The sequence below is a fragment of the Prionailurus bengalensis genome, chromosome A2, assembly GCF_016509475.1.
Source record: "Prionailurus bengalensis isolate Pbe53 chromosome A2, Fcat_Pben_1.1_paternal_pri, whole genome shotgun sequence".
NCBI lineage: Eukaryota > Metazoa > Chordata > Mammalia > Carnivora > Felidae > Prionailurus > Prionailurus bengalensis.
In genome coordinates this window covers 142,534,795-143,567,991 of record NC_057348.1, presented here as the reverse complement: position 1 = coordinate 143,567,991, position 1,033,197 = coordinate 142,534,795, and the positions used below count along the sequence as shown (strand labels likewise).

The following is a 1,033,197-nucleotide window of genomic DNA, read 5'->3' as shown; positions in this document are numbered from 1 at the left end:
TCTTTAAATTTTTTCTTTAATTTTCTTCGCCTTTGGGTTTTTTTTTTTTTTTTCATGTTATAGATACTGTACTGAACACCCTGTATGGAAATTTTGTATGTACTCATAATTATTCCTTAGGGGAAAATTCTAAAACGAGAATTGGGTCAAAGTACGAAACGATTTAAGGGTTTTGATACGTTTTCTCTAATTGCTAAAACACATACGCGACTTCAGCCGGAGGCCGTTTTCCTCCGATCGACACAGGTTTCTGTGCGTCTGCGGGACGGACAACCTGTTGGGCGGAAATGGCATCGCGCGGAGTTCGGGTTTGCGGCGCCCGGATTAGCTGGGAGGAGCCGGCGCGTGTGTCCCGTTTCTAACCGGCGTGTCTTTGTCTTTCTCCATGGGGACCGCTGCCGCCCGTGCGGGCCGAAGCCTCGGGAAGCCGTCGCCCCGCAGCGCCGCCGCCCTGCGCCCCGCCGCCCCGGGGAGCCGCTGCCCGCCCGCGGGCGCCGTCACCACGCGCCAGGCCGCCGCCAGCTGCCGCGCCAAGCTCCGCGGCGGCGCCGCCCGGGAGCGCCAGCACGCCGCCCGCGGCCTCGGGAAGCCCGCGCCGCCGTGAGCGCCGCCGCCCGGCCACCGGCGGGACCACGCCAGCGCTCCGCACCGCCCGAGTACCTCAGGCGCCCCCGCCGCGTCCCGCCTTCTTCCCCGCGCGCCCTGCAGACCGTCCCGGGCTCGGGCAAGTCCGCTCCGACGGCAGCGAGCTCCGCGGTGTGCTCAGCTGTTCGCAGACCTCCCTTCACCCGCTCCCTGTGACCGAACCTGGCTCGCCTCACAACTCTTGCCCACGAAGCCCCTCAGGAGGACCGTGTGCCTTAGGGCCGGCGGGTCGGGAGGATGGCCTCCTTGCTAGTCTTTGCTGCTCTCCGAGCGTAACTTCCTCATCCTGCCAAAACCCCGGCTTTTTTTTTTTTTTTTTTTTAAGAATCTTCCCACTGGACAGTAGCAACCTCTTTCCCTCCTTGTAATTTATCCACTTCCTAGGCAGTTTCTTTCGTTATTAGTTCTTCACAGGCCAGCTCCCGCTTTAGTCTTCTTCACCTCAAATCCTATCATCAACAAGCTCCTCCCCACCCCTGCCCCCCTGTCTGCCAGAGATTGGTTTAGTAAGTGTGCAAACCCCCGATGATTGCGGGGTCACCGACACAGTCTGGAGTGTGTAATGCGTAACTGTGGTTGAACTCGAACTCCAACATCCTTGTAACTTCCCTCCTCGTAACTTCATCCCCAGTGACCATTCCCCTAGGAATCAGTCCTTGCCCCCATGGTTCTAGACTGCATCCCGGGAGATCCGCTACCGGGTTTGCACTGAAGCCATGCTCCTCCTGGCTACTCCCAGTCCCTAACCGAGTCTCGTGTGGGTATTGGTGATGGTCCATTCATGTGACATGCAGGACTCCTCTAAGGAGCAACTTTGTCTCGGGGACTCCTCAGCAGCCTGGTTGAACTTTCTTAGAACCGCGCTGCATGCAGTCTAAGGCTCTTCTTGCTGGATCCCCTTCTCCTTTCATAGGTGTCAGACTTGCATTATGGTGTGAAGTCCTTCCCCTCCCTGCTCCTGTTTCCTTACCTTTCTCCTTCACAGATGTCCCCTCAATAAAACTCTTGCAAATTGAAGCCTGCCTTGGTGTCTGCTTCTAGAAGGACCTGAGCTAACAGGTTATCAGACATTCCACTCTGATCATCTTCCTATCCTTCTGGATCCCTTGTTTACTGACCGCTAATTCATTAACTTCATTTTCCCCACTATCAGCCCCTGTTCTAGATTCACTTCCTTCCTTGTCTAGCCTGGATGCCACGGTCCATCATTATAATCCTTGAAATATAGTGCTCTCAGCAATCTTTCACCTCAATTTCTTCCAATTTACTTTCCCTGTAAACGCCCAGCTCTGGACAAACTTTACCATCTGCCTTCCATGGGCTTTATTGGGACAACTGAACATTTTCTTTAAGAAAATCACACAATGCAGTTAGTTTCACTTTCAACTCATGATTTCCAACCTCAAATTGGTGCTGTTGTTCCCACTGTAGTTTCAGTTTCCCACTTCTAATGCATATACCTTTTCATCTCTCCTCAAATTTTCTGATCCCTTCCTACCTGTTTACTTCAAACAGGTTTTTATTGCATAAAAACCTCCTCATCTTCCCACCACAAAACCCTCCTACCCCCCAACCTCCCAACCCAGCTACCTTGGTAACCTCCTCCTTCCTTTTTGTGACTATGGAGGAAATTTCAAATTCCAGCTCCTCTTCTTGTGCTCTGGATCCCATTCCCTGTCGCCTTTCCAAGGACTTTTCTCCTTAGGTTTTCCCCTTTCTCTCTTCTATATCATCAGTCCCTGTCTTGAATGGATCATTCTCATCTCCCTGCAGACGTGTTCCAGCGTCCAAAATCTAAACCACGTCTTTCCCACCAATAGCCATTTCTCAGCTCTCCTTCGTAACCAAACTCTGTGGAGTTATCTTTATATGTTGTCTTCATCTAATCTTCCAATTGCTTTCAATCCACAATGTGACTCCCCCTGTCCCACCACTGAAAGTGTCCTTGTTAAGATTACCAGTCACTTCCGTGTTATCCTAACAAAGGAGGATACCTTTCTGTCCTCACCTTGACCACTCTCTGCTTTTTAAATGTTCTGTCTCATCTTGACCACTCTCTGCTTTTTAAATGTTCTGTCTCATCTTGACCACTCTCTGCTTTTTAAATGTTCTGTCTTCTTATCCAAGGCACTATTGTCTCCTGGTTTTCCTCCTCCTTCACTGATCAGTGTTATACTTCTTCTGCCTGGCTTTGAGAAGTTGAGGTCTCTCACCTCCATTCAGCTCCCTCTTTTCTTTCCATGTACTTTCTCAGGACAGTCTTAATTTCCATTTAAGCACTGTCTTTGTGCTAAAGGTTTCAACTTTGTTTCCCCCCCTTGACCTGTAAGTTCTAGACTCATATCTAGTTGTTTGCTTAATATCTTCCTTTGGATGACTCAGATCTTTCAAACTTAACATGTCCAAAATCTAATTCCTCATTCTCATCCCAAACCTGTTTCCCCTCACCTTCTCTATTGCAGTAAATAGCACTGCCATCCAACAACCAAGCTCGAAACCTAGGAGTCATCCTTGATTCTTTGATGACTTCTTTTTCACATCAAATAGGCCAGCATAATCTATCAACTTCATCTCCAAAATACACCTTTAATCTGTCTGCTTCTTTCCATTTTCAATGCTAGTATTTAATCCTGATGAGTATTTTTTCTCGATTACTGTGATAGCCAGTCATTCCTATTCTCTCTGCTTCTACTCTTGACCCACCACCCACTTCGGCACATTCTTGGTAGAGTGGAAACAATGATCATAACTTGAGTTGAGTAAATTGTTGCTCACAGGATAAAAGCTAAACCCCCTGCCATGGCTTACAGAGTGCTGTGTGAACTGACCCTTACTGTTCTCTCCACCCCCAACCATGCTCCCCTCTTTATTGCCCACTGTGATGCAGCTGCACTGGTTCCTCCAACATGCCAAGATCTATTTTGCACCTCAGGGGCTTAGGAAATGCTGGTATCTCTGCTTAAGCTGCTCTCCTTGGCTATCCTTTATGTGACACTTAAATACATCCTGAGAAAGCCCTGCCCACAGCATTGCTTGAAAGTAGTCCTCACCACTCTTCTCCCAGTTTTTTATTTGTTTCCTTCATTACTCAATCCCTTTTCTCAATTTGTAACTTTATTTATTTGTTTATTTACTTTTTGTATGTGTGTCTGTTTCTCATTCTGGAATGAATGAGGGAAGAGACTGTGTCTGGATGTCTAGATTCTTCAACACTGTATGTCCAGCCCCTAGCACAACTTGGCACATATCAGATGCACAATAAATACCTGTTGAAGGAACAAATAAACACCTTTGCTAATTTTTTGGTTGGGAGTTCACTTTTTATTGATTTCTAAGAGCTCTTTATATATTAAAATAATCAACTATTTGTTCAATATGCTGCAGACATTTTGCCCCTTGTCATATATGTACCAATTTAATTCATGATGTCTTTGATATATAGAAATACTACATTTTCCATTTAGATAAATCTATCTTTTCTTTCATGATTTCTGCTCTTGGTGATATGTTTTAAAAAAGTCTTCTCCATCTCAATGTTATATAAATATTTGTTTATGTTTTCTTTTCTCTTAATTTTTAAAGATTGAAATCTTTACTCCAAATGGAATTTATTTTTGATATAGATGTGATTAAGGCTCTAACTATTTATTTAGTTGTTGCATCATCGTTTATTGAAAACTCCCTCTTCCATTGTTTTAAACCACATTTACCAAATATTAAATTCTTAAATACACTTGGAGTGTTTTCTGGATTTATTGTTTGTTTGTTGATTGCCTGGTAGTCTTCTCTATTCCCGAGCCATGCTGTTTTAATTACTGTCATTTCATAATTTGCCTTATTATGTGATTAACTTTTTAATGGGGCAAACGTTACTCTGGGGCAAACATTACTCTTCTTTTTCAGCTCTATTTGTGCATTTATTCTTTCAGATAAACTTTAGCTGTCTTTCAGTCAAGTTCCAAGAGAAATTCTATTAGCATTTTGTTTAGAATTGCTTTAATGTTATAAATTAATTGGAGGAAAATTGCCATCTTTGTAATATTAATTTCTCCATTCAGGAACTTGTCACATGTCAAGGTTGTTGAAGGCTTCCAAGGTATATACCAAGGTATACCAATATACCAGTATACAATATACCAAGGTATATTCCTTGGTAATTTTGTAGGTCCTCCATATTTCTTGTTAATCATTAGATATGCCATATCTTTGTTGGGGTCATTTTCTCTTTATGTTTTATAACTGGTTGCTCCTTGGAGGCTCAAGCTATTGATTTTTGGTAATTCTTTTGAACTCTTCCATTAATCCTCCTAGTTGATTCTCTTCTAAGTAGACAATCATTTGAAGTGTAATTAATGATAATTTTCTCTCTTCCTTTACAATATTTATACCTCATATATTAAATAAGTGATGGTATTAATTTTGCTTTTATTCCTGACTTTTGAGGAATGTCATTAGTATTTCACCACTTTTAATGTTAGCTGTTGGATTGAAATAGAGGTCTCCATTAGGTTAAGGAAATGGTTTCCTGGCTCACATATGCTAAGCATTTTATTGAAAGTTGTTGAATTATATTAAACATATCCTGGGAAACTAGAGATGATCATATGGTTTTACTTCCTTGACCTATTATTACAATAAATCATATTAATAGATTTCTTAATGTTGGATTATTTCTGCATGAGATGCTTCCTATTTCATTATGGTGGGATTTTTCCTCTTTCAGTATAATATAATAATGTTGAATTCAGCTTCTTACATTCTATGTAGGATAATTGCATTTATATTCATGGATAAGATTGGATGGTAGTTTTACATTTTTTAATTCTATTTTTATCAGCTTCAAAAAATCATCTTCTCTGCCCTAGATTAGTATAGAGTATAGGAATAGCTTATTCTTTGAGGATTTGGAAGAACTCACCCATAGTACTGTTTAGACTCCAAACTTTTTTTCAGGGTAGGTGAGTGGAAGATTACTCTGAAAACATTGAAGTTTTTCTTCCATAACTTTGGCCTAGGGAGGTTAACTACTATTTCTTGAGTATCAATTTAAAAAATAATATTTTTAGAGAAAATAATGCATTTTCATAGAATTTTAAAATCAGCAGACTTTTATATATAATTATTGCAATTAAAAATATTTTTCTCTATATTTATAGTTATAGCTCCTTTCTCATTTCTAATTTTTTAGCTGCATTTTTCTTTTTTTTATTAGACTTGCCAGTCTTTTAAGTGAACCAACATGTAGCTATGTCATAAATTCTATTTTGACTATTTTTTACATCAGTAATGTAACTTTTACTCTTAATTAATTCCTTCTTTATTATTTTCTTAAGTTTGTTTTGTTTTCTTAATGTTTCTTTGTAATTGATGACTTAGTTCATTTATTTTTATTTCTTTCTTATTTAATAATATGATATATAAGGCTATAAATTTACCTGTGAGAACAGCTTTGACTGCATCTCAAAAGTTTTGGTATGTAGTCTCTTAATTGTTGCTGTTTTAAAATAATGGATTATAATTGCTGTTTTTATTTCATTTTTGACTGGTGTTATTTAGGATAGTGTTGTCAGGTTTTGTTTTTGTGAATCCTGATTTCTTTTTAATAAAGAGTAAATTTATTAATATTTATGTTGCTATTTTAATAAAGAGCTAACTTTGTTTGGAAAAAGTGAAGATATCTGTGAAGTGGTCTTATCTGAAGTTATATGCAAGCATTACCTAGAGTTCCTTCTTACAAGATCCTCCCCAAAGCTCCCAACTAGTGGTGTCTATACTAATTATTGACAAGAGGGATTTTGCATACTAATACCAATAATTTACTGGAATTGTGATTTCTCTATAATGTCCTAGTTACTCACATAAAAGGCAAGAAAGAGCTTTCAAAATATTTATTGAACCCCAAATCCTCATAATATGGAACTTAAATGATCATTTAATAATTAGAAAAACTCATTATCAAAGTATATGAACTCAAGAAGGATTTGAAAACTGTGAGTATGGAATTTGTCACAAAATTTTGGCATTAAGAACAATTTTCCTTTGGACTTGGAAAAAGTAATTTAAAAAACATTTATTTTATAATTACAAATGAGATATATGTACATAAATAAAAATTATCTGTAACTCTATCACTCAGAAAAAAACACTGTTAACATTTTTTATATTTTTTTCTAGGACTGTTTCTGTACATTGCTCTTTCTTTCTTTTTGATAGAACTGGGATCATATTCTTTTGCATCTTGGTTTTGTGTCTTCACTTGTTTTTTGTGAGAACTTTCCTATGCTATTGGAAGTGTAGATGATTGGGAATTAATTTATTTCACTATTAGCAGTATAAGGATTGGGGTCTTCCTGCTGTGGTTTCCACTGCCCAGACTGCTTGCTTTTCCAACCTGGTCTTTGAAGACTCTCCTGGTAGTCTTCTATGTAATTTCTTTGTTTTTAAAACTGGAATGAGTAGTTTCTGTCACTTGCACTCAAGAACTCTGACTGATAATAAGGTTTTGTTTTGATTGATAGCATTTTCAACATTCTCGTGCTGAAAGAAATCTCATGCACGTGTGTGCAGGCATGTGCATGTGCGTGTATGCATACACCCACACCCACACACCCATACTAATTTGGGGGAATATTGCCCATTTTATTGGTGTATCTGGAGGTTCACGGCCATATTCTTATACTGAAGGCTCTGAGAAGTTCTGCATTAAAGTAAAAGGTTTGCTTTAAAAGTATGTATTTCAAACATTTCATTATAGAATACTTTTGTTTTAAATAGAACTGTTAATATTTTTTATAAAACTTCAGGAAATACTGATTTTGTTTATTAGCTAACAACATTTTGATGGCACTTTCTCTTGGCTTCCACACAGCAGCAATAATTGAATTAGTATGAATAGTATAATTCTCAATTGAGTTAGAAAATAGGACAAGTTTATTTTCTGGTGCCTTTATTGTTGTGTATGAAGGAGGTAGTCCCAGCTAGGCCTGAGGATCTGATCTCAGGATTGCCCTCAGATCCAGGTAAGAGAGGCCTCTGTTTTGGGACTCTTGCTTTACAGGGCCCTTGTTCGGTTACTCTTACTTTGCCAGGACAAATGAGTCTGGGGAGCCAAGGGAATATGCCCACCTGGACTCGGAGTCCTCTTCTGTAGAGTATATTCTGGGTGCCCGGAACTCCAAAGTCTCAATCCACACAGCTATCTGGAGCTTCTTCAGGTCCATCCTGTTGTGCCATCAGTTAAACACTCATAGGGCCCAAAAGTGGCCAAAGGATGGCATTTGCAGGGGTGTGGACACAGCTTGGTTCTGCAGGCTGGAGAGTCCATACAGGTGCATGTGAGGCCCCGCACAGTGTGGGATGCAGCTGGGACTGTGGGATAGGGACCGGTTATGACTAGGCCACCGTGCTCCAGCATGGGACTCTGAGGAATCCAAGAATTCTTGATTTAAATGTGGTCTTCTAGGAAATTATGAAGATATATGTGTGAGCATAGAACAACAGAACTCATTTCATAGTTTTTTCTTGGTGTGTAACTTTAAAATATTTGGATGTCTGAGACATAAGTCTCCATTTTACTCTTGCCCCTGCAAATATTAGGGGTCAGACTGGTGCTTGGGGGGCTAGAAGCAAAAGTTGCAATCCTGGGAGAAGTGGCACACTGGGAAGTCTTAGGGCCTCAGAGGAAAGTGGCCTCTGGTGCCACTTGGGTGATAGAACCTGGGTGCCATGACATTCAGCCTGATGCAGCCCTAAAGCTTGGCATGAAGCACTGGAGCCTTTTGTCTTGGAATGAACCACAACCTGGCCAGTATCTCAGTAGTGACCATAGACCTCAGTGGGTTAGCCTAGAGGCCCTTGCTCCACTTAAGGGTCTTAAGCACTCCAGAAGCATCCAGAATTCTGGGTTCCAAAAGCCTTCCCAAAACATGATTCCCCTCCCCGCACCCCCGTCGAGTGAGAAGTTCAGAATTTGTAACCAGTGAAAAATGGTGCGAAAAGAAACACAGAGTGTCTTGGAAGAGTGAATCAGAGGGGCCTCCCTTGGTCTGGAAGTTCGGGTGAAGTTCTTGCAAGAAGTGCCATTTAGCTGAGAGGTGGACAATGAGCAGTTTCCAGGGACAGCATTCAAGGCAGGATAAGAGGAAGGACATTGCAAAGAGGAGAGGAGACCGTATGGGGAGGTTGGATGTGGGAGAGAACGTGATGGATTAGAACTGAATGGAGGTCTGTGTGGTGTGGGAGTTGGAAGCAAGATGGACACTGTGGCAGGAAGAGATCGGGGAAGGATGCAGAGGCCTGATCACATAGGGGTCTGTAAACCATGCCATGAGCTTCTTCAGGAAAACAACCAGACTGGTTTTTTTTTTTTTTTTTTTTTTTTTTTTTTATCTTCAGTGAGCTCATGGTCTAGTGGAGAAAAAAAATCCAGTAAGAAGATTATTATTATTATGTTTAATGTCTTTTTATTATTTGTTTTTGACAGAGGGTGAGCAGGAGAGGGGCAGAGAGGGAGACACAGAATCCTTAGCAGGCTCCAGGCTCTGAGCTGTCAGCACAGAGCCCGACGTGGGGCTCAAACTCACAAACTGTGAAATTATGACCTGAGCCAAAGTCAGACACTTAACCGACTGAGCCACCCACGTGCCCTATCCAGTAAGAAAATTATTAAATACCGAGAGGAAACTGCTACGCTAAAGATACACGCACTGTTTTCTGGGATCATGGAAAAAGGAGCACTTAAATATTGCTGAGGGACTCAGAGAAAAGTTTATTTTCAAGGACATAAGTGCTTGAATAGAACCAGAAGGACTGAGTGGGAGTTTCCCAGTGAACAAAGGGTTGGTGAAAGAAAGAGAAAGGCAATAGCCAAGGGCACAAAGACTTGGGGTACTGAAATTATTCCCTATGGATGGAATTAGGGTGTGTGCCTTATTACATTGCTTGGATGTTTTTCTCTGGGTGATGGCAGGTATTTACAGACCTCCAAGTAAGGACATGGCATGATTAGAAAGATCATTCCGAGGACAATGTGAAGGGTGGGTTTGCGGGACATGTAACTGGTGCTGGAGGATATAGTAAAAACTTACTGCCGTAATACAGGTGTGAGGTGAGATTCCTGAAAGAGAGAGTTGGTAGTACAGGTGGGAAGAAGATGGGGAGAAGAGATGATTTGGAAATGGAAGGAACCAACAGGTTTTCTCAGATCTTTGTGCCTTACTCATCTCATCTCGACTTTAGACAACAGGCCATGAAAAACAGGCCATTCTGGGGTCGCCTTGGTGGCTCAGTTGGTTGAGTGTCTGACTTGATTTTGGTTCAGGTCATGATCTCACAGTTAGTGGGTTCAAGCCCCGCATGAACTGCTTGGGATTCTCTCTCTCCCTCCCTTTCTACCCCTCCCCCACTCATTCTCTCTCAGTCTCCGTCTCAAAATAAATCAATATTTAAAATAAAAATAGATCATTCTGTGATGACCCCATTCACAGTAATGTTTCAGTGACTGATGACAGTTAGCTGTCCTTTCTCAAAGGACTTTGGATTTAAAAGAGTATGCCTGGAATGGGCAAGGAATGTGTCGAATGATGCGATTTCAGGTGCTTTGAATCTTGGCAGAAAGGTAATTATTGGATGGGGAAAGGAAGAAGAACCTATTGCTTCCTTTAGTTCAGTGGATCTTAACTGGGGACACCTTTGCCCGGCCAGCAGACATTTGGCAGTACCTGGAGACATTTTTGGTTGTTACAACTTGCGTTAGGAGTGCTGGTGTTTAGAGGTGGGGGATGCTGCTAAACATCCCATGATGCATAGGACTTCCCCCACCCCCCACCAAAATTTATCTGGCCCTGTAGGCAATATTGCTGAGGTTGAGAAACCTGCCTTAAATCATTACAATAAGTACAATCAGTACAATTACAAGGCTCTATATTAAGACTTGTCCTATATCTAAGAATTACATAATTATTAGGTCGAACAATTATGACTTGAGGGATGAAACCATAAAGTGACTTCTGTTCTTGTCAGCTCTCCCTTTGCAGTGGTTCTGTGGGGCTTATTCTTGTCCTGGCCTTGGATAAAAACTTGGGTAGCTGTGGGGCGCCTGGGTGGCGCAGTCGGTTAAGTGTCCGACTTCAGCCAGGTCACGATCTCACGGTCCCTGAGTTCGAGCCCCGTGTCAGGCTCTGGGCTGATGGCTCAGAGCCTGGAGCCTGTTTCCGATTCTGTGTCTCCCTCTCTCTCTGCCCCACCCCCGTTCATGCTCTGTCTCTCTCGGTCCCAAAAATAAATAAACGTTGAAAAAAAAATTAAAAAAAAAACTTGGGTAGCTGTTATGAATTTTCTGTTCACCGTTACACAACGAAAACAGTCCTATATTCATTTTTAACCACAAAGTACGTTCTCAAGTCAGTAATCAAAATGTCTAGTCTCCTGTAATAATCAATAATCCAAGCTTGATTCAAAGTTGAGCCTTCCCCTAGTCTCTTCCCCAAAGGCTGTGGTGGAGGAAGAGGATGAGGAGGCTTCTCCCCACTTTCCAGGCTTACTGCTCCTACCTTCTCCTAGCTTGCCTAGCCTCTGGGGTCAGAGCACAGGGAGCGAGGAAGCGAAGGGGGCCGGGAAAGTTCTTAATGAGTTGAGAGCGTCTTGAGTTGGTGTGGAATTTACTGGGCCTGGCAGGTGTTTACAGTTGATTCTAGCTCCTTGGATATTTCTAGGGGCCTCTCATCTAGAATTCCCTTCTGTGAGTCATGCACTCTCTCCTAGCACAGGGCTTCTTAAAAAGCCATCTGTGGTGAAGAACCAGGATTTTGGGGTCTGTGAAAGAAAGAGAAAGGAACAATAGTTTCAATTATTTCCGATCTGCTGTGGACAGATTGTTTTGAAAATATACAATAAAAATGAATTGCGGGTAAAATAAAATGAACAGAAAAAAGACATACAAAACGAAACAAAGACAGAGAAAATATAAACATGCCTTTTAAATGACCACATTCTACAGACATTAAATTACTCGGTCAAAGTGCTATACAATTTTCTGAAAGCTTACTTTCGATTTCCGTACTTTTTCAACATCATAGACCAATAACAAGCAGTCTGTGGACCAGCACCAGTTCTCAGACTGAAGAGCACTGATGTAGCTCGTTGTTGACTCTTTACCTAGTTGCCTGAGAGATGGCGACATTTGGCTTCTCTCCTCTGCAGCATGTCTGCTCCCTACACTGTCTGACTATCCTTCCTCCATTACTCCCATTGTCCCTGTCATTTGGTCAACAGAAAACGTTAAGGCATCCTTTGCTATGACGTGGCCCCAGAGCACAGATTACCCAACGGGGCTGCCTCCTTTGGTCACGCTCCCGGCTGCTGGCCAAAAAGTACTCTTTGGGTGCGGTCAGCAGAATAATGTGCCCCCTCACCCACCAAGGTGTCAGTGCCTGGTCCCCAGAATTCATACATATTACTTTACATGGCGAAAAGGGTTGGGCAAAACAGACGTGATTAAGTTAATGGTTTTAAGATGGGGAGCGTAGCTTGGATTCTCCAGGTGTGCCCAGTGTAATCCTAGCCATCCTTATAAGTGAGGGGGGGGGGGGGGGGGCTGGTGCAGGAAAACAGGAGAAGATGTGATGGCAGAAGCGGAGGCTGGAGTAATACACCAAAATAGGTGAGCAGCCTCCAGAAGCTGGAAAAGGAAGGACATTGATTCTCCTGTAGAGCCTCCAGAAGGAATACAGCTGCACTGACACTTTGATTTTAGCCTGCTGAGACTTCTTATCTGCAGAGAGGTAAGATAATCAATTTGTGTCATTTGAATCCACTAAATTTGTGATAATTTGTTACAGTAGCAGCGAAAACAAACAAGAGTTAGAGCCCAGCTCACTATAGCGCGGAACTTGGGTGGTGTGCTCAAAGTACCTCTACTTTGACCTGCCTGAAGTCAGACTGCAGTTTCATTTATAAACAGCCCAGTGCTTAGATGCTTGGCGGAACTCCCCTGTGAACAGCTTCATTGTTTGTGAAAGAAATAAAAAAACAAAGCAAAACAAAAAAATTTGAAGTCTGAACTGTGGTGGCAGTGCTTAATGACCAGTTTATCGGTTTTGAGCTGAATGAAAACTATTCCCCAAATTATAAACCTTAAATCTGCAATTTTACTTCTATGCTAACTCTTTAACGGCATTGTTTCTGTCTAAAAGGGATATGCAATTAGCAATTTAATTTATTTGATTGCTTGATAATTTTCTCTTATACTATTCTTTCATTAAAATACCGTCAAGTGTGGGGCGCCTGGGTGGCTCAGTTGGTTAAGCATCCGACTTCGGCTCAGGTCATGATCTCATGGTCCATGGGTTTGAGCCCCACGTCGGGCTCTGTGCTGACAGCTCAGAGCCTGGAGCCTGCTTCGGATTCTGTGTCTCCCTCTCTCTCTGACCCTCCCCCGTTCATGCTCTGTCTCTCTCTGTCTCAAAAATAAATAAACATTAAAAAAATAAAAAAAATACTGTCAAGTGCTTTGTAGAAATCAGATTTCATGCAAATAACATAATTCTCCTCTGTTGGCTTTTGCTTGTAGTGTTAGCAGAAATCTGAAAATGATCTATGCAAACCCAAGTTTCTCAGGATAAAGCAACACTTAAAAGTAGTTTGCTATTGTTTTACTTACCCGACTTCTCACTATTCTATGCTATAATAATTATTAATCATTGTGCACAAGAAATCAATCGCAATGGCCTAATGCTAATCTTTCAAAAGCACTTTGGCTATTACATGGTTCCATTTTTTAAGTCAGTAGAAGGTCTGTGTTTAATAAAGGTAGACTGAGGCTCAGAAAGAACAGTGAGGCTAAGACTTCAAGTTCACAGCCCTCAGAAATATTCCTATTCATGCTTCATAATTTAGATATTTGCTGACTACTTAGAATGTAAGTCAGTGCATTAAATTCAATAGAATGTCAGAAATTATTTTTCTTGATTAATTGCCCAGGAGATATCTCTAAGTAATTGGGTGATCATCCTCTCACATGTGACTATTTCCAGGAGATGCCCACCTCAGCACTATATCATATATATAAAATCAAGAAACCAAAGGGAGAAGTAGAGATATGTAACTTGAGAAAATCCATCATGAAAGAACTGATCTCCTGGCTGATGCAAATGCTTTAGAATAATCAAACTGTTAAAAAATGTCATGCTTTCTTTAAAAAAGATTTTTTTTTGATACTCTGGGTTCCCGTGTAAGTTGAAAAGATGATAAAGGAACTAAAAGAGAAATGGTTTGCTTTTGAGCTGTCACTGTTCTGGGGCCCCCATCAAAGAAACTCAGTTCATTTTGATTGAGCAAGTTAATAGAAATGAATGAAGAGAATGGAATTGAAAATGGAAAGAGAGTGTGGTTCAATAGGATAAGCAAAAGGGGTCGCCTGGGTGGCTCAGTCGGTTGAACATCTGACCTTGGCTCAGGTCATGATCTCACGGTCTGTGAGTTCAAGCCCTGCATCGGGCTTTGCGCTGACAGCTCAGAGCCTGGAGCCTGTTTCAGATTCTGCGTCTCCCTCTCTCTCTGCCTCTCTCCTGCTCATGCTCTCTCTCTCTGTCAAAAATAAATAAACATAAAATTAAAAAAAAAAATTGGATAAGCAAAAGACTGGGACATATCTGACATCTAATAGTTTTGGCCACAGACACTACCTTTATCTTTTGATGCTGACTCCTTGATTATGAATAAAATGGAATCCGTGGGACTCCTTTAACTCTGTGTTCTTGGAGAACATAAGTTAATAAAAGCAAAATACTTACAATATAATGAGGCATTGAAAGTCCCACTACATTATATATTATGGTTAAAGACAGAAAGAGGGCCAATGTTGACAGAGAAAACAAACTGGACCTATCAGTTAGGGTCCTGTTTGAACTTCTATTGTTCAAGGCTAATCTTTTACTGGTTTTCGGTACGAGTTTTTCCTTTAATTACTTAGAAGCTTGGAGTAATTCATAGTCTATTTAAATATCTACTCATAGACTAGAGCTTCACATGCTTTTATTGCAGAAATGCAAGTTATCAATACTTCTCTAGGCTGTGACCAGAAGCCACATTTTAAGTTGTCCCTTAAACAAAAATTCTCATTAAATGACCAAACATAAGGCCAATTAAGACCCACTGTTTTTTTCAGCAGTATACACTGGTACTACTCTTTAACCTTCCACTTACATTAAACTTATTCCCATTATTTTAGCCGTATAGCAGAAAAGGGAATTTTAAAGATCACTTTCACTTAGGTGTATAAATGATCCCTGAAATGACAGTGGAACCGACTCTTTTCAGACAGCCTGTAGGCTCCGAGGAGACAAACTCTGGACTTCCTGGAGTCTTCCACGGTTCATTCCTTTCCAGATGAGTTTTTTGTTTGTTTTACATTTTACACCCCGACATGAGTGGCAGTGGTGACATGGTGTCATTGGCTTTCAGCACACACATGGTCACAGTTTCTCATCCAGTCCTCTCGACAATCAAGTGATGTACATTGTTGGCACGACACGTTGAGTTTGATTTTAAATTTTTTTTAATGTTTATTTTTGAAGGAGAGAGAGACAGAGCATGAGCAGTGGAGGGGCAGAGAGAGAGGGAGACGCAGAATCTGAAGCAGGCTCCAGGCTCTGTCAGCACAGAGCCCAACTGGGGGCTCAATGCGGGGCTGGAACTTATGAGCCGTGAGATCATGACCTAAGCTGAAGTCAGACGCTTAACCGACTGAGCTTAACCGACTTGCCGAGGTGAGACCACGGGCACCTCACCCGCGTGCAGGACAGCAGTTTGTGGGCCCCGCGGAGGCTCACTCTGCCTGGATACGAGGACGCGGTAGTCCGTGGCCTCCACTTGCAAACCTTTCAGCACGTGAAGGTTGACTTCAAAGCCATGCTGCAGCAGGATGCGTGGTGTGGACAAGTTCTGTGAAGGCCGAGTGAGGTGCAGGTGACTGGAGACGGATGGAATGTGGGAAGCACAGATTGTCAGCCTGCTGCCTTCACGTGCTGCTCAGGTGTGGCCCTTTGCCTGACTCCTTTAGGGACAAAGTTTTTGGGCCTTTGAGGGGGCTGAGGTTGGGGAGGTGTTCTGTCCTTCCCAATCACCAAATGATTCCCTGGTTACGATTCGGAAGGAAATGAATTTCATGCAGAAGTACATGGTCAACATATTATGGGTTGGGTGCTTAGAAGAGATAATGATTTCCACACTTGAAGAAAAATGTAAGCCCAGGCTTGATGAAGAGCTGTATTAGAAAGCTCATGCTGCTACATGAGAGAATCCTGTCTCTAAGAAGAAACTTAACAGAGTTTAAAAGAAAAGACAGAATTCTCTTAAAATGTGTCTTGTCTGGAAGAAAGATCAGGTTGCTCAGAAGGTAGCCAGCACCCTCAGGGTTCAGGAATAGGCCTAAACTGACCAGTAAAATCTCAGTTCTTCGTGAAAAATTCTTTGGCTAAGAATAAATTTATTGGTCAGGAAAAAAGAATTCTTCAAAAACATTTCTCTATGATTCGGCGTTGAAAAGCTATGTACAAAGAAAAGCACACAAAGCGATAGGACCTACATTTGGAATTAGGGAATCAAGTATTCATTTTTAGGGGGAAAACTGCAATTCTACCCTTTCATACCAAGTAAAACCAAATGCTCTAAGGTACCCAAGAAGAATCCTTAAGAAAGCAAGCAGATGAAGCTATGGCATGTTTCTTCTTTTGGTATGTGCAAAATGACTACCTCTTGTAAGCCAAGCAAAGTCCCTGAAGGCAGAATTTGTCACATCCCCTGGACTAGGTGACAGATTTTTAAAGCAGTGAGGGAAGCTGGTGGGGACAATCAGGCCTGGTGCAGGCCTGCCGTGAAGACATCACACATGAACTCATCAGAAGCTTTCTGCTACCTTTGAGTAGAAACTCCTTAAGTTCCAGTAGCTTCTGATTTTATGGAGGGAGACAATTAAAGTGTGAGTTTAGTCAAAGTGGTTAGTAAATGCTAGTCAAACCCAGGTGTTCTTTGACCTGTCTTGAAATTATTCCATCATTGAAACAGTGCTAGAAAAGATCAAGATCAGGTGAGCACAGGTTTCTTGACACCTGTCTCTGAGTATAAAAGGAATTCTTTCAATAAGTATAAAATACAAATTCCACCTGATAAGAAAGCAGTGTTACTTATTTTTCTGTAGTCCCTACAAGGGTGGCATTTTAGGTTCCATGAAACACGTTAGTTTCTCTGGAATTCTGAGTCTCGCACAGCATCAGGCACCCTGGGGGAGGTGACTCTCTGACTGGAAGAATGAATGGTGCCGTGGCCCCTGGAACCGGTGGCATTTTTCATGGGCACGCAGGTGGATTAGCTGTGTCTCTTTGAGTCCCATTAAGTCTTGAATTTGTTCCAGTTATTGCACATACTAACCAAAGCGGGTTTGTATGCCTCATGGGAGGAGACTTAGTGATGCAGAAGAAAGGAGAGACAGTAGCTCCGAATGTGAAATCTTTCTCTGTTCTAGCACTAGTCCCAGGATGTGCTATCGTAGAGGACGTTAAAACCACGGGCTTGGGGTACCTGTGTGGCTCGGACGGTCAAGCATCTGACTCTTGATTTAGGTTCAGGCCGTGATCTCATGGTTCGTGAGTCCAAGCCCCACACTGGGCTTTGGACTGACAGCGTGTAGAATCCCAGTGCTTGGGATTCTCTCTCCCTACCTCTCTCTCTGTCCCTCCCCCCCATTGTGCTCTGTCTCTAAAAATAAATAAGTAAACCGAAAAAAGTGAAACCATGGGCGTTAGAGTCAGGCAAGTACAGGTGGTACCACTGGCTTGATGTGTGGCCTTGACATGATGTGTGGCTACTTGAGTTACTAAGTAGCAGTAGTTTCACGAATAAAACAATAATAAAGGAAGCCCTATACATTGGGGCCATGTGCTTAGCACAGCATCTGGCAAATACTAAGTGCCCAAGGAATGCTATTATGAGTGTTAAGGTAAAGACAGAAGGAATTATTGTTTCCCCTCTCTAAATTAGGGAGAGGAAAATGGGTGGAACACGAAAGGCTGGTGAGCACATGGAGCAACCAGAACTCTCTTACGTTTGTGGTTGCTGGGGGTGTATAGTGGTACGATTACTTTGGAAGAGAGTCTGGCAGTTTCTCATAAGATTATATAGACATCTGCCCTGTGACCCAGAAATTTCACTTCCAGGTGAAATTCTAAGGGGAATTAATATGGCTACCCAAAGACTTGCAGAAATATATTCACGTCAGCTTTCTTCATAATAGCTAAATATTGGAAATATTTGAGGCGTTCTTAGGAAGAGGATGGTGGTACTGTGGTTAGCAACATACATATATTATCTATGGTATCTGACTGTGGCATCTGCATCCATACAGATGACATGCAACGGAACACTACTTAGCAGTAAAAAGGAATGGACTTCCAGTACTCACAAAAACATGCGTGAATCTCAAAAAATGCTATACTGAGTAAAAGAAGCTTTACACAAAGGAACACGGAAAGTATGATTCCATTTTGAAAAAGTTTTAGAATAGGCAAAACTGATCTATTGTGAAAAAAAATCAGAACAGTTGTGTGGGGCTGGGCATTGACTGGAGGGAAGACCGAGGGCACTTTCTGGGATGATGTTTCTGTCCTAGACCTTGACAGGGGTTTGGGTTAGCCAGGTGTGTGCATTTGTTGATAAACAATAAATGAATTAAAATTTGTGCATTTTGGGGCACCTGGGTAGCTCAGTCAGTTGAGTGTCTGATTTCGGCTCAGGTCATGATCTCACAGTTTGTGGGTTTGAGCCCCGTGTCAGGCTCTGTGCTGACAGCTCGGAGCCTGGAACCTGCTTCAGATTCTGTCTGTCTGTCTCTCTCTCTGCCCCTCCCCTCCTCGTGCTCTGTCTCTGTCTCTCAAAAATAAATAAACGTTAAAAAATGCAAAAAAAAAATTGTGCATTTCACTGTATGTAAACCGTATACCAAAAGGAGAAAAGAGCTATAAACAAATACTGAAGTCTAACTGACAGTATGCAGGCTGACGTGCTCAGGAACATACTAGTTACAAGTGTACTAATGCCTGCAATTTTGACACGCATCAAAAATAGGACAGGTTGATGGATGGGTAGAAGGATGGAGAGATGGATTGGTATGTTATAACGCAAATATAGATAAAATGTTCATTGTTGGATTGGGGGGGAGTGTACAGGTACAGTGTACAATGATTTCACAATTATTTCAACTTTTCTCTATATTTGAAAAGTTTCATAACAATATGATGGGAAAACATGGCATATTTACACTTGTACAGTGATCATGTTCCTCTTCCTGGAGTTGGGAGGTCAGGGCATTCATCCTCCAGTTAGACCTGGTACTCTTTAGCTTTTCTTCTTCCCACAAAGTTCTGTTCTACTTGCAGTTCTCTCTTATCGGGGTTTGATTTCTGGATATTTCCTATGCTCTCTGAAGCACTTGAATGCTCTGGATGTTTCAGCCTCTCGGCTTCTGGCCACTTCCTTGGGCCCCTCCAATTCCTGTCCTTCGTTGATCTCACCTGTTTTCTTGAGTCTACTGAATTCTCCCACTGCTGCCCTGCAACCTGGTTCTGTCTCCACAGCCCGCAGACCTCACCTAAGAGGGCAGGGGAGGGAAGAACCCAGTCCTCCCGGCTGCTCGGTTTATCCAATCCCACTTCCTAATGAACGTGTGTCGTGTGTGCTTGAGGATGTTAGGCGCCGGGGCAGCTCTTCTTTTACTCTAGGAGTTGGAATACGAGACTCACCGCACAAGGAAGGGGCTGTTACACTGGTGTGGTGTTGTGTAAGGGACACCCATCTGGAAGGGGCAACACCTGACTTCTTGCCTTGCTCTTTCTTCCATTAACTCATCATGCAACCCTGGATCATTTACACTCTGGGCCTCGGCCCCTTTATCTGTAAGATGAGGGATGAGAGGAGAGACACTGCAAAGGCTGCTTCAACACCGAAATTCCGAGTCCAGGCGGTCAGATCAATGCCCAGTTCGAACTTTGCCCTACGTGACCTTGGGAAAGCTCCTCATATTTTTTGTTGTTTCAATAAAATTTTATTTACAAAATAGGCAGTGGGCATAATACTGTGAATGTCCCTTTTTTTTTAAGTTAACATATTTGTTGAAGTCTTATTCTCCTTATTTGCAAAGTAGGAGCAATAATTACAGTAGTTATTTATCGCTCAGAAATCTCCTTACAGATTGAAGTAAGTAAGCATGGAGAGACCTTGCACAAGTCCGGGCACACAGTACACGCCTCAGTGCTACTGGCTCCCGCTGCTACTACCTTTGCTACTGGTTCTCCTCCGGCTCCTGTTCCTCCTCCCACTCAGGAAAACCGGAAAGCTACCACCAATGCAGGTAGCTGCAAACAGCTTCCAAAGGCTTCCTGTTTCTTTTTCTCTGTTGGAGAGAACATTATTGTTATTTTTTTCCGTTTGAATAAAGTTAACGGAGATATCCTGTCTCTGATTTATGTTTGCTAGCTTTATATTTGCAGTAACTTTAGGGGGGGTGTGCTCTTTTATTGTTTGGCCGTGTTGATTTTTCAGAAGGAGTATCATATTAAAACTAAGTACCCGTTTTAATTCCACATTCTCTTCGTAATCTTTCATCTTCTAAAGGCAAAAATCTTCATATTCTTTCTTCAGCAAATCATAAGGAGTAAACTGAAAAATCAATTCTTCTGAAGAAAGGAGAAAAAGAAGTGTTATTAAGAAGTAAAGAATAGTCTAAGGATGACTGAGGAGATCAATGGAACCATTGGAGATATTGTTAGTTTCTAACTAAAAACTAAACCATCCCCTCAGGCTGCTGCTGCTGAACATCTGTCCCCATTGGAATCAGTCTGCAGAAATTAGGCAATACCCATTAGCCTCAGCTCTCGGGGTCTCTGCCTTTTACCTTTCACTCTGTTTTTTGTTTTTTGTTTTTTGTTTTTTTAACGTTTATTTTTGAGAGAGGGAGCATGGGGGAGGGCCAGAAAGACAGGGGTCAGAGGATCTGAAGCAGGAGCTGAACTCACAAACCATGAGATCATGACCTGAGTCAGACGATTAACAAACAGCCACCCAGGTGCCCCAACAAGAACAACAACTGAGACTATTAATCCAGTTAGGTGAATGCAATTAAAAAAATAATTCTAGGGGCGCTTGAGTGGCTCGGTTAAGCATCCAACTTCAGCGTAGGTCATGATCTCATGGTTTGTGGGTTCGAATCCCACGTTGGGGTCCCTGCTGTCAGCATACAGCCCACTTCAGATCCTTTGTTCCCTTCTCGCTTTGCCCCTCCCCCACTTGCACGTGCTCTCTCTCTCAAAAACAAATAAAACATTAACGAAATAATTCTAGCATAAGAAATGAGCTACTTTTAGCTATCCAATATTCTATACTATTTAGAAGCATTTGAGTAGAAATTTTAGAAGCCAGAGAGTACAACTTTTAACCCAAAAGATGAGTTATACTTCTAAAATAAATAATAAAATTTCCAGAATGCTAGGAGTGTAGAATCATGAGTGAAAATAAGCTGGTAGTATTTGATCAGAAGTCCCTGATATACATAACCTTTGTCTTGGGGCAATCTGCCGTCTCTTCAAAGGGCTTGTGGGAAATGTGGGCACAGAGGACAGAAAACTGCAGGTGTCCACTTATAACGTTGGTGCCAAACCCTCCAGTGCAGGATCCCCTTGGCCGCCACCAGAGGCAACCGTGTATCTAGTACAAGGCAGGCTGAAAGTCTACTCTTTATCTGAAGCTCATTTCCAAATCTCAGTCTCCCCACCACTGGCAAGGAAAGGCCAGTTTAGAGCAAGCCAGCCACTGACCCCTCCTTAGGCCCTGTCAGGCTGGCACAGAAATTCCCAGGCTGGGAGGTAGGGTGTATTTCAACTTGGGAGATACCAGACCCCAGGTTTCCCCCAGCACACTAGAGCCAGTTGGGAGTAAAGAAAGCATGGGGTGGGGGTGGAGATAAAGATGTAGCCAAGAACCCTACAGCTGTTGCTGGGCTTCTGAATCTTGAATGAGACTGAATCGCATCCTCCAGTGAGGAAGAAGGGTTGCAGCTAACGCTATTATTAACACAGCTCTGGACACTTCCTGAACTTACAGGTGAAGGCTCTCAGTGAGTCAGCTGTGGGAAGGGGAGAGGGAAAGTGAAGCAGGCATGAATCCTTTCCAGGGATGAATCTTTCTCTTCATTTTCATGACTCCCCCAGGAACTTGAGGGCGATGGTGGCAGTATTCTGCAAGGGACCCCAAGAAGAGCCTCATAGAAAAAAAACCGTGGGATTTCTCTGACAATCAGTCTGAGGAGACATTGTCTCAGCCAAAGAGACCTTACTGACATCAGAAGGCTAAAAAGGGCCACCTGGTTACATGACTCCTAGGGCTAGTGGGTCAGATTGGGAACATCAGCACCTTTTCTGAGGAGACTGACACGGGTATAACATATAAGTTTGCAAAAGTAACAAAAAGACTTTTTTCTTTTTTAAAAGACTTAATATAGGATATCTTTCAGAAACAAATCTCCTAAGTGCAGATGAAATTTGAGTCGGTGTATCATCCAGCGTTTTAGGAATGAATGTATATCACTATGGTGGGAAGTATTCCTATGAGATACTTGTTTTGAAAGCAGACTGTAGGTCTTGTGAAAAACAACAATGACTAATGAATCAAAATCTACATATATGTCTCAGGTCAAATGAAAGCTTTGGCTCTAACCACAGATATACTAACTAGACCAATTTTCCTGGAGACATAATCCACCAGGAAATCAGAATATGGAGATCCCTGGTGAGAGTCTTTTGTCAAACTAGTTATAAAATGAGAGGGTTTGTGTTAAATCTACAAAGAGGAGAGGTGACAGGAATTCCCATATTATTCCCACACTATTTCTGAAAGCTAAGTCCATCAATCTTTTTTTAAATTTTTAATATTAGACAGAGAAAGAGAGAGCGAACAGGGGAGGGGTACAGAGAGAGAGAACCCCAGATGGGTTCCACACTCAGCACAGAGCCTGACACGGGGCTCGATTCCACAACCCTGAGATCATGATCTGAGTGAAAATCAAGAATAAGATGCCACCCAGGTGCCCCAAGTTGTTATGATTAAATATAAGCCTGTAAAATGAAGCATTTCCTATTTTTAAATATTTATTTTTGAGAGAGAGAGTGTGAGTGGGGGAGGGACAGAGAGAAGGAGACACAGAATCTGAAACAGGCTCCAGGTTCTGAGCTGTGAGCACAGAGCCCAATGGAGGGCTTGAACCCACAAGCTGTGAGATCATGACCTGAGCCAAAGTCAGACGCTTAACCCACTGAGCCACCCAGGTGTCCCAAAGCGTTTCCTCTTGTATTTCTCAAGTTAAAGAGTACACACTAGAGACTCTGTACTTTACCCAGCCACTCTCACTGTGGGAAAGGACATTCAAGAGAGAAGAACCTTGTCCTTCCACCATGAATACCTCAGGGTGCTCAGGGTGAAGCCCCCAAGACTGTCGTGATGACGAAGCCATCTCCCCCCCATGCCCCTTCTCCCCCCCCCCCCCCCACTGGCTGCTCCCTCACTGTCACGTTGGACACCTGTGGCTGGCAGAAGGTCCTCTGTTGTTTATGGCACATTGGGAGCACAGCTTGGTTACTAATCCCATTTATTCCAATTTTCTCAGTAACGCTTTGTGATTAGGGTTTTCTAAAAATTGTACCACTAGTTACTATATGAGAACAGGCAGGATAAAAGAAATGGGGAAAGTCCACAGTTAGAAAGCAAAAGTCTGAAGTTTTTCAAGGTGAAATGTTCATCTTGGCGCTATGAAATCTGAATTCCTAGCCTGCAGCTGAGAGGGGGGTGGGAAACAGGGAGAAAGAGACATCTGAGAAATATATAGTGCGTGTTTTGTTTGTGGCAGCCATGGTATTCAGATAGTTACAAATTTCGAGTGGTCAAAAACGTATACATAGCAGTCTTGAGAATCAAACAAATCCGTTCAAGGTAACTCAGTCACTGTCAGAGTCCTCCTTCCTCCACTCTTCCCCTTCTCCCCCACTGTTTACCTCAAGGGGCTTATCCACCATCCTGGCATCGGGGGAAGGCTTCTGGGCTTTCTCAATTCTCTGTGGGCATCTACATTTTTATGGCTCATCATCTGTTCTTTTAGGCACAAGCCATACATGGCAAGTTCCCCAGAAACTCAGTATCTCCCTCTCCAGATCTGGTCCCAACCAGGGCTCTTTTTGGGACTTGCTATTCTGAGTGTCGGCAACATCCTCCTGGTCCCTCCTGGTTAATCTGTGGCCTCAGCTAGGAGTCAGCTTGCCTGGAACACAGTTACTCCTCAGTAGCTTTGCTGACTTTCAATCCTCAGCTGCCTTTAGTGCCTCTCTGGGTTTCTTGGAGGTCCCCAGAATTGAGGTAGGGGAGTGGTATTTATCTCAGTCTAGCTCTGGTTCAGATGGCCACCTGCTGCTTCCACTCCACTGCAGCTGCAGGCTAGTGAAGGGTATACCGAGACCCCCCCCCCCCCACCTCCTTCCAAAGACGATGGCAAGCAGGGCCCACCTCTGACTCTGGTCTCAGATCCCCAGCCTACTGGATAATTTCTACAGCTCGTCCCTACGGTGTTTACCGAGGGAGCAGGCAGAGACAGCGTATGTCCTCTAGGCCTCTGTGAAATGGTTATGTACTGCACAATGGTGTCACATCTAAGAGAGCTCTATTCACATCATAGACATCACTGATTTGTACATTTATTATGACAATCTTCTGGAAAATAAAAGCCATGTGTCTTGAGGAATGAGCACTTTTTCTCATTCACGCAGGCATCACATGGACACATGGTGGTTGTAAGTACCCAGCCCGATATGGAAACCCTCCTTCTCTCTCCAGAGTGCTTTCCCTGACCCGTATCTCCCCTGCATATGGTAGCAAATTGGCTCTTAAATCAGTACATACCCTTTCCCATTCTCTGGCTTACTGTTACACCTAGAGTCTCTCAGCGTAGCTCTTGGTATTCAAACTAAGATCTTGAAATCCACCCCCATCAACCCCTTCCCTCTAAACATTCTTTCTCACCAATGCCTGGCTTTCAAAATGAAAAGTCAGAGCTTTCAAAGCTCTATTTGGAATTCAAAGCTGGAGATTTGAATTTGTTCATGCTGGATTTCATGACGGATAAAGAGAAAAATTTCTTGGTGGATGAAAGACAGGGAAGCACAGGTCTTGGCTAAGGAGAGATAACAAAACCAGTGCTCTCTGTGCTTGTTGAGCTAACAGGACAGAAGGGGTGGGAGAGACACGGTCCAGTGACAATGGCAAGGTGCCGGTGGCCTTGGGATGGCAAGGGGGTGGGGGTCCTCTGTGCTGTTCTCACAAGACTTCATTCAGAGCGGGATAGATTTGGACCAAGGATGGAGAGCCACCACAACGATCCCATCTCAGTTCAAGTTCTGTTTATACCGCTCAGGTTTGAGACATGGCTTCTGGGAAACAGCCCCGTATGAGAGACATGGCCACAAGAAGCAGGCTCTTTCTGAGCACAGGGATGAGCGGTGTGAGACCATAGAGGAACAGCCATGAACAGAAACGGATGGAGCTTGTAATAGCCTCCGAGGCTCGCCGAGGGGCACATCAAATGCGCACCCAGGGTAGAACAGGCAGCAGGCTACTATGACTTGGATTCCTTCTAGCCCATCAGAAACCACATCGCCGGAAGTGTCTTTCGCCAGAGGAGGACGATGTGCTATAATCACCTCTCCGTGGTACCTCCGCACAAGCGCTCCGCTCCCGCACCCGCCGCTGGGCTGGCCTCCTTGGTTTCTGAAAAGCACAGTCCTGCTTCCTGCCTCTCTGTTTTCTCTGCTTTGTTCCTACCCAACCAGCTACCGAGGCTCACAGCTGAACTGCATTTCCTGGCCTCCCTGCCCTCACGCCAGCCTGGGAGGGAAGTGAAGTGTGAGAGCCTCATTATTACCTATAATTCCAGAGAACTACAAAACCCTGCTGTGTTGCCACTAGGTTTGCTGTCTGGTTAGAACAGTCTTTTTAAGAACGTGAGATTTAGAAAAGAAAAAGGCGAAACAGCAGAAAACCTGTAATATTTTTACTATTGTTGCTGCAAATTTTACTCTATAATCTATGGAAACAAGCTCTTAACCACAGGACTTTTAAAGGTATGTTTTTTCAAGAGCAGCTAGCTAGAAGGTCAAGGTTACTTTTCTACCTTATTTAGGAATGCTAAGTATATAATGAACCTTTGCAAGTACAACTTCCATATATGGCTGTCATCTGAGTTCATGTCAGTGAAGTCCCTTATTGGTAAGTGTCCTCATGTGGGCCTGATTTTATTATCCTGGTTAACTGTGTTGGCCAGCTTCCGTGGGGAGGAGAGAAGGGAGGAGAACAGATAGGTATGGCGTGCCTAATGTGTGTGAGCTGCTGTGCTAGGTGCTTAACGTTTGTGATCTCATTTATTATCCCTAACAGTTTTGTGAAGTATGGATTACTCTGCCCGTTTTATAGGGGAGGAAAAGGAGGCTCCTCCGAGAACTGATGTGACTGGATCAAGGTAACACAGCTAGGAAGTAGGATTTGAATCCAGGACTGTCTGGCTCCAAAGCCTGGGATCACTTGGTCAGTATGTGGCCCTGGGTAGTCCAAAGAGGCCAACCTATTCCAGATTCTAGCATGTCATGATGTTTTAGCACAACTTTGGAAAAACACTAGTCCCCCCCCCCCCCCGCCCTTTTACTTGGTTCCTAACGTTCACGCCAGCCCTGTTCTAGTAAGTGGTGTTACCCATACATCTTCCTAGACCCTCCCACCAACTCTTTTAAATACTAACCTAAGCCCCTATTTACAGCAGACACAATGTCACGTCAAATAGCTTTAAGGGATTATCTAGAAAACGTCATTAAAGAAACCTATTACTTCTTTTTCAGTTTGTTTTATAATGAGGTCACTTATCTTTCTATATTAACAGGTGGACTTACTTCACTAATATTTTTTTTTCATTTCTTTCTTTTTTTAATTAAGTTGATAAGTTTTAATTCCAATATAGTTAATATACAGTGCTATATTAGTTTCAGGTGTACCTTCACTAATATTTCTTTCACAGTAGAAACATCTTTAGGTTTCTTCAATACAACATTTATAGTGATTCTCCCACAACTCACCTCTCAATCCTGTTCATCTGTATCACCAGCAAATGGTCAGCTTTGAAACATTATATCACAAAGGACACATATGTATATTGCTCAGGGGACAAATGCTACCCACTTAAGTGAACTTTGATAACACCTTAAAAAAATTTTTTTTAATGTTTACTTTTGAGAGAGAATGTGAGGGGGGAGGGGCAGAGAGTGAGGGAGACACAGAATCTGAAGCAGGCTCCAGGTTCTGAACGGTCAGGGTCAGCACAGAGCCTGACGTGGGGTTCGAACCCATCAACCGCGAGATCATTACCTGAGCCAAATTTGGGTGCTTAACCGACTGAGCTACCCAGGTGCCCCGATAATACCTTTTTAAATATATTAATAATGATTTGTTATTTGTTAAATAAATTATCAAAAAGCAAATGGACTTTGATAATAACTTTGATAGCATTTACGTGATCCATGTAAATGAACTTTGATAGTATCTTTTAATATGGATAATGTCACTTGTAGGTGGCAGTGCCTCCAGAGAGATTTGCTAAGTCAAATGGTAAATTGTGAGTTATTTCTGTGTATGACTTGTACATTTTATTTGCTTGTTCTTTCTTTCATTCACCCAGTTAGTTATTTTATTTTCAAAGGCAAACATGGTCTGGAATACTGGCCAGTACAGTATAAACTTTGGTTAAATAAGCAAGCAAAAGATTAGAGCTTTTCTAATCAAGTGGTTACTATTTAATGGCTGGTTCATGTGATGGGATTAGAATACCACTATTAATATCCTGGACTAAAACTCAAAAGAGCCAGACTGAAAGGAAACACCTGTGTACATAGCCTTCCCACATTACCTCTTTCTAGAACCCTTGCTTCAGGGAGCCATACTCACGTGCTGGCTCTGATTGTCACTTATATGGGTTGGAATGACAAGGGTCCCACTGGACTAGCAAGAAGGGCCTGTGTGTGTGACATATTGCCGCTCAGAAATCAGTGTGTTTTTCTTGTAGGAGCTGACACATGGTGTAAGTCAGTAAGTTTCCAGCTTTGATGCACACAAAAGTCACCTGGGATGCTTGTTGAAAATATGGATTCCTAGATCCTACCATAGAATTTGGATTTGACAATGTTGGGGTGGACCTAGGAACCAGCTTTATAACCAGCATTCATGATCTCAAAGCAAATACCCTGGACTAACCTCAAAAACCAGCATTTTAAGCCAGAGATGACTCGAGGTTGGATTACTGAGATCTAGATCATGGTTCTTCCACTTACTCTATGACTTTGGGTGAGTTACACAACTATTCTATGCCTCAGTTTTCCAAATAAAAAGGGTGGAGGTAATTCATGGGGTATAAATTAAGTGTGTTAATCTACTTAAAGCTCTTAGGGATATGCAGGTATACAATTGATGCTAAATAAGTTTTTTTTTAATTTAATTTTAATTTTTTAAAAATTTACTTCCAAATTAGTATAGATGCTAAATAAATATTAATTGTTGTTAAGAACTGGAGGAAGATTTCATTGCTCTGGGACTTTTTTGAAATTTCTTTGAACTTATATTCTGAGATTTCTCAGCCCAGAATAGACCAGAGATCTGGTAATACGGTGCTCATACCTGCCATAATTGGACCACCACTTGGGTGCTTTTGCTAAGGTATTTTTCCTTAGCTCAAGATTATCAGGGAGAGGGGCAACAGGGGGTCCATGGGGAAGCACATACCTCTGAGCTATCTGATGATGAGATACTTCCCAAATACATTATTTAGGCAAAGCAAAACCATGTGAACTATGTACAGAGCAAGATACTGCAAAGTGAATCTTGAAACAGGGGTCAGGTTAACAATCTCTTTACCTTTCAGTGTCTTTTTGTGTTGATTTCATATATAATGTCTAGGTTTCTCATAGCACCCATTGGAGGACTGGAGAAATATTCCTACAAGCAGAAATCTTCTAAAATTATTATTTTTTTAAATTATTGTATGTTTAATGCACTGAGTGACTAACATGCTCCTTAAAGCATCACTAAGGAGTGAAAAGTCCCAGTTTCTGGCAAGAAGGCCAGTAGCTACGCAGCTTTCTACAGAGCAGAAGCATCTCCACCATAAACCGTTTCATTAAAAATGCTACATTCTTACATTGCCTGTTGCTTAGTTTAAATAAGAACATACGGCCATAGTCCATCTTGAACATACTGCTAGTAACTAATTTTAACATTATTATTCATGTATTTTTCTTGTGACAGAAAGAAAGAGTTTCTGCTCTTCAGGTTTCCTAAACGTGAAGACCTAGAATAGGACAGAGTCCCCGCACATGCTTCTCTGCAACTTCCCCACTCATGCTCTGTACTCTGACTCTTGAATAGCAAGGCCCCATAACACATGGGGTTTCCTCTTCAGCTGACCACACAAGAAACAAGGATTAAAAAAAAACAAAACCCAAACCCATGGTTCTTGGCCTTCCTGTCCATCTGCATGGCGGTGGTCCTGCATCAGTAGTGAATTTGCAGTGTTCTCACAGAAACCTCACCACTCTTCATTTCTTACAAAAATAAAAGTTAGGGGATGTGGTGAAATTTTTCTGCAAGCCTCTCAGAATACAGGATAGAGTTCATAGCTTGTAAAGGATATGTTAACCTTTTTTTTTTTTTTTAAATAATGGTTAATTTGGAATGTACTATTGATGTGTCTCCTGTTCTTTCTTTCATATTAGCAAATAAATTATTTGCTATCTTGGTTTATCAGTGATTATACCTCAGATTGTATCTCTAGAATAGAGTTCATCCAATAATTTAGTCTTTTAAGATTGTAAACTAGGCAAATCTTATGGTACAGTTTAATCACTAGGCATTTATCCATGATCTACAATGTGTTACAGGGTGAAGGGATAAGAGAACAGGGTGTATTCTTTAAAAAAATTTTTTTAATGTTTATTTATTTTTGAGAGAGAGAGAATGCAAGCAGGGGAGGGGCAGAGTGAAAGGCAGACACAGAATCTGAAGTAGGCTTCAGGCTCTGAGCTGTCAGCACAGAGCCCAGCGCAGGACTCGAACTCACAAACCTTGAAATCGTGACCTGAACTGAAGTTGGACACTTAACCAGCTGAGCCACCCAGGTGCCCCATAAGAACAGGGTGTATTCTTGCCTTCCAGGGGCTCCTAGTGTGGTAGGCAAGATAATGTGAAACTACTCAAATAATTCTGAGACAAGGAAAGTTTTGATAAATGCCATAATAGAGGTAGAAAATTATAATAGAAACATGATTACAGTATATGCTTTACTGTAACAATGAGCGTTTCCAATTAATTTAAGGTTTTGTAGTCTCAAAATTATAAAGCTAGAAGGATGTTTAGAAATTATCTAGTTTAAATCCCTCTTGTACAGGGTGGGTCTCGAATATCTTGTCATACCAAACAGTAAGACAGTTCTCAAAGGCTACTTTGGTAGTGTCAAAAGGACTCAGGAGTCAACTTGAAGAGGAATCCATTGGCCAAAGATGGGACAATTTGAGGTTTATTAAAGACAAGAAACTGCATGGATTGAAACCATATGTTTCAATATGTTTAAATAATATGTTAAACTAATGAGTTCATGATGATATAAAATTATTGGTAATATTCAGAAGATGACGGAGGTAATTATCTTAGAACTTTTTTTTAAAAGGAAAGAATCAAGCATTTCTCATACAAACTATATCAGTGGGTACACTGGGTAACTAAATAGTAGATGCACTAAGCATCTGTTTATAAAAATATGCCAGCTGATCAATGAAGATGAAATGTAGAAGTTGGAATATCACCATTCTACTACTCCCAATGAATTAATGGATTTGGCAATGAGTGTCAATGGCTGCTAACATCACAAAAAGAGAGACAACATGACCACCTACAGACTGACCAAAGGGATTGAGCCCAAGTCTGATCAAGTATTTGGATCCAGCTGCCATATGCAGGACATAGAGAGGACAGAAGCACATGTTGAACTGCACCAGACTGTAGGAAACCAGACTAACTGGTATGACTTCTCCATCAGATAACATGTGAGGGGGGAGAAAAACCCAGAAGGGAAAATCTATAGACTGAAAGAGAATTTAAAAGACATTTAAAGTTTTTGAAAATGGGCAAGACTAAATTATTGAGTCTAAAAAAAAAAGGTATCTAAGGCAGTGCTAACTATCTAAGGGAAGATAGAGGTTACTTTTGAAGGGAAGGAGGAGGCTGTGATTGGGATAGGGAATATGGATAAGCTAATGGAGTGGTTGGCAAAGGGCAATTTCTTGACCTAGATGATAGTTACAAGAGTGTTTACTTTCTAATATTCATTAAGCAATGCATTTGTGTGAGGTTTTATGTATCTGTGTTTCATTTTATAATAACAAGGTAAAAGAAAAGTCTAAAAAGCCTAAAGACTAAGCCTGCCCATCAATCACAGAGTGTTACTTTTCTCCCTAAATTTCATTCTGTGCCTATTTTTCAACATCTCAGCTCACTCGTAAGCTCTAATGAACAGGGTGATCACGTACCCAGTTTGCCAGGGACAAGTCCCGATTTGCTTATAGTCCTGGAGTAATTATTAAATAGTGTTTTCTTTCTCAGAAGTGTCTCAGTGTGAACAGTAAAGTATATGGTCACTCTACTAATAAATAGCACTATCTCTTTTCTGTCTAGGTTCAGATCTATTGAGAATAATGCAGGAATAAGACTGATAGCAAAATGTCAGCTTAATAACTGATAAAGCTATTGGAGAATATAGCTCTAGGTCTTGCTAATGGTTTTGTTCAGGATTAGGCATATTTACCACCTAGCTACAGGCAGCACAGAACAACCTTGCTGCCACTGTTCTTGCCTCCCATCCACAGCGGGGCGGGGGGTGGGGGGGCTGCCCACACCATGGACAAGCAGAGGAATTAAGAAAGGCCAGTAGTGTTGCTCCCATGGTGCATCCTCTAGTTTCTTTGGTCTTTGTCTTTTTACCTTTCATTGACTTGAACACTTTTGAAGAATATTGACTTGTTATTTTGTAGGATGTAATTCAATTTACATTTTTCTGATTTTTCCTCATTATTAAATTTAGATTATGCATTTTTGGCAAGAATACCACAGAAATGATATTGTATCCTTTTCAGTACATCATATTGCGAGGCACAGAGTTAATCTGCCCCATTACTGGTGATGTCAACTTTAATCACTTGTTGAAAGAGATGTCTGTCAGGTTTCTCCAAAAAGTTACTCTTATTGCCATTATAAGTAATACAAATCATATGGAAAGATAGATACTTTGAGACTCTGTAATTATCCTGTCTCTCATAAAATTTTCACTCACAAATTTTAGCATTTGTCGAAATGCTATATTACTGTGGTGTTTGCCAACTAGATTTTCTTTCTTTCTTTCTTTCTTTCTTTCTTTCTTTCTTTCTTTCTTTCTTTCTTTCTTTCTTTCTCTTTCTTTTTAAAGATTTTACTTTTAAGTAATTTCTACACCTATCTAATCCATGACCCCAAGATCAAGAGTTGCATGCTCCACTCATTGAGCCAGCCAGGCACCCCTCCAAATAGATATTCTATTTTCACGATCCCTTCACCCAATATTTGCTAGTTGAAAATCCATTGTACAGAAGAGATTTCATTTTACGTATGTTCATATGTATGTATTTAATTTATTTATATTGCTCCGAACTCTGGACTTTTATTTTAGTCCATGGTTATAACCAATTACTCTCCTTTTTTGTTGTTGTTGCTCTAATTGTCTCAGATCTGACTATTGGGAGCCCCTTCAAGTTGGGTACTGTGACCTTTTAACCTATTTGAAGTTATTGCTATTTGAGACTAAAATGCTAAAAATATTCATTCAAATCCAAAGGGGCTCATGCCTGCTTTTTGGGACGCTGACTCTGTGGTCCAAGACGGCTCCTTAACAGAGTAGGCTATGCCAGCAGCTGAACCCAGGAGAGTCCCCATTTCTGACAGGCCGTCTCACCTACCATAGCATTCCCATCGTTTCACAGGTATTTAGATCTTTCCTGGCCCCTTTCAATGACTCTATAGCTGTGCCAAGTGGCAGAAGCACAGGGTCCTTCCTTCGGTGCACTTCCTATGGCCGGTCTGGCTATGTGTAACCTAAGATAGGCTTCTTGGCAGGATAGCAAGAGGATGAAGCTTCTATAACCTCTGCTACTTCTTTGCCTATAAGTTGTTCCTAAAAACTTCATTTTGCACTTACATCATGCAGTGTCTATGCCCTGTCCATGCCAACTCATCCCCTAATGCAATCCTATCATTTAGATATATTCATGTAATAATTTTAAGGAATATCAAAAGTTGCCCCCTGGTGAAATTAATTATTATAAGTACCTCACTAGACTTAAGCTGTGGATGTTTTCACAATATTATATGTGACATTTTATACTGGTTTATAGTGTTTCTACATTTTAATGGCATAAAAATGAACACTACCCAAACACAATATTATGAAAGAGTAAAAAATGGATGAAAGCAACAGTAAGTCAACACTGAATCCAAGTACAATGTACAATAAAAAAATCACCCAGTCCAAGGGCACCTGGCTGGCTCAGTCAGTTATAGCATGCAGCTCTTGATCTCTGGGTTGTGAGTTTGGGCCCCACATTGGGTGTAGAGATTACTTAAAATTAAAAAAAAGTTACCTAGTCCAAATTAAGTTTTGGGAAACTCTAAAAATTAGATCATTTCAAGCATGGGCTATTAAGAAGCAAATATTAGCTGTACAAAATTAACTGTTTTTATGACACAATGTTTTGTTCAATTTGGTTTTAATTTTTTGTTGTTTATATAATGGGACTTAACTTTTTATAAAAGAATTTTTTAAGAATTGAGAAGTAAGGATTACTTACAATATTCTTTTATAATGATTTTCATATTTTGTAAAGACTTGCTTTAATTAAAAAAAATTTTTTTTCAACGTTTTTTATTTATTTTTGGGACAGAGAGAGACAGAGCATGAACAGGGGAGGGGCAGAGAGAGAGGGAGACACAGAATCGGAAACAGGCTCCAGGCTCTGGGCCATCAGCCCAGAGCCTGACGCGGGGCTCGAACTCACGGACCGCGAGATCGTGACCTGGCTGAAGTCGGACGCTTAACCGACTGTGCCACCCAGGCGCCCCTAATTTTTTAAATGCCTTACAGACTCTAATGGATATGTTATATTATGTTGGAGGTGTTCTGTGATGAAGGAGATTGAGACTCTTGACATCTTTTCAAGGAGGAAGATATAACACCTATTCAGAGTCAAAATCATATTTGGTTTTGTAGGGACTAAAAGCATAAAATGCAGTGTCCACTTTTGATTCAATTATGTAGTCTATGTGGAGGTATAGCCGGGTGGGGTTGAGCAGAGGCTCTGAAATGAGACCTGAATTTAGTCCTAAATCCCACAATCATGAGCTGCGTGACCTTAGACTACGTTCCCAACTTTCATGAAGCTTGTGTAAAATGGCAATGTTTGTAGGGCCAAATTGGATAATATTCATAAACAGCTTAGCACAGTGAGTAGACCATAATGAGCCCTCTGTAAGTATGAGCTGTTACCATGATCTGAAACCAAACAATTGGGCAGGCATTTAATTATACATTTAATATGGAAGTGATGCCAATGAAAATGATCAATAGTTTAGTGGTTTTACAGAAACCTGGGGCCGGCTCCCTTTACATACATCAATGAATCTGAGATTTTAAAAGCTCCGTGCCTGGGGCATTCTCAAGGATCTTGACTCTCATCTATCATAATTAACTCCGTTGTAACCACTGAACTGACACAGTGGATTCATCAGTGCCTGGAAAGCTGATATAAAAAACACATCATGGAGGCGTTCAGAAGGTGGAAGAACGTTATCCTGAGGTAGAGCAGAACTGTTGAGAAAAAGGTGTTATCTTTTCTCACACACGGTTTGACCACTTCAAGTTCGAATGCATGCGGGTTGATTTAAAATGCCTGGTAGTGTCATTTAGGTGTTTCTTAAAAAGGCTTTTGAAGACTTTACTTTAAGCTGTAACTTTAGAGCCTGTGGAGCCAAACAGATGTTTTCGTGGACTCAGGGTGAGTAATGTCCTCCTGTGGCCTGAGTCATAACTCATCAAATATTGCTCTAGTGGCCTGGAAGAGGCCATATATCTCTGAGTATGCACTGGGGATGTACTTTAATGCCACAGGATCTGGTTCACTATCCAAAAACATATTTAGAGCTTAAAATGAAAACCCCAATGGGAAACCCATGCTTTAAATACATTTCTAGAGGATCTTCCTTAAATCAGCCAACCATTAACTCTCAAGGTGTCGATGCCATTTGTGCTCAGAACAAAGCTCTTGTGGGAACAGAATTGTTACTAATTTTAATTTTTCAGTAAATCCATTAGCACCTTTGTCCTAACGGTAGTGATAGCAGCTGAATCTTGGTGGTATGGGTTGTTTTTGTGTTGTTGCATATGGCTCCAGAGCACTTGTTTTGGTGTGTTTTTGCATTTTTCCATGAATTGCCTCAAGTAATTAGTTTAGTGGGATATTGCCTTGGCTAGTTTAACTGCTCTCGTAATTCTCGGAAATACTTGAAGCATGGAATAGGTATGGCCAGTCTAGCCTCCTTGTTGTTATTCTCCCCACAAAATGATCAGATTAGCAGGTCAATGAAGAGAGATGCTAACTTTTTAGCTTCCCATTTTTCCGTCAGATATCCTTGATCACGGGGCTCAGGGTTATTATCTTAGGGGAGAGAAAAGAGCAGAAACAGATTCTTGACTTTGAACTCACAAACACACAATAGTTCCTTGATGTCTACAAAAGAGTGAAGGATTTAAATTGCAGAAGCCCAGGTTTTTGAAAGAGAAAAGGTATTTTGAGTTCCAGAAGGCTAAGCGATGGAAGGATTCAGAGCATCAAGTTTATATAATAGACAATAGATTTGGAAAGACAGCATGAGAGTGAGAGCTAGTTCTTCTCCTAAAGGGCTGGGTGGGGATGCTGATATGGCTCTAGGAGCAGGGATGCCCCATCCCAGCCTCCATCATGGACTACCAGTGACACCATTACCTAACGCATCTAGTCGTTACTAGGTGGCAAGCGTCATTCTAAGTGCATTACATATTTAAGTTCATTTACTCTTCTCATCAACCTTATGAGATAGATCCCATTTTCAGGTGAAAAAACTGAGGTACAGAGTGTTCACAGTTTGTGTAGATAGACCCAAAGTCACAGTTTGTGTCAGAGCCAGTGTTTGTATTCAGGCGGTCTGGTTCTGGGGTCCTTGTTTAGCAATGACCAGTCCCTGGGGGAGGATGATAGCAACTCAGTGTGTCGTGGAGGGTTCCAGGAGAAGGGAACACCTGTGCCTTGCTTCCTGGGCGAAGCCTGAGTGTGCAGCAAACCTCATGAACTCACTGTGAAGCAGCAGCAAAGCAGAGACAGCAGCTGGGCCAGTCTCAGTGAGAAAGGTTCTGATAGTTTGGAGTCTCCTGAAGCCCAGAGAACGGCCCACAATAATTTTCAGTGTCCCTGAGAGGGTTGTGGACGTGGTTGAGAGAGGTTAGTGGTAAGGGTTCAGTGTAAGCAGAAGCAGTGCGGAAAAGCTGGAGGCCATAATGCACACTTGCACAAGGGCAGGGGATGCTGTGGAAAGAGGCCAATTACCAAAGACCAGCAGGTGGCGGTCGTCCTCATCGGGTGCCGGTGGAGGAGCTGCCTCAGTCCTCAATGCCTGCTGCAGGCAAACTCACAGAACTTCACTGCCATTTCAAGAGAATGAAAGGGAGACGGTGAAATCCTGAGTTTGTCTGATTTTATCCATGAAATGACTGAAGAATTAATAATTTCAATGAAATTAGGAAGATTAACTTTCCTGTTGCAGAGAAGGCTAGGAGCTTGAGATAGAAGTTCAACTACAGGAAAAGTAAAGGCTATATTTTTGCACCCCTGATCATTGGCTTCTAAAAGCTGTATTCAGTATGATTCCACTGAAATCATACGCATTCAACACAAGAAGCTACCAGGTGAACTTTCTGTCATGTTTTCAAGTGGAAAGTGCTTGGTGTTGGGCCTCGTTTGATGAGATGGACGCTCAGTCCCTAGCTTCACATTTCTTGTGCAGACACAACTCCTTGAAAAGCAATTTCCACTCAATTGCATTTGCTTTTCTACGGGCCGGAAGCAGTTAAGGGAAATGAAGGACATTTCGATGCCAATGTTATGTTGGTTACTGATACCAAATGATTTCTGTATTAGGAACACTGTGGTCCATATTGTGGCCGTAAAACTACGTCACACCCGGCTATGGATGAGGCTAATGTGTCAGTTTATAGACCTTGTATTCCCCAGAGTGCCTTGTAACTCTGCGAGCTGTTCCCAAGTGCTCTCGTTTAGATTTGGATCCCTGAGAGAGCTGGAAAATCAAATGAATAAGCACACAAGCATGTGAAGAGGTACCTGGTTAATTATGCGTCTCAGGAACTAGACGTGCTCCATTTCTTTTTTCTGTTTCTTTCATAAAGTTGTTTTTTTTTTTTTCTCTTGGTTGCATTTTTGTCAGAGAAACAAAAGGGGCTTCTATTTTCTGAATAGAGGAGAACAAATTACTTCAGTAGGAATTTATTGGCCTTGGAAAGAAGGTTAAATGGCCAAAGTGGGTCTGGGATGGACTCCTAAATGAAGAACAGGCAGATTCTTATTGTTACCACAGCCATTTAATGTTTGCTGAGAGTCAGCAACGCAGAGAACTCTGTTCTGGGTTTAACACACAATTATGTCTTCGTTTTGTTGCTAGTAAATCATCGCATTTGAAGTCTTTTCTGTCAAAAAGCTCTTCTCTGAACTTACATGCGTGGTCCTTTGCTAAATCAACATGCTGCCTTGGAGCCAGGAGAGGCTCCGAGTTGTTCCATCATTCTATACTTCAATTTCTTCCTCCTTGCTAAAATGGAGATAATATCTGCCGCAGACACATATCACAAAAATGTTAGAGTAATTTGTGAGTTATTACCTGAAAAGTACTTTAAGTATCTTAGGAGAAAAGAATCATAAAATGTCGACCAGCCTTACTTTCACACTGCCAACTAGGAGAGATTTCACCACCTACCAGGTCTCCCCAGGAACAGGATGGGAAGTTGTGATTTACAGGTCTCTGAATACACCCCCCACCCCCAATACACCTCATCCTGATGCATGGAGCCGCAAGACCCAGGAGTGCAGGCCCTTCCACCTGTGACATAATCTGTTTCAGTTCTTTTGTCTGTCCATTTAGAAAATGTAATTCACAGGATTGCCATATGGACTAAGTAATCAGGGTGCTTGCAAAGCCTTTTGCAAATAAAAAGTGCTACATATAAGTGAAGAATAATACTCAAGCACATGCATTTTGAATGCAGAGATATGGGTATTTGTCTGTTCAACCCTTTATTTGCAGGAAATGAATATGTTGGTTGAACTAAAGCCGACTACAGCTTTTAAGACGACAGCTGTGAGATACTTAAAAACATATGCTGCTTCACATTTTGTCTGCTTGACACCACCAGATTGAAGATTTAAAATGAGTTGCAAAGAATTTCCAAGGTATTACATATTTTGAAGGCTTTTTCATAAAGGACACATCTTTGGGAAGTATAATTGACATATAACATTATATTAGTTTTAAGTGTACAACATAATGATTTGACATTTGTATACACTGAAATGATCACCAACAATAAATCTAGCTACCATCTGTCACTATACAAAGTTATACATATTTTTAAAGGGCACAATTATTAATAGTCTATTTTGCCAAGCTACCTCTGTGATGTGCCTGCCACGGAAGGTCCTACCAAACAGTGTGTCTGGTGGGTGACCAGAACTTCCCTGGACATGTAAGGAAGTCTTCAGTCTACAGCAGGGACCGTTGTAATCCCAGATCAGCAACGGGGCACCAAAATCTGAATGCTGTTAGTTTGGTAGGACATGGTTCATTTTTAATCCCTTTATGGTGTTATAAACACAATATTTTTCTGTTATTTTTCTTAAGAGTTGGGGGTATACATTGTTTGCATTCTGGAGAGCTAATCAATGCCTGAATGTTATGGTTGCCTAGTAAATCCTGAAGAGAAGACCATCGTTGATAAAGAGTAGATACAGACAGGTGTTTCTTTCCTTGTGTGCTTTCCAACTTCCCTTCAAAACCTGGTGTCACTGAGGAAGATATTTTTACTCCCTAACTCTGAATTAGGAATATGTCTGACATATCATTGGAGCTCCAGAAGAGTTATTTTTTTGGTTATGTGTAGGTGGAGGTTCCCTGGCAGCAGACTCTGAAGAGCCAAAGTTCCAGGCCATTCCCTGGAGGTTCCAGGCCATTCCTACCAGTGTTCTTCTTGTTGGAGGACCACAGCCCTGAGCTTAGGAGAGGAGGTACTAACCAGTCATCGTGGCAATATTAAATCAGCAGGGAATAAAGGGAATGAAATAACAAATGAGGAGGCAGAGGGGCAGGTAAACTGGGGTGTCAAAGCTGACATCGAGGTGTGATCAAATGTGGGGATGGGAGAAGACCCTGGAGACTTGGTGCTGAGATTGGGAGGAGGTGTGGGTACAGGGTAGGAGTGGTCCAGTGAAAAAAATAGACACCAAATGCATTAGAAACATGGCCAGTGGTGGGAGAGGGAGATGGAAACAGGAATAGGCAACAGGGACAAAGTTCAGAAGTAAAATAAAAGTGAGACCTTTCTTGGAGCCAGGGAAAATGATGTGCCATGAACTCTGGAGTATAATTAATTCAATCCTCTGCTCCTGCATGTCACCAAGGACAGACAAAACAACCATAAGGCTCTGGGATTTTGGCCCCTGAATCTTAGTATATGAATCTAGTAGTGTTCCCCAAGAATGGGGATTTAGCATTCTGGATTCTGCTGTACCAGATGTCTCTTGAACTCTTCTATCAGTTTCTGGCCTTTTCTCCCTCAAAGCATGGAGAGAAGGAGTGAGAGGCAGAAGCAGAATAGATCCCTTACCCTTTGCTCCTTCCTCCTTTTAAAACTTCTCCTCTCCTACTACTCCTGCTAACAGTCTCTCCCAAGTAGAAAACATAAATTCTATGCATAATATATACAAGTCCATGGAAACAGGTATTGAATGGGGAGACAGTTTAAGAGAAGGGGGAGTAGAGAGTTGTCTATGTGGCTTTGTTGGTTAACCTCTGACTTCGGCTCAGGTCATGGTCTCACAGTTCACAAGTTCGAGCCCTGTATTGGGCTCTGTGCTGACAGCTCAGAGCCTGGGGCCTGCTTTGGATTTTGTGTCTCCCTCTCTCTCTGCCTCTGCCCTGCTCACACTCTGTCTCTCTCTGTCTCAAAAATAAATAAACATTTATAAAAAGAAAGAAAAGAAAAGAAAAGAAAAGAAAAGAAAAGAAAGGGAAGTAGAGATTTGACTGCACTCAATATTGGAGGCTCCACTAGGCCAAGAGAGGATATTATTGAAATTAATTGGCACATAGATGGACAATTGCTGGATTCCATCATGCTTCTCTTTCTCTCTGTTTTTTCTTATTTTATAGACTGTGACCTCTGTGTTAAGATGGGTCTGCAGGTGCCCCTTGCTTTGGTCCCCTTAAAATTTTGAAGCTGAGGGAAACCAGTCTGGCAGATTGAATCATCCATCTCCTTACCAGACTCAAGAAAAGAAGTTCTGTATCGCTTCTGCTCAGGCCCAGGCCTTGAGTGACAGGGAGAATTTCTGAGATACTTACACAGTCCAGGGCAGCCCAAAAGGAAGCTCCTAAAATTGGGCTTTTGAGAAAATAGGGTGGACATTTGGCTTTTGGGTCTTTGGCAGCACTTTACCCAGAGGCTGGTGGCTGCCATAGTGTCCAAGATCCCTTGATGAGATCTGGCAGGCACAAATAATATTTCAGAGAGTATGTTGAAACTACTTAAATAAACTTCTCTAGCATTGAAGAAATGCTCATTCACAGAAAGTCAATAGGCTAATTATCCTTAGCTGTATATAGAAAGGCTCCCAAGGGCAGATTTGTACTTGACAGCACTTTGTCAGTTATTGTATTTATTTAATGGTAAGGAAACAAAATTTCTTTTAAAAATATCTTACAACTTTAATGGCCCCTCCCTGAATGAGAGAAAAACTGTATAGCTGGGATTAACAGCCCATCTTCACTTCTATGGAAATTTATAGTTGGCAAAGAATTGTCCAATATACCATCTTGTTTAGTCTTTACAACCGCCCTGTTCAATGATAAGAAAAAGGGCTGTTAAGGGCTTTGTCCAGGGTCACGCAGCCAGCATGGAGCAGAGTAGGTAGGATCATCAGCTTTCAAATCTTATTTCCTGGTTCTTTGGTGCATCTTACACTTAGAATGAACTTGAACAAGGTGAATGTCAAGTCCTCAGCTCTCCCTAGGCTCCTCAAGCTGTTACATGCACAAACTGTGACAGTTTGAGCTCCTTGAATTTCCTTTGGGAAACTCCCCAACATTTTTCTCTCTCATTATTCCTCTCTCCCTTTCTCTTTTTGTAAGAGTCTTGAGAGATTTTTATAATTTTGTTTTGAGTTATTTGGCTACGAATAACTTGTTTAATTTAAAGGCTGGCTGTGATGTCTTAGCAAGCACAGTGAATGTACTCAGGAATCCCTGTAAGTGAGAATAATCTATCCTACGAGTTTTCAGATATAATAAAGATTTTAAGTATATTGGATTCAATAATTAATAGAACCCATGTAATGCTATATATGGTAGCACTTATATGTTTGTTTATATTTATATAGCTACATACTAAGCGTTTGTTTTCATTTTGCAGTTTCCTTTCCCAATATTTTTAGGGATCACATATTTTCATAGGTCTTCAGAAAGCATATTTTCAGTTTTCTCATCCATAAATTGGATATAACAATGGTACTTTACTCATAGAGTTGTGATGATGACATCAATTTCAGTTAATAAGCTTGAAGTTCTCAGAACAATACCTAGCACATGAGAATAATGATTAGCTGCTATTATTATTATTATTATTATTATTACTCCTAGCAGACAAAGGAGCTTCCATTATATACCTCACCACAGAACATATTTGTAGGGAGCCATTAATTCAACAATTTGAATCCTAAAATAATCCGTGACTACTAGTTTATGCTGCATATCCAAATAATTTTGGAATATAGCTCTGAAGAAGTGACATGATTAAAGAGAAGAGACTGTATAAGGTAATTATAGTCAAATATAGCAAGGATATTAATGGGAATGTTTTAAGGAGAGGCAAAAATCCTCTCTTCCCGGTAGAGTAAGATGATTAAAAGTATGGATATCCCGTTTCAAATATTGGCTTTGCGTTCACTCTCTGTGTGATCTTGGGTAAGTTATTGGAGCCCATCCATGGCTTTTATCTATCAATGGAGATATGAGTAGTGTGTACATTGAGGGCCAGGAAGGAATAAATGAGATGGTGCCATAATGCTTCGCCCAGCACCTGGCACAGAGTGATGGTCAAAATATTGGTTGTTAGAATTATGATTGTAAGCTCAGGGTAGGAGCCCCAACAGCTGTGATTTTAATATCATCTTTATATGTTGCTTATGCCAGTGTTTTGCAACCCTTAAAATCCTTGCCCATGCATGGCTGATTAAAAAAATCACATTCTTTGTCTTCCTTTTTTTTGAGATTCCCATACCGACTTAGGGGTGAACCTCCATTTGAGAATCAGTGTACAGTATATTCTTCATATTTCTTCCAGCCAAGCAAATGTTGTCAAGTATTGGTTTGCCCTTTGTAGCTTCTATTATGCAGATATATATACATATATACATGATATGTGTATAGTTTCTGTAATATAGAAATATAATATTGAATAAATTAAAAAAACTCTAAGTCACATTTTCTGATTTCTCTATCCAGTTTGTCTGAAATATAACCTATGTGCAAATAGGAGACAAAGTACAGCAGTTACTGTTTGTACTTTGTGTAAGAAATATGTAGTTGGCCTTCATCCCCATTCTAGTGCAGAGCATCTAAAATGCTTGGAATTTTTTAAGTGATGACAGCCATAAAGGTGTCTTTTTTTATGTTAATTAGGTGACCTTGGGAACCCCACTTAAGGATGAGGGCTGGTTGCCTGTGGAACCAACTTTGTTATTAGAGGATTGGAACTTTCAGGCCTACCCCCAGAGGGGGTTGGAGATTTAGTTTGATGGCCAATGGCCAATGATTTCATCACTCATGACCATGTAATGAAGCCTTCATAAGAACCCAAAATGATGCGGTGTGAGAGCTTTCGGGCTGGTGAAAGCATGGGAATTAGGAGAGAGTGGAACACTTGGAGAGGGCATGGAAGTTTTGTGCCCTTGCCCCATACCGTGCCCATACCTTCTTCCATCTGGCTGTTCCTGATTTATGTCTGTTCATAATAAACCACTGATTTTTTAAATAAAATGTTTCTTTGAGTTTTGTGAGCTGTTCTAGCAAATTAATTGAATCCAAGGAGAGGGTTATGGGAACCTCTGATTTTATAGCCAGTCAGTCACAAGCACAGGTAACAACCTGGGTTTTCAACTGGCTTCTGAAGGGAGTGGGAAGTGGGCACTGTTGTAGGACTGAGACCTTAACCTGTGGAATCAACTGCTATCTCTGGGTAGATAGTGTCAGAATTGAGTTCAACTGTAGGACATCCTGCTGGTGTTCAAGGTGCATATGTGGAAAACTCCCTTGTCTACATTAAAATTGGGTCTCAGAACACCTTTTAGAGTTCAGTTCAGTTTGCCACAGCTTGGGAAAAAGCCCAAGTTTTCCAAGACAATTTACTAGTTGTCTATGCCTGTGTGTGTGTGTGTGTGTGTGTGTGTGTGTGTGTGTGATATTTAATGCATAATACTGTTGTAAGTCTCTTGTTTGAAAACTTTTGTCAAAAGTTATCTATTTTCCTTTTAAGAGAAATATACCTGTCCTTGATAATTAATGTAATTTCTATTATTTTTTTTCATCATGTAATAGTTTTCTATTTTAGCCCGAACTTCTTTTGTTTAAATGTGAAATTTGTGAGTCAAATATGAAAAATGGTATAAAAAGCAAAATTATCTTTAATTCATTACTCTTCAGTTGTATTCATTTCCATAATAGGCTTCATGGTGAGAAAGTATTGACTTTAAGTCAGTTAATTTAGAAAGTTTTGTAAGAACTGAAAATCTGAAAATGGGGATAAAAGAAACAGAGAGAGCTGTACTGGGTAGGGATTGGTCCACCACCATGGGAAGAGCATATAGGACAGGTAAAAGCAAATGCTCTGGAAAGGAGGAAAAAGTAAGTCATGGTTTCATGCAGTTGAGTGGGTAGAAATAAAGGAATGTTGGCATTAGAGGCCCCAAAAAGCATCACTAGATCTCAGTCACACAGACATGGAGATTTTTAATCCATGTCAGTAATTCCAGGAAACAATCAAAAGTGGCTACCTGGTTCCAAAAAGCCCTCTCTGCTTAAAAATCACTTTTGTACTGGGGCACCTGGGTGGCTCAGTTGATTAAGTGTCCAACTCAGCTCAGTTCATGATCTCATGGCTCTTCATGAGTCTGAGCCTCATGTCGGGCTCTGTGCTCACAGCTGAGAGCCTTGGAGCCTGCTAAGGATTCTGTGTGTGTCTCTCTCACTTTCTCTCTCTCTGCCCCTCCCCTGCTCATGCTCTGTCTTTCTTTCCTTCAAAAATAAATGAATGAATACTAAAAAGATTAAAAAAATCACTTTTGCACTGATGTTAAATATAAAAATATCCCACAGCTCTACATAGGTGTGTTTCTGAGCCTCTCCGTAATATCTCAGACCATAGAAAGATTATCTGCTCCTGAACTTATCTACAGATTTTTGCATTTATTTGCCTTACACAACAGTTTTCTGAAATGAGTTGCAAAGTAAGTTTTTATTATTTATTTATTTTTAATATGAAATTTATTGTCAAATTGGTTTCCATACAACACCCAGTGCTCATCCCAACAGGTGCCCTCCTCAATGCCCATCACCCACCCCCCCTCCCTTCCACCCCCCCATCAACCCTCAGTTTGTTCTCAGGTTTTTTTTTTTTTTTTGTTGTTCTCAGTTTTTAAGAGCCTCTTATGGTTTGGCTCTCTCCCTCTCTTTTTTTTTCCTTCCCCTCCCCCATGGTTTTCTGTTTTGTAGCAACGTGGATGGAACCAGAGAGTGTTACGCTAAGTGAAATACAGATACCATATGTTTTCACTCTTATGTGGATCCCGAGAAACTTAACAAAATAAATTTTTTTTTTTTTTTTAAATTTTTTTTCCCAACGTTTATTTATTTTTGGGACAGAGAGAGACAGAGCATGAACGGGAGAGGGTCAGAGAGAGAGGGAGACACAGAATCGGAAACATGCTCCAGGCTCTGAGCCATCAGCCCAGAGCCCGACGCGGGGCTCGAACTCACGGACCGCGAGATCGTGACCTGGCTGAAGTCGGACGCTTAACCGACTGCGCCACCCAGGCACCCCAACAAAATAAATTTTTATAAACAAAATTATATATTTTTTAAATACTAGAGGAGCTCTCAATTTAAAAGAGCTCCAATAATTATTCTTTGATTTGATCACACCATAAGTTCAACTATACTAGGTTTTAAAAACAGGCAAAACACAAAGCAATTACAAGAGCTCTGGGAAGAGAGGATGAGAACAGAAGATTGTCTAAAATGGTTATAAATGGAGGGGGTGATGGCAGATTATATACATATTGGTTGGCAAATGCAAAATATCTCTGAAGGATTCACAAGAAACTGGTAACATTAGCTGCTTCTGGGAGAACGGGGTGGATGGGGGATAAAGATGAAGATTTTTTTCACTGTAAATGCTTTTGTATTACTTGAATTTTGAAACTTGTGGGTATGTTAATTACTTCCTCCTCTCAAGAAAAGATGATAAATACTGTAAATTGGCTTTGTGAAAAGATCAGTCATTCATTTATATATAACTACTTTTTAGGCCTTTTTTTTAAGAGAGAGAGAGAGAGAATAAGAGCAGGGTAGGGGCAGAGAGAGTGACAGAGAATCTTAAGCAGACTCTACGCTCAGCATGGAACCCGATGTAGGGTTCTATCTCACAACCCCAAGATCATGACCTGAATGAAAATCAAGAGTGGGATGCTTAACCGACTGAGCCACCCAGGTGCCCCTTGGTGTCTGTCTTGTGCCAGCCATTTTTCCAGGCACTAGATTAATCACAGAAGACCTTTCTGAAGAGGTAGTGTGAAAGCTGGACCAGATTATGCCAGGCAGAGGGAGTAAGTACAGAACTCCCAGGAGGGAATGGAATCCAACCATTTTTGAGTTTGTGGTCACTATGTGTGTATTTACAAGCATGTGTGTCTGTATATACATACACACACGCACGCACACACACACACATACATATACATACACACACTCATGGCTCTGACTCTGGTCCAGTCACTGGGATGGCAGGATAAGCATTTCACCATGGTGTTAGAGAACTGTGGAACTATAAAACCACTTCTGGATTCTATTTTTCACACCTCCAGAGTTTGGCCCTCCATAGCTCCATAAATACCACAGATAACACTTGGAGGAGCATACTAAGTCTCCTCTCAAGAGGCAAGCCTGAGGTTCCTTTCCCGGTAATCAGAGAGAACATTCAAAAAGGAAGAAGAAATGAGAGTTTTGGCCTTGTGCTTGGAATCACCTTTATGGATGCTCCCTTTGCATGGGCAAGGTATGGTCCCCATGAACAGGAGGATTTTGGAGAGATTTAATGAGACCAGGTAGGCTATGAAAGTAGCTTGTATAATAATGCTTGAAGTAATGATTTTATTGTCTCCTCCAACCACCAATTTTTCTTCTTTAGGGTAGGTCATAAAGAGGGCCATGTGATTTCTGATTTTTTTTTCTATTTATTTAGCAACTTACCACAGGTCAGGTACTGCTCTAAGCACTTTATATATTAATTTGTTTTATCCTCTTAACATCTTTATTGGTAGTCCCATTTCACTGACAATGAAACTGAGTCCTAGAGAGGTTAAACAGTTTGCTCTCGATCCACACAGCTGGGGGGCACAGAGTTGGGTTTCAAACCCAGGCAGGTTGGCCTCAAAGTTGATGCCATTATTGACTATTTTGGCAAAGGAATACATTTAAACTTCCATATTTTCCATCTCAAATGATTTCCACTCAATTTTAGTACTGATGTAAACACTCTTAAAAAAATAATTTCACCATAGTGAGTACCAGCATTTAGATTATATGGCAATTAGAAGGGAGATGAAGAAGGAAGCGTATTAGCTTGTATGTTCAAGCAGAAGATTTGACCCAGCTTAGTTCAATTTTCCAGATGAATCAAAAATAAAAGGAATTAACACAGGGTAACATTTTATTGCGCTCATTTCTTATTAGATAAACATGTTAATATAGTGCAGTTTTGTCCTTTTTGGATATGAAGGTTTAATATTTAAAGGACCCATCAACCTCATACAAGTATAATAGCACAGCAGACAAAGGGTCCCCATTCAATAGCCTGGCATTTGTCTATTGCACGGGAGAAATTTTACCTTATTGCACCATTACACTTTATTCAGGCAATATTAGCAAGTACAATGGCCCGTAAAGAAAAATTAACTTTCAATAAAAATATCAGGAATGTAGTAAAATATGAGAAGTTAACACCCTTACTGCTAGGATCTCTAAAATGTACCACAAAGTTCTAGTAGTAAAACTTCTTTGAAATACGTGGTACCCAATGAGAGAGTTTTGTGGAAAAATAAAATGTGACAGATACCTTCGTGCCCTTGCTAGCTGTTCCTGAACCCACTGAAGATTGTGGTTCCTCCTAAATGCCTACCCATTTCCTTCATGCTCATATCTAACATTGTATCATTTCTCATTTAACTATGCAGAATTGAGAAAATGCATAATTTATAAAATCTTTCACTAGAATGTCAAGTGGCCTGAGCTGTGTGTTTCTAGAGCTGAATTTTCATTTCATGCACGGGTATAATGGCCTGTTACTGGAGGTCTAGGGCTACTGCTTTTTCTTCAGACCCTGGTCCACATCCAGCAACACAGTTTTGCACCTAGATGTCAGTAGGGTGGGACTTGGCCTACGATCCAGTTAGGGCTGCATTCAGGTGTTAGCTTGGGAGTGTGTGTGCACACACCCATTCTCACACACACACAGAGCACACACAGTGACCTCCAGAGAGATCATACTGAGAGATGGTTACACAAATGTAGTAGAGCCCTTTGGCAAATGTTGTCCTGTTTTAAACCTCTGTTGTAAAGAATAATCACTATAAGCCCAAGAAGAATCTATTCCTCTTGAAAATGATTAATCTGTTAACATGTTTTTGGACTTAAGGTAATATCTTAGAATGTGTAATTGAAGCATATCGTTTCTAGTGATAGGTAAGGAAACATGATGCTGTGTCACTCCTCTGTTCAAAATCCTGCAACTACTCTCCATTTCACCCAGAATAGAAGCCAAGTCCTCAAGACAGCTTACAAGGCATCCCATCTTCATTTCTCCATCTTACAACCTTTGCTCTGGTTGTTCCCTGCTTGGAATATTCTTCCCCTTGCTCACTCCTTTCCATCAAATCAGTTGAAATCCTTCTTTCTCAAAGAAGCCTATCTTGACCCACTTCCCCACCCCTGCTGTCCTGATCCCATTTATCCTGCCTTTTTAAATGTTATATTTGACACTTTTACCCTAATGTATAATTCACTTATTTATTTTATTTATTGTTCCACTTAGCTCCTTTTTCTAAAATGCAAGCCCCATGAGGACAGGGATCTTTTCTTTTTCTCACAGATGGATCTCAAGGGCCTAGAAGGACTGCCAGGTGCACAGCTGTTGCTCAGTAAATATTTGTTGAGTGCATGATTAAATTAATTGAACGATATCACAACAACAATCCTAAACACTATGATACCCATTTTCTAGATGAGAAAGCTCAGATTAAGTAATGTATCCAAAATAAAAGGAGTTACCAAGAGCCAGTGACAGGATCATGACAGGTCTGCCTGCCACCAAAGCCAGTGTGCTTTCTTCAGCACGAGCTTCACATCCTTTGTCATAATAGAACTATACTTGATAAAAACAGACTGAGTTATGGTTTGTCATAACATGACAGAGGCAATTCCACACAAACTGAGAGAAATTAGTGGTTTTTGTGATTCTAGTTTTGAACATGACCTTTTATGTAGTTTTGAAGTCTTGGGGGACCATGTGATTGAGGATCAGAAAGAGGGGATGATTCCAGAAAGCTGCATTATAATATTCTTGAATTTGCATATAAAATAAACTAACCTAGAGAAGAAGGGAGAGAGATTAAGTAGATGTAATCAAAAGGGATCTGAAGTTAGCAATATGGTGTTCAATTTGGATTTTATTTTTAGGGTCCTATTCACCCAACACGTGTTAGAAATTTCCTGGGGAGTATACTAAAAATACAGATTCCTAGGCTCCATTCTGGAAACACTGGTTTAGTAAATCTATAGGCCTAGAAATCTGCATTCTCATCAAGCTCTTCTGTGGTTTGGAAGCAGGTAGCCCAGATCACAGCCAGAAATCTGTCTTTAAGGCTTGTAAGTGAAAAAAAAAAGTAACTTTAGAGATTTAGCAAGTCCCTAAAATATTCAGTATTTCAATTTTAATCCCTTTCTTTAAAAAAATGGAGGAGTCTGTCATATTAAGATACTCAAATTGGCTTAACTGCTCCCTTAAGGAGCCTTTGCCATTTGGTGGGTTAGTGATTGGAAGCTACTGACAGGGGTGGTGATTGAAATGCATAGTTCTCGTGTGCAACATGCCTTATGAAAATATTTGTTGACTTGAAATATAAGTGCTCTGCAACCTCTCTTGAAGAGCTCTCTAGAAATAAAATATAACAATTATTTTCACTACTGTAGTTAAGTTGAAATGTTAATGTCTTAAGCATCTATATCCCTAGGCTGCTCTCCCAAGTTCTACAACTTATGAAGGCCCTAGAGGGGTAGGAGTATTGAATCCATGCCTTTCACCATATAGGAAATTCTTCCTTTTTCTTGAACTCTTTGTTGTCACCATGGAGCTGAGAGATGTGCTTCAATGAAGACATGATTAAAATGAAGGCTAATCAATGAGTTTCCTAATAGTATCCTCCTATTTACAGTGACGTTCTGGTCAAAGCCCTCACACATGCACTCTCATTGCAGGTAAGGGTATGGTTGGCTCCCTGTTTTAAGTAGAACCTCATGGGTTTCAGTTTTGGAATTATATTACTGTAGCCCAGAGTGAGATCTTTATTTTAAAGCCATGAAATTTAATTTGTCACTTCATGAAGTTTAAGTGATCTTGGGGCTGATTAAATCAAACTAGATTCATAGGATGTTTTATTAACAAATAGGAATCCCAGTTCACCAAATTGCAGTGGAGGGACCACCACCCCTAGCTTGTTGAATGAGTAGTATGTCATCTTGGTGAGCACAGAGTTAAAGGGAGGAAATAGGGTGCTGCTGAAATGACATTTGATTTAGGTTAATATTAATTGCTGTGTTAGCTTTCTCCAGGTTAGGAATTTTTGGTCTAAGTAAGTCCTGACTATATTTAGGGCACTCTCTGCTTTCTTCTGAGCTGGTACCTGTATTTATTTTGATGACTCCCTTTATCAGTTACTCCAAACTTTTTTACAACACCACTTCTTAACAACATTTAACAACTTATTTACTGCTATATTTTGGTGATTTACTTTCTGACCTTTAATTTTATTGGGAAACTCTGTCTAAATCATTCATAGTAATAATGACAGCACATGACCTCATAAAGGACCTCATCTTGACATGATCCCGAGGATCAGAGTGGACACTTGAAGATATCTAGCTGTTAGTGGTAGACTCTAGACTAAAACCCAGTCCTCTGATTCCTAGTTATGAATTCTTTAATTCATACTCTCCCATACTCCTATGTCTAACTGAAGATATGGAACCAGTTTTCAGCTGTGGAATTAAGTACAACTAAGTAGCTCACCTAGGAAGAGAACTACCATCCCCATCTCGTTAACAGTATTTTAACCAACGTAACCAAGTCTGAATGGGTTATCTCAGATTACAAGTTCATTGTAATTCTTAGAGGGATGAGGAAGCAATACGTTCTTTGTGTAGACGTCAATCTAATTACTATAGCTGCAGATATTTGTCTAAGAATTTTCAAAAGTTTTTATTGCCCATTTTCTTGAAATTTTCAAATATTAGTAATTGGCTTGGGTTTGGGAATTATTTCCTTCTTCAGTCTTAGAAAAGCACTGGCCCCTTTGAAGGCATATTTTTGGTATAGGTATAGAATTTCCAAGTTTAGTTTCCTTCAAACAGAAAGAGAACCATTACATTTCTTTTTTTTTTAAGTTGGTAAAAAGGTGTACAAAGGCTTTTCATGTCCCTAGAATTTGAAAACAACGGAATTGTCCAAAACAGTATATTTCCTCATATTTCCTAGTACAGAGGATATATAATATAGGCACTTAATAAATATTGTTGAATGAATGAAAAAATATTTACTTTGGCCACTGGAAAGAAGTATATGAATTATATTACTTCCCACTTCTTTGGTAGCACAGGATGAAAATAATGAGTCTCACAGATGAGAAGCCAGATATCAAAGTGGCTGGTTGTATTCTAGAGCCTGAGAACCAGGCAGAACTGTAGGTATTCTAGTCCCTAAATCACGAATGTTTCCCTAATGATGTATCATGAAGATCTTTGATACTTTTTTTAAAGAGAAAATCAGGACTCTCATGCATATATAAAATCACCATTTACCAAAGATTTTATTTAATTCATTAACGAGGGAACCAGTAAGATGTTAAAACTGGTTCAAAGAACATTTGAGTAGTTAGGCATTTATAGGCAATACTAAGATAAGATTTAGGGGTTATATACAAAACTGCTTAATATCCAACAGAACCATAAACCATAGCCTCTCTGGTTATCTATTTTACCAAACAAATATCTACAAGTTAACCTCTGCATCTGCAGAGTTGTAAACTGGCCTAGACAATAAACAGCCAAGCCCAGCACTTTACTAAATGGGTTCCTAGTAATCTCTTTTTGCCTATTTCCAAGTTTCAGATACATTTCTGACACCCAGTACACCAAAAGTTTCTTACCATCACCGCTCTCTTACTGCCCATGCTGCTTCTTGCAATGATCCTTTCTTCCTCCTTTTCTCCTCTCTTTTCTGTTGCCAATATATATATTTCCTTCTAACTGAAACTCTATGTAAGTTTTGTCTTGAGTGACAGTGAATTGTGGCATTTATCTGTGCCTCCCCTTCTAGTCCATTGATACTCTTTTCTTTCATTCATCCCTCCATCTATCCATCCACTCATCCTTCCATCCTTCTATTCATCTGTTTTCCTATCTCATTTTTATTCATCGGTTCTCATATTTATTCAGCAAGCATCTGCTGAACTCCAATTATAGGTAAGGCATGTGTCAGGAGCTGAGAATAAGTCCTTAAGATATCATACCTATGTCTTCTCTGAATTCAAGTTTATAAACTAGTTGGTGAGACAAGCCATCCACTAAAATTATTTCACAAGAGTTATTTTGTTTGCCAAGACTAAAACAACGATATTTTAATCAAACATTTTTTCAAATGACTACATGGTCAACCCCAACTCTAGTGCTCTCCTATATGAACCTTTATCAATAGAAAGTTATCACTTTGAAAGCAATGCTATAATGAAGACAGAGCTTGATTTGAAAATATATTTCCCACTGAGCTATATATATCAATTGAACAAAAAGAGAGTCTATTATGCCCTGGAAACAGGATGGGTATTGGGTATATATCTTCACATAACTTTGCTAAAATGCAAACCCTTCCCTGAGAAATGTACCTTTTTAAGCTGCGGGTAGTCATTTCAATTTTAGTGTAAGGGTTTTCAATCTTTTCTTAAGAGTAGATTGAGATAGAGAAGGTAAGATTATTTGAGCACCCAAGAGATAAAAAGAGACTCCCCTTGAAACAATGTAATGGACAAAATGGATGATAGAATTTCAATCATTAAAAGATTAATTAATTAAATAATAAATAAATAAATTTATTTTTTAATTCCAGTATAGTTAACATATAGTTTTCAGGTGGACAATATAATGATTCAGCAATTCTACACATTACTTAGTGCTCACCATGATAAATATACTTTTAATCCCCTTCACCTGCTTCACCCATCTCCCACCCACATCCCTTATGATAACCAACACTTTGTTTTCTATATTTTAGGGTCTGTTTCTTGGTTTGCCTTTTTTTCCTTTGCTTGTTTGCTTTGTTTCTTAAATTTCACATATGAGTGAAATCATATGATATTTGTCTTTCTCTGACTGACTTATTTCATTTAGCATTGTACTCTCTAGATTCATCCATATTCTTGCAGATGGCAAAATTTCATTCTTTTTTATGGCTGAGTACTATCTCATTATATATAACATCTGTCTATCTATCTATCTATCTGTCTATCCCACATCCATTATATATATACTACATCTTTATCCATTTATCTATTGATGGATACTTGGGATGCTTCTATAATGTGGCTATTGTAAATAATGTTGCAATAAACAGAGGGGTGCATGTATCTTTTCAAATTAGTGTTTTCATATTCTTTGGGTAAATACCCAGTAGTGGAATTACTGGATCATATGGTAATTCTAGTTTCACCTTTTTGAGGAACCGCCATACTGTTTTCCACATTGGCTGCAGCAGTTTTCATTCCCATTAATAGTGCATCAGGGTTCCTTTATCTCCAAATCCTTGCTGACACAGTTTCTTATTTTTGATTTTTGCCATTCTGACAGGTATGAGGTGATATCTCATTGTGTTTTTGATTTGCATTTCCCTGATGATGAGTGATGTTGAGTATCTTTTCATATGTCTGTTGTCCATCTGTATATCTTTGGAGAAATGTCTGTTCATATCTTCACCCACTTTTTTTTTAACATTTATTTATTTTTGAGAGACAGAGAGAGGCAGAGTGTGAGCAGGAGAGGGGCAGAGAGAGAGGGAGACACAGAATCTGAAGCTGGCTCCAGGTTCTGAGCTGCCAGCTTATGGCCCAAGGTGGGTCTCGAACTCACGAACTGCAAGATGATGATCTGAGCTGAAGTTGGATGCTTAACTGACTGAGCCACCCAGGCTCCCCTCTAAATTTTTTAAAAATTTTAATCTTCTGCCCACTTTTTAATTGGATCATTTGCTTTTATTTTTTGGTGTTGAGTTCTATAAGTTCCTTATATATTTTGGATACTAACTCTTTATTGGATATGTCATTTACAAATATCTTCTCTCATTCAGTAGGTTTTCTTTTAGTTTTGTTGATTGTTTCCTTTGCTGTGCAGAAGTTTTTTATTTTTACGTAGTCCCAATAGTTTACTTTTGCTTTTGTTTCTCCTGCCCTGGGAGTCATGTCTAGAAAAACATTGGTAGAGCTGATGTCAGTTACATTACTGTCTGTGCTCTCTTCTAGGATTTTGATGACTTCAGGTCTCACATTTAGGTCTTTAGTCTACTTTGAGTTTATTTTTGTGTATGGTGTAAGAAAGTGGTCCACTTTCATTCTTTTGTATGTCGCTTTACAGTTTACCCAACACCATTTGTTATAGAGACTTTTTCCCATTGGATATTCTTTCCTGCTTTGTCAAAGTTTAATTGATTATATAATCATGGGTTTATTTTTGGGATCTCTATTCCATTCTGTTGATCTACGTGTGTATTTTTGTGCCAGTACCATACTATTTTGATGTTGCAAAAAGCTGATGTTACAGCTTTGTAGTATATCTTGAAATCTTGGATTGTCATACCTCCAGTTTTATTCTTTTTCAAGATTATTTTGGCTATTTGGGATCTTTTGTGGTTCTATGCAAATGTTAGGATTGTTTGTTCTAGTTCTGTGAAAAATGCTTTTGGTATTTTGATAGAGATTGTATTAAATCTGATCTGTAAATTGCTTTGTGCAGTATGGACATTTTAACAATACTTGTTCTTCCAATCCATGAGCGTGGAATATCTTTCCATTTGTTTGTGTTGCCTTCACTTTCTTTCACCAATGTTTTATAGTTTCCAGAATACAGACAGGTCTTTCACCTCCTTGGTTAAGTTTATTCCTAGGTATTTTATTATTTTTGGTGCAATTGTAAATGAAGATTGTTTTCTTAATTTCTCTTTCTGCTACTTAATTATTGGTGTATAGAAATGCAATGGATTTCTGTATATTAATTTACTGAATTCATTTATCAGTTCTAGTAGTTTTTTGGTGGAGTCTTTAGAGTTTTCTATATATAGTATCATGCCATCTGCAAATAGTGAATTTTAGTTCTTCCTTACCAACATGGATGCCTTTTAGTTCTTTTTGTTGTCTGATTGCTGTGGCCAGGACTTCCATTACTATGTTGAATAGAAGTGGGGAGAGTAGATATCCTTGACTTGTTCCTGATCTTAAGGGAAAAGCTATTAGTTTTTCACCATTGAGTATGAGGTTAGCTGAGTGTTTTTCATAAATGGCCTTTATTATGTTGAGATATGTTCCCTCTAAAATGACTTTGTTGAGGGTTTAAAAATTTTTTAATGTTTATTTATTTTTGAGAGAGAGAGAGAGAGAGAGGCAGGCAGAGAGCGAGGGAGACAAAGAATCCAAAGCAAGCTCCAAGCTCTGACCTTTCAGCACAGAGCCTGACACAGGGCTCGAACCCATGAACCAGGAAATCACGACCTGAGCTGAAGTCGGATGCTTAACTGACTGAGCCACCCAGGAGCCCCTTGAGGGTTTTTATCATGAGTAAATGTTGTACTTTGTCAAATGCTTTTTCTGCATCTATTGAGATAATCATATGGTTTTTATCTTTTCTCTTGTTGATGTGATGCATCATGTTGATTGATTTGTGAATATTGAGCCACTCTTGTATCCTAGGAATAAATCCCACTTGATTGTGGTGAATGATTTTTAAAATGTATTGTTAGATTCAGTTTGCTAATATTTTGTTGAGGCGAAATTTCAGTCATTCTTCAGAACGTGTGGGAGGGTTGAGGGAGTTAGTGTGGAGTTATTTTTTGGAGAGATAAGGATTGGTTAGTTATTTGTTGTCTGGTTGGTTGGTTGGTTAAAGAAAAAGAGAAAGGGACAGAATTGAGAGAAGGACACTGCAGAAATTCTACTCATACCATAGCTATCTGAGCCCTGGTTGAGGAAGGGAGTAGGGCAGGTAGAGAAAACAAGTTCTAGAAATGCAGAGGGTCTCATTGTCTTAATACAAACAGGTACTAACCTAAATATGTCAAGGAGGTTGTAAAATAAGTCACTTAGGAGCCATCCTTGAGAAGCCAGGTAGCTTAATCCTAGCTGAGGACAAAATCTAGGAAATCATATTTTCTTGTCTCTCTAATTAACATACAGCTGCTTTCAGCCCTGACTTATTTGGTTTGATGCAGCTTAGTGATTTGAACAGTTCTACAGAAGTAGACTGCATCTATTAAGCATTAAGAGTTTCCATTATTGTCCCTCCATTAAAATGTTCCTAATTTTGCTCCTGGAGGAGAGTATGTTGGAGGCCTGGGAGTAGGAAGACTGGGATTAAGGTCAGGTTAGCTTGGGAAGATGAGCTTTAGAGCAATCTTTGTCAGTTTGTTGGCATTGCCAAGAATTAATCCTATTCTCAAGGAGGAGCCTAGGTTGTTACAGGCTCCAAACCTTTTATTCATGTGTCTTGAAAATAAGATTGAATATAGGAGGCTGTAGCTAGGATAAGTCTGTGCTCAAGAATAATACTTGATAAATGCTTTTGGGAAATGTAAATAAATTGCAATATTTACTTTATCTTCTTCATTCAAATGTACTTATGGTTAAGACTTTGGGTCAGGTAAATTTAAATACTCAGTAAATGATAGAGTGTGATTTAGTAGAAAACATATTACCTTATATTTACCCAAAGGATACAAAAATACAGATTCCAAGGGGATGGGCTAGATGGCTGATGGCTATTAAGGGGGGCACTTGTTATAATGAGCATTGGGTGTTGTATATAAGTAATGAATCACTGAATTCTACTTCTGAAACTGATATTGCATCGTATGCTAACTCACTGGAATGTACACATTTCTTTGAAAAGAAAAAAAAAGAAAATATATTACCTTAATTTGAAAAGAACATTGCATAGAATAATTTACAAATGCAGAGAAAGAAATCTACAACACACACACACACACACACACACACACATATCTTATATACATCTTTAAAAATGTAAATGTTCTGGGGTGCTGCACAAAGAACTGGGCCATTGTCAGCAGACCAGTCTTCTACCTCTTTCTCTAACTCACTAGGGGACTTTGGGCAAGTCCTTGCCCTGCCCTGGACATTAGTCTCCTCACTATGGTTTGAAGGATTTGAACAAGACAACCTCAACAGCTTTTTCTATCTTGGTGATTCTAGGTTTGGCTGAAATTTAAGTACTTTAGAAACAATGCTACTGTGTTTTGGGTGACTTTAATTCTTTTCCTTCATATTGAAGTACCCATATGGATTCCCTCCCTGCCTTCTTACCCACTTCTTTCCTCTTCCTTTTTTGTTTTCTTACCCCTTTGTCTCTTCTCAAAGTCCAAGGTGAGAGTGGTTGTCCTCACTGATAGAGGAAAGACTCAAATTTCTTCCCCCAACAATTATGCATCTTTATAAAAGAAAGTCTTAGACTTTATACACTTAATTTTAGCTTCAGAGGTGAATGTGTGAGTGTATTCTTCTGAAAACAGTTCCTCAGAAGGAGCCACACTGGCAAAATGGCTGGTCTTATCAGATGGTAAGATGACCACCTACACACACTGCTGGTTGGGCAGAGCACCATCCCCAAGACATGCTACTCTTGTCTATTTCCTAGGGAGTTTACAAAATCCTCACCTGATTAACTTGGACTTGAGCACAGTGAACTCTCTAAATGTCTTAATGGTAGGACACTGAGTGTGCCTGAAATGTTTTCTGACTAGAGGGGATGTTTTGGCCTTGGAGGGTGTGGGGAGGTGTGAGCCCTTCCTTCACTTGTGGCGGCCAGAGCACCGTTCAGTGACATTCAGGTATCTCTGGGAGTTTTCCTAGTCAAGGCACTGCCGTGACATAGTCCTCCTTAAGCTGTGAGTGATAGGATCACACTTCAGAGTTTAGCAGCTGGAGGCCCTACACATGCTGCCAAAACAGTATCAGAATTGAGGTGAAAAGCTTAATTTTAGGCTTTTGAGAACTAGGCCTTTTTCTTTTCTTCAAAGTCTGAGATCAAACTGTTGCTTATCATCTTTTGTTTTTTTCACTGCTGCCAATAAAACTCTTTACTGCCATTCATCAGGATGTAACAATATATTTGCAATATAGATTACTGGAAACAGTTTAACCTAAGTCTCTCTTTGTACTGACTTTATAGTGTAAGATATTTTGAATCCACAGGTCACATGCAAAGATTTTAAATTTAGTTCAGATTTGATGGTCATGCTAATGTCCAGTTGGGAATCTTAGACTTAAAAAAAAAAGACCCCTTTCCTCTCAACTTTGCTATTTTATACTCAAGCATAACCAAAGAGATTCAACCCACTATTATGTATGGTTTGATGTAGGGACTTGAAAACTTTTTTTTATCAAGTGTCAGAGAAAGTAGTAAAAAGTCTATAGAAGGTTACACAAATTAAAAATAGTAGAAACAGGGGTTTTTAAAAAATAACCATCTGTTAAGGTTTTTAACTTAGAGCAAGGAACAGGAAATTCTATTCTTGAAGTATTAATATATAATAAATATCCTTTTCTTCTGTAATAAGGTCACTTAAAGAGTAAGGACTGAAAGAGAGAAAAAGAAAGACAAGAAGAAAGGAAGTGGACAGAGAAAGGGTAGAATTAAGAGGTAAAGGTAGAGAAGGCTGGAGAGGGAAAGGAGGGAAAAATGAGCAAGTCCTGGATACAGGGATGGAGATTTTGAATATGGGAATACGGATCCCTGTTCTGATCAACCGTTAACATGTCCTTGGGGAAAGATTACTCCTTCTCCACCTCTTGTTTAAGTTCTTGTTTTCATATCCCCTTATTGGGACCCGGCCCTGCTCACCAGCTATTATTCTGCACACAGTTCCCTCTCCTGCCCTTCCCCAGGCCCAATACCCTGTCTCACTGCTCCCCTTGGCTGTTGGACAGCCCTCCCTGTCTGCAGCCTGCATACCTGCCTGTGCCACCACTTACTTCCCCACTGGAAAAACTGCACCCAGAACTTGCCCCTGGAAATGCTCCTGGATTCTGCTTTTCTATCTCCAGCTGGGAAATCCTCCCTCACTTCTAATTTAAGGCAATAAAACCCCAGATGGCTAGAGTCTTTCCCAGAGCTTCATTTTCCCTCCTCTCTCGCCTTCCCTCTTTGATTCCTTTTCTGCTTCCTTTCCTGCCTCCCTCTTAGTTTGAAATGGGAAAAAAGATGAAGAAGTGCAATAATTCTTCCAAACGATGAACATGTTTTTCACTCTTCTTCCCTCCAATGAAGCTACCAGTAGGTATCAGAAAATGGAAGAAGTGAGAAGGAAGGAAGAAAAGGAGAAAATAGAAAGTAAGACTGCTGTTGGGTACAGGGGTACAGGCAGGAGAAATCCGTTAGTTTTGTGACCATCCAGAAGAAAAATAATAAAATTAAAGCTGTTACAAAGCAGTGGAATCTCTGCCCACTGTTGTTTCTCTTCTTCAAAAACATATTCCCTCCCCACCGGGCATTAAATACAATAATGTATTAACACTGTCAGTTGCAGAGTTTATACAGTTATAAATGGTAGATGCTGTCCCTTGCTTAACAACTGCTCTGAATGCCTCATGGCGCCATGGAGCCACGGGCAGGCATATTCAAAGCTCTGCAAGCCTCACTGTAATAAGATCTTCAAAGCAACAATGCCTGTAGTAGGCAGACTTCTAAGATGGCTGGCTCCTGGAAGATTCCTGCTTCCTGGAGTTTGTGCCTTTGTGCAGTCACCCCCTTTGAGTGGGGGTTGAGTCACCTAGTGACTCACTTCTAATGAACAGAAGAATAATGGCAAATGTGATGGGATGACACTTCTAAGATTAGGTTACAGAAGACTGTTTCTTCTATCTTGCTGGCATTCTCCCGATTTCTCTCTCACTTGCTCACTCTGATGATCTATTTGCCAAGTTGTCATCTGGTTTGTGGAGAAGTTCATGCGGCAAGGAATTTAGGGGTAGCCTCTGGCCAACAGCCAGCAAGGAACTGAAGCTCTCAGTCCAACATCCCACAAGGAACTAAATCCTGCCAACAACCACTGAGTAAGCTTGGAATGCAGATCCTGTCCCAGTCAAGTCTTGAGATGGCTAAGGTCTCAGCCAACACTTTGCAGCCTTGTGAAGGAGTCTGAGCTTGAGACTTATGTAAGCCAGGCTTGGATTCCTGAGCAGTAGGAATTGTGAGATAATACATATGTGCTGTTTAAAGCTGCTAACTTTTAGGGTAATTTGCCATACAGTTGTAGATACCTACTATGCTGCCTTGTAAAACTGGGTTCTTGTGGTATCTCTGTACACCTGAGTGAGGTTCATGATTTGCTTACCTAATAAGCCACATTTTTGTACTTGAAAATAATGTGTTAGTAAGATTCTTTTGGGCAATGGGAAAAGGAAGGTCATATTTCCTAGAAGCTCTGGGATATACTCTTTTCTTCTCTACCCATCCTTCCTAGACCAGCTTGGTCCTATCTTCTCAAACTCTTAGAGCACCCTGTTTTGACCTATATAGTTTAGCTGTTGGTTGTTTGTTTTCCTACATTTTCTATTACATAGGCTAAACTATGTCATTGTATGATGTAGTGGCTGTAACTTTGTAGTTTCCTGGGTCAAGTAGTTAATCATGAGTTACTTGATTATTAGCCTTGGAAAGAATCAAATAGCTTATCTGGATGCATTATTGTATAATTTTATTTGGTTATTACTTCCCGGTCAGTTGGTAAGTAGCAAAACAAGCCAAAACATCCTGTCACTGGGAGTCTCACGAAACTAATGCTCATTTCTGACATCAAATTGTCACAAGAAGTTTTTGTTACAAATTTAAAGCCATATGAAATGTAATACAAGTTGTTTCTTGGACAGAAGCAACCAGTAGCTAACATTTATGTTCTTTCTGTTTGCCAATCATTGTTTTAAGTGTTTTTCTTATCGGAACATAGGTTTCTGAGATTCAGATCAAAAATTTAATGAATAATTAAAGAGTAAGGTTTCAATAGTTTTTAAACCTAGCAAACTGAAATATAAGACTCAAAGTCACATTAGGGATTGAGTTACAGCCAGCAATTTTTACAGAGTGATTTGAAAATATGGTCTATATTAAGCTTTCCCTATATAGCCTTGGAGGGAGCTAAGGTGTGTGTGTGAGGAGTGATGGTAGAGGACTGGGAGGCAGAGGTGGTGCAGGTGGTGGTGTAGTCAGTGCTGGTGGTAGTGATGCAGGTGGAGGAGGCCATGGCGGGGTAGGTGGTAGTGATGGAGGAGGAGGCAGGGGGTGGTGGGGCAGTGGTGGTGGTATGAATATTTGATTCTTTCCAAGGTTAACAGCCAAGTAACTCATGTTCACTTACTGTATGCCCAGGGACCCAAATGAAGATACTGCTACTACACCATGAGAGAAAACAGTCCAGCTTGATAGAGGTGCGATAAGAGAAAAATGCATTAGGAGCACTTGGGTGGCTCCGTTAGGTAAGTGTCTGACTCCTGATTTTGGCTCAGGCCTTGATCTCATGGTTTGTGAGTTTGAGCCCCATGTCAGGCTCTATGCTGGCAGTGTGGAGCCTGCTTAGGATTCTCTCTTTACCTCTCTCTCTCTGTCAAAATAAAGAAACAAACATTTTTTAAAAAGAGAAAAAAACGCATTAATATAAACAACAGCTAAATTGTGTGGGTCATATTAGGGTGTTCTAGAAATTTGGGAAAGGTTTTTGAGGAAAAGATAGGACCTCGCTGGTCCAAGAAGGATGAGTGGAGATGAAACACTGAGCATGTTTCCGTGCCAGGAAATATGGATCCCTTTCCCCAGCAAGTTCAAAAGAATATATATTTTTTGATACTTGAAGGAGATCATATAAGAGGAAGTGAAAAGCAATTCTCTTATCAGTAATAGTCTCCTTGGCTTGAAGATGTCTCTGGACCCAGTAAGTGGCTATTCAGGGAGGAGGCAAACACTGCAATGTGCTACCTTTTCCTTCTCTCAGGTCAGGCTATGCCAGAGATAGGGAGGATTGGGCTTGGGAAGGGCATGGATGTGGCCCTATGCCTCTGAGTGCACAAATGTTACTAAGGAGGGGCATGTAACCACGCTGAAGTGGTTCTTGGAGAAGCAGGGATATTGCTCTCTTGTGTCTCCTAGGTTAGTGGGGACACACTTTGCCACGTCCACTTATTGGTTCATAAGCTTGGGAGTTCCCTGGGTGAAATCTGAAAGTGGTCCCCATTAGCAGGGGGCAAGGAAGCCTAAGAAAGAGGCAGAGCACTCCAGATTGTAGGTGGGAGGTGTAACAAGCAAGAGAACTTATGAGGCTTGTCTTGGGTGGTTACAAGTAGATCTCGGTGCCCGCATGCCAGAATCTTAAAATTTATACAGTGGCCTTAATGGGGTTCCATCACATATCCAGTCCAGATGGTCTCAACAACACATTACTCTCTCAAGGCTGTGTCCTTGAAACAGCTGCCAGCGTGGAAATAGTAGGCAGAATGAACATTCCAAGGATAGGGGAAAGGGTAAGGAACCACTGATTGCCTGGGTCCAGCTCATGGGTCAAAAGCAGTCATGTTCTTCCAATGACCTCCTCCAATACCACTTTATTAGTTAGAATAACAGCTAAGCGCTACAACAAATGAATCCTCAAATTTCAGTGACTCGACACAGTGAAAGTTTCTCACTCACCTGACAATTCAGTGTGGATGTTTTCTGGTAGGCAGGCAGCATTCCTCAACTTGGCAATTTGAGGCCTCAGGGCGCTTCCATCTTGAGCTGCCAATCTTAGAACCATGGAGGTCTCTGCCTCTACCTGGAAGAAGGGGAAAGAGAGGCTATGGAAGCATCTGCATGTTAATTTCCTCAGCCTAGAACTGGCACACATCACTTCAGTTCACTGTACAATGAGATACCTAACAACAGCTAGGTGCAAGGGAGGTGGGGAATGCTGTGCCTGTGAGTGGTGTGTGTGTGTGTGTGTGTGTGTGTGTGTGTGTGTGTGTGTGTATGTGGTAGCTCCTTTCTGGTGACAACACTACACTATTGATAGAGGAGCATGAATCTTAGTTGAACAGGTGGCTGTCTTTCCATCCCCACATTACAGGTAAAAATTGATATATAGAAATGTTAAAAGTTCAAGATGTTATGACTTCTCTATCAGCAGAGTTAGGGCTGAAACTTAGCCTCTTTTCCTCAGAAAACACTGATGGAACCACCTCAGTTTAAAAGGAGTTTTAAAAGACAGGACAAGGAGCTTCCGTGACCATGGACAGATGTGGACAGCACTAAGGTCTGCCTCCTTAGGCCTTGCAAGTAGCTTTTTATATATTTAAACACTGCCTGCTGATTGTGTGGAGAATGCTTTCCTAAAAGCGGTATATTTCAAATTCTAGTAAAAACATCAGAATCACCTGGAATGTTTGCAAAACATACACATCCTCTGGCCTTATCTCAGTGAGTCTGATGCATACAGCTCTGGATTGGGCCCAGGAATCTGTACTTCTCCCTGGCTCCCTGGTGATTCTGAGGCAGGTGGTCCCTGGACCTCATGTGGAGAGACATTGCCTTGATCCATGTAAGCTTTGTGTGGTTTTCCTAATAGCAGATGTTGCAGATGCTGTCACCTGCTATATTTTCTCAGACTTCTGGATTACACGCTGCCTGCCTGCTAACTGCCAGCACCTGCATTTCTTTGCCGGCGGGCTTTACCTGGCCTCTGGAGGCTGGCTGCCACCCATGTAGTAGGCTGAAATTGCTGGAAATTAATACCATCTGTGAGCGGTTCTTAGCAACAAAGGACAGGAGTGGGTGTATAGCCTCTTTACCCCTTGGTTGGGCAACTCAGGTGTGTGTTCTACCCTGGCTTCCAGAGTTCTCCACTGGTGTTAAGTTCCACGGGCCCACAGTGGTCACTGGCTCAATAATGCACCCTTTATTGGCTCACTTCCCCACCTGATTACTGGGGCTTCCTTCACCTCTTCAATAAACTACTTGCCCTTGAATCCTTGTCCCAGATTGTGCTTCTGGGGGAACCCAAATGAAGCCAGTTAGGGACTCATGTGCACTGGGCCATAGGTACCATTTCAGGAAATCCCTCCCATGACTCCTGCACACAGGTGTGAGCTGACTGTGAGGGTGAGGGGCACATCACTGTCATGAAGCTCATTGGCCTGATCAGTGTCACATGTCTGATCTTGCTTCCATAGCCAGTGCTTTAATAAACTGAGCAAAACCAACATGATACACTTACCACCACCTGCAGATGGTTTAGCAAGAAAAATATCGTCTTAGTTTCCGAAAGAAACAAATCCCATTCCCACTTTCCCCTGTCAGTTTTGCTCCATGTGGGAGCTTCATGCTGTCAATATTCCTCCTGGGTGAGTAGCCTGCAAAGGTTCCGAGTCTTAATGATTACCCCAAAGCAGATATTGTGGCATAAATCTCCATGTGTGGAATACATATCACAGCTTGAGTTAAATGGACCCCAAACATATGGCATTGTTTTTTGCATTTTCTAACACATGGGCAGTTTCTCACATTTTAAATCAACTGAAAATGAGAAGATTATAGGCAAATCTTCTTGGAGGATTAACCACCAGGAAATATATTTGGCTTGCATAAATATTTGGGGTGGGATGGATGATGAGGTCAGACACCTTCCGCAGATACATTTCATATGCTATGTGATAGCCCAAGGAGAGACTAGGTGGATGACTCTGGAATTACCTGCCATCTGGACTGTCCGGGCTTTAGACACTTTCCTCGTACACAGGCTGCAGCAGAGGGCAAGCAGAGCCATGGGGTTTGAGCTTGATGAATGGGGGTTGGACAGTCTAATGCCTTTTTTGTGTGAATGTAACTGACAGGGACCAATGACTCGTGGAGATGCCCTCTCTTCCTCTGCCCTGATGCTGCTGTCAGTCTGGGTAGATTATAACCTGTGTATGAGCTTATGTCACTTGCTCTGGGGCCACCAAATAAACTCATTGAAAACACTCCGGAAGATGTACAATGGATCTGTTGTCTATTGATCAGATTCCATGTAGAATTGGGATGATGGTTCCATTCTGAGTTTCAAGAATTAAATGTGGTGCAAAACAAATGTTCCCTGGGGGAGATCAATTCTGCTCATCTCTCAGAGGGCTGCACCATAAGAGGCAGCGAGGGGCACCTGGGTGACTCAGTTGGTTAAGTGACTGACACTTGAAGAGGCTCAGGTCATGAGCTCATGGTTTGTGAGATCGAGCTCCGAGTGGGGCTCTGCTGACAGCATGGAGCCTGCTTAAGATTGTCTCTGTCTCTCTCTCTGTCTCTCTTTCTCTTCCTGCCCCTGCCCCCTGCTCATGCTTTCTCTCTCTCTCTCTCTCTCTCTCAACATAAAAAAAGCAACTTAGTCGTGCTTATTAAAAAAAATAGAGGCAGTGATGTGCCTGTAGGACAGCAGTTCTCCGCAGGTGACAATCAATAGGCAAAGGAGCAAAGTAGGCTCATTAAGCATTTCTCCCCTGAGCAGCTCACTTAGCCTTGCCAGGCCTCCAAAGCCACAACCAGCTGTGCTCGCCTCATTTCTGAAATGGGCCCGCCAGAGTGCCAGGGTGCTGTCCTCCCTGCCTGCCCTGGCGCAACAATCTGCTGGGCCCACAGCCGGCCTTTAGCAGACCTTGGAGATCATGGTGTGGTCAGCCCCTCCGTGGGCTCAGAACATCTTTAGGCTTGCTCTCCCTGCCCGCTCCTTGATGTCTCCATCCTCCAAGTGTATTAACGCACACATAGTAAAGGGTTTAGTTTAGAGACAGACTCCTACACCCGCGTTACCTGTGATAACTGCTAAGACGTACATCACTGGTCTGCGGTTTGGGGTGGGGTGGCCTGTCTACTACAGAAATCAGGCTGCTGAGAAGGCACACTTCTGGAAGAGAAGGAGGGAGTCCTGCCTGTTGCTAAGAAAGTCTCCCCTAGGGGCGCCTGGGTGGCGCAGTCGGTTAAGCGTCCGACTTCAGCCAGGTCACGATCTGGCGGTCCGTGAGTTCGAGCCCCGCGTCAGGCTCTGGGCTGATGGCTCAGAGCCTGGAGCCTGTTTCCGATTCTGTGTCTCCCTCTCTCTGCCCCTCCCCCGTTCATGCTCTGTCTCTCTCTGTCCCAAAAATAAATAAATGTTGAAAAAAAAAATTTAAGAAAGTCTCCCCAGATTCATGTGCCGACATGTGACTGAGGAGCCTAGCCAGCCCCTAATCTGATCTTTGTATCAGGGCTTCTCCCAACACCTCCTCTGCTCCAGGCCGCACAGCCTGCTGGTCACTCCCTTCAAGGCTGTGCTATACATTCAGAGTGAATTGAGGCTCCCTGTATAGCAACTTGAGGACGGGGACCCAGCCTGCTTTCTCCACAGCCGCCTTCTTCCCTCCAGGTGTTTGTGATCATAAAATAATGGTTCTACAATCACATCGTCCTCACGTGAAGATGGGAGAGGGATGGGAAGGGAAGGCAGGGAAAGGGGAAAGAGTTCTGCGTTGGTAACCTGTAGACTTTTCATAAAGCCACAAAGAGGGTGGCTTTATGAAACAGGGAGGGACAGCTGTCTCCTCAGTGGAAACTTCACACGCCAATGCAAGTTTTGGGAAAAGCAACAACCCCCTGGAGGAAGTGTGTGTGGGGTTTGGAAGCCAGGCGGCTTTGATTTCTGGCTCTAGTACTTTCCAGCTGTGTCTCTGAGCCTTGGCTCCCTTCTGCGTCTGTAGAGTGGACTTAATAGATTATCTCGATCACCTCACGGAGTCGGTGTGAGAATGAAAAGAAGCCGGGACAGGATAAGCAACATAACAGGATACTGCAAGGTACTTGCGTTGCTCATGAAGTTCCTTACGCTCGGGAAGTTGAAATTCCTTGCAGGGGTGCCGACCGGGGGAAGCGGGGCTGCCTCGCACGGGTCTGTCCTCCCCTTCTCCTTCCTCCCTATCGCCCGCCGGCGGGTCTCGCGTCCCGGAGCGTTGCCACGCCGCCCGCTGGGCGGCGGGGAGAGGCTCGCCTGGCGGCCTGGGCGCGAGCCCCGGCCTGGGGTGTCGGCTGCAGTGGCGCGCGGCCGCCTCTAGATGGAACTTTCTCACCAACACAAGGCGGCGCCGACCGCCGCTCCCCCGGCGCCCGGCGGCCAGGGGCTCCCGCTCGCGCGCGCCCGGGCAGGTGCGCCGAGCCTGGGCGATAACTCAGGGGAGGGCCGCCGGACTGTGCACGTAGAGCCCGCGGGTTTCCCTCGGCTGGAGGCGAAGGGAATCCCGAGGTTCCCCCTCAGAAGCCGAGGAGCCGCGCGGCGCGGCGCCTCAGGAGTTTCCCGCCCCGTATCTGCGGCTGCTAGAATCGGCTCCATAGCACGACGGTCCCCGTGACCGCCCGCGCCCCCCTCCTGCGCAGTGCCCGCAGCGGGACCGTCTTATGTCCATGCTCGAGCTCCTGGGGCTCGGTAGAAGGCGGCCCCCGAAACCCTCGGGGGCGGGGGTGGGGGAGACGATCGCCGGAGCTGCGGGCAGGACTAATGGCCGAACGGCAGCGCCGCGTGAGGTAAACTTTGCAGGGGAACCGCGCGGCTGGCGGGCTTTACTTTGAGCATCCCCGAAAAGAAAGCGTGTGGCGGGACACTCGCCATCGACCACGTATTCTTCCCGGTGACCCTTTTCGGAGCTGTGCTCCTCGAGGCGGACCCCAGGCTCGCGGTCCTGACTCCAGGCTCCGCGTGGCCGTCGTGCGGCGCCTTCCCGCGCGGGTCCGGGCTCGCCAGGCAGTCGGAGCTGCTCAGCTCCCTCACAGCCATATTCCTCCTTCCATCCGCCCGCGCTTCCACCCTCCCCGCCACTCCCCACCCCGTCTTTGAGTCCTCCCTTTTTTTGTTGGGGGCGGGGCGGGTGGGGGTGGGTTTTTTTTTTATGAGAACTATTGACATTGCTGGTCCGGGCGTCTCTGCGGGCTGAGGTGATGTAGCGCGGAGGGGAATCCGTCGGCCGAGCGTCCCTCTCCCTGCCCGCGCCGGGGCCGCTCGGAGGCGCCGAATTCCAGGGGGCTCCCGCCCCTCGGGGTTCCTCCTCCTGCCTCTGGAGGTGACGGGTGGGCGCGAAGCGATTGGCGATCCCGGACGCGATCCCGGCCTTGGCTCCCCGCGCCGCGCCGGGTGAATGGCCGCGGGCGGAGGATCGGGAGGCGCCGGGCGCAGACCAATCGCGGCCGCCGGTGGGAGTATTTGTTATTCACATGGAAGACACTTGGCGCCGGCCGGGCCAGCTCAGCCCCCTCAGCCCAGAGACCAGCCACAAGTGCGGCCGCGGTGCTTGCCTCACGCGGCGGCCGTGGCGGCGCTGACATGGAGCTGCGGGCCCCCCGCGGGCTTCCTCGCCGCGCCCTCTGCGGGGAGCAGGGTAAGACGCGCCGAGCGGCAGAGAGAGGAAAAAGCGGAGCAAGTGCCGAACCACGGGAAGAAACGCCCCCCACCCCCACCCCCGAACTCCCCCCAGAGATGGTGCTGGCGGAGAGAGGAGATCCCCGCTGCTTTATTCCCCTTCCCGTTTTCTCCTTTAACACCGTTCAGGGGACAGCCAGCCAGGTGCACCGTTTCTTCTCCGATCACTTTGGTGATTTGTTTTTCCTGGGCACAAGTACACGGCCTTGCACACCGGAGTCGGGGAGAGAAGTGGCGGGCGGAGGTGACGGGAACTGGGGGCGAGGGAGACTGGGCGCCAGGGGGCGAGGGGCTGGCCGGGCATTGGAGCTTGATTGGGTATCTGTTGAGTTTACGTTGCAAAGAACCAGGCAGCTACTACCCCTCTAGTCCGCCCATGATGACATTCCAGTGAAGAGGTTCAGGAAAGAGGAAGGCTTAGCTGGGAACTCCCAAGGCTTGCAGATGTGATGCCCCAAAAGTTTAGTCGGCGAATGAGAGACTGAAGGGTGTCGGTTAGGGGGCAGGAGCGTCTCGGGTGCTCTGCTGGGGCGCGCGGCGGCAGGATTTTAAAGCGCTCTTCCTCGGATTGCCTGCCCTGGGTGACCCCCTGGACCTGCCCTGGCGGAATCCGGACTTGCCCCGCCGAGATGACGAGGTACCTCCGTTCTGCAAATCTGGCGGGAGGGATTTCCGAAGTTAGAGGCTTCCGGGATGAGTTGGGGTAACCCCCGCCTTCTTGAGAGTGGGGCTGGACGAATGTCTACCCATCATCCAGGGAAGACGCGAGTCGCGGGAGAAGCCGGGTGGTTTGGGGTTCTCCAGAGCCCCTCCATCCCCGCACTTCTGCCTTGACTTCGTGTTCTCCGAGTTAGCCCGACGAGGTTGGGATTTCCGCGGCCCCCCTTTTGTGGCTTTTGGGAAAACACTGGAGTTCCCTGTCCTGTGGGGGGGGGGGCGGTGAAGGAGGAATGGTCTCTAGGATCTTGAGTTTAAAAAGCGAAGGCAAATGCGCCCGACAGCTCCTCCGAAGCACCTGAAGCCAGCGTGGCCCCAGTTTCGCGCGGGCCCGCGCGGGCAAGCCAGGTGGGGCGTGGGGTGGGGGGGAAGGCGCTCCCGGCCGAGCCGCGCGCGGAGGCTGGATCCCCCCGGCGCGCCCGGGGGCTGGGGCGGCGCCGGAATACCCCGGCGGCGCGGGAAAGGCAAGAGAAACCCGGTACTTCCAAGGCCCTGGGCTCTACCGGGGGCCCGGGTTCAACAGCCTAAGGAACTGAGAAGAAAGAGGAAGATGCAGCTGGAAGTGGCGAGCGGGGGCGGGGTGAGTGGCTGCAGGCTGAGATCTAGGTAGAGACAGAGTCGGAGGTAGAGAACCCTCTGAGCCACGCCAGTAGCGAGCCCATCTGCTCTGCCAAGCAGCTCAGAGATCCCTTGAGGTTCGTACAGTTGGTGAAAATATAACAGAATCACACACGCACACACACACACAACCAAAAGCAAACAAAAAACCCGTCTGTATGACATGCTCCTTTGGTGCACATGAAATGCAGAGGGGTGTGAGAGTTGCCCAATTGCGCAAGACGGCACCCCCACGCTTCCCTGAAGAATTGTTTCCCTAGTGGCCCAAACTGCAGGGCCTGGGGTCAGACAGTGTCTGTGCTCCCGGGATGGTGGGGGTGAAATTAGACCCACCAGCCAGCTACAGTAGCCCAAACCCCTCAGTCCCCGAAGCTAGTCCTTCTTGGGAAGGGAATGCCCTGTTTGCCATTTGAGGGTGATCCTTTCCCACAGACCTGATGGCATGGGAGTCTCTTGGACACCCAGGAGGACGCTACGATCTGGGCCACTACCGCGATTGAGCACAAAGCCAGAACTGGAAAACAGGGTTGGTGGTGGAGATATTGACAAGAAGTATCATAAACAGTAGAAATGCGTTCTGATAATAGCTTGTATTTTGCTGGAAAGAAAAAAAATATAAGAGAAAAGAGCCACCAGCAGGTAGATCTTGGATAAACAGCTTATTGCACTTGACTGTAATTTCCATTTTCCGTTATGAAATTGTTTGTCAATAATTGCAAATGGCTACAGAAACCACTTTAGTTTACCTCGGTCACTTGCTTGTGAATAATGTCTTGAAAAATCTCTGTAGGAGACAGAATCAGCTGTGTGAAATTCATTGCTTGGTTCTTGAAAATATGTGATTTGATAATTTTGAAGAGAAAAGCCTTATCCATCAGGGAAAATGAAGTAAGAGTTTTAGATGTCATTTTCCTATTTCAGAGTCAACTACAGGTTGCATCATACCTGAGATAAAGAGAGAGCTTTCTTGCTTTTAAATCGTGAATATGGGAAGCAATAGCTCAGGAGCAGCTTTTTTGGAGATTTACCCAGAATAAAAAAGAAAGATGCTGAGAACACAGGTCTTTGCTGTTATTTAGGCTCTATTTGTTCTGTTTGGTTTGTGCTGGCTAGTTCTGCCCTACCATGCTTCCTTTGCAAATTATGACTACTTGAATAATTCTAAAAACATCTAAATACAAAAGGAATAGATAAAAGGAAGAGTTGAACTCTAATGAGTGCAAGAGAAAGTTAGAGGTGTGGAGAGATTGTACTCTTTTCAAAGTTAGCTGAGCAGGTTGGAGCTGCTATGGGGCTCGTTTAATTGGTATTTATGCAGCAAACAACAGGCTGGCATTCATTTTGGCAACACTGCCAATCTTTGTGTAACAATGTTCCATTGTCTTCAGGCATGAGGCACAGTATATTCACTGTACACACAGGTTCTGGCTCACCACTAGTGGTAGCAATGATGTTTTCCCTTCTAAGTTTCTTTCTTACCATCTTCCTCGTGTAGTTAGAATGCCCAACATAAAGGGGACCTTGGACTTTAATCTGGGAAGTGGAGTTGCTCTGTCTCAGTATCTTAAAAAGAAGATGCTGCTTGGATTTATCTTTTAACTGAACCCATAGCAAAAACCTGGCCACATCTCCATGCCTGCAGAATAGGCTAGCTTTCAAAGGTTCAGGAAACTTGCTGCTTTCTTGATAGAATCTGATTGTACAGCATCAGACTCACACATGTAGTTTTCTCAGGAGGGACAGTCATGCCATGTTGTTCCAGGAGAAGATGTGAGCAGAGAGTCAGCTGGATCACATTGTTTCTATCACAAGAACAGGTTTTCTGTCTGCTAGGAATTGAATTTAGATTTGATTTCCTTTTCCTTTCCTTTCCTTCCCCTCTCCCTCCTTCCTTTTTTCTTCTTGGCTCAGAGAGATGTTTTGATTTTCATTTCTACTTGGTGCTTTGACAAGTTGTGATAAATTCACTAAGAACCTTGAGCATGATGTATTCTTATCCCAGGACCTGCCTTCTGAGTGGTAGGTACTGCTAATGGAGTGATGTGAGGGACACTGCTGAGAGGCTCCTGGTTCATGATAACTCCTGACTTTGGTTTGTTACATTACCTATTTTAACCACTATTAGATATGTTTCTTTGGTAAAGAAATTATGGATCTCTTGGAAATTGTCTTATAAATGTAGATGTTCCAGTTGCGGGATGACACTAATGTATCTTTAGGTTTTGATACCTGTTAATGAATCAACTCACTCCCTGGGGAGGGCCAAGGTAACGGGAGAACCAGGTCTTAAGAGTGTAATCTGTAGGACACATCAGTCCTGAGGGAGGGAGGAGATACAGGTCTAGGAGAGGAAGGAACAGGTGAGCACAAGTGAGAAGATATAGGAGAGCCCAAGAAGAGTATGTGGAGATTATTCACGTGTGTTGCCAATTTCGCATTTTCCAGGCATGACTATGTCTAAAGATGGAAATCTGGCTGTTTTTTTGGCTAACTTTTCCAGTGATAATGACCTTCATGTTAGAAGCTGGGCATTATATCCTATATACAACTTAGGAAGGTTTCCTATTGTCCTCTTTTCACTGCTGAAGCATATCTTGTCACCACTTCCTTCAGAATAGCCCTTTTGATGCTTCAAGTGTCCACGACCTTCAGTTCTCTAGGTCAGATACTGCACTTCCATTGACTTTTCCTCTTGGGTCTTTCCAGTTTTCCTTTGGTCTCCTTTGACTCCTTAGACACATGACTTGTTAGGGTCTGGCCAGCTCTGAGTGTGATGGCAAAGTGGTTTTCCAGGTCTTCTAACATAAAACACAAGTAAAATATTTAAGTTCTAGGACTGATTGTTAAACTAATAGTATCCATGTACATTCTTAATGGCACTTGGCAGTTTATGAAATACTTTTATGTACATTATTATGTCATTTGACTTCGCAGTCTTGGGAGGTGGCCGGGAATCATTCCTCAGTTTGGAAACAAACTAGTCCCAGGTTAAGTGACTTGCCCAATGACATATAGGAAGTACAGGGGGAGAGGGATTAGAATCAGGGACCTCTTGGACCCCAGGATACCACTCTCATGTCCACAATATCCATCATGGTCTCCTGAACCCAAGGGGCATGAAGTAAGGGAAAGAACATAGCAGCAGTTCTGCACTTGAATTCTGGCCCAAGATTTTGGACACATTCATATAATCTTTCTGTTTTTAGGTTCCTCATATCCCAAATGGGGGCCGTGATACCAGTCTTACAGGTGTATTTTGTGAAGGAAATGAGATCATGTGTGTGAGGCTCCAGGTGTACTGTGGGCATTCCATAAGTGTTGGTTTCGCTCCCTTTCCCTCTTCTTATAAGATACATACTATAAAAGTGGCTTCTCATTAGTTTAACTGTGGTCTTTTTATGCGATAGCTGTGTTATTGAAAAAACCTGCACAAATTGAATTCTGCTAAATCAGATTGCATTTTAAATGCATGGGGGATTTAGCTATTTAAGGGAAACCTGTGGTGAATTCTTTTGTAATGCAAATAATCACCTTCTAATTTATCTGTTTAGTAAGTTGAGCTGCTCATGTATCAGATTTTCTTAATATGGGGCTTGCTTGTACAGAAGAGCTTTCACAACCCTCTCTCACTGATGGGAAAAAGTCACTCAGCTTGCAAACAAAATCAGTTATTGTGTTCAGCTGGCAAAGCCTTGCTCTGGTGTTTGAGCGTAATCTCATTCCCTTATTATTAAATAATAGAATCTCAGAACGGGAAGCTGGAAGATACCTTAGAGATCACATGGTCCATCTCACTCATTTCACAGATGAGGAAATGGAAGCACACAGAGGTGAAGTGACATATTCAGTGTCGCCAGCCAGTGACCGTCAAACAAGGATCCAATTCCAGGCCTCTGTTGCCAGGGGAGGGCTCTGCCTGGCCCATCCGTGCTCTGGGGCACCCCCAAGATTCCAGGGCCACACACACATGCCGTAGCATGGGAGACGATAGACAAATGTGATGCATTTTCTAAAGCAACCTAAGAGAGCTTGCAAGTGTGGGCAGTTTCAATTGAAACTGCTAGATTTGCCATTTTGAGTTGATGACAATATTCAGCTTAACCTTTTTGTTAAAGAGCTGAATGGAATCCAGCATAGGGATGCTGTTTGGCCTTTTTAGGAGTAAAAAATCACAATTCTTGGCTAATGATATTCCTCAGTGAGGATTTTACCATACCATGTCTTAAAAGCACTTGCCAAGTGCTGGAGGAGGACGTGCTGACAGACCTGATGGGTCCCATGTGGGAGGGTGGGTTTGTTCTCAACCCGGCGTCAGGCTCGCCAGGAACCCTGGTTGGAAGCAGAGGTTTGGACAAACTATACTTGATATTCTCAACCCTTTGAGAGATTTGGAAATCACCCTGCCCTGAAAATGCCCCCAGATTGTCTCCTCCTAATTAGCACATTATTTTTCTTCAAGGGCTAGGGCTACCTGTTGAAGATCTACACATTTCTGTAAACTTTCAGTGGAGGGGAAGCACCTTCATCCTCACCGGGGCTTTCACAGCCAGTCTCTGCAGCACTGAGGGCTTTCTGAAGGACAGGACCCGTCCTGGGGGCCTGAGGATTTTGACTGTGGTGCCATTTACTAGCTCAGGGCTTTGGGTCATACTCAACCTTTCTTTTCTCATTTCTACCAGAGCTAATGATGGGTGTATGAAAATTCATGAGCCACTGTGTTACACACTTGGGACTTTGGTAGAAGAGAAGGTGTGTAGACAATAAAGAGAAGCAGAATTCAGGGTCCTGGCCCTTGAGGAGCTGTCCTTACTGCTGGCCTTTCAGGAAACAGAGCACTCTTAGGAAGTCACAGACTCAAGTTCCAGCCAGAGGTCTTCTCCCTGGGCCAGCAGGGACTTTTGGTGAAGTGCTAATGATGTATGATGGTGTTCCTTATACTTAAGACTGGCTGGAAGGGAGTGAACAGAAAGGGCTTCGGGGGTTAATGGTTCAGCCTTCTCAAAGATCTTGAAGCCCTTCCTGTGGGCTCAGAAATAGTGCAAGGCATCTGCTCCCCTCAGAGGTTGATTTCAGGATTGCAGACCTCACACCTCCTTGAAGAAGTCCGTCAGGCCAGGTGAAGTTTGTACCCATTCCCAGGGGAAGGTCCGTTTGAGAGAAAAACTGTTTTATTCTAAATATAGCACAAAGCATGAAGTAGAACTATTTAGTTTTATAGTACAAAAAGGTCATTATTTCTTTAAAACTCATGGAGCCCAAGTAGGATGAGTTTAGATTGAAGCTCACAAGAATTGCATAAGAGTAAGATTAGGCAATGTAAGATTATATAATGAAACTGAATTTATGTGGTTTTCCACAAACTTTGAAATAGATTTTTTCCTTAGAATTTAAAAGGGAAACTAAACCTTTTCAGCTGTCGAGAGTCTGATTTTTATGACAACGTATCAGATTTTGATATAACTGCAATATTTCAGTATTTTGTAAGTAGTTCTGATTTTAATTTTAAAGTGACAAAATTCAGTAAAAACCTCACCAACTAGGCAAATATAGAAAAAGTTGCTCTGCATTGTGGAAAATGAGTTACAGACTAAATCAGCAATGACAACTCCTGTTTACTGAGCACGTACCCTGTGCCAGGTACTGTGTCTTCTGTGTGTGCTGCGTGACAGGTTCTGTCATCCCCTTACAGACAAGAAAGCCAAGCTTTAGAGAGGTCATGTACTAATAATTCTATGCTGCAGAGGAGGGAACTTAAGCAAAAATTCAAGTGAACTGTCCAATAAATAATAACCAAGATGGAACCTCTTGTTTTCCATGTAAGTGCATTCATCCACCAAATAAAACGAATTCTTGCCTCACTGCTGCTCATCCTCAACCTCTCCTTAACTTAAATCTCTAAACAGACTGATGAGATGCTGAAAAGACTAGAAATTATTACAAACACAAATACTTTTATAAGAAACTCGATTTTATTAATTCCAGGACTGTACAGCCAGTGGAACTGGGTTAATGCCACAGGAGCAGGGAAGGATGATTTGTAATTAACAGATGGACTGTTTTTATGTTTGTGTAATTGAAAACCGTTTATTCTCTTAAGTACTTAGGAGTGGCTTGGTGTAATGAAGAAAGGCTGGTCTTTGGAGAACAACAGGTGCCCTTCCCCTTCTTTTTCCCTTTAAACATTTATCCTTCACATATCCATTTACTCTGTGCTCTGTCAGAAGGGGTACGTTAAGGGTCAGCCTAGCCATGTGGACTTGGTCTCAAGCTCTGAATTAGTGATCAGATTAATGAGGTTTTATTGTCTTACAACGGGTCTTCCTTGTGAAACTGTAAAACATAATCCTACGTCTGTTAATGGGTGGCTGATGTAATTTATGGTCCCTCACTTCAATGGTTTTATCCAGGAAGTCAAGCTAACTTTCTAAGTGTTTCCTTTTCTGGAATGCCTGAGGTCAGGCTATTGTCAAATCACAGAATTTCTGAGGGAGAAGCAGCTGCTAGGAGAATGGAGCATGAGGGAATATCGTTCAAGTGGTGAGAAAAATCAGAAAAGGACTAAGTATTTTGGGGCAGGATAAAGGGAAGCTAGGGCTTAGCCTGTGCCAGGAGGCAGGGGATGCTTGTCATAGGCAGGATAGAACCCTATCAGCAGAATGGGCCATTGGCTGTATTTCTGAGTGTACTCCAGGTATATGCTCAGAAATCCAGGGCAGTGGGCTATGACGAACCCCCCTTTTCTAATCTGAAATTGAAGAAAAGTACAGCTTTCTCTGAAAGCTTTTGGACATATGTTCAGTTATCCTCTAGGGAGGCAGTATACTTTCCTTTGGGACAGGGAGTGTGGAATGAAAATTTTATGAACTGGAAATTAAACAAGTGAATGGAAAATACAACCAGATGTTGGTTGGCTAGGTTAGAGGAGAGTTGTCCAAATTTCAGGCTTCAAACATATATACATCAGAAACGAGCCTTCAATTAACCATCCTGCCAAAACAAGTTAGTGTTGTTTATTCTCTTAATTATACATGTGTTTCAAATATCAGATTCCCTTATGTTAAGTCAGTTTTTGCTTTCAGTTAAACCTCCTCAAAAGTCCTTTGAAAGAATCTCGTGGAATTCTTTAGGATTGAAGGTCCTAGAACAAACTTTTTCTATAGATTTGCTGGTAGATGTTTTCACTTTAGGTTATTTCTAATCTTGATGAAATAACTGTTTTCCCCACTGAGTCAGACAAAATTAAGAAGCTCTTCAATTGATCTCCAGCTCTGATTTGCTCCTAGTGATTCTAGGATCAAAGAGTGTTTACTTCAGAACTATAAGCATACCCATTGCTTCCACCCCAACAAATTCATAGGAATATCTTCACACATAACCCTCCCCATGTATTTCATTTTCAAGTCTTTGTTTTGTTATTAGAGAACAATGAGATAATTTATATGAAATAGCTGACGTTCTATGTTAAATCTTTTCACAAGCTATAAAACTTATACATTTTGGACTCCTCGGGTGGATTTCTTTCTTTCTTTTCTTTTGTGTTTGAGTAATCACTTTTTCCCACTGGGCAATCTGAGGCACCAAAAAAATGAAATTAACAGATGACTGGCTTGTTGAATACATCACAGAAAATAAACTTTCATTATGATTTTGTGGACAACATTTAAATGCTAAATTCAGACAGCTGTAAAAAGTAAAAGCAGATTTGAAAAGAAATAATGCCATCAATCACAGGATTTTTACCCTCATGGAAATTGGATTTATTGAAATAAAATGGTAAATAAAAATACTTTCTGGCTTGGGAGAATCAACCTAGTTTCTGATACTTTTCTGTTTCCCTTGCTCCAAAAGTGTCATCAATCTCTCTGTTTAGATGCAGTGCAGCCAGGTGTTCAGAATCATAGGGGGACAAAAAAAAATTAGTTTCTCACTGAATAGGGGAAATGAAACAACAAACAAAAAAAGAGGTTGGTGTAAACAGAACTTAAACATATGAAAAATGTAGACCCGTTGAACTGAACCCTGTTTTTCCCTCCCCCTGCCCCCCAGGAATAATTCTGCTACAGGGCTGACTTCAAGGACGTGAATTGTTGACCTCATCCCACCTTCAGAACCTCAGCTGTTATTCTAATTTTTGCACCATTCCAGGCAAGTTGACTTTATATGGAAATAAAATTGAACCTTAGGGGTCTGATGGAAATTCACTGTGACATTGAAATCAAGAAAACTTGCTGAAACCCACAGAGCCTTTTCCCCCATGGGCCCTGATGGTAGCCTCCAGAAGGTGCAGCCTCTGGTGGTGCCCCTTCTTCTGTGGCAAGAATAAACTCTGGGTCTTGGGTTGCAACACCACCTGTGGAGAAAATGGTATGCGAGGGAAAGCGATCAGCCTCTTGCCCTTGTTTCTTCCTCCTGACGGCCAAGTTCTACTGGATCCTCACAATGATGCAAAGAACTCACAGCCAGGAGTATGCCCATTCCATACGAGTGGATGGGGACATCATTTTGGGGGGTCTCTTCCCTGTCCACGCAAAGGGAGAGAGAGGGGTACCTTGTGGGGAGCTGAAGAAGGAAAAGGGGATCCACAGACTGGAGGCCATGCTTTATGCAATCGACCAGATTAATAAGGACCCTGATCTCCTCTCCAATATTACTCTGGGTGTCCGGATCCTTGACACGTGCTCCAGGGACACATATGCTTTGGAGCAGTCATTAACATTCGTGCAGGCATTGATAGAGAAAGACGCTTCCGACGTGAAGTGTGCTAATGGAGATCCACCCATTTTCACCAAGCCTGACAAGATTTCTGGTGTCATAGGTGCTGCAGCAAGTTCCGTGTCCATCATGGTTGCTAACATTTTAAGACTTTTTAAGGTAGGTGAAGGCATTGTCTTTTAAGACTTTTTAAGGTAGGTGAAGGCATTGTGACAAGACAATAAACTGTTCTGGCTCCAACCACAGGTGTAAGAAGAACGTGAACATGGTGAAGATGCTCATAGACCCTCTCAGGGTCACCAGGTTACTCAACTAGAGGGTTCTGTGTCTGGGTTTATACATGTGTTGATTTAGCTCCATTACTTAATTGGATTAATTATGACTCTTTTTTCTTCCCTGAACAAACAGGTAATAATTTCTGTGACATGTTGAGTCCTTAACATCTTGGGATATCCTCCTTATTGATTCTCATTTTAAGTCAAAGCAAGTATTTTTAGAGAGTATAATGAAATCTTAGCACATTTTTCATGTAAAACATTTCTATGGTGTTTGAGATATTAGATAATTTACTTGGTGAAGCTTCTTTAAAGTGGAATGCTCTGTTATGACAAAAGTTCCTGTATGAAGAAACAGTATTTATTACTAATGTGTGGATGGAAATGACACCCTGGGATATAAGATGGCCATAAAATTGTCAGGTTTATAATAGCTACAATAGAGCAGAACCTCATTAATTCAGACTGCTCTGATGCAGACTTGGAATAATTATATATAATTCATATTGAGTTAAAAGTTCAAGTTTAGCAGAATAATTCAAGCCTTTCTGATATGGGTTTGATGATCTATTACCTATAAATTGCATTTATATACTGAGTAAAATTGGCAAAATAAGGGAATAATACTTTGAAAAGTATAAAGTGCCATAAAAATAAAGTTGTTGTAACTCACCATCTTTCATTAACTTTATCATTTTGTTTATCAATATCTATTATGTAGTGTTCTATAGGAGGCAATTTGAATTGAAAATACTTTTTACTGGTTTCTTAGTGGGACATGACTTTTCCAACTTATTCTGAATTAATGAGGCTTTGTTTTATATTGTGAGAAACTGTTCCTGTGCATATTTAAAGATATTAAAAGAATATGGAGAAATTGGACAGGTGACTGATACAGTGACAAAAATGAACAAATTGATGGAAAACTTACTTCACAAAAAAGATGACAGGAATTGAATCGAAAGCTCTTGGTTTGGGAAATATCTTGGGGGACCATCTAGTCTGGTTCACTTTGTAGGCTGGAATCTTCTTTGTAACCTCCCCCTAAGTGGCTGTCCAGCTTTTGTATTAATCGCTTTAGTTTAGAAGACAGAATGCTAAGAGGCAGCCTAATGACCATTTTCAGGCTGATGAAATTTTCTGAAATGAGGATGCTGAGCAGAAGCTCTCTGTGTCTAAGGAGTATTGAAGAGGCACAAACCAGGCTTCAAGGAATGCTGGAGACATTTCGAAGGACATTGGGAAGAGCCTTTTGGCAATGATAAGGACACAAGATTAAAATAGGCAGCCAAAGGTGCTCGAATTTGTCATTTCTAGAATAATTTCTCTTGGGCTAGCTGACCCCTTGCCTGTACAGGATTTTCCAGATTTCTCACCACATCCGGGGATCTAGAATTTCTCCTCAAAGTCTCAATTCTGAGCTGCATGCCATTTTGTGCTCTGTGATGGTATCCAGTTTTAGCTACTTTCCCAGCATCTTTTTCCTTTCTAATTTGATTTGTCTTCCCAGTTGCTCCTAAGCATCTTTTTTCTGTTCTTAACTCAGCAGTTGTGGCTCAACAACACCCACATGTTACGTTATGTTATGTTATGTTATGTTATGTTATGTTATGTTATGTTATGTTATGATGTTACGTTTGTTATATTGTTTTGTTTTTATTTTGTATTTTGTTTTATTCTGTTTAGTTTTTAGAAGTTTTAAATTTTAATCCCAGTATAGTTAATATATAGTGTTATATTAGTTTCAGGGGTAAAATATAGTGATTCAACAATTCTGTATGTTACTCAGGGCTCATCATGGTAAGTGTACTACTCTTAAATCCCCATCACCAATTTCAACCTCCCTCCACCCTCTGGTAGCCATCAGTTTGTTTGCTATAGTTAAGAGTCTTTTTCTTGGTTTCTCTTTCTCTCTTTCTCTCTTTCTCACTCACTATTTCCTTAACAACACCCACTTTTTGAGAAGAGGGAAACCTTCATGAGCATCTTTTCCCTGCCTTCTGTTACCCTCCCCTTATATACTAAATTCTGGTTCCCAGCAATCCCATCATAATTCCTATGAATCCTGTCTCCTTCCTATAGTCTGATGGCCAGCCAAAAGTAGACAAGGATTTGAGAAGTGGGGTATTGGTGATAATTGCTTATTTGAACCTTCTAAAGATTGTAAACATTAATTTCACTATAGAATCAGCTTATCTATAAAATGGGGATAATAACATCGTGTTAGGTTTTGGGATGGATTTAATGAGAAAATACAGGTGAAGGGTTCCACCGGTACCCATGTCCTTTGCCTCCTTGAGCTGCCAAAGGGACCTTCAGGCCATCTGAAGGTTTTGTTTTTATGCGGTCTCAACCTAACTTCCCTCTGCTCCATTCTTCTTCATTGGCTGGCCAATTCTCTCCTTACTGTCTTGAATAATTCCGGAGGGACTTTATTTGACCAGGTGGGAGAATTACCATTGATTCCCTGGGCAGAGTCCAGTACTCCAGGTCAACTCTTAAGATAGTGGTCAGCACAATAGAGGACTGTTCTTGCCACCCTTGACCAAATCCTAGGGAGTGGGTGACTTTTAGCCACGAGGGGTGTTAGCTATGGTAAGTATCATAACTAAAATGAGTACACTGGCACAGAGTGAGCATTTATTATGTGAAAGCAAATGTACTTATCAATCAAATTACTGGGGCCTAAAAATTGTATCTTTCAAAAGTAAGTGACAGAATGTAGGTACTTAGCTTATCTTCCAGCTGAACCTAGAACCACATGAATGGGAACTTGATAATTGTAACTTATATTGTTTTGCTACTTTAATTTGCTTTGATGATTTATGTGAGACCTCCAGTAAGCACTCTACACTGATATTAATCATGAAATGATGAAGTCATCGGAATAGAAAATGTCTCACTTTATGTGTGAATGCATTCTGTTTAAACACGTATGTTGGGACTGCCATGAAATGTTAGAATAGTTAGCAAAGGAATGGTTAACAAATTAATGCATTGGAGATTGGCTTACAATTTCTTTTTGAAAAATAATAGTGTGATTAAGCCAAATGCTATGACTTGAATAAAAGTGAACATTTGGGACAGTTTTATGGCTCTTGGGCCGCTTCAGGACAGCGTAAGACCCACAGAATCTAAAAAGATGTACAGATATCAATATATTGCCACTTATTCCTAGATTAATGGAGTTAAAAAAAGGTAGAGCATCATGGTTTGAAAACACACAAACAAAAGTGATGATAAGGATGCAAAGGCCTTAATTAATGAATTCACTCACTGTCCTGTTTAACAATAAACATTAGTTGAAGGTTTTAGAGTGCAGTCAGAACCTGTTTTAAAATTGTATAGAAAATACTTGTGCTAAAAGTGGAAGTAATATCCAGATGTCTTAGTTGTCTTTTTTTTTTGGACAACCCTGGAATAGCCTTGTCTTCACCTGCTGTATCTGCCTGGGCTAAGTCACGTGAGAGACAAAGGCCTCCAGGCATCTCCCTCTTACTTCAGCCTTGCTCCTCCTGTGGCAGCTTCTCCTGTACCCTGTATCCTTCTACGTTCTAATCAAAGCCTGGTTGCAAGAAAGGAGCTATGTATCATCAGTCATCTGCATATAGTATGTCTGTGTTTAAGCCAGGAAGATTCTATTTTCCGCAGGATCGCTAACAGCGGGATGAGATAAATTGTCTTTGTGAAGGGGGTTCAGGCAACTGTTGGAGAGGTTCATTTAGCTCCTCCACCAGAGACTATACCTCGTGGGTGGCCACCTCCTTTGCCCAGGAGCACAGCTGGCCCTACTCCTTTCTGGAGGGAAGAGATGTTGTTCTATTTTTGCTTGTCTTCCTACCAAAACCCAGAGACTAATGAAAAAAAAGAGCCTTCTTAACTTCAGAGGTGAGTTGGACAGGGGGCTGGAGCTGGAAGCTGTCCTGTGGTCTCTGCCCACAGGACAAGGAATGCTCTGCCAAACCAGTGATTTTCATCCTCCTGAGGTGAGGTTTACATGGCTCTCTCTCCTTATTGCCCTCTCGGGGTGTGTTGACTTATCAAAACCAACTCAGAGGCTTCTCAAATGACAGGACCCAGTGTGTGAGTATACGCCTCCCCTTCACCCCCAGGATCATTTCTACGGATTGAAGCGTTTCACATTTCTTAGGTGTGTTGGGAGTGAAAACAAGTTTGATAGCCACAGATGAAGACTTCAATGATCTGAACTTTTTGGAAGCACTGCTGTGCCTTAAAACACACACATGTCATATATGGGTTAATATGGGGGCAGAGTGGTCACTTCTGTGATTGTTTAATCCTTACAGCAAGTTAATGGTTTTAGATAATAGCAGTATCAATTAGGATAATGTGACATGTAACTGCAGAATAGCAAACCCAGAACTGCTTCACCCCATGTATCTAGAGGTGAAAATGCCACCCTAGTGGCTCTTGTATTGCAGAGACACCGATGAAAAGAGGGGCCGGTCTCTCGGAGATTATGTAGTTTGGAAAGAATTAAAAAAGAATTAGGGGGCCTTTTGGAAATGTCGACTGAGAAGCCCATATTTTAAATTATTTTTTAAAAAGCAATTTTGAGGAATTTTCATATGTTTTATAAAGAGCTTAGATTTCCCCCCTTTTCTAGAACATTTTCCAGCCTTTGCCTTTAAATTAGAACAATTCTGTTCCTCAAAACACTAATCATATACTTACTTTGAGCAAAGATTGAACATTCTAAGTTAAAAATAACATCGATGCTTGGAGGTAACCATTCACATTAATGTCCATGTAGATGCAGCTGGGTAATAAAAGGACAATGTTAGATACAATTTCTCTTCCTTTTGTTTTTCTAGTTAACTTTACCTAGAGAATGAACTTTCTACTCTTGAAGGATAGTTAAGTAGTCTTTAGTATCTACTTCCCAAAGCAATAAAATGAGACTTAAATAGAAATCCTCTTGTGGGTGGGATAATTTCTTTCCATGTGCAAGTGTTCTGGTTATAAATGGCTAAAACTGACTTTAATGTTAAGTAAATGAAGTGCAGTGAAATATCCCATTACCCTGGGAGTCTTCACCTATCTTGCTCTGTTTACAAAGGTGTTTTCTTCCAAGAGACTCTATGAATGGTAGCAACCACTTCCATAAAGACAAGCATTTTGCAAGTTTTTTTATTGCATACAATGGACTTTATTAACTGTAAACTCAGATGAAATAAATCTGCCATAGTTGGGCTCATCTTAGTTAGATGGACAGATATATGTGCCCAGTCAGTAAACTCAGCAGGAGGTAACATTTCATGTTAAATATTACTTGATGGCAAATAAATTGAAAGATGAACTCTTTAAGCCAATCCTTTGCTACTGTAGGAAGCTCTAATTTAACTTTGTAAGGAGCCCACTCACCTCAAATGAGAGATGATGGGTACTCTCTCTTACAGTGGCTCTAAGTGAGAGTGTTGGGGGAAGTGAGCATTGCCCCTGGTCACTGGCACTTCAACTTGGAGTCAGATAATAAATATTTATAAATATAAATGTAATACAGACTTGGTAATATCAGTTCCCTTCTTAAAACCCCTTAATGACTACCATTAACTCCAGGATGAAGGTCTACATCTACTTTGGGAAGTCTTTTCTCACTTCTCTTGACTAGATTAAGTTTCCTTGTTTACGTGTAACAAAGCTCCAGTAGGGCAGGATATATCTATGATATATATGAAGGCATGGATCTCTTGTTTGTTGCTATATTTCTAGCACCTAGCATGGACCTGTCTGGGAATCAATAAATGTTTGTGAATGAATGAATGAATGAATGATGAATGAATGAACTGTATCTCTCTACCTCCTCCATCTATACTCTCTCCCTCACCCCAGGCCCAAACATTGGAAATAATCTGTGTTGGGTAGATAGGACAGAAATGGAATTTTATTTGTTTTACTTTTATACTCTTCGAGAGAAAGGAACAGAAGGAGGAAGCAGTGCGGAAAGTAGGAGACATAGTATATTTTGGGAGTTACTATTTTCATGTGCTTCCTCATATTCCTACAAATCCACATTTTCCCTAAACAGTTTTTTAAAATTAAAAATTTAATAAGCAAAAGACATTAGCACATTCTCATTTTGAAAAGTTGAAGCAATGGATAAGTAAATAGTGTAAAATGGAAGGAGATCACATCTAAACCCATATCTATTAGTAAAATTATATACACAGACACATAATTTTATTAAAAGATATATGTCTTATGACTTTTTTCATGGAATAATAATCTGGGAGACATTTCCATTTTGTTAGTATAGTTCTGTGTCAGTAATTTTCAACCATGGCTGCACATTAGCATTACCTGGATAGCTTAAAAAAAAAAAAAAAGGATGCTCACACTCTATCTGAGACCAGTGAAATTGGGGTGGGGCCCTGGCATTGGTATACTTTAAATAACTGCTAGGTGATTCTAATACTTGTGTAGGATTGAGAACTAGGAACTCTTTTTTTTTTTAACAGCTGCTTGGGTTTTTTTTTTAATTTTTTTTTTCAACGTTTATTCATTTTTGGGACAGAGACAGAGCATGAATGGGGGAGGGGCAGAGAGAGGGAGACACAGAATCGGAAACAGGCTGCAGGCTCTGAGCCATCAGCCCGGAGCCTGACGCGGGGCTCGAACTCACGGACCGCGAGATCATGACCTGGCTGAAGTCGGACGCTTAACCGACTGCGCCACCCAGGCGCCCCAACTTGGGTTTTGATTATATGAATAGACCATAATTTATTTAAAAAATCCTTTAGGGATAGGTTACTTCCCTTTGATTTCTTAAGATTATTTGTCATTTGAAAAAAAGTTAAAACAGTACTAGAGGCTCATCTCAACACAATAGCTCAAGTGAATTTTGGAACCATAGGGCCCCTTTATGAAACAACAAAGGGGCTGAATTAATGAATTTACCAAAACACCTTGCTATAAGACAGACTCACAGGCACACATCACAAACTGTGGCTGTTGATGACATTAAGTAAGAGAGTCAGTGTAGGGGGTCATGTGCTTGAAATGCTGAGGAAGCATGATGACTCTTGTTGGGTGCAGCAGATTTTAAACTTGGTGAATTTAAGTTAATCTTACTTTCCTTTTTTCTAGCTGTGTAGGGTCTGAAATCCTACAGTGAATTCTGAAGATATCTTAAGAGCTTGCTTAGTGATTAATGCCTAAATTTTGAGTATTTTAAATAATGAGGTTATTTTGAAAATAGGAATCTTTCTAAGAGAATGGCTTGTGACTAGATGCTGTCTGTCTATCTATCTATTCATTCTGCTCATGAATATTGAGCGGCTATGATAGGCCAGGTTAAGGTTAATCTTCACTGTGGGGCTAGAGAAGGAACAAGAAAAATCTATGTCCTCACGGGAGTTTACATTCTGGTGGGTGTAGAAAATATGAGGTGTACAAATAAATGTAGACAGAGAGTGACCATGTCATAAAGAAAATAAAGGAGGTGGGCAAAACAGGGCATGAGCTTGGGTGGCAGGGAGGGCCCCTCTGTGAGGTCACCATGGAATGATAGGACAAAGCCAGTCAGTTAACAACTAGGAGAAAAGCATCCAGATAAATCTTTCTTTTTCTCCAAGCTCCCCCTCAACCCAGGCCCTGGTCTGAGAGTATCTCAAAGGAAACCAAGTCTTGGAGAATGAAGCCCCTGTCCCACCCCCTCTCTCCCCACCTTTATTGTCTAGGTATTCAGAGCCAGGATAGACGGATACAGGAGACCGGGATGGGAAAGGATCTACAGGGCCTCTTCTTTTCTGACTGTGGCACCAGGGACACAGGTCTGATACCCTGCCTTTTTTTTTTTTTTTTAATATTTATTTATCTTTGAGACAGAGATAGAGCACAAGCAGGGGAGGGACAGAGAGAGAAGGAGAGAGGGAATCTCAAGCAGGCTCCACACAGCGCAGAGCTGGATGCTGGGTGGGATCTCACAACCCTGGGATCATGACCTAAGCTGAAATCAAGAGTCAGATGCTTAACTGACTGAGCCACCCAGGTGTGATTCCCTGACTTTTGAGAAACCTGGCCCCTACCCCATCTCCCTCACTCAACTGTCCCTAAAGCCTCAGGCCAAGCCAGACCCCAGGGCTAAGTCAGCAGGTGCCACCATGTTGGGTCCTTAGGCCTCTTGGTGTCTCAGGAGCACTGCCTATATGGGTGAGGTCTCCTGAGCATCCTTCTTGATTTGAAGTCCAGGTCCTTGGGAATCCCAAGGGTGGGACCAGTCCTCAGGATTTTGGAGAACATGACATCACCAAAGAGGCTGAGCCTTCTCCTAGAAGGCTGGACAACACCGTAGGAAGAAGGGAACCTGGGACCTCGCAGGAGGGAGAGGGGAGCTGTGTGGGCACAGTGAGACTTCCAGAGTAGGTGGGCAGTCGGGTTGGAGGTTTCCAGGTCACTTCTTCCTGTCACCATCCCCTGTGTCTAGGCCAGCCATGTTGTGTGTGGCTGTGACCAGATGGACGACACTGATAAGAGACTTGAGCACAGCTATAGGGGCGGTGATCCAGAGGCCCACTTGGAAAAACCCACAGAGCCAACTCAAGGTCCCTCGGAGAAATTGAACAGGTGGAGGGAGCAGTAGAAGAGCTCATTTCCAGCACAAGGGATAAACAGAGCAGGCTTGAGGCTTGACTAAGGGTTCGAGAAGCGTGTCTGTGGAAATCATCCAGAAGTCCACTGAGTGAGTAGAAGGAGGAGGTCGTGAGGGGACAGCAGGGCATTAAGTAGAAAGAAACGATGGCTAAGGCAATCCTGCGTAGCCTTGGGATGGACAGGGCAGACAGGGTGGAATCAGGAAGGCTGCCCAAGGCACCTTGCCCTCCCGTTTGATCTGGAGCCACCGGCAGCATTCACGGATGAAGTTAGGCACAAACAGGAAGATATTTTCACCTGGTGTCGTGGCAGCCCCCTTGCCGCCCCTGGGCCGCATCTGGAGGTGGCATCCGAGTCCCGGCCCGGTGCCTCAGGCCAAACCAACAAACAGTGCACAGGCCTCCATTGCCCCTGCCCTGGCTGCTATTTATTTTTTAAGAAGTTGTCTGAAAACCTCTCTAGAGCAAGTCAGGATACACACACACACACACACACACACACACAAGGAAAGTCCTATGCTCTTCTTTCTACCTACCCATTTAACCTAATTATTGCAGTGGTTGGTTTAAAAACAATTATTGGCATTATTTTTTTAGGAAGTTTTAGGTTTACAGCAGAATTGAAGATGGCAGTGGTTTTATTTGGTTTCAGAACAGGTTCTTCCCAGACTCTCGTCAAGATAACTTTTTGCAACCAAAGGTGTACCTTCCTAGGAAGACTTACAATCCAAAGGCTGTCCCCTGGCTCCTGCCCAGTAGTTCTCAACCTTTAGCATGCATCAAAATCACCCAGACGGCTTGTTAAAATACAGATTGCTGAGCCCCACCTTTCGAATTTCTGAGTCAGTAGGTCTGGGTTGGGGTCTAAGATTTTGCATTTCTAACAGTTCCCGGTGATGCTGATGCCGCTGTTTCGTAGACCACACTTTGAGAACCACTGCTCCATATAAATCACTTGCTGGCTGACTTAGCAAGTAAAAGTACACAAAACAAAAATGAGATTTAACAGTGTTCTGTCTGGCAGCAGACTTTTTTCTTTTGACTCATCCCTGGTTGGATTTCTGTTCATATTGGTCATAATCACAGCAGCTGCTATATGGATCCACTTTTAATTGTGTGCCCTTTTGGAAGTTGTGTTCCTTATTAAATAATGCATAGCTCAGGAGTAATGATCAGCATAATGGTCACTTGAACATGATTCCTAAAGCAGGGTCACTCAGATTACCACTTTTACTCATTTTTACTACCTGTGACAGTAGAGCAGACTGATTTAAGAAACTTAGACTGTAAGATACACATTAACTGGGAATTGAGAACAGTAAAAGAAGAAAGAGACTATGATTTGTCTCAGCTACCAGCAATTTGTCTTCAGAAACCATGACAGCTACCTCCTGATTCCCATTATGCAATGAGATTGCAAATAACATTCCACAGCAGTCTTAATCAATAGAGGGTCACAAGAGGCCCTTCTTTCCCCATGGTGGGAAAAAAATGGCCTTTTTACCAATTTAAGTGATAGAATACACTCTCTGGCAAAAGACAGAGACATCTCTTTTAGCTGTAATTGGGGATTTTCCTTATCTCTAAGCACTCTTCCTAACATAAAACATACACATAATCTTTGTGTATTTTAAGTACATGGTGAGCACCAGGCTGGTGGGGTGGGAAGGAGTCCAGGCATAGCATCATCCAAAGCCACCTTTATCTGTTTCCAGAATGAGGCCAAACTCTGCTGCTTTACTCCATTAGGCCCAGCAAGCTAATAGGCATGTGTTCTCCACGTTGGTCATTAGTCTCCTTCCAAGACTCTCCTAGGCTTCCCTCTGTGCTTGGGAGGCGGGGTTCCTTGGTGTAACATAGCCCCAGATCTATTGGTTATGTCCAGCTTCTGAGAATTCATGGGTCTGTCTCTGTGTCCCCCATAGTGCCACACTGGGCTTCCTTGGGATGTGAGGATGGTGATGTATTTTTGCTCCGGCTTCTCACCTTTGCTTCCTTTCAGGTAGACTGAGAGTAAACTCTAGCTTTGATTAGTGCTTGTACTATTTCTTACACTTTAAGTATTTACATTATGACAATTCTGTAAAAGTTCTCAAAGTAGTTTATTATCTTCGCTCTGAGAACGTTTGAATTTATATTGTTTATAAAGCAAATGGCATTTCATACTTATGCAGATTTGTTGTGCAGATATTTGTGGCTTATAGATATTTATTACAAGGGGCTGTCTATTCACATTATAGATTATTATAATATGCTTATCTAGTGATGCTGATACTCTTGAGTAAAACAGATTAATATGAATTATATAAAATAGGTCAGGCTCTGAAGTCAGATTGCCTGGGTTCAAATTCTGATGTAATGCTTATTAGCTATATTACCTTAAGCAAGCTGGTTAATCTCTCTATCTGTAAAGACTAGATAATAATACTAATTCCTTCATAAGTTTTTAAATGAAGATAAACAAGATAAAGTGCATGGAGTCCTAAGCAAGATGCTTGGAAAATAGCACCATAAATGTTTGCTATAATGATAATGAGGAGGAAGATACTGATGTCCATCATCAGTAGGATATTCATTTTGAGTTATACCTTTTTTTTTCCAACTTCTCAACCGTTCGTCCTGACTTGCCTTATTTTGTGAACAATGGGAGGTTAGCATTAGAGGTGTGGTCATTGACCAAGAAACAACACAATTAATAGGTCCAAATAGGCTCTGGCATGGAGCAAGGGTATCTAGTTTTTCTGAAGGCTAGACATGAGACTGGGACCTTGCCAACTCCATGCTCCAGCCAATTGAGCTAAAAAAGTGGTGGTACTGTTATTCTTTGCAAATCCACGTGTTAGGTGGTAGGAGTCAGTTTTATTTAATAATCAGAAAACCGAGGGAAAGATTGGATGACCCAAAGATAAGCTGTGCTAATTTTGCTGTTGTTCCAGCACTCAAACAAAAATGCTACTAGGTTTCAATAAAAAAAAAAATGAATTTTTCTCCTTTGGATTCTTTCCTGGTACCCCACTTTGAAAGTACAAGAGGTGGAGTTGTGGTTGAGGAGAAGCAGCTGGCTATGCTAGAGCTGGGTGGCAGCCTTTAAATCTGTCTTTCCGGTTGGAATTCCCTTTCTTTTCTGTGTTTGATACAATGTCCCAAGATAGAAACACAGGCTCACTCTGGACCAAGAACGCTACCTTTTTATTGAGAGAGTAATTTTTCTTTCTCCTAGGGATGAATTGCATAACATTTGTACCTATCACCTTCTGATACAAATGTCAGAAATGTAAGCACTGAAAGAATTCAGAGGTAGTTTCTTTCGAAGTCATATTCATTTTTGGATAACCAGAAAAATAGAGTGGAACTAAATATATTAAATTTGGACTCACACTATGACCTATCTTTTTCCACCTATTTAAAATGTGAATAATTCAGTCAAACACTGAATTCAATAATTCAGTCAAACATCAATTATGCCCTGGTAAATTTTCACTTCAAACATGGATAATTTACTCACATGTGAAAGGACTTCATAGGGAAAAAGAACTGAAATTTTCATAATGCAGAATTCTAGTGAGGTCTTGTTAGGAAGGACAGAATCCTATCAGAGTGTTGGGAGATAATGCCAAATAGTTCTTGGTTTAGTTCTTTAAACTTGGTAAGCACTAATTCTCCTTTTTTCCACCAAGAGAAGCAGAATAAGATGAAGAAATGCCAGCATAGTATTCACTTATTCACCTCCTTTAACAGGTGAAACAGGTAATAGTAAATCAATCCCCCAGCAGGTGTTTATTCATGTATTTATCTTGTAGGTATATGCATCATGTTTGACACTCTAGGGAACAGCTATGAAAGTAGGTTTTAAGCTTTTACATTGCTTACATCTAGTTGGGGAGAAATATATAAAATAATAACAAACGACATAAAACAATATTGTAAGGGCTATAGTGTGGTGCCAGGGTTTCAAAGAAAGGCTGACCTCACCTGAAGAAGTTGCAGTTATCCGTCAAGGGTTCCTGTGGTAATATGGGGTTTGGCTGGACCCAGCGGGATGAGTAGGAGCCTCTCAACCAAGAGACTAGGAGAGGAGGAAGGCTCTTCCAGGCGTGGGAAATCCCATGAACCTTTGACCTGATGCACGGCCCTGTTCAACTAAGTGAAGACGGGTAAATGAAAACCATGTTCCTTCCTCATAGCATGTCTCTCCTATGATGATAAAACCTGAAATGATCACTTTAAGAGTCTAATGGGAGGATTCAAAATGAGGAAGGTTGAAGGGCTATTTTCCCTGCTCCCATTGAATACAAAATTTGGGACCTCTATTAAAATCCAAGCAAGTGTGTATAGAGCATCCAGAGGGCAGAATGCCCAGCCCCCAGTCAGGGGTAGGCATAGATAAAGGGGCGAGTTGCTGTGGGATTCAAGGAGGGGGCTAGTGGACCCAGGAAAACCCTTACCCCCATCCCCATTCTTTGTACTTTGGAAATCCATGAAACATAAGATAAAAAAAATTTTTTTCATTTGTCACATGCATATCTTTTTTTTTTTTTTTTTTTTTTTAAATTTTTTTTTCAACGTTTATTTATTTTTTGGGACAGAGAGAGACAGAGCATGAACGGGGGAGGGGCAGAGAGAGAGGGAGACACAGAATCGGAAACAGGCTCCAGGCTCTGAGCCATCAGCCCAGAGCCCGACGCGGGGCTCGAACTCACGGACCGCAAGATCGTGACCTGGCTGAAGTCGGACGCCCAACCGACTGCGCCACCCAGGCGCCCCTCTTTTTTTTTTTTTTTTAATCTTTATTCACTTTTGAGAGACAGAGACAGAGCATGAGTGGGGGAGGGGCAGAGAGGGGGACACAGGCTCCAGGCAGGCTCTGAAGCAGGCTCCAGGCTCCGAGCACTCAGCACAGAGCGCACTCAGCACAGAGCGCACTCAGCACAGAGCCCGACCCAGGACTGGAACCCACGAACTCTGAGATCATGACCTGAGCCGAAGTCAGATGCTCAACCGACTGAGCCACCTAGGCACCCCTGTCACGTGCATATCTTGACTGTTTATATTCTTATTAAGCATAGATATATAATTGTTGAGAGAGAAATTAAATACAGTATCAGTGAATCAATTTTATTTGCCGCATTCCAATAAGGAAAGCCACCATCCTTGAGAGGCTCACAGTTTCTTATTTCTATCTTCTTGACCCCTCACTAAACTGAGAGTAATCATATCTGTACCTCTGTTTCACAAAGTGGTCATAGATCTTGACAATGTAAAAATTTGGGGAATTTACAGTATTCTAAGTGTTAAGTGTTTTGAATGATTTGGATGTAGGTTCTAAATTGAAAATGGCGTAAGTGATTATTTTTCTTCTTAATGCTGCAGTACTTTAACTCGTAATTTCTACTCTTGTAACCCCACTGATTTAAATGGGAGCTAGATGTGAGATGTTGTGTTGTCTTTGAAACCACTGGGATAGAATTTTAAATCCTTGGATTTTTTTCTCCCTCTGCCCGAGGAAATGAAGATACTGGAAATTCCATTTTTTAGTTTGGATTACTTTATTTCATTTATATTCATGCAGCTAAAGTACCTAGTGAAGTATTGCATGTGTATAAATTAGTATTTACAGGTAACACCTTGCTGAAAATAAAATAGATTAAGTGGAGAATATTTTTCCCACAGCTTCCTTCTCTAACAAAAATAAAATAACCCAGCACCACTTCTTAACTGAATGCCCCATCTGTCACCTCCATGCTGCTCTGAGCCAACACTGTCCTGGGAGTAGCGTGGGGCCAAGGGTCTACATGCGAATCAGGGTGGGTTTAAACACATGCTGGGAGAATTGGGATTTGAAGCTTCAGGCTTATATTTACTTTTATGTATTTCTCTGACTTATGGGGAACTGAAAGGAAAACCTGTATTTTTGGACTGTAATTACAGTTAAATTTCAGCCTGTACCACTCAGTATTAGGCCTAGCATATGATAAAAAAACGGATATTAAATTAGTGATCTAACATACAGTAGTAGTCCAAGGTTGATGAAGAAATATTATTTTAACCCCTTATTTTTAAAATTTCATGATGTTTAAACTAATAACCTTAATATTTCATTCTAGTAAAGTGGTACAAGTTTAGGATTTTGAAGTTAAATAAATGTAAAACCTATAAATATGCTGATCACATCTACATGATGAGAATTATCCTTAAAGAATCTATTTTCTGTTAGAAAGTGATTCTTATTGGGGCACCTGGGTGGCTTAGTCGGTTAAGCATCTGACTTTGGCTCAGGTCATCTCACGGTTCATGGGTTCAAGCCCTGTGTTGGGCTCTGTGCTGACAGCTTAGAGCCTGGAGTCTGCTTTGGATTCTATGTCTCCCTCTCTCTCTGGCCTTTCGCTGCTTGTACTCTCTCTCTCTCTCTCTCTCTCAAAAAATAAGTAAACATACAATAATTAAAAAAAAGGAAAATGATTCTTATGAAGGAAAAAGGATAGTTTTGCATTGTGCCTTGTTTTATGTAACTCAGTTAAATTCATTAGTGGGGTTCCACTGTTTTCAAATATCGTACTCACTAAGCAACATTTAAAACATGTTTTAGGAAACTTGGTGCAAAACATTTTTTTCTGAAGTTGTTTTTCCTACTTCTCCTTTAAAAATTTTTTTTTTAGTTTATTTTTTGAGAGAGAGAGAGAGAGAGAGAGAGTGCAAGCAGGGGAGGGGCAGAGAGAGAGGGAGAGAATCCCAAGCAGGCTCCACATTGTCAGCACAGAGCCGGATTGCAGGGCTCGAACTCATGAACTTGTGAGATCATGACCTGAGCTGTAATCAAGAGTCGGGATGCTTAACTGACTGAGCCACCCAGATGCCCCTTCCTATTCTCCTAATACTTGCCATTATGGAACCTTAGAGATGGAAGGGATTTCTGAGATCTTCTATTACAGCTTTTCATTCAAAGCAGAATCTAATCTATTAAGATCCTTGGTACATAGTAATTCAGTGCTGCCTTTTGCTCCTCTTAACTGTGTCACATATGTCTCCACCCAACCCCCCTCTAGAATATAATGTTCTTGACAGTAAGAAAGATGCCAGACTCATCTTTATGTTCCTGAGGGTGCCTGGCATGGTCCTTGGCACATAGTAGGTACCAAATGAATGCATCCTTAACTGACTTAACAATGTCAGTGAGGAAATGCAATATTCTCACCAACTGTCCACTCCATTTTGTAATGGAATAATTTTTTTCTTTATTCTGACCTGAATTTCTTCTCCCCTGTGAATAGTTTTCAGAATGATTTAATTCCATAAAGCATGGGGAAGCCTATCTAGCCAGTTGGACCAGATGAAGCAATCCCGGTGCTTAAGAGGGGGGCAGATGTCATGGTCAATCACTTCTACCCATTGGTCCTGCTCCTGTCTTCTGATACATCTCTTTTTCATGAGACATACAGTCCTTCAAATGTTTGCAGATCCCTGTTGTTCCTGAGTCTTGAGTTCTTTAGGCTCAAAGTTCCTATTGTTTACCTGCTCCTACTAGTAACAGCATAAAAGCTAACGTTTGAAAGCTTCCTATATACCAGGTGCTGTGCTAAACACTTAGCATGCCTGATCATATTTGATCCTTATCACAATTCCATCATATAGCTATGGTTTTCAGATGAGGAAATGAGGCTTATTAAGGTTCCTTAGATAACTGACTTAGAAAGTAAGTGGCCACGCCACACTCAAACCGTGGTCTGACAAATGCAAAAGCTCATGATTTTAATCACTGTTTTGTATAGCCTTTCATACAGTATGATTTTAAATCCTTTCTGTTATGGCTTCCTTCCCCCTGAACACAATCCTGCTGGTAGTTTAACTCTGTTCTAAGTTAAATCCATTTTTCCTTGCTATTCTAAAAGATTGCTTTTGAGCAGAAGAGTTAACACACTGAACCTCAGCTCTGTAAGCCTTACACTTGTAAGCCTCAGTGTGGAGTGGCTGGAATGGCAGATGGGCTGGCCAGCACATCCTCAGTGGGCAGTGACCTCAATACAAGGATCAAGTCTGACTATCCATGGCCTCATATGGCCTCCCTGCTCCTGGAGTGGTCACACAGCTCCTTGGGAAATGTTGGGAAGTGTGTACTCCTTTAGCAGTGTTGATGGGAGCTTTCTATTGTTCCAGATGTTTTCCAAGGAGGATACTGGATGAGAAGAATTTATATTATTACAGATGGCCAAAGCACTTTATGTATCAGGAAGTTTTCCATGGAAGGATGAATGTATACAAAATTATTCTTTGAAGTTAATGGCAGGATGTGGTAAAACTACTTGGACTTCAGGAAAACACTGAGAACATTAAAATAAATACATGGTTTGCACCTACTCCTTTCCCAAACTAAAATATGATGCACAACAGCATTTCCTCAACATGTGGGATCAAGTTCTAGATCAAATGCAGAGATGATTAAACGAACGTATTTGTATTAAGGTTCTTTGATTTATTCCTCATTTCCATTGAGTCTAGCTTTGAATGGTTGGGTAGAGATATTGGGACCAAAGTTTATGATACTATCAACATCAGAATAACAGACGATACATTTTCATATATGTGGGGAGAGAACAGAGTTCCCATCCTATTTCCTGTACCTTGGCAGAAGAAGAGAATTGTTTTTTTTTCAGCCACTTTTGGGGGTAGACTTGGTCAGCAGCCCCTCTTGTCCATCAGGTAAACAGCCCCAGAGCCTCCTGATACTGCTGCTGTGTATTCATGGCTGCCCCCACCCCCTTTCTTCTTCTGTTAACCTGCCTTATTATTCTACCCCAAGGCTTCTTTAACCATGCTAGGATGTATTTGGTTATACGTTTACTTTGAAAACACGTTTGATCTTTTTAGAGTTCCTCTAGATTTTCCTATTAGATAAAAACAGATTTTTATACCTTTTGTTTCCATGGTAATGGATTCCAGGACTACTTTAGAAAACGACTAGCTTCGTGTGCCGGTGGAAAGTTGGAGCATTATGGCCTAACACGATAAATACTAGCCCACCTGGAAGAGGAGAGCAAACTAGATAGAAACACTTAGAACCATGGTCGTGAGATAATGTGAGCATATTATAAATGAAATCAGTGGAATTTGGAAAGCGAGTCTTGGCATTGCAGGCAAATGGTTTGGGAGCATTAGCATGAAATTTAGTGTTCATTAATCAGCTCAAGGCACAAAGAGCTTAATTAACTTGAGGCATTAGTTTTAAATTTAACAGTTTAGAAGAAGCCATAGAACCCCATTTCTAAATTTTCAGAAACTTTCCCAAGTTTTTGCAAGGGTCAGTTCTGCTCTTGGGAAGTTGGAGGAGGATGTAGGCAGAGAAGAGCCTTCCTTGGGCTGTTTGCCTTTTGGTGAAAGGAAGATTATTTCCAAAACCTCAAGGGAGACTACCTGGTATTGTCGGCAAATGTACCTTTTAGGAATCTGGGGTACAGACTATAACTCAATAGAAAATCTATTAGAGTTGGCTAAAGACAGGGCAAACATAAAAAGCAGATATTTTTCCTGGGAAAAATAGAGCTACTTTTATAAAGAGTCTTAGGTTTCTGAGCATGTGGAAGGGAAAGGAATAATAAGATTTTTGAGGTCAACCCTGACTGCCCCTACAAGCCTGCTTTTTGTTATAAGGAGGAAGAATGAGAGGGAAGAGGAAAGGCAGAGGGAAGAAAAGAGGAAGGGAGAGTGGAGAGGAAGATCAGAGGTGTGCACCAAGCTGACTGTGCTTATTTGGAAGGAGAGAATGAAAGTCCCTTTTGTCCTAATGCGGATTTTAATATTTAAAATTACCCTTGCCATTATTGAGGATATTAAGATGCTTTTATGTTGAACTGATTAAAATTATATTTGGAATAATAAATGGCATGTAATGTACAAATACCTTCCCCAGACACCTTTAAAAAGTTTTTTTTAAGCATAAAAATCATAAACAACTGTAATGGAAAGTTTCCAGAAGCATTCTTCGAGGAGACATAGAGTTGGGGGGCCGGGAACATAGGGACAGCAGATCTTATGAAATGTTTTACTATAAGACTGGGGGCTCTCCACCTGCCTGGAAGGATTCAGGACATTGCTTCTAATGAAATTAAAGGGAGGTTGAACTACTCTGGAACTCTATTCATTTTCTTCTTAATATTTCTAAGACTGAAGATGCCTGTTAATACAGGTCTTTTATGTATCTGGTAGGGAGAGTTTACAAAGGCTGATTGATTTTGATCTAGCTCATTTCTTTCGGCATTTGCAGCAGTGATCCAAATGATCACACTTGTTTTTCCCCTTGTCCACACTGCATTAGACCTTTTTCAAACCCACTTTATTTCCATTTCTCCTCCCCAGCAGCATGGGTTGCACACAAATGGCTTTTGTAATTGGAATGTAAACGTACCATCCTCTCCAAGGAGGGAGGCTCCACTTTGCTGAAGGTTAGCTGAGACCCAAGGCTTGGCAAGGAGTCCCTTAGGGTATGCTGGCAGGTCAGCCTGTTGGCTTTGAAAAGAGCCTTCCATGAGTACCACTGCAAGCATTTACCAACCCACTGTAATTCCCAAGGGAAAGCTCTGTGGCTTCCTGGAGGGTTCCTTTCTTTATCTCCAGCCCAAATGGGTACCCAAATGGCAGACAGACTGCTCCCTCATGAAAAGGTCTAGTTAACTCCAGATGACCCTGGTGTAAGAGAGGGAGTTGCCTCCACCCACTCCCACTTCTCCGCAATCTCTCTTTGCCTTTTTCCTGCTTTCCTGTGGGTTGCTTGAACATTTTATAGAATTCCATTTTAATTTAGAGTGGTGTTATTTTGATTTCTATTTTAGGGTATGTCTCTTTAAATAGCTTTTTTTTTGGTGGTTCGCCATATAACATTTATTTATACATAATTTTTCATAGTCTACTGGTGTTGATATTTTACCAGTTCCATTGAAGTGTAGGAACTTATGTCCCTTTACCCTCCCCCTTTTATCATTGTTTTAAATATGTCCTCTGCATACTTGAGAACCATAATAGATAGTATTATGATTTTTGCTTTATTCTTAAACCATATTTAGAAAACTGAAGAGAAATAAAATCTTGTATTTATCCATACTTTTGCTCTGTTGTTCTTTCTTCTTTCCTGATGTTCAAAGATTCCTTTTTTAATCTTTTCCTTTGTTTAGAGACCTGTCTTTAGCCATTCTTTTGGGTAGGCCTGTTGCTTTTCCTTCTGAGAATGTCCTTCCTGAAGCATATTTTCTCTGGACATAGAATCCTGGATTGATTATTCTTTTCTTCCTTTCTTGAAAGCTATTGCACCATTTCTTTCAGGCCTCCTTGATTTCTTATGAGAAATCCTCTATAGTTAATGTATCGTTTCTCATTGGCTACTTTCCAGATTTTGTCTTTGTCTTTAGTTTTCAGAAGTGTAATGATAATGTGTCTTGGTATGGATTTCTGGGTTTATCCTGTTTGGTCTTTACTGAGATTCTTGGGTCTTCTTTTGCCAAGTTTGTGAAGTTTTCAGCCATTATTTCTTTAAATACTTGTTCAGCTCTACCCTCTTTTTCCTGTTCTTCTGGGAGTCAGATGATCTATATTTTAGGACTGTTTTTGATAATCCTACAGTCTCTGAGACTCTGTTCTTTTTCTTTTTTTTAAACTGGTCTACTTTCTCTCTATTCGATTGGGTAATTTCTATTTTTCTATCCTCAGTTCACTGATTCTTTCCTCTCCTCTCCATTTTGCTGTTGAGCCTGTCAATTAACATTTTTTAAAAAATTTCAGTTATGGTATATTTTAGTATCAAACTATTATTTGGTTCTTTATATCTTCTCTCTCTTTGCTGATAATTCTTATTTCTTTGCCAAATCTTTCTAGTTTTTCCATTTGTGTCAAGAATGTTTATAATTATTTATTGATACCATTCTGGCTCTGGGGGGGGGGGTGCCTTGATACTGCTCCATGTGACCTCCACTTACATTGCTGGGAATTGGCACTGCAGAATGGTGATGGTAAAGTCCTGACTCTCCACTAGGCTCAACTAATACCCAACAAAGATGAAAATCCAGTCTCCCCATTCAAACTTCTCTAAGATCATCCTGGTCAGGGTATTGGGATACTTTGCTATAGTCTTGGCCTTTGCTGGTGTGGGACTAAAGTCTTTTCTGCAGTGTTTAGAGGTAGTAAAATGTTTATTACCTAAAAGTTTTCTATCTAAAGCATGTAGGCTGCTCCTTTCCTGGTTCTTTGGAGAGAGGGCCTTTTTATTTATTTTTTTCTATATGTGTTAGAATTTCCACGTTCCTGGATTCTCTAGTATTTAGTCTAAAATATATGAGGAAAAAAAGAAAATCTAGGAACTCATCGCCATGTTATTCCTTGGGTCCTGAGGTCCTTAACCTTCTTAAAAAAATTTTTTTTAATGTTTATTTTTGAGAGAGAGAGAGAGAGAGAGCGAGCATGAGCAGGGGAGGGGCAGAGAGAGAGGGAAACACAGAATCCGAAGCAGGCTCCAGGCTCTGAGCTGTCAGCACAGAGCCCGACGCGGGGCTCAAGCTCACAAACCATGAGATCATGACCTGAGCTGAAGTCGGATGCTTAACCAACTGAGCCACCCAGGTGCCCCAAGTTAACCTTCTTGACTTCTCTTTACCTTTCAGAGTATTCTTATGTTTGTTCTAGATGTAATGTCCATGTTTTTAGCTATATCTAAGGGAGGAATAGGGAATGGTATGTTTACTACTTCTTCCTGTCAAAGGTCCTTTTGATCCTTTTGATCTGTATCCATGCCAGAAAGTCTTTGTATTGTTGCACTCTCTCAAGGTCGGGCAACATGGTATAGTTTTGAGAACACCCAATAATTCTGGTGTTCTCAAATTCAAGGAAACTTGGCTTGGAACAAGAATTGCTTCAGGATAGAACCAGCCTCAAGCACTACAGCAATGGCAAGGACATTTTGGTGAAGAGGCCCAATCACATGTTTTGTGGTTAGATGAACCTGGGTTCAAATCCTGTTTCTACCATGTAATTATATTATATATAATTATATAATTATATAATTATATAACATTGATATGTTTTTTACTCTCCCTGAGCTTCATTGTGTCTACCTGTTGTGAGTAGAAGTGGCATATTTCTGGTGCCTGGTACATATCAGCTGCTATAAAAGAATAGCTACTATTGCTACAAAGCAGGTTATAAATTTTCTGGGTATTTTGTCAATAATCTGACCTCTACCAGAAGAGAAAAAGCTGAAAACCCAGTGAGGATGCTGTTTTATGTAAACAAGTCATAGTTAAATGATCTCCAGAAATGATGTCTTCCTGTACCAAATACTGTGTCCAATAAGAACTTGGAGAAAGCACAGTGGTTCCTCTAAGGAAGTGGAGTAGAATCATTTCAAAAGCAATGGGTGGCTTGTTGTTAAAGTTAATGCTGTGATGTATCCCCATTCTCTGTTTAAAAGATTTTACAATGCAAGAAGCAAATTAAGGGAACTTGGGGAAGGTTCCTCTGCTCCCTAAGGAGCAGAGCTGGAAGAATGAGTCATTGATAGTATTTTTAGACAATGTTCTGTTGCTGATAACTTCAGCTTGATTGTTTACTGACTTCAGAATGTGTCTTTTAGCTCCTAACTACAAGTCAGGTGAGAGCTGAGGGGCAGGAAGGAGGGTCTTAGTGCTTTTCCCAGGGGAAGGGTAGATTTCTAAGCTGGAAGGGACAAGGAGGCTATTCTTGGCTTTCTGAGTCAGTGGATTTAATGTTGATGGGCTCTAGATAAAGACAGTCCATGGAGACCTTTTGACCATTGTGGACGCTGAGCCAGTATGGCAGCTTGGAACACTCATGGAGGAGTGCAGCATCTGGTCAGTGTCCCAGACAGGAGATTCTTATATAAGTGATTTCTTAAAGAGCATTCTCAGGAGAAAGGATGTGGTTTCAGGTGAACCTAGTGTCAACCTGATCCCATGAGATGCTCTGTAACATTAATCACATCAGAATCTAATCTGTCTTGAGGCACAGGAGTGAGTATTTAATATCCTTGCACCAATCAGTTCTTAGCTAGGGACAGCCTTGCCCTGAGTTAGGGATGATTCCCAGGCACCTTTGGGCAAAGTGGCTCTATTACCTAAGGTCAGTTCTCTGGAGAAGGTTACAGGTATGAGGATAGAAGTAGCACTAGCAGCTGCTGGAAGAGGGATCCCTGGGAATATGGGCGTGACTCAACAGAGCTTATCACGGCACCAGGTAAAAACCGTTGACTTGGGTAACAGAAGGTTTGGTTTCTCCCTAATTTGCAGTGTGACCTTGAGCGAATCATTCAATCTCTCTGCTTTATGTGTGAAAAAGAATTGGCAGAGGTGGACTCTTAAGGTCTTGTTTACTCAGGTGAGTTGATTGCGAACATTGGATTTAGTAAGACCTGGGCCTTCTGGCCTGTGGTCCATGGAAATAAAACCTTCAAGAAGACAAAGCAGGCAACTGTGATATTATTGCCACATAGCCTGAAACCCAGGGAGGCATCTTTGGGGACCTGGAAGGGAAGAGGCTTCCTTGCTTTGGAGGCTGGGACCCACACAAGCTTAGGGTCAGGGGCAGAAGAGCTGTATGGCTGGTGACCAAGGGGACAGCAAGGACGTATACATTAGAGACTTAGCCTGGAAAGCAGATTCTGGGTGGAACCAAGGCTCCTTGCTCCCTAAGTGGTTGCAGTGGGAATCTACTCTAGTTAGAAGTTTAAATAAACATATTTATCCTTGTATTTTGTAAACTTTTTTTTTTTTTTTGGTGTGTGATTTTAATTCCAGCCTTCTAATAAGAGCGCTTTTCATAATTTGAGTACATTATTAGCAATATTTTGCAATAATTCTTTGACTTATTACTGAAGTTTGTACGTTGGTCAGGGGAAAAGGCAGATGTTTCTGGATTTTCATATGTGCCCATATGCAGAAACTGGACAGCTGTAGGGAGCAGCAGGAGCAGGTGAGGTTGGGGTTGGGGTGGAGTGAAATCTCAGTAGTGTTAAGTTTTCAGGCTCTCTCGGGACAGTGGAGCTCCTACCTGTAATGCAGACAGTTTCCTTCTCTAGGATAGAGGTTTCTAATGAGGATATGTTATTGTAATATGACACAAGTGGTTGATACTTTGCCGTTACTCTTGCTGAAATATGGCATAGATTCTGTGTTGGTCTCTGAAACTGGTGGTTTCAGGAAATTATGTCAACATCCAACAAAATAAATTTCTGGGGAGGCTCGTTTTTTTCAGGTCCTTTGATTACAAACCTTTTACCACTCTCAAACTTTAGCTTACCCTGCATACCCTCTCAGGCTGGAAACACCTTCACTGTGGAGTTGAATCTCAAACCAAATTGATTGGCTTCATCAATCAATGGAAGGTTATGGAAGAAGCCTTCAGCTGGCATTTTTTGGGGGGCATAATCACCTATGTTGGCTTTCACCCAAAGCCAAGCATTTATTGTCTGGAGTTGGATGTTTCTAAGAACTTTTCAAGCTTGGGTATTTATTAATAAAAAGACTGCATTGTTATGGGACCAGTATCTTTTCTCCATTTTTCAAAGGGTTCTGCATCTGAGAAAGCTTCAGTCCCTTTCAGAGGGAGGAAGGTCTCAGCTTGGTGCAGCAAAAGGAAATTCTGCCAAGGAGTGAGCTGCCTATTTGCATGGGTCCTGCCAAATTTGGGAGTTGCTTAGTAGATTGGCTTTTCCAAAGGAGAAGTCAGTTTACAGCCTGGTCAGCAGATCTGTGGTCTGCTGGGGCTTGGGTACCTCAGATGTCTCATCTCCTGTGGGTGGAGGTTTTGGGATGGACTTGGAAGCTCACAGGCATATTATTGGAATTTGTGTGAGGATGGTGTGGCAATGCTGCCTTTTCTGCTGACTCTCCTTTCTCTGGGCTCTTGAAAGATCTGTGTTCATAAATAGTGGCTTACTTAAAATTCAAGGCACAACTGTAAAAATCGTTTCATTTAGAAAGAAAAATTAATTATTTTAAGTATCTCCTTAGGAGATTTGGTAAAAACATGACTTATGAAATAATTTTTGCCACAGAAGAAAAAGTCTTTACTGTATTTCTATATTTCAGTCTTGCTGTAGTTGACATTTTAAGGATGAAACTTCCTTGGCTGAGATGTCACCTGGACAGATATCACCATTTGCTACTAATGATGATTGATAGTAGTCAAAAAAGTTCTTCTGTGTCAAGAGGGCACTTGGAAGGCAGGTTATAAAGAGCAGTTCTCACCATCTAAAAGCATTTGTTATCACTCATGCTTTGATGCAGCAACACATTGCAGTTCTTGGCATAATGAGAGCCGGGTTTCAGGAGTTACTGCTGCCACCAAGTCTTACCTGCCAAACTATAAAGACAAACTATTTTGAGGATTAAAGGATGGAATCCCTTTGTGCTTTGTTGAAGCAGAACTGAAAGGTTTATAATGACAGACTGAATCATTAGGAGGCATGAAAGAAAAAGAAGCAGCAAGGCTGAAAGTATTCTGTGCTAGAAAAGAGTTGACGCCCTTTGAACATTTAAGTTCAAATAATGTGCCGTCCTTTATCTCCAGAGAGCACACTACTGACCCACTGTTGGTGGAGCATGTGCTATGGGTTGTTTTCCAGCAGAGAGGATATATTTTCTTCAGATCTGCCTCCGCATACTTGCCAGAGATCTCCTGTGGGACCAGCGACAGGCACTGAGGAGCCTGAAGGCTGGAGAAAGGGGGGGGGGGCTGGATCGTAATGGCTAATGCTTATTGAGTGCTTGTGATGTGCCAGTTTCCTTCTAAACAGTTTACATGGATCCCCTCAATTATTCTTCACAACTGACCATCTTATGGGGTAGGACTGCTTAATAGTCCCGCCTTACAAATGGGGAAATTGAGGCTAAAGAACTTGTCCAAGGGCAGCTAGCAATCAGTGCAGCTGGGATTTGAACTCATTGTGGACATGCCAGAGCAGCAGCTCCTAAGGAGCATAACCTGCTACAGTCTAGTGAGCATTTGAGGACATGGATTCTGGGGTCAGAGAAACATGGGCTCAAATCCTGACTCCCTCAAGTGGTTGGTCTGTGAACTTGGGTAGGTTATGTAACACAGTGAAGGCAAGAAAGGAGGTCAGAGAAACCTGCTACAGATCATGGCATATAATAAGCACTCAATAAATGCTAGCCACTATTAGTGTTAGAGTTTCGTTTTTGCTACAGAACAGAGTGAAGCTAAGGGGTGGTGTTTCTGTACTTGAGAGTGCCTAAGAGAGAATTACCTGGGCATTCTTATTAATGGATTTCTGGGCTCCACTCACAACAGATCCTAAGTCAGTCAGGTCTAAGGGAGTGGTGGGTGGTTTGACCCAGGGACCTGAATTTGTTTTTCTTCTCTTTCTTTGTTTCTTTTTGTTTGTTTGTTTATTTTCCTTTCCTTTCCTCTTCTCTTTCCGTTTTTTCTTTCACTTTTTAATTTTAATTCCATTGTTGTTAACATATAGTGTTATATTAGTTACAGGTATATGATATAGTGATTTAACAGTTCTATACATTAGTCAGTGCTCATGATAAGTGTACTCTTTAATCTCCATCACTTGTTTCACTCATCTTCCCACTCACCTCATCTCTGGTAACCATCAGTTCTCTATCGTTAAGAGTCTGTTGGTTTCTCTCTCTCTCTTTTTCCCTTTGCTCATTTGTTTCTTAAATTCCACATATGAGTGAAATCATATGGTATTTGTCTTACTCTGACTTATTTTGCTTCACATTTGTACTCTCTAGCTCTATCCGTGTTGTTGCAAATGGAAAGACTTCATTCTTTTTTATGGCCCAATAATATTTCGTTGTGTATATACACCACATCTTCTTTATCCATTCATCTATTGATAGACACTTGGGCTGCTTCCATAATTTGGCTATTGTGAATAATGCTGCAATAAACATAGGGGTGCATGTATCCCTTTGAATTAGTGTTTTTCTATTTTTTTACTAAATACCCAGTATCACGATTCCCAGTAGTGTGACTATTGGATTGTAGGGTAGTTCTGTTTTTAACTTTTTGAGGAATCTCCAAACTGTTTTTCACAGTGGCTGTACCAGTTTGCATTCCCACCGACAGTGCACGAGGGTTCCTTTTTCTCCACATCCTTGCCAACCCTTGTTTCTTATATTTTTTATTTTAGCCATTCTGACAGGTGTGAGGTGATATCTCATTGTGGTTTTGATTTGCATGCAGGAACCTGAATTTTTCAAAAGACCACTTGATATGGAACAAGTGGTCTGCAAACCTCATGTTGTGAAGCCCTGTCGTGTGGGAGTCACAGACCTGAGTCAGCTTCCTGCTCTGTGCCCATCCTGGCAAGGCTGACTGGCCACAGGCAGTGTGCACAACAAGGCCTCAGAATTGACCAAAATCCAGAGCTGCATTTTATCATTGATTTATGCATTGAGCCATAATCCAGCAATGGACTGGAACACAGATATTCTGTGGACTCTCTTAATCGTTAAAAACCAAAAATAAACCACACACACAAAATTTAACCATCAAAAGGATTTTGTGTTTCACAGTTTCAGTACTGGCCATTTTATAACGTGTCCTGGAGCAAACAGGGGAGTAACTGATGGATTTTGACAGCTGAGAGGGATCTTGGAGACTCGAGTCAAACTCTGATTACCCCGATGCTGAAACTGAGGACTGGAGGGAAAAGCAGTTAACTGACAGATCTCAAAGTTAGTTGGCAGCAAAGTCTACAATAGGACACTCTGGCCACCTCTGGATGAGGGGTCACACTTGAACCCTTTGGGAAGTTCTACATTCTCTGAATTTAGGGTGACAGCATAAAGGAAGGAGGAGTATGTCATCCGCTTGCCACTGCGTGTGGTCTTTTCCTGTATGGATGCTTTTTTCCACCATGTCTAGCCAGCACCTGCCTACTCATTCTTTAGGATCTTTTGCATGCTGTCTTTTCTGGGACAGTTTTTCTGATGTCTCCCACACTTGCTCCCAACAGAGTTCATTACTCTCCCTTTAGCTACTACTGAACCTTATGGCATTTACTGCACTAACTGGAATTTTTTTTGCTACTTGTCTTATTTCCTGGGCTGTAATTAAGTGGCACAAATGGAAGGAACTCTCCAATTCTTCACACTTGCAGACATCCCTGGTCATTTATTCACTCATTCTCATCTATGAATGGAGCCCCCACTATATGTACCAGGTTCACGTAGAGAATACAGAGAAAAGCAAAGAATGGGCTTCATAAATGAGAAGATGCATAAAAAGTTAGATAATGTAAAATACCACTATGTACTATGAGAAAACTAGAACAAGGATGATGTAATAGATAAATGATACTGGGTGGTCAGGGAAGGAACTTCTCAAAGGGTCTCTCATTTGAGCTGAGACCCAGATGATGGGACTTGGGGTCCATATAAAGATCTGAGAGAAGAGTCAGTATTCTAGAGGAAAGGAAGAGTGTGTGAAAATGAGTTAAAGTAAGAATGACCTAGGCATCTTTGAAGAAAAGAAGGAAGCCAGTGTAGAGAGAATGGAGTGTGCAAGAAGAGTAGTATAAGATGAAGAGTGGGACATAAGTAGGGGCACATCCCATAGGGCCTTGTAGGCCACAGTGGAGTGTGGTTTATAGTCCAGAGACAATGAGAAGCTATTAGAGGTATTTAAGCAGTAATGTGGCATGGTGCAATTCACATTTTTAACAAGTCACTTTTATCTACCAAACTTTGACTTGTCCTTAGACTCTTAACACTATATGCAGGGCAGTCTGTACTTCTTGATCAGGAATTTTTAAGGAAAATTAAAAAAAAAAACTCTTTAAAATACTGTTGCTAAATTCTTTGAGGGCCTCCTTCATGTTTTAATCATTTTTGTGTGCTGAGTACTTTGTATTGTGCCTGGCAAAGAGTAGATTCTTGGTGAATATTGGTTGTATGAATGAATGGTTTCTGAATTATTTTATGCCTTGGAATAAAAAAGGAGCAAGTTTCTCTCTATTTGGTGATTAAAAAAATTTTTTTTAATGTTTATTTATTTTTGAGAGAGACAGAGACAGAATGCAAGTGGGTTGGGGCAGAGAGAGAGGGAGACCCAGAATCCGAAGCAGGCTCCAGGCTCTCAACTGTCAGCACAGAGCCCAATGCCGGGCTCGAATTCACGAGCTGCGAGATCATGACCTGAGCCGAAGTCGGACGCTCAACCGACTGAGCCACCCAGGCGCCCCTGTTGGGTGATTTTTTAAAGTAAGTCCACTAAGTGGTAGGTGGTAACATAATGTGAACATTAGTTGGCATCCCAGCTTATCTCAGTTCACGTCAAACATTTTTTTTAGTTCTATAAAATTCAGGTATAGTTAAGCTGGAAGGTGACCAAGAGGAGGCTTCCAAAGCCCTGGAAATCACAACCAGATTGTCCCAGTAGCTTTTAAGTATCAGATAGAGAAGGCCTGGTGTACTTCTGCCTCTGGTATTATGACAGACTGAATGTTTTGAGAAACTCTCCTGATTACACACACTGAGGAATGCCGGGTATCATAAAAAATTTGTAGCTAAGCTCATAGAAATTTCAGATAAATTCACAGGGGCTAGAAATGGAGAGCTGATATCAGGGTTGGCTGCCTTGGGGGTGGGTGAAGATAAAAGGAACCTGAAGACTTGGTTTTGAACTGTCACACAACAGGGGGTGATTGAGGTGGATGGTGGAATAGGAGACAGAGTCTTGGGTGCTACAGGGTAGTGAGTCAGGGCTGATTAAGAGCCTACAAAACTTGGAAGGCTTGAAGATCTGTATCTTTAGTGGAAAGATGGACTGAAAGATCCATCTGGCAAAGAAATTTGCTGTGAGAAGTTGCTTGTTCCAGCCTTGGCTGGAAATGGGGTAATAAAAAGAGTTTCTCCTGACAATTCTGACCTCATGAGGATTTGGGGTTTAAATTTACATAATCTTCATATGCTGTCCAGGAAAACTCAAATGAAAGAATTGGGTTAAGATGATTTCTAGTGTGAGAGTGACTCAGAAGGCCTGGCAAAATCAGATGAGGCTTCTCTTTGGAGGAATATACCCATAATTGAGGCTCTTTAGGAACCCCACAGACTAAGATCAGCCATGTATGAGTTCACAGTAAAAAGCTACTAATTATAGAGTGCACAAGTTATAAGTAGAAACAAAAAACAATAGAATTAGACTTCCCAAGGACTTCAATATAAGGATTATCAGAGTTAGAATATAAATTAAGTATCCTTAAAATATTTATAGAAATAAAATACATTTAAAACATGAGCAAGAAACAAGAGGCTGTTAAAAATGATTAATCAAGGGGTGCCTGGGTGACTCAGTCAGCTAAGCATCTGACTTCAGCTTAGGTCATGATCTCACGGTTCGTGAGTTCGAGCCCCGCATTGGGCTGTGTGCTGACAGCTCAGAGCCTGGAGCCTGCTTTGGATTCTGTTTCTCTCTCTCTCTGCCTCTCCCCTGCTCACACTCTGTCTCTCTCTCTCAAAATTAAATAAACATTACAAATGTTTTTTAAAAATGATTAGTCAGAATTTGAAAAAGAACCCAAATGAAATTCTGGAAATAAAGAATATTATATTTTAAATTGAAAACTGAAAGGGAAAAAAAATATTTCACCACCAAGTTTTTTTGAAATCTGACTGATAAGGAGTTTGAATTTATAATATTGTTTAAAAGGTCTTACACATAGGGGCGCCTAAGTGTCGGACTTCAGCTCAGGTCATGATCTCACAGTTCCTGAGTTCGAGCCGCGTGTCAGGCTCTGTGCTGACAGCTCAGAACCTGGAGCCTGCTTTGGATTCTGTGTCTCCCTCTCTCTCTTCCCCTCCCCTGCTCACACACTCTCTCTCTCAAAAATAAATAAACGTTAAAACAATTTTTAAAAGCCTTACACATAGAAAAGTATAAAAGCTATCATTATATAGCCTGATGAATTTTCACAAATTAAATGCACCATGTAACTAGTATTCAGTTTAAGAAAAAGAAACTTATCAGCATCTTAGAAGCCTTCTTCATGTGCTCTTCCAGATAATCTCCCTACTCCAAGGGCAACCACTGACCTGAATTCTAATACCATAGTTGGTCTGCCTCTATTTTTTAATGTTTGTTTGTTTATTTTGAGAGAGAGAGAAAGAGAGAGAGAATGTTCAGAGGAGGGGCAGAGAGAGAAGGAGAGAGAGAATCCATCAGGCAGATTCTGTGCTGTCAGCGCAGAGCCCAGTGCGGGCACTTCATCCTACAACCACAAGATCATGACCTGAGCCGATGTCAAGAGTTGGGCGCTTAACTGACTGAGCCACCCAGAGTCCTCTTGCCTTTTTTTTTTTATTTTTAACATTTTATAAATTTATATAGGGTATACTCTTTTGGATATGACCTTTATCTGTCAACATATGAAAATAATAAAAAATATAAAATTCATTCATATTTTTCTATATAAAATAGTACACTGTGTAAATATACCACAATCTATTTACCCATTCAACTGCTCATGGGAATTTGGGTAATTTCCAGTTATTATTTATCCATTTCTGTTGGTTTATACCTAGGAAGGAAATTGCCAGGTTACAGAGTATGCATGTGTTCAGCATTAGTAGAAACTGCCTAACAATTTCCAACTTTTTTCTAACCCTGGTGAACTCTTGTGTGGAAATGCAACAAATAAAACCATGTTCAAAATGTCAAAATGAACATACAAAACCTGATGGAATGGATGGATTAACAACAGATTACACCCAGTGAAGAAAGAATCAGTGATTTGGAAGATAAAAATGAGAAACACCCAGTATGCAACTCAGAAAGACAAAAGGATCAAAAAAGAGATTAAGAAACATAAAAGGTAAAATTAGAAGACTAACTTGTATCTAATTGAGGAAGGCTCAATGGAATTGAGTCAGAGAGAGGCTAAACATCTCTAATTCACCGTTATCAAACAAATGTACTACAGGAATGTAAATTTTAAAAATTTCAGTATATATGTTTTATTTAACCTAAATATACAAAATAGTCATATTTCAATGGGAAATCAATATAAAAATTATCATTGAGACATTTTACATTCTTTTTTTTCCGACTAAGTCTTCAAGATCTGGTGTGTGACTTTATACTTAGGAACATCTCAGTTTAGACCAGCCACATTTCAGGTGCTCAGTAGCCGCACGGGGCTAGTGACTACCAGGTTAGACAATGCAGGTCTAACTAAGGAAGGTGTATAGGGAAGTGAAATTGACCACAGGCCACTAGGTATTTGGAGGAATGAGCCAGTTGAAGCGGAGTGATGTTTTGTGAAGGTGGGAGAATGTGGCTTAGTGTAACATCAGAGTGCTGGCATCAGGCTTTGAGTTTACACACATTCAGAGCCCTCTGTACACTTATTCTACCCTTCAACATTTAGTGAATTGCAAAATTACAGCTGTTGAGTAATTCAGAGCAATAGTAAACAATAGCTTAGTACAAGAAAAGAAATATATCATATCTGTTGAATTTACAGGGGGGATTTGGAAACTTGGAATTTAATTATCCTCATGCAGATTTGACCAGAAGCCTAAAGTGAGCATGTCTGACATTTACATCAAAGTTCACTGCGTGTATTAATAGAAGCAGGCAATTGGATGTGCTTTTCATTTCTTTAGCTGTAATGATACAGAAACTTGACAATGAATACAAGTTTTTGTTGTTACCTTGGTTTTTGTGTCTCAGTTAAAATATAGCTCCATGACCTGGTGTGCTCATACCACACAAAAGCTGTATTATCAGGCTCTGAATCAAATACCTTATGAACTTGACCCAAATAACCTCAGACTTCCTGGGAAATTCTATGTTTGGGAAGATACGTGGTTGTAGTTAGTCAGTTGGGTCACTGTTGAAACAGCTTTAAAAGCAGTGAAGCAAGGTGCTTAGAACATCTGTCTAGCCTCTGGTATTTGAAAAGTAGTAATAAAATTGAAAATGTATTTTTGTCTTTAAAAACACCTTTAATGTGGTGTATTTATTTGTGTAATAATAACACTTTTTATGCTGGCTCTGCCAGTCCAAAAATAGGGGTATGACTGTTATGCAAGGGACACCATTATATAAGGTTGTGATCTGTATGATGGAAAAAATCCTTGTTTTTCCCATAGTCTGAGACCGACTCAGCCAAATAAGTGATGCCATATGTTTGATTACGAGGCTCACAGTAAAATTATTACTTTAGTCCAATTATCTAGAATGTTCGGTACTGACTTTGAGATACTCTTTACATTGTTTTCAGAAGTTTATCAAACAGTTTCAGTCTAATGTAGAACCTATACTAAGTTGATCATTTTACAAAATATGTGAAAGCATAGCCATCAGATGTTGAACCTTCTGTTTGTGCCCATTATCTATGCAAAGGGAACTTTTCATAGCCAGTGTCCTCTTGAGGTATGAGGTTGAGTTTACTGGTGGTGCCGAAGATCATCTAGTGGAAAGTATACTAGGAGTTAGAGTATCCGATTGTGTGACTGGAGGAAAGTCACTGATCATTTTACTTTTGGGTGCTTTTGCAATAAAAAAAGATTCCTCATATACATTAGGATTGGTAGAAATCATAGGGGTCATTTATTCTTACCTCACACCTAAATTATTAGAACTCTCTAAAGCATCTGTGGCAGATGACCATCCAGCTTTGGCTTGAATGCTGGACTGGTGTTTACTCCCTTATAACACAGTTTGCTCCATCACTTGATATTTCACAAGTCTAGATGATTCTCCTTTGTATTGAGAGCTAAAACCATTTTAGCAAATGTCCAACTCATAACATGCTTGGGAGGTAAAGCGTTATACACTTTGAAGTTTTTTTTTTTTGAACTTAGTTAAAAGACAGTATATCAATCAGCAGATCTATGTGTCTCTATGTTTACAGATGTGAGCCTACGTGAATTGAGCTAGTCTAATTCATGATGCCTAAATTCTTGCTGCTCCTATAGCATCTCCCCAAACTGAAAGAATCAACATCTTTGTGGTGTGGCTTCATAATTTAGGCATTGAGCTGCTTGGGCTTGTCTTGAACGTAGGGAAAAGAATTCTGACTCTCTAAAGTTGACCAGGAACCTTCATATTTTTTTAAAGCTGTTTACCTGCTTATCTTCAGGATCTAACATCTGAACTCTTAACAGGGTCAGGAATTCTCTCACTTCTATTGAAGGACTTGCCAGGATTCCAGAGCCTTGTAGTTTTTTTTTTCCAGAGTAGAGATAGTGGGTGAATTACATGTGTGGGATCTCCTTGGTTCATTCTACACTTTCCACCCTGGCAACTCTGAGTCTAGCTCTGAAGGTTTGGAATTTAGACTCGGGCAGGATGGGACGTAGCAAATAACAGAGCTGCAGAACCAGACAGAGGATACTGAATTCTCAGGGTTTCTGGTGGGGGAGGGTTCCCTTCTGTGTCTCCTCAGTGTTCCTCTTTCACTGAACGTTCAACAGCTGAGATTGAGGCTGGGCTTCATACTGGACAACGTATTCTTGACTTTGGAAAAGGTGGTGGGATTTTAACAAGCTTCCCTTCTGATTTGACACTTAGTGCTGGTTCTAGGATAATTTCTTCCTAACAGCTGCTATGTATCCCTGCTCCTTTTCAAATGAAGTTTCCAGGTAGATTTACTTCCTCAGCAGTCCCAGAGTGCAAACTGAAGACACAGTGTTTTGTTCTAGGTGCTAAATCTTGTGGGAGTGGAGAGAGGGGAGAAGCCTGAACTATATTTAAATACACATGGTAAATCCCTTGGCTCATGGTTGGCTGGCCCTTGGTTTCTTGAAGCACCAAGCAAAACCTCCATTTTAAGTATTTATATCCCTGATGTTGAAACAGACACACTCTATTAGATATTCCAGGATTAAAACTTCTGTGGGAAATAGAATTGGGAACTATGTATCCCCAAGGAAAAGTTAGGCATTCAAGGCAAAAACTCAACAGGAAAAAGAAAAGAAATTCAGGCGGCTTACAAGCTGGAAAACTCCATGAAATGACTGAAAACCAGTGACTGCTATTATAGGCAGAGTGGGGCTCAGGAGAGGCTGGTGATTATAGATCATGTCAGGTGTACTGACTCCAGTGGCTATTAGAGGCCTGGAGAATGACAGAACTGTGCGGTTGGAAGTGAATAAGCAAGGTGATAATTATAAAAGCTTTATAATCACTTACTTCTGGGTCTGCCTTCTGAACGGGTCTTGAGTTCTGTGAGGGAGGTGGTATAGCAGGGTCTCAGTGTTGGGTACAAATCCTGGCTGTCTACTTGTTGCTCAAGTTAGTCTACATGTCACCATCTTAGTTTCATTATCTATAAAACAGCTATTCCATTAGCATCTTCCTTGCAGGGTCATAGTGGGGGCAGTTTGTTAATGGCAGGTCAAGTGATAGTATGGTGGCTGGTGCTTCTTACATGTCAGGCATTATTATTATCTATGTTTCTGTATCTCAGGACAGTATTTGGCTCATATCTGGAATTCAATAAATGTTTTTTGAATAAATGAGTGAGCTTTTATGATTAGTGTTTTAATACAAGTTTCATCTAATTTAATTACTTCATTTAATTACTTCCATCTCCTGCTGGTTAATATTATTTGGTGTCCTATTAAGGCAAATAGAAAACTTTGGAATATGTTTTCTGAAAATAGGTCAAAATGCATAGACAGTAAATACAAACATTTTCTCTTAAATAAGAATATAAGCATTTTATAGAAAATGTATGCTCTTCTATGTGATTCATCGTTTTGCAAATATAAATTAGGATGCAGTTAACCATATTTCTCTCCAGCTCTGCTTCTCATCCTATTGTTGAATAAAAAATGGCAGCATTCTCTCTGGCATGTAAGCCAGAAATCTGGGTGTCATCACTGCCTTCTCTCCTTTCCTCATTGCCCATACCCATGCATGTTTGTGGACATATGAGCCATTTTATCTCCTGGTTAGCTTCTGAATTTGTCCTTTGTGTTTATCTCTGCTATCATTGCTATTATTAGTCCAGCTATTGTCATCTCTTGTCTAAATTAATGTCATAGTGCCCTGAAGGATAATTAAGAAAAAGTCTTCTAGGAATGTCCAAGGCAACCAGTGTTTGAACTTCCTGCTGGCAAGCTCTCTGGTGTTCATGCACACAGGATTTATGAAACTCAAGCAGCTTGGATTTCTGTGGGCTTGCAGAATGTTGGAGGTGCTTGCTTTCTCTCCTATTGAATTATGTACAAGATGACTGCTGCTGAAGCTAGTTGGACATGGATTTGAGGTGCACATGCCTTGACGTTTTTCTGAAGTTTGCTGTTGTTGTGCCATATTAATTCCAAGGAAATCAAAAGGCTTCTCAGGATTACAGAAGATCTGGCTGTGAAAAAATTCACAAAGATAGGAAAATAATTTTTATGTGTATTAGAAAAACACAACTTATTTAATCCAAATTTAGTTAGCAAAGCCCATAGGTATCTTGAGGCTACTCTACTTAGGGCAGTTGATAGGCAGGGAAAGTCATATAGGACTATAGAACCCATCTATCAGAATTCAGAGGCTCAAAGTTTCTATATTGACTAGGAAAACCCATGTTAAATGGATCAGTAGTCTCAAGTAAGTTGTTTTAGGGGATGACTTTACTACATTTGGGCAAGATTATTGATAGCCTTACCAGAATGGTTAGAGAGTCCAGCTTTGCAAGGAATCATAAAGCATCTTGGTGGATCGCCATGACTGCACCTCACTCATGAGATCCAATTATTCTAACTCTGTAGGTGGCAATAGGAAGATGCTAGGATCTAGCAGTTGGGTGGAGAAATAAATTTGTCAGGAAATCAAATTGAGTGGTTTAAAGACTGGTTCTGGTGCTGATGTCCTTGATGCCAATGGCTCTCAGTTTTCTCATGTATCTGTAGCTGGCAGAATTTCCTAACAGAGTCCAGCATGGATTATGGCTTTTGGAGCATCGAGTTAGTCACTCCCATGGGGATGTGGTTGTCTAAAATGATGGTCACAAAATGACTGTTCTGATGGAAGAAGAGGCACCTGTTTTGTGCATGAGTGCCTGGAGAGAGGTAGGGAAAGATACAAGAATAAAGATGACCATATGGAGTCTAGCTAGCTGGAAATGGGTAAAGGTCAGAAGGGGAAGGAGTAGTGTTTGTGAAAGACCATGTGAAAGTGGGCAGGAATGAACTGTAGTGCCCAGGTGACCAACTGTAACATTGGCAGGTGGGTGAGCCTTCATCTTTTTCTCCTCACTGCCATAGACCCCAGGCAAGATTTGACACCCTGGATGCTCCTGGTGCCCCCAGCAGAGCACACTGGATTGCTGTATAGCAGCAGTGGAGAGGATAGCTCCAGAAAGTCAGTGATCTCATGGTGACCCTGGAGACATGGCAGTGTGCCAGCTCTCTTACTTCCTCACAAGAAGAGGACTAGCAAAAAAGGCCAGGGTGGAAGACCATAAGTGTTTGGTTTTGTGGTTATTGAATGTAAAATGACATCTGATACTACCCCCAAAAATAACTGAGGGAGACTTCAAAGGAAGCCTGAGCCCTAATAATTCACGCAGTAAAGGAAATGTGACTACATTCATGTTCATGGACATGGTGAAACTTGAAATGTTTGGAATATAGACAGTGCATTAGTTATTTTACTATGTTTTTTATTTCTGTTTTTGTTTGAGAGAGAGAGAATGAGAGAGAGTGCAAGTGGAGGAAAGGGGCAGAGGGAGAGAGAGAATCTCAAGTAGGCTCTGCACTGTCAGCACGGAGCCTGATGCAGGGCTCCATCTCACGACCCTAGGGCCATGACCTGAGCCCAAATCAAGAGATGGATGCTCAACCAACTGAGCCACCCAGGAGCCCCTACAATGTATTAATTCTAAAATGCTATGAATATGCTATGTTTATTAACATTCAAACATATGGGACAAAAAATTACTTAGCACTAATTTACAAATGGATCACAGAATTTTTATCCTGAAGGAACTTTAGGAATCATCTGCTTCAACTTCCACATTATACAAATTAGAGCCAGAGAACAAAGGATGGGAAGTGGGTGAGCTCTGTGATGTTGGGCATGGGCGGGGGGGGGGGGGGGTGGTGGTGGTGGTGGAGATAGCACCATATCCAGAGTTCCTGGGTCCTAGTACCCCTTGGTTTCAAATCAAGTTAGAATTCCAAAAAATTACTTAAAAAATTTTTTTTAAGTTTATTTATTTAATTTTGAGAGAGAGCACAAGTTGGGGAGGGACAGAGAAAGAAGGAAACACAGAATCTGAAGCAGGTTCCAGACTCTGGGCTGTCAGTGCAGAACTCCACATGGGGCTTGAACCCGCAAACCATGAGATCATGACCTGAGCCAAAGTCGGATGCTTAACCGATTGAGTCACCCAGGGCTCTCCCCTTCCAAAAAATTACTTTTTAACTATAGTTTGTTTGTTTGTTTATTTATTTATTTATTTATTTATTTATTTTTTAACATTTTTATTTTTGAGACAGAGAGAGAGACAGAGCATGAACGGGGGAGGGGCAGAGAGAGAGGGAGACACAGAATCTGAAACAGGCTCCAGGCTCCGAGCCATCAGCCCAGAGCCTGACGCGGGGCTCGAACTCACGGACCGTGAGATCGTGACCTGGCTGAAGTCGGACGCTTAACCGACTGCGCCACCCAGGCGCCCCTTAACTATAGTTTTATACCAGACACATCAGTCGTTCTCTGGATAATAGTGTATATTTAAGAAAAAGGTTCTGAAATTTTGGTTCTATGATTAGGTATCAACATAAATTCTGTGTTTGATCACTTTATGTTTGGCATCTCCTTCCTGGTTGGTTTTTGTTATGAGAGAAAGTTAGTGGTGGTTTTGCTGCAGAAGGGGACGCAGGCCTCAAATGTGCCAGCTCACTTCCATCTAGAGCCTTGCTGTGGCTATTTCCTCTATCTCAAATACTCTTCCTCTAAGTCATCTTAAAACTGTCTCCTCATCTTTTGTGGTTCAGCTCAAGAGTCATCTCTCCTTAGAGACTGTCCTTCATCACCTTCCCCTCCCCAGGCTGGTCATATCAATCCCAGTGGTTCCTAACTGAGGGTGATTTTGTCCCCCAAGAAACATTGACCAGTGTCTGGAGACATTTTTGACTATCATGACTTCATTGTGGGGTGCTAGTAGGTGGAAGCCAATGATGATGCTAAACATCCTATATTGTACAAGATAGCTCCTCACAACGAAGGATCATCTGGTCAAAAATGTCAGTAGTGCCAAGATTGAGAAACCTTGCTCTAACCCATTCTCTTAGCTTTGTTTTTTTCAAGGTTGTACCACAATCTTACCTTCTTTGTTTACATGCTTTTCTATCTGTCTCCTCTCATCCTACCCCCTTGAATGAAAGTTCTACAAGTCCAGGAACTGGGTTTCATTCATTACTGTATATGCTTCCAGAACAGTACCTGGCACATAGTAGGTGCTCCATGAATATGAGTTATATTGATTGAATGAATGAATGACTCTGTTGCTACTCCTGGAAAAAGAATACACAGGGCCAGCTGCACTAGTGATGCAGCCTTTTCATTGAAGAAAGAAACCAAGGCAAAGCACCAGGTAAAATGAAATGGCTTTTTCTTTTTGGCTTCATACAATCAGGATCAGCACAGTTTTGTCTTTCAGAAAGCCAACAAATGAAAAAATGGCAAAGGTTATTGAAAGCCAGTGGGTACTGCCTGTGTGACAGCTGTCAGTGCAATCCTGTAGCTCCTATAACTGGTTATCTAGGCTCAGACTGCAAAGAGGAATGGAAATGAAGCCGTTAGTACATGAGCTACATTTGGCAAAGAGTAACAACTTATTGATTCAGGCTGTCCAGGAAGGCCATGTTTCTTCTCTATGCCTTTTCATTCCTAGTCTGGGTTGAATTGAGAACACAAATTCTACTCAAATGTAGTAAAAGCCTTGTAATGTAAGCTTCTGGTCATGAAGAAATGAAAAGAATTATTTGAAGTACTCACAATAGGCCAAAGTTTCAAGATGATTTATTTTACCTGATATGTTACACACATACACACACACACCCATAAGACAAAAGAGCAACCCTGAGCTAATGCCAAATTAGAGCTGCATCAGTACAATTTTCTCAGTAGAACTGAGTAACATTGAGTGCATCTAACTAGCAAATGTGATCAGGAGCATCATGGAAATAAAGACTGAAAAGTGCCTTAACAGCTTTAAAATTCACAGATGGCAAATCAAGTAAAAGATCTGTTTATCACCCTCTGAGCACTCTGTAAAATGCACATTCGAGGGCTAGGAAGTTTCTAATGGCAACTGCTGCACTTTTAGAAACCTCAGTGGAACCCTTGGCTCTCCAATATTAAGCTCTTCTAGTGTCTTGCTGCAGAACAAGGAAGCTGCTTTCCTGACCACACAGCTTCTGTATGACAAAACCACAAAGCCTTTGTGCTTTTCTAGGAGTGTCTGAAGTAAAAAATGAGAGTCAGATATGTATCATAATGCATTGGTGGTATTTGTGCCATGTACTATGTTTCATGAAGTCTTGCACAAACAGCTTGATATAGAATATTCCAGACCAGTGAGAGCTGCTTTCCAGTGTTTGCTTTTTGTGTCTGCAATTCAGTGGATGTTATGTACATTATCTGCACAGCTTGGCTACCACATTTTTTTTATGCCATGAAAATACAAATTAATTAATGAACTCCATAATCAGTTAGAACTCTAGTACATTTTGACAATGACTCATTTAGCTATTTTACGTTTAAAAATTATTTCAATTTAACTCATCTTTATTTGTTATTACATATATTTAAATAATTTTATAAAGATAAAAATTTAAAAATTCTGCAATTAGGACATTCCTCTTCTAGTCATGAGAAGTTTCTTCTGTTCTTTATCATTCTCTCCCTCTTCTGCCTTCCGTACTCTCCTTTGCCTCCTTTCTTAAATCTTCATGCATGGTTCAACCCTTTAAAATCCCAAACTTAAGTACCTGCTTTCTTAAATATTTGTTATCTAATATAAAAGTGTCCAATGTACTTGATAATATTTACCAATTTACAAAAGAAATATAATTTCATTTATAACATGGATCTCTATTAGATGTCCAGTTACAATACAGATCAAACCACGTCTCCTGAAATAAAATTTATAGTGAAAATCCAATATGAAGCAGACCTCTAAGACAGGTCTGTCTTCTAACTGAATATATGAGGAAATTATCTAAAGAGTATAGGCCCAAAAAGCTTAGGCTTCTTTGAGCTAAAAAGACAAAGATATACTGAAGATAAGGATTCTTGATCCTACCTCTGTTCACCTCCATTAGGTCAGAGCGGATCTCAAAAGAAGGGAATGGGTGATTAATTTTTAATAAGCCTAGGATGAAAGGGCATACTTTTTTTTTCCAGTAATTGCCCGTATTCTTGAATGAACATTGCCTTGATGCATTTTTTTTTATGAAATTTATTGACAAATTGGTTTCCATACAACACCCAGTGCTCATCCCAAAAGGTGCCCTCCTCAATACCCATCACACACCCTCTCCTCCCTCCCACCCCCCATCAACCCTCAGTTTGTTCTCAGTTTTTAACAGTCTCTTATGCTTTGGCTCTATCTCACTCTAACCTCTTTTTTTTTTTTTCCTTCCCCTCCCCCATGGGTTCCTGTTAAGTTTCTCAGGATCCACATAAGAGTGAAACCATATGGTATCTGTCTTTCTCTGTATGGCTTATTTCACTTAGCATCACACTCTCCAGTTCCATCCACGTTGCTACAAAAGGCCATATTTCATTTTTTCTCATTGCCACGTAATGTTCCATTGTGTATATAAACCACAATTTCTTTATCCATTCATCAGTTGATGGACATTTAGGCTCTTTCCATAATTTGGCTATTGTTGAGAGTGCTGCTATGAACATTGGGGTACAAGTGGCCCTATGCATCAGTACTCTTGTATCCCTTGGATAAATTCCTAGCAGTGCTATTGCTGGGTCATAGGGTAGGTCTATTTTTAATTTTCTGAGGAACCTCCACACTGCTTTCCAGAGCGGCTGCACCAATTTGCATTCCCACCAACAGTGCAAGAGGGTTCCCGTTTCTCCACATCCTCTCCAGCATCTATAGTCTCCTGATTTGTTTGTTTTGGCCACTCTGACTGGCGTGAGGTGATACCTGAGTGTGGTTTTGATTTGTATTTCCCTGATAAGGAGCGACGCTGAACATCTTTTCATGTGCCTGTTGGCCATCCGGATGTCTTCTTTAGAGAAGTGTCTATTCATGTTTTCTGCCCATTTCTTCACTGGGTTATTTGTTTTTCGGGTGTGGAGTTTGGTGAGCTCTTTATAGATTTTGGATACTAGCCTGAAAGGGCATACTTGAAGAGGTTCACGATCTTATATAAATGAATGAGTGAACACTTTATTTGTGTGGAGGCAGGCTTCAGAGTCATGTGAACTTGAGTCCAAATTCTGGCTCATCCGTTCATTAGGACTTGAATGACTACCCACTTAAATTTCTCGGAGTCTGTATTGGTAAAATGGGGATTAGTAACTAATGATTGCATGATGGTTGTAAGGGAAAGGAATATGTACAGAAAATGCTTACTTTTCTGACACCCAATAGGCATTAACAGTAGCGATTAGCAATATTTATTTGTAAACAAGTAAAATAGAGTGCATTAAGAATCCAGAAAGTTCTGTTTTTGTGGTCATGTCTATAATACTTGTGAGATAGAATTGATGATTAAGTATAATATACACACACAACACACATGCACAGTTACATACATCACATTCCCAGTCAGAGTTTGTTCCTGAGACGTCAGATTCAAGAAGCCATCTTTCAGCAACTGATTTTGGCTTCCCAGTGAAGGTACAACTTTTTATTAAAAAATTTTTTTTTCTAATGTTTGTTTATTTCTGAGACAGCGACAGAGCATGAGTGGGGGAGGGGCAGAGAGAGAGGGAGACACTGAATCAGAAGCAGGCTCCAGGCTCTGAGCTGTCAGCACAGAGCCCAATGCTGGGCTCAAACTCATGGACTGCGAGATCATGACCTGAGCCGAAGTCGGACGCTTAACTGACTGAGCCACCCAGGCGCCCCCCCCCCCCCGCCTTTTTTTTTTAAATTTTTGTTTTTTAATGTTGAAGGTACAACTTTTTAAAGTCAGTGTCCAAATGGTACATTTTCTCTAATCCTTCATTAGATAAAAAGGATATACTTAACAAGTACTGGAAGATTAAAATATGTTCCTAATGGAGTGCCTGGGTGGCTCAGTCGGTTGAGCGTCCGACTTCGGCTCAGGTCATGATCTCACAGCTTGTGAGTTCAAACCCCGGGTCAGGCTCTGTGCTGACAGCTCAGAGCCTGGAGCCTGCTTTGCTTCTCTGTCTCCTTCTCTCTCTGCCCCTAACCCACTCGCATTCTGTGTCTGTCTCTCTCAAAAATAAATAAACATTAAAAAAAAGTTCCCAAATAATGTACATTTGGGACAATGTTCATTCCCCTTTTTATTTTTTAAGGTGATGACAACTCCCTTTTCATCCTTCTTATAAGTTGGGATACAAAGAGAGATGTGCCTAGGACAGTCTTTATAGCCTCTTTCACATATACACGGAGCAGAAGATGAAGGGGAAGATGAGTTCCTGGGTGGCCTTTTTTGCATTCCCAGTTTGCTTTTCTTTCAGGGGAGATGGACTTATTTCCTGATTCCACCCTCTTGGCACTCATGGAGAAGAAAGAATGAAAGTTCCAGAGGGTTACTGTTTTGGAGGCTGTTTAAAAATGTGTAAATGTTTGACTGTTCTTACCACCATAATGCTTCCTCTATTTTCACTGTTGGGAAAATATGTATATTTTATTTGAACATAAAGAATAACTACAAAAGGAAATAAAACCATGGTCCCCTACATGTGTCATGATAAGTGGCTCTGGGTTCCTCTGTGTCAGTCCTCTTATCAGATCATGGAGTTTATGCCTTGATCAATAGAATCATGTTAAGATCACTGAACGTATTTTAGCAAATCCTGACTCTGAATAAAGTCAAAGACTTGCTAGAAAGGCTTAATTAAGAGGGAAGCATTGAAAAGTATAGATTTGGAACACAGACTCACTTGAGGTGCAGTTCCAGACTAGCCACTTAACTAGCTATATGGCCTTGGTTAAGTTATTTAGTGCTGTTTTCCTCATCCTTTTTTTTTTTTTTAAATTTTTAATGTTTATTTAGTTTTGAGAGACTGAGAGAGACAGATCATGAGCAGGGGAGGGGCAGAGAGAGAAGGAGACACAGAATCTGAAGCAGGCTCCAGGCTCTGAGCTGTCAGCACAGAGCCCAACGCAGGGCTCGAACTCACAAACCGTGAGATCACGTCTTGAGCCAAAGTCGGATGCTCAACTGACTGAGTCACCCAGGCACCCATTCCTCATCCTTATAATGGGAATAATACCACTTACACTTACCTTAGAGTTTTTATATGGATTAAATGAGATAACCCATGAAGCACCAAGAACAATATTTCACAGAGTAGTTGTTTGATGAAAGTTTAACTTACTCTACTCTCCCTCATTATATCTGTAAAAAGAGACTGTTTCAGGGTGAATATTTGTATTTGTCACTGTCAAATGAGACAATATTAAAGCAATTTGTAAATATAAAACATCAACGTAATTAATAGAGATGACAGGTTTTATGATCTTAGATAAGACAAAACTGTGCATATGTTGAGAACTTGTTGAAGATTCCAAATTAACTTTGACTCCCTTTGGAATTCATTAGTGATGGAGACGTGAGTAGTTTTTTTGCACCTCTATATCCTGGGTCTGTTGCAGACTTTGAGCCTGGCATTCTCTCTTGTCCAGCAAGAGAGCGGATGCAGAATTAAATACAAGAGAGGCTAATGTTTGGGAGGAGACAAGAGCCCTGAATAAGGGTCCTTGCTCCGTGTTTATTAGCATCAGAAGGCTTACACATGTGATGGATGTGCAGAAAGAGACAAACAGTGATCATTAACTCAAGTCTGTGAGAGGAAGTTTTGAAGGTATGCAGTGTCAGGGGTTTGGGTTAATACAAAACAAAATCCCAGCTCTGAGCAGATGGCTGTTTACAGCAGGCACCAGGCACTGCATTGGTTTATCTTAACTTGCCTAGGGGATAAGACAGAGCATGCTACCTCAGAGTCAATAAGGTACCTTTCTTTTGCTAATTAGCTCTGGGCAGTTTCACCTTGCTGCGGTGGTCTATCACCCTGTTTACCTGTGTACCTATTCTGGACACTTTCATCCTGTGGAAGCATCTCTATGCTTTTGTTCTATGCTGGGGGCACTTTCACCCTGTTTACCTATTCTGGATGCTTTCATTCTATGGAAGCAGCTCTACACTTTTGTTCTATGCTGGGGCGCTTTTGCCTTGTTTACCTATTCTGGACACTTTCCCTCTAAGCCTTGTTAACCCATAAGTGCAAGCTCAGGGAATTCCTAAACTTATTCACCACATGGGTCAAATAGTGTTCCCTAAATTAAAGTCCACTTGGAACCTCAGAATGTGGCTTTGTTTGGAAATAGGGCCTTTATGGATATAATTGGTGAGGTGAAGATGAAGTCATGCTGGATTAGAATGGGCTCTAATCCAATGACTTCTATTCTTTTTTTTTATTTTTAAAAAAAAAATTTTTTTTCAACGTTTATTTATTTTTGGGACAGAGAGAGACAGAGCATGAACGGGGGAGGGGCAGAGAGAGAGGGAGACACAGAATCGGAAACAGGCTCCAGGCTCTGAGCCATCAGCCCAGAGCCTGACGCGGGGCTCGAACTCCCGGACCGCAAGATTGTGACCTGGCTGAAGTCGGATGCTTAACCGACTGCGCCACCCAGGCGCCCCTAATGACTTCTATTCTTAAGAGAAAACAGAGACACAGACACACACAGCGGGGAGGGCCATTTGAATATGGAGACAGAGATTGGAGTAATCCATCTGAAAGCTAAGGAGTGCCAAGAATTGCCAGCAACCAATAGAGGCTGCAAGAAGTAAGGAAGAATCTCCTCCCAGAGCCTTCAGAGAAAGTGTAGTCCTGTTGACGCCTTGATTTCAGACTTCCAGCCTCCAGATCTGTGAGAGAATCAATTTCTGTTGTTTTAAGACACTGAGTTTATGGCACTTTTTTGCATCACCTCTAGGAAACGAATCCACTATACCTCCTCTCCTTTTATTGGTTTGAATTTTTCAAAATTTAAAATGATGTAGAGAGTATTGCTTTAACTTGCACATAAAGATTGGTAAAAGGTCTTAGAACTTTACTGAAATTCTTCTGTGGTGGAAATTAAATCCGACATTATCCTCCTGTGAAAGCTCCCAAAGGATTTATTATTTTCAGGATGAACTCTGAGTTGGGGCAAATCTTTGAACTTCCAGATGGTCCGTCCTATCCCATTTGCTAAACAGGTACACTTACATAGATCAGAAATGGTGGTGGTGCTTGTGGGGTGTCTAATGAAACTTGACAGGGGGATATTCATAATGGGATTCTCCTTTTTAAAATTAAAATCATGCTCAGTGTATTGGCCATGGCCACAGAACTAATCTGAAAGTTCTATTTTACATCCCAAACAATTTTGAGCTATCATGTAAGTTGTAGAAGGTAGGGAACTTAGGCAAGTTTAGCCCATGACTGTGCTGGCACTTCCAGGGGGGGATTCTATTTTCTTCGTAGTATACTCCCCAAACCAAGTGCAGGGCCTCCCCCGGGCCTCTGGTAAACAGTTGTTAAGTCAGTGTGTGGTTGGATATAGGGAATGGCAATTGAATTGCATTGATTCTTCCTGTGGGAATTGAATCACACATCCAGAACATCTCAATTACTACTCAATTTTAAATTGCTATAGAAGACCAAATTAATGCACACATTTTGGTGAGATTTACATTTGTGTAGTCTTTCTAGGTTTCCCCAAGCTCTGGCTCACAGTATCTGTGATTAGCTGCTACCAAAGCTGTTTCTCTTAAGAAAAGTGTACATTTGCTAGAACCTCTACATGTAACTTAAAGCATTCCTGGTTATTTGACCTATATCTACGAAAAAGCAAAGCTGAAGTTAAATATTCTAAAAATCTCAGTTGTATAATGAACTGAGTAATATTTTGTCTGAAGCCTTTTTTGTTTTTTTTGTTTAGAGGATCTTTCTGCTTAATGTAGGCATTGCCACCATCATCATATCCCTCTGGCTAATTAAGATCCTGTGCAGAGCTTGGACTCAGGGAAAACAGGGTAATGGTTTGTGTTTTTCTAAATGGAGGCACAATTTATATCTTTTTTTTTAATTTTTATTTTTGAGAGAGAGAGAGAGAGAGAGCAGGGGAGGGGAAGAAAGAGATAGACACAGACACAGAATCTGAAGCAAGCTCCAGGTTCTGAGCTGTCAGCACAGAGCCCGGTGCGGGGCTCGAACTCAAGAATGGCGAGATCATGACCTGAGCTAAAGTCGGAGGCTTAACTAACTGAACCATTCAGGCCCCCCACCATTTATTTCCTTTTAAACAGTAGGTGGTTTCAGACAAGGCTGCTACAAGGTGGAAGGATGGTTTCAGGATGGAATAGGAAGAAATCCTATCCTCATGTGCCTCTATTCTCTCATAATGTGGCACAATATTTGGGAAACCAAGGCCTGGAACTGCCAGCAGTTGTGATACTGAAGGGCAGATCAACATTTAAAGGAGCAGTGCCTGACCTTTTTTATGCACAAGTCTCTGTGGAGACTTTATGAAAAGGCCTTGTTTCTCATGTTGCATAGAGGTGTCCATCTGTAAAAAAGGGACTGTCTAACTATTAGAAGGGTTTCAAGGTACTTTGTCACTTTCGTAAACTTGAAACAGGCCAAACTTTCTTCAAAGATGTCATATATTCTCATATTTTTAAAGCAAGTTTAATTTCTACTTCATAAGCATTGAACAGGTTATCCATAAGCTATCATCTTTTTTAAAAAAATTTTTTATTTCCAGTTAATATACACAGTTATGTTAGTTTCAGGTGTACAATATCATGGCTCAATACATCCATTCAGCACCTGGTCCTCATCACAACAAGTGTATTCTTAATCCCCACTACCTATTTCACCCTTTCTCCCATCCACCACCCCTCTGGTAACCATCAGTTTATACTTAAGAGTCTGTTTCTTGGTTTGCCTCTCTCTCTCCTTTTATTCCCTTTGCTCATTTGTTTTGTTTCTTAAATTTCACATATGAGTGACATAAATCATATGGTATTTGTCTTTCTCTGACTGACTTATTTCATTCATCATTATACCTTTTAGCTCTATCCATGTCCTTGCAAATAGTGAGATTGCATTCTTTTTATGGCCAAGTAATACTCCATTGTGTGTGTGTGTGTGTGTGTGTGTGTGTGTGTGTGTGTACACACCACATCTTTATCCATTCATCAATTGATGGATGCTTGGGCTGCTTCCACATCTTGGCTATTATAAATAATGCTGCTGTAAACTTAAGGGTGCATGTATCCCTTTGGATTAGTGTTTTTGTATTCTTTGGGTGAATACCCAGTAATGCGATTGCTACATTGTAGTGTAGTTTTATTTTTAATCTCCATACTGTTTTCCACAGTGGCTGCACCAGTTTGCATTCCCACCAGCAGTGCAAGAGGGTTCCTCTTTCTCCACATCCTCATCAACACTTGTTGTTTCTTGTGGTTTTGGTTTTAGCTATTCTGACAGGTATGAGGTTTTGTAGTTTTGATTTGCATTTGCCTGATAAGTGGTGATGATCATCTTTTCATATATCTGTTGGCTGTGTGTCTTTTTTGGAGAAATGTCTATTCATGTCTTCTGTCTACTTTTAAATTGGATTGTTTTTTGGGTGTTAAGTTTTATAAGTTCTTTATATATATTGGATACTAACCCTTCACTGGATAGGTCATTTATAAGTATCTTCTCTCATTCTGTAGGTTGCCTTTTAGTTTTATTGATTGTTTCCTTCTCTGTGCAGAAGGTTTTTATTTTGATATAGTCCAAAGGTTTATTTTTGCTTTTGTTGCCCTTTCCTCAGGGGACCTATCTAGAAAAAAAGTTGCTATGGCCAATGTCAGAGAAGTTACTGCCTGTGCTCTCTTTTAAGATCTTTATGTTTTCAGGTCTCACATTTAGGTCTTTAATCCATTTTGAATTTATTTATTTAGTTATTTGTTTTTTATTTGAGAGAAAGAGTGAGCAGGGGGGAGAGACAGAGAGAGAGAGGGAGGGAGAATATCTTAAGCAGGCTCCATGCTCAGTGCAAAGCAGTGTTTTGACCTGAGCCAAAATAGAGTCTGATACTCAACCAACTGAGCCACCCATGTGCCCCCTATTTATTTATTTATTCTTCCAAGATTTTATTTAAATTCAAGTTAGTTAATATATGGTGTAGTATTTGTTTCAGGAGTAGAATTTAGTGATTCATTACTTACATGTAACACCCAGTGTTCATCACAAGTGTCCTCCTTGATGCTCATCACCCACTTAGCCCATCCCCCACCTACTTCCCTTCCAGCAACCCTTAGTTCTCTGTGGTTAAGAGTCTCTTATGGTTTGCCTCCCTTTCTGTTTTTACCTTATTTTTCCTTCCCTTCCCTATGTTCGTCTGTTTTTTTTTAATTCCACATATAAGTGAAATCATATGGTATTTGCCTTTCTCTGACTGACTTATTTCGCTTAGCATAATACACTCTAGTTCCATCCACATTGTTGCAAATGGCAAGATTTCATTCTTTTTGATGGCTGAGTACTATTCTATTGTAAATATACCACATCTTCTTTACCCATTCATCATTGATGGACATTTGGTCTCTTCCCATTGTTTGGCTACTGTTGATAGTGCTGCTATAAACATTGAGGTGTATGTGCTTCTTCGAATCAGCATTTTTATACCCTTTGGACAAATACCTAGTAGTGCAATTGTTGGGTCATAGGGTAGTTCTGTCTTTAACTTTCTGAAGAACCTCCACACTTTCCAGACTTTCTTACACAATACACAAAAATAAATTAAAAAGGGGGCACCACTTTGAATTTATTTTTGTGTATGGTATAAGAAAGTGGTACAGTTTCATTCTTTTGCATGTTGCTGCCCAGTTTTTCCAACTCCATTTGTTGAAGAGACTGTCTTTTTCCCATTGGATCTTCTTTCCTGTTTTGTCAAAGATTAACTGACCATATAATTGTGGGTTTATTTCTGGATTTTCTATTTTGTTCCATTGATCTATGTGTCTGTTTTTGTGCCAGTACCACACTGTTTTGATTACTACAGCTTTGTAATGTAACTTGAAGTGTGGAATTGTGATGCCTCCAGGTTTGCTTTTCTTTTTCAAGATTGCTTTAGGTATTTGGGGTCTTTGTGCTTCCATGCAAATTTTAGAATTATTGGTTCTAGTTCTTTGAAAAATGCTGTTGGTACTTTGATAATAATTGCATTACATCTGTAGATTGCTTTGGGAAATACAGACATTTTAATGGTATTTGTTCTTCCAGTCTGTAAGCATGGAATGTCTTTCCATTTCTTCATGTTGTCTTCAATTTCTTTCCTCAGTGCTTTACAGTTTTCAGAGTATAGGTCTTTCACCTCTTTGGTTATGTTTATTCTTAGGTATCTTATTATTTTTGGTGCATTTGTAAATGGGATTGTTTTCTTAATTTCTGCTGCCTCATTATAGGTGTATAGAAATGCAAAATATTCCTGTACATTGATTTTGTATACTGAGAGTTTACTGAATTTATCAGCTCTAGTAGTTTTTGGTGGAATCCTTAGGGTTTTCTATATATAGTATCATGTCAGCTATAAATAGTGAGTGTCTTAATTCTTGGGTATCTTAAGAGAACATGAAATGAAAAAGAAAATATCTCTTTAGCACTGGACAATATAAGTCAGATGTCAAAACCTGGAATAGGATAATATACCAAAAAGCAACAGCAACAACTGAACAATGATGACAACAACAACAACAAAAAACAAACAAAAAATTCAAAACCCAAAAGCTCCATATAGTATCTGACTAAAAAAAAAACCTAATAACAATAGCTAGCATTTATTAAGGGCTTGCTCTGCACCTGTTCCCTGAGTACTTTACATGGATCAGCTCATTTAGCCTTCCCAGAAGCTATTGAGGACATATACTACAATTGCTATTGTTTTTATTTGATAGGAAGCTGTTACTCAAATTGGTTCAGAAATTTGACTAAGGCCACAGAGCATTTTTCAAATTCGGCACTGACTGCACACAGTTGTGTTCATTGTGACATAATGATTGATTGACTTTTGTCCAGTTTGCGTGAATCATGTTGTGACCTATGCCTGAAACTGCATAAATATTGATGAAACAAACTAGCTTTTTTAAAAAAATCAAGAATCAAGGAAAACCTCGTAAGGCCCAGATAAACAAAAATATCCCTTTAGGTGATTCCACATCTAGAAAGCAAAAGATACATAGTATGCGTATAGTTCAGAGTTTGGATTTCAAATGCTTTCTGCTAAAGAAATAGTGCTGAACCTACACGTGTTATTGCCTGGAGGAAATGGATTTGTCCGTGTTTCCTTTGCCCACTTTCAGTACCCCAAATCTTTTAATATTAGATGCAATGACAAGTCATGTTGTCGTCTTTAGTTATGCCAACTTTTTATTCTATTCTTCCTAAGTGCTCAAAACTTTGTTTCCACAAATAAATGGGCAATATCAAAAAGTACCTGGCATATTTTACTGTTTTCCTTCCTACTGTTTGCTTCTTTCTCTGAGAGATGCTTTACTTTTGCTATTTTTCTCCTTTTCTTTTTCTGACAGGCATGTTTCCTTTCTCACTGAGGGAGTTAAACTGTTTTGTTTAGTGACAGCAAAAACAAAACAAAACAAAACAAAACACCAAAAAAAAAACTAAAGAAAGCAAAACAAAATACATACATAAATCCATGAATTTTGAGTTGTCAAGCATGTTAGGAAAAAAAATTATTATTTCTTTGTTCACACCCTCTCTCTCACTAGGATGTGCATAGCGATGGTTAATTCACAACTTCTCTGAGATGCAAAGCTTGAAATAAACCAAAAGTTTGGGGTCTTTGCAATTTCTTTGGCAATTCTCTATCTGCACAGGTTGTTGAGGTTTTGTGAAATTATCTTCTTAAAAAGTAGCTTATAAGTAAACATAAAGTTAAGTAATTTTACACTTGAGCATTTAAAAATTGAATTAAAAGTCTTTTTGGAAATGGGCAAGAAATCCTGGGAATTTGTTCTAAGGAAGTAATTCTATTGAGGCAAAACCAATGAACTAACCAAATGACCATCCTCAAATCCATATGTTTAAGGTGCTGCTGGGATAGAGATAAGCAATCTAGGAACAACCTAAATGACCATCATACATGAATTTATGATTACAATGATAATATTATAAAGCAGATACTTTTTTTATTGAATGCTTCCCATATATCAAGCACTCTTCTAGTCACTTTATATTAACTCATTTAGCTTTCACAAAAACCTCATACAATGGGTACTACTATTACCATCCCTATGTTGTAGATGAACAAATGGAGGCACAGAGAAGTGAAGCGACTTGTCCAAGGTCAAACAGCTGCAAATGCTAGGATTCAAACCCAGGCTGTCTTTCTTGAGGCTGTCCTCTGAAGCACTTACTTTATTGCCTTCAAATGATGATAAATTAATACACAGGTTATTAGCAACACTAAAGATGGTAATTCTGAAAAAGTGTAATAATGTGGACCATATACAAAATCCTATGTTAATAGCCAAAGGATAATTGGCTGTTGTGTACATACACAGGCTCTTGATAAACAATATCTGTATGGACAGGGATTGAAAAGTATTATGCGATAATAAAGTGGTGGTTTCAGGAGGTGAGAATTGCCTCTCAAGTTAAATATCATATTTCTTCATAAATAATAAAATTATATTAAAGCATATTTTTTGTAGTTTTTATTTTTTGTATTTGTATTTTTATTTATTTTGCTGCCAGTCCTATTGGTGATAACATTGCATATGTTTCCCACTAAGTAAACATTTCTAATAATATATAGAGATTTAGAAAGTGAATATCTTTTTAAATTTAAGGGTTTTTGGGGGAACCTGGGTGGCTTGGTCGTTTATACCTCCAACTCTTGATTTTGGCTCAGGACATGATCTCAGGGTTTATAGGTTTGAGACCCGCCTCAGGCTTCCTGCTGGCAGTGCAGAGCCTGGTTGGGATATTCATATTCTCTCTCTCTCTCTCTCTCTCTCTCTCTCTCTCTCTCTTTCTCTCTCTTTCTCTCTCTTTCTCTCTCTTTCTCTCTCTTTCTCTTTCCCTTCCCCTCACTGGCTTTCTGTCTCAAAATAAATGAATAAACTTTAAAAAAGAGTTTAAGGTTTTTTGTTTTTGTCCATTTGCCATTCACTCATTTATTCAACATTTATTGAATATTGGGTTTTTTGTACCAGGTCCCATTTAGGTGCTGGGAAGACAAAGATGCATAAAAAAAACCACACATACGTGCTTTCAAGAACAGTCACTGCTTTGGAGGGAGGCAAGTACATGAATAACCTCAAAAGAGTAGCGTGAAATATTAGGAAGAGTGAGGTTTAGAGTTAGGCAGGAGCCTAGAGAAGTGTTTTTCACCTTTTCTGGTTGGGTTTATAGAAGGGATCCCAGAGGAGACAGTTTGAGTTAAGTGTGGAAGGAGTAGAGTAAGAAGTGGTCCCAGGAAGATGGCAGGGAATGGCATTTTAGGTAGACAAGAGAGGGAGGTGAACGTGCAGATATCCGTGGGAGAGAGAACTCACTACAGTGAGGACTGTTTAAGTAATTCAGTAACTCCAAAGTGAATAATGAGGATTGCTGAATCCAAAATGGTTTGTCTCCACAGAGTAGAATTCTGTTTTAATTTTAAGGTTAACTAATTTTATCCAATCTGAGCATGGGAATCTTGACTAACAATTAGTTATTAGATTTTCTTCAGTCCATATGTAGATTGTAGAATTTCTGAAGATGACAGAATTATTGTTATTTGTTTTGCATCACTGATGTCACGCTCCATAAAGAAGACTACATATAAAATGACATTTTTGAAGTTTATTTTGGATTCATAAGCAATAGACAATGGAACTGTTAATGAGTTCTGTTGAACATACTGTGCTAGGCAGAACAGTGGCTTCCCAAAGATGTCTATGCCCTAATCCTTGGAGATTGTGAATATGTTACCTTTCATGCCAAAGGGGACTTTGAAGATTTAATTTAGATTAAAGACTTTGAGATGGGGAGGTAATCTGGTGGGCCCAGTGTAATCACAGGAGTCTTTAAAAGCAGAGAAATTTTCCTGGCTGTAGTCAGAGAGAGATTGATGGAATAAGAGATGCAATGTTGCTGGCTTCGAAAATGGGCCATGAACCAAGGAATGTGGGCTCCTGGAAGCTGGAAAAAACAAGGAAATATATTGTCTTCCCAGAGAGGAACGCAGCCTTGCTAATACTTTGATTTAATCCCAACGAGATCCATTTTGGATTTCTGGTACAGAACTGTAAGGTCATAAATTGTGTTGTTTTAAACTACTAAATTTGTGGTAATCTGTTACAGCAGCATAGAAAACTAATATGTATGCTGAAAAAGAATATCATAGAGATATGTTTAGAATCCTGTCTTCTCAAGAGAAATACTTCATTGATTATCTATAGTTGATCAGATTACATAATTTACAATTAATTTTGTCAATGAAACAAATCAATCTCCTGCCCTAGTACCTTACATATTAATTTGAAAGTTGCCACTTTCGGGGCGCCTGGGTGGCGCAGTCGGTTAAGCGTCCGACTTCAGCCAGGTCACGATCTCGTGGTCCGTGAGTTCGAGCCCCGCGTCGGGCTCTGGGCTGATGGCTGGGAGCCTGGAGCCTGTTTCAGATTCTGTGTCTCCCTCTCTCTCTGCCCCTCCCCCGTTCATGCTCTGTCTCTCTCTGTCCCAAAAATAAATAAACGTTGAAAAAAAAAAAAAAGTTGCCACTTTCTTTTTTTAAAGCACTGATATATTATTTATCATTGAAGTATAATTGTAATACAGTGTTCTATTAGTTTCAGGTGTACAACATAGTGATTCAACAATTCTATACATTAATCAATGCTCACCATAAGTATATCACCATCTGTCATCATTCATTGTTATTATAATATTATTGACTATATTTTCTATGCTGTACTTTTCATCTCCATGACTTATTTATTATAATTGGAAGTTTGTACCTCTTAACCCCCTTCACTTATTTTGCCAAGCCCTACCTCTCACCTCCCCCGTGTGGCAAACACCAGTTTGTCCTCTGTATTTAAGAGTCTGTTTTTTGGTTTGTTCATTTGTTTTTTAGATTCCACATGTAAGTGAAATGGTATGGTATTTTCTTTCTCTGACTTATTTCACGTAGCATAATACCCTCTAGATTTATCCATGTTGTCACAAATGCTGAGATTTTATTTTTTAAATGGTTAAGTAGTATTCCACTGTGTATGTATACCCCATCTTCTTTTTTCATCTTTTGATGGATACTTGGGGGCACCTGGGTGGCTCAGTTGGTCAAGCATCTGACTTTGGCTCAGGTCATGATCTCGCAGTTTGTGAGTTTGGGTCCTGGGTTGGGCTCTGTGCTGATAGCTTGGAGCCTGTAGCCTGCTTCGGATTCTGCGTCTCCCTCTCTCTTTGCCCCTCCCCTGCTCATGCTTTGTCTCTCTCTGTCTCTTAAAAATAAATAAACGTTCAAAAATATTATTAATGGACACTTGGGTTGCTTCCATAACTTGGCTCTTGCAAATAATGCTGCAATAAACATAGGAATGAGTATATTTTTTTGATTTAGTGTTTTGTTTTCTTTGGGTAAATACCCAGTATTGGAATTACTGGATCATATAGTATTTTTATTTTTAATTTTTTGGGAAGCCTCCATACTGTTTCTACAGTGGTTGCACCAGTTTACATTCCCACCAACAGTGCACAAGGGCTCCCTTTTCTCCACATCTCCACCAACACTTGTTATATCTTGTCTTTTCCATACTAGCTATTCTGACTGCTGTGAGGTGATATCTCATTCTGGTTTTGATTTGCATTTCCCTGATCATGAGTGGTATTGATCATCTTTTTATGTGTCTTTTGGTCATCTGTCTTCTCAGGAAAAATATCTATTCAATTCTTCTGCCCATTTTTAAATCAGATTTTTTTTTGGTCGGTGTTGAGTTGTATAAGTTTTTAAATTTATTTTGGGTATTAACCCCTATTGGATATATCATTTACAAATAGCTTCCCATTCACTAGGTTGCCTTCTTGTTTTGTTGATGGTTTCCTTTGATATACAAAAGCTTTTCATTTTGTTGTAGTCCCAATAATTTATTTTTGCTTTTGTGTCCCTTGATTGAGGAGACGTGTTCATAAATATATTGGTGAGGCTGATGTCTAAGATATTAGTGCATATGTTTTCTTTTATGAGTTTTATGGTTTCAGGTCCCATTTAGGTCTTTAATCCATTTTGAGGTTTTTTGTTTTGTTTTGTTTTGCATAGTATAAGAAAATGGCCCAGTTTCATTCTTTTGCATGTAGCTGTCCAATTTCCCTAACACCATGTATTGAAAAGACTGTCTTTCCCCCATTGTATATTCTTTCCTCTTGATCATACAAGTGTGGGTTTATTTCTGGGCTCTCTGTCCTGTTCTGTTGATCTATGTGTCTATTTTTCCCAGTACCATACTGTTTTGATTACTATACTTTGTTGCTTAAAATCTGTATTGTGATCTCTCCAGCTTTGTTCTTCTTTCTCAAGATTACTTTGGCTATTTGAGGTCTTTTGTGGTTTCATACAAATTTTAGGATTATCTGTTCTAGTTGTGTGAAAAATGTTATTAGTTGTCTGATAGGGATTGCATTGAAAATGTAGATTGCTTTTGGTAGTATGGGCTTTTTAACAGTATTTGTTTGTCCAATCCATGAGCATGGTATAGCTTTCCATTCATTTGTGTCATCTTCAATTTCTTTCATCATTATCTTATAATTTTCTTTTTTTTAATGTTTATTTTTGAGAGAGAGGGAGAGAGAGAGAGAGAGAGAGAGAGAGAGAGAACACTCAAGTGGGGGAGAGGCAGAGAGGGAGGGAGACACAGAATCCAAAGCAGTCTCCAGGCTCTGAACTGTCAGCACAGAGCCTGATGCGGGGTTTGAACCCAAGAACCATGAGATCATGACCTGAGCTGAAGTCGGACGCTTAACTGACTGAGACACCCAGGTGCCCCTCTTATAATTTTCAAAATGCAGATCTTTGCCTCCTTGATTAAATTTATTCCTAGGTATTTTATTCTTTTTTGGTGCAATTGTAAATGGGTTTTTTTTTCCTTAATTTCTCTTTCTGCTACTTTATTAGTGTATAGAAACACAACAGATTTCTGTTAATTTTGTATACTGCAACTTTACTGAGTTCATTTATTAGTTCAGAGTTTCTTGGTGATCTTTGGTGTTTTCTATATGTAGTATTATGTCATCAGCAAATGGTGAGTTTTACCTCTTCCTTGCCCATTTGGATAGTTTTTATTTCTTTTTCTTGTCTGATTGCTGCAGCTAGGACTTCAAGTACTATGTTGAATAAAAGTGGTGAGAGTGGGAATCCTAGTCTTCTTCCTGATCTCAGAGGGAACACTTTCAGTTTTTCACCATTGAGTATGATATTAGCTGTGAATTATTCACAGATGGGCTTTATTACATTGAGGTATATTTCCTCTAAACTCACTTTGTTGAGAGTTTTTATTATGAATGGATGTTGTATTTTGTCAAATGCTTTAACTGTATCTAATCATTTACTTGTTATACTTTTATTTGTTAATGTGATGTTTCATATTGATTGATTTGTGAATATTGAATCATCCTTGCATCCCTGGAATAAATCCCACTTGATCATGGTGAGTGATCCTTTTAATATTATCATTGAATGTGGTTTGCTAATATTTGTTAAGAATTTTTACATCTGTGTTTATCAGGGAAATTAGCATTTGTCTCTTAAATCATCTATACCAACAAAATCTAACAATACATCATTAAAAGACTATTTCTCAGCATCACTATTTCCCAATTTAAAATACTTTTACCTTTTGACCCCTTTCACCCTTTTCTTGCACTTCCATTTCCACCTCTGGCAACCACCAATCTGTTCTTTGTATGAGCTTGTTGTGTTGTTGTTGTTTTAAGATTCCACATATAGGAGAGAAAATAGAGTAATTGTCTCTCTCTGACATATTTCACTTAGCATAATGCCCTCAAGATTAATAGACAAATTACACACTACGAGTTTGGATGAGATGAAATATAATCTTAAGCAATAGTTTGCCTTCACCCTTACCCATTTGCAAATATAAATACAACTTTTTTCTTTTTAAAATTTGATTAATTGGGGCACCTGGGCAGCTCACTTGGTTGAGCATCTGACTCTTGATTTCAGCTCAGGTCATGATCTCAAGGTTGTGGGATTGAGCCCCACGTCTGGCTCTGCACTGAGTGTGGAGTCTGCTTGAGATTCTCTCTGTCTCCTTCTGTCCCTCTCCCCTACTTGCACGTGGTCTGTTTGTCTAAAATAAAACTCCAAAAAAATTTAAAAAATTGATTAATTTACTTTTTCTCTTTAAGAGATTATTCTTTTTCTCCTTAAGAGGTAATGTTAGTTTGGAAACTGTATTCTTCCATATTTATCTCAGCACATTGTCCATTTCAGTTTTTTGGGTGGGTTGCCATAAACTCAAAAACATCTACCTCTAAAGGGAACATGTCTTTTTTGGCTGGTTACCTCAATTCCACATGGTCTTTAGTGATGGCTTTAGGACCCACCATATCCCAGAGCCTTAGATACCCTCTCTAATGGTTTTGGCTTCTGGGCAGTCAAGATTAATTCAGGCACTGGGATATGGTATGTGGTTGATTGAATAATCATAGTGTTGACCTCATTTCTGGTACTATTCATTAATACATAGAGTCTGATCTATCACAGCTCAGAATGTATTTTTTTCCCCAAAATAACCACACATGATAGGATCGCATTTTAACATAGTTCTACTACAAGGCAGGTGTTAATTCTGAATCCTGATGTTAGCATCACAAAAGGTTTTTGTTGATTTTTCTTTTCCAGAGACCATTATTTTGCCTGAAGCTTGTCTTAATTATTTAAGAATTTTTGATTTTTTGACACCACAATGTACCAAGAATAATGGTGTTTTCTGGGTTTGACATGCAAAATTAATATAATGTCAACTACAAAGTAAATCTCCTTTGAGAGGACTTTGTCATTATCATAATGATCATAATTGGCCATTATTGAGTAGAAAAATGTAGCCCTCTCATCTATTATTTAATTAATTAATTGATTTCTTTATTCAGGAAGAACTCAAAGGAACATTGAAAGCATTGTGGTGGTTTCAAAGAAGCAACAAACAGTTTTTATCTTGTAGAAGGTATATTTCTGTTGGAGGAGAAAAATCACATTGAAATAGAATATAAATGAAATAATGTATGAGCAAAATCACTGATATGAAATTTCACTGTTGTGAAATTAGAAAACTGGAGACAGTATTGTAGGACAATAAAGCTAGGTGGGCAGAGGTAGCAAGACAAGGATTTTTATAGGCAAAAATCTTGAAGTAGGTCTTAAAGAAAGTGATGTATTATGAATTCAGGAAGTACATTGCGTTTTCTGATTTTAAAACATATTACAAAGCTACAGTAGTTAAAACAATATGGTACTGGCATAAAGACAAATGAAACAGAATATAAAGCCCAGAGATAAACCCTTGCATACATGAGCAACTGAACTTCAACAAGAATGCAAATGATACACAATGGGGACAAGATAGTCTTTTCAACAACTAGTGTTGGGAAAACTGGATATCCATGTGCCAAAGGATGAAATTGGACTTCTATCTTCATACATAAAAATCAACTCAAAGTGGATGAAAGACTTAAACAAAGGACCTGAAACTGTAAAAATCCTACAAGCATATATAAGGTAAAAGCTTCATGACATTGGCCTTGGCAATCATATCATGGACATGACACCAAAAGCACAGGCAATACAGGAAAATATAGACAAGTGGGATTATATCAAACTAAAAATCTTCTTCACAGCAAAGGAAACAATCAACAGAGTGAAAGGCAACCTATAGATTGGGAGAAATATTTGCAAACCATAGACCTGATAAGAGGCTAATCTCCAAAATATATAAGAAACTTCTACAACTCAATAGCAAATCCCCCCCAACCCCCCCCCAACCATGACAACAAACACACAAAAAATACCTCAATTTAAAAATATGGGCAAAGGACTTGAATAGACATTTCTCCAAGGAAGACATTCACATGACCAAGAGGTATATGAAAAGGTGCTTCAACATCACCAATCATAAGAGAAATTGAAATCAGAACCATGATGGGTTATCACCACACACCATTTAGGATGGCTATTATCAAAATAAGATATAACAAGTGTTGCAAGATATGGAGAAATTAGAACCCTTTACATTGTTGGTGGGTAAAATTGTACAGATACTATGAGAAACTGAGTGGAGGTTCTTCAAAAATTAAAAATAGAACTACCAGGGGCGCCTGGGTGGCTCAGTCGGTTAAATGTCTGACCCTTTCAGCTCAGGTCATAATTTCATAGTTCATGAGATTGAGCCCTGCATTGGGCTCTATGTTGACAGCATAGCCTGATTGGGATTCTCTCTCCCCACCTCTCTCTGCTCTTCCCCTGTGTGTGTTCTCTCTCTCTCTCTCTCTCTCTCTCTCTCTCTCTCTCTCTCTCTCTCTCAAAGTAAATAAATAAACATTAAAAAAATAGAACTACCATTTGGTAGTTGGGAAACAACCCAAATGTCCATCAGCAGACATAGGCATAAAGAATATGTGGTATATATGTGTGATGGAATATTATTCAGCCTTAAAAAGGAAAGAAATCTTGCCATTTGTTACAACCTGGATAAACCTGGAAAACATTGTACTAGGTGAAATAAGTCAGTTATAAAAGGTCAAATACCACGATTCCACTTACATAAGCTATCTAAATAGTCAGACTCCTAGAAGCAGAGAACAGATGTTTGATGCTAGGGTATGAGGGAAGAGTGAAATGGGAGTTGTTCAATCAGTATAAAATTATAGTAACACAAGGTGAATAAAATAAAAAGATCTGTACAACATAGTGCTATGATATAGTGCCCAAGTATTGCTACTTAAAAACGTGTCAAGTGCGTAGATCTCATGCTCAGTGTTCATAACACACACACACGTGCACACACACACACACAAGGAGACACAAGAAATCTTTTGGAGGTGATGGATATGTTTATTACCTAGTTTGTGGTGATCGTAACACAGGTATGTATATGCATTTGTCTACACTCATCAAAATGTCTACATTAAAGATGTGCAACTTTTTGTATATTAAGTTTACATCAATAAAGTGGAAAAAAAGTGATAAACATGAATGAATAGAATGGAGATTGTGGAGACAGACAGCAAAGAGATATAGGCAAGGAGAACCAAGGTCAATGTGGGGTTTATGTGCCAAAGACAAAACTGGGAACTATCTACAAGGAGATCACTATTTGATCCCAATAACTGGAATGCCTAAAAAGATTAGGGAAGTCAAAAGTGAAGCTTTATTTTGACATTTTTATATTCCATTTATCATTTCAATTGGGATATGGGAGGGAAGGAGATTTAGACACTTGTGTATAAATCACCATGTTACCTGGAAATCCCTGGAAAACATAGCTTGACTTGTGTTTATTAATTCTTTTGATATAAAGTCTCTAAAAATGATTTTTCTTATGTGTGATAAGGAGTAATTTATAGTGACTTCCCTGGACGTCTTTCTAAAATCAGTCTCAATGCTTGGTATTTGCATTTTCTATATCCTATAATCAGTCTATCAGGAAAGCTAGTTAGATGAGGGAGTTAAGATTACTTCTTGTATATTAACCATCAAGAATTTTGTTGAAATGAGACTATTTTCGAAGTGTTATTTATGTTTTTAATTTTACAAATGTAATGTATTTGATGCTTGAGCTGGGATGCCCCAAAGTCAACTAGGGGTCTTGCATTTTCATTATGGTGCAAAGGAGCATTAAGGAACAAATTAATCTTATGGCAATGAAAGCTACAGGCTGAATGGGGGCTTTCTCTGAAGTCTTCAACTATTATTACATAAACTGTTAGGGGTGGAAGATAACCTGATCTAACTCCTTTATAGTAACTGATAATGATGATGATAACAGCTGAAGTTTACTGCCACCCATACATTAACTTATTAATTTTCACCATAATCCCATGAACATTACTCTCATTTTACAGATGAAGAAACCAAAGCTTAGACTGATAAAACTGTCAAGGTAATATAGGAAAGCAATGTCAGAGAGGATGCTTGAACTTAGGTTTGTCGAACCACCACTCTGAAGCCCACATTCTTCACTGTTATCCTCTACTGCTACATTACACCCTGAGGAGATTGAGGCAGAGAAAAGCTAATTACATAACTAAAAGCATAGGACTAGTGGTTTGCAGAGCTGGGATAGAAGCTGCAACTTTGGACTAAGAGTCCTTGGAGGAACTCTGAGCCTGGGAATCAGCTGGTGGTAAAAGCTGGTCTTGCTCCTCCCTGGGTACCCTCTCACACCAGTGGGGACTGCTCATCTTGAGATGGGGGCTCATGTGACTTGATCATACTTCAAGTATAATTCATATTATGACAGAGATAGGATGTTAATGCTTTTGGGATTTTAATTACATTGAATTCTTTCTCTGTTTTTGTTTTATGATGCTTGGATTGATGATTAAAATCCCGAATATTCTAATGTCCTGAAAACAGATATTGAAGAAGAGCTTTTTGGATGGGCTGGGCTCTGACTTTAGAGATGCAGAAGCTTATAGAGGCAGCTTCCTAAACTATGGCAGTATTTTTTTTTTCTCCTGTCTTCTCTACAAAGGCTCTGTAATATTTGAGAAGGTGATTATGAGGATATATTCCATAACCACTGTTCTTGACCGTAAGTATTAACAATTGCTCAGGAAAAGCCACAACCTTACTCTTTTTTTTTTTTAATTTTTTTTTCCAACGTTTTATTTTATTTTTGGGACAGAGAGAGACAGAGCATGAACAGGGGAGGGGCAGAGAGAGAGGGAGACACAGAATCGGAAACAGGCTCCAGGCTCTGAGCCATCAGCCCAGAGCCTGACGCGGGGCTTGAACTCACGGACCGTGAGATAGTGACCTGGCTGAAGTCGGACGCTTAACTGACTGCGCCACCCAGGCGCCCCATCACAACCTTACTCTTTAAGCCTCCGGAAAACTTGGAGCCTTTTGAAATGTCCTGGGAGTATGACTTCAAATTAAAGTTGACATGGGGTCATATAGTACTCCATCTCACACTCTGGAGTCTTAGTCTGTGGAGTTAACCCACTCAGGGATCCACCACTATAAAGGAAAGTAGGTTTTGACTGAGTTGGGTTCTCCGGAAAATGATATGAAAATTTTAAGTTTCACTATAGCCTGAGTAAATAGTCAAACTCTTCCTCTTCAATCAATTAACACTTTTAAATGGACATTGATGGGGGTTATGCCTTACACATTTTCATTTACATTTGAAGGTTGTATATATTATGACCTTGTATTATTTTTGTAAGACAAAAATATGAAAAATTAAAATATAAAAATATATTGAAAGCACACAAATTTATGTTACATATTTCCTTCAAGGAAGGCTCAATGTTAGCCATTTAGGGGCATAGTTACACATTCTGACATGGTTTTATTCTTACAAAATATATAACCTGTTAGGGAAACAGTATTTGCATAAGTCATATATAGGTATGTGGATGGTAGGGAAAAATAAAACCTGTATTTTTTCTAAAGAGAGAGCACTGACTTTGGATGGGAGTACTCAGGGAAGTGGGAAATGAGTTGGACTCTAAAATACGGCTAAAATTTAGGTATGAAAGGCTTGAAGGTGGGAAACACAAGATATATTCAGGGAATACGTAGGTCAGTCTGGCCAGAGCAGGGTCAGTGTTAAATGTTCACAGGGGAGGTAGAAGTGCAAGTGGGAGGTGTATACCGCCTGGGCTCACCTCATACCTCTCCTCCAACACAGGGCTTTGGGAAACTTCAAGAATGAGTAGACGTTTTGTTTTAATAACATGAAGAATGTGAGGATGGCAACCCAGTCCCCATACTTGTTCAGACCATGACCTTCATTTTCAGCACTTCCAGGGGTTCTTCCCATGCTGTAAATAATATAAAATGCTCCCTGGCTTGGTGTCAGTATTTTTTATGTCTCTCAGACTTCCTTTCCTTTGTAAGCCCTGATGGGCTCCCTGAGACTGGTGATAAAGCGCAAACCTAGCGGGTGAAAGCAGATATGTCATAAATTAGTGTACAGGAGCTCGGAGAGCTTTGTTTGGAACAGTCTGGAATCTGAGACCACAGTTTGCAGTATCTCCCAGGAACAGATTTTAGAGTTCAGCTCCCTTGAGAAGTCATTCCACCCCACCCCATCTGCCTTGGGAATTTGAAAAAAACTGCAAATGGACTAAAATTTAAATGTAGCTTTAGTACCTATAACACACTTTGGTTAGCTATTCAAAATAACGATGCATAATTTGGTAGCATAAAACATATGTTCCTCTTTTATGCATTTGTTCTATTTACTTCCTCTGAGTTTTTATTTGAAAAGGTACTTCATATATATTCTGTGCCCCTGCTAGTATTTTCTGATCAGAATATTGTGCAGATCTTTTCATGTTGAGTTTACCTATGATGTGGCAATACATTAATGGTAGCAGCAGTTGTTAAACACTATTTTACAAAAAAGGGGAGAAATGCGTTTCATCATTCTGCTACCACAAATTGAAACATACATGCAAAACCATGAGTTTTAATAAATGTGACATAAGTTAACAGAGCATGGAAGACAGAAGAATGGAAAATGGTGTCCTTAAATCAATTTAATGTGGTAACAACCCCAAACAAACAACAGATTGGGCTTCTTCAGCAAAACACACTAGAAGAACGAAGGTTGTCAGAAATTGTTCACAGTACATTCTTCATCAAATTGCAGATGAGATTATCTGACAGAATTAAGTACAGAGTCAGTTATGAGAAATTTGTCCTCTTAGTAGCTAATGTGGAAAATATTATTTATATTAACAGGCAAAATAGGCTGGCAGTACACAAGCAATTATCTAAATTTTATGGATGTGGTTCTGCCCATAAATCTGGGTAATGATGGCATATCTCTTATGGGACTACATTAACTTATGGGTTACCATAATTGTGTTGAATCAAGGGAATGTCCACTTGAAGATTAAGGCATTAGAGTGATAGCCAATAGCTGATGGACAGGCAAAAAGGCTCTGGTCATCAACAACAAAAGAAACTTTCCAATTAGCTATAAAGGAATGTAATTTGAACACTGACCCCTTTTATATTCATTATATTCTCTAGAACTATTTCATTGCTAGAAGGTTAAAGGATGTGAAATTAAAGTGGTCTCCTTTTTCATATGATAAAAACAATGTAGGTAGTTAAACTGTCAAGTGCACTGAACCCAGAAATAGAGATTCTGATTTTTGCAGAGATGTAATGTTATTTCAACCTTCTTTCAGTTTGAAGCTTCTGATATTGCAGAGTGATTTAGTCTGGGTCCTGATGTGAGTGAGTTGGTAGTTCCAAAATATAAACGTACATAACTGAATCAGATGAAAAATACATATCTAGGAATCAGATAGATTTTTGCCTTTGTTTTGTCAAAACTGTGAAAATATTTATTAATTTTAAAATACTGAAATAAAATTTTAATTTACTCATAATCTTTGTTATATCATATGGTTATTTCAATTCTCCTTTTCTCGAAAAGTTAGGAAAATTTATCATTGCCATAGACTTACAAGAATGTTTAAAGTTTTTTATTAGTTCATAAAAATGTTTTAGCAGGCCCCTTGAATAAAGAATACCCAGAGAGGAAAGAAATCAATTCATTCTCAGCATAAATGTTACTTACCTCAAGTGAATATTTAGCTAATTGTAATAACAAGATTGGAGTTAAAAAAATAATGACTGAACTAGATATTTATTAGAAAAAATAAGCACCTTCTTTCAATTGGTTTCCTAGTTCAATACTTGCAAATATGCCTGGCTTCCATCTTTGTAATTAGAAATGCTGTGGTTTTTATTTTTATATAAACATACCTGTCCTAGACTGCATCAGGTGGCCTCATGTCCTCATCTCTCCTTGCACTACTCCCTTTGCCATGCATGTGACCTTATAGTCCATTTCTACTGAAGGTGGGACATAATTCCCTGTCTTTGGTTTCAGCCATATGGCTTGCTTTGGCCAGTAGAATGAGATAGAAGTGAGGACCAAGATTTGAGCTTAGGCCTTAAGAGCCCTTGTGTTTCTGGGGGCAAGCTCCTCTTCCACTGCCATGAGCCTGTGACTAGGATAGCCCACTGGAGGACAGTAGACATGTGGAACAGGGCTGAGTAGTCCAAGTTGTCCAAGCCAAGGCCAGCTTATAACAGCCAACAGCCAGTGACTGTAGATACTGTAGACATATGAGCAAACCTGGCTAAGACTAGCAGAGCTATCTGGCCAACCCCAGCTGACTGGGACATAAACAATAAATGCCTATTGCTGAATGCTATGGAGGTGTTTGTGGCTCTTTATTATGCAGTAGTATTATGACAGTAGATAACTGCTGTATTACATTACTTAAGTCAACCTTCAGAGGTCAAAATGTGTTGACTTGTATTTTTCTAGCAGTGCGGATGAATTACTCTAAACTGTTGCTTTCTCCCTCCCTCCCTCCCTTCCTTCCTTCCTTCCTTCCTTCCTTCCTTCCTTCCTTCCTTCCTTCCTTCCTTTCTCTCTTTCTCTTTCTTTTTCTTTCTTTCAAGTTTGTTTATTTATTTTGGAAAGGGGAGAGGGGCAGACAGAGAGGGTGAGAGAATCTCAAGCGGGCTCTGCACTGATAGCACAGAGCCCAGTGCAGGGCCTGACTTCACAAACTGTGAGATCACGACCTAAACTGAAATCAAGAGTCGGATGCTCAACTGACTGAGCCATCCAGGTGCCCCTGGTTGCTCTCTTTCTAAAGGTTCTCCTAGTAGTAAAATTCAAGAGGGGGTTGTTTAACCCTTGGGGTCACAGAAAGGTGTTAAACCCTACAGGGCTCAGTTGCATATGAACCAGACAGGTGTAGTCTATGACATTGTCTTCTTTTCACCTACAATTATCGCCTTCACCTCCCTCCCTTTTTTGCTTCTATTTTTTAACTTTGCTTTTATTGCTTATAAATATTAATTAAACATTTATTTAATATCTCCTATGTGTCAGGCAGCCGTTGTGGGGCCTCACAAACTAGACTGAGGGAGGGTATGCAAAGTGCACTTTTTTTGAACCAATTAAGAAGAAATAATTTGGGTAAAGCATCAATCTGGGGATATTTGCTTAATATTTAGGCATGTGATTCTTATAGCAGGTTAAAAGAAAAGGGATAAACTGGACCTGGTACACAGGGCAAATGGGACAGAATTCTGCAGATCCTCTAGCAAATGGAATATAATGATGCCCCTCCTCCACTGGCCAATTCTAAATAAAGCCACTTCTCTGTGCTGGAGATGAATCACTGCATTCATGATAAGGCCCTTGAGAATTACTGTTGTTTACTGAAAGCATCACTAGCAGAAAGGTTTAAGAATACTCCACAGTTAAAACACAAACACATTTACAATGATGAGTGATGGAAAATAGCTTAAATCTGCTTAGGTCTGCAGGTCTTCCCAGCACATCCAATGTACTTGTGTTAGGTAGTTGGGGAGGGAATTCTACCGCTAGTAAGAGAACACTGAAGGTAAATGTTTGACCACAGTCCAAATTCCTATAAAGGCACTTTGAAGCTTCTAACTTTTATGGCAGTTTTGGATTTACAATATCATATAAAAACCTGGGCAGTGGAACCATGAGAAAATAAAAGTTTCTTTCACTACTTTGGAGGCTCAGTGTTTATATTATCATTTAAGACAAGGTACAATTCAAGGGGATAGGAGTGTGGAGTGTTGATTGGAACATTGTTGTCAATTTAGCCCTGGTGGATTGATGGGGGAGGCTCTGCCAGGTCAAGGTGAGTGAGTGTCCTCAGACTGATCTGGATGATTTTGATTTGACTCCCTTGATAAAGTGAATTATTTGATTTATTAACAAACTTTGCTTGCTATTTGATAAGCACTGTACCAGGTTTGGCTGGAGGTGCCCTTGATAGATTGGTTGGAGAGATTAAACATGGCAATGAGAACAAGTTAGAAAAAAATGTCAGATATAGTATATGTACAAACTAACAATCTCATCATGTACAAAATAATAAAGCACAAATAGGAGTCAATTCAATGACTCCGGATGGCTCTTTGGAGGTGAAAGTTGGGCCTTCTGACAATGCTGGCTGGAGATTGAGATTAGTTGGCTGAGAGTATGTAATGAAGACTCCAAATGGGGCCATGACACTGGCACAAGAGGAGGGGGTGAAAAGCATCTTGGAGCTTATGTCACCTCTCATGCTGGAAATCTTAGCAGAGCTAAGATCTTCTTATTCAGTATTTTATTCATATTTTTAAATACAAAGTTTTCACTATTACTGTTTAAGAGGCAGTATCATATAGGATCAAATTATCTAGGTTTCATTCCTGGTTCTGTCACTTACTAGTTATATGTCTTGGGCCATGATAACCAATGTGTCTCAGTTTTCTCATATATAAAATGGGGTTGTCATTTGTGCCTTGTCATGTGGTTGTTGTGAGTATATAATGAGCCCTGCTTAAATACCCTATGTAGAAGTGCTCAGAAATGGTAACTGCTATTACATGTCAAGGGCCTGGACAATCACTGTGCTCTTCCTATTTTAGGCACTCAGTAAATGCTACTAGATATGACAGGGCTGACACCAAGAAGGCTAGTGACAGGGGGTTATTACATGAGATCAGATAAGTTCAGGGGAAGAATGATAAAATCAGAGCTAAGGGAGCCTGGCGGTTTTGCTTAGCCCCATTCTATTATCATTTTTACAGATGAGCCACAAGTCTAAGTATATTTGTGTTAATCTGAGCCATTTGGATATTAAAGATAGGAGAAGGATGTGAAGCTATTGCACTGGAGAAAAATTGGGCTTGAGTGTAAACATGAAAGGTGTCAAGGTAGTGAGAGCAGAAGCTGTTGGTTCCAAGGCCTATGACAGGGAGGCCTGACACAGAAGGGGCTCTCAGGGAGTGGCATGTTGAAGAATCACACAGAGGAAGGTCCAGGTAAGAGAGAGAGAGAGGGAGAACGAGAGAGGTGTTCATGACGCAGAGGAGAAAAAATAACACCAAATGAGGATTTTAACAAAGGAGTTGGTGCCAGTAATGGTTCCTTAGCTGATGGCTTTGGAGGTCACCTGGGTGTACTGCTATTTGCTATTTGTATGGAAAACCCTAAATTTAATGTTATGACTTTAGGGGCTGGAGACACACTTTGATTTTATGGATAGACATGCAGTTCCTCTTTGAAATCAGATGTAAAAAAAACACTCCTGCTTGCTTTGACATGAGCATTCCTCTTTAAAAAAATAGATCCTCGCTCAGAATAGTTTGGTCTCAGCAATGGAAAATACAAGCTTGTATGTATAACATCTCAAGGTACATGATGTTGGTGTTAGTATAACCTAGATGCTTTGATATTAAATGATGTTCTTTTATTTATTTATTTATTTTTATTTTTTTTAATATATGAAATTTATTGTCAAATTGGTTTCCATACAACACCTAGTGCTCATCCCAAAAGATGCCCTCTTCAATACCCATCACCTACCCTCCCCTCCCTCCCACCCCCCATCAACCCTCAGTTTGTTCTCAGTTTTTAAGAGTCTCCTATGCTTTGGCTCTCTCCCACTCTAACCTCTTTTTTTTTTCCTTCTCCTCCCCCATGGGTTTCTGTTAAGTTTCTCAGGATCCACATAAGAGTGAAACCATATGGTATCTGTCTTTCTCTGTATGGCTTATTTTGCTTAGCATCACACTCTCCAGTTCCATCCACGTTGCTACAAAGGGCCATATTTCATTCTTTCTCATTGCCACGTAGTACTCCATTGTGTTTATCCAATTTCTTTATCCATTCATCAGTTGATGGACATTTAGGCTCTTTCCACAATTTGGCTATTATTGTGAGTGTTGCTATAAACATTGGGGTACAAGTGCCCCTATGCATCGGTACTCCTGTATCCCTTGGGTAAATTCCTAGCAGTGCTACTGCTGGGTCATTGGGTAGGTCTATTTTCAATTTTTTGAGGAACCTCCACACTGTTTTCCAGAGTGGCTGCACCAGTTTGCATTCCCACCAGCAGTGCAAGAGGGTTCCCGTTTCTCCTCATCCTCTCCAGCATCTATAGTCCCCTGATTTGTTCTAAATGATGTTCTTTTAAACAGCTTATATTTATCAGGAGTTCAATGTGGAAGGAAGGTAGTTCTGAGTTCATTAATAAACACCGATTGTGTCCTCATTGTGTGTTCTTAGTGAGAGTAGGAGATCAACAAATGTTTATTAAGCAATGGGCTGGAAATGGGACTAAAAAGGCTATGAAAACTATGTTCTTGATCTCACTATCTGAGTGAAAAGACAGATATATTAAGAGAGGCCTCACTGAATTGTGCAATACTTGACATTTCTTGATTGTGCACAGACATGGAAGCCAGCTAGAGGGGCTTGAGTTGACATAACTCCATGGGTCAGACCTCTTGGCATTCTTGTACTTCTCAAATTGCTCACTTCATGAAGTTCTCCCCAAATGAAGCCCCCTTGTGTAAGCTTCTTTCATGCCCACCACAATCTCATGATAATTATAGGCTGTGCATGAAGCAAGGTCTAATCAACTCTTGAGTTGATAACTCCACAGAGGAGGTCAATCCTATTTACATTTCTTCTGTGTAAGATCTATTCTGTTAAAACTAAAGTCTTTGTCAACAAATATATATGTACATATAAGAAAATATAAAATATATATACATACATATATTTATATATGTGTATATTGCATATTCTCATGTGTACATATTTTATACCTGTATCAATAAGGATCTAGGCAGGTAGCAGATGGGGAGAAATAAATAAAGGGACTCTTTCAAGGATGTGGGCAGGCTTCCTTGAGGGAAGCCAATAAGGGATGCTGTAAAAGTATAAAATGATATCACTCCTATTACAGAAGGTGCCTGGAGAGGGCCTATAGGAGATGACTACTTGCCGGGAACTATGAACTTTGGTAGAGGAATATGGCCATTGTTCACCCACAGCATAGTAGAGAGTTAAAAAAAATAAATACTCTTGTTTCGCTCTCTTCTTGCCTTCTTATCTCCTGTGACTTGGACTTCACAGAAAGCCACAGTGAAGTTACCCTTTAATGTAGAACATAAAGGTCATACCCCTGGAGCAGAGTGGAGAAGGTGGACAGTGTATCTGGAGAGGCAATGGAGAATATCTAGCACAATACTTGTTATATTTCTTGGTTTCAAATTTCATATGTGGCCATGTCTAATTAAGACATAGGGTCATTTCCCCAGAAGACAATAATAATTTGACATATTTCTGATTTATAACTTATCTAATTGGTTTTTTTTTTGCCAAGATATCTGCTCCAGTTATCTCTTTAGCCATGGTTTATCCAATTTCCATGTTTCTGTTCCTCACATCATCCCTTCTCGTCTGGCCCAGAGTTCTTTTCATTTTATGCTGTTACAGCATATTTATCATGATATTATATTCTCTATAGTACCAATATATACATAAAGCATATTCTTTAGTTTCCCCCCTCAAGGCTCAAATCAGTGCACATTATTAATTAAGCCTCAATATGCCCCAGTGAGATAGATAGTAATGCATACATAATAAGAAAGATGACAAGAGACAGAAATTTTATTAAGATGATTAAATGGGTAATAATTTCCATGTGTGCAGGCATAAAAGATTAAAACACCCACACCACACTGTATACATAGATTCTTGTTGTGGTCACTTATTGCTTAGACGCTACATTGCCAGGGATCTCGGATCTTCTCCTTCTTGGTCCTTCCATTACAGCAAGGTCTCTTGAATATTTTCAGTAACTGAGCTAATCAACTTGCCTAAGCTCAATGCATGGGTGGTTCTTTGGATAATGGAATGGGATGGGGAATTCCTCAGAGGTCTGGCTTGCACAAGTATGTAGTTGTTTTATTTCATACTTTTTTTCTCTTTGCATATCAGTTTGGGAAGTTTTTATTTACGTACCTTCAAGCTCACTGATGCTTTCCTCAGTCATGTCTTGTCTACTGATGCAACTATCAAAGGGATTCTTTATTTCCATAATGGTGTTTTGATTTCTGACATTCCTTTTTGATTATTTCTCAGAGTTTCCATAGCTTTGCTTACATTACCCACCTGTTCTTGCATGTTGTCTAACGTTTTCATTATAACCCTTAGCACATTAATCATAATTATTTTTAGATTCCCTGTGTGGTAATTCCAAAATCTGTGCCTTATCTGAATATGGTTCCTATGCTTGTTTTATGTCTTCAGACTGTTTTTTTTTCTTGCCTTGTAGGATGCCTTGCAATTTTTTGTAAGCCAGACATGATATATCGGGCAATAGGAACTAAAGTAAATAGGCTTTTAGTGTGAGGTTTTATGTCAATATGGCTAGGAATTGGGCTATTTTTAATGTTTTCTGTAGACATAGGTGCTAGATATATAGAGGAAGGAAAAGTCCATCCAGACAGATGAATCATGAAAGGCATTAGGAAGTATTAGGGTAGTTTTGTAAGGTGAATAGGATTTTGACATGTGGATTTAGGGTTAGATACTCTGGAATAAAGAATTATAACAAAGGCCAAGAATTAAGAAAGGGGAAGATTTAAATACCCCCAAATGTTCCCATTTGGCTACGTTGGGGAGTAGTGGGAATAGTAGGGCAGAGTAGGATTGCAGGGGGAGTTATGGCTAGAGTCAAATTAGACTGAGGGCTCAATTTATAAAGGGTCTTGAAACACAGGCTGAGGAATCTCTCTGCTGCACCCATGCTTCCTTGAACAGTTACTAGGAAGGTTATACTTGGGTAGTTGAAAGAGCTTGGGGTTGGGCTAATGTCAGAGAACATACCCCAACGTCAGCCAGCAAGGAAAACTAGAGGGACCACCAGGCCTGACATTTCTGTTATAGTGAAGGTTAATATGTATAAGGTGGCCACTGCCTTATCTTCTTTCACAATGAATTTTTTTTTTTTGCTATTGGCTACATTTCTGATTTTTAAGTAGAAATTATGAAAAACAAGATTTTTTTCTCTTTACTAATATTCAGAAGTTTGTAATATAGTTAACACCATAGGAATACCCCATGCTTTAGAAAGTTTGAATAGGAATGAGGATGAGATGGCAAGTATTTTAGCATTTAAGTGCTGATTGTGGTGACAAAGGGTATCCTTAGGAGATACCCTCAGAAGGGTTCTCTCCATTTTACCTTTCCCAGTGGGTCTTAGGCTACCAGGGGCTTGTGATCTTATTTGACAATGTTCTTCCCTTTCAGAATCTGCATCTCCTGGGCTCTTTCTCCTCTGCTCTCTCACAAACCTGTTTTAAGGAAAGGGTAGGACACTAGTCATTTACAGTAACATGTAAACTAATTTTCCTTCTGGCTACATTACTTTTACATTTTAAGGGTCAACTCTCATTGTACAATTTTTGCTCCATGTTAATGATGTCAAGGCATCAGTGTTCAGGTGGAGACATTTAGTGGGTGATGGAGTCAAGGCAAGCTTTGCAGTGTCCTTAAATAATATCAAATAGGGGTTTGCCATCTCTTATGAGACTTCCTTGGATGGAAGCCGTCAAGTGTGGTAAAGAGGCTAATCTATCACACGCAGTACAGAGCTCCCTGTGTGCCCATAGCTGACTGTCCTAATGGAAAGAAGGCATCAGTAATACAAGTATTCAAATCTGGGTTTCTGGAATATGAGTTGATGACACTGGAAAGTTGTTAGCTCAGAACTGTGGGCACTGGCAAGATACCTGGTGCTAGCAAACATCAGAGAAAGCTTTTGAAAATTAACATACAATGTCATATCAGTTTCAGGTGTATAACATATTGACTTGACAATTCTATACATTACTCAGTGCTCCCCATGAATGTGTAGTCACCATCTGTCACCATACATTATGACAATATTACCGACTACATTCTCTATGCTGTACTTTTCATTTCCATTGCTTATTTAGTTTATAAGTGGGAGTTTGTACACCTTGATACCCTTTATATATTTTGCCCGTCCTTCCCCCTGCCCCCTCTGGCAACCACCAGTTTGTTCTGTGTATTTAAGAGTCTTTTGTTTGTTTATTAACTTGTTTTTTAGGTTCTACATATAAGTGAAATCATATGGTATTTGTCTTTCTCTGACTTATTTCACTTAGCATCCATGTTGTCACAAATGGCAAGATTTCATTCTTTTTTATGGCTGAGTAACAATCTATCATATGTATGTATATATATACGCACAACACATCTACTTTATCCATTCATCTATCAATGGACATTTGATGTTAGAAAATAGCAGGAAAACCATTTTCTATACTGTTAAGAAATAATATTTCTTGTATTTGCTCAATCCTAGCCTCAAAGTCAACTTTCCATGGGAAATATGGGTAAAAATTGGTACCCATCTGATGCTTTTCGTCTTGTTTCTGACAGTCCTATTTTTGGAGGAGACATTAAAAAACAGTTGAGAAGTTAAAAGCCTTCCATTGTGACAAAGAAATGTTAAGGAATTTTACTGACAAAAGATGGAAGTGGAATGAATGTAATAATAGTCTCAAAAAAAAAAATCAGCCAAAAAACAAGCATGGACCAAGAGGAGCAATTAGGCTACAAAGAGACATTGTTTAGTCATCTCTTCTGAAGGTGAGGTTAGGGTTAAGGGCAGGTCCTGAGGGCAAAGTTTTTCCTTTTATATTCAGAGTGGGTTGACTAGAGGTAGGAGCTAGCTGTGGCTGAAATTTTAGGCAGACAGATCTTTCTCCTGGAATCACCTTGCCTCTGCATTTCCCACTCCAGAACATGGCTGCCATGCACATCTTCTGGCATTCCCTTTTCTCTCTCTCCCCTCATATCATCCTTATTCTGTACTAAAATACGAAATAAGACAAATGAATGGAAAAGATATTATAGCAGGACAGTCTACATACCTTCAGGAATACATTCAGGACCTATTATCATTATAGTCAATTATGGATAGAATGTGAGTTAATAATGAATAGCTAAGTATTGAGGAGTGTGTGTGTGTGTCTGTGCATGTTTTTGACATTCATTCCTGCCTTATTGTCAGCTGGTTAATTGTCAGTTAACAAGGGATAAGTTGATTTAAAAAAAATTTTTTTAGTTTATTTATTTATTTTGACAGAGAGAGACAGCACAAGTGGGGAGCGGCAGAGAGAGAGAGGGAGAGAAACAATCCCAAGGAGGCTCACAGAGCCCGACACGGAGCTTGAACTCACGAAACTGAGATTATGACCTGAGTTGAAACCAAGAATCATATGCTTAACTGACTGAGCCACCCAAGTGCTCCAGGGATAAGTTGATTTGTATCAAAAAGTTAATTTTCTTAGATTAAACGTCTAAGAGCAATTCATAGTTTTAGAAAGAGGACTCTTAAAGATAATCAAAGAATGCAAAATAATCTCAAGTGGTAAAAATCTCAGCATCAGGGTGGCATCTCTAGATTCTTAACCTCAAGAATGCCCCCTTTTTTTAAATTTGTTTTTAATGTTTATTTATCTTTGAGAGAGAGCGTGAGCCAGAGCATGAGCAGTGAGAGAGGGAGACACAGAATCTGAAGCAGGCTCCAGGCTCTGAGCTGTCAGCACAGAGCCTGACATGGGGCTCGAACCCACAAACTGTGAGATCATGATCTGAGCTGAAATCAGACGCTTAACTGACCAAGCCACCCAGGTGCCCCTCAAGAATGTCCTTTCTAAATCCAAGAAACTTGATGTGGTGTTCACCTTCAGGAGGGCTGCAAGATAAGAACTAAGGGAAGAAAGGAACTCTTAGCCAGTTAAATTGGGTGGATTCATCTTGGAGGTGAATGTGGGACAGATGTCTTAGCTGGATCACCCCCATATCCTTCCAGGCTGCCTGAGGTGGTTGTTTCACTTATTTTAAGACTATGTGTTTACAGATTGTAAATTGGATTGTGTCATTCCTCTGCTTAGAGCCCTGAAATCCCCTGTTTTACCCAGAGTAAAAGACAAAGTCCTTTTAAAGGCTTACAAAGCTCTCTACAGTCTGACCCTCCTGCCTCTTTGGTATCATCTCCTACTACCTTCCCTTTTACTCTGCTTCAGCCACACTTGGCCTCATTGCTCTTCCTGGAGCAAACCAGGCGTGTTCCTTTCCCATGGCCTTTGCACTGGCTGTTTTCTTTGCCCAGGTTGCTCTTTTCCCAGATGACCACACAGCTAATTCTCGTGTCCTTCATGTCATCTTCCCAATGACAAATAACTAAACCACCCTATTTATAATTGCAACTTCCTGGTGCTCCTGATCTATACCATGTGACATTTATTATTTTCTATAGAATGCTCAATCACCTTCTAACATACTACATAATTTACCTGTTTGTTATGTTTATTTGTTGTCTGTGTTTTCCCATTACAATATAAGCTAATAGGGAGCACGAAGCTCACCCGAGCTGTATTCCTAGTACCTAGACCAGTGCTTGGTGCAATTCTGGGTGTTTAGTAGCCACTGGTTGAATGTATTTGCTGAATATATGAATGCAGATCTAGGTTGTTATTTTCCCTCTTTTCTATACCTTTCTAGGGGTTGTTTTCTTTTAGCTTCCATAGAATCTACCACCCTAGGCCAGCTCACAATTTTGATGTAAATTGTGTTACAACTGAGACTCAGACAAAAAATTAGAAAGTCAGAAAGAATGTAAAAAAATCTCCAGAAAGCCTGTGGTGTATACAGCGTGTTTGCACTCAGTGTACATAATTTTTAACCCTTTCTGCCTCTATGTGACAACATTATTATTCAAAATTATTTCATATGAAATGAAATGCATGATAATAATGGCTATCAAAGACATACAGGTGGTGGGTATATTTTTATTAGACTTCATGTATATAATTGTGCCGGTAAAAAGTAAAAAATAGAACATAAAAAAGGGTTATATATGAAAAGGGGAAAATAATGGATTTTAATTACATTAATATACATTTAAAAGAGGGAAATAACTTTACTTATTCATTGGTCTATGACAGTAATGAGTAATAGTAGAGTTGAATATCAAGTAAGTGACAAATCATAATAAAAAAGAAATTTTGACTTAAAAGATAGTATTGAAATTTAGTAAAATAATTTGTGTATGAACTAAAATTTGCACTTAACCAAAGATATTACATCTCATATTTTGCACTGTTTGAATTTGTTTTGAATAAAACTTAAATTCCAGTGATCCCTTGAAGTGATGAATTAATGTAAACTTTTTTTTTTTTTTAACTCGGATCCTATCATTTTTATTTCTAATCTGTTTGAATGTAAGAATATGGAGTATCTCAAGGGTTGGAGGGTTGGAGACACAAATTGTGCCCAAAGTGAGCCAGAGTGGTTCCTGAATCTTTATGAATTTACTTATGGAATGAATGTGTGTATCTGGACTGCATGTGTTTGGAGTCACCTATGTAATTGGGAGTTATCTGAATATCTTGCTTGTACATTATAACGTATATTAAGAGATGAGTAATAAAAATATGTTAATGTAAAGTTTGCATACATATTATGAAAATCCAGCAATAGCCATAGCAAACGTTAGAACGTATATAAGCAATTTTTGTTTGTTTGCTTTTTTTTTTTTTGTGGAGAGGAATATTTTATCACTTACATTATTTAGAATTGCTGGCACGTGGTGATAATAACAAAGCAGACCAGTGTTTGGTCAGTTTTAATGTTTTTAAATTTTCACACCCATTTTTGCCTTCAACCCACGTTGTTCCCTTTTTTCCACCTTTGGTGTGCCACTGGAAAAAACATCTTTTTTTAAACATTCAGTCCCCACATTTATAAAAGATATTTAGGGGCGCCTGGGTGGCTCAGTCAGTTAAGTGTCTGACTTCAGCTCAGGTCATGATCTCACCATTTGTGAGTTTGAGCCTGGGTCGGGCTCTGTGCTGACAGCTCAGAGCCTAGAGGCTGCTTCGGATTCTGTGTCTCCCTCTCTCTCTGTCCCTCTCCTGCTCATGTTCTGTCTCTCTTTCTCTCAAAAATAAATAAACATTAAAAAAATTTATAAAAAAGAGTCAGTGATTTCCTTCTTTTAGTAAACTTTCAATTTTGTTCAACTCATGGCTGCAGATCATAATTTTTAATTTAAACACCAAAGGAGAAAAAAATCCTTTCTTTTCATCAGAGTGTTGTCCGGAAGATTAAAATGTGTCACACCAGAGGGCACTTAAAGGTGAACCAATATTAATTTTAAAATGTCATTTTAGAAGAAATATAAAGATACTTTTTATGCAAAGAACTTAAACTAGGACAACACAGGATATTTTTATGAGGGAAATCTGTGTATGAGATTGTGAGAGAGAAGAAGGCTGGAACTCTCAGGTATCTTTTCTCTGTGATGTTTCAACTTGTGAGATTATGAAACTGTATTTTTGTCATTACTGAAAAGAAAACAGTGTTTCTCTCATATTGCTTTTTTTTTTTCACATTTAGAATATTCAGTATTGCATATGCTAGAGTGCCACCAGCACAGACGGTTACGTTGCCTCCTTTTCTGGCATCTGGGTATGTTCTGGGCATAAGCCAGTGTTTGGACGGCAGCTCAGTTCTAGAGCTCATGTGGAACATGCAACAAAATGAAAAACAGTCCGATTTTGTGTGGACCTCATTTATCACAACTTTAGCAAGCAGTAACATTAATCTGAGTTACTGAGTTTCTGGCGAAGAAAGGCTCTACATTTATGTGGTTTTAGGTGAATTCCTTAGAAGTCCATCTTAAGAATTTAATTTCTAAGCTTTTCATGTTTCCTAAGCTTGAGTGACTTTGGACCCTGTGTATGATGAAGAAGAAGGAAAAAGAAATCATAGCAAAGGAACAGAAGTAAAGAGGAATTTTGGATAGCCAAGATGGTTGCCTGTGTTTATTACTTCACAAGGGAAAAGCCCAGGGACTCAGAGTTAACTGTCCACTATTATTTTATATAGGTAGAAATATGTACATTTTAAAATTCATTCCATTAACCCACTTACAAAGGACTCACAAGGTGACAATTTTCATCACCAGAGATTTTTTTTCCCCCTTGGTGGAAATAAGCATCACATTTATCTTCCTAAACCTTCTGGCATTTTCTAACACAAACCCTTATTGTATTGATTCTTAGAATCTGAAATTGTCAGGAAAATGATAGTAAGTCTCTTGTTACTTCTCACCCACATCTTGTTTCTCTGAGTCCTCCATTCCCACCAGTGAAGCCACTTACCTCCTTCCAGACACACACCTCCCCCCAGATTAGCAGTTTGTTTGGAATCTCCTCTCCCTTTGGCTATTTGTGGGAGAGAAGAGATCAAGGAAGAAAGAATGCAGAAGTGAAAGATGATAGAATTCAGTGACAGTGACTCTGATATAGAAGGAAAACGGGAACAGTAGCAGGAAAGCAGTTTAAAGGTGTGATTCAGACTGAAGGCAATTTCTTAGGAAACAATTAAAGGTGAAGAAATTAAAAGGCCAAGTCTGTGAAATAGCAGCAAGAGAAGAATCTGTCAACAGTGTGTAGAAGAAGTTGTGATGACAAAACACTGTGTTTGAAAAATTAGGTCAGTATGAAAAAGACAGTGTAGGGGACATGGTAATATTTAAAATGGTAGTGAAATACAGCTTTGGAATGGATAGTTAGGTTTATAATGCAAATTTCTCTATTGACAGGTTGATAATCCAAGTTGGGATTCTAGATTATCTAGTTGGAAAATATGTAGTTCCCAAGTATTCGCAGTGTTTTGATATTTAAGAGTTCTTCCTTAGGCAGTGAAACTGGTTTAAAAACTAATTTCAGTACGTTCCTTTTCATCAAAATGTCACCTTCTTGGAGAGGACATTCCAGACCCCCTTATCTAAAAATGATGCCTTTCTCATTTTTACTGTTTTAGTTTCTTCAAGTACTTAGCACTATTTGAAACTTTAATATTTATCTTTATGTGTTTATTATCTATCTCTCCTGCTAAAAGGAAGCTCCATGAGGTCAAGAACTTACTTTTGTTTATTGTTGTACCCCCAGCACTTGGAAAAAGCCATAGTGGAAGCTCAGTACATATTTTTTGAATAAATAATAATGTTAGCTAGCATGACTGAATGCTTACTGTCAGCCAATCCCAAATAAACTCACTTAATGTTCTTATAAATCCCAATAAATACATACTTTTACAAATGCCATTTTACAGATGCTAAAACTGAGGCACTGAGAGGTTAAATACTTGCCCAAAGTTACCCAGTGACTGGCGAAGCAGAGAGAGTGATCCCTGAGAGGGAGAGGTCAATATGGTCAAGACAGACTTTACAGAAGAGATTTTGAGTTTTGAGATGGCTGAGTTGTTAAGTGGAAAGGGCCAGTTGTTGTTAGTATGAGGAAGAGCATGTGTAAGGCAGCTATAAAAGAAGTTTTCCATAAAGATTTGCCAAAAGGTACATTGTGAGATAAGATTGAGAGTCCATGAAGGCCATTTTGAAGTTGAAATAAATTGCTTAATTTTTTAAAAAATTACAAAATAATTTATTACATAGATCTTTTCTGAGTCGGGTTGATTGGTTCTCCTCGTTAATGAAGGTGAATTGGTGAGGTTTTACTATCTATTCCCAGTTTAGAAAGGATTCAAACACATTATTTGAAAACTGCTTTTTAGGGATAGTTCTAGGCAAAATTACATAATAGGTGATGCTCATCTTGCTGATGTTCTCTGCTCCTCCTCTTTTCCTGTATCAGACCAGGTACATATGGGAAGCAGATAGCATACCCAAAAGGGGTGGTTAGAAAGAGGTTTTCCATTAAAAATCTTTTTACAATGTAAAAATTTAAACATGTACAATGGATAGAGAAAATTATAAAGAAGACCCATTGACCAATCTCTTAGCTTTGCCAGTTATCAACTCATGGCCAAATGTGCTTCATTTCAGTATCATTTTATTCCTAAATATTTCAGGCTGTATCTCTAAAAGATAAAGGCCACTTTTTTTTTCTTGTCATGTTAAATATGGCTTGTACATTATTACTAAAATTGATTGGTATTAAACATGGCTTTTTAAAAAAATATAATTTATTGTCAAGGTGGCTAACATACAGTGTATACAGTGTGCTCTTGGTTTTGGGGGTAGATTCCTGTGATTCATTGCTTGCATACAACACCCAGTGCTCATCCCAACAAGTGCCCTCCTCAGTGCCCATCACCCATTTCCCCATCTCCTCCCCCCCCATTAACTCTCAGTTTATTCTCTGTATTTAAGAGTCTCTTAAGGTTTGCCTCCCTCCCTCTCTGTTTGTAACTATTTCTCCCCCTTCCCTTCCCCATGGTCTTCTGTGAAGTTTCTCAAGTTCCACACATTAGTGAAAACATATGATATCTGTCTTTCTCTGACTTACTTCACTTAGCATAATACCCTCCAGTTCCAGCTGCAAATGGCAGGATTTCATTCTTTCTCATTGCCAAGTAGTATTCCATTGTATATATAAACCACATCTTCTTTATCCATTCATCAGTTGAGGGACATTTAGGCTGGTAAAGACCACTTTAAAAAGCAGTCACAATATTACTATCACACATGAAGAAATGAATAATTCTGCAGGGCATTCTGACTGAAGGGCCCATTAACAAACAGTTAGATGTTGAGGGAATTCAACAAGGGATGGTGAAGCACCCAAGGGTTAGCAGGAGGAAGCTGGTACTACTTCCCTGTAGGCTTGAAGAGATTACTGAAATCCACGGAGCCCTGTAGCTGTAGAAGAGGTCTTTCTGGCAGAAGCTTTGGCTTTCGGTAGAGAGACAACTACTGACTACCCAGCAGAGAGTGGGGGCTGTGAATGTCTCAGTTTTACTCTGTCTTGCCTTCTCACTCCTGGAAGTCCTTTCCATTGACTAAACACAACAGGAAGCCAGAGGGTAGGCTAGTATGGTTTCTAGAAGTCAGCCTCCCAGGCACACAGAACACAGCATGTTGGAGAAGGGTAGAGAGTGGATCCAGAGCTGCATTTCATTGCCACCTAGCATTATCCATCTCTTTCTCTGTCACACACCTTCTTCTAAGGATGCCTTTTGAGGCTTGCCTTTGACTCACTACACAACAGACCCAGAATCTGTCACTTTGGGCCCCACCCTCCACCCACATAACTAAGGAAAATAATCTACTCTCTCATTCTGGATAAGCTAGCAGGTTTAGGTATTTTGGTAAAGAAAGTTCTTTCCTGTCCTCTTTTAAAGGCATTCCTATTTTCAAGCTGATCTTGATGCTGTGAAACAAGAGATCTATTTCAATATACCACCCTCAGCCATTGATAAATCAAGGCATAAGGGAGCTAGCTACTCTCTTTTGAACTTGCTTTTCTTTGCTGTGTTCCAACTAGGTTTAAAATATTTAGATGAGAAAAAGTAGTTCTGGTTCATTTAAGACAAGCCTCTAGTAAGAAGCAGTTTGGGGTTTGTTGTTGGAAGCCAGCAGGGGTTGTAAAATGCAGAGTCTAGTTAAATAAATCCTTTTACTATTAACTCCCTAGTAAGACAGGAGGGAGGGACCAGAAGAATGGCTAGTCTAGCAAAAGGAGAGAATAGGAATTACTTTAGTTAATTCTTGGTTACCCAGGCAACCATTCCCTGACTGGCAGAAAGCCATCTGGAGTCTTTTTCTGTTTGTTCGTTTGTTTGTTTATTGAGAGAGAGGGAGATACTGCATGTGCATGCAAGCGGGGGGAGGGGCAGTAGAGAGGGAGAGAGTTAATCCCAAGCAGGCTCCACACTGTCAGCTCAGAACCTGACACAGGGCTGGATCTCATGACCCTGAGATCATGACCTGAGCCGAAACCAAGAGTCTGCTGCTTAACTGACTGGGCCACCCAGGCACCTCTGGAGTCTTGATTAGATGAAAGAAAGAGATCTCAGGTCTTCCTTTCTGAGTCTTTATCTTCTGGCCTGGGAGAAAAGGGAGCAGGGGATAGATAATAGAAGAAAGCAAGTGGGGACCACCCCTGAATGGAGGTGCTGGTGAAAGAAGGGCAGTGGCTGAGGGAGGATGGCTACCTTCTCACCAGCACCTCCTTGTTGGGGCTGAGGGGGGATGCCAAAAAGGCTCGGAGCTCCTTGAGGCTGTCCAAGCAGCAAATGCCACCCAGAGCTCCTGTTCTTCACAGCTCAGAAGGTCTCAGGGCCTGAGAATATTCTAGTTCTGGGAGAAAACCAGGGATGTGGAACCACAGAATGTTTACACCATAAGGGAATCCTACAAACAATAAAAGTCCAACACGTTTCTAGTTGAAGAAACAGACCAGGAGGCTTAGGGACTCTTCAAGAATCATAGTGATGGTGTGTGAATGATGAGAGGTATTGCATTTCACTGACTCTAGGATACACATTTGAACATCCCTGTGCCCAGAACTGTCTGCAGTTGATATGATAAGAAAGAATTGAGTTACAGTTTGCTTGGTAGCACTTTTTGTTTTCCTTTTATAATGGCACATAAAGTAATGGTGCATCATTTACTCAGTGATACCTTAGATCCCCTGAAATATGGTAAGTAATGCCAGAAGAGTGCACCATTCTGCTGGATTCCCTTTAAATCTGGCTCATCATTATGATTGTCTTGTTTATTCACATCTTGGAGATTAGTCATTTAAGTTATTAACAGATTTTTTATTGGTAGAGAAAGTACATTCAAGTAAAGACTATGTTTTCTTTCAGATATCAGCTGTTCATGTTTGGAATACATCTGTTCTGCTGAAGTAGCACTACCACACACACACGCACACACACTCTCATAATGAGCTCACGCGTGCACACACATGCATTTCATAGTATCTTAATTGTCACTTCAACCCCCTTCAACTTCTGCCCTGACCGTAGATGACTGAAACTGGATGTCAGGATTTGGCGATGATTGGGGTGATGGAGGGATTGTGGACCATCTCCCTCAACTACTCCAGGGTTGTCCTGGCTGTCTTGATCTTTTTCTCCTCTTTTCTTTCTTGTCTCTTCTGCTTTCAAAGGTCAAAGACCAAATGGGTTGGGCTTATTTTATGAAGATGGGAACATTGTATGGTTTGTTATACCCCTACCTCAGGCTCATGGTTCTTCAAATTCTGTGTGGGGAGCTAAGTGCCACAGTCATATTTCTTGCTTTCATTATTTTTTAAAGAAAAAAAGCATTTTTTTTGTTTTATACAAACATGTTTTATACAAAGTATAAAAACTAAGCCAATCAGCAAACAGAGAAGAAAATGAAAACAATTACCCTAATCCCATTATCCAGAGAGAACTACCATATTTGATTGGCTTTCCCCCATGTCTGACACCTGCTTGTTTCTTTCTACGAAGGAAACACAGATTGGGCTTTGCTTTTTGGGGGTTGGATCTGTTTGATTCCTGAGAACATGGTGGAGAGCAGGCAGGCTCAGTGAGGTGGGTGCGGTAGTAGGTTGTCTAGACCTCATTCTCACCTCATGTCTACCTGATTGGGAGGTGACCTCCATTCCCATGAGGGGGTCCCCACATGCTTCAAATCTCCCTCTAATTCATCCTGTAACCAGAGGCTCCTCTTTCACCAGATCACTGGTATTTCTAGCCCAGCAGCCTTTCCATAGCTCCCCTGGGGGGTGGGGGGGAAGACTAGCCCATTAACCTTGCCTCTCTCCAGATATATTATTGATGTGAAAGCTCAGAATTTTGCAGCTCCCCAGTGTAACTTGTGAGGGCTGTGTGGGAGTGTGTGTGTGTGTGTGTGTGTGTGTGTATGTGGGGGTGGTGGTCGTGGCTGAACCTCCTTACACAGTGCCACTCAACTCCACTCCAGAATCTTCTCTTTCTTTCTTTTTTTTTTTTTTAAATTTTTTTTTTCAATGTTTATTTATTTTTGGGACAGAGAGAGACAGAGCATGAACGGGGGAGGGGCAGAGAGAGAGGGAGACACAGAATCGGAAGCTGGCTCCAGGCTCTGAGCCATCAGCCCAGAGCCCGACGCGGGGCTCGAACTCACGGACCGCAAGATCGTGACCTGGCTGAAGTCGGACGCTCAACCGACTGCGCCACCCAGGCGCCCCTTCTCTTTCTTTCTTCATGTACTATTTTCTGAGGTCATGGCCTTGGGTTGTAGACTTTTGTTTGTTTGCCATGTTTTGGTCAATTTTTGTTTTTCATTTTTTGGGGCTAGTTTTTGTTTCATTAAGTTTGAGTAGAAGGAGATAGATGAGCCAGTTTATTCTGTTGTCCAGACCTGGGAGTCCTGTTGGCTGCTTTCCATGCCCAGTTTAGTGTGAGTTTGGAGAACTCACCAACCACCCTTTTCCTGTAAGGATGAGCTCTAAGTATCTGAGAGCATTTAATGTTGGCTGGCAAGAAGTGTATATATGCTGCTTCTCCTTTGCTCTAGTATTACAGTAGTATTTTCTTGGAAGAAATATATGTTAATAAGCTTTAAAATGCCATTTTCTAGTTTTCTCATGCTTAGCCATTGCTTTTATAAGATCTCTTTATTAAATATGTTCTTTTACATTCCATTAGAGTATTTGTTCTTTAGCTTTGCTTTCCAACTGTGGAAGTAAAGTCAATTTTCAGAATCATCTTTTATTTGCAAAAATAACAAATTAGTATGCTTTAGCCTTTCAAGCATACTACAATATCTGTACATTATCAGTCCTTCCGGGGGGAATCTAGCATTTGGATTATTTTGTTTAAATTTTAGAATGCGCTAATTTAATAAAAAGGCCGGTCTTCTTTATCTTTGATCTATTTGACATTTAAATAGTTTTAACTTTCTTGAAAAAAACAGTGTGAAGATCAATGAATGGCCCTATACACAGGTACAGTCGGGGATGGGAGGAAAGCATGTGGTAAAATCACTACAATCTGATTTACTAAATGAGTATGTTAAGGAGATACACATGGATTAATAATTATTAAAAAAGTTTTAAGGTCACTTTCAATCCCATCCTCTGCCCCCACCCTAGCCCAGAGACTTAAATGGTTTTCTACCCTCATGTATTCATCCTGGCATGTTTGACAACTATATTAAAATCGTGCCGTAAGCTTTTATAGAACTGTTTTAACAATGCCATACGTTTAAAGGCAGTGGTGGGTTTGTCTAAAAGCTTTGCCAGTGTTTCTTTTTCTTCCCCCCATATTCTATGTAACAATTAATTCGCTCATGTTTAAAAATAGATGCTGGTGACTAAACTCAGCATACACTCAGACAGTGTTTCCTTTCCATTAATTTTTTGTGTTCACAAGTACTTTATCTTGCATCTAGATATTACCAAACAGTGACTAAATGGCTGAACTTAGATAAGTAATTTTAGACAAGAGTACGTGTATATAGATTAGATATATTATTATTAGTTTACAAAAAATGACTTGAAGAATACCCAGGAGAGCTGAAAGCAACGGCTGCAGTTTCCTTCTGCATGGTTTGCTCCAGCTAAGCAGCTATGTGCTCACAGTCTGCCGTCTATTCTTACCAAACCTAAATGTAGGAAAAGCCTGTGTCGGCAGTATTGCCATATGACCTTTCTATTATGAAGTTTGCTTTATGGCATGTTTGGACACCAAGAGGACTTGTTTACAGAGTTTGGTATGCTGTCACTCTAGTTTTGGTTAGAACCCTTCAGAGAGGTTGTGACAAAGTTAACAGAAAGAGACAGAGGAGAGAGTGTCAACTAGCTTTTTATTGCTGCCACTAGGGGATGGTGACAAGACCAGAACAGTACATTCAGCCATCTCTTGGGTCTCCACCCAAATGTCTGGACAGTCACTGGATTCCTGAGCTTGCCCTGGGTTCTACTGATAAGAGAGTGGACAGTGGGTTGCCATATATCTGAGCTGGAAAGGACATCTGTGACTAGTCTTTCAGAGACTGATCTCAGATTCTGTCTTACGTCCTTTCCAGTCTGGTAGGCTGTTAGCCCTGACCTGGCTTCATCAGTATCCTGAGATGGGGTAAGGGCATTAAATTTTTTTTTTAATGTTTATTTATTTTTGAGAGACAGAGCATGAGTGGGGGTAGAGGGAGAGGGCGAGGGAGATACAGAATCCAAAGCAGGTCTAGGCTCTGAGCTGTCAGCACAGAGCCTGATGCGGGTCTCAAACCCATGAACCATGAGATCATGAGCTGAGCTGAAGTTGGACGCTTAACCGGCTGAGCCACCGAGGCAAGGGCATTTCTGAAAACAGCAATTTTAGGGCTATTAGACCTTACGAAGTCTGTGTTTATTTGTACAAACTCTTTAATTGCTGTCTTAGGGTTTTTTCCTATCTATTCCAATAAATACCAATTACTTCTTACTTTCAGCCTCCAATCATCTGTAATGGTGGTGTTTGTTTGTTTTAACTAGATCTCAGGTACAGAAAGTTAAGTTAACCATTCTCCTTAGTTCATAGCACATTGTCATCATTTATTGGTGCAGAGCCCTCTTTTTGTTGTATTTTCTTTCTCTTTCATCTTCCATGATCGCTGCTCCAATTGCCTTCTCTCTCTTAGCATTCACTCTGGTGCCCTTGCTCTATGTCTTAAATGGGTGGCGTCTTAACTGTGTGTGTATCCTTGTTAAGTCTCCATGTTGTTTTGCATGTGAGTGTGTTTTTAGTTTTCATCACTGTTATTGTACTATAAATCTTGCTCTGTTTTCTACTTTATCACTCAGCTCTATCCATGTAGCTGTGTGTTTCATTAATGTTTGGTTAGGCTGCAGTTACAACCAGTCTCCTAAATTTCAGTAACAGCACAGGTTTTCTTACTCATGTTACATGCTTATTGTGGATTGGCTGTGGATCTCTTCAAAATTACAGTAGATTTTAGACCTTCCACTAAATATTGTTATGTAACACGTTAATAAAGGAGAATATGCATTACTGGCCAAAGCCAGATCCTACCCTGTGTCATTCCTGGTGGGCTTGAGGAGGGGAAGTTAATGATGTGCCCCAAGCTATAGAGAGGGTTCATAGCACCAAGGCCTGGACTTGAGCTTCACATTTGCTCTCTCACTAAAACGCTGCCCCTGAGTGAACCTGCCTATGCTTCTGCTCTGAGCCTTCTGTCTTCCTAGATCTTTTCTATTTTTAGCTACCTAGTTCTAAGCTAGGGCTGTGGAGGGGACAGGCAGGTGGAGGGACCACTCAGTTGCAGGATAATCAGCCAGATTCCAGTTTTGCCCTGAAGTTACCCCATGACTGCTGCAGGGTGGGGTGGTGCTGCTGTTCATCTGCCTCAGTAGTAAGGGACAAGTAAAGTTCTATAGAGTAAAGAGAACACAACTCACAGGCACAGCGCCAGCCTATCTGTTCATACACTGCCCCTCCCTCCTCTGTAACAGCTGCCATTTTCTTCCACACCGGGTCACTACTAATGTTTTTCTTCCCAGAGTTTCCTCACAGTCTTTATTTGAGGTATGCAGATTCATATACTTTTCTTTTTCTTTGTGGCTTCTCTACGGTTGGGCTAGGGGAGGAATTCAGTAGCTCTTGCATTCTGGAAGAAAAACCTTTAATGTTTACACATAGTAGTCATTGTGTAGTAACAGGTATTTCATGGAATTTCTGACTGTGTGTGCCAATACATGATTTTGTCAATGAGAGGTGAAAGATCTTTTTCTTTTAAATGTTTGTTTATTTATTTATTTTGAGAGAGAGAACGTGCATACATGTGTGTGCACATGCGTGCAAGTGTGGGGAGCAGAGAGACAGGGAGGGAGAATCCCAAGAAGGCTCCACGCTCAGCGTGGAACCCAACGTGGGCTCAGTCTCACGACTGGGAGATCATGATCTGAGCTGATGTGGAGAGTCAGAGGCTTAACTGAGATACCCAGGCGCCTTGAGAGGTGAAAGATCTTAAAAAATGGTTACTTTTTCTGAGAAATTCCTCTTATGACATGGCAACCCTATAAACATAAGTAACCCCTGCTAGCATTAGCCACATGGTATAACAATGGTCACTGGTGGTTATTAAACATTATTCAGCCATCAAGAAAGGCTCAGCCCCCCTTTTTCTACTACCTTCCTCTCCTGTGCTGAGCCCCAAGGCCCCCATGTTATCAAGCTAAGAGATCCCTTGATTTTCTTTCAACTGCACAGATCCCACATTAAATTAAAATGAGCATAAGAAGGACAGGACTAATTTCATTGTCTTTCTCTACTTTCAGACATGTGATTCTGGTCCATTCGTATGCATGCTTTATAAACATTATGTTTCTTGAGTGGAATTTTGAAGACTCTACACGACAAAATTTGTGAATAAAACTTTTGTGAACCAAACTTGCCATTTGGTTCTAGATAATTTCTTTCTTTTTTTTTTTTTTTCTTTTACTTCCTACATAGGTCAATAGGGCTCAGCATACCAAATATCTACTTTAGTGCATTTTGTAACTCAGTATTACCTTGCTTAAGTACAGATGGTTTAGAAAGACATTCAGCTCATGACTGGGGTACACACTTCTTTGATTCCCCTTGTGTACTTATTCAATGGATTAACTATTTTGGGAGGTATTTTATTTTAAATGGTTCAGGAGAGTTAATTTATATATGACAAATCAAAGAAAGAACTATATCCCATTTCAAGAAAGCAAATTTTCCCAAACAACAGAGCTGAGATTTTAGAGTATAAAAACACCAGAAATTCCATGCTGGGTTAGATCAGACCAAACTAGATGTATCCTGTTCAATGCTACAGCTATGACAAGGATGCAAGTGGCACTTTGTGGGTAAGTGAGGGGTGGCTGTGCCCTGCTGACAAGGTAAGTAGCTCTAATTTCTGCTCAATGATATGTTGGAACCATCGTCCTAGGTTATAGCTAAGTCCTTCTTGGAACCTACTTATACTTTCAAGTCTGTACCAATTCTCAGAATAAAGTTTCATGTTTGCCACCTGCTGTGTAAAGTGGCACTCTCTTTTATTTATTTTAAAGCCACTTTCTTCAGGCTTCGAGGGGTGCCTCTAATTCCAATATTTCTGAATTTGGAGAATGATCAGAGTCGTATTTCTTTTGTAATACTTTTAGGCATCTTTAAATGCTTATGTCTTTAAATCTTTCAATGCCTGTGTCTTTAAATCCTCATGTCTTTTGTAATGTTTTAGGCATTTAAAAATCAATACCAACCATCATGTTTCTAGATTGTTTGAGTTTTTAAAATGTGATAGAAAAAGTAAAGAAATCAGTGTTCATTTAAAATGTTTCTTTCTATCAGAAGTTTTATTCAAAGCCCAAATAGGGAATATATACAGTATGAGGTCCTGAAATTAGTGTACAAGAAAAAAGATTTAGTTCATGGATTGGAAAACAGAAATGTCAAAATGAATTGATACCTAAGAAATAGCCATTTCTCTGCAAGGTGAACGGTACACTCAATTCAACAAATATGCACTGAGCATTTTACTATGTGCCAGTCACTTTTCAAGTCACTGGGAGCAAAGGTTAAATCAAATGTGGTTTCTTTCAGGCCTTCGAGTGAGAGGGGACAGCCCATACAAAGCTGGGAACTTAAAACCTGTGGTGTTTCAAACCAGGAAATAAGGTGGAATAGCAGGAACATAACGTACCAGGATGCAAACAGCAAGAAGGAGCTAGAAGGGTTGCAGGTGGGGGAAGGAGCTGGATCCTGAGAGAGAGAGCAAGGCATGCGGTAGTATTTTTGAGTTCCAGGGAAGAGTATTCTCTGCAAAACTAGAAGTCTGGACTAGCTGAGTATTGGTTTCCTACAAAGCTTTTCTTCAAATTCCAGCCTGCAAAGCATAGAACCAGGGTCATGTAGTGGCACTGTTGATTCCCTTGATCCTGTTTCTGGATTCCTGCTGCCCTCACGAAGGCATTGAACAGAGGTGACTGGGGAGCCATCTGATCTTCACACCCATGCTCCCCAGGTCCCCTGCACTTGGAGCTCTCCTCACCTGACCTCCCCTGTATCACTGACTGGCCCTGAATGCAAAGTTCAGGCCTTGGGTTTTCCTTTCATATATACATTGGACTTCACTAACAAATCAATTGTATTTTTAAACTTTAAAAAAATTACAGTATTTAAAATTTATTTGTACTCAGGTAATTCAGATGTTTGTCATATCTAATTGAATTCAGGTAATATTTATACATAACTTTGTGCCAGGGGCTATGCTAGGTGCTGTGACACAAAATCAGGTAAGGCCTTCAGGAGTCTAGTTGAGTAGGAGAAATGGACATAAGTGGCTTGAGAAGTTTGAAACTCCTCTTAGTTCATGCTCACCAGTTTCAGATTGACTAATAGTACTCTGTGTCCCAGTTAACTTGCTCTGCAACATCCACAGTGACTGTTTCAAGTCACTACTCTCCCCACTTCCTATCATTTAACAAATGACTTTCTATTACTTTGCAGAGAAAATAGAAGATATCTTTCCAGGACCATCTCAGCGTCTACCAAACCTTTAAATCAGCCTACAGCCAAACCCACCTTTGCTCTTTTCCTCCTGTTATGGTGGCAAAGGTGTCCCTCCTAGGAAAGTTCCAGCTGTCATCTGGATTTGACCTTCTCCCGCATTCTCATAGTCTCTCTGGTATCAATTTTTAAAAAGTGAATTTCTCTCTCCTTTACTATGTTTCTGATTGGCAGGAACACCAGGATTGGACTTACACTAGCTTCGCATGGCACTTGGGTTAACTGGGACTTCTTGCCTACAGAAGTGCTTCTGATGGCTGTGAAATATGCCTTTCCCATGGACTATAAATAAAATGAACCTCACAGTTCATTAATGAATTCTTCCTTTTCAGTGTCCCAAGTGATCCAAATGCTAAAGATACAGTATTTCACAGCAGGTTGTGTGACCTTTTATGTAATATACCCTTTATGTAAGTGGGTTATGGTCTTGTGATTAATGTGAATTGATGTTCACATTGAGAAAATGGGAGGTGTTAAACTCCTTAAGAAACCCAAGAGCTTTAAGGGGATTTTTGTGATTCATGCTAATAAGACTGACTAATTTGTTATTCTACAAATGGAATGCCTGTAATTTAATTTTGATTGACAAGTGTTGTCCAAACTGTTAAGAACATAAGTATCATACAGCATTTGAACTCTAGTTCTATAAAGAATGTCTGAAAAATTATTTTATTCATGGTTTTCTTCTTTAGAAAATTTCTTCAGGGATCTTTTCATTGTTTTCTCTAAGTGTCATCAGCTATGGTCCCAATTGAAAGAAATAATTTCCGTCTCGTAATACCTACACCCACAAAAAGAACTCAAAAATGTCTTGGAAAGGAAAAGGCCAGCTAAAAACACTTCAGGGCAACCTTCCCCTGGGATCAGTTATTGAGTACCATGGAGTCTGAATGTGGAGTTAAACAAATCAGATTAGGTTATATGTGGGTCTCAGTGGAATTTATAATCTGGCTCAAGCATCTTTCAAAACAGAATAAAGTTGTGGTTGATTAGGTTTGTAGAATATTTCTTTTTTTTATAGGTACTCAATCATGATCATTTCTTGATTTTAGGGTAAATTGTATCCAGTGTTATTTTCTCACTTTACCCTCTCTGTCTTGTCACTTTTGCCCATTATCATCATTATCAGCATCACTACCACCATCATCATTGTCATCACCACCACTGATGCCACCATCACCACCATTACCGGCACCACCACCACCATCACCACCACTGCCATCACCACCACTGCCATCACCACTACCATTACCATCACCACCATCATCACCATCACTATCACCACTACCACAATCACTTTTGTCATGGTTTGAATTTCTGCATTCTTCCCAGTGTTTGTTGTCTGTTACCCTTATACCAGCTCTGCAAGATGAGTTTTGTGCTTATTTAACAAGTGAAGAAAATAGGGTTCATAGGGGTTGATAAACTTGTTCAAGTTAGTTGATAACTGCTAACACCTGCATGGGAACATGGGCCTGAATGACTTTAACTGTCTAGTTTGTTTCCTTCCTGTTGCTTCCATTGTATCCCACCAGTCTTCCTCTTCCTTCCTGTAGTTTTTACACTATATTTGTTAACTTTTTTCCTAAGGTAATGGGAAGTGGAGAAGAGATAGCAGTTTCCTTATTTTCAAGATTAAAAATAAACATGAAAATTCAACAATTAGCAAGTGAGAAGTAGTAAGACTAATTTAAAAGTGGCCTAGAAACATGTGATATTAAAACTTTTTTTAAATCTGCTTTGGGATACAGATGAGAAATGATAAACCTTCAGAATATAAAATAAAATTTACATTTAATACTGCCAACCAAAGAAAAGGGTAGCATGTAAACTTTTATTTACACCCCCCAAGGTGCACACATACCCTTCCTTCAGGTTTATCATCCATAAACTAAGTGGAAGCAGTCTTTCCCCTTATGTGCTTCCAGACTTCTTACCATGATGAAGAGTCTTTTCTTCTCTGTAAATACACAAGCTCAACTTTTGATGCATATCTATTTGTATTCCTTTTTTTTTTTTAAAGTAGATTCAATGTAGATCTTGAACTCATGGCCCTGAGGTCAAGAGTCAGGTACTCTACCAACTGAGCCACCCAGGCAGTGATCTATTTGCATTTCTTAAAGCACAATAGAGAGCTATAAACTCAGAGAGTCAAGGAATATGGGATGATGATGATGATGATGATGATGAATGGCAGAAGTTGCAATGAGATTGAACACCTTTCAGAAGATCACCCGAGGTGTTTACTATGGAAGATGTTGATGGCCACTTAGTTTCATGTGCCTTTTCACAACCACCCATAGTTGGGTTTTTAGGTGTTTTTCTTTTGTGATATGTGCAGATCTTTAGAAGGGAGAGCTTACTTCTTACCAGGGTGCTGTAGTGGGGAATTTCTGGAAGCATATGGTCTGTATACTCAGAGGTGACCAGAATCTTTGGGTAATTGAGTTTATTGTAGAGGCATATAAGATAAAATTTTTTCTAGGCAGGCCATGGCTGGAGAAAAGTCTGGGACACCACAGACTCTGAGGACTAAAACAGATCCCACAGGTCAGGCTGAGAGACCTTCAGAATATGGAATCTGCAGTGCTGCCCTAATGAGACCTGACCTCCCACAAAGTCCTTCTGCACTAAGGGAGCAGGTGACCACACACTTAGTCATGCCAGCATATGTTATTCCCCAAGGAAGGAAAAGTGCTTCATTTTTGCTAAAATCTGATGTTCATTGTGATGCATAGCACATACCAACTGGGAAAGAAAAAAAACCCCACCTTGTTAAGAGGGCATTTCATAATGCCAGGCTACTTACTTACGCTCACTATGAAGGCTGTCTTGTTTTTAAGGTAGGATCTAACTATTTTGGACATGCGTGTGTAGTAATATCTGGAAGGCAACTTCAATTCTGGACTTTATGAAACCCATCAGTGTTAACTGGGAATGATTGAGTTCACACTATGTAATTAAAACCATATCTACTTTATTCACCTTGAATAGAAGGAGGCAGTAGGGCACACGTAGTTGCAGAGCAGGCTGGGGAGCCAGACTGCTTTAGAATCCCATGTGGTCACTTTCAGTGGTGTGTGTTAGATGACCTACACAACCTTTCTGGTTTTTCAGTTACCTCATCTGTGAAATGGAATAATAACACTTAGTGTCCATTATACTTGAGCTTGAATGATGTAGTATAGGTGGAGTCCTTAGTTTAGTTTCTGGCATACCAGTGCTAGGCACAAAAGAGCCAGTGGGGCTGTCAGTTAAATTTCCAGTTCTTCCACATTAAGACCAGGGATACTCTGTGCTTTTGTTTTCCTTACGCTCCCAGCCTCTGCTGGGCACTACTGTATATCCATGTTCTACTCTCTGAGGACACTCCCTGGTTTCATGGACCTGCCTACCTTTGATGTTCCTGCTATTGCAATGCCTCCCATGTCAAACACCAAGTCTTTATTGGTTGTTTTCCAGGAGGTGATGTGTTCTTTCTCATCTGAGCCCTTTGCTCTATGTCTATCTTCTTTTCCATTTCACTGAGGCAATGTGAAGTAGATTTTAAACTCCTGTGACAGAAGAGTTTCTTTCTAACTGGTTGGTTTGATTGGGTAGAAATAGAGACACTTGAATTGACTCCTTGGTTACAGCCACTCAAGAGATATTCCTTGTAGATTACTTCGTGGCTGATATGGCAAAAGTCAGTGCTTCTCAAACTTTATTGTGCATTCTAATTACTTGGGGAATCTTATTAAAATGCAGATTCTGGGTCAGTGGGTCTGGGTGAAGCTTAAGACTGCATTTTCAACAGGTTTCCAGGTGATGCTGGTTCAGGGACCATACTTTGAGTAGCTAGTGGATGGGGACCTTAATGTATTGAACAATTGAGTTCCAAGGTGGGTAAGAGTAGACACATTATGTCTTCTAGAAACAGAATTTTCGGTAAGTTTAATTTATTTAACCACTTTTTAAAGCTATGTTTTGGGAGCCAATAATATGTAAAGCTCTGACATTCTTTCTCAGAGTAAATAAAAAATATACGCTAGGAGCGCCTGGGTGGCTCAGTTGGCTGAGCATCCAATTTCGGCTCAGGTCATGATCTCACAGTTCCTGAATTCCAGCACCACATAGGGCTCTCTGCTGTCAGCACAGAGCCAACTTTGCTTTGGATCCTCTGTCCCCTTCTGTCTCTGCCCCTCCCCTGCTCATGCTGTTTCTTTCTCTCTCTCAAAAAATAAAACATTAAAAAAATATGCTAAAGTCTTGATATGTAAGTGTGTAGGGGTTCAGCATTACAGATAAAAAGAAAAAAAACCCTGTAGAGTTAACTGTGTGAGTTAGTTCAGAAGTACTTTTAAAAAGATGTGTTTTGAGCCCGCCTTGAAAGATACAGTAAATGTGGATTGAAGGACATAGGAAATGTGCTAAGTTAGGGCACTTGTAGGAGGCAGAGGGTGGACTTAATCCCTAGGGACAGCTGAAGAAAGGCAGGGGTGGGCTGGAGGGGACTTGTCCAAATAATAGACCAAGAGAGAACTGCAGCTCATCTGTTCTTAACAGAGAAGTTGCCCACCAAGCTAGCAGAGAACATTATGAGAGAGTTTAACAATAAGAATTAGGAAACAAGATCTCTAAAGTAAATCTAACCTTTCTACCCTTGTTAGTGGGGCCTATCAGAGGATGCTTATCCACAACAGTAGGAAAGCAGCATCCTTACTCTCTGCACTTCTGCCAGGACACTTCAACTTTCAGTTTTGCCTGGTACCGGAGGTGGGGCTTCAGACCACTTGAGCAGCATTGATTAGCTCTTTCTGAGGGCTTCTGTGGGCTGTCTATCTTTAATTCATTGGTCTGTTCATTTTACATTTAATATTGTTGAATCGTGTGACTATTATATTTGAACTTCATACTAAGGGTGTGCTGATTACATGTTTGTAATTAAATAGCAACAATAACAAAGAAAAAAAATAGCATCTATCTAACTTAGGGACAGATGCTTTCTCCTTGCCTGCCAAAGACCTTCATATATTGCAGGTAGAGAGTGGTGTTAGGTGATTAGTTTCTGTTCCCCTTTTGTCTTCCCAAGCAACCTCTCTTTTAATCTGGAGGCCGTTTCTCTGAGTTGAAGACAGTCAGGGACCTTCTTTTAGGCCATGGAATATTCTTCCAAGAGATGTGGGGACTGCAGAGATGGGGTGGGGTAGAAAATTACTATACATTGAGTAAACCCTCAAATGATGATGGGATTTTTGAATAACTGGAGGTTAACAGAGGGATGCTTTCTGAAAGGGAGGGGTTTAGTAGCCCTAGCTATGTCCTCCTAGAACTTGTCTTTGGTGAACTACCTGGATAATTGAATTCAATTTTAATCTTGCCAATTAAAAGATAGGGATTTCGAGGAAGCCACATGTCCTGATCATCATATCCCTTCTGAATTCTCAACTAGGAAGAAACACCAGCATTTCCAAAAACTTGTTCTTCTTCCTCTCCCTAGTCTTGGTCTCTCAGTCTGTGGATGTCTGTCTCCTTGTTCTGCCTCCCTGAGCCAAGAGACCCCCCACTCTTTAATCTGATGCTCACTTTTCCACTGGAAAGCAGTTGTGAGTCTTGTCAAGTCAAATCTCTGGGAACTACATTGTCTTCCAGGGACTTGATTTCCCTGCAAGAAATTGTAGAGTGCTCCAAGCGTCTCCAGCACTCTCTTCAGTGACAAACACCCCCAGGCTACTCACTGTCCTCAGAGACCTATTTATTACTCAGAATTAAAAAACAATTAAAGCAGAGCAGATTAAACAATAGATCAATAACTTTTAAACTCCAGATGTGACTTACTAAATAAACAGGGTGTTTGTCTCCCGGACATGCTCTCTGATGCTGGCTAGGGGCCTATCCTAGGACCCTCCCAGGGCCCTGTGTACCGGGGTGTTGTCTACCACCAGATTTCTCCTCTTTTTTTCATAGCTCACCCTGTATCAGACAGTGTAAAATTGTTTCTCAAAGTCAATTTATCTTACAGATACTCCTTATTTAAAAGTAAAGTTGCCAGATAAAATAGAGGACACCCAGTTAAATTTGAATTTCAGATAAATAATGCATAATCTTTGGGTATAAGGATGTTCCATGCAATGTGGGATAAAAAACAAAACAAACAAAAAAACCAAAAACAAATTTATTTATTTATTTACTCATTTATTTATTATTTACTTATTTATTTGAAATCTGGCAACACTGAGAACAGGGCTTACTCTGTTTTCTTGACGAGCCAATGTCTGTCGATACCTTATGTGTATCCTTTTCCATGGTATCACTCTACTTTGCTTCAAAGTGTTGAATGGCTCATATTTATTTTAAAAAATAAGATGAATTAAATCTTATTTTGATTTGAGAAATTAATAATGCCACTTGGCACAATTAGCTACTCCTACTGTGTTGCAAAACCAGGACAAGTCTCATTAACCTGTGGCAATATGAAAGCTGGAAATCACAGAACTGGGTTGTTAAGCTTGGAAAAATGGCTTATCTGGATTTAACAACCAAGCATAAATCTTTAACTGTTGAATCCAGCCTATAATTACTTTATATTATGTTTCTACACAAGACATAAACTACCGTCTTGAAACATGTAATTGTTAACATGACTATGCTGCTGCTTGCATACCGCATGAAGAGAATATGGTTCATGACACTGAGAAACTTTACATGGAAGCTTATTTATGAATATTACATGACTCTATATAAATACAGAAAAGGGAAATATTTCTGATTATGAGTAGCTTTTCAACTGTTTTTTCAAGGAGAAATATTTAAATCAGATTTAATAATTTCCATCAAGCTATTTACAGTTGAGAAAATTAAATAAAATGTCATCTGTTTAATTATTATTTGTTAACCTTAATTAAAATGTTAATTGAGTACACTTGTATGTGCAACATATTTAATGTGTTGACTTTTTGACAAAGGCAATGACAATGTTTTCTACCTTCTATATTCAAATGCTTAATTGTTCACTTAAGTATATTGGAGGAAAGACAAATATATTTCAGCAACAGAGCAGCATAGATTGAAAGGTCATTTTCCTGCTAGATCTGTAGATAGCAGTTCTGTAGGAAATCAGCACTTTAATCACCAGAAAGGAAATCTACCAGAAGTATGCATTTTGGTCTTTTATTTGCATATGAGAAAAAAAGGACAAAAATTAATCAGCCATAAAATGTCCATCCAGAATGACATTTTTAAGTAAAGAAATTGATTATGAGGAGATGCATTTTAAACATATTCTTGCCTCACCAACAGTCAGAGCAAGCTAAAGGATGATGAGGACCTTTATATTCTTTTATATTGACGTACACTTGACCTTTTCATTTGACAACATTTGAGACATTTGTTTAAAACAACATATAGACCTATGCTGCAAAATGGGTTTGAATTTTCTTTTAGCAATGGTTATGATTTCTCTTTTCTATGCAAATCTATGGTATTGACCTCTGTTCAGTAAATAAACATGCTGGTTGTGTTTTGCAAAGCAAAGGTTTCTTGTATATCAGCACAAAAACAAAATGGTTCCTTTTCAAATAATTTATGAAGTGCAATGCTTTCCAAAAAGAACATCAGTTAGGCAGTAACATCCACTGTGCGCCTATCAGCAACCCAAGCAATTTGGGGATTAAAGAAACAGATGATGGAATAGACATAACTCTCTGTTCTTATAGAATTTAGAGTTTCAAGATTTCTTCTCCCTTGCCCCCCACCCCCAAAAAACTTACTCCTTTTTTCTTGATAAACTGTAAGACTTTTATACCTAGTAGAATGAGATGAGTTAGTGCTTTTTAGGAAGGAATAACCATAAGAATAACAAATAGTGTTTATTTAGTACCTACACTTCTAAATGCATTACTTATAATATCTCACTTAATCTTCAAAACAATCCTCTTTGTAAGTACTATCATTATTCCCATTTTACAGCAAATAACTGAGGCACAGCTTTCCCAAGGCTGTATAGCTACTAAGAGATGGGGTTGGGAGTTGGGACCAGATATTCTGGACCTAGAGTCTATTCTTTTATCTCCCCACTATCCTTATGGATATTAAAAGGGTTTAGTGCAAAGGGGTACCTGGGTGGCTCAGTCAGTTAAGCCTCTGACTTCGGCTCAGGTCATGATCTTGCAGTTTGTGAGTTCAAGCCCTGCATCAGGCTCTGTGCTGACAGCTCAGAGCCTGGAGTCTGCTTCAGGTTCTGTCTCCCTCTCTCTGTTACCCTCTCTCTCTCTCAAAAAGAAATAAACATTAAAAAAATATTTAAAAGGGTTTAGTGCAAGAAATACCAAAATGTTTTGTGCAATCAGATGTTTAAACTTATTGAAGCAGAAGTAGGAGAAGGTACTTGTGTTGACACTTGAGTGTTAAACTCAATGGTTTGTTTTATAATCTTCATCAATGATCATTAAAATATTAAAGTATGATAAAGAGCAAACAAGGGGAAGCATAAGTTATAAGGTAAGTTTTCTAAGAGTTCATCATTTTTTCATACATAATGAACCTTCTGCTGTTAATGAGGATACAATTAGGAATTTTGTGGACCTCCCTAGCATTTGTTAAAATTTCACCTTTGCCATTTACTAGGCAAATGATCATGGACAAATTATTTTTTTTTTTATTTTTTTTTTATTTAAAAAAAAAAATTTTTTTTTTCAACGTTTATTTATTTTTGGGACAGAGAGAGACAGAGCATGAACAGGGGAGGGGCAGAGAGAGAGGGAGACACAGAATCGGAAACAGGCTCCAGGCTCCGAGCCATCAGCCCAGAGCCTGACGCGGGGCTCGAACTCCCGGACCGCGAGATCGTGACCTGGCTGAAGTCGGACGCTTAACCGACTGCGCCACCCAGGCGCCCCATGGACAAATTATTTAACCCTGTATGTTTTAATATCTTCTTTTACAAAATGCAGACACGAATTCTTCCCTCACAGAGTCATTGTGAAAATTAAAGACAAGCACATAACCCAACATTGGGCTCATAGTGGAGACCCACTAAACGTGAGTTACAGCTGCTACAAATTAAATAAGCAAGTCATTATGTTGAGAAGTGCCAAATTGGACATGACTTAGTACCTACTAGGATAGCTCTGAAGAGATTTAAGAAGAATATATATAGATATGTTGTTTAACTGACCTAAGAGAATAAGCTATCACAATTTTGACAGTTTGCCTGTTACTAGCAGTGAATATTTATCAAAAATTAAAGTGAAACTTCTTTGTCTGCTTAGGAAATATACCCAAAGAGCTGGTTCATTTTGCTGTTTTCCTTCCCTTGCAACCACTTTATCTATTAAAATTGTGGGAAAGAGACACAATTAAAGCAGGAGATGCAAAATGGAGCAAAGAGAGGATGGCTTCAGGAAGCCATGCTTGACCTCGAAGGCAAGCTTGGAAGGCGCAAGGGAGAATGATTTGGACTATTCTTTCCACTTCAGCCTGTCTAGGACTTCCCAGTGTGGCGGTGTGATTATTGGGTGCATCTGCCCTTAGGGAGTGGTGGAGGGAATGCTTGGGCATCTCTGTACTATAAATGGTGGCTTTCAAACTTAAAAAAAATTCCAGGATGCACTAAGAAATACATTTTACATTTCTATTTAGTCTACTAGTATGTAAGCATCACGATTACAGGGATCTTTATCTTTTGTAGTCAGTGACGTATTTAAGTGTCTAGAAAAGTACTTGGTGTATTGTAGGTGTTCAATGAATAGTTGTTGAGTACCTCTCTATCAATCATCTGTTCACTTATCTACCTAGGCAAAGAAGTTTTACGGAACATTCTTACACTTACTATTTGCTTATAACATATTCTAAAATTTTCTATTCCATAAAAAGAAAAAAGTGAATTCAAGACCTACTAAGTTAATTTCAGTACATTTCCTGGGGAGAGAACCTTAATAGGTCTTCTTTCCAGTTCTCTGGATTATGATCGGTAATTGGAAAAGCACTCTATCATTGGAGCAATTGGCTTTGTGTGTAAATTGGCTTGTGTCATTTAGACTTACATTTCTACCTTTCTTGCTGTCACAATGCTTCATTTAGCTTGGGTATTTCCCCTGTCCATACACTAGTGTGGGTACTTAACCCTAATCACGCTGCAGGGTAGTAGAATAAGTCAAGTAGCATTGAAGGTTGTTGCCCAACTTCTGGGAAGTTCTGAAAGTATTTGCTGCTCTCTAGTGGGTTTCGTTTTTGTGAAGTCTCCATGTAATTATTAATTGTGTAAGTGCTACAGCCCAGCCAGGGCCAGTGGCTGACTAGAATGGTTTGGATGCAGCTGTCCATAGAAGCAGAGGATTGGAAAGAGTGACCTAGTAAGATTCTCTCCACAGTGAACATTCTTTCTGTCCATGCAGTTGCTGAAATTAAAATTAATTGTTGGGTGGATTTTGACACTTTTAAAGTCTTTATTTTTGATTCTCTTTCTGAATTGTCTATACTTAAATTTTATACTCACTGTAATTATGAAGAAGGGAGGAGAATGAGGTAGAAAAATTGATTCATTTAAGTGTTTTGCTAGGAGTGAGACTCGCATGTCTTTCATTTCCTGAGAAAATATGTGGAAGTAAAAAAGATACTGGATTCAAATATTACATTCATTGTGAGAGGGGCACTGGAGATCTTATTTCTGTTAGTTTTCTTCACCCCTAGAAAAGCAATGTAACTAGATTGATCTAACTAGATAAGGAATATTCTGTCTTTTTTTAAGCATCTGTTTTATTTATTTATTTCTATTACTATTTTTTAATATAAATTTATTGTCAAATTGGTTTCCATACAACACCCGGTGCTCCTTCCAACAGGTGCCTTCCTCAATGCCCATCACCCACCCTCCCTTCCCTCCCACCCCCCATCAACCCTCAGTTTATTCTCAGTTTTTAAGAGTCTCTTATGGTTTGGCTCTCTCCCTCTCTAACTTTTTTTTTTCCTTCCCCCTCCCCCATGGTCTTCTGTTAAGTTTCTCAGGATTCAAATAAGAGTGAAAACATATGGTATCTGTCTTTCTCTGTATGACTTATTTCACTCAGCATAACACTCTCCATTTCCATCCATGTTGCTACAAAAGGCCATATTTCATTCTTTCTCATTGCCAAGTAGTATTCCATTGTGTATATAAACTACAGTTTCTTTATTCATTCATCAGTTGATGGACATTTGGGCTCTGCTAGGAATTTACCCAAGGGATACAGGAGTGCACTTGTACCACAATGTTTATAGCAGCACTTTCAACAATAGCCAAATTATGGCAAGAGTCTAAGTGTCCAGCAATATTCTGTCTTAAGGTTTAAATAAAATTTGAGTAAACTAATTAGAAGAGCTAACTGGATATTCTAGTGTCTACCCTAGGTTTGAGTATCATGGCCTACTTAAGGTAACTATAATGTTGTGGGGAAAAAACCTAGACCTGGAAATCCTCCAATTGCATGTGTAGGATGGACACTGGGGAGGGGGCAGTGTTGCAGAATGACCGGCTGAGGATGACATTTAGAGGGGTTGGTGAAATCACAGGTGGTAGCAGCCTAGTGCCACTACTGGCATCCTGTAGGTATAACAAGGTGTAATGGGCATTGTTGGCTGGTCGTGGAAGCTCAGTGATAGCCAACTCTAAAGTAGATGATATATGAATTCTAGGAACAGACCAATTAATATTAGACTGACAACTCCATCTGCATGCAGGTAGTCACAAATTTTAAGTCAGAATTGGTAAAAATAAATTCAGGATCCTGATCATAGAGGATCATGGCTTCTGAGACCAGTTATAAAAGTATAGGAATAAGGCAGAACTTAAATTATCAACACTGCATGGTGAGTGGGGACTTTTTTCCCCCCAGTTCAAGGCATATGCCTCATTTTCAAAGCTGAGTTACAAGGATGTGGTTTAGTGAAACATAGTAGGAGTGAGAAGACACTGACTATGAGAACATTAGGTTAATGTCCATCCTTGAACAAGATCAGTCCTTGAGAGATGAGGTTGGAGGTGAGTCCATAGCTGGGTAGAGTTCAAGGGTCCCAGGTGTTCAGAAAAGGAAGATGGAAAGATAGGAACTAGACAGGGCCTGGTACTTCATTCAAGGACACTTAGTACACCCCACCAGAATAAGAAAGGGCACTTGATGTCTGAATAAGTAAAAAACACAGAGACCTACAGTAACATGCAATATCTTTTAAATAGTTGCAATTGTATTACATTTGTACATGTAAGTATTACATTTGCCTCTTAAAGACCCTTGATATGGGACAAATTGATCAAATAGAGCAGTGATTCTCCACTAAGGGTGATTTGCTCATCAGGGACATTTGATTGTGTCTGGAGATGTTTTTTGATGGTCACTACTTAGGGAAGGAGATTGCTATTGGCATCTAGTGATGTTGCTAGACATCCCACGGTGCACAGAGTAGTCCGTTACAATAAAGAACTACTGAGTCCAAAATGTCAGTAGTGCTGAGACCAAGAAAACCTGAAATAGAGTACGATTACTACTATGAAGTCTTAGTCAAGTATTGAATTTTTATGAGCAATACAATATTATAGGTACAAATAAATTAGTTCTAACTTTGTTGTTGGCAAACCATGACTCTACCAGAGAGTGAGTCTGACTAAGTATATTGCCTTGAGGTGCAGAACTACCCAAGCAGCAAGCAGAGTGGCACTAGCCTAGCATTTGAACATTTATTTATCTATGGGTCTGTGAGGGAACCTGCACTTCTAGCACGAGTGGTGAACTGTCTCCAATTGTAGCCTTGTGTCTATGGGATTTTGTGTAGTGTTTACCAGAGGTCACTCAAATCACTTGACCTTTCCAGATGCTCTGACTTCTGCTTTCTTTGTAACTTTTGATGGAAAGAGACTGAGGTTAAGGACTTGTGCCTTTCTTTTTTTCCACAAACCTCTGCCCAGTGCCTCAATCTTCATCTACTCTGACATGGGCTTTCCATGAACTGCAGACAAGGGAAAATAATAGTGGATGGTGCTGATGAGGGGTTGATAGTGATGTCCAGTATGGTAAGTTTAAAACAAGCAACTGATTCCAAAGCTGAAACTTAAATTCATTGTCTGGAGTGAGTGACTATTGCTTGAAGAATATGTGCCAGGATTATTTCTTAACCAATAAGTCTATTTAGCCTTGATTTTTAGGCAGTTCGCTCATTACTGTTAGCTTGCTGATATTGTTGCTTTCATGGCCCCATTGTTCAAGATGGTACCACACAGATGTGACAATTGCAAATTACAGTGACCAGTAAAGTTTGCCTTGTACCTGATGTCCTCCTGTCACATTTTGTAAGTTTTCTCCTGCGGAACTAAAAATGAGCCCCTCAATAGGTTTGTGAGACATTCAAGGCACTGACAAACTTAGCATTCAAACTGTAGTGTCCTGTTTCATAGGAAATATTTCTAGATAACTCACAATCATGAAAGTACAAGAACACATTACTTTCTCACTGCCCACCAAATCTGGGCTGATGGGCTGGAAAACAGCATGGCAAAGTAGTTTGAGTTTGTGGTTTTGGAGGGAGACACATATAACCTCGAGTCCCAACCCTGCCATTAAAGATCTATAAGAACATGGGCATGTTGCATCACATCTCTGTGCCTCAGTTTCCTTATCTGTGAAATGGGGGAAGTTGTTGTGAGGATTAAATAATATATGTGGCTCATTTGGCACAGTGCCTGTGTCATTAAGAACCAAATAAGTGTTGTTTTTGTCATCACTGCTGTTACTGTTAATTGTGTTGAGCCATTCGCAATGGCCATTCTGATTTTCTTACTGTTAAAGACACTGTGATCTGAATTGGGTTTTTAGGTGGGGCTGTTGGACACTCTTCTGTGCTTTCCTCACTAAAGATGTTTTGCCTTTTTCCTTTGGGTTTTCCCTTCAGACTGTCTTGATGTGTAAAGGTGTGTGTGATACAAATAAAATTTAAAAATGTATAGTGAGGTAGTTCAGATTCCAAGAAACAACTGCTTTATTCATGTAAATATTAGTTATCATGACATGGAAGTGTTATGACTCCATTCAGAATTGTGCTTACCCACAAAGTCGTTCAAATCCTGGCCTGGGGATCAGCAGATGATTGAGGATCTAAAGCATGTTTATAGAAATGAAAGGCCATGAAGATTTGCCTGTCTGGGCTCCACATTGTAGGGCTGGGGCAGAGGTTCTCAGCCTCAAGTGCACATACAGCAGAAGTTCTCAGCCTCAAGTGCACATACAGCCGGTTCGCCTGGAAGGCTTGTGAAAACTCAGGTGTCTGGGCCCCCTGTAGGGAAAATAAAGGTTCTGCAGGTTGCTAACTGATGTGGCTCTTTCACAGATGTGAGTTGAAAGTATTCAAGTCTCTGGATGGATGGGCCTCCTTATATAAAAAACAAAAACAGAGAGAGAGAGAGAGAGAGAGAGAGAGAGAGAGAGAGAGAGAGAGAGAGAGAAATATTTCAGAAGGAGAATGAGTGGGAGTAGGGGATGGAGGTTAGATTACATGCCTTATTTGTTTGGAAAAAGTAAGTTGGAGAAGGGCTTTGCAGCTCTGGACTGAAGGTATCATAGAGGTTCAAACTAAGGGTCTTGAAACCTCGTCTATGCTACCTGTTTTGTGCACACTTTGTGGTGAGGAGACTGAAGGTGCTGATTATACTTTTGTATGAGATTGGGCCACCAGTTTGGAGAAGGGAGAGAGAGAGAAGGAAGGAGGAAATACAGAAATAATCTGATTTGTGCCAAATAGCTGCTCTTATTGTGGCAAGTGTTTAAAAATTAGGATCTCATTTTTCAAAAAGGAACGAACTTGGTCAGTGAAAACTCTAACTTCCTATAGGTTTACAATCTGGCAAAAATATTTTCATTTCTTTACTTTTTAATAAAGAATCGTAAATGGGGAATCAGTTATCTAAATTTTTACTCAGAAAATTTATTGCATTTTGAATAAAAAAAGAAGCTCATCTGGTATTCAGGATCACAATTCCATTACTATTATATTTTTTTAATAGCAAAGAAAATTAAATTTTTGGAAAGGTACCCAGATGAACCAAGAGAGTAAAACAATAGGGGAATTTTAAATTTCAAATTTTAAGTAGAAAAACAACAACTGATTGTCACAGCTCAGTAAGTTTCCACCTACATAAATTCAACAAAAACAGAGGGAGAAAATTTAAGAATGAGCAGTCATCATTTTATTTGGTCTACTTAATAAAATATGTTAATATTTAGGAGAAGCCAGCTGCTGTCACCAAATATAAGTAGCAGTTGGCTGGGTTCTAGAAGATGCCAGGTATGTGTTAGGTCCTGAAGTTATAGAATTGAATATGACACAGCCTCTGCCTCTAATGGCCCGTAACGTAGAGAGGAGGAGAGAACATGAGTAAATAATGCCTATATAATGTGGGAGATGGGGCCGTGGAGATGTCCGCATGTTATTATGCATGATTAGCTGCAATTCAGAGTGCCTGATCTGTGCATTGTAACAGAACCCAAATTCTTCTGCCTGATGCACAGCAAAGCCAATCACTGAGACACTGAATATGCAGCAAGGAAAAGGTACAAATATGAAAGGCAGCCAAATGAGGAGATGGGAAGGCAAGCCTTAAATCCGCCTTCTTGAAGGAGGAGATGACAAGTTTTTCTTTTAATCATAGGGGTTGGGATTATATACATATTGATGAAAATGGTGAGGAAATTATAACTATTCATGAGGAAATATGGAGCATGTGCATTGAGCAAACAGGTATGTAACATACATCCCATGTTCACTTTGGGGTGGAGGCAACACATTGAAATGAGGCAAAATGAGGCTCCTGACATTAGTCAGAAGATCATCTTAGGAGAAGGAGAGAGACTATGCACATGCTCGGAAGAGCTGGTACAAACTGGATGGGGTCTTGGGTTCATTATCTCCGGTAAGGAATGCAGGGCCTTTCTTGTTCATAGACTGAAATCATGTCAGTGACCTTCAGTCCAGGTTTCTGCAGAAAGAGCGAGCAGATTTGTTAGTGGGGCCTGAAAATAAACAATAGCTGATTAGGGAGAAATAGGTCTCTGAAAAACAAGCTTTAAATTTCCTGTAGTTGCAACCTCATTAACCCCATGGGGCAGGGTTTCAGGATTGTGCTGAAGATGATATATGTGGTGTGTATAGGTGTGTGTGTAAACTCCAACTCCCACAAAGGTCTTACTTTTATCCCCATTTTACACATGAGGGAGTCAAGGCTGAGAGACATTAAGCTGTCCAAAAACATAGTTAGTCTTGTCAGAATCAAGATTTGAACTTGGATTTCAGAATGACCTTGAAACCTCTTTGCATTGTAATGCTGTATATTTTACCCTCTGATCTAATTCTATATACCTTCTGTCAAGCTAATATGCAATTATTCATTTTTCCAGGTAGATCTGGAAACCTCCTTAGATTGCAGATATTTTAGAAATTGCTTACATGTGATGGGGAATTTACTCAGGAGCGAAATATTAAAAAGGAGAGCTAGAACACATAGCATTTGCAACCCAAACTTCATTGCCTAGTACACGTTTCCCTGGAAGAAGAGATGTGAACGTCCATTACATTCTCAAATGCAGATACATCCTCCACATTAAATGAATGATATATTTTCTCTTTTAGAAATGTTCATTGCCTGTGCACATACATGTTTATAGAAATAGTGAGTTGAGACTCAGACACAGCAGAGGTTGACATATTTTCACACAGTTCTGGGTAAGTTTTGTAGCTGATCTCAGGTACTAGGATTTGAAAGATTTGAATCAAAAATATATCCCTTTAGTGTAAAGAGAGAAGTCTCTGGTCTGCCACAACCTACTAAATTTATGTTTTAAATATCTTCACATTTTATATTATAAAAGTTCTGCTGGGCTGTACTTTATAACACATAGTTGAATGCTACTATTATGGATGCTAGCTTCTTTCCTGGAGGTGGAATGAATACAATATAATCCATTCTGCCATAACATGAGCTATTAGAAGTGATGCTTCTGGCTATTAGGGGTAAATCATATCTGTGGAATGAATTAAGAGTTGAGCTGTTTGCAGTAGATTGGATTTGCCCATTTCACAACTGCATTCATTAAATCCAAATTTGATGAAAGCTGTTCATATTAAATTTGATAACCCCAATTCTAGCAAGTTACACAAATTATAAAGCTCTTTGAAAATTCTGTGACATTTGTGTTATTTTTGTCCTTTAATAACTAAGTCATTTTAAAATTAGGTACCCATACTTAACCACATGTTGGTGGAAACACTTCATAATTTATGACTTATTGAATTAGTTCAGAATTCAGTGCTCTTTTCTGATTCTATCTTTATGCTTTGACATTGAAGAATCTAAGATTAGTGAGTAATTTGTTTTTCAGTGGAATTCACTGAACTGTTGAGGAATTCCTACGATGTGCACAGCACTGTGCAAGGTGTAGTTTGAAGAGGAAAAAGAACTAATCCTCACTTTCTAGAAATTATTGTCCACTGAGATAATAATAAACAAGAGATTTATTCTGAATATTTCCTGTTATTTGTCAGAGAGAGGCAACCTCTTTGGATCTCACCACCTGTGGAAAATGGCCTATTTTTATCATATGTAAATTCTCCTGGAGAATAAGAATAACAATTCTAGATGAACAGAGTTCACTGTGCCCAACTACTTCTAACAACACCCTTGTCCCTGGTTCTTGTTTAAAAAAAAGTAAATTACCCATTAAAGTCTTTATCTCTCAACTCTCTTTTTTTTTTTTTAATTTTTTTAACATTTATTTATTTTTGAGACAGAGAGAGACAGAGCATGAACAGGGGAGGGGCAGAGAGAGAGAGGGAGACACAGAATCTGAAACAGGCTCCAGGCTCTGAGCTGTCAGCACAGAGCCCAATGCGGGGCTCGAACTCATGGACCATGAGATCATGACCTGAGCCGAAGTCGGACGCTTAACCGACCAAGCCACCCAGGCGCCCCAACTCTGACTCTTAAAGTGAATTCTTCTCATCTATTTCCCTGATCCAGTCCCATCCTGAACTGCAGAACAAAATTATTTCTAGAGGGAAGGTTAGGGAAAACTTAGTTGAAATTAGTAAAAAGTTTTCATTATGAATATTTCAAAACTTCGTTTCATTATTTTCAGAATTCTATAACAGCTTAAATAATACCTTGAAAGAATTGCTTGAAATATTTTCAGTTAGAGGTTTCTGTAGATCTGCTTTCATGAATAGTTAAAAAAATTGACTTGTAATTAGTTTACCTAGTATTCACATTTATTTATATGAAAATCGGCATGCTAGATGCCTCAAAATAATTTTTCTTCCTTTGAATGGGTTAAATACTATTTTCTAAAAATGTTTCCATCCCATTAATTTACTGAGTAAACTTCTCCGTTAGAAATGGGTGATAAAAGCATAAATCCCAATTCTGCTAGCCCAACATCTTATCTGATTCAGTGATTTTCTTTAATACAACTGGTAGTACCATTGGTAAGTTAGATATAAAAATCCCTCTGCCTATTAAATTTTCATCATGTTAACTTTCCCCATTGGTCATCTGTTTAATGTTTTTTTTTAAATTATTTCTGAAGTTTGCAGAAATATTAGCCTATTACAACATCTTTGTGAAAGTTCAGACCCATGTTTAATGGGCCCAGAGGAAAGCTAGCTGAAATTTGGATAGACCTTTTACTTAGCTGAACATTTTATGCACTTAGAAGATACATCTTTTGCCTACATTTTATAGTTAAGAGCTTAAAGTTTTTTTTCATATGTAAGGAAATGCTCATCAGTTAACAGTCCAGGAAATGTCCCGAGCATTTCTTTGACAGTTATAATGTTTCAAAATATTATGGTAGCAAGTAAACAATATTCATTTTATTTTTTATTTCTTCTCTTTAAAATTGTTTTGACTTTCTTTTTTTGAAAAAATGTTTATTTATTTTGAGAGGCAGAAAGTGCATGAGCGGGGAGGGGCAGAGAGAGAGAGAGAGAGAGAGAGAGAGAGAGAGAGAATCCCAGTCTCCAGGACATCAGTGCAGTCAGATACAGGGCTCTATCCCACGAACCGGGTATGACCTGAGCCAAAATCAAGAGTCTGATGCTCAACAAACTGAGCCACCCAGGTGATCCCTGACCTTATTATAATTCAGATTCTATTTTGGCTGCATTTGCTTTTGACAGCAACATGTTTTAGTTCATTCTTGAAATAATCCCACTTGATTCTCATACCTCCTTCACTGAATCATAGCAGATTTAATGGCCAAATTAGGTTCATTGGAATTTGTGTAATGGGAGTTTATCAAGTTGAGGTGATATTTTATGGAGTGAGATCTGTAGCAAGGTATGACTATGTTTCATATTGATCTTTGAAATGTTGAATAAGTTCATTGGAACATTGTAGGTATTTTTTCACCCATTTTTCCTCAGTAATGTCTGTCAGTTTTTCTTTTTTTAAAAAGTTTGTTTATTTTGTGAGAGAGATTGAGAGAGAGAACACACACGAGCAGAGGAGGGGCAGAGAGCGAGAATCCCAAGCAGGCTCTGGGCTATCAGCTCAGAGCCCAATGTAGGGCTTGATCCCATGAACTGTGAGATCATGACCTGAGCCAAAATCAAGAGTCAGATGCTTAACTGAATAAGCTACCCAGGCACCCCATGCCTGTCATTTTTTCTTAAGGAATGAAACTTTCTGAGTAGAATGTCTTTAGCAGTGAGTTCCTAATTTGCCCACGAGTTAAATCATTAATAAAATGTAATTATAGTAGCAGCTAATGTCCAGTCGGTACTTTTATGTACCTGGTTCTGTTTGAAATACTTCACATATATTATTTCATTTGCTCTTCATAGTTAAATCTGCTTTCTGGAAAAATGGGAAGCTAAGGGTTAATCCTGTGAAGATGAATGGAGAAAATATCCAAGTCACATAGATGATATGAAACAGAAGTAGGATACAAACCCAGAATTTGCCTGATGCCAGAGTTCATGTGCTTTATGATCATACCTCAGTGAAACTACTTTCCTTGGAAATCCTTCTTCTTAGCTGGAAATTTTAGGGGGTCCTACGTCCTAATAAATCTCTGCAAAATGATTTCAATATAGACTGCAAAATGGTTTCACTTCTTTGAAGCTTTAGAAGGTAATGATTATTTTTTGACTAGGTTATTATTCATTAGCATATACATCAAAGACAAGAAAAGGCAAAATGATTTTAAAAAGGTCAGTTTTTAAATTTTTTTTAAGTTGGCAGGGGTTTATGGAGTAAATTATATTTTTAAGATATGCCAGTATTACTCTAACAAGGGTCTTTCTTTGGATATGTGGGTCTGGGGACAAATCATGCTGTGTCTTGCTTTCTTCAATAAACATTTAGGACTCATCTTGTCAATCCGTTTACTGCAGTCATAGAGGAGTTTCCCGTAGGATCTACACCCTGTGCTTCCTCAGGGCCTTTGTACCGGCTTTTTCCTGCACTTGGAAACCTCTTCTGCTGGTACTTGCAAAGCCAGGCTCCTTCTTGTCCTTAAAATCTCAGCTTAAACGCCATCCCCTCAGAAAGTCCCTTTCTGACCCTCAACTGAAGTGTGACTCCTCATTATTACCTATCCCACATTCTCTTTATTTGTTTGTTATGTTTTCTTTAGCTGTTGTCAGTTTGCTGATTCTAAGCTTCTTGAACCAGGTCTGGCTTATCATTGTATCTCCAGCATTGAGCAAGAGGCATGTAATAATAGGTGCTCAGTAAATATTTAAAGAACGAATGAATGAAAGAACAAATGAATAGAGTTTGAGAAGGAAAAGAAATAGGTAAAAGGAATAAAAATGTAGTGAAATTACCTTTTTAATTTATAGACTGAGCAGAGTGAGTAGCACCAAAACGTGTGGTGGGGGACTCTTCCTTACCATGTGAAGTACAGACTTGCCTTTCTCCTTTGAAACTGAACAAGGAGTTACAACATTATCCTCTGAGAAATAGCTGTGTCCCTGGTCACTTCCTTTAACAGGGCAAGACCTTGATCCAAATTCCAGGCTTCAGATTTGCTGTATCCCAGAGAAGGCTGGTTGTATCTTGCCATAGATAATGAAGACTGGTCCAAAGTGTGTAATAGATTCTACTTTGCCCCTATTTTTTTCCAAAGACTATAGATTTTGAAATCAATGACATGTCATAAAGTGCCTTTCTTTATTTTGAAAAAAGCCATTATTATAGTTAAAAATTAAATTCACATTGCTCATTCTTTTGCATTTAAGAGTTCAGAGCTGCATAGTTTTAGGGAGGAAAACATAATTAAACATAAGTAACAGATGACAGGAACAAAGGATAAAAGGAGGAAATGTTAAGTTATAGCAGTAATATGGCAAGAAATAGGCAACACATGTCTTTTTACCATAAAGTCACTGTGGATGGGGCCAATCCATTCCATCTTTAAATTCTGGATTGGAGAAAACAAAGAGATGAGAATTATGGCGTACTGATTGGATAAAAATATGTAAATCATACTATTACTTTAAAAAAACGGTGTAAGGAGAAAGTTGGGAATTTGAGGTGGTGAGATTCATTAAACTAGAGTCCTTGCAGGTGGGTAAGAATGGAGAAAGTGACAGGAAGGAGGCCCTCACTAACTGAAGGTCTCTGGCCCTTACCTGTGAATCTATTTAAAATGGGAAGCAACTTTTTAAGGTAAACAGTAGAAAAAAATTGATTGGGGCTTTATCTTAAAAATAAAAACAAAAATTATGAGAATAATTTCCCCTGAGACCTAGATATTGTGTACAGTTGTCTACACTTGGCCTAACTGTCCCAGAGGTCAAAAGCCAATATTAGTGGTATTTTCATGTTATGACAACCTTGCTTCTCCATGCAACACCTTTGTGGAGGGAACTTGGATAACACATGCTCAGTTAATTAAGAACTCTTGTAATTCTCCTAAGTCCAAACCTGCTGTCCTCCTTGTTACTAAGAAATGACTAGAAGACCAGGGATCTTCAAAATTATCCTGACTGGTGACAAGAGCATTGCAAATTCAGAAAATTGCAAAAAACAGAAAATTGTTTGAGCCATGTATTAGTCTGCCAGGGCTGCTGTAACCAAGTACCACAAACTGGGTGGCTTAAATAACAGAAGTGTGTTGTTTCACAGTTCTGGAGTTTAGAAGCCTGACATCAAGGTCCTGGACAGAGTTGGGTCCTTCTGAGAACTGTGAGGGGTCTGCTCTGGGCTTCTCTCCTTAGCTTATAGATGGCCATCTTCTCCCTGGGTGTATGTCTCTCCTTCTTTGGATGTCTGTCTCTGCGTCCACATTTCCCCTTTTTATAAGGACACCGGTCATATTGGATTAGGGCTCAGCTCGTTTTAATTTGATCACCTTTGTAAAGACCCTGTCTCTAAATATAGTCCCATTTTGAGGGACTAGGGCTCAGAACCTGGGAGTTTGGACTCCAATATATCTTCTTTGGGAGTACACAATTCAACTTATAATAATACACTGTTCTTTTTTTTTCCTGCATAAAGGCTGTGTCTATAGAACTGAAAATCAATTTGAAAGGAGTTAAATACAGTGAATTGCTAATGTAATGATTTATGAGTGAAATGAATGCTTGTTGTTGTTTTAAGCCACTGAGCATTGAGGTGATTGGTTATATAGCAATGGATAACCGATACCATGATCACAGTAAAGGTTCCTCTAGAGATTTCTCAGAGTTTGGAGGAAAGGGATCAATGTTTCTGTGCTATTATATGTTACAAAGAAGGGTTTTGGAAAAAAAAACAGCATTATTGAGGTATAATTGATATACAAAGAATTACACATATTTAATGTGTGCAGTTTGATGAGCTTGGGCATGCGCAACCTCCCATGATACCATCACAATTAAAGTAATAGACCTATCTAATGCCTTCCCACAAAAACAAGGACAAAAGCAAACAAGGGGGTTTCACAGGCTGAGTTGGAGCTCAGATGTTGCTAGTGTTACAGCCTTCTTTCCAAATCAATTTCCAGTCATTATTATTTTGAGAAATCTTGTTTTGAATATGGGAGAGGGTTCTGATTAGAGGTAGTGCTTTGTAGAAAAGAAGAGAGTAGAATTAATGAAGGTGTGGCATTATATCTTTTGCTTCTGGTCCCTTGCTTGAGTTTGAGCTGACAGAATGCAAGTCTTTATGTAAGACTTTGCAAGATTCCGAGCATCGGTATATCTTTTTGGGACCCTAGCTAACACAGGGGGACCCTGAGTTGGTCCTAGAAATTTGGAGGAGAGTGGTTTGGCAGTATTGGGAGAACAAAGGCATTGGTTTTCTCGAGGTGGGCACTGCTTCAGGGGCATGAATGGTGGTATTGTGTGTTCATAAGTGGGAGCCAGGACAGAAGGAAAGACATGGCAGTTGCCTTGGGCTACTTCAAAGACAGACTGGTTTGCGAGTGTATATGAGACATTTCTCTGGGGACTTCCCCAAGTCTGGCCCCAGGAACAGCAGAAACTTGTTAAGAATATAAATTCTTAGTACTTTCCACAAAGCCATGGGAACATGGTCTAGTATAGAATCTGGGAGAATGGGAGAGTCAATGCCTTGTTGGAGACCTTCAACCAATGAAGTAGGGAGTTGGCAAATAAGTGTCCTAGGCTTCTATCATTTAGAAGGATAATTATGAGGTAGGTCCCTTGCAGAGTGGAGTCCCAGATCACCACAGTTCTAATCAGGTAATAATATATCCTTTAACTGCTTTATCTCACCTTCCCAACTAATTTATTCTTGCTTTCTGGACTCACCTCTTGAAAAAGCCACCTGCACCCAAGTTCTTGTCTCAGGCTGTACTTGAGGGATAATAATAATCTGACAACAGTAAAGATACCCACAAACACTTGCATTGATCTATGAGAATATTCTGATTTGTGCTAAGTATATGGATTCCAAAACAATGTTTAGGTTCCATGCCAAACTGAGCAGCTCTATGGGAGGAAAATGGACTCTCTTTCACCTTAGTGGAGGTCCAGAGTGTTCCTTAAAGAAGGGAAAAAACTCTCTACCAAGTTTCTGGCACAGGGGAAAATAACTACATCCATGGCTTCCAAGGCTAGTCTTCAGATTGATTCTTTCATTGGTTTAGCTTCTTGTGGCTTGGGAATTAATTTCCCCACTGTGTGCAATTTTCACTTATTGAGAAAGTTAGTCTCTTAGCAAACTGTTCCTTGGTGTGTCTGGATAAGGTTGACAAATGAAATCTTTAGCAGTTTAGCGAAAGTGTTTAGGAGTTTGATCTTTGGTTCTTTTGAATATTTAATCTGCACGAGTGTTGTAGGAGGTCATTGAGAGGACATGACTGTCGGTTGATCTGGGAGCTAGACTGGGGCTCGTCACCCTGTCCCCTGTCCTTGAAATGTACATTCTTCTCACCATTCCCACACTAGGAACTGTTTCAAGGACAAGTCTTGAGAGAATAGTGTGTTACTGACAGCATCTTGACTGAATATATGATAAACCCCATTTAGGCCTCTGTCTCAACTTTAAAGATTCTGGAAACAGGAGTGGAGATCTACTCGTCTGTGGCTGCCAAAGACGAGCCTCCTATATAAGTTCCCTTGCTTATTTAAACCTGCTGATATGGAGTGGATAACCTCTTTCTTTGGTCTCTCCTTGACCTCCATGTACTTGGGTCAGTTTCAAATTTCACCCGGGGAACTTCCAAGGTTGTGAACCAACAACAAGTGTATATATTTTTCAGTGTATAATAAATTGGTGGTTAAAATTATTCTAAAGAACATGGAGTTTGATTTTATGCCCAGTAATTTAGCTTCTCAAAGATATTAAATACTTCTGTTTTGATATGGGTGAAAACAGTTCAAGGAAAATGAATATCTTTTTTATAAAGTAAGGATATTAGCTAATAGCTGCAGCAGGGAATGGTAAATGAAATTCTTAAGCCTTGTTTATGCTTCAACTGAAAGAATAATATTTTTTGTTTGTACCTGTGAGTCTATAGATTTATTAAAGATGTCAGGATTTGAAAATGTTGACTTTACCTGTGCTCCTGTTATGAAATGCACCATGCATGAAGTTATGGCATACTTATGGACATTTTTACACGTCATTTCTTTCTAGGAAGAAATAATTCCAATTTATCAAGTTGGATTTGGTGAAGAAGGAGTCATTATATATAACTATATTATTATAGGGCCTAAGTTCCTATGGGTATTTTTCCTTTTTTCCAGTTTCCCCCCCTTCATTCAGATTTTAACAATTGTTCAGGTCTTTTCTGGGTGTTCTGCTATGGCAGCTGCCATTGATAATCTGATTGGGAAAGAAAAAATTCTGAATGTAAATATAAACAATGCAGTGCATATGGCAGGAAATATTTTTTCCTACTTGTTCCTAAGAAAGTTATATAGTATAATGGAAAGAATGTAGTCTTTGGAACCCAATAGATTCTAGCTTAAACATTAGCCCTTCATCATTAGCTGTATATGATCAAAGGACAATTATTTAAATTTCAGTTTTCTTACCTATAAATTTGAGATGATATCTACCTTATAGGATTGTTATAAGACATATAATATAAAGTGCCTAGAAGACCTACAACAAATGGCAAACACTATTATTGTTACTAACTGCATTGAAAGGAGCTTTCAGATAAAGACAGTTCACTTGGTAAGAGTGAGTGATAAACCTTGTGCTTGGCCAGCAGGTTTCCAGGCTGTATAGAAACACTGGTATAAACAAAACGACTCAGTTTGAAGGTCTTGACATCGGACTTTCCTCCAAAGAACTCTACTACTAACTTTATAGTATGATAGTCAAACCTGGATGTTTTTAGGATGCTTGGAGGAACTGTTTAGTGTCATCCTAGAACAGGGAATATGAAGTTTTAAAAGTTGCCTAGGTAATTCTGATAATCAGAAAACTTTGGGGACCACTTCTTAAGATTCAGAACCAGCTCTTCCAGACTAACTTTAGACATCACTGGGTGAGCAGCTACTAATTCTTCTTAAGACTTTTTATCTTTTGGGGCGTCTGGTTGGCTAAATTAAGCCTTCGACTTCTGCTCAGGTCATGATCTTGTGGTTTGTGAGTTTGAGCCCTGCATCGGGCTCTCTGCTGTCAGCACAGAGCCCTCTTCGGATCCTCTGTCCAACCCCCCTCCCCGACCCCATCCCTCCCCTACTTGCGTGCACTCTCTCTCAATAAATACACAGACTTTTTATCTTTTCTAACTATGTTAACATAATTCCTTAATATCATCTAAAGCCCAATTCATATTCAAGTTGTCTAAATTGTCTCAAAAATGTCTTTTGCAGTTGGTTTATTTGAATCAATACTCAAATGAGGTCCACATATTGCGTTTGGTTAATATGACCCTTAAGTCTTTCTTCTTTTTTTATACCATTGATTTGTTAGAGACTCTGTGTCATTTACACTATAGAGTATTTCACATTTTGAATTTCTGATTCCTTCTCATGTGTTCTAAAATGCGGAACTTTTGCTCTATCTTAATATTTAACATAAGCTGATAGTTTGATATAGAGGCTTGATTAAAGTTCAATTTATTTTTGGATTATTATATTTTTAGTGTGTTCCAATTTATTGCAGTTATTATTCTTTTTGATGAAAATTATCGCATATTAGGTCAGTAAGAACTCCTTCATATTGGCTCCAGTGTCTTTTCATACAACTCAATTAATTCTTGATAATATCCTTACTTTGTGACACAATATGTTGTTCCAGGTTTATCTTGTTGTATATTAGTCAATCAGTGGTTCCTAGAAGGACCCTTCTTCATTTCCATGAGGAATGGTAGTTAGAGACCACAATCTGAGTGGCCAGGAGAGTTCATTGCTACTTCATTGTCATTTAATTTAGCATTTTCAGTAGACATAATTAGGAAATACATATTTAAAAAGAACTCATCAGTGTAGATCAACATTTCCAATTCAAATTTAAAATTATAGAATATTTACTTAATATCCTTGATTTTATACTTGTACCTCTAGTCTTAGGCTGGACATTTGAAAGCTTTCACCCTAAGCTGTATAGTTGTGCTGGCTCTCAGTTTATCTGCTTTTATATCCATGCTTCACCCCTCCTTAGGTTTGCCCCGTGTTACAGGAGGTTGATCCCTGCAGTCTGTATTTCTGTGGTTCCCTGTCAGGTAGCTTCCAGTTGATTTTTGTTAGTGGGGGCACTGGTAGGAGATTGGCATGTGAGAAGGAGAAAGAGTTCTAATTATTTGTCTCTTTCCATATCTGCCTTGAAGTCAAATGATTAATGTTGATAATAAGGGTCTCCTCTGAAGTCTCAGCTTCTCCTGACTAGCTTGCTGAAGGTTCACCTTTTATTGGCTGACCCTGGCCACTGGCTCTTCTCCCTCTCTGTCTCACTTTGGCATGGTAGTAGCTTCCTCTTGGTGCCAATATTTGGGTAGTCTCACTGCTCTGGGTTTTTACCTCTCCTGTCACCTATGTAATGAATTTCCTTCAGTATAGTCTTTCTGTTTTAAATACTCAAGTGGTTTCTAGTACTTGGTTAGTTTCTGATGCAGTAGTGTTGCTGAATTATTTAGCACTTTATTTTACCAACACAGTGCTGTGAATTTTTGACTGCTTGGAGCTTGCAAACCAAATCCTGACAGTCATTATTATCATTATCAGAAGTCATTCATTAATCATAACACTGTGGGTATCATTTTATACATTTATGATTTTCCTTTTTAATCACAACTGTTAGCCTTTGTCTAATTATACTTCCCCTCTGGCTCCTGAATCTGCCATTCCCACTGCTATCACCCCACCACAGGCCATTATGACAGACTCCTTAAATTTTGCAATAGCTTCACAACTCTCTCCCCACCTTCAGTCGGTGTATTCTCCAGTCTATTTTAAAATATGCTGCCAGATTTATTTTTATAAAGCACATCTCTGATAATGTCACACCATCACTAAGAAAGAAAATCTCTTGTGGCTCCCCATCAACTACCAAATTAAGCACAAAGTCTTTGTGCTGGCCTTCAACACTCTCCATAAAATATTCCAAAACTTACTTTTATATTGAGTCTCTTATCATACAAACCATGCTTCAGCTTATCAATCCATTGTCATAGAAGATCCTTGGAAGTAAGAAAGATATCCCTGATTTTGCCATATGGAATGGGCTGTTTGAAATGTCTTACAGAGCAACCAAGTCAAAGTGGGATTAAGGGTAGTAAACAAATTTGGGAGTCACCATTTAGAAATGATTCCTTCTGGGGCGCCTGGGTGGCGCAGTCGGTTAAGCGTCCGACTTCAGCCAGGTCACGATCTCGCGATCCGTGACTTCGAGCCCTGCGTCGGGCTCTGGGCTGATGGCTCAGAGCCTGGAGCCTGTTTCCGATTCTGTGTCTTCCTCTCTCTCTGCCCCTCCCCCATTCATGCTCTGTCTCTCTCTGTCCCAAAAATAAATAAACATTGAAAAAAAATTAAAAAAAGAAATGATTCCTGCTGCATTTATTAGTTGTAATTCTTCTATATAAAGGACTTTCCTTAGTTCACTATGTAATTGCTCTGAAAAGGAAGATTAAATATTTGATTTCTATACCATTTATTATCAAATTTCAGTGTAGTGATTTGGTGGCCAAGCAACTTCCAATGGTGACCAATGTTTCTGAGTATTATTAGGAATTCGTGCATCACTAATACTTTATATATTTATGTTAACTTTAGCTTTTCTTCTTCTTGATGCACATTGTCACATCCTAGGTAATGAGTCCATCTCTTTTAAATTTTAAAACATAGAGACTACAGTGAATAGGTCCTTAAAGATAGAATGACATTCACCTTTTATAGGTTTGTTTATTCTATTCTGATTTCTGGGTCCCTCTGGACTCATTTAGAAACAAAATGTCAGTGATTAGAGAAGCTGCTTACTCTTAGAGAAGGTCATCATTGACACTTTATTTTATCATTACTATGGGCTCACTTGGTCTAATTTTGTTCTTTATTGTAGACTATATTCATTCACTTATTCATATTTGTTGAACTTTTTATTACTAGGTACTAGGGATATGGTGGTAAACAAGATGGACAGGGCTACTGTTCTTGTGAACCTTAAATTCTACAGGGGATATACAAATTAAGGAGTAAATTATAGAAATAATAATACAATTCTAATCAAAGTAGCTACTATTGAGGAGAAATGTAGAATGTCATGAGGCTTTCCTGAAGAAGTGATGCTTGAACAGAGATTTGAAGGATGAGCAAGGATTTAGATGATGGGAGTATATGAGCATAGAACACAGAAAGTAAGAAGGCCTTAAAGAGGGAAGTAATAGTCCCTTCAAAGACTGAAAGAAAGAAAGGCCACTGTGGCCAAAGTGTGGAGATGTACAGGATGACTGAAATAGCTTGGAGAGGAATGCAGGGACCAGGCCATGCAAGGTCTTCTAGATCATGGTAAGGACTGCATAACTTTTTAAAAACCTATCATTATCAGATCTGTATTTGGCTGGAGCATGGAAAATACACCAGAAGGACACAGGAGTGCCGAGATGCCATACAGATTTGGACGAGGGATAATGAAGTGTACGACCAGAGAAGTGCCAGTGGAGATAAGATATATCAAGACGCTGAGATATTTTGAAAGTAAACATAACATGGTGATTATATGAATATGAGTGTGAAGGGAGATGGAAGTGGGAAAGTATGATACCAAGGTTTCAAGTAACTTGGAAAGGACTCAATTTTGAAGGGTATGGACTAGGGTGGAAGGAGAAACTGAGCACTGATTTAAGAAAAATCAACTTTATTAAAGAGTAGTCTGCATTTGCTTTAAGTGGATAGTTTGGTGCTTGCTTCGGCAGCACATGTTCTAAATGTATAGTTGGATGAGTTTTGACACAAATCTGTATACCTGTTTAATCACCACCACAATTAAGATAGAGAATTTTTCCATCAATTAGTAAGTTTCCTCTTGCCTTCACAGTACCCCCACTCTGCTAGGGTCCTGGCCAATCACTGATGTGCTTTCTTACTAGAGATTCGATACGTCTTTCTAAAATTTCAAAAATAGGAACCATAGCATATGCAGTCTTTTGGGGCTGGCTTCATTTTCTCAGTATAAAGGTTTTGAGATTTGTCTAGGTTATGATGTATATGAATAATTTGTTTCTTTGTATAACTGACTTGTATTCTATTCTGCTATACCACTATGCATTTATCCATTCATCTGTTGATAGACATTTAGGTTGTTTTCAATTTTTGGCTATTCAGAATAAAGCTACAATGAACATTTGAGTCCAAACCTTTATGTGAACATATATAATTTTTTTAAATTTTAATTCCACTATAATTGCAATACAGTGTTATATTAGCTTCAGGTGTATAGTGTAGTGATTCAATAATTCTATATGTTACTCAGTGCCCATCAAGGTAAGTGTACTCTTAATCCCATTCACCTATTTCACCCATTTCCCTACCCGCCTCCTCTCTGGTAACCATCTGTTTGTTCTTCACAGTTAAGGGTCTATTTCTTTGTTTGTCTCTTTTTTTCTTTGTTTTTTTTTCTTAAAGTCCACATATGAATGAAATCATATGGTATTTGTCTTCTCTGGCTGACTTATTTCAATTTAGAATTATACTCTCTAGATCCACCCATGTTGTTGCAAATGGCAAGATTTCATTCTTTTTTATGGCTGAGTAATATTCCAATTGTGTGTGTGTGTGTGTGTGTGTGTGTGTGTAGTATTTTGTTTTTTCATGTTTATTAATTTCTCATGTTTATAATTTTAGCCATTGTGACAAGTTGGGGAGGGGCAGAGAGAGAGGGGGACACAGAATCTGAAGCAGGCTCTAGGCTCTGAGCTGTCAGCAGGGAACCCGTCATGGGCCTCAAACTCACAAAGCACAAGATCATGACCTGAGCCAAAGTCAGATGCTTAACCCACTGAGCCACCCAGGTACCCCTAGTATTTTCTTTATCCATTCATCTATTGATGGACACTTGGGTGCTTCCATAATGAACATATATTTTTATATTTCCTGGATAAATATATTTAGTAGCAGAATTCCTGAGTTGTATGGTATGTGCATATATTTAATTTTTATAAATATATATTATACAAGTATATATACACATATTTACATACATTTATTAAAGAAACTACCAAATTATTGTCAAGAATGCTTCTATCATTTTGCACTCCCACCAGCAACATTTGAGAATTCTAATTGCCTACATCATTGACTACACTTGGTATTGTTGATTTCTAACATTAGCCATTCTAGTGGCTATGTAGTGGTATCTCATTGCTTGTAATTTTAATTTTTATCTCCCTGAAGATTTTTCCATTTGTATATCTTCTTTTCTGAATTTCTGTTCAAATCTTTTTCATTTCAAAATTAAGGCTGTGTTCTTATTGAGTTATAAGAGTTTTTAAAATTTCTGTGTAAAGTTTTTTTCCCCTTTTTTTTAAACTTAAATTTTAGTTATTTAACATACAGTGCAATATTGGTTTCAGGAGTAGAAATTCAGTGATTCATCACTTACATACAACACCCAGTGCTCATCAAAACAAGTGCCCTCCTTAGTACCCATCACCCTTCTACCCCATCTGCCACCCACCTCCCTCTATCAACCCTCAGTTTGTTCTCCATCATTAAGAGTCTCTTGTGGTTTGTTTTCCTCTCTTCTCTTTCCCCCTCTTCCCATATGTTCATCTGTTTTGTTTCTTAATTTTCACATATTAGTGACATCATATGATGTTTGCCTTTCTCTGACTTATTTCACTTAGTATGATACATTTTAGCTCCATTCATGTCATTGCAAATGGCAAGATTTCATTCTTTTTGATGGCTGAATAATATCACTCTGTGTGTGTATGTGTGTATACACCACCTCTTCATCTATTCATCAGTTTATGGACATTTGGGCTCTCTCCATAGTTTGGCTATTGTTGAAAATGCTGCTATAAATATTGAAGTGCATGTACCCCTTCAAATCTGTATTTTTGTATCCTTTGGGTAAATGCCTAATATTCCAATTGTTGGATTATAGGGTGGTTCTATTTTTAGTTCTTGAGGAACCTCCATACTGTTCTCTAGAGTGGCTGCACCAGTTTGCATTCCCACCACCAGTGCAAGAGTGTTCCCTATTCTCCACATGCTTGCTAACATCTGTTGTTTCTCATTTTGTTAATTTTAGCCATTCTGACAGGTGTGAGGTCATCATGGTTTTGATCTATTTCCCTGATGATGAGTAATGTTGAGCATCTTTCCATGTGTTTGTTAGCCATCTGGATGTCTTCTTTGGAAAAGTGTCTTTTCATGTCTTCGGACCATTTCTTAACTGAATTATGTGTTTTTTGGGCATTGAGTTTGGTAAATTCTTTGCAGATTTTGGATACTTATCCTTTATCAGATATGTCATTTGCAAATATCATCTCCTATTTGGTAGGCTGCTTTTAGTTTTCTTGATTGTTCCCTTCACTGTGCAAAAGGTTTTTATCTTGATGAAGTCCCAATAGCTTATGTTTTCTTTTGTTTCCCTTGCTTTTGGTGACATGTATGGTAAGAGATTTCTCCAGCCAAGGTCAAAGAGGTTGCTGCCTGTGTTCTTCTCTAGGATTTTGATGGTTTCCTGTCTCACATTTAGGTCTTTCATCCACTTTGAATTTATTTTTGTGTATGGTGTAAGAAAGTGGTCCAGGTTCATTTTTCTGCATGTCGCTGTCCAGTTTTCCCAACACCATTTGTTGAAGAGACTGTCTTTTTTTTTTTTTTTTTTGAGACTGTCTTTTTTCTATTGGATACTCTTTACTGCTTTGTTGAAGATGAGTTGACCATAGTTGTGGGTTCATTTCTGGGTTTTCTATTTTGTTCCATTGATCTATGTGTCTGTTTTTGTGCCAGTACCATACTGTCTTAATGACTACAGCTCTGTAATATAGGTTGAAATCTGGCATCTTGATGTCTCCAGTTTTGTTTTCTTTTTCAGGATTGCTTTGGCTAGTCAGGGTCTTTTGTGGTTCCATGTAAGTTTTAGGATTGTTTTTTCTAGCTCTGCAAAAATTGCTGGTGGTATTTTGATAGGGATTGCATTAAATATGTAGATTTATGTGGATTACTTTGGGTAGTATAGATGTTTATAAATGTTTGTTTTTCCAATCCATGAGCATGGAATGCTTTTCTATTTCTTTGCATCCACTTCAATTTCTTTCAGAAGTGTTCTGTAGTTTTCAGAGTATACATCTTTTAACTCTTTGGTTAGGTTTATTCCTAGGTATCTTACTATTTTTGATGCAATTGTAAATGGGATTGATTACTTGATTCCTTTTTCTGATGTTTTATTATTGGTATATAGAAATGCAACAGATTTATGCATGTTGATTTTATATCCTGCAACTTTGCTGAATTCATGTATTAGTTCTAACAATTTTTTGTGGTGGAGTCTTTTGGGTTTTCTACATAGTATATCATGTCATCTGCAAATAGTGAAAGTTTTACTTCTTCCTTGTCAATTTGGATGCCCTTTATTTCTTTTTGTTGTCTGATTGCTGAGGCTAAGACTTCCAGTACTATGTTAAATAGTAATGGTAGGAATGGATATTCTTGTCTTGTTCCTGACCATAGGGGAAAGGCTCTCAGTTTTTCCCCATCAAGGATGATATTGGTTGTGGGTCTTTCATATATGGCTTTTATGATATTGGGGTATGTTCCATCTATCCCTACTTTGTTGAAGGTTTTTATAAAGAATGGGTGCTATATTTTGTCAAATCTGTGTAAAGTTTTATGTCAGATATCTATTGCAAATGTTTTTCCCCAATCTGTGACTTACCTTTTAATTTAATTTAATTTTTAATTTTTTTAAGTTTATTTATTTTGAGAGAGAGAGAGAAAGAGAGAGAGAGAGTGCATGAGCAGGAGAGAGGCAGAGAGAGAGAGAGAATCCTAAGCAGGCTCTGCACTGCAAGCATGGAGCCTGACATGGGGCTGAACCCACAAACCGCGAGATCATGACCTGAGCCAAAACCAGGAGTTGGATGCTTAACTACCTGAGCTATCCAGGTACCCTGCCTTTTAATTTTATTAATGATACTTTGTGAAGAGCAGAATTTTTTACTTTTGATGAAGTCCGTCTTAGTCCATTTGGGTACAATAACAAAAATACCATGAACTGAGTATGGGTGCTTTATAAATAACAAACATTTATTTCATATAGTCTTGGAGGCTGGGAGGTCCAAGATCATTGTGCTGGCAGATTCAGTATCTGGTGAGGCTGCTTCCTAGACAGTAAAATTGCATGGCAGAAGGGATGAGTTAGCTTTCTGGGGTCTTTCTTATAATCCCAATCATGAGGGCTCTGCCCTATGACCTAATCACTTCCCAATGGCCTTAGCTCCTAAATAACATCATGTTGGGATTGACATTTCAACATATGAAATTTGGGAGGACAGAAACATTCAGACCATAATAAAGTCTAACATAATTTTTTTTTAATGGACTATGCTTTTTGTGTCTTATGTAAACATCTTTGCTTAACCCAAATTTATGAAGATTTCCTGTTGTTTTATTCTAGTAGTTTTATAGTTTTATTTTGTATGTTTAGGTGTATTATAAACTTTGAGTTAATTTTTATGGATGGTGTGACAGTGAGGTTTATTTTCTTCTCAGTGAGGGATATTCAGTTGTTCTAGAACCATTTGTTGAGAAGATTATCCTTTCTCTTTTTGGTCTTGTCACCTTTTTAGAAACTCAACCTACGATTTCTGGACTCTGTATTTTATTCCATTCATGAAAAGACATGATGTATTCACTTTGTTGATCATTGCTGTCTTATAGTAAGTCTTGCAATTCTTCAAGTATGTTCCTGTTTTTCAAAATTATTTTAATAATTGTAGATCCTTTACATTTCCATGTAAATTTAATTAAAAAATTATTTATTTTCAGAGAGAGTGAGAGAGAGAGAGAGAGAGCAAGCAGGGGAGGGGCAGAGAAAGGGAGAGAGAGAGAGAGAGAGAAAGAGAGAGAGAGAGAGAGAGAGAGAGAGAGAGAGAGAGAGAGAATGAATGAATGAATGAATCCCAAGCAGGCTCTGTGCTGTCAGTGTAGAGCCCGATGTGTGGCTCAAACTCACAAACTGTGAGATCATGACCTGAGCTGAAACCAAGAGTCAGACGCTTAACTCACTGGGCCACTCAGATGCCCAATCTCCTAGACTTTTGATTGAGATTGCATTGGGTCTCTATATCAATTTGAGGCTAATTGACATAATTATCAATTATTGACTAGTATTTAGTTTTCTAGTCAACAAATACATCATGTCTTTTCATTTACTTTTTTAAATTTCCTCAGAAATATTTGTAGTTTTCAATGTTCATGTTTTGTATATATTTTGTCAAATTTATCCCTAAGTATTTATTTTTCAATGCTATCACAAATGATATTTTTATTTATTTATTAAAAAAAATTTTTTTTTCAACGTTTATTTATTTTTGGGACAGAGAGAGACAGAGCATGAACGGGGGAGGGGCAGAGAGAGAGGGAGACACAGAATGGGAAAGAGGCTCCAGGCTCTGAGCCATCAGCCCAGAGCCCGACGCGGGGCTTGAACTCACGGACCACGAGATCGTGACCTGGCTGAAGTCGGACGCTTAACCGACTGCGCCACCCAGGCGCCCCACAAATGATATTTTTAAAAAATTTCATTTTTCAATGTTTTTTCGTGGTATATAGGAATTCAATTTATTTTTCTATAATGACCTCATGTTCTGTGATATTGCTAAGTTTATCTACTCATTTTTTAAGCTTTGTTGTAGATTCTTTATGATTTCTGTGTAGATGATTATGTTGTCTGCAAGTAAACACATGTGTTACTTCTTTCTTTTCTCTCTATATATCATCTATCTATCTATCTATCTATCTATCTATCTATCTATCCATTCTTTGCTTATTCTATTGTGTTGGTTAGACTCTCACATAATGTTGAATAGAAGTGGTGAGATAGACATTTTCCCCTCCTCTTAGGGGAAAAGCATTGAGCCTTTCAACACTAGGTATGATGGTAGATATATTTTTCCAATTGACATCTCTTAGCATGTTGAGAAGATTTATGTCTAGTCATAATTTGCTGAAAGTTTATGATATATTTATTTAATCACATATTTATTTTTCTTTGTATCCTCAACAGGTATTAAAATGCTTTTACTACATCAATTGAGATGATTATATGGTTTAATGTTTATCCTGTTACTATGGTAAATTGATTACATTCTTGGGATAAACCCTGTTGGCCATTGTTTATTATCCTTTGTATATATTCCTGATTTGGTTTGCTAATATTTTATTAAGGAATTTTGCATAAATATTTATAAAGAGTATTATACAGTAATTGTAGTTTTCTTGATGTGTTTAGTTTTGGTATAAAGATAATGCTGTCCTCATAAAATGAGTGCCATCTCTTTCCATTTTTTGAAGAAGTTTGTGTAGAATTGTTTTATTTCTTCCTTAAATATTTAAAAGAATTTACCAATGAAGCCATCTGGGTCTGAAAGTTTCTTCATGGCAAAGGTTCTAATTATAAATCCAATTTCTTTAATATTATGGTGCTATTCAAGTTTTCTATTAAAATTAAAAAAATAATTTGTGTCTTCAAGTTATAAATTTGTCCATTTCATCTAAGTTGTTGAATTTATTTGTATGACATTGTTAATAGTATTTTTTATAACCCTCACTATGTAGAATCTATAGTGACATTCTCTTATTTATTCCTGACACTGGTAATTGATGTTTTTTTCTTAATTAGTGTAGCTAGAGTTTATCAACTTTGAGGGGATTTAAAAAGAAATATGTTTTTTTCTTTTTAAAAGTATAATTTATTGTCAAATTGGCTAACATACAGTGTATACAGTGTGCTCTTGGTTTTGGAGGTAGATTCCTGTGATTCATTGCTTAGAAATAGGTTTTGATTTTATTGATCTTTTTTGTTTGCTTTCTATTTTTATACCCAAAGACATGATTTATGCTCATATCATTGTTCTTTCTTTCTTTTCTCTTTCTTTCTTTCTTTCTTTCTTTCTTTCTTTCTTTCTTTCTTTCTTTCTTTCTTTCTTTCTTTCACTTTGGTTTTAATTTTGTTTCTGTGGCAACTTAAGCCCAAAATTTATTTAATTGATTTAAGTCCTTTATTTTTTTCTAATTTTTTAATCATTTAAAGCTATAAATTTCCTTTAAGGACTACTATATCTGTATCCCCCAAATTATGATCTGTGGTGTTATCATTTTTATTCAATTCAAAATCTTTTCTTTTTTTGTTTAGATTTCTTCTTTGACCTATGAGCTCTTTTTGTGTTTAAATATCCAATTATTTGAGGGATTTAACAGATATCTGCTCATTATTGATTTCTAATTTAATATCATCATGGCCACACAATAGATTTGATATAATGTCAGCCCTTTAATAATTTTTGAAAGGTGTTTGCGACCCAGAATATGGTCTATTTTAGTGAATATTTCATGCACACTTCAAAAGAATGTGTATTGTGCTATTTGTTGGGCAGAGTGTTTTATAAATGTATTTTAAGTAAACTTGGTTGATAGTATTATTAAAATCTTCTGTACCCTAACTGATTTTCTGTCTTCTTGTTCTATCAATTCCTGAAAGAGGAGTGATAAAATCTCCAATTGCAACTTTAGATTTATTTACTTTTCCTTTTCATACATTTTATAACATGTACTTAGTTTCATATAAATGTAGGATTGTTATTTTTTTATTATGTTTCTGTCATTATGAAATGTCCTTCTTTATCAGAACATATTCCTTGTTCTGGTCTTCTTTGTCTAGTTATAGCTATTTTAGCTTTCTTATGATTAGTGTTTCTATGGTATATATTTTTAATTTTTTTTTTTTACTTTTAACCTCTCTGTGTTTTTGTATTAAAGTGAATTCCTGTGTTTTCTTCAGCTTTATTGAGGTATTATTGACAAATAAAATTGTAATGTATTTAAAGTGTACAGTGTATTTAGTACTTAGCAAAAGAGTCCAGGGGAAAGCTATGCAGATTTCTGGAGCCATTTCTCTGCATAGCTTCCTCTTCTCTGGTTCTTTGACCTACAAATTTCTGTCACGTTAGCTTATTTGAACTCTATTTACTCAATTCAGTGTGATCACCTTGTCCTGCCTGACATATCCCTTCTGACTCCACAGTGTAGAAGGTGGCTCCTGACAGAAAGCCAGGGCAATCATATGACTCAACTCATTTTTTTTCCCTTTCTCAGAGATTATAGTTTTGAATTGCCTATTGTCTAAAAGTAGTTATTTCATATATTTTGTTCAGTTTTCTAGTGGTTTACAGTAGTGGTGGGGTACAGCTGGTCCCAGTTATTTCATCATGCCCAGAAGCATGAGTCTATGCATTTAATTTTGATCATATTGAATTTAAGGTAAGTTTGAAACTTCTAAGTGGAGGTCAATTATCCGTTAGTGTTAAGCTTTACAATTTAGAGAAGAAATCTGGACTGAAGAGATAATCATTAGGAATATATCACCTTGTAAGAATGCAAATATGTGAAGAAAATTGAGCTTTGGGTCAGGCTTCAGGGAACTTAACTTTTAAATTCCAGGCAGAGAAAGATGAATTAGTGGAGGTGAGAAAGAAGGAACATCTAAAGAGGTAGGAGAAAACTGGGAGAACATGTTGCAGAGGCCAGGAGGGAATTGTCAAGATTTTCATGATGCTGGTTCAAGTGAAATGAGACTGAAAATTGGCCATTCAGTTTTGTGACGTAAAATTTTTTAGTGACCTTATCCACAGCAGTTTCAGGAGAGCACTGGGACATCCCGGAGCCAGATTTAATGTTGAGAGGAGAGTGGGAAGTAAGACAATGAAGAGGGTTAGTTTAGATAATTTTTAAAAGTTTAGTTGTCAAGGGAGACAAAAGTTAGCTTGAGAACTCTAGCTAGATGAGAATTTCAGAAGAGGTTACTTTTTTTTCTTTTAAAAAAGGTTTTCTTTTTAGATAGAGAGCTTTGAGTAAATAGAAATGTAGGCGGGAAGGACCCTGTTGAGAGTATGAAGTTAATGATTTGAGAGAGAGGTGATATTCTCTACTGTTAACAGCAGAAAGCCTGAGCACAAGTTGAAGCTTGATATTAGATAGAAAAAGTGACATGTCATTTTGTAACAGAAGGAGGGGAGAGGGAATAGGTGCCCATTAAGTCAGGTTTGTAGGTTTGCTGGTGGGAAATTTATCTTTAACTTCTGGCTTTCATTTGTTATGAGGAAGAAAAAAGATGTATTCTAAAAAAATATTTGAAAAATACTTGACCCATATTGACATAGAACAGAAGAACTTTTGAAGAAAATTTGATAATGTTTAGTCAGAAACCATGGGCAGAGTAATGCAGGTAAGTTTGTGTAAGTCTAGATTTGTTGATTACAACATCTGCCTGACGGTTAGTCAAGAAGGGACTCAGCAATCCAGGAGACTGGTTGGGTGGAATGAAACTACCCTGAACCAAGTCTGTACCAGTCTAGTACAGACTTGTCTAGAAAGGTGATCACCACATAAGTAGGTCAATGGTAGCCTCTTAGCAAGAATGGAAGACTGGAGAGAAAATAATGGCTTCTTTGACTGTTCCTTCCCTTTCTAAAGGCTCCCACTTCTGTCTCTCCTCTTTTCAGGTTTCTTTTCCTGTTTCTGGTGTCTAATCCTCAAGCCCCACTGCTGTCTCCACCCACCCTCTTCTCCTCAGTCTCTAGCCTTATTACTTTAATTATGGTTTGTAATCCAGTGTTTAACTCTCTTCTCACTCTTCTTGACCCCTCTCCTGAAAATAGTCTCTTCACTACTTAATTGAAAAATCTTTTTCCCCCCATCTTTCAGCATTTCCAATTCTTTCTCTTCTTGTGTGTTTTTCCTCCTTTTTTTAAAAAAAAAGTCACCTTGAATCTGACTTGTTGTTTCACTCTTTGTATGTTTAAGAAAAAAAAAGTCTACATTTTCAGTATTCCCAGTCCTAATTTAAGGTAGATTATATTCCTTTTTTTTAACGTTTATTTATTATTTTTGAGAGAGAGAGAAAGAGAGAGAGCAGAGGGACACACAGAATCCGAAGCAGGCTCCAGGCTCTGAGCTGTCAACACAGAGCCCGATGCGGAGCTTGAACCCACAAACAGTGAGATAATGACCTGAGCTGAAGTTGGATGCCACTCAGGTGCCCCAAGGTAGATCATATTCTTAAATGTCATTATGAACTGCTTTAAATGTTCCCAAATTTTATTCCTTAAAAATAAAAAAAATTAAAGGGCAACTAAAAAGCAATGTATAAATCTCATCTAGTTTGAGTTTGAAATAGTATTATTTTTAAAGAAAGAAATGCCTGAAAGGTTTTTTGTTTTCTTTTCTTTCTTGCTTCTTTTTAAAAAAATGAGAGCCCAATGATATTTACATACAGTCTCTGGCAAACCATTATGAAAACATTTACATATTTAGATTATTTAGAAAATTAGAGAGAATTGGAAAGGCAATAAATGTCTTCATATATCTAAGTTATGGTCTATGAAAAAGGAGTTAGCTCTTCATAAAAAAAATGAAAGTATATTTTCATTTAAGCACCAAAAATGTGGGAAGCTTTTGAAAAGCAATGTTACCAGGTAGGCTGCAGATATTAAAAATCAGGCATCCTGAGTTGTTTTACTGTCACTACTAGGCAATTAAGCAACAACATATATAGATCATCTACTGTGTACAAAGTACTTTCCTAGAATCTGCTAAAGAATAACAGTGTATCCCAGAGTCTTAGCTCTGAAGTCCATCCTCTGAAGGGTAGTGGTTGTAAGGAATAAATTTGTTCTTTAAAACTCAAGTGCAAGAAACTTTTTTCTTCTATATTAAATATCCAGCACTGAGCCACATTGACTAGTATGTCTAGAAATTCAATCATTGTCATATTTGGGGCCTATAGTTCAGTTTCCAGTGCTATAAGGATGTTCACTGTGGAGATGCTCAGTGTAGCCCCCATGGGCTATTCAAAGGCAGTGACTCTGTTCCTTCCATGGCAAGCATAGGTAGAGGGCTTCTTTGATGAGGTTCCTGGGTTCCCAGACACTGGAAGGGAGCAAAATGAAGATCTCCATCATTCCCAGTCCCTGATAAAGCACTACTCTCTCCCTCCATTTCCAATTCCTTCTCTTCAAACCTTGGGTGATCCTCCTTCTCTAGATAATTCAGATATACAGTCTCTATAAGCTAAGGCTTCTGAAAACAAAGCCTGTTCATCTCTAGGGAACACAGGCTTGATTGCTTTTGTGGAAGGCACAAAAGGAGAAAAAAAAAAGAAAAACATTCTTTCATGGTTCTCCTAGAGCTACAAGAATCAGATAAAAATGAATGTCACTAAATTATCCTGCTGCATGTGAATGCTATGGGAAGTTCATTGATGACAAGGTACATTGCATCTTATATTTGACTTTCAATCATGCAGCCTTTGTCAAATTTTTATTTTTCAAAAATCTATCTGTTATTTTCAAATAAGTAAGAAATATATTTAAAAACTTCTTACTGACTCAACATTTGACATGATGTATTCACTGGTCTATAGATTTACCATGGCACTAAAAAATAAACTTCATGCCAGCATTTGATGCAAGAATTGAAATATAATACTCTTAAAATATGATTATCACAAAATACGATATTATGATAGCATATCATATATTATGATATCACAAAATAATTTGTGAATAGTGGGATATTGTGAAAAGACATTTCTAGCTTGTTAGGAGATGTTGTTCACCTTAGGGTAAGTGAACATCATGTTCAATGCACCAACTTCTTCATGAAGTGAGCTTAGAGGGAGCTTTTATATCTCCTCATGATGATAGCATTAAGATATACCAAAATAATCCTTGCAATGAATGCATTTAAATCCCTTTGAGTATGATGTGGAAAATTTTCAAAAGAAAATACAGTGCTCCTGAGTACACATTCAATGTTTTAGATTAGAGCAGTGCTTCTCCAACTTTATTGTGCACACAAAACACCTGGAGATCTTGTTAAAGTGCAGATTCTCTTTCAGTAGGTCTGGGATGGGGCCTGCAGTTCTGCATTTCTAAGCAGATCCCAGGTGATAGTGGTGCTGTGCTGACAGGACTGAGCAGCAAGATTGTAGAGAAAACTTCATTGACTACAGATACTTTAGTCAATGCTGGTAAATCAACCTTTTGCAATGTGGATGTATCTTTCCTACCAAAGCACATGGGTATTTGTTTTTCCTCTCAAGGAAATTAGGACCTTAATTAATAAACATTTTTTTAGGACCTAAATTTATTTTTTAAAAATTTTCATTAGGGGCGCCTGGGTGGCGCAGTCGGTTAAGCATCCGACTTCAGCCAGGTCACGATCTCGCGGTTCGTGAGTTCGAGCCCCGCGTCAGGCTCTGGGCTGATGGCTCAGAGCCTGGAGCCTGTTTCCGATTCTGTGTCTCCCTCTCTCTCTGCCCCTCCCCCGTTCATGCTCTGTCTCTCTCTGTCCCCAAAAAAAAAAATAAATAAACGTTGAAAAAAAAATTAAAAAAAAAATTTTTCATTAATGGTGGCTAACCTGACCACTGAAAGACACAGGAAAGATGAGGGCCAGAGAAGGCATATCAAAGTCACACATTGTATGCTATAGGAGGAAAACATTCAGTACTGCATTGTTAGAAATTGTTACATACAATAAAGTATGTAGCACTTACATAAATTTGGAGGCAGGCTGATTGGCTCAATTGGCTGAAGTCATGATGTGATTTGAGATCTTTGGTGTACCAGTTGGTTTCCAGTTTATGCTGGTAAAGATGTGGTAAGTTTTGGACATGTTTTGACATACCAGTTGGACACTCAAGAAATTTCAAGGACATGGGTCTGGAGCTCAGAAAAGAGATTTATACTGAATGTATAGATTTGGAGTGGGTGTGAAGTGAAAGGTAAACGGGATAGGTCATATTCTAAAGAAGACTAACATTTAGAGGAAGAAACAAAGGAATAATAGCCAACAAAGGAGATAGAGATTCGGGAGAGTGATTTTTCATAGAAGCCAAGTGATGATATTGGCAAATAGTAGGTACTTAACAAATGCTTGTTGGAATGAAAACAAAAACCAAGAAAAAACCAAACAAACAGAAAACCAGACTTAACTGGGCTCATGAGCACCTTGTACAAAGACCACTGAATTGTTTGCTTTTCCTAAGCATATTCTTTCATATGTTTGTTTTCATCAAATACTGTTCTCTCTGCCTGGAATGCCCTTCAGTCTTCTTCTACCTTTCCTGATTTCTGACTCTGCTAACCACCCCCTGTTGTTCTGTACATGTTTTCTCTGGCCTTTGGGCCTCAACTATCCTCTTTGCTCCTGACTGCCCTTGTGGACCTGGATGATTGCTGCCCAAACTGCTCAAACTTTACAAGTGCCCACATCATCTCTGGCCAATTTGCTGGTACCTAACTGGGCTATAAGCACCCCCCTCCGCGCCCCCCCCCCCCCACATAAGGGACTATAGCAACTGAAAGAAACCAAAGGAGGGATCATATTTACTGATAGTAAATGTTAGTATTTCCTTTTCACTATGATGCCCTATGTGGTGATGGTTGGTGTTGTCCAAACTCTACCTGAGGCCCTGAGAGACTTGTGTATGTGACCAGAAGAGGTGAGAACAAGAAGCTGTGGTTGCATTTTTAGGAACTTGAGCAGTCATGGAAAGCAGAGCTACTGAAGAATCAACATTTTAAAATAGACCTGACGTAGTAGAGGGTAGAGGTGTTCGAAAGATGAGTCAAGATTCACACTGCCTAGGTATGAATCCCATTCCACCATTTACAAATTATGCAGCCTCAGGCAAGTTACTTAACTTCTCCAGATCTCAGTTTTCTTATCTCTAAAATTGGGATAGAACACTTAGCAAGTTCTTGGCTGCACAATATGTTAAATAAATGTTGGCAAAACCAGCCAAACACATACACATGTATAGGTGTGCGTGCATACATGCACATACACAGAGTTTCATTAGTTAGGTGTGCAGGTGGGATATGACACGTAAAGGAGGTTTATCAACAGCAGTAAGCTAGCCTCCTCAAAAGAGTATTGTGGATGGAGCAGAGATGTAAAGAAAAGGGCTAATCAGTATACTTTGAAGAAACTTAATGTGTTGCCCTTTGGATACTAAGATGATAATGATCTTGCTTGGCAGAGGAACATGTGCTTGGCACATTCTCCAATATGTAGTGGAATAATAGAATATGAGTCATTTACATTCTTTCACCTATTTGCTATTTGCCAATGATGGCCATTTATGAAATCAACTATTAGGACTTTGGAATGTGGTAGGTTTTTTCCCTATGTAAATGGAACTACACTTAAGACCTTTAACCTCTTTTGCACCCTCTTCTGACATACTGAATTGACCAGCTTAGACAGCATAAAGGAAATGAAAATTTCCAGTTGTATTTGGTGTTCAGAATCAGTTCTTGAATGCCAACTGGGGGATAAATAATCAGTTGAAAACCTGATATCAGTGAACGTGGGTAATCACTGAAAATATAAGAAATTGTCTACTGGGAAGCTTATTTGCACAGACAAATGTCCTTTTCAACATTCTACATTATGTTCAGAATTCAAATCATATATTATTGAGTGATAAAATGCCAGTCTAAATGGAATATTTGCCAGCGTAAGGTTTATTGACTTCAATTTGTTGGTTATAATTACTAACTTTTAATTTTTTTTTAATGTTTTACTGCTGATATGCTTGGGGGAAAATTTGAACCACAGTGGTGATTGCATAGCAAAGAAATCAGCAGAAGAGGAAAATTAAATCCTAGGTGATAGTTTAAAGTCAACAGTGATGGGAACAAGTAGGTGGGAGAGTTAAATTTTTAAGTGAGTTAGAAAATGAAGCTAAGAACGTGCCATGGCATTATTTTGGTTTTTCTAATGTAACAAATCATAACATCAATTTTCATACTCATATAAAAAAACTTCTTTACAAAAATTTTTACTGTCCTAAGGAACTGATTGAGAAGTTTTCCCTATCTTTTGTTTAAAAGGATACTTAGAAATAGATTTCATTTCAAAATCCCAAACTGTTTGAAAACTTTTTTGAGAGGTATCTTTTACTCTGGAATACAGTGGAATCATGGCAGTAGTAGTAAGATATAATGAAATCAGAGAATGATATTCTCTTTGTCTCCCTAGGATGCTGGGTCACTGAGCAGAGTTTTCAGAGGTGGACAGATCCATTTATTTCTTTTTCCTCCTCCTGAGAGGTGCTGAAAATGTATATTATCTTGTAAGAAAAAAAAGCCCAAATTATTCTCCTCCTGGGTTATTTCTAACCTATTTCTCAGGTCTTTTGAAATCCTATCCCAAAGACTTCACTGCCTAAGTAAAAATGAAGTGTTTCTTTTACTTTTCAATCACTTATTTTCTTTCCTAAAGGAAACAAATATTAGATCTTATAACTAATATAAAGTATGCATTTATTTTTTCCTGGGCCCTTGCCTTAAAGTTGTTTATTTTTCCTGTGTGCTTAGCTTGTGCTGGATTTATCCATTCTTTCATGTCCCATCTATCCATTACTTTGTGTATTCATTCCTGACCCTTATAAGCCTCAGAGTCTATGAGAACATAATGCAGTTTCCTGCTAATAATTACATAGTTATTTTCTTAAATAGTTCTGATATACGAACCCAAATTATGCATATACTGGTTGAAATAGTATGTGTAAAAAGCATGGGGAGTAGTGGTCTTTGTAATAATGTTATTCAGCTTGTGGCAAGTTTCTAAATTGAAGTACCTGTTAGTTGACTGCCGCGCACCGCCCCCCCTCCCCACCTCCTCACTATATGAATTGGGTGGTTTACACAGCTGAAAGAAGGCTGAAGTGAGAGACAATCTGTGGCCAGTGTTCAGCGTTTCTTCCCTTTTCTCCCTCACTTTTTATGTGTCAACTTACTGGCATTTCCTCAGGGAAGCCTTCCCAGTCTCCCTCAGAGCAGATGAGCTACCCTGTTACTCTTCGCAGCCTGTACTTCTCATTCGCAGTGCTCATTACAGTTGCTGTTAAGTGCTTTATTTGGGTGATTGTTTCTTTAAAGCCTGTCTTTTTCATCTGACCATATGCTTCGTGGGGGTGGAAGGACCGTGTGTTATTTACTGCCCTATACCCAGAGCCTGTCATGGTGTCAGGCATGTAGTGGGAGCTAGTTTACTGAATGGACAAATAAAAAGTAACCATTAAAAAGACATTGTATTTAATTTAACCACTAATCAGAAAAAGTGCGTGTCTGAATTAACCTTTTTAATTTGCAATTTTGCGTATGGTTATCATTTTCTAGAAATTACAGTGTGCTGAAATGTATGGAAATAAGAAAAAAATAGTGTTCACTTATTTTTTGAGTAAGGAGAAACTGAAGGTCAGGGGAAGCCATAAATTAAGGGAACTATAGAACTAGTTGGAATATTAAAGTCCCTTCCTTAAAAAGTGAAGGTTTTAAATCCAACTTGCTGTTAGAACTTTTGGATGAATATATGCAGGGTGGTTAGGCTTAAAAATTCCCACACTACTAGTGACTTGATAGATTATAACAACTCTTTCCCTTAGGAGCTACTGTGCTTTCTCATTGTAAAATGTAATTAGCAGATGTAGAAAAAGTTTATTAATCTTATAGGGTATAATTATGGTTGTTTATATGTAAATTCTTTCATGTTCACGGATTGCTTGTCTTTCATTTTAAATAAACAGGTTAGAAGTCAAATGTCATTACCAATTTGATTAACATCATTACAGTTCTTTTTCAAACAAGGAATTTCTTCTTTTTCTTTTAGAATCTTTTTTGTTTTTTTAATTTTATTTATTGATTTTTGAGAGAGTGCGAGCAGGGGAGGGGCAGAGAGGGAGAGAGAGAAAGAGAATCCCAAGCACTGACAGTGCAGAGCCCAGTGCAGAGCTCGAAGTCAGGAACTGTGAGATCATGACCTGGGTTGAAATCGAGAGTGGGATGCTCAACCGACTGAGTTACCCAGGCGCCCCTACTTATTTTTCAAAAGAAATTCTTTTTTTTAAAAATTTTTTTTTCAACGTTTATTTATTTTTGGGACAGAGAGAGACAGAGTATGAACGGGGGAGGGGCAGAGAGAGAGGGAGACACAGAATTGGAAACAGGCTCCAGGCTCTGAGCCATCAGCCCAGAGCCCGACGCGGGGCTCGAACTCACGGACCGCGAGATCGTGACCTGGCTGAAGTCGGACGCTTAACCGACTGTGCCACCCAGGCACCCCAAGAAATTCTAACTTAACTGGCTAGTTTTAGGGTTGGAATTTCCAATAGCCAAACCAAAATGTCTTCGTAGAGATGTTCTGCCAAAACTATTTGAAATCATCAAGTTATAAAAAAAACAACATAATATAGGAAACTGGAAATCTGCACAGTTGTATGTAAATGTACTTAAAGTGTATAATGATCAATGATGAATGATACCTGGCATGGATAGCATCTGCTTGCCCCTCATATCCACCTTCTTTCTCTCTTTTGCCTTCTGTTCACTGTCTTGGGAGAAAATTCTATCCAGACAGGATCAACAGGTTCTTTTTCCCCTTGATTTTCAGTGAGTTTGGTCAAGGAGAGGGCCAGCAGGAGGTCAGAATATAATTCTTTTGAATCTCTTTCTGTGGAATTATCAGGGACTGGCTGTGTCTCCCCTGGGAAGCCACTGTTTTTGTCGAGATGGCTTTCATTCCTGACTCCTTCTGGTTTCTGTAGCTCGTCGGGCCCAGATACCTGACTTCTGACTTTTACTGGATTATGGCATTAACTGCCATTGTCTATATACTGCCCCTGCCTTGAAAATTGTCCCTTTATGAACCCTCCTGGAGTTATCCCAATTTGAATGTGTCACTTCCCTAACTCATACAATACCTTTGAAAAAGTGGGGAGAAAAATGTACCCTATTACAATTAGTAGGATATCTAAATGGATTATCTGAAACCAAGAAATGACTTTGTAAGTGTAATATATATATATATATATATATATATATATATGTATATATATATGTATATTTTCAAGTATACATATGTACAAAAATGCACTCTTTTTGTTTTGAAGAAAGTGTGCCTCCTATGACTAGCTCTTCATATATGCCTCTGAAATTTCAGATTCACATCAGTAGCAAGCCATCTTTGAATTATTTATCTAGGAGTGAAAATGAATTGACTTTGTCTCTCCTCTCTCCGGTTGGCTTTGTTATCGATGCTGTACATTTGTGAGGAGGAAGGTTCTGGTAAGGGGTACAGTCTGCATCCTGGCCCATAATGGAATTAAACTTGTGACCTTAAACCTACCAGCAGCATGCTATACTCAGCTATGTTAATTAACCACAGGCCCTGTCAGTGTGGTGTGTAGGTAGAGTTTGCTTATTCTGGAAGAGCTGATATTGTGGAGAAGGATAAAGATAGAATACGGTGAAATCTCTCTCCTTGTCTCTTTCTTTCTCTCTCTCTCTCCATGGCCTCCACAATTTCCTATTTCAATAGACTTCCTCTCCTTTTGCTAAGCTCCACTGTGTATCAAAACACAAAATTTGTATCCTTCTTCGAATTGACTGGGAATTCAACTGAGAAGAAAGCCAGGAACTGAATTTCACATTTGGCACTAACTTATACAAATAGGAAGATTACTGTCTGTCTACTGTGCAGGCAGGATTGCTTTGAGTGGGTCTTGGTTTGGGAGAGAAATAGTACTTCTTCATGTTTTGGGAAAAGCAAATAGAGGGTGGTCATCACTCTTTACTATTATTCCACTCTTTGGCTCTACTTTTCTTTTCTCCTTTTCCTTCTCCTTATTCCTTTTTGTGAAGTTGAGAGGAGCAAGACAGCTCAGGACAGTGTGAGGAAAGGAGGGTCAATGCTAGACATTGACTTCTAGCTTCAGCTTCTTATTTTTATGTAATTTCTGATTATAAATTCATGTTTTGTCACAAGGAGCTAGTGACTTTAATACCAGCAAAGTAGTCACATCTGAAATGACAAAGTTAAATGGCCTTAATCATTATACTTTCCTGGACCTAGTTCTGTAAAACAATAAATCCATCCCAAGGCCAGGTGGCAGGAAGCTCTCATAGTGATGGCTGCTGTTGCTAAGGCCAGCATCACTGAAGAAGTGCTCAGACAAGCACTACCCCCTGAGGAAAGAGCATAGCTTCAAGCTGATCTTTCACTGGAGAAAACCAATGATGCTATTGAACAGCACGAGGAACCCACCCCACTAACCTTCTCCACTATTAAGTTCAATAATCAATGGGCAAGGTTGTTTGTAGAGATAAACAAGAACAAAAACCTTTTTGGCAGGAATTGATGATAAAGAGGTGTGTGACTCAGCTCTTAAATTGTCTTCTGTCTACAAACCTGTTTTTAGATGTATATGAGTGTCTTATAGGAAGACTTAAATTTACCAGGATTCTAAGGGACTTCCTCTGAACTGTGCTTCAGGTGGCTCATTGCTAGTCTTGTTGGGGTTGTCTTGGCCCTTTAGGGATCTTTGACGAACCAGGAAATGAGAGATATAGATGCAAGATTCATAGTGTTTTGAACAGACAAGGCAAGTTTTATGCTAATCCACAGTATTTTGATATGTGAACAATGGGAAACACCCATAAGGCAGCTGAAGTGGAACTGTAAGCTTCTTGGAGCATGAATGAGTATTTATGGTGTCTTAAAGTTCCTCAGCCCCTTTGCATCTCGACAATACCCCATCATACCCTCTCAGTCATGTATAGTAAGACTCAGTGATGACAACAGGGAGAGACACAGGCCTTTAAGGGAGAGAGAAGCATTTGCAGCCCTGTCTAGAATGTCCATCTTACAGATGAAGATAAGCAAGAAGGGGCAAATGATTTTAAAATCTCTGACTTTGGTCCTTGATTAGAAGTGTGATTTTTATGCTTCTTTAATGACAGATTGAAATGTTAGCCAAGATAGTTATGAAATTTTCATGGCCATTTTCAGCATTTCAAAAAGCTTGGTAGCAGTAGCCTGCCTCCCTATGATGAGCCTGCACACCTACAGCTGAAATGGCACTTGGTTGATTTGACCTGGAATTTTATCACCTCAGCTTGGTAACAACAAGTATTTCATGCTGATCAGAAGCTTTAGCAAATGAATAGATCTTTAATTAATAAGGAAAATGGGAAATGGATGAATTTTTCCTTAAATAGTTTTATAGAAAAATCTTTCAAAATCATAATGCTTGGAGAAAAATAATAAAAGTGGTCCTTGATTGATAGATGGATGGGTTAGTTTTTTCAATATATATTTATTGAACTTCTACTATGGGATAGAAGCTCATGTTACAGTTGTAAACAACACAAAGAACACCCCTATAGAATCTACATTTTAGTAGAGGAAACAGTATACACAAAGTAACACAAGTTGTGATCAGTATAATACAGGAAATAAATAGGGTAGTGAGGTACTAATGGGGGTGGGGAGATCACCATGGAAGTGGGGGGTCAAGGGAGGTTCATTTGGGTATGAGACATTGGAGCTAAGGCTGAATGAAGGATGAGGAAAGCCTGGAAAGACTTGAGAAAAGCATATGGAGCAATAAGCATGAAGTTTGGAGAGCAAAAAGGGCTTGGCCGGGTCAGGGAACAGAGAGGAAGCTCCTGTGGCTGGATCAGGGGAGTGAGGGGAAAGATGTCAGATGCTAAATCTACAAGGATTCTGTAGCAAGAATTTTAGGCTTTATTATAAGAGCGATGGGAAGATATTGAAGGATTCTGAGCAAGATTTTGATATTATGTGATTTTTTTAAAGATCAGTTTCATTACTGGTGTAGAGTAGATTTAAGAGGGTTAACGAAGGAAGCAGGAAAAATAGTCCTGTAGTTTTAGGAATCCAGATATTGTAATTCCTTGGACTAGGGTGTGGCTTTTTAAAAATATTTATTTTGAGAGTGGAGGGGAAGGAAGGCAGAGGTGGGTGGAGGGGGAGGGAGGAGAGAGATTCCCAAGCAGGCTTTCACTCTACAGGGGCTTGATCTGTGAGATCATGACTCGAGCCTAAGTCAAGAGTTGGATGCTTGGATGCTTAACCGACTGAGTCACCCAGACATTCCAAGAGGTGTGGCTTTTTGCTTTGCCATCACTGGGGCATGACTTGAAATGGCTAATGGAATTTTAGAGGTCCTGTCCAAATTCTGGCCAACAGGAAAGAAGGAGGTGCATGAGAAAGACATGCCTTTTTCCTTCAAGTCCATTTTTCAAAAGTTACCCTCAACCACTGCTAATGATCATAGCAAAGAAGGCTGGAAAAATGTTGTCTTCCGAGCAGCCAAGTCCTAGGCAAAAATCTGAGATTCTGTCTAGAAATAGAGAACAGTCATGAGAAGACCAAAATCTCTGCTGACTTTCATTTAAAATATGTACTTTCTATATATATTTGTTTATTTTTATCAAAATATCCAAGAGGCTGTAACTGAATTTCTTTTTTCTAGAGTAGAACTTTTGTTTCCTTGAGTTCTAAGTCAGACTTTTGGTCTTTCTTAGGGTTTATAAGGCCAAGATTCTTAGAATGACTAGCTTAACGTGGACTGAGTAACTAGTTTTATTAACAGCTGGGCAAACATCACATAACTTCCTCAGACACATGGCTGTCTGTTAAGAACTGGACTGGAAAACATTTAGTGTAGACTTGAGGCTAAAATGGTGCCTCCTAATTACACACTACATCTCAACCTTAGGACTTATTTCTACCTGCACAGAAATCTTATTAACCAGTGACGTGGGCTTTGGGCCTCCTGCTCTGCCACACAGCTGGTTGTCTGTGGAATATGGAGAGGAGGGGTGGGCTTCTTTCCCAGAAAGGGAGGCCTAGCCTGGTCTCCTTGCCATACAGAGAAAAGAAACCTGGGATGTGTGTGGGCAGGTCAAAGAACGAAGGCAGAACCTGTTCATGACTCTTGCCCCACTAAGTGTAGAATCTGACCTCTTGTTCTGTCTTCTCTCTCCTTTGGGGAGAGTAAGTAAGAGGTAGAGATCTAGGTAGAAATATGCATTTTATAATTCCCCAAGGGTGAGGTTAGGGGTAGGAATCTCCTCTTCTTTTTCTTTTTTAAAATGTTTATTTTTGAGAGAGAGAGAGAGAGAGCACACTTGTGAGTGGGGGAATGGCAGAGAGAAAGGGAGACAGAGGATCTGAAGCGGGCTCTTTAGTGACAGCAGACAGTTTGATGCAGGGCTTGAACTCACAAACCATGAAATCATGACCTGAGCTGAAGTCAGACACTTAACTCACTCAGCCACCCAGGTGCCCCAGGAAATCTCTTCTTCTGTGGGCTCAAGTGAAAATGTAGTGGAAAAAGAAGAGATTTTTTTCTAACTAAACCAATGTTCCTAACAAACAAATCTTGAGTGTGCAATTAATTGCCCCAGATATCCTTTATTTGAGTAATGGAAATATGGCCTTAATTTAAGTGCTACATATTCTTATGAAAACTCATCGCAAGGAAAATAAATGATAAAAAGCAAAATGATAGGTGTTTTCAAGTGATGCAATTTCATGTGATGAGGCACTGAAAGATAAAGGAAATAATTGTGTAAGGACAGTGATAGAGAAGGCTGGAAGGGACAATGGATGGAGAAGGGCTGAGAAGTTAGGGCAGGGCTGAGGGTAGGGAAGCATGAGAGTGGATGTCTCTTCTACAGAGACCTGGAAGTGTGGGTGTATTAGTCAGGCTTCTGGCGCACTGAAGGGGTCATGGAAGAAAGGTTAATAACAATACTATTTATAAGGTGTGGGCACAGTTAAAGGATCCAACACTGGATAGGAAGTACTCAGAAACTAGCAACACTGGGAAGATCTAAAGGGGCAAGAGTACATAATGGTCACTAAAACTTTGCAAGAGCTTTAGCTGTAGATGAGGGCTTAGGTAGAGAAACACCAAGTTGGTGGGGAAGGAGTTGGGGGAATCAATACTCTCACTTCTGTCCCCTGCCCTCCCATCTCTGTTGGTGTCTCCTAATGACCATACTCAGATGGAAGCCTGAGGTGAAGGAACTCAAGTGAGATAGTCACAGAGCAGATTCCTAGGACACATAGCAGGAAGGAGAAGGAACAAGAAGGACGAATGGAGAATAGCCTATCCAATATTTTGATGGGATTCAGGGTAGAAGGCTGTGGGGGAAGAGTCTGCATCAAAATTCTGCCACAGTTCAATTAACTAATTGTCTCCAAGCATTCGTTAAGTATTTTCTCTGTAAGATGCTAGGGATACCAAATTAAGCAATAGAGAATTTGTCCGCGGGAGGCTTCTAAGCCAGCACGCAGTCATGGTTGTATTGTCAGATGATGGAGGCTATGAGAGTGATGAACAGCAAAAGACAGCTCTGCCTGAGAGAATTAGCAAAAGTTTCCCAAGGAAGAGGTGACTTTTGAGCTGGATATTGCATCTGGGCAGAATGGGCTATAGAGGGAACAGCATGGGCAGAAGTGCAGACACTGTCAGGGCATGACAGGGAAGGTAAGAGGTTGGGAAGAGGATAGGACAGAGTCTGATATCAGGGCTTGGTGATCCAGAAGAGTTTGGATAGTATCTTTTGAATGGGCAAGTGAGAGTTAACAGAGGCTCATGAAGGATGTTTTTCTTCCAAAGAATGAGCTGATGCAGAATGCTTTCCCTAACACCCTGTTTTCTTGGTACATTCTCCTTGTTTTGTTTCTCACTTATCTCTCTACTTCTGTCCCTCACCCACTACTTGTTTTTTACTGTTTTTTTTTTCTAGTAGATGAAACTCCAGGGTGAAGGGATTCATTAGGATAGATTTAGTGTAGGGAAAAGAAAAAGTAACATTCCAGGTTTTAAAAAAAGTTTTCACTTCAGTTGTCAGTAGGGGGTTAATTTGAGAATAATGCACAGAAATTAAAATGTTTAATGAGCCAATGCTTAGTGGTCAACCACAATAAAATTAAAATGAGATGTGACTTCATGACAACATGAAAATCTATCTTAAAATATGATCAGTATGTCCTGATGTCTATTATTGTAGACTGCAACATAGCCAAAATTGAACAAGTGGAAAATCAAACATTACTTTTACTTTACTTACTTTTACACACATTGATCTCACATTGCTTTTACACAAATTGATCTGCAAAGAGAAAACTCCTCAAGACTTTGGGGAGAAAGTCCTTTACCTAATTATTCAAACAACCATTTTCTATCTGCACTTTTATTTTATATACCCTTTACACCTGTTTAATTAATCCTAAACATGATGCTGACTGCTAATTAAACAGCCCTGAAAGTGACTGACTGAAGGTAGTAATTTGAGATAATTAGTTTTGGTTTCAAACACTCAATTTTCACACTTTGTGCTCATTTTTAGAAAGGGGTGGCTCATTCTTATAGGCCAGGTGGGGGTTGTGTAAGACATTTTACTGCTGGACTCTGAGTAGCTGAGGAAGTGGGAGGATTATTATATACCCAACTAGGGTATATATCCAAATAGGACAAGGAAATGGTATAGTGCTAAAGAATTTCCTATAGAATGCTCCCCTATGTCCTCCTACACACACACACACACACACACACACACACACACACACACACCACTCACACATGCACAGAATTCCTTCTAAAGTGAAAGTCAGGCTGCCGAATCTCTTTCATTAGAACATAGAAATGCACATGCTCCTGATCTTTGTGAAAGTTTTATTCAGTAAAAGATAGATCTCACTGAGTCATTCATTGTCTTTTTCCAAGGTTATTTATAAGCAGGCAATAAAAGGTGAAAAGGGTCCAGATTTGGTGTTCAGTTTGAGATTTGAAGGTGTGTCCTTGCTGAGTAGTCATTTACTAGAAAGGCACAAAGTCTAATCAAGGGAACAGTCTGTCAAGATAGGGCCAGTGTATCTAGCAGAGAAAGCAAAGGGGCAGGAGGAAGGCAGGTCAGACTGGTTTTTATGGTCTCACGATGTTAATAAGCAAGTTAACATAATCCCACCAGAACAGGATCGGACAGAATTGGGAGTTAAATAGGCTAAATCATTGTTACAGTCAGTATAGATAGATACAGGTTACACAGAAGCTGATTGGATCTTGCAGCACCCTGGAGAGCTCCAAGCACATTGTTCTAACTGCTCCCTGGGTAACTGAGGCTTTTATATCTTGGAAAGTTTAGTTTTGCTTAACTGACCATTGGTATGGAGTAGGACTCTCTAGACCTATGAAAGGTTTTCCAAATGTTGAGGGCTTTTCAAGGATGTCAAGAGGAGAGTCAAAACCTCCATGTGGACTGGGAATTATCTGGCCAGGGTGTGGTGGGTGACAGATTCCAGACTATGCAACCCTATGTGGGTAGATGGAACTGCAGCCTTTTTGACATCTTAGCACTCACGTTAATTATGGGATCTGATGGATAGCACAGTTAATTGCTTTATGTACTAGTCAAACCTGAGTCTTTAACCAAACAACCTGAATTGGGCACCTGGGAGTCATTTTGACCTCTGAATTTTCACACTATGGTGTGGCAGCAGAGGGGTGGTGAGATGCACCGTTACATAGCTGATGCTCCCAAATAACCCTTCTTTCACCCTTCATACTTTCATTGGGTGATCCCATGAACTGTCACGGCTTTCACTACCTCCTTCACTATGCCCCCACCATTCTTTACCTCCAGTCTTGAAGACTCTTGAACTTCATATCCTCAATATTATTGCCTACTTTTTAGTTGCTTTCATTCATATCATAGGAGGATCCAAAAAAGCACATACAAAATTAAACTCATCATTTTTGCCTTCCAAATCTCCTCTTCTGTGTAGCTTGGTAAATAGCAAATATCATCTGCCCAGTTACCAAAGCCATGGAACTAAGAGTCCTCATTTCTCCTCATTACCTACACTTTTACTTGATTTTTAGATACAGGTTATACACCCTCCCCCTTCCCCACCCCTTCTCCATCATTGCCTTAGTTCAGTTTTCATACTTTCTTTCATACTTACATACTTTCTAACTGGTTGCCCTGCATTTAGCATGGCTTTCCTTTAATTTATCTCTAAGCACAGTGTAGGCTCACCTGCATTAGATTGTTCTGGAGAGCATAGTAAAATGCAGATTTCTAAACCTCTAGACATACCAAGTCAGAATTTGCTGGAATGTGACTACCTAGGTGTACGCTGAAGTTTGAGGGCCGCCACTCTCTCCACTGCTGCCAGGTGAACTTTCTAAAACAAAAATCTGATTCCGCCACTAGCTTAGTTACAGTCATTCTGTGCTTCCCCATGCCTTTGTGATAAAATCCACAGTTTTTGTTATACCTGACTAGCACTTTATCTGTCCAGCTTTGCTGTTTTATTTCCTGGTGTTCCTCCCTTGCTATCCTGCATTCCCACCGTGTGAAACGCTGCAATTCCTGGAATCTACCATGCCCTTTCTTGACTCTATGCCTCTGGACGTGTGGTTCCTTGTGGCTAAAATGTCCTTCCCTTCATTGTCTGCCAGATTTCTTGTGTCATCTGTGCCCCATCTAGCCTGATTGTCCTTCCACTGTGCTGCTTTAGCGTCCATGTGCTCTTCTATACTAGCACTTTTCATTGGTAGAGTAGAAGTCCTCACTTGGATATATGAGTAAATGTTATATTTTACAAGTTTTTTGGGGGGGAAGATTTGTGGCATGTAGTTAATTTGTTACTCACTTTGAATTTATGTAGGATGAATGACACAGGATTCCTAATTTTGAAAATCTGGCAGTTCACCCTGTGTATGTCAGAAAACATTCTCTTTTCCTAAAGCAATTACAGTATAGATTCCTGTTTTGTGATTTTGTTTGGGTGGGGAACTGGAAAGATCTTTCTATTAGAAAATACACAGTTGGTATTCCCAAATCTTTTTGTGATACTCAATGATTATATCAGTAAATAGTGAATAAACTTGCAAAACTATATATTTAAAATAATTTACCAAAAGCAATAATCTTAAGACTGAAATGGTATCACATGTAAAAAAAAAAGTCTATTAAATTCTCTGTTTGTAGTCATGTAACCTATATGACCTAAAGCCAAAGACAATTTCAGAGGTGACCTTTCAGATATGTGTATGTATTATACCTTCATTTTGGCAGCATTTCTGTACCAGAACTTATCATTTATGATGTAAAAGAGAAGCAGCAAAAAGCACACAAATGTTTTGCTTTGGCTTCAGAACCTGAAGCAAAACTAAATTCATTCTTGCTGTTTAGAAATGTGTTGTGAAAGAAAGTGATCCTACAGACATTTATATAATATTTGTAATTAAATTGGTGGTCACAAAACCGTATTTTGGCTTCCAGCTGGTATGTTTAGGTTACTGGCTATTTAGTCTGTTGTGTCTTATTTAGTCTCATTGTTTGACAAGGTTCCTCATGGGTTGAAATGATCTGTCATTTGTTTTGCAGATACCTCAAATCAGCTATGCATCCACAGCCCCAGAGCTAAGTGATAACACCAGGTATGACTTCTTCTCTCGGGTAGTCCCGCCTGACTCCTACCAAGCGCAAGCCATGGTGGACATTGTTACAGCACTGGGGTGGAATTATGTGTCAACACTGGCTTCTGAGGGCAACTATGGAGAGAGTGGTGTGGAGGCCTTCACTCAGATCTCAAGGGAGATTGGTAAGCATATATTTATCAGATGATTATATTTGGAGGTGACAGACTGTGGAAGTCTGAGCATCTTTAAGTGCTCCCTGATCTGTATGAAATAATTAGAGCTCCTATAGATGCATGGCCTAGGCTGTCCACTCTCAGGGGAAGTTGGGTTTATTATAAATGATTTTGTTGTTCATGGTCTATCAAGGTGACACTTTGGTGCTAATTTAGGAAGTAGAGCTCCTGACTCAGGCGAACATTTTTAAACGTTGTCTGTTTTGACGAGGGAGTTTGCTGGCACATTAGAGCCACTGTAAATTTGAATAAATGACATACTATTTGATTGTTCTAGATGGAAGTTTACATTAGCAAGTCATTAAATTAAAAAAAAAAGGCAGTGGAATTTAACATCCAACACTAGAGGGATTAAGACTGGTAATCATCTTAAAATAATACTGAAGTAGCCCCCAAGGCTATACTTCAGCAATATTCTTATTGTCATATTTGACTTTGTGCATTTTTATTCCTACCTTATACTCTGTAGCTTACATTGGAATGAAGAGCAGTATGTAAAACGTTGGTTAGAACAAGGTGCTGAAGAGCTCTGTCCTGGGCTTTTTTCAAGGTGCTTATCCAAATCTCAATAGGCATTTAACTATGTGTGTGTTTAGCCACGAGGTTGTAAATCCATTCCATTATGTGAAAAAACCGGAACCAAACAAAAAACAACTTAGAGCACAAACCTTATCTGCTCACTGGTCAACAATATAACTTTGTGGGTGAAAGGAGACATACTGTTACTTAAAAATACTATCATTCTTAAGAGACTAAATGTCCATCAACTGATGAATGGATACAGAAATTGTGGTTTATATACACAATGGAGAACTACATGGCAATGAGAAAGAATGAAATATGGCCCTTTGTAGCAACGTGGATGGAACTGGAGAGTGTTATGCTAAGTGAAATAAGCCATACAAAGAAAGACAGATACCATATGGTTTCACTCTTACGTGGATCCTGAGAAACTTAACAGAAACCCATGGGGGAGGGGAAGAAACAAAAAGAGGTTAGAGTGGGAGAGAGCCAAAGCATAAGAGACTCTTAAAAACTGAGAACAAACTGAGGGTTGATGGGGGGTGGGAAGGAGGGGAGGGTGGGTGATGGGTATTGAGGAGGGCACCTTTTGGGATGAGCACTGGGTGTTGTATGGAAACCAATTTGACAATAAATTTCATATATTGAAAAAAAAATACTATCATTCTTATTGAGAATTAATGAATAAAATGTAGGTGTTTTTCTATGAGAGTACTAACAAAATTTTGTGGAAAAATTAAAGTGCCCCCAGCTGTTTTTGAGTAACTGTTTTTGAGAGTTTGAAGGAAGAAATTATATTGATAATTCGTTGTCTTTCTTGGAGACTTCAGCTCAGGAAAAGACCATGGAAGTGATTTGGGCTTATCTAGAATTAGTAAGGACAGAGTCTAAAGTTATATTATTGGAATAAGGTTTCTCTGGAAAGATGTGAAGATAGCTGGGTTCTATTCTTCTGCATATAATAAGGCATGAGAGTTTATTATACACAATGGTTAGTGTGTTTAACATTTGTCCCAGAGTTGTGCTATTGCAGAAAATGTAGAAAAGGCCTGGTGCTGTTGGACAGATTGGGTTAATTGATTTAATCAGAGAACTGTCCACACCTGTTGTTAGTGTCCATGATACCATAATCTTTTTCTGTGAAATTTTAAATTATGTCGTTATTGCTATAAAAATGATTCAAGCATTCAATTGAACTTCAAATGATGACAAATTATATTATCTTCTTGGACTAGAATCCCAAGTTTATCTTTAGAGGAAATGCCCACTCAAATGAAAACAACAGCTTCTGGAAGCAGGGTTAATGCATTATTTAAGCAGCTGATTTCAGTATGACCAGAGTGATAATTCTACAAGAGAAGGAAACTAATAGAGTATGTATTGGAATGATATATTTTTTGCAATGATCCTGTACATTCTTCAACCACAGGTCACATTTTCTGTGCATGAAACAGATTGCTATGAAAAATTCAATACAGGACATAATTTGCCAGTTGTTGCAGAATCTGATAAAATGCATTGTTCCAAAAGTTAAGTGAGATCGCGGTTTTATTCTTTTGACTAAAAAAAGAAATACTTAGTTTTCACTTTTGGGGAGCATTGCTATACTTTGGTAATACTGTCACATAAAAGGATTCAGATGGTATGTTCATTATTCCTGTTTCTATCTTAGTCATTAGTATGGGAGAAAATAATTTTAGTGCCTTGTGTATGCTCCTGATTAGAGCAACACATTTCTTCTATATCGATCCTTTCAGTATTCTGTGACTTGATTGGTTGTCCATTCTATTTCAACACTCACTTATCTGGGGAATGGAGGAGGGCTGGGTTGTCAATTAATATGCAGAATACTGAAAAGGCCAAATTAGTACCACACTAGAGTATGCCATGGAATATATTAAATATCAAAATCATCCCTCATTTTAATGACAAAGATTTTTATCTAGAACAAAAATAGCTGAAAATTAAACCTTATACATGACAATGATATTAATGGGAATAGCAAATGGTAGCAACTTAACCCATTCTGAAATGATCTGATGACTCTGATGGAAATTCATTAGTTCTGTAACATTCGCTTCTCTTACTACAACATTGGTGACATTTCTGTCACCATGTTAGTAGTGTGTTTTTAAAAATCTTAGTATCTTGACTGAGAAGGAGATGTATAAATTCATTTGGTGGAGTGTCTGCCTATTAATAAAATTATATATTTTCCCAACTCATAAATTTTCCTTTACTCTGCTGTTCAGAATTTCTCTCTTTAGAAACATTGATTGCTAAGAAATTTCAGTGTAAATTGGGGCTTCCAGTGTTTCCTATCTTATTAATTCAGACAGATCATAATGGACTGATAGTGAAATGAAAATCTGTTTAGTGATAAATTCCTTGTATGGTTTGATTAGAATATTTTTCATTTTAACAAATCGGAGACTTGGGGGAGGTATCTGTGAATCTCCAAGAGTGAAGAAAATGAGTGAATGATGGTCATGAACACAGACATCTGTGATGGCTCTTATCTAGCCAAGATCCTTCTAAGGGGAGTGTGACAGGAGTTACTTAATAAAATAAAGACAAGTAGTCTGTTGATGTCCTAGCTGTTATAGTCTCAGCCCAAGGCATTCCTGACTGTAGGATTTTTTTGTGGAGAGGGGAAGGCAAAAAACATTTGAGATCAGCAAATAGCACAATTTGATTGGAGTGTAGTTTTTATCATGAAGTATGGGATACAAAATTGGAAAGCTTGACATGGACACATAATTGAGTATTTCACCTCATAGAGAAGTAATTTTATTCTTTATTTTCTAGGCAATGAAGGAAACTGCTAAGGAGAGAGTGATGTATCAGAATGTGTATTTAAGATTGTATTAATGGGAAATGGAAGATGGGGAGACTAGTTGAGAGGACTGTGCAATATCAGTCTTGACTTAATATAGGGCAATGATAATGGAAATGGAAGAGACAACAGACTGGGAGACATTTGTGACATGGGGTGTATGGAACTTAGCCATTGATTGAAAGTAGAGCTTGAGGGTAAGAAAAAAATTAAAGTTGAACTTGAAATTCTGAACCTGGGCAATTGGGAGAATGCAAATGCCACAAATAGAAAAGAATCAGTAAAATGGAGAAGTTGATTTGGGATAGGATGGGAATCAATACAATAAATTGTAGGCACAACACATATCTTTTTGGAGAAAAACAACAAAGAACATTTGTCTAGAGCTTAGGAAGGAACTGAGATGTAGGCCCAGAGCTCATTCTCACAACATTTATTATTAAAAAAATTTTTTTAATCTTTATTTTTGAGAGAGAGAGAAAGAGAGAGGTATGTGATACTAAGAGTTGGTAAAGATGCAGAGAAAAGGGAACCCTTGTACATTATTGGTAGGAGTGTATATTAGTGCAGTTGTTATGGAAAATAATCCAAAATTAAAAATAGGACTACTATATGATCTAAAACTCCTACTTCTGGATATATATCTGGAAAAAAAAAAGAAATCAGTATGTCAAAGAGGTACCTACCTCATAGTTATTGTAGCACTAGTCATAACAACCAAGATATGGAGAAACCTGAGTTGTCTATTGATGGATGAAGGGATAAAGAAAAAAATATAAGGGTCATATTATTGAGCCTTAAAAAAGAAAGAAAGCTTGCCATTTGGAACAACATAGATGAACTTAGAGGACACTATGCTAAGTGAAATAGTCAGATACAGAAAGACAAACAATGCTTGATCTCACTTATATGTGGAATCAGAAAAAGTCAAATTCATAAAAGCAGAGAGTAGAATAGTGGTTGCTAGGGGTTGGAGAGTAGAAAAAATGGGAAGATGTTGGCCAAAGGGTACAAACTTTCATTTGTGCCAGATGAGTAAGTTCTGGAGATGTAGTGTATAGAATGGTAACTATAGTTAACAATACTGGTTTGTATATTTGCTAAGAGAGTTGACCTTAAGTGTTTTCACAACACACACACACACACACACACACACACACACACACATAAATAGTAACCATATGAGGTGATGGACATGTTAATTAGCTTGATTGTGGTAATCACTTTGCAGTATATACATATTTCAAAATTTTCATTTGTCAATTACATTCAGTAAAGCTAGGGAATTGGTATAAATGGGGAAAAAAAGTATGGGAATAATGGCCTAGACTTAGCAAATCTAAGAGTATGACAGAGTATGACAAATCTAAGACTTAGCAAAGTCTAAGTAAGACTTAGCAAATCTAAGAGTATGACAGAGTCTCTTCTCTTGTTAGGTTTCTAGCTATTGGGGGACTCTCAGTCTCCTTTGAAGAAGATTTCCATGATGGGAGATGGTAGGGATTCTTGAGGAAAAATTCAAGGATATTGGGCAGATTTTCATACGAGAATAAGAACTTTTGCCAGTGGGCATAGCTGAACACGTATGGTACAATGACAGAGAATCAAGGAGTGTCCTTGAGAGGGGGGTGCATTAGTTCCCTAGGGCTGCCATAACAAATTACCATGAACTAGATGGCTTAAAACAACAGGAATGTATTGTCTCACACTTCTGGAGACTAGAAATCTGAAATCAAAATGTTAGCAGGGCCATGCTACTTCTGAAAACTGTAGGGGAGAATCCTGCCTTACCTCTTGTAGCTTCTAGTTTTTGCTAGTAATCCTTGGTGTTCATTGGCTCATAGAGGCATCACTCCAATCTCTGCCTCCATCATCATATCACAAGCTTCCCCTTTCTTGTTCCTGTCTCTGTGTCATATCTTCTTATAAGGATGCCCATCATATTGGATTAAAGGTCCACCCTACTCCAGTATGGCTTCATCTTAATTGCATTTGGGATCACCCTATTTCCATTTTGAGCTCACTTTCCATTCCAGTTAACATTCTCAGGTACCGGGTTTAGGATTTCATCATATGTTGTTGGGAGACACAATTTAAAACCCATAACAGGAGGGTAATAGTGTAGATGGGTATACTTAGGGAGATAACTTGCAGTGAAAGGAATGGGAGGTAGACCAAGAGGTCAGTAGGTTAGAAATGAGGATGTGAGGGGTGCTAAGTAGACAGAATTTGGTTAATGGAGTAGCCCATAATAAAACCAGTTCAGAAGTTCCTTTTGGAATGTTATATACAATTTTACTCTTCCTATCCCAACTACTTGGATGGATAGAATGATCTAACGGATAATTCAGGGTTCCAGAATGGGGTAGGTGGTAGCATCTAAGAGTGTGGCTTTCCTAGGCTTCTAGGTAGTTAAGAACTTTCTAGTAGGATCACAGGGGGCACTCCCTGTACAGTGGTGTACTGGCTGTTCAACCTCCCTGCTGTGTAATTCCAAGGTACTGTCCTTTTGGTGGCACCTAGAAAATTGTGGACATCTAGAGGGTTCTTTTAGGCCTAATTGATTTTTATTTTCTCCTTTGGGCTCTTGTGACCTGAGGGAAGGGAATAGCTTAACTGCTGCTGGTTGTTAAGACTTATCCATCACCCGTGTTACACACCCTTAGTTGTTAAGACCACAGTTTTCAGCTTTTGTCTTATTTTAATTATTTGATACGATCTTTTCATTGATATTGTAATAAAGACTTTCAGAATATATTCTTACATTTTTCCATCATAAACTTTGGGAGTTGCAGGTTGTGACTTCATAAATGACTTCCTTGAGTCTTTAGACAGGCTTTCACTTGTCTTATTATATTATTTTAAAAAAGAAGACAGGATAATAAATGTTAATGCTACCACTATCATTATAAGGGGCAAGAAAGCTAAAGCTTTATCTTTGAAGATAAAAGGAATTTGTGAAAGCATTATATCTTTTCACTGTGGATTTTTACAGTATGGCAAAACCCCTCCTTTAATCAGTCATGTTTATGAATGGCTTATTGAAGGTGACAGGCTAGTGAGTCGTCATCACACACATTACAAGGGGCAGAATAGACCTGATTCTGTCAAATCTTTTACCATACGTGACTTTTTTTTTTCTAATTTGCAAATGCTGGAAGCTTCTGACTATTGTCTGACATGTGTTTGGAATCTTAAAATCTCAGAATTGGAAGGGGTTGCAGAGGTTGTTGGACTGGCACAATCTGTTTGAAATGTTAATGCAATAAACCAATTTAATTAATTTTTTTTGTATATAAAATGACTGACACTTGCCAATAGTGATTTATTTTTTGGCAGGGGTCAAGCAATAAATTCAGGGAGACTTCGTTCCTAGTATACAATTGAAAAGTGCTGATCATATTTTTAAAGTAACTCAGTAGTGTTTTAAAAGAAAGCATTTTTTTCCTCTTGGGTTATAAACAAGAACCAAGTTTCTATTAGCTGAAATGGATTCACTTCAAGATTAAAACAAAGTATTTTCAATGACAGAAAGAAAGGAATACATAAAGAGCAGCTTTTTCCCCTCAGATGTTCATTGCTTTGGAAAAATGACTTCCAGCAGGCAAAAATCAATTTGACAGAAGTATTAATGTTGTAAAATACTATGAATGAAAGGAAACATTTAAATTCAATTGAAAACTTTACTTTATATTCCTACAGCTGAGTTCCATTGATAACACCACATTTCAAGTTGCAGATCATATTTAATTAATATTAACACCAGGTAATTGGCAAGAATAACTTCAAAGGAGGGCTGAGGAAATTGTAAATTGGAACTGCAGGTGCAGTGATCCTGCAGAAGCTTTATAGGGATCCAGAGAAAGTGTATATGATTTTAACAATTACTGCAAAACCTGATCAAATAGAGCATCATTTCAAAGCTGTTCTTCACCCTGGCCTTTCTTAATATTTAGGGCTTAGGAACTGCTAACTAGCAGCAGCTGCTGTTAATGTGAAATAGCAAATAACATTCAATAAGCGCTTTCAAACCTCTGGTTCTGACGCTGTAGTTGAGTGTTTAGTAAACACTGGCAGTTTTATGTAGTGGAACCCACCTTGGAGTTAAGAACTTGTTTAAATCTGTCTTTTTCAATTATGAGACTTTGTCTGAGGATTAATTTTCTTGTCTGAAAAATGGGTGACCTCTTCTCAGTGGTCATCAAATGATATAATACTTGTGAATGCTATTCATAAACTCTAACACGCTATTTGATATCAGGTGTTACTGGTGAAAGGAATGGGGATATGGGGAATGGATTTATTTCCCCCAATGTGTGGCAAACCTATATATTATGAGAGTGGTAGATGTATTGCCTGGTGGCCATAGAGGATAAATAGCCAGAGAGGCCTTGGCTTGATTGGTTAATCACCCTCAAGCTTATTCATATGCTTCCTGAAAGACCAGGAAGATCAGAAAGGAGGATTTTGTTGGGGTGCCTGGCTGGCTCAGTCAGTAGAGCATGTTGATTCTTAATCTGAGGGTTGTAAGCTCAAGCCCTGCATAGGTGTGGAGCCTACTTAAAAAAAAATATAGGAGGCTTTTGTGTAGCTTTTCCTCTCTGTTCTCTTTATTAGTTCCTCACAACCACCATGTAAGTCTATCCTGAGTCTTATTCTTGCTACTCCTGTCACAATATTAATTATTGTGTCACCTGGCAGTTGTCTTTGCTTGGGTCTGGTTGTTTAGTTGCCACTTAGAAGGGTTGAGATATCAGGATAAGTTTGGAATATCTTGCCTCGTCCTCAGCAATTTGCTCCTGTGGGTCCCTGTGGCACCACTTGGCACTCTGACCATAATGCCAGTTTCTCTGTTGATTTGCCCCTGTGGGTCCCTATGGCATCGCTTGGCGCTCTGACCATAATGGCAATTTCTCTGTTTGTCTTCTGCTAAATTGTGCTTTTCTCAGGGGAAGGACCACCCTCCCCCACCCCTCCATATCCAGCAGAGGGCCTGGAACATAACTGATGCTTCAGGAATTCCTGTTGAGTGGCCATGTTACCATATTCATTGTTGTGTTGGTTTTGTGAGCCTAGAGGTCAGACTTGCTCAGGCTCTGGGAACTGAAAGGCAGAGATGTTTCCAATAATGGCTTATACATTTTCTTTGCTGATGTGTAACCTATACGGGAAACTTAAGGGGCTTCCATACTGTTAAACCACTCAGAATTTAATATTTTCTTATTGGCAAATACCAAAGCCTATAATTTGTAGGTACAGACCACACCCAGTCCCTTAGGACAGACAGTGCTAGGGAGTGATTAAATGCTTCTTTCACTCTTGGTTTGAGTTCCAGATTTTTCACATCTTAGCTGTGAGACCTTGGGTAACTTAATCTTGTTGTGCCCCAATTTTTCATCTGTGGGATGGGTTTAACAACTGTACAAGATGTGAATGAGATCATAACAACGTGTGGCACATGGTAAATGCTCAATAACTGTCAGCTTGTATTGTGTTAGGAACTCATTATCAACAGTAGGTGACCTGGGAGTGGTCTTATTGCCCTGAGCCTATGTCCTTTTTGCTCAATGAACAAATACGAAGGCACAGTGAGGTCCAAATAAGTGTTCAATTAAAGGCAACCAGTACTCCTTATTCTTGAATCTTGCTTTGTACCTCCTGGCAGTGACCAATCTTACTATTATTTTTTGGCCTAATATGTTACTTACAATAGTGTTGGCACTAGTTGAATGCATGAATTAATTAAATACCAGCATTGGAACACTGCTTATTCCTCTTCCTTTTTCAACCTACACATTAGTCTCTTCAGCCTGCATTTATTGTGCACACACCCCGTGTCAGGTCACACTTGCGCTAAGCTTTCAGGATACAGAGATGAATCATGGCTTCTGCTTCCATGCTGGGCACTGTGTATCAGAGGATTCAGACAAGCAAACAAACAATTACAAATGGATGTGATCATTGCCTTCACAGAGGCATCATTTACAGGCATTGCCCAAGAACACAGGGCCCAAAAGAGGGTGTCCTGCAGTTCATGTAACAAAAAGACCTTGTGTAACATAGCAGAGGGTGGCAGTCTGTGGACCCCAAGCTCCAAGAAAGTTAGGACACCATGTGATGTGAAGTGAAATGAAGTTAGATAACTTCAACAGAAGCATAGTTTCCCATGAAAGAGGCAGCACAAAAAATTGAATGTAGACTATGATACCAACTTTGTAATGAATGTTGTGTGTATTTGTGAGATGTTTAATATGTATAAAATGCATATAGTTTTTGACAATTTTTATTTCTTGATCTACTGATGATTACTTAGATGTATCCATTGATGACTTGCCTTCTCCTGTTAGCTCTTCTTCTCCCTGATCTCTCCTACCCAGCATCACCTATGCCTTTGGTAGTGTTTTCATTTTTGTTCAGTTCCTGAGTCTGAACCGAAGGGCCAACAGTTTGTCCTCAGCCTCAGCCCACAAGCATACAGGCTTTATAATGTTTTGGCCATGATGGACCCTGGTGGTGGTCCTGGGGTGAGTCCTGGGCCTGTCTCTAGGTCACTGCAAACTTATAGTGTTGTCCTATCCTTGATTCACGCTCTGGATCCTTGGGACTGGGGCTCTGCCCCAGACTCTGGACTCTGAGGTTTGGGTCATGACACACTGCCAACTCCTTGTCAACTCTTTCATATGACTGGTTGGAGGTGTTCAGTCCTGCCTGTATTCTCGCCCAGCTGCTGAGGTCTGATTCTGCACAAAGCCATTGAGGATAGCCCTGCCTATGGAGTGGGCCCCTGCTATGTGCTGGGGTCCTGACCCTCTCTAGCTTGTTACTTTTACATTTCTCACATCCTTTTAGTGTCACATCACTAGAATAAGGGAACTTAGCCTCAAATGATGGTTTAAGGTTCTTTTTCAAGGACTCCCAGGCAAATGATTGAAAAGGGCCAGAATCTGTCATATCAACAGTGTGGTCCCTCTTTTGAGTTATTTTTTCCTGCTACCTAACTCTCATCACCGATTATATTAGTTTTCTGGAGCTACTGCAGCAAAGTATAACAGACTGGGTGGCTTAAACAACATCAATCTATTGTCTTCTGGTCTGGAGGCTAGAAGTCCTAGATCAAGGTATCTGCAGGGGTGGTTCCTTTAGAGTATCAGAAAGGAGTATTTGGTCCATCCCTCTTCCCTAGCTTCTGATGGTTTGCTAGCAATCTTTACTGTTCCTGAGCATGTTGGCATATCATTCTGATCTTTGCTTGAATCTTCATATGGCATACACTCTGTGTGTGTGTGTGTGTGTGTGTGTCCAAATTTCCCCTTTCTATAAGGACACCAGTTGTATAGGATTAGGGGCCCACCCTAATCCAATATGACTTCATATTGGGTGACCTCATATGATTATGATCTCATCTTAACCACATTTGCAATGACCCTTGCTTAATTACAACTGCAATGAAAATAAATGAAAATTGGGAGACACAATTCAATTCATAACACCAACGGTAGCTGCTGAATTTACAGAGTTCTTTCTGAATTGAGCCCACATTTGACCTGGTCCTTTGGATGGATACTGGGCTTTGGGCTACTCAAGTTTCTCCTGAGGCATCAGCTTCTGTAATCAGGTTAGCTAGCCTTGTTTCCCCTTGTCCTTGCCAGCTGGTCTCTACATGGCTCAAAACTGAAGGCCCAAGTCATGGCAAGAGTGTGCTTCTCCTCCTTTGCCTAGCCCTAACAAAATCACATTCTTTTGTTTCCTTTTCCAAAGTCATTTTATCATTAAAGCCATTCTGCTTGGAAACTCCAGCACTAGATGGGAGCTTTAAGATGCAATTTGCACTTTACTGTGTCGATAGAAGAACATAATATAAAAACACCCTTCAGCAGATATGAAACAACATCAGAATCTATTTATGTCATTTTTGAAGGCCTGAAAGAGTTAGCCTGAGAATTAGGAGTGTGTTTTCCCAGTTTACTTTATAACTTATCAACTAAGCAATAATTATGGTTTCCTTGAAAATAAATGGCTCAAGAATAGTACAATCAGAAGGCTATGAAATGAATAGTTTATTGAAATAGGTGCCAATTATTTCAGGGGTTGTGTCCCTTGGCAAAACTGTGCTGCACAGTCTTTGTTCTCTAACATCTGTATGGTTGACAGATACTGGGCTTCTTTCTTCGCTTCTTTCAATGTTACCTGACCAGAGCCATTTCATGACTCACTGGGGGCCCCACAAGGGGAAGGCAGGGGAAAAGAGAGAAAGTAAAACTCAAGTCAGCACATTTTGTTTCTTGTTAACAGCTCTGGGAAGAGGCTTGGTTGGGAAAGGAATTTTAAGTAATGATTTAAACATATCTTCTGGCATTGTGGCATTGAGAGAGGAAAAAAAAAGCCTCTTGTAGCAGTTCAGATACACTTCCAAGACTGTGGTACTCAGGGCCATGTGACTCTGGGGCCACATTTGCATCATGTATCATGGCTGGCATGCGCATAATGGACTATTAAGGGAAAATGGGATGTACAGAGTACATTGCCAGCCTTTTGTGTTTGATATCGTGAAGGGCAACCACTGTGTTCTGTTTCAAAATGATGCGTGATGCTATTGCCAGAAGGAATCTTACGTTAGATGTAACTATTTATGTAAGCTGATATGGCAATTTATTCAATAAATACTTGGGCACCTACTATGTGTGTGGGCCCTGTTCTAGGAGGTTAGGGATATGGCCCTGGACCAGTCAGACCTGGTTCCTGCCTTTGTAGGATTTCTAGTCAAGATTACTATCTTTACATTTCTCATGTCCTTTTAGTCTCCTATCTCTAGGCTCTGGGAACTCAGCCTAAGCCAAAAACAGTGTGAGATGCTTGGGACTGGGGGTCCATGAAAATGATGAGAGTGGGCCTGAGTCTGTTATATCAATAACTAGATCCCTTCAGTGTTCTTCAGGTTTCCATAGCATGCTGGGAGGGAAGGGACATGTGTTTGGAGGAAAAAACACATGTGTATGTTTGTGTAGGTAGGAAGAGGGACAGACCTGGACAAAGGAAGGAGACAGGCACGTTCACTGGGGACAGATGTTCAGGAGTAACACCAGATGTGGGTAGGGTGAATGCCATTCAGGCATGCAGAACATGGATCAAGAAATTATGGTTCCAGATGAGTAACGTGAACTTCCTGCTGTGTGGCATGCCTGGGATTCCTGCCTTCCTTACATTGGTCTGGTTAATGTTTCCTTGTTCTGACAATGTTCTCAGATTCTTTCCTGGAAGTCTTCTCTGGTCTCCCTCTCCTCCTCCCAGTGAAGTTTGGGTTCTTTTCTCTGTATTCTGTGGAATAAAAATGAATCCAGACATAGATAAGGAGAGACTTCAGAAGAAAGACTATTGCAATAGAGAATGCCCCTATTTTAAAAGTAGAAAAAGTCTTTGCTTTTACAGGGTAGAGAGGAATAAGCAAAAGCTTAATGGAAAATTTTAAAGGGAATTTTGGGTAAGCAAAGGAGAAATGACCAGTGAGGGATGATGGGAAAGGGTCCTGCTGTGGTCAGCTGATTCCCAGGAGAAGCTAATGAGGGGACATGTTCCATTTTTCAGTGCTTGCTCAGATTTGGGGGCAGATAGAGCTCAGGGGTATGTAGGAAGGAGAGAAGCCTGGCCTATGTTTTGTCAAGACAAAGTAGAAGGTGAGAAGTGGGCAACTACGAACACTTGGTCAGTTTCTACATACCTAACAGATAGATATCATACCACTTTGTATTTTTTTTTTTTTTTTTTTTTTTTTTCAACGTTTATTTATTTTTGGGACAGAGAGAGACAGAGCATGAACGGGGGAGGGGCAGAGAGAGAGGGAGACACAGAATCAGAAACAGGCTCCAGGCTCTGAGCCGTCAGCCCAGAGCCCGACGCGGGGCTCGAACTCACGGACCGCGAGATCGTGACCTGGCTGAAGTCGGACGCTTAACCGACTGCGCCACCCAGGCGCCCCCCACTTTGTATTTTAATTACTTCTTTGCCTTCCTTCAGAGGTAGAGAGTATACCTTACTTATCTTTGTATAGTACTATAGTTGCAGGGTCTAGAAGATACTCTGAGAATCCTTGTTGAATGAATAGATAAATGAGCACATGTCAGGTGAGTGTATCCTGGTGATAGGATATCAGGAAGGAGGTAGTTTGGAGGATATGGGTATATGGACAGGCTAGCTGTCCACATGGGAGGGGATGGGCCTTCCCCAAGGTCAGGATTCAGCATCACATCCTATCTGCTGGCACTTGGGAGATTTGGAGTCTGGGGCTCAGGATTAGGTCTACAACAGGAAATTTCATGGGAAGGAAGGAGAACTAGGAAGCCAGAGTTGAAGCCAGTTTTAAGTTGGGAAACAGAAGCAGTAGCTTAGGTAGATGACAGCAGGTCTGATGCCAAGATTGATAAATTTGATTCTGAGAACCAGAACTGGACAGCGGTTCTGGTGGGGCAAAGTTGAGTTAAGGCCCAAAGCTCTGTGAGGTATGACAAATAGGGCAGATGCAACATCAGAATATGTTGAATATATTACTCCTCTTTCAACTGCCTTTGAGTGTTCTAGGTATGTAAGTGTATGGCATAATTTATGACTGTAAGATGTCCTAAATATGAATTCTAGTATTTAGAGCCATGACCTTGGGCCCTGGGGAGCTTGTTTATTCATGATTCATTTTACAAATGGTTGGAGCCAATATGAGGTTTCAAGGACTATGCTAGGTCCTGGGAATTCACATATCTGGTCTCTGGCTTTAAGGGGCTTAGATTATAGTAAAGAGATTGATCTTAAAAGGAAAGCAGTAAACAAGCTAATAATTATAAATTCAAGATAATAATTATAAATTGTGTCTTATTAAGAAAGAAGCAAATGCACATTTATAGTTTATTTGTGAGATATCTGGGAAGCTGGTGTAGCTAGAACCCAGCAAGGAAAAGAGTAGCAGCTCATGAAATAAACATCAGTCAAGGGTGTGGTTGACTGGTTTTGGAGACCATGGCAGGATATGTGGATTTTATTCTCAAGCATTGGAAAACCTTTGAAGGCATGATTTGGAGAATGGCATGGTATAATTGAAATTTTAAGGGGATCATGTGTAGAAACTGGATTGCAGGGCAAGACAGAAGCCAAAGATGAATTAGAAATTTATTGTAGGCAAGGCCTGAGGTTGGCTTGGACTAAAGTGGTGGGGTAAAGGCAGGGATATGTGTGAAATGGCTTAGGTACCAGCAGAGTCGAAGTCCCAGGCCTGGGGGGAATGAGGTGGCTTGCTGCTATAGGGAATTAAGCCATTGAAACAAAAGTCCTTTGAGACATGTTGGCCAGCATCAGGGTGTGTTCTGGAGAACTGAAATTGGGATGGGTGTCCCAGATGACCTTGTGGCTCCCTTAAAAGGATATTTCTGTGGCGGGAAGTCAAGTGAATTATTTCCTGACAAAATTTCACTTCAACTAATACTTAAGTGAAAAAGAACAAAGAGGTAAGTGTCCCTCAGGTTGCTATTATCTTTAAAAAAACAAAAACAAAATCCATTTAGAGATCTTTATTGCTATTTTTCCTGAGTGCTAGAAGAACCTGAAATTTAGAATGTTCTTGTTAATAGTTTCAAACATTTTCCTCTTAATTCATATTTCTTGTTGCTCTTTTACTCATATTACTGATTCATTTTAAGACTCATTAATCATTATGCAGTTTTCTGAACATTTTTATGCTCTTGTAATACAGTGGTGATTCTGGAAACACTCCTGGGTCCACATAGTCAAGGGTCATAGTAATGGGTGATTTGACAATTTGGTCTCGAAAATTAGGCTTAGTGCATCTTTTATTTAGAGTATACAAAATTATGATTTGACCTAATGACTTCTTATTTGCAAATTCCAACATGCATCATATATATTAAATGTGAATATTTGCTTACCAAAGTCTCAATAAAGCTTCAATGGAAAGTGGAACCTCTCTTGCACACTGCCTCCACCCCATCTTATTGTCCCCAAATCCAAGACTCTCCTTAGATAATTCACTGAAAGGAGAAGGAACTAATATTTATGAGTGCTTACTTTACATGTCATTTAATTCAATTTTCACTATGCCACAAAGCGTATATTATACCTATTTCATAGATGGGAAAACCAAGGCTCAGAGAAGTATGTAATAGCCCAAGATAGCTTAGTTAGTAAGTGGTAGCACAGGATATAAACCCAGGGTTCTCTGACTCCAAAGTTCAAGTTCTTTTTACTACCACTTGCTATTTCTTTTTTGAGGTTGCAGACTTTGATTTCTGTAGTTGTGTCTCCCATCTTTGCCTTGCCAAGCTGCAGGGAGAACAAAGAGCCAATGATCTTCAAATGGCCTAATTTCTTACCTTTCCTTCTCTCTCCTCTCACTCACCGTGTTTCATGCCACACCTTATGACCTGATCATTTTCTAATGTCCCTGTGTGGATTCTCTTCTATTTTCTGGAAATGCTGCATCCCCAGTGTCTTCCTGCAGCTATTTTCATTCTTTAGGACCCAGCATTAAGATACTTAGGGAAACCTTCCTGGATTCCCTTAAGTAGTGTTAGTTCAGCTCTTTTCTGAAATTGCAACCCTTTGTACACATCTTTAGTGAAGAGAGAATTTATTTCACTGTCTCAGTCTAGACTCAAACTTAAACCAATGAGGGAACTTGGGGTTCAGAAACTTAAAAAGTCTAGGAGTAAATCTGACTTCAGGTAGGCTTAGCTCCACATTTTAAAATGAAGTCAACAGGAACGAGTTCCAGCTCTGGGCTCTGCTTTCTTTTGTGTTGGCTTTATCTTCAGGTTTCTTCCACGTGGTGGAAAGATGGCCACCAGCAGCTGTGGGCTTACATACTGCCAGCGTAGCAATTGTATTAGTTTCCTAGAGCTGCCTTAACAAATTACCATACACTATATGGCTTAAAACAACAGAAATTTATTCTCCTACAGTTGTGGATCCAGAAGTTGGAAATCAAGGTGTTGGCAGAGTTGGCTCCTTCTGGAGGCTCTGAGGGATAATCCATTCCATGCCGCTCTCCAAGCTTTTGGTGGCTGCCAGCAATTCTTGGCTTTCCTTGGCTTGCGGCTGCATAACTGTAATCTCTGTCTCCCTTGTTACATTGCCTTTCTATGTGTTTGTGTCTTCTTTTCTATTTCTTATAACAACACTTGTCATTGGATATAGGGCTCACTTTAATCCATAATGATCTCATCTTGAGTTTCCTTTCTTAATTAGATATGCAAGGATACTTAATCCTAATAAGGCCACATCCTAAGTTCCAGATGGACATATCTTCTGGGAGGATACCATTCAACCCATTCTGGCAATGCTAGTGGAAATGGTGTACTTCCCTCCCATTAGTTCCAGCAGAGGTCCAGGCTTGGCCCCACCATGTTGGGTTATAGTACATCACTCTAGCAACCACTGTAGTCTAGGGGAGGCACTATTCACCTTGGCCAGACATAAGTGGCATGCCCATCTGGAGCTGGGGAGAGAAAGGTGGGGTAAGCTCCACTTGAAACATATGGTCAAAGCCAGAGAGAGGGGTCATTCCTCAAAGCTAAATTGAAGTGCTCTCCTAGAACAAGGAGAAAAGGCCGCCAGGCAAGGGAATCACACAGATGTTTGCTGCACACACTGTGTGGTGCCAGTCTGTTGACATCTTTGCCTCCCACCTAGACTGTGACCTTCTCAGGGGAATCAGAAACCTGGTCTGATTCATCAGTGCCTGGGGCATGATAAAACTCTATCAACAAATGTTAAATTAAATTACAGTAGCTAAAATTTCCCTGAAAAATAGGACTTAAATGTAACCATGAATCATAATATTTGTCAATAATAGGTTTGGCCTCCATCTAAATGAAAACAAACAAAACAGCTTCAAGGACAAGAAAAGGCTTCTGTCGAGGTGTTCTCCTCTACTTTGAAAAAAGATCTGCATTTTGTCCTGCCTCTCTTGGCTCTATTATATTGGGAACTAAAGGTTTAACCTGGGGGTGCCATGCTCATTGATGGGAGTCATGTCTACCTACCCAGAAGTTGTCTGTGGCAAGATATAGACTGCCCACCACTATCACTAATGTATTACAATCTGAAAATAGCACAAATCATATAACAGCCAGAGAGCTGCCCTAATAATGCCTCTTAGCTATGGGCCAGTTGTGAACACCAACTAATTAGACAGAAATCAGAGGAGCTCAGGTCAGAAGGAAAGAACTAGAACATTTTGTCCGGCTATTATAAACATGGCTCAATCCCCTATTTTCAAAGAAGATATTTTAGTTCTTTTTATGGTTTATAAATCAATGACTTTTTAGTTTCTTCCTTAAAAAAATGGAATTTTCTGTGGAACTGTCTAGAAGTATGGAAGCCTTTTGTGTTCTAGAAGTCTTGAGGAGAGAAAGGCACTCTGGGAAAGCCCTATTACTGAGATCTGACTTAAAACATGTAAATATAATTGGCATATTAAATATGATCCATTATGCACTTGTTTTAAAATCGCAACTTCTTTATTTTTATCAACTCCCTTATTTTTCTTCTTCCTACTAGTTCTTTAGATGTGATGGTCTAGTTCCCCCTGCACTACCCTTTGGAGGGTATCTTGGCCTCATACTCTTAGTTCTGTAGTCACTACTAAATATATGAAAAGTCTCATTTCAGTTATTGAGATGTCTAGTCCAATGGAATAAAACTCTGAAATTCAGCCAAACTGAAAGTTTCTCCCCTCCAAAAGCTTGGAACTGCTTTAGGCTAGACCCCTGCAGTAGAGAAGGTGGTGGGGCTGTGGTTGGCTTCTTCTCTGCTGCCCTTCTGTACTTTTTCTCCCTGTGCCCCAGCTTTGACATCCTGGAGTGGTTAATAAAGCACCAGCAGAGGTAGGTGTTCCTGGCTTGGGATGGCTATAGTACCTGCCCTTAATTCATGGTGTTTTTTCCCTTTTCCCTATTTATATTTTCCTTGGAGAAACCTTGTTTCTCCCTGGCTTTTGGTATAGAGCCCTCTGTGTGGGCCACCATATGCTTTGGACCTTGATCTCAGCAGCATGAACTTGTGAGTTCAGCTTTTCTCTCCCTTGCTTGTAAACAAAAATCTGGAGGTAGGACTTGATTAATGAAGGTGGAACAGGAAACCCCAGTATCTTTTATGTATGCTACAACAGGAGATGTCCCTTGGTCGCATTGGATAAGATGTACTGGGCACTGGCTGCGGGTAAGGCACTGGGACAGGCACTGAGGAGGGACACAGAGATGGATGTGATATGAGGTAAGATTCCAAGAACTTAGAGCCAAGATGAGAGAAAAATGTTTTCTGGAGAGAGATACAGGTCATGAGCTGTGTAAGTGCAGAGGATGAGGTGGCTGTTTCCAATCAGGAATGTTACGGAAGGGTCTTATGGAGGGGATGCGTTGGGCTGGGTACTAAAGGAAGAAGACATACGTGTAGATGGAGACCAGGGGGCAGACATTAACATTTCAAGCAATATGTGTTTCATAGAGTTAAAGATTTCCATTGATAAACATACAAGATTGTGTTGGAATTCTCACTTATAAAAATAAAGTTTACTTTGCTTCCTCTGGCATACATACTGTTGTTTTTTCCTCACTTCATTTTTATGATCAAGAAGAACCTGATCCATCAATGGGATTTGTGTTTCTGATTTCCCAGCATTCCTGGTATGCATTGTTTTATCTTATACCTATTCCATGTTTGTTGTAATAAAGACTTGTTATTCTGTTCTTACTTTGAAACATTCAGTAGTCTGAATGTCATTGTCACTGGAACTGTGGCGTTTCCTTCACTAGCCTTCAGTAACAGCGATTCCCAAACAGGGACCAGGATGGGTGGGTGTTAGTGATGGAACAAAAACACTTAATGTCTTCAGAATTGGCCATGGTGATTAGGGCCTGCAATCACTGTTTTCCTCAATAGTTACCTTCTCATCCTTTCTGTAGCTGTGACACAACTATGTCATTTTTTTATTTTAATGACTTACAGAATCTAAGGCTTATTACAACAACTTCATGTCCCCAGATTATCAGTGGCTTTGTGTTTACAGAGAACTATAAAGCTATCTCCTCTATATTGAAGGTGACTGGTGGTTTCATGTGTTATTATAACTAACATGGTCTAGAGTATACCTAAGCTCCCCAGTCTACTCCCACAGCTCAAGTGCTCCAGTGCGTAGTTGTTGGAGACAGCAAGAAGACCACAGTTCAGCCTATTTCTTTAAAAGAATCTACCCCCTAACCTGTTTTGTCTGACGATCCTTGTCTTTGCAAGTGCAGCCAGTACTAGCTCTGTACATTTTCATTGTTCTGGGAATCATTTCTTTCTTGGATAGTGACTCTCCTTGGAGGTTGGGAAACATTTTTTTTAATTAACTCCTGAAAGATAAAAAATATAATCCTTTCCAAGGAAAAAAGGGCTACTTGCTGTATCTAGATACCTTCAATGATTTTTAAGCTCTGTATTACATTATGAGATTATAGGCTTTTTTTTTTTTTTTTTTTTTTTTTGCTAAGAGGTGAGGGGACCACAAATGTGATCTGCAGAAGGTGATATTTCTACTAAGGACTCCCGTTACTTTTATAATAGTCTCATATATCCAGGTACTGTGTTGTCAGGTGTGGAGGTTACCAACATGAACAGAACACAACACTGTCTTCTAGGGATTTATATTCTAGAGGAGGAGTTACTTTCAGTGGTTGGCAAAGTGTGTATTGAGGCTCTGGGAGGGCATGTATGAAAGTACTTTATTTTGCCCATAGATCTCAGGAAACTCTTTCATGGAATGATGATATTTGAACTGATTTGGGGATAAAAGGGGCTGGCATTTGAAGCAGAGGGAAACAGCATTTGCAAAAGTGTAGAACCAGGGAAGAATTTGGCAATTTTAATGAAGTGCAAATGCTTTTGCAAAGCAGGGTGTAAGGAATATGGGGGTTTATGGGTGGATGACGGGACATGAGCCTGGAAAATAAATTAGAACAGATTGTAAGAGACTTGTTTACCAAACCAAGGAGATAGTGCCATTGAAGGATTTAAAACAGGGCAGCAACATGGCCAGATTTGTGTTTTAGGGAGGCCCCTCTGACAGCAGGTTGAAAGATGGACAGGGAGACACAATCCATCTGTAGGCAGCAAGATGAGTTAGTAGGTTATTGTAATAGTCCAGGCAACAAGTGACAAGGCTTTAAATAAGGTTGTGGTAGCAAGGAGGGAGGTGAGGTGACAAATAGGAGTCCTGTTAGGAAGTAGAATCAGTAGGTTTTTACAAACAATTGAATGTACAGAGTGAGAGAAGAAAGATTCAGAGATAACTTTCAAACTTCTAACAATTATGTGGATAATTGTTATTAACTAAAGTGAGAAAAACAAAAGGAAATGTTTTAGACTAAACTAGTATTTTTAAAAACATTATTGAATAACTCACTTTAGTAAATGCACAGATATAATGGCCAATTTTATGTGTCACCTTGGCTAGGCCATGGTGCCCAGATATATGGTCAAACATTACTCTGGATGTTTCTACAGGGGAGTTTCGGATGGGATTAACATTTAAATCAGTGGATTTTGAGTAAAGCGGATAGCTTTCCCTAATGTGGGTAGACCTCATCCAATCAGTTGAAGGCCTGAATAGAACAAAAGATGGGCTTCCCCCAAGCTAGAGGGAGTTCTGCAGTAGTCTTCAGACTTGAATTGCACCATTGGCAGCTTTTTTGTGGCCAGCCTGCTGGCCCACCCTGTAGAATTTGGACTTGCTGGCTTCCATAACTGCATAAGTCAGTTCCTTAAAATAAATCTCTATCTAGCTACCTGCCTGCCTGCTTGCTTACTTACCTACCTATCTACAAATCCTATTGATTCTCTTTGTCTGAAGAACCTTGACTAATACAGCAGGCTTTGTGTCCATTGGTCTGGCATTTGCTCAGTGATACCACTATGTGATGACATTAGGCAAGTGACTTCTTTAAGACTCACTTGCCTTAACTGTAAACTGAGAATAACAAAAACCTATGGTTTTTGTGATTATTAAAAAAGATAATCCATGTAAAAATTTTTAAACTTAGGGTCTAGCATGCAGTAAGCTCTTAATAAATGTTTGCCATTATTATTATAATCAAGGAAACATTTCCACATTAGTGTTAATGATAATAACAGCTCAGATTGTTACCTTTCCCAGGAGGGATTTATGTGATAATAGGGATCAGAATTTCCCATTAGAAGAATTAGCCTCTTAGCTTAATGCTTTGCACATTGAACTAATAGGTAAATATTCATAGAAGGGTTGAATTATTTCCTGGTACCAATGAGAGGGATCAGAGAACCACAGCAGATTCAAAAGGGAGAAACTGAGGGCCAGAGAGATGAATGACTTAGTAAAGGACATAGTGTGAGTTAGTGGAAAATTTAGTACTGGGACTCAGGTGTTCTGTCTCCTGTCTAGTGCCCTTTCTCCTGGAGCAAGAGTCCCACCCTTGAAACCAGACCATGTAGCTAATATCCAGGCTGCCAAGCCAGCCCAATTTAGAGAGAGGACTGCATTTTATTTTCTCCTTTGTGTAGACAGGATAGGCAGGATAGGTACCTGATGGCTCATTTGATAAAATCCTTAAAGGGCCTTTTCCTGAATGGACCAAAATGTATAAAGGCATTAGTATTTTTTTTTTAATTAAATAAAAATGTTCTCAGGCCTGTCAGCCTGTATAAATATTGAACAAAAAAGGGCAAAGAGTCATTTTTTTTTCTCTTCCTTTTCTGGTGAAACACTTGCACACACAGTGTGTGCTTACCATGGGCACACCAAGTCAATGTTTACTCTCACTTTAAAGTTTATTTATTTATTTTTGAGGAGCAGGGGAAGGGAAGGGGAAGGGCAGAGAGAGAGGGAGACAGAAAATCCCAAGCAGGCTCCATGCTATCAGTGCAGAGCCTGATATGGGTCTGGAACTCATGAACGAACCATGAGATCATGACCTGAGCTGAGATTAAGAGTCAGAGGCTTAACTGACTGAGCCACCCAGGTGCCCCCTACTCTCCCTATAATTTCCTGCCATTTGTCCTCTTCTCTACTCATTCTAGTGAAATTACTTTGCTGAAGATTATCTCTCAGAGGCCAAGTCCAAGGCCTTTACTCAGCTCCTTTCCTTCTTGAGCCCTCTGTATCACCTACCAATGCCAATCCCTTCTTCTGGAAACTGGCTCCTTTAACAGCATGCAGAACTCCCTCCTGACACCTTTACCTGACACTCCCTACCCTAATGGTAAATGTTTCTGAAGGATCTGTTCTTGGCAATCTTGTCCAAGCTTTCACTTTCAGCTATCATCTGTGTGTGGATGACTCCCCAAATGGTATCTTCATTTCTTTTTCTTTTTTCTTTTTTAATTATATAGTTTAAAAATTAGTTTTACTATAAGGGGCGCCTGGGTGGCGCAGTCGGTTAAGCGTCCGGCTTCAGCCAGGTCACGATCTTGCGGTCCGTGAGTTCGAGCCCCGCGTCGGGCTCTGGGCTGATGGCTCAGAGCCTGGAGCCTGTTTCCAATTCTGTGTCTCCCTCTCTCTCTGCTCCTCCCCCATTCATGCTCTGTCTCTCTCTGTCCCAAAAATAAATAAACGTTAAAAAAAAATTAAAAAAAAATTAGTTTTACTATGAAATTTATTGTTAAATTGGTTTCCATACAACACCCAGTGCTCATCCCAACAGGTGACCTCCTCAATGCCCATCACCCACTTCCCCCTCCCTCCCTCCTTCCCCTTATTCTCAGTTTTTAAGAGTCTCTATGGTTTTCCTCCTTCCCTCTCTGTAACTTTTCATTTCTCATGTCTCATCCAAGCTGTAGACTCATGCTTTCTCATTCATATTCATCTTCCCACCCTCTTTCCTTTTCCCTCCTCCCTCCCATTCTGTGCCAGGCACAGTACTAGGGGCAGGTGTTGCATACGAATACTGTGGTTTTTTTGTCTTCGGAGCCCAGGTTAGCAAGGGGACAGTCAGATGTTGGTTCATGCAATCACAGCAGTTCTAACAGTTTGAAAAGTGCAGATGAAGATGTGCCTGGGACTCTGTGGGAACATAGATAAAGTAAGATTGTGAATGATTAATTCTGTCTGGGCAGGAGTGATGGCAGGATTGGTTCCATAAAGCCAATATAAGTTGAATTATGAAGAATGGGAAAGTATTAGCCAGGTTAGAAGGGCTCTAGGGACCATTCAGTTGCACAGGGATTGAGAGGCATGTATTTGCCTGGCAAGTTGTTCAGTGTGACTGGGCTTCAGGAATTCAGGATGGGGGCTGGGGAGATGGGTAAGCAAGAGAGAATAGGCTGGGAATATGGGTAAAGGCCAGCTCAAAAAGGACCTTCTGTGCTGTTCAAGGGATTTTTAAGTGTCTTTCAATGTCTGTAGTTAGCATTTTATTCTTATCTCTCAGACTGAAGTGATACTTTACTTCAAATATTTCTGTTGACCATATTAAATTTCAGCTAATGAGAGGATACCTACTGGTGAGTATTTTGTTTTACATACTGAGTTCATTTCTGGTAAAAGGAAGAAAGGCTGCTTTTGATAGCAAGCCTTGGACCAAATCCAAAGTTGGCTTAAATAGTAAGTGCATCAGTCTTCCTACCTAACAAGAAGGCAGGAGGTAGGTCAATTCCAGGGTTTGTTATGTCAATGCCCAATGAAAGTAGCGAGGATTTAGCTTCTTCCATTTTTGCGCTCCACTATCCTTAGCATATGGGCTTTCTCTTCTTCCTTCTGTCCTCATTGTCTCATTGTAACAGATCAAGGTATTTCATGTAAATGGCAACATCTATAGAGAAACAAAGGGAAATTATGGATATTTCCTTCTATTTCTTTTTCAAGAGCAAAAAAATCTTTCCCAGAAACCTCCAGAAGAATTCCTATCATGCCTTTTTGACCAGAATTCTGTCACATGCTTCTTTACAATTCAGTACTTAAGTACGAAAATAGAAATACACTGATAGAATTAGATCATGCGTTTTCAGTGGTGGCAGAATTGCCACAATTGGGACAAAAATTGGTGTGGGTTGTGGAGGGGTTTTGTTTTCTGTGCTATTACAAATCACCACAAACTTAGTGACTTAAAAACAACACAGACCTATCTTACAGTTCGGGAGGTCAGGAGCTTAAAACCTGTCTCACTGAGCTATAATTAAGGTGTGCACAGGGCTGTGTTCCTTCTGGAGGCTCTAGGAAAGAATCAATTTTCTTGCCTTTTCCTACTTCTAGAGACTGCCTGCATTCCTTGGTTCATGGCTCCCTCTGTCCATCTTCAAAGCCAGCAATGACCAGCCGAGTCTTTTTTATGATCCCCTCTTTCTCTTTTCTGATCTTCTGCTTCCCTTTTCCCCATTTAAGGACTCTGTGATTGCATTGGAGCCACCAAGATAATCCAAGATAATCTCCCCATCTAAATTTCAGCAAAATAGCAATCTCGATTCCATCTGCATCCTTAATTCCCCTTTGGCATATAACCTAACATATCCACAAGTTCCAGAGATTAGGGCATGGAAATATTTGGGGAACCATTATTCTGCCTACCACAGGGACAAAAAAAAAATCTTATATGTTACAATGGTTTGTTGTCTGCAAAGGCCACAGTACATAAATAGGTGTACAGTAGATCTGTGGTGTTAACATTTCATGTGGAGGGAGTTGGGGAATATTTGAGGAAAAAAATGTCTACAGAAGGTTCTGTGGGTGGGCAATGAGGGAACGAAGGCTGAGAAATATTGAGTTAGACTAACTAAATCAAGATTTCCAGCAGGGCTCAGGAGGGGCTAGTGTGCTCTGAAGTCAGTGCTACCTGAACAATCTATCAGCAAAGAGGAAAGGGAAATAGCTTTTGGGTATACAAGTAAGCAAGAGCTGCTTCAGGGGCATGGTCTAAAGCTGAGGCAAGAAGAAGGGTAATTAGTAACCAGGTAATCAGCAGAAAGCCATTAACTTTGGCAGGGATGAAGTCATGCAAAATCCAGATGGTTTCTGCCACTGTTTATTCTTTCTCCTCACTATTTTTGATTTACTTTTATTTTTATTTATTTTAAAGTGTATTTATTATTTATTTTTTGAGAGAGAGAAAGAGCATGTGTTTGTGAACAGGGGAGGGGCAGAGAGAGAGAGACAGAATTCCCAGCAGGTTTCACATTGTCTGCACAAAGCCTGATGCAGGGCTCGATCCTACAAACATGAGATCATGACCTGTGCTGAAATCAAGAGTCAGATGCTTAAAAACTGGGCCAACCAGGTACTCCTGTTCTTATTTTATTTTTAATTAATATTTATTTATTTATTTATTTATTTATTTATTTATTTATTATTTAAATCCAAGTTAGTTAACGTATGGTGTAATAATGATTTCAGGAATAGAATTTGATGATTCATCCCTTAGTTATAACATCCAGTGCTCATCCCAACAAGTGTCCTTAATGCCCCTTGCTCATTTAGCCCATCCCCCCTTGCAACACCCCTCTGGCAACCCTCAGTTGGTTCTCTATATTTAAGAGTCTGTTATGGTTTGTCTCCCTCACTGTTTTTATATTATTTTTGCTTCCCTTCCTTATGTTCATCTGTTTTGTATCTTAAATTCCACATATGAGTGAAATGATAAGATATTTGTCTTTCTCTGACTGACTTATTTCGCTTAGCATAATACTCTCTAGTTCCATCTGCATTGCTGCAAATGGCAAGATTTCATTCTTTTTGATTTCCAGGTAATATTCCATTGTGTATATATATATCACATCTTCTTTATCCATTCATCTGTCAATGGACATTTGGGATCTTTCCATAATTTGTCTATTGTTGGTAGTGCTGCTATAAACATTGGGGTGCACATGCTGCTTTGAAACAGCACTCCTGTATTCTTTGGATAAATACCTAGTAGTGCAATTGCTGGGTCATAGGTTAGTTTCTATTTCTAATTTTTTTGAGAAACCTCCATACTGTTTTCCAGAGTGGCTGTACCAGTTTGTATTCCCACTATCAGTGCAAAAGGGTTCCTCTTTCTCTCCATCCTCACCAATATCTCTTGCCTGAGTTGTTAATTTCCCTGATGATGAGCAGTTAATTTCCCTGATGTTGAGCAGTTTTTCACATATCTGTTAGCCATCTGGATGTCTTCTTTGGAAAAGTGTCTTTTCATGTCTTTTGCCCATTTCTTCACTGGATTATTTGTTTTTTTGGTGTTGAGTTTGATAATTTCTTTACAGATTTTGGATACTAACCCTTTATATGATATGTCATTTGCAAATATCTTCTTCCCAATGGAATGTCAGTTGCCTTTAAGTTTTGCTGATTGTTTCTTTTGCCATACAGAAGTTTTTTTTATCTTGACCAGGTCCCAGTAGTTCACTGTTGTTTTTGTTTCTCTTGACTCTGGAGACATGTCAAGTAAGAAGTTGCTGTGCCGAGGTCAAAGAGGTTGTTGCCTGTTTTCTATTGGATTTTGATGGCTTCCTGTATTACATTTAGATATTTCATCTAAATTTATTATTTATTAGTTTATTTTTGTGTATGGTGTAAGAAAGTGGTCCAGGTTCATTCTTCTGCTTGTCACTGTCCAGTTTTCCCAATACCCTTTGCTGAGGACACTGTCTTTTTTCTATTGGATATTCCTTCCTGCTTTGTCAAAGATTAGTTGGCCATACGTTTGTGGTCCATTTCTGGGTTCTCTATTTTGTTCCACTGATCTATGTGTCTGTTTTTGTGCCAGTACCCTACTCTCTTGATGATTACAGCTTTGTAATACAGTTTGAAGTCCAGAATTGTGATGCCTCCAGCTTTGTTTTACTTTTTCAGGATTGCTTTGGCTATTTGGGGTCTTTTCTGGTTCCATACAAATTTTAGGATTGTTTGTTTTAGCTCTGTGAAGAATGCTGATGTTGTTTTGATAGAGATTGCATTGAATATGTAGATTGCTTTGGGTAGTATCGACATTTTAACAAATTTGTTCTTTCAATCCATGAGCATGGAATGGTTTTCTATTGTTTTCTATCTTCTTCAATTTCTTTCATCAGCTTTCTATAGTTTTCAGTGTGTAGATTTTCCATCTCTTTGGTTAGGTTTATTCCTAGGTATTTTATGGTTTTGGTATAATTGGAAATGGATTGATTCCTTGATTTCTCTTTCTACCGCTTCATGATTGGTGTATAGAAATGCATCTGATTTCTGTACATTGATTTTATATCCTGCGACTTTGCTAAATTCATAGATCAGTTCTAGCAGTTTTTTGGTGGTGTCTTTTGGGTTTTCCATATAGAGTTTCAGGTCATTTGCAAAGAGTGAAAATTTGATTTCCTCTCTGCCTATTTGGATGCCTTTTATTTCTTTTTGTTGTCTGATAGCTGAGGCTAGGACTTCTAACACTAGTTGAATAACAGTGGTGAGAGTGGACATTCTTGTCATGTTCCTGACCTTAGGGGGAAAGATCTCAGTTTTTCCCCAGGGAGCATGATATTAGTGGTGGGTCTTTCATATATGGCCTTCATGATCTTGAGGCATGATCCTTCTATTCCTACCTTTTTGAGGTTTTCATAAAGAAAGGATGCTGTATTTTGTCAAGTGCTTTTTCAGTGTCTATTGAGAGTACCATATGGTTCTTATCCTTTCTCTTATCAATTAATCACGTTGATTGATTTGTGGATATTGAACCAGCGCTGGATCCCAGGAATAAATCCCACTTGATCGTGGTGAATAATTCTTTTAATGTATTATTGGATCTGGTTGGCTAGTATCTTGTTGAGAATTTTTGCATCCATGTTCATCAGGGAAATTGGTCTTTAGTTCTCCTTTTTAGTGAGGTCTTTGTTTTTGGAATCAAGGTAATGCTGGCCTTGTAGAATGAATTTGGAAGTTTTCCTTCCATTTCTATTTTTTGGAACAGCTTCAAAAGTATAAGTGTTAACTCTTCTTTAATGTTTTGTAGAATTCCCCTGGAAAGCCATCTGGCTCTGGACTCTTGTTTGTTTGGAGATTTTTGATTATTGATTCAGTTTCTTTACTGGTTATGGATCTGTTCAAACTTTCTATTTCTTCCTTTTTCAGTTTTGGTAGTTCATATGTTTCTAGGAATTTTTCTGTTTCTTCCAGATTGCCCAATTTGTTGGCATATAATTGCTCATAACTTTCTCTTATTGTTTGTATTTCTGCAGTGTTAGTTGTGATCTCTCCCCTTTCGTTTGTGATTTTATTTATTTGGGTGCTTTCCTTTTTCTTTTTGATCAATCTGGCTAGGGATTTATCAATTTTGTTAATTCTTTCGAGGAATCGGCTCCTGCTTTCATTGATCTGTTCTACTGGTTTTTTGAGTTTGATATTATTGATTTCTGCTCTAATCTTCATTATTTCCCTTTTTGTTCTGCTTTTGGGCTTTCTTTGCTGTTCTTTTTCCAGGTGTTTTAGGTGTAAAGTTAGGTTGTGTGTCTGAGACCTTTCTTCCTTCTTTAGGAAGGCCTAGATTGCTATATACTTCCCTCTGATGACCATCTTTGCTGCATCCCAGAGGTTTTGGGCTGTCGTGTTTTCATTTTCCTTGGCTTCCATGTACTTTTTAATTTTTTCTTTAATTTCTTGGTTAAATAATTCATTCTTTTTTTTTTTTGCTTTCTATATTCATTTATTTTTTTAATATGAAATTTATTGACAAATTGGTTTCCATACAACACCCAGTGTTCATCCCAAAAGGTGCCCTCCTCAATACCCATCACCCACCCTCTCCTCCCTCCCACCCCCCATCAACCCTCAGTTTGTTCTCAGTTTTTAACAGTGTCTTATGCTTTGGCTCTCTCGCACTCTAACCTCTTTTTTTTTTTCCTTCCCCTCCCCCATGGGTTCCTGTTAAGTTTCTCAGGATCCACATAAGAGTGAAACCATATGGTATCTGTCTTTCTCTGTATGGCTTATTTCACTTAGCATCACACTCTCCAGTTCCATCCACGTTGCTACAAAAGGCCATATTTCATTTTTTCTCATTGCCACGTAGAATTCCATTGTGTATATAAACCACAATTTCTTTATCCATTCATCAGTTGATGGACATTTAGGCTCTTTCCATAATTTGGCTATTGTTGAGAGTGCTGCTATGAACATTGGGGTACAAGTGGCCCTATGCATCAGTACTCCTGTATCCCTTGGATAAATTCCTAGCAGTGCTATTGCTGGGTCATAGGGTAGGTCTATTTTTAATTTTCTGAGGAACCTCCACACTGCTTTCCAGAGCGGCTGCACCAATTTGCATTCCCACCAACAGTGCAAGAGGGTTCCCGTTTCTCCACATCCTCTCCAGCATCTATAGTCTCCTGATTTGTTCATTTTGGCCACTCTGACTGGCGTGAGGTGCTACCTGAGTGTGGTTTTGATTTGTATTTCCCTGATAAGGAGCGACTCTGAACATCTTTTCATGTGCCTGTTGGCCATCCGGATGTCTTCTTTAGAGAAGTGTCTATTCATGTTTTCTGCCCATTTCTTCACTGGGTTATTTGTTTTTCAGGTGTGGAGTTTGGTGAGCTCTTTATAGATTTTGGATACTAGCCCTTTGTCCGATATGTCATTTGCGAATATCTTTTCCCATTCCGTTGGTTGCCTTTTAGTTTTGTTGGTTGTTTCCTTTGCTGTGCAGAAGCTTTTTATCTTCATAAGGTCCCAGTAATTCACTTTTGCTTTTAATTCCCTTGCCTTTGGGGATGTGTCGAGTAAGAGATTGCTACGGCTGAGGTCAGAGAGGTCTTTTCCTGCTTTCTCCTCTAAGGTTTTGATGGTTTCCTGTCTCACATTCAGGTCCTTTATCCATTTTGAGTTTATTTTTGTGAATGGTGTGAGAAAGTGGTCTAGTTTCAACCTCTTGCATGTTGCTGTCCAGTTCTCCCAGCACCATTTGTTAAAGAGAGTGTCTTTTTTCCATTGGATGTTCTTTCCTGCTTTGTCAAAGATGAGTTGGCCATACGTTTGTGGGTCTAGTTCTGGAGTTTCTATTCTATTCCATTGGTCTATGTTGTCTGTTTTTGTGCCAATACCATGCTGTCTTGATGATTACAGCTTTGTAGTAGAGGCTAAAGTCTGGGATTGTGATGCCTCCTGCTTTGGTCTTCTTCTCCAAAATTCCTTTGACTATTCGGGGCCTTTTGTGGTTCCATATGAATTTTAGGATTGCTTGTTCTAGCTTTGAGAAGAATGCTGGTGCAATTTTGATTGGGATTGCATTGAATGTGTAGATAGCTTTGGGTAGTATTGACATTTTAACAATGTTTATTCTTCCAATCCATGAGCACAGATTGTTTTTCCATTTCTTTATATCTTCTTCAATTTCCTCCATAAGCTTTCTATAGTTTTCAGCATACAGATCTTGTACATCTTTGGTTAGATTTATTCCTAGGTATTTTATGCTTCTTGGTTCAATTGTGAATGGGATCAGTTTCTTTATTTGTCTTTCTGTTGCTTCATTGTTAGTGTATAAGAATGCAACTGATTTCTGTACATTGATTTTGTATCCTGCAACTTTGCTGAATTCATGTATCAGTTCTAGCAGACTTTTGGTGGAGTCTATCGGATTTTCCATGTATAATATCATGTCATCTGCAAAAAGCGAAAGCTTGACTTCATCTTTGCCAATTTTGATGCCTTTGATTTCCTTTTGTTGTCTGATTGCTGATGCTAGAACTTCCAGCACTGTGTTAAACAACAGCGGTGAGAGTGGGCATCCTTGTCGTGTTCCTGATCTCAGGGAAAAAGCTCTCAGTTTTTCCCCGTTGAGGATGATGTTAGTTGTGGGCTTTTCATAAATGGCTTTTATGATCTTTAAGTATGTTCCTTCTATCCCGACTTTCTTAAGGGTTTTTATTAAGAAAGGGTGCTGGATTTTGTCAAAGGCCTTTTCTGCATCGATTGACAGGATCATATGGTTCTTATCTTTTTTTTTGTTAATGTGATGTATCACGTTGATTGATTTACGAATGTTGAACCAGCCCTGCATCCCAGGAATGAATCCCACTTGATCATGGTGAATAATTCTTTTTATATGCCGTTGAATTCGATTTGCTAGTATCTTATTGAGAATTTTTGCATCCATATTCATCAGGGATATTGGCCTGTAGTTCTCTTTTTTTACTGGGTCTCTGGTTTAGGAATCAAAGTAATACTGGCTTCATAGAATGAGTCTGGAAGTTTTCCTTCCCTTTCTATTTCTTGGAATAGCTTGAGAAGGATAGGTATTATCTCTGCTTTAAACGTCTGGTAGAACTCCCCTGGGAAGCCATCTGGTCCTGGACTCTTATTTGTTGGGAGATTTTTGATAACCGATTCAATTTCTTTGCTGGTTATGGGTCTGTTCAAGCTTTCTATTTCCTCCTGATTGAGTTGGAAGTGTGTGTGTGTTCAGGAATTTGTCCATTTCTTCCAGGTTGTCCAATTTGTTGGCATATAATTTTTCATAGTATTCCCTGATAATTGTTTGTATCTCTGAGGGATTGGTTGTAATAATTCCATTTTCATTCATGATTTTATCTATTTGGGTCATCTCCCTTTTCTTTTTGAGAAGCCTGGCTAGAGGTGTGTCAATTTTGTTTATTTTTTCGAAAAACCAACTCTTGGTTTCATTGATCTGCTCTACAGTTTTTTTAGTTTCTATATTGTTTATTTCTGCTCTGATCTTTATTATTTCTCTTCTTCTGCTGGGTTTAGGCTGCCTTTGCTGTTCTGCTTCTAGTTCCTTTAGGTGTGCTGTTAGATTTTGTATTTGGGATTTTTCTTGTTTCTTGAGATAGGCCTGGATTGCAATGTATTTTCCTCTCAGGACTGCCTTCGCTGCGTCCCAAAGTGTTGGATTGTTGTATTTTCATTTTCGTTTGTTTCCATATATTTTTTAATTTCTTCTCTAATTGCCTGGTTGACCCACTCATTCGTTAGTAGGGTGTTCTTTAACCTCCATGCTTTTGGAGGTTTTCCAGACTTTTTTCTGTGGTTGATTTCAAGCTTCATAGCATTGTGGTCTGAAAGTATGCATGGTATAATTTCAATTCTTGTAAACTTATGAAGGGCTGTTTTGTGACCCAGTATATGATCTATCTTGGAGAATGTTCCATGGGCACTCGAGAAGAAAGTATATTCTGTTGCTTTGGGATGCAGAGTTCTAAATATATCTGTCAAGTCCATCTGTTCCAATGTCTCATTCAGGGCCCTTGTTTCTTTATTGACCGTGTGTCTAGATGATCTATCCATTTCTGTAAGTGGGGTGTTAAAGTCCCCTGCAATTACCACATTCTTATCAATAAGGTTGCTTATATTTATGAGTAATTGTTTTATATATTCGGGGGCTCTGGTATTTGGCGCATAGACATTGATAATTGTTAGCTCTTCCTGATGGATAGACCCTGTAACTATTATATAAAGTCCTTCTTCATCTCTTGTTACAGCCTTTAATTTAAAGTCTAGTTTGTCTGATATAAGTATGGCTACTCCAGCTTTCTTTTGGCTTCCAGTCGCATGATAAATAGTTCTCCATCCCCTCACTCTCAATCTAAAGGTGTCCTCAGGTCTAAATGAGTCTCTTGTAGACAGCAAATAGATGGGTCTTGTTTTTTTTATCCATTCTGATACCCTATGTCTTTTGGTTGGCGCATTTAATCCATTTACATTCAGTGTTATTATAGAAAGATACAGGTTTAGAGTCATTGTGATGTCTGTATGTTTTATGCTTGTAGTGATGTCTCTGGTACTTTGTCTCACAGGATCCCCCTTAGGATCTCTTGTAGGGCTGGTTTAGTGGTGACAAATTCCTTCAGTTTTTGTTTGTTTGAGAAGACCTTTATCTCTCCTTCTATTCTAAATGACAGACTTGCTGGATAAAGGATTCTCGGCTGCATATTTTTTCTGTCTAGCACCCTGAAAATCTCGTGCCTATTCTTTCTGGCCTGCCAAGTTTCAAAAGAGAGATCAGTCACGAGTCTTATAGGTCTCCCTTTATATGTGAGGGAATGTTTACCCCTTGCTGCTTTCAGATTTTTCTCTTTATCCTTGTATTTTGCCAGTTTCACTATGATATGTCGTGCAGAAGATCGATTCAAGTTACGTCTGAAGGGAGTTCTCTGTGCCTCTTGGATTTCAATGCCTTTTTCCTTCCCCAGTTCAGGGAAGTTCTCAGCTATGATTTCTTCAAGTACCCCTTCAGCACCTTTCCCTCTCTCTTCCTCCTCTGGGATACCAATTATGCGTATATTATTTCTTTTTAGTGTATCACTTAGTTCTCTAATTTTCCCCTCATACTCCTGGATTTTTTTATCTCTCTTTTTCTCAGCTTCCTCTTTTTCCATAACTTTATCTTCTAGTTCACCTATTCTCTCCTCTGCCTCTTCTATCCGAGCCGTGGTGGTTTCCATTTTGTTTTGCATTTCATTTAAAGCATTTTTCAGCTCCTCGTGACTGTTCCTTAGTCCCTTGATCTCTGTAGCAAGAGATTCTCTGCTGTCCTGTATACTGTTTTCAAGCCCAGTGATTAATTTTATGACTATTATTCTAAATTCACTTTCTGTTATATTATTTAAGTCCTTTTTGATCAGCTCATTAGCTGTTGTTATTTCCTGGAGATTCTTCTGAGGGGAATTCTTCCGCTTGGTCATTTTGGATAGTCCCTGGCGTGGTGAGGACCTGCAGGGCACTTTCCCTGTGCTGTGGTGTATAACTGGAGTTGGTGGGCGGGGCCGCAGTCCGACCTGATGTCTGCCCCCAGCCCACCGCTGGGGCCATAGTCAGTCTGGTGTGTGCCTTCTCTTCCCCTCTCCTAGGGGCGGGATTCACTGTGTGGTGGCGGGGCCCGTCTGGGCTACTTGCACACTGCCAGGCTTGTGATGCTGGGGATCTGGCGTATTAGCCGGGGTGGGTAGGCAAGGTGCACGGGGGCAGGAGGGGCAGGCTTAGCTCGCTTCTCCTTAGGTGATCCACTTCAGGAGGGACCCTGTGGCAGTGGGAGGGAGTCAGATCTGCTGCTGGAAGTTTGGCTTCGCAGAAGCACAGAGTTGGGTGTTTGCGCAGAGCGAGCAAGTTCCCCGGCAGGAACTGGTTCCCTTTGGGATTTTGGCTGGGGGATGGGCGGGGGAGATGGCGCTGGCGAGCACCTTTGTTCCCCACCAAACTGAGCTCTGTCATCCGGGGGCTCAGCAGCTCTCCCTCCCTTTGTCCTCCAGCCTTCCCGCTTTCTGAGCAGAGCTGCTAACTTATGTCCTCTCAGACGCTAAGTCACGCTTGCTGTTGGAACACAATCCACCAGGCCCCTCCGCTTTTGCAAGCCAGACTCGGGGGCTCTGCTTGGCTGGCGAGCCGCCTCTCTGCCCGGGCTCCCTCCCGCCAGTCCGTGGAGCGCGCACCGCCTCGCCACCCTTCCTACCCTCTTCCGTGGGCCTCTCGTCTGCGCTTGGGTCTGGCGACTCTGTTCTGCTAATCCTCTGGCGTTTTTTTGGGTTATTTAGGCAGGTGTAGGTGGAATCTAAGTGATCAGCAGGACGTGCGGTGAGCCCAGCGTCCTTCTACGCCGCCATCTTGACTAGAATCCTTAAATCATTCATTCTTTAGTAGGGTGTTCTTTAATCTCCAAGTATTCATGGTCTTTCCAAATTTTTTCTTGTGGTTGATGTTGAGTTTCATAGTGTTGTGGTCTGAAAATATGCAAGTTATGATCTAGATCTTTTTGTACTTGTTGAGGACTGATTTGTGTCTCAGTATGTGATCTATTCTGGAGAATGTTCCATGTGCACTTGAGAAGAATGTGTATTTTTCTGCTTTAGAATGAAATGTTCTGAATATATCTGTTAAGTCCATCTGGTCCAGTGTGTCATTCAAAGCCATTGTTTCCTTATTGATTTTCTGTTTAGATGATCTGTCCATTGTTGTAAGTGGGATTTGAGGTCCCCTACTATTATGGTATTATTATCAATGAGTTTCTTCATGTTTGTGATTAATTGATTTTTATATTTGGGTCTATCACATTGGGGGCATAAATATTAAAAATTGTTAGATCTTGGTGGATAGACCGCTTAATTGTGATAAAACACCCTTCATTTCTTGTTACCATCTTTATTTTAAAATTCAGTTTGTATAAGTATTGCTACTCCAGCTTTCTTTTGACAACCATTAGCCTGATAGATGGTTCTCCATCCCCTTACTTTCGATCTGAAGGTATCTTTAGGTCTAAAGTGAGTCTTTTGTAAGCAGCCTATATATGGGTCTTGTTTTCTTATCCTTTCTGATACCTTATGTGTTTTGATTGGAGTGTTTAGTGCACTGACATTTAAAGTGAGTACTGAAACATATTAATTTTTTGCCATTGTGTTGCCTGTATTGTTGGTGTTCTCTTGTCCTTTCTAGTCCTTTTGACCTTTTGTTTTGTTTTGTTTTGTTTTGTTTCATCTTTTCTCCCATCAGAGAGTCCCCCTTAAAATTTCTTGTAGGGTTAGTTTAGTGGTCATCTACTCCTTTAGATTTTGTTTTTCTGGGAAACTCTTTATCTCTCCTTCTATCTTGAATGACAGTCTTCCTGGATAAAGAATTCTTGGCTGCATATTTTTGTGATTCAGCATGTTGAATATGTCCTGCCACTCCTTTCTGACCTGCCAAGTTACTGTGGATAGGTCTGCTGCAAACCTGATCTGCCTTCTCTTCTAGGTTAGGGACTTTTTTTCTCTTTCTGTTTTCATAATTCTTTCCTTGTCTGTGTATTTTGTGAATGTGACTATGATATGCCTTGGTGATGGTCAGTTTTTGTTGAATCTAATGGGAGTTCTGTATGCTTCTTGGGCTTTGATATTTGTATTCTTCCCTAGATTAGGAAAATTTTCTGCTATAATTTGCTCACATAAACCTCTGCCCCCTTTTTTCTCTCTTCATCTTCTGGGACTCCTACAATTCGGATCCTTTTTAATAAGTCACTGAGTTCTCTTAGTCTTATGTCATACCCTTTTGCTTTTGTTTCCCTCTTTTTTTCTGCTTCATTATTCTTCATAATTTTGTCTTCTGTATCACTTATTTGCTGCTTTGCTTCATCTCCCCTTTCTGTCATGTCATCTATTCATCCAACCATTTTTAATTTAGTCCTGACTAGATTTTACTTCTTTTGTCTCTTCAGAAAGGGATTCTATGTTTTTTTTTTCAACCCAAGCTGGTATTCTTATCATGGTTGTAAATTCCAGTTCAGACATCTTCCTTATATCTGTGTTAATTAAGCCCCTGGCTCTCATTTCTTCCTTTTCTTTCTTTTGGGGTGAATTCCTTCATTTTGTCATTTTGGAGGAAGAAAAATTAATAAAATAAAAAGTTAAAATTAAAAAATTAAAGACAAAACAAAAACTCAAATAAAGGAAGCTAAATCCTAGGTGTGTTTTGGTCTGTTTGTTGAAAGAAGCTTGAAAGAATAGAGAAAAAAGTGAAAGAAAAAGAAAAAAAGGTAAGAAAAAATTTAAAAATTAAAACAAATTGTACAGTAAAATAGAATAAAATAAAATAGAATAAAGTTAAAAAAATAGAAAATAAAGTAAAAAATGAAAAAAGTAATTAAAAAATATTTCTCTTTCTGTATCTAAGAAAAGGAAAAGGAAATAAAAACCCAATTTATTTTTTATTTATTTATTTTTTTAATGTGTATTTATTTTTGAGACAGAGAGAGACAGAGTATGAACGGGGGAGGGTCAGAGAGAGAAGGAGACACAGAATCTGAAACAGGCTCCAGGCTCTGAGCTGTCAGCACAGAGCCTGACACGGGGCTCAAACCCATGAACTGTGGGATCGTGACCTGAGCTGAAGTCAGACGCTCAGCCAACTGAGCCACCCAGGTGCCCCTAAAAACCCAATTTAAACAAAAACAGAAGGAAGAAAATGAACTAATAAATGAACCAACAAACAGAATGAAACCTGAATGAACTTACATCCAGTTTACCCTAGAACTGAAACTATGAAGTACTTTATAGTCTGTACACTAAGCAGGGGAGGGATTTCTGCTGGTCTTCTAGGTGATACACTTGGAGGGCACAGTTGGGAGGGACTTGGTGTAATGGATCCATTCTCCACTAGGTGGTGTTGCTTAGCTTACTGGCCAGGTGGATCAGTGTGTGCATGCATATGCACGGAAGAGGTGGAAATGGCTTCACCCAGCTTCCTAGTCTCTGGCACAAGAACTCCGTGCTCTTACTGACTTGTGATCAAGCACCCTTACTTTGTCTCAGGCCTCTGTCCACTCTCCACCTCTACCCTGTCCATGTCCAAGCCATCCACCTGCAGGTGGCACCTTGCTCCAGAGTATCTTAGATGGGGTTGTGTTTCAAAACCCCACACTTCAGAGACACTGCAGCTTGGACCCACATCAACTCTCTGGGGGAGGGTCTTGCTGATAAATGGCCCATGCTGGCTTGCCCCAGAAAACATTCCTGTGGTCGTGCAGTGGCAGACGTTTAGAGGTTATGGCAAATCACAACACACATAGCCAGTGCCAGGTTTCACAGCACTTAGGTGTCTTTGCCTCAAATTCCATCAAATGTGGTGGCTCTCTGGAATCCACTGGGACCTTTGCCTGTGGGGAGGCCATGTGGCCTCTACCAAATGCTCTCCAAGTAGGGTAACTGCTTCTCCCTGTGTGGCACACGGGCCCCTTGTATGCTGCTGCCTGCTCCTGGGTTTTCTCCTTACTTCCTTACCAGAACACTGCCAGATACTCTGGAACTTCAGATTCTGTGCCCCACTATTTATAGAATCCTGATGGTATTGAAACCCTCTCCTGTCTTCCCGCCAGTGGTTTTGAGGAACAGATTTCTTGTTCAGTCTCCTTCAAGTGTTCTCTCTCTCTCTCTCTCTCTCTCTCCATCTCTCCATCTACCTTTGGGGGAGTATTTTTCCTGCACTCTCCCGATGTGCCACACTCACCTCCTTTCTCCCCACAACAGCTCCATACTCACCATGGCTTTTCTCTCTTCCAGTTCACCTCTCCTTCCAAGTTCTGTGGCTCAACTTATACAGATTGTTGTGTTTTTCCTCAAATCAGTTTCCTAGGTGTGCAAAATGGTTTGATGCTAATATAGCTGCATTTCAGGGAGGGGACAAGCTGAGGATCTCCATGTTGCTCCGCCATCTTGATTACAGTCTATTTTTATTTTTAAATAAACAGAATGATGCAGTATCTATCTTTAGAAAGCATCAAAGTTTGATTGTCAGTGATTTTCTTAAAATATAAATGATATTTCATAATACTTCAGTTGTGCTTACATATGTCATGGTTGGATGGCTTGATATAACAATACTTGGTAGATGGTATCAAAATGGTTGATTAGACATGTTTTAACGATTTTATTTTTAAATAAGTGTTCTTCTTTCTATATGGGCATAATTCCTTTTTTTCTATTTTACTGATTATTTATCTAAAAGTTACCATTTGAAATTCTATTACTTCATGAACTGCTCACAAAGCTTTGGAAAATTACTGCTAATTCTAAAATAATTGTACCACTTATCATTACTCAGTCAAGAAAAATGGGCATTTATGTATGCTTTAGCAATATTTAGATAGGCTGTTACACCTCTTTCTTTAAAATAGTCCTGATTGCAATGCAAATTGCAAGCTGTGATACTGTCACTGAAAATGGAATAGCAACAATCTCGTCTGGTAGATATTCTCTGTTGACAGTGGTACTTCTGATACTGTGCTTAGTCATCTTTGGATCTCTTTACTAAGAGCACCAGTGAGTGGTCTTTTCAACTAAGGCCATATCCTGCAGTGTCATATAGTCATTCCCATTGCATGTGTGCCTTCTCTGTTTAACAGGAATTATGGTTGCCCTCTGCTGCCAATGCAGTCTCTACCATTTAGTCAGTCTTGGTGCTGAGATTGGGGGAGCTTCTCTTTAAGCATTGAACCCAATTCCACAAACATTATTAAATGCATATTCTATGCCAGGGTATATACTGGTGGGACTAATAGGGAATGATCTATACTGCTAAGCAACTATGGTCTGACAAAATGGACAAATAGAATGGTGGTATGAAAGCCCAGATGGAGGAGTGAAAAGAGAGATTAAGGAAAGCTGCAAGAGGAAGTGATGTTTGATCTGGATCTCATTAGGGAAACTGAAATAAAACCTGCTATTTTAAACTATAGCCACTTTCTAAGGAGGGTGGAAAAAATTTGGATAAGCCTAGAACTGCATTTGGGAATAGAACTGGCTACAGCCAAGTTCTCTAGCTAAGAATTTCTCAACCCTCAGGATTCTCAGTCCCATGGCATTTTGGGCTGGATAATTCCTTATTGTGGGAGTCTGTCCTGTGTACTGTGGGATATTTAGCAGCATCCCTGGTTTCCACCTACTAGATTTCCACCTACTAGATTCCACCTACAGGCCCCTCACTGCGACAACCAAAAATTTCTCTAGTCATTTTCAAATGTCCCTTGGGGGTCAAAATCTCCCCCAGTTGAGAATCACTGTTTAGATAGCAGAATGAGAAGAATACAGAATCCCAAGCAATCCTAAAAGGAGGAGGAAGAGAGAACAATGGAATGGGAGAGAGGAGTAAAAGAGTCAGGGAGATGGTGAAAAGTTAGGTTACCAAGGAGGGTTACCTGACAGTAAAAAATTTCTGGGGGAGGAAAATTAAAAAAACAAAACAAAACAAAACAAAAAAAACAAAACAGGCATGTCTACTGGCCTGTTTGAAGTGGTTTGCATTGTTTGATGTAAATGGCCTCCCTGAAAGCTTCTTGTACACATGTCAGTGTTGGGAGGGTGGTTTTGTTTGGTGGGAATATTCAGAAGGGACTTGATTTCCGTGTATGGTGTAGAACAGGGAATGTCACATTTCCCCCATAGCTAACCCATAACTGGAAGTATTTGTTAGAAAAGAAGCTAGAACCATAGATAACCTCAAGGTTGGAAACTGTTCTAGAAATCACAGCAATCTAGGGGAAGTCCATGAATGTACATAGAGAATCAAATGGAAGTTTAGGCTAAAACAGTTTAGATCTCAAGAAGGGAGGAGCACCTCTGTTTGAAGTCTGGGTTATATGGGAGAACACATCAGTTAGAGGAATATTACTTATGATAAACTCTGGCATTTTCCTGGTGGAACACCGGAGGGCCAGAGTGAGCACACAGACACTCCCCAGACCTCTGTATGTTCTTCTTCTAACACAGGTGCCCTGCTGAACACAAACACACACATACACAGGCACATACACACACTCCATTAAAGGTTTGGCCTGGGAAAAATAGCATGGATAGAGAACAATTCAGAATAACAAAGGCTATTTAAAGGGAGAACAGCACATGCGTATGATGTGTATGAATAGTGGTTGGAGCATTAGATGGAGAGCCAGGAGACAGGACTTCTGTCCTGGTTCACTCTAATTCTCTGTGTGACTTTAGGAATCACCTCTCTGGATTTTAGTTTCTTCCTCTTCAAAGACCTTGGCTGGACTAAATAGTTTAACTATAGATCTTTCCTGCTCTAGCATCCTATGAAACCATGAGAAACCTAAAGCATAACTGATGTGACCCCTGTTCTCCCCTTGGATGGGATACTTGTTTGTAGTGCCTGAGCCAGACCAGATCAATTAATGCCAGACTCAGATTTGGGATGGACACAATGGCCAAGAATGGAGTAAAGAGTCCTGTTATGGCCTGAACCTTCAGTCAGCTGCTACCAGATGCCTGGAGGATCCCTATCAGATACTGTTCTTTAGGGACTCCTTAAAGGACATTAAAATCTGAGTGTTTTCATGGGAGAAAATAGGAGAAACAGAAGAGAAGAATAAAAGCTGCTTCGTCAGCAGGCACTAAACTTCCTGAGATGGGTGTCTCAGAAGCTTCCTAAAGCTGCTCCTGCCTACTCTCAATCTTGTGGATTCTCTCTCTTCCTTATGCTTTCCTGGGCTTGAAACCTCACTCCTTTCAGTGTTTATTCATTGTTGATAATGATGACTCAAAAACTGGCCTTGTCTTGATTCTCTGACCGTTTGCTGTGCTTTCAAGATGGGTCTGAATGTGGGACAGAAGTAGAGGGTTTCTGTTCCTGTTCCATATTAAAGTATTAAAAATCTATGCTCAGAACACAAAGTATTTTTAAGGCAGTGAAAGTACTCTGTATGATATTTTAATGGTGGATACATACCAGTATAAATTTGTCCAAACCCATAGAATGTACAACACCAAGAGTGAACCCTAACGTAAACTATGGACTTTGGGTGATAATGGTGTGCCAGTGTAGGTGCATTAAGTATAACAAGTATACTGGTGGGAGATGTTGATAATGGGGGAGGCTGCACATGTCAGGGGGTGGGCAGGGGTTATATGGGAAATCTCTGTACCCTCTGCTCAATTTTGATGTGAGCCTAAAACTCTAAAACTCTCTGAAAAAATAAGATTTATTTTGTGAAAGTCCATTTGCCTCCTCCTTTGGTTTTTCTCAGCTTTTTCATTCCTCTTTGGGACTCAGAGCTGCCTTAATGAAGCTTTTACCATACTATGGGAAGTTGTTTACCAATTTATGCTTTTAATGCAGCTGTCAGACGCTCAAACTGTCTGTTAGCCATACTGGCTTTCTACCAATCACCTTTTCCAAGCTTCTGTCTCTTAAATACAATGTTTTTGACTAGACTAAGCATATCAAACAGCCTTTTAACACTTTTAAAGCATGGTATTTGCCACCACATATTTCAGTTCAATAAATGTCTCAGCACTTCTTTGCATAAGGCCTCCTGCTGGATACTATTGGGTTGTATAAAGATGAGTAGGGTGCTATGCCCTTTTTAATTTGATCTCCAGTAGGAGCTTGGGAGGTATGTATTGGGTGAGTGAGTTGTTTTGCTCTTGTTTCATGAGCACTGGCACAACCAGTTAGTCAGTACTGACTATTCACATGTCTTGGTCCCCTGCTCCCTCTCTGAATAATGGGGGGAGTTCCCTTGGCTACTGCCTCAAAAACAGGGCAGGATTATATTCATTAAGTAAATTCAACAATTCTTTAAAGGCTCCGTATGTCATTGGTACCCACTTTACCTTATTCCATCCCCAAACCAAGAAGGTGGATTTATCTCATAGATGATGAGACAAACAACCTCATTTGTTTTTAATTTCTCTGTTGTTATCATATATACTCCCTATCCCATTGCTTTCCAACTAAAACAACACATGAATGCATTTATCAGGTAAATGCATTACTGTATTCACACCAATTTTCTTTTAATCACTTAATTTCATTTTACTAAACTAGTACAGCTACATTTTCTTCATTGTGATCCACTGGCTACATTATTGGGCTATCTAATTCTAATGCACTTAAGACTTAAGTTGAAGTAATGCTACATTTTGTTGTGGAAAACAATACTTGTTGCCCATGATTTTACTGTGTTAGGGGTCATGCAACTATTGAATGAAGTTACCGTGTCACCTGGTAGAAATGTAAGATGCTGGCTCCCACCATTCCATCTCCCACCTCTACTACTTAGGGCTTTACGAAGAACTTGACTGTGGTCAACATTTCCTAACCTAGAAATCTTTAGAAAGATAAAGTAAGCCCTTCCTACAAAATGGGCAGGGGACCATACTTTAGGTGTGGCTATCTGGGGGTAGAAAATACACCGATAATGCTGAGAGTGAAATGAATTTTAAGAATACACTAAGGGTGAGTTTGAGTTTTTGTTAAAACATCCCACCCAGAGAGTATTTATAAATGGACACTGACAAGCACCTGAAAAGTATCTGAAACTTCAAAGTTTCTAATCAAGAGGTCAGGGTGTGGCCCTAGACAGAGCTTGACTGTGTCAGTGATTCAAAACTATGGCAGGGTTGAAGATGCTAACATCCAAGAGAAGAAGGTGCTAAGAGAAGATGGAATTAATGTAACATTTAAAAGGAGGGGGAGAGCATATAGAAGGCAGTAGTGTATATCCAATGTTGTTAGGAGAGGACCAGTTGACTGGATGGAATCTTATAGCCCCATAAGCAAGGCAACTGTATAATGAGGAAAGATGCTTTATGGTGTTTAAAAAATTTGCTGGATGTACAAAGCTGAGGATCATCACCCAGAGAAGGGCAAGTGGGGACATCCCAGAAGCTTTGTCCCCAGAGGAGGAGTAACACCCTGCCTCATTTCCTTCCAATATTCACATCTGTGACCCTCTGCTGTCCTTGTCCTCTGCCTATATTGTACAATTTCATGCTCAGATGTGATGCATGAATGAAAATTGGAAATGTAAAAAAAATGGACTATGTGGAATTAAATTTTCATAAATGGCAAAAAGACTGAGTTTTACATTAAAGTCCCCAAAACCTCCCTCCTACTCCACCACTGGTGCCTGTACTCTAGATTATAATTAATCAGAATACTATTTTATTGCTACATTCTATTATTTTATAAGTCCAATATTGTTGAATATCAGATTAATTCAGCATACCATTGTATTGCCATCTGGGCTTATCAGTAGCAACTACTTCCATTTCCAAGTCTTATTAAACCAAACACATTACAGCAATTTGTATGTGAAACTTTCCAGCATTACTAAAACTTTCATAGTACTGGAAACACAAGTTACATCAAAGCATACTCCTTTGGTTACCTAAGGTTTTACTAATGTTACAGTCCTATCTGCAGAAGACTTTTCAAGGACAAAAATTTGTTACAGAAACGTCAAATTATTTAAGAGCTAGTTACTTATACTCAATAGGATTTTCTGTCTAGTTGGAGGAACACAGTCTTAGCACATGCATGAAAAGTGTGTGAGGGAAGACTTTGTACTCAAGAATCTGGGTTGGTGTTTCCTCTGGTCCCTGATCTGGTGGATTTTCCCCTCCTCATGACTACTGAGAGACTGGGTGGCTCATAAAACTTGAACTCCAAAATGCTTTCCTGCTGATTCTACTGAAACCAGTTTTTGCTGGGTCTGCTTTAGTTTCATAGACTTCAAGGAAACCAAGCCATGCAGCCTATACAATCAGACAAAATAAGATCCCCTGGCCTGTATTTATACCTCTTACGGAAGAATAAGTAGAAACTTCTAAGCTAATAGCAACCTCTGAGCCCCTTTGAAAGTGTTCATCTTCTCAAAGTCCATATCCATCTTAAGTATCTTGAATAGCCATCTTTGGGGTTTTACTGATGGAATGAAGACTCTTTTTTCTGTACTTACTCATCTGCCCCCTTTAGAGTTATGGTCCATTACTCTGTTCTTCTTGTTTATGTAGTCAGACTGGCCCAGAGGCATTTGGGTTTCCACCCTGAAAAGCTTTTGTGTGGCTGACCCTCATCAGCTGTCAAGTGATTTCTCCCCTAGTAGGTCCTTTCACCTCTAGAAGCTCTATTCCTTGCAAAGGTTTGCTCAGTGGCCTGGAATGAGTGATATTTGTTCCTGCCTTCTGGGCAGAGGAAGCCTGCTTTCCTCCAGCTGTGGCAGTGATGAATGACTGACTTCTCTCTCCTTATTTTTCTTTCACCTTGCCTCCTCTCCTCTAGAAGTTGTCTCTCTAGAATACTACTTTTTGAGAGAAAATGAAGGAGGTAGCTTATTTGTAAGCAGTTGGTGGGCTTACTTAACCTCCTTTGGTCCCCTGCCAAAATAAAGGAAGGGAACTAGAATAGCATCTAACCTTATCTCACCCAGCTTTAAGAACTGGCTAAAAATAATATTTAAGATTTATCATGTGGGCTGGGAAAACACCGAGAATTTTCTATCCTAAATTGTGCTTTTTACCTCTCTATGAACATTCTTTGTGTTTTTTTTAATGTTTTAAGATAGCACTATATTTTTATTCTTCCATTGATTTATTCAATCTTGCTGAATTAATAATCATCTCCTAGGCATCTATGAAATGTGTGGTGGTAAGGCAGATGCTACAAAAGAAATATAATATGAAGGTTCAGGATTTAGTTGCTGATAGTATGGACCAAACACACATAAACCCATTTTGAAATAATACAGGGATTCAGCTCAAGGACAAATGATACAGATATAAATGCTAAAAAGTTTCAGAAAAAAGGAGATCAATATAATCTGGAGTGATTGGAGAAAAAAAATCCACTAACACAGTGAGTCCTTTGAAAGCCTTAAATGTCAGGCTCAGGGGATTGCACTTTATTCTATAGATAATGGGAAACTTTTTGGAAATATGTTAGCACTCTCAAAGCATCTTGCTGGGAGGGGTGAGCACACAAGTACACTGTGGCTAGGAAGGAAGTGGCTCAGTAAAATGTGAATGAAGACCCTATCCAGACAGGGACAGCCTTTTGAGATTCTCAAATACAAGTGTGATGAAAATGAAGGAAGGGAAAATGCTTGTCTAGCTGAGATTAGAGGGTTCATTGGGTAGACATAGATTATATACAGTGATGGTTGAGTGAATCAGGTATTGACTAGGTGAGCATGTTCAGGGAGGCATGGATACATCAAGCAGAATGGGGGAAGCCAGGTGAAAGCCCTGGAAAACAGAGCAGAAGCCTCACTATGTTTCAAGGGGCAAAGTGGCAGCTTGAGTAAGAACTGGGTGATCAATGGGAATGGATAGAAATTGATGAATTCAGGAGATAATTTATCAGCAGTATCAGTGGAATCCAACTCAAGGCAAAGCTGGGCATGTGGAAACAGAAAGGAAAAATCCTGAATGAAAAGACAAGTGTTTCTATTTTTACCATACTTTGTTTCACTTGGGGGTCTGATATTCAATTTGAAAAATCTTTAATAGAGAGGAGGCCAAGGTGATTTATTTCTGCCAAAAGAAAAAAAGAAGTCTAGAAAAAGTCATCTGTGAATCTCAGCTGTGTCACCATATTTTAAATCTATTAATTTGATTTACATTCAGAGACAGCATTCTCTTTTGAATTACAGTGTTTTCCATTGTTTCTGAACTGAGTTCCACAAATAAGAAGAGGAATAGGAAAGACGTCTGAGTTGCCAGGCAGGGTTATTTCCACCTCACTTTTGATCGCTTCCAACTAATGAAGGCCCCGTCAGGGGCTAATAAAGGAGGCTTGTTGTGGGTGATGCAGAGTATGTAGCTCTAAATGGTCTTAAATTAATATCTGTTCACCTTCATGCTTGACTTTAAACCTAATGACATCAACGTACAAAGAAGGCAGAATGAGATGGTCTTAAATCATTATCTGAAAACCAAGTCTGTAAGAAAAAAGTCCAGTTTTAAGCTAATTAAGGGATACTGCTGAATACTCTAGGATATCAAATTAACCATTAAAAACCTTTGAAAGTTGAGTTGAAAATGAGAACTTTTTTCCCAAATCTTTTGAGATTCAGTTTTTGAAGTGAGTAAAACTCAGAGCTTTTTAGTTTTTTCCCTAGTCATGATGAAGAGAACATTAAAAGACATTTGCTTAAACTACTTACATCAAATCTAAGAAGTTAGTTTGGAGAAAGAACTTCTTTGGCAGCGTTGTTATTTTCTGTAGGAGAGTTAAGTGTGGTCCAGAGCCTGAAACTTGTAGAAAACACAACCTACAGATCTTGGTCTATGGATAATCTGGAGGGTAAAGTCAAAGTACTTATTATGATGCATCATTTAATGCTTTTAGAGCCTTAAGACAAATTTAACTGGTTCAACATATTTCTTGGTTAGAATTATAAAGTTACTGAAAAGGACAAAAATTCCCTTTTTTCTCTTATACAGCTTAATGGCTAAGACTATGGGATTTGAAGTCAGGTAGACACAGGTTCAAGTCTTATCTCTGCTGTTGCCACCCGCTCTGGGACCCCGGGCTATTTTCCAAGTCTTAGTTTTTTCATCTGTAACATGGGGATAATCCCAGGCCCCATAGCACAGAATTATTGTGAGTGTTGCACAAATTTATCTCATCTATCTATCTATTGATCTATTGACCTATCTATACAAGTATAATATATATCTAATAGATTAGATTAGATCTAATATATATTAGATAAATTTGATATGTATTTGATATATATTAGATGTAGTATATATATATACACACACACACACATATATATATATATATATATATATATATATATACATACATACATACATATACATATATAAAATATGCTTGGGTAAGTCCCTGGTATATGGTAACAGCTCTTAATTTTCAGTAGTAATAAACATCAAAATTAAAAATAATCCATCTGCTAAATTGCGTTTTTTTCAGCAAGTTCTGATGACGCATTCTGGTTAATGGTGACTTGGAAAGTTGTTACATGGACAAGATATGGGGAGAATTATTGACTGTATTGACTTTTATACATTATTACAGAAGAAACTCCTGATTTCTGTCATTTTTATTGTTATCCAGAAATGGTGAATCTGTCATCTTCTGCTTGATGCTTGTATTAATGATAAAAATAAAAATCAACTTCAGAGGTGTTTAAGTATAGTATTCACCCTTCTATCTGACAAATCATGATTTTGTTTAGAGGATAATCAAATCCAGTGAGGTGCTCAGAATGGGGCTTGTTGTATATAATGATTCTTGTGTAGAAACAAGCTTATTTATAGACACACACACACACACACACACACACACACACACACACACACGAGTAAATGGATTCATTGTCCAAGTGCTTTTTAAAACTTTTCAAGTACAAATATTAGGTTGTCTCTACCAGCTATCCACTTATTTTGATAAATGGAATTTAAAAAATTTAGATTTTGAAGGTTAAGTTAAATGTAAAAGACAGAGAAAATGAACAGAATTAGTTCCCTGATGCTGCTACTGAGATTAGTAATCGATGGTGATAATGAACATTTTTTTCCAAATTTGAGTGACCTATTTTTTCATTTGCAGACAGGATATTGGAAGGGGAAAATGAAAGGGAAATAACTAACATTTATTGAACATCTACTAGTAACAGATATAGCACCCTACATTTGTTATCTTATGTAATTCTCATAAACATCCTATGACTTCTGAGCTATCCTGCCCATTTTTCAGATGAGGAAAGTTGGTCTCAGGTTGCAAAACAGGTCAAGATCCTATATTTAGCACATGGAATAAATGGGTGCTTCTAACCATGATATCATACTGATGCTCATTTGTGAAGGAATATCATCTCCTTTAGTGAAACGAATCAGTGTATTAAGTATCACTAATGTTGAGTTCTGAGAGAAGAACCTTCTGATGGAAAGAGGTGAATATCAACAGCTCTACTTCTCTCCTGGGGTTTTCTCATCTGCTTATGCTGATTGTACAACTACTACCTGGGCAAGTCATATTCTCAGCTTCCTTCCTTACAAAGCAAAAGGATTTCCTAAGTACAAGGGGATGTTTCTTAATATTTGTTATACTAGATGTAGCAGTGTGGACCGGCTGCCTGTGGATGATATTTGCCTTCCAATGAAAAGTGCTTCAGTGTTAACAGAAACTCAACTGAGTGTTACGTTTATGTTTTTAGTAAAAGGCGAAAGATTTATGTGATCTGAAGAGAAACCAGAGTATTAAGTTTATATGTTTTTAATAACACATAGAGATGTGTCCCTCTCAAAAGCAGGAAAGCCCTGTAATTCTGCTGTGATCCTTCACTCCTTATGCCAGTGTTGCAGTGGGAGCTCTACTCTACCCACACATGTTCAAGTATAAAGTGGTGCATTCCAGCTTAAATGAAAGCAAGGGAACAGCTGATCACTCAGGCTAGCAGAAGAGCACAAAGACAAGACAGGTGAGGAGGCAAGGTCTTCTGGGTGTCTTCTTTCCATATTGCTCCAAACTCTTGTTGTGTGGCCATCTGTGCCCCAACTGCAGACTCATCCGGTCTCCTGCTCTGGGGCCAATCTTATCCTCAGTAGAGGGTCAGTAAAAGCTTTAATTTAGTACTCCTGGGTTGCACATCACAGCCTCTAGTCTAGTTTTGACCTTGTGTTCTGACTCCAGTGATGCAGCTTTTGCTCTGTTCCCGGGAGCAAGTCCTCCTCCATATGTGCCCCATTTCCAGTGAGAGGGAAACCTCAACCCAAACCTAGGGAAACCAACCTGATTTGTCCAAGACTGTCCTGGTTTTAGCACCAGAAGTCCCATGTCCTGGGAAATCTTGCAGTCCCAGGCATCCGAATGGCCAGTCACCTTGCAAGCCCCCATCTGGATAACAGGGCTAGAATCCCTTCGGCAGTAGACCTGTCACTCTTACTGTTTCTTGTTAAGTTTGAAACCTCAGACTGAATTGGTAAAATGCTCTTTAGTTATTGGTGAGTACATTAATAAATTGGATTTGGGATTCTGGCTGCAAGTTCCTTTAAAGAATGTGATTTTGAATATCAAACCACCAATGTCTTTTGAACATGAATTCTAAGTGATTAAAATTTCAATTCATAAAAGAGTGGTGTTAGTACCAGTTTTTTTGGAACTTATTCTTGATGAATATGAGGAGGTGAAGGGATGGGGAAAACTCACATTTGACCATATTAGGGTAAATGTTTCATTTAGTTAAAAAGCATTCTGCTCTGTTGTTTGCTTTCACTGGTCTAAAGGGATCATGCATGTACAGTTATCTAAATATGTACAATTATAAATCATATCTCCTCTTGTTCTCCCTAAATCACAAGGCACTTTTGCTGGAGCTTTGTCTAAGAGCATGTTTTATGTGGTCCCTAGAGTGTTGTTATTTGTAAGCAACAAAATTAAATAATAACGATTGAGACGAAAATAAAGATTATTTTAACAAGATGATTTATTATGTAACTGGTAAAGAAGGGACCTGACATACATTCTAAATTGAATGGAGTTTACTTTTGCTGTAAAAGAAGTGTCAGCTTTATCTAATGACATGTTTAATTGCTTGCATCTAATGCAGGATAATGTCCTTTAAAACAAAGGGGAAATATTTAAGCATAATGAAGAACTCTGAAGAGCAGATTATAGAACTCAAGCATTGCTTTTATCCATCATAGGCAGTCATGGTTAGAGGAAGAGAGGGAGTGGGGGATGGGGGGGGGGAAAGACGGAGAGACAGAAAGAGAGAGAGGAAACTAATAAAGAATATTCCAGATAGTTTCTCAAATCAAGCTAAATATTGAGTGGGCAAAACTAACTCTCACAAAATTAGCTTACAGTGAGACAAGGCTCTTTTAAGAATTTGAAATAAAGAACAATTCTTGATTGGGTAGAATTCTGTTTGCTGTTTACATGAACTGTCACATGGCAAGAATCATCTTAAACAGAATAAGTACAGCACCTGTTACTACCAGATGTGTGGCTTCGTTGGCTACAGAGATGATGGGTATACATTGCAGAAATGCTTGCATGTGCTTTGGTTCATAAGAAAATGAGCATTTTTGCTCTAGAAATGGTAGCCTATGATCCTCCTCTAGCAAGGGCTTACATGGGAAGCCTTGGCCACCAGTGAAGGGTGGCCAAGAAAGATGGAGAGGGGAGCAGAGCCATAGCAAAGGAGAAAGCCTGCTTGAAAAAGCCTAAGGTGGCATCAGTATTTATGACGCCACAAGAGAACTGTGGGTGTGGAAGACTACAGATTTGGGGGGGAGAATCTCAACTCCATTTAATACTTAGGCAGCTTTAGGCAAATCACTTTCCCTCTTTGTGCTTTGTTGTCTTCACCTATCAAATAGGTGGGGTCAATAGTACCTCTCTCACGGGGTTGTTTTGAGTATCAGATGAGATAATGTCTGAGAAAGTACTTTGTAAATTCTTAAATGCTACACAAAGGTTAACTATTTTCCCATAATGTGGTTTATAATTGCATGTGTTTAGTTATTCCATGAGTCACTATGTTACCTCCAAAAGCTAAGGCCTGATATAAGTTATTCTGTGACACAGATATTAGTCCTCTCCCTGGGTAGAAGCATTATAAAAGGTTAGCACTATATTAAGTAATAGATCTATTGCTCCACTAAATTATTCATGATTATGTGTTCAGTGAATGATCAGTTTGATTGAAATAATTGTCAGGTGTTCTCAGGGCTCTGGAGAGGAAGCTGATAAATGACATAAGGTTTCTTCATCGTGATGACTTTGCTTCTATTAAACATTAAGAAAAACCAATTAATGAAATCTGTGAAAAAAAAGTTACAGTCTGGAATGTTAAAGGAACTATCCTTTCTTTAAAGTATTTTTTTTCAACAAATCAAAGCTTTTCAGTAAAAGTTTTAGAGTGGTGAATGATTTCAACCACTTTCTGAAGATTAGTTTTTGAGTGAGAAAGAGAAAAACCCATTCCTTTTTCACAAGAAAAGATGTGTTAATTTTGTTGTTGTTAAATGAATGAATGAATGAATCAATGAATGAATGGATTTGAGTCATTTTGGCTAGGAATTTTAATAGTTGTTGAAAAGGCTCTGTTGATCCTTTTCTCAGAAAATAGGTGCCCTCCATTTCTATCTCTGACTTCTCCTGTGGGCTCCAGAATCATGAGAGTGACAACCAACATAGCAATTCTACTTGGATATTCTGTTGTCGTCTAAAATGAAAGTAATTTTCCCCTCTACTATCTCCATCAGCACAAACACCTTACATCCCCATTTGTGTTGGTAGCCTAACATTCTGCCCATGTCTCATGCAAACATTCTTTGGAGTTGTTCTCGTCTTCCAATACCCTCTAATATTTCTTATATCCAATATGTTCACAAGTCCCAACTTTTATCCTGCTGAAAATATCTCTGGTTGGACCCACATTCTCCTGCCCACATCCCTTGCTATCAGCCTAACTCCAGCTTTCATGCTTATAATGTCAAGACAGCTTGGACTCCAATTGCTGGCTTCCTCAAATTCCTCCTGAATCTTTCCATAATACCACTTTCATCACACCATTACTTCTTGTATAAATAGCAATGACCCTCTATTGTCCATTGCGTCAAACTCAACTCCTCTCTTGGGGTAGCTTTCTTTGTCATGTGTTTCACCGGATTTGCTAGGACTCTGCTCACACCTGGGCTTAGCCAGTTTCATACATTGCCTGTTCTCCCTTGCAGCTCTGATTATCTAAACTCCTTGGGATTGGCCTTTCCCCTCCCTACAGGGACCTTGGGAAAAGCCCCATACAGGGGACAGTATGGTGTTTCCAATATTGAGGTTCATCAAGCCCCCTAACTTCAATTTGTGCTTCTTTCCTCAGTTTGTCCTAGTCTGGGACACTTCCTCCCTATTGTGAAAAAGCAATTACATCCTGTATGGAAGTGCAGTATGCCATTTCCATTATGGTGGTGAAAACATTTTCTTCAGCAGTGACATATGCAGCCCTGGATCTCTGCAGACCAGGTGGGAGCCAGGATAACATTGGTAAAGTCCTAGTCATCAGTAAAGGTATCAGACAATTGGCAGTGAACACCCCAGATGGCAGAGTAGGGTCTGGGGGACACAGCAGAATTTGAGTGTCCACAATCATTAGCACAAGGAAGAAGGGTGTTGGGAAAGTAAGATGGAGTTGGGGCTAAGTATTCCCCTGGAGAGGGTCCCAAAGCCAGAGATTATTAATCATGTTGGTAACTTGATCCATATCCACTCACCTAGAAACTGCAGGAAAATGATAGTAAGTTGGGTTAATTAAAACAAACAAACAAACAAACAAACAACACAAAAAGAAACAACCAGTGCCCAGCTCATAGAAACACCTAAGATTAGTAATATTTCTATTGTTTAAAAATGATGCTTTATTGGCTTAATTCAAACAGCTGAATTTTGTGATTTGTGTTGGTTAACAATCACGTTCCTCTTCAAGATCATTAAAGATGTTACTGAATTAAATAACATGTAAAGCACCTAGCTGTTCTAGTAGCTAGCAGGTCTATAATAAATGAAAGTGTTCTTACCCTTCCCTCTCTCTGAATTAAATAATTTAAAGAAAATTATTCACATAGCTAGTTGAAATTAAAAAATCTCCCTGCTGACTATTTTGTTCCAATTTACATTAATCTGAAAGATCCTCAATAATTAGAAGAAAAGATATAGGTAGGAAGATATAAGGGTATAGAAAAGATATAGGGATAGGAAGAATGAGTACAAGTGTTTGTTATACCTGTCTCAGATATAGGAGCAGAATACATATCTCAATGTAGGTATAAAATATGGAGGTAGATAGGTTCCATGTTAACACTTCCAGCCCCCACTCCCAGGCTTGCTCCATTGCTATATAACTGAGGCATATTTGCACAAATGAGCCCCAACTTGAGAACACTAGTATGTGGAACTCTGAACTTGTAAAACAGACAAGTACTACAAAAGATTCTTTGCACTGAAAGGTATAAACTGAGTGTAAGGTTTCTGCCACATATATCTGTTACATAAAATGAATTTTATCTGAATGAAAATGCATTAATATCCATCTGAATAAATCTGCAAAAACAAAGAATTTCTGCTCTTGCTCTTCTTGCTTTTCTTCTGGATTTGGAATTTTTAAAAAAGGTATACTTGGGATTCTTAGAGAAACAGATCTTAGGTTCATTAGCTCCATAGCCTACTGTTGTATTCCATTGGGTTCTCATTCCATTGGGTTCTGCAGATCTTGTCCCCCATATTCTTTATATTTTATTTTCTAAACTGTATCATTTATCTAAGTAAACTTCTCATTACATCTTGTTTCTTTACTATCCTAGTATGATAAAATTTTATATGTTTTATACATGAGAATGAATTAGTATTTGGAAATTTTCTTCTCTCTCACCACTTACTCTTTATTGCATGTTTTTGGGAGTCTAGGTGCTAATTCTCTCCTTTAATCATTGTATAAAATAGATATATTAATATATATATATATATTATATATGTATATTTGACATGGTTTAAAAACTACATGTTAAAGCCTTTATCAAATTTTAATTGAACAACTGCTGATTTCCAAAAGGATATGTGTATATCTAGCTTAGAAATGACATTTTAGAAATGTGTTTGAAAACTTGCCTCTTAGCATCATGTAATTGTCAGAAAAATAAAAAGGCAAGTCTTTGGGGGCTGAAATCCCCTAGAGTTTTTATTGTCTTATCATATCTTGTTTTTAAAAACCTTTTGAGGATTATGGTAGCAGGAGAAAATACTTACCAGTGGCTTTCATGTGGGACCAAACATCCACTTACCATTGACTGCGGTAAGGTATTTCTTCCATAGTGTATTAAAAAATAAATATTCTTCAATGCTTATTTTAAAAAGGTGAATCATCAGTAGGGATTTTTCCAATCCATCTTTATGTACATACTAGAAAAGAAGTTACCAAGATCTTTGTGGCTAGTCAAATGCTTTCAAGAAAACACAAGTGACTTTGATTTCCAATTTTTATTTGGTTATGAAAAGAGAATAACATATTTAGCCTCATGGATAGAAAACTCTCCTAAAAGATAACTCTACTGCATTGATGTAGTGTGTTTAACAGTCATCTAGAAGCTGTTTGTAATTATGATGAAAGATTATGGTAATGTTAGTGTGTGAGTCAGTACCCCTCAAAATATCATTTATATGAATGGATCATTTTGAGAAAATATATACAAAAGGATGAATCAGTCTAATACTTTAGGGTCTCTCTTATGCCCAATTTTTTGCATGTGAATCAGAATTTTTTTCTCCTCTGCCTACTCATTTTTCAAAATTCAAAAATGTTACCTCCTTTGTAGGATCCTCTTGGCAACTCCGGATATTCCTTTTCCTTTCTGAGTCTCCAGAATACTCTGTCTTATCATCATTACAGCCCGTAGCAGATTGTCTTGAAATCTTGTTGCTTACCTGTCTCCATTATTGCTCTGTAGACTCTTCAAGGTGACACTTTATTCTGCTTGCCTTGAGCTCTTGTACCTATAACAGTATCTGGCACTTAAGGACTTAGTTAATGAAAGAGAGGCATTGAGATTATGCACACAAACTGCATGTGATATTTAATGAACTGGTAACTACATCTTTTTGGAAGAGTTTATAAGTAAATTCAGATAATGTTCAGATATAGTCTGGATATGTCTCATTCAACTGCCCCATGTTTATAATGGATGCTAACACTGAGACTCCCCTTGTCGTCAGGCTGTGTCCTCCAACCTTACATAAATGTTCCTAGTCAAAACTACTGGTTCGATTTGCCTCCTGTCCTCCGATTACTTGCTATTTCAGAATGTTATAGAAGAAGAATGTGGGGAAGGAGGAAAGAGAATTGGAAGAAGGTGGATGATGAGTGCAAGAAATGAGGAGCCAAAGAATTAGTTTTCTTTTTTCATCAGCCCATATGCTATCCTATCTTATGACCTGAAAAAAAAAGAGACTAACATATGCAAATATTTATCTCTAAAATGTGATTCAGGTGTTTCTAGTTATGGGCCAAAACAAGTTAACAACCCATGAAAACCAACCCCATAAACTCTCCTTCGTAACTTTCAAATACTTCTACGGTAGGATCCAGTAGGTTTTAGGAGACCAGAAAATGATTTGTGAAGTCTGCTGTTTTCTGCTACAGACCAGGAGTGTTGACAAGAGCAAAGAAAATCTTTTGCTCTCTCTCGCCCTTCCTGGGGCCAGGCTGAGGGAGTGCTGATGATTTTAATTTGATGATATTATGCCATGACATTGTGTCAATATGCGATGATGTGTGTGATGGCACAGCGTCATCACGTGGTGACGCAACATCATGACATAAGACATCACAACGCCAATTAAAGACATGACTCCAGGAGGGTTTTTTAATTGAGCAACAGATCTACAGTTATTTGACTGAGGACTTGAGGTACTAAAAGGCAGTGAGGAAGCTGAACTGTGAATTATAGACTAGAAAATGTTTCTTTTCATGAACCATGGCTCTTTTTTTTATTTGTATATGGCTCCTTCCAGAAGTTGTAACCCCTGTTCTTGCAAGGCAGTTTTAGAAATCAAAATATAATTTTGTTTAATGGACTGCTTCTATCATAGGTTGTCCCTATATTAGTTTTCTTTTGTCTGTAGAATATGAGCTGGTGCTAAATTTAAATATAATTTCAGAATGAGATAAAAAAAATAAAAATCTAGTCTTCATTTGCATATTTGTTAAAAGTTTTTTTAGTACCTCATAGAGCTCCAGGTAAAATGATTTATAATTGAAATTACTTTGTGACTGATATCTTTTGTAGGCATACATTTCATAATAATCTTTCACTGAGATTCTCATGGTATGAAAATACTAAAGAGAAGAAATAACTGGCAAAATATGGTTTACTTTGCGTGTCTGTGTGTGCACGCACGCACATGCGTGCATATGTGTGTGAGCATGCATGCATGCATGTATGTGTGAGATCTTTGGCAAGCATTTATCTATTTCGTACCTCAGTTCTACCATTTTAAAAATGAAGATAATGTATTTTTTCCCTGATTTTAATAGGGTTATTGTATAGACAAGTTATATGCTCTATCTGAATGTTCTTTGTGCTCTTTGGAACAAATGTTGTTATATAAATCTTGGGTATTATGAAATACTTTCTCTAGAGCTACATAGACTCTACTTATGAAGTTGAAATTAAATGGGGAAACATTTGTTAAGTTAAAACTGAGATGGGTTTTACATTTGATACTTCATCTTGACTTTTTTCCTGATTGTTTCATTTCTAGATTTATGTGTTCAGAAATGAATCGGATTCTGAAGGAGAGGTGATAGTGATATACACAGTTTTATTTGTGATATTTAAAGTGTTGGGTCACTCCCTGTGTCTGTAAATGTGGATATAAAGGTGTCTGTTTTTCACTGGTGAAAGGAACTTTACACCCACATCAGGGAGAATTAGTTCCAACAGAGGTTCACAATTCCCTCATTCACGTGTGTTTTGGCAGTTTACAATCCACAGAATACTGAAAAAGCTGAAGGTACTACAGTGGTTCTTTGCTACTTCTCATTTTACACGGTAAAGTGAAGAGATTGTTTGTTGTCTTAACATTCACACTAGCTTCATCACTCCTCTGTAACTGCAGTAAAAATGTACTAAAATTTCATGCCTTCTGAAAAATGATACATGACTTTTAGATGGAGTTTGAAATGGTGGCTGATTACTTTTGAATACTCCAGCTCCACTGGTTGCCAGCTCACATCTGCAGCAGAGGAAAACAATTAGCAAATTTGTGAATTAGCTTTAGTTTACACATTAAACAAGCAAAGTAATTCTTTATAACTTTAACCAACAGTCTGTGTCTTGATTACAGGATATTGTTGCTCATTAATAAATGGAACTATATTTAGATTTTGCCAGAGTGTATGCATTTCATTTGCTTGCATTTTGTATCTTAGTCACCATTTTGTACCAGTCTCCAGGACTACCTACATAATTTGTAGGGTCCAGTGTTCAAAAATTATTGACTTTCAAGACATTGACAGTAGAACATTAAACCAAGTGTGTAACCAGTCTGGATATAGAGCCTTGAGTGAACTACGCAGATCACATGCCCATGTGGCCCTGCCAGTCATGCATTTGACAACATTGAATTCTATGGGCTGACCCGGTTTTTGTCATTTATGGCCAGTTTGTGTGATTCTCTAGCTTTGGTTGGATTTTTTAAAATGTTTATTTATTTGTTTTGAGAGAGCGAGTGGGGGAGGGGCAGAAAGCGAGGAAGAGAGAGGATCCCAAGCAGACCCCAGCACTATCAGTGCAGAGCCCAAAGTGGGGCTCTACCTCATGAACCATGAGGTTGTGACCTGAGCAAATTAGGAGTCAGATGGCTGAGCCACCCAGCCACCACTGGTTGGATTTTTTTTAAATTACTTTTGGACTATTCATAATACTCACTTTTGTTTCTCTCTAGATTGCAATTACTTTGTTATGGTTAGTAAATCTCTATTGTGATTTATTGCTTATCTGTAATCAAGAATTCAAAGCAACATGTTACCAAAGAAGTTCCTTAATAACTTGAATTAGTGTGGCCTAATTTAAACTTGGGAAATGCCCAGGTCACATGAAAGCTGGATTTGTCAACATTAAAACAAAAACTATTATGCTCAATAGTTTGTACAATACAACTATGCACTGAACAATGTGAGGTTACGGGTGCCAATGCCCTGCACAGTCAAAATCTGTGTAACTTTTGACTCCCCCAAAACTTAATTACTAATAGCCTATTGTTGATTGGAAGCCTTACCAATAACAGTCAATTAACACATATTTTGTATGTTATATAAAAATATATATGTATTCTTACAATAAAGTAAGGTAGAGAAAAGAAAATGTTGTTAAGAAAATCATAAAGAAGAGATGAGGAGCCTGGGTGGCTTGTTTGGTTAGGCATCCGAGTGGACTGTTGATTTTGGCTCAGGTCGTGATCTCATGGTTTATGGGATTGAGCCCCATGTTGAGCTCTGCATTGACAGCACAGAGACTGCTTGGGATTCTCTCTCTCCCTCTCTCTCTGCTCCTCCCTTGTGTGCATGTGCTGTCTCTCTCTCTCTCTGTCTGTCTCTCAATAAATAAAGTTAAAAAAAATAAAGTCATAAGAAAAAAATAATAGTACTGAACTGTATTTATCAAAAAACCTCTATGTATAAGTGGACCTGCACAGTTCAAATCCATGTTGTTCAAGTATCAGCTGTATTCAGAATAAATGCTACTAACAAGTACTTATAACTGTTAAATCCTACCTGACTTAAGGTAAAGAATGGATCATTCAGAAGTTGGAAAGATCTATTTGTACAGAAATCCCAGACTAATTGTTTTATTTTATTTAAAAAATTTTTTTAAATGTTTTTATTTATTTTTGAGACAGAGAGAGACAGAGCCTGAGCAGGGGAGGGGCAGAGAGAGGGGGAGACACAGAACCTGAAGTGGGCTCCAGGCTCTGAGCTGTCAGCACAGAGCCCGAAGTGGGGCTCGAGCTCACGGAGTGTGAGATCATGACCTGAGCTAAAGTTGGATGTTTAACCAACTGAGCACCCAGGTGCCTCCCAGACTAATTATTTTTAATGGTATTTTCCTGACTTTTGATATAAGGACAAGCTTTCCTCCCAGAATTTTTTTTATATTAATAATTTACTTCACAGACATTATTTTCCTTGGAGATTGCAAACTGATCCTATTCCCCTCTGAATTACTTCAAATTTCAAAGAGTAAAAACCTGAAGTAATGAGGCTTTGGTGTTTATTCCTCTTTGAAAAAAAAATCATGTTTGTTTTCTATATGTGTGTACATGTATTGGGGAGGGGGTGGGTAGTAGATTTAACTTCAAACCATATCTTGCCAAGACTCATTAGTAATATGAATCTTTAAATAGTCACCTTCTTTTTGGGCAACTTGTAGATGGTGAATTTATTTTTCCTTCAGGTTTATAAGGGGCTTCAAAATTCATTAAGACAAAACTCCCACTGATGTTTTAATCCCCTATGCAATATCCCACAAATAGATGGTTCAGTCTATTCTCCCCTTATCTAACATGGAGGAAACTCACAATCTCATAATCCTATCCCATAAATGTCCTTGTTATGCCAAGTTGCAATCTGTTTTCTTTGGACCTATTGATTTTTGTTTGACGTCTCGGGGTCTTTCAGAGTAAGAGTATTTTCATTCCACATACCACTTTAAAAATATTAAAAAATAGCTATCATATCCTTCTTTAGTCTTCTTTCCTCCAGATTAAACATACCTTTTCTAAAAAAAATTATTTTATATGTTGAAATGTCTCTTCATCTGCCATGGGGCCCTTCTGGTGTGAGAAACTGAATGTCCAGTTTGCCTGCATCTTAAAAAAAATTTTTTTTAAATACTTATTTATTTTTCAGAGAGAAAGTGTGTGAGTGGGGGAGGGGCAGAGACAGAGGGAGACAGAATCCTAAGCAGACTCCAGGCTCTGAGCTGTCAGCAGAGCCTGACGTCAGGGCTTGAACCCATGGACTGCAAGATCATGATCTGAGCCGAAGTTGGATGGTTAACAGACTGAGCCACCCGGGTGCACCCAGTTTGTCTGCATCCTTAAGGTTCAGTGCCACTTTGTCTGTTATCTTTAAGGTTCAACACCAAAACCATATGCAATGTGGGAATACATCACCAGTGTAAGAAGAACAGGCCCATGGCCTCACTTCTTTTAAATACTTTCTTTTCTGTTATTGCAGAAATTTCTTATTTCTAATATTGCCAAAGGTGGTACCAGAATTCAGGTAGTCATACTGTATTGCTGATTCATACTGAATTTACTGTCAGCTAACGTTCCTATGTCTCTTTTAAGGGAGTTGCTAAACCATTTTTTAAAAATTCTGTACTTAGGAAGTTTCTTTTTGGATCTTAAACTTATCTAAGCCATTTTTTAAAAATTCTGTACTTAGGAAGTTTCTTTTTGGATCTTAAACTTATCTTTGTTAAATTTCAATTTGCTTGACTTGACTCATCTCTTCATCCTGTCAAGTCTATTTTGATTTATAGAATACATTTATTATCCCAGTATATTTTTTGTCTCTTCACATTTTAGAACCTTTCTGTCTGTTTGTATAAACCATTGGTAATACTTGGGAACAGAAGAAGGTCAAGAAGAGAACCCTGTGGCTCAATTCTTTGTCCAGGTTGAGAATCCTTTCTTAATCACTAGCCTTTTGAGTACAGTTGTTCCACTAGTTCCTAGGTGTCCTAGCATCCAGCCTACATTTCTCCATCTTTTCCGTTTGAGTATGAGAGACCCTTTCAGGTCTCCCAACACACATTATTGACTGTGCTTTCTGACCAGATTAATAGACCCTCAAAGGATGTTATGAAGTTGGTGTACGTAACAATATATTAAGAAGTTTGGTGAAGATAAAATAGGTACCACAGGTAATTCTAGGTACCACCAGGTGGTAAAATTAAAGTGTGTTTATCTAAGTGAGAATAAGGTCTGGATAGATCCCACTGACTAATTATCATTCTAGACCCCATTATTTTAGCTTTGTTTTTAATCACCTGAGAGGCACATCAAAACAATGAATAATACAAAATGTCAGGGGAGTACTGAAGTAAGAGGTATAAAGTTGTAGGTAAATGTTAAACGAAGGCTAGAAGTTGTTAGAGTGATACACAAGGGTGAAGCTCTTGAAAAGTTTATTTAAAAAGCATGTGTCTATCTTTTGGGTATTAATATTGTCACTGAGATGCACCATGACAGACTTAGAATCCTAACTAGTATTTATAGTACTATGATCCATACCAGGTAGGAAGTATATGCCTTTCAGTAAGAATTAAATAAGAAATTGTTGTAAGTACCTACCATAGGCTCTGACATAGTATGAACTTAATAATTAACCCTATTAATTAATTCAGCAAGCATTAATTATATGCTATTATGTATAATAATTGAATGCTGGGCACTTATTTATTGCATGACAAATGTGCAGTGTGTATTGTTTCTTTCTGTTAAAATATATTATTATATACAAATAAGTAAATATGTATATATGCACTACATTGAATATAGCTGGAATCTACATGATTCATGAAAGAATTTTTCATTTTTCCACCCAAAATTTAAAGATTTGGACTGAGACTACTTATGTAAGTTTAGAACAATTGGTTTATTTGGCCATTCCATAGAACCAAAGGATTTCAGAGGTTGGAGGGATCTTATAATTAACAAAGTCTCATTTATACATACCATAGATTAGTAAACCAAGGCCAAGAGATGATTTCTTAAGACTATTTAGTACATGTTAGGACTAAAACTAGATTTGCTTATTTTTGACTTACATTACTTATCAGTCAACATGAGGTATGTTTCCTACCATATCACACTAATCAAATGCTTCAAAAGAGTCCTGGAACTACACTTGTGAGTGATATGGGTCACAAACCACAGGGCAGAAAATGCCATCCTTACCTGGCCTGCTGATTTGAATATGCAAATTATCAAACTTAAAAAACATGACAAATCTTGGTGGTGAGTATAGTTGTGTATTTGAAATATATTGTAGTAAATAGTAAATTAGTAAAATTGGTCACCCTTTGTAGGCATAGTTCATCAATATTATGATATTCATGTTACTGGAATGACTGATCACATTCAAAGGCTCAATAAACAAACCTAGTTGGACATGGAATTAATTGCCCTTGTAAGGCATAACTTGAGGGAAGCTCAGGTGAATCAATGGACAATGAGAAGCTAAGCTCTCCTTCATGTAAAAAGTCAGCTAATTGGTTGTGTTGAATTGAATCTGATGTTGAGGTGGGGAGAAGAAGTGGGGATGATGCTCAAAGAATAGGGATAAAGTAGTGTCTGTTGTTGTGAAGTTGATTCAGAATTCTCCTCCACTTGGTAAAATCCACTACTTAGGAAATCTTAGGGAAGATTCTCCTTCAAGGAAAGGTTACTTACAAATTCAAGGTCATTTTCTAAGTCCCACACAGCTTGTCTGTGTGCCAAACTTTTCTGGTTTTATTTTTATTCTTTTTGCCTTAAAATATATCTTAGAACACGGGTTTTCTGAGTCCTTCTTTGTGATATGTTATTATCTCCCATCCCAGTTGCTGAGGCCATTGTAAATGAGGGGGCTATTAGTGGGGACAGATGGACAAGGAACAAGGGCTGAAGAGGCGAGGCTGCAGCCTGTGTGTGGAGAGGAAGAAGGCAAGGGGCTTGAGCTTTTTCTATCTGAGCACCAAAATAGATTAGAGAGGGTAAAAGAGGCAAATAGATTTCAGAGGTCACAGAATTCAACTTCCTCTGTTTTGCAAATGAGGAAACGGAGGGCCTGAGAGAGAAAACAATCTGCCTGATACCAAAGATCTGGTGTTAGAGTTGGTCTTAAAACTCTAAGTAAAAACATTAAAAAAAAAACAACCTCAGGTAGTTTAAATAGCATATTCCAACTGATTTTTAAATTAAAAAATTTAATGAAATATTTCATTTATACAGACAAATATAAGAATATAAGAAATGTCTGTGTACCCATCTCTCCTCATGTCAAATCTTAACTCACTGCTATATTTTGTTTAAATAGTTTAAGAAATACTAAGCCCTGTTAATACCCTGATCCCCTTTCCTCTTGCCTTGCTGCTCCAGAGCTAACTACTGCCCCAAATAGGCTGCTTATCATGTCTTTTATCTCATTATTATGATTTCACTGCATGCAGACATGCCACAAACAATACCAATATTTTACAGCATGTTGTAAACATTATATAAACATCAAACTATATGTATTCTTCTAGAACCTGCTTTTTTGCTCAGCATAATTTTTTTTTTTGAGATTTCTTTGTGTTGAAACATGTAGCTTCAATGAATTCATTTTAACTCTGAGTTTGCAAGCATACTACAACTTATCCATTCTTCTCCATTGCTGGGCATTCAGGTGAGTCCTGATTTTTTGTTATTAGAGACAAAACCACAGTGAACATTCATATATATTTCCTTTTGCACTGGTGTGAGTATCTCCAGGTCAGTGTCCCTGCTGGTGGACTGTGAAAGGGTTATAGTAGGTGCTCAGGCCAACACTACTGAACAGAACCTAGGGCAGCTGGAGCTCTGGGCTGATGGCTTCAAGCCTCTAGCAGTTTCATCCTCTTAATATGGGGCATTGTACAAATACCATCACTTTTAAATGTGAAAAGATTAGGAAGAACTGTTCTAAGACAGTGGTTCTCAGACATTCGCATGTGTCAGAATCATGTGGAAAACTCATTAAAAATTACTGGGCTCCATCTCCAGAATTTCTGATTCAGTAGGTCTATAGTAGGGCCTATGCATTTGCATTCTTAACAAAATTCCAAGTGATGTTAATGCTCCTAGTTTGGGGACCACATTTGAGAGCTACTAGGGTATATATATTTAGGAGTTGAATAGGAAATTCCAATTGATTATTCAAATGTCTTTGCATTATTGCAAAATATTTTACCATAATTAGCATATAATATGATCTAGAATATAATTTAAAAATAGAAATGATATGATTCTGTAATTGAATAGCTTGGTATTTGCAAGCTTTTGTGTGAAGAAAGATAAAAAGTGTTTACTCATGCTCAGAAGCAACTTCCCCCATAACTGTAAATTTTGCATTTTGAGTGTTTGGAACCAGGGAGAGGGCTCTAAAAAGACAATTGAATGAGAAAAGCAATCCTCCCTTCCTTCTCCTGTTATCTTTATGGTGTAATCAATAGGGTACATCACCATTCACCAAGGAAGGAAACACAAAGGGAAATGTTACCATTAAAACATTGTCAGTCCTCAGCAAAGTTATAAAGTACCAGAATGTTCTTTGATGTGTTACCTCCTTTGGGTCAGTCATGTTTCTCTTGAGGTCCACTCCAGTTCCTATCTCTTTTGATGTTCTGAGCACCCAATTTCAATATGAGGGTTGTGGGGGTTTCCCACACAGCACCAAGCAATTTTAGGGATACCAGCTGGGTGTCCTACAATTCAGCTCAATTCAGACACTACTCTGAGATAGCGTCAGATCCCACAGGTTAAGGGCTTAGTCCCATAAGACTGCCTCCCTACTCCCACTTCAGAAACCAGTGGCAAGCCCAGATTATTATCTGTACTTCTGACTGACTAGCTATAGATTAGAGGTCCAAAGACCCCTCCTCTGGTTTGATTAATTTGCTGGAGTGGCTCACAGAACTCACAGATTTGTTTACTCCCTAGATCACAGGTTTATTATAAAATAACTCAGGAACAGCCAGATAAGAAGGAATGCACAGGGCAAAACATGATGCTTCCATGCCCTCTCCAAGAGCATCACTCTTTCCAAATCTCCACGTGTTTACCAACCCAGAAGCTCTCTGAACCCCATCCTTTTTGGTTTTTTATGGAGGCTTCATTATATAAGCATGATTGATTAAATCATTGGCCACTGGTGATTGAACTCAATCTCCAGCCCCTTTTCCTTCCTTTGGAGGTTGGGGAGTGGAACTGGAAGTTTCAACCCTCCACTCACATGGTTGAAGGTCCTGGCAACCAACCCCCATGTGTAAGCCTGGGTCCAAAAGTCACCTCATTAACATAACAAAAGACACCTTCATAGTTCTCATTGCTTGGGCAATTCCCAGGGTTTCATTTCAGAAATGGGGATGACGATCAAATATAGATTTCATATCTTAAATTATAATATCACATTGCTCCTCCCAATTCACCCCATCCCAGTGTTCAGGCTTCTCTGGAAAGCTATCTGCAAAACTTTTCTTCCTCTTCCCCCTGTGTTCCTTAAGAGACATTTGTTTCCCTCTTATAACTTCAGTAAAAAGAGACCAATGAAATAAAATTTTTTGCAACCAATAATTTAGATTGATAGGCAGAAGTGGTGTGGAAGGGATCTCTACCCTTATCTCCAACCCTCAAACATACTTGAAATGGAGTCATATTGTGACTTTCCTGGTTTCCCATCTTAGTGAATGACTGTTATATCTAGCCAGTCAGAAAATGAGGGTTCATTGTCAGCTCTTGCTTCTCACTCATCCCCTACACTGTCCCTATTGATTTGAATCTGTTCACCGTTGCCCACCCCACAGCCCATACTTCTGCCTACATCGTCCCTGTCCTCTGCAAGATTACAACAGCCTCCTAAGTGTGCTTCATTCTTGTTCCCTTCTGATCCAGTCTTCACATAGCAGCCCTACTGACCTGTATAAAATGAAAACTAGATGTCACTCCACTACTAAAAATCCCCCCTAGTGGTTTCTCTTTGCTCTTAGAGTTAAATGGAAACTTTTAGCCAGACCTGACCCAGCCCCTGCCTGTCTCCAGCTTCATCTCACACTGGTACCCACTTTGTCCTGCTTTCCGTCAGGCACACCAAACTTTTTTCTTTCCCCAAAGCATTAGATTCACTTCTGTATCAACCCCTTTGCTGTTTTTTCTCTTGAAAGGGTCTTTCCTTCTCCACCTATTTGATGTTCTTGCTAACTAGCTTGTATACGTCCTTCAAGTTGAGCTGAAACATCCCTTCCACAGGGCATGCTTCTCTGACTATCCTCTCCCTCCCACACTGGGTTTAGTCCTTGTTAAGAGCAGCCCTGCACCTTCCCTTTTCCTTCATGGCTCTCCTAATACTTCTAATTATGTATTTATTATTTGGTTTTCCTACTAGGCTGTAAGCTTAATGAAGGCAGGGGTCTTGACCTTTTTATTCTCAGCACAGAATCCCCAGGGCCTAAGATAATGCCTAAGGGCCACTCAATACATGCAATAAATGTCTGTGGCTGATTGATTTAAATTCTTTACTGGTATATTGATTACATACTGTTAAAGAGCAAAAGTCAACTGAGTAAATTTGAAGATCTAATTGACTTTATTAAATGATTCATAAATTGGGGAGTATCCCATCTAGCCAATAGAGGGTAGCTCCCAGGAGTTGTGCAAAATGGAAGGTTTTTATAGGAAGTAGGGTAGGGCAAGGAAGTTTTTAGCAAAAAAAGAGAAAGGATTGTTCCAGGCAAGGTCACTTTTCCTTAGGGGAAGAGCAGTGGGTACTATCATGCAGATTACCTCATCTTCTTTGGGCAATGGAGAGGGCCCATATGACAGAGTAGTTCATTGGTACTTATCAGAAAATTCCTGAATGGCCAGTGGTAAGACTTATATTTCTGGGGAGGTTAAAATAGCAGTTAGGGTGGGTATTAAGCCTTGGTTTCATGACTTGGTCTAAGACCTCTTTTTGGGCCTGTGGTTTTCTTTTTAACAATAAACACATATATATTTAAATTTCTCAAGATTATGTACTTATAAACCTGGGTCAAAGTGGCTGGTTTAAAAGCTCAACATCTGGGGTGCCTGGGCGGCTCAGTTGGGTAGGCATCCGACTTCGGCTCAGGTCATGATCTCACAGCTTGTGAGTTGGAGCCCTGTGTTGGGCTCTGTGCTGACAGCTGGAAGCCTGGAGCCTGCTTCAGATTCTGTGTCTCCTCTCTCTGCCCTTCCCCCACTTGTGCTCTGTCTCTCTCTCTCTCAAAAGAAATAAATGTAAAAAATTAAAAAAAAAAGCTCAACATCCATAGAATAGAGATCAAATTTGTAGGACCTATTTTTATGTTGTTTATGTTTTATGTTGAATGTCTGGAGCCACTCAATTTGTTACTGAAGAATAAATAGAAACATTTCTATAGCAAACCCTTCTCTGGCTGTCTTTCTTACCAGTAATACTACAGGAGACAACATTTCAGTATGTAAGACAGGATTTGAACTTGGGAATGTGCCTATCAGTCAGGAGATTTTAAAAAGAAAACACTCAAGTGGTGAAGTGACTTTTAGAGAATACAATCTGAGATTTTATAGGAGAGTGGGAACATGATGTTGGCTTCTAATTTCTAGGGCTAAAGTAAGTAAATCTCCAGGTCCTCAGGTTTATTTGAAGCAAACCTAATATTTGATAATCTAGGTTTAACCTTTTTTAAAATAAGTAATTCAAGAACAAAATGTAGGAGTCTGGATCTATAGCATCTAAGTAGTTCTCATTAAAAAGAAATATGATTTATCTAAAAATCTATGAAATATATAATAAATATAGAGGCTGCTTTTATAGAATAGTCTTGAGCAATGGAAATTTGATCAAGGCAGAAGGGCCCAAGGTCACACCAAACGCCTGGCTGAATATAGACAGACCCATCAGGCAACCCACCTCAAAATATCGGGGGAAGGGAAGGGGAAAAAATAGTTTCAAACAGAGAGGGAGGCAATTTAAGGGACTCTTAAATACAGACAATACACTGAGGATTGATGAGGGGAGAGGGGGAAAATGGGTGATAGGCACTGAGGAGGGCACATATTGGAACAAGCTCTGGGTGTTGTATGTAAGTGATGAATTATAGGAATCTACTCCCGAAGGCAAGAGCACACTGTTTATACTGCATGTTAGCTAACTTGACAATAAATTATATATTAAAAATATATATATCCATAGGCCCTAACTGACCAATGGGCTATTTACAACCAGTCACAGTTACCAAAGAAGGGAAGATTCCATATGTCTGTCACCATACCTCCTCATCTTCCCCCTTTAAAAATAGCCCCCATGCACTGCCTCCTGGCAGATAGCCTCTCCTCTGCTGTCTGCAGCTGCTCCCTTGTGGTATATTCAGTAAACTTCTGTGGCCTTTGTTCTGCCTCAGGTGAATTGTTTCACTGCACTGCCACTGGCTTCCACCCATCGTTGCCCCACATTTGAAGGCTCGTGGGAGAGACACCACATTTAGATACTACGTATGTGATTAATTTAAAATCATGCAACTCTTGAAATAATTATGATATAATATCATACATTAAATAATGATTATTTACAAAGCACATTCCCATAGTGAAATCCATGCTGATCTTGTAACCGAACTTTGAGGCGTTTGTGGCTTAGGGTGCATTAAATTGAACACAACGCAAGGAAATGTTGAAAGCAACAGACTTTGTATTACTTCTTACAAGTAAGGGGACAGAGAGCTGCCAAAGCTCTGTCTTTGGTGGGGTTAGTACAGGAAGCTTTTATTCAGTGTATTAGGTAGCAAGGGCAGGGAACTTGGCTTGGGCACTAATGTTCATCTGTGCATGCCTTGTGTTTTTTAAAAAAAATAGTGGAGGGGCTCCTGGGTGGCTCAGTCAGTTGAGTGTCCGACTCTTGATTTCAGCTCAAGTCGTGATCCCAGGGTCATGGGATTGGGCCTGCCTCAGGCTCTGTGCTGAGCATGGAGCCTCCTTGGGATATTTTCTCTCTCTCTTCCTCTCTCTCTCTCTCTCTCTCTCTCTCTCCCTCTCTCCCTTCTGCCCCTCTCCCCCACTCACGTGTGCATTCTCTCTCTCTCTTTCTCTCGCTCGCTCGCTCAAATTAAAAAAAAATGGAGGAAAATTCTGCCCATAGGAGATTTTAGTATTATAATAAGCTAAAGGTAACTTCAGGACAATTCAGGGGGGCTTCTGCACAGGTCGTTTGCTCCAGTCCTTCTCCAATTGGCTTACATAAGAGGCTATCAAGCCAGGCACACCTAGCAAGGGGTTATCAGGTAGAACACAGAGTTAGACACCTCCTTGGCTGGAACTGTTGGTTCTGCAAAGCAAAACACATTCCTTGCCTGCTTTTGTACCTTCTCCCCCGTCTCTTTCTGCTGATAGCTTCCAGCTGTCTTATTTGAATAACTTCCCCTAGCAGCCTAGCTGACAATCTGACTCTGGATAACACCCATTGACCTTGGACAGACTCTAGGTTTGGACCAGCTTGCTTTATAGTAGCTGTGTGACCTGTCAAGTTATCCATTTGCAGCCTTAGTTTCCGCATGTACAAAAAGGATATAATACCATCCATCTCATCCAGATGTTGGGGCATTGAATGATATGAACTCTCCCTCAATTTTGCAGTGGCTCCCTGAATGGCCTTGTAGTTTCTACAGCTGGTTGTCACCATAATAGTCAGAATGATCCTTTTTAAAATTTGCCAAATCACTTAACAACTCTGCTCAGAACTCTTCAGTGGCTCCTCATTTCCATTAGAATAAAGCCTACAAGGACCTCCTCCATCATCCAGCCCCTGTAGTGTTTTTGATGTTATCTATTCTTTCTGCTCCATCTGTCCCAGCCATGCTGGCTTCCTTGCCTGAACACCCCAGGAACACTCCTGCCATGGGCATTTTGGGTTCCCTCCCTCACCTCCTTCAAATCTTTGCTCAGATGTCACCTTCTCAATAAAACCTGCTGACTGCCCTGTACCACATTGTACTCCTACCTCTCACCAACCTCCTTTCTTACACCTCCTCTATCTGCTCTTTCTCTATCATTTATTATTTGTTTATCTTTTATTATTTGTTTCCCTCCATTCAGTTGTAAGCTTCATGACAGCAGGAATCTTTGTTTAGTTCACCTTTGCATTTCAAGCTCCTAGAATAGTACCTGGCATATAATGTGGAATATGTACTAGTTGAGTGAATGAATTTTGAATGAAAGTAATTTAGTATAGCACTTGGCATATAATAGATATTGAAGAAATACTGTCCCATTTTCTTTTGATTTAATCAGAGGAAGATATTTTTGTATTGCTTTTTTAAAAAAATATAGAAGAGTAAGGTGAAAAAGAATAAGGGAAGAAGAAAGGAAAAAAGAAAAGGGGGAAAGAGAAAAAAGAACTATTGACAGGAGAGGAGGTGGAAGGAATGGAGATTAGGGAGCTAGAAAATATACTTTTTCAAAAAGCCTCTTTGTCCTGCTTCTCTGCTTGTTGCTCAGCCCCCCAATACAGAACGTAACTTGTAGGAAGAGGGATTTAATATGGTGTATACCAGGGTGGGCAGACTTTTTCTCGAAAGGGCCAGATGGTAAATATTTCAGGCTTTGTGGGCCATTTGGTCTCTGTCAACTACTCATTCCTGTCTTTATTGTTTGAAAGCAACCCTGGGTAATATGTAAATAAACAGGTGTGGCTGTGTTCCAGTAAGCTTTTTAAAAATTGCATTTAACCTTTTTTTTTTTTTTTTTTTTTTTTTACAAAACAGGCTGTGTAGGCTATAGTTTGCTAACTTCTACCCAAAGTATATTGTTGCTAAATGTTTAGTGTAAACTACAATGTAGGGATTAAGTTAAGGAAAATCTAAATATCTACATCAAAACCCATTTACAATAAAAACTCCCATCAAATTGGGAATGCAACGGGCCTTCCTTAACCTGATAAAGAGCATCTAACAAAAAATTGTGGCAACATAAAGCTTAAAGGTGAAAATTTAGCATATATATTTTAAAGGGAGTTAGACAGGAATGTTCTTAATTCCTGCTCTAATTATTATGATACTGTAAGTCTTAGATAATATAGTAAGACAAGAAAGAGAAATATTTATAGGAATAGGAAATAAGAATGAAGAAACTAAGTTTGTTCTTACTTGCAGATTGTATCATTATTAAAAAGAAAATCTAAAGTAATGTACACACGATTTGAACTCACAAGAGAGTTTGCAAGGCTGCTGGACATAAAATCAATTTACACAAATTGATTTTTCTTATAATAATGAAAACTAACATTTACATTTGATTACTATGTGCCAGGCACTTTGCATATATGTTAAATTATTTTCCTCTCATAACCACCTCATGAGGTAGCATAGTTATTATTCCCATTTGGAATTTGAGAAAACTGAGTCACAGAGAGATTAAAGAATTTGCCCATGGTGACAGTATGTGATGAAATTGGGGTGAACTGACTCCAGATTTGGTAGCATTGCTTTTCTTCCTCTTATACACCAGAAATAGCCCATTAAAAATGTAACAGAGAAAATGCTTTTCATGCTATCAACGAAAGCTATATGATCCTTAGGAATAAATGTAAGAAAGATCTATATAACCTTATGGAAAAAAAAATATATTGAGAGACAGAAGCAGACCTGAAAATTAGCAAGATAATACTATTTATTTAAATGCATATATGGATGTTTCAGTATCACAAAGTTGTATAGTGTGTGTGTGGCATTGTAAGAATGCCAATTTTGAAGTATACAAGTAAAAAAGCAAAAAGCAAGGATTTGCCTATATATTGATTTATAAACATTTTCAGTACATGGCACAATTTAGAATTTGGAGTTAGCACAATGATAGACAAATAGATCAAATAGAACTGAATAACCAATCTGTACAGAAAGGACTCTTCATTGAATTTTTTCTGTTAAAAAAAATGAAATTAGGCCACTACCTTACAACATTTATAAAACTACATTTAAGATGGATTAGAAGACAAATGTAAGAAACTGTATATAGAAAATATAAGATAGATAAATAGATAGTAGGAAATACACTTATAGTAGGAAATACACTTATAAGATGATGGATAGAATATCTTTATGACATTAGGGTAAAGAAAAACTAATGGTTTGGACTACATAAAATTAAAAATCTTCTGAATGACTAAGACCTGAAAACAAAGGTAAAGCTGGACTATATCCTGGTAGAATGTATATATGTCAGCCGAAAGACTCCTATAAGTTATTTTTTAAAAGGCAAATAATAAGTTAAATAGAAAAATGAGTAAAGAATATGGATAGGTCCTCCATAGAAGAGGAAATCCAGAGAGCCAGGACATGTATGAAGATACACTCAATCACACTATAGTCAGGAAAATGTAAATTAATAGAAAACTGAGATACGTGTAACTTTTATGTGATTGGGAAAAGGAAAAACAAATCTGATAATGCCAAGTGTTAATGAGCAAGTAGGAAAGCAGTAAGAGTGAAAAGTGGCAAACCTCTTTGGAGAGTAATTTGATAATATCTAGTAACGTTTAAAGTACACGTATCCCATGACCTGGTAATTCTGCTGTAGGTAAATGCCTTAGAGGGACTCCTGGATGTATACATAGGGTTTCATGCGATGTTGTTTACAATATCAAAAAATGAGGAATAGCTCAAATAAACCCTAGTGCAGAAATAGATAAATAAATTCTGAAGCATGCATAAAAAAGAATATTCTAGAAGTTAAATAAATTAACTGAATTCTATTACTCATTCAACAAATATTTGTTATGCATCAGCTATATGGCCGACACTGTTTACGTGCTCAGGATACATTATTGAATAAAACAGAAAAAAATTCCTTTGTTTCTTTCGTAGTCTAATGGTAAGAAAGCAACATAAACAAAACAACTGAGTGAACTTAATAGCATGTGCAAAGTTGATAAGTGCAGTGGAACAAACTGATCAACGCTTATAGATTTTGAAGCCATATATTTGAGTTGATAAAAGAAGATTTTGGGAAATAAAACAAAAATCTAAAGCAATCCTCTGTAATATTTACAGGTATGTATAAATGTGGAAAATGAAAATGTACTGAATATGCATGAGATTCATGGTGTAGTGTCTGACTCCGAGGAGAGAGAAGAGGGAATGGGATTTAGGAAATATAAATGACTCCATCTGTAACTGTTTTAAAATTTAAAAAATATGAAGCAAATATGACAAAATGTCATTTGTTAACTTTGGATGCTGGGTACATAGGTGTTACTATATTTTCCTTTGTACTTTTTTGTACATTAAAATAAATGATCGAATATAAAATGCCCCCAACTCACAGAAGCAGTCAGTAAAAATCTAGCCATTGCTGCTGTCATTGCTGTAGTGGTTCTCTCTCCCTCATGGCCCACAGCAGCCTTAGACCTCAGCCTGCCTGACTCCAGTCCTGGCTGGATTTGGCCACTGCATTAGCTCTGCTGTGCTACTTGACAGGGAGGGATTTGGAGTTTTGAGCCTAACTTTGTTAGTTAAATTAAATTCCATGACAACTGCTTGGTTTTTAGCTAAATTCTAGTTCTCATGCATAATTTAGGTAAATTGCTAGTAAAGAATTTCTTTTAATTACTTTTAATATCTAAATTGTACTAGGACTTTTAAATAGACTCCATGTAAAGTCCCACATGGAGAGGTAAATATGTCTTTCTAAGCTTGCTTACTCTAGGGCAAGGCTTGTCAAACCATCCAGACTGATCTCTTGTAGGCAGGTGGAGTTGGATGGAGGGTAGGCTGCCCTCTGGATACTGGGGAATGGGAAATCTTCAACTCTTGAGCTTGCTTCTGCTTCAGAGATGTAGTTGTGTGTGTGTGTGTGTGTGTGTGTGTGTGTGTGTGTGTGTCAATGTGAGCATGACTTCTGCTTCAGAGATGTAGTTTTGTGTGTGTGTGTGTGTGTATGTGTGTGTGTGTGTGTGTGTGTCTGTGTCTGTGTCTGTGTCTGTGTCTGTGTGTGTGTGTCTGTGTGAGCATGGCAACCCAGGAGGTAATTTCAGAGGTATGTCAATGACTCTGGGAACAGATGCCTTCCTCTGCAGGTGCTGTTGGTGAGTTCTGAATTTCCCCTCCCCACAATGCCATCACGTCATCACAGAACCACTGTGTGCCTCTCCATGCCTGAACAAGGGGTTGGGCCTGGCTTGAGAAACAGGTTTTAAGAAGAGAGTTAAAAAATACATTTAACATGACATATGAAAAAGGTAATGAAAGGAAATCAAGTTTGTCTTTCATATCTTCCAACTCCCCTTTCAGAATGCTGTGCCTCTTCTCTTGCAGCTTTTGGCCACTGTTCTTCCAGAATCCCAGTGCCTCACTGTGCCCCACATTACCTGGAGTCTTTTCGAAATGACTCCAGAGCCACCTATTTGTAATAGATTTTATCTTTAAAATTATTTTCTTCTTTCCCTTTCCACAACCCTATTGCCCCTTGTACCTTTGCATTTTATCTCAAACAAACCTGTTGCCCCTGTGTCTTTGCACTTGCTATTTCTTTGCTCTTCCGTCTGGATAGAATATGCTTCCTTGCTTTCTGGTGCTTCACTTGGCCAGGCTCCAACTTGTTGTGATCCCATTACTTACCCTGCAGCCACTTATTCTTCTCTGGCTCTGCTCTGGAAGCTCTTTATACATAACCTCTATTACTACATCTCACACATTGTGCTATGATTGCCTGTTGATGCATTTAACTTCCTCTTCAATAGTAGAGAATACGTTTTATTAATTTGTGTTTCTCCAGCAGGTGGCATAGTGCTCAACTTTGGGCACTGAATGAATGAATGAGTGAATGAATGAATAATGAGAGAACAGAAACTTCCATTTTATCAGTATCAGGTAAACAGTGATAAATTCTGAACTGAGATGATGCTGGTTTGGGGGAGTCTGTGTGTCATATATTTCAGCTCTCTCTTTCTAAATACTGCACTGTACTGGTATTGTAAATGGAAGTGAAATGAAATGCCTCATGCTTCTCCTTCTTACGGAGCAACCTTGTCCTGAAACCTGCTGATCCCAGCCCTCTGTGCCCCATTTCCTTTCCCTGCTTTTGGGGTTCACTCTGGATTCTGGGGACTTCAGAAGAGCCTCATTGTGACTTTCTCCTCTGGGTAACTTACTCCCTCCTTACATGACCATAGACATGCTAATTACAGTCATTTACAGGAACTACTTCCATTTATTATTAACCACCATGAAACTCTATAACTCAATACGTGTGCAATTATTTATTTCTGTAACATGAACTGAACATCTACTCTCAGTCACTGTGCTTGGTAATGAAGATGCAAAGGTTGGATTTGCATGGCAGATTAATTTGGTTGCATTTTTGTTTTGATTTGAATCCGACAAATTCTGTATTCATGCACACTTGTTTTTTTGTGTTCTGTTTCTCACATAGACATCTCATAGCTTTAAACAAGCAAACAAACAAACAAACAGGCATTTTGATCCTCTATCCAGAGGAAGGCAAGCTCAAAAGGTATGGGCTGAGTGAGTCTATGTAATCTTGGGTCCAAAGCCCAAAGAAACACCTTTGATCTCCCCACTCCAGGGTCAGCCTAACTAGGTCGTACCACCTGTAGCTCCTTCCTTTGGAAGCTTCTTAGCAGGATCATCATGATCTTTTTTTAAGATTTTTAACTTGGGTAGTTAACATGTTTTTTCTTTCCACAAAAACTTCAGTAGTAATTTGCAGGACAGTTCTCTTCCATGTGACCAGAATTCTTCAGTCAATGGGGTCTGACTTCATTGATTTTTACTTTACAGAGCATAGAACAATATTTGTGTCTGAGGGGGAACAAGAATGTCCTAGAGCTTCACACAGTAACCAAACTGCAAAACTGGTTCATTCAGTGGGAAATTCCTGTGGGCATTTATGTTATCTGAAGTAAAGTCCTTCCAGAACTGTCTAGAGCTGTGGAGGTCTTCCAGTATGGACAGCCATGAAATTCACTTCACAGATTTCCAGATGTAAGGAATGTAATAAACTGACAAATCCAACTGCTGTGCTGTGAAATCCAACACTAATGCTCTCATGAGCAGTTCTCAGCCAGTGACTGAAGATGGCAGGGGTACCAAAGCATCCCATTTTGGGGGGGATATAGTACTCTTCTATGACCTTGCCAAACTTGCCTTAGACTTGTACTACTGTTTCAGATTTTCCATCTTTCCTCTCTCCTTCCTTCCTTCCTTCCTTCCTTCCCTTTATCCTTTACTCAGGATCAGACCAGTTTTGTGGGTTCATGGTTCTCCCAGCTCCCTCTTCATTTCCTTTTATAGGAGTTTCCTAGAATGTATGAGTTTGCTAGGGCTGCCATAACCAATACTACAGACTGAGTGGCTTAAACGACAGCAATTTATTTTCTCATAATTTTGGTGGCTGGCAGTCCAAGACCAAGGTCTAGGAAAGGTTGCTTTTACTTGAGCCCTCTCTCCTTGACTAGGAGATGGCCATCTTCTCCCTGGGTCTTCATGTGGTCTTCTGTGTCTGTGTTCTGGTTTCCTCTTTAAAAAAATTTTTTTTAATGTTTATTATTTTTGAGAGAGAGAGAGAGAGAGAGCGTGCGTGCGTTCGCGCACGAGTGGGGGAAGGGCAGAGAGAGAGGGAGACACAGAATGTGAAGCAGTCTCCAGGCTCTGAGCTGTCAGCACAGAGCCCAAAGCAGGGCTCCAACTCACAAGCAGTGAGATTATGAACTGAGTTGAAGTCTGACATTTAACCGACTGAGCCACCCAGGTGCCCCTGGTTTCCCCTTTTTATAAGGACATTGCTCACATTGGATTAGGACCCACCCTGATGACCCCATTTTAACTGAGAGAACCTCTAACCTCTTTACAACTTTTTAACGTCTTTAAAGACCCTATCTCCAAATGCATTCACATTGTGAGGTAATAAACATTAGGACTTTAATATATGAACTTGGTGGTGGGGGGAACACAATTCAGCCCTCAACACCTAATAAATGTCTTTCACTTTTAATCCTACTTTGGTGTTTGGGGGCATGGACCAACACACCCAGACTCCCTATCTGGTCTCACGGAGTTCAGATTGCAATGCAGTGAGTTTGTTAATCCTGTGGAGCACTGAAGCAAGTGCAGTGAGGGCTTTCCTTGCCCAGTAGCTGTTTGGGTGAGTTCCCAAAGTCTTTACCTTTAACTCAGACTTTCAAACATTTCACTTGCTTTCACCATATACAATATGGCAAGTTTCACCTATGGTTATTGTAATTATATGAATTTACTAACAACTGTCACTATTTTAGTTGTCATCTGATCAAGCATAGTCATTATTTTAGTAGGCTCAAACCAAGAAGGTGAAGAAATACCTCTCCTTAACTTAAGTACTCTATTTGAGCAAGGAATATAAAGTTTGGTTGTGTCATCCACTGTTGGTGATTTCATTGTTCTATTTTTACAATAAATCATTTTTATTACTTAAGCTGTATATGCAGCTTTATGGTTTCTGAATTTTTCCTTTGCTTTCTTAAAAACCAACAGTCAAGATATGAATATATATTTCTGTAGGTAAATAAATAAAAATAACGTTTTAAAGTTCTTTTTTGTAAGAGTTCATTCAAAGCTTGTCTTATTTCATTATAATGTAATAGGTACATTAATATGAAATAAAGAGTTCTTTAAAAACTTGAATATCTTCTATATCACAGAAAACCATTTTTCTGCCTGGACTGGAATGCCCTTCCACCAAATTCATATTCTAAATTTTCTTTAAGGCCAAGTTCAAAACTCACTTTCTTAATTTAGCCTTCTTATTTTGGCTTATTGTTGTTGCAAATCCCCTCATCTTTCTATAAATCATGTGTACTGTAATCTTCTTACATATTGTCTTGGATTTTTTTCAAGTGGTTTCAGATATGTGTGCAAACTCTGGTCCTCATAGTGAGATTATCAATTTCCAGGCATCTCTTGCTTTGTTATTTAGATGATAAGGAAAAAACAAAAGGAGTATAAGATATGGTTCCTGTCAATGTCTCCCTTAATGTTGGAAATTGTAAGCAGCAAATCTTGAGGCCCAACTGACAGGAACCAATTTTTAGCATGCAAATCAAATGCAATTTATAATAAAGTTATATATATATGTATAATAGCATGCTAGTTATTTTGTATATGGTAATTAGTCATAAATGGTAAATATATTTCATATATAACTGTAATAGCCATTTCTTTTATATAGTCAAACCATGTTTTCAGTTTTTCTTTTCTTCATTAATTCTTAGGTCTATATTAAAAGCATCAGAGTTGGCAGGGGTTTTTTTGCTGATATTATATATAGTGCAATTTTAAACACACAGACACACACACACACAGCTGGAATTCAGCATCTGTCTATCCATGGTTCCTTGGGATATTTGTGCCCTGATGGGCTGAAGTACTACTGCTTCAGACCTTGCTTCTGGAAGCTCCTCAGTCTGCCTTTCTGTCCCCTCATTTGTAAGGTCCTGATCGTTCCTGCTCCTCGATCACTTCTGCCCACTATTGAAGTTGTGGGGCATAAAACCTTGAAGCTGAGGCTTGGGCTGGTGGATGCAGCAGAAAGTTATACTTTGAAAAAAAAGGAGGTGGGGGTAGGAGTGGGGGGGTTGATTAGGATGCCAGTTAAGGTTGTGGCATGAAGTGGGGCACAGACATAGCAAGGGGGACTGAAAAGACCATTATTTCACAGTCTTTGGGCAGAGAGGGAAGAAGTGGGGGTGTGGGTGGGGGACTCAGATGGGCACAAGGCCTGGGCCTCTGCCTTCGTGACAGGGGTTTGGAAAACTCAGTGACTTCTCATTCTGCTGGGCTTGCAGCAAGTCCTGGGATGCAGCTCCAGGGGCCTTGTGCATTTACTCGAGCAAGGGTTTGTTCCCTGTAATCCATGGACCGTAGTCCATCTTCAGATATTTAAGAGCTCCTAGATATGTACTCAAACATGTTAGATGGGAGTGTATATTTTTCTGGAGAGAAGATCTTTACCAAAGGGGGTCTACGACCTAAGAAATGCTTAAGAATCATTTCACTATCATGTAAAATGAGTTTTCAAAATCCATTTTTGAGCAGATGATGCTGGGGGAGGGGTGGGGGAAGGTATGAAAGCACAAATATTTGGAATGGAGAGGTTGAGAGAAGCTCCTCTCTGTCAGTTTATCCTTTCATTTATCTATTTTAAATTAAAAGCAGGGGGAGGGGCACCTGGGTGGCTCAGTCAGTTAAACGTCTGACTTCGGCTCAGGTCATGATCTCACAGTTCGTGGGTTCGAGTCCCACATTGGCCTCTGTGCTGACAGCTCAGAGCCTGAAGCCTGCTTTGGGTTCTGTATTTCCCTCTCTCTCTGCTCCTCCCTCATTCATACTTTGTCTCTCAAAAATAAATAAAAGTTAAAAAAAAAGTTTTTAAAAAGGAGGGGGAAAATAATATAGTAAATGTGGGTCATTAAGTAGGATCTGGAACAAGATAAAGATGACTATAAAATTTGTCACTCAGGATAGGTCACAAATTCAGTTCTAATCCAAAAAAAAAAAAAAAAAAAGCTTGTTAGCTAAAAATGCCATAGGGTCCATAGGAAAAGATAGAACAATTGCTTTGGAAAAATTCTGTCCTTGGTACTAAGACCAGACAGGATTCTCCCCCAAGAATCTTCAATGAAGGGAACTTGGCAACGTAACAGTGTCTTCACCTCTTCTTAACTGTGGACCCATAGTTGAATCCCACAGATCTGGCTATTTGTCAAGTTCCCATTTGGCTTGATCAATAAGAGAGCCAACTTTGTGGCTCTATAGTGGGCCAGTACGATGGGGGGGTCCAACTGCCCAGTTCTTTGCTGCTCTTGCTTGTACAGTGGGAGTATATTTTCTAGCATATAAAGTGTATATATGCTTCAAGCAGTCCTGTCAGATAAAGGATTCCTTCCACCTGGTTGATGGGTGGCTACCCTATTGGGTAGCTATAGATTCACATTAAGATTATAGAGTCTATGTTAAGACTCACATACTTTAACAATAATGCTGGGGAAAAGGTAAACATCTTCTTAGGAAAACCGAGGAAGCTTTGTTAGAATATGTGCCTAGACAGAAATCTAAACCACTCTGAGGGATCCAAGAAAGACTTTCTGTTTGTGTCATCATAAGTAAGTTCCTTAACTTCTCTAGGCCTGAGGTTTCTAATATGTTAGATGTAGGTATTAGAACTGTTGCTATACTGAGTGAAACAAAGCATAGAACACTGGACAACTGGTAGATATCATTTCTTATTTAGTTGATCACAAAAAAACCCAGTTGGACACAGCTTAACAAATGTATTGGCCGAAATCTCAAAGAGTTTAATAATCTTTGTAGTAGTGATACAAAATATATACTGATAAATACAGAGCAAGCCAGCAGTTTGTAATTTAATGCTCCAATATCTGGCATAAACCACAGAGGAAGTTAGAAGAGGGAAATAACTGTCAAGTTGTCAGGGAATGCTTCATGGAAGGTGTGGCATATGAATTGGAAGTGGAAAAGGCTCCAGTGGAGAGAGCAGAGTAGAGAAGCTGTCTGATAGGTAGGCATAGCAGTGTAGACATGGGAAACTGGCTCCTTTGGGGGAGGCACTTAACTAACCTTATTTATAGGGCCCTCCAGACAGGATGAAACAAGTAACATTTAGAAATTAAGAAATGTGACAAATTCCCATCACACCACAAAGGCAACTTGCCAGGAGCCATGCCGTTAACTGATTGCCCACACTATCCAGACCTTGACACTGAACAAAGTAGAAGATGGGTAGGAGGCTGCCCCTCCCTTTTGAGAAGCTTGGTGTTTAGTGAGAGAGAATAAATTTGTAAATAAGTAATTATCCTGCAGAGTATAGAAATGGGAAGTGAGTGCTGTGGATGACTGCTCCAGGTGGCCAAAGAGGATATGGGAATGCAGTGTCCAGCAAAGTGACCAGCCAATCAAACAAGTCAGTCAATCACTTGGTTAATGTCGGCAAACAACATGGGCTTGAGTAAATGTTTCACTAAATTGACTGACTACTTGAGCGCATCAACCTAATCAACTGTTTGCTGGCATCATATAGACATAGCCTTAACAATGCAAATGTTATTATAATCCCTTGCCTTTGAAATGATTTGGTAGGACTTTCCAATGAATCTGAGCTCCTAGAGTTGTCTGGTCTTATTTTGACTTTCTGCCCCATGGTGAGAAGAGAATTATTTTTTATGGAGTATCATACACTAAAATACAGCTCTGCAAATATTTCCAACACTGACATTATTTCTATGATTTAAAAAGTTGGAGTTGAAATCTTTTTTTGAAGGCAAGAATTCTTTGCCTGGTTGTTCATTGGGAACTGATCTAAACCGAGCTGCTTTAGTTTATGACCGTAACCACCTTCCTAGGTTCTGCTTTTAAAGCTCAGCAGATATATTTTTTTTCCATGTCCACCCTAACCAAGGACTTTTAAAATGACTTGAGTGAAAGCTCCGAGTTTTATGGGCTTTCCTACAGTAGTGCTATTTTTAGGATAGAAAGCAGGATATTCAGTTCTTTTCTTTATCAAAAAACAAACAAACAAAAAAACAAAAAACAATTTTGTCTCCATGATCCACTCTACAGCAGTGTGCAAGGTTATTTGAGGGATAGAATGAGTGCAATTTTGTTTTATTCCCTGGAGCTTGTACCATACAGTGAAAACAGTGGATTTGTAGAAGGTCACAAGTGTACCCCTATGATGTAGATTGTGTAACCGATTTTGTAATGTGCAGCCTCCTAGTCACTCCGGAGTGAACAGCAAGCACAACTAGACAGCTTATCATTTAGGGTTGGTATGGAAAGGGAAAGAAGGCACAGGGAGAATGAGGGTTAGGATAGCAGAGTGACTGTTGGTTGATTGTACAGTAGGATAGTGGCTTTATCTCTTAAGTTTCTTTGGGGGGCAATGTGTGGTAGGCTCAGGTTATAGGGTCTCTACTAGGGGGTTTTGTCTTACTGTCTTTGTGATCACACTAGATCTATTAAGGGACCGTAAACTCAAATGCCTATAGAGGCGGGGCCAGATTACATAAATGTATCACATCAGGCCAGGTGTGACACAGTACAACAGGGAATAGTATTGCCTTTGGCAAACTGGGGAGCAGATACTCATTTGTGTGGAACAATGAAGACTTTTCTGCAGGCTGATTTTGGCCACTGAGCATTACCAGTTTGCAAGTCCTGAATTAAAGTGTGTGACAAGAAAATATATTTATATTTCACTGGTGAGGAGATGTGCAAATTAATTATGCAGTGGTGTTCATGTGTAGTTTGCCTTCTGTGTCCATCTCTAATTTGATTAACGAAATGAGGAAACAGTGGATAGGGATATTCCATCTTGGAGATTCAGAATTTTCATTCTCTCAGAAAACTATTCCATTAGACCATGGCAATGAATCTTCCAAGCTGTAAGTTTTGTTGTATGTCTTCTAGACAGCATAATTTGTGATGCACAGTTAGTGCTTATGGGGAAATAATTGAATAGATTAAAAGCAATGTGTTTATACATGTGATCTTAGCTTTCATTATTAATGAGTCTATTCTTTTTAATGTATGTGTACAGAATTTATATCAGAGAGGATTGTTCTGTTGGTCATCATTGCTATATATTTTAAAACCTAGAGGTTGTGATTTAATGTTTAGGAAGTCCCTTGTAGCTAGAGGTCTGTGGGAGAAATGTGCATAATTTTTTTTATAGTCAATAAAATGCCATGATTATGCATATGGGATTTAGAGCAGAAAACCCAACTTCCCAAGTTTGAATTCTGCTTCTAGCATTTCTGACTTAGAATACTGTGAACAAATTATTTAACCTCCTTAATCTTCAGCTTCCTTATCTATAATTTGGTGTTTTTGTAAGGCTTAAATGAGATCGTACAGATAAATAACTAGATCAGTCCATGGTCCATAAGAATTCAATAAATATTTAGATATTGCTATTATTACAATTATAATTAATATTATTAGTGATATAGCTGTTGAAATCTGATAAAAGCCCATGGAGACTATTTGGAGTAAGTCTCAAGGATATATAAGTCTTAAAATATAGAACCTTGGGAAAAACTGGAAAAAAAATTTAAGATTTTTAGACCAGAGAAGATAAGGCTGAAGAAAGAGAACATTGCTTTTCAATCTGACCAAAGCATATGGTATTCTATGGGCTAAAAGAATTAGAAGTTGACATAAATATTTTTACAATTTTTGAGTAGGGAAGACATCATAAAAAATTAAAAGACAAGCCAATAGACTAGGAGACAAAAAGCATAACACAGAAACCAAACAGAGGATACTGTACATAAATAAACTATCTTTACATTCAATTAATACACAATATCCAATGAATAAAAGCACAAAAATATATTGAGGCAGTTCATACGTAAAAAGATGTTTAACCTCACTGTGGTCAAGAAAATATAATTACAAGATACCATCTTGGCAAAAATCGGGGCACCTGTATGGCTCAGTTGGTTAAGCATCTGACTCTTGATTTTGGCTCAGATCACGATCTCACGGCTTGTAGGTTCGAGCCCCACATTGGGCTCTGCTGACAGCTCAGAGCCTGGAGCCTGCTTCAGATTCTATGTCTCTCTCTCTCTCTCTGCCCCTGCCCTGCTTGTGCTCGCTCTCTCTCTCTCTCTCTCTCTCTCTCTCTCTGTCAAAAATAAACATTAATTTTTTTTAATTAAAAAAAAGATACCATATTGGCAAAAATCAAGTGAAGGAAGGCTTAAGGTAATTTCTAGAAACCCACTGATACTTAGAATGGCCTTTGAGAGAAATTTTGAATAAAAGCTCTCCAGATTGCATAGCAAAGGATCTTCCCCAATTCAGCCTTCAGTAGAAATAAAACAACAATAAAAAAGAAAAAAATCAAAATTTAAAAATAGAAAACTCTTATCTTCCTTATCTTATAAAAAAAAACACAAGCTCTTTCTCTCATCCTCTCTCATTCCCAGATCTGGATGCCATCCAGATTGGGAAAAGTGGAGTTCTAAGAAGGGAACAGATGATTTGAAGGGTAAACAGTCTTTTTATATTTTCTTAAATTTCCTATGTTCATGCATAGTTAAAGATTTGGGCTATTTATCTCCAGTGGGAATTAAGATTGCTATTGATTTTTTTAAGTACCCCAAATTGAGGCAGTAAATGAACCTTTACAAAGTACAGGGCTTCAATTTTCTTTAAGGAGCGTTGCTAGAAAGATGGTAGGGACAGTCTTTTTTTGGCGGTAGCTTATAGAACTCAGGTGTCCCGGAAAGTATATCCTGGGTGGGTGAAGGGCAGAGGTGAAGCATTGCCCTTTCTGAAGTGCTGCTAGCAGCCAGACAGCCACCAGTGGAAATGAGCTGAATGTGACAGAGTTGCAGGGCAGAAATTCTGGGGTAAATAGTGATACATGATTAGGGAAAATGCCAAAGCAGAAAGTGTGAGACCTGTTGAAGAATAAATGATAACTCTTTTATTTTAAGTTTATTTATTTATTTTAAGAGAGAGAGAGAGTATGAAAGAGAGCGAGAATGAGCAGGGGAGGGGGCAGAGAGAGAGCGAGGGAGAAGAGGCTGATGCAGGGCTCCATCTTGAGAATGCTGAGATTATGACCTGAGCCTAGCTCAAGAGTGGGACACTTCACCAAGCTACCTAGGTGCCCCAAGGTGATCTTACTGATAGATCATGGAACTGTTGTAGATGTACCATTTTTTAATTTCTCTAGAGCATTTCTTAAAAGCTCCAGTTTTGCAACAACAGAGAAGGGGAGGGGAGAGAGAGAGAGAGAATGAATTAGAATGTGGGCTGCATGAGGGTACCATTAGGCAGATTTAGGTAGATTTGCAGTTGGATAAGCAGCCATATTCACAAAGTGCCAGTTCGGAAAGGGAAGAACCCCCTAGGGCTCTCTGATTGGCTCCCTTCTCTGTAAGTCGCTGGGGGAAAATGTGGCTTAAATGAAGATAGAAAATATGTTTGTCAGATTTGCAAATAATGACAAATTGAATATCTCAATATACTTTCAAGGTTTTAAAAACCTCTAGGGCGCCTGGGTGGCTCAGTTGGTTAAGCATCTGACTCCGGCTCAGGTCATGACCTCAGGGTTCATAGGTTTGAGCCCCGCATCATGGTCTGTGTGGACAGCTCAGGGCCTGGAGCCTGCTTCGGATTCTGTGTCTCCCTCTCTTTGTCTACCCCTCCCCCACTCATGCTCTGTCTCTCTCTGTCTCTCAAAAATACATAAACATTAAAAAAATTTAAAAACCTCTAGAAACTAGAACAAAAGGAAGAAATGTAATAGAGCTAAATGTACGTTTCAACATTTATGTTTGAAAAAGCCACTTAAGCCAGTGTAGGAGGTGAAGGCCTGACTTGACAGCAGTACATATAAAGAAAATCTGAAGTTTGTTGGCTGCGCATTTAATGCGAGCCAACTATGTGGTTCCTTCACTGAAAAAATTAACCCCATACAACAAGTGCTCAGATCTCAATGCAAGTGTAAGCTGTTTTAACAGAAAAAGAGTATCTAGCTCTCAGGAAGCTATAGTCCCACTGCTTGTCACTGCTAGACCACATCCTAAAAGTAACATTAGTGCTTTGAAGAAGGGCAGCCAAGATGGTTAAGGGGTCTGGAAACCATGTGTCATGAGAATCCTGGAGAAGGAAAGGAAGGAGTCAGGGTCATCATCTCTATCAGGGAACATTTAAAAAGGATGCCATGTAGAAAAAAAATAGTTGTCTGTTGTATTGGGGAGCAATACAGTAAAATGGATATATATTTTAACTAACTTAAAATGAGATTCTTTGATTTTGAACTACTAAGGCTATTCAGCCTGCTGTGGGCTTCATTATGATATAGTTAAGTTCTCATTTAGTAAGTAGGTTTCAAAACAGAATTCATTTAACAAATCTTTAATGAGCACCTATTATGTGTCAAACACTTCTATAGGTGCTGAAGGTAGACTGGGATGGTGGAGATTAAGAAAAGAATGAGTGGAGCTTGACAGAGAGTAAACCAATACATGGCAATGTTATTTTCCCCCTTAGCCTTGGAATTAGGGTTTCAGCTCAAAGCTGAGGACCTGAAGAACTAAGTGCACCTCCAAGTTCAAGGTGCTGCTGACCACTGCAACAGCCCTTCTGCAGTAAGTCTTGAGAGGCATCAAGTAAGAATGAGCTTGGCCACTAAACCCAGTCAACATAAGAAGATGACTGAAAGGATGGGAGTCAGCATTTTAGGGAGTGCATATTCCCTTTTTCCTCGTGCGATGAGAAAAGTCCTTTGCCCTCCTTGGAGCCAAGTGAGTGGGACGTGAACCAATATTGGGGGTGCTGCCAGAATCATAGACTAGCATCTCATTTCCTGGAAGAATCTGTAAACCTTTCTTTGCTGCCACTGGAGTAGAGTGGCAGAGGAGAAGAATTTTGGAGAGTAGTCTTGGAGCCTAGTAGTAAAGCTTGCTGTTCTTTTCCACCCCTGATCCCTCTCTAAAGAGAAGAAAAAGTGGGTATTTGTCACACACTTCTGAAGATTAAGGGGGGGCTATGTCTAAAGATAGACTCTGGAAGTCCACTGGCAGAACCCAGGACAGGGGTGAGTGATGTGCCTGGAAAGATGGAGCAGTGTTTACTCCATCCTCGTTAGTGGTAACCTTCTAGGTGGCAGGGTGGTGGTGGTGTGTGTGCAAGAGGACTGCAGGTATTAGGGTGGCTCTGCTTATAGTCATCTGGAGAGTAGCCAAATGCAGGATCTGGACCATGTCTCGGGGCTCTTAACTTGGAGAAAGACAAGGTGTCAGGGCTGCTATCTTGGAAAGGTAAAGGAGAGGGTGCTTCCCTCAAAAATATCACACCCCTTTTCAGCAGGTTCATAGATTCACCTTAAATAAGAAAAAGACACAAAACTTTTTTACCACCAGTGTGTGTTCAGACACATAAAAAGATTTTGTGAAAATAGTGGGGAAGGTTGTGCATGTGTGTGGGCAGGGGCGTATGGGAACTCTCTGTTCTTTCCGCTCAATTTTGCTGTGAACCTAAAACTGCTCTAAGAAATAAAGTCTATTAAACAATGATAGCTTGGGGCGCCTGGGTGGCGCAGTCGGTTAAGCGTCCGAATTCAGCCAGGTCACGATCTCGCGGTCCGGGAGTTCGATCCCCGCGTCAGGCTCTGGGCTGATGGCTCAGAGCCTGGAGCCTGTTTCCGATTCTGTGTGTCCCTCTCTCTCTGCCCCTCCCCCGTTCATGCTCTGTCTCTCTCTGTCCCAAAAATAAAACGTTGAAAAAAAAATTTATAAAAAAAAAATTGATAGCTTATCTGACAAGGAGGCTTCCTCTCTCTCAAGGTTGTCTAGAATTGATATGATTTTAATTGTTAAACGAAAGCAGCTATAGCTGTTTCTACTGGAGCAAGGCTAGCTCCTGTATTTTTCAGAATGATAAAGATTTAGCTAAACAGAGATAACAGAGTTCGCTTCTGGCCAACTATCTTGTGGACTGTCTTTGAACAGGATATTGACTGCCAGTGAGTCATACATGACTTGCAAGAGAAAAAATAAGTAAATGTTGCAGATAAAAGAACTCCAAGAAATGCACAAACATGTGCCTCCATAGTGCCTGGCATGTACTGAGCTCCTAGTGCATGGCGGCTCATATGAATGAATGTGCAAATGACGTAGTGAACTAAAAGGGCCAGCTCTTGATCCCTAAACCAGCTCATGATGGAACTAAAACACCACACTTTAGTGGGGAGGAGGATGGAAGAAAAACATGGTCATATCCCAATAGTCAACTGGAATAGAATAAAGGAGAGAGAGAGTCTCTTTATTTGTACAGAAGCTCTTGTCCTGGGTGTAGAGGGTGAGACTGAGGTTCCAGGAGAGTCCAGTGTCTGAGGGGAGAAGGAGGGAAGAAGTGGAGAAATGTGTAAAAAGAATGGATTTCACTCTATTTTCCACTGTAAGACACTATGTCTAGCCTGTGATGGGGAAGGGGAAGAGAGTGGCTTTGAATTAACTTTGTGGTGGATATTTGAAATGAAGAGATTTGAGTCTTAAATACTGAAATGAGACTGCTCTTAGTCACAAGTGGCTGAAAAGTGGAGTTTGAAATGTGGCACAAGTGGAGTTTGGCTAGGATGCCATATGGTACCAGTTTCCTCTCAAGAAAGGAAGACTGACATGGTATTGTTAGGGGCAATGTTTCATGTTTGTGTCCCAATAAGTGGTGATTTCTCCACAAATAGGTTACATAAAAATGAAGTCATAGGGAGAAGTGAAGGAAATGAAATAGAATGGGTAATAGAGTATAATGAGGGAACAATGGATGGAAAGATGGAGCTTTCTAGGGAAAGGTATGGGAGAGATTTCCCTGAGGAAGTAGTCTCTGGGCTGAAATCTTTGTGGAAACAAGGACCCAGCCCTGTGAAGACGCAAGTGGTGAGCTCTATAGACAGAGGCGCCAAGGCCCTTAAGTGGGAACAGGTTCGGCCAAGGGCAGAGAACATAAACAAGACTGGTGTGATGAGGAGGAGGGAAGACATCCCATAGAATGATATGATGGATTGGTTCCTGGGAGGCCTCGAAGGCCATAAGACGAAGTTGGACTTCTTTTCAGTGTGAAGTTAAGTCTTTGGAGGGTTCACTCAGGAGAGGGACATGGTCTGATGTATGTGGTAGATGATTTGAGTGCTGTGTGGAGAACAGAGAGAATGAGGGCAAGAGTAGAAATAGGGAGACTAATTCGACAGCCACTAGCTCTATTTTCTCAATTAAAATAGAGAAAAAAGTATTAAATCTCAATTGCTAGTGTCATCATTAATGATGAATAGAGAAGAGCCCCAGGAAAACAGTGGAAACTCCTGCTGGCTACTGATGGATAGATAATTTTCTCTGTCCCTCTGTTTAACTGTAAAATAACTGCTATTAAAATAATAACATCTGCCACATTTTGAGTGGTTACTATGTGCCACACCTTGTGCTCGGCATGTTAATTCATCTTACCTTATTGAATCCTCACAAGAATATGCACCAGAAATGCTGTGGAGGAGGTGGCAGCTGTTAATAATCAAATATAAGACTTGACAAGCTATCAATTTAGTCAAGCAAATGATTAACCATGCAGTGATTTGAAACCAATTCCATATTTGACTAAATTCCATCTTTTCTAAAAATGACTTTATTTACAGGCTTAGCCTTGGAGAAAAGACTTTCATATCAAAAGGAACACTTGAAATATTCTTCTCTAGATGCAGAGATATTTTGAAGTCACAGGCATTGTCAGGAATACATTTCAGAAAAATTACCAAATCATTTTCTAAAATGCCCTTCAGATGTTATGGTTTTTAATATTCTGAAATTTTGTATGTAGAAAACCCACATTGAAGCTCACTATTTATAGAGGGTCTCACTTTAATGAACAAACAAGATCTCATGGAGCTGTGCAAACACTGAATGAAGGATGACCATGGATTTAAAATTGGAAATTTTTGTCAGTCAAGGAGATTTTTTTTTTTTGGTCTGTCTCTATGAATTCAATTTTACAGTTTTTACTTGATGAAATGATCAAAGCCTTTTGCTTCTGAGCTAACATCCCTTTGAAATGTAAAATTAATAGTTTAAAACTTAAAGGAGAAATAATCATAGTTTTAGGTTTCAGAATATAGCCAGTTGTGAATATTTGGAAAAAGCAATTCCTCCTTAAAAACAAGTTTCCAGGTTTAGAAATTAACCTCTTTTCTCTACAGGTGAAAGTCTTCGTGTTTGTTCCTTTTGCATAGATCTGTGTGGTTCAACCGACAGTGTGAAGGTTGTTGGCACTAATTGATAATGAAAACTTAAGAAATACGTTATGCCATAATAAGAAACTATAAATAATGGATGAATAAATAAAATTCATAAACATTTTGATTTCATTCTAAATAAAGAACATCATGATAAAAGCATAGAAAGCCTGTTATGAAGGAAATGGCTTGGAAAGCCAATGCACTACTGGAAACATAAAGAAGTATTCCTTCTGAGTATTAGAGAGAAAACGTACCCTTGAAGCAGAGGGGTGCAGTCACGTATAAATGGTAGCACATTCAAGAGCAAGGGACACAGATGCGTTTCTAGAAAGTCAGTGAGTAACTTTGATGTCTAATATGTTATTACCATAAATTGAGTGCCTACCTTGTGGTGGGCTTTTTTCAAGGTACTGCAAAATATGTTATCATAATATAGATATTATTATCCCCAGTGTATAGATGAAACATTAAGTGGGAGACTTAGGTTTTGAACTCAGGTCACTATACTGCACTGCTTTTTAGGTGCTGTAAAAAGCTATGAAATTTGGGTGGTTGGTGAAATAAAATGTATAGAGAGGTATAATATTCTGCCGTTAAAATCAATGGGATTTTATTAACTAATAAAAAAGATTCTTAGTCACTGATATCTTCTTTCTTTCCTGGTTTACATGCTTCCTTTTAGAAGAAATGATCTTGAAAACCAGGCTCGTTCTGTTCTTAGTTGCCTTTTTGTCAGTGACTGAATCTTTTGCTCTCCCTCTATCTCTCTCACTCCGCAAAGCCTCTTCATCTCTCTTCTCCTGCCAAGGAAGGATGCAGGGAGCAGTCTGAGGAGATTTGGGTTGGATAGCCATGATGGTCATTAGAATTTTAAAAATTTTTGTGTTTTATATTAGAAATTGACATTTGCAATAGAAACTTTATTATATACTTGACTATCCATTTTTTAATGAATTAAAGTTTGGACTGATCCCCCAAACATCTAGACGATCCTTATAATATACAGTGGAACCGTATAGTAGTTTGAAGAACTACTACTTCAAAGATTGCTTAAAATTTTGATATTTACCATGCAGTAATCCATACAGCCACAAAAAAATTTGTTGAAAAAAAAGAAATACCATCAAAACAGAGAAAGATAATAAGTGATACTGTTCCAAGAAGATCCAAACATAGTATTATCTATGAATTACTATCATGTTTGGGCTCTGAGCCAGCTAGTTCTTGGACAAAAAAAGTTGGAACTGCTAAGTACAATTTTAATATTGTTGTCACTTATTAAAGGCCTAAAGCATAGGACTTAGGTTCAGATGACATATTGTTTCACCAAAATTCAACTCACTTATAAAGCTGGTATAGAAGGAAACAAGGTATATAAAAACCAGAGTTTTATAAAAATTGCCCATATTTTTTTGTTGTATTTTGAAGTGTTCTTTTTAATCTGAATCTAATCTTGTAATGTATTTACAACGTCAAAATGGTCGAATTTGGTTCAACAAACTTAATAAGTAGGAATTAATGTGGCTAAATTCATCTATTTTCTAAAAATGTTTTTGTGTGACTGAGGTCCCTGTGTTATAATACCTGCAAAGTGGTAGGTTTTCTAGTGACATTATGGATGAGTATTGCCTTTTTCATTTATTTAAAAAAATTTTTTTTGAAGTTTATTTATTTATTTTGAGAGAGAGAGCAAGAGGGAGGGGGGAAGAAAGATAGGGAGAGAAAGAATCCTAAGCAGGCTCCATGCTTCAGTGTAGAGCCCAGTGCAGGCTCAAACTCATGAACCATGCAATCATGACCTGAGCAGAAACCAGGAGTTGGACTCTTAACTGACTGAACCACCCAGGTGCCCCAATATTGCCTTTCTCTAAGTAAATTCTACTTAGGGATATTTAATTTTGGTATAATTTCACAGATTTAGAAGATCTACCACTTTGACTTGTTGATTGAACTGGATTGTTAACAATTAGATTGATTCACTTTTTTCTTTTATACCACCACTATATAGCTATAGTGACTAAATTGACCAATAGTATTTAGTTGACACTCTGGAGGTTTGCCTCACTTTGTTTTCACCTTTATTAGTAGAAAAATTGCCAAGGAGAGGAAATAATTTAATAGTTTAGGTCTGAGCTTATTATATTTCTTAGAAGTTCATTTCTGTTAAAAAAAAAAAAAAACCAAAAACACCTAAACCTGTCTTTGTAGTACTTCTCTGCTTTCAGGTCCTTGAAGGAAGTAGTTGGTGAGGTGTGGGGCTTTTAGACTGGTGATGAGGGCAGGGTTTTGTTGGAAAACATTCCTGGCCATGGTGCTCTACAGTGTGGAAGCCAAGACTTCAGTCTCTCTGTTTCTCTTAGTCTCTGGCTTTGGCTCTGTCTCTGTCTCTCTTCTTTAAATAATAACTGCTGCATTTGCAATACTTGTGAATGTAAGTGAGGGTAAGTGGCTTTTGCCTATAGCAGCCTTTTGAAAAATATGAAGATATTATTCCTTGTAAGCATTTAGAACTGAAGTTGAAAGACTAGAAAGTGTTGGCAATTGTACATCACACAATTGCTTATCTCTTTTTCGATAATGTACTGTTCAGCACAGCATACATTCCCTTAGGAAGCTCAGTGGAATTGCCCTTTCTTCCACTTAGAAAGGGAGCTTTAATTTCCTTCCTGTATCTCCTCTGAATGGTAATTGGACATTGAGATTCTTGTTTCCTGATTTATAATGATGATTAGGGCAACAGAGGAATAATACAAATTTGACCACTCTAACATAAAATAAAATGAAACATCCTCTGAATAATTACAAGGCGATAATGATGGTTCTCCTCCCTCTCCCTGCCACCTTCTTAGGAGAGAACCAAAGAAGCAGCACGTTTAGACTAACAAATGGATTGATGTTTTGAGACTGACCAAGGAAATGCTACCATTCATAGTTATTTCAAGAAAAAAAATTCTCAGTATCCATAAATAGTATTACTGTTTCAGCACTAGGATCCTACTTACAATTGTTTTATTCTCACTGTCCCTTATCTGCCAGATTGCCCTGAAAGGAGTGAGATAATCAGAGAGACAGCTCATCAGACTCATCAGGGAGGTGATGCTTGGTAAGGGACTCCCCTCTGGTCTCCCAGGGGAGATTTTTGCAGTGCTGGTTCAAGCAGAGGGAGACAGACAGCTGAGGGGCAGACAGCTGTGAATGTAAGGGTCACAGGAAGATGAGAGCAGGGGGATTCATCAGGAAGTATCGATACCCTCATCCTTAGCATTCTCTGTTCAGGGCTGTGCCCAGAAATATCCTCCGCCCCATGTCTATAGGACAAAGAAAGTGAGTCCTCAAATTTCTTTTCTGTGAACTGTGATTTACGCTTTATGATTATGTAATACTAGCTTAGCCTTTTGAAAATGGGAACAGTCCTTAAAATATTTTTTATATAGTCTGCATGATGTTCCAATAATGGCTGCGATTGATTTTTTACCATCCTCTCTATGTTTATAAGCCTTGCTTTGGAATTTAAGTAGAAACCTTCTCTTCATGTTGCGCTTAATTAGGTCAGGATCTTTTCTGTAGGAACAGATTTTACTAGCTTTTGCTTCTGTTCCCTTTAATGAAAATTCCTCAAATGCAGTTCACTATAGGATCTGGGCAAAAGAGAAAGGAGGTAATGTTTGTAGAGAGCTTACAGCAGTGAAGGCCTTTGTGTACACTGTGTTTGTTTATAAAGGATCTCGCATAATACACAATGTAGGTATTCAGGAAACTAAAGCTTAGATTGGGTAACTTGCTTTAGGTAATACAATTAGCATGTGATAGAGCAGGATTCAAATCGTAGACTGGACACACTTTACAGTGAATTCTGTGCTATAGTGGACAACACTGTAGAATGTGCCAGTGTAATGATTCTTGGTCAAGCTGGCCAGAGCTGACTTCACATATGCTTCAAAGTGGGAGTGTCATGACAAATCAATGTGTATAATTAGGAAAAGGAAAATGTTCAAAACCAATCCATGCTTTAATAACTAAAAAAGCACTGGTCTTCTGCCAAATTGACATACATTTTTGGAACCAGAGACTCTAAGATCCTCCTTTATATGCTACTTATGATAAATAATGCCATTTAAATGTCCACCACCTGCTACAGCACATGGCTGAGTTGTCAGAACAACACTTCCATTACTTCCTCACATGGTCTTGATTAAAGTACAACGATGGAGAAAAAAATTTTTTTCAAGAAAATGTTATGATGTGACAACTAGATGTCTTTAAATATACCAGTTTTCTGTGGTTTACAGAAACAACTTCCAGGGGATAATTTTTACAGTTCCAAAGCATTATCCTAAATCATGAAGCACTTATTTCTTTGTATAGCTTGATTATCCCACCTATTTGTGGCAATAACAATATCCATTCTGTATAAAAGGGACTAGAAATGGTCTTATATCCCTATTTCTGTCTATGTCATCTCTACTTTGATCATCCTTGACGTTGATAACTTCCCTCTCCTCCACTCCATTCCTGTACCTATTAGGGATTACATTTGACTGCAAGTAACTGAAACTAGTCTACACTAGCTTAATCGTATGGGATGTAGCTTTCTCTCATAATACAACGCCCACAGGTAGAGGGTCTGGAATGGGTGCAGTGGCTCCAGGATGTCATTGAAGTTCCAGGCACCCTCTAGCTTTTGGTTCTGTCACCCTTAGTATGTGGCTTTCATTCTGATGGTTGCCCTACATTACAAGATGACATGGCTGCTTCACTTCCGGCCTCACAGTGCCAGTCAAGCTAGGGAAGAGAAAATCAGGTGCCCACATGAAGAAGCTGTGCTGCTAATTGGAAACCAAAACTTTCCACAAAGCCCCAGCAGCATTCTGCTTATGTCAGAATTGTCGTAAAGTTACCCCTAGCTGCAAGGCAGGCTGGCAAAGTTAGTATTTTAGCTGGACTCATTGCTATCCTAAAAAACTTAAGGTTCTATTTAGTAAGGCAGAAGTGGTGAATGGATATTGGGTAAACCATTCATTAGCAGAGTCTCCAACCCCAAATCCCACCCTGAACTGCCTGCTTACACTTGGCTTTGGGATTCGAGTGGAAAGAGCAGGAGAGAAGGAAAGGAGTCTCCTCTCCAGATTGCCAGGGTATCTTATTGCCCCACACTGTGTGTCTTATTCTTCTCTTCCTTAGTGTGTGACATCTTCACTCCCTCTGACTTAGGTGATCACTTTTCTTTCTTTTTTTATTACTCATTTGCCAGGTAATGTCATTTTCTCAGGGCAACCTTCCCTAACACTTCGTACAACATTACACAGCTCCTTTTTTTTTTTTTTTGTATATTCCCAGCATCTGGACCTTGTTGTTTTCTTCTTTTTGGAGCTTTATCACAATTATTTGTATTTGTGGAGTTGGAGGGGGGATGTAGGGTAAGAGAGGGTCATGCTATCTGTCCAATGTCTTGTTCTTCTCTCTACTAGACTGTAAACTCCATGAGGGCACAGGCCAAATTTATTTTGTACCTGGATACCCCCTTCCCCTCCTTCAATGTCTAGCACAGAGTAGATGCTCAATAAATATTCATTACATTAATACAATAAATTAGTAACAAATGAATAGATTTCAAGGCCCTTCTTTGACCTGCTGCTGTTCCTTTTTTTAAATGCATCTTTTTTTTGTCATCATCCTCCAGTTCTAATTTTAAGTGTACTATAACTACTCTCATTCACATTTACCCATTCATCGATACTTCTTTTTGTCTGTCCCTGCCTCTGTCTCTGGATTCTTCTCCCTCTCTCTCAGGGATGTTCTCTTTACTCACAACTCTGCATGTGTGCCAGTCCCTTTACTCAGATCTCAGTATCCCACATCCAATTGCCTACTACTGTTTAACTGGAATGCCTCTCTGTCACCCCACACTCAACAAATTCCAAATGACACTCATCAGCTCCCCATCTCAATTTTCTACATTTGGAAAGTGATGACCCCTTCATCTAGTTACTGAAGCTTGAAATCTTGGTGTCACTTGTGGCATCATTTATTTATATCATTATGTTGCTGTTTTCTTTACCTGGGCAAATAGCTCTAGCTGTTCTCTATTCTCACTGCTGCTGCCCTGGTGCACATTGTGTAGGCTTGTGGTTACTAGTACATGTGAGAGGGCATGTCAAAGGTGACAGGAATCAATTGACCAAATGCTCCCCACCAAGCATGGGGCAGAGTGGAGGCTTTTGCCAGCTCACATTGGAGTGTATGCATTTAAGCACCGTGTTCTGGTGCTCATGCCTCATGGCACAAACAATTTGATAACCTGAGATTACTCTGAAATAAAATTTGAGTGGATTTAGCTACTTAAAATAGGTGGTACATTTTAGGATGATAGGTATAGACAACTTCAGCAGTATTGATGAAAGATCACAAAATGATATTAAAAAGCTGCAGAAATGTAGTTGTGGTAAAAGGATTTTGTAAAGACAGATTAGACGTTCCCACTCAATCAATTTCATAATGCAGAAATTAGTGGAAATTTATTGAAATTAATAGGTATGAAATTTAGAAAAGTTAGCACAATTGCTTTACAGATTATCTCATTAATCAAGATGTGCATTTTTCTTTTACAGAAAAGTAGTGAATCATGTGGATGGATTGGATGAATGAATGAATATGGCAGTGTTTCTATGATGCCAAAATAATTGGTTCAAACGGAAGAATTTTTTTTTTTTTTTTTTTTTTTTTAAATTTTTTTTTCAACGTTTATTTATTTTTGGGACAGAGAGAGACAGAGCATGAACGGGGGAGGGGCAGAGAGAGAGGGAGACACAGAATCGGAAACAGGCTCCAGGCTCTGAGCCATCAGCCCAGAGCCCGACGCGGGGCTCGAACCCACGGACCGCGAGATCGTGACCTGGCTGAAGTCGGACGCTTAACCGACTGCGCCACCCAGGCGCCCCACAAACGGAAGAATTTTGACAAAATTTTTATTTAGCCTTTGCAGTCTAAAACTGTGACTGTTGTTGGGGAGCAAAAATAGTATATGAAACACCAATGAGAAAACAAAGCCACAGGTTAACATGAAACTTGGGAAAGCATTTTGCTAAACTTTCATGGCTTTAGATTGATTACTCATGCAGTATTTTAGAAATTTAGTGAACACTTTCCACATTACCCTACCAATTTCCTTGAGAATGTAAGTTTCTTTAGGATTTTTTTTCCAGTTTGGATTGAGAAAGAGCAATGGTTTATGATATGGTTCATTTTTTAGTTCACTGCATTTGTCAGATTGAAATTCATCTCTGTCACCATGTTGTTCTTTAGGATATGTTCTTTTGATAGATAGAGGTGTAGATATATAGGGCATGGAGGCAAAGAGGCATAGCTGGTATCAATAACAGGCTCACATCACTCTTAATTTCCCTGACTTTATACCTTTTCCCTTGCTTTGCCATTCAAGTATCCATCTGATTATAGGGATTTCATGTAGAGAAATGTATTATACATGGGATCCGTGAAACATTTGTTTTCTTTAAGATTTATTTCAGCTGATTCTGGTTCTTTTCAAGAAACTAGCATTGGAATGTACGAATTAAAACCATGCTCAGATTCCTGCCATAGTCTTACTCCCATCGGAGGAGTAGTACTTGAAAAGGAGACCAGGGACCAAGATTCTATTCCCCTTTATTGGTGAATGTATTTCATTTATTACTTTTAGAGATTTTTGTCCTCTGGACATTTTCATGTTTTTTTCCACTAGGATAGAGTAAATATTATTTGGAGTTTCATCCATCATAATAATAGAAAGCTACTGTCATAAGGAGAAGCTTGCTGTTTGAGAACTGGGCAGTGTTAAGTCAAAATCTAAGCTTGTTTGTATGACAAAAAACAGTGAATAAAAGCCTTGTAAGAGGTGCCTAATTTTTTTCTTTGGACCTCACCTTCATGAATGTCTCAAAACAACTGGTTATAATTCAGTCAGTCAATTCAACTACAGTCATGCAAATTGGTTGTCATTATTTGGCAATAAAATTGCTTGAGTAAATTCTTCCCTTTTTAGCTTGTTGGGCTGGTTTTTTTTATATCCACAGCTAACCTTCTCTACCTTGATATATGTCACCATAGGAAATCTATAAATATTTCCTACGTGAAACAGGAAAATTGGCTCTATCAAAAAAAATACAGTAGCAACCAATACTGAAGCTAGTAAAACATTCTGTTTATAAAGAGTTTTCCCTACTGTTTTTATGGAGGTGGAATATCCAAGGGTAAGAGTAAATAACAGCCAATATGATCTTTGAAATGTAATATGGTACTTACCAGTACCAGAATTATAAGCAATCAAAATTTAAATCATGTCTATTGCTGAATAACCCATTTCTTATAGTTTGAGGTCAACAAATGAGAGGAAATTGTTTTTGAAACTATAGGGTCCATTTGTAGATTACCCACCTAGTATCTACCTCCTTTCTTCTCACCCAGATCTCTAATTCCCCAAACATCCCAGCGCCATCCAATCAGCATATCCCAATCCTCTGGCCACAGTAATTGGTGTGAGGATGATCATGTGAGTTGATAGGAGACATGATCTCTCCTCTGGTTTCTCTCTCCCTCTCTCTCCCTCTGTCCAGCTCTCCCTCTGTCCAGCTCTCCCTCTCTCTATCCATTTCCATCCTTCCCTTCCATGTTGGATGTATATGAGGTATTTAACAGCTTTCTTATACTGTTCAATGGACTTTGAATCATAAGAAGGCCAGTCATAAGGTGAAGTTGACACTTAAGTGGTCAAAAAAAAAAAACATTTAGCTGATTTAAAAATCATCTTATTTAAAAACAGGTGGTAAAACTAATTTAATGGCCTATAATTTCTTTTCTTTTAATATAATTTATTCTCAGGTTAGCTAACATACAGTGTATACAGTGTGCTCTTGGCTTCAGGAATAGATTCCCATGCTTCATTGCTTACATACAATACCCAGCGCTCATCCCAACAAATGCCCTCCTCAATACCCATCACCCATTTTCTCCTTTCCCCTGTCTCCCCCATCAATCCTCAATTTGTTCTCTGTATTTAAGAGTCTCTTACAGTTTGCCTCCCTCTCTGTTTGAAACTATTTTTCCCCCATCACTTCCCCCATGGTCCTCTGTTAAATTTCTCAAATTCCACATATGAGTGAAAACGTATGGTATCTGTCTTCCTCTGACTGACTTATTTCACTTAGCATAATACCTTCCAGTTGCAAATGGAAGGATTTCATTCTTTCTCATTGCCAAGTTGTATTCCATTGTATATATAAATCACATCTTTAGTCATTCATCCGTTGATGGCATTTGGGTTCTTTCCATAATTTGGCTATTGTTGATAGCACTGCTATAAACATTGGGGTACATGGGCCCCTATTAATCAACACTCCTCTATCCTTTGGATAAATTCCTATTAGTGCTGTTGCTGGGTTGTAGGATAATTCTATTTTTAATTTTTTGAGGAAACTTCACACTGTTTTCCAGAGTGGCTACACCAGTTTGCATTCCCACCAATAGTGCAAGAGCATTCCCATTTCTCCACATCCTCACCAACATATGTTGTTTCCTGAGTTGTTGATTTTAGCCACTCTGACCATTGTGAGGTGGCACAGCAAAGGAAACAATCAACAAAACTAAAAGGCAACCAATGAAATGGAAGAAGATATTTGCAATATCGGATAAAGGATTAATATCCAAATTCTATGAAGAACTTACTACACTCAACACCCCAAAACCAAATAATCCAGTTAAGAAATGAGCAGAAGACATGAATGAACACATTTCCAAAGACATCCATATGGCCAACAGACACATGAAAAGATGCTTAACATCACTTATCATCAGGGAAATATATTTCTTTACTATATATTTAAGAAGACTTAAAAAATTTTTTTTTAAATGTTTATTTCTGAGACAGAGACAGAGCATGAGTGGGGGAGGGGCAGAGAGCGAGGGAGACACAGAATCAGAAGCAGGCTCCAGGCTCTGAGCTGTCAGCACAGAGCCCGATGCTGGGCTCGAACTTTCTGACTGCGAGATCATGACCTGAGCTGAAGTTGGATGCTCAACCGAGCCACCCAGGTGCCCTTAAGACTTTTAATCCAAATTTTGAATGGAAAACTTTTCAAATTAATAATAATAACATCATCAGCTATTGAGTTATAACTACGTGCCAGGCATTGTACTAAATAGTTTATATGTTTTAATTTATTTAATCTGAAAAATCATATTATAAGTTAATATGCAGATGAGGAAACTGAGGCATTTCAATTTGCAGATGAGGAAACTGAGGCATGACGTTTAAATTTTTTTAAAGTTTATTTATTTATTTTGAAAGAAAGAGTACAAGTCAGGGAGGGCCAGAGAGAAGGAGAGACAGAATCCTAAGCAGGCTCCACACCATCAGTGTAGAGCCCAATGCAGGGCTTGAACTTACGAACTGTGAGATCATGACCTGAGCCAAGATCAAGAGTTGGATGCTTAACCAGCTGTGTCACCCAGGCACTCCAAAGACATGAAGCATTTAAATTACTTGTATAAGGCATAGAGCTACCAAGTGTTCAAGTCAGAATTCTGTCCCAGAGGCCATGCTTTTAACCTACCAAGTCATACTAGACCTTGAATTTGGGGGATCCTATTCTGAAGACCATTTAGGTCTTTGTCCTGAATATCCTAAAAACAATGCTTAGAGGATAGTTTTGCAGATGCAGCTTTTGAGACATTAGAGGAATTACAACTGTACTAATGGTTGTATAATAAATGGGATGAAAAAGGTAGTGGTGGTGTAGTAAAAAATAATTTGGCCATGTGAACAAAATTCACTCCATTGTCTTGAGGTCAGTGGTCTCTGTTTGCTGTTCTGTCTTCTAGTATCCCTAGGCATCGTGTCTTTCCATTTTTGACCTTGTCATTATCAATTACCATGTTCTGAGAATCCAGATGTTGCCTTGTCTGATTAGCCTCACTCCACTCTATGAAGAATGATCCTTTACATTTCTGTAGAGGCCTATAACTCACCAAAAGTCTTCTCATCCATGATCTCATTTGGGCCTTTAAACCACCCTATGTGATGGCTACTGTACTCATTTTCCTTATGTCTTAGGTACTTAGATGTCAATTTGCTTTAGGTTAATTTGCATTTGTAAGTGTGTTGCCCTAGGAGTGATTTTTGGTTCTATGTTGCAAAGGCTCCTGAACTTACCACAGGAGTACAAGCTCCATGAAGAGAAGAGTTGATTATGAATTTTATGTGCTTGACTTTCCTTTAGCAATGTGTCCTATTGGTACAAAAAAGATAACTTTATTAAGTTAATATCTGAAACAAGGAAACATACAGTTACTTTTAGTGATGTGGAACTGGCACTGGCTTTCCAGAGTTTTTTTTTTTAATTTTTAGGTTTATTTATTTATTTTGAGAGAGAGAGAGAGCAAGCGGGAGAGGGGCAGAGAAGGAGGGAGAGAGAGAATCCCAAGCAGACTCCATGCTGATTCTGCAGAGCCCAGTGCAGGGCTCGAACCCATGAACTGTGAGATCAGGACCTGAGCTGAAACCAAGAATTGGACACTTAACCAACTGAGCCACCCAGCCACCCCCTGAGTTGATTGTTAAATACTGAGGAATTTTGTTAGCCAGTTGTTAAGTTGTTAGTAGTTTGAAATCTATGGTGAGATTATTTATACTATGAAAATTGGCAGACTGCGTATTAGGGCTTCCCTCCATCCACTCTCACTTGCAAGAGAGCCCATTTACCTTGAGACCTCTGTGTACAACCATTCCTTTGGTCCACAGGCAGCTGTCCCAATTTCTGCTTTGTGGATTAAGCTAATGGCCATGGCCCCTGGGGAGAAGGTAGAGGTGAAGTCACATGGAGATTGGTCTCCACGTCTTTGCTTTCCTGAGACTCTGAGCAGAAGATGACAGTTTATGTTCACTGTAGAAAATCAAACTATAGGAAACTGTCAGAGAAAACTTGGTCAGGAAGCTCAGAATAGGCTTCACCAGAGGTCTGTCTCCTTCCCTGCTCCAGCCTGTGACTCTCTCCATTCATCTTTGATTGAACCAGTAAACTGATCTAGCTGTGGTAATAGGGGTCTCAGAGACTGTAACAGAATGCTTTGCGTTGTAGGTAAAAGAATTCCTGATTAAAAGTGGTCTAAACCACAGGGATTGTTATTCTTTACTTAGTAGAAAGTCTGGAAATAAGAGGCCCAGTCTTATCAATGGCCTTGATGATCTTGTTTTGTTTTTCTTCTCTGCCACCCTCAGTGTGAGTAATGTTCCCCTTTTGTCTACAAGGAGGCTTTGATAGATCTGAACAATAGGAAACTAATTAACCACCCAAACCTTCAAGAACATCCTGGATTTGTGATAGAAAGCCCCCCTTTCTTCTGCTTTTGCCTTAAATAAAGGGTTTAAGGAATATGAAGGAAATGGCACATCTTATGGAATATTAAAAAGAGCCTAACAGTAAAAGTAATTTTGAGGTATTCATTTCCAATTAGCAAGAAATTCTAGTGATTCTATGTGATGAGAAGTTAATTAAGGAAGCCAGCAACCCAAGACCATCATAGAAGCTGTAGTAAGAACTCAAGGAAATACACTGCAAGAAGAATAAGCAAAAGCTTTCATTATAACATTTGAGACAGTAAAATGCTATTTAAGTGGAATTGGTGACTCAAATGGCTGCAATTATGTAATATTGCAAGTTTTTTCACATTAAAAAGGTTTTTACTTTTATGGGAAGCAAAATCAGATGAAGCTGCCACATGGGACAGGATATCTAAAATCATAGGAATTAGTGAGCACCCCTGCCCTAAAGGATTTGTTCTTTTTTGTTTTCCATTGCTAACACAGTGCCTGACATACCACTTGAGTGTTGACTGAGAAGAAAAGACAAGGAAGGATGTAGATAGTAACTATGGTACTAAGTGGGGATTGGCCATGGCAGAAGGAGACCAGGCATGATTATCAGAGCTGAGGTAGATAGGCTTCAGATGGAGTTGGGGGGGTTGCAGTTGTTTGGACCTGTATTTGCCTCATTTGCTGCAGGAGGAGCAGGATTGGCCCCAGAATCTGGTGAAATAACCATGAAGGCAGAGGATGTCAGGGATGGATCACTATCCCCACTTCCTTTGTAGGGCCAGCTTTCTGGCTTTATCTCTTTGACACCAAATATTACTTTTCCTCCCCTACTACTGGTGGAAATGAAGTAATGAACCAATTAAAGTTGATTCCCAGGGTCTGGGAAGCCTGGGTGGCTCAACTGGTTGAGCACCTGGCTCTTGATTTTGGCTCAGGTCATGATCCCAGGGTTGTGGGATCAAGTCCCACATCGGGCTCCATGCTGAGCCTGGAGCCTGCTTACGACCTCCCCCACTTCTCTTTCTTTCTCTCTCTCTCCTCCTCCCTCTGCCCCTCTCCCCTGAATACGCACCCTCTCTCTAAAATAAAAATGAAAATAAAAATTAAAAAAAGAAGTTGATTCCTGGGTGACTGATATTTGTATTTCCTGGCCTCATCAGCTATTTCGTAATCCTTTTGAGAAGAGGGAGCAGTCCATACAAGTGGAAGGCTGGGTTAGAGGGCTGCCATAGCGTTTATGCCCGCTGTACCATCAGCTTCAAATGCATTGGGGAGGCCTCCCATGCCAAGGTGGTACAGAAAATGCCACTACATAGGATGTAGAGTACAAAGAAAGTCTTGTAATCTTTCTGTAAGATTTTTGGTTTTTTAAATGAAAAATGATATGGGATGTGTGAGTACATATGGTACAAAACTTTTTTTGGAAATCAGCCTTCAGTGTATCAGAAATGAAGTGTTGAACATCAAAATCCATTTTCATATCAAGAAATGACCCTTTCTTGGAGCACAATAGATTTTGTCTTTTTCTGTAGAAGTCCTCCTAGACTTCAGTCATAGAGTAAAGAGGAAGAAGAATATAAATGCAGGTCGTTTACTAAGTATATTACAGTTTCACTACTCTACTCATCCTAAGGGAGATATACACATCTAGTAAAGATAAGAGGCACCATCTATGTGAAGGATTGCAGCTTCCTTCCAACAATTTTAATTTATATAATTAAACTTCAAGTTATGTTTTGTGTGTGGGCTTTTATATTAAATGCAAGTGTTCAAGTTAGTACTGTGGTAGTACTGTGACTTTATTTTACAGATTTGGAATTCTTTCCTTTCTGGAGCAGCATCACCTCTATCACAAAGAATATGTGAGAGGCCAAGTCTGCAGAATTTTATAAACATTGCTATGGGTTTAAGGTTGTGCTGTTTTGTATTCCATGAATTTGTTATTGAGTTTCATAGAACCTGACACTCAAAGGAAATGTCTCTTAAATATTACCTCTTACTGAATAATACATTGCCTTTTCCTGAAAAGGCAATATATGAGAAAATGAAACAGTATCTAGGACTGTAAGTAAAACTCAAGGACAATATTAAGTAATAATAACCAGAGGATAATCTCCTTCAGTTCAGAATCTTTGTTTAATAATTATTTCCCTCCCTATCTTTCTCTTCCTCCTCCTATTCGTCTTCCTTTTTCTCCTTCTTCTCTTCCTTTAATTAAATCCTACCCAGCAAGTGGCTTTGCATATCATAGCTACTCAAGAAATAGCTTTTGAATAATGAGTGGATACTTAGGTCTTTTTATCCTTTTCCAAATCTGGCTCACCATGGCGGATGTACAGAATGATTGATTCATTTGTTGAATGAAGTTTTTGAATTATGGACTTATTTTTCTCTAAGGGATTTAGTCTTATAACTTTCAGGCTTGTATTGTACTGAACAAGAAGCTGTCAAAATATTGTTGAGTTAAGGTTTCGATGGAATCACCTCAATAAATAAAGAGGAGTCATTTAGAATTGACACAATGATATGCAAATAAATACTAGGAAAGGGATTGAAACTAATTTGTTCACCCAAGTAGATGGTTTTCCTATTATAGTTTTGTATTTAATTTTTTATGTATTGGTTTTATATATATTTACTTCCCAACACCTAGCCATTTTTACCACTGTCATGATTTTTAGACATACTTGCTTACCACCTGTACAGTTATTACTCAATATTTTCTTTAAATTGGTTCACTTTGTATTCTAAATTTACTTAAAGAGAAAACTTTATATTAGTGCTGTGAATAGAAAACCAGCATTCTCTGCTGAAAACAGAAGGCAACTATAAAAATAAACATAATGTGATGAAAATTACATTATTAAATTATGGTCAGCTCCTGTTGCCTGGAGAAAGCGCCTGTTGCTTGGGATAAATTTTCTTAAAAAGAGAGTTGTCAAATGTTAGAGAAGTGTTAGAGACATATAGGCACTGAACTGAGACTTTGTCTGTGGCCATGTTATTTATAAGGATTGAAAAACAATCCAGAGAAGAATAACTTCTCTCTACATTGGGTCAAATATAAACTTCAAGAAATAAAAAAAGTCAGATTTTTCATAATTCCAAATTAGTGGGGCTGTAATTTGTGAAATTTTAGTACAATACAACTTCTGTGATAAAGTTAAAATATTCTCTTCATTTTAAATTTCTTTTAAAACATTTGACTTAATACAAAAAAAATAAGGATATAATTTTATAGTGAAGCTTCCATTTTCCTTCCATGATTTTTTTCCTGGTCATATTAGTAATGTTTAGGTTTCCTATGAAGGTACCATGTGCTGAGTTAGGTTTATGCTTCCTGTATCATTGGTATTTCATAGGCCATGCCATTCTAGGTAGTGCCCATGAAATTATGATGTTTGGGAGAGTAAAATTTTATCAATACTTTAGTATCATATGGAACTCGCCCAACAGAGAATAGGTCTAAATGACCAAAATTCCAAATTAATGCAGTCATCGGTAATGAATTTTAATATATAGGTTTTGAAATACTTTATTCTTTAGTGATTGCTTCGGACTGGTTATCTCAACATTGATAAAGATCATTTTAGGTTGTATCTAAAAAACAATCAGATTGCCCTCTGGATTGAATCAATTGATTTCTTAACAGGTAAAGTAATAGTCTGTCAATTCAGTCAACCCCCTGGTGGTCAGTCACTTTAATCAAAGTCAAAATGATTTTGTGCAGAGATGGAAAAGAAAACTTGTAAGTTCTGTGTTGTTGATCTCTCCTGTCACTTCAAGAAAAGCTATGTGGCTCAAAACTCGGCCTGGAAAATTTAAATAAGGAAGAAGGCAAATGAAAGATGTGATTTAGAAATCTCAGATATGATGGTGACATGTGTTATGTAATGCTTTCTAATGAGAGTTGCATAAATGATTTATCTGATGCATGTAGAAATATGTTTGGAATTCTGAAAAAGTCAAAACAGTTGATTTTCAATTGCTTTTTTTTTGGACGAGCGATAAAATACTCTACCTATGCTACATGAAAGATATCCTACAAATGTATGGGGAATACTCTTATGACCAATGATTGATGCTTTATAGTAACTGGTAACAGAGGCTGTTTTTAAAGTCGTCTTGGAATTTTTAAGTATTATTTTGCACTATTAACAGACTGAAAACTAACAAATGAAATTTATATCAAGCACAAATGCTATTATAAGACAAAAACAAGGGTTAGGTAAATGTTTTACTTTTAAGAGTTAATCAGAGCAAACACTGAGAAATTAAATTTCAACATAAAATGTAAATAGTTTTAAATAATTTAGAGAACAGCAGCACATAGTTTTCACAAACAGGGCTCCTGGGTGGCTCAGTCAGCTACACATCTGACTTTAGCTCAGGTCATGATCTCATGGTTTGTGGGTTTGAGCCCTGCGTCAGGCTCCGTGCTAACAGCTCAGACCCTGGAGCCTGGGTCAGATTCTGTGTCTCCCTTTCTTTTTCTTTTTCTTTTTCTTTTTCTTTTTCTTTTTCTTTTTCTTTTTCTTTTTCTTTTTCTTTTTTTAACGTTTATTCATTTTTGAGACAGAGAGAGACAAAGCATGAATGGGGGAGGGTCAGAGAGAGAGGGAGACACAGAATCTTTAGCAGGCTCTAGGCTCTGAGCTGTCAGCACAGAGCCCAACGCGGGGTTCAAACCCACGGACCACGAGATCATGACCTGAGCCAAAGTCGGACCGTTAACCGACTGAGCCACCCAGGCGCCCCCTGTGTCTCCCTTTCTATCTGCCCCTCCTCTGCTCATGCTCTGTCTCACTCTTTCTCAAAAATAAATAAACATTAAAAAAAAATACATCACAATTTAGTACCCAGTTCCTGAGAAATGAGGGAGAATTTTAATAATGCCAAAACTGTAAGCATGAATTTGTTTTAGTATGTAGATAGTTGAAATTTTGGCCTGTTTATCTTCTTCCTTCATATCCTCATGTCCAGTGTTTCTAAGAGTTTCTAGAAGGAAGCTTATTATTTGAATCAGTCAGATGTAACATGGAGCAAGATGAGGTTTACAGTTAAAATTCTTCTTATCTGTCATTTTAATGTTAACAGGTTATGTTTAACCCTACCTAGATATTTGTGCCTATGTGAGTAGTTCCAGAAAGAAGCCATTTACTCTTTATACCATACAATCAAATGCATCTTTAAAGCCTCTGCCTGAAAGATAAAAATGGAAAACACAATAGAAACTGTACCTCTTAGTTTGACTTTCTTTGCTTGCTTGTCTTTCTTTGCTTCTTTGTCTTTATATTTCAGATAAAATCCAAAGAAACAATTAATCTTGACAAGCAGTGTGGGTGATCTTCAAAAATTGGGTGCCTACTATAAATTTAAAAGAATTTGGTGAAGTCACTCCTTTAGGTGTAAAAACATGTTTTATGGCAATGTAGAAGCCTGGCAATGCTCTGAAAATTCTTTGTTAAATCTGCAGAAGCTACCGGAAGTTAGAAACTTTAACAATAGCTCTGTTATAATGAATTCTCTATTGGGACATCTTTGACTTGAGTCCTGTATTATTTTTGGAGTTGCTTGAGCAATAGCTATGTGTATGGATTTCTGTTAAGGAGATATTTGATAACATATTTTAAGATATAGTTTCATTTGGCATCTTTATAATAACCATAAGAAAGCTTTTCTGAACTATGATTATAAGAAAATTATCTTGGCCTGGAACTTTCTAAGAATGCAAAAAAAGTTATTCTCCTTTATTAAGATGTTAATCCTTACCATATTACCCTGTGGTTGTCTGAAAGAATTCACTAGTGATAAAACATTGCTAGAAGTCAAAAGTTAATAGTAAAATTAATGAAAAAAGTTATTAATATAAGTAAAGCAGAGTGATGGGAGGAATCATGGATTCTTCCTTAAGGGATAAAATGTTTTCTTGTGGGAGGATTAACATTTTTTTTAAGAAATAAGCATAAAATAGCACTAGAAACCTTCATATTTTTACCACCCATATTGAGATAAATTCTCTCTTATAGTCATGAGTGATCACTGTATTCTGTATTTTTTAAAAAGTGTGAGCGATAATTAAAAATGGCAATCCATTCTCTTAAGTGAAAACAATTGCTATATCTACCACATAAACCCATAATTTGTATTAATTTCATATACAAATAGCTTTGAGATCATTTGGGGAAAGTGATAGTCCTTAAAATAAGAGGATAAAGAAAAAAAGAAGATAAAGAATTTATAGCTCTCCATATTTGCTAGAAAAAGGAGTTGGAATTGTTTCTGTCTGAGATAAAATCTTAGGGATCTACCTGATACCAAAGATCCTACTCTACTTGACTTAAGCTGGCCAAACACAATGAAATGGTAGATAGAGAGACATATAGGTAGATAGATTTAATGTAAGGGATTGGCTCACAAAATGATTATGGAAGCTGAAAAGTCCCAAGATTTGCAGTCTGAAGGTCTGCAAGAGAACAGCTGCAGTCTGAGAAGCATGAGAGTCTTATGGTGTAACTTCCAGCTCAAGTATGCCAGGCAGAGAGAAAATTCTCTCTTGCCCAGTCTTTTGATGCTTTCAGGCCTTCAGTGCACTGGATGAGGCTTACCCACATTGGGAAGGGCAATCTGTGTTACTCAGTCTATCAATTAAAACATCAGTTTAATTCAGAAATACCTTCACAGTCACACCCAGAATCATGTTTAACTAAATATTTAGACACCCTGGGACACAGTCAAGTTGACATGTAAATTTAACCATTGGAAATGACGATAAATATTGGATTTGCAATATTTTGAAGGTAAAGCCCATAGGACTTTCTCATAATTCAGATCAGGTTGAAGAAAAGGGATAATTAAAGCTATTTGATTATCAAAATTATAAGTAATCAAAAATTACACTTAAATTTTTTGTTCTGAAAAACAGTAAATGGTACTACTTGTAACTGTGATGAGGGTGATTGGGAGACATTCAAATTTATTGAAGATAGAAATACAGTTTTTCTTTGGCCATTAGTTTAAGAAATCTATTAGACAACTACTAGAAATATTAAATAGCCAGTAGTAGGATATCAAGAGTTATGAGCTTAGGACACAGATGAGAGCCTGGAAATGGAATACAAAGGTTAGAATATGGACTATAAAGACTATATAATATTTATATGGTTTGGGAATAATCAGCATATTGTTAATTATATAATACCATGGAACTAGGTAAGATTATCCAGGAAGAAACAAACATAAAGAAAATAGGGCAGCCAAGGACTGAACTCCAGAGAATGCTAACTTTGGGAGCAGGAGGAGTTAGCAATGGAAACTGAGAAAAAGTGCCAGAGAATTAAGAGGAAAGCCAGTAAAGTGCTCTTCACTCTGAAGTGAAGTAAGTAAAGTAATACTTACAAGTGAAGTATTTCAAGAACAAGGCTATTATCCAGTAAGTTAATACTTTTGAGAGGTTGAGTAATCTGGAGACAGATGGGGCAAGAAGAAGATTGTAGATGATCATGATTTGAGAAGTTTCATGGGAGTGGTGGAGACAGAGCTTGATTGGAGTAAATTAAGAGTGAACAGGAACAAGTAGAGACATTCTTTTCCCAAAGGAGAAGCAGAGAAGTAGGGAGAAGTTGAAGGGACAAATCAAGGAAGTTTGTTTTGTTTGTTTGCTTTTCAAGTTAAGAGACTTTTTAAATAGCATGTTTACATGCTAATGAAAATGATCCAGTTGAGAGGGTAAAACTGAGGAGGGAGTGGAAAAAGAGAAGAATTCCAGGAGCAAAATTCTGAGTGGGTAAGAAAGACAGAATCTGGTGCACTGTGGAGGGTTGGTTTAAATGGGCCAAAGAAAGGTTGGCTGTTGAATCTGGGGGAAAGACAAAGTGGATGGGCCAGATGCAGTTTGGTTAGAAGATTCAGTGATGGGAAAATGAGCACTTTTTTTTCTGATTGTTCTTAGTTTTTAGTAAAATAGAAGTCAAGGTCATCAGCCAAGACTGAGAATCAGAGGGAGGAGGGAGTTTTGAGGGTTTGAGGTGAGAGGAAAATATGTAAGGCAAAATTTTGGCAGAGTGGAAAAATGAATTTACCATGGAAAGATATAAAACTGCTCAGTGGTGATGAGATCTTTCTTGAGATTTGTGATCATAAGTTTACTTTAAGAAAATGAAGAATTTTCTTAAAATTCTTCCTTAAAACATTTATTTGAGATTGGGTAACTCAGGTGAGTGTTCTCCAGCCACTTTGGCTGTCAGGGTGAAGCAGGAAGTAGATACAAACTTGGGTTTTAAACAGTTTGGGTTTTGCTAGGTGAATACAGTGGAGAAAAAGAACAAGGAGTATTTGAATTGCTAAAAATAGTGCCTGGAGTAGTGGCTGAGAAGTTCACAGTGAGCCAGTTGCTAAAATCCTAATGAAATGCAAGGGAGTGATTGAGAAGAGAGTAGATAATTGTAAGAGACTCATTGCAAATACAATTGTACTTGGCAAAGTCACTTAGATCTGCAACTTAGTGGAAATTATGTCTGGTCAAGAGAGTTCACAGCCTGGCCTTAGGGGGTTTAAAGCAATATCATTATAACCATCAATTAGCTTACAGTTTCATTGTTTATTATTAGTACTTACACTGTGCAAAGCCACACATTATCTGGAGGAAAGAGAAAGTACAGTCTATGTCTTTGGGGAATTGACATTCTACTAACAGTGTTCTGGCAGAAAAGATAATTATATGTAGAAAATGATCCACAATTGTTTTGTTGAGTAAAGTATATTTGTTGAGTAGAGTATATTTAAGTGGGAAAGCAACAGGCACACTAAGTTGTTTCCCTGCTCTTGTGGAGCAGGATGTAAATATTTATGGAACACAGACCTTTTTTAATCAGTAGCACAGTTGGGCCTCTGCAAATATGAAGTTCTCTTTCAAATACTTCAAATTAGAGACAAATATCAGGCAAAATCACTGACAGTAAAATTCCCATATATCAGGTATTAGCAAATATACTCAAGAATTCATGTATCTGATTTGTGATCAATACAAATGGATGGTGATTTTTCTCTCTATTCTTCCTCTTCCTGCTTCTTTTGTATTGATTAGGTCACTAGGAAAATGATAAAATAGTATCTTGGCATATCCATAGTCCCTTTCTCCTTCCCTCTGTCCCTTCCTTTTTTTTCTTCATATTAATGAAGCTGTATTGCTTTTGTGAAAATAAAATGTGAGAAAATGTTTACCTTTTTTAATTTCATGTGCCCTTTATTTTCTTAATACAAGAGAAGTTTGTACTATATCCTTGAATACTGTTTTGGTGCATTTATTGTGTTATCTACCTTTTCTAAGCCTTCTATTTATGTTACTTCTCTTATAATTGGTTTAGTTTCTGTATTTTTTTCCTCTGCATTCACTGTGATTTTCTCAAATGTTTCCTCTAGTGAGTAATTCAGTTTTCAACTTTATCTATTCAGCTCTTTGATCTTACTAATTTATTTGTTATTTTGTTAGCCGTGTTCTTTTGACCCTCACTTTGTTTCCTTACTTCTGCAATCTTTTTGTTTCATTTTGTTGTTCCATCGTTCGGTTCTTGAGCTTGTTTAATTGAATTCATATTAAGATAATTTATTTTATAGCATAAAGTACTCACAGTGAATTTTCTGAAAAATCTTTCTTAAAAATTAAGAGCCACTAATAAAAAGAGGTGCTCATATTGTAATTGCAATTGTTGATTGGATTCACCTAGTTTGAATACCTTTTAAATCCCTAAAAACATTTACTGAGAATGAGGAGTCATACCCTCAAAACAAATTGTTTAAACTCAACTAAATAGTTAATTAACTTTGGCATATATATAGAGAAAAAGCTATAAATAAACATTATACAGATATAACCACAATGTATTCTGGGATTAACTGTCAATTCCACTCATTAAGGCATTGGTGAAACCCTTAATCAAGAGAAGCTAAGAGGGTATTTCTGGCTGGTTGTGGTTGACCCTCCTGTTAGTCTCCCAGTTCCCTAGCAAAGACTGATCCTTTCTTGCATCTCATGCTGACCCATACAAACTTATGTTAGATTGGTCATTTTCAAGACCAAAACCAGATATAGTTGTGAAAAATTGTCAGTCTGTCTACCATTGTTGAACATTTAGACTCTGATATATTACTTCTCCATCAGCTCCATTTCTGTAGTTCAGTTATCTGTTCTATTTGACACTATGCCGTTCCACACATTAGAGATTGCTCCCAAGATTTGCAGTACTCTTTCAATGTACAAGTTGCAAGATTTCTTGCCACAAAATGTCTTCCCTTTCTTTACATTGTGGAAGAGTTTTAAAGACCTTCTTTGCGTGGGTGGGAAGGGACTAATTTTCCATCTGGATGCCACCTGTAAGAGTTTACACCTTTTCTCAGAAGAAATTTAATCTATAACAGCAAACTATTTCATGTTCTTTTAAGCAATCTGAGTCTCCATTCTCCAGGAGTTAAGTGTAAAGATTCTTTATGGGTTGCTTTTCTTGGATGTTAACTGTTTATAGAATCAATGCCACTTGTATTTAAAATGTATTTAACAGAAGCAAGGTCAACAACCAGTTATAAATTGTCCCATACTCATGAGGGACAGTTTGAAGAACGTATATAGTGACTAAGTTGAATTTGATTATGTATTTTATTATTATCAGCCTGTCTGTCAACCCACTTCAAACTAATTGGAGAACTAAAAAAAAGTGTCTCTGGCAGAGCAATGAAACAGTGAATCCATTAGAGCAGTATTTCTCAAACCATGTTTGAAAGTTATCTGTACTGGAATCATCAGGAAGGTGTTAAAAGGCATATCCTTAGACTCTAATTCCAAGCCGATCCAGGATTTGGGCTAAGATCATGAAGTGTTTGAGAACCATAGCAAGATCATCCGAGAAAATGGACTTTATTAAGAAATTTAGAAAAGTTTTGGGATGAATTTTTATCTGCACAAAGAACAAAACATAAACCACCACTTTAGTTATGCTTTTCTATGTTTTCAAATCATTTCTGGTTAAAACCCAAGGTTTTGAACAAATTCCTAAGGGACTATCTTGGAGGGGGTTATTAAGAATTAGTACTCTGTCCTGGTTAGGGAAGCAATGCAAGTGACAAAAATACACAAACATCACCCACAGATGATAATTTATACTAAATACTGTATCTTCTGGAGAGCTGTCCATGGTATCGGCTTTCTGAGTCCTGTTTCAAGGACCACATGCAAAGAATACCTGTCTTCTTTCAGGAGGAAGATACTGCATAGATATTCTCCTGGCTGTTGAGCTCTTTACCTGGAATACGTACACTGATGGTAGGAAAAAAATGCGAATATTTCCCAGCTGGGCATGAGGAAGAGATTGCCCCTGGTGCTGCCAGTGACTCAGAATTCTGTTTATCCTCACACTGAATTTACACCCACACTTCAGCTTACCTGTGGGTGTGCTTGACTATGTTGCTTTGACAGTCCATTTTGTCACAGCCTTGGCAAGTACATGCTGTGGGTTTAGCAATGGTTGTAGGTATTTATTTCCACTTTTCAGACTTTTATTGAGGTGTGATTTACAATAAAATGCACCTATTCTAAGTATAGAATTAGATGGGTTTTGACAAGTGAATACATTTATGTAACTACCACCACAATCAAGACATGGAATATTTTCATTACCCAAAAAGTTCCCTCATGCCACTTTGCAGTCACCCCCCTCTTTTTCCAGCCACAGCTTTGGGCAACCACTGATCAGTTTTCTGTCATTATACATTTTTTTTCAGATTTCCATGTAAATGGAACAATACAGTATGCATATATTCTTTTGCTCAGTAAAATGTTTTTGATATTTATCCATTTAATTGCATGTATCAATGGTAAAATGGCCTATTTCTTCTTATTGCTGAGTAGTAGCCCATTGAACGGATATATCACAATTTGGTTATGTATTCCCTTATTGCTGGGTAGTTAGGTTGTTTTCCAGGGTTTTGGGCTATTATGAATAAATCAGCTATAATTATGGGATTTAATTCCTCTTGGGATTGTGGGGTAATATGACAGATACATGTTTAACTTTATAAGAATCTACCAAACTGCCTTAAAAAGCCATTACAACATTTTGCTTTCACACCAGTATGGTGTGAGATTTTCACCTGCTCTAGTATTTTTATTTTTAGTCATTCTAGTGGGTTTGTAATGATATCTTACTGTGATTTAAGTTTGCATTTTCCTGTTGACTAGTGTAGTTTTATATTCTTTGTTGTACTTAGTGGCCATTTGTGGATCTTCTTTTACAAAGTGTGTTCAAATCACTTGACAATTTTTATGTTTTTAATTTTAGAAAAATGTTTATTTATTTTGAGAGAGAGAAAGAGAGAGAGAGTGTGAGTGAGAGAGAGAGTGCATGAAGGAGGGGACAGACAGAAAATAAGGAGAGAGAGAATCCCAAGCAGTGTCTACAGTGAACACAGAGTCTGATGCGGGGCTCAAACTCACCAACCAAGAAATCATGACCTGAGACAAAATCAAGAATCAGACGCTTAATCGACTTAGCTGCCCAATTTTTAAAAAAAGTTTATTTATTTACTTTGGAAGAGAGTAAGAGAGTGTGCATGAGTGGTGGAGGGGCAGAGAGAGGGAGAGAGAAATCTCAAGCAGGCTCTGTGTGCTGTCAGTGTGGAGCCCTACATGGGGCTCCAACACACAAACTATGAGATCATGACCTGAGCTAAAACCAACACTCAGACGCTTAACTGACTGAGTCACCTAGGTGCCCCAACAATTTTTAAAATGAATTTTTGTCTTCTTGTTAGGTTGTAGGTTATTAAATTCTGGATACAAGTTCTTGTATCCCCACATACACATACTCCACACCACTTTATATATGTGTATGTATTCATATGTGTGTGCATATGTATATTATATATATAATATGAGCTATAATAAAATAAAAATATGTATTAAATATGGATAAATTATATATGTATATATGTAAATATATAAAAATATATATAAATATTTAATCCCAGTTCCTCCTGGTTTGTGGCTTATCTTTTCATTTTCTTAATTGTGAAGATCATATTTTAATTTATGTGTAGTTCAACTACTCAATTTTGGAGTTTTGAAAATTATTCTATTTAGGAGACTTACAGTTTTGGTTTTTACAATTTTTACAACCATAGGTCTATGATCCATTTTGAGTTAATTTTGTGTGTGATGTGAGGAAAGATCAAAGTTCATATACAGATGTTTTACACCATTCATTGAAAGATTTCTCTCCCTATTGAATTACCTTGGCACTTTGTTGAAAATTAATTGATAAAATATGACTCTATTTCTGTACACTTTGTTCTCTTCCACTGTTCCTATATCCACTCTTACAGAAATACTACACTGTCTTAACTGTTGGAGCATTATAGTGAATCTTTAGGTCAGGTAATGTAAGCTCTCCAACAACTTCTTTTCAAAATGATTCTGGCTATTCTAGGTCTTTTTTTTTTTTACATTTTTATGTATATTTTACAATCAACTTGTAGATTTCTATGGAAGGGCTTCCTAGAATTCTTTTTGGAAATAGTTTTCTTTATAGTAGTAGATATATATATATATAACATAAAGTTTGCCATTTTTCCCATTTAAAAAAAAATTAAGTGTTTATTTTTGAGAGAGATAGAGACACAGAGTGTGAGCAGGGGAGGGGCAGAGAGAGAGGGAGACACAGAATCTGAAGCACGCTCCAGGCTCTGAGCTGTCAGCATAGAACCCAACGCGGGGCTCAAACTCACAAACCGCGAGATCATGACCTGAGCCGAAGTCGGACACTTAACTGACTGAACCACCCAGGTGCCCCCATCTTGCCCATTTTTAAGTATTTAATTCGGTGGCATTAGTTATATTTACAGTGTTGTACAGCCATCACCAGTATTTCCAAAAATTTCCGTGACTTCAAACAAAAACTCTGTACCCACTAAGCAGTAATACCCAATACTTCCCAGGTCCTGGTAATCTCTAATCTACTTTCTGTCTCTATGAATTTGCTTACCCTAAATATTTCATATAAATGTAATCATACCATATTTGTCCTTTTGTGTCTGGTTTATTTCACTTAGTAATAGTGTTTTCAAGATTCATTCATATTGTAGCATGTGTCAGAATTTCATTCTTTTTATGGCCGAATAGTATTCCATTGTATGTATACAGCATATTTTGTTCATCCATTCATCTGTTGAAGGACACTTAACTTGTTTCTACCTTTTGACTGTTCTTAATAATGCTGCAGTAGACATTGGCATACACATATCTGTCTGAATCCCTGTTTTCAATTATTTTAGGTCTATATCTAGGAGTGGAATTTCTGGGCCATGTGGGCCTGCTGGGATTTTAATTGAAATTATGCTGAATTTGTAGAACAATTTGGAATGAATTGATATCTTAATCTTAACAGCTTTGAGTCTTCTGATCCAGGAACATGGTATATCTCTGTCTTGGCTTGGACTGTCATAACAAAATATCATAGACTAGATGGCTTAAAAAAAGAAATGAATTTTCTTACAGTTCTGGAGGCTGGGGAGTTCAAGGCCAAGGTGCTAGCAGAGTATATTTCATGGTGAGGCTTCTTCTCTCTTGCCTTGGAGGCAGCCACCATCTTACTGTGTGCTCACATGACCTCTTCTTTGTGTATGGAGAGAAACAAGCTCTCTTATGTCCCCTCTTTTAAGGGCACCAATTTCATCAGGAGAGTCCCACATGCATGATTTCATATAACCTAATTGCCTCTCAAAGGTCACATCTTCAAATACCATTACTTTGGGAATTAGGGCTTCAACACATGAATTTTAGTGAGATACAATTCAGTCTTCAGCAATCTCTGCATCTAAATCTTGTTTAATTTTCCTCAGTAATATTTTGTAGTTTTACGTGTACTACCTATGCACACATTTTGTTAAATTTGTTTCTTAGTATGTCATGGTTTTTAGGTGCTGTTTTAAATGTATTTTTTTTTGTCTTATTTTCGATTGTTTGTTGTTTGTATATAAAAACAAATCAAGTTGTCAGTTGATCTGATATGCTGCAATCTTACTGAATTAACTTACTTGTTCTGGTGGCTTTTTAAAAAATTATTATTCTTAAGATTTTCTATATAGCCAATCAGGTTGTTTGTGAATAAAGATAGCTTTGCTTTTTCCTTTCTTATCTGTTTGCTTTATATTCCTTACCCACCCCTGTGCTTTATTGCACTGGCTGAGACCTGATGTGAGTAGATAGATATCTTTGTCTTGTCCCCAGTCTTATGGAAAGACCATGCAGTCTTTTACTATTAAGTGTTATATTAGCTGTAGGACATTGATTTGCATTTTTATATTTGTAGCTAATATGATCAGCTTATTGGCTACATAGGCCTTTTCCTTACCCAGATTCTGTAATCAGTGATTATGGTAGCTTCAGGCCCCTTAACTCAGTTTCAGTTAGAGAAATTCTTATTTATGTATTTTATATATTGAGCTGCTGTATAATATTTTATTTTCCAGGTTTCACGGCTAAAAATAATTTTAAAATTACTGGCATAATGTCATGCTATTGACTTTTATTGAAGTTCAAAGCAGCCACTGAACCTCATTGATGAAAATACTGTGTATTATGAAACTCAATTTTCCTTGAAGAAAGGCTCAAAAGATAAATTCCTACTGGAATTTAGTACCAAGACCACACTTAGAATTAGTATATAAAAATATTACAGATCTGCTTTATAAAGTAATGAAAATTGCTTAATCAATTATATTTTCATTTTTGCCTTAGTCTCATGGAAGCTCAGGGATAAATTTTGTGCATAATCACAGTGATTTTTATATTTGCATCATCTCTTCCAGGGCTTTGATATGTTTTGATTTTTTTAACAATCTTAATCTATTTATGTCTTTTGTTGTAGGTCAACCCAAATCCTATTAGAAAGGATTTCGAAGTATAAATAATTATCTCTTTTTGAATTAACGAAAAAGCCATTTCATAAAAGAACCTACCTTTTAAATATTTAATTAGAATAAATACCTACCTTTAAGAGGCTTAATGGAAAGCTATAAATGGAAAGTCTCTAGGCTTGGGAACACAGTCTTTTACTGGCTTGGCGAGATAAGCTTCCAAAGAAACAGTTGGAATGATGATCATGTTGAAGTGAAGCTAAAAATGCTTATGACTAAAACAAAACAAAGCAAACACCAGAGACCTGCTGTTTTCTTCAGTGATCCCAGACACATGGTTGAATGTCCTGAAAATAACCGAATAATGAGACACTAAAGATTCAAAATGCCTCGGGTTTCTGGGTGATGTGGTAAGAGAAAGTTATGGGGGAACCGCAGGCCATTTCAATCTATCCTTGTCCTGAGGAAAATAGTTTACTTTTCTGTGACAAAAATTTAAATTATAATTATTATTAGTTGATATTTGTACCACTTACTTTAATCACACATGAGTATTATTTGTGCATTTTAATGCTAATTGTAGATGTCTTGACCTAAGAGATATAACAGAATGAGGATTATAAAGAATTGAATTCTCTGACACCCTAAATATTTAATTTTTGTATGCAATTATTTGGGAGAAAACAAGCAACTTTTACTTTTAAAAATTTTTTAAAAGTAATCCTACACCCAGTGTGGGGCTCAAACTCACAACCCTGATATTGAGAGTTGCACACTCTACCAACTGAGCCAGCCAGGTGCCCCACAACTTTTATTTTAAAAACATTCCTGGGGGCTGATGGGGGGTGGGAGGGAGCGGAGGATGGGTGATGGGTATTGAGGAGGGCATCTGTTGGGATGAGCCCTGGGTATTGTATGGAAACCAATTTGACAATAAATTTCATATATTTAAAATAAATAAATAAATAAATAAATAAAAAATTCCTGGGTATGTATATTATAGTATTGAAGTGTGCTTTTAATGTTTGAGAGTAAGACTGTGTGCCAAGTGCAATCCAGTTACTTTGCATGCATTGTTTCGTATTTTTTATTTTTTATTTTATTTTATTTTTTTAACGTTTTTATTTATTCTTGAGACAGAGAGAGACAGAGCATGAACGGGGGAGGGGCAGAGAGAAAGGGAGACACAGAATCGGAAGCAGGCTCCAGGTTCTGAGCCATCAGCCCAGAGCCCGATGCGGGGCTTGAACTCACGGACCGTGAGATCGTGACCCGGGCTGAAGTCGGATGCTTAACCGACTGAGCCACCCAGGCGCCCCTGTTTCGTATTTTTTAAAACCATAATTCACAACAGTTCTGTGGGAGCAATTATACTTATGCCCATTTTACAGATGAGAAACTGAGCTTAGAGATAGTTAGAAAATTGACAAATGTTGTTATTAGAAAAGGGCAGAACCAGGGTTTCAACCATTTCAACCACAATGGTTGGAAAGCATTTAACAAAACCTTTTTTTTTTTTTTACCCCCCTCACATCAAGCTATATGAAGGTAGGTGATTGCTTGCATTGGTTTAGTTGCTCAATAATGCTATTATTTATCGTCTGTTGCACTGTCCTTGGTAAGTTGACTTTTCGTGTTCATACTTTTTGCTTCACAAAATGTACCATGCATTCCAGGCATCATATGTTCAGGATAGGAAAAAGGGGGACGTGGCAATGCTAGCCACATTGTGTCACATGGACACCCTCAGCTCGAAGAGAGGCAGGAAATACTAAAATACCTTTAGTATTCCTAACTGCAGAAGAAGGTGGCTGGGGCCTGAGAATGCCTCTTTGGTTGGCCAAACAACAGTGACACAATGAATATTACATGATGCCAGTACTGTCAGATTAGCACTAGTGGAATTTGATTATGTATACATTTTAAAGAGATAAAGAAGAGTATTTCACTGGAAGTTTTAATTCAATTTTCCAGCAGAGGGCTTTGGGATACTTTTCTCTGCCTCCTGTCCCCCATTTTTACAGTACTATATTATCTCTCCTAAACATGCCCTTCCAGTAGATATAGAAGTGGGTATCCTGCCAGGGTATGAGAGCAGCAAGAAAGGGGTGGGAACCTGGCCCCTGCTCTGGCTTATAGTTTGTTTGTTTGTTTGTTTGTTTATTTATTTATTTATTTATTTATTTAAAATTATATCACATTTTATTTTTACAGATTAGTTGAAACCTATTTAAATATAGTAAGTTCTTTTTTTAAAAAAAGTTTTTATTTTCATTCCAGTTAATTGACATATACGTGTTATATTAGTTTCAGGCATATAATACAGTGATTCAACAATTCCATATATCACCCAGTACTTATCATGACAAGTGCACTCCTTAATCCCCATCACCTGTTTCACCCATTCCCCCCTACCAACTCTCCTCTGGTAACCATTAGTTTGTTCCCTGTAGTTAAGGGGCTGTTTCTTGGTTTCTCTCTCTCTTTTTCCCTTTGCTCATTGGTTTTGTTCTTAAATTCCACAAGTGAGTGAAATCAGATGGTATTTGTCTTTCTCTGACTGTCTTATTTAGCTTAGCATTATACTTTCTAGCTGTATCCATCCATTGCAAATGGCAAGATTCCATTCTTTTTTATGGCTGAATAATATACCATTATGTGTGTGTGTGTGTGTGTGTGTGTGTGTGTGTGTGTGTGTGTGTGTGTATATATATATATATATATATATATATATATAATCTCACATCTTCTTTATTCATCAGTCAATGGACACTTGGGCTACTTCCATATCTTGGCTATTGTAAATAATGTTGCCATAAACATAGGGGTGAGCATATCCCTTTGAATTAGTATTTTTTAATTCTTTGGGTAAATGCCCAGTAGTGTGATTACTAGATCCCAGGGTAGTTCTATTTTTAATTTTTTGAGGAACCTCCATACTGTTTTCCAATTTGCATTCCCACCAGCAGTGCAAGAGGTTCCTTTTTCTCTACATCCTTGCCAACACTTGTTGGTTCTTGTGTTTTTGATTTTAGCCATTCTGATGTGTGTGAGGTGGTGTCTCATTGTAGTTTTGATTTGCATTTTCCTGACAATAAGTGATGATGGGCATCTTTTCATATGTTTGTTGGCTATCCGTATGTCTTCTTTAAAGAAATGTTTGTTCATGTCTTCTATCCATTTTTAAATACAATTATTTGGTTTGGGGGGTATTGAGTTGTATCAGCTCTTTATATATTTTGGATACTAACCCTTTATTTGATATTTTGTTTAAAAATATCTTCTTCCATTCCGTAGGTTGCCTTTTAGTTTTGTGGACTGTTTCTGTCACTGTGCAGAAGCTTTTAATCTTGATTTAGTCACAATAGTTTATTTTTGCTTTTGTTTCCCTTGCCTCAGGGGATCTATCTAGAAAAAAGTTGCTATAACCGATGACAGAGAAGTTATTGCCTGTACTTTCTTCTTGGATTTTTATGGTTTCAGGTCTCACATTTAGGTCTTTAATACTGGCTTACAATATGGTTGGGAGACGAGGCAGACATCTATTATAGTAGAAAGGATACCATGAAGCATGATTGGAGGTGGAGATCTCATATTTTAATATTATCAAAGGTATAAATAGGGAATAAGCTTGAAAAAGCATACATTGTTAATAGAATTTAAGATGGTAACAAAGAAGCAGAGTTGTAATTTATCATTTTGTTAACCTCTAACTTAATCATCAGAATAGCCTACGGGCACCTGGGTGGCTCAGTTGATTAAGTGTCCAACTTTGGCTCAGGTCATGATTTCACAGTTCGTGAGTTTGAGCCCCATGTCTGGCTCTGTGTCTACAGCTAGCTCAGAGCCTGGAGACTGTCCTCAGATTCTGTGTCTCCCTCTCTCAGTGTCCCTCCCCTGCTCTTTCCCTCTCTCTCTCCCTCTCTCTCTCTCTCTCTCTCTCTCTCTCTCTGTCTCCCTCTCCCTCTCTCAGAAACAAATAAAAAAACATAAAAAATTAAAAAAAAATCAGAATAGCCTAAAAGATAACAAAATGTAAAAACAAAAAAACAGAATCAGAAAAGACAAATACCATATGATTTCACTCCTATGTGGAATTTAAGAAACAAAACCAATGAGCAAAAGAAAAAAAAAGGGGTGGAGCAGGGAAGAGAGAGAGGAGAGAGAGAGAGAGGAGAAAGAAACTCTTAACTATAGAGAACAAACCTCTGGTTACTAGAGGGGTGGTGGGTGGTAGGATGGGTGAAATAGGTGACAGGGATTAAAGAGTGTACTTATCATAATGAGCACTGAGTAATGTATAGAATTGTCAAATCACTATATTATATACTTGAAACTAATATAGCACTGTATGTTAACTATACTGGAAGTAAAATAAAAACTTCATAAATAAAAAATTGTTAAAAAAAGAATCAGTCAGGAAAAGTTAAGGCAGTTAAGGAAATCTCACTGAAATTAATAGCTATTAGTAAAGTTATAGCCTCTCTTGGTTAATTGATCTAGTTAGCTTTAAATTTTTTGCCTTAAGACCCTCAATATAATCCCTTCATTTAAGAAATTCACTTAATATTATAAGGGTAGTAACCAAATGCCCATCTTCATGTCTATACCTCTGGAAATTTTTATAAATGAAATATAAGATATAGTTTTATGTGTTACAGAGAGTTACCTGGGGTCATTCATTCATCAAACAATCATATATTGATGCAAAGTCAATGCAAGGAAATATATCAGCCCCAGAGCTACAGGATTCATGGTTCTTTTCTTTAGGAGCTTGTAGTTTAGGAAGGAGTTGGTCTTCTAATGACTATGCAGCTTCTCATTTTATGGACCTATGGCCAGCCCTATGCCAAAGTCCATTTGACTATTTCAGTGAATTGATGCTCAAATTAGGCAAAAAATGAAAAATGAACAGTTAATCAGAACATTCATACTGCATGTTTAAACTGACATATACCTAGGTATGCTCTTGCTATCCAAGCTAAGATATAGAATTATTTATTTCAACTCTAATTCTGTTCTTCCTTCCCATGCATACATTACTGCCTAATACTGTTAAACTTGGCAAAAATATCTGGAAATTACTAACTCAATTTAAAAAATTCAGTTTTATTGCCAGAAAAAGGACTCATATAAGTATAATCAATAGAGGACCTAGCACATAATAGGTAAATAATTAACAATTTGTCAAGTAAATGTTGCTGAATGAAAATACATCATTTTTTCTCTGTAGAACTGTATTTTCCAAGAGTAGTAGGACTTTTCTAAGAAATTCACCCACTTATAAAGAGGTAAACATTTTAGAAAAGTTATAGTTTGTGTTCATTAATAAGGCTAGTTAGGTTCAAATTATTGTACCTTGAGAACTTCTAAGGGAATTTTCCTGGAAACAAAGTGGTATGTGAAAGGTTTCTCATGGTGTATCGAAATCCTGTTAAACTGACAAGGTGTTTTGAGGTCCTTTGCACAAAATGACATAACGTCATTCCTCATGGAGAGCAATGTGCTAGCTGGCAATTGTTTTCTTGCTGCCAGGTTTTGATGGAAGTGTTTTTTTTTGTTTTTAATTTTTTTTTTAACGTTTATTTATTTTTGAGACAGAGAGAGAGACAGAGCATGAACGGGGGAGGGTTAGAGAGAGGGAGACACAGAATCTGAAACAGGCTCCAGGCTCCGAGCTGTCAGCACAGAGCCCGACGTGGGGCTCGAACTCACGGACCGCGAGATCATGACCTGAGCCGAAGTCGGCCGCCCAACCGACTGAGCCACCCAGGCGCCCCTTGATGGAAGTGTTTTGTTACAGTAGCTTGGTATATAGTCTTTGCCTTTGAGCTTGACATGCTCAGTGCAGTTGTTCTGGCAGTTGTTCAGATGAGGGACTTTAGTGTCTTTAAGTTTCAAACACCCCAAATTTTGAAAGCTCTATGCCAACATGGGGGTGAACCATCCATTAACTTATTTTTCTGCAGTATCATTCCCTTTAAATCACAAGCCAATTTCAACACACTTGGCTATTTTGAAATTGGAATGTATGCCTACTCCCATGGGTAAAGAGAAGAAATTTATTATAGGTGCCATAACTTGATAAGAAATCAGTTTAACTCTGTCTGCTGGAGGATTTATAACAATGCTGTATCAGCTCAAGGTACGTGTTGGAGCTGCAACTGTGAACAAGACATATTCCTTGCCCTTAAAGAACTTAATATTTAACATGCAGAAATCATGGTAGGTACAGCCATAGAAGGCTCAAAGCTGGGTGGGTACACAGTAGGAAGGTACCTTCAAGCCAGGGCGTGGGGGATCAAGGAGACCTTTGGTGTTTGCGTGGGAACAGCCACAATATTTCTAGGTTCAAATTCTGACTTTGCCATTTACTAGCTCTAGGGACTTGAGCAAGACACTTAACGTCTCTTATGTTGAATTTCCCCGTTTGTAAAATGGGGATAATGGTATTACTTAATTCACAAGGTGTTTATGAGGATCAAATGAATTAGCATTTATGAAAGACTTAGAACAGTGCCTGGCATAGCAAGTGTTATATGTGTTTGTTAAATAAATACTGTCATACAGATACAGAAGCGTTTAAGCACAATTAAGGCTTTGCCTGTGACCTGTGATAGAACATACGTCTTCTTTTTTCTCCTAAGTCAATGCAATTAATTCCGATGACCTGAAGCTCCTGTAAAATGGTATTGGGAAATGGGTGAAACATTGCTTTGCTCTGATCTAGTATTGTTTAGGAAAATTGTTTATATTAATTTATATTATGTTGTATATACATGGGTGTATATTAATAATTTTGAACATTTTTCAAGGGATCTGAGTAGCAAATATGAAAGTCTATGTAGCTTCTCAGAGACTAGTACATTTATGATAACAGGAACAGTAATTGTTATGCAGAAAAAAGTAAAAAGAAAGGGTTTTAGTAACTTTATTTTTAAAATATGTTTATTTATTTATTTTGAGAGAGACTGCACATGTGGTGGGGAGGGGCAGAGAGAGGGAGAGAGAATCCCAAGCAGGCTCTGTGCTGTCTTGTGGTATATTACATGAGCCTGACACGGCACTTGATCTTGTGAGATCATGACCTGGACTGAAATCAAGAGTCAGATGCTTAACCAACGAAGCCACCCAGGTGCCCAGAGTTTTAGTAACTTTAAGCATCAGTTAGCTAGCATGGTTAACTATAGTATACTTGTAAGGACATACTATATATAACTATAAGAATTATTCAACTGCAATAGCATATGACAGAAACATAAGATAGAAAGATTAAAAAAAACACTTCATTTTCCTTGATTGCTAGAGCAGGTTATGATAATAATAAATGAGACTTGACTTTTCTTTTACACATTTAACCCTCATAAAAAAGGAAATAGGTATTTCTGAAAGATGACTAGAACATTCTCATAAGGAATCTTTCTTTCTACTCAAGTCCCAGTTTTGCTGTTTGGAAGTTTAAAGTACATAGAAGATAAGTATTTCATTTGAGATTACAATAAAGTAGTGGGTTAAAGACTCGAATGTGAGACCTGAAACCATAAAATTCCTAGAAGAAAACATAGGAGATAAACTCCATTATATTGGTCTTGGCAGTGATTTTTTGGACCTGGCTGCAAAAGCAAAAAGAGCAAAAATAAACAAATGAAACTAACAAGCTTCTGTACAGCAAAGAAAATCATCAACAAAATAAAAAGTCAACCTATTGAATGGGAGAAAATATTTGCAAGTCTAATATCTGAAAAGGGGTTAACATCCAAAATATATAAAGAACTCATATAACTCAATAACAAAAAATCAAAGAATCCAGTTAAAAATGGCAAAGGACCTGAGTAGACCTTTTTCCAAAGTAGACCTATGGATGTCCAATAAGCACATGAAAAGATGTTGAGTATCACTAATTATAGGAAAATGCAAGTCAAAATACAATAAGATACCACCTCATGCTTGTTACAATGACTATCATCAAAAAGACAAATAACAGGTGTTGGCAAGGATATGGAGAAAAGGGGACTCCTGTGCACTGCTGGTAGAAATGTAAATTGAAGCAGCTACTATGAAAATGGTATGGAGGTTTCTAAAAAGAATAGAACTGCCAGATGATCCAGCAATTCTACTACTAGGTATTTATCTGAAGAAAATGAAAACACTGATTTGCAAAGATATATGTACCCCTATACTCACTGTAACATTATTTAAAATAGCCAAGATATGAAAACAACCTAAATGTCCATTGATAGATGAATGGATAAGGAAGATGTCATACTTATATACAAGGGAATGCTACTCAGCCATATAAAAGAAGGAAATCTTGCCATTTGCAACAACATGGATGGACCTGGAGGGAATTATGCTAAATGAAATAAGTCAGAGAAAGACAAATGCTGTATGATTTTACTTATATGTGGAATATAAAAAAGAAAACAAATGGACAAACAAAACAAAACAGAACTTATCTCACAGGTACAGAGAACAGAACAGAGGTTGCTAGAGGGAAGAGAGGCTGGGGAATGGTCAGGATGGGTGCAGGGGGTCTAGAGGTAAAAACTTCAAACTATAAAATAAGCAGGTTGTGGGCATGTAATGCTAAGCACAGTAACTACAGTTAATAATAGTGTACTGCATATTTGAAAGTTGCCAAAAGAATAAATTAAAATTTTTTTTTAACGTTTATTCATTTTTGAGAGAGAGAGAGAGAGAGAGAGTGCAAGCAGGGCAGGGACAGAGAGAGGGAGACACAGAATCCAAAGCAGACTCCACGCTCTGAACTGTCAGCACAGAGGCTGACATGGGGCTCAAACCCATGAACTGTGAGATCATGATCTGAGCTGAAGTTGGACGCTTAACCAACTGAGGCACCCAGGTGCCCTGCAAAAGTTCTCACCATAAGAAAAAAAAATTGTAGCTTTGTATGGTGACAGATAGTAACTAGACTTATTGTGGTGATCATTTCCCAGTGTATATAATTATTGAATCATTATGTTGTACACCTGAAATGAATATAATGTTATATGTCAATTATACCTCTTTATTATAAAGAGTTTGATCTTTCTATTTTATATCATCCTAGCTAGTGGTGAAATTACTAATCACCACTAGATCCTTTGGTTAAAAGCTGAGATGATTTTGGTTTGTGGATGTTGATCCAAAATTTGCCTGCAGAAAGTCATTCAGTGACTTAAGCTTTGAGCTTGGGACCTGATGGAAAAAGACACAGTGTAGACTTTACTTCATGTGGGTGGCAAGGATATGAGAAAGGTATATGAAATTGGCCAAAATAATGCTGAAATAGTTTGCTTGTGCTTCTTAAAATTACCATTTGTTCAGTGAACTCAGTAAATTATCTCTAAAAGCTTCCTCCGCTCCCCGCGGTGTGTGTGTGTGTGTGTGTGTGTGTGTGTGTGTGTGTGTGGTGAAAGAACAGTTTGTGGGTACTGCGAGAGGAAAATGATTAGGAAAGTTTTAAGTAGGTAAAACAAAGAGACATAGGCAGGAATGTAATATGTCATAGGAGCTGAGTGGTATGTCAGCCTAAAAAACCTAATATCATTTTCAGAGATTAAACAGGTTACAATTCTTACTCCCAAATGAATCTTCAGTTTTAGCCTTATCTTTTCAAAGTAATAAGTTCATGAAAAAGAAACTTGATTCTACAGCCAATAGGGAGCCAGTGTGAATTCTTAAGAGAGTTTTTTTTTTTCAACGTTTTATTTATTTTTGGGACAGAGAGAGACAGAGCATGAACGGGGGAGGGGCAGAGAGAGAGGGAGACACAGAATCGAAAACAGGCTCCGGGCTCGAACTCCCGGACCGCGAGATTGTGACCTGGCTGAAGTCGGACGCTTAACCGACTGCGCCACCCAGGCGCCCCATAGTGTGAATTCTTGAGTGGAGTAATTGCTGGTCATTATTTTTGTTATTCATATAGTATTTATTTGTCTTTCTTCTATTGAACGCTGAGCCAACCACTTTTCCTAGGCTGGTTGGGGAGGTATAGGAAAAAGAATTCACATGGCATGGGAGATGTGGAAGAAAGAAGTAAGGGAAGTAGAGATGGCTCCTCCAATGGCAAAGAGGATGAGAAATGCTATGAAAAGACCCTCAGGGCCTCCAGAATGGCATAGGAGAGAAACTGTTGCTTCAGAGAAGGGTTCTGGGCATAACCAATGGTGAAGCTCTCAGACACAGTCCCAATCCCAGCCCTATAATCCAGCACCTCTGACCATGGCAGCTCCAACCCCAGTATATTTAGCTGCTGGGTCAGTGTCCCTTGAAATGGTGCCATTTTGGAAGTTGCTACTGGAGATAAGTGAGATTGGGGAAGATGGAGCTGCCAGGCTGCGGAGGCTCTCATTTGTCGTTGTTAGTTCTTTTAGCACCAGGAGTAGGTAGTCTCAGTAACTGGGAGATGATCCCAACCAGGGAGAAGAAGATGAACTTGGCATAGGCATACATTTTTAAAGGTGGGGGCCATGGCAAGAGAGCTGTTATCCAGTGCAGAGAAAACGGAGAGGGGAAATCACAGGCTATTTTATGATTAATCATGATTTAGTGTGAATGATTAATTGCAAGGAAGGGAAATTGAGACATATTTCGGCGAGGCTGTTTTAGTAATTCAGGTATGAGTAATGACAGTTTAGATTGTATGTTCCACTGGAAATAGAAGAGATACATTAGTTCAAGAGACATTCTGAAGATCTAATGACAAGATTTAGGAAGTTGGGAGTGGAGTCTTCCAAGAGGGGATGTGTAGTAGTTTGTTGTACTATTTGGGAATATAGATAGTTAAGAGCAGTCACACCAAAAATGTGATAACTGAAAGTATAAAGCCTGGAGAACCCTTGGTGAGGGAATCAAGGACATGGGCAAGAATTAAGCTGTGGGCAGAAATTCTACAGAAAAAAAAGACCAAAACAAACAAACAAACCCACTAGACTTAAGTATATCCTAAAACCATCACTGTTTGCCACCTGAAGAATGTGAAGAGAAAGGCCAACTGCTGAAGGGATGGGCTCACTTCAATGAAACAAAAGCACCTTGTTACTTTGAGGCTAAAAGAGAGATACACTAGCACTGAAATTCATAACAAATAATCTTTTCTATTTGCTGTTTACTTGTTTATTATTGGTTTTCCCACTAGAACATAAGCTCCATGAGAGCAGTACCATGTCTGTTTGTTCAGGATTATATACCAAGCAGCTAGGAAAGGAATGATAAATATTCATAGAATGAATAAATGAGTAAACAATTACACACTCAGACCTTTAGCAAAAGATAAAGTCTGCTTAATTTCAAAACCAAGGTTTGCCTAAGAACAAAATGGGATCCTAGAGTAGCGCTGTCCAATACAGCATGATGAAAATGTTCTATACACTAACCACTGGCCACATGTGGCAGTACAATAAGGAGCTGAATTTTAAATTTTATTTAACTTTAACTTAATGTGTTAAGTGAATAGTGTCTATTGTTTTAGATAGTACAGGTGTATAGAAAGCCATATATGAACAGTGACTATTGTTTTGGACAACACAGGTGTATAGCAAAACTTTACCAGCTAGGAAAACCTGCCACCTGCCAGAACAGAGGCTTTGTCAGGGGCTAGAATCAGACTGAGACTTGGAAAAAGAATCAAGAACTAGCTGTTGGGGCTATTTTTATTAATCTGTAGCCCAAGGGACAAGAGGAGTCTTCCAAGCTCATATGAGGTCCAGGCCAGTTCACCAGGGAAGGAGACCAGGTAGGTATTTAGGGCCAAAGCCCTAGTTAAATAATAAAGTTGGGTTTACTGTAACGATCTTTATGAATGCATCTGTTAGGGAACATGCTGTGCATGGTAGAGACTTCTGTATATGGCTGAAAAGAATTCAGGATTTAGGGATTTTGGTCATCTTTCTTTGTACCACAGTAAACATTAATGTCATTTGATCATTAAAATATGGGCTAGGTGTATATAATAAACTCAAAGCAAACACTCAGACATTCAAGAACTCACAGTATGGAAAGCAACATTAAAAAAAATTATATTCAAGTTAGTTAACATACAGTGTAGTCTTGGCTTCAGGAGTAGAACCCAGTGATTCATCTCTTACGTATGACACCCAGTACTCATTCTGGAAAGTGCCCTTCACTCGTTTAACCCAATCCTTGCCCCCTCCAGCAACCCTAATTTTGTTCTTTGTATTTAAGAGTCTCTTATGGTTTGCCTCCCCTCTCTGCTTTCATCTTGTTTTTCCTTCCTTTACTCTATGTTCATATGTTGAGTTTCTCAAATACCACATATGAGTGAAAGCACAGGATGGCTAACGGACACATGAAAAGATGCTCAACATCAGTCATCATCAGGGAAATACAAATCAAAACCACAATGAGATATCACCTCTCACCTGTCAGAATGGCAAAAATTAACAACTTAGGGAAAGCAACATTTCTGAATATTAAGGTACAACAGATACTAAAAAATACTTATATATTTTAAAATATTTATTAAATCAGAGAAATATTTATTATACTATATCTAATTTATATTAGATTTTTGAATGTTCTGTGGTTTTCGTTTTAGTGGATCTACCTGGTTAGTTACAGCTTGCTTAGGCAAGCATTAGAATTATTCTGATTTCCTTGAGCTTCCTGTGACTGGGCTGTGGGAGGAGGAAGGATTTGCTCAGGAATGTGTTAAATTTGCCTTGTATTCAGAATTCACCCAATAATAATACATATCAATATCATGTATTGAACTGTGTGTAGGAGCAGATGTTTGGCATGTTTTCAGGCTACTTTTGGGAATAGTTTCTATTGAAGAAAGGAGAGTACACTTCAGATCCATTCACATAATTTATGAAAGTGAATAGGGATTTCTCATAAAGGAAGAATGCTGGGCATACTATTATATTTAGTAAGATAAAGTGTGCTGTGCACAAATTCCCAAAGTCAGCCAGTATCGCAGAGGACAAACAGATATTAATACATTCCTGGGGAAGGAGATTAGTTCTCTAAAGAGCAAACATGCAACAAAATAGAAGATTCTCTTAGGGTTTCCTGAAAACTTGGATCACCTCCTGAGGCTAACCATTTGTTTTCATTGTTTTTATAAGGGAAAATCTTTTGCAAGAACCTACTTTGCACCACAGAAAAATGTTTGAATATTGGAATCTTGAGGTTGAGAAGGACTTTCAAAGATTATCTAGTCCTATCACCGATTTATGCGTGAGTTAATTTTGTACAAGCTGCGCCAAGGTCTTCCAATCAGGGCTTTAACATCTCCTGGAGAAGGTGGTCAGTAGCTCCATCCTTTGAGAATTGAGCCATTCCATCTCTGGGGAACTTTGACATTGAATTGCTTTTACAGAATCTATTCTGCTGCTGTGTTGCTATGTGCCTTCCCTTCATTTGTCCTACTTGTAACATTTTTCTTTTTTCTTTTCTTTTCTTTCTTTCTTTCTTTTTTTTTAAGAGAGAGAATCTTAAGCATCTCCAAGCTCAGTGTGGGGCCCAATGTGGGGCTTGATCCCACAACCCTGGGATCATGACCTGAGCTGAAATCAAGAGTCGGACACTCAATCGACTGGGCCACACAAGTGTCCCCTATTTGTAACAAATTTTATGATGACCTCTCTATAGTCTCACCCAGGACGTTGAGTAAAATGTTAAAACAGAACATAGGAAAGAATCTATGATGCTTAGAACTTAGTACCAGACTGATGTTGCTCCATTAGTTAGCACCCTCTCTCTGGGGATAGCAGTTGAAACTGTTTATGACTAATCTTCCTTAATATTCATGCACTCGGCTTATTTACTTACCTTCTAATATTTTTTCCCATTAAATTTCTCAGGATATTTGAACATGATTATCAGATCTCCACGGCTAAATATACCTGATTTCTTGAAGAATTTCTTAGCTGTTACTGATTTGTTGATTTGACTGTTTGTACATCTCAGGTCACCCCAGAATGTACCCAGTTTGTCCATACTTATACTGTAGTACTTCAGAAGTGGTCTGGACTGCACAGAGGCAAGTGGGGCTTTTGCTGCTTTTCATGCAGTATGTTCCCTCTTCTGTTCCCTCTTCATGTTCCCTCTTCCTCCCCTTCTTTCTTTTTCCCTCTCCTACCCTTCCCTACTTTCTTCTCCTTTTCCACTGATTCCGTACTCCCTTTATTCATTCATTCAATAAACATTCCATCTACTGTTGATTCATATTAACCTTTCTATAGACTAAAATCTATAAGCATGGATTGCTACTAAACCATTGCTACTGTTCATTCTGTACAAAACAACTGTCCTTTTTGACTTAATCACCTCATTTAAAATTTATTTTGATTACTTTTCATCTTATTAGATTTAGTGCTTGCTTCTAACCTGTCAGCTTCTTTTTCTAGCCTATTTGAGTCATCTAATGTGGTCCCTTTTGCTTCTACAAATTTTATGATGTTCTCTTTATATTCTCACCCAGGACATGCAGTAAAATGTCAAAACAGATGGAAACTAGGAAAGAATCCTATGATGCTCAAAACCTAGAACCAAATTGATGTTCCTCCATTAATTAACACCCTTCTAGGTATAGCTGTTGAAAATGTTTATGACCAATCTGCCTTTGTATTCATGCACTCATTTTACCTACTCCATTCTGTCCACAAGGATAAGTTGAAAGATCTTCTAAAAGTCTGTCTAAAGGTGATGTGTGCTAAGTGCCTACATTTTCTGTAAACCTAGAAATTATACTAAAGAAGGAAAGGCCATTTGGCTGTTATTCTTTCCTTCTGAAATTGTTGTGTTGGCCTCTTTGTAGCATATTTTTCTCAGGCTAGCAATACCCTAACAGACACAAAAGACTGAGAGAAGGATATTGGGAAAAGTTGAACACTCAGATAATTATTAGAGATGGTAATGGCATTTTATGGGAGTGTAAAACATAATATCAAAATGCTTTGGCGTATCAAGTGAGATCCTCTACTTTCTAATCAGCAGAGGATTTGAAATAATTGCTGTTTTTGTTAAAACAAATCAGAACCTCCAAGCCGTTGCCAATGCTTAGTTCTTAAGACTTTTCTTATGTCTTCCAAAGAACTGAAAATATTTAAAGTCAGCAAATACACCAATGACATGAAGCTTCAGGAAGTTTATACACGTTTTGAGAAAAATAGATGAGGTGCACAAAGATTCCCTCAGTAATGATAAATCCTGTGGAAAGGTCAAATGAGTCAGTTGGATATTACAGCTGGTAGATGGAATTGAAGAATTACAAGATCAATCTTTGTTTTCTTGTATGGAAAATAGGAGTTGCATTCATTGTGCAACTAAACCTTTAAGACAGAATCAGTTAAAAAATACTGTCTTCTAGATTTATAGTAAAACAGAAACTAATCTCCTATAAAGATATTACTGCTTCCTCCCCTCTTACATTGACAGATATTGTCAATAGCCAGTGTGACTTGTGTCTAAGATGTCATTATTCAGGTGGCTGAGTTTCATATTAAATTATATTTTACATGTGCAATTATTTAAATTATGTAGGCATTTTTGTTGTTTCATGATATCCTATTCTGTAACTAGAAACATGAAACTTTAAGAACATCACAGTTTTAAAAACATTATTTTGGTAAATATTTAATATATAACAATATGGGCCAGGGCCAAGAGAGGTTTTCAAGGTACAAAAAAGTATTTTTGGAAATATAGATTTCATTGATTGTGTGTGTGTGTGTGTGTGTGTGTGTGTGTGTGTGTGTGGTTCCAATACAGTGAGAAAATGAGAAAAATCATCCAAACTCATGTATTTTTCAATTGCAGTTATGATTGCTGTAGTTTGTTACTATTTGGACCTTTAAAAAATGTCCTTTGTACTCCCTGACTTATACATCTTATGTATGTTTGTGTATCTGGATTGAGTCCTAATTAGAAAATTAATAGTTTTGGTGATCCCATTCATTTAAGGAGACACTGGGTAGTCATAAGACAGGAAAGAGTTAAAATGAAATTTTCATGGTTGAAAATTTGCAAATACAGCTATGGTTTTATTTCAACATTTCATTAAAGATTTACATTCTTAGAATTTTCAGGAGCTAAATTAATACTATTTTATTTTATTGTTATAATTTACTCGTGCATGGAGACTACTAGAGACCATTTACTAAAGTTATTAGAAATTGTAAGCTCTCAGAGCACCTGGGTGGCTCAGTGGGTTGAACGTCCAACTCTTGATTTCAGCTCAGGTCATGGTCCCAGGGTTTTGAGATTGAGCCCTGCCCCGGGCTCTGTGCTGAGCATGGAGCCTGCCTAAGATTCTTTCTCTCTCTCTCTCCCTCTGCCCCTCTCCCCTGCTGTCTCTCTCTCTCAAATATATATAGAAAGAAAGAAATTGTAAGCTCCCAAATAAAAATGCTAGAAGATTTTTCCCTGTTCTATGTTATGTTGCAGTATGAATGCATTTCCTGTGGGTGAGAGCATTAGTATAAAGTTGAAGGAGGTCATATGCTACTAATTTTTCATCCTAGGTTTTTAGAGTGAAGGGAAATTGCAATTACCATAAATATGATTAAACAATCAGATTATACAAAACCAGCCTCTTTTCCTCAATACTTTACAAAGTACAATTTAAAAATCAAGATGGAAAATAAAAACTTACTACAGCAAGTCCCAGTAATGTGTGGGACCTTGACCACCTTTCCTTCTCTCCCAAATGTGTGTCATGTTTTGTCTTTCTTGAAACTCTCCCCTATACTCCTTAAATCTCAGGAATGGAATTTATGTTTATGAAGAAAAGTCTCTCTTGGCCTGATACCTTCTTGCAGACTGTACTATAGTCTCTTCTGATCTGATTGGCCCTACCAATGGATTGCTTTGTTTTCATCATGTGAGTAACTGCTATTCAGTGGGAGAAGGAGGGTAATATCAAGTGGCAATATTTTTGTTTCATCAAACCAAGTGGCAATATTTTTGTTTCATTAATAATAGCCAATGGAATTATATGATGGGTCATGATATAACTGTGTTATAGATCCAGGGCTTCCAACTGTGGGGTCTCTTAGCTTTGAGGCATCTGAATTTTGAGTTCCCTCTGCAGCTATCATACTGACTAGGTCAGTGTTTTTTTTTTTTTTTAAGTATTTGTTTATTTATTTTTGAAAGAGAGAGAGAGAGAGAGAGCACAAGTGGGAGGGAGGGGGCAGAGAGAGGGGGACAGAGGATCTGAAGTGGGCTCTGCACACACAGCAGAGAGGCCAATGTGGGGCTCAAACTCAGGAACTGTGAGATCATGACCTGAGCCAACAGTGAACACTTAACAGACTCAGTTACCCAGGTACCCCAACTAGGTCAGTGTGTTTTAACCATAATCGCACATCACAGTAGTCTGGGAAGCAGCCCAAATTCACATCTGTACCTAATGTATTTTATCACTTCCAGGATGTACATTTTTTCACATTTTCTCATTTCCATAATACGGATGTACTTTCTATTATCTTAGTCATGGTATAATTGCAAAATTTCTTTCTTAGTACATAAAATAATGGCCCATCTTACATTAGTGGTATCTTATATTCTGATATCAGAATCTCTGAGGGGGACAGTAGCTCATTGTGTGAATTTAAACAGAAATTTTACCTGTTTATCAGCTAAGTCTGATACACACTGTTAGCTATAAATACTTTGAACTAGCTCATAACATTTATCCAATAACAACAACAACAATAATAATACTAATAATACTAATAATAATAAACTTATCATTGTCATGTATTGATTTTTCCTCCTGCCAGGCACTGGGCTAAGCACTTTCCATATTTTTATCACATTTAATTCTCACAATAAACCTATTGGATAGGTATTATTATGTCCACTAAGTGGATCAAGAAACTGAGGCTTAAAAAGATGAAATAAGCTGCTGAAGGACATAGAGATATTAGTAAGAGAGCCATGATAGGAACCCAGGAGGGTTTGACTCCAAAGCTCTAACAAATACATTGTATGAGGTTCTTAAAGTGTGGTCTGCAGACCCGCATTATGAGCATGCCCTAGGGCCATATTAGACATGCAAAGTTTGGAGCCCTATCCCAGACTTAAGGAATGAGAAACTCTGGGAGCTGGTTCAGCACTGTGTTTTAACAAGCCCTCTACGTTATTTTGATGCATCCTAACGTTTGAGAACCACTGTTATATAGTACAGAAGTCTCATACAAACGGAGTAGGCATTGCTAATAAAGATAGGACCTAATAAAGTTTACTGGATAGCTGACTGGCTCATATTGTAATCCTAAGATAATGCCATATTTGCAAGGTTGACTAAGCTCTTAGTTGCTTAATAACAAATAAAATTGCATTTGCTTAAATGTGCTTTAATTATAGTTCCCAGTAGGCAGAACTATGGTAACAAAATATACTAGGCTCTAATGTTTTTTGCATAATGAGCATACTCAAAGCATTTAGCACTAATGGATTACAATTCCCCATATATGATGGGAAGACTGTAGAAGGACCACATGCCTTTTCTTTGGTCTGACATCCTCATGTCCTCAATCTTAGTCTAATCCTATTATTTCTTTTCTTCAAAAGTACAGAACACAGTATCTTGTTCCAGAGAGGAAAGGAGGAACTGACAAGATTCCTCCTTGTATTATCTTGGGTTGATAGATTGGTTAAATCTAGCATTTGTAATGCAGATAGAAATAAACAGTTTCTGAACAAAAGCTGATTAAAGAATTTAGTTGAAAAACAAAGAACTTGCTTGCATAGTGAAAAAAATTGATTGACATTAAGGAATTAAGTATCCCAAAAGGATAAATAAATTTGATTCCAAGAAGCAAAGGCAGTTTAAAAAATAATATGCCAAAGCGACAAAGTATGGAGATGCCTGGTGAATATGATTATGTATGCCCAACATCAATACAACTATTTGAAAAGCACAACATTCAAATAGTAATTTTTTTTTTTGCTCTGCATGATGCAAAATAAGCAATTTAATTTTTCTTTTTCCACTAAATTGACTGGCTCTTGAATGCATTGTTTGACCCATAATACTGTATTATCCATGGTATTTCCCAGATGACTGAACTAAGTAGATGTCTTACTGTTGTTGGTTTTGTTTTTTTGTTGGTTTTTTTTTTTTTTGCTTTTGTATTTTTTTCCTCTAATATGGGGATGAGGATAATGATAATTGGAAAAGAGGAAAGAGAAAAGCACAGCATTTGTAACTTTGTAGTGGAGATTTTAGAAGCATGAGTGGTCCTCAGCCTAGAAGACCTGGTGTTTAGCTGCAGTGACCTGTTGCTGCCTCCACGGGCTGATATGCACTTAATTAGCACGGATTGGTGCCTTATAAGTAGGGCCAAAGGATCCAGAGCTTTGGTTCAGATTCTGAAATGTTTCCTTTTTTATATCTGTTTCTCACTTTTCTCTAATGTGAGACTTGAATCTCAACGTACACCTTGATTTAAACCCAAGAGCTGTTTCCTCCTGCTCATTGTGAGGTTCCTCCTTTTTCTGCCTTAAATCTCTAGATCCCTGCCCTGTATACCCTGATCCTGTGGCTGCCTGTGCTTCTGCTCAGTTTGGATCTCAGCACTGGCAGTCCAGAACACCTGTCCAAGCCTTGAATGTTGCCTACAACCTCCAGTTTGAGCAACCTCTTGGAAATTAGCCCTTTTCATAGACTTATGGGGGAGAGGGAGCAGTGTGGTATACTGGTTAGTGCATGTGCTACAGCTGGCCTATAACTGAGGCTCCTATTGGCAATTTGCTAATTTTGAGATCTGGAGTAACTCCACTCTGGGCCTGTTTCCTCATCTACTTCATTGCCAGTAGTGTGTGTGTGTGTGTGTGTGTGTGTGTGTGTGTGTGTGTATTCATACATATGTGTATCTATGAATGCATTTGGATGAATGAATGCGGATGAAAATAGAATAATGTATTTAAGACACTTAGCAAAGTCTAATACATCAATTAAGAGTTCAATGCATATTTCCCATTAGTATTATGGATTTTTTCCCTACCCCTTGGTTATTTGTTTTTAGCATTGTTACCACCCAGTCCCCATGTATATAAACTGGTTGCTGGCCATGATTTCTATCCTGTTGACTAGTCTTGGCTACCCTATCCCACAACCTTCCACAATCTGCCATTGAGAGGCCAATGCAGATTTAGCATAGATCAAATAATTTTTTAGAAAAATTTATTGGTGGCAAGTAAGGGTTATCTGCATTGAGCCATTGAATCAAATGGTTTCCTCAGTCTGTACAATATGAAAAACATTTTAGGAGATTTTCTTCTAAAATTCTTTGAGAACCTTTGTGGGAGGAATTGCAACACAGTCCAAATGTTTAATTCCATTGTTCTGGCTTCCTGGGTTGAGTAAATAGTAGAACTCAGGAATACTAAAGCTTAACTATTTACTGTGGAGTCTTGCCTGCTTCTTAATTTGGGCAACTCTATTGATTTAATCATTGGTTTGGGTTTTCAAAGGTTGGCTTTGGCTTGATCTTGCAACAGCAGTCAGCCAATCTAAGCAATTTGTCATCATTATAAAAAGGATGCAGAGGACGACCCAAAAGTGGTAAATGGATTTGGAAGTCATTGCAACTAAAACTTAATGGAGTTGGGTGATTAGATTATGATGGATACAGAACTGTTTTATTGAACATGATTTAATGGCTTCACAATTTTCTTTTTATTTCTAGAGCATTTACAAACTTCTGAGTTATCTAATAGATAAATCTTAGACAATGGTTTTATACCATGATGATGACACAATGGTAAACTCATATATTACATCTAATGGATATCAAAGTGGTAGTTTCTCCAAGACCAATATATGTCTATAAGACATTTTCATAAGCTGAAGTCATAAAACACATTTACATCTGCATATGTATCCTGTGCATTTATAGGTGCACATTTAACAATACATGAATATTTATATATTCACACACATGAATTGGGATTTATTATGAGTGCTGAATATGAAATTGTAAAGTCATGGAGGCTTAAGGCAGTTTCTTCAAGACCTACTTTTGCTTGATTATGATTTATTAGTTTAACCTTAACCAGTTATATATTAACAGTACTGTTGTCTCTGAAGAGAAGACTATTATTTCAAAGCTTATTAGGACTATATGTGAATTTGGACCTATGTAAGACTATGCATTGGATTAAAGAAATAGTATATGAAATACTGTAAGTTTCTAAACATGAAGGTTGTTTTCTGTTTTGTGAATAAGCATGTTAAGATGTCTTTAGGCATTTTTAGGGATGCATTTGTATTTGGGAAAAGAGGAAGAAATGATTTTCTAAATAAAGAGAAAATGAAGAAGGCCCATGTAGTGTGTCTGAGATTGCTATTTTTTATTTTTCCCAAGGAAGATAGATTTAAAAGGTTTGCAGATAACCTTAGCTTGTGGAGTTCTTACTCTGGCATAGGTTACTGTTATTTGTTGAATTTGTAGAATTCATGTTTTATTGAACATGAATGGTTATATATGGGTTATATATGTGTTATACATGTGTGTATGTGTGTGTGAGAGTGTGTGTGAAATCTCAAATATCTTGAGCATTGTGAATAAATGAGGCAATACCAATACCTCCCAGACATCTATCTCACCCATGGCCCCAGTGTAAGGTATGCTTATGGTCCAGACATTCTGTGTTTCAGGATGAATCAATCCAACAGCAAATGTAGTGTGAAGGAGTATCATGGAGCAGGGCTCCACTCTGTAAGCCCCTATTTTTTTCTGTCCTGGAGGAGATCAGGGTGGTAGGGTTGGACCGTAGAAGTGACATTAAAACATTACAATAGACACTTAACAGCTCTGGTTTGTGAACAATGGGTCCTTCACCACTACTTCCAACTCTTGTCCTTGCCCCATCACTCTTGTTCTTCAGAGCAGACCAGAGCCACACTGGTCTGTCTCTCCCAAAGGCAATTTATTTCTCATCAATTTATTCTTTCTGAAGATCTAGGGAGGGCCTTGGGCAGCACATTATCATGTCTATTGGCCCAATTAGCTTGTTTTACTTAGGAAGATAAGTTTAGGAAATCAAAAATTTCCTGGCTCGGTCAAATATATTAGTATCTCCAATTATTTTGCTATTTGAACAAAACACGTTCACTCCTAAATCCTCAGTGTAGCACTCATGATATATATGTTTCTCTCTTTCAAGGGGAGGTAATCATAATATTATTTTGTAGGAAGATTTCCAGCGTACAAGCAGATACCTGCTGTTTCGCTTTCCTTTTAAGGTGAAATAATCACAGTTTTAAGAAATCTCTGTGCATCCTTACTTAATGCATAAATCTTCTTTCTTTCTTTTTTTAGTGCATTAATCTTTTCTTTTATTCTTGTGGAAATATATTTTGGCTCTTTGTTTGGTCCTACAAAGTGCCATTTCCTGTTTTAATTTAACTTGAAGATTATTTGGAGTACTTACTATGTGCCACACATTGTGCTGGGTCTGGAGAGAGGAAACCAAAAGACATGAAGCTGCCTGAAAGCAGCTCACAGTACTACAAGAAGAAGATTACCTTTTTGTGCTTAATTGTCTATAAGAGTAAGTGTAATGAGAAACATGTCCTCAATTCACCAGGTAACACAGACAGAAGACCCTTGGGGGATTGTCAGGAAGGGCTTCATGAAGGAGGACCATTCTGAGCTCATTTTGAGCAAATAAGGGAACGAGGATATATTAGTTAGAAAAACAACTTAAGATGGGGGGTCCTGGAGGCCTATTCTTATTTTACAACTATAGTAGATAAGTAGGAAAAAACTTCCTCGAAAGTTTTCATACTAAGAAGTATATTCAACACTAGAAAAACAGATTCAAGAGCATTTGTACTCATATCACAAAAAGACTCATAAACTTGGAATAAGTCTGAATTACTACACTTTTCTCCACAAATATAATTGAATAACTAGGAAAACATTTTAATATATACAGTGCATTAAGCTAACAGATTAAGAGAACTTCACTTATGAATATGTCAGTAATTTTTATTTATTTAGACAATGTATTAAGAATTTAAAATTTTCTGTTAAAATATTCTTTTCTTTAGTAGACTCCCCCCTATACATAGAGCAAAAGCAAATTGTGGCTCAGCATCTATTAGAAATTCTAAATTCTGTTGTTGTTTTTTTTGGGGGGGCAGAGAATGCATTTTTATTTATTTATTTATTTATTTTTTAATATATGAAATTTATTGTCAAATTGGTTTCCATACAACACCCAGTGCTCATCCCAAAAGGTGCCCTCCTCAATACCCATCACCCACCCTCCCCTCCTTCCCACCCCCCATCAACCCTCAGTTTGTTCTCAGTTTTTAACAGTCTCTTATGCTTTGGCTCTCTCCGACTCTAACCTCTTTTTTTTTTTTTTCCTTCCCCTCCCCCATGGGTTTCTGTTAAGTTTCTCAGGATCCACATACGAGTGAAACCATATGGTATCTGTCTTTCTTTGTATGGCTTATTTCACTTAGCATCACACTCTCTAGTTCCATCCACGTTGCTACAAAAGGCCATATTTCATTTTTTCTCATTGCCACGTAGTATTCCATTGTGTATATAAACCACAATTTCTTTATCCATTCATCAGTTGATGGACATTTAGGCTCTTTCCATAATTTGGCTATTGTTGAGAGTGAATTAGGTTCTGATTAATGAGGTTTTCATGGTATCAACTAAAATACCTTTTGCTCAGGTCACTGAAAACTGCTTAATTGCCCCATTCAAAAAATACTCTCCAGTCTTGATCTGACGATATTTAACAACCTCTACCAGCTAGCACATGAATAGTACCTCTTTATCAGGCTACTGATTGTTGTTCTTCCCATCTCTGTTATTCTGCAGCATTTTGTTCACATTTTTATTTGAGCACTTATCACAGCATTATGCATACTTGTTGTAATGTCTCTACCCCTCTCATACAAGTTGTGAGCTTTGCGATGTTATTTATTGTTGCATCCAACATTCAAATGAACAAATGGCAACATTTCATGTTTGTTAACATTCTCAGTACTGTTTTTGATAAGTTGTTGTCAACTTTGGCTGCTCATTGAGATCACCAGGGGGCTTTAAAAAATATTGATGTTTGGGTCTTAACTCCCAGAGATTCTGAGTCATTGGTCTGGAGGTGTCCTGAGCATCCACACTTTTAAAAGCTACTTAGGTGACTCCACTGTGCAGTGAGGTTAAGAACCACTGATCTAGTCCTGTGCTGTCCAATACAGTAGCCAGTAGCCACATGTGGCATTGAAAACTTGAAATGTGGCTTGTCTGAATTGAGTGTAAGTATAAATACATACACCAGATTTTGAAGATTGAATACAAAGGTATAAGATATATCAATTTTTATATGATGACATAATGGGATTGATAATATTTCAGATATGTTGGCTTAAATAAAATTCATTTAATTTATATTAATAATATAAATATATATATAATAAATATATAAAATAAATATATAAAAATAAATACATATATATATTTTTCTTGAGAGAGCATGAGCAGGGGAGAGGGGCAGAGAGAGAGAGAGATAATCTTTAAAAAATTTTTTTTAATGTTTATTTATTATTGAGACACAGAGAGAGACAGAGTGTGAGCAGGGGTGGGGCTGAGAGAGAGGGAGACACAGAATCTGAAGCAAGTTCCAGGCTCTGAGCTGTCAGCACAGAGCCCATCATGGGGCTCAAACTCACGAACTGCAAGATCATGACCTGAGTCGAAGTCTGATGCTTAACCGACTGAGCCACCAGGCACCCCAGAGAGATAATCTTAAACAGGCCCCATGCTTAGCGTGGAGCCCCATGCAAAGCTCAATCTCATGACCATGAGATCATCAAAAGTTGGACGCTTAATCAATAAAGCCACCCAAGGACCCCTAATTTATATTAACACTTTAATTAGTAATAATGATAACATTAATTTAATTTCACCTGTTTCTTTTACCTTTACTAGAAAATGTAAAATTACATATGTGAATTGTATCATTTTTCTATTGAGCAGTGCTGAGCTGTATGAGAAGTTTCTTTTTTTTTTTAAATTTTTTAATGTTTATTTTTGAGAGAGAGACAGTGTGAGCAGGGGAGGGGCAGAGAGAGAGGGAGACACAGAATCTGAAGCGGGCTCTAGTCTCTGAGCTGTCAACACAGAGCCCTACGCGGGGCTCAAACTCATGAATCTGAACTGAACTGAACTGAAGTGAACAGACCTGAACTGAAGTTGGACGCTTAACCGACTGAATCACCCAGGCACCCCTGTATGATAAGTTTTTTAAGTGGAAGGAACAGAGATGTTTAACAAAATACATAGTTAATAAATGGTTTCTGGCAAGTTAATTGATAGTGTTCATGGTTTGTACAATTTTTGGTACAACAGTTCCTCTTTCTAACTATATATATTTAAAGTAATTCAGTCAATTGATAGTATTGATTGTGTGAGTTGTAGAAATTACTGTGCTGAGAAGAGAAATAATGCTTGTGATTGAAATGGAAATAAACTAGGGATTCTATGGTATCACGGTGTAAAAATGAAACAGAGTTGTTGAAAATGAGATAGTCATTTGAAACTGAACAAAATTAGGGGGAATTGAGAATATAGAGTGCTATTTTTGTTATTACCGTTGTGTCATTACACGTAAAACTATTCTTCCTAAACTGGAATCTGATGTTTAAAATAAACAACAACAAAGCCCTGAGTGAGTTATTTAGTTTACATACAGGAAAGATGAATAAATTATACATAAACATATGCAAACATTTATGTATGTTTACAAAGTTTTGAAAGCTGTATACGGGAAAAGAAGTTAAAGTCAGAGATGTCCAAAGTTTTCAGGAGTAGATAGATGGCTATAGAATTGAGACCTTAGACACCATAACTATCTTGAGTATTGGGCATGAAACTCAGTTTTGGGGGAGAGTACAAAGGGACAATTTGACCTATAGAGCAAACCACTGGACAGAGCAAACATGTGCATTGTTGGAATAACACATTTACTGCAGGCTTAGATGATCGGGTTATCATGGTGGGCAACATTTGCTCTAGCCCCAGGTATTCAGAGTAAACTATGTTAAGTGTTTTGAGCAGGCTCTTACTGAAGGGGATTGGTTAAAATTGGAAATTGCTAACTGTGAGTTATTAAGAGACACAGTATTCATAAATCAATTGTGGTGCATTATATTCTAGTCCATTGCCAGCATTCATTTAAACATAAACTACTGTATGTTCTATTCACAGTAGTACAAATCAAAAGTTTAGACTACTTTAACTTGTTCTACAGTGTTTGTATTTTGTTGAAAGAAATTAAATACTTCTTTTGGTTTGGTTTTTGATAAGCTTGAAGGGTAACAAATTTGTATTCAACAAATTCCTAGGGCTATAATCTTATTTTTGCTTTGCTTCTCACATTCTGACCTTATGGAGCAGCGTGGGGTGTTTGAAAAAGCCAGCCTTTGGCATCTAAAGTGACCTGGTTTGAATATTGTCTCTATCACTTGCTGTTTGACTTTGGTTAAATCATGGGTTGACCTACACAACCCTTAATTTCCTTGACCTTAATACCTACTTTACAGGGCCATTTAGGAGAGGTAATGTAAAATGCATCACCTACCATATGGCAAGTCTTTATAAATACTATAGTTGTTATTGCAAGGTTGAAAAGCATTTTGAGAAGGATAGTTTTGTATAGTTAAAAATTGTAATTAAGGGGTGCCTGGGTGGTTCAGTTGGTTAAGGACCTGCTCCGACTTCGGCTCAGGTCATGATCTTGCAGTTCGTGAGTTTAAACCCTATGTCTGGCTCTATGCTGATAACTTGGAGCCTACTTCAGATTCTGTGTCTCCCTCTCTCTCTGCCCCTCTCCTGCTTGCACTCTGTCTCTCTCTCAAAAATAGACATTTAAAAATTATAATTAAAGTTAGTATTTTATATGTCAACAACCTTATTTCTACTTCTATCTCCCAGAGTTTGGAAGGAGGAGAGGAGGGGTGTAGAGAAGGGTTGAGAAGGGAGAAAGAAGGCACCTGGCATCAGCAAGAAAACTTCTCCATTTGTAGTTGGACACTGGGGAGTTGAATATCCTCTATGGTGGATACAGAGGTATATTTAAGACCACAACAGTTGAGTGAGGAGGTAGAACAGAGCTGGGTGATCCTCTGGTGACCAGGCAGCTGAGTCTAGCAATGCTTGATTAGCAGATGCCCAAGCAAAAAGGGCTTGTAGCTGGGGGTACTTCTCCTTCCCCTCCTACCAGCCTAAGGACAAGTGTTTTCCTTCAGGTTCCTGGGATTCTATTAATGTGCTCCCTGATGGATAGTTTGTGAGCAAACATTACAAAGCATTCATCCTTGTGATTTTCAGAGTTTGAGACATGTCAGGAGCACCTGCTGTGTGGTGTTCAGAGGCAGGGGTAAAGCCAGCACCAGCCTGCTTACCCAGAGTCTGGCACATAGTAGGGATGCCGTAAATGTTGATAGAATCTGAATGAATGCACACATCCTGCACTTTACAGCCCCCATGAGTTCTGAAGCATGAACAATTCAAGCTAAATTCTAGACAAATGAGAATCTTGTTGTATTCCCTTACACATGGTGATGGTGTAAGAGAGGAAAAGAGAATGGAAATCAATGATAAATTAAGCAAAGGGTATTAACTTCTAAAAGACAAGCCCTTTAAATGCCTCTCAAAATTCTGCATTTGCTTGTTTTACAAAATGCTTTGATCAATGAAATTCAGTAGGTGAGGAGTTTCACACTTAGCGATTCTTTCTCCAAAGCCTATTTAGGATGAACCAGAAAATCTTTCACTTTTTTTTTCTGAGCTTAACCTTTTTACATAGAGAAAGGATTTCTGTTATCTTCATTTAAAGCAAGACTTAGATAACTAAGATCAATTGAGTTTTGAGAGCTATATACTTTGTCCTTTAGCTATGATAATATGGTCAGAACTGTCTTTATGAAAATGAGGAAAGAATTGTTTGATGTGTGAATATTTGCAAGAGAAGAACTGGCTCCAATTCTAGGCATCACATTTGTTTATGTGTCCGTCATCCATAATAATGAAGGAGAGGTATCTCCTGGAGGTGGGAATGTTCTTTGCTGAATTTTAAGTATTGCTAAACCATTTAAGAGGGGGATTTGGAGTATCACTCAATTCATATAAAAAGTGGGAGCAGCAGGAAAAGAACAAAGTTAAATGGTACTATTTTCAAAATAAGAATAGTTTTGATTTTAAAATTTATCTGCTCAGAAGTGACATAGTCCAATGCATTTATATATTTCAATTTCTTTTTTTATATGTATCTGGGAAATATCATACACAAATAATTTTTCTGTGTCTAGAACAAAGCCAAATTTAGGTCCCAGTGTAAAGCTCTAACATTTTCTTGGGTCTTCCCAGAATATATTAAGATGATTGCTTCTAGTCATCTTAGAATATGTAACTTCAGTAACTATAAAATAATTTCATTTTTAATTCTGAACCAGCATTCTTTTTTAAATGTTTATTTGTTTATTTTGAGAGAGAGAGAGAGAGAGAGAGAGAGAGCGAGCAGGATCAGGGGAGGGACAGAGAGAGAGAAGGAGAGAGAGAATTCCAAGCAGGCTCCATGCTCAGTGCAAAGCCCAATGCAGGGCTGGTTACCACCATGACCCTGAGGTCATGACCAGAGCCCAAATCAAGAGTCAGAGGCTTAACCGACTGAGCCACCCAGGTGCTCCCTAAACCAGCATTCTAAGAACAGTGTTGTCTTTCGACAAGAATACTGTTTTTAATTAATTAATTTTTTCCATTCCTAGTCTAATAAAAAATTGTTTACTTTTGATAACTAAAGCTATGCTTTCTGGTTTATGTATGCGTTTCTTCAAAAGCAAAGGGATCTCAATTTTTTTAGGAGGAGTTTTTCATTTATTTATTTACTTTTTGCTTGAATCCCTGAAGAAGCTGAATGAAATAGCATTGTATTCGTAGAGTTGTCTTTATTTGTAAAGACTTCTGTTAACTGTGACACCATCTCACTCTGTTCTGAAAGCAAAGATGATGCATCCCTGCAGCAGATTTTTTTCCTCACCACCGGTTGCCAGGTTCTTGTCAGGGTAGAAAAATTGGAAGATTGATTGGTGTCCTTTTCTTATTCATTGATTTACTTGGGTTTCTGGCTGACTGATGTATGTGTAGCATCAGATACCACGGATTATCTGTGTGAGAAGAAAAAATAAAGAGCTCAGTAATAAAAATTTTATAAGGACTATCATTTGTTAAATGCTCCAATTTTCTAGGTACTGTGGCAAGTGCTTTAGACACATTGTCGCTTTCAGTCTTCTTAACAATTGCATCTTACAGATGAGGAAGCTGAGTTTAGAAATAATTAATTTATTCAATGTCACTCAGCTAATGAGTGATGAAGTTGATTTCAACCTAGGTTTATCTGACTTTAGAACTCAGACCAGATGGCTTCTGATCAAATTATGATTTATGATCAAATTAAGCTCAAGATATTTGAGCCAAGTACTTTACTAGGCACCATGGAGTATACAAAGACCACAAGTTTAGACTCCCCTAGAGGAAAAAGATGTAACAATTACAAGCAATTTTTAGGTTTTTCCCTTTTGCTGGAAATCTCTGGATCTTTCAGCCCCAGGAAGTATACCTTTTCCCTCCAGAATTTGGGTTCCATGCCCATTAGTTCAGATGGAATATAATGGAAATATAAGTTTCTATGACTTTCTCCCAAGCTCAGGACAGTGTTGTCATCTTTTAAATGAGGAATTGAAAATAGTCTTTCAATGATTTCCTTTGTTCTTCAAGTTCACTTTTGTCAAATTTTGCCTGTAAACACTCCATCATTCCTTCTCTTCCAGGCCTCTGAAATGGCTTTGCTTGGGAACTTTCCATCTCTGGTCTGGTCAGTTGTAGTTTTCCTTCTAGCAGCTGGCATCATTCTCTGTAGTCTGTCCTTATTGCTTCTTATCATTGTGGCATTTTTCTCTCAACTAAGATCAGATCAAGCCAGTCCTTACAGCTCTGTGAATTAGAGCCCACAGTCTCCACTCTCCTTCAAAGTCTCTTCCCAGGGTTATTCCTACAAGCTCACTGCCCCCATCACCTTTCATCTTCCAGCTTTCTCCTTCCATCTGCCCATGTTAAATTTCACCGTGTTTTGGAAGCTTGTTGAGGAGTCAATAAAGTAAATTTTGAGTGTAAGTGTATTCTCCATGTAGGCCACTCCTTCATAGTTTTGATGACATTGGACAACTTTACTGAATGTACTTTGTGAAATAAACTGGGTCATATGCTAAATATTTGGTATTTTAGTGCATGGAGTTGAAGGTGGGGATAGGTAGAGAAAACCTTCAATGCTATAGACAATGGCTCTTCCCCATGTAGATTCTTCTTTAAGAGAAGAGATCCCATGGTTATCCAATTCTTTGCAGGAAGTGGAGGGGACTCTTCTATTCTAGGTTTTCTACTTTTTATTTTCAGCTCATATGTTTCAGTGCTTACTAATTTTGTTCAGCTCTCTAAGAACTTCCTTACCTTCTAGGCACAAGCTCCCTCTACATCAATGCGGTAGTCTAATCCTTCTTAGGCACCAGCATCATCTGTGGAATGTTTAAAAAGTGGCCACACAATAGTTCCTCCCCTGTGCCTCTGTTCTGTGATTTGTTACCCAGGACTGACAGAGATGCATGTCTTCATTGGATGGTCTTCCATTGCATAGATTATTTTTCTTTTTCCAGATCTATCATCATGATTCATTTTCACAGTGATAGTAAACTCTGCCTTGAGTGAAGAATTCCATTATAAGAGAGGAAAAGATAAACTTTGCAAGTTTAGTTAAGCCTAAGAATATACTTTGCTCCTAGTATATTCTATGAAGATGTCTAACATGATTCATCTCTCCTCATCAGTTATTGATCCTTCCTACGATGTGCTTGTCATTTTCCCTGTGCAGGTTCCTGTAGGGTTTAATAAAGGAATCACGATGTGGCCTCTTCAGTTATATTTTCTTTTCAAAAGGGAATGAATGCTGAAGAGCACAATGGAAATTAGCATTTATTGAACATCTACTAACTGTCAGACACTATTTTTGGTAGTGTTATATACACTATTATGTTTAATCAAATAAGAAACTCTGGGGTAAGCATCATCATTTGCCTTTTGTAAATGAAACTGAGACTCAGAGAGATAAAAAAATAGTAGAAGAGTGGAGTCCTCTTAACTCTACAATACATTGTTTTTTCTCTCATCATAGTTCCTTTTTAGAGACTTTGAAACCTCAAAGGTGGCTGTCCATGTATCTTTCTCCTCTTTCTTCTCTAAATAAAACTAATAATACCCTAATTTTATAGTGATAAAGCTTAAATTTTATAAAGTATTTTCACATGCACATATTTGTTCCCATAGTTTTAAGGTGGCATTTTTGTTCTTAGATTATTGATAATATCACAAAATTGTCTGAACTTACTTCTCTCTGCTGAGCAGATCACATATACATGTGCAAAGGCTGCTGTTTAATCTACTCAGCTCTCAACTTGACTGCCTCAGGTTCCTTTGAAAGATCTTATTAAAATGGGAGTGTGATGACTAGAACAGAGTTCCTGTAATTACTGGGAATCTCCTACAACAGACATTAGTGTATACTTTTGAAGTTGATGAAGTTGCCAGGCTGGTCTCTTATTAAGGAAACTAGGAGGGAAAATTGAAGACCCTACAGAGAGTCACATATTTTTTAGAGGTGGCACAGTTAAGCAGCAATGTAATGCAGAAAAAAAAATTCCTTAAAATGTTGGAATCTGGAGTTTATATGTTTGACTAGGGAAAAGGACCCACTGAGAGTTGGTAACGGGAAGACAGACTTGCATTGACAGGAATAATTAATCTCTGGAGGCCAGATAAAGAAAAAGAACTCATCTGAGTCTGGGAACACCCTCAAATACCTATGAATACCAGCTATAAAGACAGTGAGTCATTTGTGTTGATTCTGGCTCCAGGGAAAAAAGGGATGGTCTTTGGATAGTGCTGGTGTAACTGGAGACTTAAAGCCCCCTTTATTTATTAATTTTTTTACCCATCTAGTCAGCAGAATGAGTTGATAGTGATTCAAGCAATTTTTGTTGAGAACCTTTCTGCTGTTCTGGTTTTTGTATCCAGCCAAGAGGAAAATGTTATTTTACAGCCTTTGTATTGGTGTTGATGGGTTCTTAGGAGAGACTTCTGGAGAACATGAAGGTGGAAGGGGCAGATAGGACACTTTGAAGAGAAGAGCTTAAATATTGGCTGCTGTCCAGGCACAGGTAATCTTGGAAGTGATTGTAAACCAGCCTCTAGACAGAAATATTTCACTAGAGGTCCCTGTCAATTCTTTTTTTTTTTTTTTTTTTAAGGACTAGTGATAAGTGTGTTCTTAATTTACATACTTTCCTTTTCCTCATTTTTGTTTGGGCTTATCTCACTTGTTTCACTCCAATTCTTTTGCCTTTTATTCTGAATTGAAATGAAAAATGAAATGTATAAAACATTGGAAGAAAATTCTGTAAGTGCTCCTCATTCTGAAACCTGACAGTAATTATTATTAAGGCATTACAGGAAAATCTTACAGTGTAATTTAGGGATTCTCAATTTATTCACAGACTCTTCTTCTCCCTCTACCTTGCTTAGCAAAGACATTTTCTATCTTTCTGATAAAACCAAACTTTGCTTTTTGACTTATTTGCTCTTTCAACAAATACTTTACTCAATGTGAACATAATAATAAAGTATTACAATAATAAGAGTAAGCATTTATTGAATGCATAGTACTGTGCTAGGTACTGTATAGATATATTTACTCCCCACAACACCCCTATGAGAAAGTTATAATTATTATTATCCCATTTTATAGATGAGGAAACAGAATTAGAGAAATTAAATAAATTGCTTGAGCACCACAGTGAGGAAGTGGTGTATCTATGGAAAAATCCAGGCCTGGAAGTTAAATTATAGAATCATTTATTCATTTCTCAGAAGGGGGAGGGGGAGTTGGCAGATAGAATTCCAGCTAAGCAATGAATAATTTTTAGGGTAGGTGTATCTCAAATATTGCATGAGCATGGACATCCTGTATTTTTATTTGTTAAATCTGGCAATACTAGGAACACATGACTGCAAAGTCATTTTTGAGCTGGAAAGTTCATTCAAGGCCATCTAGCTCCAGTGTCTTAGTATACAGGTCAAGATTTTCATATTCCCATGCCTGGCAACAAAGTGAGGTTTAGGACTTTGCCACGCTGCCTCTCTTAATTCCTTACAAGTTCTTAATTTGACTACCAAGGGAGATTTCCTCTGTTGTTTCGAAGAGTGTTTTATCTCCTGTCTTTTATTCTGAATTGTTGTCTGGAAAGCAAATCTTTGCAAACACTTTGCCAATAATAACATGAGCAAAAGTGAAGGCAAGGAAGGAGGAAGCAACAAGTAGAAGTTACTGGCTGCCCCTGTGTGCCAGTAACACATAAGATTCTTTCCATATGGTATCTGCTTCAGTAGAAACAAGAGGCATGAGTATAATGGCATATATTAAATATCTACTTGTCCTAGTCAAGTTTCTTTTAAGACCTTGGCCAGGGGGGTCCAATTTGAATGACTACTAGTGTTATCAGAGAATGAATAAATAGGAATGCATTTTATAAAGTAGTCTTCCTTTTAGCAGATAGTAAATTAAAATGTTGTATAATCCACTGGAGTTCAATATTGGGTCATTTTCTTCAAAGAAGAGAGAGGTATTAATTAGTCTGTTGCTTGGAGGCTTCATTATATATGCTTCATTCCCTTTGCTGTTGTAACAAACAGTTCCTGGGCACTTGGGCCCTGACTGATTAACTTGCATAGCTGCCTCTTGATAGCTCTCCTTCTGACAGACACTGTTAAATAGGGGAGATGGGATAGAGAAGTAGAAAAAAGAAAAAAAACAAAAATCAAACCTGGCTTTTTCATGATGTGAGAAAGCAAATAAGTGCAACATCTCAGCAGATGGAAGTGAAATGAGCTGCCCCTAGTTGTCCGTCTTAGCCATAAGATTCCTTTGGGCCCCAAATCAAATGTTAATAGGGGTTTTTCGTAGCTGGAGCTGTAAACAGCTAAGAGATGACAAAGAGCTTCTTGAGGTCCCATCTTTGGGAAGGGGAAAGATAACTCTGCTGAAACTGGAATATTAAGATTGATCATAGTTGAGGAATAAATCTCTTCAGCTTGTTGAATACAAGGGGCAGAATTGTTGATTAAGTTATAACTGCCAAAAAGTAGGAATTTTGGACCAAATGTAATTTTCCTGCTATTATTTTCACATTAGAGTGTCCCCCCACTTCCTGCAAATTTGGTCTTTCTCCTCAAAATAGATTTACTTCTTCAAAAGCATTTTCAATTCTGTTGGAGAAAAGACAGTATCTTTTCTTGTAACTTTTGATATTGAACTGTCTTTAAACTTACAGAAAAGTTGCAAAACTAGTACAGAGTTTCCATGTATCCCTGCCCTAGCCTCCCACAAAGTTAAAACCTTCCTTAACCATAGTCAGAATCAAGGAAGTAACACTGGTGTAACACCAATAGCTAAAATAAAGACCACATTCAAGTTTACCAGGTTTTTCACTAATCTTGTTTTTCTGGGATTTCATTCAGTATCCACATTGCATTTATTGCTTTTCTTCTCTATGGTCCCCTAAAATCTGTAACAGTACTTCACCTTTCCTTGATCTTTATTTTTTGATGAGCATAGTAGATCAGTTATTTTGCCAAATGTCCCTTGATTTGGATTTATATAGTGTTTTCCCAAGATTGGTTTGAGATTATTTTTCTCAAGAATATGGCAGAAATGATGTTGTGTCCTTCTCAGTGCATTGTATCATGGGGTTCATGATGTCATTATGTCTTGTCATTGGTAGTGTTGACATTGATTACTTGGTTGAGATGGTTTCTGCTGGGTTTCTTCACTTGACAGTTATGACCTTTTCCCTTGTTATTAACAAATATCGTGGGGGAAATGCTTTGAGACTATGGAAATCCTTTTTTCTCTTCAAACTTTCACACACTGATTTTAGCATGCAATGGTGGATCTTGGTTCTGTATCCATTGTTACTATGCTATTTGCTTCATGGTTATTTTCCATTTCTCTCTTTACTTTGATATTTATTTATTGGAATTCTGTAGCAAGGAAGAGCTTTCTTTCCCATCTATCTAGGTAACTGATTATTTATATACATGAATATTTCTATGGGCTATAATCCAATATTAACATGCATTTTTTACTGTTACCTCAGGGTTCACTTTTGTCTTCCCCCTTTATTTGTAACTTCTTTCTCCAATAGTGAGAAATCTGGTTCTTGTTTTCTATAATACATTTACTTATTTAATTCTAGTGCACACATAAAATCATTTCAAAACTGTTGAACTATACCCATGTAAGAAACACACTTACTGACTACATTATGGTATTTATTTAGTTATTTTGTCTTTAGCCTTACAGTATCCAGCCAAGATACTGTTTTCCAGTTATTTAGATTAGTTTTATTATTCCATACCCCTTGAGTGTGGTTTTGTGATTCATTTGTGATGGAGTTACATTCATTTGTTAAGTTTTGTATTTTTGCATTGCATTTTGCTCCTCATCCAAGTTTCAATTTTTATTGCTTCGGGGTTTGTGAAAAATATGAACCATAATTATGATTCTTGGAGCCAGAGCTTTAGAAAATGATATAACCAGAGAAGTGTCACTCTATCCTTGTTCCTGCCATCCTATACCCATTCTCCCTTCTTTCCAATCCTTTCATACTCCCTGTATATAACCAATCTCCTTACTTTCAGGTTAATCTTTTCCACATTTCCTTTGTACAAATGGGTACTTTCACATGTATTTTCTTATAATAACTTATTTCTTTCACAAAAGGTACTATAGTAGAGATATTCTCTTGTACTTTGATTTTTCATTTAACAGTATATCCTGGAAATTGCTCCATATCAATGCGTAGAGATCTTTCTTAATATTTTTTACAGCTGTGTTGTGCTTCATTGTATAGCTATATGACAATATCTTCTTTGTGTACCACTTTCTGTAGGAGAAAGGAATGCCAGTTAACAGGGTTAAGGAGGCTTAATATTATAACAACAAGACATGAAAAGGGAAAGCTTAAAAAAACTTTAAAATGGAGCAAACTGGGCAAAGTTGGTAAATATAACTGCTGTATTTATATCAACCCAAGTGGGACAAAGCAGAAGTAATAATAGTTTACTAGTTTAACATTATTATTAGAGGTGTCTTTGCATGTGTCTGTGACTTTTTGTTTGCACCTTAGCATGATGATTAAGAACAATCTCTGCCATTTTTGTTTGGACCATCAAAAGTTTTAGACTTTTACAATTAACTGGAGACATAAATTTGTTATGAAGTTTGGTATGAAGTTTGCTATGAACTTCATTTTGTATGAAGTTATTTAATATCCTCATATCTTATCTGTAGATATGTTTCTCTTATCTGTAGAATAAGAATATAAGAATGACCACCTCCCAGAGTTAAAGTTAAACCATGGGAAACAGTACAGCATATGGAGCATGGTGAGCCAAAAACTGGGAATGATAACCATTACTGTGTTGCTAATTGCTCTTATATGTTATACTGATTTATGCTCTAAGCCGAAGTTCTTAATGGTTTGGTTTATATACACAGCTGGTAACACTAGGTATCTTTTAGTAGTTAATAGCTATTTTTATGCCAAGAGAGGGCAAGAAAGAGGAGGGAAGGGAGAAGGAAAGGCAGAGAGAGAGAGAATACATTGGAAAAATGAAGTTATTCTTAATGCTACTAAACAGAGAAAATTACTGCTACAACCTTAGTATAAATGCCTCCAGATAATTGTCTATGCTTATGTACACAGTGTCTTTTGATAAAGATGTGTATATTTTAACCAAACGGGTATTGTACTCCATAGGAATACTTGTGTCTTTCATCATTTAAAATTTTATTGTGAATATTTTTCCGTAGTATTATTCTTCTTATCAGAAGATTTGACCAGATCATTCTGTCACTTCTTTCTAACATCTCATCAATTGAATGTGAAACAAAATAGAACAAGTAGGGGGAAAACTAACCAGAAAATACATACATACATACATAAAAGCTCAGTAAATTTGGATGTCTGAAATACCTGGCCCTCAATTCAACCAAGTCTGTATTTTCATAAATGTAACATTTGCCAAATACTTACCTATAAAAGATATAGTTAAATTCAATGAATCAATCCCTTGCTTTTTAAATGTTTGTGATGTTAATTTTAGTGGTATTACATAGTGGAATTAACCTCAACTTTAAACCCACGCCTTTGATCTTAAAAGCTTGACCGAAGCCTCCAGGCTTCCTTTAAGGTTGCAGTTCTAAAAGAAGCACTTCCATCACAACTATAGTTTTTAAAAGTTGTAAGTCAAGTTTCAGAGTTTTGAGGAAGAATTATTTAGGTAAAAGTCCCTCCTTCCCTTAACTCCCCTCTGCTCTGTTCCTCTTTTCCCACCCATCCTTATTCCTGTCTCCATTATATAAGAAGTATTGCAGGTCTATGAAGATTTCCAGCAACATAGAAGATTTAGCTTTACTTTCATCTTTTTTTTATTTATGAAGACAAGAAATGAGTGGATAAAAATTCAGCAAAGTTCCCATCTAAAGGGACATTCGTAACCCAATCTCTTAGCTCTTTCAAAACCACCATGAGGTAGGAGGAATGGTGGCAGATATATTATTTTTTCCATATGAAATATAAGCCTGTAACATGTATTTTGATTCTAGTGTTGCTTAACATTTTAAAAGAGGGTCTACTTGGTAGAAGGAAGAAAATAATTTTTTAAAATTTTATTAGCTACTCCAAGGGTAGATCTGACCCTTTATTGAGGTTAGACTAAATCTGCTTCATAAGAATGTAAGAAATGCTGCTATGGAGCAGAGGAGAGGGCCTTTAAGTTTAAGATTTTATCATTTGAGGTCTCTAAGAGGGGAAGGAAGGGGGTGAGATACCAAGAAGAATGCTTCTAGGACCATCTGTCAGGTTCCAGACTTCTTTAGGAATAGACAAGGTGCTTGATTTCATGACACTAAATGATAATAATCATAGTTATGGATTATTGAGTGCCTGCCATGTGCCAGATCTGTGCTGGGTGCCTCACATGCATCATTTCATTTAATATATATCCATGACAGGAGGCAGTTACCTGAGTCTTGGAGAAGTCAAATAATCTTGTCAAAGTCACATGGCTATTAAATTAGTATAGCACTAGCTAAGATTTCACCCAGGCTTGTTGGACTCTTTACTGTTTCAGTGCTACGTATGATTAGTCTTATGGGTCTCAGGGATTCCCTAGGCCATGCTTCTTTTAGGATCAGCACAGCTTTTCCTCACAGATCCAGCTGTGAGCGGCAGAGGGCTCTGGCCTTAGGCTTGGCCCTGCTGAGAACCCTGAGAATCTCCAACGCCTTCCCCATGGGGTCAGGTTTTGGATGGTAAATGGTACTTTGGAGCTTGAGGAAACAAAATCCAGCAGAGACAAGTGGAAAGAGCAGTAGACATGTGTTAGCCTCCCACTGCTCTCATTCCTTTCCTAATCAGTTGTTTCTCTAACTCATTAGCTGGATCTGCTTGTCTCCTCTTCGTTAGGATCATGCTCTTGGTCGAAAGCAAGGATAACTATGTCCTTTACCTGTTTTGGTCTTTTATTGACTCACCTCACCTCCTTAGGCAAAAGCCATAGCCTCTTTCCTTGGCATGATCTATTCTTGCCTATTTCTTCTCTCATGTCTCCTGACATTACTGACTGGTATCCTAGGTTCAAGCTTATCCAGCTGCTTACAGTCTCCCAAACGTGTGTGTGTGTGTGTGTGTGTGTGTGTGTGTGTGTGGTGTATGCGCATATGTGTGATGTATGTTGGTGTGTATATGTGTGTGGGTATGGGGTGTATGTGTGTGTGTGTTTAATTTTTTTAAATGTTTTTATTTATTTTGAGAGACAGAGCAGGAGTGGGAGAGGAACAGAGAGAGAGGGAGACACAGAATCAGAATCAGGCTCCAGGCTCTGAACTGTCAGAACAGAGCCTGATGCAGGACTCGAACCCACGAACTGTGAGATCATGACCCGAGCCAAAGTCAGATGCTTAGCTAACTGAGCCCTGTGCCCCTGTGTGTGTGCGTTTTAAATGCCTTTGCATATGCTATATTCTCCGCTCTATCCTTCTCTGCTCTGTATGCCTAAACTCTTTATTTTTAAAAATGCATCTTACTTGTCTCCTCCTCCATGAAGCTTTACATGTCTCTTCAAATAGATATTATTTTCTCTGGATTCTCAGAGCATCCCACAAACACCTTTGCCTTAGCACGTGTGACAGATTCTTTCATCCTTCACTTGCACCAGATGGTGGGCCCCATGAGGGCAATGAGTTTGTCTTAGGATTCCTTGGGTCCTTACTGCCTAGCATAGTATCTAATGAGTGTTCAATAAGTCTTTTTTGAATGGATTCATGGATAGACCAGGAATTAGAAAACATAAAATTAGAACTTAGGCTGCCTGAGAAGACTTTGTATGGCTTTTGGTAAATTATAGGAGCTTTCAGGGCCTTAGTTTCCTCATCTATGAGGTGAAGATGTTGACCATAATTACAACATCTCTTCCTTGGAGAACATACAATATTGCCAGTTTAACAATGAAGAATAAAGGAGTTTCTGATGGCAACTTCTTTTCAGTTTGCTTTTGGCTAAAATCTTCATCTCAGTCCAAATTTTTCAAATGAGTGATTTGGATTGAGAGAAAGGACACCAAAATCTATGGGGACTAAGGAGGAACAAAAAGGTTACTTTTATGATTGGAAGGCCTCGGGGTTTGTTTCACTGTCAGAGGATCATGGGACATTTAAATTGGGAGAAACCTAAAAGATAAGTCATTCAACCTCTTTATGTAGGAAGGAAGGAAGGAAGGAAGGAAGGAAGGAAGGAAGGAAGGAAGGAAGGATAGAGGAAAGGAGGAAGGAAAGAAAAAATTAAGACCTAGAGAGTTCAAATAACTTGCCCAAAGTCATAGCAGGAGTTTGTAACAGAATGTATCCCCTGGATTCTCAGGTACCCTCTGTCACACCAATCACTTGATCTATGTAGGCAAATAAGATGCAGAATAATACTGTTTGCTAAGAAGGGCTCTGTGCTGTAGTTGACTCAGTTTGGAGCAGACTTAATGACTTGATTTCTCTTTCTATTCATGTTGGCTCAGACTTTACTGCCAAAAACAGCACATGTTTATGAACAATCTGTTGTTTGCATCAGTTAGAGAAACTTCATGAAGGGCAAATGAAGGCATATAACACACTATGCTAGATGATATGCTACAAAATTCCACTTGAGGCTACATTGGTGGGGCTCCAGCTTCATGGAAGATAATGTGAACATCTTCTAAATAAGAAGCTGGATAGTTTGTGGGAAAAATAGAACAAATCCTGATGTCACACCCTAATAATGACATTAATAATATCATTGGAGTTGTCACATGTTGTGTCTAGATATGAATCAGCAGGTTACTTTTGCTAGAAAGGATGGACCTTTATTCCATTCCTAAAAATCTCATATATAGTGAATGCATGTATTCACTATTAAGGCATGCCCAAACCACTGTAAATGTCAGTGGCTTAAAACAATAAACATTTATTATTGTTCATGAGTTTATGGGTCAGCTGGACATTTCTTCTGGTCTCAAGCTTCTGTATTCACTGTGAGTCCAGTAGGCAAATTTCTGATTTTGATTTGGTACTCTTATATGTTTGGGGAATTAACCATCTGTGGACAGGTGTAGAAAACTTTTGGTTGGGATAACTAGACTCTCCTCCACCTGGTTAATCATCCTCCAACAGTCTAGTCAAGGCTTTTTACAAGAATGCAAGCCCAACCACACAAGAGTAAGATCAAGAAGTATGACAGTCTTGGGGCGCCTGGGTGGCTCAGTCAGTTGAGCGTCTGACTTCGGCTCAGGTCATGATCTCACAGTTCGTGAGTTTGAGTCCCAAGTTGGGCTCTGTGCTGACAGCTCGGAGCCTGGAGCCTGTTTCAGATACTGTGTCTCCCTCTCTCTCTGACCCTCCCCCATTCATGCTCTGTCTCAAAAATAAATAAACGTTAAAAAAAATTAAAAAAAAGAAATGTGACAGTCTCTTGAGACCTAATCTTGTACTTGGCACGTCATCATTTCCTTTGCATTCTATAAGCCAAAGTGAGTCGCAAGCCCAGCCAGAGTCAGGTGGAAGGAAACCTCAAAGTTATAGGAAAAGGCTATGGATGAAGAAATATCATTAACTGGGGAATAAATGCAATCAATATACTAGAACATGTGAGTACCTATTCATAAATATATGAACAGCACAAAATCCAGTAGAGTAATACAGAAAAAAAATCCCTCTTGATCCTTTTTTTCCAGTCTATTTTCTCCCCAGGGTTAACACTATTAAAAATTCTCTGTATTCTTCCAGGCTTGTATGTGTGTATATCATATATAATATACTATATATACATATGCATACAGTGTGTGTACATATACATAGTGTAACACATAGTGTATATACCCTATACAAAATTATTAAGAGTATAACTATTTTTTTATGTAATTTATTTGTTGGTCATAAGCTTGATTATGTCTTAGGGATATATATACTCCATTAACAGTATGTGTAGCTCTGAATAGACTTTATAATACACTTTTATTTAAAAGTTAATTGTAAGAGGGGCGCCTGGGTGGCTCAGTCAGTTAAGCGTCTGACTTTGGCTCAGGTCATGATCTCGTGGTTTGTGAGTTCGAGCCCCGCGTTGGGCTCTGTGCTCTTTTCTCATAAAGGGAAAGAAATAAAATACTGCAGATAGAACATACCAACATTTATTTATTGCTTTCTCCAACATTTAGGTTTTCTGTTTTTCACTGTTCACTGTTGCAAACATTTCTGCAGGGAACATCCTAGTCACATGTCCGTGTACATGTGTCAGAGTTTCTCTAGGGTCAACACCTGGGTGTGCAATTGCTGGCTTTTAGGTCATGTGCATCTTCATCTGTATTATATATTCTTAATTTGTTCCCCAAAGGGTTGGTACCAAATTTGTCTTTCACCAGCAGTGTATTAAAATTTTCCCTATCTTAACCCACAATTGGTATCAGACTTTTTAATATTTATCATCTTGATAGATGTGAAATGTCATGTTGTTAGTCATTTTACCTTTTTTTAGTTATTATTGAAGTTGAGCCAATTCCAATATACTTAATGGAATTTGGGGGTCTTACTTTTGGTGAAATACCAGCATGTATCTCATTTGGCTTTTTCTTATTGATTTTGTAAGTCCTTTGTATATTCTTGATACTGTCTGTATTTTATATACATTCACTTACCCTCTTTCAGTCTGTGGTTTGTCTTTTAGCTTTGTTTGTGTTATCCTTTGGGTATCAAGATCATAAAAAGCTTGACTAATTTTTTTTTTTCTGTTTGCTGGAATAGTTGGAATTTAAGATAGTAATGGCAAATGTCACTTCTGAATTTCGTTCTCTATTGTTTTAACATCTTTACTAATTTAAATCTATTTAGAGTGGAAACTAAGCTTTACTTCAGCATGCATGGGCAGGGGTGGAGTTTTTCCTGTCTTTTCTTCAAGACAGGGGAAGACCTGGAGGGCCAGGTGCTCATTTCTGGTTCCCCACTGGGTCAACATCCAAGGCCAGGACTCTAGGTCTGACCTTTCGAACCCAGGATACACTTTTCACCTTTCCAGCCACAGCTCTAGCTCACAGCCCTGAATTTGACTTCCCTATTTGTTTATGAGTCCTGAGAATCTTCTATCTTTCCTTCAAGTTCAGATGATGCTATAATATTCATTTAGGTTATGTCTGATACAACTCTCCATGTGTTTGTAATCAGAAGGTCCATGTCAGCTTAGTCTGTCATCATGTTGCTGGGTGTTCTCTGGAGAGGCTTCATGATTCTGATGGGGGCTTTTAGTGTTTTGTGGATACAATACTAACCTAAGGACCTCAGTTTTATTGGCATGCTAAAAGTATTTAGCCCAGGAAGGGGATCCACTGAGCTAACCTGGAAAGATACAGAAAGCGGTAATGTACCTTTTCAGCTTAGACGTTTAATCTTTAAACTTTTGTTAAGCTCACTATTGAAATGAGTCCTTTAGAGAGAAAAGTGCCTTCCGTAGACAAGGGAAAATCTCCTTTGGCAGATATTTGAGTAATGTCTAAATCAATGCATATGTGCGTATGAGTTTGTCTATTTACTCTGTTGAGCTCACAGTTGATGCACACTTGCTTGTGGCACTTCCTGTGAACATGACTCTGTAAGCCTAATTTCAGCTGCCCCACAACCTTTTATAAAGAGACCTCAACTAGAGAGGGGAAAGGTGGATAAGATTTCACCTTGGATTTCCCCAAGAATGATTCCACCCTGTTAAAGTCAAATGCAGCCCAGGGCAATGGTTTAATGTATTTGAGATGGAGAAAACTGCAAAGCCATAAGTATCCAACAACTTTTGGGTAAAATGATCTGTAAGGTTTGTGCCTGACTTTGACCAATAGCTGTATAATTCTGGTCTTAGCCTTACAGCGGGGATCTGAGATTTGAGTACATTTTACTTCCTTGCCTCATCAATACCACCACACCTTTCTGCTTAAGATCAGCGGCAGTGACTTCTCTCTGCCAGTGCCCATGAGACCAGGCTCCTGCTCTGTATCCCATAGCTTTTGGCTGCCTGCTCTAGAAGCAGACAGAGGAGCACCTGACTCAGAGCTTTCAGTATTTGTTGAGACTTACTTTTGACATTCCTTCTGAGTGGTTGTCAGTTGCCTGATATCTGGATTCCTGACAATTTGATGACCCTGACTGCTAGTATTTGTCAGTTTCTTCAAAACTTTCCTGACCATTTAAGTGTTCAAGGTTCAGGATTCCTATGCACATACCAACCTGAGAATCTCTCAAATCTTGCTACTTAAAGTGAGGACCAAGGACCCAGCATTGTTGACATAACTTGTGAGTTTATTGCCAATGCAGAATCTCAGGTCCCTCCCCAGACCTAGTGAATCAGAAATTGTATTTTAATGAGATCCAAAATGCATCATATACACTACTTCAGTTGACTTAATTTCAGTACAGTACCTGGGTATAATTATCTAAGAGGGTCCTTTTTTTCAAAATATGAACCCCACAAAATGATGGGGATAGCCCCCTTCACCTGCCCAGTGAGTGTACTCTCGGTTTGATGATCAATGTCACGAGTCCGTGTTCTTGATGGAAGCATGGCTCCCACCTGAATGTGTGAAAGAAACAGAAGTGAGAACTAAAGAGTCTGATCTTCACTGTATGTGCTTCTGACCTTTACCACAATCTGATTCTTCTCAGTTTAACAATATTTGATTGTACCTCCCCAGCCCTGATTGCAATAGGGACTTGCACTAGAATATTCACATTCTCTTCGTGGTCCATACTCTTCACCCCTTCCTCCCAATATAATGGTTGAGCAACAGCACAGACCCAGGCATTTGGCTTATTGTCATAGAGCACAGCAAACATCCACCTGTGTCAGGTCCAAGACCTTGGCCTTCTTAGTACTGACCTATAAACTAAGCTTGCTATTGCAATGTTCCTCATCAAGTAATGAGTGCCTAAGCACCTACTGCTTCCAATTAAAGTGAACTATTGGCAATATGGTCTCAGCCTTTAGGCGACTTTTGCAGTCTGAAATGGGGAAAGGATATAAGGAAGGAAGGACAAAAGGCATGTAGAATGAAAAAAAAAAGCATATAGGCCTGCAAGGTGGTTATCTTGACCACATGGTGACTATTTCATTATCAAGAAATTTTGGATTTTTAAAAATAGACATATTCTAAATAGAATAATGATGGATCTCAAGGCTATTGTCCTCAGTTGGGAATGTGGATGTTTAAAGATTTGTTTGCTCATGTAATCAAGCTATCCAGAAAGTAGTTTTCCAACATAAAAATTTTTAAAGTCTAGAGGGATCTCAATGTCACTACCTAGAAAACAATTCGTGAAATTAACAGGCTTTACTAATTGCCTCCATTTTTTATTCCAATCCAGATGAGAAGTATTGCAGAAAGATATGACAAAGTGCATTTTAATTGTAAATCAAATTTCAGTTTTTAAAGAAAGGGAAGTTTTTCACTTATCCTCTGTATTTAGGAGAAAAATCTATGTCTTATCTGATATGAGGGAAGGAACTTAATAACTGTTTTTTTTAAATAAATGTTTCTAGGTAGATGTAATTTTCATTTTTAATATTGATTATTTATAAATCCAACAAACTTTGGAGTTTATAACTTCTGTCACCACAGTCACATTTGAATGTTATCTTGTTTGCTACTTTTCTGGAAGTAAAAATTAATGATTTAAAAAAATTATATGAATTTGTCCTGGTAATAATAAAGATTCATATAAACATAAATAAGGGCCCTTTCTAGGAAGGGCTTTAATTTACTTGCTTTGGTTATAGAAAGACTGTTTTTTTAGAGACTGAAGAATTAGAATTGGTCCTGCTCAGGTTGAAGAAATCCACTGAATCCCTATTGTGTGTCCTTTGGTCCAGTGTCTCCTGAGCATATGGTGAAGACAGTGCAGGGCCTGGGAAAGTTTCACCAGTGAATCAGGCAAAGAGGTTGTGAGTGAGACATAACATGATGTGAACCATTTTAATACGTGGTTAGAAATAACTGGCATGGGAGATATAGGGAGAAGTGCTGTGGCTTTTCAAAGAAGGAAACAGGAGTGAGGGATTGAGGGAAGGCTCAGTGGAGCAGGGACAAGTAGACTTGGTTTGGATGGATAGGTAGAATTTGAACATGAATCACATTCCTATATAAAAATCTCCTGCGGGATGGTGAACTAAAATGTGTGAAACTCTGCGCCTCATTATCATTGCCTTTGTTTCAAGGTAAATGCAAACAAATAGCCTGAAAACTGGCCAAGCAAGCAAATAATGATATACAAAGCCCCCTTTCAATCACATAATCTGCAATGATTACACAGTGGGCACTGGCTCTAGCCTGGGCTCCTAGCCGTGACAACCAGCCAAGCAGCAAACAATCCAACTGGACAAAGTCGAAGACATCCTCAAAGGAAGAGAGAGGGGAAAAAAAAATAAGACCCCAAATGACAATCATAGAAGACAGACAAGACTTTATAAGGGGATATTCCAGCATAGACAGAAGTCCTAGAATAAGACTGTGCCTACATAAGGCCACCCAGTAGAACACTTTAATTGAAGTTCTTCTTTAATTTCTGTTTTGATATACTGTGGATCAAGGGCTCTTGTCTGCATGGTGACAACAAAGATGATGGATTCTGGTCTTAATTTTTCTCCCACTAAGGAGTGTGACCTGGGTCCATACGCTGCCCTGGGGTCTGAGTGAAGAAGGGCACCAGTATTGACCGTTTCATGAAGTGCCCACCACATGCAGCCAAGGTGGTTCTAGGGACAATGGCATTAGGAAACAGAAGCAGATGAACTGTGAAGCCACTCAGCAAGCAGCTCCACAGAGGAGCAAAATCAGTTTAGAAAATTGGGTCAGACTGAGTGGTGGCTATAATCAGAAACCTGCAAGAAGAAACACTATAAACATGTTTCCCTGGGCAAGATTGATTGTTTTAAAAATAAAGATGAAACAATGGATGAAAAGAAGCGATGCTAAATATCTTCTGTGCTGATGGAAATGGGATGAGGAATTGGAATTATAGGTGGGTGAAGAAAGGTTCTATTTTAATCCAGAAAAGAAAAATCTCATTTTTTTCTTCAAACATGCTTTGTAATTTTAGGTTTATCTCCATGTTACGGGTGGAAGATAAGGACCCCACTCCACCCTGGATGTTGGGTTGGCCGATGACACTAATTGTCCTATTCGGTTCTCTGAAGGCTAAGAGGCCATTTTCTCTGCAAACTTAATTTTAGTTTTGTGAAATCATTACGTCTTGGAGGCTGCTGGGTGACACAGACTGCTGTAATTACTACTTAGCCAAACTTGGAGTGGTCAGCTATAGACTGTGGCACTAATAAGAAACAACATTGCAGATACAGTTTCATGTGAGGCATTTAGCTTTGCAGAGGGGAGTATCTGTGTTTCACAAATGCATCCCATCCCTGGACAAGAGACTTGCAAAAAAAAATGTTTTGGCATTAATGGATATTGGGAGGGAACGTGCTTGGGTGATCAGTGTGACCCATTAACATGATAAAAACATAGCACGAAATGTGTGCCCCATAATCAGTGGGTCTCAAACTCATGTGAGGGTGCCATTGTTTTATGATATGGAAAGTATTTTTCTATTTTGTATATTGTAGCAATATGTAAACCAATAATAAAGTTTGCATTGTCTATGCTTCCTCTATGCTAGGCATTGTAGTGAACATCTTATGATTATTATCTCATTTAATACTGATAGCAATCCATGAGGTAGAAATTACTGTCTCCAGGTTACAGGTGGGAAAACCTAGACTCAAAGATGTCTGGGGACTTAGCCAATATCACACAAATAGGAAACAACAGTTCAAAGACCTGATGTTTCTTATTTAGGTGGTTGCAAACATAGAGAAATGAGAGTTTGCTTCTCAAACCTAGAAGCTGTTTTTAAGAAAACGTGTGAACCTGATTTTTTATCAGTATATTGTAATACATTGATCATACATGCCATGCTAAGATATAAAAACACTTGGTAAATAAATATAAGTAAAATATAATACAAATAAATTACTGATTGAATTACTGCTTTTCCTTGAAACCTAAGGCACATTTGTGGCTTGCCAACCTGAAAAGGAAGTCAGTCTCACAGAAGACCGAAGGTTAAGATGCCTGGCTTGTAATTGTGACCTTTTCACAATCAGGTGGTAATTAATTTAGACCATGTCTATTGCAGTCTTACAATGAACTGGGTATAAACACAAGTGCTTTGTGCATTGTTTCTTTTTATTCACAGGAAACTGAGACACAGGCAGCTGAGGCTTGGGGAGTCTAGGTTAGAGCTCAAGGTCAGAGAGCTAGCTATTGGGGAGTTAGGATGCATAACTGATCTTTTTATCTTCAGGAGCAGACCTCTTAACTATAAAGGTTACTGCCTTCCTGGTATGTGATTTTCCTTTCTGATATTTTGTGCCAAATATTGGGACAAAATTCATTTTTTAAGTAAGTTACCTCCACCTTTTTTTTGAATGGAATTTCTTCTTGAATAGATCAAATGGCCTTCTATTATTACCTTTAACTTATTGAAATAAAAACGAATGACTTAATTTTATAATTCCTTTTATTTCTGTAGGTAGAGTATTGTCAAACCGTGGTTTCACTTATTCACATGGATTTTGTTAGTTGTACTCTGATGAAGGCTACTAGGTTTCAGTATACTCCCTACTTCATCTTAGGACCTCCTCTTTTTAAAATAACAGTTACCATTTCTTCCCTCTTAGCTCATGCATATGGATACACAGTTTATACTTTGTACTCAAATCACTCTGATTCCCAATTTTCCACTAGATTAATTAGGATACAGGCTTTGCTGCTATAAAAACAAGACTATTATTTTAACAGTGCCTCAACAGTATAGACATTGTTTAGGAAGGCAGTACAGAAAGAGTAGAAGGCTCCACATGGCTCCAAAAAGTCATCCAGAGACCCAGATTCTTTCTGTCTTGCTGCTCTGCACCTCCAGGGCACTGTACTCCATTGGTCACAAGTCACATCCCACTAGCTGAAATCTAGTCATGTGGCCATGCCTTGTCAGCCACAAGAAGGTCTGGGGCAGTGTAGGCTCAAGCTGAGAGAGTTCACAGCTCTCTGGGAGTTCCCAACCTAAAAGGACAAGAAAAGAAGGGACACTGGAGGTAATTAATGGTCTCTGCCATAGTTTGCCTGCTAGCATCCAGGTACCCCTTCTCACTCTTCTTCCCATTGGAAGACATACTTACTTCCTTCCCAAAGGCGACAAACCAAAGTCCATCCAATTACTGTACTCAGCTGAGAATCCAGGAACTCTGGGATAGGTTCAGCCTCCCTGTCAGTTCAGATGTGGATCTGGTGAGCCCTGCATTAAAAGATGAGTTATCTGCTACACAATCCTCCGTTGGAAAGGACAGAACGAGAAGTACCTAGCTGAGTCTAGTTCATAGCAAGTACCACATTTAGCTTGGCAGTCCTTGTTAGGCCTTCTTGGCCACCCCCACCTTGCTCTTTGGGAGCAGCCCCTCTGTCCTTTGTTTTTGGTGGCCCTGTCTTTTGTGGCCACATCTGTGGTGAGTGTTGGAGAGTATCCCCTCATTGGGAGATGTTCTCGTTTTACAGCCTGCTTTCTATGGGTGCAGATTTGGGGACCTGAGATTTGATATAGTAAACAATCACTGGCTTTGTCAGGTAAGCTTTTGTTTTCTTTGGCAGTGCAGTTTCCTCAAATATTCCAGTCATTTGCTTCCAATGTGTTCCATGTGAAAGCACCTTTGGCTGTAGCTCTTAAGCTTACAGATTCTACCTTTTTATTTACTGGCTCCAGTGCACAGCTCATTTTAGCTCTCCCCCTCAGTTTGGGGCTGCTGCTGTGAGATCATCTGATGCAATGGGCTTGAGTTGGAAAGCTACACCTACACCATTTGAATCTTTGTGGCTGGGTCAGCTCCCATTGTGTGGAGTTTCTTGAAGTAGACTTTGAATGACAATCTTATCTTCTACTACTTGGAGAAGAGAAGCAGTTGACTTTACTATCAGGGGTCGGTCACTAGCTTTTCAGCTTTCAGTATCTGTGTCCACACTACCTGCTGCCTGGTCACTAAGCCGCTGCCAGTTATTTTCAGTTTTGTTATGATAGTACCCCATGTCTAGGTAGCAACTCTCTATTAGGGTACAAGCTAAGATACTATAATAAAGAGACCCAAAATATAGACAAGATACAAGTTTATTTCATTTTCACTTAATGGTCTCAAGGTTGGCAGGTAGTCCAGGATGGGTCAGTATTTCTGCTCTACAACATGGATTAGACACCTAGGTCATTCTGTTTGTTTCTCTGCCCTGTCCCAAGGGGTTGCTCTCAGCTACCACACTGAAGCTGGCACACACCATTCATCCCCATTTCAGACTTCAGGAGGTGGGAGAGTGGGACATAAAATGGAGGTAAACAATGTTCTGATGGAAACATGTACTGGAGTTACATGATCCTTCCCAGTTACAACTCATTGGCCAAAAACTTAGTCCTGTGGCCATACCTAGATGCAAAGGAGGCTGGGGAGAGCAGGGTAGGGTGATAGTTTCTAGCAAGGCAGCTACTATCCCATTAATTAGTATATCCCTCACCTCAAATATTTATCTTTATAAAAATCCTTATGTGAGAGCATTTAAGTTCTACTCTCTTAACAAATTTCAGTTATACAGTGCAGTGTTATCAACTGTGTAAAATGAAATACACTTTAAGCCCCTGTGTTGGTGCTGCTAGCCAGAATTAAAGTTCTACTCCTTTAAAATATGAGATGAGTTGAAATTTACTTTATGTTTTAAATGCATGCCTCTAGGATATGTAAAAATGGGAGAGGATTTGGAAACCTGGGCTAAGGAGGATGGGAAAAAAGATTCCCCTAAATAAAATTCAGAGGATTCTATAATGAGCAGGATAAGGAAAGAATGGATCCTAGAGAGTCAAAAAATCTCTACTAGGATCCTGGTAAATATGAAACAAAAATAAAATGTGGCCAAACTTCTGGCATGCTCTTAGATACTTTCTCCTTCATGAGGAATCTATCCATTGTGGAAAATGATAGGAAAGAAAAATGTCCTCCTGGTCTTCTTATTCATTCATATCTCTCTCTGTGTTTTTACAAATATTATGTGAATTGAGTGTTAAGGAAAAAATACCATAGGGTAGGTAATCAACTGTTTTCAGTTCAAATATCCATCATTTGTTGAATTCCTTCCAGCCAACCATATTGTAATTCCATCACTGAAACTTATTCATGTGTCTGGAAAGGTGCGGTCATAATTATAGTAGCATGATTTAGGTGTGTGTGTGTGTGTGTGTGTGTGTGTGTGTGTGTGTGTGTGTGTGTTTGTGTATGTTTTTTTTCATCTTTTTTTAATGCTGACATTGTTGCCAACCCCCAAGGAGTGATTCAGACTTGGTAGTAGTCATATGTGCACGAAAGCAAACATGCTTATATTCTGTTGCATGAAGATGTAAAAATAATGAGCTAGGTGGCCAGCTTACTCAGTCTGAATCTCTGTTGCCCCTGAAAACACTGAACCTATAGATAAAACTTCTTTCTAAGTTTATATTGGGGAACAAGATTTATTTAAGCTCAGAGGAAAAGGAAAGCACAGAAGACTCGTAGTACCTAGAAAGTTGTAAGTTATACACATGTATTGTTTTCTGATATGGTAAATCCATCTGGATGCCTGTAAGCAATTTTCTCTTTACCCTAGTGGAATTCTGTTTTCCTCCCCTACACACACAATTGTCAAGATTTGTTTCTGGATCTTTATGAGTGTGCATATATGAGCCTTTGCTTTCCTCTCTTCATTCACTGAGTCAACAAGTAATTGCACTTCTGATGCTCTGGCCCTTGTCCCACCCCAACCTAGAAATTAATCTCTTCTCTATTCCCACACCACATCTCCTTGGCTCTGATGATATACTTTGCTAATTTTTTGTCAGTTTTAGTTGCTGTCTTCCTGCTTGGGTGTTGAGGATTCCTTGTTCCAGTATGTCTGGGTTTCTGAGATTCCCTTGCTTCTAAGCAGGGATGGGTCTCAGCTAGATCGTGAACTGTGCCTTTATGACCCCTCTTCCCTTTCCTCTTCTTTCTGAATCTTTCCCAGTCAAGTGTTCCTCTCCAGCACAAACTCCTGTGTGGTTTAAGATGATCTCCCATGAGCATAATACTTCTTTGTTGTTAAATGTTTTGTTTTTAACATGCATGCAAATCTTGCATTCTACATCTGAGTTTATCCATTTGTTTAAGTAAACAAATAATTTAAATTACTACCAGTTAAAACATTTGTCTCCCTCTGCCTCAAATGTTCAAGTAGAACTTAATTTGCAGGAAAATAAGCCATATTTATCCTATGGCTTTGCACAGTCTTTTGTCACATGGCTCCAAACCTCCATGGAATCAAAAAGTATTATAGTTTGAGGAGCACATATTTTCTTCATCAAAGAAATTTGATATGAGTTCAGGGACATAAGTTCAGGGATATATTTTTTTATTATATCTTATTTTTTATTTTTTCAGCTTTACTGACGTATGATTGATAAGTAAAAATTAAGTATAAATTAAAAATGAAAACTGTATATATTCAAGGTATATGTTTTGATTATACACATACATTGTGAAATAGTTAACCACAATCAAGCTAATTAACATATCATCTCACAGTTACTATTTTCTTTTTCTTTCTTTCTATTTATTTATTTACGTTTTTGTTGTGAGAACATTTGAGAGCTATCCTCTTAGCAAATTCCAAGTATATAGTATAGTATTATTACCTATACTCACCTTGCTGTACATTAGATCTCCAGAACTTGCATAACTGAAACTTTGTACCCTTTGACCAACTTCTCCCTGTTTCCCCCTCCTCTCAGCCCCTGGCAACCACTGTTCTACTCTCTGTGTCTATGAGTTTGATGATTTTAGGTTCCATACATAAGTGAGATCATTCAGTATTTGTCTTTCTGTAACTGGCTTATACCACTTAACATGATGTTCTTCTGGTTCATTCATGTATTCACAAATGGCAGGATTTATTCCTTTTATAAAGTTGAATAATATTCCATTGTGTGTGTGTGTGTGTGTGTGTGTGTGTGTGTGTGTGTGTATCTTTATTCATACTTGACAGATATTTAGGTCGCTTCCATATCTTGCCTATTGTGAAGGTCAAGGCTCTTTCAGAAGCCTAGGAATCATACCACAGAAAAGATGTCTCAGATTCATTCAACCAATTCTAGTCTCTTCCCATGTCTTGTGTGGCCCATGTAAGTGTAATTGCCTCCTTCCTGACCCTAACTACAGACACAAGGGACCTGAGATCTCTTTATCTAAGTCCCAAGAATAACCTCATATTATTTAGTGGTCTGTTGACTTTAATATATCCTGTCAATAGAAGATATATTTTATTTATTTACTTTTCAAAATTTTTGGTATTGCTACTTTCTCTGGCCTAGAAATTACTTGCACGTTCATTTTTAACTCAGTGGTTTAACCTCTGTGTATACCATTATAAAAATCAATTTTAAAAAGTCACAAGCATGCTGTGGAGACCCATCACTAAATATTTTTTATGAATGATTTAGAGAAGGGCTAAATAATTACATTTTGTGGCCCAAAGACCCTCAGTTGATTAGATAGAGGGATTGAACATTTCTATGCCTTTCTTAAATTATGAATTTGTTATACATTTATAATGTAAAAGCATTTTGATAGCATAGTTGAGACCTCTGGGGGATTTTGCCTCCACCCACAGTTCTCTAAATTTGGCTTCTTAAGTATTGGGAAGGTACCTGGTTAAGTGTAAGTATGATCATCAAACAAAGGGAATATGTCTTTCTCCTAGTACTTGAGAACAAGGGGACAGAATGAGCATGTGTTGACATATATATCAAGGGCTTAATGAGTAAAAGGGCTAGAGTGATTTTTTTTACTCATTCACTCCACATATATTCACCAAGCTCCTCCTGTATCTCAAACACTGTGCAGTGACCAGAAAAATTATAATGGATAAAATAGACAAAGTCCCTGCTCTCATGAACCTGGTGGGGGTTACTCCATATTTATCAAAGAGTTATTCCATGGCAGACATTGCTCTGCCACCTTCACATATACTAAGTATTAATCTTTTTTCTTTTAGGAATGTCTGTTATTTTTATTTATTAATATTTGTTTATTAATATAATTTATTGTCAAATTGGTTTCCATACAACACCCAGTGCTCATCCCAACAGGTGCCCTCCTCAATGCCCATCACCCACTTTCCCCTCTCCCCCACCCCCCATTACCCCTCAGTTTGTTCTCAGTATTTAAGAGTCTCTTATGGTTTGCCTCCCTCCCTCTCGGTAACTTTTTTTTCCCCTTCCCCTCCCCCATGGTCTTCTGTTAAGTTTCTCAAGGTCCACCTATGAGTGAAAATATATGGTATCTATCTTTCTCTGACTGACATTTCACTTAACGTAATGCCCTCCAGTTCCATCCATGTTGCTGCAAATAGCCAGATTTCATTCTTTCTTATCTTTACGGTAACCTTTGTGAGGAATGGAATATATTTATTTATAACTATTTAGTGTTGGAACCAAGGTTTGAGGCACAGCAACTATTTCCATAGAGCAATGTCTTGGCTTCACACTGTCCTCTTACATAATCAGCCAGTATGGACAATGTTATCAGCCTATAAACTATGATAAGTGTTAAGAAAGAAGAGTACCAAATGCTAACTGGGAGTAGTAAGGGATGTGGATTTAGAGAAGAATACATGAAGAATGGTTAAAAGTTGCCACTGAGGTATGAATGGAAGAGAGACTGGCCAGGTAAGAGTATGGTGTGTTCAGCTGTGCTTTCACCACTAGGGTCGTTCTCCAGATAACCTTGATCCAATCATTAATCTCTATGCTTTTAATTATTTTCAGGAGGCACTACAGACAGTCCCTGACTTAACAACAGTTTGACTTATAATTTTTGACTTTATGATGGTGCAAAAACAATACACATTCAGTGGAAACCATGCTTTGAATCTTGAATTTTGATATTTTCCTGGACTGGCGATATGCCGTACTATACTCTCTCAAGATGCTGGGCAGTGGCAATGAGCCACAACTCCCAGTAAGCAATGCAGTCATGAGGATAAACAACCAGTACCCTTATAATCATTCTGCTCCCAAAGTGTTGTTTTTCATTTTCAGTACAGTATTCGATAAATTACATGAGATATTCAACACATTATTATAAAACAGGCATTGTATTAGATGAGTTTGCTCAACTGTAGACTAATGTAAGTGTTCTCAGCAGGTTTAAGGTAGGCCTGGCTAAGCTACAGTGTTCAGCAGGTTAGGTCTATTAAATGCCTTTTTGACTTAGGATGTTTTCTTTCTTTTTTTTTTTTTTTTTAATTTTTTTAATGTTTATTTATTTTCGAGAGAGGGAGAGAAAGAGAGCACAAGCAGGGGAGGGACAGAGAGAGAGGAGGACAAAGAATCTAAGGCAGGCTCCAGGCTCTGAGCTGTCAGCACAGAGCCCAACGTGGGGCATGAACTCACGAGCTGTGAGATCATGACCTGAGCCCAAGTCAGATGCTTAACCAACTGAGCCACCCAGGTACCCCAGGATATTTTCAATATTTGATGTGTTTATTGAGATATAACTTTATTGTAAGTGAAGATGATCTGTATTTTCTTACCTTGCCCTTAACACATATGATTACAATTCAACTGAGCCCACTACTTTCTTTCATTTAAAAGCTTTGCTGGGGTGCCTGGGTGGCTCAGTTGGTTAAGTGGCCGACTTCAACTCAGGTCATGGTCTCACGGTTCGCGAGTTCGAGCCCCATGTTGGGCTCTGTGCTGACAGCTCAGAGCCTGGTGCCTGCTTCATAGTCTGTGTTTCTGTCTTTCTCTGCTCCTCCCCTGTTCACGCTATGTCTCTCTCTCTCTCTCTCTCTCTCTCTCAAAACAAACAAACAAAACAAAAACCAAAAAACCCCCAGAAAAACACACAAAAAAACACCCCCCCAAAAAAACTACATTAAAAGCTTTTGAAGCCTGACTCCTTTACAGTGTTTTCTTGGGAAGAGGTAGAGAAGTATGTTTTCATTACTTGCATCCTGCTGGGAGTTAATCCATGTTGCAGCTGTACTGGTGTCCAACTTGCCGTCCAGGTTTGATTCTGAGGTTCTCATCCCTGTAACTGTGAGACAATGGGTCTTTCTAAAGAGGTCACAGGACCTAGTTCCTTAGGGAAAGAACCTTGGGTTTTTCATGATTAGAACTGTCTTCACCCTGGTGGCAAACTCTTTTCTGGATAGAAAAAGGGGTTCCCACAATTGTGACAGACCTCTTCATTTATTGTTTTTTACTATTATACAACTCCAGTACCTGGACTCTTTCTTTAATTCATTTCATAGCAAATCTAGTTTTAGTCAAATATTCGTAGGATCCATCTCTTCCTCTTCTTGCCTCTCCAATCTCAATTGTAGGAATTCATTTTTTTTTTTTAATTTTTTTTCAACGTTTTTTATTTATTTTTGGGACAGAGAGAGACAGAGCATGAATGGGGGAGGGGCAGAGAGCGAGGGAGACACAGAATCGAAAACAGGCTCCAGGCTCCGAGCCATCAGCCCAGAGCCTGACGCGGGGCTCGAACTCACGGACCGCGAGATCGTGACCTGGCTGAAGTCGGACGCTTAACCGACTGCGCCACCCAGGCGCCCCAGGAATTCATTTTTGATAGTCCTTTTGAATTTTTCTCCATTATATGACCTTACAATATTCCTTCCTTTCTGGACACAGGGCATTGTCATTCTTTTAAAAAATATGTCCTAATATTTAAGGCTTATACCTCTTCAAGAAAATCTTCTTTGATTAACCCAATTCATTAAACTTCATTATGTCTCTAGGCACTCTTGTATGCTATTTACATAATATCCTTTGAACTCAGTAATCTACCTTTATACACATGCCTGTTATGCTCCCTAGCTGGATTATGTACTCTTCAAGGGTGAGAACTATGCCTTTTCTTTATAATTCTTCCACAGAGTACTGTGTGTTGACCAACTGTGAATACTGAAAAAGATTTCCTAACAACAGATATTATATTAATTCTTTATCAGTTGTCTGTGATTTGCTCTGCATGGTGCCAACCTTGACTTTAGTTTGTCAGCTAAAAATCACCCTTGATTTGGTATTAACTAAGAATAAGCAGTTTATTCATTGATTGACTTTCTTACCTTCCAGTCTGTGGTGTGTTGGCATTGAAGAGTGTTAACCTTTACATACTTTGGATTTGCACTGCCTTTAAAAGTCCAAATGCTGCCATGAACAGAACAGATCCTTAAGAAAAGACTCACAATAAAGCTCAACCAAATAGCTGACCTAGTGCATCAGAGATGCTGAGGAAAATAGAAAAATCATTTATAGCTCTCTGTTGGAGATGCTAAAGAGATTCCTACATTGGGAGGGTTGACCCTAAATAACCCTGAAGTTTATTTCCAACTAAGATGCTATTTTAAAATTTAGAAGAGAAATTAAAGAAGAGGGTTAAAAGGAATGTTAACTAAGTGAGTATAAAAATGAGGTCTTTGGAATTTGTTGTGAGGAGGTCAATAGTTATTTTCTGTTGTGTTAGATGCTAAGTGCTGTGTGATGCTTTCAAAGCAACCATGATAAATTATTAAGTATCTGTAATTTATTACCCACATCAGGGAATAATATATTGCATTGTGAGCTGATGTCACTAAACAGCGCTGGCAGAAGCATTTGGCTACATATTGCACAAGATTGTCTGAAAAGCAATGGACTCATTAGTATCTCAGATTGTTGCAGGAGTCTGTGTTTTCCTTTTTATGAGTTTTTCAATTTCAAACTGGAAAATGAAGAATTGTAAAGACATATTATTCAAGTATCCTGGTGAGACTTCTGCCCTCTGAAATTATTGGGATAATCACCAGTGTTTTTCAAGTGTAAAAAAAGAAGGACAGAACATGGCTCCTATTTAAGACAAATGTTTTATGAACTCTTGATAAATATATATTTGGGCTTTTGACTTTTTGGTTATCTATGGCTGACATGAAATGCTATTAATCTATTGTTTGTTAACCTAGTTACAAGCTGCATTTTCTATTCTCCTCAATATAATTTTACAAAGAATAATTCACACGGAGCATGCAAAAGCATGCCTCAGGTAAGGATTAATTCATAAAGCCCCTGGAGATGACCATTTTTCATAGCATCTTCACAACCTGAGTGTTTTCTTCTGCTGATTCAAAGCACATCATTGAATTTGTTATTTGGAGGAGAATAAAAAATATTCTTGCATTTTCCTTCCTAGCAATTATATAGGAACCCTTGTCATCTTCTGTGGCTTGTTACCTCTGTAATAACTTGGAAAATCTTTACTTTATTTCATATCACTCCCCAAAATTGTATTTATTTATTTATTTATTTTTCATTTATTTATATTATTCTCCAGTTTAATGCTTTTCTTCCTATGTATTCTAAATTTCACCAGCATTCTAATGTGTTCAACATCAGCTCTACTTACAGACAAATTATTCTCTTGCTCTGGAGAGCTTTCCAGAAAACTTTAAAAGCTTCTAACAACCTCTCCAAGCAATGAGCTGGCAGGAGAGATGAGGAAGGAGAGGTGAGGGGTATATGAGTGACAGATAGAAGGGGACAGTGGAGGCTTAGAAGGGCAGAGAAGTTCAGAAACAGGCCAGAGTGTCACCAAGAGCAAGATTAGGAGTTTAAGACAAAGCCCAGTTGCCAGTTGAAAAGTAGGAGACCTTTAGGAATTCTGACTATGAATATCATTTATAATGCTCTGTTCACATGAAAACATTCAATAATTGTTAGTGATCAACTCAGAATCTTTTTTTAAAAAAATGTTTATTCATTTTAGAGGGAGAGAGAGAAAGAGAGAGAGAATAAGCACATACACATGTTGAGGGGAGCAGGGGCAGAGAGAGGAGGAGAGAGAGAATCCCAAGCCGACTCTGTGCTGTCAACACAGAGCCCTACACAGGGCCTCGATCTCATGAACTGTAAGATCATGACCTGAGCAGAAATCAAGCTGGATGCTCAACTGACTGAGCCACTCAGGCGCCTCTCAGCTCCTAATCTCAACTATAGTTTGTAACCTATTAGAATTTTGAAGGGAAAGTAGCCATGCAAACAAGATAGAATAACAATTAGGATGATAGAGTGATAGAATTGGCTTATCAGGATGGAGTGAAAACTTGGTTGAAGACCATCTATTATCATTTAATATTGCACTTTCCTAGTCTGGGACCTCATCTGAGACCTCATCTGATACTCATGAGGCAAAGACATATATCACAGTGATAAGAAGGACTGGTCAATACTAGAGCAGTGTGTCCTTTCAGAAGAGATTTCTCCATGTACTTGGAGACTGCTGATCCCTGGGTGAATTGCTAACCCATTATGAGCAGATTATTTTCTATATATGCCAGGCATTGTTCTAAATGATTTGCCTATGTTAACTTGTATCAATTCTACGAGGTCAATACTATAAGTTCCCATTAAGTTGAGAAGGAAAAATGAGACACAGAGAAGTTAAGTAATTTGACTAAGGTCAAACAGCCAGTAAATCATAACTGGGCAATTGGGCTGCAGAATCTGTATTCCTAATCACTATTTTCTCCTGTCTGTCCAACATAGCCCAGTAGGGTCTTTGCTCCACACGAGTCACGTGCTAAGTAGGTGAGAACACAGGGCCCTGATTCCTTTCATACTGCTTCTGTCAACAGAGAGTCCACATTCATCTTTAGCTTTTATACTCTTGTTAAAATATATAAAAGTGTGTTATAAATTGTGAAGAACAATGACAGTATTATTTCATTATCTCCCAAACAGGTAAACTTGCTCCTTAAGTCCTCTTCCTCCTTAAATTTAAGTTTTATTTTTTTAAAGCTGTAGGGGTATAGAATCTGCCCAGCCCTGAAGGGCACTAGCCACATGTGGCTATTGAAATTGAAATTATACACAATGAAAAATGGGGTTTCTCAGTCACACTAGCCACATCTCACATACTCAGTTACACACGTTGCTAGTGGCAGTGCAGCAATAGAACGTGTCCATCAGTGAAGAAAGTTCTACTGGGTGGCACTAGACAGATTACAAAAGGTAGTGTTTCCTTTTCTAATGAAGCAACAGAGTACTTCTATCACTTTAATATTGGACCATCTTATTTTTTAATCGTTGTCTTCATGCTTATAGAATAAAGAGGATATGATATCTCTTCCCTTCACTTCTCTTGCTTACTTCTTCCCTTAAATAAATACACTTGGTCACTTTCCTCTTTTTCTCTGTGTCTCTTGTTTCAACTCATTCTTCCATTGTGAATATGTGTGAAAACAAGTGCCAGAGCCCATTAAGTGTGTCAACACCTTTGCCTCTGGGCAGCCTCCTTGCAGACTTGCTTCCTTCAGACAGCCTTTCCTGACCGCAGGAGGACCCTCTGAGATGGGCAGATTGGACCTGAGGCTCTGCACCACCCTCAAATTCAATTTTTCCTCAAAGGCATTCACACTTTTTTTTCTTTCTTTTTCTTGGTTTTTTTTTTTGTTTGCTATGTATTTGTCTATTATTAGAATGGACCTCACATTTAATGTACACGACAGAGATAGTATCCAGTATTCTATTCAGTAAATCACTCAAAATCACCAGTTTCATGGATGTTTCAGGCCACCAAATACTTTAGCAGTATCTTAGATATTTAATAGGCCCTTTGCCCAGTCGTATGCAGCAGAAATTTCATAATAGCTCTCTAGCTTTTAAAGGTCACAACAAACAGAATGGACTTTTTGATAGGTACTATCACTGGAAGACACTGAGCACAGACTGGACCATTCATTCATTTGTTTATTTGTCCAACAGACACAAATTCACCATCACTAACAACTCCCTGTTGCAGGGCCCTGAGGATCACTTAAAGGCACATCTTTTTTTTTTTTTTTTTTAATGTTTACTTATTTTTGAGACAGAGACAGAGCATGAATGGGGGAGGGTCAGAGAGAGAGAGGGAGACACAGAATCTGAAACAGGCTCCAGGCTCCGCGCTGTCAGCACAGAGCCCGACGCGGGGCTCGATCTCAAGGACCGTGAGATCAGGACCTGAGCCGAGGTCGGACACTCAACCGACTGAGCCACCCAGGTGCCCCTTAAAGGCACATCTTAACCTTAAGGAGTCAATAGGCTACTTGGGAAAATAAATAGCTAAATAGGTAATCATAATACAGTGGAATAAATGCTCTGACTTGAGGTTTCCAATCTGTTAATGAGATTATGAATGACCAACCAATACTGACAGGATGTAGGGTTAGGGAAGTGGTCCCCTTACATGAGTCTTACAAGATGGTAGATATCTAGGTAAAGACCTTCAACCGAATGACATTTGGGTGTTGAATGGGTGTGGGGTTAATGGTGAGACAGGAGACTAAAGGTTGAGCTAGATTGTGAAGAGCCTTGTATGTATGCTATGTCACCAAGTTCAAATTTTGTCTTGGAAAAAAAAATGGCACACTATTGGAGTATGTAGGCAGAGGAGTAACATCCATCATCACATTGATATTTTAGACATACACAATGCCAACCATTGAACTAGAGGCAGAGATACTGGAGAAGTTATTGTTGTCATCCAGGTAAGGTCTACGGAGGGCTTGAACTAAGGCCATGCAGGGGAGACAGAGAAGAGTGGGCAGACTTAAGAAGGATTTGGGGTTTGAAAGGATTTGGGGCAGATTTAAGAAGGGCTTGGGATTTGAAGGACTTAGTAAAACATTGAATGAGGGCAATTAAGCACAGTGAGGAGTTGAGGATAATCAAAGATTTTGCAAAAAGTTCTTCATGGATGAAAAAAGAGGTGAAATTATATCGATAGTCCTTTATAGGACTATTGGTCATAATTTAAAATTTTATTAACTTTCAGAACTCTGACAACTCTTACTAATTATCATAAAATATAAATATAACACTTTAGTAGTATGGTGGGATATTCTTTTTCAGGTATTTTGCTAGCAAAACATTAAATACAATATTTAATATTGGCAAGGCTGCTGTGCAATCATACATTGCTGGTAACAGTATATGTTGGTATACATCTTTTGGAAAACAACTTAGCCATATATACCAAAAGGTATAAAGCATATATAAATATGTCCACTTTGCCATGAAGTCATATCAAGAATATTCTTCAAAAGATGAAAAGAGCTATATCAAAGTAGCGTGTATTGCAGTGGTGTTTAGACTGTGAAATATTGGTCATGACCTAAATGTCCAGGAACAAGAAGAGTGAGTGAAATTGGTTTTGTCAATTCCGTGGGGAATTGGATAACTAAGAAAATAATGACTATCCTGACCACCCAAGAAACTAATGTGTGCTAACACCGAAACCACATCTTCTTGCTCAAAAACTGGTGTTCTTGCTGCTACTGTTCTTAAAATAGCCTGCAGGAATACTCACAGTACAATGCTCCATGGGAAACCAAACACAAGAAGTATAGGCACATTTGTAAAAAATGATGATTATGGATTTATGTGGATTAAGACTGAAATAAATCATGAGTTTTTATAATGCTAGGATGGTAAGGTGATGGGCAGTATTCCCTTGCGTTTTTTTTCCTGTAAACTTTGCTCTTTTGGTTTTCATGCTATGATGCCACAATGATACTAGAACAGTAAAGAAAAATAACAAAACAGTTTTATTTTGGTTTCAGAATTGTACTGTTTAGGTCTTCAGCTTTTCCACAAGATTGCTTGTTATTATCCTTCCCAATTTAGAAGAGTTGGGTATTTAATAATAGAACACATGTGCAGCAATTCTAGTACCGCATTCTGCTTTCTAAAAATTCATTCAGCACAAACTTCACAGAAGCCCACCTACACTTTTTGAGCTATTTAGTTTTTCACAGTTTTATGCCCATGTTGTGCTCTAGCACCCATGCAGAATTAAATGGAATGCTAACTGTTCTGCAGAAAAATAGACAAAATGTGTGCGATGAGCTCCAAAAATGACAAACCAAGTGTTATTTTTGGATATTTTTCATGCTTGTTAATAAATGTAAAACAGAAAGAAAAATATTCCTGTATTTGAGGTCTTGCTGTTGTCCTATGTTGCATACCACCTGCAGGTATTAAGAACAATCTCCTTTTCCTTCAGATGCTTCCATGCCTCTTTTCTTTCCTTCTCTCTGCCCACTTTTTCCCATTTCTCACATAAATTGTGATCTTGCCTGAGTCCAAAGACATTTGCTGGAGACTTATTTTCCTGGAGCACTGTGAAGTAGTATTTATTTGGATATGGATTTGGTCCTCATGAAAGGCATTGACCTCTTTTTCCTCATTAAACTTCTCACATAAATTGTAAGCTTTGAGAGGCTCCCGTGTTCATTAATTTCCTTTGCACAATGCTGTGTCCAATTAGAGCCTGATAAGAACCTGGTTCTACTAACACTATCAGTGTCTAAGAAGATAAGTGATTTTTTTTTCTTAAAAAAAAAAAAAGATACACAGATTCAATTCAATGGGACAAAAAGGAAGGAGGGAGGGAGGGAGGGAGAGAGGGAGGGAAGGAAGGAAGAAAAGAGGCAAGGAAGGAAGAGAGGGAGGGAGGGAGGGAGGAAGTAGTATGTGAGGGTTATGGATATTCCTTGGTAGAGTGAGAAAAGCCTGTTACTAGAAAACAGTGTAACAACCTGATTACACTAAATTACTGTATCTGGGACACCCAGGAGACCTGTAAGGATTCCATAGAATAATCCCCATTGTACAGTGACATAATGCAGGGAAAGAATTTCACATTTTTGAGTTACATGATGTTCCCAATTTTATGCCCAAGTCAGTTGGTACAAAATCCATGAGATTTAAAATGAATATTTATTATTTGATGTTAAAATGAAAGAATGATGAATCCAGTTCTTTTTATTTATTTCACCCCTTAGGTCTCAAATTCTCTGAAAATCAGGGTCTGGTTTCCCATGCCCCATTCCTGGTGCACAGTACTCAACACCAGACGTTTCTCCCCATTGCTGATGTTTGATCTGCCTTCTTCCAGTGTGAGTGCTAGAGCGAGGGGCCTCTTCATGCACCATGTAGTCTAAAGGTAGGCAACCCATTGCTGTTGGAAAAGAAATCACTGCAGATCTTTTCTGAAGAACTGAGATACAAATTAATTCCCAGTGCTTCAATGCCTAACATATATTTTAAAGACACACATACATGTATTTGAGTCACAGATTATTGAAATCTGTGACTTATTTCCCACATAGGATTCATAAAATTTCAATTCTGGATAGATTAGCTAAAATTTTGCCAGGAAGCTCCTTCATACCTTCTCATCTCTTCCCGAAAGCAACTTTTTGAGGGCTTCAAACCCTATTAGAGGAGTTTGGAGGACAGCCACTGGTATGATTTTTATTCCTACCCTCCTCTCTTATGAAATACTATTGAACAGCCACCAAAGTTATTATAAACCCATGTACCTGATAGCTGGAATACTAGTGGAACCCCCACCAATGCCACAGCTACAAATAACAACCTCTGGGTCTTCCTGTGTTCCCCTCTACACTGTGGCCACTTTGCCCGTAGAGTTTAATTCCTTTGTAGTCCTTGAAATAGTCAAATAAGATTACCTGAGTGATAATTATGTCCTTATTTGAGAGAATTCATTTTCTTTATCATAACAACAAACATATTAAATTGCTAATAGGATCCAGATAAAGTGTTAGTTGTGGTTTTGTTTATTTTTTTAAAAAATGTCTTATTTATTTTGGGGGGGGGGAAGAAAGAGAGAGATCATGAGTGGGGGAGGGGCAGAGAAAGAGGGAGACAGAATCCCAAGCTCAGAACCTGACGCGTGGCTCAAACTCAACATACCATGAGATCATGACCTGAGCTGAAACCAAGAGTCAGACCCTTAACTGACTGAGCCACCCAGGCACCCCAGTTGTGGTTTTGTTTAAATGACAGGTCCTTTATGTCATTAAAAACAGCTAGTGCTGTATCTGAGAAGAATCTTTGGAATTTGGGTAGGAAACAGAACTTACGGACACGTTAGCTCTGACTGAGATGGAGGCTGATGCTTTAAACCCTGGCAGTGTGGCTTGTCATGTTCTCATTAGCTATTATTTTTGTCAATGTGCATTATTGCGTAAGTTTTGGTCCTAAGAAGAGGAAACAAGCATCTGTTATTTCACCAAAAGCAAACAAAACAGACAAACCAAACTCCGAGTAAGTAAGATGATGCAGGCATACGTATAAAGATGCAGAAACATTTTGAAGACAAACCCAGTTACAGAAGATGCTTCCTTTAACAGGTATGATTGAAATCATCTTGCCATCTTCAACCGTTTTTTCTTCCTACTTGATGACCTTAAAAAGCAGAGCCCCAAGCATGTATTTTATCTAAGTGATATCATATGTAGTGCAGCTAGGCTTAACAAAAATCAACAGCTACTCCCCTCCCACTTTTGAATCTTGATCTTGTAGAAGATTTGTTTTCAACTCCTTTGGTTGTTTCTCTTGTATTTGTCTCCATATTTCCATATGCTACTATCTTGATTTTTTAGTTTTCATTTTATTGTCTCCCTACTATGGAAGATGCTGACTTAACGCCCAGCCCCAACACATAGATTGCATGTGAATGTGCATGTAGACATACATACACTTCTCTAATTCTTCCAGTGGGATTGTGTCATAATTTTGGTCCAATTAATATTCAGTGTTTATGCCATCATGACTGTACACATGATGTCACAATTGATCTAGATAGGGTACTAAAATAACATGTCTCTTTTTCCACGTATGTTGTTTTTCCTGGAATTAATAATTCTTTGCTTTGCCATAAACTTGGTTTTTTATATATTTATTATGAATCCACCCTCAAACTCTAGCAGAGCTGTACATATTCTTTCTGTACAGTCAAACACATCTAACAGTCCATCAATTATTTCTTTTTTCTTGGAGATACTTCTGGAGTCTTCCATCTTTCTGCTCTAATCTGGACTGGATGATCTATAGACCAGTTGATCTGAACAACTTCTTCATAACTTTGAGAAATCCTTTTAACTTTCCTGTGTTCGAGTACCTGTTACCTGGATTTGGAATCATCTTTCTTGTTTCTTCCTTGTTTGGCTAGTATACATCCTCCAGAAGCTTCCTTGAAAGGGTACACAGGAAGTAAATTTTTTTTGAGGTTTCTCCATGTCCAAAATAAGGTTTGTTTTACCAAAATATGGTTTCATTTATAGCTTGGGTTGTTCTATGTTCATCTTGAATAAAACTCATCTTCCTCATGATTCTGACAGTGTTGCTTTGTTTTCTTCTGACAAGTAGTACTGCCACGGGGAATCCAGAAGCCATTCTGAGCCTTAATCCTTTTTCTGCACTGTGTTTTTACTCATAAGTGCTTTAAAATTTGTGCTAATGTTCCTTTACGTAGGTTTTCTCCCTTTATCTTTCTTCTTTTTTCTTTTGGTCAGGTAGTTGGTGTTTTTAATTAAAAAACTCCTGTTCCTTAATTCTCAGAAACATTCTTTTATTTTTTTGGTAATGGCTTCCCTTTATTTCCTTTTTGAGACTTCAACATTTGAATGTTGAATCTTCTAAATGAATTCTCTTATGTCATGATTATTTTTTTCATTTGTTTTACTTTCTAAATATTTCCTCAACTTTCTCTTACATCTCATTTATTAAAATATTTCTATCTCACTTATCCTTTTAATTGCTAGGAGCTCCTTCTGACAACATTAATGTTCTTTTTTTTTAATGTTTTTAACGTTTTTATTTATTATTGAGAGACAGAGAGACACAGAGCGTGAGCAGGCGACAGGTAGAGAGAGGGGGAGACATAGAATCTGAAGTAGGCTCCAAGCTCTGAGCTGTCAGCACAGAGCCCAACACGGGGCTTGAACTCACCAACCGTGAGATCATGACCTGAGCCGAAGTCGGTAGCTTAACCAACTGAGCCACCCAGGCACCCCTGACGACATTAATATTCTTGAAGTCATCTTCTGCTTGTGTTTTGTTTCTGTGTTCTCCGAGTTCTTCTGTTCTGTTTGGTGAGATGTTAAGAATGTGGTGCTGCCTTGCTGTTTGGAAGCTTAGGAAGTGTGGCAAGGTTTGCTGACTGGTGGCCTTACTGTAAAGTAAGCTGCTAGACATGGTTATTTGGTGGGAAGACATCCAAATGAGTGTCAGTGTGTTGTTACCTTTTGGCCAGTTTCACCATAGAAGATTCCTCCAATTTTCTGCCTGGAGATGAACATTAAGCTTCTGAAGTCTGAGTGCCCAGCAGGGATAGAGGCCCAGGGGCTCCCCATTCAGCCTGCAGGCTTTCACTTTATAGCAACTTGCTCAGTCCTCAGCTGTGTCTGGTGTCCCTGAGTTCATCCTCTATAGAAAGTGACACTCTTATCTTCTGTGCAGAGGGACTGGAATTTAAAAAAAGGGTCTTACAACTATTTCACCTGATTTGATTTTCAACCCCACCTCTGGAGTCTCTGGACCCTCCATTTTCAGGGCCTTTCTCATGTTGGGTAGAGTGACAGCTTTGTTTCTGTTGGCATCGGCCCCATCCCCACGCATTGTGGGCTTTTGTTTCATTTTTTCTGCTTTGGTAAGTCAATTAGGACTTGGCCATCATCTACTTTTTACTTTCATAACACTGATGTGATGACATTTGTTTTCCTCATTTTATACTCAAAAACTTAGTTGGATATTTGGAGTTGGAGGAAGTGGAGCTCAAACGAACATGTTCTGTGTTCATACTTAACCAGATGCCAGGCCACACAACAGTTCTGTGCTGCTACTGCTGTCCTTTAGTGAGTCGGGTTAGCAACAGTGGAAGGGCATGTATCCACTGACCTGGCACAATTTTCTGGTTTTTGAAAGGGGAGAGGGTGGAGTAAGAGAAGAGAAAAGGAAAGGAAAGGAAAGTGGAGTATGGTAAAGAAATACGAGAGGAGAATGAAAACATGAGAGAAGAGTTAGCTATCACTAAATAGTGATAGGTGAATGGACAAATCGGCAGGAAGATGTCTCCATCTTCTTCATGACTAGGCCTAACCCCCACTCTGATTTCATTCTTATTGAACTGACAAGGAATTGTAGTGCTTCCATGAATGGCCTACAGACCCCAAGCACCTGACTAAGGCTCTAATACTTTTGTAAAATACTCAGTGTTTTGTTTTGTTTTGTTTTATTTTGTTTTGTTTTGTTTTTTTGGCTTAGCATCTCTCTCTCTTTTTTTTTTTTTAATATGAAATTCATTGTCAAATTGGTTTCCATGCGACACCTGGTGCTCATCCCAACAGGTGCCCTCCTCAATACCCATTACCCACCCTCTCCTCCCTCCCACCCCCATCAACCCTCAGTTTGTTCTCAGTTTTTAGGAGTTTCTTATGGTTTGGTTCCCTCCCTCTCCAACTTTCTTTTTTTTCTGCTTCCCCTCCCCCATGGTCTTCTGTTAAGTTTCTCTGGATCCACATAAGAGTGAAAACATATGGTATCTGTCTTTCTCTGTGTGACTTATTTCACTTAGCGTAACACTCTCCAGTTCCATCCATGTTAAGTTACCCAGTCATGCCCTGACTCATAACGCTAGGCTTCATAGTTTTTATTTGAACAAGTTTTGTGTATCCTCTAGTCTTTCTCTTGTAGGCTTTTAACAAAGTGATTTATTGTATTTTACATGATGTTCTATTCCTGTATTGGAACTTACATAATTCACAGTACTCAGGAGAGGCAGTGTATGTGGTATATTCATAGAAACACAAAATACCAAAATTCAAAGGAATCTTGAGATCATCCTGTTGAGCACCTTTCTTTTTACGAATGAGGAAACTGATATCCAGAGGGGCTAAGTGACTGCCCAGGGTCAACTACAGAGGGAATGTAGGCACGGTCCAAAATAGGGATGGGAAAACTGTATCACGTCATGAGTGAACTTGTTATTATGATAGAATCAGGTCTTCTGTCATACTGTTCATATATCAGGACTTTCTGTTCACAAGTCAAACTGCTTTTCATTTTATAGATTTCACATGCTATATATGGTTGAAAAATAATGCATTTGTAAAGAGCATGAGTTTTAGCTGGGAGTCATTGCCTGAACAGAAATTGTAGAAATTATATCACAGAAATTTATGAGGGAACAAATTGTTATCCTTTTGTCATTTATGGTTCTGATTGGTTTTCATTTTTGTGCTTGGAAGATGTTGGGACTATTGAAGGCTTAATGTTCTTTTCTAAGAACCCCCATAGATAAATGATATAATTTAATGCAAAATGTTATAACACCCCTGCCAAATTTTCTTTATAAGACTGAAGATATAGAAGTTTTTTAGTTTCAGTGAAAGACCGTTAGTGAATCCCTAAACGATATAACTTTGCCCTGGCTTGTACATTTTCATAGTTTGCAAGAATAAGAATAAAATGTTTAGAAAACTATTCTTACAAGTTCTGACATGTTTTGACATTGAAATAAATAATGCCATGTATTTAGCAATTTGATTAGTTTTGATTAAAATTTATTGAACCCAGCTGAAATCCTTTGTTCTTAGGATTGAGGCTTTGCTATTTCCCCTTCAAGGGGCCATTTTAATTGTTATTTATTTATTTTTTGCTGTATTCTTTCCACCCCAAGATGAGTTGTCTGTTTCTTATTGTGGAAAAGTGAAATTAAATCCCCTTTTGTACATAAATATGGGGTGTTTATCACATCATATTTAAATTATTAACGACAATCACATTTTCATGGGAAATACCAAACTTTTCTGCTGATAGGTAGTGTTCATTAGAAATAGATTTTACTGGTTTCTGGGGAGCTAAATCAATCATAAGCTCACTTCTGAAATGTTTTCTGACTTGCTGATCCCGGTGTGTATCGATGTGCTATACAGCTACTCTTTACACTTCTCTGACCGTCTATTCCCATGGTCACTTGAAGGAGCCAGTGAATCTTATTCAGAGTTAGTAGATTCCATTCTCTTGGTCCTGTGTCCCGAGGTTACCCTGTATTTATATATATATATATATAAAATATATATTTTTATATAATTTATATATATAATTATATATAATATATATGTTTATATATATTATATATTATATATTTATATTTAATAAATATATTATATTATATATTTAATATTTATATATTATATATATTATATATATTTATATAATTATATAAAAATATATATATACACACCCTGTATTTCTCAAATCAAATTGTAATTTTTGTTTTTATATTGTGTTATTTACTGTAAGTATGTTAAGACCAGGGACCGTGTCTTATTCATTTTTGTAACTCCAGATTCCAACAGATCACTCAGTACGTAGTAAGGGCTCAGTTAATTCTCTGTGAATGACAGCAGACATGGCTGGGTTTGTGGGGAATAGATGCATGAAGGATACTTTTTTGAGAGGGTGTTAATGAATGAAATTTCTGCCTGACCTAAACCAGACCAAATTCTAAATTACTCAGTCCTGATAGTATCAAACATTGGAATTTTCATTTTGATTATACTACCTTACCTATTGATGCTGTGTTTAGTTATATATATTGAGATTTAATGACCAAGAAGACAATTATTGAGAGACAATTGCAAAGTACAGTAAGTATACTTAGCTATTAGAATTAGGTTTATGAGGTCTTCACTCGAGCTTCCTAGCTATGTGATCTTAGGGACAGTTCCTTCAATATAAAAAGAAGTTTCTAATGTTTACCTTATTCAATAGCACTGGGATATTATGAGGGTGAAATGAAATATTAAAACATGGTGAACTAGTGTTCAGTGAGTCATTATTATTATTTTCTATACTAAAACGGATTTTTTGGGGCACCTGGGTGACTCAGTCAGTTAAGCATCTGACTCTTGATTTTGGTTCAGGTTATGATCTCATGGTTCCTGAGTTTGAGCCCCACATAGAGCTCTGTGCTGACAGCATGGAGCCTGCTTGGGATTCTGTCTCTCCCTCTCTCTGCCTCTCTCCCACTTGTGTACACGTGCGTGTGTACTCTCTCTCTCAAAATAAATAAACTTAAAAAATAAATAAAATGTATTTTTCATTAAGGAAAAAGTAGTAATTGGTTTCATTTGTGTATGGGAGAATCTTGGATCGCAAGTTACTAATTGTCCTCTATTTTAGGAAAATCTAGTCTAAAATTTAACAAAAGTGCTTTAAGCTTTTACAACTCAATAGCAAAAAAACCCAAATAACCCAATTTAAAGTCAAATAACTTGAATAGATATTCCTCCCAAGAAAACATACAAATGGCTACTGTATATATAGAAAAGATGCTCAACATCACTGATTATCAGAAAAATGCAAATCACTACTACAATGAAATATTAATTCACACCTGTTAGCATGGCAATTATTACAAAACAAAACAAAAAAACAAACAAACAACAAAGTATAGCAAATGTTGGCAAGGATTTGGAGAAATTGGGAACTTGTACATTGTTAGTGGGAATGTAAAGTGGTACAGCCATTATTTAAAACTGTGTGTAGCTTCCTCAAAAATATTAAAACTAGAACTACCATATAATTGAGGAGTGTCATTTCTGGGTATTTATCCAAGAGTTGAAATTAGGATCTCAGAGAGATGTCTGTCCCATGTTCATTGCAGCATTATTCACAATAGCCAAGGTATGGAAACAACCTGAATGCCTATTGACAGATAAGTGAATCATCAAAATGTGTAATATACATGCAGTGGAATATTATTCAGTCTTAAAACAGAAGGAAATTCTACTGTTTGTGACAACAGGGACTAACCTGGAGAATACCATGTTCAATGAAATAAGCCAGTCTCCGAAGGACAAATCCTATATGATTCTGCTTAAACGAAGTGTCTAAAATAGTCAAACTTGTAGAAGCAGAGAGTGGAATGGTGATTTCCAGGGGCTGGGTAGAAGAAGAAATAGGGAATTGTTCAATGGGCATAAAGTTTTAGTTATAAAAGATGAATACATTCTAGAGACCTGCTACACAATATCGTGCCTATAGTTAACAACACAGTATTATGCACTTAAAACTTTGTTGAGACAGTAGATCTCATGTTACTTAAGTGTTCTAACTACAAAAAAAGGTGTGTGTGGGGGGGAACAAAAGGAAACATTTGAAGATAATGGATAAGTATTATTATCCTGATTTTGGTGATAGTATCACAGTTATATACTTACATCTAGACTTATCAAATTGTGTGCATTAAACATATACAGTTCTTCTGTATACTGTGTATCAACTATACTTCAGTGATGCTGTTAAACTTTTTAATAGAGAGTCCTTTAAAAAATTAAAATGTAAATGGCTTGCTATCAAGAACATGCATATTCCTTCTCCTCTCTTTGTAGTCCTATTTGAATCCAAGAAGTTAAGTATATAACTATATTTTTAACCTTTTTATAACTCAAACACATAGATCAAATCCTGCTCTGGAAAATAATCTTCTATTACCTAGAGAAACAATACAAGTTCTTGCATTTGCTTAAAGAGTGAGTTTCTAAATGCTTTTGGTGCTTATTTTTGTTCTCAGAAGGCCATTTCTTAGTTTAGTCACTACTGTACATTGGTTGTGGTAAAACTCTTGCTCTAAGGAGTTATTTAGCTAAAATAATGACAATAGAGCTTTCAGTTCCTTCTTCCTTAAATAGAGAATGTTATCCCCCTTTGAATATTTGTTGAAAATGCTGCTTTGAGTAAAGACCACTGATTAAAAGCCAATACCAGGGATGCCTGGGTGGCTCAGTCAGTTAAGTGTCTGACTCTTGGTTTTGGCTCAGATCATGATTTCGTGGTTTCATGAGTTCGAAACTCGTGCACTAGCAGCGTGGACCCTGCTTGGGATTCTCTCTCTGCCCCTCCTCTACTCGTGCTGTCTCTGTCTCTCAAAATAAATAAATAAACTTAAAAAAAAAAGCCAATACATAATACAATTCAAGTATGCTAATAAGTAGAATAGGATATTACTTGGGTACTTGATAGAAGAATGCTCATGGTTTGCAAGTTCTGATAGCTGCTCTTGAGATACTTTTGAGAGTGTACTATTGGCAGAAGCTATTTGGAAATGACTTTATGCTATATACACATATAGATGCAGAGATGTTTTGCAAATGATGGTATTTTTAATAAATATGATTATCTCTTTATTAGATCACTCCACTACCTTATGAAATAGGAGCTTCTTGTTCACTCACTTATTCAATCACGCATCCAATGAATGCCCACACATTTCAGGCTTTACTGGACCCTAGAGATATAATGAAATGTAAGCTCTGTGAAGTCAGGGGCCTTCTCTGTCTTGTTTACTACTGTGTACTCTATGTGTAAAAAGCATCTGACAAGTAACAAGTGTTCAATAAATATTTGTTGAATAATTGAAGAAGAGTGGATACCACTGATGTTCCTCCTACCCCCTCAGTAATTAAATTTAATAGCTGTAATTCTGTAATGAATTCCTAATCTATAACTGAATGACTAGTTTCTAATTTAACTGTAATGGGCTTAATTCACAGTCCAATACTATTTTTTTTCCTAGTCCAGAATGGGTTAGAAATTTAAACAGTGCTTGCTTTGATTCCAGTAATTTTGGCCTAAATGTTTTTCCAGGAAATGGCCTGGAAAATATGAAATTCTCTTCTCTCATAGAGTCTGTTCGTATTGTACCTTTGAGCATTTACAGGGAGGTAGTTTTATCTTTTGAAACCTTCTTGTCATATTGTTGGCCCCAATATCTGGTCATCTACTTTAAAAAGCAAAAACAAACAGATAAAACAAAATAAAAATGCCCAAACACTCCAAAAATAGTACTAAGAAAATAATCCAAAGAAATACAAATGTGTACAACTCACTAGTAAAACTTATTTAAAACTAGTCAAGTCCTCCTTCTTCAACTGTTTCTAACCCTACATTTGCTTTTTTGACCCTACAAAAAAATCCTTTTTTTGCCTAGCTCCAGAGATCCTTCCAGCCTGGAGGGTGTGCTCTCTGGTCTCCCTGGGTTCTTCTCCTGTTCTCTCTCTTCTTCCCTTCCCCCTCACTCCCCATGTCATTTCTCTTCTAACTGCCTCTACTTCCTGGTTCTTTCTTTCTTTCTTTCTTTCTTTCTTTCTTTCTTTCTTTCTTTCTTTCTTTCTTTCTTTCTTTCTTTCTTTCTTTCTTTCTCTGAATGTTTCCCACATACTGTACCTATATTGCCTTAGATATTTACAGCTTTTAGGAGTAGGAAAAGAACATATAAGAAGTTTAGGTCTAGCTTGTGATGGGCATGAGTTTCCTTTCTGACTGTAAGACTTTCTACAGTTCACAGCCCATCAACTAGAATCTCAGGTAAGAGTTATTATTCTGTGTACATTTGGGGAGTGAAGTTTGAGGTGTTTTGGAATAATGTTATAGGTAAATATTGCTTGATGAAAATGAGTTACCATTTCTGTTTGGGGTTTGCCAATTTTGATTTAAAAAATATAAAACTGATGTGTTTTCTGTGACAAAAATTAATCTGTTGAGTGCTTATTCAATTCCTTATTTACTCATAGTAATGCATTTGGAAGATAGTAGCATCCCCACGATGTTCAGGTGAGGGACAGAGGCACAGAAATGTTACATAACTTACCCAGAATCACTAGTCAGTAAGAGATATGCCAGGATTTAGAGCCAGGAAATCTAGCCCCAGAGAAGAGATTCATAACCACTGTACCACTGTGTTCCTTTGAGCAAATATTGGGATCTGTGATGAGTCGTGGCTGAGTTAGAAAGCCAAGTATGTATGGTCACTGACCGTGTGAGACTCTCTCAGCCCAGTCCTCCTGAGCATCAGTGTCTCTGAGATACCATAGACAGGCAGGAGGTGGGCAGAAGATGGCTATCTGTGCCAGTCTTTTTCAGAGTGGCTTGTCCCTGTTGCTAACCTCGATGGGACACATAGGAAGTAGTATTTGGCTCATGCCTTTTTTGTACCAGAAGTTTCATTCCCTTATTTCATTGCTTCTCAGAGTCCCTTTAAGAGTCTACATGGCATTTGATATAGGAAAAGGGATAAAATGTTTTACAGAGAAAGAGAAGGAGAAAAAGATAGAATGAGCACAGATTTAAGTACAGTTTTGCTGTTTTAATCCATGTTGTTAAAAATAACACTTTTTCTTTACTGTGATGTGTGAGATAAATCTTCTCTTTCCCAAAGTGCACTTTAAGCTGACAAACGTACACACTCGGATCATACTGTGCACTTTTCTGCGAAGTCCCAGTTGTGCACCACATATGGAGGTGAAAATATTGTTACAAAAAGTGTGATTACACTTATTTGAACCTCAGAACAAATTTTAGTCAACTATCACTAAAGGACCAATTACATTAGACCAAGTTGCTATTTTACTTATATCTCCAGAAAGATGGAAAGAAATGATACCAAGGGTAATTAGGGTGGAGACTTGTGATAGTATGATTTATAATAAATATGTATATGGTTTTTCTCCTATTTTGGGGACAGAACTCCTAAGAATCATGGAATCTTCTAAGTGATGAAAGTAATAGAGGTGTCTTTCATTATGTTAATGAGGTAACTCTGGGAAAGCCCTTAGGTCACCTGAGGACTGGGGCTGGTTTCTGGGAGAACTGACAGTGTGATTCGTGGGTTGGAACTTTTAGTCACATTCCCCCACCTCCAGGAAAGAGAGAGGGGCTGGAGATAGAATTCAATCACCAATGGCCAATGACTTAACCAATCAGGCCTATGTAATGAAGCCTCCAGAAAAACCCAAAAGGGCAGGATTTGGAGAGCTTCTGGATTGGTGAACACCTGCAGATTGGGGGAGAGTGGCACAGTCAGAGAGGGCATGGAAGCCTCGTGCTCTTTTTCCATATCTTGCCCTATGCATCTCCTTCATCTGGCTGTAGTCTTATAAAACTGGTGATCTAGTAAGTGCAATGATTCTCTGAGTTCTGTAAATTGCTCAAGCAAATTAACTGAACCCAAGGAGGGGTCTTAGGGACCTCTGATTTATAGCCAGTTGGTCTGAAGTAGAAGTAACAATCCAGATTGTGACTGGTGCCTAAAGCGAGGTGGGAGAGCAGTCTTAGAGGACTGGATCTACACCTGTGGGATCTGATGCTGTCTCTGGGTAGATAGCATCAGAATTGGGTTGAACTGTCAGATAACCAGTTGGCTTCCAGAGAATGGATTCCAGAGAATGGAGACTCCTCCCCTCTCAGGAATTGAAACTGGGATCTGGACACTTTGGAGAGTTTATGTGTTTTTATTGTCTTTAAGGAAAAAACAAAAATTGGTTATTTGGTTTTGTTCTTTGCCATTATCTGGAGGCACATTCATAAGAAATAATTATGTAATAGTTTACTATGTCACATTTTTATTTGACCCAAAATGGTCAATTACAGGCAATTTTTTATGCTCAATCAAAAATTTTGACCAATTTTTACCGAGAGTCTAGTCATTCTCTCTGACAGTTAATAAAATGGTAATTTTGTTGATTTGTTTATGCGCCAAACTGAAGTCTGTCATGCAGATCTAACAGGTTAGACAACCAGAGACTTGACCTAATTTGCTTAGAACTTAACTTGACAGAAATTGTGAACCAACCAATACTGGTAATAATCATGTTGCTTAAAAGAAATCACATTTTATATTCTGTACACAGCTTTGTAAGTAATTTCATTCCTAATAATTTAATCCTCCTCGATTTTCATCACAGTTGGAACTTAGTGCTGTGACATTGTTTCTTGTTTTATTTTTCTCCTTCCACATTATTAATAGAGATTTTGTTCTTAAAAATAAGCAACAACTGAAAATGTGATACTTTATCCTTTCAGATCGCTTTCACAAAACTTCTCTATTGAAATACCAGGGAGTTTTATGATCCTAGTTCTGTTGTCTAAGTTGGCCTATAATTCCAGTTTTGTGCTATTTATATAGATTGCCTTTGTGCAGTACATTTCTTTGTGCAATACAGTCTCTTTGAAGAGGAGTTTTGAAATTAAACAATAACATTTATTAATTATTTGACATATACTATCATTTTAGAGATGCAATATCTTCATTTCTCTGTAAATTTTAATTTGTATAAATGGTGAATGCCCCTTCAAATCCCCACTTAGCAAAGGCCTGCTGACCTTGCCATTGGGAGGGCTATACTGGCCCTTGAAGATTGCCTGGCTGTAGAGAGCTGCCCTGCCCAATTTTCTAACCCTACCCCTACCTCCACCACTTCAGGACAGGGCCCACATTCAACAACTGATTCATGTGAAAGTATAATGCCTTGGCCTTCCTGCTCTAATTTAAAACAACCCTGGGAGCCATTCTAGCCTCGGAACTCCCTGTGATGTTGGGAGCTTGTCACTGGGCCATCGCCACCTGGACTTCTCTGCTCAGTGCTGCTTCCTTGTTGGGCCCTCCATAGAGTGGAGGCCAAGAGCAAATATGCATTTCAAGCTCCTTCTAAGGGTCTGCTTCCTGGGGAACCCAACCTGTGAAAACACTGTCTCAGACACTTTAGATTCCAGCCTCTCAACAATCTATAGGCAAATGTTAAGTGAAAATGTGGTTGTTTCCATAGCAACCTTTGCTTCTTAATAGTTGCTACCACTAATAGTTACATAGTTTTTACTACTGTGTTATTCTTTTAAAGAGTTAAACTCTAATTTTCAACCCAGGTCTTCAAAATACTTATAGACTCTCTTTGAAAAGAGACTTGGATCAATAGGGTGGGAACTGGGGGTTTGAAAAGGAAAATGTGAGTAACTTTTCCCATTCTCTCACGTTGAAATTGCCCCAGTCACATTGTGTTGACCAATAATAGGTGAAAGGTGAAATGTAGCCATCTTATCTATTGGCATAGACAAATGGACAAGTATCATTTCTCAGAATTTAGGATATCTGATAATATTATACAAAGAGTGGAAAGGATTCAAGAATGTGATTGGTTGACAATCCCATATTTTAAGTCTGAATATCAACTGTCTCCACTGTCAGGTTCAGTGATGGTGCTTATCTGGTCATGATGATGAGGATTATTAACAACACTAATAATGTACCACATCTGTATAGACCCTTGTTAGATTGCATTTTTAAATTTGGTTCTCTTGATATCTCTGGGAGATGGTTTTTATGAACCTTATTACAGAAATGAGGGAACTGAGAGATGAGAGCTTTGTCTCAGGTCACACAGAATCCACTCTTAAGCCTTCTGATGCTAAGTCTGTTTTCTTCCTCACTCCAATATCTTCCTGCACTGGTGAATCAACTCATGAATGTACCTTTCATCTCTCAGACCTGAGACATCAAGCTACTCACCCATGAAATAAAGAGATAAAACTTATGAAATGGAATTATTTACAAACTTGCCCTTGAATCAAGGAGAGCAAATTATTGTGCCACCCTACAGATGAATACACTAAAGTTAACATGGTATTCTAATTCTTGGAACCCTCATAAAAATGTTTTTGGGAAACAGACCCATTTCAGTGGCAACTTGCTCTGAATTATCATGGTCCACGTTTTTAACTTCTTTTATGTCACTTATTTTTAAACATATATTTACATGCATCCTTTTGTTTCCTGACTTGGCTGAGAGATGTTTGCAGGCAGAACTATCTCATTGTCTTTCTCTATACCATCAGTGCCTATTACAAATCTTCCATCTATTCATTGAACAAATATTTGTTGAAGTCTCTATGTACCAAACATAGTGATAGGTGATAAGGATATGGTGGTAAATGTGAAAGACAAGGTTCAGTACGCATGGAGTTTATATTCTAAGATGAGAAAAAATAACAAAATAAAAGAATACAATTACTGCAATGCAAAGGAGAAATGGAATACAAAGGACATCAGCAAAATCTTTCTGAAGACAGGCATTTGCAGGGATAATTGGAAGGTTTTGAGGGTGGACTGGTTATATACTGAAGAAGATTAAGTCAGTTCTAAGAAATCTGTATAGATTCTAAGTATCTTAAGTCCTATTTTTTTTTTAATTTTTTTAACATTTATTATTGAAAGACAGAGAGAGACAGAGTGTGACCAGGGGAGGGGCAGAGAGAGAGGGAGACACAGAATCTGAAGCAGGCTCCAGGCTCTGAGCTGTCAGCACAGAGCCCGATGTGGGGCTCGAGCTCACAAACCACGAGATCATGACCTGAGCCCAAGTCGGATGCTTAACCGACTGAGCCACTCAGGCACCCCAGTATCTTAAGTTCTTAATACTCAATAGAAGTACTGCATTTATGTAGCTATAAATTGACTTATAAGGGGCAACCTGCTGGGTTTCTGGGTTTCTTAATGAGTCTTTAAATTTGCTTTATTTTATTCATCAATCATTTGTATCTACTAAACCATTAAGCAACATGTATAGTTAATTCTGGATAAGCAAGATGATGGGAAAAGTCTAGACTTGGAGTCAGACAGACCAGGATCTGAACCTGCGCTCCAGCCTCTTACTGGCTGTTTACACCCCTGTTTCTCATTGTCCTCGTCAAAAATACGGTGATAATACCAACCTTAGAGTGCTGCCATTAGGACTAGTGAGGTATCAGTGAATGAGACTGAGAAAGAACGGTTGTGTATGTTACAAAGTGTATGTAAAGTGTTCAATTCTACAAATGATCTTCCAATTATTATTAAATAATCAAAAGAAAAAATTACACAGGCAAGGAAATCAAACAGCAAATTCCAGAAAACAACCAATTATAAATTCCTCCATGCAGCATTATTTTCCTACACTTCAGGAAAGTGCTAAGCTTTAGAAATTATTTCATGCAGAACTGAGCACACCTGCAGAACAGGAAAGTTGGTGTCCCTTGAATTGCATGCAGTCAGAATTCTCTCAGGGTAAGATATGGAAAAATAGATGTAATAGACATATTCTTTGATGGAGGGCAACTCCTCTTCCTCCTGCTCATGCCAGGAGTCTAAGTCAAGTCTGAGAGTCTCTTTAAATATTAAAACATTAGATAATGTAGGAAAGGTATTGTAGGTATTATAGGTACAGGTATTGATTGTAGGAAAACATATCTTTCACTAAGCCTGAATGTTTGACTAAATTTCACTGGTATTTGACCGAACTCTCAACAGTATATAATGACTTCTTACGAAATCATAGACCTGTTTTGAGGGGTGACGATAATTACTACTGCCTTTTGATATAACCTATGCAATTGTTTTTCATCATTAGATAATTTTATATTCTTATCTGGCTTTTCTTATGTGTACATCTTGTCGTTCAATTATATTACAAGATGCTGAAGACAGACAATCTTTGAATGTCTGTAGCTCATGAAACATAGTAGACCTTGAGTGCTTATGAATGGATTAACTGTTGGGCTTTTTGACTGATGTGAAGATAGAAAGTGTGAATGAGTTTCAGAGCTAAGAAAAGAATCCCAATCTTCTAAATGCAATCACTTGGGAAGTAATACAGTCCACAATTTAATAAAATATCCATAAGGCATCAAACAGCAAAATGCCATGTGGAGCAGTTTCCTTATAAGTATTTGTTCAGCTGAAATAAATTAATTGTGTGGTCCCTCTTTCCAGGAAAACAAATTGACCAGGCTGACAAATACAAGGCAGAGACATAAAAAATATGAAATGAATTTAGACTATGTAAGAATCCAACCTAACTCAGCTTTTTTTGAACAAAAAGTTTAATAGATCCTTAGTGAATGAATAAATCAATGAATTCAGACTAAACTATGTCTGGATTGCCTGTTTGTCTCATCTGAAATAGTCATAATAAAATTATTTTTAGTCTTCATTTCTTCTGGCTATGGAGTCAGTAGTAATCTCAAATGATACTTAGGGTATGACATGTCTTTAATGGGATGCTTAAGTAATCACAGCAATTTAATTAAAAGGGCAGTCATGTTTTAAAACAGCTCTTGTTCCCTAGAGTGTTACAGTTTTGTTTTCACATTCCTACAGCTACCTAATCCTTCCATTCATCACAGTTTTTTGTTTATTTGTTTTTTTATTTTTAAAAACATTATGCAGTCTTCAACTTACCACTAGACTTTGTCCTAAAAGTTTTCTCCTCCAAATATGTGGTCACTCCTTTCCATTCACATTTGCTAGTTCCCTCTCCAATGCTAGTGGTTTTTCAGAGCTCCGTCATTCACCTTTTCACCTGTTGTTGATTTAAATATTCCCTCTGAGTGACCTGTTCATTCCTGACACTTCAACTACCTACTGCATCAGCACCTGACAAAACTGTAATTACATTTTCCATCTCTCTTTAGTTCCAAACCAACGTCTTCAATTTGATGTTCCATGGGTACTTCAAAGACAACCTGTCCTGAATCAGAATCATTCTTTTCTCTTCTATGTACCTTCTCACCCTCCTGTATTGCCTGCTTGTTTAATGGTGGCATCACACAAACTGGTCACAAAGGCCAAAACCTTAGTGTCATGCTTAGTGGTTTCCCACAACCTCACTGCTTAGATAAAATCAGTACAGTCTAAATATATACAATTTTTATTTGTAAATCCTCCCTCAATAAAGCTGGAAAAAATAGTTTGAAGCTTCAATGATTCTAACTCAGATTCTAACATCTCTGTCTACTCCTCCTTGGCACCAGTAGCATTGTCTCAGGCATCATTCTCTGTGGCCTCTTCCAGTAACTTCTTAATGGGGCTCAATACCTCCTGTTCTTTCCACTCCGGTTTGTCCTCTGCATAAGTGACCCTCATCCATTTTTCCTCCATGAAAGGCAGTGTTCACAGATGAGACCTATTTCTATGGGCTTCTTAAAAGGTGAAGAAAGAGAAACATTAAGTGAGGTAGTTAATCACTTTAATTATTCATAATCTTCCACAGGACCTGCACAAACTATGCATGACGTGGCCCCTGTCTACCTCTCATCTTTGTCTCACATTTCTCTCTCTCTCTGTCATTCATTAGCTCGGATGGCTCTTTCCTGCCCTTTCACATGCTGTTCTCACCCATTGTGTCTTCTTTCTGACTTCAACAACACTTTAGGGAGACTTTTCCTGAACACTCCTCCATGTAAATTAAATGCCCTTGGTCTTTCTCATAGAACTCACCATAATTTATAATTATATACTTACTTTTGTTGTTGTTGTTGTTTGCATTTAAGCCTGTTTTACCCACAATGTTTCTACACTCTGAAGGCATAAACCGCATCTATTATATTCACCATTGCATCCACAGCCCCTGTACAGTAGGGGCGTGCAATGAATATTTAATGAAACAATGAATCAGTCACAACTATTAATGGCATATTAGTAGGCTAGCTATCTACAGGCTCTGTCTGTGGATTATGGGCAATTCCTACTCCTGAAGAGTTTAGTAAGAGCATTGCTATCGTAGGGATAACTTAGACCATGCTCTAACTTATAAGAAATATAACCTTCAGTACTCTAACACTGTTAGCATACATTATTGCTACACATGGTAAGTCTGTCCACAATGGCTGTTGTCTGGCTACCAGACATTTCTTCTTTGTTTGGCTACCTGAGGTTTCTTCCCAAGGCATACAGCTCATCATGTAATTCTCCTGCTTCTGAATATTCAGTGGGTTCCCATTGTTTTCAAGATAAAGTCCAAATTATTTGGCATGTCTAACAAAGTCATTCTCAAGCTGGGCCTGGCCATTCTTTCCAACCTCAGCCCCAGCCAGTCTTGACCATAGGCCATGATCAAACAAGGTTCTTTCATACTTTTGCCTATACCAGAAATGTCCCACTTTTGTTCCTAGATGGATGTATATTTGCTCTTTAAAATCTCTTAAGCACTTTAATGACCTCTTCCTCTGTGTTCCCACTATGTAGGTATATCCTCTTAATTGTAAAATTTACCTCATATTCTACGATAATTTATTGGAATGACTATCTCCCAGACTAGATGGTATAACTCCTGGATTAGATTGTGTATCCCCAGTGTCCAGCCCAATACATAACCATATAGTGGAACATAATAATGTTTGGGTGACTGAATGTATTGGCAATTGTTTGGAAGTAAAAATGTCATTACCTACTGAAGCAATGTTATAAATGGTGCTTTCTCATCTGACTCAAAAAAAGCCTATGTAAGCCATAATGCAACTGAACCATATTGCTAATATTCATTTTTCTTCTAATATTAGAATATGTTCACTTTCTACTCTACTGTAATTGAGGAACCCTGACAGGTGGCAGAGGTCATTTCTAAACTTTTCTCTTTGGTTTCTCATTGCCTTAGAAGGAGAGACCAAAGGAAGAACTCTTTTTTTCTTTCTTCCTCCCTCCCTCCCTCCCTCCCTTCCTTCCTTCCTTCCTTCCTTCCTTCCTCCTCGCCTCGCCTCTCCTTGCCTTCCCTGCCCTCCCCTTCCCTCCCCTCCTCTCCCCTCCCCTCCCTCCCCTCCCTTCCCCTCTTCCTTCCTTCCTTCCTTCCTTCCTTCCTTCCTTCCTTCCTTCCTTCCTTCCTTCTGTGATAGAGGGATGGGATTGCTGCCATTTTGATTTTCTTGGTGGAGACATAATGTCAACCGAGGGTCTGCATCTTTGGAACTTGCCTGTGTCTCAAATAGTTTTGAAGACTGCTTGTTTCATAACATATCATTTTGCTGATACATAAAACTTTCGCTGTAATACTATGAGCTGTAAAATGAAATTACCTTTAAAGCAGGTCTACAAATAGATAAAATAGCAAAAGGATCCTTTTACTTAATAGGTGGTCTCACCTATAAGACATACTCACACTTTTTATTAATCCAGGCACTTGTTTTTCAACTTAACATCAAATGAATCAAAACAGCCATTATTCTTTGCACTCCTTGACTGTCATTACACATTTTGTACACTTTAGCTTTATTATAGACATCCACAAAAATAATCTTTAAGCTTGGAAAATAAAGCAATAACCCTGATGTATGATTAAATAATTGATGTCATTTATTTGATATATATATTGTAATGCAACAAACATGATTGCTTTTAATAGGTGAGAATGAAAGTTTTGAAAAACATACTGCATTGAATCATTCGTTTTTATAAAACAGCTAACCTCATTAAATTGGTTAATTAAATAAGTGCCATTTCTGAGTCACTCTCTCTTTTTAAAATAGGTGGTGTTTGCATTGCTCAATCACAGAAAATCCCACGTGAACCAAGACCTGGAGAATTTGAAAAAATTATCAAACGCCTGCTAGAAACACCTAATGCTCGGGCAGTGATTATGTTTGCCAATGAAGATGACATCAGGTGCGGATTAATTTTCTTCTTGATGTTGGATCAGATGTGCAATCCACATCCTTTTTTTTTTTTTTAACATATTTCATGTTCAGTGTAAAATCTTGTGAGATTTCACAGGAATTGCAGCGTTCTCATACAATTACAGATTGCCTTCTGCTGCACAGAGACACAACAGCCTTCTGTTCCTAAGTCTGAAATGTCTATAAAGTAAAACTTGGGGGCTGAAAGAAATGAGACAAGTAAGGATGATAGACAGAATAATGTGAATGAGGTTAAGGATAAGGCTAACTAGCAGGTGTCAATATGTTTCCTTTAGAAATGATAAGACTCAGGCAGTTAGTGATTGACTAATTGTTTAACACTGACCTACTGAGTGTATATAATTCAATATATCTGGTCTTATAACATTCATAAGTGTAGTGTTTCTTGAGAAATATGGTATGTTTTATTTCTTTTTATTCCTGTAGGAGGATATTGGAAGCAGCGAAAAAATTAAACCAAAGTGGTCATTTTCTCTGGATTGGCTCAGATAGTTGGGGATCCAAAATAGCACCTGTTTATCAGCAGGAGGAGATTGCAGAAGGAGCAGTGACGATTCTGCCCAAAAGGGCATCAATTGATGGTAAGGACAAGCCATAGAAAATTTGTTTCATTCCAATTGAATCAAAACTCCAAGGCAAAACCAGAATATCAGCATATGATGAAATGTACCCATGGTTGATGATTCTGGATAGAATTTGTAATTCTGATGGTAGAAATGCTAAGACAGTAACTATTTAACTCAATATATATTTTTCATTAGAAAAGAATACCCATTAGATTTCTTCTTTAAAAAAGGGAGTTATAGTTGGCCTTAGATATTTCTATGATGTTAGCCCTTTCCATGATGTTGCCCTCTAAGCTTGCGCATTTCCATGGCATAGATGATGGTTACAGCATTGTCATGGGGGAGAGTATTTGCTTTCTATAAAATGGAGATGTGAGACTGGGCTGACCCTATAGATAAGTAAATGCAACAGCAAAGATATGGAGCTTCCCTGAGAGGAAGTTTGTCTCCAAGATATCATTTCCAATCGTCTTAGCAGTGACTGAAATTCCTACCTTCCCCATTATCTTTTGGAGTAAAACATTAGTTCCAGGTGATCTCTCTTTTATGAGGTGTCACCCGAGCAGACTAACACATTAGCCCATTACCCATGACTGCATAAGACTACATCAGAGCTGGTTAGTTTATTGGATTAGCTGAAAAATGGAACATCTAGGACAGATACACTTAGAGTCAGGAAGAAGCATAGCAACCTGGAACATTGACTCCTGTTAGGAGAGAGAGAGAAGAATGAGAAAAGTCTGACTTGGTTCTGAATATATAGCAGAATGTCGCTGGTCATTGTGATGTAGAGGAGAGGGGGAGGTTGTGATGATGACATTAACAGGCCCTCCTGTTATGTTCATCTATACAGCCAGGTGACTCAATGGTGAAGAGTGAGGGTGATGATATTATCTGTTGATTACCCTTGGCTTTTACCATATGGGAAGACTAATTTCTGGGCTATTGGTTCTTCCCCATTTGTTAATACGTTTTGGGTTTTTTTTTCATGCAGTAATCACAACATATTCATTCAAATGTCTGACATAATAGCCATTCAAAAGCTCTGACAGTATTTGGTTTTGATTTTGAAAGAATATTAAAATCATACCTTTTCTCTCTAAAATAGGGTTTGATCGCTACTTTAGAAGCCGAACTCTTGCCAATAATCGAAGAAATGTGTGGTTCGCAGAATTTTGGGAGGAGAATTTTGGATGCAAGTTAGGATCACATGGAAAAAGGAACACTCATATAAAGAAATGCACAGGTAACCAGTGAAATGTTTCCCTTCGTGCATTTGTTTTATCATTAACTGAAAAATGAAGTTTTTCTATATGGACAATGATCAGAGTATCTCTATTTCTTCAAGTTTCTTATCAGTTTCTCAGCAGGATTGAGCATACACTGATCATTCAACCAACTTATGTGTGTTCATTGGTTCTTACAGTCAACAAGTATTTCTTGATCACATGCAACGTGTCCAACACTGGTGTGTTTGAATTCTATTTAGAAACATTTATTGAGTTTCTACTATGGGCAAAGCACTTTAATAGGCTTGGTGGGATATAGACAAAAAAATCAAGAAACAATAGTGGTCTCCAGGAACTTAACATGTAGTTAAGATGAAGATCATAATACATTGCTCTAAGACAGCGGTTTTCCTGCACTATTTCAATCCATGTCCCCTGTAATACGATTGTCCCCCATATCCTGCATAGGTCTTGCAGCTATGATTTTTTTTATGCTTTACCTTCTGTATCTTGTGCTTAAAAATATTAGTGATATTAAATGCGCATATTTTGAATGTAAGAATGAAACATTTTTTTAAATTTTTAGATAACATGATTGTGTACGTAGAACCACCTATGGAATTTTAAAAATTATTTAGAACTTAGTCATTTTAACCAAACCACAGATACAAGGTCAATATAAAAAACCTTTTTATATATCTATATCTATATCTATCTAGCTGTCTATAGTTTTTTTTTATAGAAACTAATATGTGGAAAATGAAATTTAAATAATACTGTGAATAGCAGGATCAAAAACCATAAAAGATTAGGGATAATTTTAACAAAGATGCATAAATCTTCTGCACTGAATACTACAAAACTTGAATGAGCATTTTGTAACTATATACCCCTCCCTCACCTACTCCTTGTTCTCATGTTTTGATATATCCTCCTTTCCCTCTGATTATTTCATTTGGCAATAGCTGCTCAGTAGAAGAGTTAATATGATAAGTGCTAGAGCAGACATAGAATGAGGCTGGGGATGTGAAAAGTAGGCGGCATGCTGTGGAGAGTCTGACTTTAGGTTTCCTGTGTGCCACGCCCCCTTCCAGGATCTGCAACAGAGATGAAGTCTGTGCTCATGGGGCTTACATTCCAGTGTGAGGAGACAGACAGTAAAGAAGTAAACATATAAATGAAGAGATACTTCCAGATGCTGAGATGTGCTTATGGGAAATACAAGGGGGATAAATGCGAAGGGCTGACCAGGTGGTGTCGGCAGGGAGGGTGGCCATTAGGCTGTGCAGTCAGAGAATGCTTCTCTAAGGAGGTGACATTGAGATGAGACCTGAATGGCAAGATGTTGTCAGCCATGTGAAGATATGATGGCAAGCCATTCCAGGATCTAGGGCAAGGCTCTTGTTCAAGCCATAGTGGGGGATAAAAATCCCCCACTGGAGTGGGGGCTGGAGTGAGTGAGGCGGTTGGAGTGAGTGAGGGAGGATAGTAAGAGGGAGAGTGGCTGGGGTTGTGTCATGCAAGTTCTTCAAGTTCTTTCCAGAAACCCCAGAGCTGGGGAGTTTGGGTTTTATTCTACCTATAGAATAGAATTATTCGAGGCTTTTTGTCTAGGGCGTTGCTCAGATACCTGTTTCAAACAGATTTTTCTGGCATAAGTATGAGGAGGATTGCAGATCAGGAGAGAGGAAGGTGAAAGATTAGTCAGGGCCCTTCCGGTAGTCCTGGTGATAGGCAGTCACAGCCTAAACAAGGATGTGCAAATCAGGGCAGAACACAGAGGAAAAAAGTCCTGGAAAGTAGTATTTACAGCAAGTATATGGTGAGTGACTAACAGTGGGGTGGGGGTAAGCAATGGAGATTCTGAATGTAAAATCTCTACCAGCTAGGACTAGGAAAAAGGTAAGTAATATAATTAGTTCACAGAGAAGACAATGAATGGTAGGTTGGGAGGGGACAAACTTGAATTTGTTTTTGAGATAGCCCCATGGAACTGCCCAGCAGGTGGCAGCATTAGGTCTGAGACCCCACAGAGAATTCAGCACTAATAATACAGGTTCGTGTGTGGCAGATGGAGACTTGGAAGTTAAAGGCAAGGGCAGGGATGCAGTTGCCAGAACTTTTTGGAGCAGAGCTGAGGGATGATAACTGAAGATTCTAGGAGAAGAATCAGGAAGGGCGGCAGAACATGATGGGTTTGGGGAAGGACATGCCCTCCCAGCGTGCAGGAGAAAAGATGGGGTGCGTGCAGTTTCAGTGCTGCTGAGAGGTATGGCTGAGGAATCAGGAGTGTGACAGACTCAGATCGTGAGGTTCTGAGATAGAGCTGGAATAGAGGAAGGGGAGGAAAGAAGGATTTTTTTTTTAAAGTTTGGCAAGGATTGGGGCGCCTGGGTGGCGCAGTCGGTTAAGCGTCCGACTTCAGCCAGGTCACGATCTCGCGGTCCGTGAGTTCGAGCCCCGCGTCAGGCTCTGGGCTGATGGCTCAGAGCCTGGAGCCTGTTTCCGATTCTGTGTCTCCCTCTCTCTCTGCCCCTCCCCCGTTCATGCTCTGTCTCTCTCTGTCCCAAAAATAAATAAACGTTGAAAAAAAAATTTAAAAAGTTTGGCAAGGAAAGAAAGGTATGGTAAAACCCTTCAGAAAGAAAGAAGTGGGGTTACAGATGTTTCGTTTAGGATTGGGCACATTTGAGCATCTTGTCAGATAAAAATAGCAATCAGAAGGAGTAAAAATTAGCTGTGGGATAGGATCTTGACAGAAACTTTAGGAGAGGCATCAAGAGGGAGGTGTTACCTTTAAATAATGTGATTTAGTTAGGGGGAAAAAAAGGTACATGTAAAATCGTATATGAGCAGAGGAGGAAAAATCCCATCATTAAAAGCTAAATTTGGACATAGATATTGTGGAACTTCAGAAGATGTATGACTGTAAGTTCATGTTGGAAAATTCAAAACTTCACGGAAGAGGTGAGAGTTTGATAAGAAAGATTTAAGAGAGAACATCAAGATGAGGGAGAAGATGGGCCAGCAGCAGGGCAAAGGCACAGAGTAGCACAGGCCATGGAGATGTGTACGAAGGACAGTGAAGAGGTCCAGCTTACTGGAAAGAAGGGTGCATGTTAAGGAATAATGGAAAATAAAGAAGGTCCAGTTTATAGAAGGATTTGAAAGGGGAGTTTATGGAGTACCTTCTGTGTTTTCATTCAGGTATATTTTACACTGTGCTTAATTCTGACTTCTGAATGTTACTGTCTGTGTGCAGTCACATCCTATCATTTAGATCATACTAATGAAAGTCTACCATTCAATGAAGTAATGAAGTGGATGAACTTCGTTTTATGTATTTATAACTAATAACTAGGAAATTAGTTATAAAGTAATCATAACTTTTTAATAGACTTGTTTTCAGAATAACAAGTTTCTCTAAACTCTTATTAGGGGTTTGAGGGGTACCTGGGTGGCTCAGCCAGTTAAGCGTCCAACTTTGGCTCAGGTCATGATCTCAGTCTGTGGGTTCCAGCCCCACGTCCGTCTCTGTGCTCAGAGCTGGGAGACTGCTTCGGATTCTGTGTCTCCCTCTCTCTGCCCCTCCCCTGTTCTCTCTCTCTCTTAAAAATAAATAAACATTAGGGGCGCCTGGGTGGCTCAGTTGGTTAAGCGGCCGACTTCGGCTCAGGTCATGATCTCGCGGTCCATGAGTTCGAGCCCCGCGTCGGGCTCTGTGCTGACAGCTCAGAGCCTGGAGCCTGTTTCAGATTCTGTGTCTCCCTCTCTCTGACCCTCCACCATTCATGCTCTGTCTCTCTCTGTCTCAAAAATAAATAAATGTTAAAAAAAAATTAAAAATAAATAAATAAATAAATAAATAAATAAATAAACGTTAAAAAAATAAAAATAAATAAAAAACAAAGTTGATGTTTGTTGACATCCTTTTAGCATCTGTAGATGGTGTATATCTGATACTTATTTCAGGCATAATACTGACTGAGGTTGTGGTATAGTCCACACTTGATGGCATGTCTGCTTCATATTCCTTTTATTTATTTGGCTAAAATTGTAAAAGTCTGTCAGTAAGACCTATGTCCAGTTCCTTTAAAATGGTGTTTACTCCAAGTGCTAGGGCAAGTGCACCCTTAGGAAACAGGATCAGTAAACAGATTTTCCTGCAAATTCCATTGTGAGTGATACTGAAATAACTTGTCTCTGGGTGGGAAAGAAATAAATTATGCAAGGTTCTAAGTTAATTTTCTTGAAGTGGTAACACGTGAAGATTTCCAGATGTTGAGAGAAGATGTTTGTGCCCCAAATTACCATCAAAACGCAGTTTTCATCTCTGTTTTGGGGGAGGAAAGATGATCTAACACGTCAGTGGTCAAATTAAGAAGGAAAATCTATGGGTATTCACGGAGTAGAGGTGTCCAGGGTTCGAAAATTATTTATATTTCCAATTTGTCCAATCCCACCAAATTCAGAAATGAATGTATACAGATATCTGTGTTTCAAAATTTGGCCTTTACAGAGTTCGTGTTTAACCATCCACAGTGAGTCAAAAAGTTAGAGAACTGTGTGAAAAAGGATATCTTTGAGGGACTTTTTGCTGCATTTAGGGTATCATTTGTGGGTTATATTCTGAGTAAAATTTTACATTAGGCAATGATAATCTGTGAACGTAATTATTCGCTTCCATTGGGGGTGATACTGACAATGTATTTACATGGATAAAAGAGTGCTTCCCAGTAGGGTAGGGCTTCTGTCTTATCAATTTTCAGGAGATAGAATGTCTTCAAGCAGTGAGGAGCATCCTCTTCCTAAAATTAACTTGGTGCAAACAGTTTTCTGAGATGATTTTCCCCCCTAGAATCTCAGGAAAGCTTTCAGAAAGATGTGATATTACTGTTAACTTTGATATGCTGGCCAGATTCCAAAGTGAAGCGATTCCTACCATCCACTTAGCTATTTATGTGGTTATTATTGCTTCTGAGAGCTGCTGAGTTCGGAAAGCTACTACTACTTAATCCTACTTAAAATTCCCTTTGTCTTTCTCAAGAAGAAAAAAAGGATTCTTTTGTACTTGTTCTCAGTGGTGATGGGTGTTGTTTTATAGACGTTTATCTGACCTCTCTCTCCTTTTCCTCCTCCCTCTCTTCTTCGACTCTCAAGTTTTAATGCCTCTTCACTCCTCACAACCCAGATGCCCACAGCCTCCCTGCAAAAATGTGGGTCTTCATCATCTCTGCCTGTCCTTGCCCTGGGTTTCACATCCCGGTTACCCCACTCTGGCCTCTGCCTAAGCTCCTCTTCCACTTTCCCCTCCAACACCTCACTTTTTTCTTTTTCTTATCTTCTCTCTGCTTAGTCCCCAATCTGCCTTTTTTTGGTCCAGCAAGAAGTTCATGGGCAGTGGGGAGTTTTTCTTTTGAGGTCTTGCTTGGCTTTTTTTTATGGCTGTCATTCTGATTTCTCATCTTCATAGTGAGGCCTGACAGTGAATATTGCAGGGACCGGAGTACGTACAGTCGAGCTGCTCCCCAAAGGCAGGCTCCCTCTTGGCTCATACTGTGTTCTGGCCTTCATTTCTTCACTGTGAATTGTGGATAGCTCTCTCTGCCCTTATCAAAACAACATCCGTGACCAGGCCAATAAATCCAGTGGGCTCCATGTAGCATCTTCAAACCTTCTTTTGCCTCACTCACCCCTTCATTCACTTGTTTATTCATTTTGGATGACCTGTCTTGTGCCAGACGCTGTGCTACAGATACAGAGACAAAGAAAGGACCGCTTTTGCCCTCAAATTGCTCGCACAGACATTCACACTGTCTCCCGGCATTTGAAGTGCTTTCCTTGTCTGTTGGGTTTTAATCCTTAGCCAGGAGGTTGGGGCACTGCTGCCTAGCCTGCATATGGCTGACACTCCAATGCTAAATGGTGGTGAACATATGCTACTTGAAATGGCCTATTGATTCTTATTTATGATGATAGAAATAGTGGTAATGGAAAAAGCAATGCATAAATATGTTTCTTCCCACAAACAAGCAATTCTGTCAGTGAACCAAATAGCAGGCTCAATAATTAGCTCCCTGAAAGGCCTGTCAATTTCTTTTCCTTTTTTTTTTCAATTTATTTTCTAGTGCCAGAATAACTAACTAGGTAACTTTTCAGGTGTAACTACCTCTCCACAGTCCTGTATTTGCTTTGAGAGGCTATAGAAGGTGGAAGCTTTTACCCATTCACCCAGGACTCATGGAGACCATGTGAGTGAGTTGGGTGGTTAAGACGAAGGATGGATTTAGACAATTTGATTTGGTGACCCAGAGTGAAGTGAAACTAAGATAACTTTCCCTGTGTCAAAATATGTTCTGCCACCCTTGTATGCCCCTTGCTTAGAGGAAAACTCTTTGGGTGCCAATGTCTTTACATTAGCACCATGAGGTGGCTGTTAGCCCATATGCTCTTGTTCTTACTGAGTAAAATAGCAGAAATCCCAGAATGACTTATTTATACCACTTCTGAGCTTCCATATTAGAAGTGTGTGTGTGTGTGTGTGTGTGTGTGTGTGTGTGTGTGTGTCCTCATTAGGAAATTTGAAAGTGGAAAGCTTAATTACTAAATTTAAAGAAATGTACACAGATGCACCTGTATCTCCAAAATCTGTAGTATAGATTGCAAAGTTTGCCAAATCAGTTTGCCAAAAATACTCTGAAAACTTAAAGAAATTATACTGTCAGTTATAAATGCACGAAGAGTAAAGGAGTTGGAAAGGTCCATACAGATCATTTTACCCAATTATTTTTTTTTTCAGAAAAGAGAAGGAAATTGAGGCCCATCTGGTCTAAGTGAGTTGTCCAAAGCCCTATAGCTACCTGTAGGTGATGGTAGGACTTAAATCCATTTGACACTTGTTTCTTTCCTCAATCCTCTCCTGCTCAGAACGCCTTTCCTAGTGAGGGTCTGGGTTGTACAGATCCAGTCCACTATTTTTCCTGGTATAGTAGCCTAAATGTTTCCCCAGTGATCACTGAAGCTTAAGTATTTCCTCTTTGTGAAGCTCCTTGACTACTAAGGAGCTCAGACTGATACTCTTGGTCTGAGAAGCACCAATACTACTGGAATTTCTATAACTTCTATAAAAGTGTAACAAGTACCCTCTGATTAGAGTAAACTTCAAGGGCACATCAACTCTCACATTTTTCAGGTAATAACTTAAGACAGAGAAACACCCATTCTACAGAGCCAAAATGAATTTAGAAGTCTAGGAAACCCTTTCTGCAAAGCATACAATGGACTCTGACCTTAGCTTGATCAGTTGAGAGTCACACAAATCTGGATGAACATGATCTCTGGAATACTGCCCTGAAGGACTTAGAAATGGAAAATAAAATATAAACAATCAAGGGACAGTTAAGCGCTTTTGAGAACCAATTATTTGAAACATTACAGTAAGACTTGGGTCAGTGAAGCTGAGGGAGGGGGAGAAAAACACAGAAAACATTAGAAGAAATGATCTTTCCCTCAATGATTATTAAACTTCAATTGAGGGTCACTTAGGTGGCTCAGTTGGTTAAGCATCTGACTTCAGCTCAGGTCATGATCTCATGGTTTGTGGGTTCAAGCCCCGCATTGGGCTCTGTGCTGACAGCTCAGAGCCTGGAGCCTCTTTGGATTTTGTCACCTTCTCTCCCTGCCCCTCTCCCACTCACCCCTCTCTCTCTCTCTCTCTCTCTCTCTCTCTCTCCCTCCCTCCCTCCCTCTCAAAAATAAACCTAAAATAAAAAAAAAAGAAACTTCAGTTGAGGGAAACAATTCATTACAACAAAGCAAAAAAAGAAAGGATATACAGATGGCTCAACATTAGGAGAATTTAATGTCTTTCCCCCTGCTCCCTGAAAAGAGTACAAAACAGTTACATGAAAGGGGCTAATTATTTGTATTATAAAAGGAATATTTTCCAAGAAGCTTTACCTTGGGATTCCTTTAAACCCATGGGATTTGAGGGAATCACATAGCTGTTATGACTTGATGAGATAGAAGAGATTTACCATAAACTCCTAGGAACACATCCAATCAAGAACTATCTAGCTGAATGATAAATTGGATACATTAAGACAAAAGAGACATAAAATGAGGTGTGATCAGAGTTTACTAAGGCTCATTGAGAAGACTTCCTAGAGAGTCTTATTTTTGGTTAGTTGTGGCATTTATTAAAACTGTATCATACTAAAAATCTCCCTCCCTCTCCTCAAAGAGTTTATATCTTATAAAAAGATAATGAAAATATTAAGTGATTAATCTATAAATTTTTAGTAGACAGGGCCTGTATCCTCAGGACTAAGAATATGCTTAGCATTAAACATTTGTTAAATTAGTTAAATGGTCAGAAATGATGGTCAAATTGTTCTCTTGCTCTACATTCATGTAGACATGTTGCTGAGGCCTAATTTGGTATACATTTGGCTGGCAAATATTTTAATTGTTGGAATTAATTTTTATGTATTTTTAATGAAACAAAAAATTCAATTCAAATGGATATATTAAAAGGGTCTTTACCATAATTTAAGAATAAAATTAACTCTCCATTCATGAGTTTGGGACCTATGTCTCAAAGAGCCTGCTTGGGATTCCCTGTCTTCCTCTCTCTGCCCATCTTTCTCTCTCTCTCTCAAAAATAAATAATAAATGAATATGTTTAAAAACTACATTTATATTATGTGGGGGGAAATATTGTGTATGTGTATTACTTCCGATAAGGTAACAGAAAAAAGATAATTTGGAAAACATGATAGAGAATGTCAGTTGAGAATACATTTGTTTATTCAATGTAATCATATTTATTAGTTTATTAGTGTGTTGGTTTTCTTTCTCCACAAGAACACAGGCTTCATGAAAGCAAGGATTTTGTTTTTTCTCTGTTGCATCCCAGTGCATAGGATGGCATCTGGAAAAAATAGGGCTTCCTTAGGGTATTTGTTGAATGAAGAATGAATTCAATTCAGCTTATGTATTATCTACTCTTTGTCAGACACTGTCTAGTAGATGTCCAGGGCAGTTGGTGAACAACACAGAAATGGTCTTTGCCCTCATGGGGCTTACAATTTAATTGAGAAAGTAAATAATTGAATCATGTCCCTGCAATGACATGTGTTGTGGTTGGTGAATGGAGTGGATATATCAGGGAGACCTAATGTAGTGTAGAGAAGATGGTGTCATTTAAGTTGAGAATAGAACATGAGCAGAATTTAGACAAGATGAAGAGGTGATCAATAAGATTGTTGTTTCAAATAGAGGGAAGTACAAAGGTCAGCACACAAGAGAAAGGATAGTAGTCTGAGGAAATGACAAGTTCAGTATGGCTGTGGTAGAAAGTAGGGTGGGAAAATAGTAAGAGAGAAGGATAGGGACCTAGCCAAGGGACTGGTCAGGTAAGATTTTATATGCCTCATGAGGGAGTTGAGGTTTGTTTTGAGAAGCAATGAGTAGGCACTAAAAGTTTTTTTTTTTTTAAATTTTTTAAAGTTTATTTGTTTATTTTGATAGAGAGCAAGAGTGGGACAGGGGCAGAGAGAAAGGGAGACAGAGAATCCCAAGCAGGCTCTGCACTATCAGTGTGGAGCCTGATGCAGGGCTTGAAGTCACAAACCATGAGATCATGACCTGAGCCAAACTTGGACACTTAACCAACTGAGCCATCCAGGTGCCCCATGGCACTAAAAGATTTAAATCATATCAGTGAAATAATCAGATTCCCACTTTATAAAGATTATTCTGGTTTTAGCCTAATGCTGGTGAGGCATAGCACTGAGCAAGGGAAACCAGTTAGATATTATAGTACTTCCTCTAGAGATGAGAATGGCCCAGGTTATGGTGGCCACACTGCACTGGGGATGGAGAGAAGTGGATGGACATAAAAGATATCTAATTAGTTGGTTATGTGAGGCTGAAGGTGAGAAAAGAGGTCTTGTTGTAATGAGAAAGTTGGGACTATTAGCCTTTAAATAAGACTGGGTGAAACAGACCCAGCAAGTATCTGGAGAGCAAATTGTAGAAGGCTGGAGTTGGAAGTCAAAGGACTTGGCCTTTAGAGTTGTGTTGAAGAAACGACCCTAAAATTCCAGGTTTTCTGGTAATTGTTCTCAGACTCTATAGGTAGACCCCCTTAGGACATATCTCTGATCTACAACACTAATTCCTTCCCCAGTGTCTCTGTAGCTACAATTGATTGGTTTAAGGTTGGATGCCTGACTCAATCTGGACCATCAGAGTCCTTCCAAGGGTTATTTAAAACTGGAACTGAAGGAAGCTCAGTGCCTCTTGAGAGAATGGTAGGAGGCAGTGCTCTGAGATATGAAGCTGGGGAGATCGTCACCTTGAGGAGAAAGTTGTTCCGGGAGAATGATACTGGCATGTAGACAGAACAGAGATGACAAATGGAAAGAGTTCTGACTGTGATCAAGACTTTAACTGTGCCCTTCCTGCAGGTATGTGAGCTAGTTCAAGATGCCTCTAATTGAGTTTCCCCATCCTTACTTAGCAAAACCAGCGTGCAGACTAGCATATGGTAATAATATGGGGGAAGATATGAGGAGATCGTATGCATAAAGTTCACTACCTACTACATAGCGAGTGCAGCAGGTACTGTTGCTTACTTATCCAAGAGCAGTTTCCCTTTCTCCTAGAATAGCACCATCCAGTAGACCTTTCTGTGATGAGAGCAGTTTTCTATATCTGTGTTGTCCAAAGGGATAGCCACTAGCTACATGTGACCACTGGTTACTTGAAATATGGCTAGTGCAACTAAAAAAAATGAATTTTACACTTTATTTAATTTTATTTGATTTACATTTAAATGTCAATAGCCACCGGTGGCTAGTCTCTGTCATATCAGACAGTAGAGGTTTAGATTGACAGACGTATAGAGCAACAATTTTGTTTTAGTGTAACTCCATGTAGCCCAGTTAATTCTGACTGGCCTGGTCTAATTATGATGGTCCTATCTTGCTTGCCAGTGCTTGCTTGAAAGAGTAACTTGTAATATGATTTTGGTCAAGGAAATAGAAGGGGAAGTCTTCCAGGACCCTTCAGGGAGTAGGAGCAGAGAAGTCCTTTTGTTCTGGTTATTGTTATAACCAATTGGTGCCTGGGCGTGCAGAAGGAAAATCATGTTGATGATAGCACAGTAGGAAAATAGAGCCTCATCACTGCTGACATCTTTGAACATCTGAATTGGCCAGCCCTGGAATGCCCTTCCATTCTTGTGATAGGAGATAATAATAAATCCTTTCAATTTTAAAGCTATTTTGCATTGCATTTTCTATTATTTGCATCTGAAAGCATCCTAACAAATATAATGTATTATCAATAAGTGAAAATGATTTATTTAACATGACATGAACATCCCTCATTTGAAGAAGATATGAAAAAAATTAAAATGCTAAAATCAGGAGGTTAATATTTGTAATACAGACAAATTGTTTATATTAAGTGGATTCACCACAGGTTTCTTAAATACTAACTTCCCAGTCAGTGACTTGTTATTTGATTTATTAAAATTAAAATGATACACAGCTTTTCAGCAATATTTCACCAACATATTTCTATGAGAATGCTCCTTAATTTATCAAAATAATTCGCCTCTGAGTTCCTTTAAGCAACATGCTCTCTAGTCTACAAAAATATTATCTTACAGATGGTGGTGGTGTGCTACTTGCCATCCAGACAGACAGTACTTTAGCAAAGATTTTTCTTTGCAGTGTAAGTGAAAACCTGTTCAAAGGGCTTGCAACTTTATCAACTAAATCATAAGACCTAAGAGGAAGTAGATGTTCTATTATGTTTTCTGTGTCCAGTAAAATTCTCAGCCCCATTGGTAGACACTCAAGCACTGCATCTTAGCTGTGTGATCTTGGGCAAGTAATTTAACCTCTAAAAATTCTTGCTGAATGCTAATTTTCCCTGTCTCTAGATAGGAATTTTACCGCCTCTAGTGGTGGTTGTTATCAGTGGACCTTTTATGAAGTCCATTCCTATGGCTCTGGTTCTCTCTTACGTTACCAAAATGCTTTATAGCTAAAACATTGAGCTTACATGTAGAACTTGTATTGTTTTTAGAAAATTCTTTTCTTTATACACCTCTCCACTGTGTCCCAACAGTGAGCTGACTTGGCTGTTTGCTGGGAAGGGAGGTAGTATTCTAACCAACAGTGATGTCATTTCACCCCTGTATTACTTTCCATTAAACCATTGACCCATACAGAACCTTTCAGCTATGGGTTCATTTGCTTACATCACTGATCAATGGTTAGAATTGTAGATTTTCATTTGGGAAAATGATTAATATCTTTCATTAAGGGCATTAAAATGTTGGTTTGAATTTCCCTTTTGTTCATGGTTCATGAAACACCAAAGCTTTCCCTAGCTTTCTTTGCTATGGGAGGTTTTTTGATTTTTTTTTTCCTTAAAAAAGTAGCTCTACATCTGTTTCTTACCCAGATCTTTTTCAGAAAGAATATAGGCAATATTAGCTAAGCAGTGAGACAGGAGCAATATTCAGTTCTTTGCCAAGAGAGATCCAGGATTCCAAACATGCCGATTCAGCAGACCACAGTGAGATTATCTAAAACGGAAGAAAGGCTCAGGAATCCATCAGAGTATGTGATAATTTAAATAAAATTCAAATCCCACCAGCCAACAGAGAATCAGGGGACCTTAGAGAAGGAAGGAAACTTAGAGGTCATTGTATCCAACATTTTGCTGAGCTTCACCTCTCATAGTGATGTAAAATGAGGACAGGGAGTGCATAGAAACACTTGGGTTTTACTGATTCAGTAGAACTCATGAAGGCTTTTATTGGTGCAAAATGAGGCTTTCTCAGTGACTCTAAATAGGCTTATTAGCAGCACATAGAAGGATTTCCATCGTGATCTTCTCTTTGTCCCTAGTCAGAGTGAGGGTGCAGGTCTGAAGCAGCCTGATAGCTGTGAAAGTGAAATGTACCAGCAGATCGGAGTGCGGAGAATGGGCTGGTTGCCAGCTTTGGGTTCAGCACACTGAAGAGTGTCATTTGTCTGAGCTACTTTTATGGAAACAAAAGCTGTCTTTTGTGTATTTGTACCTATGAAAGGGAGCAGTGGTGTAGCTGATTCGCAGTAGCAGGAAAACAAATAATTCATATTGGTTTAGGATGTCTACCTACCCCCTCTTTCTTCAGGAGCATTAGTGTACATTTCAATACATGGCCAGCATTCTGGGAATTTAGGCTGCTTGCTTCCCAGAGGATTTTTATTAATTGGTATGAAGGTTTTATTCAGTGCAATCCAGAAAACTGTTTAGCTTTTTCTCCTGGGCCTCTTGACAGAAAATGTCCCTGCTACCGATTTTTTTTTTTTTTTTTTTTTTTGGTGGGATCAGGCTGCATCATCCCTAAGACTGACACAAAGCCCACTACAGCCCGCTATGCTGGCTGCATGACTCACATCCTTTCCTGAAGGGCCTCAGGTTTGATTAAATGTTTAAATGAACTTTTAGGACAGATGATTATGAGGAAGGGCAAACAATTTGTTCTTCCAACTCTTAATAACTTTACTATGTATTTGGGGTAAGTATAGACAGAGTTAGGAAGTGTGTGAATACTCAGGTATCATTGTAGATGAGGGTCATGATGATGATCATACTTTTTGTTTATTTTTAATTTTTTTTACATTTATTCATTTTGAGAGATAGAGACAGAGTGCGAGCAGGGGAGAGGCAGAGAGAGAGGGAGACACAGAATCTGAAGCAGGCTCCAGGATCTGAGCTGTCAGCACAGAGCCCGACGTGGGGCTTGAACCCACGAACAGCAAGATCACGATCTGAGCCAAAGTCAGACGCTTAACTGACTGAGCCATCCAGGCACTCCAATGATGATAATAGTTTTGATATATCAGCAGAGACTAAGATTTGTCAAAAGAGAGGCAAACTCAGCATAGTTTCTCATCGCCACCCCCTCCTCTCCCTCTCAAAGATGGACACACGGAGTGTGTTCTGTCATTGGTGACTTTCTACCCACACAAGAGCTCCAGTGTTCCTCAAGGACCACGACTCTGTGGCCAGGGAACTTTGCCCCCTGAGGATTCTCTGGGAAGCTCAGTACTTATTATCTTTCACATGGCGAGTGTAAGTCTAGAGTCAGTTTACCTCAAGGAGATCTCCAGGCAAACACTGTATATGTTTGTAAAGTACACATAATCCCATTATTCAGTCTGTCCTTATAGAATAAGTTGTAAGGCTACAGGTTTTACTTCCTAAGTTTTAGGTATCTATCTCCAGTTGATTTTTTTTTTCCTTAAAAAAGTAGTCTCTCTTGGATTGATTTTCAGGTATATCCCATCCTCATTTCAGGGTCCATATTGAAAGCTTCTTTTTGGAGACACCCAAATAGTCTTAATCCACTAGGCTCTTAGCATCCAGATCTCTTGAATGCCTTTGGCCCTTTTCTCTACTTCTCTGGGACACTCATTCATTGCCACTCAGAATAAATGCTAGGCAAACATCAAAGTTTAACTTCACATTTTATGTATTTTATTACCTAGGAAACTGGCAGCATACAAACTGTAGTAACCTAGAGATGGGAGGGTGTTACTCAAAAAAGTCTCCATATGTAATATATATGTATTTTTGGATAACAAACTTTTGACTCTATAAGACAAACTATGAAGTTTTTTTAGAAAAATAAATATTCAGTGACTTTGCACTTATGTTACCATGCTATCATTCTGTAGGCATTAATGAATTCATGTGGACTACTCAGAAATTAATGAAATTTGTTTATACTACATATTTTTCTCTAAGAAGTATAAAATTATACTTCTCTGAGAAGTATAATCTGGCATTTTACTGCTCTGTTTTCTTCATTTGTTGGTGTGAGTACTTAACTGATCTTAGGAGGAACTAATGGGTATCACAAAGGGTATATGTAATTCTTGTCAATAATGTGGAGAAGCTCAGATTTAATTTTACAATTTATGTTAACATGCAGTATGACCCTATCATCAATGTCTCTGTGTTACAACATCTGCTGTGGCTTCATGATAGATAGAGACCCTGTTTTGGAATGATACAACTTACGTAAAGCAGAACATCATTGTACCTGAACAGGGTTACTTGTGGTTATAAAGAGTAGGATGAAGACTGTACCATTATAATCACCCCATGCTATTTATAAGGCACCTTGAGAGAAATGATATTGTGCCAAGTGCCACAAAGGATAAGAAAATGCAGCCCCCTGCCCTTCAAAAGCTTATATTTCCAAGGGAAAAAAAACAAGCTTGCCTTTGGTTTCATGTAAGAACCTTTATTATTATTACAAATTAGGTTTCCTCATTGTGTTTCAGAAAAGCTATATTTGAAGATAGATGATAGCTAGAAATGCCCCCACACCCCCATGCCACTCCTAATCCCTGAGGGTTTAAAACCATTCTTGAATTAGTAAATGTATTCTATAATTAAAAATTAAATCCAATTTGCTTATGAAATCATCACCTAATTTCTCTATTAAGGCTAAGTTTGCTCTCTGTTTCTTATGCTTAAATGTCCCATGATTTCCTGCTATGGAAGACAGCAACAGATTCCCCTGCTTATCTTGAAAGAGTTGGGCTCTTTTTCTAGCTTTTTATCTCCTAGATCTGTGAAAGATATTTAAGTGCTGATTAAGACAGTTAGGGCTAGGGTACTTGCTCCTCTGGATATTCTAAGGGTACAGAGGACAGGAAGGAGCAGGGTGGGATTGGGGAGTAATCTAGGACTTATTTTGTACTCCTTTCCATGTTGATGGCTACCTCTTGTTAGGAACTTTTATTTTTATTTTAAATATTTTTAAAGTTTATTTATTTATTTTGAGGGAGAGAGAGAGAGAGAGAGAGAGAGAGAATATATGAATGAATGAATATCCCAAGCAGGCTCTGCACTGTCAGCACAGAGCCCAAAGCAGGGTTCAAACTCACAAACTGTGAGATCATGACCTGAGCCAAAGTCAAGAGTCAGAAGTGTAACTGACTGAGTCACCCAGGCACCCTAATTTTAATTTTTTTTAAGTTTGCTTATTTTTGAGAGAAAGCAAACATGAGTGGGTGAGGGGCAGAGAGACAGGGAGAGAGAATCCCAAGCAGGGTCTGTACTGTCAGCACAGAGTGTGATGCAGGGCTCAGTCTCAGGAACCTCGAGATTATGACCTGAGCCGAAATCAGGTTGGACAACTGGCCAACTGAGCCACCCAGGTGCCCCCATTTTCCTTTATTTAAAATGATGAAGAAAGACAAAAGAAAAAGTGAAACATTTATTTAGCTACTGATATCCAGTGGTTGGTTGAAAAAGTATTTAGGTTGCTTAGTTTTTATTTATTTATGAATTTACTATATAAGTATTTCTATCTTTGACCTATCAATCTGCCTACTCAGTTTTTTTTTCTTTAATTTTCTTTATTTAATCCACTGGTGAGTGGCATTCAGGGTTGGTTGTGCAAAGTGTTCCCACGTATCCATCTTTTAAGGACATATTCCTATATGACTCAGTCAATTTAGATACAGTTTTTGTGTATGTGCATTTTGTTCTTAATATATTGCATTAGTAAATGACTGCTTCCATATTGTTAACCAGTGCTTATGAGGATGATGATTTTTAACCAAATTCTAGGGAGTGGAGTATAAAAATCATAGCTTATTTTCTTGCTGTGTAGGATCTTATGACAGACACACTTGATCTTTCTTGCTAAACTGTCTATATTGTCTTTAATCTGATTTTTATTTTTTCATTAGATATACATATTTTCATACAATTGGATTTTTAGAATATATGGTTGAAAAATGTCTTACCTTTCCATATCTCTATTGATTCTCTCTCTCTCTCTCTCTCTCTCTCTCTCTCTCTTTCTCTCTCTCTCAACCAAGTTTTTGGACATATATCCAACAGATAGGTGTGGAATACATCAACAATATAATTTCAGACATGATTTATTTTTTGTCAAAGAATTTCTTTTGTCTCTCTGAGTTGGCTTCTTCGACTTGGCATGATTCTGGCTGAGTCCTTCTTTTATCTGGTGTTAGAATTTTTGTGTACTCATTTGGCTGCTGCAAATCCACCTGAAATGCAGCCTCATCAGAATATAGGTCTGCAATTATCCTTCTTGGTACATAAAACACTAACTTTTTTGTAGATTTGGAAGAAATATAACAGATTATTTATCCAGTATCCATTTTTTACAGGTTAGGAAACTGGAATCAGTTGGAATAAGTAATTTGTATAAGGGCTAGAGAAAGGAACCAGGACCAGAAATCCCATCTATCTCCGTATCTTACTGTATATTGCTGTTAATGTGGTCTACTAGTCTGAATGATGTAGGCATACCATTCTATTTGTCTTTCTGCCTTCAAAATAAAAGAAGGCCCAGTTTGTTTACTTTCTTTTATCCATTCCACGGTTGAAGTGAGGCTCAATATTCTATTGTAAATTCAGAATATTTATCTCGGTTAGAATAATCACATCTAAGAAGATGAAGGGGACTTTGAATCATCTATCTAATCCAAACACCTAAATTAGCTGTGTAATTATTTGTCTATGAAGCTTCTTGAGTTTTGTTGTGGTGTTTTGGATTCAGGCCAATCAGAAATGACCCTTGGGTTCTGATTCTATCTAGTCAGTCCCTTCTTGACCAAGGAGAACATTTGGGCATGATATGTAGTTTTTATTGCCCTGTGACTGACTCTCATTAGAAATGCTACCTGAGGCCAGCCTTCGGGTCTATTTTGATCTAATTATCTTATGGACATAGCCTTTAGTGTTCTCTTTGACCTTTGAAGACTGCCCCAGGGCATAGAGAAACTACAAATACCACTGAGATTGGACAGTGTCTCGGTAATGAGGATACTGTTTTATATTCTTAAGGATAGATGCTTTTTCTCTGTGGGATGCCTGAGTAGGAAATTTTTATTCCCAAACGTAGCCACAACATTCAAACATCAGTAAAGTCTCCTATTACAGAAATTCTCCTGAAATTGAACACAGAAGGATCAAATTGTTCCCAGTACAGATACTTGACCTTCTAAAAATAAAACCGTTTCCTTCCTTCCTTCCTTCCTTCCTTCCTTCCTTCCTTCCTTCCTTCCTTCCTTCCTCCCTCCCTCCCTCCCTCCCTCCCTCCCTCCCTCCCTTCCATCTTCCCTTCCTTCCTCCCTCCCTCCCTCCCTTCCTGCCTTCCTGCATTCTTCCTTCCCTCCTTCCCTCCCTCCTTCTCTCCGTGTTTCTTTCTCTTTCCTTCTTTCCTAACTTCCTTTCTCCTTCCCTCCCTCTCTCTTTCTCTCTTTCCTATTTATTTATTTATTTATTTATTTGCTTGTTTGTTTGTTTATTAATACTTCTTATAGCAGAGATCAGTGTAGATTCTTGTTCTTTTCTACTAAATATAACATACAATCTTTATAAATGTTCTCCTCTCAGCTTTTAAGTTCCTTTTTCTAGTGGAGTCAAATTGCCCATAGATTTTTATAGGCTATTCCTAGTATTCTTATATCTTATTATTTAAAATATTCAAATGCTAACAATTTGTAATCAGAAGAAGTTCAAAAAGCAGAATGGCTTCTTCCTAACATGTTTAGTGATACAGAAATGACAGCCAGAATACTTTTGCACATTTTCTTGTGCCTTTTTTTTTTAAATCAAGGAGGTTGAATTAGAGACATAAAGCAAAATAAGCAAAAACCTAGAGCTGTAAATTTCTGGGTTAATCCAAATACATAAAGCATTAAAAATGTCAGATACAAAGCTATATGCAAACTGACAGGGAGGAAAAAAAATCTGTTTGTGTACTTAAAGCCCCAAACCAAAAACAAAATTAAAATTTGTGCTGACCCTTCTCCCTTGGGGCTGCAGATGTCACTGCTGTCTTCTGTCCAGGGCACCGTCTGTTACTGAGCGGAGGAAAAGAAATGGCATCCAAGTCACTAGTGTAAAATAAAATAGTCTGCTTGCCAAGTTCTAAAGATGTCCTGCCATATTTTTTAAGGCAAGATAATGCAGGGTGGAGGTGAGCTACAAAGGTGACCACTAACATGCATTGATTCTTATCTTTGATGGTTCATTCTTTTATTATGAGAGGTTTTATGAGTCAGTTTTATTATACTGACTAGTTTTCATTTAGTCAGTAATAGTAGTTACCATTTATTTAGTGCTTATTGTACTCTGTATTTTTTATACATTTTAATTTTAATATTCAGAATAATTCTATAAATGGAGTATTATTCTCATATTAGAGATAAGGAAGCTGAACCTCTAAGTAAATGAAATTGCTCAAAGCAACACATAGCTGCAATTTCAATGAGGTTTGTAGCTGTTTCCTCACTCTGGATGCTGGTGATCTCAGAAATTGCCACCCTTCAGCAGGCGACAGCTTAGCTGGAGAGCATGCAAGTTCTCCACCTGAATTGTTCCCACCCATTTGCCACCTTTCTGTGTCCTCTCTGAGTCCTGGGAAGCTGACCTTTGAAGACTGCATGACCAAGATTCTCTTTCCTTTGTCTTTATCTTGGGTTTGGCCAATGGAAGGCACTAGAAGGATATTGGAAGGTGAAAGGAGATAGATGTGGGATGTTTCCTATCTATGTCCTGCTTTGACCCTGTGCCCTGGCTGTGGTGGTGCCCTTTCAGGCTATCATTCTCTCTAGGCCACCCTTTTCCATGCTTCCTGCTTCCCCAGCTCCTGGGGAAATGCTACCTCCTTTCCTTGTCTCTCACCCCTGTCAGTAGTATTGTCATCTCACTGTTGCTGGTCTCTGGATGCTTCACCATCTTGTTTGTTCCTTAACTCTGTCTACAATTTGGTAAACAGCTCCTTCATTAATATCTCTTCATTTGAACCATCTGGGATGAATTTTGGCTCCTTCTGGGACCCTGACTAATACACAGACTGATAGTATACCCAGATGAAAATATGTCAAAGATTATTTGCAAAGCAGGTTTAGCAGCTCTAAATTAGGATCACTACCGTGTCAAAAGGCACAGATAAGAAATTTGATTTTTTTCTTTTATTAACTAATGTAGAATCCACCCCAAGGAGACATGAGAGACTAGGGTGGTGAGAGGAGGAAGACTTTAAGAGTCTGTTTATATACCAGGCTTTAGGGAATTGTGATAGGTTTTGAATTTGTGATAAAAGCTGTCTTTGGGGAAGATTTTTCTAGCAGCCATTTGCAGGAAGAGTGGAAGTGGGAAGAAAAGTTGATGGCAGGGAGAAGAGTTACAAGGCTTTTAAAATAAGCCAGTGGTAAAGTGACTGGAGCTAGATTTGCATTGTGGCTGCAGGTATGGGAAACAAGGAAAGAAAAATAGCAAAAGAAATATCACTAGTATTTGAGTTTGCATTCTTGTCCATATGATGCATTTGCTTTAAGTTAGTGTAAGCTCTTCACATGTGGAGGGCCCATATGCCTTGATGTAAAATTAGATCAAATTGCAGAAGTTAAATTTGGAATTAAGGTAATATTTTGTTGTAGTGAACATCATTCTTCTTTCTATCTCTTGGATTTTATGTGGAAGCACTTAAAGTCCTCAGAGGCTAATTTCAGTTCAATCTATTTGTTTAACAATATTTTAGATACTTAATTTTCTGTTTCCAGATAATCAGACTCCTCAACTTGAAATCCAAGGGCACTATAGGCTTCAAGCAAATTGCTTCTGCATTAAGACTATTGAACTTGGGAGAGTAATCCTATAAAAGCCCTATCATTGCTGAAATGTTTTCCTAATTGTGTATTCCTTCTGAATGTTTATTTGAAACTGTTCTCTTTTGGGGGGGGGTGGTAAATGAACTAATATGTGTTAAATTCTAGCCATTCATTCATTCATTCACTTAATAAAAATTTTAGTGAATAGATATCAGGCACATTTATGTTTTACACAAGAGGACTTTCATTTAATATTCATCCATTCAATCATTTGGTCATTTATACTGAAAAGGTTATAGACTTTGGAATTAGGCAGGCCTGGATTTGAAACTGACCTTTGCCATTTTCTGGCAGGGTTGTCTTGGACAAATTATTTTTAAGACTCCTTTTTGGGTTATGTAAGATAATTTTTATAAAGAATCTGCATCATGACAAAGAAAAGGCATTCAAAATAGGTGAATGTAATCCTTCTATATCTTACCCCTAATTTAACTTTATATATACACAAAAATACATGAGGCTCCAAGATAGATAAATTAATAAATAAATGGAAGTATGATACTCACTCTTAAGTGTAATTGCAAACACAAGACAAGATGGAAAACTGTTTAAGTATATTAGAAAATTAATATAATAAAATACAATGTAACTTTTTCTTCTGTTGTCTAACTGGTGTAAAATTAATTCCTTGAATCTCACATTTTGTCAACAAATATGATACTGTATGTTGTGATATATTGCTTTGCCTTGAGAAGGAAAAAATAATTATAGCCATAAAACATTTAAGAAAATTCTGGAAAATAAGAGTAATAGAATTAATTTTTCAAACATTTCCCAAATGCACTTTAAATGGCTTTCCTGAAGGAAAGAGAGGGGGGAAAAAAGAACATGCAGATATAATTACAGATAAGACCCATGCATATTATTAGTGGACTTAAAAATAATCATACATATTCATAGCTAAATTGCTAATTAACATTCCCAGAATTTTTGTTTAATGCAAGCAAGTTATTTTAATGGGGTTAGGGCAAAAACAATATGATAAATATCTAAATATGTGGCTATTTAACCAACACTGAAAACTTAACTAAACTGCCTATCCCCCTCTCATAGACATAAACAATTAAGCCTCATTATCATGTTTTTTAAAGAATAAAAAGGGCAAGTAGAAAATAGTGGATTGAGATCTGACGCTTTGAATCTTTGGTGATTATTGATGAGTTTTGAAACCTCAGGGGGTTCGAAAGAAAGGTTAATAGAACTTGGAGGCAGAAGGGTTCCAGATAGGGCTGAGGTCCTATCCCTGTCACTAAATAGCAATGTGAACTTTAGGAAGTCTCTGAACTCTTTCAGCCTCTGTGAAATGGAGCTAATGTTTCCTGTAGAGCAGCCTCAGAGCTGTTGGGGGAAATCAGATGGAAATGAATTATGCCTATCAACAAGTTTTATGAACTATAAATTACCTTATACACTTAAGGCATTTATTCATGTATTCACTCACTCACCAATGGAGCTATGCCTAATATTAAGCATATGGGGTGGGCATTGATATGGTGAATGAGATGGAGGAAGCAGTGTGTCCCAGTGATCAAGGGTATGGACTTTGAAGTTAGACAGCATGGACATGGAGTGATTCAGAGCTCATCACCCTGTGACCTCCCGTCTCAAACTTTCATTTGGCCAATGACATCATCATCTTAAATCCAATTCCTTAACGTTAATATGGTAAACACTATCTATTTCACAGGGGAGTTGTAAGGATCTGAGAAACATCAAGCACTTAGCTTTAGTACATGAAAAGTACTCAGTGACAGTTGGCAAATATCAACTCTTCAGACATTTTAATCTTTAATCAGGGAGAGCAGACGTTCACACCAATAACAGTAGAACAAAGCAACATGGGCAAGAGTGGTGCAAAGAACGTTTGTAATAGAGCCGTAGCACCTTCAGCTGGAGTGATTGGTAAAGATTTTGGACAGGCAAATATTTAGCGTGAATCTTAAAGAAGGGGTCTTATTTGACTAGGAAGTGATAGAGTGGGTGGACAGCATTCCAGGTAGAGGGAGAGGAATGAACTAAAACTTAGAGGTGAGAGAGACAAGTAGTCCAGCTGCCTAAATTAGCATTGCCAGATAGAACTTCTTGTCATAATGCAAATGTTCTATAAATGTGTCGTACAATATGGTAGCCACTGGCTCTATATGGTTATTGAACACTTGACATGTGGATCATGTGGCTGAGGAATTGAATTTCTAATTTCTTTCAGTATTTATTAATTTAAAATCTGCATGGAACTAGTGCTCATCTAGACCATAGAACACATGGAGAGGAGTATTGTGTGGGAAGATCCAAACAGCTTGCAAATTTGGAAGAACTTCCAGACAAACAAGTTTAGATTCAAAAATGGAATCAAACATATTTAGAAGCAGGAGAAGCAATGAATGAATGAATGAATGAATGAATGAATGAATAAATAAATAAATAAATAAATAAATAAATAAATAAAAAATAGCAAAGCAGACGCAAAAGTAGCTGAGTGGGAAAACCAGGAATGAATGTTGAAGAAAGACTTGCCTTGCACTGTTAGTTCAGAGGCAAACTGGTACTGCTAAGTTTGTTAGATTTGACAATTCAGAGATTATTAGTGATCTTTAAAAGAAAAGTTTCTTTTATGTGGTGGAGGTGAAAAAATTATTGCAAGGATTAAGGAGTTAAGTATGCTGAGTAGGTGACAATATGGAGCATAGTCTTCTCTTTGAACAAGTTTATGTTCCTAGTGTTAAAGAGTAAAACATTGCACACTAAGTTAGTTTCAGCAAGTACTGTATAATCATCAAGTAAGTGGAGTTCATGCAGGCAAACTAGGTAGTTTCAATGCCAGGTGTGAAATTACAGTGGTTTAGATAAAATTTTAAAGCAATTCTACAAATAACTACTCTAAGTCATGACATTTTTAGGCCACATTGAAAACACTGGCTGAAAGAATACAAACAGTGTTGAAATCATAATCAAGCCCCCTGATGAGCTTATATTTTGAACTAAGGATAGATTATTCTCATGCCCTTAATTTTGTATGATGAAAAACTTATTTTTTCAACTTGCCCAACACAGATAGGTACCAGGTAAATGGGGAGGTATGTTCCCATGGATATTTCAAAAAGAGGCAAACCAAGGACAGATCTATTTTGTGAAAGACATAGATTTTCTTATTTCTCATGATTAAATGACTACAATAATTCTCTCATTTCCTCATTTATCCTCATGAATATCACTTGGAATACTTGATAAACATTCAAAATCTTTTGCCCCATTCCAAACTGATCAATATGAATCTCTAAGGGATTAGTTTAGGGATCTGCATTTTTAATTAGGACCCAAGTGATTCTTAAGTTCAGGCACTTTGGGGAAATACTAATGTATTTCATTTATTCACCATTTCAACAAACATTGATTGAGCATTTTCCATGTGGCAGGCATTGAGCCAGATACTGGGACATAAAGACGAATAAGACAGTCTCTGGCCTTATGAAATTGTCCTGTTGGGGAGATAGCAAATGCTATTATAGACTAAGTGGTTTGGTAGGATTGCAAAGGGAGCACAGAGGAGGAGCAACTCAGCCTGGGGAAGGAAGGTCATGGAAAGTTTTACTTGGCGGGGGGAGGGTAGATAAAGTATGAGTAGAGTGTCAAAGGAGAAGTCCTCCAAATGGAGGAGGAAAGAGGAACATTCTGTTCAGGGGAAACATCACACAAAAAGGGAGGAGAGTGTGTTGGATCTGGGAGCATTCAATTCACATGGCTGGAAAGTAGGCCTCCCATGAGAGAGTGGCTAACGTAACTGGAGATGGAGGCAATGGCCAAGCACAGAAAGGAGTTTCTAGTTATTCTCAAGGTGATGAAAAGTCATTAAAGTGTAACGTGGGGTTGATGAGATTGGAGATAGGGAGACCCATTAAAATACAATAATTGAGGTGAGAGGTGGCATTGTCTGACCTAGGGCAATATCCACAGAGGAAAAGATGGAGACATTTTTGAGAAATAGTTGATGATTTATTATGCATGATATAACCAGACAATAGTTGACCTAATTCTTTATTAATGCTGTCTTATTGAGATGAATTGGATTGCTGAACAATTGATTGTGTAGATGGCCCACATGATGCATTTTGGCCATGATGAGGAACATATAATTGTTTGTTCATAGCTATAGTCACGACTTAAATTGGAGTGCTCTTGGGCAAGGTTTCTAATATTAGGGCTACATCAACATGGAGGAACTATTGAGGTTTACACAGCTGCCTCTGTGGTTATCTCAAATTCTTTGATTTTACGTAGGTGAGGAAGTTCATATTGCTTACTACCTTTAAGTTCTTCCTAGTATTCTGGCCCTTTAATGCTTTTTCCTGTTGGTTTTACCCTCTGTGGTTACTTATAGTTGTAATACTATTCTATTTTAAAACTTACTTTACAGCTCTTTTTAACCCATCACAAATTTAAATTAATATACAGAACATGCAGATTTCCAAAATAAAAATGAAATAAATGAATTATTTTTGAGATTTTTTGACACCTACTAAAATATTTGAAACAAATTTTGAAAGGTGCTGGTTTATAGTGATAATATCTGTGGTGATTCAGGAAAAGAGGTACCGGACAACTTAATAAACATTTTGATAGAATCCAAATACATGGAATCCAATTACTGACACATAGAACACAAAGCATAACAAAGTGCATGGCTACCTTATGATTTGTAGATATAGTTTACATGTTGGAACTATTTAAGGATTCAAAGCATTTCTGCAAAGTATGTGGTTGTTAAACATTTTAATACATTAATTCTGTTGTGGAAAGCACTATAACATGAAGTATTTAGTAGTTAAAATGGTCAAATGTATTTCTATGTTTATACAGTTTGCATTCATAGGAGGAAAGTGAGTGACATAGCAAGAGCATTGCTCTAGAGAAGCTGACTAAAACCAGGGAATTCAGAGTGAAGAAGGCATGTGTTGGGATTCTCACGCTTTCAGTGCATAAACCTAGATGAATGGGTTTGCCACCCTGAGCTTCACTTTCCTCATTTGTGGGATAATGCTTACCTTACAGGATTGTTTTGAGGATTAAATGAGATGATACAAGTAAAACACTTGCTATGGTGGCTGGCTCATAGTATGCTCAGTGTAAAAATAACAGCAATTACAAAAAAATCAGGATTCAAGATTCTAGTTGGACAAGTCATGTTTTTTCTCAGGGTCTGAGCCCTTTAACAGTAAAATTAAGCAGGTGGGTTGGGTGACTTCTAAATTTGATGATTGGGGTTAGGATTTGATGAGTAAAAGGAGTCACATCTGGATTTTTGTCAGAAAATGTATCATTTATTTTTAAATTTTTTAATGTTTATTTATTTATTTTGAGAGAGGGAGAGAGCGAGCGAGCAGGGGAGAGACAGAGAGAGGGAGAAAGAGAGAATCCCAGGCAGGCTTTGCACAGTCAGCACAGAGCCCTATTCAGGGCTCAATCTCAGGAACCATGAGATCATGACCTGAGCTGAAATCAATAGTCAGAAATTTAACTGACTGAGCCACCCAGGGACCCCAGAAAATGTATTATTTCAAAAGTTGTATTTTACCCTGAGTCACACATTCCTGTATGGGCACTGAAATGTATTTAATCTGAACAGATTTAAAAGCTTCAAGAATGGTGACATGTTAATTTTGAAAGCATGCTAGCTATCCAGCTAAAGAATTCCATGTGACTGTCAGAGCTTAAAAGAAGATAATTTAACAATACAAATGATATTTAAGGAATGAAAGTGACTGGCACTTCATCAGAAGCAAACAAACAAAAAAAGTATGCAGGCAAATTTTACATTTATATTTATTTATTCATTTATTTTCTAATTATCCTAACAGGGCTAACCCATTATAAATCAGTGCCCAAATAAGACTGTTTGTTAATTGCAGAATTTTTACAAACTATTGACTTAGAAGAAATGTAAAGCTTTGAAAACTATTTGAATTTTCATATATTTGTGATGATAGTTGGCAAATGTTTGACATATTTGGAATAGGTGAAGCCAATTATTTTTTGAGAGAATGGAAGAATTTTTTTTGTCTCAGAGAGGTTGTTACGTTGAGAACCTGGACATAGAGACAGCTGCTTAAGACAAAACACGGCTCTGGAAAAGGTGAGGTCAGGAACTGACATATTCACATTGTTGGCTTATTTACCCTTAGTTACATCCCATTAGGTTGAATTAATGATAGTTCTCTGCTCATACTCATGTAAGTGTGTCTTAGGCTTAAGTGTGTATTACATTGGTTGGGCATTTGACTCTGGGTCTGGACTTCTGGCATTCAGATCCTAGCTTTGTAACTTTGAGAAAGTTACTTTACTCTCTGAATGTTAGTTTCCCCAAATGGGAAACAGAGATAATAGTACTACCTTATAAGGGTTTGTGGGAGTTAAGTAATATATACAAAACATTTGGGCTAATACTTGGTAATGCAGTTTATAACCATCAGCTGGTTTTCTCACTCAGTTATTAACGTCAGTTTTGCTTTTATTAAGCTAAGATATAGAGGTTTCTCTGTCTTAAAGGAAACTAATACGCTCAGTAGATTTGCTCAGATAAAGGAAAAAAAAATGCAGGTTGTTTTTGAATTGACTTGTCATTTTCATCAAAAAGCCAAATTGAGTGCACTATGCAGACACAATTTAGGTTGAAAGTGCTCCTCAATGAAAGTTATCACAGGTGAAACAATAGTAATATATGTCAGAAGAGGAAAAATTATCTCTCAAACTCTGTGTGCGTGTGTGTGTGTGTGTGTGTGTGTGTGTGTGTGTGTTTTAAACCATAGTAGAGAGTCTAAATATAGAGCATGATAGTAGGCACTTGGTAACTACTTGGTAGATTCTTTTTATTACTCTGAAAATTTTTTATAATCTGACTACTTTGTAATTGTGTTTAAAAAAAGAATTTTGGAAAAGTTATCTTAGTTTTCTCCCTCTAAAATCTCTGACATATGCCTGATGGATATAGATTTTCATTTTAAAAATTAAAGAGGGGCTCAAATGAGTTTAGTTATTTTCTTCGATGATGAAATGCTCCCCGGAGGTGGACCAAGAAGAGTTATAAATCTTTGATGCACCTGTGTAATATATGCAGTGCACTGCTGAGAATATCTAGTTTTGAGGTTTCAGTGGCAGAAAACCAACTGCAGGGAATCTGGATATTCTAGCACAGTTCTGACCTTAAATGTTTTATCTGCTGAGAAGAATAATGCAGTTTCAAAATGTTAATGTGGTTTCAAAAGAAGATGAGGGTCTTCCTTTTTCTTTCCATATAACTTTAATAACACTGTACTAAACAGGTTTAGGCACTGGAATCCTTAATTTTAAAACAGAGGGTCCTTTACAGTACTGCTGCTTCAGGTGACCTAAACAGAGTCTTAGCAGTAAAAAGAGTTAATGCTCCTAATATTTCCTTTGGTGCTGAGAAACGGCCTCTGTGGAAGATAAGGTGGGTCTAGACTAAAGAGGCAACAGAATGGGAATGACTTTTGTCCTCCATGATCCTAACCATGTGATCTCTTCTTTCCCAAACCACTTTGACATTTCAGAATGAAAAGGGAAAGAAAAGGAAAGTAGGAAGAAGAAATGGGGCTGAACAACACTTAGAAGAGTTTGCTTGTCTTCAAACCTAAGGACAGGGAGTTGAAGTTTCCCAAAATAGCAGCACCACTTTTCTTCCCTCCATCCTATGCAAACAAACACCAAGACCATGAACAGAAGCAGGTTTTCATGCCAAGTCACAGACCAAGCACCCAGGTCACTTAAGACCTATACAAGTTTACCATATGAATGTCCTTTGGTCTGAGCTGACAGTGATGGTAAATGATTCATGCAAAGAATAGAGCGTAAAGGATAATGTAGATCCATGAACACATCTTATGAATCATATGTATGAGTGTTTTAGTTTATCATGATCAACTGCAAAATTGTCTCTTCTGTTTAACGCTTCCCCTTTTATTGAACACTTCTAGTGCTTACTGCATGGACAAGTGTTAAGTATCTATAATATTTAGAGATGAATTTAATTTCACCTTTACAAGTAGTTTTTAGAACCATCTTTCTTATAAACTGTAACACAAAACAAGCAAAATAATTTAGTAACTCTTCTTTTATCATATACTGGCAACATCTTTAACATCTAGAAAAACTAGATGTTGTAATATTAGGACTTGGTTGTCCATTATGTACACCACAAAGTGAAGCAAAATGGATAGAACATATAGAACAGTGGTTACTTGTCTTACCATAAAACCATTGGCACAGAGCCCTTTGCACTCGCTTCTCCTCCCTTGTCCGCTGAGTCACTGCACACACACAGTGCATACTGCTCAAAGAGCTGGTTTGGTCATTCCATTTTCAAAAGACACATTTCATATGAATTTTAACAAAAGGGTATTTATAAAATGCGTTATTTCATGATCTCTACTTTAAACATAAATCAGGCACTTCAGAACATCTAGAATGATTAGTTGTTTCAAAAAAGTACTTAGTATTGTTAACTGGACAGTTGTGAGGAATAAAATGCACATGCAGAATGATGAGAAAAATATGAGAGTGCTTCCTAAGTATGACAAGAATGGCATAGTGAACCATATTATTCCTCTCCATTGTCTTTGGCTTCATCACCTCTAACCTACTGAACAAATGTGGACCTGTGTGGCTCCTGGCATCTCTTGTAGAACTGGTCCAAAAATTCCATTTCCAAAAGTCAGTTTGAGAAGACATTGCTTTTCCATGATTTCTTCTTACTTTTTATACTTTCAAAAGGGCATTTTTAAGATGTGGGATTTTTTTCTACCATCCATCAGAATGTCTCTTTTTTTTAATTTTTTAAAGTTTGTTTATTTATTTTGAGAGAGACAGAGACAGTGTGAGTAGGGGAGAGATAGAGATAGATAGATAGATAGAGAGAGAGAGAGAGAGAGAGAGAGAGAGAATGCCAAGCAGGCTCTGCATTGCCAGGACAGAGTTCCACTCGGGGCTCTAACCCACGAAACTGTGAGACCATGACCTGAGCCAAAACAGAGGCAGAGGCTTAGCTCACTGAGTCACCCAGGTGCCCCGCCTTTTTTTTTAAACAAAACAAAACAAAACAAAACAAAAAACCCACCATTAAATTTTATTTGACAGTTACATATATCTTGGGCTGGGGAATATAATGCTTGTGTGTATAAATTTCTCTTTTGTTGTTGTTTCGAGTTTTTATTTAAACTCTAGTTAGTTGACATATAGGGTAATACTTGTTTCAGGAGTAGAATTTAGTGATTCATCACTTACATATACATTTAAAGGCCCAGATGTTGCAAAATAAGGGTCTATCAAAAAAAATGTCAGCTTTATAGAGGTATAATTGACAAATAAAATTGTAAGATATTTAAAGTATATATAGTGATGGTTTGATATATCCATACATTGTTAAAGGGTTCCTCCCATTGAGTTAATTAACACATCCATCACTATACACACACACACACTTACACACACACACATATTGGTGAAAACACAAATTCTACTCTCTTAGCAAGTTTCAGTTATACATTACAGTGGGTTTTTTTTAATACAGGGGAAACCTGAGAACAGCTGTTTCATATTCATTTTATATATATATAATGAATATATACAGACCATATATATATTATGTGGAATATTTTATAGATATAGAAATATACATAGATATAGATATAGATATAGATATAGGTATAGGTATAGGTATAGATATAGATAGCCTGTAATTGTTCCCAAAGGGTGGTGGGCACCCCCTGTTGGCCAAATGTGGTTGGCTGTCTTACCACTTCTCTTTTCCCGTGTCAGGTCTAATGGAACAGTCTGGCTCTTGAGCTGTGCTTCTTCCCCTCCCCTTGTCTGGGGAGCTGGTCAGGGTGGCTTCTTCTTCACTAGGGACACTGGGATCGCCCCAGGTCCCGGATCTTCATGCCTCTGTGGTCTGAGGCTGAGGAGGCTGAGGTGGCTGAGCTCTCAAGGCCCAGTGGCCATTCCTCTTGGCCAGGCATGCCCCGTGAGGGAGGTGCCATTTCCTCAAGGCCGGTGGGGGGCTTGGGTGACCTGCGGCTGCAGGCAAAGCTGGGGCCCAGAAGACAGAGGCCTCAGGTTCATAAGGGCTAGGTCCCAGGCGGGTCCCGGGAGGAGGGTGGGGTGCTGCTGCCTCAGGGCCTGGGCCTGCCCTCTGGCTGCACTGCGCTAATTAACCACACTCTCTGCCAGAACACTTTTGTTTTCACATTTCCTTCTTTCTCTAATGAACATTTTCAGATGGTAAGTACCTGAGTCCTGATGGTAGGATTTTGTGCTGCAAACTGTTGCTAAGATTGAGACCCTTTATAAATACTTCCAGATGTATTGCTGATTGATTCCTACTCTTGAATTCCATTTAAGATTGTGTGCCTGGTTGGCAAACTGCATCCATTTTAATACAGGGGCATAATAATATTTGTGTCTTGTGTGGTGCCCCCCCACCCCGACCCATTCCTTATCTTTGCTTCTTCCTTCACCTCAGTTTCCAAGTCCCCATATCTCTATTCTCTGGTTTTCTTCACTTCCTTTCTCTCCTCTCATTTCTCCGTTAGCATTCTTACCATTTTTTGCCCCCATTGATTGACCTTTTAGAAATGGTCTTTTGTCTCACCCCTTAAATCTCTCATTTCCCACCCCCCCATATTGCAATATAGAGAGAAATGCAAAGAAGAATTATGAGGATTTACCATGTTATGAAAAAATTTCATCCTTTCTCCTTTGTCAGGGATTCATTACTTGAAAATATTGACATCAATTTCCAGAAATTCATAAATGTCTCCAGTCAATACATCTAAATTTCAAATAAACCTCCAGTGGTTTTGGTAAGAAAGTGTCCAATTTATTAGTTTCCTTCATTTCTTGCAAATAATGTCAGTGAGTTTGGAACAAGGCTGCATCAGGACAGTGTAAGAAATCAGCCTATGTAAATGAGCTTTTTATTTCCTCAGGACCCATCTAGTGACTCAAGTTGGTTAAAGCTTATGGAACTTTGTAGTTCCTGGTGCTTCTGGACTGCCTCCTTATCTTGTCTCAAAATTGGAGTCATGATAGCTACTTTTAGTTCCGTTGACCATAGAAAAACATACACACCTGGAAATATGTAAAAGAATCAGTATTTCTGAACTAAGATTTTATAATTCCATGCTTTTTAGAGAGATCAAAATATCAAGGAGCCTGGTAATCACATCATCTAATATTGCTATGATAGCAATTATGAATAGTAACCCCAGATCTGTCTTTTTCTGTTTCTGTTTTGTTTTGTTTTGTTTTGTTTTGTTTTGTTTTGTTTTGTCAGATCATTCATGCTCAGAGAAGAACTTTGCAGGTGGTAGCCGCCTTAATACTACTATGCCTATAACATATGAAAAAGTAATTCAAAATGATCAAGGACTTAAATGTAAGCTCTAAAACTGTAAAACTCTAAAGCAGGAGTTACAGAATGAGAGAATAGAAAAATATAGCTATATAGAACAAAATGGGCCCTTAGACTGAAGGAACAACCAGGTCCACTTAGACACATCACAGGAAAGCTATGAAATGCAAAGACAGAAGAAAATCTTTAAAGATACCAAAGAGAAAAGACATTATCCATGATGATACAGCAATAAAGTTACTGGCAGAGTTCTAATTAGTCAAATAGATGCAAGAAGACAGAAAAAAAACTTTTTAAATGTTGAGGGAAAAATAACAATAGTTATAAGTCTATTCTCAAACTATCATTTAGGAATAAAAAAATGAAGATATTTTATATCATATAAAGAGTTAGAGTTTGCTTCTTACAGACTCTTCCTGAAGGAACTACTAACTTTAAAAGAAGGAAATTGATTCTAGAAATAAGCAATAAATTGTAAGAACCAATGCTTTTCAAAAAGTGGCTAGCATTGGTTTTAAATAAAGTGGAAATAAAGCTGTAGACAACAAGGATGTATTTGAGTGCTTGGAATTATGTGGAATTAAGGATGTATTTGAGTGGCTTCCTAAATTCTTTGCATTGCTCAAAATAAATATAATAATAATAATTTACTTAACTTGTCATTATATAATTGTGTATGTTAAAAAATTAAGGTCAACAGTTAAAAGAATACAAGTACAATCCATAGCTCATAAATCACTAGAAGCAAAAAAGAGTGTGCTATACTAAAAAGTTGATCAAGCTGATGAAAAACAGAAAAGGAGAAAAACTAGAAACAACCAAAAGGATAGAAATAAAGAATACAAAATAAGTTGGTAGAAATAAGTATAAAATATCAATAGTTACAGTATAACTCAGCCATTAAAACATAGAAAATCTCAGATTGTGTAAAATGTAAAACCCAACAAAAAAGCAGTGTATTACAGAAATACATGCACACACATATATGTATATGTATGTACACATACATATACATGTATGAAAATGAAAAGTGATTTGCTACCAGTTTGAACAAAAAGAAAATGAAAGATGGTATAGTAAAAGCAAAAAAAGAGAATTTATTGGGATGCCTCAGTGGCTCATTTGGTTAAGTGTTCGACTCTTGATCTCAGCTCAGGTCTTGATCTCAGGGTTATGAGTTCCAGCCCTACTTTGGGCTCCACACTGGGTGTGAGGCCTACTTTAAAAAAAGTAGAATTTATTGTAAAGTATTAGTAGAGATAAAGAGAAATATAAATTAATAAAAAATAATTCATCAAAAGATAAGGCAATTTTGAACTGAAATGAACTTAGAAAGTAAAAAAGCACAGTAAGATGAAATTAAAAAAAAAAAAAAACTATAATCTAAGTAAGAGATGTTAACACATCTCTCAGAAGTTAATATATTAATTAGACCAAAGTATGTAGAAGATTTGAATAACTCAGTTAACAAGATTGATCTCATAGGTGTATATTTAATTGCACATTCAACTAATGTGAACATCTGTTCTCTTTGAACATGCTGCATTCAAGGCAATCTGTTTTGGAGGTTATAAGTGCAGATTCTGGAATTTGACTAAGTTTGAGTCTTAACACCACAACATACTAGGTGTGCTATGGCTCAGATTCCTGATTTGCAAATTATAGGTAATAATAATACTTAGGACTTTTGCGAGCTTTAACAAGTTAAAACATGGTGAACTGTTTAGAATAGTGCCTAACACATGGTGAATATTTGACTAATGTTGTTGGTATTATTATTATACAAGGTCTCAAAAAACCCACAAAATTCCATGAAATAAATTCAGTAAAATTAGTCACCAACTATAAAAAAAATAGCTCAAACTCTCTCATATAGCTGGAAATTGAAAAATAGACTTCTAAATAATTCATGAGTTAATGAAGAAAGTAAAGTAGATATCATACAATATTTATAATTGAATGACAGTGAACGTAGTACATATAATAACTCCTGGGATGCGGTAATCACTTAAAGGAAGGTTTCCGGTTATAAATGTATATATTAGAAAATAAGTCATTTGAAAATAAACAAATGCAGATTTAACTTAAGCAGCTAGAAAAGAAACAGCAGAGAACCTACAAAGAAATGGAAAGAGGGAAATCATATGAAAAGGAGCACAAAGTAATAAAATAGCAAACAAAAACACTACAGAAATCATTAGTAAAATCCAAAAGATGGTTTTTTGAAAAGGGGGTTAAAATAGACAAGACCATGGCAAAATTGATCAATGAAAAACAGAGCATACGTAAACACATATAGCACTAGGAGCATTAAAAATGATAAATTTCCCATCTAGTAAAGATTTTTAAATCTTCAGAGAACATTCTGAACATGCTATGCCAAATAACTTAAATAACATGCTATCTTAGATTGACTGAACACTTTTCTAAGAAAGTATAAATTTTCAATATCAACAGAGGAAAAAAGAAAATCTGAATATACTAGTAACAGTTTAAAACATTGATGGTAAATATGCTGTCCTCTTCTTTAAGGATGCATGCTGTCAGTTGTTTATTATAGCTAGGTCCTAGCCTATACAATGAGACAAAAGGAACAGATACAGATTAGAATATAAAAGAACATAGAGGGATTAGAAAATAAGTAATAAGATTATTGTTTACAGAATATAAGTGTATATGTAAGAAAATCCAAGTGCATTTACTGGCAGATTTTAGAAGTAGTAATTTTGTTGGGTATAAGAATTATTTAAGAATCTTTTTATACTATAGAAACAAATATCATTACATTAAAAACTTCAAAATGGCAATGATAGATATGAGTTGCTTATAAGATACCTACTTATTAATTTATTTTTTAATCTTTATTGTAGAACAGATTAGAGATCTCAGGAACTGACCATATGGGAAATTAAATGAATAGGATGGTATTAAAAATCAGTGAAGCAAGAATAGATTATTGATTATTTTGAAGTAATTTGATATATAAATGGACAAATTAATTAGGTTCATACCTCATATTTTAAAACTGAAGTCCAGACAAATTTAGAGATATACATTTGGAAACAACATTTAAGCAAATTTTGTAGGAAAAAAAAGTACACACACACACACACACACACACACACATCCCTGCCTTGGAGTAGTAAGTGATTTATTTGAAAACATCTGTCACCCCCCCAAAAAAGGACACAAACCAAAAGGGAGAAGATGGATGGATTTGAGAACAGCAAAACTACTTAAAAAGTACTGTGTATTAAAAGAAACAGGGATGCCTGGGTGGCTCAATCGGTTAAGTGTCAGAATCTTGATTTTGGCTCGGGTGGTGATCTCACGGACATCTCTCAGTCCTAAGATTGGGCATGTGGAGCCTGCTTGGGGTTCTCTCTTTCCCTGTCTCTCTGCCTCTTCCTTGCTAGCTCTCTCTCTGAAAATAAATAAATATTTATAAAAAAAATGAACAGTTAAAAGGCCAGCGACAGGCCAAGAAATGATAGTTGCATTATATATATTTGAATCTTTTTATACAACAAACGAAACAACAACAAAAAAAGACTAGGTTCCAGTCTATATAAATAACTCCAAAAATCAGTAGGAAATGAAAAACAACTCACTCAGTAGAATAAAAAGACAAAAATAGGATCCAGCAGTTAATAAACATGGATAAATAAGTGGCCAGTGAACATGTAAATGCTCAAGTTCACCAGTAATCAAGATAATACGGATTTTTAATAATCAAGGACATGTACTTCTGTACCCATCAGATAAGAATTTTTTTTTAGTATTGGCAATAACAAAGACAGGAGAGGTTGTAGGGAATTGGAAACCCTCACACACCATTGGTGGGAGAATACATTGGCAAAACCACGTTAGAAGGCAATTTAGCAATATCCGGTAATGTTGAATATTTGCATTCCATACTAGCGCTAATAATTCTTCTAGGCATACAATATAGGGAAATTCTCATATAAGTGCCCATGGATATTCATTGCTACATTGATTTTAATAGTGAGAAATTAGAAACAAAATAAATGAGCATGTATGGGGGAAAGGAAAAATAACTTGCGGTATATTGCATAAGACTCAGGTAAATGAACTAGATCTTCATGTATTGGCCAAATCTTGAAAGCATAATGGTGATAGGAAAAGTAAAAGTATGGCATGATACATACCATGTATCATGAGTATATATATTATGAGTAGATACATATGAAGGAAAATAAAAATACGGATGGGGAAGGATATATAGCAACTTCAATACTGTGTTTATATCTGGGGGAGGACAAAAGGGGATTGTAAATGCATGGTGGTGGGTATGTGAGTATTCATATAACCTTCTCTCTGTATTTTTGCATGTTAAAAATTTTTTGCATTAGCGAAGTCCCAGCCAGTGTGGCGTCCTTATGAGCTGCTAAGATCAAACAGCAGGAAAATAGCTGGCTGGTGTGAAATGAGAAAGACATGTCTGAGCATGGCTGAAGGCCATGGAGGAAAATTCACCGATAAAAGATTTATAATAATTGCTGCAGTCACAAGCCATAGAGCAATCTTAACATGTCTACCATATCAAATGGATTCTTCATTATTTATAAGTCTTTTTAGTTATATACTAATATTCACAGGTCATGAAGACTATAAGTGATTTTATTTTCAGAAAAGCAAAAGATATCAATATATTAAAAAAATACAGTTAAAAAAGCAAAAGAGCACCAATATATTTTTAAAAGTATAGCATTGTCCCAGTATCCCCAACTTAAGTTACATGTTTTGGCCAGTAAATGTGTTCTGTAGAATGGAGTAGAATATTTGAACTCAGTATGCTTCTAATTTCCATAAATAAATCCGTTGCAGTTTAAAAGAATTGGAGTTAATATCTACAAACTGGATAAAATATTAGTACATTTTTTAATGAGGTTATGTTTATGCTTCTGTTATAACAATATTTGTTCTGTAGTCATTTTAGTCTGTGATTATTTATCCATAATTGATTATACACTTTAATTTCAGAACTACATCTATATTACAAGTATCTTAGTTGAAGTAATCCTCTTCTAAATAAAACTTTTACCAAAATACATGTCTTAAGAAGGAATAGATTCTTAATTATACATATAAATAATTATATTTCACAGTAGTACTACCAAGTCTATTAATTGCTTTCATAGCTGATTTTTATTTAAGGCACTTAGTTTAAAGAATAGCAAGAAAGCTCATGTGCCTTGCATGAAGCAAGCAAAGGAAGAGAACAGAAAATGAAGTTAGAGGGTTAAGGGAGTGTCCAGATCAGTAGTCAAATGAAATAGTGAGTGAACCGTTTTAAAAATAAGAATAGATGGCACAATACAGAGAGATGGGAATTTGTAATTTGGTTATGAATCTAGGCTTCATCATGGACTTCTTACATGGAAGTAACTTAACCTCATTTTTCCTGTTTCCAGTCTGCAGAAATGGAGCTCATTGACCTCACAGGGTTGTTTTGAGAATTCAGTGCAGTAATCCACAGAAAATATTTCAGAGTGCTGGTGTTAGGTGCCAGTCTCAGCCTGTCACCACCCAGTGTTGTGGCTGGACCAGCCCTTGTGGTTCTTACAATGAGTATAAGTCACCTTGTAGTAATCGCTCTTAGGAAACTTGGCAAAAGTAAAAGGTTTTTATTATTTACAAGCCATCTAAATCCATGGCACATCTAGGGCCACACAGGGAGGGGAGAGAGAGAGACCAAGAGAGAGGGAGGTGGCTGAGTTTGTGCTTTTATTGTGGTCAAGGTTGGGGCCTAGGGTTCCTCAGGCTCACTTTTTATTGGTAAATTTAAAACATAAGATTGGGAATTTAACGCTCAGGAAGAAAAAAACAAAACAAAAGAAAACCCAAGGCCTAAACTGGTCAGTTATTGACACCAACCAAGATCACTAAAACAAAGGAGTCTGGGGGTGAGGGGAGCAGTGTGGCCTGGCTCTTTATCTAGTGTGTGGCTGGCAGTGTGTTTATTTGAGAGACAGCTATCTTTGAAGTGGATGCCTGGCAATGGAAGCCTAGGTCATGTACTTGCATTACAAAAAAAGGGAAAGCCCATCTGTCAGGGCTTTATACCACAGCTGGACTTTAATAGTGTCCAATACATGTATTACTTCCTTTTGTTCCTCCCAGTTTACATATTCTTTCTCCTCAATTTGTAAGGGCAATGGGGAAATTCATATTACTTAAGGGAGAATTATAAGCAAAACCAACAATGATCCAGGATTTATGATGGGAGACAATAGAATCTTATTATCCATGTGGTAAATAAAGGATTTATGTATTTATTTTGGATCCATAGTCTTCAGAGTGCATAATGGGTAGACCTCATTCAAATTGTACAAAAAAAATTTTTTTGCATATGTAATTTTTTTCCAGATGTTTCCATCCAAACGTGCTTCAGACTGTCAAAGAACCCCTGATCTCCTAAAATATTAATGTGCAATGGCTCTTAAACATGAATGGAATGTCCTTTATAAAATAAAGAATGTTCTATTGAGGAAAATCTGTGATACCTTTCACATCAGGATAAATTCAGGTTTCCATTCCAAGATGTTAATTGCACATACATTAAAAAAAAACCCCGTTTCTCTGTCCTTTCCACCATTAAAGTGCAAGTATGACTTAGGCAGGTCAATTAGTCTTAAGCATGAGTTAATTCACTGGGAGTGTGATGTGACATGATAAAGGGCTTATGACATGGAACTGGTTTCATTTTGTCCAATTTGGTCAGGACAAGCCCAGCTTTTATTCATGTATTTAATAAATTTTATTTAAAAACCCACTCTGTGCCAGACATCTGTGCTAGGCACTGGGGCTGCTGTGTATCAGAGAGAAAGGAAACCAACAAACCAAGAAGATTTTAAATTGTAGGTGTGGGGGAGTTGTTGGGTGGCAGAACTGTGTTTTTGGGAAATGTGTGTGTGCCATGATGGAAACCAACTGAGCTGTTGTAGGAGAGGCTACTTATGATGTGGTGTCAGGGAGAGGGGGCCTTATATGCCATGTAAGAACAGGGAAGCACACCCAAGGCAGAGGACATGACAGAGGCCTTGACTAAGGGGGAAAGTATATGACACAAAGAACAGAAAGGAGCCAGTGTGTCTTAAGCATCCTGAGTGACAGAGAGACAGGGAAGAGGTGAGTTTTGAGGGGCAAGCCAGAGCCAGAGAATGCAGATACTTATAGGCCAGGATTAGGAATTTGGGTTTTGCTATATGGCTAATAGGAAAGAATTAAAGAATTCTTTTTTTTTTTTTAATTTTTTTTTCAACGTTTATTTATTTTTGGGACAGAGAGAGACAGAGCATGAACAGGGGAGGGGCAGAGAGAGAGGGAGACACAGAACCGGAAACAGGCTCCAGGCTCTGAGCCATCAGCCCAGAGCCTGACGCGGGGCTCGAACTCACGGACCGCGAGATCGTGACCTGGCTGAAGTCGGACGCTTAACCGACTGCGCCACCCAGGCGCCCCAAGAATTCTTGATAGAGGAGTGACCTGATTTAAGTGTTGAAACTGTGACTTGTAGTGCTCTGTAGGAAATGGAGTAACTATTATAAATAGCCAATAGTAGGTGTAGGGAGACCAAGATATCATGTAAGATCTATCACCACCAAATATGTAACAGATCCAGCTTCATCTTTGACAGTGAGGGCTGAGGGAAAGTGTTAATTATCAGGTTTTTGGCTTTAATAGCTAGGCGATTGGGAGTACTATTTTCTTTAATGGAAAAGACTAGGAAGACTCAGATTTGAGTGTGTGGAGGGTGGGAAATTCTGTTTTGCATATATTAAGTTGTAGATACCTACTAGACATCCATGTAGTGACAGAGTTTAATATAGGAAACTAAGGTGCAGAGGAAATGTATGACCTGCAGATGAAAATTGAGAATCAACAATATACAGTTTGATTGAAAACATGGGACTAATAAGGCATAGAAGCAAAGAGGGCCTGCATAGTGCCTCTCACCTGATGAGTTTTGCTCTGAAGGAAAGTAGAAATGATGTTGTGGGTAGAAGTAGGTGTTAGGTCAAGCCTGGAAGGTGTTGTTGTTGTTGTTTAGGTGAACTGTATAAGAACATTTTTGTAGGAGTATGGAAATGACCAGATTTTAGGGAGTAAATAATGGTGCTAAGGGAAAATGGCTCACTACTCTTATCAGAATTGAGGAATTTCTTTTATCAGTGGGTCATACATTACACCTCCTTTTTTTTTTTTCCTGCTAAGTATCTTACAAACTCAACATCTTGACTCTCCTTACCTGGGTAACTAAGTAGAAATGGTGACTTAAAAATTCAGCTGCCACCTCTGCCTGCAGAATCACAGGCAATAGCACCATTTGGTTCAGAGGCTATATAAAGCTTAGACACACTTCTCCAGGCACCAACAGAAGCAGATACCATCCGATGTGGTTGGGTTGTGGTAGCCAAAGAAGTTTTCCTATTATTTATATTCTCTCTTGTCTCTTGTAGAAAAGGCATAGTTTCTCTTTGGTGAATATTAGGTAAATTTTCAAGATCCTTTGAGTCAAGATCTCCCCGTTCAAGAAAGTTTACTTTGCTTTTGCCCGAGAGTAGATGTACCATGCAATTACAAAGGACTAGCTTATCATTAAGACCTGTGCATCAGAAATCTAGTCAGAGAGAACTTTTCCAAAGGAGAGGAAAAAAGCATGCTTATTCCCCAAATACCATAAGACAAGAGCTAATTGACCCAACTAAGAATACCTCCTATAGGACAGAATGAAAGAATGCATGGACCTTATAGAAGCTAATATGTCATGTTTGATGGGTGTTTCCCATAACAAGAATCACACAGCAGTATGAAATTTTACAACTTCTCCCTGATCTGAGGGTTTTGGAATTTCATCACTGCGTGGTTTAGGTGGTGACCGAGCATTTGTATTTGCTCCTATTTCCAAATTTTTGCATAAAGAAACCACCCTCCAATGAATTAACTAAAATGTTTCTAGTTTCATCTACATCATGGGGCTAGGCATAACGAGTTTATTCACTGTTGTGATTGACTTTCTACACTTAGTTGTATAAAGGAAGATATCATCACATAACAGAACTCATCCCTGAAGCTACCCCAGACAAGATTGGGAGAATAACAAATAAATGCAAAAGAGAGGCAAGCAGAAATAGCACTATTTTCCTCTGAGTTCTGATCACTGCGTTCCAATTCCATATTTCAACTGCATCTACTCAGATCCATTAGAACGGATAGCTGAAAAAAATTGTGGCAATGTTATTTTCATTATTTGATTTTTTAATTTACAGGCATTCCCTACGGATATCACAGTGACAGCAAATTTATAGAGTGCTAATAAAAAGGATGCACTGGCTGAAAATATTTTAAGATATGATATTTCTTGAAGTAATTACTCAAACCAGTAAGGCCCATAGCTGTTACATTCTGTATATTAGCCTGATCTCTCATTAATTTTTTTTTTAATTTTTTTTTCAACGTTTATTTATTTTTGGGACAGAGAGAGACAGAGCATGAACGGGGGAGGGGCAGAGAGAGGGAGACACAGAATCGGAAACAGGCTCCAGGCTCCGAGCCATCAGCCCAGAACCTGATGCGGGGCTCGAACTCACGGACCGCAAGACCGTGACCTGGTTGAAGTCGGACGCTTAACTGACTGCGCCACCCAGGCGCCCCTCTCATTAATTATTTGAGTTCAGAAAAAAAAAAAACTGAGAGGAAATTTACTTTTGGTAGATTTTAGTAATATTTAGGAACAAATTTAAAAAAAAAAACTGGAGAAAGTCCATGCTTCTTAATCTTTAAGACCATTTTTCTCATTTAAAGGAAGATTCTTCATTCTCTTGTTCTGAAATGTTTTAAATTTCTTGAGGTCATTGCATCTTTAATTCAATTAAAAATATGCACTATGGGAGATGCAAACATAAGGAATATTCTTAAGGAATATTCACTTAGAGATTAGCTCTAAAGCAATGGTCTGAGAGAACTCTGGCTAGCTTCAGAAGCCTAGAGGAGAGAGAAATTGCTTTTAGATTAACAACTAGGGAAGACTTCACAAGACAGCACTTAAGAATGAAGTAAGTATGGCATTTGCATAAATATAGATGAATGAGTAGAAGAGCATTCCTGAAAGATTAAACCAGAGATTCTCCAAGTGTGACCCAGGACCAGCAACCTCAGCAGCAGCACCGGGGAATCTGTTATCAGTGTAAAATTTTGGTCTCTATCCCAGACCTACTAAATTACAAATTCTGGGAGTGGTTCCAGTGGTCTGTGTTTTAATAAGTTTTTCAGATGATTCTGGTGCATGCTAAAATTGAAAACCATTGGATTAAACTACTCCGGTGAAAATAAGGTAGGAAAGATAAAGTGTAGGAGTGTTGACAATAGTGACTCCATCTTTGGCCCTCCATCTTATTCATTTCCTCAAAATGGCCTCCCTCAGGGCTGTGTGTTCCAGGCCCCTTGGAGGTTAATGTATGCCCTGCCCAGAATGTAGTAAAGCTTGTTCTGACCTTTCCTATAATGGTTAGATAACTAGTAGAGGTAACATAATTTCTTCCCCTCCCTCTCCTCTGGCACACAGATGGGGCAACGGGTGTGTTAAATGTTAAACCCTTTGATCTCACCACAGTGACCTCTGCATATTCCCTCACCTCCTTGCTTTATAAAATCTGTGGATTAAGTTCTGGACTTTGCAGAGGGTATGTGCTTAGCACCTGGATCGTCGCCCACATGATTCCCCTTGTCATTAAGTTACCCTGAATAAAACTGTGTATATGGTATGGAGTGGCTTGCTTTCTTCTTCTTCTTCTTCTTCTTCTTCTTCTTCTTCTTCTTCTTCTTCTTTCTTCTTTCTTCTTTCTTCTTTCTTCTTTCTTCTTTCTTCTTCTTCTCAAAGTGCCTTCTCAGCTTGGAGGATACTTTACTGTTCCTCTTCCACTTTCTAACATAAAGCCATTTCAGAGATGGGAGATACCTTTATTTTTCTGGGCTTTATGGTGTAAGAGGGGCAATAGTGAAAGAAAAAGGTAGATATAATGTAGATTAGAGTTATTTAGAACATTAGTGTTAATGCTTTGGAGTTCTGGATTTATTAGCAGGGGGGAGCCATTGAGTACTGATAAGGAGAGTGACATCAAACTTGAAATCAAGAGTTTTTCCTGAAAGCAGAGGATAGGATGAAGAAGAGATTACAAATGGAGAGACCACTTGGAGGTAACTGCATTTGTCCTGGTAGAGATGGATTATGGTGAGAACTAGTGTGAAAACAGAAATGGAAGGGACTCCAGGGAGAACCTGTTCTGACACTTTTCACAATGGTGAATAATAGAGAGAGGGAAGTAAAATAGAAATTAAATGAATACAGTAAAGGGAACAGATATGAGTGGATATCATTAATTGGGTTTTGGAAAATTTTTTAAATGTTTATTTTATTTTTGAGAGAGAGATAGAGCACGAGTGGGGGAGGGGTAGAGAGAGGTGGACAGAAAATCTGTACAGAAGCCAGCTGATAGCAGAAAGCCCGATGTGAGGGTCAAATTCACGAACCGTGAGATCATGACCTGAGCCCAAGTTGGATGCTCAACTGACTGTGCCACCTAGGCGCCCCTGGTTTTGGAAATTTTAAGTTGTCCTTGCAGATATTGAGGTAGAGGTCTCCAGGGGTCAATTAAAAATGAGCCTAGAGCTGCTCTGTCCAATAAAACCACATATGGCTTGAGCACTTGAAGTGTGGCTGTAAGTACGTGCTGCAAGTATAACATACACACTGAATGATGTGCTGTCAGTATAAAACTTTGAAGACTTAGCACCAAAAATGTAAAATATCTCAATGACTTTTACATTATTTTTGAAATAATATTTTAGGTATATTGGGTTAAATAAAGTATATTAAAATTAATTTTATCTCATGTCTTTTTACTTTTACTAATGGACTTCTAGAAAGCCTTCAGTGACACCTGTTTTTCTCATTGTGATGCTACTGGTCAGTTGGTGCCCTGTTTCCGTGAGAGAGTATGTGTTTAGGGGTAGTTTACCCTAAGTCTGTAATGTACTTGAACGCATGTGATTGGATGACATCCCAAAGGAAGAGAATTTCAAGGGGTAAAGAAGGGCACCTGTGGAGAGAATCTTAGGGAATTCTCAATTACAGACGACAGGAGTAGGCAGTTAAGGGGCAGAGGCGTTCATAGCTTCCTCTCCTACATTTACTAATATGATGTTATATTTATGTAACTTTTTTGCTGAAGGAATAAGTACATGGATAAATGAATGGATTAATGAATGTTTACTTCAAGTGAACTCTTCATGCTGTTCAGCAATCATACTTTGTGTCCTTAGACCCTCATTAACTTTCATTCTTCTAGACAACTGTTCCTTCTCTCTCTCTCTTCAAACCTCTGACCTCCAAGTTTTTATGTCCCAGCCTCACTGTGAGCTGTCTGCTGATGATCTTTCTTCCCCTTTCAGTGAGAACCAGAAGTAATCAGGAGAGAAAGAATCCCTTCCCCCAGGCTTCATCCCCACTCACATCCTTTGGTCTGCACACCCCAATAGCTGTCTCTTGTCCCTTTCCTCAGGAGGAATCGTCCATGCTCCTGCTAGCCAGCCTAGGCTACAGCCCCCTCACGCAGGACATGGCTCCAGCAGTTCATTTGTCTCCTGCATCGTAATTTTCCACTTTCTACTGAATCCTTCCCGGTAATGCAGAAAGAGTGGTATTTCTCCCATCTTAAAAGGTTTCCCTTTGGTCCCACCTTATTCTCCAGTTATTGCTCCTTTTTATCTTCTTCCCTTCACATCAGAATATCTTGAAAGTGTTGACTGTGCATGCTGCTTCCAATTTCCTTTTCTTATTGTCTCCCGAATCTGCAACAATCATGATTTCCACCATTCAGCTGCCCTTACCAAGGTCCCTGATAACTCTCAACTTGCCAGATCTGTTGGTCAGTTCTCAGTTCTCAGCTTACTCAAAAGTGCTTGACACAGCTGATCATTCTCATCTCTCCCCTCAGCTGCCAGGAGTAAATGGCAAGATCCTTTCTGTGACAGGCGTAATGTGGACCTTCTGTCTGACCTCATTTTCTCCTGCCCCCACTCTTACACCCTCCAGCTACACTGGCTTCCTTGCTGTCCTTTGAACACACTAGAGAATCACCCATTTATTGTTCAGGCCTTCGTGATTGTCTCTTCTGCCTGGAATGTCCTTCTCCCAACTATCTCCATGTATTACTTCCTCATTTTTGTTTGTTTTGATTACTGCTGTATAGACAGCGCTCAATATTTATTGCATGACTGCTGTATTGACATCCCAGGGATGGTGGACACTGGGGGCAGCTAGAGAAAGGAGTATGGCAAGCTGGAAGATTCTGCTGAGCCACCCCTCCACAGGCTGGAGGTACTGATGTTAAATACTCACAGGTGTGATGCTGTGGGTGGCAACACATCCCCTTTCCGGTTTCGTCCTTGTTTGTGGATGCAGTTCCCTACCTCTGGTGTATGCTCTAGGCCAGTAGAAGCCTATCCTTCTGAGTCACTCCTCCCCACCTGCTCTGGAAAGTGGCCTGCTCTGGCCATTCTGTGTGCTTGCTTTTGACTGTCACAGACCCTAGGCAGCATGGCTTTGCATGACCCATAATGTTTTCCTTTGAACTAGACATCAGCATATGGCATTCTGTGTTTCCTTTCCTAGGTGTCATTAGACTGAAGTTGAACTAGGGAAATGGCAGAATGTACCATTGAGTGAGGGTGGGGCGAGGTGCATCTAACTAAGGTGGTAGTAGTTCCTCTGTCAGTAGCTTACAGGACCGCAGGGGCAGGATGGCACCGAGTAAGCGCTACTCTCTGATCTCTTTTTCCCCCCGCTCACACTAAATTGTCCTAGTTTCTCATTAACAAAAGGAAAAAAGTGACAAGAGCTTAAAGTAAATAGATTTATAGAACCAAACTAGAAAGATCAGGCCTTACTTTTGTTCTAAATTGTGACATTTAATAAAACTTTTTAGGGGTGCCTGAGTGGCTCAGTTGGTTAAGTGTCTGACTTTGGCTCAGGTCATGATCTCGCAGTTCGTGAGTTTGAGCCCTGCACTGGGCTCTCTGCTGTCAGCACGGAGCCCCCTTCGGATCCTCTGTCTTCCTCTCTCTCCACCCCTCCCTGACTTGCTCGCATGCACTCTCTCAAAAATAAGTAAACATTTTTTAAAAAATAAAACTTTTTAGAAATCTAAAAGCGTACTGAGAGTACTTTCTTTAAAAGAATTTTCAGCTGTTGTGTTTGCAAAATCCAGTGTCATGTGATTTATCCCTCACACAGTCCAGCTACTTTACCTAATCTTTGAATCAGGCTATATGTGTGTTATGTGATCATACTTCTATATATTTCTATATTTATTTTATATATTTATATTTCTGCATTTGTATATTTAAACATTTACGTTCATAAAAAATTAGATAAAATTCCACCTCAATGAGTATTTTTAAGCTTTGGATTGATCCCGATAATGATTGATCGGTTTTAAATTTAGTTCAGATGACCTAATGTTTCTCTAAACAGCTTAGAAGTAAACTGATTGACTTCGCTAACATCTGCATTTTTTTTTCCAAGTCAAAATATCAAGAGGAAACTGCTCCAATAGTTGGAACATTTTGTGAGTGTAGGCCTCAAGTAGAGGTTTCTGAAAAAGAATGAATCACCTGGAGGAGTACCAATACTTCCTGCCACCTCTGTTTCCTTCAGCTGTTTTAGGTTAACAGTAATGTCACTTGACTGGCCTGAGAGGCCTTAAGGTTCTGATCACTGCAGACAGTGCATGCTGCATTTGCCATAAGTTTTTCTCTTCATCATCAGTTACCCGTGCATCGTTTGATCTATAATATGTAATAACAGATGGATTTTTTTTCCTTTTAACTCTGTTCCCTTTCCTTACCGTGGTCAGTTTTTACCTGCCTGGTGTGTATCTTAAGAGACCTCAGATCACAGAAAGAAAATGTGAGGTGTGCAGAGACCCACTTTCAAAGAAAGGAAGCCTGTTACTAACTGTTAGAACTCATTCTGGATTCAGAAAAAACTTAAAAGGTGACCAGTCACTTTAATGCATGGTCCGTCGACACAAGTAATCTTTGACACGAGATCATATATATTTAAACTGATATCATTGTGCCTTGGTGTGTCTCTAGTAGCTTCAACAAAAAAGGGAGTTTAGTGTAAGGATACAGTGGTGGTATATTGAGCTTAAGGAGGGCACTGGGCTCAGGAATGGGCAAGAACCAGAGGCAGTGCACCAGCAGGTGGTACTTCTGTTTTCTCTTATTCCCTTCTCTTTATCTGCTGTCTGTCATTTGCCTTTCCCCTTGCCCTTCTCTTCTTCGCTTTGTCTCCTTCATAAAATGCTTTACCATGTTGTAATAAAAAAGAATGGACTTTTACTGGTTCTGGTTGAGTAGGCACCCATGCTTGTCCATAATCTGGGGCTGTGGCTGATTAGGCAAACAAACAGAACTGTCAGGGCCTTACAGCTGTTAAGATGGAGCTGATGTGTAGACATTGGTAAGAAGATTGGAGAAGGAGATGTGGATACTTCTCAAGAAAGGAACTGGGAGACATTATGTCTGCTGTAATACCTTTCTGGTTCAGTGAGCATTATGGTGGGCAGGAAACGAGCAGTTCCCAGGTTTGACCACATCTCATTGTGCCTTTGTCCCTGTTCCCTAAGAGTTGCTGGAAGGATATCTGTCCAGGTTATAGTTTCCAAAGATGAGCCCACCAATATATCCTATCACACATGCTCTTCCTACAATGTAAATTTGATACTTCTCCATGTAGAGGTGAAGTCCATGTTCTCTCCCTTGAAATTGGGAAAGCTTATAAACACAACAGAAGCAAGGCATAGTTTTTGACCTAGGTAATAAAAGCGATATGGCTTCGTCCTACCTCTGTCTTGGACACATGTCTTGAGAGTCCTGAGCCAAAATGTAAAAAGTCCAGCTATCCTGAAGCAACTATGCAGGAGAGATCATGTGGAGAGACTGCACAGAGGTAGAGATGCCCAAGGATCCCAGCTGTTTCAGTCCTACTTTGAGGACTTCAGATAACACCAGCCCCACACCTCAGAGTGTCCTACCTCATGCCAAGTTAAACAGGGATGAGGTGTCCCCTTCAAGTTGTACACAGATTACAGACTCAAGCAGAATAAATTTTGCTGTTGCCTTTAACCTCTAAGTTTGGGGAGTTTGTTACATAGCATTAGATATCTGGAACACTTTTCCTGTCACCTCTCACTTTTAACCTTTCTATATCACTAACCTGCCTTAACAGTTGTCTGTCCCCGCCCCACCCCCCATTCTATTCCCTTACTTATACTGCATAGAAAATGAGAATTAGGGTATATTAGGCAAAGCAAGGGAAGATTCTCCAGTGAATGCCAAGTGTGAAAGATACCATCAATTTTATATTATTGACTTCAACCAACCTTCTATCCTAAATAGAATCCTGTTTTCTTTTTTTTAATATGAAATTTATTGTCAAATTGGTTTCCATACAACACCCAGTGCTCATCCCAAAAGGTACCCTCCTCATTACCCATCACCCCCCTCCCCCCCTCCGACCCCCCATAAACCCTCAGTTTGTTCTCAGTTTTTAAGAGTCTCTTATGCTTTGGCTCTCTCCCTCTCTAACCTCTTTTTTTTTTTCTTCCCCTCCCCCATAGACTTCTGTTAAGTTTCTCAGGATCCACATAAGAGTGAAAACATATGGTATCTGTCTTTCTCTGTATGACTTATTTCACTTAACATAACACTCTCCAGTTCCATCCACGTTTCTACAAAACGCCATATTTCATTCTTTCTCATTGCCACGTAGTATTCCATTGTGTATAGAAACCACAATTTCTTTATCCATTCATCAGCTGATGGACATTTAGGCTCTTTCCATAATTTGGCTATTGTTGAGAGTGCTGCTATAAACATTGGGGTACATGCATCAGCACTCCTGTATCCCTTGGGTAAATTCCTAGCAGTGCTATTGCTGGGTCATAGGGTAGGTATATTTTTAACTTTTTGAGAACCTCCACACTGTTTTCCAGAGCAGCTGCACCAGTTTGCATTCCCGCCAACAATGCAAGAGGTTTCCCGTTTCTCCACATCCTCTCCAGCATCTATAGTCTCCTGATTTGTTCATTTTAGCCACTCTGACTGGCGTGAGGTGATATCTGAGTGTGGTTTTGATTTGTATTTCCCTGATGAGGAGCAACGTTGAGCATCTTTTCATGTGCCTGTTGGCCATCTGGATGTCTTCTTTAGAGAAGTGTCTATTCATGTTTTCTGCCCATTTCTTCACTGGGTTATTTGTTTTTCGGGTGTGGAGTTTGGTGAGCTCTTTATAGATTTTGGATACTAGCCCTTTGTCTGATATGTCGTTTGCAAATGTCTTTTCCCATTCCATTGGTTGCCTTTTAGTTTTGTTGATTGTTTCCTTTGCTGTGCAGAAGCTTTTTATCTTCATGAGGTCCCAATAGTTAATTTTTGCTTTTAATTCCCTTGCCTTTGGGGATGTGTCAAGTAAGAAATTGCTGCGGCTGAGGTCAGAGAGGTCTTTTCCTGCTTTCTCCTCTAGGGTTTTGATGGTTTCCTGTCTCACATTCAGGTCCTTTATCCATTTTGAGTTTGTTTTTGTGAATGATGTAAGAAAGTGGTCTAGTTTCAACCTTCTGCATGTTGCTGTCCAGTTCTCCCAGCACCATTTGTTGAAGAGACTGTCTTTTTTCCATTGGATATTCTTTCCTGCTTTGTCAAAGATTAGTTGGCCATACTTTTGTAGGTCAAGTTCTGGGGTTTCTATTCTATTCCATTGGTCTATGTGTCTTGTTTTTGTGCCAATACCATGCTGTCTTGATGATGACAGCTTTGTAGTAGAGGCTAAAGTCTGGGATTGTGATGCCTCCTGCTTTGGTCTTCTTCTTCCAAATTACTTTGGCTATTCGGGGCCTTTTGTGGTTCCATACAAATTTTAGGATTGCTTGTTCTAGCTTTGAGAAGAATGCTGGTGCAATTTTGATTGGGATTGCATTGAATGTGTAGATAGCTTTGGGTAGTATTGACATTTTAACAATATTTATTCTTCCAATCCATGAGCACGGAATGTTTTTCCATTTCTTTATATCTTCTTCAATTTCCTTCATAAGCTTTCTATAGTTTTCAGCATACAGATCTTGTACATCTTTGGTTAGATTTATTCCTAGGTATTTTATGCTTCTTGGTTCAATTGTGAATGGGATCAGTTTCTTTATTTGTCTTTCTGTTGCTTCATTATTAGTGTATAAGAATGCAACCGATTTCTGTACATTGATTTTGTATCCTGCGACTTTGCTGAATTCATGTATCAGTTCTAGCAGACTTTTGGTGGAGTCTATCAGATTTTCCATGTATAATATCATGTCATCTGCAAAAAGTGAAAGCTTAACTTCATCTTTGCCAATTTTTTTTTTTAATTTTTTTTTCAACGTTTATTTATTTTTGGGACAGAAAGAGACAGAGCATGAACGGGGGAGGGACAGAGAGAGGGAGACACAGAATCAGAAACAGGCTCCAGGCTCTGAGCCATCAGCCCAGAGCCTGACGCGGGGCTCGAACTCACGGACCGCGAGATCGTGACCTGGCTGAAGTCGGATGGTTAACCGACTGCGCCACCCAGGCACCCCTCATCTTTGCCAATTTTGATGCCTTTGATTTCCTTTTGTCATCTGATTGCTGATGCTAGAACTTCCAACACTATGTTAAACAACAGCAGTGAGAATGGACACCCCTGTCGTGTTCCTGATCTCAGGGAGAAAGCTCTCAGTTTTTCCCCGTTGAGGATCATATTAGCTGTGGGCTTTTCATAAATGGCTTTTATGATGTTTAAGTATGTTCCTTCTATCCCGACTTTCTCGAGGGTTTTTATTAAGAAAGGATGCTGAATTTTGTCAAATCCTTTTTCTGCATCGATTGACAGGATCATATGGTTCTTCTCTTTTCTTTTATTAATGTGATGTATCACATTGATTGATTTGCTAATGTTGAACCAGCCCTGCATCCCAGGAATGAATCCCACTTGATCATGGTGAATAATTCTTCTTATATGCTGTTGAATTCGATTTGCTAGTATCTTATTGAGAATTTTTGCATCCATATTCATCAGGGATATTGGCCTGTAGTTCTCTTTTTTTACTGGGTCTCTGTCTGGTTTAGGCATCAAAGTAATGCTGGCTTTATAGAATGAGTCTGGAAGTTTTCCTTCCCTTTCTATTTTTTGGAATAGCTTGAGAAGGATAGGTATTATCTCTGCTTTAAACGTCTGGTAGAACTCCCCTGGGAAGTCATCTGGTCCTGGACTCTTATTTGTTGGGAGATTTTTGATAACCGATTCAATTTCTTCGCTGGTTATGGGTCTGTTCAAGCTTTCTATTTCTTCCTGTTTGAGTTTCGGGGGTGTGTGAGTGTTTAGGAATTTGTCCATTTCTTCCAGGTTGTCCAGTTTGTTGGCATATAATTTTTCATAGTATTCCCTGATAATTGCTTGTATTTCTGAGGGATTGGTTGTAATAATTCTATTTTCATTCATGATTTTATCTATTTGGGTCATCTCCCTTTTCTTTTTGAGAAGCCTGGCTAGAGGTTTATCAATTTTGTTCATTTTTTCAAAAAAACAACTCTTGGTTTCATTGATCTGCTCTACACTTTTTTTAGATTCTATATTGTTTATTTCTGCTCTGCTCTTTATTATTTCTCTTCCTCTGCTGGGTTTGGGGTGTCTTTGCTGTTCTGCTTCTATTTCCTTTAGGTGTGCTGTTAGATTTTGTATTTGGGACTTTTCTTGTTTCTTGAGATAGGCCTGGATTGCAATGTATTTTCCTCTCAGGACTGCCTTTGCTGCATTCCAAAGCATTTGGATTGTTGTGTTTAATAGAATCATTTTTAAAAATGAAAGCAGTATGCTAGTTATATAAATATCATTTTGGGAATAGTTACAAACCATGCATTTATTTTTTAGGTTAATATTTAATAAATAGAGAATATGGGTTTCTTGCATTTTAATATGTGGTGCAGTAAGAAAAAACACCAGAATAAGGATTGTGTTTTTGATACGTATGTGGTCCTGGCTTTGCCATGCATGGCCCTTGAGAGAATGGACTTAACAATGTATACAGCTCTCCCTCCCTTTATGAACTAAACTACTATGGCCCTTATCTTACTCTACTCTTTTTTATTTTTTTCTTCCTCCTTTCTTTTTTTTTTTCTTTCCCCTTTTTATGTCTCTATATAGCACACCTATGCTTTTGATGTTTTTGATTAAGAAATAATTGGGGAGTCAAATTTCTGATGTTGATGTTGATAAAATATGATCTCTGATTGAATTTATGAATGTCAAACATGTAAAAATGAGCCTGTTCAACCCCAGGACTATAGAGGTCTATGCTCTATACCAGAAATTTTATTATAGAAAATTTTTGTTATTTCCTTTGAAGAACATACTGTTCTCCCTGTAGGCTATATATTTCAGTAGCCAAACTTTTCCTTCTGTTACGTTGCTTAGACACACAGTTTAAAGATAAGATGCCATTATGCTTAAGTTAACACTATGTGATTATTTGGGGGAGGAAATGATTTTGTCTGTCTGAGTGAGAATTTTCAGTGAAATACTAGGAGAACACCTTTCTACATTTGTTATTGGTAAATGTCCTTGTCTCTGAGTTATCTCTTATGTAGTTAAGTTCTTGAGTGAAGGAACTTCATGTGAAGTTTGAGTTTTAATAGGTTTGCAAAGTTTCCTTGATAAATTCCTGAATGTTAAATATCATGCCTCACTTCTCCATGGTTTTCTGTGATTCCTGGTTCCATATTTAATATCTATATGACTTGGGCAACTTAACTGATCTTCCTGAGCCCTAATTATCTATACAACAGTCAAGATTTTTATGGAGATATATAATACATATATAAAATATATTTTTTATGTATCACATCTTTTATGTAGGGAATGTTTAAATATTATATTGAGCTGGCCATATATTAGGAGATAAAATTAATAATTATTTTTTTTTCATAGGAAGAATAGTAGAGTCAGTGATAATAATCTACCCTGCCCTATACCCATCCACTCTGCACTTTTTCTTCCCATCTCCCTCCCTATATGGGCCTCAACCCTCAGCATAAACCTCTATCCAATGCATGCCTACTCTTTCATGATATTTTGAAGTCTAAATGTTTTCCATGAGAACAGATACTTCACTAATGATAAATTAGCAGGAATAAAATAGTCATGGCCAAAAGATACAATGTGGTCTTCAAAGCTTAATGAAATAATGTAGATTGTGTTAAAATCAACTTTCAGGTAATTGATATCTGATTTTTCATCCTTGTTAGCTCCCATACTCCTATCGCTGAGAGGTCCAGTCACGATTTCTTGCCAATGGCCCAGACGGAAGGCAAAAGTGTCAAAGTTGGGTAGAAATGGTGTGGCCTGTGAAGTCAGGCCACTTTGGGTGCAAACTTTGGATCCCAGTTAATAGTTATAATAAGCAAGTGCTGTGGACTGAATTTTATCTCCTCTCTTAACCCCCCTTCCCACCAAATTTGCAAATTCTTATGTTGAAGTCCTAACCCCCAACATGACTTATTTGGAGATAGGGCTTTTAGTGAGATTATAAGGATAGGGTCTACATCTGATAGGATCAGTGGCCTTATTAGAAGAGGAAGAGAGAGAGATCTTTCTCTCTTCCTGAACACACTTGAGGGAAGGTCATTTGAGCACATAGTAAGAAAGCAGCTACCTGCAAGTCAGGAAGACAGCTCTAACCTGGTACTAAAAGCAGACTGTGCTGGCATCCTGATCTCTGGCCTCCAGCCTCCAGAACTGTGAGAAAATAGATTTCTGTTGTTAAGCCACCCAGTTCATGGTATTTTGAAATGGTAGCCTGAGTAGACTAATACAGCAAGTGACTTAACCATTTACCTCTTCATCAGAGTGAGGATAATAAAAATACCTAAATCACAAGATTATTATGAGAACTGTAAAAAGTAAGTACATAAGGGCTTGGAAGTTTAAAGGAAGGAAGAAAGGAGTTTGAGCAATAATATAATTGTACATATTTTTATACGATTGCAAAACAGATCTAGTTACATATACCCAATCTGGCGGATCAGAGTCACCCAGAATGCTTGTTAAAAAATATAGGTTCCTGAACCCCATACTGGACCTAGAGAATTAAAATCTCTGCGATGGGGCCCAGGAATCCAGAGTCCCGGGTGATCTTCTGTATACTAAACTTTAAGGCTATCAACTCAAAAGAGTGGTATGCTAATCAGAGTCTCAAGATGTTGTTCTACAAATGCTTAATGTCAGGAACTCAGATTAGAGGAATCTATGTCATAAATGCCAGTTGACAGAGAGAAGATTAACAGAAGTCATATTCTGGGAAAACTGCTCTCAGAGTCTGCCTTTGCTATTGTTAATCTACTCGTGAATACTTTAGATAAGCCATGAAGGACAGTGGTTGAGTGCTGGTTATAAAATTAATTAAGATAATATAGCAAGATTACTATGTAATTTTATAAATTGTTACCCTATTTAATATCACATTTTTGATCAATATTATATGAGAACACAGTGTGTTCAAGAAAATGAACTGAAAGAAGTTATTGCTCATGATTCTTTATCTGTGCTGTATTGAATAAATCACTAGCAGGTGAAGTTGACTTTTGGTAGGCTGAACAGAAGAAAAACATCAGTACTGTTCCCTCCCTGGCTCACAGAAATATTGACTTCTTTTTTAGTGATGCTGAGTCTCATCTAAATGATTAAATCTTTAAAAAGAATACCCAGCAAATGGTAATTACAATGCCTAATCCACCTCCTCACATCTTCATGCAAGACAATATTTACTCTGGGTTATGTGTTTGCCAGAACAATCATAGCCCAGCTTTAGCTGGTGGGTGTTCAGCTGTCTCTTTGCCATGCATTTTTGCAAGACGTCGTGAAGACCCAACAGAAACTCAGAAGCTTTGTCAATGGTTAAAAATGTCTCACTAAGAATAAATTTCATATATTGAAAAAAAAAGTCTCACTAAGAATGTATTAGCATTTCCACTTGGATTTCAATTTTACTTCTATTTTTATTCCAATTAATTTTAGCTTCCTTCTCTCTTCCTTCCTTTACTAATGTACCCAATCTCACATGCCATATGTGATAGTGAGCTTTGTTATTTTATAGCCCCATTTAGTTTATATAATATAATGGGTTTATTTTTTATTGAGCTTCTACTTGTATCAGACGCTGTGCTAGTTACTGAAGTTCACATCTGCCAGAATCAACATAACAAAATAGGAGGAGGGTTGATATTCCAAACAATACCTGGAGCATATTTGTTATGCACTTGATATGGTTATGTCAAGCATTATGTGTTATGGACAGTTACCTTCTTTTATATCTGTAAGTTTCAATATCACTTTTGTCTTCCTTAAACAACTGTTTGCAAATTAAATGCTTTTATTTTTCTCTTTCAAGTTGCCCATCCATTTTTCATAATTGTATTAGTGTCCTATTGCTGCTGTAACACATTACCACTACTTGGTGACTTAAAACAGCACAAATGCATTATCTTACATTTCTGGGGTTCAGAAGTCTGAAATCAGTCTCATTGGGCTAAAATGTGCCATCAGGACTGCATTTCTTTTTGGAGGCTTCAAGGGAGAATCTAGTTTTTTACTTTCTTCTTCTTTTTTTTTTTTTGCCTTTTCCTACTTCTTATAGGCTGCTTGCATTCCTTTGTTCATGGCCCCCTTGCATCTTGCAATGACCAATCAAGTCTTTCTTATGATACCATCTGTTATGACTGAATGTTTATGTCACCCCAAATTCACATGTTGAAGACCTAGCCTCCAATGTGACTGTATTTAGAGATGGAGCCTCTTAGGAAATAAGGTTAAATGAAGTTGTAAGGGAGGGCCTTGATCTTATAGGTTTAGTGTCCCTATCAAAAAAGACACCAGAGAGCTTGCTTCTTCTCTCTCTCTTTCCTTCTCTCTCAATCTCTCTCTACTTGCATGCAAGGAGGAAAGGCCATGTAAATACATAGCAAGAAGCTGGCTATCTGCAACCCAAAGAGAGAGCTCTCACGAGACACCAGCCATGCTGGCACCTTGATCTTGGACTGCAACCTCCAGAACTGTGAGAAATAAATTCCATCGAAGACACCCAGACTGGGGTGTTCTATTATGATAGCCTGAGTAGACTAATACACCATCTCCCTGCTTCTGGTTCTTCTGCTTCCCTCTTCCCCTCTTAAGGACACTTGTGATTATATTAGGTCCACCCAGATAATCCAGGATAATTTCCTTCTTAAAATTCAGCTGGTTAGCAATTTTAGTTCCAGCTATGACCAAGTTTTCCTATGTAGTGTAATATATTCACAATTTCCAGGGATTGGGGTGTGGACATCTTTGGGGGGACCATTATTCTTCTAACCACAATATGTGATTTACTTTCATCCTCTCTCTCTCTCTCTCTCTCTCTCTCTCTCTCTCTCTGTTTGCTTTCAGAGGTTACGTGTTATTTACTAAGTCTTTTTCCTTTCATTGTATTGTTTTGGGTGGGAGTGCCTCTTCTCAGCAGTTTGTGACTTGAAATCATCTGCTTCCAGGGTTAGATAGATAGTTGGGATAAAGGCCCATCCTGGTTTTCAGTAACCTATAACCTCTTAAATACCTTTTTGATGACTTTTATCCTCGGTTTCTCTTTCTGCATGAGGCTGTCCTGGTTCCACACCCCCACCCCCACCCCCACACTGGGTCTGTTGCTGTGCCTTTGTAGCCTCTCCTTGCCTTTTAGAACCTTTTGTTCTCTCTAGAGAGTGTTCTTTTCTCTATCCCATTTCAATATAGGCATATAAAACTACATTTCCATTTTTTTCTTCAAATTATTGTGTTCTTTCTTTTTAGCAATAAATCACAAAAAGGTTTAATGGTTAAACAATTTGCTGGTCATACCTAAATTTTTCTGTCAACGTAGGTGTGTAAACTTCCTTCTTATAGTAATTATCTATTCCCCCCAGCAACATTTCTTTTTAAACTAAAGGCCACATTTCATTCATAGTTCTTTGGTTTTACATAGTATCCATTTTCTGTCCTGACCTCTACATTAAATATAGTTGTCATGTCCTCTTTTAGATGGCAACAGTTTCTCAGACTTGACTTATTTTCGATGACCTTGACAATTTGATGAATACTGGTAAGGTATTTTGGAGAGTGTCCCTCAATTTGTGTTTTCCTGACATTTCTTTATGATTAGTCTGGGGTTATGGGTTTTCGAGAGGGAGACCATGGAAGTTAAGTGCCATTCCCAACATCACTAGAATCAGTAATTTCTCTGAAGAGCTCTGGTTATTTTCATTGGAGAATGAAATTTAAAACCAAGTTCTGGTATTAGGGGTGCCCACTGCTACTGGGGGTATCGTTCTAACCCTCTTAGTCAGTGGACCGAGCTTGGAAATATATGGATATATGCAAATCTCTGTACATACATGTATCTATAGTTATTTCTATATTTAGCCATCTGCATCTATATTAAACTGAACATGAGTTCATATTGATGTCTCAAACTTCAGTCTATCATCACATGGATCATTCTAGCCTCCTCTCCTTGCTTATCTATAACTTTCTACTCCAACAGTGAGCTCACACCATCCGTCATCCATGTATAATGACTTCAGAATTGTTAACCTGTACCCCATGAAAAACAACTTTATCACCTAGAATACAGTGTTTAGGTACAGTTCCTTTTTTCTTTAGTAATTTCCAAAGTTACTTTTATCACCATCAGTTAACCTCACCCTCTTCAGGGAGCCTATATAGTTGTAATACAATTAGATTCTTTTGTTACAGTCTGCATTCCATACTGGGATCCCCGACCTCCTTTTTTTTTTCTTTTTTAATTCATACATTAAAGTTTACTCTTTTTTTTTTTTTTAATTTTTTTTTCAACGTTTTATTATTTATTTTTGGGACAGAGAGAGACAGAGCTTGAATGGGGGAGGGGCAGAGAGAGAGGGAGACACAGAATCGGAAACAGGCTCCAGGCTCCGAGCCATCAGCCCAGAGCCTGATGCGGGGCTCGAACTCCCGGACCGCGAGATCGTGACCTGGCTGAAGTCGGACGCTTAACTGACTGAGCCACCCAGGCGCCCCTAAAGTTTACTCTTTAATGCTATAAAGTTCTGTGGTTTTGACAAATGAATAGTGTCATGTGTCTGTCACCTCAATATCATACACAATAGTTTCACAGCACCAAAAATACCTCCTGTGTTTTGCTTATTGAACACTTCCTCCTCTCCAAACCTCTGGTAACCACTGATAGACTTTCCAGGTGTCATGTAAATTGAGTCATACAATACATAGCTTTTTCAGACTAGCATTTTTCATTTAGCAATGTGCATTTGACATTCATCAAGGTTGTTGTGTGGATTGATAATTCATTTCTTTTTATCTCTGGAGAGTAGTCCATTGTGTGGATGTACTAAAGTTTACTTACCCATTACCTTTTGAAAGACATCTTGGGTATTTCCAGTTTTGGGTGATTATGAATAAAGCTATTATAAACATATATTTGTATGTATGTTTTTATGAACATAGTTTTCAAATCATCATATTAAATCCAGCAATTGCCAAATCATATCCTTAGATTATTTTTAGCATTATAATAAAGCACAAAACTGTCTTCCAAAGTGATTTTATAATTTTGCATTCTCACTAGTAATGAATGAGTTTCTGTTACTTCACATACTTGCCAACAATTGATATTGTAAGGTTTTTTTGTTTTTTGTTTTTTTTAGCTATTCTAATAGATAGGGTATAGCATCTCATTGTTCTCTTCCTTAGCAGCATCTGAAAGATGTGCTAAGCAGCTACAAATGGCCAAAAGAAGAGAAGTAAACTAAAAATGGATAGTGGTGGTGATATATATGCTTTTAACATGGATGATTAGTTTGGGGATAATCAATTTTCTATTCTGTATTACTTATTCAACTTATTTTCCTGGCCTGGACTCAATGAGGGACTTACATTTAGGAAAGTGGGGGCTACTTAATTTTTTTTTAATTAAAAAAAGGTTTTTTTAAAGTTTCTTTATTTTGACAAGGAGAGAGAGAGGAAGAGAATGCATTAGCAAGAGGGGGAGGGGCAGAGAGAGAGGGAGACAGAATCCCAAGCAGTCTCCATGCTGTCAGCACAGAGTCTGATGAGGGGCTTGATCCCACGACTGTGAGATCACAACCTGAGCTGATATCAAGAGTGGGGCACTTAACAGACTGAGTCCCCCAGGTGCCCTGGGCCTACTTTAAATCATAATAAATTAGAGATTTACTCTGTTATATGTGGGTGTATATCTGTATTTATATTTGTACTCCCTTGTCTTTCTTTCTATATGTACTATGTATATATGTATGCATATATATAATATCTTCAGTTTTCTTTATTTAGCTACACATCCGACTCCACTTATTAAGTTCGACAAAGAAGGGCATAAAGATCTAAGTGGTTACCTGTGGTAAATTAAAGACGTCTGCACAGGTGTTGCTACTCCTATTATTGAGGAGTATTGAGGAGTGGAGTTTAAATTCATTCCCTTTGAATTTGACCTGACTTTAGTGACCTGTTTAACCAATAAATGTAGTGGAAATAGCATTCTGGGAATTCTGAGGCCATCAGAAGAAGCCGTACACTTTCTGTCAACTCTTAGGACATTTTCTGTAGGCCACTCTTCTGTACACTCTTAGGACATTTTCTCTGGGAACCCTAGCCTGCTAAGTAAGACACCTGATTACTCTGAGACCACCACATTGGAGAGGCCTCATGTAGATGCTGCAGTCAACTGTCCAGCTCAGCCTGCTCCTCTAGCCATTTCTACCAAGATTCCAGAAATGTACATGAAGCTGGTTTGACCTCTCTGGAGCAGGCCAGCCAACATCTGAATACCATCCAGTGACTTCTGTCTGTGTCTCATGGCACAGATGAATTGCTCAGATGGGCCCTTCCTAAATTCTTGACCTATGAAAGTATAAGAGATGATAAAAAGATTGTTATAAGCCATGAGACTTTGGGAGTGGTTTGTTATGTAGTAGGGGATGACCAGAATAGTACCCAATGGCCTTCTGGGTCTGAAAGTTAACCACACAGTACATGCTAAGGCTCATGCTATGAGATTTTAAAGCAGTCATAATGCCAATCAATGCATGCGTTGTTCTATTACAGAAAATAAAGGACTTCATTTGCAGGCACTGCCAATGCCTTTAATCTTCACATATACAGATACTTACCCCAAATGAAATATATCGTATTTATTAAATTTTCAGATCTTCCTGATAGGAGTGAGAGTGAATATTGATTATATAAACAGAAGCTCTAATCTCATCTGCTCTGATCTCATTTGTGACATAAAATTAGTGTATACTTTCCATTGTTAGAATGAAAGTATGGTGAAATTATAATTTTCCTTTCAAAAATGAGTTGCCCAGTATTCTGTTTCATTTATATTAAAAATATATGTGGTATTTGGAAAAATTTTCATAGTGAAAAGCTGTGTAACCAAAATTTCATTTTTAAATAAGCTCAAAGGTATAGATATTGATACAATACAGGTGTCTCTTTGAAATACGTGGTTACAATAACACAATGTAATGAACAAGAAAAATGCACTTAAAAAATAGTACTAAATTCTCCTCCAAGAAAAAATAAAAATATTGTCTCATTAAAGTGTTAAAGAAATTAGGTACTATAAAAGTCACTAAATATTCTAGTTCAAGAGGAAGGAAAGATAATAGGGTCTAGTTTTTAATGAAAAGGCAATAGAAATAATGCTAATTATGATAACTTGAATTGTGGATGCCTACAATATACCTTTCTATTCTTGGAAATAAAAAGATTTGCTTAGAAAGTTTGATAATATAAGACTATAGCAGAAATGCGTAACGAACTTAAGTTTAAGGGACATTTTTTTAAGAGCAGTTGCTCATTCACATAAAAATAACATATGTTGATTACTTCTTAGCCTTGAATTCCATCACAGCAGATCCCAGATGGATGCTTGATTGGTTCGTATAGTTTGATTTATTATACATAGTGGAAAAACTAAAATTGCATTTTAAAAAATTTCCCGCTCATACAGATATTTCCATTTATCAGATATCATGAAGTAGTTGGTATCTCTAGAAAGCTCAATGTTGGACTGATTGTCTGATGTAAGAATCTGAATAGTAAGTATGTACATTAAGCCAAGAAATGTCTCTGGATTCTTATGCACAGGCTATAGAGTGACTTGGTTTATGAGAAAGTGATTCTGTGCATAATTGAATTAAGGGCTGCTTGAGCTTCTTGTTAGAGTTATTCGATGTCAGAGATCACTTTAGGTGAGCTGGAAGTTTTACTAAAAGAGTCAGCCTTTAGTCCTTAGCCAAACTGTGAAGTGGACAAAGTGTGCTTTTAGCCCAGTGAGCTTTCCCAGTGGTTCTCTTGTACTCCCCTACCAAGGGTATCTACTGTCTCTATGATTTCCCGGTTATCCTTTTCTCCTCCAGAATTTATAATTCTCAGTATCAAGTTTTGTCAGCTAATGAAAATATCATGCCTAAGTGTAAATGTACTCCATGCTTTTAATCCTTTAGGTGTAATTGCATCATCAAGAAGAGACTACTTTAAATTTTTTGAGCGGGGGACGGGCAGAGCGAGATGGAGCGAGAGAATCTTAAGCAGGCTCCACACTCAGGGTGGAGCCCAATGGGGGGATTGATCTCATGACCCTGAGATCATGACCTGAGCCAAAATCAAGAGTCTGAGGCTTAACTGACAGAGCTACCCAGATGCCTCAAGAGGAGACTATTTTAATATCTGGATTTTTGGGGGGCGCCTAGGTGGCTCAGTTGGTTAAGCCGCTGACTCTTGATATTGGCTCAGGGGGCACAATACCACAGATCATGAGTTTGAGCTCCACATCAGGCTCTGCACTGACAACATGGAGTCTACTTGGGGTCTGTCTCCTTCTCTCTCTGTCCCTCCCCTACTTGCTTTCTGTATCTTTCAATCTCAGTGATTCTGTTTATCTAGAGAAATTCTTCTCAATATTCACATGCATATAAATTATCTGGAAAATTTTTTAAAATCCTATTCTCATTCAGTTTCTGGGTTGGACTGGGGATTCTGCTTTTCCAACAAGTTGAGAGGTGGTGGTATACCTGCTTTTCCATGGACCATGGTTTAAGTTGCAAAAACCTAAGAGCATGTTCCCTGCCTCTGTTTTCCCATCTATCAATTGAAGATAATGTCAAACTCATATGGTTATTGCAGGTGTTATATGATTTGCTTTACATAATGTGCCTGGTACATTGTGCTTGGCCAAGACTTATGCAGTATATCAGGGTGGAAAAGAGTAGTGGTACTACTATGATGATTATAAGAGTTTTAATAATATGTTGGAGACATATTTCAGGCTGAAGACCTTGGAAATAATTTTCAGATGTAGACACTTACTTGGATGCTGAACACTGTCTTCAGGGCAGCCTGCCAAAAACACCTGAACCTTGGGCTTTTCCTGAGGGACAGAGCACCACCTGGGTAGTTGCTCAGTACTCCAATGACTCAAGACCATAGAGCTTTCTGAGAATCCATGTTTTAGGCTCTGTGGTCTAGTCAATACAAAATGCCAGCTGAGTTAACATTTCTTTCACAGCTTGACTTAGATGTTTTGAGTGGAGATTTCAGAAGAGGGAAGCTTGGGAGAGGGTTTTGTTTTATTTTGTTTATTAGTATCTATAGGGTAGGAGCACTATTTTTTGAATATTTAAGGAAAGAGAGATATTTAAGGAAAGTGCATTATTACAATGGCTCTGGTGTTAACACAATTGTATGTGGAAAATAGAAGTACAGTATGATGTTCATCTCACCTTTATCTCTAGCGATCTCTAAGAACTTGAAATGGAGCAGTTTCTTTCCCCTTGGTAAGAGATAGTGGCTGGGGAAGGTTATGAACCACTTTTTAAATGTCTTTGGTTGCTTCCATTACTCTGTAATTCCAGGAAATTCTTACAAGTGCAGAAAAAACTGGAGTTTCGGTGCCTCAGTGCTGAACAAGCAAAGCAGAGAAACAAAAGAAGAGAGGTGATATTACCAATACTTGGCCGTGTCACTGGAGTCTTACTGCCCACATTTTATTGGCTGATTTTTCAGGAAAACATTTTTTTCTCTTGGGCCTTTTTTCCAAGATGCTATTTCTAAAAGGTCAGTTATTTGGCATATCACTACTATTGCATTTTAGAATGCAGACTGTATCAAATTAGAATAAGCTAAAAATTACTCCAGCAATTCACTCAGTACATATTTTTAATGATATTATTTTTAAGATTGTCTGTTTAAGGGTACAGGTAGTATTTATGATTGAGTATCTATCAAAATTTTCACTTTTGCAGCAATGGTTATCTTTCATAATCCATTTGAAATAGCCTTCACGGTCCCTTTAACTTTAAGAGGATATGGTTTCCTTCTTGGATTTTTTTTTAAGGAGGCAGTACAAGTCTTTGATTTTCTGCAGTCCTGCTTGAAAGATGAAGATGTCAAGACAGATGACAGCTAATGAACTGAATGCTCAATAGTTCATCACCTTGGTTTTTCCTGAAACCATTTCTTGTCCTTGCTTGGTAAATTGAAATCACTTGACTTTGTTGCAATACCTGACAGGAGTCAAATCCCCAAAATATCCAGGCAGGAGTAAATTCTTTTAGCATCACAAATCTTTTGCTGTCTGGGGCTATTAGGCCAGTGGGTTGAGGTATAGAAAAGATGAGACCATGGTCATGTTCCATCTGGCACTTGTTGGCTCCCTTCACTCTGATAGAAGTGCCCTATGACCATAGATCCTCTTACCTTGCCATTTGAAGAGGGGATGAGGTGAGAATTGTGCATAGATCAGCATAAGTCAATCTCCACTCTTAGAAAAATAGCACAGACTTATGATCGGCCAGTCTATTTATGATTGGCCAGTCATATCATTTTGATATGTAAAGTATATGTATAATTTTCATGTTCATTCAAATAGTTGTTCATGTAAAGGTTTATTTGAATTATAGAGCGGCATGCACCCTATATTGTTTTCTAAGCTGGTGAAATAATCCACATAAATAGAAATTTAAGTAAAACCAATTGATTTCTTTTTAAAGAAAATAATTGTATTAAGGGAAATAAAGTTAATCAAGGTTTTGAGATACCTAATGTGATATCAACTTTAGATATAAATTACAAAGAATAATTGGTTTTTATTCACAGTCTATAATATTCCTTAAATACCAAGCTTTATTAGTACTAAATATGAGGCCTTTCTGGATATGTCTATACAGTGTTTTAGCAGCTAAATGAAGACTATAATGGTCAATTAAACAGTTCTTTGGGTTATGATCTTAATGTCATAAAAGTAATAATGACTTAAATTTGAATGGCACTTTCCAATTTTGCAAAATGTCTGTGTAAATATAGCCCAGATAAAAGATGGAGAGGTTATAGTGTCATTGCCCATATTTATAGATAAGAAAACTGAAGCTCAGAGAAGTTAGATGACTTGTCTAAAATAACAACACTATTAAGTGTCAGACCTGGGATTTCATTAATTTAACATCATTTATTAAGTGTTTATGCTACTCACCATACGTAAGCCCTCAGGAAGAGAAAAATTAAATAATTACACAAATGTATAATCACACATGCTAATAAATGTTTCAAAGGAGAAGTAAGGCATGCTCTGAAAGAAAGTGGGTGCCTGATTATGTGGCTTAGGCAAGACTAAATTTAAGGAGTGACAGCTGTGTGGTCTGGGTCACATGATAGAGGGAGCCAATGGGTGCCCAGGCTGGGGAGGTGGCTTGCACAAGTTTGAGGTAGAAGAAGGGAGCAAAAAGCTCATGTAGGGCAATGTGGTACATGTCCTGGACTTTTAATTTCATTGTAAGTTACACAGGAAGCAGGGGGAATGCCATGATCAAACTTGAATTAGGAATTCTGCTTCAAAGTTTAGTGGATGTTTTCATCATACAACATCTTTCTTTTGTAGTGGCCCAATGGAATTCTTGTTTTCTTGTCTTTATTTGCCTAATGTTTATACTATTTTTTTAATATACAATCAGTATATGGGAGTTTGATATATTGGCTCTCATTATTGGTGGTTTCTGCAGTTAAAAAAAACTCTTGCAGGGACATAATTCTGGCTAGGAAATTAATATAAGGTTCTAGGGAGGCTATCTTTCATTCTCTGTGAACTTCAGTAATGTGGAATTCAGCTTAGATTTTGATATCATTCTTTCATTATATTAAACAAATGGTTGTATAATGCTTTGGATCAAAATGGAATAAGCTGACCAAAGAAGGAATGTTTTTAAAGCCATGGGATGATGCCCTTGAGTGGTTGTGAGCTTTATCTTTTGCCTCCACTCTCATTCATCAGTCTTAACAGCCTGTATCTAGATGTTGAACAAGTATTCTGGCCTGGAAGATCGCCCAATCCTTTTAGAAATGAGTTTATGTGTGTGTTTTAAAGCAGAGAAGTGCATTGTGTTCACTTTGAAGTTGTTTGCTTTAAAGGAACCAAATTTTTGTCCTTTGAATTAATTTCCTAAAGTTTTAAAGAGACATTTAGGACTCATAGATGGGATCATCCACCTAATTTTTATTTTCCTGAGGGAATCTGTCTCTGTGCCTTATGACATTTTGAGACCAGTACTTACAAATAACCTGGGACCAAAATCCAAAATAAATCTAAATGTTTGGAAAATTTCATATTTTCTTTCTTTTTTTTTTTTTTCTGAAATTTATTGACAAATTGGTTTCCATATAACACCCAGTGCTCATCCCAAAAGGTGCCCTCCTCAATACCCATCACCCACCCTCTCCTCCCTCCCACCCCCCATCAACCCTCAGTTTGTTCTCAGTTTTTAACAGTCTCTTATGCTTTGGCTCTCTCCCATTCTAACCTCTTTTTTTTTTTTCCTTCCCCTCCCCCATGGGTTCCTGTTAAGTTTCTCAGGATCCACATAAGAGTGAAACCATATGGTATCTGTCTTTCTCTGTATGGCTTATTTCACTTAGCATCACACTCTCCAGTTCCATCCACGTTGCTACAAAAGGCCATATTTCATTTTTTCTCATTGCCACGTAATATTCCATTGTGTATATAAACCACAATTTCTTTATCCATTCATCAGTTGATGGACATTTAGGCTCTTTCCATAATTTGGCTATTGTTGAGAGTGCTGCTATGAACATTGGGGTACAAGTGGCCCTATGCATCAGTACTCCTGTATCCCTTGGATAAATTCCTAGCAGTGCTACTGCTGGGTCATAGGGTAGGTCTATTTTTAATTTTCTGAGGAACCTCCACACTGCTTTCCAGAGCAGCTGCACCAATTTGCATTCCCACCAACAGTGCAAGAGGGTTCCCGTTTCTCCACATCCTCGCCAGCATCTATAGACTCCTGATTTGTTCATTTTGGCCACTCTGACTGGCGTGAGGTGATACCTGAGTGTGGTTTTGATTTGTATTTCCCTGATAAGGAGCGACGCTGAACATCTTTTCATGTGCCTGTTGGCCATCCGGATGTCTTCTTTATTTTTTTTTTTTTATTTAAAAAAAATTTTTTTTTAACGTTTATTTATTTTTGAGACAGAGAGAGACAGAGCGTGAATGGGGGAGGGGCAGAGAGAGAGGGAGACACAGAATCGGAAGCAGGCTCCAGGCTCTGAGCCATCAGCCCAGAGCCCGACACGGGGCTCGAACTCACAGACCGCAAGATCGTGACCTGAGCTGAAGTTGGACGCTTAACCAACTGAGCCACCCAGGCGCCCCTGGATGTCTTCTTTAGAGAAGTGTCTATTCATGTTTTCTGCCCATTTCTTCACTGGGTTATTTGTTTTTTGGGTGTGGAGTTTGGTGAGCTCTTTATAGATTTTGGATACTAGCCCTTTGTCCGATATGTCATTTGCAAATATCTTTTCCCATTCCGTTGGTTGCCTTTTAGTTTTGTTGGTTGTTTCCTTTGCTGTGCAGAAGCTTTTTATCTTCATAAGGTCCCAGTAATTCACTTTTGCTTTTAATTCCCTTGCCTTTGGGGATGTGTCGAGTAAGAGATTGCTACGGCTGAGGTCAGAGAGGTCTTTTCCTGCTTTCTCCTCTAAGGTTTTGATGGTTTCCTGTCTCACATTTAGGTCCGTTATCCATTTTGAGTTTATTTTTGTGAATGGTGTGAGAAAGTGGTCTAGTTTCAACCTTCTGCATGTTGCTGTCCAGTTCTCCCAGCACCATTTGTTAAAGAGAGTGTCTTTTTTCCATTGGATGTTCTTTCCTGCTTTGTCAAAGATGAGTTGGCCATATGTTTGTGGGTCTAGTTCTGGGGTTTCTATTCTATTCCATTGGTCTATGTGTCTGTTTTGGTGCCAATACCATGCTGTCTTGATGATGACAGCTTTGTAGTAGAGGCTAAAGTCTGGGATTGTGATGCCTCCTGCTTTGGTCTTCTTCTTCAAAATTCCTTTGGCTATTCGGGGCCTTTTGTGGTTCCATATGAATTTTAGGATTGCTTGTTCTAGTTTCGAGAAGAATGCTGGTGCAATTTTGATTGGGATTGCATTGAATGTGTGGATAGCTTTGGGTAGTATTGACATTTTGACAATATTTATTTTTCCAATCCATGAGCAGGGAATGTCTTTCCATTTCTTTAAATCTTCTTCAATTTCCTTCATAAGCTTTCTATAGTTTTCAGCATACAGATCCTTTACATCTTTGGTTAGATTTATTCCTAGGTATTTTATGCTTCTTGGTGCAATTGTGAATGGGATCCGTTTCTTTATTTGTCTTTCTGTTGCTTCATTGTTAGTGTATAAGAATGCAACTGATTTCTGTACATTGATTTTGTATCCTGCAACTTTGCTGAATTCATGTATCAGTTCTAGCAGACTTTTGGTGGAGTCTATCGGATTTTCCATGTATAATATCATGTCATCTGCAAAAAGCGAAAGCTTGACTTCATCTTTGCCAATTTTGATGCCTTTGATTTCCTTTTGTTGTCTGATTGCTGATGCTAGAACTTCCATCACTATGTTAAACAACAGCGGTGAGAGTGGGCATCCTTGTCGTGTTCCTGATCTCAGGGAAAAAGCTTTCAGTTTTTCCCCGTTGAGGATGATGTTAGCTGTGGGCTTTTCATAAATGGCTTTTATGATCTTTAAGTATGTTCCTTCTATCCCGACTTTCTCAAGGGTTTTTATTAAGAAAGGGTGCTGGATTTTGTCGAAGGCCTTTTCTGCATCGATTGACAGGATCATATGGTTCTTCTCTCTTTTTTTGTTAATGTGATGTATCACGTTGATTGATTTGCGAATGTTGAACCAGCCCTGCATCCCAGGAATGAATCCCACTTGATCATGGTGAATAATTCTTTTTATATGCCGTTGAATTCGATTTGCTAGTATCTTATTGAGAATTTTTGCATCCATATTCATCAGGGATATTGGCCTGTAGTTCTCTTTTTTTACTGGGTGTCTGTCTGGTTTAGGAATCAAAGTAATACTGGCTTCATAGAATGAGTCTGGAAGTTTTCCTTCCCTTTCTATTTCTTGGAATAGCTTGAGAAGGATAGGTATTATCTCTGCTTTAAACGTCTGGTAGAACTCCCCTGGGAAGCCATCTGGTCCTGGACTCTTATTTGTTGGGAGATTTTTGATAACCGATTCAATTTCTTCGCTGGTTATGGGTCTGTTCAAGCTTTCTATTTCCTCCTGATTGAGTTTTGGAAGAGTGTGGGTGTTCAGGAATTTGTCCATTTCTTCCAGGTTGTCCAATTTGTTGGCATATAAGTTTTCATAGTATTCCCTGATAATTGTTTGTATCTCTGAGGGATTGGTTGTGATCATTCCATTTTCATTCATGATTTTATCTATTTGGGTCATCTCCCTTTTCTTTTTGAGAAGCCTGGCTAGAGGTTTGTCAATTTTGTTTATTTTTTCAAAAAACCAACTCTTGGTTTCGTTGATCTGCTCTACAGTTTTTTTAGATTCTATATTGTTTATTTCTGCTCTGATCTTTATTATTTCTCTTCTTCTGCTGGGTTTAGGCTGCCTTTGCTGTTCTGCTTCTAGTTCCTTTAGGTGTGCTGTTAGATTTTGTATTTGGGATTTTTCTTGTTTCTTGAGATAGGCCTGGATTGCAATGTATTTTCCTCTCAGGACTGCCTTTGCTGTGTCCCAAAGCGTTTGGATTGTTGTATTTTCATTTTCATTTGTTTCCATATATTTTTTAATTTCTTCTCTAATTGCCTGGTTGACCCACTCATTCGTTAGTAGGGTGTTCTTTAACCTCCATGCTTTTGGAGGTTTTCCAGACTTTTTTCTGTGGTTGATTTCAAGCTTCATAGCATTGTGGTCTGAAAGTAAGCATGGTATAATTTCAATTCTTGTAAACTTATGAAGGGCTGTTTTGTGACCCAGTATATGATCTATCTTGGAGAATGTTCCATGTGCACTCGAGAAGAAAGTATATTCTGTTGCTTTGGGATGCAGAGTTCTAAATATATCTGTCAAGTCCATCTGATCCAATGTCTCATTCAGGGCCCTTGTTTCTTTATTGACCGTGTGTCTAGATGATCTATCCATTTCTGTAAGTGGTGTATTAAAGTCCCCTGCAATTACCACATTCTTATCAATAAGGTTGCTTATGTTTATGAGTAATTGTTTTATATATTTGGGGGCTCCGGTATTCAGTGCATAGACATTTATAATTGTTAGCTCTTCCTGATGGATAGACCCTGTAACTATTATATAATGTCCTTCTTCATCTCTTGTTACAGCCTTTAATTTAAAGTCTAGTTTGTCTGATATAAGTATGGCTACTCCAGCTTTCTTTTGGCTTCCAGTCGCATGATAAATAGTTCTCCATCCCCTCACTCTCAATCTAAAGGTGTCCTCAGGTCTAAAATGAGTCTCTTGTAGACAGCAAATAGATGGGTCTTGTTTTTTTATCCATTCTGATACCCTATGTCTTTTGGTTGGCGCATTTAATCCATTTACATTCAGTGTTATTATAGAAAGATACGGGTTTAGAGTCATTGTGATGTCTGTATGTTTTATGCTTATAGTGATGTCTCTGGGACTTTGTCTCACAGGGTCCCCCTTAGGATCTCTTGTAGGCTGGTTTAGTGGTGACAAATTCCTTCAGTTTTTGTTTGTTTGGGAAGACCTTTATCTCTCCTTCTATTCTAAATGACAGACTTGCTGGATAAAGGATTCTTGGCTGCATATTTTTTCTGTCTAGCACCCTGAAAATCTCGTGCCAATTCTTTCTGGCCTGCCAAGTTTCAAAAGAGAGATCAGTCACGAGTCTTATAGGTCTCCCTTTATATGTGAGGGCACGTTTACCCCTTGCTGCTTTCAGAATTTTCTCTTTATCCTTGTATTTTGCCAGTTTCACTATGATATGTCGTGCAGAAGATCGATTCACGTTACGTCTGAAGGGAGTTCTCTGTGCCTCTTGGATTTCAATGCCTTTTTCCTTACCCAGTTCAGGGAAGTTCTCAGCTATGATTTCTTCAAGTACCCCTTCAGCACCTTTCCCTCTCTCTTCCTCCTCTGGGATACCAATTATGCGTATATTATTTCTTTTTAGTGTATCACTTAATTCTCTAATTTTCCCCTCATACTCCTGGATTTTTTTTCTCTCTTTTTCTCAGCTTCCTCTTTTTCCATAACTTTATCTTCTAGTTCACCTATTCTCTCCTCTGCCTCTTCAAGCCGAGCTGTGGTGGTTTCCATTTTGTTATGCATTTCATTTAAAGCGTTTTTCAGCTCCTCGTGACTGTTCCTTAGTCCCTTGATCTCTGTAACAAGAGATTCTCTGCTGTCCTGTATACTGTTTTCAAGCCCAGCGATTAATTTTATGACTATTATTCTAAATTCACTTTCTGTTATATTATTTAAATCCTTTTTGATCAGCTCATTAGCTGTTGTTATTTCCTGGAGATTCTTCTGAGGGGAGTTCTTCCGCTTGGTCATTTTGGATAGTCCCTGGCGTGGTGAGGACCTGCAGGGCACTTCCCCTGTGCTGTGGTGTATAACTGGAGTTGGTGGGCGGGGCCGCAGTCAGACCTGATGTCTGCCTCCAGCCCACCGCTGGGGCCATAGTCAGACTGGTGTGTGCCTTCTCTTCCCCTCTCCTAGGGGCGGGATTCACTGTGGGGTGGTGTGGCTCGTCTGGGCTACTTGCACCCTGCCAGGCTTGTGATGCTGGGGATCTGGCGTATTAGCTGGGGTGGGTAGGCAAGGTGCTCGGGGGCAGGAGGGGCAGGCTTAGATCGCTTCTCCTTAGGTGATCCACTTCAGGAGGGGCCCTGTGGCAGCGGGAGGGAGTCAGATCTGCTGCCGGAGGTTTGGCTCCGCAGAAGCGCAGAGTTGGGTGTTTTCTCGGAGCGAGCAAGTTCCCTGGCAGGAACCGGTTCCCTTTGGGATTTCGGCTGGCGGATGGGCGGGGGAGATGGCGCTGGCGAGCGCCTTTGTTCCCCACCAGACTGAGCTCTGTTGTCAGGGGGCTCAGCAGCTCTCCCTCCCTTTGTCCTCCAGCCTTCCCGCTTTCCGAGCAGAGCTGTTAACTTATGACCTCCCAGATGCTAAGTCGTGCTTGTTGTCGGAACACAGTCCGCCCGGCCCCTCCGCTTTTGCAAGCCAGACTCGGGGGCTGTGCTTGGCCGGCGAGCCGCCCTTCCTACCCTCTTCCGTGGGCCTCTCGTCTGCGCTTGGCTCAGGCGACTCCATTCTGCTAATCCTCTGGCGGTTTTCTGGGTTATTTAGGCAGGTGTAGATGGAATCTAAGTGATCAGCAGGACGTGCAGTGAGCCCAGCGTCCTCCTAAGCCACCATCTTGCCGCAACTCCAAATTTCACATTTTCAAAGAAATTAAATAAAAATTTAAAGATATAAATATTCAGTTTAATTTCAACAATAATTTATGATTGCAAACATTTTTTATGTTTATCAAACTTTTCCCCCCTCCCCGCCCCCGCCAATATGCCGGTGATAGCAAGTTCCTAGGCACCTACAACTTGGGTAATAAATTTTTATTGTATTACCTGAGTCCTACCTTTATCTTAGAACATTTTGCTAGAATCATCAATAGGAGCAATTTAGGTTGGTATTTAGGAGTACTTTACTTTTTTTCTGGTTTTATTGAAAAGTCATTGACATATATCATTGTATAGCTTTAAGGCATACAGAACGATGGTTTGATTTAAACGTATTATGAAATGGTAAATACATACAGTAGGTTTAGCTAACACCCATCTTCTTATATAGATACAATAAAAATAAAAGAAGAAAAAAGGAAAACAAAATTTCTCCTTGTGATGAGAACTGTTAGGATTTACTCTTAACTTCCCTGTATATGCATAGTTTAGTAGTGTTAGCTATAGTCATCATGTTGTATATTACATCCCTAGTACTTATTTATCTTCTAACTGGAAGTTTGTATCTTTTGATAACCTTCTTCCATTTCCCCCTCCTCCCACCCTTTGCCTCTAATAACAAGTCTGATCTCTTTTTTTATAAGTTTGATTTTTTTTTATGATTCCACACATAAATTAGATCAGATCATACAGTATTTGTCTTTCTCTGTCGGACTTATTTTACTTAGTGTAATGCCTTCAAGGTGCATCCATGTTCTTGCAAATGGTAGGATTTCCTTGCTTTTTAATGGCTGAATAATATTCCACTGTATTTATATACCACAACTTCTTTATCCATTCATCCACTGATGGACACCTATGTGGTTTCCATGTTTTGAATGTTGTAAATAATGCTTCTGTGAGTATGGGGTGCAGGTATCTTTTCAAATTAGTGTTTTTGTTTCCTTTGGCTATATTCTCAGAAGTGGAATTGCTGGATTATATAGTGGTTCTATTTTTAATTTTTTGAGGATCCTGCATACTGTTTACCACAGTGGCTGTACCAATTTGTAATCCTACCAATGGTGCACAAGGATTCTCTTTTCTCCACATCCATACCAGTATTTCTTATCTCTTGTCTTTTTGATGATTGCCATTATAACAGATGTGAGGTGATATGTCATTGTGGTTTTAATTTGCATTTCCCTAGTGACTCGTGATGTTGAATATCTTTTCATGTATCTGTTGGCCTTTCGTATATATTATTTGCAGACATGTCTAATCAGGTTCTCTGTCCATTTTTTAAACTGGGTTGTTTTTTTGCTATTGAATTGTATGAGTTCTTTGTATATTTTGGATATTAATTCCTTATCAGATATATGGTTTGCAAATATTTGTTTTCATTCCATAGGTTGTCTTTTTACTTTTTTAATGATTTCTTTTGCTGTGCAGAAGTTTTTTAGTTTGATGTAGTTCTATTTGTTTATTTTTGATTTTGTTGTTTATGGTTTAGATGTCATATCCAAAACATCATTACCAAGACCAAGGTCAAGGAGCTTTATTCCTGTGTTTTCTTCTAGGAGCTTCATGGTTTCAGCTTATATTTAAATCTTCAACTGTAAGACTTAATTTTGATTTAATTTTTGTGAGTGGTATAAGATATTGATCCAGTTTTACTCTTTTACATGTGAATACAATTATCCCAGCACCATTTACTGAAGAGATGATCTTTTCTCCATTGAGTATTTTTGGCTCCCTTCTGAAATATTAGTTGACCACATATGCTTGTGTTTATTTCTAGGCTCTTGATTCTGTTCAATTGGACTATTTGTCTGTTTTTGTGCTAAATTGTATTGTTTTGATGACTATAGTTTTATAGTATCACTTGATAGCAGGAAGTGTGATGCCTCCTGCTTTGTTTTTCTTTCTCAGGATTTATTTGGCTATTCAGGGGTTTTGTGATTCCATATATATTTTATGAGTGTTTTTTTACTTCTGTAAAAAAATGCCATCTTGATATGGATTGCATTGAATTTATATTTGGACTTTGGTAGTATTGACATTTAAAAATTAATTCTTCCAGTCTATAAACGTGAGATACCTTTCTATTTATATGTACCTTTTTCAATTTCTTTCATTAATTTCTTGTAGTTTTTAGTATAGATATCCTTCACCTCCTTAGTTGAATTTATTCCTATGTATTTAATTATTTTTGATGCTCTTGTAAATGGGATTGATTTCTTTATTTTTTTCAAAAAATTATGTTGTTTGTGTATAGAAATGCTACTGAATTTTGTGTGTTAATTTTGTATCTTGCAACTTTGCTGAATTTATTGTAGATTTAACAGTTTTTTTGGTTGGCTCCATAGGATTTGCTACATATAAAATTATGTCATCTATAGATAGATACAATTTTACTTCATCCTTTCCAATTCTGAGACCTTTTTGTTATTATTTTTTCTTGCTTGATTGCTCTAGCTAGGACTTCCAATACTGTATTTAATAGAAGTGGTAAGAATGGCACCCTTGTCTTGTTTCTGATCTTAGAGGAAAAACTTTTAACCTTTCACCATTAAGTATGATGTTACCTGGGGGCTTGTCAGAAATGCCCTTTATTATGTTGAGATATGTTTCTTTGTTTGGAGTTTTTATCACTAATGGATGTTAAGAGGAGGTCTTTACTTCTAAACAGGAGTTGTCTGTAGGAATTATAGTTCATTATTTTACTGGCTGTTCTTTTACTAAACATAGCTTGAGTAGATCCAGTAAATGATTTAATAATAAGCAGCATTCCAAAGGCATTCATTTTCCTTTTACTTGAAACATCAATAAGGACAACTTGAACTTTTGTAGGGAAATATACAATAAACTAAAAGTAAAGTTAATTTTCTCAGCATTATAATTCTGGTTTTTTTTTTTTTTTTGGTCCTTCCCTCTTATGCTTGTGAACAATAATCGTTTTAAAAATCATCATTATATGGGTGTTGCAAAATACTTTGAAGCTGTTAAGGTTATGATTTCAATGTTTTAAAAATTCAGCTCCAGCAGTTAAATCTTTTAAAGGCTTGTCTATTCAGGATTTTTACCTGATCATACCACATTATCTTTAGGACAGTTGAATGAGCAGTTCTCCTTGTGACTTTTTTTCTGCATTTTATCTTTGTTTGTTTGTTTGTTTGTTTGTTTGTTTGAACCACTTATGACTATAGCTTTCCCTTCATGTTTAGCTGAGAAGACAAAGTAAATTAGTAAATAAAAAAAATCACATGTTCTTAAATATAATCCTCACAAGTTTTTTATTATTGTTTCTCTTTTAAGAGAATTTTTCATGGTATCATACTGTAAAGGATATGATTTCTTGCTCAGAGTGAGCTCTTTGACTAGACTGACCCCATTAGCCTACACACAGCTGTATTTACCCAACTGGCAGTCAGTTCCCATCTACTGCTCCTCTTGAAATCCATCTTAAAAACTCATCTTTAGATTGGATATGAGGATATGATCTAAGTTTATTCTTTTTTATTTCCCTTGGCTCAAAAATAGTTTTCCAAAGGTCATGGAAATATAGGTGGTTGTGGAGATTGGACAATGAATACATATACTTTAATCAAATCAAACAGCATTTTGCATTTATGCAGATGGGTCTATGTTGGTGTTTCCTGGCTCTGGCACTTAGCATCCATAAGACAGTCTGTCTGATCTCAGAACATTTCCGCTCACTCCTTGAGGCACGGCACAGGGACTTGTAAGCAATCCCTTCCATCTAAGGTAACCACAGTGTGGTCAGTGGCCCCTTGCATCAGAATTCCTTGGCCTGCTTTCAAAAGTTTTCCTTGGTCACCTCCCAGATAGAATGAATCAGAACCTCAAGTGTTGTAGGACGGGTGATCTGAGTATTTCCCTCATATCCCATAGTAATTCTTAGGCACATTAAAGTTTGGGGCGCCTGGGTGGCTCAGTCGGTTAAGCGGCCGACTTCGGCTCAGGTCACGATCTCGCGGTCCGTGAGTTTGAGCCTCGCGTCGGGCTCTGTGCTGACAGCTCAGAGCCTGGAGCCTGTTTCGGATTCTGTGTCTCCCTCTCTCTGACCCTCCCCCATTCATGCTCTGTCTCTCTCTGTCTCAAAAATAAATAAACATTAAAAAAAATTAAAAAAAAAAGTTTGATGACCAGAATTACAGACTGAATATTTATGTCACACCCAAATTCATATATTGTACCCATAAACCCCAGTGTGATGGGTTAAGAGGTAAGATTTTTTGGGATGTAATTAGGTTTAGATGAGGTCATGAGGGTAGAGCCCCCAAAGTGGCATTAGTACCCTTATAAGAGGCCTAGACACCAGAGCTTTGTCTCGCTGTCATGTGAGGATTCAACAAAAAGACAGCCATCTGCCAGCCAGGAAGAGGACCCTCTCCAGACTCAGATCATACTGGCACCCTGTCTCTAACTTCCCAGTCTCCAGAACTGTGAGAAATAAATGCCTGTTGTTTAAGCCACCCAGTCTATGGTATTTAGTAACAGTAGACCAAGCAAATGAAGACAACCCGTGTCCTAGGGGAAATTTCCTTTATCTGGACATTTGGGTAGCTTTATCCTTTAGAATGAGGATGAAGATTTGGAGTACAAAGAATGATTACTCAGAGATTAGTTTTTGCGTATAGTAGTTGTGTCAAGTTTTCATGGTAGCTATTGTTATTATCAGGTGTCTTCATACCCCTCCTTTATTACCTCTTAAACTGCTCCTTTCACCAGCTGCACTTGGTGTAAAATGTTTTCAAAGCACATCTTAGGTGGGATTTGAGCTCCTAAATGTTTCCTGATTCCTAATCTGTCTTTGGGCAGCCAAGAGACTAATTGTGTAAGAATCCTTATGTTTCTGCAGAGTTAACTGAATTTACTTTACCATTAAATTTGAGAATATCACATGACCTCCCAGTATACATTAAAATTAACAACATTCCTTTAGTTTTCAACACAAAATTGTGGCATATTTTTTTGAGATTCTGCAAAATTCATGAACTGTCATTGAATTTTCTAAAATTAAAGCAGCATGTTAACAAATGGCAGTAAATATGATTTATGGGGTGATATAGACATTCAACATATGCTGTAGCTTTTAATTTTTGGTTATTACCATTAGCTAGGGAATCACTGCAAAGTGTTTGAGAAGAAGCACTGCTAGAAGAAGGTTTTTTATAAAATGAAAGTACCAAAAGTGCATATTTTTTCCTAAGTTTTTTGTGAAGGATAGTTGTGTGGTTTAGGAAATTGAAAGTCCACAACCACTTTCATATCCCTTTTTATAATAAAGGTTTCATATTGAATAGCTTCTTAGTTAATGTTATGGTTATATCTAATTACATGACATGTAAATCTAGGTGAAAAAATAAAAAGATGTAGGCAAAACAGTTATTTAAGTGTCAGTAAAGAAAAATAGCTTGCTATTTCAAAAGCTTTATAATGTTTAGTATATATAGTTATGTTTCTTTTTGCTTTAACCGAATAGGGATTGAATTTAGATACCGAATATACAAATAGGTTTTAGAATGACCTAAATAGGGGCACCTGGGTGGCTCGCTTGGTTGAGCATCGCTTCTTGATTTCAGCTTAGGTCACCATCTTAATGGTTTGTGAGTTTGAGCCCTGCGTCGGGCTATGTGCTGACAGCACTGAGCATGTTTGGGATTCTCTCTCTCTGCCTCTCCCCTGTGCTCACTCCCTGTCTCTCAGAATGAATAAACAGACAATTACAAAAAAAGAATGACCTAAATAAATTCAAGGAAAATGCCTTTATTACAAATTGTTAAGGTAGGTGGAAGGTGTTTGGCTGCCTCTTCCTAGTTTTATAAGGTTGATAGGCTATGGCAATCATCCTTTCCAATGTGTACCATTATCATGACAGAACACAGGTCTGAGTGGGCCAGGGATATGATCCACTCACTATGGAAATTTTTGGGAAGACAGCACGGTGTGTGTACCAGCTTCTGGATAAAAGAGAAGCAATGATCTGGGTTCTAGTCGTGACTATGCCCCAGGCTTCAGGTTCACCAGGCTTTTGGCACATAAAAGGTACATGACAAATGCTTGAACATGAATTTGTGCAGTTATACAAATCTGCACTTACTGAGATGGCTTTCTCATCTGTAAATGAATATAGAACATTTAATCTACTAAACTTCCAGAGATACAGACTCTCAAAATGAAATAGAGGCTAAGTTCAACCAACCAAATGTGTAATAGCCAAGGGCTTATTTTATCTATGAACATTTCATTTCAGTGTAACAATTTCAAAGTTTTGAATTTTTAAATTAATGTTTATAAGTTGTCACTTAATGGTACAAAGTCAGAGTTTGTTTTTTAACATAGTTCTCTTATTTTACCAGGTCCTGTGTATTTAAGTAGACTTCTAAGAGCATAGCATTTTTGCAATCTTCTGAGGTCATTTGTGGCAAGAACTCTGGATTTGAATTGAGACATAGGATAATCTGCCAGTTATTAGCTGTTTGAGTCTGGACAGGTTGTTTAATATCTCTAAATCTTAGGTTTCCTATTTATTAGGCATAATAATAATAATAAAGAAAATAATAGCACCCTATTGAACTACTGTATATTTTAAATAAAGTCCTGTTTAGGTAATCACTTTGTAAACTCTGATGCAGTAACACAGTGATCATCCTAAATAATGCTGTTTTTTAAATGCTGTCCTGAGGAGGAAGGACTTCTTTGAAAGTGTTCTGTAGCAGAAAAGTTTCTATGAATCTTTATTCCTAATGCTCATTCAGCCAGCTTTGCTATCTTCTTTAATTTAACTACATATGGTTTAGGGAGGAACGATCCAATATAATGGGATTGCTAAGAGTTGATGAAGGCTGAAATATTTCAAAATATTTCTTACTATCCAAGAAAGTAAAGAAAATAGAACACCTTGTATTCCTGTTTTTTTCCTAAAAAAGATACTCCCACTCGTATCTCAAGTTATAAAGGATCCTATGGGGCTCCTGGGTGGCTCAGTCAGTTAACTGTTCGACTCTTGATTATGGCTCAGGTCATGATCTCATGTTTTGTGAGTTCGAGCCCTGTGTAGGGCCCACACTGACAGAGCACAGCCTGCTTGGGATATTCTCTCTCTCTCTCTCTCTCTCTTCCTCTCCCTTCCTCTCCCTCCTTCTCTTTCTGCCCCTCCCCTGCTTGCACATGCATATGTGTGCTCGAGTGCTCTTTCTCTCTCTCAAAATAAATTAAAAAAAAAAAAAGAATTCTATACATTTGGGACAGGTGCCACAGCAGTCATTATTGTGACATGCCACACAGAAAGAGTAAATGAATGACCCACCCCTTCAAGCCTGTCAGAGGCTAAGCCACAATCTGTGGCTGATATAGCCCTTTAATGAGACATATTGGGATGCCAATGAGTCCTCTCCTCCCATTTACATGGCACCTTTCTCCTAATCAACAAGGGGGAGGTAAAAGAGAGAGCTGCCATCTTTAGACAGCAGTGACTGTCTGGAAAATAAGTCAGTGAATTTTTAGAGTAGAGTATGTTTTATTTATTGATTTCTTATCTGCCCATTGACTTTGGCCACTGATTGATTCTTTCTTTCTTTCTTTCTTTCTTTCTTTCTTTCTTTCTTTCTTTCTTTCTCTCTCTCTCTCTCTCTCTCTCTCTCTCTCTATATATATATATATATATATAGATAGATAGATAGATATAGATATAGATATATATAGATATAGATATAGATGGCAATGATTGAAACTAAGGCAATGATTGAAACAAACTCTGCAACATCTCTTGTTATTAACTCACATAGATTTTCTACCACTGGAAAATGTGAAGTGACTCACTGAGGGATGAGCACTGGCTATCCCAACCTAGAACATAATAATGGTAATAATGATAATATCATTTTAATACAAATGGAATTTCTTGTTTTATGTAAAAATGAATGGAAGTATTTTTAGAAACCTTATTTTTTTATTTGTCAGATAGAACCTAAACAAAGAACTGTATTCTTTTTATGCAAATAGAGAGTTAAGACAGGTTCCCTTGTGTATCCCTTACACCCTGCTGTTTTACACTCTCCTTTCCTCTCTCTCTCTCTCTCTCTCTCTCTCTCACACACACACACACACACACACACACGACATAAATACATTCTACAGAAATCTTGGAAATCCACCAATCACTAGTGATAAAAAAAACTGGCATTCTTAATTTCTGCCATACTGTAAGTAGTCATGACAGTGACTCAATTGTTTAGGCACTATTAGATTTTCTTAGATGAGGGCAGAAGGTACAATGTAATATCAAAAACACTGTCAAGGGATTTTTGGGCATTGATTCCTTAATAGGTGGCAGAATAAGCCCAGAAATGTTGGAGATGTACTAGAGAGGCTGTGGGTCCAAACAAAAATCTCCTAATTCCTCAGCCATTATGACAGGACAGAATGAACTGTAGGTTGGATGCAAAGACAATTAAGAAGATGAGTAACTAGTTGAATGACTGTACTAGCAGGCTGCTGACTAATGGATTGTTATAACCTATGTATGTAAGCTTCCAGTTGTGTGTCACAGAGCTCTATCCTGTTTTTTCCTACTTTTTCATTGTATTTGGGTCCCTGATGTAGATGAAGATTAAGAAAACATTCTCATTGAATTTGCATGTGGGAGGGATGCCAAACTCAGGGCCAAGATGTGGTTGCTTGTTCAAATCTTGTGTTTTTTAGGTAAAGGCTTAAGCTGCTGAACCAGGGACTCTGATATACAAGTCATTTTCTTTTAAGCAAATGTGTAAATTGCAAGTGCGACTTGTATTCACACTCCACTTACAGGAACATGGTTACACCTCTTCTACCTCTTGACTACCCAGTACAGTAGCGATGGCCATTCGAGGCTACTGAACTCTTGAAATGTGGCTGGTCTGAACTGAGATATGCTCTGAGGGTAGCATTCACATTGACTTCAAGAACTGAGAATGAGAAAAGGACACCTGCTATCTCATTAATACTCTTTATATTAATTACAGGTTAAAATTATGATACTTTAGATATATTGGGCTAAATAAAATATGTGATTAAAATGAATTTTACCTCTTTTTACTTCATTTAACATGGAAACTAAAAATCCAAAAATTACACACGTGGTCCTCATTGTATTTCCGTTGGGCAGTGTTGCATCCAGCTGATGGCCAGGAGCCCAGGTTAAACTGTAATACTGTGCAAGAATAGAAGAATGGATTGAGGTTACAGCTAAAAGTCTGTCTCACTACTGCACTTCCAGTGTCTCACAAAATGTCTCACAAAATGTATTTAATGCTTGCTCAGTGTATCTTGATTTAAGGAATAAGTGAATTACTGTGTTTGGATCCCAGAATATATCAGACTTGAGTGATGGGCCAGATTCAACAGAGTGACGTAGTGTGTCCTAAATTTTATCTGTACTACTATAGAACTGGGGAACGAGCCACAGCAGTATGTTTATATAAAAAACATGGAGATTTTTCTTTTGTAGTCAGCTCAATATATGTCAATTATGTGGTGTGGCCACCACAAAATCTAATGGCATCTTAGACTACATTAATAAAAATTTACTTCAAAGGACATGTAACATTCTTGACCTACTCTCTACTTTTTTGAGTTTATATCTATAGTGGCTTAGTAGGTTTGAGGGGGTTTTCTGAAACGTAAAACAAATCATATTTCACGAGGCTAAGCTTTAGGATTGGTTGGGGGATATGTTCAGTTTATGGTTCCTGTAGGATATCCTATGGAGATATCTGGAATACAGTTGTATTTGTAGGAATGAAAATGAGGAGAGAGAAATGCGTTGAAGGTATAAATGTGGGAATTGTCTGTATAAGGATGGCAAGTAATACCAGAGACATAGATGCCTTCCTCCAGGGAAAGTGTCTAGTTATTACTAAGCACTCTGACATTGAGAGGAAGGGTAACAGCAGAGGAGCCAGGAAAGGGGACTGAGAAAAGCACTCAGGAAGGTCAGTGATAAACCAGGCAAGCGTGGCATTGTGGCAGCTGAATGCATGTGCTGAGAAGGAGAGAGCACTTGGCAATGTTGAGGCTACCGTGGGGCCTAAGAGTGAAGGACCGAGAAGTTTTTTTTTTTTTTTTTTTTAAATCAAACCGCTGAAGAGTTGTTGGTGTCCTTGATAAGAGTAGTTTCAACAGACTGATGGAGACTGAAGTCAGTGAACAGTGGATTGAGAAGCAGGTTAAAAGAGACGAGGTGGGAGCAGTGAGAGGAGATAATTCTTACAATTTTTTTCTCTGATGTACCGATATCATGAATCTCTTGATATGTCCTGAGAAGGACACTGTCATTTCTGTGGAATTTTACTAAAAATGCAAGAGTTTTTCAAATTGTAGCATTAGAAAACATCAGACATACCCAAACTGAAGGACACAAAATTCTACAAAGTAACTTAATTGTCTTCCAGAGTGTTAAGGTCATGACTCGCAAAGAAGATTCCAGGAGACCAAGGAAAAATACATCTAGTTGCATGGTGGGATCCCAGATTTGATCCTGGCGCAGAAAAACACCATTAGTGGAAAAACTGGCGAAACTTGTATAAAGGCTGTAGGTTAATAGTGTTGCACCAATAATAATTTCCCGGTTTTGATCATTGAGCTGTGGTTATGCAATGTGGCTGACATTAGGGGAAATTAGGCAGAGGTTACACGGGGGCTCTGTACTACCTCTGCAACTTCTCTGTAAGTCTAAAATTAGTTCAGAGAAAGAGTTTTAGAAGTTTTGCTCTAAATAGAAGGAGAGAGATGGGGGATGGCTGGAAAGAATATGATGCCAAGGAGAGTTAAAATAATTAGCAATGTGGTGAAAATAACTGATATTTTCTAAGAGCTTAGCATATGCTGAGCACCATGCTAAGTGCTTTGTGGAAATTTCTTTCATTCAGTGTTTATGACTATACTATCGATAGACTTTACAGGTAAGGAGAAAGAGACATGAATGAGTTTGATCATGATCATACAGCAGTGAGAGGCAGAGCTGAGATTTGGAGCTGATTTCATAAGGCAATGCATTATATGTTCTCTACAAAATCAGAGTGAATTTGGTGTGTTTGAATGCGTCAGGGAGAGATGCTATTATATGGGGAGAAATAGAAAAGGCAAGAGAAAGAATGGATATAAAATAGAGGGTGAAATCCAGAATGTGGGTGGAATATAGACTTGGATCTTGAGGAATCCGTGGTAATAATAGTGGAAGCATAACGGATAGGTAGAAAAGGAGTAAATGTGTAGGTTATACTGACTGGAGATTGGGACAGTTATTGTTGGATGGTCTTTAATTTCTTTTGTGAAGTAGGAGCTGAGACCAGAGGCTGATAGGTCAGAGATGGCAAGGTTGGAATTTGGAAATAGTGGAAAGTTTTTAAGACACCCAGTGTAGAAAGAAATAAGGGGGGGGGGCACTGGTAAAGGGCACAAGCAGGATGGCCAGGGTGTGCTGAGAATGAGCCAGTGAGACCCCACACCCAGGGGTCCACCTTCTCTGCAAGGGTCCAGCTTTCTGTGACATGTTCTGTAGTCTGTGCTGTGGACTGTCGAATTTATCCAAGACTGAGTTTTTAGCCAGGTGGGTGCCACAAAACTAATTGATCAAGGAAGAGGAAGATACATTAAAGTCAAATTTATCTGTGAGAAAAAAAAAAGGTACATTCATCTCGGGTCACCTGGGTGGCTCAGTCAATTGTGTCCAACTCTTGATTTCAGCTCTGGTCATGATCTCTTGGTCGTGAGATCAAGCCCCACATCCAGCTCCACGCTTTGTGTGGAGCCTGATCAAGATTCTCTCTCCCCCTCTCCCCAGCTCGTGCTGTCTTGCATTCCCTCTCTCTCTCTCTCTATCAAAATAAAAAAAAAAGAGTACATTCATCTTGATGAGCACTGAGAAATGTATAGAATTGTTGAATCATTGTATTGTACACCTGAAACTAATATAACACTAATTTACACTGTATGTTAATTATACTCTAATAAAAACTTTTAAAAAGAAAAAAAAGAAAGAATGAATATACACAAATCTGTCTAATGGGAATGAGGTGAAAATAGGAGAGGGCTGAGAGGGAGAATAGAGTTGTTGTCAGTATGTTTCAAACGTTTGCATTTTTCCAGTAACTAGTCAGTGATGAATGGCTTTCATATATTTATTGGCTGTTTTCTATTTCTTTTTGCATGCTATCTTTTTTTCCAATAGGGACTTTGTTTTTACTATTATGTAAGATCAATGTATGTTTTAAGAGTATAATGTAGTTATTCAATCAACAGATGTATTTCTTTCAATTTTGTGGCTTATATTTTTGTTTTCTTTCTATAGGATTTTATTTAAACCTATAGATCCATGCTGCCCAAAATAGCAGCCAATAGCTACAAGTGACTACTAAATTTAAACGCAATTTGAATTTAAGTTAATGAAAATAAAAAAATTTAATCCTGTAGTCTCACTAGGTAAATTTTTAGTGTCCTTGTGTGCTGTAACTATGTGTGGCTGGTGGCTTCTGTATTGGACAGTGTAGCTATGGAACATTTCCATCAGTGCTGAAAGTTATATTGAACGGCACTGCTATAGATTTTTTTAATTGGAAAAGCTAGCTCTGCTTTCCTGATTGAGGCCTGCCTTTGGAGGTATACTTGGAAAAATCTTTTCTATCCTCCAATATAATATAAATGTCGATTTTTATTTTTGTCTCGTATTTCTATAGTTTAAAAGTACATTGACATTGCTAATATGTTCTGCAATATATATTACTGTATTGTATGAAGTAAGGTCTAACCCATATTTTCTTCAAATTTTTGGCTACAAATCCCAATAAAGTTAAATGAAGTTGAAATGACATCTGTATCATTTAATGAATACTTATATATTTGTGGTTTATTTATTGGATCTCTATTATATTACATTGATTTGTCTGTCAGAATCAATTTCACATCAGTGAATATTTATCAAGGAGATTAATATGATTAAGACTAGACATGATAAATAGTTTAACACAGAGGTAGTTGACAGAATAAATATTTATAATACTATGTGAGTTTGTTCATAGGAATGGGAAATAAAACTCAGTGTAGTTACAAAGGTTGTTAAAGTGGGCCATAATACTATTTATTAATAATAAATATTAATAGTACTATGATAATACTATCCAAGTGTAGTTGCAAAGGTAGTTAAAGTGGGCTATGTGTTTGGGAAGTTGGGAAGAGATTAGGATTAATGTGATGTGATGTGTGCGTGAGTAGGGAGGAGGAGGATGGGAAAGTGCAGGAAGACTAAGGGGAGAGAAGCTGGTAAAATGTGGGGAAACTATATTGTGAAGTATTCTGTATGTGACACTAGCTTGTCAGCCATCCTGACATTTGTTCCCCAGGAGGATGGATCTCCTGGTTGTTCAGTGAAGGATCAGTTATTCGGTAGGTGGGCACAGAAGCAAGGGAACTCCCTCAGACCACTACTCCAGTTAAAATTCTGCTGAGAGTTGAGGAGGGCCTGAACTAAGGTGTTAGTAACAGGGCAGATTATAGAGACTTTTAGGAGGTTGAAGTGACAGGAGCTAGTAATAATTGGATGTGGAGGGAATCCCTGATTGAGTGATATTCCAAGATATACCTGTAGACTAGAGTAAAGCTTGCCTCAGATTCTGCCAAAAATGAGCCAGTTTCCTGACATGAGGAAGCTGAATATTAGGCAATATGCCATTCACCTTATTAGTGTCATTTCCTTGTCAGAGTTCTCAATACCTGAATATGATTTCCTTCAATTTGAATATAGTTGGAATTTAGCTTGTAAGAGTATCTTAATGCTAGAGAAAAATTTACTTACTTTGGTTCATCATAGTGCCAATATGAATTCTGATAAGAGTTATGAAAATTTACAACTTTTAACATTTTGGATGACTGAGAGAATCTTTTATAGAATTTATTTGAGGAAGACCGAATAAACTAAGAAGAATGGTATTGTTATAGTTCAAAGATTTGACATTTGATATTTTCCATTGTCAGTAAGGGTCTAAAAGTTAGTTTAATGACAACAAGCCAGAAAAGATTATCTTTTCAGCCTTCACTTACATCTTCTGGTTTTTCTTCCTGGAAAATATTTAACAGAACAGTTGATGTTATTCACTTAAAGAAGATAATCAAATTCTAAGTCAGTAACCCAGAAATTTAAATTTAGATTTAACTGGTTTTAGGGCATGCTTACACTAAGGGTCTTAAATTATGTCTCCTAAGATTTGTGGGAGGAAAATATCTAGAAGCCAATTTTATTATTTTTCAGGTGAAAATAAGATATTTCTATTAATAATTATATTTGACATTTGACTAATATATTTTCTATGAAGAAATTTAAAATGTCATAGTTTTGGGGAACAAAAAGATGGTTACCAGAGGTGAAATAGGTGATAGGGATTAAGGAGTGCACTTGTGATGAGCACTGGGTGATGGAATTAAAATAAACACTTTTTAAAAGTCACATTTTTAGAACATTCTTCTCTTTTACTATCTTTTTATTTCTGAGAGGAAAACAAAATTTTCTTAAGGATTTTTTGTTTCATTTCATCATTGCTGTTATTTCCCAGAAAGAATTAGAGACTATGATTCACTAGTTGAATGACCTCTGGTTCTAAAGTGGGGTTTTTTTCCCCATAAGGCTTGTGAAGATTTTGGGATGCTGTGGGATTTACTGTAGTTTGGGAGGAAAAAAAGGGGTGTCAAGAAGAACATAGAGAAAAAAAAATCTGATGAAATACGTATATAGAATGAATCTAAGATACTTTCTTTTTATCCTTTTAAAAGGACATTTTACTTACCTTGGTGAAATTAAATCTTTTTCATTGAGGTGAATTATTGACTCATAAAAACAGGAATGCTCAGACGAGTTCCCTTCATCCACTCCCCTCAAATGTTTGCTTCTGAAAATCAATTGCTCAAAACTGATGATGGCAAAAGTGGTCAGGATGTGTTTAGAGGATGATAAATGATAGGGAAGGACTTTTCGTAAATATGCAACCTACAGGATATTTTCTCAATTTACGGGTAACTGTACATCGATAATCTTCAGTAAATAAACTGAACCTTACAAATGAATCAGACAAGCAAAAATTCATCATCCCTTGGGTAAATTATTTCTGAGGGAACTGGTAAATATTTTGAAAATATTTAAACGTATATTTACGGCACTGATTAAGTGAACCCTCATACATATTCTCTGTGGTATCATTTTGCTATAATTCTTTTACTGTATTAAAATGAACTAAATAGCAAATATTATACAGTCTACTCTGGGTTGTTTGGATATTAAGAAATTGTAAAGAAAACTCACCTAAGGCAGTGAAGATAGGTATTAATAGAGACAAAATTCTGACCTATTTCAAATCTTCCCTCTTGACAAAAATATACAATTCAATTACTGACCATCCATTTTTATGAACACCATTTTAAACAAAAGTAAAAATGAAAAAATGAGCCATAAACGTTTGGCAACACTTGAAGTGTGTATAAATCAATGTTGGACTTCTCACCATATTAGATTTGAAGTACAAGCAAGTAGTATTATATAATATTAAGGAATTCTTTAGCAGTGATAATGGTATTATGGTTATATTTTATAGAAGAGTCTTTACTCTTTAATGATGCATAATGGAATATTAAAAATGAAATGACAGATGTTTGGGATTTGCTTCAAGTAAAATAATATGGGAGGGAGAATTGTAGGACTCTGGCTGAAGAAGATTGTGCATGAGTTGATAGTTGGTGAAACTTGGTGATAAATACACAGATTCATCATACTCTGTATACGCTTGAAATTGTGTGTGTGTGTGTGTGTGTGTGTGTGTGTGTGTGTGTGTGTGTGTACACACTGATGTTAAGAAACGGCATTTGCAGTGGAGTGTGAATGTGTTATATATATTCCACTGTAGATGTAGTTTCTTAACATCAATGTGAGGTAGCAAATAGCAAGATATGATTACAATCTGGATTGCAGAGTATAGCAAGTACAAAAGCCATCGTCTTCATTATCATCATATCAGTGCTCATTGGACACCCTTGTGCCAGACCATGGGACAGACATGTTCTGTTTTATCAGATTTAATCATCACACTATATCTATTTAGGTAATAATGTTATGCTCACTTTCCAGATGAGAAAACTGAGGCTTAAAGATATTTAACTCCTCCAAGAATACAGATATCCTAAAGGGCTGAACAAATAGTTCCTAAGCTATTATTGCATTTTCTACATTGCAAGTATACTTGCTAAAGTTTGGGGTGCTGGATTGCCTGTGGACAGTGTACGAGTGTGTGAAAATAAATGAAAACCACCCAAATGAGAACAAACAGGCTATTTATTCAGAGCTGGTTATGGCTTGAGCCACCACCACTTGTCTTTGTCAGAGATTCAGAGATAGTCAAACTTTATACTGAAAAAAAGAAAAGCGAGGGCTCTAGGTAATTTCTGATTGGACATTGTTGGCATGGAGAAACTGGGGGTAGGGTAACTAGAAGTGGAGTATCTGATGTGATTGGTTTCAGGAGCAGATCTGGCTTTTTTCTGGTTGGCCCTGAGTTGGAAGTGAGAACAAAAACAGGGAAGCTGGCTGAGGCTTGCTGCAGACATTGTAGGTCAGGGTTCTGTTGTCATTATGGTCTGATCATTGTCCATTTGTATATTCAGCCCTTCAGCCCCTGCTTTGGGTTATTCTCTCACATACAAGCAGTTGACAAATTTGTGGAGAGCTAGAGATCCAGATTTTCATCATTCAGGGATTGGCCATTCCTATAGTCATCGTATCCCAAGATCTTTAACTTTTTGTTTCTGTATCATTATGAATATCATTTAATGATTTAATGCAGAGAAACATTTAAGACTCTAGGTAGAATGCAATAGAACAGCATCATGATCACTCTGACAAAAACAAAAACAATAATTCCTGTGAGATGTTTTGGGACTGGGAACTTTGATTGCCCAAGTCAGGCCATGACAAAAGATTCTGTAAGACATTAGCATCACATTACAGATCCAGGTACATATCCCTTAAGACAAAGTATAGGCTGTCTACCTTGCCTGCTTCAGTGACCTATGTACAGCATGAAGGATTAGCAATGGCTTAGAGACCACCGTGACTAGAAATAAGAAATCTAAAGCAATGAAATTGTTCATTACTACTTCTTCCAATGAGTTGAGACTGATGTGTATTCTATCTAGGGCAAAGGTGATATTGTAATAACTTCTTCTAGAGTTAATGTTAAGTTTCTTACTTTCTTTGCTATTTGTAGAATTTCTACTTTGGGGAGCAATGCCCTGATTGTTCATCTAAACAGTGAGTCAGTGATTCTCCTAGGTAGAGTGCTTGAATAATCAAAGGTGGCCTCATTTTGAAGCTAGTGTTTGAGTTGAAATTTTAAGCCTTAGTGGTTTTTAGAATTAGATCCTCCATGTACAGAAAAGTCTAGGCATACTGTTCTGAAAGTATACAAGGTGTTGGTCTGAGGCAAACAGGACCATGGTCACAAATGAAGTAGTAACAGGGGCGCCTGGGTGGCTCAGTTGGTTGAGCGTCCGACTTCGGCTCAGGTCATGATCTCGCGGTCTGTGAGTTGAGCCCCGCATCGGGCTCTGTGCTGACAGCTCAGAGCCTGGAGCCTGCTTCAGATTCTGTGTCTGCCTCTCTCTCTGCCCCTCCCCCACTCATGCTCTGTCTGTCTGTCTGTCTGTCTCTCTCTCTGTCAAAAAAATAAATAAAAACATCAAAAAAAATTTAAAAAAACAAACAAAACAACAACAACAACAAAAACAAATGAAGTAGTAACAGCAGGAGTATGTGAAGAACCATGAAAAAAAAAAGATTTTTTCATTGCATCAGGATGGAACCAAGACCTTATGTTAGCTGGGTTACAGCCCTGAATCCCTATTGCTCTCTTCCAGGTAGCAAGTAGTTGGCTTATCATACAGTGAAGACTATGAGGTTCAAACTTAGACTTATCTAGGGTTTGATCAGCAGATGATAATGATTGGTTCCTTTTCTGGATAGAGGGACAATAGCCAAGTCATAGGTTGATTTAAGGTCATTTGTCCATGTGGGTACAAATGCAAGTGCCATCAGCTATAATTCCTTATGGTCTCATTTAATTGCTCAGAGGTTTGTATCAGGGGATCTTATTATAGATGACTCACCTGGTAATCTGTAAGATTTAGGGTAGTGCCTACCGTTTGGGAGAATCTAAGAATGTCAATAAAATGATTATGTTTGACTTACCAAATTTCATTATAATTTTAATAGCAAGTTTAGTAAAGAGACAAAAAGGATATAGAGGGCCATTGTGCATGGATGACAAACAGGGGACTATGAAAAATGAGAAGAAGAATGGTTATAGGCAAGAAGGTGAAACAAAACAAAACAAGAATTAGACAGAGTTCATGTCTAATTTGAGGTCATGTCCTTTTTATTAAGGTTTTGGGTCAGCTGTTTCCAACTCAAGACTGGCTGCTTCCATGAGATCTTTGAGAATCTTCAGATTAAGAACCCCCATTGGAGTAGCCTTCCAATTGTGTTGCTTAGAAGCACTAAGAACTGTTTCTTTTGTTGTTAAGCATGAACCCAAAGATTGACTTCCTGGTGTTTCACTATTTTTTGTTAAGAGTATCTGATAAGATCCCTCCTGATGAGTATCAAGAGCATTTTCTTCTCATTGTCTGTTCCAGTAGTCAGAATCTCCTGGCGGAAGATCATGAAGAGGCTGTTTAGGAAAATGTTGTAGGAAGATAGCTTTAACTTGTTGGTGATAAGGCTGGGTTTGTTGTCATGAGTCACCTGCAATGTTTTGTCCTTTCTTTGTGCAACAGGTCTTAGTATCATAGGCCCCTAAGTGAATGGGTCTTTAAGTTGTCAATTCACAGGTGGAAAGTGATATGTCCCTGAAGGGGCTGGACCATAAAGCCATAAATGCTAGTGGAAGTAACTTTGGCTTCCCAAAGGAGGCTCGTGGGTTCCTGAAAATTTTGTTAATTATAATTTAAAGATGTCATTTTTTCAACCTTTTTAGAAGTTTGTGGTGGTAAGGGCAATGCAGTTTTTGAGTAAGGGGATAATGCCTTACAGATTTCTTTTAAAATGGTTCCCATAAAGCATATGCCTTGGTCACTTATGTAAAAGTTGGTATGCTCCAGGTTATAAACACATAATAAAGGAGCTTTTCAGTGACTTTAAAGATTGTAGCTTTTTAGCAAGGACATGTTTTGGCCTATGCTAAAAATAAATGTACATTAACTACAGTATATCCCAATCTCATGGAGGATGGACGGAGGATTAGTTGTATCCTACCTTTATAGTTTCTCCAGGATTGTGTTGTTAACAGGTGACACATGACCTGAAAATATCCTCAACTGCCTTTATAAATTTTCTCCAACAATGTTGATTTAAGATAGTAACCAATTTGTCTCTACCTTAATGAGTAGTTTCATACGGAAATTTAGCTAACATCCATTTGAAATTATTTTGTGCCTCCAAGCACCTATATGGGGAGTGCCAGTGAGTGAGAGGTACAACCAGATTTTTCCTTTCTTCTTTTTTAGGGACTTTTAACATTGATATTTCACAATGGCCTTTTTGAGTCCCTCGAGGGACTTATCCTTTGAGGGTTTAATTAGGATCATAGCCTTGGTGAAGGCTGCCTGTTTGGTAGAATGATCTATTACGGTATTTCCTTTAGCTTCCATATTATCTGTCTTTGCATTGGCCTCAACTTTTATAATAGCCACCTCTCTAGGAAGCATCTAAAAGTTCCCTAACTTGTCCATTTATGATGAAGTTCCAGCAGAAGTGAGAAACCCGTTTGGTCCAAAGCATTCAAAAGTCATATATTATTCCAAATTATTCTCTGTGTATGTGTTTATTTTCTGGTCTTTGCCTGGATGACAGGCTCTAGTAAACATAACGAGTTCTACCACCACAGTTTATTTTATGTTGGTTGGAAGATTATATTCTAAAGGAGAATTTAAATTAGTCACAACATCTCCTTGATAACCTCCAGTTTTCGTTTTGAGATATAATCCATCAATAAATAATAATAGGTCAGGGTTCTCCATGGGAGTCTCTACTAAATTTGAGTAAGATATAGGAAGTTCCTTACCTTAGATAAGATAATCATAAAGTTTCTCTTCTGGTGGGTGCAAGAGAGTGGCAGGATTAGGATATTATAGTGGTGAATAGTAATGTGACAAAGAGTAACAATTTCATCAGCAGTTAATTGGCTAAAAAGTATGGTTTGCTCTCTGTCAGTAGCAAGGCCTGTTGTGTCAGGAACCACAAGGTCAAGAGAGAAACCTGGAAGTAATTCAGCAGAAGCATTGGCAAGTTATGCACTGGCAGATATTGTCCTGAGACAAGGGGGTTAAGCCTTTGCCACCAGATCAAGGGTAGACCTTTGATGGTTCTCATAAAGTTGAGTTGAAGTCTCAACTTGTCCAGATCTCTCATGAACAAATAGATAAAAGATATTTTAGTAGTAAAGAATACCTAGGGAAAGAGGATTTTAAAGAGCCTTGTTTTAAGGATTTTAAACAAGGCTTATTTGTGTTTGGCTTCTCAAAGGAGAGGATCTGTTTCAGAGGCCTTCGTCAATTCATAGAGAGTTACTGCAATCCCAGAAAAATTTGAAACTTATTATCTGCAGCATCAGTTAAACCTAGAAATCTTCTAAATTGTCATTTTTGTGTGGGGGCTAATGTAAGCTTGCATAGTCTTTAGTCCATCAGGAGAGTTTTCCCTTCATAGGTAACTTATACCCTAAATAATGGACTCTGTTTTGACCAAACTGTAATTTATCTTTTGAAATGTTATGTCCTTTTCTGCTAAGACTGAGAGCAAGTAAAATGTATCCCTTTTTATAGACTTCATTGTCCTCTGAAAAAAGTAGGAGATCATCTACATACTGTGTCAGAACTGAATTACAAGAGGAATTTAGGTCTTTAAAGTCTTACTTGAGAATCTGGAAAAATAGGAGGGGGTTTGGTGAAGAACTGCCCAGGTGTTTTGTTATCCTCTGCATGTGAAGTCAGAAAAGTATTGACTTTACTGGTCTCGAGGCACACTAGAAAAGGTAGAGCAGAGAGCCACCCTCAGTGAAGCAAGTGTTTTCATTTGGAATTGATAATAGGATGGTATTTGGGTTATGTACTAATGGAAAGTAAAGGATAATAATTTTGTTGATGGCCCTGAGGTCTTGAACAGATCAATATCCTGTCTTGTTTTATTTCTTTACTGGCAGGACAAGTGTTACAAAGGCTAGTGCAGTATGTGAGAAGGCCTTTGTGTGTAAGACTTTTGTCTGTAGACTTGAGGCCTGTCTTTGCTTCTGGCTCCAAGGGATATTGAGGAAATTCGGATAACTGTGTGGTTGAGTCCGTCTGAGCTTCAGTAGGTTCTCCCCCAATAATTTTTCCTGTGTCAGTGGAAATTTTCACCCATACAGTGTCAGGCACCAGATTGTCATAGGTAGAATAATAGGTCCCCTAAGATGGCTGCATCCTCATCTCTGGCACCTGTGAATATGTTGCACTATATGGCAATGGGGAGTTAAGTTTGCAGGTAGAATTAAGGTTGCTAATTATCTAGTCTGGTGATGAGGGTAGCTGAGATTATCCAGGTGCTACCAGTGTAATCACAAAAGTCCTTATGAGTAGAAGAAAGAGATTTGAAGATGCTGCATTTCTTCTTTTAAAGGTGGAGGAAGGGGCCATGAGCCAAGGAATTCAGGTAACCTCTAAAAGCTGGAAAATACAAGGCAATGGATTCTCCCCTAGGACCCTCTGCCAACACTTTGATTTGAAGGAAGACCCCTTTTGGAAAAAAAAACAGAACTGTAAAATAATAAACGTATATTGTTTTAAGCTTGCGGTAATATGTTACAGCAGTAATTGGAAATTGAAATAATGCATGTGTCAAGACCTTTATCTGGAGCTGTGCATCAAATATAATGGAGGAGTCAAAGATACATGTAGAGTAGACACAGCTTGATTATAAATAGAGGAGTCCTCTGGAACCTCATGAAATAGCCACTCTGGTTTCCATTTAATATTATAATTTCATTTTCAAAGTAAGTCTCTTCTTTTAAATTTGGAGAGGTAGTTTTGCAAAGCAGGAAGAAATGTTATTCATTCAAAGGCCCAAGGGTTACAGCTAAAGACTGAAAGATAAGGAAAGCCTATGCATTTGTTAAAATATCTACCACCTGCGTGGTGTATTTACTCTGAGGAAGAGGTTGAGCAAAGGTGGTGGGGTTTTATAAAGAGTAGTTTGGGATACCTGGGTGGCTCCATCGGTTAAGCATCCAGCTTCAGCTTAGGTCATGATCTCACAGTTCATGGGTTTGAGCCCCGTGTCGGGCTCTGTGCTGACAGCTCAGAGCCTGGAGCCTGCTTCAGATTCTGTGTGTCCTTATCTCTGCCTTTCCCCTGCTCACTCTCTGTCTTTCTCTTTCAAAAATAAATAAACATTTAAAAAATAAAAAAATAGTAGCTCTTGTATCCATTGGGAGGTTGACCATACATATTTACAGTTAATTCATCTTGAGTGTTTAAAAGGTAAGGCAGAATGTTGGGTACTTTTTCCTTCTTCAGGGCATCCTCACTTATCTGAATTGAGGGATTATTCTTTGACTTGTTGTTTCTTTTAGAAGATGGGACAATCTTTTTCTCAGTGTCCTTGTCAGTGGGTGATCAATCAGAAAGTGGGCTACCTAGCTCTTTGATCTTCAGGACCATAAGTTTATTTGGATCTTGTGTCGTTTTTGCTCTTAACCCTTTCGAAGTGTTCTGTGGGATATTGTAATTCAGGTGTCTCTATCTCCAATTTCAGGTGTAACTCCATTGACAAAATTACATGAAAAGATTGATGTTATATCTGCATCTTTTTTTAAACTCTCAAATGTTGTCAAAGATATTTTCTAGTTTATCCTGAAAATGTCCTAAGTTTCATCTTTTCTCTGTTCACATGATTAAATTATGGTCCATCATATCTTATTGGAAATGTTCAGGTATGGCTATCATGAGTCTTCGCCCTATTTTTTCATCCTTTTTGACTTTCAGGTTTACTGTGGAAAGAGAGATCCTCTTGGTTCCTTTTTGGGTCAGTCCAATCAGCTTTTGCCACTTAGGATTTAGCATCTGAGGGAGGTTCTGACTGACATGTTTTTAAAATGATATAGGTCAAATATCCATGGGTCATACTCAAAAAATTCTAAATTATTCTATGAATAATTTCTGGTCTTGTCTGGGTTTAGGGAACTCCTTAATGAAATTGCTTTTAATTCAGCTCCTATTTGACATAAAATTTCTAGGGTTGCCTGCATACCTAGCTCTGAAAGGGGTAGATCTTTAGAGGCAACCTGCATTTTAGGATCTTAGGTGAAGCATTGGGAAAGTGAGGGCCTCTGGATAAGGGGAACAGGAGGGAGGAGAGGACACAGGAATTGAAGGAGAGAGAAGAATAAGGAGGAAGAAGGAAACCTAGATATAGAGAGGCAATGGAGGACAAGGATTTACCAGGAAATGAGTCTAGCGTATTGCTTAAGTCTGTCAAATTACTCATTCATTCTCTCCAGAGAATCTTTTAAAGAAGCAATTTTTGAAACAATTTTATTTGGAGGCCTCTGCACACCATCCAAGAAATCCTTCTCATTGAGCTTGAGAAATTTTAACTCCTTTTTCCTAAGTCACTTCTCAGATGAACAATTCTGTTCAAGTCAAAGTTTCCCTAGAAAGTCCTCTGAAGGCCCAAATAATCCTTGGTGAAGTTATGCCACTTAAAGAGATATGCCCAAGAATTAGGATCATAAAGAGAGCACATGGATGAAGCAGAAGTTTTTCTTAGAGGAGAGGATTTAGATTTGCTCAAAAGCTAGGCTTGTGTACTTCATGTCTCAGGCCCCCGACCTGTTGGCTGCCTTTAAAAGCAGACCTGAAAGTCTTTGCCTCCTGGCAGTCAGAAAAGCAGACAGAACACCCTCTGTGGATGAAAGCCAAGCTCTCAGGACAAAAAACTGAAATGGAAGCAGGACCTCATCCAGTTTTATCAGTGACCCACAGCAAAGTTTGTCCTGATGGAAGCTGGTCTAATGAAAACCTAAAACTTTCTGGTCTATGATGCTTGCTCAAATAATAGACTTCTAAGGTGTATGCTTGTGTTCTGCCCTGTGATTCTCCTTCACGGGATGATGTGATGTTGTTGTAATGTTGTTAAGAGTTTATGATAAACAACACTTTTAGAGAAACATTTTAAGATGGCACAACACAAGAAGCACAAAAGAAAGTAGAAAGGCATGAAGAGTAATGACCTGCCAAAGATGTCAAACAAATGGGAACTAATAAAAAAACTTGGATACCAAACACAACAAATAGCTGAGGAACTCAATGCAAAGAGAGCAGAGTTCAGAGCTTGGGCTAACTTACCACATTTGTCTGTAGTCAATAAACCAGAAGCAGCAAGGCACAAGGGATATCCATGGGTACCGCCCCTGAAGAAAACCTAGGGTCAGCAGCAACAAGCAGTGCAGGTGGTATCTCAGTGGACCCTCCAGGAGTTCTGTGGAAATGACAAAAGACTGTCCAAATGTGAACAAACAGAAGTATTTATTCAGGATTTGCTCCAGCAAGGGTGTCAGCCATAATCACTTATATGTTTTTTTGTCAGAGACTCAAAGATAGGGAGGGGAATGAGAAAGCTTTATACTAAAAAAAAAAAAAAAAAAAGGTGTTTCTAGTTAGGCCCTGATTGGGCATTATTAGCATGGAGAAGCTGAAAATAGGCTAACTAGAGGCAGGGCATTTTGTGTGCTTGGTTTAGGGAACATATTTGGCTTTCACTTGATTGGTCCTGAGTTGAAAGCAGAGCAGGGACCAAAAAATAAAAAATTTAATAGGCACCCCAGTCATTAACTTGGTCAAGTTCTGACCTTTCTGGACCAATTCCTGCATAAGGTGTGGTTTAGCTTCCCAGGCTGATTACTATAGGGCTTGTGGATCAGAGTTCTGTTGTCATTTATGGTCTGGCCATTGTCTGTTTGTGTACTCAGGTTCTCAGATTGAAGAGTACCAGAATAGGTTTATTGTAGAATAGCAAGGGGATTCTTTGCAATATGGGCAAAGATTCTTTGCCCATATTGCAAAGAATCCCCTCTTGTCATCTATCTATTTGGGGTGGGTCCTTATAGAATAATTTCTAGCAGAGCAGGATAGAGCTGGGTAAGTTTCCTAAAGACCTAAAAACTGTTAATAGACCTTAGCATGTGTAGAGTAGATCTTGATGGAAACTTGACTAAGCCAATTCTGTCTTCTCTCCCTTGTATAAATACATGGAGGCAATTCAGCTACAACAGCCAGGTTGTTGCAGTGCTCCCCTAAAGAGAGAGGGTCACTGTTTCTAGTTCAGACTGTGATGTTGTTGGCTTCTAAAACAGAACAGCACATTTACAATGAAGATAAGATGCAGGCATTTTTGTTAAATGGATTGTGAAATGGAATTACATCTAAGTTTCCTATAAGCTGGGACCATTACATAAAGGGGTGGATAGGGCACCAGGGTGGCTCAGCCAGTTAAACATCTAACTTTGGCTTAGGTCATGATCTCACAGTTCATGAGTTTAAACACATCAGACTCTGTGCTGACAGTGCAGAGCCTGCTTGGGATTCTCTCTCTCTCTCTCTCTCTCTCTCTCTCTCCCTCCCTCCCTCCCTCCCTCCCTCTCCACCCCTGTCCTGTTCATGATCTCTCTCTCTCACACACAAGATAAATAAATAAACTTTTTTTTTTAAAAAAGGGTGGTAGGGTTCTGAGATCAGTAGGTTAATGATATAACTGTTACTTCAACTGGCTAACTAACCCAGCCATCTATGGTAGGACAGTAAATGGAGGAAGGAGGCAATGAAATGGAATAGAGTTGGAGAGGATTTGTAGAACACAAAATGCTCGTGTACAGTCATTTCAGTATGTTTTGGTCATGTTTGGCATATGTTTGGAAAGATAACTAAAAGAGAAAATGACCCCACTAGGTAAAAATTTCCTTAAAGTATTAGATATGGAACGGGGGGAGAGGGGACACTAATCTGCCCAACAGTGCAGGAAAAGCCATGGGGTTGGTAAACCAGGCCAATGGAAAACAACACAGTCAAGAGCTGTAACTGCAGAGTGCTGACTGAGAGGGCAGGGATGAAGTTGAAATCAGTTGTAAAAGGGAGAAGTTGTCCCCTTGCTAATGGGATAGCCTTGTCCTGCAAGGACACAGAGGTGTGATTAGGTTGGGAAGGTAAGGTGGGTCTGCTGCTGCCATTTTCCCATCTGAATGTTCACATGGAGGAAAAGGTGCCCAATCAAGGGCTTATTTTGAGTAATGACAATACATAGCATTCCTGAGGGCTTACTATGTGCTGAGCACAGTGCTTTACATTTAGCGCTTCAAACACATATTCTCTCATTTAATCCTGAGTCAGGTATATTGTAAATACAATTTTACAGATGGAGATACTGTAGTTTCAAGACATTAAATAATCTGCCCAAGTAAATGGTAAACGATTTAAACCTGTGGCTTTTCAACTCCAAGAACATAGCTCTTGATCACAGTTGGTCGGCATCTTCACTGAGGGATAATTAAGGACATTGGCTTACACGGCTGTGGTGGCCATAGAATGATGCTTAAATATTAATAACTAGAACATGTGGGGTTGGAAGTAAGGTGATTAAAAAAGGCTGAGTTTTAGGATGTAGAAGAATATAAATTCTGGTTATAGAATTTATAAAAAATATTAGTTGAAAATAAGGTATTGGGTAACTGGGAAACTCAAAAATACCTATAGATTTTTTTTTCAACTTTGATTTTTACTTGAAAAATGCAACCTCACTTTTTTTATTGAAGAATAGTTTGACACACAATGTGATTTTAGTTTCAGGTGTACAACACAGTGATTTGACAAGTCGACGCATTATGTTGTACTCACCACAGGTGTAGCTATTGTCTGTCACCATACAATGTTATTAAAATACCATTGACTGTATTCCTTATGCTGTACCTTTTACCCTCATGACTTATTCATTCCACAACTGGAAGCCTGTATCTCTTACTCCCCTTCCCCCATTTTGCCCATCCTCTCTGCCTTCCCCCATCTGGAAACCACCAATTTGGAACCTCACGTCTAATCAACTTCCTATGGTACTTATACGCACTTATTGTTAGAAGTCCCTTCTTTCCTCTAAGTGCTGGTATCTTCACAGATTGTTTTTGTGTTTAGAAAGAATTAAACTAGACGTCATAAGGAGAATATCTATGGGGGTACCTGCAGTCTGTCTAGGGACACTTACCTGCGAGATTACTCATTAAACCAATGTTGCCATCTGCTGGTAACTTCCCTGAACTGCAGACACAAGGTTCCAGGGTCCTTACTATTTAGTGGGCACTCCAGGGATGGCATCTTAAAGAGAAGCAAATCATGACACCCCAAAAAATTCACAATGAAAAGCCAAAATAATTTTGGGCCTCCTGGGCACCAAGACAACCACCAACTTATTTGAAGATTTTCACTTAGTAGCAGGGAATTGGCCATTTGGAAACCTGTCTCTTTGACCTGCCTCTATAAATATCTGTCTGGATCTCCTGTTCAAGGTCAGTAAATTCTGCCAAGAACTACCTGAAAATTTATTCCTGTTCACCAAGTTCATGGTCCACAGTCCATGAGTTTAATTCACATGATGCTTCGATTATATGAATGAGCACTATTCTTCCTTGAAGGGAGTAGTTATAGTCACCATTATAGTCTCTGCACATTTTGACCTTTGTGATTTCAAATGACACAAGGTTTTTCTTTTCTAATTAAAAATTTTAATTTTATGATTCTATCCTGGTTTGCAGCACGCCTTCCAGTGATGCTGTTGTTTCTGCTCCAGCTTTGGAGGAGAATGGCCACATTTAGGAGTAGCTGTAGTTTGAAGGGGTTCAGGTGCTCTGGCAGGCCAAGTGAAGAGGTTGGCCAGAGAAACCACAGGGGTGAGGCTCACTCAAAAGTTCTTCTAACATAACAAGGGAAACTCAGAAATATCACAGTCCTTTGAAACCTTACATAAATAGTATATTGACATATATTGCTTATGTTAGCCAAATAAACCATTAGGAAACTTACTTGCTAGAAGTCAGTTACAACCCATGTTGACATTTAATTGTCTGTATTTCCTTGAATAGTTGAGAAAGTGGACCAAGCAATGGAATCAGAGTCAGAGCAAAGGAAATGATACCACTGTTGCCTGTCTTTCCTCCCTCTGTTAGTGGGTCCTGTCTACCTAACAAAAAGAGAGGGGGCCTCTTTTTAACACTTTGTATGCTGGCTCCCATTCCCCCCACTATGTAAATATTTATTGCTTTAAAAATTTAACTAACGTGTGTTATAATTACTAACACATACATATTATATGAAATTATATAATACAGACAAGAAAAATTTAATATCCCATTAAATGCCACCCAAATGTTATTCTGAATATTCTAGTGTCCTATGCAAACATAAGCATATTGTTATGTTCATTTTACATAAAACTATAAGAAAAATATTATGCGTTAACCTATTTTATTCTAATATAGCAATATATCATGAACTACCTTTAAGTTAATAATTATAGATGTAGCTCATAAATTTTCATGGCCACGAAGTATTCCATTATACTGTGTCCTCTATTTTTGGTTGCTTTAATAAACAACAACTTTATATCTGATTAAGATATATTTTTACAGGTGGCATTGCTAGGTGAAGCATATGAAACACCATTAGCATTGTATGGGATATTAATAGGGGAATAATATAGGTTTAAGTGTGGCTTTGAATTGTATTTGACATATGTGAGGTTGAGCACGTTTTGTAAACATATTGGGTGAATGTATTTCTTTTCGAACATCTTTTCATAACTTTTGCCATTAAATCTCTAAAAATTTATTTCAGACCTTTCTAATTTTTTTATTTCAGCTTTTTCCATAGATAATGTTATATCTTTTCCTCATCATATGTTGCAAATATTTACCCCAGATTTTTATTTGCCTTTTAATGCTGCTGATAAATGTGGCTTTTTTGCATTTTACAAGTTTTATATTCAGGTAAATATATCAATTATTCCTTTTAAAGTTTCTGACTTTGGCATAATGCTTTAAAAGGTTCTCCCTGGGGCACCTGGGTGGCTCAGTTGGTTAAGCATCTGACTTTGGCTCAGGTCATGATCTCATGGCTCATGAGTTCAAGCCCCGCATTGAGCTCTGTGCTGACAGCTCAGAGCCTGGAGCCTGCTTCACATTCTGTGTCCTCTCTCACTCTGGCTCTCCCCTGCTCATTCTCTCTCTCTCTCTCTCTCTCTCTCTCTCTCTCTCTCTCTCAAGAATAAATAAACATTAAAAAAATTTTTTTTAAAAAGGTTCTCCCTCAAGTCAGGGTTATATTAGCACTCTGTTTTTCTTAAATTTATTTTTTACATTAAAATCATTAATTCATCTAGAATTTATTTTGGTGTACATTTGAGAGAAGGATGTAACACTTTTTCTCCTTAAATCATTAGCTTGAACACCACTTAAATGATCCCAGAAAGCTGGATATTCTGTAAGGCTTCAGGCCCTCCAAGTATTAACTATACTCTGGTGGCAGATTAGGGATGATGCGAACAGCAAGCCCAGAGGCCAGCTAAAGCAACAAATCAGCATGTAGTAAGAGAGACAGAAACATTAACTCAGTATTTAATGTTCTACATTTCTCTGTCTTTAAATATAAGAGGAATTACTATTGATGAACCAGGGTATGGCTGCGTTACACTTATAAATATTTAAATAAGAAAAACGGGGGGAAATCTAAAGGCAGTGATTTCATAGCAGAGGAGTGAGAAAGAAGTCTGCCTGGTGAGTAGATTGAGGGACTTCTAAGGGGAACCTCGAGTGCATTAGGAAGGACACTTTGATGAATGACAGAGGCTGGTCTCCTTCCTGGGTCTGTACAAAGCAATGCATTAGGATATGATGAGATCTGTAGAGCTTATGGTTTTTAAGGTACCACAAAGTAATTTGGTAAGGCAGAATATTTTCAGCAGCGTTAGTCATCGTTATCGTCATTGCCATCATGTACAAAAAAAAAAAAAAAGAAAAATGGAAACAATTTGAAAGTTAGAGCTTGTATTTGAGGATGACCATGTCATTGAACCTAAAAAAGGAATATGACTTTATTTTCTGATTTTGTACCATATGAAATGATTCTTCCAATTCTGGGTATATCTTTGGAAGAGACATCAGGGTTCAATCTGCTCCTTACCTTGGCTTCTATTTCCCTGGGTTGGGAAGGAGGAGAAGACTGGCTTCTGCAGCTTTGGGCTGGTTTGTCTCAAATTCTGATCTGCCTCACGCAGGTTCTTAAGTCTCATGGAGTTAAGGAAACCCAGCCTACAGGGAGCAGTTTGGATAGGTGAGGAGGCACGATGAAGGTATTAGTAATAATTATTCCTAATATAATAACAACAACTACAGTTATGGAACACCTACTAAACGACAATGTTCTATTCTACATAAGCAACAGTACAGTTCCTAGTAGCTGAGTCTCCTACCTGGGGAATATGCCTCCTGCAGTCCAGGAAGGAGGAAGAAGGGATGGAGGTACTACCTTTGGAATGCATTTCCTAAGTACAAAGAAGTCTCCTTGTTACTTTACCATCCTTTTTTCTTGTGTGCCAAACTGGGAATCAAAGAGGTACTTTTAATTAGGTTTGGATGACCCTACTCCATGGGTATAATCATGACTACATCATTGTTATTGTTACTGCTTCTTGTTCCTTTACCCTTATATCCATCTTACTCATTTTCATCAGATTAATGTTCCCACACCACTGCCTCAGTATTTGCATTCCTCTTATTTGTCTTATCTGGGATGTTTGTTGAAAATGGAGATTCCTGAGCTCACCTTCAGCTTTAGCATCCCAGGTGGTTCAATTAAATACTGGGGCAGTACTTCTCCAACATCAGTGTCTACAAGAATCATAGAGTTTGTCAAAATGCGGATTCTGACATAAGAGGTCTGAGGGGGTCCTGAAACTGCATATCTGTGGGCTCCCATATGGTGTTGCTGCTTCTGGTACCCCGATCACACTTTGGGTAGCAAACGGCTAGATTGTCTAAACTAGTTATTCTGGCATTTTGGGCCTTCTGTGTACTTGACCCCTTTTCAGCTCTCTTTATGACTTCTTCTTCCTCCCCACCTGGCATCTCTGAGGCAGTCAAATCAGTCTCTCAAATGTTCTCCAATAATGCTAGACAGATTGAACTTTTGCTTCAAGTTCTCATCACTGCTGTTCTTTCTGATCTCCATCAAACAAAACCAGATCCTTCTTGGAAGACCTTCCCACTCTCACCTCATGGGTAAGGTTCTTTTCAATAGCCCCAGGCCTCTGAAGTTCCCCAACCTTCTCTAGGAATGCCAATTGTCTGCTCTTGGGGCAACAATTATACAATTTCACACTCGGATAAATGAGGAATTCAGTTAGGTAAAGCTAGTCTTGTTGAAGTGAACTGCTTATTGTCCCTTGGTCTCCACACAGTTGCTACTAGGCAGGAGCCAAGGTTGACACAGAGCCAGTTCAGCCATATTTCTAAAGCCAAAGCTCTCTTTATCATCCCTGCTGATGCATAGGATGCCCATCTCTGTAGTTACCTCTAACTTGAAATTGTCATTCAAATTAATCCTAGGAGTGGGGCATGGAGGACATACAGAAATGACCAATCAATATGAGACAGGCATAACTAATGTGCCCCTCTCCCCAAAGTAAAGGAAAATATTCATACTTTTACCCAGTTTTCCTTTGTTTTATAGTTCCAGATCAACTAATCTGGATCTGTATTTTGTGCATCAGGACTTTTCTTCATGTCTTTGTTCTGTCTTGGTGAGAGGCAAACACCAAAGTCCTTTTTCTTAATCCCTTGTTATACACTTTGAATTTGTCCTTGGCCATTCCTTTTGCATCTATGAAGGTGATGAACACCACACAATGGGAGAAAATGCTCTAAAATATTAATCTCAACGTAACGCATAACAAGTTGAACTTGGCACTATGTAAATCTGGAGAAAAATTCTGAGACATTCTTTAATGCAGAGCTTAGAGTATCATGATGTCATTTGTTCTCATAGAGGCATTTTCTTCTTATATTGTTTTTGGGGATGTAAACTTATCTCCAGATAAGGCAATCCTGAATCTCTTTCAAATGCTGTTAGTGTTTAGATATACTTTTATGCATGAAATAGACTTGTCCAGTATTTGTTATCTCCTTATTCCTCCTTTTAATGTGGGCATAAAAATGTATCCTGAGATAGTATTGGGCTTAAGCAGACAAAAGTTCATGTTGGTGTTAAGGGAGAAGAGAAAGGGCAGTAAATTTTGAGTTGCTTTGTTGTTTTACACTATCTTAGTGCTAGTTATAGATTTTGGAATAATATTTCATGTTCTAGGAGTAGTTTTTATCCAATGATTAGACCTTCAATTTTTCAGCACTTTTCCCCAGAATCTCTTAAGGTCAAAAATCATGAATAAATCCATGCTTGATAGACTGAAAGGTTTTAGCTTCAGAGAGTTGTCAGTAGACTTCAAATTGGAGCAGTCTTTCAGTTCTGTTACTTGCGAGTTATTGATAAATTTTCACACCACTGGCTGCAGACCTCATGAATATATTCATGGACCATGGTGCATGGCTTGGTATTTAGAAGAATCCAAAATGTGATTCTTTAAAAAAAATTAAATTGAGCTGGGAATGTTATTTATGATTGAATATTTAAAATAAATAATTGCAAATTAAGAATATGTGCCATTGTCATTTTAATTCCAGATTAAATGTGAAAATGTAAATAATAAATTATAAATCATGAATGATGTTCTTAGGCCATTCAGCTTAAGCCATATTTACTAATGCTAATCACAACACAGATGAAGTATTTATAAAAATTAAGAGGTTTAGCATGGTAACTCTGATTAAATTCTAACCTTTATACTGATAGAAAAGTTAAGGGAATTATAGACTGTGAATATCTAAAAGTTAATGAACTATAATTCTGATAATAACTGATAGGATGGGGGATAGGAAACCTTCAGATTTAATGACCATTTCTGTAGTTTACAGTTCCATTTGAATTTTTTTTTTTCAGCAGACAAATTGTAATTTTAAAATGTCCAAGTCATCTCTCCCACTAAGAGAGAACACAGCACTTCCTTTTATGAAGGTATGCCTTGAAGAGTGGCAAGATGGTGAACTCATGGCAGGACCGAGTAGAGATGAGCTATACCCCAACTGAACGTCCAAAAATGTTTGTTGGAATGTGAATTGAATGTTTATTTGCTACTAATGAATATAATGCCCATGAGAGGGGAGTTACTATTTTTGAAGAGCACTTTAAAAGGAGAATGTTAGCTAACTGGTTTTATGCTATGTATTCCCAGAGATCACCATGTTAATGCTCTCCTGGACCCAAAATGGAGAAAGGGGCACACTGTGAACCTGAAATGAGGTGGCATCTTACATATAGTTGTTGTTTGTTGGTTTTTTTTTTTCAACTTAGTTGTTTGGTGTATAAACTAAGTCAGCAGTTTCTATTAGACAGTGTGTTGTAATTATTAGTGGGAAATAGTTTACCAGGAGCTTTGATATGTAATCATCTTAAATACTACCATTATAAATACCACCAAATCCTGGGAGACATGTAGGTCAATGTGATGACTGGCTTGCCCAGTGTATTATTATTGTCACAGACCCAACTTAGTGAAGGGCATTTCAATCATCTTCTGGTCATTTATGTTTCCTCCTTTGGTAAACACTACATTTTGAAGACATGGGCAGATTATTACCAAATCTGGAGCTATTATAACAGATATAAAAATAACTTTAAAATTCCATTTTTGTTGTGGGAACTGAGATGACTGCTGATAAGTGTTTGCTGGACCTCTACTTTTTAATAACATTTCCATGAAATTTGATATATGGGGCAGTCTTATAAATTATAAGGAAAAAAAGCTTAAAATGATCATATGCCTTTCCGCTCATCCATTTGGCAATTTCTTCCTTCATTTACAAAAGTATATAACAAAGATATGGTCTGATAAAATTTACTTAGCCCCTGAAATCAGTTATTTGATTAGAATTCAGCTTTGTGTAAATTTCAGTCTTTACAATATTAACTCACTCATGTTGAGAAAACTTGCAAGCTGAAATTATTTTTAAGATAATGTCATCAGATTAATGATGATATATTCATTATTTTATTTTATTTTATTTTATTTTAAATTATTGTTATTTGTGGATTATGTTGGCGTTTTAAATTTAGAGTGACTGCAATGAGGGAATTCTACCTTTCCAGAAATTTTGGGATTGTTCTTTATCAGCCTTTATTGTTCCAACTTCACCAGCTGTAGCAACATATATCATCAGTAACCTTCATCTTCCTCCTCACTCTGTAACCCTGTTACAAATACAGATAATTTGGTATCTGTGTTTATTCCATCTGGATCCCCATTTATTTGGACAACTGGGAAATTCTGAAGGCTTCCAGCTCTTTTTTTTTTTTTTGAGGAGCAAATGGCATTAATTTTTCTGCTACTTTATAAACGCTCCAAGTTAGAGTGGTATCAGTGAGAGATGTGGCCGTTATTTCTGACTTCCCTCCTGCTGGGAATCATGGGGATCCAGAGAGGAGTTTGTGACTTCAGAAAACAACTTACCAATTGTTTAGAGTTTAGCTGACCATGGAAACCAAGTTTTAGGGCCCCGCATTTTATTTAATATTTTCTAAGTGTTTTCTTATAGGAAATTCCATCTTAAAAATGTAGATTGTTCCATAAATAAAACCCAAGTTTTATGTTGATGCTTTTCATTTATTGTGTACCTAATTTAAAATTAGTCAATTCCTGTGAATTTTTTTGGGAAAACAAATGAGTCAGTGTGAAACAGATATGTCACTTAATGTGCCTGCTTTTGAGCTAGAGAATCTCAACTCTGCCCCTGTTTGAGTGCTTCTATAGTTCCCTATTACAATGTCTTTTAAGCCTTCATTTAGAATCCATTGTTTTGAACCTCAACTGCTCAATTGACTCAGAGGGGAGCTTTTTTTTTTTTTAATAATTTTTTAATATTTATTTATTTTTGAGAGAGAGAGACAGAGTGTGAGCAGAGGAGGGGCAGAGAGAGAGGGAGAGAGACAGAATCAGAAGCAGGCTTCAGGCTCAGAGCTGTCAGCACAGAGTCCGATATGGGGCACAAACCCACGAACCTTGAGATCATGACCTGAGCCAGAGTCGGATGCTTAACCGACTGAGCCACCCAGGTGTCCCTCAAAGAAGGAAGCTTTTAAAAATTCTTATGCCTGGGCCTCATCCCTTGGACTGCCAGATTTAATAAACAAAAATAGAAGATACCCAATTAAATTTAAATTTCAGATAAACAACAAATAGTTTAGTATAAGTTTGTTAAATAAGCATGTCCTGTATTTTATCTGGCAACCTTTCCCATAGCTCATACATGTTGGTTTAATGGGCTTGGGGTGAGGTCTGGCCATTGATGTTTTTATACATTCTCCAACTGAACATAATTTACAGCCAACTTGGGAACTATTGGCTAAGATAAACAGTGTTTCACAGACTGCAGTGGGAATAAGAGTCCACGGCAGTCTTTGTGAAAATGCAACTTCTCAATTCCCCTCCAGTCTGATTCACTAGGATGGAGTTGAGGTACTTTAACAAGTATCCTAGCTAGTTCTGTTGCAGGTGGTTTGTGGACCACACATTGAAAAACACTGTTTAAGGGCATATTAGCAAGCACTGATATTTCTTTTTCTTAATATAAGAGTGTAACATTTTTTTAAAGAAAAATCTCATAATAACAAAGTTTCAGGGTACGCATAATATACTGGTTACAAATGGACACTCTTTATATATTAGAATAAGTGATATGGATTAGAAAGGTGTTTCTCAGAAGAAAAATAAAAATCAATGTGAATTGTGTTCTGTTTGCTATCATTTCTTATGTAACAAATAAAAAACAATTATCTTCTAAATTGGAAAATAAGTCTTTGTGATGACTTATTTTTAAGTCCTTTGCTAAAGGACTCTAATCTTTGCTAACTGGAAAAAATGACCTTAGGATACTCTGAACCCGAGGAACTGACACTAACAATTTGGGATTGGTTGTAAACTCATGCTGAGCAAAATGTCTATGAAAATGCACTCTACAAGGTTAATAGGCTGATATTTTCAAGATTACATACAAGGAAAAATAATGTAGATAATTAACACTGCTAGTGCCAAGGGCTGTATTTTTCATTTCTTAGGTAGTTTCAGTAATAAAAGAGCAGAGACATTCTGCCTTATTTTACCTTCTTTGTTTTGGTGATTTCTGAGTTCCAAATTGATATTTTTTTCCTAAGACTTAAAGAAAACCCAGGGAAATAAATATCATGTTTTCAAGGACTATATAAACTGATGTAAATCTATGCTGCTGTTAATGATCCAAATTATTTCCTATGGGTGTGATTTTCCCCTCATAATCTCTTAATGCATTATTGATTAACCTCAAAACCTATTTTATATTAGTGAGCATTTTCATATAGGATTGACCCCCAGTCACTTTCCATGGTTCTTTTAAGTACTGTGGTCTTTGGTAGGTTGACTCCTTTTTCCCCCAGCTTTCTTCCAAATATGGAAATATCTTAGATTATATTTTCTAAGTTTCTCTACTTTGAACTATTTTAGCAAAACTGAACAGTTATTAGTTGCTTTTTATTACAAACATTTACTAGCTACTCAGCTCAGCCTTTCTAAATTGTGGCATTCTGACTCTGCGGATTAAAAGGCTACTGTTATTCTTTTTGTTTGTTTGTTTGTTTGTTTATTTTTGAGAGAGAGAGAGCAAGCTGGACAGGGGCAGAGAGAGAGAGAGAGAGAGAGAGAGAGAGAGAGAGAGAGAGGGAGGGAGAATCCCAAGCAGGCTCCACACTGTCAGTGCAGAGCCTGATGTAGGGCTTGAACTCATGGATTGTGAGATCATGACCTGAGCCAAAATCAAGAGTCAGATGCTTAACTGACTGAGCCACCTAGGCACCCCTAAGGTCACTATTATTCTAAGGAGACTTGTGATGGTTTTTGGGTCCCAGTTTTGTTTGCATTCACTTTGAGTCTGGTAAGTTCTCTCACTGATGCTAATAACTCACATTTTACAGCTCTGTACAGTGTTCATGATGACTTTACATACATTTTTTTTTTAATTTAGTCTTTTCAAGAGTTGTATGGAGGGTTGCCTACGTGGTTCAGCTGCTTAAGTGACTGACTCTTGATTTCAGCTCAGGTCATGATCTCACCTTCGAGACTGAGCCTCATGTCAGGCTCTGCACTGACAGTGTGGAGCCTGCTTGGGATTCTCTCTCCCTCTCTCCCTCTCTCCCTCTCTCCCTCTCTCTCTGCCCCTTCCCCTGCTTGCTCCCTCTCTCTCTCCCTTTCTCAAAATAAATAAATAAACATTAAAAAAAAGAGTAATAGGGAGTGCACAGGGAAGAGGTAATTATTAATCCTGTTTTCTAGATCAGGAGACTATGACTCAGAGTTTTACCTGGCAAGCGCTGATAAGCCTGTAAGTGCTAGCATTGTCCCTTGAACACAGTCCCTCTAACCTCCAGTGACCTTTCCACTCTACCATATTATTAGAACAGACCAAACTAGGCAAAAGAATATAAAAGGGCAGTGGGGAGCTGTTACCAAGGAAACGGTTACTTTAATTTTTAAAGTATGGATCAGAAAGGAAGTAGAAGAAGAGGACACTTTTTATCATAAGTAGAAAAAGGAAACAATCAAGTAAAGATTTAAAAGCTAGCTGATGGGAAAACTGCCTCAACAAAGCTTCACATGGCGTGATTATGTACAGTACACTCTTCCCAACTCTCTTCTGTTTCTGGGAGGCAAAAAAAGGGTACTCGTGGATTAACATGAACATGAAAGAGTGTTCTGTACTCAAATTATACTGCAGGGAGTAACATGATGTAAATTCTATAGAGTGGACCTCAGTAGGAAAGAAGATGGAAGAATGAGGAACGAGGAAAGAACTTGTATCTGCTGTGGCCAAAGGTCAGTACAGAATGGGCCAAAGAAAAAGTGGGCCCAGTCTGTGACTGGACATTATATTGACAATTGGTGGATATTGTTCTGTTTCCCTCAGTCACTGGAATGGCTTAGACAGAATGAATATGCTGTTCGTAGCCTGAACGGAAACATCACCTGATAACTTACATACAGGGCTTTGAAAAAAGAAATCAGAAAAATGGCTTTATTTTCTAGGACTGTGGATGTGTTTCAGGTTGAAAGGGCTTGAACTCTAAAGGTTGTGGTAGTAAAGTCAGGGCAGACAATCAGGTTCAGAGTAATTAATGATTAAGACTTGAGAGTATCATCGAATAACTTTTAGATGCTGTCAGTGTAAATGGGAAACTCTAACTTTTCAGTGAATCAGAATCACTTTGCTAAAACACAGATTGCCAGGCTGAGCCCAGAGTTTCTGATTCTGTACAACTGGGCTGAAACTTTCTATTACCTTCCCTGACAAGTGGTGCTGCCATGGTGGTCCAGGGATCATACTTTCTAAACCGTTTGAGCATTGCTTTGATTACTTTGGGCTTGCAGGGGCAGTGGATATTGGTTAAAAGAGAACAACCATTCACTGTAAAAAAAATTTTTTTTTAATTCCTATCAAGAAAACAGATACAGTTCAGATGTGGAGAGCCTGTCAGGACTGGAACAACCTGAGATCCCCATTCAGGCCTTCCTTTGTTCCTTGTTACAGAGGAGCACACTGTGGCCATGACCTTGGCCCTCCAGAACAGCATACGGCCAGACACTGGAAAAAAGAGCAGCATTTTCCACACAGATCTTCTAAGTCACCACTTTGGAAACATTTCACTTGTAATCTGCAAGCTCCTTGGAAAGTATATTTGTGAATACGAGGCATTCCTGATTTCTGCAGTGAACCCAGCATCAGCAAGCCTGTGCTTGCACTGAGAAAGAAAGCACAATCCTCAGGTGTGCCTATGCAGTACCTCTGGATCCGTCTCTCCATCTTTCCAAAGAAAAAAATGATTTCCCTGAAATTACGTGTTCAATTTCAGCATACTGATTAATAGCCTGATTAAAATTGAGGTTTACCTTTAGAGTCTTTTTTTTTTCTTTATGGAATTCAGTTAACCACCCCTATAGTTCTTCTGCTCATGAGCTATGCCCGAGGGACTATTTTTCACCTGATGGCAACAAATAATAATTATGAACAAAACAGTTTGATCAACTGACGAATGGATAAAGACATTGTGGTTTATATACACAATGGAATACTACTTGGCAATGAGAAAGAATGAAATATGGCCTTTTGTAGCAACGTGGATGGATCTGGAGAGTGTGATGCTAAGTGAAATAGGTCAGGCAGAGAAAGACAGATACCATATGTTTTCACTCTTATGTGGATCCTGAGAAACTTAACAGAAGACCATGGGGGAGGGGGAGGGGAAAAAAAAAAGAGAGGGAGAGAGCCAAACCATAAGAGACTCTTAAAAACTGGAACAAACTGAGGGCTGATGGGGGGTGGGAGGGAGGGGAGGGTGGGTGATGGGTATTGAGGAGGGCACTGGTTGGGATGAGCACTGAGTGTTGTATGGAAACCAATTTGACAATAAATTTCATATTATAAATAAATAAATAAATAAATAAATAAATAAAATAAGAGAAAGAAAAAAAAACAGTTTGAAAGATCATTTCAGGCTATGATTTTAAACACAATGCTGTGAACTGACAGTAGACATTACAGGTTGGTTTCTCCCCTTGAGCTCCTAAGCAAGGAGAGAGAATGTCTCTTCCTTGACTCTGTGCTTAAATTGAGTGTATTCAGACCTCAACACTGAGTTACCACCTTGAGTTGGCAACCTCCCTTGTTACAGCAGTACTTTAAAAAAGGCTGGTCTGGGAGAGCTGCCTCATATGAAGCAATACAGTCAGTGTTTTGCATTAAAACCAGAACGTAGAAAGGTATTAATAACCCTAAAAAAGAAGGTCTGTGTAGAGAATGTAAGTCAAAGAAAATGTGGACAAAGAAAGCTGGTAGCAAATGAGGATATTCCATTATCTAAAGGTGGCATCTCAAACTAAGTATTTTTTTTAAATTAAGAATGTCATAGTATTCTTATGAACTGTTTGCTGTAGTAAATAGGTCTCCTCTCTCTCTCTCTCTCTCTCTCTCTCTCTCTCTCTCTCTCTCTTTCTCTCTCTCTCTCTCCCTCCCCCCCCTTCTCTGCTTCTCTCTCTCTTTAACGTAATAAAAGCTTGTATGAGATGTAGGAGTCATTGATATTCAGACACATTCTTTGGATAGGGATAACACTCAACATGAAGAAGCAGGGCACTTTAGGATGCACATTTATTCCAACAGATGCTTGAGCTCCTTTTAGAACACTGGCACTGTCATTTATCAAATGGCACCCTAGTGATCTCAAAGAGTTAATGAGAATCTCAAATTTCGTACTTACTTCCCCACAGGAAAGGCATCTGACTCACATTCTGCAGTCTAGCAAAGCAGTTGGAACCCCTGACATTCACATCGGATCGTTCTCCTCAGAGCCCCAGATCCTCACCTACCAAGTCACCAGTCATGCCTGTCTTCCTCTTTGCATCTACACCTGAAGGGCATCACTGCTGCTCTTCCCCATTCACCTTCGCCCGTTTGGACTCTGGACCATTCTTACCATATGTTCCCACCACCATTAGTGCAGGCCTGGCTCCAGAGGTGGTCTCTGACTTGGCAGTTTCTCTTTACCCTGTGATTGCCTTGGCACAACCATCTGAAAATATAGCTGATTCACCTCTAGGGTATATAATCATAATTTTCAATGGAAAACAGTCTTTTAAATAAAATAGTGATACAACGATTTAGTACAATGACTAATACGACTACATGAATAAATACTAATGCCAACCCAAATATCCAACATTTAATTTAAAATGTTGCTATGACTGGATATGTTATCTATTACATCTTTATGAAGCCATGGAAAGGTAGATTCCTCTTTAGGAAGGACAGTATTTCCATATTTATTAAATAAAAGTAAATTTCAGTACGCACTTTGATGTTGTCAGTCATCTACCTTTTTTAAAAAAAGGTAGAACATCATTAACAATGTGTTTAAGGATATTCTCCTCCGCACAGTGCATTCTATACTCCAGACTTCAAGTTAGGAAACAGGTTAGTTATTTAACTCTTTGGCCAAATTAAAAGAGAGCCTTCATCTTTTGCCTTTTCCTGATAAATTGATCTCTGAGGCTGTGCGACATAATCTATGTAGCAGATCTTCTCTAGAAAGTTACTATATAGAAAATGTAAATGGCTGAAGTAGCAGAAAGCAACTCACACTTTCTATTCCACTAAATGAAATCATTCCAACAAGTCATGATATCAGATAATATCCACATAGCTTAGAGCCGTTTTCATATTTTTATGTTTCTTTAGGCTTGTTATTCATTGTAAATAAGAAGGTACCCTCTCCTAATGCTTAGCTTTAGTTGTTTTAAGCCTGTGTTATTTATCATGCTCTATGGGATTTTAACATTTAGAAAAATAAATTAGCTTCTATGGAACAATAACCTATACACCTGGTCTGGATGCCGGTGCTGATGAAGGGAGCAGCCACCTAAGAACCATGGGGTCTCCATCATCTGTCAGGGATGTGCAGATAAAAAGCTTGACGATCCCTTACATTTATAACACAGAAGCTGACTGGGAGTTTCTTGCTGTTTCTTTATGTGTTGCCGTGTTTGCAGGGCCACAATTATAAACTGATTACAGCTAGAGAAAAAATGCTTCCATTGTTCTCCCCACTGAATAGTAATTAGTCTGTTTATTGTGTTTCATTGCCATTTTTTTGGTTGTTGTTAGTCTTTTGAACATTATTAGGCTATCTTAGATTTCAGTATGGCTTCTGGAAAGCAGGAAATGCAAAATAAGTGCAACGTATGTAAGATATTTATAGTGATACCTTATTGTATGTTCTAAATCATATTGTGAGAAACTAAGTGTGTACTAGAAACAAGACGTTTTGTTTTCCTGTCTGTAGTTGTTTGAACCACATCTGATGCTCTTCTCTCTCTCTTCCTTGATCACATAGGTAGTTCAGAAAAGGCTGTTTCAAAGTTAGAATGCCATATGTTAAAAGATTTTGAATATGATCTGGACAATATGATTTCTATTTTTATGTAAAGAACAGCTTATCTTGAAGGCTGCATTTACATCAGCTAAAAAGGAAAACTATTGGCAGGTTTTTTGGTCTATGAGTTGATTTATTTACTTATTTTTTTGTTTTGTTTTAAATTGACCGCATCGACCTGATTGCTGTCTAATAGACATAATCTGTGAACTCATCTCCTAGACTCTAGGCCTAATTAGTCTAAATGCTTTCTTGGTTTGCTACTAATTATATGCTTAACTGTTTAGTTATGATAGAGCCCATTTGAAGCGTAAAATAGAATTCATTCTTCATGTCCTTTAATGTAATTGTATTTTATTTTATCATTGCAATAGACAGGGATAAAACAATTTTTCCCCATTCTAGAGCATAGGAAATATTTGAGTGACTCTGAAATAGGAATATTCAGGACAATGTAGTATAAGTCCATTAGGAAATGTCAAAAAGCATATAAAGTTTTGGGAACCAGGAATGACATATATAAAGAATATCTGAAAGATTAAAAAAATTTTTTTTGTTTTTCTGAGTTTTTTTTCCAAATTTTCTTTAAATTTTCATTAGTTAACAATAGTGTAGTATTGGTTTCAGGAGCAGAATTTAGTGATTCATCACTTAGGTATAACACCCAGGGCTCATCCCAATAAGTGTGCTCCTTAATGCCCATCACCCCTTTAACCCATCCCCCCACCCACCTCCCCTCCAGCAACCCTCAGTCTGTTCTCTACAGTTAAGAGTCTCTTATAGTTTGCTTCCTTCTCTTTTTCCCCCTTCCCCTATGTTCATCTGTTTTATGTCTTAAATTACATATATGAGTGAAACCATGGTATTTGTCTTTGACTGACTTATTTCACTTCACATAATACACTGTAGCTCCATCCACGTCGTGGCAATGGCAAGATTTCATTCTTTTTGATGGCTGAGTGATATTCCATTACACACACACACACACACACACACACACACACACACACCCCACATCTTCTTTATCAATTCATCGGTCAACGGACATTTGGGCTCTTTCCATAATTTTGCTATTGTTGATAATGCTGCTATAACCACTGGGGGTTCATGTGCTCTTTCTAATCAGTAGTTTTGTAACCTTTGGGTAAATACCTGGTAGTACAATTGTTGGGTCGTAGGGTAGCCACCCTGAATGCACCTTATCTTGAAAGAGATTTTTTAATGATAGAGTAATTATACACTTTTCAGATGGCTTTTGCTCCTTTTTATAGATTTGACCAAAGAGTCACTGAAGACAGTAAATAGAGCAAGTGCATTTTCTAATCTGATACTTTCAAATAGAAAGAATTAGATCAATATTTCCCCCTCATCCTTAGTCAATTTCATTTGATTTTCAGCTGATATCCTTTGTTTAAGAGAATGAAATTGATAGCAAAATAAAATTTTGGGGAATTTCTCTGAAAATTAGTGAAGCTACTAAAAATTATATTTTAGTAGAATTTACCTCAGTTGAATAAGTTGCATATTTGGGGTATGATGATCTACAAAATAAGCAGAAGAGATCAAATATCCAAAAATAGAACTAAGATATCTACCAACTTAATAAAGCACACAAGTATGTACCACAGCATGTAAAAGCCAGGGATGATTATGAATAAGTTAAAAAAAGAGCAAAACCAATAAATAGCAAATTAATTAGGAAAGAAGATGAAATACCACTTGGAAAATTGATCACAGAGAATGGAAATTTCTCTTTATCATTTTGCAAATATAATAGGAATAAAAGATCTTGAAGGGCATTTCTTTCAATTAGATTATGAAGAAAAGACAGTAATTGACTTGATATTTTTTTCTGTACTTATTTTGTAATAGTGAATTTTTACTTCTGAAGAAAGGTAGAATTTTTATTAATAAAATAATATGTAGGGGATTTTTTTAAAAGTTAAATGTGCTTACACATTAAATTTCAAATGTGTATCAAAAAGGAGTATTGTAAAATTCGGTCAGAGTTATTATTACTCCCTCCACTCTTTTTGTGGACTCCTGGAAATCTGAGAAGAGGGTCATCATTGGGATAATTGAAATAAATGGTTATCTAAATTAAGTGATTATTTCCAACCTACAACCTACTGATGATTTACATTAAAGAAATGAAGGCATGTAAACAAAGTCCACTCAGTGTGGAACACCTTGAACATTATCAACTATTTAATATCTCTTTGCAAACCAATTTATCTTGCTGATGCTGGGCACTTGTTGGACAGGGATGAGGGGAAAGGATGGTTATTTAAAGGAAAAAAAAAATGATCTAGAAGCCCGCAGAGGCTTGAGGCACTGGATACTAACTTAGTCTCCTTCATAAGTTGGTTAGAGTCCTAACTATGCGAGCAGAAAGAGCCAATAGTGTGAGGAGAATAACATTTGCAAAATAAGAAAGATACAGCACTGAAAACTACTCTGTCTGTGAACTTAACTGAGAAAAAAAATGAAAAACAGACATGCAGATCAAAAACACTTTGTCAGGTTAATCTGATCTTCTAAATTAGACCAATATATCCAGTTGATTGACAAAATGTCTATACATGTTAATTATAATAACTTTAGTGAGCTCTTGAGTCCATTCATTTATTATACTTATTATTAGGCTATACAAGTGTGGAATGGAATAATTAGTCTTTATCAAGGAACATAATTGGCTGTAGGTTTGTACTTACAAAGCAAAGGACAAGAGGCTGCCGCAAGAAGTGGCTTGTAGAGGTAGGGCCTAAATCTACTCATAACTTTTCATGGCCCCGGGAAAGACCCTTTGCTATGGGAATGACTAGCATGGAAAAGTGGATAGAGGACACTAACATATACTGAGATGTTACCGGGCACATGGAAATAAAATGACAAATGAAAATAAACTGGTCCCTGCTCTTGCAGACCATTAATGACATTGTCTTAAAATCAGATAGGATACAGAGATGATTTTAAAAACCACAAAGAGGAGAATGCCTTGAAAGTTTTTTTCCCCCTTGTTTATTTTATAAACAACAATTGATTTATTTGAAGAACATCGGAATATTCATTAATTCCGTGAGTAGGTGAAACTAGAAAAGGTGTACTTGGGTTAAAAGGTATTTTAAAGTCAAAGGTGTAAAATCTGTAATCCTAAATTACCTGCATCTATAAAAGGGGACACAGATTGTAGTTTTCATTTGACTGCTTGTAACAACACTCTGAGGTAGGAGGTCATTTCCTCTTATTCACCAATATAGACGCTGAGACCAACAGAGGTTGACTCATTTGCTGTAGTTAACAGAGCTAGTAAGTAGAGGGATTTCTATCATAAATTTCATATTTTTCCTACTGTTTCATACTACCTCATAAAGACCAGTATAATCAAAATTCAAAATGTGGTGAGTGGGTTATTGTCCTTGAGTTTAGACACAAAGAGATCATGGTTGTATATCATTTAGGATTATGTCCAGCTATAAGTAACAGGGAAAATAGCACTTGTTTAAACAAGACAGAACTTTATTTTTCTGTCTGATAAAATCCAGAGGAGGCAGTCCAGGAATGGTGCAATGGCTCTTCTTTACTCTGGCCTAAGGTACCTATGCTTTTTAATACTACTCTGTTATCTCTAGGGTGTTTTTCCTGGTTCCAGAAGGCAGGTAGAACTGCAGAACCACATTTGCCTTTTAAGTGGCCAGATGGAGAAAAGGATGAAAATAATAGAGACAAAGGGTTCATATCCATGTCTTTTAAAAAATGTTCCTGAAAGTTACCACCCTGTACATTTGTTTACAATCCTATTGGCAGCTCTTTTTAGACACAAAGGAGTTTGGAAAATTAAGTCTATTCTGGTCAGCCACATGCCTACTAAAAATCATGAATTCTAATACTGTGGAAAAAGTGGTGAATTAGTACTGAGGTACAGCCAATGGTCTCTTCCCAGACAGCGTTGATGTGTGGTTGGGCTAGAAGACAAATAGAAGTCAAGATGTGAATGGCAATGAGAGAGTAGAAGCCAAAATGCTCTTCTAAGAAAAGGTTGGCTCTGAAAGAGACGGTGGTTTACCAAATGACTCCCATACCTGAGTCTGTCTCATTCGTAAAAGCATTTGATTGAAAGACTATCATAAAACTCATATTAAAAATGACTACTTCATACAGAAGATGAGCACACAGGACTGTCATAGAAAGTCAAAGGCCAGATGTTTACCAAGTGCTTAGAGTCATGTTAAATGAGATAGGTCTATCCAAGGATCTGGCAACAGGTTTATATCTTAATATAAATTCATTATGTTGTACCTGGGCACATTCTTTTTTTGTTTAGACCTGAATTGTAATGCAAGACAGTTTGAGTAAGACTATAAAGCAAGACACAGTTTGGAGTGTTGGCTTTACAACTTACTGTCTGTGACAATGGGCAGGCCTTTTAAACTTGAGACTCAGTTTTCTTTTCTGGAAAAAACAATGGGAATAATATAACTTGCCTCATGGAGTTATTGCAAGAATTATGTAAGAACATATCCAATTTGTCTAGCATGGTGGTTGGCTCATAATAGAAATGAGAAATGTTAGGTCTCTTCCTCTCTGCTTCTAAAAAGAAGACTGTTTATGAACATTTATACACTTGAGCCATTATGTCTAAATGTTTCCTTTATCATAGCTCCCTGTTTCTATCCAAGTCCTTGATGGTAGTAACATAATTTGGGGAGTAAAAATAAACCACTGAGAACAGAATCCAAAAAGCAGATTTGTTAGAACTAAATTTAAAGAGCATCTCAGGCTATGATTTTCACATTGGTTCTAAATATATCAAATTTCTATTTATAATTTTTCGCACAAAATGTGTTTTGATATTCAAAGCATGTGATAAAAGTTTAAAGATGAAAATATTTTCAATTCTTTTTTGCATTTGCATGTATTGAAGGTTTAAAGATGAAAATATTTTCAAAAAAAATTTTTTTGGCATTCGTATACAGGAGTAATAATGAGAGATTCCAAAAGGTCATGCTCTATCTCTCAAGGTGAGACCAGGGCTTGTGGCCAGAACAGACCCTTGGTGGTTAATTTGCTCCTTATGGGGCCAGAATTCCACTTCTGTTTTGGAAAGTTTCTAGGTCTAGATAGGACTCACACTAAATCATGAGTGACAATTTAGTTTATATGTAATGCTTAAGGACAATACACTTTATATTAGTTAGATTAAAAAAAAATAAAGACTTGTCAAACAGATCTACTCCTTTTCCACCGTAAGGTAAGTTCCTAGTCAAAAGCTACATTTTTTTTAATCTTAGGCAACAGTGTGTAGGAGTTCTGCTTAATAAATACTGATATTTTATTGTTTAGGGAGTGATGAAGTACAGCCACAGTTTCCTGATTTATGAGGGTTTTGAAATGAGTACTTACCTCATCTTGGATCTGCTGTTTTAACATTGATGCAGTTAGTCTCAGATGGTCTGTTTTCTCTATTATGGAAATTATCCTACCAGCCCATGTGGAGAGAAGCAAGAAGCAAAACACCCTTACCGATATCTACCTTTTATGCACATTTATTTGAACATAAAAATAGAAGGCATAGCTTTTGTTTATTTGAAAAAAAGTTTTCCCAGTTGTACTTTATTATATCCCATATAGTTTCCTAGAGTGGCACTTCACAAAATGTTAAAAAGGGAAGGCTTTATGCACAGCTAATTGGGATTATCTTATGGATATGTCCTTCTTTGGAACGAAACTCAGTTCAGATTGGTTTAACAAACATTGATGTTAACCTAAGACAGATTTGGGCACCATGCTATGCCCAGTGGGTACTCAGAGGATGCAGAGCCAGCCCCTGTCCTTCATGAGGTTTCAGATGATTGAGAGAGAAAATAATATTTAGAAACAAGTTGTAAATCAAAAATGATGACTGAAAAATGAATCCTGCTGATTCACTAAATGCAGTCTGCAGCCTCTGTGTTTACTGATTCCTGATGAAGACTTGAAATGAGTGGACGGTCTGCATCCGTGAAGATGTCTGATAGAAGCAGAGGCTGATTGAATTAATTGGAAGGCAACAAGAGAGGTCATCTTGTCTGGTCCCTGTCCCTATGAAGGATGGCATAGAAACTCTCCCAGACAGATTGTGACCTGCTTTAATCAGCCACTGGCATTATACCCACGCCTGTGCTGTGACCCTTAAAATTGGGAAGAAAAGTGAAAGACCCAGTCAGTCACCCAGAGGATTGACCACATTGCACAGAGGCAATGATTGTTTTCCTTTTTCATCTGGGTGCTCCAGTATTACACACAGATGCCCTAAAATTTTCATTTGAAGAATATGCATCTTATACTTACGGTATTCCTGGTTTTCTTTTTAAAATTGAAATCCCTGTTATAAAGCCCTTTGCTTTTCTATTTTTGACACTTTCAGCCAAAAAACATGGTTCTTTGAATGTTGTTGGTTTTCACCGATAATCGTTTTTATGGTGGCATGAGAGAACGTTACGGTAACCCACACCTTCTTGTTATTCACTTCTTCTCATAATTGATTTAATTAATCTCTTTCAAGGCTTTCAATTCCTCATGGACAAAGCCACTTTGATATACCCTCAAGGTTTACTTATCCTCGATGGAACTTAGTTACAAAGGGAGAGAAAATGCAGCTGAAAAAGGCAACATGATATAAAGGGAAGAATCGTGGAGTTCGGTGGTAGGGTTCTGTTTCTAGCTGCGCCTCTTCATGATATGTCAGACCTGAAAAATCCCTCAATGTTCCTCTGCCTCAGTTTCAACATTTGTAAAATAAGAAGACTGGACTAGGTCAGTGAGTTTCAAACTCTTTTTGATTAGTGATTTATTGTGTATGGTAACCCCGTACATAGGTGCCTTTGCAACTGTAATGAGAGTTTCAAGAAACAACGCTTCCTGTTACTATGTGCAATGCACGGATTTCTGTTTTCTAAAAATATGCTGTTTGTGATCCACTACAGTGATTTTAAAACCACTGATAGGTCACGTCATGAAGTATAAAAAGAGCAGACAGGATCATTTTGAAGATTGTTTTAATGCGAGCATTCCTATTTTATTAATTGCAAGTTTTCGGGTCTCATTGTATGTGTTCTTATAGTGGCATTATGTCATTGTTGACAAAATTTTAAGAGTGAGAGAGTAGGGGAGTGGGAAGGTGGAACTAGAGAGAGTGGAAAGGGGGAAAGTTCTGTTTTCCTGTGTGCATGCTTAGTGCAGACTGTCTTATTTACTGTTCATCTTTTTTTTTTTTTTCCCAAAGAGAATGTCTGAGAGAATATGATTAATGACTTGCAAATAGAATGACTGAAGCCAGTTGCTGACCGGTAACATAGTCTTGGAAATAATTCCTGGGCCATCTCTTTTCCCAGTTCCTGGGTTGTAGTTCACATCCTAGGGAGTTTGTAAATAATAATAGATATAATGAACCCCAGGAGAAACCTTGACCTGGACTTACAAATGCCACAAATCAGGCAGGGTACATTCCTGATGCACTAAGGGAGCAGACAGAATTTTCAGGTGCAGGCTAGTGGGGTTTCCCTGGCCTATCTTAACAAGAACAAATCCACCATCTTCATCACCCATTAGGCAAAAATGTGATTATCTGGTGGGAGGGACAATATATTTCTGGCCTAGACAGCATCGTTGGTCTCACTGAGCAGCAGGGTCTGCCCAGATACATAAGCCAGAAACCTAGAAGTCACTCTTGGCAGCACCCCTTTCTTTAGCTCCATCCAAATCCTTTTAATTATGTCTCCTAATGTCTCAAATGCATTTATACTTCTCCATCTTCATCATCACCTTAGCCCGTGCCACCATATGCCCTTTGTTCAGATTATGAAACAACTTCCCAACCAGCCCACTCTAACTACTCTTTCTTCCTTCCTGTCTCCTGATCCAGTGCTCTTTTTGAACTGGAAACCCAATTATTTCACCTTCCAATGGCCTCCCACTGCGCATAGGAAGAAGACAGATTGATTCCAGGTAGCCTGCAAAGTCCCTTAATCTGCTCTACCCGCCTCAGGCCTCATCAGGAAGGCCACACTCCTTCCTGCCCAGCTCCAGCTACCTGGGCATTATTTCAGCCCCTCGTACTCTTCTTACCCCTTTTATCACTAGGTCTTTGCCAGTGCTATCACCCTGCCTCTTGTGCTCCCCCTGCTTCCCTTTATCCCCTAATTCACAACCATTTTTCCATTAGATCTTAGCCCCAAGTGTCACTCCATGACATCAGCGATGAGGTGAGTTTTAGTTTACCATTGTATCTAGCTCAGTGCTTAATATCACACAAGCTTACTGAATGATGATAATAAGGTAATAATAACAACATCCCCTTATACAGTATTTACTGTTTTCAGCACACTCTTCAGACTGCCTTATACAATTAACTCACTTATGACAACAATCCTATGGGAGAGGTACTTATTATTCCCATTTGACAGATAAGGAAACTGAGGCATAAGAGATTAGAGACTTTAAGTCCCATAACTAGTACATGGTGTTATGGATTTGAACCCAGGCAGACTGACTGCAGAGTGGTTGTTGCTAATCATTGAACTAAGTTGCCTCTTTCATATTTATTGAATGAGTATATGAATATATATCCTGGGTTCATGTTGGGATTTCTTTTGTTTGTGTAATTGGAAGAGTATTGCACGCTGTAGAAGCTTAAGTATGTTGTAGCCCACAGAACAAATAGTTGTGTTTATTCACTATATAATGAGCTAGATGCCCTGCATTTTCTCACTTAATTCTCACTACAGCCATGCATCATAGGTATAAATTCCCATTCTGTGAGTAAAGAATAGGAGATTCAGGAAGGATCTCAAGTCTTGATCTGTTGATATCAGAACTCATGCTTTTTTTTTTTTGCGTTTTTCTTGTATTTCTTTGTGAGAGATAGAATTTAATCTGGGCCTTCTATGTTGCATAGAGTTTAAATAAGGGGAGAAGAAAATGTTGAGTATTAAGAATGAACTGAAATTTAATTATACCAAGATTAACCAGTTAAAAATAAAATGAAAAAATAAATTGTTTCATAAAGCTAGAAAACACAAAATATTGAGGGGTTTTAAAAAGAAATGCATGAATGACATAGGATTCCAAAAGGAGATTTGAATAAATGGAGACACTGTGTCCCCAAATGGGACACTTAATATTGCAGCTATTTCAAGTCTTCTGCAATTAATTTTAAAAACCAATACAATTCTAATAAAAGCTCCAGTTTTTTTGGAAGTAGCTTAAATAATTCTAAAGTTTATTTGTGAGAACTATCAAGAATTTCAAAAAAATAAGAATATTGATAGAACTTTCATGAACAGATGGTAGAGCTTATTATAAAATTACAGTAATTGTAACAAAAAGGTAGTACTGTATTGGCATGTCAACAGACAAGTGGCCTAGAGCAGAAACTCCAGCCACATATCCAAGAAGGTATAAGAGTTTGATATGTGTTAAAAGTGACTTATATAAATTAATGGGGAAAAGAATATTCATTCAATAAATAGTGTGGAAGAATTGGCTCATAATTTGGAAAACAATGTTAGATCCCTACTTTGCACCAAATATCACATTGAGTATCAGAAAACAGTTAAATGCAAAACTTGAATCCATTGAACAAACTACAATGCAAATATCAAAACAAGTATCAATGCAAGTATCAAGTTCCTACAATACCGGGAAATTCTCACTATGGGTGAAGTGAATATAGCATATTAAATATATATACACAGAATCTTCTTAATTTTTAAAAATAAAGAGGGAAAATAGAGAAATCCTGCTAAGGACATAGATCACTATGCAAATCGTGGTTAACATGGTGGGCTAATAAATATTCTTTATTTTCTTCATGATACTTTTTTCTCACATTTCTACTAATACTGATTAGCTTTTGAAATCAGAAAAAAAAATTTAAGGCAGATTCTAAGCCACATTTTAAGGTCTGCAATGACTATATAACATATTTTGGGGTGGGAGGGGGCATTATAAGTCCTGTCTGCTAAAGGAGATTTATGGAGGGAAAATTGGATTCTTCTATGGGAGAGTTTTAATATGCTTTCAAGAGAGAAACTCTGCTACTAACTATTGAGTTAACTCTGTCAATAATCTTGTACACTCTTGAATCAAAATGTGTTTCTGATATGCAGGATCTAAGATAATTATGTAGAGAAATGCAACTATCTGAATTTAATCAAATGCCTTTTCTTTGTTTGGGGACTTAGGGATATATCTATGAAATAATTTCCTCTTCTGAGCATCTTTTTTAAAAACTGGTTGTTTTGCCTGAAGATACACTCTTAATCTTAGTTGCCTCTTACCTTAGGTTTTTCAGGGTTTTAAAAACCTTAGGGCATTGCATGGAAAATTTAACACCTGAAGGGGACACCTGGCATGTGCCTGAAGCACTTTCCGTTTCCTGCCAGGCACACAAAGGAGAGAAGTCATTGTGGGCTGCTGGAGCACTCTTCAGGGGTTGATTTACAAGTGTCTCGGATGTGTCCTCAGGCAGCTAAGAGCCTTCAGTTCTTGGGACTATATTTAAATTACAGAAGAAATAGAGTGCAAGTGACTTTCAGCAGAGGACCCTTATCTTCTCATTTTCTCTGCCGTTTGTAAATAGATAAGGTATTGGCTCAAATTAGTTCATTAGTCCAATACATCTGTTTATACAGGTCCTTGACAAAGCCTGCTGCAGAATGTACAAAGCAGAATCTTAGGTGTAGAATTCTCTTTTGAGCTTGATGTTACTTTCTCGGAGAAATCTGGCAGACACGTCCATGCATATACACTCTCACCTTCAGAGCTAAAATATTCTATTAATTTTTATAATATTAATTTATAAGTTTTATTAGCTTTGGTTTTCACCGCAAATATCTAATCTCTTGCTTATGAATTTCAGTTGTATTATGCCGATTTTATCTCATGTGTATGGCTGAAATCTATAAGCAAGATGAATTGTTTATACTTCAGAAAAATAATGTTATATAAATGTATTTCCCCTTTTCGCATATTTTAATATAAATATTGCCATTTGTTAATATTTATTAGTATTTCTGTAAAAGTGTATATTATTTTATAATATTCTTTAATTCCTGTTCACTACTCTTTAAAGGTACACACACATACACACACACACACACACAACCTCTCCCTGCTGCTTCACATAGGATACAAATCAATCATGGGTTTAATGGCTAGAAGTTAAGCAGAGAAGGGAAAGTTAAGCCCCAGTTGGAAGAAACAAAATTTCACAAAGAAGGAGGAGGTGTAATAGTAAATGGCCAAGGTTTTGAGTCAGACTTGACTATCATTTACTGCCGTAACTGTGTGATCTTGGGTGAATTATTCAGCTTTTTGAGGCTTAGTTCCTTTATTTAAAAAAGGAGTAATAATAATTTAGGATGAATGAGATGCTATTTGTGAAGGACCCTGTCCATCTTAATTATTTGCATCCTTTTACTATTCTGACCTTATTTCCCATAATTGGTTTCTTTAACCATTGGATCAAAAGAACTGATACTTTTCTCCTTCATGAGGAAATAGATTTGATATATAGCTCAAGTCTAAGAGGAATGAAAATGTAGTGACTCAGTTAACCAGACTGACAATACAGGAAAAGAAATCCAGGCTGACGTTTGGTATTTTGTTAATGTGGAATTTCCAGGTCTCAATGGGAGCCCAGTTACTTGATATCCCAAACTGTTTTGAATCATTTTTACTGGTATTTTTTCACTCATACCATTATGCAATCTTGCAGTGATCTTAGTGAGTATAAAAAGAAACAAATAAGAGAACATACCCTAGAATCCAGAACCTTAGAACTGAAGGGACCCTGATTGATTATCTCGTTCAGTCATCTAATTTCTACTGAGAAGTAAACAAATGCCAGACAGTTCATAACTTGACCACGGACACAAAGTCAGCGGGTCATTCTCTCAGAACTGGATTGCAGGTCTTTGACTTCTCATACCATTGGTCTCAAGACAGTGCTGCAAATGGTACTTTACTCCAAAGCAACTTAAATTCTTGCAATGTCATAAATAAATGATCAGCCATATTACTGTTACATGATTACTCTAAACATTTGGATCTTTTGCTCTTTAAATAATTCAACAAATTTATATAAAGTCTATATACTCCGTTAGAGGATATAATAAATACTGCAGAGTATTAAAAATCAGTTATTTTAACTGAGGTCTTGATACAGTAGGAGAACTGTCAGAAACAAACCTTGTTAACCTGATTTTCCAAATTCTGTTAATGCTGCCAGTGTTCTACTACCTAGCCTCAAAACCCCTGGGTTGTTGATTGCCTTCAACCCTTACTCCCATATTTAATCAGGTGCCCAAATACTGTCAGTTTGACATCTGAAATATATTTTCTCTCATTATTTTTTCCCCTCCTGTTTCAACTTATATCTGCCCTGCCTCCCAGCTTGTATGTCTGCCTTCAAATTACATTTGCTTCAATTTATTACACACATACTCCCAGAAACATTTTAAATATTGGTCATGGCTCTCTGTTTCCAACTGAACAATATTCAGTATTTAAGCATGGCATTAAAGATCCTCTAGGATTTGATCTGGAATGCTATATTTTTAAAAATTAAATATCAGTGCTCCAGCCTAATTTGGTTTGACAGCTTACCTGAAGTTTGGAGGATGAGAAAGAGGCATCCAGGAAGGAGTGAAGAGAGTTACAGAGTGAACATCTAAGTGAGTCCAGCGGTGGGAAAATTATGTTACATTCAAGGACCTACAGTGGAGCTGGGAGAGGCAGGGTGGTACAAGCAGAGGAAGCTGGAAAGATGGGGTGTCCCATCCCAGAGGTCCCTAGGGCAACTTTCCCAGCTGAAGGCCCAGGCTTCGTGAAGTTCAGGAATGTGCCCAAGGCCAATTGCCTTGAGCCATTTAGCTGGAACCTGAATCTAGGTCTGCCCCACTGGCCGGTCTTCTTTCTCTGTAGCCAGCTGCCTCTCTCAGTCAGTTTGTCTTTCTGTCTCACCACGGGGCCCATGTTCTCATCTCCTGCAGTCTGGGGTTGCACACACTACATCTGTGAATCCTACTGCTTTGGAGATATTCCCGTATAATTGAATATGCTTGTGTTTCTAGCCCATCCTTCCCCCATTGTATCCTTGAAACCAAGTCAGTTTAAATTCAGTAAAAGGTGTCTTATGTTGGCTGACTTGATAGGGACTCCTTGTGCCGTTCTTTCTGGTTCTCGCTGATTGTCCCTGGTGTGGTTCACTGATTTCAATCACCCACTGTGCAGTTAGTACATACGTGTGAGGTATTAGGAAAGCTTGATGTAGGACATGACAGTCTTTTTTCTGGTGCATCAGGTAGCGAGGCATATGGGATTGTTGTGGAATTCAGAATGACTTGTAAATCTGGTCCTAGGTGCATAAATGTGTTCTTAGCAGCTCACAGATTCTCTTTTTCCTCCCGGCATCCTCTCAACAGTGACTGCAAGAAAACAATTTAATTCTTTAAGATAGTTCCTGCATACTTAAGAAAAAGTCAAGGGAGAAACTAAATAAATACTTTTTAACCTGCAAGTTTAGAATGTGGGATTATTTCTGCTAGGACTATAGTAAAAGATGAACCAATTGGATATTTGGGTTCTCAGGAATAAAACAACTGAGAGGACTTCCTTTTTTTTTTTCTTTCTTCATTGAATCGACTGGTTTATTGGCTCATCATTACATTAACATACTTTCAGGAAAATGAAAATAACCCTAATTTCAATCTGTAAAACTAAACCATACCCTGAGAAATGAGAAATTTTTAGAAAACCAAGCTCAACAGCTATCTGTCAGTCAAAGAATTTAAAATTCATGTCAAGCTCATCTTAGGAACTCACATTGTCATAGATACACACTTTGCAAATGCGAGCAGACTTGCCTTTTCAAAACCAAGAAAATACACGGTGATGTTTAAAAGACCTTAATTGAGGTGCATGTGGTACTGCTTAGACCAGTAAGGACTTACTCTGTTGTCCAGGATCATGAGATACAGTCAGATGTTTTAGATTTCATTAATGAAAACATAAAACAATCTTGCTATAAAATTTATGAGGCTGACTTCATCTCTCACCATGCCAAAACTTTGCTATATGCTGTTAATTTTAAGCTACACACTAAAGCACATCACAACTTTACAATGTTTTAAATAGATGGCTGACATATAGCCTTTGACAATATTTAGCACTTTATAGCAATACATTAGTGCTAACTTTAGAAACTATAGCATAATGAAACTTTACAGCCAATTAAGTTGATGAGTCACTGTCAGCCTCTTAAATTCCTCTTTAAGATGAATAAAAAAAGCAAATATAGGATGCAAGGAGCACACTGTAGCTCTTGTAAAATCTTTAAGTGTCGTCATGAAGTTGAAATGTTAGGGAATAAAAAAATATATTGTCTAAATGGCCCAGAAATAAATAAAATTATTTCTTTTAAAATTTAGAAATGGTGATAATGTTCAGTCTTTTAGTTTGTCACCATGTACTTACATAGATTGATGGAGTCTTACAATGTTCATTGACTCCCTTGACAATGGTCGCTAGACAGCCTTCTGAACTTTTATTAAAAAAAAGAAGTGCAAAGTTGGACATATTTAATCTCCACCCATACTACTCATTTATAACTAGTTAAGGATAAATAGTTTGACAAGTGAAAACTTAAATACGTCCCTTTCATAATATGCATGGTATTTGAGAATTAATTATAAATCCATTATGTATGAAGTTGAAATTGTTTTAGGAAAAATCAAGCAAGAATATGCTAATAAATTAGGGTATCTCCATTAAAATTTATCAGGAAAGTATTGTATATAACTTTATCCCAATTATTGAATGTTGAGAAATATCTTTATAAATTGGTAGTGAGGTTGCAGTAGCATTAAAGTAAAATCATAATATGTTAAATCCAGAACTCTTTGGAATAGAGTAAATTTAAAAATATAAAACATTCGTATACAACTATCTCTTACATGTATTGCATGGATTGTGAAAATTTTCCAAATTCTTTAATGTTCTCACAGCCATTTCTTTCTTTGAATCAATTTGGCTTGGGCATTTTTGCCATTTCTATGCCTGCTGTTCATACTCCACCCAGTGGTAATAGAGATAAAGAAATTCTCTCTTTTCTTTAAAGTACACAAAAGAAAACAAATCAGAAAAACAATATTCACAGAAGTGTGGTGTGTGTGTGTGTGTGTGTGTGTGTGTGTGTGTGTAGCAGAGGGATTTACAGAGCAGAATTACAAAAAACATAACCTGGAAATTTAATGTTACAGACTTAATGTGTCCCTTCCAAATTTATATATTGAAATTCTGCCCCCTAATATGATGGTATTAGAATGTGGGGCCTTTGGGAGGTAATTAAGATTAGATGAAGTTTTGAAGATAGAGCCCTCATAAATGGGATTAGTACCCTTAAAAGAAGTCACCAGAGGGATGCCTGGTGGCTCAGTTTGTTGAGCCATGCTCTTGATTTCAGCTCAGGGTCGTGACCTCAGGGTCATGAGATTGAGCCCTGTGTCAGGCTGAGCATGGAGCCTGCTTAAGATTCTCTCTCCCCATCGCTCTCTGCCCCTCCCCCACTTATTTGCTCACATGCACATGCACTTTCTCTCTCTCTCTCTCTCTCTCTCTCTCTCTCTCTCTCTCTCTCAAAAAAAAAAGTCAACAGAAGTCTGTTCTCTTCCATGTAAGGGTATAATAAGAAAATGGAAAATGGCTGCCTGCAACCCAGAAGACACCCTTCACCGGCTGTTACCCTGAGTCTGAACTTCTAGCCTCAAGAATTATGAGAAGTAAATTCTGTTGTTTATAAGCCACCTGGTCTTTGGTATTGTTATTGCAGCTTGTACTAAGGCAGTTAGATGTCTGTATTTGCAAACTACAGATTAGTCATGTCCCCACATTGGGAGATGCTGATTTGGTAAATCTGGAGTGACCCTAAGGAATCTGCACGTAAGAAGATAATCAAAAAGTGAACAACTGCTCTGGATGCATATCTTCATTTCCAGTTATTAAATCAGTGATGCAAAATAAATGAAACTGGGATCTTCTTATAGACCTAAGGACCTACCCTCAAAGTAGTTTTTTTCCATCTTGTATCATTACGTTTCTGTGTCATTTTGCCTCTTTTTTTCAAAAGCAACCATGCTGGTCTACATAGGACTATCTAGGGTTTGGTCCTGTATCCTGAGACCAACCTCAATTCTGGACTAACCAGAGCAGTTGGTCACCAGATAAGATCATTAAAGAAACAACTGCATTTTTTTTTTGGTTCCTGTGACCATTCTTCAATATTTATTTATGAATTGTCTACTTTGTGGTTAAAACTACAGGAGAGAAATTTTTAGCAGAAGCTGAAAGGGCTGTTTTCATAGGTCACTTAATGACATTCTGGACATAGCAGTGCTGTCCTAGTACCCAGGAGACAAAGTGCCACACAGAGACAGGGAGAAGATAGTGCTCCCACACCTGCACGGATCTTACTTTAGATCATACAGCTAATGCAGGTTGAAGGAATCAATATACCTTTTGGCACCTTGTACGTGCTCTTTGTGAGAACTGATCTTTCCTCACTGCTTCCAAACTTATATAACCCTCAATTGGAGGTTTTAGGGAAATGAAGTAATTCCCTATAATGATAGCCTGGTTTTAGATCTATTGAGATTGACATAGAAACAGACTACATAGAAATATGATAGGCAATTGGAAATGTGGGCTAGCAGTTAGTTGACAGGAAAGTCCTAGAAAACTAATTTATCAGACTGCTAGAGTCTATTATGAATTAAATTGATTACTATGAGTTGATCTAATGTTTTGGACTCTAAAACCAACCTTTTTGAATTCAAATATATATGTCTAGACCATAGAAATAGTAATAGTTAAGGTGTTGAAAATGAATGGATTATGAGGTTGGACAGAAAAAGGGGACTCAATCTTGGGGAATGGAAAATTGAGTCATCAAAAAAATCTGAACAGACTTGTCTAAAAAGGAGGAACAGAATTCAGCATTATGACAGACTGCAGAGAATAGGGAACCAACCAGCAGCACCTAAAGGATCAGCATGTAACAAGTGATTAAGACCAGAAGAAAAGATGTTCAGTGATTAGATGGATAGAATGAAGGAATTGACTGTCACATTTATCTACAAGAAAATCAGTGGTTTTATCAGACTATAAAAACCCAAATAGAGGGGCGCTTGGGTGGCTCAGTTGGTTAAGCATCTAGCTCTTGATTTCAGCTCAGGTCATGATCTCATGGTTCATGGTTTGTAAGTTTGAACCCTACGTGGAGCCCCAAATCAGGCTCTATGCTGACAGCATGGAACCTGGTTGGGAATCTCTCTCTCTCTCTCTCTCTCTCTCTCTCTCTCCCTCCCTCCCTCCCTCCCTCCCTCCCTCCCTCCCTCCCTTCCTCCCTCCCTCTCCTGCTCATGCTCTTTCTCTCTCACTCTATTTCAAAATAAATAAATAACCCTAAAAAGATAAAGAAAAACCCAAATATAAAACAGCCATTTTAATTCAGCTGACTAATTAGTCTTAAGAAAAATATTTGTTGAACTTAAAGACTACTTATTTTTTAAAGGTTACCAAGTGACCTCCATGGGAAAGTTTCAAGTGTTTGCTTTAGGTCTCTCCAAGCGTTAGTGGATGTATAAAGTTTGGTAGGGTGTGGAAGTGCTGGGAGATCCTTTTTGGTTCTGACCTCAATATCATTTCTGTAATTTTTTCTTGTGCACATTCTTGCCATTCACCATACTTTTCAGGGGAATGAATGAATATTGGGCTCCAAGTCTGAGACCTGGGAAGGCTTCCATACCTGCCCTCTGTGCCCAAAGTGAACTTCTCCTCCTCCATGAGTCTCAGTTTCCTCATCTTCAAAATGAGAATGTTGGATTATAACTAATTATACATTATCTGATTTTAATATCAAATTTACATTCCATTTTAAATTGTAAGCTTTTATTAAATATTAAATGATAAACGCCATGCTAAAGGCAATCCCCAAAGCCAATTCTCAGCCTTAAATATGCCCAAACACAGGTACAATTATTTTGAATGACAATTAATTTGAGAGCTCTACATCGTTTTAACAGAAAATTAAAATAGGAAATTGATGAGGATTTAATGTACAGCATGGTCACTATGGTTAGCAATACTGTATTGTATACTTGAAAGTTCCTATGAAGGAAAGAAAAGGAAAGGAAAAAACAAGGGAATAAAAGGTTAGTCTATTAGGTAGTAGATATGTTAAATAACCTTATTCTAGTAATCATTTCTTCTTGAACTGAGTTCAAGAAAAAAAGTTAAGTCGAATGATTCTGCTAAAGATAGCTGGGTTACTTAAGGAAATACTGTCATTTAATATATACAAAAAGGGCGCCCAAGTAAATGAAGCACATTCAAAACAAGAATAGATATGGGAGGAGGGAAAAAAGACCTTACTTTGAGACACTAATTAAATGATGATCCTAGAATTGAAGTAGATGAAAAGGACAAAGTCTGCACATTTTACTTAAAAGATCAAGTCACAACCAGAATGTTATGTAATTATTAGAATGTACAATGTAATAGGACTCAATAAGGTGGAAATAAAGATAATGAAACTATATGTTTTTACTTAGTTAATATCTTTTTGTTGCTAATGGAATAGTTTTTGTTCTTTCCAAATAAAAAATTCAATACCCAGTTTAAAAGCCTGACTCAGTAAGTATAGGATTAAAATAATTGGGAGTAAAATCAAATAGTTGTGTCTCATTAAGTGTGCCTCATATGTGGAAATCTTAGCCCTAATGCCATATTTTAGTGGATCTAACACCAATTGATGGTTTTGTTTTGTTTTTTAATTTTTGCAGGGCTGGAGAGAATTGCGAGGGATTCATCTTATGAACAGGAAGGAAAGGTCCAATTTGTAATTGATGCAGTATATTCCATGGCTTATGCCCTGCACAACATGCACAAAGATCTCTGCCCTGGATACATTGGTCTCTGCCCACGAATGAGTACGGTGGACGGGAAAGAGCTACTTGGTTACATTCGGGCTGTCAATTTCAATGGTAAGTTACAACTTTTTTTTTTTTGTCAATAAATACTTTAGAAGTGACAGAATCTGTCCCCTCCCCCCACTAAATATAGAAGACACACAAACAGAGTGGAAAGCACAGGATTAGAAGCAGTTCCCCTTTTAATCAGAAGTGTGAGTTTTTCCACCTGCTTTTAAATCTCAAACATATTTTCTGTGCTCCTGAAAGAAACATTAATCTGCTCCTGAAAGAAGCAGAAGTTAAAAATAAGCCTCTATCAATCAAAATATTCTACTTAAATATCACTATTTCAGAAATAACTTAGGAGACTCATTTGGAACCATTGACAACAGATTAGATTTCTTTTAAAATGTTTTGTTTGTGTCATTATTAGAGAAAGAATTGTAGATATTTTGTTTTGAAACTGATTTTAAGCTTTTTAAACAGTAAGTTGACCTGAGGAAAGTAGATGATTTGGAGTGGCTATACGTTTACATTCTAAAAGTGCCATGTTAAGTTTCTGCATTTTCTCTTTCCTTGTATCACTTTCAATGATTTGGTCAATTTAAAGCAATGAGCTGCATTGTGTAAGATAGAACCACATACAACGCAGGGTAGATGGGATTTGCCTCCTGCTGAAGCAGAAATGCTGCTTTCTGTAAGTGTCACAGAAACTGATACAGAATATGCTGGACCCATAGTATTCGGCTAAGAATAGCCAAACGCCTGTCTGAAGTGATGGAATTATTGAATGCTGCTGCTCTTTCATGAAAGTTGTAATGGTTGCTGCCCATGATTTTGACCATTATTTTCAAATGAAATGTTAGAATGCTCTGAGCTGTCTAATTCTTTCTGTTTGGCTGTAATCCACACAATGGACATGCCTCCGAGCCATGCATGGCGCTGCACTGTCCATCATAATACACTCCAGTGACCTCAGCTGCCAGCCTTTCTCAAAAAAGCACAAGGTCATCTTCAATTTAGAATTCAAGAGGAAACTTCTTCTTTTGCTTTGTGCAGGCAACATGAGGCAAAATTTGGTTTACATTCAACACAGAGTATCCTCGTTTTCAGCAGAATTTTTGTGAGACATTACATAACCATCCTTTTGTTATGAATATAAATATTAAGGGAATTTGAAAATAATTTTCTTGCAATTATAAAACTGAGCAAAGGAGGGGTATTATAATGCAAGGTTATTTATCCTTACATGAGGTTGGGAACACTCCATTTATCCATGTAGTTAGGACGTGTGAAGAGGAACGCAAATGAATGTTTTCCTCAATAACTGAAGCTCACCTCCAGACGATGGGAAAATCTTTAAAGAAATACCAGATTAAAGTATTTCAAAGGTAAATTACCAGTTTCTCTCTTATCTTAATCATAGATAAAAGCCAAACCCTTCCTTGATGACTTCTATTATTATACCATACTGTAATATAATGATGCTATTAAAGACTCTTAAAAACATCTTAAAGCCTAATGATTATTAAGACAATGTGCCTCTAGACTTCAGTGATTTCTGAGTTCTTCTGTCCACTTTTTAGTCTTTTTCCCCCTTTCACCTTACCAAAGTGCTGTTTTTGTGATTGTTTTGGGGGCTGGTCTCTTCCATAATTTGCTTCTTTCAACCCACTACGGACAGAGAAGTACATATAAAATTTCATTAATTTAGTCAAGATGTATTCATTGAGCATGTAGACTGTGTTAAGCATTCTGATAGGTGCTAAAGATACACTACTAGTAGTCAAAGCAGATATGAGATTTAGAATTTCTTGGGGGAATTTAGATGTGAATCAGAAAAGCACACAAAGGGATAGTAATATAATCTGTAATGAGGGCTAAAAGTAGAGGTGTGCTGAACTGAGGGTTTGTAATAGGGAAACATCCCTCCCTACTCTAGGGAGTTGGAGACAGGTGAATCTGAAGGAAATGAGTGTCAGAGAGAAGAGTAAGATAGAGCATGAGAGGTCTTATAGGCCATTCTTTTTTTTTTTTTAATTTTTTTTAACGTTTATTTATTTTTGAGACAGAGAGAGACAGAGCATGAACGGGGGAGGGTCAGAGAGAGGGAGACATAGAACCTGAAACAGGCTCCGGGCTCCGAGCTGTCAGCACAGAGCCCGACGCGGGGCTCGAGCTCACGGACCGCGAGATCATGACCTGAGCCGAAGTCGGCCGCTCAACCGACTGAGCCACCCAGGCGCCCCTTATAGGCCATTCGTGAGATTTGTTCTTCATCTTGAAGCAACAGGAGCCGACCGAAGCATAATAGAATTGTGTCCGATACAAGAGTAAGTGAGGATGTGAGGATCACATGTGGATCCAGATGTGAGGATCACATAAAATACATGAATTTTAGTGTATGAACTTAAAATAGAATCTCTTTGAGCTCCCTGGAGATTTATTTTGCTAATGGCTTGAAACTTGTCGGTATTCCAATAACTGATGATACAAGGTAAGAGACTTGAGCATAAACAGATTATCATGGATTATATAATCCTTCTGAGCTTTAGTATTTTTCAGGGAGTTCATCAAAAAAAATTTTTTTAACATTTATTTATTTATTTTTTTGAAAGACAGAGACAGACTGTGAGTGGGGCAGGGGCAGAGAGAGAGGGAGGCACAGAATCTGAAAACAGGCTCCAGGCTCGAGCTGTCAGCACAGAGCCTGATGCAGGGCTCAAACTCACAGCCTGTGAGATCATGACCTGAGCCGAAGTCAGACGCTCAACCAAATGAGCCACCCAGGTGCCCCAGGAGTTCATCAATTTTTAAATTTCATTATTGGCTTATCTGTTAGTGTTCACTAATTATTAATTCCCATCCTGTTTATGATAAAAAAAGATATACAAGGTGGTTCAAATAGAAGTATACTATCTATCTATCTATCTATCTATCTATCTATCTATCCCCTTTAAGGAGGAAGAAAGAAGTATGGTAACCAGAAGACAGGACTACATCAGGTTCTGAGTTTCCAAAGCAGCCAAAATGTAAAGAGACATTCAGTGGGATACGTAACTTTCATTATGTGATGGAAACAAGCCTACCTATTTTTTAAAGAGAGAGTTAATTCTCTTGGAAACTATTTCTAAATGAAATGTATCATATGGGATTTTAACAGCCTCATAAACAATGTTATTTAACAAAATTTTACTGCAAAAGCAGAAGCTTTCTCTTTGGCTGTTTTGTACGTATACCCACAATCAAAGCCAAGAATGTAATGCTTCTAACACTGAAGGGTATTTTATTAAAAGAGTTTTCAGGAGGAGGGAGATAATCTTTGATCTAGATTTGCAATTCTTTCAAGCTCAGATGATATGGGGATTACCATATTCTATTAAGAATAAATGAAGAGCTTTTCCCTTATAATCTGCTTTTCAAACTCTGTCTTCAAAAGAATGCTACTCAGAAGTCTAACATTTCAGCCAGTCAAAATAAGAACCACGGGGTTGAAGGAGAAGCCATAATCTTGGACTCTCCACTTCCCCTAGTGCTACCTGCCTGTCCTAGAGGTACTTTGAAATGTACCAATAGCTACATGGAGTGCACATCAAATCCACAGACTGAAATATCCTTTTTCTTCACAGGGCTTTCATAGAAACTGAAAGTAGACACCTAGAATGTGTGCTGGGAACTTAGCTAACAACTATTACCTAACGCTGACTGAGTGGTTTGTGTTAGTGATGGTCAGTGTTCTCACCTAGTGAGATAGCCAACTCACTTCCCAAAGCCTGGAAGTAGGAGGGGAACCTTGGCCAAACCCCAGGTTCCTTGAGATCAGTTTTGAATATTCTGAAGAGTTGAGAATGTACTTGACTAGACCCAGAACTGCTTACTGTACATGACAACAAAAAATTACTACATAATAAAAGTTTTCTTAGCATAGCTATTACCAGTTGTCAAAGAATGAGCTTTGTAAGGCAACTGTCAATTTTGTCTAGTGTAGCCTTCCAGGTTTTCTGTCAGGATCACTGAGGTACAAAATGTACTCTCAAGTTATTTAAAAAACTGACCCATTGGATGGAATTATTTAGTAATGCCCCTTTCAGTATTGGATAATGTCTACCCTAAAGTGTAATTGCTGAGTAGAAAAAAAAAATTGTTGTTAAACTGGTTCTTTCTGGCATTAATGAGATATTAAGGCAAGTTGCTTTTCCTGGTTCCTTTTAATTGAGACTGTAAAACACTGTCATTGGTATGAAGGGAGACTCTTCTTCCAGTTGTAATAGCAGGAGGTGAAGGACCCAGAACAGCTGGATGCTGCACAGACCATTGGTATAAAATTAAAGGGAACTGTTTAAAACTCAGTCTTGCTGAGATTGTAACCTTGTGTGTGGTATGCCTAATTAAGCAATGGTTTAAAGATACTTGGTTTAAAAGGTCATGCTTCTTCCAGTCTATTGTTAACTGAGAACATAACAATCATCTTGGAATTTCGAATGATGAATGATTAGTATTTCAGGCCAGAATGATTCTAAACACAACTAGTTAAGGGTGAAAACCCTTAGTAAAACTATTAAACTACAAAGTACTATTTCCATCAAAGACTTAAACAACAATGGTGGTTTAATTGAATTTAATCACTCAAACTGATATTTTCTCATCAATAGAAAACCTGAACCATATTCTGCATGTGTATTTTAAGTACATTCTGAGTCATAGCATATCTGTAATTACTCATGTGGTCGTTACAACTTTTCTCAACCTATCCTCTGTACTCAGGGAGCCAGAGGGAAACAAAGATCTGCCTTTTGGATTACTTTTATTGCTACCATTTGAACAAAACACTGTTTCTATAAATTTTTAAATCCAAAGATTTATCAAAAGAAAAACACAAAATAAAGAGAGGAGTTCAGATTTTTCAGGAACTTAAGCAACGATGTCAATTCCTTCCGTCTGGTCTATAGGCAATAAAATATTGATACTTACATCTTGTATAGAATCAGGGATTTTTCTGTTGCCATGAGAACCTTATTTATCATAAAGAAAAAGTGTTCGATAGAATTCCAGTGGTATCTCCTAACTCCTTTTCTCTGTATTTGAGCTCACATCAGGGGCAGGGCAGGCACAGCAGCATACTAATCAGGAATCTTTGATTGTAGGTAACAGAAGCCCCTTAAACTTGCTTAAGCTAAAAGAAAGAATTTATGGGGCGCCTGGGTGCCTCAGCCGGTTAAACGTCTGACTTCAGCTCAGGTCATGATCTCACAGTCCGTGAGTTCTAGCTCTGCATCAGGCTCTGTGCTGTCAGTTCAGAGCCTGGAGCCTGCTTCAGATTCTGTGTCTCCCTCTCTCTCTGCCCCTCTCCCACTCACGCTCTGTCTCTATCAAAAAAAATGAATAAACATTAAAAAAAATTAAAAGAAAGAGTTTATTAAGGTATGTCAAGAAACCCCATGGCTGAATACAACAGGGCCTAAGGAAAGGACTGGTTATAAGAACTAAAAACTGACCAGAAATCCTAACATCTCTCTGTCTGCTTTGTTTCATTCTGTTTATGTTGGTCTTCCCCATTTTTAGGTCCATAGGGTAGGTAGCTGAAGGCCATCTACATTTCTAGAATTTAGCAGCTATTTCTTCAGGGCACCTGCTAAAATTAACATGTACATATTTCTAAGTCCCAATTCTAACTTCTTGGAACCTTGAATCTCATTAGCCATACTTAGGTTGGATGTCAGATTGGTTCCAAATTATCAAGGAGCAAGTAGGACAGACTTGGTTGTCCTGGGGCACTCTCCGTGGTTGAAATACTTATTTCTAAATTCCAGTTATAACTTCTTGGAACCTTGAATCTCATTAGCCAAACTTAGGTTGGATGTCAGATTGGTTCCAAATTATCAGTGGCAAGGAGCAAGTAGTGCAGACGTGGTTGTCATGGGACACTCCCCGTGGTTGAAAGGGACATTTGGGAACTTTCTATAAGTGACTTATGGGGAAAAGTTGAGCAAAGTGAGCAGAGAGTTGAAAACCTGATAGCGGTGATGCCACTGCGATCTCAGAATCTCATTGCTTCTTTAAGGGTGTGTTTTTTTGTTAGGCTAGAGGAGACACAATTAAGAATCACATAGAATCTGTGAGAATCTGAGAGAGGAATCGACTCTGGAATTTTGTAATGCTAGTCTTTGTACTGTGGTTGGATTTCCTGACATGAAGAAGAATGGTCAGCTTCTCTGAACTCACCACTGAGATGGTGGTCTAACCATTTCAGTGCTCAATATTCTAAGGAAAATACGTGAACACTTGCCTGATTACAGAGACTAGGATAGAGGTGGAATTTACCAGCGTCTTATTTCTTTTTTAGAAACCTTATTGATTTCAGGTACTTAATGCAAATATCTACTACAATGTTGAGTGTCGCTGAACACTGTAGTCTGATTCTGAAGCAAATTTGTTTGCATAAAATACCTTTAAACTATCTAAAAGAAATAAGTATGACTTAATATTAGGAAGTGTATTATAAACACACTAATAGGTTAAATAAGACAATGATGAATATCTCCTAAGATTCTGTAAAGCTATTTAATTAAAATACATCCCTCATTTCTGTAAGAAACACAAAAACATTAACTAGTAATGGAATAAATGTTTAACATGATAAAGTTAGACTCTTAGACTTCAACCAATTATATACTTATAGTTGTTATTACTATTAAAGAAATGGATTATTCCTATTACCACTATAATTAATATTCTATAAATTTTTACCAAAGTGATAAAACATGAAACAAAAATAACAGAGATGACTACTAAAAATGAAAAAATAGTAGTATGATTATTTTCAAATGATTCGATCTCAAGGCAAGACACTGAAAAATATATTAGAGGTACTTACTTCAGGAAGATGATCAAATAAAAAATTAATATTAAAAACCTGAAGAGCATTCCTTTATACTAGTAAGAAATCATTGACTAATATGTGGGAAATGAAACTCTGCTTCCTTTGCAAAAATATTTAAAATACTTTGCAATAAATTGGACCAAAAAATATGAAAGACCTATATGAAGACAACTTTATTGAAAGACATTCCTTGTTTGTAGACAGAAAAACTAATTATAAGAATAATGTTAAACTTTTCTGAGTAATCTGTATTCAGGCTTAGTATAATTTCAACCAAAATGACAAAGGAGTATTTTCTGGAATTTGAAATAATATTTAAAATTTTAATTGTGAGAATAAATTAATAAAAATAACTGAAATGATTTTGAAGAGAAATTTATTTCTACCAAACATTTCATATTTAACCGTAATGATAAGCTATAATAATCAATCCAGTATGGACCGAGTGCTGAATAGGCTTATGGTATATGGAACCAGACAGAAATAACCAGAAATATATAATGATAATAAATAAATCAGTTTACACATATATATGTACATATTTACATATGAATTTATGATGTGATAAAGATGAAAAAGGGAAAGGACATTTTATTCATTGAGTATCAATTTACAGTAAGATCAAGTGAGATGATTCCTCCACATAAGAGTATTATCCACTTGGAACTTATTTTATTTTTTATTTTTTAAAATGTTTATAATTTACTTTTGAGAGAGAGAGCTCACACATGTGCATGTTTGTGCGCAAGAAGGTGAGGAACAGAGGGAGAGGGAGGGAGAGAATCTTAAGTAGGCTCCACGTCCAGTACAGAGCCTGACCTGGGGCTCAGTCTCATGGTTGTGAGATCATGACCTGAGCCGAAATCAAGAGTTGGATGCTTAACTGACTGAGCCACCCAGGAACCCCAGGATTTATTTTAGACTTCAGTGAAAAAGAAGCAAAAGAAAAAAAAATAGAAGACAGTCCATTAGATTTGAACGGGGAAGCTTCTTGAGTTGGACAGTGAAGGAAATTATAACAGGAAAATAGACATGTTTGATTTAGTAACATTTTAACACTGTCAGATGTTAAAAATGATTATAAACACAGTTTTTAAAACAGAATATAAAGTAAGGCATATATTTGGGTTATTGTGTCAAAGGATAATATCACAGATATAAAAAGAGCCACCAATGATGACATCTTGAAGAAGTCAGTTGGCAAAACTCGTAAACATTAGTAAACATTTGAAGAAATGTTAACTTTCACTAGCAATCAAATAAAGAACATTTAATCAACAATAAAATATTGTTTTCTACCTATCAAGTTTACAAAGACTTGAAAATTATAATAGTAATTATCAAAAGGTAATTATATTGGTTCTTCCAAATATGCTTGGTGAGGGTGGTATTAGTGTAATTGTTTTTCAGAGTATTTGCTCAGCACATATCATTACTTCTAGAAATACATTCTAAGGAAAATATTTGAAATAATTGTATTTACAAGAATTTATTAAAAAACAAGAAAGCCAAATCACACTTTTGTTCTGTTTCTAATTGAATCCACCAACAATATGTCACATAGAGTCATATTCCTGTCATATTCCCAGGCTTTTATCTGAGCTCTGCCATTCACTTTTCTTCTGTGTTGTGAACTTATCTTGACCTCTTAGCTTCACCTTTTAAATAGAAGGATTATCCTAAAATATTCTAATCTTTGAAATCTCTTCCAGCTCTAAATTCTCTACACACTCTTTTAAGGGTAAAGGTATATTTTTAAAACACAGATGCCTATCAGTGTTCTTATTGTTCTCTTTTTTTGTTATCACGTATACTCATTTTCATCTTTATGAATCATTTATTTATTCACCTATATTTTATTGGTAATCTTATAAGGTTTGCAATAAAAGAGTTCTGTGTTAGACATCAAGAATACAAACAAAGACTAAGAGGTGCCTCGGTGGCTCGGTCAATTAAGTGTCCAACTTCAACTCAGGTCATGATCTCACAGTTTGTGGGTTCAAGCCCCACATTGGGCTCTGTGCTGACAGCTCAGAGCCTAGAGCCTGCTTCAGATTCTGTGTGTGTCTCTCTCTGCCCTTCCCCTGCTCTTCACTAGTCTCTGTCAAAGATAAATAGGTAAGTTAACAACAACAACAAAAAAGAATACAAAGACTAATGAAACATGGTTCTATATGTTCTCAGATGTCATAATGTAACAGAGGAGGGAAACAAACATGTTACCAACAAAAATTCAATTTGATAAGTGATATGATAGAGGCATGAGCATATAAGAACCCAATGTAAAGCTGAGATTAGGAAAATATATAAGGAGAGCCTCAAAGAGTACAACACATCTGGTTTAAATTTAAACACAGATGGAAAGTGACATTTCTTAGGTGGACAAAATGGGGAGAAGGCATTCATGGCAGTCCATCAACTGATAAATGGGTAAACATGTTAGATATATATATAAAATATTACTCATCCATAAAGAAGAATGAAATCTTGCCATTTGTAATGATATAGATAGAGCTAGAGAGCATTATGCTAAGCAAAAATAAGTCAGTTATAGAAAGACAAATACCATATGATTTCACTCATATGTGGAAACAAAACAGACAAAATAGAAGGTAGGAAAAACATGCATTCTAAAAAAGCTGAGCATCTACAGTGTAAGAATTCAAGAGTGTGGCATGAGAGCAGCCTGGAAATGACCAGATGAGCTTGCTCTTGTTTAGAAATCTCTGTCATTCTAGTGTTTGAAGGTGACACAGCAGGCAATAGGAACCTGAAGCTTTTTGAAGAGGACAGTGAAGTGCTAAAATTTCTGTTTTAGAAAAATAACCTTGGCAACAATTTGCAGACTTGAGGAAGTGAGATTGAAGACAGGGGTGGTTAGGTTAGGAGACAGTTCGAGTAGTCCCTATGAGAGAACAGTACCTGAAATGGGAAAATGAAGACACAAATGAAATGGAAAGAGGGGGAAGAGGGAGGAAAGGAACATAGAATTATTTGAAGGCTGTCTCTGTTCTAGGCACTGTGCTTTGACTAAAAACCAAGAGATTTTTAGAGATATATTAACCTCCCCAAATGATCTTTCTTTGTAACTGTAATAATTGCATTACTGGAGTTAATGTAGTATTTTAGTATATATGTTATTGATAATACTGGCTTTTTATCTATTTCTGTAAGTAAAAAATGAGATATATAACATGTCACTATGTGGAAAAACTGACATGAAATGCCATCTCTAGAAGCTTTACCACACAATGTCCTTGTGATTAAATATTATTTATTTAGTAAATAGAGATAAAACAAAGTCAAACATGATGAAAGTCAAGTGTGTTTATCTTAAATATAAATATCCTTTTTGATGATTACCTCATTTGAAATAAAATTAAGAAAATAACTACTGTAAAAGCATGGATTGCGAGTAACTTGTCTACAAGTATTCCACAAGATGAGCAAACCTTTCTAATAAATTTTAAGTTGATAAACGAGAGATGTCTTGCAATACGAGTAGTACCCCAGAATGAATTATGCTTGCAAACCAAGGTTTTACTGTATTAATAATTTTGAAGTTCTTTATATAATTTATTTTTGAAGGTGAAAGTTTGCAGGTAGTAAAGTATTCCTGGAAATACTGTATATATTTTTTTCAATATATGAAATTTATTGTCAAATTGGTTTCCATACAACACCCAGTGCTCATCCCCAAAGGTACCTTCCTCAATACCTATCACCCACCCTCCCCTCCCTCCCACCCCCCATCAACCCTCAGTTTGTTCTCAGTTTTTAAGAGTCTCTTATGTTTTGGCTCTCTCCCACTCTAACCTCTTTTTTTTTTCCTTCCCCTCCCCCATGGGTTTCTGTTAAGTTTCTCAGGATCCACATAAGAGTGAAAACATATGGTATCTGTCTTTCTCTGTATGGCTTATTTCACTTAGCATCACACTCTCCAGTTCCATCCATGTTGCTACAAAGGGCCATATTTCGTTCTTTCTCATTGCCATGTAGTACTCCATTGTGTATAGAAACCACAATTTCTTTATCCATTCATCAGTTGATGGACATTTAGGCTCTTTCCATAATTTGGCTATTGTTGAGAGTGTTGCTATAAACATTGGGGTACAAGTGCCCCTATGCATCGGTACTCCTGTATCCCTTGGGTAAATTCCTAGCAGTGCTACTGCTGGGTCATAGGGTAGGTCTATTTTTAATTTTTTGAGGAACCTCCACACTGTTTTCCAGAGTGGCTGCACCAATTTGCATTCCCACCAACAGTGCAAGAGGGTTCCCGTTTCTCCACATCCTCTCCAGCATCTATAGTCTCCTGATTTGTTCATTTTGGCCACTCTGACTGGCGTGAGGTGATATAATACTGTATATTTTTTAAAGAATTGAATATGTAAAAATAAACAGACTTATTTGAAATTAGGTAATTTTTCAATTTCTGATTAAGGAAATTTTAGACTGGTTATAAAATATTATTAATCCTACAAGTTAAGTCATCATGAAACTTAACAGTGTAAATGTACCTGCCTGTGTTTTCTAACTGAATAAGGTTTGATAAACCTTTTATAGCCATAAAGAACAAGGTTTATTAATCTCACATTTCTTCCCTCAATGTATAAAGAGTTAAATGGGGGCCAAGATGGAGCCAGCATCTAATAAAATCTTGAGACAAATCAATAGCATTGCCTTTGTTTTTCCTATGGTCCTCCATAGCTTCACCCACTGCACCGGGCTTCTTTTACTCATTCTTTGTTCTTATAGTTCCTGAACTTCTTCATCATGTGCAAAAAAATTACAAATAAATGATAAGTAAATCCGAGAAAGAGATGAGATGCTGTGGGCTTAGCAATTGAGGATTAAGGTCTGGTCTTGGGTCTAAACAGGATCTACAATAATTCTTGAATGAAGAATAAAAAAGTAGATGAAGGAGCAGGAAGGATTTGGAGCAGCAGAAAGTTTATACTTGACAGTTTGTATTTTACATAGTGATTAGAAGCACAAGCTTTGTACACAATTTGAATCCAGTGTCACACCTCTCATTACTTTGTGATCTTGGTCAAGGAGCAAAATCTCTTTAAATCTTTGTTACCTCATCAATAAATGGGGGTGATAATATTTTTCAGGGTTCCTGTGAAATCTAAAGGTAGGGTAATAGTACATAGAAAGTGCCTAATAAAGAGATAGATATAATGTATTATATATGAAGGATATGTTATCAATAGAGATATAATGATTAGTACTTAGGTCATCTTATGAGGATGATGAGGTGGGTGGCTTGGGACTGAGCACTTGGGAATCTTCAGAAAGAGACAGAATTAAAAAGCACTACATACAAGGATCATTATGGGAATGAACAAGACAGATGGAAATGATGCTTCTCACCATGGCATCAATCAACAAGGTTTCCCCAGCAGTGTCAGCTTCTTTGATATAGGAACAGAAATGTGATTGTGCTCACAACATTCTCAAAGTAGATGGGAAAGTGCTTTACTACTGATATGGGCATCTGATGAGTATAGAGTGGATCAAATGGGGCTCATTCTCTCATTATTTCTTCTGTTTCCTTTAAAATTATGTATTTTTTTAATGAAGGAAAGAACTTAATGGGATAGCTCCCATGTTATTAAGGGTAATTATTTTCTAGTGGTATTTTGCTTCAGAAAGAATCTACCCGAAAATTATAATGGAGACTTGATTATTTTTCTCTTTAAGGTTATTAACTCTTATAATTACATTAAAGTTTAATCAAGAAGTTAGTTTGAAAGTGAAGGATATGAATGAGAAAATTCTTTTTAATTCGGGTGCCTAATTGTTAACACTTTTGGGATTTGGGTTTTCTGTCTTTGGAATGTATTTGAAAACCACAACTATAAAATATCTTGTCTTTTGGACCATATAAACACCTTTGACTGTAGCTAAGGGAACAATTGCCAAATTTTATTTAAAAAATATTTATGGGGGCGCCTGGGTGGCGCAGTCGGTTAAGCGTCCGACTTCAGCCAGGTCACGATCTTGCGGTCCGTGAGTTCGAGCCCCGCGTCAGGCTCTGGGCTGATGGCTCGGAGCCTGGAGCCTGTTTCCGATTCTGTGTCTCCCTCTCTCTCTGCCCCTCCCCCGTTCATGCTCTGTCTCTTTCTGTCCCAAAAATAAATAAACGTTGAAAAAAATTAAAAAAAATATTTATGGAGCGTATATTAATTACATTTATTTGAAAATGTCATACACATGAGTGTTCATTGAGTGTCAATTATATACCTGAACTATGCTATTTGTATTTTGTCCCTCTTCCATTTTTCACTTCTTCTTTTCCTTTCTTCATTTTCCTTTGTATCTTAAACTTCTTTCCCACTCCTTTTATCCTCTTTTCATCACAATAATTCTCTATTTGCTCTTGTGATCATTCACTAATCAATATAGTGACAAGTGGCTAGGAGCATGAGCTTTTGAGTTGAGAGAGAGATGAGCTAAAATTCTAGCTCTCCCACTTAGGTGGTAAATCCTTGGGTAAGTCATTTATATTTTATAAACCCTTATATTCTCATCTTTGGATGGGAATAATAATCATACCTACCTTGTAGTGTTACTGTGACCATTTAATGAGAGAATTCACCCTTAAGGGCTTGGCACAATGCCTGGCACCTTGTGAATAATCAACAAGTCATAACTATTATTTTTTTCCTTCCATCACCTGACAAGAATAAAGCCTCTGAATATGTTCGCTGATTTTCAAACATACACGCTTTAACACCCCTCAGGTCACACCCATTCATACACATTCCCCCACACTTTAGATTTCAAAGCATCTGGTAACTCTCTTATAGTCAGTAATACTGCGTTGTCTGAAATTAATTAACTTCTTATTTCTTCAGGGCTTAATTAACCTATTTTTAAGGATTGTTAGGTTTTTTAGTTTACCTTTTGTCTCTTCTCTTGGAGTTACCTTCTGAGTCCATCATTTCTTATTAGCACCATAGGGTGAGGTATAGGAAAAAGAGGACAAAAAGCCCATACTAGTCCATTTTGTGCAGAGCAAAACGACATAATAGGTAAAGGGGTGGAGGCTGTTGCATGAAATTGTGTTCAGAGAATGTGTTCGGGAATATACCTCCTATGTTAAGAAACTCTTCAGAAACTCGCTTTGACATAGGCTGTAAAGGAGACACGTATGACCTGTGCAAAAAATTTAGCTGGAGGTCATTGGGCACACTCAACTCCACTAGAAAGAACTGTTGTACAGTGAACAAACCATTCTGTTGTCTGTGCCCACAAAACACAGAAGGATGGACTTCACATTATAGAATTAGTTAAAACTCAGAAGCCCTATTCACTTTTAATAGTAATTCAAACAGGAATGAAAATGCACATTTTGGCAGGTAGTAGGGGTCTGGTAAAAGTCTCCCAGAAAGATATTTGCTAATTTCTACCTTACTCTTCATCCTGTTTAAGAAAGCTCTAACACTCCCCAGATCTTCTGTTTTCCTTGCTGGATGTCTAGCTTACATAGGTGTCCCTGTGATTTATCCTAGCTCATGAGTAACACTAAGAAATTCTAGCCTGTTGAGTGATACATCCAAAAGGCCATTCCTCCCGGGTCCTTGGAGCTCTCTTAATTTCCTTTTAGATCTCTATCCTTACACTAACTGCAGTCTTATGTAAACATTTCTGTACCCTCATTTCTATTCCCTCTTTGCTTCTATCAAAACTTAATGAGGAACTAAGTTTACTGCCTTCTTTTTTTGACTTTTGAAAAGGCATAGCAAAAAGTCTACAGCTCCATGAATTTTCACAAACTGAGAACACCCAGACCAATATCCAGAACACCCAGCCAAACCCCAGAATCCTCCACTGGTCCCTCAAAACCCTCCTGTGCTCCCTTTAGTCACTTTCCTGACTTCTAACAGCATAGACAAAGGTTACCTGCCTTTATACTCCTATAAATGAAATTATATAATCTGTACTCTTTCACATTTGGCTTCATTTCACTGCAATTTTTAATAAAGAGGAAGTAAAGCACATACCTATCATTATTTCTCTCTATTAACATTAGATTCAGTTATTTAAATTTACTTTGTAATATATTCAGTATTTAATTTTTAAAGCCCAAAGAATTATTTTATAAAATAATAACATTTGATATCTATTAATGAGGTTTAAAATATATGAAAAATTAAAATTTTAGTACAATACCTATAATCTCCTAGAAAGTGGTAAAGAAAATATTACATTCAAGAATCTTATGTTGGTCATGTTCTCATAATTTTTTGAAATAGTGGACTTCCAGAAGTTAGGTTCATGGCAAAACAGAGTGGAAAGTACAAAGCGTTCCCATTTTGCCTTTTGCGCTCACCCATACACAGCTTCCCTCATTATCAATATCTGGAACAGAGTGCTATATTCGTTACAGTCGATGAACTTACATTGACACATTATTGTCATCTGAAGTTTGCAGAGTTCATTTTTTTTCTAACAGAGAAATGTGTAGTAAAGGTTATATTTCAGAGCTTAGGGAAACCAACAAGGAAAGGTGCTATCCTCCCGGGCTCATAACAGTGGGGAGATTTACCACCCTAGACCTAAAGGAACAGGGTAAGAAGTGGTTACTAGAATCTGAAGAAACCAGATATACCTATAGGTGAGGGTTGCCAGGTAAAATCTGTGGCATTTAGTTGAAGAATGTAGTCAACTGCTCAGACCACACAATGAAGGAAGAAATACTTCTCTCTCCTCTCTTCCTACCTATCTATCTTTTGCTCTTCTCTCTTGTTGTAGACAAACAGAACAGAAATCAAGAAATCTTTGTTGTAGACAAACAGAAATCAAGAGCCCAGTTGACACGGTCTATAAAACTTTTGCCTCCCAGGTCCAAAGCAGGATGAGGGGTATTTTGGAAGGATAACAGGAAATATCCAGCAGAGTGAATTTCTCTATTAAGGAAATATCTTTTGCTCCTGGAATAGTTTTATACACAACTGAAATCGAAACTAAAAATAGCATATGTAACAAGTTGTTAAAAAAGATTCCTTTTTTTTCATTTTTTAAATTTTCATTCCTTTTGGAAAGGAGCTGAACTTTTGTAATTGCCCCCCCCCCCCAACCCCATATTGTTTGCTTAGTTAAATCTCTGTGACAAAAATGTTTGTATGTGTTTGGGTATGTAAATATAACTCTGTGGATAGAAGCTACATTTTGTTCCCAGTTATCAACTCAAGAATAGTGATTCACCTTTAGGCTATTATGTACAGTTATCAAAATACATGTAGAGTTCATTCTTGATGTGTATTCTATGGGTTTTGACAAATGTATAATAACACGTATCTGCCAATATAATGTCATACAGAATGGTTTCACTGCCTTAAGAATCCTCTGTGCTTTGCCTGTTCATTCTTCTCTTCCCCCAACCAATGGCAACCACCAATCTTTTTACTATTTCCATAGTTTTGCCTTTTCCAGAATGTCATATAGTTGAAATTAGACAGTATGTAGGCTTTTCAGATTGGCTTATTTCACTTAATAATATGCATTTAAGCTTGTCTTTTCATCATTTGATTGCTCATTTCTTTTTAGCACTGAATAATATTCCATTGTCTGGATCTACTACAGTGTTTTTATCTATTCATCTATTAAGGGACATCTTGGTTGCTTCCAAGTTTTGGCAATTATGATCCAAGCTGCTATAAACATTTATGCGCAGGTTTTTGTGTGGATCTAGGTTTTTTTAATTATTTGGTTCAATACCAAAGAACAGGATTGCCAGATCATATAGTAAGATTACATTTAGTTTTGTAAGGAGCTGCCAAACTATCTTCCAAAGTGGCTGTACTAGCTTTGATATCTACCAGCAATGAATGGGAGTTCCTGTTGCTTCACATGCCTTGCCAGCATTGATTGTTGTCGGTGTTCTGTATTCTAGATATTCTAATACGTATGCGGTGGCCTTAATTTGTAATGGCTTGTAACGTTAAGCATCTTTTATAAGATTATTTTCTATCTGTAGATCTTCGTTGTTGAGGTATCTTTTCAGGCCTCTTGTCCAGGTTTATTTGGGTTGTTCATTTTCCTATTGTTTACTTTTAAGACTTCTTTATGTATTTTGGATAATAGTCCTTTATCAGATGTATCTTTTGTAAATATTTTCTCCTAGTCTGATTTGTGTTCTCATTCTCTTGGTGTTGTCTTCTGCAGACAGGAAGTTTTAATTGTAATAAAGTCCATCTTATCAATTATTTCTTTTATGGATTATGCCTTTGGTGTTATATCTAAAAGGTCATCACCATATACAGGATCATCTGGGTTTTCTCCTGTGTACGAGTTTTATAGTTTTAATTTTATTTTGAATTTGAGTTTTTTTTTTCTGAAGGGTATAAGGTCTGTGTCTAGATTTATTTTTTTGCATGTAGATGTCTGGTTGTTCCAGTACTGTTTGTTGAACTTACTTTTTTTTTAAATTTGGTTAGAGGTCATATTTTTGTATTGGCATCAGCCAAAATCATGGTTCTAAAATATTATTTTTTAATTAATCTCAGAAATTATTATAGAAAACAGTTTCAGCTGACTCCTTGAAGATTTTTGTTCATACTCAATTGTTTAAATGTCATTAGAAGTAAAGTCAAACATTCTTTGTGGCCCAAATGTAATTGTGTATGTTATTATTGTTATGGTTGTTTCTGTGATTATTGGGGCTGAAGGGACACAAATATAGTATTTAAAAAATGGTGAAAGAAATAAAATCAGTAAAATTGAATTGAGAAACTACCCAGTGAAAATATTGATACATAGGACTTATACACTGTTCAGATGTTGGGCATTTGAATAAAGAGTATGGATATTAACTGTGACTCCTGAACTATATTTCACCTTCCAGGAAACAGCATTCTCATGACTGTTTCAATTTTAATCAGGATCATGAAAAAAATACTCCTCAGTTGCCTAACTCCATCCATCTCTACCCTGGCAAGTGGAGAGAAGGAAATTATACTCTTCCAGCTACTTCTCTAGGATAATTTCAAAATATACAGAACATCAATGTAGGGCCTAGCAATTTTTTTTCTTTAGTGTGTAATGCTTTTGTTTTACCGGGGAAGAAAGCACATTTCTTTTCCTGATTTAGCTGTTAATGACAACATGTCAGAATTGTCACAAATTCGAGAATCATTGTATTCTAGAATGCTAAGAGGCATTTGAGAAAACTCTCAGTGCTTTGCACATTGTACACATTTCTGGAAATAAGTGCTCTCTGATTTTTCTATCCCCATGTTTATCTTTTAAAACGACACTGGTCCTCTGTAAAAAAGCGTCAGACTACGTTTCAGGACATTTGTTTCCCTGTAGTAGTTAAATTAGTATTAGTTCGGCATATCTTTTTGATCCTACTCAATATACTTCAACCAAAACCAAAAAGAGAACTGACACTTTTTATACACAAAGTATTTGGGATAAGGCAGGGGAATGGCATTTTCCCACTATTAAAGTCTGCAATTAACTAGTAGATTTGGGAGAGAAAGATTTTCCTTTCTTTTTAAACACGCTGTATATGGGCACAAACTATCAGATATTGTTAAAAAATAATGAGATTTTTATTGCAATGTTTGCATAATATTTTCTTTTTATACCTTTACAGGTTGTGTGCTTCATCAGTTTGAACCATCTGAGCCTTTAAAGTGAGCAGCAGATGCGTAATTTAAATAATACTTCTTTGGACAATTATATGCTAATGTATGAGTAAACAAACACCATTTCCTGTTGGATTTTTTTAAAGCATTACTTGAAGTCATCTTTTGGCTTTTGAGCATGATAGCAATGTGCTTCACTGGTATTGAAGCAGAAAATAACCAGTCCATAAATTTTCTAGTAACCTCCACGCACAAATGTTTATGAAAATTAAATACCACCTTTAGCAAACTCAAGGATGGTTTCAGCTGAATAGCTTTAAGTTCTGCAACAGATATAACTAGAAAGTAAATTTCTAATCCCCAAAGTTTCTAAGTTTACAGTGGACTACACACACACACACACACACACACACACACACACGCACACACACACGCACATACATACACACACTCCTCTTTACATAGAAATAAAGAAAATAATAAAAAAATAATAAAGTGACATGGTGGAAAAAGAAAGGATATGTTTCCTTGCCATTGTCAAAATAAACTTTCTAACTCCATAGAGGTTGAGGAAGAGTAGAATTTTTTAATTGGTTCATATCTTTGAACAAGGACTCAGATCAATCAAATGACATTTGAGCTTGTGTTAACTTTGTCTGGCATTTACAAAAAAAATGCTTCCAGAGCCATTTCACTACCTATTTTATTATTTTTTGTTAATCTTAAGAATTGACAATGCTAAGAATCAGAAATGTTCAGAGTATTGTGATCAACATTCATCTTCTTTACTACATTTTTAAAGTGTCATAACTTAGGCATGATGTGTTTGTAGATGAGTGTAATGCACTATTCGAAAATTTTAGCGATTTACTGCAGATTTTAGATACTTCATTCTTAATGGCCCATATGTTCAGCTTAGGTGATCTGTGGCCTCATTTGATAGTACGAGGCACCACGCTTAGAAATTCAACCTAACATAAAAAATTAACCCTGCACATGCAAGAGTTCTTTGAAATCATAATACCTGATTAGCTTCTCCATCTCTGTCATTTGATATGAATTAGGAATCAGATGTTGAATGCCATGGTGTTCTCCAGTGATATTTCCTAAGGTTTCAAATACTTCCTTTTGTGAATCAAGGAATATGATTTCTTAATCACTGTGGTTAAAAAGACTTTTCATGGTTTCCTGGCAAAGACAATGTCACAGAGACATAAAATTGATTAATTCCAGCATGGGTTCAGATCACTTGAAATGTAGAGTAGTAGGGGTCAAATAAAGTGAGCTATGTACTGGTTAGGGAAAAACAATTTAAATGCTTAAAACTTTAGCATATTTTCTGTCATCAGGGACTTTAAATCACCAAAATTCTATTAGTTTTTGGAGGTGAAAAATAATTTTTGCATTTGAGATTTATATTCAAACAAATGTATATGTGTAAAGATGATAAGCCCGTAACAATAATTTCTGATGTTTTATTTTGTATCTCAGTGGAAGTTTTCTTTTGATGATAAATTTTAAGTTTATTCATATTGAGTTTTTTTAAGGCTAATTACTTTGAGTTGAAATATAATAATAATCCTAGGCATCTTAATGCTTTTTATCTTAAAGTACTTTTGTATACATACGAACAGGATATATATACACACATACACACACACACACACACACACACACACACACACATCTCTCATTAGCCCTAACAGTCATATGTGGGAGGAAAAGTAAGTGGGTGTTCTTATGCCATTTGATAACATAAATGTATAAAAGTTAAGTTAAATATTCAAAACTTGCAGATAGGAAGTTAAGGAATTGGGACTAGACTGAGAATTTTCAATTCTATGTTTAATCTTCCAGATATCAAAGGAACTGAAATAGGTCATTGTTCTCAAGGCAGCCTATTAAAATTGCTCATTCTTCATTCATTTACCAGGCTATTTATTCAACAGATTGCTAATGAATGCCTACTCTGTACTCTCTTTATTAGGATCATCACCAGCAGTGGCACGAAAAGGGCAGTCCCTGCCCTCAGGAGGATGCAGTTCAGTGGGGCAAGCAGTTGTTTACAAATAACTACAAAATGTGAAGTATTAGGGTGCTGACCTAGAGACTATCTTGGGAGGAGGAGGGCATGGCTGATTAGATAGAGAAGTCGGTGACTTGATGACATCATCACGAAAGTGGTGGTACTTAAACTGAGACATGAATTCTGAAAAAGACAAGAACCTAGGAAAAAACTAATATAAAAGTCTTAAGGCAGAAAAGAGACTTTTTGTCACTACCATGCTGAATTCTTCTGTCAATGGACTCAGATCCTTTTTGCTAGAAAATATGTTACTTCCCCCAAATTCTCAAAGTGGCACATGTAGTGTAAACACTTAGTAGAAACTCAGGAAGGCCTCCCAGGGTGTAAGCATGTGCTCTACGTGAGCTTGCACTCCATTCCACTGAAGTTGGGAAGTACTGATTTTAAACGTGTTTTCTTTAAAGTTCACACTGTGAACATGCTACTACTGAAGAGTGAGGAAATATTTTGTCTTGCAAATATTTCCCAGATGATAATATCAGTGGTTGGCAAGTATGCTATAGCAAACTCTATCTGGTAATGATTAGTCACATGTTAATTTTCACAGCAATTTCAACAACTCCTGTGAGCTTATATGGAAAGTAAACTGTCTGCACTCTGTGTCATCATTGAGTCCCATGTGCCCAAGGAGAAAGAGGTTGGTTTGGATGGATCAGATCTGAACTTTGATGCTGTGTTCCTGGGTGGAGTCATCCTCTGGCCAAAAGCAGTAAACAGGGCTCTCAGTGGAGGGTTCCCTGGAAGAGCAGTGATAATGAGGTGCTGGGATGATCTCTCTAAACAGGCCACAGCCATCTAGCTTTTGTTCTGTAGATGTGTTTTCTTGCTATTGACAAAAGATCACCATCCTGGTCTGAGAAGGATAGGGGCAGGTTGGCCTCCTTCAAGGCAAACCAGACCTTGCTTGTGTAGCTGGTTCATTTTCTCGACTAACATATGGACAAGGATTCCTCCATATCATATTGTCTTCCCTAGTTTGTGAGGTTCCACCATGGAGTTTGTGGCCAACGTCATAGCTAATAATGCAGTCTAATCTAATCCAATCCAATCTAATAATAATAAATGACTTCTTTTGTATACTTTATTCATGTTTCCTTGGAGGCCTTTATAGGAGGAGGATAGGTTAAGCCAAGGCAGACCTGTGTATTCCCAGTTTTCCTATCCAAATAACCTCTTCAATGCAAGTCCTTTAAAGAATCTCGAACTAAATTTAGGTTAAGAGAAATTAAAATACATACACCCATGCATAATGCAAACATAGATACATGATATAGAAGGTTGTAATAGATATAAGAAATATCCTTCTAACATAATGTTTAATTTATCTCTCTCCATTGTAACATAAACCAGGAAATTAAGAATACAGCAATAACAAAAAATAAAGAAGCCTTACGAAACTGAGAAGTAGAGGATGACTCTGTTGACTTTTAAAAAAAAAATTTTAAATGTTTTTATTTATTGTTGAGACAGAGAGAGACAGAGCATGAGCAGGGGAGGGGCAGAGAGAAAGGGAGACAGAATCTGAAGCAGGGTCCAGGCTCTGAGCTGTCAGCACAGAGCCTGACGCAGGGCTTGAATTCACAGACCGTAAGATCATGACCTGAGCCGAAGTCAGATGCTCAACCAACTGAGCCACCCAGGTGCTCCATACTCTGTTGACTTTTAAAGTTATAGTAAAGTATAACTCCTGGATTTAAAATCTGAGTTTTGTATTTTATTCAATAGCATTTTTCTTATTTCTCCTGAAATTTCCAGTGGAAAAATAGGCTAATAGAAATACTAACATTTATTGAGTCCTTATGATGTGCCAGGCATATTTTTAAGCATCTTTTGTGTATTACCCCATTTAATCCTCAAAATAATCTGATGAAGTAGGAACAATTTTTATCCCTATTTGTGCAGATGAGGAAACTGAAGTATAGGCTCTAGTTTACCTACCGAGTAAAGTGGTACAGCCAGGACTTGAGCCCTGGGAGACTTACTTAGCCTAGAGGTGCATGGCTAATGACTGTGGTGGTTATGGTAATTACTATGGTACCACCTGTAATGATAACTGCTATTGTAGAAACAGAGGGAAACTTATTAGTGAAAAAACTGTGTATTTAAAAGAAAAAACAAAGAACATTTGTAGTTTCAATAGAACAGTGGCACTCATGGAGTCAGATTAGTTCTCTGTGGCTATGCAGGTGACGTGAGACAAAATGAAAACTGACTGAAGGTAACCAAAACCAAAAAAGGTCATTTCTGGGACCCCTGGCTGGCTGAGTTGGTACAGCAGGTGACTCTTGATCTTGGGATTGTGAGTTCAAGCCCCACATTGGTGGAGATTACATTAAAAAATAAATTAAAAACCAACAAACGTTGTTTCCAAGAGTTGGAAGACAATGAATAAAATAAATGTGAAGTCAAGGTAAATCTTTTGGAAGTTCATTACAGTCATTTATGAGTCTTGGATATTAACATCCATGACTTTACTGAGGCTGAGAAATGGGCATTAAGGTTCCTTCCAGCCCAGTAATTTTTACCCTATAAGCTTCATTGCTGTAAAATGCACATACAATGAAGCCAACTAGTTTTAAGTGTACAATTTGATGTGTTTTTTATGAATGAATACAATTGGATAACCACCCCCACAATCATGTTATTGAACATATTCATCACTCTTGATGGTCCTTCCTGCCTCTTTCAGTTCATCCCTCCCTGGAAACCACTGATCTGCTTTCTGTCAGTATATTTTTGCCTTTTCAAAAATTAATACAAATGGAATTACACATTTTGCAATTTTTTGTATCTGGCTTCTTCTACTTAGCATAAAGCTTTTGCAGTTTACCTGTGTTGTGTCTGTCAATAGTTCATTGCCTTTTTTTTTCATGAATATATCACAATTTGTGTTTCAATTAACTGGTGGATGGAATCTGGATTATTTTCAGCTTCCTCCATTATGAATAAAGCTTCTACAAACACACAAGTACAACTTTTGTGTGGACATATGCTTTTGTTTCTCCTGGGTACATAGTTTGGAGTGGCATTGCTGGAATGTATGGGAAGAATATATTTAACTTTATCAGAAACTGTCAAACTGTTTTTCTGAAGTGACTGTTCCATTTTGCATTCCTAACAGCAACGTATGACTGTTCCAGTTGCTGCACTCTTCTCCAACACTTGATAATGTCAGTCATTTTAATTTTAGGCATACTAGTGGGTGTATAGTGATGTCTCACTGTGAATCTACCCTGCATGTGCTCATTTCTCTGATTACTAATTGTCTTATGTATTTTTCCATATGCTAATTTGCCATTTCTCTATCTTCTTTGATTGTTTCTTCAAATCTCTTACTCATTTTAAAAACTGATTTGATTTATTTTTTTAAAGTTTATTTATTTTGAGAGAGAGAGAAAGAGAGAGGGGCAGAGAGAGGAGAGAGAGAGAGAGAGAGAGAGAGAGAGAGAGAGAGAGAGAGAACCCCAAGAAGGCAGTGCAGAGACCGATGCAGGTCTCAAACCCATGAACCAGCCGTGAGGTCATGACCTGAGCCAAAGTCAAGAGTCCAGGGCCTAACCAACTGAGCAACCCAGGCACCCCTGAATTAATTTCTTGTTATTGAATTGTAAAAGTTCTTTATTCTAGAAATGAGTCTTTTATTTTATAGAAATATACACAAATAAATAAATAAATATATATATATATATATATATATATATTTCACACAAATATTTTTTCTTTTCATTTTTATAATGGTGTCATTTGACAAACATTTTTAATTTTGGTGAAGGCCAGTTTATCAACCTTTTATTTTATGCATCTTACCTTTTTTGTCCTAGCTAAGAAATTTGTGTCTAACTCAAGATTACAAAAGTTTCTCCCGAAAGTTTTATAGTTTTACCTCTTACATTTACATCTATGATCAATAGAAAGGTAATTTTTGAATATGGTATAAAGTAAGGTTTGGGGTTCATGTCTTAAAATATACTCATCCTGTTGTTCTGCCACCATTTTTTGAACAGACTGCCCATTTCCCATTGAATATCCTTTTGCTGAAAATCATTTGAACACGTATGTGTGAGTATATGTCTGGACTTGCTATCTTGTTCCATATGTTTATATGTTTATGCTTATGATAATTTCACACTGTCTTGATTACAATAGCTTTAGATTAGGTTTTGAAGTCAGGTAGTAAATTTTTTTATTTTTAAAAATTACTTTGCTAGTCTGTCTTTTGCATCTACATATCAATTTTAGAATTTGTCAATTTGTAAAAAAGACCTCTATGATTTTAATTGGGATAGAACTGAATCTGTAGCTCAATTTGGAGAAAACTGACATCTTAAAAACACTGAATCTTTTCATCTATGCACATGGTGTATCTTTCCATTTATTTAGATATTTTTAAATTTCTCTCTATGGTGTAGTTTTCAGTGTAAAGATGTTGCACATATTTTGTTAAATTTACACCAATAATTTCATATGCTTGATAGTCTTTCTTGTAAATGCAATTAGTTTTTTAAATTTCCATGTCTAAATTCTTGTTGCTAGTAGAAATATTAATTTTTGTATTCTCACTTTCTATGAAGCAATCATTATTAACTTACATTTTAGCTATTTTTTTTTTAGTTTCCATAGGCTTTTCTACATAAACAATCATGTTGTCTGTAAATAAGGACAGTATAACTTTTTCCTTTCATATATGTGTGCTGTTCAGTTTTTATTTCTGCTTTGTAATACTGACTAGGACCTCTAGTACAATGTTGAATAACGGTAGCAAAATCAAACATCCTTGCTTTTCTTTATCTTTGTCTGAAATAATTCCATCTTTTACCATTTGGTATGACATACCAACCTGGATAAATCTAGAAAACATGAGCTATATAAACTAGCTGCAGTATAGTGTGACATATGATACAATAAAACTATAATTATATAAACATTAATACATAGGATATATTTCTATACAGATAGACAGACACATGTATAAAATGAATTAAAACATACATAGGAGTGATAAATACCTAGGATGGTGGTTATCTCTGGGAAGCAAAGAGGAGAGGAGAGGAGAGGGGCTGGAAAAAGTTCACTATTCTTCAATTGCATTTGTATTTCTTTCTTTTTTTTTCACTTGAAACAAAACTAAAGGGAAGAGAAAAGAACAAGTAGTGTTTCCATAATTGGAGAAAATAGGAAGAACTTTATAGGCATGTAATTAGTATCATAAGAAATGTAAGCATGAAAAAACTGGACAGGATATTGTATTTTTTTTTTTCGGTGAGTAATGAGAAATAAGATTGACTAATATGTTGGCATGAGAATATGGATATTAGTGAAAAACAAGTAGAGTAATTTAGATCTGCTACTGTAAGCAAAAGACAGTCGTTGTAGTTTCTTGCTGTGTTATGAGGATTATATTTCTAGTAAGTTATCATCAAATGAATTATTTGGTCCTGATTGTAAATCTTTATCTGAACCAAGGAATCGATCTTTTTAGAGGGACTAGCTGAACAGTTCACTTAAATGTATAAAATTGGAAGGAGATTAAGACCACAGAAGATGGGGCTAGTAGCTAGCAAATGTATGCCTTTCAACATTTTTAAATTCAAATGTAAATGTTTTGTTTGCCCAACAAAATATTCTTGCAGAGGGAGTTATAATGAAGACAGTAAGAGCGTATCATACACAAGTCATCTGTCTCTGTAAAAGTAACATCAATACATACGACTATCTTTTGTTACCAAGCATTCCGAGGTAAACTGAAGTGTGATTTGACATTTAATCATGCTGAATGTGTACTGTGTGGAGAACAGTGAACACACACATTGGTGTTCAAAGATATGATTCGACTAGCACGGTGCTCTATAAAAGCTTATATTTCAATTAGGAGTTAAAAATATAGGCATTAAAACTTAACAAGCAAAACAAACTAGTATGAATAAACATATGTGTTCTATGTTTCCTTTATATTCTTTGTTACAAAATATGTACAAGTACAGAATTAGAAAATAGAAACACAATTTTGATTATGTATACCTTGTGTGAAAGATTAACTGCTCATCAATGTATTTCGTGTTTTATTGAGAATTTTAGATGTTAAAAATGTTAATTTAACTTTCTGTTACTAATTATAAAATTTTTAACTTTTAGGGCAGTAGTTATGATGTCTCAGTAAAGCAATAATATCTAAATCAGAAAATTTCATTGTTTATTCCATGCAACACTGAGTGAATTTCCTTGTTATTGATAAATCTATAGCCTTCCATTCTGAAAAATGTATAATCTTAGGTAACATTAATAACTCTTATGATTTATTGATATAATTTTTGTAATGTGAATGCTGTGTTAAAATAGGGAAGTATTTCTGTGGCTATGGACATACTTCAAGGTTAGTTTTTATTATTTTTGTCTAATTCACAGGGAGTATAGTATTTAAAATATGACTCAATTCTTCTAGATTTTCCTTTTGAGGTTTTCCATGGTAAGTTTAAAAATATCTGTACCTCGTCTATTTTAAATAACCACATTAGAACTCTGATTATAGTATTTTATGATAAGGGCCTCTTTACCATTTTAAGAAGCAGTCCTCTCTTAGCTTTCTTTAGGGAGATGAATGTTGTGCAAATCAATAAGAGAATTTTCAGAAGATACAAATGTACAATCTATCTGTTTCTTAGTTTTGCTAATGAATTACAATGAAGTCTTAAGTAGAGTATATACTGAATATATGGCATATAGTCAGAATTGCTTTTTATTGTGAGGATGACATTTAATTTAATATTTGGAAGGAGAGAAGTAGAAGATAAGAGCAACAATTTATGAAAATTCGGTGTACAGGAAGAAATTCAATAATCATGTGTTAGGGAGAATAGGTTTACAAACAGAGGTTGTACCATGGAATAAAATAAAAAGGAATGAAATTTCACAGCTATGATTTGCCATCACAAAAGTTAAAAAAAAAAAGCTCTTCATGTTTTACATTTACCTAGTGTTAATGTTAGGGGAAAAAGCAGAGCATAAGGGCAATAATCACCATTAATTGAGCATATGCAATTTAGTGAATGGTTTCAATTTTGGACATATTAGAGCTCTCTGAGGATCATCCAAGTGAAGATGTATAGGAGGCAGCTACCAAATACACTCAGGCACACAGACACAAAGTCAAACACACATCTTTCAATGTGGAAGAGAAATGGGAATATATAGAAAGATATATCATTATATGGATAGTGGTGGAAACTGAGTGTTCTGATGACAGGACCCATGTCTTATGTTTTTATTTTTCCCTATTGCACCTGGCCCATAGCAGGAACTGAGAAATAGTTGTTGAATAAATGGCATATAGATCCTTGAATCTGTATAGCAAGATTCCTACTCAACAGAAAGAGAAATAGCATTGCCAGAGAATTTGTCTCTTTTCTATCAAGTTATGTAGATTCCTAACATATATTTTCTAAATCAGAAGTTTGCAAACATTTTGGTCCTAGCACTTTTACACATAAAATTATTAAGAACCCCCAAAAGCCTTTGTTTTTATGTATTATATGTATTGATTATCCACACTAGAACTTGAAAATGATAAAATTTAAAATATTTGTTTATTAATTCACTGAAAATCATAATAAACCAACTACATTTTGATATAAATAATGTTTCAATGAAAATGGTTATTTTACAAGAAGAAAAAGTTTTATGAGAAGAACAGTATTTTTGACACTTTTACAAATCTCTTTAATGTGTGGACTAATAGAATAGAGCTTGAATTCTCATTTCTATTGCATTCAATCTGTTGCAATTTGAAATTCTAAGTGAAGAATATTGAAAAAAAATCTGGTCTCTCACAGATACGTAGTGAAAGGGAAGAGTATGCTTTTTATTATTTTTTTAATGTTTATTTATTTTTTTGAGAGAGCATGAGCCCTAGAAGGGCAGAAAGAGAGGGGGATAGAGGATCTGAAGCAGGTTCTGGACTGACAGCCCCAAGCCTGACACAGAGCTCAAACTCATGAACAGTGAGGTCATGACCTGAACCAAAGTCAGGTGCTCAACTGACTGTGCCACCCAAATGCCCCGAAAGAGAAAAGTATGTTAATAGCTTTTTTAGGTTATCATTGATACCATACTACAATTTGACAAATATTATTTCATAAAGGTTAGTTCCAATTTAGAATCTGAGACTATATCATCCAACTTAAAATCTATTGGTCTATGTTGTGCTTTGAATGAATCCTTTAACTATGAAAGATTTTTAAATTTTTCGATAACATTGGCTCACTGAGTTACACATCTGTTTCAACTGTTGGAACACTTTATTACATAATACCAAAACATTATATTTGTTTTTTTAAATAAAGTTTATTTATTTATGTTGATAGAGAGAGCATGAACAGGGGAGAGGCAGAGAGAGAGGGAGAGAGAGAACCCCACATAGTGCAGAACTCGATGCAGGGTTCGAACCCACGAACCATGAGATCATGACCTGAGCCAAAATCAAGAGTCTGACACTTAACTGACTGATCCACTCAGTGCCCCAACATTATATTTGTTAATATCACCATCAATATAATCAGAAAGTCTGATCAGAAATAAGTCTGATAAGAGTTGTTGAGGATACTGATTTTCACTTGAAAGCTCAAGATTTATCATCGGCCAAAATTTCTAACAGGTTTACTTTGTTCATTTTTGAGAAAAAATTTCCAAATACCCAAGTCCTGTAATTGTGGTTAATCTGTCAGTAGTTCTCCAAGTAAAAATGCTGTGCCATTTACAAGGTGCCTAGTTCCACTCCCAACTGGAATGATCACATTGGTGCCCCCGTCACCTCGCTTTCCTGGAGTCAAACATCATCCTGTCTGTGACAGAAGTGCTCTATGTGTACTTTACATTTCATCATGCAAGTTATTATGAAGATTTTTATTCCAGTCAAGATGTTAAAAATCAATAAATTTTACTGCTTCATCAAAGCTATTCCTCAGCGAAACTGTTTTTTGGTTTTTTGTTTTTGTTTTTGTTTGTTTGTTTGTTTGTTTACTGCAAGTGTGTAGCAAAGAGGAATATACCCACAACTAGTATAGCTTGGCTCCACTGCCTTCTTCATACTAAGATATCAGCAGTTTTACCCTCCATTGCCTTTTTTTCCCTTTTATTTTAACCATCAGTGCAAATATCAATATAGTAGAAGAGGCAAATACAGCTTTAATAATGCTATGAAAATAGTTTCTACCTAGTGGATCACCTGAAAGGGGACCCTGAGAGGCATTCGTCTAAATAATATCTCTGCATAAGTATTATTGTATGAGGAAGTATTGTATGAGGAAGCATCTCTGCATAAGTATTGTATGTAAGAGGAAGAAAAAGTATTGTGCAAGTAAGTAAGTAAATGCTACTGTTTGAGAAGCAGCTCAAACATTATTTCATCATATAATTTCTTTAAGGAATATCAAGGTAGAGAAGATGTTGTTTAGCCATGGTTGGATTTCCTCTTCATTTTCACACCAGGTTTCTTCCCTTCCCTTCCCTTCCCTTCCCTTCCCTTCCCTTCCCTTCCCCTTCCCCTTCCCCTTCCCCTTCCCCTTCCCCTTCCCCTTCCTCTTTCCCTTTCCCGTTCCCTTTCCCTTCCCCTTTTTGTTTGTGATTGAAATCTAGTTATGTATAATTTTAAAACCTTGTCCAAAGGGTCAGTTTAAGGTATCATATGAAAAGTGGATAATTTTCACAGCACCTGCACTGAAAAATTAGTCTCTGTCCTGGGATATTACCCTGTATGTCTTCAAATATTAAAAAATGAAAATGGTAGGGGTGTCTGGGTGGCTCAATCCGTTAAGTATCTGACTTTGGCTTAGGTCATGATCTCGCAGTTCGTGGGTTCGAGCCCTGCGTTGGGCTCTGTGCTAACAGCTCAGAGCCTGGAGCCTGCTTTGGATTCTGTGTCTCCCTCTCTCTCTGCCTCTCCCCTGCTCATGCTCTCTCAAAAAATAAAAGAAAACATTAAAAAAATTTTTTTAATTAAAATGGTAGACATTTTATTGGATCTGCATTACAATACATTAAACTATAAAATCTTTATATGGGAGAATGGCTTTTTAAACTGCCAATCAGTTGCATCCGTCCACTAAAATCTTACTACATATGACCTAGACTCAGTTTTGCACTAGTCTATTTTTCAGATACTAAAGATTTTACACTTCATTTTTCAGAGCATATTTTCATTTAGTGTGTGCCACAAACTGAGTTAAGGGTGTCATGACACGCATCACATGTTTGAAGTGGGTTTTGTTTTGGGCTCTATCCATGGCCATGGTGATCTGCAGTGTATACATATTGTTTCAACAAATTTGTGTTGAATATCCACTGCATGCAAGAGGGCAGTTCAGTCTCTGTGAGAAAAAAATGAAGATAAAATGTGAGAAAATAAGATAAATGCCCTCCCACCAGGCAGCTTGAAACCTAGTGGAAAGTCAACCACTAAAAATTGCCAATTATCAAGATATATCAGAATGAATTAGTGACTAGGATTAGTAATAGAAGTATACACAGATAATTGTTCTGTGGGAGCCCAGTGGAGGGAATGATGCATTCTGACTGGGAAATTTAGGGAAAGGAGAAATAGCATTTGGCCAGGTTTTATAGGAGCAGGTTAGATTTCACTGGGTGAAGATTGGGTTTGTGGGTTAAAGAGAGCAGGAGTGTAGGCACAGAGAAGCAAAATACTTGGCATGTTTGGTAATGGCAAGTTGTCAGTGGGACACAGTGGGACACAGCGGGAGAGGTAGTTGAGAGGGTGGTCTTTTAAGTAGTGGCATGTGTGGTTCTGGTAGGGGTGATGATAATGAGCAGAGGTTAATCCTTGAAATGTTCACCCTAGATCTTTTTTTGTTTCTCCAGATTTATTGAGATATAATTGTGTACATTTAAGGTGTACAGCATGAAGATTTGATATATGTATGTATTTCAAGGTGAAGACCATTGTAAGATTAGTTAACACCAGTTTTGTGTGTGTGTGTGTGTGTGTGTGTGTGTGTGTGTGTGTGTGTAGAACTTTGAAGATCTACTCTCTTAGAAACTTTCAAATATTCAATACACTATTGTTAACTTGGTCACATGGCTATGCATAAACAACATCTTGGGGCACAGGGCAGCTTAGTCTATTAAGCTTCTGACTCTTGATTTCTGCTCAGGATGCTTAGGTCTTGATCTCATGGTTTGTGAGCTTGATCCCCATATCAGGCTCTGGGCTGACAGCTCAGAGCCTGCCTGGGATTCTCTGTCTCCCTTTTTCTCTGCCCTTCCCCATCCCCACCCCCCTCCTGTCCCTTGCTCACATGCATGCTCTCTCTCTCTCTCTCTCTCTCTCTCTCTCAAAAATAAATAAATAAATAAATAAATAAAAAGAACTTATCTTATAACTGGATATTTGTACCCTTTAGATCACCTTCATCCATTCCCTCCTCTGCCTCCAGCAAGCACCAATCTACTCTGTTTCTGAATTTTGTTTTTTCCAGATGCCACATACAAGTAAGATGATACAACATTTGTCTTTCTTTCTCTGACTTATTTCACTTAACATCAAGTTTCATCCAGGGTTATAAGTGGCAGGATCCCCTTCTTTTTTAAAGTTGAATAATATTCCCTTATATATTATATATTATATATTATATATTATATATTATATACATACCACGTTTTCTCTATGCATTTATCCATCAGTGGATGCTTAGGATTGTTTCCATGTCTTGACTATTATAAATAATGCTGCAATGAACATGGGAGTGTATCTCTCTGATATAGTGATTTCATATCCTTCAGATATATACCCAGAAATGGAATTGCTGGATCATATAATAGCTTTATTTTTAATTTTTTGAAATACCTTATATTGTTTTCTACCTAGGCATTTAAAAAATACCAACTGTAGGGACACTGGATATTTTAGGATTATTTTACACTTATGAAACATGCCTTCAAAATTCTCGTCTGTCTTGGCTTTTCAATCTCTGATGGTATATGGGTTTCTGAGCACATCCAGTGTGGATGCTTTCTATCCAGATATAAGGTTAAAAAATGAGAAAGTAATATTAAAAATTTTTTTTCTTGGGTTAGTTTCATTACAAAGGTTTGATCTAATCACCACAGCAATCCTAATACTACTGGTAATAATGCATGCACTATCTCATTTACTCCTTACCTCTATCTATTGTGGACAGTCTTGGAATCCTCTTTTCAAAGATGAGGGAGGAACTTCATCTCAGAGAAGTAGGTGGCAGAGCTGAGATTTAAATCCACTCCTAGCTCTCATGCCATACTGCTTCCTATAGTCTTGTGGAAGTGGTTCCTATTATTATATCCTCTGTTGATAAATAAGGAAACTAAGGTACAGGGAGATTTAAATAATTTGCCTGTTTCATATGCTTTCACAAGTGGCAAAGCTAGGATTTTAGCTTCTGTTTGCTGTGCCTGCAAAGCCTTTGTTCTTTTCATGACATTATGCTGTCAGCTTGTGTTGGACTCGTCTTACTTCCTGAGGACATTTCAGTTCTCCCACATATGAAACTACAGTCATAAGAAAAATCCTGGCTTTTTCTCAGGGTTCACAGAAAAGCAATTGATGCTTACAAATTGTACAAATACACAAATTGTATATTAAGTTCATCTCTGAATTACACAAAGCTATTGTATGATAGGTCTCTCATCAGAAGACCAAATGCTTGGACATTGATTTCTTCCATTTGCAATCAGAATCAGAGTTTTTTCTTTTTTCTTTCTTTCTTTCTTTCTTTCTTTCTTTCTTTCTTTCTTTCTTTCTTTCTTTCTTTCTTTCTTTCTTTCTTTCTCCTTCCCTTCCCTTCCCTTCCCTTCCCTTCCCTTCCCTTCCCTTTTCTTTTCTTTTCTTTTCTTTTCTTTTCTTTTCTTTTCCTTTTCTTTTTTTTGGTAGTCTAGTTTAGTGATTTCCATGCATTGAAAGCAGCCCCATTAGAGCAACTTGGGAACATTGAACACACACACTGACACACACACAGACATGTTCCTGGAATTGTGATTTTGCAGGTACCAGGTGGTGCCCAGTAATCTATTTTCTAAAAGCTTCTTGGTTGAGGCGGTATAGTGTAGCAGTAAAAAGCTGGTCTTAGAGCCAGATCTAATTAGCTTTATTCCCAGCTATATAACTTTGGCAAGTTAGGTAGCCTGTCTGTGCTTCAATGCACCATCTATATTTGAGTTCCCTACATACTGTGGTTGTTATGTGCAGCAGGGTTTGAGAAACACAGGTCTAGAAGATATGATAATTTAGATGGATATCAAGAGGTGGGTGAGGAAATTGCGTGAACTTGAAGTATTCTTCCCTGGTTATGTGAAGAGAAAGAGAACTATAACTGAATATACCCAGTGCTGTTGCAGAGCCCACTTATATTCAGTATTCATTGTTCAAATACTATAGTAAAGCAGCTTAAGTTTAGCTCTATCAAATTAAAATCAGGGTGATTTAGGTGTAGAATAAACTGAAGTTCATTCTTAAGATGCTTACAACACAAGTGCTTAGTAAGCACATTAATATTGCAATCCAACTGCATGAGGGGCATTTGACCGAATTAAATGAAAAACAACACAACAACAATTCTTAATTACCTTGCAGCATATACTTGTATGCAATTACACACACAGCTTTTCCTGGCAGCGAATCTATTTAGCAATGCTTTTATAGACTATAGGACCTTGGAGCTCATTAAAACCTGACAAGTGGTTCATTTCTATAGTGAAGAAATTGAATACCAGAAAGGTTAAGATGACTATATAAAACCTCACAACTGGTTAGTTGCCAAATCAAGGCTAGGAGTCAGACTTTAAAATTTTTTGTTCTAATCAAGATTATAGTAAAATTAGTTTTTATTAAAGTAGTTCCAACAATTCAGACCATTCACTCTGCCAGACTGGCTGGGAGATGCTGTGTTGTAGAAGAAAGAAAACAGGCTTGGAGTTTTTCAGACCTCGGTTGAAAGGCTCTCTCATTTACTAGACGTGTGGCAGGGTACATAACTTTGCTTTTCTGAGCTTCAGCTTTCTCATCTGTAACTGTAGATTACAATAAAATTCACCCTTGTTATTCATGGGTGTAGCATTTGTATGTTCCTATATATGAGAGCAACTTCCAAGTTCCATGATGTGTAGCAAACCATGCACTTCAGAGAAGTGAATTCCTTAGCTAATGACTGAGCATAATCAACTCTGCAGATTTTCTTTTGAAACTATAAAAATCTCTATCTCTTTATTTAAAAATAAGCTTGAAAAGAAAGTCAACTGGTGGTGATGATGGAAAAGAAGAGAAATGAGAGGAGATCTAATAAAGTCATGTTCCGTAGCAGATAGAGAAGGTTGGCATGTATTAAAGAGTAGAATATCAAATTCTATACTGGTTCAGATCCAAGATATGACTGATTCTGCCATAAGTTCCATATGCAGAAACTAAAGGAAGTGATTCCTGAAACTGTTTCAGTAAATGCTGTCATCTTTGCAAAATAACTCAAAGAAAATCAAGTTTGAGTGCAAATTGAAATGTAGGTTATACTGTGAAGATACACGCAGGAAACAATTGAATTAAACATGATGTGGTTTTAGAAACCAGAAGCCTGCCCACAAATTTCCATATTTGAAAATGTAGCAATTTGGAAAAGTATTGGAATATATTGCTAAAAAATGTAACCACTACAACTACCTGATAGTTATGAGGATCATGAGATAAAAAAATATACATCTAGCACATTGTCTAGTATATACCTTTCATCAATAATAATAATTATTATTTCTCTATTTAATCTGTACAAATAAATTTTACCGTATAGGCAAGTATAAAGTTTATATTTGCTATCATTTTCTACATAAAGGATTAATCAACTGCCCTTATTAGTTTCCTCACTAAACTAACGCATAACTTCCCCGACTTTCAATTTCTCATTTTCATAGTAAAAGTTAAAGCACACTTCACTATAGGGAGATGTTAGAGTGGTAAATGTTTAGCCTTAGTATTGTCCTTAGAATTTTCTTGAAAAAAATTCAGTTTTATCTAACTGTTGCTTTATTGGTGGCCAATTACAAAGTTTGGTATTTTCACTACAACAGCATCGCTGCTTGAAATTTTAAGTGACCAAGTGTGATAGCTGGTCAGTGTACCTACCTGCCGTAACAGGAGGCATCAGGACAAATCTACTCTGCAAAACTCACCTGTGGCAACAGGAATCTTTCAGCACCTTTTCCTGATCTTTCAAATCAGGAATCGCTGAGTTTGAGTCAGAGATAATAGAGTTTTCCTTCCAAACCTATCAGACTAAGATAGGCAGTATAAATGATTTGTTCAAGGTCATGGAAGAAGTGCTTATTTGAGTCTGGACTTGTGACCTGGGAACCACCATTAGTGTCAGATATTAAGCACGGAGTTCCCTGTTTAGCAGTAAAAGCTTAGTTTAAGAAAGAAAGACTTTTTTTTTTTAAGTATGCATAAAGTACCTGCATTTTATTCAAACATTTGTAAACAGCCATTGATCTTTTTGGCAAAACTAATTCAATTTGACTTGATAGGAGTTATATCCTAGTGAATAAAAAATGGCCTATGTTAATAGTCAGAGATGATGATATCAGCCTGTGGCATGGTGTTCAGTGAAGCATCTCCTATGATTGATATCAGCTCAGGTCTTGGGAAGCATCTTTATTGTTCAGGAGTTAGGTAAACAGCATGTTAATTGTGTGACTGGTTGTTTTCATCATCCTTAACGTTGCCTGGCATTTATTTATGTGAGCAGTGTATAGTTTGGAAAGGTGCTTTGGGATCTCTCAGGGTGAACAATGCTGTATAAATGTAAGTCACCATAATTATTAAAAATGTATAGGTCGTATTAAACTAGAGTTAGAAACAAACATCAATAAAAACTACAAGTAATTATATAAAGTGATTATATAAAGCAGTAGTGGGAGAATTAACAGTCTGAAAGGCAATGGTGAGAGGTGATTTCACTACAAAAATTGAGAGAAATAGTTTAAAATTTTTTTTAATGTTTATTTATTTTTGAGGGGCGGGCAGAGAGAGAGGGAGACACAGAATCCGGAGCAGGCTCCAGGCCCTGAGCTGTCAGCACAGAGCCCGACGTGGGGCTCAAACCCACGAGTAGTGAGATCATGACCTGATCTGAAGTCAGATGCTTGACTAACTGAGCTACACAGGTGCCCCAAGAGTGATAGTTTAAATCTCTTGGGAAGAATTACTCTAAAACACCAGTGTTAAATATTAGGTGACTAAGCAGGACACCATGATCTTAAAAGAAATGTAAGATACAATGGGGTGAATATTACATATTTACACTCTAGTAGGACACATTGTGTTTTCATGAATGGCATGTATGTGCAACACGATTTTGAGTAACTTTGGAAGTAAACTTCAAGGGGATTCAGTACAATTCCCAACTGCTGCTGCTATTGCCAATATTTTATTACAACTTGTGGCATCAGAATAGAAAGGGGAGTGGGGGATAATATATCTTCTGTTTCAATAAAACTGTTTCCAAAAGACATCATTTCTTTTTCTTTTTTCTTTTTTCTTTTTTTGTTTATTTTTGAGAGAGAGAGAGCACGAGCTCAAGGGTGCAGGTCGGGGGAGGGGGGTGGAGAGAAGGAGACAGAGGATCTGAAGCAGTCTCTGTGCTGACAGCACAGAGACTGATGTGGGGCTTGAACTCAGGAACCCGTAAGATCATGACCTGAGCTGCAATGGGACACATAACTGACTGAGCCACCCAGACACCACTAAAAGACTTCATTTCTGTTTGAAAAGGAAGTGGCCAAAATATGCATTGTACAAGAATTAGATATGATAATAATGAGTCATTTTAAAATTAGTGGTTGATATGGAGCATGTCCTAATCCTTCTTACCTTCCCTTGACAGACTCTTTGGAAAATTGGGATACACTGTGTCCACACTCTCTATTTCCCTCCTTAGTGCCTAGAATCTGGTTACTTCTCCTTTCCTTTCATTTCCTACCACTGTTTCCTTCAGATCTGATTTCCACATTGCTAGAGGCTATGAACGTTTGTCTTGCTCATCCAGAATGACCTCTTTGAAGTATTTGAAATGCTTAACTTTCTTTGGTGTTTCTCTTCATCAGTTTCTTTGGATCTCCTCTTCTCTCCCTCTTCCTCCTTTTCCTCATCTGTTCCTCTAGCAATTTTTTGTGGTTTGCCTACTGCTCTCCCCTCAGTTTAGGGTTTCGCAGGATTCTATGCCAGTACCTCTGTTCTTTCTATATAACATCCCCACCCTACCCCCACCGTAACCTTGACCATTCCCATGGCTTCAGTTACCTCTTCTATATAGTTAAATCCTGTATCTCTGACCTAGACCATTCTCTTATCTAGCTGCTGTATTCTGCACAGATCCACTTAGATCTTGAACCCATCAAGTTCAAAATTAAGTTTATAACTTCTCACTCCAAACCTATTCCTTTGCTCAAATTTCCCATCTACAGCATCCGCCTAGTCGTCTAAATCAGAAATCTTGAACCAGTTTAGATCCCACTCCCTACATGCAGTGTTTCACCAGTACTGAAATATATTCTAAATCTGTTCTCTCCCATAGATCTCTCCCACCTTAACTGAAGCTATTAAAATTTCTTGCCTGGATTATTGCAATAACATCTCATTTCCCTATTTCAAGTTGGCTCTCTTGTCAGTGTATCCTCCATAGAGCAGCCAGAGGGCTTGTTTTCAAAACATTTATCTCATCACAGTTTTCTCTTGCTTAAAGTCACTAAATGGCTCCCAACAGCTTTTAGCATCCTGTCCCAAATCCTTGGCTCGCACATCACATCCTCCCTGAAAAGGTTCTTTTATTCTTTTTCCACAAGTGCCCCTCACTCTGAGGATGCTGGACTGTGATTCTGTAGATTAATCATGTTATATCACATCTTTGTGATCACTTATATGTTGTCCCCGCCCCTCCCCCCCCCCCCATTATTTAAAAGAGAATTCTCCTGTCTTTGACGTGTTACCTTTTCCTCCTCATTTCCAAATTCAGTTCAAGGGTCATCTCTAGAAAGCCTTTCCTGACTTGGGCTCATCCTCATTTGCATTAGTCTGATTTCAGTGTTCCTCTTCCATGTCCCTTAATCAGTAGGTTACACTCACTGTGCAGCAGTTGAATTGCAAATTTACTTGTTTGCCTCTTCCTAGACTCTAGTTTTCTTGAGGATAGGAATCATGAATTATTTGACTTTATATCCCATGGTTTGGTTTACTGCTTCATAAGTACTATCCAATAAATGTTTGCTAAATGAGTGAAAAAATTAATGGGCATTGGGAATGACTGTTTTGTAAGTCTGGCAATTGGTCAAGAAGGGAATGGAGAAATTTCATGCTAGTGAATATTTAGTGTTAAATTTAATATCATGTGAGTGGTTATCTTTAGAGGGAAATGAGAAAGACTATATTTTATTGAAGTGGTACTAAGTTGGAACATAATTATCAATCTCTAAGAAACTTGACAGCATTGCTGTAATGACAACATTTCCCAATCAGACGAATCTTTGGATATTTGTAAATATGAACATATTTGTTTTCCTATAGAAAAGCTATTTAGAGTAGTGATGGATTGCACTTTTTCGTTTCTGTTAAGATATTTTGACATCATGTAGCCTCAGAGATAAAGAGTAGCAAAGGTTAGAATTATTTAGGACACTTTATCCCCTAAATATAATGGGAGGACATAAAAACATCCAGATTGCAATTATAGACTCATAACATTGACACACATAATTCATGAATGACCTTGTCCAAATTACAGGATGGACTGAATATATCAAACACAGTAAATGGAAATGCTTTTGCTTGGTTCAGTGGGCTATGTTTACAAAGTCTAGGACATTTTTGAATCCTGTTTTGGGGGGTTATGTTTACACATCATTTAAGCAATTGAAGATAAGCTAGAATTCCAATAGGTGTATGGCTGTAAAGGTGTTACACATTTCCAATTAATGAGAAGAGCCCACACGTGCACACATGTTGTACATTAGGTTGTTTTTGATTTACCACGGCACATTTTGGTGGAGGCCTTCCTGGACCCTGGTTCCCAAAGAGATCACAGAATTCCTGTTCATATTGCCCAAAGTAAGCAGAGTGGTGCTCCATGTGTGAACATGCTCAATTTGTGCTGAGCCACAAGTCTTTTGTACCCAGAGCTTACATCAGCCTTCTGGAAGAACTGAACATTAACAATCTGTGCACTTCTGTTTAAGGTATTGTATACAAATATTGGGATCTTCTGGTTCTTGAATCAGATTTAGCATTAGCAAGGCTTCATTCCCATCCAGGGAAAGAAAGACAGTTAGTGCCCAGGTGTCCCTGTTTCTGCCTCAAGCTTTTTAGTGTTCCGGAGAATGCATTTCCCCGCAGGTGCACAAATGGGACTCACATTGTCTCCATCTGTGTCTTTTATTCTATGTCTTTCTTTGTTCTTGTGACTAGAGTTTTTGAATTGTGGGTGCCATCTAAAAAAGAATCTTTGCTATTTCTTGATTTGAGTACGTTGTGAGGGTGGGGCTTTACAATACTGAACAGGTTTCATTCTGAAATATAAATAATTCATTAGAATCTTGGTAATAATATGGTGTCCTTTGTATATGAAGAAGATGACAACAGTCTGTTTACTTAATCAATTATTTTCTTAGGAAAAATTCTTAGACATGTAATCACTGCTTTTAAGATTCTTGATAGATGTTATCAAATTGTCCTACGTTGTTATACACACAATAGTGGTGGGTAAGTTGACCTATCTTTTTGTACATTATCAAAACTAAGTATTATTATTTTTTATCTTTATCAATACCAGACGTTGGGGCGCCTGGGTGGCTCAGTCGTTTAAGCATCCGACTTCAGCTTAGGTCCTGATCTTGCGGTTAGTTTGAGCCCTGCATCCGGTTCTGTGCTGACAGCTTGGAGCCTGGAGGCTGCTTTTAATTCTGTGTCCTCCTCTCCTCTCTCTCTCTCTCTCTCTCTCTCTCAAAAATAAATAAACCTTAAATTTTTTTTAAATACCAGATATAAAATTTATTTTATTGTTTTAGTTTGCATATCTTTCATTCCTTATGAGCTTGAAGGTTTTTATATACTAATTAGCCAATTGTATTTATTATTTTGCAAATTGCTTGTTCATTACTTTGCCTATTTTGGGGGGTATTCCCCTGTTTCCTATTGATCGGTAAGAATCTCTTTTGGACTGAGTACATTAACCCTTCATCTGGCATATATTTTACAACTTTATTTCTGTAGTTCATTCTTTCATGTATGGTGTAACTTGCCCGACAGCACTTTAAACAAATTATAAGGTAACCTCCATCAAGATTTTTTTCTCTACTTTCTGTCTTTGTGTTATGCCTAGAAATGTGTTTTGACAGTCCTAAGGAAAATCTCCTGGGAGAGGCCTGGGTTCTCCAAAAATATTATCTTTCAATGAGGCTTTTCTTTTTGTACTCCAAACTCTCAACTAAATTATTTGTAATCTGAGTACCTCAAATTGTAAGTCAAATGATGCGAATTTATTGTAGTACTCTAGTTTGAATTAAGATCAGTGTTATTTTGGATTAGAATTAGATTTTAGTGGAACGGTTTCAGAGGATTGTCCATCACTTGTACATGTAGGGGCCAGCCTGTGAATGTTTGATCGCTTATAGGAGGCATGGCTACTCTGAGTTAATTCCAGGAGGCAGGGAAATAGCTCTCTGCTCTTCTTTCTGGGACCAACAGAAACATACATGTACACATGCATGCATGGGTACACACATGCGTGTATTCTGATCTCTGCCATCACAATTCTGGAATGCTATTTCTCGTCTCATCTAGTGAGATGAACCTGGCCTTTCTCCTAGATGTACAACAACCTTGTACCTACTTGTACTCCATTCCTGTTTTTCTACATTCTCCAGCTCATATACAGCAATCACTGCTTGAAGACTATCAAAAATCTTTCTCTTTGCTGAGGCTGGAGACTCCCACTGCTGCCTCTAGGGGTGCAGATCTCAATAAGTCCTTTTGTTTTACTCATATCTGATGGGTTTATAGTCTCCATCATGTCTTGTTCACACTGAGATCTTTCAACTAGGAAATTAGTTTTAAACTAGACTAAGTCTATCTATTTTCAGAATTATCAAAAAATATATTTTTTCTTGTAGCTTTTTCATGATTCATTCTTTTATTTTTTAATTTTTTTTTCAACGTTTATTTGTCTTTTTTGGGAGAGAGAGAAACAGAGCATGAACGGAGGAGGGGCAGAGAGAGAGGGAGACACAGAATCGGAAACAGGCTCCAGGCTCTGAGCCATCAGCCCAGAGCCTGACGCGGGGCTCGAACTCACGGACCGCGAGATCGTGACCTGGCTGAAGTTGGACGCTTAACCGACTGCGTCACCCAGGCGCCCCGATTCATTCTTTTATAATAAAGTGTTGAATTCATCCTCGTTTTATATTGTAAGATATGAAGTAGACATCTAACTTTTTAATTTATGTATAGCCAACATCGTTTATAGAAAAAGCCATCAAGTTTTTCAGTGATTTGAAAAGGCCATTTTAATCAAATTCTGTCTTATTACATTTTCTGGATCTGTTTATAAATTTTCTGTCCCACTGATCTGACTATTCATTTTTTTTTGTGCTAGTACAACTGCTGTTTTAAATATTATAGTTGAATTTATGTATGTTAATATCTGGTAGAATGAGTTGTCATTAGGATGAGTTTCAAGATTTTCTCGGCTTTTTCTTATATAATTAGGTACATTGCATAAAGTTGCTACAAAAAACTGTATTAAGATTTTCTTTAGAAATAGGTTGAATCGGGGTGCCTGGGTGGTTCAGTTGATTAAGCATCTGACTTGGTTTTGGCTCAGGTCATGATCTCGCAGTTCATGAGTTTGAGTTCTGCATCAGACTCTGCTGGAGGAGCAGAGCCTGCTTGGGATTCTTTTTCTCTTTCTCTCTCTGTCCCTCCCCCTCTCTCTCAAGATAAATAAATAAACATTTTTTTTAAAAAAGAAATAGGCTGAATTTACAAATCGGCTTGGGGAGAATACTGGATCTGTACTAGGTAGTAATGCAAATTCTTTTTATTCAACTTATGTGGGGCTCTCAATAATATATTACCAGTTTTTGATATAGTTCTGGAAAATTCTCAATAAGTTTATTTATGAGCATTTTATATTTGCTGATGTTATTATTAAAGGGATCTCTTCCCCATAGTATTTTAAGGTGATTATTATAAGTGTATTAGAAAGTTACTAATTTTTTTTACATAAGGATTTTGTAAGTGGCACTTTTATTTACTATCTAAGTGCTTCTAATGGAATTTCAGATGATTCAATTATCTTTTCAAGTCAAAATTCATGTTAGAAAATGGGGATAATTTAGTCTCTTCCTTATTTATATTATTTTAGTTCTTTTATTTGTCTTGTTGCATTGGTTAGGACATCCAGAATGGCATGCAACACTGATTGTAATGCTGGGCATCTTTGTTTTGACCCTGACATAATGAGAATGACTCTAATATTACATTTTAGGGGGATATAAAGCTTGTTTTTGATCTCTAATAGTTACTGTTGACTAGGCCAAAAACAATTTCTAATTTAAACTATTTCTGAAAACATTATCCATATGAATTTTGTCAAATGACCTTTGTGTCACTGACTTACAAAACAGTGTATATTTTCACTTATACTTTATTAATGAACTTATTAAAGTAATTTTTTCCTTTGTGTCTTTTTGCGTAATAAAAACTCTTTAGATATGTATGGTATATTGTTCTTTTATTATAATGCTAGATCTAATGATTACTTAATATTTAGTATTTTAGTGAGAATTTTATACATTAATATTCATAAGTGAGATCTAGTTGTAGGAACTTTTTTAATGTTTATTTATTTTTGAGAGAGAGAGAGAGAGAGAGACAGAGTGGGAATGGGAGAGGAGCAGAGAGAGAGGGAGATGCAGAATCTGAAGCAGGCTCCAGGCTCTGAACTGTCAGCACAGAGCCCAACATGGGGCTTGAACCCATGAACAGTGTGATCACAACCTGAACTGAAGTCGGACGCTTAACCCACTGAACAACCTGGGCTCCCCATGACTCTTTTTTTTTTAAATCTTTTTCCTGGGGCACTTGATTCTTGATGTCGGGGTTGTAAATTTGAGCTCTGTGTTGAGTTTAGAGATTACTTAAAAATAAAATTAAAAAAAAAATAAAACCTTTTTCCTAACAAGTCATTTTTTTTTAGCTAGGAAGAAAAAAAGAAAACATAGCTCATCGCAAAAACATATAGCCTGACATTAAAATACATTATATTATGATGTCAATTTCATGTGTATTATATATAATAAAGTGAAGGAAATAATTTAACAAAGTAAAAGCAAGAAAAATATGTGCTTTGTTAATCTTTCTTTTGTTACACTTCCACTCAGCCAAATCAGTGTAAAAATGTTTTTTAATAATTCTGATGTTTTCATTTCACTTTATTAGAAAGGACATTGCCCTTTATGGGTGAAGAAGAAGAAAAAAGACAATCACTAAGGTAATTTAAACATTACTGATTTATCTGGCATATGCCTTTAAAATAAACTGGCTTATTCTTCACTGCTTAATTACTCTTAAGAAAATTCCTATTTTTCATCTCTTGACCCTTTGATATGGAAGACAATGATTCAATGGAAAGTAGAAAGCTGCTATGTAAAAAGGCAATAATTCCTCATTTAAAACAATTAACAATGATAAAGCAATAAAGGTACTTTACTCATATCACTACTTTGCGTGTGTAGCTAAGCTATGATACATTTGATCAAGCTTCCAACTAAGCAGAAATACTAATTCAAATGAACTGCACAAAGTAAGATGGATAAATTTTAAAATTGTATTTTATAAAAAAGCTCTCTACATACTATAGTGATATTTTTGATAAAACAAAAGAAAAATGTTTTCTTCCTTCATGATTTAGGCCATTATAGATAGCTTAGAGAGGATGACTTCATTAATATATCTTCCTTTGGATTGGGATATGAGTAGATTTTACTACTAACTTTTAAACTGAAACTCATACAAGATGTAAAATTCAAGATAATAAGTAGAATTTGTTCATTAAAGATTGAATTTTTCTTTGATAACTTAGAGATAGTTGCTGTTGCTCTGAAAAGATACAGAAGATTTAATTATATAATTTCTTAGATTTCTTAATGGAGCTTTTAATTTTTACAACACATTTTTTTATAATTGGTCTTTTATCATCCTTAATAACCTACCTACAGTTATTCAGTTACACTTTAAATTAGTTTATTTTAAATTATATTAAACATCTAATATGGTGAAAAAACATGATGGTACTTATTCTGGCTACCTACTAAATTTGGTTAATGACTGTATAAAAGGAATAACTTCTGACACACTTAACTAATTAGGGTTTTGGTACTTTTAGTATGAGGGTTAGTCCTTATAGTAGCTTCCTAGACTTTATACCTTACGGCAACTTTTCTAATGTCAAATGAAGTTAGGTCCCAAATATGAAATGTATATTACCTCTTATGCAGAGAAAGCTTTTACAGTATTGCACTAAGAATCCCTCATTTAAAAAGAAAACACTCCATTTTTAACAATACAAATGATATACCTAATTGATTAGAGTTATTTTATTTTTACAAATATTTATTAGAAAAAATGAGAAAATAATGTATTCTCACTGTGTTTGGGAAAATACTTGTATTCATGTTTTATATGAGTATATACGCATTTATCATAATACCATGATTATATAATGATGGTGCCTATTCTTAGTGAAATAAAATAATCTAAATTTGAGTGCTTCCAATGACCTATTACTGGTATGAAATTGTGGAATATGAGAATACTATGTATGAAATAAAGAAATCTTAAGTAGAATATTGGAATACCTAGAAATAGTCTATATTGATAATAAAATGTCAGAGAATGCCTAAGTTCAAATGAGAAATTTCTGGAATGGAATTTATTTCTCCTCTGTTTACTACCATCGGGAATATCCAGGCAATATTCCTTTCATTTCTTCTTATTAAAAGTTTAGAAATTAAGGATTAAAGAAATATTGCAAGGTAGCAGGTAGAAATAGAAATCAGGAAACCCATAAAGCGATTCTTCATATTTCTGAGATCATTCAAGCTCAGGGGTAAATATTTAGGTCAAATTTGGGTCTGCACTTAACTCAGTTCTACAATAAGTTCTCAGGATGTCTAATGGTTTTTTTCATATCCTACTCATAATGGCCAAGGCATCAGACCTAATCAAATGTGATCTCAATGTAATTAATCAGTAATAAGCCTTGCCAGCAGAATGTTAGGAGAGCACAGGTTAAAGAATGATGAAAACATTTTTACTTTTACAAGTGTTTCCAGTTGGCAAATTTGGTTTAATATTAAAAAATAATCTAAAACCTCCGTTCTTTGGGGTCCCTTTAAGCAAATAAATGTATTCTAAAAAGAATATTTTTAATATAAGCATAGATGTATAATTTAAATTATAACTTTTAATAGTGTTTATTAATAAAATATTATAGTGTTTATTAAGTGATTATATTCAAGACAAGAGACATTATATGTAATCATCAAAAGATGAATTTGGTAACTAAATTAACTACATAGCTATTACCGTCAAATGTACATAGTTAGTAGATAACATCAGTTTTTCTGTGCTCCGTGCCTAAAATATACTGTTTCCTTAATTTTATCATTTAATTAATAACCTCAACATTACCTTATTTTTTTAATGTTTATGTTTGAGAGAGAGAAAGTGCAAGCAGGGGAGGGGCAGAGAGAGAGGGGGACAGAGGATTTAAGAGGGCTCTGTGCTGCCAGTAGAGAGCCCAATGTGGGACTTGAGCTAAGGAACTGTGAGATCATGACCTGAGCCAAAGTCAGACACTTAACTGACTGAGCCACCCAGGCGCCCCAACATTACCCTACTTTTGATACTTCAGAATAGTATCTTTCTCCATATTGAGTCTCACATTTAAACAGTTACCAACTATTGCATTTTCCACCACACTATTTCTTGCCATTTTCCCTTCTCTCCTTTTAAAACTATTGTGATAGCTTTCCATTTTGCCTCCCTTTTATATGGATAACACAGGTTAATGCCCCTTAGCTACTTCATTTTTTATGCTCAAAAGTTTTCATTCAGTTCTTCATTACTGACGAAAAGGTTTATCAATTTCCTGGACTGACATCCAGGGTTCCCCATGATGTACCCCCAATTCACTTTTCCAAATTTACTTTCTAACATCGCTAGGGTGATTTTTATAATTCCAATCCAACTAGTATATTTATTGTTGCACAAATTTTCCTTCATCCCATATCTTGAATCATTGCTCATGCATTTTCCAACTTCAAAAGTGTTCTTATTTTGTATTTTCTATCCATGTAAGTCTTCATCTTTTATTTCCAAACCTCTGGTCAAGCTATCCAGCCTTCATTTGGATCGCAACTTCTTCCTGCTTCTAAATCAGTGCATTGCCAATACCGTTTCTTTGACATAAATATGGTCTATGTGTAGATCTATTGCTTCTCAATAATTTCCACGAGTGTCAGATCATGATTTGAACTGAATAGAAAAGACTCAAACATTGCTCTTACGTTACTGCTTCTAATAAGCCTTTGCTTTTGACTCTTCTCTCATTTGGTCTATATGTTCCATTTTGTTTCTCCTATTGAACTTTTTTAGTAGAAAGGTAGTCTTTCTAAACTCTTATGGATCTGAGATTGTATTTCTGTTCCCTTCGCTTAGCTGGGTATAAACCCATGGGTCTTGGACTTTTGCTTCTGAATTGGTTAGACTTGTTACATTGTCTTCTGACATTTAATGCAGTAGAGTCTGATTTTTCTTAACTAGAGAGTTAAGGTCTTTTGTTTTGCCTCAAAGCTTGAAAGATTTACTTTCTTATCCCTGTAATTCTAAAAATAATTGCCAGTTTGTTTAGGTGTAAGATGTTAGAAGTTCTGTGGGATTTCAGGGCTTGAATTCTTGTTTCTGAGATCTTGGGTGGGGAGAAATCACAGATAAAATAAGGCAATCACATGCAAAGTGATGCATCACTTTATTTAGGACTTCTCCAGTACTCAATATCCTCCAAATGTGGGATTTCTAAACTGGGAAACACAGCTTATACTGTGGGACTTAGTGAAGTTATCTGCTTACCAGAGTCCACATACCCAGCCAGCCACACAGACGATAGCAGCTTCCACAGAGGGCCAAGCTCCAGGAATCTCCCACTACATGGGAATGGGAAATGAGCATTTGGTAGGCTTCCTCTCTTTTGAAGAGCAGGAACCAACCGCCTTTTCCCATCAGTAAAATGTGCCAAAGAATGTCCTGGGCTCCATCCAAACCAGGGAGTGCTTACTTTTTTGTGGAGAGCTATGAAGTAGATGAAAAAAGTAGAAATGGGGGCAGCTGGGTGGCTCAGTCCGTTAAACATGTGACTCTTGATTTCGGCTCAGGTCACGATCTCATGGTTCATGAGATGGAGCCCCACTTGGAATTCTCTCTCTCACTCCCTTTCTGCCCCATGCATGCTCACTCTCTCTCAAAGTAAATAAATAAACATTTTTTTAAGTAGAAATGACCTCTTGCATATTTAGACTCCCTCCCCATCACACTTTTAAAAACAATATTTAGCCTATTCTTCCATTGGTAATTATCATGATACTTAAAGAGAACTTTTGATTTCTTCCTTAGGAACTCCAAACATTTTTAGCTTTGATTTTTGTTCTTTGCCCTCCCCATTCATCATATTCATTCTAGTCACTTCCAGCACTTTTGTCTCTTTTCTTTCTATTCAGAAATAGCCTCTCAAGTCTGCTTCTATATTCTTAACATGGTTTCTTTTCCTGCCCTTTCAGCCCCTCACTACCCTCTAATTTGAATTATAATAGTGCGGACACATATTATTTTTTTCTTACAGTTTTTTATTTCTCTCATCTCTTTCTCTCATACTATTGTCCTTTTATCCTCTTTTTATTCACTCCACAAAGTGTTCATTAGGCATGTATCTTTTACCAGGCATTGTTGTAGACCCTGAAATATAACAATGAATTCCTGAAATTAATACTTGCTGAATGCTTGGTCTATTCCAGGTACTGTTTTAAGTACTTGCGTATATCAACTCATTTAATGTACCCCATTACCCTATAATGTAGGTTTCATAGATTGTCAGAGGCAAACCCTGAGAGAAGCATTTGCGTGCAGACACTTCAAGTGGGAAGGGATCTCAGGGAGGACTGGTAAGGGAGTGGCGGACAGAGGTGGAGAAGGAAAGGAAGGAAAGAGAGCCTTGACAGGGTGTGTAGACTATGGGCAAACCTCTGGTATAGAGATGGCTTCAATGTTCTGCCCAAGGGGTGACTAAGTGGACATATTTATCTTCAGATTTTCACTCATTATAGTGTGGAGTTTTAACTACTTGGCACCTCTGGCCTACCCTGCACAAAGGTTGAACACTTACTTTCTCTAGGCCAGAGGACACTTTCAGGCTGAAGAGTGTAGGTGCTGCAGCGTGAAGCCATCTGATGGTGCAAGAATGGTGCATGCTGAGGTATTGGGATGCTAATCACATCAGCTACATTTAGTACTGAATGAGAAAAATAAAGCAAAGAGAGAGTAAGTAACTTGCTTAAACTCACACAGCCAGGAGAGGTGGTAGATCCAGGATGTGAAGTCAGGCCTTTAATCACCGTGATACACTGCCCTTGTGCTCAAGTGCTGTTAAGATTATGCCTATTTTAAAGCATGGGCAATAAAGGGCAATAAAGAGTGAAGGAAGCTGCTGTTCAACAGGAAGAGCCTTTCTGAAGAGGGCATCTGTGTACAGAGCCGTGCTCAAAGTGGGACATGAGCCTCAGGACCTCAGGATACCTCAGGAGAGAACCGTACAGTGTGGAGAGTGGCATATTTAAGTAAGCGTATTTAAGATACAGCAAGGAGAGCGGGGTCGCTGGAGCAGGGTGAGTACAGGGAAGAATGACAGGTAGCCAGGGGCCTTATCTTGTAGGGCTCAGATGCCTGTGTAAAACTTCCTGTGTTTTAAGCTCCTACATCACTAATGCTGTTCTTTCTGTTTCCTGTTGAGTACATCAGTTTTCTAAGATGTTCGTCTAGTACCGCTGTCGAAATGTTTTCAAAGCTCTTCTCTTCCTATGACTTTTCAGAATCAAGTTCTTTTTTCCTTGTTTTGGAGTGTTTTCCAGAGGCACTGTGTGTTTTTATTTTCTTGTTTGTACATTTGTGTAACAGGGACAACCTCTCCAGAGCCAGGACGGGTGTGTTGCTTTTCTCTCTACTCCTTTGTTTGGCCTTTCACAGCCAGAGAGTACGACAGGGGAATACACAAAGCTCCGAGCCCGGTTCCTCATATCTAGAAGGCTTTCCTTTTCTGCAACATTACTGCTCTGCAGTGGGATCTTTTCTTCTGCTCCCCACTATGAGCGAGCCAGCTGGGGTCCATATTTCTTCAGGAAGTAAAGGGAAATTAGTGGTTATGCACAGATGGCATCCTGGGCGGTGCTGTAGGCAAAGGCACAGAGAGGAGGAGTTCTGTGGCAGGGCCCTGGATCTGTGAAGAGGGGCACGGGCGTGGGGGTGTGCAGGGCAGTAGTGGTGGACAGAGATTACTTCTGCTGCCTCAAAAGGCAGTGGCTGTGCAGCAGACAGCTTCTCAACAGTTATTTTCTTCCTGGCATTTTGTAGAATGCGATGGTGTTCATGAGCACGACCCACTTCCCTGTGGGTCTGTAGGGGTTTGTGCATTTCCTAATGCGCTAGAGGTAACTCGACCCCTTTCCAAATTAGTAAATCATAACAGAATGCAAGCACTCGTGTAATCTTAGATGTAATTGTACTCAAATATATATAAAAGAATATTAATAAGAAACCACACGTTTCTTACCTCACAGCTGGCCTCAATGCCCAGACACTCAGTTTTTACGTTGTCAAAAATCTGTCATGTCTTCAAGGTAGTGGGGGGCATATATGGGGTCTAGGAAGGCAAACAGCAGAGGGAGGACCAACGGTCATTTTGGCAGCATTTCAGGTGAGTAGATGTATTTCACGGGCATTCCACTGGGTATACTTTTAAGGCCACGTTAAGCCATTTAAAAATTCTCTCCAGATCCTAGACTTAACTTACCGTAAGTACTTTCGTTATCTGATATTATTTGTTTTTCATTTTTTTTTTTTTACTTTTATGTTTTTTAGTGTTCATACTTGTTTTAGTGGGAAATTGGAAAGGCCCATATCGGAGACATCTGCCTAGATGGCAGTTTATCTCACTGAATTTTTTTTTTTTAATCTCACTGTGCCAATTCAATAAAACTAGTTTTTATTTAAAGTGCTTTAGTTTCAAAAACCGTATTTAAAAACCTATATTATTCTGAGGCAATAAAATGCTGAATCAGATATTGTTCCTGTATTTTATAGCTCTCATATATTAATTTATGAATATCAGTGATTAGAAGTTTGTTTTTTTTTAAAGTATGTTGTCAATCTACTTATATACCTCATACCCCAATCCCCAGAAGTTTATAGAATATTTTAAATTCTGTCATCTTAGGGGCACCTGAGTGGCCCGTTTGGTTTAGTGTCTGACTCTTGGTTTTGGCTCAGGGCATGATCTCACGGTTTCACCAGTTCCAGACTGCGTCGGGCTGTGCGCTGGCAGTGCGAGCCTGCTTGCGATTTTCACTCTTCCTTTCTCTCTGCCCCTCCCCCACTCGTGCTGTCTCTGTCTCTCTCAAAATAAATAAATAAATTTTAAGAAAAAAATACTGTCTTATTGAACTTACGTGTTGATATTCATTAATATGGGAATATACTTTGTATGTATCATAATGAATTTCATATTACAATATTTTACTTGAATACATTTAGATGCTAGCTAAAATTATTTCACTTTTGTGATTCAATAATTACATATAAGTATGTGTATATTTGTGTAGTTATATTACTAAATAAAATACTAAATATATTAAAATATGTGTGTATGTTTACTAATAGTACATATATTTAAATAATGTTTTATAGATTTTATATTATATAGTAAATTGAACATAGATAATTAAATACTGTGATATACTTGGAGGAAATATTATTTTGTTAAAAAGGAAAATGATACATGCAGAATATATAAATTTATATTTTCAAGTGCTTAACAATATATTTTATGAGTGAAGACCCATTACTCATGCAAGCCAGAAACAAGTTATGTCTAACCCTCTTGGAGCAGATTCTTGGGTGGCCAGTCCTGATTTCATCAGTATTTTCTTCAGAATGGGAGGTTTGTCTGGCTTACACTTACAGTTTTGTTTTAAACTTATTTCATAGTTGTATAGCTCTGGTGTGGGATATATCGATTTTCATGAAAACCTGAGAATTTTTTCTGGGAGGTAGGAGAGATACTTTCCAACGCCTCCACTGTATTCTGAAATAGAATGGACTCAGGCCCAGAGGCAGGAAAGGGCATGGGATTCCTGAACGGAGTTCCCTGGAAGGTTACGACAATAGAACAATTAGGACTGGAGCCCAAGCCTGGTTCTGGGACAGAAGGGAGAGTAAATGATGTAAAGAGCTGGTTGGGGGACCGCCCTGCCTGGGGGAAAGCCCTGCAACTCAGAATATTGGCAGAGTAGGAAGTGCTCGTGTAGACAGACACAGAGATGCAACAGGCCCTCTGGAGTCTGGATCCCTACGCCTGTGAAAGGCTTTGGACTATCAAAGAACTGTTGGCTCCAAGTAACCGGTCCGGTCTAGCAGGTAAGGCACTGAAACCTACCCTCAAGGAACCACAGACCAAAGGATCCATGATAGCCACCAAAATCAGGAGGGGGCTCATCTCCTACTTTTTTTTTTAAACTTGATCTGCCAATGATGACGATGATGATGATGATAGCGGCTGGCATAGGGTTTACTTTGTGTCAGGTGGTCTTTTGAAAGTGCTTAATATGCATTAATTATATTACTTCTCATAAATATGCCGTGAGAAAGTATGTCCATTTAAAAGGTGAAGAAATTGAGGCACAGAGAGGCATGTTTAAAGGCGCAGCATAGTAGTTGGATGAGTTGGCCTCCTCAACTTATATTCTGACTTCCAGGTCATCCCCTGTGTCTATCCAGCAGCCAGTGGATCTTCTGCTGCAGTCAGTGCATTAAACTAGGAACGAACCACATTGAATTCTTCTGTATTCCCCCTACTCTTAGCCATATTATTAAGCAACATAGAGATTGTGGACCTTTAGCAGGGGTGGGGTAAGCCTCAGAAGGGACTAACAGGGCTTCCTGCTGTTATCTGTGGGGTCCTGAGCCTCACAATCAGGGGCCTGACTGTTGCATGTGCTTTGTAAAGAAAGTTGCCTTAGACTGAAATATGCATGCATCATATGTATTTATGCCTGTGATAATTCGCGATCTAAGTTAAAGGTGGCACAGAGAGCAGATAACTTTCTTTCATGATCGAGTATAATGAGATTACTCTTGAAGGGACCAACTTTGTTCAAGATGCAAATCTAGAGGTTTGTGACTAGCTACAATCCGCCTGGCTGTTGATAACTTGTAGACTGTGTGCTTTGATGCTTTCACAAAATCTCCAGTTGTCTTGAGCAAACATCTGCTCTTGTCATTTCCTTTGCAATTCTTTTTCACAGCATGTTACCTCATCTGAGAGAACCCACAGACTATAAAGGCTGACATGAGGTACTATCCATTTCTAGCAACATGTAAGAATGTGCATCAATTTAAGTAACTTTGGATATCTTTTTATTTCGTTTATTCTCTTCCCCAAGCCCCATTATAAGCTGCCAATGATTTTTCATTTCTTTTTAAAGTGCTGCTGAAAATCAGTTTTGAAGACTATTATCAGAGACTTGTATTAAAACAATCAGAATCCCAAATCATTTTTTTTTTCTAAAATAGAAGCTTATTCTGCATATGTGCATATTTCCAGCTTCTCCTTTTCAGGCACATTATTTTAAGATGTGCTTTGAGCAAATATGTCTCTAAGTTATACACATACACATCCGTAAAGGAGGCAACGTAAGAGGATCATCATGAGGCATCCCTAAGATACCCGTAGTTGTCAGGATGGCCAATTGTTGTAATAAGCATTGACAGCATTGCTCAGTGGATTCACATGATAAAGGTTGATTTCTTCATAAACATCGCAGTACAATGCAGGTTAGTGAGGCTAAGGAAGGACCATTTGCCCCATGGAGTCAGCCATTCGGGGACTCGGATTCCTTTCTCACAGTGACTTCGCCATCTGCTAGGGCTTCTCAGTGCTCTGCTGGATCTTTGCACCTGGCTAGTCAATAAGGGAAGACAGTAAGGGAAGAGCACATGGGAGATCCAGCAGGATGTCTTTCAGAGGTGGGGCTGGAAGGGTCATGCAGCACTTCTCACATTTCACTGACTAGAACTCAGTCATGGCTGCACATAGCTGCAAGGGATACTGGGAAATGTAGCTGCCAGCCCAGGAAGAAAAGAGATACAGTTTAGTGAATAAGCTAGTGCGATATGTCTCATTAAAGAGAACTCATCCTAGTGGCTGACTTGGTTCCCATCCTCTAACCCCGGAAGGTAGGTCTCTTGTGAAGGAGGGATATAGAACATATTTCCTTAATCACCTCACATAGATACCTGTGTAAACATGTATTCCCTTCATGTAAATGTGAATGCTTAGAGGCCAGAGGTAGCATTGTGTCTAGAGGCCCTACTTTTAGTAAAATTAACAGTTCTTGGTTTTTTTTTTCCTTCTCATCACCATTTCTAATCACTTGTATTTTTCATCCTGACTCTGATTTCTTCAGCGTTCTCACATTTTTCCCTACTGTCAAGGGTGGCTGAACGTAGTTAGGTGTTAGGAGAAAGGCACTTTGGTTAATTGTAAAATTCTCGTAAACTCACAGATGTAAAATCCTGCTGACATTCATATTCTTATTCCTCGTTCAGACGTGTTCCAAGTGCCCCTGCAGATCACTGTTTTCAGGGCAACTGCACTTTCACTTGCCCGTCTCTGTAAACCCAAGGCTGCACACAGTGTGGCTGTTGATACAAATGCTGATTCCCTTGATCTGTTGGTATCCACTTGTCTAAAGTGAAGCTCTTTCGGTTTGCCTCTGAGCATTAATAACTACAAATTCCTGGGCCTGTGTTCTGATTCCACGGCCTTCTGATTTCTAGTATCCATGGGGCTCTCTAATGCGTGCCTTACTCATTCTTAAAATGTTTATCTATTTTTGAGAGAGAGAGTGGGGGAGGAGCAGAGACAGAGGAAGACTCAGAATCCAAAGTAGCTCCAGGCTCTGAGCTGTCAGCACAGAGCCTCACGCAGGGCTGTGAGATCATGACCTGAGCCGAAGTCAGATGCTTAACCAACTGAGCCAACGAGGTGTCCCACTCATTCTTTAATCCAGATTAGTTTGAGGGGCTCCCATTTCCCACCCCTAGCCTATGCTGCTGGCCACCAGCCAGATCTAGAGTAGCTTTTCAATTGAAGCCAACAGTTAACAGCTAAAGAAAATTGCTAATTGACAGAATTAAAAAAAAAAAAGTGGAGAGGAGAAATGTAGGCGGCTTCATGAAGGAGGCATAATTGTGAAGATAATTCCTGTACCCCTTCACATCGTATTCTTGACTGCCACCAGCAGTGTTCTGTTAGACCTTTCATGTAACACATCCCCAGCTCTAGAAATGGGAGCAGGGAAAGGAGAGCTCTTACAGTCTTTCAATTTCTATGTCTTTCTGTGGAAACAAGGGAACCTTTTCTGATAAGAGGGCAAGTGCTCTCCAAGGAGAGCACTGTAAGAGGGGCAGCCTGACCTAACTTTACGTATCCACGTGTCATCATCCCAGTTTCAGATCTTATATCCAGGGGAAGTATTCTTGTGAAATGGACACCTTAAGGGGCCCCTGGGTGGCTCAGTCAGTTAAATGCCTGACTCTTGGTTTCAGCTTAGGTCATGATCTCACGGTTTGTGAGATCGAGCCTAGAGTCTGGCTCTGCACTGACAGCACAGAGCCCCCTTGAGATTCTCTCTCTCCCTCTCTTTGCCCCTCCTCCTCTCATGCTGGCTCTGTGTGTCTCTCAAAATAAATTTAAAAACAAAAAAGGAGACCTGACTCTTCATACATGTGGATTAGAGCCATTTGCTGGAAATTGGAGGAAGTCCAGCCCCTACATGCTCCAGGGATCTTCAGAGAGCTGCCAGTCATGATTAGTCACTAATTCATTAGTCAAGAATTAGTTACCTCATTCTTCCTGGAACTAATTTTAGAAAGTCCTCCATCATTTCAGTTTCTTTAGAGCGTCATCTCCCCCATCAGTCCCTGTCCTTGATCTGTTCTTTCATGCTGTATCAGGGACCACTAGCTGTCAGCTAATTTTTTCTTCTTCATGGCCACAGGCTACACTCTGTTTCCCAGCCTCCCTTGTATGTAAGTGTGCCCCTGCCTCAGTTTACCTTCAGTGGAAGTGAGTACATGCCACCGAAGCCCAGCATACAAACTTCTCTCATGCTTTTCTTCATGCTTTTTCTCCTTCTGGCTGACTTGCCTACTGAACACCAGATGACCTCGGAGCCACATAATGAAGCAGGCAAAGAATCATCATTCTGGGTCCCTGGATGACTGTGAGAGCTTCCCCATTACTCTAAACTCTGGCCCTAAACAATTACATGAGGAAAAATTGTTCTTGTTCTTTAAGACAAAGGAATTTTGAGGTTTGTTTTATTTCAGTCTGGCCTATCTTAATTAATTCAGAAGGATTGGACTGGGCTTAATTTGGTGATTTTGATACCAGGAAATAGCCTAGATTAACTGTAGCTGTTTCTTCTAGAACTATCCAGTAAAGGTAATTTTGGTTCAATCCGGTCTTGGGTAGGCTTCAAGTCTGTCATGGATTTACTTCTTAGGAATTGAAGTGATTAAGTAGACATATAACTTGTGATCCATTTTCATGCCACCATTTATTCTTTCTTTGTGTTTGTCTTCTTTATTTCTTGCCCATGTGGTATGGCTAACTACTTAAAACTTAAAAAAAATCACTGAGAAATGTATTTTAAACATTTCTACTCTTGAATCTTTTTTTAAAAAAATTTTAATGTTTATTTACTTTTGAGAGAGAGAGAGAGAGATGGAGAGAGTGCAAGCAGAAGAGGGGCAGAGAGAGAGAGAGGGAGACACAGAATCCGAAAACAGGCTCCAGGCTCTGAACTGTCAGCACAGTTCTGCTGATGCGGGGCTTGAACTCACAAACTGCAAGATCATGACCTGAGCTGAAGTCGGACATTTAACTAACTGAGCCACCCAGGCACCCCTCTACTCTTGAATCTTATATCTATCTATCTTATCTCTGATGTCTATGCCTTATGAAAATCTGAAATTTACAAAATGAACAAACTTAAAGAAAATGTTATTCATGCAAAAATGTGCAATTGTTGCATATATTTTTATATATGCATTTTTACTTGCATTTATTAATTATTAATTAGCATTAGTAATACATATTATTATCTGAACCAATGGGGTAGATGAGTGACGTATGTGTTGTTTATGGATGTTGTAACAAGTAACCACAAATTTAGTGATTAAAACCACACAAATTTATTATTTACAGTTCCTGAGGCCTGAAATCCAAAATGAGTCTCAATGGATTAAAATCAAGGTGTCAATAGAGCCACGTTACTTTCTGGAGGCTCTAAGAAAAATTCTGTTATCTTGTCTTTTATCAGTCTTGGAAGCCATGTACATTCCTTGGCTCAAGGCCCTCTCCCTCCATATTCAAAGCTAGCAACGATGGAATCCCTTTCATACTGAATCACTCTGATCTCCATATCTGCCCTCCTTCTGTATTTTAAGTACCCTGTGATTACACTGAACCCACCTGGATAATCCAAGATAGTCTCTCAGTTGATTAGCTTCCTTAATTCCATCTGCTACTTTAATTGCTCTTTGCCATGTGATATAATATATTCATAGTTTCTGGGAATTAGGACATGGACATCTTTGGGAGGATACAACTGTTCTGTCTACCACAAGTCCTGTACCAAAAGTACCTGGATGATAGCCATGTCCTTAATGATTGTAAAGTCTCCACAAAAGAACAACTATGGAATGATAATACTGTGATAGAAATGAATCAGAATTTATTGTAATACATAAGAAGACCATTGAAAACAGACTGAGGTCAAGAAGAGAGAAGATATTGTCATGGATTCATTCTTGGTTAAGCTTGGTTGATTTAGTGAGAAAGGGTTGGATTAGCTAAATATAAGCAATGCAAGAAGAGTGTGAGAATTATCTTGAAGGCCATGAGAAGCAACAAACAAACACTTTTTAGAGTATAGAGTGGCACAAATAGTTTTTCTTTTAGAAGGATCATTCTTATAGCCCCTGGAGGGTTGGTTAGACAGAGATAAGACTAGAAGTAGGGAGATCTAAAACACTTTGACAAACATCCAGTGACTGATGATGAGAGAGTGGCGCTAGAGACAGAGTGTGGGGCACGTTCAAGAACTATGTACGAGAGATTCTCTGGCAGTTGGTAATGCTTAGCTAGACAAGAGAGAAACAAAATAGGTTCTAGAGTAACTTGTTTTTTGTTGTTTTGTTTTGTTTTGTTTTGTTTTGTTTTGTTAGGACATGGAAGTGTTAAAAATAAATATAGAAGGAACAATAGCTTTCTAGAGATAAAGACTTTTGTTTTAGATACGTTGAGTTAAATTCCCAATGGGCCATGGGCCATTCAGGGAGAAGTCCAGTTGAAAATGAAATAAATAAACATGGCGCTCAGGAGCAAAGTTAAAGAAATATAGTTTAAATGAAGATTTGATGATCTGGTGCCTTCTGATTCATGATACCCCATCAGGGGTGGGATATTGTCAGACACATGTGTCGACTGACCATCTCCTGATTTGGTTCTCCCTAGGTGTCCATTGGTACAATTCATTCTTTCACATCTAGGATTGTAGAGGTTTGGGCCTAGCCCGTTTCTCAGAAAAGCAAACAGGAAAAAAAAAATCAAAACAACAATAAGATACATAAAACTAGGTGAGGATTGGACCTAGAAAAGAGGCTCTATTGCTAGTATTTTCTCTTCAGAAATTGGAGAGTAGGGTAGAGGTAGAAAGAGGAAGCACGTGACAGGACAATTTAACACAGGTGTAGGGACACCCTGCTCACAGATGGAACTTATCTTACATGAATGTTCGTTAAATGAAAGTGAATCAACAGGCAGAGGAGTGCACGAGAGGACAAGGCTAAGTAGAGGGAGACAGAAAAAGAGAATGAGAAAAAGAAAACACTTTAGGCCAATTGAATGTCCTGTGACAATAAACTGGTGATGTTGATTTTCTGATGGATCCAGGAAAACTGTGTTCAAAGTCACTTCCAAGGAGGAATTCCAAAATAGTGTTCTGGGCAATGAGAACAGCACCAAGAAAGTGTTTAAACTCCCAGAGGGTCACAAAAGGACATGTTTCATTAAATGCATGTATAATACAGTACACTTGGTACAAGAAATCCGTCTCATTTCTTTATAGCCTCATTATGTTCATTTTTTAAAAGCTTAAAGGACAAAGCAGTGCTTTAGTGATGGCTGCACTTCACTATTATAAGGCAGAGTGCAGGGTTTAAGTCTGAATTTAAAAGATTTTTGATTGTGTAGATTCAGGATCAGACCCCAAATTGTGTGCCTTTGAGTTTGATCACCATTCAAGCCAAGCTCTGAGGCTTTTGACATTGTGAAGAAATAGTGACAGATCAAAGGATAAAGAGAAAAATCACTGCAGATAAAATTCGGTTCACACATTTTAAAGGCAGGTATATCCTATATACCATTGAGGTGCAAGGTCAAGCTGTTAGTGCTGATGAGATGGCAGCTCAAGAGAGCAGAAAACATTTTATGTTTTGATGACAGTGGAATGACCAACACACTGATCTTTAATCCCTGTGTTTGCTAGAGGGGAAAGTGAAGGAAGGCAGCAAAACAAACACAAAGCAGTTTACCAAAAAGCCATCTGTATGTAAGCTTTGAGTCTCCTCAGACTCTTCTTAGAGATGCCAATGAAAAGTCCATCCCCTTCCAGTGAAAGTGTTCTTTTCCCTCATTTGTAAAAATGAGGCAAGAATTATAAGGACATATCTTTGGTTGAGGCAGCATTACTATATTATGTTAAATTCCATTTTTATTATATATCTATAATATGTTTTTCCTGATTTGTTTTATAACCATTAAAATGTTTATATTAATCCTTATAATTAGAATTATGAAATCTTGGAGTTTTAACAAGGGTGGTGAATCTTAGAAGCCATTTAGTTATTCTGTGCCATTTCCTAAATAATCACACAGCAAGAGTTATGATTAATACTTAAACTTTCTGAGTGGCTCAGTCATTTAAGCATCAGACTCGATTTCGGCTCCAGTCTTGATATCATGGTTTGTGAGTTTGAGCCCCATGTTGGGCTCATGCTAACAGTGATGGGCCTTCTTGGAATTCTCTCTCTCCCTCTCTCTCTCTACCCCTTCCCTGCTCTCTCTCTCTCTCTGTCAAAATAAATAAACATTAAAAAAACCTTAAACTTTCTTTGTATTGAAATAAAGTGCCCTGTCAGGGAGGGAAGCTATCAGGAGAATGACGTCGGCACTAATAACCACTTGCTTATTTCAGTGATAATATTTGAGGATCAGATGAGTTAAATAGATGGAAGGAAGGAAGGAAAAGAAGACAGAAAGGAAAAAAGGGAGGGAGAGAGAAGGAGGGAGGACAGTGTAAGAAAGGGTATGTTCATGAGGAATAGACAAAAACTCTGATTTTCTAGGGGCACTATAAATTAGGGAGAAGTAGAAATTATGAATGTTGCTTTAAAAATATAATATTGGAATTTAGAGAGAAGAAGTAAAGGAAGAGAAAAAAAATAGAACTTGCTGTAGAAATCAGTAAACACCTTGTATTTCTTGATTTCTTTTTTAAAGATTCAAGATTGCCTTTTATCCTAACAGCTGCTGCTTTGAAGAAAAAAAAAATCCACCCACTCCTCAAGTCTCTATCTATTTGTAATTTCCCAGCTCCCTGGAGGCCTGGTGAATTGTGTGGCATTTTTCCAGAGAAAGATTGCCCAGCTAAAATCTGTAGTGTATTGCAGCCTGGGTAAACTTCAGCTATCACCGGGCTTTTCAATAATACACCTCTGTAAGGTATCTCAGTGGTTCTAAGGTATTGTCATCTTTCACACATGTTGACTGTCACAGACTACAATAGTGTACTTTCATGGGAATGGACTGAAGCCTTGATGAAATCATTTACAACCTACTTTATGACTCCTTTTAGTACAATACCTGAACTATGCCACTTAAGTCACCTGTATTTGATTGCAGCAGAATTTCTACAGGTTTAAAACTATTCATACACATGAACGCTTCATTGAGTAAAGATTTCAACTTTGACCAATTCATAAAGTATAGAAAATGAAATCTATGTTTACTTTGCATTAAGACTGACTGTTAAAATATGCTTATATATTGAAAGGTTCCAGTAAGTTAAAAATGAGCAATGCATACTGTGACAGTTTATTGAATTGTGTGCCAAGAATTATTCAAAATGCTTAAATATATTATTTATTGATTTATTCTTTACAATAACTTTGTAAAATACATATTACCCACCTTATAGGTAAAAATTCCAAGTTTCACAGAGATTAAATAACTTTCCTAAAACCTCCTACCTCTTAAGTGGCTAATCTAGGAATTGGACTTATGTCTGTTTGACTCCAAAAGCCAGGTATTTTCATTCTCTCACAATGGATAGTATCTACTATATATTAATTTTCTTTTGAGGCACAGAAAAGTAACTGCAGGAAAGATTATCCGGAGAGGCTAAACATTTTCTTTAAAAGAGGTAGGGAGTAAAATCATCTGAGTGGTTAAGTGAAGCAGGTTATGAAAAAGGCTTAAGGCCACCTCCGTGAGAAATGTCTTGGGGCATCTATAAAAAGTTAATAACTGTGGTGAGAGCCCAAATGAAAGTGGATGATGGCACAAAGATATAATGTTGTAGTCACTGGAACCCTGTAGCTGTCATGTAATTCTGGACAGGAAGCAGGCACAAAGCATGGACAATGGAGCTGATCCCAGAGGCAAATGATTCTGGAGACTGGAAATGGAAGATCTAAAGTTTGCATCTTGTTGCATCTACTTCTGACTCTCACTGGAACATGATGCTCTTGCAAAGGAGCAGAGGAGACACTACCCAGATGAGTCCTGGCCTCCACCTCAAACCAGCAAAGGAATTCACAGGCAAAGGGGCACATCTCATCACTGCACATTCTTTTACCTGACCCACTCCAGGCTTTGGAATTTCTAAATCAAAAGCCAAAACCTCTGTGAATCAAATATTTCCCCCAGTTGATGTTGACTCTCACTGCTGTTATTTCACATGGTACTGGGGCCACAGCAATCAGACAACAGAAAGAAATAAGTCATCCCGATTGACCAGGAAGAAGTAAACTTTCACTATTTGCAGATGACGTGATACTCTATATAGAAAACTCAAAAGATTCCACCAAAATAAAATTGCTAGCACTGATACATGAATTCAGTAAGGTTTCAGGGTACAAAATCAATGCACAGAAATCTGTCGCATTTCTATACACCAAAAATGAAGCAGCAGAAAGAGAAATTAAGGAATCAATCCCATTTCCAATTACACCAAAAATAACAAGAGGAATAAACCTAACCAAGGAGATGAAAGCTTTATACTCTGAAGACTATAATACACTGATGAAAGAAATTGAAGATGACATGAAGAAATAGAAAGACAGTCCATGCTCATGGAAAGACAGTCCATTGGAAGAATAAATATTGTCAAAATGTCTAGGCTACCCAAATACCAAAAGTATTTTTCACAGAGCTAGAACAAATAATACTAAAATGTGTATGGAAGTGCAAAAGACCCCAAATAGCCAACGCAACCTTGAAAAAGAAAAGCAAAGGGGCGCCTGGGTGGCGCAGTCGGTTAAGCGTCCGACTTCAGCCAGGTCACGATCTCGCGGTCAGTGAGTTCGAGCCCCGCGTCAGGCTCTGGGCTGATGGCTCAGAGCCTGGAGCCTGTTTCTGATTCTGTGTCTCCCTCTCTCTCTGCCCCTCCCCCATTCATGCTCTGTCTCTCTCTGTCCCAAAAATAAATAAACGTTGAAAAAAAAAATTAAAAAAAAAAAAAAAAAAAAAAAAAAAAAAGAAAAAGAAAAGCAAAGCTGGAGGCAGCACAATTCCAGGCTTCAAGTTATATTACAAAGCTGCGATGATCAAAACAGTATGGTACTAGCACAAGAGTAGACACACAGATCAATAGAGCAGAACAGAAAACACAGAAGTGAATGCACAGCTATATGATCAGTTAATCTTTGACAAAATAGGAAAGAATATCCAATGGGAAAAAGACAATCTCTTCAACAAGTGGTCTTGGTAAAACTGGATAGCAACATTCAAAAGAATGAAACTAGACCACTTTCTTACACCATACACAAAAATAAATTAAAAATGGATTAAAGACCTAAATTTGAGGCCAGAAACCACAAAAAAATCCTACAGGAAAACATAGGCAGCAACCTCTTTGACATCAGTCATAGAAACTACTTTCTAGATATGTTTCCTGAGGCAAAGGAGACAAAAGGAAAAATAAACTATTGGAACTTCATCAAAATAAAAAGCTTCTGAACAGCAAAGGAAATCATCAGCACAACGAAAAGGCAACCTACAGAATATGAGAAGATATTTGCTAACGAAATATATGATAAAAGGTTAATATCCAAAATGTATAGAGAACTTTTAAAACTTAATGCCCCCCAAACATGAATAATCTGATTAAAAAATGAGTAGAAGACATGAATAGACATTTTTCCAAAGAAGACATACAATGGCCAACAGACATATGAGAAGATGTTCAACATGGGGTGCCCGGGTCGCTCAGTCGGTTAAGTGTCCGACTTTGGCTCAGGTCATGCTCTTGTGGTTTGTAGGTTTGAGCCCCACATCGAGTTCTGTGCTGACACCTCAGAGCCTGCTTTGGACTCTGTGTATCCCTCTCTCTCTGCCCCTCCCCTACTCACACTCTGTCTCTCTTTCTCCAAAATAAATTAATATTAAAAAATTTTTTTAAAAGAAAAGATGCTCAACGTTACTGATCACCAGGGAAATGCAAATCAAAACTACAATGAGCTATTACCTTACACCTGTCAGAATGGCTAAAATTAACAACACAGGAAACAACAGGTGTTGGCAAGGATGTGGAGACAAGGGGACCCTCTAGCACTGTTCTTGGGAATGCAAACCGGTGCCGCTATTTTGGAAAACAGTATGGGGTTTCCTCAAAAACTTAAAAATAGAACTGCCCTATAATCCAGCCATTGCACTAATAAGTATTTACCTGAAGAATACAAAAATACTAATTTAAAGGGATACATGCCCCCAATGCTTATAGCAGCATTATCTACAATAACAAAACTATGCAAACAGCCCAAGTGTCCACTGAATGGTGAATGGATAAAGAAGATGTGTTATATCTATACAATGGAATATTACCAAGCCATAAAAAAGAATTAAATCTTGCCATTTGCAATGATGTGGATGAAACTAGAGAGTATAATGTTAAACAAAATAAGTCAGTCAGAGAAAGACAAATACCATATGATTTCACTCATATGTGGAATTTAAGAAACAAACCAAATGAGCAAAGGGAAAAAAACAGAAAACCACACAAAGATATTCTTTAGAGAAGAAACTGGTAGTTACCAGAGGGAGGTGGGTGGGAGAACAGGTGAAATAGGTAATGAGGATTAAGAATACACTTGTTGTGATGAGCACCAGGTGTTGTGTGGATGTGTTGAATATTGTACATATGAAATTAATATTACACTGTATGTTAAGTGGAATTTAAATAAAAATTCAAAAAAAAAACCAAGAAAAAACAATTTTTTTCCCTATTTCAGAAACTGATCCTGAAATATTCAAGTATAAACACAACTGGTCTCAGAAGAATGCATTTTTTTTATACTTCCTAATATGGAACAAGCTTAGCCTTCTTTTTTTTTTTTTCAACGTTTTTATTTATTTCTGGGACAGAGAGAGACAGAGCGTGAATGGGGGAGGGGCAGAGAGAGAGAGGGAGACACAGAATCGGAAACAGGTTCCAGGCTCCGAGCCATCAGCCCAGAGCCCGACGCGGGGCTCGAACTCACGGACCGTGAGATCGTGACCTGGCTGAAGTCGGACGCTTAACCGACTGCGCCACCCAGGCGCCCCAAGCTTAGCCTTCTTTGTGGAAAAATGAGAAAGTACAAATAACCCACTACAATTCTGAAAGGCATCACTATTCAAATTAAGGGATCTAGTGAATTATGTTCTTATAAAAGAGTTACTTCTAGAAATAAGAAAATAGATATCTTAAATTTATTTTCTCAACATGATTTCTTTTTTTAAAATTTTTTAATGGTTATTTATTTTTGAGAGAGTGTGAGTCGGGGAGAGGCAGTGAGGGAGACAGAATCCAAAGCAGGCTCCAAACTCTGAGCTGTCAGCACAGAGCCTGAAGCGGGGCTCGAAACCCCAAACCATGAGATCATGACCTGAGCTGAAGTTGGACACTTAACTGACTGAGCCACCCAGGTGCCCCTGATTTCTAAGTAAATAGAGATTTCCATGAAATTATCCAGATATTAACTAAAGGAACTGGTAACTTAAGATCTATTATTATTTTTATTAAATAATTGCTTTGTAAATTTTTTAATAAATATGTAAATTGGTAATATGTAGTGCGGGGTAATGTGTATTTTCAAACATTAGATGTCACAATCCTTTCAAGTGGAAATAAAAGCTACATTGAAAAGGATAACTCCTCAAAATTGTATGTAGGGAATGCATGGCTTTTGACCTACTTCATTTTTATTAATTATCTCTTTTTAGGAAAACTTGTTCATTGCATAAAGGAGGACAATGGATGGCTGTGCCCACTGAGCTCTGTCACTCCTATCGCTCATGTCCCTGGATGGCTCACTCACAGTTCTGTGCAGCCCAGGAGGCTCCTGCTTCTCCCCCATCCCACCAAGCCTGGACCTCTTAGTTAATCACATGAATGCTTTCCACTTCCAGTCTCTAAAATCATGTGCCCCCCGGGATCAGCTCTGTTGTCCAGGCTTTGTACCTGTTCCCCATTCAGAATTACGTGACAGCCACAAGATTCCAGGGACTACACCATTATCTCTTTGTGCCATCATGCATTTTCATTCAATCTCTCACCACAGTCGTTACGTTTTTATCAATACCCAAAGACATTTCTCACAAAGGTGGCCTTAAACCTTTTTCATAACCTGCTGCACTCCCAAGCCGATGATCTTACTCCCTACTTCTTTAAGGAAAATGTTTAGCCTCTCTAGGGTCATCTTTCCCGCAGTTACTTTTCTCCACCTCAAAAAAAAAAAAAAAGTAAGAAACTCTTATCTTCTTCCTGCTCCCCTTGACATGTTTATTTCTCTTCACCAATGGAGGAAGAGCTCACTGGCTTTGTTTGGAGAATAACCCTTCCACTCATGTTTATGTCCCTGCCTCTTCTCTTCCATGCTTTTGTCTCTCAATTGCCCCCATCTCTTTGGTCTCTCCCTCTTCACTAATACTTTATCCTCTGCCTACAAATATTCTCAAATACTCTGTCTATGCATGAGAGGGAGAATGAAGATTCTTGGCTCTTGAAGTGTCTGGGGACAGGCACAAATGGAATGGAAGTTGTAGTAGAAGTTTTGAACAACAAAGGGTGTGTGACGGAGGGTAGAGGTGAGAACCAAGGAAACAGGGGCACCTAGGAAAGGATTATCGGAATGTTGGGCTTGATGCATCGTGAAATCATACTTTCTAGCAGCACGCACCTTTGGGACTCTGGGAGAATAGCATAAGCAGATGCCACAGGGAGCAAAGGGAATTATAGAAAAATAGTATGTATTACAATCCTAACGGATCTCTTTCTAGATTTCAGTGCATTTCTATAGAGAAGTAACTTAGCTGTCAGATACACTTCTCTGGCTAACTGCTTCATAACTCCAGATAGTTATGGAAAATGTTGCTGTCAACTTGATTTTTAAATTAGGCCAATTAGACTGAACAGTCAGGAGTCTAAGACTGACTATATATAAGAAAGAGGAAAAAAAATCTGTTTTGAAAAAGAAATCAGGCTAGCCTTTTAGGAAGGAAACAAAAATATGTTTATTAAATTTGCATGTCTAAATTTAAATGTTTCTTAATCCAATTCAATGGTGTCAGATTATTTTTAAAGACCCACTATGTGTCTAGCTATTTAGAAAATGCAAATATAATTATGACAAAGTGATCTGTTTCAGGTGGTAGGATTTAGGCACATGAAAAAATTAGAGAACAGAGTTGAAGCATAATCAATTGTGAAAATATATGCTCAGTTAATAACCTGAAAGAGTGGTCAGAAGAGAGAAAATCAGTGTTGGCTGGAATTATCCATAAAGGAAATGGAAAAGAAAAGCCAATGGAGGGGGTAGGAAGAGTATTAGAAAAGAGAAGAGCTATTGCGTGTCGGCCTGGGAGATCCAGTTTTCAGCTGTGGGCATATGGATAGCGGCCTGTTGTCATTAGATTTGAATATTGGTATTGGGGAAATATAAATGGAGGCAAACAAATACTTTAAAAAGAGAGTTATCTTATCTTCAAAGTTACTTTCTAGGACACTCTTTACTCGGGACCCCAAACACTTCTGGGCAAACCTTTCTATAGTACATTTCACAGTAGAATTTCATGGTCAAAAGCATAGGCTCTGGGGCCAGACTGTTTGGGTTCAAAGCCTGGTTACACGATTTAGTGAGTTACTTTGAGGAAATTATTCAGTTTTTCTGTCCCTTAGATTTTTTTCTTGTATACAATGGACATCATGAGAGAACCTACCTGATAGGGCTACTGTGAAAATTGAATGACTTGATATATGTAAAGTGCTGAGCACATTGTCTGGCACAAAGCCAGCACTAAGTGGGTACTGCCATTGTTGAACTACCTTTGGTGCTTTGAATGCACCCCCTATGTACCATTAGAACACTCCTATCGCTTCCAGTTTGCTTACAATTTTGACTCATACTTAAAATTCTGAGAGTATAAGGACTTTAACTCTTATTTTTTAAAAAAAATGTCTAATACAGCATGACTATAGTCTCTTTGTAGGGGTGAAAATTAATCTGCCTTTGCTGCCCTGGTGGGCCACCTACTCTAGGTTCCTGGTTGGGGAGGGTTATGAAGGTATGGTCGTGAAGATTTATCTACTAATTGCATAGAAATTGATTGTTATGAAGAGATTGATAATAGGTCTGTCAGGTAGGCATGATATAACAAGGACCAAGGTCTTGAGCATTTTATTTACTTTTGCAGTAGACATGGAAGATATTGGGAATGGATTGAACATATTGAATAGTGGGAGCCATTGGAAATAAGGGTATGAGGAGAATGCATATGATACTTTTTGGAAAACCAGACTTAGAGTAGTTTATGCTCTCTAAGGCAGTTACTATTCATGTTCACTTTTTTCTTTAGCATGGAGTTTGAGTAAGGATAGATTCTGAAAAAAATATTGGCCTACTGTGATGATCAGTTTTATGTGTTAACTGGGCCACGATGTGCCCATAACTGGTCCACAATTATTCTGGGTGTTGCTGTGAAGGTGTTTTTGGATGAGATGAACATTTAAATCAGTAGACTGAGTAAAGTAGATTACCCCCACTAATGTGGATGGGCCTCATCCAATCAGTTGAAGGGTTGAATTGAACAAAAATGCTGACCTTCCCCCAAGTAAGAGAGGATTTCTCCTGCCTGACTACCTTCAAATTGGGACATTGGCTTTTTTCTGCCTCCAGACTTGAACTGAAATATTGACTCTTCCTGTGTCATGAGCCTGCCAGCCTTTGAACTGGAGCTAGACCATCAGTTCTCCTGCTTCTCTGGTTTTTAAACTTAGACTGGAACTACCCCATTGGCTTTCTTGGGTCTCTAGCTTGCTGACTCACTCTGCCAATCTTGGAACTTGTCAGCCTCCATAATGCATGAGCCAATTCCTTATAATAAATCACTTTCAATATGTATATTGAGATACATATATATGTGTATTTATACACACATCCCGTGTGTGTGCGCATGTGTACAAACATCCTATTGGTTCTGTTTCTATGGAGAACCTTGATTCACCTACTTTATAGATTTTCCTAATGCAATAGGCGATTTCTGTCAGATCCACATGAATATCAAAACAAAAAGAAACACCATCCAAATGTTACTTGCATGAGTCTTCTTTGTACTAAATATTAGCAAACTTAAAATTAATATCAACCCTTGCAATTATGTGTTTTCTCCTATCTTAAAATAACAGAACTTTTATCTAAATTCATTTTCTAGTGATATATTTAATGATTACTTGGCTTTTCTTTATTTGCATTAGATTTTAACAAGCTGGACAACCTGTACAATAATAAATAGTTTGAAGTTAATCTAATGAAAATTCCTAAAGGAAAAAGCCCCTCAGTTACTGCCATTCCTAAATAAATATGCCAAGACATTTATTTTCTTTCTTAAAATAAACAATTTCATCTTAAAGTCTCAATGTTTAAATATTTTGAGGCTCTCCAATATTTTCCATTAGTGAAATCTTAAGAGTTTCACATGTTTCAATGGCTATGAATTCAAATAATACATTCATGACAAAATTTTAGTATAACATTTATATGTATATGTGTATATATATTTGTTTAGGCATGTGCACAAATATCTATATACGTACATATAAATATAGCGATAGGTGTGGCAACACATATATCTATGTGTATTCTCTCTGTAAAGATTTCAGGCACACAAATATATTTAGGTGGAGATAAAGTATATGTTCAGAGAATGACTGATATAGCCAGTTTCCTATATGTAGTAATCATAAAAACAACCACTGCCGCAACAATGTCGATGGTTATGGTGACAAAAGTTGCAAAGGGGATGGACCTGGCAAGTTTATACAGCAGCAAGGAGGTTGCCATAGGGGTACATGGTGTCTAGTGATATTGTAAATGTGTTTATAAAGAAGCGCAACCTGGCTTCTCTAGGTGGTTATAATAGCAAGTTGAGAAGACTGGAGCTGATCACCTCAGGGTTACTGGTCTGGGTTGGGAGTATGGAGTAAATACAGAGCAGAAGGTTTGTGGATGACCAGACTGTCTGATTTAGTTATTTGTTGGTGATATCTAGGCAGGGGAGGTCTAGACTTTACTGGGTCCTAGGGAAGTGTTCATGAATCCTGGGGAAAGCATAGGGGCCATGGTTGTGAGGTTAATAGAGTAGAACTGCCAATGGTCTTTGATAATAGCCAACATAACAAATAAGTGCTTGGATGCACTGTGCTCAGAGGGTTTTTTCCTTGACTCTTGTGCTAAAACAATTTGACCTGGTTCAGATGAGGGTTTCTAGATGGAAAACTGTTCTTTTATAGACTCTTATTTACAACTTTTCCTTGACATAGCCCCTTGGATGTCCAGTTAGCATTTCAAATTCAGCTGTGAAAAAAAAAATCTTGATACCTTGAACACAAACTTATTCTATCCCAGGAGTCCCCATTTCAATGAACTGTACCATAACTATTCTTTGATTCAGCTAAAAGCTGTGCACTCACCTTTAATTTCTCCTTTACTTCACTCCTCCTCCTCTTCCTCTTTGTCCTCTTTTTGTCCTCTTTCTCCTCCAACAGCTCTGTAACTAGTCTTCCTGCTTTCTTTTTGACAAGGAATTCAGAATAATACTCTCATTATTCAATCATGCCTGATTGAAACTCTTCATTGACTTTCTGGTATGCTTAGGAAAAAATCTGAACTTGATCTCACTGACATAGCCCTGATCTGATCTGTCTCCCACCCCACATCGTACTTTCTGTTCCACCAGTTCACTCTGCTCCCCCAGCAGCCACTGTTTTATTCTTTGACCATGTTAAGCCCTTTTCCAGCCTCACTACCCTCTTAACCTCCTGTTTTCTCCTGCCTAGAATTCTTTTTTCCAGATTTATCACATGGCTCCTTTTCATCCTTCAGGTGTTTATCACTTAGCAGTCTTTGACAGACAATAGAAAATACTCCATGTTTAGCAGAAAGGAATCTAACATGATAAATTAGTGCTTACAGTATTTTTGGAAGGGCTTGGGAAAGGAAGCTCCAGGTTAGGCCTTCAGAAGTGACTCCAAGAACACCATCCCAGAACTGGCCCACCAGATCTGCAACATCAGGAAGCCACTGTCACAATTCGTAGCTTTAGGATTGCATGACCATAACCACTAGCAGGGGAAGGAATGGGACTAGCCAAAATAAACCAGGGCATACAGTCAGCCCTGTATTTTCTATGATCACTATTCTCTGACAGATTTATCTTCTTAGGTTGCCTCAGAGAGTTCTAGATGTCTCTACCCTGGTATACTCTTGTTTACTTCTGTCGCCTTCCAGTCTCCTGGGAAGGGGTTTTGGTTAGGGGGACTAGAATAGCAATTCTCTACTTCTGGTGGCATTTCTATGAGTAAACAATTTTTCATAAAACTTGACTATTTGGGCTTGATTTTAGATCTTGAAATAATACAAAAAGCAAGGTTATAGTCTTAAGATTTCCAATGCCATTTTAAACAGGCTACTCATCAATCACTGGGAGAGTTTACTAAAAAAAGAAGATTTTTAAAAAATGTTTATTGTTGAGAGAGAGAGAAACAGAGCACGAGCAGTGGAGGGCAGAGAGAGAGGGAGACATGGAATCTGAAGAAGGCTCCAGGCTCTGAGCTGTCAGCACAGAGCCTGACACGGGGCTTGAACTCACAAACTGTGAGATCATGATCTGAGCCGAAGTCAGACACTCAACTGACTGAGCTGCCCAGGCTCCCCAAAACAGATTTTTTTTAACTTCCTTCCTAAACATACTGATTTCCATGGTAGAGCTCAAGAAGCCATTCATTATAAGAATGACCCGTGCCTGTGGAGATTTGAGAACCATGAGACTAGAAGTCTCTGAGGTACTTTCCATATGTGGTACAAGGATTAATAAGTACCTTTTACATATATAGTCACTGGCATTAACTAAGGTAAAAGCTATAAATGGACCAGCAGTGGGAATTGACAGGTCACCGTGCTCCTAAGTGGTTTGCATGTGGTTGCAATACAAGGTGTCCCAACCCAACATTCTGGGCCTGCAGCTGGGATCAGCTGTGACTAAGCTGATCCCCAAAATAGCTGACTCATTTCGTTGCTTCCTGTTTCTCTTATTGTACTTCAAAATGTTTGCAATGGAGAGCCTTCCACACTGCCCAGTGCACTGCAAGTGCTTGATAATTACTAGTGATACATACATGGTTACTAAAAAAAAGGAAGGGAAGGAGGGAGAAAGAGAAGGAAAAGAAGGAAGGAAGGAAAGAAGGGATCTAGTAAAGAAATAGTGTGGAAAATGTAACGTAGAAACAAGTGTACTATTCTTAGGTTAGGATGCAGTTTTTACTTAGGAAGATAAACACTTAAAGTCTCTTGGGAAGAAGATGGTATTATGTCCTCTGTTGTTTTATGACTGGCCAAAAAATTAAATTTTATTGGAATGTTTTTCAGGCATCTGAGAGCTTAGGTAGTTTCTTTTTTGACTGAAGACAACTTAAAAATAAATGCAATAGACATTTTTATTTTATCAAATACTGTTATAGCTTGATGTGAGAACGGCCTTGGGCAGGGTGAACTAAATCAGGACTGGGGTTCTAGAGGCCTCTTCACTACACTTATCAAATTATGTAATTTATTTCTCTTAACTTTTTAAACTCTAAAATATAGATCATAGTAACTTTTTTTATTATAAGGTTGTTAAGAGATTCAAGTGAGCAAATGAATGAGAAAGTGGTAAGAATTATTTACAAGTGAGATATAAAACGATTACTTGGCATTCTTGCAGAAAGAAGTTTTCTTAAAAATCAATCATTAATTGCTAGAATGTAGAGGCATGCTATATTCAATTTTATAGTCTTAAGCCTCATTTTCATTAAATTGAATTCTTGATTTCCTTTAGATCCAACATGGTTTATTTCAGATACTGATACATGAAACAGCTTTTTATGTTATTAGGGATCTAGAAATTATGAATTTCCACTTGTTCCATGCTCTATACACCAGCCTCCTACATACTGTAATTGCCATGTATGTAAAGTTAAATTGGATGATCAAAATTACCCTACTAACTATCTTAACAAATGTGTATCTTGATTCTGATGTTCTTCTGTCTCACTGTGAACCCAACATCGGTTCAGTTAACATCCTCCACCCCCTTGTGAGTGATGCTTACTTACTTTGAACAGATGTTACAGTGCCTGGGGAAAAAAATCAGTTTTTCAATAGACCTAGACCTAATGTCTTTTAGGTATACTTTCCATCACACTACTTTGAGCCAGTATTCATCATTGCCCTGAGAAACATGCATGTCAGTTAGGAGGGTACAGCTCGGGCAGGCAAGCCCCCAGTGGGCTTACAGCATTTCTGGGGCACGCTGGCTCTTTATCTGGAGCCTGCAAATGATTGTTTGATGTACACAGAAGGGAGAAGCTCAGCAGACACTGAAAATGGCACCCTGGGGCCTGCAAAAACCTTCCAATTGCTTTAGGGATGGAAAAATACAAAGATGCAGAACCATAAAAGTCAAATTCAAAATGTAACAGAAAAATGAAAGAGGAAATAGAAGAGGAAGAAGGTGATAACAAGAAATGGATGAATTGCTCTTTATTTTGCAGTTTTATCAAAATCATGGCGGGGGGAGGTTGTCTATCAGCGTCCAGATTCCTTGGGCATCTAATGAAATCATCGTGGATTTGCAAAGTGCTTCACAATTTACGTTTTTGAAAGCAAGGGGATTTACATTTGGCATCAACCCAGCAGATACAAAATCGCAACTACAGAGCTCTCATAAGCTTATTTTTATTGAATTCAATCGTCATAAAAGCAGTACAGTTACATGAGGGAAAGTATGGAAAAATGGCTTCACCATGAATTTTGATAGCATTGTTGAATCTTTAAATCTCCTGTCATTCCGGTCATTCTATCATTAGTCTTTTCCTCTCAAGTCCTTTGATGGCAATCGCGTTTTACAGATGAACCCATTAATTCACTGGAAGTTAAGTGATTAGCTCTGCTTGGCGGTCAGGTGCAGGGTTAAGATTAGATAAAAGTCCCTCGGGTTCTAGTGATTACTAAACCCTGAGGACGGTGACCTGCCTTATTATAAAATCAGACATCCAGAAATCATCCACAAGTTTCTTCCATCACGTTCAAAAGAAAGTTTATTACCTTTACAGAAAAAAAAATGCCTATGAAGATATTAAAGAGTAGTTGCCCAAAATACGCTTTTCTCTTCAGAAGATGACATTATGATTCAGAGAGAATTTCTTGTTTTTTAAACTTATTTAATGTTTATTTATTTTTACGACAGAGAGACAGAGAGAGAAAGAGAGCGAGCAAGCACATGAGCAGGAGAAGGGCAGAGAGAGAGGGAGACACAGAATCTGAAGCAGGCTCCAGACTCTGAGCTGTCAGCACAGAGCCTGATGCGGGGCTCGAACTCAAACCGTGAGATCATGACTTGAGCCGAAGTCAGACCCTTAAGCAACTGAGCCACTCAGGTGCCCCTATTTAGAGAGAATTTCTTGAAGTAAATGTAAATGTATTTCATGCATGTATTTCATTTCATGTATTTGTGCACTACACATATAATTAATATTTCAATATTTATTTGACCTGCTAATGTCCCAGGAGCTACAATAGGCTCCGTTTGTGTTCCAAAGATATGTGGCTCATAGACTGTCTACAGTTATCGATTAATTCATTGCTTCGTTGTTTTAGTCATTGATTTATGGTAGTCAGTAATTATTACATTGAAAAAAAAAGAGTTTTGTCAGGAAAGGTTTAATGTTGCAGTAGCATCAGCTGAATAGAGTATTAATATGCAGAGAAGCCTGGGTCATTCAGGTATAAGGAAAAATATGACTCTCTCCGAGATAAATCTCACATATAGAAAAGCTTAGTATATGTTTAGTTATTAGTATATACACAGATAGGCCTGGAGTGTTTTGTGACACAAATGCAACTGAAAAACAATTATAAGTCACATATTGATAAGTTAAATAGGTTAAATATTAATAAAACACTATATTATAAAAGATAAGCATTCCCTTGTTAATTTCCCTGCAAATTTATGCTTGTTTGTTTAGTGTTTCTTGTGTTTGCTTAGTTTTTAAAAACTTTTTCCAGAACAGTTTTATTACATTTCAATCGTTCTAACATACTCTTCTAAAAACATGGTAACAAAGACCAAGCCACTACATATACTTGAAAAATTCCCCTTCCGTTAACTGCAGGAGAAAAACAGCTCTTTAGATTAATTGTGAGGGTTTCACCAGAGTATTGCCTGATTAAAAATGACCAAAAAAGGACCAGCCTCGGAGACTCTAACTTGACAGGCTGGATACTTAGCATGTTGGCGAAGTAGTTCTCTGGGGGTAGTTCTCCATTCTGTTACATTAGTATAAACCTCTGGAATTTAGCTCAAACAATAGCTGTGCACAGAGGAATAACTTGCTTCCCTGAATAACAAACATTTACTGCATTTGCCTGCATTGTTTGTCACCTTTGTTAGTAGGTATTTTATTACTAAAATAAAAGAACTGTTTTATGGAAAAATTGCTCTGAGGTGTAGACCATGGTGATCTCAGGGATCCAGCCATTGCAGCCTTGAGTATAATTTCCACCCCAAGGTTGGGTAAGAGCACTTTTGAAGCGATGTGAGCGGCACTTAAGCACCGTTTCTATTATTTTCATCAAACAGTGTTTGTAATGCTTCTTGGTTCCTCCCTTGTTAAAGCTTCCCATTAGTAACTACTGATTGATGCTCAAAAGAGAGGGAGATTGCAGGGAGATAAGTATTGCCTACTAATTCCTCTAAATTTGGGGATGGGGAGAAAGGTGTGAGTAAATGTTATAAACGTTTCAAAAGAAAAAAAAAAATGACCTGCAGAGGGGAGATGTGCCGATGCATTATCCAGACAACAAAAGCACTTTTCTTCATGTTTAGTTCTTAAGTGGAAATCCCCTTAGTTCTGCAGACCTTTCCTCACTAGCTCAGCTACAGTTAGTCCGTCCCAGTCAGTCACCACCTGCTTCTGTAAGCCCCCAGCCTCCCACCCCTGGCTTCTCTTCTTGCTGTCAACGCCCTTCCTCCATTATCAGCTCTTTTTGACCTCAGAAAATAAATGTGCTCAAGTTTCTTCTCTCATAAAAGAAAAGTAGAAAATAAATAAAAACACCTCCTTTGGTTTAATTCACTAGACGGGAAGAATTTTTTCACAATGTACACGATGTACACTTTAAGTATCTTACAGTTTTAATTTCTCAATGATATCTCAAAAGCTAAACACACACACACACACACACACACACACCCCTTCTTTAAGCCTCCTGCCTACCTGGGTACTGTCTGACCTTTCTCAGTCACAGTTATCTTTAAGGGATGGGGGCTTCAGCCACCTTCTGCTGTCTCTGCTGCACCAGATGCTGAAATAGGTGTTCCCAGTTTTCCTTTTTCTCCTCATGGTGGCATGATACTGTTACTGATCCTGCTTTTATTTAACATTTTGATATTTTGTTCATGGAATTTTGATTTTTTAAAAAAATTTCATTAAAGTAGTATTTATCCTGGTGACCGATTTTTTTTTTTTTTTGCCCTTTAGTATTTGCATCCAATTGAGAGTCCACCTCATTCACCTCACTCCAGTCCCAGCCCTGCATGTCCGCTTGAACATTTGGCAGGTCACTCAAACTAATTATATCTATCTTCAATCAAATCTCCCTCACACTGTGAATGCCATCCCATTTTACCTGGCTGCCAAAGCCAGAAATCTGGGAAATCCTAGACGTGCCTTCACTCTTTCCCTTCTCCCTGTCTCCTTAACCATATAATCTACAATCAGATTTTGCCTCCTTTAGTTCTTCAGTAGCTTGTTTCAGAGTAAGATCATTTCTTTTCTGAGTTGCTAGAATAGTCCTTTATTCTTTTTTTGCCTGTGTGTCCCCCATCCTTCTTCAATGACAAGGTTGCAGCCAGAGAAATCGTTCTAAAATGCAAATCTGAGCATACTCTTTGACTACTTAAAATCCTTCAGTACTTCCCATTGGCCCAGAATGAACCCAAACTCCTTAGCAAGACATATAAGAACCTTAATCATTTGACCCTGTTAAGCCCTTCATTTTCCCATCTTGCCACTGACCAATTAAGACCTTCGCTGGAATATTTGCAGGGCCCTTAATGGGCTATTTTCCTCACAGTTTTGAGCTTTCTAATGTGCTAGTTCATCTGTTTCCAATTCTCTTCCCTTAACATTCAGTTCATAGCTCACAATCGCCAGGAAGTCTTCCAGATGTTTACAGTCTGAGCGAGGCATTCATTCCATCTGCTCCTATCATTCAGTGTGGCTCTTACACTGCTTCCTGGTCAGTCTGCTCATCATGCTAGGAGCTGCTTGGGAACAGAGGCTATATCTTTTAACCTTGTGTCTCTAGTACATAATATAGCACAAATCTTGGCACAGAGTACGTATCTTCCAAATTATAGAAGATATCAGTCTGGGTATTGTTTTTTTTCTTATTTCATTTAAATGATAATATACTTTACATAATATAGCAATATTTTCATGCATTACTATTGTAATGCGTCATGCTGTGTCTCTCTACCTAGAACTTGTTATTCTTGGATAAAGTCATCTCAACCCCTCTCCTCCCTACCCCACCCTTGCTGCTCCTGGAAAAGTCACCCCATTCAGGCAATAGAATCTAGTAGGAATGGAAAGAGATCCTTAAAAATCATAACTTTTTCGGAGGAGATCCATGAGGCAAGACTTGCGATGCAGGCAAAGGCTAGAGTTCAGCATTAGATAGGGCCACACAGATTGTTTCTCAGTTGTTTTTTTTTTAAATTTTTTTTTTCAACGTTTATTTATTTTTGGGACAGAGAGAGACAGAGCATGAATGGGGGAGGGGCAGAGAGAGAGGGAGACACAGAATCGGAAACAGGCTCCAGGCTCTGAGCTGTCAGCCCAGAGCCCGACGCGGGGCTCGAACTCACGGACCGCGAGTTCGTGACCTGAGCTGAAGTCGGACGCTTAACCGACTGCACCACCCAGGCGCCCCTGTTTCTCAGTTTTAAGCTTAGACCTCTAGACACATGACATTGTCAAGGCAAGAGACCATTGTTGGTCAGTTGAAATGCTTCTGGCTGGACTTTGGAGCTAGACAGGAATTGTATGGACCTCTAGTTCAGGTAAGGAATCTAGAGGGACAGACATATCTCAAGGATCTGATTGACCCAGACTAATATAATTTGCTAGCAAATGCATGATAGCGTCATTAAATCTAACCAGGTTTGCATAAGCAGAACCTGGATGAGAAACAGAGATCTAAAATAAGACTTAATACATTTCAACACTCAAGAGCTTTCTTGATCCCTTTAAGGCATGCTAAGAATTTTCTGTAACTATGACAGTTATGAGACAATTAATGGAATACTTTGCAAAAAAAAAAGGAGGAAAAAAACTGCGTAAGAAACAGCTGAAGTAAAAAACGAAACTGCTATAAATACAGATAATAGCTCCCATTAAAAGTGTCTTCCAACATTGGAAAGTTTAATCATAGTTACACTCAAATCATTGGTTACACTCTATTTCACAGTTATCCAGCTTGGGAAAATCTATGCACCATTAAATATGATAGGTTCAATGTTTTTTTTATAATATCTGGTCAGCAGTGGAAAATTTTGTTAGCTAATTTCATTAACAAGTTTCAGTTTCATTTAATTTTAACAATAACAATTAAAAAGCAAGTATTATAAATTTTTCACTCTGTAGACAACATTAAAAGTAAAATTAGACTGGCTTATACAGGAATAGATCCTGGAATATACTAGAATTGAATTTCTGAAAAAAAAAGTAGTATCACAAACTTGTGTGGAAATAATGTATTTTCCTATTTGAAAAAGGCTCAAGCTTCACTCTCACCTCAAGCCATAAACCAGTATAATTCCAGCGGTATCAGATCAGGGTCTTATGTGCAATACCAAACCATAAATCAACTATTAAAAAAATAGAGGTTGTGCATTTCTAATCTGTAGAAGGGAAGGAAGTTTTATAAACTTAAAGGAACTGAGAAAAATAACAGTTTTAATTAAATAAGAAGTTTAAACACTATGAACAAAGTTAAGAAAAAAATACCTAGGAGAAATATTGCTTGAAATAAGAGAAAAAATTAATATATTGAATTTTTACAATGGCCAACCTGTCTCAAAATCCCAAAATATCAATCAACAAAGAACATATTCAAGGGTTCATGAAAGAAGCTACAGGACTATTTATGAAAGCTTTTAAGTTTTAGAAGTAATCAATCAAACATATTATAACTTGAGACACCATTTTTCACCTATGGAATTAGAAAATATACCCAGAAGAAATATTTTGGGTTGACGAACAGGTACAGAGATGAGAGCCCCCTTTTCGATGCCTGGCAAAAGATGAAGTAGTTTCTAAAATAAAGAAAACTTTCCGGAAAATAACTCGTCAGCTATTCTCTTTTTGCCTTTTGGTTCAGAAATACTGCTTCCAGGAATTTTACTTTAATAAGTAACCTGAAATTAAAAAGTATTTGTGCATAAAGATTCTTCTTAAAGCTTTTTATGTTAGAAAAAAGGGATACACCGGTGGCAATAAATTGGAATGTAATGCAGGCATTAAGGTTACAATAATTTAATGAGCAGAGAGCATCCTTGTAAGTATAGAATGCAAAGCATGAATGTGGGGTATGTGTAGTACTTCTATATACCCAAACACTGAAAGAGAAGTGTTGATGCACTACAATGAGCACAATATGGCTGGTAGCTTTATTGTTAATTATTATTGTCTTCTTGTATTTTTCTCTATCTCCTTGGTTTTTCAAAAGGGATGTTTATTACTTTTTCAAATTCGGAAAATGAGCATTGCTAATGAAAAGATTTGGTCAAAAATGGATCACAAAGGAATAATGTTACTATAACCCTCACTATTATCCACCAGCCTCCAATAAATTAGCATATTTTTTGTACTTGTGTTGACAACTTGTTTTTCTGTTTTGTCATTTGTTATTCCAGTAAATGGCTGTTGTGTTCTTTAAGGGAGGTGGCATGTCTAATTAATGTTAATGAGGTTTGAGGTGATTATTAAGTTATTTACTTTTCCCGTCAGCTCTTCCTTGTTGAGGGTTTGGATGCTGAGGTAGGGGGAGGGGGACACCATTCTCTGTGCTAAAATAAATTAATGAGAATAGTTGAATAAACAAAGCATTAGGCTGTAAAAGGAATTCATCCATAAAGTATGACCTACTAATTTTCTGATCTTGTATCTGTTTTACAAGATGATATTTAGAAGGTGATTATTTTAGTTTTTCAGGATTTGACATTTGATGGGAATCAACTCCTGAAGGAATAACCCCGTTAAAGTAACCTTAACTAAATTCAAAGTTAGTAAGGAACTCTTCCATGGTAGGGAATGGAGAAAAATTGCAGTTCTGTTTTGTTTTGTTTCCAGTTAGAGCAGTGTGAAATTCTATACTCTGCAGTTCAGAGAAGCAATATTGAGTGTAGTCTTTGAGATTCTGAAATATTCTCAGTTTACTGCTCAGTGCCATAGTATTTTTCCATTATGTGCTGCTGGAAGAGTTCAATCTTCCCAGGATGGCATATTGAACACACCTTCCAAGTGGAGAAGTAATACTGTGCCCTGAAGACAGACACCTCCCTTCTCAACACCTTTGACACATGTCACCTCATGTTGACAGCAAGGCCATAGAGAGTGGCCTTTGCAGTCACTATCCTTGGTGGATGACGTGTAGAGGCCTTTGGGATGCAACAATTGGACACTTCCTCACCGTTCTTTTTACCTCTTGATTCTATAGCAAGTCTGTATATTTGCCATTATTCCAGAGTTTGACCCAATTATAGAAGAACTTCAAAGGTTGTGGTGTGAAAATTAAATTCTGGTACTTGGAGTGTTTTCCTGACTTCAGTGATACACAGTAGACATTCCCATCAAATGTCAGATCTGACCACTGTTCAGAGAGTGTTAGCTGTCCCACTCCTATGTCAAGGTCCCCCTCATAGGAGAAGCCTGACTCCTCCATGTTGTGATTAGGCAACGTTGTGTTCCAGTCCCATCTCCTCCCCATCCCCCACCGCCATCTCAGAATTCCAGAGCTCTGGTCTCTCTACACTACCTACTCCACAACTACCACTGAGAAAAGGCTTTACACACTCCTTTACATGTAGAGCTAAATATCAGTTAATTTAGAAGATTTCGGTCATTCTTGGTTGTATTTGCATTTAAAAAGCCCCAAAGATCTGAGTAGTCTAAAGGATTAAATTCCCATTGAGTGGAATTCTTTGAGTTGCCTGTAGAGAGTATTTCAGGGGCTAGTGCCTCTTCCTCCTTAGCCAGCTCTGTTCTTGAACAAGGGCAGCATGATGTAGAAGCTGATAAGCCCCATTCACTCTCCTGCTCACATGCTTGCTTTCCTCCTTGCTGGGCCCTGGGCTCGTCCCTACAGGTGCACAGACTGCATCACTGTGTGACCACGTGAAGTCTCATTTCTCTACTGTTGTCTTACCCATATCTGAAGTTTTGGTCCTTCTGGCCAGCGCTAGTAGCAGTGGCAATAAATTCAGAAGCATATCTATCCAACACAAGAATTGGCCCCTGCCTTGACTACTTTATACAATTAGGGTGTATCCTTTATATTTTCCTCTGGACAGCTTCCTTATAATAACCAGTTACTTTCCCAGATCACAGTTCTCTCTCCCTGTCACCATAAACAGAAGGAGACAGACCCCCACCTCCCCAATATTTAATCAATCCACAACTGTTACAGACAGATACATTATTTCAGAGTTCAGACGTACAGCAACAGGTTTATCCATGATCACTCAGAGACATCTACTCATACATTTGGTATATTCATAAATTGTGTATGTGTTTGTGTGTGTGTGTGTGTGTGTGTGTGTGTGTGTGTGCAAACATAAAGAAAGTAGCTGTTGGGTTATTTTTACCAGTAAAAATGCAATCTACAATTGTTAGTGGGATAAATTTGCAGAGGTAGATATACCTGTGGCCAGGCCCTCCCTTTTTGCTAACATCCATCCCAGCCACCCTACCTCTGATCAACCTTCCCCTCCCCCCATGGCACTTTCTATTCAGTTATATAAAGGGTGATTTTGGTTGAGGCCCAAACCATGGCATTATTGTTTATTTGGGAAATTGAGTCTACTTGGTTTTAATTATTTCAGCCATAACTAAATTTTCTTCTATTAGCTGTCTAAAATAAGCCCTGTGGTAAGCATCTTAAACACATTATCTTCCTCAGTCTTCACAATAACTCATTATTGTAGTTGGCACAATTCCTATTTTACAGATTAGGGTATCAAAGCTAAAGATGGTTGTTACCTGTCTTGGATCACTGTTGTGCTACAGGTGGAGTCTGTAGAATCACACGGGCAAGGAACAGGGCTTATTGGGGAATCTTACTTGCTAATGTCAGTAAGAGAGGTATACATTCCCAGAGTCTTTCAACATCCCACTAGAGACGTGGATAAAAGGCCAGCCCTCTGCTGGATACATAGTGGGCTTATGTTCTATTGGAGGAACATTGCCCCTAACTGCTCTCTCTTTTTAAGGGGATGGGGAATGAACAACCTGTCAAGGCAGTGCAAATTGATTTTTTTGGATGACATTCTGCATTTAGTTGTCAGCTATTTATTGTAGAGAGAGAATGGGGGAGGGTCAGAGAGAGAAGAGAGAATCCCAAGCAGGTTTTGCACCATCAGTGCAGAGCCTGACACAGGCCTCAACCCATGAACCATGAGATCATGACCCGAGACAAAATCAAGAGTCGGATGCTTAACCAACTGAGCCACCCAGGGCCCCCTATAGGATCTGTCAAGCTTCTATTTTCTTCCTTTCTGTACACAACTTCCAAAACCCACTTTTATTGACATCCTGTTCAGCTCTACTCCACCGCAAGACAACCACATTTCTGTCCTTAAGCTTTTCCTTAAACCACAGGGAATATTTATTTTAAGTGAAAATATGATTCTAAATCTTTTACCTTTCCTTAATTGTACCTATTCAGTGATCAATAGAACCCTAGGTATAAGATCACAACTGAAGCCAAAATCAAGAGTCAGATACTTAACTGACTGAGCCACCTTTCTTGAAAACTTTCTTCTGTCAAGAATACTGCTCTCTCAGCTTTATTAGTAAGAAAGAGGAGCCTCTGTATTTGTTTCCATTGAGACCCTTTCCCACTACCATCATTCAACAATTACTCTTCTTGGAAGGTCCATGCCCTCCTTCTATAGCACTCTCACCCAGGTCTTATTGGCATCATTTATTTCCTTTTAGAGTACTTATTTTTCCCAGTAAGTTCAATGATAAACCACATGATTTCTCTCATTATCCTCAATGATTCTGAAATCAATAGAAGCATCATAGTTACTCAATTTTGTTAATTCCAAATAAACTTTGTTTCCACCTCTATTCAGCCATATGTTGCCAGGCTATATTTAGAAACTCTGGGTCATCTGGTGTATTGGTCTCCTATTTAAGGAAGGTGAAAAGTGTTCTTCAGAGAAACAAAACCAATAATGTGTAGAGAGATATATATACCTTAATGAATTGGCTCATACAATTATAGGGGCTGGTGAATCCAAAATCTGCAGAGTGGGCCAGTGAACAACAGACCCGGCAAGCTGGAAAGGGCTAATATTGTGGTCTGGCATCCAAAGCCAGTCTGGAGGCAGAATTTCTTTGTTTTCTGGGGGTCTCAGTGTTTCCTTTAAAGCCTTCAACTGATTGGATGCGACCTATTCACATCATGAGACATAATCTGCTTTATTCAAAGCCTACTGATTTAAATGTTAATCACAACTAAAAAATATGTCACAGCAACATCTATATCAGTGTTTGACCAAACAACTGGACCCCATAGGTTAGCCAAACTGACACATGAAATTAAACGTCACATCTGTTATGGTTCTCAATGGTTCTGCCATTGAGATCATTAATGATACTCTCTTGATCTGAGTTTCCTGCTTCAGGAACCACTCTTCAACATTTTATCTCATTTTTCTATATATATTTTTTGGACAGCTGCTCTAAATATGGCTATCAAAGTTTGATCCTCTTCTATTACCCATTCTTCCTTCACAATCTCATTTATTTCCAATGTATGATCTGTCAAGTTTTGATTGATATGTAGCCTTGTTATTTCATTCTGTTCATTGGAAGACCCCTTAATTTCCTGGAAAAAAAATGAACGTATATTCAAAATTTACCTTTACATGACCTTTTCTGAGTTCCCATTTCTCCTAGGTAAATTAACAATTCCTGCTCTGTGTTCAGTGGTACTCTGAATATATCTATCAGAGAACCTGCCACAAGGACTTTAACATAAGTCTCCTCCTACTGGACTTAGCAAAAGTGAAAAGGCAAGCCAGAGTGTGGGTTGCCTTGCAATATATATAACAAGAGAAGTGCCTGTATATAGTCTGGAATACCTATTAAGAACAGAATTTGACAGATCGTTGAGAAAAAGGCAGACAAGCCAATAGAAAAAAATAAGCATGTAATTTGAATGTATATTTCACAATAATTTTAAATACCATTAATAATCTAGGAAATACAAATTAAAGCCACAATAAGATAGCAATATCTATCTATAAGAATATATCTATATCTATCTATAAATAAAACTGAGAATATCAAGTATTGGCAAGGTTCTGAAGCTATAAGGATTCTTATATACTGCTGGTAGGAGTGTGATTGGCTCAGCCACCCTGTAAACCAGACAGGCATTACCTATTATCTCTGAAGACAGGCATACCAACTGACGTACCAATTCTATTCTTAGTTACATACTTAATGGAATACACATCTCTTTGTATCAGACATATTTAAAAGAATAATGTTTATAGTAGTGATGTGCATAAAACCAAACTAGAAATAACCCATATGTTCATCAATACTGGAATAGATACACAAATTACAGTGTGTCTATAAAATGGAATACTATTAAGCAATGAAAAGAAATGAAGTACGTATAACCATAACAGTGAAAATCAAAGTAGCCAAATCAAAAGTAGCCAAACAGATAAACTGATTCCATTGGATAAAGTTCAAATAGGAAAAAAAAAAAAGTTTGATTTTATTTACATGAAGTTTAAAAACAGGAAAAATTAAACAAAAAGGCTTAGGGATACACACTTAGGTAGAAATGATAAAATGTAAGTAAAGGAACATATTATCTTAAAAGTAAGAGTGCTTCTCTTTAGACAAGAGGAGAGAGTTGCGACTGGGGAGAGCATAGGAGGATCCATGAGGGTCCATGGGGTGCACAGTGGTCATCTGAAAATGCCAACAGTGTTCTGTTCTATCTCCCAACCCATGTGGTGGTTACACAGATGTCTATTTTGTAATTCATTAACGTGTATGATTAGGTTTTGTTCAGTTTTCTCTGTGTGTCTTATATTTCATAGTAAACATATTATTTATACTTAACTATATATATCTATTATATTTATCTATAATATATAGAGAGTATTATATATAGATAATGTATCTATTATATTTATCTATATATTACATATAGATAAAAACAGGTAGAGGTGAGCTATTAGAATTATAGGGGTGTAATTCTTGATGGGGACAAGACAAACCAATGATTTCTGGCTGGTTTGTCACATACCTTTGAGCTGAAGGAATTGACAATAGATTCGTTGGGATGTTGGTACATTGTTTTCCACTGAGATCCTATGTAGAAAGGCAAGTGAGGATGATGTGAAAGTGCCAAGCTTTTCGACTTAACAACCTGTGACTAACACAATAAGGCTCACAAAATGCACAGAGCACAAGGTGCATGGGCTCCCAATTCTCAAACTAGTAGAACACCCAGGCTTTTCCCAGACTCCCTAGCCAGATAATCCTGAGAATCCACAGTATTGGTCATGTTTTACTGTGAATCTGTTCCTCTTGTCACAGATCCGCTTCCATGTGCTAGAAAGCAGCAAAGCCTCTCCAGGCCAGACTCTTCACATGCTGCATCTGGGCAGGCCACTTACTAGTTTTGCTGCCTCTGATGGTGTCCCCGTGCAGTTAGTCTGATAGGCCTACAGATACGGGGGACAACCAAGCCGTCCTCTGATAACTTCAGTGTGTTGCTAGAGGACACGTCCACCGCTTGTGCAGAGTTCTGCCACTCTGCCTAAAACTTCATCTATCAAAATGTGAACTAGAGTATTGCGTAGGGTCATGTCAGAAAGAAACAAGGTGTAGCAAAAGTTACTGGGAACCAAGGGCGATAATACACAAAATGGGCCGTTTCCTCCCTCCCGCTTGCCTTTCTTTCGTCCACAAATATTTACATGCCAGGCACTGCACTAGGTAATGTAGAATACAGGAGTGAAAAAATTCAATGCCTCCCTTATTGCATGGAGGTCACAGTTTCCTCCCTTTTGACCTTATTTTGGGTTATCTAAAAATCTCAGAAATGTTTTAATAATTATTTTACAGAAAAGAGAACGCAGTCCAAATGTATTTTCTCCCAGGGGGCCTTTAATCTACTACTAACTCATCATTCATAAATAAAAAGAGCAGTGGGAGAGAAGGAGCTACCCATCATCTGAAGACCATGTCTTTCCAACAGAAGCAAGTAACCTCTAGACCCTTGCCTGGGCAAATATATCTATTTTGTCTGTGCAACTTATGTCCAATGTAATATATTTAAAGCTTGGTTTAATATCAAGAAAGGAGCATTGGCTTTTATTTAGTTAATACAACAAATACTTGACAGTCAATAAGATGTGTATATGAACAGGTAAGTGGAGATATGGGGGGAGGGAAGACAAGATATAAGGGAGAAAGAGACACCCAGGAGGAAAGAAGAGAAGAGAAAGGCTTACTAAGTTCTGAAATGTCTTCACACTTCACACTGAGAACTGAAGAATGTGATTACCTTATCGCTGCCCTTTGAAAGTCTAATTAATTGTTTAACAAGAGTTTCAGCTCTCTACTGCTGTCCTCTTGAAATATCGGAGGTTTCAGTTAGCCATTGCACCAAACATGGCGGGATATGAGATAAGGCGGTAGCAGAACAGACAGGACAAACGTTAACCTAAGCCTGGTTGAATTTAAATTAGGGCCTTGCTGGGAGTTGTGCAAGCCCCACAATAGGCCAGTTATGGTTGAGTGGAGAGTGGGAGAAAATTGTGGATTCGGTGAATGTGGAAACTGTGTCTCTCACAGGGGCAGGGAGCACACACTTCCCTAAAGGACCAGGTATTAAATCACTTAGTCTTACAGGCTAGACAGTTTCCATTGGGACTACTCGACATTTGCCCCATAGCCCCAAAGCAGCCAGAAGTAAAATGTAAAGGGATGGGTGAGGCTGTGTTGCAACAAAACTTCATGTGCTAAAACCAGCAGGAAAAGGAGTGCAGATTACACCTGGCTGAACCCCATCCTAGTGAATAAGAATACAGGCTTTCAGATAGCCTAGAGTTCAAGTTAAATCTGCCATTTATGAGATCTGTAACCTTTGCCGAGTTACTTACCCTCTCTAAGCAGAAGTTTTCTCAAATTGGGGACAATAACGCCTATTTTATAGTATTATGAGAATTAAATCCAATCATTGATAAAAATCATCTAACACAGTGCCTGATGCATATTATGTTTTCAATAAAGGGAGACTATTGTTGTTAGTCATTCACTCATTCATTCGTTCATTCAGTCATTCAGTTGGTCCTTTGACAGGTATTTAGTGAATGCCTATTATGAATCAGGCATATGGTAAGGTTGGGATACAGCAATAGATAATGTCTATCCAGGATTTGAGAAATCACATAGGATAGGAGGGGAAATGGACATATGCACACGTACTTACAGGGTAAGGCGATCAGTGCTAAGAAAGACGGTATAATTCAAAAGTGTTTTGGGAATTAGTAAGGGTGTATCCAGCTTAGTCTTGAAGCTTCCTGGCTTTGAATGATGCTCTTTATAGTTGGAGTATTTACTGATTTATTTCTAGATATTGGGTTTGGGATAGCTCATAAAATCAAAGTAAAACACATTAATAAAGCAGGGGTAAAATTATCCATGAGAATTTACTAAAAACAATGAACATGGTAAATAATGGAGAAAGGAAAAAATTATCTCCAGAGTGAAAAAAAAAATAATTGTGTCTTTGTGGAATATCTATCTGGATACATAATCATTTACGAGTAGAAATACGGATTTGGGGAAGGGGTGATCATTCAAGCTAACTTACCATTTGAGAAGGATATTCCTACATCTGCCTCTAAAAATATGTATCTAGCAACTGAAAGAAAATACAAGTCAGTGTGACACCTGGGAATTTATATCCTCAGAATGAGGCAAGATCCCTACTCTGTCATAGGTGATTGGTCGGTTCCATTTGGAGGAAACTTCTCAGACCTGCACAGCTTTGAGTGTCAGCCTAGTTTTTCTTTTCCTTGATAAGGAATAGGTGCTGGGATAAAATGTATGCACCATATGTTCTGGATACTTTGCAGTCTTATGCTCATGTGTCATTGTCAGGGAGTAGCACCTGCAGCTTCGGGGTCATTGGAAGAGCACCTTTGTAGATTCAGCTCTTGCAATGGGCAGATGACTGGAAGTGGTGGACAGATCTCAGGGGGTTGTGGACATAGAGGACAGACTACTCTCTGAAGGGGGCCAGAGCTGGTGATGATGCCAAGGCTGCTGCCACAGAGCGGTGAAGAGCAACTTCTGTTAAATAATGAGACACCTGGTGGGGAGTCCTAAAATAATAAGGGGAGGGCAACTTGTTGGAGTTTGCTGTTTTGCAGAAGAATCAGCTGAAGATAAGGCATAAAAAATATAGGGATTAAAGAGTCAGTGAATTGGTTGCTTAACTCATTTATTTTCTCTATATGCTCACTGTTCCTTCAAATATTTCTAAAGTACTTATTCATTCTAAATTCTAAATTATAAAAATAAATATATATTTTTTTTCTTATCTTAAGCAACCATACAGGGAAAAAAGGGAAAAGATGGTAGTGTAACTCATACAAATGTGTGTGTGTGTGTGTGTGTGTGTGTAGGAATTAATAAAAGCAAATTGATAGCATAAAAAGGAACACACATTTCAGGTGTCAGATGACTGGCCTCTTTTGACAAGCACTGAGGGCGTTGCTTATTATCACAAATGATACTGAATTTCACCCAAACGTTGGAGGTAACAAATATATCTGGGTGAACAGCACAAAGTGGGCTATCTTTGCATCCTCCTAAGCAAAGCACACTACTAATAATGTTAGTCAGCAGTATGCCAGGGCAGATAGACAATGATAAAATGGGTGTATTAGTGATAAATAGGTTATTTATAGGAGTTATAAATCTGAAATGCTCCTTCCTTCCTTTGCAATGTTAAATGGATTGTGTTGCATGGCACAGAGGGGCACGACCTCACTATCAGAAACAAATTATTGGAAAAATACACATACCAATATTTAATGTGTGTGTATATACTGCATTTCCTCAATTCTGTTATCATCTCCTGCAAATTAATTAAATTAATTCAATAAAATTAAATTTGATTTAATGATCATTTTTCTATATATAAAAAATGGCGTTAAAGATACAAAATAACTAAAAAGCAAGTTCCACTTATCTGGAAACTTGAAAATGTGGCAATAAGTGCTTCTTGATCCAAGAAATTGGGTTTATATATATGTTGTCAACACTGTTGTTGAAAGATGAGCAGACGGTCAGGCAGGAGCGAGGGAAGCTTATAAACAAAACAGACAATCTTCAACCGACAATCCCATTGTCAATGTTCAATAGATAACCACTCAGTAGAAGACTTGCCAATTTATAGCGGAGGGATAGTCCACTCATGCTGTAAAAGACTTTAGTTTCAGTTCCAGGGTGCATCTCACTAGCTATGCAACCTGGGTGAGCCTCCTGCTCATTAAGTCCCACCTTTAATGAGACCTTCTTGAGGAAGTAGCCTCGGGAGGTACAGATTGGGTTTCATCACCCCATTTTGTGTTTTTTTTCAGCATCTCCTGCTTCTCATTTATAGCAAGTGCAATGATAATTAAATTATGTGTGTAATTATTTATAAACTGCATAGTCAAGTAGTGTGGATCTCATTCATTACTGTATTTCTAGCTTCTACCTCAGTGCCTGGCATATGGTTGATGCTCCAATTATATTTATTGAGCAAATGAAACTATTTCACTCTCTAGGCACGGGTGTTTCATTAGGAAGATGAGAACATTACACTAAAAGATCTCTACAGAGCCCTTCCTGCTCTAAAACTCTGTGATTAATTTTATTTTAATGTATCCTCATTTAAAATTCTATATCGGAGGAAATTCTAGGTTTTAATTGTAAATTGTTTGTCCATGCATTCAAAAATAATAGTAGGTAGAATATCAGTTTGGGAGAGATTTTCTGTGAAAGTTTCAGAGGTGTGAAAATTAAGTTTTGAACTAATTTAAAAAAAATGGACTAGCAGAGTATTCTCCCTTGGACTATAAGCCTCTCGAGGGGAGGAGCCATCTTTTTAATTCTAGTACCTAGCATGGACCCTGGCACTCAATTTTTATTGAACTAACAAGGGAGACTGAATGAACAGAATCATAGGAAAATAGGAAGAAACAGTGTAATGGAGAACTTTGTGGACAGAAGCCTCAGGAATTTGAGAGAAAAACAGGATTTTATTATTATTTGTTTAATGTTTATTTTCTAGAGAGACAGAGAGAGAGAGAGAAAGCAGGGGAGGAGCAGAGAGAGACGGGGACAGAGGACCTGTAGTGGGCCAGAGCTGACACCAGCAATCCTGATGAGGGCTCAAACTCAGGAACAGGGAGGTCATGACCTGAGCTGAAGTTGGATGCTTAACTGATTGAGCCACCCAGGCGCCTCAAATCTTTCCTTTTTAAAGTTCTATTTATTTTTGAGAGAGAGAGACAGAGTGCGAGGAGGGGGGTGCAGAGAGAGAGAGAGAGGGAGACACAGAATCTGAAGCAGGCTCCAGGCTCTGAGCTGTCAGCACAGAGCCCGATCAGGGCTCAAACCCACGAACCGTGAGATTATGACCTGAGCAGAAGTCAGACACTCAACTCACTGAGCCACCCAGGCTCCCCAGAAAACAGGATTTTAGAGAAAGGTGCTTATCTGGGAAGCTTTAATAAGAATGGTTTACAGAGTTTCAAAGACATCTCTGAATTTAAAAAGTTTTCAAATTGTTACAATAATATTTGTATCATCTAAATTTACAACAGCGGAGGAAACCTAGTGTTGGATTGGAGGCCTCTCCAATCCTCACCATGAGTCAGTTTATAAAAACTCACTCTCTTCCTGAAATCGAGACACTTTGCAACCAGAGGGGTGACCCAGGGTATCAGTCAGAAAGAAGGCAGCAGCAAGCACAGGGAAGACGAATGACATTTTCCAGGTAGTGGAGTGCCTCTTACTGAAAGATCATTTACACGATAGAAGTTGTTGGGGTTTTTTGTATTTTGTTTTTGTTTTTTTGTTTGTTTATATAGAATACTTCTGAGTAGTGCTCTTAGTTTATCAGAAAGAGGGAAACTACCTCTTTAAAAGTGCTTCATGCAGCTCAGCTAAAGATATTTCCCTTTTGCTACATTGTTATTTTTCTTTGGCTTGCCTGGAGAATCTTTCAGAAGATTCCCAGCTTCACACAAATGTAACACTCCATGGCAATTTAGGGTGGAAAAGCTTAAATTCAGCTACTCAACAGTTGCAAAGAGAATTCAAAATCAGATTCCTCCACCATATTATTTGATTTTTCTTCCTTGAATTCAGGACACTAATCTAGAACAGACATATCTTGAATTAAAAAATATATATATAGGGGTGCCTGGATGGCTCAGTTGGCTAAGTGTCTGACCCTTGTTTTGGGCTTGGGTCATGATTTTGTGGTTGTGGGATCAAACCCTGAGTCGGCTTCACGCTGGAAGCCTGCTTGGGATTCTCTCTCTGCCCCTTCACTGCTCACTTGCATGCTTTCTCTCTCTCTCTCTCTCTCTCTCTCTCTCTCTCTCTCTCTGAAAATAAATAAATAAACATTTCAAATACATGTAAAGAGTAGAATTCAACATCTTTTTTTTAAAGATCTACATAAATCTTATCCCCAAAAGCAGTTTTCAAAAAGAAATGAACAAATCACAAAGTTACATACCAAATCTTAGTGTTGCTCATGTTTGGGTTTCATCAATGTTGCTGCTTCAAACCAATGACATCCACTGATCTCTTTATCAAGGAAAAAAAAATCAGTCAATCAACTAACCAGTTTAATTTTAATCATTCCTAAAAGTCTATGACTTATTCTTCCAGTGCCTTCTATTTCCCACATTTCTGTCATGGCACATGTAAAAAATGATGATGTAAAAAAAGAAAGGAAGGAAGGAAGGAAGGAAGGAAGGAAGGAAGGAAGGAAGGAAGGAAGAAGGAAGGAAGAAGGAAGGAAAGGAAAGAAGGAAGGAAGGAAGGAAGGAAGGAAGGGAGGGAGGGAGGGAGGGAGGGAAGAAGAAAGGCTGCTTGAGCCTGAGGTGCTTGACCTGGAAGTTTCTTTCCTGTCCTGGTACCACCACCCTGAAGATGAAAGGATTGACCTACATCAATCTTTTCACTTATGGTACATCAGTCTACTTTAGATCTCTGGCTGGAAGTGTGACCAGAACTCCGGTTATTTATTTATTTTTTCAATTATTTTTCATGACCCAGGTTTTGTGCTCAGGTATGTAGAAACCTAATGACAATTGCTTAGATGACTTTCACCTATGTAATTTGGCTAAATGGTCAGCAGCTGTTCTCGTTGCCATGGTAACTTGCTCAAATGATGTCTCCTCCTGTCTGGGGATCACATGACCCTCTTGGGCTGGCCAATCGTACCTTCCTTCTTTATTATACTTATTACATTAAATTATAGTTATTTTGTATTTTATATTGTGAGCTCTTGGGGGCCAGGAACTACATCTAATTATTTTCCCATTATCTAACACAGTGCATAACACCTAGTAGATTTTCTAGAAATCTAAGTTTGACCCACTCCAGAGTCTGACTGAACATAGCTAATGTGAAGCTAGCAGCACTGAGATGCTTAGAGTGAGCATTTCTGTAGATACAGATTAGAGGGTGTGAACACCCACTGCCGGAAGACAATATACCCTCCTATTTAAGGGAGAAAGAATCCCAAATAGATCACAGAAGATGTTATCACCTGCATTTAAGGATTATGACTAGGGAAAAACACACTGCCTTTTATATCCCTCAGTTGTTATGACACAGACAACTATAAATCTACCTAGTTGCTATTTGGGGATTATCAAATCTCTGGTAAGCAGTACAGTAGAGCTGGAATATGGATTTTGTTGAGTCTGAAGCACAAGTAGGGGAAGGAAATAGATGGGAAGAGGCTGGCAGGTTGAAAGATGGAATGAGAATCAGAAAAGATTGAATGATAGTGTTTGAGTTAGGTAGAAATGATGTTCAACCTGAGTGCAGTTTATATTACATTGAATCAGTTAATAGAATTGAGGACAAAGGTCTATATTGATACATTTAAGTCCTCTATTCGCTGTGCAGTATCAGTGAAGAACGCTAATAGAATGCCAACTAAGATTAGAGGAAATATTAATAATACAGAATACTTCTCCAGAGCATCTAGTAAAACCAAAGACGCTCTGAGTTGGAAAGTATCTTAGAGGTCACATAGTCTACTCTCCCCACTAATGTCTCTTTAAACTTTTGTGTTCAAGACATACTTCTGAATGTTAGAATCCAGAACAGCACATTCAAAGGAATTAAAGCACTCAAAATAATAACTGATAAGTTAGCAGTTATTAAAACTCAGCATCTACCCTGACAAATTTGACAAGCATATAATCTTGCCCTTTAAAAGGCAAAGAAAAGCCCCCCACACTGTATCTAGCAGTTCACTCAAGCCCCACATACGTTTCTATGAAGACAGTAGGAGGAGGAGAGTCCTATGTCCTCTTCTGATCCTTTCTTTGTAAGTTTCCCCTTCCCCCACCCAGTGAAGCCTACTCAGAGGGATCCACCTTGCAAAACATCCCTGAATGTCCTAGAAGTCTGTTACCTCCCATTCGAGGTCTTTTCCCTACGTTGTCCAAGGATGTAGGGGGTGCACAGTCTACAGATGACATGAATTCTGTTTCCAGCCGCAGGTGAAGAGAGAGGCAGAAGTCTAACTGTCTTTTTATTGCTTTTCACGGCCACATGTTGCACTTGGGCCCTGACCTCTGCTATGGTGATATCTTTGCTGGTCTGGATGCTGTAGACGTAGCACTGTTCACATATTAGCTATTGCTATTGTTATTATTGTTATCGTTATTATTTTAATGGTATATTATGTAATATATACTATTATATATTGCATTAATATAATAACTATTATATCAATAATTATGATAATTGTTATTTATCATTATCATTATTATTAGTTCACAGTTCTTTAACCTAAGTCTTTGAATAGATTTTGAATGTTTTGAAAATATTTCTATGTTCCTATTATTGGAGTTTTATTTTAAATTTTTTTTTTTAATTTTTTTTCAACGTTTATTTATTTTTGGGACAGAGAGAGACAGAGCATGAACGGGGGAGGGGCAGAGAGAGAGGGAGACACAGAATCGGAAACAGGCTCCAGGCTCCAAGCCATCAGCCCAGAGCCCGACGCGGGGCTCGAACTCACGGACCGCGAGATCGTGACCTGGCTGAAGTCGGACGCTTAACCGACTGCGCCACCCAGGCGCCCCTGGAGTTTTATTTTAAAGGCAATATGGAGATACATGGAAAGATAATGTAATATTCCCAGTGGGACATAGGGCAGAATACCATAACAAGTACATTAATATTTCTTCAGATAAATATATGAATATTCATGTGAAGTTGGAATAGATAAAGACTATAACTAGCCTTCCCTTTTTATTTCAGGTCAGGATTTGGCAACAAATTAAACATTTTTTGGTTTTCTAGCTTTTTGGGTTTCAGAATGTAGATAAAGGATTGCAAATCTGTGTTATTATTGCTATTGTATAATAGCAATAGGGGTGCCTTGGTGGCTCAGTTGGTTAAGCTGACTTCAGCTCAGGTCATGATCTCGTGGTTTGTGCATTCGAGCCCTGCATCAGGCTCTGTGCTGACAGGTCAGAGCCTCGCGCCTGCTTCGGATTCTGTGTCTCCTTCTCTTTCTGTCCCTCCCCTGCTTGCGTTCTGTCTCTGTCTCTCGATTTCTCCTTCACCAAGATAAATAAACATTAAACAAATCAATTAAAAAATTTTAATTAAAAAAATGACTGTTACAATTCACTCTCCTGGTTGTTCTCTGCATGGTTCCCAGTTTGTCACTATGTTGCTTAAGCTTGAGGTACCCAGATTGAAACATATTATTTTGGGTGTGATACGCTGGGCTCAATGTAGAATTGCTGTGTTACCCTCTTGATTTTGATATTAATGTGTTTGTGGCCAACTCACCACAATATGATTTTTAGCCAACAAAACCTTTATTTCTTTTTCACATGTGCTACTATATAATCCCATGTCCTTTCTTGTTTTTGTGCAACTTGCCTTTGGAAAATAAATTTCTCCCTGTGAAATTGTTTCTCCCCATGAAATTTAATATTAAGTGTTGGCTCATTTTCCCAGTCTGATGAGATAATTTTGGATTCTGACTCTGCCGTCTCAGTCTCTGCTATTGCCATGCATCAGATGTAACTTTGATCAGCAGGTCTTAATCCAATTTGGTGAGAAAAATATTGAAAAGGACAGTGCCAAGGGCAGAGTTAATGTTGGTCATTAGTGACCATTAGTCAACATTATTTGGAATAGTCATTTGACCAATTAAAATTCAACAAACTGTATGGCAATTCATATTTCTATCCTCGCCTCTAAGAATATCAAGAAGAACTTTGTCTGAGGTCCTGTTAAAATCCACATTTGATCTGTCTACAGAAATCCCATGACATGCACTGCAGTCGCTTGAATAAAGAAGGAATTAAGGCAGAGTTCACCTAATTTAGTCTTTATAAATTCATGTTCCCTCTCAGTGGCTGCTTTCTCTCTCTCAAAGTCATCACAGAAATCTGTACAATAATCTGTCCCTCAGATTATCAAGTCTGGTCTATTCTTTAGATATAATAACATATCCCTTCTTCCCACTTTTGAAAATGAGAACACCTGCTCATCTCAACTTCACAGCACCACTTCTGTTCTCCACAGATTCACAACAGTTATTGAAAACAATTAAATGTGAAATACCCTTGGCATTCTGATATATGTGCGAGATGACCATATAATTTATCATTCCAATAAATATATTTTTTAAAAGAGAAGGGAGGTCTATTAATAAGTATGCCAGAAAGGCAGGCATAAATGGGACTGTATCAGGGAAACCAGGATGTATGGTCACCCAAAAATGAACATGGCTGAGAGTCTTTGATGCATTCAGAATTAGAAAGAGCCTTTTACTGTCTCCTCTGCCAGCTAGCTTCATGCCAATGGTGACCCTAACCATCTTTAATTGACAGTTGTCTCCCACTCCAGAAGAGAATGGGAAGTAAAACAGCACTCCACCCACAAACACTCATGAATCATGCCCTCTATGAGGAGCACAGGACATTTGCTTTTCTGGCCCTTCTTGAACTGGATGGTACTTTAAAAGTAAGAAGAAAGTGGAGGAGGAAGAGGAGGCAGATGGGAAGGAGAAGGTATTTCCTGCCACATATATTTTTCCAAGTCTTAGCCTTTAATGTGCTTTAGCTTTCCTGAGTCTGTATTTTACAAACATTCTTCTTTTTACTATTTGTCCTTCTGTCGTGTGCACTAATGCTCATGAAATTGGAGGTCATTGCAGATTCCTGTTGATCTCTTTAGATATGTCTTCTTTCTTCTTCCTGCCTTTTTCTTTGTTTTGTGAATTCTTCGCAGAAGGAAAACTGAAATTTCTTCCTGAATAGCCTAATGAATCCCTTCAGCTTCCCTCCATTTTAGAATCTCAGCTGTGATTTCATCCTTCCCTTTATCAGGACTTTCTGAAGTCTCCCCTCTTGACTTCTGTGCTGCTGATTAAACTTACCATCCCTGTCGTCAGCTCTCCTGAGCCTTAAAATGTCATAGACACATTTTCATATGGTTTTTGTCACATTCACACTCCCAATCTACTTGATGGCCAGAATTAATTTGAAAAATAGCAGTTTTCCTCATTGCTTATTCTATCTTCAGCATAATTTACACATTTGTATTAAGAGATCCCTTTTTAGTTTTATTTTCCTTCAAGCCTCCCAATCCCTGGAGAAAGTAAAAGCACCCAAGGAACCTGTTACAAAATGTAAATTTAGAGTAATTTCCTTAAGGTATTTACTGTGAAATAAAAACCCAGTAAGGTAGGAACATGAACACGGTATTTTAATAGTTAATGACAAGGCTTTCCAGCGATCTATCAAAACATATACTTTGCACACAGAATCATTAAATAGGGGATGGGCCAGAAATCAGGCCACTGTGAAGGTATGGCAACTTTCTGTCATTAAAGTGGTATCTATTGATTTGAAACAAGTTGTTAAGGAACTCCTTTTTTCCTTCTATTTCTATGAGGGGCTTTCTACTCTGTTGGAAAGAGTGGTATAACAGTAGCACTTTTGGTATCTCGGTCTTCCCACTCACTTAGCTTCCTACTGGACGGGAATGATGACTGACTGGGTGAGACAGGTAGGAACCTCCTGGCCACCAAGCCATCTACTGCAGGGCAGAGGCGCTATGGGGAATAGTTGTTGGCATTTGACTACCATTCTCAGCTTCTAGAGGGGTATGGTTCCTTCCTCCTGTGGTAATTAATGGATGAAGCAGGGTTTGCATGGGTGGACTGACCATCATCCTGTGATGAATCAGGGTCTCACGGGTCTGGGGGGCTAGGTTTAGGGAATGATTTAGGGAGGCTCAAAGTATTTATCAATGTGGTCTTCACAAAGAAGGTTTAAACACCTGCTTTTCTTTTCTTCTTTTCTCCTTTCTTTCTTTCTTTCTTTCTTTCTTTCTTTCTGACATTTGGTGCTGAACACTTATACTCTACTGGACAGTGATTAGGGTTAAGATAGGATTTAGACCGAAAAGTTCATCTTGGACTTTCTCTACAAGTATTTGCAGGGAACACTTGGAGTGCTCTTTAAAAGAATGACATTTTCATATACTTTTGCTAATTCCCTCTTGCAACTTTAGCCAGGAGTTCTGGCAACCTGATTAGTCAAGGGCATTTTCTGAAAAAAAGAATTATTCTGGTGGGATGGTTGCACTGATACTAATTAAAACAGTATTCAGCCATACTGATTTTAATATTGTAGCAGTGTTGTATTACTAGCCGGGCAGATCAGTGGATGTCAATGAAAAGTCTAGAAATGTATCCAAACACGTATAGTCACTTAGTGCATAGTGGCGGCATTTCAAATTAGTGGGACACAATAGGTATTTTTCAAAATATAGTGTTCAGGCAAATTTGGAAAAATTTAAATTTAGGTTTGTTTTATTGTATTCTACAAGATTATATTATTTGTAGTAGGGAGTTAAATGATCTCTAGGGTTTATTTAGTATTTATTATATGCTAGGCACTATGCCATGTACTTTACATGGATTACCCCATTTATTACTTTTAGCTGTCCTACCAGGTAGATACTAATATTAATCATATTTTATGATGAAATTAAAGCATAGATCAAATTAACCCTCAGATCAGTGGGGGCAGAATATAGCACTGGGTTAACATGCGGATTAGGAATGGCTTCCAGCCTCTAAGCCCCAAGCTCATTACACCTTGAGAGAACTAGAAAAGACTACTGGTGAATATGTATGTGTGGTTGTAGCATGCAGGAGATCTTTCAAAACTTGACACCGAAACCAGAAACCATGAGGGAAAACATTTAACTCCATAAAAATTTAAAGCCTCCTGTATGTAAGAAAGTACCATAAATGAAATAAGACAAATTAATGGTATTTTAAATAGCTATGGCAGAGGATGGCTTAATATAGTTAATACATAGAGAGCTGTTTCAAAAAGCTTAGTACCTCAGGAGAAAAATGGACAGGAGACTTGAAGGCAATACACAAAAGAAATGCAAACGGCCCAAAACATGCAACATGATGAATCTTACCAGTAACCAAACAAATGCAAGTAAAACCAAAGACCTTAATCCACAACTTTATTTGGAATAGTGGTAATTTCAAGACCCAATTTTTTAACTTCAGGGGATTTATTAAAAGTAATAGAATTTCCAATAGACTATAAAATAATGTTTTAGGATTACAGTCTGAAATCTTGTAAATCTTGTATACAAATGTGCAAGTAATGACAAGTAAAAAAAGAAAGCATTTAGGTCCCAATTTTATTTATAAGCAAGGCGCAGATGTACATATCCATAAAGTCTGGTATGTAACACACCAAACTGTTAACAGTGGTTGTGTCTAAGTGGAAACTTTAAGATTGAATATTTCACTTTTGTTTTTATCTTTCCATTTTCCAAATACTCAGTAATGTACAGCTGCCACATTTATATTCAGGAAAACATATATATATATATATATACATACACACACATACACACACATATTCACACACACACATATACATATATACATACACACACATACAGTTTGTGTACAGTTTATGAAATAATGGCTTAAATCCAGGGCCACCTCAGTATTATTTCCCTTTTCTAGCTCCTTTTAGTTTACAGAGATCGATCACATATATTAATAGAAATGCTACCCCAAGTAGGTTCCCGCTGCCATTTGTATGTAAAAGCTTAATTTTCTGTTCCATAGATTTGGGGAATAAGAGAGTTCTTTTTCAAAGAATCCATTATTAGAGTTTCTGGTCTCCTTCTTTGTTTAAAATGGATCCCTCCCTTCCAATATTAGCACACATCCTCCACAGATTCCCTTTTGGGAAGAACCAAAGGATTTTACTACAGTTGATCTAAAAAAGCAGCCTTCACACAGAATAGCTTGGTAACTCAGTGCCATACTGTTGACTTTAGCCCAGGTTTGAAGCATTGAGGAGACTGTGGACAGAGCTGATAGGCAACCGGTGTGCCTCAAACTTCTCAGATTAGAGGATGCTCTCAGGTCCCTTTCAAGTCTGACAGTTTGAAACCCTGTTCTCTACTCATCCAGTCCTGCTCATTGGTTCCACTCACTAGTTCCTGTCCTTTTTTCGAATTCATTTTACTTCCTCTCTCTTGTCCAAGGCCAGGCAATTCTCTTCAGATTTCCTTTTGTCCCTGGAGAGACATGACCTTATCTTTTCTGGGATCTGGTTCACCACATTTAACTTCTGTTGAGAAGTGCTTCTGTGACTCGGTGACCCACGTCTCAGCCTCGGAAATTGTATGGTCTCAGCACACACATGCCATCAAAGACAACGGGCTGAATCTCACCTGATCTTTCTGCCTGCTTTTCTCTAGGTTTTCCTCTAGTTCCATTAAATCCTTTCACAGCAGAGGAGACAGTTCCAGGCTCCAGGTCATCAGCTTCAGGCTATTGCTTCTTCTTAAAAAATTAACATAACTGTTAACATCTCTTTACTTAATTGTAGTTGGTTGTTTCCTGCTGGAAAGAGGACAGATCTATAAAGAGGATGAGGAAGGAGCTTTTCCATAAGCCACAGGTCTTCTTTCCTGCCCCCTTTCAATCACACTTCATAGCTGTCTCTACTGGTGGTTCTCCACGTCTCACTCCACCTCAGACTGGACAGTTGGCTAAGTGATTGAACTGAAATGTTCCAACGCATTCCCACCTCACACATTATCGCATGTTGATGCGTGTGTAACAGTTGTATTGAATTTATAATTTTTCACGGCTAGGTTAAGTAAACATTTCCCCCCTCCAACCAGTGGTCCTAGGTCTGTGGAGTTCAGGGGTTCTGAAATTCCCAGTTGCTGAGGGTAATAGAGCCTGAAACTATGTTTTCATGCCTTCTGATTTTATATCTTATATTCATAAAAACATTTAATTACCCTAATAATAAATGTTAGAAATTTATACTTAAATTTTTTTTGCAAATACAACATAGTTATTATCTTGTTTACAAATTGGAATTGTAACATTTGGGAGAAAAAAGTGGAGTTTTACTACTAAGAAAATATTTCAGTATCACTAGTCTGTTTAATGTCAAGCAAGCATTTTAGACTCATTTTTATTTTCCAAAAGGTTGTTTCTGTGTGTACAGACATAGCTTAACTAAATCTCCATGATTCCATAGTAACTATTCAATGGCTTATCTTCCTCACCTAAAAAAAAAAAAAAAAAAAAAAAAAAAATGGAGATCACACCTCAGGGATCTGTCCTGAAGAAAAAATAATGGAAAGCACTGTAGCACTTGGTAAAATATAAATTGCTGCATGAACATTACTAAATCATAGCCATCGCACTGTGTGCATAAGCACTTTTCACTTGGGTTCCTGGCTAATGCATTAATCTGTTAATGCCAAAGGTTAGACACTGCAACCGATGTCAGATGTGGATGAATTTGTTTCCCTAAGTACATGTAGCCTCCAAACGCAATGCTTACTGATGAGAACCAGCACATTTTAATTTCTTAAATAGAAAAACACAGCTTGTCCATGAAAGCAAAGCACCTCCAACAACCAAAGATATCCCTCCTCGGTTCCACCTATTAACTGTCAGCCCCTTCTTGTGGCTGCTATTCTGCCTGGTGGGTCTTGCTTCCTAGATGGTGACATGAGGAAAGGATCACAGTTCTTAGATCTCTCATTAATTGGCATGTCAGTTGATGCCCCCAGGAGATTATGCTGGCCTTTGACTATGCCCCTCTTTCATATTCCTCACTGTTTTGAGTGCCAGCAGAGATTAAGGTATGGGGGCACAGTTCCTAGGCAACCTGGTCTGACTCTCATGGTTGTCATTAACTTTATGTCACTCTCCAAATCCCCCAAATGTGGGCATTTAGTACCCATTCATATTATTTTATGATTATTATTTCTAGTTTGAATTTGGGACCCCCACCTCCCTCCTAAAAAGGAAGCCAATAATGGGGCGCCTGGGTGGCGCAGTCGGTTAAGCGTCCGACTTCAGCCAGGTCACGATCTCGCGGTCCGTGAGTTCGAGCCCCGCGTCAGGCTCTGGGCTGATGGCTCGGAGCCTGGAGCCTGTTTCCGATTCTGTGTCTCCCTCTCTCTCTGCCCCTCCCCCGTTCATGCTCTGTCTCTCTCTGTCCCAAAAATAAATAAACGTTGAAAAAAAAAAATTAAAAAAAAAAAAAAAAGGAAGCCAATAATAAAAGTTTAGTGGGCAGTTCCCTGATTTTGATAACTGGTAGACTATTCAAGATAGCTTTTATTATTTATGTCATACTGCCAACCATAAAGAAATGGTTGAACACAATATTTATGGCCTGTAATAGGAGAGAGTACCAAGGTTAGCCCATTTCTGTGCATTTCTGTAAATACAGTTACTCTGTTAGGTGCTTTTAATGCTGTATTTCTCCCATGTGCCATGCTTTGGAAATGTATCAATTTGGGATTCAATTAAATCACATGTAATAATTCTTGATATTATTCTTTTTTTAATTTTAATTTTTTTAATGTTTATTTTTGAGAAAGATAGAGGGACAGAGCATTAGCATGGGAGGGGCAGAGAAAGAAGAAGACACAAAATATGAAGCAGGCTCCAGGCTCTGAGCTGTCAGCACAGAGCCCAACATGGGGCTCAAACTCACGAACCGTGAGATCATGACCTCGGCTGAAGTTGGATGCTTAACCAACTGAGCCACCCAGGTGTCCCCTCGATGTGATCATTCTTATTGTGACTGAGCAAAAGAAAGTGGCTTTTTTAGATTTGGACCAGCTACTTGATTTCTAGTCCCTGTTCATCTCAGATATCATTTGATAAATTAAAACAACACCACTGATTCAAATGCCTGGTATATATTCACAATAATATATTCCAGAAAATGTTATATTATGTGTTCATTTATTGATAGAATCGGTCAGGGGTAATCCTGGTTCAGGATGAGTAGCCAGTAAGTGGGACCCAGAAGGATGAGGTTTTAAATTTTACATTTTATTTCATGCAAATATGAGATGCAGTTGCAATCTAGTCTCATAGGGTAGGTGGGTAGTGAATTTAGTGGTACAGAACTATACCAGGTGTTCTGACAAACTGAGATCCAAATATAATGTTGAATGAATGACTGAGTGAGTGAATTTGAAGATCTATGGATATTCCAGTTGTCTTTATGATGATATGAAAGTTAGGAGAAGTACATTTAAGCAGAATCAATATTCCGCTTGAAAAATAAAATCTTCATTGCATCCTGCATTTTTTAAATGTTTCTTTCTTTATTTATTTTTGAGAGAGAGTGCGAGCATGAGCAGGGACAGGGCATAGAGAGAGACAGACACAGAACCCGAAGCAGGCTCTGCACTGTCAGCACAGAGCCCGATGCGGGACTTGGACTCATGAATTGTGAGATTGTGACCTGAGCTGAAGTCAGGCCCTTAACTGACTGAGCCGCCCAGGTGCCCCATTGCTTCCTCTATATGACATAGCTCCCCCACTTTTCCTTTCCTGCCCATGTTTCCAGAGCTCGGTTTCTCTGAGTCACTCCCTGCGCTTGCCAGAGTCAGTTCCTTCAATCGATGATGATTTAGCATCAGTCCCTGTGGCTCTTCCTGGATTTTTTTTTTCAACTGAATAGTAATTTTTTCCTTTAACATTTCCTACTGCTTTAATTTTCACTCCTATTTTAAATTCTTCATTAACTTTAATTAAGCTTTCTCAAGGCTTAAATACCTGTAAAACTTTTAAAAACTTAATCATTTGATTTGCCTGCTCAGCTTTCCTGGTCTTGCCTAGTTTTAAGACTGTTAAACCTAAAATTGTACCTGGGAGATGGTGTGATCACAGAGGGGAAAGGAGATGATGGCATTGTTAGTGAAAGTTTAATGATGAGTTTGGCTGGAAAAATTTCACACTTCAGTGTTCTTTGTGTTTCATGCTGATAAGCAGCTAATAATTTTAAATGCCTTCATTTTGGAATTAATTTATTTAAAACACTTATAATTTTCAAGTCCACATAAATACCGGGTACAAGTTTACCCAGTCTAGAAGGAAATGAACCTTACATTGTCCTTTGAAAATTTTGTTGCTTACCTCAGCAAGTCTCTTTGATTTTAATTCTGTAGACCATTAATTATTTTCTTAAACCTGCCATAAGTTTTCTGATTAAGAATTTGGAACTGGAGGTTGATCTTATGGACAAAGCATTCCATTTTTCTTCAATTTATAGAAACTAAGGCCAAGAGAGGTTAAATTTGCAGAAGCAGGTAGTAGCAAAGCCAGACCAGAACCTAGGGATTTGGCTGTTTTGGGGTCTGTTTACACACCGGTCACCAGGGATGTTCACTTTACCATAAACCATGTAGTCATGCCAATTGATCTGAAAATTACCCTTGTCACCTCACATTAACTCAAGTCCAGATATAGAAGAAGCATTAGAATGCACGTGCACCTGCATAGGGCTCTGGTTATTTCTAGAAATGGTTATGAAGAGAGTTCACTTTAATTCTAATGGATGGCATTTTATCTTGATTCTAGGGGAAGTTGTAACCTTCTTACAATCCTGCAATATGAACTCTAGGACTATGCCATTGTGACTTTTAAATCTAGCAGTTGTTTATAGTCTGTGTTATAAGATTTACTGAGAATTATCAAAGGATATATTTTGTATCATTATGAGATATCCCTGGGTCCAATTATTTCCCCCTTCATACCCACGATGGTTACTACCAAGATAAGTTCTGTTGCTCTTTCTGAGGAAGATAAATAAAAAATACAGATTGCTGTTTGATTAGAAAGCAAACAACCCTATTGAACTGAACCATATTAAAATAAATACCAAGAATATTCATGGGTATCCTTGTTACAGATTATTTGCCCTAGACTATTATTTTTGTTTGTCTTGTGGCTTATGAGGTTTCCATATATCAGATAAGCCACTTCTTATTGTGAGCCATAGAGGCAGCTGAAAGTGAGCCACTTTGATATGAGTAAGTATATTCTATGGTAAGATTTCATGCTTGTAGAAACTGAGGTTCTTATCTATATAATCGTTACAGTTGTCTTCTTATTTCTGTTGGAGTTACCTTATTTAATGTAATTTGAGGTGAAATCAGTTATTTTGATGCAATTGGAAAAGAGTTCTATCTTCTTGACAAGGCCACTTAATTGGCCATTTTGGTCAAATTAGTGATTTGAATGGCTTTTACCCCAATTGAATGCCCTATTTTGGTCAGATTCACCCCTCCACTTCCCATACACATACATGCCCACAATGCGTGATTGCAAGGGGTTGCAGTGGAGAGAGATGTAATAAAACCACATTGGCATCCCTTGCCTCTCCTGACCACTTTTAAACCCTTTTGATCCTTACACATATTAAGAATTATCCCTGGAGAGCCCAACTTTCTATTCCTCAGAGAGTTCTTAGTGTCCTTGAGAACCCCCACTGCACTGGGGCTGAGGTCAGTGTTCCTGTGACTAATCACTAACTGAGATGCATGTGTCACTGAGGAAAGCTGTTCTTCAAAGTGAAGTGATTCCTGACATTGGGAAGAAGGAGTTACAAAGGACTGACCTTAAACCTGTAAGAGTAAGAATGTAAGCCCTCTTAAGTAGTTCTCCTTCCTTTGTCTCTGTCATCACATCCAGATATTCACATTTAGGACTCACATTTATAATGTAAATGAAAATAGTAATGATTTACTTACATAAGAAATGCACCAAGGGGCGCCTGAGTGACTCAGTCATTTAAGCATCCAACTCTTGATTTTGGCTCAGGTCAAGATCTCAGGAAAGAGCCAGGAGCCTGTTTGGGATTCTCTCTCTCCCTCTCTTTCTCTGCCCCTCCCCTGCCTGTATGCAAGTGCACATGTGCCCAGGTGCATACTGTCTCCCTCCCTCCCTCTCTCTCTCTCAAAATAAATAGATGAACTTAGAGAGAGATTGAGAGAAAGAGGAAGGAAGGAAGGAAGGAAGGAAGGAAGGAAGGAAGGAATAAAGAAAGGCACCAAATTAACATATTAACATGGCTTCTAAAAGCCTATCACCCTGAGGGTGTCTTCCCACAACCATTTTGTAAGTAATTTGCAGATGAAGTCCCAGATTTATATTGTCACTGTAGGTATAAGACAGGAATAAAATATTCCAGTAACTATGGTGGGAATACAGAGTTTCCCTGTGTTTTCCTTCGAAGGATTACATCATCCTAATAATCAGGTTTTGAACATCACAGTCATTATGCAACATTTGTTAATATAAAGATAGTGTTTAAGTGACAGTAATTCTTTTCCATCTAAGACATTATCTGTATGTTTTAGATAACGGGGTTTGAAATACCCAACTTGTTGGTATCCACCAAACAAATTCCTCCCTGATCCAGAGGCATTGAGTAATCTGAGAAAATAACTAGATTTTAAAGAGGTGAAGTGAGGTCAGAGAGTTCCGCCCTGGTGAAATAAATGGCAGAGTAGGCATATGATACAGTTAGAGAGGTAACCAGAATCCAAATCGTTCAGGGCTTTGGAAGTGATAGTAAGGGTTTTGAATTTTTTCCCATGTGTAAGCAATGAGACACCGTTAACACCTTTTCAGCAAGGGAGCGACATTACTTTTGTTCTGAGAAATTTGCTTTGCTATGAGGAGAATGCTTTGAAAGAAATCAAAGTGGGAAAGGGTGAGAAATTTTAAAATCAGATGTTTTGGTTCATTTGTGAGATAGTAGCAGTTGATTTAGGGTGGTAACAGATAGGAATAGAAATGAGTAGACAAATTCAAGATGTATTTTGTAGGCAAAACTGACCACTTAGAAACTGTGGAGGGTAACAAAGAGAATATGCAGTTACAGCTTCCAGGTTCTGGATTTGTTGCCATATGCTGTGATGCAAGCCGTTTGGGATGGGGGAGAGGGAGATCAGTAGTTCAGTTCTGCACATGTTAAATTTGAGGTGGCTCTGAAATATCCAAGTGAGAATGACAAGGGCATAGCTGAATATATGAATCTGAAATTTGAGAGAAGAATGAGTTAGAAATTTGACTGTTTTATCAAAACTTTTAGTTGCAGCAACAAAAGTCAAACATGGCTAGGCTAATTCACCCAAAAAGAGATTAATTTAAAGGATAGGGGGAAGTTCACAGACTTTCTAGGTGTACCCTTTGGCAACAGCCCCCAAAACCACCCTGCAAAAGTTGTCTAGGAAAGACAGCAATACTTTCACCTGGGACAAAGTCATGGTGGCTTGTGACATGGGTAGTACCAGCCTGTATATGCATTCAGGGGACTAAGCAACAGTCTTTTTTCCTCTGTCAAGTGTTTTTTCCTGAAGTACAAAGTAAGAGAATGACTAAGGAAGAATTAACACCAATAATAAAGCCAATTATAAAAACTGACAATTGTTTGCTATATGCCAGGTATGAGATCAAGCACTTCACATGGTATATCATGTAATCAACACACACACACACACACACACACACACACACACACACCATTAGAGGGAAATAATTGCTATCCTTATTTATAGATTAGGAAGTTTAAAAGGGTGACCCATCCAGTATGTGGTAGAACTGTGATTCCAATTTACATAAAACTCTGAACTCATTTTCTGAAGCACGGTGGGTGTTATCAAACAGCTGAGAGGCCATAGAAAGTAAGAACTGGTAAGGATCTTGGTTAGGCAATGTGGATGCAATTTCTTGACTTTTGAAAGGGAAGCTTCAATACCGGGGGACAGAAATAGCTACAGAGGGCTGAAGAGTAAAGGAAGATAGGATAGTGAATGGAGAGAGACTTTTTAGGCAACTTGAGAATTTTGGCTAAGAAGAGAAGTGGAAAGATAAGGTCATAGCTGAAGAAGGATCAGGGTATCAAAGGAAGACACTTTTTCTTCTTTCCTCCTCCCTTTTCCTCTCTTAATGAACTAATGTACAGTTGAATGCTGATAATAATAAAGCCTCTGTAATAAAGAAGAGGTTTAAGGAGGTAGTAAGTGATGTGAGGACCTATGAAGAGGCTCTGCAGCATATGGAGGAGGTAATGATCAGAGTACGTAGAGTGGAGTTGACCTCTAACGGAACACACACTTTCTCTCTTTTAGCCAGAGAGAAATAAAGGGAAAATTTATCTGTGGAATAAAAGTGGCAGCTAAGCTTTATGAGTTTTGTTTTTGTTGTTGTTGTTTTCCAGTGAAGTATAGGGTAAGATCATCAACTGAGGCAAGAGGAAGGTGGGGATAGTTGGGGACTTAGTAGAGGGGAGAACACAGGCAACAATTGTTGAACACAATGAGAGAGAGCCAGCTGACAGAAATGCACGGAGGTTTCCAGGCAGTGGTGAAGTCTTTTGAATGTTCTGGTCATGAAATTAAAGTGAAACTAATCAGAAAATTTGTTTTATCCCTCTCCCCCCAGAAAGAGATTTAAAAGCTGTAATTCTGGGTAGAGTGTGGTGAATGGACTGGGGACTGAGTAAGGCTCACAGCAGAGAGATATCACCATCTTCATAGAGAGTAACTCTCTGCTTTGGGAAAATGGCGATTTATTACGACATTGTCTGGGTGTGATCCAGTGGACCCTGGTCATGGCTATCATTGTACAGAACATATGGTTCAGACACTGAGATAGATTCTCCCAATTAAGTGGCAAAACAGGAACATACACAGGCAATTATAGTGCATTAAATGAAATGTACTCACTGGAGAGAGCTTGGGGAGTTTTCTTTGTGAATTCTTCCCCCATTTACTTCAGCATCTATCTACTGACATACACCCCTTAGCCAATCATCCAGGCTAGTTCTCTCATCACTTTGAGTAATTCATTTACTTTGCATGTATAGAGGTATGTTTTAAAAGTACATTAAGTACTTGGTATTCAGTGTAATGTAAACATTTGGTTAAATAAATAGTGTCAGCTAATATCCTTAGCGGAGAAGTAAGAAAAATAAGCAAATATTTCCATTGTGTTATTTTCCCTTTCCCGAGGATAATTAAACAAGACATTTTGCTTTGATTTAAGTGTTTAGAATCAGAAAAAAAACCCTATAAAGTACCTCTGAACCTGAAAATATTTGTGAAATCTGTTCACATTTTCGTTCACGAAGGATCATCATCAGTGCATAATGCTTGCCTTTAATGACCAGCAGTTTGTCTTGAGAACTGAACGTTAAACTGAAATAATTCACTGTGTTACCAATTTGTCTTTCACCACTGTGGGAGTTAGAAGGCATTTGGATATTGGCTGCAACATATAATATTTGTATATACAGCTTTGCAGAATAAGGACGATTCAGGCAGTAGTTGACTCCAAGTGGAGTGAGCTACACACAGAAAACCAATAATTGTTTCCATGAGATTTTGATTGAATAGACTAATTTTCAAGGGGAGAAAAATCATGCTCTTTTGCAGCATGATTTAGGTGCTTGGGGATGTATCGTTTCTGTCCACGGGAAGCATTGCCATATGGCCATGGCATCAGACATTTTTAATCTTCGAAAATTAGATCTTGAAGTAGAAAAGCCAAGGGATGAAGTGAATTCTCACACTTTGTCTGCATTTCTTCCAAAAACTCAATCAGATTATGATGAAAAATAAAGAACATTAATTAGTGAAGAATGAGGCTGCTGTTGATATATACTAATCAGAGCAATTTATGATTAAAAATTTTGAATTCAAGGGGTGCCTGGGTGGCCCAGTTGGTTAAGCATCCGACTTTGGCTCAGTTCATGATCTCACAGTTTATGGGTTGAGCCCCACATTGGGCTCTGTGCTGCCAGCTCAGAGCCTGGAGCCTGCTTTGGATTGTGTGTCTCCCTCTCTCTCTACCCCTCCCCCACTCACACTCTGTCTCTCTCTCTCTCTCTCTCTCTCTCTCTCTCTCAAAAAATAAACATTAAAAAAAGTTTTAATTCACAACATAAATGTGTATTAATATTGGAATTTTTTCTAAAAATAAAGTTATTCACAGTGAACCCTTAAGGACAAATTTTGGAATTATAACATTGATCTAAGATACCACCTAATGTAAGATCTACAATTGACTTAATAATCCTATTTCTGGGAAAGAAGAACCACTATGCTAAATGTACATTATGTTTTTTAACTTATCTCACTTTTCTGTTCATTCATGCACATGATTTTATTTGACTTGATTCTTCTGTATCACAATTAACATTTGAGTCTAAGCCTTCATCATATTCACAGCCTAAATATTCTGCATGATCTTTGGCCTTGGACAGCACAGTGATGAGCTGCTCTCCAAAACCGATGCTTATGATCTTGGTCTCTTTACTTGCCTTAGGACTGACAGAATAATTTTGAAGCATACTGAAGAACACCAGGTTTTGTTTGCATTTCCTATTTGGTTGTACTCACGGTTTCGATTTTTTTCTAATAGAAGTATGTATTGCTGGATATTAAACAGTTTCTCTTGAATATCTGCCAGAAGCTTTAGATGGTTACTGAGTTTTTGTCTCTGATGAAATTCTATGGGTATCTAGAGCTTCTCTTCGTTTTTGAAGTCTTATGGTATATTCCAAGATATTAGACAATTTCTGTTGTCTTTAATTATCCTTCCTCATGTATATTACTGATTTTCTTTGAACAACTATTCATATACATATGTAGGTATATGCATGTACATAGATACACAGTTTTATTTACCTGTGTATATCTTTTTTTTCTTAGAAATTAGAAAGCACTTGATTTTGGACTTAAAAGATAACGTGAGAGTACATTTACTCCCCAACAGTGAGGCATTGCTTCAAACAATGTTAATAGTAATGACAGCTACCATTTATTGAGCACTTGTTATGTGCTGGATACCTTAGCTCTCTATCAACATTAACTCATTTAATCCTCACACAGACCTTATTGTCACCCGCAGTTTACAGATGAGCCACAGGGAATAAAATAAGTTTCCCAACATCACATGGCTCCTGAGTGGGGGAATCAAAACATGCTTCGGAATCTAGCACCTGTATTCTTGACCACTAACACTACTGCTTCTTAAAGAAAATGTACTTCCTTCAACTCTCTCTCTCTGTCTTGTTTGGTATAACAGTGATTTGCTTGAGTGGTTATCATTACATCATCTCTTTGTTGACATTTTAAGTCACAACTAGAAATAAAAATTTAAATTTAAGTTCAAGTGTGCATGGTGCTACCAATGAAAACAACTTGACTGTGGTGACAAATGGATGAGTATCAAATACTTTTAACACAAAGCCAAGGTGTATAAGTTTCTCTTAACACCAATTGTAGGACATCTACTGATTTAAGGAATGTTAATGTGTGGGAAATGTGTGTCTTAGATGCAACAAAACACAGTAATAATAATTAAGAGCTACCATTTATTCAGTGCTTTCTATGCATGGCACATAATGCCACTGCCTACCCAGAATCCACTCATCTGGTCCATTTTCATGTAACCCAGTTTACCTTTGAGATAACAATGTGCTCACAGCTTCCAGCTAGAAGGGTCATGTGACAGTTCAGACCAATGAAATATAGCTAGGAGTCAGGAGGTTTAAGCCTGGGGAAGATTTATTTTCTCCATATAAAAAGGAACAATTTTGCCACGGTAGACATACATTCTACATCCTAGAACAAGTCTCAGATTCTCTAACCTTTGTGCATCAGTTCATGCTGATGTTTATTTCACCTCCCCAAAACTCACCTACCTTCCAGCCTCTGCTACAGGATCTCAGGTCATAGTGGAAAGTGCCCCCGTGAGCAAGTGACCAGGGTATGTTTTTCCAAATCAATTAATCTTGCTAAGCTTTGGTTTTTTTCTCACCAGAAAAATGGGGATTAAAACTATTTATTTGTCAAGGATGTGAGAATTAAATGGAATAATGTCTGAAAACTGCCTCATATGGTACCTGGCACAAAAAGCAGCTTCTCCAAGAAGCTTTCCCATGTATTGAGCTCTTTCTCCCCCAGGGCTTCTCGGCACCATGCTTATCCCTTGTCTCTTATTATTTTTTTCTTTATTTTGATTAATAGCATCTGTGTTTTCTTTACCAAATAGAGGATGCTTCTTGAAGGCACAGGCCCTCCTCGCTCATAGTATTTATGTTTTTATTGAACTAAAAATATTGTTGTGAGACTTCCGGTTTCCAGTTCCACATATAAGGAGATTGGAAGCCAGAACTCTGTCCTAACACTAAGTAAAAACATGAACAGACAGAAAATCAACAGTATTTCTATAATCCATAAGAAAGAGGGGGGCATTGCACAACATGGGGCCCTCAATTGGAGAAACAGGCAAAGTGAAAGCAAAATAACTTTTATTTTTCTTATTGTTAATTGATCTAAGTGATACTTTGTTCAAAATAATAATAGTGACAATATGTATATATGTATACATATACACATAATATATATATACACACATAAGCACACATATAGAGCATATATACATAGAGAGAGAGAGAGAGACAGAGAGGGCGATTGTGCATACAACCCAACTTGAATTTATTTCACAGATTTGCAGACCTATCATCATTTGTTTGGGGTTCAGAATAGTAGATGGTCAGTTTAAAATGTTAAAAAAAATTTTTATTGTTTTAATCATTAAAATGCTTAAAGTTTTTTAAAAAGTTTATTATTTCTGAGAGAGAGAGAGAGAGAGAGAGAGAGAGAGAGCGCGAGCACAAGCAGGGTAGGGGCAGAAAGAGGGAGACACAGAAGCAGGCTCCAGGCTCTGAGCTGTCAGCACAGAGCCAGATGCAGGGCTCAAACTCACGAACCGTGAGATCATGACCTGAGTGGAAGTCAGAAGCTTAACTGACTGAGCCACCCAGGTGCCCCTTAAAAGGTTTTATTGAATAGTCACAGATCATTGGTCTAGGGACAAAGAGAGCAAGTGAACAGATCTAAGCTAGAGAAACTCTGATAAAGTATTTCCAATGCTAACAGAGCGCTGTAAAAGTATGATTGAGAATTAACTACAAATTGATGTTGACTATACAGTCCTTCTGCAGTGACAAGGGTAATCAGGAATAAAGCAGCTGATATGACATTTTATGTGCATTTACATCAATTTTCTTTTAAAATTAATAATAATAATAATAATAATAATAATAATAATACAATGTATTGGTCCACACTAGACAATGAAAAACCCTCTTGGTTAGAAGTGATTAAACTTTATGATGACACATTCGGCGGCAGTATGTTGTAGTTATTACGAAGTTGACATGAGAAGAAGGGAATTAAAATATAACTTGGGGCCTTTCTTTTCCTCATGAGCTTTCCCCACCTGTATATACCTGAGGTAAGGATGGTGAGTGCAGGAGAGAGGGAGAAGGAAAAAAGGGAAGGGGGAAAGCTGTGTGGGAACGTTGTTCCAGAACAACTTCCCAGTTTCAAGAGATGACCGGGATGGCAAAGAGAGTGAATAGTGGGGAGGAGGAGGGGTGCCTGGGTGGCTCAGTTGGTTAAGCTTCCGACTCTTGGTTTCAGCTCGGGTCACGATCTCACGAACCATAAGATCATCAAGCCCCGTGGTGGGGTCTGCGCTGACAGCATGGAGCCTGTTTGGACTTCTCTGTCTCCCTCTCTTTCTCTGCCCCTGCCCCATCCATTCTCTCTCACTCTCAGAATAAATAGATAAATAAACTTGAAAAATTAAGTAAAAAGAAAAAAGAAAAGAGGGGAGTAGACACACTGGAGAGAATTCAATTCAGAGAGTTTTACTATTGATTTCCTTTAGGCTCAAAAACTACAGAAAAAATATGTGTGCACGTCTTAATACCTATCCTCTTACGTCCACACTGAGAGGAAGACATAGAGAAACAGACAGACAGACACATAATACAAATACACAACTTTATACTTAATATGCATAGATATCAGAATAGTTTATTTCTTCTCAGATATCAGTTTACCCCATTGGTGTGATTCTAGAAAATAGGCTAACTTGCTTTAATCCCAGTTTGAAATAATATTTTCTTCTTGGTTTTCCTGGTTCTCACAAGATTCTCAATAAACACTTTTCCCCCCATGGCAGATGGACTCCAGTGCCATAGTAAATATTTTTCACCTCTCTTCCTCACCGTCCTGTACACTAGAATCTCAGCCATTAATGGCACAAAAGGCTATCTTAGGTTCTGATCAATTTTATTGATACGTTATGAAATTCTTTAAAAATTTTTTTCTGTCTCAGTTGTACTTTTCTGATGAGTACTTAGGCTCTAAGTGAGGCAATTGGAAAGATTTCATATCCCACATTTCTTCAACTGCTCTATTACAGCCTGTGTGCTCTGGTTATGTGTTAATAGTTTTCTGACATCTGAAATCACAGCCCCATTTGAGCCACATGGAGTGCTTTTATCTCAAAGGGATTCAGCCTTAAATACAGATGGGCTTGTCGGCATGGTCTAGATGACATTTTTATAACCTATAATGTTCTTCAGCAAGATGTGGTTAATGATCCTTCACATCATCCAACCAGAGAGCCCTGGGTTCCTGGCGGAAGGTCGCGTTCATATCACAGCTTCTGAGACTGCTCAGTGCAAAGTTATTACAGGAGGAACGGGCTAATGAAAATGCAGGTATTGCTACATTATTAATTTTTCCATGATTGGTGTTAATATTATTGTCTCCTGTTTGTGCCTTTGTCATGCTACCTTATTTTAGCCTAGTTTTATCTTTTGCTTTTGGAACACCAACCTTGCTAGGCTCGGAGGGAAAGGAATGCCCCCTGCCAGTGCTTCCTCTTGCTTGGCTATAACTCCAAAATGAGCTAGTCCTTTTGGAGAATGACCTGCAGAAGGTTTATGGACCCCCTACTAAGGTAATGAGGCTATTCAGAAAACTATCGTGGGATGTACATTGAAGCCAAGAGATAAGCCTGTGAAATACCTGTGATACATTGTCTCTAAGTCCTTTCTATTTCTCCTATACTCTTCTCAGATTACTCTTCACTGGGCCTTTGGACCACACACTGCTAGCAATAAATTCAATAAATGGCTATTAAGCATCTGCTTGTGTAAGGCACTATGCCATGTGACAAGGGGAATATATCCTTACTTCGTACAGTTCATAATGTGTGAGACACAGATGTACTACCTGGTCAGTAGATGTACTTCCATGCAAAATAAAAATTGATGTGATAGAGATGCAAGCAAAGTGCTAAAATGGCATGTGTACAAGAACTTGAAAGATGATTCGGAGTTTGGTAATAGAAGAAAAGACAGATGTAGATTTCAGGCTGTTTGAAGAGCTTGAGCGAGTTTGGGAGACTGGATGCTCTGCCTGGGGACTCTAGTGTGTAGTCCGAATGGACAGTGTGACTAGAGGACATTGTGCGTGAGACTCAATGACAAGTGAGGCGGAAGGGACAGTGAGGTCAGCCTAGAGTACAAAGGTGCGCATGAGGGTGCTTGCGATGTCGGGTAAACAAAACTGCCTTCCTCCTATTGGCAGTAGGGAGGCTTTGGAAGTTTTGAGTAGCATGATCTGAGTAGTGTTTCAGAGGCATCACTCTGGTTGGTGGAGGATGGCGGGCCACAGTGGCCAATTAGAAAGTTCATGTGCTAGATGAAGTTTCAAAGGCTGGAGTCAAGGTATTGGAAAGAAGGAAAGATATATGAGAGAATTTTCAGAAGTTGAAGATCACGCTTCATGAAGAAAGTGAGATGAATATTCAGAGAAAGAAGGAGAATAATTCCAGAGTATCTAGACTGGAATGTTGTGGACATTCTGTAGTGCCACCTATAAATATAGCAGAGAAGCAGAGTTATGAGGCAGGTAAATGTCATCTTAGGCAGATGCTAATGGTCAGTACTTCACAATTGCTCTTTGGTCCTGCTGGCACTATTTATGGTTTCCCATGTCATTTTGTAGTGCCTTCTTGCCCACCCAGGCTGCCCTTTTAATACTCTGAACTACCTTTCCGGGAAAACTGACTATTGGGGCACCTGGGTGGCTCAGTTGGTTAAGCGTCTGACATTGGCTCAGGTCATGATCTCGCAGTTTGTGAATTTGAGCCCCATATGGGGCTCTGCTCTAACAGCTCAGAGCCTGGAGTCTGCTTTGGATTCTGTGTGTGTGTCTCTCTCTCTGCCCTCCTCCTCTCTCTCTCTCTCTCTCTCTCTCTCTCTCTGTCTCTCTCTGTCTCTCTCTGTCTCTCTCAAAAATAAACATTAAAAAAATTTAAAGAAACTGACTGTCCATATGCACCACACCGCCAGAATATTGCACTGAGCTAATTAAAGATAATTATCCAGGGGCGCCTGGGTAGCTCATTTTGTCAAGTGTCCACTCTTGATTTCGGCTCAGGTCATGATCGCACGGTTGTGGAACTGAGCCCTGCACTGGGCTCTGCAGTGAACGTGAAAGCCTGCTTGGGATTCTCTCTCTCCCTCTTTCTCTCGGCCTCTCTCAAAATAAATAAACATTTTTTTTAAAGGTAAAATTACATGTGCTGATCAACAAGTTCGTAGGTTAGCCTCTCAGAGAAGTCCTACTGCACTTTACATGTAACCTTCTGCTTAATCCAAATAATGATGCCACTCGTGGGAATTTTCTACCTTGTGCTGGAGCAGTAGGAAGATAACTGGAAGAGTCTGGGCCATATAAGGTGCATCATCTCTTTTGTTTATGAATGGAGTTGGCTCTTTATAGAGACATAACTGAGGGAAAGGAAAGTATGAGTAAAATCGAACAGTGGTATTTAGGCAATCCAGGATCACAAAACAAACAAATATATTTTAGCACCCGTTAATAGCTTATTTTCAAAATGGTAAATGTATCATTTCTTTTAAAATAACATATTCGTTTCTATAAAAAGCACATATTCATGTTACAAAAAGGAGTGTGATGTAAAATGCTTCACTTTTTTCAATGTGTACTTCCGTCGGGCAAAAGTGTTGATTAAACCAAACATGAGGAGATAGGAGGAAGAAGGGGCTAATATTATAACTGCTAACCATGACCTACTTTTATAAAGATTTTCCATTTCTTTCACAGGTGCTTCCAGGTAAATTTGCATCATCAAACTTCAGGGGAATAATTGTTCATGTTGGATACTTTTGTAATAGAGGAATCATGTCCTCTCCTGCTGAAATGCAGCCACCTTAGGGGCAGACAGTAATGACCACTTGAAAGAGCATAGACTGCTGTAAACAGATTAAGCATAGAAGTGACATGGATTATGAGAGACTTTAGGGGACTTTGAGGCAGCTAGAACATAATTACCCAAATTAAATTTGGCCTAAACAACAGGCTAATGCCTCTTTTCTTGCCACACATTTCAGGGAGACATTAATGTTCTATGTCGTAATTTTCTATACAAGGAAAAACAGGCCTTTTTGAAGAAAGCAACAATTTCTAAGCCATTATTATATTGCTTTTTGGCTGTTTGGTTTCTGGAAATGTCCAAAGTCCTTGTTTATTTATTTGTTTATTTTTTTGTTTGTTTAAAATTGTGATAAAATATACATAACAAAATTTATCATTTTCATCACTTATAAGTGAACAGTGACATTAAGCACATGTGCATAGTTGTGTGACCATCATCACCATCCATTTCCAGAAAGAGTCCTTTCTTTTGTTCCATAGTCATTTATGTTTGCATGATCATGTATATTTAAGGAACTATGGTTTTCTTTCTTTTTTTTTCTTTCTTATTTTGCTTTTTTGGTAATCACAGCCTTTTCCCCACCCTGGATTTTGTGACTGCTTCAAAAATAGGTTCTCCGGGCACCTGGATGGCTCAGGCTGTTAAGCATCTGACTCTTGATCTCAGTTCAGGTCTTGATCTCAGGGTCGTGAGTTCAAGCCCCGTGTTGGGCTCTGCCCTGGGAGTGAAGCCTACTCAAAAATAAATAGATTTTCTTTTTTTTTTTTAATTTTTTTTCAACGTTTATTTATTTTTGGGACAGAGAGAGACAGAGCATGAACAGGGGAGGGGCAGAGAGAGAGAGAGGGAGATACAGAATCGGAAACAGGCTCCAGGCTCTGAGCCATCAACCCAGAGCCCGACGCGGGGCTCAAACTCACAGACCGCGAGATCGTGACCTGGCTGAAGTCGGACGCTCAACCGACTGCACCACCCAGGCGCCCCGAAAAATAAATAGATTTTCAATTCAAAATGTGTTTCTCTCAGGAGAAACATCTTCCTGAGAGAAACATAAATCATACATCCCACCATTCTCGATAGAACTGACCCCGATTTGAAAAACACAGGAATGCATGGCTTCTTTAGGATTGTGCTGCCAATGCTTTAATTATGAGCTAGTTATAATTCTGGCAATTTCTACTCAACAGTGTTGAGCTGACATCCTTCTGCTTCACAGCAGCTTCAGAGGAGGCTACTTTTCGAGCAATTTTAATTCTCCCAAATGTTTTTAAAATTAGTTTATTTCCTAAGCCAGTAAACATCTATCTTTAGATAATCTGTGTTGTGCCCCATAAAGTGAGCATAGACTAGGGCAGTGAGTCAACTCCCATGGTATTCCTTTGGAAAAGACTTTTGGAGGAAGGATCTAGCATGTAGATGGGAAAACAGAGCACAACTTGATCAGTCTATTCATTCCATAAAGCACAATAAAATACCATCAACAAGAATTTTAGTGTCATGATTCCTATGAGTTTTGAATTAAAGTATTTATTTCCTCCAGAATAATGCATTTCCACATGCACACTGTTTACTATTATAGGTGGTGTAAAAATTACATAAAGCTCATTTATAGACCCCTCAAGAGACTACGGAATTTAGGTGACTATCCGTGATGTGTAGATGTGAAGGTGCAAACTTTCCTTGTTGATATTATAACAATACATTGTTAGACTTGTAGGCTCTTGCTGCACAGAGCATGGTCTTCAGATCAGCAAAATTTTCATCACCTGGGAGCTTGTTAGAAATGCAGACACTTAAAGTACAGCCCAGACCCTCTGAGTTAGAATCTACTTCTTAAAAATATCCCAAGGTCATTTGTGTGCACATTAAGCAGTGTATGCAAGGAGGGGAGAGAATAAAGTGTGTGTGTGTGTGTGTGTGTGTGTGTGTGTGTGTGTGTGTTTGCATCCTAGAATAAATCTTGGGGCTTTTGCATATTATAAAAATATTAGTGGTTATTCATAGACAGTTGGTTTAAATGTAAACTTCCTAAAAGGAAGTTATTTCCATCAGAATTTGAGATATGTGTGCCCTTTCACACAGTAAATCCAGATGAAGAAAATTTTAAAACAGACTAGTATGCAAAGAAATAAGCATGAGATTTTATGACCAAATAATTGGCAATGATGTAAGTATCCATCAGTATGCAATTGGTTAAGTAAATTCATAATATATGGACATAATAAATGTATAGGCAATGAAGTTATATTAGTGGTCTTTATGTATTGACATGTAGAATTTTCCATAATTCTTGTTAATTGAGGAAAGGAAAGATTTAAAACTGCATAGATAGATAGTATGACCTGATTGGTTTTTTTCTTTTTCTTTAAAAAAAATGTTAATGTTTATTTTTGAGGGAGAGACAGAGTGAGAGTAGGGGAGGAACAGAAAGAGAGGGAGACACAGAATCTGAAGCAGACTCCAGGCTCTGAGCTGTCAGCACAGGGCCCAATGCAGGGCTCAAATTCATGAACTGCAAGATCATGACCTGAGCTGAAGTAGGACGCTCAACTGACTGAGCCAACCAGGCGCCCCAGTGATTGTTTTTTTCAATATCTGTCGACATATTGAGAAAGAATGTAGATCAAACAATAAGCCATGGTTGTCACTAACTGGTGATGGGTCACTAAATGGGCAAATATTTCCTTTTTTTTTCTCCTCTTTTTCTTTCTTTTGCTTATCCCTACTTTAAAATTTTCTTTAGAGTACGAATATCTCTATAATGAATATTTCAAGTTAAAAAGTAAAAACATCAGCAGTGTTTTCTAAGACAAATATTCAATTCTTTTCATCTGATATATGATGATGTACTGCTTCCTCCTATTTGTGATGACAAAGGTGGACAGTTACAGGAGTTTTTATTTTATTTTATTGTTAACGTTTATTTATTTTTGAGACAGAGAGAGACAGAGCGTGAACAGGGGAGGGGCAGAGAGAGAGGGAGACACAGAATCTTGAAACAGGCTCCAGGCTCCCAGCGGTCAGCACAGAGCCCGACGCGGGGCTCGAACTCACGGACCGCGAGATCATGACCTGAGCCGAAGTCAGACGCTTAACTGACTGAGCCACCCAGGCACCCCAGGAGTTTGGTTTTTAAAGGGCAATAAATAGGTGAAGATGTCTTACTGGATATTGGCCCTTGGGTATAGTTTCCTTCTGTTGATACCACAACAGAATATGCTACGGACCAAGAAAATGTAAGCATTAATTTTTTCCCCTTTCCCAATGAAATCTGATTATTGGTTGTTGCAAAATAGCATTGCAACCTACCCTTTAGATTTGGTATAACTGTATCAGTAATGTCATTATCACTGAGATAGTGAGGAACTTTAGAAACTAGTGTGGCAGAAGTTAAATGTAATGGAAAATGAAAGCACAGAAATGTAGTTACAAAAGTTACATATTGTTGAAGATAAAAAATCATAAGGCACCCAGTTTTTTGAAAGCTACTTTCAGTTATTAGGCTTCTGTTATATTTTTCTAACCTCCCAGTTTGTATTTGAATTTAATTAGGGTATAAAGAACAAATTAATTCATTATAAGGTAGCTAACAGGTACAGATAGAGTTTCTAGATGCCTTCAGATGATAGGGAAAGGAGAAGTATACTTTCTGATTTTTTCTTTAGATAAAAGGGACTTGCAGGATCTTGCTGTCTAGTATATATTATATACACTATTCTCCTAGGCTATTCTCAAGGTTTAAAATGCAAAATATATATTGTATATATCTAAGTTTCTGAGGGTATTTTAGTCATAAAGTTAAGTGCTTCTATCAACTTCTTAGAGCTCAATTTCAGAAGACATTTAAATCCGAAAGCATAAAAGCATTTAGCAATTTCAAGGGAAGCAAAACAGAGCTTCATAAAATTTCCAAAGACCATTTTTGTTATTGTTCTTTTCAGACATTTGTTTTGGAACATATAGAACTTTTCCTTATGAATTAAACAAAATTGGGGAATGCCATCACCATTAACCTGGAATCAGCTTTCTAAAAGAGGAAATGTTTATGGTTTCAGTGGTGAGTTTTTTAAACCACTTCATCAAGGTATGATTAAGATACAAAAAGCTGTACATATTTAATGTATACAACCTGATGAGTTTGGAGATAAGTATATGCCAGTGAAACCATCACAATAATCAAGGTCATAAACCTACCCATCACCTCTGAAAGTTTCCTCTTGCTGCTTTTCATGCTTCTTTTTTCTTTTTTTTTTAAGTTCTTTTTTCTTTTATGGTAAAAGCACTCATAAGAGCTACCCTCTTAGCAGATTTTTAAGTATGCAATGCCACATTGTTACCGTAGGCTACATGTTGTACAGTAGATCTCTAGAACCTATTTATCTTGCATAACTGAAACTTTGTACTGTTTGACCAGTACCTCCTCAGTTCTGCCTCCCTCCAGCCCTTAAAAACCACTGTTCAGCTCTCTTGTTTCTGAGTTTATGATATGTAAATGCTTGTATGTATTTAGGAAATCTAACGTTATTTCAATAAAGCAGAAACTTAATTATTTCCTAATCTTATTATTAGAGTGAGTGGACAACTCATGATTGAGCTGAATGGCATTAGTATGATGCTCTGTCAGGTGTGTCTGTGATCCCAGTGTCAGCCAGTACAATGTGAGGGATCAGGTCTCTTCCCTATGTGTGAAGGGATGAACAGATACGTCACAGGTGTTAAATATTTGGATATGCGACTTTACCTACTGTGCTAATTCTGGTAATGTGCCAGAGTTCTTAGGTAGAGGTATTTTTAAAACGTGAGATTCATAACAGGAAATTAAAAAATATATATTTTCCTCATAGTTTATCCAATGTAAATTTTTTTTCTGGTTTTGAAGGAATATATTCTGTCATGTACAGAAATTTTAGTTTTATTCATAGGAACAAAGTTGGGCCTCAACATAAGGCAATAAAGCCCAAAGTAAAGGGTCAAGTGGGCTTAATGCTTTTGATTATTACATTTTCTTCAATTTGGTGGGATTCAACAGATCAGTTTCTCAATTATCTAAATACAGAGTGAAATGCAGAAATTTGATGTTAATTGTCAATATGAACATAAATAGCTATAAGTCATTAACTATTTTCAAATGGGAATTCATATTGGAGAAAATGAAATACCAATGCGATTAAATTTTTCACACCCTTGATTAAATCAATGGAGGGGAAAGATAATTTTTTTAGTTAATTAGTAATTTGGCTGAACAACATTATTGATCTATTTTACATTCATAGACATGGCACTGAGGAATGAAACTATAACGATTATTGACAACATACTATGTTTTTCAAATGTTATATTTTCTAATCTTTCAGCCACCTTATGATGTAGATGATACTTCATTCAGAAGAGGGAACATGCACAGTGATAGTTTCTCAGAGATCTCATGGCTGTGGCATGTTTGATCCAAAGTCTTTGTTGTTTCTAACACTATACCCTTCTTCCTTCAGATAGCTCTTTGGTCATGACCATCATATTTATCATTTAACATTCTGTCATGAAAAGTCAACATTAACATCACTGCCTTAAAGATAAAATCACTAATATCTCAGGGATCATCTTAAGTAAAGGATAGCCTTATGTTTGTGCATATCTACAATGTCAAGCAATTAATAAGTGATGATGTCAGTGGAGCTGATGATAATGTGCAGTCTCTCTGGATGGGCAGGAAGGCCAAAGGAAGAAGATTGACATGCACCTGGTTCTAGCTATCTAGAAGAACCAGGCTAGGTTATAAAACACTGCCCTATACTAATTTTGAGCTTATACTCAGTAGTAAATATGAGAGGCAGATCTCTATGGAGCTTTAAGTCAACACTGAGATTAATAGTCTGGAGCTGAGTTTTGAAACACAAAGGGAACAAGGGAAATGAGATGTCAAGATTCTCAGTCTGTAGGATTAGGAAACCCATTCCAGTTGATGAATGAGAAAGAGGAAATAGGCAGTCTAGAGAAATTTCCAAGGCGGGGGTCAGATATTCCTCGTGACTTATTTTTTGTGGTGCTCTGGACTTGGATATGGAAATGCTAGGTGCAGTTAAAAAGAGAGACAGGTGATAATGGCCTGGGCATAGAACTGACTTTTTATTTCCCCAGACATATTCAGAACCACCTTAAAACACTTTACTTGTTCTTGATTCCTTAATTAGTTTTCAATCCAGTGTCTTTCCATAAAACAGAATTTTAGAATGGTAACACGTTGTTTTTCTAATGGTCATGAATAATACACCCTCTTCTCTTTTTGAATGGAACCAAAGAATTTATTTCTAATTAAAGCAATTCCTAATTATAGCATTCCAGTGTAAGACTATAATAAATAATATACTGGCAGGAAAAAACTCTATAAACATAGCTTTAAAGCCTACATTTCTGTTTTAAGGTAAAAGAGTTACCCATTTCTATACTTGTAATAAACACACTAGAAAATATGAGAAATTTATTCTTTTGTAATTGACATAAATGCTAAACTGGGCTATTTATAAAATGGAGACACAAATCCCTGAATAATATGGATATACTACATGTACCATATAGTTATTGGTTCAAAAGTTGTTTTTATTTTAATTAGAAAGATTTTGTCATTCAGGTGTTCAAGTAGCTTATATTTGCAGACCCAGAGAATATAATAGAAGACCCAGGAACATCAGTGCTAGTTATCATTATTTTTTTTCAGGTGCTAACATCTTTTAGACAAAAATAAGGCAATAATATTGGGGGTCTTCTCAGAAATAAGCTATCTGAATGACCTGATGGTGAATTGCTTTTTTTTAATTTTTATTTTTTAGAGAACCAGAGTAACCGAACTAGACTTTCCATTATTTCTTTTCAACTGTGTAGGAGAGAACATTAGTGTCAGCAGGCTCTGAGAGCTGCTACTTTTTTTTTTTTTACATGTATTTATTTTTGAGAGACAGAGAGAGAGCACTAGTTGGGGAGGGATAGAGAGTGAGGGAGACACAGAATCCGAAGCAGGCTCCAGGCTCTGAGCCATCAGCACAGAGCCTGACACGGGGCTCAAACTCACTAACCATGAGATCATGACCTGAGCCGAAGTCGGACACTTAACTGACTGAGCCACCCAGGTGCTCCTGAGAGCTGCTACTTTTATCTGCTAATATCTGTGTATGTTAGCCATTGATATGAAGTGCAGTATTTACCAAAAAATGCCTTTATTTCTTTTCTCCAGGTCTTCTGTATTTCCCATATTTTAAGGAAAACAGGTTTTTTTTTTGTTTGTTTTTTTATAAAAATAAGACATTTGGACAGGAAATGAAGAAAATAGTAAAGAAGAACAGGTAGATCGGTATTCTTTTCACTAACCAAAGATAACTTTTTTTAGTGCTTTTGTTTCAAAAAATATATATATATAGTCTATTCTATCTGTATATTCATCATCAGTCTCTCATCCATCCATCTATTCATCTACCTATATTACACATATATAGGATAAAGCAAGATGATAAGTTAACCTGTAACTAAAAAAAAAAATTAATTCCAGTATAGCTAACATATGGTGTTATATTAGTTTCCCCTGTCCAATATAATGATTCAACAATTCTATGCATTACTCAGTGCTCATCGTGATAAGTGTACTCTTTAATCCCCATCACCTGTTTCACCCCTTCCCCCACACCTCCTCTGTGGTAGCCATCAGTTTGTTCTCTATAGTTAAGAGTCTGTTTTCTTGATTTGTCACTCTCTTTTTTCCCTTTGCTTATTTTGTTTTGTTTCCGAAATTCCACATATGAATGAAATCATGTGGTATTCATCTTTCTCTGACATATTTCACTCAGCATTTTACTCTCTAGATTCATCCATGTTGTTGCAAATGGCAAGATTTCATTATTTTTTTATGTCTGAGTAATATTCCATATATGTATGTGTGTATATATAATATAATAATATATATAATATATTATATTATATAATTATAATTATATATAGATAGATATATAATCTCTTCTTTATCCACTCATCTGTCCATGGACACTTGGGCTGCTTCCATAATCTGGCTATTGTAAATAATGCTTCAATAAACAGAGGAATGGATGTATCTTTTCAAATGAGTGTTTTCATATTCTCTTAATCTGTAACTTTTTAAAAATTAAGACATAATTCACACTCCATATAATTCACCAGTTTAAACTATATGATTTAGAAGTTTTTAGCTTATCCATAGGATTGTGTGACCATCATCAATACCTAATTCCAGAATATTTCATCACCCCAAAAAGAAACCTTATGCCTTTTAACAGTTCCTCCCCATTCTCTGCCCCCTCCAGCCCCTGATAAACACTTAGACTCTATAGATTTACCACTTGTGGATATTGTACATAAACGGATCATACAATATGTGGCCTTTTGTGACTGTTTTCTTCACTTCCAGTGATTTCAGGGTTCATGCAGATTGTAGCATCTACTGTCCTTTTCATGGTTGAGTATTGTATGAATATATCACAATTCATTTATCCATTCATCATAATGTCCATTAGGGTTGTTTCCACTCTTTGGCTATTGTGAATAATGCTGCTATAAACACGTATGTTCAAGTTTTTGTGTGAACAAATGCTTTCAGTTCTCTTAGATATATACGTAGGAGTAGAATTGCTGAATCATATGGTAACTCTATTTTAACTTTCTGAGGAATTGGCAAATTCTCTTTCACAGCAGCTACACCATTTTACATTCCCACTGGCAACATATGAAGGCTCCAATTTCTCCAAAAACTGACCAACATTTGTTATTTTCCATTTTTAAAAATATACTCATCCTAGTGGCTTTGTATAATCCTTTTTAAAGCTTAAAAATATGCTGTTGAATCTAAATTAATAGTATGCCTTTCTATTATAATTTTAATGGTTACATTGTATTCCATTGTATCCATGGGTCATTATTTATCCTTGCCCTGATTGAAATAATCTCATATTGTTTTCATTTTTCCTATAATAGAGAACACTGGACTAAAGATTCATATATTTGTGTCCATTTAGGTTATCAACTTTTTTCCATTATTTGAATACAGAAACAATAGTACAGTTGACATGTTTATAAAATGCCTGCCCATATAATATATCACCTGCCCAAATTTATAGCATAAATTTCTATTATTGGATCAAATAATAAATGTACTTTAAATCTTGAAAATTTGCTTCCAGCATGGTTGTATCGACTTAAATTTTTATCAGCAGAACATGAAAGTGTCAATTTTATCCTACCTTCATCTATAATATTTATTCTTGGACCAAATGGGAGCATTATTATCCCATTAATGTCTTTTATTACTACTTAGATGGAACATTGCATATATTCTCACTGTAATGGTTTATATCACAACTGTTTGTATTCTCCCAGTTGTGCCACAGTGTTAAATTTTTCTTATATGCAAGAGCTCCTTGCATATTAAGAATATTAGTCCCTTGTTACGTTTCTATAAGTTGATTCTTTTAAAAACTGTTTGAAATTCAGAAATTTTTAGGTTATTAAAATTATCAATTATTTCCTTAATATTTTAAATATGATGTCATGCTTAAAAGACCATTTATTCATTTCAAGATTATCATTTTTTATGTAATGGAATTTTTTATGTAATACAATTTTTTGTGTAATGATAAAAACTTTTCGTTCTCTAAATTTCCCTCTGATGGCAGCCTTGGCTATATACTTCAGGTTTTGAAATATATTGCTACCTGTATGTACTACTCTATAATTTTAGTTTTAGTTTTCTCTTTATCTGAAGAGTTAGTTAACATGAGTGCTTAATTGTTTTTTTCTAAATCTCTAGGAATTTTTTTAATTTTTATCTTCCTTGGTGTTGTTTTAACTTTTCAATCTTTTTAAAGCTGTTGCTAAGGATTTTAAGTTTTATTGAATAGTAGTTAGAGAATGTGAATTAAGATTTATGATAATTATCCATATTTTATTTTGGGCAGAAATAATACTGTTGTAAATGTTTCATATGTATTTGAATGTACAATATCTTATTTAATAGTTATTGTTTTTATCTGTTTGATAGGTCAGCTTCGGAAAGGGATATATGAAAGTCAGACCATACTTTTTAAATTTATGAGTTTTTTATTTACTTATATGTTTTACTGTTTCTTTTAATTATGCTCCAAATTGTTATGCATGCAGCATCAAATGGAAACACCTCTAATCACCATGGTAACATAGACAATTCACATCTATCACAGTGGCCTAATATACATTGACAGTTTGTGTAATTAGAGAAAATCAGGTCCATTATACATAAATGATGTGGTATCCTTTCTTTAATTCAATACACAAATTATTGTCAAAAGTGAGTAGCCCTCTCCTAATTTGATATTTTATCCATTTTTTAAGCACTTAGACGTCTGTTCCTATAGAGTTGTCTGTATTTGATTGGCTCATAGTAATTCTGCAAATATTAACAAAATATTAATTCTGAAATACATGGAAAGGTGGTACATTAATGATATTTCAGACTAAAACCCGAGATAAAAGAACAATTTGACAGTGAGCAAGAAATGAAGTAGTGACTCATCTGGTAAGAGGTGAATTTTAGCCTTATTTTACTCCTCCAAAAAATCTTCATGATGAAAAACTGAATAAGCTTCTTGGCTTAAAAATATGTGATCCTAATCCCAGACAGTTATAGCTTATAAACTGGGAATTCTGACAGAAGTTTGACTAATATAAAATCTAAAAATATACAGAAAAGCTGCTTTGGAGAACTGGGTTGAGGCAATTCTGTATATGACCCATTTTGTTTGGGTACATAAACCTATAGGCAGGATTCATATTCCCCAAGGGCATAATAACAAGGCTAAGTATAGCATTCAGCTCATTCACAGAATTACACAACAGTTGAAGCCCTTTCAATAGACCCTTCCTTTAAAGATATTTTTAAATGTGAATCTCTCCTTTTTCTTTTCTTTCATTCTTTTATCTATTACTTCTACCTGCCCTTCCTTCTGCTCCCTTACTCCCTGTTTTCCTCCCTCTCTCTCTTCTCTTTTTCTCTTTCTTCCTTTTGGCTCCCTGATTCATGATACATGCTCATTATTAATCTATGCAAGGTCCATTTTCATTTATTTAGTTAGTTGCTGGCTATTTCAAGGGAAGTAATAAGCATTTATGAAAATACTGCCCCCCCCCCCCAAAGCTAGGATTTTGGCAAAAAGCTACACTTAAACATATATTACCGTCACCAACTTATCCCACATCCCCATCCCTCCTGAACAATCAATATTTCTACCTTTTAAAATGGGTTTGTCTTGCTTATATATTCCCAAATAGCACAAAATTTTAAGTTTTAATCATTTATACCTTTGTAAAATATATTTTTGGTACTTACTTTTTCCACTTAATATTATTTTGCCAAAGTCCATCTATATTTATGATCGTCTCTGTAGTTCATTCATTTTGACTGTAATATTATTTTCCATTGTGTGAATATTCCATAGACCACAATTCATTCACTTTCTTGAGGGTATCTGGGGTGATTCCAGGTGAGTTCTACAAAACATTCAAGGAAGACATTCTTACAATTTTATATAAACTCTTGCAGAGAATAGAGAAAAAGGGAATATTTTCTAGTTTATTCTCTGTGGCCAATATAAACCTGAAATCAAACTAAAAAGGATGTTCTAAGAAAAAAAATTACAGCTTCATCTCACTCATGAGTATGCATGTAAGGATTCTAAACAAAATATTCGCTGATTGAATTCAACAGTTTGGAAAAAAAAATTGAAATCAAGTTGTATCTGTACCAAGTTTCCATGACATAATATTGAATATATATACATGTAACTCATTACAGTAACAAATTAAAATAAAAAAAAAGATTATCACAAAAGATGCACAAAAGACATGCCTAACATTAAAAGTGCATTCGTGATAAAATTATTAATACATTTATTATAATGAAAGGAAATTTCTTAAACTGATAAGAAGCACCTATAAAATGCCTAGATCAAACATAATCTTAAATGAATAATGTGAGAAATATTCTTTAAAAAATGGGAGAAGTACTGGGCACCTGGGTGGCTCAGTTGGTTAAGCGTCTGACTCTGGCTCAAGTCATGACCTCAGGGTTCATAGGTTTGAGCCCCGCTTCATGCTCTGTGCAGACAGCTCAGAGCCTGGAGCCTGCTTCAAATTCTGTGTCTCCCTCTCACTCTGCCCCTCCCTCTCTCTCAATCTCCCTCTCTCTCTCAAAAATAAACATAAAAAAAAAAAACCTCTTACCAAAAAAAAAAAAAAATTAGGAGTACAAGAATGTTCACTATTGTCACTTCATGTCAAAATTGTTTTGAAGATCCCAGGTAGTTCAATAAGAAAAGGGTGGGGCAGAGTTGGAAGTATAAGAATTGTTAAGGGAAAAAGGAAATTATAACTGTTTGCAAATAACATAATACTTCACATAGAATTTTTTTTTAATTTAGCTATAAATCCTTAAGTATAAAAACAGAGTTTTTCAGAGGTTTTTCAACCTTAAAACTATTTTAACATTTTGAACTGGATCGTTCTTGATTCTAGGTGGCTGTGCTGTGCATTGTAGGATGTTTAGTAGCAACCCTGGTCTCTTCCAGCTGTCACCCGTAGCACCTCTCCTCCAACTGCAACAACCAAAAATGTCTCCAGACATTGCCAAATGCCTTCAGTTGAGAACCTCTGGGCAAGATATGAGACTAATACAGAAAAAAAAAAATCAGCTGCCTCATATATACTAACAGCAAAGCAGTAGATAATATAAATTTAGCGGTATCATAGAATATTAATTACGTAGGAGGAGATCTACAAAAGATGGTTAAGTGCTATGAAAGGGAAATGATAAGGCTATGTTAAAATATACAAAAGAAGACCTAAACAACTAAGAGACAACTCATGCTCATGGGTAGGAAAATATTCTAGAGATACTAAATTTTCCCCCGTTGATTTCTAGATTCCACCTACTTTCCAAAAATCTAACCAGAATTGTTCTTGGAACTTAAGATGGTTCTAAATTGTATGCAGAGGAGATGTCAGAACACTTCTGAGAAGAGAGAATAAGGAGTGCCGACCCGCCACGCCAGCATCAGTCTTATTATGAAACTTTAGTCATTTATATAGTATGATATTAGGTCAAGACAGACAGATGAATTAATGGAGGAGGAGGGACGGACCAGAAAGAGACCCACTTCTCCATGTAACTTAGGTATATCCAGTCAATTGGAAAAGGAGAGTATTGCTGGAAACTGATTATCAATATACGGGAAAAGTGACATTTCCAGCTTCACCCCACCAATCATCTATGGGTGGATTAACAATGCAAATGTGAGAAACAAAATTTTAGAAGTCTTAGTAGACATTATCTTAAAAATTGACAAATTTGCAAATTTTGAATCTAGATGGCAAAAGTATCTTTCTTTTCCGGCAACATTGGACTAGACAGTCAGAGACCTCCTCCTAGCACAGCAAATTTGAACAGGCAGGACTGTATGTACTCAAAAACTTCTCTTTCATAAATGTCTTCATCACTGTTAGAGATACAATGATTAATTAATAACATAATGGGATTTATGTGTACAAATAAGTATATATAAGGTATTAAATACTCCTGAAAAGAAACAATAAAGATCTTCAGTTGCTCAAGGTAAAGAAAGGTTTTCTGCGTCAGAATGAAAATATACTGAATTCAGAATATTGCAATACACTGGTTTGTTCCCAAATTCCCCTTAAGATGCATTTATCTTGCCTAATTATTACATTATCCTTTTCATCTTTTCCCTTTAATCAAACGTTTGATATTTTAATAGTTTCTGGCCACTTTTTTTTAAAGAGATTTTATTTAAACTTCCTAATTTGTCTGCTTCCCTGAGGTGAGTATCTCTAAATAATGGATCTTTTCTTATTTTGAAAGTTCAATAAGCTTATTTGAAGACTACCAAAGCAATTATAGATTGTATTTCTATTTCTCAAATAGTGTTCATTAATGATAATGACACTTTGCATTCTTAAAGCACCTTTAATGCAAGGATCTTAAAGACATTTCCACAAGAGAAAGTGCCGTTGTCAGTTTAATTTCTTAATGAAAAATCAAGAAGGAAGGTTTGGCTGAGAGACTTAGAAATGCTATTCAGCCATGTTTCTTGTCCTATTTATTTCATACACCAAAATAATTAGTTAAAGAAAATAATTTTCAACACAAAAAATTGAAAGTAGGCATGTATTTTTCATACTTTTCTATTTAGTTTTTATGAAACCATCCAATTGAGTGAGTACTTTGGCCAAGGTAAATGAACATGGAGGCTATACAGTGAAAATCTGGAGTATGGCTACACATTCTGGATTCCACCTTAATATTACACATGTGCACACTGCATTAATCAATATTAACTCTAAAGGAGAATCTGAAACAAGTTACTCATCCATGCCAATACCTTTGATATTCAGTTGTAAAAATCTGTATTGTCCTTAAAGCTTTTGTAGTGATATGAAGGGAAGCATTTATTTCCACATTTAACATAGCATTAGTTATTCATTTAATAACTATTGACTGATAACCCACTTTTCTAGAAATGGTATATTTATAATTGCTATAAGAAATAGACTCACGCACTGTAATGGCTCAAAAAGGAGAGAGGTTTGTTTTTTAGCTGGATGAATGGGTTACTAGTGCAGACCTTCTCCAAGAACCCATGCAGGAATCCAGGCTGTTGCAAGCTCTGCCACCTTTAACCTGTAGCTTTCCCGGTTGCCCGGCATGGTATTTCCATTCTAGCCAGTCAGAGGGTGAAAAGATCATAGAAGACCACTCCAGAGGCTTTTAATGAGAGGCCAGAAGTATCACTTGTGTTCACATTCCATTGGCTGGAGCTAATCATTTGGCCATACTTAACTACAGGGAAGAGTGGAAATGTAGCCAAGCTATGTTCCCAAGAAAAAGAGAAAATGGATGTGGGTGCTCAGCCAACAGTCAGTGCTACACATATAGTAGTGAATATAATGTAAAAATGCTCCACAATCATGAAGCTTACAATCTAACAATATGTAAGTTAAACAAACCACATATTTCTGATATTTGTAAGAGCTTTGAAGGAAATAAAGTGTGTAAGAGTGAGTGATAGGGAGAGGAAACAGGCTAATTGGGGTGTGGTGATCTGACAGAACATCTTGATGTGATATTTGATCTGGGATATAAATGATGAGAAGGAACCAGTCGTGTAACGATTCAAGTGGGAATAATATTGGAGAAAGAGAAAAAGAGAGAGGGTGAGATACTGAGAGAGAAAGAAAGAGAGGAAACACAAAAGTCCCGAACTAAAGCAAACTTCATGTGTTTGGACAGAAAACCCAATGTGGATGAAGTATAGAAGTGAGTAAGATTGGAGAAATAATAAGGCCTTCAAAGCCATGGTAAACATTTTGTGTTATACTCTAAGTGAAATGGGAAGCCACTACATGATTTTAAGAGGAGCTATATGATATGATTTGTGTTTCAGAATATCATCACTCTGGCTGCCAGGCAGAGACTGGGTTGTTTGAAATCCTGGATATGTTTTGGAGATAGAACCTGTTAAGCTTTTGTTTGTTTTTACTACCAAAGCATTTTGGATCTTATTTTAGGATTTTATCTCCAGATCTGGCATCCACTGAGCCAGACTTTGGTGGATCCATGCCTCCTTAGGGGAGAAACTAGTCAAGGGGGTTCAGTTTAGTTCAAGTGGAGGTGAGCAGGGTTCAGTGCATTTGAAGTTGAAATGGAGATCAGAAGAGTTCAGCAGTGTACTTCTCCAAAGCTTCGAGTTAGGGCAATGCCTGCTGAAATGACTTGTCTTTTAAAACTCTCCTGTTTGATATGGATGGCTATGGAACACTTGAAATATGACTAGTCTGGATTACAATGATCTGTAGGTATAAGGTATACACAGAGTTTTGATGATTTGCTATGTAAAAAAATGTGAAATACCTCATTAATATTCTTTATATTGGTTACATTTTGACATCATATTATTTTGCATATATTGGGTTACACAAAATGTATGACTGAAAATAATCTCATCATTTTTCTTCTACTTTTTTAAAAACTTTTTAAAGAACAGCTTTAGATTTCCAGAAACACTGGGCAGATAGTATAGATGGTTCTCATATTTCAGCCCCCCCTATACACAGTTGCTCCAATTGTTGTTATTTTATTGTTATTATTATTATTTTTGAGACAGAGACAGAGAGAGACAGAGCATGAGTGGGGAAGGGGTGAAGAGAGAGGGAGACACAGAATCTGAAGCAGGTTCCAGGCTCTGAGCTGTCAGCACAGAGCCCGACGCGGGGCTCATGAACTGTGAGATCATGACCTGAGCCGAAGTCGAATGCTCAACCGACTGAGCCACCCAGAGGCCCCCGGTTTCTCCAATTATTAACATTTTGTATTAGTATTGTACATTTGTTACAATTAATAAACCACTAATGATACATTGTTGTTAATGAGAGCCCATACATTCATTCTTTCTGTTTTACAGTTAGGTAAGGGTTTTAACTTAGGTTTTGGCTTGATTGAATAGATGGGCAGTTGTTAGCTACTTACTAGGAGAGGAAAGACTGTGAAGGATATGTTTGGATGAAAAAGAATCAAATGTGTCTAGATGCATGAAGTTTAGGATTATTATCAAACAATCAATGGAGTTGGATAAGTCTGCAGTCAGGGATAGATGTATAAATTTGAGACTCATCAGTGGAGGTATGAGGTTAAATTTCAAATTAAAATGATGTGAAGGGGTGCCTCGGTAGCTCAGTCAGTTAAGCATCAGACTCTTGATTTCGGCTGAGGTCATGATCTCATCGTTCATGAGACTGAGCCCAACGTCCAGCCCTGTGCTGACAGTGTGTTCTTGGGAGTTCTCTCTCTCCCTCTCTCTCTCTCTCTCTCTCTCTCTCTCTCTCTCTCTCTCTCTCAGAATAAATAAATAAACTTAAAAAATGGTGTGAAGAGTTAGCAGGAAATAAGACAATGGAGAGAGTGAGGACAACTCAGCTAAAAATTTCTGTTTTACAGTTAAGGAGAGTGGATAAATGAGGCAATAATGTCAATAATGGAGTTTTTGCTTGCCCTTTTTTTTTTTTTAAGATGAGAGCTATTAGAACTCATTTGTAAACTTAATGGAATACTATGGACAGTCTAAATCTGTTGATGTCAAAGGAAGAAAAGATATCTGTGTACGCGAAGGTGCATGGAGAGTGAGCAGTGAGGTCCTTGCACCAGGAGCAGGGCATGCCTGTGACTGGAGGGATGTGTCCTCGGTAGGAGGGAGGTTAATACGAGTGTAGATGCAGGTACCTCATAGGTTTTGTGGTGGAGTTATGAGGGAGTTTTTGTCTGACTGCTGCTTTTCCTCAGTGAGAAAGTATGAGACCAGCTGAAGTGACAGGGGGAGGGAGGTGTTGGGTATGGGAGGCATGAAACAGTCTGTCATCCAGAGCAGGGAAGTGGACTCACTGGCAAAGTGTGGAAGGATTGCAGAACAATGTTGACTGCACACTTCGGATCTGAGGTCACAAATTTAAAGTAAGACCAGACAGCAGTTTGGGACTAGATGAAGCAAGTGAGGTGCCTAATGTGCAGCATTTAGGGAGGCACTCACTCTCATAGTTGTGCTTGAGGCTCCTGACCTGCCTCAGTCTAGTCGTGGCCTTGCCAGACATTAAAACTTTATGATTTTCTCAAACAATATTCAGCTGCTTGAATAGAGGCGAAGAAGTTATACAATTGAGTTCAATCATGATTGTGATTCGGCAGAGGAATAAAATTGGTTGGAAGGAGATCATAGAACCTGTGTGAGAATAAGAAGGAAGGGAAACTATCATGGGGGGGGAGTATAATGACAAATTGGGTTGATAAATGAATCAATAAATTTAGGGGATCATAGAATTGTCGCAGTGGGGGTGGAAGGTGGTATCCAGGGAGTGAGTGAAAGTTGGGAGATGATGCAGTTCCTGGCAAGGACAACTTGTAGACTGTGATCATGATAGCGGGTGGTGAGATACATGACAGGGATGACCAGTGGAAGTGAGGAATGCCTCCGCTAATGCAGAGGCCAGGATGTTGAGTCATCCAGGTGGATGACCAGACCACCAAGAATGATAACAAGAATAGGGATGGAAAAGGATACGGTCTAAAGTCTTCAATGAATAAAGGCTGACTAATTGATATATGTAAGAGTAATATGACTGATTCCTAAATAACATATAATATGATTCTAATTCAAAGGCATAGGTCTGTTTATTGATTGTAATAAATACTTGATAAAATAAATCGGATAAAGAAAAGGTGAGCATGAATAATTGAGATTCTGTTGAAAATTGCTATTTCTTATGGCATTTTGGTCAATGACTTACGTCTCACATATGCATTCTTTTAAGGGAGCCAAAGCTCACTAAATCAACTGATTTCATTTTTCACTTTCTCATTTTTTTCGTGCTTACCCGGTAGTGTAGGTTGTTATGAGAAGGAAAATGGATAAAGTTTTGTAGCAAGAGGGAGGAAGGAAAGTAATAAACATGACAATAAGCTGAGTGGCTTACACTTATAAATATATTTATAATATTTGCCCATAAAGACGAATGAATTATTCTTGCATTGCATTTTGCATTGTGGAAATCAGCTAATGTAGATCAAGGAAGCATAAGTGTAGGCAAAGGAACGGATAATGATGATGATGGCTTCCATTTATTGCACACCTATCGTGTGCCAGCCACGCATTAAGTGCTTTACATACATCATCTCATGTAACCCTCGTAATAACCCAGGGAGGTGGAGGTTATTATGCTCCCTTGATGGTTGAGAAAACAGATTCAGTGAGGGTAACTTGCCCAGATCACGCAGGTAATTGGCAGAGCCAGAAATCAAACTCAGTCCCTGAATCCCAAGCTTATAGTCTTCCCCAGAACAATGTTCAACAGAGCCAACATTTGCAAATAAAATCTTCATTGGATGTATCATTTTTTTCCTACAAAAACATATCGAAGTGCTTGATATGCCTAGTAATAAAAATAGATAGTTTTTTCCAATGCATTTCTTATTGAGCAGAAAATATTCCAGGAGATATATAGACTCTGAGAGTGGTACCTGACAAGTAAAAGTTACCTCACAGCTCCACTTTGTTTGTTTCCATTTCTCTGCTAGTGCACATCACTTAAAACGTTTTTTAAAAAATTAATACACTTAAAATTTTCTGAAATAACTAAGTCTAGGGGATGAAGTCTGGGAGATATATATCTAAATACATGTATATCTAAATATATTTCTTACCTGTGTTGTTGGTAAATCATAATAAAGTGATCGATGTATTGAGATCAATGTATTTGTCATTTAAAATTTTCTTCTGGACAAAATCAGCTGTTTCAGGGGTGGTTGGATTCATACAAAGGATATTTTAAATTTCTTCTTATAGAAATTAGTAAACAGCATGGCCCCTTGTAGCTATCAAAGGTGTTGTTGGTTACATAAACCACAGAACCAAGGTAATCATTTGAGACGAGCCAATGTGTAATGGAATCATTCTTTCTGTGAAAGGGTTGAAGTAATTCAACTGCAAGCCTAGCCCCAGATCAGAAATCAGATTAGTAGAACAAGTTGCAAGAGTGTTTTCTAACATCAGACTGATAACAATGTGAAAGGGACTCATTTGGCCCCTTCCTTAGTGACTATAAAAGATGAGAAGTGACATACATGCATTTCATAATGGTATGAAGAGAGTAAGTATGGATTTACTTGGGATCATTAGTGAGGGTCTGATTTACGCTTTACTGTAATTTATTGATTGCTCACTCAGTATGAAGCACTGTATTTGGTTCAGAGCCTACAAAGATTAGAGACACACTCTGCCTTTGTTAAGGAGACCTCCTTTGTAAGGAAGGCAGAGGGTCTACCCAGTGTTGAGCACATAATAGGCTCTCAGTAAATATATGTCGAATAAATGTTTTGAGTGGGTATGAGGGTGAATAGTAAAAGTGTGTGGAGTGTAGCGAGTGATATGTTAGAGCAGGATAGCATGCAAAGAGGCACTTGGGCTTTTGCTCCAGGTTTAGAAGATCAAGCTTCTTTAGGTGTGACCTTTGAGCCACATCTTGGAAGGAATTATATAGAGAAGGTATAGGAGGAAGGAGGAAGTGAATTTATGAATAATAACATGTACAAAGACAGGATGGTAAGAAGGAGCATGGTGAATTTAGAGAACTGGGTTTTAGGTATAGGTGGCATTCTGCTGAAAGAGGAGAACTAGTGGGGCACCCAGTAGCGCAGTCAGTTAATTGTCCAACTCTTGACCTCAGCTCAGGTCATGATCTCGTGATTTGTGAGTTCAAGCCCCACATCAGGCTCTGCACTGATGGTGCAGAGACTGCTTGGGATTCTATCGCTCCTTCTCTCTGACTCTCTCTCTCTCTCTCTCTCTCAAAATAAATAAATGAACTTAAAAAATTTTTAAAAAAAAGAAAAAGGAGAATGAAGATTAGTGAGGGTGACTTGAGGAAAGCCATATATGATCACTGAGAAGTTCCTATGTTTTCATATGGGCACTGGATCTCATACACAGCATTGCCATAAAACCATAAAGGAGATAATAATTAATACTTATATAATACTATGTACTAAATATTTTACATATTTTAACTCACTTAATCGGCATAGAGTCCTCTGAGATAGGAAGTACTATTAGCCATTTTAAAAATGAGACACATGAAATACAGGGAAATTAAGTAACTTACCTGAGATCCTACATCTAATTAATAAGTGACGGAGCTGAGGTTTGAACTCAGTGATCTGGCTCCAAACCCAGCACTCCTAGCCATTTTAGTATATTACCTCTTAATACAATGTCAAGTTCAGTGTGGGTTGTTGTTAATGGTATTTGAAGTATTTCAGTTAGTCAATTATTATTTTTGTGATAATGCAGCTCTCATTTATTTGCTTTCTGATAGACTTTCTCAGGTTGGAGAAAAGAGATGTAGAAACAGCTGACGCACCAGGAATTATATGCAACTCAGAGTACATTCATGAGAACGTGTTACATGAGTGGCTTCCTTCTACCTTTGGTATCATCATGGTTAAAAAGATTGAGACTGCTGTTGTAGAAGATTGGAGGTCATTCAGTAAGGGGTGTAACATTGGGGATTTTAGTTAGAGAAGTCAAATAGTCCTTTATTCATGAAGAATACGGCATGATAACTTTTTGACGTGGTATATAGATGTCAGGAATTGTTGATGACGTTAGTGTGAAATCCATACAGATATGTATTTTTCCATCCAAGAATCTCTTTCCCATTTGAATTTCCATTATTCTCTGTCTAGATATCACTTAAAGAATTTTCAGCATCCTATCTATTCCTCTGCATTGGTGCATACTGGAAATACTGATGGGGTGAATAGTAATCGTACTAATAGTACCTCATTACCCCATGCATTGTTCTGTGCACTTGACAGGTATTTGTTCATTTAATTCTTACAACACCTCTATGAGAAAAGTGTCACTATCACCTCCATTTTTCAGGTGAGGACACTAGGATTTAAGGGTTAACCTGCTCAAGGTCACTAGGAGTTCTGTTTTGGTGACTTGAGGTCACTAGGAGTTCTGTTTTGTGAGGCATGGCAAATGGGTTTCTGCTTGAGTGTCTGAGGAGTAGCTAAGATAGTACCAGTTGATTGGACAGCTCCTATTTTATTCCCCAATTCGTCATTTCTTTCTTGATTTATATATAAAGCCATTTCCCATATGAATTAATAATAATAATTTAAATGCATACAGCTCTTCTAGGACTTCAACACATGCTCATGTTCATTGTTAAGTCCCCACGTGACACTGAATAGAAAGAGAGATACAAAGTCTTGGAAATAAATGGGGAGGTGGAGTTCGCATGGTCATGCAGCTCTTGATTCTCAGACTAGTGCTCTCTCCTCCATGCTATACCATTTCTTGTGGCCTTAGCAGTTTTGCAGATGCTAGGTATCTGTGATCCTATCAGAGATTTCATGCTGTGTCCAATTTTATAAACATTCCAGAGAACAGGAAATTGGACATCTTTCCATTAAATACTTGGAAAGTACCCTAATCGCTGCTGTGTGACTCTGGTTGTATTTATTTGCAACTTATTGTCTTAAGTCATCCATGTTGTTTGATACGTTAAATGTTTTAGAATTTTGTGATTTGTTAAAAATTCTGCAGGTAAAGAACTCATTATAAAATGGGAGCGTAGAGAGTTGATATATGTAATTATTCGTAGTGTATATTTTGGGAGAGAATAGGAAAAGAGATAGCGAGAAGGAGACACTTTCTAGCACAGCATAGAAATTAAATCCAATATGCTATGACAAGCAATTCAGGGAGAGAAGACAGGCACAAAGAAAAGGGATTGGTGTTAGGTGAATTTGTTGAGATAGCAACGAGTAATCCAACAAGATGAAGCAGGGAAATGGGCGAAGCTAAAAGCTGTTACAGAACAGGAAGTTCTATTCAGATTGTGAGGCTACGCAGAATAAGACATGGCAGTAGCAATCCCTTTCTACTGTTTTTTTAAAATATTTATTTATTTTGAGAGAGAGAGAGAGAGAGAGCTAGAGAGAGCATGAGGGGGGGAGGGGGAGAAAGAGGAGGAGAGAGAGAATTCCAAGCAGGCTCTGTGCTGCCAGGGCAGAGACCCAGGTGTGGCTCAATCTCATGAGATCATGACTGGAGCCGAAACCAAGAGTCGGCTGCTTAACTGACTCACCTGCCCAGGCGCCCCACCTTTCTCCTCTTAAAACCTGTGATTATGTAACACTTAATAAGTGGAAAAGGAAAAGTGAGCAGAAGCTATTAAGAGAAAAGTTGAAAGCTTAGAGAAATGAGAGTTTAGAATATACTAGATCTCTTAAGTCCTGCTACCCTGCCCCAGTGAATTGGGGGAACTTTTACGATCCAGAACTTGCCAGCCATCACTGTCTTGCCCATTGAGAGGTTCCCAACGATGGCCCACACTGATATACTCTTGGGCAGAGGTAGCAGAAGCAGAAGCTTAGAAGAGAAATTGAATGGGGAACTGCTTCCGAGAGTCCAGGCCAGACTGAAGCAAAACTCCAGGGAATTTGGCTAGGACGTTTTCCTGCCAGAGTTTGAGTGGCTGTTTGTAGTTCATGTTATATAGTAGGTGTTATGCTTCAGGACATTTACACTCTTCTCTATTGACTGTCATTCTCTGTAGCGAGGATGGAATATTCAGCCTATCAACTTCTATTTATTTAACTGTTATGTACATTGCCTAACTTGGATACTCACCATTTACTTTCTAATGTGCATAATAAAGCATGTCTTCTCCCTGTATGTACGTCTGGGCTTCTTTTTGTGTAGAAGATATTATGCTATCAAGAATGACCTTGTATGGATTACAATCTTCGTATCTCTTACTACACACAATATATTTTTATCTACCATTCTTTCTTAGAGAAAAATAAGCTCAGTGGGCTATCTTACTAAAACTTTATTAACATTGTTTTCTAAACATTTATAGGTAGTGCTGGGACACCTGTCACTTTTAATGAAAATGGAGATGCTCCTGGACGTTATGATATCTTCCAGTATCAAATAACCAACAAAAGTGCAGAATACAAAATCATTGGGCACTGGACCAATCAGCTTCATCTAAAAGTAAGTATCAATATAAATTTGCATTAATGGATATAATTCTCAGATAGACAGGCTTTATTTTTAAGTTTATAATACAAATTTTGTTAGAATTGATTCTTATAATTAAGTTTTCAGAAAATGTGTGATTTTATCCTTCCTTCAACTTTGAAATGTTATGGAAAATCTTAAATGTCTGTAGAGAAATCTAGTATCTATAGGGATTTAACGAAAGATCTCATTTCCTTTTAAGTGACTGTATTAGGGAAATTTTGTCCTTTTTTGAAAGACTCACTTGTTTACGTGTTGGTACGCTGTGTGTGTGTGTGTGTGTGTGTGTTGTGAGGGGGAGGAATGACAGTGTGCCATGAATAAGTTTAGGCTTAAAAATAAGTGTATTTTACTTTTGCCACATCAGATATTGAGACCTTATGACCGTGTCTGATTGATGGAAGTGAATCATGACCTATATTTACATTACCTCTTTGAATCACAACATCAGAGAAAGTTAATGTACCTACAGGTGATGGTCAGATCCTTTAACAGCCTTTTGGGCTGCCTGCTGTCCCTACCTACCTGGCGTGCTATCAAGGCCCAATGCCCACAGATTTGGCATTTCCTAGAAGTGGCCATGTGAGGAAAACTTGAGGAACTCAGCTTAAGCAGGGTCCCAGGGCCTGGGGGTGGTGCCGAAGGTGGCTGGGCATTTGCCTGCCCTGGTGTCACCAACACAGGGGGCTCTGTCTCCTCCTGCTGGGTCTGGTGGGGATCTGGTGGGGGCAGCGTGCAGGATGGCTGTGGGGTGCAGGAGCTTCATCAGTTTTGCCTGGCTGGTGGCAGCCCTTCAGAGGGGCTTTCCTAGGGGAAGGGTCTGCAGGGACATTGGAGAGAGCTATGTGGTGCCAGCACCCACCAATTATAAGGGGCTCTGGAGTAGGAAGCCAATCCTGAACCTGAAAGATAAGGGGGGCCCAGAAAGGGAGCAGGACTGTTAGTGGTCGCATGGGGAGGGTGTTGGGGTGATTGGAATAGCATCTGTTTACCACTAGGTAAAGAATTATTTCACATTTTAACAGCCATGATGTGATAGTGCATTGGCTTCTTCCAGTATAGAGAAATAAGGAACATGCCCTATAGTCTCAGCTAAGGATTGGCATTCATTCATTCAGCATGTCTTTGACAAGTGTAATATAGGACTATTTACAGGGACTTAGCATTTCCTCTGTAGACAGTCAGGGGCTTTGTAAATGCCTCACATAAACTGGAAACATATTCATGTACTGTCTTATTGTTCTAATATGTATTTCATTCTTTCCCATAATGAAAGTATCTCTTCTTGATCCTCAAAGCCATCATAACACTGTGAGAATTGAGTTTATTTCTTAAATGAACAATTAAGTTCATTTCCTAGCCATCCCTTATCCTAGCTAGAAGGTAAAAGCTTATGATGTACACAAGGGTGGAGATCATTCTTGTCTATATGTGTGTAACATGTTCACATGTGCTTTCTTGTGTTTGAACCCACTCAAAAGACATCGAGTTGGTAATTTTTAATACAGCTTTTTACTTCTGTGTCTCCAAAGAGAGCTCCTTAAGTGGCATGCTTATGCAGCATCAGTCACCAAAGTTTTCAAAAAGGAAGCAGATGATGAGAAATAATAAAACTAGGATATTTATGATCTACTGTCTCTGAAATGACTTGCTGATAATTATCATGGTTCAGCATTCAATAATGCACAAAGACAGCTTATATTTCTAACTATTGTTGTGCTTTGTAAGACCACGTATCTGCAGTTAACTACATGTAGCAGCCTGAAGAAACCTTATCTACTGTTCTGTAACCCAAATTAACATATATTGAAGCATAGTTTTTATAAGTCTACAAGTCATTAATGCCAATCTGAAAATCAACAGAGTTTTGTCAAAAGGTCTTTTGAAAGTAAACCTATGTGAAATAAAATAATTAAACATGACAAAGAAAATTTGATATGGGTTAAAATAGGTTAGCTACTTTTTATCTGATATTTATTAATGCTAAACTGCCTATTACATTCTTATGACTAAGGACGTACATAGCAAAGTTCAGTGGTTGAAAAATACGTCCACTATACTAAGATACCTAAAACATTTACACAAAAAGTATATATACACACACATCTCTCTATATATGTGCATGATATATTTGTTATAAAACTTCATACTGAATCTCAAGCTGTTCTTCAATGTACATTTAACAGTGCATGAGAGTTTTATGTTTATTATTGTGTAACTATTCATAAAATATATCAAAACAATTTGTAAGAGTTATTTCTTATGCATGATTGTGACCATTTATAACTAGATAGGAGTACCAGCTTTACTGAAACAGAGAGAATGTATCTCTGAGAAGAAAAGTAAGTAAATTAGACTGTGGGGAGAGGTTGTAAGTCAGGGTTGACTTCTGGAGTATAGCAGGACAAATTGTTTCCCCTTGGATCAGTGACCTGTTTGAAGGCCGAGTAGGGGGTGCTTGGAAAGTGACCAGTTTATTAAAGTCCTGCTTGGACATTAGTCAAGGCATCAAACAAATGCTTTGCTTCAGTTTTATCATCTGTAAAATGAACACATTAGTAGCCCCTGTTTTGTATGGCTGTAATAAGAATTAAATGAAATAATATAATGAAGCATTTAGTTCAGGACTTGGCACACATGAAATCCATAAACATTACCTATTCTTAATCCAGTGTCTCGTGACTCTACATGGCCAGTGGGAGATATGGTAATCGTTGTGAGTAAAACACTGCTCATTACAGAGGCACTTGAATTTGCTTTAGAAAGTTATGAGAGAATCTCTTCATCAAAATGCTGACCATTTGTCTCCATAGCCCAGTGTTTCTTCTTATATTTATTATTGGCCTTAATACCTTAGAAAATCTATCTACACTTAAAAAGTAACCTTTAAATGAGATAAATACAAACTTTCTATATGGTAGCATATGGCCAGGTAATGTCAGCTAAGCAATTGTTTTTTGAATGGACTTGATAAATTCATTCTGTGCACATACACTGGGCTAAGTTTTGGGACTAGATTGAATAGGTAGTTCTCAGGGTGCTCATAGTCTGGAAGGATAGACCAGCACTCAAACCAACAATGCCAGCGTAGTAAGGCAGGTGCATGGATGAAGGTGTGTGCAGTGTCTCCAGCAGCAGCCCAGAGAGACTTTCCTAATCCGGCCTGGCTGCCGATGACGGTTGTGTTGAGGGCCAGGGGAGGATACTCTCCCCTGTGTCCTCCCATCTCTCCTTAATCTGTTAAACCAGATTTACAGTAGATTTTACACTCTGAGCGGTAAGCATTTATCAGCCAGTTATTGGATGGAATTCTGCTTCAAGGAGCCAGTTTTTCTGGCTGAATTCAAGCATGGGATGATTTTGTACACAGCCTGTGTACGATGAAGCATGTATGAATGTGACAGATTTGCCCTGAATGTACCTTAGTGGAGTGAAAGAATTTTTTAAACAAGTAGGTTATTTTTTTTCTTTTTCCTGGAAAATTATGAGGTGTTTTATTTCCTCAAAAGCATTGTCTTTATTGTTCCAAATATTATTGCTTCTTTTTCTTTATGATGGAACTAACATATGTTCTTAATGTAGCAACTACAATCAGCGAGTACAATTGTTTAGTTTGATTTAGGCTTTCTATTCAGTTGCCTCAGTCCGTGCGTGAAGGGCGTGTTGTCTGAGAACGAATTTGAACAATTAGGTCTCTCCATTTTGTTAGACTGAATGTCTCAAGAGGCAGGTGGTCCTTATTAGTGATTACAAAACATATTGTAACCTCGAGGTTCCGAGTAAACAGCAGAGCCTGAACTGCGGGGGGAACGGCCATATGCTGCTGTAAGTCCATGGGGAGAAGGTATATGGAGGTTAATGGATGTACCTAAAATAACTCTAACTCAGGGCTCACTTTTTTATACTTCCAACCAGAGCTTACTGGTTTTTATTTATTTTGTATTGTTTATTTTTTGATTATGGTGGGAATGAGGCAGATGGTTTTGCTTGTTTTATTGTTCTGTTTTCTTCTGTTTTTATTCAATTAAATAATTTGGAGATAAGTAATAGTAGTAAAGGATAGCAACTCTATTAGAGTGTCTCAACCACAATTATTAGTGGCACCGTGTCAATTGGGAAGGGTGATTTGAAGAATGGCTTCATTGACACTGATTTAATTTTGAGTGGGTCACTCCATAGAAGAATGTAACTCTTCACAAGGCACTGAATCCTGTTCCTCAGTTATCTCATCTGTTAAGTGGGGATAATAAATAGGCATTATGAAGATTGAATGCATTAGAATATAGTGGTGAAGAATGAGACTTCAAAGTCAGAAAAAGGTTTGAATTCCAACCTTCCATTCATGAGTCTTAGAGCCCTGCGCATATTATTTTAGCTCTTTTAGTCTCAGATTCTTCATCTGCATGGAAACAATCATAACTACTTCACAGAGTTCTTGAGATAATTAAAGGATTAATCACATACACAAAGATCGTAGAACATTGCTTGCCACATAGTCAATGTTAAGTGAATATGGTAATAATAATTTGTTTTGTTTTGCCACAATAGCTAGTCTACTACTGAGGACCTATAGTTTCAATCTAAAATTCCATACATGCAAAGTCTTTTTTGACTTTATTTTGATGTTTTGAGTAGGGATTAACTTAAGAAGAAGTACATACATCATGATAACTTTTCTGTGCCTGTACAATAAATCCAAAATGTTTACTTTAGTATTAAAAAAATGGGCTGCATGCTTTGGGGACAACCAGAAACTTGAGCAAAATTTTTGGTGTTTAGCCCAATTAAATCTGTCTTTCCTATGGACATGTAATATATATCATTTATAATATAATATTTTAATTTAAATATATTTTAATATAATATTTAATTATATGTATATCTATTTGCCTGTAGATGGTTAGTCAGTTACATGCTGTACTGGAGTTTCCTCCACTTTCTTGGAATACAGATAGAAAGAATTCCTCAGTGTCCTCATTTGCCTTGTGGGTATGCTGTTTTGGATAAACATTACAAGTTTTTAACCAAAACCATTAGATTCATTAAATAGAGGAACAGCTTTTCTATAGTGAAGGTTATTGAAATAGTCTTGAAGTAAAGATGGATTGAATGGAGTTGGAACAGTGTTTGAGGGGAGACTTGACCCTTTATTTGCTTGGGCTCTGAGAAGCCATGCATTTTCTCTTTGCCTCGATTTCTCCATTTACAAAGTTGCCTACATTTAGAAATGCTCTTTCATATCACTGTCAGTGCTTATGAAAGATAGCTCACCTGTGAGGCCAGCTCTCCCTTTCCCACAAACCATGAATGTAGAGTCAATTCTCTGAGATCTTTCACTACATTCTGACAGAACTTTAAATGCCACTGTAGTTCCTATATTTATACTCCATTCGGAAAAACTATTCTGCTCCCATTCTGTACAACAAGATGACTAGTGGTCAAAACTATATTTTTGTTTATTAGATTCAAATATATTCTTTTTTAAAAAAGTCATTTTGGGGTCAGTAGTTATATCTCTGTTTATGAGAAAACAAGCATTTGGTAAATTCATGTTTTTGACATGTTGAGCAAATGCCAAGGTAATTAAATTTTAACTATGTTCTTGCTAGCCCAGGGTAGGTGCTCAGTAAGTATTTGTTAAATGTCATGAATAATATGCTGATATTTTCTAAATGCTGACTGAATATGGGACAATGATCCGAGATTATTGATTAGGAAGTAGACTTGTACACAGTTTATTTATTCAGTGGCTGCTCCCTGCCAGGCAGGATGCTAAGCTGTTGAGGAGTACCAGGTTCAATAAAATAAACTTCCAGATATTAAAAGATTCGCAATTCATTAAAGGCAACTATATGCTTGAGTAACTACAATAAAAGCATAACTAGGAACAGATTAAAGAACAAACTATGAATTCAGAAGGTGTAATGATTACTTCCAACTCCGAGGAGGATACAGTTTCTTGATACATGAGATTCAAACTGATCTTCAGTTACTTTGGTGGCCAGAAATGGTTGCGAGAGTGTACAGTCCATGGAAAAAGCATCCGTCCATCTCCAACCATTCATTCATCCATCCATTCCAGAATAAAGTGCCTCCAATGTGCCACTGCTGTGCTAGGTGCTGTAATGATATGGAGGTATGTAAGATTCAGTTCATAGGGTCACCCCTAAACTGGTAGCACTAAGTAGGAGCAGAATCCAAGGAAATGGATTCATGAGTTCATGAGTCCACAATGCATCCATCCATGTTCCTTTATTCTTGTCTATCTTGAGCACACATTCTTACTGGTAAAGTAGGATTAGTGTTCACTGAGAAACATTCTGTCTTGGTCTGGAGACTGGGAAATTGGGAACTGTTTTGATCCAACTGGTTTGCGATATCCCCATGGAGACAAGTTGGGAAGACCCTAGTACTTGGATGGCCTGATGAGAGAAACCTGACTTCAGAAGGCCCCTACCATTTGTCCTCAGAGAAGCACTGATAATTTAGGGCAAAGAGCATGTTGTACTTGTCTTTGAATGTTTAAAAATTACCACAATGTGAGTCTCGCTCAATATTCATGAAATAAATTAAGGAACTCAAAAATAAAAATAGTGTTATTTTTACAAGACCATAAAGGTGAGCTAACCATAAAGTACTAATCTGGAGATAAGGTATAACCTAGAGCACATGGGGTAAGGGTAGAGTTCAGAGCCGTAATAGTAATCAGGAGTGAAGTCAGATACAAAAGCCAGAATGGAAAATCTAGTTCAGGGTACATCTAATTGAGCCCCATAAAGAAGAAGGGAAAATCCAAAGTCACACACAAGAGCAAGAGGAGTGTGAATAGGGGGCCCACATAAAATTCTGAAGGACTTACTGTTACTATTACCATTGGCTTTTATTCCTGCCGTGCCATTTGCAGAACTTCCTATAGCCTGTAGGACCTCAGTGTTGCTTAGTGGCTTCAATGCTTACCTTGAAGGGACAATATCCATTGCTGCCTGTCTGACAGATTATCTCTGCCTTATCTGTCCATGTACATGGTTTGAGCCTTGTTCCATAAGATATTTAAAAGGATGTGATAAGATACATTACATAGTAGGATAGACAAACAAACCAGGAAATTACGAAGAAGAATAAAGAGAGTTAATAAATTTTAGTTAGTAGTCAACTTTGATTTCCTCGTCAGTAATTACAACCAATAGATTCACCTAGGCTGCTCAGTAGAATAAGAAATAGTTATGCTGATATTTTAAGAACAAAATTATGCCATATAAAAATATAGTTTCCCAAATAAAGTGTCTCCAATGTGCCATTGTTGTGATTTTTTAAGAATACACAAATATATGCCATATAAAATATGGTTTAATCAGATTAAGATTTGAGATGCTGGAATCAGTTATCTCAATCTTGTTGGAGGCAGATTCCTGGAGTAACCTAATAGTATCCAGGGAATCTAGTAGTTTATCAGGGAAATATAAGTAGAGTATTAAAAGGTCTATCATTATTGATGAAAAATAGAAGAAGTCACAAGCGCTTAAATAGCTATTTTTATAAATAATTGTGACAATGACACAGAAAAGGAAATGAAAACTAAACAAAATGATAGAGATCAAATTAGAAAAGGAAAATCAAAAAAATATGATGCAAGTCAAAGAAGGACATAACATATACCAACACCAAAGATGGGCAAAGGAAGATGGTGATTCTAGACTTTTATGGGGATAATAAAGTAATAAAAATTATAATAAATGGCATTTTAATCCCTATTCTAGCCTTGGGAGGAGTAAAGTAAGTATAATTTTAACATGATGAGTAGAATAGGAAAGGTTAAAATAAGGTTATAAACATAAAATGATAATATAGAATAGAGGAATAACTGGTAAAAAAAAAGTCATTTTCTTATGGTAAATTTGCTAAAATATATGTGAACCCTGTATGCTAGGGTACTTTTAAAAAGCTCAATGGACACATCAGTGTTATTTAAAATCTACAATGTGCAAGAGTATTACAAGTAAGAACTGAAAAGTATTATATATGAATAAAATATGTTGCCCCCAGATATAGATAGAGGTCAGTAGCTGGTAAGGGCATGAAACTAAAAAGAATGAAGTCAGTGTGTCTGTTGACTGAATCAAAAGTTTAGCATGGCATCTTTCCTCAAAATTGCCACTATTTAAGGAAGGAAAATAGAGACAGAACCTGGATCTTCCCCAAAGTCCCTATGCCATTTTACTGAGGTTATTGATCATTATCACCAAATGAAGTTCTAGAAATGTACAGTTCTATATCAACTCGGAGTTTGAGACATCAATCCATAAATAAATGACAGAGGGATACAACAAAGACACATAAAAGTACCAAATTTTACTATTCTTTGACTGCTTTTGTTTGTTCTAAAATCATTTTTTAATTTTTTAAAAAAATTTTTTAATGTTTTATTTATATTTGTGACAGAGACAGAGCATGGGGGGGGTGGGGCAGAGAGAGAGGGAGACACAGAATCCAAAGCAGGCTCCAGGCTCTGAGCTGTCAGAACAGAGCCCAATGTGGGGCTTGAACCCACGAACCGTGAGATCATGATGTGAGCTGAAGTCAGGCGTTTAACCAACGGAGCCACCCAGGTGCCCCTAAAATCGTTCTTAATTAAACTTATTTTAAGATGATTGCAGATTCACATGCAGTTGTAACACATAATAAGGAAAGATCTCATGTCCCCTTTGCCTATTTCTCCCCAACAATAACATCTTGAAAACTATAGTGTAATATTACAACCAGGACATGGACATTTATATGGTCCAGCAATTTTGTTCAAATCTCCTCAGTTTTATTTTTACTCATCTAGTGTGTGAGGGGGTAGTTCTGTGCAATTTTGTTACCTGTCTTGGTCCTTGCTTCAACCACTATAGTCAAGATACAGGACATTTTCATCACCACAAGGATCCCCATGTTGCCCTTTTATTGCCAGATCCATTTCCCTCCCATACACCTCCCCCCAGTACCTGGCAACAACTCAAATGTTCTCTATTTCTACAAATTTGTCATTGCAAATAAATGGAATTATCCTGTATGTAATCCTTTGAGTTTCAGCTTTTTTCATTCAACATAATTCCCTCAAAATTTATCCAAGTTGTGTGTCCCTTTTTGTTGTTCAGTATTATTCCATGGTATGGATATACCAAGTTTGTTTAACCACTCACCCTTTGAAGGATACCTGCAAAATAATTATAAATAAATCTGCTGTGAATATTTGTTATTTTATGTAGAGAGAAACAAGGAAGAGTGATATCTTATCTCGGAACTGAATGAAATTCATTTTTATATGACAGTTTTAGACTTATAGTTAACCCTTTAATATAGAATATTTCTTGAAAATAAGAAAGGGAACATGACACCTTATCCTTATACCTGGGATAGTGATGTCTTAGACGTGATAAACCTACCACAATTGCAGTAAACGTACCTAAGAAGAAAAAGTTCTCGTTTAAAAACAATGCCACATAGGTCTAGCTCCTGTTAACATAGTCGTGTGTGAAAACAGACCTGTATGCTTTCTTTTCCTGCTTCTACTTTCCATCCCTGTCTGTTGTGTTGTGTTGCTGTCTGTGGCACTAAAATGAAACTCTTAGAGTTTCCAAGAATTTCAAAGTTGCCCCTGCTCTCTATTTCTCAAGTTGTTTTAACACTCTGGTAGGCTTTGCTGTATTAGTTCTCATTTGACTGCTTTGTAGCTATCAGGTCAATTGGTATATGCATTTCTCTGCATTCATGCCGTGTTTTTAGATTCCAAATATCAGACATGACTTCTGGATTAAGCTATTTTATGATCTTCAAGACTACTGATCTAAACTCTTGTGAAAATGTTCAGAGGGAACCCAAAGGGACAGATTATAATGGAAATCTCTTACTACAAATATACTTTGAGCTTTGGTGTGTGTGAATTAAGTTTTTTAAATTTGTGCAATGAATTAGCCTATCCTTAATATTAGTTAATCAAAGAACCAGTTGATTTTTATAAATGGTAGCTATAAAATATTCTATAGGGGTGTGATTTCATGTTGTCCAAGGCACAAATGGACTTGAAGAACAGACCCTGCCATGCCCCATGACAATACAGGATGTATCACCAGAGTTTAGGAGACTGGTTTTTAACCTGGACTCTTACTAATCCTGAGACAGATTTGTGCTTTATGACTTAATGTTTGGGGCCTCAGTTTCCATGTTTATAAAATTATGAATTAAATATAGCTTTTCACTAAAATTTCTTCCAGATCTATTACTTTCTAATTGAATACTTCAGAGTGTGAATGTAATGTTATATGTATTTTCCTGTTTATTTACTGATTGTTTTTTAGATGAAAAAAGTACTGTAGGGGCACCTGGGTGGCTTACTTGCTCAAGCAACTGACTGTTGATCTCAGCTCAGGTCTTGACCTCAGGGTCCTGATTTCAAGCCCCATGTTGGGCTCCACGCTGGGCATAAAGCTTAACGAAAGAAAGAAAGAAAGAAAGAAAGAAAGAAAGAAAGAAAGAAAGAAAGAAAGAAAGAAAGAAAGAAAGAAAGAAATGTACTGTAAAAAGGTGTAAGGCCTCAATCATTCATCTATATAGAAGTGATTCTACAGTGTAAACCTCACTAATCAGAGGTCCTATGTGATTATTTTCAATTTGGGGTACTTATTTAAAGAAGCATGGCTGCTTACAGCCTACAAAAACTATAACAGAAATGGGAAAGGTTACCTTTGTTTTAATAAAAATGTAAATATTACTAATTAATTAATTATATTAATTAATGATACTCATTGTCTTTTGATTTTGCAGATACACGGTTTTATAATATGCTTGAAAAATAGAACTGTGCTATAGGGAAGCTAAGTTTATTCTGTTGAATGGACCAAAAATCAAACAGGGCTAAGTAGAAGTAACTAATGTGATTTGAGAAATGCTTGTTTATTTGGAAAGCACTTTTCAGCAAAGATAAAAGAGAGCTAAGTTCTCTGTGAAGAATTAGGGGACGTCACAGTAGAGAGGAACAGGCCACATCTGAGCGATAGATGGGAGCTAGGCTTATTTTTGCTCCCATAAAAAGGGGGAAATAAAATGATTTCAGAATTCCCACTGTGCTGTCTCAAATTCTGTTGCATTCAGCTTGTGACATTGAGACAATGAGCCCACGAGCATTTATTGCCCTTCTACCTTGTACACAGTAAGCAGCTTTATGTTTAGAGGTAGATGTATCGGGACTCAGGCACAGTGATCATGTCTCCATTCTGCCTTTGTGCCTGTTTATCCATTTCCTGGGTCTCCCTGGACTTCTTCCCGCTCTTTATCAGGTTTTCACTATTTGTATGTTCAACTTTTCTCCTGAGATGAAGTTTCGCATCTGTTACTAGCTGGATAAGCAATTACTAGGCATTGCATGAAAAATTTTTTCATATCCTTTAAGAGATGCTTAAGAAATAATTGGCCTTAGAAAGTTAATTCCATTCTACTATCCTTGTGACACAGCCTCCCACCGGACAATTGGCTCATTTTTCTGGAGTTTGTTTGTGGTGACTCTGAAAATTAAAACATAGTCTCTTACAAAAAATAAAAAAATAATAATTTTTTTTTTCTAAAAGTGTTGGAAACTTGAGGCTGAAACAACTTCCAAAATGTTAACTGTGGGTCTTGTCCAAGTCAGCGTTTTCTCAAATGCCTTCCTGGAACACTGGTTCCACAGGATTTTAAATAGCTGCTATATATGCACACAAAGGCTCTCTGGTCAAATAAGTTTAGGGAACATTAGGACAACTGTTTTTGTTTTGTTTTGTTTTCCTGCAATACTTGTGGAGCCTTTAATATGCTAATGCACATTATGGCTGACTGAGAAGGAGGCATCGAATGTACTGTTGAATAAATTGATTTGACCGTGAATCCCTTTTTTATTTGAAGAACATTTTGTGGAACTAATATTCCTTGAAGCTCACTTTGAGAAATGTTGGCTTAAGATGAATTTTCCACCTAAGTCGACATTTACATTTATTAACTCATTTAATCCTTATCATAACCCTATGAGTTAAGTTACTGGTAGAATGACCATTTTTAGAAGAGAAAACTTAAGATTAACAATCAGGGGCTATAATGAAGTTCGCTCAGCTAGCAGAAATGTAAGTGAAATTCACGGGCACACACAGCCTACTCCAGTGTGAGGGCTTTTAGGAATACTGAAGGAGAATCAAGATGACATGGTGAATGATTGGACATATGGGAAACCAGGGAAAGGTGGACTCATGATGCCTCTGAAGCAAATGAAAATGCAGGAGAAAGATTTTAGGGATAAGGCTGCCATAGGAGAAAGCTTCAAGGAGGAAGTCACCCTGAATCTACTTGGAGCTTGAATGTTCTGGGCATGGGACATGAAGGAAGGCACAACATGGGGAGGGGGTAGACTGCACATAGGCAGAGAGGGGGAGTCTAGGAATTTTCATAAAGAACAGAGACAACGGGGGGCCTCTGGGTGGCTAGGTCTTTTAGGCATCTGACTCTTGATTTCAGTTCAGGTCATGATCTCACTGTTAGTGAGTTTGAGCACATTGGGCTCCTGATCACAGTTCAGAGGCTGCTTGGGATTCTCTCTCTCCTTCTCTTTCTGCCCCTCCCCCCCTCAATAAGTAAACTTAAAAAAAAAAATAGAACAGAGGAAATAGGAAGGGGAATCATAGAAGATCTATTTTAAAAGCGAATTTTCAATTTGGATCTCAGCTTTTGAGTGTGAGTGTCATCAGTCACTGGAAGAAAATGACCTGATCACACTTGGGCATTAAGAAGATTAAATGCCATCAGTCTACAAAAAAAAGGTGGCTTTCAGTGACAATTGTAATTTAACAATGCCACTTGACCATTTACATTTTTAGTACATAGGCACACTTTAGATTTAGGGCTTATTGGCCACAAAAAGAAAATTAGCCTTTATTCTAACCACAGCTTTCTTTGTAGTTTCTCAAGTGGGCTAAGCAGGTTAATAAGTATTTCTATAATGTTGGTTGATAACAGAGTACTAAGCAGATATCTTATAGTTTAATTTTTATGAATTCCTGCCTTTTTAGCATATGTAAGTGAATAGTACAGTGAACAAACTCGGGAGACAGTGTGGCTGAGATTTTAGTGCAGTTGACAAATTATAGACCCTCCTGTGGCATCCCAGAAAATAGACAAGTAAAATTTCTTTTGCTAGAATACCAACTGATTTTGCCTTTTCCACACAAAATTCCAAAAAATCTAGTTGGCCAATGATGAAACATTCCACCAACATCAGAGCAAAGCCTTGTTGTAATGTCCATTGCCTGCCGTATGCTTAATAAAATGTCACTGCTCCAGGATAGGCGCTGACCCAGTCAGCACAATAACAGCTCTGAAACCTTTCCTCATCTGGGAAGCAGAGGCCTCTATTATGTACCAGATCCTATTTTACTGAATCTTTTTACAGGTCAAAAAGGTTTTGTATGTGAAAATGCCTTGTAAACTTCAAAGTGCTATGGAATCATTAGCTCTTATTTGTGAGGACCATAATCGTTTTGTGTAGAGGATAACAGTCACACAAAGTCAATTTGGGGGCGTCTGGGTGGCTCAGTCAGTTAGGCTTCCAACTTCGGCTCAGGTCATGATTTCACCATCTGTGGGTTCGAGCCCCGTGTGGAGCTCTGTGCCGGCAGCTCAGAGTCTGGAGCCTGCTTCGGATTCTGTGTCTCCTTCTCTCTCTGCCCCTCCCCTGCTCATGCTCGCTCTCTCTCTCTCTCTCTCTCTCTCTCTCAAAATGAAACATTAAAATCAACATTAAAAAATTTTTTTTTAATTTCAACTTTGTCACTTTCTCATTTGGAAGAATTTTTGACATATATTGAGGTACACATAAATTTAGTCAGAATTGGATTTGCATAGACTTCAACAGAACTGAACTTCTAATATTTAGTTTCTTCCAGTTTTTGTGCCTCTTTTGTGTGTGTGTGTGTGTGTGTGTGTGTGTGTGTGTGTGTGTAGTTCAGTCTTTTACCCCAGGGCCCACAGAAAATTCTGGTACTGCAACTGGCACACAGAGTAGGTTCTCAGTAAATGTGGGTTGAATCTGAAAAATTCCATTGTAGGTTTGTCACTTTGCCATTTCTCCCTTACTTCATGTGGGTAAGGCCAGATAGAAAGAAAACAAATACATTTTTTAAAATTTTCTTTTTGTTTTAAGCTTACTAATTGTTCTATAGCCGATATATAAAATAAAATACTCATAACATCAGAGAGCTAAATTAAAGACCAAAGTTAAAAACAGTAATTGTTCACGAATGTGCCTTTTTGCAGCCTTTCAGCAAATCATATTTATTGGCATGTAAGAAATAGCTGCCCTTTGTAAGGGAGCCCTCACCGTTCAGGAGCGCACCTCTGGAGCATGGCGGCCATCTGCCGCTGCTCCCTAGCGGCTGCCCTAAACTGCCCGGTTGTCTAAATGTTGAGTGGAAGAAGAGAAAAGAGCAGCTGTTCTGGAGCTTTGTGGCTGCCTCTGCCCTCCTCCTCACCGAGCAGATCTGCAGCTCGGCTCTTGGAGCAGGAGATGCACTAAGGCGGGCTGTAGTCCTCTCCAAGCTCACTCCTCATGCAAACCACAAACCTCTTCTCTGCCATCCTTTATCCTTCTCCTGTCTCTTGTTCCCGTTCCTCCTGCAGGATGCTAAGCGGGAATGGGGTCAGGAGACTGAGGGGCTGTGCCCAGAGTGGTGTGGGATTCGGGCCAAACTGTATTCTGCTTTTCGTGTTGCTCCTTTTATTTTCTTTGAATCAAAAATTCTTCCTGTGTCAGAAATATATGTAAATACCTCATGTCATGTAGCTTCAAACCAATCCACTGTGATGACATTGCTTCTTTTTATGTAACAGAAACAGTAAAAATAGAAGACGATTAAGAGTTTTTCACTCTAGTCTTCTCTTTAAGGAGAATCATTTTGCTGTCCATAATCAGGTCTGTGAATGAGGGGGGAAGCAGGGAATCATTGAAATAAGCTTGATTGACTTATATCGAGAAACCAGAGAAAGAAATGAATGTATCTAGCACATGAGAGGTAGAGGAATAAAGAACGGAGCACGGGCTGGTTTGGTGGGAGATTTGAAAGTTAAAAAAGAATAAGAGAGTTTTTTGAGTAGCTGCTAAATGTGAAAAGTACATCCACAGAGAGACAGAGAAGGGTGGGAGGGAGGGAGAGGGACAAGGCAGAGAGAGAGAGTGAATGAGTGTTTGAGATCAAGAAACCTGTAGCAGAAAGCATGCTTAAGGGGGTACAAAAGGATTTTAAGAAATTGTGCTTGGTTAGATGTGTTACATAGAGATTCATCTTTTGGAATTGCTGAGAAACTTCCATAAATCTTTAAGTTGCTTCCAAATTATTTTTTGGATATTTAGTCACTATGCTGTAGTGCCATGAGGCAGCTGAGTTTTCTGTGGTGATAGTCTTTGAATGTAAAGTGTCTTGCCTAGTGTTTTTTAGAGTAAATCATTACCTAGAAGGTAGATTGGAATAGGATTTCAGTGTTTTACAGCTTGGAAATTTCAGAGAAATTTCCAAACGATTAGATGTCATTTGTTGTTGTCCTGGAACACTATATCAGAGCTAGAAGGAAACTTGAACTCCTTCTCTGATATTAGAATAATGGTTTGGGATGGTAATCTGCTGTTTAGCTTTGGACTACTGTGTGGATTCTTTTTGTTTTGCTTTGTTTTTGTTTTGTTGTTGTTGTTGTTTTCTTTTCTTTTTTTTTTTTTTGACTCAGTATTAAGTAAATTCACTAAATTGAGACAGCATAAGAAGTTCCTTTAGGTAGTTTCAGATTGGAAATTAGCTCTTTAACCTCACCTCATAAGATACCACATACCGTAAGAAATGAGAGACCGTTTAGAATGGATGCAGGAGGTCTGGCAGCCAAGTGTGGATTGGCTTATGGCTTAAAGACCTGCACCACTGAGTCTGTACTCGGAGGAGTTAGACTTGGATACCACTAGAGATGGTAGGGATCCTTTCTGTCCTTGATGGCCAAGGGCAGAAAAATAGGCCTCTGAGTTATGGGGAGGTTTCCTACTGAAATAGTACAGTTATGGTAAGCCATGGATGCCATAGAGCCGGCAACTACAGGATTTGGCTCTAGGATATTTTCCTGGATTCAAAGACTGCACAACCTATGCTTCTGAAGAAGACTGTCCTGCTGATCTAGAAAGGGAGCTGCAGAGTCAGTGGGGGCTGGGGGTGGGATTAACTTGTAATTAGGCTTTGATAATAAGTATTGATGTCTCTACCATCCATTCAGACTGGAGGGAATTTATACCCTGGGCCTGTACAGTCAGAATCTTCACTGAGTTTTTAAGGAATAAAAAAATGTTAAAAATATCAAAAAAAGGTGGGAGCAGAGAAATAGAGACAAGAAATAGTGTGGGCTGATGTTTGAGGAATTTCTAAAAAGTTTTTAAAAGAAGGAAGAGACTTAGAGATAGTTGCAAGCACGAGAGACATTAAAAACTGGGGAAAGATGACCTCATACATTGTGCTCCATGTTATGAATTCAGCCCTCTTTTAGTACTTGTGAGTGACATCAATACATATCTCAATCACTTTTCATTATTTTGGTGGAAATTAGGTTTTAAAAATTACATAGTATTGGACCCAATTCACATGGTGCATTGACTTTGCAACTGTTAAGGATATTTAGATCAGAGGAAACTGAGGCTCAGGAAGTAAAAATGACTTACTCATGAGTCTTTAGCTATAGCCCTTGACCAAGATTCCAGCAGCTTATGTTGTACAGTGGCTACCCCCATTGGCCTCTGTCATGTGTCTTATTATTAACCACTCTAGGAGAAAAGTAGGTGGAGGCCTGGAGATGAAGGGCTAATGGTTGGGTGATGAGAGAAATATATTTGGTGCAAGACCTAAAATTCTACACGGCAATTAAGGTGCCAGAGTAAGAGAGACATAAATACAAGAAAAGAAAAGAAAACTTACCTTACTGCCTTAAGACATAGAATGATCTTTAAAGGGGTTGGTGCCTCATAAATGTAAGACTTTCATAGTCAGAAATGTAAGGGTATCATGGGGCCCCTGGATGGCTCAGTCAGGTGAGCGTCCAACTCTTGGTTTTGGCTCAGGTCATGATCTCATGACAGTGCAGAGCCTGCTTGGGATTCTCTCTCCCTCTCTCTCTGCCCTTCCTCTGCTCATTTTCTCTCTCTCTCAAAATAAAAAAATAAACTTTAAAAAATGTAGAAGTATCATAATAAAAAATATAGTGTATGTTTTTAAGCAAATATAATGTTCCTGAGTCTCACATTGATATTTGATTAGTCAGTCAGGGTGGTTTGGTTAATATTTTTCTTTCTTTCCTCAGCTTTGAAAACAAGACTCATGGGTCAGGTAGCAGATTTTGTTTCAATCCCTAAAGTGTCTGCTTTCTCTCCTTACAGTGTGTGGTAGCTCACAACCAACTGGGGGAAAAGAACCACCAGAGAATTTAAGAGGATAGCAAGTAAGCTGGTTCTGAGACAGCTTGGAATTCAATAGGGCTGACAGAAGACAGTGAGTCATGTTATGCTATCCTGGCCTAATCGAGTCAGTATTCATCAGGGAACCTCTGCACAGGAAGTGCCGATTCCACGCCTTAACAGCCAGGGCAATCGATAACATCAGACAATAGATGTAGTCTCTGGGCCAGCCAGCAGAACAGTTCAAAAAAAAGGAGGCTGCTTGAAACAAACAAACAAAAAAAAGTGCACTGCACTTTGTGAGTGTCTAATTAAAAAGAAAGAAAGAAGGAAAGAAAATGAAAATGAAAGAAATGGCGTTCTAGTTGTCCTGAGGAATTTCAGGTCACCACACAAAGACTTCACTGCGTAGAAAAAAAAAAGGCAAGGTTAAAAAAAAAAAAAAGCAAGGGGAAAAAACAGAGTTAGAAAACACATCTGAAGATTCAGGTAGTTGGTTTCAAACAAAGTCCAGGCCTGAAGGAAGGTACAGCTTTATCACTGAACATGCGATAGGTGGGAAAATCCTAAGAAAGTGCCCCTAAGAAAAGGCACTTTTACATCCGGCATCAGAATGTATTCATGGTGAATACGTGGCTTTCCAAATTTATCACATCCTTTTCTTAAATCGCCTCGTTCTGTGCTCAGAGTTCCTTGACTTCCTGCCATGCCTTCACTTGATCATGATAAACTCTGTGGTTATCTGCTAAAGAGCTCTATACTCCATCTGAAATCCGTGAGTTTGCTTATGTCCGGCAATGATGAGATGTTTAATATTCTGCCAGTAACAATAGTCATATTTTTGATGTAATGGTTTATTTATTAAACCAATAGTTACTATTTGGTGTTAGCGCACTGAACAGCATCATTGTCTGAACCCAGAATTATGAATTTAGTTGCCAGGTATTTGGTGATGATGGGGATGCCATTTGAAATGGTGTTTTAAGTTTGGCTTTTAAATTTATTTTGAAGTTTCTGTTTTAGAAAACTGCTTGAAGTGGGAAGTAAGAGTATCTGATTGTACCTCTCCAGACCTTGGACCCAGTGTAAAGAGACAATCTCTTCTAGGTGTTGACCAGTTCTTTGTGTTTGCTCTTGTTTTTTGTTTTTTGGGGTTTTCTGTGTGTGTGTGTGACAACTCCAAATATTATTTTTATATCTTAAATCCTTCATTTATAAAGTTATCTATACATTAGGATAAGAAAGGTAAGGACTCAGTTCACTTTTGCTACCCTTCACTCTCTCTCCTTCTCCCTGTGTTGTTATGGTATTCTGTTGAGATTCTGGTTTTTCTTCTGGTAAATTTTATAACCATGGAAAAATATACTTAAGCCTCTATTTCTGGCTCCAGTCTTTTGAGGTATATCTTATGACACAAATCTCAACTTTCTGCTTTATAAGAAAAATATATTAAAACGTACACCCTTCGTTATGCTTTTTCTTCTCTTGTATACAAACCATTTTTTTGGGGGGCCCCCCTTTCACTTTCACATCATTAAGTTGTTAATATTGACAGTCTGTTCTGTGAGGACAACCACTGCTCCTCTTTCTTTGTCCCTAGATTGACTCCAAAAGTAGAAAAGGAATAAACATTTACATTATTATGACCCTGTACATATTAAGACTCCATTTCCTCCTCCGAAAGATCTGATGCCATAAAGCTGGGCCACCTGGAGCAGAATGTTCTGGCATCAAGGTCAGATGGGTCCTCTTTTCTTATGCTCAGTCTATTGCTTAACACTCAAATGTATTGTTATTTGCTTTATATTTAGACTTCAAAAAATAATTGTCCTGCTTTTCCAATCACCATTTTGCTTGTTTTCTCTTGCACATTGTTCTCTCTCTTCCCCCCTCTCTCCTTCTCTCTCTTTCCCACTTCCCCCTTCCTCCCTCCCTCTCTCTACATTAAAATCATGAGTCTTTCTTCAACCACCTTAGAGATTTCCCTTATGGACTTCTCTGTCTCCCTGTTCCCAGCTTTACTGGTTACTTTCTAAGTTTGCTGTATAACTGCCCTCCCCTGAATTCCCTTCTTGGATAGAATATCATCTCATGAATTTCATGTTTTCCTCTCACATAATTTACTTCCTACATTTTTAGGATATGTCTTCAAATAAATTCCCATGCTAGGGTCCAAGGGAAGAAAACTCTCAGTAAATGTCTAAAAAATAGTTTTATTCTGCCTTGTACTTAATTGATGGCTTGGTTAGATCCGGAAGCATTGATAGAAAATTATTTTCCATCAGAATTTTGAAGGAATTACTTGGTTGTTTCTAATATTCATTATTGCCAATAAGAAATACCTGGGGTGATTTGGTGTCATCTGTCATTCCTTGTATAGGGACTCGGTGCACCCGTGCAATATGAAGATTCATATCCTCAGCACCAGAACATTTCTTTGTATTACTTATTAGATATTATACCACCCCTCAATCTTCTCTGATTTTTCTTTTTGCAATTCTGTTAACCAAACATCGTACCCAGTGGGATGACCCTTTATTGCTCTTACATTTTCTCTCATATTTATCTTTTTGCTTTATGCATTCTACATGTTCTCAATTTTATCTTCCAGTCTTTCCAACTTTTAATTTCAGCAATGATACTATTATCTGTAATAAAAGCATTTTTGATCCCTGGTATTCTCTTTTAATAGCATCCTATTTTGTATTCATGGGTGAATTTTCCTCTTGAATCTCTATAAATACACTATTTACAGTTTTTTAAACTTCCTTTTCATTCTGTGGAATTCCTCCCTTTCCTCCAAGATCACACAGAGACTTTTCAGTTTGTTTATGTTCTGTTCTCTCTTTCCCTTTTCTGCTATTTGGTGATAGCTGGTTTAGGAAATTCCTTGATAATTGGAATGAGTTTCCTCTGCTGCTGTGAAAGAAGATTGACTTTCCTCCTCCTGAATCTCTGATCTGAAGAAGTCAGATCAGGAGTTCTGTGCAGGTGAGAAGGGCCGGGGGGAGGGGGGGGGCAGAATATCTCTGTAGTTGAAGAGGGTTTTTTCTCCTGAGAAGGGCCAGCGCACACACTAGAAGTCTTAGTATTCCCGGATGTTTGTTTGGTTTCTTTAAGGAGAGCCCTCTGGTTTCTTGCCTATAAGTAGTTGCCAGTGGAATGGAATGGACATCTTATCCTGGTTCTGTAACATAGACCGTCAGTGATGCTGCACATCTACTATTTTCAGCACAGTGTTTTAATATCATTTAACTCTTATAAAATTCAAATGACTTGCTGTATCTGGGTGTGATATCTTCATGGAGTTTCCTTTGAGCAAGTTGGTTTTCTTTGAAGCACCCTAGCAGTATATCTTAGGTTGTGAATTCTCCGCTTATTTTTATCTATCAACCAATCAACTTCCATTTTCTATATTTCTGGTATTTATTTAAAATGTCCTCTGTTGGTGAAAACTCTCTTTACGTTTTGTGAGATTACATAGTCTCCAATGACTTTATTTTTTCTTGCATATCCAGAGGGATCCTGCAGAGGGCTCCTGGAGTGATGGATTGCAAATTCATGGCCCACTCCTTATCCTAGTCCAGCAGTATGAATGTGATTTGAAAGCAACCTCATGAAATGTTGTCTTAGTTGTGAAGAGATGATTGTCTATTAGTTGTGTAGGTTATTAGATTTGGAAAAGAAATGACAGACATCACAGGAGTGATATTTAAATCTGGTCATAACTTAAGCGGCCAACAGTCTAGATATGTGTTGTTAAGACAAGATTTTGTTGGGATATTCATGAATGAATATATGAATTAACTGGACACCTGCTTTCCAAAAAGAGTGCTGGATTGTGTTTTTGCTCTTCCAAATGCCTGGTTTTCCTAGGATGAGGTAGCCAGAAGAAGTGGTAACTTATGGAAGGGGATATGTAGCTTTATAATTTAGCATCAGTGGCATTCAGGGAAAAGAAGATGTTTTTCAAGAGCTCTTTAACCTTCCAATACATGGATAATAGGAATAGTTCTAGATTAAATTATTCATTACCACTTATAAAACTTCTTTAGAGACTTCTAGTCTTTGACAGTGGGCAGATTGCTTCCTAGGAGTGTAGAAGATATTTTGAATTTCTAATTTCTAGTTTGTTTTATATTCATACAATGAAGTTGGCTATTGCAGCTGGAGTGGCTTAATGCTTTGAGCCCTGAAGTTATAATTCAAGAAATATCCTACCTGACAGATGTTTAGGACCCATATCTCACTCCATACTCACTGACGCAAAGACTTTTCATCCAACATTATTCTATACTGTCTCCCAGAGGGGGAATGCAGGTGAACGCTAATCAAATATAAGATAACTAAAGGCCAGAAAATATAAATATGTGATGTAGAGAGTAAGCATGAGACAAAGTGCTGATTGAAAAGAAATGAGATGGGGAAGAAGCTGTGGGTGGCAGGGTGGGGGGAGCAAATAGAAACCAAAAGAAATATCAGGTTAACTTTAGGAATCAAGGAGATTGGAAAAATGTGATGCAGTCTGGAGCCAGGAAAGGGTTAAGGGGAAAATCAGAATTTTCTGGTCTTGAAATCCAAGTAAATAAGCAATAAACTCACATTTCAGGTGACTAGAGAGAGAACATTTTATCATGTGTGTGTGGGGGTGGGAGTGGGGGTGTGGGGAGTTGTTCTTAGAGCCCTGATTGAAAACTGGAAGCATTTTTAAGGACTGGAATTTAAAAAAAGGATAATTTCTAGGATTGATGTTGTTTAGATCTGGAAACCTGGACAACCTGGGACTGACTTGGGTGCCTATAATTTCCCTTTCTGTATTCATCTTGGAGTCCTAAAACTTTGCAGTCAATAATAGAGTAGATATTCCTTTCTAAATGGATAGGCTGTGTTTTGGGATAACTTACATTGTCAGAGGACTATAGAAGACACACTTTACCAGGGATTAGCGGGAGAAACCACTTGGCCCGTGCCATCGTCACACAGCAGAATGGACTGTCACTAACTAAAGAAAGCTTCCTCCACCTGGTTTCATTCAACTTAGTGGCCTGTCAGTATTTGACTGGCATCTCTGAGCTGACTGCAAAGTGCTCCTTTCTTCTTGCAGTACAATAAAATTAAAAATAAAATTCACTTTCAGCAGTTTTGTCTCTTTTTGAACCAATTCAGTATATCTTGGGAGAACAAAAGTTTCATTCCATGGAACCTGTCAGGAGTATTAAATACCTAAACTGGAAAGCACCCCGTTGCAAACAATAGTTACTTGGTACTTTTGCCTGCTTCATTGTGGGGAGCAAATTAGGGACAGGGTGGCTTGTGGCTACATTATGTAAAACAAAAAATAGAACTAGATTAAGAAACGACTCAATCTTTAGATGACCCACTGTTTTGAGAGAAGAAACAGCATTTTCCTTATTAGGTTCTTGTGACTCTTTTATGTGTTCATTTGGAGCAGCTAACATTTGAGGCATAAATGAAAAAAGAATAATTTTGAAAAGTATGATAGAGTGGCATTTTGAAGAATCATGAGTAAGGTGCTGAATCACGGCTGTTTCACAGCTAATTTGCAAAAGCATTGTTCTCTGGTTTATTTTCAGGGATTACACGTCTTGATTTGCTCTTCTCCCTGATTTCCCTTTCAATACTGTCAACCTTGACAGAGATTTTACATTTGCTTCGCACGTTTCATCGAGCTAGATCCAAACCCCTTTGTCATGATTTCCAACTGATTAAAGAGCTACAAACAATCGTCATAATACTGAAGCCACCAGATAGGCTCTAGTATTACCCTTTTTAAGATTTAATTTTAATGTTATAAAAACCCTATGGAAGAATGGTTCCATTTACTTCTTAACCTGATCGACATTTTTAACTTCAGGGTAGACATTATTAACTGAAATGAGGGAAATTTTTATAATAGTTTTTTAGTAGGCAACAGATCCATGATCTTCATATGAATTTAGGGGAGTTATCATTTACCCCAAAGTCGACTTTTCATTTAAAAATCTTCAAAAATTTGTAATTATATGAAGTTAAAATGATAGTCCACAGAGGGACAAGAGAGAGAGCCATGCAGTTTTCATGGGGAAATGTAAACCAGAGAACTGTATGTTTTGTATGCTGATCAGATAACCCTAAACTATTTTGTTTTTAAAATTGACATCAGCACTGAATCACCTAAATTAACAGAATTTTTTTCAATTAAAAAAATGAAATCATTTAGAAACATTTTATTTATTGGAAGGTATCTTTTTTTTATCAGTGTAAGTATGAATAATGTATTGATGTTATGACAATTCACAAAATCTTAAACAGAGTCATGAACTCATGTTGGAAAGATCTGAGTCAGGAGAAGATAATACTGTTTTGAAGCTTCATTCTTTTTTTGCCTTTTAGGTCATCTCTGTTCTGTTTCCTTGTTCTAATTTTGAGACCCTCAAACTGATATACAACAGCAGCCAATTCCTTCCTTTCTTGTTATTATAAATGGTTTACTAAATAATTTTGATTTATGGTGTTATAAATAAAACATTGTTTACTTCTTTTTTTGTCCTTTAGAAAAGTTGAGTACCAATTCATAGCTTTCTGATCATTTTTGTCTACCAAAATGAACTCAGCATCATTTGGAATGCAGTTCACATCCTATTCAAAGCTCTACCCCTCACATTTCCAGTGTAGGCTAGAGCTGTAATTTTGGTCAACTTTAGTGTGAGTGAGGGCTTGTGGGCAGGGATTGGAGCAGGTTTGTGCGTACAGGTTGCTGTTCTCCTTTTGGACATCTGATTTCCCTCTCTCTACAGCTGATTGGGGGCAGGAAGGAGCAATAGGTGAGACTGAGTTCATCTTATCTAACTGGAGGTCCATCAGTAGTGGGGAAATACCCTTGTTCTCACTCTGGTTCAGTTTGGTTCCATTCGCTAGTGATGTTGGCTGACAGTTTCCAAATCAGTGGTATGTATGATTTCCTTGAGTTGAGTTCAGCCTTGACCTCTCGCATCTTCTTTCATGAGAAGCCTTTTAGAAAACAGCAGCCATAATATCCCTTCCTCCTTGTTATTGATCAAAATCTCCAATCAAAACTCTTTGACCAGGAAAGATGCGACTTGGACTCATTGTGTGACTCAGAGGCTACTGGAAAAGCCTATGGTTCCTGCCTATTATCTAACGTCTGTATGTATTTTTTTTTCACATAAAAGTGAAGCCATTTGAACTAGTAAGTCCTTTTCTCCATCTCCAAGGTCTTGGAAGCCACCCACTATCTCTAAATATAACCATAATCATCGCCCTAACTTTTTACTCTGAACTGGATGAGATACTCTGTTACTATAATTTTTTATCCCATTTGTTCAGGCTCCTCCAGCAAGCCTCCAGCCTTAGAAATTTCTAGCAGTAAGCATTCTCTCTGTTGACATACGTATCACATTTGTTGGGACATACATCAAAAGATTCCAAAAACCTACCACACCATCCTTCTTTCTAGTGGTAAACCCAGGTGTACCTGTCAGATCTGTTGCTCAGTGAGCATCCACTCAGAACATATATTCATGCAGATACCAGTAGTCTCTACAAGTGGTTTGGTTGGCAAACCCTTATTCTGAGGAGGGGAGCCAGTAGCCTCTACTGTGCATATTGCCTTTCTCTCGAAGCTGGTGAGTCTCAGATGGGTGCCCTCCCCACCAATTTTTTTCCCCTTATGAAGATAAAAGGTTTATGGTTAGGGATGAAGTAGGGGCATTCTTCCTTAAAGTGGGGTGCTTCTGGAGCATCTTGGTTGATCTTCAAGATAGCTCACTGACTCTTGAATGTAAATCAAAGGCAATTTGGGGGCAACTCTTCTTGGACCTTTCAGCTTCAGGTCTTGGATTTCTGGGGTAAAGAAAAAGTTGCATCCAATATTCTGTTACAATATGATTTCTTAGTCTTTTCACTTGTGGCATGAGAGGCAATGAATGTTGCTGGCTAAATATGCTCCTTTTAACTTCATAGGGAAAGCAGAAATTCTGATATTATAAAAAAAATTTTAATGTTTATTTTTGAGAGACAGGGAGAGACATAGCATGAGTTGGGAGGCACAGAATCCAAAGCAGGCTTCAGGCTCTGAGCCGTCAGCACAGAGCCTGACATGGGGCTCGAACTCACAGACCACAAGATCATGACCTGAGCCTAAGTTGGACGCTCAACTGACTGAGCCATCCAGGTGCCCCTGAAATTCTGCTATTATAAATAAGAGACTTAAGACAATGGCTCAAAATATCAAGAATTTTAAAATACCACTCATTGGTGTCATAATTAACTGAGGGTGGAGTGCAATGCCTGTGTACTCTACAGGGCCAGATGCCTTATTAACTGCATTATAACAAAAGGAAGTACACATAAGTGACCAGAGGGCTATAGGACTGCCACATTAATTATAAAGGGCTTTTAAGCCTAAAAGCAACATGCCCATGCATTGCACCCTGGGAAGTGCTGTAACATTTTGAATATTTGTTAGCCACTTACTTAACCATACATTTCTTTAGTAATTCTTTGTTTTGATCATCTTTTTGAGATTTAGAGCTCATTCATTTTAAGATTTTGCTTATTTTTAAAAAAAAAATTTTTTAACATTTATTTATTTTTGAGACAGAGAGACACAGAGCATGAGCAGGGGAGGGTCAGAGAGAGAGGGAGACACAGAATCCGAAACAGGCTCCAGGCTCTGAGCTGTCAGCCCAGAGCCCAATGCGGGGCTCGAACTCATGGACTGCGAGATCATGACCTGAGCCAAGTCGGATGCGCAACCAACTGAGCCACCCAGGCGCCCCAGATTTTGCTTATTTTTAAGATAAGTTATACCTAAATTTTATTTCCTAATTTAGATTCTTAAGTTTTGTGCCATGTGGAAACTTTAGTTTACTTTTACTGAGCATTTCTTCAGCAATAAACACTTGGTATTGCATTTCTTTGAATGAAACTCAATGCAGTAAATGTTCCACATGCCAGGACTCTCTGGCCAATCAAGACTTAAACAATTGATTAGAAAGCTAACCAGCCATAACCAGTCACCCAAAGTAGTTTGAGATAAACTGGAAGTGAGCACGTTCCTTTTATCACAAGAAAATGACAAAGTCATAGTGATGCCTTTGACACAAATAGAATCTTTTCTCATTTTTAATTATCAAGAATTATAAATACTTCTGTATCTTTGGACAGCAAGACACTTTACCTCTCAACTTTAGTTTAGTTTTTTTTTTTTCAGGACCCATCCAGTTTGACAGTTTATGGCTTTATTATCAACTTTTTTTTTTTAATTTTTTTTTCAACGTTTATTTATTTTTGGGACAGAGAGAGACAGAGCATGAACGGGGGAGGGGCAGAGAGAGAGGGAGACACAGAATCGGAAACAGGCTCCAGGCTCTGAGCCATCAGCCCAGAGCCCGACGCGGGGCTCGAACTCACGGACCGCGAGATCGTGACCTGGCTGAAGTCGGAGGCTTAACCGACTGCGCCACCCAGGCGCCCCTATTATCAACTTTTTTATATGCACTTTGTGGATCATATTGCCCAGTTTCAGGGCTTTGAGAAATATTTTTTGTAATGCTAAATCAATTGACTATATTATTTAAAAGTGTAAAAGAAAATGCCTTATACATTATACACCAATTTTAAAGAAGAATGAAAGAAAATCCACGGATAGGAGAATTTATCAACATTGCTCTTGACCAGAATATTTATATTATCATTTTGCTAGTGATATGGTAGAACATCCTGATTTGGGTTTTGTTTTACTACTTTTGTAGGTTTTTTTTTCCCCTAAGGAGGTACAAGATGGAAGACGCCAATAATAGAAATTATGGTGGACCAGGTGAAATCATGGAATATATACTCCAATGTGTGGACAAATGGTGGGATCAGTAGATCATGCAATGCGTCTGTCAAGAGGAGGAAAGTTGACTAATAAAGTTTTAGATGGGGCTGAATTCTAGTATTGAAACTCACATTAAGGAGAGGAGCTGGGGAAGCTCTCATAACTTCATTGACCACTATAATAATTAAGTTAAACACAAAATTACCATTTGTTGATGTATTTTGTTAATATGTTTATTTAACAAACTTGGCAAATGCACAGTTTATCCATCCTCATTGAATATCACACTGTCTTCATCCTGTTCCTAAATACTATCAACCTCAACATTGTTTAATACTGTTTTCGAAACTGGAATGTTGATACTTCAAAATGGTACCTATAGAATTATTTCAGTGCTTATTTGTGGTTTCCTTGAAGAAACCTGTGAGAAAGAAATCTATTCACTATATAAGACCTAACTAGGCATCATGTTGTTTTTACCCAACGAGGACATATTTTGACCAATAAATCCGCTCCATGCTATTTGTTTTTTGACACTGTACTCTTTGATATTTTGCTGGTTCATTTCATCTCTATGCAGAGAATTATTTCCATTTGTTTATTGACTCATTTATAAGTAACAACAGAAGCTGGCTGAAAGTACTTCTGCCGTTTGAGATCTTGAGATGTAAACAAACATCTTTCTAAAATGTGTGAATCAAGAATGCGATAGTTTTATATAATTTTTTCTCTATTACTTTCTACCTTTGCATTAAATAGATCAATATTATTTGGGGACTTTTTAAACGAGATGGAATCCTAGCAACTCATTATAATTAGAAGCTTTGCTACTAACTTGACGTCTAGTTACAAATCAATGACTTGCATAATCACTAATATAGGCTAAAAATTATATGGGTTTGAAAACTTCACTGCCCAACATTTTTATGTTCTTTCATCTGAAATAGAAGTTCAGTCATGCCTTTAAAAAGGAAACAAAGGCAGAGAAGGATGTAAGTTGCTGCTGATAACGTAAGTGCAGATTAGCTTTAACCTCTGACAATGCAACTTTCTATCTTTGGGTTAGATTCCAAGTGGCAATACATTTGTTGCTTTAGCTCTCTCAGATCATAAAATGATCATGTCTGTTGACATGATCACAGATGATGCTATTCACGACTATCCAAAATTTCAAAGAAAAGCATAACATATCCAATTGCAAGTGGAGGCACATGTCAGTGTCAGAGGCATTAAACTCACTACTCCTACATGGAGGCTATGCAACAGAAAAACTAAGACCAAAATTTTCAGTTCCACTTTAAAATAATGGTTTACACTCCTACCATGTGGAACCCTGATGTGTATCCTCAAACATTCCTGTACCATTGGGAGAATCACCAAATCATTTGAGCATTTTTTAGTTCTGATGCTAACCACATTCCCTCGCCCCACTCTTGTCTCATTATAAGTTTTTAAGCCACTGAAATGGCATTTGAGAAGGAATTGAGGCACAACCAGACAATTTGATCCATTCAAGAATTATCCAGCATGACAGTAATTGAGATGGGGTTTGAATCTTCAACTGGTGTTGAAATTACTAGTAACTGACACTTGCTTCAAGATCAGTATGGGACTGACTTTGCCTTTCCAGCTATCTGCAGCCCGTTCCTTTGTGAGCACGACTCATACCACTTACCCGCCATCATTTGCTCTGGCAAAATGCCTGTAAGGGGGCCTTGCATCAGTACCATTCCCTCTTTACAAAGGTGGCAACAGGGCATCTGAGCCTGGCTTTGTTACACATGTTAGATTTTTTTTTTTTTTTTTTTACATATTTGCTGTCCTTGTGACACTGGACTCTGGGCATTACCTAGTCTCCCCCAAATACAGCTGTTGTGGCTGTCTTCAGATTTCAAACTTGTCTTCTTCAAAACATCCTAACACGGAGGAGATCACCAGTGAGGCATTGCCGTAGTCTACTGTGCTTGCCACTCTGTCTAGAGATAGCGAATGTCACAGGAAGAGATCTGTGATCCCTTCTCTAGGACGCAGCCTCCCTGCAGGCAGCTCATTTATCAGGACAAGCACAGGGCTCTGTTTTGTCTTTCTCTTTGTACTTCTTCTTTATGCTGTCCTCTAACCCGGTCTCTTCAAAACAATACCTATTTTTGTATCCTTTTTTTTTCAGATATATATATATATATATATGGATTCTAAATAAAGCTAAAGACCCCAATGAAGCAGCCTTGGCATTTATACCTGATTAGAGAAAGAAACTAAGGGGAATGCAATGGAACTGACACTCTCTTTAGAGACAAATGTTTTTTGGAACAACAACAGCAACAAAACACATTACATTAGAGTCTTTCTTTCTTTCTTTCTTTCTTTCTTTCTTTCTTTCTTTCTTTCTTTTCTTTCTTTCTTCTCAAGCATGAGTGATGTTTGCAAGACTGGAAGTTCCCTCTGAAATTGAGGAAAAGTTTCTCACTAAAACTTATAAAAAGCATGTACACTTTTTTTCTTTTTGAGAGAATTGCTTCTCCCCTGTAACTCCAGCTGCATTGTCCTCCCTGAGACCTGTTTTGAAGCTTTACAATCCAGGTGCCAATCTGAAAACCACAAAACAGTAACTTTGTTCTTAACTGCTTGCCTCACTTTGAGAACTGAAATTATTCAAACATGCATCTGCTCTCATGAATAATTTTGTTTCATGGATACAAAGTGTTTTGTTTCTCATTCAAGTGACTTTAGACAAAGGGTGTTATTTCTCCAGCTGTATGTATCTAACGCAAAAATAATTTATTACTTGGAGAAGAAAGGGTAAGAAAGCACTCAAGCTGGGTTGTGTGTGTGTGTGTGTGTGTGTGTGTGTGTGGCATTTCCAAGATGAGAGTTATGCTCACTTTTCAAATGGATGTGTTTGGTTCCTTATAGACAGAGCCATTGTATTTTATTTTCATATTCTGAGATATGACTTTTCCTTGGCATGTCCTTTTACAGCAAATCAAATTGCTTTTCATGGGCATTACCAAATTTTAAGCAGAGAGGATTCAAATGTAGTGTTCCAAGTGGAATGCATTTCTTGAGAGCATTTGTATTCCACCCTTATTTTACTCTAAGAGGAAGAAAGTATCTGGGCATTTACAGCTGTGCAAATAAACAAACATCAAACATAAAAACAAAGCAAAACTACAAAAGCTGAACAATCGTTAACAAACTGCTAGTAGGGACTCATTTAATGACCCAAAGTGCCAAATATTAAAACCCTCAGAATAAATTATTTGCCTTCAAATTATTGTAATAATTATAATAATTAGAAAAATTATAAACAATAAACTGATCATTTGAAGCATTGACAAGATATGGAACATAGCAAGTGTGGTAAATGCTGGTGTTGTGATCATTATTCATTTCTTTTAAAAAATTTTTTGAATATTTTATTATTTATTTTTGAGAGTGAGACAGTCAGAGCACCAGTGGGGAAGGGGCAGAGAGAGAGAGGGAGACACAGAATCTGAGGCAGGCTCCAGGCTCCAAGCCATCAGCACAGAGCCCGACTCGGAGCTTGAACTCATGAACTGGGAGATCATGACCTGAGCTGAAGTCGGACACTCAACCGACTGAGCCACCCAGGCACCCCAATCATTATTCATTTCTAATAATTAATGGTCATAGTCCTTTAGAGTGGTTTATGTGTGACAAGGCAGGGATTCTGGTCTTTTGATGTTCCCAGCATTGTATAAGCTGATAGTAATGAAGTAGGGTAAATCTAGCCAGATCCTGTGGGATTCTACCTAGCTCTTAACCCAGGCTGTGAAGATCATCTCTTGGCCTGAAGTTTCTTTCGTCATTTACATACTTGGCTCCTTAGCAGCTAGCTATGAATACCCTGTTTGCAACTTGGCACAGCATTGGGGGATGAGGCTGTAAATTGTTCCTTACTCTGTTTTATTCACATGGACCAGATTAAGCTTCCTTTAAATCTACCAAGAAGATAAACTGCATCTGTTTTATTCTATTGGTGTTTCTGTTCTAAATAATTTTATTTATATTCATTGTATTTGTTTGGATTTGGGGTGTTTCCTTGAGCTTTGAGATCATAATTTATTCTAACTGCTCCTACCCCTTCATTTTGAGTTATAGATAATGCATTCTTCATTTCCATGATGCTCTTCTAAGAATAAGAGTGATCTATGTCCACAAATTGGAATCTCAAATTCCAATTTAGTCTTTTCTTCTTGCATCTATTTTATTATTCTTGAAACAGGAAATAGAGAATTGTTTAAGAAAGTCAGATATTAAGCATGGAATGTTCTTCTAGTATTCTAAACAAAATCATATAATTCAGTGCCTTGGAAAATAATCCATATGACAGTAAAGAGGAAGACTGAAAAAAAGTCAGAAAAGAGACAAATGAAAAACTACTTCTGAAGACTCATAAAAATAATTTTAATTAACTCTATTTTCTATTCTGATTTCCTCTTTAAAGTAGAGACCTATTTCCAAGTTGTTTTATACAACTTGTGCTTTGTCTTTTTGTTGTTACTGTTGTTCTTTTCTCCTATGTCACTCCTTCGATTTATTCTTTAGTGGTTTCCCCAAAACTTAACTTTACATGCTTTTATTTTTATCTACAAAATTTTTTATATCCTTATGCCTGCACTCATACATTACTGATTACAGGGACGCAACTCTATTCCTTCAAACTGAAACCAAAAAGCTAGGCATTTTTAAATGCAATTCATTTTAAATCTTATTTGAGAGAAGATATATGTATGCTTATGTAAATATAAAACATTGTCAAATTATTGTACATGGGCATGCCCAAGATAAGCTTTGAAATTGAAAAAAAAATCAACAACCAAAATGTACCATGAGATCTGGGAACAGGAAAGGAACGCCTTTTTCACATCCTCTGTGGTTCAGTGAGTAATGGAGCTAATTGCCCTGCCATTGGCAATCCAGGATGCATTCAGCTTCTATCTTGAGTTTATGTGTAATTCTTATATTTTTATTGATAAGCTGTCATTGATTTGCTTTCCAGCCATAGCCATAGTTACATGTGTGCAATTTTCAGGAACATTATCACCTAGCAAACCTCTGGAGATAGTAAAACAAGCTTGTATGTTGGAATGTGATGGAGTCATATTTATATTGTAATCAATACAGTTGGGTTAACCTCTAAGAGCTTAATATTTGAGTCTGGGTTCAGATTGCTAGGCTGGGCTGATGTATGAGAGAGTCCGTGTCAGGCTTTGGGAGATAGACACACATTGTAATCCACAGAAAGCAAAGTACCACAGTGAGATTCATTCATTTATATGGGAAATTCACCTTTCAGAATTACTTTTGATCAAACAAAATATTGTTTCAGGGAACACAGGGCAACAAAGCTGACATTTTAATATTCTATATCCACTTTTGAAATGAGAAAAAGGATATATTTGTAGAAATGCATCGCTGGTTTAACAAGTGTACAGAGATCTCTGAATCACTGAAGCTGTTTGACATCAAGTACCAGTATCATTGTGCTTATTTAATTAATATCACCAAAAAGAAAACAGCCATAGGATTTGTCAGTCACACAGTAGTGAGTCTAGAGCAGTGATATGCCAGAGCTATATACATATTCTGGAAGAGAAAATTTATGCAGAGGATGGAACATTTGAGTTTTTTCCCAATAATTTGTCTGTTGTTTTTTATAGTTATTTTAGAGTAGGACATATAAAATAGAACATCTCATTCAAGCAGGAAGTAGGGGAGATATGAAATAGATTCGAGAAAGAGGAGTGGCAGCAGCCACAGCGACGGGCGGAGCAAATAGATACTTGAAGAGGGTGACTGATGACGGTAGTTGGTGATGGTGCTCACCGTGCCCATGAGACTTACCCTATTTTAGGACTTCTGTGGGTATTCATAGTCAGTCCTCACAACATCACTTCAAGTAAGGTTATTTTTTTCCGATGGAAAATCATTTTTATTGACATCCCACCAGCTGCGCAATCTGCTCCTGACATTAAGCTTCTTCTTCCTTTGCAATTTGGTCCATGAATGCTTTCTTCTCCACAGTCCAGAATCAGCCATGGCCAAACTTGGAGGTGGTGTCGATGAACTTAAGGTCAATTGAAGTAAGGTATTATTGACCTGTTTTCACAAATGGGGAAACTGAGGCTCAGAGAACTATGTTTAGTAAGTTATAACACAGAGGTTTTAATCCTGATCTGATTCCAAATCCTGGTGTGGGATCTGATAATTTCAACATCTCTGCCGTGTCTGGTTTTTGTACTTGTTCTGTCTCTTCAAGTTGCGTTGCCTTTTGGTGTGCCTGGTAATATTTTCTTGATAGCTGGACAAGATGTTCTGGGTCAAAGTTGCTGCTATAAATAGGCTTTTAGTAATGTGGTAGTAGGGTGTGGGGAGGGGAAGCGTTGTATGGTTTCAGGATTAGGGCCCAGTCTTTTAAAGAGCCTGTGCCTCTGGATTGTGAATTTTACAAATGTTTCTCAGTGCCCCCAAGAGCCTTTTAGTGTGACAAAATGGCTAGAGTGGGCTGCAGGTGGGTACTCCCCTTCCTCCAGGCCAGTTAGGCTCTGATAATACCCCAGCAGGTTAGGCTCTGGTTAGCTAACCTGGTTGACAGTTTCTGTCAGGGCAAGCCTTGTTAAAACAAAAGCAAAAACAAAAAAACAGTATTCTGGCATATTTAAAAATGGTTCCTTTTCCCCTTCTCCCTTCAGAGAGGATTTTTTCTCTGCTATTTACTGTGAGAACCTCGTTGAGATCTTGGAAATAAATCTCACAAAATTCCCCCTAAGACTGGGTGCCGCTGAGTTTTAACTCTTAGAGTTGTCCGCCCTCAATCTGTAGCAATTATAGTTCAGGTTTCTCTACTTCAGTACTAGTCCCCAGTGTGGTTTCTGTGGCGGTGTCTCTGGTACCATAAGCTGTGAATTTTCTCTGTTTGCCTTTTTGTCACTCCAGTCTCGAGGACAGTAATATGCCCTGTGTCCTCACCCTTCTTAGAAGCATTGTTGATTGCTCAGTCTGTTAAGCTTTTTATTTATTGTTAGGATGGAGTGGTAACTTCCAAGCTCCTTACATGTAGAACTGAATAGTAGTATTTTGATAGCCCAAAATGGAAAGATAGTATTCTAGGCAGAGACAAAACAGGACTAAATAGAGAAAGAAAGCCAAAATATATTTTCAAGAAAAATGAATACAAAAATTGAGTGAGGCATCCAATTCCTGAATGGGCCTTTTATGTAACACTCAAAAGGTAGATTGGGACAGACGGTTTGGGGGCTTAAAGTTGGGTTACCAATTTTTATTTTTGCTTTGTGTCAGTGAACAGTCATTGTAGTTTTCTATCAAGGAAGGAAAAAAGTAAAAAAGGATGTTTAGGGTATTATTACTTGGCCCTGATTCATATGTGGAAGATGGATCACGAGACAAAGGATGGCTAGTTGCAAGCCTATTATGGTGGTCAGGAAATGACATTATGATAAATGACTGTGTAGGGCTGGACAAAACAATGGGTGCGTAAAAGAAAAAAAATACATAGTGGCTGATGCTGGAGATGAAACTCAACTGACAAATTTAAAGAAATCAAGAAGGAAATTCCTTAGGCCAGCTGAAGATTACAGTTTCAGACATGATAAGCTTTATGTCCCATGCTTCTATTCTCTCACGGCGATTGGTCAGCAGGCTATTGGAAATGCAGTAGCTGGCAAGGAGCAAGCTCAGGACTGAAGTAGAACAATAAGATATTTGAAGCCAGGGGAAGAATGGGGTTGGGGGGGGGGGCATCTGATAGAGAAAGATAAGTTGGAAAACTTTAAGGATAGAACTTTGGACAGGGTTAAGGGAAGCAACAAAGACAGAGAACCAACATTTATGACAATGAGAGAAACAATAGAAATAGTGTTCAAGATGTCAAGAAAGGAGGGTTTCCAAAAAGAGATGGGTTGAGGAGAGGTCAGTGGACTTGAATGCTGATGTTTTCTCATGTAGTGTTTAAGGTGAGTACATCGCGAAGGCTGGTTTGCCTGGGGATGATGGTGCACAGGGCATAAAACATTGTACAAGATTAATCAAGAGAGAAAGGAGAGAAAGAACACAGCAGCTGGAGAATACAGCTATGTCACAGACTATTTTCAAGGTCTGGGAGATCAGAGTATGTTTATAAAGCAGTATAGTGTTGTGTTATATTATGTTATATTATACTATATGTTACTATATTATATATTAACTATAGTATTTTCTTATCACCCCCCCCCTTTGGTTTCTTTGATTACATCTGTAATCTCGGAATTAAGACTGTGTATTTAAGATTTTTCCTTTTGTTTTTCCCCAAAATTTAGGCTTGCCAGCTATCTGTAAATTTTATTGGCTATCCCATAAAAAATCTGTTCTTAGATGTTGGTTTTAATTAATTCACCATTATTCTGTCTTCTAAGTCTTTAATGTGTGCTTTTATTGTTATTAATTCTCCACTCTACTTTTCTTAGTTTTATGTTGCTATTTTTGCTTAGCTTTTAGAGTTGAATACTAAGTTCATTTATTTTTATTATTTCTTATTTTATAATAAAAACATTGAAGAATACGAATTTTTGTTTTAAGTACAAAACACTGTATGCAGCATTCTCACTCTCTTTTATTTCTAAATGGCCCTAATTGCAGTTTTGACTTGACTTTTTGAAGAGAGTTATTGTTTCATTTCTAAGTGGTTGCATTCATGTTTATGACTTTATCTCTAATTTTGCTAGAAACTGTCATCAGAAAATGTGATCTAAACAAGGTCTTTTCTCTTAACCTATTAAGAGTTTATTTATGACTAATTTTTTAAAGTTTTTATTTAAATTCCAGTTAGTTTACATACAGTGTAATATTAGTTTAAAGTGTATAATATAGTGATTCACACTTCACTGCAACACCCAGTGCTCATCACAAGTGCTCTCCTTAATCCCCATCACCTAACCCATCCCCCCACCCTTCTTCCCTCTGGTAACCATCAGTTTGTATGGAAGCAGCCCAAATGTCCATTGACTGGTGACATGACTGGATAAAGAAGAATGGTATATATACATACAATGGAATATTATTCAGCCATAAAAAAGAATGAAATTTTGCCATTTTCAATGACACAGATGGAGCTACAGGGTACAATGCTACATGAAATATGTCAGAGAAAGACAAATACCATATCATTTCACTCATATGTAGAAAGCAAACCACATATTTTTTTAAGAAACAAAACAGATGAGAGGCACCTGGGTGGCTCAGTCGGTTCAGCGTCTAACTCTTGATCTTGGGTCAGGTCATGATCTCATGGTTCATGAGTTCAAGCCCCGTGTTGGGCTCTGCTCTAACAGAGAGGAGCCTCCCTGGGATTGTGTCTCCCCCTTTCTCTGCCCCCCTGGCCCCCTCCCAGTCACACACATTCTCCCTTTCTATCAAAATAAATAAATAGGGGTGCCTGGGTGGCTCAGTTGGTTGAGCATCCAAGTTCGGCTCAGGTCATGATCTCACTATTTGTGAGTTTGAGCCCCACCTCAGGCTCTGTGCTGACAGCTCGCAGCCTGGAGCCTGCTTTGGATTCTGTGTCTCCCTCTCTCTCTGTTCCTCCCCCACTCACACTTTGTCTCTCTTTCTCTCTCTCAAAAATAAAGATTTAAAAAATAACAATAATAAATTAATTAATTAATTAATTAACAATAAATAAATACTTTTTAAAAATTAAAAAAAAAGAAAAGAAATAAACCAAGGGAGGGAAAAAGAGAGGCAAACTAAGAAACAGACTATTAACTGTGGAGAACAAACTGATAAGTCATTTTTAAATACATGTCTTCTGGGTGTTGTATGGAAACCAATTTGTCAATAAATTTCATAAAAAAAATAATAAATAAATACATGTCTTCTGAGCTCTAGAATTTATCAATCTGCCATTTTCCTAACATTTCTTTTTCTTGTCGTTGTTTGCTTTGTTGCCCATAAAAGTATGTCTGTGTTATATTTTCATTGAAATATGGGGGTTTGGGGTCCATATTATTGTAATTGTATTTTTTGGTTTACACTCTTATGTTTTTTAAAGCTGAACAGTTGTATCCAGTTTTATAACTAGATTTACTCACATTTTTGTAGATTTCTCAAATGCTTCAATAGTCAGGGCAACGTCTTTTATATTATGATTCCCTTTCTGAACTTATCAAGTTTGTTCTAATTTTCCGCAGACTGGATTACATATCAAGCATAAGTTTTCCAATGAAGTATTTATTAAAATGCCATGCTTTCTCAGTGATAATATATCTAACAAAATTTTCCTCTAGTTCTAAAATGTGGAAGAAAACTTTGCAGGTTATTAATTATATGATCATAAGTTTCTCCTAAAAATATTATGCTTTTTTTATTCTGCATTTGTGTTGTGGTGGAAATGTTTGAGAACATTCTCATTTTTATTTTTTACTAGATAAGCTTTTTTAGTCTTGTTTGATTTGTTTTGGGCTTTTCTTTAATCTTGTACCTCCTTCCTAAATGGCTTATGTTTAATCAGTGTCCTTTGCATTAGTTTTCCTTTCAATTTATTCACATAGAGGTCTCTTGAGCAGAGAAATCTTTTCCTTCCTCATACCTTTGATTATATTTTAGCATAACAATTGTTTTGGTTTCTCCAGTAGATATGTTAGTTACCTATAATTTTCTCATACATTCTGTCTTCTCTTTTCTTCCATATTTTCTAGCATTGTTTCTATCTATTTTTTTTTCTTCAGTGGTTTCAGGAGTTTTACAAGTTGTTCTCTATGTCATAATTTGATTTTGTGCAAATTATACCCTTTATGTCAGTGTTCCTATTCTGTTGGCATTTCATTGTTTGTTTGTTTGTTTGTTTGTTTGTTTTTGAGAGAGAAGAGAGAAAGAGAGAGAGAGAGAGCGTGTGTGCACATGTGAGCAGAGAGAAGGAGAGAGAGAATCCCAAGCAGGCCACACACTGTCAGCCAAAGACTGACACAGGGTTCGATCTCACAGATTGTGAGATTGTGACCTGAAGTTGGCATTTCATTTTTAGCTCTCCTCTGCTTCTCTGTTTCTCATCCACTTTTTTTTTTTTTTTTACAGTTAGGTCTGTTAACTTTTCATTCAACTTGTTCTTAGTTAAAATGTTTATTAAACTTTTCTTGTACACAGGATTTTTTTTAAAGTCCATTGGTCTTACAAGTCTTATTTATATTACAGCATCCCCCCAATATACTGCTCCTATGTTTAGATGACCAAAGGAGCTACATTCAACACTTTCACTGTTCCTTGATATGTTTTACTTTGTATTTCTAAATAACATGCTTACATTTAATTTCTACTTCTTATTTTTCTGCCAAGTCACTATACTGACTTCTCATTATGGGATAGGAGGAATTATCTCCTTAAAATAAAATTTTAAAAAAGGAGTTATCTCCTTTCTACGTCTTCTGCCATAGAACACTTCCTGTTCTATCATCTTCCCAATATATTTATACCATAATGTGTATGCTGTCTATATGCCTTGAGTGCTTTTGCTTTCCTGGAAAAAGTTTTTGTTGTCCTTGTAGCTAATAATCATCATTTTAAAATTGTTTAGTTCCTTAGCATTTGGGGTTTTTATTGTGTGTGCTGCTTTTTATATACTTAAGACCAGTTCATTCCCAAACTTTTCTCCAGAGGACACGTGGTTAGCTACATACATGCTCTTAGAGACGTCTCTCCTGCTTCTGGAATTCAGATGGGTACCTGAGAGTACAGCATAGTTTGCATCTCTGAATATCCCTTTATCATAGTTCTGGTGATTTTCCTCACATTTCTTTTGTGTTGTGTGTCCTGTTTTCTGTAACCCAACTGCCCCCTGCTTCTTTACTTGTCTTGTTTAGGTTTAGCACATCAACCGATAGCTTCTTGAGGCTGACAATGGAAGTCATATATTTTGGAGAACTTGCATATATAAAAATATCTTTATTTTAACATTGTGCTTAAACAACATGTTGCCAAAATCTAGGTTGGAAATCATTTTACTTTAGAATTTGAAGGCACTACTTCATTTTTCCTTCCTCTCAGGCCATTCTGATCTTTTGATTCTTTGTAACTTTTTCTCTTTTCCTTTTTTTTTTTTCATGTACAGAATCTTTTAAGGTTTCCTATTTGTCCTCGTTATTCTGAAGCTCAACAGGATATACCCTAATATGTGTATATTTTATTTATTGTGCTGGGAACTTGGTAGGACCTTCTAATCTAGGATTTCACATACCATTTCCTTCTAGGAAAATGTTTTGTTTCATAATCCCAACTCCCCATTTTCTTTTCCTGGATTTCTTATTATTTAGATCTTAGATCTTAGGGGTCCTGGATTGATCTTTTAATTCTCTCCTGATTTCTTTCTCTATGTCTTTTTGATCACTCTCTAGGAGATTACCTTCACCTTCTAATTCTTCTGTTGCCTTCCATTTCTGAAATTATAATTCAGAATTATAATTGTATTTTATATAATCATAATTAATTATAAACAACTATGAATTATAATTAATGTAAGTATATTTCTATAATAACTATTATAGTTGATGTATGAGAGTTTTTATACCCTCTGAATGTTCCTTTTTTCCTTACAGAAACAACTTTTTGTTTTACTCATAACATTACAAAAAATCTCTGAAGCTTTTAAGTTTTAGATGGTCTTCTTTCCAGGCATAGCCTCTATTTTCTCAAATTGGGTTTTTTTTCCTCCTATTTGTTTGATTACATGTCTATTTTACATGGTAGACAATTTTTCGTGCCCAGTGACCCTTGAATTCCACTCATAATTAAGGGTGCATTAAAAGGCTGATTAAAAACTCTGCACAAGAGTATGTTTGCCAACAGTGGACATCACTGGGAAATCACCTAGTGTCAGAATGTTTAGATCTTTTAGACTGATGGATCTAAAAGTCTCCCGAAGATGGATCTTTTAAAGCCTCTGATTGGAGCATGTAAGCTAGGCTGGCAGTGCTCGGTGAGCCAGGTAGGGGAACAGGATTGGAAAACTCATGATTCAATATTCCTGTTTTCACCGGCCACTCAGGCGCCCCAAATGTGGTACCGGATTCGTTGTGCCAGGTGTCCTGTATCCAAGAGACCCTATGTTTTACCTTCTTCAGAGAGTAAACCTCGAGTCTTCTGCCAAGTTCGGGGGAAAGAAAGTAGCCCAGCTTCACAAACATCAAATATTTGATCACATGGTTTTAGTGTTGAATTCTAATCCCTTTTAAATTGGCTCTTTGTGTGCATAAATGTTGCTTCATTCATTTTTACATTCCTAGTGCCTACTCTGTTGATTATATTGTTATTGAAATTCACATTTTTGAATAAGTGAATAAATTATTACTTTGTAAATTGAGGAAACCCTTAGCTAGATAGGGCTGGTTGGAAATGTTTCTCTTCTGATGTCATAGAGCCCCTTTTCTTATTATGTTGCCTTAATTCACGTATATTGTTTGTCACTCGGTGTTGAAATAAGCATGTCTTAATATCATGTCGGCCTTTCCTACAACTTTCAGATAATTCAGTTTTTATGTCTGCTGTTGTTCAGAGTTCACATTCTAAACAATCTTTACATTGTATTTCAAAAGCTGTAGTTACCGCTTGATCCTATTAACTGCAGCACAGATACAAACAATTCTGGAAAACATTAAAGTGTGCCGTTGTGAGTCATATTCCCCAAATATGCCATCCATAGTCTCCTGTTCTACCATTCAATTTCTCTTTCATTTCTGTTCTTTTCTGCTTGGTCACTCTGCTCCTGCTGAGTCCAAGTGAACTCTGTCTTAATCTCTCTCAGTCTTTGCATTCTCCTCCGCACTCCTCAGGAAGAACCTTTTGCCTCTAGGGTTGGGGCTGAAAGGCAACATCAGGTTCTCTCCATTTTTCAGAAGTCATTTATTTTTATACTGTGTCTCAGTTGTGATAGCTCTATTTCTCTCTGGCTGCAGGAGCCTTTTTTTGTTGATGTTTAGCAGTTTCATGTCTATCTCTATGAGGGTAGAATATAGAAAGAGCCATGCAATCCCTAAGAATTTGATGTGGAATAGTAATGTTTTTAAGTGTTGTCTTCCGTTTTTAATTCAAATAAATGACCAAATTGTGCATATATTTATGGACTGTATTATACGCACCTTTCAGGCAGGAAGAGTACTGTATAAGTAGTTTGAATAAAGTATGCTAAACTGATAAAATAAATTTTATGATGCTCTTCTTTGGAATGAAATAGCTGGAGATAGTGTTTCACTGTAATGATTCTGAGGGGTACGATTCAGTGGGATTAAGTATAGTTAAACCATGAGGCAAATGTTTATCTTTTCTTAATGTTTATTTTTGAGAGAGAGCGAGAGCGTGCACACTTGAATTGGGGAGGGGCAAAGAGAGGGAGACAGAGCATCCCAAGCAGCCTCCATGCTGACAGCATGGACCTCGGCCTGGGCCTCAAACTCAGGAACTTGTGAGATCATGACCTGAGCCAAATCCAAGAGTTGGATGTTCAGCCAACTAAGCTGCCCAGGTGCCCCAAAACAAAGGTTTATCTTATCCCAAGGTCTTTGCATTGGTATGGTGTGAACAAATGCTTTAAATTATCACCAAATACTTTTGCCTCTTTTTTTCTCAGTCTGATTTAGACTCACCTTTTCTTTTCTATTTCCAGTAAACTGACGGCCCTGGTTTTGCTCATTCATCTCCTCTTCTTGTCTAGGGCCTCTTCTGTCTATGTGCCATATTCCTTCCACGTGGACTATTATTTCAAACACTGCCCTTGGAGGTAATAAATGTGGAGGTAATAAAATGCTGTGATTGAATGTGTGGTTTCAGGCCCCCTCCATCATTTAATAACTATAATGTGGGTGAGGCCAGTTACCTATCACTCCGTGACAACTTAAACAAAATGGGATACCTAACATTAAACATTTAATTGCTTAGGATGGTTCTGGCACATAGTATTCTCTCAATAAATGTTAGCTATCATTGTCACCATCATCATCATCATCACCACCACTTTTTTTTTATAGAGTGCAAGTGGGGGAGAGGGTCAGAGGGAAAGAGAGAGAGGGAGAGAGAGAGAATCTTAAGCAGGCTCCACGCTCAATGCAGAGTCTAACACGGGGCTCAGTCCCACTACCCTGGGATCATGACCTGAGCTTAAATCAAGATGTGGATACTCAACCTACTGAGCCACCCAGGTGCCCCTCATAATTATCACTTTTGTGTTTCTTTTGCTTAGCAACATGAAATGGTGTATCACTGAAAATAATTCGCTTCAAACCTTTCACATTCTGAAGACATTTACTTCCTGGAACTTTCCATTGGTTGAGTTAAATATACATTGAGTGATATGGGCTAAGATGGAAATAGAGAAGTGTTTTGTACTGAACATCTATTATATTGTTCAAACTATTGCAAAATGCTTTGTAATAAATTATCTTAGTTGCTGCATGCATTAATAATCAGCTTAGTGTAGGAAAAATAAGAAATGTAAATAATTAAAGGAATATTCTTCAAGTTTACAAAATTGCTCATAGAGAGTTTTATTCCTGAGCTGATTTTCATCGTATTTACTTCTACTTAGTATTGGCAATGAAGGATCTGCTTAATTGAATTTAGTCATCACAAAGTATTGGCATAATGTATTTAATGTGGCTATCTACATATGACATCTAAGTCACATTTTAAGATCTTGCTAACTTTTACATTAATAGTATGAACGGTTTTAAATAATACTAAGAAAAGAACTAACATACCAAATCATCTGAGGAGTTCAAATAGTCATTTATGTAAACATTCAGGTGAATTAGTCCTATATGAAGAGAAACCTAAGAAAATTATTTGAAACTAATTCTGGTCATCTAAAATATAATTATAAACATAGTAACACATAGTTGTAGGTCCATGGTTTATGATTAAACCATAGAAGTCAAAGTAAAATTTTTATCACAAATTTAAAACTAAGAAAAAAAATTGTTCAATACTATTGCTACAAATACCACATTCTACCTGTATATTTGCATATGCACTATGGAGGGGTGAAACTCTGTCATAGGGTTAGTGTATCTTATTCATCCAAAGTATTGTGGGTCTGACTTCCTATACTCTTCCCTGAAACCATTCATTCCACAACACACACCCCAACATGCACACTTAAAGGTGCCATCCTCTCCAAGCTCAGAGCCCAGGACAGAAAGCACTCACCTGGCTGGTTTTCTCTGCATAGAGATGGGTGAAAGATGGGCATCTCATGTGGCAGTTACCAGGAACTGCCATTAAGAGTTGAGATTGTGGGTGGGGGGTGCCTAGGTGGCTCAATCCGTTAAGTGTCTGACTCTTGATTTGGGCTCAGGTCATGATTTCATGGTTCGTGAGTTCCAGACCCCCCATCAGGCTCTGCATTCACAGTACAGAACCTGCTTGGGATTCTCTCTCTCTCTCTCTCTCTCTCTCTCTCTCTCTCTCTGCACTTCACCTAGTTGTGCTCTTTCTCTCAAAATAAATAAATAAACTTAAAAAAAAGAGTTGAGATTGTGGGAAAATAAAAGCAAGAAATAGCATATCTGGATGAAATCCAGATATGGTGGCTTTTTGTTTGTTGCTGCTAACATAATTTTTGGACAGAGCAGCTATATTTAATTATAGGTAGAGAATGAGGACCTTTTTCCAGTGCTGCCTCTCAGTCTTAAATTGAAATGTATGTGGGGTTTCCACCTGTCTTTTACATTTTCTGTTCACAAAACACTTTCACAGATACTAACTCATTAGATCTTTCCAATATGCCTGTGAGGTATGTGTCAGAGTGCATAATTCCCCCAAATTAGCTTCTCTGGGGGTATGGATGAAATAGACACCACACAGATTGAGGAAAGAATAAATTTACTACCCACATCTGCCTACTGCCTAAAGCCATGCCTATTCAAAACACTGAATGGAGAGTAATTATAATCATAGCTGTATTTATTGTACATTCTATTTATTAATCAATTTATGTATTATGAAACATTAACTTTCTATTGACTACTAGGTCTTAAAACTAAAAGGAGATAAAAAATACCCGACCTTAGATTATTGTGCTCTCAGTTTAGTGGGGAAATGGACACATGAACAGATAATCACAATATAATCTCAAAGAGTTATGATAAAATACATAATGAATTATAATGAAATACAAGGGAGAAACATACCTACCTGCCTGGTATGGATTAGATAAGAGAAGACTTTACACAAAAGCTGAATTTTCTCTCATGAAGGTAACTAGGGACATTCCCTTTTCAAATCCTATCCTCAGGAAATTTGTGTCTTTGGACATCACTAACCATGTCTTCATTCGTTAAATTATCTATTTGGTTTCATGGACCTTGGACCATATTCTTACCTAGTTTCCATCTGGCCATGTTGTTTCATCCTCCTTTACTGATCTTGCTGAGTCTGCTCCTTAAAAGTTAGTTGCTCTTTCCAGGGCTCCTTTTGTGCTATCTTCCCTTCACGTTATCCCTGTTTCTGTGGATGAGAATTCACTAATAAATATTCATGGTCTCAACTGCCTTGCACATGACTGTGCCTTTGAAATCTTTACCTCCTGCAAACCTGACTCATGAATACAGCTGAAGTGTTCATCTGATTTGTGTGTTTCTTGGCTTGGAAGCCTCACTGGGATTTTGAGCTCCTAGAGAACCAAGTCATGATCTACCTTTTAAAACCAGTCATTCCCTTGGATGCCCCTATTCAATGAAAGGGACCATCACCTGCTCATTCTTTCGTTCCTTCTTCCTTCACTCAACTATATTTTTTCATACCTATTGGGAGTTAGTCACCACAATTGGCTCTGAGATGCAACAGTAGAAAAACAGACTTGGCTCTTACTCTTCTGAGGAAAATAAATTTTAAATTACTGCTTAGCAAAGTATGGTTTACTAATTACATCTGTCAGAATCACAGGAAGAAGGGCTTTTAAAAATCCCAACCTGAGGTTCCTTCCCAGACTTACTGAATTGTAATCTTTAAGAACTGGGGCCCGGGGATCCATATTTTAAGTAAACCCCTTAAGCGATTCTGAGGAACATAACCTAACATTTATAAAACCACTTATTTAAATAAAAAGAAAACCAAACAAATAAATACATAATTACATACTATAAGCTTCCACTGAAGGAGACTACAAGATGCTGTGTGAATGTGTAATAGGGGAGTCGGGAGGATTGATACGTAATGGTCAGTCATTACCTGGGAGTTAGGGGCAAGATCATGCAAGGCCCTGTGGCTGGTGATTGATTAGACATGAGGGGTGGGAGTCAGCGAATGCTAAGAATGACTCTTAAATTAGATGCCTGGATGCCATATAATATATGTATGTATATAATGCCATATAAATATAAATATATAAATACATATATATATATATATATCAGTGAATAGTAAGAATGACTTTCAAATTGGGTGTCTGGATGCCATATATGTATGTATATAATGCCATATATATATATATATATATATATATATATATATATACACACACACACCAGAGACTGCTAAGAATGACTCTCAAATTGGGTGTCTGGATGCCATATATGTATGTATATAATGCCATACAAATATAATATATATAAATATATATATATGTATATATGCATATAATGTATATAACATATATACATTATATACATATATATGTACATATACATATATATGATATATATAATGTGTATATACATTATATACATATACATTATGTATATATTATATACATATACATTATATATGTATATACATTAGATATGTATATAATGTATATAATGCCATACAAATATAATATATATAAATATATATATATACATATATATGTGTGTGTGTATATATATATGCCATTATTTGCTTAAAATCCTTTAATCGCTGTCTATGGCCTGGAGAGTAAAGTCTGAAAACCTGCTTACAGAGCCCTTCCTGGCCACTCTGCACCCTCAGATTCCTGTTGCCCCCACCTGTCACCTGGAATTCTGCAGCAGCCTCAGTGTGACTGGTCTGTCTCGAGTCCTGGACTCCATCAGTCTTCCCTCCACCCTGCAGCCCACGATTCTTCTAAACAATGAAACTCACTACCCCTGTCTTTGATAGAATCCTCCAAAGGATCCCTTGACCACCTGTAAGATAGCATCCAAACTCTTCTTGGTGGCTCATGTCCTTCATGATCTCACATCTTCTTTGCCACTCCACCCCATGCTTTAATCTACATGCTTGACATTTTTTGTACCTTTAGTTTCTCCGATTGATGTGACTTCTTGCCCCTGGGTCTTAATGACCTTTTTCTTTCTTTCTGACCCTGCAGGATGCTCTTCTAGCAGCACCATTTCCTCACCCCTTTTTAGGGAGTCTCATATGGAGCTGTGACTTGCTCTTTGTGTATCTCTTTCCCTACCTACACTGTCTCTGGAGGTCGGGGACCATGTCCTTGTCACTGGTAGATCCCCACATTGAACCTGTGTCTCAAACAGAGTGAATCTGCAACATGTTTTTTTATGCAACAAATAATACCCAGCATTAATAGTACCTGAATGTATCAAGTTAAATAATTTGCATATTTTTAAAAATAACAGCTTTACCGAGATCACTCACAGGCTATGAAATGTATCCTTTTAAAGTGCATAATTCAGTATTTTTCAGTATATTCACAGAGTTGTGCATCTATCACCACTACCTAATTTTAGCCACTTCCATCACCACCCAAGAAATTCTGTACCCTTGAGCACTCACTCTGTTCCCTTCTCCCTTTAACCCCTGGCAGTCATCAGTCTATTGTCTGTCTAGGGATTTGCCTCTTCTGGACATTTCCTATAAAGTAAAATCACACAATAGGTGGTCTTTGTCGTTAATTTTTCTCACTTAACATATTTTCAGTGTTCATCCATTTTATAGCCTATATTAGTACTTTATTCTTTTTATTTTTTTTATACTGTATTCCTTTTTTATTTTTAATATTTGGTTGTATAGATATAGCACATTTTGTTTATCCATTCATCAGTTTATGGACATTTGGGTTGTTTCTGCTTTTTGGCTATTATAATAATGCTACCCTGAACATTCTTATATAGATTTTTATGCGAACATATGCCTTCAGTTTTCTTGGATTGGAATTGTTTAGAAGTAGAATTGCTGGGTCATATGGCAACTCTATGTTTAACTTTTCAAGGAACTGCCAAACTGTTTTCCAAAATAACTGAACCATTTTAAATTCCCATAAGCAATGTAAAGGGTTTTAATTTTTTCACATCTTCAATAACACTTGATACTGTCTGCACTTTTTATTATAACCATCCTAGTGGATCCTTTGGTTGTATTTGCATTTCCCTGATGACTAATGATGTTGGGTGCTTTTCATATGCATATTGGCCATTCATACATCTTCTTTGGAGAAATGTCTCTTCAATTCTTTAACTCATTTTTGTTTGGATTATTTGTCTTTTAACTGTTTAATTCTAAGAGTTTTTAATATATATGTATATATATATATACATATATATATATATACACACATATATATATGTGGTCTATAAAAATATATGGGTGATAAGTATTAAAGAGGACACTTGTGATGAGTACTGGGTGTTACATGTAAGTGATGAATCACTAAATTCTTTTTTTTTTAATTTTTTTAATGTTTCTTTATTTTTGAGAGCTCAGAGACAGAGTGAGAGGTGGGTGAGGCAGAGAGAGAGGGAGACAGAATCCAAAGCAGGCTCCAGGCTCCACACTGTCAGCACAGAGCCCAACGCAGGGCTCGAACCCATGAACCATGAGATCACGACCTGAGCTGAAGTCAGACACTTAACCAACTGAGCCATCCTGGCGTCCCATGAATCACTAAATTCTACTCCTAAAACAAATATTACACTATATGTTAACTAACTGGAATTTAAGAATTTGAAAAAATTCAATATATACTCAGATGCTTTAAAAAAAAAGTAAAATTTAAATTTCATCTCATGATATATATATGTTCTTATCAGATACACAATTTGGAAATAATATTGCCCACTCTGTGGGTTGTCTTTTCACTCTCATAAAGGCATCTTTTGAATCACAAAAGGACTTACTATTGATAAAGTCCAATTCATCTATTTCTATTTTGTTTCTTAAGGTTTTGGTGTCATGTCTTGTCCCAGCACCTTTTGTTGAAAAGACTATTTTTCCTCATTGAATTTTCTTGGCATCTTTGTTAACAATCAATTGCCCATACATGTGAGACATTATTTCTGGGTCCTTAATTTTATTTCATTGATTGGTCCATCTTTATGCCAGTATCATGCTGTCTTGATTACTGTAGCTTGGTAGTAAGTTTTAAAATCAGGAAGTGTGAATTCTCCAACTTTATTTTTCACTGTCAAGATTGCTTTGTCTATTCTGGGTCCCTGACATTTCCGAATGGATTTTAGGATCAGCTTGTCAATTTCTGCAGAGGCCAGATGGGATTTTGATAGAGATCATGTTGGATCTGTCAATTAATGTTTAGGGAATGTTTCTGTCTTAGCATCTTATCCATGAACATGGGGTTTCTTTTCACTTATTTAGGTCTTCTTTCATTTTTTAAAATGATATTTTATAGGTTTTGGTGAAAAAAAGTTTGCACTTTACTTGCTTATTCTGAAGTATTTTACTTTTTTGATGATAAAATTTTATGAACTTTATTTTAAATTGTCCTTCTAAATAGGATAAATCTGCATTTTTAAATGTTTATTTATTTTTGAGAGAGAGAGAGAGAGAGAGATCATGAGCGGAGGAGGGGCAGAGAGAGAGGGAGACACAGAATCCAAAGTAGGCTCCGGGATTTGAGCCATCAGCACAGAGCCTGACGCAGGGCTCAAATCCACAAACCACAAGACCATGACCTGAGCCTAAGTCCGTTGCTTAACCAACTGAGCCACCCAGGTGCCCTGAGAAGTCTGCATTTTTAAAAGTTATATGGATATGTAATATTATATAAAATCATCACTTTAATATACGGATTGTCTCACATGTAAGTATTGGATTTTCAAAGGACCCTAATAGTACTCACCACTTTGAAAATGAGTAGAAAGCTATGTGTGACCCAAAGGAAATGGATGAATATTAAGGAAGCAATATATATTCATGTATTAATATATATACCAATATACTGAGAAACCTTATTTTGAGTTGTATTATCAGGTTAACTATGGAACATGTATTCACTCATATGTGAATCATGATTCACAAAACACACGAAAGTTTGACATTTTAAATACTTAGGCTATTTAGTGCACTTGTTAAAGCTACAGATTATGTGGAAATTAGTAATTAAAGCTTTTTTAAAATGCCCAGTTTCACTGGAAATATTTGCAGATATGACATAAAGTCATATGAAGAGTTGGGTGTTTGAATACTGGGGTGGCAAACTAGTCACCAAAATGATTATCGATAATGTGCTTATGTATAGAGCAAAAGGAAAAGAGGTAATTCAGAATGGTATGACTGGTTATATCAGTTATCTGTTAGTATTTAAAATGTTCCCACATGTATAGTAATCACATCAGTGAAGATACCACTTAAAATATGGGGAAAATACTATAATAGAGGTATATTGAGTAAGGATTTTATAATGAATACTGGAAATTATTAATTATAATGGAGCCTTTAATTTGGAAACATAGTCTTTTTGTTTTTCGAGAGATACTAAAACTACACAGAAGAAAATTGTTCTGAAAAAATAATGTCTATTTAAAGAATTTATGAATAATTACTCTAGGTTGATTGGTCTGAAAAGATTAAAGGTTAAAAAATAGAAGCACAAGGGGTGCCTGGGTAGCTCAGTCAGTTGAGCATCTGACTCTTGATTTCAGCTCAGGTCATGATCTCACAGTCGTGAGATAGAGCCCCGTGGCGGGCTCTGTGCTGAGCATGGAGCCTGCTTGAGATTATTCTCTCTCTCCCTCTTCCTCTTCCTCTGCCCCTACCCTACCTGCACTCTTTATCTCTCTCTAAAAAAAGAAGAAGAAACACACTCAGAAAGTTTTGGGTTTTTGGCTGTTGGTGTATTTGTCTGCAGTAATAATTGGATTTGACAGCAGAAACCAGTTGATGGCTCATATTCTATGAGATGTACTGGCTTGGAACGTACAGAATGAATCACTGTTGGTAAACATTGTCAAGACAGGAATGGGTTATGGTTTTGTCCCCAGAGGTCTGTCTATATAACTATCATCCATTTGTTAGACTATATATTTTAGAAAGAAACCCTAATCTAATATCAGAATAATGTCAAAGAGAAGGAAGACAAATTTTAAAAATGCATGGACACTCATAAGAAAGATGGTATAATCTGTTAATAAAGTTGCGCAAAAGGGCTGAATGATCTTTATTTATGCTTTATAGTACAGCTGTGAAAATTAGAGGTTGTTTAATTTACTCTCAGTAAATTAGTAGTATTGTTTTTAATCACTGTTTAACATATGCAAAATAAATTATTTATCTCAAATATTAAAGTATTTATAAGATCATGATTCAACTATTTGCTATTTATCCTTCCCTGAGGTATTGGTTGGTTCCCAGACTTCAACTATGGCATCAAAACACAGTGCAGTTATATATAAATAGATTACTTGATGAAAATGGAGTCATGTGTATGTATCACGTTTACAAAAATATAATTAATATATAATTGTATTATATATTAATTATATTATAATTATGATATATAATATAATTAATATATAATTATATAAAATAAATATAATATATAATTACAAAAATATAATTACTATATTAAGAAAAGTCATATGTAGTGTTTGACTGTGGGTGTTTTTCTTAAAATTCTTAACTATTTAAAGTATTGCAGTATTTCCCATTATCTTATAACTTTATTTTTTATTTATGAAAAATAATTTTCTATTCGTTCAGTACACAGAAATTGATCATGGAAAATTTAATATTTGGCTCATAATGATAAATATTTATCCTATGTATTGAGGCTTATCTTATATAAGTGTATCTCTTTGTTAACAAATCTTATTTCCTTGTGGAAAATGAAATGTATTAAGAATTAAAGAATTATACATGTGGTTAGAAAGCTGACCTTTAAAGTCTCTACCAGTCTTGAAGTTTAATGTTTTTGAGATATTTGGCTTCCTTTTTTTCTTCAATAACCTCATATGTCTATAGAAACCCCAAACAAAATGCAATTTGGGTTTTACAATAATTAGCTTTGAAATATAACCTTCACAAAAGTATTTTATTATCTTTTAGGAGTCCATTAGGGTATAAAATCAATACTTTTGCCATTCTGTGGAGCATTTCATTTTTCTCAATATTTTCAAGAGAAACCACTGTATGTTTCCAATTTAACTTTTTTTCCTTCCCTAATGGAATTCTATACATAAATAAAATAGCTTTTCTAAATCTTTAAAACCTAATAGAAAATTAGCTGGGTTGTGATAGATTGCTTTACCTTTGTGGTGAAAAGACAGGGTAAGAGCTAATGGTTTTGAGTGCCCTTATGACACATCAAGTACCACTATTTTCTCAAAGGAGAACATTTGAAATTAAACAGGCATGAATTTTCTATTCCACCTCGAGTAAGGCAGAAGCCAAGATACTGTTTATGGCCTCATCTCAGAAATTACATGTAATCGTTTCTGGTATGTACTATTGTTTACATAAATCAACCTCTGCAAGTATTGAGCTTGGAGATTATAGCTCTCTATCCTCAATCACTCACCCCACATTCAAGAAAAGAAAACATCCTTAAGTGATAGATCTATTCATGAGAATAGTCTCAGTTGCATGTTCCCAAAGAGAGGGAACCATAAGGTGATGAAATTATATTGCCAAAATGAGCCAGTTTGGGGCATATTTTTGGTAAATGACAGGCGTCACTGCCTTCTGAGTAGAATTTCAATAGAACGTTACACTGGTGGTGGTCACAGAATGGGGGGGTAAGCTTATTTTGAGTAGTATTAGTTTTCTATTGCTGTGTAACAAATAACTATAAAATTTAACACCCTAAGGCAGTAAAACATTTGTTATCTTACACAGTATCTATTCAGAAGCAGCTTATTAGCTGAGTGTTTCTGGCTCAGTATTTCTCATGAGGTTGCAGTCAAGGTATCATCTGGGGCTGCAGTCATCTGAAGGCTTGAGTGCAGCCGGACAGGTTGTTTTGTAGGTGGTTCCCTCACATGCATGACAGGTTGGTGCCGGTTGTCGGCAGGTGGCCTGAGTTCTTTACATTGGGCTTCTTGAGAAGTTCTCATGACACTGTGGTTCTTCCCTTGGGGTGAGTGATCCAAGAGACAGCAGGGCAGAAACCAGAATATTTTTTCAGAAATATTATCAGAAATCTCAGAATAGTCTCAGAAATCACATGTAATAATTTCTGGTATGTACTTTTGTTTACATAAATCAACCCTATTCACAGTTGGAGGGGAAATACATGAGTTCACGAATTCTAGGAGGTGAGATTATTGGGAGCCATTTTGGAGCCAGACCACCATAGGATATGGTAATTCTTCTTTTGGGTTGTTAATAGAGCTGGTCTTGGGGAAAATAAGTTGTGTATTGTTTTGTTTTGTTTTTTAAATGTTCTTTGGGCTCCCATTTCTGTGCTTCTTTGAGCAACCTTCTGTTACTGGGTCCCAGTACTATCAAGTTGACCCCTTCTTCCTCCGGGGTCTGCTGTGGTGTGCTTTCTATTGTTAACAAACAAAATTCAGATGAGTAAATTAGAAGATTTCATTGGCTTTATTCAATGATTCATGAATCAGGCAGCATCTCATCTAGCAAGTAGAGGTGTGTTCCAAGGAGTTGTGCAAAATGGAAGATTTATATCAGAAGGAGGGTCAGGCAAAAAATTGTAAGCAAAAGAAAAGAAAGGATTGTTCCAGGCAAAGTCACCTTCCCTTAGGGGGAAGAGAAGGTCTTATCTTTCAGATTACCTCATCTTCCTTTGGGGAATGGAGAAGGCCCATTGGCAGACTCCTTTCATCCATCAGAAAATTCCTGACTGACCTGGTTAAGACTACATTACTGGGGAAGGTTGAAACTGCAGTTAGATCTAGGTAGTAAACGCCAGTTGAAGACTTGGGGCTTTAACCTACACGATGCCATTTGGGACCTTTGGTTTTCTTTTGTACACTGACCTTCTTTATCACAAATTCAGCAAATATTTGAGGGCAAATTGTGTGTCAATCACTGTTCATAGAACTTACCATTTATAGTAGCTACTTTTCGTAAGAAGTCCTCTCTTATGATCTATAATTCCAGTGTGTACTATTAGTGTCCTGCTAAAATGATTGTGTTTCTAATAAAGTAAATGTGGTATTATGATTTATAATAAGAAACATATGGTCTTTGACCTTATTCCTGACACAAACTCCTAAAACCTTTGGAATTTTCTGTGATAAGAGCAATAAAGGTGTCTTAATTATGTTGATGAGGTGACTTTTGGAAACCCTCTAGATAACCTACCGTTGGGGGCTGGTTGTCAGAGGAATCAACCATGTGAGTAGGAGATTAGAAATTTCAGTCCCACGCCAGACTTTTGGGAAGGGAGAGGGGCTAAAGGTTGAATCGATGCCAATGGCCACTAATTCAATTAATCATGCTTATGTGATAAAGTCTCCATCAAGTCGCAAAAGGTGGGAGTTCAGAGAGTTTAAAAGTTGGTGAACAGGTGGAGATTTGAGGGGAGTGGCATAATCAGAAAGCATTGGAGTTCTGTGCCCTTTTCACACCTTCCGCTATGCATCTCTTCCATGTGGCTGTTCCTGAGGTATATCCTTTTTATAATAAACTGGTAATCTAGTAAGTAACGTGTGTCCTAGTTCTGTGAGCTGCTCTGGAACACTAATTGAACCCAAGGCCGGTGTTGTTGGAACCTTCAATCTATAGGTCTTTCAGAATCTGCACATGTAACAACCTGGACTTATAGCTGATATCTGAAGTGGAGGGGGCAGTCCTGCAGCCCGAGCCCTTAACCTGTGGGATCTGATGCTATTGCCCGATAGCTAGTGTCAGAATTGAGTTAACTTATAGGATGCCCGGCAGGGGTCTAAGATTGCTTGGTGGTATGGGAAACCTCCTCTTCCCTACCCCATACATGTTGAAACTGGGTCCAGAGCCTTTAGTAAACAATCAAAGAAGAGGTCAATGATTGGCAGAATACCCTTAAAATAATATTTTATTTTAGTAGAGGTATTCTGTGATTTAATCCAAAAGAGGAAGGTGGAACCTGAAGACTGAGTAGATACTAAGCACCTTAGGGTGACTTTCTCATTTATACCAGTTTCACTGCTTTAAGCCACTTATAAGACTACTTTTGTTCGATTAGAAACATTGCCATCAAGCTATCTCATTCAGCGTGGTCTTTTTCACAGCGTGGAAGTGCAAAACTGGGGGAAATAAAAGTCTATTTCATGCTTAAATGGAGGCAAAAACATTAATATAGTTATCACCACGAGAACATGAGGATTATCAGAGATTAAAGTAGTGAATTTTCCCATTTCCTTTCAAAACTGACACAATGTGATTTGAATTTCCCTAAATATGGTGAAGAGCCTTGGATCACTCTTTTATATGTATGTTTATATCCTAAGCCAGTGTTTCAGGGACTCTGGCATTTATATTTGTGATTAACTCTAAAACCTATTTCCATTGGGGCTTTTTTATTCCTTTCCCTTTCTCTCTCTCTCTCTCTTTCTTTCTTTCTTTCTTTCTTTCTTGAGTTTCAAAACTGTTTGGGCCAATAAATCTTTCTACGAATGTCAGATTGGTCAACATTGAGGAGGTAAATGGAAACTAATGACACTCATCAAGTTGATGATATGAATGATTTATTGGACCCAATCATTTAACACTTTCAAAAAGTCAATATTGGGGAAAGAAATGGGGCTCTTATTATGGTAAACTGTATTTGCGCTGCCAGCACTCAATGATTTATTACAAACCTGTGGCTAGGATTAGGATATTATAAATGGGGGGGGAAATGGAAAGCTCATTAATTTTTTATCCCCACAGGTGGAAACCATGCAGTGGGCTAATAGAGAACACACTCACCCGGCGTCTGTCTGCAGTCTGCCCTGTAAGCCTGGGGAGAGGAAGAAAACAGTGAAAGGAGTCCCTTGCTGTTGGCACTGTGAGCGCTGTGAAGGTTACAACTACCAGGTGGATGAGCTCTCCTGTGAACTTTGCCCTTTGGATCAGAGACCAAACATCAACCGCACAGGCTGCCAGCTTATTCCCATCATCAAACTAGAATGGCATTCTCCCTGGGCTGTGGTGCCTGTGTTCGTTGCAATACTGGGAATCATCGCCACCACCTTTGTGATCGTGACCTTTGTCCGCTATAATGACACACCTATTGTAAGGGCTTCGGGACGAGAACTTAGCTATGTGCTCCTGACAGGGATTTTTCTCTGTTATTCAATCACCTTTTTAATGATTGCAGCACCAGATACAATCATATGTTCCTTCCGCCGGATCTTTCTAGGACTTGGCATGTGTTTCAGCTATGCAGCCCTTCTTACCAAAACCAACAGAATCCACCGAATATTTGAGCAGGGCAAGAAATCGGTCACAGCGCCCAAGTTTATTAGTCCAGCATCCCAGCTGGTGATCACTTTCAGCCTCATCTCCGTCCAGCTCCTGGGAGTGTGTGTCTGGTTTGTTGTGGACCCCCCCCACATCATCATTGACTATGGAGAACAGCGGACTCTAGACCCAGAGAATGCCAGGGGAGTGCTCAAGTGTGACATTTCTGATCTCTCGCTCATTTGTTCACTGGGGTACAGTATCCTCTTGATGGTCACTTGTACTGTGTATGCCATTAAAACGAGAGGTGTCCCAGAGACTTTCAATGAAGCCAAACCTATTGGATTTACCATGTATACCACCTGCATCATTTGGTTAGCTTTCATTCCCATCTTTTTTGGTACAGCCCAGTCTGCAGAAAAGGTAAGTACAAGAATGCATATGCCAACCCTTCTATGGATTTAACTTCTTTCTTTAGGATGCTTTCCCACTTTTCTTTTGGCTTACTTATATTCTCTCAAGATGATTCAGTCTATTTTATTCTTATTCTTATATTCATATATATATATATATACATATATACATATAATTATGAAATCCCTCAAGGTCACTTAACTTTGAATATGTGTTGACTAAGGTTGATTTTCCATGAAGAATGCTTTCATGTGTCCACCTTGGCAGAACTGAAAACTGAAAGATCTCACATTACTTTCTGGGTTTCTCTTCCCAGGTCTGTTATCTACTAAGATGACTGGTTTTTTTTTTTCCTAAAGTTAATTAAAAATGAATGGGAGAAAAGAAAGTCAGACATAATTCATAGGGATGAGCTATCCCAGAGATATCCCATTGCATGACAAATGCCTCCTTTTCTGGTTGTACTGTGATTCTGGGAATCAGCTATTCCTTAATAATTATGATGGTTTTAGCTATGGAGGCAGAGCTTATAGTAGAGCAACAACCACTACAAAAAAAAGCTGAAATGGCTTAGTTCGATCTGTGCCATCTTGCTACTTCCCTTCAGCCTCCATTCTTATCACTTTTCCATATGTGAAAGGTGATGTTGAAGGATTTTAAAAAAGATAGCAATGGGCAGTTTTACAAAAAGCAGTTTCTAATTTTTCAGAAGGTGAAGATCAATTAAATCTCTTAAAATAATTTTCTTTTGCCACGAATCTCCAATTAACCTTTCTCACATAAGTCACTGCAAGTAAAGAACATCTATATGAAAGGGAATACGTGCTGAACTGGATACATGTAGTTTATGTCCAGAAAAGCAGAGAACTAAAGTTAAACATGAATTCCAAGCTTTGGGTAGTTTAACGGAGACAAGCTGTTTTATAAAACAAAGGCAAATGCTATCTTTCTGAATGAATAGTCCTTCAGCCCTAATGTGCATATGAAAAAGGTATTCTCTCAGAATGAGGGTTTAAAGATTCTTCCACTCTCTGTCATCAGAAGTTAGGAGGAAATCAAGCATCCTGGGGGCAATTACATTCCCTGGTCTCTAACATTCCAAGTGAGGTCATGCATGACTCTTAAAATCCCAACTAATTCAGAGGAAAAAGTACTCAACAAGGGCACAGAGAGCTCATTAGTATGAGCATTCATCCCTTACTAGATCAATGTGGCTTTCAACCATGTTTGGACAAAAAAAAAAATGTACTTCAGCAAACTTGCTGCTGAATAGAAAAAACTTACCATGGGTTCCAGACCTGTGACCTTTCATGAGTGAGATGGTCTGATAGAAGTCCATGAATATTTTATGTAGGACCAAGCACATGGCAGGAAAATAAAGTAAGGCAGTTTGACGCTCTAAACCCAATAAACATTATATTTTGACATATGTAGATAGGAATTTATTAGGATCAAACTTGTAAATTTGACTTAGGAGAGAATTCATGAGCTGGAAAATAAATCTCTCAATGTCTGTTGGGTCTGTTTTGATATAGTTAGTTGAACTAGTCAGGGCAAAACAATATTCTTCAGAGTCTGGAAATGTCTGCATTAGGTGAATTATTAATAACATTAAGTGGTACTTGTATTTGTATTTGAACCTAGGACTGCCTTTTTAAATATACTGTTTTATCTGAAAAGGGGCCATAAGTAGTTTATTTTGCTTTCTGGGTAATGAATACTTACCCAGACAAAATCTCCTGAGTTCTGACATCTAACTTCCTTTTCTTTTTCTCTCTCTTGCTTTACATTTTATAAATGATCCTCTACTCTTACTTTTCACATTGTGACTTTCAAGGGCAGTGGGGGTAGAACAAATACAAATAAGATGATACGTCTATTTGCATAAGTCTTTCAGTGCCTCAACTTTTAGAATAAACAAAATCATGGTATGACATTAAGCAATTAGATAGTATCATCACAGCAGTGCAAGCATGCATTATACGAATAAGCATTCTTAAGGTAGTCGAAAAAAGGTGACCATTGTCTCTCCGAACTAGAATCCTGCTAAACTGGGGCTGTCCCTCAGCAGCAGTGCCGGAGGAAGGAAGAGTTTCAGGGTAAAATGGGCAGGAGAATACGCCGAGGGCGGGGAGAGACGGCTGGTGCCACCGCGCCCTAATTGCCGCTGAACACGTGTCTGAGACCTGGAGTTTGTGTGTATGTTTTCAGGGACAGACATTCCCATGCCTACAGAGGTCTGACTGAATGCTAGACACAGTTCATTTTTTTCTTTCTTAGCTTTGTGGAATCAAAGGAAGTCAGAGAAGCACATTGTGAGACAAATTAGAAAATGTGTTAAGTGGATTTATTTTGTTTTCGTGATATAATGGAATGTGGAAAAGACTGAAGAACTCAGTAAGAAACACAAATTGTGGGAATCTTCAGAGCATTGTAATGTCCTTAGATTATTTAGTCAGTCTTAGGAGCTACTGAATTTAGACCGGCTCTGCATCAAGAGCTGTAAGAAGCTAAGATTTGGCTACTGAGGTATTTTATAGAATACAATTATGTGTCGTCCTAAGCCTTCACATAAAATTTGCTACCTGCTTGCTATTCTCTGTCAAAATATCTTTACTATTCAAAACAGTACACAAAATGCACGAGAAGATTTCTTTTTCACGTTGCTAAAATAGTTGACACTGATATTAAAAGTGAATAAAATTCTCTATCTCTAAAAAAAAAAAGGCTTTATATAAGTGTTATTGAGTTGGAGGATCAAAGAGCTGGTCAGTCCTCCATTCTCATTTCTAATGCTCAGCCAATTAGCCCACGTTATCAGCTTGAAGTGTTTGTAGCAGGCAGTACACACATCCATTAATTCAGTAGATCCTTATTGAGCATTGTGTCCAGTATTGTGCTAATTATTGAGCCCGTGTCAGTCCGCTTCCCCGAGCCTTCCTTGTAAGGCTCAGTCTGGCTCCCGGCCGATGCCTGCCTGATGCCTGCCAGCACGAGCAAGGTGCCAGGCTCAAAGGCAGGAGAAGATGAGGCTCAAGGGCAGGGGAAGATGGTGAGGAGTCAGATCCGAGATGAGAAAGCAAACAAGAGAGCTATGCATCCTGTAACTGTATGTCAGTGACACAGAATTCATAACACAGGAGACAGCAGAAGAGCAGAATTTCTTTCGGTATGCATTTAATTATGCTTCTTAGAGTAATCTACAAAAGAAAACTCATCTAACCATACAGGTCTCTCTGAAATTATAACAGAAGTAGGAATAAAAGCTAAAATTAGTTGAATAATTTAGACAGATGTTTTGGAAAACCCCTGGGTAAAATCAAATTATAAAGGTACATTTTAGCATTCATAAAGACAGACAGCTCTGTGAAGTAAGTCTTTATTCAATGATAAAACACCATTTAATTTCCCCACCTTTTTTTTTCAGATTTTGAAATCAAGTTGAATCATGTTTTTCCAATAGAAATTAATGACATCATTTATTAGATTTGTACCTATGGCTGCATTCCACTAATTCCTAGTGGAATTTTCTTTTCCTATAGAAAAGTGGTGTGAAGGAAGGGTTGACACACTGAGGCATGGTCATGGACTCGTGCAAACTCTCATAATTGTACTGAAAAGACAAAAATAATGAAATAGAATTAGTGAAATAGACAGGAAAAGAATCCTCAGGGATGGTGAGGGGCTGTTAGGATGGCAGAAATCTCTTGAATACGTATTTTACCACCTCTAATTGCACTCACAAAGCCAAGGTAATCAGACAAGGGTTATGACATTGCCAAGCTCCAAAGAGCACAGTGCTTCAACCAGATCATTGGGTGGAAAACAAACAAAACACCCTCAAAGCAGAAAAGAAAGCAAAACTCAAAAATTTCAACAACCCCTATATGCTAAAGCAACTTTTCTTCCCTTGGTGCATCATGGTCCAGTAGCTCAAGTCAGAAACCTGGGAATTGTCTTAGACTCCTCCCTCAGCACTCTCCCACTCTTTTATTTCTTCCTCTCACCTGCAGGTGTCATTCTTGAAAAATTCCTGAGGGGAAAGAGTATCCATTTAATGTATATCTGAGTGAATATGTCTCTTAACATAGAGGCTTTCATGTAGTACCTCCTCAGTGAATGCCTACTCAATGTGTCCACAGAGTGCCTTGCACAATAGCTATCTAATATAATACTGTAATGCTTATTTATGATTTCAATTAGACTGTGATACAATGGGAATCTTATATCTTCATCTTATTGTGATCCCCATTACAACAACTTTTTTTTTTCTGGAAAACAAGTTTTCTCATTCTAATGATGGGCCATATGCATTTCTTTTAAAAAATGTTGTCATCACTTATTCTGAAATAGGGCTGCTAAATACATAGGGAGAAAGGCAAAAAGGAATTATTATAGTTGTCTTAGTTCTGTCTAGAATACAGAGAACAAATGGGATTTGGTGCAATTAATCAAATACTTTTGTCTTATCATCCTTCCCTCGTTCTTTTACTGCATCTGTCTGTTGAAGGGCAGAAGAGTGGGGGGGTACAGAGATGGATAATGGGAGTAAGGGAGAGCTTAAGCTCTGGAGAAGGTGGATTTGGGTTCAAATCCTGACTCTGCTAAATTGGCTGGGAAAATGTCGGCAAGGGCTATACTTGTGAAGGTTGTAATAAATTCTCCTGGAGAATACAAATTCACATGGAAAGCAATATAAAGCGGTCACTTGCCATCTGTACCCAGCCCTACTCTCGAACTCAAGCAGACTTGAGCTCATATCCTCTAGAAAAGGCAGGAAGATGGGTGACTTCAATAAAAACAAATGCTTCTTTTGTCTCATTATGGTGTGTTTTTTGGTACTAATAGATACCTCAGGGTAGTTTTGCTGAGAATGACATGATATGAGTCATGACAGGTGTTTAGCATGTAATAAGTTCATTCCTTGTTGGCTGTTACTATTATTAGGCTATAATTTATGAGGACAGGGATCTTATTTGGTTTTGCTCACCATTATATCCTCATCACCTAGTTGAGGACTGGGCCAGCATAGAGTCTCAAAAAAAATGTGTTTAACGACTGAATACATTCATATTTATCCAGATAGTTGTCTCAATTTCTCCAGCCTTTTAGACCATGTCTGTGCAGCACCCCCACTCCATGTGTTTTCTAAAATATTAGAGGGGCGCCTGGGTGGCTCAGTCGGTTAAGCGTCCGACTTCAGCCAGGTCACGATCTCGCGGTCTGTGAGTTCGAGCCCCGCGTCAGGCTCTGGGCTGATGGCTCAGAGCCTGGAGCCTGTTTCTGATTCTGTGTCTCCCTCTCTCTCTGCCCCTCCCCCGTTCATGCTCTGTCTCTCTCTGTCTCAAAAATAAATAAACGTTAAAAAATTTATAAAATATTAGAGATTTACACCAGGGTGTATATCATCCATATTAAGTAAATTAAAGAAGGCAACAAGATCTGTAGGACCCAGCGAATGGGAAGAGAGGATTGTTCCTGCGGCAATGCGTAACTGACTTCCTATATTTAGCCAGAAATACTGGAAAGTGTCATCAGAAATCAATTGCTGAAATATGTTAAATTTGAAAAGTGAGTAACTCTAACAAGAGTTGTGAAAGGTAGTTCTGAAAAGAATGATAAAATTACTGCTGTAGGGAAAAGTTGAGATGAGAAAAGAAGAGCCTGAGAACACTGTCAATATCACCTAAACGACGATGGAAGTGATTTTTGGAATAGATCAGACCAGAGTAGTTCTCCAGCCACACCTGTCTCTCAGCATTGCTTCATTTCCTTCGACAGGAAGGAAGTGGAAACAGGATAGATTTTTTCTTTCCTAGTCAATGTACTGTCATTTGAAGCAGATGCCTTTGAAGGCTTCAAATAGATGCTGCGGTTTCATGGCATCTATTATCGTGATACCTATTTCAGGTATGGTGGAAGATTGTGTCCAGACGAGATGAGTCATACCACACTAGCATACCAAACCAGAGTTGCAGTCAACTCCAGAAGGGGAAAACTGAATAGAAAAGGGAAAAGGAAAAGCAACCAGAAAAGAAAACATTTATGTAATCTCATTTACGCACTCAGTTAAAATGATATGCTTGTGAAGACACAGAAGGAAAATATGAAATAAGAAGATTCTAGGGCACAGCGTAGGCAAGCCTGTTAAGTGGCTCTCCTAGAGAAGGCTGCCTTAGCCAGGCTTATTACTTTTTTTCCGGTTGTGCTCCATATTACCACTGCAGAAAATTGCCAACTTACACATTTAGGGCAATTCTTTTGGGGATGCCTATCTTATCTGACAGCATAAAGAAATATTTGCTCAATGAACCTTGCTTAGATTCCATGATCCTACTGAGGATGCTGTGAGGCCTCGGGCTACTTAATTTAAACATTTGGCTGTTAGTGAGACTGTGGTATTTACACATTCATCTTTTTTTTTTTAATTGAAATTGAATTTGCAAAGGGTTTGAATTTTCTATGCCCAAATTATAATAATTTAATCAACTATACAATTAGATAGTCAACCTGGGAACTTAGTCCTACAGCTAACTCATCTCATTAAAATGGTTTAGCTTTCTTAATATGTTTAAAAATCTAGACTACTAGATTTGATTAAGACTAAAGTGTGAATTTTTTCAGTCATAGTGACCATGACCTTATTTCAGAAATGTTCTGGGGGAATGCCATACAAATAGACTTAATTTTTCTTCTATATAGACAGAACTTTAATGATACCCCAGACTGTTGATAGTACAGAATGCAGTGACTAATTTACTTGTATAACTTCAGATTGCATTTTCCGTGATTCAGTAGTTGCTTATATCTTATGGAGCACACAGGGTGCCAGGGAGAGCAGATTGCAAGCAAATAGTTCCTTTTGGCTGTAACCATATCACATTTGTATGTTATGAAATTATTTTTTAAATCTCTAAATACAGCATCATATGGGTTAGTACCACCCACCCCAAAAGTGTAGAAAATATTTAACCAAATATTAGTATAAATTCCAGGTTATCAAAAATAAATGCAAAGCAGAGTTATTGGCATCATTAAAAGAAATATGAAAGAAGAAATTTAGTCTGGCTTCTGGTTCACAATATGGGCTGGCATGAACATATATATCCCTTCCCTCTAAGGCAACAGTGAAATTTAAAAAATAAGAAAGAAAAAAAGAATGAAAGAAAAGAAAAAAGAAAAAAAGGAAGAAAAAGAGGACAGGAAAGAGAGAGAAAATGGGAAGAAGCCATTATATTTTTAGAGCCAAGATAAGGTAGAACAATTTGGGAAAAGTCTGAAAAACAAAAGTCAAATGGGTATGATTTATAGAGAAATTAAAAGAAGGAAAGCACAACCCAAGAGACACAAATGGTTTTTACCATGACAGTTCTAAATAATTTCTAACCCTGGAGTCAGCATAAAGACCTGACATGGGCATGGGAGTGACCATCAGCAAAATTATTTAAAAAGCTACATTTCAAAATAGCTAGTCCAAGTGAGCTTCTCACTTTCCCTTTCTGTTCCAACTTTTAAAAAATGTTTATTTATTGGGGTGCCTGGGTGGCTCAGTTGGTTGGGCGACCGACTTCAGTCAGGTCATGATCTCACGGCTTGTGAGTTCGAGCTCCGTGTCGGGCTCTGTGCGGACAGCTCAGAGCCTGGAGCCTGCTTAGGATTCTGTGTCTCCTTCTCTCTCTGCCCTCCCCCACTCATGCTCTGTCTCTCTCTGTCTCAGAAATAAACATTTAAAAAGGTTTTTTTTTGTAAACCAACATTTTAAATAAGCATTTAAAAAGTTTTTTTAATGTTTATTTTGTTTATTTTAATGTTTATTTATTTTTTTTATGTTTATGTATTTATTTATTTTATTGATTTTGGAAAGTGAGCAAGGGAGGGGCAGAGAGAGAGGGAGACAGAGAATCCTAATGAGGACTCAAATTCATGAACCCTGAGCTGAAACCGAGGGTCAGATGCTTAACTGACTGAGCCACCCAGGAGTCCCCTCCTTTTTGCTCCAATTTAACAAGGAGAAAGATTACAGGTATTAGAGAATTCTACTCTCAAGAATGGGAATTATCTGACGGTAGGATTATGTTAGTCTACTTGTGTGGGTATAAGGTACTGAGAAAGAAACTACGCAGAATTTGAAGTAACTTTATTTCAGACAGACATGAACAGGTGGGCAATAAGAAATACATCTTCTATACAAGATAGAGATATGATAAAGGTCTCAGCTCTTAGATAAAGTTCCTCCTGTGGTAGGTCCTTTTGTGTGCCTTTATCCATGCATCTTCAAGAGAAGCCAGCTGGGTACAACTGTCACCAACGTACACAGGTGTGTGGTCAGCCCTCCCATCCAAGGAAAATGGACCCCACCAATAATCCTTACCAACCAACCTGGCCCTACATCATAATCATACAACAGCCAAGGTGTCATGGTAACTGAAGACCCAATGTCGTTGTTTAAAAAGACACATACACACATACAAACACACACATACACACAACAAAACCAGAGGTAATTCAGAAAACGCAAGAGAATTTTTAACAACAGAATTTTAATGAGTGTTCCAGAGAGAATCCAGAGAATATTGAACATACACACATGCATAGGTTGCTGTGGAAAAGATCAATCAGAAAATAAGAACATGATCCTAGAAATTAAAATATGAATGTGAAAATAAAAAGCTGAACTGTTGAATGTAAATACGCGATAGCTGGGGTTAAGAGTGGAGATCTGAAGGGTGAAATCAGAGGAAGAACCAAGAAGAAAAGGAGGAAAGTGAAAAAAGGAAATCTGAGCAAAAGTTAGCACACCGTGGGGTGCCTTGGCGGCTCAGTCGTTGAGCAGCCGACTTCGGCTCAGGTCATGATCTCATAGTTCATGAGTTCAAGCCCCGCGTGGGGCTCCATGCTGACAGCTCGGAGCCTGGAGCCTGCTTCTGATTCTGTGTCTCCCTCTCTCTCTGCCCCTCCCCCACTCATGCTCTGTCTCTCTCTGTCTCAGAAATAAACATTAAAAAAAATTTTTTTAAAAAGCACACTGTGAGAATGGATGCAGGATTCTAAAATATATCTAATAAGCATTGAGAAGAAGAAACAGACAAAGAAAGGAAAGAAATGGCCAGATAAAATAAAATAAAATAAAAAACTAGAAGTTTCACAAATTGAAGAAAGACAATTTTTAAAATTGAAAGGCCCACACATCTCAGTAAAATTGCATTAATTGAGGGAAAATTCTAAGAACTTTTTGAAGGGAGAAAAGATACATACAAGATATGAAAACCAGGCCTCATATGCCTCCCTGGATTCTAGAAGGCAATGAGCAAAGACTTTCTAAGGGAAAGTATTTTAAACTTACAATTGTATAGCCAGCCAAACTATCAATCAATGTGAAGCTAAAAATGTATGTGGCTCAGAAAATCTGATGCCTACATATCTCATATATGAATTATTCTAGATGTTATCCAACAAAATAAGAAAAGCATATCTGATATGAGATGAGTAACAGTGGCATTTCATATAACCTCGAAGAAACGAAGGTATTTAAAAAGGGATTATAAAAGGATCTATTGGACCCTAGTGTCTAATTACCCTTTAAAAGGAAGAGTTTTAGTAATTATGGTTATTCCTTCTCTGCAAGCCCGGTCTTGCTACCTGGATGAATCTGAAGGGAATAACATTCAGTAGCCATATACAAAAATCACTTACTTTGTTAGAAGAAATCTGGAAACGAAATACAGAAATATGGAAGTGAATATTAACAGTGTAAGCCCTGTTAAGTTAAAAATATTAACACAACTTTAAAAACTTGGGTGATGACTAAAGAGGGGCAATAGAGAAGTTGTGTAGGCATATTAAGTCACTCACCTTTACTGAGAGCAGTCAACAGATACAATCCAAATTGATAACCCAAGAGATAAGTGCATGATTTAAACCACAAGAAAAAACAAAACAAAACAAAACAAAAAACATCCTAAAATGTGTTAATTCTCTAGAATAGCATCAGGATATGGGAAGTTGGGTGATGGAGGGTTTTTATTTGAGAAATACTTAGATTTTATTTCATTTAATAAATGTACTTGATAAACATAGAATTGACTGCATAGAGAAAGGTTTAAGTGAAAGTCTCAGGAAAAACCTTTCTAAGACAACATGAATGCATATTCTCATATTGGGGCTTTTGGTATGTAATGTGTATTTTGTGAAAAATCTTTCAGATGCAGAAACGAGTGAGGGATTTTGAATTTGTAAAATCACGTGAGATTTTTTTGATCGTCACAGTTTATAAATTCCCTCTTTTTTAGGATTTAGTAATGCCATTACTAAATAAATATTTTTTAAGGGCCACAATTTAAATATTTGTTTACAGTCAGTGATTACATTTGGTTAGAAATATTTGTTAAATGGAGTGCCTGGGTGGCTAAGTCGGCTAAGCATCCGACTTCGGCTCAGATCATGATCTCATGGTTTGTGGGTTTGAGCCCCCGCATCAGGCTCTGTGCTGAGAGCTCAGAGCCTGAATCCTGCTTCAGATTCTGTGTCTCCTTCTTTCTCTGCTACTTTCCCACTTGCTCTGTCTCTCTCTGTCTCTCAAAGGTGAATAAATGTTAAAAAAAATTGACTTACAAATATGTGTTAACTGCTATATGAAGGGACCTTTGCTTTGTGTTTAAGAAAAGTAAAGATGAGTAAGAAGTTTGCTATCAAGTTGTTTAGGGTCAAGAAGGGGGCCAAACCAAGCACATGGATGACCAATACAGGGCAGAATAACATAAATTGAGGCAAAGTGCCTACTCTGAGGTCTTGGGGCCACAGACAGAGAAGGAGGAAGATAGCATATCCTTTTGAGGGATCAAAAAAGTCTGCATGAAGGAGGTGGAAATGAAACAGGTTGTGTGTAAAACCTGTGACTGAAGGGAGTGTTCACCATAGTCACAGGGAGAGGTGGGTGACCTATCCATCCCAACGTGCCCTGTTGTTAATATCACTCCTGTTACTCTGAAAAAGTATTTTGGGCACTAAATTATATTGTTACTCATAAATACGATCAGATAACTGGCAGCCATTTTGTGGTGGGACTTAGGCCAAGTTTGTACTGCATTTGCTAGGAACTGAAGTATATTTGAATGTTTCTGAGCATGGATGTATTCTCAGCACAATTCCATTTTGTGAGATTTGTCTGCCCAGTGGTGAGTCAGATGAACTGTAGTGTGCAAGGATAAGAGAAAAGACAATAGCAAGATTATTGAAGAAATCTAGGCAAGATATATTGGGGGCTTGACATGTGGCAGGGGAAAATAGGAGAGACTCATTTCCAATTGAATTGGGAACGGAGGAAGACAGAGTAGGAGGTGAAGCGTTGGCACTGTTTGGTCTTGTGATTCCTAACATTCTCTGTGGCTGCCAGTAGGACTCTGTCTAAAAAAACTTAAAGCAAGAGTCTGTGGTTTTTCCTCTGGTCTGAGCTAAAGGAGAGAAAGCCATTCTTTTCGATTGCTAATGACTGCATCTAACCAAGTATGGAGAAGGATATTTGGGCCAAAATAGTGAAGTTGGGTAAAAAATCAGTTTGTGGGGACAAAGGCAAAGGTAAGGATACAAGGAAAAAAATCTCTGGTGGACTATGATTTTCAGTAACCAAATCTGCTACAACATTCAAATGAATTTTGATAGTTGAAATGAAAAAGCAAATTTGTTAGAAATAAAAGTTAAATCATTTCTAAATGACTATTAATCAATTTAAATATATCTTCACTTTTGTCATTATGTAAATTTGGGTGCTAAATGGATTTTTATATTCCAGTAATCTTGGGCAAATTTTAGGGTAATTTTGATTTTCTGTTTGTCATGGTTGTGACCAGATTCAGTCAGTAGTTTTTCCTTTACTGTATATCCCCTTTTTGTATAACTTTGGGCACCTTGCATACAAAAATCTGAAGAAGCCAAATTTCAATTATATTTTTTTCTCTCTAACATCATTCTAAAATGTGATGTGGTGAATCCATGTGGCAATCTGCAAGGTTCTACATTGCAGCAGTGTTCTAAATCTTGTTCACAGGGAGTGATTTTGAACCAATCAAAACCTACACCACTAACTGTAAGTTTATTTGTGTGTTTGTTTGTTAAGGATGACTGGAGGTTGTTCTCATTTTGAAAAAAAAAATCTTCTTAGTTCAAAAATTGCAATCAGTTGAATGTTCTCATTGGAATTTTAGACTCACTATTTGCTCAGTCAAGTTATCTCCAGAAAAGTACCAAGGACTGTAATGTTTTCATCTGTCCGTTGGCCCAAATCCTGTAGAATACAGCTCCTAGTATAACCTTTGCGAGTGTATACCAACACACAGATTTCACACACCATATACACACAGCTTTGTAGAAGATTTCATGTTCTCAGGCAAGATTAAATGTCGTATGTTTCTCCTACCAGCTGTTTTTCTCTAAAATTCTCATCCACACAAATTGAATTGAATTGAAAATAGTATTGGTGGATTGTGAGCCTGTCATAAAACCATAAAGTGTTTACATCAGCAGCTTATCACCGTAGCACTGTCCTTTCTTCAACACAACACTTTCCCCGTGTTAAGATGTCCAATCAAACTGCAATGTATTGAACATTTGGTTAGGAACTGAAAGCATGAAATCAAGAATTATATTTGGAATGAAAAAGAAAAATATGTGTAGAAGGTGGCAAGAAAAACAGCAATGACTAGAGACAGTCCATACCATAGCATCATAAAGAATATATCTCCAAAGAAAGCTCTCAAACTACTTCTACCACACTTATTATTTTATAGCGCATTTATAGAGAGAGCACGCAAACATTTGTGATTGCAATGATACCACCATCTGATGTTCTATCCCCTCCCCTGCACTCTGGGAAGCCCTATCGCTTGGAATCTCTTTGTGTTTCTTTGCCTCCTTGATCTCATCTTCCTTCTGCTCAACTTGCCCCTGATTTTGGCCTTTCTCCCAGGCACCATTCCCATGGAGCACTCGTCATTCACATGGCTTCTGCTATAAAAGCTACACTCGTGTTTTTGAACGGCTTTCTTAGTGCCTGCTCTTTTACATGCACGCAAATGTTAAATTAAACAATCCCAAACCAGAATCTGAAAGCAATCCAAAACCCAAATTGTGAAATTAAGATGTCTAAAACCCAAATTTATCATGTTTGAAACAATCGCTATTTGGTGAATGCCTCCTATGTGCCAAAAACCAGGCTAAGCGCTTTATGTATAAATGATCTCCTTTCATCTCTAAGAGAAGCAGAGAAGTTAAGAATTTTTGCAACCATGAGGTGTGCCTGAGGCTGAACCTATTGTGTTTGACTACAAGTCTCATGATTTTAGCTGCTGCTTTATATTCTCCATTATGCGTAATCTTCATGTTTATTCCCCTCTTGTATCAACATTATCTGTTTTTCAGAGCTCCAAACTTGAGAGCTAGCACAAGATTTCCTCTTCCCTTTTCTCATTTATACTCTGTCAACAAATTATATTACTCCTTTGAAACTGCTCCTAGATCCATTCTTTCCTTTCCACTTGTAAGGTCAAATCCTTAGTCTAAAACTTCTTCAGTGACATAAGCTGACCTTCTGGACTTGTACCTTGAGAGTGACTTCTAGATTTCTGCCATCTGATGTTATTCCATATGCTTCTTCTGCTTTGTCACTCTTTAAAAAAATATTTACTCAGTCAGCCAATTTTACTTAACGCCTTTATTCTGCTCAATGCTGAGAACATTGAGGGATGTGGCCTACCTTCATGCATCTAATAGGGGAGACCCCTTTTAAACCGGTAATTATAGAATAGTTACTAAATAAAAATTGTTACAGTTGTTACCAAAGATGCTAGGAAGGGTTCTTTTTTTTTTTTTAAAGTTAACATGTGCATAAAAGGAAACTAAAAAACACAAAAAGCAAAAAGCAAAGTCATCCATAATCACAAGCAGTTTACAGTTTGACTTCTAGGTCCCAGAACTGGGCTATGAAGGGTTCTTAAACTAAAATTATTTCCTATTGACCATTAACTTTTCAAATCTTGTCTTTCTACTACAGCCTTTCATTTCAATGAAACCAGTGTTCTTACCAAATCAACCAATTCATAAAAATCTTCTCTAACTTACAAAACATTACAGATCCTGAGCATATATGGACTCTCTCTGGGTATCCATTATTTTACGTTTCCAAATTTGTGTTCTGTGTTCTTGGAGCATTTATGCATCTATGGTTGTATGTTTGATTGTATTCCACAAACCCTCTGGGCAGAGAGAATAAGCATAATTCTTTTGTGTTCTTCCTGATTCTCACTTCTTGCTAGCCCCACAATGGCTGTCAAAGTAAGTTGCAAATAGTTGTCAGCTAAAAGGTTGTTGTTGAATTAGACGAACAGGAAAATGATACACATTTTCAAGCCAATTCTGAGTCAGTATGTGCCAGAAAGTGAGTTAGACAAAAGTGGGGATATATTTGGGCTGAATGGTTCTTATCTCCTTCACATCTCTGTAGCCTTGATAAAGCAAGTTATCTCCCTGAAACTCAGTCTCCTCATCTATAAAATGAGGGCTTGACTAGGCGACCACTCTTCCAACCTCATTTGGAATGTTAGAGCCTAGGGAATAACTGCCTCCAGGATTTTCTCACATTTCTCTGAGGTCCCTAATTCTAAGATGCTCTCATTATAAAAGGAAATTGCCAGTTACATAAGAAATGGCCAAGCACTTGGAGGAGTGACCTAATTTTTAAGCAAATGCATGTGAAAATTATTATGTATATGTAGTGAAGGATGCAGATTAATGCATGAAGCATTTCAGAAAACAAATGTGCTTGAGGCAGCCATCGGTCTCACAAACCTTAATCAAGTGCATTCACATCAACATAGCACGATACAGAAGTATGATGCAGAATCTGAATTACTTTTCCAAAAAGCCCTATGGGGCATGTACTCACACCATATGTTTCTTTCAGTTTTACTGAGATATCTTAGGCAAGAAAATGAAAAAGGCAACTCAATACTCAATATTCCACATTAATTTATAAATTTCTTTGCTCTCTAGTTGAAAAAACAAACAAGAAGGGAGAGCTATAAGATACAGCCGACAGTAGACATCTTCTAGTTCATCTGATTTTGCTAGTTTAGCTTTTATGTACCTTTTCTTTGGCACATTCTATTCATCATTACTCCTTGTTTATCATTCAAATCATTTCCCCAGCTAGAAATACATGAGCCACTGGCTGGAAGACTTTGATGTGACCCCAGAGAAGTTAATGTGTGAAGTAATCTCTTGTTAGAGATTGATTTTGATTTCACCTCACATTAGTGAGTTCCTTATCCCCTTCTACCACATTTTCTTTGTACTTCTAGTCAATGCAGTATCATAAATCCCTCTGCCACAATGCCTTAGGAAGAGAGAAGGAAATTATGTCTACTAAGCAGCCCTCTTGTGACAAATTATAGCGTTGGTAGCAAGAGTCAGTTAAGTTTCCTTGTATACCTGTGAATTTTTTTCCCCATTTTATTTTTTTCCCCTAATTTCACTCATCCTGTGGACAGTGGAAGAAAGCTGATGCTTTCAAGTTCTTTTGTAACTGAAAAATATAAAAGCTCTTATTCTCTTGAAAAGTAATTTATGATAGTTTAAAGACTTAATTCAAGTATCGAAACCATGTAGGTGACAAGAGTTTTCTTCCTATTGGTGGTGAATCTTATAAGACCAACAGAGAAATATATATATATATTTGTCTTGAAACATAAAGGACATATTTCTAGTGCAGAAAATATTTTAAAGTCAATTCTAACTAACCACAATGTGTAATAGTTAGAAATTGGGCGCTAATTTAAGTAACATCCTGAGAAATTAAATTGCATTCAGTCTAGTTGCATGGGGGCAGCATGGTATGGTGGTTACATACAAGTCTTGCTTTGACATTCTGCATCTTCTTCCTTCTCTACATTTTGTGCTAATGCATTTGGGTGCTTGAGACATTTTAAGTTTATATTCTTATTATGCAAATCTGCCCTAACTATAGCACCCTATCCTTTTAGTGTAGACCTAGTCCAAGCAGATAATAAATGTTTCATATTTTCATCTGGTTTAATAGATTGGGCCTAATTATTCAATACCAATTATTTCATGATTTTGTATTTAAAGTCAAATTATTTTTATGACTGTAATATGACTCTAAATAGTACTAGAGGAGATGTTACAAGTTTGTTTATAAGTTGTTTTTATTTTTGTTTTTGTTTGTTTGTTTTGGTCCTATTCCCCACTCTTTAATAATATATTTTATCAGGAGATACTCATTAACTGTGTGATTTAAAAAGAAAATTGAGGGGTGCCTGGGTGGCTCAGTCAGTTAAGCATCCGACTTTGGCTCAGGTCATGATCTCACTGTCTGTGAGTTCGAGCCCCACATCAGGCTCTGTACTGACAGCTCAGAGCCTGGAGCCTGCTTCAGATTCTGTGTCTCCCTCTCTGCCCCTCCCTTGCTCATGCTCTGCCTCTCTCTGTCTCAAAAATAAATAAAAACATTGAAAAAAAGTTTTTAATAAAAAGAAAATTGCTCTATTTGTAATATATGATTAAAAGCATGAATGATATATTTTATGGAGGAAAACAGCCTCAATTTAATGTCAGTCAATGGAAAATACCTTGATAGTGAAATTCACTTTGATATAATTCCTAGATAAAGTATATAAAGGTCAAACCATTTTTGAATTTACAACCCTCATGTTATAAATTCCTTAAGCATTACTTCTTTTTCAAATTGCTTCACATTCTCTTTTTCAGAATATTACGGTAATTTAAAACCCTTCTGTATGATCTGGTATTATACCAAAGGGTCCTTTTTCTTACCACTTCACTACTGGTTTCCTACTGTGTGTTAGGAAGGCATGGATGCTTGCTTAGGTTAGTCTCGTATGCCAAAGAAGCATGCTTCCTTCTGCTTCCTGTTAACCAAATATTGATTTTCAGTCATTTAAAATCTGAACAAACTCCAGCTTTTATTTGAAACCATCCCAATATCATCAATTGCATTCATATTTGGGTTTTAGTTTCCTGTAAGAGGTCTTACCAGATGATTCCACAAATTCTCTCTCAGTTCTCCAGGGGAACAATGTCCAGAGTTTCTTTTATCAGTGCTTTTTTAGCAAACCGTAGCTTACAAAGGGATTCTATTTCTCTGAAAAGCTTAAATTCCCTTTTTCATATTTTATTCCACAGTTTCAATATTTTACCTTCATTTTGGAATAGTTTGTCCATTTCAACTAATCTCTCCCACTGCTGAAATGAAATCACACATATAATAACAATAAAAGAAGAGCTACATACCTGTATTTTAAAATATAATTTTACCATAACATCCTGAAATCTCAATGCCTTCGAATAGTAAAGCAAATTTGGAAAATTTTATATGTATAGAAGGAAAATTATAAATACTTATCATATTAAAATATCTGTTTCTGTATGGAGTGCTGATAAGCAAAAAATATATCTATTCCATTTTATATCTCAGCTCAGTATATATTAAGTCATTTCCTAAACTTACTTTTTTTAAAAAAAATATAAGATAGGGTTGTCAGATTAATTAAATAAAAATTCAGATAGTCAGTTAAATTTTAATTTCAAATAAACAATGAATAATTATTTTGTATAAATATGTCCTGTGCAATATTTTGACATCCCAAAATATTATTTATTTTTAGCTGAGATTAAAATTCAATTAGGTGTCCTGTATTTTGTCAGGCAACTCTATACTAGGTTGATTAGACTAGATTTATGAAACAAAGATAAATAAACACGAAGTTAAAATCTTCAAATTATTTGCTGTAAGAATTTAGTAAAGCTTTATGTGTATATTTAAGGCACAAGAACATTAATTAACAGTGCAAATATGAGTTTAAGTTACAAGAAAAAGTACATAAAACCAGTGTTCCTTGGATAGGTGACTTTAAAGCTTGATGACTAATAGTTGTGGTGATTGGAACAAAGGCCTCCCACAGACGTGGACATTCTAATCATTGGAACCCATGAGTGTGTTATGTTACATGGCAAAGGGGAATTAAGCTTGCTAATTGACTGACTTTAGAATAGGTAAATTATCCTGGGTTATCTAAGTGGGTCCAATGTAACCAAAAGGGTCCTTAAATACGGAGAGGGAGATGGTGTCAGTAATGCCACCTGACAAAGGTTCCACTGGCCATTGCTGGCTTTCAGGATGGAAGGGGACCCTGAGCCAAAGAATGCAGGCAGCCTCTAGAGGCTGGAGAAGACAGTGAGAGACCTCCAGAAAGAAAGCAACCCTGCTGACATCTTGATTTTAGCCCAGGGAGACCCATTTCTATCTTTTGACTGCCAGAACTGCAGCATCAATTTATGTTATTTTAAATTACTGGGTTTGTGATAATTCGTCACACAGCAATAGGAAACTAATACAGTAGGTAAATATTATGTATAGTCGGTGACTCCTTGGGTGATTTTCTGCTCTTTTCAGACATGGCATACCATTCCTTAAAACCAATTTTCTTATAATGAATATGTAGGTATGTTTAATATTAAAATATTTTTAAAGTATAGGGATGCACACTTTGAAACATAGTATATTAAGCTGATATGCTGTACATTAAACATTTTAATTTACATAAATGCATGTGCATAGTGAGTGAAGCTGCTTTTTCTTTGCATTCTTTTTCATATTTAAATATCTTATTTATTTGGCACATACAAGATTGGCTTATATTCTTTACTGGCACTTTTTCTTGAGTAGTAAAGAAATACTAAATTTAAAAAATGTGTTTATTCCACAAATGTATATAACAATAAAAAGAAAAGGGCAATGAAATATGAATTGCCTTCCATATCTTCTAAGTTCATTTGTGTGATAGTCTCCCTTTTTTAAAACAAAGTATATACTTTATTTTTTTTAATTTTGTTAACGTTTATTCATTTTTGAGAGACAGAGAGAGACAGAGTGTGAGTGGAGGAGGAGCAGAGAGAGAGGGAGACACAGAATCTGAAGCAGGCTCCAGGCTCTGAGCTGTCAGCAGCCCGATGTGGGGCTCGAACTCACTGACCACAAGATGATGACCTGAGCTGAAGTCCAAGGCTTAACTGACTGAGCCACCCATGTGCCCCACAAAGTATATATTTTAGTTATAAATATAAAACACCCACCTTATAGGAAATGGAAAAATGGAAAAAAGAAAAGCAAAGGCGCTTAAATCCTACCATCTAAAGTAATTGCTGTAATCTGAGAGAACGTTTTCTTCCAAAAGTAGGTTTTAAACACTTTTGAAAGAAGATTATGTAATATAGCATCTATGGATCCAGTAATATACCAGGTATATTTAAATTTTTTCCTGATAGTAGACATTACTTCCTTTGAATTTTCACTATTATAAATACATTGGAAACAAATTCCTTATCTAAATATGATTTTCTACAATTTTCATTGTTACTTCAGGATAAGTTCCTTAAATAATTATAGAATAAAACAATAGGGCAATTTTATGGATCATAATGTTCTTTCTCAAGCTAATTCATAAATTAGTGATACTAATTCAAACTGGTATCAACACTAAAGAAAGTTACAGATTTGGTGCATTCTTAAAAGCCTTTGTATATATAGTATTGACTTTGGGTATGCAGATCTGGCTTTGAAGCCTAAAGTTTCCGAAGTCCGAATTGTTTAAACTCTATTGTACACCTTCCTTTTAAGCATCCTCTACACCTTCATTGAAGCGGGCAACTATAAAACCACACAGAAATGGAAATACACCTTACCCCACAGGGGGTGAAGTCCTATGGCTTGTTGGTATTGCAATTCCAAGTCAACCAGAGAAACACAATCAGATGGACCACAAACTCCTCTGCAGCACTGCTGTTTAAATGACTAACTACTGAGCTCCTTGAGGCCTGGCATCCTCTTCTCTTTATCTCTGTGTTCCCTGTACCCAGCACAGTGCTTGACACATAGTAGATAGGCAGGTCATTTTTGTGGAAGTAATGAACCAGTGCATAAGTGCATGAACAAGGCCAACTCTATTCTCCCCATGTTGTTTCTTTTTAGAACCTGATCACGGAAATAGTGTTCTCAACACACCCTGAGAGAATGTTGAAAAACACTGTACATGGGCACTTTTCATTTATGAAGAGAGTTTACATTTCATAATACACACCTCTGACTGTGATGGATTTGGCATGGTATGTAATCTATTTAGGTTGATTGAGAATTCATCGTGGACCTACCGGCCTCTAAACCTCCTTCCTCTCACTACCTGGTTTCTCAGTGTTTTCATTCTTTTTCTTTATTTTATCACCCAGAAAACAGGTTCCACCTGAGTTCAGACCCATTTGTCTAAGGATAAAAGCAGAGAGAAGAGAAGAGAGGTGCTGATCAAGGAAAGCACAGACCGTGACCTGATAGTGCCGGTCAGTTGAGGGACTGGAGGTGAACATTATACTGACAGTGTTAGTGCAGACTGGGAAGCAGTTCTGGGAACCTGCAGTTCCTAGCTGCATGGTTCAGTTCTGTCATTCCCAGCCCTGAACTTCCCTGAGAAGTCCTGGTTTAAGAAATACTAAACCTTGCAGCGCCTGGATGACTTGGTCAATTGAACATCCAACTCTTGATTTTGGCTCAGATCCTGATCCCAGGTGACCGGATTTAGCCCCACAGAGGGCTCTGCCCTGCACATGGAGCCCTCTTGAGATTCTCTCTCTCACTCTGCCCCTCCCCTGCTCGCACATGTGTTCTTTCTCTGTGTCTTTCTCTCTGTAAAAAAATAAAAAAATAAAAAAATAAAATAAAATAAAATAAAATAAAATAAAATAAAATAAAATAAAATAAAATAAAATAAAATAAAATAAAAATACTAAACCTGAAATGAGGCTGGTAAAGCCAGTGATGGGAAGTCAAAGCTTTTGAGTTTGGGTATTCTGAGTTTCCTCAGGCTTTGACAGAACAACCCATGTGGAGCTTCCTGTTTTGATGCCTCCCAGACAGGTGCCAGGGTTCCTCATGGAGAAAATGACCCAAAGCTTCAGGATGGGGACTGCACGCATTCATTCAATAGCAAGTTGTTCTTTTTTTTTTCCCTAAAACAAATTCTGTCTCCACCATTTGCTAGCTATGAGAGTTTTAGTAAGTGATGTAAATCAATTAGGCCTCATTTAAAACGACCTGTGTATTGGAGGCAATAATTATCTACCTCAAAGGGATGTTGGAACATTGAATTAGATATCTTTCAAGTGGCTGGGAAATATTAAGCACTCAATTAATGGCAATAATACTTACTTTTAGTATTACTTGGTTATATTGTGGTTTCCACACTGCATTTAACTTCATAATGTCCTCAATTTGTAATTGATTTCACAACTTAATGTGGGGTTTTATTCAACTCCCCCTTGTGTGTCCCGTTTAAATTATTTATGATCATATTAGCCATTCTGTGGACAAATACACACTTTGTGAATCTCACAAAATGATATACTCTGTCTCCTCAAGAGTCTATCTTTCTGGTAGCATAAGCAACATCTCAGAAATAAAAATCCTGTAATATCACGTTAGCTATGCAGCTAACCATTCTCTAACCAGTCATGTATCTATTCTAATATTGTAACCATAAATTATAAGAAAAAATCATTAAAAATAACGTTTTTTCTCAAATATTTATTTCCTTGCCCCTGTTTTCTGTGTCCCAATATGCTTCCCAAGTTTATTCTGAAGTCATCATTTGTCTCCCCACCCCACCCTCCCCAAGATAATTAGGAGTCAGTAGCAATTAGTTAATTTGTTAAGTCCCCACATGTAGGTTTGTGTCATGAAGAGACAACCATATATAGATCACCTTGGTCAGGTCTGTGTAGAGCCACTTGCATTGGTTCCCTCCACTCATATGGTTTTGATGTGTGCAAACACAATTATTGTCTGATATTTATTTACTAATAGTACTGATTCACTTAATAGAACAGAATTCCATATAGTTCATGTCATTCTAGGATCACAAAATTTCTTTTAACTTTTCAATGTTAATTATATTAGAGAGAGAGAGACAGAGTGTGAGCAGGGAGGGTCAGAGAAAGAAGGAGACACAGAATATGAAGCAGGCTCCAGGCTCTGAGCTGTCAGCATAGAGCCCAACATGGGACTCAAACCTCAAACGAGCCACAAGATCATGACCTGAGCCGAAGTTGGACGCTTATCTGACTGAGCCACCCAGGTGCCCCTATTTTTTTTTTTAATATTTATTTGAGAGAGTGAGAGACATAGCATGAGTGGAGGAGGGACAGAGAGAGGGAGACACAGAATCCAAAGCAGGCTCCAGGCTCTGAGCTGTCAGCACAGAGCCTGACACAGGGCTGGAACTCACAAACCACGAGATCATGACCTGAGCTGAAGTCGGCCAACTGAGCTACCCATGCACCCCACAAAATTTCTTTAAATTTTCCCTATAGATGTCATCCATTCTTCAAAACACATGCTAGATCATTTATTTGAGAGACAACTCATTTGATTTAACCAACATAACCTCTCTAGTTGATGACAGTAAACAAATCTCATTCATTTATAATACCAAAAAAAAATGCATGTGTACAAAGATATAATGAAACATGAAATTTAGGCCAAGAGCTGAAGTTAGAAATGTGTTCTTCCTCAATTACAACTAATGGATACCCTAAGGTGAGGGTTTATTAAACATGCTTACGTGTTGCAGTCCTATACTTGCCCTTCCTGTACAGATACTTTTCAACAATGATTAAAACAATAACAATGAAGGAGATTTCCTACTGAAGAGTGACAACGGAGAGAGGGAGGACCCAGAGCCCAGAAAAGATATCTGGATTGATAAAACTGGGGTTATTGTTGAACATATTGTAAACTTGGAAAATTTGGGGGTGAATCACACACCAAGTAGAGTCATAAAGGGGGAGCGGTTAGGTACAGCAATGTTTCTTGCAAAGAGAGGCATGCCTCCACAGAAGGAACTGTTACCAGGAGCAGATGCTTCATTCAGGCCGTGGCTATCATTCGGAACCTGGTCAAAGGAAAGTTGATACTTAAATACTGCCAGGAATGGAGGGAAAATGTAAATAAATCGGATTTCAAAAAGAGAAGAATGCAGGAGGGTAGGCAGAGAATGTACTGATCGAGAAGCAGTTATTGACCCCCTGCTATTTGCATTTGGGCGACTCAGAGAAGTTCCCCAAAGGAAATTACAATGTATTCAAGGTTATAGTCACTAACAACAATCTCTAATCATGTAAGAAAAAAGGATATATCTATAGCCAATATTTATTGAGTATGCCAGGCACTGATGTAACAAAATGTTCTAAATGTATTAACCCAATGCATCCTCACACTGCTGCCATAAGATGTGTGCTGTTATTATTCCATATTATAAGATGAGATGGGTAAAGAAATTGACATGTAGAGAGGAAGGGGTGAAGCTAGGTAAGTGGCAGAGCTGGGATCTGAAGCCATGCTGGCTGGCTTCAGAATCAGTTTCTTAATCACAGTGCAGTCTGCCATGAGGAAAATCGTGTGGGGAAATTAGAGGCGGGAGAAGGACTTATTTGATCTTGGGTGATTTGGAAGACTCCATTGAGAACCTGTTAGGGTTGGACTAGCTCCCTCTCCTGTGCTTCTGTGATGTCTTTTGTATGTCTTGCCCATGTAATATACTGCATTATATTTTACATACTGGTTTGTGCCTGTCTTCACCACTCGATTGTTATTTCCTTGAAGGGAGGAATTGCTTTTCCTTTATTCATCCTTGTTAACATCCTTGTTAGTAGAGGCCACACAGAAAAACATTCAGGAACTGGTTCTTCCAATAAACAAATTAGTGAGGCTTTAAAAGACGAGTATGGTTTTCAGAGGTAGAAAAGGGCTTATTGGGAAAGAAGAGTCCCTTCTGGGAGTTTTCAGTCAGAACAGTCAGAAGATCTAAAATCTATATTGCTGGGGAACCAGGTTGCTCAGTCGTTTAAGCATCCGACTCTTGATTTGGGCTCAGGTCATGATCTCATGGTTTGTGAGTTTGAGCCCCAAATTTGAGTTTGGGATTTTCTCTTTCCCTCTCTCTCTGACCCTCCCCCTGCGCTCTCTCTCTCTCTCTCTCTCTCTCTCTGTCAAAAATAAATAATTAAAAAAATTAAAATAACATTGCCAAAGCAAAGATTTTGCAAGGGACACATTTGAAAGAAGCATCATAAAGTGGGACAAGGGGCACAGAAAAGAAACAGATTGAGACGGTAAAGCTCTGTTTACTTAAGTTTTCCTGGCTTGACTCTACTTACCTTCACCTACAGATTAAATACAATTTGCAAAGGTTTAGAAAGTGCCCCTCTCTTGCTCCATTTATCTTGGGGAACACTGGTCTTGTCCAAGGTTCTGAAGGGTTCCCAAACCACTATAATCCTGGACTGCCTTTGAGCCAGCTTTAGATTGGGGATGTGTGGGGAAAACCTAACAGCATATAAATTCTATTAAGGAATTTCATGGAAATATCTGCAGCCTGTCTATTCAAGAAGATACTGAATGTGTTGAATTGGGGCCCCTCTAGTCAATGTGCATGTTGATTAGTGGTTAGATTAATTAGTAACCCTACACAATTAAGACACTAGGAGAAATTTAGGTGATGACAGAAGGAAAACAGAATGGCTGTGTTTTTTATATATCTGCGAGTCTGGTTATACAACAAATCCATTTCAGTCCTAGTCAGGGTCTGCTTACATCCGTCAACCTGAAAACCTAACGGGTTACAAGGGTTGCTTCTCCTATTCCTTATTCCACTTTGGAAATTTGAAACTGAAAAATTACTCCAGCTACACAGCTGAAGACCTTTATTTTTCCTTCTTCACCCAAAAGACCTCTATAATTTGGTTCTACTACCAGTTATCATTACTTGCCAGCTTGTGAATTTGATATTTTTGCACTATATTTAGTAACAAAAACTTAGTTATTTGGAAGTCAGTGAGCAAGAAGCCCCTTCCAGCACACTTTTGTAAAATTTCAGGCACAAAATCCTGTCTCCTTTGTAAATGCTGGTAAATGTTTTATTGGGACAAATTAACCAGGAACAATCAACTGATGCCATAGTTAATTCATTTTTATTACATACACGTATAATTTTAGCAGAATAATTGGAAAATAATTGGTGAAATGATTGATGAGAAGCATAAAGCTTTATATGTCTACTGAGACATAAAAAATTAAAATAGTTATTGGCTGCAAAGTCATCAGTACACCGATGCTGTTGTGTAGACCTATCATCATTCTGAATGTCGTGAACAGGAAAAAATAAATCAGTAGGAAAAAAGTTCATGTTCCAAGAAAGGAAAAATTTGACTCATACTACCAAAAGCAAACCTGGATTAAGATGAAAACGGGGGGCGCCTGGGTGGCGCAGTCGGTTAAGCGTCCGACTTCAGCCAGGTCATGATCTCGCGGTCCGTGAGTTCGAGCCCCGCGTCAGGCTCTGGGCTGATGGCTCAGAGCCTGGAGCCTGTTTCCGATTCTGTGTCTCCCTCTCTCTCTGCCCCTCCCCCATTCATGCTCTGTCTCTCTCTGTCCCAAAAATAAATAAATGTTGAAAAAAAAAAACTTTAAAAAAAAAGATGAAAACGGAAAATTTATAGTGAATGTCAAAATGTTTCATTTTAAATGTAATAAGGTGTGCCTGGTTAAGATGTAGTATGAAGAGATTGACCACTAATTAATTATGAAGCACTGACAACCATAAACATCTATATGATTCCTTGAAAATAGAATTTCCATAAATCACATCTACGTTTCCAAAATGGTACTCAGGTCAAAAGTTTTTGGGCCTTTTCTTTTTGGAGATGCCTTACTCAGATAGTGTCGAACGAAACCCCATGAGCAAAATGAAATGGGAAATGATAAAGGGAAATACTAGTGAAGAGAGGCTAAGGTACATTGTGGTAACAAAACAACCCCCAAATTTCAGTGGCTTCTCAGAACAGAGTTTTAGTTTTCAGTCCTGCAAAGCCTGCGGTGACCCTTGAGAGCCACCCTCCTCCATTGGTCACTCAGTAATGAAAAATGCCTCCACCAGGTGATCTGCTATCTCAGCGTGTTACCTCCACAGTCACTGTGGCAGAGGAAGAGAGAGCTGGAAGGTCAAGCGCTAGTTCCAAAATGCTTCAGCACGGAAGTGATACATGCCACTTCTGTTCCCATCAGCAGTCTCACCTAGTCATATTGTCCCCTCTCTGCAGGGAGCCTGGGGAAGGTGGGCGACCACAGCACTGTTTGGTGAGTAGTAACTATCTTGCCATAGTGGTTAATTTTACAATTCCTTAATGTATAGTGGTTTTTCCCCCACTTTAATACATAGTTCCTATCAGAAGTATATATCAAGCTAAAAGATTTTAAAGTCTAGTCTGTAAATATGCCAGGTGTGGAATACTTATGGATAAAGGGCCATCATATTTGGTTGCTAAAAAGAAGGCTTCTATGAAAATAAAAAAGTATGATTTGGTCATTATTTTCTCTCCAGGTATTTCTAGCTTTCTAACAGCATGCCTGTGTCAGTATTTGATGTTGTAATAAGTAATGTGATCGACATCTTTTGCTTTCTCAACTTCCATTAAGGCGACATTAGGCTAATTAGTTATATGAACAGTCTCATATCTGGTCAGTTGGTCAGAGCCCTAGCTCATGTTTATCTTATATTCTTGTACTCTGGCTCCCCTTCCTCCATCTTGTCCCTCTCTTTGTTGTTTTCTTGCTTTCTTTTGCGTGTGGGCTTCATTTTTAGCTGCAGATATGCTTTCTCTTTATGAAGGAGAAAAGGCTAGTAATCCCAGATCACACCGTCTTAGTTTACCAAGTCTAGCAGAAGGAGATATTCTTTCTCTGAGAATACTATACCAGTTTCTGGGTATCACCCTGACTGTTTCTGCTTGAGTCTCACTCCCTAACTCTTAACCAGTTTCATTTGCCAGAAGAATGCAGACCTAACGAAGGATTTGGGGCCCATGATGATGCCTGTGGTAGATGGCCCCAAAGGGCCTTTGCCGTGATGTGCAAAGCTAGAATGCAGATCAGGGAACTGTGCCCAGAGGAACGAGTAGGACTCTTCAACCTACGTCTTCTGCATCATGTGTGATAACTACATCTACTCTTCTAACTCTGGGTTTATGTCAGACACCCCAAACTACCTGTTATAAAGTATACATTCAAATAGCATTTCTATGTCTTTAATTTTTAAAATATATTAAATAAGCATCAAATTGGGGATAAGAGCATTCTCAAATTATTTATGAAGAATAACTCACAAGGAATAAGAATCTGAAGGCCTATTTTTGGCTGTTACATATATTATAATTATAATTTATATGCCTTATATAAATTATAAAATATAGAAAATATAAGTACATATATAATTATATGTAATAATTTTAGAACACTAAGAATCTGCAAAGGGTTTTACTAACAACGGTCTTAGTACATGAACCAATGTTTTCTTCTTCTGTCAACATTTTACCAAACTTTCTTTTTTTTTTTTTTTTAATTTTTTTTTTTCAACGTTTATTTATTTTTGGGACAGAGAGAGACAGAGCATGAACGGGGGAGGGGCAGAGAGAGAGGGAGACACAGAATCGGAAACAGGCTCCAGGCTCTGAGCCATCAGCCCAGAGCCCGACGTGGGGCTCGAACTCACGGACCGCGAGATCGTGACCTGGCTGAAGTCGGACGCTTAACCGACTGCGCCACCCAGGCACCCCCCAAACTTTCTTTTTTAAATCAAGTACGAATATTCATTTTTTCCCTTTAAAATGGGAGTTTTTTGGTATAGGCTGTAGTGTTTTATGTACTAGAAAGAGAATGTTTGCAATGAGTTCTATCTCTGACACCTTTAAGTGGATACTTTTGGAAACTCCCTTCTCTCTCCCTTACACAAATCCTGTAGGAAGGCTTCTAAGCAGCATTTGCTTTGCTAGACTGCCCTTGCCTACCTGATGAACAGGCTTCCATACTATGTTATCACTTAGCTTATAGAGGTAGACTGTGCCTTTCACTGCCAAGGCATTAAAGAAAGGGCAGTTAGCTCTTTTCCATTTTCTCCCATTCCCCACTGATCATGAAATTATGAATCTGTTCTTTTTTCTTTCTTTCATTCTTGGAAGGAACATTCGCAGCCCCGGCTGCCCAAATATTTAAAGGCAGTCACTTACTCTTATAATGGCAGCTTCTTCATCATTAAGACAAAGAGTTGATAATTAATCCCAACAGGTTATATGGTAACATCAGTCCAGCCTTGCTACTGGACTTGCTCTAAAAGTAAACCAGTTCTAGTCATCAAGTCCTGAAAACACTTTAGGAGCCTCTGTTATTTTCCACAAATTGATCACCCCTGTCACAGGCACCCTGCCACTGCGCCCTGGTCTTCCCAGCTGATCCAAGTCCAGACTGCCGACTATTTCTTGCCCAGACCTAAGATCAACCCATCCCAGACCTCACTGATGCAGCACGCTCCCTTCTTCATTAATTGTCACACTGTGATACGCACTCCCAGCCTGCCTCACCTTCTTCCTCGCTTGGTATTTGGATCTCCTGATTAGGTCACTGGGTCTCTAGAACTTTCCCAACCTGATCTAACCTGGTCTGAGTCATCCAGACCCCAGGATGACAAGTGCTTGTTTTTTCATTGAATCTGCCTTTTACTTACTGTTTTCTAACACATATTATCTCTGCCACTGCTGCTGACCTGTCAGCCTTCCCTTCTTCCTTTTTTTGGTTTTCCTATTTGTGTTTTTCCCATTGACTTCACAACATTTTCCCAATGATTTCCCATCATTCCTTTCTTGTGCTTCTTGGGCTTCATAGGTTAACTAATTTCAGTGTACCAAGTGTTACTTTTAGGGTCTCGGTTCTCAGCTGTAATCATATGTGTGGTCTGATATGTGATGAATCCTTTTGTTTCCCTTCAAAACGATTTCTTTTTCTGAGGCTTTGGAAGCCTAAGAAGGCTTTGGAATTCTAAGGCTTTGGAAGGTTGATTTTTGGATAGCCAACTTTTCAGTGCACCTCCATATAATGAAGCCATGTTCCTTCAACTGCTCTATGAGTTTTAAAACACCCTTTTCCAACTCTGTACTCGTTTTTTTAGAATCTGTAAAATGGAAATACTAAGCATTTACTTTTCTAACTATCCCACAGTCAAAATAAATAATTCATGGAAAACTTTTGGAAATCCTTTCATAAAGAATGTGATGTGAGTACAAAGTCTTACCATTATTCAAATAAGTATATTACTACCAGTTGGATGTAAACAGAATAGAAAGCATTCAGAAAGGAATCATAAGAATAGAGTACAGTACTAAAAATGATTTATTTTTTAAAGGTTAGAAAAATTAAATATGGTTTGATAAACAACAACTAACGAGGCATAACAGATGACAAATAACTTAATGGTTTACAAAATAAGCAAATATTCACACAATGGTACTTTGATATAATGCAATTAAATTAAGTCTAATCCCCTTTGGGTTGATATAGTACCTCATAATTTATATTATAATGCATTAAAAGCTATATAAGGAAGACCTTCTGAGATGAATAGCAAAAACTGAGCTTCTAGTATATAACAATTGCTAATGCTTACTTGCACTTATTACTATGTGCCAAATGCTGTTCTGAGTATTTTTCATGCATTAACGTACTGATTCCTCACAATTCCCCTAGAAAGTAGTTACCATTATGCCATTTTACCCTGAGGAATCTGAGTGCAACTGGTCCAGGGTCACACAATCTTAGGTGGTAACTAATGGAATCAAACCCAAGTTGTCTGTCTCCAGGATCCACGCTCTTAATCATCCAGCCATACTGCCTCTGTATAACATAAAACATCATGCTTTAGGGGCGCCTGGGTGGCGCAGTCGGTTAAGCGTCCAACTTCAGCCAGGTCACGATCTTGCGGTCCGTGAGTTCGAGCCCCGTGTCAGGCTCTGGGCTGATGGCTCAGAGCCTGGAGCCTGTTTCCGATTCTGTGTCTCCCTCTCTCTCTGCCCCTCCCCCATTCATGCTCTGTCTCTCTCTGTCCCAAAAATAAAAAATAAACGTTGAAAAAAAACACATCATGCTTTAGAGGTTCTTCTCCAGCTTCTATGAACATTCTTCTCTGTGACTTTTGCTGGCTCTTCTCTCTTTTCCTTAGTCTTAAATTTTGGTGTGCTTCCTTCTAAGTTCTCTACTTTTCTAACTCAATATTCTTTGCTTGGGTTTTTTTTTTTTTTCCTCCTTCCTGATGTTGTTTCTTAAATGTATTATTTTGATCTCTGACCTTCCCTTTAAGCACCAGAAGTGCATCTTCAGTTGCCACTGAACATATCCACTCATATGTTTAGAGGGTATTTCAGGAAGAACGAATCAAAAATGGAAATCATTGCTGTCCTTCAGTTTCTAATCTCTGCTAATGGCCCACCCGCTGACCCCAGGGACCCTTAACTCCTCTGTCTCCTCCATTCTCCACATTGATTATGTTACCAGAATCTCTGAGTTCCAAAATTCTCCAGAAACCTCTTAAATATGGGCTTATTTCTTCATTTTGGCTGCGTCCAGTAGGTTCAAGGCTTCTTTATCTCTCACCTAAACTAACAAAAATCTATCCGTCTCCTGACCACTAACTCCCTTTGCCTCTAAAGTCTGTCATCCACTCCACATCCAGTGTTCCTTTCTTAAAAATAAAACAAAAGAAGAAAGAAAGAGAAAAAGAAAGCGTTATGTATTAAAAATCTTTATGGATTTCCTGGGGTCCAAACTTCCTAGTGCTGTCTCTCCCAAGTCCACATCTCTCTTGAGGCACCAGCCATTCTAAATTTTTTATTGCTCCTGAACATGCTTTTTCTAAAAGACATGTTCCCTATTCTTCTTGCCTGGAAAACACCAAATTTATGGCCCTCTAGCCTCTTTCTTTTCTTTTTTTTTTTTTTTTCCTTTTTCTTATCCCTATCAAAATTAAACTGTACCAAACTTAGGTGCATATATTTGCCACTTGGCTGAAGCTACACTCAGTGCAAAGACCATGTTGGATTCATCTTGATAACCTTAATATTTAACCAGATGCTAAGCACAAAAAAGAAGTTTTAAAAGTTTTTCCTGAGTAAAAGAATGGATGGTGTTTCATGATTTCCCTTTCTAACACAATTTGTTGTACCTAAACACTGTGGCCATAAGATACCAACAAAGTTGGGGGCACCTGAGTGGCTCAGTTGGTTTTGGCTCGGGTCATGATCTTACAGTTTTCTGAGTTCAAGCTCCACATGGGGCTCTGTACTGGCAGCATGGAAACTACTTGTAATTCTCTCTCTCCCTTTCTCTCTGCCCCTCTCCCACTCGTGCTGTCTCTCTCTCAAAATAAATAAATTAATTAATTTTTAAAAAGATACCAATAAAGTTGTTTAACTTATATGGGGTGGGAAAAGCAGTCATATCAGTTATAATTTTTATTTAAAATGGTCAAATTATGGGGTGCCTGGGTGGCTCAGTCAGTTTAGCATCTGACTTCGGCTCAGGTCATGATCTCACAGCGTGAGTTCAAGCCCCGCATAGGGCTCTGTGCTGACAGCTCAGAGCCTGGAGCCTGCTTCAGATTCTGTCTACCTCTCTCTCTGCCCCTCCTCCACTCACACTCTCTCTCTCTCTGTCTCAAAAAGTGAATAAATGTTAAAAAAAAAATTAAAACAACAATAAAAGCAACAACAACAAAGCTGTTAAATATTAGGTAAATCAAAGTTGTTAATTTGGGGCATTGTTTACCTAATTATCTTAGAGGGAGTTTTTTGTTATATGCATACTATGCTCAGTCTGGGTCCAAAGAAAGAAAATAGAAACAACACTAAGTGGCAAAGAAAATTTTAAAAAGAGAGCTGGTTACAAAGATGTTCGGGCAATAAAAAGTGAGAGGGAACACTAAAGAAATAGAATAATACATTCAAGAAGGGGCTTCTACTCCCTGGGGCTGGAGAAATAAAGGGGAAAAAACTAGGGTTTTCAGAGACTAGAAGCTGGGGGAGGGGCCCTGTGGATTTATGATTCACGGTTTGGGTTTGCTACTTGGTGGTTCAGACTCCTCAGGACTCAGAGGAGTTCGGTCCTTCAGAGCTGGAACTCAGATCTCTGAGAAAGGAGCCATGCCCCATTGCTGCGGGTACCTCAGGAGCTTGGAGAAGAGCTCCCTGGACTTAGAACTCATTCTTTTGAGGAAGAGTGGTGCCCAGCTGGCTAATTCTTATAGGGAATACACAAGATGACTCTAGAAGCGAAGATGAGAAATGGAGACCAAGCCAAATGTTGCTGTTGGTAAAGGTCACTGCTGGTCACTCTCAGGAAGGAGGAAGTCCCCTCTTCTCTCACCTTGTTTTCCAGTCCCCCTCCCATACCCGCTGTTGGCGCAGCCAATCAGAAATCCAGAACAAGGAGAAATAGAGTTTACAAAGTTGCTCCAGCATCACCGACCAGTTATAGAAGGGTGGGTTTGTGGCTGGGAGACAACTTCATAACCTGAAAAGGTATAAATCTGAATTCTGAATAAATCTCCCCTAAATTCTCTCAAAATGGAGAGGTCTACATTTGTTTTCCCAGAAACTGACAAAAAAGAAGATATATATCTAGTAACAAAATAAATATATATGCATTTGTATTCATGTCATGATATCCTATTTTATGCCAACAGTAAATGTAGAAGAGATTCACTATAGGTCAATAACTTTGATTTCGTCTAATTATCAAGTTACCTTCATCACTTAATGCAAGATAAATACATAATTTATGACCCATAATCAAATTTCATGTAATAAAAGGCCTAATTTGACACCATAGCTACATTATGTCCATTAGAGCTCGTATTTTATAGGGATTGCCAAAGTGAAGCATGTGTGTATTAGTGTAAAACAGGGCAGAAGGTGGAAAAAGAGAAGTAAATTATTCTATAAATTATTTAATATTAATTGCCAACTCATTAATCAGCCAAAAAACCGTAGAGCCAGCCAACAGTGCCATTTACCCCCACTTTCCTGGAGACATGGTGTCTCCTGTGTGGATGAGTGTTTTCTGCAGAACGGTTTTTAGTTTCTCTGGCAGTGAGCCAGAAAGGGGCTTCTTAAGATGAGGTCTAATTCAGTGGGGCCCTGGAAACCAGGCACTCCTGCTGGAAGCTGATCACCTGAGGCCCCCACCAATGCTCAGAGGTCAAGATGCTAATAACTCTGCCATTGTGGTCTTGACCCCAAGACCGGGCTTCTCTTTGGCCCGGGATTCCATCTTTCTTTTATTGCATCCAACACAGTTCAGCAGACCTGCACAGTTAAGGCTTTGTTTTGTTTTTAGAAAACATCCCCGGCAAGAATCAGAAGCATCAGAAAAAAATGAGTTTCTTTTTTCTTTTTTAAAGATTATTTATTTACTTGAAAGAAACAGAGACAGCATTGATAGGGGAGAGGCAGAGAGAGAGGGAGAGAGAGAGAATCCCAAGCAAGTTCTGTGGGGCTCAATCTCATGAAACCATGAGATCATGACCTGAGCTGAAACCAAGAGTCAGGTGCTTAACCGACTGAGCCACCCAGGTGCCCCCCCCCCCAAAACTGAGTTTCTCAAAGTAGCTGCAGCTTCAGTATGCAAAGCTGCCCCTCCCTGTACTCAGCTCTCTCCTGTCCTGTGGTAAAGCCTGAGAATGTTTATGGCCTCAGAACCCACCTCTCATTATGAAATCCTGTAACCCTCTGTGTCTAACTTCTTTAAATTTACAGAATCTGTCTCTTATCTTCTCTAGGACACATTACAAGGTCAAAGGACTTCTTTGTCTTAGCCTTGATTTCCTGGCCCTCATCTAGATATCTGTTGCATTGTGCTCTGATCATTTCCTTGAACTTCGTGTTCCTCTCAATGATAGGAGGTTCCTACCTAAACTCTACCAACAAATGCCCACTTGGGGGTTGTCTCTCATGACTAATCTGATTGCAGATCTGCCCTTCCTCTTTGATAGTCACTCTCAGTGCCAAAGGTTACAACTGCCTATCATTGAAGACTCTTATTTCTACTTCCGTACATACAGATTTAACCCCACATTCTGGTAGAAACTCTCACATACACCAATTATAGATATATTGTGATTTCTTCAGAAGGGATAGAAAATATCCCACCCAGAAGAATTTTAAGATTTTAAACCAATTTCCGAGTTGTTGAAATGATTGAAATGGAGCAGGGACATCAAAGCTAAGGAGACACCCTAGGAGAGGCAGTTCTAACTGGGCCTGTCTGATGAGAAGCGCTGCTTACCCTCTCTTTGTAAATGAGTAAATTCAGGCTGATGCAGCTTGAAAATGCCAAGTTAGGAGGCAGTGTGCTAAGGAAAAGGGTCTGGATTTGGGAGATCAACATACCTAGGTTTAAAGGATGGTCCCTTCATCTACTGTTTTACATTAAGAATCCCATTTATATTGACTGCACCAGGTTTCCTCATCTTTAAAGAGTTTTATAAGATTCTTACAAAAATGAATGAGGTAGCAAATGTAAAATTCAGAGCACTGCTAGCCTAGTACACAGTTATGTAATTAGGAACATTTCCTACCTTCGTGCCTCTGTCTTCTTCCCATGTGCTGCTACATTTTTTTTTTTTAATTTGGGGGTATTGTTGACACTATGCTGTTCTTTATTCTATCCTTACACTGAAATTGGCCATTATCACTATTCTCACTACTCATTAAATTCCTTCTATGTACCTGGTATTTAGTATTGTCTTATTTAATGCATTCTCAATGGAGCAGAAAGACAGAAGTACATTTGCTGATATCCATTAACAGGATATTTGCCAATAATTGTCACATGAATGGGCTGGACTAATCTTCACCCATTAGTTCTCAGTATCATGATTTAGCTGATGGTTGCTGTCTTTGCTAACACAACTTTTGGTACTTTAAGAATCCCTAATTGGGGCGCCTGGGTGGCTCAGTCGGTTAAGTGTCTGATTTCAGCTCAGGTCATGATCTCACAGGTCATGAGTTCAAGCCCTGCATTGAGCAGCTGAAAGCCTGGAGGCTGCTTTGGATTCTGTGTCTTTCTCTCTGTTCATGCTCTCAAGCCCTGCTCATGCTCTCTCTCTCTCTCTCTCTCTCTCTCTCTCTCTCTCTCTCTCTCTCTCTCAAAAATAAATAAGTATTAAAAAAAAAGAAAAAAAGAATCCCTAATAAAGATAACTGAATGAGAAATTAATTTAAAATTTTTATTACTCAGCAAGCCCTGTGTATTCATACAATCCCTTCTTCAACTTGGAGATCCCAACTCTTATCCTACTTTTGAGTTCCTGGATACTTGGTTTCTACTCCAAATACAGTCAATTACCAAACTTAGAATAAAAATTATCAAGAACTGTAATCCTTTTTGATGTGTCAAATCTATTCTGATCACTATCATTACTGCAGCTTTAATGGTGTCTCCTGATTAATAGATTTCAATCTATCAACCTCACTTAGTTCTAAAATATTTGGATCTTCTCCATTCCTACTTAAATTTCCAGTCTCTAATTTTGCCATTTAGTTATGAGCAGACTTTAGCTTGCTAACCTAGCTCTAACCCAGCTTTCTGTTCTACAGCCCTCTACCGACTGACCTCTGCTTTGGAGACCACATGTTTTCAGATGGCTCACTGAGTCCTGCTGTGAGACTGTCATATTCTCACTTCTTTCCTGACCTTTTGGCAAGAGCCACAGTCTCTGCCCCAGTGCTGTGGCACAGTTTGCAAATGTTTTTATTGTTAATGGTCCACATCCACTTGAAAGAATAAACACTTATTTCATATATAAAGGCTGCATTTTTCTGTTTGTTTAATGGATTTGTAACTTAGTGTTTTTGTTATTCTAAAAGGTCCATTATAAATGCTCACTGGAAATTATTTATGCTGTGAACTTAATTGAACAGTCACCTATTTTAACCAAGTGGATAGTATTTCCCAGTTTTCGGTTTGCTGAATATTCAGGAACTGGATTTTGTACATTCTTAAACATTTCATTTTGTGATTTTAGTAACCTAGGCCAGCAGAGTAGCAACATGTTTTCAAGAGATGTGTAGTTTTTTTTTTTTTAATTTTTTTTTCAACATTTATTTATTTTTGGGACAGAGAGAGACAGAGCATGAATGGGGGAGGGGCAGAGAGAGAGGGAGACACAGAATCGGAAACAGGCTCCAGGCTCTGAGCCGTCAGCCCAGAGCCCGACGCGGGGCTCGAACTCACGGACCGCGAGATCGTGACCTGGCTGAAGTCGGACACTTAACCGACTGCGCCACCCAGGCGCCCCAAGAGATGTGTAGTTTTAAATTCTGTACTTTCAATCATTGGCAGTGGCATTCAAATGTATAGCAATTCTGTTTTGGAAGACTTCAGTCCCTTCTTTCCTTCCTTCCTTCCTTCCTTCCTTCCTTCCTTCCTTCCTCCTTCCTCCTCCTCTCCCTCCCTCCCTCCTCTCTCTCTCTCTCTCTCTCTCTCTCTATCTCTCTCTCTCTTTCTTAATTTTTTTTTTTCGGTGATGCATTACAAAATGTACTAAGGGCTCTTTGACATGAAAGGAAAACAAAGTATAGTACACATTTACCTGTCTTCCCCAGGCATTTTCTTAAGGAGGGCTTATCTAAGTGCCTGCAAACAATTCCTATGCTACTGTACTATCAGTTTATATCTTGCTGATTTTGTTTGTTTGAAGAGATACCAGTATAAATTATGAACACAAAGGCTTGAGTATTTATGATGTGGTAGATGGATGGGCTATTAAAGGTACCCTGAAAATCATTAGACTCAAGTGTATGACATTGACATGCTACATGTGATTAATTAGCAGACAGTCTCTGAGAGTGTTTGAAATGATATTTAGATTACACAATACTAAGTACCGTGCCTATCTATCTGACCTAATGTTTAGATTGCTTCTTTAAAAAATTATGACAACTTACGATACTTTACATCAAAAGACTTATAAATGTATGAGAATCACAACTATGTTCCTCTCTTCCTATAGATACTAAACCAGTTGCAAGATTAGTACAGAGTTATAAATAAATAAGAAAATTATCGTCTTCATTACTAGTAAATATGGGTTACAGAATGCAGCTTGGATCTGAGAGCTGAATGCTGGCTTCCTAATATCCTTCCCTTCCCCAGTGGCCAAGTCTGGTTCTGGAGACTCATTATAAGACAGCGGGCAGGTCTGCAGAGCTGAGATTTCCCCTGCCAGTCAGGCTGTAGGAAGACATTCCTCATGACAGCAGTCACAGAGAGAAGAATGTGCCTCCTACAGCCAACTGATTCCAAAAAGAGAGCCTGAAAGTAGCTGAGCTGTGCATTCTTAGTGCTTTTGCCTAATCTTATCGATCAGATAAATCACTCCGTCTTTCAGAGGGAGACATAGGGGAGGTATCTGGGTTAAAGAGAGATAGATTAGGGAGACCTCCATGTAGAGTTAGTAGTTAAAAACTCGAAGGTGTCCTTTATTATTCTAACTTAGAAAATGAAAAAGCAGCCTGATAGCTGCCTTAGTCAAAAGCAGCACACAAACATTACTAATCATCAGGGAAATGAAAATCAAAACCACAATGAGATATCCTTTTATACCTGTCAGAATGGCTGGTATCAAAAAGACAAGGAATAACAAGTGGTGGTGAGGATGTGGAGAAAAAGAAATTCTCGTGCACTGTTGGTGGGAATCCAAACTGATACAGCCACTGTGGAAAACAGTATGGAGGTTCCTCAAAAAATTAAAAATAGAATTACCATATGACCCAGTAATTTTACTACTGGGTATTTACCCAAAGAAAATGAAAACACTAATTTGAAAAGATTTATGTACCTCCAAACATCCATCATCTAATGAATGGATAAAGAAGATATAATAGAACATAATATAATATAATATAATATAATAATATAACATAATATATATTTATATATAGTGACATATATAAATATATATTATATTATATATATATGATTATGCACAATGGAATACTACTCAGTGATAAAAAAGAATAAAATCTTAGCATTTGCAACAATGGGATGATACTAGAGCATATTATGCTAAGTGAAATAAGTCAGAGAAAGACAAATATCATATGATCTCTCATATGTGGAATTTGAGAAACACAACAGATGAACATAGGGGAAGGGAAGGAAAAATAAGATAAAAACAGAGAAGGAGGCAAACCATAACAGACTCTTAAATACAGAGAACAAACTGAGGGTTGCTGGAGGGGCGGTGGGTGGGGGGAGGGGCTAAATGGGTGATGGGCATTAAGGAGGGCACTTGTTGGGATGAGCACTAGGTGTTATATGTAAGTGCTGAATCACTGGGTTCTACTCCTGAAGCTAGGACTACACTATATGTTAACTAACTTGAATTTAAATTAAAAAAAAGAAAAAACCCCCACCATATATGCATTGTATTGTGTTTATTGAGGCATTATTTACAATAGCCAAGATATGGAAGCAACTTAAGTGTCTTTATATGCATATAGCTTAATAATATTCCATTGTATATAATATAATGTATATAATACAATGGAATGTTATTAAGCTATATATATGTATGTATATATATATATAGAGAGAGAGACACTTAAGTTGCTAACTCAAGTAATAACACATTGTATTATATACAATGGAATATTATTAAGCCATAAAAAAGAATAAGCTCTTGCCATTTGCATCTATAGGGATGAATGGACTTAGAGGGTATAATGCTAAGTGAAATAAGTCAGTCAGACAAAGGCAATTACCATATGATTTCACTCATATGTGTAATTTAAGAAACAAAACAAAGAAAAAAAGAGACCAAAAAAGACTTAAATACAGAGAACAAACTGGTGGTTACCAGTGGGAGATGTGGGGGTGAGGGGTGAAATAGGTAAAGGGGATTAAGAGTATACTTATCTTGATGAGCACTGAGAAATGTATAGAATTATTGAATCATATTGTATATCTGAAACTAATATAACACTGTATGTTAATTATACTTTAATTACAAAAGAAAAATAATAAAAAACAAAACAAATTAAATTTTAAAAAGCAGCACAGCTAGAAACCTGTGCTAACGCACACATCTGTTCATTTTCTTCTCACACAGAGGCTGCCGTAGGATTTTTTTCAATGGCTCAGACCCACCTTCTGCTAAAATCTGTTCTTCAGAGAAAGATGATCATTGCTCTCTTAGCACATCCCTATTAATTTTGTTGGTACATGCTACTCTTTTCCTTGCCTGGGAGAAACTTCACTCAATGTCTCTGACCCAGTGTCTCCCTAGTCTTCTGGTCACTGTTCTCCTCTGCCCCTCTGCTCCTCTGGCCTTGCACCATGTGGCAGACATTCTGTGTTCTATACCTGGACTGCGGCCCCCAGTCTCTCCTGGTGTTAGTCTTACTGGTGGATTTTGTAACATAGCCCCTGGTTTCTTAAAGTCCTATGCTTTTTAACCCCCTTTTTCTTGGGGAGGAGAGTGGATTTTATCGTAGAACAATTTTTTTTTAATTTTTTTTCAACGTTTTTATTTATTTTTTTGGGACAGAGAGAGACAGAGCATGAACGGGGGAGGGGAAGAGAGAAAGGGAGACACAGAATCGGAAGCAGGCTCCAGGCTCTGAGCCATCAGCCCAGAGCCCGACACGGGGCTCGAACTCACGGACCGCAAGATCGTGACCTGGCTGAAGTCGGACGCTTAACCGACTGCGCCACCCAGGTGCCCCATATCGTAGAACAATTTTATCAGATGAAAATATTTTATCCACTTTCTAATAAAAAGAAAACAAACAAAGAAAAAACCCTCAACGACCTTCTCCAGAAAATCAGTAAACAAACAGAACTTCCCAATACTTCCTTCTTCTCATACAGACCGGTCCTTTTCAGACACACTTTACATTTATGCTAGCAAAAATATCTTTATGGATGTTAAGAAGCATTTCAGGCAGTGTTCAAATGGATTTATCATTAAAATCACTCATTTGTAATTTCTGATTGCTAATATTTTGGCTCAACAGATACTCAGAATTCTAGTTTGTATGTCAGCTTTGCCAAGGAAAAGAGGTCCACCTGACAGAATTCTCAATTTTGAGATTTATGTATAAGGAATACCTATCTGTAAGTCTGTCTATATCTTGATCTATAAAATCAATGATTTGTCATAAAACTTCCTAGGTTCAATATTGGTTAAGTCTAATGTTTAAGAAAATAATTTTATTTAGTTAAATATTGCCATGTAGTTGCTAAGACCCAATCATATTAATAAAGAAGTAGCAAGAGCAAAGCTTCAGGAGCAGGAAACCTGGGGTGGAGGCTGACTGGTAAGATTCGCTGTGTGACGCTTGCTTTGTGTAAGTCAGCTCTCCCCTTTATAGCTCAAATTTCACCAGGTATAACATGTGTATAATAAGACCTGACTTGTTGGTTGTGTTAGGATTAAACTAAAAGAAGATAATGAATGTAAAGTTTTAGTATTGTTCCTGGCACACAAAAAAAGTGCTTTATAAATGTTAATTTGCAATTATTGTATTTTTAAGGCTTGTGGAGATCTGGCATAATTAATATGATACAATGAAAGAAATGCCAGTTTGTTTTGTTATTCTTCTCTAAAGCCAACTTATTTATTTGTTTATTTTTTTAAAAAAAACTTTTTTTTTTTTTTTTTTTGGTGAGAGCTCAAGTGGGAGAGGGGCAGAGGGAGGGGGATAGAGGATTCAAAGCTTGCTCTGCACTGGCAGCAGCCGGCCCAATGTGGGGCTTGACCTCCTGAACCTTGAGATCACGACCTGAGCTAAAGTCACTCAACCAACTGAGCCACTCAGGTGCCCCCAACTTCTCTATTTAGACATCAATTCAAAGAGACAAACAAACGAGGAAGTGGGTCTTGTGGAAACATATATAATCTGGACACATGATTAAAATGTTCTGAAATTTACTGAAGGCTAGACTAGAAACAGAATCTTTTCATATCAACTGATTTATTATCTTCTTATATTTCTGAAGTTATTACCAATCATTATTTTATTCTATCAATGGTCCTTCTGATTGTTAACTTTATTCTACAAATAAGACATTTGTAGCTAAGGATACATAAAATAAGTTGACCAAATGTTTATGGACTCCGTAGGAAAGGAATAATAATAAGAATTCACATGCTTTTCATTTCCAGTTGACCGTTGTTTGTATGATGCCCCATTACTTCTAACAGTATGAAACTTCGTAAAAGTTACTAAGTTCTGTACATTTACATTTACATACTTATGAAATGCAAGCTCTCTAAATTTGTGAGTCATCCCTTTCCTAAACTGAAGCTTCTTGAAAAAGCACATAAAGTATTTATGATAATTTAAATGACAAACAACAATATACATTCCATTGTACTTGCCTGTAAAACGAAGATAATAGAAACACACTATTTTAAGACTTGTTTCTTTTTGAACATTTATAATAGTGCTGAATTAGGTTTCGGTAAAATAAAACAAGAAGATGGGCTACATTGGGAAAATTGTCTATGGTCTATGGAGAGGGAAATTATGTTTCTGTGAAATGGTATGTAATTTTATGAAACCCATAAAATGATGCTAGTACTTCTAGAACAATGCTTACTTTTGGACCCTCAAAGTGAACTAATCTGGTTAGAAACTTCCAACCTCAGACCTCACAATGGATAGGATGCACATAGATTTAAAAAACTTCCTTAATCACTTGAACTATTATTCCCAAGGGTATTGCATATAGGAGTCCTTCAATTTATGTTTGTGACTATTGACAAAATTGGTGTCGTGTAGAAGAAATAGTATAACTTTGGAGTTGAATGGTCCAAAGATACCCACATCCAAGTCTGTTGTACATTAGCTATGTGGCTTTGGGCATATTAATCTGTCTAAAACATCATTTCCTCATCTTTAAGATGAGGACTCTACTAGCATTATTTCAGGATTTGATGTCATTTGTGTGAAGATTCTGGAATGTAGTGCATGTTTCATAAAAGCTGGTGATTGTCTGAGTGTGGGTTTCCCTGAAAGCAGAACCTGAGACAAAGACTTGAGTGCAGGCAGTTTATTTGAGGAGAAATACCAGGGAGTGTAGGAATGAGGGAACATGGTGATTGAGACAGGCAAGGGAGCGGAGTAGAGTGTGTGTAGAGTCCATGACGACCCATTCCCACCAAGACTCTGAAAATGCAAACTACCTCTCCTGCTTATCCATTTGCATAAAAGGAAGGTCAGAGCACTTGTCTACTGGCATAGTTCATATTCTCTAAAGATATTTTTTTCCCAACTTCATTTTAAGAACTCACATGCTTATACTTTCTTTGGTCCAAGTGTGTGTTTATGACCACAAAAACTCTAAGTCTTGACTTTCCACTGTTTAGCCTTCAGGATTTTGTGTACAAGATGGAACCCTTTATTCAACAGGCTACTGCTGTCATCTTCAAGAGGACAGTAGTCAGAATGGGGGAAAGTGCTCTTAGTAGGGACCTGGATGAAGTGAAGGGGGTGGTCACATTAGAGAACCTGAGTGTGGTAAGAAAGAGGACACAGAATGCTTTTAGAGAGAGCTGGGGGTTGTAGAGGATGAGGGTAAAACTTTAAAGGAGAAAAGATAAATCTGATGATTTTTATGATATCTTTGTGTGTGGTGCTCTGTATAAATCTGTATCATCTCTTCAGAGCCTTGTCATTCCTGAAGGCTTTCAAAGTAAAGGCTCTCTGCTTTATATGGGTTATGTGTGAGCTGTGTACATATGTAGTTCTTAACCAATATTCAAGTCGTCTTCTAAGTGGAGTATTGTGTACTTCAGCTGTTTTTGGACTGAACACTCAAAGATATCTCACTGATGTGTCAAGTCCTCCTATAGGAGGATGTGTGTCTAGTCATCTTATACCTGATACTAATTTGCAATTAATGTGCAAGTCTCAGGGTAATAGTTAACACCAAAAGATTGCATTTGAATGCTACTTTGCTTATAAGAAAAAAATTCTCATAAAATTTCTCATTTAAATATCACAGTGAAGGGGAGCATTTTGCTGTTAAAGATACTGGGACCCAAGTTTTGTGGCTGCTCTAAGTCCCTATGGTTTCCTCAGTCCATTATGTGTGGACTCTTAAAGGTAGATTTTCTATCTCCCAATGCAGTTTTCTTTCCACTATACATAGCTACGTTATCATAATATTTGTATGCCATGTCCTCTACATTGCTTTATAAATTGATATTCCATATCAGCTAAGTACATCTCTGATATTCCTTGATTACCCAAAGAACATATTTCAAAAATAATTCATATTAAATTTTTTTTGCATAAAGACACTTACATACATAGTGTACATACCATGTATAATACATATATGTATTTGTGATCTACCCTAAAAATATTGAGTTATAAAATTCAAAATATTATTAATATCTTTATTTATTATGTGCTCAACTCTGGGCCGCATACTATAGTGAAGTAGGAGGAGTAATAAAGTGTCTAGACCTAGATCTAGACCTATAGGTCTACAAAGGGATTTATTATAGGAATTGCCTAACCCAATTATGGAGACTGAGAAGTCCCATGATCTTCCATCTACAAGCTGGAGAGCCAGGAAGGTCAGTTCCAATCCAAAGAACCGGGGGGGGGGGGGGCAGTGGTATAAGACTGAATCCAAAAGCCCAAGAATTGGGGGCTGGGGAGCACAGGGTGGTATAAATCCTGGTCTGAATTCTTAGGCCTAAGAACCAGGAGCATTGATGTCCAAGGGCAAGAGAAGATAGATATCCCGGCTTGAGCAAAGACATAAAATTTGTAGTTCTTCTGCCCTTTTATTCTATTCAGGCCCTAAATATATTGGCTGATGCCCACCCATATTGGTTAGGGGCATCTTCTTTACATGGTCCACTGATTCAAATGACAGTCTCTCTCAGATGCACACTCACAGACATACCCCAAAATAACGTTTATCTGGTCATTCCTTAGCCTGTCAAGTGGACACATAAAATTGACTCCAGCATACAATTATTTGTCTAATCCAATAATACAGAAATACATTCAGAAATGTGGAATGGAAATGAATTAGACTCGATGTTGAAAGGTGGAAAGGTTTACATATAATGAAGACAGGGAAAGGACATGGAATTAAGAAGTGAGAAAAAAGGTGGTTTTTCAAAGTGATAAAATTAGTTTAATTCAGTGGTAGGATGGAAGCAGATTCATACATGAGGCTTTGGCAGAACATTTTTCCAAGTGTGGCCTGAGGATACCTGGGGGTCCGCCCAAATATTTTACATAGCTGTGAAGTAAAAACTATTTTTATAATAATAGAAAAATATCTTCTTTTTCACTGGGTTGACCTTTGCACTATTGATGCAAAAGCACTTGTGGGTAAAAGTGCTCATTCCTTAACATGAATCAAGACGCTGACACCAAAACTGTGCTATTAGTCATTATATTCTTCACTTATATTTGGGGTGGGGGTAAGCAATCTCAGTTGATTGCTATTGATGAAGTAGTCAGAATTCCTAATTTCATTAAATCTCGACTTACCAGGTTTCTACATGACGAAAAACGAAGCACTTCTAAACTTCCAAAGGTAGATGGTTGTCTCAAGGAAAACTCTTATGAGATTGAGTTGCAAGCTGAACTAGCTGCTTTTTTTCATGGAATGCCATTTTTACTTGGAAAAATGGCTGACAGATAAATTATGGTTATTCAAACTTGGGTATATGGCAGATATTTCCTCAAAAACGAATGGAGTAAGCTTGTTACTTAAAACGACTGATGTTATTTGTTGCCAATAATAACATTTGAGGTTTCAAGCAAAAAGTAGAATTTTGGAAAACACGTACTATCACCGTGAGCTTGATAGCTTTTCAATTCATAAAGAATTTTCTGACGAGACAAATGGTGTTGTTAACAAATGTAATTTTTAATAATGTATAATGAAATGTGTCAAAATGAAAGACTAGTATAGCTTGGTGAGCAAAGTTTTACCCAGTAATAAATACACGATGTTACAAAATCATACAGGGATGAAAGATCCATTCAAAATGCAAAAGAGATGAATGGATTTTTAAAACATTTTTTTTCCACCTTTTTATTTATTTTTGGGACAGAGAGAGACAGAGCATGAACGGGGGAGGGGCAGAGAGAGAGGGAGACAGAATCAGAAACAGGCTCCAGGCTCCGAGCCATCAGCCCAGAGACTGACGCGGGGCTCGAACTCACGGACCGCGAGATCGTGACCTGGCTGAAGTCGGACGCTTAACCGACTGCGCCACCCAGGCGCCCCAGATTTTAATATAATAGGATATGGAAAGTTTATTGACATTGTTTCAGATTCTGTGTTACAACTAACCTTTAAGAAACTACTATGGTTGAGTAATAGGGTAATATCAAAGAAGAATATCGATAATTATCTGTAAAGGTTATTAAAATACTCCTCCATTTTCCAACTGTATTATCTATGTGAGACTGAGTTTTCTTTATATACTTTAACCAAAACAACATAGAACCATACACAGCATATAGAAGAAAATAGAATCCAGTTGTCTTCTATTAATCTGGGAAATAATGCTATTTGCAAAAATGGAAAACAAAAGAAAACAAAAGCCACTGCTCAATGTTCTTAAGTAATGTACAAACAAATTTACTTGTGTATTTATTTATGATATTTTGAATAAATACTTTTCAAAAAATATGTTTACTTTTGAAACATATAATGGGCTAAACATTTTTTTTAATTTCATAAATACATATTCTTTTAAATTTCTCTTTTAATTTCAAATACTGCAAATATTGACAGCTAGAACCCACATAAACAAAAGCACTTAGGTACCCTCAATAATTTGTAAGATTTTAAAATCTTGAATCCAAAAAGGTTGAGAATTGCTACTTGGGCAGAAAGGTAACCATGAAAGATTTTTGAAATTTCAGTTTTGTCTTACTTACACCCAGCCTTTATACTACAGTAGGGAGCTGTGGTTTTAATTCCTTTTTAAATCTTCTTAAAGACCAAGCTCTTTAACATTCGTTTCATATAAAAGCCCCAATGAAAATCCCTTAGCTTTCTTCCCCAGACACCACTAACCATTTTGTGTATTACAATTACTTACGGAGATGAAGGGCAAACTCTGCTATGCTATTACACACCCTCGTGCCTTTGCTCCCGTTCTTCCCCTTGCCTGGAAAACTCTTCATTTCCCCCCCACCTCACCCCCCCGCCCTTCCTATCTTTAACTTGTCTATCAAGATCTATTTTGGGCACATCTCCTTCAGGAAACTGTAACTGAACTCACAATCAGGGTTCCGTGCTCTTTCTTTGTGCTTCTATATCTCAATTTTAGCATTTAACATATCACTGTGGCATTTTTGCTTCTGTATCTGTTTTCTCTTGTGATTAATAAACTTCTTGAGGACACAGGCCTGGTGACTAATACATTGCTGTCACTTTAAAATGCTTGCTTGCTTTAAATTTTCTTGCTTAATAATGCTTAATAAATGATAATAAATTATTGCTTTAAAATGATATAATAAAATGCTAATTAGGAGAGTTAATCGTGTAACAGCCTTCAAAATGATTTTAAGTCAAGAGGATCAACAATATGACTTAAGAACAATTCTGATGAACAAAGTGCATAACTCAAACTTTCTTTTTCTCCTCGTTGACGCGCAGCTTAAGTAACTTAGTTTTGTAAAAAAAAAAATCTTTAACAATAAATTCATGCAAACACAACTTTACTCAGCTTTCCAAAGAAGGAGGCTATTATTTAATATCTTTAATAACATATTTATTTTACAAAGGCTAACTCTGGCATTTTAAGGTCATTGTTGCAAATTTGATTTCATGAAAATCTGTGCAAGAGTTTTTAATATAGAGTTTTAACATATTGACTTGTTATAGGGATCATGACTGTTTCAACCACTATGCTAATATTAAATTAACGAATAAGCTAAATTTAATTTCTTATTTGAATTAAATGTGGTCTTTAAATAGTAGTTACATTTTACAATGAGCACTTTCTAAGTGCTCACCGACCTACAAAGAGGCAACTTTACTTTTATCTGGACACAGAAAGGGCATTTGACTGCAGGACTGATAGATAAGTGCTTATCATTCATATTTCTACACATTAATGCTATTGGACTGCATGCAAGGAGCAACAGGTACTTGTTTAATCGCTTTTCCAGGTGTCTTTCTATTTAAGCTATTACCTTCGTCATCATGAGTGCCTATTAGCATACTGCCTGGGTTGAGTTTCCTCAGCTTTTTTGCCCAGGGCTGCCCTGCTGTGGCTCCATCATTGGGGTAACCAGCTGTTACTTATTTAAAGCTTCCATCACTTTGTATGACAGAAGAACTTAATTATGCCCTGCTTTGGAGATGTTAAATGAAATTATCTTCAAAACAAGTGCACTTCATTTAATATTTTTCTCCATCAAGTACTTGAACTGTGACATTTACGTCATAAGCACTAGGTAAGCAGACACTTTATAAATTGAGGCCTTCAGATAGAGTAATTATCGTTGAGGCAGAGCACGGCTCTAAAGAACCCGAGATAAAAATTGTGGTGGCTGATGCTCAGGTCTGTATAAAAGGGTTTGGGGAAAATGAAAATGTGATAAACAGATAATGAGCTGCAGTTATCTACACTGTGGACCAAATGTTTTTCAGATATGGGGTGGGGTCACACTCGCGGTTGTTGTAGTCCCTTTGGTGGAACAGAAAATCTGTTGAGGATGAAGATGGAAGGTCAGCTAACGGTTAATAATATATGCAATGTTCGAATGGCTCCTTTGGAAAGTCTGTTCAGTTGGAGGACTACATTTCACTTGGGAAGGTGGAAAATAGAATATTCCAAATCGTCTTAGGAGAGCAACTGAAACGGATTAAATGTGTTTGACGTTGCTGAGAGGGAAGGACTGAGCAACGGTCATTTGGATTTGCCAACACGAAGGTGAAGTTAAGTGCAGTTTTCATAGAGCCTGACTGGAATGGGTTCAACAGACACTGGGAGAAAGGCAAGTGGATTCAGCACGCAGAGATAACAATTTCACTGAATTTTACAGCAAAATGACGAAAATGACGATTTTTAATGGTTGGGAATTAGGGAAATCATCAGAAGTGCTGTCCCTTAACAGGTAAAAGAGATGGACTCTTGCTCACAAATGGTGAGTTGGCCTTAGATCGTGATAATAGAAAAGACAGAAATAATTGTTACGGAAGCCAGTAGATTCAAATGTGGTTCAGAAGTATGTGGAAGTTCTCTGTCTTTTCTGTTTTCTCAGTGAAATAACAACCAGTTATCAGATAAAGGTGAGAAGAGTGGGTGTTGCATTTTGAGGAAGGAGATGTAAATTAGCCATGTTCTTGAGAAGTGGGGCAGCGATTTCACAAGAAGCTAATAGCATTGAAGGAGGCCTAGTTGAGGCCTACCATCAATAATTTAAAATGAGGCCAATTTACAAGCTCACTTTTAGCTTTCCAGTGGGTGCAGGCATAAAAGCCGCAGCGAGTTATATTTAAACAGGCTTGGGATTCAGTTTTCTGGAATGAGCAATGACAGGAGAGAGGAATAAGGGAGTGGAGGATGTTTGCCAAGCAATGTTTTTAATGGCAGCCAATGAAATCCAAGACATAAGGAAGGACTAGAGGAATGGGAGAGGGCTTAAATACTGGTGTATTGTTGGAAAAAGTCAGGTTGAAGAATGATTAGCACTGGTACATACAGAAGGAAGACGCTTGAAAGAGTAGGACGGTGGTCAGAGCTCAAAATGCTGTAAGCTGGGACTTTGGCAAACGTGCAGTTATTATGAAGGCAAATGGGACGAAGAGCACAATTATTGCAAGCAAGGGATGCAAGAAACTGAAGAGGCCATGGAATTGGACCAATGTAGATTTAGATACTGGTATCGACAATAGTGGGAGAGAGAGAAATAATTAGTCTGATAAATCTTCAATATTACATAAATGGTACTTTGTCTCCTTTCTTGTTATTCAGCATTTTGATTTTGTTTGTAGCAGTTGTGTCTGATTTTAGGCATGTGACATGGGCAGATATTGAAATTTTATGGTCAATACCACATATCCAAAATGTCCTACAGCACTTTATGGTCTTTATGGTTTATGAGATGATTTCACATGCATTATCTCATTTTATTTTCATAGTTATCTAGTGAGACAATTAGAGATGGTATTGTTGTAACAGTTTTATAGATGAGGAAATTGAAGTTTGATGATATTAAATCATTTGCCAAAGTTGGTATGGCTAGGAAATGACAGACTTTCCGTGGGAATACATTCCACATTGATATGTTTTGAGAGTGTTAAAATGGAAGAAATTTATTAAATATCAAAACCAAATAGATTTATCTCATCCTTTGATGGTTTTATAAAAGCCTGGCCTTTGCATGAACATTTTTATGCAATGAGAATTTATGCTAAGAAAATGTATTATTTTTAAATTCTAAGACACACTTTAGTTTGGTGATAAAATATACTTTGATTTTTTTTTCTGTCCTTTCCTTAAACACTGAATGTTTTTATTTTTTAAGAACTTATAGTATTCTTAAGATGCCTTGGTTATTATAAGGCAATATGTTATTAAGAATGTACATATTACTTAACAGGTGCTACACTAACCATTCTTATGAATAAAGATATAAAAGTAAGTACAATACTGGAAGCAGCAATTCAACAGAACATTAAAACACTTACAAATGGAGACGATAATAAATATACCAGGGTATCTAGTTAACTGGTCAAATCATAAAAGCCTTAAGATCCTATCAGTGGACCATGTAAAACAAAAACAAAACAAAACAAACAAAAAGACAACCCATGAAACTTCCAATACCTGTTATTTTTTAAAAGACAAAAATATCTTTGAGAAAAATAATAATAGAGAGATGTTCCCATTTTATAATGAAGTGTATGCATCTTAAAAATTTAGCATCATTCATAATGATGAGATTCCAGAGGGATTCTTGACAAAATCAGCAACAAAAGAAGGATGTTTATTTGCATCAGTTTTATTTAGAATTTGTCCAGAAATTTAGGCTAGTGCAATGAGACATTAAACAGAATTAAGAGTCCCAGTTCTTGACAAGGAAGAGGGAAAAGTATCTTTCTTTCCACCTACCATATCCCTAGAATATCAAAAGACATCAAATAAATGCTTCTTACATTAATAAGAAATTTTAGGGCACAATACAATGACCACATACATTATAAATAGCAAACAAAAAATCAACATCTTTCTTCTATCCTACCAGTTAGAAAATGTAATGGGTAAAAAAAATACCCCATTAATAATGGAATCATTAAATTCCAAGAATAATTCTAATAAGAAAATATAATAAAATCTAACTTCTTTTTTAAAAATTTTTTTTAACGTTTATTTATTTTTGAGACAGAGAGAGACAGAGCATGAACAGGGGAGGGGCAGAGAGAGAGGGAGACACAGAATCTGAAATGGGCTCCAGGATCTGAGCTGTCATCACAGAGCCCGACGCGGGGCTCGAACTCATGGACCGCAAGATCATGACCTGAGCCAAAGTCGGACGCTTAACCGACTGAGCCACACAGGCGCCCCAATAAAATCTAACTTCTAATAAAAATATAATATAGGATAATAATTCTAACAAGAAAATTACAGGATCCCGTTCAAAGAATGAAAACAAGATTTGAAAAAAGTATGCATTCTGTAGACAGGAAGACTGAAACAATGTAAAAAGCCAATTCTTAAAGTAACCAAAATTCATTAAAATTAATATCCTATATCTTAAAAATCACTGTTATCAAATTAGGAATAGAAAAAAAAACTTTCTTAGGGACACCTGGGTGGCTTAGTCAATTAAGCGCCCAACTTTGGCTCGGATCATGATCTTACGGTTCAAGAGTTCAAGCCCCACCATCAGGCTTTGTGCTGACGGCTCAGAGCCTGGAGCCTGCTTCAGATTCTGTGTCTCCCACTCTCTCTGCTCCTCCCCTACTCACGCTGTCTCTTTCTCTCTCAAAAATAAATAAAAATTAAAAAAAAAAGAAATAAAAGAAAAAAACTCTCTTAATTTGATAGCGAATAGTTAAATAAAATGCAGCGAAAATCCTACTTAATGGTACATTATTGAAAATTTTCTCCCTGAATTCAGGGGGAAAAACAAAGATACCCATTATCACTGTTACTCAGTGTCATGATCGTATTCTTACCCAGTGTAACATGCCAAGACAGACAAATAAAAGGCATAAAGTTTAAAAAGGAAAAAAACTCTCATTATTTACAAATGACATGAATTGTGAATATAGATATTCTAAAGGACCCTACGGCTAAGCTGTTAGAATTAATAAGTAAACGTAACAAGGTCACTGGATATAAGCCAATATATATAATTAGTTGTATTTCTATATAGAAAATGAACACACAAAGATGAAATTTTATAAAGAATTTCTAATAACATAAATACCAAATACCTAGAAATAAATCTGACAAAATAAGCACATGATCTCTATACTGAAACTATTAAATAATATGGAAATATATTAACAAGAGGAACTAAATGAATGGAAGTACATAAAACATTCCCAGATGGGAAGACTTAATTTGCAAAGATATCAAATATGCAAATTGATCTATATACTAATGCAATCCCAATCAAAATTCCAGTAGGTGTGTGTGCATGTATGTGTATGTGTATGAAAATTGAATTGGAATTGTAAAGGACAAAGGGTATCCAAGGATATTTATCATCTATTAATCTGTCACCATCTATCTATCCATTTACCTGTCTATCCATCATCTATCTATTATCTATCTATCTATCTATCTAGTCTTAGAAGTTGGTTCTGCTTCTCTGGTTGAATCCTGACTGATATGATCTATAAATGTTTTTGTTTAAATAAATCCATTTCTAGTAGTAATTCTAAAGAAGTATTATAATCAAAGTAAAAATACCTGAGCAAAAGATATCCATAAAGATGTGGTGGAAGTAGAAAATATGTAGTAAATGGGAGATAAATGAGGGACTAAAAGTTCAGGCTTTGAAATACAGATAAGGAGTGATGAGGAAAGTAATTTTAGATAATATGGCCCCAAATAGAAACAAAAATCTAAATATATAACACCAGGATATTAATTTAATTTGTTGTCAACAGGATTGAAATTATGCAGCTATTAAAATTTGATTAAGAAACATGGGAATTATCTAAGAAGTGCTTTTGAATGTTGCCAAATACTGAATATTTGCAGTATTCTAATTATGTCAAATGTATGTTCATTTAAATATAATATAAAAACATAATTTACCATATAAAATGTAACAACTGAAAGCTTTTGTTACAAATGAGTTAACTTTCTAAAAGGGAAATTAGCCTCATGCAAAGATCACAATTTCCTAAAGTAAAAAGAAAATATACGGTAACACATTGTATGTCTTTTGACACACCAAAATTCACCAAAAACTGCATACTGTAGAACTCTGAGTTATCAATGGACTGAATGCATATAATGTATAGTTCTTTTGAAGTAAGATAAAGTTTATAAAGAATTTCTTATTGGCCTTGTGTAAATACATTGATAAATACAAACTAGTGTTCAAAAGGGTTGCAAAATCAACAGTAAATAAATAGTCCGTAAGCATATATTTGCAAAGAGCTACTCAATTATTATGTTCCTAAATAAAAAAAAAAACTGATAGTTTTAAATTTTTATTTTCTAATTCATTAAGATAATCCCTACTTCAAAGACAGGAGTAATTCTCTATGAGGCCAATTAACTTTACTCATTGTCATGTTCGAAGAGTCATGCAAACCCCACTACAATCATATTTCTATAAATTTGTCTGGTCAACAAGGGATATGGCTTACTCGTTCACTTTATCCACTTCCTCAGTGGCAAGAGGGAGCTACTAAAAGGTGGTCTCATTTATATCCTTTCATTAGTTATTCTCTTTGTTGTTTTAATAAAACACACACATATACATTCATGTACCTGCAAAATGAAGGGCATATCTCCTTTGTTTAGTTTCTCCTTTGTTTAGTTTGTAAAAGCAATTTATACACAGTGTAGAAAATTTTAAAAATTTAGACCAAAAAACCAGAAAGAAAGAAATATTACCCATGACTCTATTGCTCATGAATAGTGAGGGCTAATGTTTTGGTTTCTTTCTAACTTTGGTCTTAGAGGTAAATGTCTTGAGATGGTAGCATAGATTCAGATCTGTCTCGACATATGTTATTCTTTAGATTATTGTTTCCCATGGCTATGCCATTATTTATGTATTCTTCTAGTTTTGGTCATTGGGTTATGCCACTTAAAAAATTTTAATAATAATTACTAACTATCATCTTTGTAAATAAGTCTTTGTTCACATATATGATTTTGTTTATTTTGTTTTTTCTTATTGATACAGTATTTATTTGTCTTCCCTCTGTCAAACCCTGAGCCAGCCACGTTCCCCAGACTGCCTGGGGAGATATAGGAAAAGGAGCAAACAGGGCAGAGGAGACACTGGAAAAAGACCTATGGGAAGTAGAGACAGCTCTGTCACATGGAGAAGAGGACGAGAAAGGCCACCACCATGCAAAAGAGTCCCATGGCCTCCGGGAGGGCAAAGCCCAGAATGGTGTAGGAGAAGAGCTGTTCAGGGAGGGCCTCCTGGCGTAACCAATGATGAGGCTCCCAAACGCAGTCCCTGTCCCAGCCCTGGAGCCAGCCACCCCTACCGTGGCAGCCCCAGCCCCAATGCACTTGGCTGCTGTGCCCTGTCCCTTGAAATGGCGCTGGTTCGGAAGCTGCGCCTGGGAATTCGTGAGGTCGGGGGGTGTGGGACTGCCAAGCTGCCAAGGCTCCATCTGTCAGTGTCTCCAGTGGTTTTAGCGACACTGCAGACAGTGACTGGCTCAGCAGCTGAGAGGTGCTCCTGACCAAGAAGGGGCAGACTAACTTTGCACTAAGGGACTTTGGCAGGAGAGTTGCTCCCAGTGCAGAAAAGACAGAGGGGCAGGGGGCAGGAAGAGCAAAGGTGATTTTATTTTAAGCAGAATGTATTCCTAATGAGAAATTACTGTCTTGGAAACAACAGAGAATCAAGTTAATATTTTTCATTTTTTTCCTGCTATTTTAAGTATTGATAGTAATAACTTTTCTTAGCAAGGAATGGATAGGTTTACCCTAGCTGATTATCAATTTTATGTTTTCCCCTTGAATACAGTGGGTTTTGTTTTTGTTTTTTAGAATTTATGAAACTTTGCTCCTTTTCCTTTCTTAGAGCTATAGAATCACTGATCTGGTCAAAGGGATCCCAGCTGTGGCACTCACTAGCCCTGTGACCTTGGGCAAGTGTCCTAATACTCTGCACCTCATTTCTTCATCTGCGAAGTGTGGATAAGCATTGTACCTCCTTCAGAGAGCTGTGAGAATTCCTATAAAGCGAAAATGCATGAGAAGTGCTTATAAAGAGCCTGGCACATAATAAACACTATTGTAAATATTTATTATTATCCTAGGTTTGGGGGAGCTCTCTGCCTACTAGTACTCTCTTTGGTTTTGTTCCAGTTAGTAACGCTCGCTTTCTCCACCCTGACTAGGGTTTTCTGAGTTCCCCACTGAATCATGATTTCCGCAGGATGACCTGATCTTTACCTCTAATTACCTCTTTGGCTTGGTTGTATTGTTTCAGTCTTACTGCCCCTGATCAACCCTTTGTGAAAGCCAGATGTTCCTAAATTCCTTATATTTAACAGAAAAGCTGAAGGCAGGAATACTTGAGGGAATATATTGGTACTGAATACCATTAACAGCCAACCATTGTATGTGATTTCAGTACTTTCAGAATGCTTTTTTATATGGTATACATAATCAACCCTGTTAGCTTATCAGGTCAGGAATAATTTTTCCTGTTTTACATAGGAAAAAAAGACTCATAGAAGTTAATTTATTGGCTCGGAGTTATCGTAACCAGGGGTGGCAAAGTCATGCATTTTAACTTTGGCTTTCTGACTCTCTTCATAGGATGGCCTTTCAACTGCACCAAATTGAGTCTCCAGAATATATTAGTTAGGCTTTGCTAGTGAATGCTGCTGTAATAAACAACTCAAAAAAAAAAAAAAAAAGCAACAGTGGTTTATTTGTCAGCTGCATTGCTTGTCAGGGATTTATAGTTGCACTGCTGAAGGACAGCCTCCATCTGGAATATAGATTCTCTTGGCAGAGAGAACAGCAGGAACCAACCACTCGATGCTTAAAGCTTCCTCTGCTCAGGCATGATGTACATTGTATCTGCTCACAACTTATTGTTGAAAACATATCACATGATGAGCCTTGATAAAGATGAGATGGAGAAAGAAATCCTTCCCTGAGGAGTGGTTCAAAAATACGACAATAAGCAAAGATGTGTAATCATTATGGGGAAGAGTGGAGTAAATAGTTAAGGGCAATAATATCTAAAAGAAAATCATGAATTAAAAAGGACACAGAGGGAAGTCTATGCAATAGAAACAAAGTATAAATGTTAAAAAAAGAAGTAAGTTATAAAACTTGGACAAAGTTTACTGTGTGAGGGAAGATTTCTCCATAATTCTGTAGTTTTTTTTTTTTTAATTTTCAGAGATTGGCAATAGTTGTTTCCAGTGACAAGGAAGTTGGTTAGAGGTAGTGTCAGATGTGGACTAGCTGAGGGAAAGAGGTCAAAAGAGAGAGCTGTACATCAGGCACAGGTGCTAAGTTGCTGACTTTGGAATTTTAGACGATTAATTTGACGGTCCAACTTCCTTTTGGAAGTGCTGAGTTATATAGGTTTACTTTCCTATAAACTCCCTCAGGTACTGAAACCTATATAAAGTGCCTGAAATGATTCTTCCTTGAAAATTTAATAGAAAACCTAGCTTGGTTCATTCTTTCAGTAACCAAAGAGCAAGGTCACTGAACCTAGGAATAAATTTCATGGCTTGGGATTATACTGATAGACTAGACACTTTGTTAGAACATGGTAATGATGTTCTCAAGGTCGATCATTACAATCCATCTGAGGATATTGTTAATTCATTTTTCTGACATAGCCATAGACAGTATCCTTCACTCAGCTCAGCCATCACACATTAGCCAGAGGGGCTGGCTGACCATTTGGTCAGTACAAATCCACCACCTGCAGAGAACTAACACAGAGTGATGCTCTGAGTACCCACTGGTTCCCACTCACATAACAATATGAAGCTGTTTCTGGCTTTCTGGCTGCTCTCCTCCATGTGGTCATTCAGGAATCGCTGTTTATTCAGTTTTACAGCCTTACCGTCCTCCAGTACCTCCTTAGCATACACAGCGAAAAGGCGAAAGGGGAAAGGGCTGCGGAGAAAGTACCCATACCTCTTGGTTTCTCATAGTACATTCTATAAAAACACTTTTATGACATTTGTCCTTTATTTTCACATGATATTGGTTGAAAACTAGTTAAAAGGTCACACTGTTTCTAGCCAGAGTTGCCCCTGCCTGATCAGGAACTTCCAAGAAACAATTCCATAAAATAGAAGGAGGAGCACACATTTTGATACCTATGTTACCCCCATGATCCCAATTTAAACTATGTGTTTTTTGCCTCAAAATGTTTTCCTTGTTAAGCTACCATATTTATAACTTTGCACCTAAAGCTTCTTGGTAAGAGTAATAAAAGAAAAAAAAGGTACAGGACTGTTTTTTTCCATAACATTAAAAGAGAGAGTACTGAGAGCCGTTTCCTCCATGGCAATTAAAGGTTTCACTGGGGTGTAGTTATTCCGAAGTCTGAAGCATCAATAGTTTGAACATATTTGGAAATCAGTCTATCAGATTTACCAATGGGATAATTTGTCCACGTAATTCTCCATGCCTGCTCTTAGGAACACAGTTTTAATAATAGCTTCCAGATGGTCCTCCAACTTAAAAATAGTTTGTTTCAAAATTCTGTTTATAGTTGACTTGTGGTCTTTAAGATATTACTTTATACACACAATGGTACATATGACAGTTGTCTTTATGCCATCCATAAAAGTTTATTTAATCTATCATCTAATAGGACCTTGGCAATGAAAACTATAGCAAATATTGTTGTTGGTAATTAACATAAAAGCCTACACATGTAAAGTCATTTTCTGAATATAAAATATTTCATTAAAATGTTGACACTATAATGTAGAAAACAGCTATTATAACTATGCATACTTTATTTGATATTAGCTCGGTTTACTTTTTTATTATTTAGAAAAATACAAGTTGCAGTACTTTATTATTTAGGATAATCCAGGTATTTTCACACTTGGAGAAGTCCACATTCTATCATGGTGACGTATGATCAAAGTTAACAGCCTTGATTTTAAAACACTTGGAACCAGTCATAATCAGTTTTATCGCAAAAGATCCCTGAACACATTTACATTAATCCTGGTACCTTAACAGGCTGTCTGGCAAGCCATTTCCTTACAGAAACATGCATTATGAGAAATGAGAAATGCCCATCCCTTCTGGATATTAGATACTTGTCATACCTGGGCAACAGTGCTCACATCACTGAAGCCTGTGAACACAACTCTATATTTATTCTAAGTGAAAAATAGAGTGACTTAAAGAAAAATACAGGCTAATGTAAATAATCTCTTACCCAAAACCAATATATTAAGCCACAAGTGTTTTTTACAACTTTTATTCCAAGAAACTAAAAAGACTATTTAAGATTCTGGCTGTGATCATGAGTATGAGTGGCTAAGATGGATGGAGTAAAGGACAACATCATTGCAAAGGAGGAGGATGAGGAAAATAAGTAATATATCGGGGGATTGGACAGACATGTACATGGATGTGGAATTTATCCAAAATAACCGCATTGCTTGTAAGAGTAAGAGGATGAATGAATCAATGAAAGAGGGCAAATGATGGCAAGTATAGAAACAAGAAGAGAGAGGGTATACGGTTGAATGTTATGACAGTTAATAAGGCAAGATATTTGAGGGAAAGGATGAGTCTGTAATGATCCAGAAACAGCAAAGGGGAGTATGGAATGCCCTAACCTATTGTCTTCCCTGAGGGATATGGATCTAGGAAATAAAAACAACCATCACTTGAGAGACTGGAAGAGAAACAATATTTTTAGGAGGAGAGAAGTTTCAGTGAAGGTTGCAGGGTAGAGGCAGGGAGAAGAGACTGGGGCTATGGAGGAGTTTGTTGGAGAGTGGCATTACAGAGCACTGTAAAGTTGGTTACAGGTGAGGGTAGGGTAAAGAGCTGAGTGAGTTTCAAGAAAGTTCCAGTATTCTGCTCGATGGTTCAGCAGAATATTTAATGTCAGAGCTCATCATTTTGGATGCTGACTGACAACTAGAAGAGTAATTTGGTGATTTTACTCTCAACAAAGCAACATAGGCCCCCAGGAGAAGACTCAGTTAGATACCAGTGAGTCAGGCCATTCAGGACCTAAGCAGTGGTTCAGTTGATCAGTCAAAATGAATCATCTGCATGCAGCGTATCAATGAGGCCAATTCTGGAACCATGCTTTCTGGAAGGGGAGAAATCTGAGATAAATTCTGGGTTCAGTATCCCAGGAGAGTTACATGCTTGAGATTTCTGATGGATTGATGGCTCTAGAATATGCTCTACAAATTTCATGGTTCTAGCTCATACTTCACAATGTCTTCTTCTAACTTACCTCATTTGCAGGACTATGCATAGGATGATATGAATGTCAAGAAATAATCCTGGTGGCTGGTTGAAACTACTGTGGAAGGGACCTTGAGTTAGTTTCTAGAAACTCCATTCTAAGTATATGCCTCTGCTAAAGCTGGACAAGGTTTTTCAGCTTTAATGGGATTGTAGAACAACCAAGCTCTCTTTCACACCATAGAGTTTATGGAATAATCTGTAGGAAGAGGAACTTTTAACTGTGGTAGAAAAGTGTAAGCCTTCTGAAAACATTCTCCACCTTTCACTGGTTGTTATTTGATAGCCACAACTTCTTTAGGCTGTGATTGCTGGGTGGGTCAATGTCTGAGACCCATTTGAAATAATTCTCTTTTCCTGAAAGCTGTCATCACTACAAATAACTGAGCTTCCAACATGAGGTACTTAGTGCCAATTTGTGTGCTCAGTACACAGTGAAGCAGATCACTGGTCTGATATTAGTAGCATGACTTCACCATGGCTAGGCATGAAGACTTGGGGAGGTCATCATATGTATTGGTAAAGTTCTGGTTTTCCTGAATGCTTCTGCCATTGCTGGCATTCAGGCAGATCCACGTGTCTGTGTCAGGCATGATAGGCAGTAATACAAAGTATAAAACAATATTAGATCTGAAGTATTTCCTCCATAGAAATCTGTCTAGGACACCTGGGTGGCTCCTTGTTAAGCATCTGACTTCTGCTCAGGTCATGATCTCATAGTTGGTGAGTTCAAGTCCTGCTTTGGGTAAGCTTGAGCCCTGCTTCGGGTGAGCTCATGTCCCACTCCGGATGAGTACAAGCCTTGCATCAGGTGAGCATGAGCCCTGGGTGAGCCCCACTTCTCTCTCTCTCTCTCTCTCTCTGCCATTCGTTCACTTGTGCCCTCTCTCTCGCTCTCAAAAAAAAAAAAAGAAGAGAAAATAAAAGAAAAGAAAAGGAAAGGAAAGAAGAAAAGAAAAGAAAAGAAAAAAAAGAAAAGAAAAGAAAAAAGAAAAGAAAGGAAATCTGGCTACTTTGACATTCATCTGTATCTTCTGGAGGCGTCAGTTCTAGGTACAAGATTTCCTTACACTGAAAGACACTCCTCTCTGGATCGGCCCAGAAATGGTGATATGATGAGGTCAGAACAAACAGAACATAGGCATTGGGCATGTACATGACAAAAGTAGGCAAAAATATTGCTGGAGCAGAGAAGCCATCATCCCAGAGTTACGGAAGATGCCATTCATCAGAGCTTGGGACACAGGGAAGGTTTGAGTCTTTGAGGCTAAGTCCCATATGGAGTCATAACCCTTTCAGAGAGGGCTATATTTATCCTTTCCCCAACTCACCTGTCTTAAGGCTCATCTTAGTAGAGCAGCCAATCTTAATATTCAGGCTCTTCATGGGGCGCCTGGGTGGCTCCGTCGGTTAAGCATCCGACTTCAGCTCAGGTCAAGATCTCGCGGTCCGTGAGTTCGAGCCCCGTGTCGGGCTCTGGGCTGATGGCTCAGAGCCTGGAGCCTGCTTCCGATTCTGTGTCTCCCTCTCTCTCTGCCCCTCCACCATTCATGCTCTGTCTCTCTCTGTCTCAAAAATAAATAAACGTTAAAAAAATTAAAAAAAAATATTCAGGCTCTTCAGAGACAGTCCATAGATAAGGGGTGAGTGAAGACCCTGCTCTGCAACTGTAATTAGTCTCTTCAGCTCTCTGGAGAAGGGTGCTCATCACCATTTTCCTCCTTTCCAAACACCAGGGAGACACGATAGATTAGAAGGGGATATGGGATATCAGGAAAACTGTTTCTGCCACTACATTTCCTGAGAACTTGGATCTCTAATCTGAAAGGGACAGCACTTCCTAAATTCTTAGGCACTACCTATCACAAGATATGATTTGCCTCTCTCTCTGTTTTTATCCTATTTTTTCTTCCTTCCCCTATGTTCATCTGTTGTGGTTCTTAAATTCCACATATGAATGAATATGATATTTGCCTTTCTCTGACTGACTTATTTCACTTAGCATGATACACTCTAGTTCTATCCATGCCATTGCAAATGGCAAGATTCATTCTTTTTGATTGCCGAGTGGTATTCCACTTGGGGTGTGTGTGTGTGTGTGTGTGTGTGTGTATCACATCTTCTTTATCCATTCATCAGTTGATGGACATTTGGGCTCTTTCCATAATTTGGCTATTGTCAATAGTACTGCTATAAATATTAGGATGCATGTGCCCCTTCGAATCAGCACTCCTCTATCCAGATACCTAGTAGTGCAATGGCTGGGTTGGAGGGTAGTCTTATTTTTAATCTTTTGACAAACCTCCATAATGTTTTCCAGAGTGGCTGCACCAGTTTGCATTCCCACCAATAGTGCTGAAGTGTTCCTCTTTCCCTGTATCCTCACCAACATCTGTTGTTGCCTGAGTTGTTAATTTTAGCCATTCTGACAGGTGTGAGGTGGTATCTCACTGTAGTTTTGATTTGTATTTCTCTGATGAGTGATGTTGAACATCTTTTCATGTCTCTGTTAGCCATCTAGATGCCTCCTTTGGGAAAGTGTCTATTCATGTCTCCGTTTCTAATATATATTAAGTCTGTTTTAGCTGTATCTCACAACTTTTGATATGTTGCATCGTCATTATTATTCAGTGCAAAATATTTTCTAATTTTCAGCGTACGTTCTTCTTTGACCTACAAGTGATTTTGAAATGTGTTGTTTAATTTGCAATCATTCGGTGCTTTTCTTTTATCTTTTGTTATTTATCTCTACCCTAATTCTTCTTTTACCCTAATTCCATGTTAGTCAGATTAACATACTCTGTATCAAAACTTTGAAATTTGTTAAAAGACTACCCAGAATATGGTCCTGTGGTAAATTTCCTCTGTGCAATTTAATAGACTATCTTTTGTTAGTCTTTGAAAAATTCTTGACCATTATCTCTTTAAGTTTTTTTCTTTTTACCTACTGTATCTCTCTTTTCTGGGACCCCAAATTCATCTACATTCAGATTTTGTATCTTCTTTTATATATCTCTAATAATGTTTTCTGTATTTTAAAATTTTAATTATAATCTCTTTGCTTCAATATGGACATTTTCTACTGAGCTATCTTTCAGTTCACTAGTCATATTCTCTACTGTATGTGACCCATTGTTAAACTCATCTATAAAATTCAATTATTACATTTTAAAGTCCCATCATTCTTTGACTCTTAAAATACATATGTATATATTTCAGTTTTTAAATATACATATTCCAGTTATGTGTTGTTTTCAATATATTTATGTTCAAGTTTTTGTAAACTTTTGTCTGAGAAGTTTAGTATCTAGATCACCTGTGGCATCATTACTACCTTGAGATTTTTCCCCCTTGGTTTTGGTCATTTCTTCCTGTATCCTGGCATGACTGGTTGGTAATCTTTAAATGAATACCTGACACTCTGCATTAAAAACAATGTAGATGTTATAGATGTTTCTTTTTCTTCCAGAGAAGCTTCAACTCTTTATTAGTCAGCAATTAAAATAGAGGCATTTCACCTTGTTATAATCTGGGACCAGGATAATTTGAGGCTACGTTTTGGTCTTTCTATGGGTTTGTCTATTTTTTATTTTTCTTTTATCCTGGAAGATATCTCCTCAGATATATTAGCTAAAAGTCCAGGATGCTCATGATTACCCATCCTAATTAATGGACTTGAATTCCAACTTTTATTTCCCTTGCACCATGATATGGTTTCATAGTCTGTATAGCTTTTTAGCCTCTGAATCTGAATTATGTTTGATTTTTTTAGCCTGTTGGGGTTCAGCAAAGTCTCAAGAAAAAAAATCGGTGTAAAATATCAGGTACATCTCTCTGTGGTACCCTGGAGTCTTGGGTGCTCAAGTCTGGCTGCATTGGTAACCCTGAATTCCAGTTTTTGTTTCCCCAGCCCCATGAGACTGCTGAAAGGTCTTTCTAAAGATTTCTGCCCTCGAACACTCATACATTGAATCAGCACATTTCTTATGGATAAAAGCAGTGGAGAATTCCTGGCTCACATCAAGGTTTGTGGTGTTTTGTTTTTTTTTACTTCCTAGGATCTTGGCCCCTTGAGTCCTGGCTGCCTTGGTTCTTCTCTGATGCCTCCAAACATATTCTTTCTTATTTTTTTTAACTTTATGATTCTTTTATAGTTATTCTTAGTGAGTGGCTTGGTTTGATTATAGCTGCTCCTTCATAATCAGAATCAGAAGTCCTTCACCTATAGAAATTTTAATTTTAATGATAAAAATGTTAACTTTTATGATATTGATTTGATACTTTTTCTGGATACATTATTCTTTCAAAACTTTTCAAGGATAATTATTTTTACTTCTAAACTGTTCTTGTATTAACTCTATCGAATCTATTTCCTTGGGTGTTTATTATTCTGTTTGTGGAGCTTGATGCTTCTTTTTCATAGTGTTGGTTCTCCGTAAAAATTTCTAATTCTTGGCTGTCTGTTCTTCTGTACAACTGATTCCCAGTTGTCTGACTACTGTGTTGTCCGTAGCCTGTGTCTGCTGGCTGTGAGATGGAGTGGTGTCTGTGCCGGAACAGTGGGTTGCAATTGTCTCCTGAAGGAAGGGAATCCTTGTCCCTTTTGGTGGTCGTGGTTCCAACAGCTACTTCTCTGCTCTGGCCACTGCAAACTCTTTAAAAAGATTAATTAATCCAGCTCTTTTGGTTCATATTTTCAGCTTGATGGTTCTGTTAAGTTCAACAAGATCTAATCATAAGAAAGAGCTCTTCTAGGATCAGCAGTGAAGTTTCTTATGAGGAAAGTAGCTGGCTGATAATAGCAGTCTTAAAAAAAAAACCCCACACCTCTAAATGTTCAGTTAGGTATTAAGTCAAGTGCTTTAATGGAGTTTCTTAATTTTTAAGAAATTTGGACCAGCTCTATTAGAAAAAGGATGATTTTCTGATTTGATGTGGTGAAGATTCAAACCATATTATTCCTGCTCTTTCACATCTCTGTGTATTGATCGGAGCCATTGTGTGTGGTGAGGATATGGGCTTTCAAGTGAGACAAACCTCAGTTTAAGCCTCAGCTTTATCTTCATGAGTTGTGTGACTTTGATAATAGTATTTAAGTTCTCCAAAATAGACCCACTCTTAAATTAATAAAATTATTGTGAGGGAGTAATAGGCATAAAATATTTGGCATAATGCTGATATCTTATCCTCAACAACTAATAGCTATTGTGGTTGTAATTGTTGTGTAGTTCCTAAATTAACCTGTTTAATCACCAGAAATCTTTGAGATGTTATTAGTATGTTTAAGCACAAACTAATTATAATGACAGAACTTTTAGAACTCTTTGAGTGATATTAATTCTCCACTTGTGTTAACATGCTAGGGCTGCCATAACAAAGTACTGTAGACTGGGGGGCTTAATATAAATTTATTTTCTCATAGATCTGGAGACTAGAAGTCACAGATCAAAGTGTCAACAGTCCTGGTTTCTTCTGAGGCCTGTCAGGGCCTTTCAGATGGCCACCTTCTTTCCGTGTCCTCAGTTGCTCTTTTCCTCTGTGCACACACATCCCTGGTGTGATTTGTGTGTCCTTATCTCCTCTTCTTATAAGGACACCAGTCAGATTGAATTAGGGACCACCCTGAAGACCTCATTTTAACTTAATTACCTCTTTAAAGATTCTATCTCCAAATACAATCACTTAAGGTTAGGAATTTGACAAATGAATTTTGGGGAGGACACAATTCAGCCACAACACCATTCCTCTTGGTTCTTAGTTACTATATTAATATCACTAGGAAAAAACAATAGTATTTCTATAATATCTTATGTCTTCACAAAAGTTCCTGCACTGAGGTACTGATTTAATTCTTTTGGCTTTATAAAAGGTTATATGGGAAGTATCTAGTTGAACCAAGATTTAGCACCTTTTACAAAATTATAGTTGAACCACTTCCATACTGTTACCAAATTTCCTTCAGTAATGCAACCTAAATAACAAATTTCTCCTATAACTTAAATTCCAGCAAAGGATTAACATATGTGTGTGTGTGTGTGTGTGTGTGTGTGATTACATAGTTCATAGATAAAGTTTGTTCTTGCAGTAATTGTTTCCTGTCCCTTCTTTCTAAAGAGTTTTAAACTGTTGTTTATTTGTTAATATTATATTTATTATATTTGTATTTGTTCAAATAGATACTGTTCAAATCATTATAATTAAAGGTATCTCCCTTACTGTTATTCTCAGTTCTGATCATGCTGTGGCAAAATGATAAAAGGCTAAACGATAAAAGGCAGCATGAAGACAGGAGTCCATGAAGGGAAATATAGAGAAAAATCCCTGTAAAAGAGAAGCCAATAAACACACAACAAGTAGATGCCTCATATTCATTTGCATATATCACAGTAGAATATGCAACATCATTGTTTGAGAAATTATTTTTATTATGTTTCTATGAATAATACTATGTAGAATAATTGAAAATTAAAGACTACATTTTATTTAATAACACTCTACTTGAAAACATCTACGTTATAACATGTCTATCAGACTTTAATAAAGAATAAATTACTGTATTTACTAACCCAATATTAAATATCATGTATATTTAATTATAAACACTCATTATAAATCCAATATCTGTTCTTCCTCTTTAGAGGATCATGAGTTTCCTTCCACTTGTCCTTTTCTACCCTTGGCAGAGCTAATCTATTACTTATTGGTTGACACTTTATTATTCTGTGCATCTCGTTCCCACCATTCCCAGTAAGTCCAAGGTTAAGGATTCAGACCTCACGTGTGAACCAACTCAGTTCTGCATCCAGAGGCTTTGCCCTTTGATTTGACTCGTCATTTTAACATGTGTCAGGACCAAAAGGGGATGTGATGAGAGACTACAAATGGGTCAGAGCAAACCCATGTTCCTTTCCTCTAATGAAAACATAGGGGTAATGTCTCTGACTTGTGGGTGGGTCAGCAACACTGATTTCTACCTGACAGGAGAAGCACAACAACTCAGGATGGTGCTTTTTCTCAGAATGAAACTAGACTATGAGTCTTTGAATGTGCTGTCCCTAGAGTTTACCACAAGCATAGGCATATTTCCATATGAATAGGTATTTTATGCCTGTATCTTGTGTGTGTACATGTGTGTGTTCTTTATTTAAAAGGTTAAAAATTGTGAGGCTAATTTTGAGAGAGCAGTACTGTTAAATCTTACTGTGTGAGAAATGGAGGAGGATGAATGGAGGACAGGGTCAAGGTTAAGCTATGACACTAATAGGTATAGCTTATTGATACTATATGCTGGGTGTTGTGCCAATATTTTACATCCATTGTCTCCTATAAGTTAGGTCTATGGAAGCTTATAAATCCTGGGAGTGAATTACCCTCAGTTATAATGTTTTACATGGGAGAGGGATCCAGAGGTGAATCCAGAGTTCTCATATTCCCAGATGTAGACCACTGACTTAATTTATATTGTCTGTTGTTGAGAACAATATTGTCATACTTACAGTTTAAAAGAACCATCCAAGAGTTGCCGTCCCAGCCTAGATGTTGATTTGAGAGGGGATGGAACCCTCAAATTTTCCATTTTCCAGATTTCAAATCTGATTTACTGATCCCTTCTTGAAACTACATTAGTTGTTTCCTTTAACTGCCAAAATCAAGAGTAAGAATATGTAAATGTATGCCAACCAAGTGTTCTTGGTATTGAGTTTATACAGTGAACAAAATGGGTAAAAATCCTTTTACTCATGTAATTTTTGTTCTAATTAAGGGAAACAGACAATACATAAATTAAATTAGTAAAATATAGAGACTTTTGTGCTAGAAAATGTTAGATTCTGAGAAGTAAAATAAAGCTGGGGATTTCTGGTGGAGGGTGGGAGTTATAGTGTTTACCAGTGTTTAGGAAACTTGTCACTGGAAAGAACAGTTCAGGAAAGACCTAAAGTAAATGAAAGAGCAAGTCTTCAAATGTAAAAACCCCAAAGCAGAAGCATGGTTGGTATGTTCCAGGATCAGCCAGGAGGCCAGAATGGTGGGAAGAGAATGCATGAGGGAAAAAGTAAAGTCAGGTCTGTTCAGAGGAACTTGTAGGCCATTGTAGGCACACCATCAATGGGAAGTCATCATGAAGTTTTGAGAGTAGAGTAACTTAACCTGACTTGTGAATAATGGGATTATTCTGTCTGCTGTGTTAAGATCAATCCAATGATCAGATGGAAGAGAGCAAGAGAATAAGAGAAGTCAACAGGACAGCTCTAGTGATAATCCAAATAAGACATGGGTTTGGCTAGGACCAATGGAGTTGCAGTGGGAGTAACAGAAAATGACCTTTCTGAGCAAATTTTGAAAATGGAATCAATAGAATTCTTCATAGGTAGAGTAAGAGTGTATAAGACAAGTCAGGAACAATTTCAAGGGCTTTGTCCCTTGGAAAATTCATGATGGACTCCCCTGGATTAATTCATGACCCAAAAAGCAGGTTTAGGATGGGTTCGGATGCTTGTTAGTTTTATGTATACATCAGATATCCAAGGGGAGGACCCAGAAGGCAATTAGATTTCCTGAGAGAATCCTGGAATTCATCAGTACGTAAGTGGTTTGTTAAGGCAGCGCTACCTATATTACTTGTAGGACCTGGTGAAATTTGAAAATGCAGGTCTACTTGTTCAAAGATTATTAAGAATTTCAAAATAGTGACAGCAGAGCATGAAATCAAGTATGAAGGGACTTCTGAGTGAAGGGGCTTGCATGCAGGTGGTACAGTCCGGAAGCCAGTCCTGGTTTAAGGCCATAATGCCAAATATGATGATCAATAGAGCAATGTGGAGAGAGACAGAAAGAGATACCTAAGGACTGAGGTCTGGGGTGTCAATATAAAAATGACACAGACGAGAAAGATCCCTCAGAATTGGCTGAATAGAAGAAACCAGCAAGGTATTTGAACTAAACAGAACAGAAACAATGGTAAAATGTTTGATAGAGGCTGGTGATCATTTACCAGCATCCAAGCTTGGCCAGAAGAGTTGAATTCTTGTCTCTGGCACTTGCTGTGCCCGGTTGCTAGGGCAGTGTTATTAGTGTTTGGATGTTGCATGGATTGGTTGATTTAGGGCTTTTACCACCACAAGGCAAACCTTTACAAAATTCTTTGTAAATTTGCCTGTTTAAATTTTTTTTTAAATATTTTTAAGTTTATTTATTATTTGAGAGAGAGAGAGAGAGAATGAGAATGAGCCAGGGAGGGTTTGGGAGAGGAAGACAGAATCACGAGCAGGCTCCATCCTATTAGTGCAGAGCCCCACATGGGGCTCAATCTCACAAACTGTGAGATCATGACCTGAGCCGAGATCAAGAGGACACTTAACCGACTGAACTACCCAGGTGCCCCTAAAAATTATTTTTAAATAACTTTCAGTAATGAGACTTTGAGATCCATTGACTGAAGCCTTGCTTTTCAGCAGAAGAAAATCCATTTTTTAAAAATGTTTATTTATTTTGTGAGAGAGAGAGAGTGTGGGGGAGGGACAGAAAGACAGGGAGAAAGAGAATCCCAAGCAGGCTCTGTACTGTCAGCACAGAGCCAGACGCAGGGCTCGGAACATGACCTAATAAGCTGAAATCAAGAGTTGGATACTTAAATGACTGAACCACCCAGGTGCCACCAGAAAATCCATTTCTGGATTCAGGTGCACTCTGGAAGGGGGCGCGTGGATGAGGGAGAAGATAACAAAAGCAGAGAAAGGCAGACTTTTACTGTTAACATATCTTCCCAACTGGTCAGACTGTGTACAAAGCAGCCAAGTAGAATCTGGCCGACTGTAGCAAAAAGTGAAATTAAACCATCCCAAGGCAGAAATATTCAGGAATAAATAATGAATTTGTTTCTTATCACATGGCACAAACTTGCCTTAGGTTTTAGGTCACCTTAGTTGCTAAGGGGTTCAAAACATACCAGGTGGGATATCTGAGTCTATGGAGTTCTGTGTGCAGGCAGAAGACTGACCTTTTTCTTGAAGTAATATAATCCCCTCCCTCCTCAATTTTTCCTGGTGTTGCTAATAATTCCAGGTCATGACCTACATTCAGTAGACACGGCATGTGCACAAATGACCCCTTTAGAGAATGAAGAGTTACTATACTAGGTCCCAGAAAAAGGTGTCATGTTACTGTGCCCCATTGTACCAGTTCTCCCTGGCTTATCCTGAGATCATTTAAATCTGCTTCAGTGCATCTGACTCTTTCAGGTTCAAAATGTCCATGGGGTGTGGAGGCAGAGGAAATGACAGGCTATCAGTGGATGTAACAGAAAGACACTCCCCTTCCTCCAGGTATTAATATTTTGGAGTGACAGGGGGCAGAAGGTGGGGCATAGAAAAAAGTTGGAAAAAAGAAGGCTACATTAACATAGCCCATACCATTGTCAGCATCTCTCAATGGATTTATGTTGGTTATAGAAAGTTAACATTGTTCCCTTCTGTTTTCTGGCGAGCTGTAACTTTGATACAGGGAGACAGTGTGTTATTCTAAGACTGTAGCACAGACAGTGAATATGGCCTTGGCATCAGCAAATAGAGTTGACTTTTGGGCAAAATTTTATTCTGCCTGCTTTGAAGTAAGATTACAAAAGCCTTTTCCTTGACATTATATAGTTAAAGCATAGCTGTCAACTATTCACTAAACAAAACTGCTTTGGATAACTGACTCACAGGCCCCTCTCTTATCCTGTATACCTGGAAGGATGCTTTGTCAATGTCCTATTAGATTCAAAGTTGTAGGGTAAATGATCTTTGTTCAGCTGCTGCTATTTTGCACCTTTGAGACATTTTGTAAAGATTATGTCGTTCCACACTGTAACCCTTCTATGAGAAAAGTATCATTCCCACCCCCACCTCCCACCTTCATAGGTAAGAAATTAAAGGTCAGAGAGGAAAATAAGATCACACAGCTGTCCAATTGTCAGGGAAGTTATATTAGAGTTTGGATGGTCACCTGGTCGACTGACTTGCAGCTTTTCCCACCCACAAGGCAACTCCAGAGTTTTCTGTAAATGTCTTTATCTTAAAAACAAGGACAAAAACTGTAAGTGGTGGTCTTCCTTTCTTACATGGCTCAGATAATTAGAATTTTCTATAGCTATACAAAAATGTAGGAGTTTTTTGGAATCAAATGCTCATTTCCAATATTATAATCTAATTTCTCCATTGCTTCTTAAATATGGTAGATATTTGGAATCCAATAACCCATGATGTTGAAGACCGAGTTTCTCTAGAATGAGAGCAGGTGGCATTTTTATTTCTTTGTGTGTTTTGCTGTTGTTGCTTTGGGTTATGTATATTTGATGTTTTCATTTCATTAAATACTCAAAGATGAAGTTCAAAAACAGTTTACTCACAGTGCAATGAGCTGTAACAAATGGTAGGCCACTGTAAGGTTGTGGATTTTAGAGTACAGTTTTGTATAGATGCTTTTTCTGTAGCAAACTCACATTAAAATTTTTCAGAAGCTGTTTTAAGAGAGAACATAAGTAAGATCAGCATTCTGGTGTAATTTCAAAGCACAGTGTCTGATAGAGAGCTTGGACACTAAGAATTTTGGTTTGCTAAAAGGATAGACCGCAGTAATATATTCAGTATGGAAACTAACATCCAGAATCTTCTTCCTGCCTAATATTTAGCAAGATTAAATTTATTCTGTATTATAGAAATCATTCTGAATAAAGGAAGAAAATTACCATTTATATGTATGGTAGCAGAGAAAATTTACAACGCTTTCAAAATAGAAAGGTATTTATGTATTATTTAGGCTAGTAGTATACATTTTAGTAAGACCAACATAGTAAGACATGTTAAAAGAATCCAGCTTATCAGTGTGAGTATTCTCATCATTTCATGTCTGTTTGACCTCTAGGGGTTTTTTGTTGGTTTCTTGTTAATTTTTTTAAGCTAAATTGAGTTGGCAGGGTCCAACTGGCACAAAACTTGATGTTTACCTATTTAAGTGGCTTTGGGATATTTATGTCTGTGGTTTGCATTTGGCGATATAGTTTCCCTATTTTTATGTCCTCTCTCTATAGCCTATCTTCTGTATAGGCTTTTTGAAGCAATGCTAACTGGAGAATAAGTAGAAATTTAGAGAGGATTAACCAACATTTTGAAGTTTAAGCGTATTGAAAATGATAAGTTGCTTAAAAGTAGGTGGCAAAGCACTGCTTTGGATTCTATGTCTCCCTCTCTCTCTGCCCCTTCCCTGCTTGTGCTCTGTCTCTCTCTGTCGCTCAAAAATAAATTAAAAAAAAAAAGTAGGTGGCAAAGCATAGGGAGATTTATGAGGTTTGAAGGCAAATATCCACATTTTATTAGGACCTTCTTGATTGTAGTAGATCTTTGGGATCTCAAATTTAACATGGGATTTCACTTATGGGCAAGAGAGGTCATGAAGTATAGTAATTTATCACTTTGCTGAAGAATGTATTTGAATCACGTCTCTATTGAGGCTGATGTGTATGAGCCCAACCTAGAATCTGGATTCATCCCATCACTCTGAGTTTTTTACTTAAAAGGTCTTCAACCATGGGTTGTAGCCATGGCTGATGTCCATTTGATGGAGTGGGAAAATTTGGAAGGCATATTCTGTATGATTTGTGTAAATCAGATCTTGTATAAACCTGATCTTCTTAATCAGGTTATATACCTAAGAACAATGAGAAGTTTCTCAGGAACTTTTGTGTGTAGAATCTTGTATAATTTCTTAGAGGCTTATAAGGGGAAAAATGTAGGCTACAGTCTCTAAGGAAGTTTATACCCTAGTTATGCATTTCATATAATTTCCTACAAAGTTCACATAAATCACATAGTTATAATTACATAGTTACGCATTAGTAAGTGTTCCATTTTATTCATTTTTCAACGCACTAATGCTTTGAAGTAAAATAAGCAAATATTATAGGGGTGCCCGGGTGGCTCAGTTGGTTAAGCGTCCAACTTCAGCTCAGGTCATGATCTCACAGTCCGTGGGTTTGGACCTGGAAGCCTGGAGCCTGTTTCAGATTCTGTCTCCCTTTCTCTCTGCCCCTCCCCCACTCACACTCTCTGTCTCTCTCCCTCTCCCTCTCTCTCTCTCAAAAATAAACATTAAAAACATTTTTTTAAAGAAAAGGAAGAAAAAATTATAACATTACAATTAAGATTTGTCATGGAGGACTTCTTGGAGGAAGTCAATTTGAAACAAACCCATCTATATCCCCTTGTTCAAGGGTATACCATACTCACAATGAGATCTTAGGCAAAGGACAACCTTAGTGGTAGATGGATTGAACAGTAAACTCAGTAAGCTGCATGGTGTGATTTCACACACAGGGATAGTCTCTTAGTACTGGTGCCTAAGTTCTCCTCATAGTTTGGACAGTTCTTTACCTCACAGATTTGTCATCTGTTGAGAGAAGTACTGATTCAGCCACTTGCCTTTGAAGGCAAATGTTTTTTGATCTTTTATTTAAAAGGACACAATTACTTGGGCTCCTGGGGATTGCCTGATATACAATGACAACTTTACATTTTCAGAGGCATTTTTAGAGTGAACAGATATTAATGAGGATCATATATATGAAAAAGGGGCCCTCTAAGAGCCTCTTTGTGGCTTCAGTATTCCAAGTTATTTGGGGGAAATTCTATTTTGAGCTCAGGACATAGATGAAAGGGTTTTATTTTTAAAGATGTGATATATACCTACAGTGGAATATTATTCATTCTTTAAAAAGAAGGAAATCCTGCCATTTGCATCAATGTGGATGAATCTAGAGGACATAATGCTACATGAAATTAGCCAGACACAGAAAGACAAATACTAACGGTCCACTTATATAGAATCTTAAATAGTCAGATGCATCAAAGCAGAGGATGGAACAGTGGTTGCCAGGCAGAGGGGAAGGGGAGAGATGTTGGTCAAAACACACACAGTTTCAGTTATGCAAGATGAGTAAGTTCTGGGCATCTAATAGGCAACATGACAACTATAGTTTATAGTACTGCAGTATGCACTTGAAATTCACTAAGAGGGTAGATCCTACCCTCACCACAAAAACTTAGAAAGAAAGAATGAAAGAAAAAAAATCATAACTTGGTGAGGTGATGGATATGTTAATTACTTGATTGCGAAGATCATTTCACAGTATATATGTTTATCAAAACATCAAGTTGTACACCCTACATACACAGTTTCTGTTTTTCAGTTATAACTCAGTAATCCTGAGATATAAAAAAACAAAGATTAAAATACTATCATGTCTGTTTTCATACCGTAATGAAAAAACCAAAAGCAATGATGTTAGTTTTGGATTTTTCAGCTTGTTGACCTCTAGATCATAGGAAGAAGAATCTACCAGAGTACCAGAGCAGTTAATTTCACTGGAATAAGTGTAAAGAATGAACATAGGAGAATTTTCAAAATGCAGGATGCTATCCCCAAAGGACATATTTAAATCTTGGAGGAAGGTGTCTTATGTATTTTGTAAGAGCACCCACGTTTATTTTGATATGATGCCATCATTGAGAAACGCTCCGGAATTGTACTTTAAGGGGGCTATTAAAAATCAGCCCTTAAGGCATGCTCATGATTTATCAGGTTTGATGGCTGGAATTAAGTCATGATGTGAAGATGCAAATGCTAGCATTATTCAAGCACTGGTGGACAACAGTGATGTTCTGGAATATTCCACTCCCACTCACTTCCACCATAACTTTCTAGGTTAAGTTTGTTGTTAAAAGAATTACACTTGACCCCTTGGCCCTATAATAACCTCTCTGAAGAAGGGATGTGTAGCATAAAATGTTAATCTTTGGCCAGAATGGCTTTGTTCCCTTTATTATATATGTTTAATTATAATCTAATAAGGCAGCTAAACTTCATCAGCTTGTTTGTTTTAAAGAATTAGGCTTCATAAACAATACAACTTTACCCATACTTGCAGGGAGGGGGATAATGAATTGTTTGAATATTATTAAGAGCAATTTCTATAAGTACCTTCTAGAGTACCCTGACCAGAGAAGCTGGAATAATTACAGAAGATGGTTGTGCTATTTGCTTTATCTTATATCCGGCTTACCGACATTGATTCTTTCTGTTTTTCCTTCCCTCAGATGTACATCCAGACAACAACACTTACTGTCTCCATGAGTTTAAGTGCTTCAGTGTCTCTGGGCATGCTGTATATGCCCAAGGTTTATATTATAATTTTTCATCCAGAGCAGAATGTTCAAAAACGCAAGAGGAGCTTCAAGGCTGTGGTGACAGCTGCCACCATGCAAAGCAAACTGATCCAAAAAGGAAATGACAGACCAAATGGAGAAGTGAAAAGCGAACTCTGTGAGAGTCTTGAAACCAACAGTAAGTCATCCGTAGACTTTCCGATGGTCAAGAGCGGGAGCACTTCCTAATAGATGTACGTTGAACATCTTCTTCTTCTAGTCTTGGGGACTGTGCTGCAAGGTTCCAGGAGCATGATGGTACTTGCACACCATAAGACCACAACGGCAGTTAGAACCATTTGGTTAGAACCAAATGATTTTAAGGCGAGTGGCCCTTCTTGAGAGCATAACCATGCACACAAAATCTCTTTTTCAAAGCATGACACTCATGTCTCCCTTTTGAGGCATTACCAAGCATCTGAAGCCTAGAACTATCTTCCACTTATTGAATTACCTTTTAGCACTTAGGAACTACCTTCCAGTCTTTGTTAGTTCAATATTGGTTGCTCTTTATGGGTTTATTGGTTGCTTAAAGATCTTACGCAAGTAAGTTATATGCTATGTAGGTATTTAGGGAAATAAAACAACTAGTGAGCCAGCATGTTAGGTTAAATTATAGTTAATACTTATTTTCCCCAAATGGCCCCTTCTTGGACATATTAAGATAATTAGAGCTCTTCTCTGAAAGCCTCATGACCCTGAAAATCCTTTCTGCAGCCTCCATTCCATTTGTCCTTCCCTCACCTACCTTCCTCTTCTGTGTAATCACCCCTGAAGAAGCACATGGTAATGATACACCAGTACCAAGCTAACCCAGTAGAGTTTAACTGGTCCATCTTGGTATCTATGGAAGAGTAGCAAATAGGTTGAAGATCTGTATTATAAAATACCAGATAGCTGAGTATAGCTAAAAATATATATATAATCTTTATATTACATTTCTATGATGGATCAAAAAATATAAAAGCTAAGGTTCTTGCATTAGACCTTAGATTTCCTGTCTTTTGGAAATACAACATACGTATCTAACAATGAAGGATAAAACCCTATGCAAAAATACTCTCTTCCTCTCAGATTCTTCCAGGGGGCTGTATTCCCTATTCTCTGTACTTCTGATATGAAATACAGAGAAGATTAAGTGTGGATCTTATTTGATTTAGTGATTCTAACAACACAGAGTCTGCAGTAGATTTATAAGCCTTTCCTTACATCAAGATTTGCAACTAAACATTGTCTACTCTATTGCCCCACATGCATAAATGGGCTTAAAAGATAACTATGGATCAATTAGGCTTATTGGCTACAATAATTCCAAGTCTTTTTGGAATTATTGGTCAGATTTTCTGGGAAGATTGCCTTCAGCTCACTAATAACTAAATTTAGTCTTCTTGTAAATAAAGAAGCCTTGTAAGAATTCCACAAACATTCCCCACGTATTCACCTTTCTGCAAACATGAAACCCTAAGAAACTGCAAGAAAAGTCATGATAAGGATGGGTTTTTGTAACAAATGGTTATAATCATCTTTGATTATAGGTAAACAATTTAGTAATAATGGGCCTATTTGGTCTTTTAGCAAAAGATGCACTATAACTACTATCAAAAACGTCAGAGTTCAATGCTTGCGATTTGAGGGCAGGATTTTACCTGTGTTTTTCTACCTTGAAAGCATCAGTGCAGCAAGTTAAAACTCATTGTAGGATGCCAGTAGACTTCTATTGGCCAGCTGTTGGCATTTCCTACTATAACTCATCACCATCTATAGTCGGACTTATTTTTTAGCAATAATCCAGAAAACTTTATATAATATGGTTGCAAATGGGAACAACCAAACATACACTGAAATAAAACTGGTTACCCCAGACGGACTTCTGGAAAGTGGTGGGAGAAAAAAAGTCAATAAACTTTTTCCACACTTTTAAAAAATAAATAGGTTCCCTGAAGAGGAATATTCCAAGCTCTGATAAAGATTCATCCCATATATAATTGAAGTAAGTCTCATATGTTTCGTTGTCCTTCTGTTATTTTCTGTTGATGTTGAAATGGAAATTATGTAGCAAGCATGCATTTCCCTATTTTCTCTGAAATAAGAATGAAAGGTTTTAAATGTAGGGGCTGTATGGAAAGTAAGCCTGTACAATTCTGGAGGAGTCAGGTGCTCACTTTGGGAAGGTAAAAGAAAGTACAAAAGGTGAATCAAGGTAAAGCCAATTGTTACCTGAAAGATGGTTAAACTGTACTTTGTGACTTTAGTATATTCATCTTGTATAGTAGTTTGGATTTTGATAAATTGGGTCCAGATGATGTGATTATAGTGTATACATTCAGGAGAGACAGTGTGTGAAAACTTCACAATCCCTCTCCGGGTAACCATTGTTGACCTTTGTTCACTTGCATAAGAAACTTTCATGGACTCCATGTGTTCCCATTACCTTTACTACATGTCCTAGTGGTTTTAATTGAGGCAAAAGTCTTCTAAAATCACATTCTCTACAAGTATCAATAACCCTAATCACTTAAATGCAGCGCTTCTCTTCTAAAAGTGTGTCTCATGTCTTTAGAAGTAGAATTGAATATTGGAAAAGCCTTTGTCCTTCAACTCCCTGTAACTAGGACCATACCTCCTCAGATTTAAAATAGCTTCTCTTGAGATGGGTGGAGTCCATTCTCAGGTCTCAAATCAAGGGCTAATTAATCCACTGGAACAGTATCCATGTTGCTGCATTCTCATACTTTTTGCTATGAGACTTGTGATAAGTCACCATTACTACAGTGAGGTGATAGTGACACATGAGAAAGTATCTTGTAAACTACAAATCACCATATAAGCAAGGTAGACATGTCATTGCTGCGTTGAAAATGTAGATTGCTCTGTCATTAATAGAAAAGACTTAAAAATCAAAAACTACTATTTTAGCATTCCTCTTTCTTCTTTTTAACATGTGGAGGATTTTGACAATTATGGCTACTATCCCACTGTTGAGATTTTTTTTTTCTAATTACCAATGTATTTATGATGTACATGCAATAATGCTTTTCCTTCTGGGGCGCCTGGGTGGCTCAGTTGGTTAAGCATCCAACTTCGGCTCAGGTCATGATCTCATGGTCCGTGAGTTCGAGCCCTGCATTGGGCTCTGCGCTGATAGCTCGGCCTGGAGACTGTTTCAGATTCTGTGTCTCCCTAGTTCTCTGCCCCTCCCCTACTCATGCTCTGTCTCTGTCTCAAAAATAAATAAACATTAAAAAAAATTTTTTTTGATAATGCTTTTCCTTCGTGTCCATGCAGTCTATAAATCCATTACACTTAGAAACTTCATGGTAAAGATTATTTGTTAATGCCAGAAATTCTGGCCACATAATTAAGGTCTTAAAGCTTCAAAAGCTATGCAGAGTAAGTATAAGTAATGTGAAGCGTGAAGGGAGACCAATGAGTCCATGTTAATTACTGAATTTGCAGAGTACTACATTTCACAAAGAAGGTCAAGTGTTGTTCCATAAAAGCGTGTGGGAAGGGAGTTAGAAACAAAGTTGACTTGTATGAATTTATCAACTGTACCCAATTAACAAATGCTGTTAACATGGTATTCCTTAAGCTATGTTCATGAATAATTCATGAGCACAGCTGCTGCTGGAGGTGGAACTGCTTTCTGTAACTTACGAGCACAGTGTGGTGTCCACAAGGCAATTCACTATTGCTGTATCCCCAAACCGATTGTCATATAAGCTTAGTCACTGCCACTGTAAAAACTCCCTAGTAACTCACATGTACATCTCTGATCCATTTCACTCTGTAATACTTCCAGGATAAAGATTCTCACAAGACTTCTGCCTTCCACACTCTGTCCCTCATCATTGTTTTCAAGTTGACTAAATCATCCATGTCCACAGCCTTTTATCTAACCATTAGAAAAATTAAGATGACTTTCCTTTTGTAAATTACAGTCTCATTTCTCAGTAGAATTCTACCATCTTTTCCCCTGGAGATAACTTCAAAGAGTTCAAGAAATGAAGTATGAGTCTCAAAGTTGGAATGGTCCTTGAATGGTCTGATCCAAATCACTTTCTGTTAAATTAACATCTTCTGAATACCATCTTCTTCAAGGTCTTTTTGGCTCTTGTTCCTCTATTTTGGCCATAATTTTTCTTTGCAGCTATCTACACACTTGATAAATATTTCCTACATTTTTAGCTACTGTTGAGGATATTGAAGAGGACAGGAAGTTGAACAAGCATTTTGAGGGTTATTTTTCTAAGTCTTATGACAATTTTTCTTCATCTTTCTTCAAAGACTATATGAAAGTCCTTCACAAACACAGTTGAAGTACAGATTTCTGTGTGTTTCTTACAGGAAATTTAGAGATATATGAGAGCATTATGTATTTAGAAATAGGGGCACCTGGGTGGCTCAGTCAGTTAAGCATCTGACTTCGGCTCAGATCATGATGTCGCAGTTTGTGAGTTTTAGCCCCTTATCTGCACCATCAGTGCAGAGACTCAGATTCTCTCTCTCCCTCTCTCTCTCTCTCTCTCCCTTCTCCACTTGTGCACACACTCTCTCTCTAAAAATAAGTAAACTTTAAAAAAAAAGAAATGAAAAAAATTTAAGTGCACAAGCATGAAAATCATCGTATTTCCCTTCATGCCAAACCCAATGTAACAGACATGTAGTCTTTTGGAAGGGGTGAGTAGGAAAGTAGGATTCCATAGTCATTCTCCCGCGCGGCAGCCAGCCGCTTCTCCACAAACCTACTTCACCTCCATCCTCACAAAAACCCAGAGTTGTGGGTTTTGGAACAGTGATGAAACGGAGGCCCAGTGACTTGGTTCACTGATCTTTTTAAGCTCATTTTATAAGGAACAGAATGTATTTTAAAACCAGGTCTAAAACCTCCTTCCTTTCCATGTGCCACAATAACCTAGAAGTGTGAGCAATGGAGATGAGAGAAGCAGATGTGACAGCTAAGTTGGGCACGAATCTCATAATATTCAATGAAATGAAAAATAGTTAAAACATGTATGCTTTGGGGCCCTTGAGTGGCTCAGTTGGTTGAGTGACCGACTTTGGTTCAGGTCATGATCGCACAGTTCGTGAGTTAGAGCCCCACGTTGGGCTCTGTGCTGACAGCTCAGAACCTGGAGCCTGCTTTGGATTCTGTGTATCCCTCCCTCTCTGCCCTCTCCCACTCATGCTCTGTCTCTCTCTCGCAAAGAAAAAATAAATATTTAAAAAAATTATTAAAAAAAACATGTATGCTTAGCACTTCCTTAGACTCTCTGCATTTATTTTTTTCTGACGGTGAACTTTGATCTCAGTCTCTGGTAAGAACTTGTCTGGTCAATTATGATATTGATGTAAATGAAAGTGGAATGAGTCTGATTGCCAGTTGTTTCAAAGGAGGAGCTTTATAATGTGCTTATTTAATATTCAAGAACTAAATAATTCTCTAAAAATCTGTTTCATCCTGAATTGGATTGATGTAGTGAAACATACACATGTTTAGCATCATTTCATATCTTTCCTCTTATGATTCTGCATTCCAGAATCCCACGGAAAAATAGGACATCACATTTGAAATTTAGAACAGAGATTTATTCCATCACATCTTTCAAAAAACCAAAGGAATTATTTGGATTTAAGTTGCTATTCTCTGAAAATGTAGGCATGAGTATAAATTTGAATTAGAATACTTTGTTATTCATATTTTTCTAATAATCCTACAATAATAGGTTTTACTTCATAGTGAGTTGGTACCAGAACAATTAAATATTTATTTCCTTCTTTGAGCCTTTTTTATTTTTAAGCATCTCCATTTGTATCCTTTGTTGGAACCAGAGCATAAATATGTATTGGCAATGCACATATTTACTTTAATATTTACAAATATTCCATGTACTTTATATTTTACTATGTTCTCTTCTACAGTCTAAAAGCATTATTTCTTTTTAAGTGGAAAATACTCATTCTCAAAGCACTAGTTACACTTACCTGTTTTTGGTCATCAAATCAGACTCAAAGACTTGGTGTCTTTTACTTAGGTTTGTAAACTTTTTTTGTCTTTTGCAGGACAGATAATTTATGTGTTATTTCATTTTTCATATTGTATATCTTTGTTACTCAAAACACACATTTAAATTGAATTTCACCTAAATTTATTAAAGATTAGGACTTTTCCATTTTTAGTTTTCTGCTAAACACTTATACTATAAATAAGACCAGTGGTTTTACAGATTAAAATTGCTGCTGCATTATTATTCCTGTGATCACCGATTTCCTACTACATGATTTAAAAAGTAACGTGTAAAAACCAAATATCATAAAAGTGATGATTATAGGATGCGAATTTTAAAATCATTTTAGCAAAATAATTTATTACTATATACTATTAATTTGTCTTACTTTGTCTTAACAGCTTCCTCTACTAAGACAACATATATCAGCTACAGCAATCATTCAATCTGAAACAGGAAAATGGTAGAATATGAAGAAATCTGGTACGTGATCTTAATAAACATGACACCACCAAAACCCACTCCTGGAGATCTCTGTAGACTACAATCAATCAAATCAATAGTCAATCTTGTAAGGAACAAAAAGTAGCCATGAGCCAAAAGTATCAATAAACAGAGTGAAAAAAAAAAACATTTTATACAGTACAACCAATGAGTGTCAAGCTAAAATATTGCTTACTCATAAGCAGTTTAAAAAAAATCACAAAAGGAAAACTAATGTTAGCTTGTGAAAAAAAAAATGCTGTTGAAATAAACCATGTCTGATGTTATTCTTGTAAGTATTTTTCTGTGATTGTGAGAACTCCCGTTCCTGTCCCACCTTGTTCAACTTGTATAAGACAATGAATCTGTTTCTTGTAATGGCTGACCGGATTGAAGCCCTGGGTTGTGCTAAAAATAAATGCAATGGTTGACGCATGCACTTTTTTTATACAAATAATTTATTTCTAATAATAAAGGAATGTTTTGCAAATGTTGAGAGTTGTTTCGTTCCAGTTTTAAAGACAAGGAACACTCTTTCCAGTCGGCATTTCTGCTGTTAGCTCCTGAGGTAGAAGCCTTAGTACTCCATGGTAATAGAACTCCCTCAAGGACTGTGATTTTGTACATTCATGTGTACATGAAGAAGATTGTCTTTTATTCCTCTATTAAAAAGCATTATTTGTGTAAGATTTTGCGAATGTTTCAAAATCGATGTGGTAACCTTACATAGTAATTGCTTTTTTATGAATAATCAATCAATAGCTTGAGGTAAATTGCCTCAAGTATTATAATTAACGAATGAGGAGTTAAACTTCACTACGGAGAATGTAATTTGAAAATCACCATCTAAAAGCATATGGTAGAGGCACTGAAATTCTCCATTTTCTAAGTCAAACCTTTCGCATAATGAAGGGTTATAATCAGGCTCTTACCTGAGCCTGGTATGCATTGAAATCTGTGAAGTAATGGGCCTTAGTACATTCCTCAAAGCACAGAATTAGCATATTTATTCCCTTGGCATCACTAAAGAAACCACAGTTCAGATAACATGTCAATGCTTTCTTATTTTCCAAATGAAAACATTCATTGGTTCATAGAACAGTATCATTAAAGACAGAAAACAGGAAGCCTATGTCCTGCTAATAAACCATGCTAGGATGGGTAAAAGAAGCCTGTTAAAGTCTTTCAAATCTGTTACCACTTTCGTCAGGGGCTTCTCAGTTCTATACAATCCCAGACATCCATCAAGTCAATGGGTCTCTACAATCATTTTGTTAGTAAATGTTCTCTCTGCTGACTTAGCTTGGATGGCTCATTGCACTCCTAATAGATACAAAAAACGATCTATGCTCTGTACCTTCAACCCAGATATTGACAGTCACTTTATTTAATAGAGACTTGAAGTAGCATAGCTCAGGCTCTTTCACCAGGTAGTAACATTTCCTAGATACCTACACAGACGGAAAGCTGCATACAGAAGGAAAAGTATACTTACTGACCTTTGGTTTTCTCCTAATAGTATTTATTTGTAGACGATATTTAAATCAAGGAGTGAGAGCATTATTTTCAAAATTGCAGATAATCTGAGTTACTGATAAATACAATCCTGTAATCAGGGTCCTAAACCCACCTCTAGGTGTGCCTTTCTAGATAAACATAACTGAAAAAAAAATCATATACTCACATTTAGTATATATTATTGTGCCATGTAGCTGAAAACCAATAGCCATACCAAGAAAAGTAACTGTAGCTGTATTTTAATTCTTAAATTGACACTTTCCTTTGTACTGAAGATTATTAGTGGTTTTTAAAGATTTTTGACTTAATTTTAATTAGTAAGGATCCATATGTTTGGTTGAGAAAAATGCTTGAATGTTACAAGCCTAGCATTTCTTTCAGAGAGCAAAATTCAAGTATGTTTTCACTTACTAATTGACTCTAATCTCGGTAAGTGGATGCAACAGGGTAATTATGAGAGCAGAGCTGGCTCTCAGGCCAAAGGTCGGTTATTATTTTTTTAAGGGCTTGAGGAAAAAAAAATAAGCATAATTCATGACATTTCAAAATTGTTCTTCCTATTACAAACTTACCAATGGCTTATTTTTTCTAGGTACTTTTATAAATAATTGATACGTGTTTGGTGTTCTACAAAATCTTAACTCACAACAGAGTTGACTAATAGTTCTTAGAGATGTATATATCTCAATCATCCTTTACAGATTACCTTGGGGGAAATTTTCCTTCCTGATGAAAATGATCACCCTCCCCAGGCACTGGGAGGATAAACACCCACATCATAGCAGGAGCTGGAGAATTCTGACCTCCACTGTGTTTTTTTTTTCTTTCTCAGGGATTTCGCTGAGGGCTCAGGAGGCAGTCCTATAGGCTGGAACAACGTAGGAAGGCATCCTGTAAGGGGAAGGATTTAGCATGTGCTAGTAGTGGTTCATAAGTCCTATGCTTTAAAATGAACTGCCTGTGTACTATAGATAAGCAAATGCAAAGTTGCATGGAAAAAACAGTATTATATTCTTCGGAATCGACCTTGTGTTTTATTCTGGCCAAGAAACGTCACATCTAATCTCAGCATGCCAGAGGGAATGCTAAAAATGTAGCCCAAGGTAATATTCAGCAAATGTCACTAGTAGACAGTGAGCAATATATTAGTGTGACCTTGGGCCAAATCTGACCTCCATTTAAAACAAAAAAATTTAGCTCATACTAGTTGATATTTCAATGTGTCTAAATCACTGACGGTTGATCTGTCCCAAACTACTTTTCTTTGTAAGAACAACTACTCATAAATTTAAACTTGAAGGATGATCATTATGAACATGAATAGGAACTGAATGGCTAACTTAATTTTTAGAATTAAAAAAAAAAATTTACCAAAAGCATTGTCATTTCAGATGAACATGATTTTACTTTTTTTAATTTAAATTACCATAATATAGGAAATCTCACTAGGAACAGAAGTTTGTATCTTCTATATTTTCTTCTCCTCTTGACTGTATATTCTCTATTATTTACTGATGACAGTGTCGAAAAACTATTAAAAATCTTCAAGATTACATTAGCTGACCCTGATATTTATTCAGTCAGCAAGGGGAAGGAACAGCATTCTTAATGTCTATTATGAAACTTGCCAATCTCTCATTGCATTTATTTAATTTCCTTTAATGTCCATCTTTTGGAATAAAATTGCTAAAAATAACAATGTCATCCAATCGTGGGAATAGAATTGCTAAAAACAACAATGAAGTTGTATGAAAGGATGAGCGAGAAATAATACCAAATAGTAGAATATGCTAATCATACGTAATCATCTTTCGAAATGTTTCTTTTGCTCTGATTATGGTTCCCCTTTGATCAAGATATGAATAATGAAGAACAACTTGACCATAGCTAGAAGAAAAGATTTCCTTAAGAAATTATGTCTGTGAACGTTTAGAAACTTGCTGGCGGTCACTGTTGGGAAGTGCTACATTAAAGGCACAGCGGCACAAAGCATAACAATAATTGTTTTTAAAATGTATTTCCTGTGACTATTCTATTTCAGTTTTCTCCTCTTTAAAATTTTTGCAGTATAACCTTTGATGATGTTGCTACCTGTGGCTGCCATTGTTTCTCATTTAATTTAATACTTCAGTAGGACATTCAGAATATTGTTCTCTCTGTTGAGCTCGGTGTAAAGTATCAGATTTTGACGTACATATCTGCTTTTGGAGTGATAAGGGCAGAGAAAAAAAACAATCTGCAAAATATTTTTTTTCTTTTTTTTTTTTTTTAAATTTTTTTTTCAACATTTATTTATTTTTGGGACAGAGAGAGACAGAGCATGAACGGGGGAGGGGCAGAAGAGAGGGAGACACAGAATTGGAAACAGGCTCCGAGCCATTAGCCCAGAGCCCGACGCGGGGCTCAAACTCACGGACCGCGAGATCGTGACCTGGCTGAAGTCGGACGCTTAACCGACTGCGCCACCCAGGCGCCCCCAAATATTTTTTTTTCTAATTGCCTACTGTTTAAGTAGCTTAGGCAGAGCTAACTTTGACAAATACTTGTTACACAGTCATGAAAGTCAAGCAGAGACTAGGAACTATGAAGAAACAAGAATGGACTGTGTTATGACTTGGGTGGGAGGTAGGGGTGATGTGGTTATATAAAACAGGAAAGATAAATGACAAATGTAATATTTCCACTTTCGAAGTAAGTATAAAATTATTTACCAATGAATTATAAGTCCCATTAAGTAAGCTTACTAGAACACAGAATGGCGTTTGAGAGCTAATGAAGAAACTTAGGATATTAAAGCATAATTTTGAACGTTAAAAATATAATTCTAATATGGAGGTAAAATAAAAAAAAGTCAAGGATTTTACTCAACTCATTAACAAACGAGGGAACCAGTAAGATGTTAAAATTAGTTGAAAGAGGGGTGCCTGGGTGGCTCAGTCGGTGAAGCGTCCGACTTCAGCTCAGGTCCCGATCTCGCGGTCTGTGAGTTCGAGCCCCGCGTCAGGCTCTGGGCTGATGGCTCAGAGCCTGGAGCCTGCTTCCGATTCTGTGTCTCCCTCTCTCTCTGCCCCTCCCCCGTTCATGCTCTGTCTCTCTCTGTCTCAAAAATAAATAAACGTTAAAAAAATTAAAAAAAAAATTAGTTGAAAGAGCATTTGAGAAGCTAGTAACACAGACACCTATCTGAATATACAGGTGGGTAAGTCGAAGAGCTGGATACCAAACTAGTTTCGTGTCTCATATAGTACAATAAACTATAAACATTGAGGTTTTCTATTTCATTGGACAGATACTATTTGAACCTACTCAATAAAACAACAAATTAACCCCTGTACCTCAGAGCTGGGAAGTAACCACACTGACAAATCTAGTGCTGCACTGAAAGAATAACCGTTAATAGCCTTTGCCTATTTCCAAGTTGTGGATTTTCTGATGAGTCATATTTCAGTGTTTTACTTCCCCTAGTTCCAAGCATTATGTTACCAGTCTTTGTATGATAAAGATCCCATACACACCTAAAATCATATTAAGAATGATCTAAGTGAGTAACGGAAGAGCTCTGGAATGAGGCTGTGTTTTAATTATTCTTTCCTGTCTTTACTCTTTGGAGACAGAGTAATTCAGAGGCTGGATAGAATTAGATGATATGGAGGATAAATGTGAATAAGTGTGTGGCTGCCTTCAGCTAACAGTTCCCTGACAGTTCTACAAATAATCTGTGAACGTGTGACTTCTTCCTTTTGCCCCCTGGGTGCTGTCATCTCTAGTGAGCATTTCCCCTCCCTTTCTGTAGTATATTACCCTAAAAGGGGAAATGTGCTTTTCAACAGTATTTCTGAAGATGACAAATCACGGATAATCTACTGTGTCTCCATGCCTACCTCCTATTTGTTTTTGGCTATTAAATCTGGCCTATCCTGACAAAGACTCTTTGAGGATCCACTGGCCTCTTCCAGGCAGCAAGAATGAAATCTCCTCAGTTAAAGGGTGGGAGTGGAGAGAGGACAGGTGTATGAAGAGAGCTCTGCTTTTCCAAAATATCCTAGAATTTAAGCACCCCATCTACCCCCTCGCTTCCCTCTGGTGCTCTGGGCTCTGCAGAGCAGGTTAACGGTGGGTGTAGGGACTCTCTCCGTATATGGAACCCAGTTTCTGAATGTAGTACTAAAAACATTGGCACTCAGTGGTCCCTTTTATGGATCTTTACTAATATCCTGGGAGAAGGAAGAGAGGGGGTCGTATGAGGCAAAATTATGAAATAGATGAAATGTGGTTTATGGATTTTTTTCTGTTTTTCTGTTGTTTTTTCTTATAACGTTCTTGAACTTCTTTATACCTCTTGACAACGTCACCCAGGTGACCAATATCCTCAGTGTATCTCCTAGGTACTCAGAGATCCCCTTTTCTCACTTTCCATCTTTAGACTCACTAATATTTTCCTGTGCTCCAGTGCCTCAATCCCAAATTACTTTTCTAGTCAAAGAGGCACATCAAAGAGGCATATTGGAGGCCCCCAGGGAAGCTACTGTAGCTGGATTTTAAGCAATGACTTAAAATATAATTAAAACCATTTATTCATTTTCTTTAGAAACTCCTTACTGAGGATGTGCTATGTAGCCAGTGTTATAGGTGCTGAGAACAGAACAGTGAATTAAAAAACAAAACAAAACAACAAAAACAACCCTAACTCTCAAGGCATTTATATTTCTGTGTGAGAGATAAGGAGTGAACAATATAAATATAAGATAAATATATAAATATAGGATGTGTTAGTGATAATGCTGAGAAGAAAATCCAAGAAAGTGGATAGGAAATAGGTTAGGTAGTAGCATTTGTAGAGCACAGGGTTGAAACTTTAGGTTGAGTGGCTGAGGAAGGTGACATTGATTAAAGGCCTGAAGAAAATGAGGGACTGATGTGAGCAGTGTCTTGGGGGAAGAGAATTCTAGGCAGAGGGGGGCAGCAAGGTGACAGGTCCTGAAGCAGGAGCAGGTCTAAACCAGGGCAAGGTGAAGGGTGGGGGGTGGGGTGCATTACAAGATCTTGTGGGGCCTTGTAGGTTACCAAAAAACTAACTTTTACACTGAGTGACAGGAGTGTTTACAGAGTTTTGAGCAAAGGAGTGACATAACGGGTCCTAATTTTGAGTATTTAAAAAAATTTTTTTATGTTTATTTTTGAGAGAGAGAGTGTGCGAGCAGGCACATGTGGGTGCGAGCAAGTTGGGGAGGGGCAGAGAGAGAGGGAGACAGAGGATCCAAAGCAGACTCTGTGCTGACAGCAGAGAGCCTGATGCAGGGCTTGAACTCATGAACCAGGAGATAATGACCTGAGAAGTCGGACTCTTAACCTTAACCAACTGAGCCACCCAAGTGTCCCTAATTGAGTCTTTCTGACTATTGGGAGGAGGTTAGCCTCAAAGAGGCAATAGAAGTACAGACACCAGTTAGAAGACTGTTGGATGATCCCAGGTAGGGATGCTCTAGGGTGGGGCAGAGCAGAGTACTGGAGGTAAGGAACAGTGCTTCAATTCCATGTATATTTTGACAGATCTTACGAATGGGTTGATGGATTAGAGAGAGAAAGGCCATTCCAGGGCTTCTGACCTGAGTTGCTGAAAGAGTGCTATTGCTTTTCACTGAAATGGGGGAGATTTGAGAAAAATGATTTGAGGGAAATATAGCTCCTTAATTTGCATTTTTAAAGAAGCCTGGATCATTAATTAGAATAGGTCTAGAAATCATGGGATAAATTTGAAGGCAAGAAATACTATGAGAATGAGTGTTCCCTCTGAAATATTTTCAGCAGGGTTTCAGATCCTCTTCTGATGTCACCAAACCCTATTCTCTTCTCTCAGCTCCCCATCTCAGACTAAATCCTGAACTGATTTTTTTTCTTCTTCCTAGCTTCCCTCTACAGGCCTTTTGTATTCCAGTTCCATTGTGGTTATTTTCAAATTTGATTATTGTTGTAGTTTTCGATATTGTGTTGTTTTCTCCAAGGAATGGAGTGTAAGCTATTGTGTCAGCTTTCAATCCCTTTCTATTTCCTTGGCTTCTGGTTATTTAAAAATGAATGGTGCTCCTCAGGATCTAGTACAGGAAAAGTATCCTTTACCCCCAATCTTTTATCCTAATCAAGACTCTTTCTTTGTCCAGGAAGGTCAACCGCCTTCTCGAGAAGCATAACTTTCTGCCTGGAGCACAGGATAAGTAAATAAGGGGAGAGTGGCTGAAATTATAAACATGAAGGGCTGCAGGAGTATACTACTTTGGTTATGTTGTCTTCTAGGATACAAGCTTCCTAATTTCAAGGGCTTGCCTTTTTTTATTTATTTATTAGTTCATTCATTCAATCATTCACTTATTCACTCTTCCAATAAGAACAATGAGAAAAGTCCTATATTCCTGTGTAGAGATGCAAAACCTTACTAGCTGGAGGGATGGTAAGATACCTCATAATGATAATTACAATAATTACAATAATTGTTATTATAATAGGTAAGATTAGGATGCTCCTAGTTTATGTCAGACAGCTTGCTAAATGCTATACTAGAATAAATCCTGCAACAGCCTTGTGGTATGGGTGTTATTACTCCTGTTTATGGATGATGTGATGGAGACAAAGGTTGATTATCTAATTTGCTGGAGATTAAATAGCATATAGGTGCAGAGCTTGCATAGAGCTGTATAGTATCAGACAGCATGTGTCGGCTGAGAGGACGTAATAGGGGTCAGCTGGGAAAATTAGGCATAAGTCTATGACAGAAGTTCCTGGAATCCTCTGATTTGATTTCAGATATCAATATGCTGTATGCTACAACCTATTCTAGGAGAGCTATCCAACCTTCTTAGCTTTGGGAAATATATTTAGAGGGAGGGATACCCTTTGGATAAATTCAAGTTAACGGCAACATTTTTTATTTGATTAGGAGTTTTTGTTTTTATTGAGTTGCTTTAATGTGCAGTTCTTAAAGTTATCCATGCACATCACAAGACCAGATATGGAATGTAGCCCTATTTTCTCATGGTTCATGATTCCTCTTGTTAAAAAAATTTCAAATACTATGAAAGAAATCAGGAAAAAAAATGACAAGACTACTTGGGGGATTTATTTACAACTTAGGGTTAAGTTCACCTGTCAACTTAGTTTTATAGTTTGCTATATTTAAAGTAACTTTATTCAGAAAGTTCATTCAAATAATTTGCAAATTGTTTCTTTCATGCACAAGTAGTTTCTTGGATAACTAGTGCATGATCTCCTTCATAAGATATACATTATCATAACGTCTTTCAGATAGAAAGATCACAGTTGAAGATTGCTAAAGTTCAGTGTCAAATCATCCACCAGTAATTGAGCCAAGAAAAGAACACAGTCCACAATGCTGGGCTAATACCCCCCTCTCTTAGACCACATGGACCCAGATTTCATCATTCTGCCTTTAACGCTGTTATTACCTAACAGCTATTTGCTGGGCCCACAACCTTAGTATCATTAGCAGAAGATGTTTACATTCTTCTTTATTTTTTTTTTAAATTTTAGAGAGCGTGTGTGAGCTGGGGAGAGGGGCAGAGGGAGAGTGAGAGAGAATCTTAAGCAGGCTCCACAGTGCAGAGCGCAACACAGGGCTTGATCCCACGACCCTGGGATCATGACCTGAGCAGCAATCAAGAGTCAGATGCTCAACCAGCTGAGCCAACCAGGCACCCCAGGTGTCTACGTTCTTGAAGTCTATTAGAGTGGAAACTCGTGGCAAAGCAAAAAGACAGAATCCTTGCTGTTTTCTTATTGGATGATTGCTTTCTTATTCTTCCAGGTAAGAAGGAAGAGGGAAGTGTCTGCATACTCAGCTGCCAATTACCTTTGCTCGTACTATACTGGATTCGGTAATCAATTTGGGAAAAAGGTTTTCTAGGTGTTTTCAAGTTGTAACAGTCTGAATCCATCCAGTCCTCTCCCACATATCCTCTGCACTACTCTCTCTCTCCTACATACATGATGTTTTTTAAGAAGCAAAAACTAGACCCAGTTTGAGTTATGTAAAATGGAAATTTCAAATTCAAAAATCATTATACCAATTTATGGATTGTAGCTGGATTTTAGAACATATGTCTTCTATCAGCAGGAATCTGAGATGTGAAATAGATCTTTAATGGATCCCTGGGGCTGCTGGATGGGCACAATAGTCCATAATGACTTTATGGAGTAGGTCAGTGAACCAGAACACAGAAGGGTTTATGTGATAGGCCTTAACCATTAGGAAGAAGCTATAAAGTCTATTGTAGCAAAAACCTCACTCTTCGGAATGTACCTAAATACCAATTTACACAGTAGGGATGGATTTTTAACTAACAGTAACAGCTGTCCCCCACTAAGGAGATTTTTTTTTTTACTCATAACCAATAAGAGAAGAATTTGGCTGCTTCGACATATTTAATTTCTAAGTATATTGACTGCATAGTATTCAAATATAATTACCATATTTATGGGTCTCATTCTGCCTACAGAATATAAAAGTGACATGTTTAATATGAATAATAAAGAGAAAATGTCTTCTTGGTATATTCCTTATTGCTGTCAGCTTTAGGAAGTGTGTTCAAATATGTTTTAATTTAATTTTCACCATTAATACATAATAATGATTCCTCCTTTCAATCATTATATGTTCTGAGGTTAGTATTAAAATCCAGGAGGAAGTGACTCATGCTGAATTAAACTAAATAAATATTTTTAAATCACTTTGAACATGCAAGGATGACAAAATTCAACCATGGAACTGAAATATTTAGTGGAGGGATTTTGTTTAGAGGTTCTACACAGGTCACTAGCATTCCTACATGCTGAAAAAAAATTTTTTTGAACTTTTAATAGCTGGATAAAATCCAATTATTATCACATAGACTATACATACTTCTTTTCAGTGAAAAATTTAGCAGTAAATATTTGGAGTATTCTCTAAAATTGTATGACTTTTTTTTAAACGTTTATTTTTGAGAGACAGAAAGAGATAGAGCATGAGCGGAGGAGGGTCAAAGAGAGAGGGAAACACAGAATCTGAAGCAGGCTCCAGGCTCTGAGCTGTCGGCACAGAGCCCGATGTGGGGCTCGAACTCAACAGATCACGAGATCATGACCTGAACTGAAGTCGGATGCTTAACCGACTGAACCACCCAGGCGTCCCATAAAATTGTATGATTTTTAAGGCATAATTTAAATACTATGAGTATGACATAGTCCCTTGACCTACCAAGCTGGCTGGCATCATTTTTTTAAGCATAAAAATATAAGGAAAAGAAGAGTATACACTTCAAATGATGAAGATTTTGTAAATGAAAATATATAAAGCCAGGGTGTCTGGGTGGCTCAGTTGGTTAAGCACCTGATTCTTGATTTCAGCTCAGGTCATGATCTCACGGTTTGTGGGTTTGATCCCTGTGTCCAGTGAGCTCCACGCTGAGAGCACAGAGTCTGCTTGGAATTCTCTTTCTCTGTCTGGCCTTCCCTCATGCATGCACATGCTCCCTCTCTCAAAATAAATAAACTTTAAAAAATAAAAGCATTTATTCTTTAAATATATATGTATGTATGTATACACACACACACACACACACACACAGAGAGAGAGAGAGAGAGACTATATAAATATATATGGGTATGTCATTTTACAGGATAGGCAAGAAGCTAACAGAGAGCTCAGTTCTCATGTTTCTACCACACACGTACATTAACATCTCACCATGCTGGGCACTATCAAAGGACCATTTAAGAACTAGGCCTTTTAAAATAATCTATAAATCTGTAAGTCTAAAATTACTTCAAAATAAAAGTTTTTAAAAATCCATAAATCTGCCTCACCTCTCTTCTTTGATGAGTACTCATGGGTTCCAGAAGTTTCCTTTGAGGGTAAACTGGGGCACAGATATTTCATAAACCAATTAAAATGAAAACACTTTATGGATGGTTTTTATCCAGTGTTTCTCCAAGACTGAGCAGAACACCACTGCATCAGGGGCAACAGGGATGTGGTTTAAAATGTCGATTATGGGGGGCGCCTGGGTGGCGCAGTCGGTTAAGCGTCCGACTTCAGCCAGGTCACGATCTCGCAGTCCGGGAGTTCGAGCCCCACGTCGGGCTCTGGGCTGATGGCTCGGAGCCTGGAGCCTGTTTCCGATTCTGTGTCTCCCTCTCTCTCTGCCCCTCCCCCGTTCATGCTCTGTCTCTCTCTGTCCCAAATAAATAAATAAACGTTGAAAAAAAAATTTAAAAAAAAAATAAAATGTCGATTATGGGGCGCCTGAGTGGCTCAGTCGGTTAAGTGTCTGACTTCGGCTCAGGTCATGATCTCACAGCCTGTGAGGTCAAGCCCCGCGTCAGGCTCTGTGCTGACAGCTCGGAGCCTGGAGCCTGCTTCAATTCTGTGTCTCCCTCATTCTCTGTCCCTACCCTGCTTGTGCTCTCTGTCTCTCATAAATGAATAAATTTTAAAAAATAAAAAATAAAATAAAATAAAAGGTCGATTATGAAGTCCTGTTTAAGATCTGCTGAATTAGAATTTCAGGGTATGGGGTTTGAGAATCTGCATTTTAAATGTGTACCTCTGAGCATCTAGTGTTCAGTAAGTTTGATGACCACTGGGTTGGATGAGTTGGAGGAACCTTTATCCTATAAATGGCCCATGAACACAATTCATTTTAAGTACAGTTTTTGTTGTCAAATTTTACTATTTTTTAGCCCAACTTCTATAGGTTCTTTGTACTACACTCTAATTACTTATAAGTGTATGAAGGTTTTAACTATGAAATTATAGTAGAGTTTTCAATGGCCATGACCATTTATGGTTCCTATATGACATGAAAGCTCTGTCTTGGCTTTTTCCTTGGTCTAAATGAAAAGTCTTTACCATACAGTAGTGATTTACTTTTCTCTAATAAATTCTAGGGCCAATAACATCTACTTTTCAGTCTGGCAAACTAGAGAAGGCTTTCATCTAATCTTACTCTACACCCCCTTCCCACCCCAGACAGTAGAATTACACTTAAACACTCAATGAATAATAGGGGTCATTGTCCCACCAATAGTTTGGTCTTGTATCTCAAGCAAGGAGTAAAAATTAAATACAGTTTATCATGTTGTGGCTTCCTAAGGAGTAAATATGGAATGGCCAAATATGTTCAATTCTAACTATTGGCTATACTGTGAGACCACTTTATGGGAATTACAAATTATTCTTTAAGAATTCCAAAAATGTTGAGCTGTGTGCAAACCTAGGTTTAATATATCCTCTCTCTTCTTTGTCCACATTATTGCCTCATGTTACCAAACTTTTTTCAATGGTCTGTGGAATGCATTTTTGCACAAATAAAAAGAAATGTATATACTCATACTGTGTTTTTTCCAGCACTCTGCCTCTCTTTGACACAGGATAAGAGTTGTTTAGACAACAGAAGCTCCCTCTATGGAGAAGTCAAACTTCAGTAAACCCTTTTGAAGAGGGACCTCTTTTCTAGTTGAATAGTTGGAGAATGGTGTGTGGTTTGGCATACCACTTTCTTTTCTCAAAAACACCAACCGTTACTTTTTCATTTTGGTGATTATAATGCATAACTCACTCTTTGGAGGCAATGGAATCTCATTCAGCATTAAAATAAGCACTATGTTCATTCAGACCATGAGAGGAAGAGTTTCATATCCTGTAGTAATCAGACCAAATCTATCGTTTAGTATTTGGGGACACAGAGATAGTGACAAACGAGTATAATCAGATGAACATGAACTGAAACCATTATACCATAGGAAATTCTGAAAAAGAAAAAAAAAGTGGGTTAAGTTAAAAGAACAGACTTCTAAGTAAAAAGCAAGAAGACTGACTTCAGATACAGATTGTCCTTAGAAGTGAATCTGGTCGAAGTATCAAAGCAGATGTAAACTGCCTTGCTGTGTGCAGCAAAGTTTCAGATGGAAGCTATATGGCCATCCCTAAGAAATTATGTGCAGAAATTTCTTGTCTTATATCATAAAGTGTGACTATATGGCCCCTTATATTATTCTAGCAATTATGAGCTAAACATCTATATAGTACCAATCACCCTGCCAAGGGCTGCAAAGAGCACAGAAGAAGAAAGACATCTATATTCTCAATAGTGATGGAGTTTAGAGGAATCCTATGAGGTTTCAAAATGGAGAAATATTTCATCTCTAAGAATCTCTGATTTGGGTGTCACTTTTGAGATGCACCAGGTGGTTACCATTGTGACACTGATTAAGATAAAACAACGATTAAAGTTTGCCAACTCTAAATAACCTGGAATCAAATCATCCTAGGTATCAGAGAAGTCCCCTACTCTTGAACAAGTAACCCTGATAACAGAGACTGATATGGTGTGTACAGAAGAGTGTAAGGTGTTTTTGAAGAACAATTTAAAAATTATCTGCTCAATGACTAATCATATACCAGCCTGAAGTGGGTCTCTTTCAGGTACATGTGTGCATAATTCACCAATAAATAAAAATAAACATTGTAAAAATGCAAATATGAGCACATTAGAACCTATTAGAAGGTCTCACTGGTTTAAATTTTAACAGCAAACCATATCGATTACCTTAAATACTTTTCTGACACTCAGCCTAGTTAGTGTAAGTTTCAGGTCTCTGGAGAGGGTCACCTCCAAATGGTTTGCTATTCTTTTCTTTTCTTTTCTTTTCATTGTTTTTAAGTCCATCTGTCATTTCTGAGCAAAGCATCATGACATGTTTTTGAATACCGTCATGTGACTTTTAGTAGATGGATAGTGCTAAGCTAACCCATGACAACCCAGGCACGAGGGAGATAGAGGAAGCCCTACCCTAATCCCACTCTCCTTCTGCCCTAAATTTCCTGTGGATGTCTCCTTATTGGCTGAACTCAAGGGAGCTCCTCAATGGCTTCCATGGGGGTTAGTCTACAATACAAGCCACAGAACAGAGTGCATACAGATAGAAAGTGCTTCTAGAGAGGCAAATGGAATAGATCAGGCACACATGCCCAGTAGTTACAAGGCTGTCTTCTATGTAGTTGGGGTACAATGGTAAAGGGAAGAGTTTCTGCCCTTCGGCAATCAGACAAGTGAATAGTTAACTCCATAGTGCTGGGATGGGCATTATGTTAGAAGCGAGTACGGGGAGATCTGGAAACGAGGAGGTGCCTAACTTAAAGTTGCTTCTTCCTCCTACAGACTGTTAGTATTTGAATACAACCACACTTGTCATAAAGATAGCACAGCTTAAAGATGAAATGCGTGGCAAAGCAGTTTCTAAGTACCATGTCTGCCTTCACGAAGTTCCAAATCCAGGGAGACTTTTCTGAATATAGCTGATTATTTATACAAAAGAAAAATATACATTAAACTTTTTCTAAGCTGATATTTAATATCTCATGCCTACGTCTACTTTAAACTGCAAAAAAAAAATGAGAGGAGAAAGAAAAAATGTTTTGTTATTCCATGAGTCAAGTATAAGTTATGATGAATTTGCCAGAAAGTAAGTTGAAGTCTCTTTTAGGTTGGGAGATGACAAGACAGATATTTCACACGGCAGAATTTTGCTTTTATTTCTAGATCTCAGACCCTTGACCCCAGAAACACAAAGGCTCTGGATTTTGTGAGACTACAAAACAATCATTTAGCCTTTGGGCCTTGACTGCTTTATCTGTAAAATGGAAGTAATAAGACTTTCTATCTCCTTCAGAAGGCCTCAATTTTGATAACTAATAAAACATTTTGAGCTCCTTGGAGATCCGCCACTAGCTGGGATAAAGTGGGTTATTATAACAGCACTTCTTGAACTATTGGTACTTACAGCAACCAAAAACAAAATATATCACATCCTGTTGAAACTGCCCTTGGATAGGAAGAGTGCAATTACCCAAGGTTAAAATTGATTGCAGAGTGTCTGTGAACATCTGGACCTTTATAAAGTGTGTGTTTGGAGCCTTAAGATATGTGGACTATTTACAAAAGTGCTCTGGTAGAAAAAGTAAGCATAATGCACTCTTCCCGTCCCTACAGCTTTTGAATGTGTGGTAGTGTCAAAAAGCTAAAATTCCTTTTCCCTTGCAGTGTCAGCCACCAGCAATGCTGTCATGTTTATGTGAGAGGATGGAGGTGGCTTTTTCTCTTTGGGGGGAGTATCATCAATGTCACCTAATTTAGACAGAAGCGGCCAATGTAGAAACAGCACATGTTGTTTCAGGCAACTGCATTTCAAACTCAACTATAGCAGTATGTGTGATATGAAATCAATGGCAGGTTCCTCATTTATGAAATGAGACCTATGAATCAAACTCTGGGAGCGAGGCCCAGGCTGCTGTATTTTGAGAAGGCCCCACAGCAGACTGATGAGCGGCTCATTTTCACATGAGCTCTACTGCAGCAGGTGATTATCAGGTTCTCAAAGTTAACTCCCCCTGTGTTCAGAAAATAATCTTAGGCAACCTCATATCTTTCTCCACAACCTCTTAAGACTTCCAATTCAACCTCAACTCGTCCATGCCAAGGAAGGAAGTTTGCTTGGATAGACCAGTCATTGGCCCAGAAACAACCCTTTCAGGCTCTGCCTCTCCCACAGGCATGGGGAAAATGGCAATGTCATGGGGGACAGTTCTGTTTTGTTATCTCTTACGGGCACAGTAAAACAAAAGTGTTTGGTTGACTTGTTTCTGTCTTAGCCAAAATCCCTGAGTCTGAAATACGGCTCAGAAAATGAAGTCATAAGATCGCCAAGGGAGAATAGAATTTATAAATCAATGGCAACATAGAAAGACGAGAGAATAAAAAAAAAATAGAAGCAGTATTTGGGTCCTGTTCTTGGGAACCATTTAGGGATTATTTTAAAGGCTGCATTTGGTTAGGAGACTAGGAAATGCTGGATCTTGCCCTTGGCCACAGCTGCTCCTCTAAGACTTCCCTGGGAATACACACACACAGACACACAGACACACAGACACACAGACACACACACACACACACACACACACACTACTGAGCTGGCAAAGAAGCCAAGACAACTTATTTTTACCAACTGGAGTTTGGACCCCTAAATTCCAAAGCAAGACCTAAAGCAATTGTTCTCAAAGTGTGGTCCTCAGACAAGCATTATAAGAATCATCTGGAAGCTTATCAGAAAAGCAAATTGGAGCACCTGGGTGGCTCATTTGTTGAAGCGTCTCTTGATTTCGGTTCAGGTCAGTCTTGCGATCTGTGCTGTCAGTGCAGAGCCTGCCTGGGATTCTTTCTCTCTCTCCTCCTCTTGCCCTGAGAGTGCTCTCTTTCTCTCTCAAAATAAATAAATAAACTTAAAAAAAAGAAAGAAAATAAGTGCAAATTCTCAGACCCCACCCAAACCTACCAAGTCTCACATTCTGGAATGGGGCCATTCAGTCTGTAGTTTAACAAGCCCTCCAGATTATTCCGCTGTGCTGCTCAAGTTTAAGAACCACTGATTTAAGGAACAATAAAAACGGCCACTGGGATCTTCCATCCCTGCTTTCTCCAAAATCTATCTCAGATCTTTTGTTTTTAATTCCAAATGGTGGAAGAGGCAGCTGCAGAGTCAGAGGAACAGGAACAGGAGAGTAAGAGAAAGTATTTACTTCACTGCATTTAGAGGCTATCGGTGTGGGCCGCCTGCCCCAAAGACCAGGAAGTCTTTTCCAAAACAGGGCAATAGCTGTTGAATTGACACAACCATGCTTGGGGCGGAGACAGGGAATTCCCTGATGCCCTAAAAGGCAGACTCACCATTGTGCTGAGTGGTACGGCATTTTTGGAAAAAACTTTGTTGGTTTTCTTTACATTTATTTTACTCTCTATGTTGTTTGCATTTATAATGATAGGTGAATGAAACACCATAATCTTTCATTAAGAATGTAGGGCTTCTAAATATCTTAATCTTGTCCTAGAATAGAGGTGGGAAGGAAGAAGGGAGAGACGGCACTCCGGGAGATTATGAGAGCTAGCCAGCAAGTCTTCTCCCTTTTGGGCATCAGGCATTTATTGCCTTCTCACCATTCAAGTTTGTGGATATTTACAAGCATTATCTTTGTGCTCCATATTCACTGACAGTACTTTAATCTGTACTCTCCACCCTGAGTAACACTTGATCTCACTGGGTAGGAAGGGCCTAACTAGGAATTGGTTTCCTCTGCAGCATGAAGTGAGAAGTACTCAGAGAAGGTCTTGGGCTCCCCCTAGAGGTGTGCACCTCTTATGTACTCAGATGCCAATTCTCATAGGGCGACACCTCTTGCCAGTCATGCCCTGGAGAGGAAAGGGAGGTTCAACCCACCGTAGTAAATTGCTCAAAGTCATGTAACTTGTGACATTGCCAAGCCAATGATATTGCCAAGTCACAGCCACAGGTGGCTATTCAATTTTAAATTAATTAAAAATTCAGTTCCTCAGTTGTACCAGACATATTCCAAGTGCTCAGCAGCCACGTGTGGCCAGTGGCTACAATACAGGCAGTGCAGACGTAGAACATCATTATGTAGCTGCAGGTTCAGGAGGGGAGCTACAGCTGAGGTGTGGCGAGAATCTAATGTTAACAAGAAGAAGCCCCATACCAGGGAAGTGACACTACAACATACAGATGGTAGCTAGTGTTTTCAGCACAGAACAGACGCTCCTGAGTTAAAGGTCCAGTACAGGGGAAAAGGAATTCTGCATCCTGAGCCTGAAGTGTTTCAGGGACACGGCTTTAGAACCACAGAATCCTCCATGATGAACAGCTTCTCTATGTCGCAGAGTTCTTCTGCCTTATCACCCAGCAGAGCCTCTGACTCTTTCTCAACCAACCCTACTTCCTACGCTACCCTACATAATTCCTTTACTTTGTAATCCAAGACCCTGCCCACAGGTGAACTCAGTTAAACAAACATAAGTAGGTAACAGCCTGATATTCCTATTTACCTCAAGCTTATTGTACTTCTTATCCTCTCTCTTTCCCTGGTCACTGTATGGATTCACTTTGGAGAAAGAAGGAGCCATTTATCCAATAGGAATGGAAGGTCAACAGATCTTCCAAGTTTCTTCCCAACCCTTCCCCTAGATGAGCACAGCAGTAGGAGAGTAGACTGAGTGAGGGAGTCAATTTTATAAGTAGACTAGTAAGTGAAAATCATTTAGCAAATACCAGTAGCTTCCCTGGCAGCTTTTTTTTCTTCCTTTGCTTATTTGGCTTGAAGGCCTCTATGAGCTCTACCAGTCCAGTCCAATTTAAGTGATCCGCTCCTGGAATAAGATGATTGCAAAGCATTATGCCATGCTATATTTCTGAATTTGCTTATCAGCAACTCTGTTTCTGAAAAGATTGAAGGGCAGCACTCCCTGTAAATATTAACTATTTTAGGAAAAATGAAATCCATAATCATATAAGGAGTGGTTATAAAATTATAAAACTGAACTCCCAAATCACACACCCAATCTCATTAACTTATAGCTGTATCTTGTAAATACACATGTATTCTCGATGTCAGATTTACATTCCTTACCATTCATACAGAGTACAATACAATTTAACAGGAATATGTCGGATAAGAATTAGAAGGCCTTGATCATTAACAAAATAATAATTGGCTACAGTTTTTAAATGTAATAAACAAAATACAATAACAACTTCTACAAGTTAGGGTCTAAATCTGTGTGTAAAAATTGAGTAAAGACAGGCACAAACATAGTAAGACTCCTTCATATTGTACTAATGGGGACACAAGGTAATCAAATCTGGGAAAAAAATCTGAATTATACTTTAAGAATGTGGTCTTGTTACACTCAGAGCACCAGTAATATCGATGACAACAAAATTACTCACAAGAGAGCTCCAGGTACCGGCTGGCCTCTCTTCATCAGCAGATTTTTACTGCAAAATGAATACAGGAGTGTTTGATTGGTTACGACCAGAGGGCTAACCCAGACGGCTGTTCAGGATCTTTCCAGGATCCCAGCCCATGATTGCAAGCAGTAGTGTTTAGTTACATAAACTAATGTGATAAAATAGTGAAATACTGTCCTTTCAACTAGATTAAACATATTTTCTATAATGTTCTTTACGTTTTGCTTTTTGAAAGAGAGTAAATAGAGAAATACAAAAAGACCAGGTCAAATGATCACATTTCACATTAACGGAATTGGAATTAATCCCATTCTTCTCTGACTAAATGTCTCCAATGTGTGTACCTGAGGGATAAGACATGGTTGAGGTCTGGCTCTGTGTCAGGTCACTGTTTTACAACCCCTTTAACCTCCAGCGAGTGGTTCCAAACCTCTCCAATCTGAGGGTCTTTCCTTCTTCAACCTCTGCTGTTACACACACAGTTGTAGTTTCCTCGCAATCTGTGCACAACATGTGGCATTAATCCAAAGAAATTTAGGGATTAGAGTCCATTTCTTACCGAACTGAGTTGCTATTTCTTCAAACCAAAAACAGAGCAAAATTCTTTTTATTTTGCTTTCTATCACTAAAGAGACTGAAACATTTTCTGGTCATGATTACTTGTATATCAACCTGAAATCTTTCATATTGGTCTTTTAATTTTATACCTCAAGGACACAACACGCAAAAATTCTGTAATACTCTCAATTCCACTTGTTTTGCCATTGACACATTGAGATAAGTTGTGGCAAGAACAAGATGGGAAGCCAAAGACCACTCCTAAATATGCATTTCCCACAAAAATCTTCATGGCAGGTGATCTGTGGAACTTGTCATACTCTCATAATATTGAATTCTTTCAATACTGGTGGGAGGTGGAGTTCCGTTGTCCAGCATGGTGGGAGGACTTATAAACAAAAGCCAGAGAGCAGAAAAGCAGCATCTTGACTAATTTCTCGATTAAAAAGACTTCTCTGGAGCTTACACTTTTTTCTTTTGCTCCATGTAATAAAACAGGGAAGGAGTAGAAATGATACTGTAAACATTAAGATTGGAAAAGTTACATACTCAATGGATATCCTGAAAGTCAGGTGACAGTTTTCATTTTGAGGAAAATGAAACAGTAGGTAGAGAAAATAAATCCATTATAGATAACAATTGAAAGGGTACCCACTGTCTATTAAATATTCGGCTTTCATGTGTCACTCAAGTGCCAGATTTTGGAGAAGACTGGATCCAATTCACAAAGGCTGTCTTCTCCATTTCAGTTGTTGGTCTGAGGATCAACTGGTCAGTCCAGTCATCAGTCAAACAATTCAGTTAGTATCTATATTTAGATTCAGAATACAATCCTCAAAATACAGAGCAGCATTTCTAGTGATTTTATGACTTTTAATCTGACCTTCATCAACGCAGGACACTTCAGTGCATCTTGTTAAAATGGCTGCAAAATTTTGGAACTCTGCCTTAATGACCATGTCAGCTGACCAACAATAAAACTTCTTTTAATTAGGAAGGTTCAAAAAATGCTCTAACCTCATTGTGGGTGGTCTCTCCATGACAGACACTGTTTCACCAGTTTCTCTTCTTCCATATGCTTGTCAACTTTACAGCAGCCCCCACCCACACTTGATCAAGGTTTATGTTCAGCTGCGTCATTCAAGGAAGTATGCCAGACTGAAACATGGGGAAGAAAAAAAGAATACGAACATGACTTTGGGGATGAACAAATATCCTATTGATATTCAACTACAGCTTCTGAAAATGTTCACAGGATGTTTGGAAATTGCATTTCTAAATGTTATGGGCTTCGGGTCTTTCAACCATGTAATGAATATATATTTTTCTCCATTTATTTATTATTGGTAGAAACTGAGTGATGGACTTTTCCACTACTGCCCCGTCTGTGTTTATTTTTCCATTGCCCCAGTCAGCATTGTTATCTGACAATGCAAAACAAGTTACATTTGAGCTGAATCACAGAGGCAATCCTTCTTTCAAAGAATTTTCATCTGTCACCATCATCTCCACTAAAATGCACAACAGGGAATGACAGAATGATTGGTTTTATCTACATTTTGGTATATTTTTCTTTGAATGGCAGCCCCTGAGAACACAATTTTCAAGATAAAATAACAAAGCTGTGATTATTTCAAATGGCAAGGTCTAATGGAGGATTATAAATTATTGCCTAAAGTGCCAAATACTTTGGACCAGTAGCTTGAAATTGTGTTCTGGAGATTGTTTGGAATGACTGCTTCTCAGAATCTCTTTGCTGAAGAAAATGAACTGTTTCCTGAAAATGGCAAATGACCAAAAACAGAAACAAATGAACAAACAAACAAGCAAACAAACAAAAACACTGCATAAAACAGCAAGATCAAACTAAATTCACCTAAAATGGACTATATATTTCTCTTCATATTAGTATCACTTAATAGTATTTGTCAAAGGTATGTGCCTTTGTTTTCTAAAAGGAAAAAGATTTGTTAAAGTCTATTTTTGCTTTACTTTTTCAAATGATAAAATTCAAACACATTTGCATACATGTGATAAATTTAAAATATATTTATCATGAAATCCTAACTGGAGGCTCATTATAACAGGAAGTACTTAAAAGTTCATGAAGAAGAACTGTACGATAGATGCTAACAAATTTGAGATTTAGCTACTTAACTATGATGAATTCACTAAATAAGACACCTGTGTCTTGGGCTTGGGTTGAACTGAGCAGCAGCAGTAGGAGACCAGGCCAAAAAGATGATCAAAATGACTCAAATATTTTGGTTAAAACCCTTCTTTGGCTACCACTCACATCAGAACAATAACAATATTTTCAAACCTAAAGGAGAATATTGCTATGCAAAATCATCTTGCTGTTAAAATGCAGCAGTGGGTTGCCTGACCATCTTTCCTTCTAAGTTGCTTTCTAAATTAAAGAAGCAGCTCAAAATGCTGAAGGCAGCTCATAACCTACAAAATCTGATCTGATGACGTCAACCACATACGTCAGCTTACTCCCTGTTGATCTATGACAGAGGACAATATGGAGGGAGATTGGTATGATTGTGTTAAGACTAAATGATCTGACTTCAGTGAAAATATTTTGGCAATCTGAATGAGCAATAAATTACAGACTCCACTGATCCCCCAACTTTTCTGTCCCCTGCCAAGATAAAACATCTTGGAACTCAGCGATGCCAACACTGTCAATATTGACTCTGTCAAAACAGAGGGCTGCCCAATTTCCTAGCGATCTCTCAGCTATGGATTCAGTCAATCTAGATGGGGCAGGCAGCAAAATAAAAGTTTTGGATCAAAAATACCTGAATTCATGAATTGGATTATTGTGAATTCAGTAGATTCTGCTTTCCTTAGCTAGTGAAAGGCAAAACATTACATTGCTTTTGGGAACAGACACGATTCTTCTAGCTATCTGTGGAGAAATGGCTGTGCAAATTCTGAATGAATGATTGTAGGAGGTAGTTTATGTGTTGGCCAGCATATCACTAAGATCAAAAAGCTAAGTAGTTGAGTACTTTATGAAACAATATTAAAATTGATTGATGGTCACATATATGTCTGCTTTCCGGGCCTGAGATAAAAGGAAAATGAGGCTTTCTCCTGATTCTGCCTACATTAAGTGTGGCAGCTCTTCATTTCTTACTATATCTATAGTGTGGGCAGCAGGGAGGCAAGGGAAAAAGAGAAAGAAGGAAAAAATGTAGTGAGAATAGATGTGTCAGGAGAACAAACAAAAGTGAGGAGCATCTTTGAATGATTTTATTCTATCTGGAGAAACTGAGACATTATAATAAGACCTTAAAAGTAATTTCTGCATTTTTCACCCCATTTCAAAATATGCATGCAGTTCAAGAACAATAGAGAGAGAGGAATTTCCTGGCAATGATTTTGAGCATTTGAATGGGCCATTGAAAAATCTTTATGGTAAGAAACAGTGATTTAAGGTGTGCTGAATCTTATAGTAATACATGAAAACTATGGTGATAAAAATGATACATATAATATATATTACATATTATAATATAAAAATATATATTTTTAAAATATATTTTTTAAATACACATATTTAAACATATTTTTAAAATATCTATATTTTAAAATATACAAAATATATAAAAATATATAGTATATATTTTTATATAAAATAAGTATATATTTTATTTTTATAATATAAAAATATATATAATATAAATGTATATAATATAAAATAAATATATATGTGTGTGTATATATATATGTATATATGTATATGTATATGTACACATACACATATATGTATGTGTATATATATATATATATACATATATATATAAAGGGAAACTAAGATGGTACTATAGAAATCAAATCATCCTAGGGTGCCTGGGTAGCTCAGTAGGTTAAGCCTTTGACTTCGGCTCAGGTCATGATCTCACATTTTGTGAGTTCAAGTCCCATGTTGGGCTCTATGCTGACAGCTTCGGATTCTGTGTCTCCCTCTCTCTCTGACCCTCCCCCACTCATGCTCTGTCTGTCTCTCTCTCTCTTAAAAAAAATAAACATTTAAAAAATGTAAAAAAAAAAGGGGCGCCTGGGTGGCGCAGTCGGTTAAGCGTCCGACTTCAGCCAGGTCACGATCTCACGGTCCGTGAGTTCGAGCCCTGCCTCGGGCTCTGGGCTGATGGCTCAGAGCCTGGAGCCTGTTTCCGATTCTGTGTCTCCCTCTCTCTCTGCCCCTCCCCCGTTCATGCTCTGTCTCTCTCTGTCCCAAAAATAAATAAACGTTGAAAAAAAAAATTTTTTTTAAATGTAAAAAAAAAAATCAAAGTCCTATACAGTTGCCAAATTTTGCCAGTACAATTAAATAGTTCTTAAAAAAGGATCGTTTCTACCAAAAATAACACATGGTTTTCCTTAAAACTAGGTTTCAAAGAAAAACTGTTCTATGTAGTTAACACTGTACATTTGAGGGCTTTTAATCTTATTCTTCCTTAAGTAATTATTGCTCTTATTTTCTTTAAGAAAAAACGTAAGTTGATTTACTCTCCGCCGGCATAAGTGACAGCACAGAATGTGGCTAGTGACAAACTGTCCCCTTCTCTTTAAAAACATGCTGAATGGAGAAAACAGTTAACTGTAGAGCCATAGCCTATGGACTAAAAGTCGGTGTTACATCTGTGTCTGTCCAAAGACAAGCACCCTTCCGCAGGCCCTCTTTTGTAAGAGGGGTGTTTGATGAAATCAAATCAGTACTGGAACTGAGGCCAACTTCTCTGGATAATCCCCGATGAGACAACACCATGATTAGAATTAATGATGATGTGGAAGTTGAAGTTCAAAATTTTCAGATGCAATAAAAATGAGCCATTTTAAAATAAATCAATGAAATCGATTAAGCAAAATTTTGGGTACTCAGTGGAACTCCAAGCATAAAACAAACAAACAAAAAAAACAAAAGAACTCACAAAACTTCCCAAGGGCAAAGATTTTCTTCTGTTTTATTCACCAATAAATTCTAAACTAGAACAATAAGTACATGGCAGTTACTTAGGTAACCTAAGGATTTGTTGAATGAGTAAATAAATGAATAAATACAATATATTGAAGTATGTGATAAGAATAAAATATTTTATTTGTTCAAACAATTTATATGGACTGTCTCCTTTAATATAACTATCATATTTGGTATTTAATAATATTACCCTCATTTGCATGTGAAAAAAACCCAAGGCACAGATGATTATGTGGTAGGGTCCCCTCCCCAAGTAAAGGAAAAAAACCTCAAGGCAACCTGGCTATACGTGTACCTGTACATGACAACATCCCTCATGACCTTGTAACATGAGACCACTTAATCAGGCTACATGTTGGTGTGTTACCATCTTTGGGAGACAGAGAAGTAAAAATCATATAAAAAACTAAGCCATGTGGCATTTGGGGCTCAGTTCTTTGGGTAGGAACCCAACTGAGCGGTGCCGGCAGGAATAAAGTTCCTTCCTAGGAAGAAAGGCCTCGGTGTCACCACTTTTTGTGTGAGAATCCTGCTACAATTAAGTAATTCACTTAAAGTTATCACCTTTTATTTGTTTTTTCAATTATTTTTAATGCTTAGGTATTTTTGAGAGAGGGATAGAGTCGAGTAGGGGAGGGGCAGAGAGACGGAGACACAGAATCCAAAGCAGGGTCCAGGCTCTGAGCTGTCAGCACAGAGCCCGATGTGGGGCTCGAACCCACGAACGGTGAGATCATGACCTGAGTCGAAGTCGGACGCTCAACTGACTGAGCCACCCAGGCGCCCCAAGTTATCACCTTTTAAAAAATAGTAGTGCCGAGATGTCTGACTTCAAAGCGCTCACTCTTAACCATTTATCACCCAAGAGTGTGATGCTTCCCTTTACCTAATACTCATCTTTCCAGTACAGGGAAATGTAAGTCAAAGTTGATTGTTAAACACCTTCTCTGGAAATATGTCAAAGCTCAATGATAAATGTGTCTAATACATCTGCCATTAATGATAAGATTTAATACCTGATGCTGGTAGTTCTGTGAATTTTTTTGACATATTCATATAAACTAGCATAAAAGCTAACAGAGTTATTGTTGGTTGATCTAACTTCTCAGTCTTCTGCAATTTCAAAAGGATTTGGGACCATAAATATTCATATTGCAATACTAAAAATAGAGCTACAGTCATCTTTCCAGGGCACCTTGAGAATGCTAAGTTATCAGTCTACCCGTCTATCACTCGTGTGAAAGCCTAGTGCACATTTACAAAATTTAACACCTTTCAAAGGGAAAAAAATAATAAAGTAACAGGACTGTCAATTTTTCACACCATGGGTCCTAGGCAATCAGGTTCATCTTTTGACAACGTTCATTCCTTGTTCTAGCCAAGCTCCCATTCCAGCTGCACCTTGGTGCCAAATAAACTGGATGCTGACCAGCCTAATTCTCTCTTGGAACCAGAAAGAACTCAACATGTGATTAAACAGGGAAGAATTTCTAATAACGTTCAGTTGTTCCTCATCCAGGTGAACAATGTCAGGGATCACTTAGGCACCATTTAAATATCAAGCAGTACACCAGCACTACCAGTGAAGATGAGAAAGGGCATGTCCTTGCTCAGCCTTCACAGCTTGGGCCTGAGATTTCATAGTAGAAAAGTGTACTTTCCCTGAGACTGAATCGAGCTTCACTCGCCAACTGTGTCACTCGTTTCTCCCTTGTAACTTTCAGTGTTCGAAGACAGGAGATATGGCTCTTCCATTTGCATAGTTTTACTATGTTTTATCTGAATCAAGAAAATCTCAAGATCTGAAAATATTGAACTTTGGGGACAAGTGATTGGCCATCTAAACTTGACTAGAATTGAGTCAGAAGTAGAAAGATCACGAACCACAAATAAAACAATCATCTAAAAGAAATCAAGAGTGGAATACTACAGTCTGCATATAATTAAGAAGAGAGGAAGGCAAAGGATTGTATTAAATACCAAGCTTTCTTAGTGAGGCACGGCAGAAAGTGCCTGGGGACCTTCAGACCCAAAGAGGTCAACTATGTCATTCCCTGCCAGACTCTGATGGGAGGGAAAATCTGCCCAACTGCTGATTCATGTTTTGTTTTTGTTTTCAAATGACAACTGTTTTGGTAGACTTCTAAATGTCCCTGAATATTCATTATCTTCCTCTTATATAGTAATAGACACCCCAGTTTTTAGCTGGACACATGCTCACCTGAAATAAAGACCATATTTCCTATCTCCATGTAGCTGGTATGAGCATGAACCTTCTCTTCTCTTTTTTACTTTTCCTCTGGTTAAAAAACAGATATGAAAATAAATTTGCCCAGCTGATTTCTGATGAAGGAGAAAAAACAACTGGATGAAAAAAGAGTCTTCTTAACCATCGGCATCAATTTAAAAAAGATATGAACATTGACCTAAAGCCCCCACTTTACACAAAAATTTCACTCAAAATGGATCATACATACAAATGTAAAATATTAAAACTATAAAATTTTTTTTAAAAAATATAAGAGAAAATCTTTATGGCCTAAGGTCAAGCGACAAGTTCTTAAAGGCATGATCCTTAAAAGAAAAACTCAATGATTGGACTCCATACAAATGAAATAGTTTTGCTTTGTGGAAAATCATGTTAAGAAGATGAAAAGACGAGTCACTGATTTGCAGAAAACATTTGCAAATCACATTTCAGATATATGAATCATATGCAGAATACATAAAGAATTCTCTAAACTCAACAGTAAGAAACCAAACAATCCAATTAGAAAAGAAGCAAAAGATTTCAACAGACATATCATCAAAGAATATATACAGATGGCAAATAAAAACAGGAAAGGATGTTCAACAATATTAGTCATTAGGAAATGCAAAATAAACCACCATGAAACAGCACTACATATTTGTTAAAATGGATAAAATTTTAAAAAAACATATTGATAATATCAAATGCTGGTGAGGTTGTGGAAAAAAAAAACTAGATCTCTCATACATTGGTGGTGGAAATGTAAATGATACAGCCACTCAGAAAATTTGTCTGGCAAATTTGTCTGGCAATATGCTAAACATATACTTGCCATATAACCCAGCACTTGCACTTCTGGGCATTTATCTTAGAAAAGGGAAACTTATGTTCATACAAAAATCTGTGCATGAATATTCATAACAGCTTTATTTAAAATAGCCAAAAACTGGAAATGACCCAAATGTCCTTCACTGTCAATGATTAAACAAATTGTGTGCATCCAGATAATGGCATAATACTATTTGGAAATAAAAAGAAATGAACTATTGATGCATGAGACAAATTGGTTCACTCTTAAGGGCATTATGCTGCCAGAAAAAAGCCAGCCTCAAAGGTAAACATACTGTATGATTCCATTTAGATAGCATTCATGAAATGGCAAATTAAAGAGATGGAAAACAGATTAGTGCTGCCAGGGGTTAGGGAAGAGGAGGATGGATAGCAGGCAAGTACTCTCTAGTGCTGGAACAGTTCTGTATCTTCATTATAGTAAGGATAGTTATATGAATCTATACATGTGATAGATTGTCATAGAATGAATTACACAGATGTACCAAAAATGAGTACAAAAAATGGTGACACCTGAGTAAGGTCTGTAGTTTAGTTAATTACACTGTTTTAATTAATTTCCTGCAGCTGATAATGTTCTATAGCTACGTGAGGTGTCACTGTTGGAGCAGCTGGGTGATGGGTACATAAGACCTCTCAGCACTATTTTTGCATCTTCTTGTACGTCTGAGTCTATATTTCAACATTTTAAAAGTTTAAATAAAACATCCCTGGTTGTGGAGTTCCTAAAGCAAATCATAAAAAAATTAAACACACAATTAAATTCCACGATCACACAAATCTTTGTACTACTCATACATATGCTATGATTTTCCTCTCCTTTAACATGAGAGTGTTAACAATGTGGGATGAGAAGTTTCGATTTCAAGAGCTCATGGATTCTTACCCACTCTACAGAAACCTAACTACCCCTGAGTCTGAGTAACTAGCTGGCTCTGGACTATGACAGTGTTCTTGATAGTGAAGTGACTTATATCCAATATTCCATCCAGATCTCAGAGAAACCTTTTTCATACATTTAACCTTACACATATAATATTTTATCATTTTATAATTAGTTCCCCATTTCTTTTTTCTTCACTATTGTGCAATTTAGAAAACTGAGCTCATTCAAAAGACTACCCTATCAAAATGGCGTTATTTAGGGTCAAATCTTTGGTGTCTTCCTTTCAATACAAAGTGGCTGATCTCAGTGGGTGATGCTGCTTTGTGATTCTGAACATTTTGTACTAAGTAGATTTCATCCTTTGAACGATTTTACATTTCATTCTTTTAACTGGAATTAAATATGACTCTCAAATGAAGGTTTTTGCATTATTATTTTAAATAGCTTTTAAGCGTGTGCCATGCAATCCAGAATACAGGATATAATACTTCATCCCTATATCCAGTGAATTCTGGATGTATTTTTGACCCAATAAAAAATTTTCATTAGAAAACTTAAAGATCACAGAAGATGTAAACCTTCCAATTAATAGGTTAATACAGTGTTTTCACAGCATAGGACAGTTTGATTATCTCAGCTAGATACTGAGTTTTTCATCTGCCATAATGGAATACAGGTACCTAGTAGTCATGTCTGTCTACCTATTTGTTGTAATCTATTTTAGTTATAATAAAATATCAGAAAATAATTTCTAGAAACAGAAATGATTTAATGTGTCCCATTAACTAGTTATATTATTAGCATCTTTAATAATAGAATGTTAATATTTTCAGTACCATTAACACATAAAAATTTCAAAATTTAGACCAGTAAGAATCCCTTGGTAAATGATGCCTCTTATCAAGGAGATATGGTCTTGTTCTTTTCATGTTTATTTTCTGAGTGCAGAAAATAAATCCAACAGTACTATCATTCTCATTCATTAAACTTTTGTTGAGTGAATAAATAAATGTATGCATGGCGAAAATAAACGGTTGTGGCAGAAGCTTGCCCCCTGTCACCATGCTAGCTATAACCCCAGCATGTCTTCTATAGAATAATAAACTATTAAAGATGTATGAGGTTTGGGCAAGGTTGGATAATTATTTTCCAGGGAGATTTGGGTATGAGTTGATGAAAGGACTAGCCGTGGAGAGAAAAATTATAAATCCATCATAAATCTACAACAGATTGCTGGAGAAGAAAAGCTTGAGCCGGACTCTGTGCAGACACAAACTAGTTTGAGGAAATTGGTTAAAACAAGTAAGTGGATATTTGGGAGGTACATATGAGTATTTAGAAAACAAGCATTTTTAGCTCTTCACCATTAAAATAAGTTGTTCTTTGTGCAGTTGTCCTTTTTGTTATTAATATCTTTAGTCTCTTTGTTTTTCCAATCTGGTTCTTTTTTTTTTTTTAATGTTTATTTATTTTTGAGAGAGAGAGAGCACAAGTAGGGAAAGGGCAGAGAGAGAGGGGGGCAGAGGACCCAAAGCAGGCTCTGAGCTGACAGCAGTGAACCCGATGTGGGGCTTGAACTCACGTACTGTGAGATCATGACCTGAACCAAAGCTGGGCACTCAACTGACTAAGCCACCCAGGCACCTCCCAATCTGGTTCTTAATAAATTTCTAACAGTCATGTTACAGAAAGCAAGTGTTCTGTAAATACTGTCCTATAGCTTTGTACTTGATCTATTCAGGGCTTTCACAAATCATAGATATTTTATTCAGTTTTGATGGCTTGGCCATCATATTCTATGCTAATTGTAGAATTTCAAACCAAAAATTATTTTCAAATTTTGGATTAGAACCCAATTAGATTCTGCATTTTCCCACTGAATAATCCATACTTCATTTTCAAGTAAGTTAGAAAATGTAATATTGTGTGGGATGGGTGTATTTCTAGAAAACGAGACAAAATATTTGGCTCTTTTCCAAAAGTATCTAAGGGTTTTAAGAATTCTCTGTCCTACATGGGAAGTTGTGAATGATTTCTTTTTCTCTTTTAGGAGAAAGGATATTAAATGAACAATTCAATGTTTTAAGTGTTTAGAGTTTTTTTTTTTCTATTCTTTAAGATAATTAAGGTGCTCTGAACAATTCCCACATGGAGCTTTAAAGGTGAAATTCAGTTAGATAATAAATGAGCTGACTAATAGCTCCATACCAGCCATATTCAACTGAAGTCAGTTTATGCATCCTGTGTTTTTTGTTTCTAACATATGGGGCTAAGAAAGGACACTGTCATCCATAACTCAGACATATTACTGAACTCCATATGCAAATCGGTTTAGATATTCTCTGCTGATTTCCTTCACACAACTATTAATTTTAGGAATAACTGGATACTAACTAGCTAGTAAATAATTTCTAATGTAGTAAGAGTACTCTAGCTGGGATGAGATCCAAGTATTTATTGAAGCCTAAATGGTTAGTTGTAAAGGAAAAACAGCAGCTTCAAAGCTGTCAATTTTTTCCCCATATTCTCTAGACTATCACATTTTGGATTCAATTTTGAAAGCAGATTGCACTTTAACTTTGGGAGAGAAAGGAACAGCTTTTATACGGCTCCCCCCACCCCACTAAAGTAAAAATCAATATTTCAGTCTGTAAGGGAATATTTAGAGGTAAGGAAAAAGCCAAATATTAACAAAAATATGCATAATAATGAAAATTTTGCTTTCTTTTAGATTAAGTTGCAGCTTTGCTATGGTTTACATTCAGGGAAATAAACACAATGAAATAACATAAAACAATGGAAGAAAGCTTTTGTTTCCTCACCAAGAACTTCATAAAGGATGAGAGTCTAGACTTCAGGCAAGGTAGCCAGAGAGAGGGAGTCCACTCCTCTGTGGTTGGTGAACTGGCTTCTTGAAATTATAGTAGGCTTGGTGTTGAGAACATAGCCACCCAGTAGAACCTGTAGAGGTACACGACTAGGAATATCCTTTGTTTGTTGGTTGGTTTTCTTAATCCACTTTTGTATTTCTTTATCTTTCCATCATCTCCAAGATTTTGGTGAGTTTTTGCTAAAAGTGAGAGTGAAGTGTGACAAGGTCTTTGGAAAACTAAGACAGGCTTTGATGTTGTCCTTTAGGATGACACAGTCTGGGAGACAGGCGGTATCTGAAATTGGCTTGGCAGCCTATGAAGGCAGAGGAGGAATAAGTGACCATCAAGATGCGTAAAACACAAATGCATTCATCGGGATTTCTCAAAAACAGAAAGAGGCAAAGACTTGGCTTCCTCTGACCAAGCCAGAGGCAATGTGGGTATCAAAGAAGGATGATCTAGAAAGGCTGGAGAACCTGAAGGTGGGTTTGCAGGAATATCTGGTTAAAAAGGTCATTGCTGAAATGAATAAAGAGCTAGTGTATAGTTAGTTGACATTTAATAGATATTGTTTACTGAGCTAAACTGTTTTTAAAAAATAATCTTGTTGAGCTTCGACATACAGCTTTATGTGAAAAATACATTTTAACTACTAATGATATTATTTTTGAGATACATCTACTTGAAGCACAATAAGTAAACATTCTGTGATTAATCAGTTCAAAGATTCAGTTTGAAGAGAATGAGACTAACTATATACCCCATGGGCTTAAGGCTTTAGGACACCAAGGCTGTGCTGATAAGAACAAAGCTAAGTGATTAATCAATCCAATGAATTAGATTAATGTAATCAGTCAACCTGGATAATACTCGGAAAATCTTTTTCTTTTTCTCAACAGCAAGTATTTTTGTCTGTAATTGTTCTTAATCATTCAAATAATTGAATTAGCTATTTTGCTCTGCTTGTATGAATGACTTCTCTTGACTTACTTAATTTTTTTCTCTTTAAGTTTCTAATTTCTGAAGGTTTTCTACCATATGTCCTGCCTTTGTTGGTGGTCATCCAAAAATTGTTCTTGTGAGGTGATTTTCCCCATAAAATCTGTATCACTTCAATTACCCGATGTTTTTCCCCTTTCTTCATCATGTTGGTATAAGTAAGATCAGTGATAACCAACCACAGATTGTGACCTTGATTTTCCTTTCTTAAATCTCACTTTATCTTCTCCATATATTTTTCATTTACTTTGTCTACACATTTATCTTAATTAGCTTGCAATTCCTTCCATTAAGTATATCTCTATCAATGTTTGCTGTGACCAGGACAAGTGGTGGATAACAGTGCTATTTTAAGTAAGTATGAGTCAGATAACTGTAGCCCCAGGAATGTTATATCTTTTTTTTTTCCTCCTTGACAGTCCAAGGACCAAGAGAAGGACAAATGAAGTAATTAAAATGAGAGTTATTCCTTCATAGTAGAGGCAAGGTCAAAGTTGTTCTTCAAATTCATTTGAGTGGCCATCAGGAAAGTCATTTGTGGCTGTGATGATAATAAGATAAGTCAAGTGTTTAAATAACATTAAATGAAAATGAGATATTTGTGTAGAAACCCTTTAGATTTTGTTGAAATACATTTTGTTGAGTAGATTATGAGGTAGACTCATGACAATCCAATCATGCAGAAATTTAAGAAAAAAAGGCAATTGCTTCTTTCGCTAAGATATTGTATTAGACTGGGGAGAAGTAACCCGATATCTTATAGCATTTTATTTTCCTATTTCCCTTGTTTGCATGAACATGTAGAGAGTAATATTAAGAAAAGGAACCCAACTTTTCCCTCCTATGGTCATAAAGCTCCTGTAAGAGAAATTACCCCCCAAATGGATAGATTATGTGGTTCATAGAGGACAACCATTTCTGACAGTAATTCATAAATATGTTTAGACATTCACATTTATAACTTTGTTAATCTAGATAGTTTTTGCTCAGATCTTACTTTATTTTCCTTGCAATCTGTGTGATTTGTTGACTCATCTCTACTGTTGTACTTTATAAGATTCTTAAAGAAATGTTGTTTGCTTTATTACTATAAATTGTGATTCTGTAACTTTCATAAATCCTTTTTCTTACAAAATGAAACTATAGTTCAATATATCCAACTAACTCCCACTGTTTGTTAAAAGATTAAGTACAAGTAATAGGGGGATACAAGAGAAAAGAAATATATAGGCTAAGCAGAAACATCTTTTTGAATAGCAAACTGTGGCCACAGAATTTTTTTAAAAAAGTAAACCTATCATAAGATTTTAAATCTGCAGGAGATATTAGAAAGGATTTTTCACCAATCTAGAAGTTGAAACTCAGAGATCTTATAATACTTGCCTCGAGCTATCGGATCAGAGTATAATCAGTTGTCAGGGTTTGCGCCTGACCCGAGGCTTAGCCAGTAAATGGGTGGAAAAGACAGAGATAGAATTTACTGTATGTTAAACTTCAACCTGAACCTCTGGTTGATGAGGACAGCCTCCTATCAAGGTTCTAAAAGGGGAGCAGGGTCAAAACTCCTCCTTTCCTCTGTTATTTGTTACTTCTCCCTGTCCAAACCAAAGCCAGGTGTGTGTGATAAGTGCGTATCTCTCTCACACCTGCCTCTTTAACCTCTCACTATGCTGTGCCTTAGGGCCAGGGATAAACAGTCTGTTTTATCTTCTTCTCCTTTCACCTATGCCTTAGCCTCCTCCTGCCTTTGATCAGCAGGTCTGGGGACCTCATACTCCCAACCCACCACTTCATTACTGGGAGACTCTGTGAACGGAGTCCTCCAGCTTTAACCTTTCATGTATTGAATATAATAGAAGAGGCTGGACACTCTTCTCTCAAGAAAATGTCTTTGCAGGGCCATTGTCTCACTAGAAAATCCTAATTTGAATGCCAAAAGTGAAATATTGTTTCATTTCTTACTCTAGGTATTCCTAGAAAACCCTAATGAAGCCCCAGAAAGATAGATGCTTAGGTTAAGCTCGAAGAGAAATGCAGTAAAGAAAGCACATTAATGATTTTTGAAATAGAATTCTGATAATATTTATTTTGTAAATAAACACAGAATCCAGGAAGAAATCATTAGAGAGTGACACCTAATGCAATATTACTAGTAGTTACTAAACTAGCATCTCTAAATGCCTTCAATCAGAAGTTACAGTCTAGTCATGGAGGACACATTTGAAAACAGATCATATTGCTACTGGAATTATGCCTAAGAGGCATCAGAAAAATTGGGACTCTAATAGATTTGGAACAGTTGGGTACCTGGGGAGACTGAGAGGGTCTTTCTACCTCAGAAGTTGCATAACCTTGCACAAAGAGCTGAAACCTACTAAGTGGATCCAGCCAGGAGGTACTTAAATGGTTCTTTCTAGTTCTGTCATTCTGGAGGCCTCTCATTTTTATGACACTTCCAGGGGAGACAAATTCCAAGAGAATGTTCTCTTAGGATGAAAAATCAAAGGCTACCAACTACTCAAAGAAGTCACAGTCTTGGCCTCACCCCTTCCTACTCTTTCAGCAACTACAAGTAATCAAAGCCATTTTAAGGCTTTTATGTAAGCTTTAATTATTTTCCTTTGCCATGTACTTTTCACTGGAGAAAGCAAAATTTACCTAATCAGTGGGCTGACACATAGTAACCAATATCTAAATACAAATGAACCTTTGGGAGAACAAGGAAAGACTTAATATGTGAGGATCAGCCCACCTATAGAGGCTTATTTTTTAGTGCTTAGATCCCCCAAGCCCCTCCAGATGCCAACTAGTATAATTGTGTTTTAAATAGCTCTTGTGATTTTAACAACCTTGCTTGTACAGTTTTCTTTCTTTCTTTCCTTTGTGTGTGTGTGTGTGTGTGTGTTTCTAATCTTTTATGGAAAGATGCTTCTGACATTTGCTTCGATTTTTTTCTTTTCATTTACTTTCCATTTATGCTCTTGTTCTATTATTTCTAGGAGGTGGGGAATCAAAATTTTGAATATGATCAAGGCTATTAAAAGTGTATGTACTTCCACTGAAAATTCTTTACCATTTTATTCTAGATGTAGGCTTCATTGTGGAAATATAAAGGGAAAAACTTAATGTTTACCAATGGTATGTTGCCCTTTGTTTTTATTTACTTTTTTTTTTTAATTTTTTTTCAACATTTATTTATTTTTGGGACAGAGAGAGACAGAGCATGAACGGGGAGGGGCAGAGAGAGAGAGGGAGACACAGAATCGGAAACAGGCTCCAGGCTCTGAGCCATCAGCCCAGAGCCCGACGCGGGGCTCAAACTCACAGGCCGCGAGATCATGACCTGGCTGAAGTCGGACGCTTAACCGACTGCGCCACCCAGGCGCCCCAATGTTTTTATTTACTTTTAATAGCCTGGGAATTGTGGCTATAATCCTAATGCCACCTGAATAAGGAAGCTCATATCTATGTAAAAGTTTTTTATATGATATGATATTGGAAATTGGTAACAAAAAATGATTTGACAGTGAATAAAATTGAAAATAAATAAGGCATTTATAAATTTTTAATTAGATAATTATACACCATAGATCATTGGCTTAATGTTGTTTTATGACCCTGTCATTTGCAAGGATTTCAACTGTAATTTCTTTAGCTTTGAATCAGGGATATCTTATACCGTGATTCCTTTGGTATACCTAACTTTTACAAAAGTGATGATTTAGCCTTTTTTTTCACTTGTACATTCATGAAAACATCTTAATGGCTATCTTATTATGATAAAGAGCTCAGATTACAAGGCCAGCTTCTCTTAAATCTTGCAAAGAACAGTTTATTTATTTATTTTTTTAGCTAGCATTAAAAGAACATTATTTTTTTAGATTTAAAAATGTTATGAGATGTCAAAAACTTCGAACCTAGTTACTAATTCATTCAATAGATATTTATTGAGCACCTACTCTGTGCTAGTCTCTGTTCTGATCTCTAGAGTTACAAGAGGAAAACTAAAGCAGGTAATCAATCTGGAAATGAGAGCTCAGTTCTGGGCACCTGCATGCAAGGTGACCATGTCAGCTGGGATAGAAAAGGTCAAGGAAATAAAAATGACAGTTTCCTTCTTTATTTCTTGATCTGACCATAGATTTACTTTTCCAAACTTTCTTTCTTTTTGTTTTTTTAACTTCTGAAGTGTAAGCACAGGTACAAAAACATATATAAACAAATATACAGTTCAATGAGTCTAATAAGATCAACACCCTACTACCCCCACTAAGTTGAGAAGCAGAATTATGCCCAGAACCTCAGAAGCCCTCTATATGCCTCACCCATCACTATCACTTCCCTCTCCACAAAAGTAGCCACTTTCTTTAAAATAATCACATATTTGCATTTCTTTATAGTTTTATCACCTAAATATTCAAGCGACTAGAACAAAGCCTTGCAAGTTGCATGAATTCAGTAAGTTCTTAAACAATTTAAGTCCCTGATGGTGCATTCTCAAGTGTGCATCCTCCAAAACTATATTTCATCTCACCCATTTTTAGGTTTTTAAGGTTTTTTTTCTTTTCTTTCTTTTCTCTTTCTTTTCTTTTCTTTTTTTTTTTTTTTTTTTTTTTTTTTGGTGATTGGTGGATGTGTCTCTTATGTCACTATTACTCTACAGTTTTTCCTTCCATCCCTTATTTTCCTGACAATTTATTTTTTGAAGAACTAGGTCCATTTGACCTATAGTTTTGAATATTCCTCTGTCCTCTGTATTTCCTGCAACTTGGCAGATGATGTAGATGTCTGATTAGACTCAGGCTAGGTCTCTCTGGCAACACTACAAGTTGTATTGTGTTCTTTTATTAGGAGGCATATGTAGTTTGGTTGCCCTTCTTTTTTTTTAATATTAGTAGCTGTGAATGTCATGACCTAGATCCATTAATTTGATGGGTGTTGTAAAACAGTGATATTCTCCTGTTATCATTTATTTTTCACTTATTGACTGGCATAATTCTATACATAGAGGCTCTCCTTCAACTATTAATTTGGAATCCAGTAACATTGGTAATGCACGATAAATATTTTCTTCTTTTCTTTTATTTCCCATATATCACAATGAGAATATTGGACCTATCTATGCTCCTCCTCAGTAACCCGCCTGATGTGCTTTCTAGTGCAACCATGTCGGCTATTAGTTCTCCTGTTCTGAGACCCCTCACGTACCCCTGCTTCTTCCCACATGGATGCTAACCCAATGCCCATTTTGAGTCTGCTGGTGATGTTTTCCCTTCCACTTGTACTTTGGAATGCATGGAAGACACTGTTTCACCTAGTTAACTGTATATGTGCATTAATTTGGGGGATTTTCTCCGGTGGTTCTGTTATTACAAAGAGTTTTAGGGAGATACACAAACTACGGGGCCCTGTCACCATGTTCTTTGCAGATTTCCTCACTTTTTTCAGCTTTGTGTTCTCCCAACTTCTGTAGTCCCTTCTCTACGTTAAGCCAAAAGCCACCCAAAACTGCCATTTTGCCCCTTGTTAATTAATCCATCACAATCTCTCTGAGGTCATAGTCTGTTGTCTAAAAAAATAAACATTTTTATTGATTAAACATTTGTATTGATTACAAATACATTCCTTACAGATGCTTTCTTCTCAGTAGCCTAAATCACTGTCTACTAGATGCCCAATAAGAATGACTTTGGATGATTACTGACACTGTGCATGTCCCTTTGGCATTTGTTAGTGTTATAGAAGAGGGCAAAAATTGGTCTGGATACCAGCATCTCAGAAAATTGCTGATACTATATTTCCCAGATGGACAAAATGGGAACTGGGGCATGACTTTCTTTAACCTAGCTCCAAAGTATTTGTTCTGATTAAAGTACACATAAGGAAGAAAAAACCCTCCTTTCCCAGAGCAACATTTCACAGTGGCCTGTTGGTTAAATTCCCATTACAAAACAGCATGAAAACCAAACACGTAAAACATGATAGGGCAATAGGAGAACTTTATCTGGGTTAAGGACATAAATTGTTTTCCATAGTAGACTTGGCTTTCTCTTCTTTTTCAAAGGGTTGAGTCTGCATGAAAGGATATAAAGTTTTAGCCCATTCCTCCTTGGGATTAGTCATAATTATTTGCAATGACAAGCCAAGCTTAGGCATAGTGTCTGAAACCATGAAGCAAAGGGAAACTGCCTGACCCTCATGAACACCAATATCTAACCAAGCAAACTTACTGAAATTCTTTTAAAAGAATTATCAGCATGTTATCTTTAATGCAAGAACCAAGTTACTAAAGTCATATTTATTCATTTAAAAGTAAATGACACATTTCTATATGCACCAGGAAAAAGTGGTCCATGCTGAATCAAATTAAGTATTGCAAGCCTCATGTTTATAGATATTTCTTAATTACAAATATTGCCAGGAACCACTCTTTGATCTAAAACCTGTCAGCCTTCATTGAATTACAATGTAATTTACTTCCTCCATCCCAAAATGACCAGTTTGTGTTGTAACATGATCTTCTAATAATGTGATCTAAAGTACCTGATCTAACAAAATTTGATTTTTATGATGAGCAGATATAAAAATAGTGAGGCAATATTTTTGCGTTGAAAAAGACTTAAAATGCCTTTCAGCTGATGAACTTGCTTTAGGTATATCTACATTTCCAATGTCCCTGAATCCAAGCAGTTGATGGTAGTGACAATCAAAGTCGCAAAGTACTTACTCACAATGATTTCATTATAAGGATCAAAACCATGGCAAAGTCTGTAATATCATGTGGTTTTGGACTCCATCAGAAACATGTATTTGATAAAGCTGTTTTAAAAGTCAGTATACCCAGAGTCACCTGGGTGGCACAGTTGGTTAAGAGTCCTGACTGCTGATATCAGCTCAGATCATGATCTCACAGTTCATGAGTTCAAGCCCTGTATTGGGGGCTCTGCACTGGCAGAGAGGAGCCTACTTGTGATTCTCTGGCCTTCTCCTGCTCTCTCTGCCCCTCTCCTGCTCTCTCTTTCTCAAAAAAAAAATTAACATTAAAAAATTTTTTTAAAAAGTCAATATGCCCAGATCCACATGTAGAATCATATCACTTCCTTCCTCTTCAACCTTCTTGAATGTTGTTATGTAAGGAATTTAACTTTTTAGGGTAACTTTCAAGGTATTCAGTTATTTGGCTTCATCCTGATTTTGAAGGTAAATAATTTTCTGGAAAGTTGGACAGCTGGGGAGTGGAGAAAGGAAACAAAGGATGCCAGGCATTGAAATTGCTTTTTCCCTAAAATAGACTATGATCTTGTCAATGTTAAGTAGAGCATAGGGTAAGAAAGCCCAGCTGTCTGTAATTTTTTCTATTGAAAGCATAAAATGATTGAATACATTTTTCCTGAAAACTGATGAGAATCCAAATTATAAATGTACTGGGATACAGCAAAAATTTAATATTTTCGGATCTGAAAAATTCCTACTCTTCTTGTACAGAGTCACTGGCGGCTGATTGTCATCCCCACCGCACCCTGGGGACAAGGGTGGCATTCTGCGAGGGTAGTAAAGCCACTGTACAAGTATTTTGTATTCTTTGCCTAAAATAACAACAGCAAAGGTCATAAGGAACTTAATCTAAATTTATGGGTTGAGTCTTTTTATGTTCCTACAAATTCCCAATCCCTTCTGAGAAGCTGCACCTACCCTGCTTCATCTCAGGATACGGCGTGTTCTTTGTAACCTATCCTCAGTCACACCATTTCCTTCTTCTGTGTTGGTTCATGCTGCTGCCTTCTCTTTTAATGTCCTTCTTTCCTTACTTCATAATTACATTTCACTTAAACTTCAAGGTTCCCCTAAAATGCTGCTTCTACAAAAAAGCCTTCTCGTGGTGGTTATTTTGACTTTGCCTCTGTTCCTGCATTTACGCGATGCTTTCCTCGTACAGAGGTTAAAAGATTATGTGTCTGGGAGCTGACCGCGCTGTCATTTCTCTAGCCTCACAGCTGCTGTCATACAGGTGCCTTTCTCTGGGCAGTTGATTAATTATATTTACAATGCTGGGACTTAATGGGCCAGCATATATGGGGGCATCTTTCATTGCAATGGGATCCTTCTGGACAGGGATATTTCCCAACGATCAGACTGTGAAAATTGCATTTCAGGGGATGCAGGATGGTAATCATGAGAAGAGGTTGTTTGTTTGTTTGTTTGTTTACCATCTTAAGGTATACAACTCAGTGATTTCTAGAATATTCACAATGTTGTGAAACCACCACGACTAGCTCATTTTAGACACCATCCAACACCCCCAAAAGAAACACTAAACCTCCCAATTCATCCTTCACCTCATCCCCTGGCAACCACTAATCTACTGTCTATGTCTGTGGATTTGTCTATTCTGGATATTTCATGTAAACTGAATCATGCAATGTATGATTTTTTTGTGTCTGGCTTCTTTCATTTAGATAATGTTATCAAGGTTCATCCATGCTGTAGTATGCATCAGTACTTTCTTTCCTTTTTATGGCTGAAAAATATTCCGTGGTACAGATGTACCACATTTTGGTACAACAGCTGATGGACATCTAAATTGTTTTCACTTTTGGGCTACTGTGAATAGTGCTATTAACAAGTTTCTGTGTGGCATATGTTTTCAGTTATCTTTGGTATATATCTAGGATTAATACTGCTGGGTCATATGGTAATTCTGTATTTAACTTAGTGAGGAACCCCCACGTTGTTTTCCACATTGCTGCCCATTTTGCATTTCCATCAGCGATGACTGAGAATTTTACTTTCTCCACATTCTCACCAACATTACCAACACTTGTTATTTTTTTCCCTTTCTCCTTCTTCTTCTTCTTCTTCTTCTTCTTCTTCGTCTTCTTCTTCTCCTCCTCCTTCTTCATAGCATCAATTCATGTGCTTATCAGCCATTACATATCTTTTTTGGAGAAATGTCTGTTTAAATCCTTTTTCCAATTTAAATCAGGTATTTGTCTTTTTATTGTTATGCTGTACGAATACTCTATATATTTGGGATTCTTGGCCCTTCGCAGATATATGATTTGAAAACATTTTCTCCCATCCATGGGTTGTTTTTTAATATCCTTGTGGTTGGGTTGCCTGGGTGGTTCAGTCGGTTAAGTGCCGGACTTCAGTTCAGGTGATGATCTCATGGTTCGTGGGTTTGAGCTCCATGTCGGAATCTATGCTGACAGCTCAGAGCCTGGAGCCTGCTTCAGATTCTGTGTCTCCCTCTCTTTCTGCCCCTCCCCCACTCGTACTCTGTCTCTCTCTCTCAAAAGTAAACATTAAAAATATATATATATTCTTGTGGTTTTGGTATCATGTTTAAGAAACCATTGCCTAATCCAAAGTCCCCCAAATTTATGTGTATGTTTCCTTCTAAGAGTTTTATAGATTTAGAGCTTATATTTAGCCTTTCATCCACTTTGAGTTCACTTTTGCATATGATGTGAGGTAAGGGTACAGATTCATTATTTTGAGCATGGATATCTAATTGTTCCAGTGCCATTTGTTATAAAACTTCTTTCCCCATTAAATGGGGATAATTTGTATAAATTTTCTAATATCTAAAATTGTCTGAAATCAATTAGGCCATGAATGTGCTTAGTGCCCTTATTATAAACAAGACCCAAGAGAGCTCTCTCCCTCTTTTCACCCTATGAGGACATAGTGAGAAGATGGCTATCTATGAACCAGGAAGCAGTCTCTCACCAGACACCAAATCTGTTATCACCTTGATCTTGGACTTTCCAGCCTTCAGAACTGTGAGAAAGAAACTTCTGTTGTTTGTAAGCCAACCAGGCTATGGTATTCTGTTATAGCAGCCTGAACTGACTAAGACAACTACCTTCAGGTTACTATGATTTTAATGAGAAATCAGCTGTTAATTTTATTGGGGATCCCTGTATATGATGAGTTCCTTCTCTCTTGATATTTTCAAGACTTTATTCTTTGTCATTGGTTTATAGCAATTTGATTATGATGCGTGTGGATCTCTCTGAGTTCATTTTACTTGGAATTTGTTGAGCTTCTTAGATGTGTACGTATATGTTTTTCATTAATTTGGGGAAGCTTTTGACCATAATTTCTTCAAATATGTCTACCTCTTTTTCTTTATTAATATTTGATACAGATTGACCTCAATTGCCCCTACTCTATATTCTTGACAGTGATTTTAATTGGATAAAGCCAAACACTCATACTCCAATCCCAGAGAGTGGTTCGTATATAAACAGCCCAGTTTGGTAAAATAGACTAAGGAAGATGTTTTCTGGAAATCTGGCTTATGTGAGCTTCATATCTTTCTATACGAACTACTGGAAGAGATGTTTCTCTTCTGGATAGTATGCTTCCATGTTGCAGTGTTACCATGAGTAGCTTGATTAGAGTGCCCCTGAGGAGGTAATTGCTAAAAGGAAGATAGAAATATGCAGTTGGAGCCCTGAACCTATTTGTTTTTTTAAGCCTCATTAAATTGAAATTCAGAAGGTTTGTATGTGGGTATGTGTCTGTCTGTGTGGTAGTTTGGAAGAAAATAGGCTAAAAAGTAAGGTTTTAGCCGAAAAGATGAATACTTGTGAAAATTTACTAAAAGTTTGTTTCTAAGCATTATGGAGACATCTATGATTTTCTGTGTGAGGAACAAATTCTTTTTTTATGACAAATGTCAAATTATATACTTCTGCAGTTAGAGATAAAGGAGACCTAAATTTCGGAGAGCTAACATCCTGAAAGTTTTAATATGCAATATAGTCTCTATAATCACAATGGAAGGTGTAATCGATTGAAGATTGTCAAAGTTAATTGCAATATGAATGGTCCAGAATGCCACACTTCATGTCAAACTGAATCTGACTCTTTTTAAAAGGTAAGTTTGGCTTTTAGTTGGCTTGAAGTCTTCCCCAAAGCAGGACTTTCCAGTTGAAATCTTTTCATTGTGAACAGGAAGAGAGTGATGTGCTTGACACAGCCAGATGAAACACATCGCATTGCACCTGACGGCCAAGAAATCGAAACTGACAAGAGCCTTTTAAAAGAGCCATATAAAAAGTGGGCTTGGAACTAGGAGTGCAACCAATAGACACTGGTGTGGCCTTGGGCACAACAGGGGAAATTTTCCTTTTTAAAACATCTTCTTTCTCATGTGTCTACTTAAGGAACTAGGTTGTTGCTTTTTTTCCCCCTCTTATTTATAGCTTCTTAGAGAGCTTCAGGTATCCAAACTCGAAAGGCAGAGGCAATGAACTAAAAGCATGCACAGAGTTATACAACCTATTATTTTGGCTTTACTTTCTATAATTAAAGATGAACCTAATTTTCCTTTGCCTCAATGACAGTAAAGAATGAAAGATACAATGTTATATACCACACTATTTTAACTATACTTTAAAGATAAGGTTGATGATTTGCCTCCCCCTCTGTTTTTATATTATTTTTCCTTCCCTTCCCCTGTCTATGTTCATCTATTTTGTTTCTTAAATTCCACATATGAATGAAATCACATGATATTTATCTTTCTCTTACCGACTTATTTCACTTAGCATAATTCATTCTAGTTCCACAGAGAAAAAACTGGAGGGGTGTCGGGTGGGTGGATGGACTAAATGAGTGATGAACATTAAGGAGGGCACTTGTTGGGATGAGCACTGGGTGTTACATGTAAGTGATAAATCACTAAATTCTACTCTGGAAATCATTATTATACATGTTAAGTAACTTGGAGTTAAATAAAATTAAAAACAAGTTTTTTAAAAAAGATAAAGTTGATTCTCTCCTCTGCCTCAATGAGAACAAAACCAATCTCCCTATCCTTCCACATAATATTGACACTGTTACCTATTCAGCTGGGATGCTAGAAGGGTCACTTATTCCATTACCTAATCACTGAGCAAATTCTGTTGCTTGTGTATGTAAATATATTAAAATAAAGTTATTTATGTCTATCTCTGCCACTTCCTCAGTCCATATAAACATCACTTCTTAACTAATATGCTAATTAACAGCTATATTCACTAAGTATTTTGAACTGTCTGCTTCCCAGGGTATATCAAGAATGTATTTTCCACCCTATTTAAAGTTAGGCAGAGCCATGGGACTTTCTTTGGCCAATAAAATGTGAAATAATATGTGCTATTTCCAGATGAAAACTTTAAAAGTCAATATTTAATTTTCCCTCTTCCCTTTCTATACCTTCACAATCAAAGAAGCTCAGAGATGGAGCTTTCCCTGTGCTTGTTACAGAAAAAATGACATGGGCAGTCCCCTTATTGACCCTTAATGGCCATGTGACTCATTCTGGCCAATGAAATATGAGCAGAAATGGCACATCCCTTCTAGGCTGAGAACAGTGAGTCTTCTCTTACTCTCTCTGTTACTTCTTCAAGAATAATAATGGGCCATATATTAAGAAGTTGTTGCTACGATACTGTAGTGATCTCTATCTCCAAGCAGGAGACCTAATCTGCAATGGACTTTGTATGAGTAAGAGATAAACTGTATAATGATAAAACCTTCAACTTATCAGAATAATATAAACATTCTAAATGTGAGAGGCACCTGGGTCGGTCAGTCAGTTAAGTGTCCAACTCTTGGTTTCAGTTCAGGTCATGATCTCATGATTTATGAATTGGATTCTCTGTCTCCTTCTCTCTCTGCCCCTCTCCCGCTTGCGTGTGCACTCTCTCTCTCTCTCTCAAAATAAATAAATAAATAAACTTAAAAAAAAAATTCTAGAGTTGAATACATCTAGTAAAATCAAAATATATAAAGCTAATCTTGATAAAACTTTAAAGAGAAGTTGCCAAATTCATGACCATGGTCGTGCCAAGAATCACCTTAAAAGCAACAGCACATATTGGTGAAGAAATTGAATATTTGAACAGAACAATCAGTAAGTTTAATTTAATAGACCTATACAGACCCCTGCACGGAACAATTAGAGAACCCATAGTCTTCTCAAGCATGCAGGAAGCACACATAAAAATTGAGCATGCACTTATTTATAAAGCAAGCCTTATGAAATCCCAGAGATTGGTATCATAGACGCTTGCAGAATATTGAAAATAGAGAAAACAGTATTCAGTTGTGAGCTGGCTTAACCTTAAACCTTAAAACCAAGCAAGGACAATGTATGAAAGGTAAGCAGTATAGATCTCCACTTATTTGTAACCTCTTTAGCAAAATACGAAAACAACAAACTTAGGAACTTACACAAAACAAAATCAAGTATCATCACTGAGTGATATATTACAGGAATACAAAGGTGGTTATTTTTTTTTTAATTTTTTTTTTCAACGTTTATTTTTGGGACAGAGAGAGACAGAGCATGAACGGGGGAGGGGCAGAGAGAGAGGGAGACAGAATTGGAAATAGGCTCCAGGCTCTGAGCCATCAGCTCAGAGCCTGACGCGGGGCTCGAACTCTCGGACCGTGAGATCGTGACCTGGCTGAAGTCGGACGCTTAACCGACTGCGCCACCCAGGCGCCCCCAAAGGTGGTTATTTTTAAAAATGCTATAAATGACATTCATCATGGTAACAGATAAAAGGAAAATCATCTGTTACCTCAAAAGGTATAGAAAAAGTATTTGATACATTTCAGCACCTATTCTTTTAAAAAATTTTTTTAACATTTATTTACTTTTGAGAGATAGAGACAGAACACAATTGGGGGAGAGGTAGAGAGAGAGACACACACACAGAATCCAAAGCAGGCTCCAGGCTCTGGGCTGTCGGCACCGAGCCTGATGCGGGGCTCCAACCCACGAACCGTGAGATCATGAGCTGAAGTTGGACGCCTAACCAAGGCGCCCCACAGCACCTATTCTTGATAAAAAAATAATTAGTAATTTAGGAAGAAAAGGAATTTCTTTCCCCTGTTAAATTATCTACATTAAATTATTCTACAGTAGAAATATGTTTACTATTGAAAGTTTTCTCGTTCAATCAGGGACAAGCAAAGATATCAACTATCACTGCATCTCCTCACTATTTTACTGGGCACGTCAACAAACATAGCAATATAAGTTAAACAAACAAAAAAAGATATATGGTCAGTCAAGGAAAAAACAAGACTGTCAAAACTGTCCATTGTCACATATGATAAAATTCTTTTCGTTAAAACAAAATGTTCAGGTACAGAACATAATTAATATGAACAAGTGTGGGAAGTTGGCTGCATATACAATCAAAATAGAAAAATTAATTATATTGATACCTATTAGCAGCAATGACCAACCTTGTACTCTCAACCAAATCTTGGACTTGCTGCTCAGTATTTTGTTGATGAAACCAATCTGTTTCGCAGTCTTATATTAGATGATCTGTTGTTTCCCCACTTCTGTCATCATGGCATATATAGAAATAATAATACTTGCTTAGCAACCTGGAGCAAGTGCACAAGGCTATTCCTGGCAGGAGGGAACAAGCCCAGAATCATCTGTGGCATACACTTTTTCATATTGACAAACCAACATAAAGCTTACAGAGTGCTTTCATAGGCATTTAATAGGCATTTTATCTAGCAGGTAGAAATAGACAGTCATCTCCAGTGAAGTTTCTATTTAATAGACCTGCATAAATGCACATGTATACCTGTCATCCGATACACTCTCCTTGCAACACAGCTGACTTAGAACTGATTGAAAAAAACTATAGTTAATTCCTATGATAACGCCTGACTCAGAAAACCATTATTTGCTCCCCCCAAATCTTTATTTTTGCCATATATATGAAGACAATGTTTGGACCAGGTACAGGAGTACTCTCCAAATGACACAGGCTTCAAATGCTCTTTTCATCTTAAGCCCTATGAGAGTGCTAACTTCAATATTTGTCAACATTAGGCAGTTTCAGATAAAGTGGATAGTACTGAGATCTGCCAATTATTTTGGAAGCTTTGCAACAAAACTTATTTTTTAAAAACACAACTGAACCATTTCCTTTTCACACTAGTTTTTGTCTATGAGTTTATAAATTTGAACGTGCCTTAATGTAAAGAAGCATATGGTCCATATTTTAATACCACTTTAGCCGTGACTCGAGGCCGACTGGATGGATAAAATATTAATGTGGAAACAATATACACACTCAGGATTGAAACTCCTGAGGTTTGTAAATCAGTTTCCTCCATTCTCCACATTTCTTACCATTCAAAGGATTTCAACCTATGTCAGAACTTTTTGTCATCTATTAGGAACTCAGCGGCTCTGGTTTGCTTGCTTCATTTATCTGCTTATTTTTGGTCTCCATTTATCATTATTTTTTAACAGTTGTCAGCATTAAATGTGATTTGCCACATCAGCCAACTTACACAGCAAATGCAAATCCTTTTGAATTTCACTTGCAATTTCTGGACTTCCCCAGTCATTTCAGCTTTGCTTTATCAGCATCATTTGATTTTCTGCCATTAGGGACAGTTCTCAGAGATTTTTATTGTTTTAAAGGAAATAGAAACTAAAACAGGCATGTTCAATTAGGCATGGTTCTTCAGTGTCACACAACTAGGGCACGTCTGTTTCAACAGCACCATTCCAGATCACTACTAAGACTTTCCTATTGGGGATGGATAATACGAAATAATTGCATTTTTCATCTGATTATTTTTTGATCTAAATTTTGATCCAGTTTTGGAGCACAACATGAGAAGAGTCTACAGAGGCACACCTTTTACGTTACCTGCATATTGTTCCATTACAGCATTTAACTTCATGTTTACCTTTTAGTTCACTATTGTTTGATTTTTATTCCTGACGTCGACAATTCAGAAGACATTTCTCTATGAATGTCCTGACATTATATCATTATTTAGAAATATAGCTTTTTGTTTGGTCAGTATTTCCATTTTTAGCCATATCTTTAGATTCTTAATAAGATGTAATATTTAAAAAACTCTCTGAGCTTCAAAATCAAATTGTTTTATGCCCTTTGTCATAGATCATGGTTATATGTGTTGAGGCATAATTCCAAAGCTGGCTGAGGTATAAAACCACATACATGTGTGTGTGTGCGTGCGTGCGTGCGTGTGTGTGTACTTCCTTTAATATATGCAGTAGCAAACACATTTAAAACTTTATTTAAAACCAAGACAGAGGGGCACCTGGGTGGCGCAGTCGGTTAAACCTCCGACTTCAGCCAGGTCACGATCTCGCGGTCCGTGAGTTCGAGCCCCGCGTCAGGCTCTGGGCTGATGGCTCAGAGCCTGGAGCCTGTTTCCGATTCTGTGTCTCCCTCTCTCTCTGCCCCTCCCCCGTTCATGCTCTGTCTCTCTCTGTCCCAAAAATAAATAAACGTTGAAAAAAAATTTTTAAAAAAAATAAAAAAAATAAAACCAAGACAGAATATCCTAGCTAAATGTGGAGGAGTAAAGCTAAGGTCATAAAATCTCTTAATTCAAAGGCCTAATAAAACTCACCTAATTAGAAACACAAGCAAAAGAAATTAATTGGCAACGTCTTGATCATACACCCTTAAACCATACACTTCAAAAGTGTTAACCCGTGAAAAGCCACAATTGGGTCAAAAGGGTGAGACTACAGACACTCTCCCTTTGCCTACCTCTTGTCTCCCCTGATATGTACATGGTGCGCTTGAAGTTGTTATTAGAAAAGCACAGTCCTTTCTTGGAGAGACTGTCACAGACTTCCTTTACATCACTGGCCGGAAGTGGCAGCATGAAGTCTGGGGAAGGGGGGTGGACAGCAGCCCCGTGCTTGGCTTCGACATATCCTGAGCCTCTGTCTGGGACCAGGTGCATCACCTGAAGAATCAAATGGGATTCTTTTAGCAAAGTAGGGGAGGTGCATATCAGGTATGCAACTCTGCATCTATCATACCTCTTTTGTCCTAATTACAGAAGACAACTACGGTGGTTTATCCCTTCCCTCTTTCTACTAGAGGAACTCAGAATGGCTGCTTCAGGGAGACGGGAACACCGGGGAAATAAACAACTAAGATTCAAGAACAGAAACAAAGAGCTTATGGTTCTGCATGGAATTGGGGGAATACCCCAAACAACATATATCTCTGCGGTGAGCTGAAAATTGAACCACCACTTCCCAAAGATATGCACATTCTAATCCTTGGACCCTGATATGTCAAAAAAGAAAAGGACCTTAGTAGGTATGATTAAGTTAAGAATGTTGAGATAGGAGATGATAATGTATTATTCAGGTGGGCTCTAAATGCCCTAAGTCCTAAATCTCTGTCAGACTGGAGCAGAGGGAGAATACACACACACACACACACACACACACACAGATGAAGAAGGCATTGTGACAACAGAGGCAGAGATGCGGGCATAAGCCAAGGAATACTGAAAACCCCGAGAAGCTGAGGGAGGCACTGTGAACTTTCCCTCCACGTTCATGAAAGCACTCTGAAATTACTTAACAGGATTCACCCAGACACAAGTAAGGTATAATGTGTTATATTAATAAAGAGGAATAAAATCATTATATAAATCATTTCCCATTTTCTATCATAGGAAATTTGCTTTCATTGTACTGAGAACATGCTTCTATATTATGAGATTTATGCTGATAGCAAGAAAAAAAGTTTAAAAAACAATTTTTTTAATGCTTATTTATTTTTGAGAGAGAGAAAGAGCCAGAGCATGAGCAGGGGAGGGGCAGAGAGACAGGCAGAGACTGCAGGCTCCAGGCTCTGAGCTGTCAGCACAGAGCCGATATGGGGTTTGAACTCTTGAGCTGTGAGCTGAAGTCAGACGCTTAACTGACTGAGCCACCCAGGTTCCCCAAGAAAAAAAGTTTAAAAAAAAAAGGAAGAAAACTCTTAAAAAGACACTCTCTTAATTAAGCAGATGAACTTTAGGCTAATGTGATGGTTAACACAACTGAATAATGCCTTGTTGCCATGTGGGCAACATGGAGTGCCATGTTAGAGAAGGCTGAATTGTAACTACGAGTGGGTCTGCCCTGAGTTGATAAACATCTCCAAGTATCATATAAAGATACTAACTCTAACTGAATCCCATTCAACAGCTACACTGTGTGATACAACTCTCAAAACTATGTAACAAACAAAACAAAAATTATTTTATAGTTTCTATTCTTTTCCATAAGAAAAAAATCTGTATTTTATGGACTTTTCTCTGCTTCCTCAATACGTATTCTTGTAACACATACATCTGTAAGAAGCTTAGTCTCAATAATTTGTATGTACTTGGAAGTTAGGAAATGGGTGAGAATACCAGAGGACACTTGACAATAAGTTTTTAAAAAATGTTCAGTACCTATTCAGGGAGGCCTGAATAGCCCATCATATTTATTCAAGTATATGTATGTGACATATGTATTAAAATACAGTTGTTTTCCCCCTTGTCCGTCCCCCACCAGATGCCTGAAACCACAAATAGAACTAAACCCTACATAGGGGCATCTGGGGGGCTTAGCTGGTTAAGCGTCCAACTTCGGCTCAGGTCATGATCTCACGGTCCGTGAGTTCGAGCCCCGCGTCGGGCTCTGTGCTGACAGCTCACAGCCTGGAGCCTGCTTCTGATTCTGTGTCTCCCTCTCTGTCTGCCCCTCCCCTGCTCTCAGTGTGTGTCTCTCTCTCTCAAAAATAAACACTTAAAAAAAAGAAGAAACCCTATATATACTATGTTTTTCCTATACTCATATACCTATGAAAAAGTTTAAAAGTTAGGCACAGTAAGAGATTAACAACAATAACTAATAATAAGATAGAACAATTATAATGAAACTACACTGCAATAAAAGTAATGTGAATGTAGTCTTTCTCTCTCAAAATATCTAAATATCTTACTGTACCATACACACCCTTCTTCTTGCGATGATGTGAGATGGTAACATGCCTACGGGCAGAGAGGAAGTAAGGTGAATGACGTAGGCACCGTGACTGACGTAGCATTAGGCTGCTAGGTTCGAAGGACCATCTGCTTCTGGATCATGGTTGACCTTGGGTAGCTGAAACGACAGATAAAGGGGGACTACTATGTTGTCGAACTAGTGTATTTTATAACAAGCAAACATCCTGTGTGCCTTGAATAATATTGTTGCTTTAGCAACAAGACTACTTGCCTTTAAATATATCTGACATTTTTAGTCCTATGCACTCCCAAAAAATAAGGGATTTTATATTTATGGATAAATTTATAGAATCCTAGTTAGATATAAAGATAGAATAAAGTATTCATATTCGGGTATCTTCAAAGTGAGCACCTATTTTCCCTAAAATTTGGAGGTTATATCACATTGCCAATTATATGTGAGCCAGTGAAGCAGTTTGGGTGTTTTTAATTATTATTCCTTGGGAATCTGTACTTAAAACTGTTCAGAGAAACGATTGCCTGACTGAAAGTCAGAAGACTTCAAGCGTAAAACTGCTGAAATTATCAAGAATTAATGGAATATTCTAAATGGGTTTGTGTGCTGGTCCAACCACAAGGGGACGCTGGAGGGCACTCAGCTCTCAGCAGAGGTGGAAGCACACAGGGAGCAAGTGCAGGACAGAGTTCGCTGGGGGAACCGAGAGCAGGAAGGAAGTTATACTCAGGATCAAAATGTTTACAAAGTACGTGAAGAACCTTACTAAATCTAGTGGGAAGGAATCGAAGGAGGAAAAATTAGAGGTGAGAGTGAAGAATTTAGTTTAAAGAGATACTGGTGATTCTGGCAGACTTAAAGCACTTGAGTTGGAGGGAAGAACCAGATATGGTAGATATGCAAGTGTGATTTTTTTCTTCCAACCTTACTGAGATAATAATTGACATGCATTAGTGTGTAAGTTTAAGGTGTACAACATATTGATTTGATACACTTACATATTGCAACATGATTACCACTGTAGTGTTACTTATATATCACAATATGATTATCTCTATCACATAATTATCTTTTTTGTGGGGGGGGGGGGTAGTGAGAACACTTAAAATCTACTGTCAGCAATTTCCAGGTATACAATATAGTACTGTGACCTATGATCACAATGTTGTGCATGAGATCCCCAAAACTTATTTATCTTCTTACTAGAAGTTTGTACACTTCGACTAACATCTCCCTCATTCTTCCCTTGCCCCCCAACTCCTGGCATTCACCCTTCTACTCTGTTTCTATGAGTTTGGCTTTTTTTAGATTCCACATAGAAGTGATTCGTATACAGGAGGCATAGTCCTCTAATAGACTATATCAGAACTTCTCAGGGTGGGAGGAAAAGGAATAAAAGACTCCATATGCATTGATAAATAATACTGAATAAAATTTCATGTGAGAACAAGCTGAGTAAAGTTGATATGGAGAATATATTTGCCATGCTCAGAAATAAAGGCACTAAATGAGATGAGTAATAGAGAGAATGTATATATGAAATAATTATGTTGAGCAATGCATCATTGATATTGGCCTCTTAGCTATCTCTGAGCAAACTTCGCTGATATGTTTTTCAATGAATGTAAAGTGCACTGGGGTCCTCCACGAGATCTATATAAAGTCTCTCACGTTGCAGTGGACTTATTGTTATTAATCGTCCAAACAGGAATAGAGTTCATTTGAGCTCCCATTCGCTAAGAATGAGACAGCCTATCTATTTTAAACTATATTATGATTGAGTGGTCACAGCTGAGAGAATGGATTAGGAACTACCTCAACGTGGAAAATAAAAAACTCATTATCTTAATTTTCTGTTAACAGGTCTTTTGAGTCCTTTTAATCACCACTAAGTTGATACAGTGGCAACAAAAGTTAATGGTGAACTAGGTGAGAATTCTGACTTTGTCAAGTGGCTAATAAAGTTATTCTTTCACAGAACTGGGTCCACAGCTTTTTGGAGCTTGCGAGGACAGAGATGGTTTTTAATACTAGAGACTAAAAATGGAAGCATCTCCTTAGCTTTCCTGAAGACTGCCTTTCCTTTAGGTGATCTCTGGTGCTTGAGTCTTTTGACTGGGTAATTTATTGTGTTTTCTGTTATGAGGATCATGCTGTGGCTCATCCAGTCTTTGAGCAAAGTCATTTATTTTGATGCCTCATCATGTCATAACAAAAACTACTGCAAATACTTTTACTTTTTAAACTCCAAGCTTATTCTTCATTTTACATGCAAATGACGTAAATATATTCCAGACTGAAAAGCCCAATTCTGTCTTTTTCTTTCTTCTCTTCTGCCTCATAAGAAATGGAGAAATATTTCATGGAACAAGACTAAAGTTTAAAATATGTGCTCTTTTTGATTAAACATTCTTCCTAGTTTGACTGGAATCTATGCTATTAATCTTAATAATTCAGTAAACTGAGAGATGAAGATGTGTTCTTAGTGTCATCCATACATTCTGTATCGGGTCCTACACGCTAAATGTGGTTTATATAACTCCCTGGGAGTGGCTCACAGAGAGTGATTATTCTTAAAAGATCACTCAGGTAAAGGAGATCAAGAGGGCTTAAGTAAAATCTTGAAGGATTTTCTTTAGAAGATGGACATTAGTGTTTACCTAAGGAAAATCAGAAAGATATATCCTAATATAAGCAATCTCACCGCCTTGTTTGGGCTAAGCTGAAGGTCAACTGTATAAACTCTGTGTATACAAAATATGTATTTCTTTTATGGAAGTCCTATATTGCATTTATGATCCTTGACCTATATCATCAGCACAACAGAAAGGCTTTACTGCAAATTAAAGGAAAAAAAAAAAAGCATTTTGTTTAACCCCTGCCTTATCAATTGTAAAGTTGCTGGGTTGGTGAAGCTGGATAAAGCAGGAGCATGTGCCCATACGTTGATACATAAAAATGTAGACTCCAAGGTCTAAAAGAGGTCTTTAGGTCATGTTAATTTCAATGACCCTAGGTAGGAGTGGGAGTTTCAATCTCTGAAGACTATCAGAAAGATGGTGAATACTCTTTCCCTGATCTGGATGGAGCCTACACAGGCTTGTAGAGTGGTCTTCTCAGACTTATCCCATCAGTGCTGGTTCTCAAGGATCTCCATTAACTGTTCCCACTTTTTACCTGCGTACCCTTTGTCTCTCTAGACTGTCAGGCAGGCCACATCAGTGTCATTCCCTGGTACTCTGCTCATTTCTGCCCCTCTAATCTTTAATAATATTCTTCATACTTTGAATGAATTTTCCCTTTTCTATCCCACTAAAGATATCATAATGGTATTGTATTCACCTAAAAATTGGAGTTAGTGCAGCTAGAAAAATTAACAAAATGGGCCATAAATAAAGCAGAGTTCTGGCAGCACTTATATTCACTTAAGGTCGAGCTCATGACACCATGGTATCTTCCGAACTAAAAACTGTTTTCTTCTGTTATTTTGATTTTTTAAAAAATATAACCTATATTACCATGTTAGGAATGTTTTCTTAGTCCTTCATTGGCACATATGCAAAGGTTATTTAACAAAATGTGTTTTAAAACTCATTCAGCTATAAAAAATGGGATCATTACCAGTGATAGCATCTATTAAAATTTCATCTCCGTGACTGAAAGGAGATCATTAAACGTCAACAATGATCTATGATTTTGAAACATACCTGCATTATTTTTCAAATTGTACTCTTAAAGTCCCTCAGTGAAGAAAATAAGAGCAATGCTTAGTTTTTCACATTATTATCATTGCAGTCCTAACATCCTTATGTCATAGAATGTATGCAATTTTAGAATATAGGAAACTATAGAAAATAAAAGTCATCTATATTATTATAAAATGTAAGAAAAAGTGTTACAATTTGGGTGTGTACCTCTCAGGAAAAATGTATAGAAATTAAGTTAAATATGTGTTTCTAGGAATTATTTATAGTTTATCAAATTTTATAATATGGTGTTAATATATACAAGCTGCTTCTTCAGCTTAATAATTGATGACTGCCCTTACATAATGATACACATACATTTATAACTTAAATGACTTCCTAGTATTTTGTTGAATGAATATATCATAATTAATTTAATGTGTCCCCCATGTAGGACTATTTAGTTTGGTTTTATTTTAAGTAAGTTGCAAGGGGCATGTTTATAGCTTCATTTTTGTGATATTTACTTCTGTATGATATATTTCCACATGTAGAATTGCCTGATAAATAAGTTTTAGTTTTTTGCTGTATTTTCTCAAAAATATTTCCCACAAAGTGCTTTAATGTATACTCCTAATAGAAGTCTATCAGCATTCATTTCTCACACATTAATACTCCTCTGCCTATTAGGATGGTTTATGATCAGCTTATACATATTGTCATTTCAGCATATAATCAATACAAAATTTGAGATACTTTGAAGTCCTTTTTCTTACTCAATCTTTGAGTCAGTGTGTATTTTTTACATCTACCATGTTTCAATTCAGGCACTGAATTTTAATTGGATACTTGATTCATGTTTAGATTCAATTAAATTTACAATTAAAATATATTCACATACTCAAGTTGTTCGAAACATATTGAGAAGTTTCCCAATAACTGAACTGAGTATCAATTAAAAATTTTTAATTTAAATTAAATCAAATTAGAATTCAGTCACACCAGCCACATTTCAAGTGCTCAAGAGCAACATTTGGTCCGTGACTACAGTACTACACAGCACAGGTCTAAGGTCATTAGTACAATCAACATGACCCACACGGTCTAGCCTCTCCCATAAATCCTGTGACCTTGTTTCTACCGTTCCCACCCTCCAGCTTTCCCACTCTTCATGGAACACAGCAGGCATCTCGGGAACTTTGTGGTAGCTATTCTTTCTGCCAAAATGCTCTTTCCTCAAATATCCTACTGAGTTGCTATTACTACTTTACATCTTTGCTGACACATCCCCTCATCAGTGAGAGTTTCCATGACCACGGCTGCTCCCTTCTCACTTCTCTATGATCCTTATCTGGGTTGTTTATCTCCTAATACTAATTTCCTCTGGTTATTGCCTGTCTCCCCACAGTGGAATTCTAAGCACCGTGAATGCCGGGCATATGCTCACTGCATCCTCAGTGCCTGGCACATAGCAGATGTTCAAATATTTGTTTAATATGATGAAAGATAATTTATAACTCCTAATTATTAATAGGTCTTGCGTGCATGTCTGTGTGTGTGTGTGTGTGTGTGCACACGCATGTGCTCCTGCACACCAATGCTACTTTTCTCCTCTTCCTTTTCTTTTTCCTTTACTTTTCATTATGATCATGCATCTTAAGAAGCACTTTCCCTTACCATATTTCTTACCATGTCCCTATTAGCTCTCCTACAAAACCTTAAGGTTTATTGCTGGGCAAGTGGGTGAGAAATACTTTCACTTCAAGTATGGGCTATGTCAGCCTCAGACATTCACATAAATATGCTTAGGAATTAAGAGCTCTTGGCAAGAGCTGTTCAGAACAAGGATTACAAAACAGTATGGCCCACAGGTATGTTCCACCATATAAATGAGGATACGTGATTTAAGACAATTAATTATCCCTCATGTCTTCTGTTACACAAAAATCAGTTATTCCCAAAATAGAGCTTATCTATGATTCTGGAATAGATAGTAATTACAACCTCATGCATATATGTATTTTAGCACTGTTTGCATAATGAATACTTGGCTCTGAAGAGATCATATAAACTTAGAAAATTATATCAATAGTATTAAAATAAGGACAAATCACCAATAGCTCTATCAGTCATTTGTCAATCAAAAAAACTTAGATCATGTTTATAAATATTTAGTATAAACACTAGTAACTTAATATAATGCAAATTTTTAATTATAATAAAATCATAATTACAAAAAAGCTATCACCATTTTCAGAAAGCTCTTTTCTGTTTTACTGTATCTTTTACAATCTTCTCTCTGATGTGTTTCCATGGATAATGCAGAAACTAATAAACTAGTTTTAATGAATGAAACACATTTTAAAAATGTTTATCATCCTAAGACAAGTTTATGTATGTCAATACCTTTTGTGATATTGCATAATTACTGTCCTAGGGGACAGTCTTCTCATTTGTCCGTTTGCTTAATAGAATCTTCAGTGAGTGCCCCAACTTCTCACTGGGGTAATGTCTTCCTATGGCTACCACTGCCTTTGTTATTTCAGGATGAGTTTCTTTAATGCTTTCTAATTAAATCTCTATTTGAAGACTCTCAAGGGAGTCAGGTCGTAAAGCTGCTCATTTGTAGTGAAATGGAGCATATGGAATGTGTGATGTTGGTCTTAGTATCCCTGGAAGCTCACTATTTGCCATGGTTTGAATTCAAGATCCAGCTAAACTCCATTTTAGCAGAGCTCACCAATAACCAGATTAAACAAAAAATTAGAATTGCATAGGGATTGGTTCCTTGCATTACGTTTCTTGGCATCACCCAGTTGGTTTCTAATGTGTCCTTCCCACACTTCCCTGCCTGGTAAGCTTCTTTTATAGTAAGATGCAGGGCAATTTACATTTCTTCTGGAAAACTTTTCTCCAATTTTCACCAGCAGTTAGGTTTCTCACTCTGAGACATTACTGCCCTTTGCTCATAGCTCTACGTGTCACACTTCAGACACTTGTTATAACCTACTTATCTGTTTCCACCACCTATAGACCTATGAATCCTCCCCCACCACTCTTACTCCCTTCTTCCTTGTCAGTCACCGAGTACTAGCACTCCATCTTTGGTACGTGTGGTAGATAGAATAACGTTCCCCTGGAGATGCCTGCACCATAACCTTACGATTTGCATACACACTGTGTAACTCTTCGTGCTTCTCATTCTTCATGTGTAAAGTGGGGGTTATCCAAGCACTTAAGAGAATTTTGGGGAGAACGCAGTGAATGACATATATACATCAGCTCCTGCATCAAAAATGCAATGATTCTGAATAGTTCTTCACCCGCACTGTCTCATTTGAGAAGTGCAAAACTCCATGAGGTAAGTCTTAACATTATTCCCAATTGCAGATAAGGTCACTGAGGTTTAGAGAAGCTAAGTAATTGTGTGAAGTGAGGATCAGAGCTTAGAATCTCAGCAATCTAGCTCCAGGATGGGTTGGTTTATATTACTTATTTGGATGACATATTATTCTTAATTCAGAAATGATTTTGTTTTTAAAATTTGAGATTGATTTTCCAAATAAAGGGCTAAACCTTTATATATCTAACAAACTGAGATCTCTTAAAGAATGGATGGGGGGGGGGTGTTGAGCACTTGGATGGCTCAGTCAGTGAAGCTTCTGACTTCAGCTCAGGTCATGATCTCTCTGCTGTCAGCACAGAGCCTGCTTTGGATCCTCTGTCTTCCCTCTCTCTCTGTCCCTCCCCTGCTCAGGCTCACTATCTAAAAAATAACTAAACATTAAAAGAAGAAGAAAAAGAAAGAAGAAGAAGAAGAAGAAGAAGAAGAAGAAGAAGAAGTGATGGGATTTGGAGGAAGGGCAAGGACAATGTAAAGTTCCCAGTGTAATAATGATTGAGCTGTTCACACTTAAGAGTTAGATTTGGAGCAAAAACATTCTCTGAAGTATGGACTCAAAGTGACATATTATAAGGGTGAGTCTGATGTTCACCCTTGGGCCTCGGATTTGTAGCATGAAAGAATCATGCATACTGAGAAGTCAGTAGCTTATGTAGTAAGTAAATTTTCCAAGAACCAGGTAATGTATTTCTTTTAAAGAAAGGAGTTGACTTTTAAGTAAGAAGTTGGACTCAAATAAAATTATTCCAAGGGGGGGGGGGGGAGAGGAGTTGGCCTAAGTACCTTGGGTGTATTATTTCTCAGAATTTGCATTTGTTCTTAATGAACACATTTTACTCTGTTTATCAACTTTCATTTGGACACAAATAAAAATGTTCTAAACTTACAACTTATGCAAAATATTCTAAACTTATAACTCATGAAGGTGAAAGTGAGACTCAGCAGGTATCTCTCTTTCACTGATCTCTTTCTTCTCTCTCATCTCCCAGGGGAAAAACAATTCTGACTTATGATGTTCACACTTTTACTACAAAGGTTGATAATACATTTTTTTTCAGATTTTAAAATTTAATATATAAGGTACTACCATAGTCTGAATTGTGCCTCTCTGCACCCCCATTCATATGTTGAAACTCTAATCCCTAGTGTTATGGTATGTACAGGTGGGATCTTTAGGAGGTAATTAAGTTTAGATGAGTTCAAGAGGGTGGGGCTCGATGAGGGAAGGAAAGGCAAGCTGACAGGCCAAAACCTGCCCCCCACCACCGCACCCCAGGTGGGAGATGTGTGATATTCCTCTGTCACTCCTGACTGCCCAAGAACAAAGGAAAGGGGGAAAACAAATGGTTAACTGATAGAGATCGCAGTCCCGAAGGACCTAAAAGTCTCCATCACCCCTCCACAGTGATGTGGGAAACACAGGCAGAAGGAAATGTTAGATAGAACTAAATTTCCTTGTAACCTGCAGCCCATTGACAAATACTTGAGGCTGGCAGAGTAAAAGGTTTCTCCAGGAACTCCCTGCTGTCTTAATGTTAATGCTTTCCTAGAGGGAAAAACAACCTTAGCTTGACAATAGCTAGGCCTCCAGTATCTTGGGAGTCCTTTTTAGCATATGAAAATCTCACTGGAAACTTCCCCTGGACTTCTCCCCGCCCCCAACTCCATAGTATATAACCAGTCTCTCCTCAGGGTCCTGGGGCAGCTCTTCCTGCCCGTCTGTCCCTGTGCTTCAATAAAATCACCTTTTTGCACCAAAGACATCTTCAAGAACTCTTTCTTGGCTATCAGCTCTGGACCCCACGAACACCACTGTCACCCCCCAAAAAACCTCTTCGTGGCTCACCATGAGATTAGTGCTCTTAAAAAGAGACCCCTGAGAGTTTGCTTCCACTCTTTCTTTCTCCACCCTGTGAGGACACAATGAGAAGGTGCTGTTGGAAAGTCAGGAGGAAGGTACTCACCAAGAACTTAATTTGCCAGCAGCTCCATCCTGGACTTCCCAGCCTCCAGAATTGCGTGTTGTTTAAGCCACTGTCTGTTGTTTAAGCCACTCGGTCTATGGTGTGTTGTTAGGACAGCCCAGGCCGACTAAGACAGGCACCAGAATGTAGTCTTCTGCAAGTTGCCTGAAAGACTGCTTCTTGGAGAGACTAATCCATGATGATATTCTTTACTCTTGTTCATTCACTTTTCCTTGTGATGCAGTACTGCATTAGAGACTATATTGTAATTCATTTATTTTTACTTTGATGGTCATTTACATGGCTTCTATTATTTTCATATAAAAACCCATGCTGTTTTGAACAATCTTATGCATCTTTTTGTGGACAAATGACAATGTCATCAGTGCACAGTTGGTGGTGGAATTTCTATATTGTAGTGTATGTATGTGTCCATCTTTACTAATTTTTGCCAAATTGTACTATAGAGTTAAAAGTTCTTCGCATCTATGGCAACAGTTGGCGGTGCCATGTTTTAAAAATTGCCCATCTATTAAATGTGAGATGGTGGGTTTTTTTTTCTTACCGTGATTTGCATTTAATTTTCACTAACATAGCTGCTAAATATTTCATATGTTTTTAGCCATTTAGACTTCTGCATCTTTGAATTTCCTGCCGGTATCTTTGCCTGATTTTTTTTTTAAATTTTTTTTTCAACGTTTATTTATTTATTTGGGACAGAGAGAGACAAAGCATGAACGGGGGAGGGGCAGAGAGAGAGGGAGACACAGAATCAGAAACAGGCTCCAGGCTCTGAGCCATCAGCCCAGAGCCTGACGCGGGGCTCGAACTCACGGACCGCGAGATCGTGACCTGGCTGAAGTCGGATGCTTAACCGACTGCGCCACCCAGGCGCCCTGATCTTTGCCTGATTTTCAATTCAATTACTTGTCATTGTCTTAATGATTGAACGAAGGGACTGAATTCTTTACTTTAAAAATAACCCCAGGGGCATCTGGGCGGCTCAGTCAGTTAAGCATCGACTCTTGATCTCAGCTCACTCTTGATCTCAGCTCACATTATCTCACAGTCGTGAGGCGGAGCCCCAGTATGTCTGGCTCTGGGCTGGGTGTGGACCCTACTTGAGATTCTCCCTCTCCCTCTCCCTTCCTGCTTGCACAGGCGCATGCACGCAGGTACTCTCTCTCTCCAAAAAAAGAAAATCTCTAGTCAATATTAACTGATTAAATCTCCACAGGAAGAACTTTTGCTAATCTATCAGTGGTATTTAGCCTCCTACCTAAAAACCTGAGTCTCCAGGCTAGTTTTTTTTTTTTTAAAGCTTACTATGTTTCTCACATATTAGGGGAAAATGTATTTACCAGTAAGAGAAAAATTGTTATTTTACAACACACGTGAAAAACATCAAAGAGAATTTGGCACCATAACTTTGATAAACTCTAGAGTTTCAGTCCACCAAGCTTTCAGGAAAAATACTGAATCCAGTCACTGTCGAAGTGATACATGTAACAGCACTGAGACTACTTTAATGTGTTTGCATATAGACACTACTAAAGCTCATCACCCCTGAAACTTCCCTTTGTATGAACAGAGATTAATATAAGTGGAAAACTGTTTTTTTAAACAAGATTACTAGCACCAAAGCAAAATAGAACACAAATGTTTCTAATTAAAGAACGAACAATTCTTATTTTACTAACACATAGCCTGTTTTTCTTTTGTGAGAACAGTGTATGAACGGTAGCCTGTTCAAGTGTTTAAAACATGAGTGAGGGGCCAACGTTTCCAATTTTGCTTCTGTCATCTGTCTTTTAAAACCAGAGCATCCATCAGTGCAGAGTCTGAAAGGAATAATGCCAATAAAATGAAGGGATCCTCCCTCCCCACCCTTTATTTTTCCCCTGTGGCTGGTTGTAACACAAGTTTCTCTTTGGGCTCTGTGGAATTGCTGACATAAAAATACAGGGAGTTCCTAGCAGCAGGGGCAGGTCAACGAGGCACCTACCTCCCGCTCTTCCCATCTTGTATTGGTGGCCACGTTCTATTACTGTTCCCCTTGGCTCATTCACCACTGGGTTCTCCTCCACAAGGGCCCTGGGGTGTTTCTAAGCTACATTTATTATTCATCAAATACTAGGGTTCACAGTCCCTGACTGGAATGAAATCAATCTACATGTATCTTCCTTTTACATTTTGCAAAGAGGTTTGATTTTATCCCTTAAAAACATGTAGGTTTTGTAATGATGATAATTTACATGATTCAAAATTCACAAGGTACAAGGAAAATGCTGCCTCTCACTTCTATGTCATCCCTCTTCCTCAGGCAACCAGTATTAATGGTTTTACATGTAACTGTAGCCCTATTTTTATTTCTTATCATATATATAATCTTTTCATTTTTTTAAATTTATTTTGAGGGAGAAAGTGATAAAGAGAGAGCACACAAGCGTGGGAGGGCCAAAGAGAGAGGGAGAGAGAGAATCTTCAAGCAAGCACCATGCTGTCAGCGCAGAGCCCCACATGGGGCTCAATCACATGAACTGTGAGATCATGACCTGAGCCAAAATCAAGAGTTGGACACTCAGCTGACTGAGGCACCCAGAGACCCTGAATCTCTTCATTTTTAAAGAGACATTAGCGTGATATTCACATGGATATGTATTGCGGTGGGCAGAATAATGGCCCCCAAAGATGTTCATCCCTAATCCTTGGAACCTGTGACTATGTTCTTAACACGGAAAAAGGGACGTTGCAGATGTGATTATGGGTATGTACCTGGAGATGGAGATATTATTTGGATTATCCAGACGGGTACAATATGATCACTTGAACACTTTAAAGCAGAGAACCCTTCCCAGTTGTGGTCAGAGAGAGGCATGCCCACAGAGGAAGATTCAGAGTGGTGTGAGGTTGCTGCTTTTCAAGAGCAAGGAAGGGAACCACGAGCCAAGGAACACAGGTGACCTCTGGAAGTCGGCAAACGCAAGGCAACAGATTCTCTCTTGGGCCTCCAGCAAAGAATACAAGGAAAACAGCCTGAGTTACCCAGGGAGGACCCAGCCCTCTGTATGACCTATAGAAATGTGAGATCATGTATTTGTTTTGTTTTAAGCCTCTAGGTTTATATTCATTTGTTATGGCAGCGGGAACAGAAAGCTACCATAACACATTTACCTTGTGGATTTTTTTTTCCATTTCGAAAAACTAAATTCATTCCATATCAGTACATAAAGAACTCACTCAGCTTAAATTTTTCCCCCCACAGGTGCATAATATCCCATCATATCATTAAACCACCATCACAGGTACTGAAGGCCAGTCAAGTCTCTTCTGCTATGTCCAAATAGGACAGCAGTGGCATATCCTTGTGTCAGTCCCTATTCTTACACATATCAGTTATTAGAGAGAGCAAAACTTAAGAAATGGAATTAACCATTCAATGGGAATGCACATTTTTCTACTTTGATTAATATTTCCAAGTTAGACTCCTTAAAGGTTGTTTCAATTTACATTCTATGTCCTGTTTCTACATACCTTTACTATTACAGTATGTTACTGAATATTTATATTGATCTACTTGATAGCAGATAAACAGAAACCTAGTTTAAATGGACTTATCTCTTGGGGTGAGGTGGGATGAGAATCTTTTCATATGTTTAAAAGTTATTTTTATCTCCTGTTCTATGAATCTCCCCCTTCTTCTTCCTTCCTCCCTTCTTCCCTCCCTCCCTCCCTTCTTCTCTCCCTCCCTTCCTTTTTCCCTCCCTCCCTCCCTCCCCCCCTTCCTTCCTTCTAACCTTTCTTCTTTCTGTTTGCCTGTTTTTTTTTTCCTGCAAGGTTGATGGATGTTTTCTTATTGACATATCAATGCTTTATATCTCCTAAAGAAACAAATTCTTTTTCTTTTGGCTTTGCTTTTGGAAGTTTTATCAATGCAGGCTTTTGTTTGTTTGTTTTTTTAATGTATGTCCTCAGGGGTGCCTACGTGGCTCTGTTGGTTAAGTGTCTGATTCTTGATCTCAACTCAGGTCATGATCTCACTGTTTGGGAGTCTGAGCCCCGTACTGGACTACACACTGTCAGTACAGACCTGCTTGGGATTCTCTCTCTCTCTCTTTCTGTCTCTCTCTGGCCTTCCACCCATGTTCTCTCTCTCAATAAATAAACTTAATTTTTTTTAAATGTATGTCATCAAATTTATGAATAGGTTATTTAATTTTCTTAGATTTGTGGTTTTATTTCATATTTGTTAAAAAATCTTCAGCAATATAACTTCTTTACACCTCCATGGATTATTTAGTATTTTTATGATTTCAAAATTGACATCTTTCACTTATTTTTTTATGATGCAAGTGATGAAAAAAACTTTACTTTTACTTTCTTCCAGAAGGCTATCGAGTTGTTCTAACACCACTTATTGAATACTACACGTTGGCTTTTAATATGATTTTTAAAAATCAATTTCCTTTAAATCAAAGTTTTCACGTTTAAAAATAGACATATTGCCTACACCTAAAAGATTTTAGCCTCAATTTACATTAATTGCATTAATATTTATTAAGCTCTTATAAAGGACTATTATTATGTTCTGTATTTTTATGACTGGATAGATAATTTCACATATCTTGGAAAGAGATATAGTAGACCCCAACTGGGTTGGCCATTCAGCTAACACCAATTTACAAAGTGCCCATATCTGTCCTACAGCTCTTTCTTCGAGAAATGGTTCCTATTCTCCCTGTTCTAGTTCTGGTCTGATTGTACTGACAATCATGGTATCTTACCACTCTAGACACACATTTAAAAATATAATTTGTCTTGGCCTAGTCACTGAAAGTAATTCATCATCCAGGTAAGCTATTCCTGAGCTCACTCCCAGATGGCCTGAGCTATCATGGCAATGAAAGCCAGGTATGTAAACTCCAGAACCCAAGTTTCTCTCCAGAGCTATCATGGCAATGAAAGCCAGGTATGTAAACTCCAGAACCCTGTCACTTCTTTCCAGTATATTATTAGAACAAAGCGGGGGGAGAAACTTTCTTCCATAATTCCGTTCCTTCCTTTCCCTTTCATTAATTGAGCTTGATGATTCATCCATAAAACCTTGATCAACCATCATAAGGAGACTTTAGCTTTTAGAGCACAAAACCTTAATCATGCAGTTCTAGGAGGTAGAAAGATTTCCTCCCATCCTGGATAAGAGTAGGCATTATTTTGTTACTTCCTGATAATGACACTTCCAGGAATGGGCAAAAAAGCTTCTTTCTAAAGTAAAAAAACACAAAATATACGATGAATTATTAGCATTTCAAAAGCTGGCCACACCCATTTGTTTGAAGGGTTTTTTCTCTCCCTGAAAACTAGGCCAATTTATCAACTTTGCATCTTAGGGACCTAGTACAAGTACAGAGAAGATACTTGGTAAATGTTTGTTTAATAAATAAATAGATGCATAAACAACCCCTAGTTGGAACTATTTCCTGTGGGAGAAGCTAGCAGAGACGACTCATTGCCTTTTGCTTAAGTAATTTTTCAAACCATTCTTTGCTATTAGCAGTACACCCTGGGAGATTTCAACTCCATGGCTCTTCCTATTGATGTGATTCACTGCCTTCTTTTTGTTGTGTCCTCCCTCCATTGCTCAGGGCAATTGGACCATGCTGTCCAAGCCATCCTGGGCTACTTTAATTAGAAGCCACAATTGCCAGGAAGAAACATGAGCTTAGCATCTTCTGGTTTCCCAGAACATTATTCAAGAAAATGACTTTTCTCATCTCTCTTAGAACTCTCCGTTTGCCCAGAAATGTTGATTTTCTTCCTGGATAGAGTAAATATAACTGGGTCCCAACCCTTTGGCCCCGCCTACTGCTCAGTGGTAAAGACAATAGTTCCTGAACTTATTTATACCCATGAGGCACTGAACAGTGATAATAACTCTAGCCAGAAGTCCTGCATGTATCCTATGTAAGTGTACATAACCTGGAGTACTGCTTTCAGCATTATTTGAGAATGGGGACACTAGAGGGATGAGAGTTGTATTCCTTCTCTAAAGCAGAAGATTTTAGTTATCCACCCAGCTTATTCAAAAGTCCTGTTACAAACTCTGGCTGGAACCTGAGCTATGCATTTTGGAAAACCTCTCATACGATTCTGATCGACATGCTAATTCTTACTGTTGAGTGCTTATCACAATGAGTCAAAAAGTTGACTTTAAGGGTTAGCTTTGCCACCCATAAGTTTTCTATCCACAGACAAGTTCCTTAACCATCATGATCCTCACTAATAAGCCAGAAAAAATACTGCCTCTTTCCCAAATGTTTGTGAAGATTAAGTGATAGAATGCATCTATAGTGCGTAGCACATGGGAATTCAAGAAATAAAAATATTATTATGTAACTAAGTGATCTGACTCTATTCCCAAGGAGAAGATGAAAGATGTATCTGTTCATTATGGTAGTGAACAGGAATGAACATCTTTTAGAGAAAGGTAGATCTGATGCTACTTTAAAAATGTTTTATTCTGGAAAACCTCATTTGGTCAAAGGATGGTCTTAGAGTGAAATCCAATAAAATACAGGCTAAGTCCATGGAAAGAGCTATCACAGAACCCAATGAAATTCAATTTAACTCTTTACCTAAGCTTATAAATAAGTGCTGCAGTTGCCTTTTTCCATTTAAAGTGCTTTCAGCTAAGACAAACCACTCAAATCCTTTTATTTTCCTTTAGTCGCCCTTAAATGAACACCTTAGTTATTTCTGACATCTCTAATCCTACCTAGAGTCCTCCATACATTCTGTAGCTGGTATTTATTTTCTCCAGAGTCTAATAGTTCCTGTCTTTCTATAAGATAAATTCCGAAGCCTCTTCCAGATTTCTTTCTCTTGTTTTAAGTCAGAGAATTTACTTCAAAACTCATCATGTTTCCAAGCAGTAGACCCAAGCCCCTTCATTCATAAAAGGGACATAAAGCTGGAAGAAAACTTGCCTCACTATTTTCTAACTAAAAGATGATAAAGCAACAATTATGGAATCCATACCTGGTGATTAATTGGAAAATCCTGGGCTCCAACATGGAGGGCTGTGACAGAGGAAACATTGTAGGAGTGATAACTTCAGGGGGATTCCGACTTAAAAATATTAATGTCATAAGCCAAGGAACTGAATGTTCTCCATGCCATTCCTGCCACTCAGAGCAGAATCAAGTTGGTCAGGGATGGCATTCACACACCAGAGCTACAGCTTAGAAAGATAAATTTTTCTTCCACTAACAGATGCCTGCACCAAACCTTTCTTTTCTTTTTGAAGAATCATGACTTAAAAGAAGGGTAATAGTATATCAATTAATTGGTGATAAATTAGAAACATCAATAAAGTGGCACATAGATAGCTGTTGAAGATTATAATTTAAATACGCTCTTTGAGCACTGGTAGATAGGAGACTGATACTTCTATGAATAGAAAGTTCTAACTCAATGTGGCCACCTTGTTATAGATGAAATGATACATATAACAATATGGTGCACAGTTGACAGAGAAAAACAATGGGAATATACATTTCCCTTAGTCACTTTTGGTTAAAGATTTCAATAATTCTGTAATAATGAGAAATTCAATCTATGCTATAATAGTTCTAATTTTATTATGTGCATGTGGGTGTATAGTAATTCTTTATCACATTCCATAGTACAGATAGTCCCAATTAAATTTCCTTGGTGCTTTAAAAAGTTTCACCCCAAAATAACTTCCTCAAGTATTAGTTTGTATTTTAAATATTGCATTAATATACATTTTAATTTAAAAATAACTCAAATTTTTACCTTGAATGCACAAATTATATGTTGTCTTCAACAGCACCATTTTTTAAACTTTTAATTTTTGTGTTCCTCCTTTTTTTAACCAAAAATTAAATCAAAGTAATACATCACATGAATATTGCTTAAAAATTTAAATTTATTCAGTCTTTTAATAATTTTTTGAGTTCCTACTATGAGTCAGTGATTTTTCTAAGCATTGATAAAGTCAATAATAAACAAAACAAAAACATAAAAAAACCTTATCCTGATGAAGCCGATGTTCTAGTTGTGGCTCAGATGATGCAGTTATAAGATCTATGAGAAAAATAAAATGAAAGGGTTAGAGAAGGGTTATAGAACATGGGAGGTTTGGGGGGGAATACAGTAACAGATACCCAATTTAATTATGTTGTTCTTAAAAGATCAAGCCCACAAGTACACTTGTTTCAGATTTCCCTCTTGATAAACCAATTCTGTGTATTTTGTTGTAATTTGATTTCATATACCATTTTTAAAAAGTGTCTGTAATATATGATGATGACTTAGTATTGGCTTCTAATGAATTTAACTTCTGATTGTTTCTGAATCTTATCTATCTTCCCATCTTTTCATTAAGATACCTAAACCAAAGGAGAAAATGCATCTTACAGTTAATGGGTTTCTTTAATCTCTTTAAGTCACAATATAACTGTCTAGAATGCACCAGACATTAGGCTAAGACATTAGGTCATGAAAAACCTCCTGCATGGCTGGGAATACATACTGGGTTGCAACGCAGTATGATGAGAACCATAATAGAGAGAAGCATGAAGTCCCATAAAAGTAGAAAGTAGAAAGGAAGGAATGACTCATTAACAGAAGTAACCAGAGAAACAGATAATGTTTTAGAGAAAAGGGGAAATCTAAACTCTCTGGAATGATGAGTAGTCAGGACATTCTAATACATGCTGTGTACAAAGGCACAGAGCGGTTAATTTGGTGGAGGCATCAGGAAAATTCCAATAGTTCTACTTGAATTTGAAATGAAGAGTTTCTGAATGTCATGAGTTTGTTGGGAGGGGAGTTGAGTGATAAAGAGCAAATATCTTGAAAACTTCAAGATTTCTAGGCCTTGACTCCAGTAGCATCTGCCTTGCTTATATCCACTGCCCTGTCCATTGAAAGGGTGCTAGTTTTCAGCACTATTTCTATGTTGCAGGGCCCTTTTGTCCCTGAAGCCTGCTTTGCCAAGGTACAGCAGGTCAGAAAGGCTGGGGAATTACTGCTTCCTGAGTTCACTGCTTATCCAATGCTCTCAGTAGTTGGTGTTAAAATACTTTTACACCCTTGCCTGTATAGTGGGACAACCCTGAGAAGAGTGTTCTACACTGGCTCTTAGAGTTCCTGCAGCTAGGTTAGGGTCCAGTTCCTCGTAGCCAAATCCTCAGGATGGGATGCCAGCACTAATGATAGTAAGTGGCCATCCTGTAGCATCACAGTTATTAAGATACTCACCCATGCTGAACTGTGCTGGGTACAGGTTGAAGTGATGCATTGCTTATATAGTATTTCTAGTATTTGAGAAATACTGGGGTAATGGCAATTTTAAGAAGTGTGAAATACGTGGTTGTTAAGTGTCACTGAAACAAACAAACAAACAAAAAATAGCAGGCTAAAGTCAGTCAACTCCCAATCCAAGGCATAGTGGGAAAGCCAGAGGGTCTTTGGGCACCCTTTAAAGAGATTCTTATCTTTACAACCGGAGAGAAGTATGGGTTGAAACCTAAATTTCAGATAGTTTTATGACATTAGTGGATTTTCAAACAAGTCTGAATTCAGAGTCCTCGTTAGTCTTCTCTGCTCAATTTAGGGCTCTGAGACTTGGGATGGGAACACTAGATGGGTGTGGTTCAGAATGCCATCTCATGTTTATATACCAAGAAACATTTTATGCTCTGTGGTAGAAGCATTTCCATCCCTGGAACTCTAGTCTGGTGAAAACTAAAGTCGTGGAAGAGGAAACCACAAACTTCCCAAAGGAGTCAGTAGGAAGAATAATGAGATTTCCTCTTATGCCTACCCTTTTGACTCCAAACCCACGTCTTCTAATCATGGTTGGTTCAAGGTATAGTCTCATCTTGACTGATCATATATAATTCCAAAACTAGCATCTCAACTCTACTTTTAAGGGGAAATTCCAGTGTTCTGCTGGATGGGAATTTCCTGGATATAGGGTAGCATTGGTGGATTCTCTGGTCATGTGCCCACTGTTGTATCCTGCCTCCAAAATGAAATGGGTTCATTAATCCAAGACTACATTATGTAAGATCAAATGTCACTAATTAGGCACTCTATGAGCCCTGGGGTAGCAGTGACAGTTGAAGCACTGATGGCAGAGAAGATAAACTCATTGGACCACTTCAGATCCAATTCTGACCCATGTTAAATTCAATCTGTCCCATCAGTGATGTTTGAAATTGGTGGTCACTCATTATTTCTGGAAGAAAAAGAGCAGGGGGAGAAAAAGACTTACAAAGGAACTGTAGTCAGATAAGATATACCTGCACCTACAGTTTCTCCTGAGGAATTGATGTTTATCATCTTCCTTCTCTACCAACCATCATTTTCCTCCAGTCCTCAGATCTTTATCTCTGAGGAGTCTGAGGCTTTGATTAGCATTCTGTTGGTAAGGTGTTGCTGCAGTTGGCCAGCCATGGTTATCACCACTTATAAAAGCACCAAGATCCTCTGAAGGAATCAATCCCTGAGTTCTATTCTCCACACAGCCTCCATTACATAGCAGCAAGTCTACCTCCTCATGGAAATCAGGGTCAACTACTGGTGGCAGTAATTCTGTTCCTTCTCTTCCGGTCTGCTGGCATGATAAGCTCACAATAATAGAAATCATATGCTCTCTTTAAGGTGAATTTGCATATCTCTGCTCTTTTTCATTGTGGTATGATTTTATAGTTTAACTATGAGAGGATAATTTTACTTCCTTTATTTCCAACCATTTGAGACATGCCCTGCAGATCACAGTTCAATTTCACTGGAGATAATACGTGAGCTGGCAAGAAATAATTCTGGAGAAGGAATTAGAGACCAATTTGTGAAGGAGTTTAGAGTTCACACAGTAGGCAACTGGATGCCATGGAAATATTTTCAGACGATTCAGAGACAGGTCCAGGTATGTGATTCTGAAAGCTAATTGCAGTGGTTTGGTGGGCAGACACTAGAGGAAGCAGTCAAAGAGGATCTCAGTGGTCCAGTTGAAGGGCAATGTGATTGGATAAAAGGGGATGGGGCAGATTTGAGAAATATATTCCAGGAAAAATGTTTAACTTTGGTAGCTAATTGTGTGTGAGGGCTAAGAAAGTAAGAAGAGCCCCAATAGAATCAGGCTTCCTCTTGGGGGTTATGTGTTGTCTTATCTCTCAGCTTCTACTGCTTGTCACCCAGTAAACACCACAAGACTCAGAGAAGTCCCAGGACTCCTCTGAGAAATGAGCCATTTGGCTTTATAAAACAGGATATGGAAGAATGTTAAAGCAAATATTGGTTGAGGTACCAAGATACAATAGAGAGACATCCAAGAAAGGTACCGGAGTCATACATTTCTAAGGCTTTAGCTAAAATTAAAAAAAAAAAAAAGTTTCATGGTTCTTGCATACATTCCCCATATCTTAGGTATAAAAACTCCAGAGACTGTTGGGAAAGAACATTTATGAGAATGATTTTTAAAATGTGTTTTAGCCCCTACCCCTAACCCCTTGTCACTACCACTAAAGAGGGAAATATGTTGTATGTGGTAAGTTCCAGCTCCTCATCTCAAGACTGTGGAGAGGCAAATTTGATAGATGTCTCCTGAAGGTGGAGGTGGTGGTACACTTGATAGACTGTTGTCTTATTCCCATTACATGTAGAGATGACAGATACACTCACTAACTATAAACAGCAGGACAAAGGAGAAATTGCTGAGTTAGGAATGAGTCATCAGTTTACTCCCAGGATTTGTCAGAGCAAAGGGTTTGAGTGTTTCCTGTGAGTATGAAAGAGAGCAGTCTGAGGCTGCCTTGAAACAGGCTCTTCCATTTAAGGGGCTTGTGAGACTTTGGTGTTTGGATGAAAGAAGGCAGTTGGAATTAAGTGTATGAATTAAGTATATGAATTCATCAAAGCAATGGAAATGAGTGAAATCATTCATTAAAAGTCTGCAAATTGGGGCAGCTGGGTGGCTCAGTCGGTTGGGTGTCTGACTTTGGCTCAGGTCATGATCTCGCGGTCCGTGGGTTCAAGCCCTGTGTCGGCCTCTGTGCTGACAGCTCAGAGCCTGGAGCCTGCTTCAGATTCTGTGTCTCCTTCTCTCTCTGCCCCTCCCTCTCTTGCACTCTGTCTCTCTCTCTCTCAAAAATAAATAAACATTAAAAACAAAATTTAAAAAAAGAGTCTGCAAATAAAATATTGGGTACACTGGCAATGAAGTGATGAGACAAGACTTAGACGAGGTTAGGAGGACAACAAAGAACTCTCCCGAAGGGGGTAGATTAACACTCCCACAACTGCTTGTGGTTACTGCCCTACTTTTATTTTCTCTGCACAAACATACCTTGAAAGAGTTGCCCATAGTTGCTACTCCTATTTATTTATCTATTAATCTCTCCTCAACCCACTCTGATCAGGCTTTCCTCTACACCACTCCACTGAGAATCTACTGATGAAGTCCATTACTGTCTATGCGAATGAAGACCACCAGTATTATGGGTGTTGACAAATGCAATGGTTATTTCTCTGTCCTTCCTTATTTGAATTTTGACTGTCCTTCAACACAGCTACTTTTTTCTTCTCTTGGCTTTGGCGACCCCACACTCTTCTGATTTCTCCTACCTCACTGCCTGTTCTTTCTCAGTCTTCTTTATGGGACCTCCTTCCTTTACTCGAAATAGGAATGTAGGAATGTACCCAGGATTCGATCTTGTCCACTTTCCAGTTATGGTTACTCTTTATCCTTAGATAATATTGCCTAGTACCTTGGGTTTGGAGTGTCATTTATGTGCTGATGATTCTAAGTTGTATCTACAATATAGTTACCGAATTACTAACTTGATAGAGCTAGATGGATGGCTAATAGGCATCTCAAACTTGTCATATCCCAAACAGAATTTGTTTGTACTCTGTGTGCCACCCACTCTTCCCTGCCTTAGTTAACATCCAGCCAATAGCCACTCAATTCCTCAAGCCATGTCCAGGAGTAATTTTGATTTCATTCTTTCCTGTTTTATGTCATCCAATAGATCATTAAGGGGATCTTAACAGGCTTTTATTTCTGAAATATATCCTAAATTCCTTTACTACCCACCATCCCAAGTTCTATCCTCCTTGTGCAAAAAACCCACAATATCTTGCACAGATGACTTCCATAGCCTTATACATATTTTTACAGCTTCCACAAATGATTCTCCATAAGGCACTTCCCCATCACTCACTGCACATATGGCTTATGATCATCACATCACATAGACCTTTTCTGACCACTCAGTCAGGAGTGGTCATGCAGTTTTATTTCTCTGTGTAGCCATTGCATTTTCTTGTTTATTGTTGGTATTTTTTCTTTTGCTTTTTTATTCTCTCCACTCAGTGTAACCTATTAAAAAAAAACAAAACAGTGATATTGTGTCCCCGTGTCTAAAACAATGTCTGAAGTACAGTAAATACCCAATAAATATATGTTGAGTAAATGAAAGAATGGATGAATAGCAGAAATAAAAGGCAATTTGTATAGGATTGATGGCTATGTCAGAAATATTTGAAATGTTAATATTTCAAGACTTCATACTTGAAATGGAGAAAAATAATAATAAAGTGGAAATTTAAGAAAGAGACAAGCTAGGTAAAGCTTTGCTTGTTGGTTTTTAAGAATAGGGAGAAAAAAAGCCTGAATCCACGTGAATTTTATAGGGAAGGAACGAATGAAGCAAGAGTTTAAGATAATAAAAGGATATAGGATGAGGAATGATCCTAAACAATCAGGAAATACCGGATCAGAGCTGCTGATTTTTACTGAAGGATTAGCCTCAGAAAAGGGAAAACATGGAAGATCCTGCCTTCTTCCCTATTTCCTTCCTTCCATTTCCCTCTCTCAACCTTTCTTTCCTTCCTCCCTTTTTTGTTTCTTTCATTTCTCCTGCTACAATTCCTGTTTTAGTACTACTATAATATCAGGTGCTGTGAAATAGATAGAAGATTTAATTCGAATAAAAACAGAAAGCAAGATCTGACAATAGACTAGAAGGAAGAGAAATTGCCTTTGTGCCAGGGAAATTAGTAGCAGCATCCCTAATGGGTTTATTATAGCTACTCTATTAGTCACAAATAAAGGAAATGGACTCTGGTTGATTTAAACAGAAAATGAGAGGGTTAGAATTGCAGGGGGGTTCTCACAGAGCCTACAAGAAGGCCAGATACCGGTTAAGGCAAGAGCCAAGCAAGACAGAGCCAAGACAACCCGGGTATCACCTGTCATCAACCTCTGCTTCTGCAACTGGCACCACTCTGCTTATCCTTTTGTTGCTGGGCTGCAGTACTTGTGACTCCTGTCACCACAGCACTGGGCTCTGCACTCTACTGCAGGGACCATCAAAAATCCTTCACTCCCTCAGGAATCAAACGGGGTCACGCTCAGGTCACATAGGACTCAAAGGGGAAAAGAATCTTAAGCCTTTCTTGCTTCTATATGGGGGAGTGGATCTGCCTCTTTTCTTTGGATTTCCACACATATTATGTGGATTATGGACCCTGGTCATCCCAAAAGTCATATACTCCTTAGAAGCAGTTCCAGAAGAGGGATCTTGTATGGTGTGAGGGCAGAAGTGACTCTGGCTTCTTGGGCTCTTGTTCATAGCTTTTCCTGAATCACTATGTGACTTTGTATAAATTATCCTTACTCTCCAGGCCATTGTTCAGCTCTCTATAAAATGTGGGTGCTGTTTCCACATGTTTGCTAGCCCTTTCCAGTGCTAAGATTTTGAGATAGCTTCTTAAAGCTGGAGAAATACATCAGTAAAACAAGTCATACTCAAGTTTGCAGCATTTTATCACTTAAGACCCTTCTTGGCAGGCCCGTGGGGGGGGGTAACATAGAACGGAATATCTTTATTGGGTATTATAAAGGTAGAAGAATACAAATGAGAAATGGTAAAGGTCGGGCAGATATACACCCACCAGATGAACTGAAGTGGGACTCAGAGACACAAAGTGCCAACACTGTGGTTACATTTATTCTCCCGAAGAAGGAGGCAAAAAAATGCCGGGGGAACCAGATTTCCTTCTTACATAGTTCAATAGAAACAGGAAAAATAACACAATATAACAGGCAGGATATGTCAAGCCAACACAAAACTCAGCTGGAGGTAACAGGCTAAATACAATTCAGGTTTCTGTTCCACAGAGATGTCTCAGAGCCTGAAGTTCAGCTAAGACGCGCACAGACTACAAATGATTTAAGACTCATCCTTGCGACATGATCATCAAAGGCCACAGAGGAAAGCATCAAGAACACTGAAAGTTCAAATTGCCCCATATGTTTTTCATAAAGGGAAGTAGAAGACAGTGCACTAGAATTATCTTTGGGTCTTTGGTGGTTTAATAAATACACTGGAGAAGTAAATTAAGTCAAACCTGAAAGGCAAAAGAAGACACCTCAACATTGTATTTGTTCATAGTACCCAAGAATGTGATCACTCATTCTGGCTGACAGACAAGGTAGGCAAATTCAAACTGCAACTTTGAACTTATCTGAGATCTTATTGATATTTTCCAACATAGCAGATGCTGATATCTAAGGGGAGAATCTCTCTCTCCTTACAGCAATTATTTGGAATAAGGTACTCAGTTTAAGAATTGATGAAATGTAAAAGAGACAACCAGTTAGTGAGGTACCAGGAAATGATCTTTTAGAAAAGCAGCTACAACCTCAGTTTTCTTACAAAATACTTATTTGATTTATAGCTTGACAAGAATGCTTTCCTTTAGATGAAGAGTAAGAAAAATCTGAATAAATTCAGAGATAGGTATTTCCGGTAGGCATTTTCTTGGCCTCTATCTTTTCTTTCTTTTCATAATTGGGGAGTTTTTACTCATGAATACTTTCTGCAAAACCAAATTCTAACGGCGAGCAAGAAAGTGTTTGTTTGTTTTGTTTTATAAAACAGTATTCTATAATTGCACTAAGGCAACCAAGGCTTTGGGAAATATTCTGTTATTCAAGAGAACAGAGAGAGTAAAAATAAAGTGATAAATGCTTTCATGGCCCATGGACCTTCCTGTTAGGGATTCAAACTTGAACACAACCACATGCATCCTTCAATCATCACAGTCTAGTGGAAGAGAGCGATGAGTTTCCAAAAATCACGCAGGAACACTGTGAAGGAGTTTCCCTAGGGAAGGTGCCAGGATACTACCATAGGAGGGGGGACCCACCAAAGAGGAAGCAGTCAACATGATCTTCCTAGAGGAGGTTACTCCTCTAGGGGAGTTTGACTTTCACATTGCAATGCAAAATGAGACTAATGTTTCCCATTTCATTATCTGTATTCAGGCATCAGTAGCTCTTACAGTTCTGGTCCCTGCCTATCTTCCCAGTCACATGGCTTGCGACTGCTCCTCATAGCCTACACCCCAGTCTCTCCTAACCCAGCACACACCCTCACATCTCTTTACCTTTGCATATACCAGGCTCCTAACCTTGAATTCATCCCACCCTCCATTGACCTGTGTCCCTCCTAGGGCTATAAGCACCCCAGGACCAAAATCGGCTACATCATTAGCTCACGTTGCAGTATGATGTACACCACAGGTGTACTTGTGGAAGACCAGGAAAGATGAAAAGGGCAGTGTGGACAGTGGGTAAAACCAGGAGCTCTGGAGGCATACTGGTGAGTTTTGATTCTTATATCTTCCACTAACTCTCTGGATAATATTGAGCAAGTTATATAACCTCTTCGTGACTCAATTTCTGAATTTAAGATAGGATTTGCATGAGGATTAAATGAGATAATACATGTAAGTCTCTTAGAACAGGGTCTGAAAGATGCCAACCATAACTGTTAGGTATTTATAACTAAAAAGTTCTTGGATGGATATTTGTGGCAGAGACAGTATTTATTCTCAAATATTGCATTTGCTTTTTAAATTTCCCACTACCTTTACAGTTAGACAGGGACATACAATGAATTCTAAGAAACAGGCTATCATGAAAGAGCTAGTAGTGGATTCTCCAAGCTCTCTGTTCTCTTGCCACAGAGACCACAAGGCATATGTTAAAACAGAAGAGCCTTGGGACTCAAGCAGCCTGAATGAATGCTGTGTTTTCTAACAGTTGAGACTTTAGGGTTATTGTGACTGCAGCATAAAGCCACCTATCCTGACTAATTCAGGATCACCCTAAAGTCATGCTAAAGAGACGATGGCCCACTTTATAGACTTACACTTCCTTTGATAAAAAAAAAAAGTGAATAGGTGCAAATAGCATAAGCAGCATTGCTACAAAGGCTGAAGGTATAAAATAGGAGATTGTAAAAAAGAGGCTGTCATAGGGATGGAGAAATAGGAAAGAGAGAAAAGAATGTTGACTATTCAATCTTGGTTTAGGTGTGGTTGGGATCAGTAATACATTTCTTAAGATAAAAAAAAACAACTTAAATAATAATCGCAGTGATATCACATGCTTTTATTTGGGATGTGTTTTGTTTTGTTTTTTTTCCTATCAGTAAGACTAAAAAAATCTTTTTCTAAAAGAATTTAGAAAAATGAAATCTGACTTTCACTATTAGATTAAATTAGTAAAAAGATATAAAACAAATAATTGCATTTTTTTTTGAAAATATTTTCTTAATGGTTATTTTTGAGAGACAGAGAGCAGGGGAAGGGCAGAGAAAGAGGGAGACAAAGAATCCCAAGCAGGCTCTGCACTGGCAGCAGAGAGCCCGATGCAGGGCTTGAACTCATGATCATAACCTGAGCCGAAGTCAGACACGTAATCTACTAGGCCACCCAGGCAGGCACACCAATAACTGCATTTCTTAAACCTTATTCTGGAAATGGGTAGATTTTTGTGAACAGAGGTGGGAGTGGGCCACATATTCCTTTGAAAATATCATTAAAAAAATATGGACTTTTCCCAGAGGGAAAAATGAAGGTGCCCAAATAAACACACAGTTTCCAGGGCTCATGGACCTAGAGTTACAAAACCTTTGGTTGTGGGTTTCTCTTTCAGATCCTGATTTGAACTATCCAGAAATATCTTGAGAGAAATTCCTTAACAATTTTAATGTATCAGCTGGGCTACCGTTAACAGTATGAGCTTCATGGGGAGTGTAGACACCATGAACACTTAAATTAGTATGGGGCACCTGGGTGGCTCAGTGGGTTGGGCATCTGACTTCGGCTCAGGTCACGATCTTAAGGGAGTTTGAGCCCCGCGTCAGGCTCTGTGCTGACAGCTCAGAGCCTGGAGCCTGCTTCAGATTCTGTGTCTCCCTCTCTCTTTGTCCCTTCCCCGATCACACTCTGTCTCTGTCTCTCTCAAAAATAAATAAACACTAAAAAAATTTTTTTTATTTGTACAAATGTTGTGGAGGGCAAATAGTCGATATTCCTCAGATTGAAAAATGGTACCGTCTTTGAGGCAGCAGGTCTATGGATAGGAAGTATCTCTACAGATACACTTGCAAAATTATGCCACGATATATGTTCAAGGATCTTCATTATAGTTTTGTTTCTTATAGCAAAAATACCGGGAAATAATGACCATTGACCGGACACTGGCTAAATTCGTTATAGCACATTCATATAATATTACTCTGCAGCCACTAAATAAAATGAGGTTATTGATATGTATGTAGTGACATGCGAAGATGATCCATTTAGTTCAATAAAGAAACATAACTGTATATATTAAATGGTCTTGTTAGACAATTTTTTATAAGAATGTGTGTGTGTTATATGTGTGTGTGTGTGTGAGTGTTCTGAAAGAATATGTAGGAAATCATTAAAAGTAGTTACCTTTGAAGATATATATGTCCATACATGACACAGAGGAACATTTAATAAATATGTTTGCATTTATTTATTTATTTATTTATTTAGAGTGAACAAGTAGGGGAAAGGGGCAGACAGAGAAAGAGAGAGAGAAATTCTTAAGCAGGCTTTCCACTCGGTGCCTCAGTGTGTAACCTAACTCGGGGCTCAATCCCATGACCCTGGGGTCCTGACCTGAGCCAAAATCAAGAGTTGGACACTCTACCTACAAACCAACCCAGGTGCCCCAATATATTTGCATTTATGTACTATTTACTGAGCTCACAATTCCTCCTTGCTCAGCACATTTTTCAATGCTTTGGAAATATAAAAGAATGTGGAAGACAGTTATTACCACTGACTTTTAATTATGCTGTCAATAAGAAAAACAGATATTTGAAATAGTTAGAGAAAATGTAAAAGACAGTACACGAGCAAGTACAATTTAAAATGCTAAAAATACTGAACACTAAGTGCTAAACAATGTGTTATTAGACTTGGGAGAAACTGTTTTATCAAACAAAATACTCTCACCTAAGGCAAATGTGTGTGTGTGTGTGTGTGTGTGTGTACTTTGAAAAGAACAAACAAACATGTGAATTATACAATTCACATAGGAAGAACTCAGGAAAGCACAACTTGTAATTCCAAAGGGCTGAACACACACATACACAGATACACACACACACACACACACACACTCACCCCTTACGAGGATATTACAAACTTCTTTCCCATAATTTTGGTTATTGAGTGTAGAACAAACACTGAAGATACAACTTGTTTACCAAGCATCAAATAAGAAAAGAGCACATTCAATTCATATACTGTGTGGTACTTCTCTAGTTGTTTCTAGATGTGTACCATAAGTTCTTACATGACTTCGACGTCTTAGATACCAGCAGCTATATTTGGCAATGTTGGCAGCTTTGTTAAGATAGCTGTTAGTGATGCTAAGAAAGTACACTCGTTTTCAACTGAGCCTGACAACATTTGATACACAGCCCATGTTGACAACTGCACCAGCTGGATCATTCTGAATTCTTACAGCAGACAAGTCTGTCAAAAAAAAGTCAGCTGGTCTGTGTGTGTACCTACACAATCACAGGCGTGACTGAGATTTTTTTCAGTGATGCTAGGTTCATATCTCTCTGGGAGTTAATCCTGATATTTATAGTGGACTTAAAAAGAAATGCTGGCCAAAACATACTAAAATTCAGTAATATTTCTATGAAGAAATGTGCAGGCAGTTAAATTATTAGAAATCTACAATAAATCTACAATAAAGAGCTATTTTAAGTAAGAGCATTTTGGTTCAAAAACCACTCATTTTTATATGTTGACTAACTGTGATAAATGTGGTACTTGTTTTGTGTTGTTCTAAAATGATTCCAAAATTTCTTTAGTAAATAAAGTAGCATTGATGAGGTCTGTGGGTTGGAAGTTACAGGCACAGAATTGAGAAAATACAGTGGCAGCAGTTTGGGACCAGGATTAGCCTCCAATTTTCCCTGCTATTGACAGAAGATGGGGATACTGGAAAGATCCAGACATAGGTTCACGTTTGCATATGGAGAGTAGTATTGGCTATGACCGAACAGTACCACCTCCATAAAATTCTTCTCCATGGGTTCATTTGCTGGACTAATTTGAGTATAAATTTGTCTGGGAGGTGAGAACAGAATCAAGGGTACTTTTTCTTACATGTGAATGATTTTTCGGACTGCTTACCTGTGATTGAGTTGACACCTTTCTGTATTTCATCACTTGCCCAGAAAGTCTGAGAGAGAACCTGTGACAGTTGAGCCATATGCATTAGGAGTGCCTTAATTACACCATGAATCAAGCCAATCTTACCTCTCCCTTCTAAATTCTAAAAATCTCTTATTTAATAGTATTCATTTCTTCCATTTGCCTTAGAAAGCAAAGAAATACAATGTAGGTTATTAATTTAGATGATGTAGAATATCTCAGAGTTTCCAAAAATTTATTGTTTATTTAGGAAAATGACTACTATACTTACCTGGAACAGCTGTGACAAAAAAAAAGGATTTAAAACAAAACAAAACAAAATATTATGCTATGCTATTTAAAATGCTCTGATTCCAAATGATAGTCCTTTCCTAGAATAAAGGGGAAGATCTTCAGAAAGTACACAGATAAGCAAATCAGTGAACCTCAGATTGCCTGTGGAGCAAGCAGAAGTATGCATTGTCACTTCACAGAAAGACAGCTCTTTGTTCCTGCACCTGGAGACATCTATTAATAGGAGTCACCTAGACGTTGGTTATACATAATTTAAAAATAGGAATACAAATTACTGGGCTAGGGAGGTCTCCCACAGAAATCAGCAGGTGATACAAGAGAAGAAGAGTTTTCTTAAATACAAATTCTTAGTGCCTATCCAGTGGAGAGTAAAATTGACATGATTCAAGGATTAATTAAGCCATTCCTAAAGTTCTTTTGTAGTTGCTAAACACAGAAAAAAAATCAGCAGAATCAGACAAACGCTCTGAGAAATAGAATTGTCTCATGCTAACTCATCTCTCTCACTTAACATCCAGCAGCCTCCTTGCAGCTGCCAAACATGTACTCTGAATAACAGATTCTATTCTAAGTAAAGGATTGTGTTTTCCCTAAGTAACTCAAAATATATTAGCGTTATTTAAAAAAAATATTGGATTTCTCAAATTTAATACATATGGGTACCCTCAGCTTTTGAGTGGGGTGAGAATATCAATAAGATGCTGGAGCTTGTTCTAAGTTTCATTGAGGTCTGCATTCAGATATTACCCACAGGTACTGACAGATACTACAGTGTAAGCCTTTTGTATAGCCTCATGAGGGAATGAAATCTCACCTTAAGCTAAGCTAAGAGCAAGATGCCTCAGAATTCAAAAAAGTATCAAGAGGCAGGTATGGTATTGATTCCATGAGATAGTATGAAATCAGACAATAATAACGATATCAATAGTAACAACAATCAAATGTATTTATTATACATTTTTATAATTTTATATGTATCATCTCACTTATCCTGATAACACTCTTAGGAATTATATGATATTATATTTATTATTATCATCATTATTATTTCATCTACTTCACAAGTAAGGAAACTGACTTTACACATATTAAGAAAATTGCCTAGAGCCACTTTGCATTTAAATGGCAGTGCCCAGGCTCTCAACAACTGTGCTGCCCTGAGCTACCCACCTGCTCAAGGGAACTTTTCAAAGAGGCAAGAGACACCAAGAACCTGACTGAAATCCCATAGTAGGGTCTATTGCAGAGAGACTAAGCCAAGAGCTATCAATAGTAAAAATTCTCTGATGATGGGAGCAATTGCTATTATGAAACCTGCAAAAAGCATCACTGAGAGATGATGCTAGTTACAAAGCCCCTAGACATTTGCTACTCAAAGTGTAGTCTCTAGACCAGCAATACTAATGCTTGTTATAAGTGTGGAATCTCAGGGCTCAGCCCATTCCTGCTGAATCTGCATTATAACAGATCTTCTGAATCTGCATAAGATCTCCAGATAATTCACATACAAAGTAAAGCTTGAGAAGCACTGCCAACCTATCACCCATAAAGTACTGTGGGGTGCCACCTGAAATAGAATGTTACAGCTTTACTTCCAATTTAACAAGATGAACTGGGGGAACGAATTAGCTATACGGGGATTTATTATTTATAGAAAGGTAATTACATTAGTATTAAGATAGGACATTCAATTTAGGGACACATCAGACAGCACCACTCTCTATGACAGGAATTTATAAGACTGCTTGTGTACTGCCTGTGTGGAATTAGCTGCCAATCCCTGAGGTTCAATTCTGTCTACTGAAAATCTTGTCTGAGGGAGCTGATACCCTCGTGCTGCTTTAAGATGTTAGAGGTAAGATAAAGATGCCTCTCTATGTGTCATCATGAAGCAGCATCCTAAAATGCCATCGATGAAAAATAATCTACTAACTTGGAAATTGTAGGTTGACATGTGGGACGGATAATGCTATAATAACAAATGCAAGCGGAAAGTTGATAGTCCCCATGGAGTCTAGAAAACTGATAGCTAGTAAGAATCAGTCATTGTTTCTATAGCACCATCCAGAAGAGAAGGTGTCATCACCAATCGCCAGAAATATTCCCTCCATTGGACAACTATATCTATTTAGAACAGACAATGTCTTACCAAACCTCTAGGGCTTAATGAATGGCTGCTTAAAGCAACTTTACTACCTATGTTCTGATCCCAAATTCAGCTAGCCAACTTTTCTTATTTTAATTCACCTTCTCAGGTCAGTTTCCCAACATAAGATGTATTTACCAGATGGTATGTAAATCCAGTCTTTGTTAATAAATTATTTAAACGGCTTTCTGTTGCAAATCTCTTTGGGCAAATTTAGGTGGTGTTAATCTCTTTCACGCTGACCTAAAGATTTGGGAATTGCTAAAATAAGACACTAGACCTTGGATGAGGAGTGGCTGTGATCAAGTTTCAACATTATAAAAGAGTTGACCTAAAATAATCAACATTAACTGTTTAACCAATTCAACTATTTTTTGGCTAGTAATAGTGTAGAACTGAATTGCTAATCACTGCACTTGATTTGTGCCATCTTTAGGAAAGAAAATATGATGTGCATACTCCAGGTAAAACTGCACTTCCTCTGCTTCCACCCTGCCCTTGGCAACAGTGGGGAGGGAGGTGGGTGCTCCAGATGTCGTGGGGGAAGTCATTTTCCCTACTGTTTCTATGGTGCAATATGGAAATCTTTGTGCTCTGGGATTGAAAAGAGTCAACACAATTACTGGTTCTCCAGATGAGCCTATCCCCACCACTGACCTCCATACCACCATTAGAAGGTTGGAAAGGGATGGCCTGCTTTCCACCTCACAACAGTCCCACTGAGCTGTGGAGGTGGAGTAGACGTCCTCTCTGCTGTTGTCCTGGTTTGCCTGGGACCTAAGAGTTTCCTCGGACTTGGGATTTTCAGTGTTAAAACCAGGAAAGTCCCAGGCAAACTTGGAAGAGTTGACCAACTCTTGACCATCTCACTGCCACTTTTCGACCATTCTCTATTCTTCATATAGGCTACCGGCTTTCTCATGTCATCCTGGAATATTACTGGTAACCCCTTCTTGATACAGTTAACTATACCAGTGATTATCAAACTATCGAACTATCAAACTGGCCCTAGGGAAGGGCCAGTCTTTTTTTTTTTTTTCCTTCCCGATCTATTTCAGGTCAATAAATACAATAAAAATTAAATTACAGACAATGAAATAAAATGGGCATAAAACATAAGTTCAATTTTTTATTATTATTAGATTTAAGGGATATTTAAAACAAGGCTATCGCTTCGCTAAGAAAGTGTGTAAATGGCTACCCTCAATTTCTGCTCTTACCTCACTATGGGTGAGTAACAAGTTATGGACCACGTTAGGAGGAACACTTTGTCACATAACCTCAGATTGTTCTTCCTCATCCTTGAAAGACTTTACCCACTGGTTCACTGTTATTTTCTCCAAAATTGCTTCTGTCATGATTCTTGGTGATTTTAATATCCATTTGGGTGATTTTTCCCAATAACCTGGACTCTCAGATATTTGACCTTTAATAATCCTGTTCTTGATCTTCGTGAGACTTCCAAGTCTGTGGACGTATTCTAAAACTTGTCATTACCAATCTAATTACCCCATTCTCTGACTACTGGGAAAGTCTAGGCAAACCAGGATGAGTTGATTATCTTACCTCACTGCCATATTTGCCTCATCTACAGTGAGGTAAGAGCAGAAACTGGAAGTAACCATTTACTTACATGCTTTTTTTTTTTTTTAGCAAATCGATATGTTTGCTTTTCATATTCATTAAATCTAATAATAATAATAAATTGAATTTATGTTTTATGCCCTTTTTCAGGTCACTCACTCCCTCTACTAACTTTACAAAAACACATTTTTCGACCCCACTGAGATCTTCAATCCATTAATTCTACCACATTTGAAATTTTCGTTACATTTTATTTTTACTATGAAATAAAGAGAATCAAGTTCTCAATTCTGAAAATAAAACTTGAATTTTTAAAACAAAATCTACTATCAGTTTTGAGATGATTCTATCATTACAAAAGTGAAACTTTCTGCCTGTGACATACTATATTCTCCACTTATTTCAGTTTTACAAATTCTTGATATATTACATATTTATTTAGTTATTTTGATTGACTGACTTTATCCACTAGAGTGTGACATCAGTGAAGGCAAGTATTTTTGTGTTTTGTTCACTGCTGTATATACAGCACCTAAAATTATGTGTCTGACACAAAATAATCCTTTAATAATATTTAATCTTTACATTCATTCACCCATTTGCCTAAACAAATTTATATGCAAAGAATTCTAACAGAAGTCTGTTTTTAAAAACAGAATCTGCTTTTAAAGACTTCATATATTTGGCCGACAACTGTTTAAGCAAACAATTATAATGCAAAGTATAATATGAAATAGGTTTATACACAGTGATTTATGGGGACACTGAGCAAATGTATACAATTCAGTCTGGGGCTAGAGTAGCTTTGAGGAAGTCATGCTGCTTACTCCAGAGGGGGTGATCAGAGCTATTCAAGGGAAGGGAGAGATGACTGAGGGTGTATTCAAAGTACAGAGGCAGAAACATTAGGGAGCCTGACTGGGTGTTTATGGGCTATGAAATGTGAATTAGGGAGAGGCAGAAATGAGGATTGGAGGACACTGGTGCAAGTTTAGGAAACCTAGACTTTTTTCCTTCTCTTTTATGTTTGTTACAGGAAATCACTGAGGAGTTTTACATATGGAAGTGAAATATACAGATTCATACCTTAGTAAAGGATGAAACTGAGCATGTTGTAGCCTAGGGAATACACGATAACAAGTTTGAAATTGGGCATGATTTATAGCAACAGAGAAGATAGAATAGATTTGAATGTTCTTGGTATTTAGGAAGCATTAACGAGAGCACTGACAGATGCCCGGATTGGGGAAAAAAGGGTAAAGAGTGAAGTTAATGATGACCATTAGCTAAAAGCAATCAGTCCTGTGACCAGGTCAAATTAAAAATTAACCAAAAAGCAGCTTTCCTGTATAGAAACAAAAGCCTTTCCAAATGACAAGAAAGTACAAAAAAACTTAGGAAGAACCTAGCAGGAAATTTGCAGGATATATGTAAACACAATTTAAATTTGTATTAAGACATGAAAGAGGGGCCCCTGGGTGGTTCAGTCAGTTAAGTGTCCAACTCTTGATTTCAGCTCAGATCATGATCTCATGGTTTGTGGGATCGAGCCACCAATCAGGCTCCGGGCTGACAGCATGGAGCCTGCTTGGGATTCTCTCTCTCCCTCCCTCTGCCCCTCCCCAACCCAAGCGTACATGTGCACGTGCTTGCACGCACGCTCTCCCTCTCTCTCTTAAAGTAAATAAATAAACATTAAAAAAAGACACAAAAATCTTTAATAACCAGTGATGCCTTGTGCTTGCATAGAAATAGTGACATTAATTCATTGTAAATTCAAATATAAATTAAATATATCTAAATCAATTACTATTATGATTCTCATCTCTTCCCTCCCTTCCTCATTCTACTTCTTGATTTCAATCTTAAAAGAAAAACTTGATAAAATTTATGTGTATAAATTAATGTGTAAGCATAAGAAGGAAAAGTCAAAGAAGATTTTTTAATGGTAGAGAACTATTCTTGTTAAGTATATACTAAGCTGTGCTAATTAAACCATGAAATAATAGCTTAGGGGTTGACAAATCAATGGAATAGAAAAGAGGACAAAAATAGAACCATGTGTATGGGATATTTAGTACATGATAAATATAGGTTTTCAAAACCCAGTGATGGAAAAACACATTACTCAATAAATTGGATTAAGGTAACCAGTTATATTTTGAGGAAAAAGAACTGGGCTCTTACTTTCCTGAACAAAACAAATTCCAAATGATTCACTGTCAACAAAATTTAAAAACTAAACAATAGGGGCGCCTGGGTGGCTCAGTCTGTTGAGTGTCCGACTCAGGTCACCATCTCGTGGTCCCTGAGTTCGCACCCCGCATCAGGCTCTGGGCTGATGGCTCAGAACCTGGAGCTTGCTTCCGATTCTGTCTCCCTCTCTCTCTGCCCCTCCCCCGTTCATGCTCTGTCTCTCTCTGTCTTAAAAATAAATAAATGTTTAAAAAAATTTAAAAAAATTAAAAAATTAAAAAAATAAAAACTAAACAATAAACTCTGAAAAATGTAGTACATATGGCAAAATTTCCTTAATCTATAAATAAGTATTAATGATTTATTTTTTTTAAAAGCAACTGCATAAAATGGTCAAAAGATTTGAACAGTCAGTTCTCTCTCTCTGCTTTACACACACTTATATAAATGACTAATAATATACATAATAGCTTATCTCACTTAGTTATAATATGCCAATTAAAACAAAATTTAGCTGTTTTTGCAAACTAGACTAGCAAACATCATAAACATTTATAAAATTCCATGTTATTGAAAGCACAAGGAAATTTGTACTATCATCCCCCTTTGCCAGAAGTTTACAGATGCTTTATACTGATTTTTGTAGGTAAAGTGCAAAATTTCAAAATATAAAATATATATGTCATTTGGAATTTAGTCTGTGATAAGATTTACTCACCCAAGTGCTCCTTAAATGTTCACAGCAATAAAAAAGGGTACTGAATTGCGTGCATACATGGGCTACATACTTCCAGTGCAACACTATGGAGCTATTAATGAAGAGTGAGTTATAGCTATGAGTTTTGTTATAGGAAGATTATGCATAATCATATATATACATATATATACACATACATATATATCTATACACATATATATATCTATACACACATATATATATATATATATATATATATATACACACACTAATTTTATTTATTTTTGAGAGAGAGAGTACAAACAGGGAAGGGACAGAGAGAGGGGGGGACAGAGGATTCAAAGCAGGCTCTGCGCTCATAGTAGTGAGCCAGAAGTGGGACTCAAACTCATGAACCATGAGATCATGACCTGAGCCGAAGTGAGATGCTTAATTGACTGAGCAACCCAGATGTCCCATGCATAATTATATTTTTAAGAGAAAGAAACCAGTTAAGATCAGTGTATGTCATCTGATTACATTAAAACATCATATGCACATGCCTTTTTTATTTGCATATGCATGCGAATATGTGCTGGAAAAATACACCCCAACTTGCTAACAATAGTTACAGCTAAGGGAAGAAATGAAGACAGCCACGAGTAGAGGAAGGAGATTTTCATTTTTTGTTTTGAACACTTCAAGATCTTCTGCAATGTTCTATAATGGCCATATATTACTTTTAAATAAAGACTACCTTGTGGTGAATTCAATGCTGCAATATTTCACAGTTACTGGATTTACTAGCAATATCAAATTTGGAATAAAATTAGACACATTCCCTCCCCAGTAAAGAATATGTTTCAGTAGACAACTGAGCAGACATGTTGCGCAGGCATAGATAAACAGGACCGAGTAAGACAAATATTAACATGGCCTATCCATATGATTGCACAAATATTACCCCCACCCCTGCCTCCGCCCCTCCACCCCCACCCCGGCCATATGACTGACCTGCAGACAAAAAAAACTTGTGTCAGGAATTTTTCTGAAGGCGGTGTTAAGTGATTAACATAACCTGATATTGAATATTTACAGAAAAATCCTTTTACATTCTTGCTCTGGTTTCTTGTTCACCAGGCAAACTTCTTATACGTCTGCCTCCCAAGTACTTCTGCTTGTGTTGTAAATTAATAAATTGATATTCTCATTTATACTTCAGGCTCTGTGAACTTGATTAATGTGAGTCTCAACCTCAGCAATTGACCCACTCTTGGAATGCTGACAAAATCAAATTTCTGAGCATGTGGAACCAATCCTAGGCCCTAAACTCTGGTATCATCTCTCCAAGTCAAGTGCTAACTTTGGAAACCTTACATTGAAATAAAACAGACTTCTGCTGAAAATAGTTCTTCTAACTAAAATGTTCCATTTCTATCAAATTTTACCCATTATCAAAAGCTTGATCCAAATCTTACCTCCTACATAAAAACTTTCATCATTATAACAGGTAATTTGCTTCTTCTAAATGTTTGTAGAACTTGTTTCTCTCATACTCATTGGGCATTTATCACACATTAATTGCACTTTTGTTCATTGACACTGATTATATCCTGCACAAAACTGAGCTACTGGTATATTTTCTATTATCAATGTTACCTGGCATGATCCCTTACACTGAATGTTTCAAATTTGGAATATATTTGTTGATTCAAACTTTCTCAACTGCCCTCTTCTGCTTCAGTGTCTCCTTCTCTGAATTTATTTCCTAGATCACCATTTAAACAAATGCCTTATTATGTTTCTTAAATTTTATTTTATATTATTAATTTGCATTAAGTGCCTATCTCTTCTTTAGTTCACACGTTTGTTGGTGTTGGCAAACATTTATTAGTACACGTGAAAGAAATGCTTACTGAATGAATCTACATGTGTACGCTCCTTAACCCAACCCTAATGCATTGTGCTGTTAATAAAGTAGATTCCCTCTATATGAGTATTAAATAAATACATACCCATACGGAATTATAGGAGTTCCTAACAGGAGTTCTATGAATTAAAATGATTCAGGAATTGTTTTAGACAATTATTTTTACATTTACTTTGAAGACAAACAGAAACATGCAAGCCTTATTTAGAGTTAGGTTCACTTTATTTATTTATTTATTTTTCAACGTTTATTTATTTTGGGGACAGAGAGAGACAGAGCATGAACGGGGGAGGGGCAGAGAGAGAGGGAGACACAGAATTGGAAACAGGCTCCAGGCTCTGAGCCATCAGCCCAGAGCCCGACGCGGGGCTCAAACTCACGGACCGTGAGATCATGACCTGGCTGAAGTCGGACGCCCAACCGACTGCGCCACCCAGGCGCCCCGAGTTAGGTTCACTTTAAAGAGTGGTACCAAGTAGATGATAAGTTAGCAAAGAGGCCTTCACCCACCAGCTATGCAATAATTGTTTTACTTTTGTGCTTTCTTTCTGCTTCCAGAGCGAAGCAAAATGTTCTGAGTTGATATATTATTTTCATATGTTTGAAAGGCTGCATTAGCTTTTGTTAATTAACTTAATTGCTGTGACTCAAGCAACCCTGGCTTGCCTGAAACATTAGTCAGGTCTGGAATAAAGCAAGGGATGCCTTATGGAAATAATACCTCCTGTAGACTCTGTCTGGTGTTCTCACTTTCTTAGTATTTGGTCACCTTGCCTTATGGAGTTTGGCTATCAATGACTACATATTATACAGGTTACAAAAGTAGAAAAGTGATGCACTGAACCTGAATAAATAAATAAAACATTTTTATGGCAAGTGTAGATTAGTTATTTCCAAAATTCCATTTAGGAAATTAGTTCTCATACTCATTGCAACTTACCTTGAGGGTATTAATTATCAGAGCTAGAATGAATCTATAAAAGTTACATTTCCTGTTTATATTTGCATATATGATCTCGGCATCTATCTATCCCTCATTTGGACTATAAAGTCAATTTGTCTCTCCAGAAAGATTCTTCTATTTCTCAAGTTCAAAAATTGGGGACTGTCTTATCTTATTCTTCGACATTTCTGTCACCATTTTTTTTTCTTTTTAAGGACTTTCCAAACCATTCAGAAATAGTGGCCAAACTTTGAACAATCTATCCTGATACTGCTGTAGCAACTTGTCCTCCCACAAGTCAACATGACAAAGAATTGAGAGGCAGATGGCCATCTGATCTTCCTCAGAGAGGAAGGTTAAGGTGAATGAATTTCACAATATGTGGGATACCAATGTAGTGGTATCCCCCTTGCCTCCCTAATGGCAGCCTGTTACATAAGGCTTTGGGGAAGACAGAAGTGGCTGAAAGAAAAAGGGGGGTAGTGAAGTAAGAGGAGAAAACTATGATAAATAGACAATGCATTCTGGAACAGTGTATACCATTCAAAGTGGAATTACTGACCCCAAACAAGAGTGCAAACACATTTTCACTCCTCCTCTCTTCTGTATCTACACAGATGTCAGAATGGTGAACTTTACCTAAGGTAGTCTCAGGGAGAGGGAGAAATGAATAGGAAGTGAATAGTAAAGGGAAAGGAAATCTGCAAAATAAGAAAGGAAATCTGCAAAAATATCTCTGATTTTTTTGGCTTTGGAGAAAGCAGTTAATTTGAAAGCCACAGAGTTATTAAAAGGATGGAAGATTTGTCCAAAATTTGATTTTGTCAAAGATTTTGGGTTTGGCTGAGTAGGAAAGATTTTCTCATGAAAAAAATTTACAGTCCAAGTTATAAAGGGAATTAGAAAGTCATAAGTTGTTTCTGGTTTTAGGGCTACCACCTAAGAATGGGTGTAACACCACATCGAAGAGTTTGCTATTCACATCTCACATATTTACTAACATATATGAGCATCTGGGATGATTTGAAGATTCCTGGCTTCTAGGATTTAAAAAGAAATCTCGGGGCGCCTGGGTGGCGCAGTCGGTTAAGCGTCCGACTTCAGCCAGGTCACGATCTTGCGGTCCGTGAGTTCGAGCCCCGCGTCAGGCTCTGGGCTGATGGCTCAGAGCCTGGAGCCTGCTTCCGACTCTGTGTCTCCCTCTCTTTCTGCCCCTCCCCCGTTCATGCTCTGTCTCTCTCAGTCCCAAAAATAAATAAACGTTGAAAAAAAATTAAAAAAAAAAAAAAAAGAAATCTCTTCCACATAAACCCACACCGGTAGGCAAGGCTGTGTACACAGACCATGCCCTGGGCCTCCACTGTTACATCCTTTCTTCACCTACCGGATGTTCTTAAATGTTCTGTAATTCCCACCCTCTCCAATCCCTCCAACCAACAGATTTGATCCAGACCTAACAATCTGGTTATCTCACCTCGGGCCAGGGGCGGTAGTGGTCTCAGACTTGCAGGCTGTGTGCTGGGTCCATTATAGCTTAGCTGAGTGTGAGCCATTGAGCGTTGGTACAAGAAACTCAAACACATCCATTTTCTTTCTACATGTCCCTGTGTAAGCATTGGCAGATAGCATAAGTTAATGATTCTAATCCTGCCAAATGAATGAAAGACTACCTGTAAATAAATATTTGAAACTCAGAATGGGTGCCTCAAGTTGTACCAAATAATTTGACTTAGCCTCCCCAGTGAAAGGAATACAGAAGGCCAGTGGCTTGGTTTCATCACAAAGTCAGTATTGATACCTTACAGTTCTTTTTAACTTTTCTCTCTTCTGTTTCTTACTTCCAATCTGTCTCCATGTCCCAAAAATTCTACCTTCTAAATACTTATATTTATTCATACCTTTAGAATTCTACCACTAGAGATTCATTTCAAATCCTCATCGTTTCTTACATGATTTACTATATTCATCTACCAGAGTATTTTGTTTACTATCCAATCTTTGTTTACCATCAGTCTCTGACACTTCTCAATAAGCTTTGTGAGAGAGAGGAAAGGGGGGACTGGGAGCCATGGGCAGAAAGAGAATGAATGCTTGTTTGTTCTTTACTTACTTCCATCATGTGCTACATTGTTCGACATGCAGTAAGTAAGCAAAACATATATTTGAAGAAGAAGCATATGATTGACTGAATGAATGAAGGGTTGCATGCATCACGGAAAAAAAGTATTCAGCTTACCATCCTGTAAGCTATAGACATAATGACCCCTCAAAATGTAAATCTAAACATTTCACTTCCATCTTTGATTTTTATTTTTTACTCTTTGCCTTAAATATGAACCCTACCTGATGTGGGATTTAAGAACATCTTTTATGCCAATTTTTACCATTCTTTCACATACCTGGTATACAGCTCACCCTCAACCATTTGACTGTTCGCCCTTCTCCGAAAACACTATTTTGTTTCTCATTTCTGTATCTTCAAGCACAATATTCTTTTTGTTCAGATTCATCCACAGCAATCTTTAGACATTTACTTCAAGAAGGAAGTTGAACACACTGTTTATCTCAGGCCTACTAAGTCTACTGTAATTTTTGGTTCAATATTGCCCAGCCATTTTGGAAGGTGAGCCCCTCCAAGGTAAGGATAGAGTCTTTGTGTGCCCAGGGTTTTATACACTTCCCTGCTTTTAATTGTCATATAATATATATCTAGTGAATGGGGGGAAAATGAATGAACTATGACACACACAACAAAAGGTGCACTGGTGCATTCAGGCTCTTGGACAAGGTTCAATTTGGGGTGGACATCCACCATTGGATGGAAGGTATTCTCTTTTCTTTCTGGTACCCAGTTATTTAAGTAAGGAAGCTGATAGCTAAGACTTAAGGAAGTTGAAACTTAATATTTGAACCTTGATTTAGATTGGTAAATAAAAATTATAGGTTTCTCCAAAGTTTGGGATAATGTGGTCACATTTTTTCCCTCAGAAAATAGTATTTACTGCACTCCCTTGTATGTATTTTATTTTTGCATATATTATTCAAAAGTTCTGACAGTTTTAGATGCATATTCAAATTACAAACTAATAATCTGGCTCTACAAGGGTGTAGAACATTTTGACAATTGTAGTGTTTTCTCCTTACAACTATATGAAATTTGATCAGTTAATTAACTTCTCAGACCCTCAGTTTCCTTGAATGTGAACCAGTAATAATAACATCTAATTCACAAAGTCAGTGATGATGATGGTGGTGGTGGTGGAGATGATGATGTTAATGTCAATTATTTAACAATTACCATGTGCAAGTTTCTATGATAAGCACTTTTGTGACCTATTTAATTCCCAAAACACCCGAACGAAATATTATCTTCCTTATGTGAGTATAAAAAGATAATTGCCTCAGATTTTACAGTAAGCAAGTGATGGGATTAGTATACAGGTGAGTCAGGTTCCAAAGTTATGTCCTTAACTACTACATTATAGCAAAACTTCTATGACAAAACCTTCCATGCACAATATACCTAATTTCTAGGTAATTGTGCATATTGGGAAGAAAGTATTGATTTTTAAGTAGAGGTCCCTCCTGAGAAGCTAATAAATATGATTCATGAATGGATTGTATAAGTGCTTTTATCTCCTCTCCTTGAAGAGGGTTATTATACTGATTTCTTTCTTAATTTACTATGGGGAACTAATATTCTATTATTTATTCAGTTCAGATACCACAATAATGTAATACCATAAAAATAAATTGAAGTATTCTGAGTAGAAAGCAAGTAATTAACATTACTTCAGCTGTGTTCCACAGAGTGAAGGAGTGTTTCATGACTTAAAAGCTCGTTTGGTTTTTAAACATATTCATCTTCTGAAATGTAGTCGTATTATTAACAAATTTCTCTGCTTTTGTTATTTCTTGAAGCACTTTTAAACTGGTTATTTTTCTACCCATGATAAGGGAAATAGTTATGTAATGTTATTCAAGAATAGGCCTAATATCTCCTTAAGATCTCCCTGAGGTACACTACAAACTTTATCATTTGCAATTTCTTTCAGTTGGATTACTGTTTGTGAATCATCAGCATTAGCATCATCATCATCGTCATCATCATCATCCATCTACCTTGTAATGGGTTTTCATTTTTTTGAAATTGTGTGGATTCCGGGGCACCTGGGTGGCGCAGTCGTTTAAGCGTCCGACTTCAGCCAGGTCACGATCTCGCGGTCCATGAGTTCGAGCCCCGCGTGGGGCTCTGGGCTGATGGCTCAGAGCCTGGAGCCTGTTTCCGATTCTGTGTCTCCCTCTCTCTCTGCCCCTCCCCCGTTCATGCTCTGTCTCTCTCTGTCCCAAAAATAAATAAAAAACGTTGAAATTGTGTGGATTCCAATTTAGTAGTTGACCCCATATTCCTGAACAAGGAGCTGTGGACAAAACATGCTGCTTCATAATGCAGAATAATGCTTACTCTGTATTTTCTTGAGTCTAAGAGATGGTGTGGGGAAGGAAGTGAAGGGACTAAATGAGAAAGAAAAAGGAGAAGAAGGAAAAGGTAGGAGGAAGTTCTAAACTATGTCAGAAATGCTAATTCCAAACACACGGACATTCTCTACTTTACTATACAACCTAAATCTTGTCAACTTTTTTTTAAAGGTAAAGTCTACTGAGTATTTCATTTTGCCATTTTGCGATTAGTGTGTCAATCAAACCAAATAAAACTGAGAAATAATGAAAACTGTATTCATAATTCCACTTAAGAACTAAAACATTAAAATTATAGCGAATCTTACTATCTCTCCACAATCACATCAGAGCTGATTACACCTGTATATCAGTCAGGATAGGCTAGATAACAAACTATCTCCCAAACCATAGTCATGCAAAATAGCAACAGTTTATTTCTCAACTCATGGTAAAAGTCCATATAGGCAGACACTCAGGGGCGGAGCCACCATTTTGAACTACAATACCTCCATGCTAGCAAGAAAAGTGAGATTTCTGGGGAGTCTCACACTAACAACTAAATGCATTACCTGAGTAGAAATATTGCTTCCAACTAACATATTATTGGCTGGAATAAATCACCTGGTTCCCAATAACCCAAAGGCATGAGAAAGTGTAGAGCTACCATGTGCTTAGAAGGCACAGGAACCAGAAATACTGGTGAACAGCAATAATGACTACTTTATCCTGATGTTACTGTTTATCTTTTTTTTTATTAAAAAAAAATTTTTATGTTTATTTTTGAGACAGAGACAGAGCATGAACGAGGGAGGGTCAGAGAGAGGGAGACACAGAATCCGAAGCAGGCTCCAGGCTCCGAGCTGTCAGCACAGAGCCCGAAGCGGGGCTCGAAACCACGGACCGCGAGATCATGACCAGAGCCGAAGCCGGCTGCCTAACCGACTGAGCCACCCAGGCGCCCCTACTGTTTATCTTTTTAATGCATACATGCATGTGTATTTATCCCCTTTTCCAAATATATTATATGGTTTATAAATTATTAACACTTTATAGAAATTATACTTTACTATTATTCTTCCTGAGACTTGTTTTTCTTTTTGATAATATTTATATTTATGGCATTATCCAAAATGATACATGTCGATTTGTTCATTTTGGTTGCTGCAAATTATTTCATTGTCTAAATCACATTTTTATTTGTCCAGTTTTCTATTGATGGATACTTCGGATATTTCCTTTTTCCTTGGTCCTTCGCTGCATGCATATAAAGTTAGAATCACCTCGTTAAATTCTACAAAACAAACTATCAGCATTTTTTAAATGTTTATTTATTTTTGAGAGAGACAGACAGAGAGAGAGAGAGAAAGCTTGAATGGGAGAGGTACAAAGAGAGAGGAAGACACAGAATCTGAAGCAGGTTCCAGGCTCTGAGCTGTCAGCACAGAGCCTGACACTGGGCTCAAACTCAGGACCCGTGAAATCATGACCTGAGCTGAAATCAGATGTTTAACCAAATGAGCCACCCAGGTGCCCCAACTTCCAGAATTTTTATTGTAATTCAACTGAATTTATAGATTTATTTGGATGAAATAAGTTTCTTAATAATATTGAATTTACTTATCAATAAAAGTAGACATATCTCCTTTTACTTAAAACTTTTTGGAGAATGTGTCTTTTGATTTTATTTAAAAATTTCCTTACACAATAAATATCTTTAAATATCTTTTATTTAATGGTCTTAAATATCTTTTGCTATAATTATTCTCAAGTGTATTCTATATGTTATTGCTAGTATTATTTATATTCTGTTTCTGGTTACATTTTCTAATGCTTTGTTATAGATATACAAGAATGATCTTATTTTTTTATATTAACCATATATCCAGGGAGATTGTTGACACACTTATCAGCTCAAGTAATTCATTTGTAGAGACTTGAATTTCCTACAAAGGTAATCTTACAGGTTTTCAACATGGCATTTCCTTTCTACATTTCTCTCTTTAATACAGTTGTTTTTCTTGTCACACTACATTGCCAAAACCACAAGTACAATATCAGATAGAAGTAATGACAATGGACATTTTAATATTTCTCTCGAATTTTTACTTCTATTGTTTAACCCTTAAATATGATATTTGTTAATAGTTTTTTACAGATATTCCTTATCAGCTTTAGGAAGTTTTTTTCTATTTCAAATGCTTTAAGGTTTTTGTTTGTTTTTTATTTTATTTTATTTTATTTTATTTTATTTTATTTTATTTTATTTTATAATTTGTAGTTTGGGTGCTAAGCTGTTATTAAAACTGTAAGCCTTAAACCTAAATTAAGAATTCTCAGGGCAAACTTTCATTTTTACTCCAAGACTTCATCTCAAAAGATTAAAGTCTCTCTGTACTGAATAGCAAATAAAAAAAATCATTTGTCTTTTATTAGAATATGTAACCTTTTTTTAAAAAAAAAAAACATATGTAGCATGGGAATGTAAGCTGGTGCAGCCACTCTGGAAAACAGTATGGAGGTTCCTCAAAAAACTAAAAGCAGAACTACCCTACGATCCAGCAATTGCACTACTAGGCATTTAACCAAGGGATACAGGTGTGCTGTTTCGAAGGGCCTCATGCACCTCCATGTTTATAGCAGCACTATCGACAATAGCCAAAGTATGGAAAGAACCCAAATGTCCATCGACGGATGAATGGATAAAGAATATGTGGTATATGGTGGCGCAGTCGGTTAAGCGTCTGACTTCAGCCAGGTCACGATCTCGCGGTCCGTGAGTTCGAGCCCCGCGTCGGGCTCTGGGCTGATGGCTCAGAGCCTGGAGCCTGTTTCCAATTCTGTGTCTCCCTCTCTCTCTGCCCCTCGCCCGTTCATGCTCTGTCTCTCTCTGTCCCAAAAATAAATAAACATTGAAAAAAAAATTTTTTTTTTAAAAAGAATATGTGGTATATATATACAATGGAGTATTACTTGGCAATCAAAAAGAATGAAATCTTGCCATTGGCAACTATGTGGATGGAACTGGAGGGTATTATGCTAAGTGAAATGAGTCAGTCAGAGAAAGACAAAAATCATATGACTTCACTCATATGAGGACTTTAATACACAGATGAACATAAGAGAAGGGAAGCAAAGAGTATATAAAAACAGGGAGGGGGACAAAACAGAAGAGACTCATAAATATGGAGAACAAACTGAGGGTTACTGGAGGGGTGTGCGAGGGGGAATGGGCTAAATGGGTAAAGGGCATCAAGGAATCCACTCCTGAAATTATTGTTGCACTACATGCTAACTAATTTGGATGTAAATTAAAAAAAAAATGAAAAATAAAATTTAGAAAAATTTTAATAAATAAATAAATAAATAAAACCTATGTAGCAAACTGTACATTTACACCTTGCTAAGAAATCACAGAGGCCTAGAAACTTCAAGATGAAAGGGAAGACTTCCCTTCCAGAAGCCTCATTGTTTCTCATTTTTTCCTATCCTTTTTTCCTGGCTTTATTGATGTATAACTGACAAATGAAAATTGTATATGTTTAAGGTATACAATGTGATATTTTGATACCCATATGCATGGTGAAATGATTACTACAGTCAAGTTAATTAACATGTCCATCACCTCACATAATTAGCATTTGTGTGTGTGGTGGGAAAACTTAAGATCTACTCTCTTAGCAAATTTGAACTATACAATATAGTATTATCAACTATAGTCACCATACTATCCATTAGATTTCTAGAACATATTTATCCTGCACAACTATAACTTGTCTCCTTTGACCAACATCCCTTCCATTCCTTCCACTTCCATAAGCAGATTTTTAAAACTGTTTATTTCTAGTTTACCCTTTTATTGAGATAGTTACATTTGAGAATACAGGCTTTCTGTGTACAACTCATCCCACTTTCTAACTTGAATTAGCCCCAAACTTGTCTCCTGTCTCTTAATTCATGTTAAAACCAAAGCTCCTTTTTACTGAGATTGGCAAGTAATCAACTGAAATATCATTCCCACTTTGTCATGCTTACTTTCTGCTTGCCTTCCATTTTTTCATTTATCTTTATATAGCTATTGCTTTCTTCTGAGCTCTGACATACCTTTAAAAGGTGAAGGATGTGTTACATTCATAATTTTTCCATGTTTCACAATGGAGTTTAAAAAATGATAGTAAGGTGGTCAATTATTTTTATAAAATAGTCTTTACATAACTTGGATGAGATCAATCATAGTACCAGATAATTTGATTTGGGGATTGATAAGAGAAATGTAGAAGGAAGGGGAGAGAAAGAAAGATATGAGTCAGTTCCTATGCTTTCCATTTCTTGGTATTCATCTATTCACCCATTCTTTCATTCATCATTCAGCAAAACTGAAGCTTGGCCATCAAGTGAGAATTTTTAATAAGAATTCTTAGATGAACTGATACCTGATTTAAAAAAAAAACTGTAGGAGTTAATTAGAAAACTCAATGGAAGAAAACAAGGGCAACAAAGAAAATTATAAATAAAAAAAAAAGCATCTTAGAAGTCTGGAGATTTCAAGGCTAACATCTATATAATTATTTTATTTACCTCACAAAACATATCTTCAGTATTTTTAATTTATTGTTTCACTTTATTTCAATTTCAGTAATAATTTATGTTGCTTACCTTATAATACCACTTTAAAAGCTACTGAAATATGTCTCCTTCTCATTTCAGACTTACTACCTCAGAGATTTAGTAGAACTGGTTTTTTTTTAAATATCCTTATTTTTTTGTTCCCAACTACAATTAACAGATTTTTGTCAGTTCACTTCTTAAAAAAGTATTTTTTTCATTAAAATTTTTTAGCGTTTATTTATCTTTGAGAGACAGAGTATGAGCAGGGGAGGGGCAGAGAGAGAGGGAGACACAGAATCTGGAGCAGGCCCCAGGCTCCAAGCTGTCAGCACAGAGCCCCATGTGGGGATCGAACCGGACCACAAGATCATGACCTGAGCCAAAGTCAGACACACAACTGACTGAGTCACCCAGGCGCCCCATACTTCTTAAAAGTATTAAAGTATCAATGTAGGTTTTAGAACAAGCACTTGCCTTTCAATTCTCTGACTGAATTTACAATTTGGTTATCTCTATTTGTATGGTTTCTGATATACTTAGATGGATATGTTTTCCTCAATGTAAACCTATAATCAGCCATCCTCACATCAGTCGTACACATGCATGCAGGCTTATATTATGCTAATTTTATCAGGAACTATATTTGTTCTTCATTTGGTAATAATGTGTCCACCCAAACCAGGGATTTGTTGCACCTCTCAAATGCAAAGCAAATTGGCAGGCTCAGTAAAGGCTTCAAGATTTTGTACTGAATTCATGTCTCAGGGGTTGTACTCTACTTTTGGGCTCCATCTATATAGTAAGGCCCTAAATAATTATTCAAAGAATGTTCCAAGTTTGTTTGGCTTAATCATTATACCAACAGTGTGCAGGAGTTTGGAAAGCAATTTAAAGGTGACAGAAAATGTATTTTCATATTAAAATATTAAAGCCTAAATATTAGTATAAAGCAAACCACAGGAATTACGTTAACAGAGAATGAAGGAAACTTATAAAATTATAATGAAGGGCATAGGAGATGATCTGAATAAATGCAGGGACACATCATGCTCTTGGAAGGTATAAACTGATTTTATAAAGATGTCTGTTTTCATAAAATTAATTTGTAAATTTTTCACTAAGGTTGTTTTGTGAAAATTGATAAACCTATTATAAAATATACATGGAAGAATAAAGGTACATGAACAACTAACTAAAAATTTAGCAGGAGTGCTTACTAGATGTTGATGTGGAATGGATTCACTAACTCTCCCGGAATTCCCACCTAACACTGACACAAGAAGACACTAGATTCAACACACTTTAAGATGAACTGTATGGACACCTAAGATAAAACTATGAAGTTAAGAAGAGAAAATGTAAAAGAACTTATTTGGGACTCTCACATCTTCTTTCTATTCTCACCCCCTTCTCATTTTGATTCCAATCCTCTTTCTTCTCCTTTAGCCACTGATTTAAAAAAAGAGGTAAAACATTTGCTAAATCCAGTTGCAAAATGTCACTTGACTGCATTTTTGATGGGTCAAACACAGGTATTAAGGTGATCCTGGAGTCAGAAGGAATATATAAATGCCTATGTATTTTGTTTCATCTTAAAATCTAGAATTTGATTTTTTCTTCTAATTATTACATGCGGTTTACATTATACAACTAGGCTAATTGTCTCAAATGAAGTGAAACTAAACCAACCTATTCCCATGAGTTTGAGTACAAATTAAGTGACTCAATCAGGAGAAGAATGAACCCAGTGCCAATATATAAATGATCTTGTGTTTTTTCTGACAGAAGAACATGGTCTCAAGTTGTTTTTCCAGTAGGAGAAAGCTCCTCTTGTTCCCTAAGAGCTGTAGCAGGCTGCAGTCAGAGGGCGTGAACAGAGTGAAGTTAAACTTGTCCTCAAATGAATAAACTTGTGGCCTTGGCCTCATTAGTTGCATGGAGTGCTCTGAGTTAACAAGTTGTAGCCTAAACAATTCATAATTGTATTCACATACTACAAATACCCTGAGCATCTTTGTGCATAAGGAAATAAATAGTCCTCATCTTTCATGGCTCAATGTCATGTCTAGGAAGGTGCTTACAACTATTCTTTGTGTGGAAGAAAGTCATGGGCTACTGGTCCAAATACCAACCTGCTTTCAGTGTCTTTCTCCCCCTTCAGGACCTTAGCCTTAGTCTACTCGTCTCCTATACTTTTTGGTTACAGAGAGAGTTCAGGCTATTGACTGTCAAAAATTCAGACTCCAACTGAAGTATTTTCCTCATGGTGCAGCTTAAAGCAGTGATGAGTGATGATGGCAGCATTCCGCTGCAATGGCAACGCAACCCAAGCCAGGACTGAAGCTGCAGTCCGGTGGGAACTGCTCAGCGGGCACCTGTGGAGGGATCACAGCCTTCAGTCCTCCGCTGGCGATTGTGCAGGCAGTGCTTCAAGCTCTGCTGTTTAAACCACGTTTTGCATCCTTTGTACACTTCATAAGGCATGGAAGAGAGACTAAGTGTGGAAGAAGCAGTTCTGCCAAGAAATCCTAGGGCTCTGCCTAAGTCATCTAACCTATCTGGGTCTCAGATCCTGTAACTATAAAATTAAAGTGTCGGGCTAAGGGGCGCCCTGGTGGCTCAGTCGGTTAAGCCTATGTCTTCGGCTCAGGCCATGATCTCACGGTTCGTGGGTTTGAGCCCAGCGTGGGGCTCTGTGCTGACAGCTCGGAGCCTGGAGCCTGTTTCGGATTCTGTCTACCTCTCTCTCTCTCTGCCCCTCCCTCGCTTGTGCTCTCTCTCCCTCTCTCAAAAATCAATAAATAAACTTAAAGAAAAAAATAAAGAAAGCATTGGGCTGAGTGACCTTGAAGTTGCCTTTAAACTCTGAGATTTATGATTTCAAATTCAGGGGAAAATCCCACCAATATCCTTATAAAAGCCAATTTTGCTCAAGATCTCTGTCGAGATCCCTGTCAGAATTTAGACTGGGGGTGGGGAGTGGGGGGGGGGGGTAAGAAAAGAAAAAAAAAACTTTAAGGAAGAACCTACTGCAGTGGTTGCTAAGGAAACCGACTGCATAGTGATTCAGGTTATTAATCAGTAATATCTTCCCAAGTAGTTAGCCATGGTGGCAGAAATAGCACCAATAGAGCAAAATTCCTTCTGATGGGATTGCATATATAGTGGTTTCTGATTAAAATGTAAATCTCCATAGAAGTACTAATCTATCGTTAGCTATTAACAATTGATTACATCAATTTTCTAGTGTTGGGACAAACCAGCTACATCTTGAAGTGAACAAATGAAGGAGGGAAGATCTAGAACATGGTAAATCTGACTGGTGAAGAAAAGATCAGATGCAGCTTTGCAGGGAGAACTGTCAGACAGGGGGCAGTTTACATGGATCTTAGGGAATCCAAGGGAAAGGAGCACCATGATGAGGAAAGATGGATGGTAAAACTCGAAGTCGGAGGGTGCTGAGGTGTATTTGACACTGGGGCCCAGAATCAATATGCCCCATAAATGGGGTAAGTAGATAGAAAGCATAACAAAGTTCACTGTCTAAAACCCAGAATATTTTTTTATTCTAATTCAAGGTCTTACAGAGCATGCTCTAGATATATTCCGATCCTTAATATTAAGTTATTAAGATAAAATCAAGGCAAGTTTCTTGGTGTAAGATTAAGGCTATATTTCAATGTTTATTTCATAAAGAAACCATCAGAGCTTAATATCAACATGCCTAAAGGAGATTTACTTCTAATTTTTGAATCAGAGAATATAATGGAAAGTTTTAAATAGCCGTGCCCACCAGACATTAAGGCCAAGTGGTTTTTTAAATCTGGTTTTACTTTTTTCCATTAAAGCGTTCTTGTGGAAACTACAGCGCATCCACAGGTAGCTCAAGCTCAAGTTTGGGTTCATGTTTCCTGGAACTAATACGCTATGGAGATTGGAAGGTTTTATTCTCAAAAAGTTTTTGGAGTATTTCAGTAAGTTCTTTAATTTTCTTTGCATAAATAAACTAAATGGAATTTCTTCAAATGAAGCGTTATACCAAAAAATAAAGTGACCCAATACAAGTTAACACTTACTTCATATCTGTATCGCCTTAACCAATCATAGAGTGTTCTATGGTCTAATCAATTTAGAACGTACAAATCCAGGCTTACCATTAACAGCTTGGCTGGAAATCACTAAGTGCTCTATAGAATATGTAAGCTGGAAAGTGACAGTTTCTAAGTTACATAAAGACCCCCTGGTACCCAATGATGGGAATAAAACATCAGGTTTATGCATTTGGAATGCAGTGTAAACATGACAGAAAATTATAAGGTTACTCCAGAACTTTTGTCTGCTTCCTGTTTTCAATGACTCCAAATCTTGGTTTCCTTCCAAGATTATTTCCCTGGGTTTCAGGCTTGCTTATTTCAACATCTCCATGAGACTCTAAAAGACATTTTAAATAAGGCAGTTCTTGCTCTGCTTGGTCCCATTATCCACAAATTCTAGTCACCAGTGTAGTTATATTACATCAGTCTTCCAAAAACACAGTTCAAATTCCAGTTACCACAGCACATTAACTCTAAGTAACTGCATAAAAATACAGCCTTTACCACTACGTTGTTAGTTCCCAAATTGCTACATAAATAACAGATACGTTTTATCATCAGTGATCAATCATGTCCCTTCTCTCAAAGTCTGCTGGTGACTGGGTGCTGCGTTTTTGTTATTCAGTTAATTCAGTGTATCTGCACAGACAGCAAAGCATGTAGTTGTGTTACCTCCTTGTCTCCCAGTAATAAATCCACCTTATATTTTACAAAACGGGACAATCGAGAGAGGATATTGGCTAACAAAGAAGAAAGTGCAGCAATGAAACAAAGAGTGATAGCTGATAACATTAGAAGTGCAATTAGAACAGAACGGACATGAAGTTATAGAAGAAAGAGCTGATCTTGTGCATGTTAACATTATCCTCTTTTGAGACACTCCAGATATGCAGCCAGAGGAGCTTACTGAAGGCAAATGTACTGACATAAATGAGGAAAGTGGTTGTAATGGGAAAGGTGAACATGTCCCAGAGGAAATGATGCCAGTGAAGAAAGTCACATTAAAAAGCTTCCAGAAATTTCACAACATTGGAAGCTCAAAGGATCCAAACTTGGAAAGATTTATGACGGTTTTCCAAGTCACAGAAAGATGCTTGCTCCATATTGTAAGCTATATGAGAAGGAAAAAGCAAGCACTGTTCAAAGTTTCTTTTCCATAGGAAATAAACATCTTAATTTTCAGTGTTTCTAATGTTTTAAATTATAGTATCTTGAATATTATTTTTGCTTTTTCATTTCCCTATATGTTTATAGAGTAAGAGAGCTTTTAAATGCTTACATGGTCAGTTTGTAGTCCCACATTACCACAGGAAGAGGACACTGTATATAAGAGTTCCAAAACTGAACTCCTGGGTTTCTGGAAAACTTGCTCTACTGCAGTGATTCCCATCTTAGCTCATGACAACTGCGTCCTTCCCTGCTTCTTAGATCCAGAGCCAGGGACCCATCCCTGACTCCTCTCTTCTTTTCATACTTCAAATCCAACATGTCAGCAATTCCTGTCGGCTTTACCAGCAAAATGCATAGAGAATCAGATCTCTCTTGATTTCCTCTACTGCTACCACCTTGATCCTGTCGCCATCATCTCCATCCCTCACATTAATTATTCTAAGAATCTCAACTGAGCTCACAAGTTGCACTCTTGCTACTTGCCTCCAGAGTCTCTTCTCAAACCAGCAGCCAAAGTGACTTAGATGAAACAGAAATCATATCCTGTGAGTTTTCCTAAGAACCAATCAGTGGCTTTCCAGTTCACTCAGAGTAAAAATCAAAGTCTCTCTAAAGACCTATAAGGTCTGAGAGGAATCCTGGGAAGATGGCGGCGTAGGAGGACGCTGGGCTCACTGCACATCCTGCTGATCACTTAGATTCCACCTACACCTGCCTAAATAACCCAGAAAACCACCAGAAGACTAGCAGAACAGAGTCTCCGGAGCCAAGTGCAGAAGAGAGCCCCATGGAAGAGGGTAGGAAGGGCGGCGAGGCGGTGCGCGCTACATGGACTGGCGGGAGGGAGCCGGGCGGAGGGAGAGCCGGGCGGAGGGACAGCCCGCTGGCCAAGCAGAGCCCCGGTCTGGCTTGCAAAAGCAGAGGGGCCAGAGGAGTGTGTTCCGACAGCAAGCTGGACTTGACATCTGGAAGGTTATAAGCTAACAGCTCTGCTCAGAGAACCAGAGAGCTGGAGGACAACAGGAAGGAGAGTTGTTGAGCCCCGGACAACAGAGCTCAGCTTGGCTGGGAACAAAGGCGCTCACCAGCGCCATCTCTCTCACCCATCCCCAGCCAAAATCCCAAAGGGAACCATTTCCTGCCAGGGAACTTGCTTGCACTGCGCAAACACCCAACACTGTGCTTCGGATCCATCCCTCCGGCAGGTCTGACTCCCTCCCAGTGCTGCAGGGCCCCTCCCAAAGCAGATCTCCGATGGAAAAGCGAGCTGAGCCTGCTCCTCCTGCCCCCGTGCACCTTGCCAATCCACCCCAGCTAATACACCAGATCCCCAGCACCACAAGCCTGGCAGTGTGCAAGTAGCCCAGACTGGCCACGCCACCCCACAGTGAATCCCGCCCCTAGGAAAGGGGAAGAGAAGGCATACACCAGTCTTACTGTGGCCCCAAGGTGGGCTGGGGCCAGACATCAGGTCTGACTGAGGCCCCGCCCACCAACACAAGTTATTCAAGACAGCACAGGGGAAGTGCCCCGCAGTCCCTCACCACTCCAGGGACTATCCAAAAAGACGACACGGAAGAATTCCCCTCAGAAAAACGTCCAGGAAATAACAACAGCTAACGAACTGATCAAAAATGATTTTAACAATATAACGGAAAGTGAGTTTAGAATAATAGTCATAAAATTAATCGCTGAGTTTGAAAACAGTATAAAGGACAGCAGAGAATCTATTGCTACAGAGATCAAGGGACTAAGGAACAGTCACGAGGAGCTAAAAAATGCTACCAATGAACTGCAAAATAAAGTGGAGACAACTACGGCTCGGATTGAAGAGGTAGAGGAGAGAATAGGTGAACTAGAAGATAAAATTATGGAAAAAGAAGAAGCTGAGAAAAAGATAAAAAAATCCAGGAGTATGAGGGGAAAATAAGAGAACTAAGTGATGCACTAAAGAGAAATAATATACGCATAATTGGTATTCCAGAGAAGGAAAAGAGAGGGAAAGGTGCTGAAGGTGTACTTGAAGAAATCATAGCTGAGAACTTCCCTGATCTGGGGAAGGAAAAAGGCATTGAAATCCAAGAGGCACAGAGAACTCCCTTCAGACGTAACTTGAATTGATCTTCTACACGACATATCATAGTGAAACTGGCAAAATACAAGGATAAAGAGAAAATTCTGAAAGCAGCTAAAGATAAACGTGCTCTAACATATAAAGGGAGACCTATAAGACTCATGACCGATCTCTCTACTGAAACTTGGCAGGCCAGAAAGGAATGGCAGGAGATCTTCAATGTATTGAACAGAAAAAAATTATGCAGCCGAGAATCCTTTATCCAGCAAGTCTGTCATTTAGAATAGAAGGAGAGATAAAGGTCTTCCCAAACAAACAAAAACTGAAGGAATTCGTCACCACTAAACCAGCCCTACAAGAGATCCTAAGGGATCCTGTGAGACAAAGTACCAGAGACATCCCTACAAGCATGAAACCTACGGACATCACAATGACTCTAAACCCATATCTTTCTATAATAACACTGAATGTAAATGGACTCAATGCGCCAACCAAAAGACAAAGGGTAGCAGAATGGATAAAAAAACAAGACCCATCTATTTGCTGTCTACAAGAGACTCATTTTAGACCTGAGGACACCTTTAGATTGAGAGTGAGGGGATGGAGAACTATTTATCATGCCACTGGAAGTCAAAAGAAAGCTGGAGTAGCCATACTTATACCAGACAAACTAGACTTTAAATTAAAGGCTGTAACAAGAGATGAAGAAGGGCATTATATAAGAATCACAGGGTCTATCCATCAGGAAGAGCTAACAATTATAAATATCTCTGCGCCAAATACCGGAGCCCCCAAATATATAAAACAATTACTCACAAACATAAGCAACCTTATTGATAAGACTGTGGTAATTGCAGGGGACTTTAACACTCCACTTACAGAAATGGATAGATCATCTAGACACATGGTCAATAAAGAAACAAGGGCCCTGAATGATACATTGGATCAGATGGACTTGACAGATATATTTAGAACTCTGCATCCCAAAGCAACAGAATATACTTTCTTCTCGAGTGCACATGGAACATTCTCCAACATAGATCACATACTGGGTCACAAAACAGCCCTTCATAAGTATACAAGAATTGAAATCATACCATGCATACTTTCAGACCACAATGCTATGAAGCTTGAAATCAACCACAGGAAAAAGTCTGGAAAACCTCCAAAAGCATGGAGGTTAAAGAACACCCTATTAAAGAATGAATGGGTCAACAAGGCAATTAGAGAAGAAATTAAAAACTATATGGAAACACATGAAAATGAAAATACAACAATCCAAACGCTTTGGGATGCAGCGAAGGCAGTCCTGAGAGGAAAATACATTGCAATCCAGGCCTATATCAAGAAACAAGAAAAATCCCAAATACAAAATCTAACAGCACACCTAAAGGAACTAGAAGCAGAACAGCAAAGACAGCTTAAGTCCAGCAGAAGAAGAGAAATAATAAAGATCAGAGCAGAAATAAACAGTATAGAATCTAAAAAAACTGCAGAGCAGATCAACGAAACCAAGAGTTGGTTTTTTGAAAAAAAAAACAAAAAAAACAAAATTGATAAACCTCTAGCCAGGCTTCTCAAAAAGAAAAGGGAGATGACCCAAATAGATAAAATCATGAATGAAAATGGAATTATTACAACCAATCCCTCAGAGATACAAGCAATTATCAGGGAATACTATGAAAAATTATATGCCAACAAACTGGACAACTTGGAAGAAATGGACAAATTCCTAAACACCCACACTCTTTCCAAACTCAATCAGGAGGAAATACAAAACTTGAACAGACCCATAACCAGCGAAGAAATTGAATCAGTCATCAAAAATCTCCCAACAAATAAGAGTCCAGGACCAGATGGCTTCCCAGGGGAGTTCTACCAGACATTTAAAGCAGAGATAATACTTATCCTTCTCAAGCTATTCCAAAAAATAGAAAGGGAAGGAAAACTTCCAGACTCATTCTATGAAGCCAGTATGACTTTGATTCCTAAACCAGACAGAGACCCAGTAAAAAAAGAGAACTACAGGCCAATATCCCTGATGAATATGGATGCAAAAATTCTCAATAAGATACTAGCAAATTGAATTCAACAGCATATAAAAGGAATTATTCACCATGATCAAGTGGGATTCATTCCTGGGATGCAGGGCTGGTTCAACATGCGCAAATCAATCAACGTGATACATCACATTAATAAAAGCAAAGATAATAACCATAGGATCCTGTCAATCAATGCAGAAAAGGCCTTTGATAAAATTCAGCAACCTTTCTTAATAAAAACCCTCGAGAAAGTTGGGATAGAAGGAACATACTTAAAGATCATAAAAGCCATTTATGAAAAGCCCACAGCTAACATCATCCTCAATGGGGAAAAACTGAGAGCTTTTTCCCTGAGATCAGGAACATGACAGGGATGTCCACTCTCACCGCTGTTGTTTAACATAGTGTTGGAAGTTCTAGCATTGGCAATCAGACAACAAAAGAAAATCAAAGGCATCAAAATTGGCAAAGATGAAGTTAAGCTTTCACTTTTTGTAGATGACATGATATTATACCTGGAAAATCCGATAGACTCCACCAGAAGTCTGCTAGAACTGATACATGAATTCAGCAAAGTTGCAGGATACAAAATCAATGTACAGAAATCAGTTGCATTCTTACACTAATAATGAAGCAACAGAAAGACAAATAAAGAAACTGATCCCATCCACAATTGCACCAAGAAGCATAAAATACCTAGGAATAAATCTAACCAAAGATGTAAAAGATCTGTATGCTGAAAACTATAGAAAGCTTATGAAGGAAATTGAAGAAGATATAAAGAAATGGAAAAACATTCCGTGCTCATGGATTGGAAGAATAAATATTGTTAAAATGTCAATACTACCCAAAGCTATCTACACATTCAATGCAATCCCAATCAAAATTGCACCAGCATTCTTCTCGAAGTTAGAACAAGCAATCCTAAAATTCATATGGAACCACAAAAGGCCCCGAATAGCCAAAGTAATTTTGAAGAAGAAGACCAAAGCAGGAGGCATCACAATCTCAGACTTTAGCCTCTACTACAAAGCTGTAATCACCAAGACAGCATGGTATTGGCACAAAAACAGACACATAGACCAATGGAATAGAATAGAAACCCCAGAATGAGACCCATAAACGTATGGCCAACTCATCTTTGACAAAGCAGGAAAGAACATCCAATGGAAAAGACAGTCTCTTTGACAAATGGTGCTGGGAGAACTGGACAGCAACATGCAGAAGATTGAAACTAGACCACTTTCTCACACCATTGACAAAAATAAACTCAAAATGGATAAAGGACCTGAATGTGAGACAGGAAACCATCAAAACCCTAGAGGAGAAAGCAGGAAAAGACCTCTCTGACCTCAGCCGTAGCAATTTCTTACTTGACACATCCCCAAAGGCAAGGGAATTAAAAGCAAAAGTGAACTACTGGGACCTTATGAAGATAAAAAGCTTCTGCATAGCAAAGGAAGCAATCAACAAAACTAAAAGGCAACCAATGGAATGGGAAAAGATATTTGCAAATGACATATCGGACAAAGGGTTAGTATCCAAAATCTATAAAGAGCTCACCAAACTCCACACCTGAAAAACAAATAACCCAGTGAAGAAATGGGCAGAAAACATGAATAGACACTTCTCTAAAGAAGGCATCCAGATGGCCAACAGGCACATGAAAAGATGCTCAACGTCGCTCCTCATCAGGGAAATACAAATCAAAACCACACTCAGGTATCACCTCACGCCAGTCAGAGTGGCCAAAATGAACAAATCAGGAGACTATAGATGCTGGCGAGGACGTGGAGAAACGGAACCCTCTTGCACTGTTGGTGGGAATGCAAATTGGTGCAGCCACTCTGGAAAACAGTGTGGAGGTTCCTCAAAAAATTAAAAATAGACCTACCCTATGATCCAGCAATAGCACTGCTAGGAATTTACCCAAGGGATACAGGAGTGCTGATGCATAGGGGCACTTGTACCCAATGTTTATAGCAGCACTCTCAACAATAGCCAAATTATGCAAAGAGCCTAAAGGTCCATCAACTGACGAATGGATAAAGAAGATGTGGTTTATATACACAATGGAGTACTACGTGGCAATGAGAAAGAATGAAATATGGCCCTTTGTAGCAACGTGGATGGAACTGGAGAGTGTGATGCTAAGTGAAATAAGCCATACAGAGAAAGACAGATACCATATGGTTTCACTCTTATGTGCATCCTGAGAAACTTAACAGAAACTCATGGGGGAGGGGAAGGAAAAAAAAAAGAGGTTAGACTGGAAGAGAGCCAAAGCATAAGAGACTCTTAAAAACTGAGAACAAACTGAGGGTTGATGGGGGGTGGGAGGGAGGGGAGGGTGGGTGATGGGTATTGAGGAGGGCACCTTTTGGGATGAGCACTGGGTGTTGTATGGAAACCAATTTGACAATAAACTTCATATATTAAAAAAGAAAAGACCTATAAGACCTATAATGTGCACCCCTCCCCCACCCCAGACTTTACCCCTGCCATGTTTCTTCTCTGATCACATTCCTTACCTTCTTCTTGCTGCCCTGCACCAGTCACACTAGCCTCTAAGTTGTCTCTGAAACAGGGTCTTGCCTTAGGACTTCACACCCGTTGTTATTTCTATCTATAATATGATCCCCCCAGAGATTTCCCTCATCACCTTCAAATTGTCGCTAAAATGACATTTTCTCAGTAAAGCTGCCCTAACTACCCTAATTAAAACTGTAAATCTCCACCCTTGCCTAATTGTAATTTACATTTCCCCCCCAAAGCATCTATCACCTTCTAACATACTGTAAATACCCCTTTTATTACTGGCCTTCCCTTCCATTTTCCCCAATAGAATGGAAGCTCCACAAAGGCAGAGATTTTTGTTATTTTCACTCATGTATTTCCAAATCCTTAAACGTGGCAGGCACATACTTGGCACTCAATAAACATTTGCTGAGTAAATAAATGTAATGAATGATGCACAAAAATATAAGGTGTCTCTATACTGTTAAGAGGAAAGAAAGAAAGAAAGAAAGAAAGAAAGAAAGAAAGAAAGAAAGAAAGAAAAAAAAAGAAAGGGAGGGAGGGGACAGCAGGATAGATATGCATTCCAAGAACTTTTTCTTCATAACCCACCCAGCTCAAGAGGTGTAAAGAGAAATGTTGCTTAGGGCTTTGAAAGTAGAAACTCCAAGGCAGGCAGGTGGGGACAAATGGTTCAACAGCAGAAGACTGATAATCAAGAGATACAGTTCTCTCATATTATCCCGAGAGAAGAGTCTTCCCAAGGAGCTAAGGATACGGACTATGTGCTTACTGAAGGTGCAGAGAATGAGGGAGAGCACATCAGAACAGTCCATATTTGAGACAACAGTGCTGAAAGAAGGGAGATATCATGAGTAATTTTAAGCAGGTACAATTAGCAGAAAACTTCAGAGGAGAAATGTTAAAACAGGAGTTTTCAGTTTTCTTCTCAAGTATATGTTGCACCTTTGAGAAAATCTACATTAAAAATCTGAAGTATTCCTCACAAATTTTTTAGGATTCTGGAGGAGTCAGTAACTCTTGTTTTATTAATGCAAAACTGTAAAGTTCTAGGCCAGGAAGGGAGTTGGATAGTGCCTTAATTTTGTTTATCACCACAGAATCACAAACTATACCTGTATGCAGAGATTCCCTCACTCCTTCCTGATCAGTATTTTCTCAACAGTATCCTCTATGAAATAGGCAAACCAGACATTCATCCTAAGAGAAATGAAGAGGGAGTTAATTATTGACTTAAGAAAAATGTCAGACAAAAAATGATATTTTACATTGGATGGAAGATAAATACCATGATCTGTTTTATTTAAAATTTAATTTTATCATCCACTTACTTGGAATCCCTGGTTTTCCTTGAGAACATTATTAACCATCATTAAATAAGCAAGTCTCTCAACCTGTGGAGCACAATGTATATATAATTGTCCATGTGAGAAGCAGCTCAATTACAAATCAGCAGCCAAGTGTAGAGGATCAGCTACAAGACTTCCAGTTTGGAGTTTGGAGTTGAAACCACTGCTAGTTTTCTGTTCATGATGTCATGATTTATAAGGATGTCACTCTAGGTCAGGAGGTATACCATGGTAGCATATTTTTCTTCTTCTTTTCTTTTTTCTAAAAAAGTAGATGATACACAATGTTACATTAGTTTCAGATGAGTAACACAGTGACTCGACAACTCTATACATTATGCTGTGCTCACCAGAAGCCAAGGGTTGTCATCATACAACCTTATTACAATACCACTGACTGTATTTCCTATGCAGTAGCTTTCATCCCCATGATTTATTTATTCCAGAACTGAAAGCCTGTGCTTCATACTTCCCTTCACCCATTTTGCCCATGCCCCCACCTGCCTCCCTTGTGACAAGCACCAGTTTGTTCTCTGTATTTATGGGTCTGCTTTACTGCTTATTTCTCTGAGGTGCCCAGTAGGATAACCTGAAACAGAATCATGAGCACCCTACATGTCTGATTCTATAAACACATCATGCAAATTTGGTAATTATCTATCCAGATGTTTCAAGTTGATCCAACAACTGAAAAAAAAAAAAAAACAACACCAGACATTTAATTTTTAATTTTGTTTTCACTTTGGGGATATATTTCATTATACCTGAAACCCAAAAAAAGTACAAAGAATTTTTCAGAACACCATTCCAGTTGGTAATGTTTGGAAAAAGAGTTCCAAATGACACACTGATATAATCTTTACAAATGTATTCATATATTTATGCCTTTTTTGATGTTCTCAGTGAAGGTCTGTGTATGTGTGTGCCTGTGTACATTCACAAAATACATCAATTATATCACTCATTATTTGTTTATTCAACTAATTTGTATAAAGTGCTCAATCCTAGTAGATGGATGTGAGGACAACAAGAACCATCCGTCCATGCAGGAATCCAGATTATGGAGAAGATGGTTGGGGAATTCCCAAGGACACAGGAGATCAGATAAACTGAGGATTTTCACTAAGCAGAGAAGGACTAAATCCAAGTGACTCCAATGCCTTACAAAGCCTCCAGAGGAGGAAGCAGTTTTAGAAACCGTTTTTATTATGAAGTTCCCTAAGGAGGATTCTAGCATCCCATCCTCTTCCCACGAGTCTGGCATTGTCCTGTGTCCAGCCACCCCTGGTGAAGGCTGTCTTTCTCCACCACCAGCAGAGAGTAAGCTGCAGATTCTTTATCCTTCTACCTCCTCCCTGGTCCATATTTCTGCTCTTAATGTTTTCGTCTGGGGTAAAAAAGGGTAAGAAGGGGAAGAAATAATAATGATACATTAAAGAAGCCACAAAATTTCTACCTTGGATCTGGATTCTATCTTAATTGATCCTTGGGGTAAAACTCTCTGCCATGGAAAGGACATAAAGAACCATATTCATGACTTTTAAATTCATGTCCAAGAAAATATAGCACTTAAATATTCTCAGTCTATGGTAATTTTCATCTCCATACATAATTTAAAAGGCATCATCCTTCAAACATAATTTAAAAAGCAACGGGAGATGGTGAAAAGGTAGGACTTTTGCAGTATGAAAGACCTGGGTTTAAATCCCCACTGTTCTATCTCCTGTCTGTGATACTCTGGCAGATTCCTGAGCTGCTATAGTTATGTTTCTTTGTCTGTGTGAAAGAACTAATGAATCTTGAATATAGAAGAAAGAGGGGTAGAGTTTAAATACACAATGACGTTTCAATGATTATTTGTTCCTTCCTATTGAACAGATACGAACATGCTCTTTAATTTTCACATTCTTTAAACTGAGGAATGAGAGATAACATTTATTGGAAACTTACTATGTTTCAGGCACTGGGTTAAGTGCTTTCATAATCCATTAATTACATTAATTACACCACATTAACCCATTTAATTCTTATAATAACTTTATGAAATAGGAACTATTGTTATCTTTTTTTAATATATAGTCAAAGTAACTGAGTAATGTAGAGTTGTATTAATGTACCTGAAGTTGAAACTCAGACAATTGGAGTCTGACTGTCCCATCTCATCTATGCCATCATCCACTAGACTACAGATCTCTTCACCAAAGCACCAAACATTTCTTTCAAATCAGTGTTACATGAAGTTTTAGGGAAAGATTTCTATCTAAAATAGTGAAGCACTTCATTAAAATAGTCCTATCCTGCACACTGTTTAAATGAACTATTATCGATGCGTTATAGCAAAAGGTTAATTCAAGTAATAAATGAAAAACTCAAGTTCAGATGACAACACTAAAACTGAGCCGGCTGATTGCCAGACTACCAAATGTCACTAAACTCTTTACCAATGATCTACTCTTTTCTTATTCCCTGCATCTCTGGATTAGATATGCTTAATTACTGAAGTTAGCCTCACTATTTCCAAATTGTTTAGATATAGATAGTGAGGGATTTTGTCTAGAAAGATGCTATACATATATCTATATCATTAAGACTTAAAAATACTTATATCTTCTTTTAGGTAGAAAGACACATTTCTCAAAATAAGAAATTTAAGTACATTAAAGAAAATCAAGAAAGATGAAGATTCTAATACATCAGGTGTTTAGCAATGGAGGACTGATAGTTATTTACTCCAAGTAGTAACCATCCACCTTCCTATAGTTGGAGAGATGTGATAGATGTGTGCGCATGTGTGCATGTGTGCATGTATGATTGTTGGAGGTGAAGTGCATTGGCCATGTAACTCTTTAAGCCAAGTCAGATCTGATGATTCTCACAAGGCTTCTCCAGCCATTGGCCTGAACAAATTTCTGACAATTCTGACGGTTGATTGTATTTCTATCCAGTAAGCTGTTAGAGGTGAGGGATATAACTCTCTCTGAATTCCTTATCATCTTCACTCTGAGGCTTTCCTTTATATGTATGGCACCATCATTGTACTTTGGCCCTTCAATCATCACCTCCATGTTCACATTCAAAGCTCTTACTGAAGGGTTCCAAAATGTCATGAAGATAAGATACATGAATGTATGGAGGAAATGGAGAACCCTCAGTTCTGTTTGTGTTTCACCTTAATCTTGCAGTAAGAAAAGAATAACATATATTACTTTCTGGCTGGCAAACTACAAGAAAAGGGCAATTTGCCACAGGAACACTGTACAATTTTTCTCCAAAAGAATAACTGACTTAACCTCTTAGAAGCACCCTTGCAGTGCACGCGCGCACGTGTGTGTGTGTGTGTGTGAGTGTGTGTGTGTATCAGCGGTAAATCTTGATTTAAATATATCAGTGTTGGTTAATTATCTGACTTATCAAATGATTCCTAACATATATTCTAATAACAACTTTTTTTTCAGACAGAAGTTGGTTTAGTTTTACTGTAACACATGAATTTCAGGATAAATACTACTTTGTAATTTTATTGTCCTGTAGATTCTCAGTAACAATTGTTTGTGATGTATATACAATACCTTCACTTGAGAGGAAGTTAGACTAAATTAACTCTGAATTGTCTTTACAGGATTCATGGCATCTTCGAGTACTTGAGCAACCAGAAGAAGAAAAGGCAGAGATTGGTCAGGTTTTTCCATTGTCTGCCATGGCAGTTCTGGCATCTGTTCTTTGCTTGGGGTGGCCATCACTCTCTTCGAGCTTCCAGGGGCCATTCTTGCAGCATGTTTGCAACGTCTTCTAGGGTCTACGTCAGGATATTAAACCCACATCTTAGGGGAGTGTTTGCATCTTGATAAACTCTCCCTATCTAATAACTTTGCCTTCTTCTTGAGCCTCTTACTCCAGTCCCTTCAGACTCCAGGCCCATATATACCCTTCTGATTCCTGTCCTTACAAGGTGGCTGGGTCCCACAACTCCTTCAGCATCTAGTCCCCTTCCTCCCTTGGCAGATTCAGCTCATCTCGGACCCTCTTATACTGCTTTTCAACCACCTGATCCATTTTACCCACCAGTGCATCTCCTTCCATCAGGATACCATCCAAGTTTACCATTCATGATAATTTTAAGAATTACACCACTACCTTGTTCCAGGATATATCGATACTTCATCTACTGCCAGTGATGGATTTCTCATTGCTAGATGGGTGCTGTGTAATCCAGCTCCAAAATTTTATCTTAGATCTGCTTTCCTTATCTACTTCAAGTACCAACTACAGCAGGTAGGGTTTTCAGGAAAATAGACCCTAAGACACACATTAACATGCAAGAAGTCCACTGATGAGTGCTCTTGGAAACAATCTGTGTAGAAACAGAAGACAGCAGAAATGAACAGAGTAGAAATTGGGCCACAGTGCAGTGCAGTCACTCCTCAGCTGACTCACAGGAAACTTGAAGTTGGACTGACTTATTAGGGTTGTCTCATGACACAGCAAGGACTTTTATACACCCACATCAACAAGTCATGCCTCCAAGGAGAGTGTGTTTCTTTGGGGAAAGTCAAAGATCCTTGAAGAGGATCTAGGTGGCAGTACACAGCATCCACTAGGACACCTGGTCCATACTGCTTATGTGGGGGATCCGCAATCAACTTCTCTCACTTGGATTATTACTTCTATAGAGACTTCCCTCTTTTTAATCCCATATCACAAACTATGTGATAATTTGTAATTACATATGTAATTATTTTCATACACTGCCATATATTCTACACATTGAAGACAACCAAAAAATTGTTTCCCTGTTTTAGTCATCCCATGAGTCCATGCATAATTTCAGTGAAGCCTCACATCTGTATGAGCATACGTACTGAGAACTGATGATATATTTGGGGCATGGAGCAGTGTGTCGGCCATGCAATTTTCTCCATGGAATTTATAGACATGTTTTGGCTACTTGAGACTGACCTCAGAATTTTAAGAGTCCTTTGTCTTCCCCAATTAACGGGAAGAAATCTGAAGTCTGACCTTCTCTCCATGCATTTCTTCTATATTCTCCTATATTAGGTCATTTATTTATCAAATAATATGCTGATCAAAATTTGTGATCTTTTTCTTACATAATTTAAATTTCCCTCTTTTTGTGATTTTAACTTATATACATTAAATATTGATAGTCATCTGTTTTGTGGATGCCAGAAATGGGAAAAGATCCCAGTGATATCCCCATGATGCTAAGAGATATTGTTGAAAGCTCAAAGAACAAAAGCTTGTAAAGAGAAGATAGAGATAAATGCTAGGGTTTAGTCACAAAGTCTCTGTTTCTATTATATTCAACACACACACACACACACACACACACACACACATGCACACACACACAGACACACACACACAAAATCACCCACATCTGTATATGCTTACTGACCTAAGACTAAGTCTCTTAGTTATAATCTAGATTTATTTGAACATAATTACCAATAGCAACTTTTTAATTTGTGGATTTACTTATTTAATTTTTTAAATTGTAATTACTATTTTTAGAGTTCATAATTTTTGAGAGTTAATAATTATTTTTTAGTTATTATTTTTTAGTTATTGACTCATTTATTAAGGTCTAGAATACAATAGTAACACTGTTATAATGTGTATTTTTGGCTCAAGTAATGAATGAAGGTGATTGGTCCCCGTGCCTCAAATAAAATACTAAGAAAATATGTTTTTGGCTATTATTTGGGATTAATTGTTGTCTAGACTTTTTATTTTGAGAGAGACCTATAGAAAGCTGTGAGATTACTAATAATTCCCATGGACACTTGGATTCCCCAAATGTTAACATTTAAAAATTTTTACTGTATCTGTCTCTCTCTTGCTTTCTCTTTCTCTTATCTATTATGTATATCTATTTTTTTCTGAGCTTTTTGAGAGTAAGTTGCAGACATGATGTCCTCAAACTCCTAAATACTTCTTTGTCTTCTTGTAAACTAAAATATTATCTCACATAACTGCAGTGTAATTATCAAAATTGGGAAATTAGCATTGATACAATACTATTATCTAATTCATATACTTGTTCAGACTTCAATTATCGCAATAATATTCTGTCAATTTATACTTATAGTTAAGTATAATTATGACTGCCATTTCTTTCCTTAGAAGATTCACATTCAGTATGGGTTCTTAACAATACATAAGACTTCTGAAAAAGTACACTATATTTTGTATTTGTGTCCATGTATTCTTTTCTCTGGGGAAGAGCCTATATATTTCATTAGCTTCTCAAAGAGACCACTGACACCCAAACAGTTGATGGACCACTGAACTGGTAAGGAGCAGAAATACATGGCTTGTATTTGCTCAAACATGATGGGGTTCTAGGTAAAGGGATACGTATGAGTTGCAAAGTTTGTACCTGGTTTGTTCCACTCAATAGAGCCTGAAAACAGATGGTACTTGGGATATAAATCCTCAAGGTAGCAGTAAACAATGCGTTTTCAAGGCTTTAGAGAACACAGGCCAAGATGGAAATACACATTTAAGACATTCTTAGGAGAAGTGGCAGTAAAAGAAAAATGAGAGGGAGCAGGAGAACGTGGAGAGAGCTCATGGGAAGTGATGAGGTCTGACACCTGTGAAGGAGGGGGAAGAATGAAGGATTGTGTACAAAGAATGCCAGACTGCAGCAGAGTTCTAAGAAAACATAGCCAGTGAGAGTCCATGAGCCAAAGTCGTCTACGAGGAAAGTTCCAGGTTGGGCAACAATGGACCTCTTTGGTACCCCTGCTATGTTTTTACATCGACTGGAAGAATCCAATGAGAAGTATGGCCTTGGAACAAATGTAGTGATGAATCCAGAGGATAGCAGCTGGGTCTGTTAGTCAACTCTGCTCCCAGGAGCAGATAAGTGGTACGTTTAACACAGGTAAGTTTGTCTGGTTCCCCTGTGTCACTATCTCAGGTACCTCAAGCATGCTAGTTATCAACATGATGGGGGTAAAGTCAAGCAAATAAGGGATATGGGCTCTCACTCAAAAGACTCGGCAAACCACAAGGGTGCCTCATAAATTATAGTTGAATAAACATCACGATTGGCATCAATGTTCCATATGGGTTTCTAAGTGGCACAGAAAATATCTAAATCTCAATACTATCACTCCTATTTGTGCTAAAACATTTGAAGCGACAGGCAATTACAATGACATAAATAGGAATATAAAATATCAAAGAGACATTATAGAGTTGACCAGAGTAGGGTATTTATGTCTATATATTTATTAAACTCTTAAAAAATATTGATGGATTTTTCTAGTTGTTGTTAGTTTCCTTATATCAACAAAACTTTATTTTTGCTTTTGTCACAACTAACATTAAAGTGAAAATACACATCTGAGACCATGATCTGCATGCAAATGCAGACTTCTTTCAGAATTTGTGAATATTTCCCAGCTGCTTTGTGATAGGAAGCCAATTATGTACCATATATCATAGAGAGGAAGCAATTACATTCATTTTCTTGGGCACTGAGAAATTTGATAAGGTCGACACTTGGCACATTGAGCTGTGATAACAGTTAATTTTTTAAAAGGCATAAAATATAGGCCAGTTGAATTGAAGCCATTTGTTTTTAAATTGTTGGAAATTGTGTTACCTTAGATGCTTTCAGATGACAAGAGGGAGTGAAAAAATTAATTTAGAAATCTATTCTAAATGCAAAATGAGTACTAGGCTCATTCAATTAAAACAAAATACTTCATTTTAAGAACAAACCAACTCCTGAAACCTAGCGATTAGCTTCAGATGGGGCTGGACCTTTGTAAAACTGTGAAGAAGGCAGTTTTACTGGATGCTTTTCCATGTTAAAATGATGCTCCCTTCCCCTTTTCCTGCATGCACCCAGTACCCACATGTCTTCATTAAAATGCCTTCTCTTCATTAAAATAATCTCTCAGGAAGATCAGACAAATTTATCAATACTCTGAGATGGATGACTCACAATTCTAAATGCTTGGAGTATTTACCATCCATTTGTTTATTGGGCATCTCTATACAAACTCTATTTATTGGACAAATGCTGTACAATCTTGTCTCCATACCATGTGTGTGTTGAGTGATCATGTGCTGGGCACAGTGGTACACACACACACACACACACACACACACACAAAGGGCTTCACTTGAACCAGGACTTGAAGCACATTTGCCATATTGGTGTACTGAATTGGGGGAAGAGGTTTGTGATTCAGTCAGAAGAAGGAGCCTGATCAGCGATGAGGTGAGGACATTGGGACGCATTTGGGAAATTATAAGAGATCCATGAAGTTTGGAATAAGTGACATGATGACAGTATATTCTGAATTTTCTGGAGTCATCCTAGTTTGCATCTGTTATCCTGGCATAATTAGTAACAGTACTAACTTGTGGTCCCAAATGTCTGGGTTTGGACACTCTATTTTATGATTATAAAGCATAAAAAAAACGTGAGAGAGATACATGATGAGGTTAAAGACATGGGTGGGGACTATATTATGGGTACATTATATGCCAACGCAAAGTATTTGAACTTTACTTGAAGACAGCAGGAAGCTTCTTCATCTAAACTTAACAACAAAAACAAAAAGCAAAACCAAAACTCCACAGAGGTCTAATAGTGAAGTGTCAAGCATTAGTAGAACGGGGAAAGCATTATTGCAAGATCATTTCCTGATAGCATCAATTCACACCACATAAGTCATCTCTCATTTGAAATACTGGCTTTCCTACAGTTAAGTCTATGTCCACATACAAACATTAAAGCCCGACGGCTTGGCAATTGGCTTTGTTATTTTAAACATCAATGTAAACAAAATTTTTTCTTGGAATATCTACTAAATAAAAAAAAAAAGGTTTCTTGTGTATTGCTTTCAGATACATTATGGGAAGGATTCTGTCTCAATGAATTGTTTAAAGAGCAGTAGCAATTGATTTAAACAACCATGGAGTATTTTATATAATTTTCTGTAAGAAAACTCAAATATTTAAAATAAAGAGAAAATTAACACTCATTTACAAGATTTTCTTTCCTTCCTCTAAGATAAAATTCTACAGGTACCTGTCCTGTAAGTTTACAGGTCCCCTGAGATCAGGTGTCTTTGGTGCCTGGGCAAGAACCATCCTTCCCTGCTGTGAAAAATGTTGCCTCTCCAGCGAATCCACAGAGTTCAGTGCAAGCTGTGGAAAATGAATAGGATAAATACCAAGTAGCACTGGCCATTTTTATGACAATTCTAGTGATGTCTCACCCACTACACACGGGAGTTAAATAAACACAGTCTGCCAGTCCATGCCAGGAGCTACAAGAACAACAAATTACACCTATGTGGACAGACAACCAAACAGTGGGAAAAATGGAAAGCCCCAAACATATTTATACGTGGGGAAACTTAGAGCTTGTCGTTAGGTGGAATAGTGACTGATCTGTGTTTTATTTCTTTCGGTAATGTTACAGTAGTTCACTTGTTCTCTCAGGCACAAGCTTTAATTTTCTTCCATAATATACAGATTATCATGTTTTTTTTCCTATGTAAATTCTTTGCAATGAGATAAAGACACATGTTATTTTGAGATAACTTCTGACCGTTCCTTTAGTAGAAGAACTATGTGATGAGAAGTCAGGATAATGGAGTAGAGTGTAAGTTAACAGTCTTAGTTTGCCAAGGAATCATTTCTAAGAAGGAGGTTAAATTACCCTCATATTAGTCAGTCCTTTGCCAAGTTTCATTAGTCCACATTCACCCAAGAGCATCCTTTTTTATTCTATACACTTTCGTTTGTGAATATTTTCTTTGTTTTTATTGACTCTGTGTACTGTGAAAGTAACTTGTCTAATATGGATCCCATAGAATATAAACAGGGAACCAAAAGCATAAAAGAACTGAATGAAAAAAATGTAACAACAATGTCAACAAACGCCATAAATTAACACTGAAACTAACTCAGAACCATACTCTATGAAGAGTTAACTACTGTCACAAGTTGTTAGGCATTACTCATTCTACAATGTTCAGATGAAATGGAGATGACTTTCTTCCCTGGGGACAGACATCCTTAAAACATAATAAAAAAATTACATGTAAAAATTATTAGGTATTTACACAAAGGATACAAAAATTCAGATCCAAAGGGGTTCACACACCCAATGTTTATAGCAGCATTATCAACAATAAACTATGGACACAGCCCAAATGTCCATCGACTGATGAATAGATAAAGCTGTGGTAATACCTATATAAACACACACATATACATATTATAGAATATTACTCAGCCATAAAAAAGAATGAAATCTTGCTATTTGCAACAACATGGATAGAGCTACAATGTATTATGCTAAGTAAAATAAGTTAATCAAACCATATGATTTAACTCATATGTGGAATTTAAGAAATAAAACAGAGGAACATATGGGAAGAGACAGAAAAGAGAAGAGAGGGAAACAAACCACAAGAGACAATAAACTTAGGGTTGATGGAGGCGGGTGGGAGATGGGCTAGGTGGGTGATGGGTATTAAAAAGGGTGCTTGTTGTGATGAGTACTGGGTATTGTATGTAAGTAATGAAACTGAATTCTACTCCTGAAACCAATATTGCACTGTATGTTAACTAAAATGTAAATAATAAAAAAAATTAGACATGTTAAACTAAAAGTAATATTTAAATACACATAAATGTAGGGGCGCTTAGGTGGCTCAGTCGGTTAAGCCTCTGACTTTAGCTCAGGTCATTATCTTGCTGCTTGTGAGTTCGAGCCCCATGTCGGGCTCTGTGCTGACACCTCAGAGCCTGGAGCCTGTTTCTGATTCTTTCTCCCTATCTCTCTGCTCCTCCCCTGTTCACTCTCTGTCTCTCTCAAAAATTAATAAGCATTAAAAAAATTATAAATATGCATAAATGTATGTTATCTCCAGAATGTAAAAAATTAATAAAAATAAGCAGAACACTAACACCTCAATAGGAGAAAAGAGTCTAGGCTGAAATAAGAAGAGAAAAATATTTATTGCTGATAAATATTTAAAACACTGTAAGTGATAAAAGAAAATCAAGTGAAAACATCAGAATACCAGTTTTCATCTATGTAGTTGGAAAAGAGAAAAATAAAAACAATAATGCTGTGATGGTTAATTTTATGTAACAACTTGACTGGAACATGGGGTAATTATTTCTGGGTGTATCTGTGAGGGTGGTCCCAGATGAGGGTAGCATTTTAATTGATAGATTGAGTAAAGCAAATGGCCTTCTCCACTGAAGATGGGCATCATCCAATCTGTTGAAGGCCTAAATAGAACTCTGTCTCTGCCTGACTGAGTTAGATCATTGGTATTCTCTTGCCCCAGATTGAGACTGGGACTTAGACAAGAGCTACACCACTGGCTTTCCTGGGCCTCCAATTTGCAAATGGCAGATCCTAGGACTTCTCAGCTTCCATAATCACATAAACCAGTTCCTTGTAATAAATCTCTCTCTCATTCTCTGCCTCTCTTGTCTCTGTCTCTGTCTCTGTCTCCCTTTAGATAGGTAGATAGATTTTCAATGGTAGTGACAGTGTAACAAATTGGGCATCTTTATACAATGCAGGAAGGGTAAAATAAAGCAACTTTCATATAATACTAAAAAACAGGATGTGCATAGCCTTTATCCCTATAGTTATATCTCTAATAATCTATTCTAAAATAAAAATCTGAGATATGTACAAATATAGATATAAAAAGAAATCACTGTATTATTACATATATAAAAATTTTACTCAACCAAAAATTTCCAACAATATGAAAATGCTCAAAGAAAGAGCTTTCCATTCAATGAGAACCTCATGCTGCTATTATACAGATTGTGCAGATTTGTAGTGTAGAAAATTACTCAGAAAATAATGTTAAAATGAAAAATAGCAAGCTATTTAATATATATAACCTATAAACCAAGCATTAACTTAATATAAAAGGGAAGAAATATATCAAAAGTAAATCTGTTTTATGTTGGTTAAAGAAATATGAGTGCTTTACATTTTTCACTTTAAAAATTTCCAAACCAATCTTGTTTTAGACCATGGATATATATTGTTCTTTTTATAACATGAAAAAATGTTGATTTAAATACTGCAATCTTGATAATGATAGTAAAATATGTGAAAGTTAATGACTAGAAGCCACAGTTGAGAGGACTTGTAGGGAATAGACAGAATTATTCACAGATGCTCATGGAAGCCCACATTCTTCTGAAAAATGTTATCTAAATTTGGAAGAAAAAAATTCATGATAACCTCATTGATACCTAACTTTGCCCTTCTCTGGTTGTTTTTCCTTTTCCTCTTAAGAGACCACATGCTCTCTATGTCATAAGTGACTCAGAATTTGGCATGGGATTTTAAACTGTAATAAGGTCTTTATGTAATCTGATTTATTCCACTAAACAGAATTGTCTGAATTTCTGACTCTTCTAGTAATTTTGCATTCCCATAATTTCTGTTATTAACTTTTGAAGTAAGTTCAGAGACTAAGTCATTAACAAATGTTTAATTTTGTATTTCAGGAAAATTTTCATTCTATTCTTCAGATTTAGTATTTTCTGATTTCAGCCACAATCTACAGAATTACATTGACTTTCTAAGGCATAAAGGAGTATAACTTGAGTGTTTTGTACTATCAAGATTAGATTCAAGGATAATGATACTTAAAACTATCGTTAATAAAAATGAATTCATATTCTGTTAACAGAAGTGGAAAGTTTTCAATGACAAAAGAAAAAAAAAACTTTCATCATTTATTTTATAGAAGTCAGAAGTGACAAATGCATCACTTGTCCAGGGGGAAAATATTATGATGTCTAGAAAAAGAGTATTACCTGGAAATAATTATAGATTAATAACACTTTTCTTTTAAAAATACCCCAAAGGTTGAATGACATTCACAATATTATGGAAACTTGATAGAAATATAATATTTAGCCTCTCTTATCTGACTCTTAAGTATATTCACAAAAAAGTTAAGATCTGAGCTAATTTGGGAGCCATGTGCAGATGAAATTATCCGTTTGCTGGCAAGTTACCAAATAATGAATTAGCACCTGGATTATGAGTCATTCTCTTATGAGTTTGCCTATAGCAAGTTAGCTTCTCGTGGCCATTTCACACACAAATACACGGATACAATTAAATAGATGGTGGGTAAGAGGGCTGGCTCTTAAGTCTGACTGTGTATTAATATCCCATCTACTTAATAGCTACATGACCTTGGGCAAATTCAGAGACAGTTCTTCATCTGGAAAGAAGGGTAAAAATATATACTTAAAGGGCTTGTTGTGAGAATAACGTAACGGAAGAACTAAGTTAGAAAATGTAAAATTCTTAGAAAGGCGGCAACATGGTGAGTGCTCAATAAAAATGAACTGTTGCTACACTATCATCTGAACTTGCTGATCTGCTTATTATAGCCAGAAAGAAAAATAGCTTTGATGATTTTCAGTGCAAATAGCCTGTTAGTTTTACTAATACATGAGTAAGTGGAATCTGAGGTAGAGTAAGATCCACACTTTGATAAAACCAGTACCTGTGAGGTTTTGCTGTTCAGACAGTTATTAAATGTCTCTGTCTGATCAAGTTGAAACAATTATATACAGAAAATACATTCCTACCTCATCCTAGTGCTTAATTATTTAGTAGCATATGCTTTGGGTTCTATAACCTAAGCATGAACTAATACATGTTCTTTGGCATTATCTGTATACACTACATTTATTTCTTACAATTAGAATAGCAATTAAAGTGAAACAAGCAAAAGTAAGCTCATTGTATTACAATCTGAGGTCACTTCCTTGAGATTGGCACTTGCTGAGTATTTTATCACAATAAAAATGCAGACAATTTGCTTTAATTTATGGCAATTAAGAAAGTATTCTATATTTCAAGCTTTAATTAAGGGCATTTATCTCAATAAATGCCAAAAAATGCATTCCAGTGTTTTGCAAAATTAACTCATTTCTACTCCTAAGTGGGAGGTTTAAGTCAAAATGTTTCTGTTTCAGTATTTTGGTGTCCTAATTATTCACATATTTCTGCCCTCAAAACACTGGAGAAAGCTGTGCGATTAAGTCTTTTGCAATGTGACCAGAGCAGCATTCCACAGGGTTGTCACAGTCACTATCCCAAGAGACCCCTTCCATCTCACACTGCTGCCCAATCAGACGGTTATCTTTTCCACACATTTCCTGATAATTGCATTGAAATATCACTCACTTATATATAGTGTAAGGCTGTGAAGAAGAAAGGTAATTGCATTGTGCTATCATGGACTAGAACTAGGGTTTGCAATGTTAACCTTAAAAGACAAGAAATTTTAAGTTAGTTCATGTATAATGAAATAGTTAATAAGCAAATTTCAAAAGATAGACATTTTAAAAACCTAGAAAACAACCAATTTCACTTTTTAAACAGAATTGAATTCTTAGCGGTCAATTCATTCATTCACTCATTCAACAAATACTTGTTTTAAATTTTTTTTTTTCAACGTTTATTTATTTTTGGGACAGAGAGAGACAGAGCATGAACGGGGGAGGGGCAGAGAGAGAGGGAGACACAGAATCAGAAACAGGCTCCAGGCTCTGAGCCATCAGCCCAGAGCCCGACGCGGGGCTCGAACTCATGGACCGCGAGATCGTGACCTGGCTGAAGTCGTACGCTTAACCGACTGCGCCACCCAGGCGCCCCAACAAATACTTGTTTTAATTCCAGCCAGAGAGATCACCAGTTGCAAGGACGGAAGGTGAGCTTGGGAAGCAGACAGAAGCCAGAGAGATGAGCAGAAGCCCCCTCATAGGATCACCTTTGGGGCCAAGTCAGGGGGCAAGGGCATTAGGGAAGTATTAAGCCATCTAAAGGAGAGGGATAATTCAAACAAACAGGTTGGTTTTATAGTAGGTAAAGGGAGATTGAAAAATTATTTTATTATGGGCCTAATGTAAAATTTCACATAATAAAATAAATATAATAAAACTTATTATATTTCTCAAACTGGGTTAATTAGAAAGCTAGCTTTTATGTAAAGGAGTCAATGACATAGAAACCATTTTGAGACCTGAGAACTGGAATGTGTATATCACTATCAGCATTTATTCCTTTTTTAAATTTGTTTATATTAGTATTTGCTAAGTTCTTGTTAGGTCCCTAGCACTGTTCTAGTTGAAAAGGCCAGGACAACACCTGAAGCCATTTGGCCTTTTGAATCTTCCTGGCTCACTACATACGGTATGGTGGGGGCTGAGCACCGGGAGTCTGGACTTATACCTATGGTGATTACTGCCCCATTTTTCCCCACATGGGATTTCTTGCAGAGTTAGAACCAACAGAACAAACATAAGTCAGTATCTTCTTTATGGACAGCAAATGATTTTCTCAAGAGTTATTCTTGTTATTAAAATCTGTTATTTGTTATTTATTGTACATGTAACATTTCTTTCTTACTGACTGGATGCTGGGTTAGCTTTGGGAGAGGAAAAGATTAAAAATAAACTGTCTTTGCTCTCATGGAGCTCATTTAAAGCACAAACTCATACCTAAAATGATATGCATGCATAACTGAAACATATTTTGATTAGGCAATTAGAATACAATGAAGGAGGAAAATTTAATTTACTGCCAATTACTTTCTTTCAGCCCATACGTTGTTGATCAACTCTAGGCTGACTCTGTTCCTGGGTAATTTCGAGATTCTAGAAAAATCATCTAAATACTTCTGATACCTAAGAATGATGAAAAATTGCAAAAGGAGCTGCCAATCCAAAATTCATAAGAGACTGTCAACCCTCTCATAGTGATAATCATCAATATCATCATCAATGCATAATAAAACTAGCAGTTACAGAGAAATTACTAAATTCCAGGCATTTTTTAAAGTTTTATTTAAATTCTAGTTAGCTAACATACAGTGTGATATTAGTTTCAAGTGTATAATTTAGTGACTCATCACTTACATCCAACACCCAGTGCTCATCATAACAAGTGCCGTCCTTAATACCCATCATCCATTAACCCATCCCCCAGCCCACCTCCCCTCCAACAACCCTCAGTTTGTTCTCTATAGTTAACAGTCTGTTTTCTGTTCTGGATTGCCTTTCCTTTCTTTCCCCCTTATGTTCATCTGTTTTGTTTCTTAAATTCTGCATGGGAAAAATGGACAGAAACATGCAAAAGAATGAAACTGGACCACTCTCTTACACCATATACAAAAATAAATTCAAAATGGTTGAAAGATCTAAATGTGAGACAGGAAACCATCAAAATCCCAGAGAAGAACACAAGCAGTTACCTCTTTGAAATCAGCTGTAACAATTTTTTACTAGATATTTCAATGGAGGCAAGGGAAATTAAGCAAAAATGAACCATTAGAGCTTCATCCATATAAAAAGCTTCTGCATAGCAAAGGAAACAATCAACAATTTAAAAGGCAACCTTTGGAATGGGAGAAGGTATTTGAAAATGACATATCTGATAAAGGGTTAGTACCCAAAACATATAAAGAACTTATAAAACTAAACACCCCCCCCCAAATAATCCAGTTAAAAAATGGGCAGAAGACATGAATAGACATTTTTCCAAAGAAGACATACAATACAGATGGCTAACAGGCACATGAAAAGACGCTCAACATCACCCATCATCAGGGAAATACAAATCAAAGCTATAATGAGATATCACCTCACACCTGTCAGAATAGCTGAAATTAACACAGGAAACAACACATTTTGGTGAGGATATGAAGATATGGGGAAGGGAAACCTTCCTGCACTATCAGTGGGAATGCCAGCTCGTGTAGCTACTCTGGAAAACAGTATGGAGGTTTCTCAAAAAGTTAAAAATAGAACTACCCTATGAACAAGCAATTGCACTGCTAGATATTTACCCAAAGGATACAAAAATACTGATCTGAAGGGATGCATGCCCGCTGATGGTATAGCACCATTACCAACAATAGCCAAGTTATGGAAGGAGCCCAAATGCCCATCAACTGATGAATGGGTAAAGAAGTTGAGGTATATCTGGAGGCCTGGGGTGGCTCAGTCGGTGAAGCATCCAACTCGTGATCTCAGCTCAGGTCTTGATCTCAGGGTTGTTAGTTCAAGCTCCCTGTTGGGCTCCACAATGGGCATGAAGCCTACTTAAACAACAGAAAAAGTTGTGGTATATATACACAATGGAATATCACTCAGCTATAAAAAAGAATGAAATCTTGCCATTTGCAGTGATACGGATGGAGCTAGAGAGTATTACGCCTAGCAAAATAAGTCAGTCAGAGAAAGACAAATACCCTATGTTTTCATTAAATCCCAGGCATTTTTTGAGTATTTGACCTGTATTTCCTTACATAAAATTCATACACCCAACTGAGGCAAAGTTTCTAAATTGTAATTTTCAAGGTTTATCATCATTGTTATTTCCAGATGGTAGGGTTTTTACATGTTTGTTTATTTATTTTGATCTATAATTGTGTTATTAATTTCCAGTGTCCTTAAACAATGAGCACATAATGCCATTTATACTATTTCTACTTTGGTAAACCAATCAACTGATGACTTACTTATACCTTAATATGAGGTTGCTTTTTGTGAATTTTTTAGGAAACCTGAACATAAGTGTTAGGAATATTGTAAATTATACTTTTATTATTATATATTCTATAAAGTATTTTCTAATGTATTTTGTCTTGAGTTTAAACCTTGGTATTACACCAAGGTTTGAGGTATTTGCCCTGGCCCTCAGTATCTGTTCAGTAGGCCCATGCTTTTATGTTTAACTGTCTTGTTTAATTTTGCTTTAGATACATTTGAGGGGAGACAGACCCAGATACTCTGAAAGCTCATCCCTTTCCACACTGAGGTAGCTAAATTAGAAGCTGGCTCAGCAGATCTGAGCTTTTTAATCTGAATTAAAATACATATTTATATTTTCCAATAATTTATCTGACTGAGCCAACAAGTTGATGTCAGGGTAGAGATCTCAATAAGGCCCCTCAATAAGAAGGCCACCTCCTTGAACGTAAGCTCCCTTATTTCTTCCTACTTTCTCTATAAATACGAAAGCATTATGGGGCAAGCTTCCTCTCCTGAAACCCTCTCCTTGGTGAGTCCGATACAGATGTATTCCTTGCCACGGTATGCCAAGAGGAGGAGGCCCAATGCACATTGTTTCTTCCCAGCAATTCATATTTTATTTTACATGAACAGAATGTAGGGCTAGGATGGTGTGTCCACTCCCATATCATGACACTCCCTCCTGCATAAACACATAGCCTGGCTATGCAATGTGAGCTAAACTTAATCTGGACATTTATCCATTATGATAATAAAATTGGCTTATTGGGGTGTCTGGGTGGCTCGGTTGGCTAAGTGTCTGCCTCTTGATGTTGGCTGAAGTCATGATTTCAATGGTTCATGAGGTCAAGCCCTGAGTCGCACTCTGTGCTGACAGTGTGGAGACTGCTTGGGATTCTCTCTCTCTCCCCCTTTTTCTCTGTCCCTCCCCTGCTTGTTTTGTCTCTGTCTGTCTCAAAATAAATAAGTAAACTTTAAAGAATGCCTTATTTAATGGTACCTGGGTGGCTCAATCAGATAAGCGAACGACTTGAGCTCAGGTTATGATATCACAGTTCATGGGTTCAACCCCCACGTCAGGCTCTGTGCTGACAGCTCAGAGCCTGGAGCCTGCTTCGGATTCTGTGTCTCCCTCTCTCTCTTTCACTCCCCCACTTGCTCTGTCTCTCTCTCTGTCTCAAAAATAAATAAACATTTTTTTAAATGCCTTATTTGTTTGTTTATTTATTTATTTATTTATTTATTTATATTGTAGATGCATTTGATCTAAGTATTATGATCTTTCTGCTTTCCTTTTTTGTGCTCCTGTTGTTTTTCTTCCCCTTTCTCTTCGTTCTTTGCTTTTCCTTTCTGCTTTCACCATAAGATTGTGTTTGCTTTGGGGGCACCTGGGAGGCTCAGTCGGTTAAGCATTTGACTTCAGCTCAGGTCATGACCTTGCAGTCCATGAGTTCTAGCCCCGTGTCGGGCTCTGTGCTGACAGCTCAGAGTCTGGAACCTGCTTTGGATGTGTCTCCCCCTCTCTCTCTGCCCCCCCCCACTCTGTTTCAAAAAAATGAATAACATGCTAAAAATTTTTTTAAAAAAGATTGTGTTTGCTTTGTGTTGTTTTGTGTGTACATGCTCTTTCAGAAAATTTTGGTTTGTCCTTTTTTGTGGCTAACTTTACAACACTAATATTATAGTGCCTAATTCATTTTTAGAGTCTGTGTTGCTTCTCCACTCTATATGATATAATTAGTGTACTGCCACCACCTTCCACCTCCGTCTCCTCCCCCTTGCTGTAACTTCCTGTTACATTTTTCGTTGTCTAGCAGTTTCCATTTTTATTGAAAATACATAATTACATTTATAATGCTCAGTTTGTCAACTTTAAATGTCACATTTGCTACTCTGTTCTTATAGTTCATCCCCCTCACCCTTTCTATATTTTCAGAGCATAAACTGTAAATGTCGTAAAATTCATAAAGTATAAAATTTTCTGTTATGTAAGAAAAATTCCCACTGATATTTAGGTTGAACCCTATATTTGAATGAATTCAATGCTCCCGTTGACTGCTTTGGCACAGCTTTCCTATTCATCTCCTACTCAGCTGGGTCTTTTCAAGGAGAATTCATGGCATCTTGAATGAATAAAGATATTGTCCCTTGTTCTTTCCCTTACTATATGTATATAAAATTCTAGGATCAGATGAGGTCAGGTGCGTTCAGGGTGGTATGGCCATTGACTGGGTATAAAAGTCTAAAGGGTTCATACTTTCTTTCCTTGAGGACTTAGAAATAATTAACATACCATTTTCCATTTCCTTACAAAAATCTGATTATTTTCCCATTAGGTGATTTAATATTTTTGTCTAGATGTCCAAAGATTTTTTTAAATCTCTGAAACTCTGTATCTTTATTAATTTGTACCTTGGTTTGATTTGACTGTATTATTTTTTCTTTGGACAGGGAGCATACTTTCAATTTTCTAAATCTGATCAATTTTATATAATTGTTCCTTTGAATAGTTTTTTTCTTCCACTTGTTTAGTTTTCTTCTGTAGAGACACCTGTTACGTATAAGTTGGCTATCTGTCATCTGGGTCTCCATTATTATCAATCTAATCTTTTCAACCTCTGTGTTCTTTTCCATTTCATTTTCAATTTCATTTCCTCTGAAGCTTGCTCTCCATGGCTTAACTGTTATCAGTTAGCCCAGTCAAATATAAGAAAAATTAAAGTTTTAATTTTGTCTTTTTACTTTAACTTATTCCTTGTTTGATGTTCTTCCTTTCTTTATGAAGAGCTGAGTTTCCAACCAATATCATTTTCCTTGTCTCTAAAGATCTTCTTTTAACATTTCTTGCAAGCTAGGTCCACTGGCAACAAATTCCCTCAATTCTTATTTGTCTGGAAAGTTTTAACTTTTGGAAGGTAATTTCACAGGGTAGAGGATTCTAGCCCGGTGTCTTTTTTCTCTCTAAACTTTAAATATTTCACTCCACTCCCTTATTTGCATGGTTTCTGAGAAGTTGGATGTAATTCTTATCATCTTTTCTCCTCTATAGGTGAAGTGCTTTTCTCTCTGGTTTCTTTCAGGATTTTTTTCTTTACCTTTCATTTTCTGTAGTTTGAAAATGATATACCTACATTTAGTGTTTTGTTTGTTTGGTTGGTTTTTGTTTGGTTTATTTGTTTTTGTTATTCACCCTGATTGAGTTCCCCTGATTGTTATTCACCTCTGATTGAGTTCACCCTGATTGGCATCCTGGATCTGTGGTTGGATGTTTGACATTCATTTGGGGAAATAGTCATTATTTTGTCAAATATTTCTTCTGTTCCTTTCTTTCCTCTACCTGGTATTCTTACCACATGTATGTTACACATTTTTTCTGCTGTCCCACAGTTCTTAAATATTCTGGGTTTTTTTTTGTCTTTTTTTTTTCTGTTTGCTTTCAGTTTTGGAGATGTCTATTGAGATATCCTCAAATTCATACATTCTGCTCCCAGCCATTCCCAGTCTAATAAGCCCATTGAGGCCAATTCATTTCTTTTCCAGCAGTTTTGGTCTCTAACACTTCTTTTTGTTTTTTTTTCTCAGAATTTCCATCATCTGTCTGTTCTTGCATGCTGCCAACTTTATCTATCAGAGCCTTTCACATATCCACCATAGTTGTTTTAATTCCTGCTCCAATAATTCCAACATTCTGGCCATATCCAAATTCAGTTCTAATGTTTTCTCTGTCTGTTCAAATTTATTTTTTGCCTTTAAATATGTCTTGTAATTTTTCTTAATAGCTGGGCATGCTGGGGCGCCTGGGTGGCGCAGTCGGTTAAGCGTCCGACTTCAGCCAGGTCACGATCTCGCGGTCCGTGAGTTCGAGCCCCGCATCAGGTTCTGGGCTGATGGCTCGGAGCCTGGAGCCTGTTTCCGATTCTGTATCTCCCTCTCTCTCTGCCCCTCCCCCGTTCATGCTCTGTCTCGCTCTGTCCCAAAAATAAATAAATGTTGAAAAAAAAATTAAAAAAAAAATAGCTGGGCATGATGTAGGTAAAAGGAACTGTTATAAATAGGCTTTAGTTATGTGGTAGTAAGGTGTGGGGAGGGGAATTATTCCACAGACCTACGAGTAGGTCTCTTGTCTTTTAGTGAGGCTGTGCTTCTGGACTGGGCACCTCACATGTGCTTATCAGTCCCCCTGCCCCTTAGGTGGAACAGGAAAGCTAGATCTGGCTGGATTTGAGTGTTTACCTTCTTCCATGTTAGCGAGGCTCTGGTCAAATAGTTTCTCTGAGGGCAGAGCTTATTTGAAAGAATAGAATATTCTGGCATATTCAAAGATGTTCCTTCTCCCCTTCTCCTAGCAGAAGTACAAGGGGATTGTTTTCCTCTATTCCCCATAAAGACCTAGAAGAGATCCTGGAGGTAAAACTATCAAAAGTATGGGATATCCTATGATTGAGTGCTCCTGTGGTTTTTAAATCTAAGATATTTACAATGAGCTTCCAGGAATTCATATTTAGGTTTATATTCCTATTCATGTTCAACAGTATTCATCAATACAGTTCAGGTTTCTCTATCCCAGCACTGGTTCCAGATCTTGGTTTCTGTGCTGGTCAGTTTTGACTCCCCACATTCACCTATGGGTTGCCCTATGGTTTCACTTCTTACACATTTAAGAAGAAATGCTGATTTCTTTTTCTTAGTTTGTTAAGCTTTTTACTTATTGTTAGGATGAAGTGGTAACATTCAAGCTTCTTATGTGCTGGCATGGAAACCTATTCATTCATTTTTTTTTTTTTTTGCATTCAAAGTAATTTTTTGAGAATCTATTCTATTTGGGTCCTTACTGGGAAAAACGTTGTGATGTTTTCATCCCTGAGAAACACAATATTTATTCCTTTTCAGGCAGAGTCTCTGTTAGACATATCTTTTAAGTATGTTATCAAGTAAATAAATAACAGTCATATTCAGTAAGGATCTTAGAATGTACTACACTCATATTTCAGCTTTTCACACATCTTTGATCCATCACGGGCCAGTACCAGAGAGGCAGCAAAACTCGGTAGTTTAGATCAAATAATCCTTGGTTCTATACTGAGATTCAAACTTATAAACTGTGTGACCTGGAGGAAATTAGTTATTCAGTCATTGTTTATCCCCCTCCCCTATAAAGTGAGCTCATCAACCATATTTATCTAATAAGATTGTTATGACAATTAATATAGTAATAAATGTAAACTCTAGAGCAAAACATTACATGATGAGTACAAAATAAAAATAGTAACAATAAAATTTGGCAGCTCTGTTAAGTAGACAGAAGACTGCTATATAGAAAGGAAGACCAATGAACAGACAGGAGACATTTATCTACTGGCAGACTCTTGCAATCGGACTGATAACTTCATGTCAAGATGTAGTAGAGAGTCTATGGGGATCAGGTTTTGAGCACAGTGGCAGTGTCTGTGAGTTTACAGCATCTTGAGAGTTACAACACTCAATAAGGGTTTCCAGAGGGTATTGTCTAGATAAATATTCATTGGCAGATAGCCTGGCAGCTTTATTGGCATCAAGTTTTTCTTGTATAGCTAACAGCTTTTTGTTGTCCTTGTTCGATGAATAACATTTGCTTTGTTGATTTAGGGCCCCATCCTGAAAGAAAACTCCCAGATTCGGAAAACTGCATACTCAGGCTGAGCAGAGTACGGTTTCGGCTTTTTTGTTTGAAGTTTGTAAACAACAGTAGCTTGCATGGGTACTTTAGAAAGCATCTACAGATTAACAAATTTCCTTCAGTTATCCATGTCTCTTCCAGTGATTTAGGGCTTCGTAGTCTCCACGACTCACTCTGCAGATAAAAGTCTGCCTTCAGCAACAGAAGGTGGAAACCATCCTTCTTTGACTTTCTGACTGTGTGATACAGTTCAAGTAGTAAATGGCTTCACAATCCATATGAAACTATAAGAATAATCGATATCATCATTGAATCATCCGAAGAACGACTCCTTCCCCCAGTCCTGAATTCATGGCTTAATGGATTTTTTGCAATGCTGCCAGGAGACAAACTGGTCATCACTGCAACACATACTTTGTGTACACCATAGTGACTTAAATTGCTTTGATTTTACCATGCCTAGAAAAGACGTGGCTAGGAATGAATGTTGAGCAGTCAGCTTATGCATGTTAATACTCTTAATGAAATTATTTTGCCCTGGGCCGTGCTGGCAGCAGTCGATATGGTTTGAGTCTCTTCTCAGCCACACTGAGAATGGAGATGAGACAGACATGGCAGCTTCTCCTTGCCTCTCCTTTGGCTCAGAGGCCACATTTCTAACTTTCTGTAGTGCATGCAAAGGAAGAAATTATTTGGTTGGAAAAAAACACAAATGCTGCTAAAGACAAACTTTGGACTCATGTGTCTTATTCTTCTTCACCACATTCATGTCACAAAAAAGGATAAGTTCCATACGGTCTCCTATGTCTGTGTTAATTGATATCAAGCACTTAGGAATACCTGTGCAATAGAGACAGACGTGTCAAGAGGCTCCTCTCTCCAGCAGTTTGGGCAGCCAGCCTGTTGTGTGAAAAGAGCAAACTGGGATCTCTCCTGTGATCTGGCAATCTCATAGCTTTAAGTGTGGGATAAATGCTACATCAAATATGATGGAAGCATGCATATGCCACATCAAACTGCTCAACTCTTAACCTGCATAAATAGAGCCTGAAGAGACGAACCCATAAACATCTCTAAAAAGATTCTGCAACATCTGTGTAGTGGCAAAATATGTTCCAGCTTTGAAGCATGAGGAATTTACTTTCAAGCCCCCATTTCTATCCTCCGTATCCTACTTTCTGCTGTCTGCCTGATAGGTCTTCACAATCACCTGTGACTGCTCAGCCTTCATGGCTGCAGTGTTACACTATACTCCGGACCTATTCTACCCCTACCAAAATACCACTCCTAAGACCAAACCTCTGAGGTTTTGCCAAGAGTTTAGTTAATAAATGTAATAATAACTAGATGGCTGAAAATTGACTTAAAATGATACCCTCTCAGGGTATCTTACACAAAGAGCTTCCACTTTTTAACTGAATATGTGAGTAGTATCTGGACTGCAAACCTGCTGGTAGTCACTGGGGGCGGGGTTTGTATGTGCTGATTTCTCTGAGCATTTCAAACCACACAAGATGGGGAGCTATTGATTTTGCTCATGTGTGCTCAGGGTCTTGTCCCTTGGTGACCAGTTAGAATTGATCAAGCCTAACCAAAAAGCATTTCTGTTATCAAATCTTAATCAATCTTGCAAAAGAAATGTATGCCAAGTAAGAACTGAATTTAATTACTTCTACAAAAGAGACCTTTACATCTTCTTAATGAAGTTGAACAGTTATAAAGTATGCCCATCCTTATAAACTGATGCTCTGCAAATATTTACAAGACATTGTACTGCGACCTGTATTTTAACAAGTCTGAGAACAACTACATTATTTTGTTAAGTTGTTATTGCGCTTTTGTGTATATTAAGGGATGTTTAAAATCTAGCGCCTGCTGTATCCTACTGAAAATCCAATAGTTTTCAGAGCCATCATATTGTATAATGTCCCTACTGGTAAGTTTCTAAGTCACTCACAATTCTCGTGTAATGAAGAACTATGAGATTGACCCAATTATGAAAATTTACTGGCTTAAAAATATATAGAAAGTTCTATTTAATTACGAAAATTCAGGAAATTGAATGAGAAATAGTACTTACAGAACTATTTTGTTTTAGAGAGAATTAATGAAACATTTGTTATAATTGTTTCTCAACAGATATTGAGAATATTTATGTAGTCTAAGATACAATTTACTCAGAATGATTCTAATAATTACTAGGGAAGGCAATGACCTTGGTATCTCTGTCCTAATTCCTGGTTAATGTTAATGAAGTTAAATATATTATTTGCTCTCACACACTGATTTTCCGATTTTACCAAATATCTCTCAGGGAATATAACACTGAGTGGGTTAGTTGATCATAGAAGTTCATTGTACATAATCAGCTTGTCCATGTCCAGAAAATACATTTAGGGCTTTGATTGGGATTGTATTTAATCTATAAATTCATTTTAGAAAAAAAATGATGTTTTCCAATATTGACTTTTTAAATCCATAAGCAAGGTATTTCTTTAGATTTATGTCTTTAATTTATTCTAAAGTTTGTAGATTTTATTATTTTTATTTATTTTTATTTCTTTAATGTTTTTATTTATTTTTGAGGGACACAGACAGACACAGTGTGAGCAGGGGAGGGGCAGAGAGAGAGGGAGACAGAATCAGAAGGAGGTTCCAGGTTCTAAGCTGTCAGCACAGAGCCTGACATGGGGCTTGAACCCACGAACCACGAAATCATGACCTGAGCTGAAGTCGGATGCTTAACAAACTGAGCCACCCAGGCACCCTCAAATTTGTAGATTTTAAAATAAAGTCTTACCTTGTATTCTATGAAAATCAGTCATTAGATTAAGTAGTTCTTAGGTATTTGCTATTTTCATTCTATTGTAAATGAGATTAAAAATTATATATATATATATATATATATATATATATATGTATTTTTTTTCCTGGCCACTAGAAATAGTAGCTTCTCTTTACAACTGAAAACCCCTTGAAACACAACTGATAGGTGTAGAAAGTCTCTTAAAGGTAGAAGGAAGAAAGTGTGTTTACTAGGAACCTTGGGACTTGTGAAATGCAAGGCAGTGAGTTCCTTGGTTTTCCCACCAATCCCAAATAGTACATTCCTGGAGCCTAGAACTGTCAACAGGCACAGATAAATTTCCAAGAAAAGCCTGTTTCCTCCAGCCAAATGATAGAAAAAGTGTGGCCCATATTTTGGCAATATCCACTCTAATTCAGCTAAGCACTTACAAAATATTTGTACCCCTACCCCTCACCCAACGTGGATCCAACAGAAAGTTGATTTTCCACACCATTCCTGCCTTGTCCCTAAGGTAGAAGTAGGTAGCATACTCATACTCACAGATTCCCCTATGGGGTGGTCTCTCCTGGGCTAAACAAGGAACTGACATCCATTTGCATTCTGGCAGAAGCAGACAATGCTCCAATATCTCCCCAAGATGATGTTAGGTACTAGCAGTAAGCTGAGTCTCTGCCCCTATCCAGCATCCTCAAGGAGCAAGGTGGGTACCAGGCTGATTACTCAGTCTGCTGATCTGCTCTTTGAAAGACACGTTCCAGAAAATGAAAAAAAACCATAAAAACAAAAAAACAAAAAACAAAAAACAGGCCACAGACTGGGAGAAAATGTTTACACTATGAATGTATGAATGTATCTTATTTGTATCCAGAATATATAAAGAATATTTATGACTAAATAATAAGACAAAAGACTTGATAAGAAATTTCAAACATACTTCATATAAGGTAAACAAACAATAAGTACTTGAAAGTATGCTTCTATTGTCATTAGGGAAATAAGGATTAAAACTAGAAGAAATGCCACTACACAGAAGTCTCTTATATTGCTATTGAAAATGAAAACGGGACAAGTGATTTTTAAAATAGCTTGGACTAGTCTTTAAAATTAAAGTTATCATAGAATCCTGATATTTCACTCTCAAGTATTCACCCACAAGTTATGAAAACATCTGTCCACTTAATGTCCACACATCTGTCCACTTATGTGCTAATGTTCATAACAGTTTTATTCATAATAGTCAAAAAGTAGAGACAACCTTTTGTCAATCAATCATCTCGTCAATTATTAAACAAATTATGGTATATAAGGGTATAGAATGTAATAATATTCAGTATCAAATGCATTGTTTATAAATATACAAAACAACATGATTTACTCTTTAAAATATTATACTGAAAGAAAATAGACACAAAAGGTACATACTGTATAATTCCATTTATCTGAAATTTCAGAAAAGACATATTTAATCTATAGTGATGCAAAGTAGATCAGTTGTCTCCAGGTTCTGGTGGCTGCAAAAGGGCTCAATAGAACTTTGGGGATGATAGGAACCTTTTACAACCTAACTCTGGTATGGTTACCTAGCCATCCATTTGTCAAAATTCACCAATCTATGCATTTAAAATGGATGAGTACATAAAGCATAAAGTTTGATTAAACACACACACACACACACACACACACACGTACATCTATATCACAATACAATAAGCATGATATATTTGTTTTAAAGCCTTAAAATCAAGATTAAAATTACTACATATACAATGATTTACTTTAATTGTCTCTTTCTCAATATTAGATGAGTGGCTTAGTATCATTTTTTACATAATGAGAGTGGTTTAAATACTAGAGACTTGACCTTTTCTTATTTGTAAAGGTGTAAATTGCTCAATTTTGGAAGCTTATTAATCTGCAGGCCACTGGAGTACAGTTACAAATCTCATCTTTCCATATATCAAATGATATTCACATGATTTTAAAGATGCTAATATACATTAAAACATCCATTAAAATAAATTGTTTATGTCTATTTGGGACGAGTCATATTATATATGTATGTATATTAACCATATAGTATTTATATTACAAAGAACCCATGTGTCTGTTAAACAAAAAATTGAAATTGGCTTTCTACTTGTTTGGTGCAAGCAATCACAACATCCTGCAATGATGGGCACGTTTCATATCTGCACTGTCCAGTGTGATACCCATGAGGCACCTGCAGCTATTAAGCACCTGAAATGAGCTTAGTATGGCTCAAAACCTGAAAATTTAGTTTTATTTATTTTTAACTAATTTAAATAACAACAATTTGATTATAGGTTCCCATATTGGGCAGCCATATGTAATGCCTGGAATGGGAAGAGGCTGGTGATTCTTTGCACTTATATCAATATACTGTTTTGAATTAAGAGGAGAGATTCTCCCTACATGTTCTCAATCCTAGTTAATAGGATGAAATACCTGATTTAGTCATATTCTGGACACTTGTTGTATCAACTTTACGTTGGCAGGGTTATTCCATATTAAATGGTGCCATAGATGAGTATGGTGACCTCAGAGTCTTTCTCTACACTCTCGTGGCAGGTGGAAAATGCTGAGCCCAAGTCTATCTAACTGGGCATTGTTTAAGCCAGCTTATTTTCTTTCTTCTCTCACACAAGTTGTTAGGTGCTTGGAAGTTATTGGTACTGGTTAGCATTAAGATTTAAGTTTGAGAAATGGTAGAAGTTCATTAGCTAGTATCTAAGTTATTTTTTCTAGTTCAGATTACTGAAGAGACAATACTAGAAATAAGAGGCACTGGCTATTAGTGAAAAGTTCTTTATTTCCTACTTTCTATTACTTCTTTGGGGATACAAAAACGTTTCTACTTAATAGTGGTTTAAGTTCTGAAAGATTATTCACAGTTTCTAAATTACTAAAGAAGAGTTTAAACATTTTGTCCCTAGTTATTTTTAAATGAAGTACAAGTCATTTCTTGAATGATCTGTACTTTGCCTTTCATGATGGTTCTTATCATGGAGTGTTTTATCCTGTTTATCTCATGTAACATTCATCATTCTCTGAAAACACCTGGATTTCTTCTGTCGTCTCTCATATACTCACCATCTTTGCACATATTGAGAGGGATGAGGTTCATGGCGTCTGTACAGCAATACATTCTCAATATTTCCATAGGAAATAGGGCAGAGATAGATAGACTAGTCTACTAGTCTTCAAACTGGGGTATTCATCTCGTTCTGTGCAAAATATAGAGATGTCTCTCAAGAAATAAAAAAGAATCTTGGGGCATTAAAGTAAGCATTGGTTTTGAAAAAAAAATTAATGAATCTAATGGTGGCTGATAACCATGTTCCAAATCAGGTATTTTTACTTCATCCTTTCCTACAAAATCAAAAGGGGAACTGATCGAACTATCCACTAACAGAATACAAATAAAATTTGATGAAAGATATCTCCGTGATACTTGACATATATATCAGTAGTTCAGAGAGTTTAGCTGCAAACTCTTTCCAGATCTGTCCATTTATTTATACAAACAAGATTTTTCAGATCTTACATTTGAAGGTAAAAACTAGGGAAGAATAGAGTACCCACTGAATGACTTTCACATTCTAGCAATTAATGGTATTAATTGATGGCACATTATTTAACTATAAAAGAAGGACCAGCTACCTTAAATGAATTTTCAGTAACATTTTATTGTTCTTATTTTACAATTATCATTAATAGGTAATATAATTGCTTTTACCATGTACTAGTCATTGCTGTAATTGTAACTTGACCTCCAAAGAAATTTTTATAAATCTTAGGGCCTTATGGTCATGGGAAATTGGAAAATTTAAAGAAAATAAATTTAAATTAATATACTTTATATTCAGAGAATTAACAAATAATATGTATTATGTAAATAATGCCTCCTGGGATTAGACAACACAGTGTCCTGATAGGGTGATCAATGAAAAACGTCGAAGAGTAAAAATATACCGCATTAATATTACATTAAATCTGGGGCGCCTGGGTGGCGCAGTCGGTTAAGCGTCCGACTTCAGCCAGGTCATGATCTCGCGGTCCGGAGTTCGAGCCCCGCGTCAGGCTCTGGGCTCATGGCTCAGAGCCTGGAGCCTGTTTCCGATTCTGTGTCTCCCTCTCTCTCTGCCCCTCCCCCGTTCATGCTCTGTCTCTCTCTGTCCCAAAAATAAATAAACGTTGAAAAAAAAATTAAAAAAAATATTACATTAAATCTGTGAAGGAATTGGAATGGAAATACGAGTTAAAGGAGAAGAAGAAATAATGTAAAATTTCTGACAACTAAGAGAAACCTTGCATGTATGTTTAAAAATGTTTGATGGTGGGTGTCAATTCTCTGATGGTGGTATTGTGGTTGGTTGTGGTTTATAGGGGAGATTGGACACATTCTTTGCAGTTCTAAAGAAATTACATTTTTGCAACTTTTTTTTTTTTAACCTGTGACGGAGGAACTGGCTCCTTCAGCCCCTGCATCAGGAAATAATCACTTCTTTAAAAAAAAACAAACTTAACGTTTATTTATTTTTGAGACAGAGAGAGACAGAGCATGAACAGGGGAGGGGCAGAGAGAGAGGGAGACACAGAATCGGAAACAGGCTCCAGGCTCTGAGCTGTCAGCACCGAGCCCGACGCGGGGCTCGAACTCACAGACCGCGAGATCGTGACCTGAGCCGAAGTCGGCTGCTTAACCGACTGAGCCACCCAGGCTCCCCATTAATCACTTCTTTTTAACACTATGGCAGGTGCTGTGGGTCAAGTGGAAGCCTGGTCTGGGTGAGTGTAGTGTGGGGTTTCCCAAGAAGCTGGAAGGTGCAGTATGAGCCCACAGGACAAGTTATACAGTTTCGGGGGGGGGGGGGGGGGGGGGGGAGGGGAGGAGTAAGTGTGGTAGAAACTGGTTTTGAAAAATATTTTTGCCTTGAGGTTTTCCTAGCAGCTTATATTCTAATCATAGGGAAATTTTGTTTTTTTGAATAAAATTATTGTTTTAATAAAACTTGTCTGCTTTGGAAATCACATTGCCTTTTTAAATTCAGCTTGAAAAGCTATTTAAAGACAAAATTACTGAATTGTGTTATTTTGTTTACATCTGGAATGAATACTTAATTTCATTTGCTTATTACTTAATTTTGTTATACTATTCCTTAATTCTTCGTAAGTGAAGTTTTCATTAGATATTGTTTTAAAATACTACAAGAATTAATTGATTTGCATTATATCAAACATTTGTGTCAGACAGAGCCCTCACTTGTAACAATTTATTTTTCTGTATTCTAAGCATTCCCACGTGGTTAACGCCATCTGTCGTAACTACCAAGATGCTACTGGCTGCTTCTTTCTCAGTCTTTATTTACAATCCAAAATGAACGTTTGTAAATGTGTAAAATTTATCAACAGCAACAGGAAACTCTAAGCAGGTTGTACACAAAGAGAAATTTCTTTCTCTGTCTTCCTCTGTTATGCGCAATTTGCCTATTGTGTGGTATTTTGTAGCTTAGGGAGCTCAGTGGATAGGCCCTTTTGCAATTCAGCAATAAAATGATAATGAAACTCATCATAATAACCCTGAACTATTAGGTTGTTGGTTCAACAAAGAAAAAATATATTTTGCCAGGTATAGACTTAATGTCAAAGATATTTACTTGAATCCTAATGTTTGGGAATTTAATTATCTATAAAATATGTACAGCTACTATTAATCAGAATACCTGATTAAACAGAACACTGATTAGCCACCCTTTGATCCTATCTGTGGAAGAAAATGAAGCACAAATGGGTAAGTTAAAAGACGAAAAGATGGATTCTTTTCATGTATCTGTGAGTCCGCAGATCTGGACCTTATGATGAGAGCACTCAATGATCAGTGACATACACGTATACATGTGCTTGTTTATGATAGCACCTATCATTCCATCTACATAGCAAATGTACGTTCTATTTGCAGTCATTTCCATGTTTCTCAGGTCATCAGCTGGGATTCATGTTCTGCCTCTGCATACCATTCATTACTTTCCTCCTTTGGCTGAAACTCCTCCTCTGCCTGCTTCAAAGCAAGGGAAGAAGACAGCTAGTGGGGGAGTCTGAGAAAATAGATCCTTAGGCTGGCTTTGCCAACAACTTGCCTTCAGCAAGTGACTTTACTTACACTTTTGTTCAATATCCTTTTACGAAAAGTGTGTTGAACTAGACCACCATGTGCTTTAAAATACTGCTTTAAAACAACTGGACTAGGTTTTTTCCAAGGTTTCTTCATTCTCAAATATTATGATTTAGGACAACATGCAGATCAGTTATTAAAGACTTGGAAAGTGGTTGAAGTTAATGATGAAAATTGAATTTTACATCACCTGTAGATGTCTTTTACTTGTCTTTTACTTGACAATACTTCTCAGAACACATAATTGAGTTACTTGGTCTCTGTTATCACTAGTTCTGGACTCAACTGTGTTATGCCAAATGCTCTTTTTTATGGGTTAAAATGACATCATTTTCTATGTATTATTGAATGATACATTCTATTTTCTCATATGTTAAGGAGGGGACTGGATTAGATGGACTTGAAAGCTTTGTCAAGGACTAATTAATATTCAGTGCTTCTCTGCATCCACATAAAGTTGGCCAAGTTTATATTAGATTGATTGACCCAATTAAAATGAACTTTAATTAACTCCATATTTAAATACAATTCAGCTACAATTAATTCTAGTAAGAACTTTACTCTTCCTCTGACCAGTAATTTACCCAATCATGTACATGCTTTCTTCTTTTACCACTACTCTTTCTTTTTTTTTTTTTAATTTTTTTTTTCAATGTTTATTTATTTTTGGGACAGAGAGAGACAGAGCATGAACGGGGGAGGGGCAGAGAGAGAGGGAGACACAGAATCGGAAACAGGCTCCAGGCTCTGAGCCATCAGCCCAGAGCCCGACGCGGGGCTCGAACTCACGGACCGCGAGATCGTGACCTGGCTGAAGTCGGACGCTTCACCAACTGCGCCACCCAGGCGCCCCACCACTACTCTTTCTTTACTACATCTATTTTATTGCACTAGACTAAGTAAACTTCAGCTATTTCATTCATCTTCACACTCTAGACTGCCTTTTCATTGATACAACCTACTTGCTCCTGCAAGACTATTCTTTTTAAAGCAGTCCAACTCTAAAATCTCAGAGGCCCTCTATATTACCATTGTGGCTGATTGCAAAAGTGACCACAATTCTTCCTTTCTGTGTGTGCCATGTGTCTTGTAATATGACTTTGCAACAATTTTCAGAAAGAGGTTAGAGTCTACATCTTGACCCCTTGATTCTGTGCTGCTCTTGCAACATACTTGTTTATAGAATGTAGCAGGTGTAAAGTGCCAGTTCCAAGTGTAGGCTTCCAAATGTCTTGTTTGCTTCAGCTCCCTCTTGGAACTCTGTCACCTCCATATTATCACACTTAGATTAGCTTGATGGGTAAGGAGATACATGTGGCTCAGTTGCCCTCATTTCTTCAATCGACAGGCACGCAATACATGTGAATGAGGCCATCCTAGCCTACGGAGACCCCAGCCTACCTGCTAGCTAGCACATCACAGATGCATGAGTGAGTCAATCCATGGTCAGATGATACTGTTCACTTTATCGCATTCACAAGCAACTACAAATGGCTGTTATTTTAAGCCAATAAATGTGCAGTAACTTGTTATGCAGCAGCAGCTAAAACTCACTTCCACTGCCCTATTTTGTGCACTAAACAACTTGTGCCTGGACTAAAAATAAAAATATTCTGTTGTTAACTCTGTCTTCAGTCTTCATATTCTCCATTGCATTGTCTCTCCGCACTCATCAAAATACCACATCTATATGCATGGCTATAGAAGTGGTAAAGGTTTGCCGCGAAATACATGGGACCTGATCATTGTAAGGGAATCCTGTTGCACATCCTCCATTTCCATGGGTGCTCTGTCCTAAAAGTGACCTGCATGAGAATGCTCCTGCAATCAAGGCGTCATGCTGGTTCTTCTTTGCCATGTCCTCTTCACAAGATGCCAGGTTAGCGATAGTTTTGGGAAAACATTATAAAGAGTTGCTATATATTTTTTCAAAATATTTTAAAGTAATATAGGAGCAAATATGTTTCAGAACTACTGCATCATTGCCAAATGCACCTCTTAGCTTGCAAATCTGGTCACTTGCCGCTCTAGTTTAAAATACACCAATAGCTTCTCATCATTCATAGAATAAAATCCCAAATCCTTGGACTGGTTCTCAAGACACTTCAAGATCTAGGTCAACCTAATTTTCTGGTTTTATTTCCCCTAAGGAACCTTGTCTTGGTTACTCTACACCACTGATAAGTCTCTGGGGAGACTTATAGCTCTGTCTGTCCTCTTGCCTTTGCCTTGAAAGCCTCCTCCTTAAAGTATCCTTCTCGGAGGATCCAAAGCCCACTATTCCTTGCCATTGTTAGAGGCCCTGCTCAAACACTTGCTCTTCCATGAATCCTTCTCTGAATAACCCATCTCTGTCACCAACCAGGTACAAATCATTTCACCTCTCCTAATACTTCAGACTACTTTATTTCTATCTATCTTTAATTTTTCCCCTGGTATTATCCTTGTTTATATATTTATATCTCCTGATAAACTGATCTCGTTCAGAAAACACTTATACTCATCTTTGTATCCCTTTAGTGCCTTCAAGGAAGGCTTACATTAAATTATTTGTTGAATGAATAAATCAGTGAACAAGTGAGGAAAAGAATAACTTTACCTTTTTCACTTTTTGAGAAAAAGAAACAAAGAGCTGGAGAATTGTTAAGAACTAGAATGGAGGCAATCTTAAGCCATCTGTATTTGCAAATTAGCCTTATCCAAAGGTGCCTCCTATAGTCAGTCTACCACTGGAGTGAGGCTCCTAGCCTTCCAGAGACAGGGGGATAGGGACACTATTTTCCTTGATGGTCATATTTCAAAGGGATACCTCTAGGTCCTTGAGAAAGATAGTCCTGGATTGTAAAACTGACATGAGCTTTAAAAACTTTTATATCTCAAAGGGGCAGAATTGACAAGTACTAGTTTTCCAACATAAATGCTCTAAAGAAAAAGAGGTCAAGGACCTAGAAGGAGGAAGAACCCTCTCTGAAGTTTGGTCAAGCTGAGGGAAAACTTAAGATCACCTTGGTTGGTATGAAGCTATTTTGAAGTGTGATGTCATATGAAGTTATTTAACAGGATTTTGAGCTAGTTTTTATATTAATCCTCTTTGGGAAAGTCTAACAATTTTAAATGTCATCTAATCTTCCTGTTCTTCCAATGTAGAAATTCCTTCCTGGTTGACTCTGAGTCAGACATTCACAAAATTCTTTATTAGTTCTACTGACAATTAAAATCAACATTTCACAAAGCAGTTATATTCTATCTTTCTATCTATATTCTATCTATCTATTCTATCACACAGTTCTAATTTTAAAAATTCAGTATTTTTAATTATAATACAAATGCTTCTGAATATAACCTTGTAGGTTGACTATTCCATGGGAAATTATACAAAAAGAATGCAATCCAGGACTTCTTTTTTCAGAATAAAATTTAATATATTACCAGTTACTAGTTTTCTTAATTGGGAGTGTATGTAAAGCTTATTTTTGTCAGAAAATAATCTGATGATATGCCTTTTAGGGGCATATGAAGAAACTGTGGATACAAACTTTTATAATGCTTTAAATATTTGATTAATTCTTTTTTTCCCCCTGGGCTTTGGATAATACATGAAACCCTGACAATTAGCAGACAAGTATCAAAATACTCGATAGAGATATTGAATCATCATAGTCGTCTACAAAGCACTTTGCTGGGGTTTCTTACACTTTCCCATAAATTTACTCAAATATATTTCAGGCAAAAAGCAAAGGCATCCAGAGAGATGGGTGAGGCTATCAAATATATTGTTGTTTTAATGTGCCTGAAGCCTCTGTTTTAAATGCAGTTAAATCTGCCTGCCTGTAAGTCATGTTTCTCCTTACCTCTTCTGCCTTCTTGCAAAGATTTGGTAATGGTTATAAATATTAAGGTGTCCCCTGCTCCTCCATCTGTCATTAGTTGGAGTCCCTAAGGCCAGATACCCACAGACTCATGCCTGCTTCCTTCCTTGACTTCTTTGAATACAGCAGGCAGCACACAGAAGCCCAATGCCATACACTTTAATGCAGAATGAGGTTCTATGGCCAACATGTACCGTGAAAACCTCTAAGAGGAAATTGATCTTGGAAAATTCCCTAAACCTCCCAGATTTGAAGGATCTTTCCATTTCTTTATTCAAGCACCAGATACATCAATTTAGTTATGTTTGTACCTCATAATTTGTGAGAAAATATTTTAGATATATGAATCATATTCTCAGCATACAGGACTGAGATAACCGAAGGAATATTAGAATTACGTTTTCCATCTCAGTACCTCTCAGGAACAATTAGGAGGATGGTAAGTATCCACATTCATTAAATTATAATTTTCTCTAAGTCCCTCTTTCAGCCACTCCCCAAGGCTTGGAGACCTCTCTCTCTTTCTCTCTCTCGCTCTCTCTCTCTCTCTCAAACACACACACACACACACACGCGCGCACACACACACACACACACACACAGTCACACACAGTGCCACTGTAATTCAATTCTTCTAGGCTATGGAACTGAACCCAAGATAAATCCCTGTCCTTGTATTAAACTATGCTGGAACTAAGCAAAATTAATTTAGTTGCTTGCTCCAGGAAATACCTGCTTCTAGAAGATAAGAGTATGAGCCAACTAAATGGATTACTTATCAAGGCTAACTCTTTCTTGATCAAGACTTGCTTTAAGACCCTTGATTGTATGGCCCCACCAATAAAGTTATGATGTCTTAAATGCTACCAAATTCCGACTAATTACTAGTTGAGAAATATCCCCTTAAAATCATGCAGTTCAGTCCCCTAAAACTCTACAAACACCTTGCCTTAATTTCTCATTTTGAGACTATTAAGACTTGGCCAAGGTTGTGTTCTTCCTCATTGTGGTAAAGCTAATAAATTTAACTTTGATCAACAAGTTTTTCTGGCCTTTTTGAAGAGTCAACAATTGAGAACCAAATATCCATGTGATGTGTCTCTACCACATCAGTATATATGAAATTCCATCCTTTCTCATTTCCCAACTATATGGACCTAAGCATGTGGAGTACCTTCTGTTCACTGTCAGCTCTCATATGAATTGGCTACTGATTTTTTTCAATACCAATTTTGGCTGAAACCTGGCCTGAGCACCAAAACATGTGATGAAGCCCTAGTTACCGATCTTCTCCACTCCTTCACACTTTCTTCCCAAGAGTCTAGTCCTGCTCCATGATGCTGTTATCCAGTATACTTCAATGATGCACAATTTCTTAGAAATTCCAGTTACAGGGCTGTCAGACCAGATCCAGGAATATATGTCCACTTGTCACGCTTCTCCAGCATGACTGTACAGACCGTTCTTTTAACCCCCAAACCACTGTTATTTTCCCTCTGCCAATATCTTAACTATTAAAGACCCAATTTTTACCACTATCACTAAATGGGTGGTATAAACAGAATTCATTTATATTAGAGTTAGTGTAAGTATACATTAAAAGGATGTTTGAATCAATTACCTAATACTTACTAGTTTTGTAAAATTTAGGACTACAGAACTTCCCCAAGCCTCAGGTTCCTCAATTATATATTGTAAAATATATTAAATTAGCATTCTGTATGTGGATGTGTTTTACGAATATAAAGTATCAAAGATGTACTATTTAGTTAGTAGTCTCTGAGTGGGCTAGAATGTTTTGTTTACTACAGAAGCAAAACGAGATTAATGGCCTTGTGAATTTGGATTAATAAACTACCTTGTTAACTTGAGCTACATTCTTTGTTGCAGACAGAATATAGCTCATGCAACAATCTACAGCAACAATTTGAGTGGTCAAGAACCATTTATTCAAATTTTTCCATCATCTAGGACCCCAGTGCCTTACTCTCCTGGCCCTTGCTACTGACATTTTGGCCACTGCAGTTCTCATTAGCATCAGAGTGTGAGTGTCAGGGAGGGACGTGAGTGGAGATAAAACCTCATTCTATATGTGACTTCTTGTTAGCAACCCTGTAAAATATTTGCTGGGGAGCACACTTTACTTTTGCAGTTATCCTTTCCTCATGTAAGGAAGGGCTAAGAAAGGCATAGGCTATAAATATTTAACTTTATGGCTGTGTACTATGACATCAAATGGCTTCAGAGGGATAGCTATGCCAAAATGTATTATAACTAACGTCAGTAATTTCTGCCAGTTGGGCTACAATTTTAACTGTTAAATCTATGCCATTTATATGTATATAAGATGACATATATTTATATATTCTATATAAGCATAAGTATGTATATACTTCATACAGACTTCAAAGAGATGGCTATTTAGGGTTAATTTTCTAAGAGCCTATGTTTGTTTTGTCTTCAGAGTAACATAAATACTAAGCAGTCACTGTGCTTTAGTGAGAGAGGGAGACAGAGAGGGAAAGAGAGATATGGAGGCTTACATTTTCCATTTCAGGCTGACCTGAACCTGACTTTCAAATTGAAATGGATAAAAGATGGAAAATGGAAAAGCCCTAGACATGGTAGGGGCTTTTTAAAAAAAGTTTTTAAATTCTCCATCTTTAAGTGACTGAAAGAGGATTTCCAGTAAATAAGAGTTTGATTCAGCCATTAATATCAAATGAAGCACCTTGGGAGGTTTACATAGCTGGAGGCATTATTCAGAGGCAGAACTCCTCACTGTTCCCTCAGGGCACACATTGTTAGCAATCAGAGGCAGTTAACAAGCTCTATGCTGTGTTCTCCCCAGGTTGCAACTCGGGAAACGTATGAGAAGCTCTTCAAGAAATGCTTGATTAGAATTCCTCACAGTAGTCCAGCTTGGAGGACACAAAGGGCAAATTCAGCTGTGACCAGGACTATATATAAGAAAAAGTTTAGTGATTAAAAAAAAAAAATCACTCCTATGGCTAAAGCTAATCTCACAAAAACCCAACCACTTGCTAGTACACATCTAACATTCCTTTATTCATTTTGATTATTTATAAGAAAGGAATATGCTCACTGAAAAACAAACTTCCACATCATTTTATTTATTTTGAATATATAGTGTGTGGTTGTAACAAACAATTAATGCTTAATACTGCAATTTCATAAACAGTGCTTTAAAACTAGTAAGTTTTAGTATTTCAAGAGTGAAATAAAGGTATGCACATTTCTGGGTAATGCTGAGGGTCTTTGGCAGTCCTAGGAGGTCAGCACCTACTTCAAGGCCATGGCAGCTTGAATGGAAGGGATTCTATACCTCCAGGATCCATCAGGAATGAACCCATGCTCAGGCTGCCCTCATCTGCCCTTCCTGTTTCTGAGAAACTGTCAAGATCTTCGCACTATGTAATACTCCACGGGAAAAATCTGAACCAAGCTTTCAGAAATAAAGTAAGCAATTTAATTAAAGTACACCATTAAGAAAATAGACAAACCACAAACTGGAAAGACTCACACTACATTTATCTGACAAAGGATTTGTATCTAGTCTGTATAATGAACTCTTACAGATCAACATTAAAAAGGAAAACTAATCACCACCCCCAACTCTGGCATAGGCACTAGAATTGTGTGGATGGGTTTCTTTGTGTGTGTGTCTTTTTTCATTTTTCATTTGTGTAGATGTTTTTTAAAAGAAGGTATAGAAAAAGCCAGCAGTCACATGAAAAAGGGTGTTAATTAATTAGGGAAAGCAAATTCAAATACACGAAAGTGGCTAAAATAAAAGACTGCCCATAGCAAGTGATGACGAAAATGGAGTAGCTACAGCCCTGTACACGGCATAAAATGGCACACCATTTTTTAAAAACTGGAAATTTCTTGAAAATGGAACACATTTCTATAATAATTACACATCCACCTCTAGGTATTCACCCAAGAGAAATGAGAATGGTTTTCAAAGTCTTGTACAAGAAAGGATATACAAGTCTTATTTATAGTAGCCAAAAATTAAACACAACATGAATATCCATCAATCAGAAGATAACAAATTATGTCATATTCACACAATGAAACGATACTCAGCAATGAAAAGGAATGTATTGGTGATGCACATAGCAATGGAAGAATTTCTGTAACATTATGGTGAATAAAAAAAAAAATGGAACATGCATACATACACACTAACACATCTGTATCTCAAAAACATGTGAAGTCTGAAAGCAGTTGCCTCTGGAGGAGGTTAAATTTCCCAGAAAGGGGCATGAGTGAAATCTCTTGCCTACCGACCGGTATGGGGGTGTATTTTTTCCCACATCACCATGCAAATTTCTGGGTCTAATAATTCAACTCATTTCTGACACTACTCAGAGATAACACCAGATCCCATGGGTTAAGGGCTCAAGCCCACAAGATCACCCTCTGCTTCATATGTCAGTTTCAAGTCCAAGTTGTTACTGTACTTCTGACCAACTGGCTATAAATCAGATGTCTGCATGCCTTGGGCTCCACTGATTGGCTAGCACGGCTTACAGGTCTGAGGAAACCAGTTTACTCACCAGATTACCAGTTTATTATAAAGGATATTAAAGAATATGAAGCAATAGCTGGACAGAAGAGCAGCATAAGGAAAGGTATGTGGGAAGGAGAGGGAAGTTTCCCTGTCCTCTATGAATGCATCACTCTCCACGTGTCCACCAATTCAGAAGCTCTCTGAACCTTTTCCTTTTGGATGTTTATGAAAACTTATTTAATAATCATTGGCCACTGGCCATTGGTTCAACCAGCTCCTATCCCCTCCTTGGAGGTGGAACTGAGTTTCAAATCTCTAATTACAGGTTTAGCTACCCTGGTAACAAGCCTCCACCCCTCTGGACTTCCAAAAGTCACCATTAACATTACAAAAGACACCTTCACAGCTCTCACCACTTAGGGAATTTTAAGGCTTATAGGAGCTCTGTGCCTGAAACGTGGGCAAAAACCAAATATATAGTTTTGTTATAAATCACAACATCACAGTGGCATTTCCTGTATCTTTGTGTGATTTATGCCTCTCACCATAATGTTATTTAATGATCTTTACCATTCCTGAGCAGTTTATATTCAATGATAATGTTCTTTACCATTCCTGAGTAGTTTCTGAGACACTGAATTTTCAAATAAGGGAGGATTTAAAAAAGACTTACCTTCCCCATTCAAACTCTGTCACACCAAAAAAAAAAAAACACCTGAAAAAAAACAACAACATAACTTTTAGATTAAAAAAATCATGCTACTTTCAACATAACTATCATATCTGTTTCCCTCATTTATATTTGTATCCCCATTTTGTCATTTCAAAATTTAAGTATTAAATATATTTACAATAAAATCCATTTAAGTGTGGTAACCTTAGTTTGTAGTAACCACCACAAGCAAGATATAGATCTACGAGGGAGCATAAATAAGGCAAGCTGACTGGCCGCAAACACTCCACCCCCACCCCCAGGTGGGAGATAGGAGATATTCCTTGGGCGCTCCTGGCTGCCCAAGAACAAAGGGGAAAAACAAAGAGTTAACTGATAGAGATCATAGTCACACAGGACCTGAATTTCCATCTATTTACAAATATCTTAGTAAATCACAAGAAAAAGGCAAGCTTATCAATAGCCTAATTTCCTAATAACCTGCAGCCCACTGACAAATACTTGAGGCTGGGGGAGTAAAACGCTTCTCCAGGAACTCCTTACCGTCTTAAGGCTAATACTTTGCTAGAAGGAAAAACATTTCTAGCTTGACAATAGCTAGGCCTCCAGTATGCCGGGAGTCTTCTTTAGCATATGAAAGTCTCAAGGGAAACTTCCCCTGGACTTGACCTCACTCCCAATGCCATAGTATATAACCAGTCTCTCTTCACGGTCTTGGGGCAACTCTTTCTGCCCACGGGTCCTGTCCCCATGCTTTAATAAAACCACCTTTTTGCACCAAAGATGTCTAAGAATTCTTTCTTGGTCGTTGGCTCCGGACCCCACAAACCCCACTGTCACCCCAAAACCTCATCATAGACCACATCCCTCATTCTCAAAAGCGTTAAATAGAATAAGTGAGAATAGATATTGTTGCCTTGTTCCTTTTCTTAGTTAGAAAGCATTTAGTCTTTCACGGGTGAATATGATACTAGTTTAAGGCTTAAATAACCAGTCCTGAATAAGGATGAGGTAGATTCTTCCTGCACCTGGTTGGTTGATGTTAAATTGTAGAGATTCTGATTCTGTTATTTTTTTCTGAATAGTGTCCTAATGTTTTTGAGGCAATCAGTTTAATATTTCTTTTAGCCATTTATAAAGGAAATTTTCTTTATTTAGAGCTTATAGATCCTAGCTGGTCCGATGCATTTAACATATACAAATATACATAAATAATATAGACTCTAGGAGAAAACAACATAAGAATCATTAAAGAAAATAAACCTACAGTTTAACCAAGTGGTTATTCCTCAGAGAAAACATACTTTGGCTTGCCCTTTCTGTACTTGGTGTGTGTGTTTTTGCGTGCGTGTGTGCATGCACGCTAAAAATATGGGTTTGGGAGAAAGGAGAAGACAATATTCTTTTGAGTGTTATGCAAATTCAATATTGGCAACAGATTTTTAAAAAATATAATTTATTGTCAAGTTAGCTAACCTACAGTGTATAAAGTGTGCTCTTGGTTTTGGGGGTAGATTCCCGTGATTCATCGCTTACATACAGCACCCAGTGCTCATCCCAACAAGTACCCCCCTCAATGCCCACTACCCATTTTTCCCTCTCCCACACCTCCCCATTGGCAACAGAATTTTTAAAAACATCTTAACGGGGCACCTGGGTGGCTCAGTCAGTTAAGCATCCGACTTTGGCTCAGGTCAAGATCGCAAAGCTTGTGAGTTCAAACCCCAGGTTGGGCTCTGTGCTGACAGCTCAGAGCCTGGAACCTGCTTCAGATGGATTCTGTCTCCATTTCTCTCTGGCCCTCCCCCTCTCACGCTCTGTCTTTCTCTCAAAAAAAAATTAAATAAACACTTTAAAAAATTCAAAAAGCATCTTAATGTATACATATAAATATATACTGATGTCTACTAATTATATATAATTTGTTACATGTTCTATGTATGCAATATGTAAATTAAAATGTGTTTGCGATATACATTTTAACGTATATAATTATAGTGTTTATAATGTACATAATTCATATATCAATACATACGAACTTTTAGAGTGTGTATATCCTAGTTAGATTACTACGATAAAAACACAAAAAGATGTAATGGAGTACATTCTTTTTTTTTTTTAATTTTTTTTTTCAACATTTATTTATTTTTGGGACAGAGAGAGACAGAGCATGAACGGGGGAGGGGCAGAGAGAGAGGGAGACACAGAATCAGAAACAGGCTCCAGGCTCCGAGCCATCAGCCCAGAGCCTGACGCGGGGCTCGAACTCCCAGACCGCGAGATCGTGACCTGGCTGAAGTCGGACGCTTAACCGACTGCGCCACCCAGGCGCCCCTATGGAGTACATTCTTGATTTCAGCCATGTGTTCCCTCATTCTATAAATATTGGAGGCACTGACACAAAGTGAAGGCTCAGAACTGTGATGATGATTGAAAAGGTCCCAACAATACAATAGGTGAGTGATATTTTGGGAAGCACAAGATTAAGCCTTTCTGTTTGTGTTGCCTGGCTCTTGTTTTATAATCCCACTCACATGCTCTCTCATATGTAAATAACTAGATAAGCTCTTAAATAGATTTGAAGCAATTGTCACTCCAGGAATAAATGTGAGAGATGTAGAACGGGATAAAAAGGGATAAAGTGCCCAGCTTTATTAAAAAAGGAGACTGCAGAGATGTAAGAGCATGATCTTTGCAGTCGGGCCTGGTAATTTAGGACAAAAAATTTTTGTCTCTAATTTTATAACTTCTTCATGTTATATAATAACATTTTAAATACTTATCTCTTAAAGGTATGAAAATAAAATAAGATTACAGTGTTACCAAGTTTATATTTAATAAATGATGGCTCTATGATTCTAATAATAGGTAAGCTAACATCACAAGAAAACAATGAAATATATTCGGAGAAGTCAAAAATGACAGAAAGCAGACCATTCTGAAGGGGACAAAATGGAGTTTGTATCTAAATTAGGCTAGTTAGATGGAGGCCTTTGCTGAAAGCTCAAACTTACTATAAAGGATTTAAAGATTTCATTTATAAGAATATCCATAACAATTTTACTATGTAGTTATACAAACAAAAACAGTAAGCATCCATGTTATTAGTTGGGAATTTGGCTATTCATTGCTTTATTAACATGTGTTTTACAATAATTATTTTTAAAAAATGAAGTGTATGATAAATATATGTGAATAATGCTTAGCAAAATACCCCTGTTTATGTGCATAAAACACATGTTAAAACCATTCATTTAGAGTCCAGTTCCAATGCGTTATTCCAAAGGCTCATGTCACCAGTCAGGTGTAAGCATGAGGTATGGAGGGAACTTATATCAATGCAACTGCATCAGGGAGAAGGGATGATCAGAAAAACCTGCCTCTAGGAACAGATCTGGAATAAATTATCCAGATTCAGAAGCACACCAAAAGAAGAGCAGAGCCAGGCAATTTAACACATAGGGATCTATCTGTGATATGCAAAGTATGTAAGCAAGGTTTAGTTGGCAATTTAGGTGACAGTTGTTTGACAGTTTTGTGACTGATAATTGTCTTACATGGATTTTCCCACCAGTATTTGCCAATGGAGAGTTGGAGATCAAGAGTGAATAGAAAGCAAATTCAAATCAGAATTCAAATCACAGAGAAGGAAAAAGACAAAAGTTAGTGGCCGTTCTGAGTTCCATCCAAAGAGGCTATGGTAGATGATAAAAAGGAAAGCCACAGGTACTTGAGGATGGTATTTTGGTATTTCTAGGAGGATCAGATGTCCTAAGAAATGTGGTTAAAGACAGACACATGATAACCTAGGTGGTTGGTTGAATATAGGAAGTGCTAAAACTCAGAGGTAGACACACTTAATCTTCTCTAGGCCAAAGTGTGGACCATTCTTATGGGAGTGGATCCTGTATTCATGGTTAAGTGTATGAACACTTAAAAATTTTTTTTAATATTTATTTTTGAGACAGAGAGAGACAGCTACATATATACATATATAAACACACACACACATATATGTGTCATTTACATGTATTTTACATGTATTTTAGTTTGTTACTCTTACAGAACACATCAAACAGATGGATATCAGCTGAATAATTCAGGGCTAGGCTTCAAGGGTAGACACTGTTTTACACTGATGAGGTGTATAGGATTTTTTTTAGATTTTATAAAGGGCAACAGATAAGCTTTCATTCATCTGATGACAAAACAGGACAAGGAGTTGTATTTGGGTACTCTAACTTTGCATAAAATATGTGATCAACTCCTTTCAGTGGGACCCATCATTTAAAAGTGATTATAATCACAGCTGCTACAATGACGAAGGGGGCTCCATAAGAGTTCTTTTTCAGGTATATAGCATGTTGTGACATTTTGTGGAATAGGTTTTTACTTGCTTTTTCATCTTAAAAACTTAGACTACTCATCTATATCCATTACACCATTGAAGATGGAGATTTATGTCTTAGAGCAATGTATATATTTTGTGGCAACAGGCTGGAGAGTGACAACAGGCTAGTACATACTTTTATGGATATGGTAACACAGGAATGGATTGCAAAGCAATTCTCAATCATATGCAAAACATAATCTTGTAAGCTTGCAAACAAGACAAAACTACAAATTCTACCATTACATATAAAAAATAGCAGATGATAGAAATCGTAGCTATATTTGATGGTTGCAATTTTTTTTTAAATCTAGACAAACATGAAAAGCACCTTAACTTTGATTTTATCCATTTTTCCCATAAATTATAAGTGAGGAAAAAAAGGTGGTCAAGAATCATATGTCTCAGTGGAGATTAAAGGAAAAAAAAAACAACTCCTGCATAAATAATAATATTCAGATAATTTTACTGAAAGTGACTATTTAAGTCCCATCCTGAACTGTGCAGTTTTGAAAAATAACACACAGTCAGTATGTGTTATGAGTTATCTGTTTATTTAGTTTAGATGGGTTTCTGTAGCCTATATGTAAAAGAAATGAAATGGTTATACAGCAAAAATTCGAGTGTGGGAGAGCTAGAAGTTCCTAATAGTGGGAAGGAGGCCATGAGTTCTATCTACTATGCGTTTATATCCTGGATGGAGTGAACCCTGAAGCACTCTTCTGTTATAAAAGCAAATTTGTATGAAATTCATCCATTGCCTCAACAGCCATCTGCCAGCCATAGCACTAACAAAGTAGTAATAATAGCTGACAATTATTAAATACTTGTAATGTTTCAGGCATTGTTCTTTGACATAGCACTTTACATATGTTATTTAACATTCACAGTAGCCTCGAGCTGGATACTATTTTTTAAACTTATCTTTTCACTGTGGTAAAAACCATATAACATAAAATTTACCATCTAACCATTTTAGTTGTGTTAATTATATTCATAATGTTGGCCAACCAATCTCCAAAACTTTCTCAACTAGCCAAACTGAAATTCTATACCTATTAAACAGTAAATTTCTCCCTCCCTCAGGCCCTGGCAAACACCATTGTTCTTCCTGTTTCTATGCATTTGGCTTCTCTAGATACCTCATATGGGAGGAATCATACAATATTTGTTTTTTTTGTGGCTGACTTCTTTCATTTAGCATAATATCTTCAAGGTTCATCCATGTTGTAACATGTTTCTGAATTTCTCTTTTAAGGCTGAGTAATATTGCACTGTGTGTATACACACACACACACACACACACACACTACATTTTGTTCATTCATTAGTTGATAAAACACCCCAGTTGCTTCCACCTCTGAACAGTGCTGTAATAAATATAGGTGAGCAAATATCTCTTCAAGATGCTGCTTTCAATTCTTTTGGATATATAACCAGAAATGGATTTGCTAGATCATATGGTAATTCTATTTAAAAATTTTTTTACGAACTGCCATACTATTTTCCATAGTGGCTGCACCATTTTACATTTCCACCAGCGATGCACAGGGTTTCCATTTCACCACATCCTCATCAACACTTTTTATTTTCATTTATTTAATTTTTAGTAATAGCCATCCTAATTGATGGGAGGCAGTAAGTCACTGTGGTTTTGATTTGCATTTCCTGGTACCATTTTTAATCCCGTTTTTCAGAGGTTAGAAACTAAGCTACAGAGAGCTTATGTGACTTCTAAAAAGCCACATGGGGTAAAGTGGATCTTAAAATCCACATTCTTTACCTCCTGCACTTGAGTTTTGACTTCTACTCTGCAGCCAACAATTACAGGAATAATGAAAAAAGGAAAACTTCTGTGCAAGAATAAATCAGAACAGATTTGACGTGCACACTGTTCTGGGAATATGAAGGAAGAGAACATTGGAGAGACGGAGTCCACCTTAATTGATACTAGAACTCTCCCAGAACAGGAATGTCCATTTTGTCAGACTGCAGTAGTCACCCTGTGTGAATAAAAAGTTTTAGGGGCGCCTGGGTGGCGCAGTCGGTTAAGCATCTGACTTCAGCCAGGTCACGATCTCGTGGTCCGTGAGTTCGAGCCCCGCGTCAGGCTCTGGGCTGACGGCTCAGAGCCTGGAGCCTGTTTCCAATTCTGTGTCTCCCTCTCTCTCTGCCCCTCCCCCGTTCATGCTCTGTCTCTCTCTGTCCCAAAAAGAAATAAACGTTGAAAAAAAAAATTAAAAAAAAAAAGTTTTAACAAGTGATTCCACATTTAGCACATTACCAATTTCATATTATAAACTAGAGGAAATTTACACAGGTGTGAGTAGGGAAAATATTTCTCTTCTGATCTAGTTTTTATCTACGCAAATCACCATTGCAAAATATTGTCTTCATAGAGAACCATAAACCTAGAAGACAGCATTTTGCAATGGTGATCGTTATAAAACAAAAATCTGATCATGCCACTGCTGTTTTTAAGTCCTTCAGTGTCCTCCTTATTGTTGACATGGTAAAATCCAAGCTCTTTCATAAGGTACACAAATTTATTATAACTGAAGCAAGTCTAAATAAATAAATAAATAAATATTAAAACAAATATACATTCACATTACATATTTTTACATGCATTATATATTTAATAAATAATAAATGCATAATTAATAAATTATATGTGTATATACACATATATACATATATTTCAGATCTTATTTTACATTTGTAGTTTTTCACTTTGGCCCTTTTTCTTGATCAAGACATATGTGTGTGAAATGGCAGATTGACGACAGGCTATAATGTGTAAGGAATCACGAATGAAGGCCAGAGGCAACTGCTGCTGGGAATACCACCTAAAAAGTATACAGACTATACAAAGCCTTGCTGTGCATCTCAATTTAGGCTGGCCATATTTCAATAGCTCAGTAGGCATGAATGGCTAGTGTCTACCAACTAAGCAACATACTACATTTCTAGTCATATAGGTTCTGCCTAGAGAATTAGGGATAGTTTTTGTTTCTCTATTCCTTACCTAAACAATGTATTTTCAAGCCTGAAAATATCAATAATGTTTTAAAGCTAAAACAATGGAAGTCATCAATATGTATCAGGCATTCTGGTTTTCGGAATCTTACCTGACTATATAAAAAGTCTAAATATAAATCTCCAAGGCCATGTATTGTTTGGCTAACTTGGAATATACTGAACTGCCAGTGTTTAGTCAGATTTTACCTGGCTATGAGATGCAGGATGTCCATTTGTCATTCTAAGTCAGTCTATAGGTTTAACCTTATAAGAGCCATGCTGCTCCAATGACCAGCACTATTATCTTTGGAGGAAATTAAGAAAAGGGAGTTTTGAAGATGATGGTATCAGTATAATATTGTGAAGATAAACTGAAATGATTTATAACTCTTGCATATGGTGCCAGTCCATTTTAAAATTTAAAAATCGTAGCTATTATGATGAGGAGGAGGAGATACAAGGAGAGAGTGATATTGATGAGGATCTCTATTGCACAGCACATGATATTTCTGTACCTGGAAAGAGGTACACCTCTGATTATGAGCTCATTTGCAGGGCCATTTTGACAGATGTACCTAGACCAGTGAATAATTATCACTTTCTATGATAGAATGTCATCTCCACCCAGCACACAGTTTCTTTTAAATATATTTTATCCCCGAGCAATGCATAATGTAACTTAGACCATATTTACCCATTAATTTTTAAAAAGGTTGTCCCTTCAAAACTTCTCCCGATTCTTTATTATACAAGCAATAGAAGTTCTCTCTTACCCTTAATTCCCTCCACGATATTAAAGTTATTTCAAAAAACTGTCAATTGCTCTTCTGTAAGTATGTAGTTGTTAAACAATGTCATCACCTATACGCACAAATCCTTCTGTTTAAATTCAGTGAAATACTCATAAAAAATCTTCAAGGGAGAGAAGGAAAAGGGAGATTTTACATGTGATTTATTTTTCCTAAAGACAACTTCTATTGATCTTCATTGGCTTTTTACTACACTAGACCGTTTTGTCTTTATATCTTTGCTACTTGAAAGCATTCAAATATTTTGCCAGGTGTAATTTCCAATTGTCTTAAATAAATACTGATCTCCTTCCTTCCTCAGGGAGGAGTGACTGGTAACAAAACAACACAATAATTGACTAGTAGTTTTTATTTTGGATACTTAAAAAAACTTCTTCTGGTTCTCTGAAGGTGTTCTGAGACTGCCATTTCTATAAGGAAAATACATTTGAAATTCCTTTCATGACAAAAAATAAACAGACATGGGCAGAGGATTTTAATGAATCTTCAATAGCAGAAGTTTGGAAGCTTTTTTGTCGTGCCTCCTCTATCCCACATCACAAACCTGATACGTATAACAATTTGATCATGTATTCAGAACAAAAGCGATTTTTCCTCTTTGTAAGAAAGGTTATATGTCTTTATTTCTCTCTTTTTAAGCTTCCATTTATTTCTTAGTACACCCTTTCTCTGACTGTAAGGGAATGAGTGAAAATGGCATATATTTTATATGTTTCATACTTTTCCTCAAGCAATGCTGTTTTGGTACAACTGCAAAGTCAATACCTTAGAGCTACAAAAGCTGAATGGTTCTCCTGTGAATGGATTCTTCTGGCAACCTGCTATCTCCGGTGCTCTTGAGAGGAGTTGTTAAAAGGTGCATAAGGCTGTAGGTGATGTAAACATAGAGAAGAGTACATTTGAACTGATATTACTATCTAAACTGTTCTAAGGATCTGCTCTCACAGTCAAGCTATCAAAGAGATGTTCAAATGTCAGAATGCTCCAAGATGTGGCCTCGGATTCCTTGCAAATACTTCTGTGCCTATCCCTCAGTGTGACTGGAAAAACTTGCTAGTGCCACATTGTGTATGGCTCCAGTTTTGTGCATGACAAACTGGTTTTGTAGTTTTTTTAATTTTTATTATTTGAGAGAGAGAGAGAGAGTGCAAGCAGAAGAGAGAGAGGTGCAAGAGTGCAAGAGAGAGAGAGAGAGAGAGAGAGAGAGAGAGAGAGAGAGAATCTTAAGCAGACTCCAGGCACACTCAGCATGGAGTCTGACATGGATCTTAATCCCTTATGACCCTGGGATCATGACCTGAGCCAAAATCAAGAGCCGGATGCTCAACAGACTGAGCCACCCAGGTGCCACAAGTATATTTTTTTTAAAGAATTTTATTTGTAAGTAATCTGTACACCCAATGTGGAGCTTGAACTCACAACCCCGAGATCAAGAGTCACATGGTCTACTGACTGAGCTAGTCAGGCACACTGGTTTTGGATTTTTGATGAGGAATGCACTACATCATAATTTGTCTTAATTCCCCTTCTATTCATATATGATAATTTGAATTCCCTAAGTATATTAACTTTTTTATTAGTTGCAGAACTATCTTTTGAGTAAAATAAAAACCTTTCAGGTTGTCCTAATTTCTATAATGTTTTTCATGACTGTGAAGTCTGTTTTAAGAAAATATCAAGAAAAAGCTGTACTGTGAACATATGATACCCATTGCAGCTAAAGTCTTAATTTGAAGAGAGATAAGAGAGAAAAGTCCTTTTAACTGCAAAATCTAGGTCCACCAGTTGAAGGAATTATGACAGTTATTTATTGTGCTTCCTAAAACAAAAGGAGTAAAAATTAATTTTCAAGGTACTTTATTGATTCTTTGGCTGATACTTCCATACATATTTATTTCTGGAAAGCATTCTCTTGGCAGCTCCCTGGAGTTAGTGAAGTGAGACCACTTGTACTCCCTTTGGTATTCAAATATGATTTTAGGCAACTGCATTTTTTAGTCACCTAATTAAGTCCCTGGGTAAATTGATGAAAGAAATAAAGTTTTACCTGAATCTCTCTAAAGTAACTTGAATTTCCCCAGCTACCACTAGCCTGCGGTTACAAATGAAGTTACGTTTACCTTTAGACAATTATCTTCTTAGCTCATTCTCCTAACCAGCTCAACTCTAGGATTTTGGTCACTAGAAAAATTTTCCTATCCATCCCACTCACAAGAATGATTGAGTATTCTCACACATTCCTTCGAACAAGGTCACTTAAATTTTTTTTTTAATTTATTTTGAGGGGGGCACAAGAGCCCATGGGGGTGGGGCAGAAAGAGAAGGAGAGAGAGAATCCCAAGCAGGCTCCATGCTCAGTGCAGAGTCCCATGCAGGGTTCCATCTCACAACCAGGAGACCCTGACCTGAATTGAAATCAAGAGTCAGACGCCTAACCGACTGAGCCACCCAGGTGCTCCTAAACAAGGTCACTTTTAATAGAAACTACTGATATTTAACAAAAAAGCACTGCTACCCTTCAGTGGGCATTCCTTCTCCCCAGGCTCACCACTGCTGTGCTTTCATTGACATTAAATCCTAGAGGGTTCTTTATTCTATACAGAAGTGGAAAAATCATCCATCATATAGCACATTCTAATTCCCTGTCTCCCAGCTGGATAGAGAACTTCCTCCTTGTGGGTATCCTTTGGCCAAAGAATCCCATGCAAGTAGACATTTGTGGGGATGAATTCTACATCTGTAGACACGACGGACTCAAAATATATTCTCCATTTGAACCCTGTACTATCAGTTTCCAAGTTCTTTATAAAGTCTTCTTAAAAAATTTATAGGCAGGATGGAAATCCCAAAGCTGAGAGACAAGGCCTCAAAAAGAGTACAGGTTAGTTTTAACATATTCTCATTTCATATCAACAATTAGGAGTATGTGGTCCTACTTGCCATTATAACACAGCATTCTGTATCTCTTGATGGAAAGTCTTACCCATTCTATAAGCTGACCGGCCCTGCACTACCTCATCTAATCCTTATCGTTTTTATGTTGTGTTCTATTTGTTCTCTTCCACCTGAGACTCTTTGAGCTTAAGGGATCCATTATATCCATTTTTGTTAACAACTTGTTGTGTGTGTTCTTATTTAATCAAGACATAATTTTAATACTAAAAATATAATTAAAAATCAAGAAGCCCAGAGACATTAGGTAGGGAATATGAGTGCTAATATTTTCCATTGTTTATATCAAGAGTCATTCAATACCATCCAAAATGTATGTAAAAAGATAATTCTTACTTATGCTAAAAATTAGTTCAGCAAATGTGACAAGAAAAGAAAAGAAAAAAGAAAAGAGGAGAAAAGAAAACCCAAGAATAATTCAACACATATTTACTAAGGGCTTCTCTCTATAAGGGTCTGTATTACATGACAAATGGCTTCAGAAATGGGTAATACAAGAGGCACTGTGGGGGCAGAATGGGTGTGGTTTCAACACCAGAGATGCTAGTGTTTTCTGTTCAGTTTTAGTCATATATTCTGATTATCATAAAAGAAAAGTGGAAAAATCTTGCTGTAACTTGATTTTTGGTTCTATTGAAAATGACCTTGTGAGGACACCACATTATTCATATTGGAAAGAAAGTGCTTCTTTTCTGTTTCAAAGCAGCTTAGAAAGCATGGAATTTTGTCTATCCTTTAAAGGTCTGCCTTTGTTTGGTTCATGCAAGAGCTGCACAGCTGTTTCAACTGAACCTTGATATAGAGTTTGCTGGAAAAAATTCCATTTGCTAAATCCAAGCAGGGTGATATTATTCCTCTACAATTATACAACAATTAGATATAGAGATTTCTGTCAGCTTCAGGAGAACTGGCTCTGATGCACTAAAACCCCATGAGACAGTTCTGTAGGATTTTGGCATGATATTAACCTACAAAGACATTTGTCCTACATCTTGCCTTTCTATATCCTCCCATTCTGGATCTCATCCCAGTCTTTGGATTTAAGCTACAAAAGTGTTCATTATCTTAAGGGAAATATAGGAAGTACAATAGAAAATGTGTTCTACTGATGTATTAAACTTTATTTTAGGTGTGTCTTGGGATTAAGAAAATCTTTCTGGGCCAAATTTTATATATATTCCTCCAGAAAAACTTAATGTGGTGTGGTCAATTATCAGATGAATTTGATTAATTCATATGTAAAAGACAAGGAGATCCAAGTTTGTTTTGTTTATTTCTTAAATTTTTAGTAACTGTCATGAATGACTTTTACAACAAGGCTTTTTAGACACATGGTTTTTTATCCTGTGATTTTACTCTTTTATTCATAATTACGTATTATAAAATTGGGATGTACCTTATTTACTTTTTCATGAGATGCTCTTAACTCTTCCAAGTCTATGCTCTTCTAGAAGTGGCACAAAAATGGGTAGATGAAGCAGCATCACGTAAGCCTTCAAATTTAGGAAATTTCTAACAAAACAGGTACTTTTTGACATTATTTAAAATTCTGATTTCTTTTTTTAAGTATAATTTTTAAGCTTATTTTTATTTGTTTTGAGAGAGAGACAGGGAAGGCAAGAGCCAGGGGAAGGCAGAGAGAGTCCCAAGCAGGCTCCCTGCTGTGCTGTCAGCATGAAGCCTTCCCCATGAGGTGCTCCATCTAATTGTGACACCATGGCCTGAGCAGAAACCAAAGTTAGATGCTTAACTGACTGAGCCATCCAGGCACCCCTTAAATAGAATTTTTGAAGTGTATTTAGTTTGTAAAGTAAAAATTAAAAAATTAGAGAAGAGTTGGACATGTTTTTTTTTTTCTCCCTATGCCATGCTCCTTATTTATTTTCATATTATCTAAAAGTTTATTTAGGAGTATGTTTCAGCTACTTTGAAAATAATTTTCTGTATGCACTAGGACTACATGCCTGATGTTAAGCTTGCTGTGCTGGCCAGTAAGAATTATTTGAAGACACAGATGATGGTTACTTCTTAAGCCTTACCTCACTTTTGTGCACCATTTTACTTGTAGAAAAGTCTTAAAAGTTTATGGTTGTTTGTTCTATCACCTGACAAGTGTGGAGAATCAGGACAGAGAGAGGAAGGTGATGAATAAAGGTTATAATTAAGAAGCCAAAAATCCAGGAAAATATCTTTTTATTGTCTTTATTCTAAAATCTTTTTATTTTTCAATTGAGATCAGATAAAACTTTTGTACTTGGCATTATATACACTAGTCTCTTACTTTATTCAAATTAGAAATACCAATTAGTAAAATGCACAACGAAATATTCATTTTTAATTGTGTGCATATTTTTAGTAAATGAAAATGTATTATTTAGATAACACTTTTGAGGCACAAGTCAGGTATTTCACTTAAACTTAGAATAATTGTAACAGGCATAAGTTTAAAACTTCTGGTGATAGGTCATTTTCTTCTCCAACCTTGATGTTTCTCATCCTCTCCAATTTCGTTTTAGTTTATGTAACTTTGGGAAAGAACTTCTACAGTGTAACTTCCAGATTGTCATCTATATGACCAGTGCACACCAGTGCTTGGGTTAAGTCCAGCATTTCAACAAGCTCAGGGATTACAAATCAGTTTTCATGAAGAACTCTACAGACATCATGGAAGAACTAAGGAACATATTTCAAGTATCCCTAATTTGAAAGTACTGAGATTATTGGTTGTACTGGTAAAAAAGATCCATCATTCTCTACCATTTTTAGTCTCTCAGTGTGGTTGTGTTTTTGAACTTTCCTTAATTGAGATAATTGTAATATATGTGGATAGGTTATTTTTATAACTTTTCTTCTTGAACCAGGATTATATAATATAGTCAGGCATCCATGACTTTAAGAGATTCCCTAGTTTTCTAGTTTATGGCCTATGAGTATTAAGTCCAAAGGGGCCACAATTTAATAATGCTTAAAAATTAGTATTAGAGACATTTTATATATATGGTGACTATTTTGAGTATGGAAAACACAAAAGTAATCCATCACTTGTTATTACTATCTATATCCATGAGGATAAGATAAAACTGTGGATATCCTATAATCAAGACTGGTATTCTTCTTTACTATATAATCCAGTAATTCTGTCACTGGGTATTTACCCAAAGAAAATGAAAGCACTAACTTGAAAAGATATATGTATCCCTATGTTTATTATAGAATTGTTTACAATAGCCAACTTATGGAAGTAACTCAAGTGTCCGTTGATGAAGGATAAAGTTGTGGTATATATATACATACACATACCCACATACATACAATGGAATGTTACTCAGCCATAAAAAAGAACAAATAATGCTGAATGAAATAAGTTGGTCACAGAAAGACAAATATCACTGGATTTCACTCCTATGTGTAACATGAGAAACAAATGAGCGAAGAAAGAAAAAAAAGAGACAAAAAAATTCTTAAATACAGAGAATAAACGGGTGGTTGCCAGATGGGAGGTAATTAGGGAGGTGGGTGAAATAGATAAAAAAGGGATTAAAAGTACACTTAGCTTGATGAACACTGGGAAATGTATAGAATTGTGGAATCACTATATTATACATTCGAAACTAATATAACACTGTATGTTAATTATGCTTGAAAAGAATAGTATTCTTCTTAATGATATAGTGTTTCAATTATGGTGTTTTGATATAAAATTGATATTTTACATATACCTCCTTTGTTTTAATTATGTATACATAAAAAGCAATAACAGATTTATCATAGGTAGTGGGTTTATTCTACTGATGGCATGTAAAAAAAGGAAAAAAAGGAAATCTTTTAAAATGATAAAAAACCCCAATACATTATAATCTATAATCCTTTTGGTTTTATTTTATTGTTTAGACTCAAGAAATAAAAGTTGTATTATCAATTAAAGATCACATATTCGTTTCCTTTTAGAGCATTGTAATTATATAAAACCAGTGGCTCTTTATTGGCTTCTAAATGTGTTAATTTGTCAATGATAATTATCTTAACATAACACAGCCTACTTATTACAATCAAAATCTATGACTCCTAAAGGCACCTTTATAATGAGGACAGAGTGCATTAATTCTTCTACAAAGCTGTCTTTAGCCCGAAAGACATCAAAGCCAATAAAAACTAAAAGTAAGGGCAAGATAATCACAAAAGGAAAAAAAGAAAAGAACATCACTAATGTTGCTCACCTAGTAATTGTGACCATTCCACTGAGGCTGTGTATCAAATAATAGTCTTCCTGACATCATTCTATACCCAACAATGGGTATCATTAAATAAATACATCTGTGACAGTTCCTTATGAAATCCTACAGAGAATATTTTTCCCGCATAACATCGAATATTCTATTACAGAACCATAAATACACTGTTTTCATGAACTGTATATCTGACCTTGAAAAATAAGGTCAGAATTCAAAGTTATTACACTTCAATTTCCTGAAAAAATGCCATGAAAATATATAGTCTCTTGTTACTGCCTGATTGTTAATTTTGATGGGAAAGTCATGAAAATAAATGCCGTATTGCATCACTAGAGCTTAAATAAATCTGCGTAGCTCTAAAAAAAACCACCCAGAAGCCAAAATGAGAGAAGTATGAGTAGAATAAGAAATTTTATTTGGTTTGCTTCTGATTTTCATTCGTTTCACAAGACTGGATGTTTGTGATGCAATTTCTGGACATATTTCATGTAAGGCATTGCTTGTGTTTGCTTAGAATAGAAATTAATGGAAGAATGGAAAGAAAAACTAGGTTCAATGATTCGGTCTCAATTTAACTGTGTTAAGAGTCATAAGACACTGTGTAGTGTATATTTACATTTGTGCATATTATGTTGATTTTTGAACAAAATGATCTGCATGGTCATAATATGAATTTTTCTCTGATCATACTATCAGGAAAATTTTATCATATATCATGCTGTTTTATGTTATTCCCCCCCTTTATACAAGTGGGACCATATGTAATCTCAACAGACTCTGAAGAAGATGGAAAGTCTTCTACTCAAAAGTCTTTGGAAATCCTGTTAAAAGACTCCTATACCATGTACATAGATAACATACAAAATATGCAGAATGTATATGTTATGAATCCTAATAATAATTAATAATAAAACAAACATCAATTTTAGAAATAAAACATTACCTTTTGTTCACGCCGTCCCTCAGGAGTACTCCTGCTTTTTCATTGTTTCCTTATCATTTACTTGCTGTAATTATCAGTTGTCAAATATGCATATATCCTTAAACAAGATTTTATCCAGTTTTACCTGTTTTTAAACATGGTTTATACAATGTATGTTCTTAAGCAATTTATTTTTATTCAGGCAACAGTACTTTTCTAAAATTCGTACATGTTACCTAATGTAGCTTTTTCTTGATCTTGGTCAGTGCTATATAATTATATTCTACTGTGTGATTATGCTATAATTTATTTATACATTATTTTCTGATGGACATTTAGAAGGTTTCCAATTTCTTGGTATTCCAAACAATACTCCTATGAATATTTTCATACCTGTATGGGCATAGGTGTGGACATTTTAAAAAGATCTATATCTGTTCAGTTTTGAAAGATAATGTCAAATTGTTTCCCTTGTGTGTGAATCACTTTTTTTTTTCTCCCAGCAGCAATGCTTATTAGATTTTATTGCTTCAAATCTTAGCCAATGTTTGGTACTGAATGCATGGGTTACAGATCCTTTTAAAATGCAATCAACAGTAGAAGGATTTATAGGGTTCCATATTCCACACTGCAACCCACTTTAAAGACACTACCACTTGAAAAGGCTATGAAATATACCCCCATTCAAAACATATATGTCTGTGAAGCTAGATTTTAATAACAAATTAAATACAGAAGTGGATACGAGAATCCAGCTGTCTCCTATTAAGCCAGACATTGAACAGATTTAAAAAAAATAAAACACAATACTAGTCTTTTCAGGGAGTTTATTTTGCTTTAAAAATGCAGTTTTTGTCATAAAATATGCAATGGATTTACACGTGTTTGAAAGGTAGTAAAATATGTTTTAGCCTATTTTCATAATAATAGTATATAACATATTTTTAATTAATATGATATATTTAAGTTTACAGAATTTTGTTTTTAAATAAATTAATACATATTTTAAATATTTTTACAGTATTAATTTACAATGCTCTAAATATCAATAGATATAGCCCATGAAGACAAAAGCAATTTTGGGTCTTTGATATTTTTTTGTTTTCTTTTTCTGAGTTTTTTTTTTTGAAATAATTTACAAAACTAAAATCTATCAATTTTACCCATATAATTTTGCCAAATGAGTACTGTTGTGTAATCATTATCACAATCAGGACACAGAACATTTCCATCACTCCCAAAAATTCTCTCAGCACTTTGCAATCATGCCTCCTCCAGCCATCCACCTTAGCAAACACTAATATGCTCTATATCCTATAGTTTTGCCTTTTTTTAGAAGTTCATACAAATGGAATCATATAGTTTACAGTCTTTGCATCTGGTCCCTTTCACTTAGAATACTTTTGAAATTCATCCATATTGTCGCATCTATTAATAGTTTTTATTGCTGAATAATGTTCTAGTGTTCAGATATATCATAACTTGATTATACATATGTCAGATCATGGGCAATTGAGTTTTTCCTAGTCTTTGGCTATTTAGAGTAATGTTCCCACATTCATGCGCACATCTTTGTGTGAAAATATATTTTCCCTCTCAGTTGAAAGCCTAACAGTGGAATTTCTGGAACATATGGTAAGTAAATGTTTTAACATTATAAGAAATTTTGAAAATATTTTCCAAAGTGACTACACAATTTGTATTCTTTTAAAAACATTGTTTAATTTACTACTACTTTTTTAATTTAAATTTTAGTTAACTTACAGTGCAATATTGGTTTCAGGAGTAGAATTCAGTGATTCATCACTTACAACACTTGCTTCTCATCACAAGTGCCCTTCGTAGTACCCGTCACCAATCTAGTCCATCTCCCACCCATTTCCCACTCCCTCAACCCATGGTTTGTTCTCTATCGTTAAGTCTCTTGTGGTTTGCTTCCTCATATATATATATATATATATACCACATATATATATATATATATATACCATATATATATATATATACCACATATATATATATATATATATATATATATATACACCACATATATATATATATATACCACATCTTCTTCATCCATTCATCAGTCTATGGATATTTGGGCTTTCTCCATAGTTTGGCTATTGTTGATAATGCTGATATAAACATCGGGGTGTATCTACCCCTTCAAATCTGTATTTTTGTGTCCTTTGGGTAAATACCTAATAGTGCAAGCGTTGGATTCTGGGTTGTTCTATTTTTAGTTTCTTGAAGAACCTCCATACTGTTCTCCATAGTAGCTGTACCAATTTGCATTCCCACCAACAGTGCAAGAGGGTTCCCCTTTCTTTGCATCCTTGTCAACACTTGTTGGTTCTTATGTTAATTTTAGCCATTCTGACAGGTATGAGGGTATCTCATCATGGTTTTGATTTGTACTTCCCTGATGATGAGTGATGTTGAGTATTTTTTCATGTGTCTGTTGGCCATCTGGATGTCTTCTTTGGAAAAGTCTCTATTCATATCTTCTTCCCATTTCTTAACTGGCTTATTTGTTTTTTGGTGTGTTAGTTTGATAAGTTCTTTATAGATTTTGAATACCAACCCTTTATCAGATATGTCATTTGCGAATATCTTCTCCCATAGTGTTTCTAAATTTTAGCCTTTCTAGTGTGTATATTTGTTTCAAATTTGTGTTTCCCTGATAACTAAGGACACTGAATATCTTTTTGTGTTTATTTGCCATTTCTATATATTCTTTGATGACTCTTTACCAAAGAGTCTCTTTAAAGCAACATTTTGTGTTAGAGTCCTTGAATTATTATTATTGAGTTGTAAGGTAAGGGTTATTTATATATTTTGGATGTAAGTCCTTTACTAGATATATAATTTGCAAATACTTTCTCCTACTATGTAGTTTGCTATTTCTTTTTCTTAAGATGTCTTTGGAGAACACCAGTTTTAAATTTTAATGAAGTCTAATTTACTTTTTTTGTATTCTACTTAAGAAATATTTGCTCACCCAAAGCCAATTATATTTGTTCCAATATCCTGTTCAAGAAGTTGTGTTGTTTTCCTTGTTTTCTTTTCTTTTTTTTTTTTTAGGTCTTTAATCTATTTGGAGTTAAATTTTTAACACCATGTGATAAGGATTAGTATTTATATTTTTGCATATGGTTATCCAGTTAATTCAACACTGTTTTTCGAAAAGGCAATTCTTCCCCTATTTATTTGCCTTAGCACCTTTGTTGAAAATTAATTGGTTTTGTGTGTGTGTGTGTGTGTGTGTGTTATATCTATATTTATGTCTGTATCTATATCTAATCTCTCTCTCTCTATATATATGGTCTATTTATGGATTCTTTCTTCTGTTCCATTGATCTATATGTTTTCTTTACATCAAACACATTGCCTCAGTTACAGTAGCTTTGTAGTAACTCTTAAAATCATATACTGTAAATTTTTTAACTTTGTTGTTTTTCACAATTATCTGGCCTATTTTAGATCCTTTGTATTTAAAGTCTTAATTAGTTTGTGTATGTCTACAAAAAAAAAGTGATTTTAATTAGGATTTGTTGAATCCATAGTTAACTCTGGGAAGAACTATTACCTTAACAATACTGAGTCTTTGATCTATGTTTTTTTTTTAATATACCTCCATTTAGTTATACCTTTAAAATTTTCTCTCAGAAGTATTTTGTGTATTTTATTGAACAAGTCTGGTACAAATTTCGTTAAAGTTATTCTTTTAAAAATTTTCATTTTAATGTTTTTTATATGGTACTGGTTTTTAAAAAATTTCAGTTTCTAAACTATTGTTAGAATACAGAAATACAATAGATTTTATGCATTGAACCTGTGTCCCATGAAACTGCCAAATACATTTATTAGATGTATGGCAACACTTTGGTTTAGAACAACAATGAAAAGACTTAGAGTGGTAAAATTATATCACTGTGAGATTTAAGATAACTTTAAAATATCTAGAGAAACCAAGATGTTACCTTGGCTACATTAGCTCACTTGATATTACAGCTGTAATACATTTTACTTGCTCAATATTAAATTCAGTATAAGAATCACAGGTATTTCATCCAGTGGAAGAGCACATGGTATGTGGTGAAATGCACACTCCTGCTTCAGGACAGTAACAAAAATGTTTTGTTGTAGCAAGTTCAGAACAATAGACTCAAAGGCAGCTTTAAGTTTCTCTCTAAGCATGGTGGGGTGGAATGGATGGCTTCACAAATGCAGACACTGACATAAATACGAAGATTTAAAGGCCAACATGCAATGCACTTAAAAATTTAAATTAATGTCCAATTCATTTATTTAATGACAAATCACTTAGTAAATTGTGCAAATTTCCATGTAGCAGGTAAGAATAGAAGATACTTCTTTCTGAACACGATGTGAAATATTCTGAAACATTATGTGCCAGATTTTGTGGGAACACAAAGGACGACTGTTTTCTGCAATAAAAAAATCAAATCCTTTTAAGTTAGTTTTAGTCTAAGCCTAAGATACACTGCCACTCCTAACTTTCTTTGCTAGTTCTATTTAGGGTTGGTTCATGTAGTTAGTACTACTGAAAAAAGTGTAGGCGATTCCACCCAAACACTAATTATTGGTTGCCATCGTTTTTGTTGAAACATTGGAGTTCTTTGTATTTAATGGATCCAGACAATGGTGGAGCTTTCATTACCCTAATATTATTTTAGGAACTCCAATTCATTGAGTACTTCTCTCATTTTAGGCACCTTCACATCTGTGAGGTGATTTTCATTCTCATAATAAACCTATGTTGTGACAATTATTAAAATTATTAAAACCTAGACTTTGAGGCTGATTTCTTTCACCTAATTAATATTTGATATCCATCCACATTATTGGTATGATATTAGTGCACCCTTTGTTATTGCTGAGTAGTACTCCCATCACTGGGTGTTTATACAAATGTTTATCCATTCCTAAGTTGAGGTTATATGCTGTAACCATTCACACAATGTTTTTGTGTAGAGGAAATTTTCTTTTTGCTTCAGTAAACAAGTACAAATGGAATTTCTGGGTCATGGGTAAGTGTAAGTTTCACTTCACAAGATACTGAAAAACCGTTCTGAAAGATATGTGGTACTATCCTATGGTTTTAATTAGCTATAATAAAATTTTAATTGGCCTCCTGAAAGAGGCTGATGATGGCCATACATGAAAATGTTATATTGAAATCCTTCATTTTCATTGTGAAAAGTTTATTAAATGCTATGTTGATCAGTAATCAAATAGTAATATGGAAGTTTTTATCCCATTTCTCTTTTTTTCCACTGCTATGCATGGGCCCTACATAAAATGGTTATAAATACTGAGGGAGGGGGAGAAAGAGTAGGACTTTCACAATAAAAATTTATATAGTTGGATTTTGAGTATATAGGCAATTGTCAAATAGGTTGTAGATTTTCTTTATATAAATATAACTTATTCAAACAAGAGTATTTTCCCCCGACAATAAGGCAACAGACTTAAGGAACAGATCTTGGAGAAGACTTCATAGATGGACACATAAAAGGACACCCACTAACAGTTTCTAGTTTAATGGACTTTTAAAAAGAGAACATTTTATTTATATTAAAATCCACTAATTTCTACTATATGGGAATGAATTATCAAAACTTATGGTTACGTAAAAGGCTTGAACATCCTGAGAGAATCTTAATGAAAGCATAGCTCATTATAAATCCTCCAGAAGAGAATACAAAGTGCAAAATACTTTTGAATTATCTCATAAAGAATTTCTCTAGGATCCACGGGGAAAAGCTTTATACAAAATGCAGGACAAATGCTATCAGCCAGCTATTGAATTTTTAGTCTTGCATTCGTTTTAAGAGAATACCTATCGATAATGTAAGCACAACCAAAATCACTCTGCTTAAGTGATACGTTTAAAGAATAAGTGTATGTAAATTATATTCAAGTAGACCATTATTTGAAATATTTATGTATGGAATGGCATACAAAGGTATCAAAACAAAAGTGAAAAGATGGTAAGTCAGATTTTAAACAAATGTTTATTTAACACTTTAATTTAGTAAGAAAATTAATACAAGAACAATTTTGTCAAAATTGAGTAAAAAATGAATAATGAATATCCTCTCTCGTAATACAAACTACCTAGGTGATTTAAGACAATGTATCATTCCCTTTGTTTCTAGAAAGTGTTACGGTATGCATCTTTGTACCGATGGGCAGTTTTATTTTGAGTTGATTGCTTCAAGGGTTATCTAAAATTTTCTTAAAATAATTATATGAGTGCACTTACAATTTGTACACTCAATTCTATTCCAATTAATGCAACTGTCAAGGGGGTGGTCGGCGGAGGTGGTTTATCCTAGCATAGCAGGTATGAGGAGGCAAGTATTCAGACTTGCTCTTGTACTTAAGAGTATTGTCAAATTGTGTGAATCGTTTCATCTCTCTGGGCCTTAGTTTCTTTTATAATAATGCAGAGGGAATGGACTACATGCATGCTTCTCCAATATCAGTTGTTCACATATTACTTGCAAGATTTTTATCATATCTGTGCCAGTTTTGCCACCATTTAATGAATATCACTGTAAGTCAACTCAGTTTCCAAAACTTACGAGTCATGTGTATAAAATTTGTCTCTTTCTCTTTTTTTTTAAATATGTGGAACACTTCATGAATTTGTGTGTCATCCTTGCCCAGGGCCATGCTAATCTTCTCTATATTGTTCCAATTTTTTAGTATATGTGCTGCCAAAGCGAGCACTTGACTCTTTTTTTTCTAATTTTCATTGAAATAAAAACATGTTGCTTATATAAAACATGTTTCCCTATGAACAACTAAAATAATCTTCCATATCACTAGTGATACAGAACCAGATTTGTTTTCAATACTAGTATATATCGGAATTATGTTAAAACCTAATTGATATTGTTAGATATTTAGGATATAATTATGTAATCTATTATTTCAGAGAATGTTATTTTTATGACTCAAAGTAAAAGTCAAAATAGAAAATTTAAATTTAGGGGCGCCTGGGTGGCTCAGTCGGTTAAGCATCTGACTTTGGCTCAGGTCATGATCTCACGGTTTGTGAGTTCGAGCCCCGTGTCAGGCTTTGTGCTGCCAGCTCAGAGCCTGGAGCCTGCTTCTGATTCTGTGTCTCCCTCTCTCTCTGACCCTTCCCCACTCATGCTCTGTCTCTCTCTGCCTCAGAAATAAATAAACATTAAAAAAATTAAAAAAAAAGAAAATTTAAATTTATATAACTTTTTCATTTTTATGTTCTTATAGAATGACATGTGTATAATAGAACTTTCTATGCTTTTGCAACCTAAAAAGATGCATAGGTGAATAAAGAATATTTTCTTAACTAAAGGATGGTTTTATAGTGTAGTATCGTACTGGTATTTCATTTTAAGACAAAACTAATCTTTAATACATTCTTGGAGAAGTAGGGAATCCCAGTTTTGTTGCATTGTATTAATCGAAGATGCCCCATACGCTATGCATAACTCAAAATTATTACTCCCTTTATTCAAATTATTAATGTAACACAGCTATTTCTAAATATAATGATGAGTATTTTTACTCATCAGTTTTAATTACTTTTATTTAGAGTGCCATATTCTTTTACAAAGCTCGTATTTTCATAAGAACTTCAAACTTTGTGAAATCTTACTCATCCCCCTACCCTCCCCCCCCCCCCAAATTGTCACATAAAAGCTAGAGCTGTCAAGGGGAGGAAAAGATCATGAAAAACATTCAAACATCCCTGAGAAGACCTGATTTTAATGCCTTAATAAATAGTTGAGTGTAACATAGTAGCCTTCAAATTTTACTTAGCACCACACTTCCAGTACCATAGCTCCATTTGACCCTATAAAAATGCTGTTAATGGCTCTGTTTACTAGAATTTATTGCTACCAAGATGGAAAGTCACAAAGCTATGAAACTAGTAATGTAGCAATATGCAACCTCAAGCCCTATAATGTGGCTATATTTTGAAATCATTAAAATGCAGATGAGGATTAAGCTAAAGACTGATTTTGTGATTGCTTTTAAGATATTGAGTAGTTCTTAAAATATATGTATGGGTGAGTGTGTATAAATAACTTGCATATTAGTGTATTTCAAAATTGTTCTGATGGAAAAGGGTGTTTTCTTTGGCCGATGATTTCCCAGTTATTTTTAAAATGTTCTGTGATTCATCAAGTAATCAGATAAATTTCTGTTTTTTACTATTGTGATTGTAAATATACAGCTTTCTATATTTTTTTAAGTAATTTTCAGGTATTGCTTGTATGAGATATTTAAAGTGTTTTGAACAGAAATGTTCTCTTTATAACTTATTGCATATATCTGCTTCAGATTATTGTGGGGCATTTCAAATCAGTACCTATTATTCTTCTAGGCAAACTTCTTTAATGGTGTATATTTGTATGCACATATATTAACACATGTTTATATGCATAATCTCTTTGATAGATAAATTCTTGGTTTGTATCAACTGATTCTATCAAGATATGAATTAAAACACCTCTACATAACATGTTCATTATCTGCAGGACAAAGTACAGATATTATTTACTTTATATAAAGAAATACAAATCTGTTGAATAATATTAAAATCTGAAATTTCAGAGGGGAATTTATTTTTTAGAATCGATATTTTACACCCTCTTCACATTTGATAACTACTCTATATCTGTTTAAAAGGCAGAGGTTTATCCAGTTTCTTCGGGTTTCTTGCTTTTACTTGGCTCACTGCACATTAGTGGCACTAAATGGACAAAAGAGGACCCTTCACAGACCACTTAGCTCACCTCCATTGCTCTGTGCCCATTGATCCGTATAAGCTGTATTTCTACAAAATGTTACAAAGAGGTTTATTACTTGATTTTTCTTACACTAGTTAGAATTGATGATATAATTCTGGGGACATCTTGACATTATATTTCTCTTTTCCCTCTAAAGTGTCTCAACCACACCCATGGTTTCAAATACTAGCTATATTAACCAATGGCTTTCAAGAATAAATGTTCCCTCTGACGACACTTAAGCTACAGACTCCCTACTCCACAGTTCTCCTTTGGAACACCTTAAATTTAGTATTTTCCAAATCAATGACCTTCTCCCCTCAGCCTAATCTGCTCCTGCTCCCTTGTTCCCTTTCTGGATTAATGCTGTCCCACAGCATGCAAATCCTCTGTCTTTTCAGAACTAACGCAAAAGTCTTCTAGCTGGCTTCTCTGGTTTCAGTCTTGCTATCTCCAATTCCTTTACCCATGCTGCACATGGAATGCGATATACATAAAACATAAATCTTAATCTATTTTTCACATTTTAGGAAAATTAGTACATTTTCAGACACCTATGGATAAAGGTCAAGCTGCATGAAGAAACACACAAGTTTCTCTCTTGGGAGGGTGGAGGATCCTGTATACTCCTTTTCTCTGCTTGTCTTACTGGCTTGTGTCTGCTCTGGCTTGGTTCAGCCCTTGGAAGACATTGGTGGGACGAGGACTGTAGGAAAGTTAGAAGACAGAGAGAAACCAGGGGAGAAACACCGCTTCCTTAGTCTTTAAAATGGCTGTGACTGCTCTGCAACTCCAGCTTCCAAAGGGCAAGAGTCCCTCCTCTCTATAGAGGACCTCAGTTCTAGGAGTGGTAATAGTTTCTTGCAATTCTGGCTAACGTTTGGACTGCTCCCATTCATTTTCGGTCCTCTATGCTTCTCGATCACCTTTTAAACCAATTTGTTATCTGTGCATTTAACTAAATGGAATGTCCGATTTCCTTTCACTGACTGAAAACCTGATTCGTAAAATCATTGCATTAGCATCTCTCAAACTTTCCTCAATGATTAAAAAAATAGATAGGATCTTTGGAGCCAGATTTGCCTCATGTCTACATCATTGGTGATCTCGGACAAATCCCTTACAACTACGAGCCTCTTTTTCCTCATCTCAGTGTCTGAGGGTTATACTATGTGCCTCACTGGGTGGCATGAGAACTAAAATAGAATTTGATAACGTGTGAATGTGCCCTCAGCACAGTGCCTGGCACCTGACAAGCACTCATTACCTGGCAGAAATTGAATCAGTAACATTCAGTGATATACTGAAGTCCTAGTGCCTAGCCCAGTACACATGGTACATGCTCAATAGCTACTGAAGAAATCACCAACTACTCTTTTAACAAGATGTCTCCTTTCCTTTATCCTCAAAGCTATGACTTTAATTCCTACCTGAATGCCTGACTGCAACACATTCTTTACTCTTCTCCTACTTCCCATCTTTATGCCCCTTCTTTATCATCTTTTAAATATTTTCTTATGGCTTTTAAGATGAAATGTGAACTTCTCAGCTTGGCTTAGGTTTCATGTTTTCTTCTCAATCGTTATTACAATATTAGGCTCATATCTTTACCATGTTCTCCGTTGCTTTCAACTTTCCTTGTAATTTTCTGAGTGACCTGTAAATCCTCTCGTCCTATTTCATCTGTACTTGATAACTGCTCTCCCTTTAGCACTCTTCTTAGTTTCGAAGTAATCTTAACTTTGCTTTTACTCAATGACTCAGTTCAGGAGCTGATTTTCTGTAGACTGGTTTTTGAATACTCCCCACTTTCATCTGTAGACACCTCCAACACTGTGATTTCCTGATTATGGCCAAGTCTCTCACACTTGATGGTAGACACCTTTTTTTAAAAGTGTTTAGCATATTGGTTGGCATATAGCAGTCATGTGATAAATGTCTGCTTGATAATGAATCAAGAAAGAGCTGAGACTGAGCCCATACATAATGCCCAAAGATGCCTCTTTTCTAAGTAAATCAGTCTGTTAATCTACCTCTCTGAAAGGGTTATTCACTAAATCTTCTCCCTTATGTAAAAAATCATATGAAATTTGATCATACGAAATTTAAACTGTTCTTACTATAGTTCTTTGATGTATTAATCTACAAACCCTGGCAAAAAGATGTAATAAGCCTCTTCTGAAGTTCCTTGTTCCTTGTGAATATGTTCCTTGTTCTTCATGAATTGTACTGCTTTCAAAGTGCTCACAACTTATCATTTTACTAATTCATTTAATTAATTAATTAATTTGAGAAAGAGAGAGAGTACAGGAGAAGGGCAGAGAGAAAGAGAGAGAGAGAGAGAGAGAGATCCATCTCAGCACAGAGCCCAATGCAAGGGTCTATCCCACGACCCTGGGATCATGACCTGAGCCAAAATCAAGAGTAGGATGCTCAACTGACTGAACCACCCAGGCGCCCCCCACTAGTTCATTTTAAAATCTTAGTTTCAGTTATACAAGATGAATGTGTCTTAAAGATCTGTGCTATAACACTGTGTGTATAGTTATCAATACGTTACTGTGCACTTTAAATTTTGTTAAGATGGTAAATTTCATGTTAACTGCTCTTACCACAGTGAAAAAATAATTAAATCTTACCCCTAATTAGCAGCAAATCTCATCAGCTTGTTCCTTTTCAGAGCCCATCTTTTTATTCTTCCTATAAATTAAAATTTTTCTCTGGCTCTAATCTTGTGAAAGTTTGTGATTTCTTAAGAGTAACTGACATCTCTTCATCTGTATATTACTACAAATGCCCTGGAGTAAATTTCTTTTGGCAGTGGAACTTAAACTCATTTAGAGCAGGGAAGTGGTCTTGCAAAATTACTTCACTTCTTGGATTTCAATTATTTTTGTTCAATGTTGACTTACACTTTAGTCCAAAGTTCAAGTCCCTCACAAAGAAGACTGATTCTGATTCTTGTGTTGCAGGAATGATGCATCCTGACTTCCTTCCCACATGGTGACACATGTACACACACACACACACACACACACACAAAGTGACTCACTTAACCTTATATACTGGAGAAAAGAAGAGTAGTGGAAGACAACTTTCTCAAATATCTTTCTCTATTAATGGCAATTCTAAGAATTATCAGAGGAGCAGAGTGCCATTTTTTCCTTTGATTTTCCTTCAGTTTCAAGGCAGTGATGAAAAGAGCTAACAGACTACTGAGGTAAAAAGCACCCACTGATTAAGAATATCAGTGCAAAATTCTTGAGTATCTTAATTCTTAAGACATATTTTTATGCCTGTGTTAAAGAACTGAATTTTGCTTCTAGGTATTTTGTGTGTGTGTGTGTGTGTGTGTGTGTGTGTATGATCTGAACAGCTGTCTAAAATCTCATATGCTTCCTAGAATGATTATATGCCTTAAAGAAAGAAAATGTGAAAGAATTACAAGAAAATAAATATAAACATTGCTATTGTCCTATTCACTTCTGGAAAATGCAAAATTCTGGGCACTCCATAAATATTGTTGATTATGAGTAGAGAGTGAATTTCTATCAATTGCTGGCAACACGGTCCATCTCATTTGATTTACTGAGCTATATAAAAAGATAGATTACATTTAAATCTTTTTTATTACAGTTAATGTTTTATTATTTTTATGTTTAAGTACCACAAAGTTGATGTAAATTTTCTTTTCCAGGGAAAAATAACCAGTGCTATTTAATCTCTACTAAAGATAAATAATACCACAAGGCTAATTAAAATAAAATTGAATCAAATGGGTTTTTAATGAGTTAAATCTTAGTTAATATAAACGTGAATGATTTCCTGTTTGTTTTTTCTGGCATACAAGGAACTCAAATGTGCTTAAATTTTAGTAATCATATAGTCCATGTGTTCATTTTATTGTCATATGTGTACCTCATGGTTGTGTCATATTTAAGTTTTCAACTTTATTGCATGTTATTAAGCCAGTGTTACAGTTAATTAGTAACTACCTGATACCCATGGATCAATACTTTAAGTTGGCTTCAAACTGTATAGTGTCCAGAATGTGGGAAATCACTAGAAAATTACTGATCTCTTTATATGAGTTACAGACCTTGGAAGTCATCAATTTTTAATTATGCAAATACTAAATATTTAGGTGATTGTTACTCACTCATAAAATTCATATTGTGGGGGCGCCTGGGTGGCGCAGTCGGTTAAGCGTCCGACTTCAGCCAGGTCACGATCTCGCGGACCGTGAGTTCGAGCCCCGCGTCGGGCTCTGGGCTGATGGCTCGGAGCCTGGAGCCTGTTTCCGATTCTGTGTCTCCCTCTCTCTCTGCCCCTCCCCCATTCATGCTCTGTCTCTCTCTGTCCCAAAAATAAATAAACGTTGAAAAAAAAATAAAAAAATAAAAAAAAAAATTCATATTGTGTTATCTAAGAACACTTATACTATCTAAGTGTATCTTAGTGTATCTAAGTGTACCTATGTGTTGTCTAAGCATATCTATGTGTTATCTAAGAACACTTATAACACATGTGTTATCTAAGTGTATCTATGTGTTATCTAAGAACACTTATAACCCATGTATAATTACTAAGATTAGACTTTAATTGGTAATCAGATAAATTATAGTAAGTTCATATTTGTTAATTTTCCTGATTATTTAAGAAATGTTTACTCAGTATTGAAAATCAGAATTCCTGAAAAAAGCATTTTAAAAATAAAATCACCAGTCATCCCACTTTCCAAAAATAACTGATTTACAAGTTTGATGTATGTATATACATACACATACACACACATGCCCACTGATATGACTTTGTAAAACTTCTTTAGTGACTTAATGTTTTAAAATTTGTATAGTTCTTACACAGATTTGTCTAATTTATTTTACTAATCATTTACTGGGTAACGATTAGGTCTCTTTACATAACATTGGCTCCAAAGGATGTCAAAAGTGGTAACATAAAGATTTCCAAGGTCAAATAGTTCTTATAATGCTGTTAAATCATTTTTCACTGAAAATTTTCTCAGGGATGTTATATACTACTAAGCATTATGAATTTCCAAAGGAGATATAATGAAGTGTTTCCCAATTTATTTTATCATGGTATCCTGCTGTTTCCCCAGGTACATCTTTTGTGACTATAGGTCCTTTAAACACAATTTGGAAAATGGTGATCCAGGCTTCTGGCCTGATCTTCAGAGAAGTTCGATCCTGACAGTAAATTCTTTAAATAATTGATTTTAGGCTTAAGGTGTTAATCAGGCATTCCAATGTAGTTTATCTTTCCTAGACAGACCGATATTTTGACTTGTGATTGTGGATTTGGCTTTTAGGTATAATTTCATTCACATCTTAACCACTAATATTATTATTTTTTTTTTTAAATTTTTTTTTTCAACGTTTATTTATTTTTGGGACAGAGAGAGACAGAGCATGAACGGGGGAGGGGGCAGAGAGAGGGAGACACAGAATCGGAAACAGGCTCCAGGCTCTGAGCCATCAGCCCAGAGCCCGACGCGGGGCTCGAACTCACGGACCGCGAGATCGTGACCTGGCTGAAGTCGGACGCTTAACCGACTGCGCCACCCAGGCGCCCCAACCACTAATATTATTAACCCAGTACCATTCTTGATATGTGTTAGAAGAAAATAAATGTATGTTGATTATATAAATGGATAGTAATGTTTATGATTATGATGAGGGTAATGATAACTATGGTGATGAGCAGGAGGAGGAGGAGGTTATCATTCATTTGGTTCACAAATACTGCAGCAGGAATCTTATATATATTATTTAATCTTCTAAATTATTACCCCCTTGGCATAGGTGTATTTTCCCAACTTATATATACAAAATCAAGCAACAGTATGTCTAAGTAACTGGCTCAAAGTTACAGGGATGGTAATAAGATTTCATGTGAATTATGGTTGATTCTATAAATTATGAGTGTTTTTAGCTGTTATTTAATCATTATTCATTATATGAATAAATGGAACTATATATATATATATATATGGCTTTCAGCTACTCAAAATGTTAGACTCATCCAAATTGCTAGATTGGATTATTACAGAGTTCACCAAGCTCATAATGAAAGTGGAGATTAGTCCTAGTCCTAGAAAATTCTCATGACTGAATTGCTCAAATTCTGATTGATATCTTCAAAATAGTTCATTCACATATTTTCTTGCAACCCTTCTTTTGGAAGGAAAGGTACTTTATAATGAGTTGTCTCAATCATTTGCACGTGTGAAACTCATATGTTTCAAATGTTTTGTAAAAGACACCAAAACACCCCCTAAAAGAGGGTGTTTTTGAACCTGTAGGCTGCATAAACATATGGTGAAGAATGGCTGAGTGTGAGAGGTGGGAGGCTAAGGAAAATCACTTCCCCAGTCTGGTGAGGAAATGACATAAAATATTATTTGATTAGCTTTCTAAGAAATTAGGAAGTAGGAAATCAGGTATGTTAGTTACATGATATATCTCGGGTGAACAAACCTTAAGCACAGGGGATTCTTGCTTTGGTCAATATTCTTTCACCCAACAAAAGTAAAGGAAGCCTACTGCTGTAAGATGTCAAGGGATCACTGTGGGTTATGATGTTGGCGAGATCACTGGGGGGAATCTGACTCTGTCTGAGCATCGATTTTCAAATTGTGGGTCACGAACATTTAACAGGTCCTATGCATTGCATATGTGGGTTGTAAGCAGAATTTTTCATTAAACTAGAAAAAGTTAAAATAAATTAATAGACTTTAACAATTCTAGTCAAATAAATATTTTTTTCATAAATATTTTATTTTACATTTGTCCAAAAAGCTTGAAAAATACTGTATTACTTGCCTTCACTATTTTCTCGGACCACATGATCCCCATAATCATAGAGAACACTAAACAGCAGAAAATGGGATTTCCTTCCACTTGGATGGGAGAGGAGCTAAGAGTCAAGATATTTTATAAATCTATATTTATGGACTAAGATTTGCCACGACCTACTGTAGCAATTTTTATGTGATTTGAAATAATAAGTGGTGCATTATTTCTAGCATCATTGACTTATTTATTTCAAAATTAATTTAAAAATCCAATTTATGTCCAATTTTTGTCATGAAATCCTCTATTAGTAAGACACGATTGTAATTGTGAATTGGCATTGCGTACTCGTATTTAAACTGCTCACTTTCTTTGGATAGTTCTTTATATTATTTTCTATTAAAATTCTTTCAATTTTGGGGTGCCTGGGTGGCTCAGTTGGTTAAGCATCCGACTTTGGCTCAGGTCACGATCTCATTGTCCATGAGTTCGAGCCCCGCGTCGGGCTCTGTGCTGACTGCTCAGAGCCCAGAGCCTGTTTCAGATTCTGTGTCTCCCTCTCTCTCTGACCCTCCCCCGTTCATGCTCTGTCTCTCTCTGTCTCAAAAATAAATAAACGTTAAAAAAAATTTAAAAATAAATAAATAAAAAATAAAATTCTTTCAATTTTATAGTACTTCATTTTTTAAATTAAATGATTTCTCCAGTATAAACATCTTTTAGTTAAAAATTTTACTCCCTTGAGCTTTATTGGGTAACATAACAATAAATTTTGAATTATATAAATTTTATCAGTTTATAAAATATTAATATATTAAGGTAACTTAAACTATGGAGATCACAAACTTAAATATGTACTTACAAATGTATTTGAGATGCATGTTTTCCCTCTTCCCACAATGCTATCAATTTTTGAGAGTAATTATTTCATCATGTGTTATATTTTTCTAACCATTTTACAATTCCCAGAGCATGCAGTAATATGTCTTTACAATCCTATCTTTGCTATTAGTGAAAAAACTGTAAAAAAATAACTTTATATCTTTAGATGATGGCATAAAATGTCTATCGTTAAGTAAAATTAGCATACACGAAAAAGGGTTTTGCTAGTCATTCCTCAGTTGTCCAATGTATCTACAAAATAGTACAAGGACAAGTCGCTGCTGTGCCTCTCTCTCTTTTTAAAATTTTACTGAGGATAGAGCATTGTATATGTGTATGTTATGATAATTTACACTTCAAAGTGTCACCAGAAGTTGCAAATATCAATAACATCGTATGTTATTGATAGGAATTCTTTAGGCATTGGTTTATTAGTTAACTATTATTGATACTCCAACTTATTCTTTTATTATTTAATCCTTATTTATCTTTTACAGTCTTAGAGGACTTGCTGTGTACTAGGGACAATGTCCTTTAAATTTAAACACATGTACAATTATTAAATGCAAATTCCATAAATGCTCCCATTTTACTGCTAGTATTTATACTAAAGGCACAGAGCAATCTGGAAATGTATATTTCTAGAGAGACCCTATTCACTGGAAATAAATGGGAAGAACATTAATATCATATATTTGAAATGAGAAAAGCCTTTATGTTCAGTCCAAAAATATCCTCTAAGGAAGCATGACACTAATAGCCGCAAAACACTTGTTCAACATCAACAAGCATCCAGGAGAAAATTAGGTTCTGGGATCTAGACTCAGACAACAAAAATTCAAAATCCAACTACACTGTTAACTTGTTCTGTAATTTTAGCAAGTTTTTAAATCTTCCTGGATCTGAGATTCCTCATCTATAAAATGAGAAACTTCCTTGTAAGGCTGTGATGAAAATCAAGTGAGCTCATAGCAGTAAAATTCTTAGGAGAGTTCTGGTAAATAGTAAAACTCTGTTTTAACTATTAGTGCCCAAAGGTTATAACTTTCCTTCTAGAATCTATTTTAATCTCCTTCCTCCCTTCCTCCCTCCCTCTCCTTCCTTCCTTCCTTCCTTCCCTTTCTTGACTTTTTTTATTTATAATGACATTTTGTGGTTTGCATTTTTAGACTGTTTATAAAGTTTATGCTCTTTAAAATACTCTCTTGCCAATAAATAATTTTACATGATTTTTAGTAATGAATGGTATTTTAATTATAGATTAACTTAATTTATTCAACACATCCTTCTCCTCTCTCCATTGATTGGCATTAGCTTTTCCTCCTTATTTTTTGATTATTTTAAATAATGCTGCAATAAGTATCCCTATAGGCGCATCATCAATAATTTCTTTAGCATAATTCTGATCTGAGATTACCATGCCAAAATATATGCAAGCCTTTAAGGTTCACCATGGAAATACCAAATTGTCTTCCTGAAATGTTATTGATTTGCACACCTGCTGATAGTGTCTGTGTCTCTTATTTCTAGTAAAACATTGTGACACTGGTGAGAGACTAAACATACAATCAGACAACAACATCCAGACAATATAGAAAAATAGAATCCTGACCCACAAGATGCAGCCATCACCCCAGGAAGCCAGCCTACTATCAACAAGTCAGACATGTAGGAAGTCAGACCACTTTGTCTAAGGATGAGTCTAGGAAGTCAAACACCAACCCCTGTTAACAATTGGCCCCAAGTGACCAGGACTTGATAAATAACTTTCAGCTTCTCTGATTTTTGCCCCTGCTTTCAATTTAGGATGAACCAGAGAGAACCAAATATGTATCCCTAATGAGTGACAGGAGAAGCCCTGCTTCTAGTTAGCCAGCCTGCAGCTCCCCCACGCCAACAGCCTCCAGGCAGGCCACACCTGAAGCTTTCCCTTTTTTCCACCACAAACCTTTCGCAATTCCTCTGCCTGCCTTTGAGTCTCTGCCAAGTCCAAGTGATGGTGGCTGACGCTCTTGCTGTACAACTCTGAATAAACAGACTTTGCTTATTCTCACTTGGTGGTCTTTGTTTATTTCTGCACTGGGAAATGCAGAATATTTATTTTTAAAACTAATTAATTTTAATACTAATTAAAAATAATTACTTTTATTTATACCCTCTAGGCAAAACAATGGCATTTCTTTGCTTACACTGATGTTCTGTTACTTGAGTAAGTGGGTATCTTCATGCCATCACAGCTACTGGAGCCTTTCCTGTTTCCTTACTGATTTTTATTTCAATTGCATTAAATTATTATCATATTATAATTTTAACCTATATTTTGCAACTATTTTTTTCACTAATACAAAAGAGAGCTGTTACATTTTGCTTATCTATTTTTAATATATAGTATATTTTTAGTAATATTCTTGAGATTCCTAGGCAGAAAATTCTATCACCTGCAAATAATTATGTTTAATATCTCCTTTAGGATACATTTCTTATTTTTATCCTTTTTATATTATTGTCTGGGTCTTCCAAAAAATGTTTTTAAGAGTTGTGCTGCCTTTTGGGATGAGCACTGGGTGTTGTATGGAAACCAATTTGACAATAAATTTCATATATTGAAAAAGAAAAAAAGAGTTGTGCTGGCAGCATTCTTATCTTGTCCCTCACCTACCAGAAACAGCTGCAGAAAAATCTCCAATGATTTTATTATCTACAGTTGCTTTGAGGTAAATGCTGATGAAGTAGACTTCTATTCCTAGTTTATTAAGAGCTATTATCAGAAATTATATGTTTGTCAAATATTTTCGTATCTCTGGATAAAACTAATTTGTCCTTTGACCTGTTGAAGTAGTAAAATATAAACAGTGATTTCCTAATTTAAATATCCTTTGGTTCTTAAACCTTAGCTGGTCATTATTTGACTAATATGGTGCTAAATTAACAAGTTCAGAGCCTTGGAAATTTTATTGTCTTTCTTTTGCTCTAAAATTTAAAGATATAAGATGTAAGTCTAAGCTATACTGTTAGTATCCCCTACTTTTAATAATTCTCTTCCAATTCTAGCATCTACTACCTCCATTGCAAAAGGACTTCTGGAATTTCAAGGGAGAGTGCCAAACTTGGGCGAAGCTTCACAGAAATTGTAAGATTTGTACTGGCTGATCAATGAAATGATGGATATTCACAGACAGAAGGGGAGGAGGAGATGGCATGAAATCCGAAAGGATAATTTAGGGATAGGAAATAGGAAAGGAAATAAGGAGAGACAG

At 37.9% G+C, this 1,033,197-nt stretch overlaps 1 protein-coding gene, 1 non-coding gene and 1 pseudogene across 5 annotated transcripts; 1 reads left to right on the top strand and 2 right to left on the bottom strand.

Annotated features, from left to right (window-relative positions):
- The first annotated feature begins 68,033 nt into the window (after positions 1–68,033).
- GRM8 (glutamate metabotropic receptor 8) lies at positions 68,034–842,883 on the top strand. Of its 4 annotated transcripts, none has more exons than XM_043589415.1 (11): positions 68,038–68,480; positions 77,903–78,727; positions 227,581–227,797; positions 429,623–429,758; positions 430,217–430,371; positions 431,465–431,602; positions 564,896–565,096; positions 705,568–705,704; positions 761,072–762,007; positions 835,791–836,037; positions 842,308–842,883. In XM_043589415.1, the coding sequence occupies exons 2-11, from the start codon at positions 78,218–78,220 to the stop codon at positions 842,355–842,357; spliced, it is 2,727 nt and encodes a 908-aa protein (XP_043445350.1). In that variant the 5' UTR covers positions 68,038–68,480; positions 77,903–78,217; the 3' UTR covers positions 842,358–842,883. The 4 variants fall into 4 exon arrangements, with proteins under 4 accessions (XP_043445353.1, XP_043445350.1, XP_043445351.1 ...); XM_043589416.1 differs by having other exon boundaries at positions 835,791–836,092; XM_043589417.1 differs by lacking the exon at positions 68,038–68,480 and adding an exon at positions 68,827–69,158.
- LOC122486520 lies at positions 815,374–815,976 on the bottom strand (annotated as a pseudogene).
- Positions 842,884–1,020,081: 177,198 nt separating the features above from the next.
- Positions 1,020,082–1,020,189, bottom strand: LOC122488781. The gene has a single exon (XR_006298704.1). It is a non-coding gene; the product is annotated as a U6 spliceosomal RNA (small nuclear RNA).
- Between the last annotated feature and the right edge of the window lie 13,008 nt (positions 1,020,190–1,033,197).

Bases quoted from the DNA above. Each gene is read 5' to 3' on its own strand.
- GRM8 (XM_043589415.1), top strand. From the start codon at position 78,218: ATGGTATGCGAGGGAAAGCGATCAGCCTCTTGCCCTTGTTTCTTCCTC. The intron at 78,728-227,580 runs GTAGGTGAAGGC...TTTGTTTTGCAG, and splicing joins ACATTTTAAGACTTTTTAAG to ATACCTCAAATCAGCTATGC. The intron at 430,372-431,464 runs GTAAGGACAAGC...TCTCTAAAATAG, and splicing joins CAAAAGGGCATCAATTGATG to GGTTTGATCGCTACTTTAGA.